The sequence below is a fragment of the Hippichthys cyanospilos genome, chromosome 12, assembly GCF_059441005.1.
Source record: "Hippichthys cyanospilos isolate Australia breed blue-spotted pipefish chromosome 12, RoL_Hcya_1.0, whole genome shotgun sequence".
Taxonomy (NCBI): Eukaryota; Metazoa; Chordata; class Actinopteri; order Syngnathiformes; family Syngnathidae; genus Hippichthys; species Hippichthys cyanospilos.
Genome location: NC_142380.1, coordinates 7,599,465 through 8,666,956, shown reverse-complemented (window position 1 = coordinate 8,666,956; position 1,067,492 = coordinate 7,599,465). Strand labels below are relative to the sequence as shown.

The 1,067,492-nt window shown below is 40.5% G+C and overlaps 62 protein-coding genes and 8 long non-coding RNA genes across 123 annotated transcripts; 34 read left to right on the top strand and 36 right to left on the bottom strand.

Moving 5' to 3' along the window:
- Window positions 1-1,017: 1,017 nt before the first annotated feature.
- LOC148414742 (ras-related protein Rap-2b-like) lies at window positions 1,018-4,841 on the top strand. Its single transcript, XM_088429792.1, has one exon. It carries the CDS (start codon window positions 1,320-1,322, stop codon window positions 1,866-1,868), a length of 549 nt encoding a protein of 182 aa, XP_088285918.1. The 5' UTR covers window positions 1,018-1,319; the 3' UTR covers window positions 1,869-4,841.
- Window positions 4,842-14,583: 9,742 nt separating this feature from the next.
- Window positions 14,584-43,027, top strand: kcnab1b (potassium voltage-gated channel subfamily A regulatory beta subunit 1b). Its single transcript, XM_088429353.1, has 15 exons — window positions 14,584-14,844; window positions 15,885-16,290; window positions 26,288-26,331; window positions 28,594-28,631; window positions 29,682-29,761; window positions 30,064-30,108; window positions 31,236-31,280; window positions 32,069-32,112; window positions 35,936-36,022; window positions 39,550-39,635; window positions 40,535-40,655; window positions 40,731-40,825; window positions 40,938-41,058; window positions 41,235-41,323; window positions 42,087-43,027. Exons 2-15 carry the CDS (start codon window positions 16,076-16,078, stop codon window positions 42,174-42,176), a joined length of 1,200 nt encoding a protein of 399 aa, XP_088285479.1. The 5' UTR covers window positions 14,584-14,844; window positions 15,885-16,075; the 3' UTR covers window positions 42,177-43,027.
- A 722-nt stretch (window positions 43,028-43,749) lies between these two features.
- On the top strand, window positions 43,750-54,621 carry pask (PAS domain containing serine/threonine kinase). Its single transcript, XM_088429354.1, has 21 exons — window positions 43,750-43,914; window positions 44,006-44,230; window positions 44,302-44,492; window positions 45,308-45,478; window positions 45,580-45,714; window positions 46,307-46,441; window positions 46,569-46,734; window positions 46,890-47,071; window positions 47,135-47,246; window positions 47,579-47,756; window positions 48,553-48,761; window positions 48,856-48,985; window positions 49,104-49,636; window positions 50,652-50,794; window positions 50,881-51,033; window positions 51,160-51,285; window positions 52,075-52,209; window positions 52,287-52,486; window positions 53,452-53,585; window positions 54,188-54,337; window positions 54,435-54,621. Exons 2-21 carry the CDS (start codon window positions 44,026-44,028, stop codon window positions 54,593-54,595), a joined length of 3,549 nt encoding a protein of 1,182 aa, XP_088285480.1. The 5' UTR covers window positions 43,750-43,914; window positions 44,006-44,025; the 3' UTR covers window positions 54,596-54,621.
- Window positions 54,622-55,963: 1,342 nt separating this feature from the next.
- mterf4 (mitochondrial transcription termination factor 4) lies at window positions 55,964-59,238 on the top strand. 2 transcript variants are annotated; one of them, XR_015867367.1, is made up of 5 exons: window positions 55,964-56,001; window positions 56,224-56,635; window positions 56,710-56,894; window positions 57,333-58,528; window positions 59,152-59,238. XR_015867367.1 is itself a non-coding variant. In XM_088428657.1 (4 exons), the coding sequence occupies exons 1-4, from the start codon at window positions 55,975-55,977 to the stop codon at window positions 57,744-57,746; spliced, it is 1,038 nt and encodes a 345-aa protein (XP_088284783.1). In that variant the 5' UTR covers window positions 55,964-55,974; the 3' UTR covers window positions 57,747-58,658. The 2 variants fall into 2 exon arrangements, 1 of the variants encoding a protein (XP_088284783.1); XM_088428657.1 differs by lacking the exon at window positions 59,152-59,238 and having other exon boundaries at window positions 57,333-58,658.
- Window positions 59,239-59,311: 73 nt separating this feature from the next.
- LOC148414738 (putative G protein-coupled receptor 148) lies at window positions 59,312-61,257 on the top strand. Its single transcript, XM_088428658.1, has one exon. The coding sequence runs from the start codon at window positions 59,325-59,327 to the stop codon at window positions 60,285-60,287; it is 963 nt and encodes a 320-aa protein (XP_088284784.1). The 5' UTR covers window positions 59,312-59,324; the 3' UTR covers window positions 60,288-61,257.
- Window positions 61,258-65,754: 4,497 nt separating this feature from the next.
- On the top strand, window positions 65,755-70,577 carry camk2n2a (calcium/calmodulin-dependent protein kinase II inhibitor 2a). The gene is made up of 2 exons (XM_088430149.1): window positions 65,755-66,194; window positions 67,500-70,577. Exons 1-2 carry the CDS (start codon window positions 66,026-66,028, stop codon window positions 67,568-67,570), a joined length of 240 nt encoding a protein of 79 aa, XP_088286275.1. The 5' UTR covers window positions 65,755-66,025; the 3' UTR covers window positions 67,571-70,577.
- A 62,109-nt stretch (window positions 70,578-132,686) lies between these two features.
- Window positions 132,687-138,398, top strand: map6d1 (MAP6 domain containing 1). 2 transcript variants are annotated; one of them, XM_088429680.1, is made up of 3 exons: window positions 132,687-133,637; window positions 134,743-134,995; window positions 137,984-138,398. In XM_088429680.1, the coding sequence occupies exons 1-3, from the start codon at window positions 133,231-133,233 to the stop codon at window positions 138,053-138,055; spliced, it is 732 nt and encodes a 243-aa protein (XP_088285806.1). In that variant the 5' UTR covers window positions 132,687-133,230; the 3' UTR covers window positions 138,056-138,398. The 2 variants fall into 2 exon arrangements, with proteins under 2 accessions (XP_088285806.1, XP_088285804.1); XM_088429678.1 differs by having other exon boundaries at window positions 132,693-133,637; window positions 137,981-138,398.
- Window positions 138,399-138,734: 336 nt separating this feature from the next.
- Window positions 138,735-158,702, bottom strand: yeats2 (YEATS domain containing 2). 3 transcript variants are annotated; one of them, XM_088429675.1, is made up of 29 exons: window positions 158,557-158,702; window positions 158,161-158,274; window positions 157,963-158,060; window positions 157,398-157,490; window positions 157,096-157,326; window positions 155,589-155,707; window positions 154,513-154,674; window positions 152,323-152,434; window positions 152,193-152,237; window positions 151,951-152,119; window positions 151,135-151,377; window positions 150,652-150,819; window positions 149,893-149,984; window positions 149,486-149,677; window positions 148,773-149,001; window positions 148,531-148,689; window positions 147,395-147,519; window positions 146,875-147,021; window positions 146,574-146,756; window positions 145,794-146,154; window positions 145,575-145,724; window positions 144,644-144,794; window positions 144,428-144,504; window positions 144,257-144,336; window positions 143,367-143,571; window positions 141,950-142,182; window positions 141,296-141,370; window positions 141,052-141,125; window positions 138,735-139,871 (listed from the first exon to the last, which is right to left on the bottom strand). In XM_088429675.1, the coding sequence occupies exons 2-29, from the start codon at window positions 158,258-158,260 to the stop codon at window positions 139,763-139,765; spliced, it is 4,182 nt and encodes a 1,393-aa protein (XP_088285801.1). In that variant the 5' UTR covers window positions 158,261-158,274; window positions 158,557-158,702; the 3' UTR covers window positions 138,735-139,762. The 3 variants fall into 3 exon arrangements, with proteins under 3 accessions (XP_088285801.1, XP_088285802.1, XP_088285803.1); XM_088429676.1 differs by having other exon boundaries at window positions 145,590-145,724; XM_088429677.1 differs by lacking the exon at window positions 145,575-145,724.
- An 821-nt stretch (window positions 158,703-159,523) lies between these two features.
- On the bottom strand, window positions 159,524-178,430 carry klhl24a (kelch-like family member 24a). Of its 2 annotated transcripts, none has more exons than XM_088429919.1 (8): window positions 178,219-178,430; window positions 175,420-175,526; window positions 174,250-175,094; window positions 171,395-171,579; window positions 168,778-168,896; window positions 163,819-164,007; window positions 162,906-163,094; window positions 159,524-162,632 (listed from the first exon to the last, which is right to left on the bottom strand). In XM_088429919.1, exons 2-8 carry the CDS (start codon window positions 175,492-175,494, stop codon window positions 162,432-162,434), a joined length of 1,803 nt encoding a protein of 600 aa, XP_088286045.1. In that variant the 5' UTR covers window positions 175,495-175,526; window positions 178,219-178,430; the 3' UTR covers window positions 159,524-162,431. The 2 variants fall into 2 exon arrangements, with proteins under 2 accessions (XP_088286045.1, XP_088286046.1); XM_088429920.1 differs by having other exon boundaries at window positions 178,328-178,398.
- Window positions 178,431-180,559: 2,129 nt separating this feature from the next.
- On the top strand, window positions 180,560-186,293 carry alg3 (ALG3 alpha-1,3- mannosyltransferase). Of its 2 annotated transcripts, XM_088429048.1 has the most exons (9): window positions 180,560-180,766; window positions 181,771-181,870; window positions 181,952-182,099; window positions 182,950-183,110; window positions 183,188-183,308; window positions 183,501-183,706; window positions 183,829-183,906; window positions 184,905-185,048; window positions 185,120-186,293. In XM_088429048.1, the coding sequence occupies exons 1-9, from the start codon at window positions 180,583-180,585 to the stop codon at window positions 185,289-185,291; spliced, it is 1,314 nt and encodes a 437-aa protein (XP_088285174.1). In that variant the 5' UTR covers window positions 180,560-180,582; the 3' UTR covers window positions 185,292-186,293. The 2 variants fall into 2 exon arrangements, with proteins under 2 accessions (XP_088285174.1, XP_088285175.1); XM_088429049.1 differs by lacking the exon at window positions 185,120-186,293 and having other exon boundaries at window positions 183,829-183,998; window positions 184,868-184,957.
- Window positions 186,294-186,983: 690 nt separating this feature from the next.
- On the top strand, window positions 186,984-195,696 carry cc2d1b (coiled-coil and C2 domain containing 1B). 2 transcript variants are annotated; one of them, XM_088429043.1, is made up of 25 exons: window positions 186,984-187,060; window positions 187,332-187,432; window positions 187,507-187,660; window positions 188,692-188,795; window positions 188,891-188,983; window positions 189,556-189,684; window positions 189,765-190,137; window positions 190,320-190,438; window positions 190,814-190,886; window positions 190,971-191,039; window positions 191,112-191,239; window positions 191,324-191,396; window positions 191,487-191,620; window positions 192,388-192,487; window positions 192,580-192,752; window positions 192,826-192,951; window positions 193,037-193,095; window positions 193,166-193,282; window positions 193,367-193,440; window positions 193,738-193,796; window positions 193,889-193,940; window positions 194,009-194,108; window positions 194,194-194,284; window positions 194,510-194,632; window positions 194,709-195,696. In XM_088429043.1, exons 2-25 carry the CDS (start codon window positions 187,370-187,372, stop codon window positions 194,718-194,720), a joined length of 2,598 nt encoding a protein of 865 aa, XP_088285169.1. In that variant the 5' UTR covers window positions 186,984-187,060; window positions 187,332-187,369; the 3' UTR covers window positions 194,721-195,696. The 2 variants fall into 2 exon arrangements, with proteins under 2 accessions (XP_088285169.1, XP_088285170.1); XM_088429044.1 differs by lacking the exon at window positions 186,984-187,060 and having other exon boundaries at window positions 187,076-187,432.
- On the bottom strand, window positions 187,707-190,159 carry LOC148414732 (uncharacterized). Of its 2 annotated transcripts, none has more exons than XR_015867419.1 (3): window positions 189,523-190,159; window positions 188,852-188,990; window positions 187,707-187,937 (listed from the first exon to the last, which is right to left on the bottom strand). It is a non-coding gene; the product is annotated as an uncharacterized LOC148414732 (long non-coding RNA). The 2 variants fall into 2 exon arrangements; XR_015867420.1 differs by lacking the exon at window positions 189,523-190,159 and adding an exon at window positions 189,331-189,473.
- A 186-nt stretch (window positions 195,697-195,882) lies between the features above and the next one.
- LOC148414730 (uridylate-specific endoribonuclease C-like) lies at window positions 195,883-200,574 on the bottom strand. Its single transcript, XM_088429057.1, has 7 exons — window positions 200,483-200,574; window positions 198,847-198,946; window positions 198,664-198,775; window positions 197,670-197,791; window positions 197,488-197,600; window positions 196,526-196,679; window positions 195,883-196,451 (listed from the first exon to the last, which is right to left on the bottom strand). The coding sequence occupies exons 1-7, from the start codon at window positions 200,491-200,493 to the stop codon at window positions 196,191-196,193; spliced, it is 873 nt and encodes a 290-aa protein (XP_088285183.1). The 5' UTR covers window positions 200,494-200,574; the 3' UTR covers window positions 195,883-196,190.
- Window positions 200,575-200,865: 291 nt separating this feature from the next.
- Window positions 200,866-204,757, top strand: pak1ip1 (PAK1 interacting protein 1). The gene is made up of 10 exons (XM_088429054.1): window positions 200,866-201,139; window positions 201,837-201,999; window positions 202,059-202,179; window positions 202,381-202,455; window positions 202,525-202,577; window positions 202,663-202,808; window positions 202,893-202,990; window positions 203,604-203,703; window positions 203,776-203,911; window positions 204,599-204,757. The coding sequence occupies exons 1-10, from the start codon at window positions 201,062-201,064 to the stop codon at window positions 204,736-204,738; spliced, it is 1,110 nt and encodes a 369-aa protein (XP_088285180.1). The 5' UTR covers window positions 200,866-201,061; the 3' UTR covers window positions 204,739-204,757.
- Window positions 201,169-205,352, bottom strand: LOC148414728 (uncharacterized). Its single transcript, XR_015867418.1, has 3 exons — window positions 202,326-205,352; window positions 202,046-202,187; window positions 201,169-201,947 (listed from the first exon to the last, which is right to left on the bottom strand). It is a non-coding gene; the product is annotated as an uncharacterized LOC148414728 (long non-coding RNA).
- Window positions 205,353-205,460: 108 nt separating this feature from the next.
- On the top strand, window positions 205,461-247,612 carry LOC148414727 (guanine nucleotide-binding protein G(olf) subunit alpha). 2 transcript variants are annotated; one of them, XM_088429046.1, is made up of 12 exons: window positions 205,461-206,218; window positions 213,679-213,751; window positions 215,311-215,365; window positions 216,416-216,535; window positions 224,093-224,190; window positions 241,865-241,919; window positions 241,999-242,072; window positions 242,445-242,503; window positions 242,608-242,728; window positions 242,814-242,944; window positions 243,322-243,389; window positions 245,746-247,612. In XM_088429046.1, exons 1-12 carry the CDS (start codon window positions 205,768-205,770, stop codon window positions 245,890-245,892), a joined length of 1,452 nt encoding a protein of 483 aa, XP_088285172.1. In that variant the 5' UTR covers window positions 205,461-205,767; the 3' UTR covers window positions 245,893-247,612. The 2 variants fall into 2 exon arrangements, with proteins under 2 accessions (XP_088285172.1, XP_088285173.1); XM_088429047.1 differs by lacking the exon at window positions 205,461-206,218 and adding an exon at window positions 212,635-213,467.
- A 1,429-nt stretch (window positions 247,613-249,041) lies between these two features.
- mppe1 (metallophosphoesterase 1) lies at window positions 249,042-259,057 on the bottom strand. 3 transcript variants are annotated; one of them, XM_088429053.1, is made up of 10 exons: window positions 255,614-259,057; window positions 255,362-255,525; window positions 255,163-255,271; window positions 253,095-253,198; window positions 251,631-251,711; window positions 251,445-251,553; window positions 251,310-251,372; window positions 250,755-250,877; window positions 250,521-250,661; window positions 249,042-249,396 (listed from the first exon to the last, which is right to left on the bottom strand). In XM_088429053.1, the coding sequence occupies exons 2-10, from the start codon at window positions 255,424-255,426 to the stop codon at window positions 249,211-249,213; spliced, it is 981 nt and encodes a 326-aa protein (XP_088285179.1). In that variant the 5' UTR covers window positions 255,427-255,525; window positions 255,614-259,057; the 3' UTR covers window positions 249,042-249,210. The 3 variants fall into 3 exon arrangements, with proteins under 3 accessions (XP_088285179.1, XP_088285178.1, XP_088285177.1); XM_088429052.1 differs by having other exon boundaries at window positions 255,626-259,057; XM_088429051.1 differs by having other exon boundaries at window positions 255,362-259,057.
- Window positions 259,058-259,209: 152 nt separating this feature from the next.
- On the bottom strand, window positions 259,210-262,630 carry LOC148414725 (cathepsin Z). 2 transcript variants are annotated; one of them, XM_088429055.1, is made up of 7 exons: window positions 262,479-262,630; window positions 261,814-261,977; window positions 261,560-261,739; window positions 260,860-261,010; window positions 260,612-260,777; window positions 260,076-260,192; window positions 259,210-259,986 (listed from the first exon to the last, which is right to left on the bottom strand). In XM_088429055.1, the coding sequence occupies exons 1-6, from the start codon at window positions 262,619-262,621 to the stop codon at window positions 260,076-260,078; spliced, it is 921 nt and encodes a 306-aa protein (XP_088285181.1). In that variant the 5' UTR covers window positions 262,622-262,630; the 3' UTR covers window positions 259,210-259,986. The 2 variants fall into 2 exon arrangements, with proteins under 2 accessions (XP_088285181.1, XP_088285182.1); XM_088429056.1 differs by having other exon boundaries at window positions 259,874-259,986; window positions 260,141-260,192.
- A 2,879-nt stretch (window positions 262,631-265,509) lies between these two features.
- piezo2b (piezo-type mechanosensitive ion channel component 2b) lies at window positions 265,510-320,437 on the top strand. The gene is made up of 54 exons (XM_088429932.1): window positions 265,510-265,771; window positions 265,856-265,998; window positions 274,591-274,686; window positions 277,603-277,728; window positions 281,901-281,943; window positions 284,876-285,038; window positions 285,192-285,438; window positions 285,522-285,735; window positions 287,830-288,004; window positions 288,914-289,033; window positions 289,234-289,269; window positions 289,827-289,947; window positions 290,496-290,677; window positions 290,750-290,980; window positions 291,260-291,380; window positions 291,454-291,647; window positions 292,146-292,273; window positions 292,344-292,517; window positions 295,773-296,032; window positions 297,427-297,587; window positions 298,201-298,377; window positions 298,459-298,581; window positions 299,247-299,447; window positions 299,526-299,730; window positions 300,557-300,658; window positions 300,777-300,942; window positions 302,043-302,286; window positions 303,043-303,160; window positions 303,223-303,379; window positions 303,467-303,556; window positions 304,288-304,412; window positions 304,529-304,597; window positions 305,842-305,945; window positions 307,034-307,132; window positions 307,414-307,534; window positions 307,850-307,921; window positions 308,052-308,218; window positions 308,307-308,500; window positions 309,112-309,285; window positions 310,250-310,957; window positions 311,753-312,011; window positions 312,124-312,303; window positions 312,776-313,094; window positions 313,156-313,288; window positions 313,405-313,552; window positions 313,981-314,192; window positions 314,270-314,428; window positions 315,274-315,421; window positions 315,816-316,004; window positions 316,099-316,191; window positions 316,968-317,257; window positions 317,334-317,413; window positions 318,145-318,340; window positions 319,787-320,437. The coding sequence occupies exons 2-54, from the start codon at window positions 265,935-265,937 to the stop codon at window positions 320,037-320,039; spliced, it is 8,931 nt and encodes a 2,976-aa protein (XP_088286058.1). The 5' UTR covers window positions 265,510-265,771; window positions 265,856-265,934; the 3' UTR covers window positions 320,040-320,437.
- Window positions 320,438-323,118: 2,681 nt separating this feature from the next.
- On the bottom strand, window positions 323,119-329,366 carry napgb (N-ethylmaleimide-sensitive factor attachment protein, gamma b). Its single transcript, XM_088428668.1, has 11 exons — window positions 329,187-329,366; window positions 328,985-329,052; window positions 328,248-328,332; window positions 328,153-328,170; window positions 327,922-328,062; window positions 327,413-327,479; window positions 327,265-327,335; window positions 327,116-327,194; window positions 325,696-325,775; window positions 325,035-325,164; window positions 323,119-323,824 (listed from the first exon to the last, which is right to left on the bottom strand). Exons 1-11 carry the CDS (start codon window positions 329,240-329,242, stop codon window positions 323,675-323,677), a joined length of 945 nt encoding a protein of 314 aa, XP_088284794.1. The 5' UTR covers window positions 329,243-329,366; the 3' UTR covers window positions 323,119-323,674.
- Window positions 329,367-329,732: 366 nt separating this feature from the next.
- On the top strand, window positions 329,733-336,391 carry rab12 (RAB12, member RAS oncogene family). The gene is made up of 6 exons (XM_088428669.1): window positions 329,733-330,127; window positions 331,613-331,673; window positions 333,477-333,615; window positions 334,314-334,403; window positions 334,521-334,625; window positions 335,405-336,391. The coding sequence occupies exons 1-6, from the start codon at window positions 329,905-329,907 to the stop codon at window positions 335,510-335,512; spliced, it is 726 nt and encodes a 241-aa protein (XP_088284795.1). The 5' UTR covers window positions 329,733-329,904; the 3' UTR covers window positions 335,513-336,391.
- Window positions 332,451-361,539, bottom strand: LOC148414721 (uncharacterized). The gene is made up of 5 exons (XR_015867368.1): window positions 361,110-361,539; window positions 360,429-360,533; window positions 343,255-343,417; window positions 342,360-342,566; window positions 332,451-332,569 (listed from the first exon to the last, which is right to left on the bottom strand). It is a non-coding gene; the product is annotated as an uncharacterized LOC148414721 (long non-coding RNA).
- mtcl1 (microtubule crosslinking factor 1) lies at window positions 337,080-370,304 on the top strand. 4 transcript variants are annotated; one of them, XM_088428667.1, is made up of 16 exons: window positions 337,080-338,172; window positions 342,309-342,533; window positions 343,277-343,435; window positions 353,712-353,765; window positions 353,915-355,255; window positions 359,018-359,143; window positions 360,416-360,520; window positions 361,156-361,383; window positions 362,148-362,264; window positions 362,417-362,584; window positions 362,929-363,204; window positions 363,381-363,686; window positions 363,865-363,944; window positions 364,230-365,655; window positions 366,942-366,991; window positions 368,770-368,919. In XM_088428667.1, the coding sequence occupies exons 1-15, from the start codon at window positions 337,513-337,515 to the stop codon at window positions 366,978-366,980; spliced, it is 5,310 nt and encodes a 1,769-aa protein (XP_088284793.1). In that variant the 5' UTR covers window positions 337,080-337,512; the 3' UTR covers window positions 366,981-366,991; window positions 368,770-368,919. The 4 variants fall into 4 exon arrangements, with proteins under 4 accessions (XP_088284793.1, XP_088284791.1, XP_088284790.1 ...); XM_088428665.1 differs by lacking the exon at window positions 366,942-366,991 and having other exon boundaries at window positions 337,081-338,172; window positions 360,419-360,520; window positions 368,770-370,304; XM_088428664.1 differs by lacking the exon at window positions 366,942-366,991 and having other exon boundaries at window positions 337,081-338,172; window positions 368,770-370,304.
- Window positions 370,305-371,675: 1,371 nt separating this feature from the next.
- On the bottom strand, window positions 371,676-381,537 carry LOC148414719 (uncharacterized). Its single transcript, XM_088430370.1, has 5 exons — window positions 380,764-381,537; window positions 376,520-376,615; window positions 376,338-376,443; window positions 374,191-374,284; window positions 371,676-373,952 (listed from the first exon to the last, which is right to left on the bottom strand). Exons 1-4 carry the CDS (start codon window positions 381,290-381,292, stop codon window positions 374,227-374,229), a joined length of 789 nt encoding a protein of 262 aa, XP_088286496.1. The 5' UTR covers window positions 381,293-381,537; the 3' UTR covers window positions 371,676-373,952; window positions 374,191-374,226.
- Window positions 381,538-381,928: 391 nt separating this feature from the next.
- tep1 (telomerase-associated protein 1) lies at window positions 381,929-404,282 on the top strand. The gene is made up of 55 exons (XM_088430214.1): window positions 381,929-382,055; window positions 382,769-383,196; window positions 383,284-383,475; window positions 383,565-383,714; window positions 384,315-384,479; window positions 384,575-384,712; window positions 385,131-385,202; window positions 385,421-385,542; window positions 385,624-385,781; window positions 385,860-385,969; window positions 386,066-386,144; window positions 387,036-387,219; window positions 387,747-388,029; window positions 388,347-388,499; window positions 388,573-388,647; window positions 388,755-388,876; window positions 388,972-389,040; window positions 389,498-389,641; window positions 390,037-390,328; window positions 390,555-390,676; window positions 390,755-390,868; window positions 391,274-391,391; window positions 391,475-391,669; window positions 391,860-392,041; window positions 392,111-392,252; window positions 392,775-392,954; window positions 393,033-393,125; window positions 393,773-393,908; window positions 393,984-394,143; window positions 394,202-394,335; window positions 394,410-394,498; window positions 395,135-395,249; window positions 395,327-395,561; window positions 395,874-395,991; window positions 396,167-396,291; window positions 396,368-396,467; window positions 396,539-396,694; window positions 397,347-397,562; window positions 397,643-397,699; window positions 398,083-398,221; window positions 398,489-398,770; window positions 399,315-399,466; window positions 399,551-399,658; window positions 399,878-399,982; window positions 400,043-400,172; window positions 400,240-400,319; window positions 400,936-401,062; window positions 401,351-401,484; window positions 401,549-401,670; window positions 401,803-401,952; window positions 402,328-402,427; window positions 402,673-402,787; window positions 402,852-402,934; window positions 403,690-403,794; window positions 403,866-404,282. Exons 2-55 carry the CDS (start codon window positions 382,771-382,773, stop codon window positions 403,983-403,985), a joined length of 7,773 nt encoding a protein of 2,590 aa, XP_088286340.1. The 5' UTR covers window positions 381,929-382,055; window positions 382,769-382,770; the 3' UTR covers window positions 403,986-404,282.
- A 364-nt stretch (window positions 404,283-404,646) lies between these two features.
- Window positions 404,647-419,514, top strand: LOC148414717 (uncharacterized). 2 transcript variants are annotated; one of them, XM_088430157.1, is made up of 33 exons: window positions 404,647-404,870; window positions 404,959-405,012; window positions 406,153-406,212; window positions 406,327-406,389; window positions 406,479-406,544; window positions 406,878-406,949; window positions 407,008-407,076; window positions 407,173-407,229; window positions 407,990-408,061; window positions 408,123-408,182; window positions 408,258-408,314; window positions 409,000-409,065; window positions 409,153-409,218; window positions 409,291-409,356; window positions 410,283-410,402; window positions 411,115-411,162; window positions 411,241-411,300; window positions 411,378-411,497; window positions 411,567-411,620; window positions 412,425-412,475; window positions 412,564-412,632; window positions 412,707-412,727; window positions 412,817-412,888; window positions 413,273-413,323; window positions 413,397-413,459; window positions 413,923-413,979; window positions 414,053-414,160; window positions 414,226-414,276; window positions 414,396-414,431; window positions 416,775-416,852; window positions 416,944-416,983; window positions 417,078-417,129; window positions 417,858-419,514. In XM_088430157.1, exons 1-33 carry the CDS (start codon window positions 404,868-404,870, stop codon window positions 418,813-418,815), a joined length of 2,940 nt encoding a protein of 979 aa, XP_088286283.1. In that variant the 5' UTR covers window positions 404,647-404,867; the 3' UTR covers window positions 418,816-419,514. The 2 variants fall into 2 exon arrangements, with proteins under 2 accessions (XP_088286283.1, XP_088286284.1); XM_088430158.1 differs by lacking the exon at window positions 411,567-411,620.
- Window positions 419,515-421,518: 2,004 nt separating this feature from the next.
- Window positions 421,519-437,149, top strand: LOC148414716 (uncharacterized). Of its 5 annotated transcripts, none has more exons than XM_088429063.1 (42): window positions 421,519-421,623; window positions 422,434-422,490; window positions 422,575-422,601; window positions 422,680-422,748; window positions 423,008-423,058; window positions 423,138-423,218; window positions 423,290-423,340; window positions 423,408-423,455; window positions 423,524-423,595; window positions 425,264-425,332; window positions 425,425-425,469; window positions 425,531-425,647; window positions 426,456-426,506; window positions 426,597-426,725; window positions 426,947-427,018; window positions 427,090-427,158; window positions 427,267-427,326; window positions 428,084-428,149; window positions 428,212-428,280; window positions 428,340-428,405; window positions 428,519-428,575; window positions 428,646-428,708; window positions 429,738-429,794; window positions 429,870-429,938; window positions 430,008-430,085; window positions 430,213-430,272; window positions 430,344-430,412; window positions 430,501-430,566; window positions 430,721-430,774; window positions 431,194-431,247; window positions 431,332-431,406; window positions 431,472-431,543; window positions 431,613-431,651; window positions 431,865-431,921; window positions 432,000-432,059; window positions 432,122-432,196; window positions 432,283-432,345; window positions 433,323-433,385; window positions 433,502-433,573; window positions 433,842-433,881; window positions 433,945-433,996; window positions 434,571-437,149. In XM_088429063.1, the coding sequence occupies exons 2-42, from the start codon at window positions 422,443-422,445 to the stop codon at window positions 436,360-436,362; spliced, it is 4,347 nt and encodes a 1,448-aa protein (XP_088285189.1). In that variant the 5' UTR covers window positions 421,519-421,623; window positions 422,434-422,442; the 3' UTR covers window positions 436,363-437,149. The 5 variants fall into 5 exon arrangements, with proteins under 5 accessions (XP_088285189.1, XP_088285185.1, XP_088285187.1 ...); XM_088429062.1 differs by having other exon boundaries at window positions 421,523-421,623; window positions 432,119-432,196; XM_088429059.1 differs by having other exon boundaries at window positions 429,738-429,938; window positions 432,119-432,196.
- Window positions 437,150-437,241: 92 nt separating this feature from the next.
- On the bottom strand, window positions 437,242-446,173 carry arhgap30 (Rho GTPase activating protein 30). The gene is made up of 13 exons (XM_088429058.1): window positions 445,844-446,173; window positions 445,675-445,777; window positions 445,454-445,598; window positions 444,576-444,658; window positions 444,210-444,317; window positions 444,013-444,131; window positions 443,781-443,946; window positions 443,564-443,661; window positions 442,828-442,899; window positions 442,114-442,740; window positions 441,888-442,051; window positions 440,289-440,857; window positions 437,242-440,191 (listed from the first exon to the last, which is right to left on the bottom strand). The coding sequence occupies exons 1-13, from the start codon at window positions 445,929-445,931 to the stop codon at window positions 437,692-437,694; spliced, it is 4,842 nt and encodes a 1,613-aa protein (XP_088285184.1). The 5' UTR covers window positions 445,932-446,173; the 3' UTR covers window positions 437,242-437,691.
- Window positions 446,174-447,839: 1,666 nt separating this feature from the next.
- On the bottom strand, window positions 447,840-466,390 carry tesk2 (testis associated actin remodelling kinase 2). The gene is made up of 13 exons (XM_088430420.1): window positions 466,020-466,390; window positions 459,799-460,094; window positions 459,325-459,444; window positions 457,386-457,507; window positions 455,737-455,785; window positions 453,343-453,489; window positions 453,156-453,241; window positions 452,705-452,789; window positions 452,543-452,626; window positions 451,931-452,017; window positions 451,522-451,663; window positions 449,731-450,258; window positions 447,840-448,748 (listed from the first exon to the last, which is right to left on the bottom strand). Exons 2-13 carry the CDS (start codon window positions 459,919-459,921, stop codon window positions 448,480-448,482), a joined length of 1,842 nt encoding a protein of 613 aa, XP_088286546.1. The 5' UTR covers window positions 459,922-460,094; window positions 466,020-466,390; the 3' UTR covers window positions 447,840-448,479.
- A 1,449-nt stretch (window positions 466,391-467,839) lies between these two features.
- On the top strand, window positions 467,840-471,287 carry LOC148414713 (uncharacterized). Its single transcript, XM_088430480.1, has 2 exons — window positions 467,840-468,280; window positions 469,115-471,287. The coding sequence occupies exons 1-2, from the start codon at window positions 467,986-467,988 to the stop codon at window positions 469,885-469,887; spliced, it is 1,068 nt and encodes a 355-aa protein (XP_088286606.1). The 5' UTR covers window positions 467,840-467,985; the 3' UTR covers window positions 469,888-471,287.
- Window positions 470,893-484,308, bottom strand: nectin4b (nectin cell adhesion molecule 4b). 3 transcript variants are annotated; one of them, XM_088430474.1, is made up of 11 exons: window positions 483,970-484,308; window positions 481,587-481,787; window positions 480,600-480,767; window positions 478,296-478,574; window positions 477,407-477,524; window positions 475,823-475,974; window positions 475,127-475,310; window positions 474,968-475,043; window positions 474,320-474,379; window positions 474,038-474,244; window positions 470,893-473,519 (listed from the first exon to the last, which is right to left on the bottom strand). In XM_088430474.1, the coding sequence occupies exons 1-11, from the start codon at window positions 484,022-484,024 to the stop codon at window positions 473,238-473,240; spliced, it is 1,782 nt and encodes a 593-aa protein (XP_088286600.1). In that variant the 5' UTR covers window positions 484,025-484,308; the 3' UTR covers window positions 470,893-473,237. The 3 variants fall into 3 exon arrangements, with proteins under 3 accessions (XP_088286600.1, XP_088286601.1, XP_088286602.1); XM_088430475.1 differs by having other exon boundaries at window positions 474,044-474,244; XM_088430476.1 differs by having other exon boundaries at window positions 475,127-475,295.
- On the top strand, window positions 483,826-486,933 carry LOC148414711 (uncharacterized). Its single transcript, XR_015867523.1, has 2 exons — window positions 483,826-483,946; window positions 486,613-486,933. It is a non-coding gene; the product is annotated as an uncharacterized LOC148414711 (long non-coding RNA).
- vangl2 (VANGL planar cell polarity protein 2) lies at window positions 484,775-501,351 on the bottom strand. 2 transcript variants are annotated; one of them, XM_088430479.1, is made up of 8 exons: window positions 501,291-501,351; window positions 491,424-491,779; window positions 490,333-490,456; window positions 489,430-490,037; window positions 488,424-488,557; window positions 488,198-488,333; window positions 487,828-488,080; window positions 484,775-486,862 (listed from the first exon to the last, which is right to left on the bottom strand). In XM_088430479.1, exons 2-8 carry the CDS (start codon window positions 491,492-491,494, stop codon window positions 486,602-486,604), a joined length of 1,587 nt encoding a protein of 528 aa, XP_088286605.1. In that variant the 5' UTR covers window positions 491,495-491,779; window positions 501,291-501,351; the 3' UTR covers window positions 484,775-486,601. The 2 variants fall into 2 exon arrangements, with proteins under 2 accessions (XP_088286605.1, XP_088286604.1); XM_088430478.1 differs by having other exon boundaries at window positions 488,198-488,557.
- On the top strand, window positions 495,740-502,722 carry LOC148414709 (uncharacterized). The gene is made up of 4 exons (XR_015867524.1): window positions 495,740-495,784; window positions 496,574-496,629; window positions 497,850-497,969; window positions 502,629-502,722. It is a non-coding gene; the product is annotated as an uncharacterized LOC148414709 (long non-coding RNA).
- Window positions 502,598-511,145, bottom strand: ncstn (nicastrin). Its single transcript, XM_088430473.1, has 17 exons — window positions 511,017-511,145; window positions 509,386-509,487; window positions 509,187-509,310; window positions 508,929-509,050; window positions 508,621-508,766; window positions 508,389-508,533; window positions 508,201-508,313; window positions 507,473-507,625; window positions 507,279-507,383; window positions 507,071-507,148; window positions 506,826-506,995; window positions 505,532-505,634; window positions 505,366-505,464; window positions 505,182-505,269; window positions 504,233-504,396; window positions 503,936-504,151; window positions 502,598-503,311 (listed from the first exon to the last, which is right to left on the bottom strand). The coding sequence occupies exons 1-17, from the start codon at window positions 511,072-511,074 to the stop codon at window positions 503,189-503,191; spliced, it is 2,109 nt and encodes a 702-aa protein (XP_088286599.1). The 5' UTR covers window positions 511,075-511,145; the 3' UTR covers window positions 502,598-503,188.
- A 720-nt stretch (window positions 511,146-511,865) lies between these two features.
- On the bottom strand, window positions 511,866-524,861 carry copa (COPI coat complex subunit alpha). The gene is made up of 29 exons (XM_088430472.1): window positions 524,677-524,861; window positions 524,233-524,346; window positions 523,836-523,909; window positions 523,683-523,763; window positions 523,399-523,475; window positions 523,200-523,309; window positions 521,158-521,267; window positions 520,559-520,658; window positions 520,015-520,233; window positions 519,650-519,800; window positions 519,511-519,577; window positions 519,211-519,286; window positions 519,054-519,136; window positions 518,331-518,556; window positions 518,109-518,247; window positions 517,085-517,247; window positions 516,273-516,419; window positions 516,001-516,190; window positions 515,832-515,927; window positions 515,294-515,382; window positions 515,074-515,197; window positions 514,901-514,990; window positions 514,351-514,454; window positions 514,065-514,211; window positions 513,670-513,993; window positions 513,094-513,204; window positions 512,846-513,007; window positions 512,233-512,427; window positions 511,866-512,157 (listed from the first exon to the last, which is right to left on the bottom strand). Exons 1-29 carry the CDS (start codon window positions 524,714-524,716, stop codon window positions 512,098-512,100), a joined length of 3,669 nt encoding a protein of 1,222 aa, XP_088286598.1. The 5' UTR covers window positions 524,717-524,861; the 3' UTR covers window positions 511,866-512,097.
- Window positions 524,862-525,386: 525 nt separating this feature from the next.
- pex19 (peroxisomal biogenesis factor 19) lies at window positions 525,387-530,682 on the bottom strand. The gene is made up of 8 exons (XM_088430442.1): window positions 530,556-530,682; window positions 530,192-530,274; window positions 529,416-529,578; window positions 529,252-529,337; window positions 528,412-528,591; window positions 528,184-528,342; window positions 528,061-528,105; window positions 525,387-527,195 (listed from the first exon to the last, which is right to left on the bottom strand). Exons 1-8 carry the CDS (start codon window positions 530,617-530,619, stop codon window positions 527,106-527,108), a joined length of 870 nt encoding a protein of 289 aa, XP_088286568.1. The 5' UTR covers window positions 530,620-530,682; the 3' UTR covers window positions 525,387-527,105.
- Window positions 530,683-533,450: 2,768 nt separating this feature from the next.
- Window positions 533,451-541,017, top strand: myadmb (myeloid associated differentiation marker b). The gene is made up of 2 exons (XM_088430353.1): window positions 533,451-533,578; window positions 538,699-541,017. The coding sequence occupies exon 2, from the start codon at window positions 538,756-538,758 to the stop codon at window positions 539,635-539,637; it is 882 nt and encodes a 293-aa protein (XP_088286479.1). The 5' UTR covers window positions 533,451-533,578; window positions 538,699-538,755; the 3' UTR covers window positions 539,638-541,017.
- Window positions 541,018-541,135: 118 nt separating this feature from the next.
- LOC148414703 (uncharacterized) lies at window positions 541,136-558,584 on the bottom strand. Its single transcript, XR_015867507.1, has 5 exons — window positions 558,396-558,584; window positions 549,018-549,161; window positions 548,825-548,917; window positions 548,662-548,751; window positions 541,136-542,299 (listed from the first exon to the last, which is right to left on the bottom strand). It is a non-coding gene; the product is annotated as an uncharacterized LOC148414703 (long non-coding RNA).
- Window positions 545,761-553,158, top strand: nfatc4 (nuclear factor of activated T cells 4). Of its 2 annotated transcripts, XM_088430270.1 has the most exons (14): window positions 545,761-546,160; window positions 548,426-548,595; window positions 548,669-549,172; window positions 549,619-549,770; window positions 549,910-550,078; window positions 550,201-550,301; window positions 550,440-550,541; window positions 550,607-550,794; window positions 550,864-551,004; window positions 551,127-551,182; window positions 551,697-551,823; window positions 551,895-552,000; window positions 552,085-552,599; window positions 552,887-553,158. In XM_088430270.1, the coding sequence occupies exons 1-14, from the start codon at window positions 546,016-546,018 to the stop codon at window positions 552,955-552,957; spliced, it is 2,547 nt and encodes an 848-aa protein (XP_088286396.1). In that variant the 5' UTR covers window positions 545,761-546,015; the 3' UTR covers window positions 552,958-553,158. The 2 variants fall into 2 exon arrangements, with proteins under 2 accessions (XP_088286396.1, XP_088286395.1); XM_088430269.1 differs by having other exon boundaries at window positions 551,895-552,599.
- LOC148414702 (leukotriene B4 receptor 1-like) lies at window positions 554,459-558,949 on the top strand. The gene is made up of 5 exons (XM_088430271.1): window positions 554,459-554,541; window positions 556,099-556,678; window positions 557,648-557,848; window positions 557,930-557,973; window positions 558,430-558,949. Exons 1-5 carry the CDS (start codon window positions 554,531-554,533, stop codon window positions 558,671-558,673), a joined length of 1,080 nt encoding a protein of 359 aa, XP_088286397.1. The 5' UTR covers window positions 554,459-554,530; the 3' UTR covers window positions 558,674-558,949.
- A 9,114-nt stretch (window positions 558,950-568,063) lies between these two features.
- Window positions 568,064-569,234, bottom strand: LOC148414701 (uncharacterized). The gene is made up of 2 exons (XR_015867483.1): window positions 569,101-569,234; window positions 568,064-568,561 (listed from the first exon to the last, which is right to left on the bottom strand). It is a non-coding gene; the product is annotated as an uncharacterized LOC148414701 (long non-coding RNA).
- An 820-nt stretch (window positions 569,235-570,054) lies between these two features.
- Window positions 570,055-596,594, bottom strand: svilb (supervillin b). Its single transcript, XM_088429515.1, has 38 exons — window positions 596,499-596,594; window positions 594,509-594,572; window positions 593,515-593,606; window positions 593,393-593,450; window positions 593,006-593,154; window positions 592,103-592,931; window positions 590,061-591,185; window positions 589,449-589,622; window positions 589,316-589,353; window positions 589,074-589,138; window positions 588,859-588,995; window positions 588,611-588,703; window positions 587,333-587,564; window positions 585,035-585,530; window positions 583,385-583,880; window positions 581,333-581,462; window positions 581,095-581,145; window positions 580,658-580,735; window positions 579,418-579,574; window positions 579,241-579,336; window positions 579,071-579,151; window positions 578,583-578,939; window positions 578,255-578,413; window positions 578,053-578,189; window positions 577,825-577,972; window positions 577,610-577,755; window positions 577,304-577,479; window positions 576,612-576,762; window positions 576,226-576,505; window positions 576,002-576,153; window positions 575,367-575,472; window positions 575,091-575,298; window positions 574,617-574,750; window positions 573,893-574,048; window positions 573,664-573,807; window positions 573,131-573,252; window positions 572,864-573,019; window positions 570,055-570,586 (listed from the first exon to the last, which is right to left on the bottom strand). Exons 1-38 carry the CDS (start codon window positions 596,557-596,559, stop codon window positions 570,500-570,502), a joined length of 7,521 nt encoding a protein of 2,506 aa, XP_088285641.1. The 5' UTR covers window positions 596,560-596,594; the 3' UTR covers window positions 570,055-570,499.
- Window positions 596,595-601,965: 5,371 nt separating this feature from the next.
- jcadb (junctional cadherin 5 associated b) lies at window positions 601,966-618,220 on the bottom strand. Of its 2 annotated transcripts, none has more exons than XM_088430462.1 (4): window positions 618,085-618,220; window positions 613,264-613,663; window positions 607,002-610,721; window positions 601,966-605,997 (listed from the first exon to the last, which is right to left on the bottom strand). In XM_088430462.1, the coding sequence occupies exons 2-4, from the start codon at window positions 613,593-613,595 to the stop codon at window positions 605,988-605,990; spliced, it is 4,062 nt and encodes a 1,353-aa protein (XP_088286588.1). In that variant the 5' UTR covers window positions 613,596-613,663; window positions 618,085-618,220; the 3' UTR covers window positions 601,966-605,987. The 2 variants fall into 2 exon arrangements, with proteins under 2 accessions (XP_088286588.1, XP_088286589.1); XM_088430463.1 differs by lacking the exon at window positions 618,085-618,220 and adding an exon at window positions 617,741-617,841.
- A 2,040-nt stretch (window positions 618,221-620,260) lies between these two features.
- On the bottom strand, window positions 620,261-631,520 carry kcnj9 (potassium inwardly rectifying channel subfamily J member 9). Of its 2 annotated transcripts, none has more exons than XM_088429157.1 (8): window positions 631,271-631,520; window positions 628,844-629,217; window positions 627,328-627,541; window positions 624,417-624,618; window positions 624,112-624,304; window positions 623,650-623,847; window positions 622,498-622,628; window positions 620,261-622,003 (listed from the first exon to the last, which is right to left on the bottom strand). In XM_088429157.1, exons 2-8 carry the CDS (start codon window positions 629,127-629,129, stop codon window positions 621,722-621,724), a joined length of 1,506 nt encoding a protein of 501 aa, XP_088285283.1. In that variant the 5' UTR covers window positions 629,130-629,217; window positions 631,271-631,520; the 3' UTR covers window positions 620,261-621,721. The 2 variants fall into 2 exon arrangements, with proteins under 2 accessions (XP_088285283.1, XP_088285284.1); XM_088429158.1 differs by having other exon boundaries at window positions 628,844-629,214.
- A 343-nt stretch (window positions 631,521-631,863) lies between these two features.
- eif3f (eukaryotic translation initiation factor 3, subunit F) lies at window positions 631,864-634,307 on the top strand. Its single transcript, XM_088430300.1, has 7 exons — window positions 631,864-632,000; window positions 632,315-632,385; window positions 632,710-632,927; window positions 633,005-633,096; window positions 633,504-633,640; window positions 633,962-634,075; window positions 634,157-634,307. The coding sequence occupies exons 1-7, from the start codon at window positions 631,889-631,891 to the stop codon at window positions 634,232-634,234; spliced, it is 822 nt and encodes a 273-aa protein (XP_088286426.1). The 5' UTR covers window positions 631,864-631,888; the 3' UTR covers window positions 634,235-634,307.
- A 231-nt stretch (window positions 634,308-634,538) lies between these two features.
- LOC148414696 (MICOS complex subunit MIC26-like) lies at window positions 634,539-635,868 on the bottom strand. Its single transcript, XM_088430298.1, has one exon. The coding sequence runs from the start codon at window positions 635,691-635,693 to the stop codon at window positions 635,046-635,048; it is 648 nt and encodes a 215-aa protein (XP_088286424.1). The 5' UTR covers window positions 635,694-635,868; the 3' UTR covers window positions 634,539-635,045.
- Window positions 635,472-637,783, top strand: dnaaf6 (dynein axonemal assembly factor 6). Its single transcript, XM_088430299.1, has 6 exons — window positions 635,472-636,123; window positions 636,215-636,281; window positions 636,352-636,457; window positions 636,579-636,675; window positions 636,985-637,070; window positions 637,274-637,783. Exons 1-6 carry the CDS (start codon window positions 636,031-636,033, stop codon window positions 637,401-637,403), a joined length of 579 nt encoding a protein of 192 aa, XP_088286425.1. The 5' UTR covers window positions 635,472-636,030; the 3' UTR covers window positions 637,404-637,783.
- Window positions 637,784-638,358: 575 nt separating this feature from the next.
- Window positions 638,359-645,580, top strand: ralbp1 (ralA binding protein 1). Its single transcript, XM_088430535.1, has 10 exons — window positions 638,359-638,438; window positions 639,642-639,933; window positions 640,382-640,825; window positions 641,727-642,076; window positions 642,208-642,369; window positions 642,591-642,722; window positions 642,808-642,918; window positions 643,004-643,125; window positions 643,192-643,312; window positions 643,992-645,580. The coding sequence occupies exons 2-10, from the start codon at window positions 639,684-639,686 to the stop codon at window positions 644,322-644,324; spliced, it is 2,025 nt and encodes a 674-aa protein (XP_088286661.1). The 5' UTR covers window positions 638,359-638,438; window positions 639,642-639,683; the 3' UTR covers window positions 644,325-645,580.
- Window positions 645,581-646,077: 497 nt separating this feature from the next.
- rab31 (RAB31, member RAS oncogene family) lies at window positions 646,078-654,020 on the top strand. Its single transcript, XM_088430440.1, has 7 exons — window positions 646,078-646,269; window positions 647,805-647,884; window positions 648,088-648,169; window positions 649,533-649,604; window positions 649,696-649,802; window positions 650,594-650,703; window positions 651,241-654,020. The coding sequence occupies exons 1-7, from the start codon at window positions 646,234-646,236 to the stop codon at window positions 651,336-651,338; spliced, it is 585 nt and encodes a 194-aa protein (XP_088286566.1). The 5' UTR covers window positions 646,078-646,233; the 3' UTR covers window positions 651,339-654,020.
- A 2,184-nt stretch (window positions 654,021-656,204) lies between these two features.
- On the top strand, window positions 656,205-674,808 carry LOC148414692 (vesicle-associated membrane protein-associated protein A-like). Of its 2 annotated transcripts, XM_088429247.1 has the most exons (7): window positions 656,205-656,405; window positions 662,079-662,231; window positions 662,659-662,762; window positions 663,084-663,164; window positions 663,332-663,547; window positions 664,577-664,715; window positions 674,458-674,808. In XM_088429247.1, exons 1-6 carry the CDS (start codon window positions 656,348-656,350, stop codon window positions 664,709-664,711), a joined length of 747 nt encoding a protein of 248 aa, XP_088285373.1. In that variant the 5' UTR covers window positions 656,205-656,347; the 3' UTR covers window positions 664,712-664,715; window positions 674,458-674,808. The 2 variants fall into 2 exon arrangements, with proteins under 2 accessions (XP_088285373.1, XP_088285372.1); XM_088429246.1 differs by lacking the exon at window positions 674,458-674,808 and having other exon boundaries at window positions 664,577-665,379.
- Window positions 665,539-689,303, bottom strand: LOC148414691 (protein APCDD1-like). Of its 4 annotated transcripts, none has more exons than XM_088429245.1 (6): window positions 689,262-689,303; window positions 688,286-688,445; window positions 670,783-670,969; window positions 670,175-670,715; window positions 667,412-667,733; window positions 665,539-666,880 (listed from the first exon to the last, which is right to left on the bottom strand). In XM_088429245.1, the coding sequence occupies exons 2-6, from the start codon at window positions 688,323-688,325 to the stop codon at window positions 666,438-666,440; spliced, it is 1,533 nt and encodes a 510-aa protein (XP_088285371.1). In that variant the 5' UTR covers window positions 688,326-688,445; window positions 689,262-689,303; the 3' UTR covers window positions 665,539-666,437. The 4 variants fall into 4 exon arrangements, with proteins under 4 accessions (XP_088285371.1, XP_088285369.1, XP_088285370.1 ...); XM_088429243.1 differs by lacking the exon at window positions 689,262-689,303 and adding an exon at window positions 688,912-689,204; XM_088429244.1 differs by lacking the exon at window positions 689,262-689,303 and having other exon boundaries at window positions 688,286-689,204.
- A 246-nt stretch (window positions 689,304-689,549) lies between these two features.
- On the bottom strand, window positions 689,550-695,028 carry LOC148414690 (zinc finger and BTB domain-containing protein 14-like). 3 transcript variants are annotated; one of them, XM_088430333.1, is made up of 3 exons: window positions 694,935-695,028; window positions 692,902-693,166; window positions 689,550-692,787 (listed from the first exon to the last, which is right to left on the bottom strand). In XM_088430333.1, exons 2-3 carry the CDS (start codon window positions 693,145-693,147, stop codon window positions 691,942-691,944), a joined length of 1,092 nt encoding a protein of 363 aa, XP_088286459.1. In that variant the 5' UTR covers window positions 693,148-693,166; window positions 694,935-695,028; the 3' UTR covers window positions 689,550-691,941. The 3 variants fall into 3 exon arrangements, with proteins under 3 accessions (XP_088286459.1, XP_088286456.1, XP_088286457.1); XM_088430330.1 differs by having other exon boundaries at window positions 689,550-693,166; XM_088430331.1 differs by lacking the exon at window positions 694,935-695,028 and adding an exon at window positions 694,591-694,773 and having other exon boundaries at window positions 689,550-693,166.
- Window positions 695,029-696,571: 1,543 nt separating this feature from the next.
- On the bottom strand, window positions 696,572-737,299 carry LOC148414689 (band 4.1-like protein 3). Of its 7 annotated transcripts, XM_088428928.1 has the most exons (27): window positions 737,190-737,299; window positions 728,528-728,628; window positions 720,943-721,127; window positions 719,172-719,315; window positions 718,103-718,207; window positions 717,973-718,015; window positions 717,772-717,847; window positions 717,422-717,640; window positions 715,841-715,928; window positions 714,510-714,554; window positions 714,050-714,202; window positions 713,874-713,971; window positions 712,787-712,962; window positions 712,069-712,259; window positions 711,204-711,791; window positions 709,282-709,335; window positions 708,021-708,056; window positions 706,172-706,357; window positions 705,814-705,870; window positions 704,691-705,152; window positions 703,670-703,711; window positions 702,821-702,889; window positions 701,814-701,897; window positions 701,593-701,691; window positions 701,134-701,214; window positions 700,292-700,407; window positions 696,572-697,322 (listed from the first exon to the last, which is right to left on the bottom strand). In XM_088428928.1, exons 3-26 carry the CDS (start codon window positions 721,114-721,116, stop codon window positions 700,297-700,299), a joined length of 3,381 nt encoding a protein of 1,126 aa, XP_088285054.1. In that variant the 5' UTR covers window positions 721,117-721,127; window positions 728,528-728,628; window positions 737,190-737,299; the 3' UTR covers window positions 696,572-697,322; window positions 700,292-700,296. The 7 variants fall into 7 exon arrangements, with proteins under 7 accessions (XP_088285054.1, XP_088285048.1, XP_088285047.1 ...); XM_088428922.1 differs by lacking the exons at window positions 703,670-703,711; window positions 704,691-705,152 and having other exon boundaries at window positions 737,190-737,211; XM_088428921.1 differs by lacking the exons at window positions 703,670-703,711; window positions 704,691-705,152; window positions 708,021-708,056 and adding an exon at window positions 707,732-707,797 and having other exon boundaries at window positions 737,190-737,211.
- A 610-nt stretch (window positions 737,300-737,909) lies between these two features.
- On the bottom strand, window positions 737,910-745,728 carry LOC148414688 (transmembrane protein 200C-like). The gene is made up of 2 exons (XM_088428581.1): window positions 745,612-745,728; window positions 737,910-741,355 (listed from the first exon to the last, which is right to left on the bottom strand). Exon 2 carries the CDS (start codon window positions 741,320-741,322, stop codon window positions 739,955-739,957), a length of 1,368 nt encoding a protein of 455 aa, XP_088284707.1. The 5' UTR covers window positions 741,323-741,355; window positions 745,612-745,728; the 3' UTR covers window positions 737,910-739,954.
- A 10,538-nt stretch (window positions 745,729-756,266) lies between these two features.
- On the bottom strand, window positions 756,267-905,226 carry LOC148414687 (receptor-type tyrosine-protein phosphatase mu). Of its 6 annotated transcripts, none has more exons than XM_088429132.1 (35): window positions 904,849-905,226; window positions 874,012-874,134; window positions 860,467-860,741; window positions 854,594-854,672; window positions 850,670-850,785; window positions 848,833-849,007; window positions 843,564-843,857; window positions 830,270-830,578; window positions 829,034-829,143; window positions 824,586-824,787; window positions 823,135-823,237; window positions 815,346-815,619; window positions 812,329-812,365; window positions 810,803-810,877; window positions 808,190-808,325; window positions 805,094-805,123; window positions 794,698-794,948; window positions 791,491-791,571; window positions 791,337-791,363; window positions 788,180-788,191; window positions 786,627-786,814; window positions 783,710-783,797; window positions 782,072-782,148; window positions 776,790-776,826; window positions 770,111-770,208; window positions 767,727-767,843; window positions 766,806-766,960; window positions 766,532-766,667; window positions 762,862-763,005; window positions 762,049-762,222; window positions 761,440-761,571; window positions 759,681-759,806; window positions 758,117-758,280; window positions 757,405-757,540; window positions 756,267-757,150 (listed from the first exon to the last, which is right to left on the bottom strand). In XM_088429132.1, exons 1-35 carry the CDS (start codon window positions 904,919-904,921, stop codon window positions 757,097-757,099), a joined length of 4,608 nt encoding a protein of 1,535 aa, XP_088285258.1. In that variant the 5' UTR covers window positions 904,922-905,226; the 3' UTR covers window positions 756,267-757,096. The 6 variants fall into 6 exon arrangements, with proteins under 6 accessions (XP_088285258.1, XP_088285256.1, XP_088285260.1 ...); XM_088429130.1 differs by having other exon boundaries at window positions 756,269-757,150; window positions 762,862-763,011; window positions 904,849-905,223; XM_088429134.1 differs by lacking the exon at window positions 788,180-788,191 and having other exon boundaries at window positions 756,269-757,150; window positions 762,862-763,011; window positions 904,849-905,223.
- A 1,862-nt stretch (window positions 905,227-907,088) lies between these two features.
- lrrc30a (leucine rich repeat containing 30a) lies at window positions 907,089-910,386 on the bottom strand. Its single transcript, XM_088429137.1, has one exon. The coding sequence runs from the start codon at window positions 910,249-910,251 to the stop codon at window positions 909,352-909,354; it is 900 nt and encodes a 299-aa protein (XP_088285263.1). The 5' UTR covers window positions 910,252-910,386; the 3' UTR covers window positions 907,089-909,351.
- A 10,713-nt stretch (window positions 910,387-921,099) lies between these two features.
- rheb (Ras homolog, mTORC1 binding) lies at window positions 921,100-927,146 on the top strand. Its single transcript, XM_088430247.1, has 8 exons — window positions 921,100-921,432; window positions 922,791-922,862; window positions 924,774-924,841; window positions 925,707-925,789; window positions 925,855-925,911; window positions 926,006-926,053; window positions 926,132-926,213; window positions 926,574-927,146. Exons 1-8 carry the CDS (start codon window positions 921,381-921,383, stop codon window positions 926,664-926,666), a joined length of 555 nt encoding a protein of 184 aa, XP_088286373.1. The 5' UTR covers window positions 921,100-921,380; the 3' UTR covers window positions 926,667-927,146.
- Window positions 927,147-937,663: 10,517 nt separating this feature from the next.
- On the top strand, window positions 937,664-939,274 carry LOC148414684 (uncharacterized). The gene is made up of 4 exons (XR_015867508.1): window positions 937,664-937,671; window positions 937,746-937,817; window positions 938,081-938,203; window positions 938,823-939,274. It is a non-coding gene; the product is annotated as an uncharacterized LOC148414684 (long non-coding RNA).
- Window positions 939,275-942,218: 2,944 nt separating this feature from the next.
- On the bottom strand, window positions 942,219-943,930 carry ly97.3 (lymphocyte antigen 97, tandem duplicate 3). Its single transcript, XM_088429148.1, has 4 exons — window positions 943,840-943,930; window positions 943,284-943,354; window positions 942,481-942,603; window positions 942,219-942,395 (listed from the first exon to the last, which is right to left on the bottom strand). The coding sequence occupies exons 2-4, from the start codon at window positions 943,330-943,332 to the stop codon at window positions 942,283-942,285; spliced, it is 285 nt and encodes a 94-aa protein (XP_088285274.1). The 5' UTR covers window positions 943,333-943,354; window positions 943,840-943,930; the 3' UTR covers window positions 942,219-942,282.
- Window positions 943,931-945,057: 1,127 nt separating this feature from the next.
- On the top strand, window positions 945,058-948,255 carry LOC148414682 (gamma-crystallin N-A-like). The gene is made up of 4 exons (XM_088429147.1): window positions 945,058-945,139; window positions 946,344-946,592; window positions 947,683-947,828; window positions 948,005-948,255. Exons 1-4 carry the CDS (start codon window positions 945,119-945,121, stop codon window positions 948,138-948,140), a joined length of 552 nt encoding a protein of 183 aa, XP_088285273.1. The 5' UTR covers window positions 945,058-945,118; the 3' UTR covers window positions 948,141-948,255.
- Window positions 948,256-950,453: 2,198 nt separating this feature from the next.
- Window positions 950,454-959,562, top strand: pter (phosphotriesterase related). 4 transcript variants are annotated; one of them, XM_088429145.1, is made up of 7 exons: window positions 950,454-950,538; window positions 950,971-951,416; window positions 952,197-952,462; window positions 953,812-953,952; window positions 954,760-954,840; window positions 954,914-954,992; window positions 959,101-959,562. In XM_088429145.1, the coding sequence occupies exons 2-7, from the start codon at window positions 950,985-950,987 to the stop codon at window positions 959,143-959,145; spliced, it is 1,044 nt and encodes a 347-aa protein (XP_088285271.1). In that variant the 5' UTR covers window positions 950,454-950,538; window positions 950,971-950,984; the 3' UTR covers window positions 959,146-959,562. The 4 variants fall into 4 exon arrangements, with proteins under 4 accessions (XP_088285271.1, XP_088285270.1, XP_088285268.1 ...); XM_088429144.1 differs by having other exon boundaries at window positions 954,760-954,992; window positions 959,101-959,558; XM_088429142.1 differs by lacking the exon at window positions 959,101-959,562 and having other exon boundaries at window positions 954,914-956,103.
- LOC148414680 (complement C1q-like protein 3) lies at window positions 956,484-961,798 on the bottom strand. Its single transcript, XM_088429146.1, has 2 exons — window positions 960,879-961,798; window positions 956,484-959,429 (listed from the first exon to the last, which is right to left on the bottom strand). The coding sequence occupies exons 1-2, from the start codon at window positions 961,491-961,493 to the stop codon at window positions 959,250-959,252; spliced, it is 795 nt and encodes a 264-aa protein (XP_088285272.1). The 5' UTR covers window positions 961,494-961,798; the 3' UTR covers window positions 956,484-959,249.
- Window positions 961,799-981,670: 19,872 nt separating this feature from the next.
- Window positions 981,671-1,000,079, bottom strand: gpt (glutamic--pyruvic transaminase). 3 transcript variants are annotated; one of them, XM_088429455.1, is made up of 12 exons: window positions 999,849-1,000,079; window positions 995,920-996,106; window positions 991,016-991,105; window positions 990,269-990,377; window positions 988,928-989,061; window positions 987,996-988,239; window positions 987,003-987,082; window positions 986,796-986,932; window positions 986,517-986,691; window positions 986,294-986,449; window positions 983,872-983,984; window positions 981,671-982,122 (listed from the first exon to the last, which is right to left on the bottom strand). In XM_088429455.1, the coding sequence occupies exons 1-12, from the start codon at window positions 999,914-999,916 to the stop codon at window positions 982,032-982,034; spliced, it is 1,584 nt and encodes a 527-aa protein (XP_088285581.1). In that variant the 5' UTR covers window positions 999,917-1,000,079; the 3' UTR covers window positions 981,671-982,031. The 3 variants fall into 3 exon arrangements, with proteins under 3 accessions (XP_088285581.1, XP_088285582.1, XP_088285580.1); XM_088429456.1 differs by lacking the exon at window positions 999,849-1,000,079 and adding an exon at window positions 996,589-996,705; XM_088429454.1 differs by lacking the exon at window positions 999,849-1,000,079 and having other exon boundaries at window positions 995,920-996,502.
- Window positions 996,987-999,840, bottom strand: fuz (fuzzy planar cell polarity protein). Its single transcript, XM_088429457.1, has one exon. The coding sequence runs from the start codon at window positions 998,968-998,970 to the stop codon at window positions 997,669-997,671; it is 1,302 nt and encodes a 433-aa protein (XP_088285583.1). The 5' UTR covers window positions 998,971-999,840; the 3' UTR covers window positions 996,987-997,668.
- A 602-nt stretch (window positions 1,000,080-1,000,681) lies between the features above and the next one.
- LOC148414677 (guanine nucleotide-binding protein G(I)/G(S)/G(O) subunit gamma-5-like) lies at window positions 1,000,682-1,002,477 on the bottom strand. The gene is made up of 3 exons (XM_088429727.1): window positions 1,001,860-1,002,477; window positions 1,000,907-1,001,050; window positions 1,000,682-1,000,828 (listed from the first exon to the last, which is right to left on the bottom strand). Exons 1-2 carry the CDS (start codon window positions 1,001,938-1,001,940, stop codon window positions 1,000,925-1,000,927), a joined length of 207 nt encoding a protein of 68 aa, XP_088285853.1. The 5' UTR covers window positions 1,001,941-1,002,477; the 3' UTR covers window positions 1,000,682-1,000,828; window positions 1,000,907-1,000,924.
- Window positions 1,002,478-1,002,638: 161 nt separating this feature from the next.
- ssx2ipa (synovial sarcoma, X breakpoint 2 interacting protein a) lies at window positions 1,002,639-1,009,859 on the bottom strand. Of its 3 annotated transcripts, XM_088429725.1 has the most exons (15): window positions 1,009,693-1,009,856; window positions 1,009,381-1,009,594; window positions 1,008,688-1,008,828; window positions 1,008,393-1,008,595; window positions 1,007,361-1,007,567; window positions 1,007,143-1,007,253; window positions 1,006,949-1,007,084; window positions 1,006,293-1,006,368; window positions 1,006,023-1,006,203; window positions 1,004,964-1,005,111; window positions 1,004,453-1,004,580; window positions 1,004,207-1,004,380; window positions 1,004,013-1,004,130; window positions 1,003,198-1,003,357; window positions 1,002,639-1,003,113 (listed from the first exon to the last, which is right to left on the bottom strand). In XM_088429725.1, exons 3-15 carry the CDS (start codon window positions 1,008,728-1,008,730, stop codon window positions 1,002,963-1,002,965), a joined length of 1,836 nt encoding a protein of 611 aa, XP_088285851.1. In that variant the 5' UTR covers window positions 1,008,731-1,008,828; window positions 1,009,381-1,009,594; window positions 1,009,693-1,009,856; the 3' UTR covers window positions 1,002,639-1,002,962. The 3 variants fall into 3 exon arrangements, with proteins under 3 accessions (XP_088285851.1, XP_088285850.1, XP_088285852.1); XM_088429724.1 differs by lacking the exon at window positions 1,009,381-1,009,594 and having other exon boundaries at window positions 1,009,693-1,009,859; XM_088429726.1 differs by lacking the exon at window positions 1,009,381-1,009,594 and having other exon boundaries at window positions 1,008,393-1,008,550; window positions 1,009,693-1,009,859.
- A 1,259-nt stretch (window positions 1,009,860-1,011,118) lies between these two features.
- On the bottom strand, window positions 1,011,119-1,013,015 carry LOC148414675 (chemokine XC receptor 1). The gene is made up of 2 exons (XM_088430043.1): window positions 1,012,989-1,013,015; window positions 1,011,119-1,012,197 (listed from the first exon to the last, which is right to left on the bottom strand). Exons 1-2 carry the CDS (start codon window positions 1,013,002-1,013,004, stop codon window positions 1,011,119-1,011,121), a joined length of 1,095 nt encoding a protein of 364 aa, XP_088286169.1. The 5' UTR covers window positions 1,013,005-1,013,015.
- A 951-nt stretch (window positions 1,013,016-1,013,966) lies between these two features.
- Window positions 1,013,967-1,031,607, top strand: LOC148414674 (FYVE and coiled-coil domain-containing protein 1-like). The gene is made up of 18 exons (XM_088429995.1): window positions 1,013,967-1,014,002; window positions 1,014,408-1,014,483; window positions 1,014,854-1,014,960; window positions 1,015,850-1,015,975; window positions 1,016,337-1,016,443; window positions 1,017,524-1,017,667; window positions 1,018,237-1,018,315; window positions 1,018,389-1,020,749; window positions 1,020,967-1,021,059; window positions 1,021,999-1,022,117; window positions 1,022,550-1,022,717; window positions 1,022,798-1,022,938; window positions 1,023,382-1,023,575; window positions 1,023,644-1,023,779; window positions 1,024,220-1,024,318; window positions 1,024,495-1,024,705; window positions 1,025,826-1,025,935; window positions 1,026,029-1,031,607. The coding sequence occupies exons 2-18, from the start codon at window positions 1,014,420-1,014,422 to the stop codon at window positions 1,026,084-1,026,086; spliced, it is 4,317 nt and encodes a 1,438-aa protein (XP_088286121.1). The 5' UTR covers window positions 1,013,967-1,014,002; window positions 1,014,408-1,014,419; the 3' UTR covers window positions 1,026,087-1,031,607.
- A 13,339-nt stretch (window positions 1,031,608-1,044,946) lies between these two features.
- On the top strand, window positions 1,044,947-1,063,363 carry LOC148414673 (pituitary adenylate cyclase-activating polypeptide type I receptor-like). Of its 4 annotated transcripts, none has more exons than XM_088429220.1 (15): window positions 1,044,947-1,045,091; window positions 1,049,266-1,049,400; window positions 1,052,770-1,052,866; window positions 1,054,766-1,054,876; window positions 1,054,945-1,055,045; window positions 1,055,107-1,055,204; window positions 1,055,718-1,055,850; window positions 1,056,610-1,056,763; window positions 1,057,290-1,057,350; window positions 1,057,473-1,057,542; window positions 1,057,651-1,057,742; window positions 1,058,586-1,058,669; window positions 1,060,201-1,060,330; window positions 1,060,429-1,060,470; window positions 1,062,521-1,063,363. In XM_088429220.1, the coding sequence occupies exons 2-15, from the start codon at window positions 1,049,350-1,049,352 to the stop codon at window positions 1,062,722-1,062,724; spliced, it is 1,428 nt and encodes a 475-aa protein (XP_088285346.1). In that variant the 5' UTR covers window positions 1,044,947-1,045,091; window positions 1,049,266-1,049,349; the 3' UTR covers window positions 1,062,725-1,063,363. The 4 variants fall into 4 exon arrangements, with proteins under 4 accessions (XP_088285346.1, XP_088285344.1, XP_088285348.1 ...); XM_088429218.1 differs by having other exon boundaries at window positions 1,062,508-1,063,363; XM_088429222.1 differs by lacking the exon at window positions 1,058,586-1,058,669.
- Window positions 1,063,364-1,067,492: the final 4,129 nt, after the last annotated feature.

The window sequence follows — 1,067,492 nt, the reverse complement described above, 5'->3', positions numbered from 1 at the left end:
TTGCCCAAATTTAAACCGTTGTCCCAACCCTGCTGTCAAGCAACTTGTTGTTTAATTACTCACACCATTTTACATAATTAATCATTATAAATCACATTTTCCATCGTCTATTTTTGTCTATCTTTGCACAAGTAATTCCTTTAGTTCTGGCTGCAGGTTATAGGCTGGAACATGAAATTTTTTTTCTGAATGAATGATTTAAAAAAAACAGAAACAAGAATACTGAAATTCAAAGTTGAATACAACTGAACTGCCGTTGGACCATATTCTGACCTGAGGCATGCAGATTGTTTATTTTACTCCAAACATTAAAATCAACCCTTAGTGGACATAAGCAAACGATGCAATATCATAATCTAAAAAGAACCCTAGTACCAGCTGAGGAGTTTCATTGCATGATGTTTTTTTTTTTTTGCCTCATAAGTGAAATTACATGGAATAAGAACTAAATGAAAAATGCACAATACAGCAAAGGCATCTTCTCACCTTTCTGTCACACCATCAGCCAACACAATCACACCTTAAAATGGATTAACGATAAATCCAGTTTGTTCTCACAAGGTGTGATTTTTTTTTTCACTTGCATGTTCTGTGCTGAATATGTGAGTGTGTGTGTGTGTGCGTGTAGATAGATGGATTGATTGATTTTTGTCCAAGTTTAATCGACAATGACCGGAATATTATACAAAAAAATCCTTTAAAAAAAAAACTGCAATTCTTCACAACAGTAATCTTGAATGTACCAGCTTATCAAATTAACTATAAAATATAAACAATATGATTGATTGAAGCATGTTTAAGAAATTCAAATCAAATACTTTTAACATGGCCCCTGTGCAATTCCATTTTTTCTGCACTTGGCCCTCAAAAAAGTTTAGAGTCCCCCCCAGCTTTTACGTCTTTCTGGGGTTGACGTTTCCTCTAAGAAAACGGAAGTGAACCCCGAGCCCCCCCCGCGCTTTTTTCAAGTCTTTCTGGGGGTGACGTCTCCTTTAAGGAAGCGGAAGTGAGGCCGTGGGCTGTCGACGCGCTGAGGATGTGGGCAGGAAATGCCATGCAAAGCGAGCAGAAGCGTGATGATCGCTTCTCGGCTCACTTGCACCATCGGGTCACAGCCGACGATGCGCCTCGCCTGACGCCGCCGCCGCCGCCGCCGCCAGCGTCCAGGGAGCGGCCGCTGTCCCCCGGGAGCGCGCGCTCGGTCACGCCGTGATTCCCCTGGTACCCTCCCCGGCCTGCTCGCCTCGAAAGCTTCGTCGCAGGACAACAACAACAAAAAGGAGGTATTCTGCTATTTTCCTTGTTTTATCCCCTCGAGCATGAGAGAATACAAAGTAGTCGTTTTGGGCTCGGGCGGTGTGGGTAAATCGGCCCTGACGGTTCAGTTCGTGACGGGCTCCTTCATCGAGAAGTACGATCCCACCATCGAGGACTTCTACCGAAAGGAGATCGAGGTGGACTCGTCCCCGTCCGTGCTGGAGATCTTGGACACGGCCGGAACTGAGCAGTTCGCCTCCATGCGGGATCTGTACATCAAGAACGGACAGGGCTTCATCCTGGTCTACAGTCTGGTCAACCAGCAGAGCTTCCAGGACATCAAGCCCATGAGGGACCAGATCATCCGGGTCAAGAGGTACGAGAGGGTGCCCATGATCCTGGTGGGCAACAAGGTGGACCTGGAGACCGAGAGAGAGGTGTCCTCCGGGGAAGGCAAGGCGCTGGCCCGGGACTGGAGCTGCCCCTTTATGGAGACCTCGGCCAAGAACAAAACCTCCGTGGATGAACTCTTCGCCGAAATTGTCAGGCAGATGAACTACTCCGCCGTTCCGGCCGGAGGGGACCGCTGTTGTTCTTGTGTTTTGCTCTAAAAGAGAAAAAAAATGTGCTTTTTAAACATGCCTTTTTGAGTATCTCACCTCACACTATTGTCTTATGGCACAGGTGTCAAACTCGAGTTCGGGGGGGCAGTTTCGGCCCGCCACTTCATTTTACGTGGCCCGCCAAATGCTAATTAGGACTTCAGGTTTCTACCTAAAATACCGAATTTGCAAGTCGTTTTTTCAGAAACGACAAGCATTTTTTGGTACCGCGTTCCCTACCCGCCCATTTGAATCGTTTTTCAAAACTAGGCAAGTATGATGGACGTACTTCACAGTCGTAACGGAAATCTGACAGAAACTGTGACTATAGTGTGCCCCCTGATGAAAATGAGTTTGACACCCCTGTCACAAATGGATTACAATCAACAATATCTTATAATTATATTTGCAAAGGCCTGAGCCCCCAGCCCCCACCAAAGGTTCACTGATGCAGCTAGTTGCAGCCTAACCAGGTTCCTACACCCCCACTGAATACTAGGGTTCACCGTATATCATATCCCACTCCAAATTTTGCCTCCGAGCGTAATCGAAAATTCCTATTAACTCATTCACTGCCATTGACGACTATAGACGACAAAGATCTGTTTTTACAGGGCTGCCAGTGAATGTGTTCATTTTTCTACGTCACTGGCATACATCAAAGAATAAAAATGATCATAATACTGCCATGACTCAGTGTCAAAAAAGACTCAACAAAAAACTCATTCACTGCCATTGACGGTCATACACATCAAAGATCAATTTTTGCTAGGTCGGCTTTCAAGGCGACTTAGAAACGTTGAAGGTTCTTGTAATGTTTCCCTTTTTCCCATGAAAAGTTTCCAGCTTTTACAGAATTTTGCAACTCTTCTCGTCTGGAAATATGTTTACATGACAAAGTACTTGAATGTTTTGGGAGATTTTCTTTTTTCTTCCCAAAATAGCTTTTTTGGTATTAATATTCCCTGCAAATGTGCCTCAGTGGGAATGTCTTATTGTGAAACCTAAGAGATTTTCTTTTTATCCCTCTTGTACTGTTTTAATAATCGCTTGTGCTTAGAGGTGGAGTCGATGTTATGTCAGTCAATTTTTTTTTTTTTTTGGGGGGGGGGGGTAGTTGGAGGTGAAAGTCCATCAAAACGTGTCACTAGACTGGGGCTGGGCATTTTGACGAAGAAAAATTTTCTGATATTTGAAGTATTGCTATGCTAATAACTTACCTTTGTCGTTTTTGGAAAAGAAAAATGGATCAGGGTCAAAAGAATGGGACCATTTGGTGAAATGTTCTACTTTGTGGGGTGTCTTTTGTGTTCGTTTTATATGGGGAAACAATGTACCAAAAAAAAAGGTAAAAATCTCATTTTATGAATTTTTAACTCAAGACCACCATTTCGCTAAATCACACTTTAGCAGTGTGATATTCAGTTTTCTTCTGTGTTTTATGCTTTAAAGACAATGAATTCTGTAGAAAATTTTGTGAAAAACAAAGCACCACTGCTTTGCAGTTTTCCTCATTGCTTCTTTTTTGGTGTGTACCAAAATAACAAACTGAACAAACAGGAAATTGCCTTGATATTTGTGGATTAAGATGATCTACATCAGTGGTGTCCAATCTATGGCTCAAGGGCCATTTGCGGTCCACCATCCACATTTTTGAGGCCCGCGACATATGCTGAAAATATAATTTGATGAAAAAAGGTGGAAAAAAACAATTCTAATCCAAACATATTCCTCTGAGGGCTGCTTATAGGGAATAGAAAGATCTAAGAGCCATGTTATTTTATTTAGGATCACCACGTAAACACAGTAAAAGCCAATCAAGCAAGTAATTACACATTGTCTATATAATGTTTTTTTTTTTTTTTTAACTACTGTGTCAAGGCTTTCTTAGAGGTCATGAGGCAAATTTTGATTTTTTTTTTTCTTTCATGCTCTCAGCACCTCCGGCCATCACATCTTTACATTACTTTTTTCAAAAAATAGCATTGTGAGCCATGTCAAAATGTAATTTCAATACCGAAAATGTGCATGACGGGCCATAGATGGCCCCCAATCCATCCGTGACACCTGATATAGACAATAAATGTTTGCTGGATTAAATATTTTTCCCCCCATTTTTAATAAGTTGAAGTAAAAAACAAAACCCTTACATCTTTCAATTTTTTTGTACGCATCTCTTAAAGTAAAAAGATTGGAGACCTGTATTAGATGACTGACAATAGACAGACATAAAAAAAAGCACTTTTTTGTGACGGTAAGCTAAAACTAACTTAGCCAATTATGCTGTTAGGCTAACAAGAGTTTTGTATTAATATAGCAGAAAACATAAAAAGTATTGATTTCGGTAAGAAAGCGTCACGTTCATCAGGGTAGTTGGAAAACAATCAGCAGCGCCCCAGCTGGTTGCAGCAAGGAATTGCGCTTTATCTGCTCGAGTGGGCTAGCGCTGAGCATGCTGGCACGTTTGTTGAAAATGGAAGAACTAATGAACTTTGCCCATCCCAATTAACCATGATCACCCCCCCCCCCCCCCAACACACACACACACACACACACACACACACCTTTTTTTTTGCGAGATGTTAAGTGTATTAACCTCGGGACTTGAACTAAGTGCGCAAGGACCTTAAATGCGTTGCCGTTGATGTCACGTTTCAAGCGCATGTCAAGTGCCTTCCCCGCAACTTTGCCCAGTGACGATCCCTCCTTTGCATTGCGTCTTCATGGCAATCAGAACTCTTTTTTTTTTTTTTTTTTTTTTTTTTTAAGCATTTTTTTGAGTGTTCTCAATCAGGCCCGATGTCGCAGTATGAAGAAGCCATGAGCAATAGTGGTGTTCACTTGTTCTGTTTTTTATCTTGAAAATGTGATGACAACTTTTTATTTTGATGATTCTTCTACCTTTGGATAAATTCTGTGACAAACTTTGTCTGTTTTGAGAGACTTGTAATACAAAAAAAACAACGTTTCATGTGCAAACAAGTGCTGTGCTCGTCTCATTGAATGTAATGTACACAAACGGGGATTTACAGTTGTGCTCATAAGTTACATATCGCGACTATATATCAGTGGTTCTCAATCACTTTAATGTGATTTTTTTTTTTTTTACAGCAAAGGATCCCCTTACCAGAACATGGTTTCAAATGCTAGCGAAATTGAACATGACACGACAGTTTATAAGTTCCGCCATAGCCACTTCGTTTACACGGTTAATAAATGCATCAAACAACTTGATGCAAGTGTTTGAGTAGCGGGCTGCTTTTCCAGTGATGTGTTTAGCCGCTTCCTCCTTCCCGCCGCGTGTTTTTCGAAACAGAGGATACAGAGGCCTCTTGTTGCGTCCCAAGCCGCCGTCGGCCGGCGTCTCTGGCTAAAAGCGACCAGTGAATGTTTCCCCCCTCGTTGCCGAGGCTTGGAGGTCAGAGTTCTAGCGGGAAGGAAAAGATGCTAGCGCTGTGAAGAAGAGACGCTTCTCTGGCTTCCCCAATGAAGCTTTTGTCTTCCAAAAGTGGCGGCAGCTGGAATACTATGGCGTTATATTTGTGCCACAATTACGCACGCGCGGAAAAAAAAATTGAGCGGAGAAAATCAAACTGAGCGAGCGAAAACAGATTTTGAGAGCAAGAAAAAAACTATTGAGCGCGTAATGATAAGAGTTTGAGCGCGCGCCGATGGAGTTTGAACACAGAAAAAGAAATTGCTCGCTCAAAATTCCTTTTTGCTCGCTCGCAATAGCATTCTCCCGCTCAACATCTCGCTCTCGCTCGCGATACTCCTCCCTATGTCGCGTTTGCTCAACATCGAGCTCTCGCTCGCTCGAGTCGTCCTCTGCGCTCGCTCAGTTCTGTTCACGCGTTACGTTTGTGCCACAAAACCAGCCAATCAGAGCTTGTAAAAGCACATTGATTGACAGCTTTGTATCCAATGAGATTGCTTGTTGTGTTCACCCGGAACGAGCAAACGAGTGTGCGTCACATCGACGTAGGCGGGAGGGGTGGGCTTATATTATTAAAGTACAAAAACTCACAAGGTATTTCTGTCAAATGATACAATACAGTAATAATAATAATATTAAAAGTAATTCTCCAGCCCAAGTCCGTGTTGACGCACACTCGTTTGCCCTTTTCGGGTGAACACAGGGCAAACGAGAGTGCGTCAACGGATAGCGTACAAGCAATCTCATTGGATACTAAGATGTGTCAATCAATGTGCTTTTACAAGCTCTGATTGGCTGGTTTTGTGGCACAAACGTAACGCGTGAACAGAACTGAGCGAGCGCAGAGGACGACTCGAGCGAGCGAGAGCTCGATGTTGAGCAAACGCGATGTTGAGCGAGGGAGGGAGGAGTATCGCGAGCGAGAGCGAGATGTTGAGCGGGAGAATGCTATTGCGAGCGAGCAAAAAGGAATTTTGAGCGAGCAATTTCTTTTTCTGTGTTCAAACTCCATCGGCGCGCGCTCAAACTCTTATCATTACGCGCTCAATAGTTTTTTTCTTGCTCTCAAAATCTGTTTTCGCTCGCTCAGTTTGATTTTCTCCGCTCAATTTTTTTTTCCGCGCGTGCGTAATTGTGGCACAAATATAACGCCATAGAATACACTGCGTGGATTCATACTGCAGGCCAGCACCAAGAGAGACATGCACCAAAAGTGACATAGTTTTATTAGGGGAGAAGCATAGCTACCGCAATAGCGGGAAAAACAAAAAAAACAGTATTTTAAAAAACAGTAATTTAACACAATCTGCAAGAGCACAGCTATGAGTGACAATTAACACAAATCATGTGTCACATTATGAAACACACTTTACACTCAACTCATTTGAGTTTGAAGTTACTTTGAAACCCAAGTTCAAAACCCTAACCATAATTTTACATTCTACTTTGAAACTCTCACTTTATTTTGAAATCCTAACCCTAATTTAAAGCTTTAAAACCATAACCCAAGTTTGAGACCACAAGCCAAGTTTGAAACCGTAACTCTAATTTCGAACACTACTATGAGACTATCCCTTGTCTGAAACCTAACCCTAGTTTCCAAGTCTAATTTAGAACCTAGGGCTAATTTGAAACCCCATTTGACAGAATGACCCAAGTTGAAACCCTAACTTCAGTCTATAAAACTAGATGTGTGTAAATATTATTCTAGTTTTGCGGTTACGTTTAACAACAACAACATAGTATTTCACATGCATGTCCTTTCCAGTGTGTCAACTCGTTGACAGGAAGCAAAAGGTGACGGCGTACTTCCTGTGTTGCGGCAAGCTTTACAAAATGTCGCAACCGCGTAAGCTTGACTTCCTCTCAAATGGATTTCGCAATGTCAAATGGTGCGGGACAAAAACGCTTTCCACATATCAAATTAAAGAATTTTCCTATTAGATAAAAGTGTTGCTATTAAATATTTTTGCTGCTATTTGATTTTTCAAATTTCCCAGGTACGAATATTCCCCAATCCCCTATTTCCGTAATCACCTGTGTGTATTTGTCGCTCAACGGTCGCATTTCAAAACAGCTAATTTTCTCTTTTTATGAGCCAAGTGAATAAATTCCCAGTCGCGTTAATTCCAGTGAAAGGTTATTAACGCTAGTCCTCATCCCCAATGCCTTTTGCTGCTAAAGTGTAGTGTTGAGTCACACTTAGCTCGCTAGAGGGCAGGCAAGTTCAAACCACTACTGTAAAATGACATTATGAGCTTTGAGACGTACTATCTCTTGAATAAAAATAAAAAAGTAATAATAAAATTAATTAAAAATGCATTCATGCTACACTTCTTCGTGTAGTTTAGTCTGGAAATAATAATGACTTGAAATAAAAAAGTATTGAATAAATAGCACTGAATAAAGCAGTAATCAATTTCTAATCAGGTTCCTAAATAATTACTTTTGTTAATGATTGTTATTGGTTATTTCAGGTAATAAAACACTAAAGTCATAAAATCACTTTAAGGAATCAATGACTTCAACAAATGGGTAAAGTTATTGATTGCTGTAGTAAAGTAATTGATTACTTTAGGGAATGATTAGTACATCATTCATTAATGTAAAAAAAAATGTAACCTCCTTTAGTCAAACACTTAATACGTACCTGCAATTAAATGTTTGGACTCTTAACGTATAAATATGTCTTTGGGGTTAAATGAGTGACACAATGGTTGAAATAGCAAGTATAGTAGGTATACAATGTGGTAGAGGAGAACGTGAGAGTTTAGAAGGTGTACAAAGTGTCACAGCATTTCATATTCTGCTCTGAGTGGATCAGCTGCAACTTCCCTGTTTTTGCTCTTTTTTGTTTGTTTGTTTTTTTCTGACTGTGGTCAACAACAGATGTATGCTGATATTTGGGCCCGAAATATCCCCGGCGGCTTTGATTGGCTTTCCTCCCAGACGGGCCGAGCGCCGCCATGGAGCTGGCCGGGGCAAATTCCTCCTTTGTCTTCATTTGTCAGTCGGCTAGGAATAAAGGTGACCTCACTGCGGAATGGCTCCTGCTGTGCTTGCCTGACATATGCTTGATCCTCACTCATGGAATCAAGGAAATACTACATGCTAAAATGAAATACTAGAATTACTTGGGTTGACGAGACCCATACATTTTTTGTCTTAGCATTTAAGCCAAAATTTTAACTCAAAACTGGATTGTTATGCAACTAGATATGCTGTCAAAAAGATTGAAATAACCCACAAGGCAACCCAATTTGGGCATTTGCTTTTTTAGGTTATTTAATATATTTTATACTCACACTCTCAAAAAAAAAAAAATGGGTCAAAATAACACAAATTGAGTTTAAAAACTGCTTACACAATAACTAACCCAATTTTGGTTTTAGTCCAAAAGATGGTCCAAATGAATAATATTGCTTGTGTGTATGTGAGTGTGTGCGTGTGTGCGCGCGCGTGTGTGTGTGTGTGTGTGTACTCACACTCTCTCAAAAAAAAAAAAATTGGAGTCAAAATAAAACAAATTGAGGTTAAAAACTACTTACACAAGAAATAACTAACCCAATTTTGGTTTTAGTCCAAAAGATTGTCCAAATGAATAATATTGCTTGTGTGTATGTGAGTGTGTGCGTGTGTGTGCGCGTGTGTGTGTGTACTCACACTCTCAAAAAAAAAAAAATTGAAGTCAAAATAACACAAATTGAGTTTAAAAACTACTTACACATGAAATAACTAACCCAATTTTGGTTTTAGTCCAAAAGATGGTCCAAATGAATAATATTGCTTGTGTGTATGTGAGTGTGCGTGTGTGTGTGTGTGTGTGTGTGTGTGTGTGTGTGTGTGTGTGTGTGTGTGTGTGTGTGTTGTGTGTGTTGTGTGCGTTATCTAATTTATTACTGTACAAGGGAAGGCAATACTCCATTAGCCCCACAAGTTGGATCGAACTTATTAACTAGGAATTAGGTTGTTCTTGGGTTATTCATTTTGACCCCTAAACATCCCAAATTTGGGTAATCTGTTCCTTGGGTCAAAATAAATAAGTAAAAATTGGGCACATTATTTATGTGTTATTCATGGTGACCCAATTATGGATTTTTCACTTTAACCCAACTTTTCAGATTTAATGCAGAATTGGACTACTTGGATTTTTTATGTTTTTTTTCTTTACTAGAATTGTTTTTAAATGAGCCAACTTTTTGGGTTAAGTATGTATACCAATGATTTGAGTTGGTCTTGTTGTTGACCCAATTTGGGTTATTTTCGACACAACTGTTTTTAGAGTGTACTTTCCTCAACTTACTTATGTCACCTGGTCATATTTAGATTGCTATTTATCTGTCGGTCTGCATGTATCAGATTGAAAAAAAAAAAAATCAGGCCACATTCTTCCTAAGCATATTGAAGCTGATCCAAAAAATGTGCTGTCAGCCTGAGTGGACTGATGCACGCCTACTGTATGTATTTCAGGATGGCCCCCAAGTGGGGAGGGGGCATGCCCCAAAATCCCAGAATCCCGGCAGCTGTCCTCCAGCAATCTTCTCAGCAAGTAGAGCTTAGAAAGAGCTTTTCCTTGTGCCATAATGTCCGACAGGTAGGAGATGACAATGTGTATGCCTTGATGAAATCCAAACCAGCTACTGTTCATACAAGTTTGCCCATTTCATATTTTGAACAAAGTTTGAGGCTACTGCACATATTTAAATAGTCATGTGCAATTCTGGCAACTCGTTTCTGTGATTCATCAACCATGAGAAGTACGTCTCAGATCCGAAAACATTCGTCATATTGTGGTAAGGAAGAGTCTTTCTTAGCGCTAATTTCCTTCTATAAAAAATAATTAAATATAAAAACGCTGCATGAAAGTGTGGGGAATAAGTAATGATCCAGCTAAGGCTTTAAATGTCTTTTGGTAGTTGACCAAAAAAATTTGCCCCAAAATTGCAGCCTTCTGTACATTGAAAAGTCATTTTAAATTTGATCAGTCATTCTAACTCTATGTTGCAGTATTCAAATTTATAAAAAGACACAGCAATAGCATAATAAATTATGTCGACTGCATAACAATCGAAAAAATTGTGCATCATAATTTTATGCTTTACTTCAACGGATATTTTGCTGCTCCTCATGTTATGTATACCCCAAGCAAACAGGGGGCAGTATTACACTTATAGATGTAGAAACAACACATTTGACGATTAAAATTCAAGATTTGCTTCTATGCTGTAATAATGAGTCAGTATTTTGCGAATGACACACTTTAGATCTGTTTTAAGTTTTTTTTTTATATTTAGGAGCTTCCCACATTCCAAAAGAGTATATGTGACATACATCTGGGAGTACTGATAATATATTTTAATAATCATTTGTGAGTATTACTCCATGCGCAATGTGCCAACTTTTTTTTTTGCTAGGTGGCCAGGTCGCCATTCTAAGCCCTTTCCAAGCCTTTAAAACTATGCTAAGCTAAACTAGCGTAGCAGCAAATCATGGTGCGTTATCGTGATTTGTTCACCCTCTCGTGTGTCTCTTTATTATTATTAAAACTGTACAGACCATCTATTTTATCAACAGGTTTATTGCACGCCCCTAAATCTTAGCCTCGGAGCATTAAGGCCTAGCCGCAGGCCCTTTACAAATTAAAGAAGTAATAAAGTCAATATGGCCGAAGTCCAGACGCAACCTGCGGCTCGTTCATCATAAAGCGTCTTTTATCAATAGTCGCTCCCATTGAATTTGCCTTCAAGGCTGGCGTGAATAACGTTTGTTGAGAAAGTCCAACATGGCGCTCTATGTCATGATGAAGAAGCGAGATGCATCATGAAGTTGTTCATTAGAGGGTTCGTATCATGGGAAGATTTTTTGTTTGGTTCTGTCATTGCTCCCCCCCCCAAAAAAAAATCAGTGATGTCATCATTAATTCATATACACACTTGTCAATTATTCCACTTTGAAACAGCATAAAACAAAAAAGCTGTGTTCTGGGAAAAAAAAAAGAAAAAAAGAAATGAAGCCTTCATCAAGATCAAGACATGTGACCAGAAAGCAGTAATTGACGTAAAGTCTGTTCTCTGCTGTCAAAATTACTTTCTTTACAAATAAAATTTCTCCAAACAAGTAGTCAAAAAGGCCTGCTTTAATCAGGAAGGTCGGCCATTTTGAGGTGTGTCATTTAGCATCCCTCCATTACACATAAAAAAAAAAAAAAAAAAATATATATATATATATATATATATATATATATATATATATATATATATATATATAACATAAAAAGGGTTTAAATATTGCCCGATGTTAAGGTGCTTCAAGGGTTAAACCTTGGGGTCTCATCTGCCCACATATAACTACAGTACTTAATCTTTCGACGTGTTTTCAATAATTATTGTGAAACATATTTCGAAAGCGCTTCATGACAGGGTCTTTAATCCCATGACTTGTACAGTACATGCAAGAGACTGCTGCTCTGGGATGACTTTATAGATTTGGAAATGAGTGGGGGAGGACGTTGTCCTAGGCGTGTGCGTTGATTCAAAGCGAGGAGCGAGATAACAGACACATTCCGGCTGAGAGAGCGCGCGCGCGCGCGCAGGCAAAACTGGAAGTCATCCGGAGGAGGCAACGTTGGGACTGCAGCATCGGTGACGTCACGCTCGGCTCCAAAAGGCTTTCGCTCTTAATCTCAACAGGAGGTTAAGACTGATAAGCAAGGAAAACGTCTGTTAGACACCCAGTAGAACATGTGACGGTTTTTTTTTTTTTTTTTTGGTGAAGCTGCAGAATGCTTTGAGGGCTTTATCAGACGGGGAACCATTTGGTAACTTGAATTGGAGTTCATAATGGACCCCAGGAGGCATGGCATGATTTTTTTTTTTTTCCCATAGTCAATCAACTGGAAAATGCAATCATTGGCGTATTTTGCAAATGTATAAACACACAAACTGTGGCACCACCTTGTAGCATATTTGTGCAGAGGAAGTATGTTTATGGGAGTCAAGGAACTGCATTTAGGAAAAAAGTAGTGCTTTGCCGCCATCTTGTGGCACTTTGATGCTAAGGACGTGTGTTGAAGTGAGTTGAAGATCTTCATTTAGACAAAAGTAGTGCATCACTTCTATCTTGAGGCAATTTGGGGCCAAGGAAATGTTGGAGTCAAGGAGCCTCATTTAGACAAAAGTAGCGCTTTACTGCCACATTATGGCATCTTGTTGCCAAGAAAATGTTTTAAAGTGAGTTGGGGTGTTATACCAAAAAAATAGTGCTTTACTTCCATCTTGTGACATTTTGGTTCCAAGGAAGTATGTTAAAAAAAGGGTTGATAAGCCTAGCATAGACAAAAGTAGTGCTTTGGCATCACTCTGTGGCATCTTGGTGCCAAGGAAGTATGTTGACATAAGTTGAGGAGTTTCATATAGAGAGGAGGAGTGCCTCAGCGCCATCTTGTGGGACCTTGGTCTCAGGGAAGTCTGTTGAAATAAGTTGAGGAGCTTCATTTAGACAAAAGTAGTCTGTCGCACCCGTGTTGTGGCATCTTGGAAGAATGTTGAAGTGTCAAAGCAAAAGCAAATGTCCAATTTTGTTTACTGAAATTTGACATTTTCATCATTTTAAGTTAAAAAATAGCTTTAACCGATTACCCGATTATCAAAACAGATGTCGATGAATTTGATAACCGTTTCATTGTTGATTAATCGACTCATTTTGACAGCTCTAGTTGTGAGGATTACATCAATCAGAAGGTCTCAGTGGAGCAATTCAAGCATGGAACTTGGCCTGAATCGGCAAAAGTGGTTTTCCTCTGGGGCCTCCCGACAAGAACGTAACGTCACGTTCTACTTGACGATTTGGACTGACACACTTTGAAATGGGAACGACGTGGAGGAGCACTTCCTGTCAATATGTAGAGTACAAATATCTGGCCGCTCCGTTTTCGCAGAAGCACAGCATCAAAAATACCAGTTTTTTTTTTTTTTTTTAAGTGTTTTTCCTCATCAACCGCAACGGTGAGGATATAAATAAAGCGCCTTGGCCCGGAGGTGCACGAGTGTTGAATGAAGCATGAAATCCTACATTGTCACATTACGGCTCGGTGGGGGGAAGGAAAAGGGAAAGACGCCTTCAACCGCTGCCTTCATCATGCTTTATTTCCCTTTCATGCCCGTATGACAAAACGCCATTTGTGCGCTGGGGCCGTAACTCCCAGATGGCGGCAAGCGCGAAGGCTAATGTCAAAAGGTCAAAGGTGCCGCCATGGCAAATATTGTCGCGGAGGCGTTTGACCTCACGGGGTGTTTATTTGTTTGTTTATTTGATTGTATGGACCCCCGGGTATAAACACAATAAAAATAACCTTTTAGAGGATTAAAAAAGAACAACATAAACCAAAAATGTCATCGTATCTTAAAATCTTCGGCTCTAAACAGCATGCATGTCTAAACCAATAAATGTACAGCATTTTGATGATGTCAGACACTTCTGGGAGATGATTGGACAAAGCTTTACCAATCAAATTCAAGTTATGACGTGCCCTTTTTGGATCTTACAAGATGGCTCTCAAAACACAACTTCAAAGAAGGCAAATGTAATCAAAACTACAAATTTATGCTCATGCTAGTCAAACAAACTTGCTTTCAGCATCATTTCAAGGGTTACAAGTGATGGCGTACAAAGTTATTTTGGAACTATATCACATTGTTATTTCAGAGAAATTTTTTTAGGTCAAGTGTACTTCACTGTGGACATTTGTGGAAGCGCAATACAGTTTGATGATATGCTATCACTAGTGCTTGCAGAAGTGACTCGACAGGGTGCCTCATATATTGCATATATATATACTGTAAGTGTATTTAAGTATATGTATTTTTTCTACAATGAACAAAATGAGCATGGGTTTCTTCATGTTACAATTGGTTTCCTCTTACTTTGAAAATAAAACTGTTTTTACAATTGGTTTGCTCTTACTTTGAAAAGAAAACTATGCTAAAACTTCTAATGACTCAGAGAAGCAGAAAAATGATCCAAACACATTTTTTTTTAATTTAAATATATATTCTTGGAATTTGTATTATGTTATAAATTACCCTGAAATATTGTATCAATAAAATAGAGCTGTGCTGTATGTCCAGGAAAATAAGATGAATTCAAGTCAACTGGCTTTTACTTAGAATACACTTCCTCTTCTCTCTCTCTCTCTCTCTCTCTCTCTCTCTCTCTCTCTCTCTCTCTCTCTCTCTCTCTCTCTCTCTCTCTCTCCCTCTCCCTCCGAGAGAGCAAAAGACCGCAGTTGTCCCAGTCGGACTCTCTCTTGCTCTGCCGCTTGACGCTCGGTGCACGCTGCTCTCCGCTTGCCGGCGCTCAACTGAGCGACCATGCGTCTTCCGTTCTCCTTTTTCCCCAGGCTCCTTTCATCGCTAACGCTTCCACGCCGGGGTCGCTAACCCGCTTCAAGAAGACTCCTGGGGCAGGACGCAGCCGCTTGTGGGGTCTGACGAGACCACGCATCAGTCAGCAATCTCGTCCGAGACCTCTGAATGACCCAACTCTCTGCATGTAAGATCACTTTTATTTAGACTTTTTTTTTTGGTTTATGACGTTTATGTTCAGGTGTTGCTGTGGGAGAATGTGCCAGTTTTCTAGCGTTGACATGTGCAAGGGCGCCGATGCGGTGTCACTCTATTTGTGTAGCTGTTGACAGAAATAGGAGTAGGAGCCCCTTGATATACTACTCTAAGTTTTCTAGAATGAACAAAGCAAACAAATTGACAGGTTTGCTCCCGAGCTATGAAATACAAGTAGCAAAATGAAAACACAAAGTGAGTACAGTCAAAGGGACTACAATGCATGAAATGTGACTTTTTTAAAATACGCAACCAATGAATGCCAAAATGAACTGAAAATAACCAATATTTATCGTTTCAATACTGTCCTGTGTACCAATAATTACCCATTCTGTATCAATGTAAGGAATTGACAGAAAAAATCTACTGGGCTGCCATTAGACCAAAGTAGTGATTTGCTGTCATCTTGGTACATGTTATTGCCAAGGAACTATGTTGAAGAAAGTCAAGGAGCTCCACTGGACAAAATCACTGCTTTGTCACCATTTTGGCATCTTGGTACCCAAAAACAATGTTGAAGTGAACTCAAGGGCTTCAGACAAAAGTAGTGCTTTGCCACAATCTTGTGGCGTCTTGATACCAAGGAAGTATGATGAAGTGAGTCAAGGAGGTGTAACACTGTGGCGCCATCTTGTGGCATCTTGGTACCCAAGAAAATTGCTGAAGTGAACTGAGGGGCTTTACTTAGACATGTACAGTGTTCCCTCGTTTTTCGCAATTAATTGGGATGGAAAGCCCCCCGCAAAAAAGGGGAATCTGCAAAGTAGGCAGGCAGGGAACCTTCACAGCCCATTTTGCTGCGATATTATTATGGAAAAAAAAAACGCAAAGCGCCGAAGCCGCAAAAGATAAAGCGCAAATTAGCGAGGGAATGACGTCTGTAGCCGTCAATGGTAGTGAACGTTTATGGACAAGGGATTGGAGTGGAAGAGATTACAGTTATGCAAACTGATCTCATTCGTCACATTTCAGGTGGACTCAGCCTTTGGCAGGATCCCACTTTGAAGTCCTCTCACGCTAATCAGGACCGCATGGCTGTTCCATCACATTAAGCCCAAGCCCCGCCCCCCCAAAACCAAGCCCCATGCCGCCTCATCCCCCCCTGTGACCTCCATATCGACGTGGTGAGAAGAAGGCGCGGCTCTTAGCGGCTGCCCGCAGCCATGCAGGTGTCCTTTGCGTGCACGGACCACGGGCTGAAGGCCCCGCGCAACGGCGAGCACAGCAAGCAGAACACCACCAGTCCCAACAGCACCAGCCAGGCCCGGGCCCGTTTTCGCACCGTGGCCCTCATCGCTCGCAGCTTGGGTTCCTTTACCCACCGCTACCACCACAACCTCAAGGAGTCCACCGCTAAGCTCACCGGCATGAAATACCGGTAAGTTCTTCCTCGCTTTCCCTAAAGAGTTCTTCAGAACCGACCCAAAGTGAGTAGATGAAGGCCTGATTGCGAATATGAAGATGAGCAGGCACTCAGTGGGAGGATGTGGGCGAGTGCCCACGTTGTGGGAGGAGCAGGAGCAATCTTTTTCTCTATGATTATTTAACGAGGGAACGTGAACTCTGTGAACTATTTCTGACTGAGGTGCGCCCTGGTAAATGGTCCAGTTCCATTTCATTGGTCCAAAAATGCACTCTCAGACCTTTATTGAGAGGAACAATCTTGCAAATGCAAAATACCAACTCGAGCCAGGAGCTGCTGTGGGCCACAAACCTGAGACAAATGATGCTCGTTTCTTATTTCACTCCACTTTCATGAGATGCGTTTTTTTTCCTAGGACCCATATAATAGCTAAATGCCTCTAAAGTCCATTGGAATTTAAATGTTTCCTGTTATTTTGTGAAAAAAAAAATCAAATTATATATTTTTCACAAAAGAAATACATATGAGAAAATACATGATTTTTTTCCCAAGAAAAAGCTAGCTAGATAGCTGCTCGCTTGCTCACCAACTAACTCTCTTAATATTACAGTAAATCGTTATTCAGGTAAAAACAAAAACAAAAAACAAAAACAAGGATTTTATTCTTGAGAAGAAAATAGACAAGACTGAAAAAATAAAATGAAAGAAGTTTGTTTAAAAAAACAAACAAACAAACAAACATATACAGTAGCTAGTTTACTCACTAGCTGGCTTGCTCCATCTAGCGCTAGATGCAAATTGCCTGTCATGTAATATTACACCTTTATTTGAGAAAAGAGGCCAAAATGATACTTTTGTTATTATTATTATTTTTTATTTTTTTTTACTTTGAAATTAATAAAAAGAGATTGCTAGCTCACTCGCTAGCTGGCTTGATCACTCGGTACCTATCTATCTTCCTGTGTAATAAGAAACCTTTATTTTTGAAGGTCGGTCAAAATAAAAATAAAAAAAAACATGGCTTGTTCACTCGCTAGCAAGCTTGCTCACTCTATATCTATCTTGCTATCTTATTTTAGACTTTTACTATGAAAATGAGGCCTGATTAAGGCTTTTGTTTAAAAAAAATGACTAACTGAAAAAAAAACAGACAGCTAGCTCACTCGCTAGCGTGCTCACTAACGATTTGTATAAATATTGCAATGTAACATTTCACTTTTCTGAACTTTGAACTAAAATAATCAACAACTTTACTGCTGGGATTTCAACATTTTTGTAACGCGTTGGAGAGCACTAATTAGTGTATTATTTTTGTCTTATCAACGCACCAGCCTCAAAGCTAATACTGACAGCAACTAAATTTGAGTATTATTGCTTAAACGGCACGCTTAGACAGCAATCGTGGCTATCTTATTAGCAGAAGGTAAAGTTTGTGAACAAAGTGTTACTAATTTGCTTGGCAATTCTCTCAATCGAGCAGATGATTTACGTAATAGTAGCTATAGCGCTAAGTGTAATGGAGGCATGCGATAGGGCCCTCCATGTGTGCCCGTGTGGGAGTTCTAACGAGGCCGGCCCGAGTAAACAACACTCTCTTATCTCAATGAGTGGGCTCTCAACTTGGAACACCAGTTGGCTTCCAACTTTTAACACTTTTATGGCCTCGGGCGCCAATGAGAGGATTTGGATTGTAGTGAAAAAAAACAATCCCCCTAAAAGGAGAGATTCAGATTTGTGATTTCTGTACTATTAATTGTACAGCAAATGTATTTGGAAGTGTACCTTTTCTAAAATGAGATTATATTTTTGTAAATTGATTTCATTTCAGTCTGGCTGTTACGTCGGCCGATGAAAATTAGCTTCATTTAGCTAACTTGGCCACGTTTGTATTTTACAACGCTGATTAAGGTTCATTGTTCTTTGTCAAACTAATACTGTACATGAATCCAGAAAAAAAGAAATATCGGACATTTAAGTAAGTTGAAGAGTGAAAAAAAAAAGTAATTAGCAGAACATGGCAGATGTACACGGCTGAATTTGTGATAAGCATCTGCTTTTTACCCTCATCTCATCTCGTTTCCATAACAGCGTGGAAATTGCGGACCAACGCCATTCAAACCCAATGACGAAGCATTTTATTAAGACAGTGTGTTTGCCAAAAATCTGAGGTTGAAATCTCCATAGCTCCGGAAAGCCCCGTTTTGAAAAAAATCGCAAAGTAAACTTTTGCAGCGTAGTATTCGTAATAAGAACCCTGAATCCCCGAAGACCTAAAAACACCCCCGCACTAAACAGCATCTCACTTCCTATTCCACACTCGTAAATTCTAGTCAGCTGACAGAAATTAGTTTTTGCTTTTAAAAACAATGTTTTATTGACCACAGATTACTGTATATAAACCATTTGTTCTTTTTTTCCACTTGCCTTGTCATTTTTCATACTATTTATGCGTGGGCCGCTGAAAAATGTTTGATGGACCACAAATGTCCCCCAGGCCTTACTGTGGACACCACAGTTGTAAATTGTGGATTTTCACCTATGGGCCACCTGTAGATTTGCCGTAATACTGTTTTCTTTGTTGCACATTTGCTAAAAATTCTTCCTCCTCCATGTAAACCAAAAAAAGCTTGACTATTCCCAAGAGGGTTTTCTCTATCAGAGGCATTTGTGCGCGGTTTTTTTTTTCTATGTTGTAATAACTGCTGGTACCGACACTTTGCCTTCCATACATGAGCCAATAATGCATTTGCGCTGGATGCGAGCATCCGAAGGCGTAGGAAGTCCAAGCATAAACTAATAATACAACCACCTGCAGCATTTTTAGTTGTCATGGCGATCCAAAAATAGTGCCGCTAAAACTGCAGGGTCCTTTGCTTGCAAACCTTCTGTGGCAGTTTGACCTTTTTGTACTCACGGGAGATTACACGCAGGTAAAAAAAAAAAAAAAAGTGGCCCGAATGTGAAGTGGCAAAGGATGCCCCTATTGATGGAGAAAAAAATCTGCTTTTTATTTTTGTTTCCTGGTTGTGCGGACATAAGTCTCGAAGAGGTAGGAAGCATCACCTCGGCTCATGAAGGAGTTTTGTGAACGTGCGCAACGTGACAGTTGCAGATTGTGGTAACCCTTGATGAGTTAAAGAGCGTCATTTAGACAAAAATGCTACTTTGCTGCTATATTTTGGCATCTATGTGCCTGGGAAGTGTATTGAATTCTTAATTCTGACAAAAGTAGTGCTTTGCTGTACCTTGATGCCAAGGAAGTATGTTGAAGTGAGACAAACAGCTGCATTTAGAGAAAAGGAAGCATTCGCCGCCATCTTGTAGAAACTTGATGCCAAGGAAGTGTGTTAAAATCAGTCTAGGGCCTTCATTTTGACAAAGGTAGTTCTTTGCCGCCATCTTTTGCCACCTTGGCGCCAATGAAGTATGTTGAAGTGCGTCAAACAGCTTCATTTAGACCAGTGCTTCTCAAATAGTGGGGCTTGAATTTTCCTCCTTTTTTTTTGTTTCGTGCGTTTTGATGCACTTGGTTATTTTTTTCAGTTTTAAACTAAGCTGTAACCCGTATACACGCTGTAAAAAATAAATAAAGCTGATTTATATTGTTTTTTTTTTCTTTTGTTAATGCAAGAAAGAATACGGGTTTAGGAGACATCCAATTTTTAAAGATAGTCAGTGCGTTGAGTGTGTGTTTTGTGTTTCCTAGGCAAAATATAATTGAGAAGCACCGATTTAGACAAAAGGAAGGATTTGCCACCATCTTGTGGAAACCCGATGGCGAGGAAGTGTGTTGAAATGAGACGAGGAACTTTATTTAGGCAAAAGTACCGCATTGCCGCCACTTGTGGCATCTTGGTGCCAAGTAAATGTGTTGAAATGATTTGAGGCGCTTCATTTCGACAAAGGTAGTGCGTTGCCGCCATCTTGTGAGATCTTGGAGCCAAGGACGTATGTTGTCAGTTGAGGAGATTCATTTCGAGCAAAGTTCTACTTTATCTTGTAGCATCTATAGACAATTTTATATATATATATATATATATATATATATATATATATATATATATATATATATATATATATATATATATATATATATACAGCAACAACAGTCAACAGTGATTAAAAAAAGAATGTAGAAAGATAAAGAAAGAAAGAACGAAAGAAGAAAAGTCTATCCAGTGTTAAAACACAGAGCATTTGAGCTTCGATAATTTGAGTCTCCGGCAAACAAGCTCCCTTAATACTGAGATGTCCTTGCTGTCGGTTAAATGAGCAAAAACGTGGGACACATTTTGCATTCTAATTGAAACAGCGATTGCTTGTACGCGCGTGATGGTTTTGGAGTACTGTAGAGTCAACTGAGCCTTGCTTTTTAGCAAACACACTGTAATGACGACGATAATTGGAACGCATGAAGAAGATACAAACCACAGCTGCTGCCGCTCTGTGAATGTAATGACACACACTAGCACAAGCAGCCATTCTTGGTGACAAATCATTGTGTTATTTAGCTATACATTCAAAAATCCAATGTATATGCCAGAATGTATATGAGTATGTATAGTACATGAGTCCGTTTATTTTGGGACTACACTTTAGGATATCATCTGACATACTTTTCACTGTGATGACTTACTGTTTTTTTGGAGGGGGTTCGGGTGGGTGTGGGGGCTTTCAGTGAAATTGACAAGACAGTGAATCAAGGCCTTCAGATCTGCCCACATGTTCTTCAATAAAGGATCAAGCCACAGGCCAGCAGCTCTGAAATACAGCGACTCAGAGTGGGGAGATTTGTAGCTTTTCCCACACACATCACACATCATCATAATGTGTTTGGAAGAAAATGTTCGAGCCGGAGCAAGCAGACCTTTGCCGGCAAAAATATTATTTTCGATCTTCAAGACTTAAACCGGATCCAAATCTGTAGTTGTATTTATTATGATTATTTACAGTCATTGGAGCAATCAATCTGGGTATGTAGAGGCAACTCATTCAATCCCAAAGGCTTATTTTTATGTTCATGTCCATACATTTAATCAAATGTATTTATTGATATTTTTCATTGTATTTTGATAAAATGGCTGACACTAAATTAATTTATTACTTTAATACTTAATTATTTAAAGTAATCAATTACTTAAGTAGTACATAAAGTAACCTAACCCTACAGTAATTCTTTAGTTTGGGTACTGAAGTAAAGAATTTGTCTAAGGTTACTAATTGATCATTTCGGTGTTAAAGTACGAAAAGTAATCAATAAATTTTGGTTTTAAAGTATTAAAATAATTAATTAGAGTGCAATTACATAAAATAATTGATGACTTGATTAATTGATTGGCTAAAGTAACCAATTATTTTAGTATCTAATTACCTAAAGTAATTACTTTAGGTACTTAAGTACTGAGGTAATCAATTACCATAGTATTTGCCATTTTCAGAACTTCCTTTAACCATATGTTGATTAAAGAACAAATAATTAGATTTTTTTTTTTTTTAAAAGGGATTGAATGTCTGAACATTAAAAAAAAAACGTAAAAATACGTCTTTGGGAGTGAATGAGATCTTGTTGAATAAGTAGTTCCCACGATAGGTGTAAAAATGCATCGTTTTCCCAAGTGTGTCAAGAAAATGTGGTCAAATGCCTGTTGAGAACAAAAATTGGAGTGGGATTAGTTTATTAACGGACTTTTAATTGCATTGAAAGTTGGAACAGTTTTGTACGTGTGCACAAAGAACGCTGTCACTTTTAAAGAGGCGGTTGGCAAGCATGCGCACTGCGCCGGAGCCTGTAGGGAGCAGCCTGTCACTCTCTGTTTGCCGTTCTTTGTCATATCCAAGGCTTTATGTGTGGAGGGCGTCGTGTGATGTGCTTCCACGAGAGGCTCGTCTTTGCAGCCCGATTTGTCCCTTGCTTGTGTCTGCCTTGTTCCTTTTTTTTTTTCAATCGCCTCCCCCTTGTCATGTTTATTATCTATTCATTTCAAATGGCTTAATTTCCCCCCCCACGGCTTTTTTACATGTTGCGATTAAGGAGATATTTCTCCTTGTTTGTTTTCATGAGCACATTGTGGGAAACCGCAAAGATGGGTTCTGGCTAATCCTTTTCTGCATGTCGATGTAGTCTTGTGTGGGTTTGTTTTGTCTTTGATAATCCCCCTAGGGGCAAGGAGGAGTTTCATCTGTTTACTTGATAAAACGGTTCAATGACAAATATTGATTGGAGCAATCTCGAGTATGGAAACAGCTGAAAAAAAAAAAGATAAGAGATGCATTTGTGCAATGGGTGGACAAACTTTGATTCGAGGGCCTCGGATGGTTCTAAAATTTGACAAATATTTCAAAAGGAAATTAACAAAGGCATTACAACAGTGATATCCAAGTCCCATTGAAATGACTTTTACAATACCTGAAAATTAAATGAACAAAAAAAAGCTTGTTTTTTTTTCAGTGTTGAAAGTCACTGTTTTAAAGCACTGATAGTTCCGCTATCCTTAGAGGTGTTAACAGTATCCTTCACCTCCTGACTGATCTTTTTTTTTCAAGTTCGGCGGGCCGGATTAAAAAGCTTAACGGGCCCCATATGGCCCCCGCGCCATAGTTTGCCCATATCTGCCTTAGTGCGAGCACATCACAATGAGGGATTTGGGTTAAGGACAATAACGCAGTCAGATGTTGATTTATTAGCTAGATATCAGCATTGGAATGTAATCACGTCGGAATAAAAGCTCGCGGCTGGCTGGCGAGATGCTCATCAGTGCTGACAGGTTTTGTGCGAGTGGGCGTCTTCAAGTGACTCATTTGTCATTTTTCTCCGAGGCTTCTTTGGGGCGCCGTCCAACCACCGGGGAGGCGCAGTCATTGCCTTGCAAACTTGTTGATGTCTTAAGTTTGCGGTCCGCTTGTCCTTCACCAAGTCCTTACAGTCTTGTGTTTACGTCACGTGTACCCATGCGGTATATTTATACCGCGAAGCTTTGGAGTACTGCTTCCTTTAGCATTTTCTTAGGCTTGAGTTTGTAAATTAGGGATGCACCCAAAAAAATAAAACTTTGAGAACATGATGAAAATGAAATGAAACTACGTGCTATAGCTTTGAATATTCTTCTTATTCAGGACTGTTTAAGAAAGATTCACGTAAATGTGCTCCAGTTTTTATTTTTAAAATAATTACCGTATTTTCCTTATTGTATGCCGCACCGTATTATCAGGCGCAGTCTTGGTTATAGACAGAGATGAGAGATCCTGGTCCAGAAAGTAATTTCCTTACTTAACCCATACATAAAGCACACCATATTGAAAGATGCATGCTTAAACTTACAGTCAACAATAAAATGTTACAGCAAATGTTACAGCAGCATACTACTACAGCATACTAGCATACTACAAACAGCATACTACTGCACAGTATCAATGTAATGTTGTCTTTTTGCTTTATCACTGCAAACTTTGGGTGTTCAGATAGCGGTCTAATGGTCAGCAGTCAAGCTGAGGGCTTACCAAAACTGCACGGTAAAATTTTTACAAATTTTGAAACCCCTGATTGTGGCGCACAGTCGATTTAGGAGAAATTTAAAGGCTTTTATTTGTGCCTTATGCTACGGAAAATACTGTAGCTAAAACAGGCAGGTTTGTATTCTTCATTTGATTTGTCAAACATATCAACCACTAGAATGAAAAACAGAGGCCGAATATATATCATTTTGCATTTCTAAAGTTTTGGCCGAGGAGTGTATTGAACTCATGTCTAATTATATAGCGTATGGCTGTTTTTATTTTTTTGCATATAAGCAAAGCAATTAGTTGACATGAACAACACATTCAGATGTTCAGTATGTGTATTATATGCAGGGAGCATGGTTTGTCCTCAGACACCCTTTTAGAAGTCACACACTCACACATCACAGAGAAGCGCTTCCATTATAGATCACAAGAAAGGCAGCCTCACATCCAACTTTGCCACGTTATATCCCAAACTTGCATTCGGGTCTATCTCCTCGGTTTCTTTTTAATAAGTCACATGCTGCTCCTCTGGGTCTACTAGAATTTTATTTTCATTAGATTTTTTTTCTCTACTTCTTTGTTAGCTAGCATTTATCTCATGTGTTTTGCTAACAACTGAATTCCCTGTTAGGAGGAGGAGGCTTGAATCGAAATGATCGTTAGATATCTATGAACGTCGAATGAGTTCGCCCCTCCGGATGCGGCCTTGATGTGCGCAAAAGGGTTTCTTTAAGAATTGCAGCACATGCATCACTCGGCGGGACAGCGCACGTGGCAGCTGGAAGGAGAACAATCAGCCCTAACTGCCACTTTCCGCGCTCTTGTCATCGCGATTGAGACTCGTGTTGTCCCCTGGCGGTTGACGCTCTGATGCTAAAGCAGACGGAGAGCCCATCTGCAACGTTTGGGGCGAGGGAGGCAAGAAAAACCCGGCGTTAACGAGAAATGAGAGTGCAGCTCTGCGCCGCCGTGGAGCAGCTGGATGCAGATGAACTTTGGATTAGGAAGTTAAGAAGTCATCGAGGAGGGAATTAAGAGCAACCGGAGTCGGGGAGGAATCTGCTTTCAAATTACCTCGGTTCCTCCTCGATAACAAGTTTGCAGAAAGAGGTCCAAGTGTTGGCCACGGAAATATTCAATTCTGAAGTCAAGGTTGGACTGTAAACCCTTGGCGCCTGAGTTGATTTTTAATTTAAAAAAAAAAAAATAATTTGGGGTGTGAGAAAATGTTACTTTTAGTTGATCAAAATAAACAGTTAGAAATGTAGGTATGATGCAAATTAGCAACAGCAGGCAACAACTAGTTACAACTCTTACAACTGCTAGCTTACAAATTATATTATTATTATATATTAATATAAAACACTACAGTGAATCATAAAATCAAACAATAATAGACCGATTAAAGGCACAAATATTTGGTATTTTTATTGTTTTTTTCAAAAATCTGATGGCTGAAAATCCATCACTTTAAAACCGTTAACTTCAAGGAACTATTTATATACATATTATTTGTTTATATTAAATATTTTATGCTGGACTTTTTGTTTTTGATATTAAAACAAATATAGTTTAAACATTTCAAAACAGGAATTTGGGAGAGTATGATTTACTGTAGAATACTACACAAAGCTATAAAAATGTTCATGTCAAATTTCCATTTAACTATTTAAGACATACTAATGACTTCAGGTGCTTGAACTTTCAAATATTACAGTTATTACATGTTATCAAAAATGCAAATCTGAAAACGTGTTCAAAAATCATACGGCGAAAGATATTTAAGCAAAGTTGTTTTCTAAAAAAAATAAAAACAGTAACATTGGTCCATCTCTATTATAAACACAAAACACTTATTTTAAATTATCTATTAGACCACAGGTGTCAAACTCAAGGCCCACCACATCATTTTATGGGGCCTCTGAAATACTAAATTAAAAAAAAAAATTACCATTAGATAATAAATAAAATATGTAAATAAAATTTAAAAAATCAATAAAATATGTAAATAAATAAATAATGAATAAATATAATAATAAAACAAATTTAGAAACAAATAAAAAACACCAAAAATTTAAAAAAAAAAAGAAAAAAGGAAACAACAAGCATTTTTGCTACAAATCCCACTTTTGCACAGTTTTTATCTGGCCTCTGATTTCAAGTCTAGGTAAATGTTCAAAGCTCATATTCTACTTAAAATTTCTTAATTTCAGTCATAATGGCCCTCTGATAGAAACTATAACTGCAATACAGCCCACGATCAAAAAGAGTTTGACACGCCAGATTTAGAGTAAAAAAAATATCACAGATGCTTCATGAAGCTTCATTTCCTCAGGAATACAGATGCTGTTATTGACTGTATTTAGAGGGAATTCGTTTGATGCAAATTTGCAACAATAGGCGTCATGACATGAATGAAAGTGTAATGTGCTTTCTGCCACATGCAACAAACAGCATCTGGAGCCTTAAACAAAAGTGACATTCATCATAATCTCTTTTTACCCCTCCATAGGAATCTTGGGAAATCCGGTTTGCGTGTCTCCTGTCTGGGCCTCGGTGAGTACATTTAATTAGCATTCGAGAGCACATCTAATGATTTCACGAGCAGTCGAGTGCAAACTTGACTTGAGGGAAAAACCAGGCGCAGGGACAGAAGGACGCTTGTTTTAAAATTTCATTCTTGTTATATCTTGTCTCATGCATCATTCATACGACGCGAGACAATGCGAATTGCTGTTTGAGGTGTTAATATTTCCTTGTTAATATTTCACCGATAGTCGTGCGCAATTATCGCTCATCAAACATTTATTCACTTAGTGCAACGTTGGCATGTGGGCGTGCTTACTCGCTGTATATTAATGCGTGTGTATGCTGGATGCTACCGCGCGTACTGTGAATGTGTGCCAAGTCGCCTGCAGGACATGTTGTCTGTGAAGGCATAGAAAAAAAAAAGGAAAAAAAATGCAGCAAAGCAGCAAAAATAAAGCCATGAAACGAAGGAATGTTTTCCAGAACCAGCCGTGCCCGAGGCATATTTTTTGACAGAAATTCTATGAATGAGAGTTTGTGCAGTGATATTTCAAGGAATATGGACACAGATCACAAAAATATACAGTAGAGGAGTGCTTCTCGATCTTTTATTCAATTATGTACAACCTGCGAAGTATTTTTTCTGACAAGTACACCCTAACCGGCGCTTCTGTGTTAAAGTTAATAAAATATACTTCATTTTTGCAGAAAACACAGCTGCCGTTCGTACTGATCACTTTTCAGTAAAGCAGGCTGACACATATGTTCTGTTTCAGCCAGAAAATTGGTCTCATGGACGAAAATTAAAAGCAGGGGGGTCAAACTCGTTTGATCTTGCTGTTAATCATAAACTTTTCAAGTTTTTCATGTTATGAAAAAAAAATTCGGATCATTTTTATACTTTACACTACAAAATCATCTCGTGGCAAAAAAATACATTTATAACTATCTGAAAACCCAATATTCCTTTGGAGTTTTCGGTATGTTAACCAAATACCAAATATACAGTAAGGCCTTAGATCATTTAACATCATCTGTTTCTGGCTCATCTGCTGGAAAATTGTCACAAATGACAAATTGCATCAACTTAACAAAATAAATCCATTGAACATTTTGCAAAAGGAGTCAAGGTAGCGCAAGTTATTAATAATTTGTTTCCTGTTCCACTTTATTTGTTCTTAATTTGAAAAGTAAAACATATTTTTCCAGTCAAATTCGATTTCCTGGTACCTGCAGAAATCCTGTAAAAATGCCCACACACCCATCAAGCGCCTCCATGTATTCAATGGAGTATACGTTCCTCCGTTTGCGTTCCAATGATGTGACATGCTGGAAAGTATGAACATCCAAGTAACTCGATTTTGCCAATTAGTATGCCACTCTTGTATGGGATCTCATTAAATTGCACAGCTATCCCTAATGCTGTGGCCATGATCTGCTAAAGCCACTTGCGCTCGGCCTCAGGGGGAACATGATCCGTCAAACGGGGACGTTTATTGACAGCTACAATACCGCGTGTCACTGCTGAGCCTCTTAGAGCTGTCGACGGATTCCAGGTGATACCGGCCCATTTTGAGACTTTTAATGAGGAGATAAAAAGGTTACAACAGCAAATACGTGTTCCAGAGTCAAATATTTGGTGCTTAAGCTCTATGGACACATTCTCAATTGAACAGGGCTTTCCAAACTTTTTTGGTTGGGGTCCCCATTCAAAATAATGGAAGGATGAAATAGCCATTTTAGAATGCTTTGACTAATTTATTGAAATTGTTAACAGTCAAGGATGCGGTTACATATTGTTTATGTTTACATTTTATTCGACTCCATCTACTCCATAACATGCTCAGAGTGTGAGTCTATTCATTTATTAGTGCTTCATCATTACCGCCCTTATTACTGTTTTTTTTTTTCCTCTTTTATTGCCTACTTTATTATTTACATGACTGTGGAATGAAATTTGCTCGGCAGGTTTCTGTTAAAAGGGATTAGGCAAATACTCGTTTTTTGCCTGTATTCATACTAATAAATATTGTCTATTATGCATGCAAATAAAATATATTATCAATAAACCTAAAGACCATGTCTTTAGCTATTGCATTTCTATCCTGAAGACAAACAGAGCTAGCCTCAAAGCTAGCGCATGGTCATTTTTACATATATTTTTTTTTCAGTCAAGTCTAAAAATAAAACTGACATTGTAATACATGCTGCAAATCCCACAGGATTAAACTTTTGGCTGTGATCGTTGTAGCTTTCCACGTGTTTTGACATTGATGTTTGGCTCAACAGGCACATGGGTGACATTCGGCGGTCAGATCTCAGATGAGGTAAGACGCGATGTCAACTTTCATCCCTCAGCAATTACAAGGTATCAGCAGATGTTCCAAGTCCTTCATTCCTGCCACCAAACTTTAGCGACTGAGCGAGCGCTTGTGTCACCCAATTAATTTGACACATTTGTGAGACGGCTTCGTTGAGAAACTGTAAAGGAGGAATTTACAATACAACTGAAGAAGGCTTGCTGATATAATGGACCTCTCAGTTCCAGAGGACTTCCTAAATTATTAGATAAGTAGCTGTGACAAATAAGAAGGCTTTTTATTTATGTGTGTGTGTGTGTGTGTGTGTATGCATAACACTTTTTTCAACTATTGAGTAGTTCTACTTTTACGTTACTAGTTTATCTTGCCATCTAGCAAGAAGGCAATTAGCTATTGCTTCTCGATTAGCTTGTTTGGTAGCCATAGGTTGCGCTGCGTTCACGCGCTCTTTAAATGCTTGTCAAATAAAGGATGACTGAAAATGTTCAAACAGAACATGAAATGCTGCAAATTTTTCTGCTAGCTGAGGACACAAGCGGTAAATCTTGCACCACGTTTAAGTGTGGGTCAAGCCACGGCAAATCTTGCAGCCATTTTTTTCCAAATCAGCTCTGGCTCGATTGTTGTCATGGGTGAAAGTTGGGTATGTATGCAAGAAAGTAAAGTGAGACACTTGACGTTACACATCAGTAATTTCTGTCGTGCATGCGTACCATTTATGTGCATCCCTGTATATATGTATATATACTTACTCACTGGAAGCAAGTCATCTGATCCCCATTGGAATAAACCGATGGAAAAACCTTTCAACCAGGAATTATGCCCAAATAAGGTAATGGAATCCCGGTGAATTTAGCTAATTCTTTTATGTCTTTTCTAAGTTGAAGGCCAAAATCGATTGCACCGCCCAAAAGTTTAATCGGTGAGCTGCCTGCAGACTTGATGATTAGTTCCATTTCTTGAGGGACTTTGTTTTTTGAAGTCTGTAGCCGACGGCTTGGTTGCAGTATGCGATCATCAAAGTTCACAGGGGGAACCCCTCCCTATCTGTGCCAGGTGGCCGAGCAGCTGATGACCATCGCCTACGAGAGTGGGGTCAACCTGTTTGACACGGCAGAGGTGTACTCAGGCGGCAAGTGAGTGGGCAGTTTTTCAATTTTATTATTATTTTTTATGAGCAATAAATCCGACAGTATTCATTTCACAATGCAGCATCAGACATTGCGTCATATATTCCTCACTTGGGGCTACACATTTTGTTTTTTGCTGATGCTGTGAGCCTCCGTAAATAATGAGCAGGAATAACATTGTAATTTTTGATTGTATATTTTATTTTTGCGTTGTTCACGTTAGATAACAGTGGTGCACTTAAAAAAATGATTTGTTTCCAATCATCCTTTCTATCTGTTTACCCCTGTGGTGTTTTGTTTGTTTACAGAGCAGAGATAATCTTGGGAAACATCATCAGGAAAAAGTGCTGGAGGTAATATATGTGCTGCTTACGTATTCCCAATACCCGTTGGAAGTTAGCATCTGTTAAAGCAAGAAATTCATCAAACATAAAGGCTCATTTGCATAACTTGTTTCGCTTTGCCATTGGGCCTTTTATTGACACAGCAAAGACCGATTATCGGCGCTCTTATTTGTCATTTTCGAATACCGCTTTCGGTCGTCTTTAAATGAATTAATGCCTGAATTTCAAAACTGTTAACTTCAGGGAACTCTTGCATTTAAGATTTCTGCAACTTTTGTTTTTGTTTGAAATCTACAATATTAGTAATATTATTAGTTTAAAGGGGGAATCAACCCAAACCTTTTATTTATATATATATATATATATATATATATATATATATATATACTGGATGTTTTAAACTTTTTTTAAACAAATAAGAAAAGCAGAACAGTAGGATGATTCTGCAAAATAATTCAAATTTTATGTCTTTGTTTGCGGCCTGAAATGGCAAAAGGTAAAAAAAAAAAAGTTCAAAGAGGCTAATACTTTTTCATTGCACCAAACAACTCAAAGATCCATTTTACCCGGGTTGGCACGATGCCTTATTAGTGACTCCCTTGATTTTTTTCTGCCACATCAGGTCCAAAACAGTGTTCAAGTCAAAAATCCATTGGAATGAGTTAATGTTGCATTTGAGGATTATAAATTAAGCTGCAAAATTCACACTTTTTTTTTTAATCCATCTCCGGGGTGACGTCCGTTTTTTTTTTTTCTCTGTCCCCTCAAAATTGCATCACAGTTGCACCGTGCTCTGGTATAAACCAATCACATAATGACCTAACACAGAGATGAGGCGAGCTGTGATTGGTTGTTATCTGAGCCGCTATGATATCATTTTTAGGTGACTGGCAGTGACAACAAAATGGCCGCCAGCTGAGACGGAGAAAAACAAGCACAAAGATCAATTAGTCATCTTCATTTCCCATTCCAATGAAATGTTTGGGCAGATAAATTCTGTCTGAGATGATTCATTTTACATAAATGATATGAAATTACTGTGTAACAATTATTCATTTCTACAAAACCTGAATTTTTTTTTTTAATCCTGCCTCCCTGAATTAAATAGTCATACTTGTGTTTGTGTCTTCCTTTAGGCGATCCAGTCTGGTGATTACTACAAAACTCTATTGGGGAGGAAAGTAAGTGCAAGATGAACATTACAGATTCTCCGCCTCTTGTGAAACAAACATGATAGGGAATTGTTTTTGTTCAAGCCACAGGCAACATGAATATTCCTCTTTTTTTTTTCTATTGTGATGACCCTTTATGAAATGGAACTAAAATGGTGACGCAACATATATAGACATATAATGCAACAAAAATCAGATATCCAATATCTTCTGCCAAGAGTGGCTAATATGAATGCGGCTGAATCAATTGGGCAGAATGAATGAACACATTAAACTCAGTATCTCAATATTTGTAGTACACTATTTTATTAATGGACCACTTCACTAATTGAACTTGCGATATGTATTCATTTGACGCGTGAAATTTTGAATTGATGAGAAACTCTTATGGAAAGTATAACGCTCTCCAACAAACCTCGAAAAAGGAAAGTAAGTGGCAAATATAAGGTGGGGAAGCATTTAGGCACTCTCTCCACAGTAGCTGCGTACGGAAATTGAGCATGCATATCGAATTTCAATTCCAGCAAAAGACAGCCAGAATGGTGATGTCGTCCTCAGCATTGCCGGAAAATCAACAATGTTGCCAACAACACTGCAATTTAAGTTCTTGAAGCTTGTCGTTGGTGTACTAGTAATAAAAAAATAATAATAAAAAAAAAACATGCCTCATATACAGTGAGTATAGAAGTAAAAAAATCTGGCATTAGAACAGGGGTGTGTAGACCTCTTTTTCCACTCTATGTGCACGCAAATGTATCTGTGCATGTATACTTATCTTTCTTTCCCTTGTGTGCCAGGGCAGAGACAGAGAGGGGCCTCAACAGAAAACACATCATTGAAGGTAACAGATGTTCTCTCCTCCCGCGTTGTCCTTCACGTCACCCCATTACTGCAGGCCCCGTTGCCCTTTCCTAATCTTCTTCTTTTATCTGCGTTTCTCTCCTCATCTTTCTTTTTGTACACTTGTACAAGTCCCAACTCACTGATACCTTGTCTGTTCTAAACAATGATATATATATATATATATATATATATATATATATATATATATATATATATATATATATATATATATATATATATATATATATATATATATATATATGGAGGACAGAAAATGCCAAAAATCAATCAATAAATGTACCATTAAATGAAGGTGTCATTATTTAATGAAATGTGCCATTGATTAAATAATTATTCCATTAATTGATTAAATGTTACGTAAATAAATGAAAGTTTCATTAATTAATTACATGTTACATTATTAAATGAATCAATGTTTCATTAAATGTGACATTAATTAAATGACCATATATATTATTATATATATGATTAGAATTTAAATTATAATTTAAATACTTATTTCGCGCTCCTTTGTTGTTGCGTTTCATGAATTCATTTAATCTGTCAAACTCTCACGTCAAAGTTTGATGGGCAGGCCCTAACACCCGATTAAATAATGAAACATGTAATTAATTCCACTATAATTTAAAGATTTAATGATACTTTTCTATGGATTCTTGACACTTTCAGTCCTTCATACATAAACTGCATGCTGCAAAAATTATCTGAATAACTCAAATACTAATTTGAAAGGTCCGTAAATCATTTATAAAATTGGCTACTGATACTGCTGTGCTGGTTTTCCATACCTTATGCCAGATGTTCTCAATTAAAGGTATGAGAGATTTTAACAAGGTTTCTTCAGGTATCAGAAAGTCAATTTTTTTGACAGGAAGAATTTAGTTTTCGTTTTAAATGAAACACAAATTAATTGGAACATGAAGCAACTTTATTGCTAAAGTGTGCTGTAGTGGCTCCTTTGCAAAAATGTTGTGTTCCTATTTTTGTTAAGTGTTATATTGATGCACATTGTGACAGATATGGACGCCATTTTTTTTTCATCCCAAAATTTTTTTTGGATTGGTTCGTGGGCTGAAAAGAAAAAGACAGACCTCATTGAATAAATGTTGAGAACCCCTACCCTCGGTTATGCAAACCAATGAGGACAGTTGTACATTTTTTTTAGATGTTTGCAAGTGTGAAATGAAGCTTCTGGCATTCTCCATTCAATCAATTTTCAGGGTTTTATGGCTTCCTTTGTTTCCCTGACATTCAAGGGTGAAGTTAACAATACAATCCAATATTTTTGAGACTATACTTCAACTTTCCTGAAAACTTGTGGCTTCATTCACATCTACTGGCAATCGTCCTCCTTGGAGCGCACACTGCGCATTGCACCTCTCACAGTGACTCAGCTCTCACTCACCTAATTAGCATTCACAGCAGCTACTCCAAGTTTCTCCTTCAAACAAGTGAGACTTTCTTTGCGTATACCAAGCGTAAGGTTGGACGTCCAAAAAAAGAATTGAGATCCTTTATGGCTGTAAATGGCGAGGTAACGTGAACTGCATTTGAATGTATCAATATTACATCACTCATAAGTATGCCAAATTGTAAAGAAAATACCATAATATAAGTGTGAAAGCACAATCATTGTCTCCAAGCCAATTCTTTGCACGACTTCCTTGCATTGCTCATCTAATCAGTATTTGTCAAAATGAAGATTTGCTTCGTTCTGAAGGACAGACCTGCAAAATGAGCCTATCAACAAATGTCATGATATGCTAGTATATTTAAGCATACAAGATTACGGTATGGATTTATGTTTAATAAAGAATGACACCAGTGTTACTTACTGATCTGTAAATATTGGCCATTTTGCTGATTAATTTTGGCCGTCTATGATTTTTTTTAATTATAATGTTAATAATATTAATATACCATTATCATTACTATAATTATCGTATTTTACGCACTATAAGGCACAATTAAAAGCCTTATTATTTTAAAAAAAGCTGATGGTGCGCCTTATAATCAGGTGCGCCATATATATGGATCAATATTGAGATTGGGATTTGTAAATGGGGAATGAACTGATAAAGTAAGCTTAACCTGTTTCTGTTGTCATATTCACATTGAGTTATTATGCTATTGAGAGTTTAGAGTTATTATTTGAGTTATTATTGTTATTACTTTGAGTATTACTATATTGTGATTGAAAAAGTTTGAAAATATGCCATTAATTGAGGCTGCGCCTTATAATCCGGTGCGCCTTATAGTGCGGAAAATACGGTAATAATATATTATATTGTAGATTCCTTACTTTTTATTTAATTACTTTTATGATGAAGGGGCATAATCAGCCAATTTAATCAGCCGGGCCCTGCTTTTGCGCTTTGATACATCCCTAAAAAGTTTTTAAAGAGCACTGCTGAGGTGACAGCAAGATGATAAGTCCATCATCGGTGTCTTCTCTTTGAAATTTAGCCTTCAGGAGAACGTGGTTCCTTGACTCGGTCATACCTTTGAATATATTATTCATAGCAGACACCAGAAGAATATATTTGTTGTTCAACACTTTGTCGTGGTCCAAAAATAGACTCCCCTTCCTCGCCACTTAAACTAATCTCCAAGACAGAGGACGCCGCTCGCCACGACTGTGCAGCCTGAGCTTAGGATCCATGTTTTGGGAGTTTCAGGGATTTTGAGGGCTGTACAATGAGGAGCTGAAATCTCCTCTGGGATTAGCGGCTGCCGAGGAAGCCTCTGGCGCTAATCTGCCCGGCACGCTAAAAAACAGTAGAAGCTGCATATGGCGGCCCTTCGCCTTGACTATCTATTAATTTCTTGCCCTCATTTGTGACAGCTTTTCGTCTTCCTGCTGTTCTTGTTTGTAGGTGAAATGGGACACGCAACTGTCTCTTGACATCATTCATGGTCCACTTGTTCTGCTGTACTTTTGAAATTTGGGATAAAATGAGATGAAATTATGTCACAAAATTCTTTCTTCAAATTATTAGGCGACAAGGAATATACTGTAGCATTGGTTAGATCTTCATATGAACGAATATTTTTTTTTATTGTAATTGAACATAACATTATTATTTTTTTAACTTTCCGTATGCCTACTACTATTTAAAGGTTTGCGGTCAACAACATTTCGTAGTTTCCATGAAAGCACCGTCGTATCCAAATAAAATATTTGCAACATTGGTGAACACCAAAAGGTAATCATTTAAATTGTCTGATGTGTAGTTCATCAATAAAATTACTTATTTTTCAGAAATGTAACCACTTTTAAGCAGTTTAGCAGCTTAAAATAGTACATAACTCTCCCTTTTAAATTTTTCACACAGAATATTTGCAAAAATAGTAAGTGTAAAAAGAAATTAAACAATATGTTATATAAAGTAACATGTAGTTCAACAATTAAGGTTCTTGTTTCTCAGAAACTTAGTAGCTGCTTTTCAGCTGTTCTCTCAGTGAAATCACGTCAAAAGTGGAAATGCGTTAATGCTAGCCATGCTAGTTGGCCATGTCTGTCTTGTAGACATCTGGCTGCAAATGTCCATTTCAAATCAGCATTACATAAAGAGACGTAAATTTATTTAGCCATTTTCAGTAGCAACAGCGTCATATTTTATCGAATGAAGTTGCTAACCAAACCACTTTTCATGTCTGTTTGTGAACGTCACATGACCACCTGAAGTCAAACAGATTGACAGACTAGCAGTTTATGATTTTTTTTTTGACAAGTGGATTAGCTTTGTTTAGTATGAAATTGACAGTGCGCTTTAATGATGTGTGTGTTCCCACCGCAGGTTTAAAGGGCTCGCTCCAGAGGATGCAGCTGGAGTACGTCGACGTGGTTTTTGCTAACCGACCGGACAACAACACCCCCATGGAGGGTAAGCGCTTGCCGGGGAGGGGTGGCTAAACTCGGGTCAGGACGGGGACAATGCGCATTGTCCTGCAACTTGAGAAGGTGAGAAAATAGTAGAAGGGCCTCAGCAGATCTTTGGCCTGAGAGGATTAGTGTCTGAGTGGCACGTAGCTATCTCTGTCACACATGCGCGCATCTCCACTAATCGGACAATTTCGCCTTGACTCTCGGCCTCTATTTTTGCCTACGGGTGTCACTTTCTTTCTGTCTCGGTGGGATCGCCGCTTTCCACGAGGTCTCTGAGCCCTCCCTGTTCCTCAGAAGGAAGATTATCTGGTCCCCCTGGGGGAAGCTGGGGTATTTTTGGGTTGGACTCTCCAGATACAAGTGTTCTATTCCCCCAAGTGACGGGAGGAACTTTTGCTTGTCAGGCCAGTAGGAAAGTAGTCCTTTTCCACCATCTTGCATCATACTGTTTGTATTAGGGCTGTCATTATGGAATGTTTTATAATTGATTATTCTATCGATTACGCTGATTAATCGAAAAATTGGGTACGTTTTTACGTTGCATAAAAGTGCATTCAAACTGCTTTTTTCCTCAATTTGGTTATTACTTAACATTTATTGGTATTTGCTATTGTTTAGTGCTCAAAAACAGCTAAATGCCAGTTGAACAATATCAAATGATAGACATTGGTGATCACCAACCTTTTTGAAACCGATTCGGTTACCAGTTTGTAATTTGTAATGTAAAAACAGATTTTTGCAAAAAAAATAATGTGATTAAACAATCAAAGATATTCAGTGTTTTTATGAAGACCTACCAAAAAAACAACAACAAAAAACAACAAATAATTACTTTTGCAAGGCTGAAATCAGAGGATTTTAACAATATTAAGTTAAACAATTGATCCAAACAATTAGTTGATTCTTAAAATAGTTGTTGATTTATCAATTCATTTGAACAGCTCTGATATATATGCAGTTTTCTATATACATTTATATTTTTCTTTATTAATGCTTCAAATACATTTATATTTGTTTGTTTTTTTTTCACTTTTATTCATTTATAATGTTGGCAGTTTTTGCCCTCCATCGTGGACCACTTCTTTGCACCTCTGCGCCAAAATTTTGTACAATGGGATGACAATCGTGTCGCATTTGTGTCATGACCACAAATAGGGTGTCGCCTAAAGATGCAAAACAATCCAACAGGTGCAGTTTATGTTTGTATTTAGTGTCTGTATTTGGTGCTGTGACTTTGAGCGTCCCTGACACCGTGCAAGGCAAATCTTGTCCCCGAAGGCCCTAAAAAGTGATGTAATGGGGGCAAAGTCTTCCTTTGTTACAATCACTGCCTTTCTTCTCTCCTTGCATCTGTTTTTTCCATTCTTCACCCTTGCTTGATCCTTGATGGAGATTTTTGGACAACAAAGACAATCACTGCCCGCATCCGACAAGCTTGGCAGGCTCAGGAATGACACATTCTTCTTTAAGGCACCTTATTGTCGCAGCCTTCACCGTGAGTAATGGCACAGTGTAAAAGTGCATTTCAAAAGTGGCATTTCAATCATGGTGTCAAGCAAGAAAACATAAACTGCTCCCATTACTTTATCATTGATGAGACAGCACCTGAGGGGATGAAAACAAATGCAGGCGTCAATGTCAAAATCAGTCTATTGTTTTAAAAGATGTACAGCGTCGCCCGCAGTCAAACTCTTCCGCTTCATTTCATTTTGGCTCGACGCACACAAACGCAGCACTTGAATTCCTTCAATTAGCTTGATGTGAGAATGGGCCAGACGCAGGCAGATAAAGAGACTGATTATGAATATGAATGAATAAAAATCATTAGAAATCCTTTGCGTTCGCAAACCGCTCCGCTCTGCTCTGAAACGCTTCAAGATTTCGTCAGCAATGATACATGCGTTTAAAATTTTGTGCAGAAAAAAGGCAAAGGGTTTGATTTTCCAAAGTAAAACCAAATGTTTGGAAACGTTTCATTTTGATTCAACGCAAAGAAAATATTTCCGCACACATGGAAGATGACAGAAACACAATCGTTGTGAGACTACATTTTCTAGGATTTGGAGGATTTCAAATTAACTCATTCAATCCCAAAGACTTGTTTTTAGTCTGTACATTGAACCAAATGTACATACAATTATTTCAATTTTTCTTAAAAGTGTTTTGCTAAAGGAGAGTCTAAAATGGCTATTTTTCTTACCACTACTTTAGGTAACCAAATAAAGTAATCAATTACAGTTGGTAACTAAGTACAAACCACAATTATTAATAAAGTAATCAATTACCTTATGTATCTAAGTACTAGAGTAATATAGAGTACCTTATGTAATTACTGCTATTAGTGAAACATGTGGACACTACTAAAGTGATTAGTTTACTAAAGTAATTGATTACTTGAATACTCAATTATTAAAAATGATTACTTTTGTGACCAGAGTTCAAATCCACTTCACTCCGGCCTTCCTGTGTGTGTTGTTTGCATGTTCTCCCCGAGCCTGCTTTCATTTCAATTACATTTTTTTGTTTTTTCGTGAGACTCATAATGGCTACGATTTGAGTTGCTGAATTACAAACGGGCGATGGAAGTTGTCCAATTTCAAATAATGCAATTGTGATGCCCTATGACAAAATCAAGCTTATGTCTCTGAAAATGAAAACTGAGATATTGACTTGCAATATTCCAATTCTTCACTCAATTCCCATTAAAATGAGATACAAACAGTAGAAGTCGCTCAAAAAATGATGGTTACATCAATTTGAATGTTGAAATCCTTTCAAGAATATTGTTTAAATTACAGCAAAGTATAATTAGCTGAAGTTGATAATGTGTTTGGCGCTTATTCAAAACATCCCCCACAATGTCCTTTTTCAATGGTGCTTGTGTGAGCGGGGTGTTGATGGTGAACGCTGGATATCTCACCTAAGCGGTAAGGACATCTGTTGTTCCAGGCCTCGCTGCCATCCTGCCGTTTTGAAATGACCAATATTATTTTCTTGTTTGCGCCATTTATTATTCATAGAAAATAGATTTGATGAACAGGTTTTCAAATCTTCCTGATCTATCACTCCCCCTGTTTTCAGAGCTGTTATTCCTCCTCCCACCTGTTTCACCCACTCGCACAGACTGGCACATACACACACACGCACACACACCACACACACACACACACACACACATTGATGATACACACGCATTCTCTCGCCGAGGCACATGACGGCCCAGGGGGAAAACTTCTGAAGAAATGAAAAAGAACCACTGTTTTTTTTCTAATCACACCCTGCTGTGTTCTCCTCTCCTACCGATTTTCTCTACTTGCATCCATAACTCTAATTGCCAGTATGGCAGATGGTTTATTAGTGCTTTTAAAGGTCGATTAGAGACAGAAGCAATATCATATATATTTAACTCCCCTCGGCTCTTTTGTTTTCTTCACTAAATAGTTACTTTGGGCGTGCTGTAAAGAGACTGTTTCCAAATAACAGAATGCGTTTTGTTTTCTTGTGTGTTTGCATGTGTGTGTAAAGAGATTGTGAGAGCCATGACCCATGTGATCAACCAGGGAATGTCCATGTACTGGGGGACGTCACGGTGGTCCGCCATGGAGATCATGGTGAGTGATAAATCTGCATGCATGTGTATGCATCCAGCTCCCTCCCAAAAAAAAAAAAAAAAAGTGTAATTAATCACCTTTAGATGCCATAAGATTTCTTTAAGACCAGTAGTTCCTTTTTCTGGAAGGTATAGTAACCCCTATCCAACGTGTTGCGCCTAGTGGTGGTTAGAGGAACTACCCCTGCGATTAGTGATGAAACCTTTGTGCCCTGACCTTTGAATAAAGTTTTCAAATGATTTACAGGTAACGCTAGGTGGCATATTGCAAATTGGGTCGAACCATTCTGATATAGGAGGGGACTGTTTTTTATTAGCATAATGAAATTAAAAACTGAAAATAAACTTCTTTTTTAAACTTACAGTACATTGTTTGAAGTATTAACATAATCTAATAAGGATTTTTGCATGGATACTACTTTTTAAATATTTTTTAAAATACCATGTACCTTCTGGAGTGCCTTCACGAGCCCCCATTTGATAACCACTGTATTAGACAAGGCTATGGCCTGATGAAATGAAGCTCCTCCCCTCATTTCACCAGAGCTTTTTGCCCCCAACATGTCACAAGATGGTGCAGAAGTAAAATTTCCTGCTGAGAGCCAGTTTATTCATTTGTGTCCACTGTAGTGGACGTTTGGTTTTTGTGTACATCTTTGGAGATGTTGGAGCTACCTGACTAGGTCCTTGTGTGCTCAGTAAGGGACATCCTGGCCTTTCCAATAATGTCTCTTTTGTGTGGGTGGGATGCAATTAACCTCGCTGTCTTGATGAGACAAAATGGACACAACAGTGGACACAAATAAATGGAGCACATTTTCAAATGCCAAACCTCAAATAAATGTGCCGTTCACTTTATTTTCTTCTTTTCGCTATATCTTTCCCCCCCGATTGATTTAGGAAGCCTACTCAGTGGCCCGGCAGTTCAATCTCATTCCGCCGGTCTGCGAGCAGGCCGAGTATCATTTTTTCCAGAGGGACAAAGTGGAAACGCAGCTGCCAGAACTCTACCACAAAATCGGTCAGTTTCTTCAATGCTTCCTCCCAGGCTTCCATTCAAATCCTTCACAAAGACCCGCTGTCTGTTTAATCACAGGTGTAGGCGTGGTCTCCTGGTCTCCTTTGGCCTGCGGCATCATCACTGGCAAATATGACAACGGTGTGCCCGAGTCCTCCAGGGCCTCCATGAAGGTACTTGAACTTCATTTGGACCGCCGCCGTCGTGGACGACCCCGCCCCTGCGGGATTCAAGCGTGGAATATGCTGTCCTAATCTAATCTCCTTTGTTTGTTTCATTTTGAAGCCATATCAGTGGCTGAGGGAGAAAATCATGAGTGAGGATGGAAGAAAACAGCAAGCCAAGCTGAAAGAGTTGGCCCATATAGCGGAGAAGCTGGGCTGTACGCTACCCCAACTTGCCATAGGTAGCTCAACCTAGCAGGATTTTTGCAAAGCTTTGTTTGTTTTCTAAAACTGCTACAGCTGAAATCCAATCGCGCAAACGTTTTATTTTCGCTATGCAATATCCTGTCCCCTGATGCTTTCATTTCCCTCGCAGGTTTTAATAAAGTTCGTCTATCTGTTTATTTCTCTTTTTCAGCCTGGTGTCTAAGGAATGAAGGCGTGAGCTCAGTACTGTTGGGATCTTCGAATCCAAGCCAGCTAACTGAGAATCTCGGAGCCATTCAGGTTGACTCAATAATACTCCTAAATTCCGATCAAGATTGTGTTTGTGGAATACTAATTAAGCAGCAAAATCTATCTCATTTTGTTACTTAATGTCAACTGCAAACGACATCACAGTTGCTCAGGTATTGATGAATTACAACTGACCTGTTTGGTCACATGACACTGGTCACTGGTCGAGCACCATTAGTCACTAGTCAAGTGTCACTAATTCCGTCACAATGACAATGTGACAATCAGCACCCACGTAAATCTACAATATTTTGCAAAGGACTCACTATAACGCATTTCAGAATAAATTGCCTCATGTTCCATTTCATTTGCTCTTAATTTGAAAAGAAAACTTCTGTTCCTGTCACTGCATTAAAAAGCGTTAAATTTGTTGATACCTTGTTGTATTTTACTTAGTCACTGAAGTGCCTTAATGTACAAGTACCCAAGGCATTCTACTCTGCCTGAAAATTATTAAATGAAATAGGAGAATTATTTCTTGATCAACCATAACATTTTGATTTTATTTTTTTAATTTGTATTAGCTATCCTAAATAATTATTACTAAGGTAATCACCGGTTGATTACATTCCCACCTAATTTCCGAACGTTATTGATGACTGTAGTTCTTAGTATCAGCCATTTGTAGCCCTTCCTTGAGTCAAACCCTTGAAAGAATGAAAAAAAAGATGCAAACACGTGCCTGGGATTCAATGTTTGGACTCTTATTGTCAGTGTTTGATCTGTTATTCAAGCTATGCTTTGTGAACTCTAGGTGATTCCAAAGATGACAGCGGGCATCGCCTCAGAAGTGGATCACATACTGGGAAATCGTCCACACAGCAAAAAAGACTACCACCATTAGAATGACCCAAGCATCCCCCGGAAAGTGTGTCAAAGGTCACACAGACAGCCATGGCACAGCGGCTCGTGCCCAACTTTGCTGTTGTGACCCTGTGTGTGACCTAATAAGGTGTTCTGCTTGACAATTGTCGTCGTAAAATGAGATCCTCGGCAAAGAATGCATGCAACCTTGATGGCAAGCTAGAAAATCCAGCAAGATCCTTTGGAACGGAATCATCCTTCTTTTTCTGAACTGTGTGCACAATATTCAAAGTCAAGAGTGAAGAATGTCTGTGGGAGGCGAGGAAAATTAAGCAACATCATTGCTGCGCAAGGTGTATCTATTTTTAAGATAAAACGTATTTTGCATCGCTAGATGTATGTGAGGCGTTGGTAAAATCAGTTAAGATGCGTAATTGGGCCCGGTCTCAGCAGGCTCCACGCTACTACCTTGCATTTCTTTTTGCAACTCAAGCTGAAGCGTCGTCATGATAAATTGTCCCTGTATAGGATGAACTCAGCTAATATATTTTCCACACATGTGCCGTGCTGATTATAACGTGTCTTACTTGATGAGCAGTTTGAGCCGTCCTCCGAAAAAAGACTACCCTCCTGTTGTTTACCTTCTCATGTTTTTTTTAATTCAACTGTTGTCGGGTGGGCCAGATGATAAACCTATGTAAGAGGAGCATTTAAAACAACAAAGCTATAATAGCCCTAGCTAATGAAAACACATATTATTATGCTGTGCTCTTACCAGTTTCCTCCAAAAGCCATTTTACTTAATGGGTCTTTGTTTTGCTCTCACTGTTCATGTGTATTTTCGGAGTGGTTTATCTGAGTTGTACATAGAAATAAAGAGATTATAACTAACTGGTGCCATGTTTTTGTTTTGTTTTTAGTATTACAAAAGCTTGCAAACAAAGCATGTTGATAGGTGTTAATTGGTGATGTAGAAACTAACAATTTTCTTAATAATTAACAGACAAATATTTCATGTTGGAAATTAAGTGGATGAGTGTCTGACCAATCCGGTCACTACTTCATACACTTGGCAGGGCAATAATCTAAAGTACAATACAATTTAATCTAAAGACGCAAGAAGGTGCCATTGTAGTATTTTGTTATTGTCTTAAGCTTAGTTATTTAGTTTGTTTTTTTTATTTACATCACTTTTCAGTTACAATTGTTCTTAAAGGTATAGTCCTCTTATTTAGACGTTTTAAAAAGTAAAATTAAGTGTTCACAATTTTCTTGTAGTTAAATTGAGAGCAAAATCATTTTCATGTACATTCAATACGTTTAAAGCATATTTTCCAAAAGCTTTTACTGAAAACTGTTTAAAGTGATAATCCAATCAAGGTAGTTGTCGACATCGAAACAAAGGCGGGGCTTCCATACAGTTTATCCAATAAGTGTCTCCTTTTTGAACTATGACATTTGATTGGTTCCAAGGCACTTCCTTATATCATCTGATCAGCTGGTGCTCCGAGCCCGCGGTTTATGAAAATTGTTAAAATGCTTCCTGGCCTAAACTCGTATTAATTCCATACATTCTCACATTAATGGCTTCGACGCCTTAAGAAAGTCGTTTCGACTTGCTGTTTAGTTCGACGGAATGTTGCATTGTTTGTAGCGCGACTAGTCGACAGCATGCTAACTTGGCTAAGCTAACAACACTGGGGAGTTTGTGTTTCCTTGTCGACTGTCGTCAACGAACCGCGGTGTCCATTGTGTGCTTCGAATGATTTGACTTTTGGGTGAGTTTTACATCAAGCGTAAACAGTTTATTCCAATTTTTCACGTTTTTACAAGACAGTAATTCGTTTCTGGTGGGGTCATTGTTTGCAGCTGGAAAACTTACCAAAACAATGCCGCTCGCCACTGAGTCTTGTTTTGAAGCCTCAAGGCACTTGTTGGAGAAAGGAGCGACTATTTGCGTGGTACCCGATCTCTCCTCCGATCTGCTGGAGGATGAGTTCGACCTGAACAAGTCCTACCCCTGTACCCAGAGACCACTGCAGAAAAGAAACATGCTGGAATTGCAGAGACGTTACTATTCTGGATCATCCCCAAGTAAGAGATGGCCACACACATTTGGTGTCATATTTCTGTTACATTTTGTAATTTTTTTTGTGCTTCACTAGCAGCAACAAAGCACCACAGATCCAGTGCGCATCCTGATTTGACTGCATCTTTTGACGCCCAACCACGCCCGTCAATGATTGAAGACAAACTTTATAATCAGTTGATTTCTACAGATTTGGGGCTGTTGGTTTCACCTTTGGCTCTCAACCCAAACAAAGTGCTTTTGACTATAGATCACAAAAGCAGAAAGGTACAGTTCTCATCTGTTTTAGAACAGTGATTCCCCACCCTGCCACGGCACATTAGTCAAAAGATGGCCGTTTATTAATTTATTAACACAGCAGGGAAATTTACTGATTAGAGTACCAAATTATCATGTAGATTATTTTTAAAAAATTGACATTTTCGGGTAAATCCTATAAGGGATTTACGATACAACTTTTTTTTTTTTTTTTTTTTTTTTTTACTTCCAATACAATACTGCAGCTAGAGCAGTAATTCTCAACCTTTTTGCAGTGATGTGCAAGTGAAATTTTGTCTTCAACCAAGTACTGCCTATCCACCGAAAAGCCTTTTTGCTGTGCCGACAATGTCTGATTTAATAAACTTTGTAACTCCCGTTTTATGGTAATGTATCTTAAAGTATTTGGAAATACAAAAGAAAGAAAGAATTAACGCAATCACAAAGACATTATTTGATGTTTTTAAGCATCCCAACAGTCATTCACAGCTACTTACATATAGTTAGAGTAAAGGGGGTTTAAAAAAATGGCTGGCACTATTTTAAATAAGGAGTTTTAAAGTACTAGTGGTATCAGTACTTGGTATTGATATCGGTGACAACTCGAGAATTCACTCGTATCGGTATCGGTCTGAAGAAACAAAAGTGGTATCGGACATTCCTATTTTTTTTTAGTCATATCAGTGAAGAACAAATTTAATGTAGTGTAATGCTCCTTGGCTCATTTAAAGTTGGGAAACTCTGTTTTAGAATACTTGTGCAAATAATTTAAAAAAAAATCTACAACAAACAATTTATATATATTTTTTTTAATTTATTCATAGATTCTATCAGCCAATGATCAGGCCTTCAAACTGTTTGCGTGCACCCCGGATGAGTTGAAAGGGAAAAAATTGACATGCTTTTTGAAGAAAACCACTCAGGTTTTGGAAGAAGCATTGCCCAAGGACTGCCTGTTAATGGATGGAAGTGTTGCGTCTATGTCTGGGAAAGTGGTACGTTCAGGCATCTTGATTCAATCATAACCAAATGCTTGTCTACCATGTGTGATGATGATTGATCATTAGGATTTTCCATTGTCTTACTCATGTTGCAGGTTGATGTTGTGACCATGTCCGGTGAGATCCCAATGTTGGTCTGCACACAAAGAGTGTCAGAAAATGGACATCATCTCCTTGTCGAGATGGAAAACGTGGAACGGATTTCTGCTTCTCTGACATTTACTCAAGATGTAAGATTGTATTTTCATTAGCCTTAATCTTTCTTTTTTTTTTAACATGCACTATCTGCACTTTTATCAAACGATATTTAAATGATACAGCCACTAGCAATCACATTAGGTTAATCTTTATAATTTGGTACATAGTACACATATATTTATGCCTTAGGGGTGCCCTGATCCAATATTGATATCTGACATAAGTCCAATATTCATATGTGATGTCTGTCCAATACCAGCCAAAACATTGAATTACATCAGTCTTCATCCAAACTCGCCAGTATTAGTTAGGACCGAACGACCTTTTAAATCGGGTGAATATGGCCCTTCAAACATAGGCCAAAAATAACTTAATATAATAAAATATTTTTTTTTAAATCCTGATTGTATCAATCTATAATCTGTATAGGAATAATTAAAAACATTTATCGTTCCTAATGATATCGGATCAATATCAGTATTGGACATTAATCTAGACTGCAATTTCGATTTTATTTGAAGTGAAAACATATCAAAACACCAATATTACAGATACATAAATTGATAAGAGAATGCTTTGCCACTACAGTGATTTCAAATTGCTTTTGCTTTTATCCTCTTTTAGGGTAAGATCCTTACCTGTGACTCTGCATTTGCTCATCTCCATGGATATCACCATCCCGACGACTTAAAAGGACTTTCTGTTACCGCGCTAATCCCATCCTTACAAATCCCCCTGCACTGTCAGGCGTTGCCCAAAGTAAGCACACTTTACACTGACAATTCAGTGAAAGGAAAGGAACGAAAAGTTGCGTCTCACGAGATCTCCCCATGCTCCTCTTTTGGGTGTTATATCAGACATTTGCTTTCTTGCACTTCCCTCATAGATGCTGAGGATGCAGAGAGTGTTTGGTAAATGTCGAGAAGGCGCATCGGTGCCGCTGTGTGTTAAGCTTCAGGGGGCGGTACAGTGCGGAAGATCCCAGCAACAACAAAGTCAGATGAGTCTTGGCAGAGAAGATGAACACAAGGCAGAAGAACATTGTCAGCAAGGTGGTAAATTGCTCACATTCTTGTTTTACAGTCAGTCAACTTTAACATCAAGACACAGTCATTTAATATTATGAAATAAAATGGCTGTTTGCTTTACGGCGTTGTTTACCCCTTTTAACTACTTAAAAGAAAAATAAATTACTGTTTTTATGCAGTCGTAAAGGGTGATGGCAGGGTGGTCTCCCCCACGTTTGAGTTAGAGTACAATGGAACCATCTGGGCGTTCTCCCCTGTTAGCGGCCTCCTCCTGTTGCAAGCTGATGGCTCGATTTGCAGCATCCACTCTCAACAGGCTCTTCGACTGTTTGGCTACAGCAGGAAGGAGCTGCTGGGAAAGGTTAGCCAATGGGAGTGGTTGCGAAAGGGTCAAAGTGTCACCGCTGCTGTCTGTCGTCTACAGAGCGTGACTTTCCTCATGCCCGGTTTCTATGGATGGATGTCCGATTCGCTCAGGAAGAGCAGTCCCTTCCCGGAGTCTCAAGTACAGTCTGTCAAAAGTAATGTGCAATCTGGTGAGTGTTTTACACACGCCTGCTTTAACATCTCAGAATACCGTACATGGGTAGTGGAATAGTGGTTTAAGTTTAACATTTTTAAATCTTCCTTGTCCAGTGGTTGTTGCTTCACTACATGCATCTGACACATTGGCCAATATAAAAATTGTTGTTAAATAATTGTATCTCAATTGATTTTTTTTTTTTTCTCGACACTTGGCGTAAGTGAGTATTCAAGAGTCAATACTTGCACTAGTATCAGTCGGTCACTCGGGTCACTCGGATGGTATCAAAAATCCTTACTAATCCATTTTTTTGTTGGTTTTTCCTCATTGCCGGACCGGCTTCAGTCATTGACCCATCTTCGTTGGTGGCTGGAGACATGGCCATGGTGCGGGAGGCCTGCCGGGCGAGGTGGTCCACTGGGAGAGGCCGTATCTTCACCGGGAACTGCACCAGGCTTGACAAACGAGGAAGCGCTATTTCCACACTGACTTCTCCTGTCGTCTCTTCCACACGTGTCTTTAAGTAAGTCATTTGGACATCACATTCCACATTTTTTTAAATTATAATTTTTATAATCCCTAAAGGGATAGAATACTTGTATAGAGAGTTCATTGTATCTCTAGGACCATCTAGTGGACATTTACTACTGTGGCATGCTCGGGCAGAAAAGAGTCGTTTGCAAGACTGTATATTATCAAAATTAGGTCGTGGGTGTCAAGAACTTGAGACATGGCTGTTGTCATGTGTATCATCTATATCTAACTGATAGTGTTTTTATTCTTCTTTCGGCTTTTCCCTTCAGAGGTCGCCACAGCGAATCAACTGCCTCCATCTAAGTCTGTCTCTTGCATCCTCTTTCACTTCAACTACTTTCATGTCCTCTTTCACTACAACTGTAAATATTCTCTTTGGTCTTCTTCTAGACCTCCTACATAGCAATTAAAAATTCAGCTTCTACCCATATACAGTACTGATTATCTCGTCTCTGGACATGTCCGAACCGTCTCAGTCTGGCCTCTTTGACTTTATCTTCCAAAACTGTAACGGGTGCTGTCCCTCTGATGTTTTCATTCATGACCCTATCCATCTTCATCTCTGCTACCTCTAGCTCTGCGTGGTGATCTCAATGTGGTGATCCCTGTTAAGACTGCAAAAGTCACAACAACATTGACGGGAGTCGCAATTACTGCTTCCGAGCACTTCCCACAATAAATCCTGTGTACTATGTGCAATGGCATAGCATGCAAATGAATCATCGTGATCATATATTTCTATCCCAGTTCTTCTGATTTTGAATGTTATGCATTCTTTCCAACAGTGCGAATGACACTGGCGAGCTGTTAGCGCAGGCTGCCCAGGTGGTTGCTGCCAGTAGCCCATCCTCAGAGACGGGCGATACCACCGAGGCTCTCCTCAAGACTTTTGCCTGGCTGGACAATCCCGAAGGAGACAACACCTACATGCGTTCCACTGGGCAACCAGGAGCTGAACATGAACAAGCGCTTCAGGACAATGATTTCATTGCAGGTATAACCAACATCCCGGTTTGCTCCTTAGGGTCACTTAAATCTTTGCAAAGTAAAAAATGTCATTTTAATATGTTTATTCACACCGTTTTTAGGCCCTCCCACTGAGAATGGACATGCTTTTGGGAGAGAGGATGTCAAATCCCCTGGTGTGGCCAAAGAAAGACACTCGTGTGCATCCGTGCTGCAAGACTCCAGCTTTGAGGTCATTTCAATGGAGACCAGGTCTGGAAATGTCTAAAAGTCTCCCCTGTTGGACAAACAATGAATATCTCAATATTCTTGAATAGACTATAACAAGATTTGTTGAAGGGAAAAAAAATTAAGAATTCCTACTTTCCAGGTCTTCCTCTGGCTTTTGTGAAAAATCCGCCATCCATGGTGGTTCTGATCCATGCCAGGAAGACGTCAGCTGTTATCTGGACATCAACAGTAACGGCGACCTGGTGACCCGAGCCCTGGCCGACCTGGATCTGAGCAGCGCCGTGGTCATCAGCCTCCAAGGGGGCGCTGATGAAAGCCAGCACTCCATGACATCCTGTGATACGGCAGAGCTCCTGCGCACACCCTCACCCATCGAACCTGAGCCGCAAAATCTGCCCGTCTGCACCAATAAGGAGAACAAGGACGGAGAACAGTTGAAGAACCACGTTGGGACAGATCAGTGGCCTGCTCTCTCCGCTTTTCATAAAGAAAGCGGGCAGGGATTCGACTTGAATGAAGAAAATGGTAACATTCAGTCAACAAGGGACCATCCTGCAACGTCCACACCGAAGAAACCAAAGATGGAAGAAGCTGCACTCTTGTCCGACGCCCCTCCGCTTCTGGAAGGACGCTTTGAAGGAAGTGCTTACCACAGAGATGGAACGAGATTTGGTATGTGTTCAACTCGATTCGATTGTTTTACTTCAGACTTGTGCTTCATGGGTCGTACCCAGTGAAAGTTCCACCACAAGCGGTTCTCAACCTTTTAACAAAGCTGTATCCCTCGTGGATTCAAAGCCATTTTGGATGGAGGAGTCGATTAATCCCTCTGTTATTTCATCAAGTCATCTAATACAATAATACAATAATATGTACAATTTAATTTTGTATTAAAGATGGATGGAAGGATCTTACAAACCCTTTTTTAATAACTAATGATGTTTTATTTGTTATTGCTTGGCGGTAAAAACAAAATATTAAACTATTGCATGGATGGAATTTATGTACTCATCCCAACCTTTTGAAAAGCGATTCCAATACTGGTTCGGTCATTGCTGTCCAAAGTAAACTGTCTTATTTTGATTAACACAAAACATAATCAGTCTGTTTTCATTAAGTACTACAAAACATTAACTAATTACTTTGAGAGACAAAAATCGTAGGATTTGGATAATATTTTGTTAAAAATAGCTCTAAAGGATTACTTCCTTAAAATGGTTTTTGATTCATTTAAGGATTCATCAGTTGTTGATTAATCAATCTAATTTTGAGTGCTCTAGTGTCATCCGTGTCAGATTGAATCCCGCAGCTACATTTTGCAGCGATGTCCCTGTGTATTTTCTTCAGCAAGTACCGAGGACATGCATGTCGATATGAGATTTAACAAAATAAAGGCAGACAACATTTTGCAAAAGCGCCATTACAACACAAGCAAAAAGTTACTTAATGTTCCAATTCAGTTGCTCTTGATTTGAAAAGAAAAATGTTCTGTAGTAGGTACAGTACTGTACACCTGTACCTGAGAGGATTTACCCAAAAAAGTATAAATTATTTTTCATCAACTTTTCACTGAGAGATAAAAGGTTACTGAATTTAACCCTACCATTGGCACTACAATAACTCTGCAATGAACTTTTTTTTCGTTCGATGCACGTTGTTAGGCTGTCTGTTTCAATCATCTGCACAGAGGTACAGTGTGACGTGGTGAGAGCTGACCTTCCCGACGGGAAACAAATGTTCTGCGTGTGGCTGAGTAAGCCCGGCCAGCATTGGTCAATATCGCAAAGCGAGCGATCCCTGCTCGACAATTCGGCGGCCAGTCTCGGAGAGGTCAGTTACTTGGAAATGGAAAACCATTCAACAAATACAATACATTCAAAGACTCATTTATACATGAGTGTTTCCTTTTTTTCCAGAGCAACGGTGAGGCTCTGCGCTCCACCCTGGACCTGGAAAACTCTCGGGCATGCGATGGGCAGTTTGCAGAAGAGTACAAGCCTATCAAAGCCGTTGGAAAAGGAGCCTTTGGTTTTGTGTGGAAGGCAATAAGGCGTTGTGATGGGCAAGAAGTAAACTTATTTTCCGACACAAATGCAAAAAAAGATATTTTATTACTTGTGCAAAGTAGAAAAGGTACTTGTGTGAATGTGTAGAAATAGTAGGCATTTGTCTTTGTGGATGGTTTGCATATACAGACCGTGGTGAAATTCATCAGCAAGGCAAGGATCGTGAGCGACTGCTGGGTGGATGACCCCATGTTGGGTCGGGTCAGTCAGGAGATCGCCATACTGACTCGGGTGCAGCACCACAACATCGTCAAGGTAGTCGTCTCGCCTTACAACATTTCCGAAGACGCAAAACTTGATTTGCGTCCGGTCAGTTAAAAATGTCGCCGCTCGACTTTTGATGTTGGGTTATAATTGTTTGGAATTTTTCAGTTTAGTTACTGTGATTCATTTGGACTGGGGGTTTTTGTATGAATTGAGCCTTTTTAATTAGATTTTAGAGCGGATTTTTTGGCTGGTTAAGTTCAGCTTCTAACTCGTTTTAGTAATAGTTTTATTTCATTTTTTAATACTGTATATGGAATATTTGTGGTTTGCAAGATTCAAGAAATGAAAGCCACTAAGTCTTCTGTAATGAAGTGAAATGTAATTACCAAATCATCTTTATTCTCTGCAGCTGGGCAGTAGCAGAAAAAAATACATTTGAAATACACCTCAAGTGATTGTTGTCATAACATAATTTATGGATATTTGAGATTGTTTTAGCATGTTTATTTTATTGAGGATTTTTTGTTATTTTGTTTTTTTAACATAACAGAATAAAACCGATCAAATTAGTCACCATAACACAACAGATTAAAAACAAAAACCCAAATATTCTGTCATGAATCAAACCTACACTTTTTATTCTATAACTTTGGTTCAGCCACATCAACCCTTATTTTAGAATTCAGAACAGAATTTCAATGGCCACAAACGCTGTAAAAAAGTCCCCAATGGGTTTACATGCAAAGAACAATAAAAATGACGTTGAGGAACAATTAGCAGCCAACCTAAAGGCACCTGCCATATGTGTGTGTTTTTGCATGGCGCCTCTGGCGGCAGGTGCTGGAGGTGTTTGAGAACGGCAGTTACTTCCAGATGGTGATGGAGAAACACGGCGACGGCTTGGACCTCTTTGAATTCATCGACATGCAGCCGCGGCTGGACGAGCCCCTAGCCAGCTACATTTTCAGACAGGTCTGTCAATTTAGGACAATGCGTCAATCGCGCCGGTGTTCCTCACTAATCCACACTTTTTGTCTATTTCCTCGCAGCTGGTGGCAGCCGTCTTCTACCTGAGGACAAAGAATATCCTTCACAGAGACATTAAAGATGAGAACATCATCATCGACAAGTGCTTCCACATCCGCCTCATCGACTTTGGCTCGGCGGCAACCATGGCGCCGGGGAAGCTCTTTTACAATTTCTGTGGCACCCTTGAGTACTGCTCGCCAGAAGTTCTTCAAGGAAACCCGTATGTATAGCGGAACTGTAACACATGAGAGTTTTTCCAAAAAATCAAGTTTTCAAATGAAATAATAGACATGCAAAAATAGACATTTAAAAGGTTAACCTGACAGCGAGCACCAAAGCATGCAGTCTTTTTTTTTTTTTCGTCCAGGTTAGAAAATTTGGTTTTAACAACAATGATTGCAGGCTGAGCATTAGTCTTTCCCAATTGCGTGGTGGTGAAAATTAAGGATGTTCTCCACCACTTTTTTTTTGTTTTCTGAACTCTTGACTTGCAAAAAATACCAAGTACTGATACCACAAGCTCAACCACGAAAAAAAATAACCACTCACTTGTTCCATTATTATCTTCAAATTTGAAAATTCAAGTTTGTTTTTATGAATCACCTCACAGAGAGAGGTAGATGCGAGTATTGTCTGCCGTCGCGAGTACCGAAACCTTGAAATAAGGCCAAGTATCGGATACTTAGTGTCGGTACTCTGCCATCCCTATTGAAACTAGTATTTTTGTTTTTAAGATTTTTTTTTTCTCATCTACTGTAGACCTGGACTCAGACAGACACAGAGTTTGATTTGACTTGGCCTGGATAAAGCTGGACTTGCCTACAGCAATAACTTAGTGTTTATATCATCGTTGCAAAATACATCCTTTTTCTTTGGCCAACGCGGTGGTTGTAAAAATACAAAGTGGCCATTTATTGGAGAGGCTTATGTTGGTCACAGCTCTCTCAAAGCGTTCCACCTGACAACAGAATCTTGATGCCACAGCGCATTTACCACTTTTATGGGCCATAAACTTTGACGGCGTGCCTTTTAAATCACACGCATATGACAATCGTAAAGTTATTTAAAAGGTTTGCGAGACATGAATGAAGTGAGCTTTGCCGCCGTCACATATTGACACAAGCGAGTCTGTATGAAACGTTTGTGGCGGGGGGCCTAATGCGTGCGGACGTTTCCTTTGTGTAGCTACGAGGGTCCCGAGTTGGAGATGTGGTCTCTGGGGGTTTTGCTCTACACGCTGCTGTTCAGCGAGAACCCCTTCTGTGGCGTGGCCGAAATCCTGGAGGCAAAACTCAAGCCGCCTTTTCCTCTTTCCCCAGGTATTCACAAAAAGATATATTTTAAAATATTGACTCCCCACCCCAAAAAATTTGTGAGCAAGTGAACCAGGAGTAAGAGGGTGAATTGTAATAATCAAAGACTTTGCCAAGTTTCATCTTTGTTCTCACTTACCTGTGCCTCACTGTAACTAGCATCTCTATCTTTTAATGGAACACGGCCAGCAGCAAAAATAAAAATTATTTTACACTGTGGTAGCTTTAAAAACAATTTAGGCTCCCCGTCACTTGGAAGAAACATTAAAAAAATAAAATAAAATCCTCCTTCTTAACATAAACATACACAATTCAATGTACCACTCTACTTAATATTTACTGCATAGATTTTTTTTAAATGGTCCATGGTGATAAAAAGTTTGGAGACCACTGATATAACATACCGTATATAAGTAATAAATAATAATAATATTGTAGAGTGAATCAAAAATTGTGTCTAATATACATTTATATAATAGAGTGAATATAAATATATCACTGAATAACATGAATGAATAGTGCCACGGGCAAGCAAAGATGCGCACCAGCACTTGACAAAGGTTTCATTAGGTCAGGACTTTTTCCCTCCCTCTGGTGTACGTTATCAGAACTGAGCAGCGTGTTACGTGGGCTGCTGCACCCTGAGCCCACCCGAAGGATGACCCTCGACCTGCTGCTTCTGCGGCCCTGGATCAGCCAGCCCATTTCGCTGGCCGAGTACACCTGGACCGAGGTCTTCCCTCCCGCTCAAAACAAGTGTGAGAACTGGAGCTTGGTCAAAATGACTCCGGTACAAAAGCGGCACTATTTTTTTATTCGGAATGAAGAACTCCCCGCTTTCCTTTTTCCTACCAGGCTCCCCGCAGCGCCACCAGTCCAGTCCCCGACCAGTTGCCTGGCAAGATTTGTTCCCAGATCAAGGGGAAGACACTCTTCCTGATGAGGAGGATGAGGAAGAGCGCTTGTCCATGGTGGCCCTGGAATCGGAGCTTCAGAAGTACCTCAATGAAAACTAGAGCCTGAATAAAGGTCCAGACATCCATTCAATGTTTCTTTTGTCTAGAGTAGTCACTGCAACAAAGGTAAACTTCTTTAGTTTCACCTCATTTTAATGTTTTTTTTTGTTTCTTTTAAGCAGTACCTCACATTTGTTCCATAGAGTCACCTTAAGTATGAAAGCTGTAAAATGATACCTCAAATTGAAGGAAGCTTTTTATGTTGTTCAATTAGTATTGATTTGTTTTTAACACTAAATAAAATATGAAGTATATTTATATGATATATTTATTTTTTATACATGAATGCATATTTTACTTTGATTTTTAAATGTTTTTGTCTGGAATTAATGAAATCCTCTTTCTTTCAATTTGTGCAATCAACATGGGACTCTACTTTACCTCATGTGGTGTGTTTGGCATAAGTGTTTTTTAAATTAAAAAAAAACTTGTGAGAAAAAATATTCCAGTTTGGTTTTATTTTTGTAAAATGAATGCATACCCACACTAATATCAAACTACTGTATTAATCCATCTTTGCATTTTGGTTTTGTTTCAGCCTAATAGAAGGTCACTTGATTGTTGACAAGGGGCATGTGTAATTATGTTTCTGGGCGTTGGTCAGCTCATCTTGTCTCTTTTTTTTGTGGTAATGGTAATACTAATAATTATGCAGATCACTACCTAAAGGATGTCATAAAATATAATTTAATTGGTTTGATGCATAAATCTGCCACATAATATCATGGCTGTTCATATTTTTAAAGGTACATCAGTAGTGGCCCAAGACCTTTGCACAAAACTATATTTTATGTTTCTACCTACTATGATTTTCAAAATTAAATGAATTAGGTGATGTATCACTCATCTAAAACCTAAGCTATGTACACACGGTGTATTATAAAGTCCAGTAATAGAAAATATATTGTAAACTAATACTGCATTACTAGAGTACACAGTTGCTTGAAACTATGCAAACACATTTCGAGTAATTAAGTGAATTTTACATTCGCTATATTTTTATATTGAAAAGAAAATACGTTTGAATGCCTCGATTATAAGCTTGTTTTGCGGTATTGGGGATATGGAGTTAAAAAAAATAGTTGAACCTATGTTGGTTTGTTGTCAGGAAAAGTTTTGAGTTGTTGCACGGGATTTTATTGTAGACGGACGAAGCGTGAACACTCCAGATGAATAAATACAACGAAAATACTACGTTTGAGTACTTTACTTCAGACGAATGAATACGACAAAATACTACGCTTGAGTGCTTCTTCAGGTTGGAAAATATTTTGTTTACAAAAATAAAGAACAAAAGAAATGATAAATGTGTCGTTTGTGATGCGGAAACTTGTTTTGGCTACAATTGTTGCACGGAACTATATTAGAACGGACGAAGCATGAATGCTTGCATTGCTGCACGCCAGGTGAATACAAACAACTACGTATTTGACGCCTATTTTAAACGTTTGGAATAAGTTTTGTTTAATATATGTAGATATATATGCCGTATATATTCAATAAACAAATACTGTTTGACGATACTGCTTGAAACTACACCCAGCAAACCGCTTTTAACCTTGACAGCACCAATTCCAGATTCTAAATAAATTGACCGGATTAACAGCAGTGGCGATTTTTTTCCCCAGGTCATCTGGCTTGTGAGAAATGCCACGCCATCCGTATTCAGTACACTCCAGTCCAGTAGATGCTTGCGGTTTCGATGGCTGTGTTCTCCGAGCAGCATCCCGCTCCCCGGTGTTGCCACCGATGAGCCAGCATCCCTGCAAAGAGCCACCGCTCCAGAAGTGTCTGTCCCCTGTCTGCTTGACATGGGCTTCACACATGCTCAGGCTGACCAAATCTATCAATCGGTGTGCGCAAGCAGACGAGGAAGTGCCGCCAAACACTGTTTGTCTACCCTCACGGTTCTTTTCGTGTTGGGCCTCAACCCGTCCAGCGTGATCAAGGTATTGACAAAATGTCCTGATCTTTACACCATCAAAGAATCGGTTCTCCAGCAACGGATAAACAATCTCCGCAAACTTGGTTTAGTCGAAGGTGAGCTCGCTTCCATGCAATTTTTATTTCTCTCCTGTGTGTAGTTTGCATTAAAACGTCTCTGTTCCATCCAGGCAGTCTGCAGCGGGTGGTGGCCTATTACCCCGCCATTTTGACTGTTCCCGTGAAGAGGGTCAAACACATGACCATGTTCCTCAGGGAGAAGTGTCTGTTTACGGTGCAGCAGGTCACCGACATCCTTAGAGACACTCCGGCTATCGTGCATGAGGACCAAGCTCAACTGGAGTACATGTTTCAGGTCAGTAAGACCAATTCTGTGAGCTTTCCAAGTTTTTCTGATTTAGATTGTTTCCAAGAGATTAGGGCCAGCGGAAGAAAAATAAGTTGGCATCTGTCATTGAAGGCTTTTCTCTGCTCTTATCTCAAATACATATTTTATCGTTTTATGAGTCCGGACATCCAATCCCAGCTACTAACTGGATTTTTGGGGGTGTTTTTTTTGTTTGTTTGGTTAAACAAAAAATGGCTGGACTATTCACTCAACTAACCAATTACTTTGGTACAGAAAGTAGTCGAATGCTTTAGACATTACAGATTACTTTAGTCTTTTTTACTATCCTACTTAAGTGGCCTAAAGTAATCAATTACTTGGAGAAAAGTGTTTTTGAGATTGAATGAGATAAAAAGTGAGTCGCCTGTTTTCGTTCTTCTTTGAACAAGTTTTTCTACCCCCCAGTATGTCTACTTCCGAATGGGCATCAAACAAGCGGAGATGGTCAAGCACCGTTTGTTTCGTTCCACGCTGGAAGAGCTGTGCACGCGCCACTCGTTCCTGGAGCGCCGGGGCTTGTACCAAACCCCCGACAAGAAAGGCCAGACGCTCATCCTCAACCCCAAGCTGGACGCCGTCCTTGACGCGGACCTGGACGCCTTCCTGGCCGGGCGGGCGGCCGGCGCCTCGGCCGAGGAATATGACATCTTTGGGAGACTGCTGGCCAGAGAGTGGAAGGAAGAGGACCGTCGCCACGGCAACGGCCAAGCATCCACTGAGGACACTGATGACGACGATGAAGAGGAGGAGGAAGAAGATGAACTAGAAGCCAAGGAAAGGTACCGGAAGAGAAAGAGAAAGTACAGTCGTGAGAAATAGACATAAGAAAAAAAAAAAACATTCTTATACCCTCCTCAGAGCATCAAGTAACTGATAACTTTATTTCTTAATTATCTACAATAATTAATTACTTAAGATCGAACCATCCATTTTTAGACTGTCTGGCCAAAAACTTAAAAAAAATATTGAGTACATGGGATTGAATGTCTAAACTTCTAAAAAAAAAATAATCTTTGGTGGCCTTAGGACAGGGGTGTCAAAACTGCGGTCCACGGGGCGGCAAACCGGTTTAATCCAGCTTGTGAAATGATTTTGTAATGCAAAGTATAAAAATGAGCTGAACTTTTTTTCAGCAAATGAAAAACATATGTTTTATGATTAATAGTGATGTTAAGTTTGCACTATGTTGGACAGTATTAAAAACGAATACTAGCTCAAGTTGTTTTCAAGTTTTATAATACCATGTTTGTTTTGGTCCGGCCCACTTGGGAATGGATTTTCTTCCATGCGGCCGGCAAGCTAAAACGAGCCTCGAGGTAATGGCTTTTATTTGTAACACATGGTAAGAGTTCCATTTCTAGCCAAGCGCCTCAACATATCGGCTAGCAAAGTGAAAAGCGCGGCGTCGCTAACGTGGGAAAGACTCCACCCCGTTACTACGTGACGGCTAAGTGGCCGCGGCTTTGCCGCATCTCCGTAATCATCTGCCAGAGTCAACAAGGAAGACATCAGATAAGTGCAGGCGGCAGAAAAACACCCTGTGCTTTGCACAAGATTTCATGGACGTCCTCCCATGGACGTCCTCTCCAAATGGACGCCAGGTAGGAAAAGCCCAATTTGCTCGCGCCGTCATTTCTGGAGACGATCAACTTTTGCCTTTTGTCATCATTTTTAGTTGTCCTCTTAGTTGTTAGTTATCCTCAAGATACTCTTATATACTGTGTGTATGTGTGTGTGTGTGTGTGTGTGTGTGTGTATATATATATATATATATATATATATATATATATATATATATATATATATAACATTAATGAGTATTTTTTTTAAGGATGTTTTTTTTTTTTTTTTTTTACAAATTATTGATGCACCAAAGTAATACCAATCATACTACTTTTTTTTTTTTTGGTGTGTGTGTGTGTGTGTGTGGGGGGGGGGTTATCTGTAGTCAGAGCTGATATTGAAAAGATTTTGTGTTGAAAGCAGAAAATTATATTCCTTTATTAGTTATTTAAACAATGTTACAGTGGGGACCATTTATGGTCCCTAGTGTTTATGCTGTACAATTTTGAAAACCGTGCTATTGCACCAACACTAAAATGCAAGTGATGTTACGATAAATGCATTGAAGCAAGTGAAGTTATGAATTATTGACCTGCCAAAGACCCAAATTATTAATTTATAAAACCAATGTCTACTTTTGTGTCCGTTTTGTCTCAGCAAGACAGCCAAGTGAATTGTATCCTAGCCGAACATCATTAGAAAGAGGCTATAGCGTCCTCTAGTGGACGCATTGGGACCAAAGATTGTGACCAAACCCTAATGTCCACTCGAGTGGACACAAATGAGTAGGCCGGCACAGAGACCATCCCCTTGTCGAAAGAAGCAGAGAAGAAAATGTGTGCCGAGCCCGTCCCTATCGGCAACCTGACCCAGGAGTGGGTGAGGAGTCTGCGGCGGTGGCACCTGGAGCTCTTCTTCATCCCCACGTCGGTGGTGACGCTGGCCACCGTGCTGGTCAACCCGGTCCTGCTGGCGTGCATCCTGCGGTCCCGCGCCTTGCGCCGGGAGATGCGCTACCTCCTGCTGGCCAACACGCTGACGGCGGACACGCTGTTTCTCGGGTTCAACTTGGCCACGGCCGTCCTCAACGCCGCCCTGACCCAGGTTCCGTATCTGGCGTGCGAGCTGCTGACGGCCGCCACGGTCACGGCCTACTGCTGCGCCATCCTCAGCGTCACCCTCATGGTGGTGGACACGTACGCCGCCGTGCGCTGGCCGCTGCGCTACCAGCACCTCCTGCCGCCGGCCCGCGCCAGACGAATCCTGCTGGGGGCCTGGGCGCTGGCCGCCAGCTACCCCTTGACCCTGCTGGTCCTGATGGAGACGGAGAGGGACGAGCCGCGTGGCAACGCCGCCGTCTGCCTGGTCCTCATCTCCCTGGGCTTCATCCGGGCCCAAAACGCGGCGGGGATCAGCGTCTACTTCCTGGTGGCGGCGCTGCTATGCGCCACGCTCATTTTCTACTGCTACGTGGGCCTCTACATGGAAACCAGAAGCCAAGGCATCTGGCGAAGTCGCTTCTCCAGGGCTCGGGTGACCGTCTTGGCCCACGGCGTGCTGCTGCTCCTCTACTTCGCGCCCGGCTTGGTCTTCACCTTGGAGCTGCTCCTCTTTCGGAGCCCGAACGTCAGCCAGGACGCCCGGGTTTGGCTCAGCACGGTCAACATGTGTGTCTTCATGCTGCTCCCCAGGGCCTTTGCGCCCTACCTGTACGGGCTACGCTACCGCGAGATCTCCCAAACGCTGGTGCGGCTGCTGCGTCGCCAGCCGAGGCTCGCTCACGTCACCGCGGCGTGATCGCCATTTCATCAATCGCATCAGAAGCGCGCCAAAGTGGATTCAACATTTTTGGAGCTCTAATCTCATTCAAATGTTCTCGCAAATGCATTCAAACAACCCTTGTGCAGTATTGTTTCATTTTTTGATTAGTTTTTTGACATTCTGCTTGCAGTATTCTAGCCAAAAGATGGCACACTCCAGGTCGTGTGATAACATACGTCTACACATAGCCGGGGTTCTAGTAAATGTCTGGTTAGTGGTATACATGCCCGTTTTGTGTGTGTGTTTTTTTAATAATTTACATTAAAACCAAAACTCTCAAAAAGTCCGACCATAGTGGACAAAATTCTCAGCACTGGGATTGCGTGTAGCGATTTTAAACCGTAATTTACGTTATCACGCCACTATATTTCCCGCCCAATATGCAGACGATGGAAGTTCCTTCTGACTGGTCAGAATTTAGTGAAACTGCTGCCACCTAGTGGCTTGGCATGCTTGTAACTATAACCGCAATATGCGTGTTGCAGTGACCCCCCCACCCCTCCTCCCCCCCTTTTTTCTTCAATAAACAAAATCATATGGATTTTTTTTAATACAAAGTGAGGGAGAATTTGCGGATTTTAATAGCCCTGCTTAGTAAGTATGTAGTAAGTAAGTGGCCGTGCCATGTTGAAATTTGACATGTCACCACAAAAAAAATCAACTTATGGGACAAAACTACTGTACAAGGGTTGAATACGTTCAAACATGAATACGTCCAAGCGTACTTAGATACGTTCAAATGTGTTTTCATATACAGTATATGACGGTATTTACGTACGTTTGGACGTATGCATGTTTAGGCAAATGTTTGAACGCATTTATTTACGTTCGAACCATTTAGCCTTAGTTGTAATTCCTACTTAGGTTGCATTTCTAATCTTTGATCCCAATACAACGACATAACATGACTTATTTGACACAACATTAAATATTATAATGCGTTGAATGTAATTTATATGACAAGAAAAATCAAAGATTGCTCGTCGCTGAAACTTGTTTTGGAACTAATTAGAAAAGTTAATTAAAGGTTTATTGCACTGGAGGTTGTATATAGTTGTACTAAAACCTTATGAGCACAACTGGACTTTTTTTTTTGGGGGGGGGGGGGGGCTCAACCTTGAACCTTTATCGTAGACATAGAAAACATCCACCTATTTTTTTAACAGCGCATGTCCTCATTAGAATTTCTAAAAACAAAATGTTAAAAACAAAAGTATTTTATTTTTTACTTCCAGCACTCGTTATGATAACAGTACAAACATGAATGTGAACGTGATCATTCATAGCCGCCTTCTGATGTTCTGCCACTGGGTGGCAGCATTTCCTAAAATGTGGAGCTTTGACCAAGCCGCCAGCTAATGACAAGCTAATGGACACTCTCTCTCCAGCCAAATCGCATTTCATTTATGCACACTCTTTAATTCCGTTTGATGGCCGACGAACACTTTAGACGACGTGATTATTCTCTTCACGGCTGCTTTACACACTAAATTTGCATTGACGGGGACACTGGCAATCCTTAAGAGGGCTCGTTAGGCTCGTTTATCTTTGCTATGTTCCACGATCATAAACATTCTTGACCGTTTCTTTTAAGATGTGAATGATTGTTATTTTAATGGTCTGTGACTGAAAGTGGAATATTAAGGTTCTTCTGGACCAATATGTCAAAACAAAACAAAACAGAAAGTCCAAAGGGGTCAAGTTATTTGTTTATTCTTAATAATTATTTTTTTTTAATCAAGCAAATTGGGGGGGAGGGGGTACATAAATAATGTCACTTCAAAACCGAAAAATTCATCAACACAGATTGTATTCTTTTCTCATTGCCTCATGAAATTTGTGTGTGTGTGTGTGTGTATATATATATATATATATATATATATATATATATATATATATATATATATATATATATATATATATATATATATATATATATATGTGTGTGTGTGTGTGTTTGTGTGTGGTGGGCCGCAAAAAAGGGGATAGTAGGCTGCAAATGACCTCCGCCTCGTATTTTGGACACCACTGTTACAGACAATAGTCACTTAATGAACCTTTGCTACAGAAACAAAGACTGAAGTTGGGGAAAAAAACAAACCACAAAAACTCCTGCGTCATGGATTGTCAAGTGAACTAAGTTCAGCGTGACTTGATGTGCTTGTGTGCCAGCGCAGGGGCGGATGTTTGACAGCATGGGCTGCCGCATGCATCTCCAGCACCCGCCGCCGCCGCCTGCCATCCTGATGCCAATTGCCGGTGGCAGCCATGTGTCACACGAGGGATGAGCTGACCTACTTTCAACTCTTGGCAACAAACCAACGCCTTTACGTTTTCATCCTGCAAAAGGCAATCATGGGCATTTCCAGAATTACGTTTTATGGTGCGTGTGTCCCCTCACAAATTCAGTGTAAATACAACTACACTATAATTGACAATTGACAACTAGAATTGGTTAACCATTTAGAGCACTTGTTCTCAAATAAGGCTAGGTGAAAATTTAACAGGGTTTTTTGTTTTGTTTGTCGTAGCAGGTACCAGCAACTCAAATGCTGTTTAAAGATACAGTTAAGTTTTCAAATTAAGAGCAAATTAACTGAAACATTAAGTAACTTATGTTTAGGGTGACTCCTTTGCTCATAATCAGATCAGAAATTCACAGTCACTTTTAACACATTATTTAGAGTCACAACAACCTTACAGTTGAGTTTAATTGACGCAAAAAAAAAAATGCAGTGCTTTGCTGCTATCTCGTGGATGTTTGGTGCCAAGGACCCATGTTAAAATGAATTGAGGAGCTTCTTTCAAACTAAAACTGCTTCATTTAAACAAATTGATCTCGTTCAATCGTAAAGACGTATTTACAGGTGTTTACAGGACTGGGATTCGCTCAAGCAAAATTTGTGCTTTGCCACCACCTTGTGGCCACTTGATGCCAAGGAACCATGTTGAAGTAAGCTGAGGAGCTCCTTTCCAATTTAACCAGTGCTTTATTCAAACAAAATGTTCTTATTTAATCCTAAAAATGGATTAAAATGTCTTTCCAGATTTGGGCTGCATTCAAGCAAAATTAGTGTTTTGCCGCCATCTTGTGGCAGATTGACGCACCTTTCAATATTCAATATTGATCCAAAGGAACCGTTCATGTTTAAGCGAGTTAAGGAACTTTATGTAGTGCTTTGCCACCTTTTGTTGAAGTGAGTAGAGGAGCTTCATTTGGACAAAATCAATGCTTCTGTGGCATTCAGAGGCAATTGTGAACTTTTGTATTGTGAAGGGCTGTGAATCAGCTGGTAGTTGTCTGAGAAAATGTATTTTTCCATTGTGGGTTGGGTATTCTTTTTTTTTTTTTTTTTTTAAGCGTGCCGCTTCCTGAAGATATGCAAAGCTTGTAAAAAGACTCTCCGTTTAGCTTCCACCTCACACTTGATTTTCTCTACTGGCCCTCTGCAATGAGAACCTCCATAATGGCAAGATCGATTCTGACCCTCCCTTTTGGCTTGTTATTGCTACTTTTTTTTCGGCTTTCAGACGAGAAACGTTTGTGTGTGTGTGTACTTGCCCCTCAATGGCATCAATAGGAGCTTTTGGGAAGCGAGGGCAGGGTAGTGACTCAGCATGGCGGTGATTCATTTGTAATTGGAGGCAATGATTCGAGAGCACACACGGCACAAACGCAACACACACAAGGGTTGTTTTCCTATCGTAGTGGGGACATTCCGTTGATATAATGCATTTCCTAGCCACTAACCTTAACTGTCACAACAGATTGCCTAACCTCAAGCAAAATCCAAAATTCAAACGTATACTCTAAAAGTGAGTGTTTGTCTTCGAAAAGAGGTCTGAATTTGTGGGCTTCACCAAAACGGTCCCCACAAAGGGAGTAAAACCCGGGATTTGGTCCCCATCATGCGGGGAAAACCAAGCACACACACATAACACACACGCTTGTTCCTTGTCAGAGAAGTGCGCCGCTGATTGAGTGAGGCGGATCATTAGGTGTGCTGCTTGCCAAAGTGGAACGACAGAAACTGGAGAGTAAATCACACACACTCTGACGGAGTCCAATAAAAACCAAGCTGACGAGGGCTTTGCTTGGAAAAAAAAAAATCTATATTGAAATCCTAACCCTAGTTTCAAAGCCCTACTTCGAATCCCTAACCTTATTTCTTTTCTTTTTTTTTCTCCCCTATCTATACTCGTTTTAAGGTGTTAGAATCAGTTCAACATCATGCCCAATTGAGCCAATTTGCACTGTTCCAATTTCAAAATCTCTTCGTTTTCAATGGGGCAAACATTTTTTAAATCATTTCACATCCTTCAAAATGATTCAGCTCACTGAATCAATGCTCACTGTGTAGACACTTGACTAATGAATTAAAGGGTCAAAGTTCAAATCCCAAATAAGGCTTTTTTTTCACTACCATTTATAGTAAGGCTCTTTTTGCAAAAAACGACCAAGTATACAAAGGTTTTTTTTCCTGTACAATATATATATATATATATATATATATATATATATATATATATATATATATATATATATATATATACAAAGGCTTTTTTTTTCTTAAAAAAATGATTATGTATAGCAAGGCTTTTTTTCAACAAAACTGACCATGTACAGTGACTTTTTTTTTTCAAAAAAGACCATGTATAGTAAGGCGTTTTTTTCTTGCAACAAACAACTTAGTAAAAAAAATAAATAAATAATTGTATAATTAGGATATATATATATATTTTTTAACGACAACAGTAAGGGTTTTTTTGGGGGGCAAAAAGCGACAATGAATAGTAAGGCTTTTTTTTTTTTGGGGGGGGGGGGGGGGGGGGGGGCAAAAACGTTCATTTATAGTAACCAAAAGAATCACTGAGGCTTTTTAGTGCTTCATCATTACTGTCCTTTTTGCTTTATCATTTATTATTTCCCTAATTGCCTACTTTATTATTTGCTCGATTGTGGAATGTAGTCTGCTCTAGGAAGTGAACAGAATACTATGCAAAAAACTCTGGAATTTTGAATCTATATAAGACTTTTTACGTCCCAAAACAGACCAAGTATAATAAACTAATAAAGTCTTGAGGGGAAAAAAACCGACCTGGTATAGTGTGCCATCTGTTTTCCTCCGAAAAATAACAACCACGTTTTTTTTATTTTTTATGACCACGCTTACTAAGTTTTGTTTTTGTCGTTATTGTTTTGCAAAAGAAGAAACTCATGTCTTGTAACCCATTTCAACGACTTGAGATGCATGTGTTTAAGCAATAAAAATTGAAATCTGGATTCAGAACATAAGGTGGACAAACAAAACCCTGAAAATCAAAGCCTCCGCGCAAGGGCTTGAAAAAAAAACCTCCCTGACGCCTGAAGTTCCCTTTATCGACTGTCAAGGGCGCTGTTGCACCGCCCGCGCACACACTCGCCTTCCTCCAACGCCGACAGATGACTTGAGCGTTCGGCTTGGGTTTCCTTTATGATCCCGGGATCTTCCTCCTCTCTCAGCAGACATCAGCCAGCAAGCGACGAGAGCGCACGCATCGCACGCATCTTGCAACTGCTGCAAGCGGACCGAACCACAGCGTGCAACGACGAACGCCTGGACTTCCACAGCCCCTCCAAACAAACAAACAAACAAACAAACAAAAAAACATCTTAAGAAGCGAACGCTCTTCCGTGCTTGCAAGAGGACGACTCGACTCGACCGACGGCCAAAATGTCCGAGGTGTTGCCATACAACGAGGGCAAAATGAGCGGTTACGGGGCGGACAGCGAGGTCAGCCAAATGTCCTTTAGCTGCGGACTGCAGGACACCAGCGCCTTTTTCGCCGGCTCGCAGGCCAAGAGACCCCCGAAGCTCGGCCAGATCGGCAGAGCCAAGAGAGGTAAACGCAAATCGTTTTTCGCTTTATACGCGCTCGTTTCGTGCAAGGTGCAGTGGCGCGGTGCGTTCAAAGACCAGCAGTTTGTTTTGTCGCGGGGTTTACATGCGATCTTTGGACGCATTCAAGTACCGGCAACTCATCTTACTCATTTTACTCGTGATGCAGTTGAGGAGCGGGAACGTCCAATAAATGTGGCGATTATTTACACCTCTCGTGCGATGTTCAAGAACATGTTAGTCATAGATGGGCTTCGTGATGCATTTAAAAACATCGAACCTGCTTTTTAATGTCACGTGATTGTTCATCTTGAAGATTTGAAAAACGATCTCGTGATGCATTTAGATACCGGTAACATTCCAAATAAAACGTGGCCACTGATTGCCTGTCATATAAGATCTCACGAGACGTTCAAGAACATGTTGTTTGTAGTTGTTTTAATGCGGTGATTTATCATACGATCTCATGATGCATTCAAAAGCACCTGCTCTGTTTATGCTTCCACGTAATCGCCATATTGCTTGTATGCATCTCGTGATGCATTTAGTAACATTAAAAACAAAATGTGGCCACTGATTTGCTTGTCCTTTAACTTAGACGTCTGACGACATCCAAGAGCATGTTATTTTAAAAGATGATCACGTGATTATTATAAGCACATGATTGCTTATACTGAATTGCTGAGGTCAGGTGATGTGTTTAGGGAACAAGAACGTTTTTTTTTACCCCCTTCAAAAGATTTTTCATACGATCTCATGATGAATTAGAACATTAAAATAAATAAAAAAATAAATAGGTATATACAGTATATAGCTACGTGACCCCACAATACATTCAACATGTGAACGTTTTTCCAATGTTGTCACGTGATTATCATACTGATTCCGTGCACCTTGCGATGCATTCAGGGTCCTGCAACCCCCTGAGGCGATAGTACATAAGATGCATTTAGGGACTGGGAACATGCCACGTGATTGGTTATCATACATGCAACCTTATATGGTGCATTCAAGAGCTTGTAACCTGTTTTTGTTGTTGTCACATTATTGTTAATTCTGACGATCTTGTGGTGCGTTCAATTTCCTGGAATATGTGTTTTAAATAAGGACTGCTTGGCAGACTTAAACGATCAAATGACGCATTCAGGAACCATTCAAGTATGTCTGCCGAATGCATCAGTGACCAGTAAACATTAAACATAAACTGGGGGAGCCATTTTTTCAATACCTCTCCATTTTTTTTTTCATTTTGTGACTGATATCAAACTAGGAACTAAAATGTTGCTTTTTGTTTGTTCCCCCCCAACAGTGGTGATCGAGGACGACCGAATAGACGAGGTCCTGAAAGGGATGACGGACAAGTCGCCGCCCGGCGTTTAAAGCCCCACCCCCTCCCGACTGAGCAATGCCTTGCAGACTCTTTTCATTTTGATCACCGATTTGAAGCACTTGTCGGCCGTGCATGTTGGAGGATTGCGGGGGGGAGGGTGGCGAAGACGACGGCGACGGCGGCGGCGCGAGGATGACGACCGCATGAAACCTCGAGGGAAAAAAAGCAACGATACGTTCAAGGGGAAATGGGAGCATCGGTCGCGGGATCACTGCTGGCAATCCTCCCCAAACCGTCCCGCTTTTTGGTTTCTTTTTTCGAGAGGAAACCCCCTCCCCTTCCCACTTGCCAGATAGCAGGCTGTGGCGTTTCAAGTCGCCGTGTGCTGATTTTATTTGTTTTTTCTTAAAAGGTGATGGACGAACTTGTCATGTAAACAAACAGCAGCAGCGCTCCCCGCTATCTCCTTTTGCCCCCCCCCGCGCCAGACGCAAGCAAAAAAACAAGCGCCCACATGAAGCTCGACGTTGTACAGTAGGCTCTGCTTGCCATCCCCCCCTTCTTGTAGATGGTGCATTCAGGGGGAGCTGTCCTTTCAGCACCGCTCCAATGCATTCCTGTTCTGCTGTACTGCTTTGGTACCCCCCACCCCTTTTTACCCCCTTCCCCAGAACCAAGCAAACTCTCTAAAGGAGACCAGATTGTATGTACAAACATATATCCGAGGATGGTGCAATGTTAATATTTTCTGTCGTGGAACGCCACTTTTTTCCCCCCGAACTTTAGCCGCTAGCGGTTTAAAGTAGCAGGTTGGTGTAGCTGCACCTGCGCATATCTTTTGACGCAAATATGAAGGTTTTGTTTTTGCTGCCATTTTTCATGGCATAAACTCAAAAAAATGTGACATGTTTTCGCAAAAACCAAGCTTATGTCCCTGAAAATGAAAATTGAGATCTCGATTTGTTCCGTAGAATTAATTCTCTTGAAAATAATATATAATACGTTCACTAGCTAGCTAGAAACATGAAGTTACAGCACTTTGAATATTGGCAAATTTTGAGAAAATCACATATAAGGTGTACTCACATTCTTCTTTCAGAGATGCACATGGGCTATTAAACACTTATTTTCATACACTTCTATTGTAATTTGAAGCTTTTGAAATCCCAAAAGTTCACATTTTTTTCAAGAACACAAAGCTAATCTCCCTGACATAAGCCTGCTTTTGGGGAAACCCATCACAAATACACACAAAAGTTTGTCATTCTCAAATATTGTTGACAAAGATGAAATCATGTCTTGATGCTGATTAGCACGACCCGATCGGATTATTTTGGCTGGAGTGAAGTCTGGAAAAATGAGAGCAAAAACAAAAGTGTTACGTCTTATATTTGTTGGGTATATTTATGATTCTGATGATTTGCATTTGATTATTTCACAAAACTCTGGCCAAATTATGGAGATTTAAGTAATTATGGCAAACAATACACAGTGGTACCTTCCTTACAAGTGCCCACGATTTACAAACCTTTCAAGTTAAGAGCTTCTTTTTGCCTTGGGAGCAAGTTCAGACGGAAAAAAAATGGAAATGGAATGGAAAAAAGAAGCCAATACCTCTTTTAATAGCAGCCATTTAAAAAAGGGAATTTGCAAAGCAATTTCAAGCTGAAAACTGATTTTTTTTTCCCCACTCATTTGCATTCAATAGAAAACGAAATGTTGTTGGTGCAAATTGACGTTGGTGGTAATCCTCAGTGAGGTTTCCGCTGACGTCTTTTCACGCCAATGGCACTCAACGTGTTAAAAGAATCAGATTCAATTGTTTTGCAAAACAACACACAATTGCCTTGGTTGAAGTTAGATTTTTGATCATTTGGCGCGCTTTCTTGGACACCAATATTTTCCCTTTACTGAAAATGAATATTGGCTCCAATTATGGATTATTGCCAACCTTGGCTACAAATAATCGGTACCTGCATTGAAAAAAACAAAAGCTCATTCTCTCTATGGTGGAATATGAAATTATAATTTAGCACAGACTTTTTTACATGAGTGAATATTCATATTAACATGTAATGTAATGCCCTTGAACGAGGGCAAGAAAAAGTACAAAAAAAGGCCACGCCCCTTAAAGGCACACATCAAACACACTAATATTGCCATACAGGCATTTTATACAAGACTCCATTCGATTGACTCCGACGAAGAAAACTGATTCAATACGTGGATCATTTGAGTTACAAGCTTGCTCACTGAGGGAATTCAACTTGTAAGTCAAGGTAGCACTGCATTTTGGATCTTTTTTTTTTTTTTTTGCAATTACTGGTGTTTGACGTCATGCATGGATTCTCACTCGGGTGCCAACGCAGGTGGCGCCACGCTTACCACCCTGGCACGCTTGTTTTTAAACAGAAAACTCATATTTGTATTTTTATATCTAAATATTTGTTATTGCAATGATAATGCTCGTATATGGTCTTACGGTTCATCAACAACAAAACGTTTTTACTCGGGCGAGGACGCGGGCGACGGGACGGCGTCGGTTTTTGCTGGACCGCTCTCGTTGGGTTATCAGAACCGGGAGGTTTTTTTTAAAAGACTAACTGAATGTGTCTGGGTTTTTGCACACATCGATGTTCAACTATTAGTAAGAAATCGTAAACTGTGACTTGAGCTTTGTTGATGAATTTGTTAGAAAATGGCCGTTTTAGAGTATATTGCACTGTTTACCGGTACAGTACGATCAAATAACAAAGTTATTTGACCCGTTTTCAACATTACGGTTTATTTTTATGTGTTGTTTATTTTCTTCTTTCTTTGTTTTTTTTAAGTTGATTTATTTTCTACTTTCATTTTGAAGACACTGAATATGGTTTGTTTGTGCATGAAACCTTAATATTTTCAATACCGGAACATCATTTTATGAAGCAAAAACAAAAACAAAAAAAAATGCTACAAAAAATTGTCATGACATTCTAAGAATGAGTCATTGTATATTATGATGCCATTTTCACTGTATTTAGTGAACTAATAAATGGTGAAAGATGGAAATGGGAATCGGTCTTCTTTTTTGCCTCACGTCATATGAAATAACACTTCAGTCATGTGACCGCCACATTAAGAGGAACCCCTGTACAATAACTCATTCACTGCCATTGACGGTTATAGACGTCAAAGACCAATTTTTACTGGGTGAGCAGTGAATCATTAAACATTCGCAACCATTGACACCTATATACAACAAAGTTCAATTTTTACTGAACAGGCAGTGAAAAAGTTGACTCATTCACTGCCGTTGACTGCTGTAGACGTCGACGATACATTTGAACCGGTCTGGCAATAAATAAGTTAACATTTGCTGCCATTGATGACAACAGTCATCAAAGTTCAATTTTTACTGGGACTGGCAGTGTTCCAAGTCTTTACTCAAGTAAATATCTGTTACAAGCTTCACAGGAAATAGCTGCTGATAAATGTGATTAAAAGAAATTATGGATTTTTTTTTTGCAATTAATTAAGAATATTCCATTTCTAGACCACTAATATATTTGAAAATTACAGCTAGCCATCACATTCACAAATCTGATTCAAGCTTCTCAGGAAATTGTAGTTGAAAATGCAATTAATCACAAAAAACTGTGTAAAATTTTGCGATTATTTAGTTAGTTATTATTTAGTGACGACATTGCCTTGCCAGAAGCTGAGCAGCGCTGTGTTTGTTAACAGATTAAAAACGTCCCTCAAATCTGGTCCCTTGTATAACATGTGGAAACTAATAAACATTATTGTCTTTAACATATTGTCATGATGAACTTGTTTTGAAATTAAAACAAGTGGGAAAAAACATCAGTGGGCCTCATGAAATGACATTTGTGTATAATTGGCTTCTCGTGTGGCAAATAGCTTCGCTAAATGTCTACATTAGTGTTTGCTAGCTAATGCTAACAAACAAAGTGCCACCTTCACAGTGAAACAACATGCACCCGCACTTAGGGTCAGACGCTTGTCAACAAAAGTATTATTGAAGCTTCTGACTATCCTCCCATCAGCAAAATTATTGATCGTCCAGTTCACATCCGCTGCTGAGTCAACACACACAGCTATCGATGTGTGTGTGTGTGTGTGTGTGTTGGAGGGCGGGAGGCAGCTACACTTTTCACAGGAATGCAAGTTAGTTACTTCTTCACCCAAAAATATGAACAAAAAATATATATACAGTATATTGTATAGGTACATGTAAAGGAATGTCTGGACTCTGAATAGAATGGGTTGATTATGATCAAAAATTAACAATATTCAATAAAAAAATATAAATATCAATATGCAAAACTAGCACATTTGAATGGATTTGGAAATACCATGGGTCTTACTCACATACGTTAAAACAAACTTGTAAATGCATTTGAACATGAATATCATGCCTTCAACACAAATTGTACATGCCTACATGTTTCGAAAAAAGAGCCCACCAAGATATTTTCTACATAACACTGATTTAGTTGGATTGTGAGAATATTGCATCAGCACAACAGTAACATGCCTATGTGCGTTTACTAATAGAGAGTGCCCGCTGGTGGCGAGAGAAATAGCAGCTCAAACCCAAAATACTTCAATAGCGTCTTCTTTCTGTTTCCCTTTGTTTACAGGAAGATTGCCCCCTGTTGGCCAGTATAAAAAAAAAACTTGGAGATACGCTACAATGGACTGTAAGCCAAAGGATTAAAAGCGTGAGAAAAATAGAAGCAATTTATAGTCATTCAATCAGTGAATCCTGAATACATTTATAAGTATAAGCCATGGGTCCCAAGACTGCTAGTGATGCTAGAAAGAGGAGAAGATGATTTTTACGGAAACAAAGCTGGAGATAATCAAGAGATACGAAGAAGGCTAAGCTAACCTAGCCTAGGCTAGGCTCCCCTCACAAGGGAAAATGGCCATAACAAGCTCATCGCTCACTCAAAGGTAAATAAATCCTTTCGATATTTTTTTTTATGTATGATGTTATTCAATTGTATACATGTATATTATATATATGTAGCACTCACCATATATACTATTTTGATACCAATTTTTAATGTATGTACAATTTTGATGTTTTTACCTGGCTTTACATTAGCTATTTAACATAGGGTTGGATTGCCGTTGGATTCGCGTTACGATCCCAACCGCGTAACGGACTAACCTCGTAAACCGGGGGCCCACTGTATAATCGTGGGTCTAGTTATCATTAAATTATATTACAAAGGGGGGGTAAAGGAATTAAGAAATGTTTATGATGCGGGGATTTTCCCCCTATTTTGATGTTCCGTGTCAACAGTTGGAGATGTTGGGCAACTGATTCCACTTGAACCCCCCAGTGGTCGAGTGGACCTCCATTAATATTCCTCCCCCAGTTATGTAAGCATGCCTAACGCTACATTATGCCATTACGCTGCCCCGGGAGGCAAAGTGTGCTGTGCTCCTGCCCCCCGCTGCATGTAATGGCTTCCCATCATAGTTATCCTCTTCAGGCACATTTGTAAAGCTCCAGGGTTTAGTCTCATATTTGACTGGTCATTTTATACACACACACACATATATATATATATATATATATATATATATATATATATATATATATATATATATATATATATAAATTAGCAGTATTGGTAAATGGTGTTGGTATCGGTATTGAGATGAGTATGCTTATTTTTATTGGGCTGGAAAAAAGGTATCATAAAAAGAAGTAGATTGAAAGGCAGTGCATTATGTGGAGAAGACTCAAAAAAAGCAAAGAGTGCACTTGATGCTTTTGTAAACAGTCATGACTCAGTTTAAACCAGACTTGTGACAAAGGAGGAGAAAAAACAAACACTTTGGGGCCTAGCATGTGATGCTTTCGTTTGACTTGCGTGAGTACACAGCACGCACACGCACAAATGCACAGACTGGATACACTCAGGCCAATCAATAAAGGTGTGTGTGTGTGTGTGGGTGTGTGGGGGGGGTGCGCTTGGGAGAAGAAGAGCTATTGGAGTGAGCAAGGCATCCAGCTTGCGCAAGATTAGTGCTCTTACTGCCCTTGGCCAGCACAACATGAAGGACAATTGGGAGCGGGTGGGGGCAGGGGGGGGCAAAAATGCAAATGCTTCGAGGAGCCACACATAATAGGTCATGTTACCCATATTATAAATATAAAATAAAAAACGGTGCAGCGACACTTTTAGACATTTTGAGACTACGACATCTTGAGGATATAATCTAATGCCCACTCTTCTAATAAAAAATGTTGGTATTTCATCAGATTCCTGTATGCATTCTAAAATACTAAATCCTCCTTTGACACAGCCTATTCATTTCTGTCCACCGGTATGTGAATCACATCCCACTCAAACACATAAGACATCAATGCAAAGGCCAGGATGTCCTCTATCGACCACGCAAGACACAAGAACTAAGCATCCACTTGATGCAAACGATGACAAAAAGTCATTTCAAGAGCATTTCTATGCTATTCATTATTGTTGTGTTTTTTCTAAAGTATTATTATGAAGAGCCATTTTTCATCATTAAAATATGCACCACAACATTTGTTTTTTCCATGCGGTGGACTGCCTTTTCTATTTGAAAGACCAGGATTTGAGATGTGACTGATTTGCCTTACGAGCGTGATCACGGAACAGGTTCAACTTGTATATCAAAACACCACCATGTTCATAATTCCTTCCCCCCTCCAAAATAAAAACTCACACGCGTTCCATTTAAAAAGGGATACTTTTTATAGGCACTGTAGTTTTTCTGCAGCTCGCTACCGGTCCCCAACTTGGTAGTTGGGAACCACTTTTGAAGGAACTCAAGTCCCAGCGCATGAAGCGCATGAAGCGCATGAAGCGCATGAAGCCCACTCTGCGGTTACATAAGAGGAGTCCAGTCCAGTCAAGTTAAATGACTCTTACTGGGTCCTATGTCATTGTGCATCAGTCAGAACTTGACAGGCTCCAAAACCAACGTTCAATAGTGGACTAAATTGAAGCGGCGAAATAAATACAAATTGCATTGTTGCTCACTCGGTGGCTGAATCTAAACCCCCCCCTCAGGGACAGCGACTTACATAAGCCCCCTCCTGCTGGACGTCCTGCCTGGCTTAATAGAAGTCAAGCTGATTTTCAACCTTCCAGGGCTATGCGCCCATTTGTAACTATGGAAACCAGGCTGCAGCCAAACTCTGCAATCAGCCGGAGAAAAAAAAAAAAAAAAAACTTTTCGGGTGCAAAGGCTTTTCACTGGAAAGCTATGCCTAAAAAATGCAGCTTTTGCTTGTTTGATACTTGAAAACTACAGTTCATAAGCAAAAATTTATATTTGAGTATTTAGCTGGCTAAGGAAAATTTACACTAAACTGCAAAATAATCAGTCAATGAAGGCTATCATTACTCACAAAGTTGGACGCTGGACCAAAGAATTCATTTGTTAGCTTTGTGCTAGCTAGCTAGCATGACACGGATGACACAAAATGATTTTAAAATAAACTAAAAGTGAAAAACACCCTGGCTGTTGTTGAAAGGAAATGTTTGTGGACGTTTTAGCCAGCTAATGAGCATTCTGTTCGACCTTAAAAAAAAAAAAAATCAATTAATGAAGACCTTTGGCGTTACTTTGTCATGCTAGCTCAAAGGGAGTTTTTAAAGTTAGACACTGGACCGAAAAATCCCTCTTTTGTTAGATTTGTGCTAACTAGCTAGCAAATGACAAATGACAATAATTCCCTATTTTAGATATGAGATCGACACAGTTTGAGTAGACCCTTCCAGCATCTTTTCACACCAGCAAACGAAACAATACACTTTATATATGATATGATTTCATAACTGCTGTGTGCAGGTAATACATAATAAAGGTGAAGCACATTTTGTCCATAAATTCGAACCACCTGTTCTTGAAAGGAAAAGAGAGCCGCATGAAAAATCACAGCCGAGTCTTAAAAATAGCACGTAATTACATCTGGGTAGGGAATTAAAAATAAATGATTTCTCCTTTATTAATGCGCACCCTCCTCCGAGTCTGCACACTTCCTGTCTGGCAGCCGAAATACCGAAGCAGCCCTTGAGACTTATCTCCCAAGGCGCCCTCAACTACTCTGCGTGTGTGTGAGTGTGTGTGTGTCCATCGGTGTTGATGACGTCTGGAAGGCAGACACAAGACACAAGATTTGACAATCATTTAGACCTTTCTCAAGCACAACACAAAAAAAGGGAATAAAATAAATAAATAAATAAATAAATAACATCATTTTGTATAAAAATGGCATCGGAATAAATAAAAATGTATTCTTTTTAACATGAATAAAAGAAAAACAATATAAATCAATTTCCAACGTGTTAACTATATTTTTTTTTACATTTTTTTTGTTCATACAGGTTACAGATTAGTCTAAAACTGAAAAAAATAACATCATTATGTATAAAAATGGTATCGGAATAAATAAAAATGTATTCTTTTTAACATGAATAAAAGAAAAACAATATAAATCAATTTCCAACGTGTTAACTATATTTTTTTTACATTTTTTTTGTTCATACAGGTTACAGATTAGTCTAAAACTGAAAAAAATAACATCATTATGTATAAAAATGGTATTGGAATAAATAAAAATGTATTCTTTTTAACATGAATAAAAGAAAAAAAACAATATAAATTAATTTCCAACGTGTTAACTACATTTTTTACGGTGTTCATACAGGTTACAGATTAGTCTAAAACTGAAAAAAATAACCAAATGTATCAAAGTGCCTGAAATTTAAAAAAAAAAAAAAAACTGAGGGCCACAAAGGCTTCTCAAATTGACTTCTCAAAACGAGATGTTTTTGTTCCGTGAAAGGTTTTTCCAATTGGAAACTAAAAATGAAAAGAGCATGCATCCCGGGTTTATGTGTGGCTCCACCCCCCCATTCCATCCGATGCCATCCGTGCTAAGGAAAGACGAGCACGTGGCTCCGTCCTGGTCACGTGACTTATCTGCACTGGGAAGCAGCCTGGACATGAATTATTTACTCATCACTGTGACATGTAGAAAAAGTGAGAGGGGGATGTCAAACCAATGTTATGCGCATAAATGGGACGGGGGGGGCATTATGTAGACTAGAATTGCCCACACTCATTTATCAGATGGAATCCGATACTAGTATCAGAGGCTCGCCCAAAAAAGACGTTACAAATTTGAAAAGTACAACATTCATTTCTTGAAATAGTATTTAAAATTCCTTATTAAAATATCTAGGTCTTTCTTTAAAAGGATGTCATTGTAGTCATTATTCTTTGGGGGAATTTTTTTGTATTAGAAAAACAAGTGGGGTCGATACGGTAACAAAATATTAGCTCGATATTAATACGTGGCATCTATACTCGCCCAATCTTATGCCATCAACGACTGAAGTACAGCAAGCGTTTTTTTACGACAGTACATTGACACACTGACACATTGTCCTGCTTTGTTCTCACACCGAGCGAACAAAAACACTGAAAATGCGGCGGGTGATGACTATAGTGAGTCATTTTTTTCACACAACTTTGTTTTCATGTGCTGCCACTTGGTCGCCCACAAAATGTTTTTTTAATTGAAGCTCAATTTGTGTCTGCAAAAATAGGGCACCGCGGTAAAAAAATAAAATAAAATAACAGACATTTTCCACATACTGTATCCTCCTTAGACCCAGCCTATTCATTTGCGACCACTGTGTCCACCAAATTACAAACATAAAATGCATATTAATGTATAGTTAGTTGTAATTACCGTATTTTCCGCACTATAAAGCGCACCTAAAAGCCTTAATTTTATTTAAAAAGCTGATGGTGCGCCTTATAATCAGGTGCGCCTCATATATGGATCAATATTGAGATTGGGATTCGTAGATGGGGAATGAAATGATGAAGTAAGCTTTACCTGTTTTGACATTCAGTTATTATGCTATTGAGAGTTTAGAGTTATTATTTGACTTATTATTGTTAGTACTTTGAGTATTACTATATTGTGATTGAAAAAGTTTTAAAATATGTCATTAATTGAGGGTGCGCCTTTAGTGCGGAAAATACGGTAGCGATTTAAACATTTGTATAATTTATGAGGTTATAGTGTACGTTTTTTGAACGCTGTCATTGTGCAAAAACGGAAAAATGTCCACTGTTGTGACCATTTTGTCTATTGCATCCCAGCCAAACACGACATCACTGGAAAGTCCAGGATGTCCTCTACTATGTACATCATGACTTAGTAAGGTTGCCCTAATGAATCAAACGATATAGACCAAAAACAAACGTCCACTACCTTGGACACAAATGAAGAAATTAGGTCTACATGCGCCCGACACAAAGATGAGACATGATTGGAAAGGCCAGCATGTCCTCTACTGAGCACATAAGAACTTAGGAGAAGATGAGTGAAAAGATACTGCGCAAAAATGCATGCGACATTGTGGTCTCGGGTCAATTATTCAGTAAGGTGGCAGAAGTTTGTGTGCGGGTGAGCCGACCTGTCTTCGGCAAGGCGGGTAAGAGGAGATCCTCATTAAAAATGACACAGGAGGATCCCTCTGTAGTCCTGCTGCCATGTGCACGTGTGTGATGAAAATAAGGACATTTAGGGAAGGTGTCCTCCAAAATGAGGGCATTTGTTCTTCTCAAAAAGTTTTTTAAATGCAGCATTTTACTTGGCATGTCGGTGTATATTTTATTATTTTTATGTGTGTGTTTTTTTTAATGATAGTTATTTTCTATGCACAGGTCAGTTGTACAGTATTTAACATTATTTACCTTTTAAACTTTTAAGTGATAAACTTGTTTTTGCAGTTAATGTTTCAGAATTTTTTTTGTTCTGTTGAACATCGAACGCATTCAATTTTCTGACCTTCCTTTTATATATATTTATTTATACGATTTTAAATGACATTATCTCACCTAACTTAAAAAGCTAACTCAATATAGGAAGTTTGAGAACCATTGTTTTAGAGATTAAAGGCATGTTTTCCAGAAAAAAAGTATAATTCCAAGAATAAAATAGCTCTTTTGAAATTGATGGGTTCAAATGGGACTTGAATTATCCCTCTTAAAGTTGGACTTTATGATAAAAAAAAAAAAAAAAATATATATATATATATATATATATATATATATATATATATATATATATATATATATATATATATATATATATATTTTTTTTTTTTTTAAATATAAAAATACTGCAGCTTTACAATGTTATTCTTGGAAATGGATAACTTTTGGTTTGCATGCCAATAAAAGTTGGAAGGCCTGTGTAGAAAGCTAAAAAAAAATGAACCAAGCAAGTGACATTAAAATCTCCGTTCTTTCAACTCCGGGACAAGGTTGTCCGAAAGACGGCGCGCAACGAGCGAGACGGCAGACTGCAGTGGTCAGCTGGGGACAGAGTGGCGCGCGGTTTCATCTCTCACTGTGACTCAGCTCAAGCGGATGGTTGGTGTTGCGTAATCAGGTATATCCTGGCCTCTTGAGGCCCTAAATGTGCACACGGGCGTCCTTTGCCCTTCTTTTGCAGCAAATTCAATCTTATAAAGTATTTACACGTTTTCATCGGGTTGCCATCTGAGAGCAAGTACATACTCAGGTGTGCACATAATTTGTTTGGTGGGTTACTCACATGATTATCAGGACGTAGTATTTGGTACGCAGCCTTTTTTTCATTAAAAGCGGTCATCCTCAAAGTCTTTCCCAGTGTCGCTAACCACTTTAGCAGCACGCCGTCTGTGTGTGCAGAGAGCCCGCGCCCTTGAAAGGTTTTATAAGTCCATCAGTTATGGTTTGCAAAGTTGATTCGGGACCCAGTTTAATTAGTCCGAGGCCTGTGGTTTGCCTCGCCACCTAGCAAGAGGGCCATTAGCCATCGCCCCTCGACTAGCTTGCATACCCGTCAAGTCATTTGTACAGACGGGAACACGCATGTTGTGGTCAAGGTCTCTGTCATCTCCTAAAGTGTTTTGGTAGTCAGTTTATTTGTTTTTTGTTGGTTAGCGGAGGAGGATCGATATCGCATTTATTTGGAAATTTGTATGACCTCACAAAAAAAGACCTGAGCGTAGCCAAGGAACGATTTCTGATATTTTCAGCGGCACGTTGTCACAATTTTAAGATGAAGCTGCATTTCTAGTTTCTTTCCATTTCTAGTTTTCCACATCCACATTTTTTTTAGTACAAGTCGATCTTGAGTATAAGTCGACGCCACTGTTTTTAAAGCAATTTGGGCGAATTTTACAAGAAAACCTTGGAATAAGTTAATGGGGGGGAGGGGCATGGATGACCCCAGGAAAAAGGCTTTGTTTTTGTCATGTGAAGAGTGATTGCAATAAAATAAGAAATTTCATCTTTGTTTTTATTTTTTTAAATTTAAGGCACTTTGATGCTCTTGGATTTTTTTTTTTCAGTTTTAGGCTAAGCTGTAACCCGTATAAACGTTGCAAAAAATAATTAACAGTTATTGAAAGTTGATTCATACAGCATGTTTGTCTTTTGCTAACTTTAAAACAGACACAATTTTTGGTATACTTTCACAATTTTTATAGATAATATTCTTTTTTTTCGTCAGTGCACTGAGTGGGGTGGGCGAAAAATGCTCTCTTTCCCTTGGGGGCTTGGCAAAATATAGTTGAGAAGCACTGCTTTAGTGGTTCCATACATCATGGCTGTCCAATTAAAAACATCATGATGTGTGTTGTTAAAACGATGGTACCAGACTTTCCTCCTGCTTCCTCTTTGCCTCCTTGACCAGGTTCAACCAGACGAGACTCCTAGATGCTGTGCACATTCCCAAATGGCCGCTGCCGCCATTGTGACGTGCAAATTTGTCTGCTGTAAAATAAGGGCAATGTACACAACGTCTCCTTTGTAGTAATTTTTTTTTCTGTTCTTTCTCAATGCGTCAAAGTCAGCTGAGAAAATGAACCGTGCCGGCTAGTTTTTAAAGATAAAAAAGCAAGAAGTCGGTGCTTAAGGAAAGCGCATATTTGCTATGTTAGAGGTACTATTGTACCTGACATGAAACGACCTATTTTGCAATCGAATTAATGTTGTTCAATACAGATATGCGTTACGTTAGTTAGTGAGTTATGCTGTTACAAGTCGACTCCCTATATGCGGGTTGAAACTTCTGGGGGAAAAAAAAAATCGACTTGTACTCGAGAAAATACGGTAGTTGCAACTCAATAGCCTTGCCTAAATCGGACTTGTCAGTTCCTCAGCAGCGCATTGGGTCCTTGTGTGTGTGTGTGTGTGTGTGTGTGTGGTGTGTTTATATTTGACTCTGAATGTGTGACGCGGTGACACGATCAGGGGGTGAAGCCAACAATGGGGGACTATCTCCGGACAGCAGACCTGCAGGGCCCACAGCAGACGGGCCTTTAGAGATACCGCCTCGCCATATAAGTGTCGTGAGGCCGTTTGTGTTTGTACTTGAGAGCGTGCGCGCACACAAAAGCGCGGAGGTAGACGCATGAGAGGAGGCGCTTGTGTTATTTAGGTCAAACTCTCATGTCATACTTGAGAAATCCTCCTCCCGTCTTCTTGGCGCTTGTTTACTGGTCAAACGCCGGCCGGCCGCCCACCTCCCCCGAAGGAGCGCGCGCTCGCCATTAGCCCACTCGCTTTCTGTTTCACCTCAGCCGTAGCCCGCAGCCTGGCATGTGCATGGCAAAAACGTGCCCGCTTCTGGAAGGAAAAAGGGAGGGGAACGAGGTCTGCTCAAACAAAGCGCAGCTCTTGCCTAAAGGGGGCGTTTTGGCGGCTCTTCGTTCCTGTCTTGGCTAGTAGGACGGCTACCGGGCCTACTCAGCCCAAAAGATGCTCTTCTTTTTTTTTTTTTTTTGGTACGAGCTAGGCCTGGGCGATATGGACAAAAACTCACACTCGTTTCAATCATTCTGGACGATTACAGTCAGAATAGATTTTTAATACACGCAACAAACATTTATTCGAAAGTTTGATTTATTTCGTTTCAAACTCCGAGGTAAAATATTGAGACAAACATGATGAATATGTATTGAAAATCAGTTTGAACGTCAACGTAACCATCGTGCACTATGTTTTCCAATATTTTTAGTACCTACAGTACATCAAACGCATTTCACAGGGAAAGCATTGAAAGAAGGCACAAAAGAGCTGAAATTTTCACCCAGATCGTGACAACATGCCAAAGTTCAACTTGGCGCTTACTACTTACTACTTTAAAACCTGCAGATTCTCCCCCACTTTGTGTTTAAAAAAAAAAACATCCACGTGGTTTTGTTTATTCAAGAACAAGAGTGCAACGCTAATCTGCATACTGCGGTTATATTCATTCACAAGCATGCCAAGCCACTAGGCGGCAGTAGTTTCACTAAATTCTGTCCAGTGAGAAAGAACTTCCGTCTCTTCATGTCGTTGCCGCATTTGGCGAGAAATACAGCACTTAGTTATCACGTTAAAAGAGGTATCCCATCCATTTGCTAATTTCAGCCAGAATACTGGGGAAGAAAATAACTCAAAATTTTCAAAATACTAAACATTTTACTACTAAAAATGGCTAAATAAGTGGATATCCATTTGAATGATACAATAAAGTAATTAGTATCTATTGCCCTTGATACGCCACCGGGGGAAATTGGCACACATGAACGCATAATCCTCATCAAGCTGATCCACTGAGAGATTTACACATGTTGACACAGTGATTGGGAAAGGGGAAAAAGTGGGTGAAGAGTTGGATCCACGCTCCCTCCATCCGCTCCTCGTCCAACTCACACTTCATCTCTGCCGCCCACCCACTGCACATATGAATTATACATCTAAAACCTCCCCTCCTTTTCTTAATCCCCCTTCACATCATACAGTATAAGTGCAGTATACTTACTAGGGATGGGCAAGTAGCGATACGTATCAATATTAGCCCACAGAGTAGTTTTAAAATCACAAAGTTGACAACGTCAACTTGTATCAGTCATGGGAATCTTTCAAGTACGATCATGGACATGTATGGCGCAACCTCATATTTGAAAAAATGTCCAATTACATATATTTTTTTCCTTAAGTTTCTGTAGAGCTCACTAACAACCCAGGCTAAACCTAGCTCCGCCCCAACATACAAAAACGTTAGTATATCATCTTGAAAACCTGAGTGCCTTACAGGAGAATAAATGAAAAATAAATTGCATCGAGGCTTAGAGGTTTTCAATAAATAGTTGAACTGACAAACACCTTCATCTTGCAACGTCATCAAGGACAATACACACTCACAAAACGATCTGTCTGAACTGCAGCCATCAGGAAAACGTTACAGGAGCCTGAGGGCCACGACTGCCAGGCTGGCAACAAACAACAAAACAAGCAACTCAACAAATCCCTCACGCAATAATCTGCCTCTTCCTAAGTGCATAAATAATATTTCACACTTATATTTTGCCCTACATGATATTTTGCAGTTTATTATTAGCACCATCGTTTCTGTTTGTTGTTTTATTGCTATTTTTTTCATTGCTATTTATTTACTTGCTCGATTATGGAATGTAGTCTGCTGCTCAGGAAGTGAATAGAATAAGAATTTCATTGTGTGTTCTAATCATAATACTATACATATGACAGTAAAACTCTTGAATCTGAAATAAAGAATAATTAGCCTTTTGAACAAAGGTGACAGTTTGTTTGAAATTGATTAAACATTTTGGCCCATGTTGAGCTCTTACGTATGTACTGTAAAAACATGAAAAATTTACCACTGGCATCGGACAAAAAAATGTCATTTGTTCAACTGTTAGCATTGTGCTGTGAGAGAGAGAGCAAGCCAATCACAACACTTTAGATTGCTCAATAAATTTGTGAAAATAAACACGCGTGACCAATAGTATACATTTTGAAAAATACTAAAGTAATCAAAATATAAGTTAGGAGGTTTTGGCGATATGCAACACGCAATACTGTTCAAATCTTTGATACTGTGATGACCGGAAAATATCACGTCTGGATCACTAATTGTGAATGACAAGAGATGGAATGTCAAACATCTCACTCTCCACACAGAAGGTTCTGGTTGCTCACAGAGCAAGCAGCAAGCTTATACGGAATATGCCGCAAGCACTATTGTTCAGAATCTTTGATATGACTCTCCGCACAGAACTGATGGCTACACTACAATACAAACCCTTGAGTTAAACTGCACAGACGCGTGCGGTGCTACGCAGCTAACTCTGCTCGTGTTTTCTCTGAGAGCAAGTTGTGTGGGCTTGTCAGCAGCACGCTGTGGAGGCACACAACAACATTCACCCTTTCAACTCGCCGCATCTCTTCCCAACCTTCATACCACGCGTTTCCATGGAGACGAAAAAAATATATATCATAAAAGTTTGGCGCTGGTCACGCTAACGTATGTAGGTCAGGAGAGGAACGACAACAGGCAGCAGAAGAGTGGAAGTCTTGCCTTCGTTAGCTCAGAAAGTTTTATTAACAAGCCGACTTGAAATGCGTGCAGGGGGAGAGCGCGGGAATGTGTCGAGTGGTGTCAAAAAAAATGGTGCCTTTGCAGCCTAATTGGTGTGTTGGCTTCAGGTGGGTACTCAAAGGGGGGATGTGGTTTGTATTTGAGGACACTTGATGTAGCTCCGAATTGGGTCGAGGCGGCGCTTTTTCAACGTAAACAAAAGGGAAAGCTTTGGCTGGGTCAGCTCACTCAAATGAGATGGGGGACGCTCGTCTTTGGGCAACTCTCTCGCTCTCCAAAAAAAAAAGTACCCAATTCATGTTCACGTGAGGGTATCCTCAGGGTTTGTTCAAGGTCGCAATTTTTTGTAAGACGATCTTAAGACATTCTGAGGTTTCGTCAACTTTTAATAACACACAATGAAAGAAGACAAGAGACTTCAGATTCTTTTTACTTGCGAGGAGGAGGCTTGCTGTACTATCAGTCCTCAGTTCATACAATTGCTACTTTCCTCTTTTCAAAAACATAATAGCCATCCATAGACAATTCCGCCCTGTGGACGGGTCACGGTGGCTCCTTTCTCCTTAAAGCTGCGTGAATTATGTGACTTCATGCGCCTTGCTCCTTTCAAAGACAACTTTCACTTTTATGATTCAAACAAGGTTATACTGTTGAATAAATGCTTTGTAATACTAGAAGAGTAAATATGGGATAATGTGTACATTTATTCCAGCAGAAAGAGTCCTAATTGTTTGGGTTTTTTTTTTTATGTCGCAAGGAAATTACACTTAAAACAGTCTCTAAATCAGGGGTGTCTAAACTCGGTCCTCGAGGGCCGGTGTCATGCATGTTTTCTAGGTTTCTTTCCCCAAGCCACCTCAAATGATCAGGATCAAAGATCAGGCTTCTGCTGAGCTTGCTGATGAGCTGATCATTTGAATCAGGTGTGTCAGCGAAAGAGTGAAAACCTGCAGGATACGGGCCCTCGAAGACCAGGTTTGGACACCCCTGTTCTAAAACGTCCTAATTGTTTTTGGTGTCGCAAGGAAATTCCATCTAAAATGATCCCAATGAGTTGCGAACAGTTGCGACTGTTGAAGAAGGTAGCATGTTCAAATCAGAGATGTGTAAGCAACCCGTCGCGATAAGAGCCGCTACCTTTCTACGACACTCATCGTTGGGCCCTCGGTGGGAAAGGGCCTTTCCCAGCTAAAATAAAACCTTCTCTTCTCTTCTTATGGAAAATAATCGTCTTTTATCTACGTCCCTTCGGTTACTTCCCCTGCTTCCCTCCCACAAGCTGCCTCCTCGCCCGACCTGTCTTTTTCCAGCAGGGACCTGGAGGAGAGTTTTTACTTTAATTGCTGAGCTACTTTTCACACTTGAAGACACCCACATCCTCCCACTGTCAGGCTGTGCACAAGGCTCACTGCGCCCCCCGCCTGTCACGCCCGTGCTCCCAGCCGAGTTCCGTACACAAAATTCTCGACTCCGCCGTCGAAGCAGTGTACAATTTGGGGTCAGTTGCGCCGGATTGATTCAAACGAACATGTCTGCCACCCTTGGGTGATGAAGAGATGACGATGAGGGGAAGGTATCTCATCAGCCAATGTGTAATTAATAATCCCCGCACACATTGGGGAGCAGTTGAAAGATCCCAAGAGCTCAAAAGACTGGAAGCCGCTTCAAAAAGTGGAGCAGACCGTGAGCGCCTGGTACAGTGACACATTTGGCACACTTTCACATCAACATGTTCTGCTCCCCTTTGTGTGTGTGTCAGCATGTGTCGCTACATGACTTTTTATTGCTAGGAAAACTTACGATCCATTCCAAGCACCCAATTCCACTAATACGTAATTGTCTAAGTGCTTATTTGTCATAAATGTTGATGTGATTAGTTTATTGTAGCTATTAACATGTCTCCAATACCATTAGGCAACAATGTTTTTCCTAACAGTCGTGAACAAAACAAATGAATGACTAAAGATATGTTGGTTGACTATTTTGAGTCGGAAGAAAACGGTTAATCCATCATGTGTTTGATTATTTTTTTCAGCACAGTACAGCGGTCCCCAAAAAGCAGTTGTGTTTAAGTTAAAGATGGCTGACCATTTATGGTTCAATGTCATCTATGTCAGAGTTATCGATAAAAGAGACGGTAGACGGAGCACAATCGAAGTCCGCAAAACTGATTATCCGTGCAGAAAATAGAAAGTCGTCAGCTCAGTCTATGACAATCCTAGAGCCTCTTTTCTTCTGCCTTTTATTAGTTTTTCAAGCAGGGTGTAGGAGTTCCAACAAAACAAAAAGGAATCTATCCGCCTTTGTTCGGTTTGCGCAACGTCCCCAACTGGCCAGGGACATTCCACTCTATACACAAGTAGTTAAAACTGGTTCTACCAATATCAGCACCTTGATTAAATACATGGATTATATGACATAATATGTACATTTTTCCATCACTCAACTAAGGTAAAATATACATTTTAACATGGCATGTAAATAGATTAGACTTAATGGCCTTCTCAAGATATGCAAATAAACTACTTACAGCTAAAATAGTAACAACATTTCTCTTTGTAATGCCTCATTAATTAAGATAGCTATGTTCCAAAAATCAAACATGTTTTCTTTCACTTTCTGCAGCCTGCCTCAAAGTCTGAATGAAGTGAATATGTGTATCATATTATTTATATTCCTATCTTGATGCTGAAGAATTCTTGCTTTGATTCTTAATGTGGCAGGGGTGAATCTATTCTATTAGGAAAAAAAAAGCCTGTGGGTCAGATCAAAATCATGGAAAATCCCAAATTGTCCTATGCCATTTAACAGCTGTTAAAAGAAAAATAACCCAAAAATCAGTAAAACAACGTAAACCAAGTAAAACTACTCAGTTCTCATTCATGTCATTGTTGAAAGTAACGGAAGCTCTGAGCCAGTTATTGTTTTCAATGAGTCAGCCAGACTCATCTTGTGTCTTCAGACGGATTTCATATTTCAATTTCACTTGTGCTTTTATTGTAATTCAGGCTACACTTGCATATTTGGCAACTGGCTGTGATATTGATGTTATTTGAGGCAAAATATTCCTACCTGTGATAAAGTATGGCCGTACACTGTACTTACAGTGACAAGGTGTCAAAATGTTAGTAAGTGTTGTGATTTGAATATTCTAATGGAGGAAGAGGAGGAAAAAATGGGCCAGTGTGCCTGCCTACTAAGAGGTTCTCCCACAGGTTTGAAAAGAGGGCTCCAGGCTCAGTACTCTGGCAATGTCCAAATGGGTCAGTGGGCCTGTGGCACAGAAGGGACTTGAAAATGTGACACAGCAACCATGCTAACTGTTTACCTCTGATTTAGCATTTACTGGGCAGCTAATGTGTTGATTGTCCCTATTCCAGAAGCATAGAGTCTTCTCTTCAAACGTCTTAGTTTATTACTCAAGTTTTAGCACATACAAGTTTTCATTCTGAACTCAGGACCTACTAGCGATAGAGACTCGCAATTTGGACTCATTAGACTTGCAACTTGACTTAGACTGGTCCACTGATGACTCAACACTTGACTCAGACTCTTCTTTTAGGATAAGAGTTTCAACTTGACTTAGACTCGTCCGCTAAACACATGACACTTGACTCAGACTCTTTCTTTTGGGACAAGACTTGCAATTTGAATTTGACTTGTGCATTAAAGACTCGACACTTGAGAGTTGGAGTTACTTGACTTAGACTCATCCACTAAACACTCTCCACTTGACTTGGACTTCCTTTGGGACAAGACTTGCAACTTCACATAGAATCGTCTACTAAAGACTCAGCACTTGACTTGGACTCTTTTGGGACAGGTTGCAACTTGACCTAGACTTGTCCAGTATAGACTATGCTCCAGTAATGCTTCCATATTGAGTCTGACTCTTCTTTTAGGACTAGAGTTGCAACAAGACTTAGACTGGTCCACTAAATATTCAACACATGACTCAAACTCCTCTTTCGGGAATAGACTTGCAACCCGACTTAGACTCATCCACCAAATTCTCAACACTTGGCTCAAACTCTTCTTTTGGGACTACACTTGCAACTCAACTTAGACTCATCCACTTAAGACTTGAGTACCATCAGGGTGGGATAGAATAACCAAAATATTTACTGAAGTCAGGTGTATTAATCTTACTCAATAGGACATAAAAAAGTAGTGTTGCAAATAATAACAAAAGGAAATCCCATAAAGCGCAGATCCTACTGAGGGGCGAACCTTGGCGAGTCTCAGCGAATGTTGTGGCTTTGATCTGTTCGGGGGTCGAGTGAGGCTGCCGGCAACTGCCAGACATTCTCACTCTTGGTGCAAGGAAATTTTGGACATGTTCTTGCCCTTTGGTGGGATAAGGTTTTAAGATATTAAAATAGTAATAGTAATAATTCTTGGGCTTGGAACCTAAACACTTGGACTTGACTTAGACTTGGTCTTAGAGACTTGTTTCCATCTCTGCCGTATACAGCTCATGTTTTTGAACATAACTTTTAGTTTGCCAATTTTTTGGACCGTCACTACTCTTAGCTTGCCTTACTTGAGAATCACGAGTCAGTGAACGGTCTGACATTGACACAAAGTATTAAGAAAATGCCCACTGGACCTCAATAATAACCAGTTAAAATGATAGGATAGCAATCACTTTGCAATTGTAAAGCCCTCGCAGGAGTACAATACAGAATTGTTCTGGCAAAATACACCTCTGGTGTTGCAAAAAAAAAAAAAAAAAAAAGAAAAAGAACTTGCCTGCAGTCAAGCAGTGAGTCACACTGAATCCCAACGCATCAAAAGATTAACACAGTGCCTTTTACTCTTTGGTTTTCAGGCTTCTTTTCGAAACCAAACCAAAACTCGCATGTTGCCCGAGACCTAAACGTCGAATGATGTTCACGTCATCAAATTACCTTCAGAGGATCCAAAATTGCAATTTGAAATTTTGATGTTGATTGAAATTTCAAGCGAAGGGTAACACGTTGATTACACAAAATCTAAATCCACTAGAGTAGATTTCACATAGGTAGCATAATGAACAAAATGTCGCTTGGTTCACCTTCTACATACGATTTGGTGCGATTTTCATGCGCTGCACAAGTGTACTTTTACGCTTGGGAGGGAAGCTGCAGCAGAAACACTTGTGTACAGCACAAGAATGCTGCAGACTTCCACGGACCAGTTTCCATAACAACCTGCAAAAAAGATGTTAAAAATGTAAAAAAAAAATCAAATAAAATAGAAAAAAAACTCCCTCATCGAGGTTTAATAGTCGGCTCCAATCTGTGCTCTATTGATAAACATTTACATAACGCACATCTGCAAACACTTGATGTCTGTCTAAACCCTTTTGCGTGTGTGCGCAATGAAGGACAGGAAGAGCCTATTAGTGTCAATCTTTTTGCTGGACAGCGCACACTGCACTCATTTAGACCTGAGCGAGTGTTCCGTACAGTCAGTAACCAGCACTATGTCGTGTTAAAAGCAGAGGTCAGGCAAGGACTATTTCCTGGTCAATAGTGCAGCTTTAGAAAATACAGTGGGGCTTCGGCTTTCCTTTTCTCCTAAATTTTGTCCGGATTTTCATGCGTTTTCAAAATAAAAGTATTAAGCATAAAAAAAAAAAAAATGGTTTCGCTACACTTCTTTGGGCTGCATTGTGGTTGACAGACACTCAATAAATATGCCCAATAAAGCAAAAATAGGGCCAAATAATATGTAATGAACTTATTATATTGAAATGGATTTATTTTGAAGGCCTGGTTTTTGACAGGATGATATTACCTGGTCTTGTCCCTGTGGTTGTTGTTATTTGCATTGAGCCGTTTAAGAATTTTGATTCTTCTAAAAAGCTGCCTTCTGATTATAAAGGTTAGATCTTCTGAAGTTTGTAGAATTTCTGTGTTGTTTTGTACATAAAATTTGGTTGTTTGTGCAAAACGACAAACCCAGAGTAGACTAAAATAGTAACTCAGACCAGCCAAGATTGACTTTTCTTGCTAGCAAGGGACAACAATCAAGGTTCCACTCTCGTGTTCGCTTCAGAGTCGTCGAAGCTCAGTCGCCCCCGCTTGCTTTTTTATTCAGCAAAGCATTACACAATACAAGACTTAACAAAAAGCCCAACGGAAGATAGTCAGGCACCTCTGATCTAATCCAACAGCTAGGAGAAAGTTCCAGCTCACACTTTTCTGCGTCAACACCCCTAAGGGATGGGTTGAGAAGGACAAGGGCTGCATAGATGGATTACAATATAGAAAATTAATGCAAAATGATCACAATTTAATTAGTTTACAACACTGTATCCTCAATTTATAAATCAGATCCCTCAATTTACTAAACTGTACCTTCAGTTTACTAATCTGTTTCCTCAATTTCATAAACTACCCTCAGTTTACTCATTTGTTCCCCCAATGTACAAATATTTTCTCTCAATTTACTAATCTGTACCCTCAGTTTACTAAACTGTACCCTGAGTTCAATAATCTGTTTTATCGGTTTCTATACATTTTTTCTTATAACCTGGCACCAGAGGGGCTTCATAGGATTTTATACTTTTGGGAACACACATTAATCTGAGGAAAAAAAAAAAAAAAAAACATGCTTCTGACCTCATAAATTAATGCTTTTACATGACAGTAAAATATCCTCTTTTTTCTGAAAAGATAATCCCTGAACCGTGCATTTGGAACATAGGCGTTTTTCCTCACACAAAAACAGATCAATACCCATTAGGAGGAAACTGGATAAAACGTCTCATGATACAGTGAGACCAGTTTAAGTGTCGGGCTGCTTGATCGCAACTCTCGAAGAACAAGCGACGGAAGCGGCGATGAGGGAGGTAGAAAAATGCGGTGGGGATAAAAAGACTTTCAGTCCAGACATGACAGTAATCATGGCGCTCCTTTTCAAGTTACGGCTTACGACGTGTGGCGGCTAAAGTCAAAGCTACAATTACAACGTCTGATTGGCAGCAATGGTGAGCCGCGAAAGAAATGTCACTCGGCTCTGCAACTCCCCTCGCTTTCAGTTTATTGTTCAAGCCGCTGATCCCGCAATTCAATATTTGCGTCGACCGTCAAAGCTCCCGTAGTGTCAGCTGGTAGCGACATGGCATCCGCCGCATGTTTTTTTTTTTTTTTCTGGTAAATAGACAGTTTTCCAAATCATGCAGTTTTCACTTTTTCAGCTGTACGTTCATTATTTTCATGCTCGTGATAAATAGATGTAAATATAAGGGATGTCCCAATCTCAATTACATGATGGGAAATTGTTTTGATTTGTGTTCAAAACAATATTAAAAAGAAAATGAATTTGCTGATACCTGAAAATAACACCAGGAATGACAATTGTGTCACTAATGACTCCAAGTTCATACAAAACTCAACCAAATAAGAGTCATGCAAAGATTTGCAAAGGAAACCAGTATAGGAATTAAGTTGGTTCTTGTACCAATTAGTTTGCTCTTGATTTGAAAAGAAAACAGGTTCAGTCACTAACATCTAATGTATGTAAACATAGACATGGAAATGTAATTTATTTTAAGATGCATAAAAACACAACATTAAAAACCAACTAAAATTTGCTGATCCCTGTAACTTGCATCACTAAGTAAAATTGAATCACCACTATGCACACTATATTTATATATAACTCCACAATATGAAGGAATGCTTCATGTTCCAATTAATTTACTCTCAATTTGAAAAGAAAGCTGTGCGTGTCACTTATGTTTAATCTATGTAAATCCAGTTGGATATGAGCATTTGTTTTAAGTTGTGTTAAAAACCATGTTTAAAATAAAATAAAAGGAATTTACTGCGACTTGAAAACTGCTTCACTAATGAAAATTGCATCTCTACTGACTGCATTCATCCCAAACAACAAAATAAAGGCATGCAGCATTTTGCAATGAAGTCAAAATAACAATTCAGCAACAATTTTAGCAATAATGTTGCAATTAGTTTGCTCTTACTTTGAAAGAAAACTGTTTCTGTCACACAAGTCTAATGCATGTAAATGCAGTGGACGTTTCTTTTATTTTTAATTGCTTTCGAAACATTAAAAATCAAATTAATTAAATATGTTGACGCTTGAAAACTGCATCACAAATAAATATTGCAGCACTAACAAAAATGTAATGTTCCTGTAATGGCATTTGAAAGCATACAATTAGATTTACTGATATTAAAGATGCTCACATACCACCTGAAGTGCTCTCACGTAGCCCCAGCGGTATTCGTACCCCCTCATTTGAGAACCTCAGGGGCAGCAGCTGGTGTTTACAGCATCCTACATTTTACACCCCGCCTCCCCCAGAAAAAATGTGGGTGTACAGAGTGAGTGATGCACTGGAGCCTGCCCTTGTCCTTGGCTGCAGTGCAGCAGATGGTGACAGACGGGGTGAGGAGAGACTCCATGACACCTTTGTAAAAATGCACCATCATTGTGACTTGTTGGCAGAACATTCGCAGCTGTCACACAAAGTTCATCCTCTTTGGTGAGAGGTTCCCGAATACCGAAGCCGATTGAGGTCAGGGCTCTCAAGTTGTGCGGCGCCAATCTCGTCCGAGCACGCGCGCTTTGTCAAATGGGAATGCACTTCCCTAAATTGCTCCCAAGAGCTTGAAAGTAGACAATTGTCCAAAATGGATCGGGGAAATGAAGGCAAATTCAGACGGAGCTGACTAAAATAGATTGTGTTGTACAGTAGGGGATATCTAGCTTTAGTTCAAGCGCGCATCATGCACAAGTGTTCTCCTTCAATAAAAGCAGGCACTGAAGTCTTTTTTTTTCCGCCCTACAGAGGTGACATCAAACTCACATGCGTATCATTCTTCTATGGAGAGAAATGACAAGCGTTGCTGACAGTACTTCTCCAACATCAAAATGGGAAAAAACCTATACCGTACTTTTTACAATTCTCTTTTTAACATGTCTGTGGCCCATTGTGTTAAATGGTCAAGTCAAAGACCCACCGCTGTGCGCCGCAAAGCCCAATCCACAACTGTCACAAGCAATTCAGCAAACACTTGTCTTAAATAGGAGCGGCCTGCTATTTGGGAGCTATTTTTTGCAGTGTGCATTCTGGAACAAAAGAGACATGCTGTGCCACAAGGTAAGCAAGTTCACCTCACCTAGTTCACTTCACAGTGGTGGGGAGTAACCAAGTACAAATGCTTTGTTAAAGCACTTAAATAAATTTCCAGGTACCAACTACATTGCTTTGTCAGTTTAGCTTAATACTAAGAGACAAGTGCCACGGACAGGCTGACATATAGGCCAGCAACGGTGTTGCAGTGTTGTATCCCTTCAAGAAGTGGATATTTGAACTCAAATGGTGGCGCAACACATGTAGATTCATGGTATAATTTCGGGGGGATTCTTCCCTTCAGTGGTGGGAAGCAACTAAGTACAAATACATTATCATACTCGTTAGATTTAAGTACCAATCACATTGCTTTGCCAGTTTAGCTTAATGCTAATAATCAATGCAAAATCCCATAGATAGGCTAACATATAGGCTAGTTGTGGTATTGTGTTATATCCCTTTCACCCTATTTGACAAATGGGACAAATTGGATGTGGGGTTATGAACTCTTGTCACTGTAATTTTTCAACATCAAAATTAACCAGTGCAGTAATTACTGGAGGTGTTTCTTGTAAATGTTTTTGTTAATTCTTCGGGAATAAAATTTGCATGTTAAGTGTAAGTGTATTTATTGAAAAACTGTAACCGGGAGGCAATTTAATCTCTATAATGGATCGCTGCACAAAAAAGGTTGGGAACTATTGTTTTAACCTAGGGTTATTCGAAAACAAATGGTGGAGCAACACATGTAGACTAGACTAATATATACTCACAGGTATTTTTTGCAGGGGGCGAGGGGGGTTGGCTGGAATGGATTTTTAGAATTTGCAGTGTGGACATTTGTCCCTCTGTCCCAGTAAATTGTGTTTTGAATGCAACAAGAAGAAATGATTGGAGTTTATTTAAACACATTAAAAAAAAAAAAGCATTTTAGTAGCACCTCAGCAGCAGCTGTTTGGCACCTTCTGCTCGCCTGTATTCATTCGCATGAGCTCATCGATGACTGCAGGAGCATTTGGATTCAAATAAGCTGTGATGTGTGTGAAAATTCAACCCGTCGCTTTTTTTTCTGCTCCCATTATCCTGTTGCGATGCAACAGTGTGATCCGGGGCAAACACGACCACTCAGTGTCAGGCTTTTCTCACAATATGTGCCCCAGATTTGTATCAACAGAGGAGCATTTAGAGTACTCCGGGTCTAACCGTGTCGGAGTCCTCGCGTCCTCCCCCTCCAACCTCCCTCACTGTGCACGTGAGGACCCTTGTTATCTTTTTCTGCTTTCCGAGACTGAAGGCAACAAAAAAAAAAGAGCTTTTATCTCCACGCGCCGTTATTTTGAGCACTCGTGGCCGAAAGGGACGCCAAATTGCAACTTGGGAGGAAATAAATTATGACGCCTATAAGGGGGGTGACAAAACTCATTTTCATCACAGGCCACATGGTAGTTATGGTTTGCCTGGGGTGACAGTTATGACGGGTAAAATCATATACAATTCATCATATCATTACGAATACGCAACCGCACCCTTAAGGAAAAATAGTTTTGAAATCAAAAGTGAGAGCAAGCCTATTGATTTGTGTCCACAGTAGTAGACATTTGGTTTTGGTCTTTATTTTTTAGATCATTGGAACTATCCAAATGAGTCCTAGTGTCCTCAGTTGATGACATCTTAGCCTTTCCAATAATGTCTCATGTGTTTCATTTTGCTGTCTTGCCAAGACAAAATGGACAAGAGTGGACACAAATGAATAAGATGACTCTCAGGAGGATATATTGTATTTTATCATTCATATATATTTCAAAGCTTTATACATAATACCAATAGAAAATATAAATGGGTATGTGGTGAAAATGCAAACTTTAAAGGAGCGCAAGACAAAGATGAAAAACCAAGAAGCGATATTGAGAAGAGTGAAGCATTTTTGGTTCATTTTTCACGCTATTTTCAATGAAATTCACAGTTTTAAAGTACAGAATAAAATAGACTAATTTGCTGCAAAAGTTAGTTTTAGGTTTTTTTCAAAATGAAACGGTGGGTTTCCAAGCAAAATTTGGGAAAAAGAAGAAAGAAAAAAAAAAGATTTCGACCTCGGGCATATTGTTTCTACATGTATAACAAATAAATAACACAAAGAACTTTTACCAAGCAAGCACAATTCTATTCTATTCTATTCTATTCTATTCTATTCTGAAAATGGGGGTTCTCGGAGCTGTGGAGTTCAAACATTTGTAGAGAAAAGACAAAACAAAATTTTGAGCTCACATTTTCGGCACGTTGTGTCTCTGTGTCCACGGAAAGAAAAGATCACAAATAATGAAAATTTTACCAAGTGGTCTAATTCTATTTGTTTGTTTTGCGTGTTTCTAAAACTGGAGGTTCCCAGAGGTATGGACTTCAAAAATTTGTGGAAAAAAACAAAACGAGATTTTGACTGCAGGTTGTTGGCACCATGTTTTTCGATGTGCAACGGATGAAAAAAAGAAGAAAAAAAAAGCAGAAAGTTGAAAACTTCCCCTCGAGGTCCCATTCTTTTTGTATGTTTAGCTTTTTCTCAAAATGGGAGTTCCTGTAGCAATGGGGTTCAAATATTCGTAAAAAAAAAAAAAAAATGGAACGTAATGGTTCCATTCTATTTGTTTATTTTATGTTTGTTTGTTTTTTTCTCCCCAGAGCTCTGTCGTTCCATAATTTGGTGAAAAAAATCGCGTTTCTCTTTGTGTGACGAACGGAAACAAAATCAAAACTTTCGACGAATGAAAAAACTGTCAAAAATCCAAAATGTCACCAAGTGGTCCCATTCTATTGGCCCATAACTATATAGTGTATTTCTAAACTCCTTAACTATATGTTGAGAGCTGAAAGTTTAATTCAAAGGCGATAAGACGTTCTATTATCGTGACTTGCCTCATTAAACGTGACGCATCTCCACGCACGCGAATTAAAACATATAACATCTCATCGAGTCATCACCTGGGCAAACACAGCGACTAAAAAAGGAAACTTTCCCTCCTTTAAACACCTCCCGTCCGCATTAAGAAGACAGGATACGCCGCACTGTCACCCAGTTTCTATGGTAACCCGTTACTATGGAAACAGGGCCTGGAAGAGACTCGGTAGTCGGCCGGCTCGCCGAGCCAAATGGAAGCGCGGCGGCGTTTACGCCTCAATCGTATCGAGCGCTAATATACTTGCGTTTGTGACTGACGGGATAATAGTCGCCGATGGCGGGCGCTCTGTCCCAATGGTGTCCAAACAAGTCCGGGGACATTTTACCTCGTTGGCATGCGTCTCACTCGTCTGATGGCGACGTACGGCAAACATTGCATAACTGCCAGCAAGGCTGCCCTGACAGCAAACATTCACATGTGTGTGAGAGAGAGAGAGAGTGTGTGTGGATGAGGGGGTGTGTGCGCACTTGGTTTTTGGAACAAAGTAGGGACAAATCTTGGGTTTCACTGCCTTTTTGGTGGACTTTTACGGGTGGATTTTTTACATTTTTTTTTCAAAATGTTCCTATTGTTTAGCTTGATGAATTAAGTTCAAAGAAAAAGATCAAGATGCACTTTATTAGCATTACATCTGCACAAGTACAGGGCAACAATAAATTAATCGATTACTTTTGGTAATTAACTGCCAGAGACATAGTTTTACGTTTTTTTGGTGTTTTTTAAGCAGAATGGCATTCAATAATTTTCCAATTATTTGGATAAATGAATTAAATACTACAAAAATCAATTACCACTTTCGGTAATTAACTCATTCAAAATCTCCAAAACACATTTCTATATTTTTTTTTTCAATCAATCAAGACATTCAATGCTTGTATTCTTAAAAAAAATATATAAATATATTAAGTACTAAAGTAATCAATTACATTTTTTCATGTTTTTTTTAAGAGTCAAGCCATTCCATCCTGGGTGTTTTTTTTGTTTTTTTTCAAATTATTTGGCTAATTGCTTTGGGTAATCAAGATTGTTTTGTGGATCTTGATGACAGTTTGGTTTCCTGACCACAGAATTTTCGAGTGAAGGCTGAAGCACTGCGGTGCAGATTTGTTGGTCCGCTGGGTCAAACGACTGGGCATCACAAGCGCTACATCTTGACAAGCTAGCCATTTATTTAAGTGACACTTTCCAACAGAGTAGCAGCTAGCAGCTGTCAGCAGCAGGCCTTGGCAGGCCCACGCTTCACACATACACACGCACACGAGTACACACACAATACATACACACACATTTAACATAAGGAAAAATGTTTGCTATCAATGCAGCGCAGAAGTCTAAGAAAAGATGCGGATACGTCATTGGCTCTAAAAGTAACATCGTTTGTTCGGTCTGTCCTTGTTCAAATTTCTGGCTGACATTGTCACCTCACAGGATGACGTCAGTTTTATGGCCTTGATCCCCTCTGAAAAAGAACTTTGTGCTACTATGGATCGTAGCTGTAGATTTGTTCCAATCATCTGAAGCGGAAACGCTTTCATTTCTTTCATTCGTAGATGTTACGCAATGAATAAAGTACTAAAGTAATTGATTACTCTAGCTAATTCAATATCAGATTTTTATGCTAAATAACCTGTGAAGGCTTGACACTCACATCTGTTATTCCTTTATTTATTTATTTTCTTCATGTCCTGTATGCTTGTGAGAAGCATGTTTATTGTGGATGCATGGCCTGGGCCGGGGGGCCCAGATGTTCCGCGGCGGAATCCCCTCTGCACATCTGGCGAGATGCGGCGCGAGACGGCTAAAGATTACAAGACGAGAGCGGGGTGCTTGACAGAAGGTCGGGACAATACCAAAAGATGATGGATTTATACTTAAAAAACCAAATGGAAATGAAAAAATAGCCAAGGATGTCAGAAACGCCAAGAGAAAATACGTACGGGTGTACGAAGGCTCTCCGGGATGTTGGGTGGCGGTGAAGGTTTCGCGGCAGATTATTGAGCACTTTCAACGGGGTTAATCTATTCAGGAGACATAAAAATACATCAGCGGCTTTCCTGCTTGGCTTTGATGGATTGGAGGTGAAAATAATAGGATCACGTGGCCTCGTCTTTCCATTGCTACTTCTAATACACGAGAGAATGTAAGCGCGGAGGCGGTGCATGCAAATTAGGAGATGTAGTAAAAATTAAGCTAATTCGCTTGCAGTTAACTCATTCAATCCCAAAATCGCAATTTTACTTTTTAACATTCAATTCCAGGTACTTGTTTACTCTTTTTTTTCCAAGTGTTTGCTTCAAATCTCTGCGAAAGAACGCGTTAAGAACTCAACTAAATACTTTAGGTAATTGAGTACGATGGTAATCAATTACTTTTGCCATTTCATTTCTAATCGAATTTAAAGTTTCAAAGTAATCACTTACTTTGGGTAAATAAGTGCTAGTGTAATGAATTACTTTAGATACTTAAGGTATTGATACTTTACTTAATTAAATACAAAAGTCATCAATGTAGGAACTAAAGGACTACAGTAATTATGTATGAAAGGACTAAAGTAACTGGTTACTATTACCTAAAGTAATCAATTACTTTAGTACGTAACTACCAAAGGTAACTGATTCTTTTTGATACTTGAGGTGTTAAAGTAATCAATACTTTAGCTAATTAAGTACCAAACTTATCAATGTAGCCAATCATTTGAGGGGAAAAAAAAAAAAAGAGTTACCTGGGATTAAATGTCTGGAATCTTAAAAATAAATGCACTTTTTTGGAGCAATATTGTGGACGTTTTTAGCTCTTTAAAAAAAAAAAAAAAAAAATCAATAGATAAAATAAAAAGAAATTTTCCTGACCACAATGTTCTCCCTCCGATTCCAATCACGTGATCGGAATCTGCGAATCAGTTGGGCCCAAGTAGTGAATACCACTAAAATGCAGTTCCAAATTTTAATAAGTCGGACATGGATAGCAATGCAATAATGCTTTGCTCTAGTTAAAGGATATGTGGCTAAAAATATTTTATGAGGTACATAGTTGAAAAAAAGGTCAAGAAGCAGTGCAAGTAGGGCATGTGTGGTGGAAAACTGGTTTAGCTGCGATGAGAGATGACAGGTGACATGATCCGCTCGTACCTGCAGAAAAGGGGTCTAATTGTGGCGGGAGGCTCCAAATCAGCGGGCTTGGCCTTGGCCCGTCCACTCCTTTAAGCAGCAAATTGACCCGAGCGGGACCGGCTTCCATTAGCTCCGAGTGGGAAGGTCATATTGGTCATTTAATATGGCATGGGCTTGGTCTTTTCTGGACCTCAGCCAACATTCGCTTCAAGCACTTCAGGATTTATTGACAATGTGCCCTTGGGCTCCCCCTGCAGCTAGGAAGTGGATTTACTTCCAGGTGGCACTTGGAAATATGACTACACTGGTTCTAAACAGCTCAAGATAAAGATGCCTTACGATGACTGTTGATGAAACTGGTCTTGAAAAAATTGAAGCATGAAGCTTCAAAATTGCTCAAGTGCTCCTGTGATACTTTTTTGCTCCTTCAGATGGCACTTTTTGTTTGAAGAGGCATTGGAAGAGGATAAAAAATCCAATGCATCTTTAAACAAAGATTGCCCTCTGGAGGAGTAAAATATTATCACAAGTGCTTCATGAGGTTTCATTTTACCATCACTACCGAATCCTGTACCAATAAGCCTGGAAGACAAAAACTTGTCTTCCTCTGGACAGGGAAAAATCAACTTTGCTAAAAAGCTTGCTAGAACATCTGAACTTTATTTGGGGTCACCTGTGCAACCACATTTTTTAGGGTTTTTTCATTTTATTTTTTGAATGAGGTGAACAGTTCACAACTCAACTCATGAGTTGCAGTTATTTTTTTACGGATATCCTCCTGAGAGCCAGCCTATTCATTTCTGTCCACCGTATTGGACATTAGCTTTTGGTCTATAGCTGTTGACTCATTGGAGCTACCCTACTAAGTCAAAGTGTCTTTGCTGTCCCGCATAGACAAACTGGACACAACAGTGGGGACAACAGTGGACACAAATGGATAAGGTGTCTCTATCTCATACTATAATAATATGTTTTCCTCAGTCACTTTATTAAAATACCACTTCACGACAAATATAGTGGTCATTTGACTTAGTATTTTGCTCCAAAATAAAAATGCAGAAAAAAGTGTGGACGGAGATTACAATATCGTAAGATTGGGTATTAGTGTGGGGGTGGGTCACATGTGTGCTTATAACTCAAAGGAGCTTTAGCTAGCAATAATTTGTGCTGTGTACAAAAATACAGTAAATACATCAGTATTGTGGCAGTAAATATATTTTTCATATGAAACAAAACGACTGCTTTTGTGATATGAGACAATAAACAGTTTCATAGGCAGCCATACATCAATGTCTCAAATCTGCTCAATGAAATGATCTGATTTTCCTGCATTAAAATTTATGTGCATTTATGGCAAACTTATTGTGTTGCGCTTTGCACATTAAAAGATCAACAAGCAAGCACGCATGCCAGCCGGCCAGAAAACTCTCATCCAATTTCATTAAAAAAAAAAAAAAAAAAAAAAACAGCGCTCTGACATAACGGTGGGCCATTGGATTTATCCCCCCCATGCTCCCACCCCCACTCCTGTATTATAAATGTCTGATGATATCATAGAAGAAAAATTGTCCTTCTTGTTTGGAATTTGCGGTGGGCTATTATCACTATTGGAAATTATGCCCAGATGGTCAGTCTAGAAAGGGAACGTAGATAAACTGATACGCTAACTTTGCTAGAGGATGTTTACACTTTTTACAGTGTACATTTTGGAAAAAGTTATTAGATCAGCTATATTTCACGTAAATTAAGCAAAATCATCTGCCAATTGAGTAGGAAAATTTGACTTTTAAAGATTAAGGAGTAAACATACCAACTTTGAAACTCCGGTACAGCGGCTATAAAAAGTCTACACACCCCTGTTTAAATGCACATCCCAATCTCTTAGCTAGGCAATGCAAGAAAAATTGTTATTTTATTTCAACAAAACCTTGCTCTTTACTTGTAGTGTATGTGACAGATCATATGTAGTAATATGGACAATGGATATATGGATTTTGTTTTATGTAACCATCACTGTAAATGCAGTGGATGGATGGATGGATGGATGGATGGATGGATGGATGGGTTGAAAGCTGTCTGAGACACAATGATGCTTCCTAGTGGACACAACTGCTTATTGCAGTCCACTGCTTGGGAACTTCTTTAGCCAGCGTACAGAGTGTATATTGCTGCATGCACGCTAGGCATTGTAGTGTTATTTTCGTATGTTTTGACACAGCTTTGCCCATCTTATTGGGATGATTGAGTGACTAAAAGGAAGGGAAGCATTTAAACTTTAGCTTTGGCTTTGAGGGGCGGCGAGCGAATTTTGGCAACGAGAAGAAGTGCCGTAAGTCATTCTACTTCAGTCATTAACATTCAGGACTATAAATAACGTACCAGCACAAAAAAAAAAGGAAAATGCCCAGCTCCACTACAAATTATTATTGACTAAAAATCAAACTAATCTCCTCACTTACTGTAAATCCGCACATGCAGAGTGACCTAAAGAGTGTCCCGAAGTGGCGGGGCACAAGTGTGTGGTAAACGTGAGCGCATCAAATGCACGTTAATGCATGAGACATGTGCATTAAAGCACGTCGTCACATTTACGAGCTCTAATATCAGCACGCCGCATCTGCCGACCCGTGTTGGCCAAGTTATATCTCGCTTCACGGGCTTTTACGCTTTTTTCCCCCGCGCCGCCATTAGTCTCAAGGAGTTTCAGACTATGCGCACAGAAAAATGAAAATGGAGGGATTGTATCTGGCTCAAGGGGGCTTCCCTGTTCACAGCTGGGATGGAGCATGGATTAACAAGCGTGATCGAGGAGAGACGCTGGAGCAGAAGGGAAACAGCAATTCAGTTCACTAAGCATCAAAAGATTCAGGCTGCAGCCTTTTTTGTTTTTTCTTTACATACATACAACGTGTTATATTGTTTTATCCTGCATTATCATATTCTTTGGTAATAGTGTCATATTGTTTGCTTCAGGTCGCTGGGATTAACCTGCAAAACAATATTAAAAGAATGGTCCACAAAATTAGAAAATTGCTCCTCAAAATAAGTCAGTTATTCACAAAACTACTCTAGATTTTTTTTTTTCAAGTCTTATTATGAATGTTATTTACTTAGTCCTATGACTCCCCTAATTCAACCTTGGTTCAAATTAATTTACCGTTGGGAAAAATTGCTTAGAATTCAAGGCTCCTGAATTGGAGTCTTAGACATTCCCACTAATGAGTGAGTCACATTTTTTTGTACTTTTATGCTTAATTATTGATACTGTAGTAATAATAACACGATCATCATTGTTGATTGGTCTTACTATAATTGTTTGATTCAAAATCTCTGTTTCAGGTCCTTGGGTTTACCTGGAAAACAACATTTTAAAAATGCTCCACAAATATAGAAAATTGCTCCATAAATCAAGCAAATGATTCACAAAACTGCACAGCACGTTTTTTCGCAAAGTCATTTACCATGGGGGAAAAATTACAGGGGCCTCCCAAAAGGGCTTCTAGGCAATTCCCACAAAAAGTGAGTCAACTGAGTTGCTCTCTTTTATACTCAATTACTGTATAAACAATAATTGTTAATGTCTTATTGTTTGATTAAAAATCTCTGCTTCAGCTCCTTAGGATTAACCTGCAAAACCTCATAAAAACTGCTTCTTCGGGTCACTAGGTTTAACCTGTAAAGCAAACCGAAATGCTTCACAATATTCAGAAATTGCTCTTCAAATTAGGTCAATGATTCACAAAACTGCTCTGCATTTTTTCTTTGTGCCTTGATATGAATGTTTACTCGCACTTGGCAGCACAATCTCCACATCCTCCTTAATCTCTCTGTTACCTGACATGCAAAGCAATTTACCAAAGGGAAATTTTACTCGGAAATAAACAAGGGTCCCCGGAACAGATTCTTAGAGATTCCTACTAACAAGTGAGTCAATTAAGATAATTTCTTTATCATAGGCAAAACTTAAAACGCAAAGAAAGTCTTTCTGATTTGCAATAACGACGCCATTGCCTCATATTCAAGTGTGATATATTTTCACAAGAGCGGTCTTTGCATTTATTAGAAACGTGTCTCCATTTCTTTTGAGTCGGCGTGAAGTAAACAGAAACATATAAAAAGATGGTGTGTCAGTGTGAACATATTGCCCCAGCAGTCTTTGATCCCTCCCTCGGTTGTGTGCGCACGCGCGGAGCCGAGCGCAATAATCCACGCTCTCGCCGCCTCACGTGTGCTCCACTGCTCTACTTTTCTCTGGCTGGAGCTGCGGGAGGCAAGGAGGGAGGGAGGGAGGGAGGACTTCTCACTCGTGCCAACTCCCACCCACACCCCATCTCACAAAATATACACTGAAGCACGCGCCCACGGTTGCATACACAATTGCAAGTGAGTGCGCACATACAGGCAGTTTGGAGGAGCAACCGCACATGCAGGGGATAAAAAAAAAAAAGAGAAAAAAACTACAAAAGTGCTGATGTAAAAATAGACTTCTGCTGTTAATATTAATTACGCTTTAACTGATTCACAGACTCCGCCCAAGGGGATGATTATAACGCTGCACTCGTCCCTTCTTTCTTTTCCTTTCATACACAGCAGCAAATTAGTATCAAAATGCTAAACAAACAAAAGCTCAACAAGCATCTTTAATGCACAAAAAGATACTGTATAATAGCAAATTTAATATTCTGTATGATTAAAAATAACAATCATGAATATTATTACCAGATACGTGTAGAGGAGAGTGCAAACAGATGTGTGAAACGAGACGCGAAGAGATTTAAGTGGATTGAGGTAATCCATTTTATCCTAGTACAAAAGGTTCAAACAGCATTGAAATAGGGACAGCTTGTCCAGACGTGGAGTCTTGGGAAAAAAATACAATAAAAAATGGACGTCGTGTGTCGCATAATACCAAGCCAAGCCCAATCAAGTTGCGTAAAAGGTACATAAAAGCAAAAAATGGTTGAGAAACTAAAGCAAAGCAAATTCATTTGGGATAGGTGAGTACCGATACCAAATATCGGTATCAGGCTGATACCTGGCCAAGTTTCAGGGTATCAGTACTGGAAGTGATACCAATTGTTTTATTAAAGCAGTTTTATGTTCACAAAGCGGAAATGACAGAATAGAAAATTCCCTTTTCATTAAACTTTAAAGGAAAATGTTTTTGGGGAAAATATACAGTTGGTATGCCTGTCTTAAAAATGATGTCATTGTGTTTTTCGAGGGCAAATTTTGTGGATCAAAAGTACTAGTCTTATTGGTATTTGTGAACGCAAGAATTAAATACTGATATTGTATCAGTCTGAAAAAGTGATACCCAACATCAGTAAAAAAAAAAAAAAAATGGATTCATTTTAGGGATTTTCAGTAAAAGTAATTAATCAATTTTAGGGATGTTCGATTCCACTTTTTCAGCCCATCACAAAAGTAGACTGGTTGTCTGGGGCGGCATGACTCGGTGGGGTAGAGTGGTCGTCTCCCAGCTGAGAGGCTGTGAGTTCGATCCCCAGACCATCAAGACCATGTTGTAGTGTCCTTGAGCAAGACACTGAACCCCCAGTTGTTCCCGATGTTGCGTCATCAGCAGGTAAATGACTAGTTAGTGTCAAGCACTTAGAAAAGCGCTATATAAGTGAAAGTCCATTTCCCATGATTATCTTCATTTTCAATTGCAACAAAGCAGTTTGGCCTATTTCCAGATATGTTTTGAATCAAATCAGTGACTGAATCATGCTTGTTTATGTTCTGCACTGTCAATTTGAAATAATGCCCTTTTTTCAAATAAAGGGATACAAATTAAAACCATTTTTTTTTTTAAATCTGATTTATCTGTGAGTCATCAAAATAATCCGTTTTTTTTATCTGTACAGTGCGCTACACAATTTCATTAGGTGATAAGTCTGGACTGATGGCAGGCTACTTTGTGACTCTCACACACACTTTGACTTTGCTAAATGTGTGTTTCTAGGTTAAGGCTTTTACTGTGATTGTAATGACAAGTATTGGGTCATAAGGAAGGATTTCGCAAAGGTGACCTCAGAAATGAGTCGAAGCTCCTTAATGAAACAGCTTTGACTTAGTGTGACTGCGGAATAGAAATGTTCCCCTGGGCTCAGGTCCAAGTTTTCGAGGACTGTCCACTGCACGAGCCCGAGACAAGCAATCAATGTCGATGAACGCATTTCCCTCGTTCGCTCGCGCTCTCTCTCTCTGCGTTACACCGGCTCACCTCGCCATGGTGTCATGACACCATTATGTCTTGCGGGTGACGACAGCGCACTTAACAAGGCAGCAGTGACCCTTTGCTGGTGTGGGACAAATATATTGGGTCACGGGCAAATTACAGCTGAAGCAGCATGTCTAGTTCTGAAACGAGTGACATTTAAATGACTTTGTTTTTATTGACTTATTTCTCAGGCTCCTATAGTTTGTTCATTTGCAGTCTTTTGTTTGAGGTTGAATTGATGTGAGCCAAATTTGCATAGTTTGTTTGTATAGTATCATATGATACCAAAAAATAAATAAAGGCATGTATCATCAATGCTGGTATCTTATCGGATCAATACTTATTAATATCAGACAGTACTCCGGGCGGCAATATCTGTATCATAGCAGAAGTGAAAACATTGCTGCAGCTGACAGAAGTGGGATAGCTATCTGCTGTTATATTACATTTTTCTATAGTATTGACAAGGGCCAACCTGATGAAACGGGTGGCAATTCTCCTTCAAACATAGGTAAAAAAAAAAAAACAATCATTCAAATGACCAATATTTACCAATTGCTTAACTTTTTACCTTTCTATACTCTACTTACAACAGTTGTATACCGGTAATGCTGCTGTCATTATTAATTAAACATAAATCCATACCATAACATTATATCATTAAATATATCCTATTTTGAGCTCATTTTGCGGTCCTGTCCTTCAAAACAAAGCAAATCTTCATTTTGACAAGCAATGATTAGGTGAGCGATGCATAAAACTGACCCGGATGTCATGCAACCAAAAGCCACAGTTTGTTGTTACAGGTTTCGATTTGGTCGACATGTGATGGCCGCTACACCGAGGGCGATTTCATCTCTGAGAGAATCCCCTGCGTCTTTTTTGGAATGAACAGCACAGGCTAGACCTGGCCCTCTAAGAGAACCTTCCATCGCAGGAAATGGGTGCTATGTTTCAAGGCTGCAGAGACTCAAGGAGAGTTAGCGGCTGCTCGCCACGCTCTGGCACATTTATGTTGTGTGTTGTAAATGAAAAAAAATATGAAATTTGTGCCAAAAAAAAGCCTGTTCAGCTTCCATACTACGGAGATCATTGGGCATGGGGAAGAAATGTAGGCTAGGTTTGATTAAACACATTTCCTACACTACGTCCCGATTGATAAGAAAATGATTGATTGAATTGATTGAAAATGAGGGAAGACTTTCTACCATGTCGGTCCCACCTGAGAAGATTTACCTCCATGTGGCCCCTGAGCTAAAATGAGCTTGGCACCCCACCCAAAAAAGTTTGCAATTAAAAGGGTTGATGATATCCGATAATAGTTTCCATAGCAACAGCAAGAGTGATTCACAGTTAGGCTGCGGGATAAATTTCACACCTCGGCGCAGCTTCACCTCGAAGGTGAGCTAGCTTTAGCTAGCTGGGCTGGTTTGTCCTTGCAGAGGATTTTAGCTCAGGAAAGCGAGCGCGATGTTTTGCGCTTATCTTGTGGAAAGCGTGAGATGCAAATCAGGTGATGGAAGCAGAGTGCTTCTGCTGGCAAAAATGTTGGAAGCAGGATTGAAATGAAAAGCGGCCGTTACTTGAGCGCGGCGCTCACGTGGACGAGCCGCTCATTAGGCTGCTGTCGCCGTCCTTTCCGATCTTTTTCTGCGCCGTCACGCTTTTTCTCCTCTTTCTCTCGCCGCTCGCTGATGTTGAGACTCCCCCCTTTTTTCTTCTAAACTCCCGCCACCACGCAGGGAAATTTTCCTCCCCCGTTTGCTTCCCTCCTCCTCCGTCTCCCACTTAGTGTCTCTTATGTGTGTCAGTTTCACTTATTAAAAAATAAAATCAAAGCGCTTGAACCCAAAGACGGCATTGCCGCAAATCGTGACTGCGGAGCACATCCAGTGGAGCTGCGTAATCCAACAAAAACATGCACGACATTTTATCAACAGCCAAGAAGAAGACAATCACATGTCTAGTTGCCTGGAGCTGCTCAAAGAAAAGGAAGATGGAATTGAGTACTCCTCCAATAAATTTGTTTACCAACCCAGCGGCTAGTATACATTTTAGAATACTTTTCCACAGTAGTGGTTTTGTTGAGAATAAATGTAAAGGATACATATATATAAAACCATTGACTTAATATGAGGAGCAATTTTAAAATATTGTGGGGTGTTTGATTTTTATGCAGTATAATTCCAAGTAACTGAAGTAGCATTTTTTTTTATCAATAGTAATGACTTGTGAATAATATCATTATTTCTATTGATAAAAAAATTCTACTTCAGTTACTTGGAATTATACTGCATAAAAATAAAACACTCCACAATATCAATAAATGTATCAATAAATGTCAAGGCAAAAAATGTATCATTTTTGCAGAGATATTTTCATTGACTTGAGGAGCAATTTTCTCATTTTGTGTAGCATTTTTTGGGCAAGTTTATTCCAGAGACCTGAAGCGGAAGCTTTAAAAAATCCTAAACAATAATTTGACATTACTACCGATGAGTATAATTCTCCTAATATTACCATTATTTTTTATATTATTATTTCATTTATTAATATTCAACGCATCCATGGAATTTTATTCTTTTATGAGTTTGAAACATGGGCTGTGATGACGCTAATAAATAACATTTATATAAGCTTAATTTGGCTTAATTTGAGAACTAGTGTAGTAATTTTGTCGAACATTTTTAGGGCAGTTTTATCCCAGGGACCTGAAGATGTTAATTATATGACATTATGACATTATTATTATTATTATTATTATTATTATTAACGTTTAATGTATCAATAGTCTTTTATCCTGTATGAGTTTGAAATATTGACTGCATTTAAATGCACAATACGTGCTCATGTCAGAAGACTTGTCAAGGTAACTAGAACACAAAAGGACACCCCTACTGGAACCGATTTTGTTTTGTGGAAAAAAATACATAAATACTCTAAAAAAAAAGTAGTAAAACTCAATGTACAAATGGCCTAGCGACCATTGTAGCGCTAATCGACTTTGCACCGGGAGCTAAGAAAGCTCCTATAAAATATTCAAGAAAAATGCAGTAGCACACTTTCAGTATATCTGGCAAGAAGGTCATCATCTTCTTGATTTATATACTATGAATAAATATTAGCTGAACTCTCCGTGGTAGAAGCCTCCAATAAAATGATCCACTCCACTGTGACCTTTTTTGCACTGTTGCTTTTACCGCAATTACATATTCAGCTGGCGTACTCCAGTCAGCAAAACGTAAGTGAACTTTCAACTTTCTGCTGGGACTAACGCGGCGACGCGCCCAACGCGGCCGCCAATTGGCCGCGCGCGGGCGGGTCAACGAGCGCTTTTCAGCTGATGCCGGCGTTCCCGCGTATGGCGTCAAGGTCAAGCGTGGGAAAAGGTGTTGCCGCGGTGATTAGCGGCGGGCTGCCTCACGCAAGTCAGCCGAGTGGATGTGAAGTGCCACTGACGGCGATTTGGCGCTGAGAGCCACTTAGGCGTCGACTCCATCACGGACGCTTCTGACTTTCAACTGCGTACGTAAACAGTTTTTCCGAGGCGGGTAATCACGTTCGCTGAGTAATTGCGGCACAAGGGTGCAATTTGTCCACAGTGAAGAGAATTCGCTCATTCACTTTTGCTTCACTTTTATTTTGAAGGTATACGTGTCGCAGCTTATCGGCTGACTTGACAACTTCAGCCCTGAGATCAAATTCGATTTCTAACTGTGCTAATTAAGGATGTTTAAAAAAATAGTAACCATTATGATTACTATTTTCTGCTAGCTGTTGCCAGCGATTAATGGAAGCACCGCGTTAGCGTCTTGGATCACTACAGTAGATGCTAGCAGCGTTAGCAGCTAGCAGTATTTAATTGTGTCATATGTATAGGCTGGCAAGAATTGACTTTCCAAAGGCAATCGAATAGATGTAAATGTCATCAGTATTTAACAAACAAGGCTCACTCAAATGTGCCATTATAGCTAACAAAACCAGCTACGGTGGTTTTGACGTCACTTTTTTTAATAAACCAAATCAGGTAAATTTGATATTTGTATATATATATATATATATATATACACATACATATATATACATACATACATACATACATACATACGTGATTATTTGATTCAGTTTAGGAAGCTATTCGAATAGCATGATATTCAATAGCTTATGCAAAATAAAATTTGACCCAACTTGTCAATGAAAATGGAATAATGGATTGAATACATAATTCTAAAAATATTTGCTAGGGACAGTCGTACAGTGGGCTCTATTTTTGTGACCAGTGTTGGCACTTTTCAGCAAACTGTCCCATACAGGCTGACCAGAACCATCGGATGACTTTTCGAAGGCAGTTTCATTCATTCGCATAAATGACTTGATGGACAATGTTACGGTTCCTAACAATCAAGATTTAGCAAACAAGGCTTATGTAAATGTGTAGTTTATTGTCTCCTTTTAACCATACCCATAGGATTTTTAGGAAGATATCAAGGTACCTAAATATTTTATAACGTAGCCTTAATGCAAAATAATATAACTAATAAACTGTGAATATTCTTCTGTCTGTCTACATGTGTAGCTGTACCATTTGTGTTTAAATAGCACATACACATTAGAGGTTGACTATGTCCCTCTAATATGTTGAGCACCTGTTTTTTTTTTTGATGAAATTGACTTTTGCGAAATTTGAACAATACCTCAGCGAACGAAAGAGGCTGACACTCGCCAGGCAGGGCATGACATCCATCGTTGTAGCCGCCGCCGTACATCACAACTCATTCTGCCGCTGCCACAACCTGCACATAAGGATGATTCAAATGCTGCATATGTTTTTCCATATGTGGTGTGATGAAAATAACGGCGGCGTGTGATCAAAACAGCTCGCTTGCTGCTGTTGATGTGATGGACACTGTTTGATGAAGTCTCTGTGCTGGTGAATATGAGCTGTTTGATGCGTGTCGGAAGCTTTGGGGGGACCTTGGCGAGGAAGAAGATGGAGCCTCGCATATTTAAGAGCAGATGACTCAGTAAGTGGAGGAAGGAGAGGGAGGGGGAGGAAGAGGACATACAGTAAATAATATGAATGCTTTTGAATGCAGTTGGATGTGTTCCTGCTCTCCAGAATGTTCTGGTTCAAATGTTGATCTTTGTCATGAGTATACCAGTAAAGAGCTGCAGCACATTCAAAGTCACATGCAAAAACTATGACGGAGCAACCCAATATCTGGAACAACATGACACAACTTTTTGGGTTCCTTCATATAAAACAACCCAATTTTTTAGGGTGCCTTCTTCATAACGAGCGAGTTTAGGGGTTGTTTGGTGTAAAAGAACTCACAAATATTGGGCTACTCCTTTTTTGACCCTCAATTGGTTCATTTTTATCACCTGTTTTAAAAAAGCACATTTGATTAATACTGCATTTGTGAAATGAGAATTTAACAATATGAATCAACACAAACTAGGCGTGGTCAAATTGGACCAAAATCATTATCAATTTTGGCTTTCAATTTTGGAGTTTCAATGATGTAGGCCCCAGTGACGTACTTTTTCAGCCATGAAATAATAACAATAATGATAAATAACATACATGTTTTTCAAGAAATCAAGCTTATGTCTCAGAAAATTAAATATTCTAATTATCTACTGTTGTTATGGTAATGCAGTAATATAATTGAATCTCTTCCTGCTGTGAACTTTTTTTTTTTGATGAAAGGAGGGTGTGAGACAGGTGGCGCTGTCACATCCATCGGCATTGACACTTGGGCTGTAAAAAAAGTGTGCCTGTGCTTGTTATCACCTCAGCCTTCTCTAGCACGTGAGCGCGAACACACACGCAAACACACACGTTCAAGTGTTACTGCTCACATGCAACAATAACCACAAACTATTGCTGAGACAAATACAAAGACCACATGCTTCTGTTAGAATATTTTGATGTTAAACCGGTTAAAGGTCACATGTTGAAAAAAAGTTTAGAAAGGCTTTATCTTGGTTTTAGTTTTCTGCAGTATATCACAAAAAATGGCATTGGAGCAGAGGTTTGTAATCTTTGTATAACCACGACATATCCTGCAAAAGTTTACACATTAAATTGTGAAGAGAATAAAATTTCATGTAGTAGGGCCTTTAATTTGGTGCCAGCTATTCTTACACACTCCTTTAGCCAAACACGTGAAAAAAATGGAAAAGGATGAAAAAAATACAAATCTGTCTAAGATTGAATGGGTTCAAGTTCATTGGTGCAACTTCAAAGTAGACAGAGTACTTAAATGAAGTTTGCATATGATTAAAGCAGCATCCCCAGTGTATGTAAAAAGCGCACGTAAGCCTTTAGCTCCTCAGATGCGAGCGCGGAAGCTAAGCAGTCCGCATAGGCCAAGAGTGCATCATAACAGGATTACCTTGAGTGGCACAGAGAGAGACTAAAGTTAGAGGCGTCGTATCACCCCTGGAAAATGTGGAGACTTGTATCACTCAACTCTTTGGCAACTAACTGTGCTGGAGAGTCAGCTGCCTCCTCTTCCTGAGTGGTTATAGCTCGTTTTAGAGTTTTAACGGGTATAAAAAGTGTTTTCATTTCCTCTTGTTGCAGTCCAAACATAGCAAGAAGTTGGTCAGCATGAGTTGAGTTTGTAGTGTTGTACAATTGCAAAACCACCAATTTCAGAAAACAAAAAAAATAAACGAAAAAACCTCATGAGACTTCATGGTATCTCATTTCAGCAAATATGAGTATAAAAAGAAAAGCAAGTAACAGCAAGTCACATTAAGAAGACAGTGGGTCATGATTGCTAACATTAGCTGCTAGTGCTAGCCATAGCATGGTTAGCTGCTAAACATTCCTGTCACTTGACAAAAAGGAAAGAGTAGAGAATTTAATAAATGTTTGCTTTAAACAGTCAGGTTTAGAGGTTCATCATTTTTGAACATTTTAACACAATTTCATTCCTACATTTCTGAAAGAGAAGTTTGACATTAGTTTGTCTATAGCAGCGTGGTCTTTTCACTTAACAGGACATAACAGTGTTCAACATCCCTAAACTGGTCCAACTTTTATTTTAAATTGGTTTGGTGTTGTGCCAGTGTAGTAAAATTTGTACAAACAAGCAGGAAGTAGTTCTAATTTCGCTATAACAAGAATGTAGACAGTTTGAATTCCTTTTGAATTGGTTTATCGTATAAATAGCTAAGAAAACTGATTGACATACGCATGGCCCAAACAAATGGCTTGTTGGTAAAAAAAAAAAAAAAAAAAAAAAAAAAATCTAAAAACGGGACACACTCTACATCAAACCGGGACAGAACATTGGGGCAGCCAAAATCTGTAGTGACTCGAGACACAAGACTCAAAATTGGGACTGCGCCAGTTAAAACGAGATTTTTGGTCAGCCAAGTTTAAGCCCAATATTTACAATTTACATCATGACACCTTAAGCATGCTCTATGGAAGGCACCATATTGCAGTGATGCATTCGTAAAAAGCTGTCGGAGAGAGGTGGGATGGTAATGGTGGACCGAACCATTTTTTAAGGTGGGGTGCTTTGCTGTAAATTATTTTTTAAGCATTAAGTTTCAAGAAATTACCATCTATTATAAAGTTATCGCGTTTTTTGAAGACACGGTAAAATCTAAACAAATAATCGTAAAATTGAGGCGGGGTTGACCCTTAAGAATGGGCCACAAACGCCCATGGCTTTAAGGTTCCGATGTAGAACTTTCTTGCTTCTTGCACGAATGTTGGATGAGTCCAGTGAGCTATCAAATGGCGCCTCTGCACACAAACGGCAGCTCCAAAGCCCATCTACGGTCAGTGGGCGGGTGGGGAACCCCTGCGTGCGCGCCAGCGGTGTGAAATATCAAAGCGGCTATCTCAAAAGTCAGCCAAGCCAGCCGCAGTGGAAACTCCATGATGTCAGAAGCACTCTGGATATTTTTGCCTGGCCAAGATTGCTTTGGGTACAGACTACTTGGGAAAGGCCAGGGCTGATGAAAGATGAAGTTGACATGCAATAACGCAACGGGGTGCGCACCCCGTGTGAACTTGCCTGATTTTTATATGTACAGTATATATTTTTATATATATGTATATATATTAGGGGTGTGCATTCCTCTCAAAAAAGACGATTCAGTTTTTAATATGTGCATTGCAGAAGACTGAAGGTGACCGTAAAAGAAAGTGAAAAAGTAGTGTGGTGAGACGAAAAAGCGAAAAACAATGTCAAAGTAAAGGTATTGTTTTTATTTTTATTTTTTAATCAGAGAAAGGGGACAACTGAAAGACAAAATAATAAAAGCAGAAGAAGATGCTCAGAATGACTTCACATGTCCTCTACTTATTCTTTTGTGTCCACTGTAGTAGACATTTGTTTTTGGTCTCTTTCTTTGGACTCATTAGAGCTAGCCTACCAAGTCCCAGTGTCCTCAATGGAGGACATCCTGGACTTTCCAATGAATCTTTTTGTGTTTGGGCGGAATGCAATTCACTTTGCTTTCTTGCTGAGACAAAATGGACACAACTGTGGACAAAATGTATAATTTGGTCCCTGAGGGATAGCATCTCTCCTCATTCACCACATTTCACACAGTATATTTTTCCAGACAAACTTAATATTCATTCATTAAAAATCAAGATTAAATTATACAGTACTTACATACTAATAGTGATAATATTGAGAAGGATTAAGGCAGCACTCACTTTTTTTTGTTTTTTCGCATGAACATTACTCAACTTTTTTTCACTTTTACAGTATCTGTCAAAAGTTTGGAAACGCCCCCCACATGAAAGATGCGTTCAATCAGGTTATGCAGCAACATGTAAGGAATCATTTCAGCAGCAAACTGTAAGAAATCATTTACTGATGTTAAAAATGTCCTAGCTGTGCCTGCATGCTACATTTCAACATCATAAATTCCACTGACAGTTTACCGCTTTTAGTTGCGGCCATCTGATGCTCGAAAAACATCCCCCAATCTCTCATTTGGAACTTTTTTTTCAAGGTGTTTCAGATGCTCCAGACAGGTTGCATCAGCGGCGAGGTCACATGAAATCCTCTCCAAAGCGTCAACCTTGTGCTAAATTTCTGCTCCGCAACATGATCACGGGCTGAATAATCAAGAGGACCCTGCCAGAGGGTGAGTCAGGCTACACCGTTGTGTGTGTGTGTTGAGGGTACTTTTGGAAGGACTCCATTGTATGAATCACCGTGTGCAGTGCCTCAAGCTTGCCTTGGATCCAAAAAGAACAGGTCACACAGACAGGGGTTTCATAAATGCCAATGAGAAAAGGTGACAATAGTTCTAGGGAGGCGACGAGATCTCGTGCAGTGAGATCTCGCGAGATTAGGACGCCGCTAAAGTCCTTTTCCTTTTGGCTGTCTTTTTTTCAAAGTATTACACGGTAGAATGCACTGATTATTACGGATTGTTACTAAGCACCTCTAAACAAGTGCTGTAGAATTGGTTGTCCTCACCAAGGTCAAGTAACTGCTTTAAAAGATGGAGATTGTCTACGAGAAAATGATGGTGCAGCTGACAGACAAAGCGGGTAAGATGTTAAGAGGGAAGAGTGGGAGACAGACGTGTGTGTTTGCGTGCTGCACAGTATGTGAAATCAACACAGCTCCGATCAATAGGCCTCTGGCAGTGCCAGTGCAATATTTTGCTTTCCAGTTAGCGGACGCAAGCGTTGGGAAATCCAATCTAGGGTGGCCATTATGCATTTTATTGCAAGCTCAAATGGAAAAAAAGTTAGTCTCCACTTGCACAACAGCCTTCACTCCAGGAAGACTTCCTACAAGAGTGTGTATGAGGGTGTGTGTATATTTTTTTTTTATATATAAAATGTGATTTATTTTTTTTTACACTACAAACTCCAGATTATATCTTTCCCCAGAGAAAGGATGCTGAGCCCAAATCCTCATTACAGTCACATGTTCTCCACGAGGTCCGATGCTCACCATTTGACTCCACAGTTGTGTCGACGGCTTCCTCTTTGTCTTACCATCATATTCGTTACAGGCCCTCTGAGTCAGTGAGAGGGCAGCCTGCACGTATTTTTTCTTGGGGCCCTTTCAAACAAAACCCATGCAGCGGCACGCAACCCGTTCGAAAAGTCGTGCTTCTTTGAGTGGCGCTGTTTTTATGTGACAGCCAATCAATGGAGCAGCAGCCCAGCAAGGGCATGATTCAGCAAGAAACTGATTGTATCAGCGTGTCCTTCATTTAATCTGTGATTAATCCACGCCACCTCCACTCGCCGCATCCAGAAAGTGGTTATATAATTTACCAATATAGCCTTCCTGCTTCACTGAGTGACTATATGAGGACACTTGAAATGCAGAAAAGGATACCAGAGCTGCCAGTTAAAGCGACTCATTTTAAATGTTTGTCAGAAATGTTACCATAAATACAACAATTGAAACAAATTATCCCCTTGACGCAGATTGTTGGGAATTGGCAATAAACCCATTCTGCTCCAAATATAACCAAAAGTTCAGGCTCTATTTTCTGCTGGTTTGGACCCTAAGAAAATAGTAAAACCGTCACAAGACTAACTCTTGAAAAAAAGCTTTGTTGCATCAATAAAAGAATCTCCATAACATACCTGAGGTAGGAGCAAGGGATTTTTACCATTGTTGCTTGTCAGTTTGCGTCACACCTTTGCATCCTATAATTTTGATCTGTTTTGTGATCTCAAATTGACATTGCCATTTTCATATTTGGCATCTACTTGAAGGCAAACAATAGAAATTTGCTTAAATTATGGGAAATAAATTCAGGTATCATGGGGTTAAACTTCCACAGGCTCTTATTTCTGCTGCTTTGGAGCCCAAGAAAATATAACGTTTAGTGACTGAAAATAGCTGTGATCCATCAATAAAGGAATGTCCATACAGATTATTTTAGCCATTTTAACCGTCGCCTGTTGATGCTAATGCGCTTCATGCCTAAACCTAGATTTTTCTCAAATGAACATTCAATTAACATTTAACTTAATCCTTACCTTAACTTCTTCTAGGTGTCAAATTATGGAACAACTATGGAACAGAACTGAAAAGATGTGAATCAATGGCGGCGCTCAAAGAAAGTTTTAAAAATATAGTATTAAAAATATAAAAACTACATAAAAATTGTATAAGATCTTGTATAAAAGTTTGTCTGTGTAAATAATATATATATATATATATATATATATATATATATATATATATATATATATATATATCCCCAATCCCATATCCCAATATCCAATCCCTTGGCTAAAATACCGCATGTAGAATGTGGAAGAATTTGTCCAAGGAATTGACACAACACTGCACAAGTTTAACTGGGCTGTCAAAGTTTAACTGGGTTGTCAAATTACAGGAGCCAAATAAAATTGATTAAATCTCTGAGGAGACTCCTCCTAAACATGGAGAACACTCAAAATTGAAACAACAACATTTTGAAAATATTACATAACTTTACTTGAGATGGAAGTGGCACGCTAGGTCTCATTTTCAAGCCTATCTAAAAATATCTAGATAGTTGTTATATGGTTCGAAAAGGATTGTGCACTTTGTAATAGGTTGCACATCTTGGAACTGGTTTGGGAGCAGCATGGGTCTCATAAGGCTTGCCCGCGCTTGCTTTTAACGTTTCCGGCTGAAATAAGCGCCGATAACTGAAAAAGTCCATCCGCCAGTCCCGTAGCAGTTCTGTGTGAGCAGTCGTGTTTCATCAGGCAAAACTTCGCAAAAGGTCTTACAAGACTCTGGTTATGTAACGCGGTTGCTAGTAAGGGCCAAAAAACATAATGACTGGGCTCAGGACAAAACTAATTCCACTGGCACTCACCTCCACCTCAATTTGAAGCAGACGTGGGAGCCGCTCGGCATTACTCAGTCATGAGTGGCCTTTGCTGCTACCAGCTGATCAAAAAAAGAGACCAGTTGATGACATAACAATCAAGTGGGCATATGCACACGCAAGGTAAACAGGACAGGACCGAAAACCTTCTGTAGAAAAGTTTCCTGGCTTAGTTCGCTGTTTCCACCACTTTGAGTTCGTTCCACAAAGTATGCCTTTTGGGTTCATACGGTTCCAATTTTCGTTCCGAGATTACTCTCCTAAATCATCAATCCCAAAGACATATTTTTTTACTTTTAGTTTTTAAGGCTCCAGACATTCAATCTCAGGTGCTTTTGTAATATATTGTGTTTGGCTAAAGGAGTGTGTAAAAAGGCTGGTATTTTTTTTTTTTTTTAAATCATTGAATCACTAAAGCAATCTATTCCTCAGGTAATTAAGTATTAAAATAAACAATCACTTCATACATTGAAGTAAATATTTAGAAAGTAATTAAGTAATCCTCAAGTTCCTAAATTCATTGAAACTTCAGCACCTGAGTACTTAAACACTTACCTAATGTAATTGATCATTTTAGGACCTCAAATAAATGATTTAAGTACTTCGGTACCCAAATGATCGATTACTTTAGTACTTTTAATCACAATCGACTATTTTAGTGCTTAATTATTTTAATACCAAGTGTTACTGGAAAAGGCAACCCACTGATCACATTCGTAGCTGTCCAATGCAAATGGTCACACTTAATTACTACAGTGTTCAAAAAGCTTAAAATTAAGAGGAGCGCTGGGCACAAGTGGCATCACACGATTCAATAAAGAAAAAAAAACTGGCAGATCTTGCACTACATTGTGCTTCAAGCATGACACATCTTGGAGCTAAATTTCAGGAAAAAAAGAAAAGTTCAGCTCTAGCTCAGTTGTTGTCGTGGCTATTAGGTAGGGTATACAAGTGTGCAAAGTGAAGCACGCAACGTTAGCATCAGTGATTTCTGTCGTGCATGTGTACCAGCCATACCAGTTGTGTGCATATATGTACACAGCTATGGCATTTAAAAAGACACCCTTTATGTGCTCATGACCCTCTCACAGTTTCTCTTGAATGACTCATTGGAATGCCCACTATCTATCTAGCCTTTGTGTCTCCCACCTTTGAAGTCTTAATACTCTCCTAAGCAGCTCCTACTAATTAGAAGAATGTTCTGTACTCACTCCCAGGTTAGCTATTGAATATGACAATATACATGACAAGCCACAGTGAACTGAATGGAACCATGATAGGCTTTCAACAACGAGCTTTCACATTTCTCACATATTAGCAAAATGTTTGTAAAACGGTAATCCTGCTATGATTCCCTCCTCAACCCCGAAGGTCCAATTGGATGTGGCACTACCGACAGGTGGTCCAAAACAGTCCAGCATGCGTGCCTTGCCATGATGCTGTGTTTTGAAGCCCGCGCCAGCGAGCAGCTGACAGCAGTGGAGCTGCTAATAAAGAGTGAGTCAGCCTCTGAGACAGGCTGGCGAGATGAGGACGGTGATTAATGTTGCGTCTTTTATTCCCTCCGCTGGTCAGCCTGCAATATTGCAGCTGCCTTATCGCTACTTTTTGTCTTTCCTTGACAAGCTCGAGTCATCCCACCTGGCTTGCGGGCTACTTTGGAGAAAATCATTTTGGTATTTTTTGCACTGTCATATGACAATGGATACGGGAGGGCTGCGTCACAGGCACTGGTTGGCATGGAGCCAGCTAAACAATTACAGTATGCGTGTTCTGACTCAGTCAAGACTCCTTCCTATTTGGCAGGGACTTGGTGTCCCCTCAGGCTGAGAGACCTAGCAGGCTTCTCACTCAACACCATCCAATCTTCACTTATCAGGAAAATAAACGCCCGTGACCTTTCAGTAAATGGTTTTAGGCACAGCCGTCAACTTAGAAGCTGAGGACATGCCCGCAAAAAAAAAAAAAAAAAAAAAAACAGGTTCGGTGAGAATACATGTTGAAAGGCTACAAAAAAGTGATTGGCCCTTGGATAATGAAACTCTGCAGATAACTGACACCTTTCAAAATGAATTGGGTGAAAACAAATGCTATTATTTTATTAATTACAATTTTTAAAATTCATTGAAAGATTTTTTGGTAATCTGGTCTTTTTTTCTGCCAAAAATCGGCAAATGTCAGCCCGTCATGCAGTCAGCTAACGTTAAAGACACTTTTATGATCACTTCGAGAGAATTTAAAACCTATTATCATGCATTCCCTGGCTTCTGAGCATATCAGAGCGAAATTGTCATTTTGCAATGCGCTCATTGGTTCCTTGAATGCTATCACTTCTTTGGCCACAGAAAGGCGTCTCAAAATGCTTTGCTCAAGTATGTGCAAGCGATTTATTCATTTAAATCACATTTAAAAACCAAAAAAGAAAGAAAGAAAGAAGATCCTTAAATTTATGATTCACAAAAGTTCACTGAAATAAAAGAGTGCTGTAGATGGTAAGATAAAGAAATATGGACACTCCACTGAAAAAGTCCTAGCAACGGCCCTGAGGGCTGCCACTCTTTGAAAATGAAAAGAGGTATGAATGACGTGCAATTTGGTGGCGGGCGAGCCGTGTGAATGGCGGCGGAATTTAGCAGGTGGGATCGGAGCAAAACGCAGATGTACGTGAGTGAAAGGAAGTTAATTGACGAGAGGCTGGAAGTGAGTTTGCGCTATGACGTCTTCCGAGTGTTTCTCTGGCGATGGCTCCCGATTCGTCTATTAGGCAAGTGCTGCAGCGCCGACTCCGGCTGCATACTTGATGAGAGAGCGAGCTCGGGCCCGAAATGTCACAGAGCCGGGAGAGGGCTATTGGAGGGTGACTCACACAGACGAACGTGTGGACATTTCATCAGGGGGTTTCGACCATTCAAATATTTGATGAACTAATATGAATGCACACTAGTCAGCCTCAAATTGTGACTCAAGCAATGACAAAAATATTTGTCATGGAACACGTTAGGTACAACAAACACAGAAGCCAAAGAAGAAATGACAGCATGTCACATCACCATGTCAAGCTATTGTTTCAACCTTGCGTAATCGCTTAGAATGGCACGAGATTTCGTACGATGAAAATGACAATTTTGTGATGGTTCTACTAGGAATTTCTGAAATGGGATTACAAACACCTCTAGTGGTACAAGAAGGCACTTCAGGGTGTAGATATGAGATGTTAAAACAGTTCCTGAGATTGTCAGCAAATCCACTTTTATGATTTTTTAATGCAAGACAGGAAACACAGGTTTTGTTTTTTTTAATTAAGAGCAAAATAATTGGAACATGAAGCAACTTATTGTTAAATTGTGTTGCTCACTGCACTGATTGCAGTAGTATCGGTAAAACACAACAGCAAAACAAAACACGGGTGAAAAACAATGGTGCTAAAAGCTGCAGATTTGTACAGCTGGACCATTGTAACAAGTTCATATTTTGAAGTACTAATCAATCTAACTTTACCATTTCTAGTCAAGTAATCAGATGGAAGTTACTTTTTGCACAGATGTACATTTTTATATCAGCCGTATTTTTACTTACGATGATTACCGTAATGGGAAAAGCTGGAGGACGGAGGTCATTTGGCTGTTAGCAACCAGTGCCAGTTGCAGCTGACAGCAGCTCGTGTTAGCTGAGGTTGTTACGGCATTATTATCAATCAAAGAAGCAAGCAAATTGAAACAATGTCTGAGTCCATCCTTGTTCACACACAGGAATTTTGTGTGGATCATATAATGGTTATGATGTCTCCAATTGATTCATTGAAAAGTGGCAAAGTATGCAGCCGAGTGCTCCGGTCAGAGAACAAGGAAAAGTATTCCATTGGACTCGTTTATTGTGGTCTTTTGACATATATACACACAAAATTGTAAACTTGGTGGAACACGGATGGGGAGCAACTTCGGATGTTAATGGCAAAATGAAGTTGAGCTGCGTCGTGAGGAAAAGGAGAAACAACTTCTTTGAGTGCATGTGGGAAATCTGATACACATTCAACTTAACCCACAAAAAATATGTAACTCAAGGATATGAACACAAGAAAACATGAAGAATTTGCTAATGTTTTTGCATTGTCACCAAACTGGCGCGTCCTATACTTGGTAAAATAGAAAATACCAGAATTTGACCCTGAAATTAAAGCTGCATCCTATACACAAGTGAATTTTATATTTGTGGGATTACGGTAATACACAAAGGATGCATGGAAAGCGGTGTGTTGCCCCTCCCTGGAGGCTGCCAAATGCCACTGGTCATCTCCACCTCTGACTTGACGAGGTAACACAGTATGAAATCTAAATACTGTCGTAAGGCCATACAGCTGGAGCAGAAATTCATCTGGGAACCTTCCAAAATCCATTCCCCCGCAACCTATTTAGTCCTATTGAGCTAGTGCTGGGAAAGGCATTAGGAACAAGATTAAGACTTTTAATACTGAGGGGGAGGGGGGCGGTGATCTCAGAAAGATGAAGAATATAATGCTCGGGGGGGGGGGGGGGCTGCCAAAAAACTGATTACATCATCACAGGTCAACAAGGCAAAGTGTAATCATGACAGTGATGAGATGATCAAGTTGGGGATGTGCCGTCCAGATGTCTGCTCCTGAAGATGAAAATGAGCTTGGCAAGGCTTTTCGAGACGGGGAGGTATGTTGTGGCATGACGTTGTCTGAATACACGCGTGCAATTAATGCTTGTATCGTGTCACACGTCGACTGCTCAGACAGACCGCAAGATGAAGTTTCAACATCCCGGCAGCATTTGTCGTGGATGCACCCCTCCCTTGCGTACTGTAGATTGCGTAACCTGCACCACACTCTTTCGGAAAGGAGGGGCAGGGTTATGGATGAAGAGGGAAATACAGCAGGTGGAAGACAGGAAATTTATTTAGAGTAGGAACAACAGGAAAGAGACACGATATTGAAACGATGTACTACTACATTACATAGTCCTCCTTCTTCTGACCTTTTTATTGGTCATAACTAGAGCCCGCATGAAAACGTTAACCAACTACCATTCAGACTCACAAACACACCTAAGGGCAATATGGAGTGACCAATATACCTACCACTCATGATTGAATGTGGAATGTTGGAATGATGGAATGTGGGAGGAAAACGTACTCTGAGGCAGGGGAAGGACATGCAAACTCCATGCATATTATATATATATATAAAAATAAATACACACTTCTCTACCAGCTGTGGTAGCTATAACAAACATGGCAACAGCAGTGCCACGCCCCATGTAATATAATTTAATGATGACTAGACCAACAATTATGTTTAAAACATCCTGTTGGTTGTTAAGAACACATTTATTTGCAAGTTTTTGAAATGTATAATCATTTGATTTATTCATTTTTAACGAAAAACAGTCTAAATCTTCTATATTGTCACCTTAAAAATAAATCCTACAGAAAATATTTAGACAATGATTATGTATACTGGTTTTAAATCAGTTTTAATGTAAACCTAACATTCATAGCTTGTGCATAAATGTCACAATGAACTAATTCAAGTCCAGGACTCACTCACTCACTCACTCACTCACTCTATGCGACTATTAATAATCGATATGTGTCCCGAAGAAACCATATGAGTCTATCTTGTAGTGCATATTTGAAAAGCCATCACGCTAGTCAGCATCTGATGCTAGTCAGCAGCCATCGTGTTTGATGCAGCAGCCAAAGTATGGCAGCAAAGCAGTCGAGCAGGAGCCAGGCGCTTTGAGCTCCGTCTTGTTAAGAGGACAGTGTGTGTGGGGAGCAATTTGTGCATGTGTGTGGCATGTAATCTGCGTGGTAACACAAGAACTGGAAAGACTCCCAAGAACAGGATTTGTGAAAATGTGTAGTTAAAAGGTTTGCCCCCAATCATTTCTTTTTCCGTGCCGCCTTTTTGTCCTCGCCGGACCTAGAAACTCGCAAACAGGTAAACGGGCGCGTCGGTCTCGACGAGCGTTGAGGTTGACAAAAGACACCGAGCTACCACTATATTTTGCCAATGATAACCATATGCACAATGTGCATGTGTATAGAGCTGGGGTGCATAGAGCTTTTCTAGAGGAAAATCTATTCCCAAGTGGGCCGGACCAATGGTGTATATATTTATATAACGTTAAAAAAACAACTTCAGATAGTATTCTTTTAAATACTCTTCAAATTACTACAAGCACAGCATCGCTATTCATCATAAAACATTTAAGTTTTTCATTTATTAATCATCTCCCAGGTCAGATTAACCCGCTTAGGGACCAAAACCGGCCCGCGGGCCGTATGTTTGATGCCGCTGATGTAGTTACTGTTGCGTTCAGCACGGCCACAAGGCAGAGACAAGAGCACTGCCGTTTTATTTTAACAGTAAAATAATGCCATTAAAGTTGTTTTTAAATGAACATTGTCTTAAGAGGGGGTTGTCATGGAAACAAGCAGAAGATTGGACTCGGCAACGGCGGCTTGGGTTCATCTCTCGGCACTCTCCAACAACTCCAATATGATTTAATACTGCAGGCATGCGAGGGAATGTCACAGATAAATGAGCTGGTGGATTTGAGAACTAAAAAAAAAAAAAAAAAAAGACAGTCAAACCGCCTCTGACTTTTTGGTGAGGTTTTCTTCTGGCTACTTACTTTCCTCGGCAGTTCTCCACCCTTATTTTCTCTTCTGTTTTGTAACAAAACAAAAAAATACATTTTGTTTCTTACCAAAATTATAGTACTTTGGTACCTTAGTACCTAAAGTAATGTAGGTGCCAAAGTATATTTACCATTACTCATTACCACCCATTACCTATAGTAATTGATTGCCGTATTACTTTACTACCTAAAGTAATTGATTTCTTTCGTACTTTAGTAGCTAGAGTAATTGATTAGTATTAATCTATGGTTTTACTGCTTATAATTACCTAAGGTTGTTTATTATTTTAGTTATGTACCTGATGTACTGAATTATTATAGTACTTTATTACTTAATTTACCAGCAATTCTTTAGCCAAACACTTGAGGAAAAGTAGAAAAATATAGGCATGAAAGTAACTCAAAGTTAGTACTTTATTAAAAGATTACCACTTAATTTATTTAGTACCTGGTATTTTTGAGCCAAAAACAAGAAAGAATAATGGAAAAAAATACAAATAAATACCTGGGACTGAATGTCTTTAGGATTGAATAACTCTGATGGCAATGATGGCAGTGTGTGGAAGGAGAATTTTAAGACTGAGAATATGTATATATTTCAAAAGAAATTATGGGTGGTCTGAAATGTAAATTCCATATTGCACCGGAGATAACTTTATATGTGTTGCCAGACCTTGTAGTTACAGACAAATTCCTTCCACTTGTGGCATCAGCAAAAAAAAAAAAAAAAAATTGTAAAGACTGAATATAAATGGTTTATTTGGTTTACCCGTGCAACAACAGTGGGTTGTCATGTTCGCTGTCGATCTCCGAGCACAGAGCTGGAGCAACGTGTAGGTCGAGCCACCGGATTTTATTACTCTGTTAACATCCCCCCCCCATCTTATGTTTTCTCATGCTGTCTCATTAACACACTAGCACGTACACAGTCCTCCTGATGGGATTAAAAAAAATTAAAAAAATCAGTGCAATCTGAAATAAGTGCCAATGTTACCGTCTGCCATCGGAACTTTTCATCAACATGTTGATCATGCTTTTTATTTCGAGCGCCAGACTATGGACTACGTTGAAGTCGTCCAAAACTGAACAAAAATAAAAACAAACATTAAAAAAAAGCTGCTGTATCGTTTTAACGCTTGTTCCTGTACAAATGCAGCCCATTCAGTTTACTTTGGTTTACTGCTGGCCTCACAATCTTGATTGCGTCACAAAAACGCAGTGTGAATGAAGTCTCACTTGACTGAATGAATGGAAGATTTGAGTCCTATGTCGATTCGCCCACCCAAATTCTATTCCTCCTGATTGAATGTTTTTTCGGGCTTTTCAGGGAGCCCTCATCGTACAGCCATCTAGTCATTGCAAGAACTCTCTCTACCTCCCCATTTTTTAATTTTTTTTTTTGCCGCTGTAAGTTGTGGTGGTGTTTATGAATGAGCATGCGGGCATGAGTGTATGAATGAAAAAGTAGATGGGGGGAGCGAATGGGGTGAGGTCGGGAGAAAAGGGGGCTTGAATGAAACAAGGATGGTGGGAAATGTAAACGAGGAAGCTGAGAAATGTAAGCGAGGAAGCCGAGAGGAAATCCATCGGGGAACGCAAAATTTTAACAGCCACACCTTAATGGAACTGTCCCTTTTAAAGCTGTGTGTGTGTGTGTGTGCATGGGTGTGTGAGCCAGTGGGGAATCTCCCCTACCTAACACACACACACGTTTGGTTTCCTGTGCAAGCTGCGTGCTTGGAATAATAAGGGGGTTACCCGGGCAACCAGGCCGGGATGATGGATGGGCTCGGCCCTGATAACCAGAGCACGGCGCGTGTGTGTCTGTGTGTCACTGGGTGTCTGATGTCGCAGTGGGAGTTTCTTTGTTCGCCAACAATTATTATCACAATGTTTGTGTATTCCTGCGCTTTTGCCTTTGCCACACAGGGGTTGTTTTCCAGCGCTTGTCTCTCAACGACAAAAAATTCTCTCGCTAAAATGTCTGGTACAAGTGATTTTTGGGAACATCTCACACACATGCTTGTACTGCTGTAATTGTGAGATTATCACAGAATTTACGAGGGCCGGCCTAAATGTCCTCACTTCTCCTTAAGGTCCTTATTATGTCAGTAAAAAACTCACAGCGGTGCTTACGATTATAGCCATACAAAAACACACACAGTTTTTCAATTGTAGTGGGGACATTTCATTGATATGATGCATTTCCTAACCTTAACCATGACAACAAATCGCCTAACCATAACCTCAACCGAAATCCAATTCAAAACAAATCTTGAAGAGCAACCCTCAAAAAGAGGTCTGAACTTGTGGGGTCCCCACAAGTGAGAGGTCCTCACCAAGGCAGTAAAAGCTGGGATTTGGTCCCCATCATGTAGGAAAACCCACACGCACACACTCACACACATCATGACTGAGTCATTGCCTTACGGGAATAATGTGGCTATTGCGAGGGAAGAGGTGGCGTGGCTGTTACTCACTTGCACGGAGCATGCAAATTAATAATGTAGCTACTTGATTTGATCAAATGTGTGACGCATTGTGTTGGAGCACATAATAGCACATTTTTAAGATCATGTGTGAATAGTAAAGGAAAGAAATGAAATGCCTCATTTGGCACGCTCAATCGATCGTGTACTACGCCCAAGTAACTCGGGTTATGGTTAGGGATGCGAAAAGTATGTGCAGATAACAAGTATTGGTATTGTGCCTTTTTCCAGACATCCATACTCGCGCCGGTAACCAATACAGGAATCGGCCATCTTGTGGCCATTTTACTATTGTGATCCAAAGGCCTTTATGCCTGAAAGCTCATGACCTCATTCAATCCCAAAGACGTTTTGGGCCTTTTAAAAGTCCAGACATTGAATTTGAAGTACTTTGTTTGGCTAATGTGGCAAACTGAACTGTGAATGGCCATTACCTGAGCCCTGTGAGATCATTTTCAAATATAAATATACACATACATGAGTTAAGATGCATTTTCTGTAAGTGAATGTATAGAAATGGAAAGATCATTGAGCATTGCCATTAATGTTGCATAATCTTAAAGGAAAATGCTATAATGGGATTGATAGGGCTTTCTTTCAAATGCATTTTTCATGTACAGTATATGTCTGTCAATAGCAGTGGTTAGCATGTTCGCCTCACAGTTCAGGGACCCGAGTTCAAATCCACCTTCCTGTGTGGAGTTGGAGGTGTGATTGGGTGTGTGAATGGTTGTTCGTCTCTGTGTGCCTTGCAATTGGCTGGCAACCAGTCCAGGTGTGATGTCCCCTGCCTACTGCCCCAAGTCAGCTGGGATAGGCACCAGCAAGCCTGCGACCCTTGTGAGGATAAGCAGTTCTGGAAAATGGATGGATGGATGGATTGTAGAAATGTCAACACAAATAAATGTGACATATTAGTGGCACCACTGTATTTACACACCCCTGTTCTACAAGAGCAGTACTTGTTGTAGGCCTAACTATTACTCCAAGTATCATTTGTACATTAACGCTGTCAGATGAGCAAACAGAGATTACATGTCTCTCATGGGCTTAACATTAGAGCCAAGCGGCAGCTCGTTGGAGCGCAGTGAAAAGAGGCGCCCAAAACAATGTCATAAACACCTCGGCCCCAGTTATTGCTGCTGAAGCTGGCTCCGAGCTGGCAGCTGGTAGCCAAGTACGCCGCTCAACAGACAGTAAATAAAGGCAAGGCATATCCAGAATAGGACCACTGCGAGTCAGTCCCACTTTCAGCATGTCAAGTTTGGAAGCCGTAACCAGTGGGAATCATTTTTCCGCACAAGTGGAAAGGAAAGAGGTTCCAGCGTATTTCAGAATTTGCCAGTGGTTGTTAGCATGCCCACATTACACTTTAAAAAGTAATTCAGAGGATCTGTCCAAACTGCTTCATTTGACAGATAAATGCAGCTTGAAATGAAAATAGCATTAGCACACTAGCAATTATCATTAAGGTCAATGAAACACCAACTATCATTTAGTTTACACCTACATAATGTTATACGCATGTTACACAAGTAATTGTGTCTTTAATGTCACTTACAGATGATGTTTCAACAATATTCCATGAGGACTACTATGAGGTCTTTTTCTTGACTTAATGTCAACTTCCGAAAGAAAAGTACTTCATAAAAATAAAAAATAAAAAACACGTATGCAAAGACCATCTTGACATATGGCTCAATTGCTTGTCGTGCACCACCTAGTGGCCAAAAGGCTGATATCATTTGCTTAAAAACACTTGAGCACTTGGCGCACTAATGGTAGTTGTGATTGCTAACTGGTAAGCATAGGCCTATTTTGTTGATTTCTAAAACTTCATCTGTGTAGAAGATAATAAGCCAGATTCACTTTTATTTACATTGAAGCTTAATAGCTCATTAAAAATTAAATGAGGTGATAGTCGTAACCTCCGTAGAGCTCTAAGTAGAGAATGATGAAAGGAGGGAAGAATTTCCCAGAGGTTAAATTGTTGCTGGCACGCTGTCATGTTCCTTATCAAATGCACAGTAGGCAAGAGACCTACTTCGACATGGATACAACAGCTGGCTGCGTGGCGTTTGGCTAATAAACGCTGCTTACATCACTCTCATGACATGAAGGAACCTAAGAAGAAGTGGCGGGCCAAACAAGTCAGAGGCTGAGCTTAAAACAGGAAGCAAGATATTTACACCATTTGTGCACATGCGCAGGTAAGCCTGCTGCTTACCGACTGGAAAATTACAACAGGGTAGGCACCACTCACACAAGTGTACGGCTATACTTGTGAGAACATCCATTGACATGATGCGTTTCCTAGTCGATAACCCTGACCTTAACTTCCACAACGGATCGCCTAAATTTAGCTCTTACCCTAAGCTCGATCAAAATGCAATTCAAACTTATACTCTAAAATCAGGTATTGCCCGCAAAGAGTTCCAAAGGCCTAAATATCTTCACTTCGCCAAAATGTCCTGATTATGTCAATAAAAAACAACGGTCCTCACAAGTATAGCTATACAGAAACACATACACACAAAAAAAGTGTGGAGCTTGGCAGAGCCATTACATCATGAGCCTCGGGGAGTAAGACTCCCAATACTGACCACTGCCAGACGATGGGCGGGGGGGGCATTACGTCAGATCTTAAAGAAGGCGCCGCGATTGTGTGGCAGGCAGTAACAAGACACACACACACACACACACACACACACACACACACAGGTCAGGTGCAGGGTCACAGAAACGTTTGATGTGGCGACACAAAAATCCACAGGCTTAGCGTGCAGCTGGCCCAGCTAGTAATGACCATTGTTACGTAAAAAAAAATAAATAAATAAAAGATAGTGTTATTATTGAGATGCGTAGTACACAGTACAGTAGATACACAGAGGTGGCAAAAGTACACACACTCTATAGTTGAGGAAATGTAGCAAGCTCAATTCAAATCCGTGTCATTTCAAATAATTAACGCCATCATTACTAGTTATATTCTTCTTGTGTTCATTACAAATATACGATCATATTGTGTGCATAGACAAATCCAAAACAAATCACGAACCCCTAATTGGCATGCTGCAAAAAAGAAAGCAATTGGACTTGCATTTCATTTAATGACCTCTAGATGTCCTCCTTAAACTCTGTGTCAATGAAGCTCGAGCAAAGAACCAGGGTCCGTGAAAAATGTTGGCTATTGCTGACTACCATGAAAAACCCAAAGCTAGGGTGAAATTTCAGACCCCTAGTGTCTTCTTTCAGTGATTTCCCTTTGATGTAAAATATCTTTAATGTAAAATGCAAGGGACTGGACAAAATACTGCAGAATGATCAAAACGTTTATGGAATGTTTGCGCGCATTTGCCCTCGTCTCCTTTTTCCCTGCCAAGTCACCCCCCCGCTTCGTGACACTAATTTATCGTGTCATCCTCTCCGAGCCAACGCTCTCTCCAGATTTATGGCCCGGCCGAGGCCGACTAGCCGTGAAATGCGTGTGAGCGCTTGTCCGACGTAGCGTGATGATATCTGAGTGCGCCTCATGTTTGCCAGACACGTGAGCGCATCTTTACAGGAGGATTCCCCATATAGGCAGCCGCAAAGCGACAAGGCCGCAAACACGTGCCGGGGACGCGGACGCGTGATTTCATCGTTTGCCCTCTGAGACGAGAGTTCTCAGGAGATGAAAAATCAAGACACGCTCTTTATTCTAATGAGCTGCCGCGGCGGATTGCCCGTAAGATTGTCCGTATATTAGCGGCTGAGCCCACTCACTCTCCTGCTGTAGGTGAGTCCCTGTAGGGTTTGTACTTGGATCTGATTTCACTCAAAGCGTTGGTTCATCGAAACAATAAGGAAAAACGGGTCTTCGGTGAGCCTCCGTTTATTATCATAAGTGAAAAATCTGACACATTTTGTTGGGAACATTAAGTTCATTAAATGATACGTGTTTCAATACTTTTGCTTACTTGGCTTCAAACAAATATCTTCTGTATTCAACACAAACCAAGGAAATGACCTTGCCGTCCCTATATTTTGGGGGGAATTGCTCAGCAATTTTCAGTTATCAAACAGTTAAGATTGAAGCAACAGCACCTCTGCTGGATACAGTAAAGTACTGCGCACAATTTAACCTAAACTGCCTATTACTTAAGCAATCAATTCTGCTCTTACAATTTACACAGTGACAGCATATTAGCATGAAATGGACAGCTTTCATCTGCTGGATTGTGAGACATCTTGCCTTTAAGATAGAACGTCCCACTAGACCTGTTTCATACAAATTGGTTTTGTGTAATCCCGCTAATTGAGTGATTTGGGCAGAAGGCACTCTATTGACAAGCAGTCTATATGTGCCACAGAAATTAGACATCATCTGAGGGAGGACCAGGCAAAACCCCCTTTCCCTTTAACCACAGCACGTACAGAAACAAACCAAAAAAAAATAAAAAAAATCCCCACTACAGACGAATCATGTACCACCATTGCCCCCTATGCCTGGGTGATGGGTATAATATGCAAAAATAAAAATAAAAATAATAATAATAATAATAATAATAATCATTTAAAAATAATAATGAGTAGCTTCCAGTGGTCAGATAAAAGATGAGAACAAGAAATCACGTAAAATTCAGTCAAACATACACCAATGAAGTTAAAAGGTAGCGCACAGGGAATGTTCTGGGTCAGTGAGGACAAAGCAACACCATGGACTACCCCAACATGTCATATCAACAGATATTCTATTTTTCTCCAATTCCATTCTAAATTCAGCAGGCGAAACACTCTTCATGTTTCAAATGTCTTGTTGGAGCTTGTCTTTCCAGAGTTGAGCAACTAGGGTTCATTTGCAGGGATACACTGACATCTAGTGGCTGTCACTCAACATTTGCTCTATCGCCTTATTTTCAGAAGTATTTTCTGATTGATTTTGATCTGTTTCCAATGCTGGGATTTTTTTTCTTCCTCTATGCGTCATTTATTTACCTGTGTAATGTTTGATGAATAATGATATTTGTTATTGGAGAAAAAAAATCATTTCACAGTCTTCAATGAATGTACCTTACCTTATCTGTTTTCATGGACATTTTCAAATGTTTCAAGCGTATATTTCAAACGAAAATATAAAATAAAATTCACAGAATTTGACTGGAAATTTTCCAATCAGTTTCAATCTCAGTTTTGTGTCACTTCTCGTAAGTAATTCTGTGTATAATACATGAAATTACTTTAAAGAAGTTAGGAAGCACAAAATTGTGTCATCCTGGTGTGATTTTTCAAAGAGATGCCTTTGGAGAAGCCACCCACCAAGTTGTAACATTTGTTCACCTAACTTTCATCGCTATGATCTTTTGTCCCACAGGTGAGACATTTTTCCAGTGGGAAATAAAAGAAACTATTGTCCCACCAGGGTTTGCATATACAGTTTTTTTTTTTCTTTAAGGTTGATGTCATTATTCGGTTTGATCTTTTTTACGATTAATTTTAAATACGAAAATCGTACTTGTAACTGTAACTATATCGCCACGTGACATTGTTTAATGAGCATGCTTAACGCTTGGCGTATTTCGCGTGTTTTTTATGTACATTTTCGTAATTTGAATAACGGCATAGACAGTGTCAAGGTGTTAAAACATTTGCTTACTTAACATTCACTTACTTTGTAAATCAAAAGCACTTTTGTCCCTGCGACTTCCCTTGAGTTTGTTCAAGACAAGCAACGAATCCAGTCATAATGTAGACTTGCGGAGCATCCTGCGTGGTTTGCTTGGAGGTGGGAATTAAATTTGAAACGTTTTCGAACGTTTTGTGTGTTGGTCTTGTTCGATGAGTTTCATTTCCGAGCCTGTGCACTATGTCGCGCACCTGTCCTGAGTGGATGGAGTGGCGTCCTCTGGTTACTGCTCTGACGCTTTCAGGAACACTCGGTAAAATACACGTTGCCTGGCAGTTTCACTTAATTATAATAAGAATAAAGGATTGGAAAGTCATTCATGTAAAGTTTCGTTTACTATTACTTTAGCATAGGATTGTTCCATATTACTTAAATGTTCGCATTAATCGCCGCCAGTAACGTAATTCCGTTGTAAACCGACGATCCTGATTGTATGAGTAGTACTATTTCTCACCAGTAGGTGATAGTGTCGCACAACAAAAGTTTTACTTTGTGGCTCGACCTTTACGTTAATGCTGTATTGTATACTGCACTGTGAATATTAATCACACCAAGTCTAGAATTGATAATAAGATTTGCAGGAAGCTTGAGCTAATTTAGTCTTCAACGAACCTAACATTTATGGATTTTAGAATCACGCCACGCAGAGCACGCGAAATTGACACAGTAAAATTGTACCAAATATTTGAAACCAAAACTTCAAAGTTTGTGGGGCAGACCATGATACCAAGACCGACAGTCAATCATATAATTGTGTTACTTTTAATTCTTAGTGCTATGAATTGGTGGGTGATTTCCGTTCTGCATACTTGATCGACGCTGCATCACAATTATGTAACGTTGTAGAAATGCAGAAGATAATTTCAGGTGCACTGTCAGAGTAGAGCCCAAGAAATGCTGTGATGGTGCAGGTAAACAGAAGAGGGGAGTAACACCTTCAATATGAATGTCGGATTTTGAACAAGGATTTTTTTTTTTTTTTTAACCCGGATCCATCTGCTGAGTGGAAACACTAAAATGAGAGCACTTCAGAGGAGCAGTTGATCCCTGCTGTCACATGGATCCTCTCAGAACCCCACAAGCGGACCGAGGAGCAAGTCTCTCGTTTTGAATGTAAGGCTGGCGTTCTCCATCCTCCTCCTTTTTTCCCCCCTTCATCCCTGCACAAGTGAAAAGGGAGTTAGAGGGGGCTATGGCTTGGCCGTGCATCAGCAGAGTGTGCTGTCTGGCTCGGTTCTGGAACCAATTCGACAAATCGGATCTATCGGTGCCGCTTACCATCCAGAACTACTCGGACATCTCCGATCAGGAGGTGCGATCCGTCACCAAGCAGGTGTCCTGCGCCGCCCCGGTTCCCGGACCGCGAGGTGCCGGCGGCTCGCCGACCCGAGGCGCGTTCGGGACGCGCAGGGAGCCCAGCTTCAAACCCCGGGAGGACTACCGACCCCCGGAGGAGCCTTTCCCCAGCCTCACGCAGTACAAGCAGGACTTTAAACCCTGGCCCATTCCAAGGAAGGACCACTACCCTTGGATCAGTAACGGGGGCAACCCGAGGGAAAGCTTGGAGGTGAAAGAGGAGGACAGCAGCGGTTCCTACAGGTAGCACGCACGAAAAATCCCAACAAAGTAGCGTCCACATATTCATTTTAGTATGCAGTTAGATTTCCCATGTTTCTGCCTAATACCACTACAACATGTGCATGCGAGGTACAGGTATTGTTTTTACTTGTGCTATATCAGCAGTGACTTTGAATGTGCGTGGCTTTAAAGGGCAGGTTCTGTCCTGTTGAGTGATATATAAGTCAGCAAATGAGGGTGTAGTGTTGGTTTAGGTCAGTGGCTGGGCGATAACGTAGCTAACCCGTTAGCTCATCTGCATTACTTTTTTCAATTTTTGACATTTGTTCAAGAAGATAATTCAAAGTGGCTGTGTCTATTTTTGAGCAATCGTAGAGGGATTCAAGTTTCTTCGAAATTGCAGTGGTATAGGCCAGCACCACTCACCTTTTTTTTCCTCCAGTGATGTAGTCGATGTGAAGTGGAAAAATGTGATGTTTCTGTCACAGAATTAATATAACTAGATCTGTTGATACCTGAAGGAATCCTGTTAAAATCCCAAGTACCCCATAAAGTGCCTGCAAATGCCCCCTTTTGAGAACCATTGATTAAAATTATATTACTTAGCTAACAAAAGCTAAGACAATAAAAATTCATGGTAAAAGTGGGACTGCAAACTTGTGCAATTTTGAACAGTTCGAATCAGTGGTGCGAACTCAACAGCATTAAAATCAACAAAACAATATTTTAAAACAATATGGAAAATGTTCGCCTCAAAATCCCTCGATGCAGCAAAAGAATATGAAGTGAAATTAGGTAGTTACAATTTAAAAAAATCCAGCATAGAGTGAAACCAAAAATTAGGGAATCATAAACAATGCCAATTAGAAGTTCTTGCAAAACCCCTTTGGGCTTTTGATTAAAATTATGAAGAAATGTTCATATCAAAATCCCTTGTACAATTTTTATATAACATTAGATATACTGTACACAATTTAAAAATCCATAATACATTGAACCCCTCCCCAACTTAGGGAATCATGCTCAAAACCTTAAGGTTTTTGATTAAACATGACAAACTAAAAAGCCCAATAGAACATTTGAACTTTATTCGGGCTTGCTGACCTTTTGACCTCTCTCTCCTTAGACAAGAGTGCAAGCCGTGGATGAAAAGTAAGAGGAAAGAAAATACAGAATCCCTCCCGGTCCCAGCCGAGACCAGCTATCAGGCCGCCTTCAGCGGCGAAGCCCACCGCTGGAGCGGGCCGCACCAGAGCGCCATCGCCTCCGCCAGCGCCAACATACAGCCCGTCCCTGTCCCCCGGCCCGTTCTGGGCCCCTCTTGCAAGCCGCTGGGCCAGGATGACAAGCTTGAGCTCAAAGTGTCCACAAAAGCTCAGGTGAGCATACTCGGGTCATTGAGATTTTGCGAAATTGGTGGAATGCTGTATAGTAAAATGCTTTGTGGGTACTAAGTAAAAAAAAAAAAAAAAATACATTGAGATGATATAATTGGGGCTTTATTGCTCAGTCCTAATATACGAGCTGTTATAATGCAAAAGCCCGACAGAAGCAGATGTGCGCGCTCAAAATTTCAGACAAAGCTGAAATGATGGATAAGAGCGATGGGATTTGTGCGGCAAGCTGGCAACTCATTAGTGCATGGACAATTTCACGGATTGGATTGGATTGGATTGGGATGATGTGCCCCCCACCTGGCTGCTGTCACAATGGCCACACAAAACTCTGAAAAAACAATTTCTGTACATTTCATTAGCCCAGTGCTTCTCAAATAGTGGGGCGGGCCCACCTGGGGTGTTGGGGGGAATGACTGGTGCTAGTATTTTGACAAGGAGGAGGAGCAAGTGCATAATTTTCTCTGAGATGTTCAATCAAATGTTAGTGCTGTTGGGGGGGAAGGAGGTCAACGGCGGGACGCACACTCTATTAATGGACTCTATTAATGGGAGCGGCCCGGTTAGCGAGGCTAAGCGGTGCCGACGAGGCCGCGCGATCCATCAGCTCACAAGCTGTCCTGGCGTGACGTCCCCAAAAAGTGTTTTGATGGGGTGCAGTCAAGCTGCTGCAAAAGGGCCTTCCCAAAAATTGTTAGTGCCTGAAGCTTGTTATTGAAATGTATTTACTCATTCCTTTATTTATTTATTTATTTAATTAGTCACATTTTTATTTATTTATATCTTCTTTATTTTACTTTAAAATATTAATTTGAAATGTATGGCTTTGATGATAGAAACATTGGGTAGTAGCCATCAGTGATCTTTTTTTTAATTTAATCACTCCTTTATTCTTTTATTTATATTTTCTTTATTTATTGCATATTTGTAAATCATGTCTTTGATTTAAAATGTATGGGCATGATAAAGATATTGGGCTGCAAAATTTTTTTTATTCTTTGGCTCTTTTACTCTATCATTATTGATATTTTCTTGATTTAATTTACTGTGTTTAACTTTTTGTTTTTATCATTTCTTTACCTTAAAATGTAGCCTTGATGCTGGAGATATTGAGTAGCCATATTTATTCATATTTTCTTTTAAATGATTTTTTTCCATTTAAAATGAATGGCCTTATGAGAGAGACATTGGGAAGCCACCAATTCATTTTTGGAAAACAGGTTTTCAATGCTCTAACTGTCAAATCAGTGACAAAAGGATCCTGGTCTTTGCACATGTTTTCAGCAAATATCTTCAAAACATAAATCTTGTTTAGTACCAAAATAACAAAAGTTTGGAAAAACTTTCACATTCAATACCCTTATTTTGGACACTGTAAATTCATGCTGAAGTCATTGAAACTTTGATGCAACAGCATGGAAGGGAAAAAAAAAGTAAAAGCAAACTTATCTTTTAGATCTTTGATTGATGATAGAAAAAGATGTTATTTTTTTCTGCGCGTGGTCAGCGCCTGTCCAATGAGCGAAATCTGCGTCGGACAGAAGCGAGACAAAGCAAAATTGCAAACGGGCTTTTTAGGATGCAGCGTGACAAACAACTCTGCTTTGCCAAGCGCCGCTGACACGTATGCACTGGCAAGCAAATCAATTGCAAAATAGGGGATGGGGCCAAATTGCAACGCTTGTGGGAGAATGCAAAATTTCTTTTTTATGTATTCATTTCTATATGCATTGTCCTGCTTTATTGGTCTATCTGCAGCGCCGGTGCCAGACTTCGGCTTTCATTCTTGCTCTGGCTTGGACCTGTTCCCCTTTCCCACGCTGCCCGGGAACACACAAGAGCATCCCGGGCCAGTTTGGCAAAAGAAAGCTCTGGTGAAAGCCAGAAAATGTAGTAATGAGTTGTGGAGCTATGCTATAGCCTCCCGAGTCCCGGCCTATTCATTTCTGTCCACTGTTGTGTCCATTTTGTCCCAGCTAGACTAAAAGGTTAATTTGCACCCCCTTGGAAAGGCCCAGGATTTCCTCGACTGATCAAGTCAAATGGTCAAAAACTAATGTCCACTACAGTGGACACAAATAGGCACAAATACCCCCCTGAAGTGCATTTATGTACAACAATTTAAAGAAGTGTTGGATTCATCAACAACCAACAATGCTGGTAATCAAATTAAAACAAATATTTTTGGTAATCGCTTAATCACCTAGCGTCTAAAATTGTCAAAATGCTCCATTTTCAGCATTTTGACAATCAGATTTCTTTATTCCTCGATGAAAGTAGCCAGATTTCCATTGTGTTAAATCAAGCTAAGCAATTGATAAACGTCTGCTTTTACTCTGAAAAACAATTAGTTTTTTAAATCCATTGTCTGAACTTAAGGACGAAAGCAGTACATGAAATTAAAAAAAAAAGTGACGTTTGATACCACTTTTTCCTCAGACTGACACAAGTAGTCAACTTCTGAGTTGTTATCGATACAACGTACCGATACTATTAGTACTTTTGGGTACAAAATTGTCATGTCTTATTCTCTGCATTTCATTTTCCAATTAATTTGTGCTTATTCTGAAATGAAACATGGAAGCGTTTTGAAAATGTATTGATTGATGGACAGTTTAGTATTTATTATTTTGTTAAGCGAAAGATTAAGCGATTATTAAAATAATTGTTGGATAAGGTACATAAAAAAGGAGATGAGAGGCAGAACAGGCTGCTGCATTAAAAGCACAAAAGATGGGAGTTGGTGTGTGTGTGGGAGGGGGTGACTACAAAACACACACACACATTTCCTTTGATGATGCCTTCCCTCAGCACACCCCCAAGGGCTTCCGACACCGCAAGCCCACCAATCACTCGGCAGCGATGAAGTTAAAATAACTTTGACCCAATTTGAGGATGACACATTTGATAATTGCCAGAAGAAAGGAGATGCTGGCCCATTTGTGTGTGACTTGACTTGATGTTTTCCAGCAGGATCAGCTGCTTCGGACCAAGTTGCCACCAAACCCTTCGGCCGTTTTTCAAAGCGGATCACGGGCTTTTTAACGCGGGACACAAGAATGTCTTGGGAAAACTATGCAAGGGAACGAGTTGGGGGAGGGATCCCTGCAAAAGCGAAGACGATGACATCACATGCAGCGACCACACCCCCTTTAAAAGTCTGCTCCAGTTGCTACGGAATTGAATATGCATGTGAGTGACTAGCTTGCTTTGCTTTTACGGCACAAAAAAAGCGAAACTATGCGTTTTCTGTATTTAAAAAAAAAAAGTGTGTTTGCTCTTAATGTTGCTTGGGTTTTAGCAGTTATCAATTAGTTGCTTCCTATCATTTTGTAAATCTATTGTAAACATAGTACGATGTGAATGAAATAAAAACGATGTCATCTGATCTATTTTTTTTTTTTATAATTAGGAATGTGAATGCTGATTGAATGAATCCAAACTGAGTTACTTACTGTGCAGTGGAGGCAAATAGCCCAAGAGGCCATATTAAGATAGGAAAAGTCTACACACCCCTTATCAAATGCATAATTTCTTAGATATAAAAGATCTGCAAACATTTTTTTCACTCTTTAGGTAACCTCTAACCTATATGACAATCGAAAAAAAATCTGGGAAGTAAAAATAAGAAATGGAAATTTGGTTGCAAAAGTATGCGCACCCTTTTTTTTATCTTTAAGGCAAGTTATCCACTGTGCACCTAATGACCCCAATCACATGCGTGTGGATGTATGTCATTTTTATTTTGCATGACAGAATTTGACGGGACTAGCTTGGGATTTTTTTTTTTTTTAGTTTATTACAAGAATATTGATCATATTTTTGGTTTTCACTGAAACATGAAAAAAAAAAATGACATTGAGGGTATTGTCTTCTCTGGTTTGGTTCAATAGCCTCAACATCCAATCAGACCAACACTTTTTCAGCAATACACACACACACACACGCATACCAAATTGCAAAGTTCTCGACTAATCATCAGCACAGTATTGGTCAATTACACATTCACTGATTGCACATACACAAACACACACACTGCTTTCACTCGGATAAAAGTATAAAAGAGACTCGCAAACATCATCTATTTCGCAATGATCAGAAAGAGCGCACAACATGAGTTGACTGATATAAATACTGAAACTGGTGACTAGCAAACATACCGTCATAGAAATAATCATGTCGACATATATTATGAATCTTTACCGATTCCTGCTGTCATGTTGTGGATTAAAAAATGTGGAGCGCGGCACGTGAATAAAATCCTCACAATCGTGTGAGCATAATTACCTCTTCGGGGTAACGCAGTACAGTACGACATGAAAGGATGCTCATCATAGCAGATCCTTGGTTACCATGGCAACAGCAGATTTGTGTTCCCATCAGAGCTCAGGGGAGGGAAGGAACTACCAACGTGAATAATAATCCAGAAAGTAGTGTCAGTCCGTAGTTGATTTGGCCCAGGCTTCCTTTTGTGAGCAGGCTTTGTGACAGGAAATGTTTTGATTGTTAAAAAAAAAAAACAAACAGACATGAAAAACAATATTTGCTGATGAGGTAAGTAAAACTATTTGCTGATGAGTGCAAGTATCTGTGGGGGAGGGGGAGCCACTTCACTCCCGCGGGAGCATTTGCATGGCATCTCAGAGCAGCGAGGTGGTGAGCCCTTCAGTGATCAAGTCAATCAGAAAATTAAACGTGAGGACCTTTACGCGGGAATGTTGATGGATCCTGGAGTCTTCTTCCTCCTCGGCCTCAGTCATCCTTGGCCAGATAGCCCATGTGCGCGTTGGTCAGGAAGTCACAAGTTGGGATACTACAGATGGCTTGGTGGATGTTCATGGCTGTGATTTCTCTTGGGGCCCTGGGAGCAAAAAATAATAATAATGGAGTGGTAATGTGCTTGCTGCAGAAGTTCTCATACTATTTGGATCTGAAACAAAGGATACATTAAGACAGTTTCAAGACCCACAGGGTATTGTGTTTAACCTCATGTATAAAAATGTAGCATTGATGCCATCTAGTGGTGGTGGTGCATCAGTAAAGTTGTTACAGTGGAGTAACAGCAAACGCTCCCTTGCAGAGCCGTGTTGAAAAATGGAACTGACAAGAATACTTTGTGAATAAATTACAGTATCAGTCGAAATTGTCCAAATACCCTCTATTCCATCATTTTTTTTATTATTTGACATTTTCCTTAATTTTAGATGAAATGTTTCACCGAAGGGCGGCTCGGTGGCGCAGTGAATAGCACGTCTGCCTCACAGTTAAAGGTACCCGGTTCAAATCCACCTGGCTCTGTCCTTCTTGTGTTTGCATGTTCTCCCCAATCCCGCGTGTGTTCTCGCCGGCTTCCTCCCACACTCCAAAGACATGCATGGCAGGTGAATTGGAGATACTAAATTGTCCTTAGTGGGTGAATGGTTGTTCGTCTCTGTGTGCCCTTCGATTGGCTGGCAACCAGTTGAGGGTGACCACGCGCCTACTGCCCGAAGCCAGCTGAGATGGGCACCAGCAAGCCTGTGACCCTTGTTAGGATAAGCTTCTATAGAAAATGGATGGATTGATGTTTCTCCGAAAAACATCTTTAACCTCTATAGCCATCAATGGCAGTGAATGAGTTAAAAGTCACCAATAGCCTAATAAAAATGAAATTTGACATCTAGAGACACCAATGGCAGTGAATGAGCCAACTTATATTCACTGCCATCGCAGTAATAATGGATCTTTGACGGTTATTGTCGACACTGAGGGTGAATGTTCACTGCCATGCCAGTAAAAATGGATTTTTGACATCTTGCAAATAAATCTCTTCTCTCGACAGAAACTACAATAATATTCTCGGGTCATTTTGACCCATGTTTTATTCATTTAGCAAAAGAGATGAATTTTTTAAATTTCAATAAGCACTGTAACAAAAATGCAAACAAATGCTATTTTAGGGACACACACACATGTTAATCCGAATCACATTCAAAATAAAGCACTCCTAGAGCATATGGAGGATGGAGTAAGTTGCGTGTTAGAGGTAGACTAGAGCTGACCTGTTGTGAGGGGATTTGGCAAAGGCACCAGCCAGCGCTTCTCTCAGGATGTCACTGGCCAACTGCTCCGTTGCCTGCAGTGTACACACACACACGCACACGCACACATTAGTCACAAGAAAACACATCTTTGCACAGCACAAGGTGAAACGCGCACAATTGTGAGGGCACACTGTATAATTCATTTCTTCAATCTGAGCAGAGTAAAAGCGAAATGGAGGCTTTGCAGTCACATGTGACTGACCTTCACAATCATGTCTTCAATCACCGGAGCAAAGAGGTTCTTCTCCACCTCCACTGGCTGGAAACTAATCCCAATCTGAGAGGCACAAATTTGGATTTAATGGGTCATATTGGTCCAGAGAACACACTGCAAAGTTTTTTCTTTGTTTTTACTTCACAAAATGTGTCTATTTATCAAGAAAAACTGCCTTCAAACTTGTTTTGGGACGAGCACAGCCAAACTTTCGAGCAGGTGGCAGAGACATGTTGACAGCGGGTCTGTCTGCCATTTTTCTCCCATTCAATGTAAATCATTTTCTAGGTCAGACCAATCAGAGTCAGTATCCTAATTTTCCAAAGTCAATCCATCAGAATGGTGGATGGAAGGAACTTTTGTCACTATAGAAATAAATAAGGTGTCTCCAATTTTAAGAAGCTTGCTTTAACATAATCAGAGAAACCAAAAAGTCATTTGTATGCAGTTTTTCCTGATTAAGAGTGTATATTTTTTCTTCTCAACATCATTTTAAAATGACTCAACCAATCTGTGGTGCAGAAAAGGTTGGGCACAGTTAAATTATTTTTAGAAGATTTAATTCTTAAAAAATTTTAATGCAGACTTTAACATATTTAAATCTGAGAAAAATTTCAAACTGGAGTTCCAAATGCTCCGAACCTGCTGAGCTGCTTCATTGACAAACTGGGCGGCCAAGCAAGGCCCCAAGAAGAATTTGGGCTCCGTGTCTGTCTCCTGCTCCTCCTCCTTGACCTTGAGTTTTGGCGGCGGAGTCACTGTGATGATGTCCACCATCTCATTGTCAGCTTCCTCGGGTTCCGTCTTCAGCAAAGCCTGCATCTGTTCCAAGCGCAGCACTAACTCGTCACTGCTGCTCAGTGTGGTGGGACACTCTGCGGAGAGATGCTCTCGAACGTCAGTTGCATACTCTCATTAGTGGCAATATTCCAGTCAAGCTGAAAAAAAGCTGCACTCCCCTTCTACTTGTAAGGAAAATATTCCATGCAGTAATGTTTACAGATGCTACCTTACTTAGAAAAATTCAAACATCCCAACAAATTGCCATTTTAGTTAAAAATGTGTTCACATTCAAAATTCACTTGATGTTTTTTATGTTCTTTAGACACCACCGAATAACTTTCAGATTTCATTGGTTATGGCAGCACCATATGGAAAAATGTGGTACTGTTTTTGACTGAAGGAAGACTACATTTCTCGTAAGGCCCGACGCAAATCATTGTGAAAGTCTGAGCTTTCCAGTTGCCTGCATTTGGACTGAACCACATTTCTGTTTCCTGTAAAGGTGTGATCTTAACGGCGTTGAAACAATATCATACCTTTGAGTTTGTTTTGCGACTACTTGTTTCGGTGTGGAACTACAAATTATCAAGTGGATGGCTGTTTATTGCTACTATGAGGATAGCTTATAAATTGCTACGACGCAAATTTCTGATAGCAAACTGAATAAAATCAGGATGGTGTCAGTCATAACTCACTCCTCGACTTTTGGCTCAAGCCAGGCTAGTTTTGAAAGCCAGGCTAGTGTTGATCCTTGACTACTTTTTTCTTTTTGTCTCTTTTTTGTTGTTGTTTTGTTTATTCTATTGTTTCTGCAGCTTTTTGCCATGACAACAGTAATGGCACATAGACGTATCAATTAACTGCCAAGTTTGAAACAAATTGGAAAGAAGGAAGTATCGTATGCTGTAAAAGAGTCACCACATTTGTAGTTTTTTGTGTGGCTACGTTCCAACCACCCTCCGAAAAGTTGCTTAGTGAGGGTAAAATTGATACAGACCCCTCATGCCATGTCAAAAGTATAGTTCTACTATCTGTAAGTTGATATTTCAACAAAATAGTGACGGAAATATTTGATAAACGTTACAAAAATGCTCTGGATTGTAGGAAGATGGTAACTGGTGCGAAGGAAGAATGTGAAGTGATACATACATCTTTGTATGATTTGTCTATATCGATTCGAACCGAGAAACTCTCGACTGAAAGGCAAACTTGCAGCCATTTTGCATAATTTTCCCATGAAAAAAAAAATGCATTTGGAAGTTTCCGGCACACACACCTGGCTCACTGTCAATCTGCGTGAGGACATCCTCGATAGACTCGTCGTCATTCTTGTGCTGAGGTTCGGGGTCAGGTGGCGTGTAGCCCCTTTGTCGACACCACTGAACAACCTCTCTGGTCTTCGGGGGCGTCAGGGCCTGGAGACGAGGTGAGTGATCCAACACATTCTGGATGGTCCGTTTGACGGCCACTGCTCGCTGTAGCTACATACACAAATAGAGTACATTATATTTATTTCTATGTGCAATTAAAATCCCAAATACAAATTGAAGACATTTTAAATTTATACTGCATTTTATAGCTGTTGTAAAGCATCTCCATATGATAGAATGTAGTGAAAAACTGGATTCATATTCTTTATCACATTAAAAAATACATTGATAACATTACACCAATAACATCTTTTCTTTTGTAATTGCAGAAAAAAATGAAATCATTTATTGAAGGGATTATTCATATTTTTTCCCATTTTTATGGATCTAACAAGCCAACTATTTGTTTGGGTTTTTGTCACGGAAAGAGAAAAAAAATTCATCTATCCAGTCACAACTTTGGAATCTAAAGACGAGTGACTTGATTTAGACTTCTGGATCAGAGACTTGTGGATCAGAGACTTGTGTCCATTTCTGGGTCTGAGTACAGCTTAAGTAAATGCCAAACAAAACCCATTCTTGGTGCATCTGCAAGGTCTTTTTGAAATGAGAGGGATCGATGAAACAATCAAGAGGAGATGAGACCAGGCAGGGATACACATCTAAGTCGGTGTAGACATGAGTCAAGGAAAAAGCAAAAAGCTAGCTGGACAGATTAGCTGTAAGTGTTCGTAGTGTTTAAAGTGAGGGATTGCAGAATAACTGCAAAACGACCTGGCTCTGAAGAGCATCCTACCTCCGATGCCCTGCGTTTTCCAATATTCCAAGAATAATACTGTTCTGTTGAAGAGGCACAGAATGGATGCGAGTCTTCCGCTAAATGAGAAGAAACACATTCAACTGTCATGTCAAATAGCTGGTATAGCAGTTTGTATGTCTAATTCAGCCAAATCAAATGATCACTTACACTTATCCGGCACAATTAGAGGGAACTTCTTCACCACAGCTGTCAGAAGCTGCATCATAGTCTCTATATGCTCCGTGCTGAGAAAAGAGCATATCATCATCATCATTAACTAATTAGAAGAGATCATTCTTTTCCATGCTGATGTATACTAGACTGGACAATCTTGTTTATTTTTGTTTTTTGTTCTGTGAGTGTAACAGAAGTAGCTATCCGTACTTGATGAGATCATGCGTAGAATGATCGGCGCCTTGCTCCTGCTTGACCGTGGTAGCTGCAGACGGAACGTGGACAGATGTTGGGATGGGGGCTGTTGCTGGGGGCGACGAACCAGCTGTGACAGCTCTGCCAGAACACGGCTCCGTCTTCACTGTGGCAATGGAAAAAAGCAAGTGTCATGCACTCACATTTTCTGGCCTGGATATGTTGATATTACAGAATGTAGTAGGGACTTTCCATAAATATTCATGAATGCAGATATACATGCGCAATTGCATATGTATTATTGTGGTTGAATTCTGCCATGATGTAGAACTTACTGAATTCTACTTAAAATAATGTTGTGACAGTAAGCAACGATTGTGAAAAGGGGGTTTACGAGTATCCCTGGAGGTACGTGACGTTCACTTTGGGAGATATTTGAAATTTTGACAGGGTTTTTGCGGGTATCAACAAATCTAATGTAATGCTTTGTATCGACGTGACAGGAACAGAAAGCTTTTATTTTCAAATTAAAACTAAATTAAATGGAACATGAAACAAGTTAATGCTAAAATGTGTTTTACTGAAGCCCTTGAAAAAGTGTCTTTATTTGGTGAAACGTTATATGGATATGCATTGTCATTACTGACAACATTTTCCAGCAATGTCTTGCTCATTGTGTAACAGTAACTCCTTTGCAAAATTATTAATTCATTGATTTTGTTTAAAATAGGTTTTGTAACATTGTTGAAAGTGATGCAATTGCATGGCAGATGAAACAAAAATAGAACAACAGAAGAGCAGCACAAATGCAAAATGAAATATGAAGTGATGGCATTGGAAGCGTTAGTTGAAACAAACAAATGTTCACAGAGAGGAAAAGCAGAGTTGAAAGGTATTTTGTCATAATTGATAAGGTATGACTTCTTGTGAGTGGCTCTGAATAAACCTTTCAGAGTCTTGCCTTTGCCAAGAGGCATGAGGATGGTTTGCATTGCTCCTGAGCCACTGGTCACCCCCAGTTGCTTCAACTGATTGGCAGGGATCGTCAAGACCGTCTGCTGGGAGTTGGAACCTCCAGAGTGGATTTTCAGCATGCCTATTTTTACATGAAAAGCCTTTTCATGGAATCAAAACTATCACATTTAGTTAGATGATTTCAACCTACCTGACAGGGTGGAAGCAGTTTTTCCTCCTCCCGCCGCCACCCCACTGACCAGCGATGCTGCAGTGACCAGTGATGTGCTGCCACTTTTCGGCACCGTGGTGCCCGCAGCCTTTGCCGTGCTGGCGACGGGCATGGTGGCCATGCCCTTGGCGATGTTTACTGTAGCACCAGCCGAACCGGAGGCACTTTTGGCCAGTGCGGCAGAGTTTGCGGCACCTTTGACCAAGGTGGCCATGGCGGTCTTGGATAAACCGCCGCCTCCTGCAGCACTGGCGCTCTTAGCGGCACTGATCACTGCTGCCTGATTGGCTGCCATCAGGAGAGAGTGATATTGGGAGGCAGACTTCCCACCATCCGGAGCCTGCATCCAAGTATGTTGCTGTTATATAATGTAGATACTGTCATTTATTGCGGTATTACTGTGTGAAAGTACTGTGCTGTTCATGTTTTTTTAATTCATATTACAGCTTCTCAGGGCCGTGTATCTCAGTGAAGGATCTTTGCAGATCATTGGTTTTATGGAATTCACAAATAAAAAGCATTTGTCCACTCCTCTCACATAGAGTCCACACAATTCCATTTACTATGCCAACAAGTAATAGCTGTTGAGATCCTTTTGTGAAGCATAAAGTGTTTTGTTTTTGCAGAAGCCACCGGGACAAGTACATAATGTTTTCTGTTTTGTTTTGTTTTTAATGTCATGCCACTGGATTGGGCTGTACTTTGTGGCTGTTGCTTTCAGTTGTATGTGCAATCAAAAAAATGACTCAAGAAACGAACCTGCTGCTGGTTGCCGGCTGCCACAGTGCTGACTGAGCTGGGAGTCGAGCTAGCGGCAGTAATGACTCCACCGGTCATTCTCAATGTAGTCATCCCTGGTTTGGACAAGTGGCCTGCCGCTGTCACCGTCTTCACAGAGCCATCTGACAACTTCACTTGAGTACTCTGGGAGCCACCAACCATCTGATGTTTGTCATAAGAGACATTTTTTACACACGCAGTAAAGTTCTGCATTTTTGTTGGGTTTTTGCAGGATAAAGAAGTCAGACGTCGATCAAAAAGGTACACAAGAGTTTCCTACCTGAGCCAAAATGGCAGCCTTCTGTCCGGCTGTGACCCTGATGGCCTGCTGAGGAGTAGTCGATGGAGATGACGTCGCATGTGCTGACACACCAGAACTCCCCGGCTTCCCGGAGCCCTGAGATGGCTGGCCCACTAGAAAGGTGCCCTCAATATAGACATGGGATGTACAGCCTCTAAATCCACAGCATCATTTCAATATCAATAATAAATGACATATTTCATTTTTATTAAGTGCATTGACTGAAGAACTCTGGATTTGGCGGGAGAATGTAAATGTAGCACTGTTCTAAAAGTGGCTACCAGATCAGTGCAGCTTCATTGATTTAGAGAGTCTTCATCCATTCACTAGAATAAAATATCAAAGTGGAAGGAAATGAATTTTGCATGCCCTGCCATTGTATAAAAAGCACATCCTTACCTGCAATATGTAAAAATAGCTGATGCTCACATTAGTTTCCCAACAATTTTCATTTGGAATTAAACCATTGAGCTTAGCCTAGTCGCATAATTCTACCTACCTGAGGGGTCTGTTTAAGGATGTAGGATGTGTAGGAAAGGTTGGAAGGCAAACTGCTGGATGAGGAAGTGGAGGACGTCTGAGCAGCCCCTGCACCCGCCGACGAGCTGCTCTGAGACTGCTGACCTTAATTAGATAGGAGCACATCAGGCACAAAACTCATCAACGATTGTCCTGTTACTTTTCATCAAAAACAACCATTTCAAATCAATTTCAATGCAATTTGACAATTAATGTGCAGAGTGAAGCCTCTAGCTTGCAGGGGAGTAAACAGATCACCCAAAAATGACTCAAAATAAGAAAAGCTATCTGACTCTGGAACTCTCACTGAAATACCCAGAAGAAGTGGTAGTCATTCATGAAGTTGGTTCCTCCAGGACAACTGGCCTAACTTTAGCAAACAGTGACTTATTTAATACATAGGGGGACATGCAGAAAATGTCATGGTAAAATGCTTTTGGCCATGGTCCTAAGTCTAGAAACTGACTCTGCAATTTTATATCGTTGCTGTTGCTGTCATCATGAGAGTATTCCTCTTGTTGATATGGCTGTTGCTGTGCCAGTTATTCTCTCGTCCCTCCCTTGGTTTCTTAAGCCAATGTTAAAAACCCCAAGTATAAAAAGGAGGTGATGAGAACTGAGGTGATGTTCATGAAATTGTTGCATATGTCTGTATTGGAAGAGTCCTGATCCAATACTGACATTGGTCTGATATTAGCTAAGAAAATAAAATAGTGCTGGATTATATTGCTCTACATCTAGAATCTCTGAAATGATCACTCACGTGTAACTCATATGTAACTAAAAGTTTTTAATTAATGGGTCAGATTTTCTCATACCTATTGGTGACTGTTCTTTGTTTGAAAATTCTAACTTGATCAAGTCTTTTCTAAAATTTCTTACAAAAAAATAATAAAACCATGTATCATTGATATTTGGAGGGAAGGGGGTTCTGAATCAAAAGTACTACTGGTTTTGGTCGGTACTTGGTACCGGTTAAGGTGACTATTCAAGAGAGGAGTCAAACGTCCCTGGATATGAATATCCGACATTACACTTAGCTGCAATAACGGGTGTTGAATCGGGTCAGCCTGGGTCTGTATTGCAGTAGTAAAAATAGGACAAAAGGTATGCAACCTGCATTGGAGGCTCGGAGGATGGCTCCCTGTGGGATGAGAAGCAGCTTGCCCTTCCCGGAGGGGTTCTTGCTGTTGGTGGTCAGGTAGAGCTTCGTGCCCGGAGGCAAATTGGCAAGATTAGCCAGGTTGTTGGCAGGCAATTGAAGAGTAGCCATCACTACATGCAAAATATACAGAACATGATTCACACACACACTGATAACTTGAAGAGGAAACTTTTGCAACAAAGTGAATTCTTACCTCCAGTCTTACCACTTGAACCGCTGCCTGCCTTGGCTGTCGTCTGCTGCCCAGAGATGCCACCGGCTCCGCTGACAATGGCTTTTGCTACCCCCTGAGCCAAAACTTGCTTCCCGCCCACCACCTTGGAGACAGAAGGGTTGCCCTTGGCGACCAGAATCTGCCCGCTGCTGATGGCCACCTGTTTCACTGCAGACTGGAGCGTTGAACTCACTGGAATGCCTAACATCTAAGGGCAGGAAGAGTTCCACATGAGCAGGGGTCACCAACGTGGTGCCCACGGGCAGTGGGTAGCCCCCCAAGTATCACATGAGTTGCCTGCAGACCTGTTCTGCAAATAGTTAACAAGTGATAAAACATTGTGATTTTCTAGGAATTGTACTAATGTTTATGCATATATGTATGCATATATGTTCTTAGTTTCATAAAGGTTGGTGATCCCTGTACATGAGCATCTGAAAACATAAGAGAGAATTTGGGGGAAAATTCAGGACAAACCTAAATATACGCTTTACAGGTATAATTCTAATAATTTTTTAAATTATTTTTTTACAGCTCTCCTCCTCTTCCAAAGGGTTAAAATTAGGTTGACATGTCTAGCTAATAGCACATTTTTGTTTTCATCTTGATATTTCACAGGAAAGGCCACAGCAACCTTATGGATGATTAATTAACTATTAGCAAAAAAATGAAATATTGAAAGCCAGACTGACCTTGTTTGTTGCTGCGCCTGATCCCCCTTCCGCCTGTTTTGGCGCCGACATGGAGATCATCTGTCCTCCTTTGACTGAAACAAATTGATGTGACGCCGTGGCAGCTGCTTGCTGTTGGGTAGTCACCGTTGAAGCCATCTGCTGTTGCTGCTGCGGCGTTGAGACTTCCCCTGGCTCTTGCTTGATTATTACCTGTAAACCAGCACATGCGGAAAGATTGACGTGCACCCATCATACAATGTTTAGACCTTTCATTAATATTTAAGACTTGCTAAAATAAGATCATAGCTGTATTCTATTTGTAGTACAGTGGTTATCACTGTTTTGCTTCATTCAAATTTATATTATTGGGAATATTATTGTGAAGAAAATGTTTTCAATCTTCAAACAATCGATACTCAACTTACTTTCATTCCAGATGAGAGGAAGGTGCCTGCATGAACTTTGGGAGCAGGAGAGCGGGTTCCCTGAGCAGCAGATTGTTTGGCAGAGGGACTCCCTATGGAGAAATGTCCACATTAACTCAGAAAATCACAAAAATAGGAAAGAGGATGGAGTTCCTGACATCCGCTTCAAAGACTTTCAGCCAACTAGACTGTCAAGAGTTTATTTTCTTGGCAGAGCATTTGTGAGTCGGTGTTATTATTCCTCACCTACTACATTTTGCAACACCCACATCAGCTTCACAGGATTTAGGGGAAAAACAGCGCTATCTTGGTGAATTGATTTTCAAGTTCTTTGTGAGGTTGTTGTTGACGTGCTGGTGGGAATTTACGGTATCTGTGAAAAATTACACATCTTGGCAGCAGGTGAGGAATGCTGGGTATGGTTCTAATTTTCACCATCCTCCTAATACGACCATGAAACACATAATCTCGGTCTCTATGGCAACCTCTCATCCAGTATCCCTCCTGATGCCTCATGGCACTTTTTGAACAGCATTGGTTGGCAACGAGGCAGGAAAAAAAAAGTAGGCTGGGAGGTGCAAGCATTCTAAATTTGTGTTGAGGAAAAAAAGGACAAGGAACAAAAAGAGGAAAGAGGCACATCATATGTTTGGCTTTAGACTACAATAGTCCACAGCCATTTTTAACTTAGCATGTGGGCGACCCAGACACAGCTTTTTGCTGGTTCTCTTCACAGCAAGTAGGAAGTGAAGTGCATACCTGCGGAGGCAGCCGACGAGGATGCCGCACCGGTCACTTGGCCTGGCTTGTCCACGATGACATAAGGGTTGTTGAGCACTGAAGATGAACTCTGTTTGCTATGGACGGGGGTGGAGGAGGTGGGCGTGCGAGGCAGCGGTGAGTGGCTTGGCGTAGAGATTGGAGAACCTGCGCGAGGGAGAGAGCTCAAGGGACCTGCAAATTGGATATAATTCTGGGTTTTTTTAAGTGGGTTGTTAGTACAATTCCTCAGATGACATGGGTTTGGCAGTAAAACGATGCATGGGTTTTTCTAGTGGACTCAAAAACTAAAATGGTGCAACACTGCCATCTACTGGTGTCCGTGCAACAGTTACGTTGCTTCCAAGATTAAAATTTACAGCAAAGCAGCAATGGATCTTCACCCACACATACCCGTGGGTGAATGACACGAATACTTGTCAATGGCAGTGAATGAAATGACCACAAGGTGACTACCGATACCTGAGACTATTTTGCAGCTCATAGTGATTGGTTGGAACGACTTCCCAGGAGACTCAGCAGGGCTAGGCGGCTGTCCTTGGGGGACAATCTTGCAACTTGCTGTGATGTGTTGGAAGGCTGAGTTGCCGTGGCAACCCAGAGTGACCTCGTCATTGGCTTTAGGGCGTGTCGGCGTGCGTTCGCCGGCTGTGAGGCTTGGGGTGTGACTCCCAGCTGACCTACCCGCTTCTGCTTTGACTGAAACTGGGATAAAGTTAAAAAAGAAGTCAACCCCCAACGAATGTTTTGACAAAAATAAGTTCTATGCAGCCTATCTTGTCCAAAAATGGTATTAATGATATTATGTTTGTGGAATGTGAATCATACAGCAAAATCAAACTGTTTGTATCCATCTCAGGAGATGGCCATTTTGCCACTTTGCTGAGTTACTCAGGTCCCAGGTAACAACCAATCGCAACTGACCTGTTTTCTGTGTTTGATCATGTGACATGAGCACAGAGCAAATTTGGGATTGCGAATATCGTGAGCACAGAGCAAATTTGATGTCAATAATGTAATTGCTAACCGTTCCAACAAATATTAGGATATTAACCTGAATGCCATGGTTTGACTAGTGATGCTGCATAGAACATATTATTGAAAAAAAAATGAAGACTAGAAACTCATTCACTGACATTGAAGACTATAAGCGTCAGTTTATTCATATTTTTACTGGTCTGGCAGCGAATGAAGTAAGGAAGATAACAAGACTTTGAAAACCCTGAATGGTATTACGTATTACTTATTCAAATGAATGGAGGTTCATTTTACATTTACCTTTGTCGGAAGAGGAATCATACGAGATGGGCGAATTGGAATGTCCACAATGCTGAGATGTTAATGTGACCGTTGTTGGGCTGTTTGCTCTGGAGGTCAACTTGGAGGAAGATGGTTGCAAGATGTATTCCTCGCCAAGAGAGTTTCTTTGGAGCTCTACATCCACGACCTGGAACAAAAAGTACAATGTTTCTGAATTTTAAACATAAATAAATAAACCAAACAAAAAAACAACAGCTTACCGTTTCAGCCCCCAGTGTTTGCAGGCCAGTGTAAGTTCGGTCAAGCTGCAGGAAAATAAAACACCTTCGCGATTATGCCGGTTAAAACTGTGAAATGTCATTTGTAGCTTAATATATAATATGTTCTGACCTTCAGCTGATGGATGATGTCGATACGTTTGTTGCGATGGTCTTTGAAGTGGATCTGGATCCTGACAGGAAACTCACCCCATCCACGACGGGTTAAATGAAATGGAGGCTCGCTGAGAACATATATTCAAAACCCAAATTTGATATTCAAACTTAAAATTTCAGCCTCTCAATAGTAATTATTCTGATTTCTCTAGTCCTGTTTGATTTATCTTTTGTATTTGATCAAATAAGGCATTTGATTTTACTTTGGGAAAACAATGTCTGAACCAGTGAGTGAATCGATTTCAAAAAGTTGCCACTGAGTACATCCACCGTGTTTGTGTAATATTTTGTAGAAAAACATTTGACCCAATGGAATAATCCAAGACCATAATCAATTCTAAAAATATTGAATAGTGATGACCCATATGTATACATATATAAATACTTTACAGTATATACTATTTCCTGCAAAGATGTCAAGAGGGAGAACTGCATGTGAAAGAAAATTTGAACCAGACAGTAGAGCTTATGTGCGCCGTTCCCATAGCAACACAAAAACCTTATCAGCTGAAATGGATAGTTTGTTGAAAAAAATACGTGCAAAATAAAATCCTCTGCAAGGAGCGCCATCGTGTGTGAAGCAATGGCATGTCCATCGGATGAGGGGCAGCCTAAGATTTCACATGATAGAATATTATTGGATGAAAGAACATGCATTCTGATTCTGCAGGTTGTTTAAAATATATATATAAAAAAAAAACATAAGCCCCAAATTTCCAAGTTGCTGCCAAGAACAATCACTGCAACAGAGCATGCGGTAAGGACAAGACAAACAAACTGCAAGTATTCCAAAGTTTGTGTTAGTTTATCTGAAACAGATGAAAAAGCCTGCAGGGAGCTATTCATGCAAAAAGTATCTGGCGTCTAATATGACGAAGCCAGAACGTAATCTTTTGTCTTTTGAAATAATTAGCCCTTTCTTTTCAGTGACTCACTGCTCTCTATTTGGAACTTTTTGCCTTCGTTACCATGAGATTAAACCTCTGGGGAATACACAGTACACGTGAATGGGAGTGGTTATTTAACATGTTAGTGCACTGGTGACTCATATCAGCACAGGAGGTCGGATAATGGGCGTGATTCAAAACAACTATTTTTTCCCCATCATGTGAACCCCAAAGTCAACAAAGTCTGTTTCGTAACACCGGATGACTTTTGAATCGTGCGAATGTATAAAAGTGAAAGAAGATGAGTGTGCCGAGGGATTAGTGATATTGCTGGCACTCAGATTATTATTTATTTATGTATTTGAGTGTTTATTCTTTTTAAACGGAGCATCAAGTAAAAAAAAACAAAAACCTAAAAAAAAACATTACAACAATTTCTCCCCACTAGGTTTAATCACGGCCTTCTGACTAATTTTGCATTTGTGGAATAAGCAGCAACTCTACTTGTTTGTATTCATTTCAGGGTGCGGCCATTTTTATACTAAAAATGACAATTTTCATTTATTAGTAGTAGTAGGCTATGTATGGCCAAAAAAACCTAAATCTCAATTTTCTTCAATGATTCTAGACGTTTATGATTTTAAAGAAATAAGACCAATGAACGTGTATTTATTTATTTATTTTATTAGAAGGTGGGATTTTTTTTAAATCCTATGAAAAATATTCATAGAAAATTCATGAATACCAAAATAAAATCAATTAGTCGATAGTCCACTTATTTATGGTAGTAAAAAGTAAATATTATAATTATATTTGATAATAATTTTTCATGTACAATTATTACCTTTACTATTACTTTGCCACCACATGTGCTCAAGGTTCAGGGGAAGACCAATCACGCTCACTATGGGTCATGCGATAGTTACAAGCTGAGTTGTGATTGGTTGTAACCTGAGCCTTGAGCACATTATTTTAAGGCAATAGCAAGAGGAAAAATGTATGTTTAAAAGTATTAATTGTAAGTGAAAAATTGTTTAGTTATCAAACTAATTATAGGCAAACACAGACTGCCAGTGAATGAGTGAATAAGAAGCTTGTTTTCCTACTTCAGGTTTGCTGGCAATATTACAGAAGAGGCGGGGCCAACTAATGACCGAGAATAATCACTCAAGGTTGGAAGGTGTTGCACATAGACACAAAAGAGCATGAGTTTGTTTGTGAGCTGCCTGAGGCGACCGCTTGAAAAGATTAGCACTAACCTGACTTCCACAAGGTCATTGGGTTTGTAGCTGGGGTGCAAGAAGAACCAGACTTTCTTGACAAAGTGGTCAATGCTGGGCTCCTTTCTGGAACCCCTCACGTACACCATCCACTTATGAGTCGATTGGTCGTTCTCCTCCCGCTTATCGGGAGGAATGTATCTAGGGAAAGGCAAACATCCAGAAAAAAATCAGTTTTAGGCAGCAGGCTTCATGCATAGAAACTTCTAGTTTTTGTACATATAAAGTATGTGAGCGTCGATACTCATATTGGATATCGACATAAATCGGTTTACAAGATCTCAGTTATTTTTTTCTCAGTTATTTTTTTCTGTTGTGGCCACTGTTATTCCCAAAGAAGATGAACAAAAAGTTGTCAATATTTTCCATTTTACTGAAAATGACTGTTGACTCTAAATTTTGGTTATGGGCCTCCTCAACTACTATCAAATAAAATTGTCAATCTAAAAACTCATAAATAAATAAATCAAGACTATGCAAACCTAAGTTGTTTAATAGGAATGTTTAATGACACTTCAACTAAGTCTTAAGTTTGAGTTTAGTTTTAGTTTTGGCATCAGTATTTTCCTTTTCACTGAAAATCGCCTCCAAACATCAGTTATAGGCGTGAAAACACGTGATGTTCTTTTAGCCCATAAATACAAATTCTAGTTTATAAAAGAATATTTGCTATGACAAAACAGTAGTTATTTAATGCAGTTTTTTTAACCTTGCAAAGCAAAAAAAAAAAAAATATATATATATATATATATATATATATATATATATATATATATATATATATATATATATATATATATATATATATATATATATATATATATATTCTGCGTGTCACTACTGATTTCCCCCATCCATCAATACATGGTACTTGCTTTCTGAGGTGCTGAGTTTAGAGCACAAATCTGTCATTGGGTGTGGGGGAACAAAGTCGCTGATGGAAGTAAATTTAGGGCGAGTTGGTGCGTTGCTGACGTTTCAAACACGTGATTGGCATGCTGAGGACGAATGTGAGAAAGTGTTCAAATCAAATGGAGATGTTGAGCAAGTCATACTTGGAAACATTCCCCACGACGATTGTCTTCTTTGCGTAGAGTCTGGATGCTTCTTCTGCGCTGGTGTGGCACGTCACCCGCTGCTCATTTCCCAGCATTGTTGGCACACCAAATGTGTCCTACAAAAAATAAAGGCACATATATATTTAGTCTATGAGCATAAATGCCCAAAACCTGTTTTAACATTATGTAACCAAAAATGCAAATGAGCTTGCTTAAAAACATGTGTACGTTTTGGCCTACGTCATAGTAATCAGCAAAAATTGAATGGAGACAATTAAGCACTTGGGGTTTTTTTGTTTCGTTTTTTTTTTTTTTTGCTTCTTGAAAATATTTTTAAAATGATGAAAGCTATTATGCTCTCAGGCTATTAATAAGTTAAATGGGCCGATTGAAACCTGAAAAAAAACTATAGATGATGGTAGATTCCTAAATCTAACTTATTGTGACATTGTTGCAGTTTCAAAAAAAATATTAAAGATTTAATTAGTGCTTGCCTCGTTCTTTAGGCCAATGATTTGACCTTTGAGTCAAAGCACATATTTACCTGAGAAAAATGTTACAACATCAATTAAAACAAAAACTCAAAACCAAATTTCAATACTGGTTAAAAGTTTAGAAACACCAATCATTTCCTATTTTTTTTAATACTTCCCGACTCGTAGTTTAACACTTAAGTAATCAGCATTAATAAGGAATACAGAAGCATTAAAAGCAGGACTAGCAGGCTCAGAAACTCTTTCTTCCCCTCTGCCTTTAGACTCCTCAACCCATAGTACAATACAGTTAATAATATCACTCTCATACATCTCACACCTGTGACTATCTCAACAACATGAACCTTACTACAGACTTTTCTTGTTGCACACCACTTGTTGAATAGCAGTGCCTAACCTCCTATGCACATGCACACTTTATTTTTATTCACCATGCACACTTGCATATTAGTGTAGGTATACGTACACAACCTACCCACTTACAGTTCATAATTGTGCTCTGCTACTTATATGTTGTTTTTACCTTGTGTTTGACTCAACTTGGTACTTATGGTATTCTTTCTTACGACATACATATGGACAGCAAAGTAAGGTATTTAAGGTATCTGTACTCGCTATGCCAGCTGATACTAGTATCGGTCACACTCTTGAACCATTTACAATCATGAACTAGAAATAGTAATACAAGAGTAGAAAATTGCCCTAAATTTCATGAAATTTTATGGAAAATGCTATATTGGAATATGTAGGTCTTTCTTTCAAATCATCTGTTATTGTTTGTTGGTAGGGGGGCATTTTGAGTATCAAAAGTACTGATGGTATCAGTACTTCATGTCAGTGACTACTCAAGGGTTGAATACAAGTACTGGTATCGGTCTGAAAAAAGTGGTATCAAAGATCCCCGATATGGAGGATGCATTATGAGAGTGACTTTCAAAAAGCTTGATTTTCTTGATCTCTTCACGTGTTTGCGATAACTTGGTTTGAAACCATACATTAATTGGACGCACCTTTCCAGTGTTGCGACCAGGTCTGCGTTCATGGTGGCCGCCGTCTTCCCTCCACACTCCCTCTGCATCCTTGTCAGTATTGTCTCCGTGCTGTGAGAGGGACTCCGACTCGGACTGGGCCAGCGAAGGCGTCTCTGAGCCTTGGTTGAGAGGGGAAGAGGACCGGGAGGGAAAGTCCAGGAATTTGCGGATGGCTGGATGGTTGAACGCTGCGGGGTCACCCTTCGAGCTCTGCAAGCATACACAGTGATGTCGGGGGGCACTTGGCTGCAGCCTGAATTGCAAAAACCAGAAAAAATTACCTCCTGAAGCTTTGTCACGCCAGCGTTGGCATAGAAATTGGCCACTATGCACGCTCTCAACTTGTCCATCATCCTTCGGGCTTCATTGAGTCGCTAAGAAACAAAAAACAAGAGTTTATTTTTGGATAGGTGTTAAGAAAGGGGGCAGGGAGACATGGAGAGGCGACCCCTGAACAGCCAGATAGACTGGGAAAAAATACACTGTAATTATTATTGAACACTGTCGGTTTGACTTCACAGTTTTCATCTCTTGCATTCCGAGATTTTCAAAAGAAAACTGCATTAGAAAAAAAAAGCCTTATTATAACTCTCTGATTGAACTTCAAAAATGAATGTTAGTCTCGCTGTCAGATTACATTCATTCACACGATTCACTTTTTGCTATTTCATTTTAGGTATCATTCGGAAAGCCGGTCATTACATTACATTCAATTTGCTTGTTAAAATCTCACATACCCTCTGAAGTGAAAAATTGTGTTAGTGAGGACAATTCTCATCTGTATAAAACTCTGAACAGCCAAAAAGAGAGAGGAAAATAAATAAAACATTGTAAATGGGTGTTTACCTGACTGATAATTTCTATTTCGTGTTCCTTGTTCTTCATCTCCAAAGAGAACTGCTCAGTGATGATGGCTTCTATCTTCTGGACTGTTGCATCCCGAGCTAATAAAAAAATAAAACTTTTATATTAAATGGAACAAGGGTGAAATGATTCAAGGATGTACGTGACAAAAGTCAGGTGTACGGCTTTAATTGGACTTACCACTTAACTCCGCTGCTTTGTTTCGCTTACTATTTTGGACGAGTGTAACGTCCTCATAGTCGGGGTCACCGTCTTCTATTTTCCTTTTAATTCCGGACATTTTTTTTCAAACACCTCAGGAAGAAAAAAAAACCCGAGGTGTTCATTTAAACATATCATACCGGTGTACTAATATTATACACGTTTAATTCTGATTGGAATAAAATTCCACCTAAAAGCATAACAGTAAATTGCAAACGTGAAGTTTAACTCCGCTTTTTAAGTCGTATAACCGCAACGTTCGGCAAAAAGGTTCTTGTGGCGCTAGTTGGTTAACAGCAGCGTGCTAGCAGGCTAGCCGAAGCTAGCACGGCGTTTCACGACATAAACGCATTGTAACCTACGATATAAACTTACGAGAAAGCCTTGTAGTGTGGAGAAGGTTCCGTTGCGGCGCGTTGGGTCTTATTCAGTGACTGTGGGGGCGTTTAACTGTTAAACTTTGCATCTTTCACACTCGTGTTTGGGGGAAAATTGCTAAATCTCGATGTGGACAAGAAAGCTAAATTGAGGCTAGCTAGCCTTGGCAGTTCGCCAAAACATCCGCTAGGAGTCGCTACTGTACTTGTTTACTATTTTCTAACTACGAAATTCGTTTGCTTGTAATTGTTTATTTTAAGGCTTAATGTGTTTTAACATTTTTGGTGTTTTATGTCTACAATGCAATTCAAAGGAAAAATGAAGTATTTTCTGTTGGCGCTGTCATCAAATAACGGGTATATCATTTTTATGCATGTTTTATTTCTGTTGGTATACTATTTTAAGGAAAACTCATTGTCGCATAATTAGTTTTTGCCTTTTCTTGCACACGTAAACATTTTGACAATTCTTTTATGAGTGATTTAAAGGCGATGCTTGCCTTATTACACGCACAACACTAAGTAAATGACTTTTATGCACTATTTCACGAAGGCAATTTTACTTTTCAACGATGTAGAAATCAACACTTTTTATTCTAATTTTATAGTGCATTCACCATGTTTCTTTCAATTTGTATTGTGAAGCATACATTTTACATATTCATGAATGTTGTGGAATTTTATATTCCAGAGTGCATTGTTTATTTGCAGCTATGAATGTTAAAATGTGAGACCACTGCAAAATGATTTCTCTATATTTGATCCCTGCTGTTTAATTTGGGTTATTCCACACCAGTTGCCTCTGAAAATGACATGTTAATTCTATTTTTTGGCTCACCTGAAACCCTACTGAAGAAAAAGCATTACAGAAAACAAATGGTTTGAATGTCTTTCAGATCCAAATCCTTTTTTTTTTCAAGAAAAAAAAGGATCCAAATCCATTTAAAAAAAAAAAACAAAAACAAGAGTTTTACGAAAAAACTTTATTGATGTTGTACAAGTCAAAACATTACAAAAACATGTTCTTAAATCCTAACAAACAGCATCTTAAAATACAAAATCAAACAGATTTGTAATGGTTATATACTGTATATTGAAAAAAAAAATCCCCTGCTGGTTTATCCTTTAAAGGCACATTTTGTCACACACCACCAGAATCAAATCCAATTTCCCCAAGTTGGTCTCTATCGCTGTTCACATCAAAATCAATTAAAGAGCTCAAATCGTGATACCTTTAGTAGATTGGGCAAAGAAAAACACAATCCCACAACAAAATGAGGACATAAAATGTATGTAACTTTTATGCAAACATGTATTAAAAGTATTTAATAAACATGAATTGTAGAGGAAACTAAATCATCACTGGAGGATGCGCTGTATGGCACACGCACTTTATCCCAAAGCAGTCTGTGCTACAAATAACTTACCAGCTCATTGAGTAAAAGATGTTTTGTCCATGTCTTCTCATGGCAAGTTAAAAAATAATCAACAGAAACAAAAGACAAAGCTCTCACCTCTTTATCACCATTCTAAAGTTCTTTCTCTGAACTTTGTCCTCTCCTGTCTTTGTCATAATTGAACCGTGGCATTGTGTGGCCAAAAAAGAGGAGCCCTACATGTTTCACGTGAAAGCAAATATTTACTGATACAGTAAAAAAAAAAAAAAAAAAAAAAAAAAACGATAAAAGGAAAACATGTTGACTTTTCTACTTAAGAGGATTCTCTCAAAGTGCACAGTTGGGGCTCTTAGGTTACAGGAAAAAAAAGATACATTTAAATATAAGGGGAAAAAAAAGGAAACTTCACAGCAATGTCTTGTCTATCAACACCTATTGTAAAAAGAAGAACTTTCACTGACCTCAAGTCAGGGCTAGTGCTTCCTCCCACTTGCAAATCCACATACACACACAGAGGTATCTACGGTCAACCCAAGTTACATTGTGTGTCTTTTAATGCAAAAGCGTTGGCCATACGTTGCTGACATTATCCAAACCACGTCGTAAAAGTCACGCACACGTCAGCCGGATCGTCTTCAGAGACTCTCACTACATCTACGACACCTCAACCCACATGCCCGCTACGCTAAACAATCGCGACGCACTTGGCTAAAAGTGAACACAAGAACTTTGTATGACACACTTGGTTAAAAGTTTACACAAGAACTTAGTAATGTACAAAAAAAGAACACACACACACTCTTATAACTTATGTCTTACAAAAACAATACCAGTAATGAGATTAATATGAAAGATACATAGCAAAATAAAGCTTAAAAAAGATATGAATGTAAATCAAGGTGGCAAAGGGAAATGTGCATAGAAGTTCAATTTAATCATCGCAAAAGGGATATCGTCTGATTTTCTGTCATTCCTAATCATGATGTAAACGGTATTTCAGGTTTGAAACACATTAGGGCAGGTTATCATTTAAGTGCTTTCATCTCTTTTTATTCTGTGGCATTTTTAAATTTTCAAATAAAAGTCCATAAGAAAAAAGAATTGCTTTACTATTACTGTCTGCCCGGGCGTCAAAAGTAATTTCAGATTACATTTATTCACACTTTTTTTGCTGCTTCATCTCAGCTAGCCAACGAAGATGCCCATCAGAATTTGACAGCTTATGCCAGCGGTTCTCTTTTTTTTTTTTTTTTTTCTCATTGATGTGACCCCTCTGGAATATGTTACCGAGTACACCGTCAGCAGCGCAAAGCATTTTTGGATATGGGGAAAAACAAAACAAAAACAAAAAAAGAAAAAATACGGAGTATTGCGCCATCTTTGTCTTCTTTATGAAATTTTGGAACAACAATTGTAGTGGTATCTGTAGGCATTTTATGAAGCGACACCTAAGATATATTTGAAAGGAAAAAAATACTGTTTGTATGTGGCATTAAAATTCATTTTTAGATTTGCTGATAAGTCTCATTTGAGTCACTAGCTGATTTATTGAACTTGGCTGTTGTATCTGTAGGGGTGTCTTCAGCAACTCCAGAGAAAAAAATGGTCACATCATTTTTAATTTGGGCTGAAAAATTGTGTTACTGATAACATCCCCATCTGTATTAAACTTAACTACACTAATTTGCAAAATAGACACTGTAAAATTTTACAGGGGCAATGGGTTGCTTCACGTTCCAATTCATTGCCTCTCTATTTAAAAGGAAAACTACTGTTTGTGTCACATCATGAAAAAGGATTATTTTAAATTTGGTGATACTTGCGTAAACACTTGCTAAAATATTCAATGCAGCTTGAAGTGCCTTCATGTACCCCCATTTGAGAACCACAGGCTTAGGCTTAGCATTTTCTGTAAGCTTATCAATTCCTTGCCTGTTGCTCACCAATTAATATGAGAAGAATGTTTCAAATTTGGCAACAAATTTATTTGTTCATCACTGCAGTTTAATGTTAATGTGAGTTTATGGAGTCCGTAGTAGAATTTTCAATCAATCAATCAATCAAATTTTATTTATATAGCCCTAAATCACCGAAGTCTCAAAGGGCTTCACAGAATGAAAAGAGGTCATACAGAGACATCTTTTCAATGTAAGGTACACAACAGCATCCCCTGTCAAAGCTCCCAGAATCAATGATCATTTTTTACTGGGCAGGTTGTAACTCATTCGCTGTCATGGTCATTTATATATGTAAAAATTCATTTTAACAGGTTCTGTAGTTAAAAAGTTGTTATTGTTCCTTTTTTTTATTCAGTTTTGCCGTTAATCTGATTGAATATAGAGCAATTCTATGATTAAGGCACAATGTTCACAGCACCGCAATGAGTGTTGCTACATGATGCTGAGAGAAAATAAATTAACCGAATGATTCTTGTGACGCGATGAAGTGTGTGTTTATTGCATGTGTGTGTTTCCGGTCACGGCCTGTGGTACTTGTCATTAAAGCGATGTATGGTTACACAGCCGTGATAGGAGATACAACGCGGCATAGCGGCCACGCCAGTGATGATGCCCGTCGCCGGGTCATAACAGATGATGGTGTCCGTCGCTTCACCGTTTTCGCCCCGGCCGCCCAGGATGAAGATCTTACCATTACACACTGACATTCCGCAGCTCTCCTGCACACACAAACATACCAATTAGTAATGGTTTCCACAACATAAAAGTTGTTTTGACCATGTGAAGAGTAATTGAAATAAAATAAGGATTGGCATTTTTTTTTTTTTTTTGGTTGTTAGTTGATAGTTAAGTTGATTTATATTGCTATTTTATTTTGTTAATATTAAAAAGGATACCGTATTAGGTATACTTAAGCAATTTTCATCGTAGGGAGGCTTTCCAAAATATAATTGAGAAGCACTATAATGAAACTAACCATCAAAATGTCCTACCTGTTTTGCAAATGTATGCACCACATGCATCCAGTAGTCCTCCACTGGGTCGTAGCAGAATATGGACCTGGTGAGACCGCCGCACACGTACACGAGATTGTTGAGCGACACAGCGGTGATGCAGCGCTTGGCAATGGGGATATTGGCTCGGAGGAGCCAAGTGTCGGTTTCTGGGTCATAGCACTGGACCTAGTAGAGACAGTCAATTGGTGTGACTATGAGGACACAGAGACTTCTTTTGGAGAAACTCAGGCTATCAGTTTTTGAGAAATCACAGCTGTGAACTGAAAGTCATTCCAGAGCGTAAAGCACCAACCACATCATAAAGGTGACGGAAAAGATATCAATGTGTACAAAACTGTTCCCTGAGGAAAAGTTGCCAAATACACAAAACCTATGAGGTCAAGAAAGTCTAACTAATAAAACTAGAAAATGCAAAGATATAAAGTGAATGTCCTTCCAGGTCATTGAGCATCATAAATATCAAGATGTGGACTGCAAATCTGTTATCTGGGCAAACAGTTCATACTTTAACAAATACATAAAACGCCATAACAAATGTAATACATAAAACATAAAAGGCCATGAAACCAACGACTAAGTCTTGATAATGCACAGGTCTAAAACGAAAGTCATTACAGGTCTAAAAACACCATGCACATCAGGACTACTTGAAAAAAGATGGGCAAAAATGTTACCATGGTTAAAGGTGCCTTGTTTGAAAAACCATAACCTAAAACATATTTTTTATTTGTTCTTCATAACTCCATGACTTAAGTATTCATTTTCAGGAAATGTTTAACGAATTTGAGGTTGTTTCCAAATGAAAGCTGCGAGAAAAAAGCCCCACAGCTATCATTGCTATTTTTTTCCCCCAGCATGCGTTTGATGCAGGAAGGCATCCGTTCCCCACCTTGTCTGAACAGGTATTGTCATCAGGCCCTCCTCCGATGACAAAAAGCTTGCCGGCGCAGCTGGCCACGGCCGGCGAGCTGACCGCCTCCTTCAAGGGCGCCACCTCTGTCCAGCGGTTTGAGAAGGAGTCATAACACTCCACGCTGCTCAGGCGGCTCTGCCCATCGTAGCCACCCACGGCGTAGACCTGCAATAATACACACCCACGCCGACATGTCACTTGTGTACCAGAAGCTTTGGTGACAGGGCATACGTGCCGTTTTACGACGCTGAACGGTAAACAGCTCATCTAATTACAAAAGTGAACATGTGATTGTGCATCACCACAAAGAGAACCTGTCTATCTGGTGCAGAAAGGAAATGAAATGACGCACTGCTTTTGCTTCAGCCCACAGGCTATTGTTATTGACTAACCCTTGTAATTTCTCATGTCGTTTGACTACCATGGGCAGCAAATATTTTGAGCCATTGTTTTGTATTGACAGATTTTTTTGGGGGGGGTTTTTGGAGTGTCCGTAAGTCTATTCAAAACTCAAGTAAGGTTCAAAAACTAAACTTGGAAGACAACTCGAACAAAACATTAGTCACTGGACAAAATGTTAGGTACACCCGCACAATATCCTCTTGAGACGTGTTTTTTGTTGCATTCTCCCAATTTGTCTCAGCAAGAGAGGAAAGTGAATCGCATGTCATCCAAACGCATAAGACATCATCGGAGCACACGAGACTGACTTGCTAGCGTAAAATGGGTCAAGAAATACAGACCAAAAACCTAACAAATGTGTAATACAAATGAATAGGCTAGGTCTCAGGCTATAATGAGACCAAGTTCTAGATTGAATATTTACCAAAATTATTATTATTTGTAGAACTATACTTAATTATTAGATGAAACGAGAGTCAATGAGCACTTGATACAAACCATTATAATTACTACTGAATTACTGTTGGTAAATAAGTGCTGCAGTAGTCAATTTCTTTGGGTACTTAAGTTAGTTTTGTTACACAAATACTTCAATACTAAAGAAATTGATTACTTTCGTACATAATTAGCAAAGCTTTCAATTACTCAAGTACTTAATATCTAAATTGATTACAGTTTGAGTACCAGCCATTTTTACATCCTCATTTAGCCAAACATTTGAAAAAAAAATGTTTTAGGAGGTATGGATAAGTACCTCGGATTTAATATCTAGACTCTTAAATGTAAATGATGTCTTTTGGATTGAAAGAGTTAAAAAAGTTTCTGCAGGTATAAGCAAACAATTCCGTGACAGGAACAGAACCATTTTCTTTTCAAATTAAAAGCAAATCAGTTGGAAGATGAAGCAACTTGTTGCTAAACTGTGTTATAGTTTGCAAAACATAATGGGCCTTTATATTCTTGGGTCATGCATTGCCGTTAGTGACATTTTTTTCCGGCAGGGTAGCCAAAAATAAAACCAATGATGTTACATGATCTACTGTATTTCCTGGAGTTGCTCAGTAAAATATGCCAACAGCTATAGTTCTAGTTCTAAAGTTTAAAAATGAGAATTGAATCCAAAAAGGCTTTTACCTGCTTCGAGCTACTTGGCTGACACGGGGTGCATAATTAAATAAAGTCTGAGAACCACTGGTGTCAAGAATAAACAGTGATGGAAGATAACAGCTGTTACCAAGTGCTAACATGACAGGGGACATGACCTACTATTTTCGTGCAACTATTACAGGGGATCATAGACAGGACAGAGATGAGGAAAGGTGAGGTTTATGTTCTCCAAATGTAAAGTCTCTAATATCAGAAAACACCCAAAAGTGCTTAGTAGGACTCATGAAAGACTTGTTTGCCTCACTTATGTTGTGTTTGTATTGTGTGAGCATGTGCAGCAGCTCAGATGGGAAATTACATGAGGAAATTGAAAATAGAATGAGGAAATGACTGACAAGGAACTGAATCTCTCTGAATGTGGGAAATGGGAACTATTAAGAACAAAAAATTACCCATGGCTAAATGCAATGCAAATAATAAAAGAGCATTCATGTTAAAAAACATATCAAACACATAACATGGTATATAGTTCAAATGCACAAAATAGGTTTTCTTTAAATTTATTATTGTTATAAAACTCAATTAAAATGGTAATCATCCAGACTGATGAAAAAATATTCTGTTTGGGCCTTATTTCAATGTCAAATCATTGTTTTTCAAAAGACAAACTAAATGTTTGCACAAGTCTTGTTCTGATTCAACACAATGCTAATCCGCCATTTTTCATAGAGGACTAAAGACATGTGAGAATACAGGCGTCTACGGACAATGGTAAATGCAGCACCTGCAGCACCGCCTGCTCTCCGTAGTAAAAGTTTAAATCTTATACACTATCCTTTTAAATGATTAATCAATAATTAAAAATATTCATCAATTAATTTGGAAATCAATTAATTGTCGATTAATCATTGCAGCTCTACATAAGTGATGGAAAAAGCTCATATGCATCAGACAGAAAGTAGCCAAGGATATAAACCTCTGGGAGTTAAAGGAATGTCTCTCTAGGAAAAAAATATTTGCGTGTGTATGAGTATTGTGCGAGCAATATATTTGAGTCACTGTCATGTTAGTGTAAATAGAGCAAGCTGAGCAAGTAACCCTTAAAGCACACAAATCTTTTTAGTAAACACAACTAAGTGGTGTTACATTTGCTCTGTAAATGAGCACAACTGTCTTTGAAGTTAATCACTGACTTTAATAAGGACAATGTGACTAACATGCCATTATGTTTACAAACACGAGACACCCCCCCAGAATAATAAAAGGTTTACCACACAATGACGTCAAATTAAAGACATGCCAAAAAACAGAAAAAAAAAAAACACAGGCCGGAAAGTGGTACCTTGGTCTATGCAATAAACAAGCGTGTGAACTTGTACTCACTAATGGAAACACAAAACATGTGTCAGCCTGAATCCAAACCTTTTATTCACAATCAATTGTTGTTGTATTTTTGTTGTATAGACCCTCTTGTGAGTTGCAGTGCCTATGGTCACAATAAGTAAAGGCCGTGTAGCAGACTTGCCTATCCAGTTTGAGAACAGTTTAAGACATTTCTAAGTTGTTATTCTTATCTGAGTTCAAGCAATACATTACCATGCATACGTTTGCAAATCATCGGACACATGATACGAGGCGAGCAACAGTATAACACATCTAGCAGATGGGAGATAGAGCCAAGAAACTTGCATTGCCCTTGCAAAGGAATGTCCAACTGGCTGTGCATTAAAGAGCGTAAATAGCACAGGGAGTAGAGCCAAAGCAGACATGTGGGATCACAGCGTTAGGTCACGTGTACAAATGCTTAAGTCAAAATGTTTTACACTGACTATGTTAGTCAAGGTAAGAAATTGAAACCTGTGAGCATGAAAATTGCATTCACCTAATGAGACTTCTTGGTATGTAGCGGGTATAGCTCTAGACCCATCTTGCTAGGTATAGATTTTGGTGTTGATTGACTAATGATGAAGAAAAGCTCGCACAATCTCAACATTATCAATTTGTCATTTTAAAAATTGAAGATTTGAAAATGAGCCGAATTGATGTTTTGCAAAAGTGGCAGAATTCTGGATGGGTGGTTTACAAAACATGGTGAAAATAGCTACTAACTACTTTCTGAACCTCCTTTTCACTAACACTTGAAAATAAATAAATACTGTACCTAGAATTAAATGTCTAGACTTGTGTAAGATACGATAAGATTCAATGAGTTAGTTCTGACATTTGAGCAAGTTGTGCACACTCTGGAAATGTGTAGTTTTTTTCTTCTTTTTTTTAATTCAATATATATAATCGCTGTCTGAATATTTTCCACACAATATTTTTTTTTAATGAATCAAAACTTTACATACATTTTTGTTGGGTCTTTACTTCAATTAAAATTGAATAAAATCATAATAATGCAGAATTATGAAAATCAGTAATTTTTATCTGGGCCATCTGACTCAGACCTATTATTACTACATTAGACAATTCGAAATTGGTAGCGAGACATATTTTATTCTATTATACTCCAAAAGAGAGATTTTTTTCTGGCTTATCTGCCAAAGAGGTCTGTTACTAATGACAAATCCTAGAAAAATAATGCATACAATATTTTCGTGAGGGAGTCTCAACACAATTTAGCAATAGTTTGCTTCATGTTCCAATTAATTTGTTCTTAATTTGAGAAAAACGTACGTTTCCTGTCTGAGCATTAAAAAGCAATACTTTAGATTTAATTATATGAGCAGATACCCTGTAAAATCTACTTACTATGCTGAGTGGTTTACAAAACAAATATTTTTGTAGCTCTGTGTTTAACAGCACCATATTGGCAGTTCTATGACTCAAGATGTTGAACACAAACACACTTAAAAGATGTCACAGCGTTCCTTTAACAGGGCGCCTCCGTTGCCCAACATGACTGATAAGCAAATTGACACAAACGGCAGGACTTTTAGTGTAACTTCCTTTTTGCCACTCAAAAGCTATAACTGGCTCATTACTGTCAATCACAAAGCAAGGCAACGGTATGTTTATAACCAAATTCTTGCATGTCTGCGGTTGAAGGCAGTATGTGGAACACTTCTATACAATATGCCTCTAAGGCGTGACTCGGAGGATAAGTGTATGAATTTAAAAATAGTCTGAAAGCTCTGGGGTGCCTTTTAGTAAATTTCCAGTAGGGTTGTTAGCTCATGTCAACAATCGTTCCATTTAGGTTAAACTATGACTCATCGTGTTAATGCTAGTTGTATGTTACCTGAAGTTCAGACTAGATACTGAGTCACTAAGACAGGCGCCCAATCTAGAATTTGTCATTACAAAACAAACATTTTAAATCGTTCACTGCCAACCTGGTTAAAATGGATATTTGACATTTATATCCGTAAGTGGTAGTGAATGTCCTAACAAAATATAAATAAATAAAAAGACCATGCTCACCTTGCCCAGCAGGACGCCCATCTTGTGCCTCCAGCGGCCTTTATTTAATGAAGCCACTCTGATCCACAGGTTGAGTTGTGAGTTATACATCCACACATCCCTGCTGTTGATGCGACCGCCTGAGAAGAGAAAAATCCAGAAAACAGTCAACAAACCATTTTGTGCACCAAATAAGAACCAATATGTGATTTCTGGATTGTATGGGGTCTAACATGACTTTTTACTTCCTTTATAAACACTTTGAAAGCTATAACAATCGCATGACTCCAGGAAGGTAAGAAAAACCACAAACATTGTTGAGGCAATAGATTACACGCAGTATAATTAATTTAATTTCACTGCTTAGTATTGAATAAATATGAATTTAATGAGATGCTTAATAATTATCCATTTAAGAAGACTTTCAACAGAAAACAAAATAGAAATAACTTTCACTTAATTTTTGGGGTTCAATTCATTATATTAGTACTATTCAGGTAGCTCAGTGGAAGAGTAGTTAGCATGTCCTGAGTTCAAATCCAGCTGGTTCTAGGCTTCCCATGTGGAGTTTACATGTTCTCCCCGCACTTTTCAGTATTGTTTTAATGTAACCCAAGCGTGCAGTAAATACACGTTATCTATTAAAAATAACAGTTTTTAGCCTGACATGTTTTGGTGATGCTATAGATTGTAAAGCAAGTAGGTAAGACACATTTATGATCAATTATTTGTTGTGTACAAAATTAAACAGAAAGCCAGTCTGCTAGGCAGTTATGGGTGTTTTTACTTGAAATAATATATATAGTAATGCTCACAGACAGTTAAGAGATGTTTTAGTTGGCCAATGATTCCTGTTGCCTGAGGATGCAACTGTAAGGTAACGTATAAGCTATGCAAAAGCAGTAGGCAAATGTACATATGCTCGCCTTTGATCAAGTCTTAACAAAGTGAGGAGGTGGGTTTGAAGTGATGCGGTCGGTAGAGTTGTTTTCTTGGAACAGAAAGCATGTCTGGTTCTGGATAAATATTTGGGGCCACATGCTATTTAAGACCAGAGCTTATCGCAGCTGTGCAGAATGAAATGTACCCCCCAACCCCCACCCCCCTATACCCCTCCAAGGGGCATACAGGCAGAGTGAAGGAGGGTTGGAACTTGAATAAAGTTGAAAATACAATAACAAAGCAGAGGGAAAAAAATAAAAATTAAAAAAAACAATGTAAATGGGTCAACGAAAGCGTGCTAGCACGTGTGTGTGTCTCCGGAGACGGACAGAAGTGGGAGGGAATATGTTGACTTTTCCAGGCGGGTTCTTGCGGGTAGATAGATTGCGCACACGTGAGGACTTGGCACAGTCAGCTCATATAAAAAAGAAAAAGGCATAAACACAGCACACTCAACAGAAGGAAAGACCACGATTTCCCCACGCCTACTTTTTCCCCCCACTCTTTCTCAACTGCTGCTGCTGTTTTTTTGGGGTTTTTTTTGTCCACTGTTTTCAGCGTATGCTGGGCATGTTTAAGCAAGACCTATGCACAAAGGTGTATTTAAACAGCTTATTACTTTGGGAAAAAACTAACTAGCACAGAGGTGAATTTAAACAGCTTATTACTTCGGGGAAAAAAAATAACTTTTCACCTCCATAGACACAAACTAAAAACATGGAATAAGTACAACGTTGAACTTTAGAGATTTTGGAACTAAAGTAAAAATGAATGTTGTAATGTTCTTATCTAGATGTCACCAAAGAAGGTTTACACCATACTCCATGCTGGCAAAGATCCAAAAGTGCAACTCCCAGCAAATATTTAGTGATATCAAGTACTGTATAGACCAACATTACACAGAAGCCATCCTATACGCTAGAGACTGATAAGGAAACTGGTGGGACCCGTACGTATCTAGAGGAAAAGGCCAGTGATGGAAGTCTGGCGATTGCATCCAGATGTTATCCTCACATTTTCCTTCTAGTGATAGTAAAAATAAGCTTACACAGAATGCAGACATAATCACTCAGCTAGTTTGCATTGAATACAATCTAGAATTCAATTACAAAGAATTCACAGTACAAGGAAAAAAACAAATGCAAGAAATGGGATGATTACATTTGTTTTTGGTTTTTGTTTTGAAGTTTCTTTTTAGTTTCTTTGGGCTCTAATGTTCTAGAATGCCCAAACTACTGAAAGTAGAGCCTGTGGAAGTTTAACCCCCCCTGAATTTATTTCCAATAATTTGAACAAACATGGGTGTCATTTAGTGAGTAGATGCAAAATTAAGTTGAAGGTGTCATTTGAGTATAGCACATAAACGGATGAAATACATTTTTCATATGATGCAAATTACCTACGACAGGCAACAATGGTATGGGTCGTGTATGTTATAGAGACTCCTTTATCGCTGTAGCAAAGTTAAATTCAGGAGTTAGACCTGTTATAATTGCGATACTATTGTAACATACTACAGTATGTTATCAATCGGCAGTGGAGGAATAAAGACTATTATTGGCTGTGTTTGGAACAGAGTAGGTTTGATGCCAACAGGCAAAAATCGGCGCACACTTGTATTTGGGTGAACCACGCCTAGTTTGGCCTGAATGCAAGCACTTTAACAGCACTGATCTGATGGTCAGCAGACTCTTACCTGACACCAGAATGTCATTGCGGAGTGCGCATACGGCATACTCTGACTTGGTGAACTCGGGCAGTTTGGCCAGCGGTTTCCATTCACCCGTCACTGGATCGTAGCACTCTGTGTAAGGCAGGTTGAAGCCTCCTAATCTCTCACACCCGCCCACCACCACAATCACCTCAGAGTAGCCAGTTGACCTAGGAACAAGAAAAAATTGGAGATTGAAGGGTACAGGAGGGTAAATGTGTTGAAATAGGGTAAAATAACCCAGAAGAGAGCTGAATCAATAATTATTTCCCTCCAACAACAATTAAAAAGGCACTCAGCAGAGTAGCAAGCTTTGCCAAGGTGGAAGGACTAGGTTTTTTTTTTTTTTAAACATATGATTATTAGCTAGGAACAGTTTAAAACAAATAACATGAATAAAGGAAAATGATATGCAGGCTCTCCGCCAAGTGTCCTGGAGGGTTAGAAATAAGCTATGCGAAGCCATGATTGATACCGAGCGCTAAATTGTATGGAATACATCACTGAACGACAATGTTGCATCTTAGTCAGAACATAATGTGAACGTTTGTCACCATATATGTTTTTGCCATGTATAAAATGGCGCTCCGTGTGATGAAGTCGGGTGTCTGACACGATTCTCCCCTCCCCTGCTATATCTATATAACTGCATGAGTACCATAATTTCTATCAGTTATCAGGCACACTTCTAGTCTCATTTCTAATACTAGCACATCCAGCTAACTAGCCAGCTAAGCCTACACCCCCATACACACTTTTAAGAATTTATTCTTTCACCAGGCGTGGTTTCAAGCATTCAAGAGAGACACTGGTAAAATTTGAGAACAGAGACAACAACTTCAACTTGAAGCCCTATTTTATACAGTATAAACCTGAGTAAGGGTTTTTAACCATTCAGTTTTGTTGTGTTTTTTACCACTCATTTGTAGGATGTCAAATGTAGAAGACTGTATTTTCACTTTACAAAGATTTTAAATGCACATACTGTACATGCACAACTGCACACGTCATCGTTTTAGAGATTTATTATGACAAGGAAGAGAGAAGTGACGTTTTTAAAAGAGTAGCTTCACTTATCTTCGAGGCAAAGTTCATTTTCAAGGGCTTCTGTCAATCTCAGCCGTAACAAAAACATAACTTGGCGCAAGGCTTGAGCTCTTTTTCCAGGATTGCGTAGTTGTCATGATAACAAATTTGGGGGGATCCAGCTATTGAAATTTTATGTGATATAAGGCAAGTCAGGCAGATTTGCGTGGCTTCGCCTACAGTGCGTGTTCTGTGTACACGTATGACACAGTGGAAGCCAGGCGTGGGTTGGTTATTCTTCATAATAATTTGTTCACGTGATGTTGTCAGCTTGTTCTGGAAGCTTCCCAAGAAGCACAGCCGTCGAGGGAGAAAAATCAATCAGCTATTTTCAGAAGAGGAGAATTGATCCCCCTGGGGCAAACTGTAAATAAAAGGAGACCAACTGCCTACTTTGCTTCCCGCTCATAACATACCTGCCTGGATACGGACACAATACAGTGAAATGACACACCAGGCAGCTTCCATGACTTGAAAACACGAACCGTTAGAGCATGTCATCTAGCTCAATGGAGCAGCTGCTGTGTGCTGTACAGCTGCCCAGCATGTGCTACGTTGTGAATTTCATTAATGCGGCCTCAATCAGCGCTGGCTTTTGTCCAATAAAACAAACTTCAATGAAAATCAAATATGATGAAAAAAATATATAAATTGTGCTGCAGGTATGAAATAAAAAACAAGATTTCTTTGTGGTCATTTGTTGCATCATGTTTTTACGAGTGAGTCCGTGTACAAACATGCCCTGCTTCCTCTTTTATCACTTCAACTTGAAAAGGAGCTTCAAAACTGATGTACTACACTTGGCACTGTAACACTAAATACAGAAGCAAAAAAGTTCAACAACACTACTGCCAGGAGCACCAACTTGAAATTGTAACCTCTGCCTACACAAAATAACATTTTTGTCTCATGCTCTATTAACGTAGTTCAACGGGTATTGGCTTTGACATTCAAAATCTAACAATGTACATGGAGGCACCTCAGAGAGTATGTGAGATTTTACTAAGATTTAATGTCAAAATAGTATATTTTTCTTTTCAAGTCAACCACTAATTGGATGATGAAGCAACCTATTCCTTAACTGTGTAAGGAATAGTTTTATGCGAATAAAACTAAGTTTTATGTGAATGCACATTATCATTAACTCAACTTTGCAGCAGAGGAACCAGAGACAAAATAGAGGTCATACGCTCTATCTTCTGGAGTTTAAGAAAATATGGACAGAAATACCACTACAAATTTAGTTCTAAAGTTTAATTAAGTAGCCTCGTTTTGCACATCATTTTAAGTTTTTTTTTTAAAATGCTGTTATGGTTAGGGGGTACTTTGCTGAAAAACGGTTTTCACAAAGGGTACATTAAAGTTGGAAACCACAGTGTTAAAAGTAAGATGTACTCTACCAAAGTTACCATGATTCATTACCTTTACAGAGTCCACACATTCAAACCCAGGAACTTATTTGCAGCTTTTATCCACATATTAAAGTAAAGGATGGGTCTGAAAATAGTTGGCACTGAATGAGTAAAGTGCAGCCCTAGCTTTTGGAATGTGTGGGGTGAACATGCTAACCCAACATAATAGGCATAAATATTTAGCCAAGAATCATGGTACCACTGTCTAAACAAACAATAATTTGCTTATTTTTTTATATGCGATAAAGATGTTTTGGGTGAATGCGCATCAATAGTTTTGTGTGTGGTTCCCTGCAAACCGGTTTGACCTCATATAAGCAATAACCAGAAGGCAGACATTACCTGCGTGGCCGTGTCCTAGGTGACATCATCTCATTTCCAAGTACATGGTAGCGCCTGGCCTCGTGAAGAAGATGGTAGCACTCTGGAGCGTTTTGGATGAGGTGGTCGCCCTCCACAGTCTGCACGAAGTAGTTGGGGTGCAGAAGCGGCATGCGCACATGGTGGAGCAAGGCCTTCAACATGGGTTTACGTTGCTCCACGCCGTGGTACACCCAGCGCATCACGGCCTCAAAAACCACCTCCTCCTTACCCACCGACAGCTCATCACTGTCGATGTACTCTTCTAGCTCTTCCCGGTGAAGGTCCAGGAACTCCTCATGCTGGGCCACCTCGGAAAAATTGGCCAGAGCGTAACTGCGGCAGCGGCTGGCGAGCTGCTTGAGGGCGTGAGCATCAGCGAAGCGCTGGATGCCGAGGCAGTTGCAAGGATCCAGCTGGTCTTCCAGGAACTTGGCACAGGCGTCACGTAATGTGGCGATCTGGAAGAGGCTGGAGGTCTCGAACAGGAACTGAACATTCTCAGTGGTGATCTTGGCGCGGCCTGTGTAAACGTAAGCCAGGAAGGAATCCATGGCTTCGGCGAGGATGCCGTTGATCTCCACCAGCATCTCGCGGCTCTCGCGGTGATCATTGCAGAACATTGCTCGGAAGTAGGAGGAGCATGCCGATAGCACGGCCCGGTGACAGGGGAATTCGCGGCCCTGCACACTTATGACCACGTCCGTGAACAGGCGGCAGTCGCGGAACTCATTGAACACCTGCAGGATGCCCTCTGAATGAGAGGAGCCCGAGCAGAAGTCCAAAACTTCCTGGCTGGCTAAGGTCTTGGAGTCCACCTCGAACACCTGGCAAAATAACAGCTTTGCTTTCACAACTTCACATTGAGTGTAGCTCAAACTGGGAACTGGAAAAATCATTTGAAATCAACCATTGCCATGTTACTTTTTAAAATCCAAAGCTTCAGATTAGAAATAGCCCAACATAATGGTATCAGTGATCTCCAGAGTACTCGTACTGGTATCAAATTTTTCGCATGTGCCCGTGGGAGCTTTTGGGGCATCATGATCAATTTAGTCAGTCCTTCATGTAAGTAAAACAACCCTTTATGAAAGGTGTGCCTTTATTTCAGCTACCACAAATGGTATACGAAGTTGACTCTTTCAAACACACCTTGCGTTTTACAGCTGGTGAGTCTCTGATGCCAGTGTCCTCCCTGTTCATCCGTCTGCCCAGAATTAACACCATGGCGGCAGCCTTTATAGGGGACTCAAGATGACCTGTAGAAAGGCACAATTTCACATTGCTAATTAATTTTTGAAGTCTGCTTTGCTATCGGTCGTGTTTGCAGTAGGAGAATGCCAGAATACTATACTACTATATCCATTTTAAGGGTTACTGTGAAGGTATATATTACACAGTACATGGCAAGCAGTTTGAATCCCTGGTTGAAAAAAATGAGGACGCTTACTCAAGGTAAACAAAGCACTAAAAGAAAAAAAATAAAACACACGGGTTATTTGGGATGATATTCAAACATCTTCAATCACTTCCATCACAGAAAGATTGTTTTGTTTAAAACATATAACCGGAATACATATCAGTGAGTTGAAACTTCCTCTAGCTCATTGCTGACACGAAACAGTTGTGCCCCGTAGCACAAAGGATTCCGTGAGGCGGAAGAGCGAAAGAGGCGGGAGACAGGTTAAGCAACCGTTCGAAGGACCAACCTACATGCCTGTCAGGTTTGTTTTGAAACGGTGGGGGTAGGGACTCGCCAGGATGGCGCATCATCAACAGTGAAAAACAACACAGGGCAGGCTGTTAAGATTGAGTCTTGAAAAGATGTGGCCTTACTCAAATAAGTTTGTACTAGGGGCAAAAGCTCAACTGTCATTAATTACAGCAGTTCTCAAGTGGGGGTAAGTGGTTCTCCAGGTGGTTATGTGAGAATTAATTGCAGATATTCAGCAAATCTAATTTAATGCTTTCTAGTGCTGCCACAGAAATATTTTTCTTTTCAAATTAAGAGCAAATTTATTGGAATATGAAGCAATGTTTTGCTAAATTGTGTTACATTTTATATGAATGGCCATTGTCATTAATAACTTAATCATCCGGCAGACGAGCCAGAAATTAAACAGATGGTGTTAAATGATGTCTTCTGGAATTGTTAACTAAATATGCGTAGAGAAAACACTAAAAGTGTACTTCCAAAGTTTATTAAATCAGACACAAATGTCATAGTACTTTTTTTAAGTCTTCTGTTCAAAAATGCTTTGCACTGGTTAGGGGGACTTGACTGAAAAAAATATTTCACAGGAAGTAATTGCATCGTTGAAAAAAGTTAAGAACTACTGAATAATAAAGCCATCCTTCCTGTGTGGAGTTGGCATGTTCTCACCGAGCCCACGTGGGTTCTCTCCGGGCACACCGGCCTCCTACCACACTCCAAAGACAAGCATGGGAGATGTATTGGACGTACTAAATTGTTCCTAGGTGAGATTGGGTGTGTGAATGGTTGTTGGTCTCCATGTGCCCCACAACTGGCTGGTAACCAGTTCAGGATGACCCCGGCCTACTGCCAAAAGTCAACTGGGATAGGCACCAGCAAGCCTGCGACCCTTGTGAGGATAACTGGGTGGGTATCGGATGGATGGATGGATGGATGGATGATAAAGTCAACACTGTCCAAAGTTAAAATTAGGCGTCCATTTTGATCTTTATAATTTTTGAACAATAGATGGAACAACAGCACATAATTCAAATAAAAATGTTTGAAAACAATTAGAAAAGATTCACTACAACTGAACTGTACTTCATGACACAATGAATTAGCAATCTTGTATTGGACCTAGATTTCACTTTCTGCAGTGATTTGTACTGTTTTAAAAAAATAATAATTGATTGACAGCTGTAGCTGTGAGGTCATTTATTGCAAGCTATTTTTATATGTTGGCTCATGTTCAATACAGTCAGCCTGTTCACGTGTAGGAGATAAATACGTAAACCTAACTGAGCAAGCGCCTAATGGAGACAGAAGGACTGGTTGGGCCACAATGCGGACTGAAGTGGGGTGATACATAACAGAAATTAGACAGAATAGCACTTGAAAATTAAATAACTTTTTGTCATTTTTAAATTGCCCGTAATAAGGCCACCAAACTAGCTGTACCGTCAACTATGTCAAATAGGCTTGCTAATTTTTCAAGTAATGGGGTGACGTCACACTGTTAACGTCAAATAGAGGTCAAGTCAAATGTGGTTGGTCAATTTTGAGTGATTGAGCTCCTGGAAACTTACAAGGGGGAAAGATCGAGCAGTAGCAATATTGCAGAAAGTGAAGGAAGGGACATCGATGACGGAGGCAAAAATCAGAAAAGCAAGATATTCCTCATCCATGGCGTTATTTAAGAGAATTGACGCTGCCGATTCCAAGAAAGATCACTCAGAGAAAAAATGTCTTGTGCTAGCTTGTAAAGCACTGATTTCTTAGTTAGAATCTAGCAAATAATACTTTACAAGTGGTTTACTAAGCAAAGCTGGCTAGGAAGTATGAAGTGATTGTTTTCTCTTATTCTCAGATGTTTTATTGTACTATTGTTGCAAAAAGTGATCTGGTGACGTTAGCTTATGAGTTCAAAGACAAATATTTCATCCATAATTACAAAAAAAAATCACGATCTGTTGCAGGATTTGAATGATTGTTAAATGTATCACAAAGGACAATCTCAATAAAGGCTCGCAAATACTTTGAAATACAGGAAACGTGTGCACGTCGTAACAAAGGGGACATGTGTCGTGCCGACCGTCAGCATTCGACACTTATAAAATAACCAAATAAGCTGTCGATGGTTTCACAATATTTAGAAAATAACCAAATAAGCTGTCGATGGATTCACAATATTTAGACAAAGTAACACGGACCGTTATTAAATGAAAATGATCGGTTACAAAAAAAACTGCAGTTACCTTCTGAAGGTTTCCAATTGAAGACGCTTCCTTCTCGTACTCAAGTGAACACAAAAGAGAAAGGGGAAAATGCCCCTTTGAAGGAAAAAAAGGTTATGAAAATATTTACCTCCCCACCAGGAATTACGGGACAAAAAGTAGGTTGCGACACAGCCCGCACATTTTTGACGCCAAAACGATACTACTAACAAAGAACTATCTGGATAACTGTAAACACACAAGCTATTTATACTCGCGAAAAAAAGTTCCTTCCCCAGAGCACCCACTCAGCTGGTGTCACCGGTGCGCTTTGGGTAATGTAGTTTACATCACGTTGTCTTTTCGGATACTTGCTACAATAAAAAACGACATTTCCCATGTAGCCAAGGTTCTCCACGTGCTGGCCTTTGTTTGCAAACAAACGCCTGACTCGACTTTCGTAGACCAAACGTAGCATGACTAAAAAAAACGGGCAACATAAAGGAATTAAAACTTATTCTTTCTTGCTGTTTGGATTAGCGTGTGATAAAACGATGAACGCGCAAAAAAAATCTGATTTCCAAGACACACACAAATTGTGTTGTCGTTTTTTATCCCGCTTCGAAACATAAGACGAAACATTGAGAAATGTGCTTCAAGAAGTATGAATGTAGTGTGAATTCTTTTATATAAAGTATTGTTCCCATTTTCCAGGTAAGGGTGGGTAGGAGGAGCCCGGACTGGCAAAATAAAGGACGTCACAACTTCCTTGGCTCGTTGCAACATACTTCTGAGAGTTCCTCTCCGAGTTCTCCGAATTAGTACTCGATCGCGTTTTTAGGACCCCCACGTAACATTGTTTTCAAAACCACAACTGCCGACATTTGTTTATCTCATACAATGGAAAATTACTGTGGTTGGTTGAATAAGTATGCAAAGGATTCAGATAATGTGTTGGCTTCCAAATCAACCTCTCAATTGATTTTGGAAAGAGAAATTCATAAGCAAAGGACAGGGGCAAACACAACTGCTTTGACAAAGAGCATGCCAGGTTTGTTGTTAGTGCTGCTGTATAGTCACATCTGGAAATAGGTTAGGTGGACTCAGTCACAGCGACTTAAGAAGGCGCACAAAACATCAGCGAAACAGACAACCATACCAATATTTAGTAGGAACCGAACGCACCCTGCACAGAAGTCAAAACCCGCGAATGACTGCATTCTTTTGTGAATATGTACTGTACGTTGGTATTTTAAAAACAAAAACAAAATAATTGCGGCAGTAATAACTATTTTATTCCTGTCCTATAATTTGATTTCAAATGAGGACGCACTGCCTATATTTAAACCAACGGGATTCTGTCAACTACCTAGGCCTTGGGCTCTTTAAATGCATTTAGTCATGTACATTTGCATTAGGCGCTATGTGACAGAAGACTGTGTCCCTCTGCTGTTCAGTTGTTGCACTAGCTACACAATTGAAGCAACCACACAAAACAGCACGTTCCAAACCTTCTATTTTTTTTACCACTGTCACCATCCTGCTCAGAGACACAAGTTAGGCCTTTGTCAAACCACATAGCATTCTTGAGGACTTTTTATGTTGACATGTCATCAAAAAAAAAAAAAATACTGCTGTGTGTGAAGATCAAGCTTGACACAAATTAATTACCAAGACTAAAACTATCTACAGTACTACATGAAAATGTGTAGACAAACAAGGCAAACAAGGGCAAAAACAAGCATGCAGCCCATGATGGGAATTTTGTTTGAAAAAAGAGCAAAGAGCGTTGGTGGCTATGAGCAGCACAAGAAACAATGGTTACTTGTACTGGAGTCACTTTTTTTTTTTTTACTTGGAAGACTTCTAAGCATAGTGTGTTGATTATGCATTTTAAACTTAATATGGTGTGTTTATTCACTGCAATAGTTACACTGCATTCTAATTGAGAACGTACATGCTGTTGATATTTTAGCCTATTGTGTTACCGTCAGTTTGATCACACTAGATGCAGTTTATCATTTCACTTGAATGTACTAATGATGTTGTACAATACTGTAACATTTTCTTAGTCGTAAATAGTAAGATAATTTCAATACAGTTGATACTGTCAAATTTATATAATGTCCCTTGAATGTACTAATGATTTTGTACAATACTGTAACATTTTCTTAGTAGTAAATAGATCATTTCAATACAGCTGATACTGTCAAATTTGTATGATGTCACTTCCGTTGTTCAACACGACATTTTCTTACTTTATGCACTTTTTGTATAGTTTTGTTTTGTTTTCTATGTGGATACTTCCGGTACAGTACGTGTCGCTGGGCCACCCATGACGTCACGTTTAACCTAGACCGCACATGCGCATGAGAGTTCCGTGTCAACTCCGCAGCTAGCTTAGCAATGGCTGGTGGAGCATCTAGGAAAAAGCCTCCCGGCTCCGCGTCTCTTCTGTGGGCGACGCTTCAAACGCTATGGCAGGAAAAACACATGGTTCTCTTCAAGACTGAATACACTTTCTTGGTTGTGTCCGTCCTGTGGTTTTTAGAAATCGGGATTAATGCGTGGGTCATCCAGAAAGTGTCATGTAAGTAGCTCGAGACTAGTTAGCATGCTATGGCACCGTGTCCTCTTAACAGACGTGTATGAATGCTACAAGGCTAGCCTTAGCACATAGACAACCACCTGTCAAATGGAATTTACAACCAACGCATGGCATACTAACTCCTGCACTGCAGTTAAAATGTGGAAATATATTTTATGAACGGATTAAAATGCTTCGACTATATTTGCCTAGTAATGCATGTTTGTTTACAGCCCATTAGTATTTCTCAACTTTGTTGATCCTTGGGACATTAAAAACAAAGAATAAACCTTAAGGCACACCACTAAAAAAAATCCCAAAGTTGCATATATATATACAGAAATAAAAGATCATCCTCTTTTCTTTTGTTGACGAATTTGCAAGTACAATATATTGGCCTGTTTATTTGAACACAAGCTATTTTGTTTTATGAATGTTTCATACGGGTTAATTGTACTTTCTGCTCCAGTGGAAAACCATTTAATTGATCTTACTGCCACTTGATCATTGGCACGGATAGATTTTACTTGTACAAAGATACTTTATTAAAAAAAATAATCTGAAACAATAAATGTATTTGAAATTTATTCGATTTACACGTACTTACATTTACACTGCACTAAAAAATTACACTTGAATCATCAGCACTAAAAAAGTAAACCAAACCATTTCTAAGATTAAATGCCAAATATACAATATACAACAGAATTTTACTTGCAAAATGTTCTGCACTGAAATTAAAAGTTTAAATCTTTTACATTGTTTGAACATTTAATTGCGCTTTGTTTTTGTTTTTTTTTTACATAACGCAAATGCATTCCTATTGGTTCCACACTTTAAAATTCACTGCATTACTGAATTGTAAGGGTTCCATGGTTGCTTATTTATAGGTTCTGCAATCCACTTGAGACTTTTTTGTTCTCTAAATCATTATATGAAAGCTAGATAGATAGATGAAACAAGTCTCATTTGTGGGAATAATAAGTTTTGGACCCGTTATCTTGCAGACACTGAAATTGACTGGAAGGCGTACATGGGTGAAGTGGAGGGAGTCATCAATGGCACCTATGACTACACCCAGCTTAAAGGAGACACTGGGCCCTTAGTGTAAGTTCTACTCGGCTGCCATTTGATAAATTAAGAAAAAAAAAAATGCAGATTGGAGAACGGACTTCCTTAATGTTGCAGGTACCCAGCCGGGTTCGTGTACATCTTCACTGTCCTTTACTACATCACCAGCTCTGGGGCCAACATCCGCCTGGGCCAATATGTTTTTGCTGTGTTCTACCTCATCACTCTGCTTCTGGTCTTCAGAATATACTGTCGCACCAAAAAGGTAAGTTGAGGTGGGAGGATTAGGCTTCACACGGTCACGAAACTGATCTGATCAGAAGATAGCCGGTTGATTATGGACTCAGAGAGAAGATAGCCGGTTGGTTATGGACTCAGAGAATTGTTGTTTTGACAAATATGGGCATTCGCCTTTTAAAAAAAAAAAGTGTTTTTTTTTCTATTTTTCTTTCAATAAAAGAAGTGATTGGATAGAACCACGACTGAGTGAATCATTTAACCCATGCAAGGGCATCACAGTGATAAAGGCAGCGCACAAATGAGTTTGGTCCTATTCCTTTTATATCGATGCTTCACGGAATTATCTTGCGGGCCGGATTAAACTGAAAAGTCGGGTCGAACCATTCGTATGTGGAAGAATCTGGCTTTTTAAAACAATGACGTTGAATAAACGAAATTGAATAACTTTTGTTTTATGAACTTATATTTGTTAAATGTAAAATTTCCCAAAACATTTAATTAATTGAATAATTATTTTTAAATGAGTTTTCATGTTTGTTTATTTCATTTAAAATCTCGAGCATACCCCAGAGTTCCTTCAAGTACCCGCAGGGGCATTCGTACCCCCATTTGAGAACCACTGACCTAAAAGATTTAAAAAAAAAAAAAAAATCACATGCTTCATGAAGCTTCATTTTCCCACCCCTACTGAATTTTACTGCTTAAGTCATTCCACAAATTTCAAATGAATCAGAATACCGCGTTTGGACTTGTTGAGTTGGATAGCAAATATCACCGTCAAGAACAGTTAGACGTTGATTTTCCCATTAAACACAAAGCTATCTAAAGCAGCTATACAACTGAAAATCTTATTTAGCTTTCTGTTGTTGTGGTAGGTTCCTCCCTACGTGTTCTTCTTCATGTGCTGCGCCTCCTACCGGATCCACTCCATCTTCATACTGCGTTTGTTCAATGATCCTGTGGCCATGATGCTGTTGTTTGCAGCTGTAAACCTGTTCATCGACGGACACTGGTCTCTGGGCTGCGGCATTTACAGGCAAGTGTTTCCTTGTGTATTGCCTACCTTTGAAATTTGGGCTATTTTCAATTTACAGTCCACTCTTTTTCTGACAGTTTAGCAGTGTCTGTGAAAATGAACGTGCTCCTGTTTTCCCCGGGACTACTTTTCCTTCTGCTGTCTGAGTTTGGTTTCATCAAGACAATTCCGAAACTCAGTCTGTGTGCGGCTATACAGGTAAATAAAGTACTCTGCCTTACCCTGTCAGAGTTATCAATTAAGAACAAAGAAGGCGATTTCACAAGTTTCACAGTAATACCATATAAGGGATTGATTAGATCTATATATGTGTGCGCGTGTATGTCATAAATGGGATTTAACTGTAGCCCTCATCATTGCCCGGTGGCATTTCTAACATGCCATTTACAGCTCCTGTTGGGTCTTCCATTCCTTCTGGAGAATCCCGTGGGCTATGTTAGTCGGGCTTTTGACCTGAGCCGTCAGTTTTTGTTCAAGTGGACCGTCAACTGGCGCTTCCTGCCCGAGTGGCTCTTTTTGAACCGCTACTTCCACTTCCTCCTGCTGGCAGCTCATCTGCTGAGCCTGCTGCTCTTTGCCCTCTGCCGCTGGAAGAGGTGAGACATAATCCAGCCAAGTGTATTGTTCAAACAAATTTGTCATAAAACAATTATCAACGATCTTTAGTTATGGAGAGTTAAGAAAATAATTAGACTTCTTTTTCCCTTTTTTTTCTAAGATCTGGAGAAAGCCCACTGGAACTATTAAAGGAGCCTGGAAAGAGGAAAGTCCCAGCTCAGAAGAACACCGTCAACCATATCCTTCATGTACATGTGCAGGACCTCAACACTACCTATCCTAAGAAGTGCTTCTTTTCCAAGATAGGAATATAAAACACCATTTAGTGATGTAAGTCTCTGGACTTAAATTAATGGGTTAGAAGAAAATGTTCAAAGCCAGCGCAATGTTGGAAATGTATTTTTTTAATTATAAAATTTACTGCATAGTATATCAGCATGCCTCAGAACCTTGTGAGGATAAGTGGCCAGGAAAATGGATGGATGAATAGTAGTACTATGTAGCCTAGTCATGGCATTCTGATTTATAACAAGAGTTTTCAGCACAACTTTTTTACAGACCGATACCAGTAGGAGTACTCCAACTCTTTAGTAGTCACTCATACCATTACCACCACCGATACACAAAAGTTACTCAAAAACCAAAACAAATCATTTTAAAGAGAGTTACCTATTCCAATATAGCCTTTCCTTAACATTTCTTGAAGTTAATGGCAATTTTCCAAGATGTAATTTTTAGTTTGTGACTGCTCCGAAAGCGACCTGATTCATGTATAATCTGCTATGACGAGTACTGATAAGTTAAAATAAGGCCAGGTATCATCCTGATATGCACTTGCCCATCCCTAATAATAATAATGCATTTGCGAAATATGGATTATTCAGAAAAATGTACCCTGTTTTAAAACAGGCTATTTTGCCACTTGTTGTCGACTGAAAATGACATCTCAGTTTTTCCGGGCTCAGGTAACAACCAGTCCTGGCTCAGCTTGTGAAGGTCACATGAACAAAGTCTAAAATTGGTACAAACACTTTATTAAATATACTGTGAATATTGTGTTTAGACTAGTGGGGGTGCATACAATGTACTGCAAAGAAAATTTTGGGGTTGCCCTATGTTTAACTGCTTAGCATATGCTGAACCATTGCATTGATTTTGAAAAAGTCAAACTGGCCCTGCTCTTACTTCCATTTTCTCAGTTTTGAATATTCGTCCAGACCTTAACAGCGAATCACAAATCGTGCTGATCCTGTTTACCTCCAACTTCATCGGCGTGTGCTTCAGTCGCTCATTGCATTACCAGTTCTACGTGTGGTACTTCCACACGCTGCCTTATTTGCTCTGGAGTGGAGGAGTTAAAAAGATGGCTCATTTACTCAGGTAAGACACAATACCAACAATTCAACATGGCTGGCATTATACACTTTTATACAATGTTGCTCGGTTTCTAGGGTCCTCATACTGGGTCTTGTTGAGCTTTCGTGGAACACCTACCCCTCGACTTGCAGCAGCTCCATAGCCCTCCACGTGTGCCACGGCATCATTCTCTTCTGTTTATGGATGGCCTCAGTGGCGCCACCTGCAACACGGGCAAAAACACCCATCAAGGACAAATGTCGATGAGGCGCAATACAAGTGGAAATGTGTATTGCATCCTCACTCTGAGCCTCATGAGGTCCTGCGCGAAGAGAATGGCGCTGGAGTAGACTTATAATTTTTAATTTTTATTTTTATTTTTTGAGGAAGAAGAGGCCATTGTTTACCTCTTAGCTTTGTGCAGAAAGTGATGGAAGCTAACGTATAGTTGTGTTTTTGGACCCACATCATGTAGTTGATTGCAGGTATGAAAAGAGGAAAATACACACTCAGGTTTCAAATTTGTCATACAAATGGGGTGTTGTGTTTTGGAACAATTTCTCCCTACAGTGTTCGCTCATTTTTTTGGTTGATGTGAACCGGAAACCTCCTGCCCTTGGTGAATTCTGCTTAACAGTGCTGTTAAGTGACAGTCTTGGAAAAAAGAAAACGCAAAACACCACAAAAAGTGAAGCTGAAGAGGGAATACTGTTCTTTTAGTGACAAAAACTGTGAAAAATGCATGTGTTGCAATAAAGCCCCTCTGTCAATTTCCACCAAATTTGGCCATTGATTTAGAAACATCTAATAAAAAAAGCATAAAAAAACTAAGAGGCTAAAAATAACTGCAGATTGACAAAACAGTAGAGGTTCATAACGTCACCATGTGTTCATTCGTAAATGCTTGCAAATTAAATCTATTTGATTTCAAAGTTTGACCGTGAGACCACTGACACCCAGGGGTTAAGAAAAGACATTATAATATTACATTGTGCTGACCTGATTCTGCAAATGTTAAAATATCTCAATCACACAGATACAACGAAACTAAAATATGTCCATTGCATTATGAAGTCACAAACATGTTCGATGAAGTGTTTTGCTCTTTGGGTAAAATGGCAACATACCTTTTTGTCTGGGCGCAAAATGTGTAGTTTGTTTTATTTTCTGTGCATGTAACGTTGCAGTTACAGTAGATCAGCCCGGAGACAATCATAACTTTCACTGAAAATGTGATTTTTTTTTTTAATAAATATGAATAATACTGTACTTAAAGCAGGCTTGGATTGTTTCTTTTTGTATTGTTGCCATAACATCTTGACTAATATTGGAGTTAATTATCCAAATTACTATTTCTTACTTACGGAAATTTGTTATGACATTTTTGGTGATTTGGCTGAAGAGGATGTTTGCTTCAAAAGGAGATTTTTGTTGTGGACAAGGCATTCATGTGATTTACAAAATTGACATCATCGTTGGTTGTGCCCTAAGATATAAAATGGGTGGATTTTATTTGTTTATTCACATTCCACAAATACAATATGAATCCGTTTGTTTAACACTGTGTTGAAAATTAAAAAATACAAACTTTCGACTTCTCCAACCCAAATACTGCACTAAACTAAAAATCTTAAGTGCGCGTCCTCTCCCGGTAATATATGGTACTGCCCCTAAACGTTTCTCTGTGGAGGACATCTATTTTTGACTACAACTTTTAAACCCAGAGGCCTATATGGTTAGAACCAACATAGACACCTTCATTTATTAGGACCCTGAACACGCTGAATGAGCTTCCGTGGTTCTACTAACCTCTTTTTACTCCGAATGGACGTCAAATGAGGACTCGTAAGTTCTGTGGGCGAAATCGAACGTTTAGCTCCACTTACACGTTGAGAGCTAGAAGTGCAATAAGAGTAACGAACTCACGGCGGCAGCACTGGGCAATCGTCGTGTTTAGCGGGTGTCACTCGAGACGACAACGAAGAACAAGTTCGTCAGTGAAGAAAGTAGTTTCTGATAAAATGGTGGACGAGCAGGTAAATTGCACAATTTGACAGTTATCAAGGAAATGATTGTTCTCGCTAATCCGCCGTCCTCTTTAGTCAATTTATGAATACACGCCTCCGAAAGGAGGCCACTAAGTAATCTAACGGCTAGCCGCTGGGCTAACGTCACCACTCAGTATTTGCGTGTGTGCTGAGAGGCACCTGACAGTCGCTCACATGATTTTAATTGTAAACGAGCGAGGCTAGGCTGGAGCACGAAGAGTTTCCTCACGCTTTGGCTCGTTGTGTTTTTTTTTTTTAGTTTGTTTCGGCAGCGAGCAACTTTGAACATTAATAAACATGTTCGGCAAGAAGAGGAGAGAGCCCCTCCCAAGAGGCAGGGGCGCAGCCGCTGCCAAGCAGGTAACAACAACAAGAATGACGCACAGACCCCGTTATCAAAGCTTCTGACGCCCAGCGCTTTTACTGCTGCCTAGATGGGCCTGTTCATGGGAATGGACCCCGAGGACATGATGACGATGGGAGCCGAAGAGGGTTTGGACGATCCGGACTTGGAGGCTGAGCTGGCTGCCATCACTGGAGGAAAAACAGCCCCAGTTGCCGGGGGAAGAGCCAAGCACAAAGGAAGAAGTGAGAGCAACAAAACACCACCAAATCCCTTTTGTTTTATTTGTGTGTGTGCATATTTGTACAAAGTATTTATACTTGTTTATAGTGCGCGTGGCCAGTGAAATTTGAACCAGAAAATGATATCCCAGTTGTTCAGGTAACAACTAATCACAGCTCACCTGTTTTCTACGTTTGGTCATGTGATATTTGCAGACCGAGCCGTGATCTGTTGTTTCCTGAACCCAGAGCAGCTGTGATGTCATTATTCGTCGACAGCAAGTGGCAAAATAGCCACGACCTGTGATGGATAAAAACTGCTCAATTTTACTGCCCAAGTTATTAATGCAAAAAACATTTTTGAGTGGACTTCCCTTTTGAAAACTATATTATATGTAGAAAAATGAGCTAAGTGTTAAGAAGTGGACTTCCCTTTTGAAAACTATATTATATGTAGAAAAATGAGCTAAGTGTTAAGAAGATATTCACATCAGTGTGATAGCTCTTTTTTTCGTTATTTTCATCCATTTCCTGTTGCCACATATCCTCATAAATCATAACATTCATTGTGTTGAATTTAAATAAACCACATTTTCTTGAAAAAACAACTTTTTTCCCCACATTCTAACAAAATTTACAAAAACTGCTGGATTCGACTTTTTTTTCTAAGCCATTATTTTAAGTCCGAAAGATTTGCATCACCAAACCTAAGTTGCATGATGACGTCAGAGAAAAGAAAAATTGAATTTCAAACAGTGCTGTCTTCTCCAATGTTGAAAATGACCAATCTTGTGAATATTACATGAACAAACTCAAAATACTGGGGAGATGTGATTTGATGTTACCTGAGCCTTGAGCACCTTTCATTTTCAGTCAACGGCAAGTGTTTTTGAACTATACTATTAGTATGTGACAGATAATTTAGTTGTCTGATTACAACCAAAATGTTAACTTTATCCCGATAAAAATGGCTGAATTTGGTATCCCTTGAACTGAGATTTTACATAGTTCATTGAAGTTAACACAGTTTTGATATCACATGGTTTGGGTTCAAGGCCCGCTGCCTATGGAGGATATCACCAAAATGGCAGATGAGTGTATGCGAGACGTAGATGAGGATGACGACGACGACAATGTGGAGGATGACGAAGACCTCCTGGTAGGTTTTTAGGGAGGAGGAGGGGTGTTTTGGATGTTACTTAAGTCCTTACGCACCTTATCATTGGTTGTTTTGTCTTGCTTATCTCCCTCAAGGCTGAGCTAGAGGAAGTGGTAGGCAAAGGAGCCAGTGAGGCCCAAGTTGTATCCTCTTCATCTGCAGCGGCTGCTCTTGAACCGTCGCCGCAGGTACCCGCTGTTGAGTTTCAAAAGATTTTCTTTAACCCTTTGGCAATTTTAGCTATTTTTTTGTACTTTGATGAATTAGTTGACTGCTGTTTTCTTCTTTAGATTTGAGCCATCACCTTGTTTATCTTTTGTCATTAGTTATTTGTGCCAATTGGTGAGCATCACACTTCAGGATAAGCAGCAAATAGTGAATTATTATCCATGTCAGACGTTATCTGCTTGCTTCAATTTGTTTAATCCTCCTTCTATTTGAAGTTCAAATATTAAAAAAAATGTTTTTTACATTGTTTGTAAAGGACAAATTATTTAAATGCTACATTTGGTACATATTGTTGCGTTAACTTTACCTTCTATCTTCATCGGGAGAAAGCATTACTTTGAAGTCAAAAGGATGACAGCTGATTTGACTGTGAACTGAAGTGTGTATCAGTATTGGAAAATTAAAACAAAGATTCATAGATGAAGAGTACAAGTGTTAAGGTACTTAACCTAATTGGTTGACAAAGTAAGGCAACAAGTTAAATGTGTACAAAACTCACCAAGAGCTGACTTCCCTCCTTCTATGTTGACAGGAAATGAGTGTGCCTGGCAGCATGCAGCATACATTGGAGGAGAGGCTCGCCATGTATAAGACAGCACTGCACAATGCCAAGACGGCGGGCGATGGTACCAAAGCCCGGCGGCTTGAGCGTGGGTTGAAGGTGACGACCAATCCAGTCTTCTTGCAGCATATACAGTATTCCCACTTGTGAGAAACATTTCACATTTGCTGTCATTACAGACGCTGGAAACCATGCTGACTACAGTCAAGAAAGGTCGCCAGATCAGTGAGACGGACATTCCTCCACCGGTCGCCACAGGAGCAAAGCGGGCCAACCCACCTGCACCCCCTAAAGCCTCCCCAGCCCTTCCCTCGCCTCCTGAGATCATCACACCTGATGACGAAGAGGAGGAACCACACTCGTCCACCTCCACGCCAACACTTGCTGCTGAGCCCTCACAGGAGCAGGCGGAACCTTCTCAGGAGCAGCCGGAGCAGGGGGAACCTTCTCAGGAGCAACCGCAACCTTCTCAGGAGCAGTCAGAACCTTCTCAGGAGCAAGCGGAACCTTCTCAGGAGCAGGCATCCACTCCAACAACCACTAATACGGAAAGTCAGTGTCTTATTTCAAATAATGTAACCAAAAAAAAAAAAAAATAGAGCAGTGTGGCACCGCCTCAGAAGTGTATCAATGATGACGGAGGAAAATTGTGATGATTAACTGTTGAACAAGAAATGTAACTAATTGAAATACAAAATGACAACCCAAAAACTGAAAGCTTTTCCTTGTTGCAGCAAACGAACAAGTGGCAACGCTGTTGCAGAATAGGCAGCGAGAGTACAAAATGGCTGCCCTGGCAGCCAAGAAGGCCGGAGAGGCAGAGCAAGCCATGGTCTACTTCAGGACCAGCAAGGTGCGTACGTAAAAAAAATTCTCCACATGGTTGTTATTATCATTATTATTATCATTAAAACTATAAAGGTTAAAAAAGTATTTGGGCTAAACCATATAAAGGCATGCCTTGGTTGATACTTCTTGGTCACAATGGTCATCATGGTCATCAGCCCCCCCCCCCCCCCCCCCTTTTTTCTTCCAAAAATCCAACTATTGACTTTTGATCGATACCAGTACTGACTGTACTCTAGGCTACAATATTGGTATTGTATATGAAGTGAAAAAGTTATCAGGACATCCCTATCTGTGACAATGGCCTTCAAAATCTGTAAAATATTTAGTTGATAGTTTTACCTAATTGAAACAAACGCCCTTTTTGCATTTTTCAATGCAGAAGTTTGATTCGGTGATCGAGGCCTTGAAACAAGGACAAGCTGTCGACCTGAGTGGCCTACCTCCACCTCCAGGTTGATTCAAGCATTTTTATTACACTATATCAAAACAATCATTTAAGAAGCCTCTGTTGTTTTTCTGCCTTCTGATGTCACAAGGTGCAGGTGGAAGCGCAGCACCAGCCAAGCAAAACGTGCACGTCCCTCAACCGGCCGCATCAGCTCCAGGTGCCATGATAACGTATTATGTATAACAATAAATGTCTCAGATTAATTGACTGTTGTGGTACTGCTTGTCAGCTCCACCGACTCCCAGGGATGCGCTGGAGGCGCTGGAGCAGAGGCGAGCCAAGTACATGGAAGCATCGGCTCAGGCCAAAGCCTGCGGGGATGAGCGCAAGTCCCGCATGCATGACCGTATCGCAAAGGTACAAATGACAAATTGTGTGCTTCTGTGCTTCTTCACATAAATTTACTCACATACTCTACCTGTAATTTTAATCCTCCGCCAGCAATACCAGAGTGCCATCCGATCCCACAAAGCCGGAAAACCCGTCAACTTTGACGAGCTCCCCGTTCCGCCAGGTGTCACTCTTGAATGACGTTTCAGAAATGTTATTTCCCATCATTTTAAAAAAATAACAAGGGATTGTATTTCTCCTTGTTTTGGAACAGGCTTTCCTCCCATCCCAGGCCAGAAGGCCACGACAGCTGAGCAAGGATTTATTGCGGCGCTGGAGGCTGCCTCTAAGCTCTCCACTACTGATGATGCTGCTGCTGGTACAGATGAGGAAGAGAAAGAAGTAGAAGTGAGCTATTTTACTGTTTTTTGTTTGTTTGTTTTTCACATAGAGATCCTACGAAATTGGTTTGTCATTTGGGACTTTTACACAAAAAACAGCAAAGTGACATTGGCACAACCGTGTGAAATTTCAACAAAGGCCACTAAGTCCCTGGGCTTACGTGTGAAGTATTAACATTAGACACCCACTTCTGTCTGATCCCTTACCTTGAAAGCATTCGTCTTTGAGTTTTTTACGACTCACACCAGACACAGGCTCTGTCATACTTTACCCCTTAACTAGTGCAAAGCATTTTTGGATGAAAAAGAAACTTGACAGTCTTGTGCCATTTGTGTCATTCATTAAACTTTGGAGCTACGTTAGTAGCGGCATATCTTCACATATTTTACCCTCTAATACTCCAGAAGATGGGTTGTGTAAATAATCAATTTTATTTTTGACATGTCAGCTGCAAAATTGTGTCACTCAAGGTAACATGCCTGTATAAAACTTACAATAAAAGCAAAGGCGTTCACAGGAGAAACGCAGTTTAGCTGTAACTGGATTGATGTTCCTATTAAGAGCAATACTCTTAATGTGGAAATAATTCTTGTCTCAATAAATGATTTGTGTGTCAAACATACGGCCTGCGGGCCACATTCAGAGGTTTAATCTGGCCCGCAAGATGATTCCATGAAGCATTGGAAAATTTTTTTTATAGATCTATTACTTCTCCGCCACTTTTGCAGCATCACTGTGTGAAACAGATGTAACCTTTGACATATGTTTTGTAGCCAAAGAACAACACACTAACTGTGCCAGCTGCACCACGAGGTCGAAGATCTTCGTCTGCCTCGCCCGAGAGAACATCCGCCCGAGATCTCTCACCTGCAGGTCAGTCCTGCCACTTGTCATCACGACGTCCTTTATGCTGTTTAAGCCGTTTCTACGACTACTATTTCTACTCCTCCTTCTTGGTCTTCCAGCGGCACAGCAGCTGACGTTCCTTGAGGGCCGTCACAAGCAGTACATGAAGGCAGCGCTGCACGCCAAGCAGAAGAACGACATGGAGCAGGCCAAGAACTTCCTGCGTACCGCCAAAGGTCTGGAGGCCATGATGGAGGCGGCACGTAGTGGAAAAGCCGTGGACTTCAGCACAGTGAGGAGCTTCTAATAATAGCCGCACTTTGGACTTGTGAGAGAAACGGTTGGACTAGAATGATTGCCGACAGGTACCGTCGCCCCCCGGGGATGAAGACGAGGACTTTGTCCTAGTGCACCATAGCGATGTGGGGCTTTCGGAAAAGGCGGAGCAGCTTTATGTACAGTTAGCCAAGATCCTCAAAGAGCAACGTGAGGTAGCTATGAACGAGCAACCTTTCTTTTGTTTTGTTATTTGTATTTCTTGGCACCGTTCTGTATCGCTTTTATTTCCCTTGTTAGAAATGTTTGACTTACTCCAAGCAATTCACCCACCTGGGGAACGTTGCAGAGACCACCAAGTAAGAATTAATTGTTAGCATACCCTGGTGCATCTACTGGATCCTTTATTTATTTTTATTTTTTTTTCAGGTTTGAGAAGATGGCCGAGTCTTGTAAAAAGAGCATGGAGTTCCTAAAGATGTCTCAAGCCAAGGGCCTGCCTCCCCCCAAACATCACTTTGAGGACAGAACCTTCCACACGGTCAGGTGAGCAAACATCCCCCTGATACATATTCATAGTTGCTACAAATTAGTAACTGCGAGCTGCGTATATTGTTTTAATCCTCACAGGATGTTCCCGGATCTCAGCAGCACAGAGATGGTGGTGGTTATTGTGAAAGCGATGAATCTTCCCGCTCCAAGTGGTATGCGCACACAAACGCAATCGGATTGTAGTTGTCGACAAGAATTTCTTTCAAATGAGCCAGATATAAAATAGATGATGCTACATGATGTCTCTACTGGAGTTGTACGCCTAAAGATACCACTACAAATGTAGTTCCAAAATTTAATAAATCAGTCATGGATGGTGCAGCTCTGTGTATTAAGAGTCACCTTCAAAATTGCTTTGTGCTGGTTAGGGGTGAAAAAAAAAGATTTGCATGGTGGGGAAAAAGGTAGAGAACCAAGGATCTATGCTGCTGATGTACTTCTCTTTGCAGGCATCCAAACGAACGACCTCGACGCTTACGTTAAATTTGACTTCCCCTACCCCAGCACGGTGAGCTCGTTCGTATCTTTATTATTCCCAACCCCCCCGTCCCCCAAGTTTTTCTCTTTTGTTTTGAATTTGTTCGCCAATTGTGCCTCCAGGAGCAACCGCAGCGACACAAAACAAACGTCATCAAGAACACAAACTGTCCAGGTAAGACTCCTCCTCCTTCCTTACATTACTGCATCGCCCACACCTGCAATTTTATTGTCTTGGAGCAGAATACAACCAGAGCTTTAGCCTGTCAATCAACCGCAACCACCGCGGCTTTCGGAGAGTGGTGACGTCTAAAGGCCTCAAGCTGGAGCTGCTACACAAGGGGTGAGTCTGGTTCAGACTATTTTTGATTTGTAAAAATAAGAACATACCTCTGTATATACTGTGTGCGTGTGTTTGTGATGTAAAGTGGATTCTTCCGGAGCGACAAGCCCATCGGCACAGCGCATGTGAAGTTGGAGCAGCTGGAGTCTCACAGTGAAATCAGGGAGATTGTTCAGGTAAGACTGCAACCAAGAACTTGTTACAAACTAAATGTGGGAACCAGTTGTATCGATGTACACCAATGACGTAAAAGTTAACCTTGCCGTGCCAATAATGTCAATCACATTTTTTTTTTTTTTTTATGTAATTGAGGTCAGAATTCTCCAAATTCGCTGGAAGATTGTCTTTTGTGGGGGAAAAAAATGCATGTGTCACCAATGTAAATGGCCTCCTTCCATCAGGTGATGGATGGCCGCAAGCCTACTGGCGGTCGCGTGGAAGTCCGCGTCCGCCTCCGGGAGCCTCTGAACGGCCAGGACACGCAGTCGAGCACCGAGCGCTGGCTGGTGTTGGAGCGCTCACAGGTAATGTGCTCACGACACCTCCCCCATGTCTCCATCCACTCACCTTCTCATTATTTCTCTTGTCTCCCTCTCAAAGCTTCTCGTCTAGATATTCAAGATGTAAATGCTCCAATATGTCTGCCCTGATGCTACCGCTACTCAGCTTGACCACACTGCTTGGATGTGCCAGGTGGAAGGCGACCAATCGTTCTCAGGAGGCGGTCTTCTCTTTGAAAATGTTTGCACATTGGCAAGACACCCAGCACCTTGGCCAGGTCAGTCATAAGGCATTTAGCGACCTCTGCTGGCCCGACCGTGCAACTTCATCTCATTTGAAAAATCGCACGAGTGGCGTCTATGCACTAATATACCAAAGTAATCCATGTTGCTGTTAAAAAAAAAAATAGCCCTAGCTTTTCACAGCTAAGGTTCAGCTAATATATTCGCACACAGCAGTTGTTCACATACAAACAATAAATACAGTGGAATAGGTGAAAATGGGAAAAAAAAACTGATAGGCAATTTTACATAGTAGGCTAAATTCTATTACATAGTAGTCATACGATTAACGACCATCTCAAACAACTTCACCAAGACAATATATGGCTAATGACTTTTACTGTTACATATCTGTGAGACTAGGCGTCATTAAGTGGTTTCATTTTATTTTACTTTACGGTGATTAATTTCTTTCTGCACACTTGAGACACTTGTGCCTGAAATGATTGCTTTGGAAGAAGTCCCACTGTATAATTTGGCATCCATGTCACTGAATCCTCAAAGTTCACAAAAGAGAATTCTTATCTCTTAAGCACTAGTGGCACCTGTGATTTTGGGGGGGTTAAATGGGCGATGACCATATGCGTCCGTTATGCCATTGTACGATGCAAGAAGAAGCCATATTGGCAAATGAAAACTGTCAAGTGTCTGCTGCAACAAGCACGCATGAACATTGCAATGCTCTAATTGTTGTATCAAGAAAAATATTGTTCTTATTTGTTTACAAAGGTCACGGATGTCAATTTCGATTTCATTTAAGTGTCGACCCTCTGAAAAATATCAATAAAATTTAATTTTACTTGGTCCTTTCTGGGGTTTTTTGTTTGTATTTTTTTCAATTGTGTCCTTATTGAAGGGGGGTGTTGATCTGGCGGTTAACTTCTTTTTAATCATGGTACAATGTGTAAAAAGCTCGTATAATCACACAATGGCTAAGATTTCGCATAGGAGCATGACGACAAACTCAAACTAAAGGATGAGCGACAGAGTGCTTGCATGCATAGTACTTTTATTTTGGTTATTTACTGTTTTTGTTCCCCTGAAAAGACTGCTGCAGCTGATAGGAAATCTTTTGACTTTTCTTTTTAAAATACACAAATTATCTTTGTGAAGCTGATGCAAATGTAAATGTCATGTAGCTTAGCATAATAAAAAGCCACTAAAACCGGATCTATATTAGATGCATTTTCTGTGTAATTGTAAGTCTTCTTTTGGATAGATTTGTAGGACTTTAGGAAAAAAAATGCTTTAGCTTAGTACCACATTATGTGAAGGAATTACAGGTCAATTTTGTAACTAATTACAAGTCACGGTGGTTGCTGCTGAGGAGCTTGGGGTAGGACGACCCGATGGAGCGTCCATACCTGTGGACCACCAGCTCCAGCACATACTCGTCCACTTTCACCTCCAGCGTGGTGCTCTTTTCTCCGGAGGCCAGAAAGATGATGGTGAACAGCGCCATCTCCAACTCTGGGCTGACCCCCACAAAGGAGCCGCCTACCGGCTTGACCAGACCCTTCCAACTGAACTGAAGGTTGAGCACGTGGTCGTCCTCGTCGGGCTGCGGAAAAAAAAGGACGAATTAAACCCCGTTCCTATTAGTTGACAAAAATGCCAACTGCGTGAAAGTCTTACAGTGTCTTTTTTGTCCCTGGCTTTGTAACCTTTGTAGTCGATGTGGCCGTGCTTCTCCTGTAGGTAGAACTGTACCCAATTGTGAAGGCCTGTAATCTCCTGGCCCTGCTTGGTCTCACCAACGAAAACGTGCTCGAACCCGCACGAGTCCTCCCTGCACGGAACCAGATGGAGCTTCACGAGACCTCACCTCAGACAATAGCAAACGATATCAAGGAGGGGCGTGCAATGTGTGTTTTTCTTTTTCAGTTGGCTGGGGCTTTAAGACCATGGTAGGGTCACCCATGGCAAACAGGTCCGAGGTGAGGTTCCAGTGTAAGCACGGATCACAGACCCCTTAGGATGAGCAAAATTATTGGATCAAGTTTTCCCCTTTGACGGAATGCGGGTCACCAAGTGGTCGGGTGGTCGGGCCCGAAAGAAAAATATGGGTCCCCTTTCCCGTGGGCTCACCACCTGTGGGATTGCCCATAGGGGTAGGCGACAGTATGAGCTGGAGGCGGCTAAAGGCGAGGATCGTGGCGCTCCAAGCCCCTGCTACAAAAGCTAGCTCTTGAGACAGCTAGATATAGTTGGATTTGCCTCCACATAAAACCTGGGCTCAGGTACAAGGGGTGGTACTGTGTGTACTGTTTTCTCAGTGTCACAATCTACATATACAGTTCTAATCTAATCTAAATATACAGTTAACATTTGAACAAATACTTCCTCTGAGTTTTAAATTGATTTATTATCGGCCATCAGTTTTTAAAAAATATTTGTCAAAATGCCAAATAATAATAATCGGCTTATCTCTATTCCTTTGTTTTCACTCTTTAACCAGGTACTGATAACTGGTACTTTGGAGAGAAGGGGCATTATGTGAAGATGTAGAATGCTAATGTTAAACAAGCCAAACTTTATTATTTGAAATATGAGTTTAAAACCATTGGTCCCAATTAGTACCAGGCCAAATTCTTTACCCTCCGCTCCTGTCACGGTGGTACAGGCGGAACCATATATCGTAAAGTTGTTTTTTGAAGCTCCCCACATCCGGCGGCGACTGTCGTTTCTTGACAAGGTACTGGTGTGCGCACTGTGAGCACAAAAAAACATGCTAACAGGTCTCGGCACTCTTGTTAATGCCAACTGTCCTTATTCGCACCTTCATGACATCTGTCTCCAAGATGGCATCCAGGAACTTGCGATTCTCCTGAAGCTCCTCGTGTGTCACTGATTCAGACACACCTGTGGACATCTCGTAATTGTCCAGCAAGTTGATGAAGTCTGACGTTCACATAGGACAGGGAAATCAATGCTAACATATGCTATGCTTACAAGAACAACTGTTAAAAGTTATTTATTTGCACAAATCTAATTTTTAGGTTTCAATTTCCTGTTTTTTTTTTTTTCCCTTCATCGGGCTTTAAGTCAAAGTATTGACCAACTTTTTGTTGACAAAGGACTTTGGTTCTTTATTGTCTGTTTGTGCATTGATAGCTTTATTTTGGTAGGTCTGTACTTCCTGTTGTTCGTTGACAATGGGATATGTTCCCTCTTTATTATCAGGAATATCAGTATCAGAGTGATAGCTAGCCTTATTTCAAGGTATCGCAAAGGCAGTTGATTGATGGCTATAGTCAGACGTTATGCCACTAATTTAATGAGATTTCAAAGCGATTGTTCACATATTTAGTTGTTTTCACAAGTGAAATGTGCTTTTGCCTATAAAAAATTGATGATGAAATAATTTTTCATGCACAGTGAAAAATTTTCACAACCTCCTGCAGACAGAAAATGATGTCGCGTGCAGGAGGCGACCTCAATGTGCGAATGTCACATGACCAACAGTTGGGCACATGCGATGTTTTTCTGTCGAGAAGTGGACAAATGTTGGTTTTGAATGGTTTGGATGACTTGGTTGTCAATTTAATAATAAACAAAATATTAACTTTTCACCGGTGAAAAGGGCTAAATAAGTGGAATATGAAAATAAGGAAAATGAATAGATTGTTCTTTGAAATTATCTTCCATTGATTTTGGGGGAGGGGAGATTGTATTTATCAAACGTCAAGTGGTATCGGTCTGAGAAAAGCGGTATCGAACATCTCTACCGCGAACAATTATTGTACATGAAACTTTTTTTTTTTTCACCATACGTGCATATGTCTCGATGCTCTTCAGTTTGTCCTCGTCGACGTACTTGAAGAGCGGCGCACTGGCTCGATCTCTGGCATAGTTGCTTCCCTGAGCCACATAGCCGGCTCGCCCCTGTAAAGAAGTAAGACAGATAACCATAGAATAAAATATGGAGAAGAAAAGCAGCTAGCTACGATCCTCACCTGAGGGTCAATGATGTAATCAGTCCCCGGCTTGAGACGGTTGACATCCAGGCGCCACAGTTCATTTAACACCTCAGACAACTCCTGATTGGCCACTTGACTGAAAGTCAAAGTGGACTTTAAACATGAATGAAAATGTTGCCAGATGTAACGTGTTCATTTTTTTTCATGAAAAAAGTGTTGCTTTTGTAATAATAATAATACTAATAATGTAATGGTGCAACTTTATTTGCAGTATACCTGTATTATATTTTTATTATCTTTTCATCCATCAATGCATTTTTTTTAGAGCCGCTCATCCTTACAGGGGTTGCAGGCTTGCTGGTGCCTATCCCAGCCGACTTTGGGACACCCTGAACTGGTTGTCAGCCAATTGCATGGAACTCAAAGACGAACAACCATTAGTCGACCAATCACATCTAAGGTCAATTTAGTATGTCCAATACATGCATGTTTTTGGAGAGTGGGAGGAAGCCGGAGTGCCATGCGGGCTCGGGGAGAACATGCAAACTCCATGCAGGATTTAAGCTGGGGTCCCTGAACTGTGAGTCAACCACTGCATCACCGAGCCAGGCTTTTATTATGTTGCATAATTTTCTAACAATGATCTTATTGTGTGTTTTTTTTATGTGAGTACATTCTAACAGATTGCAGCTTTATTCACATGAAATGATGTCTATTGAAAACATCTGACTTCTTTTGCACTCCAGCATTTCCTTGTACCATCGGAACTATTCAAAGAAGTCTTTCTTAAAACTTTTCTAGTAATATGAAAAACGTAACTAAACGTTTTCCCTATGTCACGTTTTTTCCTCATCTAAGTTTTTTAAATTCAAGTAATGCTATTTAGTTTCTTTATGAAGCATTAATATCTTATGTTTTGCAACTTTGCAAGAAATTATATTACTGCGTTGTTAAAATGACTTTATTCGTGAAACAAATACTTTGCTCCATTATTTTTTTTTTTATATACAAAGTACTATTCCATTTCTTTCTGGAGTATTAACAGCTTATGTTTTGAAACTGCAAAAATGTGTCTGGCAGGAATCTTTTTTTGTTTATTTTTTTTACAGTTGCACGTTACAAAAATCTAACCATTTAACCATTTTACTGATATGATTTTTTTCTTGAAAAAAATATTACTTTCCTAACATTCCAGTTTTTAAAATATTCAGATACAGTTTTGTCAGAGGCTGGATGCAAATTTTCATTTTCTTGTTTCTAACTGCAAAATTACTCAACAAATCGTTTCCGTATTTGCATAACCGCCCCCTCATCATTTTGAGAGGGTGGGTTGTGTGACTCTCTCTTTGTGTTGTGTAACTTCTAAGCATCAGCAGACCTTCACACAAGTATACAAACACAAAATTTCACGCGCACAAAGCCATCCATTGAATAACGCAGCTTTGCGCTTTTTTAACACTCAAACTAAAACCTTCAAAACGAAACTTTTTCCTCAACAAAAACTGCACCAGCGAGTAAGCGTGTTTTTTCCAAGCCCGCAGGCTTGTTTGCATTAAATATTTTATGTTTGGATATTAAATAACTGTCCCAAGTTTTGACTCAAAACTAACAGTTGCAAATTACACGAGAGAAATTTATATATTTTTTATTCGATTAGTCTAATTTTACTTACCGTTTAGACATCGTTGCGTGCAGTTGAGGCAGACTTGACTCACATCCTTTTCGGAAAAAAACACCGTTTTATGCGTTTTTTTTTTTTACAGCCAATGACGACAGGAATAAAATCACTGGTTACCGCCCACCTCGGTAGCTGGGTGGGTCCAACCTCGTGATTACCGTTATTGATGTGGTCATGATATCGACATCTACACACAAACGTTTTCGGTTGATATTGTATTGTGTTAATCTGGATTTCTAAATTACAAATAATTCTTTTATGATAGCAACATGTTCACATTTCAGATGTTGCGTTTGAGGCCTCCTCACCTAATAGTGGCGCGAGTGCAAAATTTTGGTGGATGACAACGAAGAAGACGACAGTCGCGCATGCGCAATAGCTCTCCGCGATGTTTTGGTTCCTCACGTGTTAGCATGCACACGGAGGTAATGTGTTCTTAGTCACCTGCAAAGTTGCCAAACTCCTTGTTTTGTCTGCTTTTTGTGTTTTTACTCGTCGTGATACAACTACCGTTGGTTTGACAAAGTGGCAGAGCTTGAAACGGGGACAAAAGACGCTAACTAGCTTGGCGTCATGACCGCCTTCGTGGAGCTAATAGCTGGCTGCTACGAACAAATTGTCTTCGGTTATTGTGTTCGGACTGATCAGAACGTGAGTATATTTTCACTTAATATTTTTATGAAACAATGTTAGTTTGGTTTATTTTTGACTGAGGTGGAACCTTTAAGTTTTGTTTTTTACGGTGCCTGGAATTTGCAAAACAAAATAACAAAACAAAACACTTCTTCAATAAACGAAACAAACTTACATTTCGTAAGACAAATGAACCAAATCAGGAATACATTGACTTATCAAAAAAATAAAAACTTGAAAAATCACATTTAAGTAAACAATTGACCAAAAGCAGAAACGAGTTTACTTTTAAGTAAACTGATTTACAAAAGCAAGATTTCAGAAAACAAATGTACTTTTCAGAAAAAAAGTAAGCAGAAACAAATTTACAAAAAGCGAAAACAAAATACCAAAACTTGAAACAAATTTACAATTTTAACAAAACCTGAAACAAATAACTACAACGACAAAATGGAGAGGGAATGTACCATATTTCTGATTTACCAGAAAAACACTGGAAGTGATAGTGGAAGAGAGTTTCAAGACAGTTTTTGGTTTTCAGAGTAAGCTCAATTTCAAAACCCTACCAGCAAGGGTTTAAAGATTAGGTGTTCAAGACAAGTGTTGGAGTTTCCAGTCAACAACAAAAGTACAAAAAAAGTTTTACTTATTTGATGAGAAAGTCTATGTAAAAATAACTGGACTGTTATGATAGCTGTAGTTCCTTGTATTTTAGGAGTGGACGATCAAGGCGGACTTTACGCATCATGCGCACACGGCTTCAGTGTCGGCAGTGGCGGCCAGCGACAGGTTTGTGGTGACGGGCAGCAAAGACGAGACCATGATCCTGTACAACATGAACAAGAAGGTGGAACACGGCGCTTTGCTGCACCACGACGGTGAGTGACCATGGTTGCCTTGACGACAACCCTTTCCGCTCACTACCTGAACTCCTCAGGCTCCATCACCTGCCTGGAGTTTTACGGGTCCACGCATCTGCTGAGTGGAGGAGAAGACGGACTCGTGTGTGTGTGGAGCACCAAGAAGTGGGAGTGCCTCAAGTCCATCAATGCGCACAAGTACAGTACTATGAGGAGAAATAAAAAAAAGTTGTAAATGATATTGTAAGATTAGGACTTTTATCATAGTTGTACCGAGAGGTGCGGGCACGGAATGTTTTGTCTTTCCTAGGGGGGCTTTGCAAAACATAATTGAGAAGCACTACCTTATCAAAGAGCAACATGTTCCTTCTACAATATTTTTTCTACTTCTTTCTTCAGAGGTCATGTGACATCGCTGTCTGTGCATCCGTCTGGTAAACTTGCACTCACGACGGGCACCGATAAAACACTACGGTGAGATACAAACACACACATAATAAATATCACAGTCACTTGATGTCGTGTTTGATTTTATCTTTGCAGAACCTGGAATCTCATTAATGGAAGATCTGCATTCATCAAAAACATCAAAGAAAGTCAGTGACACTTTCTTTTTTTATATATCTATGTATGACTGGCACACAATTGAGATGAGAAATGTGTCTTTATGTGTGCGTTTAGATGCACACATTGTGCGGTGGTCTCCAGACGGCAATAAATATGTGGTGGTCATCCAGGACAAGCTGGACCTGTATAACCTGCAAACGGCCTCTCTGACCAGCACGTTGAAGAACCCCAAGAGAATCTCCGCCATCAACTTCTTGAACGTTTGTGTTTTCTCTCTTGCTTTCACCACACAATTTTAGTTTTTTTTTTTTTTTTTTAAATCGTTTATGATTGTTGTGTTTCAGGACTCCATCCTGGCTGTTGCAGGTGATGACGAAAAAATTCGATTGTGCGACATAACCAAGGAGAAATGGGTGTGTGAATTTAAGGCGCATGAAACCAGGTACATAACTCATTTTTTTAACTCATTTCAAGGCAAATACTTGACTGAATTTGACAAGCGCGTTTCTAATTTTTTTAGTGCGTGTTTATTTATTTATTTTTGGCATGTTTAACAGGTATTACGGCAGTTTGAACTATTATTTGTTACACCGATTAATGTTTATTGCATTTTATTGTGCATTAGTATGAAATATCTGGCTGAACTTGAGTGCACCATCCTGTCCTCATGTGGGCAGCTAAATAACTTGGACATGTCAAACTAATCGGAATGTGACTGGTGCTCCAAGGAAAAACTTAATATTGCCATTTTATTGATGTCGATGCATTATTTGGTGTGTAGCTTGAAGTTGGTGACTGTAGCACATTGTTGTCGTGTTACATTATGTTGTTGCTGCGCTTGACATGACTACTCCTTCACTTCGTCCTCGTCTTCCGACACGCGGTCTTGAACTATAGCGATTGTTGTTGTTATGTGAGGTGCAAAGTCCAAATTTTACACGGCCAACAGCGAAACCAGGCCACTTATTTTGAGCCTTGCATTCACTGCCAGAGTGGTTTATCTGATTGAATAGTTTCAATACCAAACAACAGTGTGTACCACTCTGCTTTTGCAGGGTGAAAGCAGTGGAGAGTTTCAAGATGGACGATGACTGCATATTGGTGACGGCCTCCAACGACGGCTTCATCAAAATGTGGAAGCTCCATCTGAATGACGTTAGTCGGCCTCCGAATCGTTACGCCTCATCATTATCTTAAGTTATTTTAATCAAACGTGTCGCCTGACAGGAGCTGGAATGTCCCACCCTCCTGGCGGAAGTCAACACCACGGCCAGGCTGACATGTCTTGCAGTGTGGAAACCTTCTGCAAAAAAGCAAACCACGGAAGAAAACGAAAATGCAGCCAAGGCCACAACGTCACAAGGTGGAACCAGCAATGCATTTTGCTTCACACCTGACACATTTCTTTTATTTATTTTTTTTCTAAGTATGGTAAGGTGTAACCAGCAATGCATTTTGCTTCACACCTGACACATTTTTTTCCATGTATGGTAAGGGCAACACATCAAGAACAATTGTTTTACTTGGGGGTAAAACAGTCGGATCAGCCAACTTAAAAGATAGGTTGATTAAAAATATCCACATAGAAGTTTTTGCCAGAACCATGTTTGCGCTGTTGTTTTCTACATGGACCTTTCTCGCAGACGTATACAGTGTTGCAATGGCGGTAAGGTGACAGATTCTCCCCAAAAATGTGATATCACAAGTAGGGAAAGACCATTTATTATTATGTGAATTACAAAAGAAATTCTGTTATTTTTTTTCTGGAAAAAAAAGAGAAAAACATAGTACTGTCAAAACTGCAGTAACGCTCACAAATTTTATTTGATTGTTTTTGTGAGATTTGCAACTAATAAATGACTGTAAAATTTAAATGTGAAATGATTACTTTTTTGGTCAAAAAAAATTGCAGTTTTGCAACTCTAACATAAACTCTCATAATGTTATGGCTTCATTCTTGTCAAGAGACAACATTGGGAAAATAGCCTTGTTCTCATGACAATTTTTGTAAAATTAAAAAGTTAATATTTTCTCTATTGTGTACCTGCAGAGAAGGCGGGGGCACTTTTGAAGACAAAGCGAGTGTGCGTATTCACACATGAGGAAGTCCTTTTGGAAGACGAAAGCAAACCCAAGAATAAGAAGCGGAAGAAGAAAAAGGGCGGTGGGCAACAGGAACAAGACAAATAAAAGGCAATTTTTAAAAACATCCTTTGATTTGTGACTTTTGGACCTTATCCACAAACGCTCATTGAACAAGGAATACACTCATGTTCTAGCAACATCTATTTTTAAATTTCTTTTTAACCTAATCAAAAGGTGGTCAAGCGAAGAATAAGTGTCTTCTTTTTACTTTTTTTTTTTTTTTAAGATGCAATGTTCTAAGATGCTGACTTATATTTTTTTGTTAAATCTCAACCTTCCATTGTTTAGCTTTGTGATCTTTCGGCTTTCTTTAAAAATAACTTACCTCTTATTGATTGAGCTGTTTTCCTTTAAATTGTACTATTATTACTGTCGCACATTTTGTCAAAAGTTATATTACAAGTTTATCCTGGTTAACTGCAATTTTTCTATTTTGAAAAATGTTCAGATTTTGCAATACAATTTTTTATTTTAAAATGAATTGTTAGTACAACTTGAAGCTTTTGCAATTCTTCTTCTGTAATTAAACTACAAATACTTATGACGTTGTCATAATAAATTGAGTAATCAATTATCAAACTAACAAGTTTTAATAACCAAGTAATCGACGTAAAGACGAATGTTCATAAATGAATATCCGCGATAGAGCGAAGCCGCAATAGATTTCTTTACCGTAGTAACGGCCACAAAGTCGCATCGCAAATCTCCTTTGCGTCCTCGGCGTCCACAGTACGGTAAAGGCTAGCGTGTGGACCCGCAGTGTCCACGGGCACGATCAGGTGATCGGAGAGCGAGCTACCAGGAGCCCACCGGAGGAGGGGACGCGCGCACACTTTGACCCGGGGGGGGGGGCCTCCGAGGCACGATGTCATGTAGCGAATATCGGCGCCCACCCGATGCTCCTCATTTCCACTCGGGAGCGACATCTTAGCGACAAAAGGACGGACGTAGCGACGAGACTTAACGGCCGCGTGCGCGCGCGCGCGCGCGTGTGTGTGACGATGGCTCGCTAAGGGCCGCTGGCGCAGATTCCTCCTTTATGTGCGATCCCCTTTGGCACACATCTCGTTCAGCATGGGGCTGTGCTACAGTCTGCGGCCGCGGCTCTTCGGCGACCTGAGCGGCTCCATCTCCAACGCCGCCTCGGACTCGGAGCCGCATCCGGACGCCGCCGCCGTATCCGCGCCGACCCGCGCCCAGGCGGCTCGCCCCGCGGAAGGCGGCGGATGCCAGCCCGGCCGGGAGCACGGCTCGGCCGGGGACGGCGTGCTCATCCAGAACGGGGGAGGCAAAGGGACGTCGTCGTCTGCGTCCGCGGCGACGGCGGCCAAGGAGCGCGGAGGACGCCGCCTGCAGCTGCCGCACAAAAGCAACAACGGCGGCAACAAGCAGAAAAACTGGGACAAGCTCCTCATGGAGGAGAAGGAGGCCGAGAAGGAGGCGAGGAAAGTCAGCAAGAGCATCGACCGGGCCCTCAAGGAGCTCAAGCGGGAATACAAGCAGACGCACCGGCTACTGCTTCTGGGTAAGAGTCGACCCCCCCCCCCCCCCCCCCCCCCCCCCCCCCGCTTCTTTCCGTTTACCGACGGCGGGCGGGCAACGTGGCCTGTAGCCGGCTCGTGTCACCGCTTCGCCGGCGAGGCCTTGTGGAAGCTAGGCCTGACACTTAAATTGAAATGACATCATAAACACCGGAATATTTACCGCGCTTGCCGGCATGGTTTGTGTGCGCCAAGAGTTACAATATTGGTGTCCAAACTTCGGTCGGCGGGCAAAGGTGACCCTCTGTCAATTTGTCAGCGGTCCTGAACAAAATATGAAATGATACAGCAAGACTAGTGAAAAAAACATCAAAGTGGTCAGGCCATTCCAAAAACATAAAAAGATTATTAAATTAGTTTACGTTTTTACAACAACATAATTAAAAATGGTTTCCACCAATTTGTGCACAGTGTGAAAAGTGTGTGCTGGTGCAGTCCTGACCTCGTTCACACTTAAACTTCAAATCATCTGATTTCAGCCTCTCAACAGTCATTTTTGTTTTTATTTTGTTTAATCAAAATAAAACATTTGTAAACATTACTTTGAAAACAATGACCAAACTAAGACACTGAATGTTACAAAAAGGTTTCGTTTAATTTAATTTCATATTGCTTAGTCATTTAACTTTTTTAATCATTTATACCAAATAAACACTTTTAATTTGTAAAGAAACAGTAATGAGGAAAAAATGTGTTTTACACACTTCAACGCAAAGTAATTTTTTTCTCAGATTATTCAATTGATCAGTGGAATAATCACTTATTAAAATTATCCAATATTGATGGCCCTAATTTTATTACTCTTGCCCCAACTTTCCAACTCTTGTGGCTAATTCTGTCATTGCAAATGAATCTTGAAATTCCTAAACCTTATCACAGGGAACAGAAAGCAGTTTTTTTTAATAACTGAAAAAGTTATCACTAGCTGTTTTGCTGACTTGATTTCAGCATAAATTAACCCTTTATGTGGCAGAGGTTTTGTCAATATATTTTCATATCGCTATTTGATACGATTGTATTTTGATAATGGTTAGAGATAAAAGCATACTGAGTAAATGTTGATGTGTGCAATTTTGCTACTTTGCTGCTTAAGGGGTTAAAGTCAAACAACTTCAAAGCGGCCTTTGCATACTTTTGTTTTTCCTAAATGCAGTCCTCCTCGCATGCAAACCTTTGGACACCCCTTATTTACAGTATAGCATCAATGCGTCATATTTGGAGAATTATGGTAAATGGCACAAGTTATCTCTCTGCCTCCAGAAAGCTCAAGTCACTATCACCTGACTTTATTTCCCATGATTCTTTGATATGAAAGCATTGTCGACAACAATGATTTTCAAAACTCAGAACTGGGACATGACAAGTTTGCTGAAACTGAAATATGCAAATACTGACCAGAAAGTATGTTTTCCAAATGTAATCGCTAGTTAATCTGGTGATTGGTGGTTTTGTTATTACATTGGTTACTACTGCTCAACGCTATCTTGGATGACACTTAGCTCCAAATAGTTCATTGCACTCACCATGATCCAACGTTTTTTTTCTTGGTCACCGTGTTGTGCCAACTTAGTCAAAATAAAATCCGCTGCAGTTTGACATAACCAATAAATGATCAAATGTTTCCACGTACCCCATGTGATGTGCTCACGGACTAGTCATTACTGTTTGGTGCATTAAATTAGTCCTTGGATTGACATATGACATGTAATACTGTGCAAGTGGTCTTTGAACGCATCTCCACTGAATTGCATGAATGAGTACAGTTTTCATCACTTTCTTTTTTTTCTCCACTGTTTTGTGTGTGTGTGTGTGTGTGTAATGCCTTGATGATAGCGGAAAATTACCGTAGTTCCCCAAAATATAAGTTGCATCTTTTTTCCAAAAATGAAAGCCAAAAGTATGGATGCATCCTATAAACGGTAACATAAAAATTATATATTTTTTTCCGCTTACAAAGTGGGAAATCTGAAACACACTTAACTTAATGCGCAAAAAATATACAACTTACTGTAATGAACACCAGAAAATATAAACAGTTTACAAAAGATGAGATTACATTTTTTTTTCTATAGTTTTCATATTGTTGCTTAAGTGTTGGTGCGTCTTATAAATGTTAACATCGAAAATACCAGAATTTGACCCCAAAATTGAGGGTCTGTTTTATAGACATATGTGTCTTATATTTGGAGAATTTATGGTAATTGAAATGTTACCTCTCTGCCTCCAGAAAGCTCAAGTTACTATCATCAAACTTTATTTCCCATGAATCTTTGATATGAAAGCAGGAAGTAGTTTTAATTACATACATGTCAAAGTAAACAGATTCAATTCCTTTTTAACCGATTTATAATAAAAATCGCTAAGGCACCTGTGATTGAAATACTCATAGCAAAAGAATTGGCTTGCTTGAATTAAAAAAAAAAAAAAAGTTTGTTGTGTTAGTGACACAAAAAGATTTCAAGAAAAGAAAATGTTAAGATTTGGGTGAGTACCAGATTTGAAAGGCTTAAAAAATTTGGCGAAAATGAGCTCTTGTTTCCAACTCAAAACAACAGAATGGCTGGTTTAATGGAATAAATATATAAATAATAGAATAGAAATCATACTTTCAGAGGAAGGCAATCGTTATTTTCAGTTTGTTCTTGTTTTGTTATTCAGAGCCAACAAATCTGGATGTGTAGAAATAGTAATGGAGTAGTAAAAAAAATATATTTTGCAGTTGTAGTGAAAAATGTACAGTACGATGAAGTTACTAGTGACATATTTGTCTCATTTCTGTGTTTGTAGTGTCCTGATGGTTGCTGTGCATTTGCCCCCCGTTGGCCACCATAAAGTTGTGTTGTAGTTGTGTGCGTGTGTGTGTGTGTTTGGGGGGGTTAACTGATAAAAAAAAAAATAACTTCCAACTTTGTGAAAGACTGCAATTTTGGAGGTGTAGAGATGACCTTTTTTTTTAGTGGAAGAAGTCGGCAATAAGAGTCACAAGTGCACTTGCTGTTTCTCCACACTACACACGTGACTTTAGCGCCATTCATCTCAGTAACACAGATTTGTCCTTATAAAGTTGAAATTTCACGCAGTCTTCAGAAGTTACACGCAGTACAATACAGTTGTGAGTGCAAACGAAAATCTTGAAGCCCTTTTTTAATTTTTTCAAATGCCATATTTTTGGTACTATAAAATGCAAATTGGAACATCGGATATTTATGCAGAAAGAAATCATGTCTTCAACACAGACAGAATACAACACACTTGGATTGTTAGAATACTGCACCAACACAACACTAACACACCTTTTGCTTTTTACCAATGGAGATGGCACCCTGGTGGTGAGTAAAATAGTAGTCCAAACTGAAAATCAATACTTCTCGTAATGTTTTCTTCTGCCTCCCTTTATTTACCAGAAGATTGCGCCGATGGCTAGTAAAAAAAACAAAAACAATATACAGATATACCGCAATGGACAAAAGTAGCGGCTTATACTCCTAACTTTACGTTAATTTTTTAGTACTCGTATCCTCCAAACTGTCGTCAAGAGAAGTCAAGCAGCCTTCATTGAACATTCCAAAAGCACTGAAGATGGAATTGTCCTTGTAAACTGGCGGATGCACCAATTCACGTTTTTTTTTTTTTTTAAGCTTGTGTCACCTCGACCCGCCACATAACATGAGGGTTAAAGGGAACGATCCCGGAAGGACACTGGACTGTGTGACTACCGTTTTTATCTTTATGGCTTTATTGTGTATTTGCACTGGAGCGCGTGTTGAAACTCATGCAACTAATCAGTCTCGGCTTTTTTTTTTTTTTCTAAAGCTTTTACGACCCAGTCTATCAAATTAACGGACAGCGGTCGCAGATAAGAAGCAACTCTCTCACCGTGGCGTTTTGTGGGATTGCATAACTTAACATGATGTCATTGACAAGAGGCTCTCGCTTTATAGGTCATGACGAAAGAAACGGGCGGCTAAATTAAAACGGAACTTTCACTGATTGGAGATGTGCTTTAATAACGCACCTGTTATTTCTGTGGGACAAAATGAGCTTTTTAAAAGCAAAAGTACGCATTTTTTTAAGCAATATGTCTATATAGAAACATGCTAGCCTGATTAACATTGCATTCATGAACTACAAATGAACTCATTCAGTGCCAGCTATTTGCAGACTTTTTTTTTTACCTTATTATTTAAAAAATTAATCAATAAAGAAATACTGTAAATCATCAGTACTCGGGACTCAATATCTGGTTTGAGATTCAGTGCTTGTTCATTTTAGACCCTTCTTTACCCTGTTATTTAAAAATAGATAAATAAAAATAAATGAAATAATGCATAAATAAGTACCTAGGAGGAAATGGAATGTCTGGACTTTGTAAAGACGTATAAATACCTCTTTGGGATTTAAGATGGGGTGCCAGCTAATTTTAGACCCTTCTCTACCATGCCATTTCAAATTTAGATGACTGCAAATAAATAGTAAGTGAATGTCTGGCCTATGTAATAGTGTATACATACTGTATGTCTTTGGGATTGAGACTTGGAGATTTGAGTTTCATCGCAAGCCCATTTTAGACCCTTATATACCCTGTTATTAAAAAAAAATAGATAACTAAATGACAAAATAAATACTTGGAGTTGAGGTCAGGACTTGTGAAGACGTATAAATATGTCTTTGGGATTTGAGATTCAGTGCCAGCTAATTTTAGATCCTTGCTCTGTTATTTGATTGATTGACTGATTGGCAGACAGAAAGACAGACAGATAGGTATCTGAGATTTAATTTCTGGAATGTATTAATATGTATAATTACATCTTTGGGATTAAATGAGTTAAAGACAATAATCTTGAGCCAAAAAGTTTAGTTTTTTTTTTTTTAATCTGTTCATAGAATATTTTTTCTTTTTTTTTGTCAACACGGGAGTTGTGCAAATTCCAGTCTTGCTTTGGTAAAATGTATTTTCAAGAGTGGTATCCTTCTTAGTGGTCTCCCATGAAGTTGGCCCAAATGATGACAGATGGTGCGATGTGCTGCTGATGTATTGTGACCTTGGTGTTGACCTTTAATTTTGTTTGGGGGGGGGGGGGGGGGGCACTCATTTTCTCTTCCTCTAACAAGTTGTCATCTCTGACCGTGTCCAGGGAGGGCTGGAAGTCTGATTCGTACTTTTAATTTTCTCACTGGTGATATTACATGTGGATTCCTACAAAGTTTCATGCATATCACTCAACACAAGGCCCTCCATCTGGTTTTCCGGTCACATACTTTTGACCTGTGCGGGTTTGTTGTTGTTTCCAAGTTTGTTCTGGGACAAGTTTTTTTGTTGTTGTTTTTTATCCCGCCATGCATTTTCTATACTGCTTGACATTCTTATATTTGAGTAAAACAAGTTCCTAGACGCAATAAATGTTGAGACGCCGGTCACTCAGCTAGACACTTTCCCAATGTTCTTTTTGTTCCGTATTTTGTCATTACTGTTGCTGCACACACACAAAAAGCACTCTTAAAAACACACTTTAAGACTCTTCAGGCGCACTACGCTGTGTTTTTATGTGAATTTAGAGATGCGGTTCCGTTCATTTTGTGGAGCCGTCAAATGAATCCTTTTTGCGCAATGCTGAGATAGACTCTCGCGAGATTTGCAAACGTCACACGTGATGGTGGTTGCAACTCCGAACTGTATGCACTACCAGATCTTACCACTCGAGGGTACTGTGGGACAGCTTCCCAGAATGAGTTTGCTGTTAAGAGTTGGGAGAGGAGAGCGTGTGCGCGTGTCCGTTTTGCACAATTGTAGACGTCTTACGCATTAAAAAAAAAAAAAAAAAAAAAAAAAAAAAAAAAAAAAAAATATATATATATATATATATATATATATATATATATATATATATATATATATATAATTTCAAAAAAGTATTAGCATTGGGACTGCATTTCCTCAATATGTCTAAAACTAGAGATGAATCAAAGTTAAATGTTCAAAAGACATAACATTTTGGTGAATAATATTTATATGATTAATATAACAATACAGTATACAAACAAGATATAATACAATAGATCAAACATGTTCGAACATGTGTTTTTTTTTAAATGTGATTTGCGACAATTTGTTAAAATTGAGGCCGAGTTTAGTCGGCGCTCCTGCTCCGCCATGTTTGTAGTTTTTAATCGCTGCAGAACAACATAACGTCCTGAAGATAAAAGAAGAGGCGTTCATGGACGGCCATGACTGTCGTTTTTTAGACGTACAGTACGTACTGGGCAGTGAGGTGCGTTTAATGACCACCCGTGATTGTACCTTCTGAAGGCAGTGGAGGATGGTAAATCCAAGCGCTAAAGCTTGTTGCTAGTTCAGGTCACGGCCGCCGTGCTATAGACCCATCCCCTTGTGTTAGGCAGCGGTTAGAGGCGTCCACCCCTCCGCCGACTGGCGTGACTGCAAGCGCGGCGGGACTAAAGTCGGAGAATGCCTTCTGTGCTACGGACACGCAGGTTTTGGAAGAGCGGCGTCGCTGCGGGCTAGTTAACGACGCTTTAAGCGCGCGCGTACCGTTTCCTCCACTAGCGGCCTCGGCTACTTCCTGGTGCCACAGCGAGAGGCAGTGCTGAGTTGAGGAGACACAAATCTTGATAGATAGAGGAGGGAGAGAGAGAGAGCGAGAGCGAGAGAGAGAGGAAAGAGAGCGCGAGAGAGAGAGAGAAAAGAGAGAGAGGGGCCGGAGATAGCAACGTTTGGCTACATTCACGGACATTACAAAGGCCTCCCCTCTCTCTTTTATTTATTTTTTTATTTTCTTTTCAAGCACATTTCGGTCTTTCCTCCCCCGTTTCTCGGCTGCTCCGTCAACCACCAGGCGGATTGGATGACGCTCGGCTGCGGCTAAAAGCGGAATCATAACGGGGGACGGATTCCTCCCTTCCCGAGAAGCCTCTCGAGAGATTGGTTTCTTTTTCTTTTTTTCCTTTTTTTATTATTAAGACAAACCCTCGATCATTCCGTCACCATTTTAATAGAACATCCCGGGCGTTCTATTTTTTTTTTTTTTTTTTTTTTGGTCGGCGAAGGAAGGGCTTTTTTTCGGGGGCGACGGAAGATGGGTTGTTTGGGCAACAGCAAGACTGAAGATCAACGCATCGACGAGAAGGCTCAGCGCGAGGCGAATAAAAAGATCGAGAAACAGTTGCAGAAGGAGCGACAAGCGTACAAAGCCACGCACAGGCTATTGTTACTCGGTAAGGCTCGTCTGGGATGATGAAATGTGAGCTAGTAAACCCCCGCTACCCCCATTTTGCTCCTCGTTTATTAGCCAACACGTCAATGACAGCAGCGCCTTGCTAGCATGTCATGGATGGGGAAAGGGGAGGAGGAGGGGTGATGCAAGGCTACCTCTCAAAAATGCCCCCCCTCCCAACACCTAATGTATATTTATGTGTTTCTTCAAAGGTGCTGGGGAGTCCGGAAAGAGCACCATAGTGAAGCAGATGAAGATTCTCCACGTCAACGGCTTCAATGCAGAGTAAGTGTTCGGTAGTCACACGAAGATTTGTGCGTGGATGGATGGATGGATGAGGCTCATTTATCAAAACCCACCAGCCCAAGCAGGCCACACCATACCAAGCGCCAGCCCAGCGGTTCTTCCTTCCCTAGGCACTGCAGCGCCTGTTGGGCAGTTAGTTACATCCCATCTCTCTGTCTCTCTCTCTCTCTCTCTCTCTCTCTCTCTCTCTCTCTCATAGCATTTCTCTTTCCTCTCTCGCCACGCATGGCGCCATGCATATGCGAGGATTTGCACGACCGTGTCACGCACATGTCAATTTCACTGCTTCCTATTCCATGAGCGAAAGGGGAGTGAAAGGTTGCCATCGACGCAGGGGGGGTGCCTATCGATGATTTGTTTTTGCTGCGAGGGCCTGGCGCGCGCCATTGATGGGGCCAGTGCTCGGTTTGCAATCGCAAAACGGCAGTCACATCTCCAAACGATAATTGCGAATAACCGGAAGTCAGACAGGGCTTTTTTTTCTTTCCGATTGTGGACATTGGAGCAAATGCCATACTTGGTGTTTGTTGCCATAAGCCAGCGGTCCTCAAAAGGCAATTCTGGGGGTAACAGGTTTCCTGCAGCTATCAGGAAATCCAGTTTAACGGTTTTTGAAGCCTTCTTGCTAAATTGGGCTGTACATTGTAAAATGTTGCATGCCTTCATTCTGCTAAGTTGTCATTAGTGGCAGTTTTAATCTAGGAAAAAAAAGTGATTGTATACACTGCAGGTTGTTCTAAATTTCCAAAGGTTTTTGGTAATATTGTCGTGTTCTCTATTTCTTGCATTTTTTGGCACTGACTATTTTTTTTTCCAAGTTGCGTTGTTATGATCATCATCATTTTGCTGATACCGCTAACCTGAAAATATTGAGCAAAAGTGATTGTCAAATACTGTCTGTCCCCAGGCTTTTTTTGCTATAATAAATAATCTTCTTAAATAGTCAAATTTATTTATAATCACCACAGGGTCTCAAAGGGCTTCACAAATGAAAAAAAAATCACAGAGAATGTCACAAATTCACAATGGCATCCCTTGAACAAGGATAAATTTGACATGACTTGACTTTGACAATTATTTTTTTCCACATTAATCTCATTTTTTACTTGTCCAATTGTGGTTTTTATTTGATTTAAAAAAAATAGTTGACCATTTTACTGGTACTCATAACCTGAAAACAATGAGTGTCTCTCTCCATTCTCTTTTGCCCTCATAATTATTTTAAGTCATTTTTCAACATTGGGACTCGTTCATTTGATATGTGTTATCGTTTTGATTTTATTGATACTGATAACCCGAAAACAATGTGCGAGAAAGATCAGTAGATACAGTCCTAGACATGATTTTGTCGTCACAAACAAAATACTGTACATCTCACATTTCAAGTAATATTTCTACAAGACACTTAAAAATAAGGCTAATTCAATTTTTTTGTCATCAGTAGGAGAGTCCCGATGCAGCTTTTTCTCTCATGATACAATACTGATAATTACAGCCTACAGTAATGCCTCCCTCACTCTTGTTGTCTTCCCATGCAGGGAGAAGAAACAGAAAATTCAGGACATCCGGAAAAACGTCAAGGATGCCATAGTGGTAAGTTGGCCCGCGATCCCATTTCACCCTGTTTTATTGCATGGGATCCGGTGGTTCAAAATCGCTTTACCTTTTTAAACTCGTCGTGCATTAAACTAGTTTGCGCAGTGATGTTGTTGAAGAAGGCATGGTAAATTACCGCTAGACTTACTGGTTTTGGTTGAACTGTCTTATCTTTATGGCTTAAAAGGGGTTTTCAAGGGAATAAATAAGTCTTTCTTTAAAACGACCTGTAATTTATTTGGGTGGAAATATGTGTCAAAAGCACAAGTGATATCAGTATTTGAGCTTTCTCAGTTTCAGTGGCTACTTAGTTGAGAACTCATACCCGGAATCGGGTTGAGTAAGAATATCGAACATTACTAATGAATTTAAAATCGCAGAGATTGTTGGAGGAGGGCTCAGCAGTTCCACTTCTAACGATGTAGATACAAAAACTTTAATTGGTATTTCAAATAAAATGGGAGAAGAAATTTTCCCGCAAATCAATAAAACACGAAACATTTCTAAATGATTAAATGCAAATGGATTTAGGGGTCAAATACAACTGAAATGAACTAAACAAATTTATTGGACCGTATTGATAAATTCTCGTCAATGTAACGTGCACAGGTTGGAGATTTGATTTAGTGATGCGTTCACGTACCACTAGAGGTAGCCCATCGACCTTTCATTTCATAGTTTTCCAAACATTCACAGCGCATTTGTTAAAAGGCAACCCAAATAACAGTTGCCAGACTGTCTTAGTACCAGAATGACTTTGGTTTTGTAACTTCTAGTTTGAGATGTGAAATCGTTCCCAGAGAGCGACTGATATTAATATTGTCTGACACCGTAAGTACCGACGGCTTGAAATAAGGCATGGTGTCAGCCCGATACCAAAACTTACTGGGACTCGCCCACCCCCAATATAAATAATACATCCCAGTAATTGAAAACAAGTTCATCACTGGCAGATATGCTTCTACAAACTTGAGCAATACTGTATCCAGTTGTTCCTATTTTCATGCTAATTATGTTTTTTTTCCCCTTTCTTTCTTTCCTAATCAGACGATAGTGTCAGCGATGAGCACTTTAATACCCCCTGTCCCGCTAGCCAACCCAGAGGACCAATTCAGGATTGAGTACATCAAGAGCATAGCACCTCTCTCTGACTTTGACTACTCACAGGTACGACGCGCCAAATGTTCCCCCCCCTCCGCATGCAGGTTGAAGTTTCACTTTCACCACTGTGTTTGCAAGGTCATGTGTGTGTGTGTGTGTGTGTGTGTGTGTGTGTGTGTGTGTGTGTGTGTGTGTGTGTGTGTGTGTGTGTGTGAAAGCCCCCAAACGTCCCCTGTCCCTCCGTTTTGATACCGGATGTGCAGCATGGCAAAGCAGGCCTGCTCTGGGGGTTCAAATGTTTCCCTTGTTGTTGATGTTGTTGTGAGCAGCAGAATTGGTGGCTAAACAAATGATCATTCGCTTGCTATCTCTGGTGGAATTCTTAATTTGCCATAGTTGGTTAGCGCTCTGGTTGCTCGCTGTGAACGCCAATGTCTTTAAGTTTTTAACTATCGTCAAATTTTGCCTAACTGATTGCGCGGTTCTACCTCTAAGTACGTGTGTTACAATATCAATACCATGAATCGCAGAGACAAAGCTTGAAGCAATTTTATGGTATGAGTAGGCCTTCTCATGATGGAACTTTGCTTTTTCAGAAGCTATCTTGATACACAATCGTATGGTTAGTTTTTTTGTAAGCCGTTGATCTAAGGATATTAGTGGTTCTTAACCATTTCTGCGTTTTTTTTTGTTTTTGTTTTTTTCCCATCCAAGCATTTCTGGATGGGAAAAAAGCCAACAACTTACAACAGAGTATTTTGCTATCCGAGTCTGACCTTAAACGTTGGAACTACATTTATAGTGGTATCTCTAGGTGTATTTTATTCAACAGCACCATCTGTTTTATTCTGACTCATCAGCTGCAAAATTGCATCACTAATGGCAAAGTGCAACCAAAAAAAGCAAAATAATGGCACGCAACGTTTTGCATTGGAGTCACTAAAACACAATTTAGCTTGCTTCATGTTCCAATTCATTTGCTTTTAATTTGTAAATAAAAATGTACTGTTGTCATGACATTAAAAAGTATGAGGGAAGGCCCTTCAGGGGTTACACTTGAAATTTTAACGTCGCTCCCATTTGCGCAGCGCTGCATATGAGCATGATAATGGAAGAACATAATTTATAAAACCAATAAGTTGTTGTTACTAGACTAGTTTTTTTGTGATTACCTGAAAAACAACATTACCAGCCAATGCTGGACTGGATAGCGTAGCATGAATCAGGTCTAGCCTCATGTCTTAGAAAAAAACACGTGGATCTTAGTGTTGCACTAATTAGTTTCCTTGTCTGGGGTCCCACTTCCAATTTTTAATTTTTTTTTATTTATACATCTCACCAGTATGTTTGCGTGTTTCTCTTTTACGTCGGGTGACCCGCATTCGCCACGTTTCGAAAGCCAAACACCAGCAGCAGAAGGCAAAAGCGGCCGCCACCATGTTGCCGCTGGCCGCACTCTCAACCTTTGCCTCGTCCCACCATAAAACTTGACTCCGCCAGCAATTTCCTTTGTTTCACGCAACTTGAATGTTTTACCTTTGGCTACTTGAGCACAATACTGAATAAGGAACATATGTCTTTATTTGTAGAACTCATATGAAAAAGGAAAAAAACAAATAGCAATGTGTTCAGCTATTGGAGAAAAAATGAGCCACACTTGAATTCATCTGTGCCAGTCAGTTGCTTAAGGATTGAGTATGCAATTTTTAAGATGCTAGCAACATTTGAAGTTTGCCTCCCTTCATTATATTAAAGGCATTGGGATGTTTTGAAAAAATCATATTAGTTAGGGATGAGCGAGTACCGTACCTGGTATCGGTGCAGATACTTATTTCAGGGTCCTTATTTTAAGGCATTGGTACTTACTACGCCAGCTGATACCAGTATCGTCCGCCTTGCTTGTAGCCATTTTATGATCAGGAAGTAGAAACCGAAATTATAAGAATAGAAAACTGACATTTATTTATTGCGGTTTTAAATTAAATCGCTATACTGTGATATATTGTTTGTCTTTAAAATGATCTGTATTCTATTTTTCTGGATTTTTTTTTGTACCAAAAGTACGAGTGGTATAGGTACTCAAGAATTGAGTACTCTAATTGGTATCAATCAGAAAAAATGTGACATTGAACGTCCCTATATTTAATAATATTCTCCTATATGATCATACAGTTTTAGCGCACGGTCTGTCACAAAGTGGGATTTTTCATGATTTCAAACTCTATTCTTTACTACAAATCCAGTCAGGTCCATTTGTTGGCTAATTATTTGGCCAAGTTAGTCAATTTGTCACTTAAATAATAAGTAAGATAGCCAGTTTGTTTGCCAGTTAAATAGTGAGTCGTTAGTTTCGTTTTAGTCCGATATTTTGCTAAATGGATAGTCACTCTTTAGTCAAAATTAATCTGAAAAGGCGTGTTGGCGCTGCTGTTTTGGTCAGCATCAGAATTCAAATGTTCAAACATCTTGGGTGTTCATTTTTGAACACCACTGGCTCGAAACATACGTTTTTTGGTTGCGAAAGGGGTGTCGTCTCATTTGACTTAATGAATTTAAGTGGATGAAATTTCCTTGAATGTTTTTAATACATGTCATTAAGGAAACACCATGTTGACTTTAGGGCACGCCTTTTATAGAAACAAGCAGAATATTTTGTTACATGCGCTTTCCTATGCAAACACAAACAAAATAGCCACGCAGCTGCTATGTTAGCCATGCTACTACCGCAATGCATTTCCCTATACTGCAAGTAGAGCATGTCAGGCTTTCGGAAAGCCCACGTCAAACTCATCGTCAATTTTGAGCGAAGGCCCGCTCGGGCCTGTGCAGAGACCCCCCCCTTCCTAAAAAAAACATCTTCAGTTTGTTTGCCCCAGAGCTAGAGTTACAGTGTCGTGTGGCAGGTGAGCTTCAACTTCACACAAGCCACACCCACTGTTCCACTTTGTGTGCAGGTGCAGTTACTCATAGTGCTAGCTGTGCCCATTTTTACACCGCTTGTGTCAAGTGACACAATTGAATTCCAGCGTGGTCCATTTTAATACACACTAAGGCAATGTAAGCAGAATTTAAAAAAAAAACAAAAAAAAACAATAAATACATTGGATTTCCTCCAGTCCAGTTTTAATACTACTGACGCAGGACAGTTTCGCTCTATGACCAACCCGTATTTATGTTCTTGTTCATTCTTTATGTAAGGTCGTGCAACAAGTTCTCACAACCATAAGACTGCAATACAAGCAAATAAACCATATATAAATAATTGTGGACTTAATTCAGTTTCAATGTTTATTGCTGTTATGCAGTCTTGCCATTTTAAATAGGGAAGAGTAAACTGGGTTTCTCTGAGAATTTAGAAATGAATCAAGCATAACTTTCTACCACCAATATTTCTGTTCAGGAGCGCAAGCATACAACTTTAATCTCATAAATAAAATGTACAGTACGTTTTTCCTTCTTTCAGAATTTAAGATCAAAATTAATTGAAGCCGCAAGTCCTGATCAAGCCGGCCATTTATTCTAACTTTATTTTAATAAACCAAATCTGGACAGTGTTTGAAAAGGAATCCTAGGCCAGTAGTTTTCAAATGGTGCTACGTCACGGCACTTCAAGGGGGTACATAGGAGCTTTGGGTTTCCACAAGTATAAGTAAATGTAATCAATGTTTTATTTAATATTTGACAGGAAAAATATTTATATTTTCTTACAAAGCATCTTAGGGCTAAGTTTGTTGAAAGTGATTATTGCAAAACGTTGTATGCTTTCATTTTCCTAGGTTTTAGACAGATGCACAGTCATTTATGTTGCAATTCTCTGGCATATGATTTTACACTATCTATCTTCCGGGTTGGCTGAATAACACACACCTAGAGATACACTACAAATATCTGTCCAAAGTTTAATCAATTACGTCAACTTATGTCAGTTTTTTTGTGTATCAAAAGTATTGGTTGTATTGGCACTTGGTATCTGTAACAGTGACTAGCCAAGAGGTGAGTACTTGTATTAAAAAAAAAAAAAGGTAGCATCAAACAGACCTGGTATTTTGTATGCAAGCCATTAAATAGTCAATCTTCAATAATTTGTGCAATATTTTGGCCTTCTTTGGGTCAGCCTTACTTGCACTATGTCTGGGGCAAATGTTTTTTCGCATGACACAAGCCCGTCATGATCAGCCGCCAAGACATTAAGGCAAGACACTTAATGCTCATCTCAGGAAAGGGTTAAAAAAAAGTGTTGAAACAAATTCCCTCCTGGTCTCTTGAGTGTTATCAGTTGCTCTGTAGGGCACTGCAGCAACACTGCATTTATTCAAAGGCCCAGTGTCACACGCCTCTGTGGAAAAAGAGCCCTGAGGAGCACACGCTTCCTCTAACCGCCAACAATCTCCTCCTCACGACCCCGTTCCATCGTCGGCGCCCCGTCTCCGCCGATGTCCGCGTTCCGTAGGGTGGCCCGTCCTCAGATTTGGACACCCCCCCCCTTTCCTTCGTTGTGAGATTTGGCAAGCGGTGCAGAGAGAATGCAATCAGTAAATCTTATTCAGAGTAGCTGAAAAGAAAGCAAACACAGTACCGTTGCCTTTGTGCTGCTGAACGCAACGACCGTGCTGGCATAAAATAAAGAAAAAAGTGGCGAAAAAGACTAGCGAGTTCATTGTGTTCATGAGTGGCCGCCTCCATCAAGTGACGCTAACGCGCTAGCGACGGCATTATTTTCAGCTGTTGTGGCTTCCTGTATTAAGATACTTGGGTACTTTTAGCACATCGAAATATGTCCAGTCAGTCTGGTTGAGGTGCCCCTGTTCTCGCCCCCCAAATAACTCAAGAATAGTCCTGCTTTGGTCTTTGCATTTGCTTATACTGTAATGGATGCTGTGTCCCAATGAATCTGAGGGCAGGCATTTATTTAGTTCGAAATTCTAAATTTTCCTGTTGAGATATAAAAGTAAAGGAATAATATTAATTTACTGTTTGTACACATTGATATGGAAGCGTAACATTTTATGTTACTAAGCAAAATATCAGCACTGAGTGAAACCTAAAAATGTTCTCTCAGATAAACTTCGTGAGGTTTAACATTTTGAATAGATGGTGATTATAAATCTTATTATGCTAACATCTTGTTATTCCACAATGTTGAATGTTTAAATGTTTATGTTTTCGGTGATTTACTCGCATAGGTGGCTAGAGTTGTCAAAAATTATTCCCAAGTAAAAGCTTAAGTGACTTTAAAATGTGACACAAGTCAAAGGGAAAAATTATCCAAATAAATACTCAAATAAGAGTTTGAAAAGGTCATTCTTTAGTCTTGCATTAGCGAGAATGCAAGAAAAAAAAATACAATGTGAATCTGTTAATTCAGACATAGCTGAACAATATCACTTCATATCGAACAATGGTAAATAAAGAACAAATTAGAAAATATTTGTAAATTCAGCTCGAAGGAATGGGCTTCTGTTGTTTTGTTTCAGCTTGGTACAGTGGATATTAAAAGTCTACACAGCCCAGTTCAAACGCCACCTCAACATCAACTGGAATACAGAAAGTAGTATTACATATATATGGTGTGCCTCCCGTTTCTGCATGCAGTCAAATGTATTATGCCCTACCTAGTTCAATCTTTGCAGGCGTAATTGTAACTGGAAAAAAACAATTTACCACTGACCTGTGAATATTTTCTGGGCACAATTGAAGATGTGCCTACAAGAGACAATGACGGTGCCTGAGAATATTTCTTTCTTTTTTTATTCGTTTGACTTTTGGCAGAAGGCACACCTCCACCTACAGGACCGGAGTGAAAAAAGAGCCACTTCTGATGATATCCCGGAACCAGGCTTTTCACAATTTATGTTAATTGCCGTGGCAGAGGTCTGCTCTCTGATACATGTATAGCGAACAGTTATTGGTTGTCTGCCCCGCTCGACTCAATCACCGGATCTGCCGAGAGGATGTCTCCCAGAGCATGTGATCATTTATCAGCCTCCGGTTGGGAGCTACTTTGAGCCCCTTTTGCACAGGGCGAGCGCAGAGCCAGCGCGGAGCGGTCATGTGGCGCTTCTGGGCGACTGGGGGGAGAGGGAGGAGCCCCAGAGCCGCGCACAGGGGGACGAGGGGCCGTACGCCCGCCCATTCGTCTTGTGCAATGGCAAACACGCAGCGGCGAGTCCTGGGAAATGTCTCAAAGTCATTGATAAGAGAGAGCGCCTCTCATAATGCTCCCCATTGTCCCACAGGAGGATGCTGACTAAAAGACGACCACGTTATTTACTGCGTCGTCCAAACAACAGGAAGGCTCGCTATGTTCGGCCTTTGGCTTTTTAGAAAGAAGGCGCTTTTCGCACTGCATTCCCGATATAAAGTGGCGCATCGCTAGAGCTGCTTGCGCTGACTCGTTTTCCGGTTATTAGGTCAATCGAACCCCTTTATGAAGTTACATGAGAAATACGTAGTTCCTTGAAGTTACCACGGTTTCGAATTGATCAATTATTGACCATTTTTAAGACAGATGGCGAGATTGATCAAAATGCTCAAAAGCGAAACCGACCCGGTTGATTATTGGTTTATCCTTAATCATAAGTCAGTAATCATAGCATTTATGGCGGAGAATATGCAACGCCTTTGACAAGGGTCTATCTCACAAATTGATTATGACAAGTAATTAACAGAAGGAAAGATGGATATTGCAAAGCATAGGAATTTGGAACAATTGCGGAATACCGAACAAATTAAACACATTTCCCAAAGCACGACTGTTTTCAAAGGGAGCCGGTTTCATAGTTGTAGTCTTGGTAAATGAGCGTATCAGATGAGTTGAATTGAGCTGGCATCTTTAAGTGTCATTCGCGTGTTCACTGCACCTTTGTGAAATTTTCTTTAAAAATATAATACTATTCAAAAGTGTTCCCCAAAAAATGCAGTTTTTCCCACACAAATGGCTTACTTTTTCCAGAATGCTTCATTTGATTTCCAAAACTCCATGCCCAGGTTGCTGTGGGCTCTCCAAACACATTTTGCATTTTGACAGATTTTATTTATTTATTTTTAAATCTTGTCTGGTTGCTAATTGGATGCTTTCATAAGGTTACAGGGATGATTTACATTCAATTAAGCTTCCCCAACAGTCTGTTTGACATGTGGTCACTCCACAGTGTTATGTGCATCCGTGCGTGTGTGTTGCTGTGCTACTTATTTCTTCTGCCAATTCTGCTTCCTCTGTAATGGAGGATTTTGCGCTACAGTTCGTAGACTATCCCGACATCTCAAGTTGCTTGAATTAGATTCTGATGTCTTCGTTTGACAGTATTGTTTTTGTCCATGTTGTTGTTCCGCCAGGACTTTGTTTTGGAGTGCACTTTCACTTTACATGAATTGGAATACAGCACAAACGTTTCTTAATGTTACTCCGAAAATGCGCTTTCCCCTATTTGCTGTTGAGTAAATAAACATGACGACTGTTTGGGAAATACACAATGCAATTATGTCAGTATGTAGCTGATATCCAATTAATAGAGCCTCTCTAAAGCCTTTTGAAAGGAGCTTCACACAGAATCTTCCATATCTACCTGTATTTGCCATCATGCCTCACACACCACCACTTTCTTTCCTTGTTTCCCCCCCCAGGAGTTTTTTGATCACGCAAAGAAGTTGTGGGACGATGAAGGGGTAAAGGCGTGCTATGAGAGGTCCAACGAGTACCAGCTGATCGACTGCGCACAATAGTGAGTTGCAAACTTGTTTCTATCAAGGTTACATAATTTGCAGTATCTTTTTTTTTTTTTTTTTGAATGGCCTGTAAACACATCATCTGTTGTCTGCGTGGCGAAGTCCCCGCATTATGCAACCTTTCTCTTGTCGTGTATGACATACTTGTATGACAGCCGTGTGTTTGTTCTTGGTGTGGCAAGTGGCGGTCGAGCGTTTGTCCTCTGGAAAATTATACGTGTGTGTGCTTGTGTGTGTCCGTCTGTGTATGACATTTGCAAAGTCTGAGCTGGCCTACATAATGTAAAAACACCCCTCCCCCATTTACTGTAAATACACTTAGTAGACACTTCATAAGGTACACCTGCACAGGCAAATACTTTCCAAGGTAGTCCCTTTTTACAAAGATAATCTTCGAGAACATTTTAGTTGTTTGATAGTCACTGGTTCTAGAGGTGGTAAAATTAATCAATTATCAAAATTATTAACTAATTCCTCTCCAAAATATATATTTTTTTCTTCATTATTAATCAAATATAAACATGAAAATGCCATCATACAGTCTGCCTCTGTGTCATACACAAAGCACAATAAAAATATGAAAGGAAAAACTAAAATGAAAATACAGCTCAGATGATCAAAAACTTACAAGAATCCACTGAGTACAGTCCCATCACATGTCTGAGCCAACAAGCCTAAGGCCTAAGAGGTACCTTGTACAATAGATAAAGAGTGCGCAGGTCCAAGATAGTTCAAGTATGATTGCTGCAGATTCTGCGAAATTTAAGACAGCAGCTATCGAATATTTTTTTTAGGTGGGTCGGCTACTGAAAATTTTGTCTTCTGTCCTATCTTATCTGTCTGCCTGCTTGCTTGCTTGTTCGCCTGCTTGGTTAGATTAAAATTATGAATACGGCAGTTGGAGCGGATGGGAAAAGGAAAAAGTTTGCTGTGTTGAGGTAGTCTGCATTTTGTAAACAAACTGAAGTGGAACACTGTCCCAATGGGTTAGTTCTTTAGTTAGTTTGCAGTGTTGCTAAAGTTGCTTCCCGGTGGGTTTAACAAGTTCAAACGCTCACTAGCAACACCTACCAGACTCGAGTGGAACTGCAACTTGGCCAAAGTGGCTTTGATTGTGTCGTGGTCGATGTAAGTTTCAATCTGTCAAACAATTATCTACTATGAATTGCTCCATCCCAGCGGGACAAAGGCATATGTGGGTCACACTGGGTTTTTTTGGCCCAGCACCTGTACAGACTTTTTTTTTCTTCTTCTTTTCAACCTGTTGTACAACTCCTGCCGCTATTTGGAAATACTGATAATCAGCGCGGTGTGTGGCAAGGCTGATGCTGATGTTCGGGAGGTCTGTTGCAGCGCCACCACGTGCCTGTAAAAAGAAGCGTTCTTCTTGTAGTTTGCATTGACTTGTAGGTGAGCACGAGTACATGCAAAGGCCAATTGTGTCCCCTCCCCATCCCAAAGGTTGGCTGCCTTTATCTGGCACTGGCAGGGTTCGGCCAAAGGCACGCTTAATCAGTGACTTACTTTTAGTGGATTTGCAATGTATGACTGGTGTCTTATGCCTCCTTTTTACATAACATTTTATTGCAGGTAGGATTGAATAGGGTTCGACCCATTATCTTCTTTTTTTAAAGTCGGATGGACAATAAATCAATTTGAATCTTTTTACTTCAGTGAGCTATTTATTTAAAATTTCACTTCTAAAAGATTCTGCTGACCTTGGGAACAGTCTCTGTCTTTTGTTTTGTGTTTTTTTAAAGCAAAAATATGAAGTAAATATTCAACATTTGTTATTTTGAAATGATGGAGATTTTGATTTATTTATGAACTATCGGGACCCATTTACATGTTAAAGTTTGGATGGGATTAATGCTGTATCCACCAAACCTTTTGAAACTCATTGAGGTATTGTTTTCCAAAACAAAAGTAGATTTTTCCAAATGTCTTATTTTGATAAAATCCAAAAGATAATCAGTCTACTTTCATGAAAGACGGCAGAAATCAGAGAGTAGTTAATGCTGGTAGGCTGAAATTGGAAGATTTGGTAAATTTCAAATTAATCAACACCAAATACTTGAATATTAAAATAGTCGTCAATGAATTTGATAATCGATTACTTGTCGGTTAACGGATTATTTTGATAGCAATAATCTAATATTCTGATACAGAATTTTCATGGTCTCTTCACGCTGCTTTGACCCACATCTAAATTGTGCCGTAACTTTGAATTGTCTCACTTGAGGCATGTTATGTAAATCCGGCAGGTTTTTCTTCTTATTCTTCTTCCCAAACATACCGGGCACTTGAACATAAATCTGACTGTGGGTCAAGTCCCTGTGCCCAAGAGCAGAAAGGATAGGAGGGGGCGGTCAGGTGATGCTCACATGGCCACTTAAAGCTCCGCCTTCCAGACTACGCTTCCTCTTTCTGTGCTCATAGCCGGTCTGTGTGCTCACATGGCTCAATCAGTGCAAATATTTCTCTGAAACTGAAAATCAGGTGGAATATTCTTTCTTTTCATTACTATAGGCACCTTCTTAAGGTGAGATGTGGCCACCGTAGTAATTTTTGCTCAGGCAGATGAATTACGAGGCAGTCATGGTTCAGTGGGTCAAGATAGTTAATTCAAGGGTCCAAAAATTACATTATGTTAAATATTCTCAACAGATAAAATATTAATCATCTGAAATAATAGCAAAACAATCGCTCATTGCCTTGCAATTGTCATCGCTCGCCACGATTGGTCGTTGCCTGAGCCCTCAGCAAGTGTGATGTCATTTTGTCAAAATGGCCGCCCACTGAGATGGAGCTGCTTAATTCATATTCCATAAAAACAATATTAATCAGAGTGCCGTTTAGACTAGTGGGGGTGCATAAAGCATATTTTTGTAAAGAGAAATGTTTCATTGACTTCCCTATTATAGCATGCTTTCTGCTTTGTAAAATACATCATTTAATTGTTTGTAGCATAATATAATCTCAGTGTAGCTTGTGTGTATGTATATAAATAGAAAAGCTTGAAAATTGATCTTGGAAGCCGGGTAATGAGATTTTTTTCCTTTTAAATGGATGTGTAGTATCACAACGGTGACTAACAGACGACCACGACACTGTTATTAAATGGCCGTTCAAACTGTGTTTCTTAGAGCCTGATTTCTGACTTGAATGTTCTTTTGTTTAATTTTAGATCTAAAAAACAATAGGTAAAAATAAAAAATAACTTCCACATGTTTTCAAAGTTTTCCAGAAAGCCTCACGTCAGCATCACACTCTGGACAAGGAAATAAGCCGCAGCCAAAGAGCATGTTCATATCAACGCTTTTGGAATGTATCGATCCCCCCCATGCGCGTTGCACATTTATATGTTTTAACAGCAGAGATATGTGTCTGCCAGTTGATTGATCGTCGGCTATTTTGGGACGCTGCAGGACTGGTTCCATTGCAGAATACTTTGGCTGCGTCGAAGGCAAAGTATTGGGACGCAATCCATCTAAGGATGTGATCATAATTAATATTAATATTGAAATGACACTTACAAAGTTAAAAAAAAAAAAAAAAGCTGATTTGATGCAGTACTTTTCAGTGAGGGCCATATATAGAAGTTAGAGTATTAGCATCATGAAAATTATTTGCAAAGTCCGTTTGTAAAAATATACTCACATGTTTCTTCCATAATGGTAGATCGCTTCATGATATTTTTGTCTGGAGGCCGCTGAAAGTTGTGAGAGAGAGTGACTGGTGGTTGGTTGAGAACCAGGAAACTGGAGGAAGTAGTTAGTTGTTGCTGTGTAAGCACCCTTTCTGACAAGCGCTTCACATCTGTGTTGCACCGACTTTTGGCACTGGCCAACTACTTTTCAGGCTCAAGATCATTGGACTGTGTTATTGATATTGTAGCTTTAAAATAGCTGAGCTACTGTAATTCAGTGATATTTAGAGAAAAGTCTTTTCATATACATTCGGCATCAATCGCTGAAGACTTATATGGTCAGCTGTAAAAAAACAAAAATCTATATCTGTATGGCGCGGTACAAAATCTACAGATCTGAATTAGAGATAACTCCGATACCAATTATTAGTACCCAAAGAGACCGATAACTAGGGCGGTCGCTATCAAATACTTTTAGAATCAATTTTTCTATCGATTATTCCATCGTTGGTATAAAAATTTATTTTGCATAGAAGTGTATTACAAGGCAGTTCATTCATTGGTTTGCAAAGTTAAAATCAAATGTATTATTTTGATTAAATATACAAGGTAAACAGCTTTGCATGAGGACCACAAAAATCTGAATAATTACTGTTTGAGGTTTATACTGTGGCTCTAAACAATTACTTGATTATTAAAACAGTTGTTGACTTATCAATTAATTTTCACAGCTCTAATAATAGCTCGATAATATGTATTGGGATGTGTGGTATTGATAAAAAAGAAATACAAACTCAACCCACACTCAAAACACTTTCTCAAAATGTTTATTAACAAAGTTTTGAGATTTTCGTAATCTTGCTTAATTTATTGCTTTATTTATAAGGAGGCATCAGCAGATCATAAAAAGATAAATGAACACTTTGACAATAGCTCCCAGAACTTTTCTACAGTGTATCGAGTATTCCAACATTTGGAAATGAATAGAAATGTTTAAGTTTCCCTTATCTTTCTTTGTAATCTCATTTCAAAGAAAAACCAAATGTGGAGAGAGTGTTCCCACAGTCAGCATAGTAAAGTGTTGAATTGATTTATTATTGGCCACCAGATTTTTAAAACTGTCCAACGCCGATTTTGCAATGTCTTGCGTTGCACCTGAGGATATGCGAGTCATCATTTTGATTTTGAGTATTTCTTTATTTTCCTCAATAGGATGCACATGTTTTTCTGGATGCTCGCATGCTTTTGAAGTTTAGTTTTTACTGTGGTGAGTCGCGGAGCGTCCAGGACAGACTGCAGCAGCGTCCGAGGAAGCCGGGCCGTGTTCTGCTTGTCTTGGGCCGGGGCTGTGGCTGGTTCTCTTCGTGCTGGTCACGGGACCCCGCCACCAGCCCCCGGGTATGGGGGGGTGCCACTGACACAGTCATCTGGGGCAGTAAAATGCGAAGAATGGCCGCCATTGTCAGCCAGGCCCCGGCCCCTGGAGGGCCCGGCGAAACAGAGCTTTGCAAACACTCACTTTGCTCAATGAGGAGCCTCTTCTCTTCACGGAAGAGCCCGAGAGAGCGATGTATTTATAGACAACCCCCCCCAACACACACACACACCCAACAGGTTAAAGTCGCTTTACTTGAACACTTTTAACAACATTTTTCTGAAGATGAGTTTGCTTGTAGCAGAGGTTGACATTTTAGCGGCCCTTTTTGAATGTCACATAAGATGATTTTAAAGAAACGCTCGCAAAACAATCGTCTTCATTCAGTGACGCAACAACATCATTTTACGTCATTTGAAGGTTCGGCAAGCGCAAACTCGGAAATACATGAAATAAAATGCAATAAAATAAAATATGATAAATGCAAACATGTTTAAGGATAACAATATTGTAAAAATCCAACTGGTAAAGGTTTGGACATAAAGTACTAAAGTTCGGGTGGAAAACCTGCGACCATTGGGGAAAAAAAGTTAAATATAGTCGACAAAACTCGACAACTATATAGATCTGTTTGACTTTTTTTTTTTTTTACACGTTATTTCAAATTGACATTTCATAAAATGCACAAACATGATTTTAATTATGATTCGGTTACTGTACAAAAAAAAAGTACACATTTGGGATATGACCAAAATTACAGCAAAGTACCAAAATAGTAGAAAATGTAGCAAGTAGTAGAAAATATTTTGAAAAATACAAACATAGTTAAAAAAAAATACATAAATTTAAGATGAAAGATTTAAACAAAGAAATACAAAAACTTATCAAAAATCTAATCAAAAATACACAAATAACACACAAAACTGTTAATAAAATTTGACTCAAGTATCACAAATTGTGTAGTCACAGCTCCTTCTCTTAAACTTTCAATTACAAAAAAAAACAACATAAAAATAAAGTATCCCCGAGGCAAAAAAATGTGCATCTATTTCTGTCTCATCTGCAACTCGAAACTGTCAATTGTAGCAAAATGTTTTGATTAGCTGCACTTAAGCGCCTGCTCCGGACATGTGGCGCTTCGAGTCACGTTCTGCAAAAGCCCTGCCTCCTCTGCGCTCCCATTGGCTCACACCCTCCTCACTCAGATAGTAGATAGAAAGATATTCAAGTCATAAATGTGCCGACACACATTCTAAAAAGTGAATTGTTTTTGAAAGATCTCAAATAATCAAGATTATTCCCAAATCCTTTGCTGGGATCAGATGACACTGTTGTCAGCTGACTGATGTTGTATCAAAGGCGCATTATTTGTGTGTATGCGATGTGTGTAAAGACCAACTTCACAACGTGATCCGCTGGAAGCGCAGTGGAACTCCCATCTTTGCAACGCGCTGTCCTTAAGATTGTTACAGCTCCCTGTGGGACCCTCGCTTCCCTCCACTCATTTGTGCTCTTTGGCCGCGTCCTCTCCTGTCGTCTTTGCTGTATTTGGCATTGTGGCGCTTGGTGAAAAGTCTTCAAAATGCACAAACGTAATCTGCCGTCTAAGTTTGCGCATGTAATATTCGCGAGAGTAGCTATTCGCAAGCTGAGCTACGCATGATTGGTTGTTACCTGAGCGTCTGTGATGTTGTTTGTAGTCGACCGCAAGTGGCAAAATGGCCGCCCGCTGAGATGGATTCAAAACTGGTTATATATTAAAATTCATCAGAAAGTGGTGCTTAGACTAGTGGGTGCTCAAAGAAAATATTACAGTGAAGATATATTTGTACTTGACTTTCCTTTTAACATTTTCTAAAGATGGTTGGGTTATTTATCCCATGAGGAGAATCAAACAGTTCAGTTAACTCTTTGAGTGCCAGTACACGGGTGGTATCATATGAAAGATTGATTTCCATTCCTTACTTACAATTATAAGTCTGCGTAGTATATAAGACAACACTGTCATCCAATGGTCACGGTTATCACTACAGTGCTCAATTGGATTGATAGATAAGCACTAGTCAAGGGTCAAGAATTTTATTATTTATTATTTTCATTACTATTTTAAAAGACGAGAATTCTCGTCCATGGCAAAGAGTTAATAATTTTTGGATAACTTTTGGAGGGTTTTTTTTTTTGTGATTGTGACGGGGTTCCTACCACCCTCCCTGCAGTTGTTCCGTCAAAGTGATTGAGAATCCCTCGCGCCTTGACAAACGCCATATCATCATAAGAGTTATGAAAACATGCAATTAAGGTTGAAAAGTTCCTTACTGTTGCTTAAAAAAAGTAGCAAACCATTTTCTTGTGCTATGCTAATTAACTAGCTCCCCTTTTAAGTTAATTATAATTTTGTCATTATTATAGTTACATCCCATATGTAGAAGACCACACAAAATGTAATAAAATACAAAGAAAAAACTTCTAATTCCAATATGCAAACACTTCCCCGTGTATTATCTCTCCTACCTCACTTTATGTTTGCGTCTGCTTTCAAGTGTCGAAAGCGTAAAGCCGCCCCGGGTAGCACCATGCAACATGTCACAAGATTAGCCGCTGTGTGTATCTCACGGGTTGTTACAGCAACGCAAACCGCCTTGACTTGCTTTGTCACTTTTACGTGACTTGTTATTCATCTTATGCTAGTTTTGTCCTCATTTTTGTAACCAGGCGTTGTTCGGTTGAAGAAGAAAAAAAATTGGGTGGGGAAAAATGTAAAAATATATTTATTTGTTTCTGTGTGTATGGTGGAGATGTTTAGCCTTATGTAGCAATTTGAATGTTAGTAAGTTGAAATGCCTAGTTTTGAGAAAAATGCAGTTAAAGTTCTGGCACATTCATCTTCTAATAGTACTCATTGACTACTAATTCCTTATTTACGTACACTTTGATTACAATCTACAGCCTTTTTTTGCCTGCTGCGAAATGAAAGTCGAGACTTTAAAGAAATTCCAAAATGGACATCTCTGTCGAAAATTCAATTAGTAATCATTAACAAGAAAATTCATTTCCATGACATTTTGTCAGAACCCATCATAAATTAAATAAAAATACTGTAATATTAGACAACCACCTTACTCAGATATTAGAAAAGTAACACAGTGAAATTAGGTTTAAAAAAAAACATTAGTTTGTTAGCATCATGAATGGCTATACAATTTTTTTTGAATCAATACAAAACCTTTCAAGGAAAAATACAGCCAATTGAAAATAAATAACATACCGTATTTCAAAAGTATTTAAAAATATCGGGATGTTGGACAAAATGGACAAAACGATAACATTAAAAGAAAACCATCAAAATCATAAACAAAATGGCCTAATTTGTTGATTCATCCATTTTCTATATCACTTGTCTTTCACTATGTAAATACTAAAAGAAAAAAACATACCAATAGGAAATATAAACATTTAAAAAAAAGATGCAAAAAAAATCTTGCTTTTGCCATAATTTCCTGTGACATCAACATGACCTTTGTCATCCCTCGCTCGTTTGGTCTACCTCAACTTGTACACCAGCAGCAGCGGGGTGGAAAAAAAAAAAACGTTTACGTTCAAGCCAAAGAGAGCGACGCTATAAATAGATCTTTATTTTTGGGTTAAAATGCGCTTCCATTTTAAAGGACAGAGAGGGGGGAGTGAGGCGTGCGATGAATGGCGGCTATTGGCGCTGCGCTGTGCTGCGCTGCGTGCCGACGACACACACAACACACAGCGCCGTTGAGCGGGAGTCTTGCGGCGCAGACCGCTGGAGGACAGCGGCGGTGGCGCTGCTCGGAGAGATTGTGGAATGGTTCTCCACGGAGCACCCCCCTCCACTTCTGTCGCTCCCCCCCCCTGTTCCCCACTGCACCCCCGCCCCCCTTCTCCCCCATCCCCTTTAGAGCTTATGTAAACTAGCAGTGGAGCCAGGGCAAGCGAAGGCTATTTTTAGCAGCAGCAGCAGTACTGCAGAGCAGAAACTGGCAGCGGGTCACGTGTGCGCAGCCGAATCAAAGGGAGTATCCCGGCAATGCGCTGTAAACAAAGGGAAGGTCAGTAGCAGAAGGTGAGACACAAAACGCTTCCGTGTCAGTTTGATGCGAGCACGTGTGCATCCCCTCAACTGCCCTCCCACCGTACCTGCCCTACTCTTTAATTCTAGGATAGTAAACAAGTGTAAGGATATAATCATACGCACGCCGACGCTCTGTTGCAAAATCCAAACATACAGCAAACAGCCCCCCCCCCTTTTCGTAGCAGATCCTTGAAATAATCGTCACTCGGTGACGAGAATATGAATAGAAAATGGCCACTTCAAGGTAAAATGTCTGATTCCTGGTCAGTTCCAGCATGACTTCAGAGATAATACTCATTTTTTGGAGAAATCTTGGTTTTCTTTTAACTGTGAAAATGCTCGCCCCACCAGAGACTATTTTAAATTTTAGGCATTTGCTTTGAAGTTGAACAAATATATTTATAGTTAGGTTCTCAAGGATTGCAATGTTCTTTTTTTTTTTAATTTTACAGGTAACTTACTGAAGAAATCAAATGAAGAAAAGCAAAAAAAAAAATTGGTTATTTAGATTTGTAATAACTAAAATGTACATAATTTTTAAATGGACTTTTTGTTGGTTTTGGTTTTGACGCTGATTGAGAAATAAGTACATTTTCGATGAGGGTTTCTTAGGTTGGCCATTCAAATTAGCATATGTTATGTTGTTACTTGGACAACTTTTCAGAAATGTCTATAGTTGATTTCTTTATTTTTATTTCACTTTTTATTGCTGTAATACATTTTAGACAGCAGACACCAGTGTTGTAAAATTCTAACTAAAATATCAGGGAGCTCCCAGGGTCATCAGAAGTTAGTTTTAAATTGAGTTTTCATTGGCCATCCTTTATTTATCTCTTTATTTATTCTTATTTTTATTTTTTTTTAAGGATGGTGCTGACACTCATCAGAATGCAGAAAATAGGACCAACGTCATTAATCGGTCTATCCCTAGTTTAATTTTTTTTTTCCTGACTTACCAGGGCACACAGTTGTTGTTTTTTTACAACAGTACTTAACCATATTTATGGATGCTGGGTGCATTCAAATGAATGGGAGAAAGCATGGCCATTTTATTTAGCCCCCTTCTTTATTAACCTTTTTTTAGGAAGCTGTATCTTCCTTGACTGTCACTCCATCTTTTTACGGATTAAAAAAAAAAGTCCATATAAACGTAACTCAAGGTTTCAGTAAGATACACAGGGTTAAGCATGTTTAGATCCCCAGACCTCTCATTGAGATGTTGTTGTGCTTACTTTTATCATAGTCCAATGAGCCACACCTCTCTTGCTACAAAAAAAAAAGAAAAGGCCCCACTTCCCGCCCAGCCTCCTTTAGTCAACTCAACTTTAACCTCCTGTGGAATGTGGTCCGAGGAGGTCACAAGGAGCTATTTATGGAAAGCTTTTATATCTTTTCAGTCTCTGGGGTTGTTTGCATAGACTGCTTATGTTGTGTGCGCGGGAGGATGGGGGCTACCAACCTATGTGAACATTTACGTTTTGGTTATATATTAACGCTTGTCAAGTTGGCTTGCAGAGAAGTGTCCGGGTTTCTCTTTGCTGGTGTAAAAATCTATAAGGTTAAAAGTCCCATTGTATACAGCTGTTTTTTTGTTTCTTTTTTTAAATAACGGAACTACTTTGTGCATGATTTTCAAGGTGGCTAAAAAGTTTACTATTTTAGAGTTGTCAAAATGTGTTCACTAATTGATATGTAATCGATTATCTGGAGCTATTATTTGCTTTAAATTGGCCAAAGATTTGTATTTCCGCCTCCCAGCAGTAATTATTCTCTGATTTCTGTAGTCTTTCATGAAAGCAGATAATCGTTTGTGTTTAATCCAAATAAGTCATTTGCAAACATCTGTTTTTACTTTGGAAAACAATAACCCAAACCAGTAAGTCATATCTATTTCAAAATGTTTGGTGAGTACGACATCAATCCCTCTCATGTGACATTGTTTAATTGTTTTGTTGTTGTTGTTTGCTCAACAATGCTAAATAAAGTCACTGTTTAGCTAAATAAGAAGTAACTAACACAATAATTGTAAATAATTGGTTTGCAATACACTTTAATGGTAAATGAAATTGCATTCAATTAAGCTAAATGTATTTTAATGCTGACAGCTGTACATTATTTTGAAATCATAGTGTTTTTGTTTCACATTTAGAATTTTTTTTTTTTTGACATGTTACTGATCCAGTGAGAGGCCGCATGACAAATTAATTTCAACGGCAGGTCACGCCGTGATCTCATTCATTTGCTACATATCGTAAATACAACTGACAATTACAGTACGTCAATCCGCCGAATTTCTGATGCATCAGAAACTGAGATTTCTTAAACATGCCACCAAGGGCGTCGTTAGCATTGTTTTTAGCATTAGCGAATCGAGTGTCTAGGCTGCTAGACACCTACAGGCCTTAAGCGGACAACAGGGACAAAATACGGGTAGTCAGTTCGACCATTCAGCGTGCGCGACTTAATCGTTTGCTTTGATTCCACGTCCATTTAAGCTGCTCTCCATCCAGTCAAATTGCTGCGGTGTCACTCGCATTGTTCCAGCGCCGTTATCCCGTTAATCACTCGTACATCAAATCACCTCCTAGTCTGGTCCACCTAATCCGCTAGGATTAGTGAGAAGCTACTTTTAATCATTTGCATCTCATCATAATGAAGTATTTGGACAATTTTATGAGCTAATCCCCCATTTGTACAAAGTATATTTTTCATCCCCACAGCCACTTGTGACAGCGGGCGTTATTGTGGGTCGACCCGTCTCACGGGACTCATGTTCACTGCTCCATGACAGGCGACATCCTTATCAATTATCCCCCTCGCTTCAGCTCTTAACTCGTATAACCCCTCGCGTGTCGGATTTATCGCAAGTGACACTCGCTCTGTCCCAGCCAGTCGGCACGGGGGGCGCTAGGACGTACGCGTTCGTCTGCGCACCCCTTGAATGCAGCCAAAGACAACGCTTAAGTTTAAAAAATATATACAATATATGCTTACAATTTGATTTTGTTTGTTTGATGCACCAATAATGTTCTCAGGTCCCTATGACTCGCTGTGTGATACAATGTCAAAAACACATTGTCAATATTGTGAATATTCCAAAAGAGCCCATACCTAAATTTACTGCTACAGAACATTTTATTTTAAACAAATATCCTGTACATAAATCTAATAACTAAGCTAGAAACGTGAATCTCATAAGGATGAGGTATAGAAAATAGATGAGTAGATACATTTATATTCCATTTACTTGGTGTATAAAATCTACTGACCCTGTCACTTTGACCCTAGAACACTTCTCCTGTACTGAAGAACCAGAAAAAACAAAGTTTGATCCTCGCTTCATTGCTGATGTAACGTGATCGGTAGGGCAGGCACTAAAAACTCCGCCTCACAGTTCAGAGTCCAGACGTCAATTCCAGCACGCTATGGCCTTTCTGTGTGGAGTTTGCATGTTCGCCCTGTGCCCGTGCGGGTTCACTTCGGGAACTCCAGCTTCCTCCCCCATTCCAATAAACATGCATGATAGGTGTCCTGGACACTCTAAATTGCCCGTAGGTGTGATTAGGTGCCCTGCAATTGGCTGGCAACCAGTCTAGGGTGTCCCCCGCAGACAGCTGGGATAGGCATCAGCAAGCCAGCGACCCTAGTGAGGATAAGCGGCTATAGAAAATGGATGGAACACGATTGGTCCCGCTCAGTTCCGACGTGCGATCGGCAGGATGCAATCGAAGCGGCCTGGTGAGATAGAGGCAGATGAGTATTGTGGACCGACTGGGGTTGCCATGGCAACCCAGCTGCTGAAAGCAGGCAGGGTCAGTGTGCTTGCTGCTGCTGTAGCGCACAAGCGTTGCTGTGCCTCCTGCAGGCCGCCAGGCGCAATAGCGCCCACTCCAAAGTACATAAAGATGTCATTCTGTGTCTGGTCACAAAATTATATTATTTTCTGCTGTCAGACATGTAACCAACATGTTGACTGACAATCAGATGAATTACTTGTTTGTCAAAGATTCTACTAGTCGTTACTAAAAGGTCTGATGAATTAGTCCAGTGACTGGTCGCCCTACAATCAAATTATATTGAAAATTGGGTTTTGGGGAGCCACTTCAAGGGAGTATGTAAGTTTTTAACATGGATTCGGCAGGTATCAGATAAACTAATTTGTTGCTTTTGAAAGCCATGATAGGAAGAATATATATATATATATATATATATATATATATATATATATATATATATATATATATATATATATATATATATTTATATTCCTCTTTTCAGATTAAGAGCAACTTAATTGGAACATGAAACAACTTTTTACTAAATTGTGTTATAGTGACTCTTGCATAGTTTTTTTTGAGCCTTTGCTTTGTTAAATTTTATATGCATGCGCATTGTCATTAGTCATGCAATTTTCCGGCATAGGAGCCAGAAATAACACAAATAATATACGTATTTCGAGGGGGGCGGCATCTTTGAAAAAGGTTGAGAACCACTGTACTAACATGTCAAAAATGTAATTCATGACAATGTTTCAACAAATGTGTGCACGACAAAGAAAATGTATTGTTTTTCCCGTTGGTTTTGGCGCTAGTTGTACTCGCCGCGGCGTTTGTCACCGTGTCTTGTTGTCTTGATTCCTAGACTCAGAGACGAATCTACGTCTGATGTTGCGGCCGCCGTTTTCAATCCCTCGCCCCATAGTTCCGGCTCCACTATTTTTCCACACTTTTCTATTTCCAGTACAGCCACGGTCGAAAGAGGGAGCATTGATTAGTTTTATTTCACACAAATCTGTGTAGCGCTATTTTAAGAAGAACATTGAACAGCGGCATGCTACGAGCGTGTATTTTCTCTCGGAACGGCCACGAAGAAGGCGAAACACGCGGCCTTGACATAGAACAGCCACTTTTTGTTTACACCAGATTTGGTTTGACTTTCTGGAGTGCCTCCGTTCTGCCGCTCCTATATTTAGGACAGGTCCACAGAGCCTGATGGATCGGTCTCCTTCGGCGATCCATCTTGCCCTTACGCCGTTTTTGTTCCTGTTTGGATGGGCGTCCTGAGATCTTTCCGCCAGCTGACTGACAGGACACTGCGATGACTAGAAAAAATGACTCTCGAGTACTTTTCGTCTCAAATATAGAAAATTTACATCATAAATATTGATCTTTACATGATAAGATATTCACATTTGTTCCAGTTTAGATTTAGTGCAGGTGTTGTTCACTGTGACATACACACTGTGCACATATTGGTCTTGCACTTACAATGTGCATATATCCAATTTTTTTTCTGGTCGCATTGGCATTTTCATACTTCAGAAAACTGGGAGCGCTCTGCTTATTAAGAATTGCTTGTTCAAGCAAAATGCATACTTTTTCTTTGACACGCAAGCTGTGGCTCCCAACCATTTTTTTTAATTTTAGGAAATATATTTTTTAGCCTTGTACTTCCTAACCGATGCCAAGAAATTGTGAATTTAAAAATGACTTAAAAAGAGGTCTGATTTCATTAACTTTGAAACTACATTCATAGTGATATGTATTTTTTGTTTCACTAATGATAATGAGTAACCGTTAAAACAACATAAAAAAAAAAGGCATCCAACATTTTGTTAAGGAGTCACTGAACCATAAACCATAAGTCTCTTCATGTTCCAATAAATTTGCTCTTCATTTGAAAAGAAAAATCTGTTGTTCCTGTCACGGCAATTGAATTTGCTGATACCAACAGAAGCCTTGTTCAAATTTTCACAAACCCCCAGAAGTGACTTCTTGTATCCTCATTTAGAAGCGCTCGCCTAAAGTAGCAAGTCTAGTTTTGCTGATGTAAATCTTTAACATTGCAAGTACTGTGATTTCCAAAGATGGACTAGAAAAAGTGCTCCTGAGAACTTTAACAACCAGTGACCTGAAAATAACAATTTTGCTGCAGAGTATGGTATGAATAGACTGAGGTGCGCAACGCTTCGATGAATCGTAGATGTACCATGTGATAAATACATTTCCGGTATGTCAGTCAACAACTGGTCACAGCAATAGATTAAATCATTTCAGGTGGTGTTCCGAGGGCTTGTGACACGGCGGTCAAATGGATTCCTGGCATCTGAATTCTACCAAAGGTCCACACAGCAATCGGAATCATTTCTGCTATAACAGAAATTCATCTTCTAGAATAGTCGTTTAAATTTCTTCTGTGTTGCTGCCGGAGCACGATTTAATCAGCTGTCGAAAGGGCGTTGTTTTTTTTTTTGTTTGTTTTGAATTTTAGCCTTGCAAAAAGTCGAAAGTAAGAAGCGCTCTTGGTGTCGGTGTGACTGTGCTGGTGGGCCGCGCGGCCCTCGCCGGCGGGTCGGAGTGAAAAAGTCCATTATGCTGCCGGCTCGGCCAGTTCAAAATATGGAAACTATTGATCGGGCCTCCGAACCGCGCTGCTAATTAAAGACGCTGTACTATTTGTAAAAAGTCAAGCCAATTATCAAATGAACACATGAGTGTTAATGGCGGTCACATTTGTCTCTAGTGGTGCTCGCTTGCACTATTTGTTGAGTACAAGTGCTCCGTTTCACCGGGACCCGAGACGCAAGACCCTGAGGCTTCCCCTGCTTTTTTTTTTTTTTTGGGACTAGATGGCTTGCAACATGTGACCTCGACCGCATGGGGCCCGTAGCCTGAGGTGTTATGCCGTTTGTCTCGCTTTGTGTTCCTTACAGGAGAGGAGAAAAAAAAAAAAAACCTAGGGAGTCAACTGTCTCATCTACGAAATGAATTTAATAACAGTTTAATACAGTATTCAAATTCATCTCCTTCCAAACCCAAAGTGAATTTATGTATTGGAGATACGGTTTTAACATTGGTCATTTTCACAAGTGTATAGAGTATAGAATTAGCAGTTGATTGATTCATTGATTGATTTTACGTGATTGACACATGATTGTTTTTTTTTATGCAGATAAGGGTCGTACTTTTGCTACTGATGACTTCCGTTGGCTGGAGCGACAAAATAAAATTACGCTGTCTGTGTTGTAGCAATAAATCATAACTGCAAACACATGATAAGCATAAAATCATATGCAATGATGGCATCATGAATACTTGACCCAATCCATGGTTTGCTAATCATCACCTGTTTTTTTTTTTCTTTTTTGGGGTGGGGGGCCTTTGGTCCACATCGTTTTGTTTAGTTTTTTTTCCCCCCCTTGCTGTTTTGTCTCTGCCACCTTGCTGTTTGTCTCTGCCATGCTGCACACTGGTGTCACATGACAGTCACAAAGCACTCAGTAATTATAACATTGCTCAATTGTGCAGGGAAAAAGCTGACTGAAATACTCGACAGAAACATTCAACGTGGAACCTTGCCAACTGGAATCAAAGAGTTTCAACCACGATAGCGCGTGACAGTGACACTAACAAATCTCGCGAGCCTTCACTTCAGGAACAATTAATTCCATAAGTATTGGTTTTCGTGGAGAAAAAAAAGAATGTTAACAGCAGTAAACACTGACACAGAAGAGTGGTTCTGGGAGCGCAAAACTATGGGAGAAATATGTTAATATTAGCAATGTTCAAGTTGTTATAATGTCACAAATTTGTACACAAAAAAGTGTAAGTTCAGCTAGTGAAAATTGAAAACAATGTACAGTATTTACATTTTTGTCCAATGTACATTCAACAGCAAAAATCGATAAATGTGATTTCTAAAAATAAATAAATAAAAACGTTCAAATTGCTAATAAAATAAATAGAAATGATAAGTGAATGAATATTTCTCATAATGTTTCAATATATTCAATCAATTGATTAAATAAAATCATATTTTCCGTGGAATGATGGGAAAAAGGCTCAACGTTGGATTCTGGCATGTGTACCTAATGAAGTGTCCTGTGTGTAGTTGCACTGTTTCTAGTCGTTGCAACATTCTGATGTTATTTGAAATGTTCATAACTGTAAATGTTCTGTTCGAGTCTCGTCTGTCGTACTGTGTTCACCGAGCTAAGCTGTGTGTGGATGCTACCATCCGATTCTATCATCCACACACACACACACACACACACACACACACACACACTGTCTGCTTTATGTAATCTCTCCAGCTCACCAAAAATAGCCCCGGTTGAGCAGCTCTGCCCCCTTGTGGACTCAACCCGCCTCTGCAACGTTCCTCCTGTCAGGCAGCGGCCTGATTGGAGGGGGGGAAAAAGATAGAAAAAAAATCATTCATCTTGTTAATTTGTGTACGTTAGGGTCACATCTATATTTTGTCTTTGACGCTGATTAAAAATGGGCTTTGTTAGGCTGGTGTTTTTTTTTTTTTTTTATATTGTCAATGCAAGCATGTAGCACTGAGGGCTAAATTGTCATGTTGTTTACAAAAACGTGCGTAGCAGGCTTGAAGAGGTTGTTAAATATTTCCAAAAACTTTGTAAGTTAAGCTTGTTAAACGTGTTACTTTTCCTAGATGTCCAACCAAACATGTACACTTAAGGTCATAACTCGTGTTTTAATTTAAAAAAAAAAAAAAAAACTTGTGTTCCCTGTGTTTGTATAGTTTCCTCGACAGAATCGACTCAGTAAGACAGAGCGACTACACACCAACAGACCAGGTGAGGTCTCACATTTCTTAGTTAAACTTCATTTGGGTAGTTTCTTGCCCTCGCTTTATTTATTCATCACATTTTTCAGGACCTGCTACGCTGCCGAGTGTTAACTTCAGGGATTTTCGAGACGAGGTTCCAAGTAGACAAAGTCAACTTTCAGTAAGTCTCAACAAATACTAAAAGACAAACAATTAATGAGTGAACTATTAATGCAAAAACATTGTTCAAATGAAATAATTGCATGCTTATGCTGTAATTAGTTCATATTTATTCAAAAATAAAGTGTATAGCAGTTTGCTGATACATTTATTCATCAAATGATGCAGGACTTTTTACAACCCTAATATATATATATATATATATGTGTATATATATATATATATATATATATATATATATATATATATATATATATATATATATATATATATATGCTGAATGTATATTTTGTTGCATGTGTTGTGACTTTAGTGAGCACAAGATGGCAGCAATGAGTCTTTCCTTACAGTGTTTTGTCTCCTTTGCTCACAGCATGTTTGACGTTGGCGGCCAGCGGGACGAAAGGAGAAAATGGATCCAGTGCTTTAACGGTTAGATGACAGCCCAGTACCATTTTTTTGTTTGTGTTTGTTTTTGTTTTTTCCCTCCCCGTCCCGACTCACGTTGTTTCCCTGTGCGCTTTCCGCCATCGCAGACGTCACGGCCATCATCTTCGTGGTGGCGAGCAGCAGCTACAACATGGTAATAAGGGAAGACAACAACACCAACCGGCTACGGGAAGCCCTGGACCTCTTCCGCAGTATTTGGAACAACAGGCGAGTGTATTTGGATCCCGTTTCCCGGGTCCAACTTTATCCAAAGGCAGTCGATTGACTGGTGGCGTGCGCTTGCTTTTCGCAGGTGGTTACGCACCATCTCAGTCATCTTGTTCCTCAACAAGCAAGACATGCTCGCCGAGAAGGTATTAGCTGGAAAATCCAAAATTGAAGACTACTTCCCCGAATACGCTCGCTACACCATACCAAATGAAGGTGGGCTTCGCTCAGACTCACTCACTCACCCACCCACACACACACAGTCACACATATGTTTGTACGGCTATACTTGGAAGGACATCCATTAATTAATTAAATTAAATGCATGTTGTAGCCTCTAACTGTAACCATCAGAAATGATTGCCTAACCCGAACCCAATTCAAAGCTATACTCTAAACGCAAGTTGTGACCCCCAAAAAGGGTCTGAACAAGTGAGGAGAGTCCTAAATGTCCTCACTCTCCAAAATGTCTTCACTATATCAGTAGAAAATTTAACACGGTTCTCAAAAGTATAGTCGTACAGGAACACACACACACAACATTGTGGAAATTATATATATATATGTGTGTGTGTGTTTTTCCCTTGGTCCAGCAACTCCAGAACCCGGCGAGGACCCCAGAGTGACGAGAGCAAAGTTCTTCATCCGAGACGAGTTTCTTGTAAGTGGCAAAAGACCACCGGAATACACAACTACTTAATGCTGCGATAGGGATCAAGTCCTGCAGCAAAGATCAAAAATTCCCTGAAAAGTCGGGGTTAGAGGTGCCGCACTTGAGAACAAAGAATCATAAAGCGTCAACACCTTGCTTCAAACTTGTACGCTACTGTAGTGGTTCACAAATGAGGGTACGTGGGATTTTAATTCATGTTTAAAAAGTAGCATCCCTTCAAAAGTCCTTTGGAAATAATTATTTTTTTATGCAAATATTTCATGAAGTTAATCACACTTTGCGAATTTAACAACCTGATAGCTGAGACTTTAGACTGCCGTTGATTAGGTTAAGCAAAAAACATGACGGAGTGAACAACCTCGAGGTTGTGTCCACAAGTGGAGACTCAATCAAGCCAAATAACATGTATTCAAAACAAAAGAGAAAATGTGCTTACATAAACACAGAAATCAACTTGTAAGCATCATTCCTTAAATTGTTAAAAGTGCGGTTCTCAAAAGGGGGTACATGGGATTTTCAAATATATTTCAGAAGTAGCATTGACTCAAAAATCCTTAATTATTCGTGCAAATTTCTCCTGAAAAATATTGTGTAAATTCATAAAAAGTGATATATGTTAGTAGGCTATTCAATTTAATGTTCGTATAAACACACACTCGCTCTTTCCCATATCAAAATGGTCTGACCCAACCTGTCGCATGACCTGACTGAAAACAACTATAAGCCCATGCATTATTTTGCTCATTTTACCTTCCACAAAAATTGATTTATATTCTGTTTTCATTTCATTTCCAAATACAGTGGGCCCCCGGGTTACGAACTTAATCCGTTCAGCGGCTACGCTCGTATCTCGAATTGCTCGTATAGCGGGCAGTCCAAACCCATGTTAATTCGTGAATGCGTGCAACGCGGGCCGAAGCCTTAGGTAAAAACGACACACTGTATACATATATTAAAATTGAGTGACATAATCTGCTGTACACTTGCATTATATAATATATACAATGGATAAATAGCTTTTACCTTTGAAACGACGAGACTTGAGCTGGGTGTAAGCAGAGGGGGGCAGAGTCCAACGCTCAAAAGTTAACACGGCGATATATATGCTATTGGTCTTACAGTGTTACAGTAACTCTTTCAGTCAGGGTGCAAATCACGCAGATACTAAAACATCATCCTCTTATTTCTTTCTTTACCGCTGCTAGTAATTTTAGAAGCTATGTCTAACAGATAAAGTTTGCAAAGTCTTCACAACATTCCGTTTTTCACTAATTTTCTCTCCTTCCTTCCATCCTGTCCCATCAAGCTAGATAAAGGCGTTCGGCCAATAGCATATCGGCATTTCTGTGATTGACGTGTGACGCCGGCCAATAGCATCTCCGTGAGTGAGACCGGGTGACCTTAATCGACCAATAGCATATTCGCATCTCCGTGACTGACTGATAATTATTCGCACTTTTTTTTTTTAAACGGTTGGAATGTATTGACAATTAATTTAAAAAAAAACACACATTTAAACCAATGACAATTCTTTGTCCTGCAATCGGCACATTTAATTTCATGTCAGCTGTTTTTCCCTTTAGCTGTACAAACACTACACTTAAATGGTAATATATTTAGACACCGTGAGTGAGACAGTCAGTGTGACGTTGTAAGACCAATAGCGTTCACGCTACTGCCACAAGTATCTACTGATGATTGATAATGTCGCTACTGTTGATTTTATTGACGCAATTAAACGAGAACATTTCTACATACTCAATGGCCGGCATGTCGAATTGCTTGTAAAGCGAGAGGTTTGTTCGTAAGCGGAGGACAAAAATCTCCCTGATCCACGCTCGTAAGGCGAATTGTTCGTAAATCAGGGTGCTCGTAAGCCGGGGGCCGACTGTAGTTTGAGAGCCAAAGTTGGCCCAGCACTCTGTTTGAGTTACTCGACAGAAAAAAAAGGTTAAGAACCACCATTGTACGGAAGCAAAATCCTATATTACATAAACCAATTTGACTCATCAACTAGCACAGGGAAGGGCAACTTAAATGATAAAATCCCACAATACAAGGCCCTCAGAGAAAAGGTTTGTGCCCAAAAAGAGACATGTGCCCTTTGAGCCTCGGTACTATGAAAGAAAGAAAGGTAGGCAAGGTTTTATCAAACACATTTCATACACTTGATTTTTGTTCCGACAATATCTATCAAGGGGTAAATCCTTCACTCAGTGCGAGGGTGTTGAGGTGCCGTTAACGTTGCGAGGGAGGATTGTATGTTATTCTGCCCCCTGGTGGCGCGTGCACGTGCGTGCGTTTGGAAGGTGGAAAAAGTGACGTGTGCGATTGTCTGTGGCAGCGAATCAGCACGGCGAGCGGCGACGGGCGCCACTACTGCTACCCACACTTCACGTGCGCCGTGGACACGGAGAACATCCGGCGGGTGTTCAACGACTGCCGGGACATCATCCAGAGAATGCACCTGCGGCAGTACGAACTCTTGTGATGAGACCTCCCGCCTCCTGCCGAGGACCATCAAGTACTACTGAAGTGTGTCAAATACTCCTCCTCCTCCGGCTCTTTTTTTTTTTTTTTCCTTTGACCTTTTTGGATTCCTCCGCCACCAGATTCGATTGATTCCTTTGATGATTTTTCCGCCTTTTTATTTATTTATTTTTCCGTCATTCCACTAAGCTTCAGGCTCTACCTCCTTTTCTTTGCCCTTTCGTCTCTTTTTTCGGATACGTGAAGACACCTACAGGACCCGAGTGTAGAGTGTGCGTGAATGTGTGTGTGTGTTTGCTAGCCCACTCCTCCAAGCGAATGAAGAAATACAAATGCACTTTGCATTAGATCCCCCGCCCCCATTTTTTTTTTTCTATTTTCCTTCTCAATTGTTTGGATTATTCTCCCCCCCAAGGAACACACAATGTAGCATCAATGCGATATTTATTAACCCCATCACCACCACCCCCACCCCTTTTTGGGTTTAAAACAAAAACAAAACAAACAAACAAAAAAAAAAACACTTTGTGGACCGAGAGGAAAAAAAGAGAGACACGGGGTGCACAATGACGAAAAAAGTACGGCAAGCCGGAAGGATTTTTTTCTCTTCCCCCCCAAAGGAGCTGCTGCTGCTGCTGCGTGCACTTTAGCCCTGCCGCCTCCATGGACTCGGACACACAACACACCACACAAACAAACAAAAACACACACCATCCTTTTACCTGCGGGGAGGGGAGATAAAAATGTATTCTTTTTTTTTTTTTTCTTGTACACTGTGCAAGGTAGAATTCTCCTGTACAGACTGTAAAGTGTAATATTATTTTGTACAAGTTCAATTGAAAAGAAAAACAAATCTACTTGTAGATCTTTGTGCCTTGATTATGGCTGTACCTGTAAAAAAAAAAAAAAAAAACAAGGAAAAAAACGACAAAAAAACAAAACAAAAACGAGCTCAGATGTAAGTAATGTTTTTTCGACCGCGCTGTACAGCTTGATGTCAAAAACTTTTTTTTTGTCTGCAGCAAAACGAGGAGACTGCGCGAAAGGAGTGGTTGGGGGAACTTTCTCTGTAGTTTAGTTTTTCTGGTTTATAAAAAATATATATATATAAATAAACTGCTGTTTATTTAAAAAAAATAAGAATAAACATTCTAGGGAAAGAATCCTAAAAATATACATTATGCAAATTAACCACTTACCTGCAGAGAGGACCACATGTTGCAGCACCATTGCCTTTTTTTTTTTTTTTTTTTTTTTTTTGTTTTGAGGGATTTTTATTATGCCCTCCTGTTGAATTGTATTATTGTTATTAATTTCACAGCTTTAAAACACACATTGGAGATCCATTGAAAGTGTCCAAATTGCAACCTGGTGTTGTTTTCATAGGAACCAACATTATTTTTGATCTTTTTTTTTTTTTTCCTTGAGTCTTTTTTTTTTTTCTTTTTAAGTGCGTGCGAGATCTTGTGTACATAGACTCACACATGCATTGTGTGTGTGTGTGTGTGCGTGCGTGTATGAATGTGCAGACAAAGAATTTTATAATTGTATGTACATGTAAATTTATAGGTCTATATAAATATATATGTACAATTATACATGTTTAATTATGTGTGTGCCTAGGTGTACATACCTATGTATGTATACGCTAAATATGTATACATACACACATAGGAAAGCATGTCTAGAATGGAGATGAATAAATGAGCGTGTGCAATATTGCTCATGTTTGGGTGGGTATTTTGGGGGGCGGGGGGAGCGGTCCTATGGGAAGCATATGCGATATAGGCACAGGCACTATGAATGTGTGAGCAGCACCCAACAAGATGAGCTTTTCTACTTGTACAAAAAAAAAAGGAAAAACAAGTCAGCATCAGCCTTTTCTTCTGCTAAAATACACACACAGTCAACTTGGACTGCAGATGCGGAAACCTTGCTCAAGCCCGCCGAGGAACATGAAATGACGTTTTTATTTTTCTTTAAATAAAGAGTCACATTAGAGGAGGTTTTATTTTATTTTATATTTTAATTCTTTACAAGTCGTCTCCGGATTCCACACTTGGTTGTGTTTCAATATTTGTTTACTAAACACGTCTGTTGAGATTTGACACAATTAACTTTTCTTTTTCAACGTAAGATATTTTATATTGCTCCTAGTTGGCTAAAGGACTAAATTCTTTTTTGTTTACAAAAATGTAAAAATGCAAAATTGACTTTGACAAAACACATTGGAAAATCAGGGGTGTCCAAACAGCCCACAAAAATAAAACCCCCAAAAACATTAGTTTAGGATATGTAGCAGGCCGCCTGAAGACGGACGGTGGGCCACATATTGTACCCGGATCTTGGTTTGAACACTTTTCTGTATAGCAGTTAATTTTGTTCTTTGACGTGAAAGTTCTGCTCACTTTTAAAATACGATATATTCGATATTAGAATCCTTGTTATTTACAAAAACATATACCCTGAAGATGCAAATTCGACTTTATAATAAAGATACTAAACTGATCAGTTCAAATGTACATTAGGTTCTATGAAACCTCGTTTGGGTCTGATGTCCACAGAAATGTAGGAGAAAAACATTATTTTAAACTAATCTTTCAAAGTACAAATCCTCATCGTCTGCGAAGTTTTTGAAAGCACAATTTTCTCGGATGTAAAACTTAGACCTAAGTCTGTTTTATTGAAGATGCTACGCTTTCTATTACAAAAAAACTTGTATATTGTTTCCAACAATGCCGAGTTTATTTTCGTTCAAGACACACTTGTTTTATGTTTAGAAAACTACGTTTTCTTCCATGTTTGTGTGCGTGTACACCATAAAACAACGGGGTTTTTAAAGATTTATTGATGCACAGTAGATTGGATATGTGTCAATTACCTGGCAAAAAAAACCCACAAATATTTGGCACACAAGATCGGCGACAGTAAACAAGTTCAAAGATCATCAAACCACCTCAATGAACCAACTTGAGTTTTCATTTCACAGTGACTCGTGGATCATTACCGCACTGACATTTAAAATGGACATTAATATAGTAATGAACGTGTGTTTACGGACGCCAAAAAACAAGGCAAAGTGCTGAAATCAAGTCAATAGGGACTCGTTTTGCGAGTTTACGACAGAGCGCCGCCTTGTGGCACACTTCCGACATACATCCCGTCAAAAATTTTCACAAGTTTAAGTCCTTAAAAAACGACGAAAAATTTTCGTCCTTCCCAGTGTCGAGAAATTAAAGATAGTTTTTTAGGGAAAGGGATTCTCCTTTCGTCTCCACTTCCGGCTTCTGTAAGAAGGGGTTGCTGGGTAGTGTAGTTTTCAAATCGACTTGTGCTTCCCCAGCAGGCAAAGACTGAAGCACTGCAGTAGGCCCTTCATCCACAAGCAATGCGCCAGGACGAGCAGTAGCAGACAGGCCCCGGTTGAGCTGTACACACCGATGACTGTGCTCTCCTCCGGTAAGAAACACTTGGACAGTGCGTAGCTGCCCGGTGACACGGATGCCTTTTTTTTTTTTTAAAGAAGGCGGAAACAAAATGAATTTAAAGGGCCAGCTAAAAAGACAATATGCTAATATGTTAGCAACACGCAACCGACAATGGAAAAATGAACGAATACAAAATAATTGACATGAATTGTACTGCAGTGGTAACGTTTTGTTTTAAAAAGGCTGCATTTGTCTGAATGGACGAAATAATCTCAGACGTTATAGCTCTATGGACGTCCGAGCTAACTGCCAAAAAGCATGCCGTAAAACGAGGAAAAATAGTGTGAAAATTCGACTGCTTGGCCGCAGTGCATGCTGGTACATGTAGGCACTGCTCACAAGTAAGCGCCAATCGCCAGCACGTTTGAACTGTTTGTTTTTTAAATGTAATATTGTGTTATTGTGTTTCAGTTTAAATAAAAGCTAAAACAATATCAAAATGACTTGTTTTTAATTGTATGATGAATGTTATTTTTCTATGAATACATTGAATGGCTACGTTGATTGATTACATGTATTACTCAAATTATGAACTGTAAATAAAGATGGGTACGAGCTTGAATGAGGGGGCCACTTGATGAAAACGCAAATTTTACAGGGGAGTGAGAAAAGGATGAAAAACCAAGAAGTGATGTCAGATGCTGAAGCGATGTCGGCTCATTTTTCACATTATTTTTTTCTACTTTTCCGGTTCTTGGAGAAACTTCATAGGAAAAGTAAATAAATAAAACGAGATTTTGACCTTGCGTTATTGGCACATTGTTACCAGTTTACCCGTATTGTAATGTTAAGTTAGCCTATTTTTACGTTTTAGAAGTATTTGATGATAGTACATATAATGGTTGAATTGTTTATGCAACACACTACATACAGTTTACTTAACGTAAAAATCGGTTTTGTATTAAATTAGCTAAAATTCCAAACACACAGTAGTATTTTTAAAAATACTTTTTTTTAGGGGAATTTGAAATTATGACGATTGTAGAAATAATAATAGTTTTGAATTAATGTATGCAAAAACAATATCTTATAGTGTGTGTGTGTGTGTAGTGGCTGATATGGTTCTAGAATTTGTTGAAAATGTCAATATGCATGTGTTGATTGATGGTGTCATGAAAAATTTGGACGCGGGGCTACCCACCAAGATGAAACTGGGATTGTTGCGGTTCCTCCAGCTGAAGGATGGCACGCTGACTTCGGGATACCTGTTATCGTGGAGGACCTCGCAGCCGCTGTGGGTGTGGCCACTCAGGATGAGGCGGGGCTTGAACCACTGCAGTAGCTGATGCAACGTGCACCCCCCCCCCAGCAAAAAAAAAAAAAAGGTCATCCACATTGTCTTTTCAGAGACAATGTGTGACAGAGGGGTCCTCACCCTCTGGGACGCCTCCTTGGACAGTACGTCGTACTTCTCCCTGAACAGAAGGTGGCGCTCTCCGGGTGGCGCTGCATCCGTACCAGTGCAACCGGCGTCGCTTACTCGGTAGAGCGGGTAGTGCTGGAAACACACCGTTGAAAATATCAGTATCAACCACAATTTACACTTCTAAATTTGATGTGCTTTTTAGGGGGAAAACATTGATTTGTCTCTGTACAGCTTTTGTTTTGTTTTGCAAAAACTTGCTTAAAATGCAAATTAGCGCACATTTGAGCTTTTCCAATGATATCTCATTTGTATGTGATTAACTTTACTGTTTTGAAGACAAATAGAAGACAACAGTGGACATTAATAATTAGGCTGGCTCACAGGAGGTTTTGACAATTAAAAAACTAGAAATAAACCAAAAAATAAATTATATAAATAGTATATGTAATATAAAATAATTATAATAAATAAATACGAGGATTTTTTACACCACAAAAAAAAAATCAGGAATGAAAACTAAATCGTTTTAATGTTTAAAGAGTGCACCGTGTCTAATGAACTTACCTGGAGCATGATGGGAGATGTGGGAGGATACACTGGCGTGCCCTCGCAGCCGTCCCCTGAACTCTGTGTGAAAACGTGATTTTTTTTTTAAATGTCATCTAACTTTTTATTTCTTTTTTTTCCACGCAGCCTTGCCTGCAAAGAGCAATTGAGCTCCTTGGAAAGTCTGATGAGCTCCTTCTCCACCGACTGGCAGATGGGGCAGCCGTCACCGTGCAGCGCCACGCTGTTCACCAGCAAGAAGCTAAGCACACACACAAAACACAAACAATAATTCTGAAACCACCCTCGATAAAAAAAAAATGTTGACAAACGGCTCACTTGACTCCGTTTTTGGTGACCATCCTGGTGGAGGAAGCGTTGAAAACCTTCTCGAAGCGCTGCAGCTTGAACCAGTCCATCCTGCAGAGGGCGACAAAAGCCTAACTTTCAGCGCGATCAAATTAAATCCTCCATTCAATGCACATTTGTAAAACGGTACTACAATTTTGCTAACCTTGGCTTGTTTTGACCATTTTGTGTCATTTATCAGAGGAGGCAAAACAACAATGTTCTAACATAAAAGTACAATTATTTATGTCAAAAAAGACTGCTATATATAGAAATACCAAATCTTTCCTCTCGATAAAAATAAAAACGTAGCCGAAAATGTACATAAATACAAAAGTAAAAGTTATCTATTTAAGGTAAATATCGAAGGTTTAAAGGGTAAAACGGGGACTGAAAATGGCTGACGTCTCGATGGATCAAAATTTAATTTGGTATTAATCAGAATTACGGCGAGGTGATATGGCCACAAAATGAAATCTCAATTTTGCTTAATTTTTCTGGACGACGACGATTGTGTTTTAAGGCAGTGCTTCTCAATTATATTTTGCAAAGCCCTCCCCAGGAAAGCAAACACCCCACCCCCCACTCGTTATAAAAATTGTATGGTTACATGTAAAACTGTACCATTTTTAGCCTTGACAAAACAAAAAAAAAGAAATAAGAGTTCATTTTCAACCGTCAACTACCTTTTACAGCATTTATACAAGTTACAGGTTCGTCCAAAACCGAAAAAAAGTTACCAAGTGCATCAAAATGCCGGGAATTTCAAAAACAAAAAAGATGCCAATCCTTATTTTATTGTAATTCCAGTAAACATGGCGAAAACTAAGCCTTTCCGTTTTAATGCAAACTTAACATTTCTTGTTTCTAAAAAAAATAACTGTTCATAGCCTGTGGATAACTAAATAGTTAAAAACTGGTAAACACATTTTGTTAAGCACCCATTCAACAGTGTGCCAAACCTCCTTTTCACATTTTGCCTCATTTTCAAATTGTCAATTTTCTGAATGACCAATAAATGATATTAATTAATCAGCGTCACTTCACCCGGAGGCCTGACGCCCATTTATACGAGTTTGAAAATGATTCATTCTGAAAACAGCTTCATTCCAATTGTAGGGGTTTGCACACTTATGCACCCACATTATCTCAGCTACTCCTTTCCATCTCAAAAAGATATTTCTTTTTCAGTAGAGTTGTATGGACTAACCGTGGGGGGAAGGGGATTTTTTTTTTTTTTTTACTTTTGTTTGCACTTTCACATCACAAAGAGTTGGCGTAACACAATGCAAGCCAAATTTTTGCACTTCCCCTTGAGTGGTTTCACTTGCTGCTATTTCATATGCGTCTCGAGGTCATTTATTTATACAAGACTTGGACTTCAACTTGAAGAACCGATAAACACCGACCGAAGTCCGACGTTTATCTCGCGCTGGGTTATCAAAGTGCCCTTACTCGTAATGGAAGCCGATGTCGTGATTCCCCACCAGGACCACCAGCTCCGTGTCCCCGGAGTGTCGGAACATCCTGTGGAAGCGCCTCACGTCATCCTCCCAGTTCTGCAGAGAAATTGATGCCTTAAGATGTTTTTTTTCCCTCAAACCTTATTTGAGAGGGGGATTAAATTGTTTCTAATAATAATGAACACAATCACCAATTGGAACGTAATATCTGTTTGTTTAACGGTGACAAAAACATGAATTTCTTAATTTGATTCCATTCCTACAATTAAAACATTGTCATTCACTTGAATAAGTGCCATACGTCAAATATTGTATATACCTCATTCCTTCCCCTGAAATGTGATTGATGAATATTTGTTAGAGTATGACCTCAATTATATGCCGTACCCCCATGTAATCAGTAAATGTTTTGTCCAGTCGAGTCTTTAAGCGCCAAACTTCCAATTAATCACACTGTGGCTCAAGTAGATGCCTCATTATTTCCTCACGCAAATGATATCGTTTATTGGTGTCGTTTGCTGGAATATTTTTTTCGATTAGACGCCGTACCCCGAAAAATCAGCAGATGTATTGTCTAGTTGTATTTGTAAGCACCAAACCGCCAATGAATTACCGTGTCGTTCATTTGAATAACGGCCATAGTTAGAATAGACGTCTCATTGTTTCCACTTACAGGCGAGCGTTTGTTCAAGTATTTCCTCGGTTACATGCTGTGGCACCGAATGATCGGCGGATATTTTGACTGAGTTTTTTGCACCAAGCTTTCAATTAATAATCATGTCGTCCACTTGTTTAAGCTCTTTAGGACAAATAGATGTCCCAATCTTTTCCCTTACGAAGGACATACAAGCAAACGTTTGTCAAGAGCATTTCAACTACTAAATGCCTTACCCTTAATTATTCAACATGTGTTTTCGCCAATTGAAACCTATTATTTACCATCATCAGTAATCTGGTGTATACAGACACTACCTGTTTTCTAGCCAGATGGGAAAGATAGACCACTGTTTTGACACCATACTGCACAAGTGTCAAACTCCAGTCCTAGAGGGGCGGTGTCCTTCATATTTTCCAGGTTTCTCTCCCCAAAACAGCTGATTCAAACGATTTGTTATTCAGAAAGCTCTGCAAGAGCTTGAAAATGATCCTAATCATTTAAATCAGGTGTTTGAGTAACAAACAAGGAAAACATGCAGGATACCGGCCCTTGAGGACTGAAGTTTGACACCTATGCCATACCGCAAAATATCACTGGTGTGGTGGTGTCTGTTTAAAAAAATATGCGAACGAGGGCCTTTTTCCCATTCATTGAACCGATGTAATTGTAATCATTTATCTTTCCTAATGGGAGGAAAAGAGTCATTTATCGGTGCATAAATTGAAAGTTTTTTTTTATTCATTTGTATGCAGAGATGTCAGTTTCTACCTTTTTATTTACTGATGAGAAGATGGAGGCTTTTATTTGTTTTAAGTGGGTGGATCACCCAGCAAACGTTTCTGTTCGGGGCGGGGCTATAACCTCTGTATTTGTTGATGCCACGCCCTGCTTTATCACCACATGAAAAGTCGAACATATCTCAAGTAAACGCCTTAATGTTTTCAAGCGGACAAGGCATATGGTGACTCATTCAAATATGACATCTAGCTCTACGTGTGCTCTTTCCTCAAATATATATCAAATAATTTATTATCTGGCGTGTCATTTAATTCAGTCATTAAATAGGCTCTCTCCGTGAAGGGGTGATATTATACCAGAGTTAAAGTAGGGGGCACAATGTCCTTAATTAGATGTCATACTCCTAATTTAGCTGCAGGTATGTGGTTTATTTAGCTCCACTCATTTTTTTTTTGTTTTTGTATGTATTCCTTCCGATGAACTGATGTCATTATTCCACAATGCGAGATGGGAGGCATTTATTTGAGGAAGGTGTTCACTTATTGAAATTGACAGTTTTGGAATTTGGGAGGAAACCAGAGTGCCTGGAAACCGTAGAATTTCAAATCAGATTCGAATGTTCCGAGCTCCCTCGTTGCTGCTGCTGAGTAAACAAGACCCTCACCTTCTTGGAGCTCCACTTCCCTTCGTCGAAGATGTCCCCCAGGATGAAGACCACCTCGGGTTTGAGGAGCCACAGGGCCGTCTGGAAAGCGCGCTCCATCTGCCATTCCCTGCGCATGCGCACACCAGCACGCACACGCTTATTGTTATGGCATCAATCAATCAATCAATCAGCGAAGTTGTTTCCAACGCATTCCGACCTCCTCAGTTTGTCGAACCAGTGGCCGCCGACGGCCCCTAGGAGATGAGTGTCGGACAGCACCATGGCCCGGACCGGCGGGGAATCCGGCGGCTGCCGGCCGTCGATGCCCTCCCCGCCGCCGCCGCCGCCGCCGCGCGCATGCTCCACGCGCGGCCAAGCGCACTTGAGGATGGCGGGGAAGTAGATGAGATACTCGCAGAAGAAGAAGGCCCCGATGAGCAGCAGCAGCAGCACGGCGGCGAGCAGCCACCTGACGCCGAACCTGGCCATGGCACTCCTCTTAGGACGTGATGGAGCGACCCATGAGGCATCTTCTCCCACTTCGCCTCCTCTCCTTTCTCCTCCTCCTCGTCTTCTTCACGACCCCGGCCCGATGTGGCTCATGATGGCGGATGAAGACGATGTCGGGTTTGAATTGGAGAGAAAAACAGGAGGAGGAGAAAAAAAAAATCCGACCGCGAGGAGAAACGCAGTCCGCTCCGACAGTCAAACTGCGCTTTTGACCTACTTCCGCTTGGCTTGCAAAATAAGAGGCTCAGAAAAAAACAAGTGAGCGCTCACAAACGAAAAAAGAAACAAGTTCAAAACAACTTGGGTTTGTTTGTTTTGTTTTCTTAGCTGTTTTAGGAGATAACGAGGTCAGAATGCCTCTCACATTCTGGGGTCCGGTCTGAAATACTGAAACTGAAAAACGGTGAACAAGCTTAACGTCTCGATTTGTCATCAAGCACTTGATCTTGTTTAATAAATAATTTGAGTTCCTTTTGTGAAGCCTTTGTCAAAAAAATACATCGTACTCACCTGGATAGTACTGCTTTGTACGTTTGCGCTAGGGCCTGCTTTGTTTTGGTAAATAAATAGTGGAAACCTGTTACTTGCTGACGTTGCTCTTAAGAAGTGCTCCCAGTAAAAGGTAAAGGAAAGCATAATGTTTCAGGTTATTATTTAAGTTATTAGTTAGGATTATACATTTTTGATATACTTCTTGACAAGTTTTTCAGTTGTTAATAATCAATTGATTAGAAAATTTCTGACATTTACCTTAATGAAGTTTAACATGGGTCAAAATGACCCGCATGCATTACTACTATCATAGGAAAATAGAAGAATGACAAGATTTATTAGTAGGATTACACACACACACACCAATATTTCTAACATATTTGGACTATCAAACAAATCTACTGATCATATTGACCCTGAGATATTATTGCTGTTCCTTACAAATGTTCATAACACAATGGTTAAAACAAAGCGTTGAATTTGGTTTCATGCCCCGCTAGTAGATAACTACTTTATTGTTGTTTCTCGCTGACAAACATAAACATGGCGGCGTGAGACCCACTTCCTGATTGTGCTTAATGCATGAAAGCAAAGCACTAGGAACGTTACCTTTAAGAGAAATGACATCAAGCCTTCTGTATGTGTGTGTGTGTGTGTGTGTGTGTGTTTGTGTACACAAGAGCTAATACCTGATAAGAGGAAAGTAGCCTACAGAATAAAGTACAATTTTCAAATCAGTGACTGGTTTGCTTCATTATGGCAGACTCACTCTTTGTAGCAGATGGGACGGACGAGGATTAATGGGATTAGGATTCCACGCAAGCCATTTGGGCTGGTGCACTTGCCATCAAACTGGTTCTGTGAGTGCTTGTGATCGTACCAGTGCGACAAGTGTACCACAATGTCGTCGGAATGCGCACATTTGTTCAAAGAATTGCCCCGAAACACACCCGTCGGGCAATTAGTCTAGCTGCCTGACTCTGTATTTTAACCAGTTTTACAGCCGCTTCCCTTTAGCGATTAACTCATTCATTCCCAAAGACGGAATTTTACGTTCATCCAGACATTCGATCCCAGCTACTGATTTATAGAGATATTTTTTCAAATATTTTCAAGTGTTAGGCTAAAGGAGTGTACAAACAAATGATAAGTTAGTTCGCAGGAGAATACAATTAAACTTGATTTGATTGGAATATGTCAAGGGATGATGAAAAGATACCTGTTTAAAAAAAAATATTGTTAATGGAAGTTGCTAGCCTGTGACCATTTCTTTGCGAAACACGTCTTAAACAGCGCAAAGCATTTTTGGTTAGAAAACAAAGACCTGAAAAGACAGTGTTTTGTCTTTGGAACTCAATTGTACAGTTTTTTTTTTAATTATCTGGAAATAAGAACACAGAAAATAAATGATGTGTGCACATAAAAATGATCATCAACATAAAGTGTTATCAGTTGGGATCATATTAAAGCTCTGCTTGCAGAAGAGAACAACAAACTTGATTTTAAATCAAGTTTTTAAAGGGACACTGTGTAAGATTTAGACCGTTTTTCATCAAAAAGGAATAAATTGAATGCTTATGTCAAAAACTTGAAAATAAATGTGTTCTTAACGACCAACGGTATGTTTTAAATATAATTGTAGGTTTATTTATCATGAAACGATATTACATGGGGGGTGGCACTCCTCCTTCAGCTGCCATGTTTGTTACAGCTACGGAAAAATGATAAATGCAGCACCTCCTGCTGTCCGTAATGAGAAACTGTCAAATTCTGATATGGGGAGGACTGGGTTTTTAGGATCATAAAATTGAATAGCCTACTAAAATATAAAATGAGGTTTAATGATTATTTTGAAAGTATTTTTGAGTAGACATTACTTTTTGAAATATATTTTCAAATCTCATGCACCCCATGCAGTGCATTGTTTTATCCCCATTTTAGAATCATGTGCAGTATTTTGTCCAATCCATTGCTCTTTACAGAAGACATTTTACATCAAATGGAAAGCACTGGAAAAAGACACTAGGGAGCTGAAATTTCAGTCAGATGGTTGACATCATGTCAAAGTTTGAAATCTCTCAGAAGTTGCCATCTCTTAACTAAAATACTGTGAGTTGAAGGTTGGCAAATTTGTCCCAGAAATGGAGATGATACTGCACAAACGATTAAATACACAAAGTGTAATTCGCTTTCATTTATGTGTAGTTTGACAAATGCAGTTTGAATGCTTGTTTGTCCAGTATGCTTCTTAATCTTTTGATTATCCACAGTACGATGCGCATATAGAGGCTATTTTAAAATGCCTCCCTTTGTTGGTTTTCAGTATGGCTCAGGCACGGTTGCTAATAAAATACTTGAGAAGTGAGCGAGTTGATGGCGTTGATGACGTGGTGGCCTCCAGAGAGCCAAAAGCAAAAACAAAAAAATGTGGGCGGAGGCCCTACTCCTCTCCAGATGTTGGGCTCTGCTGTGCTCCACTTGCAACACAACATGGCTCTGCATATGTGTGTTTGTGTGCACCCTTGGTTTTTGCAGAGTGGTGGGGACCGCATCCCGTCTTTTACTGTCTTTGTTGGAACCTCTTGCATTTTAGACCATTTTGGTGGACCCCACATGTTCAGACTATACTCTTTTATAGTAGTGTAGTTATAGAGTATAGGTTTGAATTGAATTTTGAGTTAGGTTGGGGTAAGGCAATCTCTTGTGATGGTTAAGGTTAGGGGCTAGGAAATGCATTATGTCAATGGGGTGTACCTATCATGGCAGAAATTCCTGTGCCCTTCATTTTTTACCACATGGTGGGGACCAAATCTTGGTTTTACTGTCTTTGTGGAGACCTCTTGCACTCACGGGGATCATTTTGGTGGACCCCACAAGTTTAGATCTCTTTTTGAGGGTCAGGACTTGTTTTTTGATATAGGTTCGGCAATCTAATGTGATGAGTAAGGGGTAGGAAATCCATTATGCATTATGCCAATTGGATGTCCCCACACTGATAGAAAAAAACGTGTTTGTGTGTGTACGTGTGTGTGCGAGCGAGGGACACAAAACCAGCCTTTCAAGTGGTTCACAATACAGCTTTGTCATTTTCGGGCCCTTTTATTGGGACATTCCTCAGCTGACTTCAACAAAAGCCGCTTGGGGAGAATGCTTCGTCACAATAAACAACTATTTTTTCCTCGTATCCTCCCGAGAGCCAGCCTATTGATTTGTTTTGGGTCTATATGTTCTGACTCGTTGAAGCTAACCTGCCAAGTCCTTATGTCCTCAGTAGAGGACATTTTGATGTCTCCAAAAATGTCTCGTGTTTGCAAATAACTGCCGTCTTGACAAGACAAAATGGATACAACAGTGACACAAATGAATAAGTTACATCTCAGAAGGATATAATAGCTAAAAAAATAGCTAGCATCTGAGTTAACTTCACTTTTATTGTGATATGAAGTTTTATGGCTGCAATGTAAAGTGCGGCATGCTATTAAATGGATGTCAACATTGGAACTAAACCTTTATTATCGGCACTTAAAAGAATGCATGGGTAAAACGTCTTTTTTTTTTTTTATAGGGTTTCCCAATCACACAGCTGCAGGAAAAGCTGTCATAGATTACCCACATGTAACAAGGGTGCTACATTTGCTAATTTCCCCAACAACATAGAATGTTGTCATCAATTTCATTTTTTTTTAAAGGGAAAATTCTATGTTAGAATATAAAGATATTTCTTTAAAATTGTCATTGTTTTTTGTGGGGAAGGGCGACTTTGTATATCAAAAGTACTAGTGGTATCGGTACTTGGTATTGGTGACCGCTCAAGAGTTGAAGATTCGTATCAGTACCAGTCTGAAAAATATGGTATCAAAGATACTTACCAATACAACAACAACAACTAATACAACAACAACAACAATAATAATAATAATAATAATAACCTATGAAATAACAATAGGATCTCCATATGCACAGCGTTTCTCGATCCCCAAGTTGAACCAGTTACCTTTGCCACCTTTAAAGGCACTTGTGACGATTCGGGCCCATCCGTGTTCTCCCTGTGGGAAAAAAAAAAAAAAAAAACAGGGAAGAATTTTGAAGTTTGCCAGAAACAAAGAAAATTACCACAGAACCCAGTTTTTCCAGATCAACAGGAAATTGAAGCTAAAGTCAAACATGTATAAAGTCCAAAATTCAAAACAAGTCATCCCACAGAACAGCGGTTCTCAAATGGGGGTATGTGTATATATTGGGGTACATAAAAGCACGACGGGGGGATTTTAACAGGCTTTCTGCAAATGAAAGCAAATCTAAGTCTGTCATGCCACGAACAGTATAGTTTCCTTTTCAAATTAAGGGCAAATTAATTGGAACATGCAACAACATTGCCTTCTTCAGTTTGCTTTCACAACATGTCGTTTTTTTATGGGCATGTCGATCTAAGTTTCTGACTGGAGTATGCATATGGGACACCAACCCAAAACTCTCCCCAGGAATTCCTGACGATCCAAAACTCTGTGCCATCATCTGCGACGCCCCAGCCGGCCACAGACACGATATGGTTGGGCAGCGAAAGGGGGTGGAACTCTGAAAAGATGCCTGTCGAGTAGCTCTCCAGGCCCTTGGTGGCCATCAAGGAACAACTTAAAAAAAAAAAAAAAAAAAAAAGTCAGCGGCTCTTTGTCTCCCCCATCTGGCGGATACAGGTAAATCATGACTGGTTACCTGATGGGCCCATTGGTGTAAATTTCGGCTTTCATGTGGTCTCTGCCAGACACTCTGCCGTAATCATCCACTTTCCACACCGTGTAGTTCCTCACCACGTCACATGACGTCAATGAGGAGCACGAGCCGCATTGGTTGAATCCCTCGCACTCTGCAAGGGATAACAAAGTCAAAAGGTAGGAAAAGAGAAGCGAGTTGAGCAAAAGTATGTGGGGCACGCTCCCTGGTGGCCATAACAGGCATGACACAAAGCGGGAAACTCTAAAATTGACAAAACAGTTAAGTAGTGAACAGGAAAAAAACTCAGCTGAACTTTTTTTTTTGACACTTTTCTCTCCATAGTGGGCAAATTGCAATGGACATACAGCATGCTTAGGTTTTTGTTGATGAATTTAACTCATTAAGTGCTGGCGACATATTTTCATGTTTTTTTTTTGGTTTTTTTTATGAGTCGAGACGTTAAATCCCAGATACTCAAGTATCCCAGATACTCAAGTATCGATTTAATACTTAAGTATCTAGAAATTAATGTCCTTAATGTACTTAAGTATTAATTTAATACTTAAATATTGACTGTCCGGACTCTTAAAAAAAAGCGAAAATACGTCCCTGGGATTAAATGAGTTAATTTAAAATTTAGATGTGTGATTTTGCAAAGCAACCAGGCACCATAATGGGCAAAAAAAAACAATGGACGTACTTTGGTTCTTTGCTTGATAGTTGTTGCAGGTCTCGTCCGGGATACCGCGCTGGTGAGCGTAGGCGTACACGCCCAAGTCATCACCGCCATAACACGACCCCGCCCGCCCGCAGTCGATGACGTTCTGGACCGACAGGTACGCCAACGGCCACGCACCCCCACGCTTGATATTGATGCGATCTCGGGCGAGAGGGACAGAAAAAAGTTAAAACGCCTGAGGGACCACGTTCCCATCCCGTCGTCGTCATGGATACCGGCGAGGGCACTGGTGGCTCCCATGGCCCAGCAGGAGCCGCAGTACTGCGGAATGTGCTGGTTCCTGGTGACGCTCACGTAGTTCTGCCCATCCACCCTCCTCCAATCCCACGAGCGAGGAAGCTCGGATAACTTCATATACTCATGTGGTCGAGGGCGCGTCCTAAACAAAAAACTTACTGCAATTATTTTTTGTAGTTTATACTACATTCTACGCTTTGACTTCTTAAAATAATTTATTTTAGGATTTATTACTAATCATTTTTTGGTTTTTATTTTTTTACTTCATGGTTATAGTTGTGTTATGTTTATCCTGTCTTTTTTGTGTGACTTTTCATACATTCGGTTATTTTCTTTGGTTATATTTAACTACAACTCTACTGTACTGTACTTAATGGTTTAGTTTTGACTTTGCTTTTTTTTTTAACACGGTGGAACTGTTCCCTCCCTGTCAACTAAGCAGGAAGTGTCTCGTTAACATGAAACAACGTTTTTTTTGTTATTTTATCAGATTCTTTTTTTCAATAAGCATTGTGAAAAGTTCGTCACAAATAGCTCTTTCGCTTGTAGTAAATCTACAAAATAGCGTGTAATTTGTCATTTCCGAACAAGTAAACAAAATTATTCTCACAAGAATAGTAACAACTCACGTCTTTGAACTCACCGCACAGAGTTTGGCCAGCTGTCATTGATGGGTTTATAACAAGGTTCATTCAGAAGCTGAGCAGAGATTTTAAACGGTAAAAACAAAAACAAACAACAATAACAACAACGTAACAGCGGAAGTAAAGTCATGTAGGCCGCCATCTTGGGGTTTCTGTCACATGACCAGGAGGTATTTAGTGCGCTCTTGCGGCCAACTGGGGAACTGCATCAACAAATTATGACGTAAGAAGACTAGCGACTTGAAGAAAAAAACATTTTCTGTAGTAGAGGGAAGGAAGCTAGTGAAAAAAAAAACTCCCGGTGGTGTTTTAAAAGATATAGTTGCAGCCATAATGAAGCATAATTTCCGTCCATTAGTGAATTTGCTGCCTCAGCTGTAAACTTTTCGTTCGACTGTTTAAACTTAGTTGCCTGCTCAAATTGCATTACACCTAATGCACCGCTACAGAGTTGGGTCTGCGTGTGCATGTACGCATGTGTGCTTGTAAGGGGTCTGTCGGAGAGGGGGTTGCATTTTTAATGATTATGGTTGCAATCAAATTAGATCACCAGCTTGGAGTGATTCTCCACTTTGCCGCATAGACTTAATTCTCCCTAATGATGATAATAATGATCTTAAAGGGGAAGTCAAGTCAAACCTTTTCTTTCAAAATATTGTTTGATATAGTCCCTTCATTTATTCACATTGTTTTGATCAATATTGTGTTTGTGCAATACAAATTAAACAACAAAATCCGCCTGCAGGCATTTTTCCATTTGCTGTCACCTGAAATGCGTGCCATATTTTACTCAGTCACTCCAGAAGGTAAATCGTTTAATATCATTTTATTCCTGGCGCTGCTTGAAAATTGTGTGACTGATGATATTAGACATCCCTACAAAATTGAACAAAATAATAGGATAAAATATTTTGCAAACAACGATACGTCAATAAAGTTCAGCACTAGGTCGGTTCATTTTCCAATTAAGTTGCGTTTTGTTTGAAAAGAAAATGTACTTTTTAAAATTAGGTTTTCTTATACGGTACCTGTACAAACTGTTAAAATCTCACATACCCCCAAAAGTGCCTTCATGTACCCCTAGGTGTAGTCATATCCCCATTTGGGAACATTAAACATTAAATAGTGTGTTTAATAATTTATTTCTCACACACCCTGTTGCATTTTTTGCGGGATCTCTGCAGGTTTTAATTTATGTTTAACATGAACCTGTGCATCATTTTTCATGATCTCTGTTTAAAAAGACTTAATTCATTCTGATACCACTTTTTTTCCATTGCATGTAATAGGCTTCAATTTGGGTCTCACTGAAAGTAAATGCTATGATGCAGCTAAAATATATATTTTTTTTCCAATTTGTGTATGAAATTGGTTTAAATGACATCTTATGCACCCCCAACGTTTTTTTTTTTTTTCTGCTGGATCTCTGTGTGAAAGCTGGCAATGATTTTGGGCCAGGATGCAAAGCCACATTTACTGCTGAATCATGGACAATGTTTTTACCAGTCAGGTCCATTTGGGAAGAGGTCAATAAGTCCCGCTTAAGCACAGGATGAATAATAGATCAAAGATAAACGTTCCCCTTAACATTGGCATCTATCAGGGAGGGCTGGGATGGGACGGCCACGTCCCAACACAAATCACCACCTGACGCTATCGACTGGTGCTGCGGAGGGTGGGTGGGGCGTATTGCGGTGGTGACGGCAACATCCGGCCCGTTTGGGCCAAACCTCAAGATGATGATGTGGCTGCTTCCAGTTCGTCCCATATCGAGAACATAGGCTGTTCTCTCCCATCATGCTTTGCAGAAATTGATAAATAACATCATTTCAAAATATCAAGGCACGAGTGCACTGCGGCTTTTATCAGTACATTTGATCTACCGGAAATATTGATTACTGTCATCTTTTTCATTTTTGAAGTATTAAAAAATACATCCAATTAGCCCAGTTCCACTAATAATGTTTTGACATAATGGATGTTCGTTTGAGTCTAGTGTCGAAGTGAATTTGAAATAACATTAATTCAACATATTTACATTTTGCATTGGTAGTCATATTACAAAGTAAATGTATACAGTGGACCCCTGGATACTTGCAGTTGGGCCTCCACCTTTAGCATATCTGCAGATATTTAAAAAACATATATTTCTTAATATGAAAAAAAATATATTTTTGTGGGTGCCAGGCCACATTTTCGGTGGTGGTAAATTCATGCCTTTCAACAACTTTTGAGCTTGAGAAAATGTTTTCAATTTAAGGGGTGCCAATAACTTTCGGATTTTTTATATTTTATTTTCGGATTTGTATATTTATTTATTCATTTATTTGTCCACTGCAAATCGCGACACTCCACTCAGTAAAATTGTTATAAAATTGTCCAAAACTGTGATGGTATCGCTGATTTACAATTATTTATTTGAATAATTCCCTGAAAGGGTTTAAAATTTAAAATATACTTTTATGTTTGTTAATATTACATGAACAAAGTACTTTTAATATAGTCACATTTTATTTTAACGCATTCATCAGTTCCTTTACTACAAACGGAATTTGAATTTTAAAATAAAGTGGATAAAGTCATGTACTCAGTAGAGCTTCTTGTGCAGTTTCATTTTTACACAGTAAGAGGCGCTGTTCCTCTTGAGTTCGAGATCAGGTACGATCCTTAATTTTTGGGTGGGGTTGGGGAGTGTTTCGGTTAACAGAGGTACTCCTTAAAACTCGTTTAGCTTTTTTAAAGAGAAATGTAAATGTAATGGAAATTGCAAAAATGCTACGTCTTTTTGTGGCTACGTTGCTTATATTTATGCTACAAGTTGTCGTTTGGTAGCTCCCCCATCCCTCCTTTCCTCTCCCGCCAATCATCATTCGAAGGTGGCGTCTCAAACTACAGGAAAGCCTTTTGATTGGTAGACATATATGCCAATCACAAGTTACCCTCCCGATAAGGCTAGCACAGCCCACGCGCTCGCCCAGTCCCACTCAAAAGTGTGAAATCCACGCAAGGACGCACAGCGAGGAAAAGTGGACCTCCACTAAGTGTAGGAAAGTCTCAACAATCTCACTTTTCGTCTCTGCAACAAAGTTTTCCTTCAACGTGACGACCTGTTGCTTCTCTCCTATTTCCCCACGCCACCGTTTGCCCACCTGAGTGGCAAACATGACTTGAACGCGGCGCCCGACAAAAAAAAAAAAGAGAGACTTTTCGGCGATGAGCTGCCGGGTGTGGATGGTGATAATGAAGCCTGGAAGTGGCCTCCTCTCGCCGCCTTGGACAAGCCGCCACTCAGGTGTCTCCTTCGGCCACAGCCGACTGATGGAGAGGCGTCCACCCGTGACAGCCGCCGGAATTTGAGACACTTTTTTTTCGGAAGGGGGATGAGAGGGAGACTCTAACGAGAGACAAAGAGCGAGCAAGCGAGACAGAGTTTCTTGTCGCCGGCCAGAGGCGCCATGGCCTCGGAGGTGGTGTGCGGGCTGGTCTTCAGGCTGCTCTTGCCCGCCTGCCTCGCAGCCGGTGAGTTTTTAATTCATTTTTTTAATACTTCGCGTTTCGCCTTTGGACTTGGGAGTGACGTCACCCACTTGTTTACACCCTTTCACTAAACAGCGCTGATAAGATGTTTACAATCAACACTTGAAGCGTAATTTACTTTCATATTGTCGTAAACCCCCCAAAAGTACAACTTTCCCCAGTTTCATTGAAGGCAGCATATAAACTACAGTAATGTTGTCTTTACGTCTGACGGGGAAAATGATATTAGGCATAACCCGTCGAATTGATGCGTAGCAATGTAACAAGAAAAGAAGACTTTTACCCAGCTTTCTTAAAGGTAACATTTCAACTATAATATTCCATAAATGTTGCCTTCATGGTCGCTGTGCAAAACTACTGCCACCATAATCACTTTGTGGATGTATTAATTCATAACTAAGTTATTGTTAATCAACGCAGGGGTGTCCAAATTTAGAAAAAAATGAAAGGATGCTAGGGCCACTAAAAATGTCATTTAATTTCTTAAAGATAAAAAAAGTGTGCAATTATATATTCTTTATATGTGATGCGTTTTCCCCAAATCAGGCTTATGTTTTAAAAAATGTAAATCGAAATATCTTCCAATTCTGCACGTAATTCCTTTAAAATAATATACAATTCATGGAGGTAGCTCAAAATTGGACAAGGTTACAACAGTTTGAATGTTGCTAAATTGAAATCCCCAGTTTTAAGAAAGTGTTGAAAGTTTTGGCACGTTCAACTTTTCATCGGTTCGCATCATCTACTAATCCCATATTTTCTCACACGGATTACATTTTGAAGCTTTGGGCTGCAGGAAATAGAAAGTTGATTTAAGGAGGTTGTTTTTTTTTAGCAATCCCAAATTAGACATCTTCATTATTAACTTTTTATCAAACTAATAAACCCAACAAACATTTATCTTAAAACATTTCGACATAAAAAAGTTGATGTGATGTGATGTGATTAAAGTTTTCATGTAAATATCTGTAGCTTGTACATAGCTTAAATAACCACAGTTAAGTGGTCAATAAGTGTTGCAAAACCTCAATTTCAAAATTGAGCTAATTTTCAAATTGTTGAATTTTAAACCGACTAAATAATTTAAATAATTCTATAAATTCCCCATCCCTACTTCTTTGAATCATTTTGATTGCTCCTCGGAGATAGATGCCTTGTTTTTTCACATTTTTAAAGTTTTTTTCTTTAAAAAAAAAAACAACAATTACAACAATTAGCTACTGTATGTTTTACTGTCATAAAAAGGATTTTCAACTCACTTTAGCTTAATATGATCCACAAGCTGGCATGGGAATGCACTCTCAAGGACAACTCTGTCTTGTAAGGAATGTTGCCTTCAAGACACCGGGTAAAAATGGCCTTTCACACAATTTACATCTCTATGAGCGAATTAAAGATATAAAAGTACTTAAACACTATCGAACCCCAAATTATTCCTTTACCTTTAAGTTGTTTGTAGTCACAATATTTATGAGAAGTTAAATTAGCCACTGTGAGGAGTAAAGCCGCATTCGGGGATGTTTGGAGAAAAGGACCTTTGCTACTTTTTTTACATGAAAGTGACGGCCATTGAAAATAAGGCACACAAGGTCTTCTACTAAATCTGTCAGTGAGTTTTGACCTTATGTTGAAAATTCCACCGAGTCTGACGTGATTGATGCTTGTTTATTTACCTCAGCATTCTCAATCTGAACTGCTTGCTCTTGAATTAAGTTTTTATTGCACTTGTATGTAACTTGTAGCACATAAAATAAGCTCGTGTGTTAGTTATTTTCCGCAACATACAAGTAAATGGAAATAAAATTGCTCATCCTTCGAAGGTTTTAACAGATCTAATGAACTACAGGACACAAAGCTGTTTGTAGAGGCAATGTATTGGTATTATTAAGAGTTAATGAAATGAATAATTTGTACACACACACATACACACACATTTTTGCTATATTATATCATTTTATTCATATTAATTTTTAACACAATATAATTTACGGCATTCAAGTTAATAAACAAAAATGCTATGCCTTTCCAAGTGTATGAATGAGAGTTTTTAAATATTTTATTTGTAGTTAAATTCATTTTGTGAATATTATCCATTGAACCAAAAACTCTGCCTTTCCATGTCAATTTATGTTTTTATATTTAAAAAAAAGTTAAATGCTGCAGTTTTAGTACAAATTAATAAAAGTAAAATAAAGTAAAGCTACTCATCCTTTCAGAAATGATCAAATCTTCTGTTGAAGCTGTGAAGTGATACTCTCACTTTAATTATTTTTAAAGTATTTTTTGTTTTATAAATGTTTTTTACATGTTATTTTTATGAATATATATATGTTGCACTTGTGGAGTTAACCTTTTGCTCACGGAGACTAACCCCCAAGTTTTGTTTGCATATGCGAGCATGACTAGTGGTAACTCTTTCATGTTCCACTTGGCGGCTTTTGTTCATCGAGTAATTCATTCGAGGTGCGGTCACGTGATGCTCCCAGCCTCAATTAAGTGCTGTTTACTTTTGGGCATTTAAGCGGCCATTTTGTGGTCAGGCCACAAATGCGTAAAGAAGTCACCAAGGTGCTAGCCTGTGTTTTTACTTATTTATTTATTTTTTAAGAGCGTAAGCCCCGCTGTAATGTACAAGCACATCACCGCAGCGTCGTTATTTCCAGAAGCCATTGCGAGGTCATGCATGGGCTCCATTAATTGGTGGAAAGCCGTTTTAACAGCATGAATTAATAATGCGGCTTGCCAGTGAGAGAATTGACTTGCCTTTTATCGTAAGCATATCTTTTTAATAATTTATGGCTTTTTGGGAGTGCAAAAACGAGCACTCCTGTCCGTCGCCGCCGACAGGAAACGGCTGGAAATGTAAAGTGGAACTTATCATATAGTATGCGGCCGTGGCGGCAGACGGTGATGATGCTGATCATGTCATCGGTCAAGGTCCTTCTTCGATGTGCATCTCAATTTAGGGCTGGGCAATAAATCAAATTATTTGGATTATTCATCATTTTAAAAGTCAAGGATGTGAAAAATAGCTAAATCGTGAAATAGGTGTTTTGCAAAAGTGGCAGAATGCTAGAGGCTTACAAGACATGTTTGCAAGACAGCTGATTGACAGATTGGCTGTGCAGTCAAGCTCATGAAACTCACACACGCTGTTAGCGAGACGCGAAGGGAAATAGCAGCAGCAGAGCGTTATAAATCTCTTACTTATATTTATTTTGTAATAAATTGAAATTTCAAGTAGAAACTCTGCTTGTTCTCGTGTTTGGTCAGCTACAGGCTTCACTCGCGAATCCAAGGGCAAACACGTCGCTCTCTGATCCCGACTAGAGCTAAGGGATGGAAACGGGAAGGGATAGCAGTACAGTTACTGGATAAGCTTAAATAATTTCAGATTTAAATATGTGTACTACAGTAGTTCGACGTCCAAGGGGTATCCGTGGCATACAACTTAACTCATTCAGAAACAGCTATTTCACTTTTTTTTTTTTTTTTTTAACGATACTTTCGGAAAAAAAACAAAAAACAACAACAACATAGGATTGGATGTCTAGACGCATCATAACTGTGTAGAAAATATGTCTTTGGGATTGAATGAGTTACATTCAAGCAAGATATGAACAAGATATGAATGTTCAGTTTATGATAAAACTGATTAAAAATCAGTATACAAACCTGCCTAGGTTCCATTTCTAATCTGTAGAAAGCCTCCACACAATATGACAAAAGGAAAGAAATTGACACCTCCGCCACTGTTTAAATACTTTTTTGTAAATAATAATAATAATAATATATATATATAGGCCTTTGATTGTTTAGTGCATTTGCTGCCAAGGGATAAAAGTGACCAAAGTCGGGGCCTCAGGGTGACGACAGACTGCAGCAGATGTTTTTGTTTCTGGGACTCAAACACCTGCCGCTTCCTTCCCGTCCGCCAGCACGCTCCCGCACATCCTCGCAAGCACCGCTCATGTTGCGTAGTCGCTTTTTTTAACCCTTTTGCCTCCCTGACGGCCATCTAACATCACCTCTTTTGAAAGCGCAAAGTCCTTGTGTACATAACATGTACGGCACCCAAACAACAGCCACCACAGCTGGTTTAGCACCTGTATGCTCTTACACAATGTGGATACTTGCATGTTATGATGACGATATCTCGCATTTCTTTTCCCCTTAGCTAAGCTCCTCGCTGTTGCTAATGAGCGCCTCAAAAGTAAACAATTTACTCAGCGCATCATCCTGCAAATATATATTCATGTTAAGCGGGGGGATTTACAATAGTTGTTTTTGCAACTGGTAGTGGCTAGATAGCATTAGTCACATTAGCACGACTCATAAAGTTGACGTGAATTAAAGTTTATTGTGGTTTATTTGTCATTTTTGCATTCCGATTATTGTATATACACTCGTATTTGTCATTATGTTTGAGTTACCCACTGATCATTAGCAAAGAAAATTTGCTAGCAGCTTAACTCAAACTAGTGTGCTACAACTTGCGACTCTGTCTGATTGCCTAGCTAGCTTTAGGCGCAAAAGTAAGACAAACAACAAAACCTGATTTGCGTGTGCATTTAGTCTTTTAAAACTTTGTATTACCAACATTAGTATGACTTACAAACTAAATTATTTGAGCAGAACATACTGCAAATGCATAACACACACAACTTGACTTTTTAGTGGCTACTTAGCGTTATCAACATTAGCAACTTGTGAAGAACAAAATCGTGCCTCAAATTTTGCTGTTCAAATTGATTAAGCACAAACTAGCGCACTGCCACTTGCCACTCAACAACTGTGCCGTTAGCCACATTAACATGACTTCATAGTTAAAGCTTGAAAAACAACTAAAGCGCGACTCATGTTTGCTTTGCTCATGTTTACTTTTAGTGGGTAGTTAGCACTAGCCACATTAGCATGACTCACAGCCTTAATTATTTAAATCGCGCAGACAAGAGATGCACACTTTTATCCGGTCTTTTAAAGGTAAACTAGCTTGCTACATTAGCGCGACTCCATAATTGAGAAACAACGACAGTGTGACTCACATTTGATTTGCTGTTAGTTTACCAAACTAGCTTGAGCTTTGAGCAGTTTGTTAGCATCAGCCACACTAGCTTGACACGCAATCTTAATAAAGCAGGAAAACAACAAATACATGATTAAATTATGTCTAGTAAAGGCAAACCAACAAACAATTACTCTCCACTCAACAATTTACTTGCTAGCTAGCTAAGTAGAATTAGCTACATTACGACGACTTCATAATTGAAGTTTGCAAAACAACAAAAGCGTGACTCATGTTTACTTTGCTGTTAGTCTGTTAAATTAGCTTGAGCTTTTAGTTGCTGGTTAGCATTAGTCATATAAGCATGATGCACAAACGTATGTAATTATTTAAGCAGTCCTAACAACAAATACATGACTGAATGAAGTCTATTGAAGGCAAACTACGGCGCTAGTACTCGCTAATCGAACTTTTAGTGGCTCGTTGGCATTATTCACTCCCCTTTCAAGTTGCACAAACAAAAAAACTGCCCAGAATAAATCATCTATTTTATTAACAATTGTTAAAAATCAGTTTTTGTCTATTATTTGATCCTTGTGCGGTATTTCACATTCAAGGTGACGCATTGAAAGAAGACACTAGATAGCTGAAATTTCACCCAGATGTTGACGACGTCAAAGTTCAACATGGCACAACCACTTAGTTATCGCACTACCAGGAGTGTGCCATTCCTTGGCTAAAACACTGCCAGGAGGATTTTGAAGAAAATGACCCAAAAATAGTTAAATTACTGCACAAGGGTTAAGTATACCAAAGGCAAACGTGGAGTTAACTGCGCAGGAGTGACTTGATACATTTCTGTCAAAAGAAAAAAAAAAAGATCTTTAGCTCGTCTAGAATTCCTCACTTATCGCCCGCGGTGCTGCGCTGCACCTCCTTAACATTCGTTTATATTTCTGGGCCCCAAACTCTGCCTTCTTTGTGGTTTCGTGGGAGCTTTTGTGGTTTTTTTAAAAGACGAGACAGACAAAAGCCCGATTCAACTTTTTTGCTTCATGTGATATGTGAAAACAAAAGGCGGTTATTATTATTTTTTATGGATCCTTGGTCGTTGACTCACCAAAAGCAGACGGGGAGCATGCGGTCAAAAGTCTGCCGATAAATACTTCAAAACGCTTGGCTCCTGTTATTATATATATATTTTTTTTCAGTTAGTTGGAGGGTTACGTACTGTATATTCTTAATAATTAGATTAGTCTTTCAGTGTGAGAGCACTCACTTGGAGCAATACGGGGAGCCAAGGCAAATGTTGGTGAATGGGACCTTTGAGTGTGCAAAGATAAATAAAAGCCGCATTTTTTAGCAGTCGAGTGTAATTTTTTCAGCTTGTTAATGACGGCCTTGTTGATTTTAGAGCACAAAGACAGAACCTGAGAGGACTCTGCACACAACCAAAAAAAAAAAAAGAGAGACAGGAGGGACGTGGGCATGATATAATAAATTCAAAAGTGGTTGTATGGCTTTTAAAAAAAAGATGTTTTTTTTTTTACAGCTTTAAACAGTAATCTGTTGTTTTTCTCCACTAACATTGCTGGGACTGATCAGTGCATGAGGCATTATCAAACCGCATGCTTACTTTTGAGCTTTGGCCTACATTTTCTCAGACACTACAATTCAATGGTGACTTGAAAATGGCGCCGCTTCACCCAGTCTAGCTCCAGGTCATGGGTGGCGACACATTATTATGTATGTATGTATGTATGTAAAGTAGAATTATAACAGCCCAATTCTCAAAATTCATAATTGCTCGCAAACAGCATGGGCAATCAAATGAAGACGCTTGAGGTCTAAATTGCAAAATACCTGAGAAAGGAACGATCAACATCTTTCAATGTACTGCAAAAATATCCTTCATTTTATAAATGTTTAGATATGTTGAAAAATGGGCCAAATATGTTTTATTTTCACAGAAACAAAAACAAACATCAAAATCAAAACTTTCCAAAATATTATTTTAACCTTTTGAGTTGGCCGCTTTTGCATAGCTCTAAATTTTTGCTGATTATGCTTAATATCAGGAAATTTTGAGCAAAATGTTATATTGGGAAAGCTCGAACCCTTTTTTATTTTTTTTGTTTTTTCTTTATTAAATGTTCTCTCATTTTGGGGGTTTGGAAGATTAGTGTATCCAAAGTACTAGTAATATCGGTACATAGTATCGGTGACTACTCAATATTTGAGTACTCCTACTGGTACAGTATAGGTCTGAAAGGGTGGTATTGAACAGCTGTTGTTCCCAATGAAAATAACATAATTTCCGTAGTGAGTCACCCGTGCAACAAACAGGATAAGATGGGGAATTTTGCTGAATGCTTTTGAAAAAAAATTAGTGCCACTGAGGAGGAACGGTTTGTTCAAACTGCATCACGTGACCGTCAAACGACCGATGACGTGATCCGGAGCACACTTCCAATCAATCAATACGTTCATACTGTACTTGAAGTGCATGTTTTCACTTAAGTGTTTGAACATGTTGCTCTAAAGTAGGTGTGTGTCATTTGTAGCGATGCATCCTCCACTGGCATAACAGGAAATGGCTTGACTGGCTGACTAATGCGCTTGATGTGGCCACGTTTTTTACCTTACCTTTTTACTTATACCTGGTAAATGACCCCTCCAAAATGCAATGCTCAGAATTGGATGTTTGCTTTGTTAATTTTTGACTCTTTGCCTCATGTAAAATATGAGGTCCCAAATGGTTTATGAACTCAACTTAGTTTGGGTTCAAGAGGACCAGGTTCTGTTAGACTTAACTCTGTAATAATAATAATAAAACTGCTTTGCAAATTAAAAAATACATATTTTAATGAAATTAAGCCCCAAGCTAACATTAGCATAGCATTCAAAGACACGCAGCTTGGAATAATAATTGCACACTTACTCTAACATTAGCTTTTTTTTTAATGTTTTCATTTCTAAACAAGGAAATTTATACATACGCTAACACTAGTTCAGCATTCATGAAACTGCTCTGCAAGAGAAAAAAATAATCTTTTTAGCTTTAAAATGAACACCAAAGCTAACGTTAGCATAGCATTTTAGACCACACTCCACATTTCTTAAGAATACAAAGAGCTTGGAACGATAACTGTACGCTTAGGCTAATGTTAGCTTGTCTAATTTTAAGCCCTCCAATTTCAAAACTAGAAAAGTAATACATGCGCTAAGCATTCACTAAACTGCTCTGCAAAAGACAAAAAAATCTTTTGAGCCTTGAAACAAAGTTCACGTTAGCTTAACATTTTCTGCCAAACCCTCAGCACTTTTCTTCAGACACAGAGCTCGGAAAAACTTCGCACTAACGCTAACGTTAGCGTGTCTTTTTTTTTTTTTTAAACGCTCAACTTTCTTCCGATACATGACTGTATAAAAGCAAGAAAATAAATACACGTGCTAACTTCGGTCTTCGTTTTGAAACGACAGCAAAATGAACACACCTGCTAACATTAGCTCCTCATCATATGACTAGAGCACCACTAACGTTCTTCTGTTCTTTTGTGTGTCCTCAGCTTGTCTCTTCAGGTACAACGTCCTGTCCTTCATCTACCTCATTTACCTCCTGCTTCTTCCCCTCTTCCCCGAGCCCACGTGCACCACCATGCAGGGTAAGACGTGTTTCGGACTCGTGGATGGGATCTGTGAACATTCCCCTTCCTTGTCTCTTTAACTATTGATGAGCATGTAAGTGGTCCACTTCGGCTGCGCCGCTCGGCTTCCTGATTGTTATTTCAGCTGCCCCGAGATGTCTTGATATATTTTTGACAGCAACGGGTGGTTTCCTCCATCTTAAGAAGTGTTCTGCTTGGCCACCGCAGTCCAAACCTCAGCGGTCGTTTTAAATTCATAGGAGTTCAAGTTGAAGGATCGTTTGAGTTAAACGGCATCGGGATTGACAACCATTACGATTCATAATCGTTCAATGAGGCCTCAAAACATTCCTCGCAATTAAAGCCAAAAAAGCTTTTACCCTCCTTTTTCTTTTTCATAAATACAGTCCAAAACAAGTCACTCGCACTCGATTTTTTTTTTTTGGTTTTGTTTTGTTTTGTTTTTGTTTTCGTTTTTTTGTTTGGCGTCTCAGATGTTTCTCCTTCCCCTCAAGCAAATTGGATTAATGCAAGATCGATGGTGGACCATTTTTATGATTACAGCCACTGCACTAAGCAATATTAACTTTCGGCAACTGAAATATGGGCCTAATTCATCGACTGAGGAAAGGCTGCGTGTTATAACGCAGGTAAAACAAGAGGCACACAAGTTTGTCAAGATCAAATCTTCATAAATTGGATTTGCGCATTCACACGTGAGGGGTGGGACTGTACTGCAAATTTTTGATGAATAATTATTGGTACATGTTGTCTTCCTTGTTTGGGGGCACACAGCAAAACATTTTTGAATGTTTAACTTTTTTTTTTTTTTTCGCATTTAGCCCCTCTAAAATTCACTCAAATTTCTAATATTATTGAGGTACTGTTTGCCATGGACTATCCCATGAATAGGCCTAGTATTTTTTCATTTGGAATATTTTAAAGTACGATTTAAAACCAAGTCCAATTGCAACTAATCCACATCTGCCATCTAGTGGTGAATGGTGATGTTACAATTAAAGTTACAGTGTGCAATATTCAAAGTTCAGCACCCATTTAGTTATGTATTTATAGTTTATTTTTCCTTTCTTTATTTTTCAATATTTCTTCATATTTAGTTTTTTTTATTTATTTTTTTATTTTTTATCTTTTTTTATTAGATTTTTTATTTGTAATTTAGCCCCACCCACATTTTAATATTATCAGGTTTATGAATGAATTGATGAATTTATTTATTGATATTTGGAGATTTCCCTCCTATCCCACTGAGCGATAAGTGTGTCAGTTTCACGTTAGGGTTTTTTTTCCAGGGTCACACCAAACTTTTTTAAAAACTCAAAACCCTCTCAAACATTTTTTTTTTAAAGAAATACCATTAGAAATATTTAAAAATGTCTTAGGAATATTTGCAAACGTAACAACTTCTACCTCCATCAAAAAACATCTGTTGCAAACATCTGTCTGTAGGATAGGGGCTTTAATTTTTTTTTTTATACATATATATATATATATATATATATATATATATATTTGGCACAACGGAGACTAGACAATACCACACCTGAAACGTTGCTCAGATGATGCTCAAAGGTTGTATCAAATTTGTGAGCAAGCCGGAATTCTTAGGCCAGACAATGGCTTCTGTTAGGGAAACGGCTCAAAAGTTCTCCTGGGATGATGTCTCAAGCATCATGTGAAAATCAAAATGAACCCACGATGAGTGCAAGGCAACCTAAACCCCTGTACAAAATGAATCCAGCAAAACCCTCCCCCGTGCCACCCCGTTTACAAGCGTTCTTTTCCGGACTTTCCCCCCCGGGGAATCGCGTTGGGAAATTAGCACGAATCGCAGAAGGTTTTAATGTGCTTGCTGTGGTCTGTAGAGCAGATTTGATAAGGTCCCACCTCTAGCGCTTCAACATGAGCCAGGGTACTGTAAAACCAGATGATACCCCCCTGTAGTGAGGAGAAGGAAGGAGCACCAAATATCAAGATCCAATGGGGGAATGTTTCCACAAGAACCACCACACCATGTAATACTTGAATACGCTAACGCCAAAAACCAGTCCCAAGATCTCTATCAAAGGCGTTAGATTGTTGTGCAGTCTCCTGGTAACGTTTTCCTCAAATACCTGTCGGCGCGCTATAAAAGGCTTTCCATGTGCACAGCAGCTGTGGCAGCATTCTGCAATTTGAGGGCAGCCTTGGGAAGAACATGTGGCTCTCGGGAAGCTCGTTAAGTGGGACCACTAGGCGCTTGCACAGTCCATATCTCCACCTGGGGGGCATGCTGACTAGCACGCTATGCTACATTTTATGCGTTTTCGTCACGGGGAGTTTTCAGGAAAGATCTGGTACTGAAGCTGGATTTCAAAGTCAAATGTGGATATCCGTTTTGAGGGCTTACCTTGTTTTTGTCTCATTCAAACCCACAGGCTGGATATTTAATTGTAGGTACTTAGTTAACAATATTCACTAACTACTTAACTCCTTGTTCCAGCCATTTTAGTAAAGAAATAAATGGATACCTAGGATTGATTGCCTCGACCATGGGCGTCAAATTCATTTTAGCTCAAGAGCCACAAGGAGGAAAATCTTTTCTCAAGAGGGTAGGACTTGTAAAATTATAGTGTTTAACTTAAAAACAATTACGGTCGCTTATGTGTGTGTTTTTTTTTTTTTTTAATGCACCACAAAATTTTTCTGTGGGCCGAATTCAACCTTGTTGTGAGCCAGATCCGACCCGTGGGCCGTATGTTCGAATTTTAGCAAGGTTTTAATTCGAGCAAGGTTTTAAGCAAGACAAAACTGTAATGCTAAACACAAATACCGTCTTGCTCTGTGTCCCGACTTAAAAATAAAAAATAAAACGCAAAAAAAATCCGATGAATTCTGGTGCTTCGATTGTGACCAAGGTTGTTGTCCTCCATCCAGGCTACACAGGGCGCCTGCTGCAGTCACTGTGCTTCACCAGTGTGTCCTTCCTGCTGCTGCACATCATTTATCAGATTACGGTCAACAGCCTCCTGGCCGGTAGCTCCATCAGCTCCGACTTCAACTGTAAGTAGCATGCAGAGGGCTAAAATGACTTTCAGCTTTTTAAAAAAAAAAAGTCTTTTTACACTAACTTTCTTTTTACGCTACCACCAGTCTAAATGCGCCATACGTCTTTGTAGAATCCAGCCATTCAATCACATGTACTTATTTACATTTTTTAAATGTTATGTCAGTGTTGAGAGTCAAGGATTTAATATTGCTTTGGTGAAAATTGAATTAATTAGGAAAGTCCACCGGTTTTTATCCTTCTGGGGGGGGGGGGGGGGTCGGCCATTTTGTCAGTTGTTGTCGACTGAAAATGTCGTCACAGCCCTAAGCTCAATGTTCGATCACAGCTCACCTATTTTCTGACTTTGATCATGTGATGTTTGCAAGCAGGGCCATGATTGGTTGTTACATGCGCCTGAGCAACTGTGATGTCATTGCCCGTTGACAGAATGTAGCAAAATGTTTGTCCCCCTAAAATGCATGAAAACAGCTATTTTTTGCAGCTTAATTCATATTCCACAGATGCAATAATAATCATTTAAGACTGGCAGGGCAGAATAAAATATTTTTAATGGCAATAAATAGTTTGCTTAACAAAAGACAAGCAAACATCTTTGCGAGGAGAATCCCAACACTTTCCTCTCAGCGTCAGTGATTGGTGGCTGGAACTCCAGCATGGAAATCATTGTAGAGCAAAAAGTGCTTCTTCCTTCACAAAATTGACTTAATGAAAATGTTCAGTCGGCTGCCAGGAAGGTGGAAAGCTCCATTAAGAGATTATCTTCTCAAATGAAGTTACTCAGCGTAATTAAGACATGTCGCTCAGCGTTCACGGAAAATGATCACTCCACATTATACTTCTATTCATTTTCTATGTATGACGCTCATTTTCATGAATAAACATGGCTCAGAGATGCGGATAATCACATCAAATTCATTTTTTGAAGCTATTAAGGGTTTAAAATTTCACCTTATTTATTTTTTAACATTGTTTACCACTACTGCAGAACCTTTTTTATTTATTTGGGAGTAATGTGTTTAATAGGTCAAGGCCTTTATTTATACAAACATTTCTTTTTACTACTGTATGAAACCTTTTCATATATTTCATAATTATTTACAAATAATGCCACACAACATATGTGTTGGATCACATGTAGACTGTACACACTGATGTCCTGGGAAATAAATCCGACTCATGCGTCTGCTTAATTTCTAAGGAGTATATACGCTGTTGCATAACGTACCATAAATCTATGTAGCATGTTCTTTTTCCATGTTTTGAAGTTGTTAATAGATGGATGAGAATGAGTTCAATTTGTATCATATTTCATCATGATTTAACAAATAAAAATGCTTCTCATACATATAGTTTCTTTTAAATATTGACTCATTCAGAAAACTATTTTCAGACCCTGCCTTTTTTACAATACTGTATTTAAAAATATTTGTAAAACTGTAAATGAGTACCTGGAATAGAGTGACTGGACTCTGTAAAGACATTTAAATATGTCTTTGGTATTTACTGAATTGATTTGTTTTAATTTTAATGCACTGTTTTAAAAGTGTGTTCTTGATTTTTTTTCTTTCTTTATTTCTGTTGTTGAGTATGAAAAATTAAATCAGATACAATATATTAAGTAATGTAACAAATACAGTTTTACAGTACAATTACAGTTCAATTTGACTTTTATCTTTTAGGGACCATTGAGTACTTGATACAAGGTACCGGTATCATTACTGATATCAATCATATGGACAGTTCATTCGTGGATTTTTTATGATTACATATCAGAAGAATTGAAAATCTATAGTTTTTTGTTAAATGTTTTTACAGAAGACAGCAGTTCCTCATTTTATTGCGGGGGTTACGTTCCTCAAAAGACTTGCAATAGCTGAAATCCGCAAAGTACAGATTGTTTTTTTTCTTGGTGTTGTCTACTGTACTGTGTACTGTGTGGCATGTAGCGTAGTTGTCAAAAAATTGTGGTCTTGAGACGACAGTGGGGTGTGGCAGGAAAATGAGTAAAACGTGACAGCTCGGACATGATAAGACGCCCCCGCTTCCTCCTCCCTTCAGCCTGCTCCACCCATCTTTTCTTTGACCGTTAACAACACACAAGCCCCGAAACTATTTGTAAACGCGCACACACACTTGCAGCATGTTGAGTCAGCACAGAGGAATGACGGCGGAGTGTTAGGGGAAAGGCGGTGACCAGTGGACGACCCCCGGGGGCAGCCGGAGCTGCTGAGGGTATCCTCTGTCCTACTCCCTTCAAGAGGAACTGCAAGGTCTCCCAAAGGGAGGGACAGAGGCGGGACAGTGTGAAGTAAGACTCCTTGTTTACGCCATAGCCGAGCCAAAAGGAAAAGACTGTCAAGGGCTTGAATACCAGATTTAGAAAGCTCAGATAAGGGAGGCATTGGAAATGCAGGAAATGATCCTCAAGGCAGAAAAATGCACCTTTCGCGCCACGCTTTCATTTCCCCCCTCATATTTAACTCATTCACGTCCAAAATCATTTGTATATGGGTCCAAAAATACAATACTAGATACCAATGTCTATCTGTCTATCTATCTATCTATCTATCTATCTATCTATCTATCTATCTATCTATCTATCTATCTATCTATCTATCTATCTATCTATACATCTATACATCTATACATCTATACATCTATACATCTATACATCTATTACATCTATCTATCTAAATTTTTCTGTGTTGGTCTTGAGGAGAGTCTAAAATGGTCTGGAAGTTATTGAGGTAATGGTTTTTACAACCCTAATGTTCAACACTTGTATCATATTTATACCTTTTATTATGTTACAGGTAAAGTGACGCGTTTTCAATTTAATTTTGAAATGTAATTTTTCATGTATGATCAACATATTGGTTAAAAAGGGCATTTGTTTCCAGTTTAATGAATGCATTTTTGTTACAGCACCTTTTTCAAATGTATTTATGTATTTTTATTTTTTCAACCTTCTGGATAATTGAGCAAAACCCGGTCATTTGCAAATACATTCCTATTTATTGTTTTGGAAATGCATCACATTCACATCATGCTTACAACGTGTCTATCCAACAGAAATGAACCATATATAACTTTCCCTTGCATACAACTCAATATTTTGAATAATTACTGTAAATTTATTTGACTAGAGAGAATATCTCAAGTTGAGTGGATATACACTTGCTCCATACTGTGTTTGATGTTGGGTACAAGAGAAATGTGGTTTGTGGTATCGCATTATCGTCTCCACAAGCCACAAATTCGTGGTCCTCTCATTTAGTGACTTAATAACCAGCCGTCAGAAGTGTAAATATGTCACACAGTCCCGTTGTTCACTGGGCTGGGTTAGTGTCTGGCGGTACAACAAAGGCGACAAAGTTTCGCCTGTTTGTCTGAACGTGCTCAATAGGTGGAAACGGAGCCCTGCTGCTCCAGCGTGACGTTCAGGAACACTTCAAGTGCTCCCAAGGAAAGATGGTAATCGTCATCCCTTGAGATTCAGTACAGAAGACATAATAATAATAATAATAATCTTATAATATTTTAATTAGGGGTTTTCTCTCTTATTTTCTATTTAATTTACTATTTAATGTTTTTTGCATTAATATAATTTGTTTATAATGATAGAGCAAAAGCACTTTTTTTCAGACCTACGCCAGTGGAAGCACTCAACTCTTGTGCTCACCTGTTCTGATTCCAATAACTAATGCCAGTAGTATTTTTGTTGCTCACATATAATTCACTGCAATACAATACAATAATTCTACAATAAGTAGAATGATTAATTAAATTAGCAGCCAATGGCAATGAATGTTATTGGCAATTTTATATTCTTCTAAATTTTAATTTATAGTTGTTGTAAACAAAACATAAAATTGCTCAAAGAGAGCCTCTGATATTAGTATCTGCGGTGATCGCGAGTGCCGATACCTTGAAATGAGTACTTGTATCGTCCCCATGCTATCGCCCAGTCCTATCTTTTGTTGTTGTTTGTGTTCATCCAAGTGTCTATATCCATGTATTGTATACTGTACATGTAAGTGTAGTGTACATATAAATATATGGAAAAATACCGTTCCACTTTATTCAAACGAGCAGCATGCATGCTATTTTCTCATACAGTAAATTCCTAATGCTCACAAAACTTTTTTTTTTTTTTCCAATGCAGGTTCTGCATGGGAAAAATCCATCAGACAAATTGGATTTGAGAGGTAAGCACAAGTCAGACCACAAATGTACGCGTAATAACATTATTGTTCATGTGTTTGAACAAACTTTGCAAAAGGCCGTACAGTAAGTGTTTAAGTGTGGCATTTCCCCTGTAAAGGTTAGGCCATGGAGGGTGCGCTTGCTTGATCTCACACTTGAGCAATCGGGATGTCAGGAACAGCCAGACTGACTCATATGGCGAAGGGCCGAGTCAGCAAGGAGAGAATTTTTCTTACGCAAGGGGACTACAAAATGTATGCATCAGCCTGCAATTTTTACAAAGAATCCACCTTACTTTCATATAGAAAAACAGCATCACACAAATTGATTATTGTTGAAATGCCCTGTGCAGGGGAGGGCAATGAATCAATTTTGTTTAAAAATCAAAGAAAAATGCTCTAAATCTTACACATTGTCCCTTTAAGGAAAACTCCACTTATGTAGCCATTTTTAAAAAGTAAAAAGTAAGTGTTTTGTCAATAATTTTATATTAATACTTTCTTTTTGCACCAGCCATTTTTTAGACACTCCTTTAGCATGACAATTGAAAAAGTACAGACGATTCAACGATCAAACTTTTAAAAATGTAACATCTTTGGCATTGAATTAGTTAATTTGATAACTAAATCTTTGATTTTCATAAAGCTAAGCATGTTAAGTTTACATCAAAACAGATTTAAAATCAATATTCATTATTTTTGTCTGAATATTTTCCGCATGATTTTATTTCAAATGAAGCAAACCTTCCAATAAATGTTTGTTGGGTTTATTTCTTCCATTAACAGTAACTAAAATGACAATCATCCCAATGATTGAAAAAAAATCGAGATTTTTTTTTTTTTTTGCCTGTATCACTCAACCCTAGTGGTATAAATAGTTATAGTTGTCCGTTATAGTTTGTCCGATGCGTTCAACACTTTTGGATGGGAGAAGCGAACGTTCATCTTCAGCCGTTGAAGAATCTCCTTAAAATCCCGACAGTTGTTTGTGCAGTTCGCATTGAACGAACGACGCAGGGCAAACGAACGTTGGGTATGTTTTCCAGGCAGCGTAACAACCAGCCAATGACGGTAAAGAGCACTCTGGTGTCCCTCTGTGGCCTCCTGATGAAAAGTAAACCCAGTTAGGCTGCCGCCATGTCTGCATGCTCCTAGTTGCGGCTTCACAACTACGGGAATGTCCAAAAGTCTCTCTGTTTTTTTTTTTTTTTTTTAAATTTAACTCCCACTACAAGTAATGGAAAATTGTACCCGTGTTGATCATATGTACATTAAGGCGAGCTTCTTGGAGAGGTTTGAGTGCCGCTAATGATGGTGCAACGAGCACGGCGAGAGATGGGAGTAGTGCTCGTTAAATTTGATGGCTGCTTCCTCCCACATTGCAATAACATGCGTGTTAGCCGGAGGGAAGATTGTCTCTTGCTTTGAGTATCAATGTGCGCCGCCATGAACTGACCAGCAGTCCAAGGCGTACCCCGCCTTTGGCCCAAAGTCAACCGAGTTTGAGCCTTGAGTTCACGTGTCCAAAGTAGGTGGATAGATGGATGATGTCGCTCTTAAAGAATGTCATTGAAAGTATTCATTTCAAGTTTATTTTTCTTTCCACATTATAGTAGTAGCACACTTATTTACCCATTTTCAGCAATAGAAAATCAATATCTCGTCTATAATTAATTTTATAACCATTTTTTTTTCTTGCGCAAATAACGCATTTTTAAAGTTTTTGCACATTGTCTAAAACAGTAATTCCCTATTTTTATATTTTTTTGTATTAATTTGAACCTTTTGAATGTTGGGAAATGAAAGTCGAGACCTTGAGGTTGTTTTTATTTGTGTGTGTGTGTGTGTTTGTGTGTACATTTATCTATCTATCTGTCTGTCTGTCTATATTTACACACACACACACACACATATATATATATATATATATATATATATATATATATATATATATATATATATATGAATGTTGAATCTGAGTTCAAATCCAACTCGCGATGGCCTTCCTGTGTGGAGTTTGCGTGTTCTCCCCGAGCCCGTGTGGGTTCTCTCCGGGCAAGCTCAAGCTTCCTCCCACATTCCAAAAACATGTATGGCAGGTGTATTGGACTTTTTAAATTGTCCTTAGGTGTGATCGGGTGCGTGAATGGTTGTTCGTCTCTGTGTGCCCTGCTATTGGCTGGCAACCAGTTCAGGGTGTCCCCCGCCTACTGCCCCAAGTCAGCTGGGATAAGCACCAGCAAGCCTGCGACCCTTCTCAGGATAAGCGGTTCTACAAATGGATGTATGAATAAATGGAGTCGTACCTCCAAGTAAAAGTCTTTATGTTGGCTTTTTCTATGTAACTAGGTGTCCCATATTCAATAGTAGCTTGTTTTGTTTATTTTCAACAGTTGAATTGTTCTCACAAATGCCATAAAACAGAAGATGGAACAACAGCTTGGATGATTAAAACGCTGGTACTAAAAGTATTTGGAAAGCTGTTAGTCATTTTGGAACAATCATGACACCTCGTAAACGTCGTTCTTAAGTGGCACCCCTAAATCACAGCGTGTCACGCTAAGCTTACTGCTACTGTAGTCGACGCGTTAACTTGTCGCTTTTGTTTTGCTAGTCCCCCTCCCCGAACACAACTTGATCTAATTTGCAATGTCCAAAAAAAGTCTGTCTTTATGGTTATATACGCTGCTGGATTTGCAGTGAGGATACCGTTCCACAGTCTCAAGCGCTTAGTCACTTGTTTACAGCAATGCATTTAAAGCAGCTGCCATTATTTCATTATTTCTTTTTAGTGCACATAAAACCACAGAATTTGGCACACTTCAAAATAACACTTGAATAAGTGGAAACAATGCCCATGTGAAGCGCTATTGTTTTCTTACGCCTTCAAGAGTAACGTGATTGCGCAACTTTTTTTTTCGTTTCGTCTTCCCAGCGTGATCGGCGCCGACGCGGGAAACGGCATACGAGTCTTTGTACCGGACATCGGCATGTGCATGGTGGGCGGGGCCATCTGGTTTCTATGTCGCAGTCTGGTCCAGAAGAGGCCTCCCGAGGACATGGCGCAGGACAACGCCCACTTTCAAGCCGAGGAACAAGTGAGATTTGCTTTTCTGCTGCGTGTAATTACCGTTTTTGGCAATTACCGAAAATGCCTCAGCTGCCGACATGTATAATTGGGAAACCAAAGTTTTTTTTTCAAACTTTTGACTGGTACTGTAAATGCTCAAGTCCGTCATTGTCCCGGGCAGGAAGATGACGAGAAGCTGAGCCTGGAAGACCACATCCTGCTGGAGGAGGACTCGGACGGAGGCTACGAGGCGGAGGAAGACGAAGAGGATGAGGGAGATGAGGAGGAAGAGGAGGAAGCCAAGGAAAGCGCCAAGATGAAGATCCTGCGGCTGGTGGCGCAGGTGGCGTCCAAAGTCAAGGAGATCATCGGGAACCTCATTACCACGGCGGGGAAGGTGGTGGTGACCATCTTGTTGGGGACCACAGGTGAGGCCCATCTTCACATCAAGGCCACTAGCAGGAAGCTGCCATTTTGGGCCTCTTTTTTTTTTGTCCCCCCCCCACCACAGGCATGATGCTTCCTTCCCTCACCTCGGCCGTCTACTTCTTCATCTTCCTTTTCCTGTGCACCTGGTGGTCCCTGCGCCGCACTTTTGACACACTGCTCTTCAGCTGCATGTGCGTGCTGATGGCCATCTTCAGCGCCGGCCACCTGGTGGTCCTCTACCTCTACCAGTTCCAGTTCTTTCAGGAGTCGGTCGCGCCCGAAGACGGCTACATCAGGTCAGCTCATCAATCGTGCCCCTCGCCGTTCGTATGCCCCCTTGCGTCTTGAAATGTAGCGAGCAACAATTGGTCCCCTTTTGTATTGCAGTTTAAAAAAAAAAAAATCCTTTTTTGAGAGCATAGTTTTATTTTTAACTCAATTCCAAAGACATATTTGTAAGCATTTTTGTTAAGAGTCGAGTCGTTAAAGCCCTGGTACTTAATATATTAAAAAAAAAAAAAAAAAAGGCTTTTACTAAATGAATAAAGAACGAAGGTAATCATTTACTTTAGGCCATAAGTACTAAAGTAATCAATTTAGGTCATTAAATACTACAGAGACTACTCTACATAAGTACTAAACTATCAATGTAATAGATTACATTATATTAACTACTGTATCATCAATCAAATCAATTAGGTAAAATAATCACAAAAGTAACTGTTTTTGTAAGCACTTAATCACAATGTAATTATTTCTTTACCAACTAAAGTACTAAACTACTAAAGTAATTACTTTAGTAATTGATTAGTGTATAACTACCAAAATAATTAATAACTCTAGGACTGAATTACCTAAATTAAATTTTACTCTGGCACTTAAATATGATGAAAATTTGGTTAGGTAATGAAGTAATCACTAAAGTGATTACATTAGTAACTAATAAAATGTAAATCCTGAACATACCCGTGATTGAATGTGTGGATCCTTAAAAACCCAAATATAATGTATGTGTTTGGGATTAATTGAGTTAATAAGAGTAGAGCTACACATTAAAACCTGGGTGGACATAAAGTGCTTTGTTGCATTGATTTAGTAAAATACACGTCTTAAAACCATAACAGTCATGTTATTGGTATTTTAGCAACATAGCTGGCAGCCTTCTTCGTGAAATTTTTAAAAAGTTAGGAATAACTCTGAAACGGGCTAAGGGTAACTATACATGTACTATCGCTTTAACAAAATAAAGACGTGCACCGCTTTGCAACGGAGTCGTTTTAAAATGAACAAATTAACAATAAGTTGTTTCATGTTCCAATTAATTTGCCCTTACTTTGAAAATGTACTCTTCTTGTCCTGGCTTTAAAGTAGATTTTCTGGAATGTGGAAAAATCCTGTTAAAACGTTACACTCTCCAACTGTTGAGAATCACTGTTTTAACCCATAAAGTTGTAAACGATGAACGAAATTTGTTGCTTGGCCATAAAACACTTGGAAGAAGGTAACTCCTTAATGCACAACCTTTACTCATCAAATCATTTGGGGAGCCTGCAGGAGCTTGTTTAAAGCCCTGCAAATATTTACTCGTTGTTGGAGACAGGAAGAAGAAGAAAACAAAACGGCAACAAAAGCAGCTGCGCGCGACATGGATGTATCGTACTCTCGCTTGAACTTCGGGGCTTTTAAGCGCTCCACTACCAAAGCGCCCCGCTTTGTTGGATTATGCATGAGGCAGGAGACGATCTGTTGCACCGCACGTTGTGAAGTAACAGCCACATTGTTTCACATCTGGACCACACTCGCAATCTGAAATCTCTCAGGGAGGTTCCCATTCCACGCACCCAAAAGCTTCTTAACTCATTCACCCCCAAAGACGCATTTGTACTTTTTCACAAGTCCAGACATTCAATTCCTGGTTCTTTTTGACTAAATTTTGAACCATAAGACACAACTTTTTTTCATTATTTTAGCCCTGCAGTTTTTATTCCAGTGCGGTTTATCTGTTAGTTTCAATTAATCAGTTTTTGTTGGAGCCACCAGGGGGCAGTCCACTCGAGAAGCAAATGTGTATGTGTTCAAGGTGTCAATTGATGGAACAAATATGAAATAGAACATAAAAGATGCGAAGTAATGGCTGTGCTTGAAAAGAGTTTTAAAAACATAGTATTAAAAATGTAAAGTTATGTATAAATTGAATAAGCTCTTTTCTAAGATTCAAGAGTTTTATTTTCATATGCATAGTAATATCACACAATGAAATTCTTATTCTGTTCACTTCCCTGAGCAGACTACATTCCATAATCGAGCAAATAATAAGGTAGGCAATAAAACGGTTCATATTTCAAACTAAGTAACAATCAGAATGTATATTTTGCTGCTTTGCCCCTCAGGTACTTTGGCATGTCCCCCATCATTCAGAGCGACTGTGCCCGCACATGGAAGCTAATGGTGCACCCCAAGCGCAAGTGGCACCATTTTGTCAACCCAATCATGCTGCTGCTGCTCTACTACACGCTAGCCACGCTCATACGACTCTGGCTGCAGGAACCCGTCGACCAGCTGACCGTAAGTCCGCGCCTACACTACTGCATACAGATTAATCCATAATATTGGCTTTTAAATAGGAATGATGAACTACAAACAAAAGTTCATGAAAAGATTAATTTCCAAGAAAGGAAACACCTGATGCTAAAAAAAAAAAAAAAAAAAAATGACCAAGAGCCCTTGTGGAAAGCTGTTGGCCAAAAAGAAGATATTACACAGACGTGTTGGGACACATAAAACTTAATCGGAAGCCGTTATGGAAAATTGTAAAGACTAAAGTATTGGGACACCGTTCCATATACAGTCAGTAAAAATGACTGGATCCATTTTGTTTAGGCAACCATGTCTCAATGTATTGTGTCTGGAGGATGTCGCACCGTGGATCTTAAAATCCACACCACAGTTTGAAGTGCTGCCCCTCTGTTTTCTAATGGTGTTATAGATGACGATTTTTTTTTTTTTCGTGCAAGGTCAATACCTGCTTGTAAGCCTTACAGGGCTGTAGCCATGTATTGATCTTTTTGGTGTGTGTGTGTGTGTGTGCGTGTGTCTGTGTGCGTGCGTGCACGCCCTTTAGAAGATTCTGATAATAAAACATGGTTAGCACATAAATCAGCAATTCAATGATCAGATTATAATGGACCTTTTTTTATGGTTGATTTGTTTTACAATTTCCCGGATTAAGTTTTTTTAAACGGTCATAAAAAATGTACACGTCTGCCTTGGCTAATAAAGCAAAAGCCTCTTCGTATAGTCAAAGGAACATTTATCAGCTTTTCTTAGGGATATGGTTTTGTGTTGCTGCTCCGATGTGGCAATATTGGAACCGTTTCAGGACTTTAAAAAATCCCCCTGCACTGATTCCTGTTTTCCAGCGTAAATGTGATCTAAAGATGAAAGAGCCCAAAGCAGTTATCTGTGTTGTTTCAGGATGGCGAGGAGGAAGAAGCGTGCGAGGAAGACGATCTGGTCGGAAACGGGACAAATAAGTCAGCCAACAGGAAAAGGCAGATGTGGTGGGAGTCCAGGCAAGGCACCGACGAGAAAAATGTGCGTTCTTTTCATAAACGCTTTCCCGAAAGGAATCAGTCGAATGTTTATCTTTTTTATCCCCAAGTGAGGCCTCACTATTTGGCAAGTTCAAGCTGTACTTTATGGTCTATTGCATTTAAAACAGTCTAAAACAAGCAAAGGTGCAAAGCAGTCTTAACCGGTCGTGTCTTGTTTGCTCTTTTCTCCTCTCACCTTAGTTGCTCTCAACCCAGGATGCCATCAGTACCACCGAGGTAACATATCCTAAGTTGTTTTTTTTTCCCCCCTCCCTTTGATTAATTACATGCATGGATTTCATCCTTTGCTAACTCAGGTGATACAATGGGAGATACGGCTGCCTTTCATGCAGCCAATGTGAGTTCAGTTCCCAGCCAATAATGGAATGGAAAAATAAGTTGTGTTTTCTTTCTATTCCTATGTTGCATTTTTCCTTAAATTTAATTAAATTATTGGCCGTTTTTACTCATAATTGCTAGTTTGTGATTGTAAAACCGCTCCAGAAGAGCGACTCATACTAGTACTGGCTTTCAGGAGTTCCAACACCTTGACATAACACCTAGTATAATAGCCCGATCCCAAAACTTTGTATCAGTATTCGCCCATCCTAAATGTTTACTTTTTTTTCCTCAAAAGATTTTTGCTAAGTCAGAAATTTTTGCTACAGTCAGAAAGTTTAGAGAAGAATTATATCATCTTTGGAGAAAGTCTGAAAGTTGTGACATCTTAACTTTTTCTCTTGCTTTACTTTGAAAGGATCTCCCTGTTATCTTTTTTTTCCCCTTCAAACCAGGTTGTGCTAGCCTCCAACGGAACATCCTTTGACTTCACAGTGACTGATAACGGTCCGCGCTATCTGGACCTGTACGCCACCCCTCAGTACAAAGGAGACCAGCCCGTCGGTCATCATACAGGTCAGACTTACACTCAGGGCTGTCATTTATTTTTCATTTATTTAATCGCGATTCTGTTTATTTTTTGCTTAAAAACAGCTAAAGCACTGATGCACATTCCTAATAACCTCATGAGCTCTTTTCCGTTCTCATCTCAAAAAGAATATATTTAAATACACACAGATAACTGAGGAACTTGTGTATTCATGTTTATTATACAAAATAAAATACAAAATTTAATCCAGTAAAATGATCAAGGTGCAAGCTAACTTTTAAGAGTGCAAATGCTACTTACTAGCTTGCTACATTACTTAGGATAACCATGCACTTGAAAACGTGCCAGCCACCGTAATGTATGTGGTATCGACACAAAGCTCCGCTTCTCTAATTTCAAAATGAACCGGAATTACTTTGGTGCCGGAAATGGCTCAGTAGTTATGGCGATTTGAAAAACATCTCACGGTCCGGGTTACACCTGTTTGCGGGTCCTATGTTTGACACTCACGATGAAGCCAGTTTTCTCAATGGACGGGCGCTTTATGGAATGTGTTTGGCGCGTGTCGGAGCAGAGAAGGAAGACCTGTGCGTGTACGAGGTGAACCTTCCTCCCGAAGACGGGGAATCTCCGTCGGGAGAGGAGAAGTCTGAAGGAAGCGAGGACGCCCTGAGGAAGCGAGGCGTGGGCGCCATGGTCAAAGTCTTCCACTTCGTCATGAAGCAGAGCTACATCTGCGCGCTCATCGCCATGATGGTGAGCAAGTGGAGGAGGCTTCAAACAAAAAAATAAAAGCATCTGAAGCCTTTGTTGGGTTGCCTTTTGCAGGCGTGGAGCATCACATACATCACGTGGCTGACCTTCGTCTTCCTGATCTGGTCCTGCATGCTGTGGATGGTGCGCGACCGCCGACGCTACGCCATGTTGTCGTCGCCCTTCATGGTGGCCTACGGCAACCTCCTGATCGTCCTGCAGTACTTCTTCAGTTTTGAGGGCATCGCGCACGTGCCAGGGCTCTCCGTGCCCAAGAAGAACCTCTTTCACTCCATTTCCTCTAAGGTTGCCTTTTTTTTAATGTAACCACGATCATGTGAGACAGAGATGTTGATTCTTTTGTGGTCATGGGGTGGTGGGAATGTGTACAATATATGTGTGCGTAAACATGTTTTCCATTGTTGCGCCTCCATCTGGAGGCTCACTGCCTTACTTGGAAACAGTCTAAGCAGATTGGAATCTGACAAGCATATTTGATGATTTTATGTATTACTGTACCCACTCATTTTCTTTTTTTACTTTCTTCCTTAACAGTAGCAAATAATTTTCTTTTGTGTCTTGCAGGTGTTGTGTCTGCTGAGCTTCTGGCTGCTGCTGAGGCAGACGCTCACCGAGAGGTCAGAAAAGCAAAAAGAGGATGAGGCAGATCTCCTAGGAGTTCAGGTGGAGGGCCAAAAGGTTAAAGGTGAATCCAAAGATGATGACATTATAAAGGAATGAGTGAGTGTGAGTAATTGAGACCTTTGCGTCTTCTGTAGAGGAAGAGGAGCGTGAGCCTGAGGACGAGAAGGACGTCATGCATGTGCTGGGCAGTTTGGTGATGGCCCTGCTGGTCAAGTACTGGATTTATATCTGCGGCGGCATGTTCTTCTTTGTCAGCTTCGAGGGGACCATCGTCATGTACAAGATCATCTACATGATGATGTTCCTGTCTTGCGTGGCGCTCTACCAGGTACGCCCACTTGCACCCCATTACCATAATCCACAGGGGCGGAAAAAAAAGTTAAGTGATGGGAAGTATGTCATTAAGTTTGAAGACAACATACCAAATTGTATTTATATTTTATTAAATATATATTACGTGAAGAAAAAAAATAGTATTGGAATGAATAATAATATTTTTTCATAGTTTGCTTCTATTATCACAAAAAAACATCATATAGCTGCATTAAGATAACAACTGTTACGTATCCGACAAACAAAATGGCTGCACATTGTGTCATTATTGCTTTTCTCCTTCCAAACTGCAAATTCAATACCTGCCTAGGCGGGAGGTGCTGACCGTTATTGCCACGTCGTAAAAATTGATCGCTTCTTAATCGAATCACCCTAAGCCCAAAACGTCGGCCCTCAGTCCCTTTGAGCGCGCCGTGTCATTGAACGCCTTGCCACCATTAACCCGACCCATTATGTACCAACCCCCCGGAAACAGAGCATTTTCCGTTCCCAGGTGCACTACGAGTGGTGGCGAAGAATCCTTAAATACTTCTGGATGTCCGTGGTGATGTACACCATGCTGGTCCTCATCGCAGTTTACACCTTCCAGTTCAGATCCGACTCGGCGGAGAATAAAGACAGGTGAGGTCGCTGTGTCGCATCATGGTCATTTGGGCTTAAAACGCATGATTCGTTTTCTCCTCGTGTGCAGTTTCAAGGACCTGGGCCTTGAGAAATTTTCAGTGGCCGAGCTATTCACCAGGATCTTCATCCCTACCTCCTTCCTTCTGGTGTGCATCCTGCACCTGCACTACTTCCACGATCGCTTCCTGCAGCTGACCGACTTGCAAGCAGTGGTGGCCAAAGAGGAGAGCACCATCTACAGGTGAGACAGGTATCTTTCAGTGCTGGGGATTATTCCTCATCCCTATGTGTGCAGTACAGCGGCGCCTTGAGAATCGAGCAATCGTAATGTTGCGAGATACGAGCTGTAGGGGTGGAAGGCGTAACTCTGTAAAAAAAGAAGAAAAAAAAAAGCAACAATTACGGTAACATGCCTCCAACACAGTGAGAAGTCCTACTTGAGAATAAAGCTTGCCTTACCAAATAATATATGGCCAACCAATGCCTTGGTCCGCTTTTATCTCGACGTTGTTTCCCGCAGCGTAACAGCTTACTCGACTTGTCGTCCAAAACTGTCTTTTGGCCCGTTTACATCACCGTGATCATAAAATCACGTCGAACTGCTAATTAACCTTTTTGCAGTATTTAGTCCAATCCTTTAATTTTTACATCAAAGGCATTTTTCATTAAAGGATAAGCATGGGAAAAAGACCCTAGGGACTTGAAATTTCACCCATGTGTCAAAATCGTTGAAACATGGCACAGCCACTTAGTTATCACACGAGGAGGAGTGTGTCATCTCTTGGCTAAAATACTGCGAGAATTACGTTGAAGCAACTGATCCAAAAATGGGCAAAATACTGCACAACGGTTATGAATGTTAAAAAAAAAAGTATTACTAGCTTTTAGTAGTGTTACCGTAACAGCATTACCTTAATCACGTGCTAGCATAACACTTAAATGTAATGGAAAATTCCATTGACATGCTAACAATTAGCAGCAGCACATCACAATCAATGGTGTGTTGTTGTTTTTTTTTTTCTTCTTCTCTATCTGTGACCTGCTGTAATTTCTTTGTGCACCGCCACTCTTCCTCTTCTCACAGCCACGCTAAAGTCAGCGGGCGTGTATATCTGATCATGAATAGGTGGGTACGAGACTAGCTTTCTCTGGCATCCATCAGCATTGAACTCCTCTAGTCTCTCCTTGTCCCTCTGCCTTGGGTCCTTTCCAGTCACTCACCTCACCTGTTCCCTAAACCCACCATCTGACCTGACCTGTCCCTACTTACTACAGATAAAAAAAAGGAAAATAAACCTTTTCCCTTTCCCACTTTGGTATCTTCCATTGTACCTGTAGCATTGATTGTTGAATCAATCTAGAAAAAAGTAAGGTATGTAAAAGTGAAAAGACGTGTCAACAAGCATGCTTGGACTTGAACAAAAAAGCTTGAAGCCTCCCCACAATTTTAGCAGCTAAAGGCAACCTTATTCTGTACATACTGTACTTGTCAATTTCTCTCCTCCTCACTCTGTGCAACTTTGTCCCGAGCAGCATCAAGCAAAAAATAAGTCAACAACAAAAGTAAGTATGAGCATCCTCGTACTAATAATAATAGCAGCGCAGTTGCTTGTGATTGACATGCAGCCAAGCCCCTGTGGTCAAATGCCAACCCAAAGTTCAAGTCGGATTTTTCTTACGAATGAGAATGTTGCACTGCTTTGCCTGTTGCGATGTCGCATCGATTCCTTCAATAAAGAGCGGACAATTGCAATTGGGCCCCTCGGAGTATCAGCCCCTGTGTGTGTGTGCGTGCGTGTGTGTGTATGCGTCTGCGCGCTTGGTTTTTACGGCATGGTGGAGACCAAATCCCAGGTTTGACTGTCTTTGTGAGGACCCTTGCACTTGTGGGGACCAATTTGGTTTACCCCACAAGTTCAGACCTCATTTTGAGGGTCAAGAGTTGAAGTTTAAATTGGAATTTGTTTGTGGTTAGGGTTAGGCAATCCGTTGTGATGAATAGGGTTATCGGACTAGAAAATGCATTATGTCAGTTGGATGTCCCCACTTTGGTAGAAAAAAAAAACGTGTGGGTTTGTGTGTGGTTTTTCTTGTTTATGGGCTCATGAGGACAAAAGTGGCACTTTGACGAGTGCAGTAAAACACATTTCATAGCATGTCTGCAAGTAATTGAGCTGTTGAAACTGTAATAGTGCTCGATAAACGTGCGGATTAATGCACATTAATTTGGAGTAGCTATTTATTAGCTGCCCTGGGGCCAGAGTTAATGATCCGCGATCTTCATAAAAATCCACTCATTTTACTTTTCGCTTCCGTTTCTGAAACCTATTTAATCTAGTCGTGTTGTGTGAAAAAATTAATTAATTACATATTGGCCTTTATGTGAATAAAAGTGCAATCATTTTGTCGAACCTAATAGAAATGAACATTCAGTCGTTTTGTGTGAGTGTTGTTCTGCCTCATCAAGAGAGTCAGAAGATTTAGATATAAGGGGCATGACAATATGTGCGATTATTATGAAAACATAAACATTTAGGAATAATAAGGCCGCATGAGTATGTTAAGCAGTCCCATGATAAGTCCCATTAAATATACTATACATTTATTAAACCCTTTTATTTTTGTTAGTAATTGGAAAGAAAGAATGAAAACTTCAGTCCCTTCTTTTTGTATGATTATGGCTCTTTTAAGCATTGCACAAGAGAGCGAAAGCGCATACATTTTAATGATGTAGCTCCTGTGAATTTTTTTTTCGCCCATGTCCTAACCAGTGCAAAGCAATTTTGAATGAAACAATTGTAAACTATAAAGGGCCATCCATGTCTGAGTTATTAGTGCGGAATTACATTTTTGGTGCTTTCTCTCGGCATATTTTATTCAGCAACTTTAGGAATTAGATCATGCAACATCATTTGTTTTATTTCTGTCTCGTCTGCCCAAAAATTGTGTCACAAATGACAATGTGCATCCCTGTAAAACAAAATACAGGCAAACAACATTTTGCAAAAGAGCCACTATAGCACTATTATGCAATAAGTGGCTTCATGTAGCGATTAATTTCCTCTTAATTTGAAAAGAAAGCTGTTCTGTCCCTGTAATGGCATTAAATTGCTGATCCCCGCAGAAACCTGTTGCCCATTTGAGAACCACTGTAAAGTGTAGCGCCAGGGATTAACACAATACAAAATGCAGAGTTGCAATTAAATGATTTCTTTTTTAACATTTAATTTTTTTTACTGTAATTTAATTACAATGAATATACTAAAATTCATCAATATAGTGCTATAGTTCTATAGTCCTGCAAAAGTCCTAGACATGCTGGTAAGGAGTAAACAAAAGTGAGGGAACAGACTTTTCCCGATCATTCGTCAAAATAACCTTAAACTTCTGAACACACAAAGCAATCGAAGGTCCTCATGAGCGCATGACATGTTTTGATAAGCGCATGTATTCTTCCTTCTATCGTGGTACCTAATAATAAGCAACGTGTCCACAGGCTGGTTCACCCAGATGGCAGCTTGGCTGACCTCACCGTGCTCAGCGCCAGTTCCGCCGACGCTTCGCTGTCCCGGAGCAAGGAGGAGGAGCAAGAGGCGCTGGGCACGCAGACGCTGGTGGCGTTGACGGACGACTCGGCCTCCTCGGCCGGCGACGCCAAGCCGGGCAGCCTCTCGGACAACAGGCAGTCCAGCACCGACGACAGCCAGCGCTTCAGCACTGGCACCGAGCCGGAACCCAGCACCGAACAGAGCTCCGGTACGACGCACATAATCAAATCCCCAAAACTCACTTCTTTGTGTTTTTGTGATCAGGACGAAGCACTTTGTTGAAAATTATATTTAATTACATAGGGGCTGTCAATATTAAGACATTATCTTTAGAGGTTAATTTTAATTTCATCAAGCGTTAGATATAGTAACTCAATTAACAAGCTATAATATAATATCTAAATATGTATATCTATAATATATGAAAAAAATCAAATTAGAAAAAGTCCAGACTTTTTCATTTGAGGACCGCATTCAATAGAATTTTCATAAATAGTTTTTGCTATCATTTCAAATATTTCGAAAAGCTTTGCAATGTATAGAAACCAATTTAGTAGTAATGGCACCTATTTTTATTTTCACGCTCATGTCTTTTTTTTTTCCCTTATACTAGTCTTGGGGGCTGTTTCAATATTATTGATATCTGTTGCGGGACCACAGCAAAATGGAATGCGGGACCAAAATGGCCCTCAGGCCGTAGTTTGGACACCACTGAAATAGCTGTCATTGACATACTGACACGTCAGTTCAGTACCGCCACAGTACTGGTTGGACCTGAAAAGGTGGAATATTTCCATGTTTTGTTGTTAATCGAGAACAGCAAATGCAAGGTGGGAAAATTCACTTCTCCATAGGCTGCCTAAAGTAACATGTGAAAGTCCATACTATCCAGCTCCAAGTTACTGTAAACACAACACAAGGAGGGGTGAGTCCCGCCCGGCACGCTTCCAGCTCCCCTACGTTTCTGAAAGCGTGACGTCTGCGGGGCACCAACCTCTGAATAATTCATCCATTTAAATCCATGATGATGCAGTTTTGAACTAGTATGTGAGGTGAGCGTGATATATCCCTCCGGGAAGATTTACGGGACACCCACGGACCAAAGTGCACCCGTTAATCACCGCCCCAAAGCGGCTGCGGTCCGTCCAGTGCGCATTTTTTTGTCTGGGCCGGATTTATGTGGTGTTTTTCACTTCTGACGCCGTGCATTGCTCAAGCACTCACTTCTGCCTGTTACTTTTTTTCTCCTGCAAGTAAAGATGCCGAGTGTTTCTGTAAAAGAGCATTATGGGACTTTTCATGTTTGTTGTAAAAAAAAAAAAAAAAAATCACATCCATTTTGGAAGGTCTTTATTTTTACAATTCTTTGGACAGTTAATATTTTATTTAATAGAACTTTATGGATCATTTTGTTGGTCCTTTTGGTTTCTATAAAAGGTTTTAGCACAAAATGGGAGGACCAACCTGTTAATTTTTCACTTGGAGAAGTAATAAAAGGGCCAGAATTTTACTTCAATCCATGGAATAGCTTCACCATGAAGTTTAACCCTTGAAGCACACTTCTACTTGCTTGTGATTGTCACCAGTTGCTATGGTTTGCAGACCTAAAGAGCAAATGGCACCTTGTGGTGGACCGTCTGACCGTGCTCTTCCTCAAGTTCCTCGAGTACTTCCATAAACTGCAGCTGTTCATCTGGTGGCTGCTGGAGATCCACATCATCAAGATTGTCTCCTGCTACATCGTACTGGTCTCCATACGAGAGGTAAGGGTCACTAACAACCTGCTTGGACCCGTAATTCATTGGAAATTTTAGTGGTGTTTTTAGTGCTCATCTCATCTCTAGATACATAGATAAATACTTAAGTCATCCTTTGCAGGAAATTAAGATGTTAGAGCAGCAGAAGTACCTCTATCAGTCGTACATTCATACATTCAACACACTACTGTGGAAAGTATAATGCTAACATGCTAACATATCATATACAGTATCAAGATAGCAACTTAAGAACATACTGTGCTGATGTAGATTGAAATGTAATCTTAGCTACTACAAACTAAAATTGATGCTAACAAAATGCTAACAAGCTAACTTGTGAGAATATTCAAAATTACAAACGTGGACACGGCAAGTTTAACCATGACCCTGGTGTTATGGCAATGTAGTCAAGTTTGTATCTGCAAGGCTCCAAATTGTGATTGTCCCGGTTGAAACAGGAAGTCTGGTCCCCCTAATATGCTAACATATAGCAAATTAGCAACCTGAGAACAGAGAGGGCTTAGGCACATCAAAAAGTATTTTGTGGTCCGGTACAATTTCAAATTAGACTTGCTGACATGGTAGTATTTATCACACTAACATTTGGCCCACCACGCAGGTGTCGTTGCTGAACTACGTGTTCCTAGCCTCGTGGGCCTTCGCGCTGCCTTATAGCCAGTATCGCCCTCTGGCATCCAGCGTGTGCAGCGTCTGGACGTGCGTCATCATCGTGTGTAAAATGCTGTACCAGCTCAAGTCCATCAAGCCGCTCACCTACTCCAAGAACTGCACCATGGTGAGAAACATCTACTGTAATAAAACTTGAACTCCGTTTACAGCGTTAAATGAGCCTGTGTGTATGTGTTCCTGGTAACAGCCGGCAGCTTACACTACTGAGCAGGAGAAGGAGATGCGGGCCTCTCTGCTCTACAGCGGTTTGGTGGACCCGGCTAACTGGGTGGGCCTGCAAAAGACCGACGACTTGCTAGGCTACATCAGGGTGAGTTGAGGCTATCATCACTCCTGGCAAATAATCCAATTGGCCAATGGAATGGGAGCACAACACTTCATAAGAAGCAGATCAAAACTCAAAAAAGAGACTTTAACATCTTTGTGGTTCCAGTTGTGGTTGAAACATAAAACAAAGAAATGTTTAACCCAATTACATAACTTTATCCTAACACATAATGCAAAATGCTATAGATGGGTTAGCAAAACCAGCATTAATATAGTGTTGATTAGAATCATGATCCACAAATCATTCCTTAAATTACATTAAATGATTTTTTTACTGCATATGTTTATAAAGTAGAATACTGTGAGTGTTATTTTGTTATTTTAAAATGAAAAAAAACATGACGTATGTGACATGCCCAGTGCATGTCAAGTAGTTTTTCTCTTGGTAGTTTCGTATACAGGTGCAGCTCGAAAGGTGCATTAGCGCCGTAGTGGGGGTGAACACAGCCATCATCCTTACGGACCAGTGGAAACAAATGTGTAATTTCACGGGTTCTGAGCCAAGAAACTGTGCTAGTCCACTGGACATAAAAACCTGATTAAGAATGACATCTAACAAAACAGAAAAAGTTCAAAGGGAGTAGCCAAAACTGACAATAAAATAAGTGAAACAGATCACTTGTGTTGTTTATGTTTATGTTTATGTAGCACAACCTCCTGATCCTGGCCGTGCTGGCGTTCGAGGTGACAATCTACCGCCACCAGCTTTACTTCCGTCTGAGGAACAAGCTGTCGCCTCCCGCCGCCCGCATCATCTTCCACGACGTGACGCGCCAACACCTGGACGTGGGCATCGTCTGCTTCATCAAATACTTCATCAACTACTTCTTTTATAAGTTCGGACTGGAGGTGGCGCCACATTTTTCTTTCGCATGCCGCAAATGCGTGACGACGGGAATCAAAGAAAAGCTTCGCATCCGTCCGCAGACGTGTCTGCTGCTGGGCGTTAACGTGATCGGCCAGCGCATGGACTTCTACGCCATGCTGCACGCCTTCGCCCTCGTCACCGTCATGTACCGGCGCCGCAGGAAGGCCATCGCCGAGATCTGGCCCAAATACTGCTGCTTCCTGGCCTGTATGCTCACCTTCCAGTACTTCGTCTGCATCGGGATCCCTCCCGCCGCTTGTAAAGGTCGGTAAACTTTTCTTTTTAATCTTGACATTTATGGCCTCATTTTAAAATCATTTATAATTATGAAATAGATGTGCATTGTTCAAAATAATGCTAGTGTATTTATATGCAATTAAATTGTAATTGTCTTTTAGAGAATAATAATGCTGTAATATATCATAATACCATTTTTTTACATCCCAAGGTATTTAAGAAGAAATAATAATGTAGAAAAATATTTCAAACATGGCATGTAGTTTATCCAATGTAACCGCTGATTTGTACAATAGATTATATTGATTAATACAGATGTACTATATAATGTATACTACTGTATATGTTTAGATTATTATACAGTAATACTTTGCGTCAGCACCCATGGATTCACCTGTTTACAGATTGTTCTCCCCCAATATTGATTTTTTTTTTTTTAATTAATTTCTGGGAGCAAATGTTATTTTGTTTTTGTTTTGTTCTTATGGAAAACATATTGGAAGATCACCAGTTTTTTGTTTGTTTGCGTTAAACAAACAAAAAAGCTGGTGTTTATAAAGAATTTTTCGTGGGGGTAAAAATTCTGCACAAATTCCACTAAACATTCTTCAGCTTATCAAAATAAGCTGTTGAGTAATCTAATAAAATATTAATATAAAAATAATACATCAAGATTGACAACAGAATGAACATTAGAATGACTAAAATAATTACAATAATGTTGAATGAAAGTATTTGTGAACTAGTTTGTCACAATTCAAAATTTTTACATGGCGTTTGTAACATAAGCAGGAGAAACTGAAGGTCAGTGTGCGAAGTGTAATTCTGTATTTTTCCTTTTTGCAATTTTTAGACTATCCCTGGAGATTCCCAAGCTCAACGACAGACTCCAATGTGGTCAAGTGGCTCTATGTTCCCGATTTCCTCTCAAGGCCCAATCCGTCCTTCCTCATATGTACGTCCCGCCATTTCACGTCCCGACGAACTCCTTCCTGCCACATTCGCATACCTGCTAAAGGCATTTTTTTTTAGATTAGCACTATTATCATGTTGTTGTTGTTTTTTCTCTCCAGACGACTTCATGCTGCTGCTGTGCGCCTCCATGCAGCGGCAAGTGTTTGACGACGAGAACAAGGCGGCCGTGCGCATCATGGCCGGAGACAACGTGGAGATCTGCAGGGATCTGGACGCGTCCTCCTTCAGCGTCCACAACCCCGTGCCCGACTTCATCCACTGCAGGTTAGCCATTTTGGCGCGCCCGCTTTTGGATCGCCGAGGTCCGCGGCCATTGATTGCACTTGCTTCATCTCGCGGCGTTTTGCCGCACAAAGTGGACACGTCTTTATTAGAGCGCTCAGCGTCCATCAACGAGACCTCGCCGCGAGGTCGAGTGCACGTCACGGCCGCTCTGCACTTATTCCGATTGCCGTTTCCCCCCACCAGGATCAAATTACAGATACCGACCAAGGGGAGAGGGTAGAAATCCATAATCTGCGAAAACACTCTGTTGGTCACTATGCTACTTAGGCACTTTTTCCTCCCTCTGTGCTCTAACTCAATAAATAGCTCTCAAGTACGGAAAAGGTATTTTCACCCATCAAGGCGCCGATTGATCATCCCAAACGGGCCGTCAAGTGAACGATGCTTCCTATGTTTTCACCGCATCCATCACGTGTAATGGAAGCTGCCATGCATCGAGGTTGTGTTTGCTTGATCAAGGAATCAATTACTTTTAGTACTTTTTTAGGTAATTGAGTACCAAAGTCATTGACTACTTGATACTTGAGTATTTAAATGCGTAAAAAGTAATTGATTACTTCACTACAAGTAACCTAAAGTAAACAATTAGTTGATACATTAACAAAACCAATTACTTTTAGTATTTTAGTAGGTAATCAAGTACCAAAGTGATTGACTACTTGATTACTTTAGTAATTGAATGCTTATAAAGTAATTGATTACTTCAGTACATGTAACCTAAAGTAACCAAATGCTTTCATACATAATTGCCTAAATTAATTCATTACTTAAGTACTCAAATTTTTAAAGCAATCAATTACTTTTGTACTTCCAGTAACTAAAGTAATCAAATACTTTAGTTCCAAATTCCTTACTTATTTAATTCTTAATTCACTATTCTTGTTTAAAACCTCCTTTAGCCACACATAAGTACCTGGAATTAAACATGTGGACGCTTAAAAAAAAAAAAAAAACCTACCAGTATGTCTTTGGGGTCGAACGGGTTACTTGTATTATTTTATATTATTTTAATGAGAAGAAAATGGAAGTGAAGGTGTTTAGCACTAAGAGCTGAGTGACCTCCCAACCGCGCCCTGCAGGTCATACTTGGACATGCTGAAGGTGATCATGTTCAGCTACCTGTTTTGGTTCGTTCTGACCATCATCTTCATAACGGGCACCACGCGCATCAGCGTCTTCTGCATGGGCTACCTGGTGGCCTGTTTCTACTTCCTGCTCTTCGGCGGAGAGCTCCTGCTCAAGCCCATCAAGAAGATTCTCCATTACTGGGACTTCCTCATTGCCTACAACATCTTTGTCATCACCATGAAGAACATTTTGTCTGTGAGTTGTTTCTTCTCAGGCCTACATTGTGTTACTCAACCTCGAATTAGCTTTCTGCTTTACAAAACTGAAAATTAGTATTGTTTAGGGCTTTCTGCTAGCATTTTATTTTATTGTTGAAATCATGTTACAAGGATGAATGAAAAAAGTTACTTAGTACATAAGTACTTATTACATAAGTATTACTTATGTAATACTTATAAAAAAATAATTAAAATGAATTTCTATGAAACATTCAATTCAAATTTTAAAATTTTGATACGATAAAAAATAAAATAACTGCTTATATAATACAAATTTACATATAGGTAAATAGATGTGTTTTAGATTTAAATAAAATTGAAAAATATTTCCTTTTAAATCTCATCAGTTAATTGTCAGTATTAAAACCCAAGTATATTAAACATATGTTTAAGTGATGGGGATTTTTAAAACAATAAAATACATCAAAATTATCTGTGAAAATACCGTACACCTAAAATAATTATAAATACCTATATACATATGATATAATCAAAACTAATCAATTCAAATAATCAACATTAACCAAATAATGTTTCTATTTAAAAATTATAGAGATATTATGCAGTAATTATCAACCAAAGACATGTATAAAATTCTTTAAAAATGAATCTAAAATGCGTGCATTATTTTATAGAACACATTCTAGGTCATGTTTGTGTTTCAAATTTCATCAGACCAGGTTGGAATGTGTTTTCCTGGCTTCACAATGTCATACGTTGGTGTTTTCTCCAGATCCTGGCTTGTGGCTACATCAACGCTCTGATCCCCAACAAGTGCTGGCTAATCCAACTCTTCAGCCTGGCGTGCACCATCAAGGAATACAACATCAACACCAACCAGGAGCACCTCAGTAAGACACAAACACACACACGCATACACAAAGGCGCACACATCATTGTGCCCTCGACGCAGACGTGGACCAGCGTTGCGAGCTGCCCAGCGACGAGGCGGGCATCATCTGGGACAGCATCTGCTTCGCCTTCCTGCTGCTGCAGCGCCGCGTCTTCATGAGCTACTATTTCCTGCACGTGGTGGCCGACATCAGGGCCTCGCAGATCCTGGCATCCAGGTGCGCGCGCCGCCCTACGTTCACCGCCTCCGAGCTCCGCCGACTTCTCACTGCCCCCCCACCGCGCCGCCGCGTGCTGTCCACCAGGGGGGCGGAGCTTTTCCAGGCCACCATCGTCAAGGCCGTGCGGGCGCGCCTGGAGGAGGAGCGCAAATCTGTGGAGCAGCTCAAACGACAGTGAGATCTTTTCATTTGGTTGATGTTGTTTGAATTCAACTTTGTGTTTTCTTTTACTTTGTTTCTATTGTTTTGTTTCGTTCATTTAGTTTCATTTATCTTTTTGTTGCGTTTTATCTTGTTCATTTAGCATCATTTGATTTTATGATTTGGCTTCATCTCATTTGGGTTTGTTATTGTTATATTTTTAGTTGTCTTTGTTTAATGATATCCTTATTGTCTGTTTTAGTTTTTGTGTTTAATTTTTGATGTTGTATTCAGGTTTTGTTGTGTTATTTTTTTATATTTTATTTTTTATATATTTTGTAATATTTTTCTAATATTTATTTTATACATATTTTCTGTACAGTTGTTTTCTCATCAAATATTTATTTAATTTTGTTGTATTATTTTTATCTCGGCTCGATCGTCCTAAAATTTTCAGGACCTCCAAAATTAGTAGTGTATGTTTTCACAAAGATGCATATGCCGGTGAAAATTGGTAAGCCGTTGGACCTGGTGAGGCCACCCAAAATGGGCGCTTCATAAACTTGCTGAGTCGTCTTCTCAGACGCCGAATATTCCCGCACTTTAAATGACATGAATACATCACGCAGGAATAATGCAATTACTTGAGGAATGTGATATCCTATTAGGGCCTAATTGAAAACAATGAAATATAAGGAGTGTATCCATGTGGTCGCGCCACTCACCCCCCCACCCCGCCCCGCCCCGTGTGTCCGTCTGCACAGGATGGAGCGCATTAAGGTGCGGCAGCAGAAGTTCAAGCGCGGCAAGGAGAGGATGCTTAGCCTGGCGCAGGAGTCCACGGACGGGCAGGCGCTGGCTCCGCCCCCTCCCGACGAAGAGGACGAGGGTATGGCCGCGGCCTGTCCCCTTGCCCGTGTTGATGATGCTAAGCTAACGTAGCCGCTCTTCCTTTGATCCTTTACTTTGTGTCGTGTTGCACTGATGTCATTTGTTAAATTTTAGGAGCGCAGCGAGCCAAAGCCAAGACCAAAAAAAAGCACTGGTGGAGGCCGTGGGTTGACCATGCTTCCAGTAGGTTGACCCCTCCCCCTTTTATGCTCACTACTCCGCTCCCATTGGCCCTTGTGTCCTCGACCAGAACGCAGCCGAGGATTCCCACTCCGTCCGAGGGCGCCTAAGGCACCGGCCGTCATCCTCTGGCCTTTTTCAGTCCTTTTCTGTCTCTATTTAAGGACGCTGCTTGACTGTCGCTAAAGAGAGCCACCGCACAAGATCTACCGCCTGTGTAGTGCGGCGACATCGCCTTAAATAGACACGTGAAGTAGGCAAACGAGAAAAGGACTAACGGCCGGAGATCGGGCTTTTTATTTTCCAACGCCTGAAGAGCCCGCGGTGGGGAATCGCTCACTTTTTACAGTTTTCACGCAAAGATATGAAGTCTCTGCCTCAAAAGGTTTCATTCTTTGCCCGCAGGCATGATCGAAACCAACGGGTATCACCAGCTGTTACAACTTTACTTTTTGGATTTTGGAGTTATTTTAATAGCCGCCATGTCTGGCAATTCGCACCTACTTTGTAAAGATTGTAGAGAATCATTGCACTGTCATAGAACAGTATTGCAGATCTGCAAGGTAAAATACAAAAGTAATAAAACTTTTTTTAAGATTATTATTTAGGTAATTTAATGTTAGATTGTGGCCGTTTGATTAGTTAAATAACACGCGTACAGAAAAGAATAACCTTACTGATTTCCACTTTTTTAGGATTTATGTGAGATCAGTAAACTAGTCCGGAAAATATTTACTATTTGGAGTTTCTTTATATTTGAAGCTGTAGTAGTGTGAAGGGACAAGTTTTAGAGAAGATTCTTTAGGCTATGGAGGAACGAGGCAGGCAAAGACAGGACAATGATATTTACATTCAAATTGAACTCACCTATCTGTCACGGTCGCTTTATTGGAGCTACGCAGAGAATTCTTATATTTATTTTCCCTTTGTTCTTTAAAAGACTGGTTCCCTGCTTGGTTATGGATCATGTCGGCTATTGCAGCCCTACCCAGCGCTCCCAATTTTGCCACGCCCGTCCCCCAGCATCCCCCCCACCTTCACCTCCCGCCCAGCCATTCAGTCGCACTTCTGTTCAAGGACACAAGTCAGCCTTGTCGCTTTCAACTCTGCTGTCGACTCAAATGACAAACGCATATCACATCAGCGCCTTGTGCTCGTCATGTTCGATTCGGTGTCGAGTTTTCTTTCCTTTCGCACCACCTTGTTTTCGTGCGCCTCCAAAGTAAACCTTGTGCTGTCCCCGTCAGTGGTTAGAAGCGGCGAGTATTACTTGTTTGAAACCGACAGCGAGGAAGAAGAGGAGGAGGACGATTTGAAAGACGAGGAGCCGCCGAGGAAGTCCGCCTTCCAGGTGCTTTTTGCCGAGATTTAATTGACACTTTTAACTCACTTCTTAAAGGGGTGGTCTACAAAAATATTATTTACAACAAGATGTTCTGTGCATCCCCACTCGTCTAAAGACGTTACTCTGATTAATGCTGCTTTTGTGGAATATGAGTTAAGCAGCAGAGCCTGTCTCAGCATGGCCATTTTGTCCCTTGCTGTCTCCTGAAAATGACATCACAGTTGCTCAGAGCTCAGGTAACAACCAATCAAGGCTCAGCATAAATCAAAAAACAGCTGTAGCCCTTATTGGTTGTTAGCTGAATCCTGAGCAACCGTAATGTCACTTTCGGGCCAAAGCCAGTGATACAATGGCCGCCTCCTGAGATGGTAACAACGGCTGGATTTTGTACCTTAACCCATTCAATCCCAAAGATGTATTTATACGTCTTTACAGTACTGACATTATCTTGGGGCGACTGAGCTAGCAACCAATCACAGCCCAGCTTGCAAACATCACGAGATCAAACTCAGAAAGTGGGTGAGCCATGAGTGGTCATTACCTGAACCTTGCGCAACTGTGATGTCATATTTTAGTGGACAAGTGCTTAATTCATATTCTACAACTGCAATTTTTACTCATTCAATCCCAAAAAGATATTTACGTCTTTACAGAGAGAAGACATTAGTTGTTTTTTTTCAATGCTAGGCATTTTTAGTATTTTTTTTCAAATATTTTTTTTCTGTTTAATCCTAGGTATTTTTGATATTTTTATTTTCAAATACATTAAAGCAGGGTCTGGAAATAGCTGGCATTGAATGACTTAATTAGAATGCTGTGTTTAGACTATTGGAAGCGCAAAAAAAGCTTTTAAGTCAAACATTTATAACCCAACATGTCTGCTTTAATAAGAACCCTGGTCTGTGATTTTCTACTAATCCTCTTTTACTTGTGTTTTTTTGTCATGTCTCTCCATCTCCACTGGTAACCTCGTTTTGTCTTTTCTGCATCTGTCTTTACCTTGACTCCTGTGTGTATTCTCCTCACCTTCCCTCAACCCGTTTATCCCTTTCCCAACGTCACATTTTCCCCTCCTTCTCTCTTTCCATCTATAGCGAGCTATCGGGAAGTTTGTGTCGGCCGTTCTGGCTTTGCCCAAGTCAGTCATAAGGCTGCCTAAAACTGTGCTTCAGTATGTAGTGAAGTTAGGAAAGGTAAACACCCGGCTGTCTTGCCATTTGTGCATGAGCGACAAAGTCCCTCTGGCGTCCATTTTGAGTGTTTTGCTGCCACGCCATTGAGTCCATGTGAAGTGGTGCTTGTGACAACGTTTGTGACCTTTTGCTTGTTGTTGTTTTGTGATTTAACGGGCTAATGAAACGTTGTAACCTATTAAATGCACGTCTCGCCCGTTTATTCTCTTAACCAGTCACTTGCGCTTCCGTCCGTGCAAGTGCGTCCTTCATTTATTCTAATCATCTTTCATTTAAACCAGTTTTTCTACCACACGTGGATCAAAGACCCCAAAGCGGCATTGAAGGCGAGGGCCAAACAGAAACGCAAGTTCTGGAAGAAATACACCAAGGGAGATAGACGCAAGAAGAGCAAAAAGGAGGGTAAGTGTAAGGGGGTAATGGGGGAATCTGTAAAATAAAGTAAAATAAGTCAAATAAAGATTTAAAAGTGTTTTTTTTTAATTATTAAAAATAATTTTGACACGCTTCAAACTGGTTTTAAAATGAACTGAACAAGGTTGAAACTGGTTTCAAAATGAAGTAGACAAGCTTTAGACTGGATTCAAAACGAACCCAAAGCTGTTTTTTTTTTAAATACTAGTGATGGACTTTGGGCTGTTTTTGAAAGCATCTCGATGAGTATGAAACTTAATGGAATGATCTGGTTTAAAGTTGAACTCTCTTTGTTTGTTGCAGAAGCTCACATAGGAATCGAAATGGACGAGTTGTCTGACAGCCTTGAACAAGACGATAACAACTCGGGTCCAGGTTGTCCTTGTGGTCTTCTTCCTGTTCCCCTTCTTCTTCTTATCTTCTTCCCCTTCTTTTCCTCCTCTTCCTCTTCTTCTTTCCGCTGTCTCCTGCCCCTCCTCTTAACCTCGCCGAACTTGTCGTGCAGACAACATCTTCAAGCGCGTGTTTAACATCATTAAGTTCACGTGGGTGCTGCTGCAGACCACGGTGGACAGCTTCACCCGCTGGATGAACGAAGTGTGCCGCGAATACATCGACATCTCCACCGTGCTGCGCATCGAGCGCTGCATGCTCACCAGGGAGGTCAAGAAGGTAACCTGCTGCACTCAAGCGTCCTGGCTGAGTAAATCCAATGAATTGATACCCCAGCTTTTCCCGTACCGCTCTCAACTTCCAATAGGGCAACGTGCCGTCCAGGGAGAGCATCCACGTGTACTACCAGAAGGCCATGCGACTCAACATGTCACGGCAGGCCAGCGTGGACCTGCTCAGCGAGGATGGGTCGGCGGGGAGCTCGTCAAGGGCCCGGCGGCGGCACAGGGGCTACCCGATGGAGAGCCAGGCCTCCACGGCCTCCAGGGACAGCATATCCAGGTACTCCCAGATTTACTTTCAAGATACTTCCATCCGATACTTCATTTGGTTTGCCCGCATTCACTCTCATTTTTTTCTTCATGGCTCAAGCACTGAAATAAATGTGCAAAATATACGCACCTTGTTCAACAAAAGTTGCTGGGAAGAAAAATGCCCCATAATTTATGTATTTGTGAAATATTTTTTACTCCTTAATCAATGGCAAGGATTTTTTAATGAAAAAAAAAACCCAGAGTGCTCTGATATAATAAACCTATAAAGTACATTTGTTGTGACATCTATGGATTTATTTTATTCAGCAACTCCAGAAAATAGATCATGTACCATCATTTTTATTTTTATTTTTTCTGGTTTGTCTGCTTGAAAGTCATCTGTAATGACTACATGCATCCATATAAAGCTTAACCAAATGAAGGCATTCACTGTCAACATAACCCAACTTAGCAATAAGTTGCTACATGTCCCATTTAATTTGTTCTTAATTTGAAAAGGAACACCCACTGTTCCTATCACGACATTAAAACAAGATTTGAAGTCCATCTCAGCCAGCGCTAACATACCATGTCATTCCGCTCCTTCCACCCGCCGCCACCTTCATCGCCATACCCCAGCGCCTACACAGAGGCCACCACGCTGTTTTCTCGTCAGTCCACGCTGGAGGACCTGGACGGAATGCCAGAGTGCATCCCCAAAACCAGCGAGAGGGCGCGGCCCAAACTGCGCAAGATGTATGGCCTGGATATGTCCAACTCTTCCATGGACAGCGGCAGCAGCTTCGTGTCCAGGTGCAACCCTCCTCGGACACAACACGCACGCGCAACGCACTTTGGCGTCCATGCAGCCATCTTGTCATCTGCATGTTTCATATTTCATCATGTATTATTTACTCATACCAAGGAGAAGATTAGAACATTTTGCTTCTGTTGAACTGGACTAACTTTAAACTGTTCATTCAACCGGTCTAACTTTGAATGTGCTACAAATAATTGGGCAAGCTTTATCCTGGTTTTAAAATAAACTGGACCGAGGTTAACTCAGTTGGAAATTATCAGAGAAAACTTCAATTTGATTTTGTAAATTAACTGGGTGAGGTTTGAAATGGTTTTAGAAAACTTTAGAAATTGAAAATGATTATAATTACCTGCCGGATCTCTGACCTATCAAAAATATTTTAGTAACTAATTAACTTTACAAACATTAAATTTGCTTTTAAATTATTTGAGAAAGCGTTATACTGGCCTACAATTTATGTGAAGACAATTAACAGGTCAAGTTTAAAAACATCTTTCATAATTATGTTCGCAAGCTTCAAGATAACTTTGACACTAACTGGATTAACTTTAAAGGCTTTCAAAAAATGAGTTTGACACTTAAAAGTTGTTTCAAGATGAACTGGATAAACTTCAAATAGATTCTATAATTCTAGACGACCTTTAAACTCGGTTCAAAGAAACACCAACATACTTTAAACTGATTTCAAATTGACTTAAACCGGTTTCAATATCAACTGGAAAAGCTTTAGAAGTTTAGATGAATTTTAATATTTAAGATGAGCTTTATCCTGGTTTTAAGGTAACCCAGAAATACTTTAAACTGGATTCAACTAGAACTAGAAGCTTTGAAAATAATCTGAACGTGCCATAAACTGATTTGAAATTGCAGTGTATACGGTTAAAACTGATTTTGAACTGGTTTGAAAATGATCTATGAAATTAGAACGGGTCAAATTTTAAGAGACATGTCCTCCAGGCAGGGCACCACGGAAACCATAGAGGAAGAAGCGGAGGATGCGCGGGATCGCCTTCCTCAGAAGTCCCAGGACCCGGAGGAGCCCGAGGAGGATGGCGGCGCATGTGACATATCTGAAGCGGAGCCCCAGGAAGGCGAGGAGGAAACGCAAGCGGGACAAGAAGTAAAATGCAAGGAGGGCCATGTTCTCAGTGTTGACGAACAGGAAGTAGAAAGCGAGAAGGGGAGTGGTCTCTGCGTCGACGGACAGGAAGTCGAACGTGGGGAGGGGCACGTTCTCAGCGACGATGGACAGGAAGTCGAACGTGAGGAGGGGCGCGTTCTCAGCGATGACGGACGGGACGAGGAACCGGAGAGGAGTGTCATCTGGGGATCTTTCCACCAAGATGAAGGGGCCTCCAACCGACTCCTGGAGGACACCGTCAGTGAGAGCGATGACGGAGCAGGAGGACAGCAGGATTCTCCCGCCGGAGCTCTCCAGTGCGCCAAAGACACAGATGCGTCCAAGACGTCGGACGGCGACGTGCCACCCAGCTACAGCAAGGCGGTCAGCTTCGACCGGCTGGAGATGAGCGATGACGACAGCGACGTGGACAGGAGACGGCGCCGCATGTTCATGACCTCTGACAGCCGCTCGGACAGCAGGTCCGACATCTTGCTGCCTTCCATGACCACCGAGCTCACAGCCAGCGAGCTGCTGCTAAACAAGTAAGACCTCAAACTATTGGTGTTTACATTTTATTATTGTTTTTATTTTACCTTTCATGTCGTACATAAAAAACATAATTTGGTACTAATCACACTTTTACCTTTAGGCCGAAACCAGTTTTGAAATGAACTTGACTAGTTTAAACTGGTTTTAATGTAAACCTGACAACATTTTAATTACTTTTAAATTATGGGGATGAGCAGTTTTTGTTTAACTGGAATAGTTTGAAGGTGTTTTTTTTAAGTCACCTGGATGAAGTTTTTTCTACCCAAATTTTACCCACAAGGCCAGGTTTTCCATGAAGATTGATCATGCATACAAAACCTGGGTTATGTTTTCAAAGTAGGGTAATTGTCTCAAAGTATGGTTTCAAACAAGTGTAGAATGTCAAAGTAGAGTTTCAAACTTGGATTGGGTGGCACAGTAGGGTTTCAAACTACGATTCAGGTTTCGAACTCTTGTTAGGGTGTCAAAGTCAGGTTTCAAAATAAGGTAAAAGTTTGCAAGTAATGTTTGCAACCAAAGTTAGGGTTTCAATCATTTTCCATTCAGCATTGACTCACAATTTGTCCAGAAATGGATACTCTAGTGTGTTTTTGAATGACCTGAAACAAACATGAAACCGATTTTAAGTAACCTAGTCAGTTTTAGAGCGATATTTAAATTGACCTGGACAAACCTTAAACAGTTTTTAAACTTGACTTGAACATTTTATGCTAATAAGGTACATAGCAGTGGGTCTAGCACAGTACTTTGAGGAACCCCGTATCCACCTTTGCTCCATCTATCGACAGGATGTTCTACGACGAGGAGCTAGACCAGTCAGAGAAGTTCTACCAGAGCCAGCCTCTGGTTCTGCAGCTGTGCTACGCCTTGTACAACATGCTGGTGGCGCACTCCGAGATGGTCTGCTTCCTGGTCATCATCATCAACCACATGGTGTCGGCCAACTTTGCCACGTTGGTGCTGCCCGTCACCATCTTCCTGTGGGCCATGCTGTCGGTGCCGCGGCCCAGCAAGCGCTACTGGATGACTGCCATCGTCTACACCGAGGTACCGGAATCAAACAAGCAAATCTGTTCCTTCATTTGTCGACAACATAGACATAAACATTAGCAACTAAAACCGATTGTCTTAGGTGAATATTTCCTTTTTTGATTGTCAGGTCACCATCGTCATCAAGTACTTCTTCCAGTTCGGCTTCTTTCCCTTCAACCAGAACAAGTTACAGAAGGACAACCCGTACCACCCGCCCAATATCATCGGTGTGGAAAAGAAAGACGGCTATGTCCACTATGACCTGGTGCAACTCCTGGCGCTCTTCTTCCACAGGTCCATCCTCAAGGTAAAAGTCACTTACATGGCTCCTCTAATCAAATAAAATACCAAGATGCCTTGCGATATGAGTGACCGGACTTAAAAGATTTACGAGATTTTGTGTCCGTTTTAGGGAAACAAATCCTCAAGCAATGTTCTTTTCTTTTCTGCCTTAGGTACCCGTTTATGTAGTGTACAGAAAGAAGTCAAGCTAATCGCGGCAATGTGTGTTGATGCTACGCACCTCAGTAACACACTCGTCTCAAATAATATATGCAATGCCTTCTGTAGCATCTGACTTGACTCATCACCCATGACAGCAACAGTACATTGTCCTAAAATCAAGTTCAATTGCTTAGGATGCTGAAAAGGAGACTTCATAACGCTAACATTTCATTATGCGGTGCAGCAATAGATGCTAGCAGTGTTAGCATTTAGCAGCACTCAAGTGCCCCAAAAAGGCTGGCGAGGGCATTGAATGTGACCCCGTGCCGCCACAGTGCCACGGGCTATGGGACGAGGACAACCCCAAGCAGAGGAGGGAGGCGTCCCACCAGAGCGAGTCGGAGGACGAGGGGAGCCGCAGAGACGAGAGCGAGAGGGAGTCGGAGCCCACCTCCGCCGCCACCACCAACGCCTCCTCGGGGGCGCGTGGTCGGCGGGGCTCCACCAACACCTTACGCTCCATCAACTTCGGCACCTCCATGGATTCGGGCCACGTGCAGCTGCACCACCCGCAGCAGCCCACCTTCCAGCGGCGCACCAGCTCCAGCGGGGGCTCGCACGTCTCCCACAGATCGTCCGCTCGAGCCAAACGGGGTGAGGTCAAATTCAGGGAGTGCGTCGGGAACCTCAGTTCCTGATTGGATGGTCTCCGCAGAAAGCGTCACGTCCCGCGCCAGTAGCCGCAAGGACGGCAGCGAAGCCAGCGTGCATCAGAAGAGCAAGAAGCAGATGATCCTGGAGAAGCTGAGGGAGCAGCTCTTCAAGGCCAGAGCCTTCATCGTCAAAAAGTGTCTTTTTAAACCAGTTTTCAAAATATACCTTCAAATTAAGATTTTTTTTTAACAGCCATTTTCACGCCAAAAAGTTCACATGAAAAGCTCATAGCTCGACGGTCTCGTTTCAGGTTCATGGAGCTCTACGTGCCCATGCGTCAGTTCTTCTACGATCTCATCCATCCCGAATACAGCGCCGTGACAGACGTCTACGTGCTCATGTTCCTCGCCGACACCGTCGACTTTATCATCATTGTCTTTGGCTTCTGGGCTTTTGGGGTAGGTGTTGCCTTCTCGCAGATTTTTACAGCGGTGATGTACGAATACCCCTGGGGTACATGAACGTTTTTTTTTTTTTTTTAAATCAAAGGATCAATTGTAACTTTCTGTGTCAGGAACTGTGCATGTTTCTTTTCAGATTAAGAACAAATTCATTGGAACATGAAGCATCGTATTGCTTTATCCGTTTCTTGTGACTCATTTGTAAAAGTTTGTGTGACTTTATATTCTTTACTTTTGTCATAAATTGACACCAGTGACATACATTTTCTTTAAAACATGAAATACAAAGAAAATAGAAACCGCAATGAATTTGACATAGATGGTGCAGCATTCTGTCTCAGTTTTTTTTGCATCCAATATATGCTTTGCGCTGGTTAGACGTGTTGAGGTTAAGTACCACTTTTCATCTTTTTTGTCTTTTCTAGAAACACTCGGCGGCAGACATCACTTCGTCCCTGTCCGAGGATCAGGTCCCCGGACCTTTCTTGGTGATGGTCCTGATCCAGTTTGGGACCATGGTGGTGGACCGGGCCCTCTACCTGCGCAAATCTGTCATGGGCAAGGTCATCTTCCAGGTCTTCCTCGTCTTCGGCATCCACTTCTGGATGTTCTTCATCCTGCCGGGTGTCACCGAGAAGTAAGAAGCCGTCCGCTTTCAGTCTCGCCGTCAGATGTCCTGAGTTGATGGCGTCTTCTCGTCTTATTTCCACCAAGGCGCTTCAATAAAAACAACGTGGCGCAGATGTGGTATTTTGTCAAGTGCATCTACTTTGGCTTGTCGGCCTATCAGATCCGCTGCGGTTATCCCACCCGCGTCCTGGGGAACTTTCTCACCAAGAGCTACAATTATGTCAACCTCTTCCTCTTTCAAGGGTAAGAACGCCATCAGGGATGGGACGAGATCTCGCCAGATTAAAACGCCATGAGATTTCCCGTTCTTGGCGCTGCATAGCGTGAGATTTTTTTATATTTTGGGGCTCTTTGGGCCTCAAGTGCAATGGGATGCGCTGTAAAAGTAAAACACCTCGCCAGAAGAAGTGAGAAGGCCAGCCAATGCTTCAAAATAAACTTTATCATACTAAATGGACACTGTATGGTCACCAGTGCCTTGGGAAGGCTTTTTTTTTTTTACATTCTTCCAAGAAAAGCATGTCACAACAATTGTGAGAACTTTTTGTAGTTTCTTTTGTTTTTTGCTCTTGATATAAAAAAGGAAATCACGCCCAATGTTGTTCTGAAATCGCATTCAGTCAAATGCACCAAAAATGTCCTAATTGCGTTGGCATTTAATTGTGTGGCGCCTGCTGCCAGCATTTAGCGCGGCGTCTATTGCATAAATTAGCCGCTAGCTAGCAGCGCTCGAGAGCAATCGAGTTACTTTCCGCAGGCAGGTAAAGAGACTTTGATCAAAGCTGCAGATTTTGATGCTGACACCCTGACTTGGTTTCCGTTGCTACTGATCACTTTTGATCATACCGGGCTGAGTCAAATGTGTCTGTGGTTCTGACGTGTCTCGTTAGAAAAAAAAATGAATATAAAAAATGAAACTTTTACTGTGCAAGCTTTGCCAAAATCTTATTTCGTTCTCATGGATTCAATCTCGGGAGACGTGTCGTCTCGGAGGTTTGTGTCCCATCCCATCCCTACTGGACATTAAAAAAAAAAAAAAACCTACCCCCCAAAAAAAACAAATAACAAGAAGCGCGTGTTGTCGTCAGGTTCCGGATGGTTCCCTTCCTGACCGAGCTGCGTGCCGTGATGGACTGGGTGTGGACGGACACGTCGCTGTCTCTGTCCAGCTGGATCTGCGTGGAGGACATCTACGCTCACATCTTTATCCTCAAATGCTGGCGAGAGTCGGAGAAGGTGCCGCAATCAAATCCGCGCTTTGTGACATTTTGCAAAATGCAGCCGAGCGGGAAATGGGCTTGCCAAGTCTTGCTTGAAGTCATTTCCTGCTTGAACTTTATTTTCCTTGTTCCCCTTCGAACACGACTCGTTCTGAAGCTCGCTCGTGCGCTACGGCCAACGCGTGTTAAGAAAAAGCACAAAACGCAAAATCTGGATGACTACATTAGCAATGCAGCCAGTCTTCCCAGATCTAAATAAAATAAATCCGTGAGAAAAATCTTGGGATCGCAGCTTCCATAGTTCGATTTTTAACATCTATAACCGTCATTGGCAGCGAACGATTGCCGTTTTGTTGTTGAAGGTAGCTGCTAATCTAAAAAGGCATGTTTGCCCCGCCCCCAACACGCAGAGGTACCCCCAACCCCGAGGCCAGAAGAAGAAGAAGGTGGTGAAGTACGGCATGGGGGGCATGATCGTCATGCTGCTCATCTGCATCGTGTGGTTCCCGCTCCTCTTCATGTCGCTGGTCAAATCGGTGGCCGGCGTGGTCAACCCGCCTTTGGACGTCTCCTTAGAGATCACGCTGGCCGGCTTCCAGGTGGGCACAGAAAAAAAACAAAACAAAAATACGTTACAAAATGCGGTAACGCTGTTTTTTGTTTTTCCCTCTTCCTTCCTTTTTCCTCTTGCAGCCCATCTTCACCATGAGCGCTCAGCAGAAACAACTGCAGGAAGTCAGCGAAAAGGACTTCACCAATTTCGTCAAACTCTACAACGACGACGAGGTGAGTTTCGCCGAAATCGGACATTAGTGAGAATTCTGATTTTATTCTGAGCGTTCTGACTGAATTCTCAAAATGGTATAGCACAGTTCGAATGGTGATTTTTAAGTGAGCACTTAGAATTATCAATTCAAGTTAGAATTTTGACTCTTCTCAGAAATGTGACGTTAAAGTGGGAACGTTATTCTCAGAATCCTGGTATTGAAGTGGGAATTTCGACTTCTCGGACTTTATTTGCTGAATTCTTTTTTTAAAATCACAGTTCTTGCTTTGTTTGGTTTAAAACGTCAGAGAATAAGTCAGAATTTTGACCGGAATTATGAGGATAGTGAGAATTATTTCTTTCAAATGAGAATTCTGACATTTTGACTTCATTCTCAGAATAGTCATTTTGAAGTCAGAATTTTTGCTTCCTTTGGTTTCATGAATTTTCGGAATAATATCAGAATTTTCGCTTTAAAGAGAGAATGATCTTTTTAAACCTGAAATCTTGAGATTCAGTCAGAATTCTGAGATAGAAATCAGAATCTTGCCAATTCTCTCATTTTTTTCTTCACTGGACCTAATCCTCTTATGAAAAATCAAGGAAGAGATGAGATGGAGCCAATTAATTCAATTGGGAGAAAATGTCAAATTTCAAAATTGGACAAATTGAGGCCCAAATGCAATCCTTTAAGAAAAGTGACTGACGCCGCCAGGAAAACGATCGAAGAAACGAAATGGAGAGAAAAAAACAATATGATGCAGTTAAAAAGCGCAGTACAAACGGCGTCCATTAGGAGGCGCTGGAGTGGCTGGGCGGCTACATGCCGGGCGACCTGGTGATCGCCGAGCTGAAGGGCAGCTCCAACTCCCTTTGGACCATCAGCCCGCCCAGCCGCAACACCCTGATCGACATGCTGACCCTGGACGAGGACTTCCCCGTCACCGTGTCCTGGTCGGTCCAGCGCAACCTCAGCCTGGGCGCCAAGGCCGAGAAGGCGTCCGGCAAGCGGGTCACCAACCTGGCCAACCACACCAAGCGCGAACTGGTGCTCCTGCTCCGGGGCGACCACGACCACGCCCACGTGTGAGTGGACCGGGGCGCCCGCCGGGCCCGGCCCGCCCCCCGTTTGGGATTTCACGCTTCCCTCTTGCGCCCGCAGGACTCTCTGCGACATCTTCCCGCGCTACATCCGGGCGCCCAGCGACTCGGACGCCAAGCCCGTCGAGCAGCTCTACAAAGGTCGGGCCCGCTTCCTGCGCTTTTAATTTTAACCTTGCCCGGGCCCCCGCTTTACGATTGATCCGTCCCGCGGTTGGGCTCGTATGGCGGGCAATCCAAACCTATGTTAATTAGCTAATACATTTAGAACCCCGGTTAAAAACATCAAAATTGGATATACATATTAATATTGGCAGCAAAATAGTATAGTAAGTGCTACCTATACATAATATACATGTATACGATTAAATAACATCATAAATAAAAAATATAGAGAGGATTTATTTACCTTTGAGTGGCTCTTGTTCTGCCCATATTCCCTAGTAGCCTAGGCTAGGCTAACTTCATAGTGTTTGATTATCTCCAGCGTCGTTTCCATGTAAATCATCTTCTTACTTCTCTCTTTAACATCAATAGCAATCTTTGGCTAACCAATTCTACTTGGAATTAAGCACTAAAATGTCGCAAGCTGAAAAAAACGTAAGGCGGGGACGTCGTACACCGGGGGTCCACTGCACCGACAATACTAACCAGGAAGTGAAACGTCTCATTGACTAAAGCCGTGTGGCTGCCACGCCCCCTTCATGACGTCAGGACAAAACAATAACAACTAGCAAGAGAACGCTGCTTGTCGAATATGAAAAAAAGCGTTCGACTGACTTTGAAATGAAGCGGAATCGGCCACCACGCAAAAGACGCGTGAGGAGAGCCCTTTCCCGCCTCCGTCAATTTGTTTGTTTTGCCCGCCGCAGACGAGAAGATGATGAACATCAGCGTGAGCCTGCAGCAGGTGAAGACGGCCCAGCGGCAGCTGCAGGAGTGGTGGATCGTCAACCAGACGGAACGCGGACCCATCGAGAAGAATCCGAACCGCGACGCCCGCCTGGAGCTCTACGTCTTCAGCGACCAAGTCAGCCCGCCCAGCCTGGGCTTCCTGGCCGGATACGGGTGGGTACCTTTTCCACATACAAACTCCAGCGCATTTTTAGCTCAAAACCCAGACGCTTTGCTATTTATTTTGGAGAAACGCAAAACTTCTTTTCCACCCTTCTTTTAATCGACGTTTTTCTCCAGGGGCTTGATCCATCACTTATGGGGAAAAATAACCGAAAACAAAAACTTTTTTTAATAAGAGTACAAAATTTAGACGTAAAAGGAAAAACATTCATATGTACATAGTTTTTGGGTTTTTATTTTTTTTTTTGCTTCCGACAATTTAGAGGAAATCAATGGTAAAACCACATAAATGAAAATGTATGTATTTGCGGGGATAAGGTTTCAAATGTCCCCCCCCCCAAAAAAAAATTCAGGGAGTCTTATTTACTTTCAGTTCCGTGCCTTTTCTGAATTTTCTTCATTTATCCAGCACATTTATAAAAACACTTGACAGTTATTTTCTCAAAATTTGTAACCAAAGCACTCTTTTTTTGTTTTTTTTTAATCCTTGCACCTTGAATATGTTTTTTGTGTTTCAGTAAATATTTCCCTAATAACATCAACATCTTGAGAACAGCAAGACATATCTTACTTTATTTTTTTTGTGAAAACGTTGAAATTTTGGTTTACTCCTCTCCCTTTTTTTTTCAATACAAATCCAAAACTTCCAAAATTTAGCCATTAAAGAAGGAAAAAAAAAACACTTTGCTTATTCAAATAATTTATTTTAGCTTCTCACTATTTGGAGAAAATCCAATGTTAAACATCCAGTGCAAAAGTTCATGGAATTTTGGGGACAAAATTGCTAATTTTATGGATGTTTCAGATACTTTTCTTGTTTTTTTTTATATTTCAAAGGTAATCTACTACATTTTCTACATTCTTTTGAATTTTTTTTTCCATATCATTTCTATAAAATTTGGAGAGGCAGATGACACTTGACACATAATTAAAAGAATATTTAAAAGAAAACAATAAATAACTGATAGAAATAATAATAAATAGTTGATCAAAATAAAATGTTTAAAAACACTTTTTAACACTTAAGTGCAGTATTTTCTCCAGTCTTTTGATCTTTCCATCAAATGCGTTTCACATCCAAGGTGGCGCATTGAAAGAAGACACTAGGAAGCTGAAATTTCACCCAGATGGTGACAACATGTGGAAATTCAACATGGCACAAGCGCCTAGTTGTCGCGCTCGTAGGAGTGGGCCATATCTTGGCTAAAATTCTGCCAGAATGATGTGAAAGAAAATGACCCCAAAATGGTCCAAATTTTTCCACTTGAATATTTCGAGCTATTGTTTTAGCAAACCATTTGCTAATAACCCAGACATTCTGAGAGTCAACAATAAAAATAAATGTGGATTAAAAATGCGGAATCTGGAGGCTAAACAACCAACGGAAAAATAAATCAGACCATTTTTTTTCTTTTTTTTTCTTTTTTTGCCATGCAGGATCATGGGCCTGTACGCGTCGGTGGTGCTGGTGATCGGCAAGTTCGTGCGCGAGTTCTTCAGCGGCATCTCGCACACCATCATGTTCGAGGAGCTGCCCAACGTGGACCGCATCCTCAAGCTGTGCACCGACATCTTCCTGGTGCGCGAGACGGGCGAGCTGGACTTGGAGGAGGACATGTACGCTAAGCTCATCTTCCTCTACCGCTCGCCCGAGACCATGATCAAGTGGACGCGCGAGAAGACGCAGTGACCAAAAAAAAAAAAAAAAGAGGTTTTTCTAAGACGCTCGCGCCAGGGCTTCCCCCAACCAAATGAGCACAATTCTTCTTCTCTGACTGGAACTCTTGCAACAGGGGAGCGTGCAATACTTTTTTCATCACTCATATGGACGCCTGCAACACACACACACACAAAAACGTTTCTTATTTGGGAGAACCACTTCTATGACGAGACTTGACTTCATGCCTCTTGATTTCTCAGCAGGTCTTAACATACAATTTTCTCAGGAAGTGCTCTTCTTACATGTAAAAAAAGTATCTGTGTCATCATGTGAGGGCTTCAAGGTTACGTTCCTAAAGAACAAAAAGTCTCACAAAATTTGCACGGAAACTGACAAACACATATGCATCCGTTTCATAAAATTCATTCCTAGCCCTAATATATATATATATATATATATATATATATATATATATATATATATATATATATATATATATATATATATATATATATATATATTAGGCATATTATATGGCAAAATGTTGTGCTGGAAGCACACAATTACACTATTTTTAGTGTTTTTTTTTTTCTCTACAGTATTTATATAACCCAATTACTTTGTGTTTGGATAAGAATTGTTTTTAATTAAAGAATTTGAAGACAAACATTTTAAAATTGATGCATTCTTGTTTTTCACTCATTTATTTCCAATTTTGTTTCTGCAAATTTTGTGAGAATTTTATCTGACGCAACCGATTATTCTGTGTTAAGGATTTTCTTTCATTTACAAAATGAGGAAGCTAGTAAACCGATTTTTGTTCTTTGTCACCTTTTTTTTTTAATTTATTGATATTAACCATCCAAATAAAACAAAAATACTTTTGCTATGGGTTTTTTTCTATTTTTTATTTTTAATGTTTTTGTCTTTTTAAGTAAAGAAAACAAACAGTAAAAATCATTAGGGTTTTCTTTTTGGATGCATATATGTGGAAGGACGGAATGCATGTAAGAACTTTTTTATTTGGGAGAGCCACTTCTTGTTCTTCATTTCATGAGCCTAATAATTAGCATTGCCTGAGTCATTTTTAATCTACTGTTGACAATAAAACCATACAAAATACCAATGTGCTCTCTGAAAAATTATGTGTATTTTTCTCTTGTTTTAAGGAAACATTTTGAACATGGCAACTACTAGTCGGCTATGGGTGCCTCATTTGTTTGTTTTCTACGACTTTTACACCTCTCTCAGGAAGCGCTTTTTCATTCTTGCAAATGGCATGATGCGTATGTAACGTTTACTGCAAAAATGATGGTCAGCGTAATGGCAAAAAAAAACAAAAAAACGGACTAAATTGCCAGTTGATCATTGCGCAGTTTCCGAATCATGCTGAGACGAGCTGAGCCTCTCCATCCGGGGTGAGAAGTTGAAAATAAATCCGAAGCAAACGATGCATTAGTGGGACATTGTAGCATGAGACAAGCACTTCATTATTGTTCATTTTCATTGCAAATACACAAGAGTTGGGAAATACAAGTGAAAATGTGATGTGTGTATGATAATAAAGGCTGTGGTGGAAGTGACAAAACCAAAATGGCGCCTCACAACATTTGTGTTCGCAGGGGTTGGCCACTTTCGTAAGGCAGAGGTCAAAGGTCAATGGCTGTGCGTTTTGTTTTTATTTTTGTATATTGAAATCACAACCCTGAGGATGATTCCATTGACTTTTTGAAGGGCACGCTTTGATAGTCCTGATATTGACTGATACTATTGTCATTTTATTGACATTTTTTGCTGAAAAAAACTACTTCAGAGGGGTTTTTCTATTAAAAAAATAATTAAATAAATAACAAAACAGCAACCAAGTAGTAGATGACCGGCAAATGAAACTTCATTAATAAATTGTAATACTTTTTGATGACACTAGATGGCACTCTTGATTGAAAGAGGCAGTGGAATTTCAACAAATTTCCACTGCACTAGCAGTTATCTCAGCATTTATATGTAAATCTAGAGCATCTGGTGTAAAATCACAGGTTCATCTAGAAGCTTCTTTAGAAATCATTTACAGCATATACAGAAAGCTGTATATGTAGATATATGGATATATACACTCTACATGGTAATTTTTTTGTTTTGTTTTGTTTTCTGGGAAGAAAATACCTCCTTGAGATGGAATTTTTTTGTGGTTAAAAGCCCATACTATACATGCTTTTTACACAAACAAAAAAAATGCCTTTACTATACATATTTTTTTAATCGCTATATGGTTGTCTTTCATGAGAAAAATGTTTTTGTTATACGTGGTCATATAATTTTTTGAAATGACAGTTTTACAACAAGCTACATGCGTTTTGGGATTTTTTTTTTAACAAAAAACAGTGTTACCATTTATAGTTCATTCAATGATTCATGACTAAAAAAAAAAAAAACACCTTACTATACATGGTTTTTATCTCGGAAAAAAGGTTTCACTACATGGGAGGTTTTTTTTTTATATATATAATTTAGAAAAAAAACATGTTTTGGGTTTTTTGTAAAAAAAAAAAAAGTCTCACTATACATGGTTGTGTTTTATTTTAAACACCTATAATATGATTTTATTTTCAACTGCCTTGTACATGTTTTATTTTTCATTTAAAAAACACAAAAAATGAATGAACTACCCATGTTTTTTTTGGGGGGGGGGAAATTAAACCGTTACAATAGATGGTTCTTTTACTAGTTTTTTAGTCTTTTACTAATTCTTTTACTGGTACTCTTTTACATAGTTTTTACGACGCATGCTTTACTATACATGGTAACTTTTTTGATCATTTGAAAAAAACTTTTTTTTTTGTTTTTTTTTTACAAAAAAGAGCCCTGCTATACATGGCCTTTTTTTTTTTTATCTAGGAAAAAAAGGTTTTACTATAAATGGTCTTCACGTGGTCTTACACCTGTAATGAATTTTTTTAACTGCCTTATGGATAGGTGTTTTAATTTTAAAAAAATTATTACATTTGATTATTTAAACCAACTTACTGTTCATGTTTTTTTAGGTATGTCTAAAAACAGGACTTACTTCACTACACATGGTCAAAAAAAATTAAAAGAGCCAGCCAAAAAATGTCACCGAATGGACTGTTTATTGGTGCATGTTGACATGATATGTACATCAGATACAGTATTTACTTCTTGGGGGAATGTACACATAGGTAAGAGCACAAAACGAAAAAAAAACCCACACAAACCAAAAATTGTCTTTAAAAACAGTAAGCTGACAGCATTTTAGGTTGAAATGCCTTGAAATTGGCGAGGTGTACGCACAGCCGAAGGTAGTAGACAAGAGGAAGAAGTGTCTGCCGACTGACCTTTGAACTCTTTGTATTGCACCATGGTGCATTAGAGGAATTTGACAGCAATATGATGCACACTTTTCTGCAATTATTTCTATTGATTTATTATTATTGATTCATTTTCACAGACAAACACTCACATGCACATGACAACAAGCAGAAACTTCCACACGTCCTCCTTAAATTAAATTTTCTTATCTCAACACTTATCAAGACTTATTTGCAACAATATATACTGTGTGTGTATATATATATATGTTATCCTTTTTTTTTTTTTATCCCATGATTTGGGCCCGTCAAGCGAATTTTAGCGGGATGATACCAAGGTTAACAAAGCCCGCCCTCATACTCGTCTTCGTCGTCAGCAGCGGCAGCTGCGGTACCTTCCCCACCAGCGCCCCCTGCTGGAGCGGCGCCGGCCTTCTTCTTCTTGCCGCCTCCGCCGGGAACCCGCAGCGAAATGGCCAGCTTGGCGTACTGAAAAAAATTTACATTACACAGGTTTTTTTTTTTAAATAATTTTTTAAAGTTAGGCATTCTATGAAGGTTACGTTTTGGGTTGTTTTTTTTAGAGGCTTTAAATATGAAGTTCAAAAGTTGCCTAAAATTGGTGAAAAAAAATATAGAATTTTTTGTTTTGTATATTTTTTTGTAAATTTTACACTTTTGTCAATATTACTATTTTACATATTCTGAAAAAACATTTTTCACACAACGTTAAAAAGCACCCTCCCTTTTTTTTCACTCGACAAATGTTTTTGAAAATAAAATGTGAAAATCTAAAAAAGGAAGACAAACATCTTTTTAAATTAATGTAAAAAATCTATAACAATCTTTTTTATTTGTAATCATTTTTCTTTGTAATATTTTCCAAAGCTGTGACTTATTTTTGCAAAAGGCTAACCCAATGTTCTTTTCTTTTAACCAAATGAAGACACAAGCACTTGTCATTTGTTGTCGAATTATTTTTTAAATAAAAGAAATTCATTTATACATTTTTAAAATCAACTAAATTATTCTGACTTATAACATTTACAACTTATTACATTTACACAATATTTTTGAAAAATATTTTGCCAAGAATGAAGCAAAAAGGTACCCCATAAAAAAAGTCTTATCATTTAAAAAATGTGTTTCTTGACCCAGTTACTGCTTTAACATTTTTTAAAAGCAACTACTTCACAAATCGTATAAAAATATGAAATTACATTATCCATTACTTTCTATAAAAATCCAATCATATCTGAAATCATCTTCCCCATTGAATTGAATGAAATTGTGCTTCTTTGCCTTTAGGGGGCAGTATAATAACAGAAAATGTTAGCAACTGCTCACTAAGGTTTTTTTGGATGCATTGTAAATTCCTTGTGTATTTTTACATACTTGTAGAATAAAGACGCTTAAGGTGCCTGTAGTAAATTGTAGTTTCTCTGCATAATTGCGTTCTAATATACTTTACAACACTGCGACATCGGTGCCGTTTATTTGTTAGACTTCCTACGACTTTTTGAATCGTGTATTAGCATTAGCATAGCATCCTGAACGAACGTGCACGACATGTTTTCTCTTTAGTTTTTTTCTTCTTGAAAATAAACTCCGACTGGGACCGTCGATGGAGAGCTTTTTTTTTTAATTTTTTAACCAGCTTGAAGCGCTGGCGCATTGCTTGCTGTTATTTTGTACTCACGTCGTTGTCCATGTACTTGAGCAGAGGTGAGTTGCACACACGGTACACTTGATCTTCATCCTGCTCGTCGTAGCCCTGTAGCAGCGTTTCCATGGCAACGCAGTCCTCGCTGCCGCTGTAACCCGGCAGACTGCAAAAAAAATAATTCTTAATGTCTGAGTTTCCCCTTTTACCGTGAAAAATCAATTGAACTGTTAATACACAGTTAAACCTATTGAACGAATCGTTTTATTTTGAATTTTGAAATTGAAGTTTGCACTTTTTATATTTCAAATTCAATGTTTTTTTTTTTAATTTTGATTTTAAAATGCTTAAACATGTGAAATAATGTCATTTTTTGTTTTGGAATTCCATGTAACTGCTCGTGAAAATAGTATATAAGGTTTCCAAAAACCGATGCTGTCTAAATCACAGGTGTCAAAGTCAAGGCCCGGGGACCAGATCCGGTCCGTCCCATCATTTTATATGGCCCGCAAAATGCTGATTTGACTTCAAGTTTCAGGCTAAAATACTGAACTTGCAAGTTGTCTTCAAAACCGCCCTTGGAAACACAAAGTTGATGTTAAACGTGATGCAAAGGGTGAGGCAATATGAAAAAAATATAGATTAAAACCAAAATGTGCGAGTGCATCTGGAATGAAGATGAAGGCTTCCTTCCTACCTGTAGCTCTCTCTGACGCACTTGTCGGCCGCCACGTAGTCGCCTCGGTGAAGGTGGACCAGCACCTGGGCCGTCGTTTTCTGAACAAGCCCCACCCCCCCCAAACAAGTAGTATTCAGCTCATTATGTTAATTATGTTAATGTTATTGTTATTTTCACCATGTTTGTTGTTCTGGCAAGCACATTCTCATGTCACTTTCTGAAGGAAAGCCTGTCTAAGTTAAAAAAAAAAAAAAAAAAAAATGGGAGCCGAATTTGAGAAGCACTGATTTAAAGAATTTCTATTTAAAAAATGACAGGCATGTGAGGTCATCTTAATTTTTAAATAATAAAGAGAATGAATTAAAAAATATCCCACAAAAGAGATTACATTTTAGAAAATACAACCAAATTCTAAAGGACTGTGTATTTATTTTCAATTAATAAAGGTGCATAACTTTATAAATCAGATTTTTGGGAGTTGTTTTTTTTTTTTTTTTTAATCTATACTATTGGGCAGGTCCCAGGTGTAGGGAGCTATTTTTATCATTATTATTATTACTAATTATTGAAAGCGCTAAAAATTGCTTGCTCTTTTCCCACAATGCAATGCTAACAGACAAACTTGCCATTTTTAGGGTCTCAATTTTAGAGAGTGGAGGATTACTCTTGATGCTAGTGATATATAACTAACAAAATTGGGGGGGGAAATACAAATATTTTAATTTTAATTATTCATATGAAAAACCTTTTTCAAATGTGATGCATTTTTAAATGATCAAATATAAAACTCAAAAATATGTTACATTTTAAAACATGTACCTCTTAAAAGTGTCATGCTTTTACATTTATATTTCACATGTAATTTAATTCATAAAAATATAATTGATGCATAAACATTTTTAAAAAAGGAAGTAAGACAAGCTTTAATATGTTATATATTATTTATAATGTATTTATTATAAATGTTATTTTTTTAATAAAATTTAATAACCTTTTTAATGCAGAAAGTATTTTTGTAGATAAATTATAACAAAATGACATGCATTAGATGACTTTAGTAGAATGTATTAAAATATACCTAAATAAAATTTCCATCTTATATGAAATCATATTTTACATTAACACGATAATTTCATCTAAATGTGATGCAAGAGATGCCATTGTCATCAATCAATAAATTTAAGCCATTTTCATATTGCTTTACACTTTAACATTTTTCAATCGTGCAACACTTACAAAGGTGACTGAAAATATCAAAGAAATTTTTGCTACGTTTTCCCAAATCCAAACAAGTAGAAAGCAGACTTTAATGGAGCAAAAGGATTTGACTCTGCCCTCCCAAATCACCATTTTGTGTGTGTGTGTGTGTGTGTGTGTGTGTGTGTGTGTGTGTGTGTGTGTGCGTGTTTTTGTTTTGCCAATGAAAGAAGCAGCTGACCTTGAAGCACATGGGAAAGTTCTCAATTTCCTTGTACATGTTCTTCTCTTTCTGCAGAGCCACGGCAGCGTCATCCAATCTTTGTCAGTACAAATTCAGAATTTGCGTTACCAACGAAGAAGAACGCAAGCAATGCGGCGGCCACTTACCTTTTCAAACGCACCAGCAGCCTGGACGCTTTGCCCAGCAGCTCCACGGCCTGCCGCAGGCGGTCCTCATTCTGCAGCCGGCACGCAACGCAATTCAGACTCACATCAGCGTCATCCTCATCATCACACAAAAACATCTTCTCTGTACCTCAAAGACGCCGGCGGCCTTCTGATACAAGTCCACAGCTTTCTCCAGGTTGAGGGGCTCAATCAACCTGCGTATATCAAAGATGGACTCTCAGTTTTAACATGTGACTTGAAACACTGAGCTCAACATTAGATGCTATGATAATACAGTTCTTTGGGGGAAATTAGTTCTTTTGGGGAGCTAAATGTGCTAATCTAATCTAATCTAATTCAAGGCCACATAGAAAATACACAAACGATGTCAGCCATTTGACCAAGTGGTGCAACAAGACAAAGATTAGAGCCAAATGTCAAGGTGGTCTTTTTTTCTGAAATACTATTGTGTGCCCATTACACTTTGCTTTAAATGATGATTACATTATTTTTGTAACTATTTTAACTGGAAATGATCAAACATGGCTCTGGCAAAGTTTTGAGGCAGGTCAATTTTTGCTCTACGTACCCGACTTGGTCGAAATTTCCCCCTCCAGCCCGGAATATTTATTCAGTTTGTGTGTGCTTCATACTGACTTGCCAGCCCGGTCCAGCGCCATGGCGGCGGTGTCGGGCGTCCCATTCTCTATGTACATCATGCAAGCCTTCTCAATGTACTGGATGGCCTCGGGCATCTTCTTCTGCTCTTTCATCATCATGCCCGCTTGTTCGATAGCCCTGCGGGATTGAGACAAACGCATTAAAATTAAAAAAATAAAAATAAATAAAAACACCTTGTGTGTTCTGAAAGAATGAAGAGACACTCACTTGGCAGCGTGAAAAAGGCTGTAAAGGACACGTTAAAGAAAGACAGCAAATAAAAGAGGGAATGACAGAAGAATAACAGGACAAGTTGAGGATACGTTTTGTTCTCCGTGTGATATTCGGCCTCCTTCAGATAAGCATCTTTGGCTTGCTCGTACTGCTTGGCATTTTTGAAGCACACGGCTGGAAATAAAACATCGCAAACGGGGTTATACACACACACACACACACACACACACACAAATTCTGACCACTTTTCCTTGATTGAAATAAAAATCAAAGAGATTTGGCACTTTTTCCTTACAAAAACATTTTGACAATTCTGATGAATATTCAAAATACATTTCACACAAAATATGAGAGTAGACAACTCCCATTAATGTACAAAATAGAAATAAACCTGAAGTAAAAACAATCTGCAAATATGCAAATCCGCAGTTGCTGTGGCAATTCCCCTGTAATTTCTCTACATGAATATAGTCTATGCACCCCTACTAGTCTAAACATGGCATTCTGACATGAATCATGCAGCAAAATCCACCTGTTTTTAACCATTTCAGTGCACAGCCATTTTGTCAATGGATGTCGCCTGAATATGACATCACAGATACTCAGGTAACAACCAATCATGACTCACCTGTTTTTTTGTATTTGTTGTGTGAAAAACAAGTAGAAATTGCAGCTCAATTGATATTCCACAAATACAAAAATGTAATCGGAATGATGTTTTTAGATGAGTGGGGATGCAAGAAAATATTATTGTTTAAGATGCTAGAGTAAAAAAATCGGTGTGTGCGTGTGTGAGCCGCTTTAGCGTCCTTTCCTCCATCATTACCTGCTTTAGCGTATTCTGATGCGGCGCTGTCAAAATCCGGCTTCCACTTTGTCAGACTTGTTTTTAAACTGCAACAAATCAATCGATAGAGCAATCGATGACCCGCATTCATTCATCTGTCAATGCGTCGCATGAAAACACAACAGTGGCCCTTTAGCTGCCACTAGCTAACATCAAACGTAAAACGTAACATAACGCTCACCATTTCTCGGCTTTGGCTATGTGTTCGTGTGCTTCGTTTATTTTCTGGGCAGCCATGCCGTCGTTTAACGCCAATGCCACCAAGGTTCGGGGATGGATCGACCAGCAGTGGAGGTCTGTCGTCGATGTTTGGATTAGCTGGGAGCCACTCGTGTATGACGTCACGCAATTGCGCAGCCTACGGGAGCCTCCAAGGGACAAAATTGGCTATGACGTACCGTGTTCAAGACCGGCTCTGCACTCAATTATATTCTTAGAATATTCAACATATTCCGTTCAAACAATGAGTATTTATTGAAAGTAATATAAAGCAGAAGCGATTACGATGATTATTAAAAAAAAAAAGATTTCCTCAATTGTGTAACCGTCAAAGAAAAAAACCTCGAGTTAATAACTAAAATAAAAATATATTTATGATGGCTTCATTAATTATGTGATTACGCTTAAATTAAAAAAAAAAAATTTAATTCAATTCTCTTGAAATGAATGTAGTTCTCTTGAGGTTGAAACAGATTTTGACGGAACCGGAAACAGTTGGGGTGGCCGAATGACATCATCGCCCTTCGGCGTCTAATGGCTGGACAACAACAACAGCGATTTTTTACGCTAAGCAAACTTGACCGAACTTCACAGTTTAGTAAAGAAAGTTACCACTAATAAAAAAAAAAAGTATCAAAGTTGTTTTTTCTCAACTTTTAATCCCAAATGTGGAGCCGCTGATGGATCCGCGAAATGACATCCCGCGGAGGGCTGGCGTCGGCGGCAGCTCCTCGAACTCATCGCCCGCTCTGGGGGCTCAGTCACGCCGCAGGAAGATGCCGCCCAGGCCCGCTGACCTTAAACTTCAAATTATCATTATCGGCTCCCGCGGCGTGGGCAAAACCAGCCTGATGGAAAGATACACCGACGACACCTTCTGCGAGGCCTGCAAGTCCACCGTAGGTGAGGAGCAGTTAAAAACAAAAAAAATTGAAGTCACCTCCTTTGGGTGACTTCTTGTTTTTTCCAATCGCGATTTACAGTAGCAGGGCTCCGTCTATTAACTGGTATCGCAATGAGTAGGGCCCCGTATATCACAAATAGCGATTCACTCTGAAAGTTAGTTTTTGTGTGTTTTCTGGGGTCGAAATTTGTGTCGTTAGCATGTTTCGAGTTAGCCGTCCGGGCAGTGCTATACTCTTGCCTGCAAAACATTGGAACGAAACAAAAATCAAACCGGTTTTTGCGTCATATATCAATGTGTTTGTTGTGTTCTGTCTTGGATTACTCTCTACTCCTTCGCGTTTTATTTGTTTTGCACAGATTTCCGGATATTTGATTTAATAATAACATTGTCCTTAGATGACAATCGAAGACATTATACCCCAGATTTGTCTACATTAAACAAAGTTGGGCGAAATGACAAAAAATTAAAATCTCGATTTGTTTTCAGTCATTTTGGTCGATAACGATTTTCATTGGAGTAAGAAACCCAACCTTTTTTTATAGGTTTGATTTACTCAAACTCGTCTCAATCAAATTGTTCAGACAACAATATTATACATTGATTCTACCTAAAGCAGTTAGTAACTATTGTAAATATGTCTTGTAAAAACTTTGATTTCATAATTTAGCACATTTTCAAACTGGTATTTTTGAAATTGAAAATGAATCGAATATATTTTATAGCCCAGACATGAAATAATATTTAGGGGTGTCATGAGCTAATAAAGCTAATGAAGAAATATTTCTTTTCTGTTACAATTGATTGTAAATGCAAAAGCTCAGTCCCGCACCATAGCATCAATGTAAAATTATTCTACACTGTGGAGGATGTTTTGAATGTTCAAATGTAGATGTTGGCAGTCAGATTTTCTGTTCCTGATTTGTTGTTTGGAGCAAAACAACTCAGCAGTCAGTCACCAGTGTCCAATCCCAAAATAGTCGCCCGTATACAAACAGCTGCCATCATGACGTTGCTCCATTTTCTGTCCTTGGCATGCTGTTCCTCTCACTGAGCACTTTTACAATAATATTATAATGAACCTTGATTTAATGAGCTTTATTTGGCAGCTCGAAACATTTGTTTCTAAAGTCATCTTTCCCAATTGAAAAGGAATGGGGTTCCATAGCTTTGGCCACAGGGGGGCAGTATTATACAGTCACAAACAAAAAAAGACTTTTACTACTAAGAGACTCAATAAGCTGTAGAATAAATGCCTGTGAGTATTGTTCTATTGTAGTTGATATATGTGTTCAAATACCCGTTGAATAAAAGTATAATATCACTGTAATGATAGATGCTGTAGGTTACCCCATCTATGGCATTTTGCTTGTGTATTAGCATTAAGCTTGCTGACTCAAAGTCATTTGTTTGTTTTAATACGCATAATTCTTGCTTGTTTCTGATAAGGTAGCGTTGTAAATGCAGTTTTTTTTTCTACCTAGGAGTTGATTTCAAAATCAAGACGGTGGAGCTAAGGGGGAAGAAGATCCGACTGCAGATCTGGTAAGCACAATTTTTTTAAACGGCATGCATCTTGAGCATGTCTCATCTTTGTGTCACATGCCGCGACACGTCACTCCTGCCTCAATGAACGTTAACGCCACACTGTAATTTGGAAAGTTTGAAGAATTTAATTTACTGAATAAAAGTTTAGAGCGCTATTTACTTGTTTAAGTTAGACGCTTTGATGCTCCCTAAACCTTTTTTTAGAATTTTACACAAAAATTGAATGTCTAAAATTTATTGGTGAACAAAAAAATACATTATCTAAATCATTTCACCAAAATTAAGAATTTGATTTTTTTTTTTTTTTTAATTTGTTGCAAAGCCAGGATCTGACCATTTACTGAAAATGACCTTGACCTTAATAATCGGTATCTGCCCTGAAAAAAAAGAGTCCATGCCCAATAATTAGCATCAGTGGCATTTGAGAAATGGACATTTGAACACAACTGGTGCAGCAACACATGTCAATAGACAATGCAGCAATACTCACAGGCATGTATTACTGACATGCATTATTGGGCAAAACCCTTGCTTGTTGAATTTTTTTCGTTTTTCTGAAAACAACAAAACAAAAAAGCCACATTTCTTAAGCCATTTTATCATCAAAGGGAGCAGCAAATTTTCAAAACTTTGGATTAGTCACGCATTTGTAAAAATAAGTGTGTTGGTGTTGCATTTGTTGTCGGCGGGTCCACCCATTAACACATCTTTTCCTGTCAGCTAACACCCCCCTCCCCCACCCACATCTGCACCCCTCCCCCACCTTCTGTGTGTGTTTTGTCACGCTGATCAGCTTCCATCACAGCCACGCCCTCACCTTCATCTTTACGGGGCGGCCACGCCATCTTGTGTCTCTGCCCCCACTGGGGGTGCCGCAGGTACAGTAGCGTGCCCTGTAGGCATGGTCCCAGTATTAGGTTCTGATGGTATGATAACCATGAGCAAAAACATCATAGAGTCACAGTATTAATACAGACCTATTTCTTCACTTAAACACAATCAATTTTATTTTTAAAGAAAATATGTCATATTTTGATATCAAGAAGTGCATATCATGTTTAATACAAATGAATAAATAAATAATTTACATTAAGATCTTGCTTGTTTTTAATTGTTCTTAGCGAGTCACAGTGCTGTAAGCTATTTTTAAGAAAAGCCAAAAAGGTAAAGAAAAAAACAATGCAATTTCCGATTTATACTCAGAGGCAGTTTGTTGAGTCAACTCTGCAAGCACTCGTGATACCGTATCCATACCATAATGCACCGCTTCCATGAATGTCCACTCTAAGGCACTATAGACTTTGAAAAAAAATCCTCTAAAATAATGTGATATATTTTCAAAATACCTGATTGTTATCACGAGTTGTAACCCTTAATGATAATATGAGAATAATAAAACACTCTTTTGAGATTCAAAAAAGGTACGGAGGGCGTGCTAAATGTCATTACTCGATTTCGATTGGTAAAGATTCATCCAAACATCCCACAGAAATGGCGACATCATCGAAATTCTGCGTATTTATTGATTTCGACAGTCAAAGATGTCGGATCCTCCAGCATGCCGCTTCTGCGGCTTGTTGAGTCAATTCTGCAAGCAGCCAATCCTATTCTGCCTTTTTTTTTAAACATTCCTCCCCTTTGTTAGTTTTAAACAAATAAAGAAAATCACTAATTACTGGTGATAGACAGTATTATCAGTTATTGAAATCACCGTGGTAAACCATGAAACGAGTTATCGGTCAATGCCTAGTGTGAAAGATGGCCCCCGAGTGTGACTGAATTTGCGTGTGAATGCAAAAGGGACACGGCGGGCCAGGAGCGCTTCAACAGCATCACGTCGGCGTACTACCGCGGCGCCAAGGGCATCGTGCTGGTTTACGACATCACCAAGCAGGAGACCTTCGACGACCTTCCCAAGTGGATGAAGATGATTGACAAGGTTGTCCTCATACACTTTTCACCTACTTTGGGTTACCTAACAAAATTGGTGATTGTAAGGGTGGACTGATTACGGCTATGCCGATTTTGGCACTCATATTTGGCTTTTTTTGGCAAAGATTATAATTTTGGAAAAATATTAGGAGCTGTCAAAATTAACCGATTAATGGACAAGTTAATCGGTTAGTACAAATTCAACATAGCAATTCTTCCTCAAACTGCATCAAATGAATGGAACTTTTCTATGATCCTTTTTTCTATTTGTTCACAAACTAATATTTCATATAGAACACATAAGATGAACTCCAATATTACTTAATTAATTAATACAATGAAAGACAAATAGAAGGGAAATGGCCCAATCAAAATATGTGGTTGTGCAACTCTTTTTCAAGGCGTGTAGTGAAGAGCAAAGAAAAATGAAACATAATGAAATGGCTCTGCAGTGTCTCATTTTTGACACTGGGTGGCACCCACGTAACGGCATACATGACTAAAGAAGTGAAAAATCACGAAGAAGAAGTTTTGCTGTCATGTCAAATATGGGAGGGCTGTGTGCTAACTTCTGAGCTGGTAATAAGGTCGATTTAAAAAGAAATACCAAATTGATTGTTCGTAATGGAACAGTGGAATGTCTTGTATTGGCCCATGAATTAAGACTAACCTAAGTTGATGAAGACAATGTCTCTTGTACTTCAGTATGCCTCAGAGGAGGCGGAGCTTCTCCTGGTGGGCAACAAGATGGACTGCGAGAGCGAACGTGTTATCTCAAGACAACAAGGAGAAAGGGTGAATGTTAAAAAACAAACTAGTGGCCCTTGTCAGTTTTTTTTTTAGATTATTTGTTAGCGACGCTAATGCTACACTGTGTGTGTCTGTGTGTGTGTGTGTGTGTGTGTGTGACAGTTTTCCTCTCGGATAAGCGGCATGCGTTTCTGCGAGACCAGCGCCAAGGACAACTGTAATGTGGACGAGATCTTTCTCAAGCTAGTGGATGACATTCTGAGCAAGGTGGGTTTTACATTTATCAAATAGGACTGTCATCAGATATTTTTAGAATCGAGTATTTTCTCTAATATTCCATTGCTTAAACAAACAATCTTAATTTCAGTAACCCTTGTGCGGTATTTTGACCATTTTGGATCATTTTCTTCCACATTATTCTGGCAGTATTTTAGCCAAGGGATGGCACACTCCTGCTAGTGTGATAACTAAGCGGTTGTGCCATGTTGACCTTTGACACATTGTCAACATCTAGTTGAAATTTCAGCTCCCTAGTCTTTTTTTTTTTTTTACCTTCTTCGGGTCAGGTTCTTCTACACGATTCTGGTAGTATTTTAGCCAAGGGATGAAACTCTGCTGCTAGTCTTGTGGTAATGCCATGTTAAAATTTGGCATATTTGTTGTCACCATCCGGGTGAAATTTCATCTCCCTAGTGTCTTTTTTCCTCCTTTTTCCGGTCCAATTCTTCCACACCATTCTGGCAGTATTTTAGCCAAGGGATGGCACACTCCTGCTAGTGTGATAACCAAGTGTTGGTGCCATGCTGAAATTTACATGGTGTGAAATTTCAGCTCCGTGTGTTCATCACAACGCGGGACAACCACTGCGACTTCAGCACTGTTCTTTTTTCCTAATATTTAATTATTATTTGTTCAATTTGGAATGTGGCCTACTTGGGAGGTGGACAGAGTAAGAATTTCACTTGTGTGGTTTTCCTGCTAAACACGTGACAATCAATGTCTTTGACTTTGTCTGTTAATTCCCATTTGCATTTTTGCCAGCGCAGATGCCGCTGGAGGTGGTCAACAAGGAGCTGTCGGGCAGCGTGCTCTCCCTGCAGCCAGAACCTGAAGTGCCCCCGGAGTTGCCCCCGCCTCGCGTGCGATGCTGCTGATGGACCTTCCAAGCTAACCCGACAGCAATCAACTTGCGGTGTGCCGAACTGACCACAAGGTGGCAGCAGAGGTCGCAACTCCAAACATCTAGGTCCCACCTTCAACCCGGACTACACGGTCGTGCCTTGGAGGGTTTAATTTTTAAATTCCGAGCTGCTTCTCTACCTAATTCGTCTTAACCGACATCACTGTTGGTTTGATACAAGCACACTATATTATTTTTTTAAATGCTGTATTGATAAAGTAGAAGGAAGGTTGTTGATATTGCCTTGTTAAGACATAGCCACAATGTTCAAGATGGTGTTTGGGAATGAAGCTGACTTCTTTTTCTTTCTTTTTTTTTTGCACAGAGGCAAATGGTTTCATAAGTGAGGGACAAGTCCACTATGTTTCTGCCTACTACAGGACAAGCGTGCACATTTAAAAAATAAACTCTATGCACATATTTCCAATATTTTTTGTCACAAAAAAAACGATTCCCTCTCTATACTGATGTGTGAAGCAGAACAAATGCACACTCAAAATCAGGCCTAATTTCAGCATTTTGAAAGGCCTGATTGTTACGATCAAATATGAAACATTTTGCCATTTGTAGTGGGCTTATTTCTTGTTTTAAAAACAGCTTAAAATGTTGCGATTCCTTTCATCCATCTCGCTACAAAACCATGTGTTCCCATTTGTATATCGGTTACACTTTAAGTTTGCTTCTTTTTTTTCGCCACTAACCCTTTTACGGTTTATTTTCGCTCTATAAAACCCATTTTAGAGATCCCTGTGAGGTTCGGGCTTCTCGCTGCAATTTGGATTTGTTGCTATTTATAACTATTGTGGCATTGTTGTGACTAATGGAAATAAAGATGTCTATATTTATTACCAGATTCATGTGATCTCCATTGCAATTGGAAAGTATTTGGTTCCACACCTTCTTTTTGATAAAGGTCTTGCCTGCAGATATGCAGACAACAACAGTGCTACTCCATTTATTGCAACTGTGAGCTGTGATTGGTTGCTGCCTTTGTCCCGAACAACTGCGGTCATCTTCTGTCAACAGCAAGTAGCAAAATGACCGCCCCTGAGAGGCATAAAAATGGGTGGATATTGCAGTGTAATTCATAATTCACATAGTATGAATCATAAAATGTGTTTATAAGTGTGATTGCATTTTTTCCCCACATTTTGTTCAAGTGTTGGTCAAAAAGAGGATCTAAACACAGCAGTAATCGATTTCTTTAGGTTCTAACGTAATTGATGGATTTCAATTAAGTACTAAAGTAATTGATAGTACTTCATTAATGAAGTGGCAGACAGTTTTAGACCGTCCTTTTGTTAAACACCTGAAAAAAGTACGTACCAGGATTTAATGTCCTGGATTCTTAAGGAATAAAAGATTGAACGATTTCCAATGAACTTGACCCAAAAATTAGGTAGGAACCCGTAGAAAGATTTCTTGTGACTTTCTTCCACTCTACTCCAATTGCCCATTGAGTGTTGAATGAGTCACACGGTTGAAGTGTTAGATTTCTAAATACAGAGGCGAAATCCATAGTGGAGTGTGCGTCAGGCGAACGGAGCATGCGCGTGCACGAGCGCCCCGCTTCCATCCAAAACCCACGAGGAGAGAGCCCTTGTGTGTTGCAACCCGCGCATGCGCCGTCAAGCCGATGACGGGCGTCGCACAACCGCAGCGATTGCGGATCCGACGCGTCGAGCCACAGCCGAGGAGTAGTCGCAGAGAGCCGGGAGCGAGGCGCGAGGTGAGGCCGGACGGAGGCAGCTCCGCCGCCAGCATGTCTGCCACCTGGCCGCCTCCTCCTCCCCCTCCCTAATCCATCCGGAGTGACTGCAGCAGGCGTCCTCCTCCGCGGGGAACCACAATGACTCCCCGGTGAGTGGACGCGGTACCGCGCAGGATGCTCGTCTCGAAGCCGAGCAGGAAGACGCTCCGCAAGTGTTGTTTCCTCCATCACCCCCCTCCTCCTCCACCTCCCCTCGCCGCTGTATGATGGAGAGCTCCAATGGCTCTGCAGGCAGCGACACCAGAGCGAGCCAGCCGGAGAAGAAGCGACCGAACCGGGTGCCCTCCCCGGCCAGACCTCTCCTGAAGGACGTGCACGCCCGCGCCGCCAAGCCGCCGGCCATCGGACCCAAATCTCCCAAACTCGGCAAGCAGCAGGCTCCCAACCGCGGCTCCAGGCGGAACCTCGCAGCGGTGAAAGAAAAGCCCAAGGCGAGCAGCGCCAAGGGCGGCCTGCCCAAAAAGCCCGGTAGGCTCCCCGGAACCGAACTCAAAGCGGCCGGCAGTCCGATCCTAGCCAAGGCGAAGAAGGGCAAGCTGGTCCCGGCGTGCACGGCCCGAATCGGACATGGTTCCCCGGTCCGGGTACCGAGCGGTCTGGTCGGCCAGACCGACAGCAGTTCGGACCTGTCTGATTGCCCGTCCGAGCTGGCGCCGGTGGCTAGCAGCGACGCCGAATCCGGTACGGGCTCCAGCGATAAAGAGCGTCTTCCACCTGCCGCGGCGGCCACTTCGCTGCCCTTTCCCGCGCCCAAGGCGACGGCGAGTCTGGTCCGGACGGCTCCGGAAAAGAAACCTAAAGGAACGGAGGATGATCTGCTGAGAGAAATCGAGGATCTGAGATCCGAGAACGACTATTTGAAGGTGAGCACGTGTCGAGCTTAATGAGAGTTCGGCACTCAATACTCACGGGACGCTTCATTAGGTACACCTCGACTCATCTACCCACCCATTTTCTTAAGTTTTATCCTCACAATGTTTGTAAATCAACACGTTTAGAATTAAGAGCAGCGCAAAATATTTTCAAACATAGCACATTTTAGAATACGGCACCAACACAACAGTAACACACCCGATAGAAAGCCTACCGGAATTTATTGGGCACTATCATCTTCCTCTTAACCCTCTGCACTAAATCCACTCATGCTTTCACAGGAGCCAGTGGAGATTGCCCCCTGGTGGCTACAAAAACCGTGCAGATACATTGCTCTGGACAATAAACTGCATGGTTAAAAAAAAATTGCCGCTAATAGTCTGTACCGGTGTGTATATATAATTGTGGTTATTATGGTATTATAATTATTGGATTGATGTTTCATGTATAACTGTTGGAATGGAAACGTTTATGAAAGCACTTTTGAGTTGTTGCTGTGGCTACACTGTTTTTCACGCTAACATGGGACATGAAGGTTTAGATTTGCGACTTAATTATAACTTGCACATATGTGCCCCTAATAATTTAATTAATGGCAACCAATTAAAAGTCAGCATAAAGTTATTTTAGTGAAGTATTCCCTTCAGCAAAATAATTCAATGAGAAAATTCAAACAGGTACAAGACAGTAAGTGCGTACATGTGAAAGTGTACAATTTGGTTGTGCGTAGCAAATGTGTGCGTCTCGGCCTTGGTGACAACATTGCGAGTGCTTAATCAGCTTTTCTCTGGACGGGCGCTAAAGCCTCCCCCGTCCCTGAGAACCGCTGGCGTGTCCCGTGTGTCCTGGGGCTCAAGCGACCTCCTGCGGGGCCAGCTGCTCCCGTCCAACACACACACACTACTCACAATCTGCGTGTGTGTGACATGTGTGTGTCATTGATGAAACAGGCCCCAACGCACACTCATCATTCCAAGATCTTTTGCTAATATTTTGACCATTCCCAAGTGGCTAAATGAGAACAACTTATTGTTTGACTCTAGTGATGTATGTTGTCCAATCCTATGATTTTTAAATCAAAGGCCATTCACTTCTTAGGGAAAGCAAACAGCAGGGAGCTGAAATTCCACCCAGATGATCACAACATGTTTAAGTTCAATACTGAGTTAATACACTTGGTTAAAATACTCATGGAATTATGTGGTAGAAAATGATCCCAAAAACGGTCAAAATACTGCACAAGGGTTAAAGTCAGAAATTTTTCATGTACAAATTCTTGACTTTAAAGTCAGAATTCTCATTTTAGTAAGAATTTCGACTGTCTTTCTTCCTCAGTCTCAGAATTAAAGTCAAATTTTTTTCTAGGAATTTGGAATAAAGTCAGTTTTCATTGAGATGCGACAGAATTCTGAATCCAAATCTGAATTATGGTCGTTAAAATTCTGACTTCTGAGACCTTTGACCGGCTGAGACTATTCTCAGAGTTCTCGATTTAAAGTGAAATTTTTTAACGTACAAATTCTTGGCTTTAAATTCAGAATTCTCATTTTAGTAAGATTTCTGACTAGAATAAACAATTTTGACTTTATTCTTAATTCTCAGAATGACATATTAAAGTCAGAATTCTTTCTAGGAATTCGGACTAAAGTCAGAGTTTTCATTTTAGCGCGGCAATTGTGACTGGGAATTTAGATTTTAGTGTCAGAATCTTCACTTTTAAGTCAAAATTCTAACTTTTGAGTCTTCTGACTGCGAATATAGTTGCATATAAGTCAGAATTATCACTAACAGTCTATCTTTAAAATCTAAAATAAAAACCCTTCTTATACATACATATACATATATATATATATATATATATATATATATATATATATATATATATATATATATATTTATTTTTTTTTTACAAAAATACGGCAATTTTTTTTTTTTTTTAAGGTGGCTGCAAAAAATCTTACGTTGTCATTTTTTGCAAAAACATTTTTTGCTGAATAAATTCTAAATTCTGAGATAAAAGAATCCTGTCTTTTTTCCTGTCAGGCCCAAATCCTTTTTCCTATTTGTTTGATTTAGTGCCCTCAATAAGAAAATTTTGCCACCAAACTTGTTTAAAAAAAAGACAACAAAAATTGTATCCATTTAAGGGTGTTTATCTCACTTATCTTACCTTATATAGCGCGTCGTAAAATGCTCGACAAAACTCAATGAATCAATACTGCTCATTTTTGGTAAACTGCAATAGCATTATCCACTTACAGACGTATGTGCAAATGTGTTTTTTAACCAACTCCTCAATTTATGACTTGGCGTTGGCGCTGAGTTGCCAAAGTGAGATGAAATCACATCCGTGAGGAGGAGGAAGAGCATTTAGTTACCCATCGAATCAATAATGGCGAGCGCAAGAAGGGAGGGGAGCAGGGTGAAGCCAAGGCACTGTTTGGACCTCACATCATTTATTAATTGCTAGGGCATGGAACGAAATTGGGACGCCATGAGATCCTTTTTCTTTTGGCAGTTTATTGCTTTTTTGACAGTAAAAAAACACGGCTAAATATGGACTTCAAAATAAACGCGATTGTACTAATTATAGACACAAATGCTTGTGTTCTGATACTTTTTAGACTTTTATTTTGACGTTCCCGGAAAGAATGTCCCAAAAACGTCTGACTTTACACTAAAAATCTCACCCCCACTTAGTCTTGCGGAGTCAATGTCATGAGATCGCTGGATCATCCCGTCCCTATTAATTACTACATCGTCCATTAGCAAGTAGTAAGAGCTCTGCATTACTATTCCACTCCGATCCTGCAGGTGGCAGTGACAGGCATTTAAAACTGTATTCCAACATTATTAGGAGTGTCATTTAATTTTCCACTGAGCCCCCTCATAGGACAACAGACAACAACTGATGGCTTTGATTAAGTACAGAGAATCAAATATAAAACTAGAATAGGGCGTACCTTTGGGGATTAAATGCCAATACGCGCTTGTGGTTAGAGCGGTCCGACAGCGGCGCAGCCGATGATGTAACTAAGCATCTTATCTCTGCGGGATGCTCCAATATTTCATGTCTCCTTTCCCCGTTAAACTGCGCTTGCGTGTGTAGTTTAGCGTGACAGCTTGAGAAATGCCCCGTAGTAGCGGAGGAGGTTCACCGCAATCCTTAAAGAAGCTGCCACTCGCTCAAGGCCCCAAGGCGGAGAACGCCAACTGATGAAAAGGAATTGCCAGAGTGAAGAGATTCTTTGCTAGCTGACGAGCTAATGACTTTGTCGATAAGTTTACCCGTGAAGAGGATCAGGCTTGAAGAATCATGGCATGTCAGTGGCTTTTTACTTGGACTAATAGGACTGATTAGGGCCCAAGAACTAAGTGGTTGAAAGCATCCGATAGCAGGTGGGGTGTTCATCGGTACTGATGGACCGCCGAATGCTGTAAACATTTTAAAGATGACGGACTATCCCTTGTTGTAATCATCACGTCATCACCTGTGGCACTGTGGTTTGTCATCTCACCTAGTTAAATCTTACGAACTTCTGAGAAATCTTTAAACTGCCAGATACACAGGTGCTCGGAAGCATAGAAGTGTAAACACAGTTCAAATAGATATCGAGAGAGAGAGAGCGAGAGTTGAGCAAAGCATTCTGGTATGTTTAGGAGGTAAACAAAGGCAAACAAACTCACCCTGATTGGCACTTGGCCGGGAAATGCAAGATAGAAGTTCTAAAATTCGACCTAAAAACGCACTATCGAGTAGATTAAGTTCAGCAAAAACGTGCTTTTTTTTCTTGTGGTGTATGTGACAGATGACATACAGTATGGTAAAATATTTTGTTTATGCAAACGTTTCTGCTAATGGTTTTGGAAAGAATGACTCCAGAGGTTAAAGGCATTCAAACATGATGATGTGTATGTCTCCAAATGGACTTATTGCCAGGGAAACAGAATAAACCAACATACAACATATGCTGTTGAAGGCAAGGTATTGTGGAGTGGATTTTGTGATTTTTGTTTTAAGATTGTCTACCTTATTGGGATAATTGAGGTAAATTTACAAAAACGAGCATGGCGTAAAATGCGACCGGCTAATCTGTATTGAATATCAAGTAAATTTGGCTTGCAGGATGAGGCGGAGGAGCTGCGGGCGGAGATGGAGGAGCTGCGTGACACCTACATGGACGAGGAGGTGTACCAACTGCAGGAGCTGCGCCGCGAGCTGGAGCGCTCCAACAAGAACTGCCGCATCCTGCAGTACCGCCTGAGGAAGGCCGAGCAGAAGGGCCTACGTGCTGCCCAGACGGGACACGTGGACGGGGAGCTGCTGCGAGCCCTCCAACAGGACCTCAAGGTCTGTCAGTCTGTCTCCAAATATTTGCAACTTCTGTCATCATATAAGGGGGCAACATGGAGATCATTTCTTCAGTCAAGTGCCCTTGAATTAGCACATAATATTTTTGGTTGTATGACAGAGTGCTGTGCCATTCGTGCATGATTTATTAAAGCTTGTAATTATAAATATAGTGGTATCTCCTGACATTTTATAACTCCAAAAGATAGATTGTGTAGCATCATTTGTTTTTTTGTTGTTGATTTTTGTTTTGTTTTTTTGTTTTTTTTTTGGGGGGGGGTGTTCTGCTGGAAAATATACTTATCAAAATAAATGCAAATAACATTTTTCAAAGGGCTCACTATTCTATAAAATTTAGCAATTTGTTGCTTCATGTTCCAATTCATTTGTTCTTATTTCTTATGTAAACTGTACTGTTCTTCTCAAGGCATTAAAAAGTAATAAATTAGATTTGATGTGATCAAAGCTGTTTATAGTGTGTCCCAAATTGGATTCATTTTTAGATTTAACTAGTGACTAAAATAATAGCTGGTAAATAGCTCTGTAGTTTTCCACAGGAAATAGTTTTCCCAAAAATGTGTTTGACTTATTTTGTTTTGATTTCAAACACAAATAAACATTGCAGAGTGTTCCAAAAGTCAATAACCATCCATGATAAAGTGTCGAATACCAGTGCCGATAATCGGTCTACCTCCCAGTGCATGTCCCCCGGAAGACTGACCGTGGTGATCATGTGACCTCAGGTGGCCAAAGACGTGTCGGTGCGCCTGCACAATGAGCTGGAGAGCGTGGAGGACAAGCGCAGCCGAGCCGAGGACGAGAACGAGCAGCTGCGCCAGAGGATCATCGAGGTGGAGATCTCCAAGCAGGCGCTTCACAACGAGCTGGAACGGGCCAAAGAGGTCAGCCAAAACAGAAAGTGTGGTGTAAATATTTCCCGGGATCCATTGCCTGGTTCTTTTATCTCGAATGCTCGCTATGCTAATCGTAGTTACGAGAAGAGTGCACGATTGCCGTTAAAAACTATTTACTATATGTCAGAAAGATAGATACACAGCTGTGGAGCCTTCGTCTGCTGGAAGCGGAAGAAGGTTTGGGGTATAACAAAACGTTCCCTACTCTAATTCTGCCTTGGACAAAGAGGCCTAATTTAACAGTGGCGTGCTGTATGTTTTTTAGGTCATGTTTCGAGGCAAAATTCCAAGCCCAATTAAAAAATTGACATACAGTAGGCCAGTCACGCTTGCTATGCTGTAACCACGACAACATGGACAAGGAGAGTTAGCATGCACAGGAAGTCAGACAGACACTCCCCTATCAATCCTAGCCACTAGCAAACAAGGGCCCTGCATACAGTAGCTGCCCTACATAGCCGAGAAACTATGTATAGGACGTCAGACACGAAGAAAATTATTTCAGAAGAGGGTTCATGTGGAAACCGCGAGAGTGCAAGATTTAGCATAGCGACTTTGTCTCGCGCGGGCTGACATTAGGATGACTTGGACTGCAGGAAGACTCCAGGAAAGTGTCAAGGATTTGGGGCTAGGTTTTCCCTTAAGGTTTGACCCAGAAAAACAAACGATGTCTGTTGTGCTCCCCTTCGCACGTCTCACCAACACATCCCCTATCAAGGCGAATACACGCTCACTGACTACATTATTAGCTACACAATGTACATAAATAACCAAATCTGGTCAAACAGAGACCAATCTTCTACTTGGGATTGTTTGACAACTTTCTGGGTTGCTTTACACCAAAAACAACAGACAATTGTGTACAAAACCACCCCGCAAAAACATTTGTCAAAATCAGCCGAAACACCTGATGATCTTAGGCTACAACACTGATGATGTGTCCAAGTCTGTGCAGTAGATGTATTGTTAACTGATGGGCCATTAGAAAGTTAGAATAAAAATATGTGTTTTGAAGTACTGCAAATTTCAGATTATAAAATGCATTCACAAAAATTCTACAGAAAATCTATTTTTGTCTCGTATATCACCAACCAACATATTTTCAATGCTGACACACTGGAATCGTGCAATACCGCAACAACACAACAGTAACATGCCTGTTTGTGTTTACTAGTGATGAGTGGTGGCAAGTAAACTAGCCATTCAAACTCAAAACCAATGCTTTAATTTCGTGAGATTTCCCGGGGGGTAGCAAGTTAAAAAAAACCAAAAAAACAAGCAAACTGCAGATAAGCCACACTGGATTATAAACCGCAAGGTTTAAGCATGAGAAAAAGTAATGGTTTATGGTCCAAAATTTGCTGTATTATTCAATTTAGAGATGGCCACTACACTGTGGTTTCAACATCACTTTTTTTCATAAACCAAATGGGCCAACATTTGTATGAAATCTCACTAATCTTTGTATAGAGTTTCGTAGGATATTCGGATACCAAAATATTCAATGTTGACAGCTCTACTGGAGTTTATTCAAACATGAATAAATACATATTAATGAACCATTTTCTGGAAAATGGCTTCATTAATGCAGCAAATATTACAACTTTTGATAACGTCAATACTTATATACCTGGTGTAGCAGATCAGTGCATGTGGTGCATGCAGCTTGCCAAACACAAATATTCCTCGGTACCACGTTGATAACGTTGCCCGTTATTCGGGAATATATTGCTTATCAGAAGCTGGTAGAAGAACATGGGGGAATCTCATTGACCCATTTAGCATGTGCTGCTGCTGCTTTGTGTGTGTGTGTGTGTCTGTGTGTGTGTGTGAGAGAGAGAAATTCCACCAATGAGTGAGGAGACTCCCTGCCGCAGTGGCACACATACACTGCATGCATCATCCCTTTGAACATAAATATACGCCAACCATTTATAATTCAACATAGTCCCACATCCTCACATTAACTTTCTTTGAACAGGCTTCAGCTGGTTTATGTTAGACGACATTTTATTGCAGTGTCCTTAAGGTAGACCGAAATTCGTATGATCGTCTGGGAGTCGCATTTTCACGGGCTGACGCGGAGTTCTGTTGATGTGAAGACAAGCGGGACGGCATGAATATGTCGCATTGTTTTACTAGTTGGGATTTACAAGACATTTTGAAAGGTTTTCAGGCCGAGTTTTCTCGTAAAATACATGCCAACGTTGGAAGATGACACTCTGTGACTCAAAGGCTTGTTCATACATCACAACATGTCAGAGCAAAACCGGCATACCATGGAAATCTGTCCCTAAGTGGCTGGGAATAGCTGTGATGACATCAGAGTGATATGATAGGATGTTAAGTGATGAGAGGACGAGGGAAGTTGTGTTTGAAGCGCAATTTTGATAGCCTGAGGAGCTATTTGCTAAATGCTAAATGCTACCATACTTAGCATGACCCAACAAGGTTTTGAGCCTCGTGATTGGAGTCCTGACAAATTTTGCAACTCTTCATATATATATATATTTTTATCCCATTCAACAAGCAAATTGTTTGGGCCATGTGTATCACACAGTTGTGGTTGAGAAGGGTTAAAAACTGTTAACTTTCAAATGATCATTCCTTGCATTGAAATACTTCCTGCTTCCATGTCTAAGAATCGTGGGAAATGTCAGACGGTCACGAGCTCAGCATTTTTGGCAACAACCATTTCTAAAGTGGGATGTTGTGCTAATTGATATTCAGTTTTATGAATGAGGTTTTGTAAAAAATGCTTGCATGTAATGATCGATAAAGTGAAGTTGACTGGAGATGCGTTCAATGGCCATTCACACAGTAGGAGATCTCAAATGCTGTGTTTAGAGATAATCAATGCAGCAATGACTAGCTTGTGAGCATATTGCAGGTGGTATGTTCAAACATTTTATGTTATTTGAAAATTAAATAGCGATCAAAAAAGGTTTGATCTTTGAGTCTATTGATTTGTTTAGCATTAGTATTTAGCATTAGCATTGGGGCGAAATCCAGTCCTCGAGGGCCGGTATCCTGCTTGTATTCCGGTTTTCTCTCCCCAACACGCCTGATTCAAATCATTAGCTTAATAACAAGCTATGCAAGGAAAATGATCCTAATCATTTGAATCAGGTGTGTTGTAGAGAGAAAAATTGAAAACATCCAGGATACCGGCCCTCGAGGAATGGAGTTTGACATCTAAAGTAACAACACAACCACCAGATCAACTGGAGATTACTTCCGTTTGACAAAGTACTTTTTACAAACTACTTATTTACTAAAAGTTTCAATTTTGAGCAAAATTGTCATGTTCCAGTATTAAGTTTTGAAAATCGAGTCACCCTAATCCAGTGCTTCTCAAATAGTGGGGCGGGCTCCCCGGGGGGTCGCGTATGATCCCAGGAAAAAGGCTTTGTTTTTGTCATGTGGAATGTAATTGCAATAAAGTAATACATTTCATCATTTTCTTTTAGTTTTAGGCACTTTGGTGCACTTCCTTCTTTTTTTTCCGTTTTAGACTAAGCTATAACCCGTATAAACATGATAAAAATAATTAACAGTTGTTGAAAGTTGATTCATATTGCGTTTTTCTGTTGTTAATGTTAAAAGGGATACGTGTGTAGGCATACTCAAACAATTTTCATCAATAATAATCTCATTTATATTCAGTGCATTGCATAGGGGGGGGGTTCTCTTTTCTAGGGGGGGGCAAATGTGTCAAAAAGGCTGGTGTTTCCCTTCAATATCGCCATTTAACTTCATGCTACTTGTTCTGATGAACGCGATCGATGCTGAAGAAAATCTACAGTTTCTTTTTTTGTATCGCTAATCTCCGAGCCTCCGCGGCGTCTGTCGGGTGGCGATAACAGTGCATAGTCAACGCTCTCGGTCACAAAGCCCCTCCCCCCTCGTTAGCGACTAATTGTGAGCCGAGGGACATGCACGAGAGGCGGGTGGCGTGAGGAAGGGGCGCGAGGGCGGCCTCATTATCAGCCAGCTGGATGCGCCAAACCCTGACACCCCCCCCTCTTCAACTTCAAGCCCCCCTGGACTAGGAACTCTCTGTTGTCTGGCGTCCGTCCCTGGCCTTTTATGTGTTTGAACCTTTTGGACACAGGCAAATGCCGGAAACTGAACTTTGGGGGACTTAATACGATGCTTTGCTACATTATGTGGTCTTTTCTAGAAGTGACTTTCTTGGGGGCGGGTCTTAGGGTAAATTGCTACATTACTGATGAACACCTTCCTGTGTCTACGTTGGAAGCTAATATTGCTAATATTGCCATCAATCGCTATTGCTAACTGTTTTGCAAAATCACGGTTGGGCAAACCTTTGTGTTCAAAGAGCCATTTTTTTTTTTTTAAAACAGTCAGTTCAGTTAAATTTATTACATAACTCATATTTGATTTAAAATAGTTTTTATTTGAAGAACGGATAAAACAATGATACAGGCATAGAATTAAATTGCTAAATAAAATCAAACAAATATGACAAAATTTTAATAATCCTCTGTCAAAAAAATCCTGATCAATGATTTGTCAGTTTTTTTATATTTTATCTGTCACTGAAGGTTCTGAATTCCTGTTTCCCAGCCACAGAGCCGAATCACAATTGGAAGAAACTAACATTAGCATTGCTGCTATTGCTCACTGTTTCATTAAACCAGGGTTGGGAAAACTTGTGTTCAAGTGGCCATTTTCTATTTTTAAAAGAGACAATTTTTTAATTTTTTAAAACAGTCAAATGTGTAGTGTCAATTTAAGTGATTACGTACAATAATTCCAATTTTAATTAAACAATAGTTTTACAAGTGCATAAACAATGATAAAAACATTGTAATAAACCACTAAATTCTTCACTAACTTTGAATAATTGACTGCTAAATTTTGCATCGCTTAGGCCAGTGCTTCTCAAATAGTAGGGCGGGCCCCCCGGCAGGGCTCGAGGTGAAGTGTAATCGCAATAAAATATGAATTTTCATCATTTTGTGTTTTTTTTTTTTGTTTTTTCTGTGGTTATTTTTTTCTGTTTCAGACTAAGCTGTAAGCCATATGAATGTTGTAAAAATAATTACCAGTTGATTTTTTTTTTCTTTTATCAATGTTAAAAAGAACACAGCTTTAGGTATAGTTATACCATTTTTTATGGATAATACTTTTATTTATAGTTGGGGGTGCGGAAGTTTTCTCTTTTCTAACTGAGAAGAATTGTCTTAGGCTTTGTGTTGTTTCAACAGCAAAAAAGTTGAGAGCGCCTTAATAGCGCCTCTATTGGATCTGTAATTCATTCATTAGTGTGTGGACCTCTGCCAAGGCATCTGTGACCCTCCTTTTTGTCTTTGAGCTAGAGTCGGACAATGATGCTGTGTCACAAGACATTTTAAAGAAAGGGTTTGCAGCCGCAAGGTCAAATATCAGCTTAGACTTCTCCAAAGCTAATGATTGGTCGAGACAACAGCCTATGGTGGTCCTTGAGACGTGATGTCCCGAGACAAGGTTCCACGGGGTCACAGCTTGAGTTCTGGTTCCGTCATGATACTCTGACCAGCTTCTGTCCAATCCAATTGGAATTACGTTTTTATTATGCCGCAAAATAAATGGCAGGTTCCTAGTTTGTATTTGTTTGAACACAAACTCTCAACCAATCGTCTTCAAAATTTCATGTCAAGTGAGCATTCCAGTAGTTCTGATTTGAACATATAAATTCCATTGCCAGAAAATGGAGAGGGAATGGATATTGGATTTCACACATTATTAAATAATAGGACTCATTTATCTCTGTCATTTGCTCTTATCAAGATGAACCTCGACTGCTACTAACTACTTCTTTTAAATCCTCCCTTTGCCTCTCAAATTTCAAGACATTTATCACTTCAAAACTTTTAAGACTTTATCGTGACTTAGCCATAGAAAAGTACTTTATTCCACTGTATTAACATAATGAGTGCTCAAATGTACCAGCGTGCCTCAAAGGCACCGCAAGATGCCATCAAAAGCTTCAGTCGCACTGCCTGCAAATTCGAGATGCCACACTTGTGATGCATTCAAGGATTCGTCAACAGCGCATTTGTGCATCATACACATGTACGTTTGATTTACAATTTTAGTGCAGTGTTTCTCAATTATTTGGAACTGTCTCCCCCAGGAAATGGAAGCATCTTAGTGGCATCCCTTTGACATAATGCATTTCCAAGCCCCTTACCTTAACAATCACAACTGAAGTTTTACCCTGATTTCTGAAATACAATTCAAACCTAAACTCGAAAACCAAATCTTAACACTCAAAAAGAGCTCTGGACTAGTGGGGCTTCACATGGAGAAGGGGTGCCCAAAAAGTTATTTTTTGAAAAAAATTTCAACTTGTCACTAAGTGTTCTGTTGCCTTGTGATGGCCATGTTGCTATGAGCAGCCTGCCACATTGTTATTGTTTTGTGTGAAAGTGTGTGCTCTTGGTTTTTGCCCTTGTGGGGACCTCTTGGACTTGTGGGGACCGAATTCCAGATTTCAGACTTTGTGGGGACTTCTTGGATCATTTTGGTGGACCCCACAAGTTCAGATTTTTTTTAGAATTGGATTTTGGTTGAGGTTAGCATAAGGGTTAGGCAATCAGTTGGAATGGTTAAGGTTAAGTTTAGGAAATTGGAAACTCATTAATGTCCCTACTATGATAGAAAAAAACACTTGTGTATGTGTGTGTGTTAGTGAACCACAGAGGGTACACTCACATGCCGCCTCTCCTCGCTAAGCCGCCGCTGACCCCAGCCAGGGAGCCGACACGCAACAGAGGCTGGCACAATGGTGATTTAATGGGCTGTGTCGGTGTATGTGTATACACACACACGCAAACACTCACAACAACACCTCACTTATTCAGCACACTTACGTGTATTGTCAGTTTTATGGCTACACTTGTAAAGCAGTAAAATGGCGCCTGTGGACGTTTATCATCTATTATAACTTGTGTCACAAGTGGCCTCTATTCCGTGGGAAAAATCGCACTCGTTGTGTAATTTTTCTTCGTTTGATTTCACGTCAACACGCGTCTACGCCTTCGCATTTTATCTGCGACGCGACTGTGTTGTTTACAAGACGCCAGCCTCCTCCTCTGGGGATGGGGGGGGCTGACCTTGAAGCGACCTTGGGGAGTGCCGCATCTCGCCTGTCTCGCTGACAAACGTTATCGCTTATGATGCTGCTCGCACAACACACACACAGACAAATGACAGGCTTACATGATAGTCAGTGAACCAGTTGTTTAGCCAGTCACTCAGAAAAAGGGTAAGTTAGCCATTAAGTTAGTTATTTAGCCCAGAGATTCTCAATTGGGGTACGTGAAGGCCCTTCATGGGGTTATAGATTTTAACAGGGTTTCTGAAGACATGAGCGAATTTAATTTTATGCTTTTTAATGACATGACAAGCACAATATAGATTTCTTTTCAGATTAAAAACAAATTAATTGGAACATGGGGCAACTTATTTTGTTTTCGTCATTACTGACGCAATTTTCCATCACACGACCTTTTTCGAGGTTGCAGTGTAAAAATAAAGTATGCTCAGACACCACAACAAATGTAGGTAAATGTGCGCATTAGAGTGTACTTGGCTGAAAGAAAATATTTCACAAGAAGTGCATCATTGAAAAATTGTTGAAAACCTTTGATCTAGCCAGGGGAATAGTTCATTATCTAGCTAGCTTTTTCAGTCGGTTGGTTTGGTCATCCAACTGATAAGTCAAGTTAGCTGAATAGTTTGCCACTCAGTTACTTGGATAGTCCATTAATCAGCTGGTCGTTCAGTGTATCACTTGGTCCCCAGATCAAACATCAAGGGAATCAGTTCATAAATTAGTCAGTTGGCCAGTAGTCAGTTTGCTGGCTTAACAAGTAAGTATGACAGCTTGCAAGTCAGTCACTAATGTAGAATATACATTCAAATTTCTACATTGTAGATAGTCATTTGGACAGTTAGCCCTTTAAGTTAGCTTTACTTAGAAAAAAAACGGAGAGATTATGAAAAAATACCTTGAAAATTTAGTTGGGAAGTGTGGTATAGAAATAGTTGTTAGTGTGACCTATATACACAATATTTATAGACAACCTGCAGTAGCTTTTTGGCACCAGTGCACCTGTATAAATAACATTGAATTTCCATGACATTTCACAATGAAAGGCGAAATGAGATCACACTGATATTTTGTTATTTTGAGGATGCTTCTCAAGAATTATTTTTGAGCGTCCGCTCAATGATAGAAATCGCTGTTAAATTTAATGTCCCTTTCTAAAACCATTTTTAAAGTTTGGTAAATCCCTCAAGTGATTTATTTGAATTGGTGACACTCGGTTATATGCTTTCTATGAGTTTTTGAGGAATGGCTTTGTTTTCGCGACTCTACCCGTGATAAACTTTAGATTAGATTAGATTTGATGTTCTTTTTATACAGTGCTGATTTTTGGCCAAAGATAATTACGATGAAAAAAACTGCACTGCATGTTTGGGCCCTAATTATCTGAGTAGTGTTTTCAATGACTTAAGTGTGTGCGCGGTATTAATTAATCCCCTGAAATGGATTAGAGTCCGCATCTGACTCTTCTAATCGGCCTCAGAATAATTTATAGCGACATTTATTCTGCTGTTGTGCGCGAGTCTTAGAGGCGAGCTTATCTGCATCCAGCCGCCCTCAAAAGCTTCTTTTGTGCAGCTATCCCGCCCCCTTTCGGGGACGGGGATGGGGACACCCCCCCCTCCTCCTCCTCTGTAAATCCTATTAGTGGAACGCAAGCAACAGTTCTGCCACTGCAGTGTCCTCCTTCTCCGTTGTCTTCCATCCAACAACCTAACCAGCGGCGATATTAAGCATGTCGCTTGTTGGCAAAATAGATGGATGGATTTGGTTCTATATGGACTGAACCTTTTCTGTCTTGCATGTTTGCCAATTTTCTTTAGCTTTCAGAGCAAGAAAAATGTTGATTTTAAAATACTTCCATCATTACAGCATGGCACTAGAAGGTAGATAGAGGGATGGATGGTCCTTGTCACCACCATCCAAGTCAAACCATTAGCCTACCCTCACAGCAAGAACACTGTAGATTTTAAACGTTTCTAATTCTAAAGTAAACGACGATGATACGATTGGTGACGGCCAAGGGTCTCGAGAAGCTTCGTCTAATCCAGCGTCTCCCCAGACAGACAGATTACTCGTGTCAACAGGGTGAGGAATTAGAACACTGGTGGTGTTGGAGATGCTCAGCGGGGCGTCTGAACATACGAAAGACGGCTTGGTCATGTGACCCACTCTATCTTCACTAAACGTTTTGTTTTCTCTTGGAAGTTATACTGAACGGACAGGACGCATGCACCGTTGGATAAATAAATGGATGGAAAGATATTGGATGGATGGATGAATAAATGGATGGACGATGGGTGGAGGTGGAATGGTATAGATGGTTTAATGGTAGAGTGGCTGGTGTATGGATGATAGATTTACAGAAAACAAGAATGGATGATGATTGGTTGCACATGGCTGGATGGATAAATAGTGGATGGACATTCATCTACAAGGAATAGCAGACTTTCTGAACTCGCTAAAAATAAAATTGAAGGCTCATGAGAAGAGTAAGGCCCAGACCCCACCCAGTTTGCGTTTGTGTTTTGGTCGCGTTGCTAAGTGGGCGTTTCCTCCCTGTCGCAGGGCCAGCGACTGAGTCAAGACTTTTTTTTTGGCCAACCATGGATGAGTAATTGGGGCCAATCCCTCCCTGCTGGTCTTTCAAATAAGCCAAGACATAACTGAAGAAGTGTTCACTTTATTGTCATTCATATATTTAAGTTTTCACATGCATATTCATGACATTTTTTTGTGTGTCACAAATGCCCTTCAGAGGAACGTATCCAAATTGTAATAAAAGAGTAATATCTCTCCCCAATAATCTGGATATTGCTCACAAGGCCTGAGAGAAAATTCAAACATGATGATGGATGCTCATGTTCACAATCTGATCTCCGGTCTGCGTTAAATACATGAAAAACTTCCATCCATCATCAGACGTTGACCCGACGATGGATATGTTTAACGTTACGCAAGCTCCCCGACGAGGATTAATGTTCCGCCGCCTCCGTCTTTTACGGGATTATTATTGATAAAATCTCAAGCGGATCTCAGTTCCTGAGCGTCATCTCCTCCAGTCGATTCCGGAAAAAGAGTGAAATCCATTGGTTTGTTCTAAAAAGTCCTGATTCACTGTTGCTTTTTTTGGGTGTTTTACAGTCTGCATTGAGGCGAAGAGGGAGCTCATTTAAGGACAAGAAATCTACCAGCCAGGTAAATTTAAAACAATTACGTGAATTTCATGTTGGAGTTCAATAAGTGTTGATACTTTTCTGTCACAGCGATTATCCAGCAATTTGTGAGATCTCTGTTTGAATATAAAAGATGTCAATATAAGTCTAATGTGAGCTTCTCACTACTAGGAGGACAGCGCTGACCTCAGGTGCCAGCTCCAATTTGCCAAGGAAGAGTCCGGCCTGATGCGTAAAAAAATGGCCAAGCTGGGCCGGGAGAAAGACGAACTGGAGCAGGAGCTCCAAAAGTACAAGTCGGTCTATGGAGATGTGGACAGTCCTCTTCCCCTGAGCGAATGTTCCGGCGGCGGTCCCCATTCCACCCGTGAGGCGGAGCTGCGACTGCGTCTCAAGCTGGTGGAAGAGGAGGCAAACATTTTGGGACGGAAGATCGTGGAGTTGGAAGTGGAGAACCGCAGCCTGCGGGCCGAAAACGACGACATCCGCTGCCAGTACGAACGAGACTGCTTCGGGAGGGAGCCCTTCTCCAGCATGCCCTCGTCACCCTACGGCGGCGATGTGCTGGAGTCGGCGGGCGAGCTCCGCCGCCACCTCCAGTTCGTAGAGGAGGAAGCGGAACTCCTTCGTCGCTCCATCTCGGAGATCGAAGACCACAACAGGCAGCTTACTTCGGAGCTCAACCGCTTCAAGTTCAGCTCTGGGCCTGTGGGCGAGGACAGTGGCGACGGAGGACTATTTAAACCCGCTAACGGCTCCGGCGGTGGGATGATAATGGAGGAGCTCAAATCAGCCAGGATGCAGATTAACGAGCTGAGTGGAAAAGTGATGAAGCTTCAGTATGAGAATCGGGTTCTCCTGTCTAATGTCCAACGCTGCGACCTGGCGGCGCACCTGGGCCAGAGAACCGGTAGTCCGCGAGACAGCGATGCCGAGAGCGAAGCTGGCCGGCGAGAAGTATCTGAGGACGAGGAAGCAGGCCGGCTCCTTCTACTCCAACCCAAGAGGGAGGGCCCTATCGGCGGGGAAAGTGACTCCGAAGACCTTTTCGAGAAAACCGCCACCTCGGGTTTCGGGAGCATGCGACCCTCGGACGGCATCGAGCTTAGCGCTGCAGAGCTTGCGAACCGTCGCAGGGAGGAACGAGAATCCTTTGCCAACGTGAAAAGAGAGGCGGATAGACTTGGCAAGTCGTTGGACCGTCTGATCACTGACACGGACAGTCTGGTCCTGGAGGGCAGGCTTCTCGTGACGACGGGGGAGGGTTCACAGGGAGGGGCTGATCCCCAAGTCCTGGACACCATCAATACCCGAATGAAGGCTTTCCGGACCGAGCTGCACATCTTCATGGAAAAGCTAGAACACGTCGGCGATGGAATGAGGGACAGAACGGATGACCTGTCCCCTATGCCGAACCTCACAGAGTCCAGCAGCTTCCTATCCACGGTCACCTCCATGTCCCGGGATTCTCCCATTGGCAATTTTGGGAGAGACCTGATGACGGACTTCCAGGTAATTTGTCTGGCGTTTTTTTTTCACAAGCCGGGAGCAACGTACAGTATGCAGCCATTTATACTACACTACTTGTGTATTTGCAAATGTTGGCTTTGACCTAGTACTGCGACATGGCATATAGTCTGGGGTACCCGACTTCTTACCGAAAGTCAGCTAGGGTAGGCTCCAGCTCACCCATGATCTTAAGCAGACTAAGAGGTAGAAAAAGACCAAATTGTGAACTCATCATCCACCAATTTACACCCAAAGTACGTGAGAGCTAAAGTCAGCGGTTGTTTGGATCAAGCCACCGGGGTACCACGTTCAGTTGAGTTAAACTGAAATTCTGCAAAATAAATGGACGGGATGCTGTGTTGGGGATATCCCAAACTGGGGATAACTATCGTGGTAGGACTCAGTTCGGTTCACCGGGAATGATTCAGACCGATAATCCATCACCATAGAAAAATAGTACAAGGGCCCATTCAGTTAGCTTTGAACGATTTAGCAGAGTTGTCCAAACTACGGCCCAGTGAGAGGGAGGGGGGGCATTTGCGGACCGCTATCGACATTTTAGCGGTCCGTGGCAAATAGAAAAATTACATTTTGACATGGCTCACAATGGTATCAAAAAAAGTATGGAAAAGGTTTGACGGTAGACAGCGTTAGAAGTGCAAAAATGATTCTATTTTGTAACATTACCTTAAATAAGCAGTTTTTTTTTAATAACTACATTTTACAGACCAGGGATCACCAACCCGATATTGGTTAATGTTATATCCTGTTATGTGAAGAAGAATCCTGTTCATGATTTCTCACAATAAGTTAGAAACATCTGTAGCAAATATATGCAAATGTACTGTAAATCTAAAATGTGTATGAACGTTTGTAAAAATTCCTAGAAAATCACAAAATTCTATCACTTTGCAGAGCTATTTGTAGAACAGGCCCACAGGCACCGCGTTGGTGAACTCTGAAGAAAGAATAACAAACCGAAAAATAATGTGGCCCTTAAGTCGTTCTATTTTTCTGTTCGCGGCCCTCGGAGCAAAAACGTTTGGACGCACTTGATTTAGCAGAATCCTGTTTAGATGACTGTCAGGAGCCACCCAGCTCTACCACACTGGCACTGCCGCCCATCTCTGCCGCCATCACGTCCTGCCGCCACTACATTGCCCATCTACATCTCCATGCACATGCTCCCCATAGAGCGCCGCCTCGCTTGCCGCCTCTCACTGCCTGCCGAGCATTTTTTTTAAACTCGACTGCATGGCGGACGGCTTCTGAACAGGCCTGCCGCTTATCTCTGTTGCTCTTCGGCGTCCGCGTTTTGTGTTTGTACGTTGTCACCAAGGAGATACAACATCTCGTTGTGTGTTGGCAAACGAAAAGGCTCGAAAGCAGGGTTGCATGATGAGGGGAGCTTGTCGGCTTTTCCGTACTGTCGTCTAATCGCCCGGGCCGAGAACGGAAGCTGCCTTCATCCCCTGCCTACTCCTCGTCGCCCTCTTCCTGCAGCGCCCACTGGCTGAGTCCCGGTGGAGCTGGGTGGATTCTGCATTCGCGGCTCTCACGGGATTAAAGCGATAAGGCCCTTCGGTCGACGTGACCCCTCGCTAGGGGTCAACAAAAACGGGGCTTGTTGGTCCAGTCATTTCTTACTAGGACAATTACATATTCAAACAGGACAGCTTACGATAACGGGATGGTACCATTTCAGTTTTTTTGGGGGGGTGTAAAGGGGAACATTCTGTAAATGACAAAAAGAGAAGACAAAATCCTCGAACAAAAGTGAAGCGATTGGAAGATTGCTATTTAATAGCTCATTTCATCGTCTAATTTTGGAGGGAATGCATGGGGATAATAATCCATCGTATCTCAAAGGTCAAAAGGAGATAATTAGCTTGGAGATAACTTTACATGGACAAAGGACTATAGCATTTGTTCTCTAGGGTGGAGGACAGACAGAAAGAAAAAACTAATGAAATCATGCATAGGTATCATTTTGTCTTTGTTTGTTTGTCAGGCTACATTCTGACTGGGAGAATGGCATAAAATTGTAGGACTTTACCCCTTGTCTCCTGCTGGGGGGGTCATTGCTACTCAAACATCAAAAAGCTAGAAAAATTATTTAAATTGATTGTTAGCAATAATCCGTCTGTATGTTAACAAGGAGGGTATTGTTTCAACGGTATCATACAGTTTTTGACACATTCACGGAAGCTACGGGGAACTCCCTAAAACACGCGTGTCAAACTCATTTTTATCATGGACCACATTGTAGTTATCATTTCTGTCAGACGGCAAGAGTGTGTTGGTCACGCACTGATTTAGTTTTGAAATTAGAATCCAGTAAAAACTGTTCAAAAGGCAGATGGGAACAAAAAAATGTTTTGTTTTGTTTTTTTTAAGACAACTTGCAAGTTTGGTGTTTTAGCCAAAAACTCAAGGTCAAATAAGCATTTTGTGGGCCACATAAAATGATGTGGCGGGCCGGATCTGGACCCCGGGCCTTGCGTTTGACACATGTGCCCTAAAATGATTAGAATTGCTTACTATAATGGTTTAATGTGCAGTAGTTTTTAGGTCATTTTCTTCCACATCATTCTTGCAGTATTTTAGCCGAGGGATGAAACACTCCTGGTAGTCTCACAACTAAGTGGTCGTGCTATGTTGAACTTTGACACGTAGTCATCACCTGGGTGAAATTTCAGCTCCTTACTGTCTTCTTTCAATGCTTTCCCTTTGATGCAAAATGCTGTTGATGTAAAGATCAGTAATTGTTATTGCAATACTAAAAAGACGCTGGTTCGTTAAAGTGAGCCCACATTTTTTGAGCTGTAATGCATCCTGCAAATGACACAATCTTTAGGGCTTATTGCGCCTTATTTTGAGCATGTGGCAGAACTTTCTCGGTATCATTTTGAGAAGTTTACCACCCTGAGTTCTTCCTGCCTGTTACATGTCTTCTTTTTGAAACTTTTGCTACAGTTCATTTTTTAGCTAATTGGCTAATGCCAGGTGGGCAATGCTAGCTAACTTGAAGAAGTGCAAAAACACAACTGAATAACCGCAAGACTTTACAGACGTTCAAGTTGGTAGATATGTTTTTTTTCCTTGTTATTTAGGGTGGCAAATAATATTTGAAGCCTAAGATTTTGACGCTAACCATCTGGCTGCTTTGTAAAACGCGCGAGGACGTTGAGCAGCCATTTTCTTGTTCCCCTATTGGCGGGCTTGCTTGTCGCACTGCACCTTTTTTTTCACCTTGGTTACTTCTCAAGCCAGCTGCTTTGGTTTGGACTCACACGTCCGTCATTGCATGCGCTTCATAACGAGTCTTTTGCATTCTTTCCACCCCTCCAAACCACCTTAAATCCCCCCTCCTTTTCACCTCCTTACCCCCGTCCCAATCAGATGTTCCAGCCTGCCATTTTCTTCATCCTCATTCTTGTCCTCTTCTCATCTCTGTCATATGGCGTCATCTTTAAGTTGGTCTTCCTCTTTGCGCTCTTTTTTTTACTGTAGTCTGTTTGTTGGCATTTTAGTTACACCCCCCCCCCCCCCCCCCCACGCTTCCTGAACCCCCTGTTGTGTGCTCTTACTCATCAGCCATTCACTGTTTTTTTTTCTTTGTGTGTCCCGCTCGAGGTGTTTCTTCCTCACCCGCTTTGTTGTCCTCTTGTCTTTTTTTGTCCACCTGCCACATCACCACAATCTCGTCCACCACCTCCCCCCTGTCCACTTCCCGGATCCCCACCTACCCCTCCTCACTCACAGTCCGGTCAGAGGGATGAGCTGGAGTGGCGCGTAGGACAGGAACGAGGCGTGGAGCCCCACAACCAGAGCAGGGGAGGCGCTGCGGGACTCGCTAGGTACCACAGGCCCCTGGTTTTAAGGGCAGAGGTCAGTGACGCCCACCCCTTACCTCAGCCCCTCAACTCCTTGACCCCTCCCCCTGCTTCAGGTCTCGACTTTCATTTCCCAGCAACCAAAGGGTAACATTTGCAATCCAAGTGTCCAAGAGAAAGTTTTTTTTTTTTTTATAAATGATCCACTGCCATCCCTCCACTTTGCTTGCTTTCCCACTTAAAAGTGATCTCAAAACATTTTGATTGGACTCATCCTTTTACATCAAAAGCTCAAGCACCTTTTTCCGATGTGAATTCACTTTAAGAGGACAATAGCTTGACTGTTACGTAACAATGCCAGCTCATCTACGTGTGCTCCTTCCATAATCCGAGAGGTGGAGAGGGAATGAGGCGAGATTAACGCTTGTATGACCCACGATTGACCGACAAGCTAGCTCGGGTTTTGGCGTTCCCCAACCATAAATTAAATCTAACAATATCTTTAAATTTCCTGTTAACCTTGTTTCTATAGTACACCGCAAAAATGTTCCTGGATCATGTTTACAGTTATAGGCAAATGTCTCCACACTTTGTGTGTTAAATGAGGTGTCCTACTAATTGTAAAATGTTAGAACTATACTTATTTGAAGTTTTCACAGTCAAAACAGATGTACTTAGACCTGCAACAACTATTCAACTAATCGATTATTAATCAATCACTAGTTTTTGATCATTGATTCATCATTTTGAGACCTATTTTAATTGAAAATTGTCCAAATCCTTCAAATTTCAGCCCCTCACCAGTAAACACTATTTAAGTACATAATCCCCGAGTAGTCACTGATACCAATAACCGATACCACAACCCTGCCTCCCCAAAAATGCAATTTTAAAGAAAAATCTATGGCTTCCAGTGTAATATTTTTCTTAAAATGTCACGCAATTAATGGCAAATTTCTATTCTTGTATTTGTAATTTCTAGTTCATTATAAATATGTTTGAGTGGATCAGTTGATTCAAGAATTGGCTGCCATCACCAGTAACAAGCAGGTACTGTGGCCAAGTATTGGACATATACCATTAAGTACTCACCTATCCTAAATTTAAAAAAAAAAAAAAACACAAACATATTTTTCCTTTTTTTCCAGAAATGATACGGAGCAAACCAGCAACTTCATCTTAATTTACTTGTTATGAAACTGTAAATTTGGGGAAAAAAAAAAAGTTCTGTTTTAACCTGCAACTTAACGGGAGAGTTGAAGGCCCATTTTAAAAACATTCGACATATTCACATTTGACAAACTAACGTGTCACTTGTGTCGCGCAGCAGCGAGAGGCACCTGCTCATGACGTCCAGCTTCGCCCGGATCACGAACGACGGGTGAGAGTCGCGACGGACGAACGGGATGCACCGGTCATCTCGCTGCCTCAGGTATGAGCATTTGCTACACAAGAAAAACAGTCAGATTTGTTTTGTTTTATAAAGGCCCTCTCTCCAATAGAAAGAATGTGTATTCATTTTTATGTCCGCCTCAGTTTACACATTGACATTAAAGAGTTAAATGTAGCATGTTTCAAATCTGTTGCTAACCGAAACAGCAGCATTAAATCCAGTAAACCCTAGCATAAGGTTGCATCATGGTGCCATTTGGTACATGTTTAGATTCTGGGAAGGTATTTGAAAAATTAAACTACTTAGCTCATTTGAACTCGATTGCTAACCAAAACGACAACACAGTTAGCATACAGTGGTTGTTCTGCAGGATTCAGTATCTCCACTATATGCCTGTTTGCGTGCAGTTGCAAACCAAAAAAGAAGGACCTACTGAGGTATATAAGAAGTCTGTCAGACTGGATTATATGATCTTTTTTGAGCAGTACCAAAGAAGTTCTCACTTCATGTAGCACCATTAGCTGTTAGCTACCAGTTAGCCATTAGCAATGAAAGTGATCCACTAGCAATTAGCTTACATCGGTTAATCATTAGCAGTCAAGGTAAAGACCCATAGCTGAGTCCCTACATGTTAACGTGGTTTGTAGATATATGATGTCTCTTTGTTCGCGCAGGAGGATGAGCGCTCAAGGCCGGAGTCCCAGCGACCGTGTCTGGAGCTGCCGGGCCTACTCCTCAGTCCCGAAGCTTCCTGGGCTCAGGAACGAGCCGCTCTGCAGCAAGAAGTTCGACTCTTCCGACGCAATACGGCCATTTTCTACATGAAGCTCAAGTCCATCCTGGCACGTTGGAGGCTCGGAAGTAGAGACGGCGTGTTGCCCGATGACTCTGCAAGGCCAGAGGTGCGCCACCTGGAATTGTATTTGGCGGGAGGTCTTTTCTGCGTTGTTTTTTTTTTTGTTTTCCCAAACATTTAGGGAGATTTGATTTTTTTTTCTTCACTTTTAAGCGCAGACTTAAGATATGAGCGTTGGTGGACAAATGGTAAACAATTGTTAAAAAAAATTTCTCCAAGTTGTTTTACTCCCACTCTCAGTTGAAGTTTGCTAGCTTAATGCTAATGTTAATTAGTATTTACTGTCGGTTTGCAGTGCATTAATTTTCATGCAATGAATTGAGGGGGAGCTACAAAATGGTTTCTTTCCTGGAGGGGGGGACTTTGCAAAAAAACAAACAAAACTGAGTTAAGAGACACGACAACATAGGTCTGTCGACAGTATACGTATTTGTCAGCCTGCCTTATACTGCCCTCAGGTGGACAATATTGGCACAGCAAAACAGGCTTAAAACAGCCTTTCGGTGTGACAAAACGTTTTTTATTCGTTTTTTATGTATTTAATTGTGTATTAATTTTGTATGCTTTTAAAGAAGAATTTTTCAAATAACTGTTTTTCCTCATTAATACATTACAACAATTTCAGTGTTTTTTTTGGAAGGAAGTCTGGAAAGGATTTTCGATAAATAACTTGTGCCCTAATGCCCTCGCATATGAGAAAGAAGAGCCTAACCCTTCGTAGCAAATGTTTTCCAGGCTGCTAGGCTGTCTAAACTATTTTGCGGGATCATTAGGACGTTGTGAACAATTTCGTTTATTTGTTCCAAGCAGGTGGAGAAGTTGGAGGGCATCTCCGACCTTGGTGGGATGATGCAGCAGGCGGAGGGAGACGGGGGTTCAGCTCTACCTTCAGTGTCAACCGATGGACACCTGTCGTACCAGCAACAGGTAATGCTGTAGATTGGGACCATGGACTGAACCAGTGTATGAAAAATAAGGACCGAAAACATAGAACTAGAATTTGTACAACAGAACAAGATGGAACAAATTGGCTAACCGCTATTGACATGTGTGTTTTTTGTTTTTTAACATATTTGCAGTTTGGGGAGAACCGGCGAATGCTGCAGGCGCTGCGAACTCTGCTTGAGCAGTTTCGAGAAGAGCTGCGGGAGGAAGAGGCCCGGCGCTGCCAACTGCAGCAGGCCTACGCCAACGACAAAGCCACCTGGGAAGTCAAATGGGCCGAGATGAAGTGCCAGCTCGCTAAGGTATGCGCAGATGGCTGCTCGGCCAGACTCGACCTTAAAAGAACCGAATGCCATCAGGTGCAAGTAAACATTATGTCATTGGTGGTGTCAGCGTGTAATTACGGGGATATCCACTCAGATGAAAAGCATGTAAAAGGAATCATAATCCTCATTAATTGAATTGACAATTAAAATGAAAATAAACAAGTATCACATATCACCATCCACGTGTCTCCTTAAAAATTCCTGAAAAGGCATGCACCCACCACACTCCAGGTGTGTGAAGTCCTGCACGATCGTCTAATAATCCCTTGGTAGCTAAACGAGGCCGGCAAGTTGAGTCACAACCGCGTATGGTCGTGCAGGTGGAGGAGGATGCACGGGGAAGAACGCGAAACCAGGCTCAGGGAAGCGAAGGCGAAACGTCAACCCGGGATTCCGAGTGGGCCCTGAAACAGGAGCGCGAGGAGCACCGGCGCCTGCTGGCCGAGAGCCACAACACCTCGCTGGACCTCCGCTGGCGGCTGCAGCACGGCGAGAAGCGATGGAGCCGCGAGAGGGCCGAGCTGCTGGAGCACTTTGAGCGGCAGAGGCAGGAGTGGGATGGTGGTACCCGCGAGCTCCACCACAAGATGGAAAGAGTTAGGAGTCATTTAGCATTTGATTTGATTTTTGCTCACATTTTAGAACCATTAATGCATAACCAAACTTTTCACTTTTTGATGTTTATATTTGACATAAACACACAACCTACGTGCATATGTGTACATATACTGTATATATTCCCAGAGTTCCAAAATATTTGTTCCTCCGTCAGTTGCAGAGAGAGCTAAACTGCCGGCGAGGTGAGGGCACAGAAGACAGTGGCTCATGCACAGGTGCCCGCTCCCCGCGTTCCCCACGTTCTCCGCGTTCCTCTGCACCCATCCTGGTGCCACCCGTCCGGTCTCTCTCCGATTCGGATGCCGTGCTGGTGGAACAAGGAGGGGCTGCAGCTATGAGGCTGAGAAGCCCGACTGAGAGCCCCTTCCTGGATGCTCTTTCTCTGGATCCCCTTGGTAGCCTAGAGGTCCCCCCGCCTTGCAGGTTGGAGAATGAGAAGAGGTTTCCCTGCATGAAGGAGGTAAAGTCCGCAGCTTTGGAATTTGTCCTTCATGACCTCTCGTTGATCATTGAACTGATAGGTAGCCAGTGCAAGATCTGGATTAGGGATTGGGTTTATTCAACCCCCACTAATTTGAGGATTCTAAAGGGTCTTGAAAAGTGACGCGTGGATATTTATGGATATTTATGCCTTCTAGGCCCTCAATGTGATTTCTGAGAGAGAAGGAGCCCCAGAGTTGAACCCTGATGAAGAGATGGCCGGCGGTAGTTTGCTCAGGTGAGCTTGCGGCTGCAAATGCAACATTCATTAAACCACAACAGGATGCCTTAAAGTGAGTCTACCTCCAGGGTAATTTACAAGACCCTACAAGTGATTTTTGACATCCAGGAACCTTTGGATCGCCGCTAAATGTTTTAGTTCCAGTACTACCAGTGTCAAGAACTAAAAGTTATTTTAATTTTAAGTGGTAATCCATTGTAAGTGAAGACACCTCAATGACCCAAATAGAGTCGCAAGACTATCCTTATGGTTTTGGATTAATTACGTGCGTATCCCCACCAGAGCCAAGTCGGTATGCTCCATGAGCGACTTCCAGCGTCTGATGGACAGCTCTCCGTTTCTCCCTGACAAGACGCGACACGGCGAGCGAGACCAGGACGACGTAACCCCGCCTCTTTCACCAGATGACCTCAAGTACATCGAGGAGTTCAACAATAAAGGCTGGGACTTTTCCTCATCTTCTGTCGCCGGACCCGGGATCGCCCGCGACGCATGGACTGACAAAACCTCAGAGATGCGAGGAGTCGAACCGGTGGTGGATTCCTTCCAAACGCCCTCCTGGATCCTCACCACCAGCGCCAGCCTGACCACCACCAGCACACTTAACAGCCGGGCAAGTTTTGGAGAAGACGCGTATGGGGTCCACATTCTCCACAGCCCCACTAGAACCGGGCCAGAGGTAGAATCTGACCCTCTTTACACAAAGGGAACCAAGGCCAGGGGCGACGGAGAGGCGGCCAGCGGGCCAGATGAAGTATTCACCACTGGAAGGTGGCCTTGTGGCCTTCTGGAAGGCGGGGGATTAAGGACTTCTCCGAACCAGTCCCCCATTTGCCCCACAGCAGGCTACGCCTCCTCGCTGGAGCTCCAGCTCTCTCGGAACATGAGCGACGACATGAAGGAGGTGGCCATTTCGGTGAGGAACGCCATCCGCTCCCCACCCGGGCCCACGGTGCGGGACACGGCCTGCCAAACCAACGGGTTCACAACGCGAGGCACTCAGACCACGCAGACCATCAGCGTTGGTCTGCAGACGGACCTGCTGAGAAACTTGACTAGCAGCCCCCACCGCTGCCTCACCCCAAAAGGAGGTGGCACCCCCATTTCGTCCCCGTCGCGGAATACCAGAAAGGTCCAATACTCGCCGGTCATCCAGAATAAGTTTGAGCGGCCCTGCTGCTCGCCCAAGTACGGCTCACCTAAACTTCAGCGCAAGATGTCCGCATCCGGCAAGGCGGAGATACCAAACACCAGCCGCGCCGCCACCCCCACGACGCCGCAGAAGGGCAACAGCGAGTCAGCGTGGGCGCGCTCCACCACCACGCGGGACAGCCCGGTCCACACCACCATCAACGACGGCCTCTCCAGCCTTTTCAACATCATCGACCACACCCCCGTCGTCTACGACGCCATGCCGAAGTTCAACAAATCCCCCAGCCGCTCCCGTCCCACCACCGCCACAGAGGCCAACCCCGAGCCTAGAAGCGGCCGGGGACGCTCCCCCAGCCCCGTGCAGCTGATAGTGGAGACGCAGGGGGACCGCAACGCTGAAGTGGTAAGCATTCGGCAGGACCTGTCGGCGCCCCCGGGTCACACGCTGGCCGAGAACGCTGCCCGCATCCTCAGTAAAAAACTGCAGGATGAGAGGAGGATGCAGGCGGGAAGCAAGCTGGTGGACCCAGAGAGAGCACAGCCCGGATGCATGGAGGTAAATAGTTGGGATTTTTAATAATAAAAATCATTTCATTTGAGCCATTATCGGAGATATCGCTAACCTTCCGGATCAGCGACCGCGGCTATGAACTCCATCTTCTTTGAATTTAATTTGAATAGGAAGAAAGACTTCTGGGGTTCTCATGTTTTAGCACCGATATTTCTTGAGCCTTGCAGGATATTTCAGACTCAATTTTATCGGAACGTAAGAATATCTATTGACCGTATTAACGTTTCGGCTCAGCCAAGATATGAAAGGGATCATGATTGCAAATGACCATAACGATTCATCGTAATTCGGGATTAGCCGAAGATTATTTTGGTAAAGTTGCAGATAATCCTCTTAACAAAAAAATCAATCTTCACCGAGGGGAAAAAAATGGTGGGCTAATAATTACGCTTAAAACTTCGTCAAGAATTACTGACCTTGTGCAGTTTTAACAATTGTTTTTTTAAGGTGGCCAATCACTTATATGGAACAACAAACACTAAAACTTCACATTAGCATCGTCCATGTAGTACAGCGGTCCTAAACATTTTTTTCAATGAGAAACCCATTCTGATTTTTTTCTCAGCCAAGTACCCTCTAACCAGCGCAAAAAAAAACTTGAAACAGTACTACTGTATACCATATGATAAACTTTGTAGTGGTATCCATGATTTTTTTTATTCAGTGACTCCAGATCATACTGTAGCTTGTGTAGCACCACCTGTGTTATTTTATATCAACGTTCCATATAAAATTCAACAAAGGCCTACAATCATTTGCAAAAGATCATTGTAACACAGTTTAGCAATAAAAGCTTCATGTAACAATAAATTTGTTCTTAATTTGAAAAGAAACCTACTCTTCTTATCAGTGCTTTACAATGCATTAAATTACATTGGCGAATAATACCTAAAGAAACCATGTTAGCAATATCGCAAAGTCATACGACCTTAAAATTTGGTAGCAATTGATTAAAATCTGCATCAATTTGCTCTGCATTGGAGTAACCAATTATTTACAAAGATCTGGTTAAAATGTGGTAGCAACTGAAGAAAATGTTTGGCATAATATGTGCGCTTCAAAACGGACTGTCACTGAAGTCTCGACGGTCCGTCATCGAGTTATGCATCCAACGATATGTTTGATGATCGTGCTGTTTTTCACATTTTGCCCTTACCCAAAACAGCGGGTTGCCGTACCCCCGCCGGCATTTCCTGTTTGTTTATATTCCCCTGGGTTTCCTGGGCAACCTAATCTTTCCTGGTTTGTCTATCCTTCCCTCTTTGCTCCAGAAGCACACTGTCATACTAACAACTCCATGGGGGCTCTAAGTCTCCACTATGTAAGTTCCTCTCCTCAAGCCCTGTCAGTCATTTGAACGCATGCTTCACAGGGTCACGGGCACAATGATGGCAAAGATTCCTGTACCATTAGTCCCTCTTTAAAGGACCATGCCGCCATGCAATAGGGAAATGTCTAAGATTGAATGGCCGGACTTAAAAACGTTACATTACGTCTTTGGAATTGACTGAGTTCATTTCATAACAACATTTTTTTCACGTATGATCAATACGCTCAGGTAATGACTCATCAATCAAGGTTCAGTTTATCAATGTCACGTGAGCCATGATAGGTTCTAACCTGAGCCTTGAGCACAGGTGATGCAATTTTGTGAAGACAGCTAGTAGAAAAAATATGAATAATAACTATTTACTGTATTGCTAAAAATGGCAAAATAGCAACTGTCCCTTTAAGGGAACCTCCAGAATGATTGACGAAAACAGATTTTTTTTTTTTTCTTCCCATATCGCCTAACCCTTATTAATTTTCAGATCGTGTCAATGAATTGTTGGCTCTTTTACCCACGGGAACTCTTTAGCACCCTCTAGTGCTCAACACAACAGACAACCGGTCATCTACAATTTTCTCAATACATTTACCCAATACAAGGGGGAATAAAAATGCGATGTGGTCCTTTAAAGCTTCATGTGACTAAAACATTCCAAATGTATTTTGGGGTGTTTATTACACCTTTCATGACAGGTTTTGATGTGCTCCACCTGAAGTTTTTTTTTTTTTTTAATTGAACTTTGTTTTTAATTCCCATATTTACGCTCACACTTCCTCTTCTAGTGCGACCATGAGCAGTATTCAACATCTTGTTGTTATTTGTCATCATTTAACTAAACACTTCAAGTGGAAAAGTCCATCTTAAGACACATTGCTGGCCTTTGGTTCGAAAAGAATTTCAATGCCCAATATATGCTTTAAAAGTGTAATTGAGTAAAAGGCCCGAAAAGAGTTTTAAGGTGGATTTGTCCCCTATTTGCGAATCATGTTTATGGTGATAGTGACTTTTGTTGCATGATTTGTGGTGTTTGCGGGCGATGAGGACGCTCAACATCATTTCGTCAGTACCGATGAAACTGTCCTTTCAAATGGATGCAGAATGATGCAATTAAAGCTCACCAACCATTTTGGGGGAAATACGCTTTGAACTTGCACCAGTGACTACCTTTTTTTAAAATTTTTTTAAGCAGTAATTTTTGGCCCGACTGTATTAACTCATTCACTGCCACTGATGACTACTTACAGATGTCAAAAGCCATAAAGCTTTTTATTATTATTAATTTTAATCGGGTTAATCGTATTTTTAATCTCTATTTTTACTCTTTCTGTATGATGATTAGGTCTGTTTCTTATGCATCTGGCTTGTTGAAGCAAGGGTCAATCACACCCTGAAGTGAACACCGATTGGCTGTTATTGTTTTTGGCGGGTGGGAGGGAAAGTTCAGGAGCACGAGGAAGACGTGAAAATAGAAAAGAAGGTTTAAGTTGTCTGTCCGATGAATTGCAAATCGAGCTTTAAAAAGCACCCGGACGGCACCTTTGATAAAGGTAGAGTGATGCATTCTGTGTAAGCTCAAGTTTAGCCTATTTCATCAATGCAAAGCACCCAGCTGGGACTGCAGCCTCTGCTAACATCAACAGATGCTAATATCGAGCCATAGCGAAGTTCTTTGCTAGAATAACTGGAAAACACCCTTCAGTGGCTGAGTCAGCATTTTAGCATAAGTTGTTTTTTTTGTTTTTTTTTTTGCTTTCGTTTGTCATGAACAGGACCTCCCTCGCTCTCCCGTGGCTCCACCCTTGGACTCCTGCTTCCTGCGTCCGGCCCGCCCGGCCAACCGCCGCCCCCCCTCGCGTTGGGCCAACCTCTCGCCGCCCCCCTGCGCGGCATCCGGGAGGAGGTTCACCTTCCCACCATCGGGGCAGTGCGCTAGCGTCCTGGAAGGCGACGCGCCGGCGTGACGCTCGCCTTCTACCTCTGACAAAAGTCATTTCCTCTTTTATTCGCTCCCCAAAATGAGACTGAAGATTATTGGCCGCCTGAGAGACACCAGCGGACCCCTCAGGGGAGGGGGGGGGGGATAAGACAACTTCTTGAAAAGTACTGTAAAATCATCGCAAACAAAGTAGTACAAATCTTCACCAATACATTTTCATATAAGGTGCCTCCTCATGTTTCATTCTTCATCCATACTAAATGTGTCTATTATTTTTTTTTTATCACATTCCAGTTTAATTGATACAAAGAGGTACTACTGCCACACTGAAAAGAAAATAATAGTACAATAAAGCTTGAGAAAGAGAAAAAGAAATAATCTTGTGAAAACTAAGTATATTTAAGAAAATTGTTTTTAGAGAAGTCTTTTTTTAAAGTTAAAAGGAGGATGTGTAATTTTTTGCATGCGCCTGTGGAAGCTTTAGGGGCATTACGGCATACATATATATATATATATATATATATATATATATATATATATATATATATATATATATAAATACACATACATATGCAAACTATTTGCCAACATTTTTAGTGATTGTTCCTCTCACAAGGTAATTCTGAACACAAAATTCTATTGTAACAAGTAAAAGACATTAAATTGCTGCAACATTCGCTGCCTTAAAAAACACTCGCAAATGTTAACTGCTCAGTGGAATAAGGAGTTTTACTCTCGATAACTGCTTTATTTTTAAGAGGTGACGTTTTTCGGGAAATAAAACATGTTCACGTAAAATTCCAACTTTTCTCGCAGGCTAAAATGTCTTTTTTTTTCTTTTGAGTGTGGCCCAAATAGTCCTTACTGGGGAACAAAAAACAATTCAACTTAATTTCCATCTCAGATGCCTGTTGGCATTTTGAGTTTCTCACTGGTCCATATGTTGTGCACTTTTCAATTTCTCACTCGAATGTTACACGGCGTCAATTCCAAAATTGTGCACAAAACTTGATGTCATCATTTGTGTATTTTTTTTTTAAATGATGACACGGGTGAAGAAAATGACAAATTATGCATCCGCGCGAGGCCGTGATCCGTCCAATATTTGCATGACACTAGCACTTTAGTGCACGTACAGGATGAGAGCTCGTCACTGTTATATTGAACTGTTTGTTTTTCTTTTTTCTTTTAATAGTGGACGACTGCACTTGTCGGCGTGTCTTTGTACACTTGTTATATGTCTCAACAGAATGTGTTGGACTCAAAAAGAAACAAAAGAATGTTTTAGATGAGAATCTATGAGAAAAATCTACAGTCTCTTAAAAATAGTCGGTTGATGTCATTAAACATGAATGTGTATTTACAAGATCACTGCCTCTGATTATTTCTCTTTACAAATGCTTTTGTGTGTATGTGTTAGTGTGTTTTGTTTCTCTTTATCACGCAACATCAGGGATTTATTTTATTAAGTACACATGCACACAAATAGTGTATGTGGCATATAGTACAAGATTAAAGTAGATTACAAATTAGAATAGGAATTAAACGGGTTGGGATTGTGATAGGGTTGCTATTAACGGTCTAAATTACATGAAGTTAAAGGTGAGGGTTAGGAAAAAAAAATGTATCGCTAAGAAAAAAAGTCTTTGCCAAAACAGTGATAAAAAAGCCTAATTTTTACAACAGAGTAATCTTATTTAAACCAGTAGTTCTCAATCCTTCCACAAAGATATAACTCCTGTAACAAATATTTTGTCAACCAAGTACTTAACCAAGGCAAATCATTTTTTAGTGATCAAAATAGGCATAATACAGAAGTACTGTGCCCTGTGTCTAATTTAGTGAGATGTGGAACTGTATAATGTTATATCTAGGCGCATTATATTGAGCAACTTCAGAAAATTGATTGTGTAGTATCACCTGTTTTATTTCGGGTTTATCGGCCAGAGAATTGCGTCACTTCCTTTCATTTTAATACTGTAATTGCAAAGGAGTCGCAATTGAGCAATAATGTTGCTTCATGGCCCATATAATTTGCTCTTGATTTTAAAGGGAAATATACTGGTCCTGTCGTGTGGTTAACCAGCATTAAATTAGGTTTGCTAATAATAGCAGAAACCCTTTTAAAATTTTCCCCAAATCCATGAAGTACCTTATGTACCCACCAGGGGTACTCATAGGCATATTTAAAAATGGCTGAGACATCCTCCCCCACAAAAAAATTGTTCTAGAATTGTTTTCTCTCTTGGAAATTATATATTTTCTCTGGAAATACCCTCTCACCTCAATAAATACATGAATAAAATCGGACTGACTACATTGCCCCAGGAAAAAGGCCCCGCCCCTCTTATTTCTATGGTTAATTTAGGTTTTGAAAAAAACAGCAGTCTTGGAAACAAAAAGATACATTTCAGGGTGTACTATCTTCTCTTTAAAAGCAAGGCGCGGTGCCCAAGTTCCCCAAGTTAGAAACATAAATGATTAAGCGTCCGCAGAGGGAGAAAGACGAGGCCCTGCTCTTCATCACATCCACAGTGAGGAGCCCACCCCTTCTGTTCAATAATTCACCACAGTGGGCCGACCCCCCACTGGCACACGCACGTTATGAAGGATTCCACCTTCGCGTGAAGGTCACACTGAACCAAGCGCATTTTTTCTCCCTTCTTCTGATTTTTAAACGTATGGTATTCTTCTTTCAATGCCAACTATTAGTGAATTAAACACACAGGAGACGAGCACTCCTCTTCACACATATTTATTGTAAAAAATACATATAAAAACAATTTCTGAGACATACAAAAGATTGGAGCTTAAGAAACAGTATATCCAACACACAAAGACCAGTCGTTTTTCCCCCCTCTTTTTTTAAACTGCAATACATATTTACAATTCAATAAATAAAATGACACCTCTGCCGTTGTGTTTTTCTTTTTTTTTTTTTTTAAAGATTGTCCATATATGCTTGTGATGAAAGCTCTGCTGTCTGATGAGGGTTGGGAATTAGGTCTGGGGGTCTATTTATGCAAAATCTCATCCTTGGTTGAGATCTTCCTCTCTCACACGCACACGCAAACACACACACGCGCACACACGCACAGAGCGAGCTTTTATAATTAGCATTGGTAAAAATTTGAGGTATTGCACCACACGGCTTAAGAGGGAATTCAATAGGTGGACTTGGGAGAGTCTCTGCTCACTTTCTGGAAAACACAGGCACGCGCCTCAAATGGTACACGTCATAAATTATCACCACAACAAATGTAACGTTGAATGAGCCTCTACGCACACACACGCACAAATTTGGCATCATTATTCTTTGTAACATGCACAGGGCTGTCCCCTAGTGGCAGGACGAGTTGTAGCACCTCAGCGGGGACCCCAGTATGAAAAACTTGTTGGACCAGTTTAGTCCTGATCTTAGAAAGCCACATGTGCCAGTATGCACTTTGTCCTCACTAGTAAGACAATCCCACACGGTAGCAGAATTTCTAGATTCAAGAAATCCGTTAAGATCCAGGTTTTTCTAAATAGGTTTTTTGATATCTTCTTGCAAAACCGTGACCGAGTTGGCAACTGCGAGCTACTAAGTACAGCTAGTGGCATAAAATTCTACTAGTTAACTCAGTCACTGCCATTGACGGCTTTATACGTCTGTGATCCTTCTGAACTGGGCAGGCAGTGACTTCATCTTTATGCAGTAGTGGAACTAAGTTGTAAGACTGCATCCTTTCACTAGTATGTTGAGAGTGCCTTATGAGGACAAAAAGTGTACTAGTACATGGATTTCAATTGGATATCCGGGATATTAGGGAGCTGATGCTGTTTGAGCATTTATTCATAATACAATCTAGTAAGCTAAACGTGGGAGTAGTATAGTGGAGTATACTACAAACACTGGATGTAGAGAAAATAATGGGGAAAATATAGCCTCAAACAGGATTATGGAAAGCCAATTGAGCATTTATTTGTATATTCATATTGCGTACTTGTGGGACAAGTAGGTGAAGAAAAAAAACGTTATTAGTTACTTGTAAGAAAACATTTATTTGGTGCATACTAGTAGGCCAAATGTGGCACTAGTAGAAGCGTACAAGTAACTGTAAGTTGGATAAAACTGAATAAATACTCAAACGGCTTTTCAAAACTGAGAAATATAGAAGGGGGAGGATTAACTTCCTGAAGTCATCGTTCAAGAAATTTTAAACCATCAGCGCTTTCTGGAAAGCGTTCCCCGAACAAACCCTGACCAGGTAAAGGCAGCGCACACACAAGAAGGCTTGAAAACAAAGTCATACATTGAGCTATACTCACAGTTGTTATGATGATATACTTAAAAATACTTGCCATTATAAAAAAGTTGGGGCCGTCCCTTTAAGGCCAATACGTCCATAGCCGAAAAAAAGCCGACTCCAGAATACGTTATCAGGGAGGAAGTTAAAAAAAAAAAAAATTGTACCATTGCCACGTGTTAACAGGATGTAACAAAACCAAAGTATTCAGGGTAATTCACATTTAACACTCTCTCACTCGGCACCATTTGCGGTCCATCCTCCTTGAAACACTCAAAAGCAAATGATTCAAAAAAGCAATAAAGAAACGGGGAAAAAAATCCTCGAAGGACAAAAAAGTGCTCAAATGGGTGCAAACACCAGCGCTAAACCGAGCACCAACCAGCCGCCCCGCCCCCTGAAAAGTTAACACTTAACACCGGGTAACAACAAAACCCGACTCCGCCCACCTTGCCAATGGGGCAACTGAAAAATACACAAGAGGGGAGCGTTTCTCCACGTCACAGGGAGCCATTACATCGTCAGACGCCAACCTGGCAAGCGAGGGGTTAAATCCAAAAGCAGCCATCGTGTTTTGTTTTTTTTTTTTCCTTTTTCTTTATAGTTTAAAGTTTGTTGCGAAATGGTCCGGACCAACAGGAGGAAACAGGAGGTCGTCCACGCCGCCAGGAGCTTCTTTATTGGTTGGCGGACATTTTTCATAAGGAGAGAGTTGGCATGTGGTCTCCTGTGAGGACCAAAGAAATCGATAAGCTGCTGAATACTACGGAAATAATCAGAGGAATAAAAACAAACAAAATAATTCATGTTTGATATATGCCTTGATGGCATGTGGCCTAGTGAGTGACACCAGGAGCCCTGACACCAGTTCAGTTTAGCATAAATTTTGCAACTAAACGGCACACTCAGAAGTCGCCCTACCGCTTCATAGCATCAGACAAAAATAACAAAATCACATGGCCGACCTGAGTCATGGCGGGGGAAGTCATGTGACCTGGGAGTCAGTCTGAGGGATGCTCAGGGCAGCAGGGCTTTACCTTGGCCCACGCGTCGATGCAGCTGCGGCCACACAGAGGCTTTCTTAGTATTGCACAGTCATCTCAGTATAACATATGCAGACATACAGATCAATGTTTTTCCACTTCATTCTTCAATTTGGTGGTTCTCAACCTTTTTCAATGATCTAGTCCGTGCGAATTATATTTTCATTCAAGAACTCGCTAACCGGGTTAGTACGTGAGTTGCCTCGGGTTCCAATTAATTTGTTCTTAATTTGAAAATGAAAATGCACTGTTCCTGTCACCAACGTCCTGCATCTATGCAGTTGGATGTGGGAATAAAATTTACCTTGCATTAAAAACATTAGATTTGCTGATAGCTGCAGAGACACTCTAAATCTCAACATACCCTATGAAGTGTCTTCACATACTCTCGGGTGTATTTGTATCTTCGTTTGAGGAATGCTGCTTTCACAGTATTGACTTTTTTAGCAAGTGAAAAGAAAAGGGTATAAGTGTGTTTCTGAATGAGCGTCTGAGTGAGTGACTGTGTGAGTGGTCAGGTACTAGAATGACAAATTTAAAATGATTGAGTGAAAACCTGCTGCCGAAACCCACACACTGCGTGACAGTTCACTTGTCTTTTGTTGCACTGAAAAGATCATTTATGAGTGGTTCATTATTACTGCCCTTGTTGCTCTATTTCAGTTTTTTTTTCTTACCTTATTATTTGCTCAGTTATGGAATATAGCCTGCTCGGTGAAGTGAACAGAATAAGAATTTCATTGTGTGATATTTCTATGCATTGATAATAAAACTCTTGAATCTTGAATAAAATAGATGCAATTTTTGACTGACAATGACCGAATGGGTGAAGGCCACATTGAGAGTTAGTGAGACCGACTGCGTGACAGTAAGTGACAGTGTCTGACAAGGAAAAAGAAAAAGCAAGAGAATAGAGTCAGTTAGTGAGAAATTCAATGAAACTGAAAGTAAGCGAGACTGACTTAAGATAGCGATCGAAAGCGCCATGGCCAGTTTCCAAATGACAGCGATCTTTTGGGTGTATCTGTATTTCGGTGTGAGGAGCCAAGAAGGGGGCCACACCTCTTAACATATGTGATGTCAATGTAGGAACTTGAGATTTGTGTGACAAACTCACATCTGTGCGCACGCACAGACACGCACGCACGCACGTACACACACATTGATTTCAGGCTCATGTGACGTAACCACGCATGATGTGCACATGTGCATTGCCTAACCACATGAACATTTCCTGTGCACCAATAATGGGGAAGCTAAAACTTCACAGTCCAGATAGAAACTAAGTTACAACTTTCACAATTTGTGGAAAAGAGTTTGCAAACTTCAAGTCAAAATATAGGCCACAAAAGTAGTAAAACAATGAAATGTCAGATGTAATTGCCTTTAATATGTATTTGTACTTTTTGTGGGTAATGTTTTTTAATGGGTGGCTCGGTGGTTAGCACGTCCACCTCACAGTTCAGGGACCCGAGTTCAAATCCACCTCGCTCCGGCCTTTCTGCGTGGAGTTTTCATGTTCTCCCTGAGCCCGTGTGGGTTCTCTCTGGACACTCCGGCTTCCTCACACATTTAAAGACATGCATGGCAGGTGTACTGGTTTCTCTATTTTTAAGCCCTAAACAGGCAAGCTTGTCAATAAATCTTTTTGCGAGCTTGAAAATAAACAATTTATTGTTTCAGTCTTATTGTTACTCTAAATTAAAATGCAATCTTACTTTTACAAAAATGCATTGCTGACTAAATGTTGTGGGAATTTTTTTGTCTTCTATTTTTAATTTAAAAATCACAAGAATTCACAGAATTTGCAGTCATTTCAATGTGTAACCAAGTAATACTAAAAACACTTCATTGAATTAAATTAAAATATACTTTTTGGACGGACACCGTTTACTTATTAAATTGTAGCTACTGAAGTGTCCAGTGGGTGTTTTATTTTGCAGCAGGGTGACATTGACTTCCTTTATTGGAGCAGCCTGTATCGAATTACGGCGACTGTCTCATCCAAGGCGCCTGTAGTGTGCGTGTGGGACATGGATTATTGTTGTGGGTCAAATGCAGGTTGTTACCTCTTGTGGTAGACGCAGAGGCACGCCAGCCTGGCAATGGTCTCACCCTGCACCAGATCCTCCAGACAGATGGAGCACTCACCGCTGTCTTTGCTCAGCACATCCGCTGCGGAGACGCACACACATTTTGTCGCCGGCGATTCTGATTGGCGGGAGTGTTTAAAGAGCATGTGCAGACTTACTGTTGTAGGGGAGCGGTGGTGACGTGAGGCAGTTCAACAGGTGATCCTCGATGCGACCGCCCGGGAACGGCTTGGAGCAGAAAGGACAGCGGATATCTGCACACACACCATAGACGGTGCTTTTGTGAATACAAGTAGTTGCCAATTGCTAAAAAAAAAAAAAAAAAAACCTGACTGCATTCAAATAATATCAGAATAACGTCAGTTCTGGTGGCTACAACAGAAAATGGAGGTCATGTTACCTCTGCGTATAAACTAGAAAATAAAGTGAGTATGGCCCGGCCGATATGGATTATTTGTTTTTAGGCTGATGATGAATTTTGGCTGTAAAATAAAATACAGATTGCCCTCAGTGGTCGGTGTGACATTTTTTTTCTTTGTATACAAATTAGGGTTGCAAATAACAACTATAAATGGTTAAAAACACATTATTTCAAAATGACAGTACATTTAAAATAAACTATGATTCAATGACTGGTTGTGATAGGTCAGAAAAAATTGGGAGGGGGGGGGGGGTGTTTCCCCCCCAACCCCCTACCACAAAATGTTTCATTTTGATTACATTTAAAGATGAGTGTTTATAATGGAGGATGAAAGAAACGAGAATATTTACAGTTGAGAGGCTGATATTCTGAGGATTTTAACATTTTTTAATTAAATGAGTTGAGACAATCAATGATCAGAAATGGATATTAAATTAATTAAATTATTGATTATTGCAGACATAATCACTGCAGCTCTTGTACATAATTGTAAAGTGTCTGAGTATCATGAAAAGTGCTGCACGAATATAATATCTTAACATCACACTGTTATGCTGAGTGTTGTGTAACATTTGCGAAATCTGCGATCATAAGAGTTTTACGACGTAATCGAGGCAATACGTTGCCTATGTGTATGAAAATGCTGGAAAGTTGAGACAAAGGTGAGAGGTTTAACACCCAACATTGGCTTCTCCCACACTGTTGCATCGAAAGCAATTGCTGCTGCCCTGACAACCATTTTATACATCATTCACTCCAGACGCTGGCATGACTTAATCATCTCATTACAGGATGCAGTGTTTTTATGTAAAAGCCTGCACAGTTGTGTATAATACCCTATTTTTGCTGGGTTCTATGCAAAATGCAATCATGTGTAACTGTATTATTTACTCTCATGGTACACCAGTACTATGAAGTATTTTGCAGATTGTTGCTGTTCAAAAAGATAGCCAGTGTTTGCTTCAAGCTGTTAGTTTGGCAAATTTAGATCTAGTATTTAGAGTGAAAAGAACAACAGCTAATACAATATTTACAATGCCACTGCCATTAACAATGATTTTGCATAGTTATCGTATCCAGGTACTTTATGCATGTACAACAATGTCAAAGTCACAAATTCTGGTAGCGTGTTAATTTCAGTCTACTATCGCTCCAACGCGGTCTATTTTCCTGCATCTTGCGAGAAGTTGCTTCTGTCCACCCTGATGCGTCAAAAGCAATGGTTGCCAACAGACAACTATTCTGGAAGCTCCATCAGACCCTGATGTCAATTGACTGTGCTATATAGAGATATTTTGTGAAAGCGCAAACTGCCACAGAAATATCCCATGCATTTGTGAGTTCTGTGTAGAAGGCACAAACAGAAAAAGGCGTATCGCCCTTACAAATCTGCAGTTGATTTTTGCTAAAACATAGGGTTAGGGAGGAATGTAAAGGAGGCGAGCTGTTGCCTGTGAGCAGGGGAATGCCAGAAAGGCGGGACAGGGGTGTGAAGTTTAACACCAGACACGCAATTTCTCCGCCCTGCTGTCGTTGTCAGGCAGCTATTTTATATGTACCTCCAGACACTAATGTCTTCTGATCATCAATTTGTAGGATGTGGTATTGCAGTGTTGAAGTGCATCATCTTTTTCCATGGCTTACAAGGTAAAAACATAAATGCAAGGAGTCATGGTAACACGATTCAGGAATAAGTTGCTTAATGTTTCAGTTATTTAGCTCTTAATTTGAAAAGAAAACTAAACTTTTGCTGTCACAACATTAAAAACATTAACAAAATTAGCCAAGCACTTAAAAGAGTAGCACATGGGCTGCTTTATGGAAAGCTCCCATTCGAAAAATTACACGAGCGTTACAGTAAATGCAGCAATGCACACTCCTCCTCTGGCCGTCCGTAGCTATAACAGACATGGCAGCACTCCGGAGGAGTGTTGGCTGTTAAGACCATTTTTAAATGAGAATAACAAACTCATTTTAAATTAAAATCTGTATAAATCTTACATATTGTCACTTTAATGGATGTGCTGCGGAATAAAAAAGTAATTTGACTGAACATCACTGTCACACCTAATTTAATAACCACTAGATGTCTCCCGAATGCAGTGTCTTTGAAGCCTCAAGCGTCAACGCTGAACTAGCATTTGTGAAAAGGTTCGGAGCTCCAACAAAGTACCACTCAGCTATCACTACTTACGCCAATCATTAGGCAAGATCCCGCCTTTTAAAGCCATACACGGTCGCAGTCATACTCATTACAGTAAACATGAGAATGGTGAACCAAGTGGAGAAATACAACACCTGCATCCTGATTCTAAAATTGAGAGCTGGAAATGGAGACAATTTATCCTAGCTTTGTGATGATTGATCATTTGTCATAGTCCATGCAAAGTTCCACAGTTATGAGCACGACCATCCATGAACGACGCAGATGGTTCAAAGCATTCCCTCCCAGCCTAGATTCCCCCTCGCCAGCATTTCCTGACCCCATTTCCCCTCCACATTGGCTGGAGGGCCTGCCCGGGAAAAGCCTGAACACGCACGATGGCGTTTTATCCCGTCGAGTGCCTCCACATGGCTCTGCTGAAAGTGAAACGCTGCCTTCAATGAGGAAACGCGTCAAGCATTTTCTCTTTCAACTGGCAGGCCTCCGCCATGACAACTGTCATAGCGGCCTTGCGACGTGACAGGAGGGTGGTCTGGCATGTCATTCCATCAAGCCTTACGCCAGCAGCTCAGTTTACACAATACAGCCTCAGATGATTCTCCTCATCATAAAAGCACGAGAAAAGAGATTATCTGCACAAGAATTCCAGTTCGTCAAATCCCTTTCAGTTTTATACGTTCTTGAACATTACGGACAACAGTCTTATATGACTGCTTGACTGAATAAACTTGATTGAAACTGCTTGTCTTTATGAATGTAATCATTTTCTAATTTACACATGCTAGATCACAATGACTCCATTTATTGGCTTTACTAAATCTGTTAATTTGTAAACAAATGTACACTGGGTGTTAAACCAGCTGTGACCTCAGGGATTTACTGATATTTTTATAAGTTAAACGTTACATACTCTTCATTTTTCTTTTACACAACTTGTTCCGGGTAAATTCTGACCCATGCCAGAAATATCCTCCTCATAATTGCTTTTGAAATTATAAACGGCATATCCAGCTGGGACCCAACCTTATTCATTTATGTCCACGATTGTGTCCATGTTGACTCAGCAAGACAGCAATTTTAATTGCATTCCATCAAAACACCAGACAATATTTGGAAGAAAGTGTGTTACCGTAATTTAACGGTACTTTTACAACAACCAAGTTGTAGGTATTTTACTTTAAAAACAGCATTTTTATTTATTTTTTTACAGTGTAGGGAAGCTTGAAGGAGTCAAAACATTCAGACCAAAACCAAAGTCCATGGGTCTCAGGAGGATATCTCTTCAAAATCTATTCATAGCCCATCCTATGAGGGTGGAAGACAAATTCTTAGGAGTCTTAACAGAAAGGTGTATTTTTGAAGAAGCAAATCTCACACCAGTGTCAAGGCCATCTGTATGCCTTCTGTTCATTATGATTCATATGCGTGATAATTAATGAGGTGTTTTAATCTTTAATAGCTTCCACAGTTTCCCTTATGGCCCTTCAATGACCATCGGGTTCTGGGAAAATCAGGAATGTGGTGGAATCCCAGAGAGTTCTTAATACCATTTCAAGAGGCTTCTGGGGAGCAGAACTCCTTTTTGATAAAAATAAAAACAGATTTGTGGCTTGTACAGTTTAAGGACTCCCATGATTTAGTATTGATGAATCTAAAATACATCTCAGTTGACAGATTATTAGTTAAATGGGCGTCGACTAGTAGTTAGGTAATGAAAGTGAAATGACAGTAATGTCAGTGATTGCATTTTGATCATATTTAGATTTGTTTATGGTAAAAATGACATGGCAATGTTGAATGGTCACGTATCGACTTACTGCCATGGCGGTTGTTGACGCGGTACAGGCCGATCCAAGCCTCAGACACCGGCCGCTGGTGGGTGCCCCGGACCCGGGCCGACCTGGCACTGACGCTGCGGCCCCCGGCGTGTCGATTTCCGGGCAGCCGCTCGGAGAAAGTGCGGTGGGGAGTGCGGCCTGTTTCGTCCCCGGGTTGATGCTCGGCGTTGGCGGGAGCCTCCGGGCTTGCGTTGGCGTCCTCCTCCGTCTTGCCCTCGCTGCGGTTATCGTCGGCCGGGGACGCCTGGCTCATACTAGCCGGGATGCCGTGGTGGTCGGCCGGGCTGCCGTCGGCGCTCGCGCCGTGCTGGCCCAGGTCAGAGTCGCTGCCCTCTTCGGAGCGGCTCCGGTTGACTTCGGTGTCCTCGAAGCTGCCCGAGAAGTCCACCATGAGGCTGGTGGGCCTGGCACAGCGGGGCCGCCGGTATGAATCCCGCTTGGCGGTGCCATCCTTCCCGAGAGTAGACGGCACCGGGTCTTCCTGGAGGCGACTCGCTCTCGTGCCCATCGCTAGCAAGCGGGCGGGCTAATGAAGCTTGGCTAACCGAGCTATTGAACGCTTTTTTTTCCCCGACACGCCAACAAACAACGACCTCGACTCGACCCTTTCAGCCGCGGCGTATTCGTCTGGAAACGACACCCGCCAGCAGCTGCCTGGCAACAGACGCGTGAGAGCGACTCGAGCTGGGCGCGCGGTTCTTCTCCTGGCCTTAGTATGTCCTTCCAGTCCACATTTTCCTTTCTTTTATGACGTACTGGTTCTCGGTGCTGCAGCGGAAATAGAGCGCTCTCGTTTCCTGCTTTGAAATGCGTACAAACAGTTACGGTAAACGCCGCGGTATTTGGCGACGAGTTAACCATTCTAACCAAGAAACACCCATTACCTCAACCTTTATTTATATAAAATTATTTTTACCCATTACTTTTAAATGTTTGTTAAACTATCGAGGGCACTTGAGGTCATTTTCAAAAAGAGGTGCGCGTGAAGAAGAAGGGTTACGGTAAAATAAAAAGTAAAGAAAGAACTGGGCACTATGTCAACCAATCAGCATGCGGCTACGGTAACGAGCATGCCGTATCTGCCAATCGGTGCCTTCGAAAGAAACAACTGGTCGATGTCGCCCAATCGGCATTCTCGAGAGAAGCTGGGCTGCATGAGGGCATTTACAGGAAAGGTAGACAAGTTTGTGTTTGACTTGATTGAACTAGCTTCTCGAACGCGTGACACAGCAGAGCAGTAGAAGCTGACAACACGCGTGCAAATGACACAGGTGCGGCTTGTATTTAAATATTCATTTCTTTTTTTTGTCCTTGGGTTTGTTCGCAAAAACTGGCTGCGCACTTCTACCGCCACACCTACACGCCATAGCAATACAACGCAGTGTTTGCTTGCGCCTTAATTACTTTCCAGCCTTGCCCATTTCATGTCATGTATAACCAGTTCAAGATGTTTTTGAAGGAACAAAAATAAATAAATAAATGATAATTGTAACACCAAAATATTTCTGAATACCAAAAGCCCTTAAGAAGACTCGGACGCTTAATTATTATTTTTCAGCATCTCTTTTGCGTCTTTCGTTAACCACGGGCGTCCAAGGACACTTTACAATTTGTATACATTTGTTTTTCCAAGTCATAAAAACTATTCATTTGATCGTCTATACTCAATAGCATGTCTGATTAATTAAAGTAGTTTTTAGAATCGATTTAAAAATCTAAGTGCTTATTTATTATCTTCCTAACACTGGAGATGTTTTCAGGCAATTCAGTCTTTGTATGGATCTTGTTCAATTGTGTTCAAGCCAAGTTTTCATAGACTTTGTTCCCTCTTTATGGTCGTCTGTCGGCGGGGTTATCAACACGCCCTTTTCTTTCGACACCCTTTTCTTTTGTCACTAAACGTCTGCTCAAGTGAGGAATGCTAAACCATTCATTTCTACTGTCTGTCATGTTTTTTCAACTTGATTAATTTATTTCCATTCAGGCATGAGGTCTCTGGATTTGCAAACGAACTTGACCACCTCTACAAGTGGGAGGAGCTTATTCTCTAATTATGTCCCGCCTTGTCTGGAAAACAAGCTCCTAACTGAGACATCCTCCTCATCACTGAGCTCCTCACTGCAGCCCACCGCCCTGACCTCCACCTCCTCGGACCACCTACTCTCCTCCTCGTCCTCCAGCTCTTCCTCGCTCCTAAGCACCCACAACACCCTTCTGAAGTCTTCCCCTCTCGCCTCTTTCTCTCCATCTACCACCAAGCTTCTCAGCACCTCTTTATCTTGCAACACTCTCCTCTCTCGCTTCTCTAAGCCACCTTCTTTCCTTCCATGGGAAGGAGACCAAAAGGAGGATGACGAAGGCAGAGAGGAAATATCAGAACCACAGCCTTTCTCTTTTGAAGAAACGAGCACGGTAAGTGAAATTTTATTTGTTTCTTGACAGCTGTGCTGTGCCTTTTGTAATTCATAAAAAACAGTAGTAGGGCATTTTCTGTTTCAGGTGTATTCAGATGATGATGATGACCAAATGTCATTTGAAGAGGAGGAGGAAAGGGTAGAGCAAGTTGCACCCACCGCCATGGAGTTGCAGGAACACCAAGAGAAGGAACAAATTGTTGTCAGCAGACGGGAGGAATTTGCAGAGGTAGTCCCCGACAAGCAGCAAATTGAAGAAGAAATCAAGAATAAAAAGGTAAGGAGGAAATGGCAAATATTTTTTTCATGTTTTTACCACTTATCCGTTCTAGTTCCTGCTCTTTTTTAATCACCATGTCTACTCAGTATCTTCTGCTGAATGCCGTCTGCTGCTCCCTGATCCGCAAGAGCACCAACCCAGGACAGAAGGACTGGGATGCCCAGGACAGTGTTTGGACCGCAATTACCGGCTTGGTGAAGGACATTGCTGCATTCGACCCACAGTTTGTTCTTAAGGTACGATAAAAACAGAGCAGAACAGAAAAAAAATCAAATGACACTTTTAAAAATCATAATTTTACTACAATTTAAACTTTCTTAGCTACTTTCCTCTCCAGAAATATTAGATTTTAGACCGTACCTATAGATTTTAGTCCATGAGACAATTTTGTGGGGTGAAACAGCACATTTGTGTCAGTATGTTTTGTTAAAAAGTGATCAGTAGGAACAGAAACTCTGTCAGGGTGTCAGTTTCAAAGTATTCAGGGTCATTTACGTCTATCACACCAGCCTATTTGGAGCATAACAGCAGCTAACGTAGCTATAGGCAGCCTAAGCCACTGGTAAACACTGACATCAGATACCGATTGTCAATATCAATGCCTGAGTTAAATAGGTTGTTTGTCAGTGATTTGAAGAGTTGTAGTATTAAGACTAGTCAAGTTGTTACGCCATTACACACTACCTGGAAAAACTTCCAAATAATTGTCCCAAAGCAACCATACCCATATTTATGGTAAAGTTAGGTTTATTTTGAATTTGGCCTCCTAATTATGTAATCTTGTTGCTATTTGTGTACCCTGCTTTATGTGCTATTTATTCATTCGATCCATCTAGGTGGCGCTGTACACAAGACAAGAATTGAACATCCGCATCACTGCCAACTTCTTGCTGGCCCTGGCGGCCAATCACCCAGCCACCAAGTGCCACGTGCGCCGCTATTTCTGCGCAGCCATCCAGCTGCCATCCGACTGGCTGGAGGTAGTTCGAATCTACAGCACGGTAAGTTGACCACCATTCTGATTCCAACAGATCAGCAGTGCCCCCTTCTGTCCCGGCTGACCTCCTTCCAACCCACTTTTCTTATTCGCTTGCAGTGTTTCAGCCGCTCGCTGCCCATGTGCCTGAAGAAGGCTATGGCCGACAAGTTCAAGCAGTTTAATGAGTATCAACTGGCCAAGTACAACACGCGGAAGCATCGCTGTAAGCACAACCGCAATAGGCCCGCGAACAAGGTGCAGTATTTACTGTAATTACATTCCCATGGGAACAATTACATTTAGTTGCCTGCATCAGGTATAGACTTGAAACTCCAAAAAATCTCACTCAATCCTTCACTCTCATTTAACCATCATCATGTCATGAATATTATTATTTTTAAGATTTTGTTCATGTTTCTATGCATAGTTAATATTTCCCATTGCAAAGGTTCCTCCAAAATAATCATCCTACATCAAGTAAACACCTGTTAAACATGGCAATTTGCAAACGTGATCAAAATAATAACTATGCTGTTTATACATACAGTACAGATTTTACATTTTTAAATTTAGTTTCTTCTAATACATTATTATGTATTACTTAAATTTCTGTCATTGTAAATGCCTTTTTTCAAATAATTTACATGCTCATCATCTCTTCAATGTTCTGCAGAAACCAAGCGACACAGATCTAAAAAAGTGGGGAGACTTGCTCCGATCTGATGCCACAATTTTGCAGAAATATGTAAGTTAAAGAAAATCAATAGCCAATTAAATTTGAACTGATTCTCTGGCTGCCCTTTTATGTCCTCCTTTTTCCCTAATATGAAAAAAATACTTATTGTAATAAATTGTAAATAAGTACCTGGGACTGAATGAATGATGTAAAGATGTTTAAATGAGTCTTTGCGATTCAATGTTCATTTATAACATCCATTCTAAAGCTGATTAACATGTGTATAGCTGAAGGTGGATGCCAAAAAACCTGTTGACAAAAAGCAAGATGAATTCAACATGAAGAAGATGATCAAGAAACTGCACATCAAAGAACCAGCCGAGCATGTCATGGCCATCCTGGGACGCAAGTAAGATCTCTGCTAAATTATGCAAATGAGGCAGACAGTCACCAAGTGGGCCGGAGGTCTTCATTTTATCCATCTTTGCAGGTATCCTGCCGACCAGAAGACGTTCACTAGCAGCGGTCTGAAGGGTGACTGGGACCGAGACAGGGCAGGTCAAAGGATGAAGCTCAAGGATGCAGAGACCTGGGAGCGTCTGCTAAGTCAGGAGGGCAACAAGGCTGCCACCTGGGAGAAACTCATTGGTATAGTGGAATTATCACATACTCCTTACTCCTACTCCTTAAAGCTGCACACATTAACATGTGCTTGACACCCCCCAGACAATAAGTCGCTGCCCTTCATGGCCATGCTGAGGAACTTGAGAAACATGATCAAGCAGGGCATCAGTCCAGGGCATCACCAGAGGATCCTCAACAGGCTCACCAACAAAGTAAGATGCTCGCCTTCATCGTCATCATCTCATCGCAAAATATTAATCCCCGGCTTCATGTATATCAAACAAAAAGTTGTTATGATCTGTTAACAGAAAGCAGTACTTCAGAGCAGACAGTTTCCCTTCCGCTTCCTCTCCGCCTACAAAGTCATCATGGAGCTTCGCAATCTTTGTGAGTCATCTGGCACCTTTCACTCAGGTGCACTTAGAGTGCATGACTTGCAAGCCATTTTTTCACGGCGCCTTACCGACTCATCTTCTACTTGGTTTGGAGTTGTTCATTTTCTCTGATGGTACAGCGCAGGTGTCAGCCACCTTTATTATTCAACACTCTTAAAGCAGTATGGTCAAAAATAACCCAATTGAAGGTTGAAAAAGGACCAAACTATTTGGGACAAGTTGACCCAACTTTCCTTCCCCAAATATTGGCTTGATCCTTTTTTTTTGACCCTCAATTGGGTTATTTTTAACCCAAGTTTTTAGAGTGAAGGAGCCATTTTTTCTCATTTGTGGAAAAAAACTGATAGTTTAAAAAAAATTGACATCTAAAGTGAGGGTAATGCTGCATCTATATCAAATAATTCAATGTCTTTTTAAGTCCCCTCTTATGAACAAAAATGAAAGCCACACTTAAACTATCCTCTTTCATTTACCCAAAAATGCAGTTCAAGAAAAAGTGCCGTTCAACCAAAAAATGCTATCCGTTTTGTTATAAAAAAAAATGCATGTGGTTCGCGCATTCCAGTTGAATTTATTTTGATTAAATATAAAATATATATTTGCAAAATAATAGCCAAAAAATAATAGCCAATTAAAGTATTTGCAGTACTGATCAAAATTTTGGAGACACCCTCGTATTCAAAGACTCCCAAACACAAGAGGTCAAAGACCAAGACAAAGTCGGCTCAAGTTTTTAACTCATTCCCTGCCCTTGTGGCTTTAGATGTCAAACCTCCCTTTTAACTCAGGCTGTTCAGATGAATACTCAACTTTTCGGGAAAACTTGTTCCATATTATAAATATTTAGATGATCCAATGACCAAAATCCCCCCCCCCCCCCCAGCATTGCCGCAAGCATGTCCAAACAACGAGATCCTGAAGAAGATCCTCAAGAGTATCCCCAAAAGCAAGCGCTTTCGCCGCCTCGACTGGGAAACCGCCAGCAGGAAGAGGATGCGTGTGGCCCTTGGTGTGCCTTTTGTCTACCGCATTTACCGCATGAAGAAGGATCGAATCTTCAAGGCTAAGTATGACCACGAATGACTGATTTGCATTATAACTGAAGAAATGCAAAGTAGTAGAAAATTAAAGGGAGGGTCAAACCAAAATAATTATTTAAAGTATTGGTTGTGAAATACGAATTAAGCAGTTAAATCCACCCCCATTTTATGCAACTCTTGGGATGGCCATTTTGCCACTTACTGTCGATTGAAATAAACACCATAGTTGCGCAGTTATTCACTAGGGCTGGGCAACAAATCAAATTGATTAAATTTATTTAAAAAACTGACGATTTGGAAATGAGCTCAATTGTGAAATGAGTGTTTTGCAAAAGTGGCAGAATGCTGGACAAGTGCTCATATGTTGACTCAAATCCTATTCCAAATGAATTGAATCATACTACTGCACCTTCGTTTCATGATAGGTATCAAATCGTCTTTTGTTAGATGCACATTCCTATGCTATTTATTCCAAATGTTCCACTCTATTTTGACAAATGCAGACTTGTGAAAGAATGGAAAAAAAGGATTAAACATGTTTTGCAATGTCACAGTCGGAGGGAGTACACAGTTAGCCTGCTGGACCGCTACCGGCAAGCCCTGGAGACGGCCGTGCAAATCTCGTGCCGCTACAACATCCCACCCCTGCCGGGACGCACAGTTATCTTGATCGACGCCAACATGGATACCGCAACTAGCTGGAACAAAAAGCTGGACTTCTGTCTTCCACCTGAGTATGAGCATAGTGAGGATGAGGATGATGAAGAGGAAGAAGAGGAAAATGGAGATGATGAAAAAAAGAAGAAAAAGAGCCAAGAGGACAAGCTACTTCCCTCTGTAAGCTCTTTTTTGGTCACTAAATGGAAAGAGTACTTTTTTGTTATTACTCAAAGTAATAACAAAATCATTACTTAAAGTAATTCGGTATTTTGGCCAGCCCTGAAATTTTCCTTAAAATTAAAAGAATGTAATCATAAATCATATATGAAAGTAATCATTTTTTCGTGTTTTTTTTTTTCTAACTATTAAAATCTACGTAATGAAAAAAAAAATCTGCGTGCCATAATTGATTTCCTTGAAGTCCATCCATTCATCCATTTTCTTAGCCGGTTGTCCTCACATGGGTCAGGGTCCTGCACGGTTTTTCTTCTCAGATAATGGAGGTTGTCGTTCTGCTTTCACTGATGATGGCCAGCAGCTGCGAGGACGCTCACATCTACATTCTGAACTACCACTGGTGCACAAAAGTTCAGCTAAAGTCGGACCTTCTTTTAGAGAACGTGCGGAGTGTGGGGCAGCAATTAAAGGTATAGAAACGGACGAGAATACGCCCAAACGTAATGACACGGTCTGGCTGAGCCATTTGTCATACTCTCACAGGAGCTGAAAAACAAGCCCAGGAACAAGCAGTTCAAATGCAGTGTTTTCTTCCAGCAGGTCTTCCATAAAATCGAGGTTTGTTCATTAGTCATACATTCAGATGTTCACTCCAATTAGACTGAGAAATAGTTCAAATATGCAAATAGTGTTGTTGTTCTTTGACTTAAATTTTCCTCCCTCAGGCGGACAACATCATCTTAGTGAATGAGTTGTACAGTAACAGAGACCTGGAGTGGACCATCGAGAGCTACAGGAAGGAAACGAGCAACAAATGCCTCTATGTTAAACTCATGCTCTCGGAAAGGTAATGCGTTACCAGCTCCAACATTTTCGCAAATGATCAATATTCGGAATCTACTTTCTTCCTAATTTGAAATCATCTTGCTGTGCTTTCGGTAGAGGATACGAGTCAGAATCCACTGACAGGAATCACATATGCCTGCAGGGCTTCAGTGAACAAATTCTAAAGTAAGACTTCTTCACTTCTTGCAAAAGCCCTACAATACATTATTGCAATGAATTCAAACTTAGCATCCAATGTAAGCAAATGTCTTCACTCATCATTGTGTCACGTTTGAATTTATGATACCAAGCAGAAAAAAAAATCCAGCAATAATGAATGTTTAAAAAAATGATCAACAAAAAACAAACATCTCATTAGGTCTCAAAAGGTGACTGGACTGGATCATGGCGATTGAAGCAGAAATCGTCATAAAATGAAATTACTGTATTTTGAATAGAAAATTCTGGATTGAATCATAGACCCAAAAAATTGGAATCAGTCAAAATGTGAGGCAGTCAAAAAGTCCCACCCCTAAAAATAGCCCCCACAATTTAGTCAAAAATCTAAAATGCAAAACGTACATTAATTGAGCAAGCTAAACATTGATACATTTGAGTTGATGTACGTATACTTATAAACCAGGTTTGTGGCTGAGCGAGGCTCGTCCAGGCTGCTGGACCACGTGGAGCATTTGGACAAAGTGTACAACATCCCACCGCCAGATGGCGTCAAAGATCTTGAGACGACAAATTGCCTTGTGACTCTTCCCACTACCCCGAAGTTGAGGTAATTAAAAAGAATAAATTAAAAAAAATAGCTAAGGTTAAGGTTAAATCAAATGCTAAAAGGGGGGGGGGGGGTAAATCAGAAGGGGAATCCTGAATACAGTTGGGGGGGGGGGGGGGGGGGGGGCAACAAACAGGCTAACATTAAAGTGACTGTCCACTTATCCATTTTCTGCTGTAAAAAGTTTTTGTTTTTCCTCTAAGTAATTTGATTACAATTTTTCATGTATTATTATTACTTTTCAAAACACATTTTGCCACTTGCTGTCCATTGAAAATGACATTCAAGTACAACTATTCAGGGCTTTTAAATATTTGATAACAAAAGATAAATGAAGACAGGGACTAACTTTGCTTTCCATCTTCCTCTGTGATGGTTCACCGGTTCATCAACAGGTGGCGCAGCGTACGCGTCTTCATTTCGTCTACCTTCCGCGACATGCACGGCGAGCGTGACGTTCTGGTGCGCAGCGTCTTCCCGGAGCTTCGCCGCCGTGCTGCGCCGCACTGCCTCCACCTGCAGGATGTGGAGCTGCGTTGGGGCGTGACGGAGGAGGAGTCGGGCCGCGCTGCGGCGCTGTGTCTGGCAGAGGTGGCTCGCAGCCAGCTGATGGTGGCCATCCTGGGCCAAAGGTACGGCCTGGTGCCCCATTCATCAGCTCTACCCGACTTGCCGCAGTACAAATGGGTAAGAAAAAATACAAATTGACTTCTGTGGTAGTGCTACTTATTTTGAGAAAATTCCACGTTATTCTCGTAATAATAAGGCTTTCATCTCAATGCCGTTTTCCTAATCGTATATTGTTTTTTTTTCCCCAAAAATACATTTATAAACATGATTTTACAAGCTCTTTTTTGCCTTGATTTATTGCCATGAAATTTATGCTCATAAAATGTTAAATTTTCTGTCTAAGTTGGAATCAGGCCCTGAAGGACTGTCAGTCACTGACATGGAGATCCGTCACTTTCAGTCTCTCCATGGCGACGCGGCAAAGCAGCGGATGTTATGCTATTTCAGAAATCCTGATGTCATCAAGTATTTGTTTATTTTTTAATGGATATTTTCTTCATCTGTCAACATCTGAAATGGAGAAAAAATATTTTATTTTGTCAGAACTGTGCCTGTGGCGTGGAAGGCTGACTTTGCAGCTGAATCAAAGGAGGCGGAGTCCAAAATGGCGCGTCTGAAGCGATGGATCCATGTTCAAAAGCTAAAGGTCACCGACAAGTGAGTTCCCCCTAGAGCAGCCATGTATGTCCAAAGTCAGGCCTGGGGGCCAAATGCCACCCAATGGCGCTTTTGAAAATTAAAAAAAAAAAAAAAAAAAAAACAGTCCCTTGTCTACTAACAGACTGTGGCTGTTTTCAACGAATAAAGACGCACTACCAGACGTAGCACATATTCAAACCAAACATCACAATAAGATATCAGCATATGAGCCTCATGGTAATTCTCATGATTTTTATCATATGCAAGCTTTCAAATAAATGTAGGCTTTAGTTGTCTTTAGGAGTGTTATGAGTTTTTTGTTTGTTTTTTGATATCTGTGCTCTTTGTTAGACGCAAAATAGGAAGAAAAAAAAGGATGGTGTAATGAAGCCAACAGCAATCCATTGTCTCTCTCTGCTCCAGTTACCAGTGTGAATGGGGGGGTGTCGTGGATGGCAAACCCTACTTGAAGAACCTGGAGGACTTTGCAAAAGCGGTCCTAGAGGACCTCTGGGAGGCTATCGTCAAGCAGTTTGTTGACGTGAGTGGTCCCAAAAGCAGCATATCACGCAAGGTGCCAAAACAAGCATCTCATTCTTTTTTTTTTTCCCCCCTCTTTCTTAGGAGGACAAAAAAGATGAGGCCAATGTAACGTCAGAAATGTTAGAGCAGGAGGTTCACCAGGAGGCGCTGCGGAGGCAGTTCCTCACCCGGGACAAGCTGCTGTGGGCTGCTGTGGAGATAGTGGCGCAGGCACAGGCCAAGGGCAGAGCCGTGGTGATAGAGGCAGCGCCAGGACAGGGCAAGACTGTCTTCATGGTAACCTTCATTCTTTTATACCTATAACTTTTGTTGTCTGATTTTTTTCTTTGTTTGTTTTCCCTCGCCACAAGGCTATTCTTGAAGAAAAAATACGTTGTTTTTGTCTAATTATTACTGTTATTTCTGAATAAATCAAAGACCTACATTTTTATGATTATCTGAATTGACATTCGCTCCTTCCACGCAGGCCAAACTAGCCGAGGCCCTCAGAAGCGGCGGCAAGTCCAAGAAAAACCTGTCCTGTGATGTCATCTCGTACTCAACGGCTGCCAGCCAATCATCACGCTCCGTGGAGAACCTCTTACGTTGTCTCGTCGGCAGTTTGAGGCGGTACACAGAAGAGGAATCGCCTCTCCCCCTTTCTTACAAGTAAGTTCACATCATTTTACGTTGATGTGTGAGTGTGTATTGGAAAAAAATGTCTCGTAATCTTGAAAGGGATTTGCTGTCCGAGTTTCACGCCACTTTGAAGGACATGAAGAGGAGCAAGCCTCTTGTGTTGCTGGTGGATGGGGCGGATCTTGTACGTGACGACAGGGATCAACTCAGTTCTGGCTGGATTCCGCAAGATCTAGTGGAGGTTTGTTCCTGTACTTTTTTCTCCTGTACTTTTTCCTCCTTTCTTTCTTTGAAAAGGGAACTGTGACTTCTTTTTCATGAAGAAAAAAAATGTCTTAATGTAAAAGAGGTTTTCTGTCCGTCAGCCCATGATGGATGGTCGTTTTGTCAACGAATGACAAGATCCCTTAAAAAAAAACAAAAAACTAAGGTTTGATGTAAAGTGTTGTTTTTTTTTCTGTCATTGTATCCGTCAGTCACTGGCAGAGGTTTGCAGTGATTTGGGGATGGAACGAGGGACATTATTCTCAATGTTAACCTTTTCCTTCTCTGTACACTACTTGTAATTTTGAAATATACATCTTTTAGTCTATAAAAAAAGAAAATGTGTTTGTTTTATTACTTTATGCTGTGATATATTTGTTTTTCTTGTTTTAGTGTAGCCATAACACCCCACCGTAAAACATAATTCTCTGATATGTTGATTTGATTTCACATGATTATCAAAATATTGAACTTTTTTCATGTGTGTGTTCTTTGCCAGGGTGTCTGTTTGGTGACAAGTGTCACGTCCACCTCATCATTGTTGCACACTCTGTCCAAGAAGAAGTCCACGCTGCTCTTCACCCTGCCACACCTTACCGTCTCAGAGCGAAAGGAAATCGTTCAGAAGGAACTGGACGCCTTCGGAAAGAAACTCAGCGACGCCGCCTTCAACAACCAGGTTCCTTCAAATCAACTACATAATTTTTCTCCACATTCCATTACTTCTCCATGACATTCTTTTGTGTGTTTGCTTCAGCTGCAGACACTGATCATGAAGAAAGGTGCAGAGTGTGCGCTCTACCTGCACATGGCCTGTGAAGACCTCAGGAACTTTGCTTCCTTTGACACGGTTCTCTTGCTTTCACTTGCATCAGAAATACAATATTTATTGTTGTGAATGACTTAATTTTTGGTTGAACCCCAAAATTTTCTTTAAAACTATACACTCGTAAAAAACATGGCTTTCCAATCAATATTGCATTGTTGAAATATGAATTAACCAACAAAATCAACTGTTTTATTTATCTCATAGAGGTGACCATTTTGTCGCTGACAATTGACATCATTATCATTATCATAGCTGTTTTGAGTCTAATCCCCTCATATTCCTTTGTCTGTTCTGTTAGTATTAATGCTAATTCTATAACTTATACTATTATTGCATCACACAACAAGAAGGTTTAATTGGAAAAAAATGCTAATAATGGACAGTATTATATTTTATTAACTCATAAGTACTTTATCAGTATTGGCGATACTGACATGCGTATATACTTGGTATAGATCAACATCAAAATCTTAAATATCACACAGGTCATAGACTTCAGTATTAGTATTACTAATAGTTAAGTCTGTGCAGAGGTCTATTTTTGTACAATTTGACTTGGTACCTGTGTTGAACAACATAAACATGGAACATTAGATAACATGCAATATGTCATAGCAATCCTCACAGATTACCCACATAAAACTTTGAAATGGTATCTTGTGTCTTAGCTGAACGAGAGCCTGCAGGCTTTGCCTCAGTCGCTCAATCTGCTGGTCCAGTATTGCCTGAAGAGACTCTGCTCAGACAACAGAGGCATGCCGGGACTCCACTGGGCTCTGGCGGCCCTCACTGTCAGCACCGCAGGTACGACGAATTGCTGGGCTTCATCTTTTTTTTTTTTCCTACATTAGCAAACCTTCTTCTTCTTTTCATTTCCAGGCCTAAGGGAGCGTGACTTGTACTCACTACTGTGCACTTGCAACGATCTGTGCTCGCTCAAAGGACAGGTGACATGGCATGAAGTACTGCCACTGTGCAGAAGCCCAAAAGGACGCATTCCCATGGTGGCCTTTACACGCATCGTGCACAGCCTGCGAAGGTGAATATGTCTAAAGTTGAGTCAAGTGTGGGTATTTAAGATGATGGGTCTTTTGCAGTATAGTGAATCCATCTCAGCAACACGACGTTGATGACCTGCTGGCTTTGTCCAACCCAGACGTGAGGCGGGCCTTCGAAGATTTCCTTCTACCCTCAGAAGAACACAGAAGACGAGCTCACCTAGTGTTAGCAGGTAATATATATACTGTATGCATGTATGTATACAATCGCTTCATGATGTTTTCCTCTCTCTTGGTCCCCCTGCAGGTCACTTGTGGGTACTGGCAGATGCTCAGGGTGCTGATACTTTTATTCACGGAGAAGTGGACGCTGTCCAGCAGCTCACTGCTAGTCTGGTTTGTCATTCTATGAACAAGCATGCGTAGTTCGTCTTTTTATTAACCGTGTGATTAACTGAAGCAAAAACTGGAGTTTGAAAAGAATATGTCTTTTTTTGTTTGTTTTTTATTAGTATTAGTATTTTGGATTTTTAAATCTTTTGTATTAAATTGATTTTAATGTTGGTAGCAAAAGCTGAATTTTTGAGAGGATTATATTTATTTTGTTTAAAGCGAGAATCTTTTTTTGGGGAAAATAATTTTAAAAAGTCAGAATTTATTTGGAAATTTACAGAATTTACATTTCAGAGGAAAAACTGTTTTATTAGTCATATTTTTCTTCAATCTTTTTTTGAGAGTAGATTAGTGTTTAAAAGGGTTAAGTTAAAATGTTTGTGCAGATTGTTATGTGTGTGTGTGTGTGTGTGTGTGTATATGTATATATGTGTGTATGTATATATATATATATATATATATATATATATAAAAAATGAAAATCATAATTTTAGGTCATTGATTCAGGGCAAAGTGTTATTTTTAAAATTTTGACAGGATAGTTCTATTTTTTCAAAACTTCTAAAATGAGCATTATTTTTATCAAGGCAATGTATTTGCGCTTTAATTTTGTATTTATTTATTTATTTATTTCTGTAGATACAAACTAATGAGCTGGAGGCACTGCGTTCATTGCTCTCCAGTTACGACTTCCTGTATGCGAATGTGCGCAGCAATCTGCTGCACCACCTGCTGGACATCTACAATGAGCACGGTGAGTCTTCAATGCCCAATGCTTACCTTAAATTATATGATTGAATATGTTTACTCGTTATTTCCCCTTCTGCACAGATAAGAAGTCTCCCCCGTTGACCAACGAGCAGCGGGCCGCCATGGACGAATGCCGAGCTTTCCTGCAGCGCCATGCTGCCGTGCTGACCTGCTGGCCGGCGCTCTTCGTCCAACAGGCCCTCAACGAAGTGGCCGAGACCCCCGCTCAGACCTGGGCCCAAGGTTTGCTGGGTAGCGGGAATGCGCGGGCAGTCGAGTGGCTCAACAATGATCATCAATCCTTGACAGAGAGCAGGTACAGCGGAAACTGCCATCTGTTGCGCAACTATGGTTGACTTTCAAAATTAGATTTATTTGAGATTGATTATATATGAACTGTCACGTTATTTTTTGATTAAAAACAACAAAACAATCATTGCGTCAGGTTCCTCAGATGAACCTGGGGAAAAAATGTTCTACAGTATTTGAAAATCGCTCAAACTAAGTGAATGATTCACAAAACTGCTCTGCAAAAGAAACTTGCAATACATTAAAAATGGTTCCATTTGATCACGGCAGCTTTAAAAGGGTTTTTAAGTGTGAAATGTGTGTCATTTATGTGTTGCAGCCAGCCGATGTCCACTTTCACATCTGCGCCTACCTGCTTGACCACGGGCTGCGACGGAGAGATGGTGGTTGGAACCGGGCAGGGAACTTTGCATTTCATAAATGCAAACACAGGACAGGTACACAGAAAGCTATTCTGTAAATGTGAAAAAAGACAAGTGGGGATGGCTCATAAAAATGAGAGTCCTGCCAACCTTCTTTTCCATACAAATATTATCAATTTCCTAAATCTGAACGTTTTCTTTGAATATTCTAATTGGTCAAACTTTACTTACATGTGTGATGCCCTAACAGGAAGTGAAGTCGCTGGTAAGCGGCTGCGACGGCATCTCCAGCTGCGTCGTCCTCAAGGACGGACGCCTCATCACAACCTCTTTTGACGGCCAAATGGAGATCTGGAACACTGCCAATGGGTGCCGGTGAGTGAACTCTCTCATGACGCATCCCCAATAAATACCCGCACGGTTTCATTTTAATAGGCTTTGCCATTCGCAGGATTTCCCTCATTAAGGCCCACGCTAACGTGATAACAGCCAGCGACATCACCACTGACAAAAAGCACCTGGCCACCGCATCGTTGGATTTCACTCTGAAAGTTAGCTGGCTAAGCATTTGTTTGAGCTGTGCTTTTGCACTGTCATTGATAGAAGAACCTGTGCTCATCAGGTGTGGTCTTCGGACAAAGCTCACGAGGTGGCGTTTCTGCCCAGCGACAGCCCACTCAACTGCGTTACCTTTGACCGGGAGGATCGCCTGCTGGCGGCCGGCTGCTGGGACGGGAAGGTCGTCGTATGGAAGTGGCTTCAGGATAACACCCAAGTGGTGAGGTCACACTGAGATCAATGGCGTGCCTGAATTTGATCCAACAGGCATTTAAAAATTTCTCCCGTTTGGGGGAGGGTGCCTTGAGTCTTGGCTAAACTAAGGAATTCTCATTGAAAAAAAAATCTTTAAAAACCATGATTCTCAAATGGGAATCAGAGTACCCCTGGGGGTGCATGGAGGCACGTGAGGGGTACATGAGTACATTTTAACAGGGATATCAGCAAATATCATTTAATACTTTTTAATGCCGCAAAACAGGTCTTATTTTCGTGAAACTGTACAGGTTTTATTTTTCAAAGTAAAGGCAAATTAATTGGAACATGAATCAATTGATTGATCAAATGATCAAAACATTGTGTGTTCTTTTTCAAGTTTTGGTCCATATTCTGGACACAATTTTTCAGTAGGCGAGTCAGACCTAACAAAAAGACTATGCTACAGGATCTATGGATGGCTCAGATTAGCGAGTAGTAGCCTGAAAACAATGCTTTACAAGGAGTAATAATTATTATCTATAAATTATTAACATTACAGGGTATTAGCCTCAAATTAGAAGAAGTACATCATTGGGGAAATAGGGGGAAAAAAAGGTGTGATGTATTGCTGTATAAGATTTGATCAAATCGTGTGTTATGCTCCTTTCCGACAGTGGCTGAGCGGCCACAGGCGTTCAGTGCGTAGCCTCTCCTTCTCGCCGTCATCTTCGTCCACGCTGTGCTCGGGCTCTGTGTCCGGAGAGGTGCGTGTGTGGTCTGTGGACACCTCCACCTGTGTGGGATGCTTCCAGGCGCACGCCGGTGCCGCCCAGGCTCTCACCTTCCTCGACCAGGGCCGCTTGCTGCTGACCGCAGGGTCCGATCACATGGCAAGTACATTAAAATGTCTGCTGCATAGATATGTTGCACTTGCAATGACAATAGATTTTTTTTTAACTTTCCTGAACAGCTCCACCTGTGGTCAGGAGGACTTGGACGCTCAGTCGGTGCTTTGAAGCGTAAACGCGTAAGTGTATTTTTGTATAAAATGGTACTAGGTACTCATTACCGGTGATAAACCATATTATATAAGGTTAATGAAAGATTGACTTTTTAACACCACGGTAAGCCGGTTATAGGTCCATTTTTTTTTCTTTTTTTTAATTATGAGCTCAACATGGACCAGCTTGGCAGAGTGAAGAATTTTCTCCACAGAGGCCGAGTGATAGCTTCAAATTGCACTTCCAGTAGAAAATTACTATCAAACCAAACAAAAAAAAAAAGCCTGACAAAGGTCCGCTAGCTTAATGCTAACACATTATGGGAAATGCCATAACAGGCTTGCTGTACATAGCTGAAATAGTGGTTACCAATCTTTAAACAAGTCGTTTTTCTCCATGCTTTCTTCAGGAGGAGCAGGAGCCCCCTCATAAGAAAAGCAAGTGCGACACCTCGACAGAGACCGGGGTGCTGTGTGCGGCTGTCAACGGGGACTACGTCGCCATAGGTTACAATGATGACGGTTTCAAGCTCTTCCGCCTCAGCTCAGGTATGTTTCTTGTGCCAGAACACAGTCTTCACAAAATTTTACTTTGCATTTGAGTTCAGGTAGTACCTGAATGTGGTGTGATACACCAGATAGAAAGGCAGTTTGACTGAAAATGTCAAGTTGAACCATATTCAGTTTTCTGGAGGTCCCTGAAAGCAGCAACAAATTTAATTAGATTAGTTAGCTAATTGGTTGATCAACCAGTTGATCATAGTTAGTGCATGTCTTTGCATTGATATAGATTGATTGAATAGATTTTTTTTTCAGGCGAGATGATATGGGAGTCTGGCCTTTTCCGCCTCAGCGTACCGTCCCTGCTGTGGGTATGCACAGAGGGGGACGCCTCATCCACTGACACAGAGGTGGACGCCTCGTCCACTTCGCCGCGACTATTGTCCACGGGACATGACAAGCGAGTGCGGCTGTGGCAGAGAAAATTCGGGGAGGACGGAGAAGTGACGGGCCTACAGCAGACTCATATGTTTGGCGTGCAGTTTGGCATTATTCGCGTCATGGCGCACAATGCCACTTACCTGGCCACTGCTACGGGTGAGAAATGATGTGTATAACCAATTAAATGATTCAGTTCAAATTGTATTGCGTGCAATTCAAATTAATATATACTTCAGATTTTAAAAAGTTAAAGATTATACTGTTCACTCTCGACATCGCAGTTAGCTTTATTGCGGCCTAACTCTCGCAGATGTTCATTTATGACCGTAACTTTTCAATGGCAGCTTTTAGTCACTATTTTTCTTGTGCGCTTTCTTCCATTTAAGTCTGACCTGTCAAAAATGAGCATATTGTATTTATTCATTTATTTATTTTAAAAATCAACTCCTACATGGATTTTCATTTGTGACCATAAATGCGAAACAAAAGCGAAGGCAAACTTCTGTCTTTCTTGCATGGATTTTGGTTACTGTGTCTATTTTTATGAACGTAAACTTTGCGATAAATGAGGGTTCAATGCAAATGCACTCTACTACAAAGTTAAATATAAATTAATACAGTACAGTACTTCTTAAATATGTACTGTGCTTGAAAATTGAAAAATAAAATTAAAACACTGTACTTAATGTTTGGTGAACAGATGCGGGCATGATATTGCTGTGGCTGTTGAGTGAGTTGAAGGAATGCGATTCAGAGGCCCCTGCTGGCTTGCTGAAGGTCCACACCGGGGAGGTCACCTGTCTGGCGTTCAGCCCCGATGGTGGACAACTGCTCTCCGGTGGAAAAGACAATGTATGAAAAAAAAAAAGGCTCACAATGATATGTATTGATATGTCGTTACAAATGGTCCTTATCATTATTTTGTGTGTTTTGCAGGCTCTGGTTGTGTGGGACATGACATTGGAACAACCTGCTGTTTCTAAAGTGCTCCCCGCCTTCCATAGAGACTGGATCACGGGCTGTGTTTGGACTCCACACTGTGTGGTGGGCCTTCATTTCCCCCCAAACTTAGTCCTAATCATATATTGCAGGGTTAAAAAAAATCCATGATTGATGACCACTAATGAAAATGTTTGAAGTTTAATGCAGCCTCATCAGAATCATTAAGTGCTATCAAAGTGCATAAACCTTGACTTTTCTTATTTTCCAACCTGTTTATCTTAAACTATATCTTTTTTTAAAAGCGTTGTTGTTGATTGGCAGATCAGCTCATCAAATGACGGCAGACTTTGCTTATGGGATGTGGAGGCCGCTTCGATCCTGCGAGAAATCACCTGGACGAGTCCCCTCTCATCCGTCTGCTGCCTGGTGAGACTCCGCCCTCAAAAAGTGTCAGGTCTCAGGTGTCTTATTGGCGTGTGCTTACAGGGTCCGTACGTAGCCGCTGGATCTGCTGACGGCTACTTACACGTGTGGAAGTGGGAGACCAATGTGGACATTTGCCACATTCCTGCCCACCGAGGACGTATTCACGCCTGCTCCGTCATCACTAACGCTGGTAAACCTCAAATCATATTCTTATTGTCATTATATATACAGTATATATTACATTTTCTTTTTTCTAGACAAAGAAAACAACCACGAGGAATTTACTATTCTCACTGCTGCTCAAGATGGAATCCTGCGGCTCTGGAAGCCCTTACAGGTTTTGTATTTCATTTTCAATTCAGCTAAATAATAGTTTAGGTAATTGTGACAAGGTGCCAAGGTGGTGATTATGATATGTTATAAAGCTGCCATTCTCAATAATTGTCCTTTCATGGCTCTAAAAAGCATTAAATTTGTTTTGCTGATATTAGGAGAGACCCTATTTAAGTGTACACCCTGAAGTGCCTTCCCAAACACTTAAAGCTATCTACAATATATATCCCCTTTTGAGAACAACTCCTATAATGCATTAGCCATATGCTTTCATTATTAAATGGAAGTGGCATTCGCGATGGATTGGTAGATGGGGAGATAGGTTAGTTAGGGCTTGGAAGCTGTCTTGTAAGCAAGATAGCTGTCTAGTTAGATATATGCAAGATAGCCATCTACTTAGCAAAACAGATGCTAGTAAGGTATCTAGTTAGATAGATGAAGGGTAACTACATGTACAGTATTTAGATAGATACATGCTTGCTACCTATGCATCTATCTATTCTATCTAGTTAAATTCATAAATGCTTAACTGCTTAGATGGATGGATGATTGTCAGATTGTCATTCTTAATAAATTAAACACAGTTTACTTCATCAAATTATTTATTTGTTGGTGCACAGATGGAACATTTCAGCACGTTCCAGGGGCACAGTGGCACCATTCTCAGTGTCTCTGACGTGGGGGGCGTCCCAGAGTTCCTCACCCTATCGGAGGATTGTTCCTTGCGAAGCTGGATGTGGGAAACTGGTAAAGTTTTTTTTGTTTTTTTTGTTTTTTTTTTGTTAAAATAACATTTGAATCCTACTTTTTACTTATGACTTCAATCCTGTATTCATGTAAAACAGCTACCTCTATTTGTGACCACAGCCACCCCAGATATATTATAGGCCAAATTCCCACTAAAGATGATTTTGTTTAAAAACAAAATTTTCACGTTTCATGTAGAAAAAACAAGAGCAGTCCAGTTGGGATCATTGAAGCTTTTTGTACCTTCTGTACAAACTCAAGAGTCACAAGTACTCATTTTCTCTACAGGGCGGCCACCGAGCCTGCGAGGCGCCGTCAGCGCTCTCTGCTTCTCTCAATCGGACAGCCACGTGCTGCTCGCCGGCTACGAGTCCGGTCTACTGGAGGTGTGGCGCCATCGCCGAGTGGTCGGACGCATTCAGGTGAGGACGCCTTGACACGCCGACCGAGATGTCGTCGCACGCGCCTCATCTTGTTTTTGCGCAGGCGTCGGACAGCAAGGTGGTGGCCATATGTTCCATGCCCAACAGCCGCTTTGCCGTCAGCTACTTGGGCTCTTGCGTGGACGTGTGGAAGCTAACGTGGAATCATGAGCATAGCACTGCCAGGTATCATTTGAAAATTCCCAACATTTGTTAAATCTGCAAATCGATTGTGTGTGTATGTCAATATATTTCATAATGCTTGTTTTTTTTTTAATTGTTTTAGAAAATTGAACCCAAGCCTTATGTGTGTTCCAGCTTAATCAAAGTAACGTCGTACCAGGTGGTGGAGCAAGTAGCGCACCTGGCGTATTGCTCAATTCTCATCGGCATATCCACAACTGGATGGATTTTTCACGTGGCCACCTCCAACGAAGACAGCAACTCGTGGTCAATGACAGTCTACGAGTAATCAAAACCTTTCTCAGTTTTGTTTACATCTTAACCCTTACATAATATTGAGGGGAGTGGAGTTGTTAGTTTTATTTATTTTGTTGTGCCAAGATTATATTTTGAAGTTTGGGTTTAGTCAAGTCAAGGTGTAAAACTTTAAACCCCAGGTTTAGTATGCATGATGCGTTTTTCTTGCTATTTTCAGGCAATAGGCGGGGGATACCCCGAACTGTTTGCCAGCCAATCGCAGTGAATAAAAATGATTTAGAGTATTTTATGTGTTAGTATTTAGGGTATTTTTATATATTATATTACTGTTCAAACTGCTTATTAAATTGCTGTAACTCTTGCGCTGTATGTTGTGTGTGTGTTAACTGTGAACTTACGCAGCTGGAACCACCAAGTCGGAGTTTTGGGACTCTTCCGAAACGATGAGAAAAGCGTGTGGCTGGTGGGCGAATCCAACGCAAAGGTCCATGTCGGCTTCCTTGTAAGTGTTTTTTGTTTGTTTGTTTTTTTTGGATGGTGGGTGAGGGGGTGCAAAATCTGTCGGGGTGGGAATCTTTGACCGTCTCATGATTCGATTCTCTTACTGTCTTCTATTTTATATTACCACCAACCCTATATTGACTTTTATAAGGCAAAGCCAGGTCCTGGTTTCAAAATACGCAATGTGATTTCCTATCCGATGTTTATTTCAGTGTTGACATAAGAGCGTGCTGTCATTGCTTTCAGTTCGCTATGGGCCCAGATAACGCCATCAATTCAGCTTTCAGCTCCTTGACTCTGGAGATGGACGCGTCTGACGTGAAAGAGAGTGACTTGATAACTGCCGTGACCATTGATAGAGGTGCTAACCAGCGAACAAAATGGCCACTCGTGCTTCCTGTGATACCACTTTTTGCTTTTTTCAGAATTGATGGTATGTGGAGATGCGGTGGGCAACATGTGGTTCAACAAACCTCCTCAAGTCTCCACCTGGAGCAGCAAGAGGCCTGTAAGTCACCAGGATGTTTTGTTTTTGTTTTTGTTTTTGTTTTTTTTTGTTTTTTTTTTGGGGGGGGGGGGTGATGTGCGTTAACCCACCGTTCTGCCCGCACTTAAAATGCAGAATACAAATTGAAAAATAGTTTACAATGATCAGAAATAATAATATATAAATATAACATAAAATATTAATGGATACATTGATTAAAATCTTACAATTCTGAAAAATAATCATACAAATTCATTGTAAAAAAATTTGAATAAAATAAAAGAAGAGAATCAATCAATCAATCAATCTGTCTGTATTGAATGTCTTTATTGTCATTATACAGCAGATATACAATAAAATTGGGAGCTTTGAATGATGCATATTGAGTATGAACAATAAATAGAATTAATTGAATAGAATACAAGTGTTTTCATGTTCAGACCGTTAATCAATTATATATTCATCATAAATTAAACACCAATTTTTATTTAGCATAACTGAAGAAATGGTTTACTTGTACGTGTTTGTTCCTACCAAAATAAAAACAGACATATTTTTTAAAATAAAGTAAAACCTTATTAATGTAGCAAGAAAAAAAAAAAAAGCTTTTTTTTTCCTCAATAAATTCCTGAAGGATTTGTAAGGGCTACATCAAGATTGAAGGTTGCATAGTTGCGTTAAGGCAACATTGAAAATACGGTGCAACTTGTTTGATTTGATTTATGAAACATAAAATGCATGAATATGATTTGTGTGAGCGTGTGCCCCCATCTCAGGCCCACCATGACAGGATCAGCGCGCTAAGGCTCACTGACGGCCTCATCGTCTCGGCCTCTTTCGACCGCACCGTCAAGCTGTGGGAAAGAAGCACCAAGAAACAAGTCAGTTGCTTTTACTTTTCCTTCTAGTCACTTTTGTAATTATTCCTTTGCTCACTTTTTTTTCTCCCCAGGTGGGAATGTTTGTTTGTGACGGTCCGGTGGTCTTGCTGGAGGTGAACCCGGAAACGCCCTCTGAGCTGGTGTGCGCCGACAAGCTCGGAAAAGTCTACTTCCTTTACTGGAGGGAATAAAAACATGCATGATGCTTACTTTATCTTATTCCCAAAGAGGATCAAATTGTGCAATATAAATCAATAAGAGAAATGTGTGTAATGTAATTTTTGTTATGAAGGGAGCTTAATGCTCAAATGTGCCTTTGGTTTACTTATATGCAAATATCAGCTTTTTCTGAGTTAAACTTCCTTTTTCCTATTTTGAAAATCACTAAAGATGGCATATATATTACAAGTCTGTGTTCTGTTTACAGTCGATGGGCCAATTATGTAGAAATTGGATGCATGAAATAATAAAAATTGTTTTGAAGCGCACTTTTTTTTCTACTTTGACATGTTATATCAAAGAAACACATTTGCTCAAAATGCATAATTGTCTTCTTTCTTGACCAATGGGACGATCACTGTCAACACACAAACGCATACATACACAAAAGAAAAAACACTGTTTAACGGCGCTTTTAAATATTGACTTTAAACTGAAAATAAAAGGATTAATAAGAGGATTAATGAAAAAACCAGCGACCTTGAGTTTATGAACACTTCCAAGTTTTAACATGATTTCCGAGTAACTGTGAGTGAGATTTCCGAACAACAACGAACGCAGCGTCTCACAACAACTCGGCTGCCAGGTGAGGCAGGTCACGCCCTCCTCCTCCTAATAAAGACCAGGCTCGTAGAACTGGTTCGTCTGGGTTTTCAAACGACGTCGTTGTATAAAAGTCACAAGAAACTGGGTGAAGGTTTTTTTTTTTCCTTTTCCTTTTTCTTTTTTTCTAACGTGAGCAGAGGTGGGCGGAACTTTCAGCCCAGAGGCCCTGAAAACTCGTTCACAGAAAGAAAGGACGTGAATATTTGAAACGAGTTTGCTACAGGGATTGGAAGCAAAACAGACCCAAAATGGTGAGCGAGCGAGAGAGGAGTGTTTTTCCACAAATACTTTATGTTGACGTCTTGAAAGTGGTTTTATTTGTGAAATGTGTTTGGACAGGATCGGTACTGCGACCTCGATCTGGATTTGGAGTGTGATGAAGGACACGTCGCTGTGAGTGCTTATTTAGTCAATTACAGTATTTTCGTTGAATCATACTGTTGACAGTTGGGATTTCTGACCCTACAACCAGTCTCTAAACGCAACAAAAGTCCCGTGACGTTCGCAGTTTTTAATCCCTGATTGGGCTAGATCGAGCCTCCCAACAACGTTCTGATTGTTTTTATTTTTAATTTATTTTCATTGATTTTTTTTTTGTATTATTTTTCTTAATTATTTTTGTGTAATGAATCACAATGTGGTACCAACAGATATTCGCTGGTGTATTGTATAAAATCTGAGATCGGTTCTGTTATTGTTCACTTTAAAATGAATAAATGCCTCTTTTTTTGTCCACAGGGAAAAAATAAAACAGATAATTAAGTACAGTGACATTTGCCACCATTTGCCTTCTGCTTTTGTTGGTCTGAGGTGGTCTGAGTTAACTCTGAAGCCCATTTGTTGCTAACCAAAACCTCAGCACTTAAATCTGTCATATGAAGGGGTGGAGCCTTGTAAACATGCAAGTAATTGAAAATTTACAATTCGCATTTCAGCAAACATAATCTGAATACTACGCTACATAATACGTGTTTGTTTTCAATGCTGTATTCCAACCTGCATTTAAAAAAATAACTAAATAGTTTTTAAGAAAATGAATAAGTAAATTTAGAAATACAGAGTATACAAAATCATTATGCCTGCATTTAAAATAGATTTAAGTAAAATAAAAATAATAGAAAACAATATGTGAAAATGTGTAAAAATAAGTAAAACAAAAGTAAAATATATTAAAAAAACTATACAAATTAAGTGTAAAAATTATCATAGAAATTAATGAATGAACTAATGAATTTTATTTAAGATAACTGAAGGTGAGCAATTGCAGTGCATTGTGTTTTTTAATCTAAAATAGTAAAGTAGTAAAAATAAATAAAAACTGACTTGAAGGTTGAACTTCAAAATAAATACACACAAATAAAATTAATTTACACACACAAATCACTTCCTTGTTCCTTGTACATTGTTTCAATGTACTTGTTTTAAGATAACCATTCTCTTGACATAAATATAAATCTAAAAATTGATGTTGTTATTATTATTATATATTATTATTATTATTATTATTATAGATTTTTTTCTCTTACATTTCAGGAAAAGGCGGCTTTGTTCGGCGGCATGTTCAGGAGATCCTCCAAGTCGGCCGAACCACAGGTAACGCAACATGTCAATAATCGTTCTAATAATAATAGTACACAATATCATTACAATTTCTGCATTTTGCAATATTGTTTTGCTCTGGTGACAATTTGAATGTTTCCAATGCAGGACAACCTGTCAGCCAGCAGCGAGCTGTCAAAGAGTAACGACAGTCTGAACGACAACACCAAGGTCACAGCCTGTTTTCCATTTTTTTTACAACAATTGTATTACTTGCAAGTGGTTGCAAGTAATAATTGTGTTTTTTCCCATGATTACAGGACAAAGGAGGCATGTTTAAAAGCATGTTCAAGAAGCAGCCCAAGTTGTCCAAAGAGCCACAGCAGGTTTGACCTTGTTTTAAAAATTCCACATTACTGTGATCGAAAATCTGCCTTGAAAAATTAATTGTGTTTTAGGACAATTTTAGGACTCGATTTGCCTTAGATGCAGCTCCGTCTGGAGCACTCAATGTGTTTCAGGAGTCTTTCTGGACCTCAAGGCAATATAGTGTTCCCTCGTGATAACGCGCTTCAACTTTCACTGCCTCTTTTTTTTTTTCAATTTTTATTTTTCATTGAGGTTTGAATTTTGAAAGTGTAGGCAAATTAGAGAAATCTGAGAAAATGTACAGCTAAATGTCATTTCCGAGAACATGTTTTGTTGTTGCTTTTGTTTAGGTGGCGCTCTCACAGCACAATGCCGAGCTTTCAGCCAGTAACGGCAGTTTAGATGACAGCAAGTCATCAAAGGTGAGCACAGACAAATTAGCTCAAATCAGCTAGCCTCTGATGCTAAATTTTCTTGCAGGACAAGTCTGGCGTTTTTGGCGGGATATTGAAAAAACCCAAACGGGGACACGCACGCAGGCCCTCGCAGGTGCAAAAATAAATAAATAAATAAATAAATAAAATAAAATAAAATCAGGCCTATGCATGGATGGAAAGTGGGATCAAATATATTTTATTTTCTCAGGACCTCCTTGACATTGACTTGTCCGCCAGCAATAACAACGTGAACGACAACACCAAGGTCAATATCTTTCATTTTATATGTGTGTTTTACTCTATGCTTATGACTTATTTCATTTTCAATTTGGGATGTTTCATGGCAACCTTTTTTTTTTTTTTTACAAAAAGATACTCATATGAGTACTCAACTCTTTAGTAGTCACTGAAAGGATAACAAGCACCAATACAACTATTCCTTTTGATGGATACACCCCCACCCCCTCCATTTTTTTAAACAATCATTTTATTTAAGAAATGGTTATTTTAAATTTTCTCAAGCATAATTTTGGTTTCAAAATTGTGTTTGCTGAAATAAGGCCATGCATCTGCAAAATATCGATACTTAAAATCTGTGCTCACCAGTCCATAATTCCAATTGAGAATCTAAAATGAAAACTGTAGGAAATAAAACAAGTTACCTTTTTGTTAGAGATGTTTGATAAAACGTTTTTTTTTTCCCCAGAACGAAAACACTACAAGCACTCAACTCTTTAGTAGTCACAGATATGATACCATGCACGATACCACTAGTACTTTTGGCAATTTTCTACTCTTCCAATTTGTCATTTTTGATTCGTGATCATAAAACTGCTTCAAGAGAGTGGCCGATACTAGTATCGGTTACCTTCGCGAGTACCGATACCTTGAAATTTGGACAGGTCTGCCAGGTGCTAATTGTCGGGTCTCACCCATCCCTATTTTTTGTTCTAACTAAATATTTCAGAACTCGTCTTGAATTGTTTTACTGAACTTATGTTTATTTATTTATTTATTTATTTTAGGCATCGCACTCCGAACACAATTCTGAGGTGTCGGGCAGCAACGGCAGCTTAAATGAAAGCAAGGCGGCCAAGGTAAAGTTCGTTTATGTGACATCCCTGAGCCTGCGATGCTAAAACTGCTTGTCCATTCCAGGACAAGCCTGACATGCCAAAAAAACCTCCCAAACGGGGACACGCACGCAGGCCCTCACAGGTTACAAAATATTAAGATCACGCCTATACTGCGCATGCTTGTCAAGTCAAATTTGAGATTTTGTTGTGTTTTTAGGATCTTCTTGACATTGACATACCTGCCAGCCACAACAATGTCAATGACAACACCAAGGTGAGTGTTTTTGTTGTATTGTTTATATCGTATGATGTGTTTTGACGGAACAAGGCTTATGTTGCGCAGAGGACTTTTGAGGGATTGACAATGAAAGATCAATATGCTCAAACTTTAAATGTGTTTTTCTCAAAATTCAAAACAATTTGGCAAGATTCAAATTTCTGTATTTTTGAACTGCCCTCTTATATTGTGTTTTATTTTTAAGGGAATTGAGTGTAGAATTAGAATACTGTATATCAATGTCTCAATTTTAATTTTCAGGAGAAAAAGACTGATTTTTTTATTATTATTTAATACTAAATATTATTATATAATATTATTATAAAATTAAAAAATATAAAATTATAAAATATAATATTATTATAAAATATTATTATATAATATTTAATTATTTAATGTATTTGTATTTAGTATAATTGAACTTGATCAACTGCAGTACATCGTGGTTTTTAATCTAAAGTAAACAGTAAAAAATAAATAATCATAATAATAACTAAAGGCTAAACTTCAAAATAAATAAATATACGGAAATAATACAAATAATATTAATCTACACAAAAATAAGTTCATCCTACATATTCGTATGTGTGTGTGTGTGTGTGTGTGTAATTATACGTATATATATATATATATATATATATATATATGTATATGTGTGTGTGTGTGTTTGTTCTCTCTGTAGGAAAGCAGTGGAATGTTCAGCGGGATTTTTAAAAAATCACCAAAACTTTTCAGGGAAAAGTCTCAGGTGAGCAGTCAATGTTGTAAACGTTTTAATTTTAGAAGTAGTATATGATTTAACGTTGGCGCGCTTTGAATTTATCCACTGGTCTAGGATGATTTGTCTCAATCAAGCGAGCTGTCTGCAAGCAGTGAAAATCTCTCTGAGGGCGGGGCTAAGGTCAGTGGTGCCAAGCTAGCGGCTTTGCGTTACCATGACGACTGTAGCATTCATTTCCTGTTGTTCCTGCAGGAGAAAGGAGGACTCTTCAGCGGTGTCTTCAAAAAGCCCAAAAAAGCAACCAGAACTCAGTCTCAGGTTTCCAATAGCTTTACCTTCGGGACTTGAACGCAACACTTAGCTTTCTCTAACCTCTCTAGTTCTTTGTTTTTTTTTTTTTAATCCATTTTAAGAGGGGGTGGCCATTTTATATTTTGCTGTTGACTGAAAATGACATCAAAGATACTCAGGTAACAACCAATCACGGCTCAACTTGCGAACATCACGTGACCTCACTCCATAAACATCTGTGATGTTATAGCCGTCAATGGCACATTTTCAACTTGTTTTTGTAACACTTTTTTTGTGCTCTAGGTTTTTACTGCTCCTTTGGTCTTAGGATTTCTTTTTTTTCTTTTCTTTTTTTTCATCCACAAAGCTTTTGACTGTTTTTGATCAATTTCTTCTATTCTTTTGCCGCTGTAGTCTCTGCAGAACCACTCATCTAAAACACACTATTCTGATTCTAGTGTAGTGTTTGTAGAATATGATTGAGGCAGCAAAATCCACTTTTTTTTCATCTTGGGCCAGCTATTTTGTCGCTTGTTATCACCTAAAAATGCCATCATAGTTGCCCGTGGCTCAGATAGTAACTCAGCTTGCTCAGTCACATGACCAAACTTAGCGAGTCACAGCTCACCTATTTTCTTGAGTTAGATCATCTAGCCGAGCCGTTATTGGCTGTTACCTGAGCTTTAGTGATGTAATTTTCAAACAATATTTTTCAAAATGGAAGCCTCTTAAACTAGATTAAAACTGTTTGTTGCTCATATCTCACAAATAAAATAGGAAATCAGTTTAAACTAGCGAGCTACACGTAGAACGTATTGTCAATAATTTTGGAGGATTGACTTCCACTTGACTTGATTTTTAACATTTAGGACTTGTTTTGATTTTAACATAACACTGACTGTTATAGAGTAGGACCATTTGAACACTTTTTTTGCTCCTGAATGCTGTTTTAGGAGGACTTGACTGCGGCCGATGAGCTAACAGCCAGCAGTGACAGTCTTGCAGAAAACACGTCCAAGGAAAAGTCACTTGGCTCCAAAGAAAATCTGACAGAGAAGCCCAAAGCCAAGCAGGTAACTTTATAAAACTCATCAATATATGGGTACAATATATGAGTACGGGCCAAAAGAAGGGGACTTCTCTGTGAAAAGCCAAATTTTTTGGGGGGTGAGAGAAAGGTGAAAAACCATGCTGAAAATAGTGGCGCTGTGTCTGTTAATTTTCACAATATTTTCTGTGAACTATTGAAGCTTGATTGTTACAGAATATTACTGTTTACATTTCAAAGTTTGTTTCGTGCTTTGGAGTTAAAAAAAATGTGTAGTAGAAAGGCGAAACGAGATTTCCGTCTTCGCTTTTCTGTTGATTGTTTCTCGATGTACAATGAACAAAAAAAGCATAAAAACTGACAATTCTACCAAGTGGTCCAAATTCTATTTGTTTGTTTTGCGTTTTTCTTAAAATTGTGTTTCTCCGAGCAGTGCGGTTCGAAACTTCGTAGAAAAATGTCAAAACAAGATTTCAAACTCTCAACACATTCTCTATGTACAAAAAAACTACCAAATTGAAAATGTTGAAGTGTTCCTATTTTATTGGCCTCTAGCCAAATTTCTGTTTGTGAAGAATTTGACCATGAACTCATTTAGTGCTAGCCATGTTTGAACCCGCACTTTAAAAAAACAAAAAATCTAAACCTATGATTGAATGTAAAACATAATTTAAAAAAAACGTAAAAAAAAGTCTTTGAGATTGAACGTCATCATCAGTGTGTCTGTGTGCCTCCAGAACGGTTTTAGCGCCATGATGAAGAACGCCTTCTATTCTGACAAACCAGTGCGTATCTCTATCTCCATTTTTCCGTGAAAATCCAGAAAAATTTGAATATTAAAACATCTTTGTGGGGTTGTTTAGGAGAAAGAGAACTCAGACGCCGATGTTACCGAGGAGACGTCAGACGTTGGCCATAAACAGGTTCTGCAAGTTGTTTTGGTGAAAATCCTCAACCTGCTCTTTGTGAAGCGATTAATATTCGTAACATTTGATTTCAGAGCAAGCTGGCCGGCGCCATGAACAAGCTGAACCCATTCCGTTCCGGAAAGGACAAGGAGAGCGACTCCAGTGACGACGAGGCGCCGGCCGCCGGCGACAAGTCGTCCGCTCACAAACAGGTATAGAAAGCTCCCATTTGGCCCGTTTGATAGTTGCGGTCTGTCTTAATGTGTCCCCGCCTCCCTCAGAACGGCGTAATGGGAGCCATGTCCAAATTGAATCCGTTCAGGCCTGCCAACAAAGTAATTCTTTTTACGTGATTTGTGTCAGCTGAGCTTCATGGTGAGGGCGCTAGGCAAGGGGGCCGTTTGCTGGTGATGGAAATTTGGAGCTGTTCGCTGCTTATTTCACTCGTACGCCGTGTCTTAACTCATTCACTGCCATTGACGGAAAAAGACGGCAAAGATCCATTTCTACTGCGTTGACACCGGTATGTTAACTCATTGGCAGTAGGGCTGGGCAATAAATCGAATGAATTTGAGTGATTTGTCATTTGTCAAGTGTTGAATGCTGGATGGTTGGTTTAGGACCATTTTGTTTTTGAATTTTTTTTCTGGGTGCTTTCAAACAACTTCAAAATTTCTCTGGTCTTGAACGCAACATTGGTGGTGTTTTTTAAATTATTTTCAAACGAGATCACTCTTGTACCGCGCCGACTGTCTTTTAAGGCCGTTTCAGACAAATCTTTGTGTTTCACAATTCTGTTGTTCTTTAACAGGGCTTTGTATTTCTAGACCCCAAGACTGATCTCAAATTAAACACTTGTCCATTGCTGAATTTGTATAACTTTGAATCCTCCCAAAAAGATGGCCAAGTGATGATTTTTTTCCCACTTTTTAAGTCATTCATTGCCAGTCCATTTACAATTGTTAGTGAAAACAAATGAACACCAGAGTGGACACAAATAAATAGGCTGGCTCTCAGAGGGATATTGCTGTCGATGTTGATAAAAACGTATCTAGCCGTCATTGGTAGTGAATGGGTTATTAATATTTTCATATAACAGTAAAGAACTCTAACGTGCTCGACTTTCCTCCTCTGTCTAGAAGGACGGCGAAGATGCTGAGCCGTTGAAAGAAGCAGAGGGGAAACAGAAAGTAATGTATTTTCATTATCGTGAGTAATCAGTGGCAACACACACACATCCTGCCTCTTTAAATCCTTCCTGTGCGTCGTCCCGACCAGCTCAAAAACAACGAGAGAGAGAGAAAGCAGAGAAGTGAAACTCCACTTCCACGTCCACCCGCTCACGAGGTTTGACACCGCTTTGGTTCCACTTCTCGAGGCGACGCACCTGTTTTGACTGTGTCTCTTTCATGTTTTCGCAGGAGAAGGCCAAGGCTTCTGAGGTATGTACAGAATTATGATTGACTTACCCGGTTAGCTTTTCGTTAGCTGTGCTTTGGGCCAACAAATAGAATGTACTTGTCTTGCGCAGGACAACACGGACATGAGTTCCCGGGCAGGCAAGGAAGCTCCTAAAGTTCCCCCACGCAAGCCTTCGCAGGAGGTAGGAGGAGCCACCACCGTTGCTAGTTTTTGTTTGTTTGGGTTATTAAAAGCTTAAAATGGCGTAAAATGAATTCATGTAACCCAAATGTTTGGAACAATTGCCTCATGTTTTATCATAGATTAATGAAAAACTTTTTTTTTTTTTTTTTTGCAGAGCAGTTTTGCAAAAAAAATAACTTAATTTGGGAGTACTTTCATACCTTTCTGGAGCTTTTTTATTGAGCAGTTTTGCAAATCATTGAATTAATATGTGGAGCACTTTTAAAGTTTTTGGTAGCCTTTTTTTTGTGGAGTAGTTTTGCAAATCATTGACTTAATTTTGGGAACAATTTTAGAATTTTGTGGGTGCTTGACCTTCTTACGTGCTCCTATTGGATTTCAGGAAATGAGGAACCGAGTAGCCAACACGGCGAAGCAAGACAACGCGCATCAGGTTGTTATCGTGGGTCACGTGACATGGAACCGGAATGCGAGTGGAGTCTATTAATGAGATCATTTTCTGGCAGAGCCAATCAGATGACGAGCTTCTGAATGAAGACCATGAGGCTACCCTGGCGGAGGACAAAGCGGTGAGGTCTATTTCACGTTTTGAGCACATTATTGAAAAAAAGAATAATAAAATAACAAATATATACAGTGTGTGTATGTATGTGTATGTATGTGTATATATATATATATATATATATATATATATATACCATGAAGACACATTGCTCAATTGCTACAGCAGATCATTAAAGAATTTCACTTTTCAAAATAAGAGCAAATTCTTTGGAACACAATGTGACATAGCTAAATTGTTATAGCAGGTTATTACAGAGGCTCTCTTTTCAAATTAAGAGCAAACTAATTGGAACATGAAACACATTCTTGCTTAGTTACGTTGAAGTGACTTTAGCAAAACATTGCATGGCTTTTTGTTAAGTCTTAAACAGATTGTCATTGTCATTAGTGGTTCAGGAACAAAAGGGCTTTTTCCACTGGTGGAGTGTATGTTTGATTTTGAAATGCGATGTACATGTGACTTTACAGCGCAAGAAGAAACAAAAGCGCTACAATCCGTTTATGCCACGTGCTGCTGCTGCCAAGGTATGTGAAGCTCACATGTTTTCACTCGGGGTGGCGCCAAGGTTTAACGCTCCATGGCGTCACGTGACAACAGCCGCCATCGGACCACCAAGACCTACAAGAACAAGGAGGAGAAGAAAAGCTTGAGGACAAGTCCACGGAGGATAAAAAAGAGGAGAATGGCGCCGACAAATCACAAGAGGTCTTTTTTTATTTTTGCTCATTTTTATGATAATTTCTTCACACTGGTCACTTCATTATTTTTAGGTCAAAGTCAAAAAGCCAAAGCGACACAATCCCTTCATGCCTCGCGTCAAGGTAGTCTGGATGATTTTTTTTTTAAACTCCTTTTGAAATGTTTGTATTTGAGCTAATTGCAATTTTATAAGCGCATTTTGTTGTTATTGTAATTTGTTTGTTTTTTGGGTGTGTTGCAGAATAAAGTTGCACAGAGACGGGAGGCAGAAGCTGAGGTACATCCACTTGATTCAGTTTTTTTTTTTCAGGTGTTTCTATTTTTTAATCTTCAATATTTTTCATTTGTTCATAGTTCATGCTCATATTTGATATATTTAAATATAACAAATATATATAACAATATATAATAATACATTTCTTTTCATTTTATTCATATTTCATCATATTTGTATTTATTTTGATTCAAATTGAACCCTTAGTTTGTGTTCTCTTAATTTGATCATTTATTTGTCAATTTTTATTCTGGTGATAATTTTTGTTTTTCATTTTTGTTGCCTTTATTTTTGGTTACGTTTCCTGTTTTATATATATATATATATATATATATATATATATATATATATATATATATATATATATATATGTTTTAATTTGATTTATTTCATATTTTATTTCCATTGCATTTATTTATTTTGATTTAATTTTTTAAAATTTATGCTGAATTTGAATTTATGATTTATTATTTCTATGTTATGTTCATTTTTCTGTTTTTCTTTTGTTTGTTTTTCATTCTAATAAGAATTTTTTCAATTCCATCACATTTATTTTTTTCCTAGCTGAATGTTTTTGTGCATTTTTTTAATTATTTGATTTAATTTTCATTTCCATTTCATTTTGTTTACATTTTCAAAATCAAATGTTTATGCATTTTATATTTTTTTCATTGAATGTTTGCGTAATATATTTGTTTAAAATTTTAACATTTTATTTCCATTTTCTCCACTTTTTATCTTTAGAGCCATTGTCAAATGATTATTTTTAAAAATGCATTTGTGTAGATATTATTATTTAGATATTTTTATAGTCTAATGTTTTCATCTAGCAAAAGCAAAGACAAAAATTCACATGAATAAGTCATGAAGGAGAGGATTTGTCTTTATAATGATTCATAAATCTGACTGGTGACGTTTTTAAAAGGTTTGCAAAAAAGACGGCGCAATGCTTTTGCGGACACATAATGGGATATTGTGGCTGGCTGCGGTCCCACCCCGTCAGGGCTTTCTTCGTACACAATGCCACCGCGTCGTCTTTCTCGGCACGATTGCGCAACGGCTCGCCATTTTGGATCATCTGCCCATACGACTCTCTTGCCTCCTCAGATAGAACACCTTTGGCCCGCATGTGTTTTTGCTTTTTTCACGCATAAGCCTCCCCCGCCCTCCCCGAGCATTCCGGGACCAAAAGCCGCACGCAAGGCGAGACGAGGCGTCCGCAATGTGTGCTGACTTGTTTGTCGGCCTTCACTTCTGCCAAAACATAAAGACGAACGCAGCCAAAGAAGCGCCCCTTCCTAATTAGCATCTTGCTAATAATGCTACATAAGAACAATCCACCGACTAATTGTTTTCCAAAACTATGGTCAAAGAAGAATGCGTTTGCAGACACTTTTCAATTATTGAAACAAATGAAAACATGGTGAAATTTTCGATTTACGTGGTTGTAAAGAGAGAAACACTGTGCTGAAAACCCTAGGTCCAAATCTTGTTTTTTTCTTTTTTTTCGTCGCTCCTGGAACGTCCATTTTAAGAAAAAAAAATGTGAAGCAAACAAATAGCATGGGACCACTTGGGGAAATTTTACATTTTCATTTTTGCGTGCTTTTGTTTTGTTTGTTGTACATAGAGTATCAACGTTCTGAGAACCTGTTTTTTTTTTTTCTCTTCCTACGAACTTGTGGAGTCCATAGCTCTGTGAACACCCACTTTGAGAAAAACAAAACAGAAATAGAACAGGACCACTTGGTAAAATTTTTGATTTTCGTTGTACGCAGAAAAACAAGGTACCGAGAAGATCAAAATTTCATGTCTTTTTTTATTTGTCACAAATTTTTGAACGCCTTAGCTTTGGAAACTTTTTTTTTTAAATATATAAAAGAAATAAAATGGGATCACTTGGTGAAACTTTGGATTTCAATTTTAAATGTTTTAAAGCTGAACAGTTCAGATCTTATTTTGATTTTTTTCTACAAATTTTTGGAACTCCATAGCTCAAAGAAACGCAAATCAAAAAAACACAATCAAATAGAATGTGACAACTTGGTGAAATTTTGGTGAAAAAGTTGAATTCTTTATTCATATTTTTTTCAATGATTTTGTTTTTCTTAACTAACTAAAAAAGTCATACAAATTTTCCGCATTTTGTTCTGTATTTCCTGCATCAAAACTGTGAATTTCATCGGAAATAGTGTGAAAAATAAACCAACGTCAAGTCATTTGCTCACTCCCCTGTAAAATGATTGGACGGTACCCAAATCGGAACGCTGCTATGTGACTGCCGCGGTTTGACCCCAACGCAATCCAACAGTAACAACGGGGCGCTCGTCTCCGCTTGCGTTTCAGATGGAGGGCGGAAACCAGTGTTTGTTCGAGCGGCTGGAGGAGTTCCGCATCGATCCGTCGGGGCCCGACGACAGAGGGGTGGGTATGAGAGCGTCCCGTTGCCGCGGCAACCTTTCCCTCACCGGCCTTCATCACGCAATCTGTTGCTTTTTTTGCTATTTTCTTCCAGGACATGGAAGGCCTCATGGAGTGGTGGAACAACGTCGAGTGTAAGTTCAAATAAAAGGACGGGATTGCATTCTTGTCTATTGATTCCCCCCGAATATATTTTGACTTCATCTTTTCCAATGTGCTCTTCCTCAGCTTGGGAGGACACACCTCAGGATGAAGACATGACGGAGAAAGAAGAAGCCAAGTGAGTGAGAAAAGACATTCCTCCATGATTTTTAGTTTTCTATCAGTATAATGTCAATACACCATTATTGGCTAATATTGCCTAGGATACCATAGGGATTGGCTAAAATGGAGGTAGATGATTTGTTCAAGACAGTATTAATCAACTTTACCCATATTTGGTCATGGGTCAAAGAGTTAATGAGTGAGATAGTTAGCAGGACTATGTCAAAGTTACCGCTCTATTTGAACGGTGGCTTGAAAGTCGTCTTTTCGGATTGGTTAAAATGTGCCAATTTTGTCAATTGCTGCAAATTTGTTTGTGGGTCGGTTTAGCTAGGTAGTTGTAGGTTAACAAGTCAGTGTTGCACATTTGTAAAATTTGTGGGTCGTTTTTTTTTGCCATTTAATTCATTTGTTGCTCAGTCTAACTAATTAGTTATGTTTGATTTTGAATTTGATTTGTTAGATTATGCAAAAGTCACCATGAAACTTTGTTCATTGAGATGAAAAGTTAGTTAGTTAGTTAGTTAGGAGGCATGTGCGAGTTACCACGGACCTGTTTAGTGAGATGAATTGTTAGTTGTTGGTTGGTTGGTCGTCTGGTTGGTTAGTTAAATGATTTAGTTTTCGCAAGGTACATGCTAGTTAGCAGGATTGTGCAAATGTTACCATTGCATGAAGAATGGTGGTTACTTAGTCAATCAGCGCTTTCGGCGTATAATCACAAGTCCTATTTCCTGCGGTCAGGGCGTTTGCGGTGACGGCGGACAAGGTCCAGAAGGGCATCCGCGTGTTCAACAAGCTGTTCTCGGAGCGGGCCGAAAGCCTGTGGCAGCACGTCATCGACCTGAACGGCATCGCCGACGCCCTGGACAAGTTCAACAAAAACACCAAGATAGCCCAGATCACCGGCGGCTCCACCAGCGCCATCGGCGGCGTGGCCACCATCGCCGGCCTGGCCTTGGCGCCCGTCACCATGGGCACCTCCCTGATCGTGACGGCGGTGGGGCTGGGCGTGGCCACGGCCGGCGGCCTCACCTCGGCCGGCGCCGGCATCTCCAACCAGGTCAACAACTCCATGGACCGCAAGAAAGTGGAGAAGATCGTGGAGGACTACCAGGAGAAGATGGCCGACCTCAACAAGTGCCTGAAGTTCATCAAGCAGGGAATCGAAAACCTGCGGCGCTTCGACCTGATCAAGATGAAGAACAACGCCTACAACCGCGACTTCCCCGTGCTTAGCAGCAGCTTCTACGAGGACGGCGCCATGGCGGGCAAGGCCATCCTCATCAACGCTAACGAGATCATGCGCGTGGTGCAGATCGCCAACGTGGCCGGCAGCACGGCCGCCCGCGCCGTGCAGATCGCCAGCATGGCCACCGGCGTCCTCACGGGGCTCTTCGTGGGCATGGACATCTACTTTGTGGCCAAGGACTCCAAGGAGCTGAAGAAGGGCGCCAAATCCGAGTTTGCCGGCAAGATCCGAGAAGTGGCCACGCAGCTGCACGACGGCCTGGTGGAGCTCAACGCCATACGCGAGGAGCTGCAAGGAACCGCCGAGCCACGGGACCGAGACCAGCCGGCGGACGGCGCCTCGGAACGCGACAAGAATGGCGGCTACGACTACGACAGCTCGGAAGAAGACGAGATCGACCGCATTAAGAAGGAGATCAAGAAGGATCTCGACAACAGGGAGTACGTGTGACCCGCGGCAACATCTGGCCTCGCAACGAAAGAAGTCCACAAATAAACTAAACGTAAGTTATCTCACCAAAACTGGTGAGCTCTGATCTGAAAATGCTACAAATATCACACATGATGTCGCCATTTGAATTTTATTGAGATCTGAAAACATTTAGCAGGTTGGCTAGCAAGATTGTAGCATCTTCATTCTTAAAACGCTTTACTACGGTTTGACATGATTAAGATGACAACATTTGTTTCTTGGCTAGCATCACGAGGCTACAGGATTGCTAACACTAATCGTTAGCTTCCCTTGGAGAATTGCCTCGCGGTTTTGCTCCTCAGGGAAGCGAGGTCTGAGCTTATCGTGGAAAAACTGAACATTTTTGATATGCAAATCTTTTCATGGATTTTTGTATCACTATGAACAAGTGCCTTTTATTGCTGTTATAGCGTAACGCTAGCTAGCCAATGGAGTCAACACTCACTGGATGTAATGTAGAAATAATATATATTTTTGGAGCAATATTTTGTAATGATTACTGATGAGCTTGACTCGAGCAACAATGCTAATGACTTTAGCGCTAACTTTTTCACTGGCTAAATCCTTAATGCTGTTTTTTTTTTTTTATTTAATGTACTTTGTATTTATTGTAAGTTGTTATGATGTTGGTCGACGCATGAGATGTATGGATTGTGCAATAATAAAGGCAAAAATTGAGGAGTTGCTTTTTTAAAAATTATACATTGAATAATTAATTTAGGTGAAAGAATAGAAATATGAATAAATGAAATTAGGGATGTTCGGTATCACTTTTTCTTTTTTTTTTTCAGATTGATACCATTACAAGAATTTACTGTTGAGTACTAACCCAAATTAGGTACCGATACTTTCATACTTTTGAAATTCAACACAATGACAAAAAAGTTAAGTACTCATCTGATTTTTTCTTTGACCACAATTATCATTTAATAAGCATATGTTTAAATATTCATCATCAGTTCTAGGCCTCTTTGATTTATCAACCAACATTGCCAACTTTTTTTTTTCTTGGTGCTTTTTTTGGATCCTACTGTGTCAGAGTTTGAGCTTGAAACTGATGAGTCAAACTTGCTGAGACCCAGATACAGGTGGGTTAGGCTCATTAGACTCCGCCCCATCCTCCTCCTCCTCCTCCTCCCAGGTGAGTCACACACAAAGGAAACAAAACAAAAGGTTTCGACAACATCATCGACAGGTAAAATTCTTACAATATCATCCAGCCACATGACAGGGATGATGATGCGGTTTCGCAAGGCCTGTTTCTTTTTTCATCTGGGGGCATGTGTGTTTAGTGTGTGTGACAAAGGTGACAAAGTTCTCGACACGATTCCTACCGGTAGAGCAGGACAAGGTGGGGCATGTGTGTTGTTTAGAAAGATAGCCTGCCAAATCTTTAATTGTCATAATGAATATCTATTATTGCTATAATGTTATACGTCTTTTTCATTATAGTGTCACTATTATTTTGAGGGGAATGCTAGCTTAGTGGCTAACAGCTTCCTTCCACTTGTAAGTTTGAGGGTTTGAATCTGGCATTGGATGAGCTGCAGCTCACCTATGAGCCTAAAGGGGACGTGCACTTTTAAAATGGATGCCTTGATAGGGTTTTTATCGGCCTGTGTAAAATCATGAACTGTTAAGACGTAAGGGTTAACATCAAGTCAGATGTTTCCTCAGGACAATCGAAGATCTTTGGGGAGGTGTCCGAAGAACTGACAAGCAACAACATGCACACTCACAAAACAGTCGGCAAAAGATTATATTTAGAAAGTCAAACATAGGCCATGGAATGGCAGCATGATACCGGAGATGCCATTACGTAAAGGTGCAGGAGGAATCAAATGAGGAGCAGTGATACTACTGGGAATTTTTTTGGGACAAAAAGAAAACAATACATGAATACCATTCAAGGTCAACAATAACAGGGGTGTCCAATCTATTGCCCCATTTGCATTTACAGCCATTCATTTTTGAGTGGGGCATTACATGCTAAAATGAAGTACCATTTGAGACAGCCCATAAAGCTGGTATAAAATAATTGTCTGTACTTGACTTGATTTTTGATTTTACACTTCAAACTCTTGTACCTACAGTGATTATAAAACGTCTACCCACCTCTGTATAAAAGGCAGTATTTGTTTGAACAAAAACGTTTTTTGACCTAATTGTTGTTTTGTGTTTTTATTCACTAAAAAAATATTCATAAACAACAACAACTGGGAAGTAAACTAATTTTATTGATGATAAATCATTAGATGTTTGAAAGAATAATACATTACGAAAATATTTTAATATACACCCCAGATCCAACACGATTTTTGTACAAGCGCAATGCCTTACAGTTCTATTAATTGTACTTTTAGTAAGCATTTTTTAACATGTGTTAGGCGTTAACCCCTTGGCATGTTTCCGGGCCGTTTGAATAATTATGTAAATACTGTACAAGCGAATTCCTTTTAATGAAGAAAAAAACAACAACAAAAACAAAAATAAAACAAAGCAACAACGCTATACAACAACAAAAAATGAGCATTTATGAATAACACATAGTAAAACTGGGCACAATTTGGGAACGTAACTAAAAAAAACATGAATGCGTCACGACACCGACGTCTGATGAAGCTGGAAGTTTCGTAGTTTCTTGGGGAACCTTTGAACGCCTCCCCGTCAGCAGATGCATTGCGGGGTGTGGTGAAAAGTTTGGAAAACTCCTCGACAGGCACCGGATTTGTGTTCACGCTGTATGTGTGAGCCTTTGGATCTCAGTCACATTGGAACGGCACCGAGGTGAGCCAATCGCCATAGTCGCGACACACAATTAACATTTCAGTTGCGTTTAAAGAGCTCGGAAATGTTTCTTATTAGACTTGGTGCCCAACTGTTGCGTTCATTGTGTCCCGTCGCTTTATCAAGAATTAATTGTTCATGTGGGGGGGCGTAATTGTTTTTTTGTTTGTTTGTTTTTTTACTTCTCCGCTACCTCAATTGAAAGCACGTGATGGTTGAGGAAATGTGCATTCGTAGTAAAATAGACGGGAAATGTGTGTTTCACGCTTGAGTTATCATATAGAAGCACTTCCGGGAGCTAAAACAATCCAATAAGTTTTGTACAGTACTACTACGTGGGCAATCAAGAGAACGCCTCACACTCAGGTCTGCATACCCGGTGGAATTTTTATTGGTTTAGTTTTCCGGAATTGTACTGTGCTACCACGATTTATGAGTGAATAATTCGTCAACAACGCGGCAAAGATTAAACCCTAGCATCAATGTCACTTTTTTTTTGGTCGTGTGAAAGACAACACATTATATTGCAGTTTAAATTGAGATGCTCGTCTCGTTTCTATGTGCACTATATGGTTTATGCTGCCCCCTGGTGGCCAACAGGCACTCCCCAAGAGGAGAAGCAACATGTCTATTGACATGACGCAAAAATTCTTCACATGCATTTGAATTTGAATTTTAGCACTGTAAAATGTTCCTCATTGGCATACAAGCTCTTCTGCAAATGCAAATTTGCTCGTCCATCTTTTCACATGTGGAAGTAGTCACAATGCCGATGACTTTTCTGTCCTCAACATTTTAATCTCATTTTAGAGAAGTGAGATGGAGCCGTGCATGGTGAAGCCCGAAGCCAAAAAGAAAACCAAGCCTGTGAGATCACACACAAGCATAAACAATACATAAATAAATCACATTCCTAAGTCATATTTCAAACACTATGTCTTATCTTTGCAGTCCAAACTGCCTCCCTGGCCTCCCGAGGTACGTAATCCTCTCGGTAACTGACTCTTTGCAGATCATTAGTATTAATTATTAAAAAATGTAAATCATTGTTTATAGTCTCAAAAAAACGATGGCGAGAAGTTGGACAAGCCCGCCCCTGTGCTGCCACCGCGACCAAAGCCCAAAGTGTGTATACATTTGTATTTTATAATGAAAAAGGTTTGGAATTGTGCCTTTTTGTTACTCATTTAATGTCCTTTCCAAATATATTTTTTTTTATAACGTATTAAACCCTGTTTTTGTTGTAAAAATCTAAATAATAGATTGGTTGATATCAGGGTGATGATGTCCTCCAATTTGCCATCCAGGCAGACAGGGGGCAGTATTTGAGCACCTGACAGCAACAAAAAAGCAAAGATTCATTCATTTATATGTTTATGTGCAGGAACTGAGCCAAACACAGTATCGACTGAAAAACTTTACTGGTGATGCTGAGGTAAGATGATTTGATGTAGTCTTATAAGGCTAGAATATTTATTTTCCGTAAAATTGATTAAAACTATTTTTTTTTTCAGGCCAGCAGAAACATGACCCAAAGCGAGACAAAGGAGAAAAAGCCAGAAACTCCCGTGCCACGGCCTAGACGGGCAGAGCAGGTAATTATTATTAGTATACTTTTTTTTCTTTCATGTCAGAATTGAGGATATCTTTTGTTTTCTGTTTGCAGGAGAGCAATCGGACAACGAGGCACAGCCAGCGCAGCAGCGATCACAAGCGGGTACGTTGCTTTGTGACTTCAACTTGCCATTGACCGCCAACATCAACACTATTTTTTTTTCTCCCAGATTTCAGCGGGAAGCGACCGATCAGATACGGCCGCCGATATCAAGCAGGTTTGTCTTTTGCATGTCCGATTACAATTGTATTGATTTATTATTTTGATTCCATTGATTATCCTCAGATGCAGACTCATCCGTCTGTCCAGTCGGTTAAGTTACGCCAAAGCCTGAAAGACAAAAAACCAACGTTCATCGTAAGCAATACAGTAGCTTATGCTAATAATGCTAAAATGCTAATAACGCTAATAACTAAAGCCCTTATCCCACTCAAGGCCGAACATTGTCAAAGGTAGCTGTTGTTTTGATCTCGTCAGGGTTCATTCAAAGTCTCCAACCTTCGCCAACATGTCGCCAAATGTTCGGTTACAATTTTTACATTTTTATTTTCTTGCTCTCGTCGAAAGAACATTTTAAACATGTTCAAAAGAGCATTACAGGCAATTGACATTTGTCTTGCGCAAGTGACATTTTGGCAAAGGATGGTGACCTTGAACGCATCGTGACAAGATGCTGCCTTCGGGGACACTCGCAAACGTTCGCCCCTCAGTGTGATTGGAGTTTCGAATTTACTAACCAGTTCAACTCAAAAGTGCATTAACGAAGCTTCTTGACAAACACCGCCCTCTTCTGGCTTTACGGGTCATTGCAACCTCTGATGTGATTTATCATTTTATCTGCTTCGCTTAAAAGTGAAAAGTTTTACAAGTAAAAGTGAAGCTAGCATCGGGTCTTTTTTCAAGCCAAGAGCTGTTGTGAACCTTCTCCATTCCTCAAATGGGTCTTCAATGTTTGCTCGTCATATGCTCCATTCGGGGAACGTGGGACATTTGACTTTTTTCTTACCTGAGTGTACTCAAACGCCTCTTTAAACTGGGAGGTCCAAGTTGCGAAGTCAGGAAAAAAATGACCCCAACATCACATTATAATAATATGATGATTATTCCATCCTCCCACGTTCCTTGAATGCAACATTTGAGTCTGCAGCCCGAGTTTCTGTGACTATTGGAAGTGCTTAAAAAGGCTTAATGCGGCTTTTTTGTGACTATATCTTGTTGCATAGCAATTCAAGGGACTGTCCAGTTCTTTAGCCATTTTTAGCCTTAAATTTTAATATTTTGTCCATAAATTTGTTACTTAAAGTATTGTTTACGTACAATTAATACCTTTACAAATATATGTTTTTACTTGCTGTTGACTGAAAATGATTACACCTGTGCTCAAGACTCTGGTAACCACCAATCACGGCTCCTCTGTTGGTCATGTGCCATTCGGAAGCTGAACCCTGATTGACTGGTCATTACTTGGGCTTACAGCACATGTAAGAAAAGGTTTTATTAAAGTATTAATTATACACAATAAATAATGTAGTTACCAAATTAACTCATTCAATCCCAAAGATGTAATTTTAATTTTTAAAAATCCAGACATTCAATCCCATGTACTTGTTTGTTTGTTTGTTTTTTTCCAAATATTTCAATTGTTAAAGGAATATCTAAAAATGGCAGGGCAAAAAAAGTTATTTATAGACAAATCTGAACTTTTGTGAACTAAAAACAGCTAAATAAGTGGACTATCTCTTTAAATGTTACAATTAGGTTAGTAGCTTTGGTAAACCAGTCGTCCAGCATTCTGACACTTTTACAATTTCACAACTTAGTTAATTAACGAATTAGATTTATTGGCCTGCCCTGTGCACGACTTATGCAAGACGCTGAGAAAATACGGGTGGATGGACAGAGGTCGGACGGTCTCTCCAGCTAGACGGGTTTGTGGGAACTCGTGGGCGTGGCCTCAAGCAAACTCCAAGCTGCCTCAGAACCAGTTTCGGCATTGTGTGACTCACTGCGTGGTGTTTGCTTCAGAGTCACGTGACCGAGGACCAGGACAGAGGTGAAGAGGCTGCGGACAAACGGGCCGCTGCCACCAAAGCGGTATTTGACGCCGCCCGGCCACCTCTGTGTGTTTTTGTCTTCTCGTGTGTGTTTTGTGAAGCCGAGCGTGTTACTTTGTGCGCTGTGTGCAGGGCGTCCTAAAGGGCGTGATGAAGCACCTCAAGTCAGCACCCAAGGTAGCAGCCGCAGCCCCGTGACATCATCAGCAAGTGCATTTGAGCATTGTCTCGCCCCAAGGTCGGCGGCGGCGGCGGCGAGGCGCTTCTCGACTCCAACAAGGAAGAAGCGGCGCGGGGAAAGGAATCGGCGCACGGCGACAAAAGCAAACAGGACAAAAGCGCAGAATCCAAACAAGTAAGACACATGCGATGATGATGATGATGATGATGAAGACTGCTACTACTCAAAAAAGACAAACCAAAAACCAATTTTTTTATTTAAAGAGTGCAGACATTTAATCCTAAGAACTAATGTGTTCTCAACTTTTTTTCAAGTGTTTTGCTAAAGGAGCTAAAAATGGCTGGTAATAACTTGTAATTGTTATTACTTGCCTAATAAAGTATTAAAGTAATCAAGTACTTATAACAAAGTACTAATGTAATCAACTACTTTGGGTATTAAGGTATGACAATGACTATGATGAGATACTTAAGAGGATTTACAAAATTACAAGTATTTTTTGAAAAAATAATGTTAAATATATCATTTTTAATTTAATTGCATAGCAATAAAATAAGCCTACTTAGGAATGTTCGATACTACTAACAGTATTTAACTCGATACCGATACCAAGTACTGATACTATTAGCACTTTTGATAAAAAATTTCTCCTCAAAAAACAATGACGGATCATTTTAAAAGAGCATTAAAAAAGTTGATGGCAATTTTTATTGAAAATTTGTTATTCTAGTGTGTCATTTTTATTTTGCAATCATAAAATGAATGTAGTGTACCAATGATTTGATTTGGCTAGGTATTGGCCTGACCTATAATGATAAATATTTGTTACATGTTTTATTCAGTTATAATTTCAAAATGTCATTTGTGGTAAATCAAGGCATTTATTGATTCATTTCTCTTTAACTGTGCATGAAATCATGAAATGAGGCCAACATGTTTTTAAATGTTCTTTCTTCTTTTCTTTTTTTTTTTTCTTTTTCAGGACTTTGGCGGTCGCCTGGCCGGAATGTTCCGGAAGCCTCCTTCGTTTACAGTACCTCCTTGTTTTGTCTTCTGCTCTATTTCTCATCATTTGCACGTCTTTCCATCATCATCATCGCTTAATTTCGATTTTTCTCATCAGGTCGGATTAATGGACAGCGATTCCGAGGAGAAGAGTGAAGACGATGAGAAAAAGTCGGAGCAATCGCAGGCTGGGCTTTTCAACGGCATGTTCAAGAAAAAACCTGCAGACGCGCCGCAAATGGACCAGGTCATTTTTCATTTGACTTGCGAGTGTAAACATGAAAAATAAAACTAAGACAAAATCATAATAATAATAAATAAATGAATAAAACAATAATATTGAACATGAGTGAGGAGCTAGGCCTCCTGTTCAGTATATGGAGCTGCTCAGCTTCATGTTTTTTTTACGACAAATTTAATAATTAGTTCCATAAATAAACAAACAGGTTTTTTTTTCTGTTCCAATAGCAGGAGCCCGGTCTCCGTGGCGACCTGTCCGACAACGACAATGACAATCTGTCCGAGAAGGCCTCCTCCGAGGTAAACTCCCGGCGTCTTACTTTCATCATCTTCCTCCCTCCCCGATGATGTCATCCAAATTTGCCATGCAGGAAAAAGGAGGATTCTTCAGCGCGATCCTCCGAAAAACTCCCAAGGTTCCCAAAGAGACGCCAGCCAAGGTGACCCTTGCAAAAAGTTCTGCAAAACTCACAACACGGGGCACTATTTTGGCCCTCCGCGGTTCCTGTGGCACATCTTACGTGCACCTTGTTTGTTTTGGTTTGTAGGATTCCGAGGAACTCACGGGCGACCTGTCGGGCAGCGCTGACAGCCTCACCGACAACAAGGTCTGCTTTTACAGTTAAGAATATTCGCAAAGAAGAAAAAAAAAATCGATTTACGATGTCCTATAGCTGTCAATGGCAGTTGAAGGAGTGAAATCGGACCTTTGTATTGCTGCTTGATGGCAGCGGGCAAGTTCATCAAATGAATCTACCGTATTTTCCCCACTATGAGGCGCACCAGATTATAAGGCGCACCCTCAATTAATGACATATTTGAAAACTTTTTCCATATATAACGCGCACCGGATTATAAGGCACACCCTCAATTAATGACATATTTTAAAATCTTTTCCATAGATAAGGCGCACCCTCAATTAATGACATTTTAAAACTTTTCCATATAAAAGGCGCACCGGATTATAAGGCGCACCCCCAATTAATGACATATTTTTAATCTTTTTCCATATATAAGGCGCACCAGATTATAAGGCGCACTCTCAATTAATGACATATTTTAAAACGTTTTCAATCACAATATAGTCATACTCAAAGTAACAACAATAACTCAAATAATAACTAAACTCTCAATAGCATAATAACTCTGCCAATATGAGCAACCTTGTTCAACTGTAAACACACAAAAGAAACAGGTAAAGCTTACTTTATCACTTCATTCCCCATCTACGAATCCTAATCTCAATATTGATCCATATATAAGGCGCATCTGATTATAAGGCGCACCATCAGCTTTTAAAAAAAAAATTAAGGCTTTTAGGTGTGCCTTATAGTGCGGAAAATACGGTACTTTATTTTTGTGCAGGAGAAAGGAGAAAAAGGAGGTTTGTTTAGCGGTTTCCTCAAGAAGACGTCTAAAGCCGGCACTGAGGTACCGCCATTATTTTTTTAAGAATCCTGGTGCACGGACTGAATTTTCCGATTTGATGTCAGGAAATGACGAGCGCCTCGAGAGAACTGTCGGCGAGCAATGACAGTCTGCCCGACGCCACTAAGACTAAAGTGAGTTGCTTGTGTGAGTTGGAGTTATTCCTTGGACCAAGCTTACGTGTGCCTTTTAGGAGAAAGGAAGCGCCTTTGGCGCTTTGTTCAAGAAGTCGACCCGAGCGGCCGACGACGCCGACCAGGTACAAGCATCTCGTCTGCACTTTTGGCGCTTTTTTTTTTTTTTTTTTTTTTAACTGATGTTTTTTTTTTGTTTGTTTTTCCCCTTGCACACAAAAAAATCCCCACAATTCAGCCACAAGACGACGAGCGCTCGCTGGGCAGCGAAGGCCCCACCGAGGAAAATAACAAGGTCTGTTTATTTATTGATTTTTGTACATTTCTTTCCTATAGTACAAGCAATGCTGAAAAATGTGTTACAGGAAAAAGGAGGACTTTTTGGTGGATTCTTCAAGAAGGCCGCCAAAGCACCGCAGCCCGACCAGGTAAACTTTTCCAATATAGAAATATGACGATGATTTGGAGTATGGTGTTTACGTCGATTCATTTCTTGTAACTTACATTTTCCAACACTCTTGGAAAAGAATCTAGACAGGACAGTTTTACCCTGTAGAAACGTCAGTAAGATTTTTAGATAAAAACCTCCCCATTTGGAGTAGTGATTTTTGCTTGCTAAACTAGCTCATTTGAGTAAATGTTCAAAAGTGATCAGTAGAAACGGCAACTGTCTATTGAGTTGTTTACGTCTTTTAAACTGCATTTAAAGTCATTGGACAGCTCTTGCCTGTAAATCCAAGATGCTTGAGTGCCGCTAGCCGCCACTCGTGCTCCTTACCGCTGTTAGCTGCTCGCTCGCTAGCATCTAGTGCTTTTTACCACTGCTAGCCACTAAAATTGTTAGCATCAACTGTTTCTTGCACTGCCGACCGCTAACACTACTCCGAAAGCGGCCAAAGGTCAGTATCTCACGCTGCTCAACTCTGCTGATGTTGCTAACATCTAATGCTGCTTACCACTGCTAACACTGCTAATTACTCCCACTGCTAGCATCTCATGCTGTTCGCAAATTTGTGCGCTGCCAGCTGCTTACACTGCTGGCTTAAAGTGTTGCTTGCCCTACCAGCCGCTAACACTGCTAGCATATAATGCTACTGCGTAACTATGCAAGCATCTAGTGCTGCTTACCACTGCTAGCCGCTAACGGTGCTAGCATCTAGTGCTGCTAATTGCTGACAACAGGGTACATATAATACAATGTCAACATAAGGAAGGCTTAATCGTGAATTAGTATAATTAGCTGTTAGTGGTTAGCTTGACTTCTTCCTGACAGTGTACACAAATAAATAAATAAATAAACGGCTAGCCAAGACAAAAAAAAACATATATATATATATATATATATATATATATATATATATATATATACACACACAGTATATGTATGTGTGTGTGTGTGTGTGTGTGTGTGTGTGTGTGTGTGTGTGTGTGTAATTTTTTTTTTTTTTCTTCCCCAGGATGAATCTGTGGAGAAAACGTCTGCCAGCAGTGAGGATTTGTCTGAGGGCAAAGCGGTACGTCATGGAACATTTCATATCTCTATTATCAGTTTTGTGTGTCAACATGCTTTTCTTTGTGTATGGGGTCAGGAGAAAGATCGAGGACTGTTTGGCGTCTTCCTTAAAAAAACTCCCAAAGAGGAGAGAGCTGACTCACCAGTGAGTTTTATTACTATTATTTTTTCAATTGTCCTAATTCATATTTGAATCAATATTTTCTGATTTGAGGACGGCGAGGAAGAGAAGGAGCAGGCCGGCTCCACTGAAGTGGGCGGCGACAATGCGGCTGAGAGGAGCGTTGCCAAGGTGACCAACAAAATTTTGTATTGTATTTTAAAAAAGCAACACAAATTTGATGTTGAATTTATTGATTTGATTTTAATCCTGCTATTCGTGGAATATAAATGATCTATATTTCGTTTTTTTTTTCCAGGATAAAAACTTTTTCAGCAACATGTTCAAGAAGCCTCAGAAGCTTGCAGAGGGTGACAAGGTGCCCCCAAAAACATCAAATTATTCGCCCCTTTTTTATAAATTAATATTGACAGTTTATTGTTGTGGTAGGAAGCGGATGTCAAGAGTGAAGAGGTGACAACCGGGAGTACGGAGAACCTGTCCGAAAACGTCCCCAAGGTTTAAAGAAAAAAAAAAACATTCTGCCTTGTACTTTTTGAACGATAATTGTTTTACTTATGACGATGAAAAAAAAATGCGCCTTTAGGGGAAGAAAGGAGGCCTGGCTGCCATTTTCAAAAGATCGGCCAGTACCGACAACCTGGCAGATGAGGTCAGCATCAATTTTGAGGGTGGCGGGGCAAGGCTAACGTGTTTGGCCTGCGGGGGGCGCTGTTGTCTTTCTGGCCTGTGTTTGTGTGTGTGTGTCTAACCAAATGTTGGTGGTTAAATGCTTTTTTAAAATGAAGCTACACCTGTCGTTCCAGGATAAAATGAAGTCATCAAGCAACGACAATCTGACGGAAAATACCAACGCCAAGGTTTCTTTTTCTTTTTTTAAATTTCAAATGGTTTTATCTTCTGATTTTTGTTTTATATACATTTATAAGTTATATATTCTATAAAATATGTATTGTATGTGTATTTTAATGTTTAGATGTAATTTAAAAAAATTATTAGTTTATTTCAAACTTAATTTTACTTGTTTACATTTTCAATTTCATATTTAAGTCTTTAGGTTGTTTAATCTTCATTTAATTTTATTTTCCGTCTTAAAATCAAACCTTAACCTTACGTTTTAAAATCAGTTAATTTCAATTTTTTTTATTTTAAGTTAGAGAGGAGATAGATAGAATGTTTTTTCTTTAATACAACTCTATATATATTCTATATATTTTGCTTTATTGGACCTTTAATTGTTTAATATGTGATTCATGTTTTTTGTTTCGTTTTTTTTTAGGAAAAAAGTATTTTCAGTGGCATGTTCAAGAAAGCTCCGAAAGCGGCCGACGAGGTGGCAACACTATAATGATGATGGTGATGATTTTTGTTATTACTGTATTACAGTTGGTAATTGTTGTGCTTGTGTGTGGCGCAGGATTGCAACGACGACGAGGGCAACAAGTTGTTGCGGGCCAGCAACGAAAACTTGTCGGAAGACAATGCGGCAAAGGTAAAAAAAAAACACGTTGTTGTTAGATGCATTTTCTGGTTTGTGACACGAGATTGTCTCGGCAGGAGAAGACGGGAGCTTTGGCAGGAATGTTCAAAAGGTCTCCCAAGGCTGCACCGCGCTCTATGGCCAGCAGGGTGAGCTAGTGGGAACATCTCCTTTCTTTTCCATTTTTCCATCCAACTGGGCTTATTTTTTGCTTGCAGGATCCTCTCAGCGATGGCAAGGACGAAGAAAGCGGCAAGGTACAGTATTTCAAACATTATGAACTGTGAAATTCAAACCATAACTCCATCCACTTTGAAACCCTCATTTGAAACAAAAACATTTGAGAAAAAAAATACATTTGCGTTACAATAATCTGTCATATGAAATGTATATGCATGTGTGTATATATATATATTTATTTTTAACACGTATGTTCATTGTTTGTTTGTTTGTTTTTTCCTCGCCACAAGGATGAGTTGTCAGGAGATGAACTATCAAGCAATCATGTTGAATCTGCCATTGCCAAGGTGAGTTTGTGAGGATGAAAAATTGGTGCGCTTTTGTCCATCCAGTATGATCATAGGCGATTGCCCGTATGAGCGCAGGAAAAAAAGGGAGGCTTCGCCGGCATGTTCAAGAGAACGCCCAAAACTGCGGACAAACAGGTTGGGCGCTTTTTCGAGACGTTTTAACTTGCGTTGAAATGTTAACGTGTGGATGCCAGCAGGACGACGACGAGGATGCGGCGCCACCTGCTGGCGGCGGCCTGAGACGCAGGAGGACCATCAAGAAGAAAAGACGGGTCAGAAATGAAAACATTTATTTATTTTTGCCTGTTTTTTTTTTTTTTTTTCTTCTCTGACTTAGCGTAATGTTGCTGTTATCCAGGTGGTATCTTTCAGAGTCAAGATGACTCCTCCCAAGATGCCCAAATTCAACGCCTTGTCACAGGTAAGCCCTCCTTTTATTTTGGCAATCCAAAATGAAAATAGAAAAATATGCCTTCTTGCTTTTTTTTCAAGGCATGTTTTTATTCTTTTTTGTTTTACAAAAACTAATGCCGTTCTGTGGTCCTTTTTTTAAGGTGTTACATTTGATTGTTATTTTGAGGGTAATTTTTTTCTTTTGTGTTTTTCAAAATTGCCTTACTATACATAATCTGTTTTAAAAGCTTTACTTTACATAGTCTTTATTTTTCAGCCTTACGTTCTTTTTTTTGTATGAGGTTGTGCCCTTACAATATATGGTCGTTTTTATTTTTCACCAAAATGCCTTACTATACATGGTCGTTTTCTTCTATTTTGGTATTAAAAAATATGCCAAACTCAACTTGCTCTTTTTTTTCAAGCCTTACTTTGCTGCTTTTTTTTGGAGGCTGGTGGGGGGGATTCCTTACTAAATAGTCATTTTTTTCTACTTTTGTTTTTCAAAAAATAATGCCTTAATAAACATGGTCTTTTAATAATTTTTTTTAAGAATTACTATACATTTGTGTTATTATTCAGGGAAAAAATTACGTTTTTTCGCATAAAATAAGAACATATTACTATACTTGATGTCATTTTTTTTAAGTCATGATCTATTTTGGAGAAAAAAAAAGCCTTACCATACATGGTCATTTAAATAAAATGCATTACTTGGTTGTTTTATTATATTTTTTAAATGCCTCATTATACATACTCCCATTCCCTTGTCTTACTATGTCGTCTTTTTTTTTTTTCTTCAAACTTACTGGGTAAAAAAAATGCTACACTTTACCTGATTATTTTATATGCCTTACTGTACATACAGTAGCCATTTATTTAAAAAAAAAAAAAAAAATATTAAGAGCTTGATTTGAATCCCGGTCACCTTCGCTGGAGGGTTCAAAGCTTGATAGGACTTTATTGTAAGTATACAGAAATAGATTTTCTCTGTTGTGTTGTCAGGGGCAAGAAAGGATGCCTGCCATTGAGGAGAGCATGGAGATGCAGGAGATGATCCCAGCACAGGTCACTTTCTCCTCCTCCTCCTTTAATCCACAGATGGAGATTGGTTGCGTGTGTATGAGGCGCCGATAACCTTAGCTCTTGCCATGTTTTTTTTTTTTCGCTATGTCTTTGAGCAGAGCACAGTGGAAGTCCAGCCGGTGGAGATGGCCGCGTACCCCATGCCGGGAAACCCTCTGGAGTCTGAGGAGGTGTGTGTGTGTGTGTGTGTGGCTTTTCTGTCTTGTGGGGACCTCTTGCCTTTTTGAGGGGACCATTTTGGTGGATCCCAAAAGCTTTTTTTTAGAGGATAGACTTGTAATGGATTTTGCTTGATGTTAGACTATCTTTTATGATGGTGGAAGTCAGGGACTAGGAAATGCATGTCACTGGGATGTCCCCACTATGATAGAACTACCCCGCATGTGTGTGAGCCCAGCACCTACATCGAAAGTTGAGGAAATGTTGTTTTTTCTGTAGGAGAACGACGGCCTGATGGATTGGTGGAACAATGTTGAAAGTGAGTACGCACACACACAAAGAATGTTTTTTTTCCTAACATTTTGACTTCCTGCCTCTACAGGCTGGGCTGATTGGAACGAGACGGCCAATTTCGAAGAAGACGAGGAGGGAATGTATGAGTACACTTTGATTATAAACTCACTGATTCCCAAATTGTAGTTTTTAAGTCCAGTCCGTCGTATTTTTTCCTCAAGGGTACTAAATGAATACTTTCATACCTAAAGTAATCGATAATTTTAGTACTTTATTAAAGTAATTGATTTCCTTAGTACTTAATTGCCTTAAGTATTCCATTACATTAGTGCTTCATTACCTGGTTAACTATTTTAGAACTTTAGGTAACAAAGTAATGTTACCTCACTACTTACCCAAAGTACACTTACGTGTGTACTTTATTGCCTTAAGTCAGAGTTGCCCACACTCGGTCTTGCATGATTTTGATATTTCCGTTCTCCAACACACCTGATTCAAACGATCAGCTCATCGGCAAGCTCAGCAGAAGCCTGATAATGATCCCAATCTTTAGAATCAGATGCGTTGGAGGATGGAAATATCAAAAACATGCATAATACCTGTCCATGAAGATCACAGTACAACAAATGCAGACATGGATCAAAACGCGAAAGCGATCCAGTGGTTTACGCGGGCGCGTCCCTGACGTGAACGTTGCTTGTCGCCTGTGTGCAGTGCCATGGAGGAGGCGGCCGACCGCGTGTACATGGCGGCGCGCTTGTTTGTGCGGCTTTTCAACCAGCGGGGGGCGTCCTTGCAACACTGCATCCTGGAGCTGCTGGCCATCGCCGACACGGCCGACCAATTCCACAAAAAGACGGTATCGGCGGCCGTCGGCGGAGGCGTGGCCAGCGTGGCCGGCAGCCTGACCACCATCACGGGGCTCATCCTGGCGCCGTTTACCTTCGGCGCCTCCATTATCGTCACGGCGGTCGGCATCGGCGTGGCCACGGCCGGCAGCATCACCTCGGCCACGGCCAACATCACCGACGCCGTTCACTCCAACATGGACCGCAAGAAGGTGGAGAAGATGATCCAGGACTACCAGGAGCAGATCAAGGACATCCGCGAGTGTATGGATTTCGTGCAGGAGGGCATAGACACCCTGCAGGAGTGGGACTTTGAGAAATACACGCAGAGCGCCGCCAAGAAGGCTTTGAACCACAACATCAAACATGTGGTGAAAGAAGGCGGCCGGGCGGGGAAGGCGCTCATGATCAACACCGACAAGCTCATTAGTACCGTGCAGGTTCTGGGCGCGGGGGCCGGAGCGGCAAAGGCCGCCCAGGCCATCAGCGTCACCACCGGGGTCATGTCGGCGCTCTTCCTGGCCCTCGACGTCTTCTTCCTCGCCAAGGACTCCCACGAGCTGCGCAAAGGCGCCAAGACCAAGTTCGCTTCCAAGATCAGGGACGTGTGCAAGGAGCTCCAGGACGGCCTCCTGGAGCTCAACAAGGTCAAGACGCAGCTCCAGAAGACCATGGACGGCATCGAGGTGGAGGAGTATGAGGAGATCGAGGAGGTGGAAGTAGAGGTGGACGACGACCTGGAGTCTGATCCCAAGAAGCTGGCGGAACTGGAGCAGGAGCTGGACCTCATGGAGGCCAAACTGGACAAAAGGATTGAGGAGGGCAAAACGGTCGGGAAAGAAGCCGAATCGAAGGAGGAGAAAGAAGGGGAGACGAAGGACAAATCGGACAAGGAGACGGAGAACCGGATGGCAGCTCGGAAGGAGAAGCGGGAGAAAGATTCGTCAGCGTCAAGTAAAAAAGAGGAGAAACCCAAAAATAAGGACAACGGTGGAGAAGAACCACTCGTTAAAACGGGGGAATCCCAAAAAAGCCAACGAGAAGTTGAACGACTGAACGACTCCCGTAAGAAACAAGTCGAAGAGCAAAACCGCAGAGAAGATGAGAGCAAAGAATCACTCAGCAGAATGCAGGACTCCACCAAAAAGCCAGAACATAAGCAAAGTCACAGAGGGGTCACTGGGACTCCTGAAGGAAGAGTTCACACCCGTGAGGGGGCCAATCAGGAGAGAGGAAGCAGCAGATACACCAAAGACGAAAGCAAAATAACGGATGGCGTTCGAGCCAAGGACTGGTCGACAGAAACCGGACGGGACTGGGACAAGACGCGAGACACTCATGAAACAAGCGACGAGCGGAGGAGTTCACACCGGAGTCGAGGATCAAGCCAGAGGGACTACGCGGAGGAGAGGAAGGCGTCCAGCCACAGGAGTCACCACAGGAGGACCGAGAAGGAAGCCGAAGACCACGCGCGTGGCGAGCGAAAACCAATCGGCCGATCGGAGGACGAAGAGCATCGAGAGAGTCACAGAAGAGGAAGTGACCGAGTCAAGACGGGAAGTGACCGGGAGAGGAGAGGAAGCGACAGCGAACGAAAACACGGTCATCGAAGTTCTCGTCATTCCAGTGTCCTACTGGATGATGGACTTTATATTTAGATTTGCAGCACTTGGTGATTAGAAAACAGAATTTTGTCACACATTTGATTAACTTTACTGGTAAGAGGATTAAGGACAAGTAGCTGCAAAATTACCGGGACGAAGTGAGACTTCTTTAAGCTCAAAACCAGAAGACTTCTTTTAAAGTCTTAACCAAGGCTACAGTGTCATAGGTTTCTCGTACTGGATCTACTGTCTTTTTGGGACCAGTCACGCAATTTTGACTTTTGGTCCAGTTGTTTGGGTCAAAGTTGCAAGCAACACGTCGGTGTCAGCTGTTTGAAGGTGGGTGGGCTTCTTTAGGTGCAGGTCTTTTAGTCCAGGCCCAAGTGTTTTGGTCTAAGCTTCTAAAAAGAGCTTTTGTAGGCACTTTTGGTCAAGAAGCTGAGCAAGACCTCCTTTTACCTACTTCATTCTGTCTGAATTTCAAGCCAGACTTTGATGTCCTGGTCATAGTCTGGTGGTAGACTGGAGCAAGCCATAAACTGAAGCTTGTTCTTTCGGATTGTTTTGACATTCTGGATGTCTTTAGGTCCAGATTTGAAGCAAGGCCTTGGTATCAGCCCTGATCTTTTATGCCAACATCTTAGGCCAAATCAACATTTTTGATGCAGTCCAGATCTTTAGCCAACGTTGTGAATAGTGAACTAATTTTGGGGATAGTTACATTGTTATTTATTTTTAAAGGATACCATATTTGGCAAGGTTACTACTGATTTTGTGCACTTTTAACTGGTGTGGGTTTTCTTACTGAACAAATAAATGATGTGCCTATTTTGATACATCATTCTTTTACTGTAACAAAGTTTTTCAGTTATGATTCCATTTAATCATGTCCTGTTGCTCTACAACATAAAAATATGACAACAAAACTGTTAATGCTTTTCAAAAAGGATGGCAAGGTTGCTTTATATGTTTCATATATTTGCTTTAAAAAAATACATTTACATGACATGATACATGAATAGCAGAAGCAAGCACATGATGAAGTCTGGTCAGGACTAAAAATACTTGGCATGATGAAATATCCAAATACTTTTGCAAAAGGATGATAACGTCCAAAAAGTAGTCCAAAAACTGTCCCATTCTTTTTTTTGCTTGTAAAACATTTTGTCCTTTAGGCTTCCTGTATTCCCACAAGAAGGCTAAATCACCAAATTTTGGAATACACCCGAAATGAGGAAGTGGTAGGATTTTTTTCTTAATCAAACCCGCTTGTGAATTTTGCCATTCGGTTACTTGTTAGCCAAACGCCGTGTGCAAAAATGACTGAAACAGTGAAGAGTTGGAAAGGTGCGCATGCAGCTTTTGAGGTCAACTTTTGGACCATCACTTGACTTCACCCACCCAATCGCGTTGGCGGTCCCGCTCGCACTCGCGTTCCTTTTCGCGCCGCATGGTGGCTATGGCAACGGCTTCGTCGAAACACATGCTGAGAGGGCTGTTCCGGGAGACGTCGTTTCCGCAGGTGGCGCTGACCTCATCCGCCGCGTCGGCGTCCCTCCTTTCTCGCTGCTGCTGCTGCTGTTGTTGTCGCAGGCTCCGGGCAGCGAGCTTGCAGTGTTGGGGCTTGGGCGGCACCACCGGCACCGCTTTGGCCTGGTAAACTTTGGGCGGTTTGGAGATGACCAGCTTCCTTCCTACTCCTCGTTGGTCAAATCTCACGTCTTCTCTGGAGTCCGGAACATCTGACCTGAGCTCTTTCTGGAATGAAGCTCTACGAGTTGGCGTCAGTGGCACTTCCTCACAAACGGGGTCGTTGACTTTGGGGACTATTTTTTTTGTAACTGTGCCTTGATGTTCACTCAACTCTGGTCCTTGCTCCGCCAACCTCAAACCTTCTCTGGACTCCGGACTGTCGGACCTGGCCTCCTTCAAGGGCTCGGCTTTTAAACCTGGAGTCATTTCCGGTTTGTCTTCTTGGGGGATCAGCTTATGGGTAACTGCTTCATTGTGTTCACGACACTCTGGTCCTTGTTGCCAGAAGCTCACACTTTCTCTGGACTCTGGACTATCAGACCGGCTCTCCTCCCTGGGCACATTTCGAAAACCTGTTATCACCATCACATCCTCACAAATGGATTTGTCTTCTTCAGGCACCAGTTTTTCTGTAGTTGCTCTTTCGTGTTCAGGATTCTCTGGTTCTTGCTCCCCAAATCTCACACCTTCTCTGGAATCTGAACTGTCAGACCTGATCTTCTCTCTGGGCATATCTGTAAAACGCGGTGTCACTGTCACATCTTCACAAATGGGTTTGTCTTCTTCGGGCACTAGCTTTTCTGTAGTTGCTCTTTCGTGTTCACGACTCTCTGGTTCTTGCTCCCCAAACCTCACACCTTCTCTGGAATCTGAACTGTCAGACCTGATCTTCTCCCTGGGCATCTCTCTAAAACCTGGAGTCACTGTCACATCCTCACAAATGGATTTGTCTTCTTCGGGCACCAGCTTTCCTGTAGTTGCTCTTTCGTGTTCACGACTCTCTGGTTCTTGCTCCCCAAACCTCACACCTTCTCTGAATGCTGAACCGTCAGACCTGATCTCCTCCCTGGGCATTTCTCTAAAACCTGGTGTCACTGTCATATCTTCACTAATGGGTTTGTCTTCTCTGGTCACCAATCTTTCTGTAACAAGGCCTTGAAGTTCACTGCTCTCTGGTCCTTGTTCCTCAAACCTCAAATCTGTGGAATCTGAAACATCAGATATGACCTCTTGTTGTGGTGTATCTCTAGGTGTTGCTATTAATGTCACTTCCTGACAAATAGGTTTGATTCCATGGGGCACCAACTTTTCCTTAGCTGCTCCTTCGTGCTCTGTTCTTTGGTCCTCAAACCTCAACCATTCTCTGGACTCTGGACTGTCAGTCCTGACCGCTTTGGGTGCATCTGGAAGACTTGGCGTTAATCTTCTTTCATCACAAATGGGTTTGTTTTCAGGCACTAACATAATGGTACCCTCTTGTTCACACCTTTCTGGTCCTTGCTCCTTCAACCTCAAACCTTCTGAAAATTCCAGAACGTCAGACCTGATCCCCTCCAGAGGTGCATCTGTGACACTTGATGTCACTTCCTCAATAATTTGTTTGTCTTCTTTCCGTACCAACAATTCCATAACCTCTCCTTCTTTGTACCCTTCTGGTTCTTGCACCTTGAAATTCAACCTTTCATTGAAGTCTGGAACAGCAGACCTGACCTTTTTCAGGGGTTCATGTCCAAGATTTGGCATCCCTGTCACTTCTTCAAGGATTGTGCTGTCATCTTTGGACAACAGGCTTCCCAAAATCGCTTCTTCCTGGTTACATCTCTCGGGTGAAATGTCCGCTCCTCCTGGGTTCCTTCCCGCAGTTGTCTCCATCTCGTTGGCCTCACTGCTCTCTCTAAGCTCCGCCGTCTGTCTTTCGTCATACTCGATCACCTCGCACACGACCTCCTCTAGCTCATCGCAGATTTTCACAAAGGTGTCGTCTATCACCGAGACCTCCTCGTGTGTCTTTCCCAAACTTCGCACCTTACCATCTTCGCTTGGGATATCTGCCACCACGCTTGTTTCAGGAATTACATCCTCAGTCACTGTACGCTCACTTCCATCATGGACCTCATGGAACTCCTCTGTTGTTTCCTGAGAAATGTCTAGAACCTCCTCTTCTTTGGAAGTGTCTTTCTCAGCAAGGTCCACGATGGAGAATTGATTGATTTCTCCATCTCCCTGTACATTGTCATTAGCTTTAACGCTCCACTCATCCGTGTGCTCTTGCAAGTCCACACAATGGTGTGAAGGCACTTCTATGGGGAGAGGTTCTAGATCAGCTTCCTTGATTTTTACATCCTCATTCCTGCACAAAGAAATCAGTTAAAAGTTAAAGCTTCCTTTTTGCTTAATCATACTCAGTACAGTTTGTTTTGCATTTTTTCAAGCAAAATCCTTTTTACCTTCCATAGTTTTTCTTCTGGTGGTCTTCATTTTCTGGTATCGTCTCCTCTGCTCTATCCACGTCATCTCTGCTCTGATCACCATCATTTCGTTGTTTAGCAGTAGAATTTTCAGTATTAAAATCTATTGATTCACATGACTGGTCCACCAGAGGATTATCAGCAGCTGCCAAGTCCTCCGCTTGAAGATCAAACGCATTGCATAGGAGGAAATCCGCCGGGAGGCTCTTGGCGAACAAGCCGCCGTCTTCGTCGCTGCTGGAGTAGTCGACTGTGTCGTCGTCTGCTGTGTCGTCGTCATAGCAACAGTCTTCTGGATCACACACAGGCGAGGTCATGTGAGGCAGGCTGAGGGATTTTGCGTGGCGATCATTGGAATCGACGCCGTGCGGCCGTTGGAGCTCCTTCGACTGGTTTTGAAGGCTTGTCTCGCTCGGGCTGCCGTCGGCCCCCGCGGCGCCATGACACGGTTGTTCCATGACTTCGTACTCCTCGTCGGAATGTCCGGGAGGTTCAACGGAGAATTCGTTCACTTGGGAGGCGGAGTCCGGCAGGAAGTGGAAAGGAATCTGACAACACAAGCGCCTGACATGTTGTGAACCAACACCTGGACTGTTTGCCAGACGGTCGCAGGTCGGCGAACATTTATAACTGGAGCCTCATCCCCGTTCTTCTCAAACTCAAGCAAGTTTACATTATTAAGAGCCGAGGTTCAACGAAGCTCATTTTCAGGTAATTACATGTCTTTTGGTCTAAATCTTCTGCAAGATCTTCTGTGTCCTATTATTTTTGCCAAAGATAGATAAGTGTCATTTAGTCCAAGTCTCAAACAAACTCTAGGTCTTACTATCTAAGGCTTTAAGTAACATCTTTGTCTCAAAGGTGGTGGCCTAGGTCTTCCTGTCCAATTTTTGTTAAGACATTTTTTGTTTTTGGTCCTAGAAGTAAGACTTGGTCTTGCGTTCCAAACATCAAAGACGTTGGTGTTTTAATCTTATTATTTTGGACAAATACAAACAGTTCTTTAAGAGAAGCCAAGTTCATTTGGCCAAAGTCTTGTACTGAGATTTGGCACTTCAAATGTCAAGCAAGACCGAAGTTCCTTGAGCCAAGTATTTGGCAAAACCATGGTCTTTTGGTCCAAGTCTCTGGCAAATCTTGGGTATTCTGGATATATTCTTTTGCCTGAAGGCAGAACTTGGGTCTTTAAACCTCGGTAATTGCCAGTTAGTCCAGTTCTCAACTAAAGTCTAGGTCTTACTTTCTAAAACTTTAAGCAAAATCTTTGTCTTAATTAAGGCAGCGTAGGTCAGAGTTTAATAAAGCTAGCTTGAATTATTTGTTAAAACTGGTCTTCTGGATGTATTATTTTGACCAAAGGCAGACCTAGCTCTTTAATGAATGAAAAAGCCAATTTAATCCATTTTTTATTTCCTTTTATTTTTGTCAAACTTACACCCAGGCAAAACTTCAGTCCAACTAAACCAATTAGAGGTAGGTCATACATTTTCAAGGACGTTTCATACAAGGCCCAAGTCATTCTGCTTATCCATATACACAATAACCAGAAAACATTCGACTTTCAATGTGAACAAATACCTGACAGGAGGCGCTGCAGTCCATGTGATCCAGGAATTCAAAGTTGTCTTCAACATAGCCTGAGAGCTCTTGGTCATCCTGCTCCAGCTTGGTGGAGTTGAGGACGCCAGAAGAGTCAAACGTATCGTCGTCCTCACAGTCGGCCGAAGATACTCCTTGCATTTCTGCGTTGAGACGTTCGAATTAAAGACGATCCAGCGTGCGTCATACCATATTTGGACATTACCTTCATAGGCATCTTCATCTACGTTGCAATTCAGAATTTTGGCCGGAGTTTCTTTTGCCACCGGTTCTGATTGACAATCTTCCCCAAAAGCTTTCTTCTTCTTCTTTTCTTCTTCTCTGTCAACTAATGCATTTGCATCTTCATCCAGATTGATTTCCTTCCCGTGTGTCACCTCTTTGCTCTCCTCTTTAACTTCTACAACTTTCATTTCCATTCTCCCACTGTCCGTCCTCTGCACATTATCGCCTGTCTCATCACCTCCAATCTTTTCCCTGCCACGATGGACCACCCGGTCACTCCCACCTCCCTGCAGAACGCCCAAAGCGAGGTTGGAAGTGATGTGCAGCGGCACCGTGACCATGGTCGGCCCGGTGATGTGCATGGCCGCTCTCCGACCGGCCTTGGCGGACAGTCCCGGCGATCTGGATTGGGCGGAGTCGGCGTCGACGCCCCCCGCGCCTTCGGGGTCAAGCGCCGTGTAGGTGCCCTGAGTGCCACCGCTCACAAGTCCCGTCCCCCTGCGGTAGGTCACGGCGTACTCGCTGCCACCCAACGGGCTAGAAGACGCTGGAAATTCCAAGCCGGACATTTTGGTCGAGCGAGACGTCTGCAGGGGGCGCACGGGATCTGAAACAAGGGAAACACAGAGAGAGCTACACTTTGCGGTTTCTTTAGCTCCCGGCGAGATGTTAATGACGGTGAGAAGAGATCCACCTTCATTTGAATATGACTGAATGCTGAGGGAGTCCATGCTTCGAGCTGGACGCAAGGTCGGTCTGTCCTTCTCTATGCACACAAAAGACAGTATCACTTGCACAGCATCCGTCCTCAAATGGCGCAGCAAATGTAAGATTTTAAAAGGTTTTCGCAGCCACCAGCAAATCTTATTTAATGCAACTTAAATTCCAAATTCTGACTACATACTGTATCTTGTAAGCTTGTGACAGGAGCAGTGTGTTTTTCTTTTCAAATCAAGAACAAATGAATTGGAACATCAGACAACTCATGTACCCCAGCCCATTTTAGCCCCTTATTGTAAATTACAAATAGTCCCTCAAATATACGTATACAAATACAATATTTAATTGCTAAATTGTCGCGTGCGTGATTTTATATTGAAATTTCCAGCAGTACTTGGCCGAAAAAAAATCTTATTTTACAAGATGTGCATTTTTGAAAGAAGTTTGAGAAGGACTGATCTTTAGTGTTTTCAAAACGAAGATGTGGTTCATAATCCATCTGGACTAGAAAAATAGTGCTGTGTCTCATCGGACAAGATTGACCAAAGATTTGAGTGTGCAAAAAAAGATGCAAAAACTCAGTTACGCAGCAAATAAATTTGAAACCTGATTTACAAAATGAGCACGCCTGCAATTACATCCGTTCAACTTGTAAAATTGACCGGGAAAGTGATGAAAATCGGTAAACCTGCGACGGCTACCCAATATACCTTTGGCCGAGTGTTTATGCCGTCTTCTCGGGTCGTGGAAGCGGCTGCCGATATTGAAAATGGACATCCACTTCCTTCCTTTGAAAGAGCCCTTCCTCCTGAGGCAAACAAAAAACTTCACGTGAATCCAAATTAAGACCAAACGCCAAGCTTTTGTCAGGATCTCTGAGAAATTCTCAAACATCTGTGAAGAGACACCATGAAAGAGTCTACTCACTTATCAGTGCCTTCTATGATGGCGTGGTAAGGTCTTATCGGAAGGGGACCATCCCCTGGACTGATGTGTCCAAAGTTTGCCGGAGAAGGAACCTTGAAGAGGGGTTCCTCCTGGCTGGAGATGGCCGTAGGAGAAGGAAGAGACTTTCTTCTGCTGTGCGTGAGGCCTGGAGGAAGTGCAAGCGTTAACACACAGAGGACGAGAACTTCTTGTGTGTTTGTGTTGCACTTACTGGGCTCAGGAAACAGCTGAGGGACATGTGTGAGGATGAACTCCACCACGATGGACTGGACCCTGACCTCCATGAATGCGGCGGTGCCATTAAAACCCGACACCTCAATGTCCTTTGACCTTAAAGAGCAGATGTGACAGATTTTTAGAATCCTCAATTGTCCTCATTGGGATGGGGAAGAAGCACGGCGTCCACACCGGAGCAGATTGGGCGCCCAGACGATGGCCAAGTTCCTGGCGTGCATGTTGGTCTCTGATGAGTACGAGGCCATTTTGACCAGGTGGCACATCAAAAACTCTAGAGTTCTGAAGGGAGGCGAGCAGACAATCAGGCTACAGCTGGGGAGGACAAAAGTTGACCTAGTAGGGTATATAACTTTAAAATTAAAACGACTAAACTATCTGAAATGAAGCTTCACCGGAACCATGTTTGTGCCATTGTTTTCAACACAAACCTTTCTTGCAGACAAACGCAGCATTGCAATGGCAGCAAGCGAAAAAGATTTGACAGTGATACCCCTAAATCAGGCCAGTCAATACGAGTGGAACATGTGGAAATAGCACCTGTAATGCGGCGGGGGAAGTTCCTTGAGGACATCTCGGATTTTCACCAGCCGTTCCTCCTCCAGCTGGACGGCCACAGCCTCCTGCAGTAGGTAAAAGAAATGTTGGAAAGACAGCCAAAATTGTCTTGCTTTTGGCCACCTTGCGTCCAGCTCACATTTAAGTTTTTATCGGGTTTAATCATACTCTTTTAAACTCATTTAATGCCAATATAGAAGGCAAAGATGGATTTTTACAGGACTGGCACTGAATTAGTTAATTATCCTGCCTGTTGCTTGCATATACTGAAGAATAAAAATAAATTATTTACAGTAAGCAACTGGGGATGCGTGTCAGCTAAAGGCACTGGGGAGATGGCTGTCATAACATCTTTGATGATCCACTCATCAAAAGGGACAATGATAATGCATTCTGCCACGGTGCAAAAACCATGAAAACATTCATTGTGGGAAGACACCTAAGGTCAATGTAATGGCCTGCAAAAAGTCCAGCTCTCAATCCAATTGAGCTGGAAGTTGAAGAAAATGATGAGGAACTATGTAGCAGATCTGGCAAAAGCAATCAGAGAAAATATTGATGAAGAGTGCGATTTGCCCCCGGTGCAGGATTTTGCCCATTTTTGGGACATTTTCTTCAGCATTTTAGCCAAGGCATCACCCACTCCTTGTAGTGTGATAACCAAGTGGTGGTGCCATGTTGAACTTTGACCTTGTCACCATCTGGCTGAAATTTCAGCTCCCTACTTTACCTTTAATCTGAAATCCCTTTGATGTCAATTTCAAAGGATGGGAGGACAAAAACTTCATGCAAGCAGTGTCTTCTGGAAAAAGTCCCAGGAAATAAAATGGTGCAGTGTAGAGTGCGGGATGCTACTCAACGGCAAACTTGTCGTAAAGTTGGTAGGTGAGCAGCGGGTTGGGCAGCTCCCGGAAGTAGGCTTTGCACAAGGAGCTGACGCAGTGGATGTCCTGCAGGTACACTTCTTTGCCCAGATCCGGGCTGCCCTCGCTCTCAAACTCGCCCCTGTTTTTGGAGGTGACAATGAGGGTGACGATAGCACGGGGAGGATGCCTTCACGCCCTCTGGGTGAACAACTTACCTGAGCTTCTGGATGTTGGATGAAACGCCGGACAACCTGTAGATTCCGTCCACCACGCCGTGTTCCTCCACAAACTGGCTGCAGGACTGCAACACTTGAGGGACTGCAAGAGAAAAAGCGCCATCAAATCTCGGAACGCAAAGTCGCTCCTGGTCCAGGGCCAACGTACCATCCTGGCCGGTGGCGCTCAGGTGCTCTAGAAGATCACAACCAAAAACCTTGTCTTTGCTGGCTACTTTTCTTCGGACTCGCCTCATGGCTTAGCCGATGCGCTGCGACCGCCCCAGTCCAGTCCCGTCCTGGACCCGATGACCTCGGGGCAATCAAGAAAATGGGATCTTCGTCCTCAGGGCGGGGACATTGCGGTCTGTCAAAAAAAGTACAAACTCAAAGCTCACCCAATAAAACGGCGATAAAAATAACTGCTTTTTACGACAACAGTTGTAAACAGTTTTTTAGGCAGTGCCTAACTCCACATCCAAGTAACTGTGCGGTTCTGTCGTGGTATTGGTATGGTATCGGCATTAGCAGAATTGGTATCGGGGGCAAAAAAACAGTATCGGAACAACATCATTTCATTTTCTGCAAATATGTGCTTAAAAATGGTAATATTTGAATTTGGTGGATATTGTATTATTCTGCTAATTTGGAATAAACCAGAACTATATTTTTTCCCCAAACATAATCCTATAAATGATAACAAAAAATATAACTTTACAGCGGTCTTTTACTTTGTCCAGAACTGTGTATTTATTTTACATGACAGTGGTATTTTTCTTTTTTTACACCAAGTATCGACTCTAAATATTATCTTTATGAACACCATTAAAACCTGTAATTAAAGATTGCTTCACTGTTCATCAAAAACAAGACAGATTTTATGTTGAAAAGTATATTTTGTTAAAAAAAAATATAGATTTCTACCATAATAAAACAAAAATAGTAACTAAATCTTTTGAGATTGAGTTAAATACAACTGAACTGTCCTTAAATAATGTAAACTAACTGAACAGTGTGATGATTTGGTGTACCACTAGAGGGAGCCAGCTTACCATTAGAACTCCAAGGACACTTGAAACATCCTCAACTGCATCTTTTTGAAAATAATTTCATGTCATATATGGAGAAGAGTAATACATATGATTTTTTTCTAATTATATGAAATTCAGAGACCAATTAGTAGTTCAAGTGTTGGATTAAGTGGTTAGAATTACCCAAGTCTTCTAGGAAAAAAAAAAATCTCTCTGGAAAGGAGTTCATAGGCCTAAAAAATAAGATTGATAAAAACCTGCCATTGTGCATGTGCGGTTCACCACTTCCCCCCTAAAACTGATACACTTGATTTATTTTCAAAAGGCCACACCCATGCCAGTCCGACTCAAATAAACAAAACCAACCAATCGGCGTCTTTGTGACCGGAATCCCTTAAACCAGACAAAACCCAGGACCGGGTTCTTGACCTGAACGAACCCCGAGCCCCTTCGTGCAATTTCACAGATGCTAGCAGGCCTCTTTGCCAAAGTAGCGGAAGTATTCAAAACCTGAAGTCAGTCAGCGCAAATTTCCCATCACTTCCTCTGTGTAATTCCCCGACACCTGTTCACTTTAGCCCGGGTCGTAAGCACATCCACACGCTTATGTTTTTTTGGGTGAAAAGTGACATAAATTTGTTGTCTTACCTTCACACTGCATCTGCACTCACAAAGCGCAAGTGACGCAAGAAAACCACCACACTTCCCCTCTGTTCACTTCCTGAGCGTCGCCTCTGCAACAAGCTTTTCTGATTGGCCGAGAGACTCTGCCGCCACTGCCGCTTCTTCGTGGCGTCCGCTTCCCTTCCGCGGCTGTTTCGAGATACTTGCACAACTTCCAACCAGAGCAGTATTGACATTGAAATGAAACTCAAGGAGAATCTTTGTTATTGCAAAGGAAAACAGTTTTGGAGTTTTGATCAGTAGAAATTTTGTTGTCATTGGATTTGAGGTACTGAGGTTTTTCATGGGTTATGGTTTCAAGTTTTGGGTTTGGGCTACAAAAAAGCGCTTCCAGACAGGGAGAACGTTTCAAACTTGGGTAAGGGGTTGAAGCTCATCTTTTAGACCTCATTTAATTTAGTCATTCCAAACTGGATTTGCGTCGAGAAACTTGCGTAAATTCCAAACAGGTCCGAGTCGAAGTTTTTATTGAAACTGAAATGAAACTCGGGCAAAGCTTTGTGATTTCAAAGCAAAAATCAGTCTGCACATTTTTTTTACACAAATATACAAAGGTAAGACTTGTTTTTTGTATTTTTTTTTTTTTTTACATTTAAATATCACATCCTCGATTCTGCGCAACAGTGTGAAATTATTATTTTTTTGCATAGAAAAAGATGAGAAAATAGTGCATTTTAGTTCCTACGGAGGCAAACTAAATAATCTCTTAATTGCTTTTAGAAGTTAAAAAACAAACAACGTGACTGCTGCTGGTGAACGAGTGGAACTGCATCAAGCGGACTTTGAATGCAACACGAGCATCGAGAACGTCCATCAGAGACACTCGAGGGAAACCAAGTAAAGCCATCATAATGGATGAAATTATTTTTGAAAGATGGAGGGACAAAAGCGGGGAACCGTCGGGATCCGTTTTGACGCGAAAACAAACGTGATGTTTGAGTGGAAGGGGGAGGGGAAACAATCAAAGTCATTCTAAAATATTAACAATAAATATAAACAATTTTAGGATTTGAATGCGACTGGCGTCATGGATGCGCTAGGAAAGCTCTTAACGAGCTTTCTCGGCTTTGTTTTGACAGTGTGGCCCCCTTCAGTCCCGGGGTGGCATGACGTGCATGGGTTGGTCCTCCAACATGCCTGAGCAGTCCATGGCCTCGCCAAGGGGGGCGTTGGAAGACCAGCTCTCGCTAAACACGTCGTCCTTGTCGTCCTCGCCGCTGCCGTCGGTCCCGTCTTGCGCCTCGGGCCCGCAGTAGGGCGGGATCTCCACCACCGCGTATTTGCGGGCCCAGCTGCTCAGCGGCGCTTTGTGTCGCGCTTCGCTAGTCGTCGGCGCCGCTTCGGACCGGCAGGCGCCCGCTGTAAGAAAGCAGGCAAGTCATTGGCTATTTCATATTGACCTGGTAAGGCTCTGAGAAACGTAAACCCAGGTTTTAAAGCAAACATGCCGAAGAGGCATTTACATGCTATGCTGTACGCTAATGGAATAAGACGTCAACATAAGCGAAGTCAGCTCCTGGTAAAAATCCAGGTTAAAACCTATACTTTTTTCCACATTCCTACGATGAAGGTCTATTGAGTATTTTTCGTATCGGTTTTACGAAACATTCTTTTTGACCAATTTGATGAAGCTACTTCATTCTTTCATAATTTTATGTCTTTATATTTTGGGAATAGTTGTTGATGTGGTTTGGACTGTAAGGTGCAAAAAAATTGGCGAAAAAGTTGATAACAAATCTGCGACAATTAATTGATTCATCGATAACAAATCAATCAACTTAATGATGAATTGTTTTTGATATGTTTTAAAGACCTAAAACTGTAGAAAATGCTCAAAATCTTAGCCTTTTGTCAGTTAATATTCAGATTTCTTTAGTCATTCATGAAACATGATTATTTTTGTGTGGAATCACAATGAACTAATTACAAACATCCGCTTTTATTTTGGTGAAAAAGATTCAACATTTTTGATGATTTTCTGACCTTAAGGACCAAAACCGTAGCTGAATCATAAAAATGCTAACTCCTATTTTTGATCAAGGAGAAAGAAATGGAAACATATCTCGACTCATCAATTAATCGATTAGTAAAACGACGTTTGGTTACAGCCCTGCTGATTTGCCGGAGAACGAGAGAAATCTGAGTATATTTACCGAGTTGGATTTGCTCAACTAGAACTTAAAAAAAATGTCTCTTACCGATTACTAGATTATGAAAATATTATATAAAATATTAATATTATTTATCGATTCATTTGGTAATCCACGTGTTGTCCATCTGATCGTTTCACCGTCGCATCTCTGGCGGAGAGGCGGGCGTAGCCATTTGTTGGTTTACTCACAGGGCATAGTGGAGGCCAGCGGGTGGACGTTGTTGTTGACGGCCGAGGAGGTTCCGGCCACGCCGCGGTGCTGGTACAAGAACTCCGAGCGAGGCAGCTGGGGCGACACGGGCAGGGAGTGACACTGCCGTCCCGGCAGCTGCTGCCAGTAGAAGCACGCGGTGGCGCCGGCGGCCGAGGCGTGCGGCGGCGTCCGGGCGGCGAAGGCGCTGCCCGGCGGCGAGCGCAGGTCAAAGACCAGCGAGAAGACCGACTTGCTAGGCACGTCGTAGAACTTGATGTTCCCGCCGCACAGGTCCTCGCGCGCCGTGAAGGGGTTGACCTTGCGGGCCTTGCCGGCCTGCCGCGAGGCCGGCGGCTCGTAGTAGGGGTCCTGCACGTTCACCTTCCGGGCCGCCTTGCAGGAGAAGATGTCCGACTGGCTGCGACTCAGCCAGATGTTTCGGCGCGGACGGGGCGATTTGGGCGGGATTTTGTCGTCGGGGAAAATCAGCGGGTTGAGTCGCTTCAGGCCCTGAATTTTCTCCCCTTTGAATGGAAACACATGAAGTTCAAAGTTATTTCATAGTAAATCAACAAGCCCTTTTACACACGAAATTGAATTACGTCAAGTGAAGAAAAAAAAATAGGTTGCCAGACTTCTCATTCATCTTTGACATCATTCTCAGAATTCTTACTTTAAAGGGTATCTGCAAAAACTGAGAATAAAATGAGAAATTTCACTTAAAATTGAGAATTTTTAGTTCATTCTAAGCATGCCAATGTAAAGGGAGAATTTTCATTGTATTCTCAATTTCTCACTTTATTCTCAGATTTCTCACTTTAAGATTTACAATTCTCTACATAAAGAATCCTCTTTAAAGTGAGAATTAGCACTTTATTCTCAGAAATCTGACTTTAAAGTGTCAAACTCTAGTCAGAATTCTAACTATTTGGTTTGAAGGATTCTGTGAATAATCATAAAAAAAAAAAATCAATCCAAAATTCGCTTTAAAGTGAGAACTCATTTTATTCTCAGATTTCTCACTTTATTGTCGGATTTTTTTTGCTTCAAAGTGGCTTGACGTTAGTCGGAATTCCCACTTTTTTGGTTTAATGAAATCAGAATAAAGTCAGTATTCTCATTTTAGTCAAACTTCTTCATAAAGTGACAATTCTCAGTTCATTCACAGAATTCATCAAACCAAATTGAATTTGACTTTGAAGTCAGAATTCTCACTCTTGGTTTTAATGAATTTTGAGAGTAGTCCGAATTCTGAGAATAGTCATAATTTTGAGAATGAAGTCAAAACTATTTAAAGTCAGACTTGAGAATTTAATGAGACATTGTGACTTTAGTGAGAATTCTGACTTTATTCCACAACCATGCCTTTTGAATCAGAATTCTAACATTATTCTCACATATCAAACTAAATCGTGAATTCTGAGAAGTCAGAACACTGAGAATAAAGTCTGAATTCTGACTTAAGTCAGCGGCAAATGAGTTGTGCCAACCTTTTTTCTTTCTTTACCAGCCATCTCCAACTTCATTGTAGGCCTGTACAATAACAACAAAGGCATTCTATTCTCAACTATTCTATTTTCTATTACCTAAATCAGCCCAGATAAACAAATGATGTCAGCATTTGGCGCGACATAAAAATTACTTTCAACACAAAAAGGCACAAAAAAAGTGATTGTCAGGTGTTTAATGTCACATATCAGCTTCAGTTTAAGATACTGAAACCCGCCCAATGCTTTGCTGCATACTGCTGGAGGTCTATGCGCGAATCAACACGACAAATGACAAACCTTTGGGAACCGCCGTCTTCATGTCGCTCTCTCCAGCCAGTGGGGGGCACTGTTGTGCCTCATCGCCTAATTTCAGCCGTGCCAAAATCTCGTCAAGGTATCCCACGATGTCCGGGAAGGAAGGCCGAAGCGTGGGATCCATCTAAGGGGCCGAAAGAAATAAGAAAAAAATCTAAGTAATGGGCAGAAAATTGTGGCTATTAGATCCTTGCAAATGATCACATTTAGTATTTTCAAGATGATATATTATCCATCAAGCAAAGCAGGTGATTTATCCAATTTATGGCAGAAGACCGCAGGAGATGAGGATGGGGGTCTTCAGACATATAAGACATACAATCTGATTCCTGCTCCTGCCTTTTTCCGAACTTAAAGCTAAGACTGTCAGAGGGTGTGAAGAAGAACTCACGTTGCAGCAGTTAAAAGCCAGCTGAAGGAAGTCTGGCGGACAGTCGCCAACCATGTGCTGGAAGGTGTGATAGTCCAGGCCGAAGTTCTGCTCAACGTCACAAAGGAACAATTTGTAATTACACAAACAGAAAAGTGACTCCATTTTTGTGTTTATTACTTCATCATTCAGGTGGCTTCCCACTTCTGATAAAATGAATTTTAAATGTCAAAGAGCAAAGACTGACAAGTTTTTCCTGAGACTTCTAGACGCTTTTTACCAATCATAACAGTGATTACAAGGTAATCGGATAGCAGACTTACAAAAGACGCATTCATACGTTTTTACATTGTCAAAAAACGTAGCCTGCTTTTTAGCCATTATGCTTTCACTTTCGTTGGCCCTAGCGGTGGATATGGTAACGAAACTTGCGATGCCTCAAGCTGCAGTTGTGTCAAAAGCACTCGGAATGCTTCATTTAAAACCCCGTTTTCTAATCCAACTGTGGGTGACAAGTTCTTAGAAGTGACATGTATGTATTGCAAAACATTAACCATGTTCACTCCACGAGGAGTGCTGTTTCCCCCCCATAAAAATTTCTAGGAGGTACTAATGAACAAGTTTTGCATTCACCTCTGTGCGTGGGAGAAAATCTGGGTCAGCCTGGATCCTGGCGATGATCTCACACAGGATGATGCCGTAGGAGAAGACGTCGGCCTGAGAGAAAGAAAATTATTCGCGAGCGCTCGCCGTGAGTCTTTGATGCTTCGTTCTTCAGTCCATACACACACACACCTTCTCATTATAAGGTTCATCACGCAGAACCTCAGGAGCCATCCAGAAAGGAGAACCCACCACTGAAAGTTTTGCTCCTTCCGTGCTGCACAAAAAAAAAGACAGTTACTGTATATCATAATAAAACCGATCAGTACATATATAGTATTTTTTAAATGACTTAAAATGACTGTCATGACCAAACGGAAATGTTTACATTTGGCTTTGCTTTATCCTCGTTTTGCGGCCGGTGTCAATTAAAGCGCTGCTTGGGCCTAACAAGGCTCTTAGTAGTTCCCAATCAAGTAGGGATTAGTGAATAACAAAGTGGATTTTTGCAGCTCCAGGCTTAATGTTGCCCACTGAGCACTGTAGTGGCGGGGGGTAAGAATGTGCTTTTGTGTCCTACTTCTAATATTTGGAGCCACTCGAAAGGTAAGTGAAGTGTGCCAAGTGAAAGAGAAGCACGTACAGATTGGCGGGGATCTTCTCGGCCAATCCGAAGTCTCCAACCACCGCCGTGTAGCCGCCGCTGTCGTCGCATTTGATCAAGCAGTTCTGCCAGGAGACCACAAGGAAATTTCATGATTATCTCTAACTTTCTAATACACCGTCGAATTGAGAGTGGAAGTTCTACGAGGAGCGTAAAGAGTAGGCACCTTGGAGGTGAGATCTCTGTGGAAGATGCCTTTGACATGCAGGTAGGCCAGACCACCGGCGAGGTCGCTGGCTAGCTTGACTCTGGTGGGCCAGCTCAGGTGCTTGTTGCTGTCCAGGAGCTGCTCCAGGTTGCCGCCGTTGATGTACTGCGCACACAAACAAATAGAAAGAATGATGAAGGGCGTATTGACACGGAACTGGATATTATGTTTGGGAGCAAAATGGCCAGTATTGTGACAAGGTTGCTTAAAAAAAGGATTTGCAATGATTTGCCAATACGAGTGGCAAAAATCAAAAGAAAAGATACAAAATCTAATCTATCTAATTTCAAAATCTAATGAAAGCAAAGCAACAATGCTCAAAAGATGAGAGGAAAAACATATCAAAGGGAAAATACAAAAATATTAGAAAACTAAATTATGCAATACATAAATATTACCAAAAAGAAAAAAAGACAAAAACAAATCTGGAGATTGACAAACTTTGGATGTAAACAAAATGAGTTAAAAAAAAAAAGGGGGAGTCAAGAAAGTACACACATTTTAGAATACACTTGACTAAAAAATAGATAAAAGTAGTTTGCTGAGAAAAGAATGAGATTAAGTTTTTGATGGAAAAGATACTACAAATTTTGTAAAAATTTCTTTTTGTTGGTATTTAAAAAAGTACAACAACAATGAAAAATGTACAAATATTATAATACATAACGATATGAGATAAATGTTGCACTTTTCCTTTGTACAAACATACAGGCCGGTTGTTAACTTTGTTTGTTTTTTTTAAATAATGCGTAATGCCGGAATAATAATAATAATCAAAAAGAAACGACCACTGACACGGTAAAACAGAGGAACCCGTTGAGCAGAAAAAAAAAGCCTGAGACCGGTTGACGGACCGCGAGAGGTTCCGGGTAACTAGACGACTTTCCCGCATGGCCGCCAGGCCCGTCGCCTCTGCCATCGGCCAGGCAGGAAGTGGAGTTGCCTCTCCCTGAAATTGTGCCTATGGCTCTTTGATCCGAAAGAACTTTGCTGACCCCGCCACAAAGACGCGCTAATCCCAACGTAAAGGCGTCACGGAACGCGAGTGGTTAACGCGGATCAGGGCTCGGATTTAGGCCAAGTGGCTGATGCTGTTAAATAACTCGGAGTAAGAAATGACACTCGACCGGGATGACATCAGTGCAATCTTATTGGACACTTGCTAAGCGCTGCTACAATTTAAGGCGCCGGCGTGTGTAAGGTGTGCTGCGACAAACTCCATATTTTGAAAGAATTTTAAACATTTCAGCTCTGCGGAGTTTTCTTTTTTGTTTGCATTGTGTGTGTGCAGCATGAAACAAAGACGCATTGTTTGGAAGCAGTTTAAAAAAACAAAACTGTAATCCAGCCGCTAGTCCAGATGATTATTAGCATTAATAGCTTTACTTTTAGGTTTAGGACAAAAAAAAAAAAAAGCACTTGCATTGTACACCTGTTTTATATATTTGTATTTTTATTTGCTTTTTAATGCTATTAAAATACATTGGTTAATTGGATTTTTTTTTTTTTTAAACAAAACTCTTTCGGGATTAATTATAAGGATAACAGACAGAATACAAATACAAAAATATAAATTAATTACCCTTCTAAAATGTTTTAAAAAGTTTTAACAATAACCTAGCATTCATAGCTTTCGGGGTAATTATAATGATAACAGACAGAATAAAAATACAAAAACATAAATAAATTACCATCCTAAAATGTTTTTAAAACTTTTAACAATTACCTAACATTCATTGCTTGTGTATAACTTGCTCAAGTGTCACAGTTAACTCATTCAATCCCAAAGAGACGTATTTTCACAGATCTATAATGATTCTAAACATTAAATCGTTGGTATTTATTTATGTATTTTTAAGTGTTAAACTGACCTTAATTATTGTTAACATTAATTTCGCGATTATGCTAGAAACCAATTTGAAACAATTCGATTTATTGCCAAGCCCTAGTTTGCAAAGTAACAGGTGGTGCCAATTTCTTTTTGCTGCTCATAACAAGTCTGAAGAAAGTCAATTTCCGGAAAAGACAACAACAATGAGTGAATGGAGGAAAAAGTTGCGGTATGTGCGTATGAGGCCCGCGCATGAGCGACAAGCTGAGTTCTCCGTTTGAGTGAGCCAGTGGACACCCCGCTGGCCCCCGGGCCTATTGAGGGTCAGATGACAAAACAGCAAAACAGCATGAGGCCGCTACCCGAGTCCGGCCACACACACACACACACACACACACACAAGCACACACACGCTTGGGCTATTGGTGACGCGTCTATTTTTGCTGCAAATGTTTACCTGCCAGGGAAGGGAATAACGTGTGCAGCCCTTTGGCTATCTCTGTAAAAATGTGTTCTCTTACCTCGGTCAAGGCGTGAAGCTGGCCCTCGTGCACACACACTCCCTTGAACCTGAGGCAGCAGAGCAAAAAACACACAAACTGGTGAGCATGTCATAAAATAACACCATTTATTCCTATTAAGTTCACATTATTTTTTTTAACAAAGGCCGACAACAAATAAGCTTGAAAAGTAAGGAGAACATTCCAAAGATTCCAGCAGCAGACAAGACCAGACAGGACAATTCTCCTGCGGGTTTTGCTGTTCCACACCTTGCTTCTGCACCTGGCCTAGCAAGTTGGCCTCCAGTGTGTCCTCACAAACGTGCTAACACACGCTTTCATTGTCAAAAAGTCAACATTGACGCTCGGGAGGTTTTATGGCAACAAATGGGATCGCTTGCTGCACGGAAGAAACATTGATGTTTATTTACATCTGCACTGGGTTTTAAAAAGTAACAGTATATTGCTTCCAATAAACATTAGAAAATGTGGTGCTGAAAATCCTTAAAAACACGTCAATAAATAAAGTACAACAGTACATCTAATTTCCTTATTCTTTTCATTAAAAAAATGGCTGTCTGACATCTAACATCTCAAAAGACCTCCAAATCTGGCCACTCATAACATGCCAAAAAGAGAAATTTTAAACAAATAATCTTCCAAAAAAGTACTTTTTGGGTGATCCAATTCTAAATCGAGCATTTTTTTTAAGATCACATTTAAAGTAAAAAAGGTACATTAAATGTCAGATTCAATCTAATAGCAATTGGACAATTTGATCAACTTCTATTTTGTTTTAGATTAAGAAAAAAATGACAAAGTTAAGCATTTTTCACCTTTTGAAATCGAGTTCGAAACGATCACGATCTTTGCTTTTCACACCACTCGTGCCACATTTGGCTTGTTTAATAATGTATGTTTTTGTGTGTGATCAACAAGTGAATAAACACAATTATAGAGGGTTTCCCAGGGGCCAAAGAAAAGTTCAGCTTGTTCGGAGGAAAACAATGAGCCCCTTCATTGTCTGCGGACAACACGCAGAAATACACACCATGCTGCAGGAGGCATAAACAACAAGGATTGCATTGTGAAACAAACGCACACACTTATGCATGCGTGCCCCCGCCTGCCCACACACGACAGAATGTTTAGGGAGGGGCACCACACTGGGCTATATGGTGGTTGCTGCAACCCACACTGACTTTTACACTTTAAAATAATCATCATAAATATCACCTTTGAAAATATTTCATGGTATCTATTGACATCATTTTAACAGGTTATCATTTCTTTTGTTATTCTTTCAATGTTTAGTTGTTATTTAGTGTATGCAATTTCAATTCCCCTATAACATGTCTATACTTTGGTTATTTCTATTTTTTAATGGTATTTAATTACATTTCATACCGTATTTACTGAATATGGAACTCTTGAATTATGTTATGTCTGTGCAGGTGTGCATAAGTTTTGTGGAATCCAGTTTTTAATGTTTGGTCATGTGACATTTGCAGGCTGGATGATTATTGTAATATATTTAGTGTAACGGTATTTTAATTTTAGCCTTTAAATCAGCCAAATATGTTTGTTTTAATCTTGTTATCAAAACTGACTGCATATCAAGGCATATTTTGCATTTGATGATTGATTTATTTTTGGAGATGGGATGACACCTGAGTATGTTGGGGTGCGAGAGGCGGTTCATCAGCTGCACTTCTCTCAACATGTTGGCTCTGTTGCTGCTCAGCTTGTTCATCTTGAGCGCCATCACTTGATCCGACGCTCGGTGGCACACCTGCAAAAGGCCATTGATGAGAGCCGGAAAAACACTGCGCCTATATTTCAGATGAGGCGAGGTCAGCCATTGGATATTGGAACAGCACATAAGGGATCAATTCGCCTTGATTGGTCCTCATCGGGATTTGACTTTCCATCCGTCGGGCGGTTAGATAATGGTCACGTAACACGGTGCACACTTTGATAAGTGTGATCACCCCATCTCGCTCGGTGTTACGCAACGGTCATAAATGTCGGGACAAAGCGTCAGCTGTAAGTCCAACGTGAGTACTTATTGTCTGATAAAACGCTTCTGAATCGTCCTGCTCAAGTGTCAACCACAAGTTGCCATAGAGACGTCACCTATTTTCCCTGGAACTTCAATTTCTAACAATTTCTAAATTATTATTTATTCTGTTTGGAATTCATATTGGTCAAAGTCCCACATTCCTTTAATGTTAATGAACTACAAACGCAAAATATGTGAACTTGATGACAGGGAGGACAGTTTAGCCCATATTGCCAAACAGTACGATCTTTTATTTTTGTGAAAATTTCATAACACAGTAATCATCGCGGTGTCAACTAATTGTTATGACCTATTAATCAGCATTTGAATCCTCCTTGGAGAAGAAATGCCATAGTCGATTATCCAGTTTTAGCTTAAATTCTTAATGTGAGCATGCCTGCTTGGCTCGACAGGACAGCAGGAGGAACAGATGGCCACTCGTCAGAAGGACCCCACCCCCCAATGTTCATCTTCCGACCCCTACCGCCCCCTTGCCCCTGCTCCTCGCGCTTCACATCCCCCATCTTCTTCCCAATTCTCCAGCTTCGGTGCAATTCCGCCTCCTGCCAAACTGAGCACGAGATTATTCTTCTATCCCAAGTAGGATGGTTCTTTTAACATGGTTTTACTGTCCACAAATTACTTGACGAAACATGTATGTTTTATATCCATGATCATATTGCACATTTAGCAAGTGTTGTCCACTCTGTCGTTATGAGGGTACGACCAGCTGGTTGTCTTTTAATGGACGCCGAATTAAGTCACCAGTTGCAGAATACAACAAATGTACATACTTAGGTTTCATCAATTTTATTATGTTTGGAGTTGGATGTTGTCTGTCTTCACATGTCCACTGTCACAGTAAAATATCTATTGGTGTAACTAAAAACTTCGCGTTTTTTTAAGTAAAGTGCGGTCATCTTGCTAACAGTCATAATCAAGCTCCCCATAAAATAGTGACATAAGTCAAAAAACGTACACCCTGCTTGGGAGTGTGAATGATTGTTTGTCTACAGGTGCCCTGTTATTGACAACTAGTTCAGGGTATATTCTGCCTGCTACCCAAAGCTAGAATGGGCTGCAGCACACCTGTGACTCTTCCTGGGTCTCAAAGTCTCAAAGGCACATTTAAGTTATATTGATGCATCTGACTACTATACAAGATTCAAATCAGATAAAATTCAAAGGAGGAGTTGCCGAATATGTCCAAAATAATCCCGAAACGGCTTCTACAAAGCAATCGTTCTGGGCATGGGCCCTTCATACTTTTGCAAGTTCATTCATGTCATCCTACATCATTAGATGTTCCTAATACTCGCGTGACTGCCATCCTGAAGACTGACGGCTAAAGGAATGAAGGGACAGCATTAAGAACCCCCCCTACCCGCCTCTTATGTGATTGCTGTCCATGTTGACCTCAAAACGTCAGCCGGGGGACAGAGGAGACCACCGGGCACAAATGACCGTGAGCTTCATTAGACAAGATTCGAGACTGTAAAGCCTCTGCGAAATGGTGACGTCATTGCTAATGCCACCCACCCACCCACCTTATAGACGTCAGAGAAGAAGCCGGAGCCGATCCACTCGCAGGTGAAGTCGTCGAGGCGAGTAAGGCAGGAAAAGGCACTGATGAGGGCCCTGTAGGACGAAGGACACACCCTGCCCACCTGCAAACAGTATAATAAAAAATAAACAGAAACTATTTGGGACACTTTTTCTAAAATCTGACTAAAATTAAATTCAAAATAAATCAACATTAAAAGCTGAGTTTTTTAAAAAATATTTTTGATTGAGAAAATTAATAATAATTATAATAATATGCCTTTTTGGGAAGAGAAAACATGGGAAATATTTTTTTAAAAGAAAAATGTTTCAGAAATACTGTATGTTTGTTTGAAAAAACACTAATAAAAGACATATTTGTCGAGAGGAAAAATGGAAATCTGTATAAAAAAATGAATTAAAAAAAAGTTAGTGCAAGTTAGTGCAAAATGGTGAAAATTGATTTGCGAAAGACTGACCTGCGATGGTGGTCCCGTGCCCATCTCGCACACCCCTAACCCACCGACACCGTCTCTGTCCTCAGCGAGGCGTTCGGGTCGCGTGGGGAACGCGGCGATAGAGTTGCGTTTATTCCGGTCCATGGCGATAAAGACGGCGACACCAGTTGGGGTCTTCTTCCGTGTTGTACCCACATGACAAGAGCACCAAGTTGTTGCCGAGTCGGCGAGGAGGGCTCAGCGCCGGCCGCTCGCAGCTTGGGGGGTCCACCTAGGCGGGGGGGCTCTCACGTGTCGGGTGGCGAGCCGGTGGAGACCTAGAAAGAATTAAGCGAGTAGAAATCATGCCAAATAGCACAACGTTAAACTGAGCGGATTTTATTCAAGAACAATATTTGAGAACGATTCCACATGATTCCAGGCCTGTTAGTCATTCCGATTTATCTTCCAGAAATATGAAGTGGACCAGTGGGCCGGCTCTCGCGAGCGCTGCTAAATAAAGCTCAGGAGCATCACGGCTGTAATTGTCGATTGTTGGGAGATTAGTCAAGGAAATGTCTCTCAGGTGACATGAACCTTTGTGCGCTTTGTTGTTAACAACGTGGACAAAAGAAGAACTCCGCAGGGGCAAAAGCTGACTTTTATCACTGATCATAAATACTTCAGCATTTCTCACCCACGAGCCATGATTCCTTCAAAGAAAAGGAAACTGGAAAGCGCACATTCGACATTAGAATCTTTTGACAGCATGTCATCCTTGATGATGACTATTTCACGGGAGGGCAAAACGAATTTCATCACGTTAAACCATGTGAAAGCGCTCTCCCCTTTTATTAGTTGCAAGAATGTAAACAGAAAAACAAACTCTTTGGCGGCGAGTGAAATAGCTGACGACTTTATTAAAGGGGAAGTCAATCCAATTTTTTTTTTACAGTAATACATTCTCACAAGAAGCATTAAAAAAACTGCAAACCCCTAACACCCCTTATTCTCGAGCAACATCATCCTAACCCCAAATTAGCCCAAATCTTACTCTAAAAGACATCAAACTGACCCTTAATCCACAAGGCAAACCCTCCAGTGACAGCGTCATAACCCTGAGAAGACAGAGACATCCTGATGCTAACTCTGCAAAAAAGTGACATCTTAACTGCTAACCCGCAACCACCTAACCCCAAGTCTTCATTCTGAGACATCGTTCTAAACCCAAAGGAGCCCTTAACCCCTAACCCTAACTCTCCTCCCCCTAATCTCTGACCTCCGAGTCAAACTCCTAACCAAAGACGTCCCCTACTATATCATGATAGTGTAATGTCCTTCCGCATTTTTGACCACAATTCTGACATCATTTGCATCATTCAAAAGTACTGCGGGTTCTTTCCGGCGAACAGACACTCATTATTATGTATTTTGATAGTCAGGCACTCGAGTTACATTAAAAATAACGTAGCGTATCAAAGTGAAGAAACGGCGCCTTGATCAAAGCCAAGTTGTGCTGTCATAAGATCAGCGCCTAAAAACGGCGTCTGTTGTGTTCTATTAACATGTCATGGCAGTCGCCAGACGACTCACGAGAAGCCCTCGTCCTTAAAAGGCTCCTCATCCGCTTCTTCCCTCCGTTCTCTTGATTTCTGTCCGCTTCAAACGCAGAGACCGAGTCGCGGCTCGCCAAGAAAAACGTCAGTGGCCCGCGCCAGGCCTCAAGCTCGCCTCTCTAATTTTACCGGCGAGAATAGACGAGCGAGGAGGCGCGCTTGTTTTGAACACGGCCTCGGTCGCTAGCGCTGAGAATAGATGGCAATTATCATTCAAATTGGATCTTGTTTGAAAACAGCCCGCAGCTCCGCACACAAATGGACCACGATTGACTGCCTTTGTGTTTGGGGGAAGGGGCATCCATCTTGAGCTCACGGGTTCCTAAAAGCAACATTCAGAGCCCTACCTAAAGCATTCTATAAGTGACCAAAGCTTTTTGGTAAAGATAGGCTGCGAAGGCTTCACCGAAACTTGAGTTTTGCCACTAATGGAATGTCTAAAAATGGCTGGATAAATATAATAAAAAAATATATGAACTTTTGACTGCTGAAATGGATGAATAAGTGGACTATCCTTTTAAATACCACAATGACGTTGTTGGTACCTCATTAATATGTTCTTTCATTCATAGTACAGCGCTAGTTGACACCTTCAGCCATTTTTTCATAACAAAACAAGCACAAGTCTATTAATGATGTTACAGTATACATTGCAGTTGTGTTCTCACGTTACCTTAAGAGCGTTTTCTTGTTATCATTACAGTCACTATTGCAAATTCACAATTTCAAGCTTCGGCTTTCAAATTTTCCAATTTTAAAATGACAAATCAATCGATTCGATCACATGTCTTGCGCAATCCTACAGCACTGTAATAAAATGATCTTATTTGTAAACTTGGTCGTTAGAATGTCAAAATCTTACCAGGATTGTCTGCATCGAACTTTTGTTTTTCCAAAGAGGAAATACATGGCTCGAGCTATGTTGCCCACGACACAAATGCATAATGTTGACCTTATCATTCATATGAATGGGCGCTCCACCGCACGTTTATTTGAACAAGGAACAGGCACATGCTCTTTTCTATATTTGCTCCCTATAACTACACCCTTTGTACATATGTGGAGATCGCTTATTGAAAACGCCACAGGAAGCAGGGGGTGAAAAAGGGAGTGGGATTTTCTTTTTCTGCAGCGTAAAATGCAGCCTGTTGTTAGCGCAAACCAGATGGGCGTCCTAAGGGAGCGGCCCAAGGGGGGGTGCTAGCCACCCAGATGTGTCCCACTGGATTACGCACTAATAGAGGCTGTCAGCAATAAATTACATATATGCTTACGACGACTGCTGAAGGGCGTCCGGGGGGCCAACCTCAAAGGTCACTTTTGGAATTTTAACTAATTCAAAGACATATTTTTATGGGTTTTTTTTGTTTTTTTAAGACTAGTCATTAAAGTCTAGGTACTAAGGTAGGTAATGGTGTGTCTAAGAATGGCTGCTACTATATAAATTTAGTACTAAAGTAATCAATTACTTTAGGATTCTTTGGGAGTCTTTCAGATTGAATGAGTCAGAAATTTTTTTGGGAAAATTTTCACTAAAACTTGCAGCGGTGGGAAATAAAAGTGCAAACACTTTTTACTTTTATTCCAACAATAAAGAACAGACATCTGTGAACGTTGCGCATGATGTAAAAAAAGATGACGATTGGAAATTGTTTGATGTTGTCAGCTATAAAAAAGATTGATGTGACGAAAGGACTTAGATCTTCAGTGACTGCTGTCATGCATTTTGTTTCATTTGCTGTGCTCAGTCAAGATGTCAACTGATGTTAGCGTCTCGATTTTCCATGTTAAACCAGCGTGCCTGTTGATCATTCTTTTGTGAATTTCGTATGCTTTTAGTTCATCATGACTAAGTAGAAGATATTGTGTTTGCAACAGCTGTAGTCTGATGTTAGTAGGAATGGACATGTTAAATTGCGTAAGAATAGGACATTCAATTCTTTCTATCTTGTCCAGAAAAAAATAAATATATACTAAGGCCAAGCGGATGTAACTAATAAGGTTGCAGTTAGTTGATTTACATAATACATGTTTCACACCAAGAAAACGTGATGGTATTATCGATATAATTCTATTACTTTCTGAAATATTAGTGGACATTTTTGTCAATGTACTAAAAAATTCATTTGTATGTAATAAGAGGGCTAAGTTTTGGAGACAAAAGCTAGAATGAAAGCTAAATACTCGGTGCTTAATTATGCAAAACCATTTTTGCGTCCAATTATTTGTTTAATCAACCGTGTAATTAGTAGAGTAGATGATTCTAAAATGATTACTAGTTGCAGACCGAGTCAGTTCACAATGTTGGCGTGGCATCAAAGACCAAAAGGTCACTTGCCCTACAACGACTGCACCGCAACATTTTTGTTCTTCTCACCATAAACACAGGGCACTTGACTAAAGGTGGAAAACTATTTTGTGTGCAAGCGTTTTTTTGGTGCTAATTTATCAAAATGGATAATGTATTTAATTTAGAGTTTACTTTTATATAACTCAACAAAACAACGGGAAACGGTCAGCTTGAATGCTAAAAATGTCTCACAGGTTCTCATTTTTTAAGATGGCCGGCATTAAAGCAATTAAGTGGCGTTAGGATTATAAGGTGGACATTAGCAAAATGTTCAGAAGAGGTCCGTGAACCCCAAAAATGTTTGAGAAGCTCCAGTCTAAATGTCTGAGAGTGCCTTTGCTTTTACCCCTTGGTGTCAATTACGACCTGATTTTGACCATTGATCTAGAAATAAAAAACAAAAACAAAAAAAAACAAAAAAACACAACTTTAGGAGGCTAAAATTTACTATAGATTGTCAAAATAGGTAAAGGTTGAAAATGGCACCATGTGTTAACTCCTAAATGCTTGGAAATGGAATTTATTTGATGCAAAGTTTGACCGTATGCCCATTGACACTCAGCGGTTACCAGGCCTTTGAACAAATTTATCTGTACTTCCACTTGAAGTAACACGAACAATTTTTTCAAACTTCATAAAATATTTTCATGACTCTTGTGACGAAACATAAATTTGCAACTAGTTTAGTTGAATGGTTATTTTGTCATCGCGTGAGAGGATCTGCATTGCTTTTATTGCCACCAAGAAACGCAGAGGAGGGTGGCAGGAACCCCGCCACAAGAAAAACTACAAACATGGTGACCGCTATACAGCATTTGTCACATCCCCCCTTCCCTATGGACTACAAAGACGGCAATAGATTCGAACAACGGCACGCAGTTACTGCTTTCATCAAACAAGCTGCAAAAACAACCAAATATAAATAAGGAAAAAAAAAGGCATCAAATAGCAACACCATCTTTCACTCATGGCATAAGCTCAAAAACAAAGTCAGATTACTGACCAACACTGCCTTGGTTCTGCTACTGAGGAACTAGTAAGTGGCTTCTGGAGCTCAGATCAAATTGATAATGCTTAGGGCAGCTGTCGGAAATTGGTATAAGGGCAATAAAAAGCAATCAGCTTGATAGTTTTCTCGATAAACGATTTTTCCCTCTTATTGCGAACAACTTCGTACTCGACTTCATCTTGGCCAGCAATTCCGCCACTTAAACCACAAGTGAAACAGGGATGTGCTATGTCCCTTGCGTTGGCAAGGGAAAAAAAAGATGAAGGAAACCAATACGATGAATAGTTATGATTTATTTATCGACTACTTCGAAGAAATTAAGGACTGACACAAAATATATTGGTAACTGACTGCCGTATAGATAGATGCTTAAGGAGTAGTAATACAACACAGCTAATAATATCACTGTCATACAAGCTGCGACTATGCCACGACCATGCACCTTAGTTTTTTTTTTTTTTGCACTATTTATGCTGGTCCTTCATTGCACACCACTTTATTTTATTCACTATGCACTATTGCACATTATTGTAGAGATCTGTACACCCACTTATGGTTCATACTTGCTTCTTATGTGTTGTTTATACCTTGATTTTGTCTTAACCTGGAACTTATTCTTTTTTTCACATTCATGTGGACAGGAAGGTAAGAATTTAATTGTATGAATGAACCTTTTTCTACACCGTGCGTATAAAAATAAACACTTTGAATACTGAAAAATGCAATACGGTACATCGATATTATCGCCTAGCCTGACCAGATACATGTAAACAAGGTCTGAATTTCGGAGTGTGAATAGTTAAGCGGTGGAGTCAGAGTTTTCAATGCGGTGCCGGGGCCACCCCTGGTCACCATGTAGCTACGCCCCTGTTTTTAGCCACTTCGGGACTCGCTCCGAAAGGTTTCGAGAAGCCCCGCTGTAAAAGTTTGCGGTATACCTGAGCAAGGTGGCATGCAAAGTCGCGAACAGCAGTAGCTCCCGTTCATATGAAGACCATCCGGCTCCAAAGTGCAGCGATACGCGGCATTGCTGTCATTCCGCAGGGGGGCTCCGGCGACATTAATGAGCAGCCTCCGCGGGGGTCAGGAAACTTATTATCGAGATGCCGCAGACGGCTCCGGCTGCCAAAAGGGACTCATCCCCAGCAATCTTATTAACTCGAGGCCCTTAGTAAACGTCTTTAGTCAGCCCGACGCGACGCAAATGTGTAAGAAAGTTGTCGTTGTGTGACGCCAGACAGGAAATAAAAGTTTCAGCTTGCACACTCATGCATACCAGTGTACGTACCTTTTTGGACTTGCTGAGAAGAGGAGTTCATGCTGTGTAATTCCGGAGCAAGGAAAAGGCGAAATAAAAGGCGTTCATCTTGTCAAAAGGCGTACATAGGTGGGACTCGGGAGCTAGCTGGTTTGTCAACAAAACTGCGGCTAGCACAAACGTTGGCTTGCTAGCTAGCTCGCCACGAAACTACAACGTCCCCCCCTCACGTTTGGCAAATATGGCGCTGCGCGGATTCTCTCCCTAAATTGTGCTCCTTCCCACCAGTGGAGGCATGTTGGCTGTATTTCTCCGCCCGCGGCGATAATTCAACGCGATGGTTGCAATTTGACAGCTCGCTCAATCGTCGCTGCTGCTGTGGCTGTCTTGCCCCCACTCCCTCTCAGCGATATCGACCCCGCCCACCTTTGAGTGACAGGACAGTCGGCCAATCGGGCTTTTCGCTCAGGCGCACATCTGTGCAACCGTCAAATATATTTAAAATGATTGATTACATCTATATTTTTTTGTTTAGATGAAGATCATTTCATTTTGAATACATGAAAATTAAAGAAAACAAAAATAAATTATTTCAAAGGCGGCGTTGGCGTGAAACTACACCCCCACCTGGTGGACAAACCCGGAAGGCACCACTTCACACACCTTTTTAAAGAGGCCTATGTCATTATACCGTATGTTGAACTTTCCACTGCCAACAGCAGTTCAGGGTGTCCTACTGCCTGAAGACAGATGGGGTAGGCACCAGCAAGCCATTGACCCAACTAAGGATAAGCAGCTACAGAAAATGGATGGATAGTGAAATACCTGTATATCAAATAAATTACATTTCTCACATTAGCCATTTAATTTCATATTAAATATAAATTTTATGGTACCTCTATTTCTAACCAAGAAGTGAAACGTCTTGTTTACTCAAGCAGCACCGCTCACCGTGTGGCTGCCTCGCCCACTTCATGACGTCGTTCAATGCCGGGCGCCCACTAAAGAGCCATCCATCCATCATCTTGACCGCTTATGCTCTTGAGATTCGCGGTGCGCTAGAGACTACCTAAGCGGAGTGAATGAAGGAGTCAAAATTTACCGACATTAAAATGCAAAACAATGCTAAGTGACCTCACACACTATGAGCCGTTCCTCCTATCAAATCAGTTCTATGGGAAACCATTTTTTATTACAACAGTTCGGCCCGTGGGTGGTGACTGACTACTGACATTGATTTCAGATGTGTGCTCCTAAATACATGTTTGACCCATTTCGGCATTTACAGTAAAACCTTGCAACTAGTAAATGAAATTTTGCTGTTTACTTGTACGACTTGATGCAAAATCCCTTCTCAACTCAGGGGGAAAAAAAACGGAACTAAAAGACGTGGACATGGTCGGTGTGCATTTACTTTTGCCTGAGTGGTACAGAACAAAATAAAAATAAAAAATGAAAACAGATAAATGTGACTTGCCAGTCATTACTACTCAGGCAGTGCTGAGACCGTAGAATTAACAAGGAAGACTTGGGAATACAAAATTGAAGGAAAATAACAGTTTGGGGGTGTTTAGATTGAGGAATAAAAAATGTAAAGGTTAAAATTTTCTAAAGGCTGAACTCCCACAAAACAGTCAGGCTAATTTAAAAATTCGCAGCTTTGACATTTTACACGTGGTTTCAACGTTTTGAAGCAAGATGCGACAACTATAGAAAAATAATTTACGTAAACAAGTTACATACATTGATAATTAACAAAATAATCGGCGATGAAATTTTCGCGAGTTTGTTTTAGATTTGTTTTGTTTTCTCGCTTTTGCCGTAGATTTGCGTCACGTGACTACGGGGGCCACTTCCTGTTTCTATTGCTTTACACTCCAGTCTGTTTTACGTCGTCAAGGAGGTAAATAATAATAATAAAAACAAACCCCACGCAATTGAAATTAAAAAAAAAACATATAGTAACGGATCGTTTTGGAATACGTTCCCATCCGTCATGACAACGCAAGCGGCTCACGGCGCGGCTTTCCAGACTAAGTTAGCGTCCATCATAGAGACGCTCGCCCAGGCAGCAGTGTTGGAGATCGCGCAGTTGTGGGAGGACGCCTTCGCCCTGGTCCACGCCGAGCTCCGCCGCAGGGAGCGGGAAGTGCAAGCCCTGGAGAGGAAGCTCTTAGAGAAGCAGCAGCCCTGCGATGCAAGTGTGTCCCCCGCTGCGCTTGGCCCCTCCGGCGGAGATCAGCAGCAGCAGGACCAGCCACCGCCGCCGCCCACCACAACTACACACGACGGTTGATAAACCCATTTAGCCTACGTTATTTTCCAGAACTTTTTATCGTTCCAAGCTTCGTTGTTTGCTTCCAAATTTGCAACGTTCTAGTAACTTCACAGATTCTTATTTTCAAAGTACAGTAACATAAACAGAGGAACAATTGTGGCCCTTCTTAGCTACCGTATGTGTTTTCTGTTGTGCCAACACACTGAGGCAAAACAAATAAAGGTTTCTCAAAAAATATATATACTTTTTGTGTGTAAAAAAACAACAACATAATAATGGTGTTCGGACGATCGAAGCTAATTAAGCTAATGCATGTGTTTGGAATTGTTATCCGCAAATATCATACGGACTCGTCTATCGGAATAAGCACCCGAAATGGACAATGTATGTTTTCAAAACGCACAGCTGCGAAATAAAAGATATTCCAGATCACAAAGCATCATCCACATCTCAAATCTAGAATCTAAAATACAAATTATTAAATATTTTTTAATTTAATAAAGAATTTCCTGGTGTTGCTGCAGAATCTGGATGCCTTTGATCATTTAAACGTAGCGAAAAAAGTTTAATTTGAAAGTGGATCCAAACTTTTGAATGGTACTGTAAATTTCATAGTAGGGGTCGCTTTTTTGAGATTCATCTCTATTATACTGTATATTATTTTATTACTTGTTTTTATTTTGTATACGGTACTGATTGTGCACACTGTGCGTTTTTTTAACATTGACTATAATCTTCGATTCCAAATTCACATTAGGTAAAAAAAAAAAAAAAAAAGTACAGTATTTAACATTTGCATACTCCTTGATAAATGCTGCTTCATGATACAGTATTTTCATCGTCTCAGGTTCCTCTCCTGACATCGTCCTGACTTCTCAGCAGAGCGCCACGGACAAGGCGGAGCTCTTGACCAATCAAGGCGCAGCACCATCCCTTCAGGAAAACCCAAGCGAGCAGAGGTGCGGCGATGATGCATCCGACCAGGTCAAACGAGAGGACGAGGACGACGACATCATGATCGTGGAGCAGGCCACGGACATTCCTGACGATGGGCCCTCGGCTCGCTGCGCCGACGCGGAGGATCAGGAGAGCAGAGTGTGGTCGTCCGTTTCCGTGGGCGACAGCGACCCGGCAGAGGAGACTGACTGCTTCCTGGCCACCGATTCCCAAAAAGTGGATTCCGAGATTCTGCTCATCGAGAACGCCTTGGACATCTTGGATAATTCCTCAGATGCGTTGCTTGCCGATGCCAGACACGCCCCGTCCGCCCACTCGCGGTTTCTGGTGCCGTTTTGCCAAAACCGTCCCCTCGGGCGATCCGACGAGAGGCGGGGCGCTTTCCTGGCGGAAAAGTTCAACCCGGACGGCGTCTTCATGTTGGACGACCCGAGGCCAGGCAAAGGGCTGGCGGGGCGGCGCGTCAAGGAGAAGTGGTTCATCTGCCCGTTCTGCGGCAAGAGCTTCGACCGGGTCAGCCATCTTGAGATCCACCAGCGCATCCACACGGGCGAGAAGCCGTACACGTGCAACCTGTGCGGAAAGTCCTTCTCCCAGAGGAGTAACCTTCGCACGCATCAGCGCATTCACAAGGACGCCCTAGGTCAGGGGTCCAACACCTAACCAATTATTTTATCTTGACCCTCATTAGTAATGCGATACCGCCTAGTAGATGGCACGAGATCTCATACGACGAGATCTCGCGAGATTAGGACGTCGCGAGATTTCCTGTTTTTGCACAGCAAGAGAACTATTTTCTTTTGGATGTCGTTTTTGACATGGGGCACACAGGACAAACCACTTGGAATATAGTGTTCACTCACCACTTTGCACTTCATTTTTTGCAGTGCTTAGTTTTTTTGTTTTTTTTTCTTTTCATTTTACAGCAGCGCCAACCAGATGTACAGAAAGCTGTGCTTGGACGTGTGGAGGAGGGGTGTGAGCAGATGCATAAGAGTATGCAGGGAATGACAACACAGAATGGGCCTGGCCCTTTAAGAAAACATGCATTGCATTGTGGGTAAAGGACAGGGGGAATGGGCGGGGATATTCCTACTTCATGGAATTCACTGATTGCGGGGGCTTTCTGGTCCTTGTTGACCGCGAGTATGTGTAAAATGAATTATGCATCAAAATCCAGTTTGGGGCGGCCATTTTGGCACTTGCCAAAGACCCATGTCCCATGACATATCCCCCCCATTTTTTTAACCCTTTTTTAACCCCAATGACTGATTGAGGACTCCAAAAACAATATAACCCAATTGTGGGTTAACATAGAACCAACCCAATTTTTGGGTTAGTTTCACCTAACATTCTGAATTGTGTAAACAAAAACATTTCAATTTTTGAGGTTGACTCATTTTTGGGGCGTCGTTATGTGTCCTCAAAATGTTTGTGATGCGATGTAAATATAGCGCAAGATGAACAAATTTCAACATGTGCTTTCGTGCATTATTTGGCGAGCTAGGAGCCAATCGATCACAGACGGCGACGCTCGTTTAACCCGATGCGAAAACAGCCCGCAGGTCGACCCTGACAGTCATTTACTAACTAAAATGTGTGTGTGGTTTTCATCTTGTTTAATTATTTTTTAATTTATATTTTATAACTCAATGCAGTTTTTCTATATTAAAAGATGTCACAAAAATTGTGTTTATTTGTTGGGCTGGAACAGACTATTGCCATTTCCATTCATTTCAATGGGGACAGTTGATTTGAGATACTAATACTGGAGCGTTTTTAAAAGTAAAAAAAAAAAAAAAAGTAAACTGTACATTCCAGAGATGTTTTGATGGCAAGGTATCAAAGCTGCTTCAAACCAAAATAGTAGACTCTATCCATTTTTTTATCGGACATGGTTTAAGACAGGTCAGCTGAGCAAAGTTTTTAAGACTCTCAGATTTTTGGTATGGGCCAATCGAGTGGAACCACTTTGTGAACTTTTGTTTTTTTGTGATTTGTTTGTTTGTTATACATGGAGACACAAACGTGCTGAAAACCTGAGGTTGATTTTTTTTTTTAAACACATTTTTGAACTCCATGTCTTTAGGAACTCCATTTTGAGAAAAAGCAAAATAAACTTTTGCTGCTTAATATTATGCTATAATGCCACTGACAAAACAGCAAATTTCATACAAAATAGTTTTTGATGCATTGTTTTTTTTTTTTGCTCCCCTGCAAATTTTGCATTTTTACTAAATGGTCCCCTCGTATTGACCCACACCCATTCAGTAAAAGATATCCCAAAATATGTTTCATCTACATATATGATTTCACAATACAAGAATGATTCTAAACACTATTGCTTCCATTAATAAAAATGTACAAATAAATTGTTTAAGATGTCCGAGAATGCAACAAATAATATAACAGACATACCTGTTTACACTGTGCAATAAAACAGGTTTGAAACCCAAACAACATTAATCCTGATTGTTCCGGGTTCAAACGCTAAAAGTGGAAGAACTAACAATAGTGAAAGATGATGGGCTGTTATGATGACCTGTAAAACTCCTCCAAAAGTCCCCCATCTCCATAAGTGGCAGGTCAATTTTCCAAAAGTTCCTGGACATCTTGAAAGTAGTTCCCCACCTGACACCTACATTTCCAGAATAGTTCAGAACAGTCTTCCAAAAGTTCTTGGGGCAAGCTTGTTCCGGTCCAATCGGTGGCTGTTCTGTCCCAAGAGTTTCTTTGGAGATCAGGGTTTTTTTTTTTTTTTTTTTGATAAATTGGATGCACGGTGCTCAAATCCAGTGTAATATTCCTGTAGGCAATTTTTCCGTCAAACTGTTCTTTGGGGATCCAGAGCCATTTGCCAGGAACTAAAACCACACAATAGTTCATCACGGTCAGCAAAAAGTTCAATGGGAAAAATCCTGGTGTGGAAATAGTGGATCTTCGATTCAAGCTCCCCCATGCAGCAATTTTTGAAACTTTTTTTGTAAATACTTCCCCATTGCCCTGACACTTGTTTTGTCATCAATAATTCCACTTGATTTAAACACAGAGCTTCAAACACCGAAAGGTCCTACAAAAGTTTAGCCTGATATTGGGAAAATACATCATGCAGGAGAATATAGGTACGGACCAATAGAATGGGACCACTTGGTGAAAATTCATTTTTTTGGGGTTGGTTGTATGTATAGTAACAATGTGTCAAAAAGAGAAGATCGTAATCTCATTTTGTTTTTCTGCATATTTTTTAACTCCATAGCTCGGGGAACCCCTACTTTTAGAAATAAAAAAAAAACAAAAAACTTTTGCTGCATAATATTGAGTTTCATTCCATATTTCACCTTTGAAAACAGTGATTTTCATAGGAAATGTGGAAAATAGTTTGGGGAACCCTCATTTTGGTTAGAGAAAAATTATTAATGCAAATCAAACTTCTGCATCGCAATATTCAGTTTTATTCCGTCGCTTCAGAACAGTAAAATTTGGATAAAATAGCAATCATTTTCATTTTTTTCTATGATTTTTTTTAACCCCATAGCTTTGGAAACCCAATTATTTGCCAGTTGCAAAGCAAACATTTGTAGCATGAACTTCACTTTTATTCCACATTCCACACTTCAAAATTGTGAATTTTGTGGAAACTTGCGTGAAAAATAACTTCACTGTCTTTTGACTTTGCTTCTTGGGTTTTCATCCGTTTATCACTCCCATGTACAATTTGTGTTTTCACCAAGTAGTCCCTCCGCCTTACCTATTGGCCCCTACTCAAATTTCCATGCTCTACCATGGTCGTAACGCTAATCAGTGAGGTAAACCCAGACTACTGAGCCAGAGACAGCGACGGGAATCGAGAGGTGCAATATGATATTTCATCCACATGAGGCGCTATTTCATCCACATGAGGCGCTAGACTTACAACAGTCTGAGGATGTTGAAACAACAAAAGTGGCCACCTACTACCAAGGATCGCTAAAGACATCTTTAACTTAACTTACGCAGACGGGAGAATCTCTCCTTTATATGATCTGAGCATGTGGGGGCAAGAGGATGGCGTTGGCGTGCGGGCGGGGCCGCAGGATGCCGTTGCTGTAGTAGAAGTGATCGGTGAGCGCTTTGGACAGTTGGTAGGATTGGCCGGAGTCCTCGCCCTCCGGCCCGTCAGCGGGCGGCGCCGGCGGACACCAGTTTTCTTCCGGCGGGGGCACAGAGACCCCGCAGACGTCCGGCGGGTCTCTCACTCCCGCGCCGTCGTCTGGCTGAACTTTCAGAGGAAGGAGAGATGATGGAAGACCAGAATCCTGAAAGCACACGCGCAGCAACATTCATGCGATGCTCGTGAGGATTACGTGACAAAAAATAAGTGAAATATGCAAAGTTCCTAAATAAATTACACATATTTTTGAGGGGGTTTCATGTATATTTATTTTATTTAGCGTATGTTGTTTTTTTTTTACTATAAATACTTTTCTCTTTTGTTATTACAATTTTTCCATTTACAGTATATTATTTTTTATGATATATGTTTGCTTTCTATGTGTTCAAATTTACAGTATGTTTATTATAAAAACCTTTTAATTCATATTGTTTTCTCTTTATGCAACATATGTTTTTCCATTCATAGAATTATTTTTTTCGATTTACAATTTTTTCAAGAAGTAAAACACACTTTACATATCTATCTATCTATCTATCAATCTATCAATCTATCTATCTATCTATCTATCTATCTATCTATCTATCGAGAGAGAGAGAGAGAGAGAGAGAGAGAGAGCGCCTTATTGTAAAAAATAATAGAATGTGAGAATATTTTGCTGACCAGTACCAGCGACATGTTGCTGCTCTTGTGAAAGGAGTCATCCCTCCTCCCGGGTCGGTCCCTCTCCGAGTCGCAAAGCGGCGCCCTGCCGTCGTGGGCTTGGTCGCGCCAGGCGGCGGGGCGGCCCGACGTCTCCGCCTCCGTGCCCCCCAGGGGCGCCCACCTGCCGCCCAGAGTGGACTGGCTGCCTCTGTAGATGGGTCGCTCCTGCAAGCCAGAAGAGGCGGAGACCATTGGAAAATGTAGTAAAGATAAATATAGTCAAAACGGACGGGGACTCACCAGAGACATTTGGCTGTTTTTCAAGCCGCTATCTGATCTGAGCAAAGCGTACTCTTCAGACTGGGAACAAAAATAATGGCGTGGGTCCTCAAAAAATACATTTCTTTTTCAAGAATTGAAATGCAAGAAATCACGAGAATGACTTCTTTTAAGAAGAAAATGAAGAATAAACATGACAAAATAAGAAAAGCAAGTGAAGCTACCAGAAAATGACATCGCAGTCGCTCAGGTGAGCCCTGAGCAACATTGATGTCATCTCTATGTGACAACATGTGATTTAAATAAGACAGAATAAGGATTACTTTTGTCATCTGTGTACAGTAGATTCCTTATAGATAAGTAAAATAAACTTTTTGAGGGGGTTTGAAAGCATTAATATTCCACAAACAATATCCACCTGAATGCTATGTTTAGGCTAGTCGGGCTGCATCATTGAAAAAGTAAATTCAAAATATCAAAACCAAACATTTAAATACAAAGACAAAAATAATAACAATGCTGGTATTAATACGATAATGCTATTAATTTACAAACACAAATTGGGAAATTAAACCATTTAGCAGTTGTAACTTCACTCGTTCACGTTCCGAAGACAGTACATCAATTCATGTCACGGATTTGTGCATGTGGCGCATGCAGCGGACACACCTGTGCTCGTGGATCCGAGCCGACAGAGTTGAGCCTCCGAAAGGAAGCCTGGCGGGACAAATTGTTGACTTCCTCCCTGAGGACAAACATAAACAGCAGCAGCATGAGTGGGTGTCAAAACGCTCAACGGGAGCACTTCCTGTTTGGCGGGCGGCTAACGTTTTGACGCTGAGCTGCCTCTCCAGTTTTTTGTTGCGGCGCCGGTGGTGGCGCACGAGCAGCAGGACCAGCACGGCCATGAGGAGGACGGCGGCGCCGGCCGAGGCGCCGATGATGACAAACATGGTGGACGGGTCGGACGTCAACGTCTCCTTGCGCTGAGATTTCTCTGCAAGGAAAGACGCTAACAGACATGGGGACGCGTCGATTGGCATTTTATCAGATACACGTGTCTCTTTGCTCTTTTGAGCTTCCTGTTATGTTGTGCGTCAAACCGAGCTGAAAGTTAAAGTGAATGACGATTGTAGTGTTTGTCTTATACTTGGTTCATGTATAGTTAACATGTTGATTAAAATAACATTTGTATACATTTTTGTGAATGTGGTTTTTTTAATCATGCTTTCTCTCCAACTAAATAAGCAACTGGCGAGTCAAAACGGCAAAATGGTGAATATTATTGCTGTTCTTTTGGATAATACACATGAAGTAAATTTAGAACTGGCTTTGTTATTTGTGGGTGGGATGTTTTTGACCCATTTTGATAATAAAAAAACGCATCTTCCAGAACAGCTCAACAAGCTTAAAACTCATGAGTAGTTACAGACATTCGACACAGGGGGGCAGTAAAGTTGCAGCACAACAATGACGTTTGGTTTCAATCAATCAGGTTAAAAATAAAAAAGCAAAAACCCTCACCAGTCACTGTCATCAAGTAGTCAGCTTTGGCCACGCCCACGCCGTTGCTGACGGAGCACTGGTACAGGCCTCCGTCGTCCAGGCGCAGACCTCGGCCGAAGGTCAAACGCCCTCCTGATGCAGTGACGCCGTCCGGCAGAGCCCCGCCCCTCCTGCGCACGCCAGCCACGAGGCAACGATGCAAGTCAGCAAACATGTATTATGTCATAAAAATGACATTATCTGCGGCTTCTCTATGCTGTCACTCAAATTATAGTTCTTCTTCCTTTATTCCAAACACTGTTTTGCCCTGCCGCATATTTCCTCCAATTTACTTCATTCAGATTTCAGCGTATTCAGAAAGTTCATGACACCATGCTACTATTTTTTTTTATTCTACAAATTTTCAGGTTTTTCACAATTTCACATTTTTCACCCTCTAAGAAAGCCATTCAATTCCAGTGAAAGATTCATCAAGAGACTCCACTTCGAAGTTTTTTTCTTCTTTCCATAAGTTCGAAAATTTTGGACACATTCAAACTGTTCCAACTTCAAACAGTTCATCTTAGACGTGCCAACGCCACTTTTTTTACACCCCAAAGTTTTTTTATACAAGCCCCCCACCCAAAAAAAACAAGTTTTCGTGGGGTTTTGCCCTGTAATATCTTCATCCCCCTTTGCAACTTTGCACAATATCTCAAATACGTTCAATATTCATCATTTGATATTTAAACTTTAACATATATTATTTTACTCTATTCTGTTCATCTCTAATTTATTTGTATCTGTTTTTAACACTTATCAAATGCCACGAATTTTTCGTTCTGATCGTCAACATGTTCCTCATTATAACATATCATTCAGTATTGTATCAAATTATTTCACATTTTTCCATTCTGGCTTCACACTGATTTAGAAATTGCATTCTCTAGCTATTATTACAATTTTAACAATTAAATCCAATTTTTTCAGCGTGTTTGTGTTGATATTTATTTTATTGTATTGTATAGGGTAAACCTGAACCACCAACCTCAGCCACTTCCCTTTAAACGTCTGCTTAGTGCAATGAAAGGGCACACAATGGCCGGCTGGATCAAGTTGCCCCCAGTTTCACCACACATCCTACTTTACCCCCCCCAGCCCAAAATGGAGCCGACTCACGTTTCATGCGGCTGAATCCCACCTAACCTGCTGTGTATAATAGAAACACAGGTGAAGGGAAGCCATTATTAGCTACCATGGCGACATTACTGATCATTTTATTGATCTTTACTTTACCACGTTTTGTTACTTTTTTGAAATCTGTAGCTTCTACTAGCTATGTAGCTTGTATGTTACTGCTACAGTAGACCATGATACCCACGAAACCAAGGAGGGTGTGTGAAACATAAAAAAAATACACTATATATATCTATAATACACTTTCAAAGGAAGGGCCCGCCCTGTATTATGTACATTGAAATGTCAGAGTGTGTCTAATGGTGCTCATTAAAGCATGACACAATAATTAAAAAAAAAAAAAAAAATCCCTCTTGTCTGTGCGTTGTGTTTTATATGATGATTTTGACACATTCCTATTAAATGTGTATTTTGTGTGTATCCCACCATGTCCAGGTGAAGTTTTGAGGAACGGGGAAGCCGGTGGCGTCACAGTTGAGCGCTGCTTGGTCTAGACCTGCAAACCAGTTGTCTGCGGGGGCGGAGATGGTGGCGTCTGGGGGATCTGCCATACATTAAAACAATTTATTTTTGAAAGATTTTTCCTAAAGAGTCCAGTCATGCAAGACACCTTTACATGTATTATTTCACGCGTTTGGCTAAACATGGCGGGTGGATTTAGAGCTAATTCGGTACTAAAGTATTTATGTTAGGTGCTATAGGTACTAAGGTAATTGATTACTTTAGAAATTAAGGTACAAAAGTAATGAATCACGTCAGGCAATTAAGTACTAAAGTATGTGAATACTTTAGGTTATATGTACTCATATAATGAATAACTTTTTAAGCATTCAAGGAATAATCGAATAACCAATGACTTGTACTTAATTAACTATTAAAGTACCTAAAGTAAGTGATTACTTTAATGTATGAAGTAGTTGATTACTTGGAAGGGGGCGTGGCTTTGTTTTTGCTATGTGTAGTGTAACTGTAATAAAGTAAAGATTGGTATCTTTTTTTAAGGCACTTTGATGCACTCTGATATTTTTTTTTCAGTTTAAGACTAACTTGTAACCTATATAAAAAGTAGTTAACAGTTGTTGAAAGTTGATTTATATTGCATTTTTTTGTACATAATTTTGTAGATAATTTGATTTAACATGCCAAATAGAGGCGGCACGGAAGGTGTTTTCTTTCCTAGGGCAACTTTGCAAACTATAACTGAGAAGCACTGCTTTCGCCAAACACTTAAAAAACAAGGACAAAGATCAAAATAGGTACCCTGGATTCAACATCTGGATACTTCAAAAAGTTGTCTGAGAAGGACGTTACTCACAATGCACCAGCAGCTGGTTGGAGATCCTCCGCGGGTGCTCCAGGCCGGGGTGGCGCACCAGGCAGTCCAGCCGCTTGCCGTTCATGCTGCGCAGCGGGTGTAGCGAGTAGTAGCTGGAGACGGAGCCCCCCTCGTTGGTACGGTTGTGACTCTGGCCCGGCACGGGCGTGTCCCAGGAGAGGGTGGGCGGCGGGCGGCCCACGGCGCGACAGGTGGCGGCCACGCGAAACGACTGGCCCTCCGCTAGCACCACCGGCTCCAGCGAGGCGATGGGGAGCACTGCACGCATGACAAAAAACAAAGCGCCGATTTTAGGACTCAAAAACAACACTCATGGTGTAGGATCGCTGACTGTGATAAAAAAATGGAACTTGGTGCCACTTTTTCAGTGCAATTTTTTGAGCTTTACATCAAAGCTTCACAAAGACAAAGCATTGAAAGAACACATAGGGAGCTGAAGTTTCCTGAAATTTCACCCAGATGTCAAATTTCAACATGGCGCCACCACCAAGAGTGTGACAACTCTTGGCCAAAGTACTCCAAGAATGATGTGGAAGAAAACGGAGCCAAAAACACTTGATGAGGCTCCTGTTGTTAATGGAAATACCTAATTGTGCCTGACTAAGTGGCTGTAATTACTTGCTCATGAGTCAGTTGAAGAGCAAATGATGTGGTTGAATGCTGCATTCGAGCTGCTTTGTTTTCACTGTCACGAAAGCAACAACGACACTGACAATAACAACAACATGTTTTCCATGATCACACAGTTATTTAGTGTCTTTCTAGAAAAAACAAAAGGGTTAGGCATGATACACACACACACATACATACATGTATATATATATATATATATATATATATATATATATATATATATATATATATATATACACACACACACACACACACACACACACACACACACATTCTTTGGAGATTACATTTTATAAATCGTTCAAAAAAAATTAACGCAATTCTATTCACTTCCTGTGGCAGATGAATTCCGCTAACTTTGCAATCAAAATTTGCGAGCCACAGGCAACAAATGAAACTAAGATGGAAAATAGTTTCCATGAGTAAACAAAGAAAAAAAAAGCCTGTAACGAGACAGATTTGGGGGTTTTGTCCAATGGTCGTATACAGGAAAGATTTGTGTTAAAGGACCAAAAAAAAAAAGGTATTAAACAGTCTTTGAAATCAAATACTTAGTATTTGTTGATTTTACGTTTCTTCCAAGATTTTATTCAAGTAAATATCTGTTACAAGCTTTGTAGAAAAGAGTTGTGGAAAAATGATTTGCCTGATAGCACTAACATATATATGCTTTTGACGACGGACTGTAATGAGACAGAGCAATTTTATTTGTATTGTTTTTCAAGTGCTGATCTTTCATCCAGAGCGAAAAAGGAAGAAAGTGTCCATCCCCACATTTGTTTACGCTACGACAAGAAGAGCAAAAAGGTCACGGGACGGGTCACATTTGCATTACAAGCATTTTGACATCAACGCATTTTTGTCCGCTTACTCTCCAGCACCAACTGGTTGGACACGATGGTGATTCACGCACGAGCCACAAAAACATTCTGCCATGAGCAGGAAGCAAGAAGGAAACTCAAGAATGTGACACCGTATAGTGGGGCGATACTCTCCTTTGATTGACAGCCAGGAGGCGGACTCTGGGGGGCGGGGGGGCTGATAGGGATATTCCATACCACCTCGTGTACTCAATACTTCCATCACGGATACCAAATACTGATACCACTAGTGTTTTGATACATAAAACTTCCATAAAAAGAAAATAATCAATGACAGATCATTTAAAGACTGACATATACAGTATGTCCCAATATACATAGCAATTTTCCTTGTAATTGCAAGAAATGGGCAATTTTGGACTTTCCAAATTTCTAGTTAAAGATGGTAAAACAGCTGATACGAGTAACAGCTGCTGTCACCAGTGCACATACTAAGGATGCCGGGATACAACTTTTTCACTTTCGATATGATGATGGTATTGCAGACTAGTGTGCTGTCCCATAACGATTCGCTATCACCAAGAATGGCCTATGCTTTTCTTTCTTTCTTTACTTTTTTGCATGAACTGTTAGGAGAGACTAGATCAAAAGATACCATTCAAAAGTAGATTTAAAAAATGTAATATTTATATTATTATTCATTATTAATATTAAAATCTGCATGCTAGATCCAGACTTTGCTGGATCGAAGAGCAGAAGCGGATACTGGAATGGACTTATATATATATATATATATATATAAGCAAAAAAAAGGCAAATTGCAACTTACCCCAGACAGTAAGCGTGATGCGCCTCTCAAAGTTTCCGTTGGGGAAGGTGGAGATGTGGCAGGTGTAAGTGCCGTCGTCGGACTCCTCCGTGTTGGGGATGAGTAGCGCCGAGTTGGCGGTGGGGTTGTCGCTCTCGAACCTCATGCGACCCGCGTAACGTCCGAATTCTGACACAAGAGGGGAAACGCTTCGTTAACTTTGTTCACTGCCAGCCCAGTTCGAATGGATCTTGGATGTCTATAGCAGTCGATAGCGGTCAATGGGTTCATTATCCTTTCAAAGAAATGAAAAAAAAAAGATATCCCACTATGCATTGAGGGTTTCTGATTTATCCATCCATCCATCCATCCATTTTCTATTCAGCAAAAAAAAAAAAAAAAAAAAAAGCCTGAAAAAGTCATGTCTGACTACATATTAAGCCATTTTGGTGGCAATATTTATCATTTGGTGGCAACTCCAAAAATTTGGGGGGGGGGTTCAGAACAAGAAAAGGTTTTACCTAGCAATATGAAATTTGGTAGCCATATCTAGTTTAGTTTAAAAAAAAATGTATTCATTTTTATCATGTAAACCCACAAAAAAAGAGAGATACCATCCCTTGAAGAAAAAGTATATCTGCCGTTTTAGTTTGAAATTAAAGTTTTAGGATCACTTTGGTGACACAAAAAATTGAGAGTTCATACTGTACGTGACCACACGATCTGCCATTCTCATGGCAAAAAAATTATATAAATATATATGTATTTGATGGCATCTCTGAAAAGTTCTGGGGGAAAATCGAAACTACAATTGGTTGGTCGGCATGTCTGTCACGCCTACCAAAAATACTCAAGACATCATCGCTGAAAATACGAAATCTGCTCATTTTCCTTGAAGCAGCCCTTCTTGGATCATTTTCGTGATTTTTTTTCCGCCATCATGGAGTTTCCGCCATTGACAGAGCATGACGGCAACATTTTGATGATGAAGAGGAAAAGTTAGCCTACCCGTGTGTCCGTCCGAGTAGTGCGCGGTGATGATTTGGTCCTTGGTGCCACCACGCAGCTCCTTGTACCAGGTGACCTGCACCACCTTCTCGCCATTGCTGCCCTGGTAGCGGCACGGCAGCCTGGTGGTGCTCTCGGCCAGCGAGCGCTGCATCGTGACGGCCCGGAGGGGCTCGATGAAAACGCCGCGGCTACACGTCGCTAGGGAGATAAAACGAATTGGCTTCGTTGTCATCGTGCGAGTACAACAAAATTTACAAATCTCATTTATAAGACACCAAATATTTTTTTCAATTCGAATGTAATGGCAATAAATGCCACATCATGTCAGATTGAATCCAGATCTGATCCATATTTGGCAGTAATGTAAACGCAACATTTCTAGTTCCATCAATCACAGTTAAATGGACAGTGTGTAAGATTTTCATTAAAAAGAAATCAATTAAATGTAAAATTCAAAAACTTGCAAATGAATGTGTTCTTAATGACCAACAGTATGATTTAAAATTACTCATAGGTCTAGTTATCATGAAATTATATTACATGGAGGGTTGCACATCTCCGGAGGCGGCCATGTTTGTTATTACTACGGACAATGATAAATGCAGCACTTCCTGCTGTCCGTAATGAAAATCGGCCTAAATCTTACATACTATCCCTTGAAGTGGAGAAAATTATTAATAGTTTCTATTTTTCAACTGCTATTGTTGGTTGTGCTTATCTTCTTTTTTACTGTAAATGTACACGTGATCAAATAATGATTTGTGTGGTGAAGCAGGATGTGGCTCAGTGCCCGATGCGATTCCCATCAGCTCTATTTCAAATTTTGAGAAGTTTGACAATTGCATGTTTGTTATCAAGAGGGGCAAGCTAAACTGGAAAGACAATGATTGTATGTTGATGAAATAATGCCCAACAAGAAACTATGATTTTTTTTTTTTTTCAATTTGACTTGATGTATTGATCACGATGCATTCGGATGCCCATGTAACATTCAGCCAAAATCGGTTTCATCAGGCGTGGAGGAAAAAGGCAAAGCAGCAGAACAGAATGCGGCTGTGTGGCATTCTTTGACTTGTTGCACAACTCGGGTCACCCTGTTTGTTACCTCCACCAAGGAAATAAAATTTGCTGTTGCACTGATGTGGGCTTTTTTTTTTAATGTTATTTGCTTACTGCCTGTTTTCTTCTTAAATGATTGTGACGTTGCATAATAATCAATCGACACTAGTGTGTGAACAGGAGTTCGGAACATTAGTAGACAAAATGGTTTGTTTATGGTTTTTACCATTTCACAATCGAAGGAGTTCAGAACATTAGTAGACCAAATGGTTTGTTTATGGTTTTTACCATTTCAAAATTGAATGAGTAATACACTGTACAAACCAATAATTGAATATGGGAAATGTGTAGCAATGGTTTTGGTTGGAAATGTTAAAAAATGGCTGCTAACAAACATAAACAAAAAGTAATGTAAGTGAGAACTTCATATTTACAAAAATATCGCTAGCAAAATCGATGGTTCATTTTAGAAGAATTCCAGAATGGGTAAAAACGTTTATTTAATTAAATATACATAATGTCGTTGTTTTTTTTTAAGAGCACAAAAGTCAAGCAACATTCTTTCATCATTCATCTTCAACTCATTTATTAATTAAGGGGCAAAAATCCTATGTCAAATTTTCAATTTTAATATGACAATAGATTCCACATAATGTCAAGTTAATCAAGATCTGATTCAGATTGCAGATTTGACAGTAAAGTAAATGCAACATTTCTAATTCTATCATTCTCGGTGAAACTTCATTTAATTTTGGGTGTTTTTTAAGCACCTGGCAATGCAGATGCACAAAAAAATGCCAAATCCTAAAAAAATAATTATCGCGTTCGCGAGGCAAAGCTGGTGAGAACTGGAAAAGCCTGTGTGACAGCAAAGCTATGGTGCGTTCAAGCAAGCTTGCGTTTGTCTGATTTATTTTCATTTAAAAAAGTTTTCCCACGCTGAGCTACTGTTTGGCCTTTATCGGCCCTGTAATCATTAATCAGAATGCTCATCAATCAGTAACCACTTTGGTTTAAAAAAAAAAAAAAGAAGGCACATTTCAAAGTACAAATGTTTGACTTGTAGCCGTGTTTGTGTCCCACGCCTCAGTATGTCTTCAGCTGTGTCACTTTAAGACCAAATATTTGCACTGGCGCCCATATTCATCAATGTTCTTATCGACCACTTCACAAGCACCTTCGGTAGTGCGACTTTTGGGTATTGTTGTCCAAAATAGGGTTAGAAAAACAAACGGAGCGTTGATCGATTTTACTTTAACAGGAAAATACGAAAAGCATTCGAAAGTCCTCCTCTACTGGTACGTATTTGAAGGCAACTCACCTAAAAGGAAGACTATCAGCGTGGAAAATGTCACATTTCGCCGAGTACTTTCCATCCCGCTTCCAAAAAACGAAGCCGTTTTTTTCTTTTTTTTTATCCCAGCTTCTTAAAAAACATTTCTTGAGCCTAATTAATAGCCAGTATTTGACATGCTTGTTTTGTAGGCTCTAGTGCAGGTGAGCTGTCGTCCACACGAGTTCGAAAAACAGTGTTTTAAAATATTGCTTTTCGTTGAATTCGCGAGCTGCTAAACAACAAATTAGTAGTTAAATTTCTCAATAGTAGCACAAAATAAAGCATGCGGACTCGGCAGGCTCGAGAGTGTCGCGCTTTCCCGCTGCACCTGCTACAACTGAGTGGTCGAGGCCACGCCTACTCCAACCTGAGTGAGAAGTGTGTTCGCGTGTATGTTCGAAAGTAGGAAACTATACTTCTCAAAGTTGCGTTTACGGTTTATCGGATATTTAATAGTGCAAATATACTGCTCATCACGGAGACATTATTATTGCTAATAAATACAGTACACACTACTTCCTTATTTGCACTGAATAGATCAAATTCAATAAACTATAAATGACTGTAGAATAATAATTTTACGGCATAGAGGCTGCTTTTCAATAGTTATTGGTGCACCAGAGCAAGTCAGTATAGGAAACTGTTTCAACCAAACAGCCAAAAATACATAGGGCAACATATTTGGGATTATACTTTGGGATTTAATGAGAGAAGGAGAGGACATTTTCGTACGGTAGCAGAGCTTTGGTCGCAGGACACAATTTTAAGATGCCAGTAATGATGCCAGATATTTTTGTTTTTGTACGGAATAACAGGGTTTAATGTTGGAAAAATACTAACAAACACGCTATACAACGCTAACAAGAGTTAACAAAGAGTGAAGAAAATGCAAAGACCAAAAAAACATTATCATTCGCTTTTTTTTTTTACAGGCCACTTGTAAAAACATTCAGGAAAAAAATTGCATCATAACTTAGGCACCTTTAAAAAAAAATTATAAAAATGTAAAAGTTTCGTAGCCCAAAATAACTCTGGCGAGGAGTTCTTTCTGTTTGGATGTTTCTTGTTCGAAATGCGCCAGACACGCTTGCACGACATGGGACCACTTAAGGCAGTTCACGGTTTTCTGATATGCAGTCTTAAAACACCCCTCCAAAAAAGTACAACATTGGGGCTGAGACTGCTATCAGTCGAAAAAAAAAATAAATTAGCTTAAGGCAAGCAGATCAGTGAGCAAATCAAAGCAGGAAATGCATAAAGTAAACGTTCTGCTTTCAGCTGTTGTTAAAGCTACGCTATACGGACTGGAAGCAAAAGAACAACGCTGCCAGGTTTTAATGTGAATTTTACGTGTTAAAGTGAACCATCAATGCTAACCACAAACATAAACGTACACAACGAAGCAAGGCTTCTCATATATGACAAAAAAAAAAAAAAACAAACATAACTTGCACACAAGTTGCTACATTCTCTAGAAGTGAGTACCGAGGATGATCAGGGCTGCACTGGAAAGAAAAACTATTATAATACAAGAGTTAAAAAAAAAAAATATATATATATATATATATATATATATATATATATATATATATATATATATATATATATTATATATATGGTATGTTTTGCAGGGTTTAAAAAAAAAATCACCACCCCCCACCCCCTCAAAAAACAAAAAAAAAATCACATATTTTGAGACATGAAGAAATCAAATTGGAAATTCCAAGATTTAAATGACAAGCGTTAGAAAACTTCTAAAACCCGCCTTTTTAAGAGTAAAGTTGCATTTTTTAAAGAATCGAGTTAACTCTGGAAAGTATTTTCATTTTTTTCAGCATCTCAACAATCCCAGATACTTAAGTATTAAATCGATTCTTAATTGTCTGGGATTGAATGTCTGGACTGTTAAAAGATATGAAAATACGTGCCTGGCATTGAATGAGTTAAAATAGCAATCAAATCTATCCTTTTTTCTTTGTCTTCTTGTTTTGTCAATTTGTCCATATTTTGAAAACAAAGACAAAAGAATCATGTCTCAATGTTTTACTTTGAATAATAGTTGTAAGAAAAGAAAATATACTGTATGTATATTTTTAAATGGATAGTCTTTTTAATTTTTAAATACCTTTTAGAGACCCCCCCAAATTATATAATCTTGGAAAAATTCAACTTGATTCTCAAGCTTCTGATTTGTTTTTGGTTAAAAAAAAGTATATAATTTACCTTAATAAAATTTTCCTAAACAATTGTTAATTGTTAAAATACCAATCAAAACTACCAATGTGCCTGTTATTTTTTTCCTTTGCTGCCTTTTGGTTCAGTAAATTTGTCATAAAAAAAATGAGGCCAACGATTTGTTCTTTCATCAGCATGGCCCTAAAATAGTATATCATTTACAAAAAACCAAAAAGTGTACGAAAAACAGTAAGAAGCATCTTCGAGGGGCAGTCCTAGTTTCGGAGATGAAAAGTCGTAGTCGTGGTAACAAAGTTCAGTGGTTACAACATAAAAAGGCGCCTTTGTAAGAAAACAAAACCAAAAAAACCCAGCAGTGTTGCAACAACAACACGGCCGAGATGAGTCAAAGGCATCGGGAGCTGATTTTTTTTTTCCCCCTTCACACGGAAGTCTCAGACTGTAGCCTCATGACGAACTTGTGGCTCTTGGGGTCGACGAACTCCTCGCCGAGGCGCAGGAAAGGCAGCGGCGACACGGTGACCACCAGGGAGAAGTCCAGACGGCGCACGGAGAAGACCAAGCCTTGGCGCAGGGCCGACGTCACGGGCTCCTCGCTCACCAGCGTCCACTGGCGCCCTCTGCCGTTGTGCTGCTGGTACTGCATGGTGGGGCCCGGGCTCAGATATCGCTCCAGGAAGGCCTAAGCACATTGGATTCAATGGGAAGTTCATACTGGTGTTCTTTTATTGAAAATAAATCATTGTAATTATGTATTATGGAATTTTTTTTTTGCGCCTCAAAACGCCTACAATTTATTTATTTGTTTATACACGCAAAAAAAAAAACAACCTTACGATTTAGCTGATTACTTTGCTTTCATATTACTTAAGGAAGAAGAAATATTTTGGCAGGATTTTCAATTTGATCTCAGACTTTGACTCTAGTCAAAATTTCAATTCAAAATCAGAAAAGTCACTTGATACACAGACTTCTTACTTCGAAGAATGACGTCAGAATTCTGAAAGTAAAATCAGAACTTCCACCTCAAAGTCAAAATTTGGCCTTTGGCCTCTCAGACTTCTTCTGAGAATCAAGTCAGAATTTCCAATTCAAACCCAAAATTTTGATTATGTCAGCCGTAATTTTGAGAATAAAGGAAAAATTCTCACTTTAAACTCCGAATTGAGATTAACGTGTGAATTCAAACACCAAGGATTTTGAGAACAGTCTCTCGAATTCTCACTTTAAACCATACTCAGAGTATTGATGTTTAGGCTCCGAATTCTGATAAAGAATCTCTCACTTCAGAGTGATAATTACGAGAAGTCAGAATTTTTACATTCTAAGAATAAAGTCAGAATTCTAACATTAAAATTGAGACTACATAGAATAACGTCAAAATTCTGACGATATCTTGAGAACAAAGCCAGATTAGTCATAATCCTCTATATAAAGTCGAAACTCTGAGACTAAAGTTAGAATTCACACTATATTGTCAGGATTTTTAAAATCTGTCTTATTCTGAGGAAAAAAATGAAATCTTACTTCAATGTGAGAATTCTTACTGATAATGAATATTGAGAACAAAGTCAGAATTTTCATTAAAGTCAGAATGATAATGTTGGAATTCGATATGGAAATGATTGTGATTGTAGATTTTGTGACCTTGGGCGTCATGTTGTGCGTGATGCAGAACTGCAGATGCGTGAGGATGCTCTCCATGCTGTGGAAGGCCTGCTGGCGCGTGGTCCTCAAGTACTTCTGCATGGCCCGCGCCATGGGGGCGAAGATGGCCTGGGCCGCCTCGCGGGGGTCCATCACCTCGCGGGGGTGCTTGGGGGACGTGCCGGACGCCGCCGCCTCCTCCTCGTTTAGCCGCTTGATGTGCGTGAACGCCTCCTCCACAGCCACCACCAGCCTTCACACATTTCGGGGACTTTGACTTTCGTGTCCTTTTGCCACGGCGAAGCTACACTAGCTACTAGATTGTCACCCCACCCGTCCCAAAAACATGAGAACCAAGGCGTCTCTCTACCTGGCCTTGCGCTTGCGGATCCGGCGGTCCATCTCAGCCTCCTCGTAGTAGAACTCGTTGTGGGAGTTGTCTCGCCTCCTGGCGGCAGCGGCGATCATGGCGCGAGACTGGCCCGTCGAATTATTGGCAGGGTTTTCTGCGCCAGAATGTTTTTGAATAATTTTTAAACGCTGTTTTTCAAAACTCAAAAGAGACAGGTTTGATTTCTTCATGAAATGCTGCTTACCATCCAGGGAGTAGACTTTGAAGCCAGTCATCTTCTTGGACAGAATGGACTTTGGCAGGTTGACCAAGGCGGGATTGTAGACGGGGAAGTCAGTGTAGTAGTGGTCCAAAACCCACACGGCAGCCCGCTGGATACTACAAGACACAGTGGAAAATGTTCCCATTTTCTCAAAATGCAAAAGCAAATATAAAGAGGACCTAAAATTGAACCCTGTGGAATCCCATAAAACGAGCAAGGCTTGGAATTACTCGCATATCTTTGTCTACCTGAATGAATCGAAACTAGGGGGTCAGCCAACTTTCCAAAACTGAGAGCTACTTCTTGGGAATTGATTATTGTATCGGTTTGATCCACACTTCTGAAAGAAAAGATTTGTTCAAATATTGATTGAACAAGTATAATTCTATTAATATTATTTTTCAAGTTTCATTTATGTGAAGACTGACCCGGGTACTAACTTCTCAATATAAGTAGCAAACAATAATACTGTGTTCCGTGCTGTAACGCGGGTCACATTTTGTAAGCTCACTATTTCAGATTAATTTATTTTTTTGTGTATGAATATTTGCTTCCGTTCTACAAATGTTTGAACATTACAAAAAAATTATAAAATGGAAAAAAACGAACAAAGAAAAACAACTAAAAAGTAATTTAAAAAAAGACATACAATTTAACAAACCAAATAGCACGTAAAAATGTATACAATAAACAAACTAAAAAAGTATAAAAAACAGAATAGAAAAAACACACAAAAACGAAAAAAAACATTGGAAAACGTTTAATAAATGACAAAAAAAGGAAGAGAGGCAGTGTCAAAAATAAAAATTGAAGAAAAGACGCAAAAGTATTAGAAAAACAAAACAAATAGAACATATTTAAAAAAAAAAAAAAAAAAACTAAATACATAGAGTATGATAAATAAACGGAAGAAAACAAACAACACACAAATAAATGAAAAATGATACAGTACAACAAAAACGATTGAAAACAGGGACAGGGCACTCACCTGAGGTGGCCCACGTTGTAGAAGCGACTGGCGCCGTCGGTGCTGCGCACCACTTTGAGGCAGAAGGCGGGCTGCAGGTGGCGCACCTCCAGCAGCACCAGCGCCAGGTACTGGATGAAGAGCAGCGCGTCCACCAGCGAGGCGGCATACTCCACTATGCCCCGGTAGTCGCGCTCGCGGGGCTCCAGCACGCGCACGCCGTAGAAGAGCCAATAGGACGCCACGAAGAGGAAGACCAGCACCATCAGCAGGCAGCGGAAGACGAAGAAGCGCGGCAGGGTGGCCCGCGGCGGGCGCAGGAACAGCGCCCACGAGGAGATGAGCAGCACTAGCAGCTTGAAGGCCAGCGAGACGTAGAGGCCCTCGCAGGGCGTGCCGCACGGCTCCAGCGCATCGCGCCACAGCGCCTGCGGCAGCGCCAGGAAGGCCAGCGGCGTCACCAGCGCCAGCAGGCTCAGGCAGCCGCCCAGCACCGGGCCCAGGAAGCGCTTGCACTCCGGGGGCGTCGACTCCTCCAGGTCCTTGCACGCTCGGCTAAGGTCCTCGTTGGAGATGCTGTGCTCCGACGTTCCCGTCACCACCGTGGTGGTCTCGCCCCAGTTGTCGTCCTGACCGGCAAGAACGCCAAAAAATAAAAAATACGTGCCTATATAGACTAGATTTCCTGTTGGATTCAACGTTTAAAAATGTTAAAAACTTAAGACGATCACAGCAGATGTCACGCGACCGAACCGAGACAACAGCTTAGCCATGGTTGTTACCTGAGACAAATTATATATCTATTATAAACTGTACATGAAAAACAAACTTAGCTTTTTATTGATTCAATTGGTTGAATGAGTGAAGTATCCCTTTGAATACGTAGGCAAGATGAAAACCAGAGTATTTTTTTTTTCCACTGACCCGTTCATCTCCACGAGTGGACTCCGCGTCGAGCAGCGGCTCCCCGGGGGTCTGAATGGTCACCGATTTGTCTCCGCGACTGCTGCCGTCTCTGCTTTTGGAGCGATGTCGGTCCCTCCGATCCCTGCCGAAAAAAAAGGGACACTCCATGACAACATTGATGACTGGAGCCCAATTTTGCACTATAGTTTGAGTTACAAGTAAGTACATACTGCAACCAGTAGAACCCAACAATATGTTTTGAAAATGGTAGATAACCCTTTGTTGCATTGCTGCATTCTCACGTTTTTGGAGAAAATGGCTAATATTTTCTAGGGCCTGTCAATGTGTTTTATTTTTAGGCTGATTTTTGTCAAAAAAAAAAAAAAAAACCCAATCCCATTACAGACTATTTTTAAAAACGACAACAATAAAGGCTGGCCTGGTATCTATTCCGCGCCAACTGCAATACATATTGTTAAATAATTAAGTCATTTCATGCATTATGTATTTTATGATTTTTACTTTTTTTTTTTTCAACGAACTGACTGGTATGTGTGGATAGTAATAACATTCAGGTCAATTCTTTGCACAGCTTCCTCGCATTGCTCATCTAATCATAGCTTGTCAAAATGAAGATTTGCTTTGTTTTGAACGACATGTCCGCAGAAAGAGCTCACCAACAAATATCATGATATACATTTAGGGATACAAGACTGTTTTAGGTTTATGTGTAATAAATAATGACAGCGGTGTTACTTGTATACAACTGCTATAAAACGTTGGGGTAGATAAAGGTAAGAAAATTTTGGCATTTGGGCTGATTTTTGGCCCATGTTTGAAGGGCAACAATCAGCTGATAAACCAGTCGGGCCTTCACATTTTCTAATACTTACTATTGCTGATTTGTGCTTTTTTTTTGATAGTATTACTTTATCTAGTCTCTTTAACATTTCATACTATTCCTGCTGATATCAGTATCAGTGGAGAACCAGGAAAAAATGAAGTTGTATCGCGACACCCACAACCAATAGTGGAACATAGTTTGGCATAAAGGACGCGGCGTTGAAAAGGTATCGGAGAAGATGCAAGGACTTGAAAGGCAAAAGCACCTGTGCTTGCGGGAGCTCCGGGAGTGGGAGGACTTGTACGAGTAGCCCGAGTACTGCGACTCGTTGTCCATGTCTCGGGCGGGCGGCGAGCGGGCTTTGCGAGCCCCGCTTCCTCCTCCTCCTCCGCCCGTGCCGCCGCCCAGCTGGCCCTTGCGCTCGGAGATGGACTTGGTGGAGAGGGCAAGCGGCAGCTTGAGCAGGTCAACCTTGCTCCTGAGGGAATCTATCTTGGCCGAGGGAGGGGGGCCGTGGGAGAAGGCGAGGCGGCGGGCGAGGGGGGCGGGGGGAGAGGAAGAGGGGCGGGAGAGGATGGCGGGTAGGAGAGTCGAGGCGGGGAGAGCACAGGCGGCCGGGATCTGAAAGAGAAATCCACAACTATTAAACTAACTGCCATTATGTCCAATACAAAAAAAAAAATCTGTGAAATAGTCAATGTAATCGAAGTTTTGTTTAATGCATCCAGCTTCCACAAAAGAAAAAAAAACCTACAAATGAAATGCACATATTAGTGACAGTTTTTACGGTACCAGCCACCAAGTACAATAGAAATATAAAAAAATAAAATAAAAGCAGCCTGCTCTCGAGTAACATACCATTCATAATATGTTTTTCCCCAGACTGAATACTCTTACTGGTATCATTCTTAAGAAGTCACTGGTACTAAATGTCAATGTCAATATCACTGGTACTTTTGAGTCCATAAAATGACCCCAAAATAAAACTAAACAAAAATGTATATACATATAATCTTAAAGATTATATCTATATATAATATAGAAATATATTATAGTGATTTCCTTTAAGACTACTCAAAATTAATGTCAATTTTCTATTATCTTTTTCAACAACTGTAGAATACCTGCAAAAAACAAACGTGTGCCTTTAGTTTCAAATCATAAAATGGGCACAAGGGGGCTATACTAGTATTGTCTACAGTTGCCGTGTAACAACTCAAACTAAACAACTAGAACTAATCCATGAAATAATCCAATCAATAGAGTTTGTATTTTTTTAAGACTATATTTTCCCTTTTGCTGAAAATATCAGCTCTAAGTATCAGTCATTGTCCTCCTTGACAACTGATGATCAGCATCAGTGTTGAAAAGAAAAACAGATTGGCCTATCTCAAAAAAAGACTAAAAATAATGCAGTCAAGAAAGTATAATAACTGCCAAATATTTCTAGAAGACATATGATCAGCATCACGTGGCACATAGCAAAAAGAAAAAAAGTAAAATGGCCACCAGGGGGACCTGGTGAAGTAAAAGCACGTCTCTCATCACCCCCTGCGTGGGAATCAAAGTGAGCGTTGTGGCACATTAACCCAGTAAAACCTTCTTTTGGCAACACGCACTTGGCAAAACGCTCCTGGCGGCGCTCAGTCATCTCGTGATGCCGGCGCTAGTGCCGAAACAATGGCAGCCATATTGGATTACGCCGTTTTCGCAACAAAACTTGTTGGGCCTCTCCCCCTTCCGTCTCGCATTCCCTCCGCGGCGTCGCCCGTCCCTGTGGAAACCTGGCCCCGCCACTGCCATGGCGATGAAAGGAGGAGGGGTGGAGGGGGCGGAGGTTGACTGTTGCCGCGGCGACATGACCTCAAGCCGCCCTCCGCTACGCCGCGCACACAAAATAGACCAAAATAGAAGGGCGGCCGTGATGGATGCCATCCTGTCATACGCCGGTTAGTGGATGAAAGGTGGGCGTGGCCCATGGAGCGATGTCCATTGGCCTTTTGGGAGGAACCAAGCACCGCTATAACACTCCAGTGGCGTCTTGATATTACTTTAAGTTATTGAAATTTACTTTCTGTCCAGTCAAATACTGAAACACGATCACACATGGTCAATGTCTTGGATCAGCATAAGTGGATCACATTTTTTGCAGCGTGCCAAAGGAGAAAATCAGCAATATAGCAACGCATGTCTGCTAGCTTAATGCTAACAAATTTGGTTAATCATTGGCCCGGCCAATTATCGCCGCCAACCTTAGGCATTTGACGAATATGAGCATTGCCCTTTTTTGAAAATCTGTTCATCAATAATACATAAAATTCAAACTGCGTTATTTTGAGGAAACTACTTATTTAAAATTTCTGTTAACTTTAAGAGATTCATTCTAATTCATTTTAATTTTATTTGGCACGGCTTTATTAGCCGTATAAAAGGTGTTGTACACTTGTGTAAACAATAACAAAATAAAAAAAAAAAACCAACATATTGTTCTATCACTTCTAAGCAATAATGCATAGGACTGTAAACATTCGAACACAAACGGTGAAGCAACACATGGACACAGTAAATTTCATTGAGTATATTGGATGCAAAACACACTACATTTTGACCCAGTCTGAAGAGAGTAACATTTATGGAGTAACGGTTAAGTATTCAGAGTAAATCCAAGTGTAAATTTGAGATTGGGGTTGAAGCCAGTCATTTTAAAGTCAAATCTACTCTAGAAATGTACTGTAGAATGCAGCCAGAGAATATAACAATATTTTTATGCATATGTTCCTGTGTGAAAAATGAATATTATTGTAAAATAGTGAGCAGTGGTGACCGCCTTCATGTTTGTCAATATTTTATAAGGAAATAAATTTCTCAACAAAATGTTTAGTTCTTTACATTCTACTAAGGCAGCACAATTAATCACATTTTAATCGCGATCACAATATTGGTTGCCACGATTATCTGATCCTCGGCGATATTAACATTTAAAAAACTTGATTTAAGCATAACCCTACATGTCAAATCACGCACTTTGTCATCTTACCAACAGGGGGCAATGTTTCATGTTTGCAAACATGTTTGCATGACAAAAACCTCTGCTTTTCTCACCCTATTATTTACCAGTGTGAAATGGTGTTGAGTTTCTCACCTTATTCCTAATATATACAGTCCTAGCTGTCAATTGACCAATCTGATTATTTACTTTATTTATTTTAGTTTATTATTATTATTCGTAAGTATCAAGCCTTCAAGCCTTGTTTATATATTGCTTGTTTTAAAAAAAAGGCAATAAATAGACATTTGACCAAATATGATGATTAATCGTGATTTCAATATTGACCAAAATAATCGTGATGATTTTTTTATTTTTTTTTTAAATAAAGCACAAGACTAAAGAATGCTGGTTTTCTTGGTTAAAAAAAAAGTTCACCACCAACAAGTGGGAGGCAAAATTCAATTTGTAGCGCATCAGGTGATGTTTGCGCTTTTGGACAATGGAACATTTGCGACAAGAGGCTAGCTCACTCTCAAGCAATTTCAAGTGAATTTCCACATGACCGCCGAACTGGCCTTTCTCGTTGCAGACATCTCACGTTCAGCATTTGGGCATTGACCCCTCAAACCGTTCTGGTTATCATGACGTCACGCCGCTAACATAATGAGACGCATGTGGACGGCATATGAGTGGGGGACCAAGCTCTATACTAAAGTGGAAACATCAAGAGGACAGGAAATCAACGGAACATTTTCAGCCTCTCTTAGTGGACTTAGAGATGACGGAAGCCTGAATTACATCACCAATTTGCTATAAATAAAATATTTAGGGAGCTATCTCGCTAGTAGATCTTTGAAGACGCTGCATTTGTGAAAAATTTGTTAACATGATCTTTTGTCAATGATACAGATCATTTTGGAAAAAATAAAAAAATATTACTCATGTGTACAAATCAAATTTGCAACTCAAGGTACCACAGTATTGAGACAGAACTGGATTTTGTCCGACCAAAAGCAGGAGCACAAATTAAATTCTGACGCTATCACAAATGTGAGCAAAACTATGGCGGCACTAAAATTATAGCTCACAATCTTTCATTTTTTAAACAAAAACTTGAATATCTGGTACATAAAAAAAACGTGCCGTGTACCAAGCCATACATGAACATTGACATTCTTCCTCTAATGTCTGTCCAGTATCCTGAGCAAAATGTTCAACAATGATAATGTAAACAAATCTCGATTTTCACCAGTCATTCTCGATTTTAATGGAAATAATAAACCCAACAAATATTTAAAGGTTTGATTTATTGAAAAATAAGTCCTACGGAAAATATTAAGGCAATGATATTTTAAACTCATTTAAAACCTGTTTTAACATGAACACAACATTCATGTTATGCGTGTGCATAACTTGCTTCAACGTCACAACTTATTCAATACCAAAGACGTTGTTACGGCATTTTTCCCGCTTTACGGCATCGACAACAATTACATGTGTGCACGCGTATAACTATAAATCATACCACGCTTATACGTCAATATATGCGTCACTGTATACGTCGTCAAGATACTCGTCTGCTATTGGTTGATGTCACGTGTCACTGAGATGCCGATATGCTAAAGACTTGCTCTCGTGTGAGTATACATTTTAGTGCTTAATTCAAATTTGAATTGGTTAGCCATGGGGCCCAAGATTGCTAATGATGTTAAAGGGAGAAGTAAGAAGATGATCACTATGGAAACGAAGCTAGAGATTATCAAGAAATTCGAAGAGGGCACACGCACGCAGCGATACCCTTGCTAGGGAATAGCAATGATGATGATATTTAATTACATACATGTATATTATATATAACTAGTACTTACTACACTGTTTTGATACTAATTTTTAATATGTAGATAAAATTGTGATGTTTTTACCACGGGTTTTGCACGTGTTAGCTAATTAGCATAGGTTTCTACTGCCCGCATACTATGATTTTGCCTTATGAGACCAACTTCCAAACGGATTAATTTCACATGGCGGGGGTGCACTATTTATATATTCATTTACTTTCAAGCGTTTGAGTAAAAAAGGGTCCGACTGAGTCGATTTGCAGCTATTGTTAACATGACTTGTGAACCACCCGTAATTTTGCTACTTACACTAATGCTCAAGACTTCAAGTATTAAAATGACAAACTGATCAAAAAAATGTCAATTATTGCCCGGCTCTAACTGAAACCTCGACTTTTTAAAACCACGATAGAGCATCAAACCACTTATCAGCCCAAGTCGAACCCAAGCACTGTATCTTCAGTAATTTGAGACAATTGAGCACACTTTGGGCTGTAAACAAGCTAAAACAATAGCGGAAAGCTACTATTGTGACACTATTGTGCAAGACTGTCTGTGAGAACATGGCGGAACATTTGATCCAAACAGGTGTGGTCCAGTGGTGGCGTGGATCAGATTGCCTTTACGAGCCGGTGTCCTACTTGGTAAGAAGTCAACTCTATCTGTGAACGCCACAAGTGCATGAAACAGTCTTCAAAGAACGTTTATTTTAAAAACTAAATGTCCCGGCGCAACCGGATCATAAAAATACACTCAGGACGATGAAACTCTAGCCGACCGCCAAAACTGTCCCCAAGAGTCTCCCGACAAACCACCATAATGCACAGGATGAATTATTACAAAGGATGTAACGGCGAAGCCCATAAAAGTGCTTTCAGACACTCAAAAAAAAGAAGAAGCTCTTAAGGTAATTTACGAACACAACCGCAATGTTTACTGTAAAATCATGAATGGACTGCACGTCAAATGCACTTTCGAAGACTTCCATTTAAGAGTTGTTGTGGAGAAAATTATAGTAGAGTTACATTGTCGATAATTATCCAGCCAATTTTAGACACTCATTTGGCTTAACGCTAGAAAATATTTTGGAAAAAATATGAGAGATTTCTATGATGAGACTCTTAAAAACGTAAATTACATCATTGGGATTGAATGACTTAAATTGTGATTTTATTTTTCACCTGCAATTAATACTTTTAAAAACACCTTTTGCCATTTGCTGTCAACTTACAATTACATCACATGTGATGAAGACTGGTAACGACCAATCACGGTTCAGCTTATGAACATATGATGGCCAAAACGTGGGCCATGATTGGCTGCTAGCCGAGCCTTAAGCACATGTGATCAAAAAGAAAAATGTCAAAATGTTTTTAAAGGTATTTGTTGTAAATGAAAAGTAATATAGGTACCTAATTAATTAGACAAAATATGGCTAAATAAATACAATGGCTTAATAATCCCTTTGAGCAACTTGCACCCAAGCAACCAGTTTTTTTTTTATTTTTTTTATTAAAGCTGATTTTAAATCAGCATTCGATATTTTTGCCAGAAAAATAAACTTGTAAATTAATGTTTGTTGGGTTGTCTTTTCATACTATTCAATCGTTCTGGACTTTAACGATTTTAAAACGATTCTAATATAAGAAATCTTTATTCGGTGTCAAATCGATAGGGATCACGTTCCAACTGCAAATCTAAAAATTTGCAAGACATCCGCTATGTCGAGGTCGAGAAACGATGACCGATTGATTGAAGTAGAAGAAACTCCAAATGTTGACTATGAGAAATGCAAGGAGTTTATGTCATCGTCTTGCCTGGAATGCTAATTATGGCAATTAGGCTTTTCGTCCCTTGTCACAAGACACATCCGCTGAGGAATCGAACATTTCGAGAAGGCAGCTGCCCCTGCAGCGAAGCATTCTGGGAGTACGGCCGCTCAGATTCATCCTGTGGCCGTTTGAGGGCTTCCACAACCAACTGTGTAAATACGCGCACACACAAACCATGCATGCATGCATGCACACACACACATGCACACACACACACAAGACCACCAACAGCCATGGTTTCCCAACACAACATCAGCAAACCAAGAAACAACTGCTACTGTCAGCCCCTACTTGCACACAAGGCTAGCAAACGCCAGCATTCGTGCGTACGCAATGGCCATTTCATTAGGTACGCCCGAGCGATATACATTTACATCACTCAATAAAATACCGGAATTTATAGAGGCACCGTTGTTGCTATAATGTAACACGGGCGTGGAGACGGGAGTTCGGAACGATCAGCAGAAACTCATCGATTTATTGAAATTTAACTAACAGACATGTTTAAAAAAAGATGCTATACAGTCGTCCAACGCATATTTGTACATGGTTGTAAAGTTCTATTAATTTTTGTTCATAAAAAATTAGATCAATTTCACAGAACAATATAAACTTCAATCTAAATGTGACCAAAAAAAGATGTCTGTTATTATTCCCTTTCATGAAAGCGGTCTGATCATTGCTCCCATTTGCAAACATCTGCTTTTACGTTGGAAAAGTAACTGAATCCGTTTCAAAGGTTTTGCTGTGTACAACACCAATCCCTCTGGTGTGGCATTTCCTTCATGTTGTTTAGCTATTGTTTATTTTTCACTAAAATCGAGGGTGTCGAAATCCAGTCCGCAAGGGCCGCAATCCTGAATGTTTTTGATATTTCTGTCCTCCAACACACCTAATTCAGATGACCAGGATCGTTATTGTGCTTCTGCTGAGCTTGGTACTGAACTTATCATTTGAATCAGGAGAGTTGGAGTAAAGAAAACATCATAAACAAACAGTAACTGCTTGAGTAACTTTAGTTGGGGAAATAATGGTTTTGCAATACACCTCACTGCAACATTAAAATGTATGCAAGCAATAATCGATACAATAATCAATTCTAAAAATATTCGAGTGACTGCCCTAAGTTTCTAGCGGTTTGAGATTATTAAGATTAAGACATTTGTAAATACTGTAGTTACAATCATCATTAAGAATGTGTCCGGTAATAGCAAATACAATATTTTCAATTAACACCCCCCCCCCCACCCCCCCCCCCCCCCCCCCCCCCCCCCCACACACACACACACACACCCCATGCTATGATGTTAACCCTCAGTAACATTTACTGCTGCTCAACTGAAAGACAAGTCTGTAAATATCAACAATACACAAGCTTGCATAGCTCTCCCGTTTTATTAGCTCCATGCAGGAGACTTTCATTGGCTTAGTTTTGTCTGCAAGTGCCTGCTTTACAAACGTCTACCAGGATTTAGAAAACTTCACTCTGCTTTGGAGACACTTCAAAGGAAATGGAATTACTTCAGCTTATCGTGGTAAAAATAGTTCCAGTGTTAGGGGGGGGGGGGGGGGGGGGGGGGGGGGGGGGGAAGCAAAACAAACTATTTCATTAAAAAGTAATGCTAAGGTAAAATCTTTAAATATCCTCAGAATCTGATCATATGCACACAGTGGGTAAAAACAATAATCCCATCTTATCAGTCCATCTTATTGTAATTAAAAAGAAAAAATAAGAAACATTAAATATACAATACAAAAGGAAGCCAAAACTGAAAAATCGAGCTAAAGTGTAAAATATACTACTATTAAAAATGCAAAAACTCAACAAGAAAAAACAAAATGCTATGCAAACAGGCCCAATGTAAAATTAACAAAAGGTCAAAAGCATGTAGAGTATGTTTTTTAAACCTAAGACACACTAAAACAACTTAAAACATCATGTATATACAAACACTACTGAAGTCAAAAATAAAAAACATTAGGTATTATATAATTTTAGAGGTGTCACATGTTACGCACAATATGGCAAAAAACAAAACTTTTTGCCCAGAAACAACAAAAATACTACATTGGCAACAACAAAAACCACACATTTCAACAAACTAAAAAACATGCAACAATACAGTTAATTCAGGGAAGTCACTTTTTTGCACCTGATTTTGAGGCTTAACAAAAATAAAAATCACACCATGGCAATGTATTATGGACAGAAAAAACTACACATTGTCTTTTTTTATATTTTTTTGTAATTATTTATAAATCGAAAAAAAGTTTTTTATTTTGGGAGCGAAGCAGTTTAATCAAGAAGCCTAAAACATTAAACACTCTCACAGTTAGTTGGTTATGTTGACTTTAGCTGTTTTTGTTGACAAGTTGCACATAGTACACAATTTTCTTCATTTTGGTAACATTTCTTTCGACATTTGTAATTTTCTAGAATTCTAGAATCTTAGTAAAGTAAAATTTCCGAACTCCGATCAACTATAAATGTTGTGATGGAGCCGATTTCCGATCACGTGATCGAGATCTGAACATCCCTAATTAACGCATCAATTACCCAGTTCAAACTCAAGCAAAACGCACAAGAGCAGAAAACGTCAAACATACGATTTTAAAATACACATTTTTAAATCTGTGTATTAAAACCAACACAAAGTAAAATAACCGAAAATATTCTGACTGGGAGATAAACTAATTATTGCTTAAAATACAATGGGTAAAACGCGTATGTGGTTGGCATCACCAAGCTTCCATTAAGACGCTTTTAAATTATTTTATTAAATATTTTAAAAGTAAATTCACATGGGGGCGGGGGTCTTAAGGAAATGTAGTTTAAACACTTTTTATAGCGCGCGGAAACGCCATCAAATGAATTGTCTAGTCTAGTGGAATTTGGGACTCAAGACACTTTACAGTTGTCCAAATGCTGCTAGGCCGGTTCAAACGTTTAACGCCTTTCCCCCAAACATTTTAGCATACAAACACACAGGGAAAATAAGAGTTGAAAAAAAAAAAGTAATGTAGGTCTTTTGTGGAGAAAAGACAATGGACTTTACACCCCGAAATGTTTGCTCCCCTCCCAGCTAAATGAATGACTTCTACGGCCAAACTGTCCTTCAGCGTCGGCCCAATTCTGACTTCACCCCCCCCTCTTCCAAACCGTCTTTGTCGCTTCATTCCCGGCTTTAAAAAAAAGTGGAAGCTTACGTGGCCCTCCACGGGGGAGACCAACATGCAACCTTCTTAATATTGCTTGCCTACGGTTTGAAACAAGTGGGGGAGAAAAAAAAAAAGAAAGGAGGCGACCATCGCGTCCTCCCCACCATTGTTTGCTGAGCCCATCCACGACGAAGCTAACCTCCCCCTTTATCGCCTTCTCGTCTTTCGTAAAAGCCTTTCCATCAACTCTTCAATACCGACATGACTCGGCCACTCGCGTTTGAAGACATTTGAAATGTAAAACGAGTACTTACTTATGGCAGAGTGTCCATGCAGCTATTTGTCTCACTTTCCACTTTCTTTCCTATCCGCCGTGAAAGCCCCCCCACTCACTCCCATTTCCCCGCCCATCCCTGGTTTCCCACTGGGAGGTTAGGCGGAAAAGGCGGGGCTTAGCTCCGAGTTTAAACGTCAACTAAGCGCTACAAAAAACTTTTTTTTTTTCTATTTAGATTTAAGATTCTATTTGTACGTTGCTTTGGTCAGAATGAACATATCTGTTGCTAAATAAATACCCCCGTTGGTGCAGCAAAATTTCTCTCTATTTTTTTAAGGACCCTCGTTATTCGCGAGGGACAAAACTGCGCAGAATTGACCCCCCCATTATAAATGGTTGTTAACCCATACACTATTAAAAAGAAGTACATGTTTACTCAATTACAACGAGGAAACAGATTATGGGCAATATTATGAATTAATTTTCGATTAATCGAGAATCTTAATTATTAATTTAAGAAGTTTTAAAGAGATGGGAAAACCAGGTCCACAAAGCAAAAACCCAGCCACAGTTTTGCTTTAGCCACCGGTGCTTCCGCTTAACTGGCAGGTTAATGAGCTCATTTGACCGAAGGTTGAATAAACGCACCTGTGGCTAAAACCAAAATGTGGCATGGGTTTTATTTCTGACCTGGTATTCCCATCACCGAATTTCCAATAGAAAGGGGAATTTTACACATAAACAAAAAGTTTATGAAAACATATAATGTTCTAAATGAGTGACTACCGAGAGAAAATAAACAATTTTATCACACATATGAAATCTAATCAATATTTGAAATCAGTTGCCTCATTTTAATTGAGTAAATGTGGTGTTTTCTTTCTTAGTGTACAGTCAAGAAAAAAAAACGCAAACAAGCACTTTCTATGAAAAACAGGGATTGCACAATTAAAATAAAAAATTCTATTCACACACACACACAAAAATCTGCTATTACGTAAATCAATGGGTGTGTAACTGCAAGTCAGGATTGGATTCACTGTGTTAAAAGCATTTAACCATCAATTCAGAGGTTGGGTGTTGTCTCCGGGTACTTCGCCTTTTACAATGATACATGCCTACTTAAAATTACAAAATCATGCACAAATGCTTTATCGCCACAAAATAAATTCAAAATTTCGATTCACCATTATATGTATAAATAACAAAACAAACAGAAAAATGCTATTTACATACACTTTACTAATTAAAAAAAACAACTAAATTAAAATCAATGTTTACAATTATTTTACACTCTATTAGTTGTTGCTATGTGCACCTTTTTGCATTGAAGAAAACACAAAGTGTAAAAAGAAGTATTTATTTTCTCATCAAGGTATGGCAGCAGATGAAAGACTCCTGCCGCTGACGTCAACAATTGTGAAATAATGAATCTACAACAAAAGAGCAACAAGCCCAACCAAAATGAAGTAAGCAGTGCAAAACACATCCTTGTTCTAGAATACGCAATCGACTTTTCATTTACAAAGCCACTTTTTTTTTTGTTCAGCTGGGCTCAAGAGAAAGTGGTTTCTTAATCATTGATGATAATTACAGTTATTTACAACAAAGATTACAGTATTGCACACGACAATGGCTTTCACGCACACGCTCCAACACATATTTGTCATCGCTCGTACAAATGGAGATAAAAAGCAAGAGAGTTAAATTAAAAGAAATATGAACATCATTGCCCAGGTCTGCTGCTGGTACCTGACCAGACGATTTTGAGGACCGCCCCCTCCGCACGTGCCGCCATTTTGAGGTTTAAAACAACCTTCAAGAGGCGCGTTTACCTGCTTGTGTGTTTTTCAATAGAAGCAACACGGTCCGGGGTCTGCAGGCAGGTCTATGTAGTAGTAGTAATAGTAGTACTCGTAGTGGTGGTGGATGTGGTCAGTAGGTGGCGCTGGCGGCCTCCCTCTGGGAGCTGAACAGGATGTCGGCCTTGGAGCTGAGCACGTAGGTGAGCAGCAGGGAGGTGAGCAGCACGCCCACGCCAACGCCCAGAGTCAACATCTAGTCGGCGGAAACACGGAAAGAAAATGTTGCCTCGCTAAATAAAATTCCACTTTGATTACAAATGGCAATCGGGCAATAAACGTGGGGCAAATAAAGGCAGTAGCGCTCGACAATCAAAAGTTGCAAAAAACATTATGCTTCATTGAGTATGGAAGATAAACTCAGTCAATCCCAAATATGTGTTATTTTTTTAATGTTTAGACAGTCAAACGCGGGTGTTCATTTATTAGGTTTTTGGTGAATAGGACAGTCGGAAAATGACTAGCGTTGAAAATAGTTAAGTAGGAAAGAACTAGAGAAATCAATTACTTTAGTGCATAAATAACTTAAGTACCTAAGCGCCTTCCCTTAGTTAAAAGTTAAAAAAAAAATCTTTGGTAAATAATTACTAAAAGTAATGAATTATTTTTGTATTTAATTACCTAAAATAACAACTTTGACACTCGATCACTTGATTGCCCAGGGTAATCGATTACTTGAGCTCCTAATTACCTAAAAGAATTGATTACTTTATTTTAATTTATTTATTTATGAAACCCCGCCATTAACTAGGTGACTGCCACTTTATTAGGCTTGTGAAATGATTTGAGAGCATGACATGCAATGTAGGTATGTCGCTACCTCCAGCTCGTGACTGGCCACCAGGAAGACTCGGCCCTTGATGGACTTCCAACGGGACTCGGTCCAGGTGGAGTAGTTTGTAGAGGTGAACTCCCGCAGCGGGTCAAAGGCGGGCGACAACGCCTTGGACAGATGCACTGTGGAACGGACGCAGTAACCCGCTCTCTGGGTGGTGTTGGGCGCCGGCGCGCCTTGGACCCACGTGTACGTGTACATCTGATGAAGAGGAGCCATGCTCGTCAATTTTTTTTTTTTTTTGATGGTGACCCGCCCCCGATCGCCAAGACCACCGCTCACGTGTTTGCTCTGAGTATCGCTCTCTTCCATGCGCTGGTTCTGGCAGTCCTGCTGGGTGACGTTCACCACACTGCCCGTCAGGTTGGCTAGCAGGTGCTGTACCAGGTGGGTGGGCTCGCTTGGCTGCTGCACCACTCCCACGTAGAAGTTTGTGGCCGTGTCCTCTGCAGCACGCAACGCATACGTTTCAAATCACATCCTGACAAACATCACAACCCGTATCCCCCAACTACTAATGATGAGAGTTCCTCGACAATAGTGCGACAATAGAGTGCACTTTTTTTTTTATAAAAAGGGATAGACCCAATAATTAGCCATTTTCAGCAATAAAAAGATAATCTAACTATAATTATTTTGATGAGAATGACTTTTCATGCACAATTAATACTTCAAAAAAAATCTACCGACTATAAATGATACATGTGCTGAAGGATGGGGTAACGACCAATCACAGCTCTCCTTGAGCTGTGTCACATGACAAACAGGTGAATCATGATTGATCATTATCCCAGCACCAATAAAAAAGCTGTTTTTTTTGTTTTGTTTTTTGCTCAACCGCAAAAAGAAATTGAGTTTATTAAATGATAAACGATTGAATTTGTGACGAGTCCTTTGTGAGCAGAAGTGTTTTTTCCCATAATATTCATAAACAATATTCTACTTCAATCAATGGTGAATTATTGGAAGGCGCCATCTGTTCGAGAAATAAATGCCTATCCTAAAAATTGCAATACATTTCTACAACAATAGTTCTTCAAAAAAGGGCGGGGTCTGTTTAATCTGCTCAACTGCAAATGGGGTTAGAAATTGGGGCAAGTGCTATTTCACCATGAAAACTCAAACATACTATTTTAGGTCCTTATAGAGTGGACCAATTAGTTTCCATGCGCGGCATCCATTTGAGAGATATCTGTCCTGCAAAATTTTGAACGTTATCCCAAATACTCACTTAGGTGGCCCGCGAGGTCGGCGGGAACGATCTGCTGCAGCCAGCTGTTGTTTGATTGGATAAGGAAGGAGTAAAGCATCTGAGTCACCTGAGGGAGTGAAAACAAACACGGACGTTTGCAAACGCATACAAAGCCATCAATTCATCTGCACCAGAGAAAGCAAAGTAGGACAAGAGTCATTACTATTTGGGCGTCGGCGTTGATGGCGCTCAGCTGGGCTTGCTCCCCCCCTGCCTGCTTGTACAAAGCTCGAGCGAGCATGGTGGCCACTTCGGCCAGAGCCTGAAAGGCACATGAAATCTTGACGACAAGTGACAAAAGGAGGTTTTACAACGGCGTCGACGCACACCTTGGCCGTGTCGGTGACAAACCGCAGCTGCTCCTCTTGGGTCATGTTCTGCGGGTACGACACGCGCAGGTATTCGGCGTTATCGTACATGCTCTCGTAGAACCTGAGCAGATTTTATGGAAAGCTGATTTGACAATGACATGATCCAAAGTCACTTTCAAGCTACTGAAATCATGTCGACCACAACCCCAACACCCCAGTTGTCATGCCAACGCCAAAATGTAAAGCAGAGCTGCATGTCGCTTTGTTGGCTGCTCAGATTAGCATGACCATTAGCTTCTGAGAAGTGCTTGGTTAGTGATGTTGGCATAATGATGGAAGCAAGGTTAAAACAGTTTTTTTTTCCCCCTTCATTACAGGCGTTTTTTGTTTCATTTTGAGTCTGGAACCTTTTTTTTTCCAGATTCAGTGAATTATTTTTTTGAACATGTTTGCTACGTTTCACTTAGTTGAAATGCTTTGATTAGTTTTGATTTGATTTACTTTTTTCATAAAATATATAAGCAATAAAATACATTTTCAGACAATTAAGAAATATATTAAGTATATAATTTTATATATTTTTTTTACTATTTTTATATAACATATATAATTTTTATAATATATAATATATATTTTTTAGATACTTTTTATAATATATTATAAAAATATATTTATAACTGTTATAAATGTGTGGTATCTCTTGAAAGCTACATAGTCAAGAAAACATTTATAAAGCACATTTAAAAAGATCAGAGTCAACCAAAGTGCTGGACAATCAAATACAAGTGCAAATAGAAACATAAAAACACTTAAAGCGCGTAACACACACGGGCTAAAACGCAGATAAGACAGCACTGTAGGGATATCAGCTTTCAAGATACAATAAAAGAAAGCGAGAAGAATTACTTTTCCGAATCTAGCCTTGATAAATGAAGCAGTGAATAACACGCTCCAAATCTGCCTGTGTAAGATAAATGTTAGTTCTTGCAAGGAGCCTCAGCTAGATGTTTGTGAAATTTGAAGTCACTGTTCAGTAGGACACCAAGGTTTATAACGGTCGCACATGTTTTGGTACTGAGGGGACCCAGGATGTTGGTTATGGAGTTTAGGGTGACGTGGCCAAAAGTAATGACTTCTGTTTTACTATCGTTGAAGATAAGGTTAGATTAAAAACGAGGTCATTGAGTGCTGCGCAATAAAGTAAACCATGACTGTCCAACAAGGAATGGAACTTCTTTGTTCTGGAACCTTGCCGAAAATGCATAAATAGTCTTTTTGAAATTCATACATATTCCCCAAATCCCTTTTTGACCTGTTGCTGAAAGACGACTCGTGGTCCACGATGACCACGCCGGGGATGGGCCGCGATCGCAGGAACCGCTGAAAGGACGAGGGAGGCAGTGGCCGCGACACGTTGGGCTCGCGCACCGAGACATTCAAAGCTGTCACGGCCGACTGGACGTTCGCTACCAACGTCTCCACCTGACACACAATGACAGAAGGAGAATTGAGGATGTCTTACGAGATGCGTCAAGCCGGGAAGGGAGATGGACATACCTCCTCGTTGATGCTGTTGTCCCTCCTGGAGACGGGATCGGAGTGGAGCCATAGTCGGGCGTCGGCACGCAGGCCCACCTGTTTGAAACACCTTCAAATTACTTCTTGGTTTTATCTTCAGACTACTACAACCTAAATCTAAATCCACATTTGGTTAACCGCGCAAAAGCAAATTCACCTTAATGCCGGATTACATGTTCAAACAAACCTGTCCAACTTCCAGCACAGAGTGAACGTTGTCCAAGTCTACCACAAATTGCTGGTTTTCCAAGTCGTACACCATCCTAGAACTGCCAATGTAGTCAAAGGTTTCCTGCAGGCCGACAAAAATTACGATCCTTAATTTCCAATATAAATAAATACATTCATTATGGGTGAAAAAAAAAAAAAAAACATGCGGACCCCCTGGAAGAAGGTGTAAAGGATGGTGCGGTTGGGCGGCGACTCCTGGGTGATGTTGCGCAAAGCGTGGGCGGCCGCCAGCAAAGTGATGAAGCCAGAAGCTGCGCTCTGCGCTCCGGGAGCAATGTCGAAGAAAAACGATCGGCTGTCCAGCTGCACAAGGGGAAAGCAGCGACGTTACCAGTTTTTAATTTCCCCAAATTTTGTGCGTGTGTAAAACAATACCAGGTTTAATTTACCTTTCAGATTCTAATTTTGGGGGTGTTAAGTTCTTGTTTTGTACTAAAATATTTAGATGAAAAGACATTTTGAGGGTGGAAGATGTTTTTTTTTTCTTAACTGGACAGCAAGCATGTGTGTGTGTGTGTGTGTGTGTGTGTGTCTATATATATATATATCAAACTATTGATCTTTTAAATGGAGATATATTTGTTTTATGTACTTTCTTTATTTTAATCCAACTATGTTCTTATCCGAGTGTCAACATATAAACAGAAAAAATGAGAAAAAAGTTTTGGATTAATTATTTTTTTTTTTTTCCCTTTGAAGATTTTTTTGTAATAGAAGTTTTTTTTTTTAATTTTAAAAACGTGTTCTTGTCATTTTAAACAAATGCACTCTGGTACTTAGGGTTACCATACAAAAATAAACAGAAAAACAGTGATAAAGATGCATGTGTGAACATTTCCAAGTTGTTTGATTATCTCAATGTAATGTTCGTAACTGACCCGAGCGGCAGCGATGATGACACTTTCGAACTGCTTGTGTCCTTTGGCCGTGTTGTTGAGCGGCTTGGTGCTGGCCCAAACGTTGAAGTCGCCCAGCGGGTCGCAAACGTACTCTACACGGAGACTAAAGTGTTAGGGGACGCTTTTGTCTGGCACGCTAAGCCGCGGGTGGAGAGAAGACGGATTACCCGGTGTGATGCTGAAGTTGATGTCGTTCCGCCTCATGCAGGTGGCCGTGTTGGTGACGGCCGACATGTGCGAGTAGAGCTGCATGGCGCACAGCGGATACTGGGGCGTGCTGCCGTTCGCCGCCCGGTTGTGGTCCAAGTAGCACTGGCAGGGACGCATCCGTTCGACGTCAGACTGGCATTGTTCTAGCTCAATTGGCAGAACGAATGTACGTGCGCAAGCGTCGCCTACCTGCCGGATGAGGAGCGTCTCGTTGTCGTCTTTCAGGGAGAAGATGGGGAAATCAAACTCCTCGTAGGACAAGCCGCTGCCAAAAGGATTCCACACCGTTGTGCTGCAGTGGGCCAAGGCCGGGTCGTAGCTCTCGGAATACACGCCTTGAAGGAAACGATATTCATCACATATTACATGTACAACTTTGTTTATTAATGCTTATTGAAATGTGACAAGTCTTTTTCAATGAATATATTGTTTTCTGTTTTAGATACAAAATAGAGAAGCTAAAAAGCCATGTAAAGATGGAAGTGTAGAAAAAGCACCTGTGTTTTCATTGGGACACGTGTCGTGCGGAGAGAAGCCCTCTGCCGGATTGGCGTTTGGTGCCACGACGGCCACACCCGCGACCCTGCTGGAGCCGTTATTGAGCTTCATCATGATGGACCTGGTGGGCACAGAGAAAACATTCAATGGGTCACATTGTCGAAAATTAGCTTTCAGTAACAAGCACCAAGCAAGACTTAAACCTCATGTAACATGGATCAGCGTTACTACCGCAATGGCAAAAAAAAAAAAAAAACCTGGTGAAGAGATGGTGCTCCAGGATAACCATATATGGAGGATGGAGACCCGTGCGCAGCACAAAGTCCAGGTTTTCCTCCGACTCTAGCACATGGAGCACCCCCACGTCTCCGGACAATGAAGCTGGTGGAGGATGAATTCAAGTATTAAAAACGCTAGTGGAACATGCCCTTAAACTCATCCAGACGCTTTACTCACACTGGCAGCCGATCTGATGTGTGGCATTGAGCAGCCGGACACACGGGACTGTGTAGTTGAGGTGGACGTAGATCTTCTTTTCCACTGATGTACAGCCAGCACCTATGGGAAAATTATTAGTCCATTCATTGAGACATTTTTAAAAGTAAAATGTTTTGATTGTGTGTATATTTAATTTGATGACTAAATAAGTAAACAAACCATTTATGAGAAAGACCTTTTCTAAAGAACTTTATTCACACAAAAGCATTTCTATGAGTACCAGTTCTAGACTTCCTAAAATATTGAGTATATATTCTGAATTTTGGGATTGTTTGAAAAAGAAAAAAGTCTTTTCATGACAATATTACAAAAGAATAAATACTGAATTTCCTCTAGTATTAGTCAAGAGTGTTTATTTGTTCACTGATGTCTATAGACATCAAAGACCCATTTTAACTGCGCCGAATGTGAACAATTAATGAACATAATACATTACTTTTTGTAAATAAATAATACTGCCATGACCTATTCTGGCATTTCACAAAAGACAATTTAACTCAAACACTGCCATTGATGGCTGAAGTAACCAAATATTAATTTTTATTGGTATGGTGGTATATGCGTTAGAAGGTAAGGCGCTTTTCATTCACGAGATGAGCTGTGATTTGTTGTTACCTGGACCATCTGCAACATCATTTTCAGTTGATGCAAAGTGGAAAAAATGTTTCTAATGTCATTCATTGTACATGAAACAAAATGTAGTTACAAAATATTAACGTTTTTACTGCTGGTACGAACTGAATGGAACTACTATCACTACATTACTACTACCAATACATTAGCAAACATTTATACAATCAAGTGTTCTACTGGTCATTAATTCAGTAAAAACTTTTTTCCCACCATTTTGCTACATTTAAGCATTGTTTTCTGCTCAAACTTTGCATGTTATTAGTGGTAGCTAAAATACTGTTACATTAAACAATACGCTATTCCCTTATTAATAAAACCCCTGCCTAATACTACGCTACTGCATTTAAATATTTGTCATGATGATGAAAAGTTAAGAACCACTGGTCTGGCCTAGCCACATCAAGATATAGGGTTAAAAATAAATAAATGAATAAAAAACACATTTGAATTGTGTTTCCGCGATTATTTCCACGCCGAACTGATCAGGAATACCGGTTTAGGTTGAACAAGATTAAATGGACACTTTACAATAGTTGCGTGAGAGATTATGTTCAATTTGGGATAGATCACGTCAATTGTTGATGGGATGTCATTTGAGGCTGCGGTTGCGCTCCAGGCGGATGGAAATCACGAGTAGTCACGCTCAAGATCAGACGCCCATTGTAGAAGTACTAATCCAGACTTTCGACACACAGACGCTTTCGGTTTGTGATATTTAAAGTTCACGAGACGCTGAATGCAGGCCCAACCATTGGTGGCATTTAAACGTAACAATAAACAGGTAATTTACACAAAAGCTAATTCTATTGAGAAGTCTATTCGCTACTAGCCTAGCATACGGCTAGCTAACTCACAAAAGAAGTCGGAAGAAGCGACCCGTTTTGTCTGGGGAACACACTCAGGTGAATAAAAACATGAAGATCGGCAAAATTAAAGCTGCGCAGGTGTCAACTTACCAATGAAACATACACAAAGAAAAAAGTTACATATCCATTTGTTCGACTGCAAATCCATCTTCCTGGTTTGAAATAAGACCAACACAACAGGAAGTTGCGACAAAAACGTCCTTGTTCCGGTGTTTGATTTCCGACAACGCAAGACCTACCACCTTTTTAACTTAAAAAAAAAAAAAAGACAGACAACAGCGTTGTATTTCTTTTAAAAATGTACAAGAATACACTGGTTTTACAAAATGTAGCCTGTAGTATTTGGTGGCAACGTCCCTATAAGGGGCGTGGCTTTGCGAGTGACAGGCACCATCCAGAATGACTAGTGAGGGATTACGAAAAAAATGTGTTCAACTGTCTCACCCAATTAAAAAATTGAAACTCCATCTCCTCTTCATTTTTTTCCACTGAAAAGAGATTCCAACAGTTTTTCAATTTTGTGTCTGACCAGGGCTCCATAAGGTTGGTCCCGAGTGGCATTTGGACACGCCATTATTAAAAAAAAAATGCTCGTAATGTCTACACTACCATTTTTTGCTTCACTGTCTTTCCAGGTGCTTTCCTGGCTCATTGAACCAGTTGTATGATTAACCCTACAAACATTTTTGTAATGGTATGTGCGAAAACCCCATATGATCAACCATGTTTATTTAAAAAAACAAAAACAAAAAAAAAACAACACAGGGTTAAAAGTGTGTGGAAGGTTTTCTGGTTATCCTGGTTGAAGATTTTGCCATGTCAAGATATACACAGGGAAAGTGTTTTTATTCTTGATCATGAATGAATTTATAAAATTTAAGACCCAACACAAAAACATAAAAAAGTATAACGTCTCAATAAAGGTGATGCACACATGGCTCATTCTTAACTGGTGTTTTATTTCTTTTCCCACCCTTTGTTACATAGATTTCTTTAATTTTGATTTGACAGATTGCAGTGCTTACAGCATAAGCGATGACAAACCCTAAAAACAAAAAAAGCTTTCTTGCAGGATAGTTGTTTATGCAAAAGAAAGGGGCAAGGATTACATTGCAACGTTAGCATTCATATTCATTTTGTATTTTATCATTTGATATCTCCTTCCATCTTCTTAACGGAACTGGAGAGGACTCACGCGCAGACCAATCACATCCTTGCCAATCTCAGTCACCTGAGAAGTGAAAGCCAAGGTGAGTGTAATGTTCAAGACCATCAGATGATGTTGTCTGCCTTTATTTCGTCTCACCTGAGTAACCCTGCACACTTGCCCCTTGTACGAGGGGCAGTAGCAAGCCCCTGACAAGGGGCACTTCTCAACGGGACGCCCGCGGTAAAGCGGGACGAAGGAGGCGGCGCAGAGGTCGAAAGGATTGTGTGGGTCGTAGTTCAGCTGGTGGGCGTCAGTTAAGTTCTTCTCGCACGCTGCCATAATCTTGCGTGTCTGAGTTGGTCAGAAAAAATAATCACGTTACCGCCATATTAATGGAAACCAAAGAATCCCATTCTGTGTATTGAAAAGCTGATACTGCACAAAAATGATATGGGATTAAGTGACTTGTTAAAATGTAAAATGTGAGATTTGAATTTGAAGTAGTTGAGAAGATGTAGGCATTATCGATGTAGGCATCACTTTTGGAATATTATTGGGAACGCTTGGGAATTATCACACTATATGTGTGAGAAAGTGTTTGTTTCAATTTGGGGAGTTTTTATCAATAGTTTCCAAGACTCCCTGAACAGGCGAAACATTTTGAATGTTAAATGGGCCTAAATAAAAAATGTGGAAAGAGAAAATTTTGTGGAAAATTTCGACGCAAAACAAGACAAGGAAAATATTAAAAAAAAGCTCGAGGGCTGACCTGCTGCGCAACATCTGGCTTGGGGCCGAGCTCGAGCAGGCGACGTGCAAAGCCGTTGGCCGTCTTGAAGTTGCGCAACTTGAAGAAGAGGTTGAGAGCTGTGCGCAACACCAGCACCATATGGACGGGCTGCAAGTTGCAGTGAGTGAAGTAGGCGGCCATCTGCAAGGGACAAGGAAGCAGAAGAAATTAGGAAAATCTCCCAGAGAAAATGAAAAAAAAAAAAATATATATATATTCCAACAGACCTCACAAAGCCTCTTCTGCTGATCCAGTGTGTCCTTGGGCAGCTTCTTCCGCTCAGTCTCCATGGTCAGACCCACAATGTACTCCTTGCAAATGGTGATCAACTGCTGAGCCTAAAAGAGAGGGAATAAAAAGAAATGAACGTAGCAATTTGTACAGGAAATGTTGAGTGTTCCCCGATGTCGCAGTTAACCGTTTGTGGCAACGCTAAATATGGTAACAGCAAACGTTAGGAAACTATCTACTAAATATTAAAAAAAAAAAGGTTCGATACCCCTTTGCCTGAGACCGATACCAATACTCAAATCTTGAATAGCCACAAATACCAATACCGAAAACTGATACCACCAGGAATTTTGGTACATAAAGTTTTCCACTAAAAGCAATGTCTCATCTTAAAGCAGGACATACCTATTGAAATACATAATTTGCAATCGAATAATGGAATTAATTTTCTAATTTTAAAATTTGTAGTTTATGAGTATAAACCGACCACCGCCTGACACCGGAATCGACTACGAACGCGAGTAGTGTTACCTAGGTAGGAATAGGTGAGTACAAAGTGGGGATGAGCCTACCTCGGCGATCTCCTGCTTGTTGTCGACGACCAGCAGCGGCACGGACAGCAGGATGGCCCGGAAGCGCTCCACGGCCTCTTCGAAGCGGCCGGAGGTGGTGAGCTGGTAGCATTGCTGCAAGCGAGCGATGAGGTCGGCCAGGCGCAGGCCCACGGCCGGCAGCCCCTGCTTGGCCCCGCACTCCTTCCAGTTCCTCTGCGGGTTGCCCCGCAGGCAGGGGAGAGAGGGCAGGGCCAGGTAGCAGGTGCGTCCCCTGGACAGAGTCTGCATGAAGAGCGGCTTGTACGGCCCAAAGTTGACCACTCCCACTTGGTCGTGAAGCAGCTGCGGAGGCCAAGCGGAGAAGTTTTTACTAATTCGTTTTCATTGTAGGCGTCAGGAAGAAGGCAACCTACCCTCATGGCGGTCTCAAAGGAGCCGGCTAGGATGTGGTCCACCGGCAGCTGAGAGTTGTTGCACCACATCTGCGTGGGACTCATTCCCTTGGTGGGCGGCACAAAGAAGCCGTCCTCCGTGGAGCCGCCGGCGCCAGCTGGCAAGTCCTAATGACATGGCAAATATTGTACTTAGCTAGACATTCTCTTTTTTTTTTATACCTTTCATAAACAATAGGGGTGGATGGATGCATATCCTGCTCCCATTCTCAGTTTGGCCCGTTGAACGTTTCCAAGGTTGTCATACCAGCTCTGGAGGCAGGTCCAAGTCCTCTTCCACCTCCCAGCCTCCTCCCTCCTCTTTGGCACCGCCCTCTTCACCAAAGCCATCTTGGGCATCCATGAAGCCATCTGAGAGAACATGTTTATTTTACATCGTCAAATGATGTAGCGGTGGCTAAATTTTTAGCAATAAATAGGGGTGTCTAGATACATATTTGTCAGTTTTCACACACCATTGATAATGTACCTTAAAATACTGTATGATACAGATCCAAAAATAGTACCAGCAGAAATGATACAAAACTAAAGGTAGAACTTGTTGGCTTTTAAAATCAAAAGAAAAGTGTTCCCTGATGATGACAGATAATTGTTATTTAATTATGGCCCATCAGATCCTAAAAAAAGGTTTGATGAGAAGAATCACACACTGTTCCAATTAATATGTCACAGAGCACAATAACAGGACCAAAGCCGATGTACGTGTTTCAACATTTTTTTTTAAATGGTTTAAACCTTTGCCAAAGTTAACAGGTGAGCACCCTTTTTGAAGCCCGGTTTCATCTTTGCATGCTTACCCTCATCAAGTTGAAGCTCGGCATCGTCTCCCCAGCCCTCGGCTCCGGAGGCGTCCATGTCCAGGTCGGCTGCCATCTGACCGGCTTTCCCTACGAAGCAAACATAGAAACGTCAAGCGGGTGAAAGACTTCACATGTTGGGCCACATTTTCTGCCCCTCCTTTTTCTGTTACCCTTGGCTGCGATGGCTCCCTCGAAGAAGCCCTTGGAGACGGTGAGTAAGGGCCAGTTGGTGTCAAGGGGGTTGATGGGGGGTGGAGGCTGCAAGAGCTGGGCGTTGGGATCCACCTCAGGTAACTTAAAAGTCACCCAAAAAAACAGTTTTTGAAATCTTATTGCCAAAAAGATGGTGTGACAATGTTATGACCATTGGGACTCGATTGCGCAACATACGGTCTCCTTTTCCGGATCAAATGTCTCCTTGAGGGCCTCGGCTTCCTCATCCAGTCCGTGCGTGGCGGCTGTCAGGTAAGCCAGGGACTCTAGTGGGAAGAAATATAAAAAAGGTTTGTTTTCATACTTCATCTTTTGGTCAGGTTTTCAATTTCTTAAATGATGAAGTGTTGTGCAAAAGCCTTAATGTTTTAATTATGTTAACTTATTCTTGAGCTGCGATGACTAATTAGCAACTCAATTATATATATATAAAAAAAATCAATAGCCGTTTTTGATCATCGATTAATCGTTTTGAGAGCCAGTTTGATTTTAAAATTACAAAGTCCTGTTTTTGATTAAAGGGATGGAAATGTTATTTTTTTTTTTATCCAACTCAGACAAAATAAATTGAATATTGAAATAATTGTTAGTTGCGGCGCAATTGTGTTCACAAAGTTTAAAACTTTTTATTATCTTTTTAAAATCCTTTCTATGAAGTTCTATGACAAACATAGAACGTGATGATTTGTTTGTAGCTTGGCTGCTGTTAACTCACTCTGCCCACAGTTCTTCAGGATGCGCACCCTCTCGCTGACATCTCCCAAGTATAGTGCTGCCTGGTAGTGGCCGCTCATGTCCTTCCTAATCTCAGCTACGGACAAAGGACACACATTTTAGCTCATGGAAGCGCACGACAGCACCTGAATACGCCCCGCCCCCCTCACCGATTTTCATCATCTTGCGTAGCTTGGCCAGGTTGCCGGTGATGAGGTAAAGGAAGGTGAGCTTGTCAAAGTTCTTGGTCCTCTGGTAGCACATCTCCACCACTTGGTGATGGCCCTGCAGCAGCGCCGCTTCGCCCAGACGCTCCCAGCAGCTGCGCTCATCCAAAGCCTTGGCCGCCTCTAGCGCCACCTTGAGCAAGAGGAAAGAAAGATGGCGGCATTGAACTCGCAGTTTTGCAGAGGAGGACGGGAACCTGGAACTAGTGAGCTACCTCGATGTTCCCGCACTCCAGAGCTAAGCTGAAGCGAGTCTTCTCGTCTTTGACAAAGTGCAGCGCCACCTCGGGGTAGCCCTTCTTCTGCAGGTATGCAATGATGGACTGGCCCACCAGCTTGGCGTTACGGACCATGTGAAGAACCTGAAAGCACCAATTTGGATGCCTGCTTCATAATTAAGCACCTACAAAGTTTCAAATTGGCTAACAAATTGTGATGAAGAAAAAAAAAACTGTTTCCAAACTTATGACTGGTATTGTCCTTCACGAAAAATATTTTAGCTTTTCCTATGATGAAAGTAAAAGCGCAATTTGAATATTTCGCTTCCTCAGCTAAATAAAATTGTGGACCTTGTGTTTTTAATGGTGAAACAGTAACTTTCATATGGGTTCTGTTGGCTGTCCTACTTATGCGAGTAACTGCCCAGTACAGTGGTTTCTTACATTATACGATCTATCTTCTGAAGTTGGTGAATAAAATATGCCTTGAGATACAACACATGGATGATACAGCAGTGCCATAGTATATTCTCGTATGCAGAAGCTATCGCAGTTAGCTAATGTTAACTTGAACATGGAACAAGAATACAGCACTGATTAACTCTCAACTTCTCCTTTTTTTACACAACATTTGTAGACACAGTTTGCCTGAATTTGTGTAAAAGTTGGTACAATACTGAAGTTAGTAAAATGACACAAAATATTGGAATTAAACAAGGGAAGCCATTCATGACATTTTAGTATCACTGGATATCTAAAGCCAAAGTTGCTCATGCTGTTGGTGAACGAATGGTGCTTGTGAGACGCACCTCGTCGTATTTGCGATTGACCAGGGCCAGTTTGAAGCGGTACTCGGTGGGGTCGATGGTGAGGACACGGGGTCGGCACTCCCTGTCCAGACAGTACACGCTGTTGCCTCGCACGCGGGTCACGTAGATGGGCAGGTCCAGAGTACGGATGATGCCATGATCACTGCATAGAGAAATAAGTCTTGAAACCTGCTACAGAGCATTTTCCCTCTGTTCTGATTCCATAGTCTACTATAACCAAATTTTCCTGTGAGGAGGGCTGAGCACGTGTCCCTCTGTGTTTAAGGCCAATCAAGACTTTTAAACCTGTTCAAACTTTTCAAATCTCTTCAATGTTACAATATAGTGTGTACAGTATAAATTCAACTTTTATGGTTCAGTTTGACAATCATTGCTGCATATAGGCATGGGATGTTCTATCCCAATTTTCCAGACTGATACTGTACAAATACACGACTCTTAAGTAGTCATCAATGCAGGTATCAAGTATCGATACCATTGGTATTTTAGACACATAATTTAATCTTAAAGGGTATCTGTTAAGACATGTATACCTTTATTGCTGATCATAAAATGGCCACAAGAAGGCCGATCCGTCACGAGTACAGATACCTTAAAATAAGGTCTTGTACCGACTCAATACCATTACCTGCTATTGGTACTCACTCATCCCCAACATATACAGATACAAAGTACGGATACCATTAGTACTGTTGTTACCTAAAGTTATCCCACCAAAACAATAAAACCTAATTTTAAGGACAGGACTATATACCCCCCCCCCCCCCCCCCCCCCCCCCAAAAAAAAAGCAATTGTCCTTAATGTAACAAAATGCCTTTTTTTCCATTTTAATTATCTAGTACCTAATCAAAAAACACAAGTGGGCAGCTGATACTAGTATATGCTGCAGATACCCGGTGTCCCTGTATAAGCACAGACCCATTTCTAATATAAAATGATGTACATGGAGTAAAAATTTGCCACATAATACTAAAGCAGTTACAAAATAGTAATAAAACATACCCGGAGGTGAGGGCATATTTGATGTGGTTGGAGGTGGTGTAAATGAAGACACCACTCTCATCCCAAGCACCGCTCTTCACTCTGATGTTCTCGTGAATGTTGCAGAGGCTCTCAAGCTTACGGTTGCAGATCATAATGGCTGAAAAGCAAGCAGGTGGGGAGCAATTTAGCATCTGGACACAAACACGCATCATCTGACAGGGGTTGGTCGGACGCTCTTACCGTGCTTGGCCAGCAGTGCAACGTGGCTGGTGTCGGAACTCCACACCACGTACTTGACCTTGGCGATCTTGACGGTCGCCAGCGAACGCTTCTGCTGCACGTCGAAGAGCGTCACGCCGTCGGCGTCTCGCAGCAGCAGCGAGCCCGTGCCGGCGTAGAAGATTTCTTCGCAGCTTGGCACTTGTACTTTTTTCACAATCTCATTCTTTAGGTTCTTGATCAGCAGCTGCGGAGAAAATTAGAATTGCTGGGTGACATTATTCCACTTGCTGCAATTGGTTGTTGATTGACATGCCTCTAACGGCCTTATATGCAGACAGTCTTAAAGTGTTTTCTTGAGGTGTGCCGAAACAACTTTTTCATTTGAGATCGTCTAAGGTACTGTCTGATACCAATTCGATATTTTTTCTTGGAATAAAATGTTCACAGAGACTTGCTTCAAGTGATACAATTGCAACAAAGAGCAATATCCAGCAAACAGTAAGCATTAGAAAACACAACCAATTTATTTCAAACGTTTTGGTTTAAACAATGTACTGCACACAAACAAAATAAATAGAAAATAAAACTACCTAAGAAATAAGACTAATAAAAATAAGAAGACATTTTGGATGTAGAAAGCTATAGTGCAGTACTGTTTATTTGGCTGATACATGGTACCTAACCAATAAACAAAAATGTAACTGACTGATTATATTTGGGATAAATTTGTTCAACACTTACAGAGTGCATGCGGTCCAGGACAGCAAATCTATTCCTCGCCACCCACACAGCAGTCAGGCCAGAGGACCTCTTTCCTTCAGGTGCTGAGAAGGACAAAATTATCATTACATCATCATAATTTGAGACAGATCATTCAGCGCATTATTTTTTTAAGTACCATCAGGATTCTGCGAGTCGCTCTCTTTAGGAATGGAATACAGGTCATAGGTGCTGTTCTCCAAGTTGGTTGCCCTCTGGCAGATGATACAACCATATATTAACCAGAAGTGGGAAAATATAATGACAAGACTAGCTCTTCAATTTGATTTTAATACCACCAAGTCAGTTCTTCTGGAAGAGAACTTGCGTTAAAATAAGCAATATATTCTTCATTTCATTGCATTTACAAAAAAAAAAAAAAAAAAAAAAAGATTTAAATGCCTTTTTTATCCATCATCAACAGGGTGATGATACTCACAGTGCAAAGGAGCACAGCGTTCTCAGCGGGGTTGTACGACATGCTGAACACGGGGAACTTGGAGCCACTGCAACGAAAATAAAAGTCTCAGATGTGTACATTATGGATGCAAGTGATGCAGCTGGGGCTGAAGAGCTACCTGCGCAACTGCATGACGGCCGTGTCCTTGCTGCTGTTGAAGTCCAGCTGGCGCAGGAAACGCTCCTTGACATAGTACAGCATGTTGCCGTGGACGGCGTACGCCGGACGCTCACGTTCCAGTTTGAACACAATCATACCGCTGTCGTGGCCTGCAGGAAAATGCTGAACGTTTAACTCATTTGCTGGAAGTCTTGTAAAAACTAATCTATTGCCGTCGATAAAGGAGTAGTAAAGGACTTAAGAAAAATGGCAGAGAATTTAAAACTGTGGTAACTTCAGAGAACTAGTTATTCAAAATGTCAGCATTTCTGTTATAGTGCTATTTATTTGTTTAGTTTTCATTTATCTTTTCATACAACATACCAGCGGCAAACAGGTTGAGGTTGGGGTGCGCACCCAGCACCCAGAAGCGGTCATGGTCCCGGCGGAAAGTCTGCACGCCTGTCCTCTTGGACATGTCCCACACTCGTATGCTCTTGTCCTCAGAGTTGGACAAGATAAGCTCCTGGCGCGGGTGGAATACAGCGCAGGAGACGTTATTGTAGTGGCCACGGCACGTGTCCAGCTCCCATGCCTTGGACTCTGGAGGATTTAAGAAAACAAAACATTTTATTGCAGTACACAGGTATACCACCAATTTAAAAGTAATTAAGTCATTTGTCCTTTAATCAGTTTTGTGTTACTATGCAGACGAAAATCTTTTACATTGTAAATTTGTAGAGTTTATTTGCTTTTTATTATTGCTCTTTTAATTGCTTTAATGCTCATAAAGATTTTGCCACTTGCCAGGCCATGGAAATGATTTTTTTTCTATTCTCACTATGAATGCAACTAACGACTATTTTAACGCATTCAGTACCAGTCATTTTCAGAGCCCCACCCCAATACTTGAAAAAAAAATTCTTACCATTCATTCTCCAGATTTTGACCTGCCTGTCATCAGCGCCCGACACAATGAGAGGCATGCTGGGATGGAAGGTGGCCCAGTTAACGCCTCGGTCGTGACCCTGAACAAAAGGAACAGCCATCATACTGTTAGTTGGTAGTAATTGAGTAGTCACTGACACAAAGTACTGATACCTACTAGTACTTTTGACTCACATTTCTCCAACAATGACAGTCATTTTAATGAAAGCACCTATGTATTTAAATATAGCATTTTCCTCTAGATTTCACAAAATGGCAATTTTCTATTCTTATGATGGGTTCGTAAAACTGCTACAAGACAGCAATATTAAAAAATGGATAAATACTTTCGAATAAGGAACGGTATATCCCTGCTACCATCTTGATCATCCCTATTAGTGTGAACCACAATAGCGATAAAATCAATTCATGTTTTAGATTATAAGGGAAGAGCTGGGGTGTGGCGACTTGCTGAGGGCAGAATAGATTATCTTTCTATATATATTATTATTTAAAAAAAAAAAGCAAAGCCAAGACCAGGAAAAAAACTCTGTAACATAACGATGCAAACAAGCGATGACACCACAACATCCATTTCACCTCAAGCACGTGCTTAACGACAGCGTCGGAAGCGCCGAACAGGTCGACGCCGGAAATGCCGCGGACCTCCGTTTCCACGGCGCCGGGCGATAAGTTCTTCTTCCTCAGACCTGCAACCGACATTTGTAGTGGCGGGTGTGGCAGTGGGGGAGACAAGCACATTTTGGGGGAAGGGAAGACAATTGTCAATAGAACATTCAAATATAACATATAAACAAGCGACAAGAAGCAGCAGCAAAGATTGGACAACTGCTGGACCAGCGGACACACACTCAGGTTGGAAACACCACAAACAACGTCTGATTGGCTTAGCGGAGGAAAACGAAATGATTGGGTTGGCGTTGATGATGATGATTCCCGCCTGAACAAACAAGGTGGTGAGCGTCTGGTTCAGCAGTGAGAAGAGGATGAATGGAAAATGGGATGGAACTAGGAACCAGTGTCCAAGTGTGTATGTTTCCAGGGAGGGCACATAGGGGGCAGGGAATGTGGGTGTTGGTGGTTGGCGTCGTAAAGACGTGCTCTGATGGGGCTTTTGGATGTGAAGAACCTGATGTTATTTGACTTGAATGACATGCGCGTTTAATGATTCACATGCAACTTGCATTACTAGTTAGCATGACAATACATACAAAACATACAAGGGCATAAATGTGACTGTTAGCTTGGTGCAAATGTCATGCATGATATTTGTTCACACCCCTAAATTGTCACATCAGATGAGTTTCAGAAAAGTAAGTATCATGGATGCTGTGTATTTGCCATTGAGGCGGTCATAAAAGAAACAAAATTGCAGTAAAGTATTCTACCATGTGAGTATGAATGTTAAGAGTGAGTGGACAGTAAGGTGATGGCAATGCAAAAAATATGATGACCTCATATGCAGGTGCGTTGACATGAGTAAGGAGTGTTAAAGGGGAAGTCAACACACAAAATAAATGTCCTCTTTTAGGATCCAAAAAGGAAGAAGAGAGCAAAGACACCAAGAAGCATGCAAAGATACACAAAAACCTCCTTGATCATCAAGTATGATTTTCTAGTAAGAGGAGGTGTTTGCATATTCAGCCCACAGAGTTTGTCCTCTACAAATAGGAAAGGAAGAGGTCCGCTCAAGATGAGATATCCACATCCCATTTCAGACTCTTTCTCTCCTGATAGGAAATGAACACATCTGTTGAATTATTGGGTTTTTCTCATAGGGGAGCACTTTGGATACATTTTTCATTTAATCAAAATCTTTGTTTTTCCCCTAAATAATTAATGGTTTGCTCCTAATATTGTCTTCATCTCATATTTTTGTTTTATAGCTGGTAAATGTGTCATTTTTAAACATTTATCCCCTGATGTTTTAATTGAATTACAACTGAGGATTTTTTGTTTATAAAAAAGTAATCTAAGTAAATTCTGATCTTGTATTTTTCACCTTTGCTCGATTATTTATCCATCTAATCGTTGTTTATTTTATTTATACTCAAATGTTTTTTTTGTATCCATCCCATCTCATTATTTTTATATTGTTAACATACTTTACATTACATTTAATCTTTTAAGCATTTTTTTTCCTGCAATTATTTGAAAATTACAAGTTCGTATTTTCCCATCTTGTTTTTTTTCTTCAGCATTTCCGTACTTTTGCCTAATATTTTGGGAAGTTTTGTAATATTGTGACATTAAAATTAGATGTATTTTTATAATAATACAATATTACGTAGCAATAATAGCAAAATGTTTTGAAAATATTTTCTAAGGTTTTGTATTTTTCTGTCAATCTCCCTATACATTGAGCGAGGCCTATTTTGAGACACTAGAAAATGTTAAAAAAAAAAAAAAAAAAACATCAACAAAGTAAAAACTACATATGAATCAACTGTCTGGACTTTTATCAGGCATGAAAATATTTCTTTAGGATTGAATGAGGTATTTTTGATTCTTTTCTTTTTTTAAAACTTAACTAAAAAAATATGCTATCAACAAGAGTGTGTTCACTTCCTAGCTTCACTATACACCCCAAACCTCCTGCGCTGTCCCCTAAAAGCCCTCACCAGAGATATCCCACACTCGCACAGTCTGGTCCAAGCTAGCTGACACCACCAGGTCCTCTGAGGGGTGGAACTGGGCGCACATGACGTAGTGGTTGTGGCCTGTCAGCACACTGCGGGCACAAGAAGGGGTGGTGATTTATGATTTTATGATTTTTACATTTGAACACCAGCTTCATGTCAGATTTCTTATTTAGTTTACCAGACACAAGTTCTGGACTGCCAGTTCCAGATTCGAATGGTTTGGTCATCAGAGGCACTCAGAATCCAGGGATACTCCTAGAAAAGGAACGGAAAAAAAAATAATGGCTATGTTAAATATTGGAATAAAACAAGTGTCGTCATCGTGCTTCATCTTATTGTGATCCTGCTTCATCTTACTGTCACACATGACCAAGAATTTAAACATAAAAATTTCCGTTTCCTCCTTTTAATGAAGTTCGAGAAATAATGCTATAAAACCCTGCAGATAAAATAGCAACATACATGGTGGAAGAAGGTGGTCCTGATATAGTCCAGATGTCCAAGCAAGGTGAATAGGCAACGTCTCAGCTTGTAGTTCCACACCTTGTCAAATAAGCAAACAAAAGATTAGAGTCAATATTCCAACTATTTGTAAAAAAAAAAGACAAAGATCACCTTGATTTTGTAATCATCTCCTCCAGATACAAACAAGGGCTGCTGTTTGTGAAAATCAATTCCTCGAACGGGACCTGTGGGATAACGTACACAAAAGAATCTACAGTATACATAGATTTCTCAGGTGTTCTGAAATAACTGCTTTTGTCATTTCTATCTATCTACTCATCTTTGCAGGTGTTGTCTTTGGGACAGTCTGACAGCATGGTTATTGTCTACTCAACCTATCTTTGGGTCTTGCTTTTTATCACATAATTTAAAGAACAGAAGTAGCCTAGAATTGCTTCTCATCTGTTTTCATCTATCATAAATCCATGCATCCAACCCCTTCCATTCATCCTCCCTGCCATCTAACCACCTACCTATAAAATGTAAACATATATTTGTGTCCCTTTACCATCATGCTCATCAAACTTGTCAATGAGCGTGCACATGCGATAGTCCCACAGCTGGATGACGCCGTTGTGCAGACTCGCAAGAACCCAAGGCCTCTTGGGGTGGAAACTTAGGCCTGAAACGTAACAATAACGCAAATACATGTTTAAACAACCATTATGATGCAACAATAATATAACCAGGGAAGGAGAAGCAGATATCGTTTCATTGCCAAGAATAACATGAAAGTGGGGCAGCCATTATATCTTAGTTAGAGACAGCAAATTCGCGTGTTTGAAATTCCTTTTCAAGATGACTTGAACGCTTGCATGGTTACATAGAAGATTAGGCTAACTCGGATAGCTGCTAAACAACGTTCGATTGAGACACATCATGCATTACGTACCTTACCGGATAGCTCGCTAACATTAGCATTTAAAGCTAGTTGCGTCTAGCCAAAGCCTACCTTTAACACGGGCCGACTTGGTTTCAAATTTGGTCAACATGGTAGCAAGACCAGCGTGTACGTCTTCTTTCACTATATGTTAGAATAAACAATGTCTGCCCCAAAGTACAAATGTACACCACGGAAAAATTAAGCTAGGCGGCGACCGTCCATTTAAGATGGATCTCTCGACTTCCTGACACGTCTCCTGTTTTGTCTTCCGGGTTTAAGCAATAAAGTTTCGACTGTCAAACTTTGTACAAATGACGCACAAAGCTCCACCGCGGCTTGCACATAGAAACACAACCCATAGATTCAATATGTGCTGCCTGAACGTAAATTATTTTAGGCATATTTTCATTTCATTCATTTTATGGACAGAGTATCCATTCACTTGTGGTGATTGTAAAAAAAGCTCAGATTTTAAAGTTTTGTTTATGAAATTATATTTAGAAATCCTATTTTCCTAAGTCATCTTAAATTGTCCCCCCACTCATTCTTTTTTCGAGTAACCCTGAGAAAAGCAGTTCGAGTCATAGGCTCAATGTGTGGGCGGAGCCAAACGTTTGAGCCCCCGCCCACGGGAAGTGATTGAATTTGCCCCTTTGACAGTCATTCTGGGAGAATAGAGGGTCATAAAGCCATTTTGTACATTTTTGTTCCACCGTGAGAAAATGCTAACACATTTAAATGACATAAAACCTTCCCATAAAAAGATCAAACAACCCAAATTCATCTGGATGATATTCTTTTATTAAGTACACCATATTTACAAGAGGGCAGAACAAAACACAGTAACTGCTCTGGGTGAGCTGCGTCATTCGGCCTTGAATGGATGGCGTGACGACAAAAGCACTTGAATTGAAACTAACTTTTCTGCCTGTTTAAAATTAGCCAGCCGTTTGCCCTGTGGTTTCTCAACTCGTCTACACAGTTGCACACAGGGAACAACTTTATTACACAAAGTGCTCCGGCCTTTTGTTAATGCACCTTTTAAAGTGTGGAGCGACCACCCCACTCACGCAAACATCAATCTTCACAATGAAAACACACAAATCCTCAAAGGTAATCGACCGCCCGCACACTATAATAATCAGCAAAATCATTCACTTCGGATCAATATTGGGATGACTTTGGGAAACATTACAGCGATGCATCACAATTACGTTTCATAATAGTCATCACACAGTTGGGTGTATTTATGCCAAAGACATGAATAGTAAAGACATGAATAAGGCATTCCCTCACAGCAGCACTCATTAAACACAGTTTGTGCAGAGAGGTCAAATTGACCTAGTTTAACCTTTCCCTCATTTAGTTATTTTTTGTGTATCCTAAGCGGAAACTTTTTTTTATCCTCTTCCTTTGAGTCAAGATTCAACATCCTGTTATACTGTGGGTCATACTAACCTGTAAAATCTGGATTATCTATTTGAATAAAATATTCCCTCTCCTCCCTTTCATTTTTTGTTCTTTTTTTTTTTTGTTGGACCCTCTAGTTATACAGTGGTTCAAGTTGACCAGGAAAAAATCTGGGAATATATGTATTTTATGAACTGTGATCAGGTTTTAGTTTAGTATAACTTTGTTATACTGTGGGTCAAATCGAATCCCATAAATCACCAAATTAGTAATTAAAAAAACAACGAATCCCCTTTTAATTACATTAACTTTCCTAGTACAGTCTGGGTCAAACTCACCTTTTTTTTTTTAAATGCACAACAGTTCTTTTCTTTTAGTAAGTTTTAAAAACCTATTACAGTATACATCAGGTTAAAACCGACACAAAAGAGAGGGAGGGGGATGGGTGACTAGAAATCTTTTTTTTTTTTTAACAACGTACCAAATCCCTGTTGTTGTTTTTCCAGTTTGCTTCTTAATAGACTGTGGTTCAAAATGAGTCATAAAATTATTATCTTTTCATATAGAGTAGTTTACAGCTGCATAAAAATACACAATGTAATTTTCCCCAAAATAAATAAAAGTAGTTTTTGGTGTGAACACTAAAGAATATGTTTGTATTTAAAAATGATTTAACATGAAATTTGAGTAAATGGTCCTTAAAAATGCATGATGTGTGACATGTAACGCCTTACATACTGACTACAATACGTCGTGAAAAACAATGTTAACCGCGCGACTTTCCACTAAGAATTGTCAATTTGAGCTGGGGCTTAACAGGAGAGTTAAGGACATTAACTAGAGGGTGCAGTCATATTATATTGGATGGAGGGAATGCAATTAAGAATCAAAGAGCTGGATGGGGAAAAAAAAAACAAAAACAAAAGCAGATGTGTTTGAATGTTGGAAATTTTGTAACCTGGCCAACATGTGTGTGCGCTTGTGGAGGACGTGAGGGCGAGCGCGTGTGACCTGACTGTCACTATGCCGCCACCCGACTCCTAACGGGCGCGGCCCCTTTCCGCAGCCGGGGTAGATCCACCGCCTCCTCACATGATTGAGCATTGCTCGGCTGAGCCGGCTCCCCCGAAGTTCCCCGGAAGGTTGAGGGAGTCCATGTCCAAGTTGAAGCCAGGAGGCTGGCAAGGGGAGAACAACACAGGAGCAACCAGTTGAGTCATCGAGAATAGTCGGCTGATGCCTTCAGGGACTGTCTGAATGCCACCTTTCATTTACAAAAATATAGCTTATAATGTGTACGTGTGTGATATATAACACAACCCAGTCTTTAAAAAACATTTAATTAAAAAAATTAACTATTTTCAAAAATGACTTATTTTTTCCAAATTCCCCCAGCATATGACATGTCTTTGTTCACTCAATGTTTTATTAAAAACGTTTTTCCGAATTTTCCTCCTCAAAAGGTCATCTACAGCCGCAGGAAAATACTTTCCCAAATCATTTTCTTTCAAAAATGTCTCAAAACATATGAGTAAAAAAAGAACTCAAAAATTTGATTTCCAAAAAGGTTTCTTTTAATAAATATGTATTTTCATAGTGGAAAAAGACCAAAAATATAACTGATATTCTAAACATTTTCACTTCCTGATTAACTTGAGTATCAAATAATTAAAAATAAAAAAAGACAAATATAAAAAGTATTAAATAATCAAAAAGCTTCATTGAAAAAGTTGTGCAACATCTTGGAGGTGTGAAAAAGTATGGTAAAATGTCAAAATAATGTTATGGTATAATTCATTTTCTCTAAAATGTCTGGTTAGTGTGATGAAGGTGTGTGATGACACACAATAGACGTCTGGAGCAAGTTACCCCCATTTTCACACATACCACTTAATAACTGTCATAAATAAATAAATAAATAAAGCTAAAATTTCTGCATTTACTTTATTAAATGTAATTTAAAAGCTCTTTTCATCATCCCTATTGATGAAAATGGCATAATTAAAATTGCAACCTGACTAAAATGAATGCTGATAAACTTACAGCATCTCCAGCGAGCTCTTTGGGCGGCTGTCCAAGGTCCTGCAGCTGTGAGGCAAAAGGAGGCCGTATGAGGTCAACCATAAGAAAGAAAGTGAGAAGAGCATCATCATCGACATCTCTCACCTTCTGCATGAGGTCCATGATGCCTTCAAAGACCTTGTCTCCGTCTTCTTCCTTCTCAAAGCGCTGGCAGATTTCTCCCATGACCGTGGCCTGCTGCTCGTAGCGTTGGACGTCTTCCGGACTCAGGCTGGATTTGTTGGCCTCCAGCCACTCTGGATACTGAGGACCAGCAGGTATGTTAAGTTGGAAAATGAACAGCTGCCGCTGTTGACATGTCTGTGAACCGACCTTGCTGGTGATCTCCTTGAGGGACGGGTAGAGCACCTCCTTGGAGAGGAGATTCTGCATGATGGACTGCATGATGGGAAGAATGTTGGCGTCATCACCCCCGCCGCCGCTTTCGCCACCCTCATCCAATCCCAGACCTTCCAGGGCCTTGACCAGGTCGTCGCCGGCCATCCCGGAGGACTGCGAAACGCAAACATAGGCATGACAGTTAACACTTCTGTTTTTATATGTATATTTTTTTGAAAATTCATTTTAACAAAAGAAAAAAACCCTAACAATTTGAGGAACTTTTCTCAGACTAATACGAGTAATCGACCCTCGAGTAGAGATACTGATACCAAATAGTACTGATACTACTAATACTATTGATACACATTTCCCAATAAAAAACAAAAAATAATGGCAACTTCATTTTGAACAAAGACATACCTCTTCCAATATAGCATATTCCTTAAAATATCATAACATTGACAGCAATTTTTTTCATCTTTCTTTCGCTGTTTGTGATCGTAAAACGGCTGAGAGTGGCCGATGCTAGTATCGGCTGCCCTTGTGTTTACCAATATAAAGTATCGGTTAAAAAAAAAAAAAAAAAAAGTGACCCAAGGCGGAAAAAAAAATAAAAAATCAATCCATCTATACTGTATATATATTGTAATATCTTGAAATAAGTTCAGATAAGGCCTTATACCAATACTTCACTACTCCCCCTTCCTTAATGTAAATTTTTGTTTTCATACTTGCACGGCAACAGTTTCACTCATTGTGACGGTTATCTGCATATTATTTAGCGTAAAATACAATGCATAATAACAGTCACGATTCAAAGAACATTCTTACCTGCAAGTTATCAGCATTCTTGGCAAGGCCACGGAGGGTATCTTTGAGGCAGGAGGTGAATTCTTGCTGAGAAGCCGTGTCAGTCCCTGCATGCAAAATACTGCGATTAACCAGGGGCAACCGAATCAACAATCAGGCAAAAGGAATGAAACAGCCAAACTCGCCAACTTTGCCGGCAGCCTCTGAGAGTTTTTGGAAATGTTGGATGAGGTCGGGCTCCTCCTGGGCCAGCTCCGTCATGGCTTTCTCCCACTCCTGCTGGGCCTGGGCCGCCATGTCGCCTTCAAAGAGCGTCTCGAACAGCTTGCAGTCCTCGAGCAGCGGCGGCTGGTATGGAAAAACATGTAGGGTAAAGAAAACATTACATTTGTATGAGGAAAAAAGAAAAGCACAAAGTACTTATGACTGGTGTTGGGAAAAAATGTGAACAGCTTGATACGAACTGGAACCTACAATAATGTGCAAGCGTGCATGGTAGATTAAACGATTCATGTTAAAACAACAGAAAAAGCACAATAACTTTCAAGAACTGTGAATTACATTTTGTTACAGTGTTTATACAGGTTACAGATTAGTCTGGAATACAGAAAACAATAACCATGATTTTCAAGGTGCTGAAAAAAAAAATGTCAATCCTTAATTTATTGCACATACACACCACATGGCAAGAACAAAGCCTTTTCCTGGGGTCATCAAGACCTCCTCCCGCCCCCCCAAAAAAATAAAAAACTGGAAAACATATTCCAAAACAAAAAAACATTCACGTCATTTTATGAAACCATAGAATTCTCAAAACTGTTGATTTTTTGGGCCTCTGCAACACTTGGTGGCGCCATAGAGCAAATGAAGCCACATGAAGCTTTGAACCATGTCCAAATCAAGACTATAAAGCTTCACTGCTTCGGGAAACTTAAATTTGGCCACTACTCATGATACCAACCTTCTTTGTTTCATCGCCGGATGAGGAGGAAGGAGCTTTAGGTTCAGGGGGCGCAGACTGCTTGTCAAAGTCATCCAGTGCACCTAAAACAAATAATCCAGGGGATTCAAATTAACACAACCATTACAAGCCAAATGTTGAAAAGGCAAACAATATAACACGTAGAGTACTATCTCCCCAGTTAAGTAATGACAACACTTTTACTTTATTTCGAGGAAAAGATTCACTTTAGTTTGACAGCAACTTGATTACAGCGATCCGACGAATAAAAAAACTGAATTTTCACAGTACAAGAGCAAGATAAAGGCATCAAAATGTCGGTTTTTGTATAATTTAACGTTGATCAAGTTTAATATGACCGTACTATCCAGTAATTCATCCAGTTCAGCGTCATGGCCGCTTTCAGACTCTCCAGCTCCGGACGCCATGATGGACTCTCCCCCGGAATGCTGCCGCAGCTTGTCTCATAAAACTGACGTCATACAAACAAGTGTCGAATGATTTTAACGTCAGGCAACGGTCCTTTAAAAAAAACAAATAGCGTCCTCTTGTGGTAGACAAGAAAATCCGTTACTTAAAATCTGGGGGTATAAAAAAAAAATATATATATATATATATTTATATATATATAAATATATATATAATATATATATATATATATATATATATATATATATATATATATATATATATATATATATATATATATATATATATATATATATATATATATATATATATATATATATATATATATATATATATATATATATATATATATAGCTTTAAAAGTTACTAATTAAAAAAAAAAAATCAAACTACCGAAATCTAATCCAAGGGGTAACCAAACACCATCACATTCATGTGAATTCAAAAGTGTAGGATGATTTCATTGAACGTATCTCTGACATGACACATTTTCAGAAAACATTACAATTTCACAATAAAACATAAACATACCCAAAGGCCAATCAAATGTGAATCACACTACCTGTACTGAAAAAAAAAAACTTGGCATTTGAGTTATTTACAGGGATTCATTAAGAATCTAGTTGTTGTTAATGAGAAAAATAGGACCACAGACAAACTTAACAACGGCATAACTCAATTGAAGCCAATTGAATTTAATCTCGAGGAATGTGCAAGACAGACTATTATTTTCCCTCTCTGTCATTCTGCTTGTTTTAAAAAACAGCGCCGTCTGCCACTAAATAAAAACCATTGTTTGAGGAAGACGTCGAGCGGTCGCCAGGCAACGTTGATAAACAATCAGTAGGCCGTGCATATGTCAGGAAGTTGCAGTGATCAGCATGCCAAGTGAGTTATCAGTGTTGTGTTGGAGGATCACTTTACAGCAACACTTTTCCAGAACAGGAAATCCATATTGTGCAACTTTTTTTGGTCAACTCATGCATCATGCCATTTATGCAATTTTACATGGAATCTTACACATACGGCCCGCTGCTAATCACCTACAGGAAAATCTATCAAATTTTATGCCATTCAAATGGACCTGTGAGGGTAAAGAGGGAAAGTTTGACAACAACCACAGAGCAAGAAATGGAAGTAACACATAGGAAAATGAAAATCCAGTGACGTGGCTGTATGCGACCGAATAGGTCAGTAAAAAAAAACAAAAAAACCCAAAACCCATCAGGCTCAACTCAGGCCTACAGGCAAGAAGTCATAAATATGGTTACGTATTATTGTAAAATACAATATAGCTTTTTTTTTTTTTTGCAAAATCTTTTCAAATATTTAATATTTATGGAGGAGTCAAAATAAAAAAATAATAAAAAAATATAATTAGCAAAAACAGACTATAATAACACATACATTTTCTCAGTTAAACTGAATAGGATTAAAAGCAATAATATTAATTATGTAAATTTTACTGCTTGGTTATGAGTAACTATTAATTAAACGAGACCCTTACGAAATAATTTTCCATTTAATATAAATAGATTTGAATAGAAAACAAAGAGGAATTAATAAACTTTAAATTAATTTTTGATGTGCGATTCAATTATTTTTAATTGATAATATTACTATTAAACAATTACAAGGCTGATATTCTTCATGTCACATATTATTTTTATTTAGATTGTTAATCCCTCTTTGTTATCTAGTCAAGGCTACTCACATCGAACGGCTATTATTAATATAATAGGGACCCACTAAATACATACAGTATAATATTGTAGGTTTCTTCTTATGGCTCACCAGGCTTTCCTTGCCTGCCTGCTCGGCAGACTAAATCGCAACATTGATGAAGTTCAAATCGTACAGCAGATGTGACAACTACTAAGCCATCGTGCTGCTCAGTTATAGTTTATTTTAGATGTAAGAGTGGTTCATTTCACTTTTATCTTCCCGTTTTTTCAACTTCAAAGGTGAGTAGTTTTACTTCCTTTTAACTGTCTTAGCAGGAAAGGCCAGGCTTTCCTCTCCCGTGCGACTTTGTAGATGGGATACATCCTGTAGTTTCTTCATACGTATGTGTCCTGGTTCGTCCCTGGGACTACTTTGAGCCCCTCTCCCTGCGAAGCAAAGTCATTTCGGCCACTTGTATCTAGGATCTCTTTGAAATTTTGCCCCATGTTTTTAGCGCATTGTGTTGTTTCTGCTTCGAACGTAAGTGGCTCTTCATATTATTTGCAATATTTACTTGGTGCTGTTAAGAAATGTGATTATGATAGTAATTTAAGGACAGTAAGACATTTCAATTTAGATTTGGTGTGGTCTTAAATGGCATACATGTTTTTGTTGATTTTCTTTTAACAGTACTGCAGTAAACAATTTATTTAATCAGATACATTGCTCTATCATGTCATCGCATCAATTATTTCTAAACTCGCTGATCGGCCCCGAAAGTCCTAATCTTTGAAAAACATTTACACAATCTTTTTTTAACCTAATCTATGACAGAGTTGGGGCATGGGTCCCATTTCAAACTACAATGTGGTCGAGAGTGTGATTGTACTTAATGACGTGTCCTGTGAGTGTGTTTTGTCGTCATGGATTTGCAAGAAAAATAAGTGTGAAGAAAAAAAGTAATGTTCTAAAAGTAGTACTCATGGTGAACTTTCGCACCACATTGTGTGTGTGTGTGTGTGTGTGTGTGTTACTGTCTCCGGGGTGACCGGAGGAGGAGGATGTTGACGAGGAGGAGTAGGAGTAAGTCAGAGGGAGGTGTGGCATGTCCAGATGTGAGTAACGGTACACGGACATTCAATGCCTAATTTGGGAGGTTGGGGCGGGGAGGGAACTGGCGAGGAAGTCAAGTGGGAGTCTGCTCCGCTGCAGTTCTTTCGCTCGCCTTCTGTGTGTGTGAGAGACTCTCCACTGCTGGATGTTTGAGTGAGACGCCGCAGTCGAGCACACGAGGTAAAGAACTTGTTGCATCTTGTACAAATACTGTGTGTGCTTTTTCTTTTTTTCCATGAACATGTTTAGTCTGAGAGGCCAAAAGTTGATCAAAAAACATGTAATGGATACTTTTTGTGTGTTTTTTTTCCCTCATAAAGAAAACACATTTTAAGTGTGATAGGAAAATAGGAAAAGGCATTTTTGTGCTGTACGGTTTTAGTACAAATGTGCGAGGTGTCATTTGAGATAAGAGGCTGGTTTTTGGTTTGTTCTTTGCCTTTCTGAAGTCATGTAAAAGAAAATCGAGAACATTTAGTACATGTTTACATTTGTGTTTTGCATCTAAAATGCGCAGAGAGCTATATGTGTGCCAAATTATTGAGTGTGTGTGTGTGTTTGGTCACTGCAGGGCGTGGCAGGCGGCACACCCACCTCTACTACACTGCTCGTAATGAATGAATCTCTGAAAGGGCCCCAAAACCACCACTAACCCCAACCACGCTTTATAAATAGACGACAGCATAACTTTGGTTGGACAACAAAAACAACCTAGCTAATTAGCTGCCAAATTTATCCCTTACTCTATCCCTAAACCAACAGTTCTCAAATGGGGATACGGGTACCCTTGGGGGTACGTAAAGGCACAGGGATACGTGAGATTTTAGCAGAGTTTCTGCTGGTTTCAGCAAACATGATTAAATATTATTTAAAGCTGTGACAGAAATAGTACATTTTTGTTTTCAACTTAAGAGCAAATGAATTGGGACATCAAGTGACATTTTATGCTATGGGGACTTTTTTCAGAATTTTGTATGCCTTTATTTGGTGAACTTTCACATAACAGTACATGTGTACTGTCATTAGTATCGCAAATCTCTGGAAACGAGCCAGAAATAAAAGTGATTATGTTACACAATCCAGCTTCTGTCACAAGGCATTAGAGGCATGACTAAAAATGTAGATCCAAAGTTAAATGAATCAGACATGGATGGGACAGAACTCTGTTTTAAGTCTTTTTCATAGGGGCGTACAGCATTGAAAAAAGGTCGAGAACCACTCCCCGCTGCAAATTTTCCACTTCCATTTTAATGCTAACCCCTTGGCAGCGTATTAAACCCTCACCTGAGACTCGACTGACCTCCCTTCTCTTCCCCCTCCAGACACATCTGCTCACTCCTTTTATTTGAACTCCAACCGCCTCTAACCCTTACTAACCTATTACTATTGTTTTGTATCGTAGTGTCTTGAGATGAGTGTAAAAACCTGGGATACAAGGGCACTTCAGATGCTGACAGCTAGATAGCAAAAATAATCTTTAAATCTTTGAGCCGCCATAAATTCAGATTCCTTTCCATGCACAAAAGGGACCAAGTCAGTTAAGGGAGTCAATTACTATTAAAAGGGCTCGCCAATTCACAATAAACCTCAAAAGGAGAGTAATGAAATCCAAAACATTCGAGACAGTGGTGTTTTGTGCTTGCATGAGTGGATGTTGTAATATGAAGGGAATAAGAAATGTAACAAAAAATCGTGTTTGGTATTCCCTGGGCATTTAGGAACAGATTATTTGCATTCGCATTCATTTGAATGGGTAAAGATTATTTGAGGTATATGCGGTGGTACGGAATAAATAACGTTTGTATCTCTGGAGTCTAAATATCAGGATAAGCCTCTTCCATCACCCTTTATTCAAAAAGACTTGGAAGCTTCCTAAAGTCTACTCACAATTTTCCTGCAAAAAAGTAAACGAACAAACAAACAAAAAACAAAGTGGAATTTGTCCCACTGAAGGATTTATTTAGTATGGTCTCCCAAGTGCACATTCAGCTTCGTCGTCATTACATTATGGGATGAAATCAGGTTAGCTGCGCGTCGCCATAGCAACAGGAATCATGACGGCGTCGGTCAGGAGTGGCGGGGGCGGGTCACGTCCTGTTTTGTTGTCCCCATCCCGATACCTACGAGCACTATTTTCAGCCCTTGTCCATTTTGGGGAAGTACCCCACCGCCCCTGTGTGTATGTGTGTTTTCCTCTTATGTTTTCCATGCAGTACAGTGGAAAAGCTGCCGTTTTTTTTCCTCCTCAACCCTGCAAGATATTTGGAAACGCTTCTACATGACGTGTAATTGCTCCTAAAGCTAAAATGGGGCGGGAAAAGGGAGGGATGGGAGGGAAGGAACACCACCGAGGGAAGGGAAAGAAATTGGAGTAAGTGAGGAAAAAAAAAAAAATTGGGGAGCCAGACTGCCATCTGGAACACATCAGTAAGTTGGATTTTTTTTTTTTTTTTTTAACACATGGAATAATGTGGGCGGTGAAAGGGGAAGGGGGCCCCATGGTGACTCACTGCTCTGCTATTCCACTCCATCACTGGCCTATGAGTGCGTACGTGTGTGTGTATGTCGTTGATGTGACCCAAGCCCAGGGCTTCCCCGGGTTCCTCCCTTCCAACCCTGCCCATCTCCCCACCCTCCTTTCTTCACCTCCTTTGCCTTCATACCTCCTCGGCCGTTAATGGCGTCTAATGTAAACAAGGCCTATTCTGTCTGTTTAGAAACATCTCTGGGGGTACGAGGCGAGTGTGGCATAAAGCCAGGCGGGTGATGGATGTCGGGGAAGACAGACAGTATGCGCCAAATGCTTTCTACTCTTTTTATATGCCTCTTCAAACCTTTCTTTTCTAGTAGGCTGATCATTGTATGCCTACGTTTCTCAAGCAGAACTGCATGTGAAAGCTGAGAGAACATACATTTAGAATTGAATTTAATGATTCAATTACTCAATACATACTATCTAATTACTTGATGACAGTTATGCCTATGGGTTGGAGAGGTCTAAAAAAATTTCAATCTTTCCCCCTTGACCTTTAAATGCTGCGATCAGTGGACTCAACCCCACTGAATCATCGCAGAGCTTTCCTGATGCAAGTCAGCTAGTTTGTGAGCTAACAGGCTCCCGAGGTCCCCCCCCTTGTTAGAAAATGGACTCGTCAGACCCTTATTTGGCAACTCAGTCAACAACAAATGTCAGTCTGTGAATTGTGAGGAAAATGTATTTTTTGGGGTGTAAGCAGTTAGCTAATTGCATGCTGTAGTTGTGGAATTGGGCCAAGTTTTAACCCTCAATCGAACCAAAAAAAGCACACTGATGCAATCGAAGTTACTTAAGGCTTTGTGATAGTGGAGGTCGTGACCCCCCCTCCCATACCATGTCAGTGGGGATGAAGAAACTTTGAAATTCCTTGGAAGCTGCATGAGAGAATGCATCTGAAACACTGAAGAAGGAAAGGATTACATGCTCTGCAACGGCACCCTAATAAAACCTCGAGAATGGGTGTCTCCTATGGTAACATAAACATGGCTACCTCGCAAGAAAAAAAGCATTAGGGCGGGCTTGGAAAGGATGACATCGGTCAGGGGAAGTTACATTTTTATAAGAGGATCACATTGACTATAAATCTAAAGGCAAGCAGCTGGCCGCTGTCTTTTTTATGACATCAGCGGGCGGAGAAGTGGGAAGAGGCAGATCTCCCAAAGTTGTCAGGTGTGGCAAGCATCTGCAATTTTTGAGTTTTTACTATCACATGGGGCTAACATTGGCTGCCTTTAAAGGGGAAAGTCAACCCCAAATATTTCCTTGCAATATGTTCTATGCACTTGCGTAAAAATGGCATTTTTATTTTAAGGGTACAAATACGACTAAAGCACAGAATTTACTGATAGTTGTATGCAATTGATAAGTTTTATTGGTTATCAGTTTTTTTTAATGCCGGAAAATGTATTTTTAGCAAGTCCTAAATGGCACAGTTCAAAGCAAAAGCTTGAGTTTTCTTTTTTTTTTACGTATTAGATACAGTGTAAAAATGAACACTAAGTTACTATGGGTTTCCATTAGTAACCTGGCACTTTGTTCACCAAGTAGAAGCTTGTTAAATCTAGTGGAGCACCAGTTGTACTCCAGCGTTGAGCGAAGGTGGAAACTTCAAAGCCACCAACCCCCCACCTCCTAAGTTCCTGTCGATAAATCTGAGCGGCGATCCGAATGCGAGCAAAAGTGGAAATTCAAAAAGAAGTCCACCATTAGCGATGACAGATACACAGCGGGGTCAGCGGAGGGCGCCGCCCAACGGCACGCCACGCCTGCCGAGGACTCAAACATGGATGGAATGCTGGCGCAAGGCAGGCCAAGTCTCTGAGCAGCGGGAATGACTTGCAGACTACGGCCGTAAAAATCAGGCTGGGGAAGAGCGAGAAAATGGGAAGCCAGTTCTCAGCAGATTATTCAAGCAGATGTAAATGTGCTCACCACAGAGGAGTTATTTGTGCTGGAGACACAATAACACCCTTGTGTGTGCATTTTTGTGTGTGTGCGTGTGTGTGTCTGTAAGTGTGTGGGGGGGATATGGCATGCAAGAAGGCCAGCGCCCTCGTGTGTCCTGGCCCTGCTATTTCATCTTTTTATCTCAGTAGTGTCGTAGGGAGCAATAAAAAAAGCCGTCTTTCTGCAGAATTATGGAAGAGGAAATTATTTTAAAACATTATTTTTTTTGAAAACCTTTTCAAAATGCCTGGTTACCGCATCAATGCTTCAACACAGACACGGATGCATGTTTAGAAATAAGAGCAGCACCGACATATTTTCAGCATTACACCGACTCAAATTGTTGGAATACAGCACCAGCAAAACAGTAACATGCCTACTTGCATTTCCTTGTGGAGATGCACGCTCTGATGGTGAGTAGAATAGCAGTAAATTCAAAATTAAGCGATTTCCCCTTGTTTGTTAAAAAAAACTGCAGATAAACTGCACTTGACATATTTCAATGCGTGAGAAAAAAATAGCGGCTTATAGTCTGAAATTTACGATATTTGCAAACTCTATGAAAGTTCAGTAACTAAAACAGTGTTTGTACTTTGCTACTTAACGCCACTGCTTTTCACAGTTGCGTTCCCCACAAGGACACATTTTGATTTATCGCTGCCACACCCAATGAAGTTGTGTGTGGAAGACACAAGTCATAATTATTTTTAACCTTCACCAGGCAGGCGTTGCAGATTTTCAACAATGAAATGAGAATACAATTTTTGTATTTATTTACTCCTTTAAGTTAAACCCGAACGAATCCTTTTTTCTTCAGATTTGTCCACCCGAGCATCTGGCGGTCTTCCCTTGAGCAAGGAAAGCAAGCATCGACATGGCCATCGTCCTGCACTCCACCCCCCTCCTGTGGACGCGTCTGGCGGCGCTGATCTTCTCCTGCGTGGCCTTCTCGGTCGCGGTCCACGGCGGGCATCTGTACCACGGCACGGGCGACTGGTGCATCTTCTGCTGGGCCTTCAGCTTCGCCGGCACCTTGCTGGTGCTCCTGGTGGAGTTGTTCGGCCTGCAGACCAGAGCACCCGTCTCCTGGAAGAACTTCCCCATCACCTTCGCCTGCTACGCCGCCCTGCTGTGCCTATCGGCGTCCATCATCTTCCCGCTGTACTACCTAAAAGGCTCCATGGGGCCCAGCCAGGTGCGCGACTACCGCATCGTGTCCACCGTCTTCTCCTGCCTGGCCACCATCGCCTACATGAGCGAAGTGAGCATCAGCAAGGCCAGGCCGGGCGAGGTGGCCGGCTACATGGCCACCGCCCCGGGTTTGCTCAAGGTGTGCGAGACCTTCGTGGCCTGCATCATCTTCGTATTCATCAGCGACCCGGTGCTGTACGACCGCCATGACGCGCTCAAGTACTGCATGTCCGTCTACTGCATCTGCTTCATCCTGTCGGCCGCCATCATCCTGCTGTGTGTGGGCGAGTGCACCGGCTGCCTGCCGTTCCCCTTCGCTCGTTTCCTGTCCGGCTACGCCCTGCTGGCCGTGCTGCTCTACCTGTCGGCCACCATCATCTGGCCCCTCTTCAACTTCAGCCCCAAGCACGGCGGCAACAAGCAGCGGCCCTCCGGCTGTGGCTCCTCGCCGGGGCTGTGCACATGGGACAAGCTGATGGCGGTGGCCGTGCTCACCGCCGTCAACTTTGTGCTCTACCTGGCCGACCTCATCTACTCCGCCCGTTTGGTCTTCGTCAGCGCCTGATGAGACCGCGATCGGGTGAAATCCGGCGGCTTGAGATCGGGAATCCCAACTTGACTCTGAATTGGTTTCAAAGGTGCTTGTGCGCAAGGTGGAACAGCCCAAAATTCAAATGAAATTTTCATGAAAAATATGCAACTTGACTGACAACTTTAATTTGCTCCTTCAAGCACTCGCATTAAAAATTATACTTCCCTATCAAAATGAATGAAAATGCCAATCATACGTTCTTCTTCTGGTGTCTGCGATTTGGCCACCAGAGGGCAGTATCTTACAGCTATACGCATATAAATGAAGACGAGTTTCACAGGTTGCAGTACTTTGTCATTTTCTCCACCAAACTTGCACAATTTGGAGCTGGTTAAATTTTTAGGAAAAATATGCTTCAAAATGCCTGACGTCAGCGAATCTATCAAAAGTTGCACACCCAAATACATCAAATCTACAAGTGGGTTTCTTCTATTGTGTTTTTAACTACAAAAGACGAAATAGAAAATATGCAATCAAGATAAGGAAAGAGTTCCCAAATAATTTCTGGGGGAAAAAAAAGTCTTGCTCAGCAAATTTAAAGATACTTTAACCCAGTGAACATCCAAAGCAAGAATCACATCCCAAAATCAGACCTCACAAGTGTATTTTGTGTTTTATAATTTGTTTTATGTGTGTAGATGAGTACCAGTGATGGCAAAGAAGAAAAAGCTAATGATCAGTACAATTTAGGGTTCAAACTAAAATTGTATTTAAAATATGCCTTTTCAGTAAATATTACACGCTTCTTGTGTGTGTGTGTGGGGGGTGTTTATTGCAATCTATTTTTTATAGTCATTTGGCAAAGAGGAGAAACATGTCACCTATCTTCACATGGGTCATGATAACTTTATGAAATACTGTATGCCAATTAATTTGAACAAAATGTAGTATTTGGATGCACTTAAGACCGACATAATATTATTTTGAAAACATAAAAATACTAAAATGCTCGTCAATCAAAAATCCAAATTTGACTTCGTAAACCGTCGAATTAAGGAGGTTATCATTGAAGTCTTTTTTGCGTGTGGGAGGTGTAGATTGGGGGGGGTGGAGTATTTTCCTGTTTACATGTGCGCTTTGCGTCTGCGGACTCAAAAGAGAGTCAACCAGGGCATGCTAATGCTAACCAAGTCAAAACAAGTCATTCCGTTGATCCATATTAGCATAACCTGGAGAGGATGTGCATGTAAACAGTATTATTATTTTCAAGCCTTATGATGAACATCAATAACCAGCTCAAAATTCAAATTTTACTTGAAGCAGTGCATCACTAAAATGAACAAGTGACTTGATGTTTATTGATATTGATGTCTATTGTACAGGGTGCAACATACTTGCATGTTACATATATATATATATATATATATATATATATATATATATATATATATATATATATATATATATATATATATATATATATATATATATCACATCATCACATCATCAAGGGCTCTGTTGGTTTTCGAAGGCTGTTGTACCTTTTTTTAATTAATACTTTTGTATTATGCCATTTTGTGATTTCCAGCATGTGCACCGCATCAGTGTTGTAAGAAATATAACCTTTTTTCTCATTTCAATAAAAACAATAAACACACTTTGTCTAATTATTTACTTTTAAGTAGAAAAGGGCATGTTCTCAGGAATTCCATCAAAATTCCTACCCTTGTGAGTAGGAAAAGGGCATGTCATGAGAGTTTCATAGCACTGTTTTGATTAGAAAAGGGCATGTTTTTATAGTGAATTAGTAGAATTTCCTACAAAATCCATCCATCCGGTTTCTAGAACCGCTTATCCTCACAAGAGTCGCAGGCTTGCTGGTGCCTATCCCAGCTGACTTTGGGCAGTAGGCATGAGACACCCTGAACTGGTTGCTAGCCAATTGCAGGGCACACAGAGAAAAACAACCAGTCACGCACCAAATCTCACCTAAGGACAACATAGTGCGAATGGCAACCTATTTTAGGTTGATATTGTAAAAAAATTGTAGAAAGTGAATCACTTAGATGTTGCGAACTATGAGCTGGTAAATATGAAATTTATATAGGGCTTTAAGAAGTAATAAAGATGTCTTCCACTTGTAGAAACAGCAACGTTCTCGTGAGAATAGTAGCTTCCCTGTTGTGTATAGAAAAGGGTCTGTTCTCATGAGAATTTAGGAGGACTTGCTAGCAAAAACGATGGTGCACTTTTTTGAGTTGAAAGGGGTCTGCTCTTGTGGGAGTTTAGAGGGATTTCCTACAAAATATAACAGTTGGAAAGGGGTGCTGCTCTCATGAGAATAGAGTAGGAATTTTTATAAAATAACTATGTCTTTAGTAAGGGGCTGCGGCAATTGGAATTTAGTGGAATTTCCAGCAGTATATAAAACCAGCTTGAGTGTTTTTTCCAGAGAACATGTATCAGCGTGAAATATAAACTTGGTGGTTTTTGCAAAGGTGTTGTCTTGCCTCGTGTAGCAGAAGCCGCCAAGTGGTTGGTTTGTTCCAGTCGTCATGTTCTCAGACCAACCGGGCAAAGTAAACGTCCCATCACAATGATGCCGGCTTTCCATTACTGACTGCCCGATGGTGTCCATGATGTCACCAAACAGCTGTCAGTGAGATGAGAGGGCGGGGCCATGTGTTGATGGCTTCTGTAAACAAGAAAGTATAAATAGTGAGGAGTAAGCACATGCACTTAAGTACAACAATAAGATGAAGCTTAATTGTGGTTGATGTTGTACACTTAAATGGAGCAAAACAGGTCTACCTTTTTCAGAACACACAGGAAAGTAATGACACTGCAAGGGTTCTGACTTGACCTCCTTGAAAACTTTTTTTTAAGAAAATGAGTAGTTTGTACTGCCCCCCCCTCCCCCCAAAAAACACTCTAAAGAATCATTTATTTCAGTCAAAAAAAATTTTAAAAACTTTTTGGGGAATACATATTTTTACCTTTATCTGTTTGTTCTCCATAGGATAACATGATTGTTTCCTCAAAAAGTGATTTTTAAAAATATTTTTTTCTCACTAGCGTCACTTGTCACTTGTCTGTCTAAGTATGATTTGTTTTAAATGAATGAAATCTTTAAGGAAAAAATAATACTTTTCCCAAAAAAATGAATACCAGAAGTTAAGATACAAAATTCTCTGAAATATATCTAAAAAAAGAAAAGAAACAAAAAATTCTTAATGAATGTTTTTCATAAAAAAAATATTTTTTTCTTTTTTGAAGACTCTCTCAAAAAAAAAGACTACATTTTTACTAGTGCCACCCCCATGTAATTTAATGGTAATTTAATGGTAACTAGACCTACGATTATACTTAAAACCTACTGTCTTTAAGAACACATTTATTTACAAGTTTTTGAAATGTATAATTTAATTTATTCATTTTTAATGAAATACGGTCTAAATCTTTAAAAAAAAAAGACCAGATTTTTAAACTCCTTTTGTTCAGTTTTTAAAATAAACCAATCAGCAATAATAAACCAAGACTCCATTATCATAATTTTACAGTTTTTCCAAACTAGTGTGTGCCACCTAGTGGCCATGGAAGATTAAAATCTATCCTAGTTGAAGGAGGCAAAACAGATGCTGACATTCACAGTGGGAGCACGTTCCTGTGGTCCACCACCCGGGGGCGACCCTTGCCGAATACAAAGCCAAATTATAGGAATCAGCCTTGAGGAATATCAGCATCAATTATGAAACCAAATCTTAAAAGCAGTCTTTTTGGCAACATTTTATCTGCCATCATCTGAAAAATCTGAAAAAGATCATTTTAGGCACTTTATTATTCTTGCTTCCTTTCATGGCAAAATGTCATTTTCACACCCGAGAACAGCAAACTTTCCACGATGGATAAGTTCACCGTGTCCTTCCTGAAAATTATATAAGCCTCCATTAAATGATTATCTTCACACTTTGCAAGATGACCTCTTTCGGCAAAATGTAACACACTGGTTAGTTTTGAGAATTTGGCGGAACTTCCAAACAATTATGATGCCTGGTTGTGTTGCAGAAAGTTACAGTGCAAGACCGCAGCAGCTTTGAGAGACCTCACACAATTAGTGTCCAAAAACAAAAACAGTTCTCAGCCCATTTCAGGGATTATTGTTATACGACAAAGATCACAAGCCTTTTGAAACTGAGCACCCCCCAAGGGAACAGATTCATTCTAATATACAATTCTGAAATTTGCTCAAATGACCTTTGGATGTTAATATGATATAATCTTATCTTCTTGCGAGCCATCCTATTCAGTCGTGTCCACTGTAGCGTACTTTTTTTTTGGGAGGTGTATAGCTTTTGACTCACTGGCGCAAGCCTACTAAGTCCTAGTGTGCTGAATAGAGGACATTCTGGCGTTTTTTAATTATATCTCATGTGTTTGCGTGGGATGCAATTCACTTAGCTATCACTGGTGAGCTATTTTAACTCAATCACTAGTAAAAAAATGGAGCTTTGACGTCTGCGCTGTCATTGGCAGTGAATGAGTTAAATGTTCATCCACAAAATTATGAAGTCAGTTATTGTAAGTAATGCATTTTTATCTTTTGATATGAGAGCCATGTATAGTAGAATAATTAAGCCATTCACAGTAAAACTGGCTTTTTGACGTCTATATCCGTCAATGGCAGTGAATGAGTTCAGAACAAGCTGTTTTTTTTTTTCTGAATGATCTCATATCATAGATACTTGAGATAGCTGGAGTCAACAATCAGTAACGTCGCATGTAGCCCTCAAAGGCAATTCACTTAGTAGCATGAAACTTAGTAGAAGACCCACAAAAAGGCTAAGAGAAAGCATGCTGGAAAAATACACAGGAAGCCTGGCATTTTGGTTGGAAGCACAAGTTTGAGGGTGGTTTTGATATGTTACTTTAATCAAAATTGTTGTTGGGGTTATGTCCAAGTGTTATCATATTTAGTTCAATTATTACCAAATTAAATGAATCTCATCCAGGAGACAGATGCAAGTTCCCATTTCAGTTTGAAGCGGCCATTTACTGAAAAGCTAATTCTGACTTCACAGCCTAAAATGTTGTACGTGTCAAACCATGACTAACCAAATCAGGATGTCTGCCATTTTTGTTGGAGGCAGCCATTTTGGGATTATTTTGTAAACAAAACTTTTGATGTGTTACCATAAAGACAAACCCAAAGCTGGAGTCTCTTAGAAACATGAAATGTAACCCCTTGTTGTCCGGGGATTTTTCACTCGCCTGGCCTTATTATCGCCCAACTTGGGTTGACTTTGAAAGGGTCATAACATCATCAAATATGAGTATATATTTACTTTACCCTCAAAATGTTCAGTGGCATTAGCCCTATCTATACATATAAAAATGTTTTGGTGGGGGAACCTTTGCCCCCTCTATGTACAATAATTGTAAAAATGTGATAATAGCAAAACTAACAACACTAGATATTTATATGTTTATTATGTCAAAATTAGAGTATTATGACATTTTTATTGTATTATGACTTTTTGAAGGCTTTTGGATTATGCAATATTTACTGTATATTTAGCCTCTCAGTGTTTTTCGTATACTTTTCATATCACATTTATGGTGATTATGGCAAATAATGGAATCCTAAGGAACAATTTTAGACTGAACACTCCCGTCGCATTTCGGGCGTGCCGGCAGGCGAGACCCCCTCGAGTAGCGCGACGTGATTCCCGATGAATCCGAGCGGTGAGGGGGCTGGGTCCGGGGAGCTGGTCTAAGCCGGAGAGTGGGGTGTTTATTTAAGTTTTTCGTCTCCTGACTCAGACAGACTGCAGCGGATAATGAGAACCAGATCTCTGACGGAGAGGAGGGAGGTAGGGGGGCTCATAAAGTGGGAACGGGGGAGAAGAAAAAGAAGGAAGGAGGGGGGGTGGTTAAGGAAGAAGGACAGCCAAAAAAGGGGGGAAGTGATGCGTTCAGGGCCCTGGTGGTCACACGGCAAACTTGATGAGAGGAGGAGGATGTGAGGAAGTGAGGATGAGAGGGCGTGGTCTTCTGATGATTGACAGGCAGGGGGACCCTATGGGGACCGAGCGACGGAGCTGCAGAACCCACCCAGAGGCAATTAAGGGTAAAGGACGACAAAAATATTTCATCAACTTCTTCTCCCTCCTCCTCTTCCTTCTCCTCTTCTTCTGTGAAACGTGAGGATGAAAGAAAAGACTGACTGGGACAAACAGAAAGAAAACTTTGGCGTGAGCGAGGCATCAAGTTTGAAGAAGACATTTGGGAAAGTTCTTTCAAGAGCGGAGGCGGTTTACGCCATGACGCGCTTTTAAAGAACTAACCCTCCCCCCTTTCTCCTCAGAAGAAGAAAAACTTTTTTTTAAGGGTGAGGGGAACTCTCCTCGACTGATGGGAGCCGCGCCGGGCTCCGGCTGGGAGGAGGGCGAGTTCGAGTTTAAGCTGGTGTTCGAGGAGGACGCGACACGGCCGGAGGAGGAAGGTTCCGGCTCCGGTTCTGGCTCCGCAGAGCCTACTGACAGCAGCAGCGGTGTGGGTCAGTCCCAAGCGCTTCTCGTATGTGAAAGGAGACCTCCCCGGGAGGTCTGACATCCATGGGAACATATGTGCATGTGCGTGTGCGGTGGACGTTTACATGTGTGCGCGCATGCAGACTCAATGTGGTTCTAATCAGGCATGCGTGCGAGTTAACAGATGCCATGTGGGGAGGAACCTCCACACGCTCACCCCACCTCCCTGCAAATACTCACACAAATACAGTGGCGTCCTTGAGATATGAGTTTGATTCATTGCATGACCACGTTTGGAATTCAGAACGTTTGTACCTCAAATCATATTCGTCTATTTAAACGAATGGACATGCCAGTAATCTGTTTCAACATTTTCTTTGAAATTAATGGCAATTTTCTGTTTTTCTAATCTGCAATTTTGAGTTCATGATTGTAAAACAGCACCGAGAAAGGGTTCGATATCAGTATCGGCTGCCATACCGGGTAACGATACACGGAAATAAGGCCAATTTTGACACTTTATACCAGCACTCGTCCATCCCTAAAAAATGCCATTAGTTTCATGAAATTCTAAGAAAATGTGATACTGGAATAGGTAGGTCTTTCTGTAAGATGGTCTGTCATTGTATTTTGAGGGGAAATTTTGTATATCCAAAGTACGAGTGGCATCGGTACTTGGTATCAGTGGCTCCTCACAAGTATCACTCTGGAAAAAAAGTGAGATAATTGGTAATCATTACTAGTCTACATAGTATGTAATTTATAGTCATCATATTTTTTCTTTGCATTTCTAAAAATTGTTTTTTTTCAATGTTGACTTTCCCTTGTTTACTTTGCTATTATCATGATTTTTTAATTTGAGATTTATTTGTATACATATTTATTTTCCATGGTTTTAACTTTAGGTTTTCCATTTTTTAGTTTCATTTTACTCTTTAGCAGCAATATTTTATATATATTTTTTAAACGTATTTTTCACATGTACAGTACTGTTTCTTTAAAACTTGTTTTTTTTTCTTTTTTTTTTACATGCAATGTTCCAGTACTGCTGCAGCTTTAATGACTTGGAAATATTGTTATTGCCAGGAAACATTTCTTTTCTTCTTCCCCACCTTAATTGAGTTGAAGTGCGTCAAAGTTGCCCCCCCCCCCCCAAATGAAAATAAAACAAAACGACAGGAAGTCATGGTGTAAATAATCACCATTAGCAGAAGATAATTAGCAGTACCATTGCGTGAGCCAAAAGTACATTTCAACATCTCGTGAGTGCTGTGGACCTTTGTTGACTTGGCCCAAAAAAAAAAAAAAAAAGCAGCGTGTGTGCATAATGGCTATTGAATAAATGCTTTCCATATGACTATGCAGAATTATGAGAAGGGCCTTATTATTTATGGGACATTTATACTTATCTGATAAAAATGAAGTTTGACATGGGCAGCCAGATTTTGGGGCCTTTTTCTACTACAAAACTGTTTTCATTAAAAAAAAAACTGTTCACTTGAGTGAAAGGGTGGTAGCAGGCAATGACTGAGCAATAATTTATTTTGCAGTTTTTCCTTTTTTGGTGAAATAGTTAGATTAAAAGCCCCCCCATTCAAGATTAGCAAAATGGTTGCTCTGTGGTTACCTCAAAATGATCATACATACTTCTTAAAAACTAACTTGAGTTTGACTACTGTGGTCTAAAGTGATATTATTTCACAATTTGTTGAATGTTTTGGCTAACTTGCAGACATTGTAGACATTATATACATCATACTTATCAAATATTTACTTTAAACTGTGAACTTAGCTGATTAGCACGGTAACTTCAGCTCGTCACCGCAGCTCTATATCAATGTCCTAAATTGGCGATTAAATGTTTTTTTCCATATTTGAACATTTTGTATCAATGACCTAAAAACATATTAAAAAAAAAGAGTCAAATTTTCAACGGAAAAGACCTTGCTAAAGATTTTTTACAGTGCGTGAGTCACTCGTATGGCAATAATTAGCTTCCAGCAAACCAAGTCAAATTGAAGCATGGCTAACGATGATGGAAATGGATAACCTTGCCACATAATGATGTTTACAACATTCAATGGACACATAATGAAGCTTTCTCATGCAGGATGTTTTGAGAATGGGTAGTCGTCATGGTGCGCTTGACCATGAGGGAAAATATATACGGACTATAACCATCCCCACAAAATACTGCAAATAAAGCTTTTTTATCTTCAAGTTTTCGCCATAAATGCTCTCAATTTCTATGGAGTTTGCACAGTTTTCTGATGAGAACCTTCAATAATCAGTTACAGACAGCCACTGTGCCACTTCTCATGCGGAGCGTTCCCCCTTCAACATCCCCAGCCCTCCACCCTCTACAAATCCTCGGGCCGGGATGCATTCCCCACCTCCACGGCGGGTACCCGCAAGAGAATTCAGCGGGACCTATGAGAGCCTGCCAGCACGCTCCGTTCAAGTGAGAAGACTTAGCAAAATTTCAATGTAAAAAAAAAAAAACAAACAAACCAGTCAAAGAAAATACCTGTCAGGTTTCAGAGTCCCGCGTGGTGGAGTGTCCCAGCATCCAGATCACTACCATCTCGCCTGAGGACGAGCCAACGCCCGACCTATCCTGGGACGTCGAGTGCGGCAGTAGGTGGGACCGGGAGCGCCTCTATCTCCCCCTGCTGGACCCCTTCACCTACCGAGACAGGTGCCCTGGCTCGCTCAGCCCCAGCCCAGCCTCCAGCCCCTCGTCCCGTGGCTGGCTGAGTCCGGCATCCAGCTGCGACTCCCTGCTGGTGGAAGAAGAGGAACTCAGCGAAGCCACACTCCATTTCGGACTCTCGCCATCATCCCGGCCGACCTCGCCTGGAGGAAAGAAGCGGAGGAACTCACCCCTGGCGTCCCCTTGCTCGTCCCGCAGGGGCAGTTACTCTGAGGAGATGCAAGGGGGCGTCTTGGAAGGAGGAGAATCCGGTCTTTTGTCACAAGCTTCACCTGGCTGTGAGCTCAGTGTTCCACAAAAAACAAGGAAGACATCTATGGACCAGGTACAAGAACTCATATGATTAAATAGTTGTAGCTTCGCCCATGTTAAACCCTGCTCAAAGCTAACACTATCAGAAACCCTGAGGAACCCGAAACACTGATTTTAACATTTGGTGTCAAGCTCCATTCCTTGAAAGCTGGTATCCAGCTTGTTTTAGATGTTTCTCTTACAAGGCAGCTGATTCAAAGGATCAAGATTGTTATCACGTCTCCCAGAGCTTGCTGATGGGTTAATCATTTGACTCAAGTGTGCTCAAAACCCTGTTAGGAAACCAAACCTATCGAACTCCTAATTGACCCCAACCCTAAACCATTAGATTCCTTGAATACTTCTCAAGATGCCGATTTGAAACTTAAATCGCTTAATCTATTTTTTAAAGCCAAACTTCCAAGATGCCATATGAAACCACCTGAGAAACTTCTAAATATGACTTCTAATTCCCTGCAGTTGTCTCCAAGGGATCAGGAGCAGGCACCTGGGCAACAGCAACCAGAAACCCTGCAGACTAGGAGGGAGCCACTTTCGATGAGCATGGATTATCTCTCGGTTCCCCCTGCTCTGGCTTGGGGTCGAACCAGAGCCAACGCCCATAGTCCTCTCTTCAGGCAAGGAGTCATTAGGGAAACCCTTCACTTGGGGGGCCCATTTCACTTAAACCGCAGTTTAACATTAGGCCTAAAGGGTGTCCAAATCTGATGTTCCACTGAAGATGTTAGTGTAACCTTGTCATGTCAACACATGCAGGTCCAATGCCCTGCCACCACTCGATTGGCCCCTGCCTGCCCAGTTTGATCAATATGAGCTGCGTATCGAGGTGCAACCGCGGCCCCATCATCGAGCTCACTATGAAACTGAAGGGAGCAGAGGAGCGGTGAAGGCTACTCCCACCGGGCATCCGGTTGTAAAGGTGAGACTACAAGTGGTGCCACTAGAAGAGCTAAGTTTTAATGATGCTAAGAGGTATACATTATATATTAAACATCAGATCATCTCAGCTGTGGTTTAATATCTCACCCTGTCTCTTTACAGCTATTCGGATACAATGAGAGGAAATCGCTTTCTCTCCAGGTTTTTGTGGGAACTGCAGACGATCGCTCCATCAGACCACACCCCTTCTATCAGATACACAGGTACTATGGAGTCTTCAGAAATACGATAATGAGCTCACCTAAAAAACAATTAAGATTTGGAGGTGTCAACAAACTGTAGAACCATGTAACAGGAATTAACTTTTTGGTTTCTCTCTCTGCGATTTCCCCTCTTTTCAGGGTGACAGGCAAAATGGTGGGCACCACCAGTCATGAGAACATCCAGGCGGGAACAAAAGTACTGGACATCCCCCTCAACCCTGAGAACCACATGACCGCACTGTGAGTAGACTGAGCTTCTGTTTGAAAGATTACATGGCAGAAAATCACAATGTTAAAAACTGCAGCATCGACTGCGCTGGGATTCTCAAACTGAGGAACTCGGACATTGAACTGAGGAAGGGCGAAACCGATGTCGGGAGGAAGAACACACGCGTTCGATTGGTTTTCCGCACCCACCTCCCTATGGTACCCCATGCTGTCCCACCTGGTCGGGTGCTGGCCCTGCAGGTGGCTTCACTGCCCATCGAATGCTGTGAGTGGTCGCCCCCATGTAGCTCGCAGTTTTGAAACAGAGTCTTGATTTGGGTTGTGTCCACTGCAGCCCAACGGTCAGCACAGGAGTTGCCTGTCATAGAGTCAGTCAGTCTCACTTCCTGTTCAGTGGAGGGCGGCGAGGAGCTGCTGCTGAGCGGAACCAACTTTATGGCTGTCTCCCGGGTTGTTTTTATGGAGAGAAGCACAGGTGAGCAGAGTGTCACTTCCATTTCTGTGAGTCCTCAGTGAACGATGGAAGTTTTCCAAGAAATTTGATACAATCACTTGAGGTTAAAGATGTTGTCCTCTTTCTGTCTTCCAAATAATTAGAGGGTAAACTTCAATGGGAAGAGGAAGCCCATGTGGAACGTGACAACAGCAATGAGGTAGTCCTTTTCTGTCTTTGAATTTTCTTCCCTCAAAGGCTGATGAGTATGCATTGGCTGGTGGTGGGGTGCTACCCTAGAAGAAAAAAAGGGCCGTGAATGAAAGAATGAAGTTTGCTATTATAAAGAAGACCTCCAGGTTCTTCTTTAGGATGAAAACGTATCCAAAAGGGGGTCAAAGTAGAGTCACTGCTCCTCCACATCTAGAGCAAAAACATTTCAATGGCTTTGGCACCTGATTGGGATGCCTCCTGAAGATCTTCCTGATGAGGTGTTTTGGGCATGTCCCACCAGGAGGAAATCCTGAGGACTACCAGGGACCTGCTATAGCAAGTCTTTTAGGTGTCCTGGAGAAGTTCTGGAATTTCCCTTAGTAGAGATGGATGAAGTAGCTCGGGAGAGTAATTCTGGGCTTCACTGCTTAGATTGCTCACCCTGCAAGCAACCTTGGATAAGTGGAAGGATGGATGAGTACGACTTTCATTTGGCATCAATGTGTTGTTTCTTCCATTAGTGTTTGCTGTGCGTGAGGGTGCCGCCCTACTGCGACCAGTCCGTCTCTCGTCCAGTGCCAGTCAATCTTTACGTCTCCAATGGAAAGAGGAAAAGGAGCAGCACTCATTGCTTTAAATATGTCCCCAGTCAGTACCAATGTTGTGAAAATGTTGCTGAAGAACATGTACTTCAATGTTCTTTGTCACTTTTCTTGCAGTCATGTTCAAGGAACAGGACCCGCTGGTGTCCCGGCCGCAGCCTCTGGCGTTGGATGGAGGGGTGGTGTGTCCTTTGGTGGGGGGTCAGTCCAGAATGAATGCGAGGTGCGACCCCACGGCCAAAGAGCAGACAGGCCTGGGCTTCCGCCTGTCCCCCTACCCATCTACCTTCTCCCCTCCTTGCACTAGCCTCGCATACCAGGACGATTACGGCGTTGACACTGTGACCGAGGAGCCTGGTGGGATGAGCTCCTCCGCTGTGTCTGAGCATCACCCTGGTTTTGAGAACCTGGAGCTTGGTTTCACTGAGCTCCTTCCACCGCTGTACCTCCGCGGTCCACAGCCACCGTCCCCTTCCCCTTGGCTAGACTCACCCTACCTGTCCTCCTCTCCCTCTCCCTCCCACTCTTCCTCTCTTAGCCCTTTCCCAGCCAGCAGCCCGATTTCCACATCCCCTCTGCCTCCTGTTCCCACCCCACCATATCCTCAGGGCTCTACTTATCCTCAGGAGATGTGTCCCTCCCCTCCAACAAATCCGAGCGCTTACCAGGAAATGTGTTCAGTGCCTTACTCCCACTATGAGAGCTGGGAGCCCCCCGGAAGAGTTCTGGGGATGGGTCACGGGGATGAGAGCAATGGCAAGATTCAGGAGTGTCCTCTGGAGTTCAACTCAACGACAATGCAACCCATCACATTTGAGGAAGGTGAATGAGAGATCTTCAAATTAATTGTATTGTGAGAGACACTAAACCAGGGGTGTCACAAATACTGCCCGCAAGGAGGTTTAATCAAAGAATTTGAACATTTCTGTTCATACAGTTAACTAGTATTTTCCAATGGCTCTATAAGGCCAGGTATCAGTCCAATACCAATAATTGATATCGGTACTTGCCTATCCCAAGACTTTTGTATGATTTATACTGACCCTTTATAGATAGAATATCTATAAACTATATCATGACCACTTTTTCTTGTCATTCTTGATCCACAGTGTCTGAATACATCGGGCAGGACCTGCAGTCTTACCAGGTCGCCTCACACTCGGACGAGCAGCCACACTGATGATGTCATCATTTGGCGTCATTCTTTTTGCAATGCACTCGCTATATAGCACAACTTCCTGCTCCACTTATCCTGTTTCCTTGCTAGGAATCCATATTTCCTATGCAATTTTTTTCCATAGGTACCTGTACCTGTATGATTTTTTTTTATTTTATATATAAAGGGAAAGTAATGTCTTTTTTGGCAAATAAATTATCTATGAACGTGAGTGGAGTTTGTTTATCATTTAAAATGGCGCTATCATGGGTACCTAGAGGAAAGGCAAAATTCCTGGCTTGTTCAAACAAGTGAGTGTGTGCTTTCTCTGCTCACCATTATGTAATAATTGTGAGTGCGCATGTGTCCTTGATGGGGATGAAATTCCAGGTTTTACAGTTTTAGGGGGGACCTCTTGCATTTATGTGGACCATTTTGGTGGATCACACAAGTTCAGACCTCTTTTTGAGGGTCAAGACTTGCTTAGAGTTTAGGGTTGAATTGAATTTTGGTTGAGCTTAAGGTCAGGGTTAGAGTTTGGCAATCTGTTGAGATGGTTAAGGTTAGGGGCTAGAAAATGCATTATGTCATTAGTATGTCCCCATCATGATAGAAAACCTCCAATGTGTGTGTGTTTGCGTGTTGGTGTGTAAAAGGAAGCTTCGTGTGCCAATTACAATTGCTTCCCTTCAGGCAGTAAAAATGAAGAATGTGTCACACTGACGTAGCACGCATAGTTGTCATCAGATTAACATTTTTTTTAATCATCCATTTAATACCTGCACTTTTGTAAATAGCAATAGACCATCTTTTTGATTAGATATCTTCAAAATGATCAAACTTTGACACTATTGAGATAATAATAATTTACTGTAGCTTTCATAGCATACATGTTCGACCAATTTGTGTATGAATAAAACGAAATTGTGGATGACTTTTGAGTTACCAAAGTGAAAGATGTTCCGACATACAAATACGGCGTACTGTACATCAATCAGTAGGAAACTGTAAAAAAAAATACAACTTCCAGTTATGTGCTTATGTGTTTTTATCAAAACCTGATGCTGGCACCGAGTACTACTTTTGTAATGAGAGTGCTTTTGGCGCCCTCTTGTGGCATTTAAGGACAAGCTAAAAAGAGAAAAAAAAAACACACTTTTGGGCAATAATGGAAGATGATGTAAATCCAATTCCTATACTTAACATATTTCATTTATTTGTATTGTATTCCTGGCCTTGATATTTTCAATACAAATCTTTACTGTCACTAAGGCTTGACAACTGAGTTTCTAAAAGATTTTTCTTTAGTAGTATGCCTTCAACTTCACTTCATATATGTAAAAAAACATATTTACTGACAAGTGAATAAAAGTTGAGCAAGAAGAATAACATCATGATGAGTAGAAAATCTTTACAGGAAAAGAGAAGTGTACACGCCTGCGTGCATGTTACAGCATGTGTGTGTATGAGTGAGTGTGAGTGTGTAGGGTGTGATTCACTTGATGATGGAGTGCCGTGACATGGTAAGTCCCACAAAGGAACAGAAGACGCAAGGACCAAGACAAGTGGAATACTTTCATTCAAACTTCGAAATCGCATGCTGAAAAGGTCAGTAACCATTATCAGAACTCTGTGCACCTACAGAACTTTGGCCTTGTACATATCTCCATAAACAGTGGTTGCTTCTTTGACTTTCTTTTGATTTGGTTAATATTACCAAAGGTTTGACCACATTTTGTTGGGGCCACATCATACCTTGTCATCGGAGTGATTTTTATCAATAATTTATGAGAAAATCTAGAGTTTTTTTTGTATTTTTTTTTCTCCGATATTTAATTAGGTCATTATGGTCTAATTTGGAGTTTAACTTTTAAAAAAAAACGTGTTATTATTTTGTAGGTTATAGTTTATTCCAATTTAAGGTTTTCATTGTGACTACAAATTTAATGCTTCTATTTTAAAGCCTCACCACATGTCCAATGTTAGCAACAGGCAATTTTGTAGTGAAATCTGCGAGGCTGCGTGTTTTAGCATGCCGAGCTAAACCGGTTGGCTGCACGAATAGTTGTGAAGCTGCGTCAGGCTGTTTGTCTATGTACAATACTGTAAAGCAGTCAGGAAGACTGATATCACAGTATTGAAGATAAATCTAGAATAGCATCCGGTGAAAACACAGACCACAAAGTCAGAATGCTAGCTAAATACCATGTCAACAAGCTGTTAAAAAAAAGAATCGCATACGATTGCAAGTAAAAACTGTGTGAAAAATCATTCCTGGAACCAACTTTGAAAAACAAAAAAATAAAATCCAAAAGGTAAAATAAATGTAAAATGAGGTTAAATCGTCTTACAGAAACATTTAAAATGTGGGGTGCCAGAGAAAGGATGTCAGAACTGGAGCTTCAAAAACAACCAAATAAATAAAAGTTTTGCCCAAGGAGACGAAACAAAGAGGCTACATGTATAAAAAGACAATTAAGGATCAGCATTGTCCACTGAGCTCAAAGACTTTCAAGGTATGCATGTGATCTTCTAATCAAAAATGATAATGCGAATGTTAGCCATAGTAAATTTGCATGGTACCAATAAAATATACATCAGATTGATAGTTGGCAGTTCCACCATGCGATGACATGCCATGTGTCAATCTCGGAAATTTATTGCACTGGTCGTCAAGGGGAATGCAGTCTTTCTTCAGGCAAAATACTTCCATTTTTTCCACAAGGCTTCACCATAATAAACATAAACTGAAGATTTGTTTCTTTGTTGACAATGAGTTTTCCAGTCCATTTTATAAACACCGTCCAATTTATAATCCAGATTTTGACAATGATTTCACCAGGGGGGCTGAGATGTTCAAGGGCCACTGGGACTATAACTTTTTTTTTTTAATTGAAATACAAGAGGACCACTACCATCCACATTTTAATGTTCTCCAGACAGAACAAAAGTAGCTATAAGAAGAAAAGGTCCGTTTTACGTAACGGGACAAAGATCTGCTGGCCATCTGCATTGCAGTAAAGGAAACACCATGCTTTCTTGAAACTAAACCCAGTGTAGCAAATACAATGAAAAAAGACAGGGGCCCTAAAATTGAACCCTGTGGAACTAAATGGCATCCAACCGAATAAGGCTACCACCCATCTCTATTTCCTCTCTTTCCAGCATGAACAACCTGAGCGAGGTGGCCAGGCGCTCCATGGCCGAAGACGAGAACCTCGAAGACGACAGCGTGGTGAGCAACGACTACTCCACCACAATCGGGGCCCTCATCCTGAGTCTAGTCTTCCTGCTGGGCGTGCCCGGCAACCTCTTCATCGTGTGGAGCATCCTGGCTCGTGCACGCCGCCGCTCCGTCACCACTCTGCTCATCCTCAACCTGGCCTGCGCCGACGGCTTCCTCATGGCGCTCACCATCTTCTTCATAGTCTACCTGGCCAAGCAGACGTGGGTGTTCGGCACGGCCATGTGCAAAGGTCTCTTCTACCTGTGCAACGTCAACATGTACGCCTCCATCTTCCTCATCACACTGATGAGTATGCACCGGCTAGTGGTGGTGGTGCTACCCCGCAGGATGTCGGCCAGGCTCACCAGGAAGGTGGTTCGCCGCATCATCTTGGGCATGTGGCTGCTGGTGGCCGTCAGTTCGCTGCCCTCGCTAATTTTCCGAGATGTACGAGAAGACAAAGACGACCGGAACAAGACGCGACACGTGTGCGCGCCTAACCATACGTTGCCTCGATATGTAAGCATCCTCTCACTCTGGCATACCAGACAAGTTTCTTCGTTATGATGAAATTTTTGTCTTAGTTGAAAGTGGCCTGTGTCATTAGGAAACTTTAAAAAGTTTTAAGTCTTCAAATTATGTTTGATTTTTGTGCCAGACTTTGAAAGTGGACAAACGTTTGTTTTTCCACACATTACTACAGAAGCAGATTAGGGCCATCAAAAAAATAAATGAAAAGTTGGCAGGAGGATCACTTTTAGAGCAGGATTTTAACTTTATTCTACGGATTCTGATTTGAAGACAAAATTCAGACTTTATAGTCAAAACTTTGAGTTTAAAATGAGTCTACATGGTCAGCATTCTGACTTTGAAGGCAGAACTCTTACTTTTGTGATAAATTGAGAACTCTCAAAGTCATAAATCTGAGAATAAATTTGGGATTTAAAGAGAAAATTCTGATTAATTTCTGACAAATCGAAAGCTGACATTATTTTTGTTTGCTATACACAATTTTAATGTATTAGGGCCAGTAATTTTAACAAAAGTTGGTAGAATTCTCACTTTTAACTCAGGATTCTGAATATATTCTCAGAGAATTCTTGCAAAAATCTGAATTCTCAGTGAGAATACTAATTTTGAAGTCTGAATTTACACTTTAGAGACAAAATTCGGGCTAAGAATACATCCTCTTAATATATTCAGGATTCTGAGATACAAGTGAGAATCCTGCTTTTTTTCCTTCACTGACGCTAATTTGCTTTCCCACTAATGAAAACCAAAAATACATCAACATTCAAATTAGCCCAAATTTTCACAGTAAAGTCAGAATTTTGACTTTATTCTCAGACTTCTGACATTGAAGTCCAAACTTTCGCCAGTCAGAATTGTGACAGAGAACAAAGTGAGGATTCTGGCTTAAACTTGGGAATTCTAACAAAGTCAAAATTCGGACTTCAATTCTGGCGTCAACACCATCACTGTTTGCAGGTGAGATTCCAGTACTCCTTGGAGACAGTAGCAGGCTTCATCCTGCCTTACGCCGTCATCATCACTAGCTACGTGCTCATTTTAAGACGCCTGAGACAGACCAAATTCCGCCGGAAGGTCCGCAGCGAAAAACTCATCCTGGCGATTGTGGTGATGTTCTGTCTCTTCTGGTTGCCCTACCACGTCATCAACATGATACAGGTTTGCCCAGCAGCCTTTACTTCGATTGTCCATCCTCAATGGTTAATCTGTTTGCGTGATTGTGTTTTTGTCTGGTCCAAGGTGGCAGCCGAGTGGTACACAGAGGGGTCACCCAGACGAGAAATGTGAGTTAAAAAGAAAATAATGTTTTGGAACTGATTTAGTTTAACAGTTCATTCATTTGAGCTTTGTTTGGCTTGATCCTTGTTTTTGGCGCTGCCTCTGGCCGCTGTTGATATTACATTTTGTAGTGAGAAGGATGGTGTGATTTTGAGAGCAGTCAGTCTGTGACGCACACGTGGTTTTGTTTTTGTAAAATCTGGCCCACAAATTCTACTTTCTTTGTAAGAATGTTGATGTATGATAATATAGCCAAATTAGTTTGTTGCATACCGATGGGAATGTAAAAGATGCTCCACCCCACAAACAAAAAAAAAAATACCCACCTTTGAAAAATACTAAATAGTAAAATAACTCAATTGTTTGCCAAAAACCTCATACTGTATGTGTCTGGCGTACCCTTCAATAACATCGGAGCGTTGCTTACCTTTGTCCTCACAAGCGTCTGCGTTTCCCCGTAGCTTGGATCACATCTACCAGACGAGTCGCGCCATCACGTCGGCCCTGGCCTTCATCAGTAGCTGCGCCAACCCGGTCCTGTACACCTTCGCCGGCAAATCGTACATCAAGAAGAACGGATTGGGCTTCATGGCGCGCCTCTTCGAGGGGACCTCACTGGATCAGATGGCCACCAAGCGGAACAAGGATGTGACGCTCAGTAACGTGGACTCTGGCACAACCTCGTCGTCGGCACAAAACAGATGATGAGGAGCCCTGAAGGAAATGACATGCTTGAATGGAGAGAACATTTGGACATTGCCTTGTGGAGTAATGACTGATTCAAACTGACTTTTTTTGTACTTCATTCATTTCCAACTATTGAGATGTGTGCCTTGGGATATTACCCAATTTTACTAATTGATTACAATATATGTGAGTTATATGTTTTACTGAACACTGTAATTTGGGCATTTTCGTTTAGTGGTGAGCTGTGAGATTTTTCTTGATATGTGTCTTGACTCAATAAATGTTGGGAAATACTGGTGCACCACACTTAAGACACAAAGGCAGACAATGTGCATGGCAACTCATTAAGCATTTTCAGTAAGTAGAAAGGTCAGACGGCACAACAGATCCAAATTTCAATGTCGCTATCTACTGGGATCACGTTATTCAACGCTACCGTTTATCCATGCAGGCTTGTTATAAACTGAACAAAATTGCAGAGCATGAGCATGAATGAACATTACTAGTACACTTAGCCATTTTAAACAGTAAAAATGGCCTATTTGTTATTCTCTGTCACATTTTCCCACTTACTGTCAGCTGAAATTCAGGTTAGGTAACAAGCAATCATACCTATTTTGTGGGTTTGGCCATGTGACATTCACAAGCTGAGCCACATTACCTGAACGTTGAAAATGATCAAGTACTGTAGGATACAACACAATAAGTAATAATATCTTCCTGAAAACCAGCCTATTTATTTGTTCCCACTGTAGTGGACATTAGTTCTTGATTTATATCTTTTGACTTAGTGGAGCTATCCTACATAGTTCAAGCGTTCTCAATACGGGACATCTCAGCCTTTCCAGTAATGTCTCCTGTCTTTGCATTTTATTTTGCAGATACAAAATAAACACGATAGTGGAGAAAAACTAATAAGCTGGCGATCAGTAAGATAAAAGAAAAAAAATATGTATGCACTAATATTCAGAACATTGGGATAAATGCAGTCCAAATGCTACTAGTAATATGAAATCTTACAAAAATTAACTAATTTTACATACAGTATATACAACATAATTTTTGTATATACTGTAGTCTGATGAAAAAAGATTAAGGAAATGCCCAAATTCTCTTCCGCAAGTTAATTCAAGTAAGGTCAACAAATTCAAAGAAATGGTTAATCATTTAAAGGAAGTCAAAACCAAAAAAAAAAATGTGGATGGGGCTTATATTGTCAGACAATATACTAGTATTTTTAAAAAGGTGCAATAGATAGATAGATAGATAGATAGATAGATAGATACTTTATTCATCCCCGTAGGGAAATTCACATTTCCAGCAGTATCCTCAAGTCGAGATATAAAATATGAGAAATAAAATACACAAGATACACAAAGAATGGGGGGCATCTTATCTTGACAGAAAGGTATATGTTAAAAAAATAAAGTCATATTTTTATATCGGCGAGTTCTTACTTCTTAAAGTAAAACCATGTAAATGTCCAAATTTGTCCTTATGCCAGTGACTCTCATCTAAATTTGTTAATAATATAAATTAATCTTCCTAGTTACTTCTTTAACGCTGCAAGGCCAATTAGATAGGTAGAACTTTATAAAATATATAACATCATATTTTATCAAGGCACAAGTTCTAAAAGTTTTAAGCAATAAGCAATGGGTGTGCGCACAAAAAGTACCTTGTTTGTTTAGATAAATTGTAAATAACAAAACCAGACATCAAAATTCAAATTGAAGCCTCCTCTACCCTGAACAAAACGCTCCTATCGTTAAACAATGAATAAAATATATTTGCTGAAGGCAGCCATCGACACAAGAGGGTTATGCGAGTCAATACATGCTTGCTATATAAAATAATCCGTCAGCCAAGACCGCTCCATCCATCCACTCGCAGATATCCTTCCAGACGAATCAGCCAGGTAAGTGGACATGATACTATACATCCGCAAGATAATACAATATCTTTGGATGGTCTTTGACATCTAATTGTTTGGGAGAAATCAATATCATTTTATTGCATGCATCAAGCAAATCCAATAGATTTTCTTTCTTGTATGAGTTGTAGTAATATTAATTCTACTCGTCCTGGGTTAGTTGCCAAGTGACTCTATCGCAAAGTTTTTTTGTTTCTATCATTTTACTGTTCAGTAGTTTTGACAGTTCATGAAGAAGTTTCATTCATTTTGAGGATGTTTGGCGTCCTCTAGTGTTCGTGGTACCCTTAGCATCTGCTTACTTTGCCAAATGGGTGATCCAAGTTCCAAGCAGTAGAATAGAACTCCATGAAACGCCTTAAAACGGTGACATGCAAGCAATTTACAGCCTGTGTAAACTCTGACCTGCTGATGGTGGACGACTGGGCCCGTTCTTTTCATTGTCTGTCACTCGTAAAATAAATAAATAAATAAATAAATAAATAAATAAATAAGGCAGGTTAGCTCTCAAAATTGTTTTGGGCTGAATCTTACGTTAACTTTCTTCAAAGGCCTGTTACGGGTGGTATTATAGTACCATCTAGTGGATGTTTGATATAACTGCATGTTATGTCAGTCGAGCAACCTCCCGACATGCATTGCGTGGGCGCCGTTGTTGATTCACTGTACGCTGAGCCGAACAGTAAACGGATGCTCGAACAAGCTATAAGTGTGGTGCTTTATTAATACAACACACACTCACAAACATGGTGTCAGAAGTGGACTTACATCGGCGCTGACGGCTACATGGCGCTAGCGTGTGAGTTTATTGTGCTTTACAGTGAATTTCTGAGACTCTGGTGCTGAACCAGGAAATAGGCATGGCCGCTAACATTCCCCCTCCAACTCCGATGACACTCAGCGGCAATCTGAGTGCGAACTGGGACATTTTCCGAGCGGAATATGAAGATTATGCTTTAGCAACGGGGCTGGTGAGCAAGCCCGGGGAGGTCCAGGCGGCGACCTTAAGGAGCATTATGGGAGCTGAATGCCGGCATGTCTACAAACACAACCTGACGCTGACGGACGTGGAGCGGGCGGACGTCTCTGTCATTCTGGATTCGCTGGAACAGTACTTTAAACCTGCAAAAAATGTGATCTATGAGCGCTACATGTTTGGCTGCTGTAAACAGGAGGATGGTGAGCCAATAGACTGTTTTGTGACTCGACTCAGAGAGAGAGCTGCTGCCTGTGATTACGGCGCCTTGAGGGATGAGTTGATCAGAGACAAAATAGTTATCGGCATTGCAAATGAGAGCACACGTAGACGGCTGCTACGGGAAAAGGACTTGACGCTTGCCAGCGCTATCGAAGCATGTCGAGCAGCTGAGTTGAGTGATCTGCAGTTGAGAGCTATTGAGCAGGAAAGATCTCACTTGGACAATGTCAACGCCGTAGGAAAACATACCTTCAAAAGACAATCTAGCACTGCGGAGAGAACGAGTGCTCATCCTAGATTACAGGATGTGAGTCCTTCCGCATGCAAATACTGTGGCACATTGCATGGGAGAGGAAAGGAACATTGCCCAGCATATGGCAAGAATTGTAATGCTTGTGGAACAGCGAATCATTTCGCAAGAGTTTGCAACAAAACGAAAAGAAAGGAGGGAAAACTACACATAGCTGAAGGACTGAACATGGACAAAGATAGTTCCGAGATGGAAACAAATGATGTGTATGCTGTGGAAAGCATTGGAGCTGTGAGGACAAGAGGCAAAAAATGGTTTGTCAAACTTCGGCTGAACGGAGCATTACAGAAATGCCAGATTGATTCGGGAGCTACTTGCAACGTCATGAGTCTCAGAGATAAAAAGAGACTGGCTCCAAAAGAAAAACTAAAGCGGAGCAACACCACCCTCAAGCTGTATTCAGATCATGGACTTCCATCATTAGGAGTTTCTACTATGGACTGTGAGGTGCAGGGCCACACATACAAATTGGAGTTTGAGATTGTGAATGCACGGCAGCTGCCATTGCTGTCAGGCTCTATGTCAGAAAAGATGGGGTTCATACATTTCACCATTCCAGAGGAGCTCAGAGTGGAGGAGCTCAACACAGTCATGCACAGTCTCGCCAAACCTCTCGCCAAGGAGACAGTCATCACAGCATATCAAGATGTTTTCACGGGTAGGGTGGAGGCACTCCCCGGAGAAGTTCACTTTGATCTAGATCCAGCGATTCAGCCGGTGCAGTGCGCGCCACGCAATGTCCCTGTGGCTTTGAAAGACGCTGTGAAGGCCCAGTTGGACAAATATGAAGCAGAAGGACATATCACGTCTGTCAGTGAACCGACAGATTGGATCAGCAACATGGTCATTGTCAGGAGACCAGATAAATTGCGTATATGCTTACAGCCGTATCACCTCAACCGCGCACTCAAGCGATCGCATTATATCATGCCCACGTTGGAGGATGTGCTTTACAAGCTACCTAAAGCCAGAGTTTTCACACTGGTTGACGCAAGAGATGCCTTCCTGCAGTGTAAGCTGGATGAAGCCAGCAGCTTCATGACCACGTTCTGGACTCCTTGGGGGCGGAAGAGGTGGTTGAAACTTCCGTTTGGCGTGTCGGTGGCTCCGGAGGTCTACCAGAGGAGGCAGCACGAGCTGTTGGCAGGGCTTCAAGGAGTGGAGCCTATAGCGGATGACATCCTGGTGGTGGGCTGCGGTGACAGCGATGAGGAAGCAGACAGGGATCATGATGCGAAGCTAGTAGCCCTTCTTGACCGCTGCCGTCAGGTCAAGTTACGCCTTAGTATCAGGAAGCTTCAATTCAAGGTGTCTGAAGTGCGTTTCCACGGCCACATATTGTCAGCGGTGGGTCTCAAGGTCGACCCAGAGAAAGTAAGGGCTGTTTTGGAAATGCCAGCCCCAACAGATGTCAAGAGTGTGCAGAGACTCATTGGATTTGTTACGTACCTGGCCAAGTTTCTTCCACAGCTATCAGAGGTTTGTGAGCCTCTGAGGAGACTCACTGACAAGGACGCAGTGTGGCACTGGTTGTCAAAACATGAGACAGCTGTCAAGGAAATAAAAAGACTTGTGACTATGACTCCGGTGTTGCGGTACTACGATGTCACGAAACCCGTCACAGTGCAGAGTGACTCCAGTCAACATGGCCTGGGTTGCTGTCTGATGCAGGAGGGTCAGCCCGTCGCATTTGCGTCAAGGGCGCTTACGCCCACGGAACAGAACTATGCGCAGATAGAGAAGGAGTGCCTTAGCATAGTGTTCGCCTGCCAGCGTTTTCATCATTACCTTTACGGTCGAGATATGGTCACGGCGGAGACGGATCACAAGCCCCTTATACCCATCTTCGGCAAGCCTCTTCTGAATGCCCCCAAGCGCTTGCAGAGCATGCTTCTTGCTCTCCAAGGCTACAACTTGCAAGTGGTTTACAAGCCAGGGCCGGACATGTTTATGAGCGACACACTGAGCAGGGCAGTTGTGTCCAGCTCACACCCCAGGATGGTGCGGACGGAGCATACAGTATGCAGTATGGTGGATGAGCAGCGTGCAATTGAGCACATAAATATGGCTGACTATCTCAACGTCACGGACAAAAGATTGGTGCAGATACAGAGGCACACAGACAAGGACGCACAGCTGCAAGCTGTGAAAGCTATCGTTCTGAACGGCTGGCCAACGATTAAGGACGACGCTGAGATGGCGGTGAGAGAATACTGGCCCATCAAAGAGGAGTTGAGTGTTCAAAATGGTGTGTTATTCAGAGGGCAGAGAGTTGTGATCCCTAAATCACTGCGAGCTGAAATGCTGGCCAGAGTGCACTGCAGTCACATTGGGGGCGACGCTTGCTACAGACAGGCACGGGAGACTTTATACTGGCCTGGCATGCAATTTGACATTAAAGACTATGTCAGTAAGTGCACAATATGCAATGAGTACGCTGTAGAGCAACATAAAGAGACAATGCTGAGCCATGAACTGCCTACACGCCCGTGGCAGATTGTGAGCCTGGATCTGTTTCAGCACGGTGGGAAAGAATTCCTGCTGGTGGTTGATCATTACTCAGATTACTGGGAAATTGATGTACTGCCGGACCTCAGTGCGGAGACGACGATTAAGCGATGCAAGGCTCAGTTTGCCCGGTATGGTCAACCCGACAGGGTCATCACTGATAACGGGCCTCAGTTTGCCTGTTCTCAGTTCCGACGGTTTTCAGTGGAGTGGGAGTTCGAGCATGTCACCTCCTCGCCGAGACATCCTAAGGCCAATGGGAAGGCGGAGGCGGCTGTGAAGATCGCTAAGAATCTGTGCAAGAAAGCCCTTCGTGAAGGAAAAGATGCTTGGAAAGCGATATTACAGTGGAGAAACACCCCGACAGAGGGGATGGACAGCAGTCCTGCACAACGTCTGATGGCACGGCGCCTGAAGTCGGCTTTGCCGGTGGCTTCCGCGCTGCTCGAACCGCGGGTTATTGTGGGCGTGGTTGACAAGTTGCGCCACAGGAAACAAGTCTCCAAGCTCATATACGACAGATCTGCAAAGGACTTGCCTGAGCTCTCGGTGGGTGAGGCAGTTCGAATGAAGCCGCTGCCGGGTGACAGGACGGGCATTTGGCGCAGGGGGGTGTGTCTGCGGAAAGTCGCTCCACGGTCCTACCTGGTGGAGGTCGAGGGTGCTCTCTATCGTCGCAATCGGGTCGACTTACGGATGGCGGAGCCGGTGTCTTCGCAACACTCGGTGACTGGTGTGGAGGAGTCTGCGTCTGGAGGCATTGGGGTTCAGGCACCGAGTGAAATGACTGAGGATCAGTGGAGGTTTTCTCCTCAGGTGGCTCAGGGCCGGTTTCCCAGCAGTTCGGGTGCGCCAGATTCTCCTAGGGTCTCGGAAACGTCATCTGTTCCATCGTCAGCACCATCTCTGTCCCCTGCTCTGTCGCGTTATGGCCGCCAGATACGGCCTCCCAGCAGACTGGACCTGTAGGTTCACAGGGCCTACAAGGGCGGCTGGGGGGGGGCGTTCTGGTTGTGGAGGGGGGGATGGAAGGGGAGCTGTTCTACTGTTGATGTTCTACTGTTACAATGAAAAGTTATTACTTGTCCGGTTCGTTAATGTTATTATACTGTTGATGTTCTACTGTTACAATGAAAAGTTTATTACTTGTCCGGTTCGTTAATGATATTATAAAAGAGTTTGGAGTTTGGGGTACTTAAAGAAAAGGGAGATGTTACGGGTGGTATTATAGTACCATCTAGTGGATGTTTGATATAACTGCATGTTATGTCAGTCGAGCAACCTCCCGACATGCATTGCGTGGGCGCCGTTGTTGATTCACTGTACGCTGAGCCGAACAGTAAACGGATGCTCGAACAAGCTATAAGTGTGGTGCTTTATTAATACAACACACACTCACAAACAAGGCCTAGCTACCAAGCAAGATCAAGTGGGCTTGTTAGTGATAAGTAACTAGACTAAAGTTATAATTCAGATTTAAATAAGAAAATTAGTAAATAAAAATGGCGTACCAGGAGTGATATCCGGGGTTTAATATTAATTACAGCCTGGCGTTAAATGCTTGGCATACTGAGTTCATTATAAACTTATTGAGACTCAACAATTACGTGATTCCCTTCTTGACCCTACACTAGCTAGTTAAAGGCTAACAATTGGATTACGTCACATCACGTTAGGCAATAAACACAGCTAAACTACTGGCGACAAAATTTTGGAAACCAAATTAAAACCTACATTGCTATTACGTCTTGACTGAATGTTTGAGCTCTAGATACATTCCACTCGCTCGAAAGACACTATTCATTAAATCTGAAAATCAAATGACATGTCAATCAACCCTGTTGGCGCTGACAAATGACGTAATAGCAAATCGTCAACACGACCCGCCCGAACCCGCCTCTCATTGGTTAATTTTAGGCACGGGACCCGATGAACCAATCTAAATACCGTAAACAGCGAAAATACGCCGATTAAACGCAGAGGAAAAACTTTACTATCTAAAAAAAAAATAGTGGTTCAGAGGTATTCAAATTGCGCATTTGGAAGTTGGTGTTTGCAAAAAAAAAAAAAAAAAAGTATATTAATTTTGAAAATTTATATTCAGGACTTTGGGGTATCAAATGCTAAACTTTATACACCAGATTGACCATTATAATTCTAACTTTGTGAACCTCCGGGTGTGCATGCAGCACACATCAGCAATCCCAGAGACATGTTAAAGTTGAAGGACTCATTGGTGTACCAACTCAACTTCACAATCTTGTGCTCACTCTCTTCAGGTTGCTGTGTTGACCAGAGTGAAAATGTTGTTCTTGGCTGTCACTGTTGCCCTGCTGCTCATGGCAGGTAAAAGTGTCACTTCATTGTTTAAAACAATCATGTACTTAGGACAACATCTATCCATATGGCTGACCTTAGTTTTGATTTTTCTTCTTTAGGTACAGGTGCCAATCACCATGCCTTCCATGATGACGACCTCCATAATCTTCACCATGAGCTCCATTATCTTAATGACGACCGCCATCATGGTGACCTCCATTATCTCCACCGTGACCTCAACCATGAGCTCCATTATGACGGCCAAGATTATTTCCAATAAGTGGAAGCGTTCCAATGTTTATTTTAGGCGTGTATTTCCAGTGTGATGGGAAATTGTATTGTCTTCTTTCTCCAGTAAGAGTCGTCTCAGTGTTTGAAAGCACTTCTCTGGTCTCTGTCCTTCAGTTGTTTGACAAAGCATGAAAAAAAAAAAAAAGCAATAAAATTATTTAACTGATTTTTTGGGGACTCTTGTTGTGCATGAATGGCCGGGTCCTCCTCCTGCTGCAGGAGTGTCAAAAGTTGGTTGCCTTCTCGGCCTTCCTTTTCAGTGTAAGTGGCAAAACGGGTTTTAAAAGCAGTGTACATGGAAAGTAACTATTGACTGGTTTAATTCCACTGCTGAAAATGGCCAAATACAATTTCTTTGGAATTTAAAGGGAGTATATGCGCACTTTTTTGCATGTGCCCATGGGAGCTTTTGGGGGATTGCGGTAAATGCAGCAATACAGACTGTACCAACAGCTGTCCATAGAATTAACAGACAAGGTCAGAGTGCCTCCTGTTGAACATTAGCAAGTTTTAGAAATGTATCATTGAAAATAGTCAAAATCTTACATAGTCATAAAGCCACATAAACTGGCAAGGCCTCTCCACCATCCACTGTCATGGGTGTTGGTCTTTTAGTACAATGTTCATGTTCTGGTCAATTTTTTACTAGAACAGTTCAACATAGATTTTTTATTAAATACAGGCCAGAACACATTATGTTAATACTAGAAATGTCACTGCAAATATTTTTTCTTCTAGATCATAAAACCCATTTAAATTATTGGAATTAAAAGTCAAGTTGTAGGCATAAACATTAGCATGCAACTACGTTTTACAGCAGTTTAAGACGTAACATGTGTCAATCTCAAATATTGGCACATTCCACTTTATTAAATACTTTATTTGGTAATTACAAAACATCAACACAAGATCGAACTGTCACATTTCAAATCATACCCTCATTAGTTTAGTTTGTAAATATCAACTATTAAAAAAAATGTCACATTGTAACATCTCATTCTCTTCAGTACATACAGAATATAATCAGTAACTAAAAATAACTGGTGGCGTATTGTCTTCAATAGCAATGTTAACTTTGTCAAATCACAAAGCTTATACCCTACTAACAAGACAATTAGGAAAATTTGTATCCAACAAGGGTAAAAAAAACCCTATCAGTCATAGAAAATGGCACTGAAAATTTCTAAACTATGAGCAATAACATTTTTTTTTTTTTTAATATTCTACAGATTCTGTAACACTGATGCCTCTCCAGAACTCCTGAAAAGCCTACCCTAAAATTAACATGAATGTAGTCAAGCACATTGGGTATTAAGATGCTCGCCTCACGAAGTCAATGTTGAGAACCTAAAAAAAAAAAAAAAAAAAAAAACAGAAAAAAAAAGTTGGGGTTATTACATGAGGATTTGTTGAACCAAAAACGTCGTTTCAAAGCCACGTGAGGTCAAACTCGTCAGAGAAATGTATAATAATCATTAGTTTCAGGTGAAACACGGACATTTGCAACTCATCATTCAAAGTTTGACCATGAGAAAAAGAATCTTTTGAAACAGAAAAGACGACATTTTGTTTGGCTCGGATCGAAATTGAGCACCAAAACAGGTAGCATGTAAAAACAAAAATGGCAGTGGATTACCAAAAATGAGCACAATTCTATCTAAATTGTAAAAGGGTTAACAAAGAAGCTGGTTCACAATTTAATTTAAGCAACATAAAGAAATTGACATGATCTTTAGCTGCCATCTTGCTAGATGAGGCATGAGAACCACGAGGTGGGCAGCCAACGAAGTAAGCTCGCCAACACGGAAGTGGCACCATCACAAGTCAACAACGACTGATGAGAAGTTAATATTTGAGGAACTGGGTAGATAAAAAATTAGACCTACCGTGTAAGAATTGTGGCCCAGTCGGTTAACGGCCACGCCATACACTCGACAGACCACACTTGCTGACAGCTAAGGACGAGAGAGATAGGGCACAGAGTGACCGCTTCTTTTATGTGGTTTCAGCGTCACGTGACACCTGTCCCCGCCCCCCCAGAACAATAAAGACTTCTGGGAAAAAGATGCGTACTCCCTTCCGGTGTCGTTTGATAATTATTAATCATTAAACAGATAAATAAATTAGCAAGAGAAATAACAATAATCAAGCACATTATACGTTTTTTATGGACTTATTAAAGCAGCACATATGTACATTGGTTGGTTGATTGAAGATATAAAAGACACATAAAACACAACATACAAAATAAAACTAAAATTAAAGGAAAAGAAAGAACGAAAGAAAGAAAAAAAGAAAGTCATCAATTATTAGTCATCTCATATTTAGACAAGGAGGCGGGCTTGGTGGAGCAGTGGATTGTTGTGTCCGCCTCACAGTTCAGGGACACTCAGGCCTTCCTGTGTGGAGTTGGCATGTTCTCCCCGAGCCCATTTAGGTTCTCTCCAGGCATTCCAACTTTCTCCCACACTGCAAAAACATGAATGGCAGCTGTATTGGACCTACTAAATTGTCCTTAAATGAGTTTGGGTGCGTGAATGGTTGTTTGTCTCTGTGTTCTCTGCAATTGGCTGACAACCAGTTCAGGGTGTCCCTCGCCTACTGCCGAAGCCAACTGGGATAGGCACCAGCAAGCCTGCGACCCTTGTGAGGATAAGCAGCTCTAGAAAAATGATGAATGGCTTTTGTAGGAAATTCCACTAAATTCACTATATAACTATGCCTTTTTCTAATCAAATTATATATATATATATATATATATATATATATATATATATATATATATATATATATATATATATATATATATATATCCTTAAATAAAAAGTATTATACTTTGTAGCCATTGTTTTACGCACACATTTTTTTGTTAATGTATTTATTATTTGGAAACAACATACAATTGTTTTAAAAGAAATTTTCAGTCAGTCGAGGCTGGCTTAAAAGTGCTTTCATTTACTAAGAAGCAGACACAAAGACTCCATTTTGGAATCTCTGTGTTTTATGCCAAAAGAAAAACATCTCACACTAAAATGTCTTTGTATAAACTGTACACAAAAAAATCAGCAAAAGGCACTATACAAAATTTAAAATCAAACCTTTATATTACAAAAGTGCACACTTGTACTTGTGCATATTGTGTCAAGTTCACAAAAACCAACACATTTAATGTTGGGATGTCTTAACACTGAACAGGAAGTGCCTTTCAGGTCTTTCCGTTTCCTGTGTATCTCGCTCATTCTGTCTTCTTTGTGCTTTTCTTGTTCCATTTTGAATGCAACATGCTTAAAACAGTCCTTTGGCTTTCTTCAAGTTGACCTGTTTCCATCCTGGCAGACGTTCGTATTCGTCCTTCTTCATCTCCAAAGCCTCCTGTAAAGGACGCACACACAAACACACGCCATTTAAACAAAGTGAAAATAATAACAGAACACCAGAAATTAATTGAACTCTTTAAATCCCAAAGATATATGTTTAATGTTGTTATTTTTTTTAAGTCAAGACAGACATTCAATCCAGGTACTTAGTTTTTTTTTTAAATGTGTTTTTGTTATTTCCAAGTGTCCAGGTTAGGGAAGGTCTAAAATGGCTGGTGAATTAAAAATTAAGCATGAATTTACTAGTAAAGTTATCAATTATTTTAGTGGTTATTAAGAATTTTATTAACTAAATTGAGTGTTTTAGTACTTAAATACCAAAAGAAATCTATTACTTAAGTACTAAAATAATCAAATGGAAATTGATTACTTTAATATTAAAAAAAATCAAGTTCTTAGGACATCGGTACTAAAGTAATCACATTAGGTATTCATGTATTAAAGTAATGATTAATGTGTAAAGTAATCGATTAGCAATTACCCAAAGTATGTTTACTCTTACTTATACTAACTCTTAAAAAAAAACAACTATAAAAATACATCTTTAGGATTAAATGAGTTAATAAAAGACCCCGTTTGAACATTTTTAATTTACTCAAACGCTATGGGTAATTTGGATTAATTTATTCTGAAAGAAATTAATTCCACACATGGTGAGCATGACTGTCTTAACATTTTTTTAAATGAGGTATAAAATCTTCAATTTGTTGATAATCATATAGTGCCAAGCTTTAATTGACATTCCAGTGTTGTTTTAAAAAAGTGTGAGTATATTTGCGGTCTGTGACATGCACAAACATCTCTGTGCCTTGTTGCTTTTCATCATTCTTGTCCTTTTGTCATGCTCTATTTCAGGGGTGTCAAACACATTTTAATTGTGGCCCAAATTGTATTTCTGTTTCTGTCGGAGGGCCGTTATGACTGTGAAGTCAAATCAATTTTAAATATGATCGTCACGCATTTACCTAGTGTTGGGATTAGAGGCCAGTAAAGACTGTTCAAAAGAGGGACTGGTAACAAAAAATGCTTATTGTTCCCCCCCCAAACATTTGAAAGTCAAAAACAGCTTACAAATGTGGTATTTTAGTCATAACCTTGCAGTCATAGCATTTTGTGGGCCACATAAAATAATGTGACGGGCCGGATTTGGCCCTCGGGCCTTGAGTTTGACACCTGTGCTCCATTTGGTACAGTGTAGCTGTGATTTATTCATTCCTCAGGAGGAAAGTGAGTATCAAGAAGTATGAAGAGCGGTAGTGCAAAGAATGTGAGGGAATCCATTTGTTACAGACAACCACAATGCCACCCATCACACTTGCCTTGGTTCATTTCTTATATTTCAAGGGTAGGCATAGTGCACAGAAAAGTGATTGTAGTTTAAGAGCTTAAAGCGTAATCTTACCTCAATGCACACCTACATGTTCTGAAAGGTGAGAATTAAAAGGGACATATTATAGACAAGTGACTTCAAACAAAATAAGGACAGATTTGTTATCTGCCTATGTGTCTCAAAATGTCTTTTATTTTTGCGTTTACCAAACTGTGACGTCACAATCTGCCTCATTTACTTTCTATAATCATGTGATTTGATGATGAAGTGCTGCCTTTGTAAGTGAAATTGTCCAGCTTTCCCTGGTGTATTTTTACAGGTATGTATATATCAATCAAACTTTGGGCAAGAAGACTCTTTCCTAGAACTTGTGCAGTATTTTTTTCCAATCCTTTGATCTCAAAGGAATTTCACATCGAATGAACAAGTCACTAGGAAGCTGAAATTTCACCCAGATGGCGACAACAAGTCAAAGTTCAACCTGCCACAACCACCTAGTTATCACATTAGCAGGAGTTTGCCATACTTCGGCTAAAATACCGACAGAATGAAGCTAAAACTTCACCGTGCTATTGTGAAAGTTTTGCTCGCACAAAACTGAACTGTTTACTCTCCGTAAACCATCAGAGAACAGAATAATCTGAATCAGATTAAGTATCTAATCACTTATTGACAGTTGTTTTGTTAAGGGGTTCGAGAGGTCTCAAAAAAACTTGTCAACTCTGACCTTTAGACTATCTTTTTTTAACCATTACAGATTTCTTTGGGTTTTGTTTGATCACATTTCCCTTGATGCCTAAAGGTCTTTTCACACTGCACTTAGCAGCATCAACATCGACCTGAATTGTTACCAAAAGTGCACTTTAATGATGTAGAATACCGTTTAAAAAAACACGAAATTCATTTATCACCAAAAGAAACATCAACATGAATCTCCCTGACCTCAAAGTCATTGTCTGATAAGTAGATCTCTAGGCGTAGTGGGTCAACACCGTCCGGAAGTGGGCGTGCCCGCAGCTGGTCCAATGGGAAGGTGGTCCGACTGAGACGGGCCAGGACATCCTCCACCAGGGTGATCTGGTTGCACACTTCTGCTTCCTGCTGCCACAAAAATACATTTGGCATGAAATGTATTCTTTATTTATGCTCCTTTGTTGACCATTCAAGTGCAATTCAAGCTAGGACCTCTTCCACTGAATGTGACATTACCCGCTCTGAGATCTCAGCGACGTCCTCTCTGTGCTCCCAGCTGGGGAACATGTTGGTGAAGGTGAGCGGTTCCAGTCCCGCATGGATCAGATAGGACTTTTGAGACTTCCTGTCACTCTTCTCTAGAAAAAACAAAAACAAAACACATGATAGGGTTAAGGTTAAGGTGAATGCTAGGATCTAAGTGTTGCATAGGAGAGCACTACTTTGCTCTTTAGAGCCATTAGATTTAAGAAAAATCTCTTCCCATAAATATTGGTCTATGAAACAAATTTTCTGGCTGAAACAACACATTTGAGTTGTTAAATAGTGATCAGTAGGAACGGCAACTGTGTCAGGCTGTCAAAATAACAGTGTGCAGGGTCATTTTCGCCTTTCGCTATCCTGTATGGAGCACTGAGTTGAGATGCTCGAATTACTTGAGGGCTCGTTTCGGTCCTATCGTAAACTATCATGTTAGTTGATACATAGGCCTGGTGGGGGCTTGAGGTTAGGTTGGTTGGGTTAGATATAGGGCTGCAAGTGGAACTTACCTTCGCAGTATTGTAGCACTGTCTCCATGGCACACTTCCTGTCCACATCCCAGCGGATGCGAGCTGATCCAGTGCTCTCGCTGTCCTGAGGCCACCAACCTTGCCACAGGTAGACCTCGTGGAAGTTGTCCACCAGGAACAACGCTTGGAAAAACAAGCCGTCCAGTGCTTTTTTTTAGTTGACATCGCAACCAAAGGGGGAAAAAGGAAACTTTGACAGGAGCCTCACCGGGTTGCGTAGCATTGTAGAGCTCCTCCTGCAGGAAGGGGAGAGAGCTGACTAGATCCGGTGCACGGGATGGGTGGAAGAACTCTGTTGCCACAAATTCTCCTGATGAGCTGGTCATTTGGAAGAGCCGTGGAGTGAAGTTGAATTTTCCAGGGTCTGAAAAAAGAAATGATTTTCTTGTTATTTTGTCTCAATAAAAATGTCTGAAATCTACATTTTCACTTCTTGAATTCTAGAACCTATACTACGTATAGCACAAAAATCACATTGTTTTCTGTGGGTGTCACAATACTTTTGCTTACACTCCACAAATCCTGTATTACTTTTTCACTACATATACAGTAAGTGCCACAATACTTTTGTAGAAGATCCAAGTCGTCCAGTTTTTCATATTGCTATAGGTGGCAAACTTTTTTTTTAGCCAAAATATTGAGAAATTACTGTTGGTGTCTCAATCATTTTGTCCAGTCCCTTTTAACTTCCTGCACGTGTCCCAATTTTAAACACATTTTCACCCTCTCAAAGTGTACCAATTCTGTCTTAATCATTTCCACTTCCCTTGATCATCTCAATATTTTGTGTAAACGCCACATGGAAGCAATGTCTATAACATGCGCAAATTATGTTATAAAACGTGCTCTACATTTGTGTGAGGTGTAAATTGTGAGGTTCTAAGGCAGTTGATTCCAAAATATCGCTCAGTAAGTAAGTGGACATTTGTCACCTTGGAGCATGCAGTCGTAGGCCTTCCTGTCCTTGTGTCCCAGAGCCTCCCAGAAGCCCGGCAGCTCCATGCCTTCCTCGCACTCTTGAATAGTCACCTTACTGCTGCTGTGGAGTCCGGCTTCCAGAGGGCACCTGAATGGTTGCACGTCTCATAAGTAATAATGTCAATGGATATTGGAACACAAAAGGTGGAGCAGTGCATGTAGAAAAACAATAATCACAGACATTCCTTTCTTTATACTTCATGAAAGAAGACACATTGTTGATCAGTGTTTCAACCCCGTGAAATATGTTTTGTCAACCAAGTACACCCTAATCAGTGCAAAGTATTTTTGCATGGGAGGAAAAATGACAATGCTGTGCCATCCATGCACGATTTATTCAACTTTTGAACTACATTTGTAATGGTATAACACAGCGTAATTTACTCAACAATATATATAAAAAAAAAAACTTAAAAAAGAAAACTTACTGCTCTTTGATCTTGAGCGCCGCCCTGCTGGCCACACTGCGGGTGTGCGGCTGTGTCTTGCAGCCGTGCCACAGATAGATGGCTGCCTTGTCAATGCTAAGCAGGATCATGGAGGCTCTGGAGCGCAGGCTGCTGCAGTGGCACGCCACTTCCAGGAGGTAACCCTCTGCCGGTACCTCGCCACGGACGCAGTAGAGACGCCACTCGCCTAACAAAAGTCTGTGAATGCCACAAATGGATAGATAGACCCCTCATGGACTAAAAATAGGTGTTTACTTTGAATGTTCTCCTCCTCTTCCTCCCGCTTTCCGGCGTGGACAATCATCCCGCCGTTGAAACACTGCAGGAAACATGGAGGCTCTTTGCCCTGCTGCACTTGCACCTTGTGAGCACAAAAGCATATTTTCACATAAAGATCCTGAAAACAATTTGTAGCACACAGGTGCAAACTATGGTTTCCACAGAGATTTGCAAAAATGGCCTGTATTTGTCTTTGCCTTTTATACAAAAACAAGTAAATGGTCAACAAAACAGGCCAGAAATATATAGCGTCAGATGTTATCATGACACAAATTGCTTATACAGATCATGTCTTAGATTCTATTACCTTGGAAGCCTGAAAATTACCAGGTTACAAATACCCCTTTCATTTTGTGTAATTTATAAACACAATAGTTTTATACAGCAATCCTGCAAAATTAGCGCATAAGACATGAAACAATAGCAAGTATAATAAACTATATTAAATAGTACAGTGATTTGGACAATTGTTTTTCAGCACAATTTGCACTTTGAATGTTTTCATGGCCCGATGAACCCTTTATAAGTCCTGTGAGCATTAGCTGGTAAAAAAAAAATGTGAAAATTAAAACCAAAAACAACAAAACAAAAATGCTGTCTTGAATTCCTACCTGAGCTCCTCTTTCCTCATCCAGCTCAACCGTCATCAAGGCTGATGTTCCTTTCTCGCTAACGGTGGAGTGTCGTCCTTGCCAGAAGAAATAGCAACATTTCTCCCTGCCTGGTCCAGTGCTCCTCACATCTGGGTTGTTTCTACGTCCCACTGAATCAAAAACAAAACGCTAAAATCATCCAGTGTGCATAAACAGAACCTCAAGTGAAAAGCGGGACTTACCAGACGTGCTGACCATATACTTCCATTTGACCACATAAGCGTCGCCTTCATGGAACTGGCCGATACTCTGGCGTGGCAGGCGGCTGTAGTCAAACTCCAGGATGTGCCAAACGTCCACAGAGACTGTGCTGATTTCCTGAGTCCTCATGTGGTCCTCGGTCTCCACTGACCCATAGCCACGGCCCACATTCACGCCATCCAAGATGGTAGCGACGGACGACTGGAGGAGCGGCAGCATCAGACTGGCATTGTACGGACGACACTCTCGCCCCGTTGACTTCTGGGTAAAGAGACCAGTGACAAGTGAAGCTAAAAGATTATTTTTAGATTTAGGATTATGATTTGTAAAGTTGAACAGTACAGTCAACAAAGTGTACAATGCAAACCTGTTGTTCTGGTTGCTGCTCGCTGCCTTCTGTTGGTGACAGTGGCGGCTTCATTTCGGACCAGTCCAAAAACTTTTCCTTGAACAAGATGGTCTCATTGTGCTCAGTCAACCTGCCGAATATCGCCCATTCGGGACGGCCTTGACCCTTCCTGTATGAGGAGATTAACACGCTGATGAGGAATTATTTGTTTCCTACATGTATGGCTTGAGGTCTGTGATGACATACATCTATGCTCCATGTGCAAGGTTTTTTTTCCAGGTTTATGCTATGAGGACACGCCCGTGTTTTTCATTCTCATCTAAGATCTCGGAGCGTACCCTAGAGAATACCTACACGTCTTTGCACGTTTCTTGGATAGTTAGTCTCTTGTTTCGAAGCCTTGTTAAGTAAAATTGCATTGCCTCATACGTTTACACCTGAAAAGATCTTTCATTACTCTAATCATTACATAGAGTAACCACCAATTTGGGTGGTAGGAATTCATTTATGATTTCTGGGTATGGTCTTGGTTGTTGAGTTTTTCCAAACTATGTCTTCAATTAAAGTAGTTTCCTAGTTTCAAACCAGTTTGGAATTCTTCCTGAAACTATTTTGGATTTAGCAGTTAAACACCCCATGTTGGTGAGGACTACCCATGTCTCTGTCGCCAGATACTTTAAAGCTCCAATCAATAATCTAGGGTTAGGTACCTTGGTATTAGTGTGTTGCAGCTTCCCGGGTCCAGAGGGTTGATATCACAGCAGGTATAGTCGAAGGTACCATTCCAGAGGTGTTTAGCAAGCTGAAAGGCCACCTTCCTCTGAGCCAGCGTCACCTCTTTGCCATGCCACACGTACACCTCGCTGCCAAAGTCCAACACCAACACCTGGAGTGCCAACCATGAGCCACAGTGAAAATTCAAATTATCAAATTCTGGCCATGGTACGTAGAAACAAAGTATGGGCATTTTACTAAAAAGAGGCTTTCATAAGGGTTTTTGGTACACCGGTGCTAACCTCTTTGGATGACAGCATGGAACAGCGAGGAACCTTCCCCCATTCATCATCATCGGGCATCAGTTTATCATCAATCAGGCGAAAGATGCAGTTAGTCTCTACAATGGCGTTCTCAAAGTGGTCGTCCTCCTCTGGGGGGCCGGCAGCTAATAATCAAGACAGGAAGTATGTTCATCTTGTTTCCATTCATAGCTATAACTTGGATTGTTTCTTACGTTGATAGGCACTTTGTCCGCCAAGGATGGTCCAAAATTCGTGTGAATCTGAACTTTGCGCATTGATGCCTTCCTCGATGGTCTGTACCTTGGTCGCCCTGCAGCCCAAGTCTTTCTTGGTTTGGATGAACATGGCCAAATCCATAGCCTACAAAGAAATTCAGCGATCAACTGTCAGCAAAGTGCTTAGAGTTAAACGTAATAATCAAATGCAAAAAAAGAAAACACCTTGGCCCTCTCGATGACATTGGAGAACTCTCCTATCCACACAAAACAGTGCTCAGGTGTCACAAGCAGGAAACAATCTCCGCTGTTCAGAGTAGAAGCTCTGGGCTCGACTAGTCTGGTCTGAACGTGGCGACGGCCTTCAAGACAATATCGCAGATCAGACAAGACCCAGACTGGGTGCTTTTGGCGAGAAGCTTACTACCTTTGATGTGCAGTAGCATAAGGTTTTTGTACGGGACGGCGCTGTTGTTTGACGTGGGCGTCTCGGCTACGTTGACGCTGCGCAAACTCACAGCGCTGTAGTTCTCCTTACTGGACAGACCCGCCAGAGCCGCATCGGAATATTCCGAGCTTTTAATCACTGCACATAGAGAAGAACCACTTTTAGGCAGCTTGACAAACACACTTCATGTTTTGTTTTTCGTTTTGTTTCTGCTAAATTGTTGACCTCGTAACACCAACACGAGTGGAACTAACTTTGAGAAATGAAAGATGTCGTTATGCTAACAGTGTTTCTTTAATGCACTCACTCTTGTCAGATGACATCCGCTTACTCTCCAGCTGAGCCACGTTTAGTCTCTGCTCGGTGTACTCGTGTCGAATGTCTTGGCGGGCGGCCAGCATCTTGACAGGATTGCGGGAGGCCTGCACATTCCTGGATGGACGCACGGAGCGCTTGTGCCTCACTACGGCCGACGTCAGCCTGCCGGCGCCCTGCCGTGAGCCGAATATGGCGTCGAAGTCTTCGCTGAGTTCAATCCGTGAGGGTACATTCGGGAATTCGTCCACGCGGCGGTAGAAGTTTGAGAAGATCTCGTCGTCCAGCTTCATCACCTCCTTAACTGCCTTCTCTGTGACTGTCAGGGTACTCTCCTGCATTTCGGATGCTGATGGACACATGATAAACCAGAAGATTACAGATAGTTTAGATCGAATTGTGATATAGTTTATCAGAAAGAAAAACATTACTTTAAGAGACTGTTCTACTGTCAACTAACTAAAGAACTAAAGGGTATACCTTTGCTGTTGAGGCGTCCTATGAAGGTCTCTAGCTTGTCCAGCTTTTTATCTGATTCCATGTCTGCTCTTGCTTCAATGTCTACATACAGAGGACAGATTATCATTCAAGGTCAACTAACAGAACACACAAAATGCTCTTGAATGGAGAAGATGCAAAACCCAACTCACCCTCCTGAGGTTTCCCAACAACCGCGGTGCCGCTTTTGAGCTTGGTGGAGACGGGTGAAACTATCGGCCCGATGACTGAGGAGGAAGTGGCCAGGCCTGCCAAAATTCATGAATTTTACAAGCTGGGTCCTCATTCAAATATTTTAACAAGTAAAAAGCAAAATATTTTCTGCGGACCTTTCTTGACCATGCGAGCTGCCACTGTATACTGGCCAGAATCATTTGCCAAGCCCTTGCCTTTGCTCTTCCAGGCATCCTCTCGCATGGAGATGAGGTGCTTCCTCTCCTCAATGGTCATCTGGGCCTCCTTTTCTTCCTTTATGGTAGGCTGAGCCTGAAACGACAAATACACACAGGATGATGTTTGTCAACATCTGCAAAGGTCACCTTTAGCCGCTGTGGGATTTGTTTGGAATAGTTTCTTTGTTAGGGTTACACCAAAACTTAGACCAAAACACTCTTATGGGATCTTTTCAGTTTCTCAATTTTGCCCATCAGATTGTCCTACAATTCCTCATTCAAAGCATGCAGCATGCTCTTTTAAGCTAAACTCAACCTCAACCCAAAGTCAAAATGTCGAGGACTATGTGCAAAATTCCACTAAGGAACCTAACTCCAACCTGCTTGCTCCAATACAGAAATGATCATAAATCTTTCAAACTTTCAAAAAAAATTGGTCAGTCCTCTTTGTGCCCCCTTCTCCCATCTCCTAAAAGGGTTGGGAGATTTAATCAAGCTCCATAAAATGGAACTTGGAATCAAAGTTGGAATTTAGAATCCCACTTGGAGCCCGAAATGGAATTTGGAATCTGACTTGTACTATTCCATCTTCCAATTTTGGTCCTTTTTTGGAACGCGCAATGGAGCGAGCTTATTTTTCATTCTCCACCAGTTGCAATCTAACTATAGCCCCAAACTTAACCTCAACATCTAGCCATAACTCTCAACAAAAAGTTGGGATACTCCAGTCCCCGAGGGCCCTTATCCTGCATGGTTTAGATGTTTCCCTGCTCCAACACACTTGACTAATCAAATTATCAGGCTTCTGCAGAACTTGCTTATGATCTGATCATTTTAATTAGGTGTCTTGGAAATATATATAATATAAAACATACAGAATAGTGGCCCTCAAAGACTGGAGTTGGCCATCACTATCCTAACCGCTAAAGGTAACCCAAACACCAAATCCATAACTGCAAATTTGACACTAACCTTTAAAAATAACCCTAACTCTCATCTCTGAACAAATGTGTTCTCCCGGTTACAAACAGTCCCTCATGCAGGAACTGTATCAAACCAAGCAGAAGATGTGATACACTCAAGCATGACAGCATACATGTTATCTCCAGGATGTAATTTCCACCAAAAGAAAAACGTCGCACACCAAGCATGGCAAATCATCCGCCACCCTTCTTACCTGAGCGTGATGGTCAACGTACTGACACTTTTGTCCAAGGGAGAAAGGAGGAGAAAAAGTGGAGGAGAAGACAGGCTCCTGAGGATGGCGAAGTGGAAGGATGAGTGTTGGGAAGAGGAAGGTGGCAGGGAAAGGACGGACATCAGATACAAGGGCAGTTTTAAAGCAGCCTCACAAATTACTAACAGAGATTGGATTCAGGGTTGAATTTTTGAGAAAATATTCATCTTCTGGAGTCTAAAGCCTTCAGACTCAGTCATGGGTAGACAAATGGCACACAGCCCTCCATGAACCCCCCAAAACAAGTCCTTCATTCCCCATACATACAGCAAGTTTCAGTCCATGATTCACCAATCCAATCATAAATCTAAATTCCAAACGTGATTGGATGAGACGGGTGCCCACTTGAATGCGATTGGCTGAGAGGCGGGCCTTACCCACAGCTGATTAGACACTCCAGAGTGGTGCTGGATGACCACATCTTCCTCCTGAGGGGAGGAGTTTTGGGGAGGAGGGGGTAGGGTGATAATAAGGGGTAAAAAGAAAGGGGGTGATATTTGAGGACGATGGTCTTTTCCATGAGGTTTATCAAGTGACAAGTAGCAGGTGATATGCCATGCATGAGACAAATGCGAGGTATGAGTTCTTTGAAGTCACGGCGTTTTGATGTCGCACCTTATTTTGATACGTCACCTCCGTCTCTTGTCGCTGGGGCACTTCAGTGGACGCCACCTTTGCTACTTCCTGTTTCTTGTTGATTCGGTTTCTCCAGTCCTCCTCGCCGCTCTTCTTCAGGAGGGCCACTCTGGCACGAACGCATAAACACTTTTGAAATACGTGACATCAAACGATGCTTGTTACAGCCTGCATGCATCGTTGCCGTGTTTATTCTTACTCGTCCTCCATGAACATTAAGTGGATATAAAAAAAGAGGGATGTTCAATACCACTTTTTTTTCAGATCGATACCAGTACGAGTACTCAACTCGAGTCGTCGTTGATATGATGCCAAGTATCGTTATCGCAATTGATATCATTTTTCCCCAGAATATAATTTTTGACCTTAAAATTGCTTCAAGAGGGCGATAGTAACGATTGTCATCATTTATACAGTTATCCTGAATTAAGGTTAAGTATCAGCCCGATACCAATACACATAATCGGTACTCGCGCATCCCTAATGAAAAGTCAACACACTCCTGTACAATAATGTAAAAATAAATTATGTTAATTGAGGATTATCATGAGAAATCCTCAAAACTATCCATCCATTTAAAGAAAAGTTAAAAACCTTTACAAGGTGTGCGTTGATTCCCTTTAAACTACCAATTGTAAAAGGGTGTTTACATAACGCAACTGCATTATTTCAGATGTTAATTTTCTCTTTCAAAAAGTGATTTCTCAATTCATTTCAGTGGTACAGGTTTGGGTCACAAATCGCTGGAAAAGATGTGGAATTATTCTATTTGGTTAAAAAAAAAGTTTGTCCATGAACATGGGTGTGTAGACTTTTCGTATCTTCTTTAAGGCTATTACTAGTACCCATGTAGTTCTTGAAAAGGCAAGCAGTGAAGGATGATAATTCAGGTCACATCATGCACATGTGAAGGAGGAAGAGGCCGGTGGCTAACAGAAAGTGTGTCACCATGTCTCCCGAGTGAGTGTGGACGCATAAAAGCCAATGCGCTCAAGTGTCAATTATTTTCAACTGCTTCTGGCTCGCTCACAGGCAACAACATCGGACACTCACCCTGACCCAAAAGACATTTTAATCCTAACCTCATACTTTCCACCTAAAAATAACACTACGGTTAACCTCTGAAGATGAAACTCTCAGAAATTTTTAAAACAAAGATGAAAATCTACCTTTTGCAATAAACATTTCAACAAAGTTATAAGGTAGAGTTTGGCTATTTTATTTATTCATTTATTTATTTATTTTAACGCCAATGTTTTCCCTTTTACTGAAATTGAAATTGTCTACAAATATTGGTTATCAGCCTCCTGGCTACTAATAATTGGTAATTTTCCTTAAAAAAGCCTCTTGGCTACTAATAATCGGTAATACCCCCACCCAATTATGGGTCAAAAAAGGATCAATCCACCATTTGAGCCAATATGACCCAAGTTCCTATGTGATTTTGCTCCAAAAAGAGTTGTTGTTTTGGTGATAACAGGCACGTTTCTTACAATTCAAAACTTAATTAATGTAAAGAAATAAAATAAAATAAGTGACACTTTGTGTTGTTATGTTTTTTAAAGAAGACATAAGTAGTATGATGATTATTTGCACATCTACAGAATGAAGCAGAAATCATTATTTTCATCAAATCATTTTAATCTTTCAAATCCAAAAATCGATTTTGAATCAAACCATAGACCCAAAAATGGGAATCTAATCAAATAAAAAATTCCCACACATAAAAATAACTTCATTATGGAACAAACAAGGATCAACTTCCTGGGTTGGCTTGCCATAAACAACCCCATGAGATTGGCGGTTTGGTACGACGACCTAAAAAAATGAACGTTTGGTATAAAACAACCCAGAAAGTTGGGTCAAATTGACAAAAATATTGGGTCAGTCCTTTTTTTGACCTATAATTGGGATATTATTTACCCAACCGATTTTAGAGTGTGATAGCAGAGAACCCCAAGTCTAACATTTTCCTCATCCTCAGCCCTCTGAGGATGACAACCTACGCATTGAATCATCTGGCAGCCTCACCTCTCCTTGATGGACATCTGCTTGCTGGACATGCCGTACGGCAGTTGGTTCGCGGAACCCGTGGGTGACAGCGGATCAAAGGAATGGACGCCGAGCCTGTTGTAGTCGTTGCTGTGCTCCAGCGGCAGTGACTGAGACTTGACCAGCGCTTGGGGGAAGCCCTGAGGTTTAGGCGGTGTCGGCGGAGGCACCTGGGGTTTGGCCACAGGCTGAGGGTCCTGTTTGATGTAAGGCTTGGGGAAGAGTTCTTGATTTTTGGCTTGGCTCTGTTGAAGCTGAGAGAATGGTTTGGGATAGGTTGGCGGGGACCGGGATGGCTGGATGTATAACTGGGACTTCGGTGGCTCTACGTGGATCGGCAGTTGGGTGGGTTTGTGCGGAGTTGGGGGCGGTTGAATAACAGGATGGCTCTGCTGGACACTTGAACCTTGAGATGTTACTGTAGAGGCGACTTTGGTTATCAAAGGTCTCGGTGATGCTGTGTGATCTTGCAGATCTGAAAGGATAGTACAGACCATGTGTCTGCATTTTTAATGGCGATTCCAAGAACGGCCATAGCACAGTGAGCTGCAAACATTGTCCGACCGAGTGAACCGACGTCAGAACGACGGTATTACAAACAAACGTGCATGTTAGGACAACAATTGACCCGCAAGGACATGTTGGACTTCTTCAAAACGTCCTTGTGAAAATGGCAACAAGTAAGACTCACTTAGAACATGTTGGCGACCAATCCTGAACATGACCAAACACAAAGTTACAGTCGATAACTTCGTAACTCAATTCTAAATGTTCTAGTGACAATTCACAAGTAATACTAATTGTGAAAAAATACCGGTGCCCGATTCCGGAGTAGTATTTCTAGACGTATTTTACACAGCAACTCCATCAGTTTTATTTCTGACTCTTCTGCTGGGAAATCGCTTCACTAATGACAATTTTTATCTATAGAAAACGGGACAAAATAAAAGGCAAAGAAGTCACTATAACACAACGACACAATAATTTTCTGTTCCTGTTGTGGATTCACAAAGGATTTTAATCTTTTTAATCAATGCCAAAACATGGGTGCTGATCCGCCTTGCCGGAATTTACACTCACCCAGTGACACCTTTTTAAATGCCTGATTACCATTCTAATGGTAGCCTGGTAGTAGATCTCAGCATAATCTGTCTTTTATTAGGTCCGTACAAAACCAGTTGGCATAATCCAACTCTTGTGTGGCCACCTTAACCCTTGTGCAGCATTGACCATTTTTGGGCAATTGCCTTCCACATAATTCTCGCGGAATTTTAGCAAAGGGATGGCACACTCCTACTAGTGTGGTAACAAAGTGGTCAACTTTGTCATCTGGGGGAAATTTCAGCTTCCTAGTGTCTAGGTTCAGTGTTTATCATAGTACCCTTTGATGTGAAATGCCTTCGATGTAAAGATCAAAGAATCGGATGAAATACCGCACAAAGGTGAAGGAACAATGTCTTGCTAGCTCCATCTCGTTGGGGACAAAGAGATCCATGCGGTACAGCGGAATAATACCGACTGCCCCCTCTGCTGGGGCGAAGCGTGCGTTCGGCAAGCAATGATGCGTGGGAGCATAATCAGGAGAGTCCAGCACCCTTTCTATGAATCCGTTTCCTTCTGGTATCTTACCTGAGAGTAGTTCTTGACAACGGGCGCCGCCGTCTCTTTCTGTTTCCTCTCCCAGGTGGTGGCTTCTTCCTCCTCCTCCTCGTCCTGCCTCCGCGTTTTTCTCCTGGGTGTCTCCAAAGGCTCTGAAAATGGGATGCTCCTCTTCCTTGTCGCCCTCCTCCGCCTCCGTCTGATGCCGGCGAGGAGTGCCGGAGGAAGGGGCGGGGGCAGTGCGAGCCCCCGGTTGTTCAGAGCTATTGAGGAGGAGCTTGGGGTGGCCTGGTTCCCCTGCGCTCTGGGTCATGCAGAGGTAGCGCGATGCCCTCTCCCGGTGGTCCGCAGCGGTGGTCGGGGTCGGCTGCTGGGCGGTAGCGCTCCCCTCACACACGACGCTGCCGCTGCTGAATGCAGGCGTCACGGTTACCGTAGTAACAGAGGCTTGGGAGGGGGCAGCTGCCACAGAGCGGACCACGGAGGCGGGGAGGGGCTCCAATTTGACTTGGCTGCTATGTTTAAGCTATAGATTTAAAAAAAAAAAAATGGAATTCATGAAAATCATAAGTTATGGAACACCCGCAGAAACTGAGAGGTTTAGACAAAAGGGAGAGGGACACATACAGGAAGTAAAACGTGCCGTTTAGACAAAAGTATTAAGTCACTGACAATAGTTGAAGAAGTAAAATTTCGACAAACAGTATGTATTGGGACACGAGAAGGTAAAATGTGGAATTTTGACAAAAGTACTCCAACACCTGCATGCTAAAACAAGTTGAATTTGGACCAAGTATAGAGGCGAATGCAGAAAGTGTAGATGAAAATATTGGAAAAAAGGCATTTGGAAAAAAGTTTTGTAACACCTAAAATATGTGCAAAATGGAGTTTGGACTATCTATTAACATTCAATCCCAAAGACATTATTTACAACTCTTTCAATTTTTTCAAACGTTTCACTAAAGAAGGGTCTAAAAATAGCTGGGACTAAATAAATTACCATAAGAACTAAAGTAATTCATTGCTTTAGTTAATGGAATTCTTGACTGATTGATTAATTTAAGTAATTAAATGGTAGTAACTAAATACTGCAGTAATCAATTTATTTAGGAATTATTGTTCTAAAGGAGCTGTTCAAGTTTGATCACTAAAGTAATTGATTACTTTAAACAATTGTGTACTAAGGTAAACAATTACTTAAGGTAATTACTTTAGTACCTCAAACAATTGATTCCTGCAGTACGTAAGTATCTAAAGTAATTGATTACTTTTGTACTTAAGTAATTTAGCACCGCCTCTTCTTTAGCAAAATACCTGGAATTAAATGTCTGGACTGTTAAAAACTATAAAAACATGTCTTTGGGATGGAATAAATTCAGGATTGGAACATCGACAACAACTGAAAAAGTAGAGTTGGTACAAAAATGTAGGGACCAACAGGAGTGAAAAGGTGAAGAAAATATTGGACAAAAATCTTGAGACTTAGGACAAGGAAATCTGGTTGGGATCAAAAGTATTGGGACACCTGCAAAAAGTGAAAAATGATGACAAAACCCAATGTTAAATAAATAGGGCAGACGTGGAGTTTGGACAAAAGTATTGAGACCCTCTGCCAATAACATGCACTATTTCCCTAGTACCTCATGCCTGTTATGCACTAAACCAGCTACTAAATGAGGCATGTCCAAACCCGGTCCTCAACAGCCTCTATCCTGCATGTTTTGGAGGTTTCTGTTCTCCCAACACACCTGATTCAAATGATCCGCTCACCAGCAAGCTCAGCGGAAGCCTGATAACGATCCTGTTCATTCGAATCAGCTGCATTGGACGACGAAAACATCAAAAACACGCAGGATAGCAGCCTTTGAGGACCGGGTTTGGACATGCCTAAAACTAAGTAAAAAGATAGTCACATGACAACACCGGGTCATGTGACTGTTTTGTAAGCCAATCTTGTACAGCATTTGTTTGGGATAACAATGAGGCTAGGTTGCAAGCTGCAGCTCTTTAATTAGCTCATTCCCGTGCAATCAGCTTTAGGGACCTTACATGTTCTTCCTGCTCAGACTCAATATGGTCGACTGAGGAGCCCACCGGAGGCTCAGTCACCTGCGAGGACACCAGCTGCTTATTTAGTGAATATGACATTATAATCAGTATAAAAGGGAAAAAGAGGTTGTTGAGTTTTCAGTTGAAATTGTCAGGATGAACAAAAATGCATTATCCTTGACAGATGACCAAATTTGAGATCATTCATCCAGAAATATCACCTGAAAGCCCAATATTGCTAACTTTGATTTTTTAATTTTTTGTGAGTCATGTAAGTACCTGCTCCACTTCACCCTGGGTGATGGGCTGCGTCTGAAAACGGGCCAGGGCGCGGCGCTGGCGAGCCGAGGCAGTCTTTGGCGCCGCCTCCTCTGCGGGATGAGCCAGTCGGTTGAAGAGGGCCATCTTCTCTGCCAAGCTGAGTGTGGAGAGGTCATCCCCCTCCACTTCGGGCACCTCGCTATCCTGGGTCTCATGGACTTTCTCCTTGGTGTCTGGAGCTGCTTGGACACTGACAGGGTCAAAAATGTGACGTCTCAATTTGAAGCTCAAGAAAGAAAAAGAAAAAAACATATTTGGTAAGATTGGGCTTGGGCAATCCTCAAGGCTGAAGTAGTGGTATCATGCCATCCCTTGTTTTTAGCATGGGTTGGGATTTTAACTCAATCACTACACATGACAGGTATATACAGTACATCAAAGATCCATTTTTACTTGGCTGCCAGTGAATTTATTCGACGTAGCTGGCATATGTAGAACAATAAAAACGCGTTGCTTGCAGTCTGCCATTTTACCGAGGAACATTTATCTCCTTCACCGTCACTGATGACTAAAGCTATAATTTTCCTTAGCTAAGAAAATTTTAGGTTTCAAGTTAGTTTCATATTTAAGTTAGGATATCACTTTTAGGTCTGAATTTAGGGTCAGAGTTTCAAATGAGCAAACATATTCTAATGTTTCAAGACAAAATTAAGGCTTCAAATACAGTATATATTCAAACAAGTATTAAGGTTGTATCCTACAGTCATTTACAACCACAAGTACAGGGAATAACCCATTGAGCGTCATCCTGTTGATTTACGTCATATAAAGTTACCAAACATGTCATCTGTTGAGAAGTGTGTGAAATGGCTCATAAAATGTTAGAATGTTTGTTTTTGGTGCACAACTCCTGGCGTCTGGACGCTGTGAGAATGCCAGGAATGCAGCGGGTGGGAATGCTGCGGATCATCACTGCGGAGTTATTGTGTACACAGCAGCTTCCTTCCCCTATAAGGTGCAGCAAGGCGCTCATAAGGGTGGGACGAGATATAGGCAGTGGCCGCCAATGAGCAAGACGGTGAATCTTTTTGCAATAGTCTTCATTTAAAAAAAAAATAAAAAAATTGTACTGTCATTAATACCAGGATATATCAATAACTGTCAGTGATAGGGTTTAAAATAAGGTTTTGAAACTCACACTGACATACAGCATTAAACAATAACCACATGCTGGTTCACCAAGAAAAATAGTATCTCTCACATTTCTGTGATATCTTTCTCATTGCGTTGTGTTACCTGAGGGTGGTTACAGTGGTGCTGACAACAGTCGGACTGCCGGCGTTGGTGTTGGCGCAGCTTCCTGCAGTGTGTGATGATGTGGAAGGCTCACTTATAAGTTGGGGATGAGAAAAAAATACAATGAAGAAAACAACTGCAGGCGCTAAATCAACATTTGCTACAGGTGCAGATAGCAGTAGTACACAGACTCTGTACTTTAGAAGAACCAGTAAAGAATTCTGTGCAAAAGAGGCGAGTAAAAATACCTGCAAGCGTCAACCACTTCCTTGCTTGTGACGGGCTGAGTGTGGGAGCGGTCCTGGACCCTCCGCAGACGACGCTCCACGGCAGCGTTTCGAGAGCGAGGCTTGGGAACGCCGCCCTCCGAAGTCTTCTCTAATTCCTGACAAGCGAGATAAGATGACGACTCTCAGGCGCAACGCAACATGAAGATGTGTGCGAACAGGTGGAAGTCACTCACCCTGAAAAGAGACCTCTTGGCAGCCACGCTCATCTTGGCTCGCTCGTCTAGTTTTTCTTCATCTGCTATGAAGCAAAAAAGAAAAATTGGGTGTTCCAGGTAGTTTTTTGGGTTTAGTAAAAGTTTAGGGTTTCAAACTTGGTTTAATGTTTAACATGAGAGTTTGAAGTCAAGGTTACAGTTCCAATTCAAGATTTCAGGTCTGATTTCACATTAAGGTATGTAATGAGATTAGGTGGTACCTTCGATGTCTTGCAGCTGTGTCGGACTGAGATGGGACCTGTGTTCAACAAACATTGAACCTTTTCAACATTAAATCAGGATTTTAACTCCAGAAGTTTCTTAGAGTATTCTTTGATTATTTCCATTTCACACCTGTCAGTCTCCAGACGTTCCGCAGATGTGATAGGTTGAGTTCGACTCCTTTCAGATGAACGGCCATCACCCGGCGTGATATAGCGGCGGGGTCTCCGAGCTGTTCGGTCCCCCCGGGGTTCCATGCCCGCCGCCGCGGGGTCCGCCTCTATCGCTGGGGACTGACTCCTCTCGCTTTGATTGACAAAGAATGAGGAAGAGTAAAAGTTGAGTCGAGGGTGCAAATGTACGTTTTGCAAGTAGCAATTAGCCACATGTAGCATGCCATGGTAGACGGGCAAAACTTTTCACACCTTCTGTGACACATTCTCACTTTGTGACCTCTGCTAAGGAGTTTCATTCAGTTAGTGTTTCAACCCTGGATAGAAGCTTCCAAAATAGATTAGAGTTTGAAATTAAGACTTTTTTGGCTTTGAGTTTCAAATTTGAGGTTCTAAGCCAAGGTTTGGGGTTGTAAAGTATTGCCATCCTGTTAACATTCCAGGTGACACCCTTGGCGGAGGTCTGCACTGTTTGACTGCTCTTGTGTGATAGGAAATGGATTTTAGTAGACTGCAGTTGCAGAATTAGTCATGCAACAGAACATGACAATGCCCATGTCGGCAGACCTACAAGTCAGGCTTTCTGTTGGCATTCTCCAGGTAAGAATGTCGCAGCTGGGCCACCGACACCCTGGTGTCCAAGGTTCCCATCTCGCCATTAGCTACTCCCAATGGAGGCACAGGCCTGGAAGAGCTCTCACGGGCCACGTCAGCTCTCTCCCTTCGGTACATGACAGAATGCTGGCTGATACCAATGTCTGACATGGAGCGGGTTCGCGTCTTGGGTTTGGGCCCTCCGCCTGCCTCTGTGCTTTTGTGCTTGGCCTGGGGTAAAGAAGAACCCTTTTGAAGATAAACTGCCGAGTCTCTTCTCTGTAATTCTTCCTGCCTTTGAGGTTCTGAACCTTCATATTTTTGAACCTCCTCTACTTTCTTTAAACTCGCTTCTTCTTCTGTCTGGTGTTCTCCTTTGGGATCCTGAGGCTTCCTCAAGGAATTATATTGATGCTGTCTTTGAAGAGCTTCCTCAGCAGACCTCTTGGTTTCCGTCTGAAGCACAAGTGACTCCCGATGGTTGACGATTTCAGAGGAATTCTCAGGTGGCATGGGTCTTAACACTCTGTCCACTTGAGTTTCATGACCTGAGTGACGGTGCCTCCCTTGCTCTCGGATCTTGTCTGTGTTTTTCTCCCGCCTTCGTTCTCTGGGTGAATGCCAGTCCTCCTCAACTGCTCGGCTCATTATCCTCTGTTCTGGGAAGTAGTTTTGCCAGTCAACATGCTTGCTGAGACCTTTGTGAGGATCATCCATCGTCTTTTCACGCCTGCGAATCTCCGATGGCAACACCGCTTTCCGACTCTTCAACAAACCTTCTGTGTGGACCTCGTCTTTGGAGGCTTGCCAGGACTCCAACCTTGCCTCCTTATGAGCTGCGTAGATTTGTTCAGCGCTCACACGCCTTCGTGGTTGAACATCTGGGGAACTGTGGAGTTTGCCGGGGAAATGTTGGTGGCCAATGGCAGGGTGGTACTCCTGAGCCAACTGAGGGTGACTTTGACTGGGCCAAGGCTGAGAAACAGTTGTCTGCTGACCGCCTTCCAACCCCTGTGGGAGTGGGTTCTCCTGAGTCCAGTATCTGGCTCTGTGGTGTCTGTCTGCGCGCCACTCAAGAGGCCTCTGTGTACTGCCCCTGATTCTTAGGGAAAGGAAAGTACAAGGGTCATCAATAAGCATAAAAGAAAAAAGGAGGAGGAGGGTTTAGCCCAGACATGTCCAAACTCAGTCCTCAAGGGCTAGTACCCTGCATGTTTTCCAAGTTTCTTTCCCTGACACACCCGATTAAAATGATTATATCATCGGTAAGTTCAGTGAAGCCTGATAAAAATCCTGATCAATTGAATCAACTGTGGAGGAGAAAGAAACCTGCAAAACATGCAGGATACCGGCCCTCAAGGACAGAGTTCGAATACCCCTGTTTTAGCCAGTCAACTACATCAATCCTGGCATAAGGTACGTAAACTGCAAGTTATTTTTTTTTAATGTTTGGGTTAGAAACTCCACTAGATCTCCAAAGTAAGACTAAAGGTAAGGACTATTAAGAATGAGTCTGTGATTATGCATGGTATGGAGTAGAAGACAATAATAATTATAATTTCTGCACAGCAAGGCTACAGACTATGTCAAACTGTTACAGATGATGGTCTACTGTTCTGTCAGACTAGTGATATTGTAAAGTTTGTTTAGAAATTAATAGTTATCAGAAGCAGGGGGAGAGATGGCATTTATAGGTAAATTAAGATAAAATCACTATTATTTCTGTATGTATAATATTTGTGATAATTTGGTGGTGTGAGAGGTTTTCAATATATAAACAAAAACAATATCTTCATTATGATCAATATCATAATGTAAAGTAGCCTGGTGTCAAAAATTCTATCAGGGCAATTTGACAGAATCTCAATGTAAACAAGGCTAACCTACCTACCTCAATGGAGAATTATGAAATCGTGTTTGAGACATGGTTTTTACTCGCATCATCAAAATCTCACGCAATAGGAAAGATGCCTCGACCTTGAGACGGGAACAAAATCACAGTGACTTTAACAAACTCACCCCTGCCTGTTGAGGATGCTCTGTGCTTGCTGCTCAATGAACAAGTCTCCAGGTGAGATACCATAGCGGGTGGATGGCAGTGAAGCCCGACGGGCAGTGCGAGGCGAGCTAGGAACGGCCGCAACGCTGTAATCCCTGTTGGAATTGGGGCTCGTCTCTGGTTGGGTTGTGTCTATGTGGTGGTGGTGTTTGGGATTTTGCTGATGATGATGGTGAAGTTGGTGATGATGTTGGGGCAGAGGTGTGTGGGACTCCTGGGTCCTGTTTTGAGATGTAAGTTCTTGTGTACCACCTCTCCGGTAGTTCTCCATGTTCATGACTCGTTCCCGCTCTGAGAATATGCTGTCTTGTGTAGGAGCTGGAGCTTGGTATGTGTTGTCTGGGCTAGGCGGAATTGCGGGTGCAAGGTCTGGGTGAGTCCTCATGTGAACCCTGCCCACACCAGATCGACAAGTTTCATTATCTACTGGGACTGTTTTTGATCTATCTCGCCTTCCTGCTGAGTGTCTTTCGGCAGCAGCACCTTGGTCGAGTCGGGCACGATAGCGTGGAGCATGATCAATGTCCGCTTCTTGGTCTAGGAGGAATCCGTATCGCTCTGACAGCTGCCGCCGTCTCTCGGCTTTGTAGCGGGCGATGCGCTCGGCCTTGGAACTATGACCGGCAGGATCTGAAGGTGCGGGTGCTGGTGTGGATGAGGCAGATAACGTCACAGGGTCAACATACACCAACATCGGTTCTGCACGGTTGACTGCTCCTCTGGCCTGGTGCTGCGGAACTGTCACCAATTTTTGGGATGCATCCAGCTCCTCTTGACTGAAGCGCCTCACTGTGGTCAGGAATGAGTAAAGACAACATGATCTTTCGGTCAACAAAGTCCAACAAAGTCCAGCGTCATCTCACCCATCACACAAGGCTCGCAAGGGTCTGAGGCCCGGGTATACCGGGGTGGATCCTCTTCCAGCATCCTGTTGGTGACCAAACCGCCAGGTAGCAAGACCGGCGGGGTGTCACCTGCAATTCCTTCCATACGCCGAGCAATCCTCTCCTTCCTGAAATAAAAGTCAAAGACACAGAGGTGGTACTAAAATATTGTACACACATACCGATAGTCATTGTGAATTGTGAATCAAAATTGAACAGTAGCCAGTCAGCAAGTGGCTTATTTTGTGTTGAGTGCTGGTCTAACGAGACCCACAATATTCCGCACAAGAAAAGATTTTCTTGCCATGTGCAGGATCTCTCACAGTTAGAAAATCTGTTCTGATCTCAGTGTATGTGTACTCCTACCTATTCATCTCGAAATCTGCTGGAATCGCTTCCTCAAAGTATTTCTTCAATTCTGAAACTAAATGTAAAACATATTTAAGAAAATGTACAGTATTGATAACAACAAAGAAACTAATGCGCACCCTTTGGAAGTACCGCTAGGAGTTTGGCATCTGTATCTGAAACGCTCTTGACCAGGGCGGCCTTGTCGGGTAGGGAGAAATCACTCTGAAAACTAGTCCAAACATAAAGAATGAATGAATAAAAAAAACAAAAACAAAAAACACAGACAATTAAAAAAAAAGAAACATAAAACTGAGTTTAAACAAAGGGAATACACACTTAGCAGCTCAGGGGGATTTATGCTAAATGACTATTGACCAGATCATCTTAAAAGGGTAGCTCCAGGTGAGAGAGTCAAATCCATGAGGATCCAACTTAAGAATGAGTTTATCAAGTCTTGACACTCGCTGTCGACCTGGCACAAAATGTTTTTACGTTCAACTATTTTGCTCATACAAAGTAGCTAGTTTTAGAGCTGCACACATAGTATTTAAAGAGCTTAGCCCCTTTTAGAATCCGGCGTTTGCTTAAAGAACTACAGGGGTCACTGTAAACATGATGTAGAACAGGCTTTATGGACTTATGGCTGGAATGCTATGTAGCTTTTTAAAAATATGTGTCTGGGAATTTGTTGTTCCAGACACCAGTAAAATTTAATGCTGACTAGGCGTGATAATGTAAAGCTGTCGTCCATGCTGACACCCTGTACCTCTGTTTCTATGGCCAAGCATGAAACATATAAAACTGTTAGCTTGTCAATCAAAATGCGAACATTATGATATGCAGTAGACTGCATCGTCATTTGAATCAACAAACATACTTTGTTCAAAGTTTGGCTTTCAGCTTGTATTAGAAGTATTGTAGAGCGTTGTTAGCTTGTTTACCAAAAGGCTAACACTCATCTGCATAGTAATTTAAATCAACTGGCGCAAGTTTGATTTCTAAAACTTGGGCTCCGCAACTTGTATAATCTGGAAAATACTGAATGATTTCATTAGCACATTTAATAACATGCTAATGTTTTAGACAAGTAAGGCCTAGTTTCTCTCTGTGCACCCAGCTATGATTCATTACCTTAAGGCTTCTGTTGGCAATGAAGTTGAGGAGCAGAGTTTGCCCACAGCTTCCGATCCAAATCCTGCCAGGACACAAGACTCCGTCAAGATCATAACACAGTGATAGCGTTTGAAATTGGTTTGGTGGTACCCACTGAAATGTTTAAAACCCCAACTCCAAATCTGATTTCTCTTGCTAACAACACATTTTATGTACATCATAATTGAACACAATCAAATCTCAAGAAGCCATGCATGAAAAAACATATAAAATGTCTTTATTGTTGGTTTTGACATTTTGACAAAAATCCACATTGTCAAGTGACATAGCTGTCCGTCAATTGCATGCAAGACGACATTCCTCACAGGTCGCGTTGCAATATTATATGACGGTCACGCCACAAACTGTCAAGACGGATGATCAAATAACGGTTGTTGCGCTAGCTTAGCAATAATTTATAGCATTGATTATAACACGGAGATCCAAATAAAAAAATGTTTGAGAATAATGCTTGAGGTCAATGTTATTTTCTCAATCGCTCAACATGCAGTCCATAGCAACTTCCACAACAAGCACAGGAGTCTGTTGTCAAGTTTGTTTCCCTTTTTGTCGCAGACAGATTCAGTTACCGCCCCAGACTCCACTAGAACAAATCTGGGTCTATTTTTTGGTCTCATTGAACCTTCAAGAGGACACAAGCGGATACAAAAACGATATGATCCCTGGCTGTCACAAATGACCACGTGTATGCTTTTTCGCATTCAAGACTTGTGCAATGTGAGCAGGATCCGTTTGGAAAGTCCCGTGCACGTCAGGCCGGTTCAGCTTTCTTCAGAAACGCCTGTACGTTGCCAATGGTCCGAGGAAACTCAAAGCTGCCAGAGCCAAAAAAAAAGCTTAGTCGCCGACGACTCTGGTTTGCTATTAATCTCTGCGGAAGAGTAAATTTGTGGAAGCAAAGTCAGCATAATATGTGTGATACGTTCTGATTGGTGATCTGTACGGGTAATACTAAACAAAAATGGTATCACAGTGAATACGCAGACAGCCCAATAACAGCCAAAGACAGTCCAATATCAGTCAAATATTATAAATCAGATGGATCTTAAGAGTAACCAAAATCATAACGTGACTAACCTTCGACATGGACGGTCCAACAAAAGACAGGTGTCTTTAGAAGAACACCAAAAGGACACATCCGTGAAAGACAGAGAACCTGTTCATTTTCAGGCCTTACGTTTAGGAATATTGTACTAATACCAACACTTTATATCTGTCGATCAAGATTTTACCATGATACAATATAACACAACATTATTGCTAAAACGGGGCTCCAAAACTAGGACAAGTCCTTGCAAGAGGACACCTGGTCACCACTGAGTATCACCTAAAAACATAATTTGGTCATGTAAAAAAAACAAACAAACAAAATCTACAGTTACAAGTAACATATTGATCCCATACTGATGTAATACCATGATTCATTTTATACTACCCTAATGTTTTTTTAATACTGTCAAAATTGATTGATGAATCGACAACTACTCGCTTATCAAGTTAATTGAAAATCATTTCAATAACCAAATCATTCTTTAACTTTAAAATATCGAAATCCCCAAAGTTCAGCTAAACAGTAAAAGTTATTTGATATCTTGTGTCCAATGAAAACAAGACAATTGATTTCACTTTGCGGTAAATACGTTTCAAAAAATGAAGAGAGTACAATATCACTTGTACATTAATATTGGTTGATTGTTATTTAGTTATTTATTTTATACACTAAACAATACAAAATTGACAACAATAATTGGTGAATAAACTCTAAATGAGAAAAAATGGTGTTGTTATACACTTAAACGCAAATTAAAATTGTATCTGAATATTCAATTCATCGATAGAAAAATCAATAGAATAATCGATAAAAAAAAAAAATCAGGATAAAGTATAACACCGATTGATATTGTTCACTAATGTTAAAATAGAGGAGTTGCCGACAACCAGGCCTTACCTGTGCCACAGTACTGCACATGGTCAACATGATAACCAGAGATCCAAGGGTTTCGAAACATTTTGAGCAGCAAGTAAGACAGCAGAAGGCGAGAGGTCGCTAACCAGCACCTGAGAGGTCGCACCACCACCACCACCACCGCCACCCGCCAACAACACCACCCGGCTTTGGCGACTGGTCGCAATGTCACTCGAGTCTGAGACTGACAGCGCAGCGGGACGCCAAAGCTGCTCAGCGGCCTAATCAGATTACAGTCAGAAATTAGCCGTGATGATCAAAACAGCGGGACTGGGGATTGGACGCGATGTGCCAGTGGGGGCGGGAGAGGAGGGGTTCGGGGATGTGTGGCGCTTCCCGGGCCGCCGACTGAAGGTGAAGCTTCATGCGTGTCAATTAGCATTAGCAAGCTAACACATTTGCGCCGTAATCCCGTCTAGGATCGTGTGATGAGAGGTGTTTACTTCCAGCCTTTCACTTGACTGCTTGCGATCTGCTGCCCCTGAGTATTCTTGATGATGTTTTGACTCCATTTTTGTACTTTAATGAGGCTGACATCTGAAAAAGGACTATCTATCTATCTATCATCCATCCATCCATCCATCCAACCAACCAACCAACCAACCAACCAAACTAACTAACCAACAACTGCATAATTACCTACAGTAAGTCATTTTTTTCAACATTTTAGGAACTCTCTCATTAAAATCCATTTGTTGAATCCCAATTTTTAGAACATACTGTTCATAACCGTTTACACGTTTTGTTACAAGATTAGCAAATACATGTGTTTTTAAAAAAAAATTGTTTCTCCAGTTTCCAAAACCATTGAAATACGCCTGGCAATTAGGCTGACAAAAGATACATCTGAATTTATTTGAACGTCATTTCAACCATACAATATTTCCAAGTACTGTATATTAATACAGGATATACATACATACATACAGTATATCCATCCATCCATTCATTTTCTAGAGCCGCTTATCCCCACAGGGGACGCAGGCTTGCTGGTACCTATCTCAGGTGACTTAGGGCAGGAGGCAGGGGACACCCTGAACTGGTTGCCAGCCAATCGCAGGGCACACAGAGACAAACAACCAATCACGCACCAATCACTCCTATTTAATTTAGTATGTCCAATTGACCTGCATATTTATATATGTGTGTGTGTGTTTCTCCTGTAATTTGTATACTGTATAATAATATGCATGTATTGAAGCAAAAAGTAGCCTGGTGTCAAATCGCACAGACTCTGATGGTTTTTTTTCACCCTTACACACAGTCAAACAAACCGCATATACGGGCGCGCACACACAAATGCAAACACACGCTCTCACACTTTGACACTTGTCCCAGGCGGCTCTCCCCTAATAAGGCAACATGTGTTGTGAGTGGCTGCTGCAAGTTTGTGTTTACAAGAAGGCAGCCAGCCCTGTTGTGTCAGTCCCCAAGCCCCAAAGCCGAGCCCCCTACCCACTTGGTTTCCTAGATCCCGTGCTTGTGCATGTACAGTATGGGGCATTGCGAAAACCACATCATGTTATCATGTTGCATTATCTTGCCATGATTTGGATAGCGTTGTATCTCTCAAGGTAAAGTGTAAGGTAAACAAACGCCATGCGTTTCATCATCATCATCATCATTTCCAAAATTTGGGCTGAAAACACATTTGTAAATTGAATTTCGTTAAAAAAAAGTTACTTTTGAATATTAAGTTCATCTTTGTGCTATATTGTGTCCAGTCCTTTGAGCTCTACATCAAAGATATTTCACATCAAATGGCAAGCATTGAATGAAGACACAATGGAGCTGAAATTTGACCCAGATGCAGACAATATTTTAAAATTCAACATTTCCAGACCTCTTAGTTATACTACCAGTTGTACAATATGCTACAATACTATAAGAATGATGTGGAAGAAAATGACCCGAAAATGGTCAAGCACAAGAGTTGGTTACATTACATGAAGAGTTAAAAACAAATTCAGTTCTTGTTACTTTCCGTGGCTGAATTCTGCTAATTACAACAAAACTTAGGTAACATGACATCTTTAGCAAATTATTTCATCTTCAATCTTTAGGGAAGTGCAGTATAAAACTGCCATCAGTTAAAATTCTGAAATCAAGAGAATAACAGAATAATGTAAAGCACAATCAAATAAAAATGGAACATTTATTGTTTCTCTTCTTTTTTTGAGAATGCAACAACAATGAGAAATGAATTATGCAAACAGCTGCAGCAATAATAATGACCTTTGTTATTTTGCTGGAGCCAATATCTCTTATATTATTGCCCGTGAAATTAAAAAAAATCTAAAGTTGAAGTTAAAGTTTGATCTGTTTGCTCGTTCTTATTTAGCACGCCCCCAGCGGTCAGGTGTGGCTGCTGCATTTCAAGTGTGGGTCAAGGGTTAAGCGTGATTCAAATGATTTGACAAGTTTGACGTACTGTGCAAAGCATATCGCTAGCCGCATTTAATTTGCATATGATTTGTAACCAAACTCCAGCAAAAGTCTAAATAATCATGATTATAATTACAACAGTTTAAAGTATGCGTTAGTGTGTCTGGAAACCGTGAGGTCACGTGTGTCCTGAAGGGCCGAGCAGCTGCCCGTGTGAGTTGCGCATAACTAGCATCACAAACAGCCATGTGAGGACCACAAACAACAGCCTCGTGTCTTGATGTCATCATGATGATGATGATGATGATACATCTTTCAACACTAAATTACCGGTAAACATGTTAGAGATGGTCAGACACTGTCATTCAGTGGTACATTTTTGGAGTAAAACATTTTAGAGAGGAGTGTGTAGGATTTATTAGTGGATAAATATTGATTTTTTTCTTTTTAAATGGAATGTTTTTAGAAATGAAATAATTGAAAATTAAAAAAAAAAAGAATAATTATCTTTGGGGAGAAAACACTTCAAAAGATACACTAGAAAAAATGTAATTTATAATGAGCAAATCTGATGTTTTCCAGTAAAAATATCTCAAGGGCAAACTTTGGAAAAAAAGTTTTTTTACGATATTTCTACGGTTCGTTCATGAGTAAAAAAAATCTAGTTAAAAAAAGGATAAATCCATATTTTCTAGATCATACACATTTTGACAAAAAGTTGTACATAAGTGATTTTTTTTCATAAACATTATTAATAATGAAACGGGCTGGAACGGTACTCACATGTGTCCTGTAATCCTGTAGTTTTACTGCCTCCTTCTTCAGGTGCTACTGATGTGGGCAGGTGAGACCAAAAAAAAAAAACATAGAAAAAAAGTGCACGCACAGATTCAAACTTTCTGCTGTCCAAATTAACCCATGACGTCCACGCCTGAAGTGAAGAGCTATTCACCTGGGGCCGAGTGAGAGAGGTGACCCGGCGGCGGGGAGGGTTGCTCGGCTCTAGCGCGCTGGGTAACCCAAACTCGGGTCCCACCATGTAAGGGCTCATGCCTGGAGCGCCGTCTGCCATAAATAGCCGGGAGGAGCTTGGCCGGACCCCCGTCCAATGGGCTGCTACTCCGCTGGAGGGTCGCGGCTGGACAGCCCCCCCACCCCCTTCCTTCTACACCCGGCAGAAGGGATTAAGTCAAATCTGAGGCACATTGTTGGGATTGCAACAAGAGGGGAGTCAATGGTGGGATTAAAGATACACTCACTGACTGTATTCTAGCACATTACTGGACCATAATGGGGTTAAAGGTGCAACATGTGGTATATATTTGCTATTTTTGACCACATCTACAGGAAGTTGTTTGACTGTAGAAAAAAGTCACATTTGCTGAGTTTGTTGGTTTTGGAGCTTCCTGTAAATCCTTTGTCGCCATCTAACGGTAACAACTGCTCACTTTATAGGCATAGTTTTTTTCCGACTTTTTTTTTTTTTTAATTACGTTCTTTTTTTTTTTTACATGCATGATTAACCCTCTTGTGGTGTTGCGGTCTGGATTGACCTACTGTATAATATATAGCCTTGTAAAGCAATACTTGCTTTGGGATGATCAATAAAATCACATCTTTTTATATTTCCTAAACATTAACTGAATCCATTCCAACGCTAGATAAAAATGACTTACATTTTTGACTTACATGACTTACACTCACATCATACACAACTCCATATCAAATAAAAGTGAAAGAATCTTTTTTTTCACTTACCATTTTATTCAAAATGTTAGAGCATAGACGTCAAACTCCAGTCCTGAGAGCCGATATCCTTCATGGTTTTCAACACACCTGATTCAAATGATTACCTTATTAGAAAGCGCTGCAGGAGCTTGAAAATGATCCTATTCATTTAAATCAGGTGTGTTTGAACGAGAAGGTTAGAAAACACACACACACTCACACACATATATATATATATATATATATATATATATATATATATATATATATATATATATATATATATATATATATATATATATATATATATATATATATATATATATATATATACTGTGATGTCATTTTCAGTATTTTCAGTAACAAAGCGGCCACCCCTAAGATGGATAAAAGCAGGTAGATTTTTGACTTCCTCTTTAAATGTATTAAATTCAATCTCTTAATCATGGGATGTAAAATAATGGACAATTTTGCAACGGTACTCTTGAGAGGAAAGAGAAGATGGCCACCCTCCAAGCGTGGCAGCCACCGCCAACTCACTCACGCCTGCAAAATGTGCCAACTTCTCCAACACTTTGATGGCACTCAATGGAGCGCGGCGGGACGCCATCATCTGACGGGACCTGGCTGGACCACGAGGACCTGCTAATTAGTCTAATGTGCCGGTTAGAAGCCTCAACAAGGAAAAATAGGAGATAGAATGCCCCTGTGAATTGCATATACAAAACTGGAATTGCATAAAATCACCATTATTTTTTTGTATCATTTTGTTGAAAAATAAAACGATTTTGCATGCATGAAAAACGTGCCAAAATCTTTTTAATTAACGTATCTAGCAGGAAAAGCAAAGACATTTTGGGGGCAATGCTCACTTTACTTTCTAACTAATTTACATTAGTAACCATGCTTAAAAAAAGCCAATTAACTCCAAGGAAGTAACATTTCAACTCTTTCCCTGTCTAGACAGATAGATAGATAGCTAGATAGCTAGATAGATAGATAGATAGATAGATAGATAGATAGATAGATAGATAGATAGATAGATAGATAGATAGATAGATAGATAGATAGATAGAGTGTTGTTATCATTTCTATACTAAACCGTATTTTAGGAAAGGTCCTAGAACAGAACCCTGGGGGACACCAAAATAAATTGGTTTGGTGGTATTTTAGAGGGAACATACTATGTTTAAAAAAATTCACAGAAACCAAACAATACGATTGATGTACATTGTATAGATTTAATTTGCTTGGACAGGGAGTGTTTCGGTCTGTGGAAAAGTGGAAAAGTTTTTAGCCCACATCAACGCCCAAGTGATGAGAAAAGCAGAGGCAGTTTCATGCAAAGAGTTTATTTGTGAATGGGACTGCAGTATCATACAACAGTAGCACAATCAGAATGACTCTATGGATTATCCTGCTATATGTATAGATACAAAGATCAAAGGCATGTCCAAAGGAAACAATGAATGACTTCCCTTCATCTTTTTTTTCCTTTTAATTTACTCTAAAAATAGCTTTTAAATACTTGGCATAGTCCCGTAAATTTGACTACGAAACACACACACGCTTTAGCCTGTCGTCGACTTTTTTTTTTAACTCTTTTTGAAATGTGTTTTAACCACCGAGAGAGTACCAAATGCAAATCTACTTTATGAAAAAGAAAGCATTTGCTTTTTTTGACCCCTTGTCCCGCTCACTTGCACTCCATGCAAGGAAGGAAAAACAGATGTAGAAAAAAGCACTTAAATCTCTTATGAAAATAGAAAATATTACAAGTGTGCATAATCACTGCTCACGTTGCAACCTGTCGTAGAAAAAAAAAAAAAAAAGTCCGACCGGACTGTTTTGTTATTTTGACGTTCAAGAGTTAGCGCTCACATGCCAATCGCGAGGTTGTTTCTGTGTGGGCGGGGCAAGTTTGCCTTTCAAAATAATGAGCGCTTGGTTAGTCCGACGTGTTTTAAAAAATAATAATAAAGCAAACTACGCTCGTTTTGCTACAGCTCCCCCAGCTGGAGTGCTGACAAATAATACTGCAAAATAAATGGTTACGACAATGTGTAGACTTGGAGATTAAATTTGGCTGCGGTGTGATGCCATCCTTGTTTTTCCATAAGAGCACTCGGGCCACACTCAATAAATAAATAAATATTTTCGAGAAGTTTAAGATCAATGTCTTATTTTCAAGAAAAAAAATGTCGTTCTGCTTCTCGAATATGTACGACCTCAGTCGAAAAAAAAAATGTGGCCCTTATACTCCTTCGTATGTTTTAGTAAGGCGACGTTGAAATTTATGAAAAATGCTGAGACTCGACAGCTAAAATGCTACAAGTTGTAAAAAGGCTACATAACAATTATGTTAATTCGTGACAAAATTTCGCACACGTCCGTTTATTTGTTTGTTACAATGCAATGCTGGATAATGCAAAAAACACACTACTTTTCAAACACATTGTTACTACTACAGTTATTTTTTTTCATTATTCTCTATTGAAAAAGTCTTATCTAAAAACCCTGTATGCATTGAAAAATTCCGAGATATTTTGGCGCATTTGTGTTTTCGCTGCAGCATTGCATTGTAGCGGTTAAGTACAACCACCAAAGATTTGTGATTTCTCCCACCCCCAAAAATGATGCATGAATGCTGAGAGCAGAGCAGCAACAAGAATAATAATGACTTTTAAAAATGTTATGTGCAAAGCGACCAAAATGACACGATGTCGTGTTTTTACGTTACACACGTTAGCATTTTATAGCATTATGCTAGTAGTCTCCCACATTTCACTCAAGAGGTTTGGAAACCAAGATGGAAACCGTTTTCCGCGTTTTTTTTCTTTTCTTTTTTTTTTTCCTGCGGGATCAATAAAAGAAGAGCCGGGCGAGTGCAAGCTGGAAGACGAGACGACGACAACGCGACGCACGAAACACGGCGCAGACGACGCGACAAACGCCACAAAGAAACTTTTCCATTTGAACGCGCTAGAAAATTAAGGACGCTCTCCGAACATTATACTCTACAGACACACGCGTGGAGAAATAAAACTTTATGGCAAAAATACAAAATACCTCTTAAAATATTTAAAATATACTTTATATATATTTATTTTTGTACATTATGCAAACAGATTTGAAAGGCGATGAGAGGAAAAAATAAATACTCGATGCAATGTGTGATTATGCAATGCTTAACAAATATATTTGACCACCACCAAATTAACAGCATTAGTCATCAAGAAAATCCAGTTTCCCTGTTTTCATTTCAAAATTTAGACCTCTAAAGACAGTATTCCGTGGCAACATAACAATTTAAAATACGGGTAGACCCACAAAAAAAAAAGTCTCAAAAAGCCATGTCTATAAACCCGCTCAAAGCCAGCCATTTTAGCTTTAAAGACGTCTCATTGAGCCAATTTAAGTCTGGTAGCAGCCCCTTAACTATTTTGAAAATCCATCAAGCCAGATTTCCTTAGCATTGTGGATTGTATATCATAATTGGACACGACAAACCACCTCAAGACACAATGACTGAAAAGACAGCCTGCAATTTTATTTAAAGTGGCCATTTAGATCAGTTTTTCCTGAATTTTATTTGATAGCATCTCTTATACTAGTCTGAAAGAATTTGAAATGTGAATATTAATAGCAATATCTATTAGAAGTAGATGTACAAAAAATTCTGAGAATTTATGCCTAAAAAGACATGGGACCAATGCCACTATGGTAGTCATAATGGGCTGTTTTTTTTTTTTAATTCAGCCTCAAAAACCAGTTCCATTTAGCTGTATAAATTTGAATACTAATGTCATCATATCATGACAAAGACTCAAGAAGCCATTTTGAGTCAAAGCCATCATTTCAGGGCCTGCATATAATTTCCAGAGTGCCTTGAACCAGGCTGGATCTGTAAGTTCTGTTCTATTAACAAATTTGAATCTTGTAGTCTTGCCATCGATAACAATTGGAACATTTCAAGGAGTAATTTAAAACTTCTATGGATTCCCTTGGCATGAAACAAAGGGACGTGATAGTAAAAGTGGATATTTTTTAGAGGCATCTTGAGTGCGGAAGCTTAGATTGACCAAACTGTGCGTCAACAGAAGGAAAAATTATAACCATGCATAGCTAATAAGATATTTTGAAAAATCATGCCACACATTGAGAAAGATGGCACAAAAGACTGTGGAGCCATTCTTTTCGTCGGAGACTTCTCCAGAATGCAACACGTGATTAGAATAAAATCTTTCTCTCACCAACGTGGGATGGAGTCCGAGAGGTTTTCGTTTCCGTCACCAATCTGCTTTGCTTAGTGGCGGCTCTTGCGCATCTTGCCGTAAAACAAAAAATCGTATCGGTCAACTCCGCAACTCTCAACCAAAAGGTGGTGGCGGCCTAATAAATCTGTCAAGCACTGTGCATGGATCTGTATGACGTAAAGCAGCAGCCCAAATACCCTGACACCATGTCCCTGTAGAATGATCACAAGACGACGCTTCCGACGGGTAGCTCTACGACACCGCTCAGCTTATTTGTACAACTATATTGCTCTATCTCGCTTCCTTTGTTCAAATGCGATCTATCTCTTCATCCTTGTTGCGATAGAGTTGCCGTCAATCTTTATTGCTTCCTGAAGTTACCTACGCGGCGGCGGCTGCACGGATCTGGTCGGACTTCACTTGAAAGCAAGGCGACCGGCGTGCAACGGATTGAGCGGGCGATCATGTGATTAGCTTAGCAACTGGGGGGGTTAGAGGTATGGTGGGAAGTCTGGGGGGGGGGGTTAGAGGTATGGTGGGAAGTGGGGAGGGCACAATGTCGCCGAGTAAAAACAAAAAAGGCCGAGCGATGTCGGGAAATCAAAAACAGTTCTCGAGCCAAATGCGGTCACGGTGAGCGGTTTCGGCCAACCCCGCAGTCGCGACGTTATTTTGGTACAGCAAATAATAGCAAAACCCTCAAAATTAATGCTTACATTCATAATGCGCAGATTCTCGAGTGTATTCGCTGTTGTCGTATGCGTGGATGAGTTGCATAATGTCTGCCAATAAGAAAAGCTTCAGGAGAAGATTGGGGTGGTTGAAGAAAGTTGGTCATTGTGGGTAGGCTGGGTTGGGTAGGGTTGGGGGGCACCTCCCTTTTGGCAGTGGAACAGCACTCTTAGAAGTCAAGCCGAGGGTGAGGGTGTCTACACAATGCTCTCGTCGGACAAGAAGGCCATTTCAGTGTCAAGAGATGAAGATGAAGGCATTCTAAGTTAGGCAGCCAGTTCACAGTGTTGTGTGGAGCGCTAAAACCTCAGGATGGGGACACAATGGACGCCGTCTTTTTTTTCCACGTCGTCACCGCTGTCTCCAGCTGTCACAGCGTTCTGTGATGTAAAAAGAGGAGCTGTTACACCATATTCTACCACCCGTTTTTAGGGGATAGAGCCGTTAAAAAAAGAATTGTGGTATAATGATTTTGGAGGAAATGGGCACGACGTCTCAAAGTCCAATTCAAGTCTTTGACCCACAAGTCCAAATCAATTTGAAGCCTTTATGCTCCAAGTCAAGTCTAAAGTCCCTGACTGCGAGTCTGTCAAGTCAAAGTTCCTGACCACAAGTTCGAGTGAGGTCCATGGTCCTGACCATACTCCTCTAAGAATACCAACAAGTCACAATGAAAACAACTACATTCTACAATCATAAGTTATTTACTAACGATACTCTAATAGATGTGATTGGTTGGCACCAGGTCAGGGTGTACTGCCCGAAGACAACTGGGATAGGCTGCTCGCCTGCGACCCTCGTGAGGACGTGGTTCAGAAAATGGAAGGATGGGTGTGTGGATGACTGGATAGAAACTTCAGTAAATATTTTGGCAACTCTACTCAGCCCCGATGCTAGACAAAAAAAGAGTGCAACCCAAAGCACAGACGCATTATGTTTACAAGTCCCAGAAGAAGAGTCAAAGTCAAGTCAAGAGTCTTCAGTGGTTGAGTCTAAGTCAAGTTGCAAGTTCAAAAAATTGCACTTAAGTCTCTCTCGGGACTCTCTGGAGGATCTCTCGAGCCCCCATTTCTGGTTCTAGGCACTCAAATGTCACGGTGTCCGAGAGTAACAGGATTCAGCAGCACCCAAAGCAATTTTTACCTCTTTGCAAGTGGGAGCTATAGCTAATCTATGCTAAAGAAATAGTATCAAATTAACCATCCATCTTCAGTTGAGTTATTCTGTTCAGTCTTGAGCCTATCCCACGCAAACTGTGGTTTAAAAACTGATCCACTTTCGAATACAATACACATAAGTAGCCATTTACACGGCCACTGAACGAACCCCTACACCACGACTACTAACCCAAATGAAAATTTAATTCATAATATTCTTATCTTACCTGAAAGTAGACTTGTCACCGTGCTTCGCAGTTTCATCTAAAACCTGGCGGGATCCAGCCACCGCTTCATCTTTGCTCTCACCGCCTCTCTGGGAAGAGGCAGGTGGATCCCTGGAGTCCTTGCCCTCCCCGTCTCCCTCCCCAGAGTCAGTGCTCCTGATGCTGAGGCGCCTCATGCGATACATCACATCCACCTCCCGCATCCTGCCCAGGCGTTCCGCGGCCCCTTGGCCAGGAGAGATGGCTAGCTTATTCTGCAGAGCTTCAATTCGATCAGGTGGGGCGTCACTCCGCCGCTCTCCTTCCAAACTGAGAGACAGCCTGCGGTCAAGCTTTGGCACGACCGACAGCGGGAGTCTCTCTGGTGGGAACTCTGGCAACCCCGTGTGATCTCGCCCCGGGTGGGTCCAAAGGACAAGTCTATGTTCTGCAAGAACAGTTGGTTTCCTCTCTAGCTCCAACTTGTCATCTGATGCTGCGTCGGTCTGTCCATCTCGCCGTTGTCCGGCATCAGCCTCGACACATTCTGTGTTTTCCTCCTCAGTGACTTCTTTCTGAGCTGATTCCACCAAATCGGTTTTACTCAATTCCTCTGAGTCACTTCGATCATTTGTAGAACTATCTACTGTTTCTTCGACCTCGCCCAGATTGTCTTGTGTTGATGAATCCTTCTTCCTTGCATTAGTGCTGACATCAGACCCAGTCTGTTTGAGACTCGAGTTGTGCAGCTCCTGATTCCCCGCGTTCTCAGACGGACTTTCAACTGCAGCACGCTGCGGCGGACTTCCGTTGGGGTTGACCGAGCTATCCGAACTGTTCTCCTCATGGAGAGGAGGCAGCGGGCCCTGTCTCAGTTGGTTCTCCATCTCTCTTTTACAAATGGGACACTCATCCTCCGATTCGAAATTCTGAGGGAACGCCGCAGAGTCATTAGGATCACTTGAATCCCGAGAGTGACGCAAAGTCTGGCATATGTCTTCATAGTCAGGAGGACTCGTGAGCGTGGAGGCGTCCTGCATAGGCTGTCGGTCTGCCCATGGCACCTCTGCCGCCGTACTGTTGGTCGTCGGGCTGAAGTCGCAAAGCGGCGTCTCAATGGGTTCGTCGGGCAGGTCCAGCTTCACCGTCCTGCCGTCGTTGCTACGTCTACGCGGAAGATGAGGAACAACCCTGTATTCTCGAAAGCCCGACTCCCGAGGAGGCACAGGAAGTTCTTCCCTAAGCTGTTTGCTGAATGTGACCGACTTGGTGGCGGGCCGAGAGAAGGCGCTCTTGACTTCCCTGTATTCCGGATCAACAGACCAGCTGACTGCGCTGCGCCTAAGGCTGCTGGGTTTGTTGAGAGGCTGGGATGTCAGACGGATTTTGATACGTTCAGGGATTTCAACCGACCCATCAGGAACTTTATTGCTGGCAGCGCCGAGCTCCAAGATATCTTTGTAGGCCTCGTTGAGATCCTCGATGCACTTGTCAACACTAGGTTGTTTGCTGCTCTGTTTCTGCTGCTGCTGTTGATCCTGGACTTCTTTCTGGATTGCCTCCAGCTCCTTGACAGCATCCCACGGTCGTTGGCTGACTATCGGTTTCAGCAAGAATTCAGGAACCTTGAACATCTCTTGCCCGCTGCTCACTGCTGGTTTGCTCTCCACATTTCCTGAGGGTGGCACTGCTGGTTGCTGAGCTGTGCTCTTGTTCAGCTGGTTGGAGAAAGTGGTGGTCAGGGAGAAGGCGCTGTTGCTTGAAAGTTTGAGACTCTTCACTCCCTTGATAGGGAAGGTGAATGCAGTGCCTGTTGCAGCGCTACTATCTGTAGGGGTTGCTGTGGGAGCAGGGACTGGGTCTTCTTGTGCTTCCTTGTTTTCAGCGCCAGGTTTTTCAACCTCGGGGCTGGTTTGCGTCTCTTGGTCGCGGTACTGGTTTGCGGGCCAAGAGCCCGACAACTTCAGCTCCTTGTAGTGGTTAATTTTTGGAGGTCTGCAGGGCAACTTTTTGAACATTTTACTGCTTGCTCTGCTGCTTGTTTTGCTGCTCGCTATGCTACCGGTTAACGCTTGCAGCTCTGCTTCGGCTGAAGATGTGCTTTGAAGGCTTTGGTTCGTTAAATGGCCGGTTTTGTTTTCACTGGGACTGTCGGCTGGGTCTGGTGACTTCTCATTATTGTTGTTCTGATCACGGATTGTCCCTGTGAGCTGCGGGGTGACCGGAACAGATACCAAACAAAAGATTGTTTCACTTAGTCGCTTTTTCAGATTCTTGGACTTATCCTTCTCTTGCGGCTCGGGCTGTTCGACCTTCTTTACTTCGGGGACAGTATCAGAGACAACCTGGTCAGACGGCTTGCATGGAGGTGGCGGTGGTTTACCCAGAATAGATGAAGGGAAAAACTGACTGCGATTTTGTTCAGGACCTACACTGTCACTTTTTTTATTCAAACCCCTGTTGCCCCATCTAGTACTGCTGTCATTTTCAGGAACGGTCGTTTTGCGACCAGCATTGAGAGATTGTCCCTGTTGGGGAGGAAAGGCACTATCACATGTAGATTGTCCTAAAATCTTAGCGGACGGATTCTCTTTGTTGATGTTCCGGATCTTGTCTGAGTCAGTGAGAGAATTTCCGCCGGGCCCTCCTGAGATTTGAATCGCTCTTGCATCTTCAGCTGGTACTTGACGAGCTTGACTCTGTTGCTCTTTGTGTACAGAGGGTATCATTTTTCGATAGGACGCCCCACGATCGCCATATTGTTCCAGCCACGAATCACCCGTGTGCCTTGTTAGCCACCTCCCAGGGTCTGAGCTCGGCTGCATGGAGTCTGACCTCCACCGCAGGTTTAGCATTTCGGAACGATTAATTGACACAGCTCTTGGGGGTGGGGCTCTTTTATAAGATGGCGGCGGAATGTAGCCTGGGGGCTCCATTCCGGTGAGTGAGTGTTGTGCAAAATAGTCATGTCGCAGCTCCCCGCCCCTTGAATAAAAGATAGGCCTGTCTTTTAACTTGAGACCCTGGTCTATAGCAAGCATTTCTGCGCTACCCCTAATTTGCTGGTGAATCTCGTATGACGGCGGCTTTAAAGGCCTGCTAAACCTGGGCTTTGGTAAAAGTGCAACATGGCTGCTTGGCCCGGAAGTCCTACCCCACCGATCCCTGCCAATAGCGCCGCTATAGATATATCGACTATAGGGCCCGGAGAAAAGAGTGCTGCTTAGCCTTTGCGGTCTGTCCGGGAGGCTTGGTCTGGATGGAATAAGCTCTCTGCTGTTTGTTCCGTCGGGAGACAAAACTCTTGGGAGGGACTGAGATTTGGCTTTTGCTCTGGGGTGAAAAAATCCTTCAGGCGTCCTCAGCCGATACTGCTCCAAAGCCCACCGCTCCCCGTCCCCGTCGGACAACTGCCTGCCCAGGCCGACGGCGGGCCTCCACTCCTCAGTGCCAAGGCTCTGACACTTCCGCTCCCCGGTCACCCTCAACTGACTGGGGGCATCTTGGTCTCGCAGCCAAGAAATTTCCTCCCATAGCTGCTGCGCTTGCCTCTCTGCCCTGAGTTCCTCGGCCGCTATGAGGGCCTGTGGTCTCCATGCCCCTGCGGAGGCCCTCAGCTCCCTGCCGTCGGCATAGTCCAGGAGAATGCTAAAGTCTTGGCCTCGTCTCCGCCAGTACGAAATATCCCTCTCGTCATGGCTCAGCGGCTCGGAGTAGGTCAAACTTGGGACATCATAGAAACTGCAAAGGCAAAAAAAAAAAAATCCATGTCATTGAGACTTCTTCTCGAAGCATTCAATAATGATGTTTTAGCGTCATGAACCATTTATAGGTCGCCTCTTACACACTGGCCAATTAAGCAAAGAAACTCAAGGATTTGCTGTTGTTACATTAGGACTGTTTGGCACATAGGATTGTAGAGTGACTTGAGCTATCCTGTCATATTGATCTAGCATTTCCATGCTTTTCATCTTTTTATCTATCTGCACCCTAGCATGCATAATCTGGTTGCAACCGGGTTAACACCTGAGCTCATTCATAGCAACATGAGTTAGACGTTTTCACTCAAAATGTGTGTAAAATTGAGATGTAATAGATATTGCGTCGCAACAAGTTCTTTCTGTACAACAAATGGAGGCAAGTGTGTGTCAAGAGTCAAGCGTTAAACTGCTATGCTAGTCCCGTTCACACAGACCCCACCTCATCTCTGGAAGCCAGGAAATTCAAATGCCGAGTTGACCCAACAATCACTCTTGTCAGTCTTGTTGAAATTTTGCTGATTGGTCAGAACGGAATTGATAACTCAACATTGTTTCGCCATCATCATGTCAAAATAATCGTCAGATAAATCAAACTGTCGGCCAGCCAATATGCTTACACGTGACTGATAATCTTCCACTACACATTGATCTCCTTTACACGACAAACATACTTTACGACATGTATGTGTCTGTGTCTGTGTGTATGTGTTCAATGGCTTTTCCAACAAAGTGCTGAAGTCAGCCATTGCTCCAGCATCCCTTAAAGACCAAATTGTGATGTTTGTGCAATATGATCTGCATTTTTAATTGTGCTGACCTTTACTTATAGAACAACCGCTGGAGAAAAAAAGTATCATTAATGCACATTCCGATTGATGCAGTGTAAATATTACTCATAGGTTATAAGTCATTATATTGTATAATACCGTCAATTATAATAATGGTTTTTGTATGTGAAGGGTGATGAATAAAATAAGGACTGTCATCTTATTATTGTATTATTTCAGGCACTTTGATGCACTTGGTAGTTTTTTTTCTGTTTTAGACTAACCTGTAACCTGTATAAACACTATAAAAAGTAGTGGATTTATATTGCGGTTTTTTTTTTTGTTAATGTTAAGTACACAAACTTTATATATAATAATCTAATTTATAGTTGGCAGGATGACTGGGGGGGTAGCACAAGGTGTTTTCTCTTTTCAACCTTTTTTCAGTGATGTACCCCCTGTAAAATATGTTTTCAGACAAGTACCCATTAAACAGTGCAAAGCATTTTTGGACAAAAACAAAACAAAACAAAACTAAAACTAAAACATGCCATCAGTGTCTGATTTATTAAACTTTAGAACCTTTCAAACGTCATTTGTATTGTTAACAAAAAATAATCAACATGAAGTGTCCTATTTTGTATCTCAGAAGAGATCTGTGATAAAAAAAAAGTTATGAATAAATATTTGTGCACAAAAAACGGTCAATATAAAGGGTCAGACCGATTCTCAAAAAGAAATGATTATAAATAAATATTTGCCCACAGAAAAACTGCCCACTTTTGGGATTGCAGTCCAAATCTGTTCACAGAAATAAATCATTGACTTAATTATTAATACATATTTGTCCACAAAAATAATCAAGATTAAATGTCAATTTTCTCAAAAAGAAACATTCATGACTACATTTTGCTCCACAGAAAAAATATTCAACTTAAAAGTGTCCTCTTTTGGGATGATAGTAGAAAATCATTAACTTGACAGGTAACGAGAGGTGGCATGTGACAAGCTGGGTCGAACTATTCTAATATGGGGGAGAATCTAGCTTTTTAAAATAATGGAATTACTGAACATTTTTTATGAACGTATGTTTTCTTAAATATTGAATGAATTCAATAATTATGTTTTAAAGATTTTTGCATGTTTGTTTTATTTAAAATCTCGAGTAACCCCTGGAGTTTTTTCAAGTACCCCCTGGGGTACCCGCACCCCCATTTGAGAGCGGCTGTCCTAGGGAAGGCAAAAATAGATTTGAGAAGCAGTGGTTTAATCTATTGAATTTTTATATTCAACATCCATGCTCCGCAAAGGTTTTTTTTTCTTTCGCTATCCTTAAAAACAATTCAACACGTGTAAAAATAACCACGACGAATGAATGAACGCGCTATGTGTGAACTGCGCTGTATGTGTGTGTGTGTGAGTCACATGCAGCATATGCTAGTGTATGGCTGAGGGGGGAGCCGCGCGGCGCACACTTGCCCAGCAACATGCTGACATCACAGAGCACGTGCTGGATGGGATTTGGTGCGCCGGCGTTTACAGTGGAGCGACTGTGCCGTGTCCTGACGCAAGTTCAATTCCCCACCTCAACCTCCATTCTCACTCGCCGTTTTCATCCGCGTACGCAAATGCATCACGCTCCGGTCGGCGATGTGTCAGCCGCGCCGCTGCGGCTCCGAGGGTGCGGTGGTAGTCGAGGGGGGGACCTGCAGTGCAGCTTTTGCATGCGGACGGGAGGAGAGGAGAAAAACTCACCCGCTGTCCGTCGCCAGAGAATCGCCCAGGGGCTGAACGTCGCCTAGGATACTGATGAAGGCCTCCTTCCTCCTCCTGTCGCCCTCGCTGTCGGCGTAACCCTTGAGGGGCGCCGGCCTGCTGCCGTACAAGCCGCTGTTACCCGCCGAGGCCCCGCCGCGCTCCGTGTCGTAGCCGTTGAGCGCCGCCGCCGCCGCCCGGCCCGCCCGGTTGTCCAGTAGGAGCTCGCGCTGGCAGTCGGCGGGCCGCTTGTCGTAGGCGCTGGCCGACGGCGGCCCGCTCCTGGGCAGCTTGTATCCGTGCGAGATGAGCAGGTCCTCCACGCTGTACATGGCGCCCGGGGAGGGGGGCAAAGCTGGAGGTTTGCCTTATGCGCTGTGCTGCTCAGTAGAGGCCATCACTTGGGGCAAAGCCGCACCAAAACAAAAGAAGAGAGCAGAGGTTATCGGCGTATCAACCATACCATTCGATACAGTTCGCACAAGTGGGATTCGCATGCAATTGGGGTTAAGAGTTTAAGGCCTTGTCCATATGTAACTAGGGCTTTTTAAACCCATCTTTGTGTGTACAAAAAATCCATCCATGTAGCATTGTTTATCGAAAAAAAAAATGCTGTTACACCTCATACTGTGGTTTTATTCATTTACGAGCATGTAATATGTAATATAAATGTAATACATGTATAATGATTTCTAATATTCATAGAAAATCATCAATCTCTTGTAAGCTATTTGCAGAACAGTTGGTGACCCCTGAATAAGAGTGATGCCACAATCAAATGCGCGAACAGGAAAAAAAGACTTAATAAACTGCGGAACAACATGTAGTGGTATCTCCAGGTGTATTTTATTCGGCGACTAAAATTTTATTTCTGGCTCATATGCCGGGAAATCGCAGCACTAACGACAATTCCCATTTGTATCATCAAAGGCAAACAGTGTTATGCTAAGGAGTCAATATAACATAAATGAGCAATACTGTATATTGCTGCATTTTCCAGTCCACTCCAGAAGAAAGATCATGTAAAATCCTTTATTTATGGCTCAAAATTACATCACTAATGACAATGCACACAAACTAATAGCATACTATGTTGTAATAGATCCACTATGACTCAGTTTAGATATAAGCTGCTTCATGTTCCAATCAATTTGCTCATAATTTGAAAAGAAAAGTGCACAGTTTCTCTCACGGTATTACAATACATTATCTTGAGTTTTCTGACACCAGCAGAAAACCCTGCTAAAATTTCACAAAAGCCCAGAACTGCCTTTACCCTCATTTAAGAACCGTAGCATTACACAAAACAACAAACACAACGCTGTGATGGATTACAGCCGATTGTGATTATGGATGGTCGTGTACCAATTCCAAGCGTCAGGCAGATACTAGCCTCGTTTTAAAGTGACAGTGTGTAGAACATAGTGCCATCTAGTGGCGAGCTAAGACAATGCAAAGTTTGGGGAGAAAAATAAAAAAAGCACACTTCACCAGCCTACAATCACTACTCTGCGTCCACAAGATTTCTCCTTTGGGTATGCATAGCGCAAAGATAGCCGAGAAACATGCCAGTCTCCTGTTAGCAAAACCTTTGAACTATAATTACAGATGACTAGAGCTGTGATTATATTCAATAAAAAAAATGTTGATCTGATGGAAGATATTTTTGCAAGTAATTGAACTGAAATGAGTTTAGTTTGCTATTTGATGTTGACCAGTCTCAGACACTGTCCCTTTAAGGTATTGGGTATTATGGAGGCTCCTAATACCAAGCACCAATACTTAAAGAGACGGTGCACTTATTTAGCCATTTTCAACAGTACAAAGTTCTTTTTTTTTATTTAACTAAATGAATATGTGTGTTTAACCAACACCTTTAGAAACACATTTTTCCAGTAGTGGTTGAATAAAAATAACATCAGACGTGCTCAAAGTTGAAGTAGTGACTCATCACATGACCAAACCCAGAATTTTGATGAGCTATGATTGGTTATTATCTAAAGCCCTGAGTGCATAACGTCATTTTCAGATGACAGTGAGTAGAAAAATATTAAAGATATTAACTAACTGTACATGAGAAATATGTTAATTATGAAATTAAAAAGTATTATATTCTCCTGTGCTATCCCTTTAAAACAACAAAGTAACTGGTGCTATATTGCAGCTGCTTGACACATGCGTTCACAATTTTTTATGTCACTGTGATAAATCAAGTGTTATACATTAAAAGTATTAACTACAGTAAATGTATCGGTGCTCGGCATAGGTAGTCACAGCAATGAGTTGTATTGGTTTCCATTACAAAAAAATGTGATCAATATCACCAATTATAATTCAATGTGAGAATATATTAAGGGATACAATGTTTGACATAAAGATATCCAAGATTATGATTTGATAAAATGTGATATTACACTGTGTCACTAGTGATGCTTGCTACCATTTTTTTCCAAATGGATACCAGTACGAGTACTCATCTTGAGCAATCACCGATGCGATACCAAGTACCGATACCACCAGTACTTTCCATTTACAAAATCTCCCCCAAAGGCCAGACAGATCATTTAAAGATAAGCAGATCTATTCCAATATAGCATTTCCCTTTTATTATGAGATTAATGGCCAATTTTTTTCTTTTTTATTTGTGATGTCCTTGTACCCAAACGTCACATTTTCCAACAAAGGTATGTGTATATCCTCTATTGTAGAGACCCAGTTTATTGAGTCGAGAGGTTTTTCAAAAAGTATGATTGGATTGATTGGTTAGTCCCAAAATGTGTTACATAAAGGCAATTTGGATAATTACCAACTTGCAACGTTCATAAAAGCATCCTTATATTTTCTGTCCTAATTTGACATTTGGTTCAGTTTATATTGAGAGTATAAAGGTTTTGGGCTTTTATCACATTAACAGTGAGTGATAAAAATGTGATAAAAATGACAAGTTGATATTAGCTTTCTCAAGGTGACCTTAACATTTTTTATTTTAAACAAGATTGTAGTTTGGGCAATCGGAGGAGCCATTCTTGTTCACTCTGCATAGAATAATTTTTTGAACCACAGGCATAAATTTTGACTTGATTTAATGAATTATCAGTCATGCAAAAACTTCAGACTTAAAGAATTGAGTGTTTTCAAGTGTTTGGATTTTTGAGGGGCTTTTTGTGTATTTTTTGTTGTTGTTGCCGTTATTGATACCGTATCTAGAAAATAACATTTTAAAAGATGCAATAACGCATCTCGTTTACACAGTAAAGAATGTTTAAATGTGCCTTAAATCATTGCTTTGCACACTATGGGCAAAAAAAGTTCCGATTTTTTTTGTATTCTGTGCAAGGTGATGTCAATAAGGTCAAATAATCGATAACTTCATTGATTCTTTTTTCAATTTTTAGCTTACGTCCTAACAAGCTTGCTCACTCGCTTTCAGTCCTCAGTAGAAATGTTCAATACCATTTTTGTTAACAGACCGATACCAGTTTGAGAGCTCATCTTTTGAGTCATCGATACCACCAATCGTACTTTTCAGACACTCATGAAATGTTATTTTAAAAAGCACTAGTGGTATCGGAACCTGGTATCGAATAGCTTGCTCAAGAATTGGTATCCTGGTATTATCTGAAAAAAGTGGTATTGAACCACGCTATACAATGGTGTCATATGATAAAGTATGTTACAATGCGCTAAAATAAGATAACTTTTGCGTATAGCTTTGTTGCTATTTTATAGTATTTCATGAGCTTTGCGGCGAGGAATCAAACCAATTAACTTTGAAGTATATTCCGTAGGCTAACTTCTTCCTGGAAGAAAGGGATCGTAAATGCACCATATTCTTGGAACTGGGAGGCAGCGAATGCACCACCAAGGCACTGTTTTATTAAGTGCATGACTTATTACAGAAACTGAGGGGACGTGAATGCACCACCAAGGCACTTTTGAGTACATGACTTGCTCCTGCAACCGAGGGGCAGTGAATGCACCACCAGTTAACTTAGGCAAGGTCATGACTTCAAAGCCGCTTTAATTTGCATAGCAACAACCAAATTATCACTTTTTGTTGCACCGCGGGTCCATTTAATAATAAAAGACACACACACATTTGAGAACTTATTCAGAGTAAGGATGCACACGCTAACTGACATCAAACAATGCAGGAGGTCGCATAAAGTTCACTTCGAATGTGCATAATTTAACACTTCACATGTCCGAAAAAACATGTGTCACAGCATGGGGAGCGTACGTGGATCTTTAGTCAGTAACACACACATATTCAGAATCCGTGAATACCTCCTCATTCTCCTGCCATAAATGAATCATGCAGGTGAAACACGTATCATAACACACAGCCATCCATAATACATGCTTCATGTGCACCACGCCTGTCTGCCTGCATGCCATGCTATGCTATATGCTACCATGCTATGCTATGGGAGGGGGGCACTGCAATATGGCAACATCATGAGCCCTATCATCATACCTGCCTGGAGACAGCTGCATGCACCTGCGCTTCAACTTGCACATGCGGCCATGCTGCGACCCAGCCCTGCCCGTGCGCGAGAAGGAGGAGGCTTAAAAAAACCACAACAACAACAAAAACAACAGCCAAAATAATAGGAATTGAAGCGAAAACGCGCAAGTTGCAGATGCGCTAAACTGGGAGTGTTTACCGACGCGCGCACGCGCTCTCACGCACACATGCATGCATAGCAACCCCTCCCTAGAAACCATGCAGCCGGCGATGGGTTGTACACTGCACAGGAAAAACGCATACAAGGAAAAAAAAATCGTAATCGTTTGGTATTATGAAGGGTGGAAACATACCTGGCAGGATGCGTGCGTGTGTGCGTGCGTGGCCGCTCGCTGCGGTTCGGCTTGCTCACAGAGCGCGGAGCCCGAGCCGAGCATGCCGATTGGTAGGCGGGGAGGACGCGCCGGTTGCTGGCTGCCTCGGACTGCATGGGCTCCCCGAGACACACGCAGGGAGGGGTGGGGGGGTTGGAGGGGGCGCCCGCTCCTCCTTGCACAAATGGTTTCTTCCAGCTTCGCAACTTTGCATTGGAACAGCAAGAGTATTGTTCAGGATCCAGCACCAACGTTCGTTTTTTTTTGTTTTGTTTTTAGGAGGGGTCCCTGGAAAGTTTGGAACTATTAGCCCCGGTGATTAAGCGATTAAATTGAGTGGACTTACCAGCAATGGAAGGATGTGAGAGGAAAAAAAAAAACAAAAGTCTCAAGTAACCTTATCCAAAACTCAACACTAAGACGGCCATTTTGGTTGAAACAACCATTTTGGACAAAGTCCAGGTTTCGCAGGAAATTTTGCTCAAAATTAGCCCCGAACACTGATGTTTTTACAAATGATTAGGGGACAAATGTTGGTGTCTGCGAAGCTTTTGATTTCTTCACACAATTTAGTGATATGTTGTGACATGCTCCAATTAATTTGCTCTCTATTTGCAAAGTGAACCATTTCTGTCATTATTTTGATACCTGGACAAACATTCCCCGATTTAGAACCACTGGTTCAACAAACTCACAATACGGAAATAATTGAAAGGATTCCAAATCAAAGACACGTATTCCTTGATGGGATGGTGTGACAGCTGTAAATGACTGCACACTTTGAAGCCGAAAGCCTGATCAGTGCGTTCCCTTTTTAACACATGGGCTGTTTCAAATTTGTCTCACAAACAAACTTATGGGGAGTGAGTTGAGGAAAGAAAGAGGAAAGTAGTCAGCTGCCGAGCATTGTTTAAAATTTCTGAAAAAAAAATAATCAAAACAGTATAAAAGTTGGCCATTCTTCTTCTGCGGTATTTTGACCATTTTTGGGCCATTTCCCCACATAATTCTTGCAGTATTTTAGTAGAGGGATGGCACAATCCTGGTACTGTAATAACTAAGCGGTGGTGCCATTTTCATATTTGACATGTTGTAAGCATCTGGGTGAAATTTCAGCTCCTTAGTGTTCTCTGTCAATGCTTTCACTTAGACATTAGATGCCTTTGATGTACAGATCAATGGATTGGACAAAATACTGCGCAAGAGTTCAATGAAAATGTGTTGTTTGTTCTCAGTCAAATTTTCTGTCGGCTATTCAAATACTTGATACCTGCAGCCCTATGTATGTGTCTCTTTATGTATTTTTAGAAATAAATTAGATTGTGTTCAGTTGATAAAAAAAGAGTTTCCAGCTGTAATTTTAATGTAATATTTTTATCACCGTCAGAATCTAATATTGGTCCAAGCGTATCTACCGTACAAGAGGGTGTGCACATTTGTAAATCTCATTGTCTCCGTTGATTTTTTGGAGAGGGGAGGTAAAAAAAAAAAACTCAGTTTTACTGGCCAAAAAGATCATGTTAATAGTGTAAGACTTTTTAATCAAGTTCTGATTTTTTTTTCATCTCATATGACAAAAACCTGGTGCTATATAGAGACTGTTATATTATCCACTCCGATCATCGACTTCGACCCTTTCAAGCCTCACAATCACCCTCTTTGCCTCCTCTTGTTCTATTTTAGGGCTGAATGGGACACCGATGATGACTGCTTTTGTCTTTAAAAAAAAAATGTAATTCTTCCATGGCTTGATGTCGATGTCAAGGTCACTTTTCATGTCAAGGTCACTGTGGCGCCACGTTTCGACAAACGTCACTTCTTGATGACCTCCTCGTAGTTTGTGAGCCCCCTTAGGACGTCTGCTTCAAAACACGCACACACACAACTTCTATAGACACACACACAATGCTACACACTCTCTTGTCCCCAGCCCTGGTTGCCTAGGAGACAGCTGATGGGTTCCCCATCTCATAAAACAGCACCAATAAGGCCGCGTGACAGCCGGGATCAGATTCTACCGTTTGGGGTATGTGTCTCCCTCTAGCGGACTAATCAAGCAATAAACCCAGCTGTGATTCTGCCTAGTAACCCAATCTGCTGACTTCTCTTCTTGCACCACCCTCAATCTTTAAACAGATATAAATGAAGGCCCTAATGATGGAATATACTTTATTCCAAGTGACATATTCAGTATATGATATAGACTATTGTTAACTTTGAACAGCTTGGAGTAAAAACATAACACATATAGACATGCAGCCAGAAGCAGGAAGTTAAGGTGTGACTTGTGCTTAGACTTCTTAGAGCTATAGGTTGTATAGTTGGGTCTCACATCTGAACCTTGAGGGGTGCTAACGATTCACTTTCATTGATAAACTTTCAGGACATCGCCTGCTCAAGTCATTTTCAACCGATCGGGATCAGAGGTGGTCAGGGTTTTGAGAATTCAAAACCCAAAATGTTCTTTTCAAAAATATGTTCAATGCACCCCTCCTCGACTTAATGTGGCATTCTAATTAAAAATTGCAATTGCGGAATATGGAGTACAGTACAATTCATCCATTTTGCCATATGCAGTAGCCTGAAAACGACATCACAGTTGCTGAGGGAACAGACGATCACAGTTCACTATTTTTCTGAGCTAGGTCATGTGACATTAACCAGCGGTGACGTCATTTTCAGTTGCCAGCATGTCAGTTGCAGACAGGCCACGCCCTGAAATTGATATAAATGGATCATTTTAGCTGCTTAATTCATGTTAGATAAGTATCAAACTGGTAGTCATTTGCAATAATAAATACCTAGTGCTAAAAGTCAGATGGCTTTTATAGTAGTGTCAAATTATACTTTTATATTTTGTTTGATGGCCTACTACTGTATTAACACATGAGATATTGTCATGTCAGATGGTTTACTGTACTGTTTTGTTTGATGCTTCACTGTAGTTTCAAAGAATAATTCAGATTGAACAATCACAATTTCATTATAATGTACGGCTAAAAACAAGACTGGTGTTCATCCTGACAAACATTTGTTTTTTGGTCCCCTAATGGCCCCTGTATTAAACTGAAATTACTTTTCTAAGCACCCCATAAAAGTCAGAATATGCCCACGGTCACAACTAGACAATAATCCCTGCGCTATTTACGACACCACAAAAACCCTTGTGTGTTCACCTCTATGTCCTTCGCTGAAAGGAATATTTCAAACCAGCAGCGCCCCCGGTGGGCAGGAGGCCAAGGGTTAAAAATGCTAGCAGAGCAAAGTGGATTCATTTACACATTTGTTTTTTTCCAGATTAATGCAAGTTCAACCAAGGCCTGTGTAACATAAAAAAAAAAAAAAGTTAGCATCCTTGCTAGCATAAGCGCTAACGTTCGGGCTCGCTTGTTGGACATCCTTCTTCTTAAGATGTTCAAATAAACTATCTACAGACTGAACATGAGCAAACTCGTCCGTTGTACAATATTCTCCCTCATTCAAACAGTGATGAAGGCCAGGGTGGTCAGAAGGAGAAAAGTCCACGTACGCTATCTAGTAAAAGAAAGAAAGGGGGGGGGGGTTCTTGTGGAGATCTAAACAAAATAGCAAAAGGTCTTTGTAAACATTCTGTCATCTAAGCGTCGCACGCTGACTGGATGCTGCCATTGGGCTCGCCGAGCCCCGGCGGTTGCAGCGGAGCGCTGTCGTCGGTCATCTCGCCCACGATGAAAGTGGGCGTCTCTCCTTTGCCGTTGGCGGGGGCGCTCTCAGCCAGCGGTGCCTGTGGCTCCTTGGCGGTCTGCTGAGCGAGGGTGGGCTCCTCATCCAGCCGACTGGAGATGGACCAGTAGAGGTGAGCGTCCAGCCTGGCGGCGGCCAATGAGAGCTCTCGTGCCGAACAGGAGGGCGTGTCCACCTGGAGGGGGATGAGGGGGTACTAGTTAGCCCTATATCTGGTGGGGCCTCAGTTGGGCGAGCGTTAAGGGGCTAACTCTAATCCAAAGGAGTAAAATGGCAAATCAGGTATTATTGTACTGTACATTAGCCCACTTCATTAGGCAACTTCTCAAGTCGTCTGTGTTCACTCCCACAACAGCGCAAACAACTATTTCGACACTTCACATCATGACATCATCAATTTCACAGGTTGGTTGTCTGTGATAATATGGATAAAATGGCAAAATATGCTTCTACTACTAGTATTAACAATAATAAGAGTAATAAAAAGTAGTAATATCAATAACCTCGTGAGACCCAGCCGATTTGTTTGTGTCCACTAGAGTGGACATTAGATTTTTGACTTCATCTTTTGACTCAATGGAGCAGGCCCAACTAAGCTCTAGTGTGCTCAATAGAGCACTCAATCTCGGCCTTTCATAAAATTAAAATGATAACCAGGAGAGAGGTCACCTCAAAAGTGTGATGGAAAGCACCGTAGTCGATGTCGAAGAAGCCCTCGGCCAGAGACATCATGGGACTGAAGCGGTGTCCCCATTGCACTTCCTCCGCCAGGTAGGAGCTCCGAGCCTGGCAGGTCATGCCTAGCGTACAAAGCACACGTTACTCACAGCCGCTCTGGGCCCAAAGCCAAGAGAGAAGAATTTCAATGGCGCGCCCGTTGATGAATGATGAGCCTTTATTAGAAATAATCTCTGCAGCAGTTATGACAAAAAAGAAAAAAAAACACACACCGGAAGTTGCTGAGTAAGGAAATCAATAACCGTCTTTACCCCCGTAGCGTCATAGGATAGCTTCAAACGTTCATCATCCTCTTCGGGGGCCATCGTGCCGCAAAGCAATAATTTCAAGAGCTTTGCGAGGCCACATCTTTGATATCATCTTCATTTATGATGACCACGATGTTTTTTTTATTATGTATTTTAATATATCAGCACATGAAAGAACAATTAGAGCTATAAAGTGTTCGTTTTCGCACTTAAAACTGGCTTTTTTTTGCACATAGGGAATGGTCACGTGAGACTGAAAGCTTGATGCCAATTTTGTTCACAAAACTTCTTCAAATTTAGCTTTGTATTCAAAAGTATGTTTTTTATTTTTATTTTTTAAATTAGAGGACTTTGAAAAAAATTGGCATGATGCCAACCATTAAAAAAAAGGGGAACCTGCCCACCAATTTCAAGCATTTCAACACAAAATAGTGAGTCTTTTTTTTTCCTCAAAATGGGGACCCATTCCCATAAAAAAAAAAAAAAAAGTTGACGTTAATAGACAATAATGATGCTCCTTGGTAGTGCTTCTGTTGGTGTCCTTTTATGTCTCCAGCAGCCGGTGTTAATGATGATTTTGATCCAAGAGTGTGGCAGTTACTAGTATCAACTTTCATAGCAGGTATCGATAACTCGAAAAAAGACCCGATACCGATACTTGGCATTGCTGCGCCCCATTCCTGATTTTAATGGTGTTGTGCTGTCAAATCTGTTATGTGAGATTAAAAGCATAAATCACATCCATCTTTTGACTTTTTTCAGTTAATTTTGTGTAAGAGGTGAACATCGTGACGTCTCTACAAAATTTCATTTTTTTTTTTTTTCAAGATCTCACCTGTTGCCTCCACCATTCCCTCCAGGATGACCACAATCTCAAAGTCCTCCTTTTCCAGCTGCGCCTGCGACATATCCCAGAACGGCGAGCGGGCATCGATTTCGTGCGAGATTACCAATGGCGACACCAGGAAGAGACGGTCGTCACCAGTCTCAAAGCCCACACTTATGTCTGTCTGATCCAAGGGGATGAACTCGCCTTCAAAAGGGGACACAGAAGGTAGAAGCTCCAAATGCACAGCCGGCTATCGTCTCATAATAAGCATGAATGGATGTTGTGTCTGTTTTGTCTCAGCAGGACAAGAAAGTTCATTTCATCCCATCCAAAGTCGTGATGTCTTCTACTGATCACATTAGGACTTAGTAGAGTAGTGCCAATGAGTCACATGACATATACCAAAAAACTACAACTACAGTGGACACAAATGAGGCAGATATAAAAAAAAAACAACAGAAGCCTCACCCTCTTGCGTCTGCTTGGACTTGATGAGCTTGGCGCGCATGTTGGCGCCCACGATGTGCGAACTGCGCAGGTCGCCCACCCGGAACATCAGGCACAGCTTGTCGTCCCGCAAGGAGATGACGGCGTGCTTTGAGAACACCAAAGTCTCGGCCCGCTTGTTGGGCTGCGATATCTTCACGAACATGCAGCCCACCTACGCCGAAACCGAGGAAAAAGCGCGACACATTCTTTGTTTTCGTTACCTGGTCCAGTCACAAGTAGGAGCTTGTTACTAGGCAGATTTCAAATTGAGAAGACGGGGTTACCATGAAGGCGTTGACCATGGAGCCCAGGATTGCCTGGAGCAGCAGCAGCATGGTGCCCACGGGGCACTGGTCGGTGATGACACGGTGGCCGTAGCCAATGGTGGTCTCCGTCTCGATGGAGAAGAGAAAGGCCGAAATGAAGCCGTTGACGTTGTTGACGCACGGTGTCCACGTCTCATCTTCCAGGTGGTCCAGGTCGCCCCTGAAGATGATGGTGGCGGGGAAAAAAGATTGTACAGGTAATGTGAAGGGCTTTCGTGGTGATAGCACACGAGCTTTTTGTGTTAGTCTTGGTTGCTTCGAGTTTCGCATACCCTCTTATGGTGTCCCACAGGGTTCAATTTTAGGGCCCTTGATGTTTTCATTGAACTTGCTGCTTTTGGGTTCCATCTTAACCCTTGAGCAGTATTTCGCCCAATCCTTTGATATTTATATCAGCATTCCACATCATATGGAAAGCATTGAAAGAAGACTCTAGGGGGTTGAAATTTCACCCAAATGGTGACAGCGTGTCAAAATGCAACATGGCACAACCACTTAGTTATAACACTCCAAGTGTGGAGTGCAATTCCTTGGTTAAATTACTGCCAAAATGGAAGAACGTGGAAGAAAATGTCCCAAAAATGGTCAAACAATTAACATGGTTTAAAAAAAAAAAAAGAGTAACATTTCCTTCAACTGCTATTCAAAGGATCGCCAGATCTTTCTAAATCAGGCCCTACCTGCCAATCGTCTCCGTTATACTAAATCAACCAAATGTTGTGAAAAACTGTTTCATAATAAACAAGTCATGTAGAAAATGAACAGCCTTTCCATGCTTTTATTTTGAAGTTCCTCCTGGAAGAGTGGCCATGGCAATTGTCAACTTGATAATATTTTCTTCCCAAAGCAGCTCCCGATGTAAATGCCCTGGTATTTAGCTATTGTTTTTTTCTCAACTTTTCTTAATCTTGGGTTTTTTGGCTGCCATTTTCCCCCCAGTGTAGTGTCTAAAGTAATTGATTACCTTGGTACTTAATTACATAAATAATTAGTACTTAATTATTTAAAGTAATCTAATACTTTGGTGCCTAATTTCCTAAAGTAACCCATTAATTTAGTACTTAATTCATTTGAGGCCAGATTTCTTCAGACACCGCTTTAGCAGCAGAGGATTGAATGTCTGGACTCATTAAAGAGAAAACTGTAATTTTATATTTGGGATTGAAAGATGATGTTTATTTATACCTGTACTTCTCAAATAACGAGGAAAAAGCCTTGTTTTTTTCCATGTGAAGTGTATTTGCAATAAAATTAATATTAGCTATTTTTTTTCCTGGGACTTTGTTGCACTTTGTTTTTTTTTTTTCAGTTTTAGACTAGCATATACTTACCAGTACAAGTGCTGTAAAAGTATTTAACAGTTGCTAAAACTTGACTTATATGACTTTTTTTTTGTTTTCTTTTGTTTATTTTTATAGATAATACTCGGCAAGTGGTGGAGAGCACAAAAGGTTTTCTCTTTACAAGGAGCGGCTTTGTAAAACATAATTTAGAAGCACTGATTTATACACTCGTGTCTTTTCTATGAAGCGGCACCGGTGAGCGAAGAAGTGCCGAAGTAGCAAGAATTCCAGCGCGGCTGGCGTTAGCCCTCCATTGATATGATAAGGTCAGGATTTTTACGAGGAGAGCCCCTTAGCTAATTAGCTAGCTTCAAGAAGTGACACGTGGCCGTAATGCCACAACTGCTTAGTCATCATCTTTTCTTTCTTTTTTTCTTTTCTGCCTTGGCAGCAGAAAGGCCTCAGAGCCTCGTCGCCGAGCGCTTGAGAAGAGGTGGCGCGGCCCCCGTGCTCGCTTAATTAAAAGATGCGCTTGTATTGTATTGACGTTCCGCCAAGGAGCGGATTGGGCGCTCCATTAGTCGTGTCTGGCCATAAATAATACGGAGTACGGCGAGTAAAAAGCCAGCTTCGCGCCATGTATGCCGTCGCTAATGTTGGCTAAATAATTACCTAATTGTCTTGAAGACAAATAGTGCGTCAATTAGCATTTTGAGCATCGCAGCAGAAAATAAAACGTCATAAATATTGTTGATAAGGTGTCATATGTAAATGGGGTATTAACTGAGCTATCGCTTTGTCCGCAGTTAGCTAATTGAAATGGTCAAAATATTGGGAACGCCTTACTGATGCATTGCAGATGGACGTTACAAATGAATTTACCACAGAAATTCCTGGATAATTTATAATAAAGAAATTATAGTCTTTTCTTAATCTCAATGCAAACTTTTTTCCATTGTAACAGTTTTATTTTAAATACAAAAATTTTGATTTTTGAAATCTTTGATTTTTAAACTAGGTGTATGGATAGCAAAAACTCATTTTAATTGTAGTTTTAATTGTCATTTTAAAAGTAATGATGATAAATATTTATTTTGACATACATTTTTCATTTTAAAAAAAGATTTTTGTCTTAATTTTAATATTGTAGTTTTGGTTTTGGTGCAGCTCTTTGGCACAGTGGTTAGCACGTCTGCCTGCCTCACAGTTCAGGAACCCGAGTTCAAATCCACCTGGCTCTGTCCTTCCTGTGTGGAGTTTGCATGTTCTCCCCAAGCCCGCGGGGGTTCTCTCTGGGCATGGCAGGTCTAATGGACTAAACTGTCTTTAAATATGATTGGTTGGGTGAATGGTTGCTTGTCCTTGTGTGCCCTGTGATTGGCTGGCAACCAGTTCAGGATTCCCCTCACCTACTGGCCGAAGTCAGCTGAGATAGGCACCAGCAAGCCTGCAACCCTTGAGATGATAAGTGTTTCTAGACCCTAAGCTGAAAAATAATTAGGATTTTACACCAAAATTTAAAATAAACAAAATAAACATGAGCAAAGATGCCAATGAAATGAAGGCGTCAAGGAGGCAACACTGACCTGCAATAAGCGATGAGGTACCAGATGGCGCCAAAGAAGAGCCACGTGACGGCGTAGGCCATAACGAAAACAAAGAGCGAGCAACGCCAGTTGAGGTCCACCAGCGTGGTGAAGATGTCGGTCAGGTAGCGGTACGTCTCACGCATGTTGCCGTGCTGCACGTTGCAGCGGCCGTTCTTCTCCACGTAGCGCTGCCTCTTGCGCCGTGCCCGAGCTGCAACACGGACACCACGGCTCACTAGTGCCACCATAAAACTTTTAAAAAATTCAAGGGAGGTGATTTCGTTTTCAGTTGTCAGCAAGTGGAAAAATGTATCGCCATGCACATCCAGGTAAAACTTGACAAAATAAAACCATACTACATTTTGTCAATATAATAGTCAATATATACTTAGTATAATAAAACATATAATATAACATTGTCTAATATATAGCCAATGTAACACAATTTTGCGGTAAATTGATCCATATGACAATTCTTTTGCTCTTTTTTTTTTTAAAGAAATATGTTCTTTCCACAGTTTAACTTATTCAAATCTCACATACCCTTCAGGAACCCCCATGGGTTCACGTACCCCCATGTGTGAACCGTGTGTATAATATTGTTTAAATTAAAGTTTTAAAATGCACAATTCAAATGTGTACTCTGTTGGAAATACTGATGCCTTGATAATAAGCATGAATAGCTATAAACAAGTAATCTCCACAAGGTCAGAATTACACCAAATGTTTCAGTCTGCAACATGTCGAAATAACTGACAAAATGGGTGTACGTGAGATTTTTACAGTGTTTCTGAGGGTGTCAGCAACTTTCATTTAATGTTTTTTTTAAGGTGGGAAAAGTCACCCTTTCAAATAAAGAGCAAACAAATTGGAACATGAATCAAATTCATAGCTAACTTGTGTGACAATGAGTCCTTTGAAAAATGTTGCATGCATTAAGTATTTGTTTTTGTTTTATAAAGTGTCCTAGTATCAAAAGTGAAAGATTTTGTTACACGATTTACCAATTGGAATTGCAGAACAAAATACATCCAGAGACACTACTGCTGACATATCACTTGGTTTTGAAGTATTTTTTGTTTCATCCTAAAATTTTTTGCACTGTGCAGGCCTGGGCACGCTACGGCCTGTTGGCCAGATGCATTAATCTTTTTATCCGACTCTCAGATTTACGGATAGCCAAATTAACAGTGCTTTTGTTTTGTTAATTTCTTCTGAAATATACCACTTTTTTTTTTTATTACGAGGTGGATTATCAAAACACTCCATCCATCTGCTCCTGAGCTGGCCCTTTTGTCAAATTTTAGAAACATTTTTGGCCCACGCTTTAAAAAGTTTACCCACCCCTGGGTTAGAGGGTACTTGGTTGTAAAAAAATCTCAGAGGTATACCATTTAAAAATTTTGAGAACCACTTTAATAGATGGTTGATGCAAAATTTCCAGGATTTTACGATTTCATGGGTGTGATAGGAGGGGAAAGTGAAGAAAAAGTTCTGACATTCGCAAACTCACCCCACCCGAATCGTCCCCTCTCCTTCTCCTGCCCTTGGGTTTTCTTCCTGGTCTGATTGACCGTGGCCTCCCGCTCCGCCATCTTGGATTGGAAGGACCTGTTGGCTTTGGGCGCCTGGGTGGTGACGACGTGGCCCAGCTCCTCTGAGACGTTGAAGACGCCGCTTCCGTCGGCGGGCGGCATCGGGGCCTCGCTCAGAGCCTCCTGCTCTCCTTCCAGCTTGTGGTCCACGGGCAGCGAGAGCGAGTCGGGACGCGGGGGCAGGACCGAGTTCTCCACAGCCATGACTTGCGTGTTTGTGCGATTGTGTTATTAAAACGTCACTTTGGCGGCGCTCTGTCCACTGGATGTTTGTTGTACTACCATTTGTCTGCTGAAACATGAGAAGGAAAACATGCAACTCGCCTATTGTACTGTCACAATGACTGTTTTTTTTTTTTTTTTCATGTCAAAACAAATACTATGGTACCTCAATTTATGAAATAGTTAGTCCCGGGAATCATTTCGTAACGTTTTTTTTTAAAGTACAGGCATTTTTTACATGTAAATTGCCTAATATGCTCGAAAGCCTTTGAATTAATAATACATATCGTAGTAGTTGACAATATGAATTCAGTTCATTTGTTTGCCTTGAGATGGTGCCGCCGTATTGGTGGTGCATGCAGAGAACTTTGTTTAGATTGTTTTATTTGTACCATTTTGTTTAACGTTTTCAGTTATCTAGGCGTAATTTACAAATCCACAGGAGCAATAATATTTATTTTTGGATCATTTTGAGCATGTAAGTTAACTTAAGTTTAGTTTAAGGTCATGCAAAATACTTCCTGTGTTATGGTGTTCAGCCCTCTCGCTAACATGCAGTCAGACGTGACTCCACGCTAGTTAACTAGCCATTCAAGAATAAGTGTTCGCTGGATTGTTTACAACAGCCCAAAGTGTTATGTATGTGTTTTTAATAGAATAGGTACGTTAGCCATAGCTAATGTCAATTTGATGTTTGTTAGTTCTACGGTGTGAACTGCATTTCCAACATTGATCAAATCAAACAACATTTCATCCAAGCCAAAATTATTTATGCTGCTTTGGGGTACTTGGCTTAAAAAAAACTATTTCATTGGGGTTACATCATTGATCTGGCTAACCTACCCCAACCTGTTTTCAAGGTTCAAGAGTTTTATTGTCATATGCATAGTAATACTACACAGGGGAATTCTTAATCTGTTCGCTTCTGTTCACTTCCTCGAACAGATGACATTCCACAACTGAGCAAATAATAAAGTAGGCAATAAAACAACAACAAAAAAAACAGAGCAATAAGGGCAAAAATAATGAACCACTAATAAATGAATAAATATTATGGAGTAGATTGAGTGGAAGAAACTGCATACATATGTGGATGATGGTGCAGAATATCATGTAGTGCAAAATATTATGTATTTAGTAGCTTTCCTGCACTGTGCAGGATTTGTAAGGTGCATGTGTGCGTGCGGTAAAGTGACTGGTGGTGATGGTTTTGATAATCTATAGTAATTCTTAGCCTCCCAGTGTTTTTTTTGTAGCTCTTTTTTTTAATCAAGATCAAAGCCCCAATTTGGGTCGAAATTGACAACAGGAAACACTGGAGTAGAACTTGGTAAAGCCAAGTAATTCTGTGACGGACACTTTTTGATTTTGAAACTCACTCAAAAGCCATGCATATCAAATAACATGTAGAAATAAAAATCATATTGATCTTTATTTCAACCCTATTTTTGAAAGCACATTTGTTACTGTAGTAATCTGAAAGAAATTAATATGAATCAAACAGCATTACTTTGTTTTTAAACTTGGGTTTGTTTGATCTTTTTTTTTCTTCTATTTACTTTGCAGTTCGTGTGGAATACTTTTTAATCAAGCAATCCTTCCAACCGCATTAGCGATACACTATAACTATTGGAGAGCACATGAAACCAGAGTGAATTGTAACATTTGGTTGACATCTGAGCCATACTTAACGTATTATTATAATTACTATTATACAGTATTTGTGGGATGCATTTGCACTACGCATTGTTATGAGTAATATGTGCATGTTTTGTACAGCAGCTGGAGGAGTTGTGTATGTGTGTGTGTGCGTGCGTGCGTGAGCGTGTGTGTGTGTGCGTGTTATTTTCAATGTGCAGCCAGGTGTCTTACATAATGCACAGAACGGGGCCTGCCGTTTATAAATGATATCTGATTGTTATTATTACTCATAACAACGATCCCATTTGCACAATATAAATGATTTATATTGGTGAGCGTCCATTGTGAGACTGGCGGAGAGAATGATAATGACGCACGATCACAAATTGGCCGCAATTTGTGAATATGGTTTTATGTAGACACGCAGCGATGTACATTTGCTCATCACAGTGGTTGCGTATTAAAATAATAAAACATCTCACCTGCTTAGTCTGACCTCGTTTGCAAAAGAAGATGGATTTTCGTCGTTTGAGACGCTTGTTCGACACGTCGGTCCATATTCGGTATCGATCCGGATGGCTCCCCCAGGACCGAGAGGACAAAAGAAGAGCTCTTAACCCTGAAAATGGACCTTTAACGTCGGCTTTTCCGAAGCTAGCGGCTCGCTGTGGCTGTGAGGTGGAGGAGTCTTCCGCCGTGCTTGGATGCGATGAATGGAGGCGGTCAGGTGTCGTCAGCCCAGCCCCTCACGTTGAATTTTGGTGAATTACGCTGAAATTACAACTTTTGTCATTATTTCTTTCGAATTCAACGTTTTAACGACGGGCTCGCGCATTCAAGTTTTAAAACATACAATTTTAAAAAATAAACATTCGTACAAAGTTAGGGTATTCCATAACAACATCAAAAAACACCGATATGAGCCAACCAGGAGACAGTAAACTGGTTACAAAATTATATTTATACACCAAATTAAAACATTTTGCTAACATATTTGTTCTTGTGATACGCCTTCCTAATCGCACGATGGCGGTATGACATTAACATCGCTAAACACTCAAGTGAGAGACGAAGAAGTCGTCAATTTCCTTTTTTACAATATGTCGGTGTTCGGGCCGGTTGTGAAGGTTCATCCCGTCGTCCTCGCCTCAATTTGCGACTCGTACGAGCGACGGAATGAGGGAGCGAGTCGCGTGATTGGCACCCTATTGGGTAAGAATACATTTTATGGCTAAGTAGTCCACTTCATCTCTTCGTTGTGTCGTGGAGCGTTAGCCGGTGTTAGCATGTCTGCTGCTAACGCATGCGTGCTACCTACTCTCAGCCAGCACATCACTTGAATCAAGTAACTATTAACATTCCTCTCAAATACTCGTAAAACTTTATTTTGTGAGATGAGGTTATGTTGGAAGATTAATTTGGATTGTAACATACCCAATGTGTGTAAAATGTGAGTTGTAGTTGCATGGAGGGTGACAAGCTAGCTGGAATGTTTTCGTGTTTTTAAACGTGTTGTCCCTCTTCAGGTACCATCGACAAGCATTCAATAGAAGTGACCAACTGCTTCTCCGTGCCCCATAATGAGTCCGAAGACGAGGTGCGTTTTTTAAGTCTCTTTACACTTTATTGTTGACATTGCATTAACAGTACAGTACTCCCATTGATTAGAACTTGACAAATTGGTTTTAAAAGTAGATTTTGAGGGTACCTTATATCTATGGAAGTGGTTCTTAAACTTGTTAGACGTACTGAACCCCGTTTTCAAAAGATAATACTTTGAATTTTTACAGCTTATAGTGTTTTGGAGACCATTTGAATTTGAAGGTGTTTCCGAACCTTTGATCAATACTGGATATCAAACGTTATTATTTTTTGCTTTTTATATATTTTTTATCATGTGACTCATGTTCCTTATCTTCAGGTTGCCGTGGACATGGAGTTTGCCAAGAACATGTACGAACTCCACAAGCGGGTGTCACCCACTGAGGTCATCATCGGCTGGTACGCCACCGGCTTTGACATCACCGAGCACTCTGTTCTCATCCACGAGTACTACAGCCGTGAGGCCACCAACCCAATCCACCTGACAGTCGACACGGCCCTGCAAAGCGGCAAGATGAACATCCGCGCCTACGTCAGGTCTATCCCGCCATCTTTTTTTCCCCATATTAATTTTGTGCGACTGATCGATCGCTAACATGTCATTTCTCACGCAGTGCGCAGATGGGCGTGCCCGGGAAGACGGTCGGCGTGATGTTTACACCGCTTACAGTCAAATACATCTTCTACGACACGGAAAGGATAGGCGGTAAGGAAGGGGGCGTTCTTGAATATTCCATTAAGCAATGTGGAGCAAGTGACAGGGTAAAGTAACTTTTTGTCTTTTTCCAGTATTGACTATAATGTATACGCAATATTTATACACAAAATTTCCCCCCAAAATAGTCCCAATAAGGCATAGTCTTAAAATTTCATGAAATTATTGGCAAGTTTCTTCCACTTTATACGTTATAATTCATAACATTTCTGCAAGATGAGTACCTTTGCTGGGTTCTGTATAAAAGTTGAAGGATTGCGCTGCTTGGTGAATACGTGACTAGTGTCTCATCTGCAGACTGCTACTTTTTATTTACATACATCTTTTCACTGTTTAGTTAATAAAGAGTATAATTTGCAGGGTTTTTGTGCTTATACATTGTTAATGTCATTTTGAAGTGGACCTTCTGCAGAGGACCCGCCTTACCCCCAGTCGCACCAAGGGTCTGACGTCTGACCTCTCCCAGGTGGCGGGCTCGGCTGCCCGCGTCCAGGACATGCTGACCACCGTGCTGGCCTATATTGAAGACGTGCTGGTGAGTCAACTCCTGCATTTCGCTGTTTCGCAAAGTTGACACAGGCTAAATTCCGAATCACTCCCAATCTCAGACGTAGACTATGTTCCGAATCTCGTATATATGTATGTATGTGTGTGTGTAGGTATGTATAGTCAGTAATTATAAAGTAATTGAACATGGTAGCACAGTCTAAAGGGATTTGGGAGTTAATCACATCTTCGGCAGACAAGCAATATGAAATTTGAAGGGGACAAATCAAATCAGGACAAAGCAGACATACTTCCTGGAAATGCGTATTTGCCAGCATTCCGCTAAACGTGAGTGCTTGATCCACCTCAGTCTGGCAAGGTGACGGCAGACAACAGCGTGGGCCGCTTCCTGATGGATCTGGTCAACAAGGTGCCCACCATCTCAGCCGAGGACTTTGAGAATATGATCAACTCCAACATCAACGTACGTCTGCTCTTGTTTTTACTGATGATTTATGAATCGAGGTCAAATCAAAACTTCAAGTAACGACATGTTTTCTTGCAGGACCTTCTGATGGTGACCTACCTGTCCAACCTCACCCAAGCACAGATCGCCCTTAACGAAAAGCTGGTGCTGCTCTGAAGCGCTAATTATTTTTTGTGCATGAGTTTGTTTTCTCCCCAGATGAATAAAAGCAAAATATTCCCAAAGTCCATTTCAGCTTGAAGCATCAGTGGTGTCATTCGCTCAATAATTTGACATGACCGGCATGGGTTTTTTGTTTTTGTTTTTGTAGGGCCCATCACAGTTGGCGGTAAAAAAATAAAAAGCATATTTAGCAATTATCACAAAATGAAAACGCCGTTTAAAAACAAAAACAGTTCTGCATCCAGCAGGTTATTAAGTTAGTAATGTTGAATAAATCACACAATGGCTAGCCAGCAAATCATTTTGAATGTTTAATGCTGTAACGAACAGTAAATGTTTCTTTTCAAATTTAGAGCAAATTAAGGGGAAGGTGACAACTCATTGTTAAATTGTGACGCCTTTTGTTTTATTTGGATTTGCTTTGTCAATAATCATGTACATTTTCCAGCAGATTCGAATGAAATAGATGATCTTCTAGACTTGCTGAATGAAACACATCTCAAGATACCACGACAAGTGTAGTTCCAAAGTTTTACCAAAACAGACGAGGATCTCACAGTGGAACATCACTGTGGAAAAAATTGAAAACCATTGGGATAGGCAGTACTGCATGAAACAAACTTTCAGAGTAAGGCTCTGGCCTGGGACCACTTCAAAATGTTTATATTCCCTGGATAAATAGACTTTCAAATTGTCCAGTCTGAGTTACATTGGTACAAAAAAAAAACAGGCATGAACGAGAGCATCCCGTTTTTTGTTGTTGTTTTTGGGAAGCTGCTGGTGTCTTCCTGCAATGGCGACCCCGTTAGCCTTTCTTCGAAGATTCGACACCGGGTTCGGCCTTATTGCTTGGTTTCAAAATCTTCTCCGCGGCGGCGTAGCTGTTCACGGCCCCGTCGTAGAGGGTGTCCCCGACGGACCTGGCGATCATCGCCGCCCGGTCCGGGTAGTAGAGCGAAGCGCTGGTGATCATTAAGCCCGCCGGGTAGATGACCCTCTTGACCCGCGAGCGTTTGGCTAGAAGCAAGCCCAGCACGCCGGTACCGGCGATGATACCAGCCCGCGCGTAGAAGTTCCCAGGTGGGTTTTTGAGGAATGCCCAGATGTCGTCCCTCAGCCGCACCGCGCTTTGGACTTTAGGTTCGATGCGGTTGTCGTAGGTGGTCCAACACCAAACAGTGAACGGTTCCGCTAACTTCCGCAAGGTGGCGGCATACTTCTCAAGCTGCCCGGCTTTGGGCTCCTCGGTAGCGGCTTGTTCTTGTCGCGGCGAGGCGTACACAGAAAGTGCGTCCAGGTTCAGCTTAACAGGTGTGGCCTCGTTTTTGTCGGTCGCCGTGGCGTAGACTGTGGCCGGCCACAAACAGAAGGTTCCGGCCATGAGTCTACCTGTCACCTTCAACATGATCCCTGATCGCCATGCGGAGTTAGTACGGCGAGTCGGGAGGGACATCCTTCCTTAAGGCGAAAACTCGAACAACAACAAATCACTTCGCTTAGTAGTGTGGATTGCACCCCGAAGCACGTTCTTGCAAATATCGCGTTGGATATTCGAAGATATATAGGTATTAGTTGTTGCAACACGATTTTCCATCTCAGTTGGTGGGTGCAATGTCGCTTTAAACGTCACTTTATGCATCGACGAAGTGTAGCGCGCGTTCCGGTGACGTCATTTTTGTACCATGGCAACGACGTCTCCTGGATACAACCATGAAGCGACACTTTCACAACTCAACTTTCTGCATTGAAGAGGAAAGGTCGCAGTCGTACAATACTTCTTTCAATTAAAAATGGAATATCTTGATGTTTCATCCTATCAGAATATTAAGGCGCTATCTGCCTTGCTTTCCGAGCCACAAGAAGAGGAAGATGATGATTATCAAGTAAGTGAGTAAATTTTCCAATGTCAGTGATTTTAATTTTTCTTCTTTCCCTGATGCGTTGTCATTTTTTTCTCACTCAAAACCTCTCTAGGATGTGTCTCCTTATGCCAAGATGGGCCCTGGACATATAGGCCCCCCAGCCAAAAAAGAGAAAAAGGGTAACATACTTTTGGTGTAGAAATAAACAAATGTTGCTCAGAATATTTATTATTTTTATGTTCATTTTAGTGCCGTCAGTATATGCGAAGAAGAACAGCAAAGATGTGTGGAGCGAAGAGGAGGTGGCTGAGGGCCCTCAATATGATGATGTCACCGACCCAAGGCCGCAGCCTGAGTACATTCACATAGCAACACATGCATATGCAGAATTCATGTTTTCCTGCTAAAATAAACATCTCCTGTTTTAGCCATAAAACAAGACCTGATTTTTTTTCTCTCTCTGTGGTTGTGTACAGATATGAAATCATCCTCAAGCAAAATGTAGGTACAGAGGATCTCTTTTTGGGCCTTAGCAGAAAGGACCCTTCTTCCATGTGCTGTGAAGCAATGCTGGTAAGAACATCTAGAGAACATTTATATCATTTATATTATATTTTATACCCTCTAAAACAGTTGGATTAAAAATCAACCAATTGTGGGTCAGATAAAGAACAACGCAATATTTGGGTCTATTCGACCCAGCTTTCTTGGTTGTTTTACACCACCAAAATGGGTGATTTTGTACAAGACAACCTTAAGAATTGGGATGTTTTGTGTTAAACAATCCAGCAAATTGGGTTAAATTTGGGCCCAACTTTTTTTTTAATGCATTTGCCACACAACAGTCCCCCAAAAATTCATGATAAACATATGTACAATTAGGTGAAAATCAAACTCCCAGACAGTAAATCGACGGACGTGACTCTGGATGTGAAAGAAAAGTTTCTTGATCTTCGGACACCAAAATAGTAAGAAAACTATCTTTACCTTTTGTTACGGCTTATAACACAACAAAAAGTCTCACGTCTCACTTTGGGCTATATTAAACATTACTTTCCCAGCAACCATGCCATGTATTTTCTGTTACTGTGAACAAAACGGAATTATCTTGAGAAAAATGCGGTCTCTGTTTTTTTGTTTAACCCGTACGTCTAATGTCTGAATATTACAGTAGACTGGGCCTACACCTCCCGCATCCGGTCCACCACCAGGAGGGTAAGGCTCAGTTTTTTAGTGAAAGGGAGGAGCTAGAGGTAACGCTAGTGATGAATCGACCACTGGACGCCATCAATATGCAGTGAAACTCAGCGGCCTTCAAGAATGCACCTGGACCACGCCGCATCGGATGTTTCTATGCCATTTGACTGCCAGCTAATGCTAGACTGCAGTGTGCTCCATTAAAGTTTAATGAATGGGAAATTGTTGTTTTAATTTACACTTCAATGCCTGTTTTTGCAGACATAATCTTGCGCAAGTGGAATTTTATAAGGCAACGTTTTTACTTGATCATTTGATTTACGTTTATAGTTTTTTTTTTGTGTGTGTGTGGGGGGGTACTTTTTCCTTCCCAACCACCTTATTTTCCAACCCTTGCCTCGATTTCCTTCTTTTCCACTTTTTGTTCGACCCCAGGAAGACCAGCTTGATGCTTTGGCACTAGCTAATGGAGCTCTTTAATAAAATCAAAGCCTCAAACCTCCTTTTATCCATTTCCTTTATCTTTGTTTGAACCAACTCTTTTTTTAACTAGTTATTTTTCATCATTCGCAATTTCTGTAAATCTGACTGCAACATATACTAAATGCTGGGCTACATTGCAGCATATATATATATATATATATATATATATATATATATATATATATATATATATATATATATATATATATATATATATATATATATATATATATATATATATATATATATATATATATATATATATGTGTGTGTGTGTGTGTGTGTGTGTGTGTGTGTGTGTGTGTGTGTGTGCGTGTGTGCGTGTGTGCGTGTGTGTGTACATTACCCAATAAAATACGTATCTCCATTCTTTCTCCATCAGACAAACGCTTTATTGGACCCACGTGTTGGGCAAACGCTGTAAGAAAAGGTTATATATAAATGAACAAAAACAAAACAAAAAAAAAGCACTTTGCAGATTTTTTTTACTTTGGTCTGCTCATTTTTTTCAAAAATTAGACGTTTGGATTTGTAGTTCCTTATTACTTTCCCAGCATGCACCTGTTCCACTGCGCAGGCGCAGACGGCTTTATTTAGTACAGAATACATCCGCAAGACAACAGAAAACTTCAACCCTGTGGAATTGACCGCACTTGGTAAAATTTATCACTTAATATACTCGTCAGTATAGCGTTTTAAATACAGCATTGTTCGACGTCTGCTTTTTCAAATATAATACAAGCAAAACAAGCTAACGGAAGTGGCGCTTATCGGCTAGCAAAGATGTCATCGCTAGCACACACAGCACATCCATTGAGGGCATTAGCATTTTGTTGTATTTTTTTTTAAAACATTTTCATCTAACAATATGCTGCTTATACTCACTTATATTTTAAATTTAACCTCTAGAAAACGTCACCTGGCGGGCCGATAGTGTATGATAGTGTAGCGAGAGGTGTGGTAAAGGATGACAATTTTTAAAGTGACTGCATGATTAAAACTGATTAAAAATAAAATTAAATTAAAGACGTTATTTCACCCGTATTGACAGGTTTTTACATATCAGCTGACAACTCTTCCTACGTGATGATGATAACTGTTTCAATTTCAAGTGTTTAATTAAGAAGTATATCGAAAATTATTAAATTGATTACAAAATGGCACGCATTGATTTGATCGTCGTATTGCTGATTTATATTGCATTTATATTGCTGATAAATGTAATGCTGATAAGTGGAATGTATTATCACATTTGAATTCCAGCGTTTATTTTTGTCTAACTTAATTGAACTAAAAAAATAGTTAATTTATCCTGTAACTTGTTCACATAAAAATGCTAGTTTCAGAAACTGTTAAGTACCAGCTAGCCACGCAGTAAGTCCCTCTATTCACTCAGATGAGTTCACCTGAAACAAAATGCAAAGTAGTTTTTTATATGTTGAAAATGCATTTTACTGTACATGTTTAAAAAAATCTATATGCTATGAAATGAAAAAGTCGGCACTTACTTAATTAAAGTGACAATTGTATAGGACTGAAGTCATGATTTGGGTGGAAAAAATTCATTCTGTCAATTGCCAAGATTCAGGCTGACTCTTATTTTCACACTCGCTGACGCTAGTGGCACTCAGCAGGCTCTGCCTTGAAAAGCCATTCACACTTAGAGTCATTCATGCTACCGTAGAATGTGAGGATGGTGACCCCAAATGGACAAAAATACCCCCAACTCCTATGCTTATTGTGTTCATTAATGTAAATATATTTCTATCTGATTAATGGGATGATCCCTCTAATAATCGGTTCTAAAATAATTTGACCCCTGCATCCGTACGAGTGACTTACGAGTGATTGTTTGACAGGAGTGATGGCAGGATGGGCGTGATCGACGCAGCCCAGCCATCATGACCGAGTGCTTCCTGCCACCCAGCAGCAGCCCTGCCGAGCAGCGGCGGGCTGAGCATCCGGGCGGTGTGGCGCGCACCCCCAGCTCGGAGGAGATCAGCCCGACGAAATTTCCTGGCTTGTACCGCACCGGTGACCCATCGCCGCCGCACGATGGCCTCCACCATGAGGCACCAGACGCATATGTGTCAGATGATGACAAAGAGCACAGCAAGAAGAAGAACAAGTTTAAGAAGAAGGAAAAGCGCAGTAAGAGCTGGTTCTGTCAAAAAAAAGTGCCCCCTACCCCGCCCTTTAAAAAATACATCATAAAAAAGGAAAACTACCAAAGTTGTACGCGATTTTCGACAGGGTTACCACAGCAACGTGAAGTGAGCGCTATTTTAATTTTATCTCCGGTCTTCTAAGAGCGGGAGGTGACAGACAGTTTGGGGACGCTTGCGCCCACTCACCAACCTTTAGTTCTTAAATCCTCGGCATAAGTTGAACACCCATTTTTTTCAAGACTATAAATGATTTTAATGAGAGAGGTTGAAGCACAAGGGAGTTGTGCTACATAGTGGTTGACCTCTTTTTTTCCAAGTACCCCGCTTTTTTTTCTTGACCTCCCTTCCTGTTCCTCATGTAGAAGAACTAACCAGAACACACTCTCTCTCTCTCTCTCTCTCTCTCTTTCTCTCTCGCTCGCTCGTCCCAGCGGAGGGATATGCCGCCTTCCAGGAGGACAGCTCGGCAGACGAGGCCGAGAGCCCGTCCAAGATGAAGCGCTCCAAGGGCATCCACGTGTTCAAGAAGCCCAGCTTCTCCAAGAAGAAAGAGAAGGACTTCAAAGTGAAGGAGAAGGGCCCCAAGGAAGCCAAAGACAAGAAATCCAAGGACCTGACAGCCGCTGATGTGGTCAAACAGTGGAAGGAGAAGAAGAAGAAGAAAAAGCCCACCGCCGCTGCCGCCCCTGCCAGCGAGACGGAGGCATTGCCGGCAGAGTTGCCCGCCTTCAGGCCCATCTTCGGTGCACCGCTTGCAGAGGCAGTCAAGCGGACTGCGCTATATGATGGCATCCAGCTACCAGCAATCTTCAGGGAGTGTGTGGACTACATCGAGAACTATGGGATGAAGTGTGAGGGCATCTATCGTGTCTCAGGTATGCTAACACCATGAAATGTGTTATAAGGCGCTTGACTAAGTTTGTAAAAGGGGACAACCAGCCAGAACACTTGCTAAGATTGGTTTTTACAACACGTGCAGCACTTTGATTGCAACAGTGGTTGCCTTGAAGCACTCTATAAATAGGATTGACTTCATGTTCCAATTAATATGCTCTTAATTTGAAAAGAAAAAAATACTTTTCCTGTCACAGCATTGAATTAGATTCTGCTGATACCTACAGGGACACCGTTAAAATATCACATACCCCCTTGAAGTGCCTTCACGTCCCCCCCGGGGTACATGTACCCCCGTTTAAGAACCACTGGTCTAGTGTGCAGATATGTTTAAGAAGTACACTCCATTTGTGATAAAGCCACAGATTTGTTAGCATTGTTGATGTAATCTGATTTATGACTTATTTGTTTGGTAGAATTTTGTCGAGTTGTCACAGTGAACCCTTTAAAGACGGCAAGTAAAAGTGTGAAGAAAGTTGACAAGTAATTGAAGTAGTAAACAAATCGTTTTTGTATTAATTCAGAGTTCCTTTACCTTATACTTAATTTACTAGACTCTAGTAAATCTAGTTACTCTAGTAACTAGAGTGATGTATGACACCATAAAGTTTACATATATTGAATCATTAAAAAAATGAATATCGTTTATTGAATACGGATTCATTTATTGCTTGTTTTTGTAACCAAAAAAACAAAGACATGGGAAAAGGACTTTGATTAAAAAAAGCACTATTAAATTGCTGTTACAAAGTACAGACTTAGAAAAAAAAAAAGACGCAAAAAACAACAGCATTTTGCAAGGTATTTTTGATTGAGAGTGGGTAGGTGGGCAGCCAAAAAGAAAAGACCAGAATATATAATAATATTCTGTGGTCCTGTTAGGTATGAAGTCCAAGGTGGATGAGCTGAAGACAGCCTACGACAGAGAAGAGTGCCCCTGCCTGGAGGAGTATGACCCTCACACAGTGGCCAGTCTACTCAAGCAGTACTTGCGCGAGCTGCCCGACAACCTTCTGGGCCGGGACCTGGCGCAGCGTTTCGAGGACGCCTGCGGCCGGCAGGCGGAAGCCGACAAGGTGACCGAGTTCCAGCGGCTGCTGGCCGAAACGCCGGCCGAGAGCCGCCTCCTGCTCAGCTGGTTGATCACGCACATGGATCACGTCATCGCTAAGGAGGCTGACACCAAGATGAACATCCAGAACATTTCCATTGTCCTCAACCCCACCATACAGGTGCAATTTTGACTGTTTTTTTTTCCCGCTTGAATCATTCTCGACTAAAATTCAAAATAAACCTAATCTTAAATGTAACAAAGTGCATTCGTTTACAGATCATACATAATCCACTCTCACCACTCTTTCAGATTGGAAACCGGGTTCTCTACATGTTTTTCACGCATGTAAAAGAGCTGTTTGGTGACATAGTCCTGAAGCAGGCGGTGCGCCCGCTCCGCTGGTCCAACATGGCCACCATGCCAGCACTGCCCGAGACCCAGGACAGCATCAAAGAGGAGATAAGGCGACAGGTGAAGAATTAGTCTCCTTTAACTTCTCCTTTAACTTTTGACTTGTACCTAGTAATGCAAAAATTAAACACTACAGTCCACAATCTCCCCTTAGCTGCAGTGCCCCATTTTCTTGCTACCCTCAGTGTCCCACTGAAGTTTGTTACTTTTTTCTAGACAAAAGTATGACGAGGAGTGGTAACAGTTAAACTTTTCTGTATGAACGGAACAAATTCTTGTAGGAGTTCCTGCTCAACTGCCTGCACAGGGATTTGCAAGCCGGCGTGAAGGACTTGTCCAAAGAGGAACGTCTTTGGGAGGTCCAGAGAATCCTTACCGCTCTCAAGCGTAAGCTGAGGGAGGCCAAACGACAAGTATGAACATCTCACTTTCAAATGCCGTCACCTTTGTTGATTTACAGTGACATCATGATGGTGACTCATTTTTGTGACGCTTTAGGAATGTGAGACCAAGATTGCCCAGGAGATTGCTAGCCTGTCCAAGGAAGACGTTTCTAAAGAGGAGATGACCGAGAACGAGGAGGAAGTGGTTAACCTCTTACTGGCACAGGTGAGGGCCTCGCCACCAACAACATTAGAATACAAATGACAAAGAAAGGAGCTTATGAATAAATTGTATCCACTTGTCCCATCAGGAAAATGAGATCCTGACAGAGCAGGAGGAATTAATCTCTCTAGAGCAAGTTTTGCGTCGACAGATTGCTGCAGAGAAGGAGGAGATCGAGAGGCTGCGGGCGGAGATCGCAGACATCCAGAGGTAAGACAGTGGAAATATTATCCTTGTGTTACAGCACCAACTATGTTCCTCAATGTTCCTCTCCAGTCGTCAGCAGGGTCGCAGCGAGACCGAAGAGTACTCGTCCGAGAGTGAGAGCGAAAGCGAGGACGAGGAGGAGCTGCAGATGATCCTAGAGGACCTTCAGAAGCAAAACGAGGAGCTGGAAGTAAGGAGTAGGGAAAGACATGCCTTAAAAATCAACAACAAAAAAATGGTTTCTAACGTAATTTAGCGAGATGTCAACAAATTTCACAAAAGCTGCAATTTGGACGCAAACAATGTTTCAAAGAGACTACTAGCAAGCCTAATAATGCTAACACATAATGTGAAACCACATTATTATTACAACAGCCACAAGGTGAGAGATACGGCTTCATAAAATATGAGACATGAAATAATGTGGCCAGCTGGATCTGGCCCCCGCATCTTGAGTTTGCTCCCATTGCTAAAAGAAAAGTATATTTGAAGACAAAAAGGTTCAGCAACACATGTAGACAGACAAAATAGCAATACTAACAGGCTTACATTATTCATCCTCTGGAAAAAACGACTAATATTGCTGCAACTTGGGAGTGACAGTTGGTAGTGTCTGCATAACTGTAGTATACTTCCCCATGGTGACCAGCTCTCACTTTAGAAAGGCAATGATTAATCATGATGTACAATATGCTTTAACTCGTTATTTTTAATGATCTTATTTCTCTCTGATTTTATAAATTAAATTACTCTGTTGTGCTGTTGTCCTTATTCCAAAACAACTGTAATGAAGACACATGGCTTCCTGGGTTGAACTCTCTCAAGAGGTCTCTTGTTGCTATGGTAACCGACTGGCTTGTACATCACAGAACAAGAACACCCACCTGAACCAGGCCATCCACGAGGAACAGGAGGCCATCTTGGAACTGCGTGTTCAGCTGCGCCTCCTGCAGAGCCACAAGCTACAGCAGGAGCTCGCCGTGCCACCTCCGCCCCCGCCGCCCACTTCAACCGAGCAAGCCACGCCCGCGCAGCCCAGCCCGGAGGCCCGAGGTAGCGGCGAGGAGCAAGCCAAGGTTGCCGACAGCAGCGCCGGCAGTAGTACCGCCGCTGCTACTTCTGTTGTGGCACCCGCCGGAAAGACAGTGAAGGATCCCACCAAGCCGTCGCCCAGCAAAGACAGGCGGGACGGCAACATATAAGGCTAAGTTGAAAGAAAGAAACATGCCGTAGTTTCTGCATCATTGCTTCATCTTATGGTGACATATTGACCAAAAAATTACAGATCTGGAAAATTCTTGTCGTGGCCTTTAAAATGACGTGCGACTCAATGAGGTTTGTTTTAAATGTTTGATTTTTGAGCCACCTGCTTATATTGATGTTTTCAAAAAGCTTTTTGAAAACATATTGACTAAATAGCTATAAATCCGGAAAGTCTTTGTCGTAGCCTTTAATATGGTGTGAGTCAGTGAAGTTTGTTGCAAATTGATTTTTGACCTGGTTCATCATTGATTTCACTACTTGCAACCCAAAAGAACCCCCACCCCCAATCGTCTTTTCACGTAAACATTAACAAATTAATGGCAGAGATGTAAAGGTCTTGCCGATGTTTCAGTTGAAGACATTGTTATTCATTTTGAAGCTAAAAATTAAGTATTTTTATTATTGCTTCATCTGAAAGCAATATTCGTAATAATTATAAATCTTGAAAACGCTCTGATAACTTCAATATGGGCTTGCTGCAACTAGTTTTCGTTTTAAATGTTTTTGCTAGTTCTTCTTCTTACAACTAAATGACATTCAGAAAGCACTTAACACCTTAAATCAATAGTTTGAATTGGTTTCAAAACTGCGGACCGTGGATCTTATTTGATCCATGAGGGCATTTGATGTGGTCCGATGTGTAAATCTTGACAACTATAACCAAACCAAGAAGGACACAAATACCCCCGACATATGACAAACATGTTAAATGTACTATATTTTTCATAAATTCGTGTCACCATTACACTGTGCCAAAATGAAGACTGATTAAATAAGAGAAAAGCTATTTGAATACGTATAATGGCTTTAAATATTTCAACTATGTTATACCTGGATGGAAATACATTTTTCTGGTAATATATAATAAAGTATGCAGAAATATAATGTAGCTAACAAATGTCTGGAACTGGAAAGAGTGTTAGTGTGCAATCATCTCCATGGGAATTTTCGTGATGATTTCTCATGTGTTTTGGCATATTTTTGTTAAACACTCTCCTGTTCTTTTCTTGCTATTTGTTAGAGGCGTGGGTGCGACATTTCATATTTTTCATTCCCTTCCATGTTAATTGTTTTATATTCGCATTAACTGACTTGTATGCTTGCATCTGGTCTTGTGATCCAGTGTGTTATCATAAAAATAACCCTGTGACTGAAACACTTCTATGTTGTGAGAAATAAAAAAACATCCATTTTGTGTAACTTGATTGATTTACAACCAAACATTGCCAAGTATATATTTTTAAAATTCACTCAGCATTACAACGCTGGATGTATGTGCCCATTTTATTAACGTTACACAATTGCTAGTACATACAGTATATTCATTTTAACGAGGGAGTTCGTAGTATTAATGTGCAATAAATTCAAACGCTATTAAGCCAAAATGTTATTTTAACCGATTTTGCTATCCGCCCTGTTTCCGATGGGCAAATCATGTGTAAAGCTACAAGTAGTCATTAAAGGTAAGACAGGAAATTAGCAAAGTAAAAATACTTTTTTTCTAAAATAATCATCTACGGTAGTAAAACTACCACAGTCTGCTAGCCAAAAAACAATAATATGGTTATTAAATTCTTATTAATTAACCTTATGTCTTCACTTTGAGCGGGTTTTGTACCCCACTCTTCTTAAATGTTCTTAATTTGGAATCCATCACAGGATGTGCGTTTCATTTTGGGGCGGGATGTTCTTGCTGATGGTCAGCAAGTCAGACAGTCCGGGCTTGGTTTTTCTCTCCTGCGTAGAGTGGAGCCTGCCGCTGAACAAAAGTTCCACTTTCAAGCATGACAAGAGAAAGACCGCGATTGAACGCTGACGTAGAATGATTTAAATCACCTCGGCCACACCATGGCGATAAGGGAGCTCAAAGTCTGTCTTTTAGGGGTAAGTGGCACCCTATTTTACATCCCTCCATTTTGGGGAAATTCCTTCGATGTACAATACTCTTTTTTTTTTTTTTTTAAGCTAACCTAGTTTGTTGGACTTCACAGTAATCATGCGATCTTCAATGTCGATTTTTTTTTGCGCGAAAATACTGAAAATGTAACCTGTTGATGACACGCTAAAGTTTGCCCCCCCAAAGAAATCATCAGAAGAGCAGCTGACAATTTGGGAACATTTTCGTCGCATTCTGACGTTACGTTACGTCACCGCCATGGACTTGAAAGCCTTTTAAGTGTAGTTAGCTTCATAGCAGAAGTCGTATCTCTTAAGTCAAAAATATAACAACGTTCACTGCATTATGACTTTTCTGTCGTTCTATTTTTAAAATTGCAAATATGCAAATATGCAACATTTTTGATGACGTAATCGCAGAGTTAGTCAATTAAACAAATAACTAACAAATGATTCATTGAATAACTAAAATAATTAAAAGTTAAATGAGTGCCAAGTGAATTGATAGACATTTATGGCCTACCAAGCGAGCATCCATTTCAGATTGCTATATTTTCGAACAAATAGGTTTAAGAACAGTTTTTATTCGGAAGATATCAAAGTTTTTGATACTCTAAATTTTTCATATTTGTTGGTGTGTTTGTTCGCACTAATGCAAAACCAATAAAGGCAATTCAATTCAATTTTAGTGACCCGAGGCATTTGCTAACATTGCATTTTGACGTGGCACGCAATGCTATTTTAAAAAGGTAATAAAAATGTTTGTTGATGGACAGTGTCAGGAGTATAAAAAAAATCCTATTTTGCCTCATCATTTTTAAAATAAAGCCTTAATGTAGCAGCTTCTTATTACTACATTGAGTACGTTCTACTACATTTTTATTACTACATTTTAGACTAAATACATTTGCTTGCTTGCTTCAATGAGCTTTATTTACAGTGTTTAATTAGTTAAAGCAAAAAAGGCCTTTAGGTTCATCATTGTTTCTGTATTGGACCCAAAGAGGAAAAGTTTGGACACTCCTGCAATAGTCTGTAGCTAATGCTAGGTTAACTTTAACAATCCTTGATAGCGACAAGAGTTATGGTCATATAAAATACTTGCTGTCTACCAGTGTTTTAAGTTTTTAAAAATGTTTTTCTTTTATGATTAGAAAGACACCACTGTCCATCTCTTAATTTTAAGTTTACGGAGAGCACTGTAGTAATTAAGCATGACCGTTTGATGGGAGTGTTTCGCTCGATAGCTACAAAAGATGCGATCAGGGGGTTGCCTTTTCTGATAACGCTTAGCACTGAAAGAGTTAATAATCTGTGAAATTTTACACCATTGCAAATAATACGTGCTAACTAAATTGTGGAAACAAGTGGCATATACTATATTGTGGCGCTCTATTACTATTAGTTTCTATAACTAATTTCTAGTTATCTTGCATGATTTGGATCAATTTTTTTTTCCTGAATTAATCATCGCTTTTTTTTCCCTTTTCTCGTGTGTCTGTGTGTGTGTTGTGTGATTGTAGGACACAGGTGTGGGCAAATCCAGCATAGTGTGTCGCTTCGTCCAGGATCACTTTGACCACAACATCAGCCCCACGATAGGGTGAGAGCACAGCCAAGGACCAGTTTAGCACTAGTTTAGTGGCTAGTCTGCTACAGTTGCACTTCAATTTTTCTGAGAGGAAGGAGTAGAAGTAATCTATTCCAAAGTCAAACTGTACTCTGTGTGAGATTTTACACCATCACAAATGCTAAACAAACTTTACTGCTAAATACAGTTTTTTAATGCTACATGTCCTTCTCTAGAGCCTCATTCCTAACCAAGACGGTGCCATCCGGTAGCGAGTTGCACAAATTTCTCATCTGGGACACTGCAGGACAGGAACGGGTGACATACTTTTTTTCCCCCCTTCTTTTTTGGGTTGTTGTTCGCATACTTTGATTTCTTTCGCATACCCCCATCATGTATGGTGTTCTCTTGTGACCGACTCGCTGTCAGCCGTGAAACATCATGATGCGCCTTAGCGTCGGCCATCACGAGGACACCGCTAGCCTTGCATCATGTTCATTTGGCTGCAGGGAAATTAATCAACAAAGGCAACACCCCTCCCCTCTCCAGATTATAATTAGACCTGGCCAAAAACGTTACAAAATGTCATCAAAGAAATACTTTGTTGCAAGGCAATAATTCAATATCAATATATGTATATCACGATACACACCTGTCTAGTAGGAGTAAAAACTACACACAATTAGGCATGAGCTCATATAAGATTTTTATCGTAAGATCTTGAGCAAAAATATCACTGTATTAAACACGGCTCTGTTTTTTTTTTAACACAATCTATTTTTTTTTTAAACAAAATGTTTAATATTTGGTACATTAAGCAATGTGTACCAGGTTCAATACAAATAAATGACACATTATGTTGAAAAAATTATTGCTTATTAACCCTATTTTGACCAATTTTTTGAAAATAACTTTTCATAGTTGTGTGGACAAATGATTTAGGTTCTATTTCAAAATAAAATTCAAATTGTAAAATAAAAAGTTTATAAAAAAAAAAGGGAGTGAAACCAAAAATGATTACCTATATTATATCAACTCATGAAATACTTCAAAACAAATCAAATAATCGTATGTTATGATAATTAATAAGTAATTGTGATACACTTTCCAAACATTTCGCATTAGTTTTTTTTTAATTTATTGTCATTGTTTGTATTATATATACACCTAACCCTAGTTATTATCATTGTCTGTATTTTTGTCTTGTATTAGTTTGAGATTCCATGCGATCGAGCAAAAAAAACAGGAAAATAGACACAATAATGTATAATAACAATTTAATAATCAATAATAATACATCATTTTTTCTGATGACAGCCTTTCCTTAGAGGGGAAGTCAACCCTAAATTTTCTTAGGGCTATGTTCCATGTGTACCCACTAGTCTTATGAAATATGACAACAAAATCCACCAGTTTTGAAGCCATCTCATCGGGTGGCCATTTTGTCGGTGGCCTTCTTGTCGACTGAAAAATTAATCACAGGTAATGACTGAGCACGGCTGACATTTTTCTGAATTTGCTCATGTGACATTCACAAGCTGAGCCACGATTGGTGGTTTTGTGAAACTATGATGTCATTTTATGCCGACAGCAAGTGGCAAAACGGCCACCTCCTGAGATGTAAAAAATATTTTGGGTTTGACATCCCCATTAATCAAGTGCATTGTCCCCTCCCTTGTAGTTCCACTCATTAGCTCCCATGTACTACAGAGGATCAGCTGCTGCTGTCATCGTCTATGACATCACGAAACTGGTAAGCTCCTCATCGGACGCAAGAATAATAATAATGAAGAATTTTCACGTGAAGGTGTCCCCGTAATTTTCTGCCAACTGTGTGTGAGCAGGACTCTTTCCAAACACTGAAGAAGTGGGTGAAGGAGCTGAAGGAACACGGGCCGGAGGACATTGTGGTCGCCATCGCAGGGAACAAGAACGATTTAGGAGACATCAGGTCACACGTTGTCTTGCCAAAGTTTGCTAATTGAATGCTAGTGTTAAATGTCACAGAAGGGCAATCGAAACAAGCATAAATGTTCCAGTTTCTGTTCCAGAAAACCCAGCAACAGTTTACTTTTGAGCACAAACAGTATCAACACATGAAAACAGAGCATGCAATAATGCTCACAGGCATATATTCTTTATCGTTCTCTTAAAAACAAGTATTATTACAGGCGGCTGAGTTGCAACAGGCGTCTTTTGTAAATCTATATGTATTTTACTGCCCTCTAGTGGCCAAGATGCACACACCAGACACAATGACCATTGAAATAATGCAGGGAATAAAATGGAGAATGTACAGAGGGAAAACCCTAAAAAAAAAAAAAAAAAAACACGTTCTTGTGAGTATCAAAATGGTGGAAATGTAGAATTTATGGTAATGGCAACATTTGGCTCTCGTAGGTATAAGATTTTGAGTTTAAAGTTGGATCAGTTTGATTTGGTCCACAAAGATTGAAATTACAGAAAAAACCCAATAAGCAAGAATTTGGGGCATTTTGAAAGTAATAACAAAGGTGAATTGAATGTGTGGAAATTTTATACTGAATCTGTTGCGTGTGTCCCTGGCAAATGACCCAATGAATTTTTATGGGAACATTTTGAATTTCAGAAAAAAATTGAATTTTTGTAATGAGCAAAATATTAGCCCTGATTTGCATTCATTGCAGGAATTAATTTGATATCCTCAACAACAACAACAAAAACAATGCCTCATCTGACTGGTATGTAACACTAACATTGTAGGGAAGTCCCCATGAAGGAGGCCAAAGAGTTTGCTGAATCCATTGCTGCTATCTTCATTGAAACCAGCGCTAGGAATGCCGTCAACGTGGAGGAGCTCTTCCAGAAGATCAGTAGGTTTCATCGCCATGTCATACAAAAAAAAACAAAAAACTTTTATCTTTTAATTCATTTAGTACCAGCCACCTAACCATTTGAATTAAAAAAAGAAAACATATATTTAAATAATAACCTGGGATTTGAAGGGACAATGTGTAAGATTCCGACCATTTTCATTACATTATAAATTTCAAAAACTTGCAAATAATTGTGTTCTTGACGACCAACAGTATGTTTTAAATATGATCATAGGTCTAGTTATCATGAAATGATATTACATGGGGGGTGGCACTTCTTCGGGGGCCGCCATGTCTATTATAGCTACAGACAATGTTAAATGCAGCACCCCCTGCTGTTCGTAATGAAAATCGGTCTAAATTTTACACATTCTCCCTGTAATGTCTGGACTATAAAGGAACATAACACTATGTCTTTGGGATTGAATGAGTTCATAAACACGACAAAAGCTACTATCGATTTGAATAAAAATGTTGAAAAAGCTGTTCTTTCAAAAACGATATGACTGTCATTTCGACACCTTTTCATTTCAGGCAAACAAATCCCGCCGCTGGAAAACCCGGAAGTGGAAAGCACCGAGTCGTTCAAACTGACCCGCCAGCCGGCCCCGTCCACTAGGAGGTGCTGCTAGTACATCTGCAAACTCTCAAGGTCACAGCTGCCGTGTAAAACATCACTTGTCTTCATGCCACAAGAATTCGAAGGACCACTATGAAAAGGAAAAAAAAAGTCATTCCCTACCATTTACGGCAATACTCGTCAAATATCCAATTTTACTGGGCTGACGGTGAATACGTTAATATTGATTTTTTTAAAGGTGATAATAAAGTTAAAAAAAAGTAATATATGCGATAAATGTACCCATTTGTAAAAGTTATGTTCTTTTCCTGTAACTTTTGAAGTCAATTTTGCTTTTTCTTTTCAGTGTGGCCTTAATACTCCCAACGTGTGGCTTAACCTCAGAAAAAAAACAACTTTTTGTAGCAAATCAAACATCTCCTCCGGTGCTGCGTTCAAAACATTTCCCTCCCTTCTTCTCTCATTACTTTCAATGCACTAAGACTCTTTACAGTTGTGGCACATGGACATTGAATTTCAATGACATGCACTTGAGTAGCACACTCACACAGGTGCTCAAATATGCTTGTGTAAGAGATCGCTGTCATGCTTGCATACTTACAGTACAGCGTCTCCTGCTGGAACATTGGCACCCTGCCTTTAACTAGAATTGTTTACATGCTGAATGAACTGACCTCCATGGTGGAAACGTCATGTCCGAAAGGGAACAGGAAGCTTCTTTTTTTCCATTTACACTTTTGGTTCTACGGTTGTAATTTTCGGTCAATAAGATCGTTAAATGAGGATTTTTTTTCAAACACAAGAATTTTCTGACACAAGGTGTACTGTGAAAAAAAATCTAAAACTTTTCCCCACCAAAAAATTGTTGTGATTTTGCAACAACAATTTCGTAATACGAGTGAAAAATTGGCAATTCCATGAGTGGAAAAATAAATATTTTACAGGACAAAAAAGCCGCCATGTTTGTGAGACTTAAATTTAGGGATGAAAATACTAGATTTTTTTGGGTGACAATTTGTGAAAAATTAGCGCAATCCAGTGGTGAAAGGAAAAATCATTCACAAAAAACACTCTGAAGTTCAGTAAAAAATAACGTATCACATATTTTAAAACAGAATTGTCGGTCTGGCAATTGCTAATTATGAGGGCTATCAAAGTTGCTCTCCTTTGATTTTTTTCATTCAAAATCATAATTTAATTTATGATTTTTTTACATATAAAAAGTAACAGCGTTTTTTTTTTGCAGAAGTAGTGTCGCTGTCAGAGTGCTTCAAAAATAATTGCATTCGTATAGTTCACCAGTAGATGGCACTAAATCTACACATTGTCTTTTGAAGAAGAAAGAGAAAGTTGTAATTATACTCTTATTAATTTAAGCACTCATTAGTTGAGATCATCCTTTAGTTGTTCACTTAGCTGGAGTGATTTTCCACTTTGGAGGTTCCGCCACATACTGTTCTATGGTTTCACTACAGGGAATGGTTTTCATATATTAATTTCGTTTTTACCCAAAAGGGTTGCTTCTCTTTTTTTTTTTTTTTAACTCCTAAACTCATTGAGTCCGAAAGACATTTTATGTTTTTTTTTAAAGTCCAGACATTAAAATCCTTGTACTTGATTGGCTACTTTAGTACTCTAGTACCAAAAGTAATCAATTATTTTTTACTTTAGTAACGTAAATTAACCTAAGTTAATTTAGTGCTTTAATAATCTGATTGAGTACTTTGTTATCGAAAGAAATTGGTTACTTTAGTATACTATAGTGCCTAATTGAATACTTTTGAACATAAAATACTCAATAACTCTATTATAATATTTGCTTTTGTATTGGTGAAAGTAATTCATTACTTTAGTACCTAAATACCTAAAATAATCCATCACTGTGGTACTTAATTACCTAAGGTAATCAATTCATTTAGTTCTTAATTACCACAAATAAGTGATAACTTTAATACCTAATTAAATTATTACCAGTCACTTTTAGGAAATCCTTCAGCCAAAAATTTTGAAAAAATAAAATATATGTAAATAAGTACCAGAGACCGAATATCTGGAGTCTTAAAAAAACATTAAAACATATCTTTGGGATTGAATAAACTAAGCATGTAAAAAATATTTGAATACAATTAACTAACAAGCGCGGAATATCTTTTTAACGACGAAGTAAAGTAAAAAATATTCTGTACCATAATGTGTTCTGTGCGCCTAAATCCAGTATTTCGATTCTTTTTGAGATTGTGGAAAACGAATGAAGCAGAAAAATCCCCTGACTTCTACCCCCCTCCTGCGGCGGCCATTTTGCCACTTGCTGTCGACTGACAGTGACATCACAAAATGTCACGTGACCAATCCCAGAAAAGAGAGTAATTAAAATGGCTGCCCCATGAGCTGGATAAAAATGAGTGGATTTTTCTGCTCAATTTATATTCCACAAACACAATATTATTCGACTAGTTGGGGCGCATAGAACATGACTTGACTTCCCTTTGAAAGTGTGTTTTTAAAACAAGGTTTTCCGACGTGTCAAAACTTCATGCTGGACTCATTGTTAATACACTCTGAAGCCATCATGCGACACGAACCGGATGTCAAATGAGTTGACGTTCCCTAAAGTGCCGTTATGCATGAATCAGATGATTTTTTTTCAAAGGACTGAGCGTCTCCATGTAACCGCTCTAACTTGTTTATGCATCTAATCAGTGTACTGTAATAAAATCGTAATTTGTCAATGTTATACTCTTTTACATTTGTTTTTGTTTTTTCCTTGGCTAACACAATTACGGGCAATCTTATTTAGCCCATTTCCACGAAGATGGGTCCAAGTGAGGACAATTTGGGAGCCATCTTGAAAAGCTCTACATACAGGGCCTGTGTAACATTTTAGTTGATTTTGAATGCAAAAAAAAAGATGCAGCGAGTATAATTGTTTTAAACTCTTTAAAAATGCCTGAGAGACATTAAACAAGTTCAATAAGTAATTCAGGTAATTCAATAAGTGTATTTTCCTTGTTCTATAGTTATCATTAAGGATGGGACAAGACAAAAATCCCATGAGACATTTAATGACAGTTTGTAAAAACTGCAAACCGAAAAAAAAAAGCCAAACACCGCAGCTAACATGCAAGGCTACCGTAACTGTCAGGGTAGCTTTGTCCTATTGACATGAGAAGCTGGAATGCGTCGCCATCCGAGCCGCCATCCGGTCACGCCGCCATCTTGGAAACTCAACTGTTGAAGAAGGCTACCATCTGGGCTGATTTACATCTGAATAGAATGAAAGCAACTTAATCTAGAAAATTGGAACGTTGATCACAATATTTTTTAGTCAAGTTGTGCATTGATTTTCCTGAATATACGACAACGATTAAATGAAAGACTCACTGCTACCTACTGTAATAAATGTGCAATTGAGTTTAATTGATTATAGTCTTAATTTTAGACTATAACTAGATTCAATCTTAAGCAAATTTGTGAAGGGTTGTTAGTCATTTTAACTGATACTATTTAAGTTTTATTCCTTCTCCTTAATGTAATTTGGTAATTATTGCACCCTTAACCACATTGGATGTGACCTCTTCTGATTGTGATAAAATTTTATGGATATGTGTATGCTTTTCAAAAGCCAAAAAATCTAAAAAAAAATGTAGTTTTTAGTTTTAGTTTTTCAAGCTATATCACACTTTGCTGCAGGAGAAATGTGTTTAGACAGCTCTACTGTAAATAACAAATTGGGACATGCGATCTACAGTACTATGGAACAATTATAAATTATCAAAATGAGAATAGATATCATTCAAATTAATCTAAATTCTGTCCAGCTGAAATTCATATAAGCAAGAGCTTTCAAAAAGATATTTTAAAATATATATATATATATATATATATATATATATATATATATATATATATATATATATATATATATATATATATATATATATATATATATATATATATATATATATATATATATATATATATATATATATATGTATATAATTGTATTAACTCATTAAATTATATGTTTTCATTTTACTAACATTTAATTTATAAATTAATTTATCATTCAATAAATATTTTTACATAATTATTCATTGAAATTAACATTTATTTTGGTGGTTTCATTCACAGTAAAATTTGAAGAAATGTCAGGACAGCTTGGAAGAATGTATTGTTTTTTTTTTCGTTTTAAAGATAATATGGTCTGCAGAGAATCTGAGTGATCAACTAATTTGTTGTTATTGTGAAAATATCGCATTTCTGCAGATTTCTTGGACGAAAACCATGCTTCAATGCCTATAACGACTTTAAACAATACATTCTTTTAATGAGACATCCATTTGAAAGGCACAGAAAAAATATTTGCTTTTATTTAAATATATTCTTATGAACTCTCATACATATACTATAACCTTCTACTAAGGCTGCGCGATGTTGTTCCATTCATAGCTTGAGCAGAACTTTTTTAAATGTAACAATTAAAAGTTAATAACTATTGTGCATATCATTGGTTTCATTCTTTTACTCATTTTCAAAAGATCATTATTTTTAAAATAACGAATTAATCGAAATCATTCGATTTGTTACACAGCCCTTCCTTTTACTATCATGTTATTAATCTTTGTTTTTATTTTATTGCTTTTTCGCCTTTCTATATACCCCGCTACTTGGATTGGAGTGTTTGTTGTTTTGACTTGTACGATGTTCTTGTTTAATATTTTTTCAATTATTGAAAAAAAAGTATTAATTTCACATTGTTCGTTATGTGATATATTTACTATGGAATGAATTACTTGTAATAAATTAATTTGGTTTTGTGATTAAAAAACATCAGACGCATCCGTACGTACGTACGTACGTGCGTGCTTACGTAGGCATGTACGTACCGGCATTCGCTGCCTTGCGTGCGCGCTCACGTACTAGTATAGCCACAGGCTCGTGCACGTCGACGTTGTTACTCCGTGTAGAGAAGAGGGAGCGACTAGCCTAGCAAGGAGAGAGACTTCCATTAATCAGTAGTGACCCGCTCCCACACTCTCGCCCCCCTCCTCTTTAGCTAAAATGTCAAAGTTGGACCAGGTCCTCGTTCTTGAGCCTCCTTCCGACCTCAAGTTTAAAGGTAAAGCTCGTCGCAACGTGTCAGTTCCGTGACAAGCGTCCAGGCGGCTCGCCTCGACGTGTTGCTGGGGTTCCGCATGTATTTTTACGCTCACTCCGGCGACTCTTCGACGGCTGCGAGCTAGCGAGCTTTCAGCGCCATTTTAAGTTAGCCGCCGACGGGCCCCCGCCGCCTCCTCGGGCTCCGGTTATTCGGGCTTGCCGGGCCTTGAGGCCACGTTGGCGGCCAAAGGTGGCTGACGTCGCTGGGAGTCAACGCGCTAGCAGTGTTAGCATCGCCAAACATCATAAATTGTGCTTTGAATGATTTTGTCAGTGCGACGTGTGCAGTGGGAATTGTACGCCGTTGCCTTAGCAAGCCAGTTCGGTGACTGACAGGAAAAAAGAAACTTGGCCAATTGTCTTTATTCACGTGAGTGAAATGGTGCAAAGCCGCGCAGGCTTTGCGAAATAACATTTGGTGCAAGGCAGTGCTGTGTTAGCTTCACCCGGCTAGCCTTCAGTAATGTGTCATCTAATCGCTGGCTAGGCATCCTGGCCTAAGTGTTAGCTTGTCTTAAACAGAGCCCACTTGAAACTTCTCATGAACAAAGCCCTTCCCTTGTGGCATTTGTTTAGTCCAACTGTTAATTTTTAATATTGATGAATGTGTATCAGGATAACTCTTGCAGGGAGTAATTTGGCCATTAATCGTGAGTAAAGATTTTTTTCTTTAATGATAGGAGAGCCATCTTTTGTGCATATACCGCATGATACAATCAAAATGTCAGGACTGAAATACTGTGTGAAATATTTTTAAATGCATTGCTCGTGTGCCTCAGAACCTGAATGAACTGCAGTAATAATAGTCGACTGTTAAAGAGGATAAAGAATATATACATATTGTTGCACGCTTTGACTGCATGTTTTGCTACTGCCTTTGTTCCAATACAAATTGTTTAAAACCCCGGAGAACCCACAGCGTCAGTTTCTAATGATATTTTGTTAGAAGTAAAGGGTTCTTGGGTTCTCTTAATGGTTTGTAATTGCCGTGACACTTAGGCTAATCCTGCTAACCAATCTATGTGGTTGCATCATTAAATTGAATTGTCACTGTATTTTTATGCTTTTTGTGTTAGCAGCTCAAAATGGCAATTGTAAATTTGGACACCAGTAAGTTTTATGATAGTTATGGTAGTTTGTGTTAAAAATGCCTTTAATCCTTCAAAACTTGCATTTGTTATAATTGCCACCGATTTTAAATGTAACAAGTTTGAGTTCCCCGAAAGTACTTAGTGTTCCGGAATTGATCCTTAAATCAGTACATAATGATTAGCAGTCTACCACATGACACCCATATTTCCCTATCAAACTTAATGAATAAACCCAATTGACATAATTAATCCAAATATTATATTATGTGATCGAAGCCATCTGATGGAATTAATCAATAAAACCCTCAATTGAAAATTGAATCAGCGGGGTCTGGTTTTAACATTGTATAATGCTCATAAACCACTTGTCCACATGCCATACTTTCTAATCATATAGAAAGTAACATATCCTTTATGTGAGATTTCTGTAGCGCGATAGAAGGGGGCAGCCCTTTTTCTTCCCCCCTGCTATTTTTAGGCCACGACCAGGCCCGGGGGACACAAACTTGGCTGGCATGCAACAAGATGAGCCAAGGTGTCAACTCGGGGTTAGGTAATAGATGAAGGCCGTGTGGGTGTACCGTATGCGTATTTATGTTGGACTCTTTTCCATGTTGGCAGTGTTATTTATTTATTTTTTTTTAACAGGCTGCTTTGTACAAGTCCTTTTTCCACTGTATGGTATCTGCTGTTGACTCATTTCCACTTTGCTGTGTTGCCCAGTTTAATACTCCACAGTAGGACTCCTATGATAACGACAATGTCTTTCAATTTGTCATAGATTTTCCCGGAAACTATTGCAATTTTTTTTTTTTCTGCCTTGGGTACCCCTTTATTTAGTGTACCTCTCAGGAAGAAGTCAAGCTAACCGCAGCAACATGTTCAAACCTTACCCTCCCAAATAACATGGACATCACTGCGTTGGTACTTTTATTTTGAACCAAATCTCCGCTGTGTCTTGTGGCCTAACGGCTGACTTGACTCATGACTGATGTCAACAACACTACATTGTCATAAAATTAGGTTTAATTGCTAATTATGAGAATAAAGCATGTTTAAAAAAAACTTAATTAAATTCACTCCCCAGCGATGACCAGTGTTAGATGCTAGCAGCATCTAACAGCTAGCAGCGCCTAACTGTCCCGTATAGGCTGGTGAGAGCTATCTAATGATTTTTTAAAAGTAGTTCTTTAGATGTAAATGACTCAATTAACAGTTGCTGTTCCTATTGATCACTTTTAAAGAAAATCAGCCTTACTCAAGTGCTGTTGTAGTCCGCGCAAATCGCTACAGTGTTGTTGACGTCACGTCCTTTCATAAACCAAATGGAGTTATTTGTCTAAAATGTTATTGTCCAGAGTAAAATTGTCACCTGCTGCAAAGTTTAAATATATCTATATATTCTGTTTTTAACCAAATACCCAGTTAGTCAAGAATAAAAAAAAAAATCTAATTTCAAAATATTCCACCGCTGTAGCTCTCATCTTTTTTGAATGCTATTACTAAAGTGATCGTTAGAGAAAAATAAAGTACCTGTATGTCCTTTTTAGTATTTCAATTCTTCAGGATGTTGAACGGTTGCAATGAAACATAGAATAAATAATAATGACTTTCAAATTGTACTTGTATCACAACAGGCACTCGATCAATAGAAATAGAAATGCCTTCAATGTAATGTTTCTAAAAAAATAAAATAAAAAATCAGCGCAAACTCTGATCCTGACATGCAAGCCAGCATGTTAAAGTAAATAAAAATGGCATCTTTAATTGGCATTGTGAAATGTCTCATTGAAAGATGGCGACTGCTTTTGCTATTTGTGCTATTTGTTCGTGCTAACAGGCAAGCACGAGACATTTAAAAGCACCATGCTGTTTAACGTTTTAAAATGGAACAAGCATGATTTAACTATATAAATAATGTTTTGAGATTTTGTGGTAATTTCTTTAGATAGTTTAGGGTTTCCTTTTTATTTTTGAAACAGCTCAAACGTTATCTATTTTGTGTGCTTAATTGGGAGGGGGTGATTCAAATCTTCGCCAATGGTCATCACGCATCCACAAGTTTCTGGGATTATTTCGGAGCACGCATTGTTCTCAACAGACGCCGTCATTGACGAGGTTGTACAGGTTTGCAGGAATGTCTTGGTGACGCCATGCTTGTGCGCTGCAAGCGGGTCACGCCTGCCGTCTTATCTTCCTGAGCGGCGGGTGTGAATGTAGCCTTTTGTCAACACTGGCCAAGCTTAATGCACAGCCTTTAATACCTCACGACCTGCCATGCACAAACACCAAATTCACAGGTTTCCTAGCGCAAGAAGCTAACATTTCCATCTACTTCTCGTGTTCAATCCCGTCAATGAATGTCAACTACATCAAGTCAAAGACGAAATACAAGTCGAAATCAGCGTGCTATGGGACTGTAGAATTAGGAATGGTAGTGATAATAGTGTAATAATCAACTATGCTAATTAGCAACAACTATGCTAAGAGCTATTAGGATCAGCTTTGCTGCAGGATTTGACTATGCTTCAGGACTTTGGATTGGCTATGCTACAGGACTTTGGGTTCTGCAATGCGTCGAGCTTCTGGACTCTGCTATACGACGGGACTTTGGACTCTGCTATGTGACGGGTCTTTGGATTTGCCTAAGCCATAGGACGATATCAGATGCGCAAGCGATCATTAGTTCCAGCTATGCACCTACATGGTGGAAGCTGCATTGCTACCAGAATATTAGAATCGGGCAATGCTACCGGACATGAGGTGACTATGCTGCCAAATATTACAATCAGTTGTCCTGGTCTTGGTCATCTTGTGACCGAGCTTGCTACCAGTTAGTGTTCTAACTCCATCTGCTGCATTTATCCTTAATGAATCATCATGACTTGTTGAAAAACAGCTCCAGCTACATAACCTAAACTTAATCAGCACAGTTAGCCTTGCTGTTGCCAAAAGAGCCGTCCCATGACGAGAACTTCTGCTTTCCAGCTGGAGATCTTATCGACTCTGCGATACTTAACGCATTATGATATCGGCTGATACAAAGTACGGCGCTTTGTGGGGCATCACGAGCTGTTTTTTAAGATGATCGTTCGATTTGGTTCAGCAATCGTTTCTTAACCTTTTTTTTTTTTTTTTTGGTCTATCCGACCCTCGAATCCTTATGCCATATCAAAAGAAGTCGCTCGCTCGTGTTTGATTCTCAAAAAGTAGAATGTAACGCAACAGATTGAATGAAAATCATTTTATTTCCTTCATTACAATTTCAAAGAGAAGCCAAATCATAAGTTGTTTTTACAGTAATGCATTCTATCTGCATTCACGAGTTGGAAACGTGGAGCTATGATTATTATTGCATCTTGAGAATATGAATTCCACCCGTCGGTTTTATCATCTCACGAGGAGGCCATTTTGACACACACTTTCCACTGAAAATGACACACAGTTGCGCAGGTAGCCACCAATCACAGCTCAGCTTGTACAGCTGCTTTGTAATATTCAGGACTGGGCGGCATTGTCAATTTGTAATGACCTAATATCAGCTGTCATTGCAGTAATGTGCGTAACGGCAAAAGGATTCTCCAGTCATTCAGGTGGTCTCAATCCAGGCCCGGTTTAATCCTGCTCACTCTATTTCAGTCAGTTGAATGCGTTTATCTTCATCTTGTCTTGCTGGCAAAAACCTAACCCGCCTCAATTTAATTAGTCCCTGTAATCACATTGGTCTAATCGAGTTACGCTATTGTTGAAGCCGTCACTTGAAGTTCTTTTTGAAGTTTTTGCTAAGCTTTTTTTTCCCCTTGAAGTATGAGTAGCGCACTTGAAAATACTGAATCTCCACTGTGATAAGAAATGAAATTATGGCTGCTATTTTTAGAATTGATGATCTTATCACTTATCACATTTCACAAAATTCTTCCTGCCTTTCAATGCTTTGTGTGGGCTCGTATTTGCATTCACAAAAATACTTGAATTCCTCTGTGAGTGTTTTGCCTCCAAACTATCCCAAATCCATGTTGCAGCCATTACATAAAACTTCACTTTTGTCGTAAAGTGACCACAAACCTTGGGCATCTTTTTGTTTATTCTTCCTAAGCTTTTTTTTTTCATTTGGTTATTTCATTTTTATTTTTATTTTTTTTTTTATTCATTGTTGATTAATTTTTAATAATGTGTTTAAACACAGTCATTTTGGCTTTTTTTTTTGGGATGAGGGGGGGCAACTGATTTTTGTGGTGGACTGAGCTCACCCTGTTAATTTTTTTTTGGACCATTGTTTTTGTAGTGGACTTATTTATTTAGTCCAGGCCAAATATATTTTAAAATTATTATTTATGATTTGTCTGCCAATTTTTGTGGTACATTTAGTCCAATCATTGTTACATTTTTTTTTATTTATTTATTTATTTATTTATTTATTTATTTATTTATTCATTTATTCATTCATTCATTCATTCATTCATAATTCTCCTTCACCCAAGTTGCACTGCAATTTTCACATGCACTAAACTTGCAGTCCTAATTCTATTGTTGGCCAACAGGTCCATTCACAGATGTCGTCACCACCAACCTCAAGCTGAAGAACCCCTCGGACAGAAGAGTGTGTTTCAAAGTCAAGACGACGGCGCCGCGCCGGTATTGCGTACGGCCCAACAGCGGGGTCATCGAAGCGGGTGCCGCAGTCAACATCTCTGGTCAGTCAAACGTGCGCTTTTCCCATTAACTACGTGTGCCTTTACACAGAAAAAGCCGTTCTAACGATATGTTCTACTCGGCATTTTCTGATATTTCTTTGCCTTCTGGCAGTAAACTGAACATTTTGTGCTAACACATGTTTTTTTTTTTTTTTAACTAACCAACCACAAATAGTGATCGTGTGAATAATTTCGGCGATTGATCAACATGTGCTGGTTCGGATCGAGCTCTATTCCCCAAAACTGTAATGCAGCGCTGCTTACTTAGTGTATTTGAGATGATAGTTACGGGATATGGGTGCTACTAAAATGTATTTGTGGCGGGCACTCGAGAGGTGATTTGCACTCGATCCTTTCAAAAGTCCATTTTGCTATCGAAACACATTTCTCCTAATTATGCCAACTGCGCTTTGCTCTCCTTCCTCAGTTATGCTACAGCCCTTTGACTATGACCCCAATGAGAAGAGCAAACACAAATTCATGGTGCAGACCATCTTCGCTCCACCCAATGTCTCTGACATGGACTCTTTGGTAAGGAACAAGCATTGTGTGACATGGTTGAGCTGTGTCCTTCTAGCCACCAGAGTTTTGCAAAATCCCTGTCATGTATTACAAGGCTGGACTCCAATAATGTCCTTTTAGATAATATTGCTAATTGTGTTTCTATTAAAATATCTCAGGTGGCATCATTTTAACCCCTTCTTAGAAAAGGTACTGATATTATATCATGATATTTCTGAGAACTGCACGTTTGGATCGTTTGAAGTGATGTTACGGGGACCCCAGGTGTCTGGCTGCCGTAAGCACTTGGCAACGATAACACTGCCTTCTTTCTCTCTGTGTCGCTGACAGTGGAAAGACGCTAAACCCGATGACCTCATGGATTCCAAGTTGAGATGCGTCTTTGAGCTGCCTTCTGAAAACGACAAGATGGTAAGAAGGAAGTACTGCCATGTTCATTTTTCTGCTAGTATCATTTTACCAGCGCCTTGTAATGCACAGCAACACATTAATCATTTCTTGTGGTGGTGAATGTGAAATTTTTGCTTGTTTCAAGATACTACCATGCGTCTCCTTAAGGGTTTCTTTCCGCCTTTCAGAATGACGGGGACGTGGGCAAATCTACCCCATTGATGAACTCAGCGAAGGCTGAGCCGACCTCGGCCTCAATGGCAGCCGCAGCGTCAGCCGGCACCATCACGGCTGCTGCGTCTGCCTCCTCATTGGATGACAGCGAGATGAAAAAGTTGTTGGAGAAGTGCAAGCGGTTGCAGGCAGAGATGAGCAAAATGTCCGAGGAGAACCGGCACTTAAAGGTGAGTGGCTGCGCTTCTTTGCTTAGGCGTTTCTACTTCTTGTCACTCTACCTCTAAATATATAGTAGTTTTAAATTCATCTCTGTGGAAGTTGATGTTTTTTAATGATGGTGGAAACAAAAGCTGCATTGAAGCTATCTCTTTAGTATGAAGGGAACTAAAGAACATTTCAAATGGGAAGGAAAATAAAATGGGGCCAGTGGTGAAAAATTATTGCTTAATTCTGCCTAATCAATCATTTGATTATGTACATCCAGTAAAACCCTCCATAACTGCTAAACAACACTGGCTAAATTGAACTCCTCCCAGACATACAAAGACCTTAAAACTGTATCGCTTCTCTTTATGACCCAGACACATTTACTACTTTCCTATAAGCGAGCCATTGGTGCCATCTTGTGGCATCTCAGGATACTAAAAAAAAAGAAAAAGGGTCAGTGTTGGGGCCAATAGCTGAGTGCACGCCCCCCAAAAAGTTAATATTCATTAGTTGACTAAAAACAAAATGAATATATAGCTAAATAATGCATCACATCTGAATACTACCTAGATATAATTACTACTGTATTTTTCTATGAACTGGGCTTTGATGTGATCTGGTGGCATTTTAGGGTACTACATGAAAAAGTTCCATTTTTTTTTTTCTTCTCAAACAGCTGACATAAGATTTAAAAAGAAATAAATATATAGATTAAAATTAATGTACCACGTCTGAATTCTACCCAAACAGAATTACTACGTTTCTATGAGCTGGACTCAATCATCATGCAGCCTCTTTTTTGGCACATAGTTGACATGGTGCCCGTACAAAAACAAGGGTGAATTAAAAGGGGGGAAAAAAAGCATCACTTCTGAGAACTATTCAGGCAAGATTACGATTCTTTTGAGACAGGCTTTGGTGTCATCTAGTGGCAATTTAGGGTACTACAGAAATCCTTTTGGGTTAAATTCAGTAGTGTAGCATGAGTGAATTTTCTTTTCTCAATTTGAGTGAAGAAGCCGAAGCCGTTGTTTGCCTGCGTCCCACAGGATGACGGCGCCCGCTTGCGGAAGATGGCCCGCTCGGATCAGGCGCCGGGCAACTCGACCGCCTCGCTGCCCTCCCTACTGGTGGTCATCGCGGCCATCTTCATTGGCTTCTTCCTAGGGAAGTTCATCTTGTAGACTGGTGAGTCGGCGGCAGGGGCGGCGACGTCTCCGCCCCTCCTTCCCCCAAACAAGTGTTTGTGTTGACGTCCGCCATATCACCGCTCGCGTGGGCTGCTGGGCCAAACACGCCTCTTCGACAAAGGCGCTGCCTTTTCCCTTTGTTTTTTTTGTTTTGTTTTTTTCTTTCACACGGTTAAGTGCACGCATGAGTCCAGAAAGCCAAGGCGAAGACAAACTTTTTTTTTTTTTTTTTTTTTTTGAAGGCTGCAGGTCATGTGGCAGGAAGTTATCTGTCAATCCACATGGAACAAATCATAACCACCTCTCTCACAATTCTCCTGTTTTTAATCGGTGCGGACTCAATTCTTTTAAAGAAATTCTTTTTGAGCAAAGGCAAAGAACTTCCATCACCTTCACTGGATCACTTTTTTCTTTCTCTTCTACTTGTTGGAATGTTCGAGTCCAGTTGGGGTTCAAGGTGCCTCCTCCTTCTCCTTGTACATTTGTCTATTCTTTATCCACTAATGCAGACTTTATATTATTATTATTAATTATTATACGAATCTTCTATTCCCTTCTGAGGCAAACATTGACTCAAATGGTTCTCCATTCTTAAATCCTGTCCCATGATATTAAGCATTGAAAATAAAATGGTAAAAAAAAAAAGTTCCCATATGAGGCTATTTTTCAATGTTTTTTTCCCTAATCCATAACAGAGCAGCACAAAAAATGTGTGTGTGTGAATGTGTGTAAGTGTATATGTGTGTGTGTATGTATACATACATACACATCCTATAGGTGACACAAACAAAAAAAGTCGAAGAAAATGCAGAACACTATAGTTTGACGAGTCGCAAAATTTATTCATGTTTTGGACTCGAGTTGCGGTTCCGACTTTACCGTTTGCTGGGTTTTCTTTTTTTAAAATGTAATGGCTGGATGTCGTATGAAATTGCATGAAAAACACACCACCTAGTGGTTATATTCTGTTCATTACCCTGCTGTCTTCCTAACACGTTCCAGTAAGTGCAAGTGTAGCCATTTTTATATGATTGAACAAATTACGTGACTGGTTAACAATATGCTCCAAAAAAAATATGGACCGTGGGCAACATCCGGCACGGGGGCCATATACTGGCCCTCGAGCAATATATCGTACAGTGTTAATCTGCTACATCGTGGTTCGATTATCGCAGCTTCACGCTATTGAATTTTCATTCATGACCAGAACTTATTTTTTTTATTATTACCATGCCACCATTTTTCAAGTAACACCTGTCAAAAATATAGCTATTAAAAAAACAAAAATAGATTTCCATTTTTGACCATATTGCAGGTTTACCTCGCTATTTGTCTTGATATTTTTTTCTCCACACCAAAAATAGTGATAATGTGCATTTTTTTTTAACAAAAAAAAAGTGTTTTTGGAAATGCATCCCTGCAATATGGAAGTGAAAATAGTATGTGGCTGTTGAACTAAAAAAAATATATATATATGTATTTTGTGTGTGTGTGTGTACAGAGCGCGGCTGTACATATCACATCATTTACACACAAAGTCTGTCTTTGGGTCTTTCCACCTTAAAGTGCAGTTTTTTTGTGGGGCTCCTGGCCCTTTTTCCCCTTCCTTCTGCCAGCAACGCAGGTCCACTCGGAGGCCGTTCCGCGGGACCGCTTGGGGGTCCGATAAGGACCGGCCCAAGGTGACTTTTAGCGCTCTTCCCAAGTCTCCTTTTTGCGCTTAAAGCCCCAATGTTTTGACAAGGACGGCTATGAGCAATGGCGCAACGCCGGCTCGGCGGCGCCCCCCGCCGCCGTTTCCCGGCCGCGGCGGCGCCTCTTCCCCTTCGGGGCGGCGCCCCGCCGTCTGACTGCTGGTCGAGCAGCGCACCAGGGGCAGCTGGTAGGACGTGGCCCGCTTGTCCGGGCGGTCCGGGCTGGAGCCGTCGCTGGGCCGCTGGCCGTTGTAGAGCAGGTAGCGCCCGGCGGCGTCGCGCTCCATGCGGAAGAGCTCGTACTCGGTGTGCGGCAGGCGGATGCCCAGGGCCACGCAGCCGTTGGTGGCCGTCACGTCCTGCTCCACGCCCAGCTGCCAGGACCGCTCGGCGCCGCACTCGTCGCCGCTGAACACGTTGAGCAGCGAGGTGGTGGCCAAGTCCATGGGCGTCACTCGCATGCGGTTCACTGTAGGAGGGAGCGCACGGCGACGTCATGGATGGCCTCTCGTTTAGCTACTTCACAATACGTCCGCCTTGTTCACAACGAAGTATTGGGCGACATTAACACTTTTGGTGCCGAGCGTTAGCGGGTAAGACGACGCCTAAAGTGCTAGCCGATTTTTAGCGTTTTCACTCATCTTTCAAGATCTACAGAACATTTTTGTGCTAAGTATTTAAACAGGGGTGGTATCATACAAAAGACTGATTTCCATTCCTTATTTAAAAATTACTCATATGTGTTTTATGTATGACTTTCTTCCCTATCGTAAGCAACACTGCCATCCGACAGTGGCGCTTCATCACTAGGTTCAAAGCATGTATTTTATTTTGTAAGCATCTTTTGTGATACTGAAATAATTGGACAAGACTCGGCAAGACCTTCAACTTGAACTATGACTGCATAGAAGCAGTTCTTTTTTTGAACTAGTGCCGTTCTGAAGCCAAAAAATGTGTTGTAAATACGTTTTTTTTTTTTCTTTTGGGGGTGGGGAGATACCTTTGAAAACGAAGTCGGTGCCGCCCATGACGCGGGTGGAGTGCAGGCCGCGCGAGTAACGTCCCCGAGCGTAGATGGTGAAGGTGGGGTGCTTGCAGACGGGGTCTGAGAAGTGGTAGTAGTAGCCCTCCCACGTGTGGTTGTTGTCGTGGAAGAGGAAGTGGCGGGTGAGGAAGAGCACCTCCGGACGCACCTCGCAGCGCTGGCTGGCCCACTGGCCGTACAGGCCCACCGCCAGGTCGGCGCGCGGCGGCAGGATGGGCGGGTGAAACTCGTCCGAGCGGTAGATGATGCGGCAGGCCATGCAGTCATCTGCGTGCTTCTGCAATGAGAGCCGCCCGTCAACATTTCATTTCAATACTTAAAGAACTCCGCGGGCGCACTTTTAACCCTCCTGCAACAGGAATAATGTCAACGGGTCATTTTGACCCGGGCGTATTTCAACACCCAAATGTATGGTAAGTGTATCGAATCCAAATTCAAAGTTTTGTTTTAACGAGTGGTTTATGTTCCGCTTTCAAGAGCAGCGATAATGTCATTGGGTCAATATGACCCGGAAGGATGTGTTGTACATCGAAGTGTCAAAAAGATTTTTGATCGGAAACATAGTAACAAAGGCATTACTCCATTTATACCCATGTGTTATGTTTGTTTCTCTGGAATAGTAATTGCAACCTGGGTCAATTTGACCCGGGCTCATGTGTAAGTATCCAAAGATTTCAAGAACATTTTGTGTGTGTGTGTGTGTGTGTGTTTTCCCCCCATGATATTGCTAACTAACAAATCTTGTCACGTTCCCCTTTAAACAGCAATAATATTCTGAGGTCATTTTGACATAGTTTTGGTTGTCAAAGTTGAACGAAATGTAAAAATGAATAAAATTGCAATTTGTAATGGATATGTTGATTTTTACACAAGCCGAGCATAAGTCCTATACAGACGCTCCTCTGCATATGAAAGAGTTATATTTCGGGGGCCCATTTGTTAGCTGAATTTCTTCATAAGTTGTTAGTTAAAAGAAAAAAAAAAAATCGGGTCACAAAAAAAATCAGAAAAAAACTTTTTCAATAAATTGAGTACATTAACAAATTGACCTTTGTGACCTTTGGTATCACAGAAAAAGCGCCCAATTCCCAATTTTTTGTGTTGATCGGTCAAAGAATTTCCATTCATTTCAACGAGGAGAGAAGATTTGAGATTCACGCCTGTTATTTAGTGATGGCCGAACCACCAAATTTGACTTATCTGACTAATGAAACATTTTTCCAGGGCGTCATAACAGGGCATTCCACTTGGAGGGCGTGTGTTTAGTCAGACATTGAAAAACAGGGTCCCCTCAGGAGGAAGAAAACCAATTTTGTTGTTCTTGAAAATAAGGAAGAGTGTTCACAAATGTTTTTGCAACTCAAGCAAGCAGAAAGAATCCCCGTTTGTCCACGAGAACAAAGCAAGCATTTCAGCATGGCTTTGTGGTGAGCATGTTTTCGTCTGTTCCAAAGGAGCAAATAAAGTGGCAGCCGGGCCAAAATGGATGACTTTTTGGCAGGGCTTTGCCTCTGGGGGGATTCCCGCCATATTTGAGGGGGAGACGAGATTGTTGAGCGCGCTTCTTAAGCGTGTTAAACAAGTTCCCAACTTTGCGAAGGCCTGACGATCCTGCTTGGCTATGCAGACAGAGCTTCAAGTAACCAGCATTCAAATAAATAATGGAATAAATAGAAGGAAAAGTCAAGCAAAATCTGGTCCACCCAGAAACGTAAAACATCAAAAACACACTTTCACGTGGAGGAAGAGGAAGGAAAAAAAGTGGAAGAAAAGACGAGAATAAAGAAAAAGGAAAGTAATGAGGAAATAAGGATGAAGGTTAAGAAAAGAAAAAGAAATAAGATCGTAGACAGAAAAAAGCAGAAGAAAAAAGGATGATTGCAAAAAGAAGAGAAAGGATAAAAGATGGGAAAAAATGAGATTAAGAAGAAGAAAAGGAAGTTGATGGGAGAAGAAAAAGATCACAGAAAAAGAAGGAAAATGGAAAAAGAAACAAGAGGAAGAAGAAAGGGAAGGAAGATGATGGAAGAAGAGCGGAAGAAGGAAGAAAAAGTAGATCATAGAAGAGGAAGCAAAAAAGAAGTGAAGAATAAGAAGGAAGATGATGGAAGAGAGGAAGATGAAAGAAGAAAAGGAAGATGGAAAAGGAAACAAGAGGAAGAAGAAAATCACGGAAGACGATGGGAAAAAGAAGAGGAAGCAAAGAGGAAAAGTGAAGAGGAAAAATAAGGAAAAATACCAGAAAGAACAAAAGATGGAAAAAGATACAAGCCAAAGGTGAAAGAGGAAGAGAAGAAAAAAGATGAAGAAGGAGGAAGGGGAAAAAGAATAAAGAGGATAAAGAAGAGGAAAGGAAGAAGACCAAGAACAGGAAATGCTTGACCTCATAGCAGCTAACAGGCAGTTCCACTCTCAAATGTACTCATGGAATATTGCCTGCAAGTGTCTTTAAGGACATGTGGACCGTACACAAAAGGAAACGTATGAGTGAGCTAAATATTAGTCTTTGTTGAGCATAAATGGTTCATTCTAGCACGCTAATCGCTATGGCTAACCAGTTAGCATGGCCACATGTGTATCTAAAGAAAATGAGAGGTGTTGTATCCACTCCAAGTCAAGTTCACCTTTAGTAAGATTACTAAAAGATTGCAGCACCACAAGGAGGTCCCAACTGGGGGACAGGGCAAAAACTAGGGCGACCACGACAAGCAAAGGCACCTTGGCGTTCTGAAGGGGCGCCTGGTAGCTGGAGGGCTTGTAGTAGAGCCTCTGCGCCGTGTCCGTGTGCACGTCGCCCAGGAAGAGCTCCTCCACCAGGCGCTCGGGCTGCCCGTGCCAGTACTGCTTCTCCAGACGCAGCAGCTGCAGCTCATGCATGGCGAAGTTGAGCTCCCGCGAGCAGTTGTAGCCCCCGCCGCCGCCGCCGCCCTCCTCCTCGCTCCACAGCCGGTAGGGCACCCGGGGCTCCCAGGGGCCCCCCGCCCCTCGGCATCCGCCGCTCAACCTCCGGCTGAGCTCCCGGGCCACCCGGGCCCCGTGGCAGGTGATCTGGACCCGCTGGAGGTGGTACTCGGCCTCGGTGGCGCCCCGGACGATCCAGGAGGCCTGGCGCGGGCGCAGGCGCCCCCGTATCAGCAGGGTGTAGCTGGGCCTGGTGCAGTGGTTGTCCTCGTAGTAGAACTGGTGCGCCTGGAAGCTGTTGTTGGCGTAGAAGCGGTACGAGCGGGTCAGGAACTCTGGCCCGGGTCTCACCTCGCAGCTGGAAAGGGAGAAAACGCTGAGCGCGAGGGGAAGAAGCGGAGGGGCGGAGAGGGGGCCGCACCCACCCCGTGGACACCCAGTGGCCCTCCACGTTGGGCGGCATCTGCACGCTAATGCGGGCCCCGTCGTGGAGGTGCTTCAGCATGTGCTGGCACATGGAAGAATCCTTGAGGGAGGGCCCCGACGCTTTCTCCCAAGTGGTGGGGCGCCAGCCATCCGCCGCCGCCGCCGCTGACAAACACCACGACAAACCTGCAGCGAGGGTTAGGGTTAACTAGTTGTTGCTTCAAATTTCTGTGAAAAAAGGCCTTACTATACATGGTCTTTTTTCTTAAAAATAAAACAAACAAAAAAACGCCTGATTGGTCATTTTTTATGGGAAAAAAATTGCCTCACTAAACATTGTTGTTGTTTTTTGGGGGGGGCTTACCATAGTCATTTTTGGGGTGGAAAAAATGCCTTGTTTTTTTACCTTTAAATGGCCTCTTTTTTAGAAGAGAAAAAGTCTTACTATACATGGTCTTCTTTTTGCTAAATAAATAAATAAAACGTTTCTATACATGGTCGTTTTTCTGAGGAAAAAAAGCCTTACATGTTTGTATAGTAAGGCTTTTGCAAAATAAATAAATAAATAAATAAAATCCTTACTATACATTGTCGTTTTTTGCGACAAATTGAAAAAATTACTTTTTTTGTGAAAAAAAACCCACCTTAGAATACATTGTCAATTTTTTTTGTTGGGTCTTTGCGCGGGTCGCAGCGTGTGTGCTGACGTCATCTCAGCAGTCAGCTAATGTTGCTGGCCCAGTTTTTGTGGCCACTTTCATTTTGACATTTCATTCAAGGCGGGGGCGACCGTGGCTCAGTCAGTAAAGGGTTTGTTTCTTCACAAAAAGACCACTTTTTACGGAAAAAAACAAACAAAAAAACGCCTTACTAGACATGGTCGTTTTTTTGTGTGGAAAAAAAAACGCCTGATGCAGTCACACACCAGTGCGTTAAACTACATTATGTAGCTGCAGGTGAGTGAAGCGTTTTGCTCAAGGACACAACAACACACGACTCAGACAGAGCAGGATTCGAACCGCTAACCCTTCAGTTACAGGACGGCCGCCACACCTTGAATTAAATGTCAAAATGAATGCAAACTGGGCCAGCAAAAAACGTTTGAATGACAAAATCTGAATAAAACATGATTTTGTCTACCAAATCAGGATTTATTTTGTAGTACTGTTGTATAATATTTTAAAATATTCATCATCTCAATAACTTCACTTTAACACTTCCTCATTAAACGTTTTTTCATGAAAAACAAAAAATGTTTTTCTTTGGATAGAAAAGTACTGACTCTCCAAACACGGGACTATTTCGTTAAAACAATAAAAATCAAAAGCATACTTAATTTGTTGTGTTCATTTACATAACATTCTTGTATTTGTTTGAAAGACTAATATTTCCTTAGACTACCATTTTCCTCATGTTTTTAAGGACTTTAAAACGCCACTCATAAAATTCTGACTCTTCACTTCAGTTCCTTAACTTTCACATCTTTTCAACCAATCATTTTTCAACCAATCATCTCTTAAAAACATTAACGTTTCCCCGTGAATTGTCGAATGATGTCGTACCCCTGAGATCCTTTTATCGGACTGTTTTCTTTCCATCATGTCCTTGAAGGCATCACGGCGCGTCACGGAGCGTGAAAATCAGCCGAATTGGCTCGATTGATACGTTCGTAACAATAGTAATAGCCGGAAGCCCCAAATTCACCCGTACTTCCTCACATTATTGACTCATTTCATCTGAGCAAAATTGGCCCACAACATGGAAAAATCCCACAATGCCCCTGCGGCTCACGTTCAGAAGCCCCCAGTACCATTTTCTTTTCTTTTAGTTTTTAAAATTAACTTCAAACATCCCACATCACAAGCAACCCCCAACCCCCAAATGGGTTTGGGGAAGTCATTTTTATCGAGGCAACCTGAACGTCTCACCAAGCATTAGCGCAGCCGTGCTTCGAGACACGATGATATGAATGCGTTCCTGCCACTTCCATGTAGCGTTGAGCTATAACTATCAAATGTAGGATAAATCAAGATAAACATGCCTGTGGGGGTGCGCTGACGGCATTTTTTCTTGCGCATGCGCCGACGCGACGGTTCCAATTGGCGTACAGGGAGCCCATTTACACCAGTGCCAACAGGTGCGCAAAAACTCCAAGTGACGGCTTGCAAGATTATTAAAGGTCATGACCTAACAAAGTTGCTTTTACCTAAACAGGAGGAAATGATGAGAAGTAAAGCGGGGTCCATCTCGGCTTCAGAAGCTTCGACTGGTCACACTTGATCAATTTCTCCTTTTTGAACAAGTCGCGTCCTTGCTTCTTCAGCTTGAAGAAATATCAATATATAATCACATGATGATTCCGAGAATGAAGAAGATGGTCCTTTTTGGGAGGGGAAAAAAGTTCGGGGAGAAGAGCGGCGACGCGTTGACTCGTGCACTCGGTTTGCCAGTGAACCCCGGAGTTGAGCTGCGAGCACGGCTGCGGTCCTGGTGGGCGTGAAAAACCAAGTGGGCGTGTCCTCCACGTGAACATGACAACGGATGCCGAATGCCACAAGCAACTCAAAAATCGTTAATTTGCATCCTTAATTTGAAACTCTAAAACGATTCCTCTTTTGAAGCCCTAACCCTAACCTCTTTGAAAGCCCAATACTACTTTAAAACACTAATTCTACTTTAAATTCCCAACCCTACTTTGAAACCCTTCTTACAACCCTAACTGTACTTTGAAGCCCTAACGCTAATTTTAAACCTTATATCGAAACCCAAGTTTGAATTCTTAATTTGAAAAGCTACTCCTCCTAAGAACCCCTAAGCCTCAACCTTCATTAAAATCCAAACCCTACTAGAAACCCTAATTCCACTTCAAATCCCTAACCCGAGCCTTCTTTTCTACCCTAACCACAATTTGACGCCCTAACACAAATTTTAAACCCTATTGCGAAACCCCAACCCAAGTTTGAATTCTTAATTTGAAACTCTAAAACTCCTCCTCCCTTGAAGCCCTAACCCCAACCTTACTTCGAAACCCAAACCCCACTCAGAAACCCTTCTTTAAAACCTTAACCCCACACTTAGGGACTCTACTTCAAACCCCTAACCCTTCTCCGAAACCCTTCTTTAAAACCCTAACCGTACTTTGAAGCCCTAAATTCGAAAAAACGCAAACCTACTAAGAATCCCCACTTTAAAACCCTAACTCTACTATGTCTAAACCTAATTTGAAAAACCAAACTTAAACCCTAATCCCAAATCCTCAAGCTATTTGAAGCATTACTTCAAAATTCTAACCTTGTTTACATCACTACACAGAAACCCTAATCCTACTTTGGAAGCCTTTTTTGAAACAAAAACCCCACTTGAAAACCCTACCCTTAGCGACGCTTTGACTGTTGGATAAAATGACATGTATAATCTGTAGTCTTGAAATTTTGCTTGGTTGTGTCTCTAATTCCGCTCGCTAGCTGTTTTCCATGATTGCTTCCAGTGAGAATTTCAAGCGAAAAAAAGAAAAAAAAATCCCTGGTCTGATCTGCTAATCTTCCCTAATAATGAATAATGTGTCTTCTTTGGAGCCTTAAGGCGCTCCTGCCGTTTTCTCCTTTAATCCGGAATCCTTTCTGCGGCACAGTGACTCCGCCCTCCCCCTTTTCCACTTCTTCCTCCCCTTTCAGGTCCCCGGAAAAACTGGGATGCGGACAACCAGATTTGCAAGGAGGCCGGAAGGGGCATTCATGACAGGACCAGACTGGGAGTCTTGTTCTTGTGTGGTGACCCCTGCACGCTCGCGGCATCGCTGCACCCGCAAAAAAAAAAAAAGTCCTTTAGCTACCAGAACTTTGAAATTCACTTTCCCCCTCCAAAAATGTTTTTTTCTTTCTCTTTTGCTGCCGCTCCCCCCCTGATTAAATCCATGTTCGGAAAAATTCGGGTATGCTTGCAAGGCGGGACTTGTGGAAAGGTGACAAGGAGTCACCACGCTCCACGTGGACCACAGGAAGCAAAGGAGACACTTGTTTTATGAGATAAAGACAATTGTGTTACCCGTTTGTCCATTTTCTTTTTCCTGACTATCAGAACCAGTTTAGAGTCTTCACTAAGCTTTTTTTTTTTGTCTTAAATAAACTGAAAATTTATGGGGAAAACTCTGTTGAATACATTTGATATTATAGGTTGGTCATAAACATCAAAGACTGTTTTGTTGCGTAAAATGGGACTAGGAGACAATTTTTTGTGCAGCATCAAGGACAGTTTGGTGCCTTTAATGAACCAATTTTGCTGTAAAAAAAAAAAAAAGATGTTTTGAAAAAAAAATCAGACAATTTGCATTTTTTACTAAACTTTTTTGAGTTCATTACATTGAAAATTTTGAGAAATCACTATTTTGATAATACAGTTTTCATCATAAACATCAAAGTCAATTTTGTTGCATAAAAGACTCCAAATGTTAACAATGTCGCTTCTTCAATGAACCAATTTGCTGTAAACAAAAAGAAAAAAATGTGGTTCAGTAAACATCAAAGACAATTTTCAGTTTAAACATTTTTTAGTTCAATAACATTGATTTTTTTATATAATAATATAGGTTTCATGATACACATCAAAGACACAATAATTTTTTTTAATGTTTTTTGCAACATCAAAGACAGTTTAGCTTCTGCAATGAACCAATTTTGCTGTAGACAAAAACCAAGACAACAAAAGATGGTTTTGGAACCATCAAAGACACATTTACAGTTTTGACTTCATGGCATTTGCAATGAAAGTGATCTGATAATGTTGGAGGTTTTTCATAAACAACAAAGACAATTTCACTTCTCAAATGATGCTAACAAACTCATAAACATGTTTAAACTTGTTCTTGGAACATCAAGGACAGTTTAAGATTCTTTAATGAACCAATTTTCCCGTGCACAAAAAAGCAAACATAATTTCGTAAGCATTAATTACAATTTACACTTTTTACAAAGTTTTTTTTTTTAAATATACTGGAATAGTACGTTTGTTTTTCAATATACTTAACCGATGTGAAAATGTTATCGCGTTTTCATGTACGTCAAGCTAATGCACTTTTTCTTTCTTCAGTCAAGCTAACAAACTTTTGATCTTTGAATCTTTAAACGTCAAAGCCAATTTAGTTTTTACCCGCAAACATCAAATACAGTTTTGACTTTACAAAATGTATGTTAGCTCCATCAAAGACATTTTTGATTCTTCCATAAAGCTAACATGGAATCATTTTGTGGTAACATGCCTGCAGACGACAATACGATCAAAGACGCCAGTGGCGTTTTTTTTTCCTTTTTTTTTTTTCCAAGGTCAACGACATGCCAGTAGAAGATGTCAAGTCCTTCACATTCATAAAAATCCATGACGCAGCAGCAACTCTTTGAGGCATCTAAAAGCGGACCGGACCGGACTGTGGCGACACAGTTGGGATTCTTGTGGCTTTGGCGGACCGGACTCCACGCGAGCTGACGCTCGCTACGTGCCGTCCCGGAAGAAACATATGTGAGCAAGACGACTGCGAAACCTGCTCAGCACATTTAAGCGACCCTTTTCGCTGTTTTCAATTGAGAACAAACACGCAAAAAAAACAAAAAAAACATGACATCTCAAACCACACATAAGACTTACAGTCTTCAGTGGGCCAACATCAAAGACAGTTTCGAACATCAAATAATCTGCCATATTTTTCATTAAACATCAGAGTTAAAAATCTACCATACATCATACGAATCTGCCAAGCTTTTCTGTAAACATCAATGACAATTCTTCAAGAAGTCTTCTTCCTATAACGCTATTTTTTCACTATTAATTTCACTATTAATTCTTCGTTAAAATTGAACAATCTTTTGTGAAGCCAACACAATTAATCATAATCATCAAAGAAAATTTTGAAACTTCAATGTACGGTACAACAACACTAGTGTAAGTTTACCATTAAATGCAAAGACAAAAGGACATTTTTTTTTACTAATAAAATTAAATGAGAAAGACATTTCAAAGACACATCCTCGAACGTCAAAGACCATTGTCTTCAACAAGCTTTTTGTCACCATGAAGGACAATTAATCTGTAAACTAACCAATACTTTTTCATAAACATCAAAGAGACTCAATGTACCAAAGATATAACGGGCGTACTTTTTCAATCAATGACAATTTATGACGTTATCATATTTCTTATAAACTTGAATGCCAGTAAGGTTACCATAGCTTCAAATCAAAGACACTTCGGAGTTTTCATTAGACCCAACACATTCTTAAAATTCAAAGACCATTTTGTCTTCAGTGAGCTTAATGTCCCCTTTCATTACAATGAAGGAGAAGCTAGTCTAAAATTAACGATATACTTTATAAACATCAAAGACAATTTTATGACTAATGGCCCAAAGATACAAAAAAACTAGCAAACTTTCTTCATCAAAAGCAAAGATTATTTGTTGAAGTTCTCACAATTCTCATAAACCTCCAATGTCAGTGTAAGGCTAAAGTTCTTTCATATCAAAGACACCAAGGTTTTCACTGTACTTCCCATTGATAAACGTCTTAAAGACCATTTTGACTGAATATGGCTTTTCCTTACAGATAAAGATAATTGAAGTCTAAATGAACCTACAAAAACATCAAAGACAACAAACACCATTTACGGTCATCAATAACCCCAACAGGAGTTTCTGTCAACATCAAGGACAATTTAGAGCCATCAATTCACTTAAAGTGGTTTTCCATGGGCTCCAAAGACCTTCAATGAACCCAAGATTAACAGGAAGTCTTCCATTACATGATCACTTTAGTTTATTTGCGTTTTCATTGAAGCTAGCATACTTTTTTCTAAGCATCAAAGACGCACAGTTTCCTAAATGTCATCCCAGTGATCCTTTAAACACTACTTTTAGTAAATAGGATTTTGTCGTCATTGGAGCTAGCATACATAAAACATCAAAGACACGTTTGAGATGTCTTTTTTTTTTTTAAAATCCAGATACGAGACGTGTTGGGGGAAAGAAAAAAAACTGCGCAATTTGCGAATGTTTGTTCTACGAGGACGAGAAAGGTTTCTTGGCAGCTTTTGGAAGCGATGAAACGTCTGGCTTGGGCCCGCATAGCTTTCATCTGTTGCTAATATAACAAGCGGGTGAAGGGGTGGGCGGGGCATCCCAACGTGTCCCGGCAAAACACAAAGAGAAGCGCAGAGCGCCAGGTACGCTCGTGCTTCTTCCTCTTCTTTTTTTTTTTGGGAGGGGGGGGGGGTCTTGAGCGACAGCTAAATTGCTGCAAGGTCGCATTTCAAAACATACCAGCACACCCCCGAAAACATTTGATCTTCTCTTGGCCTCTCAAGATGTTTGTGTGCGAGTCTTCGTTTTCATGACGCCCACGAAACTTTTTCATTCTGGCATTTTCTACGGTTAACCCTTGTGTAGTATTTTGGGCGCATTTTTCTTCCACATCATTCTTCATAGCACAGTCCTGCTAGTGCAATAACTAAGCGGTCGTGCCATGTTGAGCTTTGACATCTGGGTGAAATTTCAGCTCCCTAGTTTCTTCTTTCACTGCTTTCCCTTTGAAGTGAAATGCCTTTGATGTAAAAATCAAACGACTGGACAAAATTCTGAAGCAATCAATAAAGTATTTCCTTATTCATTTGTAACTTGTGTACACAGTTTTTAAGTTGCTTAAGTTTTTATTTTTATCCGATTATTTGTCAGTGGAGGATTTGTGGAATTTTTTTTAAATGTACTTTTGCATAAACATCAAAGAGCACTGGGTGTCTTCAATGACACCAAACATCAAAGGTCATTTCTTTTCAATGACATTTATAGCACCGTTTCAGAAACATCAAAGACAGGTTCTTCAAGGTACCCAACATGCTTTTGAAAAAAACAAAAAACAAACAACAACAGATATATGCTTTTTTTTTGTAAATCAATAACACTTTTGCCTTCAATTAAATATTTTTTTTCTCACACATCAAAGATGTAAGGTACCGTTTTGGTCAACGTTTCATAAACAGCAAATGCAAAATCCCCGTTGCTGCCTTCAATAAACTTGATTTACTTTTTCATAAACATCAAAGAACCGAATGCCTTCAATGACACGAGACATCAAAGATCATTTCTCGCCAACGACATTTATTGCATCCCTCTCCAAACGCGTCAATGTCAAGGCCAAACATGGCGGCCATCTTTCTTCCCCAATTTCCACCATCGCAGACATGTTACTGCTGTGTGTGTTTGTGTGTGTGTGTGTGTGTGTGTGTGTGTGAGGCACCAGAATTTGTCCCAGATTTTTCCCTCCTCCTCTTGATGGTCGTGGTCGTCTTCTGCGGGCTGCGCCTTTGATGTGGCCTTCTCACTGTTGCGACCGCAGGCACAAGAGGAACCAGATGATCTTCAGGCTGCCGTGTGCCTCGTGGAAAAGTCCAAAAAGCGCCAGAAAAAAAAGGGCAAGGGGATTACGGGACAATCGTGTTTTCCAAGCAGGTAAACAATCAAGGAGTTCACTAGAGGGAAATCCCACTTGAGAAAACACAAAGCAGATGTGTCGCTGATGTCTCCTTGATGTTCTTCTTAGGCATTAAGTCACACATTTCCCAGCATTCCCACGGAGTGTATCTTTAACGCGTACACAATGGAATTTTGGGGGGGAAGGGTTACACATATGTCCCGCAAATTTAAGAACACATGATGCCAAGAAAACAAAGAAGGTTCAACTCTAGACACAGATTTGTCATTGATGTTCATTAAAAAAAAATGCTGTACATTTGTTGGGTTTAAACTAAAAAATATACAAATACAAAATCACTATCAGTCGTTAAAAAGATTGTCTGATGATCTGAAAAACATCAAAGTTTTAACTGGAGACGACTAACCCTAACCCTCAAAACGCTTAGATTTGTTAGAAACTAAGGTGTCTTTGATGGCTACCAAAAAAAAAAAAAGCATATATCAGGTCCAGACTGAATTGTCTAAATGTGGTCCACTAAAGAATCAATAATGACCTCAATGCTCTCCAAAACACTGTTAGGTTTGTTAGAAACCATGGTGTCTTTGATGTCTTCAAAGAAAACATAGCTCAGGTTCACAAAAGACTGAATTGTCTAAACCTGGTCCGCTAAAGAATCGATATTGGCCTCTATGCTCTCAAAACACAGTGTTAGGTTAGTAAGAATCCAAGGTGTCTTTGATCTCTAAAAATACCCCATAGATCAGGTTCACAGAAGACTGAATTGTCTAAATGTGGTCCGATACAGAATCAATATTGGCCTCGATGCTTTCAAAACAGTTACGTTTGTTAGAAATTAAGTTGTCTTTGATGTCTTCAAAAAGCACATATCAGGTTCACCGAAGACTGAATTGTCTTTGATGTCCACAAAAACACTAAGGTGTTATTAAATATTCCAAATGGCCTTTGCTGTTCCCTCAGAATTTACATGTTAATATGTGTAGGTCACTGAATGCTAAAGTGTCTTTGATGTTTACAAAAATTCATGCAATCGATTGATTGAATATGCTAAATGCTGCTTGGTGTTTATGATAACACATGCAACTAAGATTGTCCTTAAAGTTAAAAAGTATGAAAGGTTAGCTGAACACTAAATTGCCATTATTGCTTATTGTGCTATGTTCTTTTTAACACTCTAAAATGTCTTTGATGTTAACAAAAATACATTTGGTTCATTGAGGACATTGAAGAGTCCTTTGTTTATGTAAACATGTACAAAAGGTTTACATAAGTGTCATCAAGTTAATCAAATGCTTAGCTAGCTGTACACCAGATTGTAATTGATGCATTTTATGCTAAATTATTTTTATGCAAACGAAATGTCTTTGATGTTTGCAAATATACATTTGGTTCATTGAAGACACTGAATAGTCCTTGATGCTTATGTAAAAAAGTGTAGTTTTATTTCAGTGTCCCCAGTTATATGAAGGCTAAGCTAGCTGTACCCCAAATTGCAATTGATGCATTTTATGCTAATTTCTTTTAGCAAAATGTCTTTGATATTTACAAAAATATGTACAATTTGTTCAATGAAGAATTACAAGATCTTCAGTGTTTAAAAAAAAAAAATACTACTTTTGGATCATTGCAGATATCTTGATATTTATTAAAGTGCATACATGCTAGGTATGCTAGCCGCACACTCATTTCATCTTAAACTACATTTCCCAGCAGGATTTGCGAGAATAACACTTGTCTGGACTCGTCTATTCCAGCTGTGGCTTTTTGTGTCCCCTTCGCAAAGCCACCGCAGGCTTTTGAAATAGCCCAAAAAAGTTTGGTGTTATTTTGGTTGCGCTTGCAACGACAGCATGTTTTATTGCCGCGCTGCTAATTACATGCATTGTAAACAATGGCGGCAACAATGCAAAAGCCATTACAGTAAACAACTACTCTTTTCTTTCTTCCTTTCATGCTATTTTGTCGTCCGTTTGGAAACTTTTAACGAATACAAATAAAAAACGGCTCCTTGATTTTTTTTTTTTTCCCTCCGATCCTGGTTGACCACTCGTGCGCTAACGCTGCACATATTTGCTGACAAATTAGGTTGGCACAATGCTGCTCTGTCTGACCACCAACATTCACAACCTCATATGTCGGGGATCGGGAATTGAGAATTCCGTGGAAGCGGGACTAAAATTCTCTGGGAATCGTTCAGAAAGCGTGTGCGAGCCTCGCGTCAAAATAAAACATTCATTCCTGTGCTGTTAGTTTGTACTTTGATCTTTACATCAATGGAAAAACATTGAAAGAAGACTGTAGGGAGCTGAAATTTCACCCAAATGGTGACATCATGTCAAAGTTTAAAAATGGCATGACCGCTTAGTAATCACACTTCCAGGAGTGTCCCATTTCATGGATAAAATACAAGCAGAATGTAAAAGAATTCATCCATGGACACAAGTAAACTAAAATGTAACTAAAACTCATTTGAAAATTCTTACAAACCGGTATCAATTGGAATCATTCAAATTCAAACAATTCGTGCCATCCTCAAAGTAATTCTCCATGATAGTCGTCATGATACTGGTTATATCATTGGAAATTTGTTGATATGTACATAATTCTATAAAATACACCTAATTTTGTTACGTTTGATATTTTGATTATGACTTTATTTTGCTACAACATATTAATTATCACTATGGCGATACTGGCCATATTGTTGGAAAATTGTTGATACCAATCTGTAACCATTATCTCACAAATTCTACATCAAGGGAAAAATACTGATAAAATATACCTTGATGATGAAAATATATTTACTCATATAACTTGATTTTGAGATCTTTAGTATTGATTGATTGATTTTGTTAGGACATATTATTAATTGCTGTATCATGATATTTAAATATCATGATCATAAAATATTGCAATAACATTATGATGATGTAGTGATAAAATCCTTGTAATTGTTTTTTTTATCAATTAATCAATTATGACTGTAACATGATATTATTGGTATCAGTCGAAAAATTACTGCATATACATACATTTAAGTCCTTATGATTGTTTTTTTTCACTTCATTATTAATGCAGTCATGAATCATGACTGAAATGGGGAAAAAATGTGATAATCTTGCATCACTGGTATCATCACTGATATCATTGGTATGTGTCATTTACATACCATGCTATTTAACATGCTATAGTGTTAGCGACCTAGCTGTAGCAACAAGAAATGCTTTACTTTGCCAGACTTGCCTTTTGAAAAAAAGATATTAGCTAAAGAAAAATTATTTCCGATTCGAATGAGATAAAAAAAAAAACTTCTTTCGTTGTGTTTTACTAAACGTATCGATGACAAAACTCCACACGCACGCTTGGTCAAGCAGAACACACACACAGGAAGACAGTGTACTTTGTGGAATTAAATCCCGCCCCCACTCGCACACCAATGTGTGTGTGTGTGTGTGTGTGTGTGTGTGGGGGGGGGGGGGGGGGGGGGGTCATTGTCGATGACAAGGGTCCGTGAAGCTTCCTGTCTGTGATCTGAGTTGTCGTGGCGACAGCAGGCCTCAGTCAAATAGGCGAGCTTTGATCGAGAGGACGGAAAGGCAAAAGAGGAATCCTTCAATTGGCACCAGCCGTCCACATCAAACGGACCGCTGGCACCGCGCTCACGGCCAGTCTGGAAAAGTCTTCAAGCACCACTCAAGATCCACTTACACCAACATGCTTTTTTTTTTTTTTACATCACAGCACACACAGAAAAGGGAGCAAAGCGGGATTGTTTCCGCCGGAGCAGGCGGGGGGCCGGCAAACCATGAGACAACGTTTGTGCGTTTATTGCCCTGGAAAATCGTCAAAAAATACACCGGTAGTTTTTTTTTTTTACTGCTGCGATACGTACCAATATACAGTGGACCCCCCGCTATTGGCAGTGGAACAGGGACCACTGCGGTCTACAATTATAGGGACGTTCGATACCAGTTCTTTCAGACCAATACTACTACCGGTACTCAACTTTCAAACAGCCAGTGATACTTTTGATATATACAATTTCCAAAAACGAAGGGATGTTCCACAGCACTTTTTCAGACCAATAGCAATAAATGCTGCATGGTACCAAGTACCCATGTCATACTTGTGATACATAAAATTTCGCCAAAACTAAGGCTGTTGGATACCAGTGTTTTCAGACCAAAACCAGTATGAGTATGTCACTCTTAAGTAGCTACTGATACCAAGTACTGATACCATTGTTTCTTTAGACACGTAAATTTTCACCAAACTAAGGCTCTTCGATACCAGTGTTTTCCGACCAAAACCACTCTTAAGTAGCCACCGATACCAAGTACTGATACCAATGCTACTTTTGACGCATACATTTCGCCAAGACTAAAGCTGTTCGATACCAGTATTTTCTGACCAATACCAGTATGAGTATGTCCCTCTTAAGTAGCCAACGATACCAAGTACCCATGTCACTGATACTTGTGATACATGTCACCAAAATTAAGGCTGTTTGATACCAGTGTTTTCAGACCAAAACCAGTATGACTGTCACTCTTAAGTGACACCTGATACTGATACCAAGTACTGATACCATTGTTTCTTTTGACACATAAAATTTCACCAAACTAAGGCTCCTTGATACCAGTGTTATCAGACCAAAACCAATACGAATGTCATTCTTAAGTAGCCACCTACACCAAGTACTGATACCATTGTTTTTTTTGACGCATATAATTTCCCCCAAAAAATGAAGGGATGATCCGTACAACCTTTTTCAGACTGATACCGGGGCACATCTCTTAAGTAGTAACCTGTACCATGAACTGTTACCACTGGTACTTGTGATACATAAAATTGAGATAGAGACTTTTGTCTTCGTTGTCTTCGTGACTGCAAACGATCCCTGCAGCCTCTGGAAGCCATTTAACAAGATGGCCACCACAAGAAAAGAAAAAGAAGAAGAAAAGCCGGAAGCTAATAGCGTTGGTGGACGTTCAAGCATTAACGTTGTGCAGCCTTCGCTCGGGTGGAAGTGTGCGTCACACATGTTTCCTAAATCTTCATGCCACGTGTGGGGCTGTGAGCGTGGACTGAAATAAAAGGAGGCAAAAATCAGATTCAAATTGATACCATCAGCCCATTTCTGTTTCATTCCAATATGCTAATGACTCAAAAAAATAAATCAATCTGAAAAAAAACAGTGGTATCGAACACCCCTAGTAATGTGGAAATTTTATGTAGCAAAATTACCAGAGGTATCAGTGCTTGGTATCTGTGACTACTCAGGAATTAATTACGGGTACAGGTATCATTCTGGAAAAACAAAGTGATATCAAACATTCCTAGTGTTGTAGGATTTTAATATATCAAAAGTACAAGAGAGTATGTGGTATCGGTTAGTTTTCAGTGCAAATACTGGTATCAGCCTGGAAAAACAAACATTCCAAGTTTAGAAGGATTTTCAGTTATCAAAAGTACCAGAGGTATCATTACGTGGTATCGGTGACTATTTAATGGTTACTTGCAAATACTGTACTGGTATTAGTCTGGAAAAAACTATCAGTATCAGTCTGTGTATCAAAAGTAATGGAGGTATTTGTCGCTGTCTTGGAGCGAGTTTACAAACTAGAGATGGCAAATTAGAAGAATATAAAACTGCCAACAATTTTGTGTGTGTAGTATACTAGGGATATCGATCTGAAAAAAAAAAAAAAGGTTTCGAACGATGCTATCATCAGAAAAAAATACTTTGTGTCATACATTGACATGGCATTAAGTCAGAATTTGAATTTGCCAGCAGAAAGTCAGTGGGGGGGGGGGGGTCAAAAGCGAGCGTATATCCCGACACTTCATCAGCCTTCCAAAGTTGTCAACAAGTGCGTGGCCTGGCGCCGCCTCCCCCCTCCTCATCTGGCGGAAGGAACGCGTCCAACTTGTCGTCAGGCACTTGCCTCATCCTCTCCAGCCGCCGCCTCCCCGATCTCGTTTGAGAAGACCCCAATCAATCGCCTGACCTCGCCCGCCAACTTTGTGGTGTCACGACACACACACACACACACACACACACACACACACACACACACGGGTTGGGGCCTTTGTGTCATTCGTCATCCTTTGTTTACCCGTGCAGTCACCTTCTAACTCACTGCGATGTGATGAGACACATACGGCAAAGGTTCAAACGAGGGAGGCTCAATATCACTTAAGGTTCACAGAGATACCAGTATGAGCATTCAAACCTTCAGTAGGCACTGATACCAAGGATCAATACAGCTGCATACATTTTCAGAGCGATACTAGTATGAATAGTCAACTCCAGTAGTCACAGATACCAAGTACCGATACCACTAGTACGTTTGATACATTCAATTTCCCCAAAAACTACCTGTTGGATATCACTTTTCTTTCACATCGAAGTACGAGGACTCAACTCAGAGTAGTCACTGATACCGAGTACAGTTTACCACTGGTAACTGATATTAAAAATTTCCCCTTAACACAAGATGTTTGATACCACTTTTTTTTCCCAAGAACGATACCACTATGAGTATTCAGCTCTTGAGCAGTCACAGATACAAATACCACTGGTACAGTATGTTCGATACTTAAAATTTCCCCAAAAACTAGCAATGTTGAATACTATTTTTTTTTCACGCCGATACCAGTACAAGTACTAAACTGTCACTGTCACTGATACAATTGGTACATTTGATGCTTAAAATTTTCCTAAAAACTAGTGACACCACTTTTTTCTCAGACCGATACCAACTTTAGTCATCACGGATACCACTGGTACTTTCAATACATAGCATTTCCCCAAAATGTTCAATACTACTTTTTCCTCAGACTGATACCAATATGAGTAATCAACACTCGAATAGTCACCAATACCAAGTACTGATATCACAGGCACTATTGATACATGATGATCAATACTACTTTTTTTTTTTTATTACAGACCGGTACCAGTATCAGTACTCAACCTCTTTAATAGTCACTAATAACGATAATACTGTACTAGACTTTTTTGATACACAAAATATTCCCTAAAAATCAATGACATATCGGCACGATACCAATACTTGTTAGCCATCCCTAGTTCAAACGTCTGTGCGTGTGTGTACTTTCTAAGCTTATAATCTGCGTTACAAACACACACATGCGAAGCACATTAATTTTGTGGCCGGGAATGATGACAAGATACAAAATTTTCCCATCGGAAAAAAAAAAAAATAGAAAAGCAATTCATCTGTTACAGATTCAAATGGCTATTAAAGCGCACGTAAAAACGTAAAAAAAAATCAATAAATAAGACAGTGGGAGCTCCAGAAAATTTTGTTTTTTTGTAAAAACCTGTCCATACAAACATAACAAATAAACATCAACATATCGCTTGAGGACATTTCAAAATGGTTCAATTGGAGTGGCAATATTTTACTTGATCATCAGTTTCAGTTATCGGTATCCTCAACTACTAATAATTAGAGCCTGATTGATCAGTAATCAATATTTAGGCACAGGCAAACAAATACAAACACGCACACACACGTTAGCTTCTTTTGCCATTTTAAAAGTGCTTTGGGACTGGAGAATATTTGTGGGAGGCGGCAGCAGATGATCACAGGAGACCATGCTGCACTCAGCAGGGTGAAAAGTGCACGCAGAATTGTTTGTATACACTTGCTTATACATATTTATATGTGTGTGTGTGTGTGTGTGTGTGAGAGAGAGAGAGAAATGGATGAATGTAATTAAAGTTGTGCGTGTGTGTGTGTTTTTTAATTAGACGCTGTTCTTTTCTGGGAAGTCTGTGGCGGAGCTGGGTGGAGCCTCAGTGGAGACAGGAGGCTTGCGGTCAGGCCTAGGGAACCACGCCGGCCCCCGTAATGGAAACCGTGTGTGCGTGTGTGTGTGTGCATGCCTAACACGCACACGCACGCAAAAGTACATGCATACATTCTAATAGAGTAAAACTGCATTTTTTGCCCACATTGTAATGACAGGAGTTCACACTAAGATAGGAAGACAAGGACACAAACACACAAAACGAGTGAAATTCATTCATGCAAACAAGAATTTGTGTGCATAATCCCTCACAAAGTGTCACACACAGAATAATGATAGTGCCACACTAAGATAGAAAGATAAGTACGTACACATATAAGGGGTTTTCTATCGTAGAGGGGACATTCTATTGACGTAACAGCTTCCCAAGTCCAATTCAAACGTGGACTTGAAAAGCAAGTCAAGACTCTGAACTTAAGGGGTCCACCAAAATGCCCACACAAGTGCAATTGGTCCCCACAAACAGTAAAACCTAATTTGGTCCTCATCATGTAGGAAAATGCAAGGGCGCACACACACACTCACACAAAACGAGTCCAATGAACTAACGCAAACAAGAATTTATATGCAGCATCTCTCACTTACTGTAAACATGACATAGGGCCACACTAAGATAGAAAGACAAGTACGTACACATATTTTTTTTTTTTATCGTTATGGGGACATCCCATTGTTGACAGCTCAACCAAAATCCAATTTAAACTTCTACTCCAAAGGCGAGTCACGATAACACAAAAGAGTTCTGAACTTGTGGGGTCCAACAAAAATGGTTCCCACAGTGCAAGAGGTCCCCACAGAGAGTAAAACCGGAATTGGATCCGTACACAGACAGAAAACCTATGACGCACACACACACACATATATACACACGACTCAAATAAAGTGATGCAAACAAGAATTTTTTGTGTGTCATCCCTCAGAGAAATAATGACATTGGAACATACTAAGATTGGAAGACGAGTACAAACTCTGTAACACATATTCATAAAATATGCAACCATTTAAATGGAACACATAAAAAGCAAATATAAAGATAAAAAAATCGCAGTCACACAAACACGTGCACGCAATCTTGTGTGTACACTGTCTCACACACTCGCAAACAGGAATGTTCCACACAATCAAGTTCCTCGATGTAAACTTCTGCAGACCAGAACGTTTGCTTAGTCTCCCCACCCAACACTTTTACCTTGAGGTACAAGTTTCATTCGCATCTCCGACATCGTCATCTTTCCCCTGGTCACCAAACCACTTGGTCCTCCCACTGCAGGTAAAATGACTTTCGGTTGGGTGGATGTTGAACAGTGCGCTGCTGCTCTCTAGCGGTGGAGGTCTGAAAGAAAATTTAACTAAAAAAAAAACGTTCAAATTGAGATTGTTTCGTTTTTAAAATTACAAACAAGGCACTCGTAACACAAAGCACCATTTGGTATGCAACAGGAAGAATGTCCACACTAAGAAAGACAAGACACAAGCACAAAAAAAGCTTGCACTGAAAAACCACCATCACATTTACTCAATTAAAATGAGGGAATAGATTACAAGCATTATCTATTCAATTTCACAATTAACTGAGTAAATATTAAACAACTATCAAATTAATGAGTAGCTATAACTAGAAAAAAGGTATTTACAAAATAGTTTTTGATGTGTAAATACATTTGACGAGCACTATTTACATATTTAGAATATTTTTCATTTCACTCAATACGTTTGTTTTAGTGTCAATGACATTGCTTGTAATCTGTTGCCTCATTTTTTAACTTTGTAAATGTATTTTCTAACTGTGTAGGTATGCGACAAATTTTCACTTACGAGACTTTTTTTTTAAAGAGGCAAAAAGTTAAAGCTTAAAACTGCAGGAAAATGTGACAGCTTTTTTTCGGCACCGCGCAAGTTAAATGAAACTTCATCCTTCATCCCCTCAAAACCAAAAAGCAAGCTCGATATGTCCATGTAAAAAAAAAAGCAAGATATTAGCATGCGCGTCCACACTCGCGATACGTCTCATTAACGCACGTGCACTCACAAAGCTTTCTAACACAGCCTAATAAGCACGCAACACGTAAAGCGCGCTCATTACACATGCGTGTGCACGTACACGTGCGTGTACTCGCATACATTAAAACTCCGGAGACAGAACACGCAAAAAAAAAAAAACGCACCCGCTTTGACATCACTTCCTCCCAGTGACAAGACGGAAAAAAACGGAAGTTCGCCCTACTTCCTCAAATCTCCTGTTGATGAGAATGGTCAAAGGGTTCCCCCTAGCGTCACCGCCAGTCAATGACCCTTCCGTGTTTCGCTCCATAAGTGCGTGACCGGTTCCCACGCCACCAAGCACGAGCTCGTCCTCGTGACACGTCGAGTTTCCTTCCACCAGAACACGGCCAGTGCCGGAAGAACAACCAAAATAAAAGCTATAAAAAAAAAGGAAAAAAAAAAAAAAAAAAAACAAGCTACAGCATTTATTTTTAAATGACAAATATATCATATTCATTGAGACAGTGACAGTCGATTTTTTTTTAAACTTTCAAATAAAAACAAACAAGTAATAGTTAAATGAATGTTGCAGTAGGTCATTAAATATACAAAAATATACTTGCATCCCGTGGGTTGAGTTTCACCTGTCAGTTATATAAAATCATATTAGAATACAGTAAAAGCTTTGGTGAAGTGTGATTTTTTTTCACTCCCTGATTATCTTTTTATTATACATGAACAAAATGAACCAAAAAAAAAAATAGTATGAGCGCACAATTCAATATGAAGGCGTACAAGGGCCACACTGAAAATGTCCAGAAAATCATATTGTGATAAAAATAATACATTATAAGAATTTTGACAGCTGTTATGTTAATGAGAATATAGGCATATTTCTACGGTACATTTTTTTTAAGAAGTCAGATGAGAGAAAAAAAAAATTACAAGAATAAAGTTGGATATTTTTTCCAGAAAAAAAAGTTTACAAGAATATAGTCTTTCGTTTTTAAATAATGCCTTACTACAAGAATAGTCATATTTTTCCAGTCAATTGTGATTTTTGTGGGGATTCTAAAAATATAAAGTGGTAATTTAAAAACAAGTAGATATATTGTTCACTTTGTATCGCAACAAGAATGAAGTACTGTAATTGGAAAGCAAATAAATCCCATTTTAAATAGTGACTTAATTCTTGCAGAAGTAGCACTTGTCATCAACTGAAATTTTTGTGTGGCCTAAAAACGCTCCTCGTCCATTCAAAAAATGCGCCCTGAACGTCTAATAACAAACCAACAAACACATACAAAATGGTGGTTTATTGTCAAAGCGCCGGAGTCGGACATGTTTTTTTATAATTCTTTTTTTTTCTTCTTTTTTTTAATATATATATACGTATGTGCATAATCCCTCGTTGTGATGCTAAATTGTGCCACAAGCTAATTACGGTAAGTAGGGCTACAGTATATACAGATGTCCATCACTGACCTTTGACATGTGTGTGTTACTGTATGACAGTAAATTAGTCAAGGGCGACCCGACGCTTTGGCTTTTATCGCCGAGTGATAAATGCAAGAAAGTCGCCTCGCATTTCATTGTACAGTGCGACCAATTAGTACTAACTAAACACATCCATTTCAAAAACACCCACATGAATATATGCAACTCATGTTAAAGGAGACATATTATGAAACATTTAGATCCATCTTGGCGTCAAACTCAATCTAAAAAATTAAAAAAAATAATCTTTTTTGTCCCTATTTACGTTGTATCGTTACATTATCTGATGATTACGTGTAGGAATCAAGATGTTTTATAATGGGAACGTTTTTTTTTTGATAAAAAAATACCCCATTGATATATCTAAAAGTATTTTTGAAGACATTCATTTCGACAACAAAAAGCATACAATTCCTTGCTTTTTTTTGATGGCAAAAAACAAAACAAAAACATTGAAATAAGCATAGAAGTCACGTTGCTTTGTTTGCGAGCTAGAAATAATGTAACCTTTATTTTGCTTTTTCTTCTTTAAAAACAAAAAATGAAACGCTGAACGGTTGTTTGACATCTGTTACATTGAAGCGGAAATGGAATCGATTGAAATGCTCGAGTTTGGAATTTACGTTTCCATGCACGGCAATATTGCGGGTATAAAACACAAAGCCGACACACCCCTGTTCAAAAGTCAAGGTTTAGTGATAAGTAAAAACAAAAAAGACACCATTTCAAAAGCCTACATATTCTGTACAAAAACAAAACAAAAACCCCAAAAGCTTTTTGATATACAAATGAATATAATAGTAATAAAGTGAAGTAAGTGGCCATCATATATGTGGCTGCGCTCATGTCCAGCCCGATGATCAAGACCTCCTTGATGCCGTTTGATATTTGGTTTAGGCACGGCAAAGAATGTTGAACAATGGCAAAATGCTTTATTTGATGAAAAATAGAGAAAATGTTAACGCTTTATAAACAGTATGCAAATATATGCAGTTAATAGACAAATTATTTAAATAGACACAGACGCTCTAATGGGCCCCAAAAATCCTGTTTTTTTTTTCAAACGGTTACATTCATGAAGTTTTGAAATGATTGAAGGTGGCCATTGAACAGGGGTGTGCAAAGAAATCATGACGAACTATGCGTTTGTTCCTGAAGCGTTAATTTTTTTTCTGGGGGGGGCATAATATGTCTCCTTTAAGCTGTTCTTAGTCATGGTCTCACACCATGAAACAAAGCAAAGTAATAGACATCGGTGCTTTGTGAGTAAAACTAAACATGGATTTTACAGGCGGGAACCCCCCCAAAAAAAGGAGGACCAGTAGTCTTTCGAGCATGTTTTCATTGGCGTTCATCAGTTTGGCCTCAGCAGTCCGAGTTGTGCGAGTGGGCGGCGGCGGCGGCGGCGGCCGCCGCCTCCAGCTTCCAGTCCCGCTGGTCATCGGCGGGGTGCTGCGAGGCGGCGGGCGAGAGCGCCATCTGGCGGCGGGGGTTGCCGCTGTGCATGGTGTTCCAGTGGCGCTTGAGGTCCGAGGCCTTGATGAAGGCCTTGTCGCAGGATCCGCAGTTGAAGGGGCGCTCGCCGCGGTGCTGCCGCTCGTGGTCCTTGAGGTGCGACTTGTGCTTGAAGGCCTTCTCGCAGAGCTGGCAGGCGAAGGGCCGCTCGTTGCTGTGCACGCGCTCGTGGCGCTTGAGATCGGGCCCGCGGATGAAGGCCTTGCCGCACACCACGCAGCGGTGCGGCTTGAAGCCCGAGTGGATTTTGAGGTGCTCCTTGAGGTGGGCGGCGGTGGTGAAGGCCTTGGGGCAGTGCTCGCATCCGTAGGGGCGGTTGGCGGTGAGCAGGCGCTCCTTCTTTGCGCCGTGCTCCAGCGGTTTGGTGCCGGCGGGGTTGGCCGGCAGCGGGCCGCCGTGGTCGCGGTGGCCGTACAGCAGGTACTCCAGCTTCATGTCGCCCGAGGAGGAGGAGCCCCAGCCGTGGGCGTGGGGGTCCTTGCCCAGCCCGGTCCCGGCGCCGTAGCCGTGCGGCTGGGCGGCCGGCAGGTGCGAGCCGCCGGCCCCGCCCATGGCGTCCATGGCCGTGTCGTAGAAGCTGTTCTTGCGCACCTCCTCCATGGCCAGCTCTTTGAGGATGGCGTCCTGGGCCCGCAGGCCGTGGTCGCCCGGCGGCGCCTGGTTCTCTCGCGTCTTCATGTTGGTCAGCTCTCGCTTCTGCGAGCACAGGTTGTCCAGAAAGTTGATGCCCAGGATCTGGCCCGACGACATCATCATGTTGATGTCCTTCTTGCGTACGGCCAAGCGCGCCGTGTACATGTAGTTGAGCACCTCCTCGAAGATGTCCGAGCGGATGAAGTCCAGCTCTACGATGGAGTTGTCCTCGTCCGGCTGCTTCTTGAAGAGCTTCTTGAAGTAGTTGCTGCAGGCCGCCAAGACGCAGCGGTGAGCCCGGAACTCGATATTCTCCACCACCACCACCACGTCGCAGTGCTCACCTTCCATGCGCTGCTGGTTGAGCATCTTCAGGAAGGTCGCCTTGTGGTCGTAGTCGATGTAGCGCAACAGTTCAGACATGGTGGCGGTAGGGAGCGACCTGCGAAGGGGAGGAGCAAGGGGCGGGACTTGAGTCAAAGCGTTTCCTTTTACCCGAAGCCTGCCCTCTGCCCTCGCCGTTTCACTTTCGCCCAATTTATCAAACTTAAGAACCACATTTGTAGCGGTACCTCTATGCCTAATTTATACATTAACACCAGAAAATGTCTCCTGTAACATCACCATTTTACAACTTAACAAAATAAAAGCAAATGTTTTGCAAGGGTCACTATAAGACAATTTAGCAATAAGTTGCCTCCTGTTCCATTTAATTTGCTCTCAATTTGAAAGGAAAAATGTACACATTCCATGCACGCTATTAAAAATGCATGAAATGTGATTTGTCAAAATCTCACGCGTGAGAGAGAACCACTGTTTTACATAGTTTTTTTTGCAACGTAGATGCTCCCCTTTTGCCCCATTTACTGAACACTGAGTGGACTAAAAACAGTCACAATCTAATATTTCTACTCGATTATTTTATCGACTAATCAGCCTGTCTGATAATATTTGCATTTAACTACACCAGTCAATCACACCCGGATGAGTAAAGTTTAAAATACTAAGACTAGGTAAGTTTTGTGAACAGGTACACCTATTAGCCTTTCTTCATAATGGTTTACCATTAACTTTACCATTAAAAATGTTGAGATTGAAAAGGCCAGGATGTCCACTACTGAGCAAGCTAGGATTTCATAAGGTAACTCCAATGTGTCAAATATGGCCTGGAAACTAATGTCGTCTACAGTGGACACAAATGACGATATTAGAATAGGCAACATATTCCTTAAAATAGTTTGCCGTTAATTTCATAAAATCTTAAAGAAAATACGACATCCGCCTGAAACGCAGCATATTCATATACGTCCACGGTGTCCATTTAATTTCAGCAAGACAGCTAAGTGAATTGCATTGCCACCCAAACACATGGAACATCATAGGAAAGGCCATGATGTCCTCTACTGAGCACACCAGGATTTATTAGGGTAGCACCGATGAGTCACAAGATACAGAGCAAAAACTACTGTCCGCAAGAGAGGACACTTAGGCTAAAAACTGTACCTAATTTAACTTAGCAGCATCGTTTGAACTTAACATGGAGATAACTTCACTCAAGTGATTTCAACTCAGAGGAGTAAGCTTTTCTTTCACTTTAGTGGAGCTTTTCTGTCTAGTTCAACCGCCAGACTCTGTCCCACCCGCGCCCGGACTCGTTTTCGTCTCGCGTTCACCTTCCACCATTGCATCGACTACTTGTACTCGCGCAGCTAGTCCACCTGTAATCCTTGAGGCAACCGTAAACACCAAGCCTCCCTTACACACAAACAAAAACAAAGTAGCTACATGTACCATAGCAAGGAAACGAAAAGAATAAAAACAAAATAAAGTCAACGTCGACGAGCGCGAGACACGAACAAAACGCACTTTCGTTAAAAATCCGCGTTGCGTTCGAGTGCGAGACAAAAACAAAACGCACTTTCGATAAAATAAAAAAAAATCCGCCTTGCGCTTAAGGCTTTCGACGGTGTGTTCAAGGCTCGCGTGACAAGCCCACGAGAGAAGGAATATTTCACATTTCACTGCGCCCAGCCATTTTGACCAAGCACAAGCAAGCTCCGCTGGCATGTTGTTCGCCGAGGAAGGAGGAGGGAGGGGGGAGGAAGGGGGGGCGAGAAACGAGCGCGGAAACGCCGATATGGTCGTAGTCGAAACATAAACAATCTTTCTTTTCCACAAGAACTCAAATGCTAAAAGAAAAAGGTGCCTACCCGAAGCCCGAATGCGATTGCCCGTGTTGTCACGCAAGGCGAGTTGACGACGAATCCACACTGGCTGCTGCTGTCGTTTTCCTCTTCCTCCTCTTTCTTGTTGAGACAGCCGCGCCGCGCAGGAGCTGCTGCTTTACTCTAGCGCCATCTAGCGCACAGGAGGCGCTGGCAGAACGTCGACGGTGCGGAGGACTTACCTACTGCGTTGCGGACAAATAGGAGAGTCTTGGACAGGGTTCACTGGGACATGTGCCCCATTATCAGGCGTGGACTTGTAAAAGGAGGAAGAAACAAAAAAAACATTAGAACGCAGTTAATTTCACAACCTAAAAAAAGTTAACACAAATATAAAGTAATTTGGCCGCAGGAGAGCTCCCTTCTTGAATTACGTCTGCATGCACGCCGATGACGAACACGTATGTCAAACTTCGACCAAGGCAAGCAAAAAGAAGAAAAACGAATATGAGGAAAAGAACAAAGGTGGCTCTGACTGAGAATAAATGTAATGATATGCCAGTGTCGCCAAGTAAACGGCTGTGCATATCATTACTCACCCACTCCCCAAAACATAGTTTTACATGTATTAATCCAATCAATCGCAGGTACTTTACAGATTTTTCTTTTTTTCCAATTGCCTGTCTAAAGGAGTGTCTAAAATAGCATTTTATAATAAATTAATAAATTACTGAAGTTAATACTAATATCAGTGCCTGTATCGCCAATACCATGTACTTTCAGGTTCATAAAATATGATATTGGCATCTTAAATAATTAAAAAAAATTGTCATCTTAAATAATTCATAAAATAGGATATTGGCATCTTAAATAATAAATATTAACATGTTTTGTTCCCCCAAATGAACCTTTCATACTGAATTCTTAAGCCTGCCTTAGTATTATTCTAAATAGTATCAACACAAGGATCCATCTGCATAGCCTTACAGGAAACACATGCTCTCCAAAAATTTGGAGGTTTTTGCCTGTTTCTGATTTAGCTCACTAAACCGATCCATTTGACCCAGAAACTTGCTATTTCTGCAAAATGAAGGCTAAAAGTTAAAACAACAAAAAGTGACATTGGTAGTTCTCGAGAAACGTTAAGACATTATTAAATACAAATTGAATAAAATGGCAAGACAATAATAATGAGATATACCTCATGCTTTGTTCTGACACTTTTGGATAATCATAAATGTGACTGTTTCTGAAAGAAACATTAACAGGAGGAATGTAAACAATTCAAAATTATTTAAAATGTAATATTGAACACATTGTTTTTAGTTACTTTTTCCCATTTGTGACTCGCAAATAATTGAACCAGTACTAGGCATCACCTTTAGTCTAAAAGGAAGGGGGGGGGGGGGTAATTAACAAATTGATTACAATAAATGAGCAGAAACACACTTTATCTAGCATCTTGTGAAAGCCTTTACTCATTCGGACTGCAGTGATCATACTCACATTTAGGATTATTCAACATTAGCATTTTTATGTTTATTTTTTTATTAAAAATAACAGATCATTGAGGTTTTCCGTTGTGCTAGACCAAATGGAAATTTCACAGGGCACTACTGCAGCCCACATGCCTGAAGTTGCCCACGCCAGCGTGACCCCCCCAGAAATGAGCCACACGTCAGTTGTGATGTGTCGACATTTTATTGACAGGAGACGGAAACTGCAATGTAAAACAGACACAAATTGGGCACTTTTCCCGCCCGTGGCATGGGAAGCGAACGGTACTTGGCTACAGAGACGGGTGGTGCTACGGCGGACTCATTCGAAGCCTGCACAGGCACATTCAAATGATTTCCTTGGCGTCTTGCCCATGAAAAGCCTCGTCATAGCTTCGATGCTAACATGTACAAAAATGACAACAGATATGATTGTTAAAAACAAAACAAAGCAGTTCAAGTACAAATGACAAAAAACAAAAAAAAAATCAACAATGAGAGATCAAAGAACATGGCCTGGTGTTTTTGTATTTTTAGTGGCATACCTGACAGGAACTCCATCTACAGGCAGGTTAAATAGTGCACGCGCTAAACGTATATGCAGCCTCTGTTTGGAGTGATGGCTTTTACCTTATAAATAAAATTAAAAAAAAAAAAAGCAGGCTAGAACAATTACTCTCATAAAAACGCTTTAAAGTCATAAGGCAGTGAAAGCAACTTGCTTTAATTATTACTTCTTTTAAATCGTACAGCTTTTTCCGGGATCATCTCGCATGGGTGTGTGCATGCGTTTCTTTTTTTTAATTATTATTATTTCTTTTTAACGTCTGCAGGTTGGATGGTTGCAACTAACGGGCAAGCTTGAGGATGAGGAAGGGAGAGAAAGAGTTTCGGGTCCCGCCGTCCAATGTGGAATTCTGGGATGGTGTGGTTAATCCTGGAAGAACGCAAAAGGCCAGAGGTCAGTGCATGTGTGTCAGCAGGGCACCCCCATGAAGGAACCCCATTTGGTTCCCAAATGATGATAAAAATGTATTTATTTTGAACCCTTTTACACAAGATGTGCACAAAACGGTTGCATCAGTGACATGACAAGATCATGACATGACATGACGCCGGAGCCGCCAGCTGTTGCGATGGGTCAATGTTGCTTTCAACACAGTAAGGTAAGAGAAGTGACGATCAAGCCTCACACCCGCATCCCGGCAGATGCTCGCCCGTGTTTTGTCTATCTTTGACGCCGCTTTTGATAATGGCAACTTTGTGGGTCCGCCCCAGTACGATGGTATCGCTCATACGGTGCAGTAATTTGGGGGAAAAAAACAACATGAAAAGGGCTAGAAAAAGAGGATGGGGTGGGCGAAATCTGGAAACGTCCAAACATTTTCAAAATTAACTAGGTTTGGTTGTAAAATCAACCAATTTTCTACCTGCAGAGGTAGTAGAGGTTTGTGTGTAAGTGTGGTCCGCAATGCCGAAACGGATGTGTGAAATTTAGCAGCCCCCTCGCAATTCTCAGCAGAACTTGGTAACAAGATAGACGTGTAGATAGATAGAACCAGCATTTATTGCCATATGATTCAGTAACAGAAAAAATTGAGATGTGCGTGAAAAGGTATTCTACAGTGGTGGAACGGGGCAGAAAGGGGGTTGACACGTAACATGTTGCACTCACTTCTCCAGCCATGTTTTGTTGAAAGCAAATACACCGTGACACCAGAACTGGTTTACAGTTTTTGATGGCGCAATTTTGCAAGGTCTCAGCATGAAACCGGCGACTGACAGCACAGGGCACAGAAATGAGTGATTAGTAGTTGAGATCCATTTTGGCAATTCCATTCACAGAAAATTGTAAAAGGGGAGGCCGGCCACAAATGGATCCCATACAGTGGAACCTTTGAAGGAAACGCCATTTGAGTTGCGCCGCTCAAAACTTTAGATTCAGTGGTACAAGTTTTTACACTTGTGAAAGAAATGCGAAGGAAAAAAAAAAGCTGCATGAGGCACACTCGCGTTTTGTTTTCCCTTCTTGATATGATCAACACTTAACATCCATGGGTGAATTTATTTGAGTATCCCCGATTGACCTTAGCAGGTTCCACAGTTCTAGTAATGTTAGTTTCATAGGGCTTTCAAGTATGGATTGAAGGAGGGAATAAACAGATTTTTTTTTCTTTTTTAGCATAGATAGCACAGGTATGTGGGGCGCGGTCAACAATGGTGGCATCAAACCAATTTGACATTGAACATGGGGCAAGCCAAGACAAGTTAGCTCACATTTGTTGAAAAGTAGATAAGTAGAATTTTTCAATACGAGGATTGAATTTCAAGTGGATGACAATTTTGCGTATTGTGTCGCCGCCCGGGCACTGTGTGTGCATCTGTGCTCTGCAAAGGAAACTTTCATTATCAGGTTAGTAATTCTACTTAGAAGGAAACGTGCACAAATGCACAAGCACTTAAAGGCAGCAGAGACAAAAGGCAAACATTCTCATGAGTTGAGTCACTCAAGCGCACGCACACCAGCTCGTCCCAAGCCACTAAGTCAGCAGCGCAAATGCTGTAGTTGCAGCTAAGGAATCTTGCACCTTAAAAAAAAAAAAAAAGACCCAAACTGGCTCAAAAGTGGGAGACTGAATACCCAGGTTATTCGTTGGTAAAGTTGGAAGAGCGACATGTTTGCAAATGTGATGCATTTACTGAACTTATCTTCAAATAATAGTCCAGTAAATGTAAGTATTTTGCAAAAAGCAAACCTGTCACACTGGTTGCATTTGACGAGGCAAATATCCACTTGTATTTGTGAACGAACAATTCCTCGAGTAATTCCGAGTACTTCGGTTAAAAATAGGCATTTTTTTCTTCCATTTATTTAGTGTATGCTGTAGCATATGCGGTTTAAATTAACATTAAAAAGGGATATAAAATTGAAAAGGTATGGGTAACTTTTTATGTATTCGTAGCTTTTGTTGAACCAAGGCCGAAAAATATATAATTTTTATCCAAATGCATGATTATTTCAAAGGCAGTTCAATAGATGTGAATAGCTCAACAGTTGCTAGTTGCTGTTCCTCCTGATTCTTTTTTTTTTTTTTTAAACAAACCTGGCTTACGAAACCGTGCTATTTTACTCAACAACTATCACTTCTGTGGTTTTGACACCACTTTGTTTCGTAAACCAAATGGAACGGGATTTGTATAAAATCTTACTAATTGGTTCTAGAGTGTAAGACAGCACGATACATTATATACATATACAAAATAACATTTTTATTATTCCAGTGTGAAGGGGGGAGGAGGGAGCTGAACTCTAAAAGCAAATAGTTAAAGGTGATAGCACCTTGGACTTTTGACTGGAGTTTGTTGCACATGGGTTTCCAAGGCAGCTTTCTGCCAAGTGAGGCACGCCCGTGTACACTTGAGATCAGATTGCGCTGGAAGTCGGCATGTTTGCAGAAGCCGGTTGAGCAGGTATTTTATCTTTCCCGGACCGCTGGTGGCTCCCTGGTGAGACCACACACTCCTTGTCAAGAAACCAGCGTAGTGCAAATTTGCAACACAAAAAAATAATTTGGTCCCATTGCCTAAATTGTTAATAAAGTGATCAACGGGCCGCGTCGTTTCATTAACGTCCAGCAGGGGGCGCATATCCACCACACGAGATTGCATAAGAATGGCAGCAGCATTAGTGGAAAGGGATTGTAGGGCTTGTCGTTACAAGTTGAATCCGCAATATCCCTTGTGTGCGTGCGCCCCGGCTGACCTTTTTCTACCCCGGCACAGCAACCAAAAGCATTAAGCGTAGAAGCGCTATGAAAGAAGAAGGGGGCGACTACTGGGTGATGTGGGGGTTGGAGAAAGCGGGCATGCCAGTAGCAGGGAGTAGGACTGCACTGGCTGACTTACCTGGGTCAGTCCTCCCCCTCCTCTGGCGTGATCTCTGTCTCTTTATGTACCACTACTTTGGTCACTGACATGTCAGGATGCTGCTCTTTAGCCTCCTTTATGGCCTGAGCCAGAGCCTACATATGCACAGGTGCAGTGCCAGAAGGGGGTCACCAGGAGGGGGGCAGAGAATGGGGGTGGGGTGGAGGTCAGGGATAGGAAGGCACTGTTAATCAGGTTTTAAAATCAAAAGTTCACAATTTCAGTCATTTCAAGGCTGCATGCGTTGCCCCTTTGATTGCAAGTGGCTCAGGTGGGCTCGGAAGAAGGACCGGAGATGGCTGAATTCTCAACTTGTTATTTAAAGGGGAAGCCAACCCCAAAATACAATAATACAATAATGTGTTCTATACAGCCTAACTAGTCTAAACTCATCATTCTGATTAATATTGCATGTTTGGAATAATAATCTAGCAGCAAAATCCAGCAGTTTTTCTTACACATGTCAGGGTGGCCATTTTGTGCCACTTTCTGTTGCCTGAAAATGACAACACGCTTGCTCAAAGGATGACCAATCATGGCTCAGCTGTTTTCTTGGTTTGGTCATGAGAGAAGCAGTGATTGGCTGTTACCAGAGCACTGGGCTACTGTGATCTCATTTTCAGTGGACAGCACATGGCAAATTGACCACTCGAGGATGGATTTAGAAAAAAAAAATATGCTTGGACTCTCACGTCTTTGAAAGACTTAATCAGAACACCGTGTTTCGACTAGTGGGGCTGCATAGAACATATTACTGTTTAAAAAATGGCTTGACTTCCTCCTTTATATCCAACAAAAAGGAGCTGTTTAAAGGAAAATACCTCATCGTGGTCGATGTCGGAGTCTCCCGTGATGACAATCCGTTTCTCGATTCTAGTCTCTGAAATGCCTCCTTTCACAGTCTGACAGATTACAAATAAAATCACAGAGTACCTATCAGAACACTTTCAATCATAAACCAGTGAAAAAAGGACCAAAAGAATGAAATGGAATTAGCATTAAAACTTTGAGGCCAATAAGAATGTCATAGTTTGACATCATAATAAATGTACTTTATAAAAATGAACAAAGACAATAAATTTCACATGTAATGAAGGGTGAAAGTTGGTTTTGTAACAGCACGTCCAAAAAAATTGTCAACTGGCCGGTGTGTACAGGCTATGTCTCACACTTGACGCGAAAATCCAGCTTCGCCCCAGGTTAAAAACTAAACAAATAAAAGAAAAAAAAAAGGAGGGGGAGGGGGTCTTCAGTGCCCAGCATAAAAAATGAAGTCTGACCTTGGTGATGTGTGTAGTGGTGGTGGTGCTGGTGGTTTCCGAGGTGATGGTCTGTGCACTCAGCAACACGCCGGGGTCCGTGTCGCCGTTCATGTCGCCCTGTTGACAAAGTACAGAACCAATTTAGAGATTCAAACAAGGTGAAGTTTGAAAGCTGGACAGGGAACGCTACCGCGTAACCCAGCATCATCTGGTCAGAGATGATTGGAACTAGCACGTACCACTGAAGACTCATATGTGATGGTCTTGGTCTCTGTATGGACCACAGGCGTCTCTTTGGAGCAGACCACGCCCTCTTCTGGATGCTGCCAGACAATTAAAAAAAAAAAAACACACACACACACACATTTTCACATTCTGAGCTCTAGGTGGCGGCACAGAAGGTGATTTCTGCTACTATATGCAGGAGTGAACAAAACTTTTTGTGGGTCACTCACATGAGTACTAGGACGTGGTGTTTCGTACGCATCCTTTCTTTCATTAAAAAGTTTTCCTCAATGTCATTCTCTGTGTCATTCCCACATTAAGCGCACTGTTTGTGTGCAATCAGCGATGTCGCGTTATTAAAGCCTGCATTGTTGTAACGTTTCATAAGCCCATCAGTTATGCTTGCGTGGGTCGTTCTGGACCCACTTTAATTAGTTCAAGGAAGTCAAGAGGTACTCCGCCATTGTAGAGTGACAACATAAACGATCTGTGCCAATCCAAGCCGCTTCAGTAAACAAACAAAAATCCTCAGAAAAAGAAGACATGGGACATGCATGCTTAGCTTTATTTTAAAAAAAAAAAAAAAAGAGAAAACTAGCAGATAGAGCCCGACTTGTTCCTGCAGTTTGTTTGGCAACCTGGCAAAAGGGCAATTAGCTATTGCTTCTCGATGAGCTTGTTTGCTAGCCATAAGGGTAAACAAAGTGCGCAAAGTGAAGCATGTGGCGTTACGCATAGGTGATTTCTGTCACGCATGTGGACCACTTATGTGCATACTTGACTATATGCATCTTCACTCATTTGATGCAAAACGTATTTTTAAAAGAAAACCTGCAAATTCAAGTATTCTGATAGACCTTTGTGTTTTTTTACGTTGATGGTGCTCCCTTGGTACCGTTTCAGTTAACTGTTCACGTCAACGATGCTTTAAGTATTAATCTGGATTTACACTGCTGGTCTTCGGTTCCTATTTAGTATCATTGCTAATTAGTATTTTGCTGTCATTTGTTTGGTTACTCACTGTACAATTGTCTGCTGCGCCGTCCATCTCCATGGCAACAAGCTTCTTCTGCTCCGGGTCTGCTGAGGCCTGTGAATGAAAATAATGATTGCGTGATTAAAATGATTTTTTTGCAAAATAAAATTTCTACCATGCGTTATCATTATCATTGCATTACTATTATTATATGCAAAGTTTCACAAGTTATTACAATAAAGAAAATAGCAATTACTAAATTTGACTGAATTTTTGACAGTCACAATTTGTATCTCACAAATTTTAAATTCATCATCTTCACGTGTTAGAATGAAATGTCATTCAATATTAACTTGGCAAATACTTGGACCCGGGGAGCATTTGATTTTACTGTATAGTAAATTTCAAGGTTATCAATGTCCCAGTGAAATCGAGATTTTGCTACTTTAATCATGGCACGTAAGCAAGTTATGCACAAGGCTTGAATTTAAACAGATTTTAAATCGGTATACGTTATTGTTGACTGAACATTTCACACTATTTAAAAACTATTTTTCATTAAAGCAAACCATCTTTAAATGTTTGTTGGCTTTATTACTTTGATCAAAATCATAATGGCCCAAATCGACAGAAAAAAACTAATATTATACTGTATTATACAGCCCTAAGTCCACACATTTACATCAAACAAAATTTTATAGAAAAAAAAAAGTACAAATAAAGAATAGTCATAATATTTTGGGTGGTACACTTTGATTAAAAAAAAAAAAAAAGAAGACCAAAACCAACATAATCCTGCTCATTTCCACGCGCGAGGGAGACGAGATACATCTTGACCAAAACAAAAATACATCAACAAAGTCAGCCGGTGAGCGACCAGCAAAGTATTGTCACCTTTTCAGAGGTCACAGAGGAGGAAAGCCATCCGAGAGGCGACTGGCAAGGACAAGACGGGAGGATACGGACAAAGAAGACAGACAGGACAGTGAGACATCAGAGCAACAGGAAAGTGAGAGAGAAAGGAAGGAAGGTGGGGAAGTTTGTGATGGATTGTACGGAATACCGGAACTAAGCTCTGGTTGCTTTGTGTCTCTGCAGGTAGATCCATACAATGTTTTCAAGGGGCGGGGGGCGGGGGAGTGGAATGAGGTGAGGAGAAAAGCCGCAGCGGTGGCGGCGGGCCAGGTGGCGCCATCGAGCAATTCAGTGCTGCTTAAAAAAAAAAATGTTGCAGCACAGCGAAAGCTGTCCCACCCAACTGCCGATTGTTTTCCTTATCAGCTGTGGGAGCAGCTGCTAAGTAATGCAAAGCCAAGGCGGTTTTAGCAGACTAACTCAAACAAATATTACCATAACATATTATGGATAGGCTGAAAAGAACCTATTACATATTATGGCAATATTGCAATTTCTTTTTTACAATTTCCCGCAAAAAAAGTTGAACTTTAATGAAACAATCAATAATACTGTGCGGGGCCTGAAAAAAATTATACTTTTATGACAATATTAGGATAATTTGATTCAAAATAAAGGTGATTCTTATGGAGAAAAATGTGCAAATATATATAAAAAATATATATAAATATATATATAAAAATCTTGTAATTTAAAAAAAAACATTTTGTAACGTCTATGAGAAAAATTAAATTATGTTGCAATTTGTAAGCAACTGCTAATCAAGACATGTACCGTCATTTTTCACCATTAACACAAAATTAAAAAAAAAACCAAACAAACAAAATAACACTGCAGCGTGAAGGTAGAGTGCCTGTTAAGGGACGAGATAGCGAGTTAGCCATGCACAGCACCGGATGAAACTCTTGTTATTGTTATTATCAGAACTAGGCTGAGTTGGCTGCTGCCTGGGGAAGGGGGCTGGAGGGGTGTAATGAGGCGATGCTTTTCATACAGTTACCACTGCTAAGGGCGGGCTCTCCGAGAGCGTAATCTGAGCCACGTCGGGCTTTGACTGCTCAAGGGTCTCGGTCATCTCCTTCGTCGGCGCCCCAAAGACCTCCACCTCCTCTGACAACCAGGAGGCCATGGCCTTTTTGGGCGAGCCTCTGAGCGGAGACGCGTCCTCCAGCAGCGCCTCCATCTTGGCCACCAGGAGCTTTTCCACCTCTTCTTTCCCTTCTTCGGCCTCCCTCAAAATGATGAGCATGCCTCTTTTGTCGATGATGGCCTGGGACACTTCCTCCCTGACGGAGCCTGGGCTCAGCCCAGCCGCCGACTTCTGGGACAACTCGTCCTGGGAGTCGGGGGTTTTCTCCTCTGCCGCGAAAACGTCGTCGTCCAAAGCAGCCGACGGGCTAATCCCCTGCTCTCCCTCTGCTAGAGTACTATCTGCAGTGCAATTCAGATGATATTCCGCAGCCTGGGGGAGACACTTGCCTTATTGGAAGTTATATTCTAAAGAAAAACAGGGCATCTCTGCAGCTTCAAGGGAAGCCGAACTGAAGACCGAAGACTTTTAAAGGACACTCTTGGAGGGTTTTTTCCTTTTTTGCGATTTGAAACACGTCTGTCATATTCTTGCTTCAAGGATTAAAAATCAGAGGACGCAAATCACAATAAATAGGCTGGGTTCGAGGATTAAAGGAGGCTTAATTTTGAAAGAACTGAATTTGAAGATGCTGAAATATCCAATTCCAGGATTTATGGTAATTTTTTCTAATGGAAAAGTTGTAATCTAACATTGCTAAAGCACTGAGTTAAAAAGCTATAAACGTAGCTAGTTGTGACTTGAAAAATAGCAATATTATTAGTTAACATATAATTCAAATAAATTTGTATCTTTCTTCATGCATAATTTATTGCATTTTGTGTATAAAAAAGCATGATCTGACAAATTTGAGCTTTGACATGTCATTTGAATGAGCAATTTCAGTTTGTAAAATCTCTTTTGTTTCAGCACGCAATGAAAAAAGGAATGTAAAAGGCAGAGGAGGAGAAGACAGCACCAACTTTGCAGAAAGACAATGCAAAAACAGACACACAAGCAAACAAAACCATGAAAGCAATGAGCAAAACGTCACCTCAGTGGCTTTAGGTTCCACCTTTGTATCGTCCCCTGCATGCTCCTCATCTTCCGCCTGCAGGGGGGGGGGGAAAAAGAAAAAGTGAGACACCAATAAACGATTACAGTTCCGGGAAACAAAATGTGTCGTTTCTGGACCGTCGGGAAGTCGTCCAGAAATAGTGCCTCGGCAACCACAAGAAGAAATCAATGAAAAAGTTGACAACCATGGAGAAATAATGTGATCAAGCTGCTAGTGGCCAAGACCTGTTGGAATTAATGGGCAGCACTTGAACTCTTATCCATCATCCGTGCCGGTATTCTCATTTAATGTCCACCCACATAAAAAATACTGCTACACACACGCATGCGCTTACATCCTGCAGGTCCAGAGGTTCTATCATGGGCGGCTCGTCCGCTCTAGGCGAGCGCGCCGGGGACGAGGAGAGCCTCCGCTCCCACTCGGTGAGGCCTGGGACGCCGGCGTCCGTCTCCAGGAATGAGCGCTTCAGCTCGCTGATGTTGGTCTGGTGCTTGACTATCTCGCCGGGGGGCTCTGTGTCCTACGGCGTGCGGCCAGGGTGGGGGGGGGACCATGATTACGAAGGGTGAGCGCCGGGAAAAGCATTGCCATGCTTTGACTATGCAACGTCATCTTGCAAACCAACAAAATGGCAAAAGTTGCGATGGATACAAGTGACCAAAAAGAATAAAAAGGGGTTAAAAAATAGAAGCTATTTGTTTGGGTGCTTCGTTAGGGTCTCATGAGACACAGAGAAAACTCTCGTCAATTAGTAACACTAGCAACTGTTATACAAACCTAAAAAGATACTAGACAATTGTTCATGACTGGCAAACATGCTTGGGAGGAGTCTTGTCATTTCACATGAATAGCATATTAATGTAATATTTTTTTAGAATAAAGTTTGGATAGGCACTTTTTTCTTTACATTTTCCCCCAAAATGACACATTTTACCAGAATATAACAAAGAAAAAAAAACCCCAATAAAGTATATGAAAAATTGTATATCTTATGAGTGAAAACAGATTGAAAACTGATCCTTTGTTTTCTTCATGCTCAATCAGATTTCAAGCATTTCAACTTCTAAACTTAACATCATCTATACCAGGCATGTTCAATACCATTTTTTCTTTCAGAGCAATACAGTTACAAGTACCAAAGCTGAAATTAGACCAAAAAAATTATCGGCTGCCATCGCAAAACTTCTCTAGTCGTTCTCAACTGGGGGAACACGACGGAATTTTAGGAGGTACATGAGACTTTCGCAGGGTTTCTACAGTATATTGAATAAGGGATGTTTGTTACCAACAATGATTTTCTTTTGTTAATAAAGTATTTTTTGTGAAGAGAAAATGTTGTAAAAATGGGGAAAATATTACAATTTTCACAGAAAGAAATGTGTATTTTCAATTGAGAAAAAAATCATTTACAGTTTAGCGCTAAGAAATTAAATGAAAAAAAAAATCCCAAAACACAAACAAAATTTCATGGAAAATGAAGATGTCATTTTAAAAGGATGAAATCACAATCCTAAAAATGAAAATCTCATTAAATTACGATAATTGACAATAGATATGAGCTTTTGTTCAGTTTTCTCCATCAACCTCTGAACATTTATGCATGAAAAATCTCTATTGTAGTGTGACTCTAAGAGCGTAAGTTCAACAAAAACAAGCCATAATGCACTCAAACTGGGACCCAAAGAGAATAAAACACATGCAGTGAGTCACAAAGCATGAGCACAACAGCCCCCAATCAGTTAGCGTTATAAAGACAGATCAAGTTGCTGTCATTCCATCCTGGAATGCTCACAGGAGCAACTTGAGATGCTCAAGTCCACACCGGAAAGTTGAGACACTGCGCACAATGATGCCAAATCAGTATTGTTAGAATAACTTTGATTTTCTTACAAACCTGCAGCATCAGATTACTGTGCTTGACAAAAACGTTTTCCCCTTTTACTCGTCTTATGACACTACACTGCAGGGGGGGAAACAAACAAACAAAAGTGCTTTCAGACTCTGAGAGCTTCTGCGGAACATGGAAGCAAACATGGATAGAGGAAAAGAAAGCGGCTTCCATTTGTCAAATCAGACGATTGGGGTGACTGGTGTGGAAGAAAACAAAAATGGGGTGCATGAATTCAGGCGCAATGTGCAAGCAAGCATCAACGCGAGCGATGGCGTGACACGACACAGCATACCTGAGTCGGCATCTCAGAGTCATCGTCACCATCCGACTGACAGCGAGGGGAAAAGTAGTGACGCGAGCAAAAGGGAGGTGACAGGAAGGGCAAAAATGAAGGCCATTTGATTAATGTGGGGTGTGAAAATATGTGGAAACGGGTGGTATATGAAGAGGCAAAAATCAGTGGGAAACTGTAAAGATGCTTTTTGTGTGGTGGAGGGCCACACTGAAGAAGAGGAGTTACCGGAAAAGACAGTAAATTACAAAGTCAAATTGTAATGAAAATGACTTGTATTCTATTCAAGAAAGGATGCGTATTAGTCTGTCAGAATACCCACATCTTACAATGATGTCTGATGGACCCTCACTCATGTAAACATGGCATTCTGATTTATATTTCATTTGTGGAAAATTAATTAAGCAGCAAAATCCACCCGTTTTTATGTCTATCAGGTGCGGCCATTTTGCCAGTTGCTGTCCACTGAAAATGACATCATAGTTGTTCAAGGCAAAACCAATCAATAAGTTTGGTCTTGTGACGGTCACAAACTGATTTGTGATAGGACAGTGTCTTGTGATGCTCACGAACTGATTTGTGATAGGACAATGGCCCCTCCCCCCTTCCTCCAAATATTAAAACGATTCATTTTCACCCAATAATGTGACTTTAGTTACTTAAAAGTCTTTGTTTTATTATATTATTTTCCCTCCCAAAACGTTATCATCTTAACAAATGTTCTGTTTCTGTGATACAATTTCTTACATTTTTCATTTGAAACATTCTGATTAGCATTTAGATAGATCAGCCTCAAAAGACCAAATGTGATTTTTTTCAGGCGCGCTACCAACCATTAATAGTCAAGGTTGATAAGGGAAATTTGGAGCCAATTTCAATTTTCAGATTCAAAGATCTTACAAAGTTAACTTTCCTGTCAGCAATCAATATTTAAAAAGAACTCAAGCAGCTTTTTCTTAGAATGCCAACTATTGGCGACAATAAACCGGTCTATGCCTAAGACAAATGCATTTTTAAAAAAACAAACACTTTTTCTCTCGCAAAATTAGGAATGGTAAGTAGAATGTACTGTATTACTTTTATCATTAGATTTATTTTTCTTTTCAGTGTGGCCGTTTGGACTTATTGTGTGTGTTGACTCATACTCAGTATAACAAATATTTAATGTGCGCAAAATTCCATGAACGTAGAGTAAAATGTGACATGAGACGCACAAATTACGTAGTCATGCTCTACGGGGTCCCCCTGTCGACATACAAACCTCCGTGGCAGTTATATCTCCGTCGAAGGCAAAGTCAGTATGTTCGCTGTCGGTCTGCTTTGTCAAAGCCACGGGGAGCATTCCGAGCCGCAAGAAGAAAGAATACAAACAGAACAACAGCCCGACATTGTAAAACACTTGGAAACGACACACGGCTTCAGCCTTCAGAACGACGGATGAAAACAAAATGGAAATGCACGGGTTGTTTGTCGACTCAGACGAACGTTCCAGAGAAGGTTCGCAAAACAACAGAGGAAAACGATGAAAAGAGCGGCAAAAAAAAACCCCAAACAAAAACACAAGTAGCAAGCAAAACCGACTCAGAGGAAGCTGTAACCTGCAGTCAGTCCCTTTTTCGTGGCTGAATTTATAACTTGACTTGCAAGGGCTCTCCTCTCCATGCATATTTGACACATCTCTGCATTACATTACGCAGATGGTGTGAGATCCAAGGGCTCGCTCAGATCTTTGTACATATTACAGTCGAGGGGAATTATCATTTCAATGCAAAGCAATGCAGTGTGTCAAGACTAATGGAAGCGTTGTCATGCCGTCTGCACTGAAAGAAGTCATGGGTAGAACAAAGACAAAGAGGCACAAAGCTGCGTGTTTAAATGGGATTTAGCCAGGGATTAGTAACTAAACATAGGATACTCAAAGGGGACATATTATGGAAAAGTGGCTTTTTAATTCTTGTGTGCAAAAGTCGGGTCACTGGAGTGTCTGCCCAAGTATGAAATTACACGACCCAGTAATCTTTTTATGCCGCCTAGTTCCCTAAGAAAGCGAGCCCCGCAGAATTCCGTCTCTTAATTTTCATATTACCACTGCTACAAGATTAACAGGATTTTTTTTTCCATGAGAGAAACAGTAAAGTAAGAGCAAATTAATTGGAATATGAAGGAACCTATTGCTAAATTGTGTTGTAATGACTCCTTTGCAAAACGTTGCAATCCTTTATTTGTTAAATGTTATACCGATGCACATTTTCATTAGTAGCAGAACTCAACATTCTATAAATAAAGTTCCAAGGTTCAATAAATCATACACGAATAATCAATCTGTCATGTATTTGAATTTTTGTTTTGTACACTCAAACTGTACACTTTATTTTTATTGATTTTATTTTGGTTATTTCTCTAGTTTCTTAATTCTATATCTATTTTATTCAATAGCAATTCAGTCTCATATTTGAGGTTGAATTTATGCAACCCAAATGTCTACAACAAATGGGTCAAATTTTCTCATATCTGTTAGAATTGCACCACCTAATCAAGTCTCTTCTAACGTTTCGAAGTAAAATAATAAAGAAAATAATGCATGATTCCTGCTGGTATTGTTTTGGGTTGATATTGGTACAGGACAGTACCCTAGGCTGCAACATCGGTATCGCATCAGAAGTGAAAAAGTTTTATTGGGACACCCCTAATGTTAGCAAATGGTAACTAGCACAAAGTCTACCGTAGACACTGGAGTTGCATTTGCTTGCTTTACATTTGGAAGTGCCATCTGCTCGCAAATAGTCGTCACTTGCCTGATGCCAATGCCTAGCTTCACCCTGGTTGTCATGGCAATGAATAAAACACTGCTTAAGCGAGACTATTTTCAACTTACTGACAAAAGAATTGAGTGCAAAAATCCTCGAGCCTATGGGTATCTTGACAAAGAGCCATTATTAGAGGCTTGGGGAATATTTTAAATGAGAGCCATATGTCCCCTTTAAGGAAAAAAAAAACTGGCCTTGAGTACCCTCTCGCCAAGCCAGTCAAACATGAAATGGTGACTTCTCTGGATGATGATGAGGGATGAAGAGTGTGTGGTTCTGAAAAGTAGGACAGACACTGGAACAAGACAAGTCTCCAGGTCGGCTCTGGACTGGCCATAGAGCAGAGCGCGTCAAAAGGGTTTCAACTCTTACACACCTCCTCTTCCTCTGAACTGTCATAGTCATGGTAGCCCTGGGCTATGCAGGCGGTCAGCGAGGCTGCCTTGGGCTCCAGGTAGCATAGGCACAAGGCCAGGGGGAAGGAGAGGGTGAGGGCGTAGGGCACGGAGAAGGAGGTGGAGAGCAGAAAGAAGAAAATGAAGAGGAAGCAGGGGATGAGCGACGGCGACTTGATGGGCACAAAGTTCTGCGCGCACTCCGGCAGGAAGCGCATCTCCGACAGGTCGGGGAAGCTGAGGTAGCCGTCCTCGTCCAGGATGGCCGACAGGTCGGGCAGGTGCAGGGAGAAAGAGAAGAGCGTGCCGCCGCGCCCCCCGCCGCTCTGCCCCAGCCGCTGCTTGCGGGCCGACAGCAGCAGCGCCCGCTCCGCCAGCAGGGCTGCTTGCCGCTCCGAGCGGGCCTGCTGGCGGCGGCGACCGGCGCTGTCCTTGACCGGGCTCACTGAGGAGGCCCGTTTGCGCGCACTTTCCCTGCGCCGCCGCCGCACTTTTGTCGATGACACGGGGGATGAGGGCAGCGAGAGTTCTGACCCCAGGGGGCTGATGGGGAAAGCACGGGGGGAGCGCTGATGGAAGGAGGGGATGCGTGCGTGTGCGTGTGTATGAGTGGCGATGGGGAAAGGAGGCCAATACGCATGAGCACACATGAGAAAAAGTGTGGGGTTAAAAAGGAAGGACAGGAGGAAAAAGCAAATTAGTAAAGCACACAGAAGATGAAAAGCCAAGTCTAATCTACAAGCAAGTGGGATATTTTATTCAGCCAGAGGAAATCTAAAAACCTTGCAGAACGTAACTAGTAACGCGGCCTCTCACAGATTCGTTTGTCTCACGTCACCGGTTTACCTTTGCTTCTTGCCTGAGCGGAGTTTCGGTGCCGGCGGCGGTTTCCGTCGTGTCGGCGCGGGCGTCCTCCCGCTCCGCCTTCTCTTCCTCCGCCTTCTTCTCTTTGGTCACCGTGGTAATAATGGCTCCCCTGCTATTGGCGGCACCGTCGCTGTCCTTCATCAGAGTCTCGTGGTTCTCCGTGATAGGTGCTGGAACACGCCGGGACAAAGACGAATGACATCGATGTCTATTTGCGTTTTATTATCAGTATGGAAACAGCGCAGCGGTAAAATTGCCAGTAGTTTAGGAGCTCATGTGATACCGCTTTCCTCTTGCAAAATATATGTTTGTGGCCTGGTCAGACTTAATATTTCTTTTCTAAAACTAATTAATTAATTAATTAAAAAGACTTTGCCTGATTGCTGCCAAGTTTGAAACATGTATACAATCTGATGACACTACATTATGATAATTTGCTATTTTTGCCATTGCATGTGGGTGGAGCATCAGGATGGAATTTGCTAACGTGTCAAAAAAAAAAATCTAAATCATGTCTGGTTTGAAGGAGCTATTTGTGGGTCATTTTTCCAGTTATCCTTTAAAGACGAATGGTTTTCATCTGATTTGAATCACATGGACTAGAGATGTGTGATAGTTTCTGTTTTAGTCTAGAGTGTTGACAATGCAAGGCGAGCGTGTCTGGTGATTTGCCCCGAGTCCAACACTGCGACCTTACCTCCGTCCAAGCTGCGTGACATGTTGTAACGTTTGCTGGCGGAGCGCTCGAAGAATGGGGCAGGGCGAATGATCTGTGAGCTGGCCCTGCGAGTCTGAGCCTGTGTCCTGCCACTGTAGCGGAACTTGGAGCCCAGTGTGAGGAATTTCTTTGGGGGGGCCTCGGGAGACACAAGCCTGATTTAAACAAAAAAGTTACAAATATACATGTTATAAATCAATATAGAAGCATTTGTTTAACAAACACTTTGGTTATGTGGTTATTTATTATTTGCATCTCTACTAGATGGACAAAATAATTATGACCTTTGTCCATTACGCATTATTGAACCAGTGTTTTGGTTCCATTCCTTTTGACTTCAGACTCTCAACAGTTAGTATCAACCAATTTTAATGAATGAAGAACTATTTTGGGCAGCAAGGTGAAAAACTGGTTAGCATTGTCTCCCTCAGTTCAAAGGTCATAGGGTTCAATTCCAGCTCGCCCTGGCCTTCCTGTGTGGAGTTTGCATGCTCTCCCTGTGCTCACATGGGTCTTCTCCAAGCACTCCAGTCCCCTCCCATATTCCAAAAAAAAAAGCATGGTTGGTGTATTGGACAGTCTAAATTGCCCTGAAGTGTGATTGTGAAGTGTGAATGGTTGTTTGTCTGTGTGCCCGGGGATTGGCTGGACACCAGTCCAGGGTATGCCCCACCTGCTGCCCGAAAGGGCTGGGATAAGCACCTGCAAGCCAGCAAAATTAGTAAGGATAAGCGGCCGTAGAAAATGGATGAATGGAAGAACTTATTTTCTGTCACAGTAACTGGTAATTTGTTTTATTATGTACATTGTACAGTATGTTTCCTCTTCCTGTTTTGGTTCCTAATTTACTGATAGAATATCAAAGTCATAATATTGTGTTTATATAATGCTGTGGTTGGTGTCAGGAATTTCAGTCCATCTGTTTGTGCCAAGAAGGCAGACTGGTACATTGGCTTTTTAACCTGCCGGCTGTATAGCTGCCATATGAGCGCTTACAGGCTGTATAGATGTGTATCTTAAGGCAAAGGACCAAATGAAGGCTTGTCTAATTGCTTGTAAGTCTTACCTGAAAAAAGTGTGGTGTTCAACGCAGACCTTCCACAGCCTTTTGGCAGCACGGTGGTTGGGAAGCTTGAAGCCGATGGTGCTTTCAAACTGCTCAAACTTGAAACCCAAAACTATGATCAGACCGGAGAAAAAAGTGCAATGTTTCCTATTATAGAAATTAGAATAGTAACCAACCTCGCCAGGGCGGATTTTGATGTAAAAGTTGTTCCTCTTGTAGGAGATCTTAAGGATTTTGGGCCAGGCGAACCGGTTGATGCGCAATCTGTCCCTGTAGATGAGGAGACCACTGGCACACACTCCTAACATGATCTCCACACCCTCAGAATCCTGAGAAAAAACACACCAGAGGATGATAAAGAGCACACAGTTTCACAGCATGTATAGGACAGCAGCACGGAATGCTAACAGGATGAAGCAGGCAGGTGGCGAGTGGAATCAAGCAAATGGTTCTGCTACCTCAAAGTAAGACTGGAGGGGTGCCTAAGCGAGAATGGCGGGTGGCAATACGCTCTTGAGTGGAAGCCATTTGCTAGGAAAGAGCCGGTCCGAAGCGGGAAGTCTTTCAGGGATGTTGAAACGTGTGTTCAACCACATGCACATGTGGAAACTGCACACACAATAAACTGCCGCTTACCTCTCCCTCGGCACGAGCCAAGCCTTGATAGAGACGCCCTACCAACTTTGCGTTCAGTGAGAGAGAACACAAAAAGAGGGAGGCCGGTCTGACATGCTGTAAAACGTCTTATCATTTATCAACAAGATTACACTGGACGGGACATTGATTAACAAAGCTCCTTTGGTCTCGTCAAGACTATTTGATCAAATACCACCAAATGATTTAATCTGCCAATACAATAACCTTTTGCTTGTTTAAATTCATGTGTGTTTAATGGTGTTGTCTCAGAGTGCCAACTGGGCCCCTTGCAAGCCCAAGGAGAAGTGGTGAAATGATGAGACAGCAGCAGTGCAGTAGCAGCAGCGGTGGTAGTGGTGGAGGTGCAAGTGAGGCATGAAAGCTGACAGTGTTCATCAAATGGAGTTGTCTCAAGCTGCTTTTAAATTAATCATCTTTTAAAATTCAAACCAGGCTTCCCTTTCTCTCTCATCAAAAAAGAACCAGAAATTAACTGTAATTACAGTTAAGGACAGAGTCTGATCACGATGATCAAAAATTGTTGTTTGATGCCCTCACCAAAAGATGTATAATTGTCTATAGATGCCACAAGATGGCATCAAAGCACAAGTTTTTTTTCTTCCAAACCAGGCCTTGGGAGTAAAAGAAGTATGGGTAAGAAGCACTTTACCTAATTTCAAAAACACTTTACCTAATTTCAAAAACACAATCATGTACGCATGGAATTGGTTATCTACTGAGCATTTGAACTGTTTGCTCTACAAAACAGGAGTGCCATTCAAGGAACATTAAAACTGGGGAAAAAAAGTTTTAGGCTACATGGTTTTAACCACTGCTTCATTAGCCATACAAAAGGTGTCATGTTGGCAACATTGTTAAAAACAAGTATTTGGATGCACCTTTTTCTGTCATTATATTGCCGGTATATCGAATCAGGACTCTATATGGGCAGATCCTCAAACTCAAGTGACTTGGACGCAGTTGCAATATAACAATAAAATGCAAGAATATAGTCTAGATTTTGGACTCATTAATAACCAACACAGCAGTGCTTTTTCAAACAAGACAGTAACATCTGAGCGATTGTGTGGCAGCCATAGCAAGTATCCATATTGTTGTGGGCATCCATTTATATTACTCCTTATTATCTCTGCTCAATCTTCATCATTTGACATTTTGCCAAGATAGAGTTTAACTTAAAATTAATGTGATATGCCGGTAACAACGATTCCAAAAATGCAGTTGAGTAAACAGACAAACGATAGAGCCCCTTTCCAGGTGTGCAGAGTGACAAAGCAAGCATTAGACTAGAACTGAAGCATTGTGATTACCTTGGCATGGTGGAGGTCCACACCGTACATGGACAATTTCTTAGCATTTTCCAGGAAATGCATTTCGGCTTCAGCCGGAGTCATCCCCCTGATTGAACGACAACAGCACACAAGAGGAACACTGAAGAAAGGACTGTGAAAAGCAGATAGGCCTGGAGAATTCAATCAATTTCAACAGGAAACAGACCTAATTCAGTTGCATCGCATAAAATCCAAAGTGAATCAATTTCCTCTTGTTGTGCTCATGAATGTTTTCAGCTGAATCTCCACCGAGCAGCTGTGAGTGCATCCATTTTTAGACTTTAGAGAGCGCATCTCACACTGACTGCTACTGTGTGGCATTGCTGCGCCCTTGACTGCATCAAATTACTCACAAATCGTTGCGATTCAGACAGAATATGATGCTGAGGCGCACAACTGATGCCCCCCCAATTTAAGAAAAGACACAAATCCAATTTTCAGGAAAACGTGTTGCCTACCGGAGCAGTATCACAGAAGATGCAAAAACAACAACATAACTTCAAATATTCCAGTTCCTGTCAAATTGCATTGCACTTATTTACTAATTCATGTATGTACACATAGTGGCTGTTTATTCACTTAACTGAGTGCCAGGCATTTGGTGAAGGGAAACAGTATTGAGAGAAGAGGCTTTATTTATACATGCAATTTAATATTAACTATAATTTCCACCTGACTGGAGGATGGACATTATTTTATGATTTTTTTTTTTTCCTCATTGATAACATCCTAGCCGCTATCAGGTTTTCCCCACACTCATTGCATCTACTCAATGAAACTAACATCTCACAATGGATCAAATAATTTGTCCGAGTCTGCTTTACTCAATATTCATGAGCCATTTGCTGTAATGTGGAAGTGCATACACATTATGATTAGGGTTGTGTAGACGCAAACCAGCAATGTAAGCATCTTGCGTTGAGTTTAATGAACATATGGAATGGGTGGCATAAAAACAGCCATCTGCAGCGCGATCTGTCTTGTCATTATTTTTTTGTCGACTGACACCCATCACTGACAACTGAAAGCTGCGTTGCTTTTTTAACATAAAATAAGTGTTTCAAATTTGGGGGAAATATTTAATTATATTATACTGTTAATGAAAAGTAAACACCACCTCACCATAGTTTAAACTGTGTTATTATCAACTAGTTTTTGTTGATATGTTCCTGTCTGCTTTACAGATGCCACATGATCAATAATTACGATAAAGGCGTCTATCAGAACTCATGGTGTTAATGGTCAAAATAAGAGTCATTTTTGTCTAGGGGTCATCAACTCCGGTCCTTAAGGGCACTTCTCAAGCATGTTTTTGGTGCAAGCCTCCTTCGGCACACCTGATTCAAATGATCAGCTCATTAGGAAGGTCTGCAGAAGCTGAATAATTATCCAGATCATCTGAATCAGGTGCATCAGAGGAGGGTTGCACCAAAAACTTGCTTGAGCAGTGCCCTCGAGGACCTGAGTTGGTGACCCTTGTAATCTAGTCACTTCTACACTGAATAAAAAGAAGGGGGGGTGCATTTCATGAGCAGCAATTTGCTGCATTGAAAATCTTACTTGTAGGTCTTGTGGAGTTCCATGACTTTCTCCTCTAGCTCTTTGGTCTGGTTGGGCGCAAAGCGTAGCTCGCTGATGTAGTCGCTGCCCAATTCCTCGGGGTCATAATCGCCCAGCTCTGACTGCACAGTGTAGGAGCCCAGAACGGTGTGGGTGGCAAAGGAACAGGGGAGGCGGCCCGAAACAACATCGTCTCGGAGCTGTAGGCACAGGTAGTACCTGGGGGGGTGGCGAAAGAGGGGTTAGCATAATATAGCAAATATTTGAAATCCTCCACCTTCTTTAGAGATTCTCCCTGTATCCACTTGGGTCCCTCTAATTCACACACATATAAGAACAAGCCAACACACCTTGTGATGTCTTCCGTCAGCTGGGAGGGGTCTGGCGGGTAAAACTTCACATTAAAAGCAAAGTTCCAGGGGCCAGCTGAGAAGCAAACAGAAATTGAGAGATTTTAATTAAGCAGTTCTCATTTGTTTGCCCCAGTATAGCAACATGAGTGCAATGAAGAAAAAAAGCATTAAAAAGCATTGTATTAACATGACACATACTCCTGATCTGCTTTTTCAGGTCCTTGGTTGGATCCAACCAATTCTGCAAAAATTAGACAAAAACATCGTCATCTTTCTCTAAGTGTAACAACATAGCTTTGGCATGCATTGTGATTTGTGTTCACAACACCTTCTGTTTCTCCACATCTCTGTATGTAATGCCAAAGTAGTCCTTCTCCAACAGATTGAGGTGATCACAGACTTTGTCGAACAACACTTGGCCTTTGACCCGCTTCTGTGAGAGGAGAAGCAGCGTAACTGACATTAAGTCCATTGATCTTTCTACCATATGTACCCGACGCCATCAACCACGAACTTCTATGCAAGTTAATATTAATCCTTATATATATCATTTATATATTATAGGGGCTAATTTGAGTATTTCTTTCTAATTCAGGTCAAAGTCAGCAAAAGCACTCTTGCCAAATGTCTTTAAAACTCATTCAGTGCCAGAGACGTATTTTTATGTCTTGAGAATCCAGATGAGATATTCCTTATTTTCACATGGTAGGGTGAAAGAGTCTAAAAATGGCGAGCACTGAATGAGTTGAAAGACTGAAAAAGATGACATTGCGGTTTGTACAGTCAGTTGAGCCATTAGCTTAGCACAACTCCCACTCGTAATCACCCCGAGCGCACGGCTCCCCTGAGATCTGTGCGGCGTTCCTGTTTGATTGTGTAAGAGCCACGAGGACAATTGCCGGGAGAGTTAATCCCACCAGGATGTCTCAAAGTATTAGCAGAGTCTTGTCAGACTAATGTCGCATGCTTGCCACTGCTGCTGCTGTTGCTGAGACAGCATAGCACAACACATTCAACCCAGACTGCATTGACATGGACTTCACACTCCTACAAGAGCTTTTCAATAATATTTCCTCCAGACAGTGGCAAGATGTAATTCTGGAAAAAAACATCTCAATGTAACATTCAGCCACAGTCCTCCTCCGCCAGTCCTGGAGCAGGGAAATGCTGCTCGTATGAAAACAACAGCTGTACTTCTATGAGCATTAAGTAATGGAATTATTAAGGTCACAAGATGGCGGCAAATGGCCCTGGTGTGATCTAATGACTTAAGCAAGCATTTACATATATTTAGTGGAATGACATGCTTCTTTAAAACTCTTCTTGTTCGCATTCTATTGGAGCCAGACAAAGTCAATCAATGTTTGTGGCCCTCAACTGCATTCACAGGGTCCCACCTCCACATTCAGGGTGTAGTCTGAGCCGTCTAGTAGAGTCACTTTGCACTGCATGATTTTCACCTTCTTCACCCCTTTTAAAGGAGACCTGGAAAGACGACTTGTGGATGATTGGCGGGACTCTTGGTCTTCCTCTTGCGTATCCTGATGGATGAAGATCATACATTCGACACTGTTATTAATGACGATGTTAACCGGTCCCTGGGGTTTTAAAAATAAGTGCACTCTTTATTTTTATATATTTAATGTTGGTTAATTAATTTATGTTGCCATCATCATACATTTTTAAATGCAGATACATGCAAATCAGGGACTGCGTAAGCTTGAGTATGACTTGAAAGGTTTAAAATTATGAATACTAATATTTGGAGAACAGACGGACCAGACATCCCATCCAACTTCCACTTCCCTTCGCATAGACAACTTAAACAAAACCAGCAGTTCTGTCACATGTATGTAAGTTAAAAATAGAGCCCGCTTCTCCAAATGAGTTCCTCTCTCTACTTGATAATCAAACATTATGCAGATAGTTTAAAATACAGATCCAGGTCAAAATGTCTGGATCTTTTATGGAAAACTAAGACCCTAAAAGTCTGAAGAAAAAAAAAAAAAAGTTTGTTTCAAACTTTGAGACTTTACGTAGGGGTTACTTGTCTGTGATGATTCATACTCAAGCTCATGAAAACATCTGTGATTTTGTCCTGACAACAAAAGCCACACAGCTTGGGTCAGCAGGTTTGAGCTCTCCAACACATGGTAGTCTCACTTCTTCTGCATTTAGCATTTAAAATTTGGATAGTGACCAAAGGAAGTCATGCTCTCATCGTTCTTGCATTCTCGCGCAAGTACTTTGGCCAAAATATGACACAAAAAAGAACAGCTGCATCCTCATAGCAAACGTTGTTACCAGGAGTGTGCATTTCATTTTGGCAGAAGACCTCTTTTGGCAATCAGAGCTTCAATACAGCTGTAATGGGTGAACAAAAAGGTGCAAAATGTACATCATGTTGACACATTTGCAGCTTGTCTTACGTTAGTTGATGGCTAAATGAATACTGTCAGATGATTATTATCTCAAGGAAGAAAGCATGCGAAGATGTAAAAAAAATGTAGAAATGTTCCATTGGTATTTAGGTAATAATTAAGTGGGACATTTTCTTCAGGAAGTGATGGTAACTATGATTAAAAAAATATGTTTTTGAGTCACCCTATAATAAGGGCTGGGCAACTTATTTATTAAAAAACAAATCCTGTGGAAACATTTTAAACTAAAATAATTAATACTGATTTTAAAAAAAAATAGTAGTTAAAAGTTAATGGCAGTTCAACCATAGACCAAGACCAATGCAAATGTGGAGAAACTATCAAAAACTAAATGTATATTTGAAAAAATTTTGAAATATGAAAAAAAAAAGTATGTGTTCTTCACCCCAACATTAGTGTTGCTAGGTAGAATTGGCAGTGATGGGGGGGAAGGGGGTGGGGTTGGCAACGCTTGTTGGGAAACCTAACAACCATGGAATGCACTCAGGTGGTTTCACAATTTTCCCAAAGCAAGCAACACCAGATATCAAAACTCTTGGTAATAAGCCAATTTTAACGCCATAGTGCGCAAGTCATCCTTAACCAGTGGAAAGTGAACACATCCCCATTTATGGCACATGTTCCTCTGTCTGCATATGCTGCAGGCTCTGATTGACCACTTCTCTACACAAAGACACATTTGATTCCGTTTGAGCCCGGTTTGATAGAAACAAACCAAGCATCTGACCTGCTCTTTCCTGGCCGGCGTGCTGTGTCCCACGGCGGCGGGAAGCTGCTCCAGCTGGTTTTGAGACGAGGCGGGCTCAGCGGCTTTTGGGTTCTCCTTGGGAGCCTCTGTGCTCTCCTCTTGCTGGTGGTGCTCCTGCTTGGCCTCAGAGCCTGCGCCTGATTCGGTTGTCATGGTAAATTACGCTGAGGCGGAAGAAGGAGAGGATGAGTCAGCTGACCACTTAGGGAGTACGGTGCACTCGTTTTGTTTCAGCGATGTTAACCTAACTGAGACTGGTTTGACACAAGAAAAAATGTCAAATTGGGGCTATAGAATGACTATAGAAAAGAGTTGGTATATTAGTACGGTCATGGGCTTTATTTTAATTTATGCTAATTGCTTCCTTTTTTTTTAATTCTTATTGCCAGCATTGACAAACAACTCCCAAACAAAAAGACTTCCATTTGGATATTTGTTGTCGACTATGACTATGACAGGACAATAAATCAAGTGAATGCAATTAATTCTTCATGAGAAATGACGATTCAAAAATTAGCTAAGATGTAAAATTGAGGTTATGCACAAATGGCAGAAGGTAGACAGTAGTGACTATTTCATTGCAATATTTTCGCTAGACATATGCTATGATTAACATGTTTTTTTTGCTTGAGCTATGAATGTTCAGTACGTTTAAAATTGTTAAAAAAATCACTATAAATTATTGTTGTTTGAACAATTCGCACAATATCTTTTTTTAAATTAAATTTGTAATCGTCCAAATAAAAAAAAAAAAGACACTTTTTTTTATTTGGATCACATTGCCCAGCCCTAACTTGTATCACTCATGTAAAAAAAAAAAAAAAAACACACACACACACACACACACACACGTAAGATGAGGACACTTTGTGTCTATGCTATCTCGGAATTAAAGACTTGCTTAGTAGAAGAAAACCAAGGAAATGTTCCATCCCACAGGTCCTAATCTGGGCTAATGAGAGGTAACATGCCGATGACGGATAATATTTGGTGCTCCGGGGCCCCACTGGTTGAAACTACCCGCAGGCTGCGCTTGTGAGATCAGAGGGCATGTGCACAGGATTTGTGGGTGTCTGCTGCTGCGTGGTTGCTAGTGGCGGACCATTAGCATTCTGCAGCCAACCCTCGGCTCTATTTATAGGGCTGTGTTTATTCCGTGGTCATGAGGATGTCGGGGACACCGGAGCAACAAAGGCAGCACTGTGGTCTGAGGGGTTCCCCCCCAAAAAAAGATAAAACCCAAAGGATAAGGATACTACAAAGGGAAGGCTTCAAAGAATCACCACTAAAAATGGCACCCACAGCTACGTTTTGCACTAACGACATTACCATATGTTTCAATGCTATAGCCATGAGGCCTTCGCATTTCGAGCTACCCGCACTAGTCCAGAGGTCTTTTAAAAATGTGTGTCAAAGGGCAAGGAGCATGACAACGCTGTAATACAGCATTGATGAAGGATACATGATATCGATGTACAAAAAGAACTTTGTTCAAAACCGAAACAATCTAACAACCCCAAGGCTACAGCACATGGACTGGAAGTGAAGGGGTTGTTGTTTACTCAAGATCTCCTTTCTGGACTTGATTTCCTAATTGTCTGGAAAAAAAGTGGCATCGATCATCCCTAATATTTTTTTATGTTTATTGTTTCCGACTATCGTTCTGCGTTTTAAAAGTATCGTTTGATCAAGTTTATTCTAAGATTTCATACTAAAAGATACATAAAATACTGCATTGTGTTGACATGATTATCAGTATCAGACTGTACTAAAGGCTGCAATATTAGTATCAGCTCTAAAGTAGACAAAGTTATATGGGCACTCCCCTAGATGTAGTGATAATATGGCAAAAAGGTGATTTTTGTTCTAAAGGGTGAGTGTAAATATAATATTGTACTTTAAATTGATAAATATGGATAGCGATGCTAAGCACCCTCTTTTTCAATATAAATAAGAGTTTACACAAAAACACATCAAAAATAGGGTTACTTTGCTTAAACCCAGAAAGTTGGATCAAATTGACCCAAATATTGGGCCAGTACTTGGGTTAAATGTTACCCAACTGTTTTTACAGTGTCTAATGTCTAATGTCTAATGACATTGACAAAATCTGTTTTCATACAATAAAGATACCAAACAGATCCCAACATGAGCTAATAATTTAGCAACCATGGACAGACATACTCTTGCAAACTTCCAAATTGTAAACTAAAGAACTTGACATGTATAACATATAGCTATGCCAACAAAATCACACACCAAAAAAAAAAAAGTGCTGAAATGAATGGTGCTAATTTAAAAGCGGCTGTAAATCCCGCCGCAGCAACTAAACAAAACACTTAAGAGTCTCGGCTGTTGAAAGCAATTCTGAAATTGCTTTCCCCGGGTGGAGGTAACTTTAGTCACTCAAAACAAGCTGACTGGCTTGCCAGACTATGTAACTTCATGATTAGGAAATATAAGTTACAAGCATTTGCAGCCGTCAAGTCACATGATCCAAATGGCAGCGCAGCTAACCTTTGCCTTCCAGGATGGAGTGAAAAAAAGGGCATGTCAGCAGAGCGATAGAAACGGGAGGAAGAATACGTTCAGTCAATGGTGACAGGCGCTGCGCAACAAAGCACACAAGTCGTCTTGTGCGTGGACCACGACAGACATTATGAGTAAAAGAAAGATGCATTCACCATGCATTTTATCATGGTATAAAGAGAAGCGGGCTATTCAATTCACTAGAAAGTCGCTGGAGTCGAAGCTCTGACAGGGCACTTTTAGAAATTGCTTGATTCTACGGCCAAAAATGCGTTGAAATCAGTGCTGGGGCTTTTATTGTAATGTTATCAACAAATGCCGGCTTTGCTCCATTTTGTTGTTCGTTTGTGCTGCTGGTATCACTTGACAGGCTGTATGGCAAACCTTCCTCTTTACAGTCTGGTAAATCAATCCTAGTTAAAATAAACGAATTAAAAAAAATAGACACGTACTATTGTTTCTCTGTGTTGAAAAGTTGATGTTTTTATACACTTCCAAAAAGGTCCAACAATTAATGAAATAGTTCAGCAATTAAGATTAAAAAAAATAAAGTTTACAAACAAGATGATTTTTGCCTTTTTATGGTATTAGAGACCAAACCAGTGTGCAAAATCATAATCAATTCATGTTTGTGCATTTTCTGCACTATCAATTTGAAACAAATGTTTCTGTTTTTCAATAAACGGATGTACTTTAATTTTAAAGATATTAATAAACAAAATCATTGACAGATGTATCTATGATTGCAATATTCGTTAGTTGCAGCCCTAGTGTTAAGTGAATAAAACTGCCTTGCCTGGTGACCAATAATGTAGTTTGTAGGTTTCTTTCATGACAAAAAATTATAAATTCGATTGCCCAGCCAAATGAACATTATCAGTGGAGGCAAGTTAGGTAGGCACAACCAAAGCACTCTCACTGTTTCTCTGCGATAAACAAAGCATCCTTCGGGAACCATTAAATCTTCTCCAGTTGCCAAAATAATCCCAGAGATGATGATCAAAGGCGTTACGAAGATAGTCAAGGCAAACAAAAGAACACGTTTATGTACAGTGTATAAGATGCCGCCATAATTTTGGGCTCAAATTCTGGTATTTTCTATTATCCGTGAATAAGTTGCACCAACACATTGGCAACAATGTAAAAACCATGGCAAAACAGAATAAATCAAAATGTTTTCTGGTGTCCATATGCTTAAGATATATATATAATATACAACCTCAGCTAACACGAGCTGCTGTTAGTTCCAACATTCACATGATGCTAACACAGCCAACTGATGTCCACCCTCTAGATCGTACCGTTCCAGTAATTATTATAAGACTATGACAGATAAAAATGCACAACTGTGCGTCAAAACTCATCTTATGCAGCTGCCACATCAATCTTACTCTGATGATGACTTAAAAAAAAACAACAACACATTTTTAAGTTACCATCTATAGGATGGGCCCATACTTTTGGCCTTCATTTTTTGGGGAAAAAATGTTTCTTATATTTGGGGAATTATGTTTTTTTTTTGCCCCGCCCTCTATTGTTCTAACCATAACTAGGAATGTTCAATACTATTATAAATGGGTCATTTTCTCATCCCTTCTAATGCTGAGAATTGTTCTTTGTTTGAATGGCATCACTTGATCAAGTCTCTTCTAACGCTTCTTACAAAAAATAAATCAAACGACCTGGTATGATTCCTGCTGATATTGGCTCAATATCGGACAGTGATCTAAGATACAATATCGGTATCGCATCCAAAGTGATAAAATTGTAACGAGACATACTTAGTACAGTGTATGGTTACTTGACATGAGTGTCATCGCGTGCCTCTGATAGCGGTTGGATGGCAATCGTGTTTCGAGAGGTCCATTTGAGATCATGACATACCCGCAAATGATGAGGGCCGGCCATCTGCGCTGAGCGACATTAACCCGACTACAACACAGCTGGGCCCCCGCACCCGGAGGCACGCCGAAGCTACATGGCCGGCGTTTTTCTGACACGTCATTCGGATCGCGTGGGAAGCCGGCCCCTCCCGACGTGGGCCGCCGCGGGCCGACAGCTGCCGCGCACAATCCCGGCCGCTGTAACAGGAAACCACGTTGCCGGGTCTGGACGTTGGGATTAAGAGCTTCCAGATCCCTGAAGTGCTTTTAAGTGGCCCGAATTGCAAACAGGAGGAGGGCTGCATGATTGATTTGTTTGGCCCAAAACAACCTGTTGTCTTGCCCGTAATCAGGTGATCATAAACTAATCCAATTCTTTGTCTTTTCACATTGAATTTGAGGTCTCTTTGTATATATATATATATATATATATATATATATATATATATATATATATATATATATATATATATATATATATTTTTTTTTTTTTGGAATTATTACGTTATCGGCTCAGATAAATTTGTAACAGTAATTATTCCTTCAGGGAACAATGAGTCAAAATTTCTCAGTTGAACGGCAAATAACCGATTATCAAATTTATTGACAACTATTTTACTTGCGTAATCATTTGGAGCTAATGTTTGACTTAAATTTCTTGAAATTTCCTGATTTCAAAACTCTGCACTGTGATTATACTGATTTCATATGTATCTCTTTATACTAAAATCCTTGATGAATGGGACTGATTAAAGTGTGAGTTTAACTCATTCACTGCCATTGACAGCTATGGACATCAAAGTTTTTTTACGACTTCTTTCAGACCGATACCACCATGATTACTCAACTGTTAAGCAGTCTCAGATACTGATACCAAAGGTCTTTTGATCCCCCCCACCCCAACCCACCCCCACGCAAAACCAAGACAAACAAAACAATGACAGATAATTTTAAACAAGGATGTGTAACGTCATCTATTTTATCTCTGGCTCGTCTGCAGAAAAATATATTTGCTCTTAATGTGAAAAACGTACTGATCATGTCTTAACACTAAAAAGCATTACATTTGATTTAATTAGATGTAGATTTGCTGAAACTTGCAGAAACTCTAATCCAATCTCATGTACCCCCATTTGAAAAACGCTGATGTTAGATACCATGCTGCACAAACGAGGTCTCGCGGGGTATACCATAGTCTTGTCCATGCATGTTGGCAGTCTAAGTTTGGTCAGCTTAGAGGCATTTTCTTTTTAACTGTACAAATCGACAGATTGCGAATCTGCTTCTTTTCCAAGCAGACGTGGAAAACATTCCTGCACCATGCTTTCACATTCTGCTGCTTAGTGCGATGCGTCGTACTAGCCTTAACAATTCCAGATATCCAAACAAGTCGAAGTCTGCTTTTGTCTTCAGTGTCTTCTGCCAGGACACTCCATCTGCTCTCAATCCAAGCAAGACCTGTACTTCTCATATGGAAAGTACAAGGTCACCCGACAGGCCGTTATCCCCCCCCCCCCCTTTTTTTTTTTCCCTTGAGCACTTAGTGACAAAATATCATAAAAATATTAGCAAGTCAGCAAAAAGCTCTTGCAGATTGCTCACCAACCTTCCGCTGGTCTTTTTTTCTTTTTGTGACACCAGAACTATGAAATGGAAACTGCAAGGTGGCATGCTTTGAACATACACACAATGCTAGCTTCTCACCACATCTCCACCTGCTGATCTGGAGTTTTTCCACTGTGGCGGGTTCACAAGGTCAACTATGTAACATTATTACCATTCCATGCTTACAATTCCATTGTAACACGGCATTGACAACTCTCTATTAGTCAGTCCACAGACAAGCATCACCAAAAGCACTGTAAGATTAAACGACTCAGGATTAAAAATGACAAACAGCCATCTACAACAGTGGTTCTAAACCTTTTTTTCAATGATGTACCTTTAGCCCTGTTCTTTTTTCCCTCGGTCAAATACACCATAACCAGTACAAAACATTTTTTAGATTAAAAAAAAAGAGGATTTAACAGAGAATGTTGCACAATCGATGTCTGATTTATGAACATTTGGAGTGGTATTGTTAGGAATATTTTGTTCAACTTCAGCAACTGCAGAAGATAGCTCATGCAAAATGAGCAGCTATATTTTCTGAACATTGTGTCACTGAAGACAATGCACATCTGCATAAAACTTACGACAGTAGTATTGAATGAAAATCATCAAATCCAGAGTGAGGCGATGAAAGGGTTTCAGTTTGATGTGATATATAAAAACGGACGTGAAAAACACATTTTTATTCAGCTAGTTCACTTTTTCTCAGAGGAGTTCATGTCACAAAAAAATGGTGGAACTGTCACAGGCCTACTACATCATTCTGGCAACTTATAAATCAGGGGGAAAAAAGCCAAGCGATTGTTTGTATTTCAACAAATTGGAAAGGCAGGCCACTCGAAATACGACGTTACACTGTATTGTAAATTACGACTTGGTAAGCCAAAAGTGAGGGCATCATTGCCCTCAATTAGCCCACAAAATGAGAATAGCAAGTCCGCCGCACAAAACACACACCCATTAAGCAGATGAATGGACAACAAGGCCTACAATGTTGCACAACAACAAGAGGCCAGTGTGCGCACAGTATTCCAACTGACTGGAGATCAGCTCCCGGAGGGATGTGAGGATGCTACACCGAGTGAGTGTCACCTCCCTGACCACGCCTACCCGCACTGCAGATCAAAAACAGCCCCACAACTGTACCACAACTGGCCGCCGATAACCTTCGAAATTCCGAGTCCCCTCGTTACTCCGCTTCGCCGAGCCACAACCGGAGGCGTCATTTTGCATCAAAGTTGCGCTCGACAGTTGTTTTCCTTCACTTTTTTTTCTTCCCTTTCGCCTCGAAGCGGACAGAGCAAACAAGCTAGCTCACCTTTTAAGTAGCTTTAGCCACACGTCAACTTTAGCCTCGTATGCTAGCGTTTACGTAGCGGAGAAAAACGACTTATTTGAACGCAGCTCTCCCGATAGAAATACAGTATCAGTGTCACCTACGTGGGTTCACGACCCTGAAAGCGGCGCCTATGACGTGACGACGAGCTCCCCCCTATTTGCCGTGACGAGATATACAAAGGTGACAAAAGTGTTTTCATTACCAGAACCAAAGACGTTCCTCGCTGGGTTGCATGCGCCGTGCGTGGGTTCGTGTTCCCTGACAGCGCCGTGGCCGCTCTACCGCCGTCCGCTCTCTCTCCGTCTTCCGTGCCGCCAAGAGGAGAATTGTGGGAAATCGAGGCGCACGCACGCACACAGTGGTTTTGCGCGCGCGCGCGCACGCACGGGCTATTAATTGGATGAGTGATACAGCATAGTTCAGACGGAGGCGTGTGACGTCATTAGTCGCCCCTCATTAAATGGTGCGTTCGGATGGTGCACCAAAACAGTAATGATGTCATTTGCGTGTCTGCATATATTTTTGATTGTGACATTTACCATTCTTAAATCCACCTTTTCCAAGAGTCCCTATAATTATTAGTGCGATTTTTTTTTTTTTTGCAAAACTTGAATTCAGAATGTATATTTTTTCCTGAGATGTTCGAAACCACTTATTTCAGATCGATACCAGTAAAAATTAACTCATGAGGTCATACTACATGATACTCACCCATTCTTATTTAAGTTCTTTTATTTCACGGAAATGAGTGTATTGGTTTATTAAAAACAATGAAATCAACACAAAAATAAAATGAACTATTTATTACATATTGCTTGAAAATTCCAATAAATTAATTAAATATTATTTAGTCATACCATTCTGATCAAATTCTAATGCATGGTAAGGCAAAATATGACCAGCAGGCCACATATGGCCCATTTGCTTGTTAAATCTGGCCCACATAGTTTTTATGCCCCTAAAATTGTTTATTTAAAATCTATTTACTCATTTTCAAATGAATTTTCTATATTTAATTCACTGATTTTTTTTATCTTTTCAAAAACAAATTGTTTAAGTAAATAATTGGTTAATTAAATTTACACAAATCATTTTGTAATACCATTTTTCACGTTAGAATAAGAACGGCTTCTTTCCTCTGTGGAGTTTGCACGTACTGTACTTCCCATCCTTGATTTATTTATTTACAGTATTTATTTATTTGTCATTTTGCTTAAAAAAACATACACTCACATTTGTACCTGCAGAAAGGATTAGCGTCTTGAATGAATCAAACAGTCATGATTTTCAAATGTGTATGGAAGCTGGAGTACTTGAAAAAAAAAAAAAAAAACACTGACAAGCACAAAAATAACATGCAAACTCCACCAGAGAAGGTTGAAACCCAAACCTCAGAACTGTCAAAAACACATGCTAACCGCTATACATTTCTCGGCGCTGCCCACCACAAGATCCAGTACGCTCATAGATACTGTATGCAAAAATGTTATACAATGTGCATACAGTATGTTCCAAAAAACATTCAGACGCAAATATTAAAGAAAAATACACTGATATTGCATCAACATGCCTACAAATAGTGAGTTTTTTTGCTTTTATTTTAATTACTTATTATAATCCAGCTATAATCCACTCTATTGTTGTTTATTAGCATGTCAGTGTATTGCTAGCCTTTGGAATTCCACTACCAGAACGACAACTGCGACGTTCAAAATAAAATCATTAGTAGATCATTCAGAGTAGATTAAAAGATACAAATGGCATTCTGGATCTGTTGAGTCAACGCTGGCAAATGTAAAGAAACCGCAGGCGCACAGCTCTGCCAAGCTAAAAGCGGCCATCAATCACCGGGGCGTCCCTGGAGGTGTCAAGCGGGAAAGTTTACCACCGCGAGGTTCTCCACCAGAGTGCCTCCATTACGCCCACACATTACGCATTTGTTGTTCGGCAAAACTTTAGACTGGGTGACTGATCGTTGCTTAACTTCTTTTTACACTTGTGTGCAGGCGAAGAATGTATAATGGAAGGTAGGTGATTATCTTAAGGGAAATGATTAGTGTTATTGCGGAATTGTTCAAGGAAATATATATCAGTGATTCCTATTTCGTAAGTGCTGTGGAAAAGGGATGGATGGGTTTATTAGAAGCAATGTGCGGCACAATTCAAAAGTAAAAAACGAAAGATAAAGTATGAAGGCTCAAAATATTGGGAAAAAATATGGTGTTATTAAAAAACAGGAGAAGGAAAAACAATAAAAAATATTTTTAAAATTATGGAATAGTTGCAAACATATCATATGAAGAATATTACAAAAATGAAAAAAGTTGAATATCCAAAAAAGTTAGGTGATAAATACAAAGTTGTTTAAAAAAAAATCCCAAAGAATAATTCAACTACATTAGAAGAGAACAAAACTGCTGAAAAGTTGAGAATATATAGGGAAAAAATACACTGTTATTACAAAACAGGAGATGGAAAAAAATCAAAAAGTTATGAAAAAAGTATGGAATATTTGCAATAATATTAGATGCAGAATATTACAAACATAAAAAATGTTTAAAATACAAAATTATTAGCTGATGAGTACAAAATCGTTTTAAAAAAATAAAAGAATACAGCTATATTCAAAAAGAACAAAAATGCTGAAAGTTGAAAAAAAAAAGAAAAAATAATGCAAAAATACTCAAAAACTGGATTTTTTTTAAGTCTTTTTGCTAAACTTGATTAATATTTATCATTTGGAAAGAAAGAGCTATTCTCTATTGTTGTAATTTGTCATTTCTAGTTCATGATCATAAAAAGAGAACGCCGATACTATACTTGGAAGACTGATACCAATACTTGGTAGTTGTACTGTCCCATCCCTAATCTTGAATAAAAATACAACATTTTAGAAGGAAAAAAAGTACAAATCTTGATCATACGGCACACTAATACACAAAGCAATTATTTTATTTATTTATTTTTTTATCGAGTTATTCCCTCCGGGTGTTTTTGTGCCACTTTGTCTCCTGCCTCCCAGAGGGAACCTGACCCAACTAGGTCAAACGTTTTGACTTTTATTTCATTTAATTGCTGACTTACTGCGTGCCGCCGCATACTCACGTCGGGCACATTAGTGCTCCAGTTTAGCGCGTAAATTCCGTCAACAGCGACAAAGTCGCGGCCGGCGTGCGCTAATAGGTCATTCCTAAGTAGCCGCCAAGCTAATTGTCGCACGCATCAAAAAGCAAGCGCGTCAGAACCCGGAGAGAGTGAGGCCGGCCTCCGGCATGACAACAGAGCAAACAAAATCTTTCCTTACACTCACCGAGCAATAACAAAAGATCATTTTTCACGCTGACATTGTGAACATATACCGCAATGTCATTATGTCATCGTCATGATGGAACGTCCCCCTTAACCATAAACAACTTTTTACTACTTTGACTTGGCAGGCAGCATCTTGCGCAAGGCTGACAGCTTCGAAGAAGAACTAGAAATTGTACAGTTGCATACCGGCCTGGAGTAAAGTAATTCCCCCCCCCCCCCCCCGGCTGGGCAACAATATGCAATAACACATTAGTTGCTTACGAAACGTGTACCCACTCTCAAATTAGGAACTATTAACTAGGTCAAAGCAACTTTGCATGAAAATAAAAGACATAAAACTTGAAAGAAAAATCATAAATGAGTTGCTTTGTGTTCCAATTAATTTTCTCTTAATTCGAAAAGAAAAAAGGTGCATTTTCTCTTAAAAAGCATTAAATTAGATTTGCTGATACTTGCAGTAATTCGGTTAAAATCTGCTATCAAAAATCACTCGATAACTGCTGGTCTATGTCAATGGAATCCAACTATCATCTGATCTTACAAATGTATGCATAACAATATCTCAGCCATTATTTAACCAAATAAAGGCATGCAACATTTTGCAAAGCAAAGGAGTCGCTATAACACAATGTAGCAATATGTTACTTAATGTTCCAATTAATTTACTCTTAATTTGAAAAGAAAAGTGGACAGTTCTTGTTACGGCATTACTATGTAGTAAATTACACCTACAGAAACCCTTTGAAGATCTCACATACAACCTGTAATGGCTTCAGGAAAACTCGACATTTGTAGTGGTATTTAAATGATTTTATTCAGCAATTCTCGAAACTAGATCTTGTAACAATGGTTTTGGTTCTCGTTCAGTTGCAGGAAGATTACGCCATTAAAGACATTGCACATCCATGTAAAACTTAACAAAATAAAGGCATACAACGTTTTGCAAATGAGTCACTAAAACACAATTTAGCCACTAGTTGCTTGACCTTCCAATTAATTTAGTCTTAATTTGAAAAGAAAAGTATATTGCTTCTCTTACGGCATTAAATAGTAATAAATAAACCAAATAAAACCTAACAATATGCTATACAGGCTTGCAACATTTTGCAAATCGGTCACGCTAACACAATTTGGCAAGAAATTGCTTCATGTTACAATCGATTTCTCGTCATTTGAAAATAAAATGGTATAATTTCTGTTCTGGGATTAAAAAGTAAAAAATTAGACTTGTTTATACTTGCAGAAATCCTGTTAAAATATTGTTTCCACCTGCAATGCCCTAACTCGTTAACTCTGGAACGACATATGTAGCGGTATCTCAAGGGTTATTTATTCAGCAACTACACAGGCTAGATTATGTAACCTTTGTTTTTTGTCTGGTTTGGCAATTGGAATATTGCATCACTAATGAGAATGTGCATCTAGCAAAACAAAGGCTCGTAACATTTCGCAAAGGAATCACGATAACGCAATTAAGCAATATGGTTTTCATCATGTTCCAATAAATTTGCTCTTAATTCGAGGAGAAAACTGTGCAGTTCTCGTTAAATTAAAAGTCTGCTCTGTTTTGTCCACACGATGCAGAAAACTCAATTTTACGGCATTTTTAAGGACAAGACCGTCTTTGAATCAAAAAGTCATCAAACTACAGCCGAAGGCAATGATGACGTTTGTGAATATGCAAACGATAAGAGAACACTTGTGATAAAGTCCACGTGTCAGTGGTGTTTATGCGCTCCGTGAAGTGTGTGCGTGTGCAGATCGATGCCTCGTCACACACGCTGGCTCAGCACAACCGCACAGGACATGTGATGTGTGGACTCTGCTTAGCTTATGTGGCTGCTTAAGTCTTCACTTTTTTTTCCCTGTTCCTGTTCCTGCAATGCTGCTCAGCAACTAACCTTGACCTGCTTCAGGGGTTGGCAACCTTTTATACACAAAGAGCCATTTTCACTGTCTGTTCAGACGTTTTTTGCAAACAATTGGAGACACTATTTAAAATATTCTTTGAAAAAGACCCCATGTTATGTCACATTTATGAGGAAGCAAACAATTTTATGCCACACAACTTATAATAAATGCATAAAACGTTTTGCAAGGGAGTCCCTGTGACACAATTTAGCAATATGTTGCTTCCTGTTTCAATTAATTTACTCTTAATTTGAAAAGTAAAGTCAACTGTTCCTTTTACAGTATTAAATAAGTCATAAATTATACTTGATGATACCTGCAGAAACTCTGTTAACATCTCACGTATAACTTTCAGTGACTTCAAGTAAACTCTGGAATGACATTTGTAGTAATATCTCTCGGCTTATTTTATTCAGGAACTCTAGAAGCTATAAAATGCACTTCTATATAGAACTTACATGCTTACAACACTGAGCAAAGGAGTAGCTATTACATAATTTAGAAATGAGTTGCTTCATGTTCCAATTAAGTTGTTCTTAATTCAAAAAGAAAACTACAATTTCTGTCACGGCATTCAAAACAGAAAATTGAACAGCCAAACATTTGTGGACATCAAAGATGTTTTTTGTGAACAATCAAAGTCCCAATTTAGAATCTTCATTGAAACAGCCTCATATTATGTCACATTTATGATGAACAGAACTTTTTTTTTTTTTTACTATAAATTTGAACAACATAAATGCATACTATGTTTTGCAAAGGGCTTAAAACATAAACACGTTTTGGTGTGCTATCCCAATCCCAGGCTAATCCTCATTCCCACTATAAATAGTCGACTGGCACTGTCAAGGTCCGTAAGTGGCCATCCCTAATATATCGGCGTCAAGTGATCAGACCTGTGCAGGTGGTGAGATAACACCGCTCGCAAACGGGCTTATCTCACCACCGGACAGGATTGAGTCATCAGCGTTATCTTCCATGGGCCCTGAAGGCATCACACACTCGTTTGACTTTGCTCTGCTTCCTAGTTACATTTCCAAGACGGCAAGGTCACCATAAACCATCACGTTTGCCCGCACCGTTCAATATGTCACCAAAAGCTGTTCCTAATATTCTGACTGCCCAAGTATCCATTCAATATCCTCCGTTTTGTGTGCTGAACTATGCTACTTTTTCCTCCTCCAGCACAATGGCAGACATATTGATCATGACCTAACATGACAGTGGTATTGATCGGCATTCCTAAGATGAGCGGTCAAAAATAGTCCGGTAGCTTTCAATGCTGACAACAAGCGGCAAAATAAAATTCTCTCAACAGACGGTGGTGAAAATGCAGCAAAATGCCGCACTGCAGGCCTTAAAGGTAACATGGGAATTCCCTGCTTTCCATCCCTGCAATTACAAGCCTTACAGTGTCCCTGTGGGCTCCTTGGAAGGGGGAAAGTAAAAAAAATAAAAAATAAATCAAATCGACCTTTACTTGTGTATTACACTTTCATTAAGTTCATACTCTGTGTTTTATTTCTTGTTTAAATGTTAACTGTGCTATTTTTTTTTTTTTTTGTAAAGAGTGTTATAGTGTGATTTAAGCAGGGGCTTAGCCAGAAAATTTTCTGTGGGGTGGTACAACACCTCACTGAGGGGTGGCCAATGGTGCCATGTACATTCATGGAATAAATAAAAAAAGGTATAACAATTTTTAACATATAATTAATATAATGGCAGCATGGTGACTGGTTAGCACGTCCGCCTCGCAAGCGGACACCGTGGTTTTGATTCCGGCTGTGATTTCCTTGTGTAACTGGCGCCCTGTTCCCATTGTGCCCTGTCCCCAGAGGGGGAAGTTTTGAGGTGTAATAACTGTGTTGGCCACAAGATGGCAGACATCACTTGAGACTGTACCTCTCCACCAAAGAAGAAGAGAGCAAGTCTGGCAATTAAACAGGATGAGGTCAAGAAAGTGGTTGTAGGATAGACCCAGACTTGAAACCCTGATTCAATACGTGAAACCCGAATTTAAAACTTTATTTGTTGCTTGAAACCCTACTTTGAAGCCCTATCCCTGACTCAGAACCCTATTTTGAAAAGGTAACCCTTGTTTGAAACATTAGTCATGGCTTGCAATCCTAATTTGAATAAATTGAACCCCAAATTTAAAACCCTAACCCTGAATCAAAACCTTTCTTTAAAACCTTTACCTCTAATTATCAATCAAAAAAACTTCAAAAGTCCTCCAAAATGGCAACACGAAATCGTCCCATGGGGAACTCTTAAAGAGGAACAAGCTGGAGTGAGCGCAACCACAACGGGTGCGCCTATAACTCTCACGGACTTTGCCCCGCCTTTATCTCTCTGACCCTGTACATTCACCTCCACCATTCACTTCCCTCATAAAGCAGCAGAAGGTCCACGTGTCCACCGGCACATGACCCAGCAATAAAAAGAAGACGTCAGCACTCGCTAAGCATCTCACTTTTGATTCATTCACGGTTTCTATGTTAGTGAACGGAATTGCACACGCTGAGCAAACATCCCATTTCCACAGGAAACATCTGATCAAGTGTGTGCGTTTATGTGTGTGTTGGGGAGGGGGGTGTCTGCTCAGCATTCTGGTTATGTGCACATTTTTTTCTTATATTCATGACATTTTATGGAGATTAAAACAGGACATTTCTGACATTTTCTGTCTTTTTATTATGGCCGGGCAACAAATTGAATTAATTCACTTAATCTACCATTTTAATAATCAATTTGAAAATAAGATGAGTTGTGAAATTGAGATTTTGCGCAATTGGCAGAATGCTGGATTGTGTGGATTACAAGTCATGTTTACAATAGTACTTAGTTGTGGCATTAAACTAGTGCTTCTCAACTATATTTTGCCAAGCACCCTCTAGGAGAGAGACCCCCCCCCCCCCCACACACACACACACACACTTATTATCTATAAAAATTGTATAAGTATACCTAAACTGTACCCCTTTTAAAAATTAACAAAATAAAAAGTTTAGTCTAAAACAGAAAAAAATAACCAAGAGCATCACAGTGCCTGAACCCCCCTCCCCTCCCCCCCAAGGAGAGGAGACAAACAAGCACTGCATTAAACCAAGTTACTGTATACAACATAAGTCACTCATACCCTTGTTGCACAAGCTATGAATTTTTACATTAAAATTGGTTTAAAATAAATTTACATTTGTCACCTTAACATTTTCCACAGTATTAAAATTTGACCTTGAAATAATTGTTGGGTTAATTATGTTGATTAAATTTAATTAATTCATCGAAGTGACTGAAAAAATATAAAAATTTAAGATTTGGGCCATTTCACTCTACTATTATAGATCGCTGCTGTCGGGCTGAAACCTTCTACCTCCAAAATAGTCGCTTTTTAAGTGACCCCCCCCCCCCCCCAAATAGTATATTTGTTCAACCACTAACATGATCAAGGAAAACAAGCCGATGGCACTTGTGATTGTGCAATAATTTTTAAAAATAACACCCACACAAAAAATGAAATTTCCCAATTTGTGACTTAAGTTTGAGCCTTGACGTCAGCCATGTATTTCTATCTACTTGTTGACAGTTGGCATGACACGTGCTTGAGTCTATTTTGCTCCTATGAATGAATGAGGACTCACCATTTCACATTCCAGGAGGGCAGGAAGGGTGGGCCGGCGAGAGTTGGGGAGGTGTCGTCGGTCACATTATGCAGGAAAGAAGGCCCGGCAACAGAAGCGTACATTAAAAATAAAATCAGAATCAGATTGTGTATTCATGCCCCCAGTGGAGGAGTTGTAAAAACAACCGGATATAAACAACCCTCTTCCCTTTTACATGTGTTATTATTAATGTGCAAGATATATTTTGTACCTGACTCTTCCAAAAATGCTCCCAGGCAGCGTTGGAGACTCCTGACAGAAGAAAGTAGGGAGCAGGCACCTGTAAAGTCGGCTTTCGCTTTACAGCCAGGAGGAACCAAACTGGCCTTAACTCCGCCCCATCAACTTTTCTACACGCCCACTTTGTGCTGCTCCAAATGCCACTCCCGCCCCCCTTCCACCCCTCTCGCGCGGCTACTGCAATCTAGAGGCCACTTGAAGGAGCACCATGAAAAAAAAGTTTGAGCAGTTGTAACTTTTGGCCACTAGAGGGCAACAACGCTCTAAATGAGCAACTCATAAACCGCAGAACTTGATAAGAAAGCTACTCCGACACATCACACATGCTTTTCATTTCTTGTTGTTTTTTTTTCACACCATGGACAATGTTATGCTAACGGCTAACTCATCTGCTAGTGCCATTATTTGATCCTGTTTGTGTGATAATTAAAATAAACAAAAACTCAAGACTCTCAGAAATATTTTTGTTAGCTTTTAATGTTTTTTCCGTGATGCAAGTGAAACTATTTGGCGCAAACAATCTACTTTGCATTCGCTTGTGCACAAAATGACGCCTACAGTGTTGGGTGGAAGCAGGGCCAAGGGAGGTGGGTCAGGTGGGGTTTGTAGTTCAAAAGTTAGTCCGCCATGTCGTGAAGTGTGCTGGGAAGACGTCGTCCCCTCATGAGCTCCACGCCGGCTGATAAATCAAACGTCTACCTGAGTTTCATCTTGACAAGAGTAGACTTTTCAAAGTTTGCTGCTACAGGTGCTTCTGTGGCCTTCCAGTCACGTCTGCGCTTCTAACAAGCTACAGTTTTTTTTTCCCCCCACACTTCAAAAGAAAAGCTAGAATCCAGTCGTGCTTTTTGTTTACAAGCCTGTTCAACGATCTTTAGTATTGCTCTTGCTACATTGAAAAAATAGAAAACTCACATCTGAACGGTTGAATAGTATGTGCTGAAAAGGAGACTCCTTTGCCCTTTTGTGTCTTCATGGCGATGTCCAGTTTCGCTTCTGGCAAGTGCCAAGCAAAGACAATAGACGGTAGCCCCTTTCACACTGGCTAACTACTAGCATTTACTCGGCGTCATGCGTGGAAGGTACAAATGTAGGATGCTAACCTGCAAATTTTCAACCTTTAGACATTACGGAGATTAGTGGAAAACTGGGACCATCCCTTTGTGCCAAAAGGCCATTACACACTGCCCATCTAGGGTATTTTTCCAGCACACCATCCTATAAATTACGGTGAATAATCCGGCCCCATCTAGTGGCCCAAACGGCTGATGCTAATTGCGTACTTAAAAAAACACTGCTTTAGTAGTTAGCGGGCTTCCGTTAAAGACCATGTGATCACATGGATCTTGCCAAAACAAAGAAAATAACTTGCCATAAAGCATGATGTCTGTATTATTTGAGAATATAACCTCTCACTACAAACAGTCTATAGTGGCTCGGTTTTCGGTGCTCACATTTCAACCAGTCAAGCACGAAACGTACCCAGCCTGCATATCGAACTGAAGAAGAAGAACAGGAAGTTATTGACCTCATAATAGCTAACGAGCAGCTCTACGAGTTTACTCGTGGAATAATGTTGCAACATTGTCCGTCACTATTAGATTTACAATGTGCATATAACGAAACGTGTGAACTAAACGGTCATTAATGTTTGTCAACCTTAAATGGTAATCACTAGTGTGCTTTATGCTTAATGTAATTGTTAACGAGTTAGCATAGGCACATTTTGTTGGTGTCTTAAATTTCATATCTAAAGAAGATAATAAATAGGTATGGCCCATTATAATTGGACCACTTGGTGAAGTGTCCAATTCTGTTTATTTGTGCTTTTTCTTATTAATTGTACATAGAGAACCAATGTACGGAAAACCTGAGGTTGAAATGTGATTTCCTTTTTTTTATTCCAAGAATTTTACTTAACTCCATAACTCCTGTATCTCCATTTTCACAGCATAATACTCCGTTTTATTCTATGTTTGACGCTTTAAAACTTTTTGTAGAAAATAGAGTGACAAATGAACCTACCAACCTGGTTTTTCATTCTTTTCTCACCCCCCTGTAAAAGTTGTGTTTTCACTCGGTGGTGCCCTACTATTGGCCTTTAACTAAATAATAGTAGTCACAGGGCATCCATACTTCGAATCTTGTTCAACCTTAATAAATTATTTAAAAAATATGGAACGGGGATAATAGAATTTAAAATGATTCGATAGTGACAATCAGGGTCTCTATGAATTTGTTGCCTCTACGGTTGGGCAGTGCAAAAAAGGCTTATGGGAGTTTTTATGAGTTTAGAATTTGTTAGCTTTCCACTTAGCATCAAAGGTGTAACGCCACTTGTTTGTTCAATCCCATGACCCACTGGCCACCCGTTTTTTGTGTTGAATGCAGTTATTTCTGTCCGATGCTCTCCATGCATCTAATTATCCGAATGTGGAAAGCCGGAGCCGCTTGAATGCAGTTTCAATGTATAGCAGTGTGAAAGGGGCTTCTCAGAATTCCCTTTAGAATTCCGCAGAAGTGCTGGGTGTTGCCTGCTCCTCGTCGCCCCGATCGTCCTCCTCCACGGCCGGCGCCGTGTCGTCGGCCGTTACTTCCTGTTTGCCGTCGGCCCCTAAAGAAGCGTCCGGCGCCTCGAAGGACTCGCCCCCGAGGTCACTGAGTTTGATGTAGCCCTTGCTGTTGGAACGCTCCAGGCGGGGGCAGCTGAAGCGCCTTCCGCGCTCCCCCTGGTGGCCCACGCCCACCGACAGGCTGCAGCGGCGCGCCGACCTCGGCGGGTCCGTTAGCGAGTTGAGGGACAGGCGCGAGCCCATCGCCCTGACCGCCGGGGACGGCGGGAACAACTGGGGCGGCTCTGCGGCAGGCGCCTCCCGGTGCGGAGGGCCGGTCTCATTTTCGTCGCCCGGCGCTTCCTCGTGGTCGTTTTCCGCCTCGATGACCACGTCTTCCTCAGCCTCGCAGTTGTTGAGCTTGATGACCGGGAGGGTGAAGGCGTTTACCGAGGAGGTGACGATGGAGGTGGGGTCCCACTGGCGGGGCTGGGGGGCCTCCTCGCCACCGTTGTTGTAGTCCTTGTAGATGCTGTACACGGTGTCCGTGAAGGTCTGGACGTCCTTGGACCAGCTCCGCGACGGACGGCGGAACACCTCGTCGCTGCCCAAAGCGGCGGATGAGGGCCAGGAACCGCGACCCGCCGGGTGGCCCCCCGACGGACCCTCTGCGCTCTTGGACTGGGTGTAGTTTACCAAACCGTTGAGAGGCGAATACTCCTTGGAGCGGACGCTGTGCAGGTCTATCACCGTGGAATAGATATCCCTCAGATTGATGATTTTGGTCTTCTTGTCGCGATTCTCGTGAAGGACGGCGTTGGCGCAGATGAAGAGGAAAATCCCGATGCCCATCACCAGCGGGCCGAAGACTTTGAGGTTGTCCGAGTACAGGTAGTTGTCCAGGAAGTCGCAAAAGAAACCGCAGTGGGCAGGGGACGAAGCCAGGTCGCTCCCGTTGGAGCGGCTCTGGTTCAGCGAGCCGAGGGGATCTCGGCCCGCCTCGGAGGATGCGTTGGGGCTTTGGGAGTAACTCATCCTGCCGTGGTGCACCCCCGTCCGGCGGCGCTCTTGGTATTGCTGCTGATTCTGGCTGGGCCAGTAGCCTAGAACGGCCATGGAGATCCCCACCATGAGGACCATGAGCCCGACGGCAGCCACCAGGCCAGCGGGCGAGCACAGGTTCAGCTTGCCCTTCACCACCACCACATCATTCTTCTTCTTCTTCTTTGATTTCCGCTTCTTCTTGTTCTCGGCGCGGTTCTTGGAGCGCAGGGAGTCCTGGCGCCGGTTCATGCGCAGCAGGCCACCCGTGGCGATCATGGCGGCGAATGGGGGGCGGACTTGTCACTCAACCTGGAGGGACGAGAGGCAAAACATGAGGGTCGGCGCCAAGCAGATGGCGGACGCTCGCTGTAAACTAGAGATTATACCACTAATCCTGAATTATCACAGCGGATGGATGGATTAGCAACTGGGGTTCCATCACCAGATGTTCACAGGACCACTGCTATTGTGCCAGAACAATTTCCTATTTGTATTTTATCTTCAATACAAAGTAGTGCGTTCATTTGTAAAATGAATAAAGCAATACGGTTTTTTACAGATACCTTTATGCCCATGGGGCTGAAAAGGAAAAATAGACTTGGTTTATCATCAAAAACTGTATTCAAACTGGTTTTTGTTTCAATTACTTCTGGAACACTCACTGAATGTGAGACGACGAAAGAAGAGAAGGTTGTAAATGATGCCCTGTCACATATTCACCCCTTTTTTTTTTTATCCAAAAATGCTTTGTGCTTGTTCCACTGTGGTAAACCTTTCATGTACGTAACATTTTTGAGGTATCAATATCGGTATCGCGATACCAGCATCTGTTTTACTTTAACCCTTGTTCAGTGTTTTACATCAAATGCATTTCATATTGAAGGAAAAGCATTGAAGGAAGAAAGTAGGGAGCTGAAATTTCACCCAGATTTCAACATAGCATGACCACTCCGTTATCAGATCCGCAGGTGCGTCCCATCCCTCGCCTAAATTCTGCCAGAATGATGTTGAAGAAAATGACCCAAAAATGGTCAAAATACTGCACAAGGGTTAAAATGGCAACTTTCCGTCTTTACCGTAATCATCCGATCCGGAGAATGCTAGTAGAACGTATTGAGCCAGTATTTTTGACACAAAGTCAACAAGTCCGCGCTTAGGGAGCATTTGAAAAGCTTGCAACTTGCAAAAATAGAACCGCAACAGATTATTTTTAGCTTCAGTGGGCGAGTCACTCCGGTCCGGTTCGACCTCCAGGCGCAAAACGTGGCACTTCAGCTATATTAGTCATCAAAAAGCCAATCTGATGCCACGGGATCTAAAAAGAGGGAACATGGTGTGCCGGATGCACATCTATCTGTATGTTGCGATAAGTCTCCCGGCCGGGCCGGGCCGGGCCGGGCCTCGGCGGCGGCCAGAAGACGTGATGCGTCCAGACAGGAGGCCAGCGGGAGTGTTGAGCCCACCTACGTCCTCCCACCCACACTCCTCCCTGCTCTCCGAGCGAATCAATCTCAACGCCGGCGTGCCTCGAGATGACAGCCGAGTGTACACACACACACACACACACACACACACACACACACACACACACACACACACACACACACACGCGTGCGCGCTAGGACACTTCATGGGGTACACCCTTCACAAGAAGAACAACGCTCAGATGTGGGGCCTACTTGGCGGATTCTTTCGAACTCCGGTCACGTTATTGGGTTTTTATTAGGTGATTTGGAAATTTAAGGGAGAAAAATATGGATTGCATTTTGGAATAAAGCTCTGACTGATCACGGCGAAAATGTTCCACAAAGGGTGCCCCCATGCCAATCATGTGATCGGAAAATCGGGGCCAATCACTTCATTTTCAGCTGATCAGAACCAGGAGAAAAAAATTGGGTATTGAAATATTATTCATGTATTCGTTTTCTATTTAATGGCGACAAAGCAAAAAAATGATCTAAGGGGTGTACAGACGTTCCCAATTTTTTTTTTATTGTTTTTTTGCATTACAGATAGTGTTTGTCATTTATTTGTTTTTTTTTTCTTTCTAAAAAAAACAACTCAGATGTGACCCAAAAAAGGTTTTATATATTATACTTGCCTTAAACTACTGCTTTGCTGCACCTGTCATGTAAAATGTGTCAGAATAGTTTAGTAAATATGATTAAATAAATAAAAAGACAAATCTGATGCCTTTTTGTGCTCTTAATACTTTGCTGCAATATCGGATGGGGACTGTATGGGCGGGTCTCAAAATGAGCTGAATCGGGTTTGGGTGCAGTAAAATGTGATCGGGACATCACTATTTTCAGCGTATATTAAGTATATTCAGTATATTAAGCCATAAATATGCTTTTTATTGGTAACTTTAATGGCCTAGTAATGCGTCACATAAACATATTCAATTCAATTTTATTCCCATCGCGAGGCAATTTACATATGGAGGAAATGAGCAATGAGCGAGAACTACAGAGGCGAGATAGAAAAACTCCTTCAAGGAAGTGACCTCGGAAAGACCTGAAATTCAGCGTGGCGGCCATCTGCTTCAACCAGTTGGGTTGAAGGGACCACAGATGATAGAGACTTAAAAAAATGTGCAAAAACGGCTGCCAATATGGGGTTGGCTCCACATATATTTTGCTATGTTATTTTTCACAGTGCCCGTACAGATTATTAAGTCGTCAAATAGTCCGATAACCGATATTTAAGGCCAATATTTATTGTTAATGAATAGAAATTTTTCACATCTGCATTTTTTTTGCATTTATTATTTGTTAAGTACATTTTAGCCAACATAGATATTTGTTGTCAATTCTCCCAAAAAGATTAAGGACTTTCCAGCGTCATCAGCAGGTCTTAAAGTGCATTTTTTAAAGGTTTTCCAAATAACTAAATGTGAGAATTTTAGGGTCAGCAGAATTTCTTAAAAAGTTAAATTCAAATAAATAGTTCAGTGAACAGTTTTACAAAATGATGTATTATCAATCATTAGATTCTTTTAAAGGGTCAATGTCAATACTCATCAAAATTCTAAATATCGGTGGCGATAATTGTTCTATCCTTAGTTGGCTGTGCTTAAAAGAGGACAACTACGAAATATTTATTTAGATATTTGGATTAAAAAAACAAACAAACTTAAAACCAAGTGCTGTGCCATCCCATCTGATTTAATTAAAATTCAAACTACATCTTTGGGGATTTTTTTTTTTTTAATTCAGAATCTAGATGTGTAACATGATCTGTTGCTTTCACTGTTGTCTGTTGGAAATTTTCAACACTTAAGACAATGTGCATCCACATAAAACTTGAGTTAAAGGCATCATTTAGAAATGGGTTACTCTATGTTCCAAGTAATTTACTCTTAATTCGAAAAGAAAAATGTTATGACATTAAAAAGCATTTAAGTGGGTTGGCAGGAACCTTTCTAGAATCGCAGATACCCGTTGAAGTGAGTTCAGCAATGGATTTCTGAACATAAATGGTGCAGCAACACGCGTAAACAGACAATTGTACTATTTTCACCTTCCCCTTCACGTATATTGATATGGTAAGTTAAATTACGCACACCAGTCGGAGTAGCAAAATGTCCATTGAATTGAAACATGGCAAACATTTTTGTTCATTTCAAAAAGATTGGAACAAATATTTGAATATTAGATGCCCCTGTATATTTTTATTTTGCTGTAATTATTTCATCAATATAACATGATTATAACCTTCATTTTTGCATTATTGCACTCATAATATCCCACCTTTTCCAGTGTTCCCACACTAGGACACACTCGCAGCAGCTCAGTGACACATGTCAATCAAAATCAAATTATTCACATTTGACCTCATTAGCTTGTGCAGGCGTACCTAATGAAGTGTCTCGTGCACACGTGTAATTACTAGAAATCGGCCTTATCCGGTAATTACAGCATCATAATGAATATGGGGGTGGACAAGCTATCTAGGTTACCCAAATATATATATATGCAAATTGTTTTAGATTTTTAAATAATTTACGCAAGAGGTGTTTGTTTTTGGGGCGTGGGGGGTTTAATAGAAGGGGTATCTCGAGTGGGTGTGGACCGTTTTGTTCGGTTTGGTTCGGGTTCACACGTTGGAAGATGATGAAGGGGGGGGATTTTATTTTAGCGCAATGTTGCACGAGTAATGCTCTGTTGACATGACAGCACATCTGTTTCCCCTCTGTATGCGCGTGCGTGCGCTGTATAGCTGTGCGAGCGTGCGCGCGCGCGTTTATAGCTGAAAATGTCCAGAACCGACACCCGAGGCTCCAAACACGGCCGAATTTGGGCGCACGAGACGCAGCTTGGAAAGGGAGGGCGGGGGGGGGGCAAACGTAACATGCATATCGCGCACGCACGTGAAACAATGAATGCAAGCAAGAAGCATTAGAACAAAAAGTTGAGCCGCATCGCTCGGAACCGTGGTGCGTTCATGGTCTCCGATAAATGCCGCACATCAAACACTTCCAATCCAACAGGGCGCTCACGCTTTGGAAGCGGTGGATGCTTTTTTTTCGCAGATGTAAGCGACGGATGTGAAATCAGGCTTACCTGCTCAGAAATCGGGGGCATCCTCAAAAGGAGGCATTGTCGTCGTCGATGTGCGCCACTTTGGTGGCGGAGCCGCAAGGGGGGGAGAGATGGAGCGAGGGAGAGGGAGAGCGGGGGGGAGGGGGGGGGAGCTCCGTGCTCGCCACAAAGGATGCGCCTCAAGCTAAAAGGCAAAAAAGAAGCAAGCAAGGCAAGACGGGCGGGCAGGGGCGGGCCTAGCAGGAAACGGAGAGGGGGGGGGGGGGGCGGGGGGGCATATATCTTCTTGGACTTTTATGTACCACGGCAGTAGTACTTTGCAACACACTTGGATCTGAGATGTATCATTGTTGTCAGACTCTAACGAGCAAAACAAAATTTTAGATGAGAAAATCAATAAATTAAGAGTAATGTGAAATGAGTGTTTTATTTAATAAATTCTAGACCTTCACTTGTAGAGTTACCTATTGGTGTGCTTTACTCAGCAACTACAGAAGAGATACTGTGTAACATTTATTTCTGGTTCAACTGCCGGAAAAATGTGTCCCTAATGAAGAAAAGGAAAACAAAACTTTGCAAAACAAAAAACCATAAGACATTTAAAAAAACACAATACACAAAACACAGTTTAGTAATAGGTTGCTTCGTGTTCCAATCAATTTGCTCTTAATTTGAAAAGAACGCTGTTCACGGCTTGAAAAGGCATTCGTTTAGATATGCGGATACTTCCAGGTAACTTGTTAAAACTAAAAATATAACATTTGAGAAGTGCTGCATAATATAATAATGATCAACTGATTAATGTGATATTATTGTCATTGTTATTGTAGTGGTAGTAAAAGGAGTTGTAGTAAGAGTAGGAATACAGTGTTATTAGTATTTTTGTTTGCAGTATTTCAAATCCATTGTGGTGCTGCAAGTACATAATGTTCCTTATGTTGTATATCTGAGTCTCGGACAGTGTGCCGCTTTGATTTTCTGGACTTGTGATGGAGAATTAAGCATTCCGAATGACCTCAGGACCATCAGACGGTTTGGCACAGCATCCGTACACAAAATGAAATTCCCATTTGATGGAGCATTTCAATGAATGCGAATTATCGAATATTGTTCTCATGGGACTCATGGTGGGTTTTATGGAGGTTGGGGCTGCCACAAGGGAGCAATAAAATGGCATAAATGACATCCATGGTCAGCTGTATTTCACACTAGCCAAGAATTACAGGGAATTGACTGACAGTCTCGAACATCTGTGAGTCAATATGGGGGGAGAAAAAAATCAATTCTCAGCAATTGAGCAGCCAATCAGCGAGTAAATAGTGCCGCTGATGTCAAAAGGTACAGTTCACCCTTAATAATGGAATTCTTCCCTGGTTGTCTGCTTGTCTTTCATCACAGACATTGATTCTGTGTCAAATTTTATATACTTATTATATACTAATTTTATATATATTATATATATATATATATATATATATATATATATATATATATATATATATATATATATATATATATATATATATATATATATATATATATATTCCAACAGGAAAGGAGGCTTTCGACACCTTTCCGTTTGGAACCCAATTGGCGTCCCGCTCCATTTCCAGCCGAGCCCGCCTGCTGTCAGAGACGCATGGCCGCCCCCGACCCAAACTCCAAACGTCCATCTGTCTCTGTGGCCCGCACGGCTCCAGCGGCCCCACCGCGCCGCATGCATCTCATTACGCCGGACGGATTTCAGGTGTTTGATTTACGAGCCGGTCCCACATTGAGCACAGATTGAAGGTCGAGCCTATTGAAGCGCTTTGGTGGAGCAACTTGCAGACATTTGCGGCGGCCTCGCGGGATTTGGTGACACAATCAGGAATGTGGCACACTGGGAAATAATCGCCGGGAGGCTGGCGTTGACTTATTGGACCGCTGCTGCGGCCCTTGAAATAAATCCACAGTGTGAGGCGCTTGTGACACAATTAAAGTTGTTCCTGTGCGCAGGCCTTACTTTCTCCACCGGCTCAGGTGAGTGTAATTACACGGGGACGCCTCGCAAGTAAATTATTCAAAGTCATTACCACAAGTGGGAAAAGTCCACAGAGCTAAGTTGGCGCCTTTCCTTTGTGACAGCAGCAGGCCCAGTGCTCCACCTCAACCTACTTTACGCCAACTAGGTTTTTCTTTCAGTGTGTGTTTCTTTCAGTGTGTGTTCGTGTGTATGTATATATATATGTGTATAGTATATAAGTAATATATATATATATATACACACACACAAGGCAAACAATCATTCACGCACCCAGTCACACCTAAGGAAAATTTAATATGTCCAATTCACCTGCCATGCATGTTTTTTGGAGTGTGGGAGGAAACCGAAGTGCCTGGAGAGAACCCATATGGGCTCGGGGAGAACATGCAAACTCTAAACAGGAAGGTCGGAGCCAGCTAGAATCAAATTTGGGTCCCTTAACTGTGAGGCAGACGTCTTAACCACTTCTCCCCCCCCACTAAATGCTTTGAAAAAATGTACAATATAAATAAAATTTAAATACACATGAATTTAATGAAAAACATTTTGTTGGGGGGGGCGCATGTATGTTGTATACCTTGTGGAAGAGAAACATCATTCGAGATTTTAACAGTTGGCCAGTTCCAGGAGAAGCCGAGTCGGTCTTTTGGATTTAGGGATAGAGCACATGAAACTTTTATGAGAGTTTCCATAAAAGCTGACTTTGCACTGACTAATTAAAATACTTTAAAATTCTCTTGTGCGCGGCGGCCATGCGTCTCTTTTTTGTTTTGTTTTCTTTGATTGCGGCGAGGTCACAGTGGTTGTGCAATCGGGGGATTATTTTCGCCTTGCAGCCAAGACGCCAGTTAAAAAAAACAAAAACGTTTTCTTTCATCTCTACATAATATAGGCCATCTCTTCAGGGACAAACAACAAACATCAAATGAGGCGGGAAAAAAGAAAAAGGACTGTTTTAAATATGGGCAGAACCAATGAGTGCTTTGCACTGCCTCATAGCTCTCAAATTCCCGGTTTGAACCCGGCCTATTTCTACCAACATTCATCTTCTATAGCCGCTGATCCTCACGAGGGTCGCAGGCCTGCTGGTGCCTATCCTAGCTGTTTTCCGGCAGTAGGCAGGGGACACCCTGACCTGGTTGCCAGCCAATGGCAGGGCACATAGGGACGAAAAACCATTCAAGCAACCAATCACACCCAATGACGATTTAAAATGTCCAATAGACCTGCCGTTCATATTTTTGGAGGGTGGGAAGAAACCGGACAGCCCGGAGAGAACCCACACAGGCTCGGGGAGAACATGCAAACACCACACAGGAAGGCCAGAGAAACGTGGAAATCGAACTCGAGAGCTAACCTTTGAGGCGGACGTGATAACCACTTTGACACTGAGCTGCCTTGTACAAACATGTTCATTGATTTTTTATATATATATATATATATATATATATATATATATATATATATATATATATATATATATATATATATATATACACATATACATAGATAGACAGAAAATATTATGATACACCTGTTTCCTTAATGCACGTGAGAGCATTTAAAGGTGTTTCCAAACTTTTGACCGGCACTGTTGGTGCCCTGCGAATGACAGCTGACCAGTCGGGAACATGCCCCGCCTCTCACCTCCCCAAAGTAAACTGGGAAAGTTTCAAGCGAGCCCGTGACCAAATACGGAGAAGCAGGAAGGAAAACGGATGGCTAAATATTCTATGTGTTGCCCGTTTCTCGTTGCCTTGGGAAGAGGAGAGGGCTGCTGGGTTGCCATGGCAACCGTTTCACAATGCTTGGAAAAACACTTCAGAGCACGCTCCCTTTTGCATCTGGGCCGCGGGGCAAAAGTGACGGCTGATGGGCGTGATCATTCTCCTCCTCCTCAACATGAACAATGTGCCAAAAAAAACAACAACAAAAAATAGTAAAGCGACTAGGCGGGAAAAAGGATGACATCGGCGAAACTGTCGGTTTGACGCAACCTGCTGCTGAATTGGCATATTTTTGACATGCCGCACAGAAAGTTGGACAGGCGTTTGTGTGTGTGTGTGTGTGTGCGTGTGTGTGTGTGTGTGTGTGTGTGCCACACTGGGATCAAGCCCAAGCAAGGGGATGCTGTGCCAAGGGGTTTGTTGCCATGGTTACAGCAATGTCACCTGAGGAGGTTAACCTGCTGCAAGCTGTGACCTTTGGTAACCTTGCACCTGAGTCGCTTTGTATGCTCCTAAATTGAACCATATCAAATTGAGCTGTTGATATACGAAATTGATCCAACCTTATCGAATTGAGCCGTATAGCACCAAACTGCGATAAACTCAAGTGTATGCTATGAACTTGTGTACCACGTTGTATTGAATTTAAACGTTTGCTGTCAAATTGTATCAATTTAAAAAATGGGCTATAAAGTCCCATTTGGTATCATATTGTATTGCACAGTATCACAGTATAATCAAGAGAGCCAAAAGTGTGAATTGAAGGCGTCCATTATTTTTTCTGGACTTTGATGGATTTGTGATGAGTTTTGCGACGGTCGACCCGACACTTGGCCGCTTTCACGCGGAGCGGCTTTGAAGGCGGCTCATCTTTTTGACACGCTAATCACTTCATCAAAGCCCGGCGCCGTTATTAACCTTCCCGACTGGAAGGACGGCGAGAAATTCCGGGGGGGGATAACGTTGCTAGTATTTGACGCTGGGTGAAAATGTCCAGACACGGCGCGCGGCGGTGATGTAACTCCGCACTTGAGCACATCCGCCACAATGGCAGCACATTATGCCTATCGACCGGCTGTCATCTACGCACCTCGGAAGGTCACGGGAGCGTCCACGCTTTTGCAAGCCCGCAAGGGCAAAAACACACACATATACACACAATAGTTTTTTGTCTAACCCTGTTAGTGGGGACATCCATTGACATCATGCGTTTCCTAGTTGATAACCCTAACCTTAACCATCACAACAGATTGCCCGATCCTTAGCATAACCTCAACCAAAATCCAATTCATACGTATCCTCTACAAGCAATTTTGACCCTCAAAAAGAGGTCTAAAATAACGGGGTTCACTAAAATGGTCCTCGTAAGTGCAAGAAGTCCCCACATACACACAAAACGATAGGAAAAACGAAAGCACCGAATTGTTTGGTGTTTTATTGACTTGGTATCACCTTGTATCAGCATATTAAAAGCATGGTATCAAACTTACTGCATTGAAGTGTAAATCAACTGTATGATAACGACCTGAATCGAATTGTATGCTAATCTGATCATGATATATTTTCTTGTATCATATTTGGAGGGTATGTATCGAATTGAACTTAATAGTACTGGACCGATACATAGCAGTGTCTGATATCAAACGGTAATTAGAATAGGTAGGTCTCTTTAAAATGATTTGGGGGAAATTTTATGCATCGTAAACAGTGGTATCGGTCTTTGTATCGATGATTACTCAAGGGAGTTGCATCCTAAAAATAGTATCAGTAATGGTAGTTACTGAAATCAACCCTTCAGTATCAAATTGGAGCTTATAGAAGTTAACTATATTGGCTTTAACTGTCTATTCGATCCCCATGTGTTGATATTGTACTGTACTACATATTGGAGGCTGCTTTATTGGTATCGCCTGTATGCGAGATGACAAAGTGGTATCACGTCATTGCTAAAAACAACAATGACTACGGATGCTACTTGATATTCTATCATAAAACAGCGGGAGAAAGAACAAGTGTGTGTGTGTTGGGCAGGGAGGGCAAAACCATAAACAAAGGCAGTTGAATGTTTGCTGGCTGAAGGCCAAATGCAGATTCATCACCTTTCCACCGAGCGCAACGCAAGTAAGCAAGCAAGCAGGCGGCGCGTGGCCGGTGGGGGAATGAGCGATGGACTGCGTCGCCCGGCCTGCGCCGCAGACAAGATCGTTTCTCGTCGCTTTATGAGAGCAATGCATCCTAAATGTTCCCTGGGCAGAAATTGGCCTCATAAACAGCCTTTTGTTCGCCACGCCACTTTCTTAGTCATTCCGACTTGTTTGCCCACAAAGGCGGTGTTGTAAATGAGCCTTTGGCCCGATAGGTAACAAAAAGTGCGGCTTTATTGAATATTCACTCGCTAATCGCTAAACTGAAACGTTTAGCTAGCCAATCAGCATGCTACTGTGACGAGATCATACTAACCAGCTCAAAACTATTTTAAAATCATAACATGTACGTTGTTCGGTCTCTCAAGTCTTCTTTTTTTTATGCTGCTTAGGCGACAAAGCCTAGCTAGGACTGCATTAATCTTGGTTTATGCTTGACACGTCCGCCAGCTTCGCACAGCTCCGCGTGTCAAAATGACCTCATTTCAGCAACCACGCCCCTCCACGCGGAGCCTGTGTGGGCCAGATTTTCCACAATGCGTACCTCCTGGAGTTTCTTTGTGCAGAAAACATGCCAGACGAACTATTTCTTATGGAAGTTGGTCGGTACAAAAACACCATTATGATTCAGCTGAAAAGGACTACAGTGACCTAAATACCGTAAACAACTCCTGGCGAGCATGCATGCTGGGGAGAGATGAGGAGTCTGTTATAAAAAAAAAAAACAACTCTATTCTCTCTATTTATTCTCTACCGCTGTTAATAGTGTTGTTTGTATGCTGCAGATACCATTTACTGCCACCTATGGTATCGGAGAATCTCGGCTGACTGCGGGGGAAAGCTGCACCCAGTAACAGGCGATGGCGAGATTCCGTGCGCCTCATTTCCGCGTTCATGCGTCAAGTATAAACCAAGCTTTTGGGTGGAGAGCAAGCAGAAATGAACAGAAAATGTTATATTACAATAAATAGAATTCTAGGTCTAAAATAAGCGACGATGAAGGGGTCATGGTCAAATTGTATAGCACTGAGTCTTGCGGTCCACATAATAATCGAATCCCAATTGTGATACAATTGTTTTCCTGAAAATTGTTCAGTCCAACTACATGCCCCACTAAATGTGCGTGGCACAGGTCACTTGCACCCCGGCAGGTTGCAGGAAGTGAACAAACGTACTTCCTTCCGCATGGCTGCTTGGTCTCCTTTGAACGAGTCAATACGAGGCCGCCGGCCACATAAAGGACTCTTCTTTGCCCGCCGCGCCGGATCTATCAATAATAAAAAAGAAAAACGCTGGTGCGTAGCCGTGGCAACAGATGAAGACACGGCGTCCTGGGCGGATGAGGGGAGCAGGAAAAGCTCGTCGGGGCTGCCATGGCAACAGACTGATCACACGCAAGGGAGGAAGAGGATGGAGGAGGAGGCTGGCTACCACGGCAACGGCGAGGGCCGGCCAGGAAGTGACGTGGGCGTCCGCGCCGATGTCGAATTGACCCCGACGGCACTCCCGCCAGGGACAACGTCGTGCAGACACAGATGCGCAAATATCATTCTTGGCCACATCGCATGTTGCTAGGTGGAATTTGACTCACAAATAAATTGTAGCGAGGAAATTAAAAATTAAATCATTCGATGTGCGCCACATAGCAGGGAACGTCATAAAATGTGACGTGTTTTGACGACACCACACGTAGCTCACTGATATTAGTTTTGAGATATTGACAAATGTTGGACAGAAATGTCCATTTTGGACTACAAAAGCAACCTCCGTAAGTTCTCGAGTTTTATTTCCGGCAGCCAAAAAGTTCCAATTGAAATGGAAGCGTAAGGAAATAAGAGATTAGTAGTAGACGATGTGCAGCGTTGCTAAGGTGTTTAAAATCCAACAAGCTAGCTAGCGCGTCCCTGTGATGTGCCTCATCTCAAAAGTTCTTCCACCAATGGGTTCTATACGTTGATTAAAGCGACCAATAAACACCACGATGAACACGTGTGAAATATATATCAACACAGTTGTATGTGCAACCCGCACAATTCACCAAGGACTTGAAACTCTTGAGTAGTCGTCGATACTGATACCAAGTGCCGATACCACCGGTACGTTTGAGGCAAAAAAATGTACCCTAAAAAGTACACAAACACACACAAAAAACCCCCCCAGTATATTCCAGGATAGAATTTTTCCTTGAAAATGCATGAGAATTACTGTCACCTTGCTCAAGAGAAATAAAATTATGAGTGTGTGTGTGTGTGTGTTTAGCAAAATGAGAACGCATGGTAAGCCACTTCATCTTTCCTAGCTCAATTATTCATGTATGGATTCACGCCGAGGAGCGGAGAGGAAAGCGCGCGTGTGGAAATATCCTGTTGTGCTCATGAAATATGCACAAACTCATTAGAAGCACATCACTTTCATTATAAGCCTATTTTGCATATTTGAGGACATATGCAAATTAGGCGCATTGTAGCCGACGCTCTCCATTTGACTTGACACTGTAAGATCATGAAAAATTTACTCGATAAAGTCGCGCCGGCTATTTTGGGACATGGCAAACTACATTGTTGCATTGGCACGAATAAGATGATGCGTTCACTCTTCTATGGTTAGCGTCGTACATTTGACAATTTCATGTCAGCTATTCTAATGATCTATTTTTAGACAAGTATGTCCTAACTAGTGCAAAGCATTTTTAGATGAAAACAAACAGACAAACTTAAAACCGAGTGCTGTGCCTTTTTAAATATATTCGTTGTGGTATCTCTAGGCATATTTTATTCATCAACTCCAAATGATAAATTACGAAATATTACCTGTTTTATTTCAGGCTTATGTGGCGGTGAATTGCGTCACTTATGGGAATGCACATTCATGTCAAAATATAAAGAATAAATGCATAAAACACATCGCAAAGGGAGTCATTTCAGAGTTATAGCAATAAATTGCTTCATGTTGAAATTAATTTGCCCTTTAATTTGTCCTTTTCCATCATGACACTGAAAATCACAAAATGAAGAAATTTTGAAAAAAATAAAAAATAAAATATATGATATTTATTATTTAATATATAATATTTGTTTTATTTCTGGTTTCATCTGTCAGAAAATGTTGCCAATAATGATAATAAACACCTTGGCAAAATAATTGGCATACAGCAATTTATCAAGGAGTCACAATGACAGAATTTAGAATCATGTTGCTTGGTGTTCACAATAATTTGCTCTTAATTTGAAAAGAAAACTGTACCATTCACCTCACGGCATTAAAATTAGATTTGTTGATACCCTCCTCGAGACTAAATTGATTCACGAGATGAAAATCAATCTGAACTGGTAAACAACAATGCCACGTGACATACTTCTATTCACCATACAAGATCAGTGAATTTGATTATCGATTTAGTGTGGTTCTGAGCAGTCATTTATTATTATTTGTTTAACCTGCGTTTATTTTTACTTTTCACATCTGAGTTTCAAAACTTGTTATATAATTATCGCCAAAGTTCAAAACCCACCTGCAAAAAGAATCGGCACTTTCATTTCCAATTATCTCACTCATTTTGAAATGGTTCAAGTTCCTCTTCCGGTGTATACATTGATGTTCTTGCGTTCTGTTAACATATTCGTCACACTGCATTAGCACGAAGCTCGCATAGCATTAGCATTTACATTCATATGTTTGCACCCATGCTTATTGACTTACTGGCAGAGGCAAGATCCGGTCCATCTTTTTCATATTTTGTCACTTTCCTCCCTCATGCTTCCTGCTCCTCATCTTTTCCCTGGCTTCAGTGAGTGAAATAATTCACAAGCAGACCGACGATTAAAAAAAAAAGAAAAAAAAAAGGGTAAGGTAAGCAGATGGAGACAAACGTGACCATTTATTTCAAGTGAGTGCAACAAAGTCAAACAAGTGTGAGCATAAAAATAGAAAATGGCCGCTCATTAGCGGCAGGAGGCACAGCTCATTTGCATAACACACACCAGCTACGGCATTCTTCGGAAGGCTTGCAGTAAGGTTGTAGTGGGCTTGTACTGACCTCTTGTGGTGAAAAGCAGAATTTCGGCTTCTGAAGGCCCAAAGCAACGTGCGCATGCTCGAGGATTTGGTCACAGGATTAGGTACATTTGCGCATTCTAATCCGGCGCAATTGCCTACAATGGACGCAAAACTCCCTTTCCCAAAATAAACGGAGCCAAAAAATACACACGAACTCTTTTTTCTATAGAAGCAAAAACGATAACTAACGCTTTCACAGCCAGCCCAGTAAAACGTCATCTTTGATGTCTCTTTCTACTTCTATGCTGTCACTGGTAGTGAATGAGTTAAAAATAGGAAAAAAAAAACTGGTTTGATTAAATGAAATTTAAAATAAAATACATTGATTAATTAAAAAGAATAAGTAAATCATTAAATTATAGAAAGATAAATGACTAAAAAAGAAGTTTTATAGCCTTAAAGAGACACAAATCAAAATGTTGTTTTCAAACTTCTGTAAGAAGCTGGGATGAAAATATTTCCAAATAAAATGCAATGAAGTAAAACAAATTTTGTAGGCTCAATCTAAAAGAAAAAAAATACAATTCGATTGTTAAAATTGACAAATTAAAAATAAATAACAAACCGTATAACATTAAAGCATAAAATTCAGGTTTTTCAAATGTAAAACAATATCGAAATAAATGCAACTAATATAAACATAGAAAATATGAAAAAAATATTAATCAAATAACATGAAAAAATGTTGTAAGGTGAAAATAAAAAAAACATTTTAAAACAAAATATGAAAATATCAATTAAAATGATATTTCTGTGGGTTTTCCGTAGCTTCTATAACAATCATTTAACTTCTGCCCTAAAACATATTATAAAACCATAAATAATTAAATCGGTGCTATATTTAAAGAATATTAACTCCAAAAGGCGTTTACAAGATAACTCAATTACGTCAAATCCAACTTGTTCTCAGTCCCACCAAAATCCACTAGATGACCCCATCGCAACGATTTCCCCACAAATCCACACGTGACACGTTTCATATTGTATTACATTTATAGAAGTTTTCATTTTTCTCTTTACAAGCCGCCGTACAGGAGGACCGAAGGAAAACACGCACGATACGGTCCATAAAGCAAAAACCATATCAACATATGATTGTCACTCACTTACTGCCAGTCACAAATAAACTTGGACAAATAATAAATAATGGGCTTAAATCTGTACAATATGCACACCAGAGTAACTTTGGGTCCCCCGTACAAGGAAAAGAAGCGGACGTAAACCGATCGCGACTTTACAGTAACATTCAGCCATTTATGGTCGTCTCTCTCTCTTTTTTGACATTTTCATGAATTCATCGCCAGTGCAGCTTAAAAAAACAAACAAACGAACAAACAAATCAACAAAAAACAAAGTAAAGGAGAACATTTCAATATGTACACTCAGAACAACACATTCCCATTCCGTAAATGTTTGGCGCTTGTCGGGATCAAGGCAACAAGCGCGGGTCGGTAGTGTGTTTGCGTATGTGTGTGTGTGTGTGTGTGTGTCGGTTTACTGGCCAACAACACACTTGGCACGTCGTCAAAGTCTTTGGAGTCTCACTCTCCGAGTTAGCCGGAATTCAAGTATTCCAGAGCCACTTCGTAGCAGAACTTGTACTGCTCCTGCAATCAGTAAACGCAACGCGGTGACTGAATACATACAGTGAATGAATACAAACCTGCGAAAAAAATGACTTGTTAGCTTAATGCTAATGCTAGTTAGCATCCAAGTTGCTGTGCCTTAACTCTTTAAGCAACAGACTTACAATGAGCGATCCTGAAATATAGATGCAGGCAATATAAAAGGACTCTGTCATATGTTCTTTATCCTCCGCATAGAGCAAGTAATATTGGCGCAGTGGGAAAGGGTGTCTTACCAGCAGGTCCACCATGTTGGGCTTGTTGTTCCTCAGCGTCTTGACGGCATGAAAGACATCAACGACGCGCTGGTGCTGCAGCATCTCGCACACGATGCTGATGGCGCAGAAGGTCCCGCTGCGCCCGCCGCCGTTCCTGAAACACAAATCCGCCGTTTTATGTCCAAACTGCGCCCAGCTGAAAACTTATTTGAAGATTAGCTTGAATTTTACGGATTTAATTTTTACGGATTTAACAATATATATATATATATATATATATATATATATATATATATATATATATATATATATATATATATATACATATATATATACATATATATATATATATACATATATATATATATATATACATATATATATATATATATATTTAATCCAATGAAAAATACATCATTTTTTTAAAGTTTATTACATCACATATTACATTATTAGATAATTTTCAAGGTAACATCCTATTTATTTTTGTTGAGAATAAAATAAATCATTCATCCAATAATTATCATAGTATATAACATAAACATATTTCATAAAATTCTAATATATATGTATTAACAAATTTGCCTAGTTTACATATCATGTTAGAATGCAAAAATAATTTTCTATTTTTATTTATTCAAGTGAGTGACTTTAGCAATGCAGTTCTTGCGGTAGACCACTGAGTGTCGCTGTTTCCCCTCTAATCAGACGTGCGCGTCGCTGCACTTACAAACAGTGGACCACAGTGCGGCCCTCGCCGCCGTCGTATTCGTCCTGCCACTTGTCCACCTGCCGGATGAGCTTGAGGAAAGAGCGCTTGGACATGGGCGTGTCTCGGTACATGGGCCAGCCCAAAAACTGGAACTGCTGCACCATGCGGTAGCCGTCCTGAGGCTGAGCCAAGGAAAACGACACAAACGGGTGTGAGTGAAGGGTGCTGAGGAAAGCCCTTTGATATGTTAGCTTGGTTATGTGCTATCAAGTGTCGGGTGGCAATCTTAGTATCGACACCGGTATCGGTGCGTTCTTAATATGGACAAATAGGGTGCAGCATCTGGAATGCAAAAGCTCAGCGCGCGGTGCCTCCTGAGAGACCAACGTTGATGGATGAGGACGGTTACCGCGGGAGACGCCGAGTTAAGCAATCAGCAAAGATCCAGACGCTCTAAATCGCACCCAGACGCCTCGATCAATATCTGCTGTCAGCGAGCACGCATGATGAGATGAGCCTGGACGCCTCAGGCGCCCCCGAAACCTTTGGCGTCATCAAAACTTTCAAGTCTTTTGGAGATTTTTAACCCACTCACTGCCAGTCTAGTCAAAACGGACGTCTACGGTCATCAATGGAAGAAAATGAGGTTAAAAATCCTGAATTTAAAATTTTAGGCAGTTTTATTAGTTACCGGTCAGTCTACTCGGAAATTAAAAATAATCTGATTGAGTACAGAAGATGGATGGAAATTTTCTTTGAAGAAAAGCAATCATGGCAGATTAGCTAGTTTTTCAACAATATGTTTTAACTTGAAGAGAAAATAGATTCAAAACTGTCCATTTTTACTTTTCTAAAATCATCCTATCTTCTCTACAAAAAAGTTTCATATTTCAATGACATCATTAAAAAACGATTGTAATATGAATTACTTTCAAGAGTATATTTTCATTTAAAAGATTTTCAAAAAATCAATAAAACTATGGTCTTTTGGAAAATATTTTTAAGGATAAACACATTTTAAAAATGGATTTTAACTAATTGAGATTTTAAGGAATTTACTAGAGCAAAAACCATTAAAAACTGTACATTTATTTAAAAGATTCAAAAAGTCACTTTTTGAAAAAAAATCATTAAACGGTATGTATAAAAGAATGTATAGTACTTTGAAAAAAAGAAAAAAAACTAAGAATTTTAATGAAAAAAAAAGGTATTTTTTTCAAAGAAGGAAACATCCAGGCAAATAATATACCCTACATGTAGTTGTATACTTTTGGAAAATAAAAAAATATTATTCATTAAAAAAAAACAAATCCACTTGGGCAAAACAAGCTCTATAAAGAAGTTTGTGTGACAATTTTGATTGCGCGCCTTTAGGTTTTTAAAAAAAAAAAGAAAAAGCGTGTCGGCGTCACAGAAGGCCTCGGCCTCTTGCACAGCTTGAACGGACAAATGGCGGCCACTGAGTGGGACGTGTGAGGCGCGCTGGCAGAATGATTTCCCGCAAGAAGAAAACAAGTTAGGTCGGCAAAAGAAGGAGCCAAAACTCAATAAACATTTTTTTTTTTTTTTTTTTTACGCTTACCCGTGCTGCATTGTAGATGCGGAATATTCTGCTGATGATGTCCTCTTCCAGGTCGGCGGACACAAATTCCACTTGGATGGGGCCGTGACGGTGGACGCCGTTTTCCGGCCAATACTGTGGGCACAACTGCAAACAAACACCACATTTGTCTTTTTTTTTCTTTTGGGCGAACAGACTCAGGTGAGGAGTGAACCCGATTGCTGAGACTTAGCAAATGGACTCGCGCCGTGACGGCTCGTTTTTTTAAAAGTCGCCAATAAATGTTTAGTCAGCGAAAGACTCAAGGCAGATTGAAATTATTGTCAGGGTTGGTCCGCTTTTTGGGACTTTTTGGGATTTGGTAACTTGTGGCTCTTTATCGCCGCCCTGGTGGCTCTCTGGAGCATTGTCAAAAATGTACAACAATATTTGGGGACTCGTCTTCCTAGATCAGCTGTGGTCAACTTCCCCTTTGGGACCGCATGTGGCTCTTTAGTGCCGCCCTAGTGGCTCCCTGGAGCATTGTCAAAACCAAACAACCATGTTTGGGGACTTATCTTCTACATCAAGGATTGACAACTTGTGCTCTTTAGCGCCGCTCTAGTGGCTACCTGGAGCATTGTCAAAAATGTATACCCATATTTGGGGACTTATCTCCTAAATCGAGGGTTGGCAACCTCTTTAGTTGATCTCGGCAATTCCCACAGCAAAATGGCTGCTGCCTGAGATGGATCAAAACGTTATCCCATAGAAACAATATTAGATCGAATGTTTAGACTAGTGGAGTCACATGCAGCATATTCTCCAAAGGGATACTCAATTCATTTGTGTCCACTGTAGTGAGCGTTTGTTGTTGCTTTATATCTTTTGACAACTAAGTCCTAATGTCCACACTGCAGGACATCCTGGCCTTTCCAGAAGCTCAATTTTCAATTCTCATTTTAAACTTGACTTGGCCTTTAAAAACAAAAAACCGACTGAAAGCATCATCCATATTTGTACGTTTAAAATGCTGCTTCCACGGTTTTTCCCAGGTGACGAATGCGTGTGTGCATTTTCCCACTTGTGGATCACTCGCGCGCCAAGTGAGATACGCTAGGTCACATGACGGCCAACAAACAAAAGCAAACAAGCCTGCTTGAGAAGAAGGCACTGAGTTTGTGTGTGTGTGCTGATGTGTGACAAGCACAAATGTAGCCGCTGATGGCGAAGCCGGCGCGCTCCCTCACCGCCAGACAGCTGCACTTCCTGCCTTCCCACGTCGGTGGGCTACAGTGAGAATATTGAATGAAAGACGCCCCCCCCCCCCCCCCCCCCCTCCTCCTCCCACCTCCCGTCGGAAGAGTGGAGTGGGAGGAACAGTGGCTTTGATGGGCGGGTGTTATGACAGAGCCTCGGGCAAAGAAATGTGGAAAGCCACCGAAGCTGCTCGCTCAGCTCATTGACAACACGTGCACATGCACACTCTGCTTTTTTTTTTTACCCACAGTGCATTGCTGCGCACCACAGCGAGGCCTCCGCAGGGACTTCAACACATTTCCAAACTTTTCCAAGTGTTTCTGCCTTTTTCGGATTTTGAAATCAATTTTATTTTTGCACATGAACTCTTAAATACATGCATGCATTTTGGCACACTATACATATACATTAGAGCTGGCACCCAAAATTTGTATTGTCTACTCATTTACTACCTCTATTCATTTAAGCTCATTCATTTAATGCTGACTCCAATGACAGCTACAGAAACCAAAGAAAAACTAAAAGGCTTCTGTTGTTGTACCTGGGCGGGGTCGACGTCGTTGAGCATGACGATGGAGGTGCAGTGATAGTCCAGCACCAGCCTCCAGAAATCCTTGACGGTGTTGGGCAAAGGATGCTGCGTGACGATAAAGGCCGACGGCTGCTTGTAACTCTGCCGGGACGGACGCACACACACGTGGGGGCATTAGAAATATTTCCGCCAAAGTTGCAAGTGCAAAAAGTCCATAATGCAGTGTTGAATCCGAGGAGACGTGATGTTTCTCCAAAGGCTGACACGGCTGCCATCTGCCAGTCAAAGCTGACACGCCAGATGGTGGCTTTGACCGAAGGGACGCCAAAGAGACGCTAACCTCTTCCGAGGCTGTCACTGTTTACAAACTCTCCTTGCTATCCTTTGCTAATCCATGCTAATCAGTTTTCGGTCACTATTGTTTTTGAATCTTCCTTAACAGTCTTTTTTCCATGTCAGGCAGTTATGATAAAACGCTGGTGCTAGCGACAGTCTTTGCTATCCTTCACATGGAAGATAATTGAAAAGCCAAACAAATGCTAACAGCTGTTACTTTTGATGCTAATCATTTCACGTACAAGACAGTCGCGATAACTGTCGAAAAAGTTCATCTCTTACGTCCATGAGGGCAGCGTTGATGTAGTTGGAACTTTCGCCGTCGATGGTAATGAGGAAAGGCAGGCAGCGGTCGGGCGGCAACACGTCCATGCAGCGGTTCTTCTCGTGGTTCCTGGGGAGCAGCGCGATGCTGCAGTCCTCCACCCGCAATGTTGGCGTCACCATGTTCAGCGTCTTGACCAATAAAAACACAGAAAAGCAAGCTAGTTAGCGCATGAGTACATGCTCACAGTGCGTCATCCAAGTGGGTGAAGACATTTTAAGCATGTTGAGCACCTGGACCAATAAAGAAAACAGAATAGCATGCTAATCAGCCCCTGACATGCTAACAATGTGTCGTCCAAGGAGGTGAAGACATGTTAACCATGTTCAGCTAGCTCCCGATATGCTAACAATATGTCGTTCAAGTAGGTGAAGAAATGTAATCATGTTCAGCGTCTGGACCAATGAAAAAACAGATAAGAGCATTGATTAGCTTCTGACATGCTAACAGTGCGTCATCTAAGTGGGTGAAGATATTGTAACCATATTCAGAATCTGGACCAATGAAAAAATAAGAAGCATAAGCTAGTTAGCTCGCGACATGCTAACAGTGCGTTGTCTAAAAATGGGAGAAGGCATTTAAATATTAAAATATTACATGGGTTTGGTAACAATGAGGGGAAAATCACTAGTTGTAACTTTAAACGTCAATATTATCTTTATGTATATATAATATATAGAATTGAATGTTATTAGTATTGGAAAAAAATAAAGCCATATTTTCCAAAATGACAAATGATGATATGATAAGTTTTGATACAGTGGTCGTACCCGGAACTCCTCCTTGATGGGGCTGGAGTTGGTCTGCGGGTCGAGGCGGTTCATGTCGTAGTAGACGGAGCGAAACTGTCCGGCGGGAATGGTGGTGTCGCCGCACAGGCACGCCTCCAAGATGGCGTCGTGGATGAAGACGTACTGCTCCTGCAAGACAGGGCGCCCTCATTGCGAATCCGTCAAGGAATCACCCCAAAACCGCCCGGGATTAAATCAAGTCCCTTTTCTGGGCGTTTCCATGAACCGTGCCCCCCCCCCCCCCCAAGGCTGTTTACTTGGACTAATGTTTGTCTTTGCTTGCGTTTGAAAGGTCACGGGATGGATTTTGCTGGGCTCGGTTATCACTGCAGGAAATACTGTACCTCCAATACTTTGACCTTTTAAAACCTCCCCCTGACCCAAATTCACACTGACAACCTCGAGCGGTGCCGGTTTACGGTTTGAGCGTCTTTTTTATTGTTCGGATCAAAGCCATGCGTGGCGTTGCATATTAGGACAGTTTGCCGCAAAGAATAAAAAAAAGAATAAAAAATATTCAAAAAAATCACTTAGCAAAAACTTTTGAGAAAAATGAGGCAAATGATCATTTATATTTTGTACACTTCACCTCATACAGAAGTAGAAAAATGAGATGACTCCTGATTAATCATGGAAATTTATGCGATTAATTTGTGAAAAAAATAATCGCTTGACAGCACTAACAATAAATAAATATTGGGCTCTTTTTATACCCCAAACAAAGACTAGTTATTCGTGTTGTTCCGATACTAGTATCGAGATGAGGACGATACTGCAAAATAGTGTTATCAGCGAATACTAATAAATCACTTGCTGCCATTTGTCCTACGCCGATATGGAACTTGAACGCAGCATCTCGAATCTTGGCATGAAATGTTCAATGCCTGCCCATCCAAGTAATCCAATTGGCTCAGAGCAGATGCTCTTAACCAATGGTGCCGCAGCTTTCTCATGTTGAAGAAAAACAATCTTTCGAGCCTCAGAAGAGGACATGTGTGTGAGTATGCTGTTCTTTAGTATCTAAGAAAAAAAAATCAAATTGCACATCAAAGTATCGGAATTGGTATCGGGGACCAAAGAACGAAATGGGAACAACTCTACTCATCATAACGAAAGCAGATTTTTGAAAAAGCTCCAGTTTGTAGGTGTACCTAATGAAGTGGCCGGTGACTACGGGACGACAATATGCAAAAGGGAAGCAGGAAATCCTGCTTCCTCCTCCCGGTGCATCAATCAGTCAAGCCGCTGTCACGGTGACAGCGCTCGGGGCTTGATGGAAATCTCTTCTGAAGTGACATTTGCAGCCAACACCCGCTTGTCGGCTCGGCACGCACGCAACGCAACAAGGTCGGCCATGGCGGGCGGAGGGGTGGTCACAAGGAAACACGTGTCGCCGTTTAGCTAAGCCTTGTCACCAATGCGACCTTTTGACCGCAACGCAGTTGCCGGAGTGGCGCGCCGGCCGCAATCGACCCAAGCTGAGCGGGGATACCAATTAGGGCCAGCCAATCGCCTTGGAGCGGGCGGACGATTTAAAAAAATACCTGCAAGGTCTGGAGAAAAAACAAAAACAAAAACAAAAGTGCGCTTTTGGTCTACTTGGAAGGTCACTGCATCTGAGAGGGATGCGAGTCCGGATCCCAGAAATGCAGAACAATTAAGCCAATTAAATTTGTTTTTTTTACATTTTAAATGTCTTCATGACTTAATTTTACACTTGTTAGGTTATGGTTTTTCGACGAAACAAAATTAGGAAGATATTGCAGAAATACCTGAAAAAACTATATTTTATATTGTGATCTATTATTGCTTAATGATTACTTGTTATTGCGTAATTGCTTAATATGTTATATTATGTTTTTTTTCTATAAAACTAAATTAGAAAAATATTGCAAATACCTGAAAAAACTTGGATAGCACTTCTTTTCATTACGTCCTTTTCTGTTTGTTGTTTTTATTAAAACAAAATCAGAAAAATATTTGAGAAAGCATCACCTCATCTTTTCATTACTTCATTTCCAGCAATTTTTTATGACTTTTCTAGAAGGCAAAATTAGAGCAATACTACAGAAACATCAAAAAAACAAAACAAAAAAAAAAAAACAACCTAAGATATCTTTAAAATTCGAAAACTTGAAATTTCAAGTGAGTGGCGAGTAGTTTACAAGACATGTTTACAATAGTTGCTAACGGTAACTATAGTTATTACTCCAAAGGTAGCCATTTTGTAACCGGGGCCGCCCGGCTCATTTTGACCTGCCCGAAGAGCTGTGTTATAATATTTAAAATCAGTATACATTATCAGTGTCTAATTATTTCCCACAGGATTGATTATTTAAATAAACAAATGCTTGTCGTGTCTATTAAGTCAATTCAAATCATAATTATTCAGACTGTATTTTATAGTGTGGCCATATTGCCCAGCTCTAATATATAAAACAAAAAAATAGATGAATTCAAATAAGTTTATGAATCAATTGAAGAAAAAAAAACGATTAAAAAGCATATTTTCTTCAATTATAACCGTCCTACGTTAGACGTTTGGAAGTCGTGTTGGGAAGCCCTTGAAGGTCAGCGAACTTGAGAAAAAGTGAGTGAGGGCGAACGGCGCCGCAACGTTTTGCCATTAAGCCCAACGACGCTTGCGCCCATTTCAAAGGGAATTACGAGCAAACGATGCGTTCAAGTGGCGCCAGATGGCCGCCGCTCAGCAAAGTCCTTTGCCCGCTTCCAAGCTCTTTTATGACGACGGGACATGCCAAGCTAGCGCGCGGCCCCTATAAACGCTTTTTGTGAGGTGCGCTGGAGTGAAAACGAGACAGGAGTGACACCCGTATTTACGAGAAAGAAAAAAAATACAAAAAAAATCATCCCAATATCATGAATTCTCTGCGTGGCACTGATATGGTAAATTTAGGGCACATCAAGCATATCAAAGAAGTTATTCAAATTTTATATTTAATACAGAGTAGTGATTAGTGGGTTCCTTCCGTGTCCTTCTTTTTCAACAAAATCATGTAATTTGGCTGGACATGACCTTGTTCCCTCCCAAAAACGTTTTGGGATGATGAGGGTCAATCGGAGGAGGGCTTGTTAAAAAAAAAAAAAAAAGTCAATGAGGTTGCTGTCCCCGCAACCCGACCCCGGATAAGCAGAAGAAAATAGATGGATGGATGAAATTCTGCCTAGCAACAAGTGACCACACGAGTGGGATGACATCCATTTTGCAAATTAACATACATATAATTGGCAGATGGTGGAAAAAGCTCTTATATTTAATGTTGAATACCTTTTGAACATGACTAACATAGTCGATGCTTTTCATTTTATAATATTTGTTCGATTTATTTTTCATATTTATTTAATATGCACCAATTGGACTAACACTCCCAATTTTGTTGTATGCCAGCTATATAAAGACAGTTATGGTATTCTATTCTATTCTTTGTTGTTAAATTGTCCTCTAAGAATTCTGCCTTGCAACAAGTGACTATATAAACATGTGACATTTGTATTTTATATCGCTTGTCCTCCTTTCCCCCCCCCCCCAAAGTTGACAAAAAATGTATTGATGACTGGTGAATATTGCAGATTTTTGTTTAAAGTATATGCTCAATTTGTGCCAGTGAAATTGGACAAAATGACTCACCTCGGTCTGGACCATGTTGACCCGGCGCGACCGCAGTTCACGCACACAGTTGTAGATGTCCACCACGCCTTCTCGCTCGGCCATATCCAGCATGATGTCGATGACGATGAAGCAGCCGGTCCGACCGGCGCCGGCGCTGAGGACAAACGAACGCACGGGGAAAACAACACTTTCAAATGTGACCACCATCAATACATACTGCAGTTTTAACTCGTTCACTACCGATGACGAGCGAAGACGTCAAAGTGTTTGAAAGGGTGAGTTCTAGGTGTACCTGCAGTGGACCACCATGGGCCCGGCGTTGCTCAAGGTTTTGGACTTGACCCGACGGATGAAGCCCAGCAGCCCCGTGGAGTGGTAGGGCACGCCGTGATCGGGCCAGCCCGTGAAGTGGAACTGACGGATCTCACGGATCTCGTGAGCGCCTCGCTGAGGGATGGAACACGCGCGTGATAAGCAGTCAACCTTTACAAGTTCAGGTCTGCTGACTCGGCTCAAATTGAGGAAGTTCAAAATAGATGCGGGCCAATATTAGATTCTGACAGTGTGATAACTATGAGTAAAAATTTCACGGTATGAGAATCACAGCTCTATTTTTTTTTCCTTTGAACACACTCTTGTTTTCAAACAAAATATTGAATATTTAGTACATTAAGAAATGTGTATCATGTTTGGTAAAACTAATGAACTAAATTAACATTCTTATTTTTCGTAACTGTTCTTAGAAAGTCACAGTGCCCTTTCATTTGTAAACCATTTTTAAAGCATTCTCCATGCATGTCAAGAAAGTAAAAAACAAACAAACAAAAAAGCGCCGATTGCCACCTAAATGTATTCAAAGATGGGGCTTGTTGAGTCAACTCTGCAAGCACTAGTGATACCGTATCACTAGTCCTGTTATTGTTTAAATACACAGCGTATCCAGAAATGTCCACTGTGAGGCACACGAGACAACTAGATAACTAAGTTTGCCATGCCGTGTTTAAATTTGACATGTTGTCACCATCCGGGTGAAATTTCAGTCTTCTTTCAGCGCTTTGTTGTGAAATGCATTTGATGGAAAGATCAAAGAGGAAAAGAAAAGGAATAAAGCGCTCACTATCAGCGAACTTTGACCTTTGAACGCCACGGTGACGGTCAAAGCCTAGTTCCAAGCAAACATGGCGAAGCAGCTGCGATGCCGCTGGACGATTACCTTCTCCACTGCGAAAGTGCGGATGACGTACTCGGAGAGGAGTTCGGTCTCGATGAGCGTCACCTTGATGTCTCTGTAGATCTCCGTGTCGTCCGGCCAATATTTACAGCACTTCACCTAGAGAAGACAAAGAGGCCATAAATCGCATCTGATGAGAAGGCGCAGCAGCGGTAGTAAAAAGGATAATTGGCACGACACGGCTCTTCGGGCACGTCAGAATGAGCCGGGCGGCCCGTTGTAAAACCACAACGGGGGGGGGGTCGGGGTCCTCCGTTGGCACGTTATTGCTTTTCATCCGTCGGCCATGTGAAAATGAGTTAAACGGAAAGAGAAGTGGAGCGGCCGGCGAGAGGGAAGGTGAAAAAAATGCATGAGGGGAGGGAGGTGGCGGTCCAATAATGATGTGAAATAATAAACCCTGGGCTGTTAAGAACAGATTTCCCTACAGGAATCTAAAACACTCCAGTGGAAATATTACTGGTATTAGGCATAATAAGAGTGCGGAATTAGCCGCCCTCCTCTCGGTCCGCCTCCTCTTCTTCAATTAAACTGTTGCGAGTGCGGGAAATGGAGAGATGGCGAGATGACGAAGAAGTGCCTTCGCCGGTCCTCTTGAGGGGCCCGTGAAGCGCTTAGCGGTGAAATGAGAATTTGAGAACACACGCAAGCAGGCCGCGGACGTACCGAAGCGTGGCGTTGACGAATCCCACGCCGATGGCCGCTTCCAGCGTTCGGAAGGCATTACGGATATTATCGCAAGTCCAAACGACACGCTGGTTTTTTCCAGTCATTATCTTAGTTTCTAAGGTGTTTTCTAAAGTGACAAAATCGTGCCTCTATTTAGGAACTTTTTACATTGTTTAAGATTAGATATTCTTTTAATTACAGGCTCCGGGAGTTACATAGCCCAAAATGCCCACGGTAACTGAAATATGTCAAATAGACATTTTTTTTCAAATGTGACTTTTGCTCCCCTTTTTTAGGTTGTTTTTACTTTTCTAAAAAGCGTACAGACATATTTTGGCAATGTTTTTGTCTGCTCTGACCAAGGAGGAAAATGGCTCATCAGCAAAAAAGTTAAGGTCATAAAGAAGAAATTCATAAAATATTTTGAATTTGGTTTGGGGGGTGGGGCTTAAGATGCAGCCTTAATATTACTTTTGTCTGGTCTGATCTGATGCAAAAGGAGGAAAAATATTCAGATAAAAGAAACTTGCAACAAATGTTATTCTGTATGGTTGCATACAGAAAAGAAAAAAAATATCAAGAAAAACATCCTGGTAAACCTGCAATAAAATTAATTGAAAATGAATTTTTTTTTTGTACCTTGTATGGTATTTTGTCCAATCCTTTGATCTTTAAATCAAAGGGAATGCATTAAAGGAGACACCAGGGAGCTGAAATTTCACCCAAATGGGGACGTTAACATTGGCACCACCACTGCGTTATGACAATTGGAGTGTGCCATCCATTGGCTAAAATACTGCCAGAATGATATGGAAAAAAATGACTCAAAAATTGTCAAAATACTGCAATGGAGTGAAAAAAAAAAGTTTGGTCTGTTCTGATATCAAGAAATTTAGGTAAACCCTCGGGAACAACACCGCAAAAAAGTTCCATCTCCAGTTATCAGATTATTTTTGGGACCGTAACCCCAGTGATAAATAAGGGAACGCCCGTATGTCTAGCGTGCAAAGCGGCGGCTAACATTATTTCCTATGGGTTCAAATTTTCAAGCAATCAAAGTGAATTTGCTGGCTTCTTCCAAATGAAAATGGCAGCACCTCATACATCAAAGTGTCCCAAGCCCCGCTTCCTCATGCCATTAAGCGAGTGCGGCAGGATTTCCCAAAATTCATCAGGCCATGGCGGCGAACAGATGGCCCGCTGCGCCACGCCTGGGCGACTTTAAGAGTGTGCGGCGGGCGTCGGCCGCCATTGGCCTGAGATCACGTAGCAGACGCCGGCGGGACTCCCGCGGGGGCGCGGATGACGCCGCCGCTAAGCAGGTGTGCAGAAGGTGAGGGGCGGGGTTCGCCGGGCGCCGAAGCGGCCTAATGAGGCACCAGGAGAGCGGGCGGGCGCCGTGAATCATTGAGCAGCTCCGCTGCGCTGCAGAATCAGCGGAATGTGAAAAGGGGCGCCCGTTTCTCAGCACCTTTCACCCACCGGGGCGCTTCTTTAAACCGTTTTGCGCGAGCCAAGAGCAACATATTAAGGCCGCGGGAGATAATAATATATAGTGCATTATTTATAGTGCAATATTTAAAGGCTATCAAGTGTTCTCCTTATTCAATGAGGACCCCTCCTGACTTTATTTCTGTCCAATCAGAAGAACGCCAGGAAAGGTCACGTGACCGGCGTAGCGCACATGCACTGCTCACCCGGCCCACTTCCACCAGGTTGGTCACCATGACGATGGCCGCCGTGTTCTCCTGCCACACCATCCGCCAGAAGTCCAACACCGTCTCCTGCATGGGGCCTGCGAAATTGCAGAAGAAAACTGAAGGATTTGCTTTTCTTTTGGGGGGTCTGCAGTTCACATATTTGTCCAGGAGATTGCGCTATTTGTTCTGTCATTCAAAGCATGAGGCACAGTTTTGCACCATTTTTAACAGTGGGGCCCTGCATTTTGGGAAAATCCGATTTTTCGATTCGTTTGCCCAAAATCGAAGTGTTTGGTTCTCTGTAAGCATGTCAGAGCTTCACATCATCAATTGTCGATGAATGCAGAGTTCACACTTGCGATTCATTCCGGATAATTACAATGATGAATATTAGTTTAATCAAGCGTGCCGGTTTGAAATTATTACAAATTAATTAGAATATGCAAATCACAATGGCACACAAGCCCCCAACTAACAGCAATTACCTGGAGGAATTAGTAAAATTATGTAGACCAGCAAAGTCAAAGTTGATTACCAAAATGAGGCCATTGTTTTACTTGTAGACAGCAAGCGAATAATTACACGTGATGAGAACCGGGTCAAACAAACACCATACACAATACACACCTAGTTTAATACTGGGTTTAAAATTTTGCCGCATGGGGAAAGTAGCAACAATTTTTTTAAATATGAAAAGCCATTTTTACGTCAACGTAAACAAGTAAGAGTCCTTTATGTTATGATTTCAATTGGACGTGTTTTTATATTCAAGCATCGGGTAACATCTGATTCCTTTTTCTGTTTTCTGCAAGGCTGCCTCGCTATTGACACGATGATCTTAGAAGCCATTTGAGTTCTTAGTCTCCTTTCATCTGCTTTACATGTCACTTCAACGCCTTGTTTGTTTCTACTTGATCATACTCCAATCTGTCGCGTCTGTGTGATTTTTTTTGTCTTACTCCTGCCAGCTTGTGTTTCGGAAAACAAAACTGAACAATTTTATTTTTTAAAAGACAAGCAAGAGGTGACCTCATCTTTTAGTGTTTGTTTTTTTTTTCAAAACCAAACTGACAAATGTAAAACAAATACCCTGTGCTCGTCTTGTTATGTTAAAAAAAAAAAAAAGAAACAAAAGAAGAAGTTCGGGAAATCAGCAGCCTCCCACACTCGTCGTCCTCGTGGGAAGGAGGAGGAAAGCAAAGTTTGGGCGTCCAAGAAACGGGACAGCTGGTGTGTAGGTAGCTCACGAGCACTTGGCATTATTTGGATTATGGTAAAAATGAAAAATCCTCATTCAGTGGGGGTATGCTGCCAAGTTGAATCCTGGAGGATTTCAATGTTCCATATGCATGCGGGGACCGGTGGAGTAAAGGCTCTTTAACACCAACAACTCAACCAAGAATTTATTTGAATATTAAAAGACTAAATAATTCACACTAAAGCCAAGTGGATCTTTTCAGCTCTGTTGCGGACCAAAACAGCAAGACTTAGCAACTACGGCTGTCGTCGCAATGGTCGGAGTCAAGGATGAATCACAAAGGCCTGAGTCAAGTCCAAGTCACAAAGGTCCGAGTCGAAGTCTTGTCACGAAGGTCCGAGTCAAGTCCGAGTCACAAGGTCCGAGTCCAAGTCGATTCCGAGACACATGGCCTGAGTCCAAGTCAAGTCTGAGACACTGTTAGGTCTGAGTCACAAGGTCCAGTCAAAATCAAGTTTGAGTCACAAAAGTCTAAGTCAGTCCAAGTCTGTCAGAGATCTGAGTCCAAATCAAGTCTAACTTACAAGGTCTGAGTTCAAGTGAAGTCCAAGTCACAAAGGTCTGAGGCAAGCAAGTCACAAAGTTCAGTCAGAAAAGTCCGACCGAGTCCAAGTTCCAGTCGCAAAACTCATAGAAATAGTCAAATCTGAGTCAAGTCAAGTCTGAGGCATAGCTGAGTCAGAAAGGTACAAATCCAATCGAGTCCAAGCCACAAAGTTCCAGAGTCCAAGTCAAGTTCGAGTCAAATTCATGAATCCAAGTCAAGTCCCAGTCACAAAGCTCAGAGTTAAGTCTGAATAATAAAGGTTCAAGTCAAAAAAGTCCAAGTCAAGTCCAATTTACAAGAATTTGAGTCATGTCAAATCCCAATCACAAGGTCTAAATCCAAGTCAAGTCTGAGTCACAAAGATCTGAACTACATCCGAGTCATAAAGATCGGAGCCCAAGCCACAAAGGTCCGGAGTCCAAGTCAAGTTCGAGTCACAAAGGTCCAAGTCACAGTTAATTCCATGTCACCGGGTCTGAGTCCAAGTCAAGTCCGAGTCACAGTCCGAGTCTGAGGAAAGTCCTTGTCGGAGAGGAAAAGTCACAGATCGGAGTCAAAGTCGAGTCAGTGTCCCCGGAAGACGCTGGAAAGATTTGGAATTTTCAAGATTGCGTGTGGCCTTGGCATTGGGAAGACATTGCGATGACTTTCTTTATTTCCGGTGAATTCTTCAGCAATAAAGTGCGGCGGCGGCTTCCGCGAGCACATTAGCGCGGCTAATGAGACGCGTGTGCCTATTTTGCTCTTTCCCAACGCGGAACCTTGCCGAGGGCCGCTCGCTGGCACTCCCTGAGATGGAAGAGGCAGAAGCGCAAGCGTTTGAACACTCGCTCGCTCAGGGAACGCCAAGGTGAGAGCGGCAGTTTCTTTTTCCCCTTTGTCAAAGTTTGGAGACGGGTTCCTTTCAACCGTGAGGGCTGACGTTCTTGTTACAGAGATCCATTAATTACGGCCAATTGCGAGAATTTGAAATATTTTAAATTAAAACCAGTAGTTTTTCATCTTTTTTTTTCACTGATGTACCCTCTATGAAATATTGTACACACTAACATACGCAATGCGTTTTTGTATGTATTTAAAAGAAAGCAAAAAAAAAAAAAAAACCCAATAGTGCTGTTTCATACGTTTCTAATTTATTAAAATTTGAGCTATAATTCTAGTGGTATCCCTGAATGTATTTTATTCAGCAACTCCAGAAGATAAATCACATAGTATCAAGTTTCATTACCGAAAAATTGTCATTATCCTTTGTGCGGTATTTTGTCCAATCTTTTGATTTTTACATTAAAAAAAAAAAAAAAAAACCTTGAAAGAGGACACCAGGGAGCTGAAATTTCTCCAAGATGTTGACAACATATCAAAGTTCAACATGGCACGGCCGCTTAGTTATCACACTAGCAGGCATGTGCTATCCCTTGGCTAAAACACTGGCAGAATCATGTGGACGTAAATGACCCAAAATGGTCAAACTACTGCACAATAATGACAATGCACATCCTTGTAAAACGTAATCATAAAGAAATGGATACAAAGCTTTGTAAAGGAATTACGATAGCACAATTTGACAGGAAACACCATCTTCCGATCAATCTGCTCGCATTTTGAAAAGAAAAGCGCACTGTGGCATGTAGCGTTACAAAACATTCGATTAGATTTGCAGAGACCCTCTGAAATCTCCCGTTACTTCTGAAGTCCTATCACATGTAGCCCCATTTGAGAATAACTGGTCTAGGGCTCGATGTTCCAATTCGTATGCTCTTAATTTGAAAAAAATAGTTCAGTACTGTTAATATTATTTTTGCCTCTACTTTTCTACAGTAGACTGTCTTTTGCTAATTATATCCTTGAAGATTGTTTTTTTTTCTGCACCACGTTACTCACATCCTCTTTAGTTTCCATTTCTATGTCTAAAGGAACAGACGGATTTAGGTAATGAACAAGTCTGATCAATTAAGTCATTATTATTATTTTAGCTAAAAAATAAAACAAATCCCGCATGTAATTCAATTTCATAGTTTTCACCTGATTTGATTTGTACAGCAGCCCGTTTAGTCATGCCAGTTACATTGGAAAATTTGCATGGTGGTGTTTAGGCAACAAACCCGCTGGACCGCCATTAAAGATGTCTTCCGCCATGTTGTTTTTTACGCTTTTCACCGATGTTTTCATTTCAGTTTTGATTTCTGAAAAAGCCCATTTAGGCGGATTATAAATCTGTTCTTTCTTAGATTTAACTCAAGGTTGTATAGGCGTAAAAGCCACTGGACCTCAATTAAAGATGTCTCCTGTCTATTTTTACGCTTGGCATCAATCTGTTCACTTTCAGTTTTCTGAAAGAGCCCGTTTAAGGTAGACACTCTGCAAGGGGCCTGCATTAAAAGCGCTATCTTGTTTTGATTCTTCCAACTCATACTTGACTGCCTACGCTTTGATTTTTGGAATATATTTCAAAACTAGGCGGTTGCTGAATTAAAAGTTCCACATTTTCCAGCCCTTTTAGGCATCTCACTAGTCATGTATTTTCTTTTTGTCCCCACATTCCATTTCTGCAACAGGCAGTTTAGGGAGGAAAGCAGTCACGGCAACGCAACATTTCAAACCTTCTCAACGATCAAAAATCGATAAATTGATCCCGGGGAGACAGCTGCGTGCTTTTTGGCTCGACGGTCAGCGTGATGCGAGCGCGTCTGCTGAGCAAACAGAGGCTGGGCTTTAATTGAGACGCTGAGGAGTAGCGGCGCCGCGCTAATGAACAGCTAATTATGCAACTCCCAGCACCCCCCAAGCAGCTTGTGAATGCATTAAGGCTTCCTCTTCGCTAAACAACAAATACAAAGCCTCACACTCTTCTTTCTTTATACTTATTATTTTTTAATATAAACTCATCCCAAAGATATATTTTTACTCATTTATAGCTTGTGATGGTAATTTTCCCAATCCCCATTAATGGTAATAAGGATGGTAAAGGCACTGATACAGATAGCTGGCATCGATCCTTGCCCGGTCTTCAAGAAATATATTCATAACATTTATTAATATATATATATATATATATATATTTTTTTTTTTTTAAGAGTCACATCATTAAATTCCAGGTGTTTATGTTTTTTTCAAGTGTCAGTTTAAAGGAGTGTCTCAAAATGGCCGGTACTAATCCAACCTAAAGTACCTAAAGTAATAGTTACTATAGTATTTAAACATTCAAAGTAATCGATTATTTTAGTACTCGATTGTCCAATATAACTGATTTATTTAGTACCAGTTATTCAATTCCAGCTGTTTATTTATAATTTTTTAAGTATTTTTAAGTAAAGTAATAGTTACTATAGTACTTAAATATCCAAAGTAATTGATTATTTTAGTACTTGATTGTCCAAAATAATCAATTACTTAGTTCTACTCGATAGACTACTCTTTGGTTAAAAAAACAAACAAAAACTTCAATAAAAAAATACATGGGATAGAATGAATGGATTCTTGAAAAAAAAGTAGAGTAGAGTAAGTGATTATTTTAGTACTTGACTGTCCAAAATAATCAATTACTTGGCACCCTCTTTAGTCAAACAAACAAAATAAACTTTAAAAAAAAAAAAATACATGGGATTGAATAATGGACTTAAAAAACAAAAACAACACCGAAAAAAAAAAAAAAAACGTAAAAATACATCTTTGGTACTGAATGAGTTAAAGCATAGCTCGCGCCGGCTACATGTTTGGCTGAATAGTTAACGGTTGAGCATCAGTCAATACAAATCCGCCGGCCGCAGGAAAACAGTGACAAAATGTGCGAGCACATGTCAGATAATCCATTTATTTATTTTTTTGGTTATTTATTCATCCTGCGGCCCAATTAATTGCTCCTGTCACACAGACGGAGGAAAGAGCATGACGACGCATGCCACAGCATCCCTGAGCGTGCGCGCACACACAAACGCAAACACAAGATTTACCTCGTTACATCGTTTACACGTTTGGGACACAAACTAGCCAGGCCCGAGTCAAAAATACCTTCTGCCATGTTCATTTAAGTAGATTAGTTAAAAGTGGACCAAACGTTCGCTTGCTGTTATTGGGTTGGTTTGTGTGCCAGACCGTTTAGGCAGCAAACTTGTTGGCCTGAATTAAAAAAAAAAAAAAAAATCATAGTGAAAATTAAAAAACAAAAAACAAAAAAAAAAAACTTGTATTTATTTTTCCATTTTTTTAAATAGAACAGCCTATTTAAGCAATATTTTGGTATATTTATTTTGATTTTTTTGTTTGTTTTAAAATAAGAACAGTCTGTTCAAACAGCTGACGAGTTACGCCTATTTAGTTTTGTTTGTTTGTCTTTTTAAAAAAACATAAACTGTCTATTTAAGCAGTTGACTAGTTGGGTTTATTGAGATTTTTTCTCTTCAATAGGAAAAGCCTACTGAAGCAATCAACTAGTTGGGCTGAATGATTTTTTTTTTCATATTTCAAAGGACAGCCCAATAAAGCAGCTGACTAGTTGGGCTTATTTAGATTTTTATTATTATTATTATTATTATTTTTTCATCCCAACAGCCTATTTAAGCAGCTGTTTAGATTTTCATTTGTTTGCTTTAAGAACAGCCTATTCAAAAAAGAAAAGAGAATAAAAGAAAAGAAAGAAAAGCCTCAGTCTCTATTGACTTTCATATGAATCTGAAACCAAATTTTCCTTGATTCCTTTGACTTTCTATTTTGATTTTCAGCATTCTACTAGTTGGCCTGAATCAAGAGATTCCTCTACCAGTTTTTTTCTCACTTTTTAACTTATTGTGCCACCAAAATCCACTTTTGCCACATTGACAGCATGTATCCATTTTTGAAACTGCCCATTCAGGCGGCATACTAGTCTGTCTTACCTTGAGTGGCGATATAGTGATTTGGTCTGTGGTAACCCTGCAACAAGAGAAAAGAAAGAACAACATCAAACATTCTCTGTTGTCCAAAATGAGCAAAGATGAAAGCAAAAATACGTTGTGTTTGATTTCATCTCCACAGTCGGCATGAAGGTGTGACGCGCACGAGCGCGCACCTCTGGAGCGAGGCGCCAAAGTGTCGATAATCCCTCGCGATACCACTAACAGCATCTGTCTTCACCACGGGCTTCCAGTCTGCGGGATTACGCTAATCCCCTCAAGTTGCGCTTGCCCAATTCCTTTTCTTCTCCCCGGAGACGCCGGGCGGGAAACAAAACATCAGGAGGACTTAAAGGCTTCCATCATCATCATAACCTTCCTCGCTCATTTCCGATTGAACCTGGACGCTCGCTCACTCCCAAAAACGTTTCTATACTTTTGTTTTTTTTAAGGAGTCCAGAAATTTAATAACAGGTATCTATTTAGTGTATTTTTCGGATGATAAGCCACATTGGGATATAAGGCACAGCAGCAAAAAAAACAACAACAAAAAACACCAAAACAATGTTTGTCATGGATAAGCAGCGTAGGTTGTAACATCAGATATTTACGCTGAAAGATGTTATAAGGAAGTTTTGTTATTTTAACTTTTTTTAATCGCCTGATTACAGCAGCATCCTATCTTCAACATGCCTGTGTTTAGCACCAACATACCAACATATTTGTACAAAATGGATGGATGGGTCAACTACTGACAGAATACTGCAGTTCAAAATCAAAATCAATACTTTGTCTTCTTCTGTTGCTCTCTGTTTGAATATTTTAGTCAACACAAATGCGCATAATTTAAATATATATATATATTTAATATATATATATATATATATATATATATATATATATATATATATATATATACACACAATCATACATATAATACGCATCACAAACTTGTATATATGCTATCATTCACTTTATACATCCGTTTAATGTTTGTAATACAATTTTATCTATTTTATCTTAGTTGTTCCATAATTTGACACAGGTATACATATTTTGCTTCACTGGTGGATTGTCTCCTGGGGGCTAGCAAAAAAAAAAAACGCAGGTAGGCAGCATTGGACTATTAGTTGCAGGGCTCAAATCATAAGAAAAAAGTTGCGGCTTATAGTTTAAAAAATATGCGACAGCAAGTGGTGATATTTTAAGCAGTTTAAGCAGTATAGTATTTAGACCATGTTTTTGCATTTTCCAGTATTGTGATCATTAACATGTTCAGAATACTGCAGTTTTGGTTTGATAAACAGGATTCGGGAAAAATATTTTTGCATTTTGCTTTTGCTTGTGTTGTAACACATGTACTGTATTTTGTTAACGTACTTGCACGTTCACACAGGACATGTCCCGTCGCTTCCCATGAAAGGAAATTCTGTTACTATAAGGAAAAGATTGGTCAACGCAAATATGATTCCTTACTAGAGAATACTTGCTGTATCTATATTTTTACATTTTTCCATGCTTGGCTCCAGGAGGGTGTAAAATAGGCTGGTCCTGAATGAGTTAACGAGCCCTTTATCTTGTTTGCGCTTTCATGTGACGTCCCGTCAGACGCTTGTCAGGCGAGGAAACGGACGAAGACGAAGAAGAAGGTCAAGAGTTGAATAAATCATGTGTCTAAAAAGGAATAAAACATGCTTGCTGCTTGTTTGTGTGCGCGCGCGTTTTTTTCCGGCCGCTGTGATCATTTCCATGTTGTTTTTAAGTATGGCCACGAATTCTCGCCAGTCATCAGCGCGGCCTGTCTGAAACGTTCAGCAGGCACCGGCGTCCACCCGCAGGCCCATTATTTGTACTTTCTCACTGAATTAGCACACAGGAGCTTCAAAGGCACTACTGTAACAATAATATGCAACCCATATTTTCTGACAAAAAAAAAAAATATGCTGGAGGGACTGGACTAAATAAGACTACCGTAAATAGCCCAAAAGACGCAGAGGTTAAAAACAACCCATCTAAAATTCCATAAGTGTAGCACTGGTTAAAATAAGACGGCTTTGAATACAGTAATAGCTGGGCAATGCCAAAATAGAATTAGTAATAATGTCCCCAAAAATGTTCATGCATTTCAAACTCACAAGACAAACATAAATGCCATGAAAATTGCACAAACTAAAACAAAAAACAACAACCTAAAAACAGGCCCGGTCTTATGCTCTTAAATCTAAATGTGTAGGCATGTTCCGTGTGGCATGATTTTGCTTTCACCAGCTGTTGCTGGTTAAGAGTATTTCAGATTTTCCATATTGTGAGCAGTCAGTGAACGCCTCACCAGTGTAACATTGAATGCGTTTTAAGCTACTTTTTATCCTTTTCCTGGATGTGGCTCGGGTTCTTTCTGTCATAAATACCCAAATTTGGGCACCATCTGTGTTCCACCAAGTTTATGATTGTATGTATATGCTAAAGAGCGCAATTTATGACTGAGGCAAATGGTTCTCTAACTGGAGGACTCAGCACCATACTGTATCTTGCCACTGTTAATTGAATCAGCAGCTCATAACCTTTATATGGTCCTCTCTGTTTTAGTAATAATCTTGTGTGTGAAAAATGATGGACTCAGATGTTGGTTCGGTCTGCTCACTTCTTTTGGTGAAAAACATGCTGTAACAACCTCAGCTAACGAGCTGCTGTTAGCTACAGGCACTTGCTGCTAACAGCCAATTGACATCCACACTCTAACTTGTCCCGTTAAGGTAAATATTTTAGGTAACATTACGGCAGATATAAAAATGCAATTCTGTGTGTCAAAACTTGCCTTTTGTGGCTGACTGATCAAGCTCCCTCGAAAATAAATAAATACAGAAATGAGATTTTTAAATTTCTGTTTATAGGACACACGCATACTTCTGTCAAAAAAAAGTGTGTCTTGTATTCAGGGAATGATGGTTTTCAAATAAATAGATGTCAGATGCACTGCTGGGTTTGCTAATGCTAAGGAGAAGACATTTATATGAAAGCATGCTTTTCAAAAATGTCATTCCAACATAATATAATAATTAGCGACGTGCCTGGATAAATGCGAGTGCTTTTGCATTTGCCACTAGGCATGCTAATATGCAATCAGGGCGAAGCTGCTGTTTCTTAAGCTAATGACTCAACATGTTTGGGGCTACATGGACGGGCTGAGTCGTCAAGCCCATCATCATTATCATCTGCCGGCTTCCGCGCAATAACAAAAGCAGCGGGGAGGTTGCCCGAGCCCACTTTTTATTGGCGCGTTCTGATGAGTTCAAGAGCGGGGGGGAAAAAAAAAACACCGTTAGCCGTCTGTCTGCTCTCTTGAATATGCACGCGTTTTCGACTTTTAGCGGGCCCCGGTTTTGTACGGCGCGGCATAATGGACCATAAAACCAATAGCATCCAAAGGTAAATAATTGAAGGCGCACCTCGCATTATGAATTGATGCGGGGCGGGTGTAACGAGAGATTACAAATGCGGGCAGGTACATCAGCAGGCTATTTGCCTTCCTCCTGACGGCGTTGGAGGGGAATTAGGTCAGGAGCCAGTTAGGCTGCGTCCCAACATGCTTCACGTGTCTTTTGAACGATTTTAAAGGTGCCATAAAAGGCGCGCGCAGATGCAAGCGCTCAAGCGCCGCGAGCGCTGGCTTGCTTCCGACTGCACATGCGGACGACAAGTTCGGAGAAGGACAAATTAAAAAAAAAGACACAGAAAGAATAAATAGTTTTGGAGGTAGGAGGATTCCGCTCAATGCCAGCTATCATAAAATATATTAGTACCAATGACAAAAGCAACTAACAAGTAATAATAAATAGAAATAGCAAAATGAAATTCTTGATATGACAATTACTAGTGCTTTTCATGCAGAAAATCCCTGCCCAAAAAGACAGTAAAAGATCATTAGACTAATTGCAACATAGCAATTTTTTTAATTGTTCATGGACTCAATAGGGTTTTTCTATTCTTTTAATTTTCATTTTCAAATTGCTAGTTTGTGTTCCTAAATGCATTTAAAGAGAGTGACCGATGCTAGTATGGTATAGACCTGATACATTGAAATATGACCAGGTATCGGCCAGATATCAAGACTTGATTTCGGTACTCCTCATTAATAATAATAATAATAATAATAATAATAATAATAATAACAACAACAACAACAAGGATATTTGATATCCCATTGTTTTTCAGACAGATGAGTTGTCACAGATATCAAGTAGCTATACCACTAATATTTTTAATACACACACCCTCCACACCCTTCCAAAAACAAAACTGAAGAACCAGGTATGTGCTTGATACTTATATTCAGTATCGGTACTCAGCCATTCTTCATAAGAATATTATTAATAGCAACAATAACAATACATCTGCTACTCCAACAAGTACAAATAATAAGAATTACGGATATTTGATATCACTTTTTAAGACATTTATCAGTACTTGTACTCAGCTCGAGGAGTCACAGAAAGTGATACCAAGTACATAAAACAAATAATATACAACTATTGCTTTTGATACACAGATCCCCCTTCTTCTCAAAAAAAGACACGATACTAATAGAAGGTATCCGTACTTGCCCATTCATATTAATAATAATAATAATAATAATAATAATACAGTATATAATAAAAATTAGGGATATTTGTTGATATCACTTTTTTCAGACAGATACTAGTATATGTACTCAACTCGAGTAGCCACAAATACTGATGCAAAGTATTGATAAACAAATGTCCCTCCCCCACCCAACCCAAGCAAATACTGGTACAGGTACTGATACCACTAATACTTTTGATACACAAATCTCGTGCTCTCTTCAAAAAACAAAACAACCCCCCCGAAAAACAAACAAACAAAATAACCCAGAAAGGCCAGGTATCGGCCCAATAGCCCAATGCTCGTCCATGCCTAATATTACTACTACTAGGGATACTACTCATAATATATTTGGCATTAGCGTGAAAGCCTTGGCGTAGGTCCTCCCATCACCTATTTAGTATCAACTCTTTTCTTAGCATGTGTTTACTTTTCTTCATCTCGATAGCAGCGCTGTCATCCTCTGATCTTTATTGCTCTTAATTTAAGCCCACACTGATACAGCAGCTCACTACCGTGTGTGTGTGTGTGTGTGTGTGTGTGGCCAGTCCCGCTGCCTCGGGGCCCCCTGCGACAGCGGCACCCCCTCCGCCCCCCCCCAAGAGGAAGCGCGTTGACCTTTTTGCGTGGGCGGTGCCGGCTGCTGCGTGCGTGTGTGTACTTACATCAACGTAATTTGCATTAATGTAATCGGAGCTCTGTTCGCCCTCCGGGGCCTGCAGCCTGACACGCGAGTGATCATCTGGAAAAAGAGGCAGAGAGGAAGAAGAAAGCAGCATGGAATTAATGACATTAACCAGGCCAGCGCCTGGTGACCGCGACGGGGAGGATGACTGACTGTCACTTGAAGCCATCTTCAAGGCTTCCAAGCGCACAGGGCCACCATGGCACCTGTTTTTTTTTTTTTTTTTTAATTTGGAGTAGTGTTCCCTCGCTTATACACGGCTCACCTTTCGGTGCGCCACTTTTTCGTGGATTTTTTCTCCACCAAGGTTGGAATGGTGAAGGGAAAATGAAATTTCGTGAAGCACCTGTGTTATTGTTTAACTTCTTATTTTAAACACTGGTGCAGTAGAATCGTGATCAATTTCTGTTTCAGGTTCTTTGAAGCAAGAGTGCACTCTAAAGGAGCCAAAAAATATCAGTAGCGCGTCACGAAGCTTTGTTTGTCCGTCACTAGAGTTGAATTTTGAGAGCGTAACTCAACAAGAGACATATATGGGAAAAAATAAAATAAATATAAAAATGACTGAAAAATTCTGTGACTGTGACTAGAAAAACTGTATATACCATATGATGAAAGCACAAATTTCATTCAGGAAATGAAAAAGTTCTTAGAAAAAAAAATATCCTGAAAAATGAAAAAGTATACAAATAAAACCATATTAAAAACAAAAAAAATATTTTTAGCCTTTAACCTACAAGTATGTTCAAACATACTCACAAGTACGTTCGGATGAACTTGTTAATACGTTCAAACGTACTTGTAAGCTAATGGAAAAAGGTGGTATTTGTTTCCTAAAAGCTGCAGGGTGTTGACTCGTGAATTAAAACAAAAAATTGGGCCAAAATTATTGCCATAAATTGGAAAATGAAGTAAGTAAACATTGTTTATTTGCCATTTTTATGGTTTTAATATGTCTGGATGGATTTTTTTCTCATAATGCTATGGAGTATGACACGCGCAAGCAATACACCGTGGCATGAAAAAAAACTGTTCAGCATTTAGCCCAGAAGTACATTCAAACGTTCTTATGAATATGTTTGAATGAGCTTACAAATACATTTGAATGTATTTGCAAATGCATTTAAACGTACTTGAAGGCTAAACCCAAAATATAGCGGCCATTTTGAAAATGAAAGTAAAAATTTTTTATTAGTATTTCTCCTGGTTTTAACATTTCTGGATGATTCTTTTGTCTCATAACGCCAAGCTAATAATACCTCGTGGCATTATGGAAAAAATGCTATGTTTTTAACCTATTAGTACAATTTAAAGTAATCGCAAGTATATTCAAAAGAGTTTGCCAATCCCAAATGTCGGTGCCTCGATTATGATCTTGATTAATAATGCCTTTACCTTTCTGTAGGAATATCTACTTAATTCAAGAAGCACCGCAGGTGAAGCAACTTTGGGAAGATAAATATGTAACCATGGAGCAGAAAGGTCAAAGCTGCTTGGGCAGCGTTGATAATAAAACTCTTTTGTTTCTTATCCCGCATCGGCAAGCCGGTTGCAATAAATCAGTCGGGGTGGGGTGGGGGGGGGGGGTGGGGGGGGGGGGGGTGGTCGGGGTACGTACATGCAATAATGTTCCCGTATCGGTTCTTCATGCGGTTCTCGTCCTTCTTGGCCGAGTCCCACGGCGCCGACTGGCCCTCAAAGAAGCGCTGCAAACAGTCGGAGGTGAAACGTGTCGTTTAACAAAAAAACAAACAAAACAAAACAAAAAACACGTATACTTAGAAATTTAGGTCATTTATAGTTTCTATCAAGCAAATAATTCAGTTGAAGCTAGCCAAGGATCATTGTAATTCATATTGAAACAATGTGACGTGATGATGCAATACACTTCAGAAAGCTGTTATAAAGAATACATGAAGACATCTTGAGATGAGTGGGGTTTTGAGCAAACAAAAAAAAAAACTGTAGTACAGTTTTGAAGTGAGAACCACTTGGTTATCAACAAGCTTCCTGAACTGTATTCACTGTGGAGATTCCAATATAAGGCTTCCTACTGAATGAATCTGAATGCATTTTAGGGAACTCAGAAGCAATTCCTTGGCAAGTTGGAAAAAAAAGGCAGTTTTTTTTTGTAAACCCCTCCATGCTAAACTGTGATCATGCAATGGTTGACTGTATTTATAAGTTGTAATATCACCAATCACCACCAGATGGCAGGTAAGCCTTTGTTGCGCTTACACTACTACACTGCTACGGTAATACAATTTTGAAAAAGTTGATTTTAGTGGACAAAATGTACAAAATGTATCACATCCAAATGGAAAACACTCAATTCTAGAGCTTATTTATTTTAGAATCAGTTATTCTGTTTCTTGTTCTGGTATATTTTGCTTTCAAGTGTATTATGATGTATTTTTCCCAAATCACTTTTGTTAACCAGTTATTGGTGTTTATTTGACTTTGCTAAGCTAACACATAAATAAAATCACTCTAAACTACGGATTTATTTTGCACTCGCCTCTTTTTGAAAGTGATTCGGTTGCTGGTTGGGCCATCGTTTTCCAAAGTAAAAGCAAATCAAAAATGAACTGCTACCATACAGGACTACAGAAATTAGAGAGTAATTACAGTTGCAAAATCAGAACATTCGGACCATTTCAAGTTCAACAATTAATCCAAACGATTACTCGATTAGTTGTTAATCGTCAAATTTTGACAGCGCTGATAAATTCCCAAGCTTTTTGTTTTTTCAGCCCGAGTATTCTTTGCAAAAGCTTTCCGAAAACACGTTTGGCCCGACACAGGTGTCACACATGACATCCACCAAAAATGCGTGCGGGGGGGTGACGGTGAGCTGCGCTTTGGTAAATGCCCTTTTAATGGTGTATGTGCATCCATTTGTTCTCTACTGTACATCTTACATGATTAAAAAAAAAAAAACAAAAACAACAACAATAGTGGTCTTACCTCGTTAATCTGATCCAAAGTTAAGGTACAAGAAAAAGCATGGGTCAGAAAGAGATATAGTACAACGTTAAGTCAATTCAAGCATCAGTAAAGAAGAAGAAAAAGGGCATTGACCTGAGGATATGATGATGTCATGGCGGGGACACAACATGCAAGCGCGGGATGGGGGCGCGACTGCTTTTCAACATGTGGCGGCGGCTGCAACACGAAACCCAAACATTGCGCCTGGACGGATGGCCAACTATTTTTTTTTTTTAAATCCGACACTAACACTATTCTTCAGGGTTCATTCAAGGTCGCAAGAGGTCACCTTAATCTCTCCACTTTATCCACCTTGCATGTCAAGAAGAAGAAAAAAAAACAACCAAAAAAAACAAAGAAAAAAAGCTATTCGAGTCAACTCTGCAAGCAGTAGTGATACCGTATCACTGAAGTGCATCGCGCATAAAAATGTCCACAGTGAAGCACACTACACTTTGGGGAAAAAAAATTCTCTAAAACAGTGTGAGATATTGTCAAAATACCTTAAACGTTATCACCTGTTACCTGAGGATAATACAGAAAGCAAGTTTGTTTGACTAAATTAAACATTTGCATTTTGAAAGGCATCTTGTAAGATCCCAAAAAAATCCTACAAGCAGCCAATCATATTCATTTTTTAGCTTAAGGCTTAAGCCAAACAGAAAAGTGCTCGGTTATAGACCAGCTGTTATTGAAACCTTGACATTTCACTTCCACGGTTAAGTGTCAACCCGGTTATATGATGACCTCTGGTGACCTTGACCGAACCCTGGGAAGATCAATAGAGCCACTACCATTGGCAGCATTGGCCCATCCGTGGGATAGGGGCTTAAGGCAAACTCACACCATAGAGTTAAGGTGACTTTGTCCTGTTGAGTATGATAACATGTTTACACGGTGAGCTTACATTCAAGCGAATAAATCCGTTAAGTGTCCTCATAAAACAGTGCTTCTCGATTATTTTTCCAAAGCCACCCCCCAGGAAAGAGAAAAACTTTCGTGACTCCCCACTCGACATTTTTCGACAACTTTTAAGTACTTTATACAGCGTTCATACAGGTTAGTCTAAAACTGAAAAACATTAACAAGTGCATCAAAGTGCCCCCCCAAAAAAAACAAACAAACAAAAAAAAAAACAACGTCAATCTTTATTTTACTGAAACTAGACAAAGCCTTTTTCCTGAGGTCATCTGCACCCCAGGGCATGGAATCAGTGACTATTGCCACCTATGGCACGGAGGAGTACTGCATCAAACGCATGCACAGAAGCTACGTAATAGCTTGTGATTGGTAATTTTTTTGAGCCGATCTGCCAAAGTAATAGGCCCAGGCTGCAGGGGGCCACGACGGGATGGTGCGTGGAGGGCCTAAGAGGACTTGGGATGATGTGCAAGCCCGTGTGAAATTGAGCTCTCTCATTCCGTCCGTTGACTCCGAGCGTGCAATTTGTCAACTCTTAATTTGTCTGCAGCTTTTCAAGATCCCAGCGGACATGCCGGCATGCGGGCGGGCATCAGGGGTCCGGGACGCGAGCCCGGCCCGCTTACCTCGTACTCCTCCTTGAAGCCGTAGCCCTCGGCGCACTTCATCTGCGTGATGTGTTGCAGCAGGTCGGCCACGCGGATGGCCGGGTGCAGCTGGCCGCTCTGGTAGGGCACGTCCACCGCCTCGCGCTTCCTCAGCGAGTGCGACTGCACCAGGCTGCTGGTGTCGCTGCCCATGTTTTGGCTCTCGTCTGCTTCGCAAAGCACAGGGACAGGGCCCGCCAGTCAGCGCCGGTGGCCTCCATAGAAAAACGGCGGGGGACAGCATGCTGGAAAGCGGTAAATGCTGTCTTGCCGCAGATGGCCGCTTATCTCATTTACCGCTCCGCATTATGTCACCGGCCTACAGATTGGCAAACAACGCTCCAAAACTAGTAATCTGCTTGTAATGGATGGTCACAACAACACAAGGGCATTGAGTAAGAGGATGAGTCATGTGGTGGGAAGGTTCAGGCCCATCTGGCCCAAAACTCAGTTTGTTCACCTACAGCGGTGGTGCTCAATTAGGGGGTACCTGAAGGCATGTGAGATTTTGCTAAATCTCATGCTTTTTCATACCCTGACCCAAACAGGATATGCTTCTTTTCATATTGAGAGCAAATTCATTTGAAAATGCAGGAACATTTGCATTTGGCAAGCCAGAAATAAAATCGATTTCTTTTCCAATTAAGAGCAAATTAATTGAAAAAAGAAGCAACTTCTTGCTAAATTGTGCTAGAGTGACCTTTAAGTATACCAACGTATGTTTTTCATTGATTTCCTACTAAACTGTTGTGTTTTTCCCTGACACTGTGTGCACTCTTATTTTTACACTTGTAACAGTTAAAGAGACAGCTTTTCGCCGTATAAATTTATTACGAGTTCACGTATAATTTTAATATCATAAAACTGAAAGAGCAAACACTATTTTGAGGAAGTGTTTTGACTAAAAATGTAGAAAACCAACAAAATGAAAGGCAAATATATTGATATTATATATATATTGATTATTCCAATTACTGTATTTTTACACTTGTACTAGAAAATAATTAACAATGTGCCAATTTTTGCTTCTTGTAGATTTAGTAAGACTTCAAATATTTGGTTTTGAATAAACCCCTACTTTAAAAGGTCAACTGATGCAGATTTGTGTGAAAAATATAAAGCAGTCAGTGGCAGAAATGAGGCACAGATGTAGTTGGCGAGGCGGTGGGGGTGGCGGGAGGAGGGGGGGGGGGGGCGTGCACCCAGATTCATGGAAGAAGGAAATGTGGCGGAGCATCACACAAACACGGCGTCGAATCCACCCTAGCTGACCTGATCTTTCGTTAAAAGAAGAAAAAAAAACCCGGGAGGGAGGCGGAGATGAAGATTTGGTTCATGCTAAGCTAATGTTGCTAATGGCGGCATGGGATGGGGCGGGACCTTGATGGGGGGGGCTTGGGGCAGTGAAATGCTACTACTGATCATGCAAGTGATGTCACAACATGTCGGAAGCGGTCGCTCGCTGTCCGATGGAACCGCGCCCCCGTTCCCCTGACCCCGGCCCGCCCGGGGGCCCACGTGGGAGAACTTACCATTAATGGGCACTTTTTAGATAGCAGATACAAAAGAAGTGACGGATGTGGAAAAAAGAGAGAGAGAAAGAGAGCGAGAGAGAAAGAGGGGAGAAGCAACAATACAGCATGAGAACCTGGTACACTTTTTGAGTGCTACGCTATACGCGGACCAGCCTGGGCCCAGTCAGGGAGGGAGGGGGGAAGGGGGAAGGGGGGAGGGGTCTGACTCATGAATGGTGGGCAATCCGTATGACAAAAGTTTCAAAAAAAATATAAAAATACAAAGGAATTCATGGATTTAAAGGAGGGAGGAAAAAAAAAAGGAAGAATTTGGATTGCTAGAATTGTGAAACGGCGTCGCGAACATTTAGCAGGAATTTACGTTTGGCTTGACCATGTTTGGAGACTTGGAATTGTGAGAGGTGGCAACACAAACTTTTTATAAGCATTTATGCAAAAAATCATTCAAATACAATGGTGACGTTCCCAAAAAATTGTAAAAATTGTATAAAAAAAAAAAGTACAGATTCTCTTTCAGCTTGTAACAGCAAATTTGGTTTTAGCATTTTAGCTTAGCATTTTGGCTGAGTGTTGTTCTGAGATTAAAAAAAATGATATATTTTTTAAAATACTAGAGAAATATGTAAGTTTTTCTAGTTGGAAAAGAGTATCAATGTTGATATAAGGTATATTTCTCTCAAAACTCGCCACAGCAGTATTGATATCGGCAAATATTCAATAAGTGAGTACATTTACTGGCAGCACTCCGATAAAGAGTAGTATCAAAGATATAGTAGATCCTTATAGCTAATCCTTTTTTTTAGAGGAAATGTTATGTATCATAAGTGTTAGTGGTATCTACACTTGATCTACACTCAAGAATTGAATATTCATACTGGTATCAGTCTTTTTTTTTAAAGAATCATTTCATATAAAAAACAAATAACCCCTTTCAAATGACAGTACAATGTTAGCTTAGCTTGTCAGCCATATTTGTGGAATGTGGATTCTGTTCTTCGTTAACTTGTTTTTGCGCAGTATCATAATTTTACAAAAAGTCAGAAGTTTTGAAACATTTCCAACGATGTGATGCCTGGAACTTATTTCTATTTCTTGATGATTTCACCGAGTGCTAGTGCTGCAACCCAATGCCAATCGCCCCCCAGCCCCCCGTCCCGCTTCATTAAAAACTAACGGCGGCATATGGCGGTGATGAAAGACGCCGCTTTAAGTTACGCGCTGTTAAATTCCGCTTCTCTTTCTTCTGGAGGACTCCAAAGTGCATCGCGACGCCCCCAATTTGTCGTGGTGTAATGCGGGAGGAGCAAAAACACAAACAAGTAGGCCGCCGACGGCGCGGGGGGGGGGGGGAACGACATTAAAAAGAATAATAGAAGAGCCGCTTGTGTTGCGGGGAGCTTGATGAGGAAGGGGGAGGGGAGGACATGGATGTTTTTTTTTCCTGAAGGGGAAAGGTGGCTAAGACTTGTTTCCGCCTCCCAAGCTGCATTTACTTGCATCTAAGGATGTACTACCCCCCCCCCCCACCCCCGCCCCCACCTTTCTCCAAACCCGCCTCACACACCCGCTCCACACGTCTGTCCATGCATGACAGGTCAAACACGTATGTGACATCACACGCGGATGGGATGGAGCAAAGCCAGCCCCCCCGCCGCCACCGAAGAGACCCTCGTTTGAGTGGGAAGGTGGGCATGAGAATGGGGGGGGGGGGGGGGGGGGGGCAGGCAGGTATGACCGAGGGGATGGAAGTCTGGAAGAAACTCAAAAGAAATCAAGAAGAAAAAAAAAGGCAAATAAAGCTGAAAGGATGGCGGGAGGGGCTTGGGCAAAGAGGAGAATCTGTGCTTTTCAGTCCTCAATGTGTACATGACTCATTGTAGGTGAGGCAAAAAAGGAACCAGACTCACTGCTAATAAGCTAACCGCTAACTCAAATAAGTCTCGCCATTGTTCTGCTAGCGTATTGATCACCTCTGACAATCTGTGCTATCGGAATTTCCCAAATATATGTCACAATTTTTTCCCACAAAATCGAAGGCCAAAAGTATGGGTGTGTCCTATAATTGGTAACTTAATACTGGATGTTTTTTGTTTTTTTTGACACCATTCGAGGAAGATTGATCGGTCAACTACATTAGCCGAATTTTGACGCCCAGATGCATATTTTCATACTGGCCGTATTCCTACGTACGATAATTACCATATTAGGACGAGTTAGAGGGCGGATGTCAGTTGGATGTTAGTAGCCATAACAAATAGTATATGGGTCAAATAAAAGAATGATCTGAAATTTACCCTCCTGCAATAATGTCTCTGGGTCATTTTGACCCGGATGTATTTAGCCAACCAAATGTATCAGAAATGTGTATAAAAAACATCCTATATTTTGTTTTATCTATTTATTTATTTGTTTCTCAAGAATAATAATGTTTCTGGGTCAAAATGACCCGGAGGTGCATGCATTTATTCAAATGTGTCAAAAACTGTTTCGTGATTGGAAACCCACTCACAAAGTAACAAAGGCAATAGTTAAATTTGACCTGCGTGTTACATTGGTTTCCGTGGGATAGTCATAACATCCCGGGTCAGTTTGACCCAGAGGCGTGTCTATCTATCAAAAAGTGTCAGTAACTTCTTTTTGTGTGTAATGCTGCTATCTAACCAATATTGTGAATTCTTTATCTGCCCCAAAGCCAAAATATTCTTGGGTCATTTTGACCCAGTGGTGTGTGTACCTATCGAAGAATGTCAGAAACGTCTTTTGTGTGTAATCCTGCTAACTAACAAAGACTGTGATTCCTTGTGAAATCACAATCCTTGTGAATAATATTTGCGGGTCATTTTGACCCAGATTTTGCTTATCAAAAAAGTTGGAAAAAAATGGCAAAACGCATTGTAACTACAGAAAATATTTAGTAATTCACCCCCTGCTCTCACTTTGTGCCCCTTCTTCAGCCTTTTGTGTCGCACTGTTCTTTTTCAGAGTTTTCGGGAAGCACTACAGCAGTGTTTTACAACAACAAAAAAAGCCCAAAAAATGCTTGAGAGAAGAGAACAACGGCGAGACTTTGTCTGGCTTCTTGGTTGTGACACCTCATACACGTAACAGGTACTCATAATACGTCATCTGCAGCATGAGAGAGAAGAATTCTTACCTAAAATGGCCGTCGGCACAAAGGGGTCTGATGGAAGAAATCGGAGGAAGAAACAATGACTTGCGGTTCATTAAAGTACGTTTAAAAACAAGCTTAGCAAGCTTTAGCTTAGCATCATTCATAATTAGCAAGAAATTCAGTGAGGGTTAATCACCTGGGTAGAAGGCGCTGGTCGGGATGGAGCTGCTGAGGGTGTTGGCTTTGGGCAACGTGAAAGAGGAGGGGGAGGAGCCGGCTAAACAAAACAAAACAAAACAAAAACAAAAAACTAAGATTTAGGAGGCAATTTAAAAACAAAAATAAAGGACAAAAGTAGGGGATGGGCAAGTATTGACCTGGTCGCTGCATTGTATTATTTCAAGGTACTGATATTACGATTGCAACTGATACTTGGGCAGTTTTACAACTGCAAGCTAGAAATGGCAAGTAGTAGATAGAAAATTGCAATTTATTTCAGGAAAATTCTATGTTGGAATATATAGGTCTAGCTTTAGAATGATGTCTGTTTATTTGGTGGGAAAGGTTTTTAGTTTCCAAAAGCACAGTATGGGTACTTGGAATCGGTGACGACTCGAGTTGAGTATTCGCACTGGTATCAGTGGTATGGAACATCTGCACAAAAATATTAAACTATGGAAAACCTGTTTTTGAAAGACCTGTCATTCATTATTTTGTTTATCAATAGTACTAGTGATGTTAGTACTTGGTAACGGTGACCAATAAAGAGTTGTGCATTCGTACTGGTATCTGCCTGAAAAAAAAGTGATATTGAATGCCCCTATATCAAATTCAACTCGGGTAAACCTGTCTTTAGCTCTTTTTAAATTGATGTTTTTGTGTGTATCAAAAATACTGGTGGTATTGGTAATCGGTATCGGTGAATACTCGAGAGTTTAGTACTTGTACTGTATGAAAAAGTTTGGTATCAAACATTCTGCTGGAAAATTCAACTCAAACAATTTATCGTTACAATTATTGGTCATTGATTTATTTTTTATTTTTAATCAAATGTACTAGTGGTATCGGTAATTGGTATTGGTGACAAATTGAGATTTGATTACTCCTACTGGTATCGGTGTGGAAAAAAAGCATGAAATTGTTATTATGAAAAAATTAAACAATGAGAAAACAGCTTTTAAAATGATCTGTCTGATTTTTATTTTATTTTTTTTAATGGAACAAAAGTACTCGTCGTATTGGTACTTGGTATCGGTGACTACTCAAGAATTGAGTCTGGTATCAGTCTGAAAAGAAGCGATATCAAACATTGCTACGAAAAAATTAAGAAAACCCTGTTTTTAAAAGATCTATCTTTTTTTTGTGTGTACCAAAAGTAGTAATGGTATTTGGTATCAAGGGCTGCTCGAGAATTGAGTACTTGTACTGGTATTGGTGTGAAAAAAAAGTAGTAGCAAACACCTCAACCAAAAAATTAGACGATAATAGACATGTCCTTAAACTTATGCCATTGTTTGATTTTTTTGTATGCATCAAAAGCACAAGAGATAATTGACTTCTCAAGAGTTGAGTACTCCTACTGGTATGAAAAAAAAAGTGGCATGACATCCTTGGAAAAAAAAATCCTCACTGTCAAGGTTTATTTACTAATTTGAAAACATGATCTGAGAGGCCACAGTCACCGTCAAGTGAACATGTGGATTTAAAAAAGGGCAATATGGTGGAGATTAAGCACACAAAAAAAAACCCGAACTTCTAGAGTCAATACGCTCAACGTCGAGACGCGCAAATACCGTTATTATGAGTCAAATGCGTAATCTGTCACGTCTTAATCCCAAATGGCACTGTCGCTCAAGGTCGCCGGCAGCTGTAAATCAGCCGTTTAAATCTCAAAAGCGAGCAGACAACAGATCTGGATGACCCACGCCGACAGACAGTTAATCAAGGTCAGCGCATCATCGGGGCTCCTGCCTGGCAGGGGTGTGCGCGCGCGCGTGTGTGTGTGTGTACGAGAAGGGCTGCTCTGTATATTTAATCGGACGCTCGGGAGGCGGGATTACAGTGAGTCGAGCCCCGCGGGTGCAGATTTAGCCCTGCTGCCCATCAATGGAGGATTAAATGGACCCTGCGAGGGGCCCAAACCAAGAGGTCATGGTATCGCAGCGCAATGTGTTATGTGTGAGTGTCTGTTGGCCCAGCTTTGGTTCATGAGCGTGCTGCTAATCGTTAACTTTGGAGAAAAGCATTTTCAACCAAAAAAATCCCACACTTTTCCAGGGGTGTGAAGTATCCTCAAAACATGTTCTCAAATAGGGCTATGCGAAGACACTTCAGGGGTATGTAAGATTTTAACAGTGTTTTGTGGAAGTCGGAGAATCTCATTTGATGCTTTTTGATGTATTGAAAGGATGAGTAAATTTTCAAATGAAGAGCAAATGAATTGGAAGATGAAGCGACAAAAAGCTATATTGTGTTAGCGACTTGTTGCGTTTGTTCCCTTTAGGATTGTGGATGTAATCACTTTTTAAATTTTGTGCTGTTTTAGAAATGTTTTGTCAATTTCGTGTATCTGAAAAATAAATTAAATGGCTTGAATTATTTGACCATGAGAGGGTTCTCATCTTTATTTTCTGAGGGTCACGTACAGAAATTTTTTTTTTTGTTAACTCAATAAACGAGGTAAAACTCAATCAGTTAAACAAGGAACTACGTAGTCTATGTAATGTAGTTGTTGAAAAAAAACAGGCTTTCTTTTAAAGATGAGGCAAATTTCACTCTTCTAACAATGCCTACCATTACACATATTTCTTATATTTTTAAATAGCACGTCAAATTGCATTTTTCAGTATGTCCTGCGGGCCGCCAAAATGTGGATGGTGGACCATAAAATGCCCCTCTGGCCATAGTTTGGACACCACTCATATACTTGTAGAATAAGTCCAAAGATGGGCAGAAAAAATAGAAAATCATGGCCATAGTTTGGACACTATAAAAAATACTTGTAGAAAACGCCCTAAGAAAAAAAAACAAAAACAAAGACATTTTGGCATGTTAAAAAGTGGTGAACAGAATGAGCTGAATGTTTTCAAATCTAAATCGTAGCAGTGTAAAAGTGTAGTGAACGTGCTGTTAAAACGAACTATGAATTTTTGGAATGAGAAAAATAGAAGCAGATCTTGCGTGAATTTTTGGAATAGGTCTCAGTTGGAATGGAAAAAAATCCTTCGAAAAACGTGGTCAAATAAAAGCCGTCTGAATAACGAGAAATGATTTCACCTTTAACAGTGAAGCATTATGGGATGATATCATCAAACGCAAATCATCATCAAAATTTCATCCAAATGATATCTGAGAGGAACATTGTTTTCAGTCCAAAAGGGACTTTTTTTTTCCCGCGTCTCACCTCGTCCATTGAGGTTGAGCGCGCACTCGCTGCGAGCGTTGAGGGTGAGCGCGCACTCGCTGCGAGCGTTGACGGTGGTGAGCGCGCACTCGCTGCGCGCGTTGAGCGTGTGGCTGTGCGTGTCCATGAAGGAGAGCGCCTCGTCGCAGTTGGTTCCCTGCTCCGTGTAGCTCTTGTCCATGGAGTTGACCATCACCGTCATTTCCTGCCGGGTGCTGTTCAGCGTCTCTTTGCGCTTCTTGGCCAGTTTCCTTCACAGCGAGAAACGGCAAACGGGAAATGGGATGGAAATTGGGCTTTACTTAACTCATCCAATTCCAAACATGTGTTTTTATGTGTGTGTGTGTGTGTTTTTTTTTTTTTTTAAGTCCAAACATTCACCCCAAGGTACTTAAAAAAATGTTTTTGGCTAAAGAAGGGTGTAAATCGGATAATACTATATGGATTAAAAACGAAATTCATGGATTAGTAATTTAATAAATGATTTTATACAGATTTTTTTATACAGGTAATAGATTACTCTTACTTTAGTACATAATGAATGACTTTAACACTTTAGTGGTTAAAAATCGAATCAATTAAATGAGTACTTTAAAGAAGGCCATTGGCTAAGGGAGAATGGCTAGTACCAAATTAATTAAGTACTGAAACAATCGGTTACTAATGTAAACTATTACTAAAGTTAGTGGATTACTTTACTATTAATTAAGTGATTGACTTTCGGGCTAAATCATCTGAATTAATTAAGATAAATGTAGGTACTCAAGTAGTTAAGTACTTCAAATAATTAAGATAACTTTATGTAACGAAGTACTCAGGATTACTTTGGATAATGTACAAAAGTACCGGTTTGTTTTAGTGCTAAGTTAGCTAGAAATGATCAATTACTTTAGGAAATCATCTAAAGTAATCCATCACTTGAGAACTTCATTCCCTATTGTAATTAATTATCTTAGTACTTAATTACCCAAAGTACTTGATCACATTAGTAATTAGAGGGAGATTGTCCGTAGCTATAACAAACATGGCCGCCTCCAGAGAAGTGCCGCACCCCATGTAATATCATTTCATGATCATTAGACCTGTGATTATATTGAAAACATACTGGTGGCCATTAAGAACATTTTCATTTGCAAGGTTTTGAAATTTACAATCATTTATTCCTTTTTAATAAAAAAAAATCGTACACACCGTCCCTTTAATTATTTAGTGGTCAATTACTTGACTACTTGATACCTTTTAGTACAAACAGTTTTTAGAAATGTTTTTAGCCAAACACTTGAGAAACATAGAAACAAATTCCTAGCATTGAATGTTTGGACTCCAAACTAAATGTACACAAAATATAAAAATATGTCAAATGAGTTAAAAATTGTCCATAAGTCATTTTTCGTGAGATGAGGTAAACATAATAAGCTGGAGTTTGTGGTCACATTAACTTCTATTAGGCGGCTTTGAAATCAAACAAATAAAAGAGTGAAAAGATGGGAGGGGAGGGACTTCCTGACCCAAATCCATCAGAGGTGCTTGTGATTGAGAGTCCGCCATGTTTTTTTTTTTTTGACCCATAAAAGCACAATCACTGCCACAAACTCAGTTTGAGTCAATATTTAATAATTTTTTTTTTAAATACATGACGTTATTTTTACTTTATCATAGTCCTAAAATTTGAACGGGATTATAGTCATTCAAGTTATTCTTATTCATATTGTCATAATTAAGGATGAGCGGGTACGGATAGCAATTATCGGTATCAGGCTAATACCTGCACTCATTTCAAGGTATCAGTATTTGCGATGGCAGCCGAAACTTGTATCAGCCTATGAGTAGTTTGAGAATAACAAAACTAGACATTAAAAGTGAAAAAAAAGAAGAACATTTCTGTTCATTTAAATTTTAAGATAAATGCTATCTTGGAACAGGTATACCTTTTTTTTTTGCCATTATTTGACATATCAAAAGTATTGATGGCTGCTCAAGAGTTGAATCCTTGTACTGGTTTTGGTCTGAGAAAAGTGGTATGGAACAGCATTGTTCCAGAGTGTGCTTTTATTTTGAAGGATCAGCTTTGGACAGGATGTCAATGCACTTTGGCTTCTATTGATTTCTTTTTTCAACGTGTGAATTATTTTCGTCTTTCTTCAAAATTGAAAACTACACTAGGTGATATAAATGGAATATTTTACTTAGTTCTTAGATATTTTCCGTTTTTCTCTTTTTTTTTAGAATAAGGGCTAGGTAATAAAATCTCTATTTTCTACAGTCATTCTTGGTGATTATGATTTCAATCAATTTCAATTTAATATATAAACAAACATTTAAGATTGATTTGATGAAAAATATGCTTCAGACAACATGCACTGATTTACAATAAGTTTTGACGTAAACTTAATAGCTTTTACAAAAAAAAATAGCTGCTGATAGCTTGTGCGTAACTTGCTTAAATGTTACAATTAGTTTACTGTCAACTGTTGTGTAAAACTACTATTTCACAATTTAGGAATGACCCAAATTGATTCGATTTACAGTCTAGCTCTATTTAAAAGCCAAAAAAAGTGACGTTTTATGTGTTTATGAGCAGAAGACCAGAAAAGAAAAAGCAAAGCTCACCGTGGCTTAATAAATTGTTCATTTTGTATATCTTCCTGACATTGATAAGCGTATAAAAGCGAAAAAGAAAAAAAAAAAAAAGGAAAAGTTGAAAGCTAACGCACAGAGAGCCAGCCGAGTGGAAGGATCCCTTCTTTAATCAATGTGATTTCTTTTGTTGTATTTCTTCTTTTTAATTCGAAATGCTGATTGTTTTCCTCTCTGATTTCAGGGCCTCTTGTCTCTTCCCACTATTTTAATTTGATTTCCACCGCTGGTACGCGTGAAATCTTAAGCGGCGGAAAGTCATCCCAACTTCAAAACGGGGAATTTCTTTCTGACGGAATAAAAGGGAGATTTCCCAAAGGAGAGGCTCTCTGAAGCCGAGCCTGACCTCAACCACGGCGGGAGGGGAGAATAGAAAAGCGTCCCCGTGGCCATTAATAAAAGATGGGAGTCGACGCCGCGCCATTCCTCCAAAAGTAGCCGCGACGGCGTCGGAACCGCGAGCCGGCCTCCGCTGCGCCCTCCCGTTGCTTTGTTGCTCCTCTGTTTGCTCAATTTCCCTGCATATGGCGGCGGAAGGAGGGGGAATGCGGGGAGGCGCCCCCCCCGCCGCCCGCTTGCTCCGAGGGCCTCGGCGTGACGCTAATGTTCTCCTCGGCAAGCGAAAATTGACAAAGATGTGACATTTTCACGCCGCCGAGCGCATTGGCTCCTCTTAATGGGCAATTAAGAGAGCAAACAGAACGGCGACGTGGCGTGTAAGCGCGACGCGGGAGGGGGCGTGGCAATGGCCGCCGAAGCTTTCAAATGGAAGCCCACTATGACCAAATTCGGTGAAATACCGCGTTCTAGCTTACCCCACCCAAGAATTTGTCAAGTTTTTATCCAATCAGACAAATAGCACTCTATACAACACAAAAATAAACAATAATCATTGACTTGACTGCTAATAAATCAAACCGTTTGGGCTTTAATTCTATGGTTGTCTTGACCGCTTGAGGGTAGTATATCAAAGACACAGTACATACGTACATACTACGTTCTATGTTGGTATATACGTACGTATAGAACATACGTCCATATGTATGCACGTAGGTGCATCCATGCGAACGTACATATTACGTGCATACGTGTACATACCTAAATACGTCCGCATATACATACATACATACATACATACAGAGTACATATATACATACAGTATGTACATATGCATACATGCATACATGTGTACGTACCTACATACATACACAAATGTATTCTTCCGTGGATGCATACGTACATACTGTACATGCATATGTACATAATACGTACTTAAATAAATACGTATGTATGTACGGACTTTCGTATGTAAATACAATCGTACATCCAAATATCCGTACATACATTAACTATTTGCGTACATACATAGGCAAATTTTTGGGTTGACTTCTATTTTAATCAACAGAAGGTGGGAACGCAACTCATATAGATATACAGCATAATGGAACAACACTCAAAAACATATTGATTGACAAATATGTCTCTCTCTATATGTATGCACTTTTGTATTGATGTCCGTACATCATAAACCTCAAGTTTTTTTCACTGCAGCTTCATTCTATTGCTAGTTAAATTCCAAACAACTTTTTGGGCCAAAATTGTAGCCGTTGTATATTGCCAATTACTCTGATAATCAATCGATAAATTTCACTGGCTCTAAAACACACATAACCAATATATTCAATATCCATATTTGCTCATTGTATGGTACTGTTCACATTGACATGATTAGAAAAATGCTCTCAGTCAACAACAAAACAAATCCTATCTTGTATCTCGGATCTCTGGTATCTCATGATAGTAGCTCTAGGCAAATCCTTCCATTCATAACGGTGCGCATTTTGCAAAAATGACATCAAATTTCTGCACTTTGGCGCCCTACCGAGTGACATCCCTGTTTACTTTCAGCATGTGCCTAGCGGTGGAAGCGGGACGTCGCGGCACGGATGAGGGGAAGCCGTTTGCTCGGCAGAGCGCCTGATGAAGATGAACGACGACGCTAATGCCGCGCTAATTTATATGAGGCGGGAATTTAATGACGGATGACTGGATTAACGACTCTTACGCGCCACCAGAGATAAGTCGGAGAAAAGTGCGCCGTAAAATGTTTGCGCGATTTGATAAATGGGACCATTCGTCATGTCGTCGTACCAACAACAAGAGCGCAAACCTCCGTCAAGCCTCGTGAAATCCACGCGGAACGTTCGATCATTTTAATTAGGGATGTCCCGATCACGTTTTTTTTCGTTCCGTTTGCAGTTTTACAAGTTGGCAGCTGCCAAACCATTTGCCACCCCACATGCCTCCTCATTGCTGATGAATCTATCGATACGATTTTTTTTTTTATTGTAAACAATTCATCTATTGTCTCTAAAGTGTGTAAAATATTGGTTAAAAATCGATTCTTTAATTTAATACCTCAACATTGTAATGCACTGTCAAATAATAAAACAAACATCACATTTACTCAATCAAAATGAGGCAACTGATTACAAGCAATATTAATATAATTGAAAATTTCCCTTAATAATGATCAATTTAAGGTGATTTAGCTTTGAATAGAAAACAAAAGGGAATTAACACCTAAATAAGAAAATACAGTTTGCCAAAAAATATAAAAATTCAAAATGTGCAAATAGAATAAATAAAAACATAATTTAATAACACAATCAAAAGTTGATATATTGACTTTTGTTTTCTATTCCAAGCTACTTATATTCAAAGGATAGTTATTAAGTGTTTGATTTAATCAGTAGAAAAAAAATGCAACGTACTAACTTTTTTTTTATAAACAAAACTATGGCAATATGACATTTTTAGGTATCTTAAAAGATTTACTTTCATATCAAGTTTTTCCAAGTATGCACAGCAATCTATTCTGTTTCCTATGCGAAGAATGACTAATATTAGCGCCGTACTGAGAATCCAAGAAATTAGCCTCGCAAAATAAATTCACGTCAGATAAACGGAGGAAAGATGCGTCTGGTCTTTTCGATGGTCGAAGATGATTTGAGATACAAGTGTAAAACTTGCATCTCAAGGCGCCAGCGTCATCAACAACATAACAGATGGCACATAGCCGAACTAAATGTGCTCATCAAGGGCAGAAAGTACACAGGGACGGATGCACACAGCGGCGTGAAAGAAGACATGAAAAACGTATGAAAAAATAACCGCAACCAGCAGTAGAACGGAAAACAATTCAGGCAAAATTCATGCTGAGTCGGAGGGTTTTGAAGCTCCGCCTTGAAAGCGTCATTTCCTGCCACGGTTGGCTTGTGGGCTGAACTCCTGCGGCTCGGAGGCGCTAATGAGGTGCGACTGATGTTGTCGCCCGCAGCGTTTTTTTTGCCTTGCCTCCGCAAACACCTCCGTGAACTCGAGCTATTCTCTTTGGTTGCCCGTGAACTCTCTAGGATGATTTCTGGCTTTTTATTTTTTTTTTTTTTTACCCCCACCAAAAGTTGTGTTTGCTTTGGCTTAGTTTTACTTTTTGTGTTGAAGTTACTATGCAAAATTTGTCTTATCGTACTTAAAATTTTGCCGGGTATTTTGGAGCATTCACCTGTCCTAAAAACAAGAAAGGTAGATCCGATAGCATAAAGTGTTTTAATGTGTACACTTTCATTTTCCGTTAATGCCTCATCATTTCTATAAACAAAAAAAGTTCAGATGTTCAGAGAGAACGAAATATGGTTCCCTTTCTTATACATTTGCGTCCACTGTCCAATGGAAATTTGTCTTTGGTCTTCTTTTGACTCTCTGGAGATACTTTACAAATTCCTGGTGTCCTCAGTTGAGGACATCCTGGCCTTTTCAATCAAGTTCAATTAGCGCTCTTGCTGAGACTAAATGGACACAACAGTGAACAAAAATGAAGGGGTCGTGTCTCAGTAGGATACCTGGAAGCATATGAGGTACTAAGCGAGGGAAATCTCCACTTTCATTCAAACATAAATATGCCGATTTGCTAAATATGATGCATGCTCAATAAAACTACAAAAATGAAAGATATAAGGAATCAAATATGGTTTCCTTCTTTGTACTTCCTGTTCTTTTTACTATAGCCCTCTGAGAGCCAGCCTATTCTTTTGTGTCCACTGTAATGGACTTTTTTTTTTTTGGAGTAAGCTTACTTAGTCCCGGTGTCCTCAGTTGAGGGCGTCAAGGCCTATCTAATCATTTTGCTTTCTTGCTGAGACAAAATGGACAAAACGGCGGAAACAAATGAATAGGCTGTGTCTCAGCAGGACTTAAGACAACAAAGAAGATTCCCGACGAATGAGATGCCAAACTACGCTACTCGTCCACAAAGAACAACATTTGCAGTTCAAACAGACGGCAACATTGTCCATAGCGAGGACTAAAGGTCTCCCCTCGAAGAAGGGCTCCCCAAGCAATAATCCTCCGGCTGGGCCCCTTCCTCCCACTTGCTCATCATCATGCAGCGCCGCTACACTGCTGGCTCTGCCAGGCTGCTTGTAGCAATTAGCGTGAGTCTTGCTGCACGCTCGCTGCACGCTACCTCTAATGAAGGCGTTTGTTCACTGCCTCCAGCGCGCTTGGGCTTCACACGCCGCGTTTAGCGCACCTCCCGTCTCCCGACGCTGTATCACCCGTTATTTATGACGCCGTTATGTACGAGCGCCAGAAAAAAAGAAGCAATGGTATGAGCTTCAACTAGCCACTTTTGTTAGGGTCCCACAAAAGGCTCTACTTTGCCGCTTGGGTTAACTGCAGTGCATTTTTATGCACTACAGAGCTCTCTTTTTTTTTTAAACCCGAAAAATTTGTGTACAGTATATACTATCGTTTTTGTGGGTGCACTTCAGCTAGAATTGACAGCCTCTTGTCTTTTTGAATGTTTGAAATTGGCGAAACTGCTCGAAAGCAGCTGTGCAATAAATGGTACCAAAAATATTCACTGATCCCTTTTTGGTTGCACTTTTAGTAGCTTTATTGGGTTATTGCTTGAACTCGTCGCTAGTTTTGACTACAAATCACATTTCAACTACCATTCAGAAATTTTGCTGCCATTTTTTGGTTTCAAAAACTACAGCAATTTTACGGCACCGACTGAAGATACAGTAGGCTATACATTTGCTTAAATCCACAAATTAACTAACTAGCTGTTGGTGTTAGCATTACAGTATGGACTTGAATCCACAATTCTGCAAATATTTTGATGTTTATATTCATTTTCATAGTTTCCCATAGTTCGCCATTTTTAAAGAACCAGCCTCTTTTAGCTAATGAATAAAATGAATACAAGTGTCCAGTTGTTTTGTTCACATAAAGGCCCTAGCTTGAATGAGCTGCTAGCATTAGCATCACATCAGGGCTTCACATCATTAGCTAATGTTCCTGAGCTGTAGGTTTCTTTCTTAACATATTTTTATGACAGTGGCAAGCACGTGAAAGTATGAAGTTATTTCAGGATTAAAATTGACTGCTAGTTAGCATCATGTCAGTCCCCTTCGCTACTTTTGGGTTCTTCTATTGTGGAGAAAACTTAGCGTGTTCAAACTGGGCTGCGCAAAATGTTTTTTCTTAATTTTTTGTACATACCACCGCTGTAGTTTAGGCAGCACTTATCTAAGGGAATGAATACATTCAGATGAGCTTTTGGACGTTTTAGCATTAGCGTAGCTACTGTCGCTCATGGGACCCGGGTAGCCCTTGAAGGTGCGACCGCCGCGGCACCACGTACACCGAGGGGCGGCTGGCTAGCTGATTAAAGGCCGCGCTTCTGAGTCGCCATTTGACAGCACATGTGAGCGCATGCCTAACGAGCATGCCAAGCAACTTGAGCCGGCCGCCACCTCTGGCGACGGCGGCGGCTCAAGCGCACATTTTGGCGAAAGGCCTTTGATGCGCGTGCAAAAGTATTCACGGGCTTCATCAATCATAAAGGTAAGCGCTTGCATGTAAGGAGGATGCTCCACATGAACCCCGATAGCTAGTTTATATTAATTAGCCATTAAAACATGGATAAGAACAGCTGTCCTAAGGCAAAAAGTTCACTATCAAACCGGAGTGTCCAAGGATAAATCCGTAAGCCCACCAGATGTCAAGTGATTGCTAGCATGGTGTTAAGAAACTCCCGGAGCAGGGCCTGGTTCTAGTTTTTATTAATTAGGGGTCAAAACATAAATAAGAAGAGTCGTCATTAGTCTGAAACTTTCCATTCAATTAAGATGACTGACAGCATACAGGCAGAATACGCTGCAAACATATTTTGCATTCATCAATTTTCTTTTAAGGTATTTATGAAAAATGATCACAGAGAAATGTCCTTGGATTCTTGATATTAATTAGGTATTTGAATTGTGTTTTGAAAGCAAAAGCGTATAGCTGAGAAACCAAAGAAAACATGGTTGATGATGGCAAGTCATTCAATTAGAGGGGGATACGTCTTTGTCATATGTGTTTGTGTTGAGCGGCCGTCAAATTGAACACGTTTGTGCTTAATTTATGTTTCGCTATGTCTTTTATGATTTTTAAAAAATATTTCTAAATCAAACCTGTAGATTGTGCCTAAGTAGTGACAACCTGGTTACCTAAATTGTTGCTTTATGATCAAAATGAAGATTTGCTTTGTTTTGAATAACAACTTTCACGAAATATATTTAAGGTTATGCATTTATGTTTCACAAATAATGACACCAGTGCGATTTGGCATAAAATTAAAGTATGTAATGGTGAATATTTTAAGTAACCGGGCAAATATGCGCCATGATTATTTTTGGCCAATTTTTGACTGGCTATTGTCGCTCGGGTCCTACCTTACAAACTTTGCATTTCATCAAGTTAATAGAAAAAAAAAATGCCGTTTATGTGCTAAAATAGCAGCAACTTGGTTGCCTGAAAAGGTAAATCACAGTAACACACTTTCTTCATTTACGGTAAAAAAATGTATTGATATTGTTGATGTTACACAGCATATTTTGTGATCGTAAAATCAACAGTATCAATACTATTTTTTACCTTCATGTAGAAAACGTGTTATCGTAATTTAACGGTAGTTTTTTAGCAACCAAGTTGCCGTTATTTAACCGTAAGAACAGCTATGTTTTTGTATTATTTATTTTAACGGTTATTAAAACAAAGTTCAGACTGGTAGTTTTCAGAGTAAATAAAAGATGTAAGACAGACTTTAATTTCATCCTATTGACACAACTATCTTCTGATGAGTCCAGCACCTGACGTGTAACGTGACAGCTAGCATTCAACTAGCTAATTTTTAGGTAGGTGTTAAAACGCAAAATCTTTTCATCCAAGAAACGCGCACGGCGAACGTGAACAACATGCCGAGCGTGACGGTATTATCTTCAGGTGCATTGTGAGATGTCCTTTGAAGCGAGGCCGCTTGGGCGCCGTCCCCGCGATCAACGCAGATTAGCCGCAAAGATGGCACACCGCACAATGTAAGCCCGGCGCCATTCAGCGCTAGGTTTGATTGTTCTGTTCTGCGATATTTAAAATGGGAAAGTAGGATAATAAAAATCACTGGTACACGTGCAAGTAAAGCCGAAAGCATGCCGGAGCGGATGAAAGAAAATCAGGTAAGCCGGAGAAAAAGCATGAGATGTGGGAGGATGGGATGGGATGGGGCGGGGGGGAGAAGAAGAAGTGCATGCCGAGTCAGCGGCTCATCTTGCAAGTAAAAAGTGGCGTGGACATGAGGGTGAAGTAAGGAAGGCGTGGCGCCTTGGCATGCGGGAGAGAAAGGATGGCGACGAACAATTTGCTTACTTACAGGTAGTAAGTGTAGGAGTGATAGGTTCTTCTGCCGAGTGGGGTGGTGGTGGTGGAGGTGGTGGTGACGGTGACGGTGGTGGTGGTGGTGTTAGGTTTTAAGCAGTGGAGGACGAGGAGAGAGAAGAGGGAGAGGACGGGGATGGAATGGAAAGAAAAAGTCAAAATATATTAATGTTTTTGGAAGAAAAGAAAAAAAAAAACTAAATCAGACATGGTGGTAACACGTGGATGCTCGACTTTTGTGAGGTGGCGCCATGATAGCAAGTACGACATCGCATCATCGCCGTTTACTGACCTGAACTCATTCATTGCCGGTTAACATGGATCTTTGACGTCTAGAGGCGTCATTGGCAGTGAATGAGCTAAATGCCCTTCAGAAATGCCACACGAAGTCAGTTACTTACCGCAAGTAATGCGATTTTCTTTTGTCTATATATGCCGACAAGATCTAGGGACATATAGAATAATTAACTCGATCCTTGCCAAAATGGATCTTTGACGTCTATAGCCGTCATTGGCAGTGAATGTTAAATGTCCTTCCGCAAACTGGCACACTAAATAATTTACAGCAATGCATTTTTATTCTTCTATATACAGTGTGTCAGCAATGTATAGTGATTGGTAGAACAATGAACTCATTCATCGCCAGATTGGATCTTTGACGTCTAAAGACGTCATTGGCAATGAATGAGTTAAATTCCCTTCGATGGAATGGTACATTCAGTTATTTACTGTTTATTTACATTTTTATTCTTCTATATATATTCTTCTATATATGCAGAATGAAAAACTCATTTTCTGACAGTCAAAATGGATTTTCAAAGTCTTTGACAGAAATGATATTTACCAGAAATAATGCACTTCTACACATACATTTCCTCAAGGGATATGCATTGGATTTTTGGTCCATTTTAATTAAAAAAATAATGAGCAATTGACATTATGCATTATTTTTATTGCTGTCAAGCAATTACGTTTTTTTAGCGAACTGCAACATTTTCCTTAATTGCGGGTAATCACGTTTTTCCACAACTATTTTATATGAAGCTTGTAACATATATTTAATTGAATAAAATCGTGGAATCAAAACAAGATCACCAAAAAAAGTTAAAAAAAAAAAAGACTATGACTGCTGTAACAGCTTTGGTAAATACAATTTTTATCCGATCAATCATTGAAATAATCGATTGTCGAATCAATTCTAAAAATATGAAACCATGCCTGTCCAATAGAAATGGATCTCTAAGGTCTACATCCGTCAATGGCGCTGAAGACGTGTCTCCGTTTGCTCGACAGAACCGTCCTTGGACATGATTGTTGGTTCAAGCAAACTGTTAAATAGAAACGTGATCCACACGTAAAAAAGAAAGAAAAAAAAAGTCCATAACTGACCTTTGAGGTCAGCCCTTAACAAGGCGCCGGCATGTCGCCGCATGCGACTTGGATTAGCCAAGCCGACACCCCGGATGGCCCATGACATTTGTGCCAAATTCTCCCGCCTCGGCCTTGATGGAGCCTAAGTGAAAACAATTACCGCTCGGACGGGGACCGCCACGGAAAAATGAAAACTCTTCATCAGCGAGGAACAAAACACAAATCAATAAACGCCTTCCATTTATATCTCTTCTGCTTATAGAAGATGCTCAAATTTGGCCCAAAATGGCTGCTTTCAAGTAAAATGGATGACTTTTCAGTTTTAGGAACGTCTCGGACTCTTGTGCGTTCTGTTATGATAGACATCGTCCACCCTATTTCAGGGTTATTTCTTTATGTTTGTTTTGTGGCCCCTATCCTAGTGAGATGCGAAAATTTGAGAAAAACAAAACATTTGGAGAAACATGAGGAGATCAAGAGACACGAGCTTTGCTGTGGTATAGCTGCTTTGTTCATTTTTCATCTCGCAAGGAGATGTTGAACATGTTCAAAAGGAAATCAAAAAGACCAGTTTTGGAATCATTCAGAATGTTTAAAAAATGTCTTAAGAGCATCTTAAGAACAATCGAAACCTTCGCAAAAGTCCACCAAACATTTGCCAGATGTTAAGCTCCTTAGGTAACACACTGGGGGCGAACGCTGGCAAATGTTCACAAGGTTTTGTTCAAGGTCTCTAAGGTCACCAGAGGTCGCAAGATGTTGTTGTCGCAAGAGAAATTGTCGTGAACCTGGCGACCTTGAGAAACCGTGGAGGAGATCAAAGGAGTTTCTACCTTTGTGGACACTCTCCAGCAAGCGCCCCTCGTGGGATGCTAGCTTTAGCATATTAGCCTTCTTCCTCTGGCTTTGTTTATTTGGAAAAAAAAAAAAAAATCAGTGCTACATGAATCCGCATAGTGCGGCGGTCTTATTCACTGGCAAGCATGCCAAGCTGCTCGGCGGCACAAGTGTCGCCATTTCCCGCCCAATCAGAAAGACCGTCCGTTTCTTAACGTCACTGGCGTCGGCGTCTTTGGCGGGAAATGATTTCTGCGCACAAACGCGGTTCTGTAGAATTTGGTAAATCTTTACCGCCCGTTTGCATAAACGTGCAGACTTTGCCTAAGTCTATTTTCGAACTTCATGAGAACAATTGTGACCTTTGACGAAGCCTGACGAAAATATCCATTTGCCACCTTGGTCAACTTTGGCCCCTCCGAGGAACGCGAGCATTAGTGAACTTCGCGGTCCCATTTTTCAACAGGATACATGTACTCGCCAAAATTATTTTCATATCTCGCCTGCTTTTTCCAACAGATACGACGGGAAGAATGAAAGAACCCGTGAGAATTTTCTGTCCCCGCGCGACGTGAGGGCTCGCATGGCAGCAGAATAGAAATCCAAAAGTATAAACAGGGAGGAAAAGACCGCTTGATATTTGCAGAGCTTTGCTTATACGAGCGCCTTATGTAAACGTAGCCTTTAGCTACGCAGCCGTACATACTTGGAATTTTAGAATTTTTTTTTTTTACGCCTTATCTCCCTCGCAGGGCTTGGCGGGCTTCCCGCCGACGGCGTTTGTCGGCGGGTGCGATGTAAGGGGATTAATACTTCCTCGATGGGGCGTGACCGCCTTGATTGAATTAATTTTTCACGAGCGGCGCAAGAAATGGCCGCTTACCTTTTTTTCATGAGGAGCACCACGCCGAGGAAGATGATGACGAAGAGCAGGATGCCGGCGATCACCCCGGCGATCTTCACCGTGTGGTCCGTCTGCTTCTCCGGCTCCACCGCGTCGGGTTTGTGGGTGGCGGCGCCTGGACAGAGGACCGGGTTTAGCCAAAAAGAAAGAAACAAACAAACAAAACGATAATCTGGGCACTTTTGATATTTTTTCATTGAACATTATGGGTGAGTACCGAAGGTCACGTGATGACAGCCGGAAAAGTAGCGAGCACCAATACCAAGTGTCAGTTTCAGGCCGATACATGGCCTTTCTGTTTCAAAGGTATTAGTGGTATCGGTACTTTGTATCGGGATCGGTGCCTCCTCAAGATTTGAGGAACTTGCACTGAAAAAAAGTGATATCAAATAGCCGTAATTATTATCATTATTATAATTACAATATCGATGCGTGGCCTTTTTTCAAGTTATCGGTTCTTGTGAAATTCCATAACATTTTAAAGGAAACGCTGTATTGTAATATGTATTTCTTTGTTCAAGATATCGGATGGCAACTGATACTAGTATCGGGAACTCTCTTGGAGCAGTTTTATGGTTATTACATAGAAATTAGAAGAACCGAAAACTGTGATTAATTTCATGGAATTTTAAGGAAAACATTTTCTGGAATATTATTGATGGGGTGGAAATTGCGGATCAAAAGTAATACAAGTCTCTGTACTTGGTATCGGGGACATTCATTAGTTGAGCTCTCGTACTGGTATCCTACTGAAAAAAAGAGGTATTGAAAATCCCTAGTTGCTATACATGTCCAGATTTTTAGTCCGAATATGTTGAGGTAGATTTTTATGCTGATTTTAAAAAAAGATTCGGACTTAGTAGAATTGGTGGAATGAGTCAAAAGATGGGGAAGAAAAAACACAAATGAAGCTGAGGATATTTCATATTAGGGCTGGGTGATACGGCCCAAAATTCTAGTCTTTTAATCCGTTTTAACTTGAATTTAACCTGCTCACATTCTTTCAATACCAAAGACGTATTTTTACGTTTCTTCGTGAAAATCTTATTTAAAGGTTTTATTTACTAAAAACTAAATCCTGTGGCAAATATTGACACAACAACAATGTATACTGATATTAAATCAATTTTAAGGTGAACATTATGCATAACTTGCTCATACTCATTCAATACCAAAGACATATTTTTACGTTTCTTTCATGAGTCTAGGCATTCGATCCTAGATATTTATTGATTAATTTAGGTAAACTTCATGACCAAACCAAACTTAAAATTGATGCTCGAACCAAAGCAGCAGGCGGCTTGTGCCATTTCAGGCATGGGGTCATTAGTTTTTTTGTTTTGTTTTTGGTGAGTCTCCTCATGATGGACATTAAAACAACGAGAACAGAGCTTCCATGGTGGAGGTAATAAATAAAAAGCAGATCTTGTTAAAATTCCGCCTGCCTCCAACGAGCTGCGCGAGTCGCCGGGAGAATCTCAATCCCGCCGGGGGGTCGAGACGGGAATACAGACGAGCCACTTCCTTTTTCCTGACCGCCTCAAAGTGAGGATTTGTCACACAGGAAAAAAAAAAAACATGCTATGAGGTGGATGATTGCTAATGTGTCCAATGGCCGATGGAATAAATAAAAAAAAAAAAAAAATAAGGAGGAAATCCGTTGATAGCGAGCTAGCGAAGCGAGAAAAATATGTCAATAGGATGGATATGCATCTTTTTCCTTGACAGCAAGGCAACAAGGCGTCCAAAATGGCTGATGTAGCAGTTCATCATTCTACATTTAGTGGCGCTGATCTTCAGGTGCAGGACACTTTGCGTCTTATCGTTTTCAAACCGGATTCCTCCAAGTGTTTTGGTTATTTCCGGGCTTTTAAAATATGTATCTTGTGGGGTTTTATCTTTTCCGCCCGCGCTGCCTCCAGCATCTTTTGTCTCGCGATTAAGCGAGGGTGAACTTATCTCGCTCGGAGCTTGGTGCAGTATGCGGCCAAAAGGTTGGGAGTCTCTAAGAGGACAATATGGAATTGCCCACATTTATCTAAGCCGCTAATGCCTGAATGTTGTTTGTGCTTCTCAACATCGCTGCGTGTCGACTGTTTAATCTCGCCACAGTGGCGCGCGCTACACATGCTAGGGAATCTTCACCTAATTGGGACAATGTTGTGGATTTACTACCTACAGTACCAGTCAAAAGTTTGGAAACACCGAGAGCCAGTACATTCCTGGCTTTTGGTGCATTCTCCATTTTGTCTCATCGGGATGGAATAGTCAGTTGCATCCCACCCAAAGACATAAGACAATATTTTAAAAACGCTACTGAGGAAATTCGTTGGGTTGCTCCAAGAATATTTATATCTTAAATGATTACATAGAACACATTTTATTAAGCACCCACATATGAGACCCAGCTTATTGTTCTGGTGTGTCCATTTTTATTTCACAAGAAATGTTATGTATAAAAGGTACTAATGAAGTGTGCATTTGGTATTGGTGACTCCGGTCAGAAGTTTAGAAACACCTTCAAATTCAAATGGTCTTGCGCAGATATAGAAATTACAGCTGGTTGTGGAAATTTTTCAATTTGCTCCTGACCTGTGAGTTGGTGATCACCGGCTGCTGGGGCGATGCGGAGGTACGGCGTGGTCAGCTGAGTCACCAAAATGGCGGCTGAGTGCAACGCAGGGTGAGTAGATCCACCAAGCCATGCAGCAGGTCCACACACGTACGCACACACACACACACACACGCACAAAAAAGAGAAAGCACACTGACTCACAACACTCCGGACTACCTATTTGAGCACACTAAATGGACATAGATTTTGGGACACTGAGCTGTGAAAAGCTACAAGAAATCAATATAAATTGATGCTTATGCAAATGTTGTAGTTCATTCTCCACAAAATTAAGACTTCCCTCTAAACCAAACCTTTCCAAACAAAGCAACAAAAAAAGGGAACATATCCTCTGCCATGAGTCGGAGGTGTCCCAATATTTTTGTTCACGCAATATAAGGCCACTCCAATGAAAATACTGTGACAAATAGAACTTTTTTAATTGCAGATTTAAAACAGCTTTCTTGCTTTTCCACGGAAGACGATAGTATTGATTTTTCCCTCCAGAATATTTTTTGACTTTTCATTTCAAATCTTGTTAACCATCAATTTGTTGTGCACCGTGTGAATGTTGTGCACCGCACATCTTGTAACGGTGACTACATAATGTGGTTTACCACCGCTGGTATATGAATGTGTGGTTTATGAATAATGTATCCGTTATAAAGCTACATAAAAGTGATATATTATTGTTAGTATTATTATTATTATAAGTCAAGTCGTTCAACCCATGAGTGTTAAGTTATTAGTGGTGCCAAAACATTATTCATTTATTCATATATATATATATATATATATATATATATATATATTACATATACATGCATGCACACGGACACACACACACAAACTCACCCTTATGTCCATGAAAACTAATATTGAGGTGTTGATATACAGTATTCAAATTCTGTGCTTAATTCCCTTTAAAATGATATACAATACATGGAGGTAGCTGAAAAATTGACAAAGTTACTGCAATTTGAATGTTGCCAAGTTGAAATCTCTAGTGTGGAGAAAAACGTATTTAAGGTTTTGCCACATTCATCTTTCAATGGTGCGCATCGTCTGCTAATCCCTTATTTTCATACACTTTAATTACAATTTTAATCTTTAAGTAGGTGGTTTTTGTAGAAAAGCCCAAAACGGACAGCTCTGTTGAAAAATGTGTATTTTCATCAATAACTCAAAACTAATCTCCATGACATGAGCCTGCTTTTATGAAAACGTATCTCTCTCGCTCCTCGCTCATACACACACATACATACATCATAAACATATATATACACATACATACATCATAAACATAAATATATATATACATACATACATCATAAAAATAAACACACACACATATATATATATATATATATATATATATATATATATATATATATATATATATATATATATATATATATATATATATATATACACACACACACACACACACACACACACACATATATATATATATATGTAAAATAGATCTTAAAATGGGTCCTACCTTTGGTGGCAACTCGGACACAGTCGATTTTGGTCTCCTGTGCAAAAAAAATAAATAAATAAAAAGATGGGGCAGAAAAGAGAATTATTATGATAGCAAGAATATAGCGTATTGAGCTTTACAAGATACACAAGCACAAAATATCACGTGGCCAGTAAACAGACAGCACGGTGGCCTCCTGCGAGAGACCTTGTGTGTGAACATATAACAAAGGGCCAGCTTCGCATTAAAAAATAAAAGGGGGAGCGCTCACAGAAAGCCAGGGAGCGAAGTTTGCAAAACACTAGAGCGCTGAAAGGAAGACATGATGCAGGCGGGGACAAGGAGGATGTGAGCCGCACAAAGGGTGCCCCCAGATGTCCCTGAGACGGGCTGGCAGCCTGATACTCGTCGGCCGCTTTCAGGGAAGTGAGTAAAACACTCAGCCTTTTGGTCATCGTTAAAGCGCGTCATTGAATTTGATACTTGATAATGAGCATGCGTTTGTGTAGCAGAACCCCCCCCCCCAAAAAAAAAAGACTATTGTGTCCAAGGTTACGCGATTATACGTGGCGCCAATTTTAGAGTGTGTAAACATTGGACTGCGTAGACCTTTTATGGATTAACCTTTTTGGGAGTTTGGTAGCTGAGATTTTTTCTTTTAATTGTAAATGGCAATGGTAAAAAGACAAAGCAATACATACATATACATATATATTAGTGCTGTCAAGCAAGTCATTCTTTCAACCTTTTATGGTGTCCTGCCGTGTCCTGCATGTTTTCCAAGTTTCACGATGTAACACGCCTGACTCAAATGATTAGCTCACCAGCAAGCTCTGCAGAAGCTTCATAATGATCTTGATCATTTGAATCAGGTGTGACATTTGGAAAATATGCAGATCACGGGTTTCCGAGGACTGGAGTTTGATGCATTCAGGCTTTAAAACGTTGACTAAATAATTGTAAAAAAAAAAATAAAATATGTTTTTAATCCCATTTTTCAACAACTATTTTATGTGGGAACTTGAAAAGACCGGAAGGAGATCTGAGGTCAGGTTCCTGTCCGCTCTCCTTGCAAGAAAGAAAACCTTGTTGTCTTCCTTCTGTTATTTATTAAATGTTCTAGGTTGCTTGAACCTAACACAACCAGTCAAGCTAAGGTAATACATAATAAACATCCATCAGTTTGGTTGCAAGGTACTGTATAGTAACATTAATATTCTAATATATATCTTCAAAACTGTTTCACATTTATGTGAGACACCAGATTGTTTTATTTATTTTTTTATGTAATCCTGGAGTCACCAGGTTAGGCCCCAAAACCTATTTTAAGTCCTGAAACTTAGCAACTCTGGTCGGAAAAGTTTGAGTATGTGCTGTATTGCAGAGTGCCAAGTGGCTAATTGAATTCAGGCCGGGCCTCACACGTTATTAGCGCTGCCCTGCCGCCTCCCGGCACGGACGTGCCTCCGCTAACTCAAGGAGCCCGGCGTTGCTACATTCTCATTCTGCTCCATCGGCTGGGGCGCTTCGCAAATTGCTATCGAGCGACGAGCGGGGAGGGACGGGAGCGAGGGTCATGTAGCGCGCACTTGAAGACAGGCGCCCCGCGACCCCTACGATCCGTCGGCTGGCCCTCCTGCGACAATTAAAGGCCATCGTGAGGCGGTAAACGCGAGCTTGGTGTTTGGCAATAACACTGATGCAGTTAAATTGATTGCATGACCACCAGGGGGCAGTATAAAACAGACAGAAAGGCACACAAAGACAAATTTCACAGCTGACTCATAAGCGTAAGTATAAAAAAAAACCTTAGAGTTGAAAAGTATACAGAATACACACCTGTGAGTATTGTTATTGTCTGTTTACAAGTGGTGCTTCACCATTAGTGTTAAAAACTATAGCTGTAACAATTACACTGCTTATCGCAGTGATTCTCAACGTATTTTCAATCATGTGCACCCTTTAGCCAAGTACCTCATATACAGTGTACTGATTTACAAAAATCAAAACCAAAAATATACCATCTGTGTCTGATTTACCAAACTTTGGAACTACATTCTTAGTTGTACCTCTCGTGGTATGTGATTAAGCAACTGCGGGAAATAGATGCCGCAACGGAAAATCGCATCACTAACGACAATGTGCATGTACACTTAAAAATAAAGACATAAAACAAGGGTGTCATAAGCCCATCCTTCCCTGCATGTTTTGTTTTTTTTCCATCGTCCCAACACACCTGATTCAAGCTCAGCGGAAGCCTGATAACAATCCTGATCATTTGTGTCAGGTGCGTTGCAGGAAAGAAATACCAAAACAGGATAGCAATCCTCAAGGACTGGGTTTAGACACCCCTGGCATACAACCTTTTACAAAGGAGTCACACTATTCATCTTGAGGTTGCTTGTTGTTCCAATTAATTTGCTCTGAATTTGAAAAGAAAATTGTATCTGTCCTGTCACTGCATGAATAAAAGCATTTAATTAAATTTGCTGCCTGCAGGAATCCTGTTCAAACCAAGCAACATTTTATCAATGCTTTTTTTTTTAGAAATCTACAATGTTTAGTGCATTAGAATCAAGCTAGAATTTAAAGTGATACTTTATAGACTCATTGTTTTTTGTTGTTTAGTTTGACAAACTCCAGCATGGACTGCTAACACAATTAGCTAAAATGCTATGTAAATCAAATGTACAGTGGTCGTACTTTCTGTTTGATTTGCAATCAAAAACTTGAGCTACGATAGCTGTATTGCGGCAGTGAACTCAAATTGTTTCATGCCAAACCCAGGAAAAGATTCCTATCAAAATAAACATCAAAGTCAATTACAAGATACAGTAATTAAATATTTGAACACAAGCTGTGCAGCAACACATGTAGACAGACAATATAAAAATATTGAGACATCTATTCTTCAGCCAATGTGAAGAACAACTCAATACAGGAGATTATTCTGTCATTTACGGTAGTAAAGTGAAATCCTTCTTTGTTTTTAAGAATGAAGGACTGACTCTAAATGCCTGCTCCAGCCCACTCACCCCATTTGCAGTGCTGACAGCCTGGTAGTAGATACTGTAGCTCTTCTGTGGCAGCAGCGGCGCATTCCAGTAGCCGCTATAAGTCTTGTTGTTGCCCACGGTGAAGGGCTGCGGCCCGTGGATGCCACCGCCGGGGAACTGGGCGGCAAAGTAGTAATGCGAGTTGAGCTGAGTGGCGTTGTGGAAGTGGATGGGCACCGGGTAGCAGCGCAGGATCTCGGCCGTGCCCCGCGCCCGCCTCGGACGCTCCTCCTCAACCACAACTTGGTAGGCGCTGCAAAAAAAAAAAAAAGCAACATAATTTTGGGAAAAAATGGTCTAGAGATCGTTTGTTTTTCCCACATTCCCCGCCCAATTGCCATGTAATCTGGTAAGGGCCAATAGGAAGGAACCATGCAACATGCAAATTTTAAAGAGGAGCGAGAAAAACATGAAATTCTTTGTGCTATTTTCTCTGTTTTGAAATCCAGAATAAAACTGGCAAGCCACATCAAAGGGGAATCACTGAAAGCAGACATCAGGGAACTGAAATTTCACATGGTAACAACATGCGAAATTTCAATGAGTTATCACACTACCAGGAGTGTACCATTGCTTGGCAAAAATACTGTGAGAATGATGTGGAAAAAAATGACCAAAAAAAAAAGATCAAAATACTGCAAAGGGTTTAAAAAAAAGTCTAAATAACCCATGTCAGAATTTGAAAATGATGTCATACATTTTACTTTGAAGCAGCCATATTGGGTGAAGACAATGACAGATGACAAGATGGCCCAAATGAGGCCCAATTGGGGGAAGGTATGCAGGAAATTGCAGTTTTGGGGGAAATGGCTTTTCAAAACATGATGATAGAACAAACAAAAACACCGGAAACCGAACAGGAAGTGGTCCATTTTGTTTCGAGTATCCGGTGTTCCACAAATTCTGTTTCTAGCGTACGTCCACAAACTTGTATTTCTACCTTCACCCTTTGACCTCGGCGTGACTGTAATTAGAGACGTCATCGTCTTTTCTGCCAGGATTAAATACTTCTTCAGCTCTCTGCTCAGCGCTAAACAGGGAAGCCGCCGTGAGTTTGGCAAATGACGGCGCGAGGCGAGCCAGGGTCCCGGTGATAAAGTGTCGGGTTAAGGAGTGCATGCTGTACACGCTAAGGCGCACTTCATCATCCCCGCGCCAACCACAGGGAACAATTGATCATCCGTGTGGCGTGTGCGCGCGCTACGCTCGGAGTCTACCTTAGGCCCTCTACACGCCAACCCGTTGCGGATCTGCTCAGAAAAATCACTAGGGACACACTGCAATGAGGCCAACTACTGTGTTGTGTGTGCGCATGCGTTTGATGTAATACTACTCCGTGGCCATAGGCGGCGATAGTCGCTGTTCCTACCACTTGGTATACATTATTACTTATACGCAAGTAGACGGACTGCTTTAGTAGACATCTACTAGACAGAACGTGTTTGCGCAGGACATGAAATGTGATTCAAGACAACCAATCAGTTTCAGGAAGGTAAAAACAGGAAACAGAAATAAAGCGCAACCTTCCAATTGGGGAAATTAATGAAAGAAATTGAGAATTGTTTTGGTCGTAACATTGCAAAATTAGTGAATGTTTTGCACTTTACATCTCGACGTTAGCAAGGAGCAGCTGCGAGCAGACAAAGCTTGCTGATCTGTCGGGACACCGCTTGCATGATAAAGCAGGCCGCCGCCGACACTGGCGAGTCCCCGCTCCAAGCCCAGTTGGCCGACTAAGTGGACAAAGTGGGCTCTGTCAGGCGCACAGAGAGGCCGCAGTGGCGGGTCAGCGCCATACGCCACGGCGTGAGAGAGGGGGGAAATGCAAAACTGGGTGGACATTTTCTCATCAAAGTTGAGGACATATTTGATTTTGAAATATAAAAGTCAAGGTCATGAAATATGAAGGGAAAAAACTGCTGTATTGGAATATATAGTTTTATATATATTGGAATATATTGTTTTTTTCTGTGAAATTGTGCCATTATTTTGTATCAAATCCTTAGAGGTATCGATATTTGGTATAGGTGACTACTCAACAGTTGAATACTGATATCGATCTGAAAAAAGTGATATCAAACGCCCTCACAAGAATTCAACAAGGATATATTCTTTACCATATATTGTATGGCAATACTTTTTAACTCGTTTGGCGTATTGGACATGGGTGAATATAATTTCAAGATCATGTAAAAAATTAATCTTATCATTTTGCTTGAATGACTTCATATCATGTGGATACGACGACTCTTCCTAACAAAAAAGCTGAATGAGAGGAAATAAATGCGTACTTTGTGTTCCACATACGTGCAGCTAGTTGGGGCAAAAAAAAAAAAAAAGCCTGGAAAAGTCAAAGTCAGACTCCCGCAGGTCTCCCTCTCTCTCTCTCTCTCTGTGTGTGTGATAAGATGATGCGGGTTATTTAATGATACGGCTCCGGGACGGCTGCTTTTCCTTTCCCGCGGCAAAGTAGCGAGCGCCAAAGGCAAGGAAGCTCCCGGGGTTAACAACTCGTGTCATGTGCAAATCTCAACCTGCTGCTTGCCGCCTGCACACGCCACACAATCATAATAAGCATTTTTCAGCACTTTGTTGACGTGGAGAAGCAACAACTTCACGAGATGATTTGGGAGGGTTTTTTTTTTGTGTGGGGGGGTGCAAATTTTCTGCTCTTGTTTTTCAATAATAACAACTGCTGTCATATTCATGCGATGGCATGTCACAGCGGCAAGGATGATTCACTTGGACCAGCCCAAGGCTGAGGACACAAAACATCAAACAAACAACATGAAAGCGGAAAGAAGCCAGGAACGATCCCCTCGCAGCGTTCCTTTTCACGGCAAATTTTCGAAACGATCAAATGTCGACGCACACGTGAGCCGGCGTAACCTAAAAAGCGTCAGCAAAGGGGGATCATTTATGCAGATGAACTTCATGAGCGTTCAAACGTTTTGCCAAAATGGAGCCGTCAAAATTCATCCATGTCGCAGACGATCGAATTAATCTGCAATTAATTTAATAATCGAGTATTCGTTTAAAGCGAGTGTTTAACTTGAAATTGTCTGAATCTTCTAGTTTCTTAGTATTTTCTGATTTCTTTCATCAATCAAATAATATCCCATAATCAATTAGAGGATCAATAGAAAAATCGGTTCTTAAAATATTTGATTGTGAGGGTTATAGATTCTTCAAAGCAAAATGGCTGAAGATGTAAACTTTGAGAACATTTTATGCATCATATTAAAAACATGTCAGTCAAATCTTTTTGTTGATTGGGTCAACTTATTTAACAGGAAGTCGGCCATTTTGGAAAAGGTATTTGGGCCCTGAGATACTATGGAGCCCCTTTTCAAAAATTTGCCAAAATGGACTCCTCAAAGCAAAATGGCTGACTTCCTGTTCCATTTGGAGCATGGGTCTTTCCGTCATGTTAATGCACCAAAACATGTCAATCACATTTTATTGATTGCTAAAACAAATGTAACAGGAAGTCAGCCATTTTGCAGAAGACATTTGGGCTCTACTTAAAAACTAAAATACCAAAAAGAAAAAAAAAAAAATCCATTCTTCAAACAAAGCCATTTGGGACCATTTGGAAGCAGAGGATCCATGCTAAAATACACGTATTCTTTGCCAATGACTGATGTCCTTTTTACATTTTGTATCATTTTGTTGACTTTTTTTTATGAGTTGCCTCAATTTGTTGCTCCTTTCCTGGAAGCGACGTTTTTGTGGGGTTTTATGGGCTAATATGGTCTCATAATAGTTCATAAGGCATTAGAGCACAATAGCGTATATGAATAGATATATTTGATGTGAGCTGTTAAAAGTGAGTTGGCAGAGGCCCATGCGGTCCCGCCACAACCTGCGCCGACACCAATTAGCCCTCGGCCTCACCGCCCAACTGCTTTCATAGATTCTCCTCCGCAGACTAATTACGTCCAATTGACTGGCCATTGAGCGGATAGGGGCCACGGGAGTCAAATTTATTTTTCATGTGGGCTGATAACAGGGGCGGCGGCCTCCCTATCTCCATCCTGACTCACGCTAATGCTAATGGGGGCCGATTTAAAGCGGTCGAGAACCAAACATGTGCGGCCGACTCGTCGCCGCGGCTCGCGCCGTAATCGGCAGGTGCGAGAAGATCGTGATTTTGGTGACATGTTTAGTCGCAGCTATTAGCGCGTGCCAAGCCTCTGGCAAAGAAAGTTACCGCTTATTTTAGGGCTGTGTCAAATCGCTTGCCGTGCTCTGCCGCTGATAAGCTGATGCTACGGGCAGGGGGGAGTACATGTACATTAAAAAAAAAACAAAAAACAGTTAAGCACGATTCAAAATATTTTCAAAAGTACCATATCAAAACAATGCACTTTCACAAAAATTGCCCTATGTTGGGAAAATTAGTGGGCACCGCATTGGTAACCCCTGGTCTTGACTATACTTCAAGGATATCACAAATTAATATTTTCAGAAACGATTATTCTCTCGATTATTTGTACTATGGGATCAAATGCCATTTTGCAACAGTGTATCACATAAAAATGATCATATTTTACCGCTTACCAACCAAATTTTGTTGTTTATGTATTTAGTGATTAAAATAATCATTTAAACAATAAAACAATAATATCACACAGGAGTGTTAATGGCCTTTAACAATTTAAGCTATAGTGCAATTATTTTTTACTGAAAAAAAAACCATATTTTTGCAAAGATTTTGATTAAACACAAAATATAATCAAATATACTGTGTGATCAAATCAAATATGCTTCTGCCGCAGCTGCTACGTTGCTGCTATATATATATATATATATATATATATATATATATATATATATATATATATATATATATATATATAACAACTAATGTATATACAACAACTATGTATAGGTTTGAAAAGGAAAAAAATATAACCTATTACAAAAAATGCTGAAGGCAAGGCTGACAGTATTTAAAAAAAAAAAAAGTTTATCCCTCTAACACGAGTGTTTTATTTTCACTCCATGCCAAGCACTTGCCACGCTCTCTGCAGATTATCTGGCGCTACAGGGAAAAGCAAGGCATCTCATTTGCAAAAATTCAAACATCTCCACTGGCTGGAGGCAAAGGTGACGACGGCAGAAGAGGTCTGATTTATCGGCGGCAAAGATAAGCGGAAGCATCTCCAATCATTTATTGCCGCACAAGCTTGTAAACATTTATTTTGATGCGAGGTGGGTGGATTCTGGCCGCCGACTACGGGGGCAAACCTTCCTGCCACATTATTGATAGACAGTCGCTGTAATCCTCTTAAAGGAACACTGTCCCCTCTGGTGAGAAATGTTCCCGGAGATTAGCGGCCCAATCCCAGCCGTACATATTTTGCATACGTATGATAGCAATTAGCTTCTTGGCGGATAATCTCTGCCGCTGCGACTTGAATTTGGACGCAGCGGCGGATGCTTAACGGACAGTCGTCATGGCCTTATCGTGTCATCTCCCAGCCCGCTTCCTGCAAAGCAACTCGAAAACGCCCGCGGGCACTATCAGCTCCCGAAAGCAAATCAGCGAGTCATGTGATCAAATCAAATATGCTTCTGTCGCAGCTGCTCCGTGTTGCCTCTATAAACCCCCCCAAAAAGTGACCAAATCCCTCTCTGGGGCTTTAAAAGTGATTTCCTAAAGTGTTCCATTTCAGAATTGAATTAAACATCAACTGAATTAAAGACCTTTTCCAAATAACATTCAAGGTCTTCTGTGTCAGTGAGGTCACTTGCCCTTATTGCTCAGTTGTGTTTTAAAACATTCAAATCTGAATATCGCAGCACATTTTGATATCCTCTTTTTTTAAGCAGTTGAAATCAGTGAATTTTTAAGGAGGGCGGTCCCGTCTCATTCGAGTGAGCAACAGGTCAACCCCGCTCCCGCTCTGCTGCAGGGTCAATGCCTAATGTACCTCCTTGATGATCAGGTGTGGATCAGGTGTGGAGCTGCTGCAGTTATATACCAGTGCGGCTTATAGCTAGAAAAATGCAGCACTTATATTGGTATCTGTCTGAAAAAGAAAGCGGTATCTAACATGAATAAAGGCCACAATATACGACGACGAAACCACCGCGCCCGAGAAAAAGCAACCTATCAGACTAGGCATGACTGACGAGATGTCAATCAATTGTCACTGAAAGGTGAGGGGGAAAATAGCAAACTTCCACTTTAAATCTGAACAGGTATACCAAAGATTGTGCGTGAGGGAAATGCTTAGCTCAGCATTGTGTGACAAAGATTATGACAGTTTAAAAAAAATGAAGAGAGAGGAAAAAGTAGGCAGAAGTTAGCTTCGGCAAATACTTTTTTTTTTGATGGGGGGGTGGCGGTAAACAAAAGCAGCAGCCTGCTGCGCTAATTAATGGAGGCTGTGATTCACCACGTGCTTCGTCATCATTTGAGCTTCGTAATTGGCCCGCTGACGAGACGCCAGGCGGAGCGGGTCCCCCGCCCCCCCCCTGGACGCTACCTGCGAGGCCATTAAAAAGCCATCTTTCTTGCTGTGAAGGCAAGTCACGCTAAACACTGAAATGGTTACGACTCGGCGGAGACGCTTGTGCGTGTGCAGCGCAATCTCTCGAGTTTTCTTGCCCGCTTCTGCTGGGGCAACCATGCTCAACCGCGAGCCCCTGTAGTAGTCTGCTTCTTAGCAATTACCGTTTTTTTTTTTTTTAAGTGATCATTTTTTTCGACAGTTGTTTACATGCATTTACAACTTTATGTACTTTTTTTGTTTATATTTGAGGGCACTCCAGAGTGACTTGATCAGATGGTTGCCCACCAAAAAGCAGCATCGGTTGGGATTTCATGCCCCCTCCCCAAAAAAAAAACCCAAAACAAAACAAAAACAAACCCTTTTTTTGATTATTGATGTTTTGTAATACAAAAACTGCCATTTCAAGGAAATTATCAGGTGTTTTCGAACCTAAAGAAGCTCAAGATGTCACAGGTGCCGTTATGCCGTCCACCGCTAGGGCTACCGGAAGTGACGTTATACCAGCTAGAAATTCGGCTACACCATAGCGATACTCGGCTATTTCTGGGGCGCTAGAGAATGCTAAATGGCAAGAAATGTTTTAGATTTTTTGGAGATTTTGACAAAAGCCAAACTTTCGCCAACAGATGATGTAAGTCAATTCAACAATTCTCATTGCAATGCTATGTTGTATGTGAGCCCACGACATTAGAATTTACTCAGTCAATCCCAAAGATAAATTTGTATATTTTTTATGAGTCCAAATATTGTCTTAAGACTATTGGGGATAATTTGATGAGAGCACCAGTGCACAATTCAAGTCTATTTCATCTTTCAAAAAATGGTTACTGCTGCATTAAAATACAGCAGGCCTTTTGCAGCAAGTTTCACAGGCAGCCTGATAGTGTCTATGAAAAAGATGAAGCAGGTAGCTTGCGCCTTCAACAAAACAAAACGATGACTTAGCGCAAGTCCTACCACAAAGGCGCTAACAATGCCCTGTAAACGCACGACGAATCTCGCTCAAGTGGGTTTCTCGGCCGACTGGAAGCCTGCTGACGTTTGGGGTGAGACTTCCCACTAACAGTAAAGACTCAGAGACATTAGCTTGCGCCAACCATCCTAACATTTTTTTCCCCTCAACTTCAAAGCCAAAACGCCAGAAGCTCCGAGCACAAAATTCTTTGATGAATCTCCTAGCGTGCTATAATGCTCGCCTAATGTTGATGTTTTGGGGTCGTGGTGCTTTTACTGACAAGGCTTACCTGACGGGAGCGCCCCTGCTCTGGGCGGGCTTCAGCAGGACCGTCACCGTGCTGTCCGTCTGGTTCAACGACGTCTCCTGGTCATACGCCGGCATGGATGGCGCTGAGAGACAAAATTAAGATGTTATCATTGGTATTTATAGTTAAATAATGAGCAATAAATTCTCACCAGGAATTATTAAGGACAAATTTAATTGCTAGTCAATCAATGGTTGTGCTATTTCTTGAACTAATGCTGGATACTATCTCGGATGACAGTTCAACAATGCTAAACAAGTCAATTGCTCCAACCATAACTTTATTTTGCTTGGTCCAGGTGTTGTGCAAATATTTTTAATTTGTCTCGCCAATTTGAGGTGACATGCGGATGGTCTGATTTTGGTTTGTCAAGTAAATGAATTTCCATGAACCCCAACAATGTGTTCACAGAACAGTCTTTGCTGTATTGAATGAGTAGTTCTATAGATTTGTATATGAATGCCCCACTGTGTGAGTGCCCATTGAACGCACCCCCAGTCAACTGTGCCACTGAGTGCACTATTCACTTTCTTATGGTTCTCCACCATCTATTGATTGTTAAATACAGTCTTTTTTTGAGCGAAAACCTTATTCATGAAGCTGAAATCAATTGGCACAATAAATCTCGCAGTCCCGCATTGGAAACACAACGCCAGAAGCACTCAGCTCGCTACAGTCTGCCGACATGATTCTTCGAAACAGAAGGAGAAGTTTGATACAAAAAATTATTGGAAGGATGGATCAAAAGCAGAGGTGTCAAACATATGGCCCACGGGCCAGTTCTGGTCAATGAACGAGTTTAATTCGGCCCACGAGATGAATTTTGAAATGAAAAGTATAAAAATTAGCAGATTTTTTTTTCAATGAATGAAAAACTTGAAATGTTTTATGATTAATAGTAAAGTTGTGCTGTTGTGCTTGAACTATTCTGGACAGTATTGTACTATTTGGACATCCCTGAAATATAGCTAAATGGCTAGCCAGATAACCATTTAGCTGGTTAGCTGGCTAACTAGAGAGAGAGATAGAGACAGGCACAAAGACATGGATGGATGGATGGATGGATGGATGGATAGATAGATAGATAGATAGATAGATAGATAGATAGATAGATAGATAGATAGATAGATAGATAGATAGATAGATAGATAGATAGATAGATAGATAGATAGATAGATAGATAGATAGATAGATAGATAGATATATAGATAGATAGATAGATAGATAGATTAGAAATCTAAAAACTGGTAAAAGGATTCACATTAGCGTAGAAATCTAAAAACTGGTAAAAACACAAGAGGATTCACATTAGCACACTAGCATAAAGCAGCAGGAAAATAATCAGGAAAACAAATTCCGCTTCCATGACTTGAACAAGGGTGCTAAGCGCTAGCTCAGCCCATGACTTATTCAACAGGCCCGCAGACACCGACCTGAAATCTTGGTGGTGAACTGGGTGGCCACGGCGGGGCCGTAGCCCTTGGCCGTGCTGGCGCGCAGGGTGAAGGAATACGTGGAGCCCGGGTGGAGGCCCGCAAAGGCGTGGGCGGTCTCGTTTCCCGCCTTGGCCACTTTGCCGCTTTGGTTGGAGAGGTCCAGCTCGGGGTCAAAGGAGCTCACCGCCTTGTAGGAGATCTGTCAAGGACATGAATATTCAGTGGAGAGCGTGTGCGCTGCCGCTGCTCCAGGGTATGAGCTTGAAAACATCTCCGACCATTTAGTCTGTTCTCACGAGGGAAAAAAACTGAAACTGTACTCCATTGCTTCTTCTCCATGGTTTATCTATAAACCATTTATTGATAGTCCTTTTGCTTCGTACTGTCCAATGCTGCGGAATTTTGAACTTTGTACATGCAAATAACAATGAAAACAATAAGGTAATAACACACATGAAACCATTTAAAAATAAAACAATACATAGTAAATAAGTACTGGTATAACGTGTTAAAAACATAAGAATAAAATGATGGATGTTTGCTAACTTTTTTTCCATACCGTTACTAGTAGGACTACTCAACTCGAGTGCTCACCGATACCAAGTACTGACACCACCACTGATTCATATTAGCTCCCCCAAAAAACCTGAAAACACTGAAATCAAGCCCCCCCCCAAAAATCTGAAATCTGTACAGATACCCCTAGTACTAATGACACTTCCTGGGGAAAATACATAAATAAATAAATCGATCCTATCAGTTTCTTCAGCCACTGCCTACGTTGGTGACTACTCAAGAATGGAGTGCTCGTATCGGAAAACCTGGAAAAAAAAGTAGGATCGAACATGGCTCATTTTTATTCCTTGGCTTTCATCTTTTGCAGCATTGATTATTTTGTATTTTCTGTGGCCCTAATGAGGATAAGCAGCTGAAGAAAATGGATGGATTTTTTTTTTTCCTTTCGGGAAATGTTCCGAATCAAAAGTAGTAGGAGTGTCTGTACTTGACAGAGACGCGATTAGCAATAGTCATTTAGATTGCAATCAGCCGGTCCTCCCTGAAGAGAGTCCAGTTGGTCCAAAACGCCGCATTCTTGCTGCTCTTGTTTCTTCAGCTACAATTTGCCATTCACATAATAATTGCACATTAAGCGGTACTACAAAGGAGTCTTATTTCCAATCCGGTTTTGACTGCCATTCAAGACCTGAAAGGCTTCTTACACGCCGGCAAAGTGCGCCTAATGATGCCGGCGGTGTAAGTGCTAAGTTGATGGCTTCCTGCGTCTTTTCCCCCCGCCATAACTCAGCGCTTTACCCGACTCGTTTATTAAGAGCCTAAGTGGCGAGGTTACAGCCCATTTGTTCATTTCCCCCCCTCCGCACACACGCCCAAGGTGTTGATGATGGCGTACGTATTTATATTTTATGCCTTCGCGATGCTTCATAAATCCGGACACCCGGTGTTGAGGAGGGGAAAAAAAAATGTAAAAACAATATTACGCAGAATGGGATTTGCCGACATGTTTTCCATTATTTCTGCTGTCACATTCATTAAGGACGCCGAGAGAGGCGGTGACGGGTAATTTCAAACTGAAACGTGGCGATATGCGCTTGGGCGGCGCAGACAAAGGGACTAAATGAGAGAAGGCTTCCGAGCATTTCCAAACTTGATGGACACAAATTATGTGGCGCTTCAAACTCCCTTTTGTCTGCCTTAATTGGAATGATAATGGAGCTTTGGCTTTTTATGAGCGGCGCATGTGCTGTTTTCTTGAAGTGGGGACTTGAGTTGTTCTGAATGGATATTAGCAAAAGTACTTGCCTTAATGCCTCCCCGCAGAACTCGCACAAAGGATGGCGCTGACACTTCCCGGCCGCGTACCTGACAATCGCGACGTTGTTGGCGGGCTCGTTTTGGAAACGTCGGAAACAAAGGCCTCTTTGACGTTAAGTCGCCAGTGTGCGGCTGTTTGAATTTTTCAAATGTATGAACTACATATTCAAGGTATTTACCAGCAAGGACAGTCAGCGGACAGAAATAGTATGGTGCATACTATGGATGGGGCAAGATCTCGTACAACAAGATCTCGCGAGATTAGAAAAGGACTTAATTACGCTGACCAGAGAATGGAAATCCAGATCCAGAAATGAAAAACCCTGCCGCATTTTGCCCTTAGCCAAACTGTGACAGTGTTTTCCTTTCTGGACCTGATTTTCCCATCACTAACGCTGACGATATATCGTATGGCACCTTTTGCCAGCATAAATTAGCCATTAGCTAGCAGCACTCAAGTTCTCCTCATCGTTTTGTGAGAGCAGTCAGATTAATTCTCAAAGGCAATTTAAAAGACAGGAAATGACTCGCTTTGATATTGACAGCCTGACAGTTGCCGTTCATACCGATCACTTTTGAACAAACAAGGCTGACTCAAATGCGTTCTGCATAAGCATAAACGTTTTTGTCTTTGTTTTTATATATATATATATATATATATATATATATATATATATATATATATATATATAAATACAAGTTTGCGTCAAAAACAAGCCAATGTAGCTAATTGGCTATCTAGTTATTATGAATATACACAGATATGAATGTGAATTGCAGAAAGAAAAAGTAGGAAAAAAACAGATGTTTTACATGAATAGCAAACTGTAAAATAATACATTCTGTTTACAACATATATTTTACGCATGATTGTGAAAAGCTGCAAGCGTAGTCAGCAGCAATGAAATAAACAAAGCTGAAATCAGCAGTGAATGGGTCCCATGTATTGTCACGCCAAGCAGAATACTCCGTGATGGGGATGTGAATGTGACAAGAAAGCGGCAAAAATAGTCGGCTCCATTGTTTGAAATCAAAATTAACAGCTGGATTATCAGATTTTCAGGCGTTATTGTGAGCAAGTGAATGGAACAAAAAGCCTGTTGTTTGTGGGTAGTAGCAGAAAGTGGTGTCTTCTGAGAGCCTGGAGGCGCTTATGTTCCATAAAGTGGATCTCTCACACACACGCGCGCACACGCCTTTCCCTTTTACGTGTCGTATGAAATTTTAAAGAAGATAAACAGGCGAGACGTGTCGCTCTTTAAGCCATTAAGCCAACCTGCTGTGTGCCGTGTATTTTTCGTATTTTTTTTTTTTTAATGGACATTGTTTGTGCATCTGCTAGACGAAATAAAGCCCCCCCCCCACCGCTCAATCCTCGTTCTGGCCCAATGAGAGGAGACCCCCGCTAACCCAGTCAAAATAACGTAGCACGGTGAGCAAACAGCGAGGGGAGAGGGAATCAATCTGTGGGAAAGGCGGCCCGATTACTTCCCAAACCAGAGGCTTGCTTAAGATCAATGTGTGTGCGTGTGTGTGAGTGTGCGTTTGCCTTGTGGAGGCGTGCGGCCATGAGTCAACATTGACTGGCCACCGCAGCCAAGGCGAGAGAGACTGTGCTTTCAATCCAGTTCATAGGGCAAAAGACGACTTTATATACAGTGTAGTATCCCGCTGCTGCTGTCATAAGCTCGTATGGCTGTCGGATTGTTTTTACGGCTTCCCAATCAAAGTGCTTCGCTTATATTTGTACTGTAGAAGTATCGTTTTGTCTCTAGCCATCCAGAGATGGGCAATCTGTCGGTAGTGTTTACTCTGCGTTTCAGAGTTTAACAAATTGAAATGCAAACTACACAATCTTGCTAAATGCATTTTATGTACAGGCCTAACGTCAAAAGTTTGGAATTAGGTATCAGGAGATTGAAATTTGAATGAATAAATCGCTTGCACAGTTGAGCAAAGCATTCTGGCAGGATTTTCCGTGGACGAGGAGGTGACGGCATTCAAGTAACCAATGGGCACATCGCAAAATGAGAATGATTTCACTCTGATTGGCTCTTAACCACGAAATGGAATACAGAAGTTTGAACACCGCTCCCCATCCCCAAATATGCATAATCTGATAAATTCGCCTTGCTTTTTACCTATAGTGTATAGTTACGTGGTCTAATGTGAATTTTGTTTTGTGTGAGCATCTCTGTAAACGATTTTTTAAAGATTCCAGATGTTGAAAGCTGTCTGAAACACACTGATGCTCCCTAGATGCTCATTGCAGTCTAGTGCCTGGGTAACACACTAAACCAATGTACATCTTATATGTTGTTGCATGCATGCTAGGCATTGTAGTGTGGGTTTAGTGTGTTTTGTCATAACTTTCCCTACCTTATTAGGATGATTGAGTGCTTGAAGACTTCATCTTAGGCAACTGATTAATTGCCAGCCCAGTTAAAATGGTTCTTGGACGTCTATAGTCGTCAGTGGCAGTGAATGAGTTCATAGCTATGATATCGTTTCATATTCAAGTATTTGTATTAGATCACATTCATGGTATTGCGTTGTTTTATTCACTAAAATAATAATACATGTATTGGAAGGTGGCAAAAATACATGCGTACCTCATATTGCGTGATGACGCCGTACGTCTGCGCCGGCTCCCGCCACGTGACCACGATCTTCTCCTCGTAGGCGCTGCCCTGGATGGAGTCCAGCGGGACGGCGCCGGGCACTGCGGGACACCCACACGCGGCACAGATTAGCGACACCGATGAATAAAAGTCGGCGGCGTCGCCTTCACTCTGATTTATCTAGCTGCCGACAATCATCCAAAGAGCTTTTCAAGGACGTCCATTACACAAATGGCCGGTGGCCAAAGTCAAAGATATTTTAATGGGCGCATTTCAAGTCGTTGACAATAACGACACGCGTGCTGCATGTCGTACGGCCGGGATGAGTGACGTATGGGCAAGCATAAATAAAGGAAGGCGACCGCCGTCTCTTGACAGGGGTACGTGGCATTCTGCTTAATTTTTGATGCAATATGTCAATGAATAAACTTTTTTCAATTATTTTGAAGGGGTTGGTTCAAAAGTTTGAAGTAGTTCATATGAAACAAAAAATGTGTTGTAGCCTGTCTTGCTAAAGGTAGCTATTTTTAGACTTAAGGGTGCGTCATCTCTGACAGAATCTTGAAGGGGGTTTTAAAAGCTTCGATTTGTCCTAAGATAGAAAAAAAAATCTATTCGTGTTTTGTTTACGTTAATATTTTTTCTTATTTTTTCTCCAATGAAGGGGCGCACAACTAAATAAAAAAGTTGGGTTTGATGAGTACATATACACAACCCAGCTATTTTACACTCCATACTCTTTTAATTCCCTAACAGGGTTGTATTTTTTTCTTTTCAAATCAAAAGCAAATTAACTTGAAAATGAAGCAACGTATAGCTGTAATTTCTTACAGTGACTACTTGGCTGAAAAATATTAAACACCAGTGCAAAAAGGTTGAGAACCACTTATTCATAGAACACATGTTTTTTTGTTTTGTTTTTTACAAAAATGCTTGACCATCTTTATAATTTGATATGCACCTCTGTGTTGTGTCATCTTTAAGTGAATTCTAATGGGGTAAAGTGCATCTTCATCAGGTATGTGAGAGTAACAGGGTTTCTGCAGGTAAATCTAATTGAATGTTTTTTTTTAAAACCCTGGCGGCCACATATATGGTGTTTTACAACAATGCTTTACCATATTTCTAAGTTGATATGTATCTGTGTGATTTGTTTACGTGAATAAGTGAACAAATACAACGCCAGGCGGAAACGACGATTTTGTTTTTGGTGGGAGGTACGCTCACCATCCTCGTCGGTCTGCACCACCAGCTCGGCGCTTTCCTTGACGCCCTCCGGGTTTCTCAGCACCAGCTTGACGCTGAGGTTGGTGTAGGGCGTGAGGTTGTGGATGGTGTGCTGAGGGTCGCGGCCCTGCGCCTCGTAGCACACCTCCTCGCGGGTCTGCTCCTTGCCGCCGGCCCGCGAGCGGTACTGTGCCGTCAGGTTGAAGCTGTGGCAGCGCGTCACGTTGTAGCCCAGCGGCTCCCAGCGCACCGTCACCTGCTTGGATTGCACGTCCAGCACCTCCAGACGGCGAGGCCCGTGCATGGGTTCTGCGGGGAACGGAGGGAGGACGGAGTGTGAGGCCGCATGCACGCCGTCAATTACGCCAGGTGCTGCGTATTAGTCTGGCCCAAATGAACAAAATGGACGTGGCGAATGCGGACGCACGGCCGCCGGTGATGTTCTTTTCCCGCTTGACACGCGCTCAAATTTCATCCGTTTGAAGTCGACGCCTTTCCCGTTTCAAAGGCGCAGCGTGATGGGAAGCAAAGGCGCATCCTGTCGAGGCGCATGCCGACGCAAAGCCTCAGCGGGACTCGTCATCCCTTCACACTACGCCGTAGGATGCTAATAATTTTGTAAGAGAGCACTAAATAGATGATATTATTTTCCATTTCACCTGCATGATGGCGCCCACCGTGGCTGCCGTCTTCTGTTCGCTGAGGTGAACAGAGTAAGAATTTCACTCTGGTTTCGTGCTATAAATGTGACAATATTTCTCTACAATCTTTTCAAATGGCAAGCAGCTGCCTATTATTGGCACCTCAGATAAACAGAAGGGGTCACTTGGACGGCTAATATATGAAAGGTCAGGGGGCAAAGGCTTCATAGGACCTGGTTAAATTCACATCTTTATTGTTGTTATATTTTGTAACACAGACACTCTTCTAATATGACACACTTTGTTTTGGCTCCAATTCGATGGACATTGTGTTGCTCCTTCCAGTCTGGACATCTTGGTCACCGGGGCGCAGCATAAAACAGACATGAGACACACAGGAAGTGTGGAAAAATGTCGACACAGACCGCACTATGTTCTTGACTTGATACATAGCCGAGGGGAAAAAAAATCCAACTGAGGTGACTTTGCCAATAGGCAAGAGCTTACTGAATTGTCTTTGTCAAACTAGTTTTTGAAGCTGATAAAATCATCGTTTGAGACGTTTCCCCCCCAGACAGATGTTTTTCCACTTTGCAGTCTGGCAGGTTCGCGGCGCACTAGCTAGACGCGGGCCCCCGTCGTTGCGTTTCCCGCAGGGCGGCGGTTTGCGACGTCTTTTCATCTCCTCAAGCGCGAGGGAGCGCATCGGCCACTTGGCATCTGCTGCGTCTGTCGCTCAGCCGTCGGGAGGCCTAGCTTTCTTCTAGCGTTAGCGCCCGCCTAGCTAACCGCACGACCTCCTTTCCTCAACGTTAGCCTCCATTTTCCCCCTGTCTTGTAACTTTTTTTTCTAGATGTTGCCTTATTTCTCTCCAAAGTGTTTCTGTGTCGAGTCCCCCCAACACAATCAAGCACCTCGGTGCACCCTATGAATGTTAAACATGGCCGCCCGCCCCGTCCGCCGGCAGGGCCGCGTATCCCCTAGGGGAGGGAGCCGAAATGGAGCCCGTCTCCTCCCTAATAGCGGCTAAAGTGCTAAGTTCCAGAGAAATGGGCTGCAAATTTAACCTGGAATGGAAATTGATCCCATTACCTTCAGGCCGCCCGCTCGCCTTCACATCCTTGTCGGAGAGGCGGGACGGCACGGCGGTAAAATAGGGATTAGGGATGGGGGGGAGCCGCGGAAAAGGCGAAAGCAAGAATGGTTCCAGGCGATAGGATGTCCCACCCCGGTGGACCAACTCCTTATCAGCGGGAATTAATGGCAACAGATGGAGGAAGAAGGTGGAGTCCAATACACAGGGGAGGGGCTAAATATCAATACCAACATCAGTGCAGAATTGACATTCAAGCAATTAACCGAGTTTACGTGCAGATTTTGATTTTGTCGTTCCTAGAAAAATTACATGTGACGTGATCCATTCTTATCCGGTATTAATATGCATCACTACATAGAAAAAGATTTGGGGGTGGAGCTATACGGTGGTCAAGGGTTGCCATGACCACCCTCACACATAGAAGCTTTTAGCACATGTGATGTCAATTTCAGTCCACAGCATGTAAAATATTGTCTCTTTGAAAGTATTAATTCTACGTGAAAAATAATTGAGTTATCAAATGAATTAATTCGATCCCAAACATGTAATTTTACCTTTTTGGGAGTCCAGACATCCAATTCCAGGTATTTATCCATATTTATATAGTTATTTTTAGTCACATTTTTTTCCAAATATTTTCAAGTATTACGATAAATGATTATCTAAAAATTGCTGGTACTAAAAGAGTTGATTACATCATGAGTAGGTTATTGCGGATTTACGCATACATTTATTTATGACCAGTTTCTATTTTATTCCTTTGAAGTCGAACTGTATAATGGACAACTAAAATGTTTTTTTAAAATGACAGATTAATCCAACTAAGCAGGCCCGCTTTGAAAATAATTCTTGTTTTTGAATGAAGCGAGGAACAATAGAAATAGTCAGTTTCATGGATGGTTGAGACAACGTGAAGTTGTAGCGCAGACGGCTAATAAGTCAGCTGACAATGGAAAGCAAACCTTGGGCTCTTGTGATCTTTTCTTCCCGCCTGCCATTTGTTGACACATGGACCCCGTTTGTTGACACGCGGGCGTTCCACCTAAATGAAAGTGTGACACTCCGCACAAATCACAGCGGGCACATTCGGGCTTGTCGGCTCAAGATTCACACTTTGCCACTTTTGTCCTTTGATTTGATGTTTTTTTTTTTTTTTTTTTCTAATTTGATTTGTGTGGCCAGCCACCCCGCAATTGTGGCGGTGCTAAAGCGAGCCCCTTTTGGCCCGCCTGAGTGCAGCCTCCAGATAGTTCCGCATATAAAAGAGCTTAAAACTTCCATTTTCTGCCCGGCTCACCCCGATGAGATGCTTGTGAATTCCGTATGTCTTTTTTTTTTTCTTTAATCTTTTGCCTCTTTCCACTCGCTTGTGCAGGTGCTAGCTTGTAGAGTAGCCAAGTGATGATCAGATTTTTTTTGCAATTTTTGGATTATATTTGTATTTTTCCATCATTTAGTTTTACTGTTTTTTTTCTCTCAAAACTTACATTTATGTAGTTCTACCTGTAATCTTACATTTTTGCAATATTTTCCTCTAAGATTATGTATTATGAATAAGAATGTCCTGAAAATATGGATTTTGAGGATCTGCCAATACTTGATTCAATAAATTTGGCAATGTATTAGGGGCAGAAAAAATGAACATTTACTCATACAAGACACGTGATTGGCAGCAGTAGATTTCAACTCCAGCCCTCACTGGTCAGTGGTTGCAAGGGGAACCGATCACGAGTCTTGTAGGAGTGTCCGTTTCCCTCATGAAATTCAAAACACGCTGTTAGCTAGACGTGAAGCAAGAGCTAGAAAGTAGTTCTTCCCGGCGTCACTATTACAACCCCGGCTCTCCGTGAGACTACAGCCAATGGGATGGGAATGGGAAGAGACAACAGTACAGTTACAGTGTGAGGTTCAAAAATGTAAGATTTAAGTAAATATGTGTACTTCAGTTGTTTGACGTCTGAGGAGCAACCGTGGCAATTGCATTTTGAATAAACTCATCTGTATGTATATATATATATATATATATATATATATATATATATATATATATATATATATATATATATATATATATATATATATATATATATATACTGTATGTATGTGTATGTGGTGGACAAATTAATATCGCCGCTGCAACACTGATATGTGAATCATTTGAATTTGACATTTAGGCTTCCCCTCCGTCCGTCCCTCCCTCATCATCATCATCATTATTATTACGGTATGACATTTGAATCATGTTGTCGCAAATTAGCAGCAAATTAAGGCCCCTTGTCAAACAAGTCGGCAACCCCCGCAGCACCAAGGTTTGCCCACCTGTTTCAAGCATGACAAGGCTTTGATAAGGTAAGGAAATAATAATAAATAATACAAGTGCATGGCAAAAAAGATGATATGTGCGATATGTTTTCCTTCCTCAGATCTTTGGCGCTTGTGTACTTCAAGCGCTGTCTCCTTCTGCCTGCCTCTTGTAGGGAAGAGCAATTAGCTTATCAGATCATCCTCGGGCGCCGCAAGCACACAGAGTCTTTATCGGATCCGCATCGATTAAGCGCGGGGACGCTGCCGACTCCCGAACAAGGATGAGAACACTTTGCCGCTCGTTAGACATCGGCGTGGAGTCAAGGCTACGGCATCTCTCATAGTCGCCGGAGATGTTCTATACTATCTATTTTCCGAGAACAAGTCCCGATACGGCTAGTGCTAATATAATACACAAAATTACCCGTAAAAATAACATATTTTTCATTGTTCTAATTTTTCATTTCTACTTTGTGAAAGTAAAATGGCTCTACGAGAGCAGACGATACTAGTAGCAATACCTTAAAATAAGTATAAGCATCAGCCTTATATCGATACTCGGTACTGATACTAGTATCAATACTTTAAAATAAGTAAAAGCATCAGCCTTATATTGATACTCGGTACTGGTACTCGCCTACTAGTTGCTATGCTGTATATATAGTATATTCCAAGAATGCTTTTTTTCTGAAAATTTAATGAAAAATAATGACAATTTTCTGTATTTATAATTTGTAACTTCTTTGAAATGGTCAAACGGCTCCAAGAGAGTGGTTGATACATGTGTCAATTGCCATGACATGTACTGATATCTCGAAACAGTGGTTCTCAAATGGAGGTAAGCGTACCCGAGGGTACTTAAAGGAACTCTAGGGCGTACTCGCAATTTTAAATAAAGAAAAAATGCATAAATCCTTGGCAAAAACATGCAAAAATCCTTTAGAAATAATTTTTAAATGTATAAATGTTTAAATATAAGTTCATAAAACAAATTTTATGTGCAGTATTCAATTTCATTATTTTCAAGAGCCAGATTCTCGCCATACTGGAATGGTTTGGCCCAACTTGTCACGTGCCACCACTCGTTACCTGTCAAGTTGATGATTTATTTTTATGAACACTACTCTTGTTCAATGTTTTTTTTTTTGTCAAAAAATTCTTATTCATAAGTGAGAACAGGTCTTACAGTTTGAGTTGATTATTTTTTAAATATTTCTTTTTTAAATATTAATAATTAAGTTAATTATTTTTTGTGAACAGATCTCTACTGTAATCCCAAAAGTTGTTTGATTGTTAAAAATGATATTTTATGTTTGTGTCGATACTATATCTCAGTAAGCACTATCATTTGCTACTGGGATGACAATATGATACATGATTGTGTATCGATATTTTCCCTTCTCTAATTTATAGAATATACGTCACAAAACTTGTTGCAAACCTAGGTTTAAAAAAAAACATAAACAACATATGACATGACATATGGATACAAGACATAGCGATACAAGACTCAAGATTCATACCCATACTTTTTTTTTTTTTAAGTATAGGTATAGTTTATCCGAGCAGTTGCTAAAAATTGAACATTATGTAAAATGTGTGTATCACTACTGCTACAATACATAAACAGGAAGAGGAGAGTGTATGTAATTTGCAGATGAGAAAAACAGAGGAATTGTATCTGGTATGCATCTTGTCTTGTCAGTGGCAAAAAATAAAATAAAAATCATGTCAATGGCCAATATTAAATCACAGGGTTTCTTTTCACTGAGGTAAAACGATGTAAAAAGAAAAAAATAGCAAACATACACACTAAAAAAAGGTTTTGCAGATTTGTTTGCCGCCGCCTATTACTCTGCGGCGTCGGCGGCTATTGAGGTAATGACACGGCTTGAACACTCAGGAAATCATTTTCATATCTCGCGGATGCGAGACACAATGATAGCTGGCGATAACCCACAATCAGAGCAGCCATCACCTGTCCTCCGGTGCTAAAGAAAAGCTGGGGCACGGGGGGGGGCACGACACCAACGCTTACGTCAAGGAGGACAAAATAGCAAAATTACCATCTACTATCTATCATCTTCGATACCACTTTTTTCGAAACGATACCAGGATGAGTACTTCAATATTGAGCAAAGACCAATATCAAGTAGTGATACCACAAATACTATTCTTACCAGTACTTGTATTCAGCCATTGAGTCGTCACAGATAGCGAATACCGATAACATTAATACCGTTGATATGCAGAACTTACCCACTAAAAACAATGACGTAATTTGAAAGAAAAATCTACACATCCCACGAATTAATTTTTCCTTAAAAGTTCATAGAAGAAAGTATTCTTTAAATTTGTCTTTTCTTCTTGATGATAAAACAAGTCCAAGCGAGTGATCGATAATCGTATCGGCTAGCCCCATAGGGAGGATACCTCGCTTTCAGGCCAGTACTGGAATTTCATATTGGTACTCGCCCATGCGTTATTATAACAATACTTCCATACTACGGCAAAAAACATTAAAACAAGTTATCAGAACTCACAACTAAACAAATGTGCATGCTAATAGATGTAGATTGACTATAATCCGATTATTTGGCTGGTATTAGACTGATATCAATATCAGCGGGCGGCTCGGTGGAGCAGAAGTTCAAATTCGGCTGGCTTCCCGTGTGCCGTTTGCATGTTCTCCCCGAGCCTGCGTGGCAGTGGACACTCCAAATTGTCCTTCGATGTGATTGGGTGCGTGAATGGTTGTTCGTCGCTGTGGCAACCAGTTCAGAGTGTCCCCCGCCTACTCGCCTAAAGTCAGCTGGGATAGGCACCAGCAGGCCTGTGACCCCTGTGAGAATAAGCGGATTTAGAAAATGGATGGACGGATGGATCGATATCCGATCAGAATACCCGCAACCTTTCAAAGCCATACACACTAAAAGTCACAAATTCCATTTTTCCATTTTAAAACTAATAAAAGCTTTTCCATTGTATTGTATGGAATTATGCCCCCTGCCTCCATATACAATATCCATATACACACACGCGGGCCGGGCACTCCACCTTGGGGGCGTGGATAATCAGCAGGATTTATTGAATGGTGCTGGCCGCTCCTCACTCCATCAAGTCCTTCTTTATAGGCCGGCTGATAAATGACACTGCCACCCTGACTGAGCTTGGAGGGGGGTGTGGAATTGAAAGTACAAAATGGACCAGCCTGAGCTGTCTGATGAGACCCCCCCCGCGCCACCCACCACTAAGCTGTGAAGGTGGAGATGGATGGCTGATTGTCTCCCTTCCAAACAATACAAATAGAGCTCCCTGCAAGTCTTGTTTTATCGCTAAATGTGTCACCCACGTCGGTGACTTCACAGCGTGTGACTCTATTCAATTTATATTTATTCATTTAGTGTCTACATAAGTACACCACAGCGATACAAGGTGCAGTGCAGGGCTCTGGGTTTCATGCAAAAAATATATATTTAAAAAAAAAAAAAAGCTGTGAAGTTGGATAATTTGCAAGTATCAAACAAGAAAATAATATTTACTCATTTATTCACAAAGACATATATACCCATGTTGTAAATATATTTATAGAGCGCCTCTTTCCAATGCCTTCCATAGTGATTAACAGCATTAAAACATCTTAATACAATAAAATTGTTGTATAAAACCCGAGTGTTTAAGTGTGTAACAAAATAAACACATACATTTCTCAAAAGAGTTACTTTCACATTATTTAGCAGTAAGTTGCTGCATGTGCCGATTAATTTGCTCTTAATTTGAAAAGAAAACTAAACATTCCAAAGCTTAAAAAGACAACAAAGTTTTGCAAAGTAGTAAGTATCAAACTAGCACTAAGTTGTTCCATGTTCCAATTAATTTGCTCCAAATATGAAAATAAATTAAATGTTCCGACAGTTGAAAAGATGACATTTTGCAAAGGAGTCTCTATGAGAAAAAGCAATAATTTGCTCCATGTTCCACTTGCTTTGCTCTTAATTTGAAAAGTAACCTCAACTGTTTGAAACTTAAAAGGAAAACTTTTTTTTTTAAAGAAGTCACACACAATTTAGCAATAGGTTGCTCTATGTTCCAATTAATTTGGACTTTTTACGTCAGACTTGTTGATCTTTGCTGAAACCCCGCTGAAATCTCTCGTAACCGCAAAGCGCTTTCACGTACCCCCGTTTGAGAACGACATTTTATAAATCAATCTGCAAGCCCGCGTCATCATTTTAGAAGATGCTGCAACACTATTTCGGTGTGGGAACAAATGACGAGCAAAATGAGATTGCGTTGCCTCCTCGCAGTGGCTGAAGGTCAGCAGATTATTCATGTTTAGCGGGGACAGATCGGGACGAATGGCCCCGACCCCCCCCCCCCGGCCAGGCCGCCAGTCAAACGACGCAAGATGGATGACGGCGCGCGGCGAGGAAGCGGCTCTTGATCTCGTCCGGCTCCTCTCCCTGACAGGCCCCAGCGCAAGCCCGGGCTCCTAATTGAGCGGTTAGGAGCGGCGGGCCCGGGTGCGATACATCACCGAGCCCCCAGACAGGACGGGACACTTCCCCGCTCTCCCTCTGGCCCGTCTGGGACGTGCTAATGAAAATCTGTGGCGCCGGCCGGCTCTGCGGCTTTGCAAACTGAGCAATGTTTGCCACGAGGAAAAATGGAGGCGCTAACTTCGGGGCGAGGACGTCCGATATTCACCGGCGGACAAAAAGCCGAGCGGCCTTGAGAGTTTTCGCGGCCCTTGTTGTCAAGCGCTCTTTTTTCCCCGAGCATTTTATTCTTGTTATCATTCCAGGCTTAAGTGCAGGCATCTCACAGCTTGCTAACATTTTCCAAATGTCTCCATTTGTCAGCATTTGGCAACGGCGCTCTCGCTTGCATTTTGGGTGTGAAGTTTAACAAGGGCTCTCTCTCCAAAATGATCGGGCGCCCCGGGTGGTAACTCACACTTTTCGGCAACGCTGTGGAGGGGCCGCCGTCGCCACTTCCAGCCCCCCGGCCGGGAGGCGCATTCAACTTTTAACAACTCTGCGGTTGAATTGTGTTGTTGAGTCCCAGCAGTGGCAATAAGTAAAAGCTCTCAACTAGCAACATAATATACGCTGGTGCCTTGAGATACAAACGGTGTAATACATATGTTTTTCAAAACGCAAGCCGTCGTGTGTTGTATTGTGCCAGCTTGGGATAAAGTACCGTAAACCCGGGACTATAAGTCGCACCGGTATATACGGTAAATACATATACAGTTCCTATCAAACTTTTATACAAGATCTTATTCAACTTATCAGTGTTTACATTTTTAATGCCATACTTTAAAAACTCTTTTTCATTCACATCGTTTCAGTTTGATTTCATAGTTGTGCCATAAATTGACACCTTGAACAGAAACACACATTTGCTCTACCGGTGGTTCGCCTCCTAGTGGTTAGTAAATAAAAAAGTGCAGCTAAGCCGCAGGGCTCAAATCATGAGAAAAAAAGTTGCGGCTTATAGTTTGAAATTCACAGCAAATACTTCATCAATAAAGAGGCTTCAAGTTTTTTATTGCTACTCCCAGTTTGAGATTCGCGTAAAACCAAAGAATAAACAGAACTCGCTTTTGTATTTTAAGACAACCGCATAACTTTGCCATTAAAAGCTTTAAAATGATTAAAAGCTCAAAATGAGCCTAAAATTTCTCGCCAAAATTATTTTTCGCCAATCACGTAATTAACCTTGTGTTCCAATACATTAGGAGGGAACTTTGACTGTTTTTACACCCTGTCGAGTGTGTCTGTTTTACATTGCCCCCTAGTGGTCAAGAGCAGAAGGAGCAACACAATGTCTATCGAATTGTAGCCATCACGAAGCGTGTCATTTTTCTTCGCTTGAACTGTTTTACCGTTGCGCACCAGCAGAAGTTGTCAACCGACTCGCCGGCTGATGCGGGAGATAGAACGCGAACCACTAGCGTGAAAGCGTGCATGATGGCGGCCCGCGTCGCCGTGTAAAGGTCGGAGATGGCCTCCATCCATCTCCTTGTTGTTTGCCCAGTCAGACGTGTCTAATTAACGCTCGGGCGAATGAAAAGCCTCCTGTGAGAGCATCGACGAGCGCGTACAATGGCCAGCGCAAATGTGACATAGCATTGGCCACATGAGTGAAAAGACCCTCATCACCTGTTGGCCCTGGCGAAAAAAAAAAAGCAGACGAGACAGAGTTCTGTGGGAGGTTGTGGGAGGACGAAAATAACAAAAAAAAAAAAAGTCTTCTTTATATCTAACTATTATCAGGGCCGGTTGAAAGTAGAATGGAGAAGTGTGCTGCTATAACGTCACTTGTGTGGAAAAGGCGATTTGCGAGCCGCTCAAGGACGCGTTTTGAAACGAGCGCCGGCAGAGAGCAGACGGTATAGACTCGCCGCTATTGTTATTTCTCCTCATTCTCAGACAGACTCGTCTGTTGATTGGAGCCCGGCGACCAAGGTAAACGCGTGTACGACGCTTACTTGGAAATGAATCAAAACCTGTTGTTGTTTGAAATTCTGAGGCCAGAGACATTTCACAGCAGGTGTCAAAGTTTTCTGAAATGTTTACAAGGCACGGAACAATATGAAAAGACCCTCATAAAACTCACAGTTGGACTACCTTGTGTCAAACATTGCTTTTTAGGAAAGTGCAACACCAATGCTGTGCTTTGGCTTTAGAATTGCGCAACATCACTGCTATCAAGTGATGTTCAACACTTTTTTTCCCCTCAAACAGATATCAGTACAAGTACTCAGTACAAGCACTCAACCTTTAAGTACTCAGCAATAGCATGACCAAGTAATGTGACCTCAACTACTAAAAAAAACACACAAAAAAACACAGTGACCGATAAATTTAAAGACATTTTCCTTTAAGTTTGGTGTAGGAAATACCAATACCAAGTAATGATACCTCTGCTACTTTTGATACGTACAGTATATTTAAAAAAAAAAAAAAAACACACACAGATAATTTCAAAGATATTTTCCTTTAAGATTAAATGCAATTGCTGGCAAATACGCACATTTAGTGGCTGGTTCCTTCCACTAAAAAATAATAGACAGTAATTGGTTCATAAAGATTAATTGGGGTACACAAATACACCTTAATGCAAAATAATTTGATCCAACTTTTTGATTATATGATGAAAAGATCAATAGAAAAATGGATTCTTCCAATACTCAATAGTGATATACATTATGTGTATATATATGTATGGATATACAGTATATATATGTATGGATATACAGTATATATATACAGTATATATATATATATATATATATATATATATATATATATATATATATATATATATGTCAAAATATTATACCTTCCAAACAGTGGCAGCTACAGGGTGTTACCATGAAGTTATATTTCAAAACGGATAAAAATTATGTAGTTTTGTCCAGTTTTGAAATCCAAACATGGTAACATTTTAAGATGTTTCTAAACAATGAAATAAATGTCATTGGACCGACCAATAAAGAAACTGGAAAATTACAGTAATTACCACACTCAAATTTGGTCAAACTTTTCACTTAATCCACACTTTTGTCCACGTCTTTGTGGGCAAAAAACTACTTCCCGTTTGTTGTTTTTTAATTCTTACTGGCTTGTTTTCAATGCACGCTCGCTGATAGCTACATGCTAACACTCATCACGGCGGCTGTTTGTCACCTTAGCTCGGAAGCCACCCGAGAACACAAGTCGCATTAATTTAGTAGCACTTCTTGGCGCTCTCTCCTCGTGTTTATAAATTCAAACAGAAGTGCTTCTCAAGGTCTTTAAATGTTTTCCATTCACCGCCTTTAATTATTCATGCGCTATCTGCTGTAATTTTTCTCACTGATTTTTTTTTTTTTAACCACCCCTCCCACTCCTTCCATCCTTTTTGCTAAATTATGGATGTCGCGCTCCCCTCGCTCGCTGGGAAGCGCCGCTTCAGTCGGCTCGCGTCGCTCATAACATCTCCCCAAACACGCCAGTCGAGACGCGATTTATTCGTCGTTTCCAGCCCCTCCCATAAAAGCTTTATCTCAGATTTCACGTGTCTCCTGAGCGGGGCGGCGGCGAGCGCTTTGCAAAGTGCTTCACTTTGATTTACGCTCTTGACAGGGTGGATTTCTTTCTTCCTTTTATTTTTTATTATTATTTTTTTTTTATATCGATGACATTACATGAAGAATCACGCTGAATGTGGCGTTTGTGTCGGAAATAAGGATTTGACGGAAGAAGAGTGGACGGCGAGGTTATTTTTTTATGTTAGCCATGAACTTGCTAGCTATAGCATTTGTAGTGAATATTTCGAACTTCAAAGAAGACAAAAGTTTTTGATTGGGTGAACAAATTATGTACATTGAGGACGCTTGATGGTAAAAACGTCAAAATTATTTGATCCCAAGTACCTTTCGGAACTGATGAGTACCTTGTATCCCTGGTTTTGGACAATAGACAGCTCGGTCGGCGTCTTATTTTAGCCATTTTAGCATTCGCACTGAAATTTTACACTCAATGTGCACTCAATGATGATTTTTGCCACACAGTTAACCCCCACAGTAAAAAAAAAAAAAAAAAAAAACGACTCTGGCACTGAGCCTTGTGACCTCTTTTGTGGGAGTAGACCACATCCGCGCTGACTCCAAACACCTGCTCAGACTCCACATCCATCACGCCAGCAACTTCGCTCCCATCTGGCTAGGTCGCGCCACGTGGGAGTCGGCCTCAGCTGCTTGGTTTTTGGTTTGGCTTTTAGGGCGATGTGGGTAGGAATCTGCTTTTTAATCGGGGACCGTCCCTCGCTTGCAGGCAGCGCAGGGAGGACTTTGCGGTCAGTCAACTCAAGTCGGTGACTTAGCATGTAACTTAGTGCGGGATAAAATGAGATGTCTGCGTATGTCAAGTGTCAAGTGTTGGACACAGTGAAGGCACAGACAAGCTACTCTAACGGCTAGCTAGCTAGCCATGGTATCATCTTAACTGAAAAAAAGCTGGTCCCTAAGAAACGAAGCACGTTGAAGTTCAAGATAAAGAGGGCTAAATTTGACATCAGCTTTGGTCACAACTTTTTGACAAAGTGAAGTTAGCTTCTCACGTTAACCTGCTAACAAGCTAGCTTGACGCAAGTTTTTGGCCGAGTTAAAACAAAGTTCACTTCTCACGTTTGCATCTGAACGCTATCTACTTCATGTTTGAGCGGTAACACAAAATGACGGTGACATGGGCATCAACTCACCAGCGCATCTGGTCCGGGCCCTCAGCGGTGGTCCTGGCGCGCCGGTGCCACCCTCTAGAGGCCTGGTGAGCAGAACGCTGATCTCGTACTCTGTGTCGGGGTCCAGGTGTCCGATCTTGTGCGTGGTCTTGTCGACGGGCTGCAGGTCGTACATGGTGCCCGACACGGTGCGGTATTCCACCTCCCGGTCCACGATGGGGCCGTCGCCATTGATGGAATTGGCATTGAGTTGTATCCACAGGTAGGTGGCACCCACGGCGGTCAACTGGGGCGGCGCGATGGGCACCGGAGGCTCTGGAAGGGTAAAACGCTTTCAGTCGGATGCCTGATGACCATCTTGGCCGGTTTCATACGTCACGATAGATGCTAGCGCCGATGTCACGCGCTTGTCCCGTTTTCACGTGCACACGGTTACCTAAAGTAAATATCTGATGTTGTCGGGCTTTATGTGAAAGACGCCACAGTAAATACGTGACAAGTATGACAGTGACCTTTTCTTCCGAGACGTTCCCAATATTTGTCTAATCTGGTTTAAACCTTACGGCATCGCTGCCTTAATGAGCCTTTTCCAAATGTCAGCGCAGGTTCTATCATCTATTTCTGGCATTTGTATTATACCGCTGTGTTCAGCAACACTTGAAGTTGACCCCAACTTCCCAAAGTCGATTTAGTGTTCCCTATGAGTCTAATATACAAACTCTAGATCATCTTTTACACATTTGTAATGTATCAAATTTACATCATAATCAATTCTGATGCAAGTCATGTGTTTATCACATTTAATGTTCATAAAAATCGAATGCATTTTATACAACATGAAAGGACAATATTTACATTAGATTTTGTTCAACTCAAATGTAGCATATTCACATTTTCAATGGTCTATGCCAGTGGTTATTAAAATTTTTTTTTTGTGATTTACCCCCAGGTAAATATATACAGTATTTCTGATCGGACCCCCAGCCCGACCGGCACAACGTATCTTTGGATGAAATAATGCAGTCCGTGTCAGGTTTATTCAACCTTGGAACTCCACTTGTAATGGCATATTTAGTTGCATTTCTGTCTGCCCTGTTGGAAAATTTTGTTGCCTATGAAAAGTTTTGTAAAGGAGTCACTATGATACAACTAAGCGACAAGTTAATTCATGTTCTAAATAATTTGCTCTTGATTTGAAAAATGCCCCACTCCGTCCCTGTTGCAGCATTAGAAAGCATTAAATTCAAATTTCTGCGGCCTTCAGAAACCCCGTTAAAGTCTCATGTACCTCTTGAAGTGCCTTCATGTACTCTCATGCCACGCCTTCAAATATTTAACGTGCTATACCACTCTGATATTGACATCCTATTTAATGTCCTGTAGAGCTCTAACTTGCATAACGTCCCTCAGGGTGATGGTGGAGGATGCCCCTGGGAGGAAGCAGATGGTTAGCGCACGCTGACCTCAAGTCACGGCTCCCTAAACTGCGTCTAATCCAAGCTGCCCAACATCACCTCCAGACAAGCAGCTAATCCAGTAGAACCTCCGACTGTCCGAGGTGTCCCTGAACGCTCTTTGTTTTGATGGCTTTTCAGGTCACGCGTCTGAGTCTGTTTAGACGTCTGAGTCTGAGTCGCGCTTCTTCTCGAAAGATCGCGAATACTTCTTTGGGGGGCTTTAGCACACCCTCAAAATAAATCCAAGCTAAAGCAGAAAATTTACAGAACATGAAGTGAATCCCAACACGGGTAACACAAAAGCAGTCATAGCTTATGCTGATGAAAGCATGGAGGTGCGCTAAGCCCGGCGTGTTGGAAATTCCGGATTAACGGTGTGAAAAACGCTCGAGCGTTAGCGCGCGTCGCGGGTATTAACGGCGGCTGACGGTGGGCGGGCGAACATGCGGCACGGGCGGCCAAACGCCAAGGTCGGCAAGCAGCTGCCGTCGCCAAGCGCATTGCCGACAGCTGCCGACTCCTTCGCTACGGCATCTGCCCACTAACGGCACCTCAGTCTCCATACGCTCCATAGTATGTTCTACGCGATGCGCCCATGACATAACGCGGCATTCTGATTAATATTCCAGTTGCGGAATATGAATTCAGCAGCAAAATTCAATATGTTTAATCGGGCGGCCATTTTGTCACTCGCTTTCGACTGAAAATGGCATCTTCGTTGCCGAGGGCGAAGCAGACAACTAATCGTAGCTCAGGAGTTTTATCATGTGACTTTACCAGTTTAGTCCTCATTGGCCCTGAGCAACTGTGATGTCATTTTCAATGGACAAAATGGCCGCCCCCTGAAATGGAGACAAACGGGTAGATTTTGCTGTTTAATACATACTCCACAAACACAATCTTAACCGTAGTACTGTGTTAAGAGTATTGTCATTGCATAGAACATATTATTGCAAAAATTATTTTTAAAAATGGAGTTAACTTCCCCTTCAAATTCACACAAGTGGTATTTTTTTTACTTAATTATACTTAATTAAACTAGAACATGAGGTTGTGGGAAACCAGAACAAACGTAAATTATTTAACACTGAAATTTAAATAACATACATAGTTTTGTTTGAAAAAAGAAAAAACTAAAAAAAAAACTACCACTACTAAAAACTTTCAACTATTTGAAACTCTGAATAGCTTTAGAATTCAGCAACATAAATTAAATTAATCTGAATGGCAGTGTGTATGATAGAACAGTAAATCTATCAAATATTAATCAAGGAAGGAAAATGAACAAAGTCATACTTGGGGGAAAAAAAAGTACTTTTGTGCAAACTCATTGATGCTGTATGCAAGCGTTGACACCCAAGTGCGCACTATGCCCTTCAGCTGTCCAAATCTTGTCACTTCCTTGTTGATTCATGCTAATAATCATAAATTCTGCTTTCATTTGCCAAAAGCCTCCTTCTCTTTCGTTAAGATGGGGGAGATCCTCGTTACTCCCCCAACCGGTCTGGAAAAGACAATCGATTGCCTCTGGGAAGATGACCGGCCGGTCTGGCTTCCATTTCGATTTTTTTTTTCTTTTTCCCTGGATGGCTATTCTCATTAGCGCCGACACGGGCCAGAATGCTCAGCTGGAGCTCGGTGAACCCGAGGAAAAGGCGCCCGGCTCTAGACGGGGGGAATAATTATCGTCCCTTTCAGAGCCGCGACGGGAGCGGCTATCACTGGGATGGAAAAAAAAAAGGAGGGGGGGGGGCTGATCGGGGCCGATCCATATGGCACGGCGCACTTCCACATAAATCTGGCATGAAAATCAGGAGTGATTATCAGGGATAATCAAGCATTTATTCTCCTCCTGTTGACCAAGGCGGCAGCGTAATGTAATGAGGCGCCATGAAAATTCCACAGGCCGTGGTCACCCCTGAACACATTTGGGGGCGAGGAAGGTGTCACAAGTCAAGGCTCCAATGATTGACAGGGGGTGAGGACAGCGAGTTAAGCGCTTGTTTTATGGCAGCGGCTATGGAGATAAGAGATGACACTTTAGAAATGTGAAAATGTCATTTTTCTTCCCAGGCAAGAACCAGATAACATATTTACCAAAAAGGCATCTCACAGTTATTTTTTTAAAGTCTGCTCTTGCAAAGTGCTTTTTAGAGGGGTCTGTGTGTAGAAAAATGTGTGTTTCAGTGGGGTGAGAATAAAACACCCTTGCACCTCTCTAAATGTGGTGTCAATTTCATGATGATTGACTCAACATTGTACAACAAATTCCCAAATAGTGGACGGAAGGGTATTAGTAGGAATTGCCACTAAAATCTTTAAATTGATTTGTCACTGTTTTGAAGGGGAAACTGTCTGGCCTCATTTTGAGGTATTGATACTTTTTGATAGCAGTATCAGCTGCTCCCTTGGAGCCGTTCTATGATCAAAAGTAGAAACGACAAATTAGTTTATTCTCGGCATTTTTTAAGGAAAATGCTAGAACTATATATGTCCATATAGGTGCTACCAGAGGAAGGGGTTTAAGAAACAATCACAGGAAAGTAAAATCACAATGACACCTGCTTGAGTAACAAAAGAGAAATCACATTGACCAGATTTTTGTAAAGTTTAGCCCAAACTGGAAACCAAACCAGAATAGACTATCTTCTGCAATATACTGCACACGCATTACGTCCAAAACAATTCTTTTGTACTATCTAAATCCTCACAGTGAAGTATACTTTGTAGCAAAATCTACTAAAACCTCACAAGAGGCTCCCATTTTTTTTAAGTCAATTCTTAACAGAGAAGGCTGATCTGGGTTATTAGACGTTATCTCCCTCGCCCACTCTCGCTTGTGTCCATTCTGGCGTGATTGACACAGCTCGATCTGCAGCAGCAGGATTAAACCTATCAATCACATGAGGCTCGGAGACAAAAAAAAAAAAAAAAGAGAGAGAGAACGATACAGGAGGAGGAGAGGGGTGAAAAAAATCAAGGCAGTAAATTCAATTGAGAGCACACGGAGAAGATTGAGGTGAAGAAATATAGGAGGCCATTACCGGACGACTATAGGGGCTGTAAGGAAAGTGAGGCCTTGCAGCGAAAGACGACTCCATAAATTCATATCAAATGACTGTAGGAGTCAAACATCAGTGAGGCTACTGTAAACCCGCCCGCCGCTCGCCTTTGTGATCCTTTAAAGCGCCATTGTGCTCAGTCAAGGACAGCCCCTATTTTACAGTGGAATAGTCCTCCAGATAACAAATCAACATAAAAAAGGGAGGGGGGCGCTTGGGGGAGGGGGGGTTAAAAGTGCCCTAAAGTCTGTTTACGCAGCGTTTGCTTCCTGTTCATCACATACCGACTTTGCATGAAGGTCAGTGCAAGGCTCAATTTAAAGAGTCTCCAAATACCAGACGGCTGTCCAATGAAAAAACATAAAATGTAGCAAAAATGATAATGAAACAGGAACAAGGTTTGGGTAACAATGACATCCTCCCAACTAGGGATGGATGTGTAGCCGTATTTTAATGTACTCGATACTTAAGGAAAATGCCAATTCTGGCCACCAATACTTAAGGTAAACAAATAAATCATTCTCCAAATCTCCACACCAGTAGTTGGCGCTATAAACGCGGCAGTTTGAGTACACGTATCAGAAATAACTTGTTACCAATTTTGCATGGTTTGCATGAGTAACACTTAAACACTCGCAATAGACTTTTTTTTTTTCCATAAACCGTCATCACAGTATGAACTCGAGGAAACTTTTCGGGTTCGGTAAACTTTTTTGCGGGTCTTTCGTTTTCATCGGCTCGAGGACCGAACGGTCCTGAAACAACACTCACGTTTTATGGTCAGCTCGCCGTAGTTGGACACGCCGACCCCTTTGTCGGAATGGACGATGCATCGGTAGCGGCCCGAGTCGCCCTTGGTGGTGTTCTCCACGTCGAAGGTGCCGATGAAGCGCCGATTGTTCCAAGGTTTGGTGGCCTTCATGGGGGCCTCCCTTCCACCCATTCCCTGTTAGAACACACACATGCAAGCGATTTCACTCGACTTTTGTTTGTTTGTCTCAATCCCCGTCGTGAGCGATACTTTAATCACACCGCAACGCACGGAGAGGCGGCAGCTTTTGCCCAGCTGTCACCCCAACAGTGGGCAGATGGGGGGGAGCATTTGTTCATTAGAAACGTTTCTTCACCGCTGTCACCGCGCTGGGATTCGGCCTAATGTTTGTTTTGCTGCTCTGCTGCTAATGAGGACGAATTTGCGAAAATGATGGAGTACCTGGCACGAGACCTTTCGGCCCGCCGATCGCAGCGCTGACGGCGCGCGTTAGCGTCACAGGCCGAAAAGGCTGCGGCTGCCAGATGCACTACCTTTGTCGCTCCAATCAAGGTCGAGCGCAGGTTGCAGTGTGCCCGATATAGAAGGCGCTCTCCGCAGAGCCGGCGTCTATGTGGGTTAAGAGCATGCGGCGGTGAGCTGACACCTGTAATCCCCTGCCTGCCAGCCAGCAGGTTACATCCAAGATGCAATGAAGCAATGTGTGAATGTCACAGCTTGAACTTTAGACTTGTCACTCAGGTTTCCAGACTGAAAAAAAGAAATGGGGGCTCGGAAGGTGTCTAGACCGAACGAGATGTAATGCTAGATTCAATTAACACCGAGGCGATGGAAGGCCGAATCAGGACCGAGACTCAAGCATTAGAATGAGCGCCGTGTGAATGTGAGGCAATGTAAAATCGACGACAAAAGACAAAAATCAACGCAAGACCAAAGCAAAGGTGGTGGAAGACTGAGTTAAGACAAAAACCAACACAATGCGAGACAGACTACAACTAGGGTATTTGAGACTAACCAAGTGAGCGGGTCAATACTGAGACCAAGAAAACGTGGGACAGTCATAACCGAGATGAGGCATTGTGCAACAGTCAGGTTTAAGACGGAAAAAACAATTCAATGCCAAGGCAGAAAAAAGTGAGACGGATTAAAGACCAAGACCAACGCGATGCAAGACCAAACCAAGATCATGACTGAGGCGGTGAGAATTAGATGTCAAGATAGAGACCAAAACAACGTGACATCATAAAGACTTGAGAGTCACTCAAGACCAAGAGTAAAGCAGTGTGAGACAGACTCAATTCCAAAACTGGTGAGTTGTGAGATCAGGTAAAATATGAGTCAAAATCATTTGAGTCAAGACTCAGACTAAGGAAATGTTCAGGGAAAAAAAAAAAAATATGACTAAAGCAATGCAAAAATGAAATTAAGTCAAAAACAGAGGGAATATGGCACAGAATAAAGACCAAGATCAAGAAAATATGAGTCAAGCTCAAGACCAACAAAATGTAAGTGTCAAGACCAAGGCCAAAAAAACATGAAAGATCAAGACGAGGAAAAAAAGTCAAGATCAAGAAAAATATTAAGATCAAGAGAATATGAGACAGTCAAAACCAAGAGCAAGAAAAACATGCAACAGTCAAGACAAAAGGCGAGAAAATGAGGGAAAAAATCAATAAGAAGCAACAAAGAACATCCAACCGGCTCATGTCAGAAACAGAAGAAATGTGAGACCGGGTAAAGGTTTAGACCTAGTAAAAACCAAGACCAAGGCTCTGTTATTTTGTCCAAGTTACGCTTAAAGGTTACCTTGTGCAGGGAAACGGATGAATGCCTCACCTGAAGCCAGAGGCGGAAATTGTCCCGCTTGCGTCCGTTGACGGTGCAGTGAAAAGACGCCGTCTGTCCAGCGTTGACCTCCACTCCCTTTATTGTCAAAAAGTGCGGCGTGTTCACTGAGAAACGACAAAAACGACAAGATGTTCATCAGGCGGGCACTTTGAATTCAAGGCAAGATTAAACAGTTCCCACACGAGGGAACTTATAACCTCTGCGGTGGCGCTCGCTTGTAAACTTGAGGATAGTAGACTCAAATGGATGCCGTACGTATACTTTAGTATTGGCCACCTCATGAAGTCTCGAGAACGAAAGCGGAAACCTAAATCTTCAGAACAAGTCACAAGAGGCCGTTCTGCTACTAATTGCACGGTCGCTTTACTTCCCCCTGCACAGTGAGTTAATGACACTCTTACAAAAGCCTTTTCGTATTGATTGTTCGGAATTAGGCCTACGGGTAAGTGCTAAGACCAGGGCAGGGATGGGGACTCGCACCTCGGACTCGTCTGAGACTTAAGGTGCTATTTTTGGGGGGGACTTGCGACTCTATTTAGACACGTCCACGAAAAGACTCAGACACTTTTTTGGGGACTCCTGACGAGTCTGTACGGTATGGCTTCCTGTCATTTTGTGCCAGGTCCACTGGAAACAAATTTGGGTGCAGTGTCTTGCTCAAGAGCACAAGGTCACCAGGGAAGGGATTGATGCTTGCTTCTGGATGGGAGCCCAACACTCGATTGCTCAATCATGCTGCCCACAAGTCTAAGTTATTAGGTCAGCGGTACTTTACAGGATACCATCAGTGCTGGATAGAGTCGATAAATATTTCCTGAAGCAGAAGTAACGATTTATTGTGTTACTGTTACTGAATTGAACTAAGTGCCTCAAGTAATAAAAGAAATAGATAAAAAGGGCACTTGGATAAACATCTAAGAGTTTATTGTCAGTAATAATTAACCATGAGCGATGATTTGGACTTGTGGTCAGGGACTTGGACTTGACTTAGAATTTTGATAAAAGACGAGACTTGACGTGGACTCGTGGTCAGAGGCTTGAAATGTGCTTTGGAGAAAGACTTGGAATTGACTTAGACTTGTGGGTCAGACCCTTGAGACTTCACTTGGACTTAGAGATGGTTCAAGGTGAAGATTACGGTTAGTGCTTGTGGTTAGCTTGGAATTCACTCGGACTTGGGGGTCGAATACTTGAGACTCAACATGGACTTGACCTTAGGGACTGGTGCTCATCTCCGAGCTATGGTTCATGGCTGAGAAGTTAAAGTAAGGATTAGTCTTAGGACTTGTGGTTAGTTTGGCATTGACTTGAAGTTGTGGGTGAAAAGGCTTGAGACTTGACTTGATCTTGGCCTTAGAGAGTGGTGCCTTTTTGAGGTTATGGTTCATGGTTGAGAAGTTAAAATAAGGATTACTATAAGGACTTGTGGTTACTTTGGAATCGACTTAGACTTGTGGGTCAAAGCCTTGAGACCTGACTCTGACTTTGCCTTAGAGACTTGTGCCCATCTTTGGGTTGGGATTCATGGCTCATGGGTTAAGGTATGAATAAGGGTTAGGGTTTGTGGTCAGGGCTATGCTTGGGTGGGATTTGGAGAACAAGTTTTCGGGATTACGATTTAATCATAAAATGTAGTTAGCAAAAGTGTGTAAAAGGCTAGCCTTGGTGTTAAAGTTTATATTTGAGCTGTCGTTTAACTTAACACCAGCCCTGAATCCAACCAAGTGAACTTCCAAAAGCATGCTTCTCCTTTCCAAACGGGGCTCATTATCATTAGAGCATCGGATATTCGTCGGGAAACAACTTATGTGGAACATTTTTGATGAGTGCAGGGAAAAAATAGGGCAATCTCGCAGGGCGACCTTGATTTGAAACGTAACCGAATCTCTAAAGACTGTGGAAAGAAAGTCTAATTCTATCGCTTTCATCGCTAAGAGTTCCACTTGTGCTTTAGATTCTTTTTTTTTTTTTTTTTTTTTACTACCATCCTTCAGCAGCGTCCTTTGTCATTCTAGCGAAAGCCAAAAAAAGACAAGTCAATTCCCCCCCCCCCATCGGGTTTAATGACAGGGGAGGGTCACGGCATAATCACACCTTTGTCTCGGAAATCCCTAATGGTTGAATAATTAGAAAATAAATGCTTTGGTGCGGTTGTCTATCAGTCAAAGAGAGCCGATTGCCGCTGAGAGGAACATTGATTCCGCCTCGTGCTTTTCCTCCTTCACATTTAAACATTGATCACGTCGCAAAAGACATCATCGATTGCCCCGGACGCATTCAGATGCAACACGTATAGCCGTACGAATCCATCGTATTGACACAACAGTTGTAGGAATTGGGCCACTTTCAAATGGTTAGCGAGTCATTAGCATTTAACAATCAGAGCGTGATACTTGCAGCTACTGTATGAAGGCCACAGCAAAGTCTCAATCAATGCATGAAAACCCATGCAGGCTATTGATTTAGACTTAAAGATCAGAGTGTGAAGAAAAGCTCTTAGTGTAAGGCAGGGGTTTGAAAACAGCAGCCCCTCGCACAAAGTTACTAGCGAGCGTTATTTAAAAAAAATAAAAATTGAACTCATATTAGGGCCCAAAAGATTTTTTTCGGTCATTCCATGCTATCACGATTTTAACTCAAATAATAAATAATAGATAATGATAATGTTTAGTCAACAAATTAATCCTGTGAAAAACGTTCCAACAACAATAAGGCATACAGATTTTAAATTTGTTAAATTGGTAGAGGAAGGTTTTTTTTGTCTTTTATTACATAGGCTTTTTTCATTTATTATACATGAGAAAATGAGTTTTGAGTTATTGATGAAAATATGAATTTGATAAATGTGTATTTTGGCATTCTCCAAAAACAACCTCCTTAAAGTGACACTGCGCATGCCTGTTTTTCATGAAAAATGAATACATTAACGCAGGAAGAGGAGTGTGTATTACTGCATTTACCGCAATGCCCCTAAAGCTCCCACATGTGCATGCGAAAAATCACACATACTCCCTTTAAGGTCTTGACTTTCATTTCCCAGCAGGCAAAAGGTTGAAATTGTTATCGAAGTGTATGAGAAAAAGCGAGTAGTAGACGAAGATAAATCTGTGAAAACTAAATGCGTTTTTCTCAAAACTATGGATTTTAACTTGGCAACATTCAAATTGCTATAACTTCATGGGCTACTTCCATGTATCACGTATAATTATAAAGTATAGCATTGAATATATCACTCTCAGTTTTCATTTTCAGAGCCATAACCCCGGTTTTGTGAAAATGCATCACATACATACATATATATACATATATATATATATATATATATATATATATATATATATATATACATATATATATATATATATATATATATATATGGCTATAAAAGAAGCCAGTTGTGACTTTTGCAGGGGCTGGGGGTGCTGCAAATTTCGATGGATTTTTTAGTGGCTTAAAAGTTTCACAGAGAATTTTTATTTTAACGTTCCCATATGGACTAAGAAGACTCCTGCGCACACAGATGAATAACGGAATCCTGACAAGGCCTCACGGTCCCAAAAGCAGCAGCCCAAAATCCGCAGTCGGAAAGTCCTAAATTTGCTGCTCCTTGCAGCAGTATGTATCGGGTAAATCGAACAGGAGTTTGAGCGCCTAAGAGATGAGCTGCTTTGCTGAAGATCCTTAAGGGATGAGAGAATGAAGACGGTATTTGTTTTTCATTCTCTCTCGCTCAGACATCTCGAGCGAACGGCCCGCTCGTAAATCTTAGGGGAGCGCCATTCTCCCGCTGCCCTTTGTTTGACGAGTGGGCCTTGAAGAGAACAACAGTGTATATTTGGAAGAGTGTCATGCAAAGGACAATGTCTTTTTGATGATGTTTGATGATGGGGAAGAAGAAAAGGGAGGACTCACTGCACTGATGGCCTTGGACCAGGACGTCTTTGATGGCCAGCATGCCGCGCTGGCCGGAGGTTACCGCTTCAAATGCGATCTGGGGAGCAGAACCGAGACTCATAAGGCGGGCCATCAAAAAAAAAAAAAAAAAAAAAAAAATCAGACGCTACCTGAGCGCTCAGGAGAGAGAGTCCATTGCATTATTTTGGCAATACATCTACGCTAATGTGCATTGTGACATGCAAGACAATCATTTCTGTTTCTTTCCTTGTTGCTTTGTCTGCTTTGTCATCCAGGTCCAATTGGCTTTCCTTGTCAAGCAAGGTCACCTTCACAGGTCAGTCAATTGGACTTGCTTTGTCAAATGGTGAAGGCTTATCTAGGTTTTATACAGACGCACGTTGTCTTTGGTGACACAATCTCCTAGCAGACCAGCGAGAAATCAAACTGATGTTAGACCACGTATCTTTTGGAGTTCCTGAATACCCCTTGGGGAGCATGAAGGCCTTCAGGGGTAACTGGAGTCTCTTTCAGTAAATCAATGCATTGACAGGAAGAATACAGTTTTCTTTTCAAATCAGGGGAAAGCGAATTGGAACATGAAGGAACTTATTGCTAAATTGTCTTCTAGTGGCTTCTTTGCAAAAAGTCGTGCACCTTCATTTTGTCAAACTTTATATGGATGTGTATTCTCATTAGTGATAATTTTCCAGCAGACAAGCTGGAAATGAAACAAGAAGGCATTTGTTTTGCAATCAAATTTCATGCTTTGTAATGCAATGGCAGGAAAAAGAGGGTTTTCTTTTCAAATTAAGAGCAAATGAACTGCAACATGAAGCAACCTACGGCTAATTTGTGTTCAAGTGAATCATTCGCAAAATGTTGTACACCTTCATTTTGTTAAGGTTTGTATGGATGTGCGTTGCTATTAGTCACACATTTTTCCACCAGACAAGCCAGATATAAAGTGTCGGCACCTCAGAAGGTATGTGAGATTTGAACAGCGTTTCTGCTGCATGCTTTTTTAACTCCATGACAGGAACAGTACATTTTTCTTTTCGGATGAAGAGCAAATTAATTGGAACACTTGGCATCGGAGGTTTTCCTCATTTTATATTAATTTCATATTAATCTATGGCTTGGCCAAAAGCCAAGGTAATATGATTCTCAATAATTTTTCGCAAAGCCTCCTAAGGAGAAACCTCTCACAACACCCCCCATTCACCACATCGACTATGAATAACATAATTATCTTTAAAAAATGGATTACACATAAAACAGTAAGATTGATGAAGGGAAAAAAACCCAATATGAATCAACTTTGAACAATTGTTAACTATTTTACAGAATTTATACATGTTACAGATTAGTGCAAAACTGAAAAAAAAAGATGCCAATCCTTATGTTTTTGCAATTACACTCCACATGGTTAAAACAAAGCCTTTTCCCTGGGGTCACAACCGGCCGCCGTTTCGAGAATTTAGAGCAAGGGATAACATTTTGAATTCAGCGCTTATCGAAACTTCCCAAGTGAAGAACATCGTGGTGTCTGTCTACTGACAAATGTGCACAGCTGCTGTGCCAAGTGTTCCTCCTCTAGCGTGTTAGCCATCTCGGTGAGCGAACTTTATAATAAAGCGCTCCTGAGTGTCACGTTGGAACCCGTGTGACCCCCGTTGCGAGGCAGGAGCTGGCGGCTAAAAAACAAATGGTCGGCAGGCCTGTCTGAGGGCGTGCCCCTCCAGAATGTCAGAGTTATTTACTTGCTGCTCTACGCTTGCGATTAAAAAAGGAAAGAGAATGTGTGCGCCTTGGCAATCTCAGGGTGGGGCGCTTTGCACGCCCTGCTGCTACACTTGGCCCGCATTCCACTGGTGCATATATTCAAACGTATGCGTGAGATAGCATTAGGGCCAAACATAACATCTCAATTTTAAACAGTCATTCTAAACAACTTTAATTGAGGTAATAAACCCGACAAACGGGTATGATATAACTAAATACATACTATACCTAAACCTGCATTTTTTTTTAACATTAACAAAAGAAAAAAGCAATTTAAATCAACGTTCAATAACCGTGAATTATTTTTACAGCGTTTATAGGGGTCGCAGCTTCGTCTAAAACTGAAAAAAATAACCAAGCGCATTGAAGTGCAAGAAACAAAAAAAAAAAAAAAAGAAAAGAAAATTCCTATTTTATTGCAATTGCACCGCATTACAAAAACAAAGCCTTTTCCCTTGGGTCATCCCCCTCAGCATCAACTTCAATTGCAATACTGAAAAAAAGAATCAGTGGAATAAGAAAAATATTGGTGTAAAACATGCAAATCATTAGAGCTAATTGTAGACCTATTTGGACGTGGGATTGCGGGAATGGTGAAAGTCAGCTGAACATTTTCAAATACAAATAGGAACGCCTTTTTGAAAACCCCTCTGGGGACGTATCGGTATTTTTGGGGTGAAAATGTGGAATTGTGGTAAACTATAAAAGCAATAAATAAGAAAATTAATAGCCCATGAAGCGTGAATGTTTGGAACATGTTGAAGTTAGAATAGTTTGAATCTGTCAAGAAATATAGCAGTCAAAATACAATATAATAATAAAAATATAGGTAGATAATGTTTGTCCCTTTTCCCCTAACCAATGCCAAACCCTTTCTTTCCCACGTCTAATGTTAAAAAAAAAAAACAGCCAAGAATAGGTTGCAGCGGGGGGGGGGGGGGGGGGGGGGGGGGGGGGGGGGGTGGTAAAAAGGTAAATGGCTGAATATAGCTAATGTGAAAGATGGCAATTATCATGATTAACTGGCAAGGAACAATCACATTCCAGTAATTGTATGACCCAATTTTCCACTATTTGTAGAGCAAACCATGAATGTCGAACGAACGGCGTTTGCTGGAGCCCGGCGCGAAGGAACGGTGCGGGTAATGATCTCCACACAACCCGCAGCCACCAAAACGCTTCATCCTGTCGCTAATTAACAACACGCCACTAATTATAGCTATCTTTAATTGCTTGCTAACCAACACAATTGTCAAAGGGAAGCCACCTCATATTTAATTAATATTTCATTAGCAGCTAGGCATTTTAGACGCCACTTACTTGGCGAGGTCATCCGGAGAACTTTCGGTTAACATTTTTTGGTGACGGGAAAAAAAAAAAAAAAAAAAAAAAACGCCACGCGCTCATCCGTCTTGATTTCGATACGGCGGCGGAGCCAATCAATGCGGCTGTAATGTACTACTTAGCAAGGTCCCTCGGGGAGCGGGGTGACGGCGGCCTTGGCCGGCCGCCCGTCCCTCTGACAAACGAGGGAGCTGAACTTTTTGCGGCGACGAGGCGCCCCCCCCTCGCGAATACCGGGTCAGGCCCAATTACGACGGGCGCTATCACGGAGGCAGGAATCAATTATATGGCGGCCATTAAGACGGGGGCTGACTGATGTGTGTTGCGCAAACAAAAGGATTTCAATTAGGCGGCCGGGTCCAGTTCATTTGTCTGATGGCGAGGCGCGAAGTGTTCGCCCTTTTAATTTCCTTTAAATTAGCCCGTAATGAGGCCATCATTGGCCGCCTCAGATATCCGCTTTCATATTTAATAATTGGGCGGCCTTATCTGAAGGCATCCAGCCTCCTCAATGACAATGTCGCGGCGACAAAAGGAATCCCAGACGCTCGGCTGACGTTTCGCCGCGGCCTCCTGAAGCAGGGGCATGCTAGCGAGGGCTGGCCGTGAAAAGGAATCCATTCGATGAATTTGTCACTTTAGCTCTGATGGCGTGAAATCGTTTCGCAAAATTTGTAGATTGCTGGTTTTACGACATGTTTACAATAGGCGCTAACTACTTAACTCACCGAAAGATGCGGAAAAATATGTCTTTGGGATTGAATGAATGGATTAATTTTTTGAACTTTTTTGATAATCAAGCAAAACCAGGGTCGAAATGACCCAAGAATATTATTGCTAATTCCGTGGGAGCAAAGGGAATCACAGGATTAGTCAGTTAGCAGGAGAACACACAATAAAACAAATTTTGCGGCTTTTAGATAATTATGCTTGATTCCGGGTCAAATTGACCCGCAGTGTTATTACTAATCCAGAGAAACAAACATAACGCACAGGTATAAATCAAGTGTTGCTTTTCTTTCTTTGAGAGAGGGTTTCATATCATGAAACTGGAACTTTTGCATAAATGCACACACTTATGGGTCAAATTGACCCAGAGGCATTATTGCTGTTCTTGAGTCATGAACATAAATCACTGGTTAAAACAAAACAATGTATTCGAAATATACATTGTTGGACATGGCTGGCTAAATATGTATAAATATTTTCCAGAACCCTCCAGCTATGTTTCTTTGCAACAAACAGAAAAAATGACCTTGGGTCACTTTGACCCAAAGCATGTTTTGTCACTGAAAATGTGTTACCACTGGGGATTTCAAAAACGTGTTCCTACTTGCAATATTTTTCTCATTCCACCATTTTTTGTCCTTCAAACACTTCTAATTTTCTCAACCCTTTCTCAGCTTTCCAAAATCCAAATACCTTTCCACCATTGATTTCTTCAGCTCAGAGATTTTTTTCAAATGTTAAAAAAAGAAAGTTATTTTCACATTATATATATATATATATATATGTTTTTTTTACAGTTTTTCTACAGTTTTTCTACAGTTTTTTAACATTTTTCTTTGACTGATTCAGACCATTCAGCTCACTGTTTTGCCCATAAAATCATGTACAAAAAAAAAAAAGTTGCAAGGTAGGTAGCAGAGCCTGCGATGAGCTCAAGTATCACTCCGCAAGCATTTCATCAGACTGGCAACGTGTTAATTTGTCTGATCAGGCAAAGGCAGCTATAGCTGGTGGACGTGGCTCAACTGTTGCCTTTCACTCTGCGGTGTCCACGCACCTCTCATTACGTGCCCTCTCCTACCTCGCGCTCGGCGGCGAGCAAGCCAGCGGTATCCCTTGTTAACCCAAGTCTCCGGCCGCACACCCGTCCCGGCCGGCGCATAATGAAATAATTCACCCGGGGAACGTCCGGCTCCCCCCCCCCGTGCGGAGGTGAAGGGGTCTCTCCGCATCAATTAACATGCGGCGGGCTCGGGGAACAAGCCCGGCGAAAGACTAATAGGGAGGCGAGTGTGAAATCACCGTGCCCCGGCCGCCGCTGATGCGCACCGGTAAGTGAAAATGAGTTTCAGAAATAGGGCTGAGATGGAGGAGCGTGTGATGGGATTACCATGGATACGGAGGTAGCCTCGGGAATCAATACCAGGTGTTTTCAATGGGACCCTATTGTTTGGCTCTCCTCAAAAGAAGCACCGTGTCCACCGCCGGCTTGTTAAGAGCTTTTAATGACTTTGGCGTCCACGCAAAAGGCGCTACGCGATGACTCGTCTTGTTATTTATCATAAGAACGATGTGGCTTTTGCAAGGCCGATACTGATACGGATTATCAGTTGGCAAGGAGACGCTATTCATTTTGATTGGAAATAAAGCCGGGGGAATAGATTGGATTCTTTCGATCGATTTGTCTTTTTAAAAATCGAAGATAGGTGAAATTTAGGTTTTGCACAATTCTTGACAGTGACTACATTAAGGAATTTTAGCAAGTTATGCACGAGCTATGAATAGCGATTTTTTTTTTGCACAATCTATGAATGTCCACTGTAGTGGACAGCAGTTTTTGATCTCTATTATTTGTACTCTATAGAGGACATCCTGGCCTTTCCATTGATGTCTCAAATGTTTAGCCGGGATGCAATTTGGACACAATTTGGACAAAATGAACACAACAATGGACACATATGAATAGGCTGGCTCTCAGGAGGATTAAAAAAGAAGAAGAAAAAAAAAAACAACCAGTGCTCGGGTTTCCTCACCTGGTAGAAGTTTGGCCAGTAGGTGCTGACGGCCAGCTCCACCTGAGCCCAGGCGCGAGACGCCGGGGCCGACACGTTCCACACGGGCGTTCCCATGGGGCTGTTGTTCTCCTTGATGTAGACGTTGAGGTGGCCCGGGTGGCTGTTGTCCCGCCCGCCCACGTAGTAGTGGAAGATGACGCAGTGGGTGTCGTTCTCTCGCAGCTGGGGGGTCAGCAGTAAGGCCTTCTGCCCGGAGAATCGTCCGGAGGTGTTGACCATCATGAAAGCCGTACCTGCCAAGCGGACCAGAAGTGACGTTAGCGACCTTGGGTCTCGCCTGACGCTTACGTCTTCTACGGCTCCAACCTTGGGGATTTGCGTTATCGGATTTATTTATTTATTTATTTTTATGGCAAGACTGCAAGCTTCACTGACTGACTTGAAAACTCTTGTGAACATGTCTTTTTTTCCTTCTTTTTTTGGATCTACTCATGATAGGTGGACTGAAAAATGAAATGTTGTTTTTCACCTGTCATTCGGGACGATTAAGATTCTATCTATCTATCTATCTATCTATCTATCTATCCATCCATTTTTATCAATTGATAGATCTAGCTCGTTAGCATCCATTTAGCTTCCTATCTTGATCAATCGATAGAGCTATCTAGTTAGCTAGCATCCGTCTGTCCATCCACTCGTCCAGCATTCTGCCATTTTTGCCAAGCGAGCTTCGATTTTTGAAACGACGAACGAATCGAATTCATTGCACGTTTGTATGTCACTAACGGAAAATGTCCATAGGTTACTGCAATTCACTAAATTTTGCATGCTCCCAGCACACGCAATAGCAAAAATCCTCAATTCTCCCAATCTTGCATCACCTCGCTGCAGAGTAAATCAAAGTCTCTCTAGTTCAGGTTTGTTTCTGATGGACCTGGGCAGAAATGGTCAAAATCAGCCTAAAATGACCTTTTCAAAGCAAAATGGCAGACTTTTCGTGTCTGTTCAGGCATGGCTTCTTCTCAAAAATGTCATGTTGCTAAGGGAAACTAGCTTGGTGGGGGTGTTTTTATAACGAGTCATCAAAGTTGGCTGCCATTATTCTGCCCACACGCAACAATCAAAACTTCAAAATCTCCAAATTTAACATTGGCCATCTGTCGAGTACATGGAGCTCAATTTTGATTGTAATAGGACCAGGGCTTTTCTGAAGGACCACTAGAATGGAAAATGACTTCAAGTCAAAAAGTCGGACTTTCGCTCTCTCTATAACAGTAACTAAAAAATAACAGCCGGTGCTGATTTAATGAAAGTAAATCAATTACTTTAAGTACTTATGTACTTTCAGTGGTTCTGTACTAGAGTAATTGAGTATTTTATGTACTAAATTTACAAGCAATTACTTTATACATTAAAGTAACTAATATTGATTGCACATTAAAGCAGGTGTCAAACTCGAGGTCCGAGGGCAAGATCCGGCCCGCCACATCATTTTGTGTGGCCCGCGAAGTGCTAATTATGACTTCAGGTTTCTGGCTAAAATGCGAAATTTTCAAGTTGCCTTTAACATATGTTTAAAAAAAAAATGCTAATACCCCTTTTGAACAGTTTTTAGCAGCCTCTGCTTTTAAAATGTGGAAATGTGAGATGCTCATACCTCAAACTGATTTGACGCCACAGTCATAACGGCCCTCTGACAAAAACTAGAACTACAATGTAAGTTTGACACCCCTGCATTAAAGTAATCAATATTGATTACTTTATAAATGAATCAATATTGATTTAGTATCTAAATTGTCAGTTACTTTAGTGTTTCATGTACTTAGTTTATGAAGTATTGAATTATTTGGTACTTCAGTACCTAAAGCATAGGTGTCGAACTCCAGTCCTTGAGGGCCAGCATCCTGCATGTTTTCCAGTTTTCTCCCCCCCAACACACCTGATTCAGATGATTAGCTTATTAGCAAGTTCTGCAGGAGCTTGTAAATAATCATAATCATTTGAATCAGGCGTGTTGGAGAGTGAGGGTTTGAAAAGATCCAGGATGTCGGCCCTCGAGAACTGGAGTTGGACACCTGTGACCTAAAGCAATAAACTACGACGCTTGAAAAAGTTTGAAAATAAATCAATAAACGTACAAATGCCTTTGGGATTGAATGAGTTCGTTCAAGAAGCCGTTTTTAGATCCTCCCTTTAGCCCAGCCTTTCTCAAATAGCGGGAACCAGTTTACGGACTGAGAAAAACTAAGTTGAGGACTCTGCGGCCGTGACTCCTTTCTACGCCTCCCCTCACTCCGGCTCGGTGTTGTAAACACGACAGAAGCGCTCCACCCCGCCCGCGCCCCAACTGGCTCGTTATCTCAAGTCGGAGACAGATGGAATCGTCGAGCGTTACGAGCGCGGCACAACAAGACAAGCGGGGCGCGCTCGACTCATTGACTGAACAAATAGGCTATTGTGAGAGAGCGGCGGGCTGAGGCCGCCGATGCGCTTGGTGATATTCGCCCGCCGCCGTGCTCCAGCCTGTCGCTAGACACCGGCTAGAACGGCGGAGATTCTAAGCGTTCGGCTCTGCCTCACACAGCAGAGGAGAAAGAAAAAGAAAAAGTGACAAAAACGAACGTGTCGTCTTGTCCGTTGGCCGGTGTAATATTTCTCACTTGTGTTTTATTGGCACCACGCGAGGGGCATTAGTTTAACTTTTAATATCCAAGCCAAGCAATAAAAGCTAAATGGGGGCACGTATTGATTTCCCATCACATCCTCCCGCTCTCTCGCGGAAAGAAAACAGTCCCCGCGAATATCTTTCATCTTTAGGCTGCCCCGTTTTGTATTCTTATTCATGGTAAGAGTCGGAGAAGTCCATTTGTCAAGAGATAAGAGCAATTTCTCATTAAGGCACTCTGTTCTCAGGACGCCTCTGCAGACTTATTAACCGGCTTTTCCTATTCTACTGTAATTATGGCTTTAATTTAGAATGGCCAGGATAAGATTATCCTTTATTCAGCGGAGGTACTCTATGTTCAATTTATGCTCCAGTTGGCCGTCAGTTTCGCGATAACACTCAAATCTTCAGGTCACATCTTGAGTCTTTGGTTGAGGAGTGCATCAATGTAGCCTGAAAAACAAAGCGGAAAAAAGAAATTCACTGACATCGACAGCTACGGAGGTCTGTCAAAAATCCACTTTGACTGGGCTGGCAGTGAATGAAAATAAAATGTCTATCATAAGACCTAAATAAATGTCTCATGACTTTTCATGAAAACAAAACAGTTTGCTGTTTTGGTTCACATCCACCGTGATGTGGATTGGATCAATCAAAAGAGCAGAAGGGTCAATAAAGACAAAGGTCTTTGGCCGGCAGCTTCAGCCCTTTTTAAGGTCCTGGGAGAGGGTTAGGTCAATACTCAGAAGAGCAGAACTGTGTCGGGACACCAGCTACAGAAATTTAAGAGACCAGATTCCTTTAAGTCTTGTCAGGCGGTCTTCCTTTGGGAGCACTTTCAAGACGTGGGCAAAGCTTGACATTCTGATAGAGGCCCACGAATTCTAGACATTTGTGAGACGAGGGACTCCATGCGCTCGGGGTGTTACGCCGATTGTGCCAGGCCTCTTAAGTGGTCTTTTTCAAGATTTGGTGGATCTTGGGAACCTGGGATTTAGCTGGGTCAATACCCAAAAGCTCAGCAGAGCCACATGGCCACAATTATAGAAAGTTGAAAGAGTAGGTACCCTTTAGCATGGCATCATACTTGTCACGGGGATCTCATGAGATAGACGTTCTTTGGGTGGCAGTTTCAAGACTTGGACAGAGCTTGCGGACATGATGTAGTCTCTAGTGATCAAAATTCAAGAGGAGAGACCCGTTAGCAAAGCGCTCCATATGATGCGTAAACAATTGTGCTGTCTTCTTTTGGTTCAGCATCAGTAGCCTTAAAGATCCGATGGAGCTTGGGCACCTAGAATTGGGTTGGGGTAGTATCTAGAAAAACAGCAGAGCCACTAGATCTAGAAAATTCTAGACAGGGGAGGGGCCATTAGCAAAGCACCCCATGTACATGGCGTGTCACACCAGTTGTGCGGCCCCTTTTTGATGGTCATTTTCCAGTGCTTAGAGGACATGGAATTGGCTTGGGTCAATGCCCAGAAGATTAGAAGAGATACTCCGCGCCCTGAGCATTCCATCACATTTGCCGGGAGTATCACATCACGTGATTGGTCCGATTTTGGTTTGCTTTTTTAAGACTCGGGGGGCTTGGGGAGTTGGCAGGTGGTTGTTTTAATACCCAGAAGAGAAAAACCGCTTGGAAGCATAATAATGGAAATTTGAGAGACGGGGTGCCCTTTGGTTTTGCCGCAGGCCTCACAACACAAGTGTGGTCCCCCTTTAGCTGGCAGTTTCCAGCGTGGGGACCTGGAAGATGCTTGGTATGAATACCCAGATGAGCCAATGAGTCACTCGGGACTACGATTATAGTAATTTGAGAGATGAGGTGCCCTTTAGTCAGACAAGCCTCTTGCTGGAGGCGTTGCATCAGTAGTGCAAGTCAGTCCCTCTTTGGGCAGCAGTTTTAAGCGCGGAGGGGGGCCCAAAGTCGCTAGGTAGGAGCCACTCAGGATTACGATTATGAGAATTTGAGAGACTCGCGAGGTGTCCTGTCCCCTTTGCTTGGGGCCATCATGTCACTCGTGCTACCTCCTAAAACCTCAATGGGGTTCTGAGTGTAAAATTTAATCACCTCACAAACTATTAAAGGATCATTCTTCTTCTCTTCAGCAGGATGCTCCATTTTAATGAGAATAAATAAATCGTGCTTCTCAAGAATGTACGTGCTGCGCTACGGGGCCGTTTCCATGGCAACCGTACAAACCTCAGGATGCAACCGCTCCAGCGATGACCCAGAGCCAGCTGTTTTTTTTTTTTCCCTCTTTTTTGTTTGGCGTTTGATGAATAAGTTATGTAACAGGTGCAGCTCGGTTCAGGAGAGACGGAGAAGGTTGGGAACGGCCATCTGCTATCGGGAAGGTTAGATCCGGAGGCTAGTCGAGCATTCGGAGCCAAAGACGGCGACGGGGTAAGTGCTTCTAATGAGTGAGGCTGCCCAAATGACGAGCGTCGCCGTGCTTATATGTTGACTATTTCTCATGCAGGAAGCGAAGCTCCAAGCGGTTGTTGCGTTTCAGGTGTCGTGTGACGCGTGGCGGCGGCGGCTGATGTTTCCTTAATAATGCGCGGCCATCTGCCATGAGGCGAGGCATCAACACCTCTTCGCGACTTGATGAATTGTTGAGTTGTGGATCACGTTGCAAAGTCAAACTTCCATTCTGGCACTTTTGCGCGGCAGAGAAAAACTTTTCCTTAGTTACCTAGAGAAGAGAATAGAGCCTTTCGTGGGAGGTTAGGTTTTGTTTTTTGATTTTTAAATCGACTTCTTAACAAATAAATAACACAAATATTACTTTGTGTATATATATTCCACACATGCATAATGATAGTCTAGAAAACAAAACAACATGATTTGATGCCATATCTCAAAGAACCTTGGTATGACATCATGACAGTTGACCAAAAGACCAGCGGATTATCGGGACGAGATTAACCCAATGCAAATAGGCGGAATTCCTAACTTGAAAGACAAACGTTTCCCTTGAGTTTCTCACGTCGCCGTGCGAAGAGCGGCGACATTAACGTCAGTCTCATCTGGAGCCGGGGCACTTCATTTTCTAATCTAATTCATTTTTCATAGCCTGCCTGTGTGTTCTGCGCCTCATCATTGTAATGGAAGGTGAAGGTGGCCTACATTTGTAATAATGGGCAATGTGACGGTCTGAGGAGCAGAGTGAGGCGGCCTTGAGAGCGCGCTCCATTTTTAATTGATCTTCAACACGCCACCATTAAAGGCAAAAAAAAATAATTAAAGAATAGAGCGGCGGTGCATGAGCGCAGCGTTAACATATTGTCATTATCTTTTGCTCGTGTGCTTTTTCCAGCCAATTAGCTGGTGCTGGTTGTGGCGGGTCCACGGTGTGCGTGGTCATGGGGGCAGAAGACTGAATGGCGAGCAACGAGTGGTGAAGACCCCCCCCCCCCACCCTTTTCCGGTTTACTCACCTGTCACTTGGTTGCTAATTTACTGTCATTAATGATAAACTTTGATTGGATACAGTCCCGTCGAGTACACATGTCTGCCAAATCTTCACATCGCTTTGGCAACTATCTTGATGCCAAGGAACTATGTTGATGTGAACAGTGGAGCTTCATTTAGCTTGTTATATGGGTCATTTTTCATTTTAGCTAGAATTACACATAGCAAACAATTAGGGATGATCGAGTACCGATATCATATATGGATATCAGGTTGATACCCATCCTGATTTCAAGGTATCGGTATCTGCTCTCTTGCAGCTGATTTTACGATTGGTAACTAAAGACATACATGTCTCACGAATGCCCATTAAGTTGCAATGTCCCTATGGATAGAAAACAAAGATGATAGTAAATTGTCATTAATTGCAAGTAATCTTAAAAGAAAACATTATAGTGCACAGGTGTCAAAATTCAGTCTTCGAGGGCCGGTATCCTGCATGCTTTTGAACCTTTCCTCTCAAAGACACCTGTTTCAAATGAGTACGCTAATTTTACAGATTTTAATGCACATACAGTGAAACTTTGAAGGTCTGTTGCATCCTGAAGTTGTGCGTATTGGAATTTGACCAATAATTTAGGGCCGATGCATCGCTGGAGTCACACAAAGCCGTTGATTAAACATAACAGCATACAGCCAACATTTGAATTTCATTTGAATCTTTTTACGTGTTTTGTTCGTCTGGATTTTTTACCCATCTTTTTCGGATTCTGCCTTTTTTCAAGACCTACATCGTGGTTATCAAAATATCGCCTGACAAGCATCGACTATAAATCGGTTTTAAGCCGGGGTGAGACAAAATAACGATCGTGTAATGCAATAGGGCCGCTTTGATTGACAGGGATCAGATATTGATAAGGATCAACTAAGGTGGGACACACTATTGATATTGCACATCGCCGTGCAAGTAAACATGCAAACAGTGCTCTCAAATTGACGAAAAAAGTAATTGCAAAGATCAAAGGCTCCACTTGGAAGGTATTTAGTTGAATTTTGAGGCAAGTGATGCTTGGAGCAGAAGCTATCATTTGCAATAATGACGAGCGCTCATTATTTCTCCCGCGCTCGGGTCCTGAACTCGGAGAAAATCATTATGGGCGAGCGGGTGGGTGGCGCGGATGAGGAGGGGGCTGAAGGAAAATGAAGGGGCCCTCTTTCAAGCCCAAAAGCCGGCAGGTCTCATTTGCTCATAAAATTCAGAGAGGTCGCGGCGCTTGCCGCTCGGGAAATGTCAATGAAGACGAGGGCGTCTTGCGTGCCACCAATCAAAACGGCTCCGGCTACTCGTGAGGACCAGCATGAAAGGTGGCCCGATGAAAAGGACGGAGTACGTGCTCACCTCAAACCGTCAATCAGGACCACTGAGCCGGCCCTCTTTCTTCATTTCAAGCAACGATTCACCCCTATTACGTTCTCCGGTAGCCCTTATCCAAACTTTTGAAGCCGCGTGCCAACATCCCAACAAAACTGATTTAACATCCCCGTGCCTGTCAAAAACCGATTGTAAGTGACAAATAAAGACCCAGCGATTTGATTACACCTTGTTAAAACGGAAATTGAAACTAGACGCAGATAACTAGACTTGGAAACTAGACTCAGATTGTTAGACTCGGAGTCTATTCGGATAACGCTTGGCGCCGAAAGAGTTAAGTGCGGCAATAATATTGTGATTTATTTATTTGTTTTTTCCCACTGAAGATCCCAGAAAGGTATATTAATATTTTGTTATGTGTGGCATACTGGAAAAACAATAAAGGCTCACGTTCGGACGTCGCTGCAATCGTCACACTTTTTGATACAAACCGCCATTTGAGAAGGGTTATGTGGCCCTCAGATGAAAAAGTTTGGGGACGCCTGACCTAGAGCTTAAATAATGTAATATGAAACGCAAACTAACAGACCACAGCAACTGACAGTTCGTGCAGCAAAGCATTTCCGTTGGGATTCGGGTATCGACGGATTTCGTTATCGGCATCGGACCCGGCAACTTGCAACCCGGGTGGTGGCACCCTTCGTATGCGATTGATATTTGATTTGCCATCTTCGAATACGGTAAGTTCAATCGCTTTGACTACAATCAAAAGAAGTAAGGTGTCCGCGGCATTAGCGGCGGTGCGTTCAAGGAAGTTGGACTATGCAAATTCCTGTTTGTCCTGTTTAATCCTGTTTGTCCAAATCCATTGTGCAAACCTCATGCATGCGCAAACATCTCAAATCTCAGCACGCCGGAATTCATCGGCAAATGTACGGGGGATGACATAATTCGAGGTAGCGTTTGCTCCTCTAATCGTATAATGGGCTTTCTCCTTAACCTTGCCAACTCTGCGGCGGGACCTCACACAAACTTGTGAATGGCTCCAAAAGCAATTAGCTTATTTTTGTCGAACGCCGAGCACCCACCGCCACAAATCCCATCTGGGGTTGATGTGATTTGAATTCTGATTCGATTCCACATGCCCTTCCGTCGTCCCTCCTTCCGCTCGCTCGCGTCAGAGGGCCACCCAAACAAATCATGGAAGGCAACCTGTTGGATGGGACAGCTTTTTGCTTTATTTTTTTATTTTTATTTATTAGGATACTATATAAAGCTTTCAAAATTGAAGTTTTCTGGACTAGGACTTTTTTTAGGCAAGGGTACACTGATTTGAACAAATTTGAGTTTACTACAAATATTAAGAATAATAATTACCTCATTCAATGCCAGGGATCGTATTTTCACGTTTTTTAAGACTCCGGACATTCAATCCCAGATACTTAAGTGTCTGGAAATTAATGTCCTTTAATGAACTTAACAATCGATTTAGTACTATCTGGGATATAATGTCCGGACTTTCAAAAAACTTAAAAAAACGTTTCTGGCATTGAATGATTTACTAATAATATCATGATAAAATCTAAGTGGTTTTCTGTCAATTTGTTGGATTATGATTTTAATCAAAGTAATAAAGCCAACAAACATTTGTCTCGAGGTTTGATGTGTTATAAAATCTTGATTTTAAATTGTATGCAAAATATTCAGATAAGATTTAAAATCATTCAATGTAAACATATTCATATCTTGAGCAAAAACATTGCGCAAACCTTGCTTAAATGCCACAATTAATAAGTTAACTATTGTGCAAAAACTCATTTAAAAAAGCGAGTTATTCGAATTAATTTGATTTAATGCCCACTTCTAATTTTTTGTATTCTTTCTCGAGTTAAATCCATTTGTTGACCTCTCTCTCTCTCTCTCTCTCTCTCTCTCTCTCTCTCTCTCTCAAAGATTGTCTCCATGTTTTGTATTATACTTTCTGCATGTGTTGCTCAATCTTGCGTTGAAATATTAATTGCTTATAATACTGTACAACCAGCACCAATATTAGTCGTTAGCAAATGTTTTTATTTTTTCAATTATACACTAAGCTTCTATTTGTTGTGAAGCATAAAATAATAATACAAGAAGTCCACCTCTTCATTTTGCAGCAGCCACGTGGGCTCCCTATAGTGATATTTGAAATTATAATAAACCGATCAATTTTAATTATGTGAGCCTTTCCATCAGCGGCACGCAGGCCGGAATTAATTAGGACGCATTGTAGTCGGCGGAAGGCCGACATTGCGCTTAAAATGCGGCGGCGGTGCCAGACACCTGAGGAACGGCACTAATGGAACGCCAAACTTTTCATGTTCCAACAAAGCCGCTGATGGATGTTGTTTTCACCACCAGAGGATGGATGGCGGCGGTGGGGCTCCCCTCTGTGACACGCTCAATTAGCGGGGTCCACGCTAATTTTAAGCGCACCCCCCGTTTGCTGCTCGAACAAACGCTCAGGTGAAATGACTTTCCGTTTTTGATTAATGCCGGGGAGGCCGGGCAAAAGGTCGGCGCGGAATATCGGAAGAGGGTGACCTCCAAATTAACACCGAGCATGTGTTCTAAATTTAACGCAAAATTAAAACGTGCTGTGATTAATGTGACTGCTCCACTTGCACATTAAACACCACTTTGCAAAATAGAAATGGCGGAACAAAAGATTTGGGCAGGTTACCAAATTCAATGATCTTTTTTTGTGGTACACTTATTTTTCGAATCTTGAGAGAGGAAGGATATACAAAAATGCTCAGGAAGTGTGGATGCATGGATGATATTGTAGTTCCAACATGATATGACATGAAATCCTCATGGCGTTATTCGCCAAATTTTGTAAATTCCTTTGATTTCTTTATGACATCAAAAACAAATGAATGCAAAAAAAAAAAACAGGAAGCTACTAAGGAGCTGGAAATTCCAACGGAGGATTGAAACACATCTAAACTTCAACGTGCACCCTTTTTGACATTTCTAATTGATTGCAGCTGGAATTTCAACACGTAGCAAAAAAAAAAAAAAAATTGAGGCATGTTTTAACTCATTCAATACCAAAGATGGATTTTTATGTTTTTGAAGATTCCAGCCATTCAAACCCAGGTACTGTATTTATATTTTTTTCCAAGGTTTTTCAATTGTCAAGCTAAAAGACGATGTAAAAATAACAGGGACCAAATGAATTTGATTATATGAGCTTTTGAAAAAAAAAAAAAAATCAAGTTTTGAAAATTAGCTAAATCGTAAAGTACCTGGGATCAAATGACTCTTAAAAAAAAATGTAAAAATACACATTTGAGATTGAATGTGTTAAGCAAAGTATGCACAAGCTATGAAAAGTGATTTTTTTGTACAAGCAAAAGGGATTCGTATTTTTCTTTTGTTTTTTCAATAAACCAAACCTCCTTCAAAGAATGGTTATTGGGTTTAATACAATAACTGAAAAATATTCATTAAAAATAAAAACAGATTTGACTTTTTGGCCGTATCAACCAGCTATAGTTCCACTACGATGATGGCTTCAAGTGAAAGTTCGTGAGTGTACTGTATATGTTCCTATGGTGTGATTTTTTTTTTTTTTTTTTTTTTATGTATAAACTGTTTAAAAAAAACATGTTACATTTACTCACTTAATAAAGCAACCGATTTGAAGCCTTGAAGAGAAAGCAAAACAGACTTAATTCCTTAATTCAGATTCAAATAACATGTTATATGTGGAATTAATTTATTCTTAGTACTTATGTACTAGTATTTACAATATTTACATTTTTCATCGACTCAGCATTTTTGTTTGAATGTTCATTGCCTTTCGCTGCTTTCTATTCAAAGGTAACTCATTAACTTGATAATTAAGAGTCTCATTTAATTTGTATTTAATTAATATTGCTTCCTTTTCAAATATCCATCCAAGAAATATCCGATGGTCACCTCCACCCACCTTTACGTTTGCAATGTATTCATCTTAATTCATTGGATGGCAACTCGACAATGACCAATCACATTTCCCCACGACAGAACTAAACAAACAATTGGAACGAACGTCCCCGACAAACGCCCCGGCTTGTCCTCTTTTATTCGGTTCCATCTTTGCGTAATTAGCATGGTCCACTTGTGTCTCGGCACTCAAGCTGTCACGTCAAATTGTCACCTCCGCCTCCCACCGCGGCCATTTTGACCACTCCGAAAGGAGATGGAGAAATGCCGAAATTGTTTTACGCGGCGCAAAAAGCCATCTCACCTCCGATTGCCGCCCGCCTCTTAACCCGTACTTAGGAATCTCCGGCAAAACGACCTCTCGCAAGAGATTGTTATCCCGACCCGTGTCTGAGTCACGACAGGGGGCAATTGAAGGCATCGCCACTTGAAAGGTTTTTTTTTTTTCCCCCTCTTTGTATTGCTCGTAAACGTGGTGATCTGTCCATCACCGGGCCTTGAGAATTTGTCACGTTTGACACGAAACATTTTTCAAAGGAAATTGATATTGGAAATCCTTTTGCGGCCTTGGTTACAAATGCACATTTTCATTTGCCGGGCTTTATCGTGCAGCCTTGAGATTGGAGTGGATTTGATGTGCTGGAAAAGGGGGGACCGAAAAGTAAAACAAAACCATTTTCTCTGTTAAAAGGATTTCTGCCACCAGTGTTGTTTTTGCCATGTGAAGTGTAATTGCAAAAAAAAATAAAGATGATCTTTTTTGTTTTCCAGTCACTTTGATGCATTTGGTTATTTTTTTCAGTTTTAGATGAACCTGTAACCTGTATAAACACAGTAAAAAAGTAGTTATTAGCTGTTGAAAGTTGATTTATATTGGTATTTTTTTTCATTAATGTTAAAAAGGATACAGTTTTAGGTATACCTATGCGATTTCTATAAATAATAATCATATTTATAGTCTGTGTGACGCGTGTTCTCGTTTGCTCTTTCCAGGTGAACACAACAAGCAATGTAACTGGAGACCAAGCAGTCAATCAATGTACTTTAACTAGCTCTGACCGGCTAGATTTGTGGCACATTCGTAACGTGTGTGCCACACCGAGCACAAAGTGAGTACACAACTCGAGCGAGTGGAGAGCTAGATGTCGAGTGAAGGAGGGAGGGCTATTGTGAGCAAGCAATGAGAGATTGGAGGCGAGCAGAAAAACGTTCTGTGCTCAAAATCCATCGTTGCTCACTCAAACTCTTATCATTGCTCTCAGTATATTTTTCTGTGCTCCAAATCTTTCATTGCTCGCTCGCGATTGTGGCACAAATATAATTCTGTAAGGCAGAACATCACTGAAGGCCAAAGTGTGAAATGCACCGACCGTCACGTCACAGCGTTTAATATGCATGTGCATTGTTATGAGTGGTGCCAGAAAAAAAAACGAATGATGTTTCCCAAGATATTTCCTGGAGTTTCTGAACACACCTTAGCGATGCCGCAAAAAATGTTGTTCCAAAGTTGAATAAATTGGGCACGGATGGCACAGCACTCTGTTTGAAGGCTTTTTTTTTGTTTGTTTTTTTTTTGTCTTCATGTCCTTCCAAAATGCTTTGTGCTGGTTGGGAGGTGCACGGCTGGATGAATATAAGTGAAAATAACTAGTTTAGAAAGCATGTTTTCTTTAAAATTGTCTAAATTCAATAGTAAATAGATATGGGTAAATAGAATGGGTGAAATTATTCATTTTTGTGCTTTTTATGTCGATTGTTATTATTTTCCCCAACGTATTTTTAACTGCTTAGCTCTGGGAACTCTACTTTGAGAAAAGACTTTTGAAGTGATAAGTGTAGAATTAAAACTGAATACTACACTGCCAAACAGTGGATTTAGTCAAGAATAGCATGCAAAATGAAGTCACATCACTTCTTGCTTTTGCATTTTCATCAAGTGATGCACTTCTATTTTCCTCTTTGCAAATATTTCCAAATAATCTTCCAAAAAAGCAGACCGAGGATCTTGTTGTCAGATCAAAACAGAACATTTCAAAATATCTGGTTTTATTTTGAAAAACAACGATCAGTGCGTCTAGGCTCGTGAATGACTCCAATCAATTAAAAACCTTTTTTTACTAGTTGGTCCATCCCTACCTGTGGGCATCCATGGCTCGGAGGAAAGCTTCTCTCTGGCGTTGACCTGCTCCCAGTCCAGGTCGTCGTCTTTGCCTTGACTGTAGCCGCACGCCGCCAGTGGTTTGGCAAAGTTGCAGTCGCCTGCCGCAAAAATGAGGAAATTCCAGTCAGAAAAGAAATAAAGTCATCTTCTCGAAAAAAATCCTTGCTCAGGCACATGCACGGTGGTGACCACGCTCCACTTGTTCATTGTTGTTAATTCAACTCAACACCTAGAAATAATACTCAGAATCCTGAAAATAGTCTAAGGCAACTTGGTCGCAACTTGGTCCGATCGACGTGTCGTTTAACTCAAGTCTAGGGTTGATCAATAACGATTTTTTTTCTTTTTCAGATTGATACTAGTACCGATACCAGGTACCAATACACTACCAGGTTTTTAAACAAAAAACTCAACTCTCCCTCCCCAAAAAATAAAGTTCACAAAAGAATAGAATAGAATAGAATGTCTTTAGTGTCACTGTACACAGCTATTCAATGAAAATGGGAGCACTGCTCTGATTGGTGCATAAAGCGATAATAAATTGAGGAAATAATATATCAATAAATAATTAATCACTTTCAGAATGTTAGTAACTGAGAAAAATAAACATCTATTCCAATCTAGCATTTTCTTAGGATTTAATGAAATTAATGGCAATTTTTGATACTAATTTGGCAATCCGTGATCATTTCAAAGTCAGGCACTCCAATTTGAAAAATAGAAAAACAGAAAAGCGACATTTGTTTGCACTTTTAAGTTGTATTGCTATATTGGAAATGGGATGTGCAATTTTTTTTTTCAGGAAATTTTATGAATCAAAGTTATTAGCGGTATCAGTGGTCAATGGTATCAGAGAGAACTCAAGAATTGAGTATTTGTACTGTCATTTAAAAAAGGTGGTATTGAACATCCCTAATATTAATGGATTGATTTCCTCTCAATTTTTGCTGTTAAACTTTAAAAAATGCTTTGAATTGTCTTAAATTTCATCATGATGGTAGATGAATGAATGTTGTCAGTTTTTTGGAGTTGGCATGAATAATGTTCATGTTATTGTTTTTCTCTTATAACATTCTCAATTTTTTTATAGTTATTATTTGTACATACATTACTGTTGCATACAGTACGTGCTGGTTTTCATTTTCATCATTTGAGAGCTCATTTCTTGCCAACATGCAGCTAAAGTTAGCTCCTTTGCGTTAATGATCAAAAAAAACAAAAAAAAAAAAATCCATGGAACATTCTTCAACATGTTACCTCTGATGCTTCTGGCATTTCGTTTCGTATCCCCCCCCCCACCCTCTTCCCCCCCCATAGCAAACAAGTCGGCAAATAAATCATTAGCGGCTGCCCTATGCAGCTGGATATTAATTATCCTGTGATCGCCACTCATTTGCACGTTGTACTGAAAATGTCACCGCCGAGATGAAGTGGAAAACACAGAGTAGGAACCCCCCCCCCAAAAAAAAAAGAAAAAGGAAAAGAAGCCCATCATCTTGTAGCCTTTATGCTGCAGAATGTCATAAGAGATGACATATTGTTTTGGCCTGCTGTCTCACAGCAACCATGGATGGATTAATGTGGCCTAACTTGTTTTTTTTGGAGGGGCGGGGCGGGGGAGGGGGTTCCTATGGAATGAAAGGCTGTTTTTAGGAATCGATCACAAGTACAGCATTTCCTTTTGTCACCGCAATAAAGCGACTGAAAAATAAATAAATAAAAGATTTGTATGAAGGTGCAGGAAGCAGAAATGGAAACAATTTCGACTGGATCATTTCAGCTATGCCCTCTGATGATTTTTGTGCGGGTGCAAGAATCAGAAACCGAAATCCATTTTGATTCTGGACTATTTAAAATGTGCAAAGTGTCCATTTTTGTCCGATATAGTGGCAGGAAGGCGCGGGAACCGTAAACCAAATCAATTTGGACTATCGATTATATGTTTGTTTGCTTTTTCTGCCTCTCATTTGGATGATGGAAAAGTTAACTAATTCCTTTTTGGCGCTGTCGTGATTCAGGGCTATACAAATAAAATTTGATTGATTGATTGATTGATTGACATTTGTTCCAGAGGCATTTGGATAATTACACATGACCTCGGGTCTTTTTGACCCAGGACATTATTACTATTTTAGAGAAACAAATTTAACACAAAAATGTACATTAAGTACAGTATATCCTTTGTTATTTTATGAAATGGTTTCCACTGAGTTTTTACACTGCTAAATAAATGCAGACACTTCCGGGTCATATTGACCCAGAGACATCATTTCTGTTGTTAAGCAATGAATATGAATCACTGTTTAAAACACTGGATTTTACACATTTTGGACACTTTTGGGTGACTAAAAATGCTCCAAGTCAAAGTGAGCCAGAGACAAAACTCAATATGGAAACCTGGAACACAAGCTATGGAAAAAAAAAATTAATTCTCAAAATGGTGAATACTGATAGCAAAAGTCATTGCGGAATTTATGAATATATTCTCCAATACGTATTTGAAATAAATGCAAAAAAAATGCGGTGGCAAGATGCAAGTCGGGGGCCATTTCCATGATTCCTTGGCCGCCACAGGCTGGCTTCCATCAATATTTGCACTCGATAGTTCCGAGATCCTTGGCCTCCCCCCACGGGCCACCCGCCGTCCTCTTGCAGCACCGCCACGTTCAAAAGAGGTGGCTTTTATTGGTTCAGGTTGATATTCAAAATCAATGGCTTCGGCCGGCGGCGAAATGTATTCCGACTCGGCGGGAGTGACGAGATGGCGAAAAGAAGAAGGGAAAAAAAAAAGTCCTCAAAAAGAATACGCACAAAGCACTTAAGTTTGGGGGGGTGGGCTTTTTAAACGAACTGCCGGCTCTTAATAATGAATCAGAAAGGTGGCGCTGGTTGCCTTCAAAGGACTCATCAACATTTGCGCGCGATTAATGATTTAGCGGGTGCGCATAGAGAAGACCTCCATCACATTTTATCTCTTTATGAAATGAAAGTGGAATATTGTACTCCAGTTCTCTGATATGGTGTGAAAATGTTGTGGAAAGCTAAGCAGCGCGAGACATCTATTTGCTGTTGACAGGCCTTCATTTGTACATTTTAAATATAGGTCACAATGTTGCTTACATTTGTTTTTTGAGGATAAAGAAGATATGCCTGTGCGTCTTGTTATATTATGTGTTGAAATATCCGTTCCTTAAAACATTTTAACACTGCTACGTAGATGCTATTTGTTAGTCTGTCGATGGGGCTTTCCTTTATGTGTTAGCATCAAGCTAGCTAACTTTAAAGCAAAGTTAGGCAGTTGATTTAAACACCCTAAATCCCGTATGTTACCCAGTGTATTTGTAATTATTCTTTTTTTTTCCTGTATTCGGGGATTATATGCATCCTCAACTAACATGCATCCATGCCCCAAAATTAATGAATAAATTGGTATAAAATTATGATTTTTTTTAGCAATTCTGGATGAGTAAGATGTTAAAATATTAAACCCAACAAAAATGTATTCAAGAGTTTAATTTATTCAAAAATAAATCAAGTGTGAAATTTTCAGTCAATAACATATACTGATTTTGGATAAATTTTAACGTAAATCTAACATTCATATCTGTGCAAGGTAATAGCTAATCATAACTGAAATACTACAATGATTTCAAACTCAGGTTTTCAGCATTTTGTTCAGATAAAAAAAAAAAAACAAGTTGTATAGTGTTTCTATTTATTGGCCCTTATTCATATATTCACATTTGAAGGATTTAAAGGGGTACTCAATGCAAATCGTAATCAACTACTTTAGTACTTTAGTACCCAGAGTACTAGGTAATCAATTTCTTTAGTACTTCAAGTAATCAATTCCTTTAGTACCTAAAGGAACTGATTACTTTATTGGTTCATTACTTAGTTTTTATTTGTTTATTTAATTTTAGTACTTAATTATCTAAAATAATCTTTTATTTTGTCAATGTATTACCTACAGTAATGGATTACGTCAGACCTTACATGAGGTAATGAATTACTTGAGTACTCAAAGTAATTGATTACTTCAGTGCTCAATTCATTTAGTACCAACAATTTTGACTGTAAAAGACATGAAAAAAAAAGTTGAAAAAATGTAAATAAGTGCCCGATCTTGAATTTATGAGCTCCTAAAAAGGAAAAATATGTCTTTGGATTTGAATGAGTAATATAAGGGTCAGTATGGTAAAAATTCCCCATGCTGCCGCTTATCGATGGTCCTTCTGAATCTTGTCACCTGGAAATGACACAAGCGTTCCGTTGGCCCCGATCCATCAGCCAAAAGGGACGGGAGACGCCCCGCATGCAAATGAAGGCATCAATCGATAGCATCCCAAAGCTCCCTGCGGGCGGGCGGGCGGGCGGGCGGGCGGCTGATACGGTCCCCGTCACCATCCGGCAGAAACGGCGGGCGCCAAACAATTTATACCCGAGCGACAACACACAACAGTCTTTAAATTCTCCCACCGAGCGAGTACATTTCAAAGAAATCTATCCATCTTTTTCCTTGGACGGAGCCAGAGGCCACAATCAATACGTCAAGCCCTCCGTGCCACCGCCAATTTCTCCTAAAGATTTTCACCCCCAGTCAGACTTAAAAGGCCTTTTGTTCCAGCACCTGTAACGGAAAGTTGACGTTTTTTTTCTCTTTTTTTTTTTTTTTGCCATGAAAGTTGCATGCTACACCTGTCTTCTGAATGACTGAGGGGAGCTTTGTGGAGGACAAACAAAGACATTTTTCATGCAATGGATTTTGTGAAAATTTGTAGCTCAAAACCGCTCACCCGATTTTTCCATTTTTGCTAGACTTCACACAGATTTGATTGAATGGATCAAATTGGCAGATATTTTGTGTTGCGTACTAAATTTGGGACAGATTGATAGATTGATGTCATAAATCAAATCCACCCAAAATTTTGGGGGGAGCAGGGTGTGTATCAAATTTTTCATGGATTGAATGGTTATCAGAGTTCTAGGGATCATTTTTAGAGTTTGAGTTTAGAGTCTGTCACCCCCAATGAATTTCAACTGCAGTCAATTTTTTCGTAAATTCTGCTTATGCGTGAGCCACAATCGGTTCCCAATTCCACCTATAACCAGCGTCCACTTTACTGTAAATAAACTAAATATTTGAACAGATCCGAGAAATGGATCAGTTTTCTGATCATCCTGGTGATTTTGTTTTAAAGTGATCGGTTCACAAATCCCGATTGTGTAAAATCTAGTATATCCCACTAAAATAATGGACAATAATGTTTCTAACAACATATCCATGAAAATTATTTGAGGACAAAAAAAAAAACATTAGTGCAATCACTACTATTAACAGCTAGCCGTCAAGGATTTACTTTAAAAAAATAAACTCGTTAATTGCCGTTGACATCCACTTAAGTAAAAAATCCATTTGACCTGGGCTGGTAGTGAATGAGTTAACTCACATTTACAGAGCTGGACAATTTGTTGCGCCATTGGAGAGCACTTCCGTACTGTACTTTCACTGAGTGCTTTACGATGTGAAGACAGGTAAAAATATAAAAACGACAGTACTGACGCCAATAAATCAACGTAAACCCGTCTCACTCCGTGCTGAGTCCATGTATTATTTCCTCAAAGCACATGGTGAAAATGCGGAAGTGATTGCTGAATGTGGTCGATATACTGTAGGAACCGATTACTCAGCTAATTATTCAGTATGGAGGAAAAAGAGAGAAAAAAAGACTCGAATGATGTCTAAAACTGGTGGCTACAGAGGAAAAAAATAAAAATAAAAATCCCCATGGCTGGTTTGACAAACGTTTCATTTCTTGTCACGCGAAGCAGTTTGTTGTCCGCGCTCAAACAGATTCAATTTGATTTCTTCGCATTTGATATGCAAAGACTTTTTTTTTTTTTGAAAACCTCGATGAGCCATCACTTAATGCTGAGCTCCAGGAAGAACTCATTAGCATCATATTTGCAATTAGCACCACAGGACGCCAAGCCCATATCAGACTAAGAAAAAAGTGGTGGTCGAAATTCCATATTTGTCTTAATTGGTATGGAACGGAGATGAAATGGAAGCGGTTTCTTGACAGGTTCAACGGTAGAGAACGCCGCAGCCCCACTTGAAGATTGGAAAAAAAATCTCCTGCGTCAAAATGGGTACATATCTAAGTAGAAGGCTGCCTGTCATTTTGGGTGGGCGCGTGATGTGTTGCGCGACTGTAAAGCGCGTTCATCAAGTTGATGGCTGCCATTCCGACGTGCACAACGCGCCCCTCAAGCGCTTTCTTAGCGGTAATGAATTTCGCGAGGAGGCCTCCAAACCTTCCGAGGGGCTTTGTTTGGCAAAACGGCGGCGGGCCGCTTAGAACCTCTGCAGATTACCCGTGGAAACGTTGGCCGCCGACTTCTTTATTTTCCGGCGAATCGATGCGGCCAACGGCGAGACGTGATTGATAATGATATTGAGATTGATTGTCTAAATCCCCTCCCGCGCTTCAAAGTCCCCAAACAGATAATATATATACACGCAATTCAGTGCGGAGACGGCTCTTGGCAGGAGCTGCCGATAGATAAGTGAAATAGGGGCGGAGAGAAAAGCCCTATTGGTCCCCAAGGGGCTCGGAGCGCAGGATTGTGCAGTAGAGGGAGATAGCCCACATTGCTTTTAAATTACCCGAGATTGCCTTTCGCTCCGGGTCTTCGGGGGGCCGCCGGCGGCGGACGAGATGTTTGTTAAAACAAGTGTGGACGGTGAGGTGGATGGGCCCTTTACCTTGGCAGGTGGGACGGACACTAATTGGCAGAATGGTCTTTCCGGAAGAGCGAAATGTAGCTGATCACAGTATAAGGCCTTAAATTTGATAGACGCATCCTCTGCCGGATGGCTTGGAATAAAAGCGGATATGATTTAGACATAGGGTGAGCGTCCATGTTATTTGTGGCTCACTAAATGAGTGAAACTTCCATTTATCCACAGGAAAATATTGCAGACTCTTCTGCCATGGGTGCTTCAAGACCACTTTTGGGGGCGCTCGAGCACCCCGGGAACTGAACTACAGAAACCCCCACAACCCTAAATTCCAAGAAATGACTTTTACGTCATCATCCTTTTTAAACTAGCAAGAAAAGTGAATACATTTGGATTAGGCCTTTGCCAAAAAAGATGTGGTAGTCCAACAATTGAAAAATCTAATTGAATTTAACAGATAACAGGGAGCCCTGTATCTACTCCATACATTATATTACAATAACAAGCCATCATATAATTTGTTTTACCAATACAGGATTTTACACTAACATAGCCATGGCAACCTATGGAAAGGTTTTCGATTTTAGATCACTCACCATTTGCTGTTGAACCCAGGGTGTTTTTTGCTAATCTTTTAAATCCATCCATGTCATGTCAATAATTGTAAATAGCTAGCACTAAGCTAACAGCTGTGCTGTTTCCAGCTGTGTTGTAATGTTTGCATCAGATAAAAATGTATATGTATTTTCTTTGTTGCATCATAGGACTCCAAAAGTCATTTAAAAAAAATTCATACCTGATCTTTGTCCCGATTCCAATCAGGAAAAAATGACTTGGTTCGAGTTGCGGTCACGTGATTGGGATCTGGCCATAACTAATTACAAGTCTTTACTGTTGCTAAATTTCATGTAATCACATTCTTTATGTAGTGAAGTAGGAGTCACACGAAAACACGGCTCTTCCGATTACAAAGAGACGAGTTTTTAGGAAGTACGTTCTCTTCGGAAGATCGTCATTTCAATAGACCGTATTTACTTTGCATTCTTGAGAAACGGCTTTGAAGTCATCAACAAACATAAAACGCCTTTTACAACGTGGGGGGAGGCCAAAGAAATCTCAGAACAATTAGCCAGACTTGTTAACCACAATTGCAGGACGTACCATAGCTCACTAATTGAATGGTGTAAGTAACTTGCCCAACACTTAGATTGTCACACAGGTTGACTATTGGACACCTTGGTTAAAAACCCTTCAAGCCAATTACATGTCCCGCCGTCCGCCGAATGCAGACGTGAGGATGCTTTACACCGAAATTAGCCTCCGGCATCGATTCCCAAAAGCGCCAAGCTCAATACTTGGAGGCGGCGAGTAACCGAAACTTCCTCCACTTTCACATTTGATCCAGGTGCAGCCTGACGTCAATCAATGCTGAGAAGAAGAAAAGGGAAAGAAAGAAAACCGGTTTGTGAATAATAGATCTCGGACCGGGAGATCTGCAGAAGAGGGAAGAAGAAAGAGCTCTGTGCTAAATCCCCAGCCCCCGGCCTGCACCCCCCCCGACTCACTCGGATAGACAACAACATCCAGAGCCCAAAGTCAATGACCCTTCAGTGTAAGGCGCCTCAATCCTCCCAAGCTCGGCTAAATCAACACTTCTTTGAATTCAGCCTGAGCCTCGCTACAAACGGCGGGTGAAATGCTAATGTTGTTAGCGGTAGCTTTACCCTCTGGTCCCCCTCCTTTCCCCTTTCTTCCCTCCGTGTCGTTCCCCGCGTCTAATTTGTCAGACAAGACACCAACAATAGCGTAAATTAGCCCGGAGGGAGGAGTTCACGCAAAAAGGAAAGAATTAACGCGTTTGATCACGGAATCAACTAGGAGAATCTTTTGTTTTGTGGAACAATCGCTTATAGTTATGTAGGCGAGTACTGAGGAGGGGGAAGATTCAAGGTTGAAAGTCAAAGAAGCAGAAATGGCGAGGCTAATTAGAAAACGACGAGAATGGTGGAAACAATTCCTCTTGAGGGGAGAATCTAGGTTATATCGTATGATCATCTGGAAATACCAACAATCTGCATTTTCGTTCTCTTTTAATTGAATTTACAACCAACGCTGACCTCAATTGCATGCAAACAACTGTGTGTATATATATATTTTTATTCATGTGTTATCATTCCACTGCCTAACGGAGAGTGTTTTTTACTGATTTAATACTGGAGACGTCGATACAATTTACTGATTTGATACTAGGAATGTCCGATATCATTATTTTAAGACAGACACCAGTACAAGAAATTAACTCTTGAGTAGTCACCGATATCGAGAAAGTAAGTACTGTATTTTTGATACACAAAATTGCTCATAAATTTGCCGTCAGAAATACTGATACAATTAAATAAGGCCAAGTTTCAGCCTGGTAGAAAACTTGGTATCTGTGTCTGTGTCTCTGTGCATCTCTATTTGATAGCATTTCAGGCCTTTGGCATGTTTTTATTTACTTACTTGTGTATAGATACCCATTCTATTTATTCATGCACCGTTATCACACACCGTATACAGCTGCTCACATATGTACCAAAGATATTTATTTTCCATTGGAAAATCGAAATGTACTCCAATCGAAGGACAAATGAATGCTTTTTTTTTTTTTATTCCTATCCACTGTAATTGGCTTGCGGATTCAACACATGCAGAGACAGGTGCGAGGCGGGGGTCAAAGGCTGGCAAATGACGCAGCCCTGACAGATGCATGTGAAGAGATTTCAATCCCGGCTCCGGCAAAGTGGCGTCTTAGGGCACGCTCACCTGCCCACTTCAAACGCGTCGGGGCTCTCAGTTTTTTCCGCTAAAGTGCTATAAAATCATCTCGGAGGCTTCATCTTCCCGGGTTCAACCTTGAAAGCGTCGGGTCTCCTTTCAGATGGACTTGGCTGCGCTCAACTCTTGACAAGCGTATATTTCTACCCGTTCCCTGACAAAATAGCGTGGCGCAATTAGGACCTCTCACACAGTCAAGTGGCATGAATAAATCACGCCAAAGAATAGAATTCCCCCAGTCGCATTAATAGTATTAATTTTTAAATCCAATTATTGTTTGACGGATGCTGACCTATTTTCTCATTTAAGCGTCCTATCAAATCGTCGCACGTCGCAGAGTTTGAGGATTTAGAATGCGGTTGAAAGGAGACAATGGTATCAACAAATTACCTTGATTTTCAGGTGAAACAAAACTGACATCAGTGTTGACTTTTGCTGTACATGTTTGATCAAAACGATTATTCCTCTTAAACGGGCGGCCACTTTTGTAGAGATGTTCGATACCACTTTCGATACCGCTCTTAGTTGTCACCGATGCCCACCACACATGCCGCTAGTACTTACATCAGGGATGTCAAAACCATTTTTATTTTTAGTTATAGTTTCTGTCAGAGGGGCGGAATAAATTTTAAGTGTGTTTGTCACACACTTTTCATAGTTTCGAAATCAGAGGCCAGTAAAAATTGTTCAAAAGACAGATCAAGAACAAAAAATTGTTGTTGCAAGTTTGGTATTTTCATGAAAAGCTTGATGTCAAATCAGCATTTTGCGGGCCATATAAAATAATGTGGCAGGGAAGATCTGGCACCCAGGCCTTGAGTTTGACACCTGTGACTTAAATAATTTCAAGCCCAAAATAAACAATTACTGAGAATTTTAAAGAAAAATCGACCTATTCCAATATTTTTCTTAAAATTCTATATAATTAATGGCAATTTTCCATTCTTTGAATTTGTAATTCCTCCTTATAGTTATCGAAAAAATTCTCTGAGAGCTAGCAATGCTAGTAATATCGGGTCAGGTATCGACCCTGCCGATACTTTAACATCCCTAAAAAATTCTCATTTTATTAACACATACTATGATGTGTTCTAATTGGACAGCCATGATATATATGACCACTAATGGGGGGTTGACTTATACTCAAGATTGACTTGTACGCAAAAAAAAAAAAAAATATATATATATATATATATGTATTTTTTATGTATTTATTTATTTTTATTAAATATAAAAAAATTGGTTTGCGGCCTGCTTGACTACTAATGATTGGTTTTGATATCAGTCATGAATTAAAAAAAAAAAAAAAGATTGTCTATCTCTAACTAAAACATCTAATGCATTGAAGATGTAACTATCACTCCCCCTTAAATCTATTGATTAATCATGCTAAAAGTGCCCGAATAAATTCCAAGCACACTTGCAAACTTTTCAATCCAAATTGATGCGAAGTGCTTTTGGGCAGCCTGGCGTCTGTCAAATATAATCCTTCACGTCGGCGGCTGCAAAGGTCACGCCGCTCATAATAATAATCGTACATTGGAGGAAATGCGTCCGATCCGCTCAGACGTCACTCCGAGATCTCTCGCTTGACCGTCTTGGAAGCGACTCGGGCCCAAGGCGGCCAATCAATCAAGGGATGAAGGGAGAGCTGCCGATGTGCTCGTTCGCACCCTCGGAGCCAGATGTGGCAACGTAAGGGGCACCAATGACGTTCGGAAAAAACTGTGTGAAAACGCCAAATCATTCACTCAAGCATTGAAATTATTCATATCGTACCGCAAGATCGGACCAAATTTCCTCATTTACAATGAAGGAAAACAAACAATCAAAAGCATCGATATCAGCGATACTGTCATCGGACCGGCTCACAAAAACACTTGAAAGTAATGAAAATCCAATCTCACTCAGCAATTTTATGAGAATTTTCTTCATTCTAAAAAAATAAATAAATTAAAAAATACCTATCGATGACGAGCCCAATTTTTACTTGGTTTTAATCATGACCATTCATTCAATACGAACAACCGCCAATACAGAGTACACAAGTATGTAAAGCAACCATCCAGCATTCATTCTTTTACAAAATCTTGATTTGACAATATTCATTTTCAAATCTTCCATTTTTAAAATGACGATTCAATCGTGTTGATTCGATTTATTGCCCAGCCCCACAGTACCGTATACGTATCGGTGTATGTTATTGTATATTCTTTGTATTGGAACACAAACACATACACATCATGAACATTCACCTAAATTTACCAATTTAATGATGTATTCAAGTGAAGCCATATCAGTATTGGTATCGGTGATACCGCCTCTGTATTTACTCATAAAACAGTGTGAAAAACGCTGTTGGTTCTCACGCTCACTCTCACACAGTACATATCATTAACCTTGAGTTCCTCCGTTGCTGACATGCACAAACACACCCGTGGCTAATTACTGTCTGGGACCACGACGGAGCCGTTTCGACGGGCATGTGACGGAACGGCACTCGACCAATCGTGACAGCCAAAAGAGACCGACGCGGTATCAGATACATCATGCGATCTCCGGAACATGGATGGAGACACCGCACGACAACAGGTCCAGATTTGCAACCGTTGCCCATGCTACAAAAAAAAAAAAAGTGACAGCAAAAATAGCCTCTTTTATTTATTTATTTTCCCAAGAATGTTTTGAAGGCTCCACTGGAGGAATCCACTGCAATTTGTCAGCTTGACAGGAGTGTTGCAAGACTTGCATGAGGCCTGGATGGGGGCCACCAAGCCGTGAAGGTCTGTTTTTTGTTTTGTTTTGTTTTTTACTCAGCTAAGCCTTTTAATATGAGCGTTTTTGGCAAATTTACAAAACTGTGACCTAGTAAATATGGGAATTTTCTAGGATTTTCACGCAAGTTATAAGAAAAAAAGCGTAATAAACAAGTCGTACGGGCAGCGTTATGCTCATTCCGAATGTTCTAATGCTCAAGGGCTTATTCTAGAATGGGATATTCCTACAAGAAATATTTTGCACAAAACCCTTCATAACAAAATGGGGGTAGGTAATTTAAGACAATGTAAAATAAGGCTGTGACAAATAACAACAACATAAAAAACAGTGAAGAACTCCACTAATACCAGCTGGGTCAAAAATTGCCAAATGTACTTCATGGGTCAATTTCTTTTTTTTTTCTTTTTTTTTTTGGGGGGGGGGCTTACAGCCGTTGCACAATGAGTCTGTAACTAAAAAAACAAAAAAAAGAATATTGTGACACACTCTCACTTACTGTAGATCAGTTGTGTCAAGGAAAAAAATGACTAATCCACTATTTGTGTCAGTTTGATGAAAATCTAGGTACAAAATGACCCAATGTTATCAGAGTGATGAGTCATGTAATTGGATTCAAATCTTTCAGGACCAGAGTACAAAGGAGTTCTGAAATGGAACAACTTAGACTAAAGACAGTTAGGTTAAAAATAACACAATTATAGATTTAAAAAAAACATATATATATATATATATATATATATATATATATATATATATATATATATATATATATATATATATATATATATATAAATATAATATACATATATATATATATATATATAATATACATATATATATACATATATAAATATAATATACATATATATATATATATATACATATATATATATATATATATACACATATATACATATATATACATATATATATATACACATATATATATACATATATATATATATACACACATATATATATATATATATATATACATATATATATATACATATATATATATATATATATATATATATATATATATTTGGGTTAGCCAAAATGATTGTGGTTTTGCACACGCCAACAAAACAACATAATCGGGTTGTTTTGCATAAGACAGTCAAGATAGTTGGGCCAAATTGAACCAAATTTTTGATTGGTCCTTTTCAGACCCATAATTGGGTTATTTTTGAACCAATTGTTTTTCGAGTGCAGGTACAGCACAGGAACTGTTAAAGATGCAAAAAGGCTATGGACCACTATGGAAGCAAACACATTGCAGCTCAGCCTCTGGCTTGTACCCCGCATTTTGATCACAAATACACATTTGTCATTTATTTTGCGACCTGGCCCTAGAACAGACTAATTTTAAGTGTAACATTCTTGTAAACTCTTACTTTCCGTGGATTACATGAGGGGAATAAAAAAGGATTGTTCTGAATTTATTGTGCTAATAAGCCAACAGTAGAGCTGAAAGGCAGACTTCCTGAATTTACAAGCTTTCGGTCCATCCTTCATTCCCATTTGAATTGGCTTTTTTTTCCACACTGAGCGAGAGCTTAATGATGTGACCTGAAGTGAGAGGAGGACAATGGACGTCTGCCGGCTCGTCTTATCTCTTCTTCTGCACAACTGCGCTGCCTCATTGCAGCCGCGCAAGGCGGCCTTTACGGACGACACAGCCTCAGTATTGCCTTCCAAATCAAAGCTTGACAAAAGGAAAGAAGAATAGAAGACTCCGCAGAGTTATCTGCACCAATCTCTGCTGGGTATTTTTCTCCTCTTTATCCACCTGTCAGGCGATTGTCTGGATTTTCCGCTGCCTTCCTTGCCCGTCTTTAATTCAATTAGCTTGAGATTTCTTCTTTGACCTTGACAAACCTAAAGTTTCTTCTTCGATTTCTTAGGTAAAAGAGCGGAAGCAAAACGCTTCTGTTTATTTCCTTTATCTCCGCTCACATGCTCTTCGGCATCCATTTTACCGGGCAGGGGGAGATTCGCTTTCAACCACGCGCGCCGCGAATCGGAGCGACGTGTCGAGTCGTTCCGCTGACAAGTGACGAGCGGCGATGCGTCCGGGCCGGCTGCCAGCTCGCCGGGGTAAGGAAGAGCTGGGGGCGAGGCGGAGGAGGGAGATGGCAAGGAGGGGGAAGTCTTCAAGGAGACGGAGGTTTTAGCGGTGACTGACTGCCTCCGTCAACAAAGTCTCCGACGTGTCATGTGCAAAGATGTGACAGTCGAGCGGCATTGATTTGTGGTCTGATGCATGTGACGGGGCCGCGCTCATGTGAATCATACCGCCCGTGATAGGACACGAAAATAAGAAATGCCATGTCGCAAAAACATAGTACGGCAAAGGGTTCCCGCTCGCAGCTGGTAGTATGCCCCTCAAAAAGGTAAACGACGCCAAAATAACTGTTGCTGCGACAGAGTCCCACTGATAGCGGAGCGCCGTCATTGCGTCGATGTCATGCACATCGCGAATACCCACAAAAGCCGGTTATCAATAAAAGAAACTGGAGACAAAGTAGACAACCGGAGTCAATTGTTCAATCATTAGGCTAAGCAAAGATACTTGTAGCTACTGGTGTGCATTTCAAAATTGAAGAAATGTATAAGCTGTAAGAAATAGGATGGCTAGAACACCCTTTAGAGCAGGTGCGTCCATGTCTTGTATCCTGCATGTTATCCAGGTTTCTTTCCCCGGCATTCCTAATTCAAATGATCGGGATCATTATCGGGCTTCTGCTAAGCTTGCTGATGAGCTAATCATTTGAATCAGGTGTGTTGGAGAAAGAAACATAGAAAACATGTAGGATGTTTGAAGACTTCGGCTTTGACTTGATTTATGTGATTTAAGTCACGTGACTCAACATGACTCATGTGACATTACATGGCTGGACTCGGGCCACGTGACTCGACGGGTCTTGACTCGCGAGCCGCGTGACTCAAGTAAAAAGGCTCAAGTCACATGACAACATATGACTTGATTCGTGCCAGACTAGAGCTGCCATTTTTAGGGATTACATAGGAAAAATGATAAATGATTCAACTTGGAATTAGTATTCTTCAAATATTACTGTGTTTACAGATGAAAAATGCACATCAGCAGCCATTTTTGTTTCAGTTCGTGATACATTTGGCATATATGAAATGGCAACTGACTGAGTAAAATTGAATGACTTGACTCAACCTGAGTGATGACTTGACCCGCTTGACCTTTTCAATAGTATTTAGCAACTTAAAGGGTAACTTCAGACAAGTATTATGATTCTTTCGTGTCACTTGAAACCAAAAGTAGTTCTCCACAACAGTATGCCTAATAACATTCAATTTTAATTCACTACAAAGATGCATTATGACAAAAATTACCATATGCAGCTCTTGGGATTATTTATGTATTTTTTGTTGTTGTTACTTGATCTTGGTATTTGATAGGCTATTACGGCCCAGTCCGACTCTGGCCTCAAGGTCAGACAGGTAAGTGAAACTTCACTTTGCCTCGCTAGGACAAAAGCAAAGCACACAGCGGCCATAAATAAACACTAATTGCAAGCTAATTTTCTTAGCTCTTGCCGTGCTTGATTCACCGCCTTTGGGCTTTGCGATGAATTATTCATGGCCGTGGCAAAGCCGCGTCTTGTAGACCCCTACGAGGCAGCGCTACATTCATTACGCTATCACGTTGCGCCAATCCAGCCACCGACGGCTGCTATTAGAATAATATGCATATTGGGTCCTCTCGCGTTCTTTCCCCGGAGCGTTTGGCAGGCTGCAATAGCGCTTCCGCTGGCAGCCACCGACAGGGATGCGGTGGCCCCGGTGGCTGACAAAACCCCCTTGTTTTGAGGAAGGATTAAGTTGGTGGTGGTCACGCCGGCGGGGGTTGCACGGAGAGTCGTGCGTTCCTAATTTCTGCTGGTCCCTGGAGGCAACGCGCGCACGTCTGGGTGAGAGAGTGGCTGGTTTTTGCGCGACAAACCAGAGAGTGAACGGTGTACCCCTCTGACAGCGGTAAAAATCCAATTCCAAAATCCAAAAATGGTTCCCATTTCATGGTTTTGACCTTAGGACCGGATGGAAAACAGGGAAATTAAATAAACCCGTTACGTTTGCTTGTTGAGGTTGGATCAGGGAAGCGGCAATGGTTACGCAAGGAATAGCCTTTTAAAGATAGATTTTTTCGTCAATTTTTTTTGTCTGTGTTGTTGGCCTACGTGAAAGTCGGTGACACAATATGGGGGATTGGAAATTGACTTGTGAATTTCCAGCATTTCATGGTAGTATTAGAAGTGGAACAGCCGTCACAGAAGAAAAACGTGTTCATCTTAACTGTCTTTTTCACATGACACAGCTTTGAGTTAAAGGTAGCGACATGGAATGGGAGTTTGAAGTATATCTTCAGATTTCCTAGCTTTCAAGAAAAACTCTGGCTGTGTTGCTGTGTGAAAGTCATCGTCCCATAAAAGCAGATGTTTTCTTGTGTTTTTTAGGTTTGCATTACTACGTGAAAGTCACATACCGATTGAAGTTTACCAACTTCCAAGAAAGTATTGGAAGCTGCAGCGTATGGAAATACTTGATGTTCTGTGTGAAATGTATCGAATCGGCATGGGAAAGTCGGCCCACAGATATAGAATCAAAATGAGTTGGGAAGTGGCTGTGTGAAAGTCAATGGTCCTTAAAAGGCAGAGTTGTCTTGTGTTTCTCAGGTTCGCTTTTTTGCGTGAAACGTGTACACCGGTTGAACTTGGTTGAAGTATCAGCAACTGCAGCGTATGGGAATAGTTTACCCTTTTCAAAATGCCGCTCTGTGTGAAAAGTACCGAGTCAGAATGGGAAAGATGACCTGTTTCTGAGTTACAGTAGTATCAGAGACAGGACAGCTGCTGGCTGAAAGGGAATCATTCGCATTGGTTGGCATTTTCAAGTTTTACCATGTTGCCTTTTGTTTGTGAAAGCTAGTCCAAGGGAAAGTCCAAGAAGGACGATTCAAAGACATCCAGATCCTGAGATTATAAATAAGCCACCCCACTTTTGCAATTTTTTTCCATATATATATATTACTGTTATTACTGACAGCTATGAGTTGGTCTAAATGTCACTTGCAAGTAGGGTGACGCTGTTAAATGGCAGGTGGCTCGCTGTGAGGTATCCGTCGTCCTGGGTGTTTGGTCTCCGCCGGAGACATCTCATCCCCGGAGAGCCCTAACGCCATATCCTCAGGCTGTGTCGACATTAGCGTGACGACAATTTGCCTGCCAATTCAGGTGGAAACGTGTGATGTACGATTTTTTCCGCAAAGTATTTTTTTAACACTTCTGCTAGGTTTGTTTGCAAGGACCAGCAATAAAGTCTGACTGAACCCTAACCCTACTTGTCACCTAAAGTAATCGATTACTTTAGGATTTGAGTAGTTAAGTGATAATAATTTTGTATTTGAGCATCAAAAGTAATTGATCACTCATTACTTCATTCATTCATTACTTAATTCTGCTTGATTGAAAGTCTGCACAAATATGTCTTTGGGATTGAATGATTTGTCAGAGGTGTCCAAACTGCCGCCCAGGGGCCATTTGTGGCACATAATCTACATTTTGGAGTCTGCTGCATATGCTAAAAATACAAACTTGACATAACCCTTAATAGAAAAGTACTTAAAGAGGTTTGACGGTAGATACTGTTAGAAGTGAGTGATAGAAATACTCTTAGCGTTTTTTTTTTTTTTTAAACAAAAACAACTACATTATATAGACAATGTGAAACTGCTTTGTTTAATGATTTTACTCTTTAATAAGTTCAAATAAATACAAAAATGACTTTCTATTTTTCTGTATGTGGCCCTCAGAGGAAAAACTTTGGAAACCGCTGCCTTAAGTAGTTCATAATTATCATAAAGACATGTTGTAAATCACCCAACTCGACATCTGTGCTGAACCACGATTCCACAAATTAGCTCATTTTCACCGATTTTTAAAATGACAAATGAATCAAATTCAATTGATTTATTGCGCAACCCTTATTGGAAGCCGCACTTCAAACGCAAAATGTGACATCAGTCACTCCCTATAAGTCCTCACTTAAAACTGTAATAATCGTGGCTTGGATAGATGACTACTAGATTTACTTTTCTTTTTTTTCCTCCAAGCAGTGAAAGACAGCGAAGCTTCAAGTGTAGGATTCTTGAAAGTTGAAGGAATTTCTAGAACTTTCAGTTCTTCAAGTATCAGGCAAGAATGTAATGCATGTCCTTCAGGACTCTCCTAAGGGTCATTTGTGCTGTCAATGGCACGCCATTTACCGTCAATGGTTTGGCACAGCACTTGAAACAATCAGATGGCGTCAGTCTGATTGCGGGCCATGTGCCGAGTGGAATTATCCTCAGTTCCAATTGGACTAGCTAAAGCGCGGAGGGTAACATTAGGCGACGTTAGCGTCAACGCGGGTCTGACAGAGCGGAAGCCGGCTCGACGCCGGGCGTCGAACGGACGGAAAGGTCGGGCTGATTAGCGGCCGGGACGTTGAGCGCATGGCTGCTGATTTCACGAGGTTCCCACCCTAAAGTTTTTCGATTGCGCCGAGAAAATTGCCGCAGAGGAACGAGTCACTGTCTGAAATGGCAGGAAGCAAATCGACGCATTACAAAAATTAACTTGAAACTCTCATTTTTAACGATAAGCAATGTCGCAATCACATTTTTTTTCTTTTTGCACCTTAGTCAAAAATGAGTCTCCATCAGATACCTCAGCAATTTAGTACAGAAAAAAGGTATTTTTACATCTTTGATGAGTTCAGATTTAGCTCATTTTCTAATATTTGCTTTTTAAAGTGACTAATTAATGGAATGTATTCGATATATTGCTCAGCCCTATTTCCAAGCCCTCCTTGATGTCCTACTTAACCCTCTGACATATTCCAGAATTTTGTCCATATTTGGAAAAGGCCTGATTCCCAATCAGATTTGCACCACTCGAAGCGTGTGTTCTGTTATCCGGCGTCCCATTCACCATGATCTTCCACCCTACCGACAAGCTTTTGGATGATTAGAAAAAAAGAGAGAAGAGCATTTCTGCTGTGGGGAAATTGCCTGTAATGTTGATGACACATAGAAAGCTTTTGACACATCTTGAGGAAAATTGTCGACACGCCGTAAATATGGTTAGCACTCTCGCAGAGAATAGGCAAGCGACGTGTCACTCATCACTCAACCATAAAGAGATGGGGTGGGGGGGGGGCTAAAAGGGACATTTTTAACTTGCCGCCTTCAAAGTGAAACACCTCATTATCTCCCATGCACTCAATACGCATGAATGCATGAACCCCCCAAAAATAAAATAAATAAAATAATTAAAAAGACTAATCCTAATCCATCTGTTTTGGAGTCAGGTGCCTCGGGAGCAGCTGGGCCACCTTTGAGGATTACATCCAATTAAAAATGTGCCGCTCAACCTCGACCGGCCGGGCCCGCCTCCTCGTTGGGGATGCGGCGTTTCACCTCAACGTTTCATCTCGTCGACGAGAAAATCACATATTTTCTTGTTGTCACTGCTGAATGAGTCTGTAATTACGCACTCGCACTTAATCTGCTATGGAAATGTCTTGCGCCTTCTTTCATGTGTGCATGTAGAGCAAGCAGGCACGCGCACTTGTACACACACAGACACACACATTGGTGTAATGTTGCAAAGTTGGAGCGAGTCAGTTAATGTACCCCAAACGCCAACCAGGATCTTAAAAGGCCCATATCACGATATTTTCAACTTTCCACTGTTAAAGCTATGTATATAAATGATGAAATGGTATTTTAAGCACATCGGTAATTTAATTTCTTAAGAAATATGAGGGTTTTAGGTCGTGATATTTTTAGGCAGGAAGTGAAACATCTCATTGGCTGAAGCTACGCCTCCCACCACCACACTGTTCGAAAGCCGTCCGGCCACAAAATATCCATGGAGTCATCATCTTGACCACTCAGAATTTTCCATTAATAATTGAATTGTTGAAGTTCACATGGCCTATCGTGTAAAATCTCTCCTCTCCAACCCCAGAATGGAAACGAACTAAAGATAAAAAGACGTAACGTCTTATCGGATGAAGTGGGCGTGTATTTACTCTTGCACGGGCGGTACAGGGGCGGTGTAGATGTGCAACGTGTTCGTCCTCAATGACAGAATTCATAGAAAATATCAATGAAGGAAAAGAACACGTTTTTTTTTTTCGTGGTGATTAATTATCATTGCAACTTGGTTAAAATCTTCAAAAAGTTGAATTTTGATTGACAGCTATAGACGTCTATAAATTTTAACACAGCAAACTCTCCTTTTATCATTGTAAACAGCCTCCTTGGCAGAAAGTATTTATGATTACGTATAAATGACTTTGGTTGACATTTTTAGCTAAATTCCATTTTATATACAGTATTCAAAGGTCCACTTTGGGACATTATTAAATCAAGCTTTGGGTGGACATCATTAAGTACAAACAGCTGCTGTTCGACACCTGGCGGAATGTTCTGATGGTTGCCATGGAGTTGCTAACGCTCAAGGCTGCCTTGGCATCTCTCATACATCAAAACGCGGGAGATTCTTCCTTTTTTTTCCTTTCCTTGTCCCTTCCCGTAATTATTGACCCAAAAGACACCAGAGCGCTGACACATTGTTTGCACCTCAGCATGTACGAGCCACGGTGGTTAGTGACTACATGTCGGCTTATTATCTGGGATGTGACAGGAGGAGGCTTGGAGACCTCGGTGAAACGGCGGGCCTGGCTAATTGGTGCCACCGCGCCAGCCCGGCACTCTGGACCTCGGACAAGTAAATCAAACTCAGTCAAGTTATTTTGTAGAAGACAAGAACTGAGGCAGGTGGATCACAATCCCACAAATGCAAAAACTCCTCACCGGTCATCCAAAGGTTGAGTTGTTCCAGAACATTTTTTTTTACCCTTCTTCTGATAACTTATGAACGTTCTAGCTGGACCAGTTTATTCCAACTGCTGCTGATTTGGGGCACCAACAAATAACTTGATGACATTGACATAAGGCACATGGTTTTCCAGTGATAACTGGTGGCTCGGGTTATAGCTACATTGAGCATAAATGAACCGCAAACAAACAGTGCTCCATATAGGCTGGCGTAATAGACGTGACTAACTCTGCACATTTTGATCCCGACAGATTGATACAGTTGCCGATCCTACTGATCACTTTTGGTAAAAAGGTTGTCCCCCTATAATGACGTGCAAATGTGCTAATTAGTTCTCCTGTCTTTATAATTGGTTTCACCAAGCAAAGAAATATACTTTTTGATATTTATCCAAATATTCAAGATTAGATTGGAATTTTCTGTCCAAATACCTATAATACTCATTGGCTGCAGCGCCAATTATCACTAATCAGCTAAAGAAAAAGTTAATCAACTTGTCGCTAAGGTATATGCATAAATTGTAAAATAAACCAATCAATCATTTTCAAAAACACATTTGGGGTACAATTCCAGTTCTCGTCCATAGCTTTTGTCTGAATATACTCGACTGCCTACCTCCAGCTGGAATCCTATTATAACTAATTCCACATTAAGATCTACTCGGAATGGCAAGAGGGAAATCCGTGGTTAGCCTGGGGACTCGCTCAAAGACTTAGACGAGGAGAGCAAAAGATATATTTACATTTGAGTCAAGCCGAGGCTCCGGCGGCGGGTTAAATAGAGGGAAAAAAATATTCATAAGGGACTTCAAAACACTTTAGCTTTTGGAGAGCACCGAGCAAAATATGATGGTGCTCTCAAAAGACCGCTTTCACGGGTTTTCTTTCACTTATGATATGTGATGCTGGAGCGCAGCAAAGCACACGACGCCTGCGGGCTATGTGCATTAACCTAATACATATTAAGTACGAAATGTACAAAAGATTAAGTCTAAATGTAAACTAAAGTCAAAACAGCCAAAACGTAAAAGCATAAACGTGAAGTAAAAACGCTATTATGGAGGAGAAACACGGAATAGAAATCAAACATTAGAAAGAGTAAAACAATTCAAGTCAAAAATATAAATTGATGTAAAGAGTAAATATTAAAAAAAAAAAAATACAAGAATATGGGACTAGCCAATAAAAACAATTGAGTGTAATACAAAGTTCAAACAAAGCTTGCTAAAGAAAAAGGGGTTAATTAAAGACAAAAGATATTAAGTGTACTGTAAATGTACATCAAAACTATATGAGTGCAATGTAGAAGTTGTTATGTATTAACATAAACCATAAAAAGTCAAAGAAATTCATAAAATCAAAACATTTACGCCAGAAACTATAACATGACTATACACATAATTAAAAACGTAAAATATCAAAAGCAAAAAAGAAAAAAAAAACAAAACTATAGAACAAACATAAGAAAATACATTTCAGGGTTTAAACGTCACTTGAAAAAAAACAATTCTTGGAATTGAATGACTGGACTTAAAAAAAAAAAAAACGTAAAACTATGTCTTCGGGATTTAATGGAGTTAAAACGATACTCAATATCGGTGTGGGTAAAGTTGAGTGCTCGCACTCGGATCAGAAGAAAAGCCATATCAAACATCCCTATGTAGCGCATTATGCAAAAAGAAATTACAAGTTAAATTGATTAAGTGAAAATATAAAGAAGCAGCCCAGTAAAAAGATCAAGCAAAGCTTTCATAGTATCGAGCCTCTGAGCGTTTGTTTACGCAGATGCATCGAAAAACACGTGTTTTCAACTTTTCCCTTTTCCCTCCCCGCTGACGCCTCACGTCACATGACTACAGCGGCCCTGTAATTTGGCGCCGTGATTACAGGGTGTGAGTGCAGCGTCGGGCCAAGCGTCCCTCATCCTTGCTTTTGGTTATTGTTTGGCCGCGCAGCTGCCGCGAGCCATGCGAGGGAAGGGTGAGATTGGGCTGACAAAAATCAAGTGTTGACCGCCGATGTTAATCAAAGCCTTGAGGGATTAAAATAACTACTGGTACATGCATGTCGGGCCAGCGGGATAACTTGTAATGGAGAACATTGCCTGCTCTAGCCGGAACCAGATCATGCCAAATAAAGTGTTTGACAAGATTTAAGCCTCCTGTTATGTTTGTGGACCAAAAGGCCCTATGTATTACTTCGGTAGCACAGAACGATAGCGGCCCAAGTATTGAGCCTTGAGGAACTCCATATTAGAATACAAAAACACAAGTAGCTTTCAGAAATCCACCACTTTATCTAAGTACAACTTTTTGCGTCACACAAGTTTCTTGGTGGCTTTAGAAAGAGGATTAAATGATCATTTTCCCAGTTATATCTGTTGTATCCTTTGTTAAACGAACGGCTCTTCTATAAATTTTTTCTCTTCGCTTTTGAGGCAAAATATGATGATATGGCGACATAAAGCTCATGATGTTATGAAAGCAGAGCCTTTGTATCTGGGAAGTGAAAAATCAGCATCATTGTAATCGGGTTATTCACCTATAAGCTTCAAACTCATTGCAATTAGATGTATCATTTGTATATTTTCCAAGGCTGTCTGGGCTTTTTATTCAAGCAAAAGAGCAGAGGAGACAATAATTAAAGAGTGACTGGAATGAAACAAGTTTTTATATGCGCTGTTGACAGGACACAAATGGTGAGTTGGATGTCAAGCAGGCAAAATTAGCTACATTTAATGTTGGCATGTTGATCTGGTATACCATGAGCGATAACATCCTGACACGACACTGATAGCGCCGACTTTTGTTTGTTTGTTTTTTTAAATGATAGTCACAATGCAAAGTGTGTTCGGAAAAGGCCTTCCAACCCTAGTATAATGCAAAAAGAAATTTTTAAATTGAATGAAGCATTCTAAAGAAACTGAGCTGTGAAAAGCAAATTTTACGTCGAGAATCGGCAGGTGATTGGCATTCAGATTCGCATGCCAAAATAAGCGATTGGGACATTCTTTTTTGGGGTGAACTTATTTGTTATGGGGCATTTTAGAAGTATTTTAAATGCTCATTCCATGTTTGATATGAAAATTCCACAAATATGGAGCCCACTCATAATCTGAAAAACTCAGTCGACTTTTCTTCACCGGTTCATTTCAGGCAGAACTTGCCGGAGAGGGCAAGTGCCATACTGTCATTTTGTGCCCGGAGGGAGGCTGAGGTCGGGCGGCTGCCTACTGTCTACAAAAATAGGCGGGCCACAGAGTAGGAGCGACGGGAGTGTAATCACTCCTGTTGGTCGATAAAATAATCTCATAAAAATGTATGATTTTTTTTTTCTTTTTTAAACTGAGAGACCCCAACGAGGTGCCATTCATCCTGAGGGATGGCTTCATTATTGAACAGTTAAATGGTCAATAGGTGGAGCGCCGGGCGGCCTTTTTAGCACAAGGGCAAACTGCTAGCGAGGAGGCAAGACCCTAATGCATTAATGAGCGCACGTGATGTGCGCTAATGTGACGGCAACAGATTCACGCTGACAGTAATGGAAGATTTTGCCCCTGGTTACACTCATAACTGCACCCCCCCTACACACACACAGACACACAAAACCAAGCCGGCGGATGGAGGGGGCGGAGTTCACCTTGCCTGCCGCCGGAGCCTTGACACATGCTTAATAAATAACAGGAGACAAGGTGGAACAAGCAGTAGCGGCGCACCCCTGCCCGCCCTACATACACCCCCCCAAGTGCCACTACTTGCACTGCCACTAGTTAACAGCAGCACTGGCAGCTTTTTGGCAAGTCTCCTTGCAGCAAAGCCGTTCCTCAAGCTTTTTAGTCACGCAGTCCCGCTAACATACTGGAAAATGATAGCGCAGCCCTATCCAATACACATAGCTTCATTAGAAAAGTCCGTTTTAACAAACTTATCTGAAGTCATGCGCTACTTATTTTCCATAACAACTTCACAATAAAGATGGCACCCCTTCTCATCTTCTATTTAAAAATGCAGAATGATCACTCATAAAAAAGTGTAATCGTATAGCATATCGCACCCCCTCGCGAACACACTAGCACATCCATAAAAATGTACCACCACGTTGTAACTTAAATATGTAGAAATAGCGCACACCCTATCAAATACAAGTCATTAGATGGAAAAAAAAATTCACTTAAAAGGCAGAATGCCAAATAGATTCAACATCAGGCAACATTATCTCATTGTCACACCCTGTTGCTAATAGGCAAGCACTCCCATAAAAAAATTACCACCACATCGTACTGTAATTCAGCTTTGATAGCGCACCCCCATATGAAACCCTTTCTGAAAAAAAGTTAATGTAAAAAGGGAGAATGTCTAATCATGACAAACAGATCGAACTTCATGCAACACATTTGATTGTCGCGCCCTTTGCTAACGCACAAGCACTCCCATAAAAATTTACCGCCGCATTCAAAGTCGTATATGTAGGGATCGCGCAACCCCTATTAAGTAAAAGCCATTTGGGGGAGGGAAAAAAAAAATCAATTTAAAAAGGCAGAATGACAGATTAAACATTATACGACATTATTTAATTGCCGCGCCCTCTTGCTAACACACAAGCACTCCCATAAAATTTTACCACCATGTCCATGTTCAAATGCTGTTTACTAAAGAGCGATAAACGGTAGTGTTTTTTTTCTGGTGAAAAACTTTATCATTTCACTGAAGACAATATTCTTTCAATATGCTCGAAAACAACTGGCGATATGAGGAAATGTGAGGTAACACCCCTTTCAACACAGTAAAGTTGCGCACCCCCTTGAATATTCCCATTTATAGGGCTACCTCCTCTTCCTGGTCATGATCATTAATAACGAAGAGCCTTGGAGCATTCATTAATAGACTTGTAGTCAACACCAAGCCACCTACGATGCGCACAGGCGCCATTTGCTGAATACAAACTTGTTTTCCCCCACCGCCGCATTTTCTTTTCCTCCTTACACATGTTGACTCCATCGTACAATTGTTGAAGCGTGCCTAGCAGACACACAAACAGTCCCCACGCCACTCGCTTCATTAGACGGCCCCTATGTCGGCCCGTGCGCAATTCATTAGTGTGCACCCCTCCACTCACTCACACACACAAACACACACTCCGTAATTAGAGCGCCTGTGTTTGTCCGGCATCCTTCACTCAGCCGCATCATCTCAAGGCCAATTATCATTCCGCGGCAACAGCTCCCTCAGAGCGCCACCGCCGCCGCCGCCTCGAGAGTCGACTTCAAAACTATTAGGGCCTCTCAAGAATGTAAATAAAATGGCTGGCAAATCAGCGGCTAATGATCGAATGTGGAGTGGCACCCGCGGGACCCCTGAGATAAGGACTGATGAGTTTGTGCCACGCTTGCTTGGAAGAGCTCAGGATGGGCCGCGCTTATTTTACACCAGTGTGGCTATTTTTGGAAGGTTTTTTTTGGGGAGGAGGACTTTATAATTTTTTGGGCTTGTTATTTCTCCTCTTCAGTGCAATACGGCAGAATCTCTAAAGTGGTAGTGACATGACATCTTTAAATGTCATCCCCATGAGGGAACTGCAGCCAAGATACAAACGAGGACTGAGGAGATTGCGAAATAAATAACACTTGGCAATTACTTTACCGCTTGTACAGGTGCACCAGTTTGCTGACTAAACGGGCTGCTGTCATGATCGAAATAGGAAGCAATCATGAAGCGAGCAAAGCTCTGGATTTTCCAAAAGACTGCATTATCTCACAACTTGGCAGGCAAAAGCAGAGTATGTTTAAGTTCAGGTGCAGACGTTTTCTGCCTGGATGGGCTGCGTGAAAAAAAGAATACAGTAAAGAAACAGATACTGTTGCCGGAGTATGTTTTCAAAGATTTAAATAACCTCAAACCAAAGGAAAAAAAAAATCACAAAATCGTTTCCTAACGACCCGGCACCAGACCTCCTATTTAGTATTTTCAGGCTGCAAGCCATTAAGGCGCCAAAACTAGGTGATCTTATTCACTATGCTCTTTACCACCAGGTTGTGAAATGTATCATTTCCCGATAAACCTGCGCCAAACTTGGCTTCCTTCCTGCTTGGATCACTACGCCGCAGCCCGATCATGCGACAAACTGGCTGTGCCTGTACAAATTGCACGCTCTACTTTCTGCTGTCATATCACAAATTCTTTTTTTTCCATTTCCAAAAGTTCACCAGACAAAACTTTGCTCACATCTTCCTGTTGCGATCTCAACGGCTGCCCGTTTAAGCGGAATACTGGCTTGAGTCGTACGCGTTCTGCTGTCTACCGCAAGGCTGCAATTTGTGTTTTCTGAAATGGCCGCACATCAGATTTTTCTCAGATCTTGTTTACTTCCTGTTTCGATCTCTACAGCAGACCAATCAGGCGCCAAACTAGGTGGGCATTAAATCATAGCTGCTATTTGCTCCCAAAGTCAAAACACCACTCATTTTAATTCAAGGTCTGGATTTGCCAACGTCGTATGTAACTCAGCGGTTGTCTCATCTGGCATTTCGAAAACTTCCAAACTAATCTGCCTCAAAACCAGTTTTTATAGCCTGACCTTCAAGTCAGCAACTTAAATTGGGAACGGTGAGTGTGATCCCCCGCCCCAAGATTACAGCCCTGTTTGTCATTCAAGATGAAAGCGTCGCACACTTGATAATATGCAAATGCTACTTATTTACATCCTGAGTGTTTTTGTTGGGCTTCTCCATGTGGTTGCGCAAAAAAAAAAAAAAAAAAGTATAATGCTCCGCCGCCAGTCGTCACTTCAAAAGACGCGTTTAAATAGCAGCACTTAGTATTTGAGAAGTTCTTCAAATTTCTCCTCAGGAAGTGAAATCAACCAGTTACAATCGTTCTCATTTTTCCCTAGGAGGTGGGGAGTCACACCACCAATGCAGTGTTGGGCAAAATAAATAAATAATGTGGTTTCCGCCTTCATTAACATCATAATAAAAGTGTCTGAGAAGCAAAGTTACAGAAGAATGTAGACACCTCACTGGCTGCTTTGTACTATCATAAATCCTCCAACATGGTTGTGAAGGGGGGGAAAAAAAAATCATGCATATTTAAATTAATTCTGCGCCGGCTCCCACAAAAGGAAGCTGCCATCCGTCAGGACACCTTGCAGAAAAACTCTATTAAATCCGAGTCAGCTGGGAACACGGAAAAAAATGAGTGAAGAACTAAACGATTGCTTCCAATTAAGTTGTTTATCTCGCCCAGGAACGTCTGTGCCGCCTCTCTTTGGTCCGAGCGCGCACGCCAATCAGGCCCGACTGACTGAGTCACTCAGGAATGACGAGCCGTGATCGGCACATGCTTCATTTCGGAAATAAGGACGGGTAACGGCAAAACACGAATCACACTGGTCCCGGGAGATATTATATATAGTATGTAAGTTAAATCTCAGCTGCCGAAACGGGTTCTGGGTACAGATGGGAAAATGAAGCAAGCAGAGGGAGACACAAACTTAATGCATGAATGTCACTCTACTGAGCAACAGGAAGCAGAGGAAACAATCATTGAAGGTCCAAACAAGTTTGCTCTATTTAAAAAGCAACGAAGCGGAATTTGGTGAAGGACTACTTAAAACAAATTTAAATATCACTTAATCAATACTTGGCAGCAGAAAGCAAAGTGTGCAATTACTACCTGATTGAACAGGTTGCTAGACAAACCAATCGAAACAGGAAGTAACGGAAGACAAATTTGCTGCAAGACTATTTAGGGGGCGGGAGTTGAGGGAACTTTCACGATGTATGTTAGAACCAAGTAGAATGTGCAAATGGTATTTTGGGGGATAATTTAAAAATTGAGTACATAACATTTGGTGCTGGCCTCATTAATACGAATAATATGTTCCGCTACTTGGCAGTACAAAGAATATGCACTTACTAAAAGGCCTGCCTAAAAGGGCTGCTGTACACATACATAATGTAATTGTACAGTATAAGTCCAACAGATTTTTTTGCCTAAATGGACAGTGGTACAAACAGGAAGTTAACAGGTGAGGAGCTAAATTAGGTGCTGATACTTGCCCATTGCAGAGGCGATATTGGACACTCAACTATATGTATCATAACATGGTGTCAGAGGATTCAATTACTACAGGCCTGACTAAAAGGGATGCAGGCAAGATGATAACAGGAACCAAGTAGCAAAGTTTATATGGGATTATTTCTTTTTTTTATTTTACAAAAATGGATGTCACTACTTTGGGTGACAAATCAAAGTGGTTAGTGTAAGCAGTCTGCTGCCTAAACGGGCTGCAGTCCTGACCCAAAAGGCTTTGATTCCCTCTAAAACTCCCATTCCTAGTTGAGACATCAGAGGAAAAACCTTTCAAGGGGAAAAATGGTCACTGTCGTGGTATGGCAGAGAAAAGCTAGTCCGACAACAAGTGATTTATTGTTGTCTCTGAGCATTAGAAGACAAACATGGAGGAGGGGATGCGAGGAGCCACAAAAAAAGGTAGCAAAAGGTGAAATTTAAAGATGACTTCCGGGGGCTCAAACTGGGATTGGGGGGGGGGCAATTGAACCAACACTGTGCGTGATCTGATTAGCACATGAGCTGTTAGCACATCCCCTACATAGCAAACACTCTCGCCTGCCGGTGTGGATAATCCGTCACCTCGCTGGGGAAAGAGTGAAACATCGATTTCTTCCTGGTTTACATATTTACACACACACTCGCACGCACAAACACACACTTGTGTGCAATTAGGAGGGCGTTTATCGACAGTTTCAGCACCACCGGGAGCATCCCCCTTAGCCAATAAATCTCTTCGTTTAAGTGGGCGAGGATGATGAGGCACATTTGTGTTGCGTGAACGAATAAACAGTACATTTCAATAAAGAATATTACATGATTTAACAAGACTTTGTTCAAAGTTTCCTTCCTTTCTGCATCTTCTCCATCCATTGATGCTGTACGCATGTGCAATACTGCCCCCAAAAGCACAACTGAGGTAGAGCTTACTGTAGTCAGCCAGCCAACTTTTAAATCAGAGCTTTAAAAAAAAAGATATTTGGGAGCCGGATCGATTAGATCGGTCATCCATTAGTGCTCATCAGCGGCAGAGCGGATTCATGTGCGCTTCTGGTGTCAATATGAGTACTTTAGGGACCCTCGGGCATTACATTACTGGACATATGCAAACCCTCCTCCCGTCAAAAATCAATTCAACATGTAATTTATTTTTCTGATGGTCTGGCATAATGAACACATGAAGCATAAAAACAGCCCGAGAAACGTTTGTCATAGCGATCACTTTAAAAAAAAAAATCCGAATGTTTAGTTCGACTTGACCGTTTACGTTCCATATTGACAGGTGACACTCAGGACGCAGAATCCCTTTGAGGTTAATCACATTAGACAGGTCAACTTAGAAAGATAAAGTTAGACGCAAACAAAGACATGACGTATCCGCGTTGAGGTGGTCGCACCTGTTCGGAATCATTCCGGTGACAAATCAGGTCGAAAAAATGTTTTGTTTGTTGTTGTCGGTGGTGACGGTGTGTTCACGTACCTTTAAAAACTTCTCCCCGGGCGGATAGCAGCAGCGTGAGGGTGGCGAACCACCAACCGACAACTTTATCCATGTCGACGGCGCCGAGGCGACCGCAGGCTTGGCAGAACAAAACTCTTCGGCGCTTGTCTTGCAACTTGAACGGCTCGCTTCCTTAAAAAAAATAAGGGTGCAAAAAAAAAATCTCCACGGGCGTTCCTCTTGTCTTTGTAGAATTTGTTTTTAGGAGCTGTCGTTGACCCGGTGCTGCTGTTACCGCTTGTCCTTCTTGTTCTCCTCCTGGTTCGGCGTCCACACTCGTTGGAGGACCGGGAGCGACTTGCGCGTGGATGGAGTGAGTGGTGCCGAGGCGGCTGTGTGTGGGCCGTGTGGCCGGGAGAGGGCGTGTGTGAGCCGGGTAGACCGCGCCCCCACCATCGGCAAGCACCCCACCCTCTCTGCTACATCTTGTCGTCCAGGTAAATAAAGGTGGCTGCTTTGAACATTTCGGAACAGAAATGGTCACCAAAGTTTTTTTTTTTTTTTTTTTTTTGCTACCAAGTGTCTTCGTAAGGGTGGCTTGCTTCAGGTTCGATCAAATCTACGTTCTAAAATGGCGTCGACACATGACTCCGCACCTGTAGGTCATCAGGCCAGAGAACTCGGTTAGTTTTTTTTTGCGTGGCCGATGAATACATTATTTTTTTCTTATGAAGTCAACTAAAGCTCATTTAAAATTTAAAGTAAAGAAAAAAACGCAGATGTGACGTTACAAGTGCAGCAAACTTTCCGACATCAATTAAAAAAACATTGTTTACTCAATTAAAATGAGGCAACAGATTACAAGCACTTTTATTAATTAAATTGTACTGCTTTGTATTGAGTAAATATTAAGAGGGATCATTTTACAATCCATTTAGTATAGGAAGCTTTGACTGGAGAGCAAAAGGGATTCATTAACTTTTAATTATTTTTTTTTATGTGTACTGAACTTAATTTTCATCAGTACTATTTTTGCATACAGAATAATTGTATTTTTATAGACTCCGTATTTATGTTTAGGTCTTAATTCCTTTTTGTTTTCTCTTCAAAGCTACTCATATAAAATGGATAATTAATAAAGGTCTCAATAAATTGGTATTTAATTAATAATATTGATGTAATCTGTCATCTCATTTTAATTGAGTAAAGCTGATGGGAGTTTTTTCCATGGTACATTCAAAAGTTTGTAAAAACTCTCTGTGTTTTTGTTTTTCATGATGTAAATTTCCTGAATTATAACATTAACATTATGAATACTAAGTAAATTATTTAGCAAACAAAAAATGCTAATCTAAACGAAAGCACATGAAAAACTGTTCAATGCTTTAGTGCTTTTTAAGCAACCCACTGTGCTCAAATGTGAAACTTACAATTGTTTTAGGAACCATGAATGAATTTGCCAAAACATTTACGTCTACTTCTTTGCCTTTCAGTGATTCCTCTGGTTCCTGTGGTCCACCGATTGATGACACTCAAAACCGAGTGTCCACTTACCACTGAGAACCTTTTGAGGTTTAAAACAATAACAGCTGACAAACAAATGTCCGCATTGTTAGAGAGGAAGCCATGTGACACTAGGCAGACATAATTTGTAGTTGTTTTGGCCGCCGCCTCGTGCATCGTCATGCCTACAGCCCTTAAGTCAGCAGGAATGTCCAAAAAATACCAGCAGGCGCACAAACGTCTACTTCATGCGTTGCACTATGCTGTGCAGCTCAACCGCCGATATTGACATTGTACAAATCCATACTCCGTCTGCATCATATTTCCTCCCACCAACAGCGAGGCAAATCCGTTAAACAGACATGATGAGCTAAATGAGAGGTAATAGTGTCAACCTTGAGCTGTTTGTCAATAGGAGTCACGTGCGGAGGCTTCTTACGGAGCAATGGCACACTTTGACACGGAGCAACAGGGGGACTTGCTTTTTAATTATCTTCCTTGATTGTCAAAGGCTCCGTGTGGCACTGATGAGGTGTCAAAAATATCCGAGAAAGTCACTATGATGACACAACTTTAAATTGGGGCAAGGAACCTGCAGCGTCTGCATGAAAGGTAACAGAATGTAGCATTATGCTACCAGACAACTGGGGCATTCAGATATCAAAACAAAATATTAAATTCAAATGACATCAATTGTCTAAAAATAGTCTAAAAAAATTTTACTACATAAAGCTTCCTAACACACTTGGATTGATAGCTTCAATTAATCACCTTGCTTTACATTGAATGAAAAAAGTTAAAACGTTTTTTAATTGTTATGCAAAGATAAATGCCCCCTCCTCCACGCACGTAAAAAGACAAAGAACACAACTACTAGTGCGTAATTACCAGTAAGATCCAGCAGAGGTCATTTTTTTACCAATGCCTTTGTGTTGATGTCAGACAGTAAAGATCAGAAGATATTGGAAAGTTTACACTTGATCACTGCCAAAACAATTACAGAATATAGTGTGGAGGATATATTTGCAGAAATACAGTACATGAGGCAAAAATGTACATTTCTGATTGTCATCAAGCGACACAAACATTGTTGCAAAAATTTGCTGAAGGTGACATGAAATAAAACATTTCAATTGCTTTAAAATGGTATATCATTTTCCGCTTGGAGGGTATGAGTACAAGAGAGAAATTAATAAAGTTTGTTCAGGTTTTGGGAAATCTAATTTATTATTATTTAATGCTGTGACAGTTTTCTTTCAAAATTAAGAGCAAATTACATGGAACATGAAGCAAATGATTGCTTAAAATGTGCTGTGGTGTATCCATGCAAAACATTTGCCTTTATTTTGTTTAGTTTTATAAAGATGTACTTGACATTAGGGATGCAATTTAATGGCAGACAAGCCGGATATAAAACAGATGATGCTACACGATCTGTCTTGTGGAATTGATGAATAAAATCCAAACCTTGGCAAGTAACAACACCACAAGTGCTTAGCACACAAAATTTGATGACGCATCAAACTTCATGAACAAAAAATCCCATCCCTACTGTCTTTGCATTCATTTGGTATGGAGTCAATATTAAACCTTACGTACACTATGCCATGACAAAACAATTTTTTTAGCATTTGAACACATTTAATTAACTTCCCAGTACGACCGTATCACTGACATTTCCATTTCCAGATTAAAGCAGTTATTTCAGAATCCTATCATTTCTTTCACGTTGTATGTACTGTACTTCTTCTCTGTTGCATAATTTTTCCCCATCTGCTTTACTGTTCTTTCCACTGACTGATCCCTATGACCTGAATGCAATAAACCATGTGTGTGTTATCCACCTCGCCACCGAGCGCTCGCCACTAATCAGCATCCAAATGTGGACCTGTGAATTTTTGCCGCCTCCTTTTAACCCTTAACTACGGCTTACGCTCACACGCGTGCTCTGCATAGCACGCGGGGTGGCGGTTTGTAGATGTTTATTTACAGCCAACGGCACTTTAAATCTATTTGCGTGGCGCGAGATGCCCTGTGATGTAACAGTGATGATGATGTGTATTTTAATATCGAATAGTTTATTGTTAGGACATTCTCTGATCATTATGAAAGTAATGAGGGCTGACCATTTGTAGCGTTCTGATCTGATCTGCACAGAAGTGCTGGGATTTCACAGGCAAGTGAAAGAAATAGTACAGACAAAAGAGAGTTGACCAGGTGTACCCAAACCTAATAACTTAATGAATTAATAGCTCATTTTTGCCGTGATATCACTAAAAAAAGAGTGAAATGACCAGGCAGGATAGACAAAATTACCAGGCAGTAATTAACAGGGATGGGATGATATCTGTTTTTTGTTTTTGTTTTTGGTTTTTAGCCCATTGGGCCAGGAGTGCAATGAAATATATTGGAAGAATGCCCCCCACTCTGTCAATCTACTCAGTTATAGTAAACCTGCCAAACATTGTGAGAAGACAGTACCATAACAAGTAATGTATGACGTGAACGACAAAGGTGAACTTGGTAATGTTTTCCTCCCAAGAATAGAGCAGCTTCCGATGTAAACAACACCAAGTTGCTGTTGTTGTTTTTCTGTCCGATTCCTGTTATTATTTTCAGATGACTTTTTTCCCCATGTAGTGCAAAGTCATGCGGTCCACCAACACTCGCGCTGCGGTCGGCCGCGATTGACGCATTGAGCGCCCCTCGAGTAGAAAATCCTTTGCCGGTTGGAATGGACCGCCTGTCTATTTATTTCTTTAGAGAATAAATTTCTGGTGGACCCTGGGTTGACTCACAAGCAACAAAATGAAACAATTAATTTCAATATATACAATTACACATGTGAATATTTTGGGGAGAAAGAGCTTTCTCTGACATCAGCAGTCTCATGTAAGAGTAATTTTTGTTTCAAACCAAGATGCTTTGAAGCACGGTTGGAATAGACCCACTTCACAGAGAAAAAAACCATGACATTGGAATCTGCGGTGGGGCGGGTATGTGCCTCCACGTATCCGGCATTGACCGGTCGACGGTGCCTCACGTTGGTTTGAGGTAGTTATACAAGGAGCTCAGTCCTCCTTGCAAAACCTCCTGAATGGGCTTGAGCAAGGGGTTGTGTACAATATGGAGCCCCTTGTCCAGAGGATGGCAGGCAAGCCTCCTGAGCCTGATCAGCAGGTACATCTCCACCGGTACACTCTGCAGTTCATTGAAGTCCACATTGAGGAGTTCTAAAGATTCCAGGAAGCACAGGGTCTTGGGCAGGGTGTGGATGCTGTTCCCCTCCACGATGAGGATCTTGAGGTTAACCAAGTCCTGGATCTGGTCAGCAATGGTCTCCAGGCGGTTGCAGGCCAAGTGGAGGAAGACCAGACCCTTCATGCTGTAGACGCAGGTGGGGATGTGGGCGATGCGGTTGTGACTTAAGTTAAGCTTGGTCAGGCTGCGCATGGCCGCCAAACTGCCGGGAAGGCCGCTAATCTGGTTGTTGGCCAGGCTGAGAACTTCCAGGCAGGTGCAGGAACCCAGCTCCTCGGGCACCTCGCTCAGGCGATTGCGGCAGGCGAAGAGCACCCGTAACTTCTTCAGGAGGCCGATCTCAGGCGGAAGGCTGGTCAGGTTGTTGCCCCACAGGTTGAGCACAACCAGGTTGTCCAGCGCGCTAAGGGCCGGCGGCAGCGAGCACAGGCAGTTCATGGACAGGTTGAGCTTCTGCAGCTCACGTAGCTCCCACAACTCGGCCGGGGCGTCGTCCAGCCCGCGCATGGCCAAGCTCAGGGTGCTGTAGCCGAAGTGTACCGTGGCATGTCTGCGGATCCTCTCGGCAGCTGAGGAGAGGCCGCTCTGGACGCTGCCGGTGCTCCGTCGGCCTCCTTGGCTTACGCTCACTTCGTTTAGCTCCTTGCTGGAGAAGCCTTGAGACTGTTTCCCGCCCATAGCCGAAAGACGGCCGCATTTGATGCCCTAACGCCGACTCGCTGCTCTCTGGGCCACATCAACGGTATCACTGAATCCTTCCTGAGCTAACACGGATCCACGGGGGGCTTGCGCGTGCTCCGCTCGTCACAGACAAAGTGCCTGTCTTACAGGGTTTCATTCCCCAGCTGGCCCTGTCACTTGTCAGGTCCACAGATAGAAGCGCGCTCCCCACCCACTCTACAAGCAGGGGCTTCTGTGTCAATGCCATGACCTCATACTCAGACGCAGGGGGCGCATACGCTACATGTCAGTTTACGTACTGGTGTTGAACTGTTCACCCCGTCCCCTAAAAAAAGACCTTTTGATTTAAGGCGCGACCTGTGACCGGACGTAATCTCCTTTGTCCGAACCTCTCAAGCAGGACGGATGTTCTGTTGTCGCGACTTAAACCTGACACCAAGGAGGCAGCAAGCGAAAGTCTCTGCGGCATTAACGGAGCCTCCCGTGCAGACGTGCATGCCGTTTTTAAGCTCAAGTGCAAAAGGACACGGAACATTCCAGTAAGCTTCCAGGAAACGTTGACCGCAGGACTCCGCGTCTTGCACCTGGTCCCTAAGGGGAAACTCTCATTCTCACTGTTTTCACACGTCTGAGGAAAATAAGTTTGTCAAAAGACAGTTTCACCTAGTTTCAAGCTGATAATTTTAGACTTTAGTTTTAGGCACAAATTGAGGTCTTTCAGTTCCTCTTGACTGACTGTCGGACAGTTTTCCGCTGATGTAACGGAAGGGATAAGCACATTATGTACGAACGCTAGTAGCAATGAACCCATCAGAGATCATTAAGCATTATGAGCAGTACATATAATGGGAGATAAACCAGTCAATGAATGTTACGCATTCCGTACAGTGTCTCGTTTTGAAAAATGTTCATTTTCGCGAGAAAAAAAAAACCTTAACAGCTATTCAATACTGCAGATTTCCCAGACGGGAATATAAAGATATAGTGATATGCGTTGCTTGAAATAAAATGCTTCCCTGCAGCAAAATCAATGCTTTTATGCAACATTTCATTTGTGGATCCCACAATGAATAGCAAGAACTTTGCATTTTGGGGGTCAGGCTAAGCCACTCAATGAAGTAAGTAGTCACAGGCTTGCAAATATCATAAATTGTCCCCAAGTACCCCGCAGTTGTTTTGGGGCCCGACACAAAAATTTCTATTGTAGCCTGTTTGCGAGTTGCCATTGAAAGGATTAATGGAAAAATCAGGGGAAATGCACAATAAAACATCATGTTTTCAACATGTCCATAATTCACAATATTTCAAATTTTTAATGGCAGTAAATGAGCCCGACATGGGCTAAATTTGACATCTGCAGGGTGTACCACTCGAACACTCAAAGTAAAAAAGAGCAAATTCTAATCTCGAATATTATTTTCACAACTACTATATGTCTAAAGTTTTGAGACTCCAAACATTTCCAGAGGTAAAACGAGCACTGTGTAATGTTTTGAAATTTGGATGCAGTTTTTGCCCCTCCTTGGCTTGGGTCTTTGGGACTTATAGCAAGATCCCCCTAAATGAGGTGACTCAGACTTGGTGCAAAAGCAATAATAAAATCTGATCGGAATATTCCTAATAGGTGTGATAATGTCTTTTCCCGAAAAGGTATCCAACCATCATTAATAATTTATGTTCTTTGGCATGAGTTGATTGCAAGAAGATTATTCTTGCATCAGAAAAATAAATCACCCGTCACATTATAGAACTTTTAAGTTTGCTCGACATTTCTTGATCCAATTTCCTGGCCAGCGCTTCAGAAACGGGTGCCGCATTTAACATTGGCCTTAGTCATCGTTTCTGCCAGTACGCTGTAATCAAAAGAACTGGGGTGACAGTTAGCAGCCGCCTCAAACTCAAGGCTACATCAGCACTTGTGAGTGACATCTGGAATATTGACTTTGCTGAATGGGACATTGGAGACGGTTGCAGTAGCAGCTTGTCGTAGCTGGGCATTTTTAAAATAAATGATCAGTCTTTTTATAATGCTATGTCGACGAGTAGAAACTGTGAGCTGATGCCTTTCAAATTTGGATAGAGTAGTGTGGGGTGTAAGGCGGTAATGCCAGAAGACAGAAATTTGTGTTTTGTGACTTTCAGTGGCCCTTTGTGAAAGCCATTTTGGATTTGTTGTGTTTTTTATGAATACTATCGCACTAAATTTCTTGCTTCTGGGGATGCCTCAATGCATAAGCAGGTGATGTTATCCTGGTAATCCAGACCATAAACATATTGGAAAAGAACAAAAAAAAACTATCTGACAATCTGACATTGCCAAACAAAGCTGAGGGCTATTTTTATGTCGTGACAGAATTTTTTAATTGGGTCTCTTTTGTATTGGATCTATTGTCTGGTGCAGGTGGCTATCAATTCAGGGTAGAAGTACCCTGATTTTAAAATGAAGGTATCAGCAAATTTATTTGAATGTTTTTACCAGAGGTCGACATTTTAAAAATGTTGGCGGGTCCTTTATTTATCATTTGTCATAGTCAGTCTGCTTTTTTTTTTTCTATCCTACTGCAATTGTTAGTCTGTCATTTTGTTTTACTCAGACTTCCGTCTTTACTTTGCCACCAGCAAATGGATCGATGAATAACAAATACAAATCCAGTGAATAACAAATACATTGACCGGGGAAAATCAACTTTTTCTTTTTGGTTTCTCTGGATTCGTTGTTCGTCATCAAAACTGGGGTGACAGACCGACTTATAGTCCGTTGGTCCAGACAAACTGCCCATCTGTACTTTTTAATCCCATGAAAGGAACACTACTTTTGTCATTTCAAATCAAGAGCAAATTAATTGGAACATAAATCAACCTATTGCAGTGATTTCTTTGCAAAATGTTGCAGGCTTTTATTTCATCGGATTTCATATGGAGGCGCATTGTCATGAGCGACAACATTTCCTGACGGATATGAAATAGAACAGATGATGTGACTCAATTTATCTTGTGGAGTTTCTGAGTAAAAAATGCCTAGAGATACAACTGCCAATGTAGTTCCAAAGTTTAATCAATCAGACATGGAGCGTTTTAACCTTTTTTTCCCCCAATCCGAAAATGTTTTGCACTGGTTCGGGCATTCTTGGCTGAAAAAATATTTCACAAGGGGTACGTCGCTGAAAATAAGATTGATGAAGATTGAAGATTGGTGAATTTCCAGTTGGTAAGAGCAAGCGTAAACATTACAGTCCCACATAACCTGATAACCTTTCACAGAAGCTCATTTTTGTCTCCCTGGAGGGTGCGCCACCATGCTGGTCCTCATTTAGGCGCTAATGACGAGTCGTAATAAAAAGGTGTCTCGCAAACGCACGAGGAAGAGTCGATCCCATTTTCCTGTCATTTAAATGTCAAGCTGTTTCCGCACATCTGTTCCTCCTGGGTGTGAGGGGAAAAAAAAAACATGCGTGGGATAAAAGATGTGTTTTTAATGAAGAGTAATGAAGCCTGCGGTGGCGTTACGGCGACGACTCGTGTCATGATGACATCTTTGCCGGCGCTGATTGAGCGCGCTTGCTAGTCCGACTTCTGGTGCCACCCCCTTGAGCAAGTCGAGGCTTTTTTGCATATTTGATTGCATGCGATGCGAGCCTCATGTTGCCACCGCAGGGGTGTCGGCACACATCTGAGGTGTCATCTTTCATATAAATAGATGAGCGCAGCCTGTCATAATGATGCATTTGCAAGGCCCTGGCTGTGCAAGACAATGGGTGGGAAGCAATTTCTTTTGAAACTGAGAGTTACCGTAAATCCCCCAATATAGGATGCACCTGTGTATGGAATACACCCTTAATTTTAGGGTCAAATTCTGGTACTTGCTATGTTACCGTGTATAAGATACCACCAACAGTTTAGTGACATTGTAAAAACTATAGCAAAACCGAATAAATATAATCCTTGTACTTTCTGCATATTCTCTCTTATTTGTATTTGTAAATTATAGTAGGTACAGTAATTAAGTATGGTGCCTCCGAGTATCCTCCGTCTACTAGTCCGAGTATCCGGAGTCTTCCTGTCATTGTCTCCCAGTGATTCCTCGTGAGTTCATTTCAATTTTGAGTTTTGGTTGTAACTTTGTATTATTTTGGTTCCAGTTGTTCTCGCCTCTGTTCGTTATTTAACTTTCATTTTATAGCCTCAACCTCCTAGCCTTCTCGCATTTCTTGGGGTCCACTCCCCTTCTCCGATTACACGCCTGTGACAGTGGTAGCCCCTCTGCTACAAGAATCACTTTTTTCTTGAAAACTACTGTAACATTCCTGTTTATGAACAAGGATGGACTCGGCCGCTGGTTCAGTCTGCTCCCTTCTTTTATTGAAAACAATGCGGAAAAAACCACAGCTAGCTGCAAATAACACAGCCAACTGACTGCCTCTAGTCTAGCTTGTCCTAATAACATAATTACCATAAGTATTGAATATGGATGATATGGAAATGTGCATCTGTACGTCATGACTCGGCTTATGTGGCTAAAGAATATATTTCTCAAATGTCCAAAGAAAAATCTAATCGGTAAGTTACCATTTACAGGACGCACCCATACTTTTGTCCTTCATTTTTTGAAAAGAATGTGCATCCCATATTTGGGGAATTACGATATTTCTTAAGTCCTGATGCTAATGTATCGAATCTCAGTTCCGTGTATGCATACACCTAATGCGGTTGGCTGTGGGTTTACTTGCCCCAGAGCAATCATTCATTAGAGTCGAGGCTTCGCCAGTCGTCACCGCAGAATCTGCCCCGAGGCTCGCTGAAGTGTGAGAAGCACCCGCCAACACTTTAGCTTTTAGTGTCTACACTGCTCCCCGAAGGCCGACCGAGGAAGCGCTTTTGGTTGGAGCACGAGACAAGTTAGGGTCGGCGAGAAGATGCATTTGCATGCCGCGAGCTCCTCTGAGTATCGGAGCCATTAAACGGGCCAGAGTAGGTAGAAGCTCTCGAGCTGATCATCATCAATTATTCAGCGGGCGCATGTGTGAATACTGACACCGCTGGACATATTTCCCGCGCTAATGGAGCGTCACGGAAGCCAAGAACCTGGATGTTGGCAAATTTGAGGACAAAAGCTGCAGGCGACACAAAGCAGCCCATCATGCTAACTAACCCAGATTGATGGAGGTCGAATTGTGGTTAGCGCCGTCGCATTCTTGTAAGAAGCTTCTGCGTTCGACTGGACACAATTAAAATAAACCAGATGATTTCGAACAATCTTCGGAATAAATCAAGACGCGAATGGCACCGTTTAAGTTTTTCCTAAATTCAAAATTCTTTGCACAGGTTTGGGAGTATTTGATTCACAAAGAATTTAAAGGGGTTGCGTCACTGAAAACAAGTCACGGGTTTCAAACCCAAGGCACGGGGGCCGGATCCAGCTCATCTCATCATTTTATGTGGCCGACACAGTAAAGATACATCGACTTTTGCTAAAACACCCAAATTGAAAATGTTCTTAACTTTTAATCATGTTGGCGTACTGAGAGTATTGTTTGTTCTCAATTGTACCTATTGAAATAAACTGGAAAAAAAAAAGAGTATCCTTAAGTGATCTTAAACAAATGAGATAAGCATCCTCCATGTTCTTGGAATATTGTTCTCCTTCCTGATCAGATAAGTGAAACTCCTCTGCAGCCTATTTTGTCATCCACTAATCTCACTCCAGGCTGCCTATCTGTAAGTTAGATCTGCGACCAGACACAAACTAAACAAACTGGGCCGATGTGATGAATGGACGATAACGACGCCCGGGGGAGAGCGCGATCCAGGTTAACTCCAGCGTATCCAGATAACATCTGTAAGACGTGCAGGGAAGCTAACTGGGTTCCAAAGTGGTCGAATCAGGGTTTGCTGATGCAGCAGGAGGGAGAAGGATGCCAGCATGGCTGTGACGGCAACAGGCCCGTGATGAAGCACCGCTGAGAAACCTAAATGAGTCCCACAGCCCTCATGTTAGCACTACTGTGAACATAGCGGTCGCTCAGTGCTGGACTAATCTTGATGAGAGGTCCTGTTCGCACAGTCGGTGCGAGTAATGGCTTGACCTCCGCCGGTTCTGTGCTGCTTTACTGACACCATTTGGTGACATCACTCGTGCTCACCGAACGGTATGTTTTTTTGTTCTGTTTTGTTTTTTTCAAATCCACTTTGTTGCACACAAATGAGCAATTTCAGTTGTCTAAAAATCTGCTTTATGTATACAATCGAAGTGGCATTGAAAACTTAAATGTTGGGTGTGTTGTAGGCACCAACCAATTAATTGGATTAAACTATCACCAACATTGGCCAAAAATAATCGTTCAAATGGATGATATTTGCTGATTATTTTCAGTTTATGTTCCCTCACCAACACTGGTGTCATTATTGACTACTCGTCTCAGTGTGCTTTGCAATTTGCTGGCAACCAGTTCGGGGTGTACCCTACCTATTGCCTGAAGCCAGCTGGGATAGGCACCAGGAAGCCTGCGACCCTTTTGAGGATAAGCAGCTCTAGAAAATGGATGGATGGATATTGGTCAGGCCCTAGTTTGTTGAAGATTCTACTACCTGATAGATTGTTGAAAAACATATTAGCTCAATTAGCTGGAAACTAAACTGCTTACAAAAGGATTTGGATTACATTCATTTAATGCTACAAATTGTCTTCGTTCGTATGAAGCCCCAAAACTACCCGTCACTGTTTACAAAAAGCTATACAGCTTTTTTTTACAGCAGACATGCTGACTCCAGCAAGCACAAAAAGAGATGAAACATCCCCTCCTAGTGGTTTGCAAAGCTAGTAAAAAAGTAAAATACTAATTGCATAGATTTTAAGTTGACAAAATTAATCTTGAGTTTATCATGCAACATCCAAACGCATTTATGCGAGCTCTAATCAAAGTTGAAAATTATGTGAATAACTTTGTTTTCCCACTAAGCCATCCTCTCGTTGCCTGGTTTGAGACCTTAGAGTAGATTCCAGTAAATTATCACAAATGTAGTGACACCGCCACATAGCAGGTCAGCAGGGGTTAGCTTGTCGAGATTTACTAATGAGCTCTGGAGCAGCGGGAAAGCGCTAGGAGGATTCCCGCTTTGAAAACGGCAGGCTCTGCGTTAGATGTACGTAAGGGTTGACAGTGGTTGGAACAAGGCCTTCAAAAGGTACATCAGGTGCGATAGACCAAGCTATATTTCAACGGTCTCATTTCCGTCCGTTCCAGTTTTGTGGCGGGTTATTGTTCTGGCACGACCGTTTAACACAATGGGATGTGACAGTGCTCCATTCGAGAAAATGATGACACTTGCCAGAGCGTGTCACTGCCATAAATGTTTCACGCCACGCTGATATGCTAATCATTGGATCCCCCACAATGGCACCTTGTGAGGGTTGTCTTTTCAGGCCCGCATGACTTTGTACACCAGCCATGTATTTAAGTCCGAACAAATGTGCTTACAAATGTGTGTGTGTTTGTGTGTGCGTGCGTGTGTGTGTGCGTGTGTGGTATTCTCATGTTAGCAAAGCACCACACACATGCTGAGACATGCGCGCCTTTCTCAGAGTTAAATATGCAATTCTGTTTTCACGAGCGTGGGTCCAGGTGCCTGTCGGTGGCCCCGGTCCAGCTGGAGGATGTGGCTGATTTGCTTCGGCTGGCATGCTGGCTGGCATACTAACGGAGTGTGACAAGGCCCAAGCTCCTGCCTAGTCTCCACCAGCATGCACGGCTTCAGAATTACACGAGGTATGTTGAAAGTCATGGGCCACTTTTAAAGGTCAGAGATTCAGAGATGAAACAGTCTGTTAAAATTCGTATTTTCAGTGTTAATGTTTTGCACTATATACATGTCACCACAGTTTGAAACCGGGGTTTTAATAACGCATGTTTCCAAACCTACGCAAATGCAAAAACCTGAAGGTGTAGTTACTCTACTCACCGCGAGGCCTAGCCGAAGTGGCGTTACATTAGCTAGGAACCAGGCTACACCATCGAAATACTGAATTCAAGGAGGAGATTTTAACACACGAGCCAACAAAGGCATAAAACCTTCGCCAATGTAGGTTGCTAATGCTAACGAAAAAGCTATGAAATCCCTATTGGTTTATGTGACAGCTCCCAAAATAGCCCAAAACACAAGCTTGCATGATTGATACCGCAGAGGACAGATTCAGAATTGAACAGTGCCAGAGTCCCTTTACTGTTCTCTGGTCCAAACTCTTGTTCACTTTCTTTACCTGACCAAAACAGACCACATCAAGGGGGAGACGATAGATTGTTTCATTTGCCATCTGGAGCAGATCAAGGTCACCTCTGGTTGAACTACAAGCAAACAGATCTAGTTTGTAGATCTGGGACCAAATGATTCTGTCCACAACCAAGGCTGTTTATTCTCCTTGACAAATTGAATCTTGGTGGTCAGTTCCACCCGCACATGGAACATGAAGATTTACTAAGTATCAGGTGAGATTGCAAAGATCCAAAGAATTTATTTGGTGGTCTTGGATTATTTTTGTCTACACATGAGTTTGCTAATGTTACTTGACAAACAGACCGCCCCACAAGTAAACCATTTAGAGGGGATCAAAGTCTGATTGTGTTTTTCAGCCAACCAAAAAGCGCCAGATCTCATTTGGTGGTCTCTGATTAATAGCTCTGTGATTGGATCTTATTCCCACCATAACAGGATCACATCAGTGTTGCTTCACTGGGGTCTATTGTTTGGTTCAATATACACCATGGTGGCCTGGGATAAAAACAAAACAGCCTTGTCATTTTTCTCTTGAACTGGACCCTCAAAATTTGCACATTCCAAGAGACGATTCCAATTGTCAATGAGACATTTGCGCTCTCATCAGAGGCGAACCTCGCCAGAGTCAGTTTAGTCGTCTTCTGTCAGTTTGTTCAGGCCGTATTTGGGTTTACACACTTGATCCGGCCTCGCAAACCCCATTTTGATCACCTTTTAAAGATTTCCCGCACAAAATTACCCTCATTGTCTAGGCTATTGTGTAAAGCTTCGGCGTGGCAGAGAGCTTAATGTATTATTTCACCAAGCCTTGTTTTAAGCCTTTTTATTAAAGTGAAATAATCTTGTCACACACCTGTTCCTAGCCCAGGCGAGGGGTATTTATTGTTGGCCTGTATCAGCACACGCTAATCCCTGGCCACTATTACCAGCGTGACCTATCCTGGTCATCATATTAGTGTATTCAACTGCACAGCTTTCTCCACCTATTGTCCTCTTTTTTGGCGACCAATGTCATTGAGAGGAAATGATCTATCGCTGACATTTCCTCCCCCGCGTGCACAGGTAAGAACCCCTTGGGTCTTAGCAACTATGGCCTCGGACGTCTGGGTGATTAGTGGCATCTGTGAGAAGAAAAGTTCTCCATGTCATGTAGTATTTGTTGGGGGGGGGGCATTAGAAACATCAAGTCTGTCTTGCGAGTAAACATCAAAAGAGGAATGGCATTCTCTCAGCACCTTTGCCTGGAATTCCACCATCTGCCCCTGCGGGTTTAACCCACTAATTGTGGCCTTACTTCGTACGCGGCATTGTCGCATGCCTGCGGCTCTCTTTTCCAAGCCACGGTTAAATTAAGAAGCGAGTGTCTGAGTGGAACGGACGTCATACTATCAGCTTAAATGATCAGTGTTTGTATGTAACTGCTGCTTGATTGATGGCCCTGAGGTTCCTGTGGTTCAGTGTTAAAGAGGCTTTGGCTGAGTCTGTCTTCTTATTAGATAGTACTAAAGATGGGAGTAAACAGTAGTTAGGATGTGGGATTGTCATGGAACAGTATAACATAGTTTTTAAAGAGATTGACTGGCGCTGAACGGTTTGTTTTTGAGATATGTGATGCAACAGTGGCCTCTACTGGCTAACATTTGGCATGAGCACAAAGAAGAACTTTATCATGGAGAGTATTTGCAATTATTATCCTTGGATAAGCAAAATGACAATATGGATATTGTTTTTTCAAATAAATATATGAACAAAAAAGTTAAGATAATTCTGACATACATCAATTAGGAGTAAATTAGCATGGGAATTTCATTATTCGGATAAACATTCCAGTTTCTTTTTATTAACTTATTTTTCTTAAATATTAATGTTGCAGTTAAGAGTAAATCCATTTCTGTCTGATTCATTTCAATTTAATCAACGACTTTTAGTCAATAATCACTTAATACTCATGTAATTCAGGTGTCACCAAATATACAAAACTGTGAGCTACAACTTATTCATGAATGCTAAGTGTTTGATAGACACTTCTGAAATAACATGTATTCAAATGACCTTTAATGTTATTATTATATAATAGTAATGAATTAAATGATTCAATTACTACGCCCAATATTTTAAGCAACTCTATGAATATCTGCCTGTGTTCACATTTTCACAAGATGTTCAACATTCCAGGAAATACAGTATATGTGCCATCACCGATGAGCTATTTTTAGAACGTGAGCTACTCACGGTGTCCACGGAGCTAATTAGGATAATAAAAATGTTTAGTCGTAACATAGTCTAAGTGTATGGCAAAAAGTAAACAAAATCTTGAATTAAGACGCAAAAACTGTGGAAAGATAAAGTCGTGCAGCTTGCAAGCGAGCAGCATCCCTGCTTCTTGAGTGACCTCTCAAAGATGTGAACGACGTCGCGGTCGCGTCACGACGCGAGCGTCGACCAATCACATCCTCGTCTCGTAGCCCTTGTTATATGACGAACACCTGCGTTGACCAATAGCGGCTTCACATCGGGCATCTGAGCACGCCTTCTTTCTGGATGTAGCCAATTGGGGCGGAACCGTAATTACTAATTCATTACAACGCGAAGGGGAGTGACGCAGTTATTGAAACCCAAAAATCTACTCCACGCTTTCCCGCGTATGACCTGAAATAAACTCGGCAAATCTCCCCCCTCCCCCCCGCCGCCCTGGGTATCGGGCGAGCAAGCTCCGGAGACAACGCGGAGGACGTCGCCGCTCGTGTGGACTGGGGCTGTATGAGCCAGTCGTCGCGCTCGCTTGGGATTCGGCTGCCATTCCGGTTGGAGGTTGCGGGTCGAACCGCAAGGACTCGATGCGATAACCAGAGCGAGACATGCCGCAGCCCAAGTCACGAAAGCTCGCCATCCTCGGATACAGATCCGTAGGTGAGCGCCGCTCGCGCGACGAGGAGGGCTGTGCGGCCCTCAACCGGGTGTGGGCTGCCCCTCGGCCGGGGGGGTGGTGGGGGTGGTTAGGCTGTAGCGGGCCCCGGCTACGCGCAGCATCCTTCCCTCCGCCAGGTGAAGGTGGCGTCTGCCCACGGCGCCAGGCCTCCGCCTTGAAACCGGTTTATGGGGCATATTTTTGCCGTCGAGCGACGACATGGACGCGAGAACCCCCCCCCCTCCCTGAGCCGGGTGCATTTGACGCATGACTGCCTGGTTATGTCACTGCTAGCACGGCGAACAGCGCAGTTGAAATGCGGTAAAAAAATAAAAAATAAATAATAAAATGAATATATAAATGGGAGGGGGGCAGTGTGGTGGACGCTAGAATGTTTAGTTTTTTAAAGGGTTTTTTCTTGCATAATCATTCAGTACATATTTCGGCAAGAATAGTGATAAATGTGCTGGGCAAACGTTTGAAGGGGAAGTCAACCCAAAAATGTTCTTTAGAACATGTGCGCACCCACTACTCTAATCACAGCATTCTTACAATGTAGTTTAAACTAAGCAGCAAAATCCGCCTGTTCTTTTTTGTGTGTTTGTTTTTTTTTCATCCATCTCAGGGGCAGCCATTTTGCCTCTTGCAGTCACCTACAAATGACATCACAGTTGTTTTGGGCTCAGGTAACAACCAATCAAGCTCCAGCTTGCAAGTGTCACGTGACCATTCTCAGAAAAAAGGTAATATGCAATTGGTCGTAACATGAGTCATGGAGCAATTGTGATGTCATTTTTAGGTGATTCCAAAGAGTCAAAATGCTCGCTCCCTCAGATAGATAAAAACAAGAGGAATTTTTCATCTCAGGTGGTGACCATTTTGTTACTGTCTGTCACTTGAAAATTACATCACTGTGTCTTGCGGCCCAGCTAACATCCAATCACGCTCATCTTTGTTTCTGAGTTAAGTCATGTGATGTTTGCAAGCTGAGCCGTGATTGGTCATTGCCTGAACCCTAAGCAACAGTGATGTTATTTTCAGTCGGCAGCAAAATGGATGGATGTTATTATTTGAATCATATGAATCAGATTGTCGTGAGTGAACAAGCAGAGTATTGGAAATATGGTCGTTGATTGTTGCAAAAGCCATCACAGCAGTCAAGGAAGTAAAATTAATCTACACAGGACTGAAGCTGTCCTATAATTGTGGTTCACAATAATAAAGTAATTGGGGAATGGTGTCTATTAAAAGAGACTTGGGTAATTGAGAGAACATAATACAAAGTAAGAAGGTATGCTATGTCCAATGGGCCACATTGTGGTGAACTACAAACTGGTCATACCCTTTTTGTCTCTTACAGGAAAGTCCTCTTTGACCATTCAGTTTGTCGAGGGCCAGTTTGTCGACTCCTATGACCCAACAATAGAAAACAGTAAGTATTGGATTATCTTATTATTTTCCTTTTGGCCATCAGAATTTTGTCGGTTGTCAATTTGCATAGAGTTAGCAAATTCAAACTAATTTATTTAAAGTAGATCTAGATGTTATGCTCCATGTTGGTGACATGCTTTCATGGAAATTCTGCCATGATCAGAGAATACTGTTACAAACTGATTCGACCAGTTGAAAGTAGCCCATTTTTTTATGATTATGCTGATTTTTTTTTTTTTTTGCATTACAACATAATGCAAAGATAATGACGTTGAAGCACTCCCCCATAATAAAGTCAAATATGTAAGATATATGTAAGAGTTAAACTTTTCTTTTGTATTTTTTTGTAATTATTCACACGTACTGTATTTACTTGTTTAAGCTTGAATATAACATTTAAGACAGACTGATGAAACTGAAGGTCCCTACTTTTTTATTTCATATCTGTTAGTCCAAGATTAAAAAATAAATAAAAATGTGCAAATCTGAAAAGTTGTTCTATAACTACAGTAAAACCCCTCTACAACGAAACCTGCATGTGGAAAAAAACGCATGCATTGAAGCCTTTCCCTCTTTTTTACTTCCTCATACAAGGAAAAAAACCCTGTTGCATAATACAATTTTTTTTTCTGCATTTGCGTTGCACTGAAATTCACTATAGCGAAAACAAGCCTGCAGCAAATGTCTAGCTTGGTTTATACTTGACCCCCCTGCATGCATTTTGCAGCACTTACAGTATTACTCGGAGCGGCTTTTCCCCTTAGGCAGATGATATTCTCCAATACTATAGGTGGCAGTAAATGGACTCTACAGCATACGAACAATATTACTCTATAACAGAGGTAGACAATCCTAGTAGATTCAAACAATCTAAACAGACTCCTCATCTCTCCCCAACGTGCTGCTTGCCAAGAGTCGTCGTCCGCCATGTTTTCCGCTCATAAAGAAATTCCGGAAGATACGTGTTGCGGAAAATCTTTTCCGCGTGGACTCTGTGCGGAGGCGCGTGGTTGCCGAAATAACGTCATTTGACGGTTGGAGCTGGCGAAAAGCGTAAAACAAGCGTAAGACTTGAAGATAGAATAAAAGTAATAAAGATGAAAGATGGATGAAGCAAAGTGAAAGATATGCAAGAATTTGATGTAAGTATGAAAATGAATGCTTATTGTAAACTTGGCAAGTTTTTTTTCTTTCTTTAAATGTTGGATGGTTTTGTTATTAACTTCAGTCAGATTGTAGATTGCACAACACGTTTTTTAATGTTTACGTCCGACATATATTTGCTAGAGTGAAAAGTCCCCTGTTGTGAAAAATATCTGGCTGCAAATATGATTTTGTTGTAGAATTCTACTGTATATACTTCAAGACGTTTCAACAAAGTTAAGAGTGGAAATTTGTGTGATTTGAAAAGTTTGATGACAATATGTTTTTTCCTCTTACTGAAAACGATTATCGGTTACAAATATCGACTTCTTTGACTACAAATGATCAATATTGTTCATGAAAAAAAAAACGTGATTGTGTTGACTACAAATGATCAATATTGTTCATGAAAAAAAAAACGTGATTGTGTTGGCACTTTTGAATAGTCCGTCCATCGCTTGAAAATGGCGGAGCTTTCGGTTATGTAAATTAATATTTCGCTCACACACAATTTCAGAAATAGACAGAGAACTGAAAACGTACTTTGTCGTTTCCCCTCATCCTGATGTCTGGCATGCCTCTATAAATAACTTGTAAGCGCTCCGCGGAAAAGCTAAAGTGTCAGCGTTATTTGTGAGGCATATATGGGTGCACAATATTGACAAGGCCCTGCACCCGATGAACCCGCTGCCCATGGATGCTCTCGGAAAAGCTAGCGGAGACGCCACGCTGTCTCTTATGCGTTTTCTCCTACTTCTTCCCACTGCAGCATTTACGAAGATGATCACGATAAACGGGCAGGAGTATCATCTTCAACTGGTGGACACAGCGGGACAGGTAGTACTACAACTACAATGCAAATACTACATCTGTAGTGGGGATTTTTTTTGGCATGAAACCATACTGCTGTATCCTATTAGTAATTGATACATAAAAGCTGAAGAAAAAAATAGAGATTTTTTTCACAGACCTATGTATATCCCAATATAGCATTTTAGGTAAAACAGCAAGAAATTACCCTATTTTCTGCACTATAAGGCGCACCATCAATTAATGACACATTTTAAAACTTTTCCCATATATAAGGCGCACCGGATTATAAGGCGCACCCCCAATTAATGACTTTTTAAAACTTTTTCAATCACAATATTGTAATACTCAAAGTAATAACTCAAATAGTAACTCTAAACTCTTCAGTATGCCCAACCTTGTTCAACTGTAAACACACAAAAGAAACAGGTAAAGCTTACTTTATCAGTTCATTCCCCATATTTGAATCCCAATCTCAATATTGATCTATATATAAGGTGCACCTGATTATAAGGCACACCATCAGCTTTTTTTAAAAAAAAAATTAAGGCTTTTACATGCACCTTATAGTGTGGAAAATACGGTATTCTATTTTCTCATTTCTACTTACTGATCATAAAACAGCCACAAGTGGGCAACCAATACTGGTAACAGCTTCCATGACTAGTACCGATATTTTGAAATAAGGCTGGTAACGGTACCCGCCCATCGCCTCTTTTACTCCTAATAATTGGTATTGGCCCTGAAAAAAAAATACATACAGTATAGGTCTGTCTCCACTTCATTCATTTAAAAAAAAGCTAAAACCTATACTAAATCTAAAAGCTAAACTGAAATGAAGCAGGTATATTTTGAAAGTCTTGTTTTTGATGCACTTTTTCTATCACCACAGGATGAGTACTCCATCTTCCCACAGACGTACTCCATAGATATAAATGGCTACATCCTGGTCTACTCTGTCACGTCCAATAAAAGGTGAGCTTCACTTCCGCTAGCCCTGGCAAACAGAACTACAAAATTAAAAGCGGCCTTTCTTGCAGCTTCGAAGTGGTCCAAGTGATTCATGAAAAACTGCTGGACATGGTGGGGAAGGTTCAGTGAGTACCACACCATCCACTTATTGTCAAGTGAGGGTATCCCAAAAAGGTATTGAGGAAAAAAAAAAGTGATTTTTCTTCCCCTGTACTGCAGGGTTCCCATCATGCTCGTGGGAAATAAAAACGACCTGCACATGGAGCGGTATGTCGTCAAACAAACTGTGTGCCACAGAGGGAGGCAGGTGTACCTAATGTTGTGGCGCTGATCTTTACCTTGCAGAGTAATCAGCTGCGAAGAGGGGAAAGCATTAGCTGACTCCTGGAACGCTGCCTTCATGGAATCCTCGGCCAAAGAGAATCAGGTACCACCTGAAAATAGTTGGCACATTTGTTCATTTCATTCTGAATTGTTTTAATTTACAACATCTTTATTTTGGGCAGTGGAAATTGTGGATATTTCTTGCCTTCATCGCCCACTGACGCTATGTACTTATTATCAAATTTGAACCTGCCAGTTCTGGCAATAGCGCATTTGATTGATTAATCAACAATGTATCAATATGCAAACTAATCGGTGCTTATTTTTGATAATTGATGAATCATTTAAAGACCTTAACTTGTCCAAATGCTCAGATTCAAATTGACAATTTTTTAAATGACGAATTTAGTTGTCCTGATTTTGAAACATTAATGAGTGAGGGTTTGTGCCGCCTTGTGGGCAGACGGCCGTGGAGGTGTTCCGCAGGATGATCCTGGAAGCGGAGAAGATGGACGGCGGCGCTCAACCTGGCAAGACGCCTTGCGCTGTCATGTAGGGGGAAGCCACAAACTACACATGCGCGTGCACACGCACACACATACACACAAAGAAAACCTGACAGGACAACTGCACTGCACTAGGATATCCCGTTTTACTTGAAGGCTAGCTAACGCCACTTCTCCTCCACCACGCCGGGTCCTGACTATCCTCCATGGTTCTGGAACCCGTTATTTATCAGTATTGTTATCCATGTTTTTCTTTTGGCGTGCCTGGTGCGGAAGCGGGACGAGTGGCGCTCATCAATTTCATCACAAACCCTGGAGCAGAACAAGCCTTTTCCCAAGCATATGATCATGGCGATTAATAAGCAGAACGAGAGAAAGACAATGTTTTTTCTGGTTTCCATATAGCAGTTGAGTGTCAGCCAAACAGTAGTAAACGAACATAAAAAATGTCATTCATTTTTTAAAAGTTGAAAATGTTGTACAAATGTTTTGAATTGTAATCATTAAAGCCAAAAGTGGTTATGTAAAAAAAAAAATGCCTGTCTGCTTTTTTTTCTTATTTATTCAATAAACCCATTAAAACTTGACATTTACATTGCCAAAGTGGCCAGTTATCTAAAAAAAAAAAAAAAAAAAAAAACAAGAAAAAAGTTCATTTTGTGGAAAATTGTAATCCTTTAGGATACAATACAATAAGTCCTAATATCTTCCTGAAAGCCAGCCTATTCATTTGTTCCCACTGTAGTGGACATTAGTTCTTGGTTTTTATCTTTTGACTCAGTGGAGCTAGCCTACCAATTTCAAGTGTTCTCAATATGGGACATCTTGGCCTTTCCAGTGATGTCTCCTGTCTGTGCATTTTAATTTGCAGAGCCAAAATGGACACGATGGACAAAATTATGTATTAGTAATGCACTAATATTCAGTACATTGGGAGAAATGCAGTCCAAATGTTACTAGTAATATGAAATCTTACAAAAAGTAACTATTTTTACATACAGTATATATAACATAACTTTTGTATATACTGTAGTCTGATGAAAAACGATTAATGAAATGCCCAAATTCTCTTCCTCAAGTTAATTCAAGTAAGGTCAACAAATTCAAAGAAATGGTTAATAATTTAAAGGAAGTCATACCAAGACAAAAAATGTGGATGGGGCTTATATTGTAAGACAATATACTAGTATTTTTTTTTAAAGGTGCAATATTCGAATAGAAATACTTCATTCAATGAAAAAATTGTCTAATCAGTATGTCGTGCACAAAAAACTAGAATACAAATTTTACTTGTGGGAGTCCACCAAATGTGGGCTAATAAAGCCATACATCAACTGTCAAATAAAAATATGACTCCACCAAGAACAAATTGCTCAAATTGTTAAAGGATAATTAACTTAATTTGATGCACTGTTAAATTATGCAAAAGTCAAGAATACCTGAAGGGAAAATAGTCATCATATGAAATGAAAAGGTGGCTGTAAAATGTTTTCTTTAATGCAATTCACAAATACAGTTAAAAAGAAGAAATAGTATTTTGATATTTTTCTTTTTAAAGATTTTTGTTCTTTTTCTTATCTTGACAGAAAGGTATGTTATATGTTAAAAAAAATGTTGGAAGAAATATAATCTTATCTGAAAATAAAGTCATATTTTTATAAAGGCAAGTTTTATATATATATATATATATATATATATATATATATATATATATATATATATATATATATATATATATATATATATATATATATATTTGTGTGTGTGTGTGTGTATATGTGTAATTATCTTTTCAATGATCTGTCAAACAACTTCTTAAAGTAAAACTGTACAAACGTCCAACTTTATCCTAATGCCAGTGACTCTCATCTAAATTTGGCCATAATATAGATTAATCTCCATAGTTACCTCTTTAACTCTGAAAGCCCAAGTAGGTAGGTAGATAGGTAGTACTTTATAAAATATATAACAACATATTTTATCAAGGCAAAAGTTACAAAAGTTGTAAGCCATAAGCCTTGAGTGTGTGCGCAAAAAAGGGCCCTGTTAGTTTAGATAAACTGTAAATAACAAAACCAGACATCAAAATTCAAATTGAAGCCTCATTCACCCTGAACAAAACGCTCCTATCGTTAAAAAAGATATAATATATATTTGCTGAAGGCAGCCATCAACATAAAAGGGTTATGTGAGTCAATACATGCTTGCTATATAAGAAGAACCGTCAGCCAAGACTGCTCCATCCATCCACTCGCAGATATCCTTCCAGACGAATCAGTCAGGTAAGTGGACATGATACCATACCATCCGCAAGATAATACAAAATCTTTGGTTGGTCTTTTGACATCTAATTTTTTGAGAAATCAATATCATTTTCTTGCATGCATCAAGCAAATCCAATAGATTTTCTTTCCTGTATTTTATGAGTTTTAGTAATATTAATTCTGTTCGTTCTGGGTTAGTTGCCAAGTGACTCTATCGCAAAGTTTTTTGTTTCTAACATTTTACTATTCAGTAGTTTGACAGTTCATGAAGAGGTTTCATTCATTTTGAGGATGTTTGGCGTCCTCTAGTGTTCGTGGTACCCTGAGCATCTGCTTACTTTGCCAAATGGGTGATCCAAGTTCCAAGCAGTGGAATAGAACACCATGAAACGCCCTGAAACGGTGACGTGCAAGAAAAAAAAAATGTCATTTGCACTTACTCACAATGGTAAAAATAAATTACCATGAGGGGATCCAATTTATAGCCTGTGTAAGCGCTGACCTGTTGATGGTGGACGACTTGGTTGTCCTTTTCATTGTCGGTCTACTTTCTTCAGTCAGGCCTAGCTACCGAGCAAGATCACGTGGGTTTGTTCGGGATAAGTAACTTGACTAAATTTATAATTCAGACGTATATGAAAATAAATAAATAAAGAGTAAGTGATATCTGGAGTTTACAGCCTGCGCAATTGCGCCTGCGCCTGAATTCATTATAAACTTATTGAGAACTAACCAGTGTTCCCAAAGTTATCCTACGCTAACAAGCTAAAGGCTAACAATTGGATAACGCTACATCACGCTGGGCAGTAAACACAGCTAAACTATTGGCGACAAAATTTTGACAAAAAAAAACCAAATCAAAACCTGCCTTGCTATTTTGTCTTCACTGAATGTATGTTCTCGTTACACTCGTTACACTCGTATACGTTACACTCGTTCAAAAGCCACTAATTATTAAATTAAAAATCTCAAATGACATGTTAATCAACCCTGTAGGCTCTGACAAATGACGTTTTAGCAAGTTGTCGACATGACCCGCCCTATACCGCCTATGATTGGTGAATTTTAGGCATGGAACCCAATGAACCAATCTTATCAGCATGGACAGCAATATACGCCAATTATACGCAGAGGAGGGTGGGCCATAGCTTTACACGCTAGGGGATGATGATTCTAAGGAATTAAAGTTGTGCATTTGGAAATTGGTGTTTGCCAAAAAAAAAAAAAAAGAAAAAAAAACGATATTATTTTGAAAATTATTTTGAAAATTTATATTTAGGACTTTGGAGTATCAAATGTTAAACTTCATACACCAGATTGACCATTATAATTCTAATTTTGTGAACCTCCGAGTGTACGTGCAGTACACATCAGCAATCCCAGAGACATGTTCAAGTTGAAGGACTCATTGGTGTACCATCTCAACTTCATAGTCTTGTGCTCACTCTCTCCCAGGTTGCTGTGTTGACCATCAGAGTGAAAATGTTGCACTTGGCTGTCACTGTTGCCCTGCTGCTCATAGCAGGTAAATGTGTCACTTCATTGTTTAAAACAATCATATACTTAGGACAGCATCTGTCCATATGGCTGACCTTAGTTTTGATTTTTCTTCTTAAGGTACAGGTGCCAATCACCATGACCTCCATCATGATGACCTCCATCATGATGACCTCCATAATCTCCATCATGACCTCCATTATCTACATAATGACCTCCATTATCTCCACCATGACCTCAACCGTGATCTTAACCATGAGCTCCATCACGATGACCTCCATTATCTCCACCATGAGCTCAATCGTGATCTCAACCATGAGCTCCATCATGAGCTCCATCGTGATCTCAACCATGAGGTCCATCATGAGCTCCATCATGAGCTCCATCATGATGGCCAAGATGATCTCCACGAATAAGTGGAAGCATGCCAATGTTTATTTTAGGCGTGTATTTCCAATGTGATGGGAAATGGTATTGTGTTCTCCTTTCTCCAATAAGAATCAAGTCTCAGTGCTTTAAAGCACTTCTCTGGTCTCTGTCCTTCAGTTGTTTGACAAAGCATGAAAAAAGCAATAAAAATATAATTTAACTGATTCTTTGGGGAGTCTTATTTTTGGAGTTGTGCATGAATGGATTCTGGCTGGTTGGCTCCTCTTCCTGCTGCAGGAGTGTCAAAGTTGTTTGCCCTCTAGAACAATGCAGGACATGTACGAGGACAGTTAGACAGTGGTGAGGTATACGTGTCACAGAAGGGTTCAGGGTTGAGGTGGGACTGCATCAGGGATCAGCTCTGGGCCCCTTCTTGTTTGCAATTGTGATGGACAGACTGACAGACAAAATTAGACAGAAATCTCCATAGACAAGAACATTTGCAGATGACATTGTGTTCTGTAGTGAGGGTGGGCAACAGATGGAGGAGAAGCTTGAGTGGTGGAGGTTGGCCCCGGAAAAAAGGAATGAAGGTCATCCACAGCAACAGAGTATATATGTGCAGGAATGAGAGGGAGAAAAGTGTCATGAGTAAAGTGTGATAGAAGAGTTTCAGCTAAAATGAAAGGAAAGGTGTTCAAGACTGTGCAGAGACCAGCAATGTGGTTTGGCCTGGAGACAGTACAATTGAGGAAAAGACAGAAGGCAGAGCTGGAGGTAGCAGGGATGAGGATGCTGAGATTTTCTTTGGGAGTGACCGAGATGGACAGGGTCAGGAATAAGTACATCAAAGGGACAGCACATGTTAGACTTTTGGAAGATAAAGTCAGAGAGGACGGACTAAGATGGTTTGGACATGTCCATAGACGAGAGAGTGAGTACATAGCTAGAAGGATGATGAATTTTGAATTGCCATGGCAAGAGGTCAAGAGGAAGACCAAAGAGAAGGTTTAAAGATGTAGTGAGAGAGGACAGGCTTAGAAGGTAATTGAGGCGATCCCTGAAGGCAAAAGCTAAAAGGAGAAGAAGACAAGCAACGTCCAGATAAGCACTGCAATTTACATATGGAAGTAAACAATTACCACACTTGTGCCACATAGTTTGCTGATTGCTTCAGTGACACAAGTGGCGCATTCATGTTAGCATTAGCATCCAACTTTGTCATGCTACTGCTCAAAGCAAGTAAAATTCTTTTCATTGCTTTTTAAGTTGACCTGCGAGTCATCCACCGTCAATACAGAGCTTTCAATAGCTCATCTCGCTTCATTATTAAGGATAATATGGATTTAATGGATAGTGTATGCGCATTTTTAGTGATGGTCAATTGAAGCTTTTGTGGGACAACTGTCTCTTGGAAAATGACTTTATTTTGGACGCTTCTGTAACAGCTCTCCAGGGACCTCTCCTGGTAGAAATCAACGCCGCAGTTGATTTGAAAGATCCCCTCCCTTTGAAAAACTTTTAGTTTTGAAGCACATCTACACACCTTTGTGACTTGGAGATTGGACTCTCTGCCATTCAATGACATTCAAGTGTCACCTTATTTTTAAATAATTTATTAAATTACCATGTTTACACATTCCTGTCCTGTTCTCTCAAAAATCTACTTGAAAGATTGTCACGCCCTTTGTCCTGAAGCATCTTATCAAATATGTATTTGTCATCCGTCCAGACAATTATTATGAATGAAATTCAGACTTCAAAAGTAGATTGGGGGTGGGGGGGCGAAACAATTTAATTTTGAAAAGGAATGCTTGATACTACTTGATAAAACGCCTGAATAAAAAACATTCTATAACTAAGTGAAAATAATTCTGATGTTCTGCCATTGTTGTTTATAAGGAAAACAATGTCAATGTAAGGATACATTTTTCCTCAAAGTCTGCTCTAATAGTTTAGCTTGATGGTAAGCCAAAGACGAAAAATTAACACAATACTTGAACTTTGTTTTACAATGTGCACACATGCATTATTTTTTCCAAAGAGCCGTCAAGCAACTTTCTCAAGAAGGAAGAACAAACAAGAACAAATCGCTCCTATCCTTTAAAAAACATATGAAACATACTTGCTAAAGGCAACCAAGTACACAAGAGGGTTATGTAAATTTATAAACTGTTCCTATATGACCCATCAGCCACAAACGCTCCATTCATCCACTAGTTCATATAAATATGAACAATGAGAAATGGTATTTAATTCCTAAAATATAGTAATAAAAATGATACGGTTAACAAACACAAAAAAAGACTTGATATTTTCTTTTTTTTTTTTCTTTTTAATGCTTTGCAAGCCAACCAAATGATATGAATGCTAAAAGCGGAGGAATCTTTATGCTTTTTTATTTGATGCTCTCCCTCTGCTCTGGCGCATCTGTCGGAACAAAAAAAAAAGACTTTCAAGACATCAACTGGTTTTCTTTAGCATTTAGCCATCAAGTACGTTCAGCTTAAGTTTCAATTAGGTTCAAACATATTTGCATTTTAGATTGAAACGTAAAACCCCAAAGTTCAGTATAATAATTCGTCGAGTAATTTTATCCCCTCGCCTGACTTGAACAAATACATTAAAAAAAAAAAAAAAAGTGAACTTACTTTTGGCCTTTTCATGGCCTGCAGAAAATTTAAATGATGCAGCTTTCTGCGGGTCATGTGACATGAGTAAAATTCCAAATCTTTAAGAGGGGGTGGTGTGTGAATTTAAATTGTTTGTTGTTGTTGCTGCTGTTGTTTTCAAGGAAATAAAAATGCAACATACAGTTGGGATAAAGAGTAGCAAAAAATGTAATATTAATAATTTCTCACAATAATTAGGTAACAGCAGTAGTAAATATGTAAATCAAGTTTTGTATGTTATGTAAATGTAATACGTGCATAATTGTTCGTAAAATTCTAGGGAAAATCACAAATATTAGAAGCAGCTGATAGGCAACAAAATGTATATTCACTTGTAACTTTGTTTAGAATGGCCTAAAAGTTATTGAAAAGCTGTGTCACGGTTCCCCTCAAATATTTTTTATTCGTTTCATTGTAGTTTATTGTATTAGACATATCATTTGTAGCGCATATAAAAGAAGGCTACTGACGGTAGTATAACAGCTTCGGACATCTAACTGGCCGCTATACTATTGTCAAGTCGCCGCCGCCGCCGCCGGATGTTGGCGCCGGGTTGGCCATGGCGGACTGCCAGACTGGGTTGTCCAGGCATGGCATTACGTATGTTCTCAACCAGAACATAGTTGTCAGTTTTGGGATTCTTGATGAACCCGTGACATACACCTGGAAAAAGAACAACAAATAAAAATTATCCTAAGTCAAATGAAAACAAAATATTTTTAATCAACTTTTAAAAATGACACTGACTGGTTACTGCTATAGTGATTCAATTACTAGGTCTCAGAAGATATTTTTTTTAATTTAATCATATCCTTGGATTAAAGTGACAATGGCTGAACTAACATGTGTGGCTTTAGTTTAGCTGGGTAACTGGAAAGCAGTTTTATTTCTTAAAATGTACAACAATGGACTACAGAATTACAAATATCAAGTAAATCATTAATTAAGTTCTTGAAACAAGTTAAAACAATTTGAACTGTTGGGTCTTAAACCTATGCAAAAGTCTGAAGGCTTTCGATAAAAAAAAGAAAAATATTAAACCACTTGAACTGATTCACTGTCAGCCTGGTTAAAATTGATTTTTGACTTCTATTGCTTTTTTTATTTGATTTTTTTTTTTGTTGTTAAAATTGTTTTTTTTTACTTCTATTGCTTATTTTGTTGCTTTTTTTTTGCTTCATTTTTCCTCACTACTACACTCCTTAAAAAACAAATCCATAATCTCAAATACATATTTTTATATGTTTCAAGAATTCAATTATCCAACCCCAATGACATTTTTTCGCATATTTTTTTTTTCTTTTTTAAAGGTAAAGGCAGAATAAATGAAGTAAGTACTAAAGTAATTGTAAAGTATCTGGGTTAAAATGTCAGGGCCCTTAGAAAATTTTAAAATATGTCTTGGATGGAATATGTTATTTTCTCATCAAGAAGACCCCAAGTTGTCATATGCCTTGGGTCGTCTTGGATTGCGTCCAAAGAGACTAACACTCACCGACAGTGAGGAGCAGAAAAAGGCTAAAAGCCACAAGCGTGAACTTCATTGCGCTTTTTGACACCAGTCACCTGTGACAGAGAACAAAAGTTTCACAACAGCAATAAAAATGAATAAATATAAATAAAAACTGAAAATGAAGCGAACTAAAAAAAGACCAAGAAAAGTATGCCCTCGTACCTTGATAATTCGGAAATTTTGGTCTGTGCCGTTCAAAGATTTCAATATTATTGGCCACTTCTTTTTATAGCGACTTCTTTTATAGCTTTTATAGCACTTCTTTTATTGACTTATCAAGTTTTGAAGATGTCCTCAAGCATAACTTCAAATGTTATTTTTTCCACCATCCAAATTATTATTAATGGTGAGCTTGAGACATCAAATAAAACATTTTAGAAGTTTCTGCACAGTATGTTCTTGGCAGACGTGTGTTTTAGTCATCCGTTTGCCTTTCTCATCTCGAGGCAGCGGCGGAGGTTTTTGATTGCTAAGGGAAGCCAAACGTGGGAGATTTTACATACCTGTGACTTTCCCACTTGGTAATTTTCACCTGATTCGGCTGCAACCTTAGCTCTCATAACATTAATAGTAATAATAAGGATAATAATAATATGCCTCATTTCATCACTGAAGGGCACGTATTTTGCTAACAAATGAGAAGAAACCTCCTAAAAAACTAAGAATTGACAAGGTAAAAATGGTCAATGAACACAAGCTGAGTCCATATGTCTTTTATAAAATCAGAAGAGTTTGCTCGTCAGACCAAACTGAGCGGTGCTTTTCCATTCCATCCTAAAGCATGACTGGTTTACAACTTTTGTGAGTTGGGGATTTGCCTTTGTGAAGTTTACGTGTTGTATCTCTTCAATTGGTCGGGGAACTTCGTTTGTTGATCGCTGGGACAACAAAATGTTGCCTTCCAGCTGTTACGTACGGTCAAGACAACAACAACCTCTCCACACCCCCTAAACAAGAAGTGATAATTGTCCCTTTTCTATCAGGCGAAAATTGGGTTGTGCACTCAGTTTTCTTTTCCATTCCAGGAGCAAGGAAATGTTGAGAAACCTAAAAAAGAAATCAAATAAAAAATGAAGCAGTGAAGGAAAGTGCGTTTTTGTCAACACTCAACAGCAAAGGTGGTGACTCCGTTGAGGAGTTAGAGACTGCATGCCAGTCCGTCACTGATGGATGCCGGTTTTCCCAAAAAGACAAACCGAAGCAGTGACAGAAGTGGCTTTTTATCCGTCATTACATTTCTCACTCAGGCAGAGTTGGGCAGTCTATTAGGGACCAATGGACTGCGTGTGGGTCCGTCACTGATGGACGCAGGTATTGAAAATGAACAATGAGAAATCTAAACTAAGCATTGACGTGACATTGTTTTTTTCCATCACCATGTCCGGTATATGTCGGCAATCCATAGGTGACCCGACAGACTGACCGTCGGTTCGTCACATGGATACCCATTTTGTCAATAATTGGCGGACTGGGAAAAAATGTGTCAAATTGGATAAAATAGAAAGCTGGACTGATGGATTGACGATTACACTTTGGATTGTCAGATTGACGGTGAATGACGAACCAGCAAGAATTTGTAACTTGGCCACTGATTGGTTATTTGGCTAACCAGTGAAACTATAGTCAAATTCTGATCAATCTATTGGTTAATGTGACCAAAAATAACTTAACCAACTACACCGTGATTTCTGCTGATTTCAAGCTGGATTTGAACTTGCTTGTGGGACCGCTGTATTTCAACCTAACAAATCTATCTAAAATGCATACACAACTCGTTTAGATGAGTACGACTTAATCACTGTTAGTTATCTCCACACAGGTGTACAGTACATTAAATCAATCCGAACAAGTGATTGAGATGTGAATCTCAAATTGATGAGCCGGGAAATTTGGTGAAATTGTGTTTTTCACGTATTTTTATTTACAAACATACAAACTGGTTATGTCTCGAGGGAGTCATGACTATTGTGTTTTTAATCAAAAATTTTGCACCAATGACAAACGAGGCGCACCCTTCTCAACTCACCGTATCCTTGAAAAATGTGAATTTCACTTGTAATTATCCATTAAGTTAATGACGTGTACATATTTGAGAAAATGCAAGAGGACAAAGGTTGGCGACATCTTTCAAGTGAAAAATTGGAAAGCAGACAATGAATGTCAACATGTTAAGTCAATAAGAGATGCTATTTAAAAAAAAGTGATGAATGGCAAATTGTTATCAGAGAAGCATAAAAAAAATCATGTGAACTATTCAGAAAATATTTTTTTATTTACTTATTCGCATTTTTTTTCTGTCAATGTTTTTTATTCAGTATCCACCTAAAACCCAGCCTATTCATTTGTGTCCACTGTAGTGGACATTTGTCTTTGGATTCATCTTAGCAACCCTCCTAATCCACACGGCCTTTCCAATGAGGTCCAATTTGTCTAGCTTCACTTTGCTGTCTTGCTAAGACAAAACGGACACAACAGTGGTCGAGAAAGAAGAGAAAAATTTGGTGGCCCGTCCCTGAGCTAACATTTACTTTATAAATTTCAAACTAATTATCTGACTTGAAGACAAATACATATTTGATTAAATGCTTGAGGACAAAGGGCAGACACATCTTTCAAGTTCAAAATTTGGAACGTGGACAATGAATGTGTAAACAAAGGTCAATAAGAGCTGCTATAAAAAAAACGTGAAATGCTGCACATCCCATTGAACTGCACAAACCGTAACTTCTAAATTTGCAAGGTACGTAGAAACGCTTTTCCTGCTCCTGTCTCCACGAGTGTGGGTTTACTTATTGAGGCTTTTTTCTGTCACAGGTCAATCCGTGTTGAACAGCACAATGAAGTTTGTGGTCTTGGCTTTAAGCTTTTTCCTGCTCTTCGCCATTGGTGAGTGCCATGTCCCAAGGTAGAAAGGTGCACTGTAAAAAGTAGCACTTGGTTTTTGGGCGGGTCTAAAACAGTCATTTAAGTGACAACAATGTTAAAATATGAATCATTGTCATTTATGGCAGATATTTTCATTCATGTTTTTACTGGGACTTGGGCAAAATTCTTGGGCATAAATCTCCAAAATTTCGCTTTAGGCTTCAGTGGGGCGTTGGCTGCACGACACTTACTGCACCTTTTCCACTTGCGCTTTCTTTCGTCAGGCGAAGCCCTGGAATGCTATCATTGCATCCCGAACTCGGAACACGGCACTTGTGAGCGTCGTGAGGAGACATGTTCAGCACGCCACACAGCCTGTGGCACCATCACCCACAAATCTAACCCAAGTAAGTTTCCTTTGACAAATTTTATGTTTGACGAGCCATTATGTCCTCCTAAGAGCCAGCCTATTCATTTGTACCCACTTTTTTTTGGTCTATATCTTTTGATTCGATCGAGTAACCTCGCAAAGTCCTAGTGGAGGACATCTCGGCCTTTCCAATCGTGTCCCATGTCCTTGGATTGGCCGAAATTCATTTTGCTCTCTTGCTAAGACAAAATGGACACAACAGTGGACGCAAATTGGCTCGGTCTCAGGAATAGATGAAGTTGATACACCTATACATGAATTCAAAAGTTGAATTCCGAGGCAAACACCATCCAAAGGTTCTTTCATTTACTACCGAGATTGTCCTTAATCTTGCCACTGGGACTGAAAATGACATCACAGTTGCTCAGAGCTCAGCTCTGAAAGTCACATGACCAAACCCCCTCGAAAAAAAGCGGAGCCGTGATTGGTTATCCCTGAGACACAGCGATGTAATTTTGAGGTGACAGCGGGTCACAAAATGTCCGCCATTTGCGATGGATTAAAACTCGCGAAAAGAAAAAAATACACTACAAAATAAAATTGCATTTGACCTTTGACCTTGTGTGTTAGTAAAGATCTTTTCCTTTGTCCGTCAGGCTACCAGCAGCGCAAGTGCATGGCTCCCGAGGATTGCGAAAGTCATACTTTTTCCACTTACACCGTGAGATGCTGTCATCACGACCTGTGTAACAGCTAAATATTACATCAAGCGTATCACATGATATGGCGCCCCAGAAGTTGTGAGGGCCCTTGTTGATTCTTGCTATGATCTGTCCTTCCTCTCCATGGCTCTATCCAATCCCACGCTGAGAAAAAGGTGCTGAATTTACACAATTTGATGCCGTCAGCTGGTTGAACACTATAACATCATCTGATACGTTTTAAGATATCTAGGCTGTCTATGTTAAAAAAATGTCTATAGATTCAGAGTACATTTTTTCGTGCAACCACTTGACGAAATAATTTGGACTAAATTCAAAGCCATACTTTTTCCGTGTTTTGCTTCTGTAACGCTTCCAGCTTTCAATCAATAAAAGTTATGCAGATATTTGTGTCTAGCCTTTTTTTTTTTTTACATTTAGCCAACAGGTACGTTCAAACGTGCAAATTCCGATTTTGTTTTCTTTCTTTTATGGTGGCCAATAATTACTCATCATATTTTGTTTGCTACGTAGCATGCACAAGGAAAAACACAATTTTCCAACACGCATTGTTATTTTTGAAGTTATCACAAAACCTAATTAGGTGTGTGAAGAGGAAAAAGGGAAAAAATGCAATAAAAATAGCAGTGTGTGCTTCAACTTTTTCTTCTTTTCCAGAAACATAGAAATATGAAAATGTGGCTGAATATGATTGTTGTTAATATGAACAATGAAATAAAGGATACGTTTCACATAGCAGTACCAGGGGATACGACATCATATGTCATTTTTAGCATCATATTAAATATCTACTTTTTATATTAAAGTATACAACAAATTTTAACAGGGGTTCACAACCTTTTATCAATGATGAAAACCTTCTGAAATATTTACTGTGTACTGTGCCATCTGTGTCTGATTACATTTTTGTTGTGGTGTCTCCAGGTGTATTCAGCAACCCCATAGGATAAATTGTGTAAAATTGTCTGTTTTGTTTTTGGTTCATCTACTGGAAAATTGCAACAGTAATGACAATGTGCATATGCATAAAACTTTACAAAACAAAGTATGTGTTGCCAAGGAGAATTTATAATACAATTTAGCAATAAGTTGCTCTATGTTCCCGCCGAAAAAAATGGACTCAGAAAGGTTGGTATGCATTTTCATTCAATTAATGCTGAAAGTGTCATCTAGATGATTTTCCAGGATGAAAGAGATACAGTGATCAAGCTCCAGCGAGAAAATATGAAGCGTTGCAAGAATGAAAAACACTCCGCCGAAAGGTTGATGTAGGTATGTGGAATTGAGTGATTCCCCCACTAGGGTAAGACATTGCACAGGTTGGTTGAGCAGAGAGATGTCTCAAAGTCAGGATTGCGATGAAACCAATCATATCTGGAACTTGTCATGCAATCCTGATATGAGAGAGCTGATAAAAAAGGAAAAAAAAAAAAACATTGTTATTAACACCAGCCCTGGTATACAATTATCATGATGTGGAGGATTGGAAATCAAACATAATTTGCCAATTTTGGGTGCGGCATCTTGATGTATAAGCCCGAAAACATTCACGTTCTGAGCATCCGAAGTAGATTAACAGTTAAAAGTTTGAATACATTTTTTTTTTTCGTTTAAAAAAAAAAAAATCCAGAATTGCAGCTTAATGACTAAGTTATCAACTGTATGAAAAAAGTTGATGGAAATATAGTATTTGGTAAACAAAAAACAACATTTATCGGAATCAAAACAATATGTTTTGAAATGTATATTCTTTACAATGTGAATGACGCTCTATGACCTAGAATCAATTTCAGTTCACAGTTTTCTCTTTCCAACTATTCTACATTAGATGTTACAAATACGTTTTTGACTGATAATGCATGTGAATGGATTTTCACTCCTCCGACATACTTACAATGCTTGTACACGGCAATTCCACAGAATCTTTCATCTGGTTCACATTGCTTCTCAGTCGCTAGACATTCATTCCCCGATGGTCCAGGCTCACAGTAAAAGCACATCAGACTTTCACCTGGGAAAGAAAAAGAAAAAAAGCTCGAAGAAATAAATAATGATCCGATGACTTCGATCCTGAGCTCACAATTGAACATTGTATTTTCTTTCAGTTTTCAGTAAAGGCATACGCACCGGCTGTGAAGAGCAGGACAACGCTCAACGCCAACAGTAAAATCTTCATTGTGTTTTTCTGAGAGAGAAAATTGTTACGTTTAACAGGCCGCACCCCTCACAAAAAGTCACGATAGAAAGTTAAGACAAAACCCTTCAAGTTGTGTAACATTATCTCAAATTTTTGTATTTCTTCATTTGCATACCTTGGTTCTTGTACTCTTCGATTTTTTTTCCCGACTGTGATACAGCTTTGCTGTCGTTCTGTTTTGTACACGCTCACATTTACTCATCATGTTTATGCTGATTTTTTTTTATTTTAATCCACCTGGGTGATGATTACTAATGAGATGACACTTTCATGAGGACAACATATTGAATGAGCAATTATGGAAATGTCACTTTTTAACAGTTTATATGCAAATAGTTCTCTAAATAAACAGGGTGAACTTAATTCATTTCTTGAGGTAAGACATTTTTAAATTGAATAAACAATTCTAATCATTTTCCATTTTTATTGTTTTCATTAGTTTATTTAGTGAGAATAATTTCAAATTATTTAACAAAATAAAAACATTCAAAGTAGAGTACATGTTCAAACCAGCCCTGGCGCCAGGATTTTTTCCCCTCTCCTCGGTGCAATGGAGGGCTTACAAATGATTTATAACTATATTTTAAATTATTGATTAAAATGTTCGGAAGGCCTAAAGGGCCTCTGTGTAAGATTTAGCCTGTTTTTCATGAAGAAAGAATAAGTTAAATGATTATAAATTTCAAAAACTTGCAAATAAATGTGTTCTTGATGACCAACAGTATGTTTTAAATATAATTGTCGGTCTTGTTATCATTAAATTATATTACATGGGTGGGTGGCTTCTCCAGAGGCTGCCATGTTTGTTATAGCTGCGGAAAATGCTAAATGCAGCACCTCCTGCTGTCCATAATGAAAAACTGTCACATTTTACACAGTGTCCCTTAAAGTGTCCCCATGACCTACCCCCAGCATAGTGTCATCCCTGTTGCTGGAATTGTGCTGTTAAAATATTGCTTCTTAGGAAAATACTGCATTAACACATTTCTCTAGTTTGCTTAAACCTTGAGAAGTATTTGACCGTTTTTTGTGGTGGTGGGGGATATGTGATGAAGGTATTTACTGTCTTTAAAAATATGTAATGAATGAAAAAAACAATGCAGTGAAAAAAAATCAAAAACCAGGCTTAACGCTTAAGGGTGGAACTTTTTTTTTTAAGATGATTATGATGATACAAAAAGACATGTATGTGCTTGTTTATTCATCTAAGGTGTTGCACATGTTGCTGCTGCAGCACTTCATGGAGATGAAACTGTTCATCTTGAGCAAATTACAGTCATCCATGGCCATGCACTTCTGGTATTGGCCGTCTGAAGGAATGAGACAAGGGAGAAGATTTTAATTCAAATATAAAACATGCCGTTCACACGTTCTCAATGACCAAACAAATCTCACGTGGCTCCTGGAGGAACTTGGCGGCAGCGCAGCCATCTTTTTCCGGTTTGCATGTCTCCACTGTAAGCTCACACTCCCCGCCGGCTGATTTTGGCACGCAATGATGACAGTTGAGAGCTTTGCCTGTCCAAAAACACAACGGAAATCGTGTCAAATCAGCAGAGGTCTTGCTTCAGGAATCTGAAGGCCACTTAAAAGTCAAGGGAAGACGAGAAACATGACATGAACACCAATTTGCCTCGTTTATTAGGAACCCTAATTGGTCTTCAAAACCCTATCTGGGGGAATTGTAAGTGGGCTTTAAAACCCAAGAAGGAAACTGGAAATTCAGTGTAAAACTCTCTCTGGGAAACCCAACTGCAGTTTAAAACTTTATACAGCAGTAAAACCATTCATTCAAACCTGGTATAATCTATTCTGTCCAGGGGCGGAGCTACATGGTGTCAAGGGTTGGCCATAGCCCCCTTTGACTCACTGGGATGTTGTGAAACCCTGGCCACTCCATTAAAAAATATGTCTAAACTCCTGATTCTGCCCTTTTTCCGCATTCATGCATATGAGACAAAAGATTTTGAAAAAGACAGAGAATAGCAAATAAAAGCACTGACACAACCTCAGCATCTTGTGAAAATCAATGAAATTGCTGCTTTGCTAATGATTTGCTAATGATTTGCTGATTTTGACATATACACAGAGCACAAAATAAACATGCCCTCTTGCCACCCACCCGCAAAAAAAAAAAAAAATCCATTAAATACACGTGTGTTGATGTTTGTTCAGTGCAGAATAAGTGTCACCCTCACCTGCGACAAACAGCAGCGTGACGCTTAAAGCTAGCAGTAATAACTTCATTGTGATGCTCCCGCAGTGTAGCCTGTGACAGAACAAGCAGATATTGCATGTTACACATAATTGCCAGCAGAGGGCTTCTGTGAAATTTATTCAGGGCAGAAGCTTGAATTTAACCATTGATTTAAAGTGAGGCAATATAATCTTGCCAGCAATTACAAAACCACAAGCTCCCACTTTAAATGAATTTTCAAAGAAAATGTTTCCCTTTCAAAATAAACATAAAACGGATAGTTACACCCTTGTGCATTAAAACAACCACATAGCTTAACTTTAAAATCTGCTATCTTAAAGCTAACACTAATTGCATTGCAGCTTGAAACAGACAAAATGCAGTGCAGCTGCACATATCAGGAAATATAACAATAATCCCAGTCATATGTTCTAAAAATACACATCACAACAATTCACATAAGCAATGCATCAACAAGTCAAATTGAAGTATTTAGCATGTAAAAAGTCAAAGTACTTAACAAAATCAACACGCTAGTTCTTTTAAAGTATACATACCTTGCAGACTTGAAGGTCTCTAGCCAGTAAAAGCGACTTGCCGCCTCTTTTTATTGCCAAACATATTTGCTCATCCCCCTCGTGGGTTCGTCCGTCCATGGTTACATGTGCGTCGCCGTGTTCAGGGGTCAAGGCTGGCGTATCACCTAATGCAAGATGTGTCCGCCCATTTGCGCCACGGCACTTGAACAAATATGACTCACAATGATATATTTTGGATATTTCTATCTAGACACAAAGGATATACGGATGTTGGTCAAAGGCTCGGCAGGTTTCCACCTCAGACAATTGTTTGAGTAGCTTATAAGAGCATTTTATTAACCTTATTGATTGCCACATTTGTTTGTATTGCTTTATTATAATAATGGATCATTGACATATCATGAATGTGAACCCTACCTGCATAGAAGAACAAACATTTGTCAAATATAGCCTCCCTAAAAATGTTCAACGCCACCTTAAATATACTCTAAATTAAGATTTTGAAGCGTTTTAACGTGATTTACTGGTCACAAAAAAGCACCAATATAGCCAAATTACAGAGATAGTATTAAAGCAAAATAGCTTTAAAAATGTCGCAAGTAGTAGCACTGACCTTTTTAAAAACATAATTTAGCAGGTGTTAACTTCTGAGAATACAGCAGGTGTTAGCTTCTCAAATATAGAATGTTAGCTGACGGTAATATAGCAAAATAGCACTTAAAAATGTAGTGAATAACAGCACTAACCTCTTTAAAAACAGAGCATTGTCGGGCATAATGAAAAATTATTTTTAAGAATATAGGAAATATTAGGTAGTATAGCTACAATATCGCAAGTGTTACCATAAAAAATAGAGCTTGTTAGCTTGAATGAATACAGCTATACATCTATAGACAAATACTATCTATTAATCCAATCAGACAATTTACAGTGACTATACCAATGCCAAGGTAATGAAGATTGAGCAAATGAATGACACATTCAAAGGATTAAAGCTGGATCACCACCTGAATAAAATGTACAGTACAGGCGAAATTTTGACAAGTGTGTACAATTTCACTAATAAAACAGCTCGGCAAACATGAACTGGCAGAAATGTGTAGATGCACAACCTCCGCGTTTGAAAATGAAAACCTCTCTGGCTCTATTGTGAGCCAAAGTCCTACCTCAGCACTGGCTCAATGTAAGAAAAAGTGCCCATGTGGCAAAATGTTTAAACCCACCATTGTTACGCTTTTGTATATATCCTCGGAGCCAGGCTGGCGGTGGGGGTTTGGAACAGCTACAACTGGTGAAAATGTCTCAGAGCTCAGGAAAGGTGAGTACCCAAACCGGAGGAGGCCGCTCCTCTAAAGAAGGTCAAAAAATAGAGATATTGTAGTTATTTATTTATTGCAATCTGAAAAGGTTCATCACAAGGCCTGTTTACCCTAGCCTATTAACATTGTGGCAAGTGCTGCAATTTGCATGCCAGATGGCATGGACAAAATCATATTTTGATACGTGGTTGTATATTGCAGTTGATTTTTTTTTTTTCTCATTCACTTTACGCTTGCGCATATACCAAAAGACAGAAGAAGGTATTACAAGAACATTTGAAGCTAACAATGGGCCCTTTTAGGGAAGGTTTTGGGGAGAGTTTTAGTCTAAATTTATGTTACATATGAAATTCATCTACAGTATAGCTAGATAATGCAAAATTTGTTCGGGGGTTTGCAAGTAAATTCTCTAAAGAATGTCTGAGTGTTGCTTTTTCTTTTTAATGAGATTTTTTTATGATATGGAAATTATTGTGCCCAATGACCACCAAATAACGTTTTTATATACACGTGTACAAAACAGATGGATAAAGAAACTCCAAACTCTAATCGCCCAAAACCTCAGTATTTTTTAAAGCTTTGAATCTCACGGCTCACAGATGGGATATGTGCAGTTCCAAATGTTGCCAGAAGAGGACGCACTCCCCAGTAAATATAAGTTTGGATTCGGGTTGAGAAAATCAGTAGTTAATACTTTTTCAATAAACTACTGTATTTTGAAAAAAAGTGTGACATCACAAGTTGGCGAATCATTAAAGCCACCAATGAATTAAATTCAAAAGAAAAAAGGATTAAAAAGTCGAGCATCTGTGCGGTAGGAGTCAAACATTTCCGGCCAACCCAGAGTTGTGCCCCGCCTCATTTTTTATTAAATTTGTTGACCCCATCCTCGAATCTATAGGTCAATTGGGATCCAAAGATACATTTTTAAAAAGGAATACTTTTTTGTTTGTTTGATTTAATTTGGCCTAATATCTTGCGATGATTGCAATCAGAATTTTATGTCACCAACGCTGCAGTATTAGCCTTTGTGGAGGAAAAAAATGCTATCAAAATGGCTAGCACTAATGCTAGCTACTCCAGTGCAAGCATGGCACTTCCACACCACTGATAAAATTGCATAAACCAAATACTACTATGGCATCAATCAAAGTAAGCATTATTGTTTTTCTATTACAAACATTGTGTACGTTTTGATGGTAGATCGTGCTGTACGAGGGCAAGAGCTTCACTGGCCGGAAGCTGGAGGTGTGCAGCAGCTGTGACAACTTCCAGGAGCGCGGCCTGCTCAATCGCGTCAACTCAGTACGAGTGGAAAGCGGTGCCTTCGTGTGTTTCGATCACCCGGACTTCAAGGGTCAGCAGTACGTCTTGGAACGCGGCGAGTATCCTGAATTCCAACGCTGGAGCGCTCACAATGATCACATGGGCTCCTGTCGGCCAATCAGAATGGTTGGTGGGCAAATTGCTGGTGTTTACAATCAAATTTTGTTTTAAGATGATAGCACTATTTTGAGTTATAAAGAGATGTTGTTTTGTCTTGTCATATTTAATATGCTGACCGTTTTTTCATGCACAATCAATACATTTAAAAACACATTTTGAACATTTAAAAAAGTTTAATAACCAATCACAGCTCAGCTTGTGATTGTCACATGACCAACAGGTGAGCTATAATTGGTCGTTATCTGAGCCTTGAGCACATGTGATGTGATTTTCAGTCAACAGCAAATTATTATTTTTTTTTAATTCATTCACTGCCATTGATGGCTATATACGTTGAAGATCAAATTTTTACTGAGTTGGCGGTGAATAACTTAAAATTTTAATAGCTTGTTTCAATGGACCACACCGCCCTTAGTATTGTTTTATATTTTAGTCTGTTAAATATGTACTAAGCAATAACGATTTGAAATACCAAAACAAATGTTAATGAAAGAAATTCTAATGTCCAAAGAGTTAAAAGTAATGATTGAATGTGAAAACTAATTTAGTCTGCAAATTAATTACCTACAAATTATTAACTTTTTTTTTTTACTGCTGAAAACAGGTAAATAATTGTTCTATACCGTTAATTATTAGCAATGAATGAGTTTGAATGAGGACTATTATGACATCATTTTAGTGTAATTGATACATTTGTACAATAACACATCATCAAAAGCTAGTGTTGTAGGTGCACTGGAAAAGTTGAACTGGAGTAGCAGTTGAGCATCTATTTTAGTGGCCCATCAGGATTTCGCCAGCATGTCCAGATTACTCACTCTTTTGTGATTTATGTCCCCAAGGTGCCAAGTGTTGACTTTACTGCTCCATAGTTGCATCTTTTTTTTTACACACAAAAAAGTAACAAGCCTATTTTGACAAATAATAGAATAAATAAATAGTAAAGTTGTATAGTATAGTAATAGGATAGTTTCAGTCGTAGTGGCAAAATCCAAAACTCTTCAGAAAAGTAAATATGTTAGTACAGATACCTAAAAAAAAAAATCCACTTAAGTAGCCAATTATTAGTACTTCATTACTTGTGCTTCTCCCCAAGCACGGCGAGCACTACAGGCTGGAGTTATTTGAGGGAGACAACTTCAGTGGCCAGCGTGTGGAGCTGAGTGAAGACTGCCCCTTGCTGCAGTCCAGAGGCCTGACTAAGAGCTGCATCAAGTCCCTCAAAGTATACGGAGACGGAGCGTATGTACATCTCACACCACACACATTTAAAAAAACGTATTCTTTATTAGCTCAGATTTAAATAGTCAATTTTAAGACTTTGGGCTTGCGGTGTGACTTGACCTTGACCTGACTCGATACTCTTTGTTTTCTTCTGTTAAGTACCAAGAAAAAAAAGTAAACACTGTCTTTTGCAGCTGGGTGTTGTATGAGGAGCCCAACTACCGCGGTCGCATGTATGTGGTGGAGCGAGGAAACTACAGCAGCCACACCGAGTGGCAGGCGGACAACCCCAAGATCCAGTCTGTTCGCAGAGTCGCCAACTACTTTTAGGATGGTGATCGGAAGCTCTTTGCGGTTGTCTGGCTGAAAACAGTGTACGACACACTCGCCGCTTCACTTTTGTACCGCCTTACTCAGATGCCACAAATAAAGAAAATATACTATATTCCTGCTAGTGCAATGATTTCATTTTCCAACCTGTACTAAGCATGCACATGTTTTACATTAGTCAAATCTCAAGACACAACAACAAAAAATGTCACAAAAACTGCATACATTGATGTAGATTATGCGGAAATAAATGAATGAAACGAGAATAAAATGACATTAACAGATGTGAAATTAATTAATTCAAATACATTATGATCTGGAATCAAAGATTCAAAGTAAACAAAAGTCAAGAACTCTTACAATGAATGAGAAGAAAGGAAAATACTAAAAGTAAACAAATTGTTGTCAGTGTTGTCAGTGTAACATTTTAAGCAAAAATACAATTTTGTCATTTCTAAATACAAAATGCATGCCTTCTATTGGTCAAGAGGTGGCGCCAGATTACAAATAAAGACAGACAACTTCACATGAAATATCCCCGCAGCCAAAGGAAAATACCAGTACTGTATACAATAACAAATCTTTACAATCTTAAATATAGGTTATTATGATATGCAATGGGTTGAAGGAGAAATTAGCATGATTTGACCTTCATTTTAATTTTCTACAACCAGTGTTAATATTCATGGATTATTCGTTGGGCGCATGGCATTAGATACTTTGAAGCCCTTTACTATAGTTGTTGTAAAGGGCTATAAAAACGGTTGAGTCTAGGGGCCAAACAGCCAGTCAATCAATGATTTACAGTACATGTATAGTAAAAAGCATACCCATGAAACTGAAGTGTATATTGCAATACTTCCGACAGTGTTTTCTTAGGGGGTAGTGGAGTGTGGATATTGGTAGTGCGAGGTTATTCATCCCTCTCGAAGAGACTGTCCTGGCAGTAATGTGTCTGAAAGATGGGCACTGTGCAGACAAATGAGTGTCACTCTGCTTTTTGTCACTAATGAGGAACCCTGCGGCGGCACCATAGTCACAGTGTATGAGTAACACGCTGCTCATTTAACATGTGAACTTTGCCTACTGGATTTGTCATTGGTCCAGTATGTATGTGTGTGTGTGTGTGTGTGTGTGTGTGTGTGTGTGTGTGTGTGTGTACTGTATGTATTTATGTGTGTGTTTGTGTGTGTATGTGAATGTGTGTGCGTGTATGCATAAATTATATAAACCATAGACAAACTCTTTTACTGTAGTAAGTGAACACAGTGTGAGTATGTTGAGCCATGAAGGAGCCAGATGGTCTTCAACAGGAACATTGATTACAAGGTGGACCCTGTGATCAGTCAGCATTGCACTTGGCACATAGCCAACTAGATGACCAGACGAGAGGATAACGTGACTAATTTGTCACACTGCTTAGTCTCAACAAGAAGGCCAAGAAAATGTTTATCCATCCAGCTATTTTCAAAAATTGAACCTCCTGGTCAAAGACAACCCAACTTTGAAACACTATCTCAAATTTATAACCCACTTTGAAACCCTAAACCTAGTTTTAAACCTTATTTGAAAACCAAAACATAGATGGAAACCCCTAACATTAGTTTAAAACCTTATTTAAAACTGAACTTTAGTTCAAGACCCTAATTTGGAACCCTAACCCTGAAAGAAAAACAAGAGCTGCTACACAACATACTTTATAATCACTGCTGTATGAATGCATGAATAATGTATCAATTGTAAGTGTTTTTGAGTGTCTAGAAAAGTCTATATACAAATGAAGCATTATTATTATTATCATCATTATTTTTGTTGTTGTTGTTGTTATTAAAACAGAACAAATGGGTTTGCAAAAATGGCAACAATGTTTAGTTCCACCACACATTAAAGTGCAATATAATATAATATAATATAATATAATATAATATAATATAATATAATATAATATAATATAATATTATATAATATTATATAATATTATATAATATTATATAATATTATATAATTGAACTTTGTGATTTTCTAGGAATTTTACAATTGCTCATATATATTATTATAGACTTCGGTATTAGTGAAGTCTATGATATTACATTTACGTTACAAAAATGTGAGAAATCATGAACATGATCGGATAATAACTAATAAAAGGATATAAAATGAATTAATCTGTAACAATAACATTATGACTTACTTTGTGCAAACTCGTCATTTCAGAAGTCTAGATCAAACAGGTCACCTTTTATATTGTCAGTACCAAAGTAGCGGTCTGTATAGACTGCTTGTAAATCTCGTAAAATCTCGCGATAAATCACTTTCCTCCTCCCGCTGCTCAACCTGCTCTCATAATCCTTTTGATAGTGCCTCCATGTAGAAGGAAAACCCGAGTAGCAGATTTAAGGTCAGCACATTTCTTCCACGAATTAAACGTTTTTTAGGGTTTAGTTGGATGAGAGTCAAACCTCTACTTAACAATGTTTTACACCGCTAGCGCCGTTTATAACGTTTTGGCCGAAATTAATCGCTTAGTATCGTGTTGAGCTTGGATGGAATAGTCATGTTAACCCCGAAAAGTAGGTCGTTAACGTCCTATTTATGGATGACCTAGCAAAGCCTTGTCATTTCAAAAAGAGCGTGACCCCCCCTCACCTTTTCACTTCTTGTTGTTGGCCAAATGAAGTCCAAACTTAAGTTTTCGTCACTTAGTATTCTGGAGTCCAAAGGTTTGCGCTCTGTTGAGCTTGTCTGCTCCCCTGTCATTCATCCTTGCACTGTCTGGCATACTGTCAAACATTAACAGTACACAATCTTGTTTTGCATGCACTTCATTCAGTTTGACGAGCTGTCATGGCCGAGCTGAGCGGGAAGGTCCAGACCGTCCTGGGTCCGCTGGACCCGGACCAGCTGGGCCGCACCATGACCCATGAGCACCTGACCATGACCTTTGAGTGCTGCTACGTCCCCCCGCCGCCAGAGAACCGCCAACCGGCCGAGAACCCCTTCCACATGCGCCATGTGCACTGGCTGAGGCAGAACCCATATAGCTGCCACGAGAACCTGCTGCTGTGCCAGGAGACGGATGCCGTGCGCGACGAGCTGATGGCCTACAGGAAGGCTGGCGGCGGGAGCGTGGTGGAGAACACCACCACCGGCATCGACCGAGACCTGGCTACCCTCCGGAGGCTGGCCAAGGATACTGGGGTCAACATCATCGCAGGGGCCGGATTCTATGTGGATTGCACGCACTCAGACCAAACAAGGAAAATGAGTGTGGAGAAGGTCTGATTGCTTAAAAATATCATAAAGTATCACACAACTAAAAAGAAAAATCTGACAATATTCCACTACAGAAAATAGTCAAAGAACACGTGAAGGAAAACTACCGGTAAATATTTGACTTAGTATAAAAATACTATGAGGGATTCAAAACCAATAAAAAACAAATATTAGAGCAGAAAGCCTTTTGTATTAGAAAAACAACACAAAATTATGAAAGGTAAAGAAAAATACACAATATTGGGTTTTTAAAGTTTCTCATGTAAAAATACTAGGGAAATAAATAAAAAATATGAAGAAAATAGTACAACAACTTAAAGAAAACTATGCAATTTTTTTGTTTAAAATAGTACCGAAAAACACTGAAGAACGAAAACAATTAGATGTAAAATTACAAAACTATGAGAGAAAAAATATGCAAAATTACAAAAATATGTGACAAATACAATAACAGAAAACACACAAATGTCAGTTTAAGAAAATCATAACATTAAAAAAAGAAAATCAAAGTTTTTGACGCAAATTGAATACATTTAAAGCGAAATGATACGTACAATAAATAAGTTACGCAAATAAATGTCCTTGTTACAGAGAAAAAGCAATAACAATGTCAAAGATGGAACAAAAAAGTAAAAGAAAAAAGTACTTAAGTATTAGACAAAATACACACAGAATAAAGACGAATATTTGATGAAAATAAACCACTAGTACAAAGTTTGACAGCTGCACTCATGTGACATGGAACAGGTTAGCATCTGACATGGCTCGCGCTTTCTTCCCCAGCTCACGGACGTCATCTTGGGCGAGGTCCTCTACGGCGCAGACGGCGCAGATATCCGCTGCGGCGTGATCGGCGAGATCGGCACGGGTTGGCCCATCACGGACAGCGAGAGGAAGGTGCTGCGGGCGGCGGCCCGCGCTCAGGCCCAGCTCGGCTGCCCCGTCATCATCCATCCCGGACGCAACGCCGCCGCTCCCGCCGAGGTCATCCGCATCCTTCAGGAGGCGGGCGGCGACATCGGCAAGACGGTCATGTCACATTTGGACAGGTGAGGAATGCGGCCAGAGTGCAAATACCTTGCGACACCTGTTGCCACCATGTGGATGTTTTTTCATCAGTTTATGCCTTTATTTCTTAAAAATCTTCATTTTTTTTCCAAATCTAACGTATCATGTAAAAAAAAGTTTTAGATTTCCTTAACTAACAAACATAATCCTACAATTAGGCATGGGACGATATCAGATTCTGAAGGGATTATAACATTGAGCAAAAATATCACGATATCGCGGTATTGACATTAGAGCGCCAAAATATATCATTTTAAAATATTTTTTGCTAAATAGCCATTTGCTACATTTTCAATTGAATTTCATTTTCAAACGAAATGTATGGCATAATGCAGGAGTTGTTATAACAAACATTTACCTGGCTAAATGAAAATAAAGCTGTAAATAAAATCAAAACTAACCTTCAGTGAGCATTTTTTGTTCAACAATAAACAAATATATTAATTCTTTCTGATTGAACACATCCAATTTCAACTGAAACATGCAATTGCGAAAATACAGCACAATATTAAAAACATGACACGCAATTTGAAATAAACGACCATCGTTCCAACTACTTTACTATTACTTTATGAATCAATTAATGGTACAATTTCATTTTTTCTTTCTTTCTCCAGCGTCTTTCTCTTTTTCTCTTCTCACTCTTGCTCTCTCTCGCCCTAGCTCGCTTGCTAGCTCACTGCAAGTTTGTATCTCTCCCTCTCGCACGCTCGCTAACGATGGCCTATTTTGAAAGCCGAACTCTTCCGCACAACTAACCTGGTTTGATTGAATGGGGGACAAATACGACAGATGCACAGAGAGATACAATACAAAATTAACTGGTAACGGTCACTATTTGAAGGTTTAAAAAGCAGGATTACAGATGCTATAACATTCCAATTTTCTTAAGCAAAAACTGGAGTAAATGAAATTATTTCCTTTTTTCCTCTTTTTGCTTCCAGTTTTATGATTTGTCCTTTTAACCTACTAGTAAATCATTCTCAATCATTGCTGCAAAGTTCCGTATTTTACTCCTTCAGAAGAAAAACACATTTGAAATGTCAAAATTCAGCATAAGAAGAATTACAAAGATATTAGAGTAATCAAGTCACCAATTATTCAGGAAACAATACAGAAATATACAAAATAATTACAATAATTCTAGAAAAAAACTCAAAAAATGAACAGATATTGAGGAATATAACAGCACTGGATTATAGAAGATATTACATTCAATATTCTTCAGCAAAAACTCTCTTAGAGTAAAACTACAATATTTGACATAAAAATGCAAAGCTACCTTTTTCACTTTTCTTTTTTTCAAATCTGGTGTCTTGTGCTGTTGCAGGACCATCTTCAACCACTCTGAACTGCTGGACTTTGCCGAGATGGGGAGTTACCTGGAATACGACCTGTTTGGAATCGAGACGCTTAACTACGTCTTCAACCGGGATGTGGACATGCCCAGTGACAGCCAGAGAATTAACACGTCAGTACAACTGCTTGATTCGGTTTTTACATTCTTATAAAACATGATGATTAAAATGTAGTTTAATACTTAAGTCATTGACATTGTGAAGAAAAAAAAATACATGGATAGAATTATTTGGTAAACAAAAAAAAAGTTACATTTTTTCTTAATCAAAACAGTATTTTTAATGTGTATCTTTCAAAATAGGCAACTTTTTGCCAAGATGACAGTTTTGCACAGCTTATCGATAATAACAAGGGACGAGCAAGTACTGATACCGGTGTCGGTGGCAGCTGATACCAATAGCGGTTGCTCTCATGGAGCAGTTTTAATCAAAAATTAAATTACAATGACAATAGAAAATTGCCATTCATTTCCTTTTGTCCGCTATTTTGATAAATATTCTTTCTCTCCAGTGTTGTGTAGATTTTGTGTCAGCAAGACAGCAAAGTGAACGCCGTCCCGCCCAAAGAAATAAGGCATCATTGAAAAAGCCGGAATGTCTTCTGCAGAGGATGCTAGGACTTAGTAAGGTAGCTCGGATGAGTCAAAAGATAGACAAAAAGGAATGTCCACTACAGTTGACGCAAAGGCACAGGCCAGAAATCGGTCTGACACTGACACCGCGTTATCGGTGCTCCCCCGCCCTTTGTTGATTTTTAAAATAACAATTTAATTGAATTTATTTATTTTATTGCCCAGCCCTACTGGTGATAATGGACAAATCATTGATTTGGTATGATATCTGAGACATATCAGAGGACTGAGGTTTAAGTGCTCAATTGTTGTTTGTTTTTCCTTCTCTGTCTCCTCTTGCACATTCAGCTTGGCCTTCCTGGTGAAAGAAGGCTACGAGGACAAGATCTTGATGGCGCACGACATCCACACCAAGGACCGCCTGTGCAAGTACGGCGGCCACGGCTACTCGCACATCCTGCGCAACATCGTGCCCAAGATGCTGACGCGGGGCATCTCGCAGACGCAGGTGGACAAAATCCTGGTGGACAACCCCAAGCGCTGGCTCACCTTCAAATGAAGCCAGGCAAGAAAAACGGCAGGTAGTTTTTCATTTGTTTAATGAAGCCATAATGATTTTTTTATTTTTTTTTCCATCGCGGGATGACGAGCCAACAGCGAGATGTAATCTGACCGTAATGAATTCATTTGGGCCTTCGATCAATCACAGGGTGTAATTTTGTCTCTCATGATGAAGATGATTGTGATGAAATTAAGCACCCTAAGTAGCCCACCGGGATTTTTACGCAGGACATATTTTGGATTCCAAGAGCAATTTTATTTGTGGATTGGATGGAATTTGGTGAATTCTTCTCAAATGTCAGGACAAAGCCTTGTGGTTATATTTGTGACAAAAACACAAAACAAGGCAAAAAAGAATTAAGCGACCTGATTTTTTTTTCTCCTGGCTTCTGATGATTTTCTTTTTAAACATGTTTTTAACTCATTACATAAGACAAAAATAATGAAATTTAAACTTTTCAGATTCAGATTTTCTTGTTAAGTTTTAATAATGCAAAAGTGTTGTAAAACAATCAAAAGTTCTACCTGTAATTCAATTCATTATTGTTGTGTTAAGAAACAAAAAAAGAAGTGATTTTGTTCAAAATGTGTTTTTAAATTTGGCTGATAAATCAGTTTTCACAATTTTATCCTGCAAATATCAGAATCGGCATTATAAAAAAATCCACATCAATCAGGCCCAACTAATAGGCAATTTCCGTCTTCCCCACAGATTAAAAAGAGCTTGTGGAAACATGGAAATTAAAAAAAAAAAAGGAAATTTAGCATATTTAGACTTTGGGCTCTTGGTCCTGCACCAACACTAGTCCTGTAATTGCATCATTTAACGCCACATAAATGGTTGTCAGGTTAATCTGAACCTTTATGAATGCCATAGCCTCCCCTGCTTTCGACCTGCTTTCGAAGTGGTGCTTACTTCCCCTATATTCGTTAGTACTTATCGTACTAGAAAATAAGTACAAGCATATACTCCATTTTTGTTGTTGAAGGTTTCTGTTGCAGCTATCCATCCCTGCCGCTTCTCGTTAAGTTAGCGGACTTTGATTGTTTGACTACTTTTTTGATTGACGTGTCACTTTTGTCAGTAATCTTCAACTGGGTGTGACAAATAAACACCTTTTTGGATTCTTATTTGAATGATTGTTTGCTCTCTGAACAGCACACAGTCACTCATAACCTAATTCGGCATTTTAGCCAAAGGATGCACACAAGGGATGCGAGTGTGATCACTAAGTGGTCATGCCATGTTGAACTTTGACATGTTGTCACCATCTGGGAGAAATTTCAGCTTCCTAGTCTTACTTTAATGCCTTCCCTTTTATGTAAATCAAAGAATTGGACAAAATACAGCACAAGGGTTAAAAATCACAGTCCTAAAAAGAAATGGAAATCGTTGCACTCTTGAAGGCGAGATTCTTTTTCCCGCACAACACTTTTCTCGAGTTATCAGACACCCATTCATCGATTATAATAATACGTTCGAGTCACAAATAATTTGGTACAACTTTAGTCCACAGAGACTCACGTGAATTTATTTCATATTTGGATTACATACATATCGTTGAATTGACTGTCAGCAATCGTTCACCAGCAGCTTTGCGTGAATGCCAAACCCGCGTCTTCCAATCCGTGTTACAAAAGCGCACGCGTGTTAGTGAAGCCGCCGCTTCCTCACGAGCGCGTCACTCATCAGTATGCCGCGCCCGCCCGCCCGCCCGCCCTCTCGGCGGCGGCGACGGACGAGCCGGCCCCTCGGCGGCACGTCCGACGGGAGGCCCCAGATGAAGGACGCGCTCTCCTCTCTCGTCTGGGAACAGGTGGCTTCACAGGGTGACTTCGCGCCGTGATCAATGGCCGCCGCGGTCGGGGCCAAACTTTTGATGAATCTTGCGGGAGGATTAAAACTGTAAATTATATATTATGATATTCATATTTGGGTGGGAGCGGTGTTTAGGGGTGGGGGAGGTTGACAGCGGGTGGATCGATGGCGTTTCACCGGGGGGTCAAGGACGTTTTGCTGTCATGTGTGCTGACAAACCGTTTGGCCGTCGCGCTGCCCGACCAACTGTCACGTTGGACGAGAAGAATCGTATTTTGATTGCAAGATGGCAGCTTTTTCCAATTATGCATCACTCCAGATTGCTTAAACATGCACCAGCCCCCCCCCTCCCACAAATAAAGGCAGATTGATACTGAGGATGTGGTTTGTTTTCATTGGTTCTGTTCCTTCTCACACTCAAAAATCAGTGATTGTTACACAGCAATTCATGTGACCTCGCTCTCCTCTTATTGGTCGCGTGAATGTAAACACAATGGTTCCGTGTACAATGAATCAGTAGGTCAAGGTGGGAAAATTTCTCAGAGGGAGCCCTCTATTTCATTTTTTTTCCTGTAACATATTCTCTGTTATTCACAAAAAAGACAAAAATATCTATCCCGTTTTTCTAAGCCATGTCCAATGAAAATTGCGTGCTCTGGTGCCATCTTGGTCCCAAGAAAATATGTTACGTTGAAGTGAGGAAAAAAGATTTGATTCAAAGTCTTTTCATATAAAAAAGTATTACTTTAGCACAATATTGTATATTTCTACTGCGTTATACATCTTTTGTGGGGAACATTATTTTCTTGCATAGTTTTCAAATTCGCAGGGGATGATTCTATGGCAGTGGCTCGTCACCTTTTTTCAAGATGTACGCCTTGTGAAATCAGCGCAAATGGTGGAACATCATATGTTTTATTTCTGGCCCATCTGGCAGAAAATTGTGTCTCTAATAATAATGCAGAGCCATATGAAACTTAACAAAATAAAAGCATATAGGTTTTGCTAAAGTGACAATTAAACAACAACGCAATTCATGTTCCAATTAATTTGCTCTTAATTCAAATACTGTTTGAATACTGTTCTGTTCCTGTCTGCATTAAAAAAGCAATGAATTGGATTTGCTGATACGTGCAGAAACCTTTGTTAAAATAACAAGCTTGTCTATCACTTGTACTATAATGTTTGTGTTAGAAAGGGATTGGGTCCTACCACAAAGAGTGAACGTTCTTGAATTATTAATCTCGCAAAAACTCATAATTCCTTGTAGATGCCACAAGATGGTGGCAAAGCATAACTTTTACCATTTGTGAGGACAATTGCTTGTCTAACTATAGCTCCCTCTCTCACTTCAACATAAACTCTGGCTCCTTGGCACCAATATGATCCCAAGGCAGTAGTTGTAAATTAGACATGCTTTGCCCTGAGCAGCAAACTTTTTTTTTTTAATGTCAATTTGACGTCAGTAGTCGTCAATCCCGGTGAATGACTTAACCTGTGTATCCGCTCATTGCCATTTCGACAGTTTATTTTTTTCAACTAAGTAGATTTCATTCAAAGCTCCATAACCATGATTTTTTTTCTAATGTAAATGTGCTTTGGCTCAGTAGACGTTCAAGAAACAATTTTCAAACACAAACAAACTGTGCCGTTTGATTTACCTGCATTGCCGACTTATAAGGAAGTCATGTCATTTTTTTTGTTTACAATATATTCTATGCACCCCCACTAGTCTAAACATGGCATTATGATTATTTGTGAAACATGATTTAACCAGCAAAATCCTCCCGTCTTTATCGATCTGGTTTTGACCATCTTGCCATGTGCTGTTGACTGAAAATGACATCACAATTGCTGAGGGCTCAGGTCATGGCTCACCTGCTTTCTGAGTTTGATCGTCGTGATCCGTGATTGGTTGTTCCCCGAGCAACTGTGATGTCATTTTCACTCGCCAGCAAGTGGCAAAATGGCCACACACCCTGAGATGGACAAAAACTCGTGAATTTTGCTGCTTCATTCATATTCCACAAACGCTATTTCAATCAGAATACTGTGTTTAGAGAACTGGTTTTGCATATAACCTATGAGAAAACCATTTTTGACATGACTTGCCCTTTATTGAATGGGATTGAAAATCATTCTCGAGTGTATGACTGTTGTGTATAATTGGAGTTCAAGACACACATTTAGCGTGTTATATTACAGTATACGGCAGCGGCTACATTACAACATGGCAGCGCTTCACAGTTCATCCATCTTGACACCAATCAAACTACATGTCAACAATTACATTACAATCTCCCCGGCAGGCTCGTTTGGAGAACAAGGACGATGTGAAGCTCTGTCTCTACTAATCCAACAAGTGATGGAGCGTGCGAGGGAGGAAGCGAGCGAGAGAGAGAAAGAGAGAGAGCAAAAGCCAGCCGGTTTGTCTTTTTTTTTTTTTTTTTTTTTTTTCTCAGTCGGCGTACAGCATGAAGCCCGAGAAGGTGCTGTACTTGTTGTTGTTACCACCGTGCGCCTTGCCACCGTCCAACTTGATGTAGATTTCGTCGCCGGGCTCCAGGTGCAGCACCACACTGTTGCTGGCATAGTCGTAGTTCTGGTCGGCATCCTGCGCAATGGCGCTGGCGCGCACCTGAACAGAGGAAAAGGGCCATTTCATTAGGTAAGGCTCCACTGACCCCCTGGGTAGAAGATGATGATGCTTTTCATTAATTAGCATGTTAGTTACAATAAATCCGAATTTTGTAGCATGTTTTTTTATACTCTACACTAAAATGAAGTTTTACAGAGAGTGTGTGCACAGAAACGAAGAAACACAAAATAATACAAAAAACTAACTTACAAATATTAAAAATATGAATTCCTTGTACATTTTATCAACTTTAAAAACTATATTTTGGGAGGAAGAGAATATTAGGAACAGCTCTCAGTTTAAACCATTATGGATGTAGTTGAGGTTTATGTGCTTCATAAAGCTTATACAACCAAATGTGGTCCATGGCTGTATGTAAATACATACAGTACACTGCAATGAAGCTACATTTAGATAACATAATTTCATCATAGTCTACAATTTCTGTTGGTGTATGTTGCCGTCAAACATCTCAAATTTTGAAACATTTCAAAAAATATTATATATATATATATATATATATATATATATATATATATATATATATATATATATATATATATATATATATATGATGGTTTTTCACAAAAGCTGGTTTATGTTGCGGTTTTGACAAAAATATGAATTTTTGACAGAGATGTCCATTTTGGGATTTCTACAAAACCAACCTCCTCAAGGTCACGACTTTCATTTGCCAGCAGCCAAAAGGTCAAAATTGAATCAAAGTGTGACTAAAAACAAGTGAATAAGGGACTATAAATGTGTTTTACTCAAAACACGCTATTTCAACATTCAAATTACTGTAACTAGCCATTTTTGAACTATGCCTTTATGCATGATATATCATTTTCAAGGGAATCTAGTGTAGAATTAGAATATATCAATATCTCAATTTTTAATTTTTGGTGACAAGCCTGATTTTGTGAAAATGCATCATACGTGTATATGTGCATACATATGTCAAGTATTTTAATAAGGTAATAGGAGATACTTCATTGTTGTACTTTTGTTTCAACGCTAATATTTTATAAGATACGTAGTACGGTCCTCTTTATGGTGTTCATCATTCACATAATATGATATCACTTACCCATTCATCCAAGAATCTGTTGCTGCCTACGGTAAGTTACCTTTTTATAATAACTACTTGCATATATTCACTCTTATATAATCCCTCTGGGGATAGTGTAGGTGTACATGATATAAAAGTTTAAATATGATGTATAAGAGGATCAAGTTTATGGCAGTACTACATCTGAAGTTATGGAAGTTATGTTCACATGGACGACGATTCCACAATATTGAACTATGTACTTTTAAAAGAAGTTGGTGATTCCGCGCAGTTTACGGGCTTTGTGGTGTCTTTAACGATTTAGATTATGCAAATTAGATTGCGTAACGCGCGTGCGTAAAAGCCGCGCGTAAACATGTCGGAAGGGAAAGGCGCACCTGGTTGTTCTTGCAGAGGTCGGCCCACATGCTGGTCCCGTCGCCGCCTCGCATCAGCACGTGGTACGTAAAGTAGTAAATCCCCGGAATGGAGCAGGTGAACTTGCCGGTGGCGGGGTCGTAGTGGTTGCCCAGGTTGGTGACCACGTCGTCGAATTTGAGCACCTCGTAGCCCTCGTGCTGCTTCTTGAGTCCCGCATAGAAGGCGATCTTTGGCACCGTGTTGTAGGTGGCCGCGCTTATGGCGCCCGTGGGTCCGCTGGCCCCCGGCGGACCCGGGGGACCGGGTGCCCCTCGCTCCCCGGGCGGGCCGGCGGGTCCGGGTGGGCCCGGCTCGCCCGAGGGGCCCCTCGGACCCGTCCTCCCCGCGCGTCCCGGCTCGCCCTGCGGACCCTGGATGAAGGTGGGCAGCGATTGCACCAGGCGGTTGTCTTTGACCGGCTCGCTGGCCGCCGGCGCCGTGGCGGCTGCGGTGGTCCCGTGCGGGTCGCACACCATCTGGCAGGCGCCGAGCATCTCGTAGCGGGCCGGGGCTCCGGCCGAGTTGACCATGGCCGGGATGAGCACCACCAGGACCAGGACCAGCGCCACGCCGCACACACCGGTGGCGATCATGTGCGCCCTGCGGAGCGGCTGAGTTCTGCGAGCCGCTTGGTCTTCCAGCCTGCTTGCGGGCGGTGCCTGAGTCGGAGGGAGAAGCAGCCGGGGCGAGGCGCGCTCGTAGGGAAACTTTTACGATTGCCCCTTGGACGCGCGCTGGGGGAGCATCCGCGGCTTTTTACGCGCTGCTGCGGCATCCGTTCCAATGGCGCATCTCCTCCCCCGCCTCAATAATAATAATCACAATCGGTGGGAGGGGAAAAGAAACAAAACAAAAGAAAACAATGCAGTATGAGAGATTTCGATCTACTCCACATACGTTCCGGTGCTTGTTTATGCCTACTGTGCACCGAGAGCGAATTCTAATGTTAGCAGTAGAGGGGAGATGAGGGAGGGAGGGCGCTCGGGAGGGGTGATGGATGGGAGCAGAGAATACATGTGTTTCTTCAATCACAGCGCGGAAAGTCGACAACAACAACCAAAACATCACAGAGGCGTGATTTGAATGCCCCTTAGTGTGCACGTGGACTGGTTTGTAAAGTTGAGATGAAAAAAAAAACATCCCTAGTTCAAATGTGCCTCCAAACTGAGAAGTTCAACGTTATCAGTCGCCTTTTACCAAAATGTTTGTTTATTTGTTAACTCGGATAACTTTCTTCATTACAGTAATTCACTCATCTAATTCTACACCATGGTTCTCAAACCGGTCCTTGAACGCCGCAATCCTGCATGTTTTTGAAGCTGCTCTCTTAAACACACATAATTCATTTGATTAGGATCATTTTTTTAGTTCCCGCTGGGCCTGCTGATGAGCTTATCATTTGAATCAGGTATTTTTAAGACAGAAGCATCGAAAACATGCAGAATTATGGCCCTTGAGGACTATAGTGTGAGACCTATGTTAGGTCTCAAACTCCAGTCCTCGAGGACCGCAAACCTAAATGTTTTCGATGATTCTGTCATAAACATACCTGATTCAAATGATTAGCTCACCAGTAAGCTCTGCAGGAGCTTGAAAATGATCCTAATCATTTGAGTCAGGTGTGTATAAGAGAGCAGAATTGAAAACATGCAGGTTTGCGGCCCTCGAGGACTGGAGTTTGAGACGTATGTTCTACACATTTAACTGCTCTCATCGGCAAAAAAAAAGAATGTTGACATTCTGAACATTGAGGTGTTCTATTTTTCCTGCAAAATACTGTACGGTTTTCCCTCACTTTAGCACCCATCACATGCTGCCTCAAACTTCTTTTTTTTTTTTTTTTGTGCAATTCTTATCTCGGGGTAGGCAACTCCAGTTCCTTGTGAGCCGTATCCTGCCTGTTTTTACTGTCTCCCTTTCCCATCACACCTGATTCGAATGATCAGCTCATCAGCAAGCTCTGGGGAAGCCTGATAACTAACGGTCCTAATCATTTGAATCAGGTGTATTTTAAGTGAGATCAGAAGCAGGTAGAATGCTTTTCCAGGAACCGGAGTTCCTTACCCCTGGCCTGTCTTGTTCTGTGATTTGAACTTTGAAAGGGTTTAAACTTCATGCCTATCTCTGAAAAATTGATTACACTCTTAAAATGGATAGTAAACAAAAACCTCATAATAAAGGAAAAAATAAATATATTAAAAAACAGTCAAATAAATGAGTTTTTTACATCCTCCTGTGCTTCATACAACGTTCTACAGTAGTTAGTGAATACTACGATCATGTTGAAAATTACAGGTAGTTCACCACTAAATGGCGATTTAAAAGTTCTAACACTCACTTTAAAATCATCTGTCTTCGCTTGAATCGGAATTCTAGCTATCAAATTCACTAGGGGTATTGGTTACTAGATATGGGTATTGATATCTAATGCGTGGGGAAAAAAAAATCAAACTCCCCTGGTCAAAATAATTAATCCAGTCAGCTCACAGTCCACAATTACACCTATAGATTGGTCACTAGAAAAATGAAAAAGCCTAATTAGGGAAAGCACAAAAGTGAAAAAAATTAACCCATATTTGAGCTAGTTGTCTGGCATCGGGTCACACCTCAGTGGCTCCCTGAGTCCAATTTATCATGTGAGGAAAATCTATGGAGTAAGTGAAAAGAAGGAGAGAGTGACTTGGAGGAGGCAGTGAAGGATGACCGCGCACAGACGTGCGCATGAAATCAAAGTCAAATCAAAATGGGGCCTTCGCTTGATCAATTACGCCAGTCAAATCAGCCTTCAGCGCCTCGTTCGCTCCTACCCAAACGCCAACGTGGGGACACTCGGGCTGAACATCATCTCATCGACTTGATGCGATGATGCCACCCGCCCACATCGATTGCCGGGATTAAAAACAAACGTCTCAATAAAAATTCATCAGCTTTTTCTTTTTCAGCTTTCTAAAATGTTTGAGTGATGAAGGGCCAATTTTTGTTGAGGAGGGAAAATAATGATGTGCTGGCGGATGCGCGGCTCGTCACTCACCTCCTGCCAGGTGAGGAGATCGATGGCCCGTACCAAATCGTCTCGAACAAAACGCTGGCAACAAGCTCCCGGTTCAGTGAGCATCCAATGCTTCGGTTTCAGATTTGTTTTTTCTGCCACGATAATGGTTAGCTTATTTTTACAGTTGTACGACCCTCCAATTTTTACAAATATTAATTTTGACTTCTGAGCAACCTTGACGTCATTCTCAGTTGACCTCAAGGAGTAAAACAGCGGATGGATCTTGCAGCTTAATTCATCTTCCATGAAAGAAATATTAATCAGAAGATCAGTTTTAGATGAATGGGGGATACATACAAAATGTAATGGAGGTGTCGGAATAGCGCCCAAACTTGTGACCTCCTTGAAAGGACTGTATTTGATTGATTCAGAGGATCCTCAATCTTATCAGGTTGTCCGGCCAGAACATAAAGATGATGCACACTCTCATGCCACTCTTTATTTGTATATAATGTTCTATTTATTTATCTGGGTTGGTGTGTGTGAGGGTGTGTAGGTGTTTTCTATGTGTGATTGTTGTAATGTGATTGATTGATTGTTTGTGATTGTATGTGTGTGTGCTACGAAGATCACATGACCACAGGAGAACATGTCCAGGCGTGAATAGTAATAACAGAACAATATAAACACGAAATCGTTAAGTATAATCAGAAACTTCTTAACAGCCGCCCCAACTTTGCACAGCAAAGTTAAAGAACATCAGTCTGGAATGTCTTGGGGAAGTGCAGGGAGGAGAATGAGTTTCGAAACAGGTCTGGTGTAGGATTTGTCCTTGACCTGTATTTCAGCAGTGCGGATCTTACCGTCTGCACCAGGAAAAACAGCTGTGACCTTACCAACTGGCCACAGGGCACGTGGAAGCTGCTGGTCAATCACTAGCACAATGGCATCAACACAGATGTCCTCACGGTCCTGTTGCCACTTGGAGCGGCTCTGGAGAGATGGTAAGTAGTCCCTGATGAAATGGGTCCAAAACTGGCCCGCAAGGACCTGACAGTGTCGCCATCTGCGACGACTGAGAAGCTCGGTCTCAGAATACACTACTTGTGGAGTGCACGGATCCAGCCGCCCCATCAGCAGCATGTTGGGAGTGATTGGATCTGGGTCTGCTACATCGGAGGAGGTGTATCCCAGGGGTTTGGAATTTATGATGCTTTCCACTTCGATAAGGGTGGTTCTCAGGACCTCCTCAGTGACAGTTCGAGATCCTAGAATGGCACGTAATGCAGATTTGATGGAGCGAATTTCCCGCTCCCAGGAGCCTCCGAAATGAGGGGCACTTGGCGGGTTGATGGACTCACAACGTCGGAGTCGGCCCCCAACCCGGATCAGCTGAGTTTCTGAGTCATATTCCGGCGACAGAGTAAGTAATCTGCTGCTGGACTGGATGATCTTTTGAGAGGAAAGGAGAGCAAATTCCTCTGGAAAACAGTCCATTTGAACTTGTCGGAGGAGGGAGAGTTCAGCTTGTCGGAAAGATTCAGCTGATGGTTGTGGGTCTGTGGCCGCCCCGTAACTTGCTCTAACTGTAGCTTCCAAAAGATCTCTGAAACAAGTGAACCGACTGACATCAGGCACAAGTGGAGTAAGGGTAGTGTTGATGAGGCCACAGAATTTGGCTTTGCGCAGCTCAACTTTATCTTCAAGATCAACAGTATCTGGGCTGGAAGGCCAAGTAGATTCAGCATTGAGGAGAAAGGCGGGTCCGGAGCTCCAGCGTTTGTTGGTTCGAATCTGTGACAGGGTCATTCCACGAGTGATATCGTCAGCAGGATTCTCGCTAGAGGGGACATAGCGCCATGAATTGCTCTCAGTTAACTCCTGAATGTCTGCGACTCTGGTACCGACAAACACCTTGTAGCGGCATGAAGGAGATTGTAGCCAAGACAACACAGTGGTAGAGTCGGTCCAGTAGGTGATCTTGTCAATGGAAATAGTGAGCTCGCGTTTCAAGACTCTGCCAAGCTGAGCTCCAATGTGGGCAGCGCATAGTTCTAGTCGTGGGATGGAAAGTTGGCGAGCTGGAGCAACACGAGAACGGGCCGCTAAGAAGGCCACCTGAATTTCACTATTGTTGCTGACAGTGCGCAGGTAGGCTACCGACCCATAGGCCTGCTCTGAAGCATCCGAGAAAACGTGAATGCTCTGAGATGCCGCTAAGAGATCGGTACCTGAGTGAACATAACAGCGCTTGAAAGTAATATGAGGAAGTGATGGAAGTTCACTCACCCAATCATGCCACAGCTGGAGGAGATCCTCCGGCAGATGAGGATCGTCCCAGTCCCTTTTCTTCACCCAGAGCCTTTGCACCAAGATCTTAGCTCGTGTGGTGTATGGAATGAGTAACCCCAGGGGGTCATACTGTCGAGCTAGGACTCGGTAGATGTTGCGCATTGTAGGCTCTGGTTGCTCAGTGTGGCGGACACGATAGGTGAGGGTGTCAGATTTGCAGTGCCAGTGCAGCCCTAGAGTGCGTTCTGGGGGATCAGCGCCATCTATCGAAAGCCATAGTTCTTGGCTTTCTGACGTGATCTCGGGTGGCATGTGACTGATGACTTCAGACACGTTGGTGGCCCACTGACGCAATTCGAAGCCTCCCAACTGGAGCAAGCTCTGGAGCTTGGTGACCAGCTGTTTTGCTTCTGATATGGATTGGAAGCTTTGAAGGAGATTGTCGACATAAAAGCAGTTCTCAACTGACTGCCGAGTGTCTTCTTCTGGACTACTGTGATCAGTAACATGCCTTTGCAGGGCAAAAATTGCGCAGCAAGGACTGCATGTAGTCCCAAAAGGAAGAACTTGCCACTGATAAATGTCAGGCTTTGCATTGCGGTTCAGGTCCCTCCAAAGAAAGCGGAGATAAGGCTGGTCTTCAAGAAGGAGGCGGACCTGATGAAACATGCCCTTAATGTCGCTGCTCACTGCAATGGGATATTGCCGAAAACGGAGCAGGACACCAAGGAGACTGGAACTCAGAGTTGGTCCAGGAAGCAAATGCTCATTCAGACTATTATTCTGAAACGTGAAAGAGCAGTTGAAAACAATACGGTCTTTGCCGTTGTGATGGACCATGTGATGTGGGATGTACCAAGAATTGGTACTTTTCTCTTCAGAAGATCCGAGCTTTCGGATATAGCCTGAGTCCTCAAGCTTCTTGATCTCTTGGCAGTAAGAAGTGGCCTTCGCTGCATCTCTGGAAAGGCGGCTCTCAGTGCCGCGCAGGAGGCTCATGACAGCTTCCTTGGGGCAATTGAGTGGAGGAAGACCGTCCTTCCACAGCAGAGGGGTGGCATATCTTTGGACACTCTCGATTTCAACTCTAACTGTCTTCTCCTCCAGAAGTTTGATTGCTGCATTGTCCTGCTTGGACCTGGTGACAAGCTTCTCGCTCCTATATGGAAGAATGTCCACCTGCCACAATCGGGACACATGACTGAGAATGTCAGCAGAAGAGGTCGAAGTGTTGATGAGAAGACACTGAGGTGTTGATGGCTGATGCATCAAGACTTTGGCAGGACCCTGTAGCGTCCATCCTAGGCGTGTCTTTAATGCCACGGGGCCCCCTGGTGGGCCCAAATGTACAGGCTCCACTGGGGTGATGAGATGAGGATAGTCAGAGCCAATAAGGAGAAGTGGCTGAGCTTGACTGACTGAATGGAGGGGGAGGCCTCTAAGATGGCGATAGGTCTTCTGCAATGCCTCGACAGGATGAGAATGTTTGGAGAGGCCTAGCTCTGTCGCAGAGAATGCATTGTGAATGTGAAACCGTTTCTGAGGATAAGCGGTTGACGATATGGAGAATGACACTGACCTCCCTGGTACAGTCTTTAAGTCTCTGCGGATTGTTCTAAGAGCCAAGTCCTCAGTTGGTCCCTGAAGGTTTAGCGCCTGAGCAGCACTGTGAAGAAGGATTGTGCGCTCAGAGCCATCATCTAGAATGGCATACGTCTCGAGTTTGTGCTGACCCTTGTGGAGAAGAACTTTGACCATTTTCAGTAGAACACAGCTACTTCTGAGGTCTGGGTCAAGATAGTAGGTAGCTGGTTGGACAGAATCTGGGTCTGGTGGCTTGGATTTGGTGGTAGTGGCAACGTTGACGTCATGGAGTACGTCAAGGTGTATCTGATTGCACTGTTGACATTTAGCTTTGAGGTAGCATTGAGCAGCTAAATGGTTTCTGCCACACCTCCAGCAGCGCTTACCAGTTCTGATCCAGGATGCTTTCTGATCTGTTGTGAACTCTTTGAATTCTGTGCACTGATTGAAGTAATGCTGCTCATTATCACAGAAAGGGCAATATTTCTTTGGTTTCTCTTGTTTGTTGTTCCTCGTTGAACGGACTTGTGAAAAGGACTCAAGTGGCTTAGGAGCTGGATCTGAGCCGAGGAGAACTGTGGTAGTACGTCCACTGAGGTTCTGCTGCTTGGCTTTAGGAACTTTCCGACGCTCGTCTCTTGAGGGCCTAGAATGTAGAGAAGTGAAGTCTTCATCCTGAACACGGACTTCGTATTCAAGCCAATCCGAGAAGTGCACCAGAGTTGGAATCGGGGTGCGGATGGGATCAATGAACCGCCTGAACTGCGCTCTGAGCTCATGAGGCAGCTTAGTAAGAAGACGTGAAGTATGAGAACCGCATTCCAACTCAGTCCTGCCCTCTCTGCCTAGTTGCTGGAGCATGCCGACCAGTGATCTGACTTTGAGACCAAAAAGACGAAATCCTCGGCTGTCTCCGCTACGAATTAGAGGCTCCGCCAGGACGTCATTGATCCGCTGCAGCGCTAGCTTATGTGGCTGCCCATACATTTCAGTAAGTGCGGCCATCGTTTTCGAAAAGGGAGTTGAACAATTGCAGTAAGAATCAGCAATGAGAAGAGCGTCTTCATGTTTGAGGTGATCAACCAGTATTTGGTACTTGAATCGCTCTGTAGCATCGCTGGGAAGGATATTGTCCAGTGCAATCTTTAGACGGGCAAACTGGCGCGGATCATCATCTGTGAAGCAAGGTATTTGCGGTTTGGGTCCTCTATAGGTGGACTCTACAGAGGACAGCTGTTGAGAAGCAGTGTATGGCTCAACATAATATGGAGTGGATTGCAGTCCCGTCCCATAAGAATGCAGGTTTGGCACCGGAGGCGGCGGCAGGAGTTCCTCCGGTGGAGGAGGAGGAGGTAGTTCCATTGGCGGAGGCATTGGCCATACTTCAGGCCATGGTGGGAGTTCATCCACTGGTGCGTGAGGTTTATGGTTGGGAGTAGATGTTCTCGCCGGAGGACAAGGGAATGCAAATGAGGCAGCACGGTCCTCAACCTGAGCTGAATGCATTGAGGTAGGTCGTTGTGACGGAGTCGTGGACCTCAGCGAGAGAGAGTGGAAGAGATTCTGCATGTCACGTCGGAGCTGGTTGTTCTCTTCCCTCATCTCCTGTAGAGCTGACATCACGGCTTCGGAGCTGAAGTTCTGAGGAGCAGGTGTAACTGAAGGTGGATCGCTGATTGGAGCAGGTGGTTGATGAGCTGCTCCCACGGTGGAGTGGTCATGAGGAGTGTGAGAAGGAAGATGACGCGGCGGGAGAGTCACCAGGAAGTCATCAAAGTGGCGAGGCCGTTGTACTTCACGGCGAGGACGAGCAGCAGCCATTGTTGAACTGATAAAACTAAGGATCCGGCTCGAAGGACCATGTAATGGAGGTGTCGGAATAGCGCCCAAACTTGTGACCTCCTTGAAAGGACTGTATTTGATTGATTCAGAGGATCCTCAATCTTATCAGGTTGTCCGGCCAGAACATAAAGATGATGCACACTCTCATGCCACTCTTTATTTGTATATAATGTTCTATTTATTTATCTGGGTTGGTGTGTGTGAGGGTGTGTAGGTGTTTTCTATGTGTGATTGTTGTAATGTGATTGATTGATTGTTTGTGATTGTATGTGTGTGTGCTACGAAGATCACATGACCACAGGAGAACATGTCCAGGCGTGAATAGTAATAACAGAACAATATAAACACGAAATCGTTAAGTATAATCAGAAACTTCTTAACACAAAATGTTATTACAAAGAAAACCTTTGACTTGGTTTCCCTTTGAAAAATCTAAAAGCGGTGTGACGAAGAGCAGTCCTTTCTCTGTCAAATCTGAATTTTGATATTTTGCCCCCCCCTCCCTTCAAAAGCAAACCCTGTCACTGCTAAAAAGGTCCATCATCAAGGATGAGCAAGTGAAGGAGATGGATGCTCCATGAATAATGTAGCGTAGCTATTCAAGCAGCACTAATCAATGTTGCATATGATAATGGGAAAGTGTTTTCATTTTTTTAAAAGCCCCCAGTAGGCTCTTGGTAAACTTATTTTTACTTTTTGGATCAATTTTTTCACAAACTGAATAGCATCAAAAAAAGTTTGATGGACAAGGATGCTGTTGTTTTGCCAGACTGCTACGACACAGACCAATTTTTAGATGAACAACTTTTCTTTTGTGCTTAAAGTTTAACTGTGTGGCAGCAGAGATTTTAACCCTTGTGCAGTATTTTGACTTTGGGGGGTCATTTTTTTTTCTTCCATTCATGCAGTATTTTAGCCAAAGGGTGACACACTCGTGGTGGTGTGTTGTGGTTGTTTGTTGAACTTTGACCATCTGGGTGAAATTTCAGCTCCCTAGTGTCTTGCCGGCTCCCTAAAAAGTGATCAGTAGTAACAACAACTGTGTCAGTCTGATAATTGATGTTGATTAAGATACCTTTGAAATGTCATGTAACGGTTCTCACCAGCCTTTATGAGGCAGGTGCTAGCCGCTAATACTGCTAGCATGTAGTGCTGCTGGCCACTCCTAGCAGCTGACGTTGTAGCCGCTGCTTACCGCTGGCAACAGGCATCATAATTAAGCCTCTTTTAAGCACCCTTATTTAACATAACTGATTTTAGGACCACTTACGTCACAACATGCTGGCAGGATCTACTTCAAAATAAAAGTATGCCAATACGTCACTGTCCTTGTTATTGGTGCGCTGCACAGTAGTGTATTGTATGCTGTATTAGTGTTATTTCAGAATATCATGAACACTTGTTGCTGTGGTTAACTTGTTTTCTTTCTGACAGTAGACAATAATGCAGTCAAAAATGCCTTGAGCATTTTTTGGAACTGATTTAATTGAATTATTGGAGAACTCATTTTACATCTAATCACTATTAGTGGACTTCATTCATTCGTTTAATCTCAAAACCACTTGTTGCTAGGCAGAACTTGTGAGGCTTATTCCCTGCCCCGTAGGCCTATTAAAAAACGTCAGCATTGTTAGACACATTTATATGTGTACCACTCTTTATAACTACAAATCACCTCCATGCATGTTGAGGTCCTTCGGCGCATGCTAGGCTTTCATAAGAATCTTTGTTGACATTTCAGTGTTGTTTTCTGTTGTTATCGTATAAAAATGGCAGTGTTAATCACCTTGCAGAAAAGAACACGTTTTCAGTGGGTGAGGGTGGCGCGCGAGAGGGAGAATATAGTACATAAAGGCGCAGTGTGACATACTGCCGCGGCTGTGAGTCAGTCCGCGGGCACTTGGTAGCCTCTTTTCTTTTTCTCTCCAGCTCTACTCATTCAGGCAAGCCTCGTGGGCCACAGCCGTGTCAAAAGCCCACCAGCCGCCGCTTCTACAATCACACACACACAAAAAAAACCCATCATTTCAAACACCAGCAGACTAAAGGGGGTGTCCATTGTTGACTTTCTTGTGCAGCAAAGTGTACTCGCCTCGGGCCCAAAAGTCATGAAAGATTCCTCCGGCGGGCCTGACAGCAGCTTTTGACGTTCATTTACAGCCAGTCAAGGCGGCAGCGGTCCCTGGGGGAACGAGGAGGAGGAGGGGGGGTGTCTGATGATTCCTGACATCTGGACAAGCAGATGTTCAGAGGACATGAATAAAACATGGAGCACGGATTGTCTAATAGAATGTGTGAGGGTGCTAGAAGTCCACAAGACGGAGATGAGAGAGATACTGCATGAAATATGGATGACGTGTATGAAGGCTGAAGGGGGGTGAGGGGGCACTCATTTAGGTGGGGGTCAGAGTTTGCTGGATCCTCGAGCGGGGCTTCCTTTACCTTGAAGAGACGGACATTAAAAAGCACGCCATCAGTATCAAATGTGACCATAACTATTACTTTTTATATTGACATTAGCAGTAGGAGTGGGCCGTAATATTTTTCATATAATTTTGGGGGATGTGGCACAAACCTTTTTTTAAATGAGTATTAGTGAACATTATCATTTTTCAACATTTATTGTACCTAAGCAAAGGGGATATGGCCTTAAATAATTAAAAATATTTTCCTCCCAGAAAATGACAAGCACATGAGTAAAATCAAGTTTTACTTTTTGACCCCTTTCTGTGATACATTTGATTTATGGTGATACTAAACAGGTTTTGTAAACCCGCTCAGTATTAACTTGCCTCAACTCCACAGATATAATAAAAACAAACTAAAAACTAAAACAGTGAATGTGAAAGTCCGTTTCCTTGAGAAAAAGGGGTTTGCCATTAATGTTCAAAATTTGGGGGCGGGGTCATGTAATATTTGTTGCACTTTTTTTAAACAGATAAGCATTCAATTAATCCTAAGTCTTAAACCCTGCAAATAAATTTAAAATATTTGAATTTATAAAATAAGAACATTTGAAGTGATCCCCTAAACGTTGCATTCATAGTGTGTGTATAAAGTCTGCACACCCCTGTCTTTGGGACAAGAGATAAGGAAATATAGACAAACAAGCACCAACTTTTTGATAATTTAAAAACCGCTAAGATTTAAAAGTAAAACCTTAGACGCTAACCACAGCACAACATGCAAAATCCGGATTTTAATAAACATGATAGCAGCACCTTCAATAAAGTTCTCTCTCTATTGTCTTTTGCAGGTGTACCTAATGAAGTGGCCTGAAGAAAGTCAAGGTGGGACGCGTTAATTATGTGATACACCTGTGGACAAGATGACAGAAGGTGTTGGGAGAAGTGGGAGACAACAGAAGGTGACACTGCTGCTCTCTAATAAACGCCTTGAAAGATACAGTAAGGAAAGAAAGTAATACGTGTATATGTATATTGAGCTTCTTATTAAAGGGGTGTTAGGGATTTGTTTATTGTGTAAGCTCTAAAACTCTGTTACAGTTAGCAGTAGACAGATACTCCATTACCGTGGCATCTTGAGCAATAGCTGTCCATTCCAGGGCCAAACTCTTGTCACTAAGAGTTTTTCTACATCGAATTTTGTAGCTAACAAAAAATTGGGCGCCTAGCGCTATATAGTGGCAACGAATATCACACTTAGTTGCAGTTGTGAAAATATTTTTCTTCGAGCTGTTAGTGGCAGTTATCAAACAAAAAATTATGTGTTTTTTTTTCAAAAACGTATCTTACAAAGGTATACTAGCTTAATGCTAACAGACAATGGAAAATGGCATTAGTCTAGCTAATGAAGCTTGCATTTTTGTCTTGTTATAAACTGTTTTTTTTTAAATACAACTTATTTGACTGAAGTTTAATTATTACTATCTGATGAAGTCTAGACAAGCAGAGAATTATGTTAGAATCAAGTATGTTCAGTTCACATATTTTTGCACCTGAAAGTTCCCTTTCAATACCTTGGAAATTCGTCAAGGACAGAAAAAAGTGCATCCAAATGGTTTTTTCTAACAAAACTATGTCAACATCCCACTGTTTATAATGGTGAGTGGAACAGTGGTTTAAACCAAGTTGCCTAAAATGTTAAATTCTTTATGTATTCATTTATTTGAGCACATAGTTTTTTTTTTAGGTGATGAATTAAATTGGTATTTGGAAAAAACATTATTATTGATACCTGATGCTAACTTTGCGTTAGCATCTCGCAATAACTAGCAGAACGTTGCCCCACTGTTTCTGGCTGTGTTACAGTGTTGCTTATGGTATAAAACACTCAAAAAAATTGTGACACGTGTGTACTGTAAATTTTTTTTTTTACTTTGTAGCACTTATAAAATTAAAACAAATCTCATGAAATTCTATTCTCCTCGGGTTACGACCATCTTGAAAATCCATAACAGTGGGGAGGTGTGCTGTAGATGTTACAGAGGATTTTAAGGTGGAGGTGGGAGTGCCTCAGAGATCCGCTCCAAGTCACTTGTGTTTGCAATAGTGATGGACAGGCTGACAGCCGAGGTTAGACTGGATTTTGAGTATGACATCATGTGCACGTAGGGGAACATTTAGAATGGTGGAGGCATGCGCTGGAAAGAGCGTAATGAAGATTAGCAGAAGAAAGACAGAAAATATGTGCGTGAATGAGGAGGGGCGTTGGAGGGTTCGATTTAAATCTGCGCAGAGGCAAGCTTGCAAAATTATGGTATATTTGCAGAACCATACAAGGGGATGCATTTTGCATAGTCTGGTGCATAAAACTTGGGTACTTTTGACATTACAGATGAATAATCTTTCCAACTTTTTCTTATTAATTGTCTGTATAAATTTGTCAGTTTACAAAGTTTAACTTACTTATGGTGATTTCTCATTGAAAATAAAAAAAGGTGACTTGTTAAACACGAAACAGACTGTTTAACACACATCTTAAGATTGCTGTCACACTGTGTTCTTTTGTCACATGCTACTCTTTCACAATTGTTTGTCCTTTAATGCTGCTGCCTCCCTTGTTCTGCTGTGTACAGAAAGGCCAAAGCAAAAGGCTGGACTCAACAGCGCCGCTCCGCAGGGGGGAGAACAGATTGCGATATCACGCCACCCACTCAAAGCTGCGCCTATGTCCTCTACCGAGGAGCAATCATGATGGAGGTGGAGCAGCTTTAATTCTTACTGCTTTTCTTTTTTTTCAATATTCAATTACTTTCCATTCAAGAAATGAATCAAGGCAATTGTGAAGGTCCCACATGCTGGTTTCTATCCAATTACTTACTTTTATGAGTTCATATGCACGCGCATACAATGAGCCTCTTTAACTGCGATATACAATGTGAAATAACTTGTGAGCACAATAGAATGAGGTCACTACAAAAGTTTGTTGACTTTGTAAAGGCACAAAGGATTATTTAAAATAAATGAAAAAGTGCATCATTTATTTACATGTCTTTGAATTTTTAACATATTAACGATTTCTTAATTTGTATCATTTTATTATTATTTTGTATTTTATCATTTGTAATGTTTTAAGAGGTAATTCAACCCCTAAATTTTCTTTCCAGTATCTTCTTTGAGCTTCCGCTGGTCTAAACATGGTATTCTGGTTAATATTGCATTTGTGGAACATGAATTAGGAAGCAAAAGCTGCCCGTTTTTATCCATCTCGGGAGGCAGCCCGAGACTTGCTGTTGATTGAAAATGACATCATGGTAACAACCACTCAGAGCTCACCTGTTTTCGGAGTTGTTACGTTTACAAGCTGAGCTGTGATCGGGCATCACAGTCATGTGTTTTTCAAGCAATAGACAGTGACAAAATGGCTGCCCCCTGAGATGGAATAAAATGGGTGGCTTTTACTGCTTAATATATATTCCACAAACGCAATATTAATCAGAATACTGTATTTAAACTATTGGGGTTACATAGTACATATTGAAAAAACATTTTTGGGTCGACTTCCCTTTTAATCAAGAAGTATCTCTCACATGTTATTGGTATTGCCAATTATTGTTCGGTGGTCAATCTAGGACGCAAGTGACATTTACTTCCCAACAGCATTTGATGCGGATCGCTAAGTATTTCTAAAGCCCCCCAAAACTTTGACAAACATTTACAACAATAATGTTACTAAACCTTCTATGGCACCTGAAGGACTTCAATGTACACACAAAGGTTCTTTGTTCCTGCTATTCAGCCTCAGCCACAGTGGGTCTGATTGCCCGTTACTTGATGGGCTTTTTTTTTTTAGATTCAGCAAGCGCAGCTCACGCAGTGCTTCCAGTTACTAACCAAATCAAAAGATCAGGTTTTTTTGCTTTCTCCAAACCACACGCGTCATTTACTGTACTTCATGTGATGCACTCACTTTGATCGCGTGAACCTGGTGGCACTGCTATTATCAATGAGGCTTCATATATAAAATTAGAGATCAAGTTTTCAAAAGTATTTTATTCGCCTTTATATCTCAGCTGTCTATGAGCAGTAAGCAGGGGACAGCCTGAATTGGTTTAGCGGCCATTTGCAGGGAACACAGAGACGAACAACCATTCACGCAAACAGTCACACTGAAGGACAGTTGAGTATGTTCAATTCACCTGCCATGCATGTTTTTGGAATGTGGGAGAAAGCCGGAGTGCCCGGAGATAACCCACGTGGTCTCGGGGACAACATGCAAACTCCACAAAGGACAGCTTGAGAGAGGTGGATTTTAACTCAGCTCCCTGAACTGGGAGAACGTGCTACCCACTGATTCCACTGAGCCGCCTATGTATAAATGTTCATATACATTTGTATTTGTTTGAAAGGGATGTCAAGTAAAACAAAAAAAAAAACGACAAAATGTTCTATGTGGCCTCACTAGTCCAAATAGGATTTAATATTGCGTTTGTAGAGTATGAATTAAAAGCAAATTCCACCTGTTTTTGTTCTTCTCAGGGAGAGACCATTTTGCCACTTGCTGTCAGTTATCGATGACATCATAGTTGCTCAGGGAATGACCAGTCACGGCCCAGCTTCTGTATGTCACATGATCAAACCCAGAACACAGGTGAGTTGACTTCATGTTTTGAAAATCCGTTTTTTTTTTTCATAATGTTATCATTTTAATCATATTTTATTTTTTTCTTTTGTATTTTATTGTTTTATCATGGATCATTCATTTTGTGGTCTGATCGCGTTTTAATTTTGTTAATTTTGCTTTATTATTTTATTCTCATGTTCTGTCTTTGAATTTTCTAATGATTTAATTGTGTATATATATATATATATATATATATATATATATATGTCTTAGCTCCCCCTCTTTTTTGTGAACTTATATTATTCATGTTGAATTGTTTTACTGCTAAAAGAAAAAATGGCAAAGACCAGGAAACAAAGTTCATCTTTGATGCTCAATGATCTGAGGTTTGACAGCTGAGTCCTGTTGAATTTTGAAGGAGCTCACTATATTTGAAAGAGGCCATATTAAAGACAAGTCAAGTTTATTTGTGCAGCCCTAAATCACCACAGTCTCAAAGGACTTCACAGGTGAAAAAGAATTCTCACGTAGGGTCACGCAGAACATTACAAATACACAACAGCATTCCCTTGAACAAAGCTCTCAGAAGAGAAAGGGAAAAACTCAAAAACCCCATCTGGGGAAAATAAGAAACCTTGAAAAAGGATCGCAGGTGGGAGGAGCCCCCTTCCAGGCTCAACAGGTTGCATTTGATGCTAAGTGCCAAAAATAACACATCGTGCCATATTAAACACTAAATCGCTTCACGGCGCTGGATCGGTCTGTTGGGGTAATTACAGGCACCCCACGAGATTTGTTAGGAACAAGCAAAATGAAATTGCAAAAAAGCCAGAGCATACCATGTATGCTCAATGAAGTGTGCTCTGCAATTGTGTGACTTCATCCACCCCCCACCCACCCACCCAAAAAAAAAAAAAAAAGGTTTGATTCCCGCTCAAAACTGGTCAAGAACCTGCTGGAATGGAAAGGGTCGGCATTCAAACACGTCAGCATCAAAGCCTTTATGTCAATGTTGATTGAGTAAATGACGTCGATCGCCCGCTGACCACAACAAAAACTTTGTGTCTCACAAGACGAGCGCGAAGGATTATGATAAAACCGAAAACGAGACAGAAGAAGGGAGAATAAGTCCATTGATTTTCATGGAGATGTCAATCGATGGGTTGTTTGCTTTGACGGCGTCCGAGGGCGCAGTGTCACAATCTGGCGCCGGCGAGATTGAGCAGCGTCGAGGGGCTTAGTGGCAAACACAATCGAGGAGTGTAAACACACTGAGAGGGCTTGCGAAGGGAGGGCGGGGTGTAGGGGGCGATCAATGGCCGCAGTCTGGGATTGATTAATTACCCCTGGAAAGAGAGTGAGGGGTGAGGGCACCAGAGAAACCTGATCAGAACAAGATTTATCACCCAATCTTCCGAGCATCCCTCCCTTTCTCTCTGCGATTCCACTTCTATTTCATCCGTGCCCTTCTCGCCTTAAATTGTACGCGGACCTGCGCCCCAAATGGGCCCCTCCACCCCCGCCCCTGCTAAATAAAAGTCACACACGAGCATCTCATTGGACCGCCTCTCAGTCGCTCTTGTGATTCATCCCAAATCGATAGCGAAGATTCTCACTAGTGGCAACGCCGTTTTCTTCTGTGGTTAATGAGTCAATTTTGTTCAGATTGGGTGTAATTCCATTGTCTACCACTAGATGGCAGCACCATTTTCACTGAATGAAAACAGCAAGTATTTCAGCACAGCCAAGATTGCTTTATCAACCCAATTTTTACGACTTCACAAAGGCTGTATTTTACATTCGTATTCAAAATCTTTGGGCATAATTATCAATCAATCAATCAAATTTTATTTATATAGCCCTAAATCACCGAAGTCTCAAAGGGCTTCACAGAATGAAAAGAGGTCATACAGAGACATCTTTTCAATGTAAGGTACACAACAGCATCCCCTGTCAAAGCTCCCAGAAGGGGAAGGAAAAACTCAAAAACCCCAATTTGGGGAAAATCAGAAACCTCCAGAAGGGACCACAGGTGGGAGGAGCCCCCTTCCAGGCCCACAGGTTAAAGTGGATGCTGCATGTACCGAACACAGAAACAATACGAATTTTTGGTCGACTTCTCCTTTCAAAAATAGCCACCAATAAAATACATACATGGCAAGATTAGTTTAGAGTTATGAACAAAAATCTTAAGTTCTGAAATGTCGATTTGGGGTTTTTTTACATAAAGAAACTCTTTAAGGTCTTGACTTTCATTTCCCAGCAGCCAAAAGGTTCAAATTGCAATGGAAATTTATGAAAATATACGATCAGTGGACAAGCTTTTAAAGATGAATCTGCCAAAACTTTAATTGCCTTTTACCTCCACATACTGTATATTATTTTAAAAGAAATTAAGTATAAAATTAAAAGATATCAGTATCTCAGTTTCATGGAAAAACACTACTCGCATATGAATATGAAAATCGTTATGAAAGACGTTATGCCCCCTCATCTACCATCGACGATGACTAGCATAAAAAAGAACGCTAATGCTCAAAGCACCTAATAGATATAGTTGAAAATAATTGATCATAATGAACAACTTTGAGGCCTTTGAGACAAGTCCTGTTAACTCCAAGTCCCCCACTTCACTCACACACACACACACACACACGCACACGCAATCTGACAGAAAAAGGAGTGCAGAGAGAATAGAAGAGTGGTCGTTGTCATAGCAGAGACAGCCACATGACAGCGCTGTCTCCCCCCCGTGTGTCCCCTTAACATCGGCAGGGCCGCTAATGATGACCTTTGGCGTCTGTGGGCGAGCCACCCCGCTTAATTCGGATGGGGGGTGGGGGAATCGCCACTGGACCAAACGCTCAGAGGGCCTTCAGGTCGAAAAAAAAAAAAGGAGGACGGTCCGCAATTAGAATTCCGAGAGTCTTTGTCAACTTTAATTGAAGCTGACAGGCACAGTGGAGGAAGAAGAGCAAGACAGTCCAAAACCCCTTCAAACTACATGATTCACTTCCTCATTCTCTCCCGCATATACTCTATGAACACACACAAATGCACGCGCGCACGTCCGCGTGCCAGCCGTCTCGGCAAAGTGCATCCTGCGCAATAAAAATAGATGATGGATTAATTAACAGCACGACGCTATCGGACAAAAGCATACGGCAACTTTTTACTTTTGTCTGACGCCCTCATTCCTTAAAAGGGATAGCCAATAAAAAAACAAAAAAATCTTTAAAAAAATGTTCTTTGTGCATCCAGTAGTCCATTCACGGCCTACTGTTTATAATTGTCTCTTTAGAATATGATTTAAGTAGGCCAAATACAGTTATTTTTGTCTTTCCATCTCAGGGGGCGGCCATTTTGCCACTTGCGGTCAAATGGAAATGATGTCGCTGAGGGCTCAGGATTTGGAGCTCGCCGGTTTTCCGATATTGGTCATGTGACATTCATATGCTGAGCCGTGACTGGTTGTTACCTGAGCTTTCAGCAACTGGGAGGGATGTCATTTTCAGTTGACAGCAAGAGGCAAAATGGCCGCCTCCTGAGATGGGTAAGAATGGGTACGTAGATTCTGTTGATAAATGTATATTCCGCAAATGCAATATATATCAGAATAGTGTGCTTAGATTAATGAGGTTGCAGATAACATATGATGATTTTGGACTTGTTCAATAAAAACAGGAAATGCAGATGAACCACTTACTGGTTTAGTCGGCAACATCAGAAAATCTGCAAAACTGGGATTGTTGTTTTCAGGGGACTAAACGTGGCCCCGTTTGAAATTTATACCGGCCCTCAGCTTCTGCCGTAAAATTAATAACCACAAAAAAATAATTGTTGAGTGGTTCTTTTAGAAAGTTTCAGGTGAGATTACAAAAAAAAGATTAATCAGATCAAATAACCACAAAACTTTCACTGCATAAATGTTTAGTAATCGTACGTACATTTTGATTATCAGGTCAAAATTGAGTTTGTAATATTTACTAATGAACTCTCCCCTCAAAGCTGCCATGCGCAAAACATTTAGGATATAATAGAATAGAAAGTCTTTCTTGTCATTGTATAGCTGGTATACAACGAAGTTTAATTGGACACTTGGCACGAGCTCCTTTACCTGCTCGGCAGCGAGGCCTCTCAAAAGCAAATTCCTATAGCGTTGATGACAGTCGGTATTAATGACGACTTGTTGCGTTGACTTCAATTAGTCACATTCACTCGGCCATCAGCAGGCCGGACGTCGCAATCAATATCAACAATGGATGAAATGACGCCAAACGGGCGGTTGGCAGCGATTAGCTGTCACGTAACTCCCGTTTGCCAGACTTTGCTTTGTTCACAATTTTCTCCGGTTCTGCACATACAGTCCAGTTAAAAATACAATCGGACAACAATTAATTAGTTGCAGAAAAGCACAACTTATTGGAAGTCACTCGCACATCAAACAAAATTTCATTTCTCATTTTACACAAATAAACATCGTTTATCACAAATAAACATCGTTGCCAGGAATAAAGTAGCAGGGCGAGCCACGAATAGCGAAATTTCACATTTAGTTGACACCTATTGAAAAGCATTGGAGAGAAATGGCAATTTTTTTTTTATATATCTATATTAATTAATCAGCCCAGAGCAGTTTTTATTCCCATTTAAAAATAGCATCAGCATTCAGCCTCAAAAAATCCATGTAGGAAACAAAGTAAATATAATTATTTTCAGAGGAGCCTTTATAGTTTTTTTCTTGTTTTTTTTTTTTTTTTTAGAAAGCATCATTTGCACTACATAAACCAGAATATTATTTTTTTTAAAACTCATTTTTTTTCCCAGTGAGACTTGCTATGGAAACAAAAGTAAATATATCCACTTTTGGACCAGCTTTGCATACAATACAACGTTGATTAATGTATGTAATTTTAATGTATGTATGTTTTTTTTTTCATTTTGTCAGTGATTTTTTTTTTTTTGCTCACAGCTAGAGAGTAATAACCACTTTGACATATTATAATTTCTTCTTAAACACAAAAAAAAACCCACTTATAGGCTGTAGAATGACATTTATTTTGGTCATGCAAATAGGACTTGCTGCGTATTTTCCCTGTCACATACAGCCTGCAGCAATCAATACTTCATAGTTTGTTTCTTTAAGCAGCAGCATTAATTGTATTTCTTAATTAAAAAAAAAAAACCTTGGCACATATTCTTCATATAGACTGTACAACAATTGTGACGCATACTTAGTTTTGAGTGCCCTCGTTTGGACGTCAGCTAACGCCCATGTAAAGGTAGGAAGTGCGATAGAAAGAAGAGTCAACGTGAAGGCACTATAAAATTAAAAAAAGGAGGGTCTGGATTTTGGCAATAGTTCTCCAAGTGCGCGTGAGCAACGGAAAGGGACTTAGGAGTACTGCTTGGTGAAATTCTGGTGGAACTCCTTCACTTTGTTCAGGAGGATCTTCAGCTTGTCAGCGGGAGGCAGGATGGTCATCCTGGAAAACGAGAAGAAAAAGTTCAAAGGCATGCTTCGCATTTTTTATGAATGATTGCAGAAGGCTGTCAGTAATTATAAAAAAAAAAATCGAAATATCTCCAAAGTAGTTTTGCCTTCAGACACGTGACCTGATTGTTGTCAATTTCCCCTTGATTTCCTAGTTATCTTATTTAAACAGATATAAACCATGAATTCAATTATTAATATTTGCTCAGGGTTTTGTAAGATAGTATATAGTATATAGAGCCAGGTGGACTACTTCTGTATAGATTTTGGAACCAGTTGGGGTACTTGATTGCAGGCGGATCATTTTGTGAAAGTTTTTAAACCACACCCTGCTCGAGATAGCAATAAAAGGCAAAGGCGGAGAAGCTCTCTTCACAACACTTTGATCTGAAAAGGCAAAACCCTTCTTCGTTTGCAAATGATGTTTTCTTTTAGGTTGTCTTCTTTGTCTCCGGTCTCTCTTATCGATAATGCCGACACGGTGGAAGCCCTTGAAAAGGACTCCGCTCAGGATCAGTCCTCCTAAAATACATTTTATAATTCAGGAGCCCCGCCCCCTTCCGCCTTTCAACGTCCCGAGGAAGCCTGTCAAAGAGCGAGAGGACCAAGTTGTTAAGCCGGCCCATGCGTCTTCGGCAGCGGAGCGTTTAAAGATTTCCCCCGACTTTGAAGGATCACCGTTAAGAGAAGTCGTTCGATAGCGACGATAAAGCAAAAAGCTTCTCCTCCTAATTTTCTAGCGGCGGATACAAAAACCATCGACCCATATACTGCAGAGTCAATTAGAAACGCTGGGCTCAAATACATACAGGAATTAATTAGGATGCCTTTCGGAGGGAAAAAGTTCATTCGTGAAGACAGCATAGCGATTGTTAACACCTTAAGCCATTTTTAAAACGTGAATGGCACCAAACGTGACGAGAGGAAAATTGAATACTTGTACTCTTTTGACCGTGTGCATAATCCTTGCAGTACCATGACTGACCTGTAAGTGACAGTGATGTGTGTGCCAAAGTGCAACCAGACGAAAAAGGGTGAAAGTACTAAATTGACAAATAAACAAAAATGCAAAAAAAATAATCAAATCATTATCATTTGCTTAAAATATTTAAAAAATGTTTTAACTGCAAACTAAATGGCAGAGATACTTAAAAATGAAAGCCTTAATCTCTATGCTACATAATTTCAAAATTAGTTGTATGATTTTATTTTACATTCTTTAAAAGAAATTAAATCAAGAATAAAATACCTATGAGGAAAAAAAATATTCAAGCACGTGCGGAATCAGGTAACCACTGCAAATGAACTCAATCACTGCCATTGACAACTATAGATGTCACAAATCAGTTTTTAATGACGAGTAATCCTAAAAAAATTGCACAAGCTTTATGAAATAAAAATACAGTAAAAGTGGCATTGAATAGAATGTAGAAAATGATACAGAATATTATGTCATATTATGATCCACAAACTATACTTTTCGACATGAATTTTGACATTTTATCCAATTATGCTGTGTTGTTATAAGTGTTTTTATAAGTTATTTTTCGGGTTTTCGTTTAAAAAAGTACATGGTTTACGTCTATAGTTGTAACTGGCAGTGAATGTGTCGATACAATAACATGAAATAAAAAATCTGTGCCACAGGATAAATACTATCCTATAATCAGGTCTTTGCTGACCTTGGTTGGAACGGCTGATAATTGCTCAAATTTTGCCAGATTATAAATGCGTGTTGTACCTGAAGTGGTAGGTGCCATCCTTCTGGCCGAAGCCGCTCCCAGGAACGAGGCAGATCCCTGTCTCTTCCAGCAGTTTCATGCAGTAGAACATGTCGGGCTGCTGGCCTTTTCCCTTCAAAACGTAAAAACCTTTTTCACAACCACACTTTATATAACTGTAGGATACTAAGGAGAAATCACTAAAAGTTCTCAGTCCGGAGAAGAGTTTACACAGGCCAAAAAGAATGCATTTGGGGCAAACTGATAAAAGCCGCAAGTATTGTTAAAAAAAAAAAAAAAAAAAAAAGTTCCTTTTGGGTTTCCAGAATGCAATTAATGAAGTTATAAAACGCAAATGCTTGTTCTATGTGTTTGTGTTAATCGTAGTTGAACGGGCATCTTATTTAACATGTATGTGACATGCATGCCTAATTTATGTTGCAAAATGAAGATTTGCTTTGTTTTGAATGGCTGGTCCATAGAATAACCTCAGCAACCAATTTCATTAAGGATAAAAGCTTATGGTTTAGATTTAGGTCTCATAAATATTAACATCGGTGTGACTTGTACAACTGCCGTCAATGGTTAGAGAACATCGAGGTAAAAAGTTTAAATAATCGGCAAGTATCAGCTGCTTGACGTCTATAGACGTCAATGGCAGTGAATGACTTAATGTCTAAATATCATACATCCTTTTTGTACCTAATCCCTTTTTTCTGGAGCATGGCGTGGAATCTATTTTTTTTATTCTATTTATTGTTCATATTAATTTGATATACACCAATTGGAGCAGTGCTCTCAATTTTGTTGTATTACTTGCTGTACAATGACAATATAGGGATTCTCTTCTATTCTATTCCATGTATTTTTTCTTTACCCAAATTGCTGCTGTGCCTTTCCAGATGTCCTCTGGCACCCCAAAAGTAGTGCAAAATTGCAATATTGCCGGAACCAATTAAACTGCTTTGCAGAAAAGCAGCTTCAGTTTTGTCACTGTTTGGAATTTAAACTGTTTGGCCTTTGGCAGAGATTTGAGTCGCACTGAGTGCCGCACTTGTGTTGTGGCACACATTGTATCGTCCCTCTCCGTCTAGAACGCACCTTTATCTCCTTACAAAAACTTACAAGGATTCTGATTAATGATGCAATGGTGAAGTGGGCCCAAACCAAAGCAAGCAGACTTGTTTTTGTTTTTTTCTTAAACCGGCTTGCGAAGGAATTAATTAAGACTGAAAAGCTCTTGAGCCTTGTTGTCGTCCATTTGGAGAACGGTCCAGGGTCGCTGGAACGCGGCGGCGGCCTTCAGAGACTTGGGCCGGCGACATCGCGCGCTCGATTTCAAGGGAAGCGATAGATTCCGCTCTGAGGCGACGGGTAATGTACGAGGACGCCTAATAGATCACGCAGACCGCTTGCTTTAACTACGTCCCACGGCGTGGCGGCTAAACGAGCCGTTTGCCGGCTCGCGGCGCCAACGGCGAGCGATCGCGCCGCTCGGACGCCCGATGATGCCGAGGGGGAGTTAACGAGGATCAATGGGCGGGTCGGGTGACCTTTTTATCGGGAGAAGCTAATCAGATTCTCTCTCTTTGCCGACAAACGCCTCACCTCATCGAACTTATTCAAGGCAGCGTCGGGTTGTGAAAGAGCAGCATTGTATTTAATGAAGGCTTTGTGAGATGTACGTAACATTAGCCGGCGGAACTCTGCTGTTAGAATCAGGGATGTCCCCATTAAACTCTTTTGCACCCGGGTCACCTGATTTTGAGTCCCAATCGGATACTTCTAAAATTAATTGGAAAAAAAAGTTTGATTTTTAGTTTTTCATTCATTTTTAACAAAAAGAACCCACCTTTTATATGGCTAGTAGAGCTGTGGTTTAAATAAGTGAGTTTGCCTATTTAGCGATTTTCAGTCATAAAAGTTATTATTTTGTCTGTAATTTGCTGTCGATCAATCATGTATCTATATTTAAAAAAAAATACGGTTGAAAGTTTTTCCCTGTTTTTTTTTTTTTTATGTGGAATTATAAAGAGATTAATCAAATCGATTAATTACATATCTTACCTGATTTTTTTGTAATCTCTTGACAGCACTATTTCCAAGAGGGATGTGACAAAAACTAGTTTGAATTGAAAAATTATTTTTTTTTAATTTAAAAGATTCGAGTGCATTGCTCCTTTTTGGTTTGTATCAAGACAGGTATCGAATTGTTCCTTTTATTTTATTTTGGAGAGATCAATCTTTGAAGGAAATAGCTAATTACCAGTATTGACAGTTCATTCAAATGTATTCAAAATGACAACAAAAAAAGTCATTGCATCATACCCTTCTCAAATTGAGGCACAGTCAACCGCCCTTGACTTGTTTCGGATGTCGTTCGTGAAGAAATGCACAGCCCTAATGTCTGGATAGCTTTAGTTTCGACAGTGAAATACGCACCTTGGCCTCTTTGACGGCCTTTTCTGGAATGCTAATACGAGGGAAGGAGTACATGGCGCCCTGCACAGGATTGCAGCTGATTCCAGGCACAGTGTTAAGCACCTCCTCTGTCAATCTGGCCTTTTCTGCTAAGGCACTTAAAGTGGCTGTGCGCTCCTGAATGGAAAGAAAAAAAAAAGAGCTCACAGAAACGTCCATAAAAGCAAATTTGATATTTTTGTACCTTCATGAATCTGTCATAGGATGGCTCTCCAGGCTGCGGCGGGTTGACCACTAGGTCCATCAGCGCCTGTCCCGGAACTGGCGGGCACAGGCGCACAGACACCAGTTTGGTCAGTTGGGCCTTCACCTCCTCGTCCATGTTGATGATCTCCATGTAGCCGCCGCGGAATCCGCACCTGGGAGAACAACAAACAAGTGAGTCATTACTCAGGGATTCTGCAAAATGTACTTTTTTTTTTTTTTAAATACACCTGTCCTGTAGCTTAAATTCCAAACTTACTCTCCCATGTAACATTTAGAGGTTGAGTGGAAAGAGGCCAGCTCCACTGTGTTGGAGTACTCAGGCCCCATCTCGAAGAGCACCTTCTTAAACGAGTGGAATTGGCACCCATCGGCGTACACGTTATCCTGGTACACCTGCAAACAACAAGATGAAGGTAGGATACCCGTGTTTGTTTGAGAGCGCAGAAGTTTATCCGGCCCTTACCTCGTCAGCCATGAGGAACAGACGCTCCTTGGCGGCGAATCGGATCACGTCTTCGATGCACTTTCTGTTCTGCACCTGGCCTGTGGGCAGGGGAGTACATGAGCGGTTGTGTTGCTTTGCCGCCATCTAGTGGCCCTTTTCAAATTTACGCTTAAAGAACACAAGGAAGCGCACATGCTCCTCAAAGTATTTACTTGTTTTTTAAGCATAATACACGTACACCAGTTATTAGAGATTTAATTTGATGAGTTACCTTTCAAGCAACTCTCTCAAAATATAAAAACGTTTTGAAATGAGTGTTTATGAGATATGCTGCGTTTTTTTCAACTTGGCAACATTCAAAAGGCTGTAACTTCGCCTTTATGAGCTACCTCCATTTATTATACAACATTTAAATGGGAATTTTGTGTAGGATTGGGATATAAAAACATCTCGTTTTCATTTTCAGAGACATAAGCCTGATTTTGAGAAAACACATCACAAATATTTCCTTGAAGTTGGCAATTTTAAATTGCTCTTTTATGGGCCATCAGATTTATGGAAAAAAAAGCAGATGCAGGTATTTGTCAAAATCCTGAATAACGGTTGCAATAATCAGCTTGGCCGATTATCAGTTGATCGCTGAATATGTCTAGACAGAACCAGTACAAAAAGCTACGCTACAAAAAAAGTGAAAGTAAAAAAGTAGTCGTAGCCGCCTTGTACAGTAGAAATCTATTAAATGAAACTCAATTTCGACCTTCTCTAGTGCACTTTGTCGTAAGTGGGCCACCAGAGGATCTGTCAAATTGAAAAAAGACAGTCTTTTTCTCCTGAGTGAGTTTACTCAGTTGCCATAGAGACGCCTCAGCTGTCATCACGACAGCCTGCAGTTAGCGAGTTCTCGCTCGAATAAAATTCTTCAGAATCAGCTAAGGGTTTTGAGGTTATTGCTTTTCCACAACTGGACAAATAATGGTTGGAAGCAAAAGGGGAGACAAAGGAGGCCTTTACCGGTGGGGTTGCCGGGATTGATGATACACAGGGCTCGGGGGCTGCAGCGGCCCCGCGCCTCGTCCAAGGCCCGCTGCAGCTCGCTGATGTCCAGGCTCCAGCACGCCTCCTCGTTGAGGTAGTAGTTGATCTGCACGGCGTCCAGCTCGGCCAGCGCCGCCGAGTACAGAGGGTACTGCGGGATGGAGATCATGACGCCGGTGCGGGACGCGCCCTCGCCGCACACCAGCAGTTTCAGCATGCTCTAAACAAAACAAAACGAACAAAAAAGGGACTTATGATGTTGCACTTTTCATGTTTTCATCGAAAACATTCTGTCCCTGATTTAAAAGCCACAAGCTCGCCATCGTGATTCTTAGTGACCTCTGGTGGTGTAAACCTGCAAGTACAACTCACCACCTCCATCAGGAGGATGAATGTAAACCAATGAAGTGGTCACTGAGTGTGTTTTAAGGATTTCTCTAATTCGGTGGTTCTCAAATGGGGGTACATGCACCTATGGGGGGGCGTTGTTTTGTTCATTTTCAAACGGGTGCGCAATGTCATTAGTGAGGCAATTTTCTTGCAGATGAGCTAGACACAAACAGAGATGTTACACAATATATCTTCTGGAGTTGCTGCATAAACTACACCTAGGGATACCACTCGTACTACTACTAGCAAATCGAATTTTAATGCTGTGACACAAACAGTACTTTTTGTTTCAAATTAAAGAGCAAATTGGGACATTAAGCAACATTTTTACACTGTATTATAGTGACAATTATTGCAAAGTGTTATATGCCTTTTTTGATATTTGTCACATAGCTTCACAATTTTCCAGGAAACAACCAAGAAATAAAACCAGGTGATAGTTCTACTTTGCTGAAAAATATTACACAAGGGGTACATCGTTGAGAAAAACTTGTCCAGTCAAACAAACAAATCTTTACCATAATTCCGTCGCTGGCCCCCGTGGTGAGGTAAATGTTATCCGGGTCGCAGTACACGCCGCCGTCCCTTTGCTGGATGTAGCGCGCCACGTCCTGCCGTACGGCGTCGATGCCTTGACTGGCACTGTATGAACCTAAAGATTTTTTTTAAAAAGCGACAACAAAAGCAGTCTGAGCAAAAGTGAAAGCAGCATCGGGTTTTTATATATATATATATATATATATATATATATATATATATATATATATATATACATACACACACACACATCTATTTTATTTTCCAGCAATTTAAGAATTCCTTAATTATATAACATAACCATACAGTAAGGCCTGGGCGTTACCTGTTAGGAGCCATCCAAGTTATAAACTTTTATTTTTCAAAATACATATTCCAGGGCTGTTACTATTGAATATTTTTGGACTCAACTATTCTATTTATATCTGCGATGATTTTGTCGATTAATCGGATAATGCCACACGCCACACAAGAGGGATTGATATTTTACTCGCCACTTTTTAAAAGTGATCCAGTAACTGGTTTAGTCATCGTTTTCCCCAGGTAAAAGCAAATGTTTGCGAATGTCTTACGTTGAACAAATACAAAAGACAACCAGTCTGCTTTCACTAAAGAATACAGATTCGTTGATTAAATGATTCATTCTGACACTTCCTTAAATATAATGAACATTCATATTTTATTTTATCCATCCATCTATCCTATTTCTAGAGTCACTTATCCTCACAAGGGTCAAAGGTTTGCTGGTGCCCGTCAGAGCTGACTTTGGACAGTAGGCGGGGGACACTCGGGACTGGTTGCCAGCCCATGGCAGTATTTTATTTTATGTGCATATTTTATCCATACGACAGGTTATTTCCATGAGAAGATCCCAAACCAAGCAATTAAATTGCAAATTAACTATTATTCGACTAATCTATTATTGATTTATCCCAATTCTGTCTACTTGGTGCTTTTGAAATCCTGATTTATCATTCCACTAAATAAACCAATAATATGAATGAAAAATGATTTAAACAACTGTTGATTATTATACATCGTGAGCATTTTTGCGGGGCTTTTCATAACAGTTCCGAGTTTTGTTTTGTTTTTCTTTGTTTAGTTTTGTTTGTTTTTTTTCACTTAAGAAAGACATTGTGAGCTGGCTGGCTCAAAAGTTCATCAGTACCATCAATATAACCCAGAGGTCACACGACGAGTCGCCATGGCAACGTAGGGCCACGAAGCGACCCCCGGCTCTGGTGCACTAGGGGCGTAAACGGCTGTCATGGATATAAAGGCACGTTGTCCAAATTGGGTAAAATATAACAAGAGCAACACACCCATACTGTTGCCGCCGCACGACTCCAGGATGCGACGCGCTCGACTCTTTGCATCCTCCGGGAACGTGCTGTCATTCAGCAGCTCGGGGTATGAGCACAGCGCCAGCACCTTCAAAACCGCACACGGGAAAAATCAAAACAGACCCCACTCCTGTCACCTTATTTCATCGTGTTTAAAATGACACACCCATTAAAACATTTTACATACATATAAACATTACAAGCATAAAATGTAGTGAAAACACTGTATTTTAGTGTATGCGTGTCGATATGAGCCTTTAAAACAATGGTGTCCAAAATATGGACACGATTGGGGTACGCGTACCCCTTTGGAAACATGAAGTGCACTTTAGGGGAGATTTTCTGACGGTAACAGGAAATCTAATTTAATGCTGTGACAAGAACTGTTAATTATTCTTTCCAAATCAAGAGCAAATTGAATGGAACATATATCAACTTGTTGCTTGTGTTGGTGATTCCTTTGCAAAAGGAGTTTTACACAAATATGCATAGTCATTAGCTACGCAGAATGAAACTAATGATGTCAGTCTGTACTGAGTTAGACATACCGCTACAAATAGGTCAAAAAATTAATAAATAGTGCATGTTTAATAAATTAGACATACACGGCATAACACTTTTGCACTTGTACTTGGCGGAAAAAAATATTTCACATGGAGTCTATCCTTAAAAAAAGGTTGAGAATTACTGCTTGAAAGTATTAGGGTCCTGAAGGGAGGAGCTAACCTGTCGAAAGAAGGTGATTGGCTGCTGGCCCATGGCGTGTGCATCACCTATGTTGGCTTTTATGACTTCCTGGAAGGGCTTCTTCCTCCCCTGCGTGACACAGAAACAAACACAAATACCAGTTAGGTCATTCAACTCAAGCTTTTTTTTTTTTTTTTAGGTTGAGCTGAAAATGTGTTGTTACATTCTAGCGCTAGGACACAACTCAAACTTAAATGCTAACAGATTGTTTGGCCCACAAAACAAGAGCAGTGCAGCTGCAGGCATCCCACGTGGAAAAAAAAAATAACAAGAACATGCTGGGGTTGATTAAAGTGTCCGTTTGTTGAAAATGTCCACGGCTTCTCGCTGATGTCTCATGACACAGACGTGCTTGAACCTCCTAAGTGATGGCTGTGGAGGTGGCCCGCTTTACAGCATCCATAAACGTAAAGAGGTCCATTTTGCGGCGACCTAATGTAAACTTTGTGTAGTATATTGGTCCAGCTGTGAGCTAGGAGGGAGTTAAAAGCTACACGAAGCCACACGTGTACAAACAAACAACAACTCGGGCACTTTCACGTTCAACATTACCCTGAAATCAAAACAGCCCGTTTGTTCCATCCAAGGGTGGAAATGTGAGTGTGTTGCCGCCTCATTGGTCGGACAACGAAAGCTTGCGGACCAATCCGGTTTGCCACAGCGCATCACACCCCAGTCACCCCACGGTGGCTTAGAATGGGACCTCTTGCTTGCTGTACTGAGAAAGCACTTGAGTGAATTATTGACTGAATTGACTTGAATTTTTTTTTCAACGTTAAGGACAAATCATGAAGGTTTTAAATATCTCACAAGGGTCACAGGCTTGCTGGTGCCTATCCCAGCTGAATTTGGCTAGTAGGCACGCTACACCCTGAATTGGTTGCCAGCCATTGGCAGGGCACACAGAGACAAACGAATATTCACGCACCCAGTCACACGCAGTGGTACTCAATGAGTTAAATAAATTTCACTGCTTTGTATTGAGTAAATAATCATTAAATAAGATCCCTAATAGTTATCAATTTAATTTGAGTAATAGAAATTCATAGAAAACAAAAGGCAATTGTCGTACTTTCTGGACTATAAAACACAGCAAAATATAATCACAACAAAAATTAATTTGTCATGAATAAGCCACCATGGTCTATAACCTGCAGGTTGTATGTTATAAAATCAGATGCAAAATATGGTACATGAAGAATTTTTTATTTTTTAATTGATAACTTGCCTTCAACACCGGTTGAATATACATTCATACATATACGGTTAGAAATAAGAGCAGCACCAACATATTTTCAACATAACCCTGACGCACTCATTGTGAGAGTAATGAACAACACAACAGTAACACGCCTAATAATGTTAACTAGTGCAGAGTGCCCCCTGGAGGCGAGTAAAATAACATTTCAAACTCAAAATCAATAGTGTCTTCTTTGGTCTACTTTAATTTACAGAGATTTTGCTTCCTGGTGGCTAGTTAAAAATATATTTTAAAAAAGTAATGTTGTGGTAGAAAATTCGTGGTAATTAACATTGCATTATTTTTTTTATATGTGTAATTAAATACATTTTTATAGCATTGCAGTTCGTCTGCTCTCACTAGGTGGATGCTACAGTACTTTGGTGGAACACTAATTGGAATAACATTACTGAACTTTCAGAGAGGCTTTTTTCAAGGGTCTGCATGCCTTCATTGTATCAGAATGTGTGGGAAGATGAACAAGAAAGGCTGTGTGTGTGTGGGTGTGTGTTGCGCTCGTGGGGACCATTTTGCTGGAGCCCACAAACTGCGACCTCTTTAAGAGGTTTAAACCTTGCCTTTAAAGTAAAGATTTGAATTGGATTTTGGTTGAGATTTGTGTAAAGGTTAGACAATCTGTTGTGATGGTTAAGATTAGGGCTTATGAAACGTATTATGTCAATGGGATGTCCCCACTACTATTGAAAAACTCCCGCGTGCGTGTGTGTGTCCCGGTTGGTTATCAGCTTGCATGCCCATGAGGACAAAACAAAGGCCTTAATGTACAAAGTGCATGTGCACCAAGTCTTTAGTGGGATACTTGCCAACTGGTGGCTGCAAAACCTCTTTCCTAGTTTGATTAAAAAAAACAAACAAAACAAAAAAAAACTCGGATATGATGAAATTAAAGTTTGTTTTTTGTTTTAATACGCATTTTCTCACCCTTCGTTTTGACAATAAATACAGGTATTGAACAATTTCAAATATTAGCTTTCGTTTATCGATAATGGTGAGCGTTAGCGATCAATTAATTCATACATGCACAGGTGTCAAAGTCCAGTCCTCGAAGGACGGTATCCTGCAGGTTTTTCGGTTTTCTCTCCTAAACATACCTGATCGGGATCATTTTCAAGTTCCCCCAGAGCTTACTAATGAGCTAATCATTTGAATCAGGAGAGAAAACCGGAAAACCTGCAGGATACCGACCCTCGAGGACTGGAGTTCGACGCCTATGCATTAAAGCAGAGGTGTCAAACTCATTTTTATCGTGGGCCACATTTTAGTTATAGTTTCTGTCAGAGGGCTGGAATAAATCCAAAAATGGTCTAAAAAAGCATGCTTAACAGTCATTGCTTAAATTTTAACATACCCCAAATTTCTCTGAAATCCTGAAAATTGGGCTTAAATAGAAAAAAAAGTGTCTAATAAATGTCGTTTTCGCTTGTTTACTTCCCTACCTAGTTTTGAAATCAGAGACCGATAAAAACTGTTCAAAAGATAGATCTGGAACAGATTTTTTTTTTTTTTTAAGACAACCTGCAAGTTTAGCTTGAAACTTGAAATCAAATCAGCATTTGTCGGGCCACATAAAATGATATGGCGGACCGGTTTTGGCCCCCGGGCCTTCAGTTTGACACCAGTGCATTAAAGAGTAGACACACTGATTATTACTTATTATCGGCCATCAGATTTAAAAAAAAACAAACAAACAAACAGATGATGATCATAATGAGAATCTTCCCTATACAAGTAGCTTAATCCCTTTTGGCTCAACTGCTTAAAGATGTTTTTAATCGATCAATTTTCATAAAATCCAGCACGTTTGTACAGAGAGCCTCAAAAGAGTTCAATCATGCGGTTTTGGGGTCAAACAAATAGTGAGGCTTGTTGCGCATTTGAAACCCAGCAGTATGCGAAAAGCGCCCAAATAACCATGCTTTTCAAAGACTTAACTGCGAGCCAGGCGGACTAACCACTAGTCCACCGTTGCTGTTTGACTAAAACGATTGATAGCTTGACAGTTATGCCACTGTACACGGGCCTCGGGACCAAATCAGTAGCAGCAAAGATGACGCAATATCTCCGGAGGCCCCTTCGGGGATCAGACCTCAATGATTAACCAACAGATGGACTTTGCCAAGAGGACGCAAGCGTCCAAGTGATAACCTGCCAAGTCATCATCGTGGGTATTTTTGAAGTGGCAATGACATAGGCGAGAAGCTATTAGCAGCAGAAAGTAAATAGACCTGGTCCGTTTTCACCCCGCTGTTAACACAAGACTTTCCGTTTGTCGTTCAGATGACACTTCGGGTGGCACATGAGTAAAATGCCCGCTAAGGACGTCTCGCTATTGCCAGGACGCTTCATTAGGTACCTCGGCACAATTGAACGACATTTAATGTCAAATCGTGGATAATACTGGAGTTTTTATTGATTTTTTTAACTTTATTTGCCAGGTAAAATTCAAACTTTTGACAACGGAAAAATAATCATTAGAGCTGTTCACTGATATAAAATACATAAAATGTCCCTCTCCAAAAAAAAAAAAAAAGATGACCAAGTATCTCAGCCCATAAAAGCATTTTCCAGGAATATTACGCAAAATTGATGGCAATTTCATTTAATGTAATGTTAATTAAATGTCCTTTTTATTAAATGTGTTCTAAAACATAATTTGTGAAGAGGCAAAAATGAGACTAAAAAAAACAATATTTTTTATAGACACAACCCAGGGAGTCCCCTTTTTTAGGAATGACACAATTGCAACAGTCTGAAACCTTTGCCTCAAGATGTTGGTATAATTACAAGTATTTCAATCTTGAAAAAAACAAATGATAGAAGTTTAGGCAGACGTTGACATATAAATCTAGAAATGTTCCTGAAAATTGCAAAAGATGATTGTCTTTTTTTTTTTTATTCATGTACTTCAAAGGTGTCCCAAGTTTTTATCCTCTGAGAGCCAAAAACAGAAAATGAGAAAGATGTAACTTAGACAAATCAGAAATGAAATTGCCAACGTTTGGTCCAATCATCTCCCAGAAATGGGCGACATCATCATAATTCAGCGTATTTATTGATTTAGACATGCATATGTGTCATGTCCTCCTGCATGATGCTTACGTTTACATCTAATTATTTCCGTAGGCAGCTTGTTGAGTCAACTCTGCAAGAACTAATGATAGCGTATCACTAAACAGCGCCGCACTTCCACAAATGTCCACTTGAGGCACACTAAACCAAAATTAAAAAAAAAGATGCGATATATTTTCAAAATAACTTTGAATTTTATCACTTTTAATCCTTAAAATGACACAGAAAGCATAACGTATTTTGATTGGCAAAGTTTTGTACAATCATCTCCCAAAAGTGGCGACCATCAAAATTCATCGTATTTATTGATTTAGACACGCAAACTTGTCATGTCCCCCAGCATGACGCTTACGTTCAAAGAGTTTAAAACACAAAATTGCATCTAATTATTTCCGTAGGCAGCTCGTTGAGTCAACTCTGCAAGAACTCACGATAGCGTGTCACTAAACAGCTCAACGCTTCCACAAAAGTGCCCAACGAGCGTACATTCGGACGTTTTTGAAGGCATCACAAGCACGGCAAAAGTGAGCGAAAGGATGAAAAAGCGCCCCACCTGGGAGAGCTCTTTCTCCAGCTCCATCGCCCGCTGCACGATGGGGCCCCTCACGGCGTACTCCACCATCTTCACGGTGGGGTTCATGGTGTCGATGGTCAGCACCTTGGCCCGCGGCGAACCTCCGTTCTCGGCCACGCTCTCCTTGGGCAGCCCGCAACGCGTGGCGCTCAGGCCGGCCATGGCTCTGGCGGACACAAGGGGAGAGGTCAGTGAACGCACAGCGGGCACGCCACCGCCGCTAACGGCTAACTCTTCAGCCCGGCTCATAGTCACGCTGAGGCGGGCAACTTTGCCGGGTGACAGCCTCCCTATCCTCGCCGCTGCCATGTTTAATCTCTCCCCCCGAAGTTTGCGCGGATTTCTCTCGAGACAAGTTGGGCGAAAAACTGAGCAAGGGCAGCCGGCACCTTGAACCTGATTCCCTTTGGACTTTGATCAGGGTGGAAATCTGAACTTCCTCAAAAATAAAACGCTGGGTACAAAAATACCCCCGAGATGTTCCCAAACATCCACAGTGTGAGGTTTTTTTTTTTCTTTTTGGAAAAAGTGGGGGGGATTTGGAATGAACTCTGCACACATGGCAACGCTTTCAAGCAAAGGATATTCCCTCCCACTTTTTTTTTCTTTGTCCGTTATCCCTCCCCTTTTAACCGCTATCCTACGCACCAGGCTCGGTTCTGTTTGGGACCTTGGCGTGGCGACGAGGCTGGATGCAATTTACAGAGAGGTGGATTAACAGTGAACGCACCCCAGCGCAGAGGAGACAGTGGAGTTTTTTCCATAATGCGAAATGGGCTGATAGGGATGCTCCTCCTATTTTGGACTCACCCACTTTTATTCAAATGGCCTTGCTTTTAATTTACATATTTTACGATGTCGTGACAAGAAATTGTGGATTTAAACAAATTGGCAAACAATTTGACATAGAATGTACTGGATGTACGATATATACATATATATATATATATATATATATATATATATATATATATATATATATATATATATATATATATATATATATATACACACACAGATACCACTAGTACTCTATCGGCTTTTTTTCTTAAATTTTCAGGAAATGAATGGCAATTTTGTATTGTTGTCATTTGTAATTCTTAGTTCGTAATTGTAAACTGCATCAAGGGAGCGGCTGATACATGTTATCATCTACAATCGCAAACTCCAATACCTTGAATTAAAGCCAGATGATAGACGCAATACTTAGTACTGTATTAGTAATAAATGTAGAATAATAACTTATTTATGAAACATTCAGTCTTTCTTGCTCTATAAATATGTCAGCTTGCGAGAGAATCGCTTGTGTGCAGACCCTTTTGGGTTACCACGTTTCTCCATTTTTCCAATTAGGTATAGGTCAACAAGGACAAACCATAAAACCTACTACACATGACGATTTCATTTTTTTCTTGTATCCAAAATAGAGAAAATCACAAAATGAAATAAAAAGAAACAAAGGACATACTGTATTTTCGATGGATTTTTATCATAATACTTTTCACATGGTTTCACATTCAGTTCTCTGCTGCACTGGACATAATGAGTACTTTTTTTGTGTGTGTGTTAACTCATTCAATCCCAAAGACGAATTTGTATGTATCGCTTGAGAGTCTAGCCATCCAATCTCAGATATCTACTTTTTTTTCAACTGTTAGGGTAAAGACAGGATAGTTGAAAAAAAAGCGGGTACTGAATGAGCCTTGGCAGAGGTCAGTCCTAAGGTAATTAGAAACCAGTAGCAGCAGTAACACTTGCGAGAGTTTGCGTGGCGATGGTGTTCAGGGCAAACGTCGGCGCCGTCAGCGGTGTCAGCAGAAAGAGTTGATGCTGCGGCGTCTGCATGGCAAAACTTTTACACTCATCCGTGAGCAAATAGCACTGCACTGGCTGGTGGGAGAATCCCTCGACAAAGTTCTCTGTGTTCCCCTGCTGGGCGCCCCCCATCTTCTCCTCTGTGGCCTCCGTTTGCTCCTGCTTGAAGTAGCGCGTCATGCAGAAAATGTAGAAGAGCTTCAGGAGCTCCCAGCGGCGAGCCTCGGAGGGCGAGGGTGGGTCACTTTGGGGGCGGGCGCACGAGGGGGCGAGTACGCAGGAGACAGAGCGGTGGTTCTCGCGATTGATGAGCAGGAAGGCCAGGACGTCGGGCCGCAAGGCGACAGACGCTGGAAGGCAGCGCTCCCCCAGGGCGAGGCAGTCCCTCAGAGTGTCCACTAGGGGTGTCCAGAAGCGGCCCACCAGGGTGCTTTCGGCGCTGTGCAGTGAGGGCGTGGGGCCACACAGCACGCACACGTCTGCCCCGGGTAGCAGCTGGAAGCGGAGGAGGCGGTGGGCCACGCTGGGGCTCCCCTGAGGGAGGAACACAGGGTAGTCGCAGGAGGCGGCACCCGAGTCAGAAAGCACTCGCATTAACGCCGAGAGCAGGACGATCTCCTGTGGGGCCAGGCGCCACCACATCTCCGTAGCGGCGGCCACGCGCCCGTGGATTAGCAGGCAACCGAACTCGCTGTCGGCCGCCTCGGCGAAGCCCCGCACGGCCTCCCAGAGGGGCGCCGGCTGCGGCGGCAGCAGACAGTCGGCGCAGTGCGTCAGGTGGCCCAGGATGCCCGGGCGGCGCTCATCCAAGAGCTCGTCCACCAGGCCGAAGCAAGAACGTAGGTCGCGCTTCAGCCGCTCCAGGTTCCTGGCGTTGACCAGCTCGTCCCGTCCCAGCACCAGCACCATGCTGCTCCACACGTTCTCCAACAGACGGCGGAGGCGCAGATGCTCCCCTTTACTACCTGCCTGGTGACTGGCGCTCACGGCGATGAGCATCACGCAGTCCTGGAAGACTCGCCACACCACTCTACCGCCGCCCTCCGTCTCACAGCTGCTCAATTCCACCCCTTGTCCGCTTCCAAACATGTGAACTCCATTCAGGGAGCCGATGATAGAAAAAGGGAGCTGCCTAGAAGCCCCTCGTGTGAATAGTGGCACACCGCTGCTGGCTGTGAGGCACACAAGCTGTATGGACCCTTCCTGTAACATCATGCTAGGGCTGGGCGATTCCTAGTTTATATCCATTACAGTTTTTCCTCCTGTACCTTCTGACAAATTCACTCTTTTTGTATTTTTTTCTGAAACCCCAAGAAGCATCCAAACACAGTCGCATAGGAAAATGGTACCTTGTGTGAAGGATGACTAAGGGAAGGGATTTGAACGTCAGTAACTTATTTGACTGCCGACACGTCTAGAATACTATATTTGAAAAGGTTTAATTGGCACAGAAAGAGCAGCGTGACGGGAAATTTTGTAAACTTAAATGGAGAAATCCTGATAATCCTCTCCTCTGCATTTAAAACGTGTTAGTCTTGATCTGATTTAAGAAAATCATTTCAAACATAAAAAGAAAAAGAACAATTATCCCTACTTGACGTGTACTGCTTCCACTAACAGCATGTCTGCAAACAAAGAGAAGCGATTTTACAAAAGCACCTTCAATGTTGTCAATTTAGGGTTTTGGTTGCTGTTTTTAGCGTCTTTTACAAAGCGAGCATCGTTTCAAAATAAAATCGATAAATTGCCATTCGCTTTTAAAAGAGCAAGAGTGACAAGAATAGGAAATAAAATAAAAATTTGGATTTTATGCAAAAGAATGCAATTTTATTTTAAGACCATATCACCCAGCCCTTCATCATGATTTGTTACGTCAGTCATTATGAGGCTAAATAACACAGTCATGTAGCTAGCTTGCATGCATGCTAGCTCGCTACTCATTGACGGATGAGCCGTTAGCATCGGCTACTACTTAATCTAACACACACCAAACTACCACTATCATGCAGCCTATGGTGGATTTTCTTTTCCTCTTCCACTAGCATCTTTTAGCCAAGGGGAACGAACATGCTGGGTGTAGGGAAACGGGTTACCGTCGTTTCCACAGCAACGCGGTCCCATGATTCATTTCTTCGACCGGCGTCGGCAGGGAGCGTTTCATTTTGCCCGGTCCGAAGGCAGCCTGTAGCGGTACACTCGGAATCACGCTGCCACCCTTAGGCGCATCACAAACGGCACACCGCACCTTCGCCCTTCCGTAAACGCTCCAGTGTGTGTTTTAGTGTATTCTTTTTTTTTTTTTAATCCTTTTGCAAAGGGACTATATCCGTCTTTGTCCCTTTCTTCTTCTACTCTTAAAACTGTTGACTGGCGTGCTAGTGCCACCACCTGGCGAAAGTGAATGACTATCATTTACAAATTGACATACTAGAAATGTACCCATTTTCTTAAACGTTCTAATCTGTTTTTATCTATTGTATATATTATTGTACGTTAAGTTTATATTTGTTTTCATCTCACCTTTCTTCCAAGCTAGCCATGATTCAGCATTATCTGAGCAACTGTAATGTCCTTTTCAATGGACGGCGAGTGGCAAAATGGCCACCCTCTGAGAAAACTTACACAAAGGTGAATACACTACCTCATTACTCAGAATACCGTTTAGACTAGCAGGAATCCATCTAATATATTAAAGGAGTCAACATTTTTTGGTTGATTTCATTAAAAAAAAAAAACATTTAGTTTCATATATATCAGAATTAGAGCAGAAAAGTCACACTTTTGGAGTAACAAAGAATGTTTTTATTCATTAAATACAAAAAAGTCCAGAAGATTGATGACTAAAATAGAATAGAAAAGGCACAATTAATTAAAAAGCCACACTGTGCCATGAACAATAAAACGACTTCCTTCCGTCGCCTTCTACTGTGGCTGAAAATAGATGGTTGTCTTCTCCGACATGGTTCAGATGTAAAATACACACACTCAGGATTCCCCCCCGTGGCAGTTTTAATGGCTTGGCATGAGGAGCAGTGTTGAGGTCGACGTATCCCTGTAGCATCAAAATGAAGGCCTGCAAGGGAAGATTATGAAGCGATTACATTTGAGATCCTTAAAGGAGATGGCAACGATAGTGGAGGCGCACACGCACCAAATGAACACGGCGGGTTCACAAGAAGGAGCAGACTTTCTGCGGCCTGAATGGGTTGGTGCTGGACGACACACCGGTGAGCAGGGGGTCTTGCAAGGCGTTCTGCATGCAGAACTGCTGGAGGTCTGCAGCAGCTTGGGACACCTTGCAAATACATTTTAAAAAGACAGTCGACTTTTGAGTCTCAAAATGTCATTTAGAGCAGGGCTAATGGGAAGCTATGTTAGCAATTATTGAAACAACATTCAATCACAAAAAAAAAAAATACAAGAACTGAGCCAGGCAAAGAAAATGTTTTTACCAGTATATATTTTTTATCCTCTTCAAGATATTTCGTCAGCTTAGTGAATAGTTCTGTCATTGACTTTGCTGTCCCCTAGCGGCCAAGTGCATACGCACTAAAAACTAGCCGCAGTAAGTAAAATTATACACAAACTTTAAAATTGTTTGAAATTTGATTCGGTTTTTACTGTGTATTACAATACAAAGAATGAGTGAATGTTTCACCTTGATCACATAGCTTCACCCAACATATACAAACCTCATTACTTTTTAGGTTAGATTGTATAGTTAGAAAATCAAGAGTTTTGCCAATCACCCCCCCCCCCCCCCCCTCCAAATAAATAAAAATGTAGTCAGATTATTTTTATGCCGAATTATCTTGGGAGTGGATTCTTTGCATGGCAATTCTACTAAATTTAATTATTTCAAATACCAAATAACACATGATAATCCAGGCAATCGAGTACCTGTTGTATATTCGACCACACATTAAGTGAACACTACGGGAGTTAATGCCAAAACTTCCTCTTCTTAGTGACAGCAACGCCCAAGTAAGTGTGCGCGCGCCGACTGACTAATGGCTAACTTGTGAGAGGCTAACGCTAATGCTAGCGCAGGCAAGGTAACGGTCGAGACACTCGGCACGGAAAACAATCCCATTTGCTCGTTACCTTCACTCTGTTTATGTTCGCCTCGAAACGCAGCTGCTGCACGACCTTTTTCATGGCTACGAGGTTGTTGGAACTCGACATTGTCGTTGTGCTTTTCAGCGAGCGGGTGGGGATTGCGAGATTTGCTTTCTGGCTTTAGGATGGAGGAGACCAACGGAACAACGGTGGTGATAACTTCCGGTTCCCGTTTGGAGCTCAGGGCCGCGATGCCCGGTCAGACCACTAGAGGGTAGTAAAAACAAAAGGCTTAGAAGCAGTAAAGCCGAATGAAAAAAAAAAATCTACGTACAGTACTTTGTATGTAGTATGTTTAAAAAAAGACAATTGCTGAAAACGTCAAAAGACTAAGTAATGAACTCCATTATTCGCCATTTTAGTTGGCCGGATTTTTTGGAGGGTGGCCATGTCTTGGAAGCATACAAGTATGTACGTATTCAAAAACGTCACGGGAAAACTCAAACTACTTATATTGTAATTGTTTGAGTCGTACTTAAAAGACAAAATGTCCTTAAGGATTTTCATATAAAAGTAAAATATCTCAAAACTTTTTTTTTTATTATCGAAGACTCTGAAGTCAGACTCCAGCACACCCACCACCCTCGTGGGGCTTAGCGTATATGAAAAAAAATGGTCCTCTTCATTTCCCTGAATCAAATCTGCATAGTCGAAACAGTCATTAAATGTGTAAATTTAGGACTAAACCAAAAATTGTCAAAAAAAAACAATAAAAAAAAACTTAAGTACTAGTAGGGGAGGGATCAAAGTGCACACTGTATAACTACAATTTCTATTAGTTTATTAATTATTCATAAACCAGCATATACAATATATAATCATAATTATATTAAAATAACTGATTGTCCATCATATTAACTTTGTAAACATTTAAGAGAAAGAGGCCTTCAATTTAATAATAATAATAAAAAGTAATATTCGTACTTGGTCATATTGTCTGCCTTGATCCTTTCAGTGTTAATTTTTTAAAGTGCTTCTTTTTCATTTTTTAAATTATTCATTTGGCGACTGATGGGAATGCATATCAATAAAAGAAAGAAAAGAAAGCCACATTGGAAGGAGGGAGGCACGTGGAGCAATCGTGTCTTTCAAGTGAGGCTATTCTCATCGTCCCCGAGAGAGAAGACACTCAAGTCTCCGATGTAGACTCGGTTTTTGGCCTTGACTCGCGAGTCTGTGTCGTCATCCGTGACCCCGCTAGCCTCCCGCCGCCGACCTCGATTTGAGCCCCCGGAGGAACTGAAACGGAGTCACAAGATGTATTAGTGCGCCTAGAAATAGTTTTGCATTCCTCCGGGCTGTCACTGACGAATGAAAGCGTACCTGGAGTCTGGAATGAGGCGCAGTGTCCTGTAAAGTTCAGTAGTCGTCGGCACCGTGGCGCTTTGTGAAGAAGCGTGCTTGGGAGTAGAGAACGACGTGTTGTTTGGGGATTTGGACAGCGGGCTTTTTGCGCACGACGTCCTTGTTTCTGATTCACTACCTGAAAAGCAATAAAATAAAATGAGGTCACCTATCACATTTCAAATGAGCATGACAAAAACCAGTGGGGGGGAAAAATATAGTAATAGCTGTGCATAATACTATAAAATACTATTTCAGTAGAAATTGATATGTGAATGAAGAAAACTGAAGACTTATGGAAACATTGTACATAACCATACAGTATATTTCCAAGGAGTGGCGATTATTTTATTTTGATATGTCCAGTGTCAATCAAAACTTCCTGTTTTGTCTTATTCGCTTTTATTTTGACTTTGCATCCTAGCTTGATTGTTGTAGCTTGATTGTTGAAGAATGACAAGAAGGTTTGCTCCAGAGCTTTCAGCTAACTTTACTTTAGCATTTTACTTTACTAGGAGCTTTTTACTTCTTGACACATTGTCCAAAATTATGCAAAACCCGAAAAGTGTTTAATTTGACCTATACTGGTAATTAAATACATTTGTACATGTTTTTAATGGTTATGGCAATATCTTCCCTTTAACTCTCCTGTTATGTTGTTGGATTAAACCAGTGCTTCTCAATTATATTTTACCAAGCCGATAAGAAAGAGAAAACCTTTCTTCGCCCCACCTCCACCCTTAGATTATTAGGCGGTTATGAGGTGCTGTGCATGATTTGAAAATGACACTTACTGATGGATAAGGCACTATAACCCTCAGCAGAGGAACTTCTGCTTCGATTGGCAAAGGGAGTCATGCTTAGAAAGTGGCTTTTCAGCCACGAGGCACGATCTTCCTCAAAAGTCTTTTTCTGCAAGGGGGGATGCAATGGCATTTCAAATCTTAACAGAACATTAGAAACGCGTTTTAATAAAAAAGGACGCTACCTCTCGACCCAGGCGGATGGCGGCCTCGGTGAAGTACTTCCTCTCCCTCTCAAAGTTCCTTTTCTGCTCCTCAAAGAGCCTCCACTCCTCCTTGAGCCGCTCCTTCTCCTCCAGGGTGTAGCAGCCGCGGAGGAGCTCGGCCGTCTCCTCGTCCAATGACGCGTTCACTTGTTGCTGGGATGTACAGGCGCGCATTTGATTACAATCGAGCGCCGGCGTATTCCGATGTTTAGGAGGCGGATGCACCTGCAGGAGTTGCTGCTGCATGTGAATGAACTCTTTGCACTGCCGCACTTCGCGCCTCATCCTCTCCATCTCGTCATTGTGGCTTTCCCTCGGGATCACATCCTTCTCGGACTCTTCTTGACTTTGAACTTGGGGGAAGAAAAAAAAAAAAAATCAGACGCGGATAATTTTCATTATAATGCATTCACCAAAGTTGAACACAACAGAAATAGAGTTTATTGAAAAAAATCCCTAAAGAGTCACTTTAAAAAGGTCTATTTACATTTTTAAAATTGTGTTTAAGTGTGATAGACTGATTTTTTTTTTTTTTCATACCGATTACGAGTCAATGTTATTGCTAACCGATTTTTGGAGTGAATATACATTTTAAGCAACAGAATTCATTCATTCACCTCATACTGTATTTTATATAGCGTAAAATATCTTCAGTTCACAACAACCTAAACAGCTTCATGAAACGCATCGTGTTTGTTGTTTGGAGCTCTCTTACTGTCAGTGCAAGTTAGCGTACCTCGGTGGTCCAACTTCTCCATGTGGCTCCTGACTTTCCGCCATTGCTGGCGAATGCTATTGGCCAGCTCCTCCCTTGCTGGGTCATATGACCGCTCCAACATTTCCCTGCTTGCCTCGCCTGTCTTTTCCTCCCCATCAGAATCCAACTAGATGGAAAATAAACAAATCTTTTAGTTAGCTATTATTAGCACTGGATTATATTGGATATATTACTCAATAATATAACAATAATAATAGTAGTAGAATATGCATTTTAATTAGCAGGCCAAAATTGAGCATTTGCAATCTTTTCCAATAAGATCCAAAGGTCTGGTTCTCAAAAGTCTCTAAAAGATCATTCTGAATAAATGCTCAGCTTACGGGAACTTCTACAAGACACGTGATTGGCTCCCGGTGGGAGTAGATTACAACTCCTGCCATCATTGGGCGATGGTTGCGCTGAGAGTCGCCAGTCACGTGCCTGGTAGATTTGCTGTGCCTCCCTATGAAAATCACACGCTGCGAGTGAGATGCCGGAAGGAGCAGCAGGACAGCAGTGGCCACAAAAGGGAACATTTTAAATCTGTTACCTACATTTCTTTAGTTATTAATTGGAATTTTGAATGTAAACTCTTCTTGTTATCATGTTTGGTCAGCTACATGCTTTACTTCAGTACGACGTCCGAGGCTAACTGCGGCTCTCCGTGATTCAGCGTACAGCCAAGGGATGGAAACGGGAAAGGGATAACAGTACAGTTACTGTATATAAGTTTTAATCATTTAAGATTAAGTAAATATGAGGGGTGGTGTCCTACACATATTTCACTTTTCACGGGGTCCCCATTCACCGCGGATTACAAGGGACTACTGTATTGTATTTTCTATCGGGCCAACTAAATTGTGAAACAATGCCTCCCATAGGTCACTATTGTCACTACAACGGATTTCTAATTTTGGGGCGAGAACACTCGCTGATGTTTTTACCCTTATGTGTACGGTCTTTAATAATTTAATAGCAGTTTATAAAAATTGATAGGTATAAATCGTTGCGGGTTTTGCGCACGTGTGCTACACTTACCGTCTCCTTGCTGTCATCATTGCCCGCTCCTCTGCACGGCGCCTGGCGTGGACTCAGCAGGTGTATCATTTCCTTTTTCATCTGCTGTAGGACTTTCTTCAGCTCTGCATTTTCCAACATGAGCGATCGCTGGCTGGCCTCGTACTCACACAACATCGACTTGTACATTTGCTCTTCGTGGCTACACGCAATCAATACATACAATGATCTTAAACATATTTAATATGCCAGAGGTGCAATCAAAATGTGACATGATGGTTGACCACATACCCGGCTGTGACTTTGCTCGTCTTCCACTGGCGTCTTTTGCCATCTGAACGCCCAATGCAGTTTAGGATGTCAATCCCTGTTTGGGATAAAAAAAAATATATTCCAGGCAAAAGCAGAACATTATTATATTATTATATTATATTATTATTATATATTATTATATTATATTCCAGGCAAGAGCAGAACATAAATTACAAGAGTAGAAGAAGGAATGCCATTGATTTGATGATGAAAATGTGATTTTAAAATAAGTGTTTTTTTTTCAATGATGTAATTGTTTTGGTGGATGGAATTTTGTGAATCCAACAACTGATTGGTATCGGTACTTGGTGTTGAGTTTGAAAGAATGTGGTATTGAACATCCCCAATTTAAAAAAGAAAAAATATTAAAATATATCTTTTATTCGTAGGCTATACTGCCTCCAACTTAATTTTGGCATTAACGCAAAAGCTATGAGTATCTTTTCTTTTCACAAAAGCTACGAATGTGATGTTTACCTTAAAGGTTTAGATCATTGATGGCACATAATATACTTTTAAACAAATGTTGTGTTTTTTAATTTGATGAAAATCCTCATTGTCCAGAATGACTGTGGTAAAAAAACAAATATTGGGCCGCATAAAACTTTGGAAGCATAATAGTAATGTATAGTCACCCAATTTTCTGTCTTTTCTGTCCACAAGCATCTGGCTGAGACGTTCCTTAATCTTGGCCGTCTCTCTTTCTTTCCTCTTGGCGTCATGGCTGTACTGTGAGGCGCGGCTGGCCACGATGCTTTGGAGCTTCTGAACCTGCAGTTACCGCATCGGTCAATACCGAGACCAATCCGAGCGCAGCGGGAACTTCTACCTCTTCTTTCTCCGTCTTCAGGCAGCTTTGCAGAGTCTTGATTTTGAGTTGGAGTTGCCTTTCCGTCTCGTGTAAACCCAGTTTCTCCCGGATGGACAGTTCCAGTTGATCCTGGGGTAAAGAGTGGCATTTATAGCTGGCCTCATTCAAAGAATCGAGGCCTCCTGTGCTTTAAATAGACGCAATGGGCCAGCGGGACCCGTGTTGACACATTTTACCCTAAGTCTGGAATTGCTCATCTGCACGTGATCCAAGGCGTTGGACTTTTTTAGCTGCTCTCTCTCCAGCGCCTCCAAAGTGGCCATGATGCGTTTGTGGATCTGAAGCAACTCAAAAGTTGCGTTCAAAGCGGGCACCGCCCTCAGCTCGGCGCCCCCTGCTGGCCTTAACTCCATGCATGAGGAGAGACCCAGGGAGGAGAACTCCTGTAGGCAATGAGGCAACATTTAAAGAACTCGTATCATGGAAATTAAACTTTTTGCAGACTTTACCTATGTTACAAAGTTGATTTTTACCCTCAGGTACCAGGTGTGTCCTGATACAACTTCTTCACTACCGATACTATACAATATTGCAGCCGAGAGTACTGATAGCAATATCAATTTGATGATATCAGCAGGATTTATACAATTTTTTTTGCATTAAATTTTGAGACTTGACCGAATGATGACACTGTATTCATTCAATACATAATAGAAAGCAGCAGTAGGTGCTGTATGAATCAATATTATTACTTTTCAAACTTTTACCAGTCCAGCTATTAAATTCTTAAGTAGTTGTTGATATCAAATATCAATTCCATTAGTGCTTTTGATAAACCCTCCAGTCCTGCCCTCATATATGATGCAAGAAATAATTTACTATTTTTTTCATTTCTAGTTCCTGTTTGTAAATTGACCAAAAGTGCATGGCCCGAACCAATATCAGCAGCCATCACAAGTACCAATACCGTGGAATAAGGCTAGCATAGGCACCAATATCTAAACATGGTATTGAAGTTTTTTGACAAGGATTTTTAAGAGGAGTATCAGTTAGTCCTTTCAAAAATGCAGTTTTTCTCCCACACAAAAAGCTTGATTCCTCCAGCATGCTTCATCTGATTTTCAGAATTCTTCCTGCATTGTATTTTTGTTATAGGGGCTTTTCCAAACACACAATTTGACAAATTTCTATTTTTTTATTTAATCCTGTCACCGCCCTCCCCTCCCCACCCACCATTTTGCCACTTGCTGTCATTGGGGCTCATTTACCTGATTGATGTAGGAGACACAATGTGGGATATTGTCATCCGTGCAAAATACAGTGAGCAGATTATAGGAGCTCCTGATCGAAGGCTGCTGTGACACATGGTTGTTCGGCCTTGCTGGCGACATCGTCACATGTGATATGCTGGAGATCTCATTGTTTCCTGATGAAAGAAATCCCGAAATGGTATTCAGCCCGGGCTGCAGTTCTAAATCCACAGTTGAAATTTAGGTTACCCTCCCAAAAAAACAAAAGACAAACAAAAACAAAAAAAAAACATCAAAGTGTTCAAAAAATTACCTAAAGACACGTCTCCTGGCACTGCTGTCCACAAGTCTCCCATATCACCAACGCATGAGCACACAAGGATGCCAGATCACAAATTATCAGCCGCAGAGGATTATCAGTCAGCCGGTGGATCAAAAGCTCTCGCTGGACGCACTGCAATGCAACATAAAACTGAGATGGCGTGGCACTGGATAATCTGGATGGAAGCATCGTCCATGTCGGCTTAAACGGCAGATGTGCATCAGGCAGACTGGAGTTTTAGAGTTGCGCATATATATATATATATATATATATATATATATATATATATATATATATATATATATATATATATATATATATATATATTAGTTTTTTTTTATGCTTTGCCTTCAGGGTAGAAATTTTTGAATGCCTTCAAACACGTCAGAGCACAGATATTTACCCCCTCTTTTTCTGTTAAACCTGTGCTCGCATGTAGTCCACCACGACGCATTGAAGAACAATGGGAAAAATCAATATTTAACAGGCTGTTGCCCTCGAAGACCTTTTAAAAAGTAAATAACAACAAGCAAGTCCATTATCTCCGTGTGGGGTTTACTGTGAGATTGACATTTTACAACAGTACGGGCGAACGGTTTAAGAGCGAAGTAAAGAAAAACAACTCCTCGGTTATCTCTGGCAAACAGCCCGGCAACACCCAAACGCACCGCGAACGAGCCTCACCTGGCAAAAAAACGCTGACGTTAGACAAGCTTCGATTTACAAAGAGCAAAGTTACAGGACTTGCAACGCCGACTTGCACACGAGTGCAAATAATCTGAAGTATTTGAGTTATGATCGCGAAGGTCTTTATATCCTGGCATATCTTCATAACATCGTGCGTTTGCGTGGACAAGCCCAAGGTTAAGAAGAACTCGCTCCGCAATGTGAAAGTAACCTGAAAATAAATATGTACACACCAGCATAAGATTTTAATTATCTTCCTATATTTTGAGCGAAATTGCGGCAAAATGGCACACAAACGAAAATACTTACCACTGCGTAAAATAGGTCAACAATTGGGATAAAGTACCGAAAGGTCACCTCAACGAAATAACAACGAACAAAGCCCAGCTTCTCTGATAAATTGTCACAAGACCACAAAAAAGTTACTCGTAACTGTGCAAAACGCACACAGTAATGCATTCAATGTTTTTAAAGTCTCGAGACTGATAGCCCCGAGCCAAACGTGAATCTTATTGGAGGACTTGTTGCCAGGCGACCAGTGCGCGAGACACTCATTGGTTAGGTAAATTACGTAAATCAGGAAAGGTATCAGGTGAAGTTCGATGACGTCAGACCGATAGTAGTAAGACATATGCATGTAAATAAGTAAAAGCCATGATTTCTCTGCAAAAGTGATTGTAATTTATTAATATTTTCAGAAATTCATAGCTTTATTTCAGACACACACATAGATCAATTTTTACTACTACATACATATTAGAGGAGATCCACAAATTTATTTTGATATCTAAAGTGTGAATAACATCAATATAATAAAATTGTCAAAATAAATCCTCATGTTCGTGAAAAAAAGACAAATTTGAACAAGCCACTCAAAAATGCCATCTTTTGTCATCACTTTACCACGTGTGTATTTTTTCAGTTCAACAAAGGACTGTTTCAATCCATTTAAAAATATATAGTATTTGTAAATTAATTGTGGTCTAAATATTTACATTGACAGGCAAATTTTTGGAAACACCTTCAATTTTTGGTGCTCTCCAATGCATTACAGGCTCAAAACATTCTTATATGCATAGTTGTAAACTGAAAGTCATTTCAGATCATAAAGCATCATCCACATCATAACAGCTTGAGAAAATGACAAGATGTGCAAAGCTTTCCAAAAAGTTGCCCACTTTGAAAAATGATAACTGTGATTTAGGTATGTTTATATATATAAATAATTTTATATCTTATTTATAGTGCCTACGGTGAATTGGGGGTGTGGGGCGCGAGATTGTTTTCTTTGCTTGGGGGGCTTTGCAAAAAAATAATTGCGAGGCTTTGCACTAAGGCCTGAGCAAAAACGAATCAAAAGACCTAATCGAGGTTTAAAAAAATTGCTTTAGCGCCATCTGTTGGCAAAAAAATTTATTGTGGTTTTTAAGGCTGGAGGAAGATGTATCAAACAACCCGATCAATGCAAAAAACATTGTTTTAGCCCCATCTGTTGGTTGGAAAATGTGTTGAAGTTTCAAAGACCATAGCAAGAGGATTAAAACAACCTTACGTCACCTTGCTTTTGCGCCATTTTGTGGCAGGAAAATGTTGAGGTTTCCAAAGCAAGAGCAAACTAAATAAAACGACCTGATCAACATAAAAACATTGCTGTTTTGGCGTCATTCGGTAGCAAGAAACGTTTTGGGGGTTTCATTTTTGACATATATCAAGAGTAGAACTTAGTGCAAAGAAGCTACACACAGAGGTCGTCCCCGCTAGACAGGGACGTGATGTTCTGTCGGCTGCGTTGCGGGTCCGTGCCGCCGCTGTGGCTGCGACGCCGGCGGCCCATCATCACCACCAAGTGGCGTTTGAACTTGGAGCCCACCAAGACGTAGAAGATGGGATTGAGGCAGCAGTGGGAGAAGGCCAAATGCCTGCTGACCTGTAAGGCGAAATCCAGAAGGTTGTGAGCGGCACATCGCTGGGCGAGGGTCTCCGAGTCAACCGGCGATTGGGGCCAGTAGCGTAAAGATCTGAGAAAGACGGTGACATTATACGGAGCCCAACCCACGAAGAAAAGCAGCATAAGAGTGAAAATCAATTTTAGGGTTTTGTTCTTGCGTCTCCTGGCCGAAGAGCGGAGCAGCCTGCAGAGGATCTGCGAGTAGCAAAAGAGGAAGACGCTGGAGATGAGGAGGAAAAGCAGGTTCTGCTGGTAGATTCCCCATAAGCCGCCAGCGGAGTTGGCATAGTCGCAGTGCCTCTCGCCATTCTGCGTCATCACGGCAGTGAGCACCAAAGCCGGGACGGCCACCAGGACGCTGGCGACCCAGACCAGCGCCGACGCCAGCAGGCTGGACGCGCCCGTGGCCGACACCAGCCAGGACAGCGGGTTGAGCACGGCGGCGTGGCGCTGGGCCGTCATGGCCACGAGGAGGAGGCCGCTGCTGGAGAAACCCACGGTGAACACAAAGCTCACCAGCTTGCAGGCGCTCTCGCCCAATTCCCAAGCCGAGGCCTGGTAGTAGGCCCAGAAGGGCAGCGCCGCGGCGAAGACGAGGTCGGACACCGCCAGGTTAAGGATCAGGGCGTTGGTCAGGCTTCGGACTTTCTCGTACTTGAGGACGATGACCACCACCAGGGTGTTCCCGAGCAGGCTGAGTGCCGCCACCACCGAGAAGAAGAGAGGACTGAAGATCCTGCTGAAGCGCAGCAGGCTTCCTGCGTCGCACACTTCGTTTTGGTAGTCATCGGAATATTCGTATTCTTTGGAAAAATCAGGAGCGCTCGTGTACGCCGTGGCCGTCATTTCTTCGGTCGTAGACATTTCTGCAGGTGGCGGAAGGTGACGTTGAGTTCGGATCAAAAGTAACGCAAATTTCGGACTATAAGCCGCAGCAGCAACAATTGGAACAAAAAATCTTTGTCACAGATAAGGCACACTGAACTATAAGCTGCAGGTTGTAATATCAAATATTTATGCAGAAATGTGATTCTAAATAAGATTATCATTTATTAAACTTATAAAAGTATACCTACAACAGTATTCTTTGTAAAATAACCAATAGAAATCAACTTTCAACAACCGTTAACTATTTTTTTACAGTCTTTAAACAGAGTTACAGGTTAGTCTAAAACTGTAAGAAAAAAAATCCTCAAAAATACCCCGTGGAAAAAAAAATGCCAATATTTATTTTATTGCAATTACATGACATGGGGTCATCTGTTGTTTAATTTCATTTTTATGTATGTTGTCTGAAAGTCTGTAAGGTAGAATTTACTTGAGTTTTTATTTACACAATTTCTATTAATCTCCAAAGTTGACACTATTACTTTGACAGCATAATAGTTATATATAATATATTGCATCTCACAGGAATATCTTACTAGCATTCAGGAAATAGGGTTAGAGCACAAGCCTGATATTACACAAAATATATTGCAATAAAAAATTCATTTAATCTAATGACACAATACATAAAGAAAAGACCTACTTAAATAGCATTTATGTGTTAACTTAAAAAGCACTAGCATCTGGCTATCAACACAAGTAAATTTGCCATCAGAAATTCTTAAAATACTCTTAATTAAAAGGCAAAATGACGTAGAAAATACTGTACCTGCACAAATGTTCATACACACGGCAGTCTTGGTAATGTTTCCCTAATAATGAGCGACGAAGCTGTGAACATCACTTTCATTTCATCCACGCACACCGAGTAGTTTCACATTTTAAAAAAAACATGTCATACAAACTTTCATCTCTGAATAAATCTAACGATACAATAAAAAACACCTTTAAAATTGATTTTTTTTTTTGCCAATCGAGCTCTAAAAAGAGGACAGGTATTTAAAAAACAATCCATAATTTTGTTTATTTCCAAGTTAAAAAGTATGTAGATTATGTGTATGCACTGTAGAGAATAACATCACATTTACTCAATTGAAATGAGGCACCAGATTACAAGCAATATTAAGAATGAAATATGAATTAAATGAGACCTTGATAATTATACATTTAATGTGAGTAACTCTGAATAGAAATCAAAGAGGAATTAATTAACGCATGGAAAAAAAAAACTGAAATATGAAAAATACTGTACTAGAAAAAAATTATTGAAACACACATTTATTTAGTTTCTATTCAGAGGTACTCATTAAAAGGATAATTAATAAGGGCGTGTTTATTCAATAACTAATGATATTGCTTATAAACAATTGACTCATTTCAATTGCGTAAATGTGATGTTTTTTTATGGTGTGACTTTAAAATACAGTGACTGTGATGTGTCTGTTTAAATATATTACAATACAGTAGTGCATATTTATAGTGATCAGTTTTCAATGACATTCATCACATTTGGCTTTTACTCATCCAAAAAAATAAACCAAGAAATAACACATTTATGTTTTCTTTGTATGTTTTATTTTTGTTTTGTTTTTCCAGAAACACCTTTTGGTTGTTTGTTTATGTCTCTCTACCGAACTTGAAGCCCCCTTTGAGACCCGTGCTCACTCTGGTTGGTCAACCTCACCTGTCAATCATCCAATCGTACCCGCCCCCCAGCAGGAGCAGTGTTCTTTCTAAAAACGATACATCTGTGTAGTGGCCTCTCTGGACTATTTCACATCAAGTAAGTCAAATTTTGTCATCGCCTTGGAGCTACGGTCATTTTTCTCGTCTCTCTTAATCATCACCCAAGCGCCAGTTTGACTGTTTTAACGTTTTCTGGACCCGGAAGTAGGGAGACGATAGCAGGTGCCTGCGCTATAAATAGCATTAGGAGGTCTCCTCCCCTGATGTTATGTTTAAAGAGTCTTATAAATGACATTAAAACATTAACAACTCAGTTAAAGCTTTACCAAACATGCTCTTTATTTAGTCAGTGTCGTATATAATGCAACCGGGAGAAATAAGCTAAATAAAAAGGAGTTGCTCAGTTTGCTCGACAATATTGTATTTCACGTTTCAAAAACACAGCATCGTTCTTTTGAGTTGTTTGACGTAGGTACGATTGTCTTTGAAATGTCTCTTGCAGAACTGGTCCAGAATGTCCTCTTCAGGCTCCTCGGTTGGCCAAAATCAGCTGCATAGGATCATCAAAGATCTCCGTGGTGATTTAGACTCAATCATTCTCATTAGTTTACTTTAGTGATATATTTAGTATTGTGGTTAGTGGGCGGACCGGGGCTCCTGTCATTTTGTCCAGCTCCAAACTAATCTGTGGTTTATCTGCCATTTTTACATGCATGTAGTTCTCTCAGACATTTTTGATACCTTCCAGTTATTTATAATACATGCAAATGTAATATTTCCTAAATTAAATGATTTAATGAAACCCTAACTGTTCACCTAGGCCACCCCACAAAAAGATTTCTGGCTACGCCCCTGTTCAGCAGTTTGCAGGGGACAACTGTATTTTTTTTCCCCCCACTGTATCCTCCTTTCTAATAAAACAGCAAGAATGTGTGACTTTTTTTTTAGATGCTGTGTTCCAGCTTAGTCAAGAAAACAAAGAGTATGCTGAGCCCGTGACTGACGACAGCACCAACTTGCGCAAGTTCTTCTACAAACTGGAGTACCTACTACAGGTACCATGCCCGATGAGATTTTTGTAAACCAAAGATGGGCTAACTTTTAGCACTGGTGCACCCAACTGTGTTGATGTTTTTGACTGCATCACATTTAACACTGCAGTTTTACAGATTTAATCTTATTATTAGTCGGAGTAGCAAAGATGCCTGTATTTTAGGCCATATTGACTAGTAAATGGTGACATCAGGGCAACCAAATTCTTTATACAAACTTTAAAAATGTCACTTTAACTATTTTGGTGAGAAAATGCCCCATGTACACTCATGAACACACACACATTTGTACTATACTTGTGAGGACACTACCTAGCCCTTAACCTTAACTATCGGAACAGATTGCCTAATCCTTACCCAAACCTTAAGCAACCAACTTTCATGGGGGCTCATATGCATTTTGCAGTTGGCGCTCACCTTCTTTAGACTTGCTCCGCCTACTTGCTTTTGATCGCACAGCTGGTTGGGCGTGGTCAGTAACGACTCATTTACATGAGACAGGATCACGCCCTCTATACATGTTAATTTTAGTGAGGCTTGATAAGCGCTGTAACTTTTGATCTGGAGTATTTTTTATTTATTTATTTTTGACCCTTCACACATTATTCTGGCAGTATTTTAGCCATGGGATAGCACACTCCAGGTAGTGTGATAACAAAGTAGTCATATCATTTTGAACTTTACTATGTTGTTTGACATCATCGGGCAGGAATTTCAGCTCCCTGGTGTCATCTTTTAATGCTTTCATTTTGTGAAATACCTTTGACATGAAAATCAAAAGATTGGATGACATACTGCACATAGGTTAAAAGCATATCTAAGGCATCAGAGTTAAAGTCTACGCTCCTCGGCTCTATTGATTGGCCATCAACTAGTTTGTGTGTTTTCCCAGTTTGACCTGAAGGAGAAGACAACGTTTCTTGGCCAAAGAAAAGACTACTGGGATTACTTCTGCGACTGCCTGATTAAGATCAAGGGTGCTAATGATGGCATCCGTTTTGTAAAGTCCATCCCCGAGGTAATCCCGCTCTGCTGCACACACACACAACTCTGATGGCGCATGCCGTGTGAGACAAGAATAGACGCAAATACACACAGCGTATTATCATGTAACTAATCCTTGGCTCAGTCACTTCGGACTGATTCACCCACGGCTATTCTTCTTTCCTTGGTTCCTTCCTCGGAATTCCCATCGGTGAGCTTCTCGATCAAATTTCATTGATTTCCTGATTAATTCTTGCGTCATTTATTGACGCTTGTTTGGGTCACTTGAGATTACTCTTCACTGGATTGTTTTTTTTTTGGATTATGAACAGGACGCCATTTTGTCATCCGCCGTCAAAACGGAGTTCATTTTGGTTACTTGTGTGTGTTGTCAGTTGAAAACCTCGCTGGGTAAAGGGAGGGCCTTCATTCGCTACTCGCTGGTTCACCAGCGGCTTGCCGACACACTGCAGCAGTGTCTCATCAATCAGAAAGTCACAAGGTGAGTCGTTGTTGATTTTTTCAAAGAAGCGTGACTTTCTCTTCCCAGTTCATGTCTCTGTTCTCTTTTTACGGAGTGAACCCGCAACACACTTCACTTATCACTTCTCAAACTCAAATGTGTGTGTTTCATTGGACATTTATTTTAATAAATGCAACACAAAAAAACTAAGGTTGAGCTATAAATCGATTTAATTCGATTTGTTCGTTGTCAAAGGTTTGAAATGTTGAGATTTTGCAAAACTGGCAAAATACAAGACATGTTTAAAATATGTCTTAACTTCATTGTGGCATTTAAATGGATAATGCAAGTATTTTGCCATTTTTAGCTGTTAAAAGTTAATATTTTTCTACAAGTAACATTTTTAGACACTCCTTTCGCCTAACATTTAAACCTTTGAAATGAATCTGATTTGCTTGGACTGAATATCTGGACTTCTAATAACGTAAAATAACATCTCTGGGATTAAATGAATTGATTTGAAAACTCAGTCATTTTTCACAAACAATAAATACTTTTAAAAACGTTTATTTATTTTGCTGTCAACTGAAAATGTTATCACATGTGATGACAGGTGACGACCAATCAATCTTAGTTCGGTTGATGAACGTCACATGACCAACAGGTGAGCCATGATTGGTTGTCGCTTAAGCCTTGAGCACAGGTCATGATGATCATTTTCAGTCAACAGCAAGTACAAAAATGGGTTTTTAAAGGTATTAATTGTACTTTAAAAAATTGGTTAAGAAATCAACTGACAAAATATCAACTTTTTATTGCAAAAAATGGCAAAATAAAGGGACTATTCATCTAAGCAAGTTATGTACAAGTTGTGAACCTTTCTTTAAAACCGATTTTTAAATCCGTTTCAGTCCGTCTACGCAAAATCTATAACATCAGTGCAATGGTTTTTGATTTCTTTCATTTTGAAGTTGTCTTTATTGACGTCACATTGCTGAAAACAACACAACGTTATCCCAAAATGCTATTCAGTGGCTAACTAGGGACACTAAGAAACAGTTAGCTAATTATGCTTTCATTGTTTGACATGGTTAACCTGTAACATTTTGTCATCTTTAGTGATTGGTATTACGCTCGCAGTCCCTTTCTGGACCCAAGCCTCACTTCAGACATCATAAACCACCTCTACGAGCTCAACCAGATCCAATTTGACGTTGCAGCCCGAGGTTACGATCTTGACATTGATTGGCCGGCCTTTGCCAGGTAATCGGTGCACACTTGATTTTTTTTTGTCCCGACTGACACATGACAGTTTTTAACATCTCGAAGACCGTGTTGAGCAAGGCTATCCAAACGTGCACACAATTTGAAGGTTACAAGGGACACTTTGTAATAAAGTCTTAACCAAATTTGGGGGGGGTCACGGACCCTGTAACCCTACAGATTTTGCCCCTACATCTCTACTTTCAGAACCAAAACAGAATCTATCTGTCATAGCTACTGGTATTTACAGTTATTCTGTTTATTTATTTGTTTCGAGCAGTTCACTTGACTCATGAGATATTAACTCAAATATCTTAATTGCTCCATAAAGCTGAATTTGTCCATCGCTAGAGTTAGCCATTTTTGCTTATATATTTTATCGTTATACTAAGCCATGTTTTTTTTTTTTTGTTTGTTTTTTTTACCAGTTTAGCTTTCGAAATAATTTTACAGGGACTTTAACCGATTCTAAATGTGAGATTCCACACCTGAGAAAAAATGGCAAATGTAGTGCACAAGTGCCTGAATCACTCATAAAATGTAATTTTTCCCTTTTGGTCTCATGGAAGACGGACGTTAGGAGCTGGTTCATTAGCACACTTGTGGAGACCCCCTAGTCGTTGCTCCAGCGTCAACAGTCTGCTCCAGGTATAAAGAACCACACATGAAATGCATTTTTTTTGTTTGAATGCCTAAAGGACCTTTTCCATCACCCTCATAGTCACAGGAGGTCCCAATTCCAGACTTGGGTCACCCTGGGGACCCTGTTCCAGCAGAATCAGCCCTTCACTGCATTACGGAGAATCTCCGCATCAAGCTCGAACATTCTGAGCTCAAGCAGCAAGAACTTCTTGGACAGGTGGAAGAATTAGGCAAAGAAGCTGCCGAGCTGAAAGATGTCGTGGAGAACCTCAAGGGCCAGTTGCTAGCAGCTCAGACGACCCACAATTTGCCAGACTCTTCGGAAGTCAGCATGGATGTCCGTAATCACTATCAAACGTGTTGGGAAGAAAAAAATTGTGAGCTACAGGACCGACTAGCAGCTACTGAGAACAAAAATATGGAGCTTCTCTCAAAGCTGGACGAGAGTATTAAAGAGAAGGGCAAACAAACCACCAGCTTCTGCGAATCGGCTTGGAAGATCCAAGAACTCTTGGAGAAACTCAAGTCAACGGAGGAAAAGAGGTTGGAGGCCAAGAAGGAGGCGGAGGACCGGGCCAGGCATTGTGAGCGCGTCTCTCAGGAGCTCAAACTGAGGGAGGAGGAATTGAGGGCCTGCATGGAGAAACTTTCTGACGTCAAATCCCGTGGCCTGGACGAGCGTGCCGATACCCTCAAGCGCCTGGAGGAGCTCCAGGGCGCGGTCGCCCGCATTCAGGGCGCGTTGACGTTGAAGGAGAAGGAGAGCGGGAATTTACGAGCGCAGCTTCAGAACTTACAGGCCTCGTTGGAGTGTCGAGAACGACAGGCGGAGGAACTGAGACGCAGGCTGCAGGAGGAGCGAGACGAGATCCAGCGCAGATGTAGCGATAGGGATAGCCAGAACGAAAGCCTGGAGGTTCAGCTGCTAGACTTGCGGAAAACGTTGAAAAGCAGAGAGAAAGAGCTTTCTGTCAGCTCAGAAAGAATCAAGCACTTGGAAGAACATCTGGAGAAGTTGAATGTGGAAAATGAGAGTCAGATTTCTAGACTCGATGAAAATGGTGCCTGTGAAGAAACCGTAAACCTTGAGGCTCAGTGCTGCGAACTTAAGGGTATGAACGCTGCCCTACTCCAAACGGTAAAAAAAAATGAGGACAGGATCGCAGAGATGACTCAAGGAAGGGAAACCTTGTTAGACCAGCTGGCAGCTCTGAAGGCTTCTGAGAAGCACCTGAAGAGAAGGTTGGAAGCTGCAAATCTGTGTGTGGAAGACCGTGAGAAAAAGCTTTTGGAGGAAAACCGCCATTTAGAAGAGCTTGTCCAGAAGTCTCTTCTTGAGAAAAAACAATTGGAAGATCACCAGAAGAGGGTGGAGCAGGAAAATCTCGATCTCCTTGACTTCCAGTCCTCCTTGAAAAAACAGCTTGCCGAAGCCAATGAGGAGCTGGGCTTGCTTAATGCCAAGATGTTGAATCTGGATAAGAGCCTCACAGAATGCCAAAACGGCCACGCCGAGCTGCAGATCAAATATCAGCAAATGGAGGTCAAATGTGATCTTCTGCAGGCTCGGGCGGAAGAGCTGGAGAGCAGGACCTCCGAGCAGCATGACGAGAAAGGGGCGGCGGAAAGCAACGAAAAAATGCCAAAGCATGAGGAACATTCAAGCTCTGAGACAAAAGAGGCTCCCCTCAGGCTGGTGATCGCCGAAGCTCAGCTGGAGCTCAACCTTCGGGAGGTCCATCGCCTCAGGGAGGAGGTGGTGGAGCTCAGGGCTCAGCTCCTGGCCGGGACGGAGGAGAGGATGAAAGCTCAGGCCTTCCAAGAGGTGACCGAGGCATCCAGGGAGGATCTGCGAATCTTGGCGGAGCAGCTCAAGGGCCAAGTGGAGGAGCTCAACCGGCGGCACGTGGACGAGATCCTGCGTTCTCGTGAGCGCGAGGAGGCGCTGACCCGCGAGCGGGACTGCGAGGCTCTGGCCCGGGCGGGCCTGGCCGCCGAGGTGACGGCCTGCCGGGAGGAGCTGCGCGACCTCAAGCGACGCTACGACGCCCTGTGCCTGGAGAACAGCGACTCGGGTGAGGCCCTGCACCGTGCCAACACGGAAACGGCCGAGCTGGGGGTTCGCGTGTGCATGCTGACGGCCGAGAACGAAGAAGCTCGCCTGCGATGGGAGAGCCTCTCTAGGAGGCTGGAAGAGGAGGCGGCGCAGGAGGCCAGCAGATCGGACGCACGCACGGAGCAGCTCCGCCGGGAGAACCGCCAGCTTCTTGGCAAGCTCCGGCACCAGGAGGACCTTTGGGCCGTGACGCAGAAGCTGCAGGAGGAGCTGACCAAGGCCCAGGAGGAGGCCGAGCTGTTGCAGGAGAAGAGCCGCCAGGAGATCCAGGCTCTCCGCCTGGAGCTCAGCAACCAGGCAATCAGCCACAGCAGCCAACTGCAGGTCAGACCAGCAAATAGCAACTCATTCAGTGCCTTTCATTTTCCAAACCTCCTTTAGCATAACAGTTGAAAATACATTCATAAATGAATACATTCCTAGAATTGAATGCCTAGAATTATGAAAAATATGCAAAAATACTTTTTGTACTTCTAGTAATTTCCTAGTAGCAAGACTGTCAGTCTAATAACAGTAATAATACGTTTATGTTGTCTTTCAGACTGTCAATGAAGAGTTAATGGATGAGCGGTTACAGATGATGAGTGAGCAGGAGAAAGCAGTCGAGATGGAGAAGAAACTAAAGCGTTTGGAGGTAAGAGAATGCCTTACATATCTCAATGCACATTGTTTGAGCAGTATCACGGTATATGTGTACATTTATACATATATATACTTATTAATTGAAAATATATAATTTGTTCAGCCTCGATCTTAAATATTGACAATTCATGGCTTGACTGATTTTCGTAAAAAATAAAATCAAATTGGAATATTCTTTGTTCACAAAAATAAACTGATTCTCAAAGTGACTCAACATTGTAACAACGTTGATTATATAGCTTATGTTCTAATGCTGCGTTGTTAATTTGTAATAATTGAAGTAACTGTGAAAATAATGCCTCAGGCATACCGCTACTCAGTAAGAAAAAAAATACAATACTCAATTAAAATGAAGCAATAGATTACAAGCAAATGAATTCAATATTGATTAAATGAATCCCTTAACAATGATCCATTTAATGAGTAGATTTGATAGACAGCAAAAATGAATTAGCACCTGAACAAAGATATTGTGTTGAGAGGAAAAAACAAATATTCTAAACAGATAAATAGTACTAACAGTAACAAATATTAATTACACATATCAAAAGTTAATTCTAAGTGAATGACTTCCCTTTTGTTTTCTATTTAAAGCTCAACATTGGTTAACACTCACAGAGAGTGATTGATGTAACAACAAACAAATACAATGGATCGTTGTCATCATCAAGTTTTTATGTGGAGCAATTTTTGTATTAAAAACTGTACTAAAGTCATAAAAAAAACATTTAAATCTGTCAGAAGGTCAAGATACTAGCCGTTTTCTAAATGTACTGTTGCAGTAGACTACAACCACAAAAATGAACATTTAAAAGAATTAGTCTTCTGACCATATCCCTCAAATTTGTGAGCAAACTGCAAATGTTAGCTTTGCGGGTTTTACATTTATCTTTGCATGTTGTCTCCGTGTACTTTGTGTGACTGCCGCTAGGCCGAGGTGCAAAGATGCCGGCAGCATCTGGCCGAGAAAACAATTCACATGGCCCAATGTGAAAATCTCATTCAGCAGAAAGAGGATGAGCTCACCCATCTGAGAAAGGATTTATCAAGGTGGGAAATTCTTTCCATACACTATATGTATTATCCATTATGGATACAGGTAAATCATTCAGTCCCAAAGATGTATTTATACAACTTTACAGAGTCCAGACATCCAATCCCAACTAGTTATAGACATCAGTGGTTCTCAATGTTTATATATATGATGTACCAACTGTGAATTTTTTGGGGCCCAAGTAGTCCCTCACCCCTGCAAAGCTTCTTGAGATGGAAAAAAAAAACAAGATGTAAAACTGTGCTGGAGCATCAATGTCTGATTTATTGCATTTTGGAACTGCGTTTGTTTTGGCCTATTTTACTGAGCAAATCCAAAAGATAGTTTAAGTGACATCATTTGTTTTCACGTCTGCTTTAAAATCATCACTTGTCACGGGAAAATCACAATTTCGCAGTAAGTTGCTCCACATATACTTGTTTGCAAAGGATCCAGGAGGAGCTCCATACTACTCAGCAGACATGTCAGGAGCTGAGGGACACTCTGAGACGGGTCTCGCTGGACAAACAGAACTTTGACATGAGGACGACTGCCGAACTCGACGACCTTTACCGCACCAAGGTCAACCTGGAGGAAAGGCTGGTAGAGCTCATCAGGTACACGGACGCTTAAGTCAGTCAATAATAGCCCAAATTATGTTGTGGCGTGTAATGTTTGTCGGGTCATATCGGTGTAGGGACAAAGACGTGCTGTGGCAGAAGACAGACGCGCTGGAGTTTGAGCAGAAGCTGCGGGACGAGGAAACAGAGCGTGACGTCAACTACTGCCTGGGCTGCCACTCCCCGTTTGGCTGGTGGCTCCGCAAGCACAACTGCAGGTATCACACGGTGCACTTTTATTTATTTATTTATTTTTTATGCCAATGAGCTAGGTAGCATATTTTTAAATCATTCAATTCCCGAAACATGTATTTTTAAGTATAGTCACTTCCCCTTCAGACTTCTTTCCACAATCGAGCAAATAATAAAGTAGGCAACAAAACAGATTTTAAAAATTGAAATAGATTTGGTACTTAATTACCTAAAGTAAATGATTACTTTAGGACCTAAATCAATTGCTAATGTTCTTAAGTACAAAAGTCAAGTACTAATACAATTACTTTAATACTTAACAAGAGAGTTCATAATGAAATATATATAAAGAAAGAAAGGAGAATAGAAATGATGATTTACTACCAATAAAATGAAATGCATAGTAATAAAGTAATGGATAAACAGAATAAAAAGACTTGAATGATTTGTATTTTTTATTTCCTTTTAGCTTTTGCGGCCGCGCCTTCTGCCACTATTGCCTGGCCAACGCGGCCGGCACCAGCCAGCGCTGCTGCCGGGATTGCTGCGAGCAGCGAGGCGTGGAGGTGGAGCGCCCCCCGCAGGAAGGCGCCTCCACCAGCACGCCGGGCTCCGCCTTCAGCCGCCTGCTGCAGCCGCTGAGAGCCGTAACCGGTGTCTTAGGTGAAGGAGGAGTCACTTTGCAATCGTCAAGTGTGCATAGTGCTAAATGGTTATTTCCGCCCCCCCAGGAGCGGATGAAGGCGACAAGCTTGAGGATGGGATGTTTGACATCATCACAGAAGAAGAAGTGAGCGGCGTCTCCGACCGCAACTCCTTTGCCTCTGCCTGCTCTTCTGCACATGGACAGCAGGAGGCAGCACTAGTGTGCGTATCACATTTGTTTGCCTTGGCTTCTTCTGCAAAATGCAAAACTTACAGTCACCCACAACAACAGCACAGCATGCACGTTATTATAGCTCCACCTACAATTGAGATTTTCCTCTTTCAAGCTTGCTATTTTTTGTAAATCCAAGGTTGACCTCTAACTGGCAGCATTTTGTTGCAGGGCAACCACCCAAAATGGGAGAAAGATTAGTTAAACAAGAAGTAGAAGACTATATGCTAATTTTAGCTTCTCTGGTAACAAACTATTAACCTTGTCTTTCTTTTTTTTTTTTTTACTGAGACAAATGTCTTGTGAGACACGTTTGACCACAGCACATATAATTTTCAGAATTATCTATTTAACGACATTCCCCAGTTGTATGTCTGTTTGTTCGCTGCCCTAGTGTTTTTTTTTTTTCTTCTTCTTCTGTCCTGTGCAGAAACGCCAGCACAGAAGAGGCCCCACCGGAGGACGCTGAGGACCAGCGTGGCGCTGTGCAGGATGCCGAGATCTGCCTGCTCAAGTCGGGAGAACTGACGTAAATTTTACCCTTCAATTCAAAAACATCACGTTAATTTGCTGTCTCTTTTTTTCTGTTTTGGATCAAAAAAAAGAAGTGAGAAATTATGATTTTATGTTTTGGGTCATATGAGTAAAACGTATGTTAAAACAGGAAGTGAGGCATTTACTCAAGTGGACTTTTGAACGTGTTAGGTCAGCGTCTGGCTTTGCGGTGGATGACATCTCCAGTTTTGGCGACAGCTCAAGGGAGCTCTTCATCAAATCCAGCTGTTATAGTACCGTGCCCATCGGCGCCGCCTGCCCAGGCGTCACCGTCTGCTGGACCTTTACCTCAGAACCCAAAGGCATTTCCTTCAGTGTTGTTTTCCGGGAGAGTGCGCAGACGCCGCTGGAGCAGGCCAAGGTGACATCGTGCACACAGATTATTTGTAATTGCATTTAAATATAAGACAGTATTTAGAACACAGTTTTTGTTATTGTATGTTAATTGTGATGAGTTAGTTATTTTGCCATTTTTACATGCATGCAGTATTTTTAGACACTTGATATTCTGACACAAATTATGATTATTTATTATTAAATTATTATTTATGTTTCGTATATATTGCTTGTTATAGTTGATGTATTATGTATTTCATGAAACCCTGACTGTAGATGGCATGATAACAAATGATGCTCAAATCCATGCATGCACGGTCCGCGTCATCCACCGCTGGGTGAAATTTTGCGTCACACTGGCCACCCCAAAAAAAATGTTTGAGCTACACCCCTGGTAACTTTAATAAATGAAAGGCTTGAAATAAGTGTTTTTTTTTACTTTTGCGCTTTATGTAAAAACATGAACTGAGAATTGAGCGCCCACCCACGGTCCCAAATTGATCATGAATGACAGTTCATTTGTGTTCAAGAGGGACAGGTTTCGTTTGACTGAATAGGTGTCGATTGCCATGGTTCAAGCTGCTCTCTGAGGACGAGGAGGAAGTGTAATAGGATTAGTCATGTCACGCGCCAAAAACATAACATAACACACCACCAACGCGCTACATATGCCGTCTTCAAAATAAACACACCAAATAACACATGGACGTCACACTTATCAGGCTTTAGTTTGAAGTTTTTCCTTGGAGCGTTAATGGTGCATTCAAATGCATATATATATATATATATATATATATATATATATATATATATATATATATATATATATATATATATAAAATGTTTGTGTGTGTGTTTTTGTCGAGCCTTTTTGTGAATAATTGGCCTAATTTTAGGAGCATTTTTTATATCTATGTTGTATCAATATTTTATAATATTTTTATAATATACAATTCTCTCTCTATATATATAAGTTTTCTTTTTTTTTTTTGAGCCTTGTCAATGCATGTTCACACAGTAACGCTGGCTGCGCTAAACATGGCCGCTACTGTCTTCACATTTTATGACAACACCTGGGAAGTGTTTTAATTTTGTGGGAAAGCGATGTCATACGTCTCCTTTAAACAAGTCCTGTTCTTTATCAGGTCTTGATCCCGCTGACCCGCTGCAACTCCCACAAGGAGACAATAAAGGGAGAAATGAAAGTCCGAAAAGCAGGAGAGTACATTCTCATCTTTGATAACTCCTTTTCAAGGTTTGTCGTTCGTGTGCTGGAACCGCCACTATCTTTTGGGAAGCTTATAAGAGGAAGCACGAATAACGGGCTTAAAATGCTCCCGTCATCCAGGTTCATCTCCAAGCGGGTGATGTATCATCTGTCTTTGGATGCGGGCGGCCTCCCGTGAGAGGCAGAACAAGTCATTGAGGCGATGACGCCCCGTCGCTCGCTGCAAGGTAACAACACGGATGAATGGGGAGGGCGCTTTACAAACACCACCTGATGGAAACATAGGAAGACGATGGAAAAGTAGAACGGGGGGTACTTTTTTTTGGAGAAAAAAAAAAGTTTTAGAACTAAACACTGTTATTTATGGATTGCCAGCACTTACGCTTAACATAACAGAAAAAGTGATGATTTTACACTCTTATTACTGCACAAAAACAGTTCAAGCATTTACTTTGTGGTAAAAATAAAACTGTAAAAAAACACTTTTTACATTTACTCAATTGAAATGAGGAAACTTTGTATTGAGTAAATGTTAATTAAATAAGACCTTTAAATATTAGTAGCTTTTAATACACAACAATAGTGAATTAATCAACTTTACATTATTTTTGTCAATAAGTTTTTCTTTGTGCTATTTTACACAGCTTCAATATTTTGTTTATAAGTTTATTACCTTTTGCTTTCTTTTCATAGCTAACGCTTGTTTGATTCATATTTAAATAATAATATGTTTTGTAATCCATTGCCTCATTTTAATTGAGTAGATGTGTTTTGTTTTGTTTTCCCTGAAGGACAATTGAGCTATCAATTCAGTCACATAATTGTTGTCAGAGATTGTCCAAAAGGAATGAAGATGTCCTCTCGGACCCACAAAAAAAAAAAAAAAAAATCATGGAATGGCTGAAAAACCTTAAAAACTTCCTGGCGTATCCAATCAATTTTGTGATTTGTTGCAAGGGTTTTTTATAAGTCTTTTTTTTTTTTTTTTTAAGAAGCCGCATCTTGTTCCTTGTTTGCTATTTGTGGTTAAATATTAACATTTTACGTTTTTTTTTTTTTGTCTGGTCATTTTTAATAAGACTTCTCTTACAAGTGGGAATGTTTGTAGCACATTTTTCACTTTAACTTGGGAAACGGTACCCATCACATTTCAAATAATGCTATCTGATATTTCTATGTTATCGTCTCTATTGTCCTGTATAAAATAATACGATATATCCAGCATATGTATTTGTTGTCAAATCAACTCATTGTTCATCACATTGATGAAAAGAAGAAAGTTTAATTGTGTCATTCGATTTACCAACAAATGTTGTGCAATCTGTATTTTTGATGGAACGCAATCCTACTTGAAGCCTTTACTGGAGGAGGAGTTTTCACTAATTGTCTCCAAAATATGTTCTGATTATACATTTTTCTATGCTTGCCTTTTACTACTTTCAAAAGTGAGTGGAAAATCCAATGGCGTGATGCAATCGCAAGGACATCTACAAAGATGAAGCAATATCTTACAGTATATTTCCTTCATTGTCTGATCTGAACCAATGACCTGGAGTATATGTCATGTATCATTTCTACGCTTGTTTGTTCATGCTTAAAATGTATATTTGTGTAAAATACCCTTGAAGGGTTGAAAATAAGTTAGTTCATCAAAATATGCTTGGATTTTATGGTGATTTTCAACTTGAAATTTCACTTAGAGTTTGGTCAACAAAAGAGTCTGTACAATATAAGCTAAAAACAAAGAGATGAATGTAAACATTAAGCATTTTTATAAAAGCTTCCCAACTGTCCTTTTAGGTCCTGGAAACTACATTAAAAAAAGAATAATAAAAGCAATAATAAGCCCAGTTAATTGATTAATTTATTTATTTGTAGGGAAATATGTTGTGACCATGCTTAACCCTAATATTTGTTAAAAAAAAATAAAAAATCGTGAAATTGGAACCTGCCATTGAATATCTGCAGTGTCAAGTCGGATAAATCCGTTTTTAGGATTGAATGAGTTATTAAATAATGTCCCTGCTCATGCAGCACTGGGAATGTTCCCCATGGATGATTTTAAAAGCCGGCGTAGTCCTGAACTCCGTGAACTCAGGTGTCTCGACGTTTGGTAGTTGGCAGGGCAGCACCACATGGGTCAGCTTCCTGGAAAAGGCTTTGACACGAGTCTAATCCGATCAAGGATGAATCCCGCAGGTAGAGGCTGTTCTTTAGAAGAAGCTTCCTCTTTATTGAATCCATTGACATCTCTCAAGGAGCTGGTAGATGATTGTTTGTGAGCTGGGTTAGAAGGGGTTATCATCTCTTAAAGCCAAACACAAAAGTCAAGTACTTCTTAAAAGCCTTCCATCTAGGACAGATAGCTGTCAAGCATGCCATCCAGACCACTTTGTTGGAGTTGAGACAAAAAAAAAAAAAAACAAGACTTAATATTTCTCGAGAATGGGTAGGAAGACTGGTAGATCATTTTTAGATAGGTCGGTAGAAGTGGTTATTTTAGAAAGATCTGTCCAAACCACTTTGGCATCCAGGCCCTCCAGACAACATTGAGGACTTGAAATGTCTCCACGATATATAGGTAGCCTGGTAGAGGATTGATAGTAAGGTTGGTAGAAGGGCTTATCTCTTCTTCCAGAGAAAAAGCATCTCACTAAATGTTCACATCCCTCTCAAAACCTTTTGTTCTAGTATAGATAAACATGTCGTCAATATTGAGGCATTTTCATCAGGAAACAAAAATGATCATGTTCCGAGGGTAGGTTGGATGATCTGGTAGATGATTGGTAGAACGCTAAGTTGTAAGGCGTAACACAAAAGTCAAGTCTTCCTTAATGGCCTAAAGCTATCAAGCATGCCATTCAGACCATTTTGTAGTTGTGGCCTTTTAGACTTAACATGTATCGAAAACGGGTTGGTAGATGATTGGTAGCAAGGTAGGTAGAAATGGATACTTCTAAAGTGTCTGCCCAAATCACTTTGGCGTCAAGGCCTTCCGGATAAAATATGGTACTTGTAGTGTCTCCTGGACATTTAGGTAGCCTGGTAGAAGAAGAAGAAGGTCGCAAGGTTGGTAGAAGGGCTTATCTTTTCATCCAGCGAAAAAGCTTCTCACTAAATGGTCACATCCTCCTTAAATCCCTTCCCACAGGGTTCAATAAAGCTGTTATTGTGGGCCATCCAAACCAATTTGGAGGCGAGTTATTACAGACAATAAACAAGACTTGACATAATATCTCCAGGAAAGATTTGCTGGCAGATGTTTGGTAGTTAGGATGGTAGGAGTTTTTTTTTTTTTTTCCGCTGTAAAGAGAGTCAACTGCTAGCAAATCACATCCTGATAAACGCTCTTTCCTGGGGTTCAAGACAAAGCTCGACATTTGACATCAGGGTTTTATAGCTATCATGGTAGCTAGCATGGCTTATAGCTAGCATGGTAGATGACTTTTTCGATAACTGATAACTGATTCGTAGGAGATAATTTGCTTGTGCAAAGGAGTAGGAGTTTAGAGGACAGTTGGGTGATAGTTAGCAACAGGCTAGGAGCATTTTACCTTCTTTGATTGGTTGCTTGTTCTGCTATAAATATGCTAGGACAGTGGTTCTCGACCTTTTTTTCAGTCCCTGTGAAAAATCTTTTCAGCCAAGTACGCCTTAACCAGCGCAAATCATTTTGGGGTTAAAAAAAAAAAAGGGAGAGACAAAAACATGCCATCAGTGTCTGATTTATTAAACTTTAGCCCCTTTCAACCTTCATTTGTATTGGTCCACCCCCAAAAAACAACAAAAAACCTAAAGTGTCCTGTCATGGATCATAGAAGAATTCTTTTATGAAAAAGAAATAATTATTAATAAATATTTGTTCTCAATAAAATAACCAACATAAAGGGTCAGACCTTTTCTCAAAAAGAAATAATTATAAATAAATATTTGTCCACGGAAAAATATTCAACATAAAGCATCCTGTTACAGTAGAGATCTGACACAAAAATAAATCATTAACTTAATTAATAATAAATATCCGTCCTGAAAAAAAATATTCAACACAAAGTATCAGACCTGTTCTCAAAAAGAGATCATCATAATTAAATAATTGTCCAGCGAAAAATCATCAACTTTTGGGATCGTAGTTGAAATCTGTTCTCAAAAATAAATCATTAACTTGACAGGTAACGAGAAGTGGCACATGACAAGTTGGGTCAAACCATTCTAATATGAGGGACAATCTGGCTTTTTACAATAATGAAATTGAACAACCTACTGAACACAAAATGTGTTTTACGAGCTTACATTTTCCTGAAACTATTAATTAATTCAATAACTATTTTTAAAGGATTTTTTTTTTAAATGTCTTTGTTTTATTTAAAATCTCGAGTACCCCTTGAAGTTCCTTCAAGTACCCCCAGGGGTACTAGTACCCCCATTTGAGAGCCACTGCGCTAGGATATATATTTTGACTACTATTGTGCGTACGTATATCCTCAAAAATGGTAGCAAGCTACAATGGAAATGGTGGTAGAAGGAGGATGATATTCAGCCTTATAACATATCCACAGCATCATGTGCTTTCTGAAATTGATTAAAACTGAAAATACTTTATAATTTTATACTTGTTTCTATTGCAATTTTTTTACTGACTAAAATGTCACAAATCAAATTCAGAACAACAATCTCAAGGTCTGATTGTTTTAAGCTACTTTTCTAACTGGAATGTCATATTTTTGTACACTATTCCTATTTGTATATTGCCAAATATATTGAGGAAATGTGAATTGTAAAAAGAAAAATATATTATGGAAATAAAGTTTCTCTGTACCGAAGCATGGAGCTGCCGAAGTGGAGAAAATGTTTACTTTCAAATGTGTGCAAATGTACTTGCAAATACATCTCAACGTATTCAGCGTTCAAACTGAGTTTATTCAATAACACTTTTTTTTTTAGTGCAAATACGCAATTCTTGAATCATCGCTGTTATCGATACCAAGCACCGATACCATCAGTGCTTTTGATGCACAAAATTTCCCTTAAAGGCACAGTGTGTAAGATTTTGACGCTTTTCTTTAAAAAGGAATAAATTAAAAGATTGTAAATTTCAAAAACTTGCAAATTAATGTGTTCTTACTGACCACCAGTATGTTTTAAATATAATCATATGTCTAGTTATCATTAAATTATATTACATGGAGGGTGGCACTTCTCCGCAGGCGGCCATGTTTGTTATAGCTACGGACAATGGCAAATGCAGCGCCTGCAGAACGCTATGTTTTTAGCATTGGTCCTAGATTATTCCAATAAGATAGAAAATTGAGTAAGAAAATGTTTGGTTATCAGTTTTTTTTATCTTTTTTTTAATGGTTCTGTTGTATTTCTATTATTACTATGGCGTTTCTTTCATCATTATGCAGGATGCTCACATTTATGTTAAATGTTTGAACATACTTGTAAATATGCTCAAATGTGTTTGCGAATATGTTCAAATGAGTTTTCCATCCAAAACTAATTTCCTCCACGTTTTTAGCTCCAAGCTTCCGTATTTGTGTGACTGATGACGTCGGCGCATTTTCTTTGTTACCACTTGTCGTTGTGGTAGTTTACAGAGGTCATAGGGTCATTTTAATCACTGTCCACTTGACTGTATTGAAATGTTTACATACTGATTATTTATAGTAAGATGGATGAATAAAAACGAGTTAAAGCGAGTTTCTCTGTTGTGATTTAATTATATGTTTAGTGTACATTCCTGCGCGGTTCGGTGTAGCAGTGGTTAGCACGTCCGCCTCACAGCTCAGGGACGCAAGTTCAAATCCACCTTGCTGGAGTTTGCATGTTCTCCCTGAGCCTGCTTGGGTTATCTCCTCCCACACTTCAAAAAACATGCATGGCAGATGAATGTGACTTGCTAAATTGTCCTTAGGTGTGATTGGGTGCGTGAGCGGTTGTTCGTCTCTGTGTGCCCTGCAATTGGCTGGCAACCAGTTCAGGGTGGTCCCCGCCTACTGCCCGAAGACAGCTGAGATAGGCACCAGCAGACTGTGACCCTCGTGCGGATAAGCCGCAAAAAAAATTGAGTCAAACATAAAAGATAATCAAGCTGTTTTCATGAAAGGACAGTAATTACTGTTAGGGTTTGAAAAAGATTGAAGTTAATGGCTCCGAACGATTACTTGATTGTTAAAATGATAATCAATTAGTTGTCAATTGATCGATTAATTTTGGTAGCTCTGTCTTCAACAGTTTTATTTCTCTCCCAAAATGTTCAGCTGACAAGAATTTGCTATTCAGTTCCCAGGTCATCGCAAAATCTTAAATGTCTTTAAACGTTTTCACCTTGAAAAACAAACAAACAACAAAAAACAACATGTAAACAATAAATAACTTGTGTAAATTCAAGCAAAAGAATTTCAAAGTGGCCCTCGCATCTTTCCGTTTTTCTTTATGTGGCCTCACTTGCAAAAGTTTGTTCACCCCTGTCATAATTGATAATACTTGCCTTTAAATGAGCTATATTTTCTATCTTTGATTTTGAAAATAATTGACTTGAGCTTTTCCGTCCGTGTGTGTTTTTGCTGCCTTTACAGTGCGTATTAGTGCTTGCTCTCGCTACGTGTGCGTCTTGACAGAGGCCGCTGCTGCTCCTCAGGGTTAATGATCTCATTGTAAATCATGTCACAATCACCTGTCCGTCCGCTCCGCTTCGCTTCTGTCTCCCGTGTGTGCGCATACGCTTGCGCGTGTGCGCCGCATGCTAATTGCGCCGCTCCATTCGCACACCCCCGTGCACGCAAAGTACACTTATTTTTATAGACTCCAAATGTAAGCCTCCCTGATACTTTGCTCCCGAGACAATGGAGAGCAGAGGACACCAGAAGCTGTCTTTGTTGTCGGCGTGTGCGCGGCCCCTCCTGAGGCCGAGGCGCCCCCCTGTAGTGTTAATGTCAGCCCGTGTCTGTTTGCTGTCAAACATAGAACGGCTTCAGTCACAAGTGCTGATCCACAAGCTCCCTCCGCTGCTCACTGCAGGGGTGTCCAAACTATTGCATAGCTGAGGAACAGAAAAACGGAAGGATGCAAGGGCCGACTTGAATTTTTTTTCAATAAGAATAATTCAAAACTACAACGTTAAAAATTACCAGCATTTCACTGTAACGACCTGTTTGTTGTAAATGCATTCACAGGATATTGCTGTATTAATTAATGTGAAAATAATGTAAAACTTATCCAAAAATTTACTGTGTAATCACAACAAAATTTTAAGTCTGATCTCTGTCTCCGCTTTTGTCAAAACGTGTCATACACACACACACACGCATACGCACGCATATATATATAGATGTATATCGTCAATCAATATTAATACATATATCTTTATGGATGTATAAATATACATACAGATGGTATATAATAATGTAAAATTTATCCAATAATTTACTGTGTAATCACGGCAAAATTTTAACAGTGTAATCTCTGTCTCCGCTTTTGTCAAAATGTGTCATACACACACACACACGTAGATATATATCGTCAATCAATATTAATACATATATCTTTATGAATGTATAAATATACATACATATGGTATATAATAATGTAAAACGTATCCAATAATTTACTGTGTAATCACGGCTAAATTTTAACAGTGTAATCTCTGTCTCCGCTTTTGTCAAAACGTGTCATACACACACACACACACACACACACACATACATATATATATATATATATATATATATATATATATATATATATATATATATATATATATATATATATATATATATATATATATATATATATATATAGAGAGAGAGAGAGAGAGAGAGAGAGAGAGAGAGAGATCATCAATATTAATACATATATCTTTATGAATGTATAAATATACCTACATCTGGACATATGTATGCATATGCAATCTATAGTCAGTACAATCAGACTCACAATGAATCCCTTCAGACTAGAAAGGAGCGGGGCGGGGGGTCAGAGTTGGCCACAGCCCCCCTCTTCTATGCGGAGCTAAATAGCCAAATGGCGGCTTAATAGCTGCTGTTTCCATGGCGACGGCGCCAGAGCATCGTCGGCCCGCAGCGTCTCTCTCTCCAAAGATCCTGAGTGATATTTTTAAAGTGACACAAGCCAGAGCACCGAGATTCTCCCCGGGATGTCTGCGCTTAAACATGACGGCAAAATCCAATTACGGGAACGCGCGCGCGTCCGCGCCCGCCGACGTGTCTCAATTGGACGTTGAGGGACAGCTTTGAACATATTGCTTTTCTCAAGCACAAAAGTGCTGGTTGTGAATTCCCTCAGATGACAAAGAATACCTAATACGTCATCAAATTAACACGCAAACACACATTGTGTTTTATTATTGAAAAACTCAAAGTGATTTTTCAAACAATATGCAATCTAGTTTATTTTATGTTCTAGTTATGCGGTCAAAACGATGGATTTTTGATTGTGTGTATCAATAAACACAATAAAATAACTTACCAACCGTGCTCTTTGATTTTTTTTTTTTTTTAATTTCCTCCTCATAGATAACATTTTTTTCCAATAAACTAATAATCACAGCCTAAGTAACTTAGCCATTTTATGCCATTTAATTTATTTTCTTCCAGTTAACAGTATTGAATATTTAGGTTTCAACTTCAAGTTATTTGTAACTTCTAAAAAATTCCTCGAAAATAATTGAAAGTAATATTCAATCTAATTTATTTTTGTGTTCCGCAATATAGTCAAAATGCTGGATTTTTAATTACGTTTCTAAACAAGCAAATGCATAGTCTCAATCAGCGATGCTGTGTTGCTGTGTGAAACCACGTGCAGCTGTTTCATTATGACTTTGCTGTGTTTTGTGTTTAAAAAAAAAAAAAAAAGAGTCAGTCACCCCAGTCTGGGTTCCGTGTGGCCAATCAAAACCATTAGCGGTAAAAGCGCCTTTGAAGCCATTTAACCTTGGCTATGGCAGCTCATTACGAGCACTGCACGGCTAATTACGGCAAACAGGTGCACGGCGTAGCCATGCACTCGCAGATTTCATTTTCTGATGCCGCCCGGGATATTAACCTCGCTAATTGCCACGGGAAAAAGCTCCGAGCTACAATAGTGGGCTGGAGGCGGGCAAACGCATACGTACGTACACGTATCAATAGCATCGTGCTCATTAGAATTGACATACCCCAGAGTGCGTAAACTTATGAGCATAACTTCGAGATGCGCAACTCTTCATTCATGTCTGTTGCTGACTTTTGAGCGAAACGTGAGCGATTTTTTTTTTTTCATGATCTGTTTGTCATTCTGTCATGTGACAGGCCCAAATGGAAGCCGCCAGCTGGACTGACAAGCCGAGCAAACACACTCAGTGGTTGGTTTTTGCCGCAAAGTGGGGACCAAATCCCGGGGTTACACAGGGAACACAGGGAACGACTTGGACTCTTGGGGACCATTTTGGTGGACGCCGCTTTTTTTGAAGGTCAACACTTGCTTTCAGATTAGATTTTGGTTGAGGTTAGGTGTAAGGGTTAGAATTAGACAATGTAATGTAATATTAGTGTTAGGGACTAATAAATGCATGATGTCAGGGAGGTGTCCCCACTACGGTAGAAAAACCTTGTGCGTGTGCTTTTGTGTGTGTGGGGGTGTGTATGCACACTCGTCACAATGTGCTGATGGCAGCTTCATCAGCAGATGCTTAAGACAAGACGGGACCGAGCTGCTCGGAGGACGGTATTGGACAGTTTGGCTTGACTTTTCTGGGGGAAAAAATGCAGAACTTTAGCAATAATACGTTTATGGTGACAAATTTAAGACTCAAGTTTATTAGTAAAATTGCAACCGACCTATATAAATTTATATATACATTGATTTTTTTTCTCTAATACTTCCAAATATAATATCTAAATGATTACAAAAGATTATAATAATAGTTGTCTTTTAATCGATTAGTTGTTGATTATCAATTAATTTAGATTTGGGCTCATATATGGTATAGATGGATGGATGGATGGATGGATGGATGGATGGATGGATGGATGGATGGATGGATGGATGGATGGATAGATAGATAGATAGATAGATAGATAGATTAGTTGTCGATAGATCACAATGGAATACAAGTACGAGAAATGACAAATTAGAAAATAGAATATTGATATGAATAATTGATGTTATGTTAAAATAGGACTGTCATTTTTTATTGTTTTTTGTGGTATCAAACACTCATAAGTCATGTTTTGGTGAATTTCTTATTCCCATATTTTACAAAGGAAATTTAGGCCATCAAAAGTGCCGGTGTTATCGGTACTTTGTAATGGTATCGGTGACGGTATCAGTTGAGTACTCGTGTTGGTATCGATATGAGAAAAAGCGGCATTGAACATCCCTAATATACATAAAGAAGTTAACTGCCAACATTTCCTGGCTTTTCTCTTCACCCTTGTGAGAAATACCAGCGTACCATTGCCTCTTTCACTGGTATGTCTTGCCTTTTCATGTCTGGGGAAAACAGGAAAAAAAAAAAGCACACAGACTGCTGACTTCATGTTGCTATGGCAACCCGGTGATGTGGCATTATGATTGATTGCGGTCTGAGTGAGCCACGTCGCTCCGACATTTGATTGGCACGGCGCGGGCGTGCCTGCGGGCGCTCGGCCATGATGGAATTGAGCTTCCATGAGCTGCATGTCTGCTCACAATCATCATCTGGAATTCTTTGGCTACTATCATTTTAGGATCCTATACATGCTCATCTTTATTGAAAGCATTTTGACCCTCACTGACTGCCTTACACAAGAAGCTAACTAGAACCTAAGGTAACTCATTCAGTGCCAAAGGCATATTCTTACGTCCTTAAGACTCCAGATATATATATATATATATATATATATATATATATATATATATATATATATATATATATATATATATATATATATATGTATGTATGTATGTATGTATGTATGTATGTATGTATGTATGTATGTATGTATGTATGTATGTATGTATGTATATATATATATATATATATATATATATATATATATATATATATATATATATATATATTATATATTATATATTATATATATATTTATTTATTTATTTATTTTTAGGTACTAAAGTACTTGTTTACTCTGTAGTAGTGAAGTAGTGATTACTTTAGGTAATTGTGTACTAAAATAATCAGTTGCTTTAGGTTCTTTGGTCATTAAGTAATTATTTACATAAGGTATCATAATACTCAAGTAATTGATTCGTATTTTATGACAGAAAATATGTTTACTTCGGTACTTTAGCTTTCTAAACTAGTTGATTACTGTAGTACACAATTACCTTAAGTAGAATTACTTTACTTTACTAAGTACACAATTACCGAAAGTAGAATTACTTTCTTTAATTGTGTACTAAGTAACCAATTACTTTATTTACCGTTGTACTAAAGGAATTGTTTACTTTAGGCACCAAAGTACTAAATCAATTGATTCGAGTTTCATCACCTAAAGTAATTGATTTTTGAATTTACTGAAGTATTTGATTATTTAAGTACATAAAGTAGTCACATACTTTCGTACGGAATTGCATGAATTAATTCATTACTTCTTCATTCATTTAGTGCCGGCCATTTTGGACCCTCCTTTAGCCAAACACTAATTAGTAAATAAATGAAAAGTCACATGATTAAACTCAGTTGAGTTATGATTGGCTGTTACCTGTGATGTCGCCAGCAACTGATAAAATGCCCGCCCCTGAAATGGGTAAATTTTGCCGCTTAATACATATTCCACAAACACGATCTTCAGATATTAGACTAAAGGAGGGTCTTAAAAATAATCGGAGTTAACCCATTAAATACCAGCTAGAATGATCTATGTAAATAAATGCATAATTCAATGAATAATAATAATAAATAATAACAAAAGACTCTTAAAACAGACATAAAAATCCATCTTTGGGAATGAATGAGTTAATTAGAATGCTCTGTATAAACTGGTTTGGCCTTGAGTTTTCTCTTTCAGAAATGTAGCAAAATTTAAATTAAATATGACCCTCAATAAATAATAATGTCACCAGTGGTCGTTTGAGGGATCTTATGATGTAAAAATGTCTTTTTTTTTCTATTTGTTTCCTTTGGTAACTTTTCTCGCATCTCTTGAGTGCTTTTCAAACATTCATTGAAATCGTTCAATATTTCATCAGGCATGGGTACGCTTAAAAAAAAAAAAAAAAAAAGTTAAACCTCAATTTTATATTCAGACTGTGGCGTTTACACAGGACTGCATTGTATTTTGCGTACCTTGCGTACCATGAAAACGCCTTCAGTTTGAGTTCAATTAAATACTCGTGAAGATTGGACTTGGATCGTAATGGCCGAGATGCTTCTGGCCGCCTCCCACGCGATCCGAGGGGCGTGGCCACGGCGTGTGTCATCCCTTTAGGAACATTTCTGTTTCTCTGACAACCTGCAATTACATCACAAAGTGACGGCGGCGGCCAATCAGACGCTTTTTCAAAGGCTGACTGACTGACTCACTCGCTGCAGCCTCAGAAAAAGATGCTTTTCATCGCACGTGTGCTACTCTGTATTACATGTCATCATCATTAACCATGCTCATTGTGGGGGTGGCGTACATTTTTTTTTTAATGGTATACAGTAGATACGGACTATTTTGACTTGAGAGTGAGTACTCACTGTTAAAATCACTTGGCTCAAAATTAACCTAGTTATGGGTAAAAATAAATTAATTAAAAAAAAGGATGATTTGATGGAATACTATGGGTTCTTTTATACAAAACAACCTATTTTTTCAGGCCCAGTTTCTTTGGGTCCAAAGTGTATTTTGAGCTGTAGACTCAACATATAGACATATTCATAAATTTTGTAAGCGTTCACCTATTCAATCCCAATTACTCAGTGAAATATTTTCAGTTTTTTTCAAGTGGACAAAGGACTGTCTAAAATGCAATTATTTTAGTCGCTTAAGTAGCCAGCTAGATACAGTAGCTACCAATGCATATGTATAATAATTATAATAATTTAAAGTAATTGATTACTTTAGGTACTAAAGTTCTAAGATAATTGATTACTTTAGCACGTAATCATTTAATTTATAATATCAGTTACTTTATCACTTAAGTACAATAGTATTTGATTACCGTAGTACTAAAGTACCAAAAGTAATTTATTTATTTTCTTATGTTCCTAAATTTCTTATGACTTCAATCCCTATTTACTTAATTCTTAATTCACCAGCCATTTTCACACCTTCCTTTAACCAAACACTTGAAAGATAATTATATGTATATATATTTTTAGAGACACAGTATAAACACGTAGGATTGAATGTTAAAAAAAAATGTAAAAATACATGTTTGGGATTGAATAAATTAACTGGGTTATGTTTACCCAACTCTTTTTAGCTCTTCGCCATGTTTTAAGAGCATGCCAGGGGGTGCTTTTTTTTTTTAATTAATTCCACTCTAAATCCATGCCAGGGGGCGCTGTGGTGTAAAAATGTCTTTCATTTCTTTGGCCATCTGTGTGCGTTGACAAACATGCCCTCCTGCCTTCTGTGTGCCAGGAAGTGCAGCTGTTGTCTTACTATGGATGCTGTGATAACTGTGAAGCCAGCGCACGGATGCCACTCGTTTTGTTTTTTGTTTTTTCTCTTTAAATGAACCTCGCTAATGTTCTGTAAAATGTTCAATGATGCCAGCAATAGAAGTCAGCGGCTCACTAGAAGGTCTAGAAATATACAACATTTTCACTTTTGCAAGACTAAAGAACAGTTTGTTTTTCTATCTATCTATCTATCTATCTATCTATCTATCTATCTATCTATCTATCTATCTATCTATCTATCTATCTATCTATCTATCTATCTATCTATCTATCTATCTATCTATCTATCTATCTATCTATCTATCTATCTATCTATCTATCTATCTATCTGCAGTAGCTAGCTATATAGCTAGCTAGATACAGTAGCTAGCTAGCTAGCTAGTCAGCTAGTCAGCTATCTTTCTTTTTTTTTAAGTTACTTCAAAAAGAGTAATATTACAACAGCTAGCTAGATACAGTAGCTAGCTAGCTAGCCAGCTATCTTTCTTTTTTTACTTCAAAAAGAGTAATTTACAATTTAAAAAAAACGTTATTTTTCTTTTAGTAGGGGTAAGTGATAATTTAATGAAATCATTATCTTAATTTTGTGTCGTTTTAACTGGAAAATTATTTGATTATCATGACATTACAACTTTTGGCTCCTAAACATCCTACCGAGAGCCAAGCTATTCATTTGTGTCCGCTGTTGTGTCCATTTTGTCTTGGCAGCAAAGTGAATAGCATCCCACCCAAACACAGCTTTAGAAAGGCCTGGATGTCCTCGAGTAAGGACGCCAGGAGTTGAACCATTCAAAAGATATCAACCAAAAACAAACGTTTGCGATAGTGGGCAAAAAATGAATATACAGTAGTTTGGGTTCCAAGAGGATATGAAAAAAAAATGAAAAGTACAAATTGATCTTGGTCGTTACGTGAGGTTCTGATTGTGAGACAAATGGAGGTTGAAAAAGGAACTGGTCCCCTCGCAGGGGGCCCCCACACCTCCTGCTGCCAATTCCGCTTCAAGGCTTCGCGGGTGGGCGGCTTGTCAGCTCAGGACCACGGGGTGCCTCCCTCTCGAGTTGCGCCCAAGAAGAGACTTGGCAACGAGGATGGAGACAGCCTGGGTGTGTGTGTGTGTGTGTGTGTGTGTGTGTGGGGGGGGGGGGGGGGGGGGGGGGGGGGGGGCACTGTGTGGGCTTGCGGAGAGCCTCATTGAGTGGAGATGCGGTCAAGCACACGCCACATTTGATCAATATTGCAGATACATGTGCCAAATGAGCTCTGACTACTTTGTCCTCATGATTTACATGGAAAATTAAAACCACTCGAGTAGACCTTGCCAAGAGCCGGGGCGTGCAAATGGGGGGCCAATTGCAGCAAGAGCCCCAGGCATCCACAGATATTTAAACACAAACGGTGCATGGAGACAGATACTGTAACCATGGTCATACATTTTTTTCACTAATTTCTCTTACAATTTTGACCATATAATTGGAAAAGTTGGAAAGCTATTGTTAGCGTGGGTGCTTTGATTGATGTGGTAAGCTAAACTTGAGCAAGTCGCTTGAGCAACCCCCAACAACTCAAAAAACGTAAGGTTAGAGATGAACTCATTCAATGCCAAGGACTTATTTTCACATTTTTAGACAAGAGTCCAGACATTCAATCCCAAATACTTAAGTATTTAATCAATACTTAAGTATCTGGGATTGAATGTCTGGACTCTTGTAGTATCTGGAAATTAATGTTGGGTCATTTTCTTCCACACGATTCTCATAGTTTTAGCCAAGAGATGGGACACTCCTGCTAGTATGATAATAAAGTGGTCAACTTCGACATTCATCATTTGGGTGAAATTTCAGCTTCCTGGTGTCTTTTTTCAATTATATGACATACCTTTGATGTAAGATCAAAGGATTGGACAAAATACCGCACAAGGGTCAGACTTGTTGTCAACACCTGGGTGAAATTTCAGCTCCCTAGTGTTTTCTTTGTCATTGATGTAAAGAGACAAAATACTGCACAAGTTAATAAAAATAAGTGATTTATCAAATCCTTTTTTTTTTTTCCATTTTTGGGGGTTTTGGGCCTGAGGAGAGGCTACAATAGACCGGTAGTGAATGAGTTAAGAAAATAAACGAAGTAAAAATGACCAAACAGCTGCTGCGGGGGTGTTTAACATCAAGTAACACTCGGTGTGCAATTTAAAACCAAAACGACCCAACAAAAAAATAAATAAATAAATAACGAGTGAGTCAGACTGGTGCAGCGGGTTGCAAATTTTCACCCAGCGGGGAAGCGCAGCGCTTCCCCTTCTGGAGTGCGCCACATGGACTTTCTGTCTGTCACGATGTCCGCTTGTCTTTCGGCACTATAACTTTATGTCCGATTTCGGGCGTTAACGGCGGAGACTGGCTGCCGGCATTTTCTCCATGGCAACAAGGCCCATGCTGCTATTAGCAGCCCAAACAGACCTACCATTAGCCACTGAGCCTTTTTTTGTGTGTGTGTGTGTGTGTGTGTGTGTGTGTGTGTGTGTGTGTGTGTGTGTGTGTGTGTGTGTGTGTGTGTGTGTCCACATCCTTCAGGCAAGTCCAGTAAAGGCTCCCTGTTAATGAAAGGCTGCTTGCATCACCGACGTCAGCCAATCGTGGCAGTCCGTCACACGCCCCCTCCCCCCAACCCTTGCAACTCCAGAACATTCAGTGTGTTTTATTTCTGACTCGTATGCTGGAAAATTGCAGTATTGTTTTGCAAAGTAGGCGCTATAACACAAATCAATAAGATGCTTCATGTTCCGGTTCATTTGCTCTTAATTTGAAAAGATAAATATGCTGTTCCTTTCACAGCATTAAAAAACACTCAATTGCATTTGCTTATACAAATCTCACATACCCATAGAGGGTCTTAAGTTACTCATTTCTCCATGGGGTAAATAACTCATTCAATACCATCCATTTTCAGAGGTTCTTTTTCCCTAACAATACATTTGAAAAAACAAAAACAAAAAACAAATGTGAATTTGAAAAGATGTACAAATAGGTGTTGGGATTGATTAATTCATTATTAATTCCTTAATTCATTCAGTCATTTTTTGTGCAATTTTTTTGTCTGTATGTATGTTTTTGTATACTTATTATACTCTGAAAATGTTGGGGTTAAAAGCTAACCAGTTATGGGTCAAAAAAAGGAAAGATGCAATTATTTTGGACAATTTGACGCACATTTCTGGGTTATTTTGCAGAAAAAAAGAAAAAATAAAAATGGTTCATTTTGTAAGAGGCAAACTCTAAAGTTGTTGTTGTTATTGGGCCAAATTAACCCATATATTGGAATGATCCCCTTTTTCTGTCCCACATTTGTGTGTGTGTGTTTTTTTTTTAATCCCTTTTTCAGGGTGTGCATTTTTGTTGTTGTATGTATGTATATATGTTTTTCTATTTTGTACACACTCTAAAAACAGTCCGTTTAAAAATGACCCAGTTATGGGACAAAAAAAAAGGACTGATCCAATAATTTTGTGGATTGTTTTGCACAAAACATCTCCCAATATGGGTCGTTTTATATCAGACAACTTTTTTAGTAAAACTAGCCTCAACATTGGGACCTAAATTTTGGGATGGACCTTTTTAGCCACAATTGGGTTGTTTTTGACCAAAGTGTTATTAGTATGTGTGTTTCTGTTGTGTGTTTTTTTTAAATACAGGTATGTATTTCCTATATATGTGCGTGAGTTTGATCAATATGCATCACATAGTCAAATGAATGATTTTCTTTACTCTCTATGGACCTTGCTTTGTGCGCTGACTATTTAGGACCCGTCCCAATACTTTTTGTCCGTTTGATCCAAGATGGCTCCCCTGCTGCAATAGCTCCAGGCCCGAGTCGCTGTCCATGGTGCTGACGATAGGCGGGTCACATGGCTGCAGATCACCTCCCCTGAATGCGCCTCTGATTTCGCTTTCGACGACGACACGGCGGCGGAGAGCCACGCGCCCACTCGGCAGCCTGGCAAATTACGCCCGGCAGGGAAGCCAACCTGTTGCTTGCTGGGGCATCTGCAAAAGGTCACAACACAATGCACACTTTTATCAATGGTTCACATTTCCTGAGTGTGAGTGTGTGTACATGGCCTTGGTTTTTGCTAAATGGTGGGGATCAAATCATGGGATTTACTGTTTTTGTGGGGGGACTCTTGTTGACACCATTTTGGTTGACCCCACAAGTTCAGACCTCTTTATGAGGGTCAAGACTTGCTTTGAAAGTATATTTTTGGATTGGATTTTGCTCGAGGTTAGGGTTAGGGTTACAAATCCATTTCTAATATTTAAAGTTAGTGTTAGAAGCTAGTAAATGCATTATGTTAATAGGAAGTCCCCACTATGATAGAAAATCTGTTATGTGTGTGTGTAACGTTTGTCGTAGGTCTATAATACCATAGCACATAATTTTCTCACATTTGAAATGAGATTAATGTATGTATTTTCTTTAAAACTCAATATTTTCTTGTCATAGAAGTAGTATTAGTAGTGCTAATCATATAAAGTGTCGTGCTAGTTATATAAAAATACTACCGTAATTATTATCAAAATATTTGATTTTTAGTTTAGTACCCGTAGTAATCAAGTACTATATGTAAAGTAATGTATTACTGTAGTATTGAATTCATTTAATTATTGTCATCCAAACTTCCTTTTGCTAAACGTTTGAAAAAAAAATATTGAATAAAATATTGGCTTGTCTGGACGCTTGAGAAAAAAAAAAACGTAAAAACATGTCTTTGGCACTGAACGAGTTGATGTGCTCTTTGATTTATTTATTGATACCTTTAGTTGCTCATCCAGCAACTGTCATCTCACTGTGTCACACTGTGTCTACACCTGAATTTTGTACCTGAAATAATCAAGTACTTTACTTTGAGTAATGGATTACTGTAGTACTTAATTCATTTAGTTCTGGTCATTCAAACTTTCTTTTGCCAAACATTTGAAGAAAAAAAACAAGTTCCTGGGATTTAATGTCTTGACTCTTAGACAATTAAGTACTAAAATCATCGATTACTTAAGTAATCAATTACTCTAGCTCATTAGTACCTGAAGTAATTAATTACTTTAGTACTTTTAGTACCAGTCATTAAAACCAAGCCAAACATTTGAAAAAAAAAACAAAAAAACAGAAAACAAGTACCTTGAATTGAATGTCTGGACGCTTTAAAAAACAAAACCAAAAAAAAAAAAACGTAAAAATAAGTCTTTGGCATTGAACGAGTTGATGTGCTCTTTGACTTATTTATTGACACCTTTAGTTGCTCCTCCAGCAACTGTCATCTCACTTGTCGCCCTTCCCCCTCATTTCACTGTGACGAGGTGCAAATCTCAAAGGAACTGACACCCCACTCCCCCCTCCTCTCCCTCCTCTTCATCATCCTCGTCTTCATCACAGCAGCACAAGCAGCAGCAGCAGCAGACAAGTCGTGCGGCAGCAGCAGAAGACGAAAGGACGGACGCGCGGACTGACAGGACCTTCACTGTGCATATTTTTGAGAAGAAGAGGAACGAGAAGAGCAGCATGGCTTCCTTTGCGGCGGTAAGTTCCGCTTTCATTTTTTTTTTTTTACACCTTTTACCCATTTGATGCGCCTTGTCTGCAGTGGCTGAAAAAAAAAACACCGAAGGACTTCAATGAGCTTTTTGAATGCGAGTCAATGTGCAGCTAAGGATGGGCGCAGTGTGTGTGTGTGTGCGTGTGTGTGTGCGCGTGTGTGATGACACATGGCCATTGACACATTCATGAATTTGCATCAGGAATTTTCAGCTTCATCGGGACGCCCCCGAAATGCCTCATATTATCCTGCCTGTATGTCAATCAAATAGCACACACACACACACACACACACACACACGCATATGTTGAGCCCACAATTTGGATTTGAGATGAGTCACAAGCGCCCCTTTTAGTTGTGATGTCACATGACACCTTCCCCCTTCAATCTGCCATGTTTGTTTCCTCATTTCTTTGCAGTCTCTTCTTCATCTCCCGCATCCTATTTTTATTTTTTATTTTTGTCTCGGGTGCTTGTTTGCGCCGCCCGCTCCCCGCTTGTGAGTTACGGCTGGGTAATACATGCGAGAGAGATGCTCGGCGGTTAATTGGATTGGCCACGAGAGGCGAAGGGACATGAGGTGGAATGTGTCAGTGCAGGGAGAGGAGGAGTGTGTAAATGCGCTCTTGTTTTTCTGTCTTGTGTAGCACGGACATCTTTTACTGCAGGGAAATTTAGGCTGGTCCGGGCAACGCGGACGTACGAGGAGCTCACCCTGGCATTTTTGTTGACGAAATGTCCCCGCGAGTCCTCACAATGGTTGACTGGGATGTCAAGGCTGGGTCCACACAAGGACAGAAAACAAGCACACACACACATTGTCAACTGTTCTAAAACAAGTTAACACTAGCATGTTTTTTGTTCTTATTTTTCATTCCAACAGGGATTTTTTTCCCCCAAAAATCGACACAATAACGGTGGGATGTCAGGCTGGTTCCACACAAGGATAGAAATACAAGACTGCACACACACGTATTCTCAACTGTGCTAAAACAAGTTAACGCTGGGATTTTTTTTTCCTTTCTAAAAGGAACTAGTCCCCCAAATATCCCCTCAATAAAGTTGGGATGTCAAAAGTTGATCCACACAATGTAAGAATATGAATATGAAACACCACAATATACACACAGAAAAAGGGTCAAAAAAAGGGACAAAAGTAGTACATTCTAGCTTTTACATTTTAGTCTTTTTTTTTGGAGGGGGGGGGGGGCAAATCGTCTTTCAAAGACAAAAGACAAGAACTCATACACATAGTCACCAAGGAGCTCTTTCTGGCATTTTCATTGACAAAACGTGAAGGACGGCGCCGCTCAAGGATCGAAACACAAGAAAACTCACACACATTGGCAACTGTGTTTTTCTTGCCAAGAGGGATTTTTCCTCCAAAATATCCCTACAGTATTTCAAAAGATGGTGCACACAATGCCTGAAAAACAAAATTAAACACGCAGAAAGTAGAACAGCCGAGGTTTTACTTTTTATATATTTACTTTTTGCATGAGTGCCGAAATGTCTTCCAACAGACAAATGTCTCAACAACAAAGTCGAAAAAAATGAAAGACAATGTTCATTCTGGCAGATGTGGTAATATGTGACAAATTAATGCTCATAAAAGTATTTTGGGAAGTATGGGCAAGCCAAAAATGTCCTTAAAATGAAAATGTGATGTCACCAGTTGTGTCACACGAAGACAGAAAAACAAGAGCAAATGGCCAAAATGAGTGTGTACAGTACTGCTGTGTGTCTGTGTGCGAGTGTGTGTATTTGTGTGTGCACGTGTAAGATTGCGTGCGTGTGTGTCTGTGTGTGTAAGATTGTGTGTGTAGGTGTGTGTGTGTTGTGTGTGTTCTTGTCTCTCTGATGATGTGGCACAACCTCTAATGTGAGGACATTAGTCCCTGTGGGGACATTTTTACTGGTCCAAGCAACAACAATGTCCAGATAAGCCCCCTTGCCCCTATTACACCATGCGTATGTGTGTTCATGTGTGTAAACTAGAATTGGCAAATGTGTGTACATTCATTTGTGAGTGTGTGTGTATGTGTGTGTATGCGCGCTTGCAGTGATTCATTGCTGTTTCAGGAAGCTGCGTGGATGAGTAAGTCAAGTGGTTGGGTTGTTCATTTTATTTATTTTTTTTTTTCAATCGTCCTCATTGTGAGCCTACCAAATTTCAGGATTTATATATATATATATATATATATATATATATATATATATATATATATATATATATATATATATATATATATATTTTTTTTTTTTTTTTTCTTTTTTTTTTTTTTTTTTTTTTTTCTATTGTATTGGGTTTTAAATCAAAACGTCCTTTGGGTAAAGGTGGTTAAATGGAAAAAGAGGGCAGGCTTTTTTTGCACTAGTGTTTGTGGAGCACGGTTTGAACTTAAGTGACTAAGCAAATGCAGATGTGGTCTTTGTATGGGTATAAAAAGCACATGTTGTGTTCAAGGGCGAAAGCTGCGTGAGATATTGTGGCGCTCCTTTAATGCTTGTTGCGCGCTGCAGTTTCCATGGCGACGGTCGGCCAATGATAATCAAAAACCATTACGAATGCTTGCTTTCACCATTTGCATACTCTTCCTTTAGTCGCATGAATTTATACATGCCATTGAATTATTTTTTACGTCAAGTATGCTTTAATGCGGGATAGATCAAAATAAAAAAAAAATAAAAAATCAGGTAGTCTTAAAGGTGACAATTTTATTCATTAGTGTTCCCTTATTGCTCACAAAAGATGACATGTTCCCAATTTTTGGAGTTGGTTTCTTTTATTAAAAAAAAAAACAAACAAACAAAAAATCGATATTTTTGTTTGTCTGGTCCTATTTAGAGGAAAACTACGGACAAAAGTAGCGAAGTAAACCTGCAGTAAAGTTTTGGTCGTAAATGGAAATCCACAAAAATTTTTTTTTTTTTTTTTTTGCTTTTGTTCTCTTTTATTTTAGTTTTCTTTTGTTATAAACAACACATAAAATTTATAATTTTAGTCCGGTCTGGTTTAGTGGAAAAATATGCTAAACTAAATAAGCTAAACTTTCAATAAATTTGCAGTTATAAATTAAAATCCCCCCAAAACTGTTTGATTCTATTTGTTCCTATTGTTTATTTCCCTTTTAAAAGTAAATACATAAAATTATTTTTTTTTGTCTTGTCTCACTTGGGGGAAAAATATCGAGAAAAATCATGAAATAAACCTGCTATAAAGTTCTCATCATTAATTAAAATTCACAAAAAAGTTTGAATGTTTTTTTTCCATTCCATTTATTTGGGGGGTAAAAAAAATATACATAAAATTTATATTTTGTCAAAGTAAACCTGCAATAAAGTTACAGTCAAAAATGAAAATAAGCGAAAAAATATATATATTTTTTTCCCCCTCCATTTTTTATTTGAATTATTTTGCCCTAATAATACAGACACTAAATTGATTTTCTTTTTGTCTGGCCACACTTGGAGGGAAATTATACTAAAAAATTGCAAGGTAAACATGCAATAAAGTTACTCTCATAAATTAAAATACACAAAAAAGGAGTGATTTCTTTTTTTGTTTTGCTTTTGTTCTCATAACAAACAAAAGTTGATAAAATCGATACTTTATTGCCTGGTCCAAGTCTGAAGGATGAAAGATATAAATAATAATCGTGTAGTTAACCTACAACAAAATTAAATTAAAAATTAAAACCCACAAAATAAAGGATTCTGATTTTGTAATATTATAATTTGAAGTATTTCTGTTGTTAAAAAAATAATAGTATGGCAACTAAAAACTAACAAAAAGCTCTGGATTTTTTATTTTTTTAATTTTGTTGCCTTTCATTAGTTTATTTTGTTTGTTAAAAAAATTCATTCATAAAATTGGCATCGTTTCTTACTGGTCCCACTTAAAAGAAAGAAAAATTGTAAGAAAAAAGTTAAACTTACAATCGAAAAAGTTACAGTCATAAATTGGCATCAATAACCAAACCGTGATATAGTTTGATATACCGTAAAGAAGTTATTGTTATAACTTACTGTATATTTATGCAATGTTTCCACATTTTTTGTCAATTTATTGCAATATGAATATTTGTCCCCTCCAGCGTTTTGGAGTGCATGCAATCAGTTGAAATGAGTTCTCACTTGATGCGCTTATTATTGCAGGGCCCTTGATGCTCAACGGTGCTGTGAAAGGGGGCGGGGCATTGTAGCCAACGCACGCAAGCGCACGCAAGAAGAAGCCCTTCAATGGAGACCATGAGGGACTTGATCCTCACTGTGATTATCCTTCTGCCTCTGGTGAGTATTGTCACCTGCCTCCGTTTGTGTCCTTAAAACCGAGGTCATCCCGCCATTTTTGCTAACGTTCCACTATGAAGGAATGCAATCATGGAATGAAGATTAAAGGAGCTGTTTAATTAATTTTTTTTATAATTAGTGTTATTTCAGTTCACATGTGGGCTTGGTGAAATCAGGGTCACGTTCCTGGAACCAAATATGGTTCCTCAAGTATGGTTCCTCAAATATGGAGCGGTGTTCTTTTACAGTTCAAAAGGTTTGTGATTTGCTTGATTTATTTTGTAGAAATTGCATTTTTTCTACATCCTCAAACTGTGGAGTGTGGGCTTTCATTTAGGGAACCAAATACGGTTCCCCAAATAGTTGTTCCTCTATATTCGAGAAATTGCTTTGAGAAACATTATTTTGAGGAGTGTATATAATTTATTACATTTTTTTTTTTTTACTAAATATTCTTCCCCACATATAGATTTTTTTAAATTGCATTGCATTTGTTTTGGAGACGTCCCAGTTTTTTGCTACTTCTTAGGGAGGTGTGTGGGTTGGTGTCGAAGGAACCAGATAAAGTTCTTGAGCTACTGAGCTATTTTTATTTATGTAATACAAAATCAGCTAGTGACTCAAACATACACAAATAAAGAACAAAATGTGGTTCTTTAAATAAAGAGCTACATGACACTGATTTAAAACATCAATTTGTAAAGTGACATCATTTTGCTGTTTGTTCGATGGGTTTCATGTGGTTCTCTTGCTTGATAATGTGATCAAATGTAAGGAACCAAATATGGTTTCTCAAAAAATTGAATTATGCCTATTTTTATTTCAAATTTACGCATTTTTAATCAACTGCCTTTTTATATATATATATATATATATATATATATATATATATATATATATATATATATATATATATATATATATATATATATATATATATATATATATATATATATATATATATATATAATTTATTATTGTTATTAATATAAATATTAGTAATTAGTGTCCTTATTTGTTGTTTGTTGAGTAACAATTTTCACGACTTTTCAATAAAGCAACCAATTCAACCGATTTCATATATTTTTTAAAAAAAATGTGATCTTTTTAAATTTGTTAACATGTGTTTTGTGTCTACAATTGTCTGCTACCAAGGTGATTAAGCCAGCAAAGCTAATGCTGTTTTTGAATAGAAAATTGGCAGCAACCTTTTGGGGGAAATTGACCCGGTTTGTTATAAGAAGACGAGCAATTTGCAACTTTTATTTTTTCAACATAAGTATAGCTGAAAAGTAACAAATACACTTGTTGTCAAATCGAATACTCTGCTGAATAAAAAGCGTGCTTATGTTTGGCTTAAATTATTATTTTTTTATTTGTTTTCGCAATAATTTGCAATGGGGGTGCTTGGAAATTTGCGTTCTAAAAGGGGTCCCTGACTCCAAAAAGTTTGAGAATCCCTGCTTTAAATTTCAAAAATTCGCAGAATAAATATCAGCACATGTTACTGATACAAAAAATCCTGCTTTTATTTATAGAGAGGCATGCAGCCCTATGCATGGCCAACCAAATTTGGTTCCCTGAAAGGATTAAAAAGCAGCAGCAGTTCAGTAGAAATTGATGTTTCATAAGTATTCAGTTGTTGTTTTATTACAGTCACAAATGCATGCTTTAATTTGTTCCGAGATCTCCCCAACAAAGGTGAAGTCTCCCTCACGCCGACACGTTTCCCCACAGCATCCACCACGCTCTCCGCCTCACCTTGAGCCCCCCATTGCTATGTACTTAACGTGTGCCAAACGGCGCCGCTGCCGCCAATGGGTCAGCGGTGGCCGGGGCGAGGGGCCAGCGGTCCGTTACCTCAAATGGCGCTTTTATTATCCGTGTGGCGTCTAGGGCCGTCAGAAGGCTGGCCCCATGTTAACCGGCCCTTGAAAATAGCCTTGGGGGAGGCCAGCGCCGCTCTGTTGCAACCACCTACTGTATCTGACTGGACATCTGTTTTGTGGGACGCTTAACCAAAGAAAATGGATGCTAATGTGGCCTGGAGCGCCATTTTGTTGTCCCACATTTGTTTATTTGATACAATTGTGACATACAGTACACACATATATATATATATATATATATATATATATATATATATATATATATATATATATATATATATATATATATATATATATATATATATATATATATATATATATATATATATATATATATATATATATATATATATTTATGTAGACAGTTAAAGTGGTTGGTGCTGTACTGCTGCCTAGCAACAATGGATCTACTCGTTGGAAGGCGACGCTCATGTCGGTTTGATTAAGAAAGCAACGCATCGATAAGCACAATCATTAAGCAGAAAAAGAGGGAGGCGCTGTAAGTCACTTCCAGTTTCCCCAAGCCAGGGAGATGCCTGAGGTCAAGTGATATTCTAAAAATGATGAGTCAGCTATAATAGACATGACTGTTGCCCGGAGAGAAATTAGGAGACGCGAGGGGACGCATGATGAGCGTAAATTTAGTCTGCGTGCTGTTGTGTTTGGCAGGTTGGAGCGCAAGGCAAAGTGATTGCGCTGATTACTGTTCGCTGTTCTTTGAAATGAGGCATAAAATTTTGGTTTGCGACTAATGAGGGTGCCTCGTTGGTATGGAATCTGTTGCAAACATTAGGCCCGTTTTCTGCAGGTTTGTTTTTATAAGTTTGGTTTGTTATTTGAGCAGCTTAAGTCCAGTTTTATGTTTCCCTGTTGGAGCTTGTAGCTTGTTTTGATTAGTGTTGTTAGGGTTCTGTTACAATAATAATATTTTTTTCTGGAAGACATTAGTAATGTGATTTTTTTTCCTATGTACAGGCACTTTCTATATTTAAACAGACTACCTTATTTTCTGCACTATAAGGCGCACCTAAAGGTCTTAGTTTTTTAAAAAGCTGATGGTGCGCCTTATAATCCAGTGCGCCTTATATATATCGATCATGTCATGATTGCTGACTTCTCTGATCATTGAGTTGAAATTCCCTTGAGCGCAGCTTCATCTAGTGGATACATGACAGATTGCAAATGCAGCCCCAGCACCACTGTAGTTTTGATTCCAAGCGCACCTAAAAGCCTTAAATATGTGTCGTGAAAACACCACCTCACTGACATTGATTACTTCGGGAAAAAATAAAATATCAGCAAATGACTGAATCAACGTACGACTTTGTCCATTATGCTTTTGTCCACAACATGATCTCATCAGTATCAACGCTATGCCCTTGCCTTACTTTTCATCCCATTTCCAAAGAAATGCCTCCCTTCTGCGAGAATATGCAGACCGCATGTTTCCTAATGCTACGTTTATGTGTCTTTTGTTCAGGTGGCGCCCGAGTCGGAGCACTGCATCATTCAGCGAGAGCATGACAAATGCATGGAGAAGATGGACATGCATGACCCAAATCAAGACTTGGACATGGGTCAGTTAGTCCCTTTTATTTATATATATATATATATATATATATATATATATATATATATATATATATATATATATATATATATATATATATATATATATATATATATATATATATATATATATATATATATATATATAGTGTGTATGAAATGATTTTAAGCAATGGTAAAAGAAAGCATATTAGGTGTTAGGTGTGTGTTAGTGACAGAGACTCTCGATGCCTTACTTTCTGTAAATATTTGATATTCTCTGTCATTTCATATATATATATATATATATATATATATATATATATATATATATATATATATATATATATATATATATATATATATATATATATATATATATATATATATATATATATATATATATATATATATATATATTTATTTATTTATTTATTTATTTATTTGTTTGTTTATTATTTCATTATTCTATACTCTCCTTTGGAATAAATTTTCTTCACCTCAATTAAATCGTTTTTTATCCTTCAAGTAACAAATACCAGAATTCTTAAAGGTTTTATAAAAAGGATTTATGTGGATATATTTTTACAGATTTTTGATATATTTATGTATAAATATCAAGGAACAAATACCAGAATTTGTTAGACATTTTTTAAAAATTATACTTTATAATCATTTTTGAAATATTTATACTATTGCTTTTAATGCTATTGCTATTATTGCTCATCCTTCAGGTAACAAATACTATAATTGCTACCTATATTATAAAAAAAAGTAGTGTTTTTTAAATGTATTTAAATTTTCACAGTACACTGTCCTCCTTGAGGAAAAAACGAATGCCTTAGCATTGCAAGATTTTTTTGACCCCTCTATCTGCATACATTTTCGATTTGTCATACAATATTTATAAAGTGTTTGCATTCATATTTAATAACTACACATATCAGCAATTAAATATATACAATATGTTATACAGTACCGTAATATATGTGAGCATTTGTGCTTCATGATATCATCTGCAAGTAACAAATACCAGAATAACTATGTAGTATTACACTAAATAATATATGTGAGTATATTTTCACTCTTTTTTTTAATATAATTTTATAGTTCCATTTTTCACAGTGCATTCAGTTTCCTCTTTAAAAGAAAAAAAATCCTCACCACAGAAAGAGAGCTTTCTCGTTTCCGTTATTAACATATAAATGCAATATGGCCATACAATATATAAATCTACCTACAGTAGATTTTTTTCTCTGTCTATGAATGTTGCAAGTCCAGCCACTAGCCGAGGATGATGCAGCGCATGGCGGGCAACTCACTGTGCCTCATTTGACTTGGATTTGCCCTTTCAAAGTAATTGGCTTCCTGTCCGCCTCAGCACACACAAGCAAAACACATTAAGCAGAAGAGAAGAGAAAGGTCCACAAAGGCACACTTGCACACATCTTCGAGGAACAGCATTCTCGCCATACAACCGCTGGAGCGTCAATGATGGCGAACATCTGGAGAGAGCGAATGCTTTGAGGTGCTGAAGGTGAAAGATGAAATAAATAAATGGATGAAATCATAAAATAGTGAGGAACGGCTCCTTTATGATGGAATGGAGTGAGGGTGGTTATTTCTCGGTATGAGACAGTGGTTAATGCTAAGTATCGTATCTGACTTGATAGTTGGCCTTATCACATTGTCTTCCTGTGGTGCAAGCTGATGCTATTATTATTCGATCTCTTAGGGCAGTTTTACAATCACATACTAGAAATGACAAAAAACAAATTAAAAATAGTTATAATGGTTGGTGTTTATTTTTAAACGTTCTGTCATTGTCTTTTAGGGAACAGTTTGTGTCACAAAAGTACTAGTGGTACTGGTCGCGAATCCATAGCGGTTTTGGTCTGAAAAATGATTCCGATGCCTGTCTTCCCCAGCGTGCCCTTGGATGTGGGACAACCTGACATGCTGGCAGGCGGCCGAGGTGGGCGAGGTGGTGGTGGTCAACTGCCCCGAGTTTTTCCACGACCTGATGGGCCCAGAGGACGGTGAGCGGATCGCAGAAACTCCCGCTCCCGAGAGAGCTTTTCTTGTGACGCGGACGTTTCCCCTGCAGAGATGGGGCGGGTGAGTCGCAACTGCACCGAGGACGGCTGGTCGGAACCGTACCCCCACTATCTGGACGTGTGCCTCTTCTACGACAACGCCACCAAACCGGTAAGGCGCTGGCGCCGGCAGGCTCCCGGCTCCGGCTCACATGTTCCATGTCTTCTTTTAGGACATGTACTACGCCTCGGTCAAGGCCCTGTACACGGTGGGATACAGCACGTCGCTGGTGTCTCTCACCACCGCCATGGTCATCCTCTGCAGGTTCAGGTCAGCACAAAGACCATCATAAAAATTAGGGCCTCATGGATCCATAGATGGATTTTCTTAAGCTTTTGCCAAGTCCATCATTCAGCACAAGAAAGATTCTGAGAACTTCTTTCTTGCCTCCTTATGCTTGACGCAACAGGTTGGTTGCTATAATGTAACCCAAACATTTGAACTAAAGTTTGATATTTTCTAATACCTTACTGCTGCCTAACCCTAGCCCTAACCCCTAACCCTACCCTTAACTCCCTAACCTTAACCCTAATGTATTATATTCGTCTACATTCATTGTATTGAATTGCCGTATGTTCTTGTGTTTGAGGTTGGTTGTTATGTTGTAACTCAAATGTTTCGAATAAAGTTTGATATTTTTAATACTTTACTGCTGCCTAACCCTAATCCCTGATCATAATCCCTAACCCTAACCATCCCTAACCGTAACCCTCTAACCCTATCCCTAACCCTATTTTTTTCTTATTCTTTTTAATTACGATGATGGCTTTCTTTCCCCTTCAGGAAGCTGCATTGCACCAGGAACTTCATCCACATGAATCTGTTTGTGTCGTTCATGCTGAGGGCCATCTCGGTCTTCATCAAGGATGGTGTGCTGTACGCACAGGAGGATAGCGACCACTGCTTTGTGCACACGGTCAGTCACACCCACTGCAAGCAAAAAAAAAAAAAAAAAAAAATATATATATATATATATATATATATATATATATATATATATATATATACAGTATATATATATATATATATATATATATATATATATATATATATATATATATATATATATATATATATATATATATATATATATATATATATATATATATATATATATATATATATATATATATATATATATATATATATGTGTGTGCGAACCAAGCTCATTGTAAAGTAACTACACATGACCATGATGAATGCTGCTAACTGCCTGCACTTAATGACCATGTTGCTGTTAGCCTTAAATTAGCATAGCCGCGATGGTTACCTTGGCACCCGGCGAGGAATGATCGCTTGAACCTGCTCAGGTCATCAAAGGTGGGGAATGGAGACAAATTGCACTGTCAAGCATCATTCATCCATGGAGCACACTCGAATTGGCTTTTACACACATCCATAAATGTTGAGGACTACAAGAAAATTGTAATGGCGGAGCATATTGCTATGAGTGGATGCTTTGGGAGAGAAACAGATGGCACATTGAGCTGTGTTCATGGAACGCCCAAAAATAGGACACTCAAATGCAAATGGAAAAAATACTGTGGATTCAACTGAATGATAACACCAAGATTCCACCAGAAGGCGCCTAAGAAAGAAGAGTATTGCCTTGCTCTTAAGTACAAAACCAGCAATAATGAAAGATCGTTAATAAAACAATAAACATGTGATGCAGGTGGCGTGCAAAGCTGTGATGGTTTTCTTCCATTACTGCGTCATGTCCAACTACTTCTGGCTCTTCATCGAAGGCCTCTACCTCTTCACTTTGCTGGTGGAGACATTCTTTCCCGAGAGGCGATATTTCTACTGGTACACCATTGTCGGTTGGGGTAAGGAATCTCATTGTCAACATTTCGATCAAAATCGCTTTTTTAAAATTTGTTAGCACAGCTCAGATCACAATATTCTTTTGATCATCTTCATTTGTATACGTTGTGTATATAATATATTATCTATTTTATAAAGTTCTTCCAATACGTATTTAATACATTCCTAATCCAAACATTATCACTAATTATTTAATAATTATTATTACTTGTAATTCATTTGTATACTACTGTAGGTATGGGTAAGTGTTGACATCAAGTATCCAGTCTTATTTCATGATAACGGTAATTGCAATACTAGTACCGGTGCTAAGTAAAAAATCAGAGTTTACAGATGATTATCAGTAAAATTTCATGCATTTATGGCACTACTGTACTTCTTTTTTTTCGGTCCATCAACATTCGCACGAGATAGAGCCTCTGCATCTTTTATGAATTATTTAAAATGCATTAGGAAAAATGTACTATCTATAATTTTGAAGGTGTTGCAACAAGTCATGATCTACTTTTTTTTTTTTTTTAATATTAGGAACCCCCACCATTTGTGTGACTGTCTGGGCCGTGCTGAGGCTTCATTTTCACGACACTGGGTGAGCTGTTCATCCATCTTTTTTTAATTTTATTTTTAACCGGCCATACTGTATAAATTAGGGGTCAGTCATCACTTTGTGGAAAGCTTTTGTAACGCTTGTGCTTCCTCCGCTTCCTCAAGCTGCTGGGATACAAATGAGCACACTGCCCTCTGGTGGGTGATCAAAGGACCTGTTGTGGCCTCCATCATGGTATCAAACAAGCTATTCATCTTTGTTTTTTTTTTCTCAAAAATGATGATGCCATGCATAAAAACACATCTTTGCTGTATTTTTGTGTCTCCTTTTTTAATTTTTTAGGTCAATTTTGTCCTGTTCGTGGGGATCATCATCATCCTGGTCCAGAAGCTGCAATCCCCTGATATTGGCGGAAATGAATCCAGCATTTACCTGTAAGGAAACATCAGGTCAAATGGCCACTAGCAAAGGGGACACTTTTACATAGCACATAGCTATAGAGCTTTATTTACATTAAAAAATATAAATTAAACACATCAATATGGGGAAGTCTTAATCACATCCATCTATCTAAGTATCTATCTAGCTATCTAGCTGTCTTAATTTGTCTTTACTTTGCAGATTTGAGGTCACCCTCTTCAGTGCCATAGACAAGTAGTATCATCTTTTAAAATAGTGATTAAATTAATAACTAATAAAATTCATGTTGAGTACGTTCTTTATGGGAGGTAGCTGGCACCCTTGTCAAGTGCTTATCCAATATTAAGCCAATTAATCACTGTAGTGATAACTGTGACCTTTGGATGGCGGTGTTTTCACACTTACAACACATGTATTACAACTAAGTAAGGAATGGAAATCAATCTTTCATATGATGCCACACGTTTACATAGACATAGCGCGCAATATTCTGTCGGCCTTAAAAAATGAGTGAAAATGCTAAATATACTAAATGTTGCCATTTCTGATAACATTTCACTAAAACCTGGCATGTAAATAGGGGTTGTGTAGGCTTTCTATTGTGCTGTGTATTTACACAAACGTGTCACAGGCACCTGAAATGCATTTAACATTGTTGGAGAGAAGAAAACAACTCTTTTCGAAACCTGAAAAGTGTGTTAAAAGTGGACTTTGAAAATGAAGTCCAGTCTATCATAGTATTTGCCTAGAATGTGTGTATGCTTGGGTGTGTGTGTGCGCGCGTGCGTGCGCACGCTGGCGAGTGTGTCCTTAAAGACGTCTTTGTTGTGCTGTTGTGTTGTCTTTGTGCTGTGTAGCAGCTGTGCTCAGAAATGCTTCAGTGAGCCCTCACAGGCTGTTCAGCATTCGTGCAGGATGTCAGAGTTGTCCGCCATCACACTGTAAGTGTGCGTGCGTGTGTGTGTGTGTTTGCATGATATAGCTACCGTTAAGCCCGGGGGCTCGTGCCACTCATGAAATCCACGCGCACATGACGCTTGGCATTTCAAGCGCGACCCCTCCGACTCGCGCTAAACTCAAGGGCTTAAAAAGCATCTGTTTGCGAGTGAGCTCGCACAAAAACTTGAGAACAAAAACAAAAAGTTAAGCGCTGTATAATAATACTGTTGATTATTCGTAGCATTTTAAAGTTAGCTTTCACTCTTTTTTGTATAACAATACGTTTATGTATTCATAGTGATGCATTTATCCATTTAGTAATGATAAAGTTAATCGTGTTTTCAATCGGAATTTGAGCATTACTGTTTTATTTGTATTTATTTGTTATTATTACATTATTATTATATCTATGTTATTTTACTGGAATTCTTTGATCATGCTCATATATTTTTTGACTTAAGGCAAATTAAATGCAATGTTTTTTTAATATAGTTTTTTCCAAAAGTATTTTTTTTCACCCTAAGAGTCGCACAAAAAGAAATAATACTACTACTATACTATAACTATAATACTTGGACACATTAAATTTAATTGATTTTTTTTAAAACTATATCTTATAATGTTATTATCAATGAGATTTCATCATGCATCATTTAATTTTTTTGCTTATGTCATTTTCAATGCAATTATGTGATATTCAATAGAGTCCTTTATTTACTTAGGTCGTGTAATTTTTTCATTTGTATTAATTTTTCCATTATTGATTTTTTTCACAAAAATAAATTAGTGATTGTATTTCATTTAACTTATTACATTCAAATTCAATTATTAAATATGATATTAATTATTCAATCATTTTTGGAAGCTTCATTTGTTTAAAAACAACATAACTATTGGGCAATTTATTGGAAATTTCAAATGTATATATTTTGGAAATAAGCCTTTACTGCATTATAATAATTTTAACAGGTGGATCTTTCATTTCACCGATTAAATATCTTTGAATATTGATATTACTCTATTCTATTAGTCGTAACTTTCCTAACATTTACTTATGTATTTATTTATGCCAGAGAAGAGAAATTACATTTGTTTATTTAAAGCAATTGAATTAGTCATTTCTAAGAACATTAGAATTAGAGTATTTCAATGTTCTTCAATAATATTTTATTTGTGTGTTCAAGAAACCCCCCAAAATAAATGTATGTTTTTATGTATAAATTGACTCATGAATTAGTAAACAGTTTACCAAGTCCTTCAATTATTTTGTACAAAATCTGACTAAAGAACTACTTTGAATGTGAACGTGTCAACCAGTGCTGTCCTTGTCTGTGTGTGCGTGTGTGTGTATGTGCCATCATACATCTCCTGTGTTATTTGTTGTGCGTTGATGATGTCTAATGATGGTTTCAACGTGACCACACACACACGCCGCTATATCCTCCATAATGAACTCATGCGTTCATTATTGTGCTTGTGCACATACACCGCATGCCGCTCTGATGTGCGCGCGCGCGTGTGTGTGTCGCTCAGGCGTCTGGCGCGTTCGACCCTCCTGCTGATCCCGCTGTTTGGAATTCACTACACGGTGTTCGCCTTCTCCCCCGAGGACGTCAGCAAGAGAGAGCGGCTGGTCTTCGAGCTGGGCCTGGGATCCTTCCAGGTAAACGCTTGTCAAAACAAAAGCAAGTCCGGTTTACTATTGATGTCGGGAAAAAAAGGACGGATCCAAATCATCTGCTCTGTCCGGCCCCCACGCAGGGTTTCGTGGTCGCCGTCCTCTACTGCTTCCTCAACGGAGAGGTAAGCTGTGTACCCACCTTACATCCTCTTAACCCTGCTCTTAACTGACCGATGTGAAAATTAACATAAATGTGGCATTTGTATGCATTTTTATCATTTACCGTAATGCCCTAAATATAGGACGCACCCTTAATTTTTGGGTCCATTTCTGGTATTTTCTATGTCATACACTGGTTCGCAAACTTTTTTAGTAATGTACCCCCCTGCGAAATATGATTTCCGCCAAGTATGCTTTAACTAGTGCAAAACATTTTAGAGTAAAAAAAAACAAAACTTCAACAGTAACTGATCTATTAAATTTTAGAACCTTTCAAACTTCTCAAAATAATCAACTTAAAGTGTCCTCTTTTGGATCACTGAAGAGATTTGTTATTAAAAAGAAATCTATTAATTGTCATGAATATTTGTCCACAAAACATAATCAACATTAAGTATCAGATCTGTTCTCAAAAAGAAATAATTATAAATAAGTATTTGTCCACAGAAAAATATTAAACATAAACCATTATCTTTTGGGATTACAGTAGAGATTTGTTCACAAAAAAAAAACATTAACTTAATTATCAATAAATATATGTCAACAGAAAATAATCAACATAAAATGTCAGAACTGTTCTTAGATGCATTGAGAAATATCAATATTTTTCATTTGGGCAACAGTTTTCACATAATAATTTGGTGCTGCAATGAGAATGTATCCTGTTCCTTTTTTTTTTGGTTCTCTTAGTTTGTACTATAAAAGTGATAAAAGCAGAGATCATTCATATTCAATTGTCCATTGTCCATCTTTTGGGGGAAAAAATAAAATAGTAAACGTAAAAAAAGTAATTGTTTCCCTTTTTATTCTGTCTTTGTTATTCTACTGAAGTTGTATGATAATTCTTTGCTCATCTGCTTCTTTAAGCAGTAATTATTCTTGATTGAAACAAATCGAATCATTTCAAGCAAAAAAATCGTCTTGACTTGAAAATGGATTTTGAATCGAATCAAAGACCTTAAAATCGTAATAAAATCGTGAGACAGACTTCCCATGTTCTCTAACAAGTGCACACAGTTCCACATTTGCTACTCTTTATTGAATCAGCTGCAGATATTATTACCTCTTGGTTTTACTGGAATACATGTGTGGAAAAAGGATGGACTCGGATGTTGGTTCAGTCTGCTCGTTTCATTGAAAATAATGCTGTAAAAACCTCAGCTAACACGAGCTGCTATTAGCTGCAACGTTCACTGGCTTGTCTGGTGATGAAATTATTTTAAGTAAGAATATGGCCAACATAAAAATGTGCATCAGTGCGTCAAATCTCTCTTTATGTGGCTGACGGATCAATCTTCCTCAAATGGTGTCATGTAAAAAAATATATATGTGTGGAAGTTACCATTTATAAGATGCACCCATACTTTTGGCCTTCGTATTTCGGGAAATATGGTCTTTTTTTAATGGATTTTTTTGCGATGTTTTGATGAGCAAACCCTGGGTCAAAAGGACCAAAGATTACTATTGCTGTTGTTATTTTTCCCCGGCTAACTAACGTATCTTGTTAGCAGGATTACACGCAAATGAGTTTGTATTACCTAGTTAAAAATCATGCCGGGTCAAATTGACCCAGGACATTGTTGTTCTTCCAGACAGACAAACACATTATAAAGGTACAAATGAAGTATTGTTTGTTTTACATTTGTGCTTGGGTTTTCAATCCAAAAAAAACTGTTTGACACTTATGTATAAATGTACACACCCCCGGGTCATATTGACCCAGAGATGATATTATTGTTGTTCTTGAGAAATAAACATTACAGGTGAAAACAAAATACTGGATTTGGATTATACTTATATAATGGGGTCCAAGTGACATTGACGTTTCTTGCAAACACAACAAGAGTGTTAAAGGGCAAGTCAGCATCAAAATAATCTTTTCAATAATACATGATGCGTCGTCTTTTTTTTTTCATATGACTGTACAGAAATCTTTTGGCTTGACTTCCTCTTTCAGGAGACATGTGCCTGAAGCTCCATGTCAAAATGACGTTGTGAAGTTTCTCCCTGAAGGTGCAGTCGGAGATCAAGAGGAAATGGCGCAGCTGGACGGTGAACCGATACTTTGCTGTGGACCTGAAGCAGCAGAGGCACCCGTCGCTGGCCAGCAGCGGAGTGAACGGGGGGACGCAGCTGTCCATCCTGAGCAAGAGCAGCTCTCAGATCCGCATGTCCAGCCCGCTGGCCGAGAGCGCCAACATCAGCCTGCCCACCTGAGCGTCTGACCTCGCCGCCGTCTTCGGGGGGGGCGGGGCAAAGGTGGCTCCCTTGTGGTACTTTTCATTTTCACTTCCTCTCGCTGGTGCGCTTGGGATTTCGTTCAAAGCAAGCAAAGCAGGCCTTCTAAATGATTACTTCTTTTTTTTTCAACATTCTAAAGTCCTAAAATTGATTGCAAGTAAGGGTCCCATTTGGATTTGATTACAGTGTTCCCTCATTTATCACGGGCGGGGGTTACATTCCACAAATTACCCGCATTAAGTGAAATCCGCTTAGTTGTAGAACTTGTTTTTTGTTTATTTATTATCCCAAGTTATTTGTTAATTATATATATTGATTTCATTTACAATGAAATTTACTTCATAAGTTTTCTTTTTCCTTTCCTTACCATTTTTTCCTTATTATACAGTACTGTACATGTTTTCCCAGTATAATTTTATGGTTGATTACACATGTTTTTGTTCATTCTAACTATTTTTATTTTTTTTGTTTGTTGTAAATGGTTTTTCATTTGGCACAAATGTTTTTCATTAGTGTATTTTTTTAATCATACTGAATATTTTTTCTACAGTACAGTATTTTTTTCATTTATTTATTTTGTATTATTTTTTAATTTATTAGTAATTATATATGTATATATATATATATATATATATATATATATATATATATATATATATATTACATACAAAATATTTATTATTAATTTCTTTAGTTTTTTTTAACTTTAATTTGTTATGTTTCAAAGCTGTGAAACCCCTTATAGTTAATATAATTTTCTCAGAGGATTATTATTTTATAAGATGTCTCTTATTAATGACACTCAATTTTTCAACTACACAAAATTCAAACCTTGATGGAAAAACAATTCGCCAAAATAATGACAAGGCGAAAGGTGTGAAGCGCGTTATAGTGAGGGAATACTGTACTGTGAATGTCAATGTGCTTCAAAGTGCCATAAAAGGGCAAAGAAATAACCTTTGCCTTTGCTTTTGACCCTAACCCAACTCTTATTACGCAAAGAGCCATTTTGACTGTCTACCACAGAAAAAAAAACACACTTTTTGATATCTTAAGTAAGCATACCACACTTCATATGTAAAAAAATAAAATGTCTCTCAGTTAATTAAAAAAAAAAGCTAAACTTCAATGATCCACCTGCTGCCACTCAAAAACGCAAGCCAAAAACGTCAAGCTGTTTTGTCATTATTTGTCACTTTATATAAAATCTAGATTTGCAAAAATAACTAAAAGCCATTTCAATTTCGATGACGTGCAGTGTTCCCTTGTTTATTGCGGGGGGTTACTTTCCCAGAATTACTCGAAAAAAATCAAAATCTGTAAAGTAAAGATTGAACTTTGTTAAAAAAAAAAAAAGCATAAAATATTTGTTTTTTTGGTCTACGGGGAAAAATATAAAAAAAAACAATAGCAAGGTAAATCTGCTATACTGTAGATATGGTCATAAATGAAAATCCAGGTAGTGGAGGTTGATTTTATTGTCCGTCCATCCATCCATTTTCTGTAGCCGCTTATCCTCACATGGTTCGCAAGGCTTGCTGGTGCCTATCCCAGCTGGCCAGGGCACAAGGCGGAGGACACCCTGAACTTGTTGACAGACAGTTGTAGTGATTTTATTTTCAATTAAAAGATATTTGCTACTTTGACTGGTCTGAATTAAACAGTTAAAAAAAAAAGCGATGTAAACATAAGATACAAAGAATTTTCATCTCAAAAACTATTTGTTTCCTTTTTTTAGTTTGTTTCTTTTGTTATAAATAAATAGATAAATATATAAATAAAATCATGAACTAGGGAGGCTGGTCTTGAACTAGGAGTTAAATGAAGGATAAAAATAGCGATATAAACTTGAATTAGAAAAAGTTGTGGCCATAAATGAAATTCCACAAATATTTCTTTTTCGTTTTGATTTCTTTTTTTTTATTAGTTTGTTTTGTTTAAAAAAAAAAAAAAAAAATCATAAAATAAAAATTTGGCCCGAAATAGGAGGAGGGAGAATATCAAGAAAAATTGTGAGGTAAACCTGTAATAGATACACTCATGAATGAATATCCATGTAGTTGATCACAGGTATCAAACTCAAGGCCCGGGGGCCAGATCCGGCCCGCTACATCATTTTGTGTGGCCCATGAAATGCTAATTTGCTCATTTCTGGCTAAAATACCAAACTTACATAACTCACTTTTTTTTTGGAGGGGGGGGGGGGGGGGGGGGGGGCATTTTTCTTCTTCCCAAACTCTCTTTTGAACAGTTTTTGCCAGATTTCAAAACTAGTTAAGTGTCTGAAGAACACACCTAAAATTTGACTTCACGGTCATACAACTGTGACTAAAACGTGACCCACGATAAAAAATGAGTTTGACACCCTTGTAGTAAGTAGATAAAGTAGTTTAAAAAATGCTACTTTTTGCTACTTTTTTCCCTTTTTATATAAAAAATAAAAATCCTTGTATTAGAGGTTAATTTTTCTGTTGTTGTTTTTGAACAAATCAGTATTTTTGCACTGGTGCAACTTTTAAAAAGTTGAAAAAATTGCAAGGTAAATCTGCAATTGAAAAATCAATGGTCATAAATGAAAATATGAAAATCCGTGCTAGAGCGAAGCGGCAATAACTGAAGCGTGATGAAGCGAGGGAACACTGTACTCAAAATTTCCCAAAGTTACTTCGGAAAGAGCCTCATGCGACTTGCAGACGCTTAGCCAACACCTCAACTCAAACCTTAACCCCCCCCAAATAAAAACCTACCCCCCCCCCAAATCCTCATTGTTTAAATATCCCATTCAACTTTTGTACAATCAGCCGTAAGTACTCAGTATGTCAAACAATATAACTAAAAATAAACCAAAAAAAAAGAAAACCTAATGATGTACTTTGTAAATATTTTCAGTGTAAACAAGTAGATTTGTCTTATTGCGTTTACCTAAAAAGTATTGTAATGTAATTGTCTTTAAGAAAGGGACAAAAAAAAATAAAGTGGAGCCCAAATATACGAGGATTCTTCAAGTAGACTTGGTGCCAAAACGAATGACTTTTCTACAGTGCAATAGAGCCGTGCCATGACTTTGTATCCACTTCATCTGCAGCTTTCCACGTCGTACAAGGATCTCAAGCTCCCTTACATCAAAGTGCCTCGCCAATTATTTCTTTTCGGTGGACTTTGAGGAAAAAGCCACTCCCCGCATTGAATGTACAAATCTTGGGCTTTACTCGCCGTCTTAGGTTTTTTTTTTTTTTTTCCAAATAGTCATCATGAGGACGTGTCATTAAATTCAAAAGTACCATAACAATTACAAATAATGTATGTTTAACGTCTGATACGCATTCTTGAGGCTGTTGCAAAAAAAAAAAAATTCAATGAACTCGTTCAATCCCAAAAACGTGTTTTTACCTATCTTTCAATAGTTTTAAATTCTTTACTTTGAGAGCCACAATCAGAAAAAAAACAAAGACTTCCTCATTCCTCTGTTTGAAATGTATCATAATGAAAAAACACTTTTTTGTTTTTAACTTAAACCTTTTAAACACAATAAAAACGAAAAAAAAAGACTTTAAATAAGTTTATACATGTATATATTCAATTCACTTTTCATACTTGAGTACATTTAGTAGTTAAACTACAAGTATTTTTCCTACATAAAGTGATTGCTTACTTAAGTACGTACCAGGTAACTGCCAAAATAATCAATTACTTTAGTGCTTAATTCATGAAACTAATCAACTACTTTATGAATTAATTAGTTTCGGTACTTTAGTACCTAAATGTAGGCACTTTACTACCTACATTGATTGCTTTATAACGGAAATAATCAATTACTTCAGTAATTTTAGTATTTTTAGGACCTAAAATGATCGATTACTTTGATACTTACAGTAATGACTTAATTAAACTAAGAATTGCTTGACCTAGTAAAAAAAACAACTCTGTAAATAAGTAGCTGAGACTGAATGTCTGGATTCTGTTAAGGCGTATAAATACGTCTTTGGGATTGAATGAGTTATTCGACCAATTAATTTAAAAAATAAAATAAAATAATGAAATCGCTTTTGTTTCCTCCCATCGTATTCCAATAGTAGGTGTCAATGATAGGAGGATTTAAGATCACGGGCCGCCACTTCATTCCCAGCCAATAACAGGCATCAACACTGATATATATTTTTTAGTTTGTTTGTTTTGTTTTTTAAGCTCCTTTTCAGTTCCCAGAATGCATTGCGTGGCGCAGTTAATGAAAATACAAGGACATGAAGCCCTGTCAAATGTATTTGTCTTACTAGTAGTTGATTGGGTGTCATATTGAACACATTTATGCTTCAACTATGTTGCACTATTTTATGATTTTAAAACATTAAACTGACTAGATTGTGTGTAAAGTAGTGACATTCATGTCAATTCTTTGCACAACGTAATTATTGTTGAATTGATCAAAATGAAGACTTCGTTTTGAATAACAGATCCGCAGAATTACCTCATCAACAAATTCTATCATAAATTTCATACAAAGCTGTAAAATATTTGTGTGTGCTGTACCAATGCCCATCACAAGGTGGCAGTCACATTTTTTTTTTTTACATTTTTAATAAAAAAAGAAGTGGATGTAGCTAATATGTGGGTTAGCTCATATAACTTTCATTTAATCTAGAATCCAGGAACGTTATGAACAATGAAAATTACATTACAGTATTCAATTTCACCACAAAAAAAGACACAACTAAATCGCAATGATTTCAATTTGTGGAATTAGGAA

What these genes read in the sequence shown, in the direction of transcription:
- LOC148414742 (XM_088429792.1), top strand. Translation starts at nt 1,320, where the DNA reads ATGAGAGAATACAAAGTAGTCGTTTTGGGCTCGGGCGGTGTGGGTAAA.
- kcnab1b (XM_088429353.1), top strand. Translation starts at nt 16,076, where the DNA reads ATGCAGGTGTCCTTTGCGTGCACGGACCACGGGCTGAAGGCCCCGCGC. An exon ending in CAGAAAACACATCATTGAAG is followed by an intron (nt 32,113 to 35,935) that starts GTAACAGATGTT and finishes TTCCCACCGCAG; the next exon opens with GTTTAAAGGGCTCGCTCCAG. An exon ending in CCTCCAGGGCCTCCATGAAG is followed by an intron (nt 40,826 to 40,937) that starts GTACTTGAACTT and finishes TTCATTTTGAAG; the next exon opens with CCATATCAGTGGCTGAGGGA.
- pask (XM_088429354.1), top strand. Translation starts at nt 44,026, where the DNA reads ATGCCGCTCGCCACTGAGTCTTGTTTTGAAGCCTCAAGGCACTTGTTG. An exon ending in TAGATCACAAAAGCAGAAAG is followed by an intron (nt 44,493 to 45,307) that starts GTACAGTTCTCA and finishes ATTTATTCATAG; the next exon opens with ATTCTATCAGCCAATGATCA. An exon ending in GGAAGGAGCTGCTGGGAAAG is followed by an intron (nt 47,072 to 47,134) that starts GTTAGCCAATGG and finishes TGTCGTCTACAG; the next exon opens with AGCGTGACTTTCCTCATGCC.
- mterf4 (XM_088428657.1), top strand. Translation starts at nt 55,975, where the DNA reads ATGAATGCTTGCATTGCTGCACGCCAG. An exon ending in CTTGCATTGCTGCACGCCAG is followed by an intron (nt 56,002 to 56,223) that starts GTGAATACAAAC and finishes TTTTTTCCCCAG; the next exon opens with GTCATCTGGCTTGTGAGAAA. An exon ending in AACTGGAGTACATGTTTCAG is followed by an intron (nt 56,895 to 57,332) that starts GTCAGTAAGACC and finishes TCTACCCCCCAG; the next exon opens with TATGTCTACTTCCGAATGGG.
- LOC148414738 (XM_088428658.1), top strand. Translation starts at nt 59,325, where the DNA reads ATGTGTGCCGAGCCCGTCCCTATCGGCAACCTGACCCAGGAGTGGGTG.
- camk2n2a (XM_088430149.1), top strand. Translation starts at nt 66,026, where the DNA reads ATGTCCGAGGTGTTGCCATACAACGAGGGCAAAATGAGCGGTTACGGG. An exon ending in GATCGGCAGAGCCAAGAGAG is followed by an intron (nt 66,195 to 67,499) that starts GTAAACGCAAAT and finishes CCCCCCCAACAG; the next exon opens with TGGTGATCGAGGACGACCGA.
- map6d1 (XM_088429678.1), top strand. Translation starts at nt 133,231, where the DNA reads ATGGCTTGGCCGTGCATCAGCAGAGTGTGCTGTCTGGCTCGGTTCTGG. An exon ending in GACAGCAGCGGTTCCTACAG is followed by an intron (nt 133,638 to 134,742) that starts GTAGCACGCACG and finishes CTCTCTCCTTAG; the next exon opens with ACAAGAGTGCAAGCCGTGGA. An exon ending in AAGTGTCCACAAAAGCTCAG is followed by an intron (nt 134,996 to 137,980) that starts GTGAGCATACTC and finishes GATGTTTTCCAG; the next exon opens with CAGGATCAGCTGCTTCGGAC.
- yeats2 (XM_088429675.1), bottom strand. Translation starts at nt 158,260, where the DNA reads ATGTCCGGAATTAAAAGGAAAATAGAAGACGGTGACCCCGACTATGAG. An exon ending in TGATTCCTCTTCCGACAAAG is followed by an intron (nt 151,378 to 151,950) that starts GTAAATGTAAAA and finishes ACTTTATCCCAG; the next exon opens with TTTCAGTCAAAGCAGAAGCG. An exon ending in TCTACGCATGATCTCATCAA is followed by an intron (nt 144,505 to 144,643) that starts GTACGGATAGCT and finishes CTCTTTTCTCAG; the next exon opens with CACGGAGCATATAGAGACTA.
- klhl24a (XM_088429919.1), bottom strand. Translation starts at nt 175,494, where the DNA reads ATGGTGTTAATTCTGGGCAGACGGATGAACAGGGAGGACACTGGCATC. An exon ending in CCTAGGACACGGCCACGCAG is followed by an intron (nt 171,580 to 174,249) that starts GTAATGTCTGCC and finishes TCTTGTTCCTAG; the next exon opens with GTCAACTGGCTACTCTGAGG. An exon ending in TGCATACATTTGCAAAACAG is followed by an intron (nt 162,633 to 162,905) that starts GTAGGACATTTT and finishes TTGTGTGTGCAG; the next exon opens with GAGAGCTGCGGAATGTCAGT.
- alg3 (XM_088429048.1), top strand. Translation starts at nt 180,583, where the DNA reads ATGGCTGGTGGAGCATCTAGGAAAAAGCCTCCCGGCTCCGCGTCTCTT. An exon ending in GGAGACACTGGGCCCTTAGT is followed by an intron (nt 181,871 to 181,951) that starts GTAAGTTCTACT and finishes TTAATGTTGCAG; the next exon opens with GTACCCAGCCGGGTTCGTGT. An exon ending in TATACTGTCGCACCAAAAAG is followed by an intron (nt 182,100 to 182,949) that starts GTAAGTTGAGGT and finishes TTGTTGTGGTAG; the next exon opens with GTTCCTCCCTACGTGTTCTT.
- cc2d1b (XM_088429043.1), top strand. Translation starts at nt 187,370, where the DNA reads ATGTTCGGCAAGAAGAGGAGAGAGCCCCTCCCAAGAGGCAGGGGCGCA. An exon ending in GCGCAGCCGCTGCCAAGCAG is followed by an intron (nt 187,433 to 187,506) that starts GTAACAACAACA and finishes ACTGCTGCCTAG; the next exon opens with ATGGGCCTGTTCATGGGAAT. An exon ending in TGGCCTACCTCCACCTCCAG is followed by an intron (nt 190,887 to 190,970) that starts GTTGATTCAAGC and finishes TGATGTCACAAG; the next exon opens with GTGCAGGTGGAAGCGCAGCA.
- LOC148414730 (XM_088429057.1), bottom strand. An exon ending in GAGCATCGAGACATATGCAC is followed by an intron (nt 197,792 to 198,663) that starts GTATGGTGAAAA and finishes TGTGAACGTCAG; the next exon opens with ACTTCATCAACTTGCTGGAC. An exon ending in CCAGGGACAAAAAAGACACT is followed by an intron (nt 196,452 to 196,525) that starts GTAAGACTTTCA and finishes TTTTTTCCGCAG; the next exon opens with CCCGACGAGGACGACCACGT.
- pak1ip1 (XM_088429054.1), top strand. Translation starts at nt 201,062, where the DNA reads ATGACCGCCTTCGTGGAGCTAATAGCTGGCTGCTACGAACAAATTGTC. An exon ending in AAGTCCATCAATGCGCACAA is followed by an intron (nt 202,180 to 202,380) that starts GTACAGTACTAT and finishes TTCTTTCTTCAG; the next exon opens with AGGTCATGTGACATCGCTGT. An exon ending in CAAGGCCACAACGTCACAAG is followed by an intron (nt 203,912 to 204,598) that starts GTGGAACCAGCA and finishes GTGTACCTGCAG; the next exon opens with AGAAGGCGGGGGCACTTTTG.
- LOC148414727 (XM_088429046.1), top strand. Translation starts at nt 205,768, where the DNA reads ATGGGGCTGTGCTACAGTCTGCGGCCGCGGCTCTTCGGCGACCTGAGC. An exon ending in ACGTCAAGGATGCCATAGTG is followed by an intron (nt 215,366 to 216,415) that starts GTAAGTTGGCCC and finishes TTTCCTAATCAG; the next exon opens with ACGATAGTGTCAGCGATGAG. An exon ending in CTACACCATACCAAATGAAG is followed by an intron (nt 242,945 to 243,321) that starts GTGGGCTTCGCT and finishes CCCTTGGTCCAG; the next exon opens with CAACTCCAGAACCCGGCGAG.
- mppe1 (XM_088429051.1), bottom strand. Translation starts at nt 255,633, where the DNA reads ATGGCCAGGTTCGGCGTCAGGTGGCTGCTCGCCGCCGTGCTGCTGCTG. An exon ending in TGGTTCGACAAACTGAGGAG is followed by an intron (nt 255,272 to 255,361) that starts GTCGGAATGCGT and finishes GCGCATGCGCAG; the next exon opens with GGAATGGCAGATGGAGCGCG. An exon ending in CCAAGGAGGCGTCCCAGAGG is followed by an intron (nt 250,662 to 250,754) that starts GTGAGGACCCCT and finishes ACGTTGCATCAG; the next exon opens with CTACTGCAGTGGTTCAAGCC.
- LOC148414725 (XM_088429055.1), bottom strand. Translation starts at nt 262,621, where the DNA reads ATGGCGGCCTACATGACTTTACTTCCGCTGTTACGTTGTTGTTATTGT. An exon ending in AGCCACCAGTGCCCTCGCCG is followed by an intron (nt 261,740 to 261,813) that starts GTATCCATGACG and finishes CTCTCGCCCGAG; the next exon opens with ATCGCATCAATATCAAGCGT. An exon ending in TACACCAATGGGCCCATCAG is followed by an intron (nt 260,778 to 260,859) that starts GTAACCAGTCAT and finishes TTTTTTTTTAAG; the next exon opens with TTGTTCCTTGATGGCCACCA.
- piezo2b (XM_088429932.1), top strand. Translation starts at nt 265,935, where the DNA reads ATGGCCTCGGAGGTGGTGTGCGGGCTGGTCTTCAGGCTGCTCTTGCCC. An exon ending in GTCCGCTCGAGCCAAACGGG is followed by an intron (nt 313,095 to 313,155) that starts GTGAGGTCAAAT and finishes TGGTCTCCGCAG; the next exon opens with AAAGCGTCACGTCCCGCGCC. An exon ending in GACCACGACCACGCCCACGT is followed by an intron (nt 317,258 to 317,333) that starts GTGAGTGGACCG and finishes TTGCGCCCGCAG; the next exon opens with GACTCTCTGCGACATCTTCC.
- napgb (XM_088428668.1), bottom strand. Translation starts at nt 329,242, where the DNA reads ATGGCTGCCCAGAAAATAAACGAAGCACACGAACACATAGCCAAAGCC. An exon ending in GCGCTGGACCGGGCTGGCAA is followed by an intron (nt 327,480 to 327,921) that starts GTCAGTATGAAG and finishes TGATATACGCAG; the next exon opens with GTTGATTGAGCCCCTCAACC. An exon ending in CTGCTGGTGCGTTTGAAAAG is followed by an intron (nt 327,195 to 327,264) that starts GTAAGTGGCCGC and finishes GTACTGACAAAG; the next exon opens with ATTGGATGACGCTGCCGTGG.
- rab12 (XM_088428669.1), top strand. Translation starts at nt 329,905, where the DNA reads ATGGATCCGCGAAATGACATCCCGCGGAGGGCTGGCGTCGGCGGCAGC. An exon ending in GGATGAAGATGATTGACAAG is followed by an intron (nt 333,616 to 334,313) that starts GTTGTCCTCATA and finishes CTTGTACTTCAG; the next exon opens with TATGCCTCAGAGGAGGCGGA. An exon ending in TGGATGACATTCTGAGCAAG is followed by an intron (nt 334,626 to 335,404) that starts GTGGGTTTTACA and finishes TTGCCAGCGCAG; the next exon opens with ATGCCGCTGGAGGTGGTCAA.
- mtcl1 (XM_088428664.1), top strand. Translation starts at nt 337,513, where the DNA reads ATGATGGAGAGCTCCAATGGCTCTGCAGGCAGCGACACCAGAGCGAGC. An exon ending in AGCTGGAACGGGCCAAAGAG is followed by an intron (nt 343,436 to 353,711) that starts GTCAGCCAAAAC and finishes GGTGTTTTACAG; the next exon opens with TCTGCATTGAGGCGAAGAGG. An exon ending in GCCGGCGGTAGTTTGCTCAG is followed by an intron (nt 363,945 to 364,229) that starts GTGAGCTTGCGG and finishes TATCCCCACCAG; the next exon opens with AGCCAAGTCGGTATGCTCCA.
- LOC148414719 (XM_088430370.1), bottom strand. Translation starts at nt 381,292, where the DNA reads ATGGGCACGAGAGCGAGTCGCCTCCAGGAAGACCCGGTGCCGTCTACT. An exon ending in CGTCAACAACCGCCATGGCA is followed by an intron (nt 376,616 to 380,763) that starts GTAAGTCGATAC and finishes GTGTGTGTGCAG; the next exon opens with ATATCCGCTGTCCTTTCTGC. An exon ending in CTCTGCGTCTACCACAAGAG is followed by an intron (nt 374,285 to 376,337) that starts GTAACAACCTGC and finishes GTGTGGCCGCAG; the next exon opens with CTGCATCGACGCGTGGGCCA.
- tep1 (XM_088430214.1), top strand. Translation starts at nt 382,771, where the DNA reads ATGAGGTCTCTGGATTTGCAAACGAACTTGACCACCTCTACAAGTGGG. An exon ending in CCACAATTTTGCAGAAATAT is followed by an intron (nt 385,203 to 385,420) that starts GTAAGTTAAAGA and finishes ACATGTGTATAG; the next exon opens with CTGAAGGTGGATGCCAAAAA. An exon ending in ACTTTGCTTCCTTTGACACG is followed by an intron (nt 393,126 to 393,772) that starts GTTCTCTTGCTT and finishes CTTGTGTCTTAG; the next exon opens with CTGAACGAGAGCCTGCAGGC.
- LOC148414717 (XM_088430157.1), top strand. An exon ending in ACGCACGCAGGCCCTCGCAG is followed by an intron (nt 407,077 to 407,172) that starts GTGCAAAAATAA and finishes TTATTTTCTCAG; the next exon opens with GACCTCCTTGACATTGACTT. An exon ending in CGGGGCCCGACGACAGAGGG is followed by an intron (nt 416,853 to 416,943) that starts GTGGGTATGAGA and finishes ATTTTCTTCCAG; the next exon opens with GACATGGAAGGCCTCATGGA.
- LOC148414716 (XM_088429059.1), top strand. Translation starts at nt 422,443, where the DNA reads ATGGAGCCGTGCATGGTGAAGCCCGAAGCCAAAAAGAAAACCAAGCCT. An exon ending in ACGCGCCGCAAATGGACCAG is followed by an intron (nt 426,726 to 426,946) that starts GTCATTTTTCAT and finishes CTGTTCCAATAG; the next exon opens with CAGGAGCCCGGTCTCCGTGG. An exon ending in ACAGCCTCACCGACAACAAG is followed by an intron (nt 427,327 to 428,083) that starts GTCTGCTTTTAC and finishes ATTTTTGTGCAG; the next exon opens with GAGAAAGGAGAAAAAGGAGG.
- arhgap30 (XM_088429058.1), bottom strand. Translation starts at nt 445,931, where the DNA reads ATGAGGCGAGTCCGAAGAAAAGTAGCCAGCAAAGACAAGGTTTTTGGT. An exon ending in GAGCGCCACCGGCCAGGATG is followed by an intron (nt 445,778 to 445,843) that starts GTACGTTGGCCC and finishes TTTCTCTTGCAG; the next exon opens with TCCCTCAAGTGTTGCAGTCC. An exon ending in AGATGAAGATGCCTATGAAG is followed by an intron (nt 442,052 to 442,113) that starts GTAATGTCCAAA and finishes GTCTCAACGCAG; the next exon opens with AAATGCAAGGAGTATCTTCG.
- tesk2 (XM_088430420.1), bottom strand. Translation starts at nt 459,921, where the DNA reads ATGGACCGGAATAAACGCAACTCTATCGCCGCGTTCCCCACGCGACCC. An exon ending in TCTTCTCTGACGTCTATAAG is followed by an intron (nt 457,508 to 459,324) that starts GTGGGTGGGTGG and finishes GGCCTTTTGCAG; the next exon opens with GTGTGCCACCGAGCGTCGGA. An exon ending in GAGAAGATCCCCGCCAATCT is followed by an intron (nt 452,790 to 453,155) that starts GTACGTGCTTCT and finishes TTTTTTGTGCAG; the next exon opens with CACGGAAGGAGCAAAACTTT.
- LOC148414713 (XM_088430480.1), top strand. Translation starts at nt 467,986, where the DNA reads ATGACAACGCAAGCGGCTCACGGCGCGGCTTTCCAGACTAAGTTAGCG. An exon ending in CACCACAACTACACACGACG is followed by an intron (nt 468,281 to 469,114) that starts GTTGATAAACCC and finishes TCATCGTCTCAG; the next exon opens with GTTCCTCTCCTGACATCGTC.
- nectin4b (XM_088430474.1), bottom strand. Translation starts at nt 484,024, where the DNA reads ATGGAAAGTACTCGGCGAAATGTGACATTTTCCACGCTGATAGTCTTC. An exon ending in CTACTCGGACGGACACACGG is followed by an intron (nt 480,768 to 481,586) that starts GTAGGCTAACTT and finishes CTCTTGTGTCAG; the next exon opens with AATTCGGACGTTACGCGGGT. An exon ending in CAAAACTTCACCTGGACATG is followed by an intron (nt 475,975 to 477,406) that starts GTGGGATACACA and finishes TGGCGTGCGCAG; the next exon opens with GAGGGGCGGGGCTCTGCCGG.
- vangl2 (XM_088430478.1), bottom strand. Translation starts at nt 491,494, where the DNA reads ATGGACAACGAGTCGCAGTACTCGGGCTACTCGTACAAGTCCTCCCAC. An exon ending in TACAACGTGGGCCACCTCAG is followed by an intron (nt 488,558 to 489,429) that starts GTGAGTGCCCTG and finishes TGTGTCTTGTAG; the next exon opens with TATCCAGCGGGCTGCCGTGT. An exon ending in ATCCGCAAGCGCAAGGCCAG is followed by an intron (nt 488,081 to 488,197) that starts GTAGAGAGACGC and finishes AAATGTGTGAAG; the next exon opens with GCTGGTGGTGGCTGTGGAGG.
- ncstn (XM_088430473.1), bottom strand. Translation starts at nt 511,074, where the DNA reads ATGGATTTGCAGTCGAACAAATGGATATGTAACTTTTTTCTTTGTGTA. An exon ending in TCATCATCGCTGCCGCTCGG is followed by an intron (nt 507,626 to 508,200) that starts GTCAGTTACGAA and finishes CCCCTTGTGCAG; the next exon opens with CTGGACAGCCGATCGTTTTT. An exon ending in TTGTCACCGACACGGCCAAG is followed by an intron (nt 505,465 to 505,531) that starts GTGTGCGTCGAC and finishes TGTGCCTTTCAG; the next exon opens with GCTCTGGCCGAAGTGGCCAC.
- copa (XM_088430472.1), bottom strand. Translation starts at nt 524,716, where the DNA reads ATGTTGACCAAATTTGAAACCAAGTCGGCCCGTGTTAAAG. An exon ending in ACGCAAGATGATGAAAATCG is followed by an intron (nt 515,928 to 516,000) that starts GTGAGGGGGGCG and finishes CTTTGTCCGTAG; the next exon opens with CTGAGATTAGGAAGGACATG. An exon ending in CCTTTGAGACCGCCATGAGG is followed by an intron (nt 513,994 to 514,064) that starts GTAGGTTGCCTT and finishes TGGCCTCCGCAG; the next exon opens with CTGCTTCACGACCAAGTGGG.
- pex19 (XM_088430442.1), bottom strand. Translation starts at nt 530,619, where the DNA reads ATGGCGTCCGGAGCTGGAGAGTCTGAAAGCGGCCATGACGCTGAACTG. An exon ending in ACTGGATGAATTACTGGATA is followed by an intron (nt 530,275 to 530,555) that starts GTACGGTCATAT and finishes TATTTGTTTTAG; the next exon opens with GTGCACTGGATGACTTTGAC. An exon ending in AAGAGCTCGCTGGAGATGCT is followed by an intron (nt 527,196 to 528,060) that starts GTAAGTTTATCA and finishes TCCCCTTGCCAG; the next exon opens with CCTCCTGGCTTCAACTTGGA.
- myadmb (XM_088430353.1), top strand. Translation starts at nt 538,756, where the DNA reads ATGGCCATCGTCCTGCACTCCACCCCCCTCCTGTGGACGCGTCTGGCG.
- nfatc4 (XM_088430269.1), top strand. Translation starts at nt 546,016, where the DNA reads ATGGGAGCCGCGCCGGGCTCCGGCTGGGAGGAGGGCGAGTTCGAGTTT. An exon ending in GCCAACGCCCATAGTCCTCT is followed by an intron (nt 549,771 to 549,909) that starts CTTCAGGCAAGG and finishes TCATGTCAACAC; the next exon opens with ATGCAGGTCCAATGCCCTGC. An exon ending in GAGAACCACATGACCGCACT is followed by an intron (nt 550,542 to 550,606) that starts GTGAGTAGACTG and finishes TAAAAACTGCAG; the next exon opens with CATCGACTGCGCTGGGATTC.
- LOC148414702 (XM_088430271.1), top strand. An exon ending in ACGTCATCAACATGATACAG is followed by an intron (nt 557,849 to 557,929) that starts GTTTGCCCAGCA and finishes GTCTGGTCCAAG; the next exon opens with GTGGCAGCCGAGTGGTACAC. An exon ending in GGGTCACCCAGACGAGAAAT is followed by an intron (nt 557,974 to 558,429) that starts GTGAGTTAAAAA and finishes GTTTCCCCGTAG; the next exon opens with CTTGGATCACATCTACCAGA.
- svilb (XM_088429515.1), bottom strand. Translation starts at nt 596,559, where the DNA reads ATGTTTCGAAACCCTTGGATCTCTGGTTATCATGTTGACCATGTGCAG. An exon ending in AGCAGCAACCAGAACAACAG is followed by an intron (nt 576,506 to 576,611) that starts GTTTGCATTGTA and finishes CTCTTTACCCAG; the next exon opens with AAGTCAACGGGGCGAGAGTG. An exon ending in AGTGCTACAATACTGCGAAG is followed by an intron (nt 573,253 to 573,663) that starts GTAAGTTCCACT and finishes TGTTTTTTCTAG; the next exon opens with AGAAGAGTGACAGGAAGTCT.
- jcadb (XM_088430462.1), bottom strand. Translation starts at nt 613,595, where the DNA reads ATGTACAGCGTGGAGGACCTGCTCATCTCGCACGGATACAAGCTGCCC. An exon ending in TCTCTGGCGACGGACAGCGG is followed by an intron (nt 610,722 to 613,263) that starts GTGAGTTTTTCT and finishes TTGCCTTTGCAG; the next exon opens with TTTCTATGATGTCCCAAGTT.
- kcnj9 (XM_088429157.1), bottom strand. Translation starts at nt 629,129, where the DNA reads ATGGCTGTGGAGAACTCGGTCCTGCCCCCGCGTCCCGACTCGCTCTCG. An exon ending in GAGGGGACGATTCGGGTGGG is followed by an intron (nt 627,542 to 628,843) that starts GTGAGTTTGCGA and finishes TCCGTGTTGCAG; the next exon opens with CTCGGGCACGGCGCAAGAGG. An exon ending in CTTTCCATCACACTTTTGAG is followed by an intron (nt 622,004 to 622,497) that starts GTGACCTCTCTC and finishes ATCCCCCTCCAG; the next exon opens with GTGGACACGCCCTCCTGTTC.
- eif3f (XM_088430300.1), top strand. Translation starts at nt 631,889, where the DNA reads ATGTCGGTGTTCGGGCCGGTTGTGAAGGTTCATCCCGTCGTCCTCGCC. An exon ending in CGTGATTGGCACCCTATTGG is followed by an intron (nt 632,001 to 632,314) that starts GTAAGAATACAT and finishes GTCCCTCTTCAG; the next exon opens with GTACCATCGACAAGCATTCA. An exon ending in ATAATGAGTCCGAAGACGAG is followed by an intron (nt 632,386 to 632,709) that starts GTGCGTTTTTTA and finishes CCTTATCTTCAG; the next exon opens with GTTGCCGTGGACATGGAGTT.
- LOC148414696 (XM_088430298.1), bottom strand. Translation starts at nt 635,693, where the DNA reads ATGTCCCTCCCGACTCGCCGTACTAACTCCGCATGGCGATCAGGGATC.
- dnaaf6 (XM_088430299.1), top strand. Translation starts at nt 636,031, where the DNA reads ATGGAATATCTTGATGTTTCATCCTATCAGAATATTAAGGCGCTATCT. An exon ending in TGTGCTGTGAAGCAATGCTG is followed by an intron (nt 636,676 to 636,984) that starts GTAAGAACATCT and finishes ATGTACAATTAG; the next exon opens with GTGAAAATCAAACTCCCAGA. An exon ending in GATCTTCGGACACCAAAATA is followed by an intron (nt 637,071 to 637,273) that starts GTAAGAAAACTA and finishes TGAATATTACAG; the next exon opens with TAGACTGGGCCTACACCTCC.
- ralbp1 (XM_088430535.1), top strand. Translation starts at nt 639,684, where the DNA reads ATGACCGAGTGCTTCCTGCCACCCAGCAGCAGCCCTGCCGAGCAGCGG. An exon ending in TCCTCAACCCCACCATACAG is followed by an intron (nt 642,077 to 642,207) that starts GTGCAATTTTGA and finishes CCACTCTTTCAG; the next exon opens with ATTGGAAACCGGGTTCTCTA. An exon ending in GAGATCGCAGACATCCAGAG is followed by an intron (nt 643,126 to 643,191) that starts GTAAGACAGTGG and finishes GTTCCTCTCCAG; the next exon opens with TCGTCAGCAGGGTCGCAGCG.
- rab31 (XM_088430440.1), top strand. Translation starts at nt 646,234, where the DNA reads ATGGCGATAAGGGAGCTCAAAGTCTGTCTTTTAGGG. An exon ending in TCAAAGTCTGTCTTTTAGGG is followed by an intron (nt 646,270 to 647,804) that starts GTAAGTGGCACC and finishes GTGTGATTGTAG; the next exon opens with GACACAGGTGTGGGCAAATC. An exon ending in GGAGCTCTTCCAGAAGATCA is followed by an intron (nt 650,704 to 651,240) that starts GTAGGTTTCATC and finishes TTTTCATTTCAG; the next exon opens with GCAAACAAATCCCGCCGCTG.
- LOC148414692 (XM_088429247.1), top strand. Translation starts at nt 656,348, where the DNA reads ATGTCAAAGTTGGACCAGGTCCTCGTTCTTGAGCCTCCTTCCGACCTC. An exon ending in CTTCTGAAAACGACAAGATG is followed by an intron (nt 663,165 to 663,331) that starts GTAAGAAGGAAG and finishes TCCGCCTTTCAG; the next exon opens with AATGACGGGGACGTGGGCAA. An exon ending in AGGAGAACCGGCACTTAAAG is followed by an intron (nt 663,548 to 664,576) that starts GTGAGTGGCTGC and finishes TGCGTCCCACAG; the next exon opens with GATGACGGCGCCCGCTTGCG.
- LOC148414691 (XM_088429245.1), bottom strand. Translation starts at nt 688,325, where the DNA reads ATGACGATGTCGGAGATGCGAATGAAACTTGTACCTCAAG. An exon ending in GGCCACTGGGTGTCCACGGG is followed by an intron (nt 670,716 to 670,782) that starts GTGGGTGCGGCC and finishes CTCCCTTTCCAG; the next exon opens with CTGCGAGGTGAGACCCGGGC. An exon ending in CGCCCCTTCAGAACGCCAAG is followed by an intron (nt 667,734 to 670,174) that starts GTGCCTTTGCTT and finishes CTCTCATTGCAG; the next exon opens with AAGCACGCAGATGACTGCAT.
- LOC148414690 (XM_088430330.1), bottom strand. Translation starts at nt 693,147, where the DNA reads ATGTCTGAACTGTTGCGCTACATCGACTACGACCACAAGGCGACCTTC.
- LOC148414689 (XM_088428928.1), bottom strand. Translation starts at nt 721,116, where the DNA reads ATGACAACCGAATCAGGCGCAGGCTCTGAGGCCAAGCAGGAGCACCAC. An exon ending in GAGATATAACTGCCACGGAG is followed by an intron (nt 708,057 to 709,281) that starts GTTTGTATGTCG and finishes CCTCGCTGTCAG; the next exon opens with TCGGATGGTGACGATGACTC. An exon ending in GCGCAGCAGACAATTGTACA is followed by an intron (nt 701,898 to 702,820) that starts GTGAGTAACCAA and finishes ATTGTCTGGCAG; the next exon opens with CATCCAGAAGAGGGCGTGGT.
- LOC148414688 (XM_088428581.1), bottom strand. Translation starts at nt 741,322, where the DNA reads ATGATCGCCACGGGTGGCCTGCTGCGCATGAACCGGCGCCAGGACTCC.
- LOC148414687 (XM_088429130.1), bottom strand. Translation starts at nt 904,921, where the DNA reads ATGGATAAAGTTGTCGGTTGGTGGTTCGCCACCCTCACGCTGCTGCTA. An exon ending in GCTCAACCTCAATGGACGAG is followed by an intron (nt 791,572 to 794,697) that starts GTGAGACGCGGG and finishes TGTTTTGTTTAG; the next exon opens with CCGGCTCCTCCCCCTCCTCT. An exon ending in GCATCTACAATGCAGCACGG is followed by an intron (nt 758,281 to 759,680) that starts GTAAGCGTAAAA and finishes TCCTTGGCTCAG; the next exon opens with CCTCAGGACGGCTACCGCAT.
- lrrc30a (XM_088429137.1), bottom strand. Translation starts at nt 910,251, where the DNA reads ATGGGCGGGAAACAGTCTCAAGGCTTCTCCAGCAAGGAGCTAAACGAA.
- rheb (XM_088430247.1), top strand. Translation starts at nt 921,381, where the DNA reads ATGCCGCAGCCCAAGTCACGAAAGCTCGCCATCCTCGGATACAGATCC. An exon ending in CCTCGGATACAGATCCGTAG is followed by an intron (nt 921,433 to 922,790) that starts GTGAGCGCCGCT and finishes TGTCTCTTACAG; the next exon opens with GAAAGTCCTCTTTGACCATT. An exon ending in TGACCCAACAATAGAAAACA is followed by an intron (nt 922,863 to 924,773) that starts GTAAGTATTGGA and finishes TTCCCACTGCAG; the next exon opens with CATTTACGAAGATGATCACG.
- ly97.3 (XM_088429148.1), bottom strand. Translation starts at nt 943,332, where the DNA reads ATGAAGTTATTACTGCTAGCTTTAAGCGTCACGCTGCTGTTTGTCGCA. An exon ending in CACGCTGCTGTTTGTCGCAG is followed by an intron (nt 942,604 to 943,283) that starts GTGAGGGTGACA and finishes GTTTTTGGACAG; the next exon opens with GCAAAGCTCTCAACTGTCAT. An exon ending in CAAGTTCCTCCAGGAGCCAC is followed by an intron (nt 942,396 to 942,480) that starts GTGAGATTTGTT and finishes TCATTCCTTCAG; the next exon opens with ACGGCCAATACCAGAAGTGC.
- LOC148414682 (XM_088429147.1), top strand. Translation starts at nt 945,119, where the DNA reads ATGTCTCAGAGCTCAGGAAAG. An exon ending in TGTCTCAGAGCTCAGGAAAG is followed by an intron (nt 945,140 to 946,343) that starts GTGAGTACCCAA and finishes TTTTGATGGTAG; the next exon opens with ATCGTGCTGTACGAGGGCAA. An exon ending in AAAGTATACGGAGACGGAGC is followed by an intron (nt 947,829 to 948,004) that starts GTATGTACATCT and finishes TGTCTTTTGCAG; the next exon opens with CTGGGTGTTGTATGAGGAGC.
- pter (XM_088429142.1), top strand. Translation starts at nt 950,985, where the DNA reads ATGGCCGAGCTGAGCGGGAAGGTCCAGACCGTCCTGGGTCCGCTGGAC. An exon ending in GGAAAATGAGTGTGGAGAAG is followed by an intron (nt 951,417 to 952,196) that starts GTCTGATTGCTT and finishes TTTCTTCCCCAG; the next exon opens with CTCACGGACGTCATCTTGGG. An exon ending in GACAGCCAGAGAATTAACAC is followed by an intron (nt 953,953 to 954,759) that starts GTCAGTACAACT and finishes TTGCACATTCAG; the next exon opens with CTTGGCCTTCCTGGTGAAAG.
- LOC148414680 (XM_088429146.1), bottom strand. Translation starts at nt 961,493, where the DNA reads ATGATCGCCACCGGTGTGTGCGGCGTGGCGCTGGTCCTGGTCCTGGTG. An exon ending in ACCTCTGCAAGAACAACCAG is followed by an intron (nt 959,430 to 960,878) that starts GTGCGCCTTTCC and finishes TCCTCTGTTCAG; the next exon opens with GTGCGCGCCAGCGCCATTGC.
- gpt (XM_088429454.1), bottom strand. Translation starts at nt 996,249, where the DNA reads ATGGCAGCGGCGAGGATAGGGAGGCTGTCACCCGGCAAAGTTGCCCGC. An exon ending in TGGAGAAAGAGCTCTCCCAG is followed by an intron (nt 991,106 to 995,919) that starts GTGGGGCGCTTT and finishes TGTGTCACGCAG; the next exon opens with GGGAGGAAGAAGCCCTTCCA. An exon ending in GTGCGGCGGCAACAGTATGG is followed by an intron (nt 989,062 to 990,268) that starts GTGTGTTGCTCT and finishes AAAAATCTTTAG; the next exon opens with GTTCATACAGTGCCAGTCAA.
- fuz (XM_088429457.1), bottom strand. Translation starts at nt 998,970, where the DNA reads ATGATGTTACAGGAAGGGTCCATACAGCTTGTGTGCCTCACAGCCAGC.
- LOC148414677 (XM_088429727.1), bottom strand. Translation starts at nt 1,001,940, where the DNA reads ATGTCGAGTTCCAACAACCTCGTAGCCATGAAAAAGGTCGTGCAGCAG. An exon ending in CGAACATAAACAGAGTGAAG is followed by an intron (nt 1,001,051 to 1,001,859) that starts GTAACGAGCAAA and finishes TGTATTTGCAAG; the next exon opens with GTGTCCCAAGCTGCTGCAGA.
- ssx2ipa (XM_088429724.1), bottom strand. Translation starts at nt 1,008,730, where the DNA reads ATGGGAGACTTGTGGACAGCAGTGCCAGGAGACGTGTCTTTAG. An exon ending in TGAAGACGGAGAAAGAAGAG is followed by an intron (nt 1,007,085 to 1,007,142) that starts GTAGAAGTTCCC and finishes CGGTAACTGCAG; the next exon opens with GTTCAGAAGCTCCAAAGCAT. An exon ending in CAGAAAAGACAGAAAATTGG is followed by an intron (nt 1,006,369 to 1,006,948) that starts GTGACTATACAT and finishes TATCCCAAACAG; the next exon opens with GGATTGACATCCTAAACTGC.
- LOC148414674 (XM_088429995.1), top strand. Translation starts at nt 1,014,420, where the DNA reads ATGTCCTCTTCAGGCTCCTCGGTTGGCCAAAATCAGCTGCATAGGATC. An exon ending in GATCATCAAAGATCTCCGTG is followed by an intron (nt 1,014,484 to 1,014,853) that starts GTGATTTAGACT and finishes CTTTTTTTTTAG; the next exon opens with ATGCTGTGTTCCAGCTTAGT. An exon ending in CTCAAGTCGGGAGAACTGAC is followed by an intron (nt 1,024,319 to 1,024,494) that starts GTAAATTTTACC and finishes TGAACGTGTTAG; the next exon opens with GTCAGCGTCTGGCTTTGCGG.
- LOC148414673 (XM_088429218.1), top strand. Translation starts at nt 1,049,350, where the DNA reads ATGGAGACCATGAGGGACTTGATCCTCACTGTGATTATCCTTCTGCCT. An exon ending in GTACACCATTGTCGGTTGGG is followed by an intron (nt 1,056,764 to 1,057,289) that starts GTAAGGAATCTC and finishes TTTTAATATTAG; the next exon opens with GAACCCCCACCATTTGTGTG. An exon ending in AATGAATCCAGCATTTACCT is followed by an intron (nt 1,057,743 to 1,058,585) that starts GTAAGGAAACAT and finishes TGTGCTGTGTAG; the next exon opens with CAGCTGTGCTCAGAAATGCT.